General features: G+C 41.2%; 3 protein-coding genes, 5 long non-coding RNA genes and 2 pseudogenes across 23 annotated transcripts; 5 read left to right on the forward strand and 5 right to left on the reverse strand.

Annotated features, from left to right (window-relative positions):
- Positions 1-153,665: 153,665 nt before the first annotated feature.
- Gm1401 lies at positions 153,666-155,471 on the reverse strand (annotated as a pseudogene).
- A 16-nt stretch (positions 155,472-155,487) lies between these two features.
- Exoc4 (exocyst complex component 4) lies at positions 155,488-880,377 on the forward strand. 3 transcript variants are annotated; one of them, NM_009148.4, is made up of 18 exons: positions 155,526-155,636; positions 172,338-172,527; positions 183,585-183,779; positions 203,131-203,315; positions 211,683-211,792; positions 238,609-238,852; positions 254,181-254,355; positions 344,778-344,923; positions 348,349-348,437; positions 486,380-486,476; positions 664,365-664,584; positions 722,072-722,208; positions 745,373-745,528; positions 768,459-768,637; positions 816,886-817,027; positions 824,799-824,977; positions 827,776-827,935; positions 878,312-880,377. In NM_009148.4, exons 1-18 carry the CDS (start codon positions 155,551-155,553, stop codon positions 878,547-878,549), a joined length of 2,928 nt encoding a protein of 975 aa, NP_033174.2. In that variant the 5' UTR covers positions 155,526-155,550; the 3' UTR covers positions 878,550-880,377. The 3 variants fall into 3 exon arrangements, with proteins under 3 accessions (XP_011239564.1, NP_033174.2, NP_001334018.1); XM_011241262.1 differs by lacking the exons at positions 816,886-817,027; positions 824,799-824,977; positions 827,776-827,935; positions 878,312-880,377 and adding an exon at positions 780,336-780,579 and having other exon boundaries at positions 155,488-155,636; NM_001347089.2 differs by lacking the exons at positions 486,380-486,476; positions 664,365-664,584; positions 722,072-722,208; ... (4 more) ...; positions 827,776-827,935; positions 878,312-880,377 and adding an exon at positions 382,395-383,544.
- Gm13854 (predicted gene 13854) lies at positions 282,308-283,818 on the reverse strand (annotated as a pseudogene).
- Positions 349,260-381,237, forward strand: Gm38785. The gene is made up of 2 exons (XR_868957.2): positions 349,260-377,884; positions 378,021-381,237. It is a non-coding gene; the product is annotated as a predicted gene, 38785 (long non-coding RNA).
- A 7,803-nt stretch (positions 880,378-888,180) lies between the features above and the next one.
- Gm13853 (predicted gene 13853) lies at positions 888,181-898,815 on the reverse strand. Of its 2 annotated transcripts, NR_168017.1 has the most exons (6): positions 898,702-898,815; positions 897,748-897,935; positions 889,983-890,071; positions 889,137-889,714; positions 888,696-888,974; positions 888,181-888,291 (listed from the first exon to the last, which is right to left on the reverse strand). It is a non-coding gene; the product is annotated as a predicted gene 13853 (long non-coding RNA). The 2 variants fall into 2 exon arrangements; NR_168016.1 differs by having other exon boundaries at positions 888,181-888,974.
- Positions 898,816-928,811: 29,996 nt separating this feature from the next.
- Gm38786 lies at positions 928,812-936,122 on the reverse strand. Of its 2 annotated transcripts, XR_868961.1 has the most exons (4): positions 936,038-936,122; positions 930,879-931,065; positions 930,642-930,772; positions 928,812-928,900 (listed from the first exon to the last, which is right to left on the reverse strand). It is a non-coding gene; the product is annotated as a predicted gene, 38786 (long non-coding RNA). The 2 variants fall into 2 exon arrangements; XR_868960.1 differs by lacking the exon at positions 928,812-928,900 and having other exon boundaries at positions 929,999-930,772.
- Lrguk (leucine-rich repeats and guanylate kinase domain containing) lies at positions 935,643-1,040,432 on the forward strand. Of its 4 annotated transcripts, NM_028886.1 has the most exons (20): positions 935,846-936,151; positions 942,899-943,006; positions 945,706-945,787; positions 949,803-949,903; positions 955,257-955,338; positions 962,469-962,593; positions 968,749-968,892; positions 977,459-977,539; positions 978,768-978,854; positions 980,114-980,220; positions 985,062-985,181; positions 992,774-992,870; positions 996,570-996,683; positions 999,135-999,336; positions 1,001,922-1,002,017; positions 1,022,787-1,022,917; positions 1,033,575-1,033,663; positions 1,035,503-1,035,628; positions 1,038,363-1,038,508; positions 1,039,719-1,040,432. In NM_028886.1, exons 1-20 carry the CDS (start codon positions 935,855-935,857, stop codon positions 1,039,844-1,039,846), a joined length of 2,463 nt encoding a protein of 820 aa, NP_083162.1. In that variant the 5' UTR covers positions 935,846-935,854; the 3' UTR covers positions 1,039,847-1,040,432. The 4 variants fall into 4 exon arrangements, with proteins under 4 accessions (XP_006506776.1, XP_006506777.1, NP_083162.1 ...); XM_006506713.4 differs by lacking the exons at positions 1,022,787-1,022,917; positions 1,033,575-1,033,663; positions 1,035,503-1,035,628; positions 1,038,363-1,038,508; positions 1,039,719-1,040,432 and adding an exon at positions 1,008,070-1,016,696 and having other exon boundaries at positions 935,643-936,151; XM_006506714.4 differs by lacking the exons at positions 1,022,787-1,022,917; positions 1,033,575-1,033,663; positions 1,035,503-1,035,628; positions 1,038,363-1,038,508; positions 1,039,719-1,040,432 and adding an exon at positions 1,008,073-1,016,696 and having other exon boundaries at positions 935,643-936,151.
- Positions 1,040,433-1,062,269: 21,837 nt separating this feature from the next.
- Slc35b4 (solute carrier family 35, member B4) lies at positions 1,062,270-1,083,452 on the reverse strand. Of its 2 annotated transcripts, XM_011241421.3 has the most exons (11): positions 1,083,176-1,083,395; positions 1,079,026-1,079,153; positions 1,076,859-1,076,972; positions 1,074,023-1,074,125; positions 1,072,772-1,072,821; positions 1,069,987-1,070,068; positions 1,069,727-1,069,787; positions 1,068,074-1,068,183; positions 1,066,871-1,066,946; positions 1,065,831-1,065,906; positions 1,062,270-1,065,024 (listed from the first exon to the last, which is right to left on the reverse strand). In XM_011241421.3, exons 4-11 carry the CDS (start codon positions 1,074,110-1,074,112, stop codon positions 1,064,778-1,064,780), a joined length of 792 nt encoding a protein of 263 aa, XP_011239723.1. In that variant the 5' UTR covers positions 1,074,113-1,074,125; positions 1,076,859-1,076,972; positions 1,079,026-1,079,153; positions 1,083,176-1,083,395; the 3' UTR covers positions 1,062,270-1,064,777. The 2 variants fall into 2 exon arrangements, with proteins under 2 accessions (XP_011239723.1, NP_067410.1); NM_021435.3 differs by lacking the exon at positions 1,079,026-1,079,153 and having other exon boundaries at positions 1,062,277-1,065,024; positions 1,083,176-1,083,452.
- Positions 1,083,446-1,085,775, forward strand: Gm13855. Its single transcript, XR_868963.3, has 3 exons — positions 1,083,446-1,083,620; positions 1,084,603-1,084,762; positions 1,085,679-1,085,775. It is a non-coding gene; the product is annotated as a predicted gene 13855 (long non-coding RNA).
- Positions 1,085,776-1,103,575: 17,800 nt separating this feature from the next.
- Positions 1,103,576-1,133,474, forward strand: Gm32533. 8 transcript variants are annotated; one of them, XR_868967.2, is made up of 9 exons: positions 1,103,576-1,104,080; positions 1,107,290-1,108,366; positions 1,108,777-1,108,842; positions 1,109,928-1,110,121; positions 1,115,181-1,115,369; positions 1,116,783-1,116,914; positions 1,118,446-1,118,481; positions 1,118,733-1,118,786; positions 1,120,055-1,120,617. It is a non-coding gene; the product is annotated as a predicted gene, 32533 (long non-coding RNA). The 8 variants fall into 8 exon arrangements; XR_377527.3 differs by lacking the exon at positions 1,118,733-1,118,786; XR_868969.2 differs by lacking the exon at positions 1,116,783-1,116,914.
- Positions 1,133,475-1,153,433: the final 19,959 nt, after the last annotated feature.

Genomic DNA, 1,153,433 nt, shown 5'->3' on the forward strand with positions numbered 1-1,153,433 from the left:
TTCAAGGCCAGCTTAGTCTACATAATGAGTTCCAAGATAGCCAGAGCTACATAAAGACCCTGTATCAATACCAAAACAACAACAACAAACAACAAATCACTTTCTTTGTATACGATGTGTATATGAGGGGCATATGTTCACACATGAGAGTATGTGTATGTCTGTAAGCATGTGTACCTGTGCCACAGCTCACATGTGGAGGTCAAAGGACAGTCTTGGGCTCTACCAGTCACCATCTTCTACCTGGATTGAGACAGGTTTTCTCAATGATCTCTGCTGAATGCACCAGGTTGCACGGCTCGCCAGTTTGCTGGAATTCCGTCTCCACCTTCTGTCCCACCAGGAATGCTGGAATAACAGACACATGCTGTCACATCCAACTTTACGTGAGTTCTGGAGATCCACACAGGTCTCCATGCTTATGTGACAAGTACTTTAACCACCAAGCCATCTCCCCATGTCCCCTCCCCATTTGTTTTAACTTTATTTCTGTCTTTTCCTTTCATCAAAGTAGACAGTTTTCATCTATTTTCTTCACTAAGACTACATTGCCCATAGTAGGTATGTAGAGAATGCATGAAAACCCTGGACAAATACATTTCTTCCATATTTATTACCTGTATGTGACTGTAACTATGTATTAACTTACTGCCACTTCTGCTATAATGCATATTACTTTTTTCCTATAACCGCTATCCCAGGCCTGACACACATTTGATCAATATTTGTTAAATAGATAAAAGAGGACCAAGCTTCCACTCTGCCAGGGAAAACTTTGAGGTTACACATCCTGTTGCAAATACACAGAGCAAATAGGTGGGAAGCACATAGTTAGACTCTAGGTCTTTTGTATCCCCAGTGTCTCTCCTTGGAACTATCCAGCTCTGCCAGAGTTAGTTAAAAATCCGCCTGGGTTTCCAAGTATGCTGTACATTCCTTGAGACGAGGACAATGCACGAGCTGCTGTGACGGTCCCATAGTGCCCAGCCAATGCATGGTATCCATCACACTTATTCAAGAGATGTTTGTGGTTTGAGTGCTCAATAATAAAAAAAGAGAGAGAGAGACAGAGAGAGTGTGTGTGTTGTTAGCATTGTTTCCACTTTTAATGACAGAAATGATAATAACCTCCCAGCAGTGTGCTTTAAATAGGTTCAAGACACTGAAACACAATTTTAACAGTGTCTTTCATCAGCTCATTCCCCGGAGAGATGAAATGAGCTCGTAATGAGATTCCTGCAATGAGTCAAAAAGCAGGGGGAAGGGGTACAGGGCTGGGCTGCAGTCAGCACAGCTGCTGCACTGGCATTTGGGAGTCCGATTTCCCTCTGGTACTCAGAGCTGGCCTCGGGCCGTGGGGGACAGACAACAGCAGCAAGCCAATGCTGAGCCTGCCTTCTCTCTTCTGGGCATCATCCCTTCAGGGCCAAGCTATCGGCAGTAGAGAACTGGTACAGAACGGATCGTTGACTCTGAATGCATGTCCTTTACTGCCAAGCTCTCTCTGAATCCCCCCACAGAATAGCACACTGGTCAATTGCCAGCAACACAATAGGTTATTTCTCCATAAGACACTGTTACAAAGACTTTTTGAAAGATAAAATCTCACCTAGATCTGCCTGATACTGAAATTACAATGTAGCTAAGGATGACCTTGACCTCCTGATCCCTCTGTGTCTGGATGCTAAGGGCCGAGATGACAGGTGTGTATCACCACACCTGGTTTGTGAAGGCTCCTATAATGTTTCCCCTGTGAATGTGTCAGAGGTGATTGACTTGGAAGTACAGGTTAACACTACTGAGCTTTAAGTTTTCATATCATGTACTGGTCAAGAGATAACATATCAGGGCCCATAAAGGCCTGACAAGTCACTGGATAAGGTGAGGGAGATTTCCATCGTGTCTGGTCTATAATCAGCATGGCACTAGGAAAAGGAACAGAGAACATGGGGGAAAGGGGAAAGAGGCCACCTAAGTTCTTATCCGGGGCAGTAATGCCACTGTTCATGCTGGAAAAGGCTTCTGTCTGATAGGCTTCCTACTCTTCTGTCAGAGCTCACCCAGGGGATGCTATACAAAGACAAACGTTTTAATGCTGTCCTATCTAGGTGCTAATTATCAACTTGACAGGGTCTAGAACAGCAGGTCTCAACATATGGGTCTCGACCCCTTTGGGGGTTGAAGAACCCTTTCACAGGGGTCACACATCAGATTTTCTGCATATCCAATATTTACGTTATGATTCATAACAGCATCAAAATTACAGTTATAAAGTAGCAACAACATAATTTTATGGTTGGGGGGGTCATCACAACACGAAGAACTGTGTTAAACAGTTGCAGCATTAGGAAGGTTGAGAACTACTGCTTAGCATTGCCTAAGACACAAATTTCTGGGCCTATCTGTGGAGGATTATTGAGAGGATGTTAATTAAAATACAAACACCCACCCTAAATGTGTATGAATAGGGTCTTGGGCTTGTATAGGAGGCCATGCTTCCCTCTATAATGATAGTGGACTAACCCTCTGAAACTGTAAGCCAGCCTTACAGTTTGAAATGTTTGCCTTTGTAAGAGTTGCAAAGACACCTTGGTCATGGTGTCTTCATAGCAATGGAAACCCTAAGACAGACCCCGTTTCTTGAGTGCCCTGTGGCTGTCATGTCCATTCTATGTTTCACGTTCAAATGTCTATGTCTCATGTTTCAGCTATGGTGCAACTTTACCTTCGTACCACGGTGAAGAGGTTCATTGCCTCTGTGTGGGGAGTCCCTGTGCTTACTCTCGGTGCCTTTTTTGAGGTTACATTAGCGATTTATTACATCCCTTATCACAAATAACACAACAAGCTATCAATAACTCAAAGCCCAATGGGCCAGTGATGTGGCTCAGCAGAGAGGGTAAAGAAACTTGTATGTAGGCTTGGCAGCCTGACTTTAATCCTCAGAATTCACATAACGGTGAAAAGAGAACCAACTCCACAGAGCTGTCCTTGACATTCTCCTATGTGCTGTGAAATGTATACCCATTCACACATACACACACAAACACACACACACACACACACACACACACACACACACAAACACACTAGCAATCTAAAAACTAGACATAAAATAACCTCTTAAAAGCACTGACTGGTTGCTTATACTTTACCAATTTCCATGGAGAGACAGATAAAAACACTAACCTAATAGTTAAGTCACCAAAATTTTGTAAAGAGCCCCTGGAATTTCTTCTCAGTAAGCAGTGGCCTGTCTGACATGTTGAATGCACTCTAGAGCTGTTCGCCTTGTGTTTTTCCAAGCTTCTTCAATTTACATCATCACAAAGAACTTCCCTGGGCATCCATCTTCCTTAGGAGAGGAAAGTACTGAAAACCGCAGATGTTCCTCCACTGTCACATGAAATGAAAGTTTTTTTAAGTGAGTGTTAAGTGTGTGGGTGGAGGTGCTGAAGTACTGTATGCCAAGCAAGACTTTACTCTTCTGGGCCAAGGGCTAAGATACTGGCTAACGTTGGGCACGTTGAAATTGTAATTTCAATATTTTAGAGGTGAATAAAGCAGGAACCTTGTATGTTAAGGACAGCTGGGGCTGTGTTGTGAGATCCATACCAGCTTTGTCTATGTAGTGAGACCTCATCTTAAAAGAAAACAAATAATTTCTAGGTAGTGATGGTATATGTCTTTACTCAGGAGGCAGAACAAGCAGATCTCTGTGAGTTCAAGGCCAGTCTGATCTGTAGAAGGAGTTCCAGGACAGCCAGGACTACACAGAAAAACTCTATCTTGAAAACCAATCCCTCTGCTTCACCAAAAACCTAAATACAAAACAGAAAGAAAGAAAGAAGGAAAGGAAGAAAGAAAGAAAGAAAGAAAGAAAGAAAGAAAGAAAGAAAGAAAGGAGAGGAAGGAAGGAAGGAAAGAAGGAAGGAAAGAAGGAAAGAAAGAAAAAAAGGAAAAAAGAAATTCTGACTAGGTGTTCACATGGTCTTAGCTGGGTTCCTATTGTTGTGAAGAGACAGCGGGACCACAGCAACTCTTACAAATAAAAACATTTAATTGGTTACTTGGGGACTGGCTTACAGTTCAGGGGTTTAGTTCATTATTGTCATAGCAGGAAACATGGCAGTATGCAGGCAGACATGGTGCTGGAGAAGGAGATGAGGGTTCTACATCTTGATCTGCAGGCAGTGGGGAGAGAACTGGGTTGAGCTTCTGAGACTTCACACTTCCTCCAGCAAGACCTTCTAATAGTGCCACTCCCTATGGGCCAAGCATTCACACATGTGAGTCTATGGGGCCATTCCCATTCAAACTACCACAACATCTCTCCATCCATTCCTTCCTGATCTATGTGGAGTGATGTCTCCTCCTCTGCAGGGTAGGATTATTGGTGAGAAAGCAGTAGAGGGTAATTGTTACTCTCAAAGAAATCACATTGTTTCATTGGAGAGGATAATTGTTACTCCCAAAGAAATCACATTGTTTCGTCTGGAGGTTCTGATACCCTTCCCAGCCCTACAGTGTTTTCTATTTGGAATCATTGTCCCTCCCACCACCCCACCCTAGATAGTGACTCAAGTGAAATCAACCTCCAAATAGTCTCTGGAAGCAAGAAGACATACATCAGGGACCACAGGCGCATCATCTCAATCCATGCGCTGTTTGCCCACTTTCCCCTCCCCCCATGCCTGTATTCTTTCTAAGAAGGCATCCCTTTACTATTTCTGGTGTAAACTTTCTTCACTGAGAGTATTTTTTCCCCTCAAGGTTTTTCAGGAAAGCATGGGGAGTCATAGTCACCATAGTAAATTGAATTACATTCCAGTGGAACTAGGCTGACTTGTAGGCGAAAGAAAAAAAGGTAATAATATAATAGGGTTTTTTTTTTAAATCAAAAATGTTTCTTAAAGGAGATTTTATCCAATGAGTTTCTATTAGCTTGGTACAAGATTAGTCATGGGCATGCATAAGAAAACAAAACAGGGAGAACTGAATCTGGGAGAGTTGTTCTTACCTCTTTCAGATCCACAGAGATACATGGTGCTAATAACAAAAAGATGAACTTATATCTGGGCATTTGTTACCTCTAAGATAAAGAAAAAAGAAAGAAAGAAAGAAAGAAAGAAAGAAAGAAAGAAAGAAACAAACAAACAAACAAACAAACAAAAACAATGGTGGTAGAACTTTTCTTTGAGGCCAAATTCTTTTGCGCAGCCTTTCAGAAAGAGGTTGATACTTGGTCTCATCTTCAAAAAAAAAAAAAAAAATCTCAAAACTTCAAACATTCAGCACTCTCTGAACAGGATCCATAAATGTCCTAGGATTCAGCATGGGTTTCAAAATCCCTTTCTAGGCTGTTGCTTTCATATTTGCTAGACCTGTTGATTTACAACATGCCAACACATGAATCCATCTGTCACAATGGCATGGTGCCCTCTCTGCAGGACAACATGCCAATATCCATTCGCCCAGCCAAAATGACATTAGCAACAATGCCCTGCGTGACATAATAAACTGTATGCTCATGCGGAAAGATGGTCTTCCCAGGGAGGGCAGAGGCTGCCAAGTGAAGAACTCACTGCTCATCAGCAAGTCATGTGTGACCCAGCTCAGCACACACCCCAATCCTTGGGTGGCATGAGTCCCTCGTTTGAGGCTCTGCTGATGGAAACAATTCTTCCTCAACAGCTCCCACAGCATGGACAGAGCTCTCGATCGATGGAGAGACATGGCTGAAGCCAGAACACCCAGATGGTGATCAACCATTCCAGTGTGCCAGAGATGGGCACTTCTTGGCAAGTAGGAATTTGAGTGTCGAAAACAAGAGTCTCTGGCAAACTAGGAAGCATTGACCACCATAGTTGTGTCTCCATCCTGGGCTGGGCCAGGCAATCTCTTCCTGCCCTATATCTCTATCCAGCTTTGCTTCCATTTCTGCTTTCATGGTGGGGATTTTGAAATGCAACATCTAGTATAATATCCTCTACTAGAGTGGGGGTTCAATACATTCACTCATTTCTAAGAATAAAGCGAAGGAATGCCTCTAAGATTATCTTAGAGAAAAGGCTGTGATTTCTACCCTGGGCTATTCTTCCTTCCCTCCCCTCCTCTCTCTTCCCCTTGCCTCTCCTTCTCTCTCCTCCACTCCCTGCTCTCCCCTCTCCTCCCCTTCTTTCCTGTCCCCTCCCCACTATTCTCCTTGTCCCACCTTTGCTTTCCCCATTTGCTTTCATTCCTTCTCTACTCTGAAGTCAGCCAGTTTTCCTACTGGGATCATTTCTATGGAGAAGTGCAGATGGCAAGGAACTGATGTTTCTACAAAAGAAGAGAGAGGGGGGGAGAGGAAGAAGAGGAGGAGGAGGAGGAAGAAGAGAGGTTCAAAGGAAGAGGGAGACAAGAAAAATGGGGGAACTGGGAGAGACAAATATCATGTTTTTCATATGTAGAATCCAAGTGTGTGTGTGTGTGTGTGTGTGTGTGTGTGTGTGTGTAGGATAACAGCAAAAGACTGAATATTTGGAGTGAGGAAAAGAATCAGTGGAGCTGGGCAGGGTGCATAAGAGAGGCTTTGTGGGGTTGAGTAAGAGAAAAACATAATGACATCTATGTGCAAAATGTAGTGAAACCTATTGTTTCATATGCCAATTTAGAAACAAGCTAACCTTCTATCTTCAGACAAGGACCAACAAGGACCTGAGGCTGCCATGGCTACTGGACTAAACTTGGATGCAGATTATTCTACCAGTGTTAACCTTCAGATGATAATAACCTCAACTTGACCAGAGCACTTGACCTGGGTTTGTCATCCTTAGAAACTGTGAGTCAAGAAACACGTGTTCTAAGCTACTGTGTTTATGCATGGAGGCAGATGAAATTTTAAGCCATGCAGATGCAGGACCTCAGTGAAGAAACACTGGACTCTGGGAGATCAATGTTCTAGTCTGGCCATTTGACACTGAGAAATCTGAGTCCAAACGAGGCCCTGTGACATGTTATATAGCTGCATCATAGCCACCACATGTGGGCTCTGGCTCTCCTGACTCCTGTTTTGTCCTGGATATGTTCAGAGCTATCACTACTATGGATGGCAAGCCCAGTTTCCTGGATTCTGATGCCTGGGTGTCAGGCTCCTCTGGTCTGACTTGATTTACATTGTACAGACAAACAGTGCCCTCCACACCGTGCCTTTTCAGCCTGGAAGCCTTAGCCGGCTGGATACCCTCTACGTGGAATAGAGTCCCCCACTCAAGTTTGATGTCTCTCAGAGTTATACCATTTCTCTGAGATCTTATGGGAAAAGAATCTCCAGTCTTGTCACTGCATTGAAAAACTTGATAAAAAAAACTTTTCTGTGTGCTCTGGAAACATCATGATCGTCTCCCAGCTTTGGCCATCGGGCAGGATCTTATCAGCTTCTGGTTGGATGTCTGCAGTGTGAATAAACTATCATTCCAACTAAACACAGTACATATTCCTAAAACAACTATACTTCCAAGAAGGAATAGAGTGGAAGATGGCAGAGATGGGTCAAACTACATTGCAGAGCTGTAACCCTCAAGCAGGATTTCTGTATGGAAATAAACACTCGAGTCATACTTGTGTTGAGCACATAGAACATAGCCATGTTGCCTTGCTTTATGTCCTTTAGTTAGTAGGAGATGAAAAGATGATAAGATGTTAATTCTGAATGGTGGACATATGGCTGCTATGCTCTTTTCAAAAGCTATAATAATAAGGTCAGCGAATGGCTAAGAGAGTAAAGGCACTTGCTGCCAAATCTAATGATCTTAGTTTGATCCTCTGGACCCCCAAGGGTGGAAAAAGAGAATCGATTCCAGCAAGTTGTCCTCTTACCTCCACACATGTGATATGGCATGTGTACACATACATATACATATATACACAATGAACTTAATAAAAATGTTAACTACATTATAGTTGAATAATATTTCTATAACATACATTAAAATATATTTAAGTAATATATGTAGGTCAGATAGGTTTCTCAGTGGTTAAGTCTATATTCTGCTTTTGAAGAGGACCTGAGTTTTTGTCCCACACCTACAATGGATGGCTCACAACCTCCTGCAACTCTAGCTGATATCCTTTTCTGGCCTCTGGAGGCACTTGTATTCATGTACATATACCTCTCCCTGTACACAATATATAATATACACACATGCCTAACTTAAAATAAAATATATCTTTAAAAATATGTATATTGTGTATAATATGCACCATGCTTACTAAAGTTATTTTGAAATTAAAAGTATCTTAGCTTAATGATTTATTATGTCTAAGACATTTAACAAACGTTTGACACAAATATCTCATTACATCTTCCCAGCAACTCTCTAAGGAAAAGACTGTTTCTTTCCTTTTTTTCTTGAAGTTCAGAAAGAATAACTTGTTAAAATTCATCTAGCTTCCAAGTGGAAGTTGAATCTAGTTCTGTCTAAAACCAGAGATCTCCATATTTAAATTGTGACTTTCGCCCACTAGAACTGTGTGTAGGTGCAGAAATAAGATGCATGTGTAAGTAGAGACAGTTTGGGAACATTGGTAAAATAAATAATTATCACTAGAAGTCTAAGTTGTGATAGGGAGATATCAGCCAGGAGAGTGAAAAACCCACATGAGCTAACCCTGTGCAAGAACGCTTTGTGAAGCAATCATTCATTCTTCAACTATACTTTTCTGATCAATGCCATGGGCTAGCAAGGCACTGAGGGGTAGGGTATTAGACAAGAGAGGACCTGGTACAATTTATCAGTAAAGAGGGGATGAATGGACAGTCATAATGGATGAACAAGGTAATTTAATGTATGATGGACATTATAAGAAAAATTAAAATGGAACTTAAGAGTATTAGAAAAGAGGGACTTGAGTGACCGGTGTAAGAAACTTGCAGATTAAAATTTGAGACCAGGTTTCCTTTCTGCCTCTCTAACAATGAGGATGCAGGACTAGGGAACCCTAGGTTATAATCAGTGAGGTTTGGCATATATTAATATGTGAGGATGACTGACCGTATCAGAAAGAGACTATATTTTTCTATACATCTAGTCTCATTAATACTTGAATAGGTCAGGGTGGGCGTGAGGAGAGCAGGCAGAACGAGTTCGATACTGGGCATATATCCAGAAGATGTTCCAACCAGTAAGAAGGACACATGCTCCACTATGTTCAAAGCAGCCTTATTTATAATAGCCAGAAGCTGGAAAGAACCCAAATGCCCCTCAAAAGAGAAATGGATACAGAAATTGTGGTACATTTACACAATGGAGTACTACTCAGCTATTAAAAAGAATGAATTTATGAAATTCCTAGGCAAATGGATGGACCTGGAGGGCATCATCCTGAGTGAGGTAACCCAATCAGAAAAGAACTCACATGATATGTACTCACTGATAAGTGGATATTAGACCAGAAACTTAGAATACCCAAGATGTAAGATACAATTTGCAAAACACATGAAACTCAAGAAGAATGAAGATCAAAGTGTGGACACTTTGCCCCTTCTTAGAATTGGGAACAAAACACCCATGGAAGAAGTTACAGAGACAAAATTTGGAGCTAAGATGAAAGTTTGCACCATCTAGAGACTGCCATACCCGGGGATCCATCCCATAATCAGCCTCCAAACGCTGACATCATTGCATACACTAGCAAGCGTTGGCTGAAAGGACCCTGATATAGCTGTCTCTTGTGAGGCTATGCTAGGGCCTAGCGACCCCAGAAGTGGATGTTCACAGTCAGCTATTGGATGGATCACAGGGTCCCCAATGGAGGAGCTAGAGAAAGTACCCAAGGAGCTAAAGGGGTCTGCAACCCTATAGGTGGAACAACAATATGAACTAACCAGTACCCCCGGAGCTCGTGTCTCTAGCTGCATATGTAGCAGAAGATGGCCTAGTTGGCTATCAGTGGAAAGAGAGACCCATTGGTCTTGAAAACTTTATATGTACAGGGGAACGCCAGGGCCAAGAAGTGGGAATGGGTGGGTAGGGGAGTGAGGGGGGAGGTTATGGGGGACTTTTGAGATAGCATTGGAAATTTAAATGAAGAAAATACTTAATTAAAAATTTTTTTAAAAGTAAAAAAAAAAAAAAGAATTTCAACAACAAAACAAGCCATGTGTCTTTGGGCAACAGAAAGTAAACAAGCTAGGGGAAGGTATAAGATGCATGTTGAGCTTAGGGACAGAGTATGCCAGACAGATAGAGAAGGGCTAGACTTTGAAAAGCCAGCCTTGGGCTTTGGATCAAAATTTAGAATCACAGTAATGGTACAAGTGAAGAAAATAATAAAGTGATATTTTGTATTCTGACTGTAACAGAATACAGGATAGATAGACATTCACAAGGCAGGAGAAACTTCCAGAAGTCCAAACAATCATGTGCTATATGATAGTGCAAGCAACAAAAAGATGTATGTCCCATAAAACCTTTGCAGGTCTGAAAAATTCCTATAAACTAATGGCAACATTATAGCACAGTGCACTGCTCATGTGTGTAGGGTGAGGCTGGTCCAAGTGAACCTTCTACACTGCCATTCACACAGAAGACTAATAGAGACAGTTACATTCATAACGCTTGACATGCTAATAAATGACCACATCACTGGTCTGTGACATTCCCATACTGCTATTTATACACCTTCCATTTTCCATATCCCTCCCTTCATCGCGTTAAGAGAGCACACTGAGTGAATGGCCTCTACCATCTAGGACTGCACAGCTACATTTGACACTGCCCGCGTGACAGTGGAATTGCCTGGTAAGTTCTTCAGAACATCTCCAATTTACACAGGCCCTGGGAAACTTTTATCTAAGCAAGCAGGAAGGAAGGCTAGGCCTGTAGTTCAGTGGGTGAGTATCTGTTTCCCATTCACAGATGCTCTACTTCCATCCCAAATACTACATAAACCTGGTCATGTTGGTACATGCCTATAATCTCAGAATTTAAAAGGCAGAAGGAGGACATTGTCATAAATAAATAAAGGGAAGAACAAAGAATAGAAGACTGTATCTGAGAAACACTGCAGCGGAAAAAAAAAATCCATGGCTGAGCCCTGAGAACTAAGATCTGTATACGAACCATGGGAGCATAGTCAGAGATGGCAGCCTTGGTTCTGCCCCACACTTCTGGACGATTGGGCTGTTCTCATCTGTTGTACTTGAACAGATTGTGAACACGATCTCTCCATCTTTCTGGTTTTGGACTCGGTGGAGTTTTTCTGAAGTACTTAGCCGTGTAGGTGGGAGGACTGTGGGTAGAACTAAAGCTTCCAGGGGCAGAGAGCTCGTGCACAGATGGGAAGTTTGCAGAGCACAGATCATAAGCAACTTCAGCATTTAGAAGACTTCCTTTCTCACTAAAATTGTTCTACCCTTTGAGAAATAACCAAGAGCTTGTGCCATATGCCTCAAATATCACTAATTCTCTAGTAGTTTCCAAAGATATTTAAACTACTATTGCTCTCAAGTCTATAATTAACACCTCATTTACCAGCATACCTTTGTAATATACACATACATATGTACAAGTTTCCTAGATTCTGTTTTCAAAGCCTAGAGATTTGCCTGCTATCTAAGATGAAAACAGGGAAAGATGAAGAAAGGTGAGATTTATAATAGAATGTAAGACTGTTACTCCGCCTGTTTCAAGAGTTGGGCTCAAGTTCTCCAACTCATTAGTGCAAAACACTCTTGGATTCTAACTGCAGTGCTGGGTCATGTATTTGTACAGGTCAAGCAGAGGGACTTACAAGAATATTATGACCGATATTGACCCATCTTCTGCTGATATCCAAAAGGGGCTTAGAAGGAAGAGCTGGGATTCCTTTTGAAAGGACCATAGCATTTTTCATCACCACACTATGGCGATCTCCTTGATTCTTAGCTTTCCCCTGTCAGAGACCACACATTCATCTTCAACTTCCTCTTTACCTTCCATTGTCAAGTGCTCTCTGGTTCCCAAGTTCCAGATAGAAAGTACTAGAAACAAATACCTCCTCATCCCGGAACCAGAGGAGCAGACCCCAATCAATAATGGATAGGAGTTGGTACCTACCCTTTGGGTTCAATAAATTGAATCATATGTTTTTGTCTCTAAGGGTTTCATGACAGAATAGCAATCTAGTCTCCCTAATATGTTTGTTTATAACATTTTGTCTGTACATTTGTTTGTTTACAATAGGGTCTTACTATCACACAAATTAGCCTTGATCACACAGTAATGGTCCTGCTTCAGCTTTCCAAGTGCTACAATTACAAATGTGCACTAGCATACCTGGCTACTTTCATAATAATGTGCTTTAGGCTCATAGGCATCCCCTCCTGATCTTATTTCATGGTCTCTCTCCTTTATCAATGTACCTGTGGACCCTAACCAGACTCATTACTTGCATTTACATCATTGTCTGTGGAAACCAAATGGAGGCATAGGGCAAAAATTTTCCCTAGCTCACGAAATTCAAGGTGTGCAGGAAATAGTACCTATAAAAAACATCTAAAGGTAACTTCATTGGAGAGAGTTTCCTGGCAGTAAAATGCAGGACACATCCAACTTGGTTATGGTGTATTGTCCATCTCTGTATAATTGAGTCGACTTGATCAAGGTCTTGTTTATGGTTTTTGTACTAATGTACATGACTGACATTATCCTGTAAACCTCCTTTCCTTCACTGTAGTTCCCAAGTTGGGCTAAGCAAGTCTCATTAGTTAAGAGGTTGGCATGTCCAACCTCTGAAAGTCTGTCATAGACATTTCTTCTACCTGGAATTTTCCAGGAGGGACATTTCCATAGAGGTTGTTGTATATCCAAAATGTACAATGAAATTTGGGTGTAGTAGTACACATATGTAATCCCAGGAGGCTGAGGCAGGAGGATCACAGGTTTGAAGTCAGCCTAGGAAATATAGAAAGATATTGTCTCAGAAAAAATATGAATAAAAATAAAGTACATAGTATGATAGTTTGATATATACAGAAAATTAATTAATTAAGCTCATTATCACACATAAATGATGCCAAATGCACATGTCTTTTAAAAGCAAAAGGGTAGAACTCTGTTCCAAACAAGGTACAATATCATAGACCATTCAAAGACTTCTGAAATAGACAGCCAACTACAAACTGTTCTAAACAGCTGCTTTCATGTCCATGGACAACACAGAATGGTTATCTATGACAATCGGGAAGCAAGGAGGTGGGGTGTGCAACTGTCTAACTTAGCATCTCATAAGTTCCCAGTTTGCTTGTGAGGGAGCTGAGGTCAGTGATGCTCCAGGTGGAGAAAAGAGAGCCCAAAGTCTGGGCAGATAAAAATGGCTCCAGTCTGCACAACTGGTGCAGTGGGGAAGGGCAGTTCTAAAACAGCTCTGGAGCTCTCTAGAACAAACTTAACTATCCAGCAGACTACCAACCAGCACAGGCATCTGCAGAAACTGAGACTGGAGAAAGACAAGATGACAGCATGTGGCTCTCACCCAGGATTGAGACTATGTACCACCTCCCCCTGCCCCATGTCAGAGTATAAATCTGAACTAGAGATAACTGGACAGAGAGCTTAGAAAGGGCTGGCGTCATTAATGAGGTGTCATTGGTGATTGACTAAATACTGTTCTAATCCTATTGAGTAAATAATATAACACAAGAGCAGAAGGTCAATTTTAATTTTTTCCTTCATAAAAAGAAAATCTCAAAAATATTTACAGCAATACAAAATGATTTGGTGTGCCAGCATGGTAAAATTCACAATATCTGCTACCTAATTTAAAATTCCTAGGTATGAAAACAAACAGGAAAGTGAATATAGAATAAGGATCAAAAGTATCTATAACTCGAAACTGATGATTGATTGAGATAATACAATTAGCAAGGATATTAAAGCAGTTAATATAAGTATGAATATATTCAACATATTTAATTTTAAGAAAGGTGTGTGCGTTGTGTGTGTGTGTGTTGTGTGTGTTGTGTGTGCACGGTGTGTGTGTGTTGTGTGTGCGCGGTGTGTGTGTGTTGTGTGTGTGCACGGTGTGTGTGTGGTGTGTGTGTGTGTGTGTGTGTGTGTGTGGTGTGTGTGTGTGTGTGTGTGTGTGTGTGGTGTGTGTGTGTGGTGTGTGTGTGTGGTGTGTGTGTGTGGTGTGTGTGTGTGTGTGTGTGTGTGTGGTGTGTGGTGTGTGTGTGTGTGTGTGTGGTGTGTGTGTGTGTGTGTGGTGTGTGTGTGTGTGTGTGGTGTGTGTGTGGTGTGTGGTGTGTGGTGTGTGTGTGTGTGTGTGTGTGTGTGTGTGTGTGTGTGTGGTGTGTGGTGTGTGTGTGTGTGTGTGTGTGTGTGTGTGGTGTGTGTGTGTGTGGTGTGTATGCACACATGCTTGTGGTTACCTGTGGAGCCCAGAGGAGAGCATCAGATTCTTTGGATTTGCAGGGTGTTAGGAGCCACTCAGTGTGGTTGCTAGGAATCAACCCCCCAGTCTTCTGTAAGAGCAGCAAGCACTCTTAGCTTCTTGAGCCATTTCTCCAGCTCCTATTCCATATATTTTTAAATATAGGTTGAGATTTTTAAAAGATACCTTAAAAAAAAACCAAATTGAACTTCTTGGTAGGAAAATTACAGTGTGTCAGATTAAAAGACATAGTAGATGGATTAACACAGACTGGACATCACAGAAAGAAAAGATTAGTGAACTCAAAGGCTAAAAGCAAAAGAAAGTGCTCAAAAGAAACAGAATATTTTAGTAGAAGGAACTTCAGTGAACTGTGAATACTTCAAGCAGCCTCAAACATATAAAGTTGGATCCCTGAAGGAAGAGGCAGGTAAAAAGCACATGTGTGTTCTATGCTGTGGAATTTAAAGAAGCTTTTGTGAAGTTGATGAAGTGAAGCTCTTGGTTGATTAAGGCAATTTGCCATCCCAGGGTTGTAGGATACTTTGTTTTTCTTTTGTGTTCTCACTGAGGCTCAATCATGAAAGCTGGAACAGGGATTTACAATAGCTTGCCAGTCTATGCCAAGGGGAACAAAGCCTTCTGGTTGTCCTTTGGCACCTTTCTCCCAGCTCTACTGTTCATGTCTATCTTTTTCCTAACATGTTCATACAGTACGGCCCAAGACTAGCACCAACCCACCAGTAAATAAATAATAAATGGGCTATTTAGACATAATGAAGAAAGAAATGCTGGCATGTGCCAAACGGGTGAACTTTGAAAACATTATGCTTAGTCAGGCACAAAAGGCCACATATCACACGAATCGATCTATATGAAATGTCTACAGTAGGCGACTTCATAGAGGTAGCAACCAAATTAATGACTGTCATAGTCTGTGGGCAGGAGGAGAATAAGAATGACTGCTAATGGGTGTATGCTTTCCTTTAGAGACTGATGGAAATGTTCTGAAATTATACAGTGATGATGGATGAACAACCTTATGAATATACTGAAAACGGCTAAATTGTACACTTCAAAAGGGTGAATTTTTTGCTATGTAAATTAGACTTCAATTTTTAAAAGTGGGGGGAAAAGATGGCAATTAATAAGATAGTATTTTGGAAAATCTAACTATAAAAAAAAGCTTTAAAAAAATCGAGATGGTCCTAGAAGCTTTAAAGAAATGGAATCAGTGATCAAAAACATTCTCTTATGAAATATGGAGATGCAGGTCATCGGGTGGGAAGCTGCAGTGTCGGTGAAGTTAGTCAAGAGAGCTAACGAGCAGTTAGTTTAACTTTATGTGAGTTAACTAATACTGTTAACATTGATTGCATATGGGAAATATGCCCAGCAGGGGAGGTTGGAAGAGAGACACCCATGTACCTGTCCCAGGCACCATACAATGGGTGGCTGTGTGATGGAGGGATGGAAAAGATGTTGTACTCAGTGGAGAGATGAAAGAGAAAGCAAAGCTGAAGGTTTCATACATTGTGAAAAAAGGTGGAAGTAGAGACTCAACAGTGGTGAGGAACTGTAGGCTTAGATTTCTCAAAACCTATTTTGATTATTATTCTTTAACACTTCAACCTCCCTTCTAGCCCACCAGCCACCAGAGTTAGGGGAAAAGAAAGGTTAAAAGGAAACAGGGATTGTGGACTGCTTAGAAATAGTTCTTTGGGGCGATTCCAATTTTCATAACCGTCCAGTCCACTAGCAAACACCAAACACAGATCATCAGTGGCAGTCTAGTCCATTTGGCAAACACCAAACATGAATCAGTAGCAGCAGCTAGATCCAGAAGAAACTGTGAGGTTCAGCTGGTCAGTATCAGTCTGTGGGAATGGCAAGAAGCAGCCAGAATACCATCAGAAGTTCTTTGGTGGATTTCTCTCTACAAAGTCACAACAAGTGAAGATCAGTGAAGAAAGTTAGGTGAACCAATGCATTGGTGACATCAGCGAAGACCAGCATCAGCAAAGCCCAATGATACCCAGCAAGATGAACGAATGCCAGAGTGCTGTTCACTGTATGTTGGGTTACACACTTACACTGTATGTTGGGTTACACACTTACACTGTATGTTGGGTTACACACTTACACTGTATGTTGGGTTACACACTTACACTGTATGTTGGGTTACACACTTACACTCTTTTTAAACATCACCTGCCTCTCAGGCATCTGCTCCAGCAAAACATCACAGCAAAACCTTTCACCAGGCAACTTCCAGAAAAACACCACATGACACAACTGAGTCTCCAACGAAACCAGAAATTCCCACTTCAAGGAACAGGAAAATAAGAGGAGACCCTGGTGAGGTCCTGGCCTACGCTGCCACCACAGCCATGTCAGGATCTAGAGTCCTGCTTCAGCTGGGGTCTCTGTTGATGTCTGTGTTACCACCAAAGGTCAAGTGGATGTCCATGGTCTGGGCTGCCACTAGAGACCATATGGATATCTGAGGGCCAGGGCAGCTCAGTAGAGCTGACCCTGCCAGCAGGGGAGAGAGTGAGTCAGCCCTTGAGGGAGATCAGGCCTCACCCCTTGCCTGTTGTGGAGTGGCTTGGGGGAAGGAGAGATCTCCAGATCCACCTCATACCCCCACCCCTCACTGCCTGCAGATCCAAAGCTGCAGGATCTCCATGACACAGAACAACAGTAAACTATCTAAGAGGAGTACTTGTGAGACTCCAGCATAGATAGTGTAGCAGAAGCCAGAGGCCTGGAAACAAACCCAGTAATTCATTGCAATAAGCATTTGCAAGTAAAGAGGTGTAAACAAAGAATATACTGTGCGAGACTCTGTGACACACTGCAACTACAACTTCCACGGCAAGATTTTATTTATTCTTCTTTTATTTTTTTTTGGAGGGGAGGTTGCAAGGGCATAGGGCAGACATGAAGGAATGGAGAGATATGTGGGATTGGAGTGCATGATGTGAAGTTCACAAAGAATCAATAAAAAAATTTTAAAAGTGTGCACATGGTGCCTGTGTGTCCCCGTGGGGGGTTGCAGATGTGTGTGGGTGCACATGCATGTGTGTGCACATGTGCATATGTTTGAATACATGTGGAGGCCAGGAGACTCCCTCAGGTGCCATCCTCAGGAGCATCATCTATCTCCCCTGAGACAGAGTCCATCATTGGCCTGGACCATACCATTTAGGCTGGACTAGATAGATAGCTAGCCATTGACCCCAGAGATCAGTGAGGGTCGCCCTCAGAACATGGCCCATGAATGAAATCACTCAAAGGGAATTCTGAGCTCGTGTGAGAAAGCTGCAAGAAAACGAGACAAGAGTCGTAGGAGCTCAGTTTCTTCAAAGACATGGAATTGTTCTTGAGAAGTGCGTTTGTACCCCCTCCCAGATGTATTGGACAGGTGGGAGTTTACTTCCGATTATTCGTTAAAACTGGCTATTGTTTGTTTAAATGCCTCTACAGAAAGATGTGTCTTTGCCATGTGCAGTTTGCTCTTGTGACAGTTGACTCATGTGATTCTTCTTAAGTGTCAGAGCATAAATTGTCTGATACTCTAGATAAAGCTGGCTATTGCATGAGACTTCATCTTTAGGCTCCATACCTGTAGGTCCCCCCTACCTCTAGAACAGTATGTATACAGCATCATTTGTAAATATATATCCGGATCATTGAGATCTAGTTTTAAAGTCCTTAAGTTTTAGTTTAAAGAATTAGTCCATTTTTACTAAGCGGTTACTTAGATTTGTATCTATTGTGCCAACTTTCTTTTATTTATTTATTTTGCAGAACTGGGCTTGAACCCAGGGCCTTGTACATTCTAAGCAAGCGTTCTACCTCTGGACTAAATTCCCAGCCTCCTGTGTTTATTTTTTTCTCGTTCCATATTTGCTTTCCTTTTCAGTTGACCACTTTTTATTTTTCTTATTTCTCGTGAACTTGATTGGTCGTCATTTCTGGTAATACACCAAGATTCAGAATTGGGAATAGCTCAGAATTAGATGCCACATGCAGTCACAATGGGCTGCTGAAAAGAGAAGTCAGAAATGAGAGGGATCCAACATGACAACTAGGGAAATTTTAATTAGTGATGGGGGTAGGGATGAGCTAAAAAAAAAATAACTTCTTATGATCAACCAAGATTCTGGTAGTGAGGTAAAATTGCAATTACTACTGTTGTTTTAATTATTCCTACATGCCTTATGGGGCCAGTGAGCAATAAGATTCCAGGGATGATAGAAGGTGGTGTGTAATAATTAAAGCTATCTGAACCTTGATCTTCCCCTAAATAAAACATATATATAGTCCTTGGGGTAATAATAATAGCAACAGAGTAGCTAACCACTTTTTAATACATAATAATGTCCTTTTGCAAGGTTTTCACATTTAATCCCCCAAACAGTATTTGGACATGGTGTATGCCACTAAACACTACTTCCTATCCACTCCGTTTCAGCTCTTTGCTAATCTAGCAGGTACTGAAGTGTCCAGGCCTGTAGACCCTAGCCAGATTCATACAGATGCTCTCCAGCAAGGCCTGCCTTTAGTTCCTGCTTCTTATTTGGTGCCTTTGATCTTTGTTGAAGCCATAGAAAGAAGACAGTTCTAGAAATCTCTCACATGCATCATTTGGGTGGTAATATTCAAGGCTTGGGAGAATCAACACACACAGGTTCTCTGACCTGCAGAGAGATTCAGTGATGGAAGAATGAGGTACGAGCTCTCTTCATTACCCTCGCCTCATATTTCTGATGGAGATCATAGAGCAATTGTGCATTAGAAGGAGCTGCGGAGATGAATGCCACCATTAAAGGCTTGAATGATGCTGGGTTTGTGGTCCCCATAATGATTCCATCCCGTTCATCAGTCTGGCTGTTGTAAACAATAACAACTGCAACAGGAGAGAGCACAGTGCATGACAGTCATAAATTTACTCAAGTGGCGGCCAGAGAGCAGCTGCCTTGCCAGCTGTCCTGTCTTGATGGAAGTCGATCATAACCATCGCTAGCTCTTTGTACATGGCTATTGATCTGGCAAATGTCTTCTTCTCCTTCCATAACAGTGTGGGGATGATCAGAATCAGCCTGCTTTGACATGAGACAGACAGAGATTCTTCATTGTCTTGCCCTAGGGGTATATTAATTTCCCTGTTCCTGGACTCAAAGCCACATGGTCATGTGGCTATTCCAGCATAATGTTAAAGATGTCATTCTATGGGCTTGGGACTTTCAATGTCCTTGCTGGTTTTTGTTTTTTGGTTATTTTCTTGTTTTGTTTTGTTTTGTTTTGCTTTTTAATTGGACACAAGCTGGTATCATATGGAAGGATTGGCATGTAGGCAAGTCTTTGGGGGCATTTTCTTGATTAAAGACTGAGATAAGAGGACCTGACCTATTGTAGCAGTGCCAACCTGGGCAGGTGGTTCCTGTTGTGTAAGAAAGCAGACTGAACAAGCCACAAGGAACAAGGGAGTACGCAGCACCCCCCCCCCATGGCTTCTGCTTCATTCATTTCCTGTCTCCAGCTTCCTGCCTTGAGTTCCTGCCCTGGCTCCCCTCCATGGTGGACATCAATTGTAAGCTGAAGCAATCCCTTTCCTCCTCAAGTTGCTTTTGATTATGGTCTTTGTTACAGCAGCAGAAACTAGAGCAGGCCTGTCAGTATTGTACATGTTCTTGCAAGTGAGACAGTCTCTAGAGAGATACCCTAACAGTGGCTCAGGGAACAAGCACTAACAAAGTTTTTAATTAATAAACTACAATTGTTTATTGTAAAAAAAAGTTTAAACACACACACTTGCAGCAGGCAAAATAATAATAATTAATGGGCCACATGTCTTTTACCTAGTTTCTACAGTAATCAACTCGCAGCCAATAGTTTTCAAGCAGAAATTCACTTCTTCCCTTTCCTATATCATTTTGAAATGAGTCCCATATACCATGTATTTTTTATTAATAAACATTATATATGTATCATTATCTTAGTCTCTTACTTGTCCATTGCTGTGATGAAACACCATGATCAATGCAGCCAATAAAAGAAAACGTTTAACTTAAGACTTACTGCTTCAGGGAGTCTGAAGTTATGGCTGCAGAGTAAATACATGGCAGTAGGAAGAACTGAGAGCTTACAGTTTGATCCTCTGGTTGGAGGCAGAGAAGAACACACACATATACTGCAAATGGCATGATCTTTTGTTACCTTAAAGTCCACCCTCAGTGACACACCTCCTCCTACAAGGCCACACCTCCTAATCCTTCCCAATAGTTCTACCAACTGGGAACCAAACATTCAAATATATGAGCCTATGGGACCACTCTCACTCAGACCACTACAATCTTTAAAAGATAAAACCTTTTGAGACATGTCTTATTATTATCACATCTAAAAATACTAAATCATTTGTTAATAAAACACATAGTCAATCTTTCAAATTTACGGTTGTTTTAATGTGTTAACATTTTCAAGGAGGCCATTGGAAAGTATGACTAAAACGTATGCATTACAATCTGTCTTTATTTTTTATTTATTTATTTATTTTATTAGGTATTTTCTTCATTTACATTTCCAGTGCTATCCCAAAAGTCCCCCATACCCTCCCGGCCCCACTCCCCTACCCACCCACTCTCACTTCTTGGCCCTGGCGTTCCCCTGTACTGAGGCATATAAAGTTTGCATGACCAATGGGCCTCTCTTTTCATTGCAATCTGTCTTTAAAGTCTTTGTGGCATCAAGATAGCTCAGTGAGTAAAGACACTTGATATTGAGCCTGATGATCTGCACTTGATCCATGGAGCCCACATAGTGGAAGAAGAGAATCAATTCCTACAAGTTCCTGTAAGTTGTTTTCTAATTTCCACATGTGTGATGTGGCTCATTCAAACACTCTTCTCTCTCTCTCTCTCATGCACACACACATACACAAACATATGCACACACATACATGCACATATGCACACACATGCAGGTATGCAAACATCTACATGCATATATGCACACACAATATAATTTTCTTCTCTCAATTACAAATTCTCCTTCCATCTTTTTGAATTTTTCTTTTACTCTTGGAGTTTATTTGTGACAGGAACTGGGTCATTGCCCATACAGGTTGGATTGGCAAGTACACCTCTGTGTTCCTTTTTGTCTCCGTAGGTATGCACTTGGTGGTGAAACTTTTAGAAGGTGAAAAGTCTGAACTGTCTTGTAACATACCCATATAATTTTTTAACCCCTCATAGCATCTGTAATAAAGGCACAGTGCTTGCTGAATCTTTGGTTGAAAGGAACACACTATGCACTTGATCCAGTTTAGCCTGTGCCCAGAAAGGTCTCCAGTTTCAAGTGGAATCTTAATATACATTTTGGATCTCGAATGTTCCCAAGGCTTAGTACTAAGTGTGGAGTTTGAGGGAGGTGCTGGAACATAGAAGAAGTGGGACCTTACAGGAAGACCCTGGGCCACTACGAGAACATCTTGAAGAGGAGTGTGGGATCCCAAACTTTTTTCTATTTCTCTTTCACTTCCTGGACATGAAGTAAGGAATTTGCTTCACCAGACTATTCCACTCTGATATATTTACTGCCTTGCTACACATCAGACAAGAGGGGATTATCAGACCAAAGACTCCAAACTTTGAAGTAGAATACCACTTTTCTCTTTATACCTTAATTACCTTGGATTATTATTATTATTTTTGTGGTGATGGAAAGCTGACTGATTTAGATCCAAACAGAGAAGGAAGTCAGTAACAAGCCTAGGTTCTAGTTGGGCCAAATGACCTGTTAGGCCCAATTTTCTTGAGGAGGTTCCTGGAAGATAAGAATGCAGTTTCTGGGGCTGGAGGGATGGCTCACCTGTTAAGAGCACTCACTGTCCTGAGTTCAAATCCCAACAACCATATAGTAGCTCACAACTGTCCATAATGAGATCTGATGCCCTCTTCTGATATGTCTGAAGACAGCTACAGTGTACTTATATGTAACACAATCACAAAAGAACTCAAATGATATGTACTCACTGATAAGTGGATATTAGCCCAGAAACTTAGTATACCTGAGATATAAGATATAATTTGCAAAACACATGAAACTGAAGAAGAACGAAGACCAAAGTGTGGACACTTTGCCCCTTCTTAGAATTGGAAATAATCACCCATGGAAGGAGTTACAGAGACAAAGTTTGGAGCTGAGACAAAAGGATGGGGCATCTAGTGACTGCCATATCCAGGGATCCATCCCATAATCATCCTCCAAACGCTGACACCATTCCATACACCAGTTCCTCAAGTTGTCCTGATCCTTGGCCATAAAATTACTTCATTTTGCTACTGTCACAAATTATAATATAAATATCTAATATGCAGGATACCTAATATGGGGCCCCCTCCAAAGGGGTTGCCACTCACAGGTTGAGAACCACAGCCGTAGGAAGCAGAAATTTGCCCTTAACAAAATTTGTATTTACTACAGATACACGTTTGTCTTTCTATCACATAGTACCTCTGACAGTCATCATTATCGGGGTGCTGGATGCCCAGTTGCTTAGCATGGTGCATAGTACAACACTACCATCAAGGACAGGTCCATTGCAATGACTGTAATGTCTATTGTAATGACTGTAATGTAATGAACATTGTAATGTTCATTTAACAATGAACAATGACCACAACCTACTCTAGTTTAACCATGTATGGCGTTCAGATTAACAACATGTGTTTGGGGAGTACTATTCCCAGTAAAGGTCCATCTCAGGCACAATAATCTTCTGGGTTGTAATATTTTGCCCCCAAAATGTAGCCTATGCATATAATCCAACAAGGTATGCAGGCTCTTTCCCCAACCGCTAGCACTCACGGTGGTTGTGGGTACTTAAACGAACAGAAAAATCTCCAGTCATTGAAAACGTGAAGCCATCTCCATCATTTGATCCCTTTAGAATCTTCCCGCTGAAGGACAAAGAACTAAAGTGAGTTATACTACCAAGAGTAATCGACCCCGAGTACCACACAGAGCTCTGACAACAGTGACTGGGGAGGAACATGCGCACGCAGTGAGTAGGGAGGCGCATGCGCACCCTCCGGGATCCATTGGGAGCTTGTTGAATGATCCCTGCCAGGCAAGGCAATTAAAGCTGAGACCTTTGGAAAGGAATCTCTGAATCACTCCCCACCAGGAAAGCAAGCAAAGGAAAGTAGACACTGAAGAATGAATGTTTCCCTTCCCCAATACTCCCAGAGCACAGATTCTGGGACGCACCAGTACAGCTTTTCTGACAGTTGCAGTATCAGGCAGCTCTAAAGGATACTCACATGTGGTCTCCCCCTCCTCATAACACCCCATCATTACTGCTGTTCTTCCCAATGGTTCTCCTCAATAAACAGCCTCTGTTTCCAGTTCTGCTTCCTGGGAAACCGAAGCCAAGGCAGGAAGAACTGTTATTTCTACATTGCAGATGGTAACTAGTTACTTCCCCGTGGCTACGTTCCTCATGTCCCCAGTCTGTCTGGTACCAAAGCCCATGCTCTAAGTTAATGCTGCCGCATAACATGTCCTGTAACGGCGGACAGAATCTCTATGCACTTAGTCCAGCAAGGAAGCCACCGGCCGTGTGTGACTGTTGAAACCTGCAAATGTGGAATGAGTGTAACGAAGGAACTGAAGTTCTCATTGTATTTAATCAATATTTACATAGTCACATGTAGCCAGTGGCCATCACATTGGACAGTGTAGTTTCAAGCCACAGATCAATTGCCTCCTGGACAAGATGTACTGATTACATATTTATAAAGTTTTCAGCAAGCAGGATAGCTAAAAAAAAAAATCAATAAAAGTACATTTGATGGTTATTGCTGATATTCAACTGTTAAAAAAGAAAGAAAGAAAGGAAAAGAAAAGAAAAGAGAAAACAAGACCAAAAAACAAACAAGAAATATCCAAACTCAACAACATAGGCCAGGAATAATATTTTTGCAAAGACAGGCACAAATAAGGAGCTAGACATTGTGCTAAGCAAGGGGGAAGACAGCTATTAATGGGACAGATAGGGATCTGCCCTCTGCTGGAGAAATCAAAGCCAGACACAAAGCTCTCTGTTTCTGTCCCTTCATCACCAAGCCACGGTGTGTGCAGGTTCTACAGTATAGGGTACTGCTTGCCTCTCTGCCTCCTTGCCCTTCAGTCATTTCACTGAGTTATAAGGCAGATTTCTTCTAAGGAACATAAACTGAAAAAGATGTGGACTCTGAAGTCAATATGTGGCTGGGCTGGGCTGGAATCAAATTCTATTTCTAAGGTCTTAGTCCCTGTCTTAGTCCCTTGCCCCTCAGAGCCTTAGCTTCTTATCTCTAGAATGGGGTTGAAGGGATCAAATGAAGCCACAGACATCCTGACCTGAGATAATCCTACATAAAGGACCTTTACAATGTTCTGCCCTCATTTCCCATAATTTTTTTTCCACACAGCAGGCTATTGTATAGTGGGAGAGGCCAATTGTATCAGGTAGTCCTATGGTAGCCTTGAGATAATGTTTAGAAGTAATTTATGGATACAAACTTGCAGTCTTGTTGAGTGCATAGATTTTTCAAAGGGAAGAAAAAAAATGACAGACTCATAATCCATAGTTCTGTGACGTTTTGCATGGAAATAGGTTTGGTAACCCAGACATGCAGAGACATGCAGACACAAGGTAATGGAAAGGATACTATACTATGGTCATGCTTCTGGGGGAATCTCAAACTGTCTTCTTTATATGAATGATAATTAACAGATGCCTTTTGGTTTCCACCGTGTTTGTATCATCCTGATGACTTTGGGGGATAGAAAAATCAACACACCCTATTTCTTGTCCTTCAGACTGAAATGTCAGTGGGGGAGTACTGTATATAGCATATATCACAGGTGACATATGACAGTTACTTTGTCCTGGGTTGCCTAATGGATCTGGATGTGGGACTGAAGCTGTAATAGGGAGGAAGACCAGTAAGAGTATCCTAGAGAATGACCAATGAGGCAGGTCATGTTCCATATGGTCTAAAGCTGGGCATGGATTTCATTAGCTGTGCCCAGTCCCAGACTCTTGTTTGAAGCCAGGTGAAGTTTAGATTCAGCTCAACTAAACCTAGATCCTTATAGATCTCAGAGATGTCTGATGTTGGAAATAAATACCTGTGGCTTAAGCTCCAACTTCTATCTTATTTTAGGCTCTCTCTCTCTCTCTCTCTCTCTCTCTCTCTCTCTCCCTCCCTCCCTCCCTCCCTCCCTCTCTCTCTCTCTCTCTCTCTCTCTCTCTCTCTCTCTCTCTCTCTCTTTCTTTCTGCCTGTGTGTGTGTGTGTGAATCTGATTTGCTATCATTTCCTACCATTTGAGTACCAGAGATTACATTAGGTCATGATGCTTAGATAAGAAATATCCCCTGCAGACACAGGCATTCAAACACTTGGCCCATCGACAGTGATACTGTTTGAGTAGGCTGTGGAACCTGTTGGAGGTGGAGCCTCAGGAGAGAAAGTGGCTCACTGGAGATCAGATCTTGAGGTTTATAACCTGGGCCCACTTCCTATCTGGTCTCTGGTCTCTCTGTTCCTTGAGGTACAAATGAAATGCTCCACCTCCAACAGGGGATATTTCTTATTCAGACAATAATATCTGTAATGTTGAATCTGTGTGACCATACCCAAAGAGGAAAGGGGTTGAAACTCACGGGAAGTGATGCTAACGTGAGCAACAATCACTGACTTGTGGAAAAGTATTATGACTCATCTTAGTAGAAATAAAAGTAGCTTAGATTTGGAGAGGGAATTATTGGTATAGGAAGGAAATGAAGATTGCCTATCCCTGGTCTCAAACTAGTCTCCAGCCTGGTCTTGGAGACTATCACCTAAATTTTTAAAAACCAAACCAGAGGTTTTTTTTGTTTTTTTTTCAAGGATAATAGAAGAAATGTGATTTGGACACAAGTATACTCCATTAGACAAGGGCCAACACTAGAAGAAAAGAATTAAAAATCACTTATCTTTGCATAGTGACAAATTGATGTTGTTACAAACAACAATGGAGGAAAAATGGATGGGGATATAAGAACATGCTCATAAATTATTGCACTAAATTTGCTGTGTATTTTCCAATTGGGAAACTCTTAATATAAAGACAAGACTAAGATGCTGCAAAAAATAAATAAATAAAAGAAATAAAAGGTAATATAACACTTCCCAGTCTAGTATTTAGATTTATTGCCTGGATTTTTATGAGTTTTAAACAGCTTTTTTTTTTGGACATTAAATATTTAGCAGTTAAGAGTTAATTTGTCATTTTAATTTTGAATTGTCTCACATGGCGTAATGTGACAGGAGTTAGAGGAAGGAGTATAGTATGGTTGTGCGGGATTTGTGGGCCAGTGTGTGAAGGAAGGCTGCCAGATTGGAGTATTTTAATGTTGTCAAAAATCTCTTAAACTTGAAACAATGAGATAACGGGTGCTCTCCAAGGTTCACAAAGTCGTCTGGTGTGATAGCTCTGTGGGGCTGGCATTGATATTTTACTCACTCCTCCTGTAGCCAAGAGAGTAAGCTTAAGAGACACCTTCCCACACAGCAGAAAGTCAAGACACTGTGTTGGTTACTTTCCTCCTGCTGTGACAAAATACCAGAAGAAAAGTAACCTAAGGAAGGGAGGACTCATTCTGGCTCACAGTGAGAAGACACAGCCATGGTGGTGGGGGAAGTGCTGGTAGTGAAGTTGTGAGGCAGCTGCCTCATTACACCCATGTTCAGGAAGCAGAGAAAGACAAATGCTGATGTTCAACTTGCCTCTTTTCATTCAGTCTGGGACCCAAGCCCATGGAATAGCACCACCTCTATGCAGGATGGATCCTCCCACCTCAACTAACCCAATGTAGAAACTCCTTCTCAGATGTGAGCAGAGGCTTGTCTCCTAGGTAACTCTGGATACTGTCATCTGGCATATTAACCACTGCAGGCACCAAAGCTAGTCTCACATGGCTAGCAAAATAAGGACCATTGCTGCGGCTGGGAGACTATGGCATGACAGCTGGTTCCCTCTGCACTTCTCTTAAGTATTCACAGTGGAAATAAAGTAGAGAGACCCTAGAAAGGAATGCCATGAAAGAAAATGAGGAAAAATATTTTGCTCATATTAGGTTCTGAACAATCTCAACACCCTGTCTCCCAATCTGTTCTTCTATGGTGCCCCAGCTTCCTGTGCTCTTTCTCCAGGTTTCCTAAATCCTGTCCCAGTTCCAGCACTGGATATCCAGGATTAGGTCTTCTTTAAGATTTCAGAAGAGAGATGATATGTGCTTTAAAATTATTGTAATTTATTATACTTTCCATGAGCTATGTGAACACTAAGCCCATGCTTTTAGTATAGCATTTCATTCAAAAACTCTGAATTCTTTGAGTTGAGAGAGCATGAGTTTATTTATTTCATAGGAAAAAAACAAAACAAAACAAAAACACCTGAGGCACGCTAAGCTAAATACCATCCCCAAAGTCATAGAAAGAAAAAAACTAAATTAGATATTAGAACTCATGTCTGCCGTCCCTAAAGTCCTTAACAGCTCTTTTATTAAAGTTGGTCTTAATGATTATCTGGAGGACATGCTTAAAAGAAGCTGTTTGGGTTGAGAGCATCACAGGGCCAACTTGATTTTTTACTTGAATTTCCAATCATTGTCCCATCCAATGTCTTCATTTGTTGCACACATAGGAATGCATGATGGGAACATAGTGAAGGAGGAACGGTTTCTGTGGTAGTAAAGGAGATGTTTTCTGTGACAAAGACTTAATCCAGACAATGTTATCACAATTAGGGCATATCCTGAAGGCATTCTAAACTCTCAGCTGACAATGAGGTCCAAATGTGGAGTGCCGGCTGGCATTCTTCATCAATTATCTTCTGAATCACGCAGTTTGACATGTCCAGTCTAGGAATCACCACCATAAAGTCTACTGAGACTTTTGCAAGGGAAAGTCTCCCACATTTGTCTTTGTAACTTGGTACATCTTCTAATTCAATGCTTATTCCAGAGCAGATTCACAAAAGTGTCTGTTGAGAGAATTAATTGGGAGGGAGTAAACATGGATCCGGTTTAGGAGATAACCTTCTAAGATAAAGACAATCAAATCAATAAGGAGTGTTGTCCAGGTTGGTATACCCAATTCCAATTCTTCATGGCTCAGATGATCATTGCTGAAAATGGCCGGTCAGTCCTCCACATTAGAACCTTTGTCAGCTGTAACCCCACTTTATGAGAAGTCTCTTCATGTAGACCAGATGTTTCAGATCCTCAAGTAGATCTGAGTGTAGTAAGGATGCCTTCCTGTGACCTGTTTTCCATGTCTAGGATCAGTCTCTGTTCATGAGCAACTATGGTCCTGAGGCTCCAGTCACCGTGAGGGGAAGGCTTTCAGAGATGCTCACCCAAATACTTTCAGTAATCTTCATCATTGTAAGAATGGCATGGGGGTTAGCACCCCAGTTTGAGTCAGCGCTCACCAGTAAGAATGACATGGGGACCAATACCCCAGCATGGCCCAGCTCTTGTTACATAGTTGGAATCCTAGGGGATCTGCCCTCAGTTGCTTAGTATATTCCAGAGCAGTTTGAGTTAAACCAGTCTGAGCTCTGCAAACACAGGTTTCTTAGCAACAACGAGGACACATTACCATGGGTCAGGTCCCCTCCTTGTCAAATCAACACTTGACGCTCTGTCTGGCTTCCTGTTGAGAGTGAGCATGCCCTCTTTACTAGACTCAGGAGTGTGCAGCCATCAAAAACAATACTGGTACATCAACACCTCAGCTTATGTCTTTGCATCTTCCACAGCTTGTTGGCTATTTATAGCAGGTATACTGCCCGAAGATGGTTTTGAGGGGCTGGAGGCACTAGGCAGTCTTTGTCTAACTCTTGTTTCTTTGTTGGAATTATCTCTTTCTATCTTTGTGTCCTGATGATGGATGCTGTGATGTGTCACCCAGAGTGAAGGAATTGCTGCCCAGCTGCTGGGAGCCTTAGGCAACTTGCCAGCACCCTTTGGGAAATTACTAAAGATTGTCATACAGCCCAAGGTCATACTCCCTTCCCAAATTGGTCTGCATCTAACAATTGATTAGTGGGGAGTTTAGAGTCACAACACCCAATTGGGAGAGTTCTTCACAGCTCCCTATAGAATTAGCTAAGATGCCATTGATCTGAGTCACAGACCAATGCTGCCAAATTCTACCTTCAGAAACTCCTTACATTTCTCTTATGTCTATTCTAAGAGAACCCTAGTAAAACGTCTGACTTCCTCAGGAGTATAACCTGCCATGGTCCTCAAACTCCAGATTTTAGGCTGGTGAGTGTGGTATTGGGAGGCAGAGAAATTGACTTTCATGGCTAAGCTGCTGATCACACACCATCAGGGTATACTCCAAAGGGTGTGCTGGGTGGATGATATCACCCCACCTTCTGTATTGATGCCTGACACACCATCACTGTGGCCAAATAGCTGACAAAAAACAACCAGAGGAAGTAAGGGTTGTAAGTCCAGAGGAATACAGTCCCCTATGATAGAGAAGATATGGCAGTGGGAGCAGCTTTCAGCTTGATCCATGATCCTACTAAGAAAAAAAAAATAGATCTAACTTTTTCCTTCCTCCTTTTTCATTCAGTCCAAGACTTGGGGTTACCAACATTCAGGTCTTTTGCCCTCAGTTCATCCTGTCTAATTAGAAATAATCAGATTCACCCAAAGGTGTGTTTCATTAATACCCTAGACACTTTCTAATCCAATCAAACTCCACCATCAAATACATCTTTTTTTTTTTTTGATAAGTGTGCTCCAGCGAATTCAAGCTCCTTTCAATCCTTTTTGTTAACTTTGAATTTATTTACATATAGTATGAGTCTTCACTGAAATTTGAAAATGTAGTTTGGCTTTGTTTCTAAGTCAGGTCATTTTGACAGTTAGCACTCTTATCTGTAGCTGACAAAGCACAGGCCTGAAGCACCTGGAGGAAGAATGAAGACACCTTCACATCTGTTACCACCACGTTATAGCTTGGGACCCTCCAGCTTTCTGATGTCGTCAAATCTTCTCAGGTAGGATGGGGTTGATCAGTCCTTGCATTAACTCTCCCCCTCCCCAATTATAGTGCAAGTTACAGACAGGCTTCCTTTCTGAAGGGAAAGAGAAGCTGAAATTAATGATATCTTGAAATATTTTTAAATTCCATGTGCTTAAGAAAGTATAGTTTAGTTAATTCACAAGTAAGTAAGAAAGAAGCTTGCAGTCTCACCCCCAAACACTGATTCTTCTGTTGATTTTAATAAGAACCCAAGAAAAGCCCCTTGACATCTGTCTGCCTTAGAGCCTTTTTATCTGTTGGGGACAAATAGGGATATCAAACTGGCTTGTGTGATGGGGGTGGGGGGGCACTCTTTTTTAGATTGTCAGATTTTCAGAACTGGAGATCGTGTAAGAAAGATGCAGCACTTGGCACACAAGACATATCGCTTACTGCAGATTCCAAACACAGCAATGACGGGGAAGTCTTTCAAGTGTCAGATCTGCAACTGCGGGTTTAACTGCTGCCTTGGATCTATGCTTTTCTCTAAGAAAAGCAAATTCACCTGCCCTTCAATGTCTAGTACAAGCAGGAAAATGAAGGGGCTTGTTACAAAACTGGAGGGTTTTGGTTGTTTTTTAAAAAAAAATCTTTTCTCCAAATGGCAGAAAATTGGCACAAACACCCATAATTTCCATAAAGAAAGTGATGGCGTTGGAGGTAGAGGGATGGAGTGGCAAAAGGCAAGGCAGAAGCTGCACTACTCAGGGATGCACTCCAGCTTCCCGACAGGGTACAACAAGGACCTCACTCCTGATCCCTCAGAAGCAGAATGGCCAATATCTGACTTATCTATCACTCTGCTGCTGTGAGGATGTATTTGAGCAAAATAATCTTCCCATGACATATTCACCTCGCCTAAACAAAGCGAGTGATGGGCAGTGAATTCCGGATGTCGGTGGTTCCCTGATGCTCTTACTTCTCTCTGCATTTGCTTCACCTTTGATGGCCCAGGGTATGGACAGCATCCTGAGATGGCTCACTGCTCTTCTCTCTTCCCCATTTGTCTTAGTCAGGGTTTCTATTCCTGCACAAACATCATGACCAAGAGGCAAATTGGAGAGGAAAGGGTTTATTCAGCTTACATTTCCACATTGCTGTTCATCACTGAAAGAAGTCAGGACTGGAACTCAAGTAGGTCAGGGAGCAGGAGCTGATGCAGAGGCCATGGAGGGATGTTCTTTACTGGCTTGCTTCCCCTGGCTTGCTCAGCCTGCTCTCTTATAGAACCAAGACTACCAGCCCAGAGATGGTCCCACCCACAACGGGCCTTTCCCCCTTGATCACTAATTGAGAAAATGCCTTACAGTTGGATCTCATGGAGGCATTTCCTCAACTGAAGCTCCTTTCTCTGTGATAACTCCAGCTGTGCCAAGTTGACACACAAAACCAGCCAGTATACCCTTCTTTTCCTCCTTTCCATGTTTATTTCTCCCTGCAATTAAAACGGTTTTCTCTCAGGGTGAGATATATGGCATATATTTAAAAGCAGTAGAATCTTATTTTCTCTCCAGATGTTGCATAAGTACCAAATACAATCAGAGTTGTCGACTTGGAACTATGATAAGGGCCTTTCTAAGGGTCCCAGGAAAGAGACGAGAGTATAACGTGAAGATTCTTACCATCTGCCACACAAGCACGTTAATAACTTTCTCTGTCTTGAAACAATGTGGCTGGCTCAGAAGTGTCCCACACTGCCACTGCTATCTCTTGTCCTCTGCCTTCTCATCCCTCTCCACGTCTTTCTTTATTTCTCATATTTTTCTGTTCTTATCCTCTTCCCCTTCCTCCCATCATCTTCCCCTCCTCCCCCTGCATCCCTTTTCCTCTATTTCTTCTTTACTCCTCCTCCGGTCCTCTCCTCTTCCTCTCTCCATCGCTTACTTCTGTTTCTATCCCTCTCCTCTTTTCCTGTCCACCACGTCTTCTTCTCTTCATGCTCCTTTCCTCATTCAATTTTCATTTTCAAGGAAAAATTCCTGGTCATGGACTGACCAGCAAAGATGTGGGAAGATGCCATAGATCCTGAACCCAATTCAGTCCATAGAGTCCAAGGAGACACGTTCTACCTGCCAAGCAGCACTAAGTGTACACTCACCAATTGTAAGCAAGCCAAGGCCTCGGGGGTGGGTAATCAAGCAACGTCATGGCAGTGATTTAACACTTGGAAAGTCTTTTGCATTAGAGAGAAGAAATGACAGAAAGAATAGTAACTCCATCATATCTACACAATGTTTTCTTAAAAGCTTGAAGCAAGGTAATTATTATCACACATGTATGAGTTAAAAGGGGCAGCGTTTTCTAGTCTGAAAAGATATATATGGTTTACTAAGTCAACCAGGACAAGGCAGGCTAAGTCCAGTTGGTATCAAGGCTTTCCAAATACAGGGCTGTGTTCCATCCAGAGCACGAAACACAAGGATCCCCCAGGGGACGTTCAGCCGGCAGGAATCTGAGCAGCCAGCAGCAGGAGAAGTCAGTACAGCAGAATGAATCACAGCCTGGGGCCAAAACTTAACTCAGTCCTAGCTCAGCTGCTTTGACAGCTCTTCAGCAGAGGATAGCAGGCATCGCGCTACCACTCTAGGACCAGGATTTCAGCACAGCAGCGGTGGACAGTTCCCTACACACTTCTCTGGCTTCTGTTCAACATCCCTCAGAAGGGACTCGGAAGCCGCCTGCAGGTGAGACCTGGAAATACAGAGGCCGTAATAAGCTCAGCCATTCATAAGTGAGTCAAGGCCTCAGCAGGAACAGAGAGCAACCCCCAAGACTTGCTTCACTCTTTCTCAGAGAAGCTCAAGGAGTAAGGACCAGCCACCCACAGCAGTCTCCAGTCATTAAAACAAAACATTCCTTAGCTATTTATTGGTTTTCCTCCCTACCTTCCATTCCTGGTTTCCCAGATACGTTCCCCCCCCACCACCACCACCACCACCAAATCACTCCCTGGATTCAAGTTAATCTCCAGATTTGTTTTTAATGCAATTCAAGCCTAACCCAGTCTCTTCTCCTTCGCTTCTCCACATCTCTCACTCATTTGATGGGTCTGTTGAGTCATACAGAATATTAGACACTACCAGCCCCACCTTCAATTGCTTTCAAGAGACACCCCCCCCCCATGGCTCATTCAATGTCCTTGTAACAGCAGTAAAATTTGCTAATGACTGGTTCATGTCTCTGTTGTCTGCATCTCCACATTGAGGATGCTCTGAGCTGGCCTTATTACTGCCCAGCATTTTAAATAGCTCCCCCTGTCTGTACCCTTAGACCATCATTGGCCAACTTGTTCTTTTTTGAGCTAGACAGTCACTAGTCAGGCTTTGCAGCCATGACTCGTCTATGGTATACTGTAGTAAACATGGGTGATATAGAAATGTATGATTAAGGCTGTGTTCCACCAAGGCTTTAACAATGGATTGGACTCTGAAATTCATCCCATTTACACGGACCACAGAATACTCTTTTGCATCAATTCAGTGATTAAATAACTGTTTCGGATGTAAAGGAATAATCAGGGTAGATTGCTGGGTCTTGACCTAAATCTTGAGCTCTCCAAACAAAGAATGCTTTCTCCAAGCATCTCACTGTCATTGCTGGGCATGGTGCCCAGCACACAGAGCATTCTTAGCACAGAATAGGTGGCTAAGCAAGAGGAGCAAAGGGTACTCCCTACTTGCTTCCAGAAAGGCACTCACCTGCTGAGCCTCACAGTCATCTCTCCATGAAGTGTCATGAAGACAGGCTCTTCCTACATGTAGTGTCCCTCTGCCTGCTTGAGTATCTCTCTCTGTGCCCCAGTCTCTCTGATAAGCACTTGATTTGTGGGTCTGAGTTCACGGCCAGTAGCATAAAACCGCCCTCTTCCCAGCCTGGTTTCTAGAATTCTTCAGGAAACATTTGGCAATGGTTAGCCATCTGAATTTGTGTGTGGAGAACAGGATTATGGGTAACAGGTGTTTCTGCTGATTCTGCCAGAAGAAGACTGTTCCAACCAGCTGAAACTTGAAAGCGTTGTTATTGAAATCATTCACACACACACACACACACACACACACACACACACACACTCCAGGGGAAAATAATGCATGGTTACAATCTGATCAAGCAATATTCCTAGCTGCTGTTCTATAAGCTTCGAGGACATTCCCTTAGATGACTTCCCCATTGATTTCATCCACACTGAAAGGATAACCATCTGCAGACTCAGCCTAAAGGATTTATCACTTCCTGGTTCTGGTGCTAAAACAACTGCCCACCACTGATAAGATCAGGAGACTGGTTTAACAAATTGAACTTTAATATGATTTTCCTAAGAAAATTTATCATCCCCAGATACCCCATGGCATGCTGAAACAGCCTCTGCAGGAGATGAAGGGATAAGAAAGCCCCGTAACAGCATGGCCTTTGGGCTCAGCGATGCTCTGATCCATGCATTAAGATTGTATGGGTACATGTGTGCCCCTGTGGGAGCTCCCAGGGAAGTGTGGTGACTTGGGAAGAGAAGTGTGACCCACACACATCAATGACCATTTCAGGGAAGGACTGAACAGAAAGGAGCCCTTGAGTCCCCTGCTCCCTGTCTGAGTCTTCTGTCACACCCGTGGGTAATCTGGTACCCCAGAACCAAGCCACTGGGCCTTTGTCACCCTCCCACCATGGAAACTTGTTTCCAGAGAGAACATCGGATGAAATACTCATGCTGAATGCTGCAGCCTGGAATAATCATAATGTAAAGTACTGACTGTTGGACTCTTCCTGTCAGAATGCCAGTCCAGGCAGGCCAGGATGTGTACCTGTCATGACGTGTTACAGTTTTCTTAAAATAGCCAATGAGTAAGTGACACACATTTAGTTACAGAAACACTGCCATAGAACACACTACAGAGCACATAGAGAGGGAATAAAAAGCTCAGATAAACCTTTGCAGAAGGCCTGATGCACATTGGCCCACACATACCCTGATGATTGTACTTGCAGACATGCTTGTTTTAACAAATACAGTATTTTTAAAGTGCCTAGAAGAGTGTTCATAGGAACAAGATATGATTTTTTTTGTCATTTTCTTAACCAAGCAAACATAAATAAAACAAATGAAAAGCTGACAAACTTTCATAGATGGCGAGGAGAAGGGAGAGAAGGAAGTCCGACTCAGGAAGGGAGAGAGGGATGTCTGTCTGTCCCAGCATCCCTCTCCTGTCTGAGGAGCACCCACATTTTCCCTTTACTCTCTCAGTTCTTCCAAATTGGGGGTGTTTTTTTTCAATTTAAGCTCATAACTGCTGTTTATTGGCAGCAAGATCTCTCAGTCCCAGAGTGCTAGGGTTGGGAAGGGCCACAGCCCCGTGCACTTTGGGAATCCCTGAGCTACTGCTGCTATATTTTAACAGATTTCAGCTAAACAAATGCCTCTCTGAAGGCATCACCTGGAGACACTGAATGAGACAAAGTTAATCCCTCCAGTCTCACTGACTACATAAACATCTCCCACGGAAGATCAGGTCACGGAAGATCGGGTCACCTTGGTGTTGACTCCCTTCCTCAGATGGCCACTGTTGATGACCCAGATATAAAACAATAAGAAAGACGAAGGCCATGGCTTCAAAGTGTGAGCCTGTTTTGTGCTTCTCATTGTAATGAAGAGCTGTTTTGTCATCACCTAAGCAGCCTCATCCTAGAAAAGGGTTGGTGTCTTCCTGCCCCTGTTTTGTTAGGGAGGGACTTTTCTGTCTTTTCCAACCTGCAACTGACAAAGCAGAGACTCAGATCCAGGCCTGTCTCGGTCACACATTCCCTGTATGAGGCATTGTGCTGAAGGGTTTGCATGTTGTCTCTAAGTCTTGCCACAGATGGGAAGGGGCATTGGTATCCCTTTTTTTCTAGTTGGGACTGGTGCAAGGTTAGAACTCTTAGTGATGGAGCTGCTATTTAAAGTGGGGATGTTCTGGCTCTTGCAGCGTGCCTTCTTGCTGTTCCGGAATTGTGGGTCCTTTTCATTTTCTCCTTTAATTTTTAAAATATTTTTTCAGATTTTTCTAAAATAAGCATGTATAACACTAAAATGTTGTCTTTTATAGCCTTTTAATTACAAAAGGAACACACGGAATGAGGGCTTACTATGAAACATGGAACACTGTGGATATTGAATTACTGCTATAATGGGTAGAAGAGATTATAAAATGGTGTTATTGCATATTTAGCTTTACTTTTATTTCTGCTATTGCTAGCAATTCTTTCAGAGTGAGGTGAGGTAAGTCTGGGTCAAGACTCCTCTTTTTCACACAAAGATCCTGGCAAAGAGTGCAAATGGTGGCCATCGTTAGCCTGCACTGAGAGATCAGTAGCCCTCCCTCTCCGTCTGCTCCCGCCAAGTCCACAGAACTGGGGCAGTTAGTGAGGGTTCCAAGAATGCCCCCGAGAGGCAAGCTTCTCTTGACTCTCTTACACAAGCATGGTAGCCTATAGGTTAGTGAGCACTCAGAGCTGTAGGGGCAGAGCAAAGGCGGAAGTGAGTGCTGGCTGCCACATTTTAAAGGTTGTTTTAGTTACTTTTCTTACTGAGATAAAACACTTGAACAGTTTGGAAGTACAGCCCATCACTTCAAGCAAGAGGTTACGGCAGGATTGTGAGGCAGCTGTCAAACTGCATCTAGAGGCAGTGAGCTAAATACTGGTGTTCGGCTTCATTTCTCCTTTTTATCTTGTCTGGGACCCCAGTTCATTGATGGTACCACCCATGTTCAGAGTAAGCCTTCTTTCTTCAATTAAATCTTCTTGAATCACTCTCATAGACTCAGGCAGAAGTTGTTTCAGCAGTGATTCCAAATCCAATAACAAAGATTATAACCATCGCAAAGACCCTGAGGTCCTGAACTGGACCAGAGCTGACACAGAAGGCATGAGCAAGTGGAGAAGCTGGAATGACTTTAATGAAAGTTCTGCTCACAAATATATGGAAAGTGTTAAAATAAATCAGCAAAGCATGATGGGATAGCCAAGTACCCATGGTAGTGATAGTTAGCAGCCTAGGCCCTGTGAAGCAAGGGCAGAGAATAGTTATAGAAAGCCTGGGGGAGGGGGAGAATAGGGAAAGAGAGGAAGGGAGGGAAAGAATGAATGAGAGGGAGAGAATGACAGAGAGGGAAGGAGGGAGGGGGAAAGAGAATGAGTAAGTGAGAGAATGAGAAAGGAAAAGAGGGAAGGAGGGAGGGAGAATAAGAGAATGTGTGTGTATGAGAGAGAGAGAGAGAGAGAGAGAGAGAGAGAGAAAACTCCCATAACGAGAACCCTGGCTTTAGATAACAACAGTCATCACTGGTCATAGCCAAGCAATACAGGCATTAAAGAACAAACCCTCAGACTGTTCTTCCAATCCTCTGGTTTTCTTCTACTGCCGTTAAAAAAAGAATAAAATTATTTTCTAACGTTCTCCACTATAATAATTTCTACTCTTAATTTAGAGAGTTCAGTACTGCTTCTAGAATCTTCCATGAACATGGAGTATCCCAACACCTATAGATTTCCTCCTATAATGCACCAGCACTCCCACATCCAAAAATCTACCCTGTATTATGTTCTAAGTCTCTGAAGGTCATTACACACAGTGTTGTAGATTATACCCTTTCAAAAACTTCTGCATGGACACAAATGACAAACAACCATCAAGCAATGTTTGAATATTGTGCAATTCTAATCGATATTTATGTGTCAGGAGCCATCATAGAAGAAGCTAATAACTAGCAAGTGATCTTCCTGAGATGAGCTCATTTCCAGTAGGCAAGGCCCAGGATAAATCCATTCTAGGAGAGATTCCTGCTATTAATGTGCTTTTCTTGATATTATTAAACATATATAACAACCACTAGGTATTAGCCCACCTTTTTGAGCAGATCTTTCCAGACCTATGAAGATGTACTATCTTGTAGTTATGCTATCTAGACAAATAGATAATAATTATGTAGAATTACTGATTTGATTCAAATAATTTTGGAAGAAAGTTTTTAGAGATGGTCTTAGTAGAATGATATAATAAAGTTAGAATCAAGAATAGAATGGGCCCACTCCTCAGAATAGTCAGTAAAAGCTACATAATAAGAAATGCAATGAGCTTAACATAAGTACACTAAAAAGAGAAATAGACTTGGGACAAATTTGTGTTCAAGGAAAAACATTTAGGCCAAGGATAAAGTCACAGATGTGCACTATGATAAGGCCAAGCCATGTAAAAACTGTTGCTTTAAAGACACATGTCAATAAGACAAAAGGGCCACCAACAGATTGGGAAAGAATTTTTACCTATCCTAAATCTGATAGGGAACTAATATCCAACATATACTAAGAGCTCAAGAAGCTGAAATCCAGAAAATCAAATAACCCCATTAAAAATGGGGTACGGAGCTAAACAAAGAATTCTCAACTGAGGGATACGGAAGGGCTGAGTAGCACCTGAAAAAATGTTCAACATCCTTAATCAGGGAAATACACATCAAAACAACCTTGAGATTCCACCTCACACCAGTCAGAATGGCTAAGATCAAAAATTCAGGTGACAGCAGATGCTGGCAAGGATGTGGAGAAAGAGGAACACTCCTCCATTGTTGGTGGAATTGCAAGCTTGTAAAACCACTCTGGAAATCAGTCTGGTGGTTCCTCAGAAAATTGGACATAGTACTACCAGAAGATCCAGCAATGCCTCTCCTGGGCATATATCCAGAAGATGTTCCAACTGGTAATAAGGATACATGCTCCACTATGTTCATAGCAGCCTTATTTATAATAGCCAGAAGCTGAAAAGAACCCAGATATCCCTCAACAGAGGAATGGATACAGAAAATGTGGTACATTTACAAGATGGAGTGCTACTCAGCTATTAAAAACAATGAATTTATGAAATTTTTAGGCAAATGGATGGATCTGGAGGATATCATCTTGAGTGAGGTAACCCAATCACAAAAGAAGTCACTAGATATGCACTCACTGATAAGTGGATATTAGTCCAGAAACTTAGAATACCCAAGATACAATTTGAAAAACACAAGAAAATCAAGAAGAAGGAAGACCAACGTGTGGATACTTCATTCCTCCTTAGTATAGGGAACAGAATACCCATGGAAGGAGTTACAGAGACAAAATTTAGAGCTAAGATGAAAGGATGGACCATCCAGAGACTACCCCACCCGGGGATCCATCCCATTAATCAGCCACCAAACCCAGACACTATTTCATATGCCAGCAAGATTTTGCTGAAGAGACCCTGATATAGCTGTCTCATGTGAAGCTATGCCAGTGCCTGGCAAATACAGAAGTGGATGCTCACAGTCATCATTTGGATGGAACACAGGGCCCCCAATGTAGGAGCTAGAGAAAGTACCCAGGGAGCTGAAGGGGTTTGCAACCCTATTGGTGGAACAACAATATGAACTAACCAGTATCCCCAGAGCTCTCTAGCTGCATATGTAGCAGAAGATGGCCTAGTAAGCCATCATTGGGAAAAGAGGCCCCTAGGTCTTGCAAACTTTATATGCCCCAGTACAGGGGAACACCAGGGCCAAGAAATGGGAGTGGGTGGGTAGGGGAGCAAGGTGGGGGGGAAGGTATAGGGAACTTTTGGGATAGCATTTGAAATGTAAATAAAGAAAATATCTAATAAAAATGTTTAAAGCAAAAAAAGGCGTGCATTATATTTTTGGAAGTCTCAGTTTTTGAAAAAAACCTTTTGCTTTGAACTTTTAATGAGTATATTATTTTAAAAAAAAACACTACTTTGGACTTAAAATCAATATCCTTCTGTAACTCCTATTTTATATAACATTTCATTTCTGAGGTATTTTTCTAAAGAACGTTTTGTCTAAGAATGTATAAAAGACCAGAAAAAAGAAATAAAGTTGTTGTTTGTTGGTTGGATGGTTTGGCTTGAGCAGCTTTGCCACAACCATCCATCCATCCATCCATCCGGCCGTCTGTCTGTCCATCCACCCATCTATCCATCCTACTATCCATCCATCCATCCACCCATCCATTCATCCATCCAAATATGTATGTCTGTTTGTGTATGTTTGTGTGCAGGATATATGTGTATATGTATAAGCATGCATGAATACTTGTGGAGTTGATTGTGACAGACAGTTGGGCCCAGCATTTGTGCGTATATAAATGTTTTAAAGTATATGTGTCTACAAATTTGCCTGTATACAGCATCTTAATTATTTTCCTTTCCTTCCTCTGTGGTTCACAAAGAGTTAACCAGTTTATCCAGAGAGGTTTCTGGCTGATTCACCAAAGAAAGGAACACCAGCAATAAATCTTTTCACTTATGCCCTGCTATTTTATGATGAGGTGCTAAACAGTTTCTGGCCTCAGAGGAACTCAAGACAGACAGGTTAACTACTGCAGCTAAGCAACTTAGATGACTTAGGCCAAAGATAGAAAAGCATTTTATTGTAATGTAGCAACCCTAAATAACCGTCAACATTTCTAGATAATAACTCCTTTGACTGTTCTACAGGCGTGTAGGAATAGCAGCAATTGTTACTAGGTTTTTATTTTTGGTAGAATATGAATATATGATTTGTCTTCATAACCCTCAAATTCATCATCATCTCATTCTCAGCATCTCTTTCCTGAGTGTCTCAACCTTCAAAATCTCCTCCTTGGCTCTACCCAGCCTTTCCAGCTCCTCAATGTTAACATCCTCAGTGATGAGAGCTTACTCATCATCACTTCCTGAGTCCATAACAGAATCTTCCACGCCATCCTCAGACTCAGCTAAGTCACTGTCGTCATACTCTTCTCATCTTCCTCATACTCAAAACCGTCAACGTTGGCTTCAAGAGACACGCCCAAACACCCAAAGGACAACACAGAAAGCACAGAAGGTTTTCATTGCCCCTTAAAAATAAGCTGCACTGAGTCTGGGGCTCAGCCTGGGGCTCAGTCTGGGGCTCAGTCTGGGGCTCCTGAGGCTGTTCCAGGGCAGCCAGTCCATTTATCTCCACTGGCCAACTTCTTACTGACTGCATTGTTTTGCTTTTTCTAAAATGTTGAATAATTGGGATTGCAAAATATTAAACCTTAAAGCTGCCTGTTAGTTTCTTTTCTCCCTATTGTGCCAAAAACAACTTGAGAAAGGAAAGGTTTATTTTGGATTACAGTTCCAAGGTCCAATGCAGCCTGGTAGGTTGGGAATGTGAACAGTGGTCACAGAGTGTCTGCAGTCAGGGAGCTGAGTGAGATGAGGTGTGAACAGTGGTCACAGTGTATCTGCAGTCAGGAAGGAGAGTGAGATGAGGTATGAACAGTGGTCACAGTGTATCTGCAGTCAGGGAACTGAGTGAGATGAGGTGTGAACAGTGGTCACAGTGTATCTGCAGTCAGGGAGCTGAGTGAGATGCACACTGGTGTTCAGCTCCTTTTCTCTTTTTGATTCAACCCCAGATCTCAGCCCCTGGAATGGTGCCACCCACATTAAAAGAGGATCTTCCTGCCTCAATGTGCCTAGTCTAGAAACTCACTCCCAAACATGACCAGAAGTCTGTTTCCATAGTGATCCTAGAACCACTCTGCCATCAAATTAATAACCATGATTAATCACTGCACCTGAATTTTCCACACAGGAACTTTAAATCTCCCTCATATATTTTGTGGCTTGATAGCTATTTTTTTTATCACTGAATAATATTCCAGACTATGGACATAACTTAGCTTGTTTATCCATTCACCTATTGAAGGTCATCTTGGCTGATTCAGTTTTGACAACTATGTATAAAGCTGCCACTAACACTATATGAAGGTTTCTGTGTGAACATAAGTTTCAAATCAACAGGATAAATACCAGTGTGATTCCTAGGTTGCATAAAAATCTGTTTGGACTTTCTAAGAGACTGACAAATTGTATTCCAAAGTGATTAAACCAGTTTGCATTCCCACAAGCAATGAATGAGGGTTCCTAGTACCCCAAGACCTCCTTTTTAATTCTAACCACTTAGAACACACACACACACACACACACACACACACACACACACACACACACACAAAGACTCTCGACCTATTTCTTTTACTACTAAGGAAAAGTTTCCATAGTAGAAGGTAGTGGCTATGACACAGGTTCTCAGGACCTGCTATATCCAGGGTTCGAGGGGCATGAGTTCACAATAACCACCAGGAACTGTATGTAATATTTTCACAATATAGGAAGAATATGTAAAAAAGAACACTCAATGTACTTGGAGTTCTCATTCATAAACAAGGGTTATGTGAACTAAAAGAGGATCTTCATTGAGCAACACTTGAACTGAACATATGTAGCATGAGTCCCAAGATCTTCATGGAGACACACAATCACAACAGCTTAACCAGCCTTTGAGGTATGTGTATGTGATGTAGCAGAGAAATTGGGGACTTAGCAGCCGCATCATTTGCTAACATTTAAGTGTTGAGTTTCCACTCACTGGACTGGAAACTAGCATCCTAAGCCTCCATGTATGATAGTGGAGACCTTTTTACCCATAAATCATCACTCTCGATGTAATACACACACTAACAAAAATGCACATATTGTCTTTGGAGCTGAGGAGCCAATCTGGCTAGCAAAATGGGGGAAAAGTTGAGTGGCAATTTCAACAGCAGACTCCTGCATCCAAGGAACTGGGCCAGTCAACCTGAGGGACCATAATTACTTTTTCAGGCTTTGCTAAATTACTACAAACAAGCTTTATGTCGATGGATTTGAAAGAGGGAACTCCCTTGTGCTTCTGAGGCTATTGTGGAGGAAAAGATGGTAGGAAGCCGAGGAAGAAGGCCAGAAGTTGAGCAGCCGTAGGCAGAGAGAGGCCGAGACCTTGTCATAACCAGAGCAGCTGCATCCCACACTCACCAGCTTCCAAAGCTTGCCTGTCATTTGGAGAGAAGACAGAACACATTTTCAGGACACAGTGGAATGGAAGCGATTGATGGGTCAACACGGCTGGCTGGGCTGGTGATTTTGTAATTACGAAGCAGATTTTTTAGACAGAATGGTTACCCCAACTGTGTAATTAAGAGGATCATTAAGGAATGTTGCTGGGCTCTGTATCACCCCAGGGCTAGTGCTACCACATGGTTACAATAGAGAGATGCAGCCGGGCTTCATTGGAAGGCCATTGCTAATTAATTGAAACAAATATTTGCAATAACAATTCCTATAGATGATATATTTGTAACAGCTGAATGCCAAGGGAGTCTTAATAGAGGGACACGATTACTGGGGAAGGAATGAAGGAAGCAGGTGTTGGGCCTCAGGTTAGGAGGAAACCAGCAGGCCAGTTGAAATGAGATGGCCACGATACAGTTTTAGTTGCATGGAACTCTGTAAAACTGCTTAGGACCTTGCTTGTCCAGTATATCTCCTCTCAGATGGGCATGGATACATTAGAAATGTTCTGGAAACTAGCAAGGAAGGGTGATTTGAGTATTTTTTAAAAAGTGTCAAAGAAGCAGGTGTGTGTGTGTGTGTGTGGGGGGGGGGAACGTGGATTTGATGTAGGCTAAAGTCTGTGGATTACATTCATAAAGACTTTCAAATTGTGAGGGGTTTTCATGCTTTGTTCAAGAACAGAAGTTAACCACTCCTATTTCTTCTGAGTACAAAGAAGGAACAGACCTCGATACTGAATGAGGGATTTTAAACGCAAATGCTTTTGCGTTACATTCTGAAGTGGGAGGAGGTTACACGGATATTTGATCGAATTCTTTCCAACATTTTAGTGCTCCAGAGAAGCTATAACATCCAACGTAAGAGCCCTCCAGCTCCATAGTTTTTTTTTCTCCCCCAGCCATAAGTTTGTCAAATGACTTTGAAAACTTCTGACTGAGAGAAACCAAATTTCAGCACCGGGCTTAAAGACAGCTCCCAGGGAAGCAGCGACTCCCAGGATCTGTTGTCTTATTGTAGTGCAGTCATGTTGTGGTGATCTCCAGCCATAAAGTTATTTTTGTTGCCACTTCATAATTTTGCTACTATTACAAATTGAAATGTGGATATCTGTTGTTTTCTAACGGTCTTCAGTGACTATCAGGAAACCCCAAGAGGGGTCGGGATCCATGGGTTGAAAACCACTGTCTTATCTGGTTAACAAATTGAATCTGCTTCAATTCAGTTAACACATGGTGCCATGGCATAGACAGAAAATCCCCGACAAAACCCGATGAACCAACCCTTTCTGTTTCCCATGCTTCATAAGCCCCCCAGTGTGCAAGTGAAGGTCCTGGAGGAAACTGGCACGCCCATCACTCTCAGTTCTTTCCAGAAGGCATTTGCCTCTACAGGTGGTGGCAAGGCAGGACAGCTTGTCACTGGTGACAGTCAGAGGTGAGCAATATTCCCAGTGCTCTAAAAGCCATATTCTTCCAGCTGCACTGTGAAAAGCCACAGCACCCACACAACAACTTCCCGGCTTGTCTATTTTATTCAACGTTTTGTATTAAAGCCATTTTTTTTACATCAAAGTAAAGATGCATGCATTACAATATAGAATGAAAACCCACATAAACAAGAAATCAAGAGCCATCTAGGAAGTGTCTCCTTTGACTAAGTTCTGGCAGAAGCTACAGAATCTCAAAGGTGTGACTATTCTCCATCCAAAGAATTTCAGGCAAGACTCTACAGAACTTTCTTCAACACACCAGTTTCCAATGCAGACATATGTGCCATTATGCATTTAAAATAGTGCTAATGAGACTGTGGAAATGAGTTTCTAATAGTATTTTGTCTCTGGGACTTGGGAGAGGGCTCGGTGAGTACTCAGGCACTTGTTTTGGAAGCGTGGGCCCTGATTTTAAATCCCTAGCTCTCATATAAAATACTGGGTGTGGTTATATGTCCCTGGATCCCCAGCACAGGGAGACAGAGATAGAATCGGGAAGCCCATTGGTTATCCAGCCTAGCTGAAGTAGCAAGCAAGCTTCCGGTTCAATGAGAGAGTCTCATCTCAGGGTAACAAAGCAGAGAGCAATAAGGAAAAACTAATGTCTTACTCTGGCTCACATGGACATATATATGCATGGGAACACACACACACACACACACACACACACACCCTCCATTTCAATTAATTTAAGATTAAATAGCCACAGGTGGCTGATAGATACTGGGTGAGAAAGTTTACAAAAAAACCTTTACACTTTAGTCCTAAGCTCCCCTTAAAAACTTTTGGGGAATTAAAGATGAATTTAGTGAATGGAAAAGGAGGCAGTATTTTTCTTCATCACTCACCTCTCATGTCTGCTCCAGATCATGGGACACCCTCCGTGTGTGTGTGTGTATGTGTGTGTCTGTGTGTGTGTGTGTATGTGTGTGTGTGTGTGTGTGTGTGTGTGTGTGTGTAGGTCGTGAGTGCATGAAGATGTGTGTTTATGTGTGTGCAATTGTGTGTGCATGTGGAGGTCAAAAGTTAGCTTTTGGTGCTGTTTCTCAGTTGCTGTCCACTTGGTTACTGGAGATAGCGTCTCACACTGGGACCTCAGCCTCGCTGATTGGGCTAGGGTGACTGGCCAGGGAACTTGCCTGTCTCTGCCTTCCCAGTGCTGACTGGAAACTCTGGTTTGGTTTGGTTTTCAGGATGCTGGCAATTAAACATAAGACATCACAGATTACTAGACAAGTGTGTTACCACTGTGCGATGCCCCAGCCCTGTTTGCCATTGTTGTTTTACTTTGTATTTTGAGATGGGGATCTCATTAAGCTGTCCAAGCTGGCTTTGAACTTGTGTTCCTCATATCCCAGCCTCTCTAGTAAATTGGGTCACAGGGATGCTCCTTCAGGCTTATGGAGATCTTCTTTTCTGACCAGTAGACAGAATGTGCATGACACACAAAGAGAGGCACGTGTTGTGGCTGTTTGTGGTCTGTCCCTGTGCTCACTGGTCTTATGTCAACCTGACACAAACTTGAGTTATTTGAAAGGAGGGAACCTCAATTGGGAAAAATGCCTCCAAAAGTCAAGCTGTAGGGAATTATTTTAATTTGTTATTGATGGGGAAGGGACCAGCCCATTGTTGTTGTGTCCATCCTTAGGGTAGTGGTCCTGGATTCAATAAGAAAGCAGGTTGAGAAAGCCACGGGGAGCAATCCAGTGAGCAGCACCCTTTCATGGCCTTTGCTTCAGCTCCTGCCTCCAGGTTCTTGCCCTGTTTGGGTTCCTGTCTTGACTTTGTTTGATGGTGAATAGCAATCTAGAAGTGTAAACCCTCTCCTCCCCAGCTTGATTTTGGTCATGGTGTTTTATCACAGCAATAGTAAAACTAAGACAGTGCCCAAGGATTTGTGTGCTGAAGGATTGGTCCTGAAGGCAGCAATATTGAGGTGGCAGGACCTTTAATAGGGGACATCTTATAGAAGGCCCTTTGGACATCAGATCTATGTACCTGAAAAGGACTGAGTTAAGTCTTGTAGTATTACTGAGTTACTTCTCAAGGGAGGATTGAGAAAGAGGAGGAGGAAGAGAAGGAAGAGAAGGAAGAAAAAGGAAGAAGGAGGAGGAGGAGCAGCAGCAGCAACGGGGCTGCTTCTTAGCTTCTTTGACTCCCTGTCTAGTGATATGATCTCTTCTTCCCACATACTCCTGCCATGTGATACCAGCTACTATGAGGTAACTTAGCTTACAGCCTCGAGTATTTTGTTGTAATAACAGAAAACGCAGTAAAACAACCTGCTTTGGTGAAAGTCCAAAGATAATGAAGAATACATGTGAAGAAGCCTGAGAAATTACTCTGGGTGCCTGGCAACATTTCAACAAGATGTTAAGAATCTGTAAAATTTCAAGTTCATCTTACACAGTTGGAAACAATTGAAAGTGAAAATTTATTATCCTGGTGACTTGGTGAAAAAATGAAAGTAGCCCTATGGCTGTCAGTTCCTTCATGCTGGTTCCTTTAATGAACTTGTGTCCTTTTCAGGGAAGATAATGAATCATGTGCACTGGCCTGAGAGTTCCCAAAAAGTTTACAAACCGAGAAAATATCTCTATGATTTGACCGTAAGTATTAGGATTTTAAAACTCCCCTCTGAACCAGTCGTTCCTATGCAAATACTTTATCCAAAACAATTCCCTGAGAAATGTCAACATTTCATTATGTAAAGGAGAAGGGCACAGATTTGTCTACATATATACACAATCTCAAAGTATTCAATCCATACCTATGGCTACTACAGAAGTTGAAAAATGCACAGTGGCTCTCATTTACCAGTAGTCTTAGGCTAGTTTCCTATTTTAAGAATTTAATTTTTCCTTTAATAAACATTACTTTTATAATTGAGAAAGTATTTTTTCCCAATGTGCTAAAGGGTACGTTCCAGGCACTTACTCATGCTAAGCAAACTGCTATTTAGCGATATCCTTAGTCTTTGGCTTTTTGTGACAGGGTTTCTCCTATATAGTTCAGGCTGGCCATGAATCTGAGATCCTTTTGCCTCCATCCTTGAATACTGGAATTCCAAGTATGTACCACCACCATACTTGACTAAAGACACCATTGTATAAACGCCAACCGTTTATTTAGTGATTCAACAGCTTCTACATATTAGAACCCATAGCCTTCTTTTCCTGTCGTGGATATACACACTCTTGTCTTTCCCTTGGTGACTAGATTTAGTGTGAAAGTTTACATATCTCCTTCTTTTTCTGTACACATTTTCCTGAAGGGGAACCAAGTGGAGGTGGCATGCTCAAGAGAATTACAATGAGTAAGAAAGAGGTGGCCTGACCAAGGAAACCTGGGAAGAAACCGGTTATCAGTCTTTTCAAAAGACCAGGAAGCATTGGGGTGGGGGGGGGAGGGGGAGTGCTGGCCTTTCCTCCTTTCTAAGAAGGTACCTTCTGGGCTGAAAGCCTGTGGAAGCTCCTTGGCATCTTGGCCATAGTGAAATAAAACCTGGCAGGCATATGCAGCAGCTATGTAGGACAGTGCCCTCATGAGAGCCTTCAGAAGTCAAGTAAAACTCCCAGATCTCAAACAGCCTCTCTTCTAACCACAGGCACAAAATTCCAGGCCCATCTTGTCCCTGAGATAATTTAGGTTGAAGCTGATGTGCTGTGGCTTTGGTTTAACCCTTGTATTATATTAATTGGGTTCCCCAATTGCACAAGAATCTGCATGTAAGACACGGAGGGTCCCTGCCCCCAGCTATTTTTGATTGGTAAATAAAGTTGTGGGAGATCAATGGCTGGGTGGAGAGACAGAGGCGGGACTTTAGGATTCACAGACAAGGGAAGCAAGAGAGCAAGAAGGATTTAGAACTACCATGCCAGGAAAGGAGAAAGACCAGGCCAGAGAAGTGCAAGACAGAGACAGCCAACATGTAAGAGCCAGGAAAGAGCAGTCACAGGGCCCCCTTCCCTTGGTTCTAAGACAGCCAAGATGGAATGAAGGTTTTAATAGGGGATGAGTTGAAAATGTCGGAGGGGAGAGGTGTTAGCATGTTGAGGTTTGGGAGTAGCCCAGCCATTGAGCTGTTTAAGACATATAAAAATAGAAGGCTCTCTCTCTCTCTCTCTCTCTCTCTCTCTCTCTCTCTCTCTCTCTGTGTGTGTGTGTGTGTGTGTGTGTGTTTCATTCAGGACCCCAGAGCATTGGGGCTAATAGCGACCATAGCTGGGTCGATTTGAGCTGGATTCATTGGCAGCTGCCACACTGTTGGCCTTCACGTCAGTGTTTTGAAAGCAATCACTGATAGAATTGGGTTTTTGAAAACAGTTGCTGAAAGAATTTAAGTCAGAACTGAACAGTGGCTTCTAAGGTGTTGAGAGAGCCCATTACCTAACTGAGCTAGCTCTTGAGACCTCTGGCAGATGTGGGATTGGTGGAGAGTGGGGCGTTCTGCAGTGATATCCCGTTCTCGTTGAGAGCACTCTTTGCAGGCAGGACACGTAGCACTATGTTATACATCTCCCAGCTTGCCACATCCTGTTATGTTGCAGTCCATCAGCCTAAACCATGATAGAGGCAAATACAACATGGGGTGACACATAGCACTTTGTAATGCATCGTAGCATTTAAATCTACACCAGCAAAGTTGCACACATCAGCTTGGACACTGGATGCTTGGTATTCAGAGACTGTGCGGGAACTGCTAGCTGAGGGCAAAAATGCACCGGAGAGAGCCTTGGTGTCACACTCCATCTGAGAGCCAAGTTCACTCACTGCATTGAATTACAAGTCTTTTGAAAAATGAACTCTACCAGCACGGTGTTCTTGAAAGGACCTGACAAAGGAAAATATTCCAAATTTTTGAGATGAGGATGTTCCTCCGTCTTAGTTTAGTTGACAAAGAGGAAACACGTTGAAGCAGAGACGCAACAAACACAATAAAGCACATTGGCTGCAGCCAGCTTAGCTTTGCAAGCCCCACCCCTTCATTCACTGGCTGCATCTCTTAAGTTTCTCTCCCTTCACAATTGTGGCTGCTCATCTCTAAAACAAGTCAATATTTTTCGCCCTGTGTCTTAGGTAGAGTTTTATTGAGAGATGGCATAACTGCAGCAACTCTTATGAGGGAAAACACTTCATTAGGTCTGGCTTACATTTCAGAGGTTTAGCCCATCACCATCATGTCGAGAAGCATGGAAGCAGGCAGACAGATATGGTTCTGAAGAAGGGGCTGGGAGTTCTCCATCTTGATCCACAGGCACCAGAAAGAGAACTGTGAGCCACAAGCCTGATTGACCTTCTGTGCCCTCGAAGCCCTAGTGACACCCTTCCTCCAACAAAGCCATACCTCCTCTAACAAGGCCACATCTCCACATAGTGCTACTCCCTATGGACTTACAGGGATCATCTTTATTCAAACCACCACACACTCCAACATAGCACAGGATGGATCATGATATCAGACTATGTTAAAGCAATTAGGGTTGGGGAGATGTTTCAGTCAGGACGTCACGTGCTCCTCACATAAGCACAAGAACCTAAGTTTCAACCTCAGAACCCGTGTAACAAGCTGGGTATGGTGGTGCACACCAATAATACCAGACCTGGGAAGTCCGAGACAGGAGGATTGCTGGGCTTTCTAGCCAGCCATTCTAGTCAAATCAGTGAGCTCCAGGTCCAGAGAAGGATTAGATCTTAAAGGATACTACACATTGACCTCTGGCCTCTCCATGAATGTGTGTCCATGTATATCCATCTCTATATACACATTTATACAGGCACACACACACACACACACACACAGAGGGAGGAGAGAGAGAGAGAGAGAGAGAGAGAGAGAGAGAGAGAGAGAGAGAGAGAGAGAGAGCAGATGATAAAGTATAAGACTGTATATCCCTTGTTTCAACTCAAAACTCAAGATAATGCTGTGATGGTTTGAATATGCTTGGCCCGGGGAGTGGCACTATTAGGAGGTGTGGACTTGTTGGAGTAGGTGTGACCTTGCTGGAGGAAGTGTGTCACTGTAGAGGTAAGCTTTGAGACCTTTCCCCTAGTTGTCTCAAAGCCAATCTTCTGTTTACCTTCAGAACAAGATGAAGAACTCTTACCTCCCCCAGCTGTGTGTCTCCCTGGACACAGCCATCTCCCACCTTGATGATAATGGACTGGACCTCTGAACCGGTAAGCCAGCCCCCCAATTAAATGTTGTCCTTATAAGAGTTGCCTTGGTCATGGTGTCTGTTCACAAGAATAAAACCCTAACTAAGATAAATGCCAAGTGACTTGCAAGGAGTTTAAACTTAGGATCTTATTATCATCACTCCTCTCATTAACAGATTTATAGACTGGAAACACCAGAGAGCTGTGACAACGAATGATTGACCCAAGACCTAAGTCAACTCTTTACTACAAAGGTTTGACTCCAGAATTTGATCCTCCCCTCCTCCAATCATTCCCTCCAAGATTGGCAGTCACAGGAAAACTTATGTTCTCTAAACCCAAGACAATGTACAACTCATAGCAGTCAACAACTTCTGGGGTGGGGCTCAAGACATCAGTTTCAAAGTCGGTTGAGAACTCTGATTGGTCCCTTTTGAGGAAAGGGGGTTACTGAGAAGAAGGCTTCCAGAACCCATAACCTTCCCCTCTCTAGCTGTATGCTGGTGTATCCTTCTACAAAAAAAAAAAAAAAAAAACCAAAACCAAAACCAAACAAAAAAGCTCATATTTGGTTGTAATGCAGTGCCTAAAAAGTAGAAGTAAGATGATGGAGAATTCAGGACCATTTGTGGATATGTGGTGAGATCAAGACCAGCTTGAGTCACACAGTTAAACCCTGTCTGGAGAAATCAAGGGCCTGGGATGTAATTCAGTAGAAAAGTGCTTGCCTAGTATGTACAGGGCCTTGGGTTCCAGCCCTGGCCCTGGGAGGTGTGTGTGGTGCAGGGGAGACAAAGGCATACTCCGAGTTTCTCCTATTTCCATCAGAGAACAAGGAACACCTCTGAGCAGAGGGATCATGGATCCGTTCTCTCCTGCCTTTATGTGGGTTCTGAGGGCTCTAACTCAGGTGGCTAGACTTATGCTGCAAGTTCATTTACTCAGCCATCTCACTGGCCCTGGAGACTATTACTTTATTAAACAGTGTCAGGATCCTCCAACAGGGAAGTGACATATCTGGTGTCTGATAGATAAGCAGGCCCAGTGCCGTACAACATCAGGTAACCCTTTAGCTTTCAGACATCCATCAAGTCCTCCTCAGTGTGACTAAATCCATAACTTCCTTCTCAGCACCATTTTGCTAGCAGTAACAGAAACTCGCCTACACTAAAACAGTTGTAAAAGTACAGCTGTGGCTGACAGAACTCTTCTGTGTCACATCAGCTCATCTCTCCCACTGTGTCCTGTTCTCTTATGGGGCCACATGGCTGCCCACCTTCATCTTTGCTTCCTCTGTACTCAGTGTCCATTCAGCCACACTCCTCCCTGCCTCTCCATGTGCTCTGGACAACTATGGCTATCTGAGCTCATTTTCATTATCCTAGGTTCTGGAGGAGAAAAGAGTACTAGTAGTCTATACAGTTTGCATCTGATTCGTACTGTCCTCTGGTTGTCCACTCTCATCCATTCACAATGGCTAAGATGGCAAGACCATGTAAAATGTTCCATGTTCACTCATGCTGTGATTACAGAATGCTCTCAGAAGAAGGGCTATGGGTAGATGAGCCACAGAAAGTGGCTCTCTCACTTCTGTTTCTCTGTTTCTATAGCAATCCATCTTCCTCCTCTTCTAACCAAACTTCACTCAATGCTCAATGGCTGTGAGATAAAAGTCTTGGAGACCAAAAAGACTTGCTTTCCAAGCCTGGCTTTGCCATTAGCACTTCTATGATTTCTTAACTGAATCTCAGTTTCTTTATAAAAATAATAGAAATTGCATTTACTGCAAGGTGTGACCCTTTGTTTGGGTTTTTGGAGACAAGGTCTCACTCTGAGACCCAGGCTGGCTTTGAACTCACTGTATAGCTTAGTCTAGGCCCAAATTCACACCATTCAGCTTCTGAGTTCTGGGATTATTGGTGTGGGATTCTGAGAAGTGATTACTAATTTCAGAAAAATCCACTGAAACTCGGGGTTTGACTTCATTGCTTCCCATGTGCCCTCTGCTCAGTTAATTCTGGTCTCTTGTTCTACCATGTCCTTGAAGTCATTTTCATCAAGGTCAAGCTTGAATTCTAGATTGCTAATGTTTCTGTGAATTATATTTGAAATCTTTCCAGTACTGGCATTGGTAATTGTCTTGCCTTGTTCTTTCTATCATGCTCTAACAATGTATTTTAATTTTACAAATCCACATTGGTTTCTTTAAAATTATTTGACTATATCAATGAACTAGAGGATGCTATCAACTGAGTCATCACCAAAGAAGAGCTACTTTTAACCATTCTATTTTTAAAGCTCTTTTCTTTTAAAAAAAAAATGACTCTATCTTGTTAAAACGAAACAAAACAAAACAAACAAAAAACCCCCACCAAACTATTACTTGCTTGTGAGAGACAATAAATATAGAAACAACCCAAATTTCTCCATTCAGAAATCCTTTATTGTCTATGGCCAGACTACTCTGTGCCCACTCTTGTCCGAAATCCCTTATTAAAAATAGCATAAGAAAAACTGTTAGCTATCTAAAAAAATTAATATGTGAAAGTCAGCAATTACATTGCATACACTAGCAAGATTTTGCTGAAAGGACCCTGATATAGCTGTCTCTTGTGAGGCTATGCCGGGGCCTAGCAAACACATAAGTGGATGCTCAGAGTCAGCTATTGGATGGATCACAGGGCCCCCAATGGAGGAGCTAGAGAAAGTACCCAAGGAGCTAAAGGGATCTGCAACCCTATAGGGGGAACAACATTATGAACTAACCAGTACCCCAGAGCTCTTGACTCTAGCTGCATATGTATCAAAAGATGGCCTAATAGGCCATCACTGGAAAGAGAGGCCCATTGGACATGCAAACTTTATATGCCCCAGTACAGGGGAACGCCAGGTCCAAAAGGTGGAAGTGAATGGGTAAGGGAGTGGGGGGGGGGGAGGGTATCCCACACCTTGAGAAGAGTTTACGCTATCCTAGGTTTTTTGTTATTCCAGATGAATTTGCAGATTGCTCTTTCTAATTCGTTGAAGAATTGAGTTGGAATTTTGATGGGGATTGCATTGAATCTGTAGATTGCTTTTGACAAGATAGCCATTTTTGCTATATTGATCCTGCCAATTCATGACCATGGGAGATCTTTCCTTCTTCTGAGATCTTCTTTAATTTCTTTCTTCAGAGACTTGAAGTTCTTATCATACAGATCTTTCACTTCCTTAGTTAGAGTCACACCAAGATATTTTATATTATTTGTGACTATTGAGAAGGGTGTTGCTTCCCTAATTTCTTTCTCAGCCTGTTTATTCTTTGCCATTGACTTGTTTGAGTTAATTTTATATCCAGCTACTTCACCAAAGCTGTTTATCAGGTTTAGGAGTTCTCTGGTGGAATTTTTAGGGTCACTTATATATACTATCATATTATCTGCAAAAAGTGATATTTTGACTTCTTCCTTTCCAATTTGTATCCCCTTGATCTCCTTTTGTTGTCGAATTGCTCTGGCTAGGACTTCAGGTACAATGTTGAATAGGTAGGGAGAAAGTGGTCAGCCTTGTCTAGTCCCTGATTTTAGTGGGATTGCTTCCAGCTTCTCACCATTTACTTTGATGTTGGCTACTGGTTTGCTGTAGATTGCTTTTATCATGTTTGGGTATGGGCCTTGAATTCCTGATCTTTCCAAGACTTTTATCATGAATGGGTGTTGGATTTTGTCAAATGCCTTCTCAGCATCTAACGAGATGATCATGTGGTTTTTGTCTTTGAGTTTGTTTATATAATGATTACCGTGATGGATTTTCGTATATTAAACCATCCCTGCATCCCTGGAATGAAACCTACTAGGTCAGGATGGATGATTGTTTTGATGTGTTCTTGGATTCGGTTAGTGGGAATTTTATTGAGTATTTTTGCAGCAATAAGGGAAATTGGTCTGAAGTACTCTATCTTTATTGGATCTTTCTGTGGTTTAGGTATCAGAGTAATTGTGGCTTCATAGAATGAATTGGGTAGAGTACCTTCTTCTTCTATTTTGTGGAATAGTTTGTGAAGAACTCGAATTAGATTTTCTGTGAAGGTCTGATAGAACTCTGCACTAAACCCATCTGGTCCTGGGCTTTTTTTGGTTGGGAGACTATTCATGAATGCTTCTATTTCTTTAGGGGGTATAGGACTGTTTAGATCATTAACCTGATCCTGATATAACTTTGTTACCTGGTATCTGTGTAGAAACTTGTCCATTTCATCCAGGTTCTCCAGTTTTGTTGATTATAGCTTTTTGTAGAAGGATCTGACAGTGTTTTGGATTTCTTTAGGATCTGTTGTTATGTCTCCCTTTTCATTTCTGATTTTGTTAATTAAGATGCTGTCCCTGTGCCCTCTAGTGAGTCTGGCTAAGGGTTTATCTATCTTGTTGATTTTCTCAAAGAACCAGCTCCTCATTTGGTTGATTCTTTGAATAGTTCTTTCTGTTTCCACTTGATTGATTTCGCCCCTGATTTTGATTATTTCCTGCCATCTACTCCTCTTGGGTGAATTTGCTTCCTTTTGTTCTAGAGCTTTGAGGTGTTTTGTCAAGCTGCTAGTGGGTGCTCTCTCAAGTTTTGTGTTTTGTTTTGTTTTTGTTTTTTTTTTTTTTTTGAGGCACTCAGAGCTATGATTTTTCCTCTTAGATATGCTTTCATTGTGTCCCATAAGTTTGGTTATGTTGTGGTTTCATTTTCATTAAACTCTAAAAAGTCTTTAATTTCTTTCTTTATTCCTCCCTTGACCAAGGTATCATTGAGTAGAGTGTTGGTCAGTTTCCACGTGACGGTTGGCTTTCTATTATTTATGTTGTTATTAAAGATCAGCCTTAGTCCATGGTGATCTGATAGAATGCATGGGACAATTTCAATTTTTTTGTATCTGTTGAGTCCTGTTTTGTGACCAATTATATGGTCAATTTTGGAGAAGGTCCCGTGAGGTGCTGAGAAGAAGGTATATCCTTTTGTTTTAGGATAAAATGTTCTATAGATATCTGTTAAATCCATTTGTTTCATAACTTCTGTTAGTTTCACTGTGTCCCTGTTTAGTTTCTGTTTCCACAATTTGTCCATTGATGAAAGTGGTGTGTTGAAGTCTCCCACTATTATTGTGTGAGGTGCAATGTGTGCTTTGAGCTTTACTAAAGTCTCTTTAATGAATGTGGCTGCCCTTGCATTTGGAGCATAGATATTCAGAATTGAGAGTTCCTCTTGGAAGATTTTGCCTTTGATGAGTATGAAGTGCCTCTCCTTGTCTTTTTTGATAACTTTGGGTTGGAAGTCGATTTTATTCAAAATTAGAATGGCTACTCCAGCTTGTTTCTTCAGACCATTTGCTTGGAAAATTGTTTTCCAGCCTTTCACTCTGAGCTAGTGTCTGTCTTTTTCCCTGAGATGGGTTTCCTGTAAGCAGCAAAATGTTGGGTCCTGTTTGTGTAGCCAGTCTGTTAGTCTATGTCTTTTTATTGGGGAATTGAGTCCATTGATATTAAGAGATATTAAGGAAAAGTAATTGTTGCTTCCTACTATTTTTGTTTTTAGAGTTGGCATTCTGTTCTTGTGGCTGTATTCTTTTAGGTTTGTTGAAGGATTACTTTTTTGCTTTTTCTAGGACGTGGTTTCTGCCTTTGTATTGGTTTTTTTCTGTTACTATCCTTTGAAGGCTGGATTCATGGAAAGATAATGTGTGAATTTGGTTTTGTCATGGAATACTTTGGTTTCTCCAGCTATGGTATTTGAAAGGTTAGCTGGGTATAGTAGCCTGGGTTGGCATTTGTGTTCTCTTAGTGTCTGTATAACATCTCTCCAGGATCTTCTGGCTTTCATAGTCTCTGGTGAAAAATCTGGTGTAATTCTGATAGGCCTGCCTTTATATGTTACTTGACCTTTTCCCCTTACTGCTTTTAATATTTTATCTTTATTTAGTGCATTTGTTGTTCTGATTATTATGTGTTAGAAGGAATTTCTTTTCTGGTCCAGTCTATTTGGAGTTCTGTAGGCCTCTTGTATGTTCACGGGCATCTCTTTCTTTAGGTTAGGGAAGTTTTCTTCTATAATTTTCTTGAAGATATTTGCCTGGCCCTTTAAGTTGAAAATCTTCATTCTCATCTACTCCTATTATCCGTAGGTTTGGTCTTCTCATTGTGTCCTGTATTTCCTGGATGTTTCAAGTTAGGATCTTTTTGCATTTTGCATTTTCTTTGATTGTTGTGCTGATGTTCTCTATGAAATCTTCTGCACCTGAGATTCTCTCTTCCATCTCTTGTATTCTATTGCTGATGCTCACATCTATGGTTCCAGATTTCTATCCTAGGGTTTCTATCTCCAGCGTTGCCTCACTTTGGGTTTTCTTTATTGTGTCTACTTCCCTTTTTAGGTCTAGTATGGTTTTGTTCATTTCCATCACCTGTTTGGATGTGGTTTCCTGTTTTTCTTTAAGGACTTCTACCTGTTCGGTTGTATTCTCCTGTTTTTCTTTAAGGACTTGTAACTCTTTAGCAGTGTTCTCCTGTATTTCTTTAAGTGAGTTATTAAAGTCCTTCTTGATGTCCTCTACCATCATCATGAGATATGCTTTTAAATCCGGGTCTAGCTTTTCGGGTGTGTTGGTGTGCCCAGAACTGGCTGAGTTGGGAGTACTGGGTTCTTATGACAGTGAGTGGTCTTGGTTTCTGTTAGTAAGATTCTTACGTTTGCCTTTTGTCATCTGGTAATCTCTGGAGTTAGTTGTTATAGTTATCTCTGTTAGAGCTTGTTCCTCTCGTGAATCTGTTAGCCTCTATCAGCAGACCTGGGAGTCTAGCTCTCTCCTGAGTTTCAGTGGTTAGAGCACTCTCTGCAGGCAAGCTCTCCTCTTGCAGGGAAGGTGGACAGATATCTGGTGTTCGGACCTGCCTCCTGGCAGAAGATGAAGGCCTGAAACAGGGTTTGTCCCAGAATATGTGTAGCTTCTGTAGTCCACACTCTCACCTGCTCAGGCCAGTCTCAGTGGGAGCCAGGAACCAAGATGGCTCCCCATGTGCTGTGGCAAAGTCCTCCAGGGCGGGGTGGACACCTCTCCTCTGGCAGGGAAGGTGCCCGGATGTTTGGAGCCTGAAATGGGGTCTGCCTCAGAAGCTCCGTGGCTTCTGCCTGTCCCAGAAACTGTTAGCTTCTGTAGTCCACACTGTCACCTGCACAGACTAGTCTCGGCGGAATCTATAAATGCTATTTTAAATTTAAAAATTAAACTTCGCTTTGTTTAAGACATAAAACAAAACCATTATTGACTTTTTTTTTTCTGGCTTTTGGTTTGTTTGGTTTGGTTTGGTTTTCGGTTTTTTTTTTTTTTGTTTTTGTTTTTGTTTTGTGAGACAGGGTTTCACCGTGTAGTTCTGGTTGTCTTAGAACTCAATGTGTAGACCAGGCTGGTTAAGAATTCTTAGAGATGTCTGGTTGGGATTACAGGCATGGGTCATCATAGCCTGGCCATCACTGATATTTTAATGAGCACTTCTTCATTTCAGTAGGAGCAGTTCCAAAGGAGCTCTCTAAAACTAAGATGGTTAAAATTGTTGAGCTTCTGTTTTAGGCACTGGAAGTCCCACACTGCAGCCCAGTTTTCTTCCTATGTTCACTTGGAGTTCTTTATTTGGGGATGCCCATTCCTAGATTCTTTTGCTTCATCTGAGTGTGGAATTGTGCCAGTTTCCTCAGTGGTGCCTATGGGGCTCTGCTCTTTGATATCACCATGTTCTGAGATGGCTCTGCACTAAGGCTTGTTGGATGACATCATGTTCATGGTTTACACATTCTCTTAAAACTCTGATCATGTTTTTGCTGTAGTCTTCTCACATTGAATGCTGTTGCAGAAACTCTGGAATCAGCTTTATTTGCTACTCCTGATTCGGTAGTGAATTTTAAGCCACCTGTGACTTTTTTTTTTCCATTTTTTATTAGGTATTTAACTCATTTACATTTCCAATGCTATACCAAAAGTCCCCCATATCCACCCACCCCCACTCCCCTGCCCACCCACTCCCCCTTTTTGGCCCTGGTATTCCCCTGTACTGGGGCATATAAAGTTTGCAAGTCCAATGGGCCTCTCTTTCCAGTGATGGCCGACTAGGCCATCTTTTGATATATATGCAGCTAGAGTCAAGAGCTCCGGGGTACTGGTTAGCTCATAATGTTGTTCCACCTATAGGGTTGCAGATCCCTTTAGCTCCTTGGCTACTTTCTCTAGCTCCTCCATTGGGAGCCCTATGATCCATCCATTAGCTGACTGTGAGCATCCACTTCTGTGTTTGCTGGGCCCCGGCATAGTCTCACAAGAGACAGCTACATCTGCATCCTTTCAATAAAATCTTGCTAGTGTATGCAATGGTGTCAGCGTTTGGATGCTGATTATGGGGTGGATCCCTGCCACCTGTGACTTAAAATTTGATCCTATCTTGAAAAAAAAAGTCTACAAATCGAAGTGCCTATAACTTACCTCATTTACCTTATTTAGATGGTCTTGATAATCAGTGATCTGAGCAGCTGGGAGAATACATATAAAATGCCCAACACAGAACCCAGTATAGTGCCTTCAAATCCTGTTCTGATGGAGAAATCCATCCCATAAACTATTTTTCTCAATAAGATTTACGAGCATATGGCCATATCAGCTCATTTATATACAATCTGTGTATCCATTCCTTCCTTGATGGAAGAATCAAGTATTGTTGTCACCCACCATTTGTCTATCAATCCTAAAGTACTTAGTCCCTCATCTTCTCTAGAAAATGTTCATCAATTCTATCCCCAATACACACGTTTACCCTGTCTTACAGATTCAGAAAAGATGCTGATTAAAAGAAGCTTCACATATAATATCCCATTTTACATAAAAACAAACACTTTTATAGCACATCTAGACACATGTCCCACCACCAATAACCACCTGAGAAGTTCACATGTATTCCATAACTCCCACATCACATGATATTGCTGTTTATAGAAGAGCTTACATTGTTTAGAGAGGCCCATCCACAGTTAAGCAGAATAATACTTCAATGTAAAATGCTATACACTCAGGAAGTGTCCCTATTACCTCCACAGCGATCAGATGGACCATGCTTAACTGCAAACATTACCAGACAATGTATGGCTTTGGTTCAGTGTGATAGAGGTGGGGGCCAAGCGTCCTGGTTTACATCAGTCATCTGAGGCTCATGGGGGCAGAGGCAGGCAGATAACTGGGAGTTTGAGGTCTGCCTCTTCTACATAACCAGCATAACCAGTGTCAGGCAAATCGGGGCTACACAGTGTCAAAAAGGGGGTGGGGTGGGGTGGAGGTGATGTTGCTTTCATTTGAGTAAAGCCCTAAGAAATAAAACAAGCCTCTTAAAGGTCATTTGGAAACAATCCATATTATAAGAATGCAGTTGCTGCTGTGACTTTGAAATGCACTTGGGCTAGGCCCTCTCAGTCCTTCCCTTTGGGAAATGGGCAGTTCCTTGCATCAAGCATACCTGTGGAGATCATTTCCGGCTCTGTGGATTGCCATCCGCATTTACTATCTCTCATGTACCAATTTGTGGAGAGTGATGAGGGTGGGGAGATAGGAGAAAGGATTAATAGTCTGCTTCCCAGAGACTGGAGTGTGGAGAATAGATATTTAGCACAGAGGGAGATAAGGAATGCCCACGCCTTCTGTGTGTTTGTACATGGGAGATATTATCAATTTCGATATCTACTTGCCTTAGGTCAGTAAAAATTAGAGGCAGAAATTGTATTCAGCTTTGTTATCTACTCTTTGCAACCTAGTGGTAGTCTAGTTAGGACAAAATATATCTTGGGATAGAGAGATATTTACATAAGAAGCCCAAATACAGATTGGTCAGTTTCTTTTTATACAGACAATGTGGTATTTATAAGTTTTCTAAGAGATAATACAGCATCGGCATCAATACACCTAGCCTTGGACAAGTTTCTTAAGCTGTTCAGTCTTAGTTTCCTGGTCCAGGTGATGAAATAATAATGAGTCAGCACTTATTTATTACCCACTGCCTATGCACCTCTAAATGCTCATGGTCAGCCATTTTATTCTTATAAGCACGTTGTCACACACTGTGTTTTTCCTTCTTTGTTGAGGAAACTGAAGAACAAAGTGGTTCAAACCTTAGTAAGAGGTAAACCTGGTCTTAAATTGGCAGTTTGGCTCCAAAGCTTATACTTATTGACATCGTATTTTATATAAAGTAAGTCTTCACCAAATGGGAGACATATATTGATAGTCATGGGGAAAATAACAATTAAAAGAAAAACAACAAAAACCCCTAACTTACAAAAGGTCAAGTGACAATCCCCAGAATGAGTTCTGTCCCCAGCAGACAATCCTCCTGAAGAGAAGGATTTCTTTATCTGAACTTTCATCTGACTTGAGATAAAGCTGATGTCCTTGGACCAAAGTGCTAATGGTATACAGTTCTAGATTTGACCTTTAACCATCATGTTTTTGGTCAGTCTTCATGTCTCAAAGTCAGAGATAGACGAGCATGTTCATATTGCCAACTTGACAGAATGTCAAATCATGAAGGAGGTTGTATCTAGAATAGGTTAACTGAGGTGGGAAGAGCCACCCGAACATTTTGATGGAATGAGGAGCCACCCTAACTGTAGGTAGCACATTTTGGTGGAATGAGTAGTGAGCTAAACAACAGCATCCATTGGTCTCTTCTCCTTCCTGACTCTGCTTTCAATGTGAGCAGCAGCTTCATGCTTCTGCTGCAGACTTTCCTGCCATCATGAACTCTCTTTCTAAGTGTAAGCTGAAACAAAGCCTTCCTTCCTTAAAGTGCTTTGATTGGTTTTTGGTAGAAGCAAGGAGGGTAACTAATACAATAGCTATTGTGTGCTCACAGTGTAGCACTGCTATGTAGAAATTGTAATCTATTAGTTTTAACTGAGAAAGGCTTGGGGCCCGCTGAAGTTTACAGACATTATTGAAAAATGGTGGGAATATCCTGCCTGTAAGATTCTAGGATTGGGTTCTGTCTCTCTCCTACCACAGGCAAATATTCAGAATGGGGATGTAGCTCAGGGGCAGGACGGTTACCTAACATGTGTATAGCCCTGGGTTCAATGCCCAGAACTGCAATAAAGGAAGAAAGAGGAGAGGATGGAGGGGAGAAACTTGAGAAATAAAGCTGATTTTATGACTTGAAAAAAAGAGATGCAGAAGTGAAGGGGTAAGGTAAACAAAGGAGGTGCTGTGGAAGCATCAGAGTCTGGTGGGGACTGTGAGGTGCGGAGATAGTGAAGCTTTGTCTTCATTTGTTATAGTTTGAGTGGGAAATGCTCCCCACAGCTTCATATCCTGAACTTTTAGTCCCAAGTTGACAGCATTCTTCCAGGAGCCACTTCTCTCCTTCCCCAGAAGGATGCTGGGGTTTGAACTCAGTCACGGGGTTGGTGGCAAGCACCCACACTTGTTGAGACATCTTAATTGTCCAGTGGTACTTTTGGGGGGCAAGTTATGTAACTTTTAGGTGGAGCCTAGCTAGAGGAAGTGGGTCACTGAGGAATGGGCCTTCAGAAGTATAGCCAAGCCCAGCCCAACTTCCTGCTTCCCCTGTTCTGCTTTCTGACCTGTCCAAATGTGAGCAAGCAGCTTTATGCATCTGTGTCCATAACCTCTAGCCATTCCTAATTTCCTCTCTGCATTGCACCATACCTTCAGACTATGAGACTAAATAAATTTTTGTGAGTTGTTTCTTGTCAGGCATTTGGTTATAGCAACAAGAAAAACATTCAAATAGGATAACATAGTCAAGAAGATGATGAACACTACTGAAGAGGGAGTGAAGACCAAAAGAGCTGAAATACAGTAACTCCAACAGACAGTCTTAGTTGCATTTTTTTTATACAATAGCCAAAATGAGAAGGAATCCAACTGTCCATCAGTAGATGACTAGGCAAGCAAAATATGATACATACATACAGTGGTATTTTAGTCAGCCTTAAAAAGGAAATTCTGACCTTACACTACAGTATATTTGAACCTTGTTAAAACTGTGATAATTCAAATAAGCTAGACACAAAAGAGCTAATGTTACATAATTTATGTGATACCTAAAGCTGTCAAATGCAGAGGCACAGAGAGTAGGATTTTAGTTCTCAGAGGCTGAAGTAAAGGGTAATGGGGAGGAGGTATTATTTACTAGGTAGAGAGCTTACGTTTTTGATGAAAGTGTTCTTGATGAGGGTAGTGGTGAGGTATACTGTCTTAGTCAATCTTCTATTGCTATGAAGAGATGCCATGAGCACGACAACTCTTATAAAGGAAAGCATTTAATTGGAGCTAGTCTCAGAGGTTTAGATCATTGTCACCATGGAGGGAAGCATGGTGGCATGCAGGGAGACATGGTGCTGGGAAAGTAGCACCAGAGTTTTACATCTGGATCAGAAAGTGGCAGGAAGAGAATGACACTAGGCCTGGCTTGAGCTTTTGAAATCCTAAAGCCCACCCTCAGTGACACACTTCCTCCAATAAGACCACACCTTTTCCAGCAAGGCCATGCCTATTCCAACAAGGCCACACCTCCTATTCCCTCTCAAGTTTTGCCATTCCCTAATGACCATGCATCTAAATATATGAGCCTATGGGGACCAGTCTTACTCAAGCCCCTACATGTACTTATTAATCCTGACACATACATTTAAAAGTGGCTAAAACAGGAAACCCAACTTTATGTGTGTTTTGTAGTAATAAAGAAAAAAATGACAATAAAGAGAGTGGCTAACCATGGGTGTGTGTTTAACGGCACAAACTGTGTTCTTGAGCATTCTCATTACATGTACATAACTGTATACCCATCAATACTGTCTGGGTGGAGAGGAAAAGAACCAAATGTAGAGAACTAAGCCAAGTCATGTTCAGCAATGACACTAACATAGTTACTACAAGGATCTGCCCCCCAAAGGGGGCCAGATCCGTCTGTGACAAGAGAGGAGGGTCAGGATCAAGGCTTAGAACTGTGTATGTGAATATGAAAGAAACCAGCAGGCAGACAGGAAGGTGGAACCTCTTCTAATAAGGCTCACAATAGATGTAACAGATATACTGTGAACTCCCACAATGAGCAAATACACAGAAAGCCTGTTTTTGTTTGTTTGTTTGTTTAGTTGTTTTTTTAAACAAAGATCTATGCAAGTCTTAATCTTTTGTGGATGGGTGCCACATATATATTCATCTTATTTTGTATGTTTTCCCTGCATGTACATTCGTGCATCACATACTAACTTGGTGTCCATGGAGGTCAGAAGGGATTGGATCCCTTGGAACTGAAGTTAGAAATGATTGTAGATGCTTGAAATAGAACCTACATCCTCTGTAAGAGCAACAATTGCTCTTGAACACTGAGTTATCTCTTCAGCCCCCAGAGTATTTTGTCCAAATGTATTGTTTTTACTAGTATTCATATGTCCCTTTCCAAAGCCTTCTCATAGTGCCCAGGAACCAAGTAATTGTGGTAGATGCCCACTGGGCCTGGCTATCAGACAATAACTCCTAACCAGTCACTCTCCAGAAAGCCCCATAGAGCCCAGCAGAGAGTTGATGAAGGATATCACCATCTCCTCTGTTGATGACTGGTGTTGACAAAATTAGACCAGAAGGGACAGAGATTTGAGGCTCACATAGATTTGAGTTAGTATATGGAAGAGCCTACTATGTTCTTGCATCAGGCCATAAGTGCCTTCACATGTACAGAGTCAAAGTGGTCAATCTCATGAAGTTGCACCACAGAGCTCACCTGTCTCAGACACTGTTTTATTACTGAGACACCATAACTAAGAAAAGCTTATAAAAGAAAGCATTTAATTGAGGGCTTGCTTACAGTTTCAGAGATTTAGTCTTTTTTTTTTTTTTCATCATGGAAGCAGTCATGGTGGCATGAAGACAAGCATTGGAGGAGTAGCTGAAAGCTACATCCTGATCTCCAGGCCAAGAGAGAGACCTTGGGCGTGGCATGGGCATTTGAAACCTCAAAGCCCACTACTAGAGACACACTTCTTCCAATAAGGCCACATCTCCTGATCCTTCTAATCATTTCAAATAATTCTGCTCCCTGGTGACTAATCATTCAAATATATGAGCATCTGGGGGCCATTCTTATTCAAACCACCACATCACAAGAAGCCAAATTTCCAGATTCTCATTGAGTCTGGCAGGCTCTCCACTATTGGCAAATCAAAGCTCAATAGAACACTAGTTTCCCTACAATTAAACAGATAATTAAGGAATAAGAACATATTTTTCCAATATAAATTGATAACTACTGGTTGGTAATGGTAGCATCAGGAATAAATTGAGCAGTAATGTGCAAAGGAGGTTATTGCTATTATAAAAATAAGGATCTGTCTCTGCAACCAATCAATTCAGCAGATATATACCAACAATCAAATTGTTAAAAATGACTCCTATAAATTACCCAGCGCTCTGTCTAATGGTGCCAGAAGCAGCTGTGATACAATTTAGGGCTGATATAACCATACGTCGAGAGCACTTTTTCATCCTGATGTTTTCCATTCCCTTCAAAGCAGTTGTAGAAGCGCCTTCAGCTTTGTTTAGTGTGCCCGTGTGAAAATTGAGTGAATTTCACTCCATGGATTCACCAAGTCATTTTGGCAGACAATACTCAGGAATATATATGTTTAATATAGGAAGACGCATCCCCTTTTATTCTATTACTTCAGCTACAAAGCAGAGATGGCCTTAATTCGTTGTTAAGCCCTTTGGCACATAGGGAAGTCACTCTTCTTTATGAGCTGTTGTACTTTTTCCCAATGATGTGGAAAGGATTCACCAAGGGCTAGTTATAATCATATATTTTTCAGTCTTGTCTCACTACCATGCCAATAACATCAGGGGGCTCTTTGAGGATTTCAGTCTGTCCACACTGTCTGTTAATACCTAATCACAAAGCTAGGATCGGCTGGTGGCCTTTTTGTCCTTTGCATATTCATGTCAGATGGAGGGAAAAACTAGTTAAATGCTTGTTGAACTAAAGGCAATTTTCCCAGCTGGGAGTCTGGACACAATAGGAATCCATCCTTAACAGACTAATCTAAATTTCATCCTACAGATAGTTTGTCTGGTAAGATCAGAAGGTACCCAAGCCAAGAGACACAATCAGCACACAGAAAAAGCATCAGCAATAGCCACTGGGTTCCTGCTTGTTAAGTTCTTTCCTTAGTATATGGAAAACTCAGGAGGACATAGACTAAGACAAACAGACACAGTCCCCATCTTCAAATAACTTATAGCAAGCTTTGACAGTTTCGTTTTCTTGACAGGGTACACAAACATTTCATAAACAGCTGATAAATCAAATCTAACCAATAGCTAGTCTCATGGACCAGGAATAGCTACTAACTATAGATTACTAATAGAATGTCTGCCAAATTGATCTATCTAAGTATGAAATAGAGAGCTACTCGATTTAGAATAATTTACCCTAAAACTTCAGGCAGTTTAAGTCTAAAAGAAAAATAGGAAGAATATAAGACCCAAAGAGGACAAACATTTTAATTCATTGGAGATCAAATGCAGAGATTCAGTCTGCCCCATATGGAAACAGGCAGGCAAGGAGACATTGGCACATCCTTGAGTGGCCACTTCTTTTGTCTCCAGAGAAACAAGCATGTGCCTGTCTACTTTGCCAGCAGCCGAACCCCGTGAATTTCCCAATAAATTTGAAGTTACCTCCACCCAGACCTATAACTTAGAGCTTGAAAATGAGTTCTCAAATCTAATTTATTAAAAAAAATCACTTCCTTTTTCCCTTTTATTGAAAATAGATTTTTTTCTTACTTAGATTCTGATTACCATTTTTCCTGTAGAGTTAGATTTTTCGAAACCTACTTTAATAAGGGTTCTTAAATGCTTAAGCCTTCCTTCTAGTCCACTGACCAAAGACAGGGGAGAAAGATGGATAATAAGACAAGGGGGATGGGGACCTGTTTAGAAATAATTCTTTGGGGTGATCCCAGTCTTCGTTGTGAGGATACCAGCAGTACAATCCAAAACACCAAACACGAATCAGTAGCAGTGGCTAGATCTAGAAAGAACTATGAGGCGCCACAGAATTGGCACAAGTCCAAGGAAACAGAACGAAGCAGCCAGAATACCAGAGAAGTTCTTGGATGCATTTCTGTGAAGTCACGACAAGTGAAGGTCAATGAAGACCAGCAAAACATTGCAAGGTGAACCAATGCAAGAACATCATCCACTGTCTGTTGACTTCTACCCTTCCCAAACATTTCATGTCCTCTTAAGTATATGCCTCAACAAAACATCCTCTCATAAGGCAGCTTCCAGAAAAACATCACATGACACAACCGAGTCTCAAAAAAACCCAGAAATTTCCACTTCAATTCCCACCCCTCTACTCCTCCCAGTTACTCTACACCTCCTCTCATCCATGTCCACCCCCTTTCTTTCTCTTTTTAGAATAAAACAGGCTTCTAAGGAATATTAATAAAATACGATAAAACAAAAACTAATATATCAGAATAGCACCAGACAAACAAACAAAAGGAAAAGAGCCCAAGGAAAGGCCTAAGAAAGAGATCTGCATATAAAGACCAACTTGTTCGCACACTTCAAAATCCCATAAAAACATGAAGCTGGAAACCATAATATATAATCCAAATCTGTAGGGTAAGAAGAGAGGAAAATATATAGATTAAGCTAAATTAAAAATATGATTTAAAAAATTCTGACACAGCATTATGAGCCAAGGAACCTCCAAAGATGTCCTTGAGTTTGTTTGTTGTTGTCCATCTACTGCTGAATAAGCAGCCTACCTTTAGAGAACTTATCTTTCCCAGTGAGTCTCCCTTAGAGAAAATTATTTTCATTGCAAATGGTTATCAGTTGGAGATAGTTCTGGGTTAGGGATGGGAACATGTGTCCACTTCTCCTTTTTGCCCTAGGATCCCATCTGGTATAGACCCAAGCAGGCCCAGTGCATGCTGCCTCAGTCTCTGTGAGTTTATGATCTGCATTGATCATGTTGAGTTAGAGAGAGGGTTTTCTTCACCTCTGCCTCCTGAGCTATGATAGGAAGGACTTGATGGAGACATCCCATTTAGGGATGATTGTTCCAAGGTCTCTCACTCTCTACATATTGTCTGGCTGCGGGTCCCTCTGTATTTGTTCCCATCTGCTGCAGAAGGAAGCTTCTCTGATGAGGGCTGAGCAAGGCACTGATCTCTGAGTACCAAAAACTGTCATTAGGATACATTGTATTGCTATGCTTTTGGTAGAACAGTAGTATTTGGTTTAACCTTAGGTCCCAGGGATATCTAGTCTCTAAATCTTGATTCCTCGAGCAGTGTTGGTGACTGGTTCAATCTCATGGAGTGGTTTTCAGTCAGATATTGCTTGGTTACTCCCTAGCTTTGTGTCACTGTTTCAGTACCATAGCTTGCAGACAGGACACCATTGTTGATCAAAGGCTTTGTAACTGGGTTTGTGTTTTTGTTTCTCCTTTGGTAGCATACAGAGTACTTCCCTGCACCAAATGTGCTAGCACATAGTGCTGAAGGCTATATAAGCACCAACTTGACTTCTCCATGTTTAATGAGTAAAAATTCACTTATTTTCTACAGACCATATTTTTAAATAATTACTAACACCATGAGTTATTTAATGCAGAATTATTTATTGTAATTCCTGATTTCCTAAGGTTCTTGATTGATAGGAGCTATTGTAAGTTTTGTCTGTCAGGGTATTGTTTCCTTGTCAAGTGACAAGAACAGAAGAAATCCTTATTGATGAAATTACTGGGTGCCATTTAAGTAGGTAGAAATACATTAGGGTATTGAAGCCCAAAGGTGTTGGGCAGTCATTAATGTTCCTAAAATTTATGCTTAGAAATGGAAATTGCACATGGGTAAACCTATCAATCCTCCATCTGGCAGAAGATAGTTCTATCTTCTCATCTCATATCAAGGAGAAAAGAGGTTGACTCAGGACCATAAGTCCAACTCTGAAGGAAGCCACTCTTGATGTTTGCTTTCTAAACATTTTAGAACATTAAAGGCCTATTTAAAGCTTTGGTGTGAATAGCCTTTAGAAGATCATCATAGGGCTTGAAAAATAAGAAATCAAAGAAGATTCTTCTTCAGTCGTTAGAGAGATGGATCAGAATTTAAGAGCACTGACTGCTCTTCTAGAGGACTGGGGTTCTGTTCCCAGAAACCACATGGTAGCTCACCAGTCCCAGCTTCAGGAGTTCTGATACCTTCACACAGATCCAAATGCAGGCAAAATGCCAATGTACATAAAATAAAAAAATAAATAAATTTTAAAAAGATTCTTCTTTATTTACTCAATTCATCTTCTTTAAATTGAGATTGCAGGTCAGTCTCGCCACTAATACAAGTAAGTAATGAACTAGTTAGAAAAGCTACCATAAGAGCTTAATACCTGGGAAAGAAGCAGGGTGCTTACACACTTGAGCAAAGTACTTCCATCACTCAGGATATACAGTTTGCTGAAATGTGGCAAGTTCCTTACATTCTTGGCACTTTATCTCTGTGCTTCTAGATAGATGAGAATCCTCAATGGAGGAGAATTGATCATTTAGCAGGAAGACCAATCCATCCCCATATCTCAAAATAAGGACAACTTTTTAATCAGAAAATTCTCTTTTAAGCATCTCCTTCCTTCAGTGACTGCAACCCAGAGATTTGGATTAACTTCTGGGTCGTGAGTTTTTTTTTTTTTTTTTTAGTGTGGTGTCTGACAGCTGGGATGTTATGATGTCTATGAGATCTTCCCTGTCAAAGAGATTATATAGCACCTTGAATGGCTTAGAGGACACATGCTGTGTAAATCTGAGAACTGAAAAGTCAAGAACCTGAGGAGAAAATATAATGTAGGATGAGTCTCCTCCCTCTTTCTGTCACCTCTGCTGGTTTCCTGGAAGGAAATTCTTTAAAAGTAAACTGAGAAGAGTGGTACAGGGTCCAGAGATCTTCTTCTACTTCCCTGAGCCTTTTATTGAAATGAACAAGCCTACCTGTGTGCAATCTCTCAGTATAAATACAGTACTGCTGATGGTGTCAGAAAGGTGAGCCCTTCAAGGTAATGTTCAAAATGGGAGTTATAATCATTTGTCTGTAGATGGCTGTATACAAGGACATACGTTAAGTAAATGACTAAATTTATATTCAATAAGATCTCAGTGCCATTGGCAAAAGATATAGCTAAAATTGTGCCATCTCCATTTTCATTAAGATTTAAAGAACAGTATGTTATCTATAAGTTATATATGTTACATATATTTACATATATGCATGTAACAACAGTTAATGAAAAAAGAGGCCATGAGTATGAAGGAGAGTAAGGAGGGGCACATGGTAGGGTTTGAAGGGAGGAAATGTAGAGGGAAATAGGGTAATTATATCATAATCTCAAAAGCGAAAGACAAGATGTAAACAGCATTCAACGACAAAAACAAAACCAATATGGCAACGATATAAGGAATACTCTAAAAAATGTTACTTATTAAATGGTATAAAGTTCATGGTGGATAATTTTAGAATATTCAAGCTCAAATGTACTACCAGAGATTTCCAACTCCAAGATAGCAGAGAGGAGGATTTTTTTCTACGCTTTTTTTATTCATAGGGATCACCCCAAACTAAGAACACTAATGAGCAACTGAATACAAATGTCACCACTGACAAACTAGGAAACACACACACACACACACACACACACACACACACACACACACACTGAATGAAGGAGTTGAAATCATGTAGCAGAATGGATGAAGTCTGTATTGTTGGCTAAGCAGGGTTTGTAAGGCACGAAATGACACAAAATGGGATTAAGGAAAGGGACAAAAGGAGGAATAACGACAAGTCTTCATTCCTAAGGAAAGAGAGCTATTACCAGAGTTCCACACCATCTAGAACAGCAGATTGACCATCCATTCATTATCCTGTACCAAGAAGAGATTAAACCAGACTATCAGAGTCAGGAACACCAACTCAGAGGAAGGCAGGCAACAGGGGTTGCTGCTAAAAACAAACACTGTGTTAAGTAAATGAGGAGACCCATCCCTGATTTCGTTCTGACAAAAATAAGAATATGCAGGGAAGGTGAGCACACACCTGGAGCAAACCCTTCCCGAATGACTTCCTAGAGCTGCTTCCCGAGTTTTGAGTTATAGTCTCAGCTTCCAATGCCTTCTTTGTTCCTCTGGTATTCTAACACTGCCATTGCATTGCTGCAGGATGGTACAGAACACTGGGGACACCTGCCCACACAAGAAACCTCAAGGAACTATTAGCCAGCTCCATGCTATAAAAAGTCATTATGTGCTAACGATCCTTGGCTCATCCAAGTCTGGTCTAGAAGTTGATAGAGAACAACAACTGAGTATACTGTCCCCTGGAGCCACCCAGTTCCTCACCAGTCTCAGAACTGGTGGCTACTGGCCTGCTGATCTCGCATCTGACATCCTTCCAACCTCACTGTCGTACTGTCCAGGGAGGTGAGCTTTCTCTCCATTTTCACTTTCTTAGCTGTTACTTCAAGGTCAATGAAACTCTCCCAGGCTACTCCACAGTATACATGCTGCTGGTATACCTGACTCAAAGCATTGTGCCCACATGTGCCTCCTACCCCACTCCTCAAGGCACAGACTTGCCAATCTCAGTGTTTATGGACTCCCAAACATTCCCTGGGTCCCAGGCACAGAACTCAGGTGGACACCTTTGAGAGCTCTTGGAGATGACAAGCAATTCAAATCCAATAGCAGGATCACTTTGGAGAAACGGGCTTATCAATCAGTCCATGAGGATGTGGAGCCTGAAGAAGCAGCCTGATTAGGAAGCTCTGTGCCTTCCAAAGTTTCAGTGGATGTGGCTTCACCCTGTGGAGGAAATAGCGAGATTGTCGTGACAAGGCCATCATGCTCGGTTGGGCATCTAATTGGCACTGTTTGTCTGTCTTCGGCAAAGGGGGGTCTGAGGCTGGATCTGATCTCACTGGTCTCATGTTTACCCTGGCTCTCCTAGAGGTCACGCAACCTCTCCTTATCTTGGTTACCCCCTCTCAGAAAATGAAGGAGGGATTTGCCTGGTGATCCCCCAAGGCTCCTTTGAATGCTAAATTACTCTGATTCCCTTGAACTCAAGGGGTGCCATTCTTTGTCCCTCTCTCCCTGTAGACACATATACTATCAAGAAGAAGGCAAACAAGCTTTTAATATGAACCCAAGCAAAATGTAATAAAGAAGGTAAATTTGCTCCCCCACATTTACATAATGTATTCTCAAGCCAAGCAGAAATGGCATTTGTATTATTTGCGGTTTTGAATTAACTGCACCACCGCACCCCTGCATGTGTGCAGATAATTGGGAGTTGACTCTATAGGAAGAAGATACTCAATTGTCACGTGTGTGGATCACATCACAATAGCATCAGAGTTTGGGCTAATATGATTATCTCAGATGGCAGAACCTGGGGAAGAGCCTAAATCAGTTTTATAGAGAGGAAAATTTCTTTTCAGACGTTCCTAATTACAATTTTATCAAAAGGAATAAAGGGGTGAGAAAGGCACGCTAGCGAAGCACCAACTTCTGGCCTCAACTTGCACATGCGAACACAGACACACACAGAAAATTCATGTTAACTAAATTATGAACCCGTAGACACTTGCCGTCCTAATTCCGGCTCAGGATCAGAGCAACTCCAGAGGCAGAGTAGTGAGATGGCCAGCATTTGTATCATCTGTGATGGGTAAAAGGTTGTGGGAATAAGGTCTATAGTTGGTGGTGGCACCGTGCCAGTCCCCCAACAGCCACACTACAGCTCAGCATTGTCACACCAGGCAGCAGCTCATGGGAAGCTGTGAAGATGACGTTTGACGCTGACGCTTTCATAAAGCTTAAAAGACCCGGCGCACGGATACAGGGAAATACATGATTTGGAATGCAACCCCGAAGAAAGCCCAGAGCCTGAACAAATGTTCCATTCACTCAGATTCAGGAACGTGAACAGGGCCTTGTGGTGAAGGTCTCCGAGGTTGCTGAAGTAGAACCAAGAAGCTGTCTCAGGCTGGAAAGGGGTGGTTTTAGGACGAATACAACAAATTACTACTTGACAAAGCAGGCAGTAAAGAAATGAAACATGTCACCCCTGAAGGCGACACAGACTGAAAATAGAAATAGGTTCAAAAATTGCTTTGGATAAATTCAAGACTTAGAAATCTACAACACAGGTTCACATTGTAATAGAAAGCCAGGCGCCCTTGATATGTGACAGAGAATAGCTGTGCTTGCCTGCTCGACACTGTCGCTACTGCAGTTGTTGACTTTTGGAGTGTAAAGTACTTACAAAGAACTTTCCATGCGTTATCATAATCACCTTAACAAGCACACTGCATTATATGCAATTATTCCCATTGCAGAGAACAGGGACCAGTATTTACAAACCTGCAGCACTAGCTGCTCAGGTAACATGGTCTCGCTTCCATATGATGTCATCCCACCCTCTGTGTCACATGATACAGATTCCCTTCCCCCATGTTAACACTCCCCAACCCCTGGAGCAGCCTGTTTGTAATAGCTCATTTTATTGATCTGACTGGATTTAGAATCTGCACAGCAACACTTCTGGGTGTGACTATGAAACACCAGCAAGGTTTCGCTGAAGAGAGAAGACTGTCCTTGACCATAGACAGCAACATCCATGGGATGGGGTGGATCCCAGGCTGAATATGAACATTCCTCCTATTGCTTTCTGATTGCATGTACGTCACGGCCAGCTGCCTGTTGCCATGAGTTTCCCTCCAAGCTGGGCTGTTTACTTAGAATGAGTCATGTAAGTCCTTCCTTAAAGCCACCAATGTCAGCTATTTGTCACCACACCATGTAAAGGAACTAATACATCCCCACAAGATGTGCCAGTCACATCCTCTCACAATCATAAAATGTGAGGAAACGTGAATGCTCAAAAGATCGTGTCCTCGGAGAAACTGGATCCCTTCCACGTTGCTGGAGGAGCCGTCAAGTGGTGAGGTAGTGTGGGAAATGGTTCAGTGGTCCCTAAAAACATTGCCCTCTGACTCTACAGTTCTACAGCTAGACATATATCTCAGAAAACAGTCAAAGATTCAGATACACTGACATTCATGGTGATAATATTCATAACTGCCCCAAAGTAACAACGGTTGAAAAGCAGACTTGAGAGATGGCTCGGTGGTTGAAAGCACTTGTCATTCTTTCGGACGATCTGGGTTGGATCCCCAGCTCACAACTATCTGTAACTCCAGTTCCAGGGGATTTGATGCCCTCTTCTGAGCTTCTTTGACCCTAGGAATGTCATGCCACACAGACACAGATATAGGCAAAACACCCACACATATAAAATAAGTAAAAATTTTTAAAATGGCTCAACTGTCCACCCAGAGATGGATGCATAGACAAATTGTAATGTGTCTACACAATGCAACATTATTCAATTATAAAAAGGAATAATTTCAGATATACACTATCTGGGCAATTGGATATTCCATGGGCAAGTCTTGAAGACATTATGCTAAGTGAAATAAACCAGATACAAAAGGCAGAAACAGGATAATTCCAACTACATAAAATATCTATAATATACAAATTCACTAGGACAGAAAGGAACTTATCAGAAGCTGGAAAGAAATGGTCATAGAATCACTACTCACTATTGTTAGGGTCTCTGGACAGCTGTACAAGAAGACAGGGGTGATGTAAATACAGCACTGTGAATGTAGCTCAGACCACATTTGACATTTAATATTATTATTAAATTATTAAAAGTGTATACTTACTACAATAAAAAAATTAAGTGCACAAACACATGCACACACGCAAACACACACACACAGACACACACACAGATGTATACATGCTTCCGCTGGTTCCCCTGTCCTGGGCTGCTTAAACTCTTCACTAGGTTGTTCAGCATAAATGACTCAAGATCATGAAAATAAATTCCCTGTTGTCATTTAACGAGCCAGATTTATCAAAGTTAAAGTAGCATAGGAAGGTTCAAGCTGCGTAACAGCCTAGTCTCCCACAGCTTCTGGGGTTTCTCACCTATGACACGGAGACCACAGTGCAGCTGCTAGTATCCTCGTGCTAAATTATGTTCCCCAAAAACCTGCTTGCAGTGTCCCAAGAGTAAGACACTTGGGAATATCAGAGGGAGGTGGGTTAACCACGTGGAGGTTAGGAAGTAGCCTAGCCTTTTAGCTGTTTTAGGTGTATCAAAATATAAAGGTCGTGTGTGCTTTCATTGGGGAACCCAGAACACAGGGGCAGGTAGCAAGGAATGTGCAGCCTCCACCGGGATCACACTGAGTAGATTAACTAGATGTGGCTACACCAAGTCCACGACTTTAGCCATAGTGTCCTCGTGAACCATTAGAAAAGAAAGTATGGACCATGGAAATGTTCCATCTAAATGGTCTAGGATGCACACGTTCTAATATCATAAGAAGGAATTCGCTCATCCATCCAACCAGGCTAGATGATCAGACAACAGCCAATAGTGCCATACATTATTCCACTGTATGGAATAATGAGAGAAGGAAAGGAAGCAAAGAAGCAAAGACAAAGAGAGCCTACAGTCCATAACTGCTCCATCCACTAAGCGAAAGGTTCTCTGATGGTTAACAGGGATTGGCTGTCAACTTGGCACAAACTAGAATCACAGAGGAGACAGGCTTTTGGGCGTGCTTAGACACAGGGTTAGGTTAACTATGAGGAGAAGCACTACATTCATTGTGTGGCTCCATTGTCTGGCCATGACTCTGGGCTGGATTAAAAGGAGAACATGTGCTGAGCACCAGTATCTCTATTACTCCCTGCTTCCTAACTTTGGATGCAGCGTGACCAGCCGCTGCCTCAGGTTCCTGTCACCGTGATTCCCCCCACCGTGATAAACTGCACCCTCTAACAGTAAATAAAGCCTTTCTCCCTTAAGTTGGCTTCTGTCAGAGTATTTTATTACAGCCCTGGAAAAAGTACCTGATACATTCATTACCACGTAGATAAAATGTCGAAAAAGTGGACCATGGCACCAGCTTTGCAAGCCAAAGCCTCTGAGGGAAAGGGAATCGAATGAAAAGGAAAATCCATGTGTTATAGATTGGCTTAGGCAATAAGAGTTCATCTTGGTGGACAGTCTGGCTCTGATAGAAAAGATTATTTCTACTTGGCTTCTCAGCTCAGCAGTTTGAATTACTGTCCCCAAATCCAAGATTGAAACCTTTCTGTTATTTGCAATGCCCGACTCCTCCCACCTACTGCCAGGCCCCTCCTACCCACTGCCAGACTCCTCCCACCTACTGCCCGACTCCGCCCACCTACTGCCTGACTCTTCCCACCCACTACAACATTTCTGCTTATTAAGCCACTTGTCATTTGTTAACTAGGTTTTATGTGAAATATTTAACCTGGTTAGGAGTGGAGTTCACACAGTATCCAGATTAAAATAAAAAACAAAAAAAAAAACAAAAAAAACAAAAAAAACCAAAAATCCTGCCTTTAGTTAAGCCCCGCACTAGTTTTTATGATCAGAAGTCCGACTGACTAACACAGATACACAGATCCTGGCAAGATGAGCCACCCAGAATCTCACTCCTTATTCAATAAAGAGAAGTTATCACAACTGGTGAAGGTATCCCATCATTATGTGTCACCCTCAAGCTCAGACTCCACTCTCAGTTGTCACTTTGAGTGAGCCTGGTTCATCAGCTCAAATCATTCAGCAATCAGCTGTGTTAACCTCAAAAGTGTGTCTTGAACATAGCCTCCTATACTCTGCCCTTGCATTTGGACAGGAGAGAAGAAATAACTGCAGTCGGTGGGAGGAGTCGGGTAGTAGGTGGGAGGAGTCAGGTAGTAGGTGTGAGGAATCCTGACTTTAGAATCTGTGCTCTTTGGCCTGGTTAGCAGACACTTGTTGAATTACAAAAGGTTCCCGGAAGTCATCTTCCTTGGCTCTCCATATATGGTATGGCTCTCCTCCAATTATGAGTAGCAACAGTTGGGGCTATCAAAATACAGTGAGTGATTGCTGTACTAGGAAAGGGAGAGGATTTTGAGGGGAAAAAAATCTGTTAAAAGTGAAGCGGCTTTTCTTTTTCTTGCCCCGAAGATGTCAATGTAGAACAGTTGTCATATGGAAGGACAGACTTAAAAGCTAAGGGCCACAGAGCTAAGGATGTGCAGCACTCGTGGTGGGGAGACGGAGCCTGTGCTGATACCAGATACCAGGTGCTTCCTCCTCTTCCCTCCAGCCATTTGATTTATGGTATAATAAATGAAAAGATGCATCATAAATGTCCAGCTCAGGTGAGCAGAGCCCAAATCAAGGAAGACATGTCCCTGTCTTCATGGTGCCTATCTCTCTAGGGAGCTCTTCTTGCTCTTAATCCCATTTGGTGGTTGGCTTGTTTTTATACCTATGGAGTTGTATGGTGCGTATGGATTCAAGTTTTCATTCGCTTAGTTGTGAGGTTCTTCTATATTGCTCTCTCATTGTCCCCATCTCACACAAATCTCATGTGTATGTGTAGCATAATTTTTATTTATCTGTCCTACCACTGATTAGTGTTTACTCTCTATTCAGTTTTGGGTTATTATCAACGAACATTCTTACTTCGTCTGATCACACACACACACACACACACACACACACACAAACACATTTTCATTGGGTCTTCACCTGTAGTGCAGTTGCTGGGTCAGAGCCCAACCAACCTCTGGGTTGGCAAGCAGATTTTCTAAATAGTTACATCATAAATTCTTATGTTGGAAAAGAAGCTTTTGTTTAACATAGTATCAGCTTGCTGGTAGATGTAGCCTTCTTGGCATAAGAGGGGGGGGTGGGGAGAGAGGGAGGGAGGGAGGGAGGGAAGGAAGAAAGGAAGAAGAAACAAACTGTGTGTCTCTCTGTGTATGTCTGTGTGTATCTCTATGTGAGTGTCTATGTGTGAGTCTGTATGTGCATGTGTGTGTCTTGTGTTCATGTGTGTGTGTGTGTGTGTGTCTGTGTATGTGTCTCTCTGTGTGTGTCTGTGTGTGCATGTATGTATCTGTCTGTGTGTGTGTTTATGTGTCTGTGTGTGTTTGTGTGTGCATGTGTGTGTGTCTGTGTGCATTCTATGATACTGGCTTTCTCAAAAGCTAGCAGTAACCTGAGACAGCCATTTTCTCTTGTCCCTTTGCCTCCCACTTTTCTGTCCTCCTCCCTCTCTCATTAAAGTTTATGGAAGGCTTATTGTGTGCTAACAGTTTCAATTCTGAAGCAACATCAAATGTCCTTTACAGTGAAGTCACAGCCACTCTTGTTCCTTATTATTCGGAGTACTCCATTAAGGGAATAGTTTTTAATTTCATTGCTGGAAGTTTCCTTGGCTTCTGATTTCCTGAGGGGATTGTGAGTTAAGCAAGAAAAAAAAAAGTTTAGTTCTCTTTCCCTCCTTCATCTTGGTGTGTCTGAGGGCTGATATACATCATTGAAGTTTGCTATTAATGCTAAGTTAGTTAATTATGGCAAGCACAGAGTCTACATGCTGTGATGATGGAAGAGAAAAAGAATAGCCCATCAGTCAGAGGCACTTCTAAATGATTTTGCAGTGATCTAGGGATATTGAAATTGATGGGTCTCAGCCCATCAACCAACCAAACACAGATGGCATCCATCTTTCACTGAAACACAGGAGCCAGTGTTTAAACATGCTGACGCACACAGGCTTTTGTCTGGCCCCACCAAGTTACCCTCCCACCGAGGATTATGTCCAGGTTTCTCTCTTTTGCATCCCATATCTCTCATTAGAATGAATCTGTCCTCATCTACCACTCAGTCTATGGTATTCTGTACCTTGTCAGAAGAGTCCTGCTGTTGACAGCTTTGACTTTGAAACATAAGGTGTATTACCCAGCCTCTACCTCCACATCAGGCCACTAGAGGAGCCCAGCCATTATCTTGTAAATCTTGGGATACCAGAGAATTAAAAAGCAGGGGCTGCTGCCGTCTCTGTCTGTGAGGCAAATCACTTCCCAGTGCCTGGAAAGCACTTATGTAGGTGGGGGACTGGAAACAGGTTCAGAGCTCAAGCCTCATTGGGCTCTATAGAGACAGGGTGGGGAGCTGCTGTGAATTGCTACCCGTGACTATCATCAGCAAGCCCTGAAAACATCACAGAAGAAGATGGACAACCCACACCGAAATAGGCCCTCTAATTACCAATCCCATCCTTATGGTCCAAATCTGAAGTGTCCCTCACAGACTCATGCTTTGAACATTTGGTTGCCAGCATTAAGCACTATTCTGAAGGCTGTGGAGCCCTTAGGAGGTGGAACCTGCCTGGCAGAAGTAGGTGTCTTGGGGCAGGTATTTGAAGTTTGGCCAGGCCCTCCTTTCTGTGCGTTCTTCCTGGTCCCTGTCAAGTGAATTGGTATGTCCTCACACTCCCACCTCCAAGGACAGATTCACTGCACCCTGCCTGCCCTAGCAGGATGGATTAAAACCCCCAGGAAACCATGAGCCAGCAAGTTACCGTTACTGGATTTCCACCCATTGCAGGAAAGTTGAAAGTAGCAATACCAACCCCATCTCCCCTCCCTCATCCTCCAGTTACTTCTTTCTCTTGATTCCATGCAAATGAACACAGTGCACCCCCCTTAACTCCACAAGATGTCTCGGTCTGAACTCAACGCTGCCATTGAGAGAGATGTATCATCCTGAATGCCAGCAGTCCAGCAGTACGGAAGCTCATAATGGTCATTTTGCAATCAGAAAACCACTTTCAGGGTCTCTTTACCAACCTGCTCTGAGCACTCCCGTCCATCTTGAAGCATGCTTTTGACTCTGTCTGTGTAGCATTTCGTCTCCTTAATAAGAATGTTGGCACCGCTGAGCAGCTAATTTTTCCAGCCTGACCTCTTCCAACAACGGGTCTGTCTTAAAATTACCGCACATCATTTTCTCTGAGCAGAACTGAATAGTGAAGAACACAGGGAGGCTTTAGACCACGCGGGATGGCAGTATTTCATCTGCAAAGACAGAGTGTTAAAATGTTCTACGGCTGTGCACCAAGCAAATGTCTTTCCCCTCGCACCTCTGCGAAGCCCCGAGCTGTGTCTAACGGGCTTTCAGTGCCACGTTTAGCACATATTTACACCCTGGCAGCTCCTAGACAGGAACCTCATCTCATTTCAAAACAAAGTCAGCCAGATCAGACCACCTTATCCGTCTGAAGCTATTAAATCTTATTTATTTCCCAGATGTTCAAGTTTCCCAGGTAATGGTTATTTATGTAGGAATTTGGCAAATGTCAGACAAAGTCAGTGATGCTTGTCTGGACTCCTATTTGCAAAGGGTGGCAGCCAGAAGGTGTGTGGCTTTCCCCATCTTTTGTCCTAAGACTATCTTATTGGAGTTGTTTATAAAAGCAAGGCCATGGAGTGTCTGGTCTGTAGCAACATAAGGAGACTGAATTCTGTCTTGAGTGCTTCAGAAAATAAGACATCAACACTATAAACTGTTTGCTCCACAAACTCAGGATGCAAATACACTCACAGTGGGGTTTTGTTTTGTTTTGTTTTGTTTTGTTTTGTTTTGTTTTGTTTTGTTTAAATGTGTCCTGTCATTATTTGCCCCATAGCAGAAGTCTCCCATGTATCTATTGGCAGAAGTCAACCCTAGTACCTTGGACTGTTAATGTTTGCCAGAGGCTTAATTCCCAGGGAGAGTGTTGACAACCCGACAGCAGTCCTTCCATAGAAAGACTTTACAGCATGCCAGCGCCCTGGAGCCAGGATGAAGGTGTTTCTTTGTTTTCTTTTTATATACATGAAGTATTTGATCCAACAAATACAGAGGAGACACATTCCAGAATAGATCACATGTCAAGCACACAACAAATCTTTACAAATTTAAGACGACTGAAATGGGAGCTGCAGAGATGGCTCAGTGGTTAGGAGCCCACGATGTGCCTGCAGAGTACCCAGGTTCGCTTCCCAGCTTACAAGCACCTGTAACTCCAGCTCCAAGGAATCCATCGCCCTCTTCTGGTCACTACAGGTACTGCTCTCTCTCTCTCTCTCTCTCTCTCTCTCTCTCTCTCTCTCTCTCTCTCTCTCTCTCACACACACACACACACACACACACACACACACACACCCCTCATAAACACATGCATATATGCGTAATCAAAATGAAAAAGAAAATCTTTAAAAAGAAGAGACGGAAGTGGTAATGATTGAGATGATATAAGAACTATGAATAAAAATCAGGAATTTCATAAAACAGACAAACATGAAAATTAATCAATATTCGTCTCAAGAACACAATGGGAACACAGAGAGGTAAGAAGAGAATTTAAAAGAGAGCCGGGCTCTCAGGGTCCCTCTCTTGTTCCTTCTTCTGAGTTCCCTTTCAGGACTGTCTTGTGTCTGTATCAATTGCCCACACTTTCCTCAGAGACTAACTTAGTGTCTCACAGTCACGGGTGCCCTGACTTTTACATCTGCAGATGGGACATCTGAGGGTGAGTCACAGAATTAAAGAACATGTAAGCATTTTCTTGTTTCTGACCTCAGCATTGAGGGCTTAGCCCACCGGTGATACTTTGGGGGGGTTTTCACTCTTATACTTGCGTCAAGAATGAGTGTGTGTAGGCGACACACCCAGAGTACAAAGTAGTGATCAGAGATGGCTACCATGGGTGCTTAATATCTGTGGAAAGACTACTTCTATCTAAGAGTCACTTGAGCAGATGTCCTGAAGTCTACCAGGCAGTGATGCTGCAACTGTGGGTCTCCTGATTACCCTGAGTCTGCTCATAGACCTAACCCCTCTGTCTCCAATCCCAACATGAGGTCAAATGGAATGTCAGGCACAGGCAGCCACATTGCCTATCCAACCTCTGACGGGCTCAGTTTACAGCCATTTCATCAAGAGTGGCTCTCTGTAATGGAAAGTTATGGTGGTCAAAATGAGAGTGCCCCCCCCCCCCATAGGCTCTTATTTTTGAACACTTGGTCCCTGGTGGAACTTTTTGGAAAGGATTGGATGTGGGGTTTGGGGTTTCAAAATGGGAATGGTCCACGTCATCCCCAATGAGCTCCTTCTGCCTCATGATGTGAGCTCTCAGCTACTGCTCCAATGCCGTGCCTGCTTGCTGTCATGTTCATGGAGTCTAACCCTTTAAAACGGTGAGCTCGAATGAAATGATTTCTTTTATAGGTTGCCTTGGCCATGATATTTTATGACAGCAATACAAAAGCAAGGTGTTTTAACCCTCAGGCTCTGCTCCAAACAGTACCGTTGTCATACCCAAGCTGCTCATGCTATATTCAGGCAACCAACCCAGGTTGTGTCCTCTATTGAGATGGAGATCCTCAAGGACCCTGATGGCCCATCCTGTATCTGCCCTTGGACTAGAGCGCAGTGTCTGGATTAGAGGACTCTAAACTCAGAGGTAGACCCTTCCTAGTAGCCCGGGATTCGCCTATCATGTGACTTGATGTCCTCTTCCCAGTCCCCTCAGGAAGGAAGAGGAGAGGGTGAATACTAGTTCTTACAAGTGCCTCTTCTTTATCTTCTTTCTGATAAGAAATGAAGTAGTCACTGTCCTAGTTCCAATAGGCATGACCCACATCTGTTTCCCACACTAGCCACAATTAAGCCCCAAATCTTGCTAACTGAAGACTAAAATGACTCTTAGATTCTCAAAAAAAATGATAGTAACGTGCTTTGACAGATATCATTTATGGTTTTTTTTTTCCTATTCATTCTGTATTGTAGCTGTAATAAATTTCTCACCAGTTCAACGGACTTTGACAAACACCAAGCGTCTGGAACCAAGGACTGGTGAGATGGTTCAGTTGGTAACCTACTTGGTGCCAAGCCTGAATCCAATCCCTAGGAACTGCCATGGAAGGAGAGAGGACCACCTCACAAAAGCTGTCCTCTTGTCCCAGGACCCTTCCTCGCTCCTCTCTATTGGCACCTGTCATCCAGTTGTAATCACTTATTCTGATCTGAGTCCTAGGATCCCTGTCTACACAATCCCCACCCTCTACCCCTAGGGAACTCAAGATGTACAGCCGAAGTGAAATCAGAACAGCCTCTTACAGTCACTTCTACCCTACCAAAGAAGAGGATATATGGGCTAAGGCTGTGTTCAATGTGAGAGCCAGTGTTTGTATGTAGCTTCTGAGGACTTGACATGTAACAAGTCCAAACAAAAGCATAGAATTTATAATGGTTTTTGGTATGTCTTTTTTTTAATTTTTATTAGATATTTTCTTCATTTACATTTCAAATGCTATCCTGAAAGTCCCCTATACCCTCCCCCTGCTCTGCTCCCCTACCCACCCACTCCCACTTCTTGGCCCTCGAGTTCTCCTGTACTTGGGCACATAAAGTTTGCAAGACCAAGGGACGTCTTTTCCCAATGATGGCCAACTAGGTCATCTTCTGATACATATGCAGCTAGAGACACAAGCTCTGGGGGTACTGGTTAGTTCATATTGTTGTTCCACCTATAGGGTTATAGACCCCTTCAGCTCCTTCGGTACTTTCTCTAGCTCCTCCATTGTGTTCCATACAATAGATGACTATGAATATCCACTTCTGTATTTGCCAGGCATAGCCTCACACGAGACAGCTATATCAGGGTCTTTTCAGCAAAATCTTGCTGGCATGTGCAATAGTGTCTGCGTTTGGTGGCTGATTGTGGGATGGATCCTTGAATGGGGTAGTCTCTGGATGGTCCATCCTTTCATCTTGGATCCAAACTTTGTCTCTGTAACTCCTTCCATGGGTGTTTTGTTCCCTATTCTAAGGAGGAACGAAGAATCCACCCATGGGTCTTCTCTCTTTTTGATTTTCTTTGTTTTGCAAATTATATCTTGGGTGTTCTATGTTTCTGGGCTAATATCCACTTATCGGTGAGTGCATATCTAATGACTTCTTTTGTGATTGGGTTACCTCACTAAGGATGATATCCTTCAGATACATCCATTTGTCCAAGAATTTCATAAATTCATTGTTTTTAATAGCTGAGCAGTACTCCATTGTGTAAATGAACCACATTTTCTGTATCCATTCCTCTGTTGAGGGACATCTGGGTTCTTTCTAGCTTCTGGCTATTATAAATAAGGCTGCTATGTACATAGTGGAGCATGTGTCCTTCTTACCAGTTGAAACTTCTTCTGGGTATATGCCCAGGAGAGGTATTGCTGGATCCTCTGGTAGTACTATGTCCAATTTTCTGAGGAACAACCAGACTGACTTTCAGAGTGGTTGTACAAGCTTGCAATCCCACCAGCAATGGAGGAGTGTTCTTCTTTCTCCACATCCTCGCCAGCATCTGCTGTCACCTGAATTTTTGATCTTAGCCATTCTGACTGATGTGAGGTGGAATCTCAGGGTTGTTTTGATTTGCATTTCCCTGATGATTAAGGATGCTGAACATTTTTTCAGGTGCTTCTCAGCCATTCGGTATTCCTCAGTTGAGATTCTTTGTTTAGCTCTGTAGCCCATTTTTTAATGGGGTCATTTGAATTTCTGGAGTCCAGCTTCTTGAGTTCTTCATATATATTAGATATTAGCCCGCTATCAGATTTAGGATTGGTAAAAATCGGTGTCTTTTGCCTTACAGAAGCTTTGCAGTTTTATGAGGTCCCATTTGTCAATTCTTGATCTTACAGCACAAGCCATTGCTGTTCTGTCCAGGAATTTTTTCCCTGTGCCTATATATTTCAGGTTTTTCCCCACTTTCTCCTCTATAAGTTTCAGTGTCTCTGGTTTTATGTGGAGGTCTTTGATCCACTTAGACTTGAGCTTTGTACAAGGTGATAAGAATGGATCAATTCGAATTCTTCTACATGATAACCGCCAGTTGTGCCAGCACCATTTGTTGAAGATGCTGTCTTTTTTCCACTTAATGGTTTTAGCTCCCTTGTCAAAGATCAAGTGACCATAGGTGTGTGGGTTCATTTCTGGGTCTTCAATTCTATTCCATTGATCTACCTGTCTGTCACTGTACCAGTACCATGCAGTTTTTATCACAATTGCTCTGTAGTACAGCTTTAGGTCAGGCATGGTGATTCCACCAGAGGTTCTTTTTTCCTTGAGAAGAGTTTTTGCTATCCTAAGTTTTTTGTTATTCTAGATGAATTTGCAAATTGCCCTTTCTAACTCAGTGAAGAATTGAGTTGGAATTTTGATGGGGATTGCATTGAATCTGTAGATTGCTTTCGGCAGGACAGCCATTTTGACTATAATAATCCTGCCAATCCATGAGCATGGGAGATCTTTCCATCTTCTGAGATCTTCTTTGATTTCTTTCTTCAGAGACTTGAAGTTCTTGTCATACAGATCTTTCACTTCCTTAGTTAGAGTCACACCAAGGTATTTTATATCTTTTGTGACTATTGTGAAGGGTGTTGTTTCCCTAAATTCTTTCTTATCCTGTTTATCCTTTGTGTAGAGAAAGGTCATGATTTGTTAATTTTATATCCAGCTACTTCACTGAAGCTGTTTGTCAGGTTTAGGAGTTCCCTGGTGGAATTTTTAGGGTCACTTATATATACTATCATATCATCTGCAAATAGTAATATTTCGACTTCTTCCTTTCTAATTTGTATCCCCTTGATCTCCTTTTGTTGTCGAATTGCTCTGGCTAGGACTTCAAGTACTATGTTGAATAGGTAGGGAGAAAGTGGGCAGCCTTGTCTAGTCCCTGATTTTAGTGGGATTGCTTCGAGTTTCTCTTCATTTAGTTTGGTGTTGGCTACTGGTTTGTTGTAGATTGCTTTTATCATGTTTAGGTATGGGCCTTGAATTCCTGATCTTTCCATGACTTTTATCATGAAAGGATGTTGGATTTTATCAAATGCTTTCTCAGCATCTAACGAGATGATCATGTGGTTTTTGTTTTTGAGTTTGTTTATATAGTGGATTACATTGATAGATTTTCATATATTAAACCATCCCTGCATCACTGGGTTGAAGCCTACTTGGTCATGATGGATGATCCTTTTGATGGTTCTTGGATTCAGTTTGCGAGGATTTTATTGAGTATTTTTGCAGCGATATTCATAAGGGAAATTGGTCTGAAGTTCTCTTTCTTTGTTGGATCTTTGTGTGGCTTAGGTATTAGAGTAATTGTGGCTTCATAGAATGAGTTGGATAGAGTACCTTCTGTTTCTCTTTTGTGGAATAGTTTGAGGAGAGTTGGAATTAGGTCTATTTTGAAGGTATGAGAGAACTCTGCACTAAACCTATCCGGTCCTGGGCTTTTTTTTTTTTTTTTCTTTTTTGGTTGGGAGACTATTAATGACTGCTTCTATTTCTTTAGGGGAAATGGGACTGTTAAGATCTTTAATCTAATCCTGATTTAACTTTGGTACCTGGTATTTGTCTAGTAAGTTGTCCATTTCATCCAGGTTTTCCAGTTTTGTTGAGTATAGCCTTTTGTAGTAGGATCTGATGATGTTTCAGATTTCCTCAGGATCTGTTGTTATGTCTCCTTTTTCATTTCTGATTTTGTTAATTAATTTTGTTAATTAGGATACTGTCCCTGTGCCCTCTAGTTAGTCTAGCTAAGGGTTTATCTATTTTGTTGATTTTCTCAAAGAACCAGCTCCTCGTTTGGTTGATTCTTTGAATAGCTCTTTTTGTTTCCACTTGGTTGATTTCTGCCCTAAGTTTGATTATTTCCTGTAGTCTACTCCTCTTGGGTGAATTTGTTTCCTTTTGTTCTAGAGCTTCTAGGTGTGCTGTCAGGCTGCTAGTGTATGCTCTCTCTCATTTCTTTTTGAAGGCACTCAGGGCTATGCATTTTCCTCTTAGGATTGCTTTCATTGTGTCCCATAAGTTTGGGTATGTTGTGGCTTCATTTTCATTAAACTCTAAACAGTCTTTAATTTCTTTCTTTATTTCTTCCTTGACCAAGGTATCATTGAGTAGAGTGTTGTTCATTTTCCACGTGAATGTTGGCTTTCTATTATTTATGCTTTTATTGAAGATCAGCCTTAGTCTGTGGTGATCTGATAGGATGCATGGGACAATTTCAATATTTTTGTGTATGTTGAGGCCTGTTTTGTGACCGATTATATGGTCAATTTTGGAGGAGGTACCATGAGGTGCTGAGAAGAAGGTATATCCTTTTGTTTTAGGATAAAATGTTCTGTAAGTATCTGTTAAATCCACTTGTTTCATAACACCTGTTAGTGTCCATGTGTCTCTGTTTAGTTTCTGTTTAAAGGATCAGTCCATTGGTGAGAGTGGGGTGTTGAAGTCTCCCACTATTATTGTGTGAAGTGCAATGTGTGCTTTGAGCTTTACTAAAATTTATTTAATGAATGTGGCTGCCCTTGCATTTGGAGCATAGATATTCAAAATTGAGAGTTCCTCTTGGTAGATTTTACCTTTGATGAGTATGAAGTGACCCTTCTTGTCCTTTTTTATAACTTTGAGTTGGAAGTCAATTTTATTCGATATTAGAATGGCTACTCCAGCTTGTTTCTTTGCTTGGAAAATTGTTTTCCAGGTTTTTACTCTGAGGTAGTATCTGTCTTTTTCTCTGAGGTGGGTTTTTTGTAAGCGAAAAAATGTTGGGTCCTGTTTGTGTAGCCAGTCTATTAATCTATGTCTTTTTTTTAATATCTAATTTTTATTAGGCATTTTCTTCATTTCCATTTCCAATGCTATCCCAAAAGTCCCCCATACCCTCCCCACCCCCCACTCCCCTACCCACCCACTCCCACTTCTTGACCCTGGTGTTCCCCTGTACTGAGGCATATAAAGTTTGCAAGACCAAGGGCCCTCTCTTCCCAATGATGGCCGACTAGGCCATCTTCTGCTACATATGCAGCTAGAGTCAAGAGCTCTGGGGGTACTGGTTAGTTCATATTGTTGTTCCACCTATAGGGTTGCAGACTCCTTTAGCTCCTTGGGTACTTTCTCTAGTTCCTCCATTGGGAGCCCTGTGTTCCATCCAATAGCTGACTGTGAGCATCCACTTCTGTGTTTGCCAGGCACTGTCATAGCCTCACAAGAGACAGCTATATCAGGGTCCTTTCAGCAAAATCTTGCTGGTGTATGGAATGGTGTCAGCGTTTGGAGGCTGATTATGGATGGATCCCCGGGTGTGGCAGTCTCTACATGGTCCATCCTTTTGTCTCAGCTCCAAACTTTGTCTCTGTAACTCCTTCCAAGGGTATTTTGTTCCCAATTCCAAGAAGGGGCAAAGTGTCCACACTTCAAGAAGGTGGACTCCAGAAAATCAAATAACCCCATTAAAAATGGGGCTCAGAACTAAACAAAGAATTCTCACCTGAAGAATACTGAATGGCTGAGAAGCACCTGAAAAAATGTTCAGCATCCTTAATCATCAGAGAAATGCAAATCAAAACAACCCTGAGATTCCACCTTACACCAGTCAGAATGGCTAAGATAAAAAATTCAGGTAACAGCAGATGCTGGTGAGGATGTGGAGAAAGAGGAACATTCCTCCATTGTTGGTAGGATTGCAAGTTTGTACAACCACTCTGGAAATCAGTCTGGCAGTTCCTCAGAAAATTTGACATAGTACTTCCCGAGGATCCCGCAATACCTCTCCTGGGCATTTATCCAGAAGATGCCCCAACTGGTAAGAAGGACACATGCTCCACTATGTTCATAGCAGCGTTATTTATAATAGCCAGAAGCTGGAAAGAACCCAGATGTCCCTCAACAGAGGAATGGATACAGACAATGTGGTACATTTACACAATGGAGTACTACTCAGCTATGAAAAAGAATGAATTTATGAAATTCCTAGGTAAATGGATGGACCTGGAGCATATCATCCCAAGTGAGGGAACACAATCACAAAAGAACTCACATGATATGTACTCACTGATAAGTGGATATTAGACCAGAAACTTAGAATACCCAAGATACAAGATACAAATTGCAAAACACATGAAACTCAAGAAGTCTATGTCTTTTTATTGGGGAATTGAGTCAATTGATGTTAAGAGAAATTAAAGAAAAGTAATTGTTGCTTCCTGTCATTTTTGTTGTTAATGTTGCGATGCTGTTCTTGCGGCTCTCTTTTTTTAGTTTTGTTGAAGGATTACTTTCTTGCTTCTAGGGTGTAGTTTCCATCCTTGTGTTGGTGTTTTCCTTTTATTATCCTTTGAAGGGCTGGATTCGTGGAAAGATATTGTGTGAATTTGGTTTTGTCATGGAATACTTTGGTTTCTCCATCTATGGTAATTGAGAGTATTGCTGGTTATAGTAGCCTGGGCTGGTATTTCTGTTCTCTTAGGGTCTGTATAACATCTGTCCAGGATTTTCTGGCTTTCCTAGTCTCTGGTGAGAAGTCTGGAGTAATTCTGATAGGCCTGCCTTTATATGTTACTTGACCTTTTTCCCTTACTGCTTTTAATATTCTGTCTTTATTTAGTGCATTTGTTGTTCTGATTATTATGTGTCGGGAGGAATTTCTTTTCTGGTCCAGGCTATTCAGAGTTCTATAGGCTTCTTGTATGTTCATGGCATCTCTTTCTTTAGGTATGGGAAGTTTTCTTCTATAATTTTCTTGAAGATATTTGCTGGCCCTTTAAGTTGAAAATCTTCATTCTCATCTACTCCTATTATCCATAGGTTTGATCTTCTCATTGTGTCCTGGATTTCCTGGATGTTTTGAGTTGGGATCTTTTTGCATTTTGCATTTTCTTTGATTGTTGTGTCCATGTTCCCTATGGCATCTTCTGCACCTGAGATTCTCTCTTCCATCTCTTGTATTCTGTCGCTGATGCTCATATCTATGGTTCCTGATTTCTTTCCTAGGGTTGAGTTGTCTCCCTTTGAGTTTTCTTCATTGTTTCTACTTCCATTTTTAGATCTTGGGTGGTTTTGTTCAATTCCATCACCTATTTGGTTGTGTTTTCCTATAATTCTTTAAGGGATTTTTGTGTTTCTTCTTTAAGGACTTCTCCCTGTTTAGCAGTGTTCTCCTGTAATTTCTTGAGGGATTTTTGTGTTTCCTCTTTAAGGTCTTCTATCTGTTTAGCAGTGTTTTCCTGTAATTCCTTGAGGGATTTTTGTGCTTCCTCTTTAAGGGCTTCTACCTGTTTAGCAGTGTTCTCCTGTATTTCTTTAAGTGAGTTATTAATGCCCTTCTTAAAATCTTCTACCACAATCATGAGATATGATTTTAAATCCAAGTCTTGCTTTTCGGGTGTGTTGGGCTATCCAGGACTCACTGTGGTGGCCGTACTGGGTTCTGATGATGCCCAGTGTTCTTGGTTTCTGTTAGTATGATTCTTATGCTTGCCTTTCGCCATCTGGTAATCTCTGGTGTTAATGTTCAAGCTGTCTCTGGCTGGAGCTGAATCCTCCTGTGATTCTGTTAGCCTCTGTCAGCAGTCCTGGGAGTCCAACTCTCACCTGAGTCCCAGTGGTCAGAGCACTCTCTGAAGGCAAGCTCTCCTCTTGCAGGGCAGGTGTCCAGATGTCTGGAGCTCTGATCCACCTCCTGAGTCCTGGTGTCAGAGCCCTCCCTGTAGGCTGACTCTCCTCTGGCAAGGAAGGTGCCCAGGGGTCTGGGTCTCTCAGCTCTGCCTCCTGTCTGAGGATGAAGGCCTAATGGGACCCTGTCCAAGAAGCTCTGTTGCTTCTGTTGCCCACGTGCTCTCCAGTGGTCATGAGGTCCTGGGTGTGCTAGGGGTCCTGCAGCGTGGAGAGTTCTCTGGGGCCCTCGACACCCTCAGCTGGGTTCATGCAGAAGATGGCACGGCTGGCTCCGACCAGAAAGAATCCCAGCCTCTGGTTGGTCGAGGTTCCTTTGTTCATGTTTCTGCTGGCACAAGACCCTCCTGGATTCTTTGGAGCTGATGTTGCATTCCACTCACCTGTGATCCTGAAGTGATCCCAAGGTCCTGTGGCATGGAGAGTCCTCTGGGGTTTTGGCAGCCCCTACCGGGTTCAGGTGGAAGATAGCAGAGGGTTCAGGCAGATGATGGCAGGGGCTGGTATGTCTTACAAAAGGAAGAGTGCAAAGTATCCCATTAGTAGTCTTAAAAATATTGATTACACGCTGGCATGAGAATGTTTTAGATATTCAATAACATAACTAATTTGAATTACACCATTCTTTAAAAATGTGACTGCTAGAAAATTTAGATTTATATATATATATATATATATATATATATATATATATATATACTCCTCTACATATAAGGCATGTTTGCTGATGTCTGTCTCACTTGTCAGATCATGAAAAGCAGATAACAAGACTTGAATTATAGTCCAACTGGGATATGAAATAGATAACCTGTACAGTAGAAGTGTGAGGATTAATATTGTCTTTTCTTAACTACTGTTTTTCTATAAAACACCCACCATATATAAATAGATGAATAATAACTTCAAATGTTGCCATTTACAAGAAAAATGTTACAGTTATGGAGAATGTTTCCCATTTATCTTAGAGCAAGGAAACCTACATTTATAACCCAGGTTTACAGTGTTAAGTAAAGGCAAGTGCCTTTTGATGATAGTTCTGTGTAATAACTGGTTAACTTCCATTGTGAATATAGGAGAAATATGGCCTATAGACACAAAGAAGGAATCCAGACTCTTGTGGAACCAACTGTACTGATGAGAAATCCCCAGAGGCTGGGTGTGTTTATCTTAGTCCCTCAGAAGCTGGTGTTTAGTGATGATGAGTTCTTCGGCCTGTGACATGGAACCAGGTGTGGTGCTTTGCTTAGGAAATGGTCAACACTTGACTTACTGCTTCTTGGGAAATGTTTTTCATAGGAAATACAAGAATGTCCTAGCAAAATAAGTTTAGAAAACTCCAGTTGAATATACTATTCCTCTGCCTTTGTTAATGTATGTATGTAATGTATGTATTATGTATGTAATGTATGTATGACTCACAAGGAGCCAGGCTGAGTATTCCCATAGCTTTTTAGCTAAGGAATCACTTTCTTCTTATATTGATTGATTGAATGATTGATTTGTTGATTGATTGATTGATTGAGTTATATTTATGTGTGGGGTGGAAGGGAGTGGATGCCACTGTGCACATGTGGAGATCAGAGAACAATTTATAAGTCAATTCTCTTCTTTGATGATGTGGATTCTGGGAATAGAGCTTAGGTAATCAAGCTTGGCAGCAAGCACCTTTGTCCACTGAACCATCTTGCTGGTCCAGAAAAATGTTCTTTCTTTTAGCTGAACCTGGAACTGGTATGAAAATCATATAATCTGCATTAACACATTTCAAAGAGTGATGACCTATTTAAATAGACTCTCTCTTTCTCTGTCTCTCTCTCTCTCTCCTTCCTTCCTCCCTTGGTCCCTCCCTCCCTCCATCTACTTACCCCATGACTCTCTCTATTCCCAGGTCAAAACACCTTCAGATTTCTTCTTGTAGTCTGTACAGACCTCCAGACCTGGCACTCCTACTACACTCGAATCACAGGACAGTATCACCATTGATTGGTTTTAATTTCTAAATCCTAAAACTAAAATGAATAACAGCAAGACTGTATTCCTTTCCTGACCTCCTTTCTGTGTAGTTATTTTGTTACAGGATAAGCAAATCCCCAAAGGAGGAATAGCTGGGCACAAACTCTCACTGTTTGTACCTTGCTGTCATTTGTCTTTGCTGAGTTGAAGTTTGATGTCACCCTTACTTTATTAGCACCATGAAATGAATCCATAGATGAGAAATGAAAGGTTCTCTTCCTTCTTCATGGCAATTTTAAAATCCTTTCTCATTCGGCAGAACTCATGCCAAAGATATCGGTACAAATATATTTTAATATAAGCTGGATGGATCTCTGTTCCCATGGCGAACAGAAAGATAAACATCATTTTCTTTGATAGAGGAAGTCTTGTTCTTTGTAGTCACATTCTACAAAGAAAACAGCCCCATTGATTATTATCAAAAGGAAAACCCTAGGATCAACTGTGCCAAATTCAAAACAGTCACCAGGGGCATTTGCTTCAGCTCTGGCTTTAATACTAAAAAACTTTAAAAAATAAAAATAAAAATAAAAATTGTGTGTGTGTGTGTTCCATGTGCACCGCATAGTACTTACATGGAGATCAGAGAACAACCTTGGGAAGTCCACTTGCTCCCTCAACCACAACAATCAAAAACCAAATACAAGTGGTCGTGCTTGGTAGCAAGTACCTTTACCCACTGAGCCATCTCACCAACCCACAACTTTTTCGACGACATAATAGTTTTATTATTTGGGAATTTCACATAATGCACCCTGATCAAACTTCCCTGTTTTCCCAGGTCTACCCCCAGCCCTTGTGAACCCTACTCCCAAATAAAAAAAGAAGAAAGAAAGAAAGAAAGAAAGAAAGAAAGAAAGAAACAAACAAACAAACAAACAAACAAACAAACAAAACACAATGTGTATTGGGTCCACTTTGTTACCCATATACCCTGGAGAGCAGTCAAATTCCCAGTGGCCAGCCTTAAAGAAAGCAGTCCTTCCCCACCGCCACCCTGCCAGAAACAATCAGTTGTGGAGAGCTACACTTCATGATCTTTATCACAATCTTAAAGAGTTTTCTTTGATGGCTTCCTGTCTAGGTTGTTACTTTTGGGGAGGGGAAGGGGCCGGGGCAGGGGTCACAGAAGACTTCTATGACTCTATCTCAACTGTGAGAGAGCCCACAACTCTTAAATTTCATTTGAAGATTACAATATTGTATTTAGCTGGAGCTGCTTTCCGATGAAAAGGTTGGACCCAAAACCAGCCTAGGGTTCAAATGGAGAAAAAACATCTGTTGAGGCAAGCATATAAACAGCCCTTCCGTTTATGGTAAGGTCTCATCTGGGCCAAGAGAGTAGAGTTGCTGGTGCCCGTTCATCACCCATCAGCAATGTGGAAGATCTAAGCTTTAGTTTTCAGCTTCCCTGCCTTTCATTGTCTGGTCCTTATTCACCTGAGGCAAGAATGAGAGGAGTGTTCAGAGAAGCATGGCTAAAGATGAATTTCTCTAGCCTACATTCTATTCCTGTAAGTCAAAAGCAAACGCACAACACACTGCACACTACCCCCAAAGAAGCCATAACACACTGCAGCCTGGCACTTCCTCCTTTGGTATTCATATCTTAGAAGTCTGCATGTAAAACCATCCCCATACATTTCAAATCAACTGAAGATATAAATGTTCCATATTAGCTGGGTATCTCCATGACAGATAAACTCATTTTAAAACCCAATAACAACAACAACAAAAATCCCTTAAGTTGATATAATTAATTCCTCAGGTGATGAAGACAATAACCATTATAGTCCTGCTATCTCTGCTTTTTATCTCAGCTTCAAGGATGCTTGGAGCTATGTTTTGGAATCAATTGCAGTAATTTTATTAAGCATAAGTTTTCATGACAAAGCTATAATCCACCTAGTGGCTGGTTCTTATTTTTGTAGCTATCTTCTTACTATTTTGTCTGTATCTCAGTCTTTGTTGTAAATCATTTAAAATCCTCTGGGGCAATAGATAAAAACCAAAAATAATAAGTAAAGCACACATAATTTTTATATTGCCTTTTGAGGAATCTGTTGGCATGTGGTTAGAGGTGGGGAGCTGAAGAGCTGATGCAGACAAAGAGAAGGATGAACAGAAGTAGACAAATGGGAGACTGAACAGGGCAAAGGCTGCTTGCTCTTCTGCTGTGAGGCGAAGCAGCAGGAAGTGGTCCGATCTGTGTAAACCACTCACTTCTGAAATTTATCAGGATTTTAACCAAGGGTCACGGTGCGCTGTGGAGGTCAGAGACAACTTTAGGAGTGTCTCTCCTTACACCGTGTGAGGGCTGGGGATCAAACTCAAGACATTAGGCTTGGAAGGGAACACCTTTACCAGCATCGGTGTGTGTGTGTGTGTGTGTGTGTGTGTGTGTGTGTGTGTGCACGCATGTGCGTGTGCGTGTGCGTGCATATGTGTGTATCTGCTTACGTGTCCATGTGCTCATGTGTGTATGGGTGCATGTGTACCTGTAGAGGGCAGAGAACGACCTTGAGAGTCGATGCTCAGGGACTGTCTACCTGGTTTGCTGAGTCAGAGTTTCTTAACCAGAAGCTTGAAAAGTAAGGTCGGCTGGGTGGTTGGTGAACTTCTGAGATTGGCTATCTCCACACCCCTTACCTAGAATTCCAGGGCATACCTCCATGCCTGGCTCCCCTGAAACCCACTATTTCTTGGACGTGAACTCAAGTCTTCATGCCTACACAGCAAGTGCTTTACTCCTGACCTGGCTCCCTTATAGTCTTTGTTTGTTGCTCTTGTTTTTAATAAATAAATATTTGTTTATTCTGTTTTATGCACAGGAGCATTTTGCGAGGAGGTATGTATGTGTATCACATGCATGTCTGATGCTCAAAGAAGTGTGAAGAAGGTATTGGATTGTTTGGACCTCCTGGAACTGAAATTACAGAGACTTGTGAGTCATCATATGGTTGTTGGGAACTGGACTCAGATCCTCTGCAGGAGCAGCCAGTGCTTTTAACCATTGAGCCACCTCCTCAGCCATGATTAATACTATAACAGATATTGATTTTAGCTTAAGACCAAGGGAGAAAAGAATGCTCTCCACATACAGTTTTCAAACTGCTCGCTCACTTGCTGTGCTTAGGAAAGGGTAGTATTTCTTTTCTCTCTTTCCTCATTTCTCCCCCTGATTTCTTTCTGGTCTTGTCATTGCTGATGCTCTAGGGACCATGAGCACAGGTGTGCCCAGCAGACATTCTCTCTTCAGCCCATCAGTCTCTGCACTGCCTTCTGTGCCCAAGTGCCTCTCTCTGACTTGTGATTCCCAGGCTGCGGTGAGCAGGCTGGCTAGCAAGTGTCTCTGATGTCCCTTATCCCACTTCAGCTGCAGAGCTGGGCTGTTGCCAGTTGACAAAGTGGATGTCAGGCTCAGCTGCTCCGCCGTATAGATGATCCTTTTTAAATAAAATCTGTCGGGTAAACAGCACAAGGCTCTCTGGGGCTGTGATGGGGGCAGATCCGACTCGGAGAGACAAATCGCACACTCCTCAGAGGGAAACTTCATACAGCAGCTCCAGACTTCACTAATTATATAAAAGAGATCGCAGAGACAAGTTGGGGGAAAACAATTACAGTAAAGTTTTAAAGAAATGTTTGGATAACAAGCCAAGCGGCTTTGTGATATAGTCATAATATTATTGTACAGAAATGGTATCCACAGTAATCACATTCAGGGGATATTAAGTGACAGTCTGCGAGGCGCCTTGAAATTGAACACAGCAATGTGTAGGGATGTGAAAATGTTCATTCTCCTGGAAAAGGGAGTCATATTTTCATCAAATTTCCCAAGAGGCCAACAATAAAAAAACTAGTGAAGTCCAGAACCCCTCACAGATCTAATCCAGTTTCTTCAAGACTATCCAATCATAGCTAACTCAAGTCCTGTGACAACACACAGATGCCAGATGGGGGATTAGAAAAGATCATCCAGAAGAAAAAAAAATTCCATAAGAAAAAAAAGGAGATTTTTCTTGAAAATCCTAAAAGCACCCCCAGAAGGACAAAGAAGGCTTGAACACCACACAGCCTTTCAATTCAAATATTTTAGGCTAAATCTCTTTGGTGATCAATTGTGTGTTGAGGACAGTAACTCTCTCCAGGGTTATTGTTTTATTTATGCTAAAGAAACTTGTATGGGGGAGACCCCGGTATCCGCAGGTAGCTGATGCCTGTGTTCTTCTGAATTCTCCACCCCACCTAGAACGTGCGGAGGACACAGCACTCTGGGGAATGGGCTTTATCGTTCTCATAGCGTCAGTCAGTGCCTCTTCTGCATCACAGCTGTCTCTTTCCAGTGTCACTTCCCTAGATCAAGTCATCACCCAGTCCCTCCATTTCCAAAAGCTCTTCTTCATTCACAGTTCTTGCCCTCTCTTGCCTTATTCTGCACTGCATCTGTGAGCTGCTTTTCCACAGCAAGTTCTCCTCCTTCATCCATAAGTTCTGCTTCCCACATCCAGCAGATTAAGCCCCAACTCTACTGCTGCCCCTCTCCTCAGCTCTCTTGTCTTGTTGCCTCACCACCCACCTGTCCCAGTAGCACCTTGACTGATCCACCATTCAGTCCCTGCTTCTAGACCCAGGCTACCAACAGTTTTCCCTTGTGCTGGCCGTTCATCTGACCTCTATTCACGGAAGAGCAGCATGAGATTTATTCTCTTTGTACATCTGCCACGGGTTTCCTTTTTTCCTTCTGACCCAGCACAAAATTTATCTTTCTTTCTGGCTTGGATAATCTTGTCTTAGTTCTGGGTCTACTCTCCGCATCTGCCTGGGGAGTCTCCCTCTGTTTATTATGCCAGCATCATCTTCCTCCTCTATTTGACTCCTTTAATACATTTCTCTACTCTTCCTCGGACATGGTGATAATCCAGTAGTCCAGTTTAGCTCCTGTCCAATTAGGATGGCCTGTTAGTCGGTGCCTCTCAATGCATAATCAAAACGTGGCAGAAACACATTTGTGGTGTCTCGAGAGAAATACATGATCCGAAACTTAACCTGTGAAAACGGTCCCATAACCCCAGACCATGGAATGATCTGCTGGAGGGCTATCTAAGACTCTTTGGAGGATTTAATGCACACAAGAGACAAGGGAGCACTGGTGAAAACTAAAGACTCCAAATTGTCAAATACAGTGTGTCAACCTTGATTGGCTCTTGTCTCAAAGGAAAAGTAGTTATAAAACATGGTTATGCCAGGCAAGCGTGAGGACCTGAGTTCAATCCCTGGCACAGTGTCACACACCTTTAATCCTAGCACTAGAGAGGTGGGGGTCAGGTAGATACCAGGGTCTCTGGAGCCAGGTAGCTGACCCTATTTGTCAAGTTTTAGGCCAGTGAACCATCCCATAAAAAAAAAAAAGACAATAGTGCCTGAACAATATAACAAGGTTGTCCTCTGGTCTCCAAGTCTACGTGTACACATGCAAATACATGCACCCACATATATACAAAAGTGCGCACACACTAAGAGACAGAGAGAGAGGGAGGAGGACGTTCTTGTCCTTGAGAGACGTGCTCATATGCTGAGGTGTGAGGTCCCGAGTGGTCTGCTTTGGATGATCTGGGGAAAGTGTCTCTCTAGGTGATGAGAGTACTGGGTGAAAGCCATGTTAGGGATCCATCATTCTAACTTTTCTGTGGATATGGACATTTTCAGGAAACAGAAATAAGATTCTCTGCTTCATGCACACTCTATTTTTAAATCTCACTCCCCAGGCAAACATTTGATAGATTGTCTAAATGAGTTATCTTCACTCTTGCTTCTCATTCACTTTTCCTTACAACGGACTCTGGCTTCTTCCCACTCTGCTGAAGTTGCTCTCACTGAGGTCAACCATAACAACCTGGTTGGAGAAACGGCGTTTCTGGGAACCAGTCTCTTTGCTCTGTCTTCTGGGTTATGAAATCGCTCTTCAGCTGCGTCCAATTTAATGCTAAATGTATCCAATGAGTCTAATATTTCAGTTAAGTCTTAGCTTCAAGAAATTCTGTTCTCATTTCTAGAAGTTTGGTTCGGACTGTTGCTTTTTCTCATCTACGGTTCTCTGAGGCATCGTTTTTATGGATAGGGACATTATAGACTTACTTTTTAAGGTGCCATTATAGATTTATGGAAGGCATTGATACACAGAAATTACATATATAAAATATATAGCCTGAAGAAGTTAACAGATGTTAGCATGCTTGGCAACACCCCCATGTTCCAGATAGTGAGCATACCCTTTAGTTTCTAAGGTTCCCTGAATCCCTTTCTAGTTCTTCTCTTAGGCACTTTGCACCCACAAGTTCCCAGGGAGCAACCTACCTGCTTCCTGTAACGACAGAGAACTACATTTTTAAGTTTTATGTATTTATTTTAAATTTTTATTTATTTGCGTGTGTGTGTGTGTGTGTGTGTGTGTGTGTGTGTGTGTGTGTGTGCATTTGTGTCTATGTGGGTGCTGGCAGCGGCTAGAAGAGGCCGCCGAATCCTCTAGAGCTGGGGTGGCAGGTAGTTAACAAACATGGGTGCTAGGAGCGAAATTTTGGTCTCCTGCAAGAGCAGCAAGGACTCTTAACCACAGAGTCACCTCTCCAGTCCATAAAAATGTAAACGATAAGTTCATCAGCAGGTGTATCTTCTTGGTGACTTTCACTTAGCACACTAATTTTGAAGTCCATTATTGCACATATCCACAGCGTATTCTCTTTGTTGTCACAGAGCATTCCTTGAATGGTCATGCTAGAATTGATTTATTTATTTAACTTTTTATTGATTCTTTGTGCATTTCACATCTTGTACTTCAATCTCATCTTCCCGAACCCTTCATACCCACCTCCTCTGCCGCAACCTCCCACCCAAAAGAAAAGAAAAAAAGAGAAAAAAAAAAAAAACTCATGGAAGCTGTGGTGTGCCACAGTGTGTTCCATGGTGTACCCACACTTCTTTGCTTGCAAATGTTCGTGGCAATGACTCATTGGTCTGATCCCAGGCCTCTGGCAACTGCTATACCATCAATACTGGATCCTCACCTGGACTTCTCTCAGATATCCTGTGTCATGGAGATCCTCCAGCTTTGGATCTGTAGGGCTGGTTCCTTCACATGCTCCTGCTGTTAATAGATGGGGGAGATGTTTGAGGCCAACTCAAAGCATAGGATCTGGGCCTAGGTGGAAGCTGAGCTGGTGAACCTGGCAGCTCTCCCGCACCCACATCACCAGGATGAGCTCTTCAACACTGCCTTAGGTAGATCACTCAATGCCACAGCTGGCAATGGGCAGAGCCCACTTGTCTGCTTTCTTTCCCTCAAGGCCAGCTTGCCCACACTCATGCCAGGAGGGTCAGCTTTATTATGCTGCCCAGGTGAGGTACTGGGCCTGCTCTCTTGAGTGCAGCAGCAGGTGAGAGTCAGGAACAACTCTCTTGCTCCCATGACTTCAGGGCCAGCTCTCCTTCCTGCCACAGGTGATGAGGGTGGAAGTGGGAAGAGAGTATCTCTCCCTTGCCCATGCCACTGCATGGTAGACAAGTGGTGGGCCAGCTCTCCTGCACTCACACCTTTGAGGCCAGCTCATATACAACCCTAGCAACCAGGGTCAGTTCTAGTGTACTTCCTAGGGGTGGTGCTGGCCTATCTCCCAAGAACTGGTGAGGGGCGGGGCCAGCTCTCCCAGGATGCCCAGCCAACGGGTAGGGCCAGCTCTGTACAGCCCTCAGATATCAATGTGGCCCCAGGCATTCACCCAGACCAAGGATATTGCCTAGCCTTTGGTGATAACATACCCCCACTGCTGCAGGGCTACAGACAGAGTGGCCCTTAGCAGCAGCGTGGACCAAGATCTCACCATGGCCTTAGGTGGCACCAGGCTGTTCCTCATTACCCTTGAGTCTCCAGTTCACTTCTCTTCATTGTGCTCACATCCTTCTGTTTCTCTTTCTCTTCCATCTCTCCACCACTTACTTGCTCATCTTAGTGGCACCCCAGGCCTCTCAGTGTCCGGGGTTCATCTCAGGAGTGCTATAACCCGCCCATGCCTCGTGGCACCAGACAGGGGCTGTCTCAGGGATGTTCTATCAGCTTGGCACCAGGGTGTCGTCTCCCTTAGTTTGTGTTCTCAGGGACCACACTGTACATGCAGTCTTTAACCACTGTAGTGAATTGCTATTGCATACACACACACACACACACACACACACACACACACACACACACACACAAACACACACACACAGAGTGTACAGCATCAGACACGGTAACCAACCGATCGTGTTGCCCTCGGTGAATCTCAACAGGCAGCGCTGCTCCCGTGCGCAGCACCCCAACACACGTTGTTTCCTTTCTCCCACTAGAATTTTATTTAATCTTTTACCTTGATAAATGAACATTATTATACTACTATTCAGGGTGGGACTATTACAAATGGATGTGTTTTATATGAGTGTGTGTGTGTGTGTGTGTGTGTGTGTGTGTGTTTGTATTTGCTGTACACATTTGTGAGAACTCAGTGAACACACACACACACACACATATATATATGTATATATATATATATACATACATATATATACAGACATTTTTTAACTCTCTTCTGTTCCACTGATTTCTTTTGTACCTTTATGCTAACGCTGCACTGTTTTAAGAATAGTGTATAAGCATATAAAAATAATACATAAAAATACATTTCAGTTTTTCTTTAGTAAGTGCCTAGCAGCTGACAGATGGATCATATTGTAAGTGCTTGTTAAACTTTTTAAGAAATGCTAAGTCCTTTTCCAAAGGCATTATTACCACTTTGCGTTCGCACCGGAAGGGTAAGTAGCACATAGGCATTTCAGTTTCTCTGCAACCATTGTGTGGTAGAACTTGGAGCCATACACATTCCACTACGTGTGTGGTCTCCTAATGATTATCGACACTACATATCTGACCTCACGTGATTAGTTATCTATGTATCTTCTCTGGTGAAGTGACTTTTCAAGTTTTTTTTTTATCATCTTAAATATAATTGTTTTCTTCGTATTGAGTTTTAAGAAATCCTTTAAAATATTTTTAAATCATTTGCGTGTGTGTGTGTGTGTGTGTATGTGTGTGTGTGTGTGTGTACAGGTGCATGTGCGGATAAAGCATGCATGTAGAGGTCAGAGGACAACATGAGGGAGTCAGCCTTCTCTAGGAGCCATGTAGGTTCTGGGGATCAAACTCACGTTTCAGGCTTAGCTGCAAGCATTTTTATACATTAAGCCGAACCCACAGCCCTCAACCTTCTATTTTTATGAAACCCAATGTATTTATCCATTTTATTTCCATTTACTGATTTTTAAAAGCTTATTTGTTTGTAATGCTGAGAATTGAAATCATGTTAGTTGTGTTCTACCACTGAGTATAGTCCTGACCTTTTTCTTTTGCCGACTGTAGGGTGGTTTTGTTTGTTTTGTATGGTACTGAATCTAAAAATTCTCTAAGGTCACTGCTCTTTCTTCTAGGTTTTCTTCAATTATTGTTACATTTTCGAGTTTTCTAATCAGATCTAAAATCCACTTTGAGTTCATTTTTATGTAATATATCAACACTTTTATATATATTACCCAATTAGTCCTGAATCACATGTTGAAAAATTATATTTATTCAATTAAATATCTTTATACCTTTGTGGAAACTCAGTGAACCATACATGTATGCAGATATTTTTAGACTTTTTCTTCTGTTTCATTAATTTAGTTTGTACCTTTGTGCTAATGCTATGCTGTTTTAATTGCTGTGTCTTTATAATAAATCTTGAAATTGGGTAGCACAAGACCAATATTGGGCCTATTATCTCTTTTAAAAAATTAATTATTTTATTTATTTTAATGTGTATAGGTGTTTTGCCTACAAATATGTCTATGTGCCATGTGCATGCCTGGTGCTCAAGGAGGTCAGAAGAGTGAGTCTGGTCCCCTGAAACTGGAGTTACAGACAGCTGTGAGCCACCATGTAGGTGCTGGGAATGGAACCTCCCTTCTCTGCTAGAGTGTACAGTGCTCATAACTGCTGAGCCATCTCTCCAGCTCCTATTTCTAGATATCTAAAAGAAGCTCATCCACTGTGCATGTCAGAAAACAGAGCATCATCCTGGAATCCTGGATTTCTCATTTCTCAATGTCTGATAGTATTCTCCAACTTTACTATGTCTACTGTCTATCTGTCTGTCTGTCTGTCTGTCTATCTATCTATCTATCTATCTATCTATGTACCTACCTACCTACCTACCTATCATCTCTATGTCTTTATCTCATTTATGAGGAAGGAAATCTTCGCAGCCCTGATATTATTTCATCCCAACTAAATAAATAATTCCTAGAAGGACACATTAATGAATGAATTAACTTAACATGAGATTTCTGCAAAGCTAGTCTATTGACTGGTTTCCTCTCTCCGTGACACAGCCAGGATACTTTCAGCAATGCAACTGGAGTAATTTTCCAAGGAAGTCGCATCCTTTTTAAACCTCTTCAACATCCCCTCACCACCAGACTTCTCACACTGATTCCCTTCCCTCCCCTTCTGGGCTGTGCTCACTTCTTAAGCCACAGCATCTTCCTGTCCACGTCATTGTTTTGGCCGCACCTTCTCTTGCAGCTTCTGCTCTCATCAGCACCACTTACCAACTTGAACCAACGTTTTGCCCCTGTCGTTCTCCTTTTCCCTTCCAACAGATCACTTTTTAGTTGTGTTTTATGCTCCTTTTGAGATGTTTTCCCTAAATCTACAGTACCACCGTTAAATATTTTTATATTTCCTTTCAGAACACCAGATATTGCATGCTTTAATTAGGAGTACCCACAGGAAGTTCTGAGGAAGCAGGAAACTGGACCATCTTGTTGATCCTTGTCTACTGGGACATGGTCTGGACATACTTTAACCACAATGGTTTGAACTATGACTCTGAATTTGAGAACAACATTGTTTCAACCTTATTGTTCTATTGAAAACTCTTTAGAAGAGGCCATCAATTTGAAAGAGAGCAAGGAGGAGATATGAGAGGGTTTGAAGAGATTAAAGCAAAGGCAGAAACAATGTGATTATAATCGCCCAAAATAAAAGAAATAATTAAATAAAAAATATATGAACTTGAAAAAAAACTTTCAAACAGTTTGACTTAACATGTTTGAACACTTTTCATTTTCTATGAGGACGCTTTTAATGAAATCAAATGCTAAGCTTCAGTGAGCCCAGAATTATTTGGAGAATTTGGAGTTTCAGATTCTGAACCCTGCTTCAAGATTTCCTGATTCAACACATATGAGAATAGGACACAGCTACAATTTTTATAAGCATGGTCTTCACCGAGGTAACTGTAATAAATAACCACCAAACCTGAGATCACTAACACAACACAAGGTTCACATCTTGTTTGTATCCTTGTCCAAGTAGGTGAATAGCTCTCTTTGCAGAGATTAAAGGACTCACTCTGTCCAACTTCTGAGTTCTATCATCTTTTAGGAACTTGGAACCCTTCATGGAAAAACCTTGTCTTTAGCTAAGCAATGAAAGATGATTGAGAAAGTGATATCTAGTATTTGAGGAGTCTGAGTGGGTTTACAGGCAGGCAATGAAGGCAGTAACCATAGCATGCCCCAATCCGCCTTTCTAAAACAATAGCTGGGAAGCGGCTTGGAGTCTCATGACAGAAGAGACATATCTCTTGGTGAACGCTGACATTTCCTGTTTCTGGTACCCTGTGCTTCAGACACACTAACCTATGACCAGGAGCTTTTAAACCCCTGGTGTGTGATAAAACTGTTAATTATATATGAGTTCTAAGCATTATCTTTACATTTGATTTTAAGATATTTCGTTTTTTTTTCCTTAGCTCTATTTTAATGTCAGTTAAATACATGAAGCAGAGGATGTATTTCCATTTCTAAAGTATTTACTTTGCTTGCATGAAGCCCTGGGTTCTGTTCTCCAGCATCACAAGAAACAAGAGGTGATGGCGGATGCCTGTAACACCAGTCAGCGCTCATGAGGAGGCAGCAGAAAGATCAGAAGTTCAACGTCACTCCCCTGTACACAGGAAGTCCAAGACTGGGGTATCTGATACCTGGCTAAAAAAAGAAAAGGAAACCAAACCAAAACAACAACAGACAAACAAAAACCCAAACAAAAACAAAAGAAAAAACAGAAAAGAGGAACAAGGGATGTTAAATGGGACCTCGCTTGGCTGTGTGGGCAATCTTAGGGTGAAAAGCTGCTTTTACTTTAACCTGAAGGATCCTTTCAGGGGGTCTCATTTCCTCAGCCTCTGCTGAGTTAAGTGTGTATAACTTTCAGGTGTTATCATTGATTCTCTTCACGCAGCAGGGGAAGGAGGGAGAGTCCGAGTAAAGCACTTCAGCTCTTCAGAAGAAGAAAAAAAAAGCCTCCTGGTAATTAATTCTATCTCTAGCCCTCTCTCCACTCGGGTGGCTTTACATCTTTGCATTTTAGTTTTTCTTTTATGTGAGAGCTCACTCCAAGTCATAACCATTTGATCAATATTTTATTTTGCAGGTAAATGATTTTCCTCAGTAACTTCTCAGCAACTTACAACTTTTATTAACTGCTTTCTTAAGCAAACTGCTTTCTGAGCAAGATTGCACGAGAGAGTAGTTTGTAAAGTTTTTAACTTGTAAAAGAGTTCTAATAAAACTATTATGTGCAAATTACCTGCAGAATCCACATTTGGAGTAACATTTTATCACCGCAAAAAAAACTATTTAAAAGAGATTTTTTTTTTTAAAGACTCCCACTCCCTTTTTTTTCTTGACTCAGGACTGAGGGGCTGTTTTGAGTGTAGGTGATTTTGGAGTGGGGAGCGGTCCAGGGAGATGTTACTTCAGCTTTGAACGTTAATCATCCACCTCCAACTCCTCGCTGCCCCGACCTGGGAAAGAGCACTGTAGACAACCATAGACAACACCTGGGAGCTAGTCACTCTAAGTTGCTGAAGGAGCATTGAGGCAAGGAGAAGGAAAGTATTTGAATCCTTCTGACTAAGCTCCCAACCAATTCATTCTTCCACCATGTTTCCAAATTCCCATTAATAAAGTAAGTGGCTCTCACTCCATCACACCACTGCTGGGCTTGCCCATTGTGTGAGCCAGGAGATCCTAAAGCACACGATGAATTTTGGAGAAGTATTAGGTTGAAGAAATCATACCAAATCTAGAAAGTCTCTTTGAATCCTCATTTTTAAAAAGTGTGAGATGAATGATGGATGAGCACGTGGCTGGCAAGAAGAGGCTCTGTGTCTACTTATTAAAAGAATCCTTCTCACTTCCAGACCTTTCTCAAATGGCCAGGGAAAAGGGTGGAAAAGAGGCTCAGCCTCCTTCTGAAGAAGCAAATGTTAGCTCTGCTAATGCAATCTAAAGTTCAAGGATAAGCAGGTGGAGCACATCTGAGACGCAGTGGCATGGGTTTTGTACACAGTTCCAGGAATGAAAAACCCCCTTAAGCCCTTGAGAGGGTAAGAGCCCGAAGAGCTGTTGTCTGATGTTCTCTCTTGCTGCTTGACTTGCTTGCTGGCTGCTGTTCTAATTCAGATAATGTACCAGTTCATAACCTTTCCCCAGCTCTGACTCTGTGGACCACACTGGGACTGGGTGTTTGAGGGTTTGTGTTTTCTCCCTGGCTGTGTAGAGTGCATTCTGTGGGTAGTTTGGTGGATTACACAGAATCATGAAAATGGCTATGATCTGGACACTACTATCCCCCAGTTACCACAAACTCTCAGCTCTGGAAGGTTAGCTGCCTTCTGGCTATCTGTTCAAACGGAAGAACAAAGTTTGATCTCCTTACTCCTCCCCATATGACAGACAGTAGCATCTTCTTATTCACTTCTAGCTGCATCTCTGAGACATGATGGTGAAGGTTGAAGTGAACAGGTCTTCCTTTCTAAGTTCCTAGTTATCAGGGGAGGCTTCAGCTATAGCAACAACTAATGGCCCTTTCATTGGCTTCAGCTACATGGTTAGCATATTCTAGTACAATTCCACTATGGCATGTTTTACACCACAGACAAGGTGGAGGCTATCCTATCAGGCTGATCCTGCCAACGTCAAGAGGGATAATGCTTGTGTTGAGAATGGTGTGGTTCAGACAACCGGCCACCTTCCTGGTGAGAGCACAGGGGTCCGCCCGGCCCGAGAGGTTTCTGCCTCAGGCCCCAGCGGAAGCCTCCTTGGCTCTGGGACTCCGCGGAGGGCAGGCTGCACGGGTGAGGGTGTGGAATACAGAGGCCAGCCGTTTCTGGAACAGGCGAGAGCCAGAGAGCTTCTGAGGCGGCGCCATCTTCGGCTCCAGACAACCGGCCACCTTCCTGGCCAAAGCAACACAGCTTCTGGGAAAGATCCTGTTTTGGGCCTTCATCTTCAGCCAGGAGGAGGTCCAAACACCAGATAACTATGCACCTTCCCTGAAAGAGGAGAGCTTGCCTGCAGAGAGTGCTCTGACCACTGAAACTCAGAGGAGAGAGCTAGTCTCCCACGTCTGCTGATAGAGGGTAACAAAATCAACAGAGGAACAATCTCTAAACAAAGACAACTATAACAACTAACTCCAGAGATTTCCCGATGGCGAAAGGTAAACGTAAGAATCCTACTAACAGAAACCAGGACCACTCACCACCATCAGAACCCAGAACGCCCACTTCGCCTAGTCCAGGGCACCCTAACACACCTGAAAAGGTAGACCTGGATTTAAAAGCATATCTCATGATGATGGTAGAGGACATAAAGAAGGAATTTAATAACTCACTTAAAGAAATACAGGAGAACACTGCTAAAGAGTTACAAGTCCTTAAAGAAAAACAGGAAAACACAATCAAACAGGTAGAAGTCCTTACAGAAAAAGAGGAAAAAACATACAAACAGGTGATGGAAATGAACAAAACCATACTAGACCTAAAAAGGGAAGTAGACACAATAAAAAAAACCCAAAGTGAGGCAACGCTGGAGATAGAAACCCTAGGAAAGAAATCTGGAACCATAGATGCCAGCATCAGCAACAGAATACAAGAGATGGAAGAGAGAATCTCAGGTGCAGAAGATTCCATAGAGAACATCGGCACAACAATCAAAGAAAATGGAAAATGCAAAAAGATCCTAACTAAAAACATCCAGGAAATCCAGGACACAATGAGAAGACCAAACCTACGGATAATAGGAGTGGATGAGAATGAAGATTTTCAAATCAAAGGACCAGCAAATATCTTCAACAAAATTATTGAAGAAAACTTCCCAAATCTAAAGAAAGAGATGCCCATGAACATACAAGAAGCCTACAGAACTCCAAATAGACTGGACCAGAAAAGAAATTCCTCCCGACACATAATAATCAGAACATCAAATGCACTAAATAAAGATAGAATACTAAAAGCAGTAAGGGAAAAAGGTCAAGTAACATATAAAGGCAAGCCTATCAGAATTACACCAGATTTTTCACCAGAGACTATGAAAGCCAGAAGAGCCTGGACAGATGTTATACAGACACTAAGAGAACACAAATTCCAGCCCAGGCTACTATACCCAGCCAAACTCTCAATTACCATAGATGGAGAAACCAAAGTATTCCACGACAAAAGTAAATTCACCCATTATCTCTCCACGAATCCAGCCCTTCAAAGGATAATAACAGAAAAAAACCAAAACAAGGACAGGAACCACGCCCTAGAAAAAACAAGAAGATAATCCCTCAACAAAACTAAAAGAAGACAGCCACAAGAACAGAATGCCAACTTTAACAACAAAAATAACAGGAAGCAACAATTACTTTTCCTTAATATCTCTTAATATCAATGGTCTCAACTCCCCAATAAAAAGACATAGACTAACAAACTGGCTACACAAACAAGACCCAACATTTTGCTGCTTACAGGAAACTCATCTCAGAGAAAAAGATAGACACTACCTCAGAATGAAAGGCTGGAAAACAATTTTCCAAGCAAATGGTATGAAGAAACAAGCTGGAGTAGCCATCCTAATATCTGATAAGATTGACTTCCAACCCAAAGTCATCAAAAAAGACAAGGATGGGCACTTCATACTCATCAAAGGTAAAATCCTCCAAGAGGAACTCTCAATTCTGAATATCTATGCTCCAAATACAAGGGCAGCCACATTCATTAAAGAAACTTTAGTAAAGCTCAAAGCACACATTGCACCTCACACAATAATAGTGGGAGACTTCAACACACCACTTTCACCAATGGACAGATCATGGAAACAGAAACTAAACAGGGACACAGTGAAACTAACAGAAGCAATGAAACAAATGGACTTAACAGATATCTACAGAACATTTTATCCTAAAACAAAAGGATATACCTTCTTCTCAGCACCTCATGGTACCTTCTCTAAAATTGACCACATAATTGGTCACAAAACAGGCCTCAACATATACAAAAATATTGAAATTGTCCCATGCATCCTATCAGATCACCATGGACTAAGGCTGATCTTCAATAACAAAATAAATAATAGAAAGCCAACATTCACGTGGAAACTGAACAATACTCTTCTCAATGATACCTTGGTCAAGGAAGGAATAAAGAAAGAAATTAAGGATTTTTTGGAGTTTAATGAAAATGAAGCCACAACATTCCCAAACTTATGGGACACAATGAAAGCATTCCTAAGAGGAAAACTCATAGCTCTGAGTGCCTCCAAAAAGAAACTAGAGAGAGCACACATTAGCAGCTTGACAACACACCTAAAAGGTCTAGAAGAAAAGGAAGCAAATTCACCCAAGAGGAGTAGAAGGCAGGAAATAATCAAACTCAGGGGTGAAATCAACCAAGTGGAAACAAGAAGAACTATTCAAAGAATTAACCAAACGAGGAGTTGGTTCTTTGAGAAAATCAACAAGATAGATAAACCCTTAGCTAGACTCACTAGAGGGCACAGGGACAAAATCCTAATTAACAAAATCAGAAATGAAAAGGGAGACATAAGAACAGATCCTGAAGAAATCCAAAACACCATCAGATCCTTCTACAAAAGGCTATACTCAACAAAACTGGAAAACCTGGACGAAATGGACAAATTTCTGGACAGATACCAGGTACCAAAGTTGAATCAGGATCAAGTTGACCATCTAAACAGTCCCATATCCCCTAAAGAAATAGAAGCAGTTATTAATAGTCTCCCCGCCAAAAAAAAAAGCCCAGGACCAGATGGGTTTAGTGCAGAGTTCTATCAGACCTTCAAAGAAGACCTAATCCAGTTCTTCACAAACTATTCCACAAAATAGAAACAGAAGGTACTCTACCCAACTCATTCTATGAAGCCACAATTACTCTGATACCTAAACCACAAAAAGACCCAACAAAGATAGAGAACTTCAGACAAATTTCCCTTATGAATATCGATGCAAAAATCCTCAATAAAGTTCTTGCTAACCGAATCCAAGAACACATCAAAACAATCATCCATCCTGACCAAGTAGGTTTCATCCCAGGGATGCAGGGATGGTTTAATATACGGAAATCCATCAATGTAATCCAGTATATAAACAAACTCAAAGACAAAAACCACATGATCATCTCGTTAGATGCTGAGAAAGCATTTGACAAAATCCAACACCCATTCATGATAAATGTCTTGGAAAGATCAGGAATTCAAGGCCCATACCTAAACATGATAAAAGCAATCTACAGCAAACCAATAGCCAACATCAAAGTAAATGGTGAGAAGCTGGAAGCAATCCCACTAAAATCAAGGACTAGACAAGGCTGTCCACTCTCTCCCTACCTATTCAACATTGTACTTGAAGTCCTAGCCAGAGCAATTAGACAACAAAAGGAGATCAAGGGGATACAAATTGGAAAGGAAGAAGTCAAAATATCACTTTTTGCAGATGATATGATAGTATATATAAGTGACCCTAAAAATTCCACCAGAGAACTCCTAAGCCTGATAAACAGCTTCAATGAAGTAGCTGGATATAAAATTAACTCAAACAAGTCAATGGCCTTTCTGTGCACAAAGGATAAACAGGCTGAGAAAGAAATTAGGAAAACAACACCCTTCTCAATAGTCACAAATAATATAAAATACCTTGGCGTGACTCTAACTAAGGAAGTGAAAGATCTGTATGATAAGAGCTTCAAGTCTCTAAAGAAAGAAATTAAAGAAGATCTCAGAAGATGGAAAGATCTCCCATGCTCATGGATTGGCAGGATCAACATTGTAAAAATGGCTATCTTGCCAAAAGCAATCTACAGATTCAATGCAATCCCCATCAAAATTCCAACTCAATTCTTCAACGAATTAGAAAGGGCAATCGGCAGATTCATCTGGAATAACAAAAAACCGAGGATAGCAAAAATTCTTCTCAAGGATAAAAGAACCTCTGGTGGAATCACCATGCCGGACCTAAAACTGTACTACAGAGCAATTGTGATCAAAACTGCAAGGTACTGGTATAGTGACAGACAAGTAGACCAATGGAACAGAATTGAAGACCCAGAGATGAACCCACACACCTATGGTCACTTGATCTTTGACAAGGGAGCTAAAACCATCCAGTGGAAAAAAGACAGCATTTTCAACAAATGGTGCTGGCACAACTGGTGGTTATCATGTAGAAGAATGTGAATTGATCCATTTCTATCTCCTTGTACTAAGGTCAAATCTAAGTGGATTAAGGAACTCCACATAAAACCAGAGACACTGAAACTTATAGAGGAGAAAGTAGGGAAAAGCCTCGAAGATATGGGTACAGGGGAAAAATTCCTGAATAGAACAGCAATGGCTTGTGCTGTAAGATCAAGAATCGATAAATGGGACCTCATAAAATTGCAAAACTTCTGCAAAGCAAAAGACACCGTCAATAAGACAAAAAGGCCACCAACAGATTGGGAAAGGATCTTTACCTATCCCAAATTGGATAGGGGACTAATATCCAATATATATAAAGAACTCAAGAAGGTGGACTCCAGAAAATCAAATAACCCCATTAAAAAAATGGGGCTCAGAGCTGAACAAAGAATTCTCACCTGAGGAATACTGAATGGCTGAGAAGCACCTGAAAAAATGTTCAACATCCTTAATCATCAGGGAAATGCAAATCAAAACAACACTGAGATTCCACCTCACATCAGTCAGAATGGCTAAGATCAAAAACTCAGGTGACAGCAGATGCTGGCGAGGATGTGGAGAAAGGGGAACACTCCTCCATTGTTGGTGGGATTGCAAGCTTGTACAACCACTCTGGAAATCAGTCTGGCGGTTCCTCAGAAAATTGGACATAGTACTACCGGAGGATCCCGCAAAACCTCTCCTGGGCATATATCCAGAAGATGTCCCAACCGGTAAGAAGAACACATGCTCCACTATGTTCATAGCAGCCTTGTTTATAATAGCCAGAAGCTGGAAAGAACCCAGATGCCCCTCAACAGAGGAATGGATACAGAAAATGTGGTACATTTACACAATGGAATACTACTCAGCTATTAAAAAAAATGAATTTATGAAATTCCTAGGCAAATGGATGGACCTGGAGGGTATCATCCTGAGGGAAATAACCCAATCACAAAGGAACTTGCACAATATGTACTCACTGATAAGTGGATAATAGCCCAGAAACTTAGGATACCCAAGATATAAGATACAACTTGCCAAACGCATGAAATTCAAGAAGAACAAAGACCAAAGTGTTTAGGATACCCAAGATATAAGATACAACTTGCCAAACGCATGAAATTCAAGAAGAACAAAGACCAAAGTGTGGACACTTTACCCTTTCTTAGAAATGGGAACAAAACACCCATAGAAGGAGTTACAGAGACAAAATTTGGAGCTGTGACGAAAGGATGAACCATCTAGTGATTGCCATATGCAGGGATCCATCCCATAATCAGCTTCCAAATGCTGACACCATTGCATACACTAGCAAGATTTCGCTGAAAGGACCCAGATATAGCTCTCTCTTGTGAGACTATGCCGGGGCCTAGCAAACACAGAAGTGGATGATCACAGTCAGCTATTGGATGGGTCACAGGGCCCCTAATGGAGGAGCTAGAGAAATTACCCAAGGAGCTAAAGGGAACTGCAACCCTATAGGTGGAACAACAATATGAACTAACCAGTACCCGGGAGCTCTTGTCTTTAGCTGCATATGTATCAAAAGATGGCCTAGTCAGCCATCACTGGAAAGAGAGGCCCATTGGACTTGCAAACTTTATATGCCCCAGTACAGGGGAACGCCAGGGCCAAAAAGGGGGAGTGGGTGGGTAGGGGATTGGGGGGGTGGGTATGGGGGACCTTTGGGATAGCATTGAAAATGTAAATGAGGAAAATACCTAATAAAATAAATAAAATAAAATAAATTAAATTAAAAAAAAGAGAGAGAGAATGGTGTGTAGTACATTGGTGTCTTCTCTGCCTTCGATAAGCCTGAAACTCATTTGAAGGCTGAATGCAGAAGGATCATCATCTCTGTCCCTTTTGCTGATGTTTCTCTAAAAGATGTGTATTATGAGACACATGGTATCTTGCTAAGAAGCAATGACTCCTGCACCACCAACTTAGTCTTCACATCATGAAGGGACTCATGAGCACAGTTAATGGATGACATCATTTTCACCACTAAATCTATGAATTGCCCCTCTAGGAAGCCATGGCATGATGGCTGTAGTGCCAACCAAAGCATTATCCCTGCATCTACTGATATTACTAAAGCTGTAGGCTGCATAGAAGTTTCACTGACATGCACTCTATGTCTCCACCTACCATATGCCTCAAATTTTACTTGTTTCTTGTAGGAAAGTGTCAGTTATAATGATATCAAGAGGACAGTGAAGTAGGCATTAAAGAGCTACCTAAGGGCCATCCTGGAGTACATTCAGGACAAGGTTAGCTCTTCAGATTTTAACAGTGACATCCATTGCTTTCACTCTCAGGGCTCTTATTGACTTTGCCCCCAATCATCTGTTTATCAAGCTAAATGTCTGTTCTTTATCAAGCTAACAGTCATACTATTTCCTGGTATGACAGTTGATCTGACTATAATCAGCAAGGTGTTCCACGTGGCCATGTGGCCTCCAAGAAGTACTTGGATTACCTGCTCACCCTAACAAAATCACAAGAGGAAGAGCATGGCCTCACTCGAGGAAGAGAGGCTGGGAGTCTTTGAACCAACTCAGTGCCCAGATGCATTGGCAAGCTCCCTCTGACCATTTCCACTCCAGAAGAGGGTGGGCTTCAGGGAACCCTATTTGTCACGAAAGAAAAATAACTTTGAACGACAATGTTTCCATTGTGGTTTTTGCAAATGGAAAACAAGAGAACATGAGGCTTTTAATATCTCATAGTAAGAATATAATAAATAATCTCATTAAACCTAGATGACTTTCACATTAGAGTGGGAAGTCAGTACCTAATACAAATGCTGTGTGTCACGGGAACATAAGGGGTAATTATAACATACGAACATAACATATGATGAATGTAACAGTTCATCATATTTAGCACCATAATTCATACTTTAAAAAAATCTGTTACTCATGGACTGGAGCTATGGCTCAGCAGTGAAGAGCACATGTTGCTCTCATAGAAGATCACAATTTAGTTCTTAGCACTCACATGATGTCTCACAACTACCTGTAACTCCAGCTCTAAGGGGATCTGATGCCTCTGGCCTCCTTGGGCACCTGCACACTTTTGCACATCCTCAACCACACAAGCACACATAGACATATTTTAAAATAGTAAAAATAAATCTTTGAGATAGTATCAGAGGTGACCACCAAAAGTAACTGGGACCAGTGGGACCTGACCAATGGCACAGGTTCCTTCCAGTTTGAGTCGGTGCCCTGAGCAGACCTTAGACCCGAACTCTGCATGCGGTCCCACAACACCCAGAGGAAGCTCCATTCCCAGGTGTTCTAACATGCCCAGGATCCCAGGAGCTTGGTCATACCAGGATCTCAGGGTCCAAGAGGCAGCTTTACGCCCAGGAGCTCTGACACACTCAGGACCTCAGGAGCACAGGATCCCAGAATCACAAGATCACAGAGACAGCTGGACTTTGAGGAGTTCTGACACAACCAGGATCACAGGAAGGATAGGTTCCAGTCAGATATAATGAGGGCAGGTAGCACTAACGATAACAAGATGGTGGGAAGCAAGCATAAGAACATAAGCAACAGAAACCAAGGTTACTTGGCATCATCAGAACCCAATTCTCCCAACACAGCAAGTCCTGGATACACCAACATACCGGAAAAATGAGATTCAGAGCTAAAATCATTTCTTGTGATGGTGATAGAGGACTTTAAAAAGGTTATAAATAACTCCCTTAAAGAAATACAGGAGAACACAGATAAACAGGTAGAAGCCCTTAAAGACAAAACACAAAAACCCCTTAAAGAATTACAGGAAAACACAATCAAATAGGCGAAGGAAATGAACAAAACCATCCAAGATCTAAAAATGGAACTAGAAACAGTAAAGAAATCATGAAGGTAGACAGCCCTGGAGTTAGAAAACCTAGGAAAGAGATCAGGAGTCATAGATGCAAGCATCACCAACAGAATACAAGAGACAGAAGAATCTCGGGTACAGAAGATACCATAGAAAACATTGACACAAAAGTCAAAGGAAATGCAAAAGGCAAAAAGCTCCTAACCCAAAAACATACAGAAAATCCAGGACACAATAAGAAGACCAAACCTAAGGATACTAGGTATAGAAGAGAGCGAAGATTCCCAACTTAAAAGGCCAGTAAATATCTTCAACAAAATTACAGAAGAAATCTTCCTTAACCTAAAGAAAGAGATACCCATGAACATACAAGAAGCCTACAAAACTCCAAATAGACTGGACCAGGAAAGAAATTCCTCCTGTCACATAATAATCAAAACACCAAATGCACGAAGCAAAGAAAGAATATTAAAAGCAATAATGGAAAAAGGTCAAGTAAAATATAAAAGGCAGACCTATCAGAATTATACCAGACTTCTCACTAGAGACTATGAAAGCTAGAAGTTCCTGGGCAGATGTTATACAGACACTAAGAGAACACAAATGCCAGCCCAGGCTACTATGCCCAGCAAAACTCTCAATTACCATAGATGGAGAAACCAAGATATTCCATGACAAAACTAAATTTACACAATATCTTTCCATAAATCCATCCCTACAACGAATAATGATGGAAAACACCAACACAAAGAGGGAAGCTGCACCCTAGAAAGAGCAAGAAAGTAATCTTTCAATAAACCCAAAAGAAGATAGGCTTGCAAACATAATTCTACCTCTAACAAAACAAAACAAAACAAAACAAAACAACAGGAAATAACAATCACTTTTCCTTAATTTCTCTTAACACCAATGGACTCAACTCCCCAATAAAAAGACATAAACTAACAGACTGAATATGTAAACAGGACCCAGCATTTTGCTGCATACAGGAAATGCAACTCAGTGACAAAGACAGACACTACCTCAGAGTAAAAGGTGGAAGAGCAATTTTTCAAGCATATGGTCCCAAGAGACAGGCAAAATATAGACATTCAAATATCGAACAAAATCGACTTTCAACTAAAATAACACACACAACTATGACTTATATGAAAAGAAACCTTGATTTAGCAAGAGATGCATGGTTATAACAAATAAATATGTTTAAGAAGAAACCAGGAAGGGTGGGATCCACATTAATACAATACCAGTAACATAGGCAACCTGAAGAAATGAAAACAGAACCAAATACTCCAGGCTATTCACCTCAATATGTCAAATGACCCCTCTACAAAATAGTGTTCAAGTGGAAAAGACATGAGATTATTTAGGTGCAGCAGATTCTAGTCAAAACATTCCTAGTCTCAAGTAATTTTGGAAACCTGAGCATATAATATCCTCTAACACTTTTGCAGTCCTGTGATGGAATGAGGGAGGGCAATCTTCAAGTTACACATGCTTCCCAAACTGATTTGGAATATCTGTGGTATCTACCTTGGAACTGACTGAAGTAAACACATTGGAGCTTTTTGCCAGATGCTGAAAATCTAGAGAAGAAAACCAAATAGCAACATCATATAACAATTTATAGTTATCAAATTATGCCAGATTTTCAAAGCACTCATAAAAATTGCATTTGTTTCTCCTCCAACTCCTTCACCCTTTCTAAGACAATCATATACAACCAATACCCATTCTATTGTTGAATACATTAAGATTCAAAGAATTTAAGAGTTCTGAGATTCCTAACTGTGGAAGAAAGGGACAAATGGGTACAATGGAGGATTTAAAGTGTGACTGACTTTTTAAAAAAATCAATAATACAGATGTATAAAAGTTGGGGGTCTTAGGCAGATGCACTTAGCACTTAAAAGGAGCAGAAACAAACACTTATCTAGGACTAATTGGCTATTCTGGGTCTTTTGTTGTTCCATATCAAATTAAGAATTTTTCTTTCTATTTATGTGAAGAATGAGACGAGGATGTTGATTGTGATTTCATTGAATCAGAAAATGGTTTGGTAGGAAGATCTTTTTTTAATTTTTTATTAGGTATTTTCCTCATTTACATTTCCAATGCTATCCCAAAGTCCCCCATACCCACCCCCCACTCCCCTACCCACCCACTCCCCCTTTTTGGCCCTGGCGTTACCCTGTACTGGGGCATATAAAATTTACAAGTCCAATGGGCCTCTCTTTCCAGTGATGGCTGACGAGGCCATCTTTTGATACATATGCAGCTAAAGACAAGAGCTCCCGGGTACTGGTTAGTTCATATTGTTGTTCCACCTATAGGGTTGCAGTTCCCTATAGCTCCTTGGGTAATTTCTCTAGCTCCTCCATTAGGGGCGTCCACTTCTGTGTTTGCTAGGCCCCGGGGAAGATCTTTTTTTCACAATGTTAATTCTACCAAGCTATATGTTTGAGAGGTCTTCAAATTCTAGTATGTTTCTTAATCTCTTTCTTCACACATTTAAAGTTTACATTGTAGAAGGTTTTTATTTTTTACCTCTTTTGTTATATATATTCTAAATATTTTATCTTATTTGAGAAACTGGGAAGAGAAGCATGCCCATGATCGCTTTCTCAGCATGCTTGTTATTCATATGTATTAAGACTGGCAAATTTTGTAAGTCAATTATGTATCATAACACTTTGCTGAAATTATTGATAATTTCTACAATTTTTCTAGTCAAATTTTGGGAACATTGGGTATAAGATAATATAATCTTCAGTTGAAAATAATTTGACTTAATATTTTCCCAATTGTATCCCTTCTCTTGCCTTATTGCTCCAGCTAATGCTTCAATCACACCATGGATGGGCAGTAGGGATAGTGGGCAGTCCTCTCCCACTCCTGATGATAATGGGGCTTACTAATGGTTTTATTCAATAAGGATGATATTGGCCGTGGGTTTGTAATACATAACCTTTATTATGTTGGAATATGTTCCCTACAGTCCTACTTGTTCCGGGGCTTTTATTAAGAAGGCATGTTGAATCTTATCAAAGACTTTTTATATATTTTTTTGTTTCCATTAAGATGATCATATGATTCTTGTATTTTTCATCCATGTATTTGGTTTATTACATTAATTTCTTATATATGTTTTTAAAAGCAAAATATAAGGCAATGATCATTATAAAAAAGAAAAAAAGAAGAAAATTTTAAATAAAAAATAAGTCTTTGAAATGATCTGTTATTTGAGCTCACATGTGCAATTGTAGCACCCAGGAGGCAGGAGGACCAGCTAGGCTGGCACATGGAGCAGCCAACTGCTGAGGACTGACATATCAGGTTGTCTTCTGACTTCCACAAATACACCATACATGAGTATAGTTTCATTCACACACATGCATGCATGCACACATTGCACAGAAACACAGAAAGAAGAAAATTAAAGTATTTATGAATATTAAATATTAATTTATTTATATTCATTAACATGATCATCAATGAATGATTAATAATATACAATAATTAGCTCCTAAATATTAAATAATCTTTAATGATTCTTGGCTTTAAAAATGCATCAACACTGAAATTACTAATTGGTAAGAAAAGTGGCCACAAATAATCTCAGTAGTCAACACCTGTTAGGCATAGCAAAGGAGAATGTATAGCCTTAAATACATCTACTAGAAAATAAAAAGATTAAACATGAATGGCCTAGGGGCTGGAGAGATGGCTCTGTGTTTAAGGGCTCTGGCTGTTCTTTCAGAGGATCCAGGTTCATCCCAACCCTCACGTGGATGTTCACAATTGTCTGTAACTTTCAGGAGATCAGACAACCTCTTCCTGCTGCCCTAGACACCAGGTACACATGTGATACACAGATATGCATGCAAGAAGAATACCTATAAACATAAAATAAAAACAATAAATTTAAAAAATCACAGATCTTAAGAAAATAAGCATACTAGTTATTCTTCAGACCGTAGATCAAATAAAAAAGTGGAGACAAACTGGGAAAATAAATGTAGAAATTTGATGAAGAATAAAATATGGCTTTATCAATAGAATAAAAACAAATTATTTTTGAAAGAATAAAATAATCACAAATGCCATAAAATAAACAAAATCTTGGAAATTCTTATAAACCTATAAGAGAAAAAAATAGGAGCTAAGGATGTAGCTCGGTTGGCAGAATGCTTGTCTAGAAAGGCATGAAGTCCTGGATTCAATTCCCCAAAGCAAAAAAAATCAGGTGTGTTGACACCCACTGCGATACCAACACTCAGAAGGAAGAGTCAGGGTAATAAGCAGTTGAAGATTATCCTTGGTTACATATTGAGATCAAGGTTGCTCTGGGATATGCAAGACCATGGCTGGGGGAGGAGTGGGAGGAGGGGAGGGGACAGACAGGGAGGAGTAACCTTTAAAAAAATACAGTGGGCAAACTAAAGGTTTAGCAATGGTGTTCAAAATCAAAATAGATTGTATAAATTTTATAGCATTATATTTAAAAATATTGATTAAATTGATTACAAGAAAGTATAAATCTTTCCTATTGACTCAAGTAGAGAGAAAAGGTGAAAAACTGAATAATTCAATACCTATAAAAATAATTTAACAGGCAATCAAATATCTATTGTTTAAAAGCTACAGTCACAGACAATTTATAGGTAATGTTCTGTCAAACATTCAAGAAACAGATAATTCTGACTTCATATAAATTATTTCAGAAGTAGAGGAAAGACAGAAATCCTCACAACTTGTTACACAGACACAGATAGAACAAGAAAAATCACACGGCCAGGGGGGCAAATGACTATCTTGAATAATACATTACCAAGTAAATGTCCACACCCACACACAGGATTTAGTCCTGAGAATGTAGGAGGGAGTAACACTTGGAGACCTTGTCTTGTAATTCTCTGCATTAGCAAATGAACAAATTGAAGTTGATATTGATTTATGCTTTTAAAAGTCTGCTCAAATTCAACCCTTGCTTCTGATTAACATATAAAAACCCCTCATGCTAAAATAGAAAAGAAAAATATACCCTTAATGTGCCAAAGGATGACTGCCATAAATTTAACATGAACAACGGAGCTATGGGGAACACTACAAGCATCCCACAGTATGAAAACAAGCATCGGCTAACTCCCCCAAAGTTCTGCTAGAATTGGAAGCCTAAAGAGGATATATTTACATGGAACTGGTGGGTCATAGGGTATGCTCATTTTTAAAATTTTATTTTATTTGTCCTCTAACAATTTCATGTTTTAACAAAATGTTTCTTGACTGTACCCACACCCAACTTCCTCCTTTCACTCCCCTCCAAACACCCCCCCAGTAAGTAAGTCTCCTTCCAAGCTTCACATTGTCTTTTTGTTGGAGGGGAGGGAGCAAATCAATTGAGTCCAAATAGCGCTGCCTGCTAGAATGTTGAAGGCGCTGGTTGGCTTGATCTTGTACATGCCTTGTGCAGTGGCCATGTCACAGTTTCACGGCACTTCCTAATCCTCCAGCTTTTGTATTCTTTCCACCTTTTCTTCTGCGATGTTTTCCAAACCTTGCATGGAAGGGCATTGTTGATGTAGATGACCCACCTAGAACTAAGCACTCAGCACTTACTCTCAGCAAGTTAGCCAACCACAAGTCTCTAAATTAACTGATCCCCTCTACAGAAAGTTTTCTCTGGCCAAGATTGAGAGCAGCCCTGCTGTGTAAACATTTAGAAGGTAGTTTTTCAACACGCTCACTTGGCAAAACAATAGATGTAGGTTCCCCACTAGTCACAGAACCTCCCAAGTCAGAGGCACAAGTTCATTGTGCTCTTATTTCATGACAGCACTATGCTAGACTTTTTTTTTTAAATAGACACAAACACTGTTCATTACTGATCCAGTAGATATATCATTGTTATTTTTGTTCTACCTGTAGTTTCAGTGCACTAGAGTTTCCTTTCCTAGTAGTACTTGAACACCCAAAGAACTGGAAAATGTCATTGAAAAGACTTCTCCATACAGCAAAACTTGTCAATAAATTGATCCGTTTGAATTTCCCAGAAATGTATTTCTTGGAGCCTCCCCATTACACTCCAGTCAGAACTCTCTCTGATTTGATTTCACTACACAATAGACCTCATGCATTCCACGGTCAGCCAACAGTGAGCGCCTGGATCTGACACAGGGGTGGGAACAGGTGTCACCAAAACCTGTTAAATCATCTTCCTGTTTTCATCCTTTGTGTTCTTCTCTGCCTTCCAGAGAATACAGTGCTTCCAATGCTTGGCTTTTGTAAGCTATACCAACTCCTTTATCACTCATCACCCATGTTCCTAAAGGTGTTTTAACTTAGGATGATTTGGGGAACATTCATTGAATAGACTGGCTATTTAGAAGGGTCTGAGCTGGACCTAGGGAGCCACGGATGTTTCTGAAGTGCCAAGGCTTCGGCAAGGTGTTATTCACTGTGCTATGAGCTAGAAAGGGAAAAAAAAAAAAAAAAAAAAGAAAGAAAGAAAAGGAGGTCCTGAGATCTGGGTTAGATGAGCAGAGAAAGCCATCTTGAGAGGGAACCAGGAACCTGCAATGGCTCCAGAAGGAAACTACGATAGATTGCCCCATTCAGCTTCTCTCTCATATCCTGGGATTCAGGCTAGTGCCACCACAAGTGGGACTCAACCATCATGGGAGCAAGGAGCCCACTGATGGCTCTGTACATGCATTGCTTTAGATGTGGTTGGCGCTGCAGAATTTCGTATTCTGGGAACTTGAATCCAATATATGTATGAGAGTAGTAGACACGTTAGAAATGGAGCCTAATGGCAGATGATTGGATCGTGAGGTCAATACCTGCTAAGGAGGTTACACAGGGTTTGTTTAGGAGTGGGTTGGGGTTTCTTACATGGCTGTCCTGGGTTACTTGGGAGCAGATTGTCATGGAGCTGGGCTACACAAGCACTAGCTTATCCCCTCCCCCCTTTTTTTGAGTCCCTAACATGTTAGGATGTCACCATAGGACCCTTGCCAGGACACACATGGACCTCCAGCCACTAGAATTGTCAACCAAAGGTAGCTCTTTATTTGGTAATCTACCAAGCATCAGCCGTTGTTATAGTAACAGAAAACAGACTAAGACACATTCTCCAGGAGGCAGTAAGCTGGGCAGAAAGAGTAGTTCTGGACTGTGAAACAGAAAATATCTGGTACCAGGGCAGAAATCTCTTCCACAACAATATTAAAACTAAAAGTTTGGACTGCTGGCTTTAAATGTTATCTCTCATTTGACACCTAAATTAATGTTATTAAGTCCTAAATTTATACCTCAAGCCAGACTCCTGAAAGTATGGATTTGTAGCTTAAACTGCCTACTTAATCGCCTCACTTGAATGACTGACATTTCAAACATAAAGTGTTCAAGACATAATTCTTGATGTTTTTACCCCCCAAATGTGTGCCTCTTCCGCCTTCCTAGAATTAGCAAAAGCACTGCCGACCTCCCCATTGTTCAAGTTCAAAGTTAAGAGAAATCATCATTGATTTTTTTCTTTTTCAGTCACTCCTTATTTATAACAGCCTCAGAATATATCTTTGATCATTCTCTCTAGTTTCTTTTGTTGTGCTTGTGTGTGAGTTTGTATAGATGGAAGGAGAGGAAGGAAAGGAGAGGGAAAGAACAGAGAAACAGAGAGGTTCTGGGGCCCAGGAATTGTCCTACTACCATTACCACTATCTAGACTTGACAACTGACCCAATTAGAGCCAGTGTCAAAAATTGTACTAAGAAGGGGCCTGGAGGGTGGCAAGCAGAGCAAAAGAAAAGACAGTTCTGGATCTTGGTTCAGCGCATTCTTCTGGTGCTTTGAGTGTGTCAAAAGCAGTCTTTGAGAAGGTTTTAAGTGCAAACAGCATTATAGAAGGGTGAAAATCTTTACCGAGGGCACGGGGAAGTACCAGTAAAGAGTGCAAGTCCATGCTAACTCCAAGATGACTGAAGAGGTCCCCATCCAGAAGTTCAGGAACGTGTGCAGAATACACACCTGAATCATGACACCAAGTGCAGCACCATTGCTCAAAGACTGGTTTCAGGGGTCACTTAAAAGCAGATAAAACATGGCTGGAGAGATGGTTCAGTGACTTAAGATGACTGGCTGCTCTTCCTGAGGTCCTGAGTTCAATTCCCAGTGGCCACATTTTTTTTTTAATCTGGAATGGGATCTGATGACCTCTTCTGGTGTGCATGAAGATAGCAATATCTAAAATAAGTAAATACATCTTTAAAACATACACACACACACACACACACACACACACACACACACACACACACACACACATACACACACACGATGAAATGTAAGGTCAGATACATCTGAATTTTTATGATAAGCATCAAAGAGCGACAGCTAGTGCCCACAGGGACATGAGAGCACAAAGAGTAGTCAGAATTTTAGTCTTGAAATTCTAGAGTTTCATTCTTTATTCCTTAAAACAGTGGAAATCAAGGGTTTGACATGGAAATCACATTTGTCTCACATTTTTTTTTATTTTTAATGTTTTTTCTGCCTGTGGTTCAGGAAGCAAATGGTGACTGGGTGGGAGATAGGATGCTGGAAATGGGAAGGAGCTTTAGTTGTGCAGTTGGGTAAATGAAGGTGAGCTGGAAACGGGTGCTCTAGCAGCCAGACATGGTTGCTACGCTTGTAATCCCAGGCCAGGAAGGCAGAGAGGCAACTTAGCCCTCGAGCTCAAGGCCAGTGAGTCTGTCTCAAAAAAGAAAAATGTAGATGTTGTCTGAGGGATGTCAACCAAGATTAACCTCTGTCTTCTACACATACATATGTAACCACACAAATACACATACCCATATCTCTCTGTCTCTGATGTCTGTCTGTCTGTCTCTCTCTTTCTGTGTGTGTGTGTCTCTGTCTGTGTCTTTCCCTCTCTGTCTCTCCCTCCCTTCTCTCTCTCTCTCTCTCTCTCTCTCTCTCTCTCTCTCTCTCTCTCTCTCTCTCTCTCCTTCCCTCCTCTGCATATGTTTTCTGCTCTCCATGGTCTAAATCTTTAATCATGGCTAAGTTCAGACAGTGTGATGTCACTAAGTGTGGATTTGGGAAAAGATGTGCCCATGTACTTTCCAGACTCTATGAGGCCACCTCTGGAACTTGTTAGAAGTGACTAAAGAAAGCAGGCTTATAAAAAGGGGATAATGGGACATTACCTTTCAGAAGAACACTATTAGGAGGCCTGTAGGTTCATGGCCATAGCCAGCCATCGTGAGAGTCTGAAATATGAGAGGATTAAAAGCAACAACTGCCACAAGCTGCATGTGGAGATCCTGAAGGGAACGTGACAGACTGCCTAGTTCCTGGAATGCTGGCCTTGCTAGTTTCAATCCAGAGACATACTGATGGGGGGGGGGGGGCGGTTGAGGGGGGTAGAGAGAGGGGAAAGGGGAGGGGGAGAGGGAGAGACCAATTCCAGAGGACAAAGAGTGTTTTTGGATTTTGTAGGTTTTCAGGGGTGTAGGTGAGCTCCCTATCAAACAATGTGATCTATCTGGCCTAGCCTATGTGCCAAGGCATTGGACAAAACTTAGGTTATAATTCACAGTTGTCTTGGCTTGCTCACAGCTACAAGGGGAAGGAGGTTGCAGAACTACAGCCTGCTTTATTGACTCCATTGCCTGGTTGGGTTTTGCTCTATGTTTCTGAGTGCTTGAATTGAAAGAGTGTTAGGATGCAAGGTGGATCCAGCATACCTAGCTGATTGCATATTCTTATTAGTAATATTCCTTTCAGCTTACAGTTGCAAAAATAATTGTAGTTAGTTTTAAAATATGTATATACTACTACATTTAGTTATTTAATTTTTCTTGCCATTGGAAACAAAATATCTTTAAGCAAGAGAATACTTAGTTAGCTCACCACTGTCCTCACCTACAATTTGACACTGAACTTACTCTGGAGGGAAGGGATCAGGCCCACCATCTTCTTGCTTCTTTGTGCATTATTATTAAAATTCAAATCAATTCACGGTCTCTCTGCAGGAATATTTTAAAGCCTTTACTTCATTTTTGTGGATTAAAATTAAATGAGGGAATCAGTAAATCCATGTAACTGTTTACATGCAAATTGCAACATGTCAGAGCTCAATGCAATAGAGTGAATGAGAACTGCGGTCAATGTCAAAGCCAGCTCACCCTCTCTCCCTAGGATACCACTGCCAACAAATGTCATGAACCAAGGCAAGCTGTCAGTGTCAATCATATGCTAACGATTAGAGCTTAGCTCTTTCATTTTTAATAGAACCAGATCTTTTTTTATTATTTTTGCTCTTGTTGTGAGAGGAGTGTTGAGATACACAGTCAGTTGAAGCCCAAGTTTATTTAACAAAGCCAAGGAAGCACTCTAAAGCAGACTGGAGTGAGCTGCCCTAAAAGGGTTCTGTATTTCTTTAGTGAAGATTTATGAGGCAGGTGGTATATTGATGAAGTAAAGGCCACACTTTTTTCCATTCCAAATCACAGAGTGGACTCATGTCTCTTTTAGGTTGCTTCTTCCGGAGAGCCACACATAGTGGAGGCACAAGCCCTGGCAATCTTGGTTTTCCACATAACAGGACGTACTGATCTACAGCCTTGAGTCGATTTATTTTCTTGGCTGCTTCCAGTTACCTTCTTTTTGAGACTGCTCAAGGTCCCACAATCAACCTAACGACTGCCTGTCAGCTGAGACACTTTTAGTTTTAGATTTGTTTATATTATTTTTACATGTATGAGTATTTTGCCTTCGTGTGTGTATGAGCACCATGTGTGTGAAAGTCTCTGACTTCTGACACTGCATCGGGTCTCCTGGAACTGGAGTTACAAAGGCTTGTGAGCCATTGTACACTGCATATGTGTCTGCTGTCCATGAAGGCCAGTAGAGGGCTGCCTTGTGGGTGCTGTGGACTGAATCTAGGTCCTCTGCAACAATATCCAGTTATCTTAACCAATGAGCTATCATTCTACTGCTTGTGAGTCTTTTAGTTGAAAGTTTACAATGAAAACTGGAGTCATGGTTTTCAATAGACTGACAAGCTACACAAACAAGAACTAACTCCTGGGCTGTCATAAGACCTCCTTCTCCCAGCTCCCCCACTAACGTCTATCTCCTCCCTCATACTCATATATGGATGGAAGATTTTATACAATCTCTGGTTTTTTTTGCATGTTCAACCTATGATCTAATCCTTCACTGGGAACCAATACTGACTGAATGGCTACCTTGTTATTTCTGTGATAAAATAATATGACCAAAGACACCTTAAGAAAGAGTTTATTTTGACTTATGATTCCAGAGGGCGATGTGTCCATAAGGGCAGGAAAAATGTGGCAGCAAGAGTGGGAAGTTGAGAGATCACACCTCAACCACACTCACAGGAAGCCCGGTGCAAATTTATAAGGTAGCAAGGTTATAAACTCTCAAACCCCACCCCGAGTAATGGATTTCCTCAAGCAGGCCTCCATGTCCACAATCTCCCCCAAACTGGGGACCAAACCAAGCGTTCAAATACAGGAGCCTGTGGAGGACATTTCTCATTCAAACCAGCACACTGACATATGGACTCAAACAGCCACGGGGGCCTCCGACAAGGGTTCCTAATAGATATATTCTCTTTTATCAGAGATAAGAGAGTTAGTGTATCTAGGGTTTGCAAAACTGGAATGCAAGGGCTCTAAGAAAACAATCAGACATGAAATGGGAGGGAGACAGAGAGTGAGGCACTAGAGCTCATTGGAGGGAGGTAGCGGTGGGTGGATAGGATGCATCCTATAGATGTGAAATCTTCAAATAAAAAAAAGTGTTATTTAAAAAAAATTTTTTTAAAGAAATGGATAGGAGGCACCACTTTCTCTGTGTGGAGCTCGAGGGATGAGAGACCAAGAAGGATGCTTTAAAAACAAAGCAAAGCAGAGCACAGCAGGAGGTCCTCCGTGGTGATGGATATAGCTGTCAGGCTTTTGGTGCTTTCTTAAAAGAAAAAAAAAAAGTCCAAAAATCAAGGAAGAGAAAGAAAGAACAATCATCTTTGAGTCCCTGAAAGTTCCTTGTCTGGGAAGATTCAGTAGAAGAATGAGGTCGTCACCCATCTCCAGCTTGACACCTGGAAATGTGCTATCCCCCTCCCCACACGCTTGCGATGATCATTCAAATGCATATTTTCTGCATATTATAAAGTAATTTGTCACTTCTTTTGTGTTTTGATAGATGTTTCCTGGTGTATAAGTCCCGAGTACTTCTTTTCATACATCTGAAATATTGTAATTTCTTAGAGACTTGAGGTAACTTTAGAAAAAAAAGAAAACCTCACCACTGTTTTTCATTGACCATCACCTGATTCCTAAAGGAGAATGGCCCTGGGGACCAAAGGGTCCAGGTGATTTATGCTGGAGGTGGCATGTGATACGCCTCGATTAAACTTTCTTATCACCATTCAACATTTTTTGACTAGTGGCCAAGGTTAAGGCAGTGGTAAAGAGAATATATTGATAGTGTTTCTTTGAAAGAGCTCAAAGCCTGTATCAGTTGGTCTTGCAAGAGGAAAAATAATTCTTATAATCATGGCTCATCATTTTATAAAGGATTTTCACATCTCATTTTTTCATCAGAACTTACCAGCAGCCTTAGGTTGCGATTATTTTTATTTACTCTGGAAAAAAAAATTGAGGTCAAGTGGCTCACCCAATTTACACAAAGCTTGCTTCTACAGTAAATATCAGAGACACAGCAGGTCCCAATTGTGTGGTGTATGACAAACAGCAGCAAGTGAAACGGCCCCCCTCCCCTTTTCTCTTGCCTCATGTTTTTGCTTCCTTCTTCCCTCCCCCTGGTCTAGGCTGTGGTGGGTTAACAGTCCTTATTTACTTTCCAATTGTTTTGAGAAAGCTCTTTAACAAAATGAAACCTCAGGGGCTCCATAAGAACACACAGAGAGATAGAGGTTCACCAGAGGACATAAACCATAAAGATGACCGCAGAAGTGGGGCAGGTGAGGTTAACTAGAAATCCCTGAGCTATAAAGCAGGAAAGACGGAGGCAATATAGGAGGACTGGGAAGAAAGTCATGATAAAGGGAACCGCAAATTTCAGACAATTATTTCACCTGTTTGTTTGTCTAAGGATAGATGAGCCACTAGGCTGTCTTAGCGTGGTAGACCATATAAAAAGGGGAAGCCATGTTTTCTTTGAACATCAGGTCAGTTTCTTTCTCCAACGCACATGAACACACACACACACCCAACAAACACACACATACACCACAAACACATCACACACACAATACACACACACCACACAGATATACCCAGATACACACAGATATATACACATATACAGACACATACACACATACACACATACACACACACTTAGGATTGTCCAAGAAAGTAAAAGATTGCCAATAAAAATTGGACTTCAGAGTTTTTAAAATCTAAGTATCCTGCAAGCAACACACAGGGCATATTTATACTAGAAATTTCTTCATTGCTCGGATTTGCAGTTTAATTGAGTGCATTGTGTTTTATTTATTATATCTATCAAGTCTAACCTAATTATACTTCAGATCAAGCTCTGATAGTGAATGTAATTCAACTGAAGCCAAGGAATTCAACAGCTGAGAGCATCCCTCTGCTGTTGTGCTGGCCTGTATCAGAGTGATCATCTTTTTTTTTTTTTTTTTTTTTGGTTTTTCGAGACAGAGTTTCTCTGCGTAGCCCTGGCTATCCTGGAACTCGCTCTGTAGACCAGGCTGGCCTCGAACTCAGACATTCGCCTGCCTTTGCCTCCCGAGTGCTAGGATTAAAGGCGTGTACCACCACTGCCTGTCGAGTGATGGTCTTCTTGAGCTCAGACCTGCAGAGTCGTTTCAAATGATTATCAGTGTATGGCAGTAGCTACTCCAAGTTCATACTCCAAGTGGCAGTCCAATTCTGCAGATGCTGGGAAGAGTTTTCATGCAGATGAGTTTTGGAATTTGTCCTCCTCTTCCCCATAATATTCAGGGCCTCCTGCCATCACTAAGATAACTTCCTGTGCTGGGGTAGCAAACATCTCCATTTAAATCTCAAAGTGCATTCAATGTCTGTCTCCTGAAGGACCTCAGGGCACCTCCCAGCCAATGACATCATCATCATCATTATCAGAGTCTCCCTGTAAATCATACTCTCTGAGTTTAAAGATTTATCAAAGGATGTTTTTAGAATCTCTTTCTCGACACATTATTTCAGACAGGCCATATCAAATGGATCGAGTTCAGGTTTGGCAAAGTGCAGGAGAGAAAAACGAGCAGGCCCCAAAACCACATCAGCTGCATTTGCATCGGCTGAATTTTATACTCTTTCTTCTCACGAGAACTATGAAATTAGATCTGTTGAGGCAGTAAACCATCTCATGTAGCATGTGAAAGAAAACTCCCATTCCCTCACCCAACCGTGCACTTGACCCTGGTAATATCTCCCATAGCCCACGTTAAAAGCTAAAAGAAAGAGAGATGGCTTTGTGTGCTACTGAATATAGTTTGGGTGCACACAGGTGCAGATGCGCACGCACACACCTAGACGTTTTTAAACATGCTGTGGGATGTATTAACATTTTGGTTTTCTAAATCTAGCCTTCCTTAAGTTTTTAATTAACGTGAGGTTGATGTGAAATAAAGGATTTTGAAGTGGACAGTGTAGGGGTGGTTGATGTATTCTGACGTGGTCATCCTTGTGTCTCCCCTGATGTCTCATGGCTCTCTTTCTACACCCACTGAGCTGTTGCTCCCCATTCCTGCCTGTTCTGCCAGTCACCGACCAATCTCTATCCTGTGAACCTACCTGTGCCTGATATTTCACATGAATGGCCTCATCTACTGTCTTTTGTGTCTCTTAGTATGGATCCTAATGTGCTAAAAGGCCATCCATTTTGTAGCACAAATCAGTACTTCATTTTTATAGCTGAATAATATTTAAATAATATTTTCTTTATGTTTTAAGCTACCATTTGTAAATCTTATCTTATCTGCCAGACACACAGCAATGTTATATATATATGTATATATATATACATACATATATATATATATATGACTTAGTTTGCTTATTTTTGAGACAGTATCATATATCCAAGGCTGGACTTGAACTCACTGCATAGCCAAGGATGATCTTGAACTTCTAATCCTCCTGTATCTACATCCCTAGTGCTAGATTACAAGTGTGTGGCTTTGTGCCATGCTGAGGAACCCAGGGCTTCATGCATTTCAGAAAAGCATCCAAGCCAGTGAGCTACCATCCCAGGTCTTTCTGAATAACTTTTAAATGGACTTCTCTATTTAGCCTATAACTCTAAAATTCCTTCGAATTTCCAAGTAGTATATAGGTATATAGTATATATTCAATATTTTTTAAGTCTTCAGTGAACATCTTAAATGAAGTATTACTCATAAGGAGACACAGCTCCTTAGCTCCCTCTTACCTGGATCTCCATGAGCCGTGGCCCCCAGCAGCTCCGGAGAACATGGCTAACATCTCAGAAGCTTGCTCCTGCTTCCTTTTTCCTGCTAAGGAGTTATCAGTTATCTTTGTGTCTCAAACATGGCTAATTACCCAACAAGTTAAACTAATCTCCTAGTGCCCCATCTAGTATCTCTCAGTCTCCTCTCTTGTTTAGCAAAAATGGTGGCTGCTGCTACAGAAAGGATTTGGGGAGAAGATCTTTTGGGATCTGTAGCACCCTACCCCCAGTCCCCAGAACTTTCCTTTCTCCCTATACACACCAGAATCAAAGTCTTCCCCCTGTTCTAAATAGACAGCATACTTTGCTCTTGGTGTGAAAGGGCTAGAAGTGGAAGGAAATGATGTTGGGGATCAACTGTGGCTGAATCCAGGCTGAAGATCAGCTGCTAGGGACTATTAAATTCTCCATAATAGTGTGGGGAGTTACTCCTTTCCTTATGGAAAACCTTTTAGCTATGAGGGCAGGATAGAACTGGTGGTGGTAGAGTGTGTGGTGGTATGGTGAGCGAGTGGCTAGAAGACCACTCAAGGAACTCTTATGGTATAGCATTCCATGGTTCCCAGGCCAGAGCCGAGAAATAGCTTCCCTTAGCAGGAATGCCCTGAGAAGGACAGCTTCTACTGAACTGGACTTGAATTGTAGCAAAGCTCCCTGGAGGTTTATGAGCCCAACTAATCAAGAATCATCCTCCTCCCCTTCGCCAGCACTTTTATTCTCAGACTTCTATCATACTCTGCTTTCTCTTGCTGTGATTAACATCAAGACTCAAGGCAACTTAGAGAGGAGAGGCTTTATTTTAGCTTACAGTCCATCATCAAGAGGAGGAAGCCAAGGTAGAAAGTCAAGGCAGGAGCTGAAGCAAAAACCGTGGGGAAGCGTGGCTTACTGGCTTCCTCCTCAAGGCCTGCCCGGCCTGCTTTCTTCTACAACACAAGATCACCTGCTCAGGAGTGGCACTGTCCACAGTAATCTGGGCCCTTCCACATCAATCATTAAGAAAATGTCCCCTCAGAATTGCCCACAGGCCAACCTGATGGAGGTCCTTTCTTAGTTGAGGTTCCTTCTTCCCAGATGTTGATAGCTTGTGTCAAGTTGACAAAACCCAACCAGCACACTTGTGACAAGTGACACTGATTTCTCACTCCTGTGACTGTCCAGAGAGGCTCATTGTCAGCCACCTCACTGAAGAGTGGCTTGCCCGCCCAGGCTTCTGCTTCTGAACCCGGAATGGCAGTGATCGATATGGGACCTCTAAGGACCTCCATGGCTAGCTGTTTACACTGCCTGACGCTGTGGTAAGCAGAGTGGCCCTCGAAGGTACTACTATTCTGTCAGGTGGCTCAGTGGCTTGGAGTGCTTCCTGCATCCCTGAGCTCAAATTCCCAACATCCACATAAACTGCCACATGTGGCAGTCCCTGCACCTGTAACCCTAGAACTGAGGCGGTGGGGAAGAGGCAGAACTGTCCCTGGGGTTTTCTGGCTGCCAGCCTAGCTCCAGATTCAACGAGACACCCTGTTTCAGGAAAGTAAATCAGACAGTTATAGGGCAGGACAACATGTGTTTTCCTTTGACTTCTGCTCATGCACACACAATACAAACACAAGCCACACACACACTCACAGCCACTCTCATACTATTTATACCCACACTCCCACTCCCACATCTACACTCCCACACTCAGTCATACCCCATACCCACTCACACCCACACACATACGCCCATTCCATTCACTTTCACAGTCACACACACATTTGCGCACACACACCCACACATTTACACCTATATCACACACCCTCACACACAAAGTAGCTCTATCCCTGTCTTCATTGGACAAATGGAGAAACTGAGGCACAGAGAGATCAAGTCGCTCATTCAGTGTCATCAGCAGCCAATGTGTGGAGGACACAAGATTCCCCTCAAGATGGTCTGATTTTAGGGTTCATTGTGTTATTTTTGTGGGCTTTTGGTTGTTTGGTGCTGTTGGTACTTGAACCTGGAGCCTAACCCATGCAAGGCAGGATGGCTCGCACTAAACTATACCCCATTTCCAGGCCTCATGTTCTTAATTTAGTCTATTTATACTAGCTGTTAAACCTGAGACACTTTGCATCAAATGTGGACGTAATGTTTAATTGTTTGCAGTACTGGAAATAAAACACAGGCTGTATGCACGTTAGGTAAGCACGCTATCAACGAACCACATCCTCAGCTCCCAAAGTTGCCTGTTTGCACATAATCTGCAGATTTCCATGTTGCTTCAGCAAATCTGAAAAAAAAAAAAAGATAATGTGTGTGTGTGTGTGTGTGTGTGTGTGTGTGTGTGTCCATTATCTTTCGGTCTTGGAAAAATTTTAAGAGACGCTGCTGTCTTTTTCTGCTCTTCACCTGTGCTTCAGGTGAACCAGGTAGGAAACCTACACACTGCCTCTGGTCTGGCATCTCCACTCTCCCAGGCAGAGCAGTGGCAGGTTTTTAGATACACAAAGCACAGCCCATGATGTACCACTCTTAGACCTCACCTGGACCCAGGCACACTTCCAGGAGAGGAAGATGGAGCAGAACAGGAACATGAGAAACGGAAACACCCTCTCCAGCCCTGAGTTTGCTATGTACTTTATTGGCACACTCTCCCAGAATCACTGTGATACCAAGCAAGCATGGAGTCCTGCTGCCTGCTTGTACCTACTTTACTACCTAAAAAAAATGGACCATTTGGCACAGAATCCTGGGAGGGCTTGGGAGAATAAAAGTGGTTTAAGATGCAAGGCAAATAACAAATATTATTAACAGCACTCAGAGCACCCTTTAGCACGATTGCCTATAGACTGCCTCTGGGAAGGAGTACTTACAACGAGAAATGCTTTATTATTATAATGGAGTAGTCAATTATTTACTCTGATGAGAGGTGGAGGGGCTTTTAAATTCATTGTATTAATTTAGAGTTGGGGAGAATGGTTACAAATACAGGCCACCTATGGGTGCTGCATAATACGGATGATATAGTGTGTTTATAATGGGAGTGTGATATGGCTTATTTATACGGTGTCTTGCTACAAAAAGTATATTAGGTATTTTTTGCAGCCAAGGCTCAGAAGCCTAAAACAAACAAGATTAAAATCAGCAATAAAGCCGATCAGGAGGAGCCAGTAAAACTCAGCAATAAATTTGATGCAAAACCAGTGTGATCTGCCTAAGGCCTTTTAGAATGTGCTGCAGGCCATCGCTTCTGTTTGCTCATTTTAGTGATGGGGGTTGGGGTGGGGTACGGGGGTGGGGCTGAAGCCTGTGAAGGAGAGGTCAGAACAATCCCGACATTATAGGGAAGGACAGGATTTCCACAGCCAAAGATCCTTGTGAAAACTGTTCACATGCGCGTGCGTCGGGGAGAAAGGGAAAGACAGAGAGTATGCTTGGAGTCAGGAAATTGTTCTCTGGGTAACTCCATTTTCCCCTCCTGGTTGTTTCATTAACATTGTTTGCTTTCCCGGGTGGCTCTCAGCTTCCACTCTTCTTTTGCGACTCTTTGTAACCCTCGATTCTGCCACACTGGATAGAAGTAGCATATTGAGATCCAGTTCGGCAAAGGGCACAGCCTTTTGCTACACGCTCAGGATCAGAGAATCTTGACTTAATAGTGATACGGGGTTGGTTGGGCCTGGATCTCTCAGTATAATTTATCACAAAGGGAGCACTCTTAGTTCAGAACTTAAGTGAACAAGGCTTGCTTTGTGGAGAAAGGCATTCTTTTTCTCTAGGTAGTTTAATTAAACATTTGGTAAAGTGTTCTCTCAAAACCCTTGGGAAAAAACCATTATATTTGTTAATTTTCTTTCTCTGACAAAGGTAACTTAAGGGAGGGTTTACTCTAGCTCACAGTGTGTGTGGGTCCAGCCCATTACAGTGCAGAAAGCACAGCACTGGGTGTCACATTGCATCCGTGGTCAGGGATCAGAGACTGGTAATGCTACTGAGTTTATTTTATTTTATTGTTGAGACAGTATCTCACTACGTAGCTCTGGCTGACCTGGAACTCACTAGGTAGATTAGGCTGGCCTATGGCTCCTTAGTGCTGCGATTACAAGTGTGCACCACCACACCTGGCTTTATTTATTCTCTTAAGTGTAATTAAAAATATTTTCTTTTAAGTGGATGGATGGTTTTGCCTACAAGTATGTCTGTGTATCACTTGTGTGTCTGGTGCCCATGGAGGTCAGAAGAGGGAGTCAGATCCCCTGGGACTGGATTTAAATAAATGGCTATTAGCTGACATGTCAGTGCTGGGACTCGAACCCAGGTCTTCTGAGAGAGCAGTCAGTGCTCTTAAAGACTAGGTCATCTCACCAGCCGCTATTTTGTTTTATTTTTATTCAGTGTGTGAATAAAATGTATTTACTTCTGTTAGTAGCATGGTGCCACCTCCATTCAGGGTGGGTCTTAGCCCTCCAAACTTAGTGTAGAAACTTCCTTGTGGACATGTTTGGAAGTTTGTTTCCTAGGTGATTGTAAATTCCACCAATTCAATAATATTAACCATCAGGGCCTAATCCTGTATGCTGTAGAAAGTGGTTCTGATATAGTTTTTGCCCTATTTCATGACCTTGCTGCAAAGGCAGATGTGTTTGCTATCAAAGTATCACCTTTAAGGACTAAAAATCTCTGTCTCTGTCTCTGTCTCTCTCTCTCTGTTTCTCTCTCACACACACACTTGTGACAATTCTCAACTTGCTAGTGTGTTTCTGCATGGTAGGTACCTACCTTTACATTTTCTGATTTTTTTCAATGTCTGTCTCATCATTATATGGCCACCTACCTCCCCCAACCAAAAAAGACATTTTACAAAAACCTAACTTTCTTGACACCTTATTTTGAAAATATTCAGATGTAGAAGCTGAAAGAATAGAATTGTAAAAATCTCTAAGACTTAGAGATTGTTAACATTTGGCTATATTTGCTTTATAGATTTCTATGAGCATTAGTTTTCAAACTGTTTTAAAAATAAACATCAGAAATTGTAACATTTTATCTGTAAATACTTCACACATTTCATGCCAACAAACATGTTTTTCCTATATCACCACAAAACTATGTTATATCTAAGAAAAATAACAATGTACAGTCTGTATTTAAAATTCTCTGATTATGCCAAGCAAGGTGGTATGCACCTGTAACCCAACACTGCGGAATCTCAGGCAGGAGTTATTCTGGACAACATAGTGAGATTCTGCCTCAAAAAAAAAAAAAATGTATACAGTAAAATTAAAGTAAAATTCAAACAAAATTTTCTAGTCAATTCAAACACCCTTTTCAACGATCATTATTGTTTTATTTTTTAATCTAAGGTGACATCAAGGGAATGAACTGCATTTTGTTCTTATGGCCACAAAGCCACTGTAAGCCAATATGGACAGTTAAATTAGTTCATTTACTGTGCCTACCCGATGCTTCAGGGTAGAGTCTGGGGAATTCAGAGGTCCCAGGGATGAACCTGGTACTATTTTTAAATTTTTATTATTTGAGAATGTCATGAATAAGTACTGCATGAACCAACATTTCCACCTTTCCCACTTCTCTTCCAACTCCTTCCATGGCCCTCCCACTTCTTCTCATATTCATGGTTTTTATCTTTACACAAGCACACAGGCACACGCACATGCACACAGAGAATAACATACCCTACTGAGTACATTTAGTGTGTTATGTCTTCTGGACATGACAATAGTACTGTGTAGCACCACACCCATTATTACCTGTTCAAAACAAATTAGACCTGATGGGTTATTTAAAAAAAAAAAAAAAAAAAAAAAAAGGAGAACAACAAGATGGCATCTCAGTGTTGAGGTTTGGTCTGTTGCTATGTATTATAACGCTAAGTGCAGGCCCTCAGTCCACATGTAGACACAAGTGGCGCTTGCTCCCAAGTTATTTCTGATTGGTAAATAAAGATCCTGACAACTAATAGCTGGACAGAAGAGACATAGGCGGGGCTTAGGGTTCCCAAGCTTCGGGTTGGAGAAGAACCACGAGGGTGAGAAGACTAGAAGAAAAAGCCACCACAGGTTAGGTGAGTCATAAAATATTGGCCATATGGGTTGGCTAAGTGGAGTTAAGAGCAGCCCAGAAAAAATATGGCAAATTATATAATGTGATTATTGGCTGGAAAATAGGCATAATGGCATAGAGGATAAATATTTGCCCGGCTCTTGTGCTGATTAAGCCTTGTTGTAAGTATAAAGGTTGTATGTGTATTTTCTCAGAAAACTAAATGGTTAAAGGCAGGCTAGAAACCCGGATTGGGATTAAATATTTCTGAAACATCTCAGAGTCTTTTTGATTTGCATTTCCCTGATGACTAAGGGTGTTGAACATTTCTTTAAGTGCTTCTTGCCTATTCAGATTCCTCTGTTGAGAAGTCTCTATTTAGCTCTGTACCCCATTTTTTAATTGGATTATTTGGTTTGTTGGTGTTCTTTATATATTGAGTTCTTTATATCTTGAGTTGTTTATTTATTTTGGATAATAGCCCTCTGTCGGATGTAGGGTTGGTGGAAATCTCTTCCCATCTGTAGGCTGCCATTTTGTCCTATTGATGGTGTCCTTTGCCTTACAGAAGATTGATACACCATCCAAAGAGCAGGTATGGGCTGGACCTAGCCTCCTGACACATATGCAGCAGATGTGCAACTTGGTCTTCATGTGGGTTCCCTAACAATTGGAGCGGGGTTGGGAAGGAGGACTGTCTCTGTCTCTGTTGCTTGCCTTTAGATCATTTTCCCCTAGCTGGGCTGCTTTGTCAGCCCTCAGTGGGAGAGGATGCTCTTAGTCCTGTTGTGATTTGATGTGCCAGGGTGGGTTGGTACCCATGCGGGACTTCCTATTCTCTAAGGAGAAGGGGAGGGGGAATGGAGGAAGAGGGGTGTGAGGGGGAGAAATGGAGGAAAGGGGGGCAAGGGGGCTGAGATCAGGCTGTAAAGTCAATGCATAAATAAATAAATGAATGAAAAATGAAAAAAAAAGAACACAAAGTTGGGAGGGGTGGAGAGTTAGAGCTATGAGGAGTTCAAGTTGGAAACAGGAAATGCATAGGATCAAAGCACAACCTTTGAAATTCTCAAAGATTTAATAAAGATATTGTGTGTGTGTGTGTGTGTGTGTGTGTGTGTGTGTTTAATTACTTCTACCTAGAAAGAGCCAAGAGCGTCTAGAGAGAGTCAAGAGAATCTATGCAAAAATACTTAGCTGCACCTCAGTAGCTGCATCATGTATATGGCCCTATTTTCAATTCCTACCAAAACAGGTAAACCAGAGGAAAATCCTTATAACATAATTGAGTACGGTTATCAGATATCATCCCTGGGTCGTATCCTTAGGCCTTGAAGAGCTAGAATCAGGATGGGGCCCATATTTTGTTGCTACATGTCAACCTAGCCGTAGCAGTTGTTGATACTGAAATGCTGCCCACGGTTCATAATAGTTACTGCCTGAAGCACCCACAATGCACTGCCCTTCTCACAACCTCACAGGTACAGTGCAGCAGCTAAAATCACGATCCCTAGCATTGTAGATGACGTCTGAGTAAGGCTGCAAGGCCTGTTATACTTGGTTAACATCAGCGTCCCATCATTCTTAACCTTTGTATGTCCCCTGAATTAGAAGGATGAAATCACACTCCACATTATGACTTTAGATCCACTTTAATTGCTCATCTAACTGGGATTTTCCTTAAGCTTTCAGGTCTTCTGATATTTTATGAAGCCATTTGATAGATTTAGGATTAGTCACATCTACTTTTTCAGGTATTAAGTCTGGTTAGTCTTAAAAATCTCTACATTCTGTATTTCATTATATTCATACTAATCTATCACATTACCCTGGGGCTTCTGAGATGGCTCAGAAAGTAAGAGTGTCTGCTGCCAACACCGATGCCTTGAGTTCAAACTCTAGGACCCACGCTGTGGAAGGTAAGAGCCAACAAGTTGTCTTCTGACATCCACATGTGCCTTGTGGTATGTGCATACATGAACACAAAATGAGTAAATATATACATAAATAAACAGTAATAAAATTTAAATTATATTAAGTTATCATAACATGAGGTATGTCCATATAGTACTTGATACAAGATATATATAGTACCATTTTTATAAAGAAGAGCATATTTATCACACAAAGAGCCCAGCTTTCAATGCTCAGGAAAAACATATTTATTAGTTTACAAACATTAGCACTGAGTAGATTATAGGTGGTACTAACTATTTCTACTTAACAGTTTTGGAATTAAGCACATACATTTCCCAAACCTAAAAACAGAAATGTGTCAGCTATTTGGTTATTATCTGGTGCATATAGGTAAGAAGGGTTACTTCCTAGAAATGATAGTAATCAAAGAAATTAATGAGGTACTCAGCGATCATTTCATTACATCTGGAAAGGTCTAGGTTTTAAAGTGTCAGACTGTGTGTATGAATTCTGAAGAGCTTCATCAGAAATGCCAGGGAAATACTGGAAGACATTTTTGAGGTTTGATTTCATTCACTTTTACGTTTTTTATTATGTGTCCATGTGTGTCTGTGTGTGGGTGTGTGCATGTGAGTGTGGGTGTCCACAGAGGCCAGAAGAGGGCACTGTGACTTCTGGAGCTGGACTTAAAGGTTGCTGTGAGCTGCTGGACTGGAGTGCTGAGCACCAAACTTCGCTCCTCTATGGGAGCAGCAACTGTAGTGAAATAGGACTCAACTTGATAAGCTCCGCCCCTTGTAATTCCATCCCCCCGCCCACCCCACAAGCAAACCAGTCACATGGTCAACATTAGGATTGTTGTTTAAACAATTCTACCAGATTTACTATATTTAGTTTCTGAAACAAATCAGAGTAGCAGTAGACCGCTTAATGAGACATATTTTTATTATTTACTGTTCAAAATGTAGAAAGTAACAAGTTTTAATACATATCTAAATGAAATCTTAGGAAAACAATTATGTTAACGGTGATCATGTTTGTATAGTGTATAATAGAATTATTAGGGACTATTTTAGTCAGTGTGTTGCTTCGTATTGCTTTTTCTGTAACAAATGTTACTTTCATAAATTAAAAACTTAGTTTAAAACATGCAGCTAACCGCTCCATGATCAGCGAGGGGACACAGTGGGGACTGTCCCCCTTTTTCTGTATGACTACACCCCTCACTCTGACTCTCTATAATTATTTTCTTGGCTTTGACTCTTTGTCTTTTCTTTACTTTGTAATCCTCCCTACTCCCAGGGTCTCAATGTATAGCCCAGGTTGGCCTCAAACTCACCATTCCTGTATCTTAGCCTCCCAAATGCTGGTATCATAAGCATCTACTTGGTTTTTATTTTGTATTCTCTCCTGATCTCTCTCATCCCCTTTGGTCCTTGCTTGTCCTGGGTCCTAAGGACACCTAAAGACTTTGTACTCAGTGCTGGAGGGTTATGCTGGACTTCATGCATCAAGAGCAGATCACCCAGAACACTTACTCCACCTGTGAGCTGGGCTCCTTGATGCGTCTGCACTCTCTGCATATCCACAGAGTAGTATCATACCTAAGAAAAGTGTCTCTGTGGAGGGTAAAGTTCCTCCGGGGAGAGCTGCGGCTACCCGGTACTCCTGTGGTTGTAGCTGATACAAGAAGCCCGATTTTAGGCTGATCTGACTTCTTGAAGAGTCTGACTTCTTGAAGATGTTTGAAACCTTGGAGCCACCGATTGCATTATTTCATTGTGTTGTCCCTGCTAATCCTCCACTCACCACCCCATCATCACCGACAAGCACAAGGGCAAGTGTAAGTAGCAAAGAAAAATTCCAAAGCTTCTGTTATCTGACTACCGACCCTGCTCTACCGGAAACACCGCAGGTAGAACACCGATAGGCCAAGCCCATGACGTTTTGTGTTGTCTGCAGTTTGACTCATTGTGCTGGTCATGTTTTTGCCAGCTTGACACAAATTAAAGGCATTTGGAAATGCCAGTTTAAAGAAAAAAAAAATGCCTCCATCAGATTAGCCTGTAGGCAAGTCAGTGGGGACATTTTCCTGATTGATGCTTGATGAGGAAGGGTCCGAGTATACTGTGGGTGGGCAGTGCCTCCCCTGGGCAGGTGGGCCTGGGTGGTATAAGAAAGGTAGCTGTATGGGAGTCTGAGGAGCAAGCCAGTAAGTAGCCTTTCTCCATGGCCTTTGCTTCAGCTCTTGTCTTGAGACCCTGCCTTGACTTCCTTTCTTGGTAATCCAGAGGTCATTACGTTAAATAAAGGCTTTCCTCCTTAACTTGGTCTTGGTCACGGTGTTTTATCAGAGCAATAGAAATTAAACCGGAACGTTCATAAATGTGAGATCTTTAAACATAACACGGGCTTTATAAAATAATGAGAAATTTCAGCTATGAAAGATCATTCCTGATTCTGTCTCATTGTTCCTCCTAACGTTATGTAGGAAAATGAGTTATAATCAGTAGATCAATCAAAAATAATTTATATTTTTGTTATGGCTCCCAAAGGCAACATAAGTTTGAATTAATTTGTTGAAACGGTATAGTCGTTTTAAAAAATTGTTAAAGGAAACGCTATGTTTAAATCGTTTATCATCAGTTTGATGACTGTGCTGACATTTGCCAGACTCTCTGGTGTACTTTTCTTTACAATGAAGTGTTTTTGAAAGTGCTCAGTCTTAGCCCCGTAGTATATTAAGGTGGAAGAGCCTTGGATTCAAGGGGTCTTGAGTTTACTTGCTGGAAACCTTGCTCTGTGGAGAGCATTGGGCGTGAAAATGAAAGCAACGGTGTTTTCACGCTCGCGTTTAGAAACGAACAAGACTAAAGGGAATAAATTCACACTTGCCAACAATCGTGTCATTTTTGTTATAACCCGCACTCACGGAAAATAGACTCAGTGCCAGGTGAGGTCCCCGAGCCCTGTGCCCGGGAGGCCCCGTGCTTGGGTGAGCGGCTGACCTTTGCCCTTGAAGAGCAAAGGGAATGTTAAGGAGCCGAATTAGAAGTCTCACAAGAACCCTGCAGAGTAAGCAAGCACATTTTAACAGCTGTAGACTCTGTGCTTAGAGAGATGTTAGGGGGAGCAGCAGGGTGTAAGAGGAAAGGAAGAGGCAAACCTGCAGCTTCCCGAACTTGTTTAGAGAGCTGGGTATAATAAGTAATCAATAAGGAAGCTGGACAAATAATTTGGAGCTGTTTCTCTGGTGAGCAGTTTGGAATACAGTGCTGTAGGCAAAGTGGTCCTTGGCATTCTTAAGGGAGGGGCAGATGCTAAGATTCACACATCAGAGTTACTCAGGCAGTGCGGTGAGTATATTGCAATGGAGTAGGTAAGAGAAAAAAGGAGGAAGCAATTAGAGGAGTCTAGAAAAGATGGTGTCTTAGGGTTTCCATTGCTACGAAGAGACAAGCTGACCACAGCAACTCTTATAAAGGCAAACATTTAATTGGCGATGGCTTACAGGTTCAGAGGTTCAGTCCATTATCATCATGGCAGGAAGCATGACAGTATCCAGGTAGACAAGGCACTGGAGATGAGAGTTCTACATCTTGATCCGACTACATCCAGAAGAAGACAGATTTCCAAGCAGGTAGGAGGGGGGTCTCAAAGCCCACCCTCACAGTGACACACTTCCTCCAACAAGGCTGGACCTAACAGTGCCAATTCCTGGGCCAAGCATATTCAAACCACCACAGATTGTGTCTTAGTCAGGGTTTCTATTCCTGCACAAACATCATGACCAAGAAGCAAGTTGGGGAGGAAAGGGTTTATTCAGCTTACAATTCCATACTGCTGTTTATCACCAAGGAAGTCAGGACTGGAACTCAAGCAGGTCAGGAAGCAGGAGCTGATGCAGAGGCCATGGAGGGATGTTCTTTACTGGCTTGCTTTCCCTGGCTTGCTCAGCCTGCTCTCTTATAGAACCAAGACTACCAGCCCAGAGATGGTCCCACCCACAAGGGGCCTTTCCCCCTTGATCACTAATTGTGAAAATGCCTTACAGTTGTATCTCATGGAGGCATTTCCTCTACTGAAGCTCCTTTCTCTGTGATAACTCCAGCTGTGTCAAGTTGACACAAAACTAGCCAGTACAGATGGTGAAGACCCATTTCAGGTCATGTAAGGGATATGGGAGTGGGAATGTGGAAAAGAAAGTGGACTTAAGAAGCCCTGTGTGTACAGGGTATGGTGTCTTATATCTACAAGCCCAGTAATTGGAAGGTTAAGACAGAGGTTCAAGAGTTCAAGGTCAGCCCAAGCTACATGGTAAGACTCTTGTCTCAAAATGTCCTTTACATTCCTTGAAGAAGAGCTGTGTATATCATATGGGTAGAACCCTGTGACTAGTTGAATTATGACTTAATGGCTCTTCATGAGGGGACACAAGGTTTGTTTTTGTGGTAAACATCAAGACATTTGAAAATCTGAGATTTGGTAACATTCACAATAGTATGCAACCATGAACACCAGTTTCAGAGGACTTTCAGCACTTTAAAAGCAATGGTCAGGTCTCAAAGAAACTCAGGACAAATGGCTGACAGTAGTGCCACTTTAACATACCAAAGTGCTCTCTGGCTATGAGGATCTCTCTGCAAGTACCTGTTACAAAGTCCTGGTTCTTCTTAGCACGTCTCATCCCTGTCCTTTACCCCAAACCTCTCCTGCCCCTGAGCTTCTCTTTCCTTTTTCGTGGGGTATTTGCCAGCAGAAACTGCTGGAACATGGGATTAAGCCAATTGAAAGTCTTTATTAGCCAACTAGTGACTACATTGGGTGTTTGAGATCTCGGTGTAGCACTGAGCCTTTCTCAGAGTGAGCTCTTAAGCACAAACACCATGTTTGGGGTTGACATACTTCAGCTACCAAGAACAGTTAGCCAGAAGCAGAACTATAGAAACCAAACAGCAAGGTTAGTACATTTTGAGACTTTCCCAGAACTATATGGACTTTGATGAATTAGGCCTTTGTTCTAGTTTTGGCAGGTGGTAGTGCTGTCTGTGTGCTGAGTTTTGAGTTTTACAGCTGGAATGGCACTTCCATCATGGAGTCAGTTGTGCTAAGGTCTAGAACTCCGTTATGCTTTCTCCTAGCTTCTGATTGATTCCTGTAGACCAGATACATTGTGGCCAGATGTTCTCTTTGGCCTCTTGGCCTCTAAGTCCTTTATTATTAGGATCTGGTCCCCTCTCTTGCTTCTCTCTCTCTCTCTCTCTCTCTCTCTCTCTCTCTCTCTCTCTCTCTCCTCTCATGGCCTTGTCTATTCTGTTGGCCGTGTTCAGACTGGATGCTTCCAGATGGCTCTGGCTATTTTCTCCTTCATATCTACAATTGGAACCTTTCTTCAACAATACCTAGGAGCAGTCATGTCCTCATTTTTATTCAGCAATCACTCCCATACCTTCTTTCTCCTCATCTGTGACAACCACAGATCTACTCTCTGTCTCTATGAATTGGCCCCTTCACGGCATTTCACATGAAAGGATCATATAAGAGGTGGCCTCTTGCATTAACACCTTTCACTTTCCTTAATGGTTTCGAGATGCATCCATGCTGTAGTATTTATCTGCTCTTCATTCCTTTACAGAACAGAATTATATCCCATTGTATGGCCATACCATGTTCTGTTTACCTATATACATATCGATGGGTTGTTTATACCTTCTGGCTTTTGTCATAAGTGCTAGCATAAGCATTCACATGCAAATTTTTTTGAGCATCAGTTTCAAATTCTTAGGGGAAGATACTAAGCAGTGGGGCTGCTGAGTTGTAAGATAATTTGCATGTATTTTTTGATAAGTCACCAAACGGTTTCCACAGGAGCTGCACTCTTCTGTATACTCACCCATGATGGGCTGCAGGTCCATTTCCCCACATGTATGCCCAGGGTTATTTTCTTTTTAAACATTGATAGCCTGGGCAGTGTAAAATGGTATCTCGGGCCTGTGAGAGGCTCATCAGGTAAAAGCTCCTGCTGTGCAAACCTGGTAACCCATGCTCAGTTCTCAGAATCCGTAAATGAAGATCCAGATGCAGTAAGTACACATCTGTATTCTCAACACTTCAGAGTGTGATGGGAGAATAATCCAGAAGTGTGCAGTGCCACAGAGACAAGGGGGACCTTGCCTTGTGAGCAAGCGGGAAGAAAGAACTCATTCCTGAAGGCTGTCCTCTGACCTCCACACTCATGCTGTGGTTGTGTATACACACACACACACACACACACACATGCCACACCATCTCTCTCTCTCTCTCTCTCTCTCTCTCTCACTCACACACACACACACACATACACACACGTACATACAATACGCACACTCACCCACTCACACACATACACTCCACACCATATCTCTCTCTCTCTCTCTCTCTCTCTCACACACACACACACACACACACACACACACACACACACACCACACACACTCACACACATACATACAATATACACACTCACACATACACTCACACACATACATACACACATACATGCATACAATACACACACTCACACACACACGCACACACGCACACACTAAAAGTAATAATACATAAAAATCAAAATGCTGTCCATTGTTCTTTTGATGTGCATTTACCAGATGGATGATAACACCAAGCATCCTTTATCTTTGAAAAGTGAAGTTTCATAGTTTTGCTAATAGTTTTAAAAATCGGATCGCTACTTTTGTTACTGAGTTGTGATAATTCTTTATATTTTCTGAATTTTAGAACTTCATAAACTACAGATTTGGAACAATTCTCTTCCATACTATAGATTGACATTTCAGTCTCTGGATCGTTCCCTTTTAAAAAAATTAATTACTTTTTAAAAAGTGTCATATTGGAGTTCAAACCTGTGGTCTTTTGCATGTTAAATGCATACTATACATTAAAATTCACTTCTAGCCTCCTCATTTGATAGGTTTTTAAAACCATTTTGCTAAAATATGAAATACAGTTGAGAAAATGGAGAAGACTGAAGACAAAGGAAAACAGTTTTGTTAGAAAGAGGATTGAGGGCACCCAGAGGTATTTGGCTCCAGCTAGTACCTGGAGCATGTAATATGTTTGGTACTTCTCTGTGTGTGTGCGCGTATGTGTGTGCATGTACATGGTTGGCATGTATATGTGTATTTCATGATTGCAGGTATGCATATGTCATATTGCACAGGTAAAGGTCGAAGGGCAAGTCCCATGTCAGTCATCTCCTATACCTGTTGTTAACTACTGTGTACACACACCAGCCTTGCTGACCAGGGAGCGGTCAGGATGTACCTGTCTCTACCCCTCACCTTACTGGGGCACTGGGGCCACAGACGTGTGGTACTCAGTTTGGCTTTACATGGACGCAGGAGATCTGAATTCAGATTCTCTTATTTACACTGCATTCGCTTTCCTCATGCAGCTTCTTCTCCAATGAGCGCTGCTGGAAGGATAAGAACTGGGAGAACTGGGAGAATGTGCTGTCCCAGCCTCAAGACAGAGAGACAATGGCTGCTTCCCCCTTCCTCCAACAAAACCAAAGTGGACGTACTATTCTTGACCAATTTCCAGAAACCCAATTCAACAGGGATTCTGTCAGAGGCCAAAATGAACCAGGTACTGAGTATGAGCAATACAATTTACTGGTAAGAATTATAGCCTATTGTGATCTACTTATAAAATTTTCCTCCAAATACACAACAATATGTATATATCTTCAACTAAGCTTACGCTTATGGAAGATTTATTTATGCCTCAGTAATTGAAAAAGCTGGTATAGAATTTAAACCCTAAATAAAATAAGACAGTTGCTTTTTTTCATGAGGAAAGTATCGTTGACTTTTTCTTTTTAATATAATTTAGATCCTACGCCTTGACTTATTCAGCCATGCCTAACGTGCAGGTTTTTTGTTTTTTTTTTGTTTTTTTTTTTTGTTTTTTTTTTTAATATCTCAGCTGACTCTGCTCTTGTACACAGGCAATGCTGATGGAGGCATAAAATAGCTCTTTCTCTAGAGTTCTGTCCCCAGAGCTGGTATCAAGAGACACCTGTTTTCCAATCTCCTGTGCCAGTGCCTGCTGCTCTGTAGACCAAGATCTGGGCAGGTTTTATGAATCTCAGGGAAGCCACTTTGCTGCTGAGCCGACCTCATTCACACATTTCATTTATCCGCAATAATAAGAATATCAATATCCTGGATTTATACGGAGCTGCCCATCCAAAGAGGTCAAAGCATTTTAATTTAATTGGATGTTCCCATGGTTTTAAGAGCCTCTGGGTATATTACAGATGTAATAATAAAACAGTCTGCCCTGGTTTGCAAAATAATAGACAACATAAAACAAGATGTGCACGTATACCGTTTCTGAACCTCATTGTGTAAACTTATTCAGGGTCCAGCTGTGGGCTTCAAGGTCTTTTCTAAGATCATCTCTGTGTCTTTTCATCTTGTGACATCACTCTATAGCCACTAACTGCTTGTTCAAGACCAGTTGTCTGTCTCTTTGAACACATAATTCACAGTTTCAGTTTGAGCCTTAGCGTGTCTGCCTCCTGCCTCTCCCTCTTCCCTCCTCCTTCTCCTTCTCTGGAATTTAAGTCTTCATTTTATTTTTAAAAATATTTTAAATTGTGTGTGTGTGTCTGTGCCAGAATGCGTATGTAACTGCAGGTGCCCATCCTTGCTGCTAGTTTTAATGTCTACTTGACACAGGCTATAGTCGTCTGAGAAGAGGGACCCTAGACTGACAAAATGCCTCTATAAAATTGAGCTGTCGGCAAGCCTGTAGGACATTTTCATAATTAGTGTTTGATGTGGGAGTGCCCAGTCCATTGTGGGTGAGTTTATACCTGGGGTGGTGGTCTTGGGTTCTATAAGAAAGCAGGCTGAGCCAAGCTATGAGAAGCGAGCCAGTAAGTAACATCCCTCCATCCTTCCTGTATCAGCTCCTGCCTCCAGATTCCTGCCCTGTTTGAGTTCTTGTCCTTTCTTTGATGAGGAAGAGTGATGTGGAAACCAAATAAAACCTCTCTTCCCCAAGTTGCTTTTAGTTAAGATGTTTTATCACAGTGATTAAACCCCTAACTAAGGTACCATTGAAACAGAAAGAGGGTGTCAGATGCCCTGAAACTGGAGTGACAGGTGGATGTAAGCTGCCCTACATGGGTGCTGGAAACCAAACACATATTCTTTGTAAGAGCAGCATGCACTTGTAAGCACTGAGAAATTTCTCTAGCCCTTCCCTTCCATTCTATTTTTAAAGTCAACTTAATTATAACCTAACTACTCATGAGGAATTTGCCAGGCATCCCAGCCTTCATTGATTCTTTTTCATTGAAATATCTGCAGTAGAGTGTGTGTGTGTGTGTGTGTGTGTGTCTGTCTCTCTCTGTGTGTAAATTCTTTGTATTATGTTCATTTCTAAATACCCCTACTCCATATATATGTCATCACCCCTACACAGAATCATCCGTAATTAATCTCTGATATGTTGAGAAATGTTATTTAGTTCTAAGAAGCCTGTTGAATTTGGGAGTCTATCTTAATAGCTGATAGTTATAAGTGAGCAGATCTACTAATCCTCCTATAGAATTAAAAAAAAAATACACTTTTTTTTTCACATTCTGGTACAAGCTTGCAGATTTTCTGCAAGGCAACCGAGAATAGAAACAATGTCAAAGGCTATGTTTGTCACCGAAGATGAAAGGTGTATTGGGTAAAGTTTTCCTGAAGTGTGATACGAAACAGGACAATTAGAACACTTTCTTGAGGGTTTAATTTGGTGTGTGATAATTCAATTTTCACCTAATTACAGTTCTAGTATGTGCTAAAAGCAGTCCATCATTTTGACACTAATCTAATTCTTACTTTTAAATAAAATGCATTTGTTTATTTCCATTTAAAATTTATAGGAACTTTGAGAAAGCTTAAAGATAAAAGAAAAAATAATCCATATTACTTATCCATTACTACTAGAGACATACTTTAAACACTTTGAAGGCGTGCTTCAAAGTGAAGTCACGTTACAACCTGCCAAAAAACACGGAAACTGAGGCACAGAATAGCTTCAGTCTCTTTTCAAAGGGAAGTAGAGTCAATTGTGACCTTGGGTTGAATCTAGAAAGTTCTACAGCACAAATGCATTCTTTAAAATACATACAGCATAAACTACTTTTAAATCATCTTAAATGTATCTTAAGTGGGCTTAATGGATTCAAAAATTGTGCAAGTGTAAACACCGAAACAGTGTATCCTCAGAGCATTTTATGTTCTCCCAAAGAAACCTTTTCGTATCATGAAGTCACCCTGCCTCAGCTCTGAACAGTTATTAACTCGATTTTTGTTTCTATGAATTTGCTCATTTTGGGTATTTTATATGAATGGACTCCTCAGTCTTTGTGTCTGGCTTCTTTTACTTGGCACAGTGTTTCAAGGACAATTAGTGTTGTAGCATGTGCCAACACTTCACTCCTTTTTATGACTCTTAAGTATTCTATTGTATGGGTAGTCCGTATTTGTTTATACCACAATCACATGCCTCATATTATACCAAATATATCACTATTGTGATGAGCACTGCTAAGAATGCTTATGTAATGCTATGTTTGAACACTTAATTCTCTTGGGTATTATTTGTGAGAGAAACCACTAACTATTTCCACACTGACTGAAGCATTTCATAAACTCACATTGTTCTGATTTCTTTATGTATTTGCCAGCATTTATTTTTCCTTTTTGACCTGGGTGGAGTGGCACATGCCCTTAATCTGAGCACTTGGGAGGCACAGGCAGGTGGAACTCTGAGAGTTAGAGGCCAGCTGGGGTGAAAGGTAAGAACTGGTTCCTGGAAGTGGGTCTCTGTCTTCCACATGTGCTCCCCCACCTAAACATGTAACTTAATGTAAAGATATTTAAATCAAGAAAAATATATAGTTGTCCCAGTGAATGTGAAGTGGCAGCTTATTTTTTGAAGCTTTAAAAAATACATATATATGATATTCTTATTTTATATATCTATAAAATAAAGTCCTTCTTAAAGGATTCATTTAATTTATATGAGTACACTGTAGTTGTCTTCATGCATACCAGAAGAAGGCATCAGACCCCATTACAGATGGTTGTGAGCCCTCATGTGGTTGCTGGGAATTGAACTCAGGATCTCTAGAAGAGCAGTCAGTGCTCTTAACCAATGAGCCATCTCTCAGCCCTAATAAAGTCCTGTTTTTAATATACATTTTTCTTTTTGTTGCTCTAACTTTTGTAAAAAATTCCACTGTTAAATCTAAGATCATAAAATTTATCTCTATATTTTCTTCTAAAAGTTTTAAATAATAAGTTTAGGACTTTGACACAATTTAAGTTTGTTTTTTTGTGTGGTGTGTGGTAGGTAGGTGTCCACTTTATTTTTTCATGTTTGTATCTAGTGCTTTATTTTCATTTGTTGAAAAGACTATTCTCCCTCCATATTTGAAGTTTTCATATTTCAAATATAATATTCAAAATATCATTTTGAATGGTATGGGCCTCCTTATCAAAAAACTAACTGATCATGGCTGGATAGGTGGCTCAGTGGTTAAGAGCACTTGCTGGCTTTGCAGAGCACCTAGGGTTGTTTCCTAGCTCCTCCACAGCTCCTTAAAACCATCTGTACCTCCAGTTCCAGGTCGGCTTCTAGAAGTACCAGGGCACATACATGTATGTATATCTGTGAATGCAAGCAAACACTTTTATAAATAAAATTAAAATGGATAAAATTGACACTGTAGCTGTTCAGACACACCAGAAGAGGGCATTGGATCCCATTATAGATGGTTGTGAGCCACCATGTGGTAACTGGGAGTTGAACTCAGGACTTCTGGAAGAACAATCAGTGCTCTTGACTGCTGAGCCATCTCTCCAGCCCCTATAATGGATAATCTTTAAAAAGAAAAAGAAAAAAAGAAAAAAAAATCCACAAAACAAAACAAAAAACCAAAAGAGCCAACAGCTCGCAGACACATGGGGCTCTCTCTGTATTCTCAGTGGCATTCCATTTATGTGTTTGCTCTTATTATGCTAGCAATTCTCCCTTTGATGACTTTAGCTTTTCAGTATGGGTGTAGACCAGAAAATGCAAATCCTCTATATTTATCCTTTGTGTGTGCGTTTGTGTGTATGAAGTCCCAGAGGTCAACCATAGATGTTTCCCTTAGATGTTATCTGCCTTGTTTGTTTTTGAGACAGGTGCTCTCACTGAACTGGTGAGAGGACCACATAAAGTCTATTTTAGGACCAGGTCTGATTTCAAAAGGGGAGTCATCCATTCCAGCAACTGACCATAAAACCCTCATCAGTACCAGGAACTAGGCCATAAGTCACCAGCTCCAGGAACAAGGGCATGAAATTCCCATCCAAAGAACAGTCTGGAGATAACCGCAAGATGGGCAAATATCTTATCTCAGGGTGGGCCATCTGTGTCAGGCAGCCTTACATGGTTTGGGTATCTCAGCCTGTTGCTAAACGCTCATGACACAGGAATGCAGTCCACTGACTATCTGGACACAAGCCAATCAGAAACCGACCTATGTAACATCCCCAGCACCCACCAATGAAGATTTAGATTACCTAAGCCTAACTAAAATTCCCCTAGTTCCCTATAAAAAGGCCTGTGCGCCTTTGTCTGGGGTAGCCTTTTTTTTGTTTGTTTGTTTTGTTTTTCGAGACAGGGTTTCTCTGTATAGCCCTGGCTGTCCTAGAATTCACTTTGTAGACCAGGCTGGCCTCGAACTCAGAAATCCACCTGCCTCTGCCGCCTGAGTGCTGGGATTAAAGGCATGCGCCACCACGCCCGGTTGGGTAGCCATTTTTGCACATGGCCGACCCTGCATGCAGACTTCTTCTTTTTGAGAAATAAAAGCACTCTTGCCAATTGCATAAGTGAGTGGTGGTCCCTGTGAGGTGCTTCTGGACGTAACACCTGTGGCTTGCCGGTTTGGCTGGTCAGTGAACAGCAGGATCTTCCTATCTCTGCTTCCTTGATGCTGAAGTTGTCAGTTTATTTCACGATTGCTGGCGTTTGGCCTGGGTTCCGATCCTTATACCTTTGTGGTAAGCACTTATTTACTGAGGCATTTCCTCGCTCCTCCACATTTTTCCCCCTCTTCCAAGCTAGTGTACACTGTTCAGGGATTTCTGACCTCACATGGATCTTAGAACCAGCTATTCCACTGCGGCGCAGGTTTGCCATTGTTGCTGCATCTGTTTCTCATCTGTGATGTTTTACATGTGCCTCATTCCTTTGTTTTGTTTTGTTTCGGAAATATGTTGTAGTTTTTTACATATACATATGTGACTTTCCTGTTCATATTCATCCCTGTGTTTTATTATTTTTTGCCCCTGTTAAGTTGGGATTATTTGGTTTTTTTTTTTCTTTCCTTTTCCTTTCCTTTTTTTCCTTCTTTCCTCCCCACAACCCCTTCCAAGGTCTTTCTGCTTAGTTCTGAATGTTCTGGAACTCTCTGTGTAAAGCAGGCTGGCCTCGAACTCACGGAGCTATACCAGCAACTACCTTCTAGGTGCTGGGATTAAAGGTGTGTGGTACCATGCCTGGCTAGGTTCATTTATTTTTAAGATTGCTCTTTCTTACTGTATAGGAATATCTCTAAATTGTTGTTGTTCACTTTGTATCCTGTGACATTGCTGAAGTTTTTATACTAGCTCCAGCAGTGTTTTATGTTCTTTATAATACATTCTATAAAATCCTATTATTCACAAATGTAGGTGGTTTTGTTCCTACATTTAGAAACTAGATGCTTCTCTCTCTCTCTCTCTCCCTCTCTCTCTCTCTCTCTCTCTCTCTTCTTGCTCTGGCTATGATTCTCAGAGATTTATTGAGTAGATACAGTGAAAATGGACAACCTTGTCTTGTTCCTAATCTTAATGGGAAACTTATTTTTCATTATTATATATACTGTTAATTTGTTTTTAAAATTCCATTATATTTGTGCACTTTCCTTCTTTTTGGACTTTTTCTTTTAAAATACAAGTAACAAGATTTATTCCAGACAAGAGTACATTCACATATGACCAAGGAACCCACTCTCACCTCCCTCCCCAATGACAGTGGGGCAGGTACTTAACACTCCTGTGTTAGCATCTGTGCTTCTTCTCCGTCATCCCTGGTACAGCCACTGGAAAGTCTAATCTGCACAACCTCAAGTGATGCCTGGTGTAATAGAGTCAAGCTCAGTCTTTCATCCCCACCCCTCGCCCAGGACTGCAGAAACACATCGGGGAGAGGGGAAGTATGTTGAGACACCAAAGTCCCAGGACTGAACTCTTAGCTTCTTCAAACCAGTCTTTACTCTCAGCAGGGCTTCAGGGGTTTCCTCTTGGCCCACCTGAGAAATTAGCCCCACCTGTGTGGACTCAGCAACCCACCGAGGGAAGCCAGCAATGAGGGAAGCCAGCAACGTGTCTTGGCTCTCTGGCCTATGTTAAGTGTGGGTGGGCTAAAAGAGCCCCATAACCTATTCCCTCCTGGAGGGCAGGCTGAGTTCCCAAGTTAGGAACAACTTCTACAACTCTTGAAATTTATAAAACAAGTTTTGAGCCATATTTAAAAACAAACAAACAAACAAACAAAAAAAACAAGAATCTAACTCCAAAAGGGGGTCTTTAGAACAAGCTAAACGGTTCATTTAAATTATTTATACTAGTTATTAACAAGGAAGCTACAAATGGAAGAGAAATTGAGGGTAATAACTTCCTGGAACTTACCACATACCTCTATGGCCCCATACAACTGTGGGAAGACATGTGAAATGCTAGAGTGGGCCCTGGAACTGGCCACTAGTCCCTGTGGTGTGACAATGCACCAGAAAAGAGAAAACCAGAGACCTGCAGGGGCTAACAAAACAACAGACCCAGCAACAAGGCCAAGATAGCAAAGGCTGGGGCCACAGGTCCCTCTCTCCTGCGCCTCAGATTAGCCTCTGTGCTCAGCCAAGGAGGACAAAGCAGGAGCAATTCTCCTCCGGAGGGCAAGTGGGCCTGATTCCAAGAGGGCAAAATCTCCTGGACTATTCCAGAACACAGCCTGCTCCGCGCCAAAGAAAGCCTGCTGTTCAGTTGCACTGGAAAACGTGCTGGGAAGACCTGCAGGGCCCTCCTGCTTGTACAGCATCTTCTGTTTAACCATGGCCCCATCTGCCAAGTGGGTACCTTCTTCCACTGAGTCACCCACCATCTCTGCACCCAACTCCACTTCTTCCTCTGGCTGGCCAAGAACCTTCAGAGAGACCAGCGTCTCATAGCTGCTTTCCATAACATTTCTGTAGAGCTCCTTCTGCCAGTCCTCCAGGTTCTCACACTCTCGTTCTGAGAAACAGACCCCATCATTCTCAAGGGACCCGGACACCTTTGGGGTTTCCCCTTACTGCCGGGAGGCAACCAAAGGACCCAGAAGTTATTGTGGCGAAGCAGGTTCTCTACATTCTCCAGTCGTGGCGGTAGCAGCCTGTACTCCTGCAGCAGGGTCCCCAGCACGGCCCACTTGCCCTCCGGCTGGTTGCTGAACTCTCTGGCTCGAAGTCAGCCAGCTTCTTCTCTGCTGACCCTGCACGTCCCTCCAGGTTCTGCACTCAGGCAGCCCGGGATTCCATCTTCTTCTCCACAGCTTGAATAGCAGCCACCACTGTCCAAAGTGAGATTTCTGTGGTCTGGAAGTATGGGCTTTTCTCTGTTGTTTGTGAAGGTGGTGTGGCTGGAGCTAAAGGTGTGGAGCGCCGTTTCCTTCTGTGCAGAGCAGGTGTCGACTCCTCCGACTCCTCCATGGTCTCAGTCGCCCCACAACACCGACTGGAGGGAAAGTGCTTGGACTTTGTGCCTCTCCACCAGACGCCCAGACCCTTCTGGAAGCCGCCACCGCTGCTGTGCTGATACAAGGTGTGCTATGAGAGTAACCCCCCCCCCCCCCCGCCCGAAGAACTGCAGTGGTTCCTCCTTTTTGGGACTTTTTTTTGAGTGCTTTTATTTTAAAAGTATGGTTGAATTTCTACAAAAGATTTTCCTGTATCCATTGAAATTGGTCTGTGGTTCTCAACCTGTGGGGTTGACTCCTTTGGGGTTGCATATCAGATATCCTGCATATCAAATATTTACATTACAAGTCACAACAATAGCAAAGGTACAGTTATGAAGTAGCTATGAAATAATTTTATAGTTGGGAGTCACCACAACATGAGAAACTATATATATATATGTGACAGCCCCTAGGACAGGTACTTTTCCCCCTCACAGCCTGCAGCCTGCGACTTGGCATAACCGCAACAGTGAACTTGTACATAAGACGAATATAGAAACATTCAGTCTCAGAAAAATACCAAAGAAAAATCTCTGTGCGTGTACATTTTTGCATTTGGTTGATTTAAAGATGGTATTTGAAGTTAATATTTTTGCACACACAAGCATTCTTTTGGGACCTTTGTTTAAATAGAAGAATCTGCAATTTATCATCAGATACATTAAGTTAAAGCGTGTAAAATTATAAAATGGAGTAAACTGAAAAACAACTTAAGGTCTGTCTGAAGAGATCTAAAGAGACAGTAAGGAGGCTTGATGAAGTTGCCCTTGGTTTATTGTCCAGGCATGCCCGGGACCGGCAGAAGAACTACATTTCCCAGAATGCTTAGAGAGGACAGGAGCCTCAGCCTCCAGCTGAGTCTCAGTCCCGCCTCCTAACTCCAGGGATTGGGTTTTTCACTTCCGCGCCTAAGCGCTTCTCTTCTGCCATTGGTGGATGTTCCGGGTCAGCCGCGGAGTTTACACTTTCCCGGTCCTGTCAAGCACCTGGCTCTCGCTCCCGTACCAAGATGGCGGCAGAAGCAGCTGGTGGGAAATACAGGAGCACAGTCAGCAAAAGCAAAGACCCCTCGGGGCTGCTCATCTCGGTGATCAGGTGAGGGAGGCAGGAGGCAGGCAGGGTGAGGTCAGGGCAGCGGCTGGACTTCCGCGGTGGAAGGGAGAGGCATCGGCTGGGCCCCATCCGCCGGCCCTTCTCTCCCTTTTGGCCTCCCCCGCCCCTCCCCAGGGCCTATTGCCCGCCCCCGCCGGGCAGTGTTCTAAGACTCTCTGGGGCCGGGGTTAAGGGGAGGACACCCCACCTCCCCAGTCTTCTCCTCGGGGCATGGCCTTTACTTCTGTCCCCGGTCCTAAAAGCTGGCCCGCTTGGGTTCGGGAAGAAACCCAGCGCAGGTGTACTCATTCATTCCTACAACAGGTTCTGGTTGACCCTGGTGCTGTGCACACTCCTGAAGGCCGGGAGGTGTCCTGGGCTCGTGGGGATCAGGCCCAAGTTTCCTGTTAGGAGTTGCAGAGTGTCCAACTTTGGGCACTTTCCACTACCTGTGAATAGCCACAGCTTCAGATCCTAGGTTTTGCGTGAGCTGTTAGCATTGAATATTAAAGTGATCCATCCATCCTTCCTTCTTGTTTTGCTTTTTTCTTTCCTTTTCCTTCCTTTCTTCTTTCTTTCTTTCTTTCTTTCTTTCTTATTGCTTTCTTATTCCAGTTTCTTACTCAAAACCATACAAAAATAGAATTTCAAACTGCCCTCCTCATTACTTTTTCCCTAAACTATTAGGGTGAGAGTGGGGGTGGTTGACTATTTACTAGTCTTCTTCTTCTTATTTTTAAATGTTTAAAATGTTAAACAGACTTAGATCAGCCTGAATAAAATGCATTATGACACACTTATCCATTGTTGTCATTTGCATTTCATCCCATATATTTTCCTAAAACAAATACCCCTTGCTTCCCACTTTCCTCGACTTATCCTTCACTTTGATTTGAGTTAAGAGAGCTCCTGTAATGATCCTGATTATCTTTTTAAAACCTAGGATCCACCAGAATCTGGTAGGTTAAGCCCTTGAGAGAATGGGTAAATCAAGCTTTGAAAGGCTTTAAAAGTTTACCATTTAATCGACTGAAAAGGACCCGTGTATTGGTTTATGGCAGAGTTTAAGAGAATGGCCTGTTTTTATCAATTTTATTTTAAAACGAGAGGATAGAACTGTCTGTGAAAGTGATACACTTTGTAGGCCCTGAAGAGAAAACACTGCAGGCACACATTCTTAGTTTAACAATGTACAGTTCAGATTTATCCCATGATATTAAAACCTCAGCCGGAGCCTTTGTAGTAGTGCGCCTTAATTTTCTCTGGAATTCTAATATGAGTGTTTGGAATCCTTTTCTGATCTTGTTTTTTTTTTTTTTTTTCCTGCCAGATAGTCAACACTCTCTTATACAGTAGATAAGTATGTAGTATGGTGCCTAGCATTTATTTAGTACTTAGGAAATATTTGTTGAATGAGGGAATGAGTGACCTGAGTTATGTATGCAAAGACAAGATATATTATCCCCTTTGAGGAGAGTATGGGCCTGGAGAAAGATGGCGATTCAGAATTCATGGAAGGAGTGGTCACTTCCATGGAAGTGGAGTGAGTTAGGGAGAATAACAACTGTAAACAAATGTCCCGTCCTCTTCCTTGTGCTTCTGAAACTTTAGGCTATATGTCAGATTCCTTAAGTGGCAGTTAGATTTACCCTCAACATGTGATACTTAAAAACTGAAAAATAACTTAAAAGCTTTCTGACGGATTCTGCTGTGGAGTCGTATATTTACCTGTAAGGACCAATTCCTTGCCGTTTCCAGGGGGCATCACCACTGCTGGACAGTGTACCTCATTGTTTTGTGTTGAGTTATGGCAATGGTTCCACCTTTAATACACTTCCCCATGTTGTGATGATCTCAACCATAAAATTATTTTGTTTCTACTTCATAACTGTAATTTTGCTACTGTTATAAATTGTAATGTAAATACTTGCTATTTGACCCCAAAGGGGTCAAGACATACACCACAGGTTGAGAACCACCAAAGTTACATGTAGCCCCGTCTGGCTTCAGACTCATTGTGTAGATAAGAGTAACCGTGAACTCTTGCTTCCATCTCCCAAGCCCTGGAGCACGGGTGTCCACCACCACATCTGGCTTTCTTTGGTTATCCATCCCTCATGCTCGCCTGCATCACCCTCACTTTATCACTATGATTTTGGCCCAGACATCTTTTACTTTGGCTTTTGTTGTGAAGTACTGCTTTAATTTTAACTCCTAATCCAGATGGTGTCAGGACACATGCATGACATGTTCCCTTTACTGTGTTTTTTACAACCATGCTGTCGAGGTATATCCACACTTATGATTCTAGGCAAGTTTAATAAAGATTGGGCTTCGTGATTATGCACGAACACAAGATTCGATGTTTTTGCTGCTGAAGTGTTGCTGTTTGTACCTCAGCATTTCTTTTTATACCGAAAAGTTTGGCTTTGGATTGAGGGAAGATGTTGCCAATCTCTTTTGGTATTTTCTTCCTGATTCTCTTTTGTGCTTAATCCAGTGAGAGGAGAAGGGTAGTATAACTTCAGCGGTGGGATTTGGGGTGGGAGGAGTCTGGGCTGGCAGACAGGAGTAGGCCTGTGTGTTTCTCATGAGTAACTGTGTTTCTGCTCTTGGTATCTGTTTAGCTCCTGCCCTTCATGCTGCTTCTGTTGCACAGCACAGTCATTATTCTCAGGTCCTCCCATGTACTTGAGTTATCTCCTCTGTCTTTAACTTTTCTCAGATTCTCTCAAGAGACTAGACCTTTTCCGGTTGCTTTGGCAACAAGCTTCACAAAGGGAAACCCATTTTAGGGTTGTGTTTATAAAGTCCGAGTATTCCGGAAAGGGTCCTTGGTGCTTGCTAGCTCGTTCTTGTTGCCTTTCACCTGGCATTTGTCACAAAATAGGTTAGTGACAGACTCCACTGTCTTTTGAACAGTTTGATTGGCTCACCTTTATGGCTTTACATCACTGAGCAGCAGCAGGTTTTCTGGTGTTTTGGAATGTTTACAAATTTCCTTCAGTTCTTTTTCAGATGTATAAAAATACTATTTCTATACTAGGTTTAGTGTTGTCACAATTTATATTGCATCTATCTGTCTGTCTATCTATCTATCTATCTATCTATCTATCTATCTATCTATCTGAGATATGATCTATAGCTTTGCCTGACTTATATTTGCTGTGTACACCAGGCTGGCCTTGAACTCACAGAGATGTATTTACTCTGCCTCCCAAGTGCTGGGAATAAAGATGTGAGTCACCACAGTTGGCTAAAATGTTATTTTTAATAGTTTGAAGAGAAGAACATTTATTGTTGTAGACACTTTATAGTACTGGATTAAACTCCAGATAAGGTGTAGTGTAAGGACTGAGCTAGTACACACAAAGGAAATGCCCCAGTCTCATTGCCACTTTTTCCTTTTGTTTGTATGTGGATTTTTGAAATAGGCTTGCATGTAGCCCTCACTGTCCTCAAACTTGCTATCTAGGCACCAATAATTTAGAATGTCTTATCCTGCTTCCACCTCCTAATGCAGATTCTGGGAGTTCAGGCTTGGCCCACCACAGCCAGTTCTCATTGCCTAGAGTACTAACTAGATAATGACACAGTGGTTTTGTTGGCATCAGAGTCTGTCAATGAGAATTTAAAATAAAGAATAGAAATACAGTACAGTACAACTGCATTCTTATATTTGATCGAAAGGGAACTTTGAGATATGTAAATTAAAATTTTAGTCACTTAAAAAAAGTCCTGAATAAACATATTTCAGGCCAGTCAGGTGTGTGATGGTTCACTATCGTGTCTGTGAGGAGAGATAGTGCTTGTGATTGGTCTTTTGGAGACTGCTACTAACTATAGATCGAAGTCACCACTGGCCCTTTACAGCAGAAATAATTGGGTAGACAGTGTCCTGTTTGAATGTTTTACACACACACACACACACACACACACACACACACTCTCTCACATACTCTTCACACACCATATCTACCGTCTTTCCTATTGATTACTTTACCTCAACCTTTTGTTTGGTGTGAAGTTGAAGTTGTGAAAGGAGCAAGATGGCATTTTGGAGATGTTATTTTATTTTTGTGAGTTCTTGTGAGGTTTTTAATTGGGTAATGTGTCTACCACTTACTGTTAGGTGATTTGCTTTCCAATTAAGCATTGACTCTCCCTTCTTTGTATGTCAGCCTGTAAATAGCCAGTTTAATTGGAGAGACAAACTCTGGTTGGGACTTAGAGAGACCTTATTGAAACCTTGGAGCAGAACTTTTGTAGACAGCCTGGTTGCAGATGCCAAGGAGGTTTGAAGGCAGTTGGAAACTCACATTTTCATCAACTTTTATGTCTTCACAGAAGTTGGAATTTCAGTAACATAGAAAATCCTTTATTGTATGCTCCTGTTAAATTCTGTCCTTCCTTTGCAAAGGATATTTTGGTCAGCCCATAGTTTATTCAAAGTAAGGTTTGTTGACAGGACCAGGCTTTGTGTGATGTGGACCTTTGAGGTTTGTGACAGTTTGTGGCAGGAGGAGCTTGGCCACTCTGCTTTTAGCTGGGCCCCAAGAGCTGTGTTAGGCATAGATACTATTTCTAGTCTCCTCTCTTCATCAGAGTCCACCTCAGAGTAGCCTTTAGGTTTCTCACTTTGTTTCCCTCAGCCCTGTTCCCCTCCACGATGCATTGCTATTTGCAAATCACTATCAGAATAGAGGGTCAGGACTGTTGATAGACCCAGTTGATAGATTACTTGCCCAGCACAAAGCCCTGGGTTTGATCCACAGCATAAACTCGGCGTGGTGGTGCATACCTGTAATAGCAGCACGTGGGATACAAGATACATGAGCGCCTGATTGGAAACAGAACAGACACTTTCAGGAGGTCCTGGGACAGTTGATAATTGCATTTACAGAAATGAGAAGAAAAATGCTCCAATTTCTGGTTATACATGCAGAGTTAGTATCTTGGAGAACGAAGTCTTGGTTTCTAGCCTCAAGACTCATTGTTAATGTTGGAGTTTTTTGGTTGTGAGCCTAGCCTTTAACGGCTGAGCCATCTCTCCAGCCCATGTTGGAATTTTTGAAAGCTTTGAGGCATATAGTTTTATTATTGGGCAGTACCATCAAGTTTTTCTATCCATGCCTTTATAGGTAAGTCTGGTCATATCCTTTAGTGAGAGGGTGTGGTTTAGGGTAGCTAAGAAAAATGTACTAACCTCTAGTCTCAAATCACTTACTCAGCCTCCTACCACCCCCAGTGTTACTTTCCCATTTATGAAATGAGATGGTGAAGATCTAGTGTGGTTTGGGGGAACATGAAATGAGACAAGGCATATAAGAGTGCCTTGTATAGTTTGAAACAAAGAGGCACTCAGATGCTTAATTCTTCATTTCTAGTGTCTGTAGTGTCTTTGGTTAGAAATTTGAGTTTTACTAGATCTAAGAGTACTTGCCTGATATTCCTCAGGCCACCGGTCCAATCTACTGTACAACACACAAACCAATTCGGAGCTGGAGGCCGAACCCAGGACTCTGTGCTTGCTAAGCAAGTTTCTACCACTGAGCTAAATTCCCAACCTCTATTTTGCATCTCATTAAACCTGGAGCTCTTCCATTAGGACTCTGAGACATGCCTTGAAATGTCTTATAGTTCTTTATTTTAAAGATATAGCTCTTTTGCCACCTGCAGGAGTGTTGGTCTGGTGTTTGATGTGGTCACAGTAGGTTTACTTTGGGCATAGTAAGCAGTAGCCAGTCGTTTATGTGCTTGGGATTCAGCCTTGAAGCCACTGAGAACTCACAATTTGATGCAAAGTAATAAAAGAATGCTATTGTGTTACTTTTGGTAGTGTTGATAAAAACAATATGCGTTTCAAGATTTTTATGAGAATTTTTTTCTGAGTTGTATCTTTTACTAGAAGCCCTTTCAAAAAGTAAATTCAAAAATCATTTATGAATTCAAGAGATACTGTTTGTTTTTCATTTAAAACAGTGCTGTTCACACACACACACATATACACACACACCCCTCATCTTAAAGGGAATAAGAGATAGTTTATTCTGGAGTCATTTTGAGGACCCGTGGCCTAGGAACACAGATTAAGGCTATACCAAATTCCAGGTTCCAAAGTGGGTGCAGTTTTATATTTATAGTTATAAATCAAGGGAAGTTTAAAGTACATTGGTGGGTACATCAGAGAGGCAGGTAAAGCAAGATGGGGGAGGTTCTCCTACAGGCCTAAGATGCTCTCTAACAGTGGTCTTAGCTTTTTATGTTGGTGAAGCTATTGGCCTGCTAAGACAATAGATTTCCAAAGGCTTTTATCTGTTAAGTTACAGGATGTTGATTCATATACAGAGGTGGGCAAGGTGTGACTGTTCCAGGGGCTACAGTTAATCCAGGAAAAGCCTCTGGACCCACAACATTCCAGTCTCTATTACTGTAGTTTTAATCAGTCAGTCTTTGTAGACACAGCTTCTTTCCAGGAATTGTCATTCACATTATCATATATATATATATCCAGAAGCACCCTTGAGACTTTTCTAGGAATTCACTGTCTCAGGCACTGCCTGACCCATCTGACACGTATCTGCATTTTTATAACTATACAGATGATTTAAAAGCATGATGAAGTTTGAGTATCGCTTAAACGTGCTTTATTGGGGAAATGAGATATAAGAAACAAATTTAAATTATTACCTTAAAAAAAAGTTGAGATAATAATTGGGCTATGATTTTTTTTCTCCTCTCTGAGTCTCATTTTTTAAAAGTATTACTCAAGTGGAGAGATGGCTTAGCAGTTACTGCTCTTGCAGAGGACCTAGCGTCCATATTGGGCAGCTCCCTATAACTTTAGCTCCACGGGTATCAGATACCTCTGGCACTGTGAACATGTACACACACACACACACACACACACACACACACTTAAACAAAATACTCCTTTAAAGTTTTAAAAAGCATTGCTGCTAAGATGATCATTTGTATAATGAAATATTCACCAAGACAAGTCATTCTGCTCCTGTAGTTGGGGAAGAGGATCGGAGCCAATCAGGGCTAGATGAAGTCAGATGGAATATGGCATTATCTCTTGAAGGTGACATTTTTTGACAAGTCTTTTAATTTTAAATTTTGCCATCAGAAATTTTTGACCAATTAAAAAATATGGTAACAAAATTTCCATAAAATATATGTGTGGGGGCTGGAGGTAGAGCGTTTGCTTAGCAGCTAGATTAATCACAGAAATTCTCTATGATAGTCTTTTAGATCAGTGGTTCTCAGCCTGTGGGCCATGGCCTGTGTCAAAAGACCCTTTCACAGGGGTCATATGTCAGATATCCTTCATATTAGATATTTACATTTCGATTCATTACAGTAACAAAATTACAGTTATGAAGTATCAGTGAAATAATTTTATGGTTGTGGGTCACCACAGCGTGAGAACTCTATTAAAGGGTTGCAGCATGAGGAAGGGTGGGAACCAATGCTTTAGATCTTGGCATTTCTCCATGACACCTTTATTCTAAAGCCTCATGGATCTTTGCATTTATGAAGCCTGCCCCTAATTTCCTAATTTCCATTATGTCAGAAGTGCAGAACATCTGCTTGTGAGGAACTCACCAGGAAGTGAGGCTCTTTGTGGACAATACTTTCTGAGCATGCTGGTTTTTTCAAGGAAGTGAGAAAGAGATAGATTTTTAAGTTGACTTTGTCAGCCGTAAACTGAGTTTTATGCCTGAGTCGAGTGATTTTACTTAATTTTAGATAATGGCCTTTTTGTTGCCTAAGCAATTTATAGCTTTCGGTCTCTAGTACTGTTCTGTATAACTGAGTTAATTGCACTATTGAAGCACTATCCACATATACGTTGGGTGTAGTAATTGGCTCTAAGTGCTGTCTACAGCCAGACACTAGTGAGTTTTCAAATGACTTTAAAGCAGACATTGTTTACTGTCACTTGAGGCTACATAAGTCTCTCTGTACTGTTCAGGGATGCTCATATGCATGAGAGAACTCTTTCAGAGGGACTTGTCATTGTGAATTGCTATCAGTTGGGATGGGATTATCCTGTATTTCATAGGCTCTAATGAGTCATAATTAAGAAACAAGGCATCACAATGTATAATTGAATAGAATAAAATCCGTTTTGAAAGTGAGGTGTTGATTTGCTTCTGCTTTGAGTCAAATATATCTTGTGTGATTATGTAGTGATACATATCTCTAGCATTTCTGTAATGTGGGATCCCTTATTCAATCTCAGATTCATGACGAGGGCCTCTCATTTTGATAACACCCTGGAAGCAGTTATAGATCAGGCGCCATCTATGAAGTGTAGCGGTGTGTCATGCTTTGCATAATCAGCTTGGAACTCTGACTGAGCTGTGTAGTGAGCCTTTGTATCCTTCAGTCTCTTTTCTTCCTCATGGCTCTGGGTTTTTCTCTACTCATGCATAGAGCTGTTGTCTTTAGTTTCCCTGCTAGATGTAGGTGTATTTTGCTATCAGCTGTGTATGAGGTGGGCTGGGTTCCTTTTTGGAAAGAAGATGTGCCTCTAGTACCCAGCAAGTGCTGGGTAGAGCTGATGATTTAACAGCAGTGAGGGAAGGAAGCACGATTGATGTTGGAAGAGTCACATCAGCTCTGCACATTTTCCCCCTTGTGTTGGGACCACTAACAAAAAGAGACATTTTCTTCTGAAAAGACAGTTCTGAATCACTCAGTTTTCACTTTCTGGAGCCAGGCTTGGAATCTCGTGCACCTCAAGTTCCGCTCTTGTTTTGTACTCTTGTGTCGGAGAGCAGGTATCTGTGTGGTGGGGTTGAGGTTCTTGATGGTAAGAAGCTCAGGAACTTTGCAGCATCTGGCCAGTCTCCTCGGCCCACGCGGAGTACTTCTGAGAAAGAGGGTAGCTTAGGACACTTGACCCCTGTTGGAGATGGTGCTCTGTTGTTTGCTGATGAGTGATTTTTGGATATGTGAAGGTGTACTTGTAATTAGTTTTTCTTAGTTGCATAAGGGGATTTTCATTATTTGTTTTCTTAGTTTGTGTTACTTCTGGAAGAGAGGTCAGCGGGGCCTTAGTGGACAGGTAAGCCCATTATCAGCTTTCAGAAAATATGGCTCAGTTCCGTTCATTCTGAATGGTCACTGAGATTTAGATGTGTAACTTTATCTCTTGCAGCAAGTGTTTTAGCCATCTGCTGCTGTATTCAGCAGCCCATTCTTCATGCAGATTGGTCAAGGATGTGTGTTGTTTAGGCTGATCGATGACATTGCCTTGAGAGTTTAACCAACCAACTTGAGCCTGGTGGTGCACATCTTCAGTTTGTGGATTTTGGCAGCTAGAGCAGGAGATCACAAATTCTCTGCCTAAAGAAACCCAACCCAACCCAACCGTCCAAACCCAGATAAACTAGCAGCAAACAGAGAGGGCAAATGGGAATTTAACTAACTGTAATAACATTGCCTGCACTTTCTGAGGCAGTGTAGCTTTCTGCTCCAGCAGCTCTCACAGAACACCTATGACTGGATGGCTAAACAATAGAAATGTATTTCCTCACTGTTTTGGATGCTGTACGACCAAGGTCAAAGCACCATCAGATTTGGTTGTTGGTGAAATCTCTCTTCTTGGCATATAAATGGCCATCTCCTTGCTCTGTCCCCCTGAGAGCCTTTCTTCTGGTTGTGTGCACAGGATTCCTTCCTGTCTCTTGCTTTTCTCATGAGAACAGCATTCCTAGCCGTGAGGTTTCCCTGACTTGCTGGACTTTATCACCGCCTCTCTTTTCTGTCTCTAAACACAGTCAAGTAGAGTACTAAGATGTTATCATAAAAAGAAAAAACAAGCCTTTTTGTGGGGCACACAGATCAGTTTATAACTAAGCTAGGCCCCTTTCTCACCTTGTTCAAATGCTCAAAGCTTCCAGAATAAGAGTCTGTCACCTGCAGACAGGTAACCTGGAAGCTCAGGCAGGAGTGATTGCCGCTGCAGTCAGCACGGCCTGTCACGCTGACTTGTAATGTTGGAGTATTACATTAACACTTAATACCGACATGCGTGCTGTGTGCTCTGCAGAGACCTGCTAGCCAGTGGCTGGAGCTGTCAAAAGATTTGCTGAGAGGAGAAAACTAAGAGAACATGGCCTGACTTACTTAGTTCTATATGTTTTTTAAATTTTATCCCTAGATTAGAATGGAAAAGATAAGTCATCAGAAAGCTGTATACTCGGATTATATCCATTGCCTTTCAGAATATGGAAGCCTGAATTTAGTTTTTAATTGTGCTCCTGAAGAGATATTAATATAAAATCTGTTACCTTATTTTAAGGAGACTGTTGAGGCTGTGTTTATTATATTGTAAAATGAAAAATGAGCTTGCATAATGAGTCTTTAGAAAGTGAGAATTAGAACTTTTTGCCTTGGCTGCTTGGAAGCTCAAATTTAGATTAGGAACTCATTTACTATGAACTCTGTGTGGCCGTGTGACCTACTCGTATTTTACATTTATATAATGATGAGCTGTATATTTTACTATAGTCTTAGAACATCTTTGATTCTTTTTGTTTTGAAAGAGATGAGATATAATTAAAATGAAGCTGGGCGTGGTTTCGCACGCCTTTAATCTCAGCACTTGGGAGGCAGAGGCAGGTGGATTTTTGAGTTCGAGGCCAGCCTGGTCTACAGAGTGAGTTCCAGGACAGCCAGGGCTACACAGAGAAACCCTGTCTTGAAAAACCAAAGAAAAAACAAAAACAAAAACAAAAAACAAACAAACAACACCACCACCAACAAAAACCTACAATGAAACTATTATAAATGTGGTTACTGGCTGATAAGTTATCACCACCCTGAGGTAGTGGCTTCAGTGACCACCCAGAGCGAGGCTGACAGAGCTGTGTCTGGTCTGATTCCTGATCTCGTCTCCTGTCACTTCCACACTGGCAGTTGGTACCCACTATGATCGCATGTCGGTTCCTCCCCATGGCAGTTAGAATTTGTTCTCCTTCATGGCCTGGCACCTTCCCTCCCTAGAACAGCTTTCCCACAGAGGATGTTCTATTCACGAAGTACCTTTTTGTGCCCTTGCTGGTGCCAGTGTGGGGGGCATTTTTTTTTTTTGAGACAGGGTTTCTCTGTGGGGGGCATTTTTATCTCTGCTGTACTACAGCTTCTGCCCGACGCACTTGCTTACCCACCCACTCTATGGCTTGCATCTCCAAGCTGACATGTTAGCTTCCTGAGGGAGGGCTGGTTAGTTACTGCTGTATGTCTAGCCATTTAGTCTGCCTGGTAGGTGACCTGCTTAGTAAACCCTGTTGAAAGGATCAGTGAATTGATGGGGCCACCATACCTGTAACTGTTGCTTTCCTTCCCAGGGATTTATCAGCATGTATGGCTTCCAGCGAGGCCATTCCACGGCAGTTGTCTCAGTCAGGGAGCTGTCCTGCCTGACCTTTTACACTCTGCATCTTGCTGTTGCTCATTATGTAGCTTTTACTAAACATTTAATGTGCCAGGCACTGTGAGAATACAGAGAAAAGATCTGCTCCGAGTTCATAACAGACTCCCAGGAACTGGGATGGGGAGGTTTGAGGGGCTTCGGGCTGACAGTGTCAGGAGTCACAGCTGATTTCTTTTGCTTCTGTAATGTGAGTAAGCACCCCACCTTTCTCTCCACGCTTCTTCAGTCCTTAAAACATCCTGGAGAGGCAGGAGTTCTGTTCTCTTGCCTGTTTTATGAGGAAAAACATCCAAGGAGAGGTTGAGGAACTCACCAGGGTTTCAGAATTCTATTTGTCACTGTTTGCTAAGAATTTCTTTTCCTAAGCCAGAGCATCACTGTGTAGCCCAGGCTGACCCCAAAATCATGATCTTCTTGTTTTATCCTCTAAGTGTCTGGGATTATAGGGTGATGCTTCCTTGCCCCACTGCAAAGCCCTATTTGAGTCTGTGGTTTTACTTTTAAGAACAACTGTTTGATTTTGACTTGTTTTGTTTTTGAGACAGTTTCATATAGCCTAGGTTGACCACAGATTCACTTTGTAGCAAAGGCTGGCTTCAACTCTTGATCTTCCTGCCTCTACCTTCTTAAGTGATGAGATTACCATACCTAGCCCAGTTTACAAACTTTATGTTCCTCTTTTTTCTTCTTTTTTTTTGACAAGTCTCTCTCTGTAGTCTAGTCTGCTGTTGAACTCCCACACAAAGAGCCACACGCCTTTGCCTTTAATTCCTCTGTTGGGATTAAAGTTTTGTGTCACTGTACTTAGCTAAATATGTTCAAATTTTGCACAGGTAAATGGAATGGGGAAAGAAAAAGTGGCTTTTTAAAAATGCAGTGTTGTGTACTGAACCCAGGACCCTTGCACATGCTAGGCAAGTGCTGTCTACTGCTCCTTCTGCAAACCTCAGATGCCTCGGTGTGATGTGTGCTGAGGGCCCCAAAAGGTGGGACATGTTTGCTGTATTCCTGGCGGTGGTCTGGGTTTGGCTGATTTCTTTTTCTCTGTCTCTGGCTGGAAGTCCTTGCTCTGGTAAGTGACGGGTTGTCCTGGTGAGTAACCTGATCTTCATAGGTGCACTTTCCCTTCTGTGTGTGTTCCCTTTGATCTTTTAAAACATGGCATTGACTTTCATGTGCTTGCTTCTGTCTGGACTCCATTACTCTATTAAATCCAAAGAGAGCAAAATTGCTCCAAGAAGGAATGGCTGATGGTGAGTGTGTGTTTTCCTGTCACAACATTTAACTGGCTAACTGAAAGACTGAATGAAGCTGGTGTTCTAAAAGGGAAAAAAGAAAGACGTGAAAAGAAACTGACCAATTCCACTTTTAGTCTCCAGATCTTTATGCCATGTTTTAATTTTTGTCTGGGAGTCACTGGGAGCTGGTGGCTTGTGAGTCTGCTGGAACCATCTCCCATCCTTGTTCCTGCTAGAAGCATTTGGTGGACCCTTTAGCCTGTTAGGTGAACACATTCCTTCCTGGGGATTAATTAGTCATGGTTAGAGATATAATTCATCATGTAAAATACCAGAGGTGTCGTCGTGAAAAATTGCTAGTGATCCAGAAATGTCTCTGCATCCAGCTTCGTTGCAGTCTAGTTTAGCGTTTCCTGTTCCAGTGTTCACTCAGCAGCACTTTGTAAATTGTAATCACAGTTTACATGAAATAGGGCAGAGCAAAAGCTAAAGAGTGGCTGTGTAATTTGAATGCATCTTGGAGTGTCAACTTTATATCATGTTCCTTGCTTCTGTCTTTTTGTTGTTCTTCTTAACCATTTTGTCAGGTCCAACAGTGTTTCTTAAAAAGGAAAACAAGAATAAGAACAACAACAACAACAACAACAACAACAACAACAACAACAAAAAACAGAGAGAAAAAACTGTAGTAGGGCCCATGTGCATCTTTTCTTCTTTAGCTAATCCCTGCTTTCTTACAGGCGAGCTGTCATACACTTAGAGTGAAGTTCTCGGCTCAGGAGGTGAGGCAGGGACTACAGCAGCTCACATGTATGGTAGACGGAGGGCAGGCTGCATGCGTGTGTGCTATGTGCACCTTATTCCCTTCTCTGAGCTCTGCGATGTGTCTCAGAAAAAGGGTCAGATTCTGTCCAGCTCATCGTACTGTCTTAGGGATAATCACAGACGTGCTCACCAAGTGGCCATTGCATTGCTTCTGTTTGTGTTCTGTTTACTTTCTTCCCCATGTGCTGGACATGGGGCATCTATACATTTCTGGGCTTAGTATTAACATTTTATAAGTAGAGATGTGAAATCTTGCTCATCAGCATGGACTGTCCACCAGAACGAAGATTTTTTTTTTTAAACTAAAACTGCATTGTAGTGCCCAGTGTGGTGGTGCTTGTCTGTAACGCCAACACTTGGGAGGTAGAGGCAGGAGGATAGTAGTGGTCAGCTTGGTCTGTACAGTGATTGGTAGGCCAGCCTGAGCTCCATAGCAAGCCACTGTCTTAGAAAATGAAAACCACAAACAACTTCCTCAAAACCAACCAACCAACAAACACAAACAAAGATAAATACCCCTCCAAAGCGAAACCGTTCTTGTAGCAATGATCGCTAATAACTACGGACAACGTTTGTTGACTGATAGTGGTGTTTGAGGCTTTGTTTGATTGTGCTTAACACCTCCATCCTATAAGGAATGTATCTTCTTTTCATTTTATAGATGAACAAAATAAGATTCAGTAGCTGAAGTCCTCTGGGTAGTAAATTCGGTGGACTAAGGAGCCCAGCCTAGGCAGTTAGAATTCAGAGACAGGTTTTAGTTACTCTGCAGTTATTCAAACCTGTAAACAGACTCGGGGTTTGGAGTCTTCTAGGATCTTTTATTCTCACTGCATGGGGTGGGGGAGTTGTTTAGCCTCTTCAAAGCCCAACTGCTTCTAGTGAGAAAAGGAGACTGGAAGATAACAGACTCCAGTCCAGCAGGAGTGAGCATTTGATAAAATGCTGAATAAAGCTGGGTTTTGGCATCTGCAAACCTCTCTAAATTTTGGAGGTCTTTATTATTATTTTCATTATCCTTACTGCCTTCTCTTCACTAAAAAAGACACCGTAACAATTTGTGAGTTTTATAATAGTGTTTGACTAAACACAAAGCTGTCAATCATCCCAGTTATATCAAAAGGAAGAGGGTGATCTCTCAGTGCGAGTTAAACTTGGCACAGGATATTTCTTATATAAATATTTCCTCTGGAAATGAAAATAGGAGAAATGATCCCCCGTGGACTCAATTTACTCCTGATCTTCGTTTTAGTAACCCTTTCTCTTTTGTAAGTAACTCCTAATGATCTGGTAATGCATTGCGGTGACAGCTCATGCCAGAGAAGGTGTCCTCCCTGGGCCTGACAGTCTCCTTAATGGTAATTCTGACTAGTTAAGGTAAATAGTGTGAGAGGTTTTTGGCATGTTTCCTTCCACAAATGGCAGTGCGTGTGTGATGGGAGAGAGAACGTGGAAGGCACTGTGAAAATGGCAGGCTCATGCTGGGTAGCTCTGCAGAAGCTATGGAGTTAAAGCATCCAGAGACTCTTACCTATGGGACAGTTGATAAATTGAAGGCATTTCTTGGTTGTTCTTTAGAGTAGCATACTGGAAGACTTCAGATTTAAAGAGCAAAGTTATATATCATAAGAAACAACAGAGAGACATGCTAAGGTACTTCGAGCCAAATATCAGAGGAGATTTTGTTGGCTCTCCTCCTGTGATCAAGTTGATTTACTTTGGTAGTTAAATACTTGTGTGTTTTTTTATCCAGAAACATTGGAAATCACCAGGCTTAGGATCAGCAGTTTATAGATGAGGAAATAGGGTCTAGTCTGGGACTGCCCTTTTTAGCTCCCAGGACTGTTTCATTTCATGCAACACTTGATCTCTTGGCATCCCTAACACATTTACAGAATTCATTTTAGAAAGTACATTGAAGCCACAGACAGGCCTCCTGAATTCCCCTCTAAATTGAAAAAGAAGTTTTATATATTGTGTGGCTCATGAATTAAGACCCCTTGCTCTGAGTGACAGTTTGGAGAAGACTGTTGTACGGCGTTTTGCTCGGAAGTATCTGGAGGTGGGTATGTGATTGATTTGCTGACAGACCATCTCTGAAAGCAGTTCTAATGATGGACTTATAATTGATTGCATCCATCATGAGAGCCAAAAATACCCCCCTCCCTAAATTAAAAAAGATAAATGAAATAAACTAGGCTGAATGTATAAGGTGACAAATCTGAGGGAATTTAATGAAACTCTAAATTACCACAGTAAGCAGATAAGAGGGAAAGGTTTCTTTATTATAATACTAAATTAAAAAAAATTATCCAAGAAAGATAATGGAGGAAACAAAGATCTGTGTCCCATGTATCAAACTGAGTTATTGAAAGATTTTTAATAAGTGTACCTATCTCATTGTCTGGTTATTGTTGATTCCTATCAATCTTGTTGGTGGTCTTTGAAGAATAGTGAATGCAGGCAGTGTCGTGTAGTGCTGCTTAGGTTATTGCTGTTGTAACAGATTTTAGAATTAACATGACCTTATTCCTAGGCTGCTGGGAGCTGTGTGCATTTCAGGCCGTTCACGTGAACTCTCTAGAAAGTGGTTTCTTGTGAGAAATTTTATCCCTTCACCACATACGAAAGAAGGCTATCCAGAAGTGACTTAAACAATATTTAAATTTATCATCTCCCCCAATGGAGGGCCGCTTCAGGGATGGCTCCTTCTTGTTGCCCATGGGCACAGCTGCAGAAGCATTTCCCATGCCTTTTGCTTCCACAGATAACAGAAGTGCCTAAGAATCCCAGCTCTTTGTGTCAGTGTCCTGGGCGTGGGAAGGGACCTTTCTCTAGACGTTCTGTAGGGCTTGTTAGCCAGCATTGTAAGCAGGGCAGAGCTGGTAAGGATTACTATGATTCATACAAACCAAGAGCTGCCCAGCTTTCCTCTGAATCCATGCCCACCTGCTATCTGCTTGAAATCCTCTCAGGGGTCAAGAGACCAGGTGAAGGATGGAGTCTGGCTAGGCAGCCTGTGCACGCGCTTATGTGGTGTTAGAATCAACTTTGAAGGTTATTTTGTATTTTCGGTTAAGTCACTTCATTTCCTAGTTTGTAGAATGAATGTGCTAGTGTGTTGACTGTATACTGTTCTTATTGTTGCTTTGAAGTTTGGCACAGCTTGACAAATTCTGTCCTCAACAGGACTCTGTCTACCAGTGATGATGTTGAAGACCGAGAAAATGAGAAAGGTCGCCTTGAAGAAGCCTATGAGAAGTGTGACCGTGACCTGGATGAATTGATCGTTCAGCACTACACAGAATTGACCACAGCCATTCGCACATACCAGAGTATCACAGAACGCATCACTAACTCGAGGAATAAAATCAAGCAGGTGAGCCTCCTCTCTTCCTGTCTGACACGGTCCCCTTCCCTTACAGGTGTAGTTTGGAGCTATACCACAGAGCAGTGCCTAATGGTCCTCGACCACTGCGATTCATGAAGGCATTTTCTGGAGTTTTGAATAGCTATTGTTTCCTGGGTACCCTGCCTTTAGTGCCCAAAGGACAAAGTGCGTTTCTGTTAGGTGCTTTTATATTTCGCCAAAGGGATGAACTGACTGCTAAAAAAAAAAAAAAAAAAAAAAAAAAAAAAAAAAAAAAAAAAAGAAGAATCTGTGTACCATCAATCATGTCATATTTTATAGTTCTTGGCTATGTTTTTTTTTTTTTTTTGGTATGTTATGTGTATATGTGCAGGTGTGCATGCGTGGATATGCCTTTGTGTGTGCCTGTGTCTGTGTATCTGTATCTCCTTGTCTGTGTGCGGAAGTCAGAGGTCAGCATTGGGTATCTGTAATCATTACTTTCCACTTTATTGTTCTGAGACACGATCCCACTGTATCTGAAGCTCCCTGATCCAGCTAGACTGGCTATGCAGTGACCGTCAGCGCTTTACTTGTCTCTGTCTTCCTACCACCTGTCACTGGCACGTGATGCCATGGCCAGTTTTGATGTGGCTAGGGACCTGAACTCCATTGATGATGCTTTTGCGGCAAGTGCTGCCCACTGAGCCATTTCCAGAAGCCTATATAAATGCAGTGCATTTATAGGAGCTCTCCTCTAATGCTGCTCTGTACTGTTCTTTGAGAAGTAACAGTAATTGCTACCTGTATTGAACACTGCCTTTTTTTGGACCAGGCACGATCTCTTGTGCATATACATGCATGCACAACGTCACATATATGTGCACCCAGGCACATACAGATCCCCTCCCCCCAATGCATAGCCAAGGACTACAAAACAGGTTGCATCTAACAGATTTAGACATGCGAAATAAGGACTCCCTGACTCGAAAGCCTTTATTGACACATTATTTTTTCCTAGTAATTTTTCAAGCAGTGCCTTTCACTTTTAAAAAGCAAAGATGAGACATTGCAGAACCCCGAGTGGGTGAGATCTCTGCTTGTGTAGTATTGCAGTGAGGAGTGCAGGGAAATTGCCCCCGTCACCTCTGGGAGATTGTGCCCTGTGCAGACTGCTGTTTGGGACTTGCTATCTGGACTGTGAGACATAGAGGACCCCCTAGCTTGTTCCTGCCCGGGAACAGCTGTGCTTATGCCATTGTTACATACTTTCTGGTCCTCCAGGCCTTTTACTGTGATTCTGTAAGCAGTGCATACATTATATTCAGATAGTATGGATGTGAGGTTCAGCTTCTTAGAGCCAGCTCTGGAACCAGTAAGCCTTTGGCCTTTTCTGAAACAATCTCTATGTTTTAAAAATAATTGGCCAATTTTGAAAGCAGTGCTATAATTTGTTGCCTTTAGATATGGTAGGTTCCTCCCATGTGTTTATCTGTGAAACAGGGTGAGACTATATAGATGGGCTGCTCTTATTTAAAACAGACTCTAGTCCATTTTGACTTACAGAGACTAGGAAATGAGTGTCTAGCACTGCTGACCTTCTGGCTTTGCCTAGGCTAATCGCAGTAGGGGTGGGGACATCTTAGTATTTGTGTTTCTGATTAGTTCGGTTGGCTGGAAGGATGCCTCTGTCCAGGGAGGTCGCAACAGTGATTACAGCTCTGTTCCTACCATGCAGATCCGTACAGTAGCATCATTGCTGCCAATGGAATGCATCTGCTTGGTCTTGGTACTGCAGATGAGGGCTTGATCGTGAGGATCTTGCATTTGTTATAGAAGTGACACTCGATTTCTCTAATGTACCATTCTTACTTTCAGTATACTAAAGTCTGAGGTGAAGAAAACAAAACAAAACTAAACAAAACAGCAACAACAACAAAGAGAAGCTTTTATTATATTAGTTTGCCAAGAAAGCAAATGCCACCTGACTCAGTGTTAGAAATTAGTGCAGATTTGGATGAGAAGCGCAGGATAAAAACTCTGCAAAAAAAACCCAGCCCACTTTAATATTTGATTAAGAAGCAAGGAAAAATGCTGAAAAATGAAGGTAAACTTGTTTGTATTCCATATTTTGATAATTTTGTATCATAAAAGTAAGAGTTTTTAATGATTAAAGAAGCAGTAATGTTTCCCAAACTATCTTCCCGTGTTATTTTTGTTTTGTTGCTTGCACTTCAGGTTGTATACTAAGTACAGATAGATGCTTGTCTCAGGGGAAACAGTGGGTAAGTTAGCTATCGTCAGGCTGTGTTATTCTAGGGCCACATAGCAGTCGGATGATACTCAGATCTGATGTGCAGTTTTCTTTCTGTTCTCTAGCAAAGGAGTGTAAAGAAGACTGAGCCCATAATATCTCTTGAGTGCCAGCTATGCTCCTGGTTTGGTTTTAGGCATCCTGTGCTCACAGAGCTTACATGAGGATAGTGTGCAGAGACAAGTACAGTATCTGCATGTCTGCCCTATGCAGAGATTGTTGTTCTAGCCTCTAGAGTACGGGAGTGAAGATTTCTGTCCAGAGAATTTTAAGTTTTATTTACATTCTAAACAGAGCACATGGTAATAAAAAACAAAAACAAAAACAAAAACAAAAAAACAAAAAAAAAAAAAAAAAAGAAAAGAAAGGGAAATAGTGACTAGGGATTTTATTTTCCTTTTTTGAAGCAGGTTTTTTCTGTGTAGTCCTGACTGGCTTGGAACTCACTCTGTAGGCCAAGCCGGCCTCAGACTCAGAGATCCACCTGCCTCTGCCTCCCGAGTGCTATGGTTAAAGGTGTGTTCCACCACTGCCTGGTGGGATTTGATCTTTTAAATAAGTCGGTCAGGGAAGGCCAATATCTGAGAAGGATGAGGAAGAGAGTCTGCAAGGGGACTTTGAGGAAGGAGGAAAGCAGGTGCAATAATCCTGAGGCAGCAGGAGGACCAGTCAGGTGAGAATGTGACATGAGATGTGAAAGAGCTGGCATGTGACAGGTGGCACGGGGCGCCTTAGGGTCTGCTGGCCACAATGTACTGATGGACACTTGGCCCATGTATATGTTTATTTTGCAATGTGTACTATTTATTATCTGTAGTCTTTAGAAGTGGTAAGTTTTTGAATGTAGGAACACCATAGTATGGCTAACATTTAAAGGCACACTATACCTGATAGTGTAGGAATATGCTTTAATGTGGAACAAGTCAGATGAAGATGTGTTCGTATCCATGCATCATCTCCCATCTTGACATTGCTTCCATATGCCCATTTAGGCTATATTAGAGTTATGTCCTTTGGAATAAATTCATGGTGAAAGATGAGTTGGACTTTCTTCCCAAGTGATTTGAACATTTTACATTTGCTAATAAGTCCATTGAGAATTCTTTTCTAGATAAAAAATATTTATTGTGAATGAAATGCTATGTATGACCAATCAGATCAAGTAATGTGCAAAATAAAACTTTTGAGTGATCCTATTATTGTTAAATACACTATAAAATTGCCTAAAATGAGATGCCTCAGAATGCATGGATTCTGCCATCTCATGGTTGCCTGTTACAGTGGCATTGACATTGATGGGAGTTATTTGATACAGATGCGAGACTTGTACTGTACATGCCCTGCTTGGCAGTGTTCTCCACAGTATGAGGAGGCAAAGGGGTTAGTTCAGTGCAGATTTCTTCAGCCATATTAATTAGTCAGTCTCATGTTATCATGGAAGAAGGGTGGGCACAGTGGAGCATGTACTTGGCTCTTTGTATGCATACAAACACTTAACATTTTACCTGCTATTGGCTGTTTTCTTGGTATTAGATCCCATGCTAAAAACCTGCTTTTCTTGTCTACAACTAAAAATCACTATGAATAATTATCCAAGTGATGTTGCTAGGGGCCTCATTATTCATGAATGCAACATTCATTACTTAACATTTACCTAAAATGACTTTTGACTTTTATGTAAGCGTATACTTTGAAAGGTAGCCCTAGGATAAAGAATAGCCTTAATTAATACAAAGAATGTCATAGGAGAAGAGCGTGACTTTTGTAAGATGTTATTTACAGCCTAAATATTAGTGAAAATTCTTACCTGTTTGTATGAGAAAGGGAAGAAAGCCTCTTTCAGAAATAGACAGGCTAAACAATGACCATCAATAAGAAGTATAATTTAAATGCTGGGCAGTAGTCTTAGGTACATTATCGTAGTTGTAGGAGCCATGAGGCATTCCTTCCTTAAAGTCCAAGGGTTTCTTGATCTGTGTTTGCATCCAGTAGCTGAAGAGAAAGGTATTGCTCTTGGAATGAGTTGAGGGACAATTTTCAGAGAATTTAAAACCCAAGATTGGAAGTTAAAAGAACTAAAGGGAACCATAGGAAATAAAAATGTGAGGGGTAATTTAAATATGACCTATAGTTCCAAAGGGCTTTTAGACATCGGTGTTTCTCAAATTCATTCTTTCTATGATATTTTAATAAACTCTACAAAAACCTCGGTTGGGCCCTTCTCACAGGCAAGCGTGCATGACAGCGCTTAGATACGACTTACTTCCACTGCCACAAAAGGGATAGAGCAGTAGTTTGTTTGTAAACCTAAGTGGCATTGATGTTGAGTTTTTAGTGACCTTTTCTCGCTTCCAGGGACCATCTTGTGTTCTTTCCGGCCCACAGGTGTCCCACGCTGCCTGCGTCTCACGCTGCTTGTGTATCGCGCTGCTTGTGTATCGCGCTGCCTGTGTATCGCGCTGCCTGTGTATCGCGCTGCCTGTGTATCGCGCTGCCTGTGTATCGCGCTGCCTGTGTATCGCGCTGCCTGTGTATCGCGCTGCCTGTGTATCGCGCTGCCTGTGTATCGCGCTGCCTGTGTCTCGCGCTGCCTGTGTCTCGCGCTGCCTGTGTATCGCGCTGCCTGTGTATCGCGCTGCTTGCGTGTGTGCTGTGGTTTTGTTATGGTGTTAGCACACAGAGGCTTTGCCCTCTTTTTTTTCTCAATTTAAAATCAGCACTTTTCTGCCTCTGTTAAGCAGAATTATTGAAGATTATGGCCTTTCTGTGTTATCTCTGGTCAGGTCAATGTTAGCCTCTAAGTGTATCTCTGCTATTCCTCTTAAAAAAGATAAGGCAGGTTTTTATTGGTTTTAAAGTCCCAGTTAGTTTTCTTCATTTGTTGTTTGTTCCAAGATTGTGTTACAAAAATTGTTACCTCTCTGCCACCTGTCTCATCTCACATTTCCCTTTTCAGTAGCCTCTTGAGCCCTGCTTATATTTCCTTCTTCCGGTCTCTAATTAGAGTGACTTACAGTTTTATATATTGACCCCGAGGTTCTTGGTACAGCTGAGCACACGATTTGAAGCAAATGTCAAGTTCCATGCATGATGGCATGGTTTTAACAACTTGGCTCTCCATGGATTTATGAATGCAACAAAGCAATATTAAACATAACAGTGACGATGCTGTCATCATACTTATGAAATCAGAACATGATTTTGAGAAAGGAATGTTTACGTGAATTTGGTACCTTTTTGACAGATAGAGTCCCTACTTTTCATCCACACTTAAAAAGACAATTTAAATTTATTAATCAACACATAAAAATTATATACATTTATGAGTGCACCATGGTATTTGGAAATATGAACACATTATTGGATGGTGAAAATAATAATAAATAATATGCACATCTCCTCACATACATACTATTTCTCTGTAGTAAAACAACTTATAGTATCTCTTAGCAATTTTCACATATAAACACCTTGCTATTAGTCAGCATGCTGTATAATAGATCTCTTGAATTTATTCTTCTTAACTAAGGATTTATATCCTGTGGGTAATGTCTCTTCAGTCTCATCCTTTGGTAACTGTCATTCTCTTTTGAGTTTACTTAAACATTTTCACATGTGAGTTCGTGTGGTATTTGTATGCCTGGCTTCTTCCCTCAGCATGATGTCTTACAGTTGAATGTTGTTGCAAATGTCAGGATTTCCTTTTAGAAGACAACTCACACATAGTTTTAAAGAATGAATGCTGCACGTTCGTGCAGTGTTATCTTTATCTGATAACATTGATTCTATCTGATTGTCTTTGTAACACTGTATGAACATGGCAGTGCAAATGTCTCTTTGACATACTGATTTCATTTCCTTCAGATATACAGATGTTCCTTGATTTATGGTTGGATTATATTTAAGCACTCCCATCATAATATGAAAATGACACAAACTAAAAAGTACATTTAATATATCTAATCTATTGAACATCCCAGCTTGGCTATAGTGCTGTGGAAGGTCCTTTGTTTACCATCTTGATTGTGTAGCTCTCCGGGAGCTGTAGCTTACAGCTGTTGCCCAGCGTTGTTACAGTGTGTCACATGACCTAATGTTGACCTGGGAAATGATCACAATTTGAGGGAATGTGCCTGCTGAATATGTTCCACTTTTATGTCATTGTGAAGCTGATATTGTGAGTTGGAAACTACCTGAATGCCCAGTACTGGAATTCTTGGTTCATACAGTACTGTTATTTTATCTTATCTTATTTTAACCAGGAACCTCCATATTCTTTTTTAAATTTATCATTATCATTATTATTAGTTATTGTTTGTTTGTTTGCTTGCTTGAGACAGGCTCTCTCTATGTAGTCCTTGGCTGTCCTAGAGCCTACTATATAGATCAGGATGGCCTTGAACTAACAGAAATCTGCCTATCGAATGCTGGGATTAAAAGCTTGCTCCCTATCCTGGCTTTATATTATTTCCTATAATGGTTTATTCCTCATCTTATTGAGGTATATTTTCATATAGTACTATGCATATATTTTGGTAGTACAGGTCAGTGAATTTGGTGTTTATATATTTGAATTTGTTACTATTGTGTCAGAGAATTCACTCCAGCCATCTAGCCCAGGCTAACTTTAGACTTGGCTGTTGTAGCTCAAACTGGCCTCAAACTTAGGCACTTGCTGTCTCAGCTTTCCCAATGCAAATTAAGTTACACAATGTGTACTACTACGTGTGGCCTTCTGCTTCTTATAGCCAGTTCTCACCTACGTCATGCTGTGTACAGCTCTGTCACAACTCTGTGTACTGACATAAACTCTGTCACTGGATTAGATTTACCTGTTGTGGGACTCCTATACATGCCCTTATTGCACCTGTCTTCTCTCATTATACAATTTTTATATTTTTCATGTTTTTTTTCTTTTTTGTTGTTGACTGGTCCTATTTCCAATTTTTCATGATTTTCTAATAAAGAAGGCAAAGACTAGGGATAGTTTGGTAGAATAATTTCTTGTAGTTTTTTTTATGTCTTTACCTTGTTAGTTCAGTTAGATAACAATGTGCAACCCAATGCCAGTGTCTTCCTGCCATTCTACACTATTTTCATTTTAGTTTCTATGGAGAAAGAAAAACTATGAAGTGATCTGATTGTATGTGTATACTAGTATGAAATTCCATAATGGTCTTTTCCCATCACACAAGAATTTGCCAAGCTTTATGCACACTTTGTAAGTTTATTCCCCCATTCTTGGTCAAGAGCCTGGTTGGGTGTTCTAACAAAATTTATTTTTACCCACTTTCATGATAGCCATTACACATGGAGAGAAAAACTAGAATTGTAGAATTAAGTTCATAAGAGAATATCAGAAACCAAATTCTAACATATTTTTAAATGGAGTGAGTTTAATAATAACTACTTACATCAAGAACTATGTCTTAGTTACGGTTTTACTGATATGAACAGACACCATGACCAAGGCAAGTCTTATAAAGGACAACATTTAATTGGGGCTGGCTTTCAGGTTCAGAGGTTCAGTCCATTATCATCAAGGTGGGAGCATGGCAGCATCCAGGCAGGCATGGTGCAGGAGGAGCTGAGCGTTCTATGTCTTCATCCAAAGGCTGCTAGTGGAAGACTGACTTCCAGGCAAGTAGGTTGAGGATCTTAGGCCCATACCCACAGTGACACACCTACTCCAACCAGGTCACACCTATTCCAACAAGGCCATACCTCCAAATGGTGCCACTCCCTGGCTCAAGAATATACAAACCATCACAAACTATAAAGGAATTTCTGAACTCTCTTTAGAGATATTTAAGTCAAAGAAATCCAGACATAGTAATTACAAACAAAGCTTTCCTCATATCATCCTTGCCCGGTCCCAAGTCCAGCCATGCAAAGGTTCCAACTTGTATTGCTGAGTTTTCCCTCCTGAACATTTCCATGTCTGATACTGTGCTTGAGTTTCCTGTGCTAGAAACTGTATGTTGATGTCTTAGTTAGGGTTTTATTGCTGTGAATAGACACCATGACCAAGGCAAGTCTTCTAAAGGACAACATTTAATTGGGGCTGGTTTACAGGTTCAGAGGTTCAGCCCATTATCATCAAGGCAGGAACATGGCAGCATCCAGGCAGGCACGGTTCGGGCAGAGCTGAGAGTTCTACATCTTCATCTGAAGGCTGCTAGTGGAAGACTGGGCATCCTCAGGCAGCTAGGAGGAAGAGCTCCAAGCCCACCCCCACAGTGACACACTTCCTCCAAAAAGGCCAAACCTTTTGATAGTGCCATTCCCTGGGACGAGTATATGCATTCCTGCTATATAGGGAGAGCGATTTAGTCTTTCTCTCTCCTGACCACCACATTTTCTTCCTTCCTCTTTCTAAAAATGGTAGCTATTCTTGTTTTGGTTAAGCTATTTGTGCTACCTATTGTAATTATGTAAACATTTACATCTGAGCCTTTGGTGGCTTTGTCTTCTGTGCAGTTCTTGCTGCCACTGCTCTCCCTAGGGTGATGAGGACAGCCCTGTAGCCTTCTGTGAAGGAGTCCCAACCTTACGCATTTTATCTGTGTTCTTGTATTGATGGCACAGCATTTCTCACACGTTTGCTGATTCTGTTCATGTAGTGTTTACTTTGTGAGCACTTGCATGGCTGAAAATGTCTTTTCTTCATACTTAATTGATAGCTTTTCTGGGAAATGATTCACTCGCAGAAATGTGAAGAGATAATGTTCCTTTGTCTTAGAAGCTTGAGTTGAGGTCTAACTCACCAACTTTTGTGTAGGCCCTGTTGTTTTCTTTCAAAAGCTTTTAGATTTTCATCCACTGTCTTTGCTGTCTGTCTCTCTGCTGCTCTATCCCTCTCATTTTCTCTCTCTTTATTTTTTCATCCCCTCCTCCTGTCCCCATCCCACTCCTGTGTCCATCTTTTTTTTTTTTTTTTTTTTTTTTTCTTCTTCCTCTAAGATAGATTCTCAAGGAAGGCCAGACTGCTGTGGAATTCTTGGTTGCTCTGACACAACCTCTTCTTATTCTGTTGTCTCCCTCACTTCCTGCATCCTTTCTAATTGTCCCGCTTTGGCTAGTGCTGGCAGAAGGACTCCTGCCCATGTTGCTTGATGGATGCTGGTCTTTAAGCTATCTCTGTGGGAGTCTGAATTCTTCCTTTATGCTTTTCATGTTCTGCTGATGCCCTTCAGTGCAGCTAAACCCACTGCAGGCTGTGGCCCTTAGCCTTCCCGGTCTGCTAGTTTCCACCATCCACCATCTCTCTGACTGGCTTCTAGGATTGTAGTGTGGTCTTCTGTTCGCTATTCCTCCTCTGTTCTTTCTCTCTTGATGTCAGTGCCTATAGACTCTCTTTGCTTTTACCATGGTGGAACTTCAAGAAGCGATGGGGAAAGCTAGAACAGTCTTTGTGAGATTTTCTTTAATCCCTCCATGGAGTCATGCTACCTGCTTCTCAAAGAACATCACAAGTTCTTCTTATTCATGACTACTTTCTTTACATCAAAGTTGTATAGAAAACTGATTTAGATATTATAAAATTCTAAAAATTGAATAGTTGTTTTCCCAAGAAACTTCCCAACCTTTTTCACGTTTTCCAAGCTTGTTAGATAAATACTGAAATTTCATTTTACAGCTAGCAGAAGCGCAGTGTCAATAGTATGTTCACTCTCAAAATATCCACGTTGGAGAAGAATACAGGTTTTCAGAAGAACTGACACACAGACTCTAGGGTAATGGGCATGCCCCGTACTGTTGACAGTTTGGATTATATAGGTGAACATGGTTGTCAGAATGCACCAGTGTTACACTGCGGTGCAGTCACCTTAGGGGAAATAGAGACAAACTAAACAGAAGCGTATGCTAGGATTGTCAGCAATGTTTGAATGACTTATGTGAGTTTTTATGATAATGAATTTAAACATTCCCTTCTCCCCCAACAAAAACCCAAATGTAGCAGCACCTGCTTGAATCCTAGTGCTTGGGAGAAAGAGGTAGCGCGGTCACAAGATCCTGGCCAGCGGAGCTGCTGAGACCTTAGCATGCTTTAAAACTTCCTTTTCCATGTTTTAAACATTGCAGGTTTTAAGGGTAGAAAATTACTTTATGATGTGAATGTGATTACTGTCTGTCCCCCAACTCCCTTTATCCCCAAACTTCTCTACCTTTATTTGGTCACATTTTGCCTGTGCAGCAGTTTGAATGCACAGGTGTACAGAATGCTGGAGATTGTCTATTTAATATTAAATTTACTAACTGATGCTTAAAAGGGGAGGCAAAAAAAAAAATCTCTCATGTCTCTGAGATTATCTATGTGCTTATTTCTTTTTCACTGTGGGCCTAGTTGTATTCTGGTCATCTGGGGTGAGCACTGAGATCCTGGGCTGTAGACTTTGGCTGGAGTTCTAGAGCTGTAAGTGTGGGCCTAGCGGCCTTCAGCTGCAAGGGAAACTGGGGAAGGGAAGTCAGCACTGGCCTCTTACACTGATCGTTCACATTTCTATGATGCTCCAGATTTTCAGAGTGCCTGGTAGCCATTGAATTATTTCTAGATTCACTCAAAGGTAAGCTGGGAGTAGTTTTCTCATTTTTACGGGAGAAAAATTAGAAATATAGAGAGGCAGTGAAGCACACAAGTGACTCAGTACTAAAATCAGGACTAGACTTTTGCAAGGGGACCAACCAAGGGGAATAAGTGGGAGGAAATTAGGAGCTTGCCTGGTTAGGCAAGACTTTGAACCACCTGAAGATCAAATATGTGTTATTGTAGGTCAAAGAGAATCTGCTTTCCTGCAAGATGCTGCTGCATTGCAAACGGGATGAGCTTCGTAAGCTGTGGATTGAAGGAATCGAGCATAAGCACGTCCTGAACCTACTGGATGAGATTGAGAACATCAAGCAAGTGCCTCAAAAGCTGGAACAGTGCATGGCCAGCAAGCACTACCTCAGCGCCACCGACATGCTGGTAAGGCAGCCTGTGCAGAGGCTCGCCCTGCACGGCGTGAAAGTGCTCTTCCTTCTGTACCTAACATGGTATAAATGGCCCTTGCAATTGGCAAGCTTGCAGGGAACCCTAGCTTGTTCTCTTCCAATAGTGTTTGAAATGTTAGATGGTTATTATTTATATATTTTCTGCCCTCTGAACCAAGGCAAGAAACGTAGTGGAAAGAAATCGGTACTGAAATCATGTTGAAATGGTAACGAGAGATTTATTTTAGCTTCAGAGGAAGATCACGGATCTCATTTTAGAGGATGAAGTCTATGTGACACAGATATGAAGATTTGTAAAGTTATGTGTTGGCAAAGGTTAGGATGCCAGTTTTGGATTATAGCTTTGCTTTGTTCTTTTCACCTGATAAGAAAGAAAATGACTTCTGTAGTACTAATCTTAGAGCAGCAGTGCTCTGTGACCTAAACTGTACTTCCGCAGTCCATGGAGTTCTGATACCTTTTGAATTAATGAAAGTTACTAGAGGATGCAATTTGTGGTGAAAGTCAAGCCAGACTTTGCTCCCTCTTGGTCCTGACTTCCCAGGGCTGGCAGCTTTTCTGGAGGGCTGTGCTATTTTTTGGCCCATTTACACATATCCATATCCACTTTCAGCTGGGTAGAAGTCTATAAATGCTTTCAGCAGCAGCTGTGTTGGGTTTGAATTGTTCTATTATCCACAATGGGGCAAGTTCTTTATCTTTTTTTTTTTTTTGTTTTGTTTTGTTTTGTTTTCAAATTATATTGGTGAAAACACTGAGGGACTTGGTAGAGATACTGATGAAATAATTCATTTCCCTACAATGAAGAATCTTGCTGGAGGTTTGCTATAAGGAGTTTTAATGAATTTGGTAACCAAAGTGTGAGAAGTGCCCTGGTGTTTTATCCCATAAGTCAACTGAATAATTATTTTTTACAGTAGAAGGAGTGGCCTTGAGGTAGTAAAAGAATTAGGGTTTGTGTGTGTATGTGTTGTTGGCTTTTGTTATTGGCCATTTAATGTGGGGCCTTGTACATGATTGATAAGCACTCTGCTCTCTATCACTAAGCTGTATCTTCAGACTTTTTATATTCTAATCCTTTGAGACAGGATCTTATGCACTTGTCAAGGGTGCTCTCATACTTATTCTGGAGCCTGGTGGGCCTTGGGTTTGTGGTCTTCTTGCCTCAGCCTTGTGATCAGTCAGGCCACAGCCCTGCACAGCCAGGTCCAGCTTGTTTCCAGCATCTTATCAGAGTAACATTTTAGCTCATAATGACTGGGAAATTATTTTAGTTGATTTATGAATAATTTTGCTAAATAACCAAGATTTAGCAAATAGAATAGATAAGTTTTATATGTTTGTTGGGCACGTATATAGTTTGATTTACTGAATCACTGTTTTGGTCTGTGTCTGCCTTTAATTAAATGGCATGTACTAAAATGGGTTGTTAGGATTTATTTAGGTTAATTATGTTCATTTTAGGATTTCAGATTGTTATTTTATGACCCTATTACTTTTGTGCTAATTTATTTATTTTAAGGCTTTTCAAAAATGAGTATTGCCCTTTTGTTGACTAATTTTTGTTCAGGATTTAATTAAATAACTTCATCAAATTCTTTGTTGTAAGTTATAGAAATTAAACTACAGTATTTTTCCTTGGTGTAACAAACACCTGAGATAAATCAGCTCACGAGAAGGACCATGTTTATTTATAGTTTTAAGAGTTCAGGGTTGCTTGGACAAGCCATTAAACTGAGTTGTGTACATGTGGCAGAGGAGGTTACTCACTTCATGTTGACCAGGAAGCAAAAAGAGAATCAGGAAGAGCCTGTGGTCCTTTAAAGTCATGTATCCATTGGTCTAAGTTCCACAGGGCACTACCTCTTCAAGGTTCCACCACCTCTTAATAGTGCCACAGAGGGATTGCATCCTCAACACATGGCTCTTTGGACAACATTCAAGTTGCAACTGTAGCATTTGATGGGGCTAAAATAAACTGGACTCATGTAAACAGTCTGTTAACAGGACAGAGGCATACTTTTGGAAAGCTACTTCTGTGTTGTTTCTGTATGTCTTTATTGTTCTCCTCTAGACTGGTGTCATAGTTAGCTTCAGCTGTCAACTTGACACAAACATGGAGTTATTTGTAAGAGAGAACCTCAATTGAAGAATAGCCTAGATCAGGTTGGCCTGCATTTGTGCCTGTGTGGCATAGTCTTAATTGTTTTTTGATGTAGGTGGGCCTGTCCCACTGTGGGCCCTAACTTCCTTAGAAAGGTGAATCTGGGGTGTGTATGAAAGGTAGGTAGCTGCCCAAGTCATAGGGAGCAAGCCAGTGAGTAGCCTTCCTCCACTGGTTTCTGCTTCAAGCTTCTGCCTGTAGTTCTTGCCTTGGCCTCCCTTGATAAAAGATTGTAGTCAGTGAGCTAAAATGAACCCTTTTCTTCCCAAGTTGCTTTTAGTTGTGGTGTTTGCCATGGCAACAGAAAGCAAACCAGGACAATTGGTTTTAACTATGTGTGAGGATAGAGTTGGCTGGTTGTGTTTTGGTGGGAGAGGGCAAGGAGGATAAGCCATAGACTTCATCTGTCCAGTTTTATAGAAGGTAATAAATTATTTATCTTCTCTTTTACTAATAAAACTCTAAGACCTTTTTGAAGCAGTTCGTTATAGCGATTATCCATTCTAACTAAAAGTTTCGTGTTAGAGGAGCGGAACCATCCCCTCTCAGACACGGCCAGTGTGTAATACACATTGTTATTTTCCCCCCATTTATAGCTGTTTTTGTATTCTGGATACTAATCTTTTGTCTGCTATGTGGGTTATAAATATTGTTTTTGAATTGGTGTTTATCTTTTTACTTTGTTCATGATATCTTCTACTATGAAAATTTTAATGCAAAAAGTACTTCAACTTTATTTAAGGAATATAATTTAAAGTAAAAATGATAATCCTATTGCCTTTAAGAGAATTTTCTATTTTTTTCTTTAACCCATCAAAAGTCCATTTTTATTTATGCTGTGAGCCAGGGATCTAATTATATTTTTGCTCCATGTGTTTATTGACTCTTTTTTTCTTATTTATAATGCTATATGTCACATGCCAAATTTTTGCATATGTATGTATCTCCAGGTTTTTATCTTGTTCAATTGGTCTTGTCTATGCCTTTTTGTAAAAAGTCTGTCATTGTGTTCAAAATTACTTATACTCTTCTTAACCCTCTCTTCTTCCATGGTAAGTTTAGTATCAGTTTATCAAATTACACAAAAAGATGAAAAGAATTTCCTTGGCTTTATGGCAGTTTGTGTATTAGCAATATTGTCTTTATATTAGTGGATGTGATGCTTGCTTATTCAATTATGCCTTTGATAATGCTTAGAAATATATTCCTTATAGTTTTACATATATTCCATTACATCTAGTATAAACCTATGTTCTGAGGGCTTGAAAATAATAACTTTTTAATAATGTCTAGCTATTTGTTGTGTATAAAGATACACTAATTTCTCTATTTAATATTTATCATTTAAGAATATTGTTTTTTGAAATTATAATTATATCAGTTTTGCCCCTTCTCTTTTCTCCTTTCAACTCTTCCCATGTATATATATTCCTAATATATGTATGTATATATATTCCTAAATATGGCAGTACAATCCGCTCAATCTTTATAATGTTACTTGTATGTCTATGATTCCACAGCTGACCACCTGGTACTGGATGACCAAACTGGGGGCTTTTCCCTGGAGAGGATTATTTCTCCTGCTCCCCAAATTCCTTAGGTGCTGTGGTTCTTTTTCTAGGGTTACCTAGGTTTGAGGGCCCCATGAGATTTCCCCCTTGTGTTAGCATGTGTGTTGGTGGTGTCCTTGTTCAGGGTTAGGCAGCCATGTTGGTGTAGCTTCTTTGATATTTCTAGGAGATGCACTCTCACAGTAATTTCCTGTTTCCTTACACTCTAGTCCCTGAGCCTTAGGTGCAGAGGTTGTGTTGTAGATGGATCAGGTGGGACTGAGCTCCACACAGACAGCACTTGTTCTCTGTACCCTGATGAGCTGGACTTTCCCACAAAGGTCTCTGTCTATTTTTGAGGGTCAGAAGATAGCCTTTATGGACCATTTCTCTGCCTTTGCCACATGAACAAGGGATGGAATGGAGGTTGTCAGATTGTGCAACAAATGTCTTTTATCTGTTGAGCCATTTTACTGGCTTGGTTTTCTTTATTAATTGACTATATATTTTCCAGGAGTAATTACCAATCCCATCTGCTTGGACTTGGCTTAAATTTACTCAACTTTCTGAATATCTCAGATACTACTGTTTTTCCTTATGCTTTCATAAGCTACATGAATTTCATTATCACATAATTGCTTTTATTTATGTGGTAGATCATTGGTTGTGAGGTTTATTTTTTTATTTTTATTTTTTATTAGGTATTTTCCTCATTTACATTTTCAATACTATCCCAAAGGTCCCCCATACCCACCCCCCCATCCCCTACCCACCCACTCCCCCTTTTTGGCCCTGGCGTTCCCCTGTACTGGGGCATATAAAGTTTGCAAGTCCAATGGGCCTCTCTTTTCAGTGATGGCCGACTAGGCCATCTTTTGATACATATGCAGCTAAAGACAAGAGCTCCCGGGTACTGGTTAGTTCATATTGTTGTTCCACCTATAGGGTTGCAGTTCCCTATAGCTCCTTGGGTAATTTCTCTAGCTCCTCCATTAGGGGCCGTGTGACCCATCCAATAGCTGACTGTGATCATCCACTTCTGTGTTTGCTAGGCCCCGGCATAGTCTCACAAGAGAGAGCTATAACTGGGTCCTTTCAGCGAAATCTTCCTAGTGTATGCAATGGTGTCAGCATTTGGAAGCTGATTATGGGATGGATCCCTGCATATGGCAGTCACTAGATGGTCCATCCTTTCGTCATAGCTCCAAATTTTGTTTCTGTAACTCCTTCTATGGGTGTTTTGTTCCCATTTCTAAGAAAGGGTAAAGTGTCTACACTTTGGTCTTCGTTCTTCTTGAATTTCATGTGTTTGGCAAGTTGTATCTTATATCTTGGGTATCCTAAGTTTCTGGGCTATTATCCACTTATCAGTGAGTACATATTGTGCGAGTTCCTTTGTGATTGGGTTACTTCACTCAGGATGATACCCTCCAGGTCCATCCATTTGTGGGGTTTATATATTACCTGTTCCCACAACAGTGACACTGATAGAGTCAGAGTTCACAAATCATTAATTAGGTGGGTAAGTATATGAAAGACTTTAATACATAGAGGAAATGATATTTCTTAAAGATATTTTTTCCAGGAGTTGTACCTTTTCTTTTCTGCTTGGTGAATTTATTTTTTGACAAAATACTCTAATTTATAATGTTTTATAATATTTAAATTAGCAAAAGCAATTTCAACAGAGCTAATATTGTACACCTACTATGTGCTGGTATTGTAAATATGGGAAATGTATCAATTCTGTTCACTCTTACAGCTGGGATAGATGCATTTCTGGTATCACCATTCTATAGAAGAGGTAATTGTGCTTGATTAAGGAAATTGGTGTATCCAAACATACAGCAATTTTTCCAGTCCCTGAAAGGTTGGAAATACTCTTCGACAGTTTTGGGGATATAAGAATATAGTATAAGGTCTGCGACTACTCTTTTACTGACTTCATATTGAAAATACAATCACATTTCCTCTCTCCATGGCTATATGCTGTTACAAGAAAAATCTACTTAAGGAATCTCCAGGGCCCAAATGGAAATCTTCACTAAAATGCATCAGAGGAAAGTAAAGACAGGACAATCCAGTTTTTCAAGCCCCACTGATTTCCTTGGATTTGTTTGACAGAAGATTTTGCATTTTCATTTTGAGGCAGGTGCAGATATAGATATGTAGTAATTTGATCCCTCCACAGTGTAGGTTAATAAACCCAGAGTAAATAAATCAGTGGTGACCCATGGCTCTTGCCATCTCCTGCTACTCCTGATTCAAAATTTGACCTGTCTTGTAGCTGTAGGCTTGGCTTCTAGGTGGAATTTTATTTCTTCTTTTGATATGATAACCAGAATATTGCATAAAATAATTAAATTGTCATGACAGGTAATGTCTGCAAATAGGCCCAGCCTTTTGTTTCCTTCTTTAAGGTAAACAGCTGCTGTTGGTTTATGAAAAGCTAAAATTGATCCAACAAGAAGCCACACAGAAATCAGAGGCTTGATTAATACTGTTGCCTGTAGCTTTGTGATATGTATGGTTTAAATTAGACCTTTGCAGCATTGTGCTGGGTTGGTGCAAGCACACTAATGACATAATTTCTGGTTGCTGCATCACATTTCTGCAGTCGGGCTTTGTATTCCACTCACATTAATTGAAGTAATTTTGCCAGTGAAGCGTGTTTCAAACCTCTGCATTTAAATTGAAATTTTAATTCCCTTATTGTCTTGAAAAGACGGCTGAAGATGCCTTGTTACAGGTTTCATTATCACTCAAAACACTCCAGCTGCTGGTTTTAATGTACAATGACTGATTAATTCTGGAAACAATTATTAATATAAGAATAGCAGCTTCTTCCCAGTGGCGTGAGTAACCAGGAAGGTATTTCATGAGAGTTAATATTTTTATGAACTTTTTTCCCCCCAGGGAGAATTTGTGTGTAGAAGTCTGCATCATATGAAAATTGTAGGGAATGCTTTGAAAACCACTTACACAAGTTCTGACTTATCAGCTGTAGAAGTCAATTCATAATTGCATTCAATCAGTGGAAACCAAGGCAGTGGAAGTCGTTTAGAAGCACTTTAGCTGACAGTCACATAAGACTTGTGACGAAAATAAATTTCCATTTCTAAGCCTGCCTGAGATTGTAGAGATTTTAAATGTCTTTTTAATCATTTTGTCTTTATTTATACGCCTTTATAAAAAGAATCCATAGCTATATAGTCCGATGAGGATTATTATGATAATTATAATAACATATTTATGTAGTTGTCTTTTCCCCAGAGGCTCTCAGAATGCCTTTCTTTGAGCATTGTGTAACGGAGGCATTTTACTCATACTTTGAAAATATGGCCCTATCTGGGATAAAGACCGCAAGGCAGCTATTTAATTGAGTAGTTTTCTAGAATCCTATAATAAACGTATTGTCATATTTTCAGTTCCTATTACTTTTTGAAGCTGATATTGAGAACAGTATGGGTTTTAGTTGTGTAAGACCTAGACTTGAATCTTCGCTTTGACTCCTAGCAGCAGTATGGCCAATCATTTATCTTTGCTGAAGGCTCTGATGTTTATTGAAAGATTTAAATTAACCACACTGCACATTATAAGTTCTTTAAATATTTATAGTTATTCAATTTTTTAATTGGTACATATTTTATATGTATTGGTATTTGCCTACATGTATGACTTTGCCCCTTTTACATGCCTGACGCCCTCAGGAAGTCCATTAAAGGACAACAGATCCTCTAAAACTGGAGGTACAGAAGGGTGTGAACTGCCATGGAGGTACTGGGAATCGAACCTGTGTCCTCTGGAAGAGCAACCATTGCTCTTAACTGCTGAACCATCTCTCCAGGCCCTAGACCATTAAAAAAAAAACCCATGTGGTTATACAAATTTTGATCACTTCTGTTGTTGGTCTGGTTGTGAAGGTAGTCTTAAGAGCTCATGTGCCAGCAGGGTGAGAGAGAGGAAACAGTGTTCATCATGTGATAAGTACGGGGCGGGGGCATGCAGAGAAAAAGGGATGCTAGGGAGAGTGGGGGTAGGGATTTTGGGGTAATCCCCCTGTGGCTGCTTTTAGCCTTTTTCGAAAGCCTTCATCCTCAAACATCTGTCTGATAAGTTAGGAAAAGCTAAAACAAAGTTATTGACTGAATTGGCTTTTGTGTCCCAAATTAATGTATAGATTTGTGGTAATTGCAGCTTTTTTTCCTACAGAATTAAAACTCAGAACTTTGTAGTATGTATTTTTCCTGTTGTTCAGATCTCTTTTTGAACAACAGCATTTGGCTATGATAGGGAGGGTTTTTAAAAATCAGACAGTTCTGTAGATGCCTTCACTTTTATTTCTTTCAAATCTGCTATTCATTTACCTCTGTTATCTTTAAAATCAATAGAAATTCCATTTCATCGTGTGAGCCCCTCATGCGGCTTAGCAATTTTTATTTAATTTATCTGGAGCAGTGATTTCTAAATTGTTCATTGAGGATCTTTCAAAAATTGTAAAGTCTAGGCCACAACCCAGTCTGATGAAATTGAAGTCTCTGGTTGTGGACTGCTGGCTTTGGTCATTTTTGACAGTCTCAAAAAAACAAAAAAACAAAAAAACCCAAACCAGTTTATAGGCACATTTGGATTTCTTGGTATAGGGCTTAGCTTGTGCTGTGGAATGAAGGCAGACTAATCGTCCTTACCTTTATTTAACACCAGCTCGAAGTGTGACCGGTTGGGCAGCATTTGTACCTGTTAAGTCTAGAGTGGTGATACATTCATGTAGAAATGTTTGTGGGTGTTTTTTGCCATCCTTTATTGTAGCTTGGATATAGCTGGTGCCTGGGTGGCTTCTATTCTGATTATTTTAGGTAGATTATGTAGTTTAAAAGACTTTAGTATAATAGTTAAGCTGTCTAGGCTAAGATTCAACAAGTTTGGACCAGCTATACACTTGATTTTAATCTTGCTCATGTGCCTCTTGAATCTTTGCTGTTCCTCTGGTTTTCTTCAGGGCTTTAGTGGATTGAGATTGGGGTACAACTGTATTAGTTGACAAGTGGTGGCTGTGTAGAGTATGACAAAGTGGAAACAATTTTGGAAAATGTGGAAACCTGGGCAAAGGGCTTCAAAGATGTTCCAGATTCTCGTCCTGCCTCAGTAAGTCTCCAGTGCTTTTAGCCTAGAGAGGTGAATCACTTTCTGTCCCTGATTTTTAGTGTCATTACCTATAAAAATGATAAATATTGTTGAATGGGTATGGGAAGAAGAGTGAAATATTGCAGGTAAGGTATGCTTTGTCAAACTTAAAGCAGTCTAAAGAGTTACACCATCATTGTCATCATCATTACCAAGTGCAAAGTAAAAAGGATACTAGTCCTGAGCCTGTTTACACAGAGCAAACAGCGTTTCTAGCCTGATGCCGGTGTCACTAGGGCACACGTTGTTCAGTCAGGTAAACTACACGAGTGTTTGCACACTTGATTTTAGAGGAAAAATCGTCCAGAATAATGCCCTAGTTATTTGTTGTTATCCATTACATTCTGGTTTCAGTTCTACCTAGAGGCTTCTTTGAACAGATATTTGATTAGTTGCTTTTCAGCCAAATGTGAGCCAGATCTTTGTGCCAGTTTGAATGCCGGTAACCTGTGTTGATAGATGTCAGTGTCTCAGCCTGACTATGATCTAAGAATGCTTAGTAGTTTTTACTTAGCTTGACAGGATGGAGTTAAGTTGTTCCAAAGTCTGTTTTCTCTGACGTTCATCCTGATCCTAATTAGTTGTATTCCCTTAGCTATAAATACAAACTGCCCCTTTTCCCTTGTGGGATACTCATCAGGCGCTGGTGAGGCTGCTCAGCGTTTCCAGTGGCCTTAGAGGCGCGTGCAGGATACTCCTTTGAGACCTCAATTCTCCAACTCGCAGCAAAGTTTTCTAAAACTTTTTCTTGTCACAGAATAACAAACAAGATGCTGGGTAAGTGTAGTGACTGGGACACTTGTAAAAAGATAATGTCTTTCTTAGAGTTCTTCGGCTTGTGGAGAAACTCAGTTTGAATCCTCTTCAGAGAGCTCTGTGAGAACTGAAAATTGAAGGGAAAACCGGAGCTTCCCTCTCCCTTTTTAGCAACCATCCTTTTCTTTGTCATCTGGTGTTAGATGGAGCTTAATTTAGTTGGGAAAGTAAAACTTTTTTTTTTTTTTTTAAAGAATAAACAAGACTCTTAATTGGGTTTTATGTTTCAGAACTCTGGGATTGGAATTCTACTTGTAGAATTTTATGTTAATGAACATTTTTCAACTATTGTGTACCTGCATCTATGTTTTTGTGGATATAGCTATTTATCACAGTAAGATCTGTGATACAAAGACATTTGCAATGAATTAGATAGAGGGAATTTATTTAAGTCATTTGTGATGTAGTAGTTCACATACCAGTGTGACTGTCAAGATAGCACAACACATTCCTAGACTTTATTATGTGTTGATATTCCTAAATTATTACAAATGAAAGAAGCCATGTTTAAGATATATAAGACATATATCTATATGTAGATAGATGTATGTCTTATATATCTATATATCTCCCCTTATCTGTAAAGTCAAGATAGGCATCTAGTTAACCTTTAAAGACCTCATAAGAAAAGATTCATACATTTCATCTATCAGCTAATGTCATTTTTTGAAGTCTGGGCTGATGGACTATCTTAAATCTAGTTGGCTCTACTTCAAGACACCCCCCCCCCACCCTTAAAAAAAAAAAAACCAAAACCCAAAAACTGTAGCTTTAATAAAATATGAGTTATTTGTGGTAGAATACAAATGTAGAGAGGATAAAAAAAGAAATGAAAAATTAAGAGTGCATTGTCAAAAGAAAGTTCAAGAATAGCTTAATAAGAGTCTGTTTTATAAGGTGAAATCTTTGCTGAAGCTGCATTTGGTCTTTTGGAATTTTGTTTTCTGAGATAGATTTGAAAGTCTAAAGAAGTTCACAGATTTTTTTTTTTTTAATTTGCTGATACTTTATCTTACAGGCCCTCCTTCCATCATGCACTTATCAATAACCTCATGTTATTTGCCTTATTCTGAAAATTCCATTATCTCTCAGGCAGTCTATTGCATTAGGCCCTGAGTACCCAATATCACCTCATTTACTTGAGGTGTGCTTGACCTCAGCCCTTCTTCTCTCTTCGTTAATGCACCAACAAGCACTGATATCTCTCTGGAGCATTATCATTTGGCTGTTAGCTCAACTAATAACAACCCTTCATTTGAGCTGATGAAGGTTTATTAAATAAAAACATGCAATAACCCTGGCAATAATGAAAGGAGAGTGGAGCTAGACTGCATCCTGTTTGTAATGGTGAGAGTGAGCATGCTGAGTCTGCATTGTAGGGATGGTCTTCCTGCGGGAGACAGGGCCCTGAATAGGTCAGATCAATGCTGTGTTATCAGTCTGGTTTAAGAATGGACAGTTTTGATTGTCTGACCTGATAACTGTCGATAAGCACACAGGCTGAGGACTCTGGGGAAAAAGATGTTCTTGCTCCAGGCACTTGGCCTTGCTCTGTGGTACATCTATCTTGGGAAGTCTGTCTTATGTAGCTGACTATCAATAGCCCTGAGGCTTCCAGACACTGGGTGTGTAGAACCAAAGAGAACCAAAAAGTCTGGTTTCTCCAGGGATGGTAGCATCAGAAATTGCTTTTCCTATAGATTCCTAAACCTCCTCTAAACCTCATTATTTCTCTGAGCCTTGAATGGACTCCTTTTATTCTGCTTTCTATACTCCAACTCTTTTCTTCATTGGGTAGTCCAGCTCTTGTAACCACTGAGCTGTCAGGCTGTAGACGAAAGTTAAGTGAGTGACATCACTGACTTTACATCCGCAATGGGGATTCTTGTGAGCAGGACTTACTTTATATACTTTATATCTCTTACTTACGGTGTTATAGCCTAGTAGTAAAACTGTGTCTCATTCATTGGATGCAGTTAAATACAGAGAGTTGTGGGTAGCAGTGTGTGTGTGTGTGTGTGTGTGTGTGTGTATGTATTTAGCAAAGTGGGAATTCATTAAGGAAAGGTCCTAGTACAGATTTTAGGAAGAGGACACTCTTCAGAGTTCTGTAAAGGACACAGCATTTTACAGTAGTGCTCTGATATCCCAGATAGAGCAAAGCTTTCAGTCCTGCTCCCCAAACTGTTAGGTTTATCAGCCTAAAATAATAACAGGTAGGATGTCTTTTCACAAAATATTTTTATTCAGGAACAAATGGGCATATTTATTCCTGGCTGCATGTACTATTACAGCTCATGGGTACATTCAAGGAGGCAAAGACTAGACCTTTTCAAAGTTAAACTAGGAAGGTTTTCAAAATTGTTTCAAAACTATTATCTTTGGCCAAAAGGATCACTATCAGGGAAGTATCCGCTCAAGTCTGTAAATAGTAGCTGGACCGGCAGCTAAGCAATAGTATCTTTTTTGTGTAAAGTCGATATCGCTTCTGCTGAAGATTGCTGGTTTTTTTGTTTTTTTTTTTTTGTTTTTTTTTTTTTTAGGCTGCATCATCTCTCTCTCTTTTTTTAAAATATTTTTATTATTACGTATTTTCCTCAATTACATTTAGAATGCTATCCCAAAAGTCCCCCATACCCCCCCCCCCCCCACTTCCCTACCTACCCATTCCCATTTTTTGGCCCTGGCATTCCCCTGTACTGGGGCATATAAAGTTTGCGTGTCCAATGGGCCTCTCTTTCCAGTGATGGCTGACTAGGCCATCTTTTGATACATATGCAGCTAGAGTCAAGAGCTCCGGGGTACTGGTTAGTTCATAATGTTGTTGCACCTACAGGGTTGCAGATCTCTTTAGCTCCTTGGATACTTTCTCTAGCTCCTCCATTGGGGGCCCTGTGCTCCATCCAATAGCTGACTGTGAGCATCCACTTCTGTTTTTGCTAGGCCCCGGCCTAGTCTCACAAGAGACAGCTATATTAGGGTCCTTTCAGCCAATGCTTGACTCTTTGTAATCCTTTTTTTCTCTCTCAGTCCCCATGAGTGAGGACCCCTCCATTTTAGCCTCTATACTCTGTTAGAGTCTGATATAAAGTAAATGACTAAATTGTGGGAGAAACTTTTTAATTTTTATTTTATCAAAAGTAGTTAATCCTGGCAAGGACTCATATTTCCAGAAATGTCTCCTTTTCTGTTGTAGATGAACCTGTCTCCTCAGGTTGTGTAGTCCAGTCCTCACCAGTGAGCACTTAGGAATAATAGATAGATAGCCCTTTGTGTGCTTGCTAGACTGGGTTGGGTTCTGGTAACCCTTTTAGGAAAACAATTGCTTTGTCATGCGACTTTTGCTTTGTTTGCACATTTTTTTTTGTGGGATTGTAAGATTGTTCTTTGTTTGTGATAGTTTTCACTAGTTGAAACAAGCTAAATAAATAGCCAACATGTGATCATTATGACTCATGAAAGTAGTAATACCTGAACCTATTACCTTTAAAGCTTCATTCAGTTGTGTTTCTTAGTTCCTGTCTGATAAATATTTAAAATTTTGCAAATCCTTGATCTCATGTTTGCTTAGAGATCTAAATGAGAGTGGATCCACAGGGAGGCCTGGAGTTTGGTGTCTCTGGCAGTCTACAGTTCACTCTCTCTTCAGGTAGATACTTGGGAGTAGGAGGCTATCTAGGAGAAGGAGGTTGAAGCCTCCTGCTTCTCCTCGTTTTTTGGCTTGTGTCTTAATTTCTTTTGGAGATAGTTGCTAATATCATTTATCTCTGTGAATATCTCTACCAAATTTTTTTAAAAAAACTATTACTTTCTTTTTTTTTTCTTTCCATTTTTTATTAGGTATTTAGCTCATTTACATTTCCAATGCTATACCAAAAGTCCCCCATACCCACCCACCCCCACTCCCCTACCCACCCACTCCCCCTTTTTGGCCCTGGCGTTCCGCTGTACTGGGGCATACAAAGTTTACGTGTCCAATGGGCCTCTCTTTCCAGTGATGGCCGATTAGGCCATCTTTTGTTACATATGCAGCTAGAGTCAAGAGCTCCGGGGTACTGGTTAGTTCATAATGTTGTTCCACCTATAGGATTGCAGATCCCTTTAGCTCCTTGGGTTCTTTCTCTAGCTCCTCCATTGGGAGCCCTGTGATCCATCCATTAGCTGACTGTGAGCATCCACTTCTGTGTTTGCTAGGCCCCGGCATAGTCTCACAAGAGATAGCTACATCTGGGTCCTTTCAATAAAATCTTGCTAGGGTATGCAATGGTGTCAGCGTTTGGGTGCTGATTATGGGGTGGATCCCTGGATATGGCAGTCTCTACATGGTCCATCCTTTCATCTCAGCTCCAAACTTTGTCTCTGTAACTCCTTCCATGGGTGTTTTGTTCCTAATTCTAAGGAGGGGCATAGTATCCACACTTCAGTCTTCATTCTTCTTGAGTTTCATGTGTTTAGCAAATTGTACCTTATATCTTGGGAATCCTAGGTTTGGGGCTAATATCCACTTATCAGTGAGTACATATTGTGTGAGTTCCTTTGTGAATGTGTTACCTCACTCAGGATGATGCCCTCCAGGTCCATCCATTTGGCTAGGAATTTCATAAATTCATTCTTTTTAATAGCTGAGTAGTACTCCATTGTGTAGATGTACCACATTTTCTGTATCCATTCCTCTGTTGAGGGGCATCTGGGGTCTTTCCAGCTTCTGGCTATTATAAATAAGGCTGCTATGAACATAGTGGAGCATGTGTCCTTCTTACCAGTTGGGGCATCTTCTGGATAAATGCCCAGGAGAGGTATTGCTGGATCCTCCGGTAGTACTATGTCCAATTTTCTGAGGAACCGCCAGACTGATTTCCAGAGTGGTTGTACAAGCCTGCAATCCCACCAACAATGGAGGAGTGTTCCTCTTTCTCCACATCCACGCCAGCATCTGCTGTCACCTGAATTTTTGATCTTAGCCATTCTGACTGGTGTGAGGTGGAATCTCAGGGTTGTTTTGATTCACTTGATCTTCGACAAGGGAGCTAAAACCATCCAGTGGAAGAAAGACAGCATTTTCAACAATTGGTGCTGGCACAACTGGTTGTTATCATGTAGAAGAATGCAAATCGATCCATACTTATCTCCTTGTACTAAGGTCAAATCTAAGTGGATCAAAGAACTTCACATAAAACCAGAGACACTGAAACTTATAGAGGAGAAAGTGGGGAAAAGCCTTGAAGATATGGGCACAGGGGAAAAATTCCTGAACAGAACAGCAATGGCATGTGCTGTAAGATCGAGAATTGACAATGGGACCTAATGAAACTCCAAAGTTTCTGCAAGGCAAAAGACACCGTCAACAAGACAAAAAGACCATCAACAGATTGGGAAAGGATCTTTACCTATCCTAAATCAGATAGGGGGCTAATATCCAACATATATAAAGAACTCAAGAAGGTGGACTTCAGAAAATCGAACAACCCCATTAAAAAATGGGGCTCAGAACTGAACAAAGAATTCTCACCTGACGAATACCGAATGGCAGAGAAGCACCTGAAAAAATGTTCAACATCCTTAATCATCAGGGAAACTATTACTTTCTTAATAACATTTCTTTAATGAAGTAGTTGCTCAGAGTTCAATTCCCAGCAACTATATGGTAGCTCACAACCATCTGTAATGGGATCCGACTCCCTGTTCTGGCATACAGACATAAGTACATGTGTACATGAAGACAAAGCACTCATATACATAAATAAACAAGTCTTAGAAAAATAAAAATAAAAAAGCAACTTACATCCTTCCAACATACCATAGCACATAATACACATTGCTATTCTGAAAAGGAGGAACGGGAGCATGTAGGGAGTCCTAGACCAAAGCAACACTGAAATCCCGCAGGACAAACTCCAGATTCTTAGAGGCTTTTTCCCGTCTCCCACTCCTTCCAGCTTTGTTGGTTACAACAAGTTTTTCTCCTGGGCTGGTTTCACTTCCTGTTGTGTTTCTCCGTGGTAGCCACCTCATAGCTTTGGCACATCCAACATCTTGGGTCTCCTATGCAGTCTAGACTTCACTTTCACAGCTTCAAGTAATAGTTTCTTCAGGCAGGAATTCCTTGTCACAGGTCTGGCCTTAGTGGCTTTCCTTGACTGGAGTAGAAGATTACACAACCTATATCCTCTTGACTCTAAATCCAGAATCACCTGACCAAATCCGCCAAATTCTGCTTGCTGGGGCTGGAGTTCTGGCCTCCTCCTTGAATAACATTTGCAGTAAACTTTCCTTGTTGCTTAGACCTAGGAGATCAATAGCTTTCAGGATTAAGCAGGTCTGGGCTTGCCCTGAGATCATTCTGGGCTTCATTTAGTATCAGGCTTTTTAAAAACCACTCTTCTGTTTCAGCTGCTCCCTTTTTCCTCAGACTGTGCATTTTATGTTTCACTTTACCCCGCTTGCTACTTTTCATTGTGTATTTGCATTAAGAGAGATCACTAATAGCCATGCGCCACAGTCAGTATATGCTACCTTGAAATTTCTTCTGCCAAAGCAATCAATCTAAGACTCTTCAATTTAGTCTCCAGCAGATTTTAAGGACAGGGCAAAAAGCAGCCACGTTCTTTGTCAAAATATCACAGACTGGCCTCTAATATTCCTCTCCTCTGAAGCCTCTTGAGCTGGGCCTCCATAGTCTACAGTGCTCTCAGTACTACTGCCTTCCATGTTTCTGCTAGGGCGTTCATTAAGCCCTGCTTACAGCATTCTTTTTTTTTTCTAATCCAAAGTCCCCAAATCTTCCATATTCTAAACAGCAGCTTGGTCAGGCCTGTCACAACAGTACCCTAACTTACCAGGATGCATGGCCACTGGCAAGTTGCAGGTAGGGAGAGAATGAAAAAGAGCCTGGCATGGACCTTTGAAACCTTAAAGTGCACTTCCAGTGACACCGTCCTCCAAGAGGGCCACACTCACCAACCCTTCTTAAGCAGTTCCACAAGCTGGACCTTGACACTGAAGCCTGTGAGCCTGTGTGGCTATTCTTATTCAAGTCACCACAGGCACTGTTCTCAATTCTTCTTTAGGTTGAGATTTGTAAAGTTTGAAGTTCTAGGACTACCCTTGTGTGTGTATGTTCATGTGTATACAAATTATATTTGGTTTCAAGGGAACATAGTCAGAAAACTTGTTTAAATGACTACAGTGGGGTCCTGAAGAACACTTGCTCAAGTGCTGTATTGAATAAGTAGGTACTGTTAAAAATAATTTCTGTGAATACTGTTTGCCAGGCATAGTGTTGTTTTTACCTGAAGTTTATTTATTTATTTATTTGATTGAAGGGCTTTGGAAGCTGTCATTGTTATGTGAGTTTGTGTTTGGGGTATGAATTAAATCTCTTCATGCGAATTCCTACAAGCAAATCAAGTGTGGCTGTGCAGTGGGTGGCTTTTAAGCTTAACTATTTTGGTTGGATTTAATTACCTTGAGGGATAAGGCTACACGATGGGCCAGTGGTTTACCAAATTATGTTTTATTTTCTGGACCTAGATGTCACTGAAGGTTAATGCGTCCTCTTTTCTTCACTAGAGACTTGAGTTAAAAAAATCCATTTTAGGGCGTGAGTATAAATGAATTTGTTGTTGCTTTTCCTCCCTTGGGGACACTTTGGTCATTTTAAGAGTCTGCCTTTCCATTTGGAATTACTGGCAGGTTGCCCAGGACCCAGGGGCTGTCATAGCAGGGGCAGTTGCAAGTCAGTGTGAGAATGTCTGGGCAGGCTTCAGAGGGCAGAGCTGGCCCAGGGCTTGTCAATCTTCCACTCTTTGATTCTTTCCTGCTTTAAACTTAAGGAAACTCATTTGCTGCTGACATTTGATTGCAGCACATCACAAAACAAGTGATGTGTTTATGGGTGAGCCATTACACTTTATTATTATTATTTTTAAGTTGTTTTGGGCTGGTTTGTATTTGACAGCCACAGAGCTTTCTGTATTCATTGTCTAGAAGCTTTCAGGTGTCTTCTTAGACCGCTATAGATCTGTGATTAGTACTTCTTATTACCAAAGCATTCCATGACTTTCCTGTTTGAGACAGGGATTCTCTGTGTAGCACTGGATGTCCTGGACCTCGGTTTGTAGACCAGGCTGGCCTCCAACTCATAGAGATCCGCCTGTCTCTGCCTCACAGGTACTGGGATTAAAGGTGAGTGCTACCACCATCTGACTCATTTCATGACTTTCATTAACTATTGCTTTTATGTGAATGATTTAGTGTTGAGGGTCATTTTGTCTCTATAATCAGATTAAATGGGGTCACCCCGTTGTAAATGGTGTTATTACTTCTTTAGCTACCTCTGCCTGAAAGAAGCATAACCCAAGCTGGCGATAGCCATACACCTGGATTCCTCAGAGCGTGTGAGCTTTATTTCTCATCAGGATTTCTTATGGCTTCCTTTTCTTCTTTCTCATCTTTCCCCTCCACCGTGTAGCCTCAAGTTCCCCTCTTTAACCCCCCCCCCCCCCACTCCTGAGTAGTAATACTTAGAATCTACTCTTCACTTTTTTCCTTTCCAGATATAAAAGATCATTAGCACCTAGAGAATTAATTGTACTTACACAAAGAAGGCGATCACACCTCACGTGCTCCTTCCCACTCTGCAGTTATCACTTGGGGTTTCAAAGTCAGCTTAGATCCCGAGGCTCTTTCATCCTTTCTCTGTTATAGGCATTCCTTTACGATTTCTTTCATTCAGTCCTTCCTGCTTTGAAACCTCTCAGCCATCAGAGCATCTCCTTTGTACTGTACCTTCAGTTCTCCATTTTTGTCCCCCCTTTTCAATCAGATTGGATCAGGTTCTCCTCAGAGGTCATGATTGCTACTTCTCACCTGTAGAATGCATGCAAAAGTGCATTTACTTCCACATGCTTGTGCATGTGAGAACATGAGGACAGCCTGGTTCTTTATAGGTATATGCGTGACCTCAGCTAACAGAGCTATCTGGCTTATGCTCACCACGAGAATAAGCTATTAAAAAAGTATTCTTTGCTTTAATTTTAGTTGTAAGGAGAAACTTTTATTAAGAAGTTGGTTTCAAGCTAGTGTGGTGTTTCATTGCTAGGAAGCCTGAGGCAAGAGGGGTGTGGGTTTGAAGCTACCTGGGGCCACATAGTTAGATCCTGTCTCAAAAAACAAAACAAAACAAAACAAAACAAAACAAAACAAACCAAACCAAACAATCCAAACAAAACAAAATACCACCCTCGAAGAAGTTGATCTCAGCCATAGGCATTGAGATTCTAGTGAAAATATGAATGGATGTAGTTATTTTACATGTGTTTTGGACACGCAGTATGTGGGGGAGTAAACAGCACCTATGGCTTTGCTGTGTTGCTTTATGTGCCTTATGCATTTCTTTGTCAGGATTTTCTTTTCTTTTTCTCTTTTGTTGTATTTATCTTAGCAAATCCTTAAGGGCCTTACTAGGTTAGTCCACACAATACTCTGTAGTCTGATATTGCACACACAGTTCTCATCACTCCTTTTAGATGGTACTGTAAAACCCACTCTTTCTCTTTATGGGGCTGCAAGACTCTTTACATATACTTATTTGGCTTTCTTGTCCTTTCTAGGTGTCAGCAGTGGAGTCCCTGGAGGGTCCACTGCTCCAGGTGGAAGGGCTCAGTGATCTCAGGCTGGAACTTCACAGCAAGAAGATGAACCTGCACTTGGTTCTCATAGAGGAACTGCACCGCCATCTGTATATCAAATCCACTAGCCGGGTGGTACAGCGTAACAAGGAAAAGGGGAAGATGAGGTTGGTTACGGGGCCCGTCTACTACAATGTCTTGTGGCAGTAACATTATTTGGAGTAACATTCTCTGAATTCCAGAATACTGTGATTCATTTTCCTTACCCTGTAATATATATACTGTCTTCAAACTCATAGAAGGTTTTATAATAGAAAATATGCCATATTCAGAGAGGGTAACATCAGTTTGTTCATTCATTCATTGTGTATTGTTCTGGTCCTCTTATATAAGGATATGTAAGAACATGTCCTGTGGGCCTGTTGTTCCTTATGGATCAGAGACATTCTTGTGCTCTCAGAAGGAACTGAGAAAGAACTTCAGTTAAACTGTGAAGTCATCAATGTTTGAAATACTGAGATCTACGAACTGAAGTTGAAGATTTAGTAGGGTCTTCTCAGCTTTAGCTGATTTGTTCTGGAGGAGCTCAAGAGAAGTTTAAGGAAGAAACTTGGCTTTGAATCCTTGACTTGTAGCACAGCCCTATGTTTTACAGTCCAGGTAGGCTCAGGAAGACCGTTACGTTAGTGTAAATATGGAGTGGAGTCAGGCTAGGGCTTAAGATGGTCGATCATTGCAGTTATGTGATTGCTGCACACAATGGCCGTCCTTCTTATATTCCTAGAGAGAATGTAAGAACTTTTCCGAAGGTCTGTCATGCACTGTCTACTGAAATATTCACATTTATGCCTTCTTATCCAGCTGTATACTAGGCGAGCACGGGAAGTGGTGCATGCTGGGTGGTGTCCTGTGCTAGGTGGTGCTTCTGTGTAACCAGAGACTGGACATTGAAAGGGAAAGGTCTACTTCTGTTTAGCAGATGGGTAGTAGACAAACTGCTAGGCCCATAGATGGAGCTACTGAGTTTTGGACTCCAGAGTTACTTCAGGAATAGATGTGAATGAGTTACTGTCAGTTACCTCTTGAGTAGTGTATTCTCCTGGCGACAGTGTGAACAGAATGATCAGAGGTTCAGAAATTGTAGTTAGAATGCTCATGGACATTCCTGTTTTTTCTTATATTTTAAAATTATCTTATAAAATAAGAGTTCTGTGACTTTTATCATACATCCCTCATTTTGTTAACTCTCCTCCCACCCTTCATCTCCATCCCTATCTCCACTGAAACATTTCCATTTTAGTATCACCATTTCTACTTTGATACCATGTATAAAGGACTGAAATTTTTGAATGGGCTGCAGACTGGTTGGTTATATAATAAATTCTAAACTAGCTAAAGACTGAAAACACTGTCTGAAAAAACAAAACAAAACAAAACAAACAACAAAATTGTAGTTAGGAAGATAGCTTAGTTACTCAGAACATTTGCTATAAGAGTGAGAGGACCCAAGTTGAAATCCCCAGCATCCTTATAAAAACCAGACTTAGGTGTGCATGTCTGTAGCCCCAGCATTTGGGACAGAGGCAAACATATCAGGAATTTGCTGGCTAGTCAACATAGCCAAAGCGTGATCTTTCTGTTCCATGAGAGATCTTATTTCAAATAATAGAGGGCAGAGAAGCAATTGAGGAAGACATTTGACATCAACCTCTGGTCTCCATGTGTCTGTGCACACATCCTTGCATACATGGATGTGTACATTCTACATATACATAGAATAAAATGGAATAAATAAAGATCTCTGGTGGGAAGGCAGAAGAAAGAAAAGAAGGGAGAAAGGGAGGGAGGGAGGGAGGGAGAGCAGGAAGACATAGTAAAAGGTGGATTCTGAAGAAATGGACAAATGGGAAGACTGGCAGTCTCACAGCACACAGATGCCTGATCCATTTAAATCCAGTTAACATGTTTGATGCCGTCACATCTGAAGTCTACTAAGAAGAAAAAGTATGTAACAATTGTAAAGAAAATGAAGAAAGGAAGTTCTGAGGGAGGTATTCTTCATGTGACATTCATGTATATTATAATGCTACTCAAAGCAGAACACAGAGTGCAAGTAGAGACATTGCCAGGACAAAGTAGAGTTCTGAAACCAAGCTTACAATTCACAGAAATAAATTTAGATATCTTTCTTTTACATACAAAGTGTTCTAGCCAGATATAAAAATTATCTGATAAAACGTGGTAGGCATTAACAGACAAGAGTATGTGTGGAGCAGGCTTTTCTAAGCAATCAGACAATTCATAAATAATAATGTTAAATAATTTATCTATTTCAAAACTGAAAACATTTATAGTAAAGTGGAACAAAAGTTAAAACATAGACTTAAAAAATATGTAGTAAGGTTCACTTTCTAAAGTGTGAAACTACTCCTCAGAATAATAAAAGAGAAATGATGCAACTTTTTTTTTTTTTTTAAACAAACCTTAAATAGATACAGACATATCATGATTAGAGAAACCCAGACTTGAGAACTCAGGTATGGCCTTTTGATCATCAGACAGCCAAAGACATCCATAGCGTGCTATCTTGGTAAGAGTAGGAGAAATGAAGTTTCTTCTGTTTGGTTGAATAACCAATATGCCTTTGTAGGAAATAAAGTTTAACCATGAAATTCCATTTCTTAGTTCACATCCTATTTAAAATATTACCAGTTTATGAAAATATATATAGTAGGATGTTTGCTGTGACATTATTGTTAAATTCGTGTAACTAAGATTGGTGTAGTGCAGCATGCCTGAACTCCTAGCTATGTTAACTCTCTCTCAAGATCACACTCCATGGGGCACAAAAAGGGGCATCCCCCAATCCAACTTCCTTGCTCCTTACAAAGCTCAATACAGCTTTAATGCTTATCACAAAGACTATGGCTGAATGAATTATATGTTGTAACACAACAGCATAAAATGGATGACCTCTAGCATATAGAGAAAGACCTCTATATGCTTATTAGGTAAGATTTCCAAGATGTACTACGGGACCCTCTCAGAAATGATAGGTCACCCTGTGTGTATCCTGAGTCAGTACTTGCTTTGACCTTTCTTTTTTGTGCCTTCTCTGACATGTTATACTGGTAGAGAACACTGCAGAGCCTATGGGTTCGGTATCTATTTTTGTGTTCAAATGTGAAAAACATATTTTGGATTCCTTTGTGTTACTTGTTTTCTATTTTTCCTTTGCATTTTCACCTATTTATATATACGCTTTTGTTTTATCTTTCAGTTCTGTTTTTGTTTTTCTCTCTCTTTCTTTCTCTCTCTCTCTTTCTTTCTTCCTTTCTTTTTTCTTTTTTTTTTAAATTTAAACAGCTCAGCTCCACTTTTTTTATATTCTCTTCACCTTTGGTCTGTCATTTGAAGACATGACTCTACTTTTTCCTCAGTTTTTCTGACTTCTAAATCACTCCCTTTTCTTTCTGCATTTTCAGCTAGATCTTGGAATTATACAGAATTACTATGCTAGTGATTCCCATCTCATTATATCATCTCTGATGAATATTTTGCAGCTCAGTCTGATTTAACCAACTTTTATGAACATTTTTGATCTTCGACAGTTACTATAACAGGTGTTCTGTTATAGAGGTGACTATCTTAGTTATTAATTTTATAGTGTAAAGCTTAACTCACTTCCATCTGCCTTTGACAATCAAATCTACCAAATGAGCTGGACTGGGGAATTTTGTGATAGTTGAACACACACACACACACACACACACACACACACACACACACACACGTGCGCATGCATATATATATATATATATATATATACACATATATATGTATATACATATATTTACACACATATATGTATATACATATACACACATATATGTATATACATAAATATATGTATATACACACATACACACATATATAGACACACGCATATATAAATGTATATATATACACATATATATGCGTGTGTCTATATGTATATATGTGTGTGTGTCTATCTATCTATCTATCTATATATATTTATATATGGGTTCAAGTATATGTGTATATATATATATGTGAGTATGCACACATGCATATACATATATGTGTATATATATGGGTTCAACTATATGTATGTATGTATGTACACACACACACACATACACACACACACACATACTAATCCAAGGTTTCCAAGTTAGCAATTACAAATCTAAGGAGCAGAAATAGGCTGTAATTAAAAACAAATGTTTTACAAGCTAGAGGACTTCTAACTGGTCTTTTAAAAATATGAAAGAACATTTTTGATGGATTTGAGAATCTAACATGTATTGAAGAAGGTCCTAGCAAGGTGGGTGGTTAATTTGTGGCCAGAAAGTCCTTTGATAAATTACGGTGGTGTGGGATTTGGGTAAATTATGATGGCAGTTGGCTTTGGTTGTTATGGTGTAGTATAGGTCTGTCATCTTGCACAGTGTTGCTGTTTATGTAATCAAGCCCATATCACTCACAATTGATTATGATCACTCACAGTACACATTGATATGCATCAATAATTGCTGTGTTGTTTTCAACTCAGCTTTGGATGATTCTGTGTGGGGTAAAAATAAAAGTTATCATCAGTATTTAAAACATAGCTGCTATTCATATTTCTTTCAAAAGAAAACAATTCAGAGCATTCTTGTTAATTAGAAACTTCAGAGTCTTTCACTTATTTTCTTTTCTAAAATAACTCTCGGATTCAAAGACCTATGAGGAAATTAATTAATATCTTTTCAATTTCCTCTCTGATGCATGGTGAGAAGAGGCCTTTTCTTTTCTCTGTTTTGAAATGAAAGCTAAGGTCCATTTAATGTGCTATTCTGTAATAGCACCCACCTCTCTGTTGAGCTCCAAGACTCTAGTTGGTAAATGAGTAGGTGTAGAGTCTTTCTCTGACATTTTTGAAACCAAGTCCTTCCATAGAAATCTAAGAGAAACCAGGAGCAGTGGCACACACCTCTAACCTCAGCACTTGGGAGGCAGAGGCAGATGGATGTCTCTTTGAAGCTATCCTGGTCTACATATTGAGTTCCAGGAGAGCTGGAGCTGTCTTAAAAAACACAAGATAAAAAAGAAGTCAAAGAGAAACCCTAGAAATTATTTTTAGAGGTACTTGCCATTGAATTAGTGTTCACAGAGGAAAAAATTAAAGCCTAATGGAAAGTGTGTGTGTGTGTGTTTGTGTATATGTGTTGGAGACAAAGAAATGGAGGAAGGGAGGAAGGAATAATATTAGGTGTAAATGGAGTTTTTTAATAAATTGATTTTCTAAAAATTTGTTGACATTTGAAGGTCCTTCTGGCTTTGGTTATAAAGTTCAACAGCTATGTTTTTTAAAGTAGCAAGCCATTTATTACCCTGTATTTTTCAGAAACATATTTTTAGGTTAATATTGAGAAAATACTTGTAGATTGTGGTCTAAAGTGAATCCCTTGTCGTCTGTGTGGGTAGAAGTATATAGGTACCATCCTCTGCATACAGGCACTCCAGTACACTCTCAGTGTATATATACCATCATCCTCTGCACACAGGCACTCCAGTACACTCTCAGTGTGTGTATACCAGTGCCTGCACACAGGCACTCCAGTACACTCAGTGTGTACGTACCAGCAGTCATTCACAGGTACTTTTGTTAGACACTCAGTGTGTTAATACCAATATTCACATACAGGCACAACCTGTACTTGTTTATTTTTAGAAAGGCAGGCAGTATTCCAGCTATACATAAGTCTGTTTTCCTGCTCATTGATATTTTTATTTATTCTACTATACAAATAACTCCTCTAGTTCTTTAAATATTTATAAATGTATTTATTTATGTATGTAATTTTTCTGTCATTTACAGTGGAAATGAACTTTTTCAAAATTGCTTGGTAACAGCACTGTATTCCTCAGTGGTTGTACTATTTTTATGGACTGCATATCTTGGGACTAGGGATGTGTGCAGACCTCAGCTGCTTGTTGGGAATACCATGCAGGTAGCAGAGGAGTAAGAGTAAAACACTGAGAGTTCAAAGAGACATAGTGGTACATGACTGTAACTCAGTCTTCTGGAGACTAAGGCAGGCACTCGAGTTTGAGATTAGCTACATAATAGGACTGTTGGCACATTGTTCTTTTGTTTTTGTTTTTGTTTTTTTCAGCTATTTTATGATGTTCTTATTTCTCTACCTTCCTTTTAACCCTTATTGCACCCTAATTCTTCCAATCCCCCAACACTAGGTAGGAGAGAAAGAGTGCTAGAAGAGAAGGAGGATGTAGACCCCTATAGGCTATTGCCCACTGATTAGGGTTGTCAGATTCTTGGGGCAAGTCCAGTCTTCACTGTCTAGAATATCCAGAATTCCAGCAACCCAACAACAGCAAACGCAGCAGCAGCAGCAGCAGCAGCAGCAGCAGCAGCAGCAGCCGCCACCGCCATCACCGCCTCAGGCCCTCTTGGGGTTCTCTCATTTATACCCTTTCCTGAGTCCCCAGAATTCAACTATGTGCAGCTGGCAAAAATCACTCCCCTGCTCCCCAAGCACAATCCTAGTTCAATGCTGAGGACAGTCTGAAGCAGCCCCATGTCCCACAGCTGGGAGTAAAACAAAAACATAGTCATATGACATAACTGGGTTTTAAAAGAAACCAAAACTCTCACTACATAGGACCCCGTTTCAAAAACAACAACAGCAACAATGAACAACAGATTTTTGAACATACAGACAGCTGGATTTACTTAGAATGGCTTAGGTAATTATAAGCATGATGTTTTGTGTCCACAGAGAAGACATAGTTGGAACTAACTATCCCAGTTCACTTCCTATCACTTATGTACCTGAATTGAGCTTCACATTACTGGGAGTGATGGTGTCTACTGGAATGTGTGATGTTTGCTTTATCTCAGTCACACTTTCTAGTCAACACTGACACAGTGCCAGCTACTCAGACATCACAGAAGTTGTCTGGGTAACAGTCCCCATTCACCTTAGTCAATGAAAATGGAGAAGTTACTGACTACCATATTATCTGCAATTCCTGGGATAATGGGTCATACATCATTATCATGGAATAAGAGTACTATTAGTATAAGAGACAATTTTACTCTTTAGCAAAGTTTTTGTCCAAAAGTTTCTGGAATAATATTGTCCTTAGTTAGAAATACAGGGGTATAATACGCTCAGAGGTAATATTCTTATGTAGCAGGGGTTTGATTTCTAGCATTGTAAGGGAGGAGAAGGAGAAGGGGGAGGGGGAGGGGGAGGGGGAGGGGAAAGGAGAAAGGAGAAGGAGAAAAAGAAAGGAGAAAGGAGAAGGAGAATATATGTAACACTTAGACATAGTGCTTTGGTTCCAGAAGCATCATGGGAAGACAGTGGGGGAATATTGCAAAGGAGGAGGGTCTAGATTAGTGGTATGTGGGTCACCACCCCTTTGGAGGTCGAATGACTCTTTCACAGGGGTTGCATAGTAGATCTCCTGCATGTTTACACTATGATTCTTAGCAGTAGTGAAATTACAGTTATAAAGTAGCAACAAAAACATTTTATGATTGGGGGTCATCACAGCATGAAGAACTGCATTAAAGAATCTTAGCTCTAGGCAAGTTGAAAACTGCTGGTTTAAATGTTGTTCCCACTTGAATCTGTCCCCTCCATCTTGTCTGAAGTCTCCATGGGCTTGGTTTTTCACTTATCTTGTGCCTTCTCTCCCTTGAAAGAATTAATTTGTGAGTGATGTTACTATTACTGTGTTTTGGGCTGGAAGAAAGTGAGAACTGTAGCTTGTATTGTTGGGGTAGACTCAGAGAAACTTATGCTGTCCAGGCAATGTGGTTAGAGGATTGTTTACTTTGACCAGAGCTCAAGCTGTACTTGCTTTGACATTGCCCAGGTAATTATAAATTAAGAACTTATCTTGAAAATATAATTGCTGTTTATAAACTCTATATCCTCTCTAAGCAACTTATTTATTTTTACTAACTTCAAATTAGAGACTAGGCTTTATTGAAACCATAATGCTGAATGATTCTTTGAGGAAGTATTAAAGTCAGCCTTTATGGTGATTCTTGACTTGTCAAAAGTTATGAGTCTATTTTAGAGACAATGTTAACGTGTAAACTACTGAAAAATAAGTACAAAGTGATCTTGAAGAACATAAGTTTAAATGAGGCTTCAATACTATTAACCCTTCCCTCAGTTGTCATACCATAGTGTCACTGCAACTTTATTTACATATAAGAAATCTTTACTACAGGTACAAAGACGTTCAGATAGTTGCTTGGCATACTTTTATTATGTGATGACCGTTTAGACAGTCCACAGTATCCTTATAATAACTATGGTAAACAGTTGGGACTCTTAGAGGACATATTTAAACCTCCAGCTGTGGCAACTGCTGCATTATCAATGTACTTGGGAGGTGTTTGAAGTCACAGTGTAGAGTTCTGGGCAATAAATAGGACTTTTGTTGGTTTTGGAGAAAGTAGTAACAATTTCTTGCTTTCCCCACAGTTCTCATGGCAAAGATCCCTCTCCTGGTCCTCTGATTGATGTTTCAAACATCCCTACTCCACGCAAATTCCTTGATGCTTCTCAATATTCTGCTGCTGGAGGCTCAAGTGGTAAGTTAATTTTATTATGTGCCTCAGTCTTAGTATATTAGAAAGCCAGGCAAAGACTTAATGGTAGCCTGTGCTAGATGCCCTTTGGGACCTTCACAGGAAATAGATATAAAACCATTGGGTGGACCTGCTGCATTATTGGGGTTGAAAACTGGCAGCTCACTGGCCTGTGTGCAGATTCCAGCTTTGAATACATTTTATTTCAGTGGTACTGTTTTCTGAGCTGCATTTGAATGCTCTTTGGTAGAATGTATGCTTTTCTTTTTGGTTATAGTCTTATTGCTCCTGTTGATATCAGATGGCAAAAAAATAGAAACGAGTCTAAGCCATTTATAATGAACATGCCAGACAAGTTTCTTTTATTGGAACTTGAGTTCAAGGTGACTAACAAGAGCCAAAGAGAAGTAACATTGATTAGGGGTGACCAGGCTGCTTGCTTGACTAAGGAAGCATTCGGCTTTTGTTGTGTTTTTCAGGAATAGAATAAAGTTTGGTAATTGTCCACTGTCATGAGCACAGTTTTAAGGATGTTTCCTTTCTTGCACACAAGCATTCTGTCCTTGGCTATAGGCTGCAGACTTTAATCCACTGCTGCGTCCTCCTGCTGTTTGTGATGTTTTCTTTGTGTTCTTGTGTCTTTTGTGAGGCAAGGTATTTCTGTGTAGTCAGGGCTGGACTCACACTTAGAATCCTCTGTCTTAGCTTCCCAAGTGTGGCTGTTTATTTAGGTGTGTGCTTCTGTGCTTGGTGTTAGTGTCATCTTGCACAAACATCTGGCTTTGTGGCAAGTCTGAGGGATGGTAAAAGAATGAGCTGCGGAGAGAGCACAAGGTCAGGGTTAAACACACACCACCTCCAGGGGCTAAAAGGTCCAGTCTCAGTGTAGAGCAGTCTCAGGGAAGACATCACCAAATGTGCTGTATGAGCTGTAGGGAAGTATATACATTATTTTATATTTTTTCTTTTCTTTTGTTTATTTAGTTTCTAACTTTTCCTAAATCTTTAATATTAGTTGTTATTGTTACACCTTATAGAGGTTTGTTCTCAGTCTGTCTTTCAGATATAGGGTTGCCTTTCTTTGAGGTTTTGATACTTCTGTGAGGTATTGTAGAGTACAGAAGTATAAAATAAAATATACAGAGCTAGTTTTGGTTCCTACTTTACTTACCGTTTTTATAAATCGCCAATTATTTATATCTTTATGATTTTTAAGTAAACTATTCCAATATATTAATTTATGCCAGTGTTGCTGAGTCATTGTCCAAGTGAAATAAAAAATTTAATTGTTTATATAGAAATTATAGATCATTCCTTGTAAAATGAAAGTGCTATATACATTTCAAATAAACTGACAAAATTCCAAATATAGCTTGCCACATCTACTATGTTTAGTAAGGCAGCTGTTACTTTCTGATGAATGCTTTATTTTGTCAGTCCTAGAATTAACAATGTCATGTAGTGGAATTCATGTTCCCACAGTGACTATGGTGTTAATTCGGAAACTCTGGAAGAATCTCATGCTAGCTTAAGTGGAAGCTACATTTAGAGATATGTACAAATCTTTCTCTTTAGAAGGGTTTATTTCCTGGACTTTTTTGGATACTGTTGATCTCATGACTTTCCTATGAAAGGAGGAAAAGTTATAATATTGATTCATGTCAGTAACAGCATAGGCTAAGAAGCGTTTATTGCCTGCTATGTGCAAAGCAATGTTTTAAGTGCTTTACTTGAATAGCTGATATGTGAATTATTACATTTACATTTACAATTCTTCTTTCTTTCTCTCTCTCTCTTTCTCTCTTTCCAGTTACATTTACATGTATCATTGACATACAGGAAAACTGAGGTACAGCAAAGTTAATAATTGGCTTTAATTTACCGAGCTGATTAAGTAGCATCTGGATTTCAATGCTGGACCTGAGTTCTAGACTATATTTTTCAAATCAGTTTGTTGTTGTTGTTACAAGTAAACAAACTGCATTGTGTGTTCATTTTCTGTTCACAAACATGGCTTACCTAAAATAAATTTATTAATTATTTTACAGTTTTGTAGGTTAAAAATCTAGCATGAGCTAAGGGTATGGTTCAGCAGGTAAAGTACTTACTGTCTAAGCTTGAAGATCTGAGGTTGGTTCCTGAACACCCGTATAAAGCAGCAGCATGTTGCTGTATCTCCAGAGTGGGAGGAAGGGGCATGGAGAAGCAGATGCCACGGGCCCACTGCTTAGCATGTTTAGCCTAAAAAAGCAAGCTCCAGGTTTAGTGAGAGACCTTGCCTTAGAAAAATAAGGTGGTGAGCCATAGAAGGTGACATGTGATGCTGACCTTGCCCTCCATATGCACAAGCATGGGTGCACAAGTCTGCACAGTACATCCTAGCGTGCAGGATGCGGAAGTGGAAGGATCAGGAGTTCAAGGTCAGCCCAGGTATGAAGAAATTTCGAAGCTAGCCCAGGCTACATGAGATTAAAAACAAAACAAAACCATAATAGAAATCTCACTGGGCTCAAATCAAAGCATTCATAGGGCCATGTTTCTTATTGAAGGTTCTAGGGACTCTTTTTTCTTGTCTTTATCAGGTTCTAGAATTTGTCACTTGTCACCTTACAAGGCTTCTTTGTCTTTATTCAAAACAGCAATGGTGCTAGATGGTTCTTCCCTTGCCAAGGACCAGTCTTGACTTGGAGATGGGTTCTGAGAAAGGGGTGTCTGGGAGTGGTGAAAACAAATGACTTGAAGTCAAATTATGGATCCAAGCTGACAGCCTATGATCTGCTCGAGATGGCTTTTCAGATTGCTGTCTCTGTGTTCTGCTATAGACAGCTTTTCAGGCTGCATCCTGGCTCTGCTCTCATAGTTCATCTCTTGCAGATAAAAAGTCTAGTCTTTTATTTACATATCCATTTATTCATTACCCCAGGTTCCCTTTTGATTATCCCATGACTCTGCATCCTATGACCCCAGTCCTTTGATTCTTAGAAAGAGACCCCAAGTACAGATAGCTGAGTGGGACCCAGCCATGAAATTACCATTCCTAATGTGCCTGGGCCTGGACTTAAGCTCCCGCTGACCTTGAACTCAGGAATCTGCCTGCCTTTGTAAGCATAAACAAACAAGCAAACAAACAAAACCTCATCTAGGTGGGATCTTGCCCTGCCTTCACCACTTCCTCATTATCTTAACCCCCTTCCTCAGTATCTTTCTGACAAGCTGGCTCATAGCACCGCTGCCTGTGTTCCTTTAGAGTATGAAGCTCCTTATCCAATTTATAGTACATCCTTCTATTTTGCATAGCTGAGAAATTTATATGTTTCAAACTCATGTTTTCAGAGATCTTTCTCTCAGTCTTAAGGGCTGTCCTGAAGGTCACAGCATTGTACCATTTTGCTGTGACATTAGACACATCCTGGCCTCCCAGACTCATGCTGTCTCTAATTATCTTGGCGTGATTAACCTTGGCAGAAAAGACATCCCTGGAAGGAGGAACATGAAAATATGTACACTATTATACAAACAAGCCTTTCTCCCACAGCAAAGATGACACCCGTGGAAGCCCATGCCCTGCTGTCTCTGTTTCAGGGGCAGGAACCATGTCTTGCTGTCTCTTACATGCCAAACCAGACTTGATGTTCCTTTATTGTTTTTTTTCTGACCCACATTTTTTTATCTCTTCCTTCCTTTTTAAGGACACCTATGGTAGGATTGAGCCCATCTGGGTACTTCAGGCTAAAAATCTTTGACTTTAATGGTATCCATCTGTAAGGTCTCCTTTGCCATGTAGGATGGATGACCTACTCACAGGCTTGGGGACTTAGGCATGGATATTTGGAGATCCATCATTTGCTTACTGTACTGATTTTTTTTCTTAAGTTATCTTTGGAAACCAATGTGTGAAAAATTTGATGTTTTTGAAATTATGTGGTGATTCTTTTTAAGTCGTTGCCATTCTAGTCCTTAGACCTCTATTAATCTTAATCACATTATTAAAAGAGATTTTACAAGCAAAGAAGATACACATTATTGAGAGACTACATAAAACGTTACTAAGTACATATAAGAAGCTTGGAGCTGATGAAATATACCATAATAAAGGGCAGAAATTTGTCTGATTCTTGGTACTGACCAGCAAGTCTTTAGCATCTATTTGTGGAGTACCCTGCAAGTCAGCTGAGAAAGTAATAGACATTTTCAGCAGGGAATTTAACATAGGCTCTTAAAGCTCCCCTCTCATCTTGTGAAACAGTAGGATTGAGGGTGTAATCCATTAGAATTGACACTTTTATAGAGGAGGTTCCAGTAGGGAATCCCCAGGCAGAGCGGATTTCCCATTGGGGTGCCATAAATTAAGGTTGGAGGTGATTCCTGAGAATGTTCAGGTTATTATTAATTAAATGAGAATTCTGATTGCTTGTGAACAAGTCCTTTTGCAGATGCCTTATTTAGAGATGCAATTGTGACTTTTCTCTGAGAAGTTTTCTATCATAGTTTGTAAATGAAAGTTTGCAAATGGCATTTTGTTGTTCAATGGATGAAACAGTTCTGTGAGGTCATTTTAGGGCAGCTGCTATTGTTATTACCATTATGATTGTCATCTTTATAGTCCTTGCATTTAAGTGTGAGGTTATATAATTACATGTGTGTATGTGTTAGCTAGCTAAGTAAAGTACTTACTTAATTGCAAAATTGACAGAAGCAAGTAATATCAAAAGCCAAATAATTGCAATTTGCAATGCTTTTCTAATATATATTAACCAGATTATAAATATCATAATAAAGAGCAGAGTAGATAATGGAGAACTGAAAGAAAGACGGGTCTATACCTAAGATTGGTTATTCATCTGATAGAGTTAAGCAACTAGAGTATATGAGCTCGTGTTAATCAGTAAAACAAGCTAGTAGAATAAAGGGAAAAGATGAGCCTGCCCCTTTCTTAATGAAAATCTCATGTTGCTAATATGTAAAAATATTAATCAGCTATTATTTAAAAAAATCTTTTTACAAATATAGAAAGTGATTGCCCAGAGATCAAATGTTTGTTCTGGGTTCATCCAAGAAGGTCATGGTTGGAATTTGGCCTCATGCTGTTTCCACTCTTGTGTAAGGGATGTGTGTTGCCATCCTCTGTCTTGTCATTACAGTATTTTGTAACATATGGGAAAACTAATGTCTTATTTCAATGTAATAGTTTGTCTAAAGAATTAGGTAGAAAGATTGGGAGAAAAGCCAGCAATTATAGTAAAAATGTTGGTGTAAGCTTTTGGACTCCCAGTATATCCTTCCATTTGGCAAAGTGCCTTGGAACATTTTGACTGGGGAAGCACTCCAGGGTACACAGGCATTTCATTGTGACTTCTTGATTCATTTTGTTCATGTCCCACTGGGCTACTGTGATCATGACCATAGCAAAACTGGACTTTTCACTTTTGTCCCTTTTGGTGTAGCATAGGCCAATCGATAAAACCTAAAATAGACTGCAAATGTTTTTTTTTTTTTTTTTTTTCCCTCATTGCTACTGTTTTCTTGATTCGGATTTTACTTCATATAATCTTATCTGAAACTTAATATTTCTAATAATTGGAGATTTGACATTTAAGGAATTCTTTCAGTATGGAGTGTTGGGTTGTATGTTCCAATATAAGAGGACATGAACTACTTCCTCATAGAACTCACATGTATAAAACAGTGACGTTCTGGTTTACCAAAATAGCAGGGCACCTTTTCAAATTACTTCTGTCCTTAGTGAATGAAATGAGGAAATGAGCGTTCCTGGGTATGGGTGAAGAGCAGGTTTTTATTGGAGATATGAGGGAGTGAATATGACCCCCAGACTGAGCTGGACCACGAGGGGAGAGAGGTAGGGGGGAGAATGAGGGAGAGAGAGAGAGAGAGAGAGAGAGAGAGAGAGAGAGAGAAAGAAGAGGACCAAGAAGGGAGCCAAGAGAAGAACCAGGAAACCACCTGCCAGGAAGTGAAACTGGATGAAGGGAAGGGAAGGGAAGCCCTAGGACTAGAGAGATTTAGGCTTGGGGGTAGAGTGAGGAGAGCTGAGAGGATCCCCTGGTACATAGTGAGTCTAGAGGCCAGCATGCACTCTTCTCTCCCTCTCCATCTCCTCCTCCTCCTCCTCCTCCTCCTCTTTCTCTTTCTCCTCCTCCTCCTCTTTGCACCTAAAACTTAGAAACCAGTGGAGACAAACTGTTGAAACAAGGCAGTCTCCCCACAGCCGTGACACTGCTCCAGTTAAAAAAACGGTAACATGAAAAGTCTGAGAGTCATAGTTACCTATTTGTCCCCAGTTTCTATGGGACTTGACACTTAGGTTAGGGACTTCAATGGCGTTTCAATCAAATATTTCACTGTCTCTCTTGGTCTGGCTGATTTTGTTTAGGATTATCCTTCGTTCCTTTTGTATTACTCTTATTAAATGTCTGTGTTGACGTCTATGATTAGTCATGAGTATAACTTGTATGAAAATATAAAGGATGCCAGATAGAATGGTAAATTAGTGACCATGTTTTATTTAATTAAATACATTTACTACAAATATTATAATTAAGAAGAGATTACATGATTCCTATCTTAGAGATCAGTGCACCCATTAACCTCTATGTCCCACTAGGTTAATTACGTCCTTCTCCACCTGCTTTGTTTTGTAAATTATGGAATATCCATTATGCAAAATGATGGCTTTCATGTTAACCTTTTCATAAAATCATGACATATGTTTGAACATGGTCAACTCCCCACTACCTTCTCTCCCCTTCTTTGCTCCTTCCCATGGTGTCCCTCCTCTCGACAGAGTTTCCCTCCCCTTCCACTTTCATGTTTTATAGCTGTCTTTTAAAATGCACGTAGAAGAGAAAACATGTGGCATCGTCTTTCTGCGTTTGACTTTTTTTCTTTATGTAATACGATTACGTCTTGTTCCATCCTTTCCCTTTCAAAGAACGTTGTCTTGGTCTTTAGGGGTGAGTACAACTCCATCATATGTATGGACCACATTTCTACTACTTGGTGATGAGTAATTTAGGCTAGGGTCTTTTTTTACATCTTTGTAAATCAGATGGCTGTAGATACATGAGCTTATTCCTGGACCCGCCATTCTGTTTTGTTATGTGTGTGGGCCACTGTTATGCTGTTTTTGTTACTGTTGCTCTGTAGTGTAAATTGAAGTCAGTATTGTGATATCCCCAGTGTCACCCCTCCCCTGAGGTTTTGGCTTTTTTTTTTGGTCTATTTGGGGTTCTTTTGTGCTTCAGTATGAGTTTTACGATGTTTTTCCACCTTCTGTGAAGAGTATAATTAGAATTGGATTGAGGTTGTATTGAATCTGCAGCTTGCGCTTGTTACTACCATCATCTTTACGTTATAAATCTACTAATCCATGAGCTTCGGATGTCTTTCCGTTTCCAGTGTACTCATCAATTTCTTAAAGTGTTCTTTATTGTAGAAATCTTTTACCTCCTTGGGTACATTTATTCACATTTCCTTTCTACTTGTATTGAATATTATAAACTTTCTTTGACTTCTGTTTTAGTATATTTGGTATTGGTGTATATAGGAGGTACTGAATTTTGTATGGTGACTTTGTGTCCCGTGACTTTGCTGAAAGTACCAGATACAAAGACTTTCTTGTGGAGTGTTAGGGTACTTTAAGTGTAGGATAGTGAGGTTTGTAAACAGGAGTACTTTTGCGTCTTGCTTTCCCATCTGTGTTCCTTCATCTTTAGTTAGCCCAAGGAATCAAACCTTGATTTGAATATGCAGGGACATGTGGACACCCTTGTCTCATTCAGTGTAATATAAGCCATTTCTTGCTTTTACTATTCCTAGTTTCTTTAGGGCTTTTCTCATGGAGGAAGGTTGAACTTTGCCAAAGGGTTCTTCTGTGTGTTTTGAGATAATGCAGTGACTTCTCTCCTTAGACCCCTTTATGTGCTGTTTACCCTTATGGGTTTGAATATGGTAAAACCATCTCTTCATAAAACAAACTTGGTCATAATATATACCTCTTAATGTGCTCTTGGTTTTTGATTTGCAAGAATTTTATTGATAAATTTTGTGTCTGTGTTATCTGAGAAATCAACTTATATTTGCTTTGTTTTTATTTTGTCTTCATCTGGTATTATTAGCATAATTCTGACATTGTAGAATGAGTTCAGGAGTATTCTTCTTCCCTGTTTTTGTAAAGGAATAGTTTGAAAGACATTCGTGGTAGTTCTTTAACATCCTTGAGTAGTGAATTCAGAATTTTTTCTTGGGAAACTCTTGCTACTTGAATCTTTTTTTTTTTTTTTTGGCTTTTCGAGACAGGGTTTCTCTGTGTAGCCCTGGCTGTCCTGGAACTCACTTTGTAGACCAGGCTGGCCTCGAACTTAGAAATCTGCCTGCCTCTGCCTCCTGAATGCTGGGCTTAAAGGCATGCGCCACCATGCCTGGCTTTACTACTTGAATCTTATTATTAGTTATCAGCCTGTTTTTTTTTTTTTTTTTCTTCTTCTTTTTTTTTCTTTTTTCTTTTCTCATATGTGTGAAGACTTTTTTTCTAGAATTTCCTTCTTTTTTTTTAAATTTAGGATTTCAAAGAATTCTATAATCATTTTTTTCAGGATTTTATTGGTATCTGTGGTAATGTCTTGTTTTGCTCCTAATTATATTTCTTTGAGTTTTTTTTTAAATCTTTTTTTTTCTATAACTAACTGTGTCTCATTGCTTCTTAATGTTTATACTTTAGTCTCCACGTCATTAATTTTTGCACTGTTCTTTATTTTTTCTGTCTACCTATTTCAGGATTGGTTTATTCTCCTGTTTCTAAGGCCTTAAGGTGTGTTTTTGGCATTTGCTTTGTTGTCTCTCTTACTTTTTAATGTAAGATCACATAGCTATAAACCATCCTCTTATAACTGCTTTAATGTATTGCAAAGGATTTGCTAAGTTGTGGTTTTGTTTCCTGTTGATTCTAGGAATTTAAATTTTTCTCTCTGATTTCTTCAATATCTCATGATTATTCAAGAATGTATTAATTAATCGCTATGTGTTTAAATCGTTTCTCTTATTATTGGCTTCTAGGTTTTTCCACTATGATCTTATTAGATACAAGAACTTATTCTGTATTTGTTAATAATGTTTTTGTGGATCTGTCTGTGTTCTATTTTGAAGAACCTTCTATAAGCCAGTTCTTGCTTTTACTATTCCTAGTTTCTTTAGGGCTTTTCTCATGGAGGAAAAGCCTATAAAGAGTCTATAAACTGCTGACTCGAATCTGTTTTCCATTTTTCCTTAACTGTTGGATGGAACAAAACTGTAGATATCTGTTAAGTGCATTTGCTCTATGATGCTGTTTAGGGCAGAAATGTCTTTGTATGTTCTACCCAAACATTATACTTTGGTATTGAAGCCCCTGCTATTAGTATATTAGGACATATCTGTTCCCTTATATGAGCAGTATTTGTTTTGTGAAATAAAGTTCACCAACATTTGGTGATTACATACTTATAATTTTTTATCTTCTTTAAATAATATATGTATTTGTTTATATATGTATGTGTGCATGTATGTATATTGCCTCTATGAATGTATGTTGCTAGGTATATTGATTATTGTCATTACTTTCAGTCTGGGTCTTTTAAGAAAGTTTGTAGGGCTCATTGGCTTTCTCTGTGTGTATGTTGGTAATTCTGTTTTAGAATGGATGTGTTTTTCAGTTCTTTCCTTTTTCTCATTTACTTTGTAAAATAACTGTCCTGCTGGTCATTCTTCTCTTTGAGATGATCAGATAACAGTAAAAATAGTGACTTGACAACACACCAAATATCAAAATGTAGGAAAAAGCTGTCAAGTACTTCTATATTTCCAATAAGGTTAGCATGTTAATGCATTAGGATGCTAGTAGGGTACACTACCAATTCAAAGATTATTCAAACTAAAGGTATTAGTGATTAAGAAATGAGAAGAGCAAGGATAGGGAAATGGAAACAATTACAACAGGAATGGAAGGGGAGTGAACTGAAAGGCGCGTGGTGGTTGGAATATGCTTGGTCCAGAAAGTGTGGCCTTGTTGAAGTAGGTGTCGCTTTGTTGGAGAAAGTGTGTCACTGTAGGCTTGGGCTTTTAGACCCTCATCCTAGCTGCCTGGAAGCCAGTTGTCTTGTAGCTGCCTTCAGATGAAGAGGTAGAACTGTGTTCCTCCTACACTGTGCCTGCCTGGATGCTGCCACACTCCCATCTTGATAATAGACTAAACCTCTAAACCTGTAAGAGAGCCTCAATTAAATGTTGTTCTCACAAGAGTTGCCTTGGTCATGGTGTCTGTTCTCAGCAGTAAAACCCTAACTACGACAGACAGAACGGTCATAATGACAACCCAAGGACACAGACACCAGAATAAAGTAAATAAAATTAAAATGACATGGCAGCAGTCAAGAGTCTTCTTGCTGGTGTGAACAGTTTCCTGTATGCCCAAGGTTCTTTTCTGTAGTTTATTCTAGGGGTGGAAAAGCAGCTGTTTTTCTCTCTGGGGTTGAAAATGGTTAGATAGAAAAGTACTGTTTGTTTATGAATGACAGATCTTTACCTCAATTGGTTACCTTTCTCTTTTACCACAGATGTGATTCTTGTTTTGAAATTGTTCTTTATTTTTCTTACATGTTTTTATGTTTACTGTGTGTATGCATGTATATGTTGTATGTATGTGAATCTATATGGTTTATATATTTATATATTTGTATTATTTATATGGGTAGAAGATGTACAATTTTCTTTTAGGCTGAACAAGTTGTATAGAATGATATATCATCCTTTATCTTGGATTTTTCTATTCAATATAATATTTATATTTTTTAAATCATATAACAGTATAGCTCTGATCGATTGTTTTGGCTACTATTTATTATTTCTGTATTTAACAGGTCACAGTTTATCCATTAATTATATATAGGTAAAGAATATGTTTTTCACTGTTAATCTTATAATAGAGACTGGCAGGATGGCTAAGTGGGTAAAGATGCTTACCATGTGAGTTTGGCAACCTGAATTTATTCCCTGGGACACATGTAAAGGTAGACGGAGAAAACCAGCCCCACAGAGTTGTTTTCTAGCCTTCACACGTGCACCGCAGCACACATGGTTACACACACCTCACACACACACACACACACACACACACACACACACACACAAACACACAAGTAATAATAATAATAAAAAATATTTTTATAAAGTAGAGCTTCCCAATCACTGATCTCTTAGCTTCTAGTGTAACTGAGAGCCTGACTCCTTTAGTCATTGGTGTAGTCAGAATCCCAGGTCCGTGACTCCAGGTATGAACCCAGTACCCAGTGGTGTTATATACTTCATATGTGGTTTTATTTTCCATATGTGCATGATGCCCAAAGATAAGGAAACCCCACTCTTCCAGTATGTGTATTTGCTTATATAAATATGGGAATGTTGGACATTTTAAAAAAATATACATTTAACTAATACAGAATATACATATACACACATATATTCATTCAGCTTAAACATATATTCCTCAAAAATTGTCATTTTTGTAAAGTGGAAAAATTCATGAACATATTTTTGAATTTCTTTCCCTCTCGCCTTTCTCCCTGTCTCCTTCTCTCCCTCTTCTTTCTTTACTATTTTGCCATGAGGTTTCCCTGTGAAGTCTTGGCTGACTTTGGTCTCTGTTAGTTGATCAGGCTGACTTTGAACTTGTGTTGATCATTCTGCTTCCATATGGGATAATAGGCATGTGTTTACCATGCCATGCTCCCGTCGCTGTGAAAGGTGACTTTACCAAGGTGGCTAGATGGCTCTACATAGTGATGATTTCTCCACGGTCACTTTGCTTCTTTCCTTTAGATTTTAATTTTCACTTGTCTGGTAGGTGCTGGTAGGCAGGTATGTTTTTAATGGGGTTGAGAGCATCTTTCTGTAATTGGGGGCACCTCAGTCTTTTTTGCCCACTGCCAGTGTTTGCTTAGTTTCCTGGGCAAGGATACTCATCTCCTTCTGAGCGTGGATTGCTTGCACACACTTGGTAGCTACAACTTCCCCTTATGTTCTTATTATAGCAATTAATGATCTTATTTTAAAGTTGCTAAATTTGCTATTTACTTATTCATTTATTTTTGGAATTTGTATTCTTGCCTTAAAAATTTTGTTCATATAAGAACAAATAAATTTGTCCATATAAGGGTGTCAGGATTTCAAATGTTTTCTTAATATTTTTTTGTAGACTTGCCTTTTAAACTTGAAGCTATTTGGAATGTGTACTGGCTGGTATTGTGTGTCAACTTGATACAGGCTGGAGTTATCACAGAGAAAGGAGCTTCAGTTGGGGAATGCCTCCATGAGACCCAGCTATAAGGCATTTTCTCAATTAGTGATCAAGGGGGAAAGGCCCCTTGTGTGTGGGACCATCTCTGGGCTGGTAGTCTTGGTTCTATAAGAGAGCAGGCTGAGCAAGCCAGAGGAAGCAAGCCAGTAAGGAACATCCCTCCATGGCCTCTGCATCAGCTCCTGCTTCCTGACCTGCTTGAGTTCCAGTCCTGACTTCCTTTGGTGATGAACAGCAGTATGGAAGTGTAAGCTGAATAAACCCTTTCCTCCCCAACTTGCTTTTTGGTCATGATGTTTGTACAGGAATAGAAACCCTGACTAAGACAGAATGCTTTAAAATTTATTTCATTGGGAACTACTTTTTGTTGTTTTCTTATGAGTAACCAATTGTTCTAACGTTTTGTGATAATATATCCTTTGCTTATTGACTGAAAATGTTTTAAGTTGGCTTCTTCTTATAGTTTTAGGTGATATAAAAATTGTATACAGTGTAAAGAGCCGCAAGGATTTTTAATCAGCCAGTCTTTTGTTCTATTATACCATTACCTCTCTGGACTATCGCCATACTGTTTTCATGGTTGTAGTTTTGTTTATTTTAATAGCTGGCAATGGAATTATTGACTTCTTGCTCATCTTCAAAATTAGCACGGCTTTTTATGGTCCTGTGCTCTTCTTACATTTTAGAACCAAGATGTAAGTTTCTATTAAGAGTCTTTTAGGATTTTGGCCAGCAATTAATTTAATTGATAGGATTAGGGAAAATGCGTCTTCTCACCCATAAGCTTGAGACAACGTTCTTTAATTTTATAGATCTTAAGTGTCTTGTTCATCTTTTATTAGGTGCTCCTGGAGCTCTTTGTTTTTATTGATTGCTTTGAATGATTTTTTTTTTCTGTTAAATTTTCTATTTTATTATATTCCTGGGAGGCTTGAAAAATTTCATGTTCCACTTCAGACCGTCCGTAGAGCTGGTTCTAAGGTTGTGAGAACTGCGGAGCTGGTTCAGTTTCTAGCAGGCTGCAGCACTCAGGGACTGAGCCTGCCCCAGCACTGCACAACATAGTACAGCTGGCTCTCGGGGCCTGGGTGTGGGTGAGCAGCCCGAGGACCTGAGAGCTGAGCATTGGATGAGCACCGAGCATTGGGTGTGCGAGCTGGGGCAGCTGGAGAGCTCGCCCTGGTGGTAGGAGTACGGGAGAACTGGTGGGCTGATAAACTCAGCTACTCCCCAGGCCCAGATCCGAGGCTCTGAGATGGCGCACCTCAACTTGTACCTCACCTATGAACTACTGGAGCATTTGTCTAAAGCTGCAGCTTCCAAGACAAGATGTTTTCTATGCTTCATTCATTCATTATTTTCGTTTTCTGTTTTCTTTTCAGAGGGCATTGCCAGAGCAGATGACAGACAGGAAGGAGGAGATGAGTGGGATTGGGATGCATGATGTAAAACTCACAAAGAATCAATACAAAGTTAAAAAAAATTCTTTCCATGTTCATCTTGTTTATTACAATTTGCTGAGTTATTTTAAAAGCCCTATAGTTATCTGAAGAATAAATTTGTAGATTTTCCCTTAATTTTGAATGTAAACAATCATAGTTTTTATAACTAAAAATAGTTTATCTCTGTTTATTAAAATTGAAATCTTATTTGTCTTACATCTTTTTTTAATCTTTTGTTTATTTTACTTGGCAGGAAATATAATTTTGAGTGATGGAAAAAGTCTTTCTCTCTCTTTTTTTTTTATTAAGTATATGTGTGTGGATTTATCCATGTGTGTTTGCACATGTGTGCATACTTGTACCTGTGGGCAGAGACCAGGATTTTGAGTGTCCTCCTCTATTGGTCTGTACTTTATGCCCTTGAGACAAGGTTTCTCATGAAAAGTAGAGCTCATCATTATTCTGTCTGACGGCCTGTTTATCCATCCATTCAATCACGGTTTCAGATGGCACAGTCTAATGTGATGAGAAGGCATGGCAGATGGCAAAGGTCTGGTTTGTGACCATAGGAGCTTGCAATATGGCATCTTGGTTGATCAGGACCTAGAGAGCATGGTTGCAAGTGACTCTTGAGTATAGTCTTCAGAGTCCTGCTAAATGTGACCCTCATCTCCAGCCATGACACCTGACCCCCATCCCCCAATTCACAATTTACCCAGATAGTGCCAACAGCTGGACCTGAGGTATTCAAACAAGTGAGCCTTTGTGGCTGTTTAACATGACAGCCTCTGGTGTTTACATTGTTGGTGGCTAAGCAGAGGTTCGCTCACCTTTCTTCCTGACTTGGCACTGGTTGAAGAGGATGAAACCTCTTTTTCCTTGTAGATGGGCGTCTTAGCTAGGGTTTCCATTGCTGTGAAGAGACACCATGACCAAGGCAACTCTTACAAAGGACAACACTTAATTGGGGCTGGCTTATAGGTTCAGAGGTTCAGTCTATTACCATCAACACAAGAAGCATGGCAGCATCTAGGCAGGCATGGTGCAGGGGATGCTGAGAGTTCTACAACTTGATCTGACTGCATCCAGGAGAAGACTGGCTTCCAGGCAGCTAGGACAAGGGTCTTAAAGTCCATGCCCACGGTGACATACCTACTCCAATAAGGCCACAACTACTCCAGCAAGGCCACACTTCCAAATAGTGCCACTTTCTGGGTCAAGCCATCCATCCATCCATCCATCCATCCATCCATCTTTCTATCTATCTCAGCTAGGTTTATCACAGTACAGGATGTTCCAGGCAATGTCCTGTCTGTTCCAGCTCTTCCCCATTGCAGTGCTGTGATTAAAGCACCTGCGAGGGCACTTCTAGGTTTTTGTGTAGACGATAGGGAGCCAAATTCATACTGGCTCAACTATATCTATAAGTCATCTCCTCACACCCTTCTTTTAGTGACTCATTTTTTACTTGGATGTAGACTGTATCTTTTAGACTTTAAGCTTAATCTTATAGTAACTCATATGCTACAGAGATATTTTAACTTTACCATTGCCCATTTTCCCTTATTGTTTCATATATATCATTTATTCCAAGCTAATCCTTGTGGTGAACTTCTAAAAGATAATTTGCAAATCCGTATTTTCTTTTTTTCTATTCATAGTACATGAAGAAATGGAATTCTGTAGTGATAAAGTACTGTCCTCCTGCATTTATTTATTTATTTATTTATTTATTCACTCATTCACTCAACCTTTAAGTAAATGCCATTGTCATGGGTTTTATTCTTACCTACATTCCAGAAGTGCAAGTCATGTGGAGTTTACCCACTATTTACCCTGGCCACATCTGCCAGTTAGCAGTCTCTCTAAGGATCTGTGGTTCCTTTTCTTGGAAATAATAATTTTCAAATTGAGATCTGTGCTCTAGTTGTACACGTTCCTATTAGTGTGTGATTGCTGTACTCCCTCTCAGATGACAAAAGTAGAAAGCATATCTGTCTATAATGGATATATATGTGTGTTTATATTTACATGTGTACATGTGCTCATATGTAAATATATATATGTATATACACACATATATAGATCTGTATCTATTTATTTCTCTGTATGGGTATATACATTTATATTAAAGCATGAGTTTAATTACAATTGAAGTAAACCCACTTCAATTCCGACTTTTCCTTTTCTTTTATTTACAATGGTGAGGTACCTATTTTACATTTTAATTTTTCAAATAATAATTTATGCATAGGTTAATTTCAGAATTCCTTTGAAATTCAATTCATGACAGTGAAAATAAATTTATTATAATTTAAAAAATTTTTTCAATTTTTTATTAGGTATTTTCTTTATTTACATTTCAAATGCTATCCCTAAAGTCCCCTATACCCTCCCCCAACCCTGCTCCCCTACTCACCCACTCCCACTTCTTGGCCCTGGTGTTCCCCTGTATTGGGGCATATAAAGTTTGCAAGACCAAGGGGCCTCTCTTCCCAATGATGGCCATCATCTACTACATATGCAGCTAGAGACACGAGCTCTGAGGGTACTGGTTAGTTCATATTGTTGTTCCACCTATAGGGTTGCAGACCCCTTCAGCTCCTTGGGTACTTTCTCTATCTTCTCCATTGGAGGCCCTGTGTTCCATCCAATAGCTGACTGTGAGCATCCACTTCTGTGTTTGCCAGGCACTGGCATAGCCTCATGAGAGACAGCTATATCAGGGTCCTTTCAGCAAAATCTTGCTGGCGTATGCAAAATTAATTTATTAACTTTAATGTAAGGGGTTTTATTATAGGTTATATGGCTTAGAGTATGTATTACTTTAAAAATTATTTATTTATTTATTTATTTGGAAAGTGTTTTCCATAGAATATATTTGGATCATGTTCATCCCACTCCCAACTAATACCATTTCCTCGAACTTCCCTATCTGCTCAGTTTTATGTTCATTCTTTTTTCCCCTCTGTCTCCAAACAAAGCCAGAAGCCAAATGCAACCCACAAAAATGAAGGTGAAAATCAAAACAATCATAAAACCTGTAAGACAACCACCAATAACAAGAAAAATGCCCCCAACAAAGCAAAACAAGGAGTCAAAAAGATAAAAAAGAAAAAAAGAAAGACGAAGAAGGAAAGGAAGGAAGGAAGGAAAAAAAGGAAGAAAGAACGATAGATCATGGAGTTTATTTTGTGGGGCTCATCCTGGAGTGTGGTTGATGTACCCAGTGACACTCCATTGGAAAACCTTTTCCTTTTGCTAGAGTATATTGCAACTAGCATTTTGGTTAGGAGTGGTACCCTGTGTGCACTTGCCCTCTTGTTGCTGGGATCCTGTCTGGCTTGCACTTGTGCAGTTCTTGTGCATTCTGCCAGACTCTGTGAGTTCCTGTACGCATCAGTTCTGTTCTTTCTGGAGTACACTGTTTACTTGGAGTCATCCATCCCCCCAAGCTTAGAGGGGTTGATGAAGACATTCATTTAGGATTGAGTGCTTCCAAGTCTCTCATTCTCTGCACACTCTTAGTTGTTAATTTTCATTGACTTCGTGAAGTTTCTCTGATATTGGTTGAACTGTTAAGTAGGTAAAGCAGATTATAATTAGGAGCCTCTTGTATTGCATGCTCTATGGCTTAGGGTATGTATGAATTACTTTTCTATTGGTGTGATCAACACTAAAGACAAAGGGAACTTGGAGAGGGAAGGGCTTTGACTTAAGCTCTAGAGGTAGGTACAAGAGTCTCTCGCCATCACAGTGAGGAAGTGTGGCAGCAGGTGGTCATGGTGAAGGGAGCATGGAGAACTTATGTCCTGAGCCCCAAACAGGAAATAGAGACAGCAAACTCGAAATGGCAGGTCTCCAGTGACACACTTCCTCTAGCAAGGTCACACATACAACTACTTAGCAGTGCCACCACCTGGCCAAGTGTGGACTTCTGCCCCATGTGGACTGTCCTCATTCAAACTCTCACATTTGTTTGCAAGCATCGGAAGCTACTTTTTATTTCACTCCAGTTCCTTTGCATCAGTGTTTTCTCTCATATACTTTGGTTTATTTTATAATCATGTGAACTATACACAAAACATCCCAACTGTATAAAAGTACTTGGGTGGGTGTCTCTTCTCAAGACATCACTATCATTTATGCCTCTCTTGTTAATCCAATTTAATTTCTCCTTTATCTTTTTTTTTTAAACAAACAATTAGACAAACATATCTTTTCTCATGACCCTTCTTTCTTCTACAAAAGGTAGGATATTCTCTATAGTTTGGTATTTCCACTTCAGCATATCTGTTGGAAATTCCTCTGGCAGGAGTGCAAAGGAAACTTGAGTATCTGTTGTCACACTCTTGACAGCGCTTTGATCCGGAAAACTTAAAAGGGAAACCAACTCAGGAGTCCAACCTGTGTGTAGGGCGTTTCTGTTGTAAGCTTTACATCTCTTCTATTCTGCTTAAAATCCTGTGAATGCTCTACCATCACAGTGTGTAAGTTCAGTGTGTTCTGTGTGTACAGTGCCGTGTGGCTTTCATCTTTCAGAACTGAGTGTCTGTACCTGAGTGTATGCATCAGCTGCTCTTTCCCCCTCTCCTTCATTTCTGGCAGCTAGCATTGAGTTTCTGGGAATTTGACTATTCTGTGCACTGCGTATCATTGGAATCACAGAGCTTGTACTTTGTGACCAGCAAGTCTTGCTCAGCATAATCTGTTAAGGTCAAGCCAAATTGTAACGTGTGTCAGAACGTCCTTCCTCCTCAAGGCCAAACACTTGCATTGCTGAGATGCTAATGTGTTTGTCCACTCACATGTTGACGGACACTTGGGTTGCTTCTAGGTCATGGCATGGCAACAGTGTGGTGCTGTAAACATTTTCTTTATCGTCCTATTAGGTCTTTGGAATGTGTATCCAGAAGTGGAGATGCTGGATCATAGGATGAGTCTGTGTTTCCGTCTTTTGAGAAGAGCCTCATGTTTTCACTGCAGTTACACGTGTTTGTTCTGATCACCAGTGCATATGGGCTCTGTTTCTTCACACTTGTCATTTTCTGTTTCCCTTTCTGATAGAAGACATCTTAATTGGTCTGAGGTTATATCTGATTGTAGTTTTTAATTTGCATTTCCCTAATGATTAGTGATGTTGAGCATCTTTTTATGTGCTTGCTGCCTATTTGTTTGTCATCTTTGAAAAATGTTTACTCATGTCCTTTGCCTACTGTGTAATTGGGTTATTTGTTCTCTTATTATCAAATTGTGTTTCTTATTTTAGATATTAGCTCTTCTTTAGAGATATGAATTTCCAGTACTTTCTTGTGTTTGAGAATAGATTGCCTTTTTATTATGTTGGCTGTCCATTGTGGACCTTTGCTCAAATTTTGATCATGTTCCATCCGCCCTCCCTTTTTCGCATGTGTGTATGGTGTCAGATGTAGGGAATGCTTGTCAAAAACGTTTCTGAGGCGTTTGTCCTGTCTTCACCTACGAGTTGTATCATTGTGATCTTATGCTTTAATGCTCTGATCTATTTAGAGTAACTTATTGTGTATAGTAATAGCTGAGGACATGTGTCTGTAGTTTAGGAGGTGTGTAGAGTCATCCTTTAGCAGAATAGTCCATGCTGGCTTCCCATTACCTCTGTGTGTGTGTGTGTGTGTGTGTGTGTGTGTGTGTTGGTGGGGGGAGGGTCTTGTTTCTCAGCAGCCTTCCTAACATAACACTTGCCATGCTTTTCACTGTTTTAATCTATCTAATAGCTAAATAATCCTGCTTTGAGCAGCTGGGCTGAAGTCACCCCCTGCCTTAGCCTTCTGAGTACCTGGTTCCACAGACCATGCTGATATAATCTGCTAGATTTTCGTTTTAGTTTGAGATATTTATTAGTTTCACCTTGATATGTTTTAGAGTTGGTTATTTTGGTTAGATTTTCTCTGATACCCTATGGCCTCTTTTGTAAGTTAAAAAAAAAATTAAAGAAAGTTTCTGGTAAAATCTTGGTTTGTAATTTTATATGAGTTTGTTTTAGTTTTTGTTTCTGTCTTTCTCACACCAAGGTTAGTTCTTTTTTTTCTGCCTTGTTTTCTTTTAAATCTACTTTCTCTTTTATCTTTTTAATCTCTTATTTCTCCCTACATTTTCTGAATCATTTTTTATGAAATGTCTTTTTAATTTTCTCATGGATATTTTAAAGTTTTTTTTTTTTTTAAATATCTGCAATAATTGTCTTTTTCTTTCACTTTTTTCCCTGACTTTGGTCATTTTTCATATCTCCTTATATTTTTCATGTTTACATATAGATTTTTAGTTTTTGGCAAAAGGTAGCTTTTCATATCTTTTAATTTTTATTTGAGTATATCAGTTGCATTGAAGAATTGCCTTCTTGTTTTCTTGTGTATCTTTTTAAATTTATGTATATTCATGTTTGCTGGGGTTTTTGAATGTCTTATGATATGCTAGTTCATACTCCTCTTCTCTCTCTCTCTCTCTCTTTCTCTCTCTCTCAGTATAGAATACTTTAAAGACTTTTCAGTTCATTGGCTCCCTCTTCTGTTAGTATAACAAAGTCCAGATATGTTATTTTTTTAAAAATTGTTTTGGTAGTTGGAAGGTAGTGGAAGATGATGGACTCTATAGAGTCGGCCCCTGGCTTCCACTTGACAATATAAAGGCAGGGTGGAGTATGAGACACCAATTTCTTGGAGCACAAATGTTATTATTTTTATTTATGGTTGTTTTGAATTTGGAGCGATTTGTATTTTCAAGCTATTACATTGGTGGTCTCACAGTTCACAAAGCTGGAAGTCTTCCATGTACATTTTAAAAAATATTTTTATTATTGAGTTTTTGTATACTGTTTCATTTAATATTAAATTTATATACAACTCTGTGAGATTGATAATAAAAATTTCACTTTACAGATAAAGGAATAGAGGTCATGAAAGATTAAGTGACTTGATGGAGATCATTAGCCTGAAAGTATAGAGATAATCAGACCTAAAATCCTAAGACTTTGTTTTCTCACACTTTTGCTGTGTCTCGCTGTCTACCCAAATAACTGAACATAAAGAATACTGACAGTGGATTGCAACCCAGTACATTTCAGTGGCTATCACTGAGAGCTATCAGTTTTTCTGTATGCCAGTTTTATGTCAGCAGTCCCCTTGACGGTGACTTCTGGACTTTCGTAGGTCCCTCCTCTAAATACGTTAATAGGCATTAAGCTCTGTCCATGAGAACAGGTTTCAAGTAGATAATTTTTTGTTTTATTTTGTTGTAAAAATGCTTCCGGAGATGCCTCAGAGGTGAAGAGCATTGGCTGTTCTTCCAGAGGACCTGGGTTCAATTCCCAGCGCCCACATAGCAGCTTACAACTGCCTGTAACTCCAGTTCTGGGGAATCTAACATTCTCAAACATGCAGGCAGAATACCAGTGCACATAATAAAAATACATAAAAATTCATTTAAAAATATTTCCTACCATCGCTTTAAACACACTTACCATCTTTCCAACAGTAATTCTTATGAAAGGACTGGGTACACTCAATGCTTTCAGGTCAGCAGGGTGGGGAACTCTTCAGTGACTTGAGATCTGTGTTCTGTCTACCTTACATAGTCTCTTTTTAGGCAGCATCTTTTCTGGAGTGGGGTAATTTATTGTCTGTAGGTTTCTTTAAGGTAATTTAATCTTCACCTTAGGGGTTCTCAGCGAACGTTTTTGAAGCACCTTAATCAGGATTCTACACTCCAGGGGTAGTTAGTTAACATTTGAAAGACCCTAATCAAGATTCTGTACTCCAGAGGCAACCAGTGTGCCAGTTGCTGCTCCCCTGCACCAGTGGGTACATTAATTAGAACAAACCCTGTAAGAAGTAATTTTCCATTGGCAAATGGAGTGGTGTCTAAGATATATACTTGACCAAGAAGTTCCACAGAGATAAGATTGGAGGAAGAGAATTTAGGGAGGTTCTGTAGCCTTCTAGCCAAAGGTAGGAGCTTAATTTGATTTTGGGCTTGTGGCACCCATAGTGAATGGATATCTTAGGCCACTGGAGCACATTAAGTATCCATTAACACAGATGAGCCAATCCCAGCTTTCTTCTGTCTTTCTGTGATGAGATCTCTGGCTCCACACCCTGGCTCTATTCATTGTTTGCGTTTCTTGTCTTCAGTAGTGTTACTATTTTGAGGCAGACTATTTCCTTTCAATTTCTGGCATTATATTTTATGTGTAGTTATCTAATAAGCAAATTGGATATCTTAGGAATATGAATTACAGTGTGATTTTTGAAGCATACAAATTACTTTTTAGTGGCTTTTTTATTTTTTATAGTTTTCAAAAATATTGTCAGTATTGCCAGGTTCCCATCTGTGGTGTAGCTTTGTAGACAGGTAATTTGTTTGATAGTTTAGTGGTCTAATTAGGCTTGGCAACTTTTTGAAAGGCTCCTTAGTTTTTCTTATCTCTCCTATTTTTTGAGATCATAATATAATTAAATCATTTTCTCTGTCTCTTACGCCTCCCAACCCTCCTTTCTCTGTTTCAAATTTCTTTTCTTTTTTTTTTTTTTTTTTTTTTTTTGAGACTGGGTTTTGAGACTGCCTGTCCTGGAACTCATTCTGTAGACCAGGCTGGCCTCGAATTCGCCTGCCTCTGCCTCCCAAATGCTGGGATTAAAGGCGTGTGCCACCACCACCCAGCTCTCTGTTTCAAATTCTTTTTTTTTTTTTTTCATTTTTATTAGGTATTTAGCTCATTTACATTTCCAATGCTATACCAAAAGTCCCCCATATCCACCCACCCCCACTCCCCTGCCCACCCACTCCCCCTTTTTGGCCCTGGTGTTCCCCTGTACTGGGGCATATAAAGTTTGCAAGTCCAATGGGCCTCTCTTTCCAGTGATGGCCGACTAGGCCATCTTTTGATATATATGCAGCTAGAGTCAAGAGCTCTGGGGTACTGGTTAGTTCATAATGTTGTTCCACCCATAGGGTTGCAGATCCCTTTAGCTCCTTGGCTACTTTCTCTAGCTCCTCCATTGGGAGCCCTGTTTCAAATTCTTACCCCTCATTTTTATTAATTGTTGTTACAAAGGCTCCTTTTAATATTGAATTTTGCTCAGTACTGGCAGACAGTTCTTATATAGAGCTAATATTGTTTAAATATAATGTGTAATTCAAATTATATAGATTGAAATCTTTTACTGTATGGTAACATTACACAATTTGTATATTGTGCATAACATAATGAATGACATCTCTCAAGAGTTTCTATAGTAAACACTGCCATTGTATCATGCCCCAATTAGCATGTACAAACAGCAGTTTCTAAGTAGTATGACATGGCATATTCAACAGTGAATTAAAGGGCCTTGTCTTCTGCAGTTTTATGTTCGTGGTAAGCCATGGTGCAAATTGCTGATTTTATCTTAGAAGTTTTGAAGAAAGAAAACATCTATGAACTCATGGTCTAGATTGTTTTCTGTATGCATGTGCAGAGTCATTAAACAAAAAGTATTTAGCATCATGAATAGATTTTTTTTCACTTTGTTTACTTGTTCGCTTTCGTTCAGTTTCTATGTGGTAGTGTCTTTCTGTATGCCCCTGGGTTGTCTCTAACCTGTGATTCTTTCAGGTGTGTTTAGGCCTCATCTGTGGTTGTTTTCTTTTTTTAAACATGCTGTCTGTAGTATGGTATACAGATAGATGGCTCTAAACCATGTAACCAGAAATGCATAGGTAATGTAAATGTGGGATTCTAGAGCTTGAAAAGTTCTTTGTTTGTTTGTTTGTTTGTTTTGAGACAGGGTTTCTCTGTGTAGCCCTGGCTGTCCTGGAACTCACTTGGTAGACCAGGCTGGCCTCAAACTCAGAAATCTGCCTGCCTCCGCTTCCCAAGTGCTGGGATTAAAGGCGTGCACCACCACTGCCCGGCTTGTAAAGCTCTTAAAAATCTTCTCTCTAGTTCGTTCATCAGTCTAGTCAAGTAGAACCCTCCTGTGATTTTGTGCTTGCCCTCAGTTATCGCTATTCATAGCCACTTAGGTTTGTATAATCAAAGAGGTGTGTATAATAGTAAATACTCGGGAGGCAGCAGGGTTATAGAAGAAATAACACGGCAGGAGTCATTCCCATTCTTTAGTATGTAGCAGTATCCTATCGGGTAGTAAGAGTCTTAAAGCTACATTTGACTCATCTTCAGGTTCAAATCTTTAACAAAATAAAATTCAAAGGTAGGAGAACTGGAGCTGAAAGTAAAATATGTTTAGCTTAGTAAATGTCTAATACCACAATGGGGTATCCACTGTGGTAAATCAGGTGCTTGGGAGTCATGTGGACTTCAGGAGTTTGGAAAAATGCACAGGTCTGTTCTGATTGTTGCTTGAAGCTTTATTGGATTTCAGTTAAATTATTTTTGTACATTTTTTCCATTAATACTCTCTGACCTTGTAGATGTTTGTGAATATTAGGCTAGCCATGGTTGATTATATTATCCTTTTACATTGTCTTTTAATTTTAGCTGATATAAGTGAAATAAATACTATAAATCAGTTAATATTATACTGTAAGTGTTTATGTTCTAGGAGAGTTCAGGAGATATCAGAAAGCTAAGTCTTTAAACAGATGTTCTGTTTGTGGCCATGGCATTTCATTATTCAAATCTTGCTTCTGTGTTGTTTTTTAATGAGATAGTTCTACAGTTAGTGTGCCTGTAAGTAGCTATATGCCGTGTCATTGCAGGCCAATGTCTTAAACTACATTTATGTCATCATCAGCCACCCTAGGCTGTAGCTGTGATGTTTAGGTAGCACTTTGTATGTGTCCTGTTTGTGGCTCATAGGTGCACTTTTTACAAAGAGCATTTTGAGCAGGTAAATTTCCATTACTTTTCTTCCTGCCTGAAGCTCTTCTTGTAGTTCAGCTTCATTTCCTCCCATTCCACGCTGAATTGAGGTGGCTCCCTGCTGCTGAGTGCTGTCATAGCTTTGCTGCAGGATTGGATTTGCTAGATAGAATATTTCTGTGGCCTGAGGTATCCCACTTCTTCATGTATAAAACAAAACCAGGAACTGAAATGTATGTTTTTATATCATTACATTTGGAAGTATTGGTGATGTTTTCAAAACTTGTCTTTAGATTTTCATCTTTCAAGGCTAAACCTTTGGGTTCTACTTCTAGTTTCATTAGTATTAAACAGTATACTCACTGAGTACTGTATTATCAAACACACTCTGTTGTAAGGAATGTACTATGCATATGGTTTCTCTGACTTTCTGGGCGCCTAGTGAGCCTCGTAAGACATCATGGATAAAATATATTTAGTATTTATTCATAAGAGTGAGCTTGTATGAGTAATTATATCTTACTTGCTACTAAAGTATCTTTGGTTCATATTTAAGTGTATAGTTTACGTTAAAATATAGGCATCATTAAGATGACTTTTTAGTCATTTAAAATATATAGATCAGTAGTATTAATTATATTTATAGTGTGTGTAGACAGTACCTTTATCCTTCTGTATGATTCTTTTCACCTTGTAAAACTCAAATTCAGTATCTATTAAAAAGTAACTACACTTTTCTTCCTTCTCCTTGCCTCTGACAGTCTACCTTCTACTCTGCTTCTAGGAATTTAACCACTCTAAGTACCTCATTATTAGTGGAATGATAAACTATCTGTCTTTTGTGACAGTCTTATTTCACTTAGCATGATGTATTCCAGAGCTATTCATATTGCAGTGTGTCGAACTTTCTTTGTTTAAAGTGGAATGATATGCCATTGTTTATATAGGTTTATCTGTTTATGTGTCGGTGAGCAACTGGGGTGATTCTAACTGGGGTGACTGTGGATAATGCTGCCATTATAGTAATGAAAGCTGTGAATAAAGAACCTTTATGGGTATATAGATATGTAGTTGAGAAGTACTGTTGATAAAAAATACTGGTTTAGTTTGTGGCTTTCTTGTGTAGCTTTGTCTTGCTTTGATATCTAGGGCTTACAGGCATTTGCAGGGATATCTAGTTGTTATATGGATGCTGGAACACAGACTCCAGTCCTCATGATTGCTGAGCCTTCTTTCCTGTCCTATATGACTTTTATAATATAGTTTTTAGTAGGGATAAGTATCTTCAGATAATCACCTAATCCTTTTCCCCAACCACTCACAGGGGCAAGAACTACTAGTAGTTTGAGGCTCTTTCCTCCTTTTTAAGACCAGATGGTTTGGGTAAAGGCTATAAAATAAAGGTCTATAGGGATATTTAGCATATATAATTTACAAGAAGGTTTTCATTGACTATTACAGATGTCTGTGAAAGAAAATAACTACTCTCCCCTCCCCCCTACATTCTATTTTTGTCTTACTTTTATAAGCAAGGTCTCATTATGTATGTTAGGCTGTCTGGAATTTGCTATCTATTCCAGGCTTACTTTTAAATTCTTAGTCTCTCAGTAGCTGAGATTACATGTTGTAGGTCACACACATGTTTAAAGACAAGTATGATGGCTTCTGTGGTTATTTAATACCTCATCACTAACCTTTTTCCCCTCAAACTCTTCTCACATATTTATGTTGTCTTACATATACTTCTTTTCATTTCTTTTTGCTTGCTGTAGTCATGTTCTTTTGCCCCTACATATATTTATAACATCTTTTATTCTCACCATTTATCACATCTCACTAATGAGTAGGAAGTTGAGGCTTGGGTTTGAGTCTTTAAAGTTCTCCTGAAATGCCGTGTATTGTACTTTAGATACAGCTTATACCATGGACTTAATTTATCTACAGACTGGGTCTGAGTAGTCTGTGTACGCCTGGAGATTTACATCTTCCTATAGAATTGCTTGTAGATTTCATTTCCTACTAAAACATTACCAATTGGTTTGAATTGTGGGCTGTTTCATATTACTTTGTAACTTAATTTAACATAAAAATTTCCTGATTCCTTAACAGAATAATCAAAGCAGTGATTATCTGCTGTGCTGTTGAATTAATATGGAAACTGGATCTGATATTTAGCTGTTGTTTTCCTTTGCAGTGAGGGAGATGAACCTGCAAGACGTCAAGGAGGACTTGGAGTGTGACCCAGAGGAGAACAGCACTCTTTTCATGGGAATTCTTATTCAGGGCCTGGCCAGACTGAAGAAGATCCCTGAGACAGTTAAAGCCATTAAAGAGCGTCTGGAGCAGGAGCTAAAGCAGATTGTGAAGAGGTCAACCACCCAGGTAGCAGACAGTGCTTATCAGAGGGGAGAGAGCCTCACTGTGGACAATCAGCCAAGGTAGGTATGGGTATAGTCTGGGGTTGGTGTTGTTTTATTGTATACTTCCTAGGGTGGAGAGTAAATAACTTATTTTCAGTTGGGCTCATCTTCTTGAACTGAGGTTACTATATTCTATACATACCCAGGCCAGGCATTATCTGTCTTGCTATCGATTTATTGAGAAGTTTTAGGTTTATTGTCCATATTCACTGACAAGGAATGAGAGATATAAACCTGTTTGTTATGGAGAGTGTTATCACACATCTTAATAAATCACTGGCAAGAAAGAATGAAGCAATTGTCAGTTACCAAGCTGCTTTTGAGATAATTTATGGATATTGTTTCATTTAGCTTTTCCTATTACTTGTGAGCTACTTCTGAGTGTCAACATCTTATAGTTAGAGGAGCCGAGGCTCAGGGGTAGTGATTAGCCCAAGCACATGCTTGCCGGCTGACGAGTCTTGGATTTGAATACGAGACTACTTTGATTGTAAAGTCTGTGCTCTTTCCACTGTCCTGCATTTTCCTCATCATCAGGTGATGAGATTTGTGAATACAAAAATATCAGAAATTTCTGCATTTCCTTAAAACAGTAGGTAGGATTTGAATTTCAAAATTTTTAGTTCACTGGAGAACATGGCAATTCTGTTCTGATCCTAAGATGTGGCTATTATACTGGGAGGATATGTTTGTTCGATCAGATTTTAGGGAACAGCAGTCCAGTATTGTATGATAGTATTTGAAATTAGGACTTAATTATAAAAATCAGATTGGTTATGAAGTGATTTCTTTCACTCTTGCCTCCTTCAGTTTTGCCTTTGTCCCCGACACACACCAGGCACATAAGACTGGAACGGCATGGGAGAAAAACACCAAGGAAAGGTTCGGTTTCACTGGAGAGTAGAAGGCAGGCAGATGTGCTGGTGTGACTTGTAGTCTCAGTGCTCAGAAGTCTGAGGCACGGACATCTGGAATTCATGGCCAGCCTAGGTTACATAGGGAGACGCTGTCTCGAAGAACAAGTCACAGGAGAAAAAAAGTAATTTTCTCCTTTGTTGGAGTGGATGTGCGTGGGAGATGGTAATGCATAAAGGGTGATAGTTTTCTTAATGTGCTACTATGGAGTTTCTACTGTTTTTACTTAACATGCATACGTTTTAAAAACAGACATTACACAAAATTAAGGAAAAAGAGTACTAATGCTGCCTAGATTTTTCTCAGATTTACTTTAATGTTTTTTAAAATCTGATATATTCTATTCACATTTTCTGAATTCTTTTTATATATCTAGATAACACTAATATTGATTTAAGAACTCTTCAAAAGTAATTCTCTCATGAACTTAATTTAAAAGTACTATAACTGGTAAAGGAAAAGCAAAGTAGGAAGAGTCTCAAACCATTATCTACTTGCCTGCCATCATGGAATGCATCGAAGCAGATGGCTGAAGAGTGTGGGTTTTGTAGAGATCTGAGTGTTGCAGCTCCTGGTACCGTACAGGGATGGATGTCTGCTTTAGATGCGGTTAGTGGTTATAATGCTTTAGTAAGAACATAGCACACATGCATGTGCATACGAACACATATGTTTGTTAGTGATGCATTCTCCAGTCTTCATGTATTTTATCACTCATGTGGTTCTGAGAAGCTGGGGCCTAAGTCAGAATTGCACTTCACGTTTCTGCTTTCTTTGCTTGGTGCCTGGATTTCTGCAAAGACCTTTTGACTCTTTGCTAATGAATACTCGAAAATTCTGCTTTGCTATTTGCTCTGTTGTTCCAAGTGCCCAGATGGATAGACTGAACTTTCATAGGGAAATAACATTACTATAATATATACTGGAAATAAAGCAAAGGGCACAGATCAATAACTTTCCTGCAGCTCTCATTATAGTTGCCCTAAAAACATTGTGTCTTTCATAGGATTTTGACCTCTTCCTCTTGTATTGCCTCAGCTGTTTCCAGAATTCACGAATGCAGATTACATCAGTAGAAGCAGAAAGCCAGCTCCTTGCCTTAGAAAATTCTAAATAGCTTTCTGGAAGGAAGGAGTCAGCAGTAGAGGGACTTTTTCCTTCCTTCCTTTCTTCTCCTTCTTTCTTTGTTTATTTCTCCTCCTTTATGTGTTTGTTTACTTATTTATTTAGTATTTTAAAGATTTTTCTTTTCATTTCTTTCTTTTTTTGGTTTGGTAGGCACGGTACATGGGCTATTAAGCAAACAAATGGTTCATGTTTTGGCATTTGTTTTTTTCTTTTCCTCTTTGACATAATCCCATTTTATAAAAGCTAAAGTCTGCATTTTTTTTTTTTTGGCCAAAACTGTTTATTATGAAATAAAATATTACAGAGAAAACAGTAATTTGGGGTAAACCATATTACTGGATCAAACACTAAATTCTTGGACCCAGATTCCAAATGAATGACAATTCTGAGCCGACCTCTGGTATTCCTCAAGAATTAATTCCCCTGAGTTAACCACAGTCATTCAGAGATGACTAGCATTGTTGCTTCCAGAGGCTTGGAACTTTAAAAAGGGTATTATCAAATTACTCCTTGAGGCATTCCTGGTTTCTCTGTGTCTGAGATATTAGTAATATCTGTTTAAGAGGGAGTTAAAGCACAGTGACATTATTAGTGCCACCATCAGTGTTCTTTTATCCCTCCAGGCTGCTATAGCAGGTGATACAAGAACCTGCTTCCCGTAAGCACAGTCTCCATCCTTTCCCAACGTGCGTGCGCATTCTCTGGCCCCACCCTAAAGAAATAACTTACTCTAAGACATTTTTATGCAAATGCAAGGCATCAGTGTTGTAAGTTTCCCTAGAAGTTTCATTGTTCATCTCCATCTTGTTAAATACATTGTGGCTGTGATGCATTGCAGCCTCTTTCCATTTGTCTTATGCAAAGAGAGTTAATGTTGTGTGGTATTTTGCTGGAAATGGAGATTGAATAAGGCTGTTGAATTCCATCTTGCTTTAATTTATATAAAGCCAGAATCCTTCTTTCATCATCTTAAAACAAAACAAAACCAAATCTCATTTTGGGGGACTTTTTTTTTTTTATTTTATATGTTTATTTCCCAAACTACCTGTTTTCTATTCATAGGAGAAATATTTTATCTTTTTGGTTTTCTTAGTGTTGATAAGCTTCTTCACACAGTTTAGGAAAATGCTCAGTAGTTGTTAGGCTGTTATTAGTAATATGGTAAGCATTAATTCAAGGTGATATATGCCTTGATAACCTAGCACAACCATTTGCTACCCATTGTTCCTCCTAACACCCCTGCAAAGGCAAGGCATGTCTTCAACTTCAGATGGCCAATGCAGCCTCTGTAACTTAGAACCAATTTCTTCAATCTTTGCTGTCTTATTATTTCCAGTAATCTAGCCAATGAGATTTATATATCATTTTTGTGTCAAAGAAGCCAGAAGAAATTCTATAGTTCATAAATACCAAAAGTGAGAGGAAACATTGAAGGGAAAAAAATGTTCTTTTGTATTAAATCTTGTCATGAATAAGGACGTGAACCAGGGGAGGGGTGGCAGTTGGCATAGAGAAGACAGCTACTCTAGTCTGTGCATCTGAAGGCAAAAGCCCTGCTATACTGGAAAACTGTGGGCCTAGAAAACTACAGGAAGAACGGGATGAGGTGGAGCCATGGCTGTCAGGGAGAACTCTCTCCTTCTAAGGAAACCATTTTGCAGTCCTCGTAGACCTTTGTTTATTTTTGATTGTATCCAGAAGGAAGAGAGAACTAAGTTGCCCTTTTTATTCCCATTTGACTTAGAGCAATTGCTGAATGAAAGAAGGACTCCTACATAGAGTGGGTATCGGCTATGAACCATACACTAAACTAAAGTGCCAAACAAGAGACATGCCACTGCCCTCGTGGTGTTTAAAGGGGAAGAAAGGTTCCCTCAAATCAGTATATCGTTGAAAACGATAAGGTTTAGTGGATAAGCAGAAGGTGTGGTGCAAGCATGTGCTTATTAGATCCATCACTGTTTTCTGAAAGTAGACAGTGTTGTTTATTCTAGTTGTAGTTGTTAAGCTCATTTATTTGATAGCACCAAGTTGTTTTTCTAGTTATGCAGTTAGCATGACATCAACATCTCAATGTGGGAAGGAAAAGTACTGGACCCTTGCCTTGTTGTTTTCACGGTTTACAGTGGCCCCGGTGGCTTATTCAATTTTGATGGGTACTGCCAAGTATACTCTTCTTAGAGATGCACATTTTCATGTTATGGATAATGTTTTAGAGTTGCTATGTTTCCTTGCCTACACTGTATATCATTAGATACTTTTATATTTTCTAATCTGAGAGGTAAAAACTGATACTTCTAGTGTGGTTTGGGTTTGTTTTTCTTGTTATGAGTGAGGCTATAGTTTTTGTTTGTATAACAGTAACTTGTTGTGATGGCCTGGATTATGTCTGGATGCAATGCTTCAAAATAAGCTAAATTAAGAAAGTGAAGAAAACACAGTCAGAGAAAGGATACTTCCTGCAGCAGGAGGCTGGGCACGGGTAACTCACTATTTGTTATTTCCAGTTTTTTGATGTTTTTTTCCCTTGTGTATATACAGAAGCCACACAGATTACACACACCTACTAAGTGACTAAGTTTTTAAACAGAATAGATATTCTAGACCAGGGATCTTGCTACTTAGAAATGACACACGGATTTGAAATTCTTAAATTATTTGTCAGATATTCTATTTAGTATTTTAGGATTGCAGTTGACAATGTGTAACTGATGTCAGAGGGAAAACCACCAATAGGTGGGGACTACTCTGTTTACATGATTCTGAAGGAGGGCCACATAGACTGAATCAGATCCTATGTAGTGTGCTGTGTCACATAGTGTGCAGTTCACTCCTTTCATGTCTGTCTGCTGTGTGTCTGTCCTGTAACCGATCTACAGGATGATCTTTGTGCTTGTGAATAATTCTAACACTGATCACTATCCACTTTATAGTTATGGTTCTTTTCAAGGTTAATATTTGTCCCATTTCCCACCACCTCTCCTATCTCTCAGCCTGCGAAGGCTACAGCATTTTCAAAACTGCATTGGACTATTTTTTTTTGGGGGGGGGGGGAGGAAAGGGTTTATTCAGCTTACACTTCCATACTGCTGTTCATCACCAAGGAAGCCAGGACTGGAACTCAAGCAGGTCAGGAAGCAGGAGCTAATGCAGAGGCCAAGGAGGGATGTTCTTTACTGGCTTGCCTCCCCTGACTTGCTCAGCCTGCTCTCTTATAGAACCAAGATTACCAGCCCAGAGATGGTCCTACCCATAAGGGGCCTTTTCCCCTTGATCACTAATTGAGAAAATGCCTTACATCTGGATCTCATGGAGGCATTTCCTCAACTGAAGCTCCTTTCTCTGTGATAACTCCAGCTGTGTCAAGTTGACACAAAACTAGCCAGTACAATTGACCCCTTGTCAACTTGACACACAAACACATCACTGGTAAGCCTCAACCCTTAGTTTCTTATTCATCCCCGAGATCTAAATAACTTTAAAAGTTCCACAGTCTTTACAAATTCTTAAAATTTCAATCTCTCTTAAAATCCAAAGTCTTTACAATTAAAAGTCTCTTAACTGTGTGTGGGCTTAACTAAAAAAAACTTCCTTCAAGAGGAAAAAATATCAGGGCACAGTCACAATCAAAAGTTAAAATCAATCTCCAACCATCCAATGTCTGGGATCCAACTCACGGTCTTCTGGGCTCCTCCAAAGTGCTTGGGTCACTTCTCCAGCCATGCCCTTTGTAGCACATGCATCGTCCTCTAGGCTCTGGATGCCTGTACTCCACTGCTGCTTGCATTGGACTATTCTTATAAAGTTTGAAAATGTATACCTTTACAATCTTTTTAAGGTCTAAAGTCCGGAATTCAGTAGCAGTATCTACTGGTATAAAAGGTATTTCTTTTTATTTAGGCATTTTCTTATTTTACATTTAAAATGCTATCCCAAAAGCCCCCCATACTATTCCCCCCCCCACACACACACTCCCCAACCCACCCACTCCTGATTCTTGGCCCTGGCATTCCCCTGTACTGGGGCATATAAAGTTTGCAAGACCAAGGGGCCTCTCTTCCCAGTGATGGCCAACTAGGCCATCTTCTGATACATATGCAGCTAGAGACATGAGCTCTGGGGGTACTGGTTAGTTCATATTGTTGTTCCACCAATAGGGTTGCAGACCCCTTCAGTTCCTTGGGTACTTTGTCTAACTCCTCCATTGGGGGCCCTGTGTTCCATCCAATGCTTATCCACCAAGGTTAACTTCATAGTACAACTATAGTATTTGTAGAAAGAGAAAGAAATGAAATATTTATCATGATTTTCTTTAGACCTTCCAGGCATGTGTTTCCTTTTTAAATAATAACATTTTCTTTCATCTCTTCTTTCGGTATTAGTTACTCTCCTCCTGAGTGTCTAAAATGCAAGACTTGGTAGAAATTGGTCATTTTATTTTTACAGAAAAGTCATTCAAGAGCAGCTTTGAAGCAAGGTCAGGCATCTGTCCTCGTGGCTTCTTGTAGCCATTCCCAGGCACTGCATGTAGCACTGGACATGCTTGGAATCGGGAAGGGCCTCGGTGTGATTTAGATGAAGAGTTAATTCAAATCAAAGCAAGCGGGAAGCAAGTCAATTTAACTTCAGTGATTATGATTCCGTTTGATTGAATCTGTGCTTTTGATTACACGTATCAGTGAGAACATGCCTTAAATACACCCTGCTATTAAATATTGAAGGGAACCAGGAAATCGTGAAAAAACTCCACCATTCTTTAACTAGCATGTATAACTTATAACTGTATTTTTTTTTAAACAAATGAAAGGAAATAATTGTGTTAAGTGTAGGACTTCTTGTTAACTAAGGTGGCTAATTCATTACCATGGATGAACCTACTTCTCTCTACTTTTAGTAAGACTTAATTAAGTGAATTACTAACAGCTCTGTAACAGATGAAATGAATTAGTAATAGCAGTAATTTTGTAAATCTGGAGTTGAAGAGCTGTCTTTTTGCTTATAGTCTCTGGAAAAGGGGCTTATAATTGAATGGGCTGGAGGTACTTCTCAATAATAAATTTCTTAAAGCTTTGTTTTACTTTTGACAGAGTTAATTACTAATCTGCTCTTTCTGTCTCTCATGTATCTGGCTTAGAGATTGGACCAGCTAAGTTAATAATGTTTGTAATCTCTTTCATGGATTAGTGTAACTATTTCAATGTCACCCTCATGCTACATCAAGGTCACCTTACAGACAGACAGACAGACAGACACTGTTATCAAGTGAGAAATATCTCTTGGTGATGTGTAGAAGCAGTGCCAGGTGTGATGGAAACCCCTTCACTTATGGTTCCTCTAGCTCTTAGCCTACCCACTTGTTATAGGTTAGTGAGCTTGTAACTTTGCGTTTGTGGTTTAGGATCATACCCAATTCTTCTAACAAATAACTGTGATAAAGTGGCAAAGAAAATCGTATTTTACTAGCAAGTGGGAATAAGTAATCTGGAGTTTGGGTACAGAGCCATCAGACTGTGCGTGTGCACTGATGTTTGCAAAGCATGCTGCCATCTGCTCTGTCACTCAGGTAGTCTCAAAACTGTCGTCAACATAGGAGGGACATTATTATTAATCCAAGATTTGTTCAAGGAAATGTGAAATCTGTAATAATCTGATAGTTCAGAAACTCGCTGGTGGTAGATTTAATATTAGAAGTGGCTTCTTTCACCATGTAAGTTTTTCTTTGGGTTATTTATATACACTGGTTTCTACCTCTTTTTCTGGACCCGAGTTTTGGTTTTCCTCGGAATGTGGAAAAGTTTGTCATAATGTACTCATTTCCTTTCGTATGCCCCCTGCATTGTGGTCCATGGTAGGCCTCTAAGAGATTACTGGACTAGTTCAGAAGTGGATCCTGATTGGCTCACTTGAGACTCAAATCCAGTTACCTCAAAAATTCCTCAAGTGGCTTTGCACATTTGAAATAAGAGTTACACACAAGTAAGTACTAAAAAACCTGAAACCTTAAGGTATGTTATCACACAGAAGTAAGTTTATGGGTAATTGTTTTTAATGTTCTACTGTGATGAATACTGTTTTGGGGATGGGAAAGATGCCTTTAAGAGAATGGTATTGATATTTTAATTCAAAAGGAAGAAGGCTTGAGTTTGTTTTTTAATTTGGTTACTAACTTGCCACATGTCAGAATTAGAAGTTCATTCAAGGTCATCGCTCCTGAATTCAGAAGCCTTATTTGGTGAAGAGGGAAGGGAAAGAACCTTCCAGAGCCAGGGCCATTCATTGCTCCTCTTCGTTCACTGTGTACCAGTAGTAGCTAGCCCCTCTTCTTTCATAGTGCAGAGGGAGAGTTAGTTAGCTTTCTCCAAATAGTATTCTTTTTACATGAAGTAATAAGTTGTAAAAAGCATCTCTCTGCCTTTTAAAAGTAGCTTTTAGATAACTTTGAAGATTAATTGGAGACTATGTCTTGTTTAAAATGAAAGATAATACTAGGCCATCGGAGCTTATTAAGAAAATGTTTCTGTGAGATACAGGCCAGCAAAGATAAGACCATCTTGATAGGAAACAGTTGATGACTGATTTGTTTAATGCTCATATAAAATATTAACTCTGAGTCTCGAGCATAACAGTCGTGAGGTAAATACTCTGTGGTTACTGCCTTTGTCAGTGGGAAAATGCAGAACTCTGATATTAAGATTTCAGCAAACAGATAGTAGAACAGAACCGATTCTCTGCATTCATGCCTCCTGTGTGACCACACAAGGCAGCTTCTTGGCTGTCTACCTGGGTTTCCCAGCCTAATCCGAGGTTTCCAGGATGTTACATTTAGATTCGGATAGCCTCATCTCACCATAAATACTGGACGTTATTTGCAGCTTGATGGAGTGTCTTTGTGCCATGGGTTCTTGTGTTCTAGAGCAAGACTGACAGTTCCTTTTTTAGCCCTCTGCCTTTTTGCACAGTGGCACTTGAAGATGGGAACCACAGGGATGCTTCAGGTAGGAAGTTAGGAGCAGCATTGGGAGAACGAATGTTTTCCCTTCATGTTGAAGGCATTTTTAAAACCTGCCAGGTAATTGTATATATGTACCTTTCAGCTCACAGAACTGTCCTTCCTTATGTTCTTGTGTTCTGGTTGATAAAGTAATACTTTTTGAGAACACAGTTTTGTGTGGAAAACTTTATTTTGGGCTTCTAAAATTAGGAGGCTGTATCATAGATCACATGTTTTTATATCACTCATTGTCTGTAATGTGCCTTTTCTCACTCCTGTTCTGGAGACTTAAGGTTCTCATACATCTGGACAACTTTGCTGCCTGCTGCAAACTGAGGAAAGATCCCAGACTGGCATCTCGAGTTCTAGACTTGATAATATTCCAATCCTACATTAGTCATTCTCTTCCTTATGATTTCAGATGCCACAAAATTTGACCATTTTCTCCTGGTTTTCCCAAAGAACCTGGACTTTGGGCCATGTGTTGACAGGGAGGTGTGGCTACAAAGAAGCACAAAATAGGGCTCTGCAGTCACTTCTAGACCAGTGTTGTTACCTGGGAGGCCACACATGCATGGTTTGTTTGTTTTGTTGGGCGGGTTTTGCTGTATGTGCTTGCTTTATTTATTCATTTATTTAGTGTATGTTTATGCTTGTGTGTGTGTTTGTGTGTGTGTGTGTGTGTGTGTGTGTGTGTGTGTGTGTGAGAGAGAGAGAGAGAGAGAGAGAGAGAGAGAGATGAATTGGTAAATGCCAGGCATCATTTATAATCGTTTTGTCTGCAGTAAACAGAGGAATAAGAGAACTGGGTTTTATTATATGTCTTATTTTCGCCAAGTGTCAGAGATGAAATTCTGCTGCCTTAATCTCTTTGCAGGTAGGGAATTTTGATTGAGGAACCTGAGAGAAGTCATGGCTATCCTCTAGCTAGCTGGTAGGATATATACAGGCTACATGCAGGGAAGGGATCTGCCTTTGTTATGAGCCATTTACTCCTGAGTTTACCTTCCCTGTTTCCCTGAAAGACTGGGTAACCTGTAGGTTGTAAATTTCTCTTTCCTGTATCTGACCTCTCAAAACCCCTTGACTTTGTTGATAACTCTCTCCTCCATTGTCTTCTAAAAATGGCTCTAGCCTCCTTCTCTGGCATCTTCCTAATCATCACCCACCCTTCCACCCTTCCACCCTTCCACCCTTCCTCCTCCCTCCCTCCCTCCCTCCCTCCCTCCCTCCCTTCCTCCCTCCCTCCCTCCCTCCCTTCCTCCCTTCTTCCCTTCCTTTGTTTTTTTCTCTCTCTTTCTTTGTGATTTTTTTTTAAACAGGGTTTCTCTGTGTAACAGCCCATAATCACCCCTTTCCAATGCTGCTTTTTCCCAGGAGTTTTGGCTCTGGCCCTCCTGTGCATACCAAACTCTGCAAAGTATCTCTGCCTCATGGCACCTTTCAAATATTTATGTTTTTCACATTTCTAGTACCTGCTTGTCTTCTGAGCTCCTGACTTGCATATCAAGTACCTAAGGACATGGCCCATTAAACTTAGCATATCCAGATCTCTCCCAACAGTTTTCCTTCTAAATTTATACTTTGACTTAATTCCTCCACCTCCACTTCTCTTCCACTTCTTCATCTTTTTCATTCTCTTCTCTTTCAAAAGAAAATAGCATCATTGGTGCTGCTTAAGCCAGAATACCAGACAGAGGCTATGGAGCCCTTTGCTTTCTTTATTACTGTTCATTCACCTTGGCTTGCTCTGTGTTCTGACTTCATACCTCAGGCTCCTAGATCAGGTAGGAATCCATGACTTTACAGTTGGAGACTTTTGGAAAAGTGTGTGTGTGTGTGTGTGTGTGTGTGTGTGTGTGTGGGTGGTGTGGTGTGTAGAATAGATTCTGTATTCCTCATGTGAGACAACATATATAATAGTTGTCTTTCCAAATCAGGTTTGTTTCACTTAATGTTTTCATTCTTTTTTCTAAAAAAATGCATAATTTCACTTTTTACGGTTGGAAAAAGGATCATTGTAGGTGCCAGTCCTTTAATTGAGTGGATTCAGTCACTTGCTGTGAAAGCTCAGTAACATAAAACTGGTGGGAACGATCTTTATATGGCAAGATCATGCCTCATGTACGCGTGTGCACGCACACAAAAATAAAAACCGCTTTCATTGTGTACATACATCAAATTTTCTTTGTCTATTCGATTGTTGATGGGCATGTATAACTTACCCTTGTGAATACAAGAAATGTGCCATAAGAAATGTGACTACACCAATGTGGTTTGTCCCTCCCGCTATAGTCTAAGTCTAGCTGGAACATATGGTTGCTAGTTACCTGTTTTTTTTGAGGAACCTCCGTACTAGAAACATTTTATTTCTTTTGTGCTATTTATGAAAGAAGGATAAAAAGTCCAAAAGAGTCAAAAGAAAAAGTTAATTTTTCTCCACAGTCAGAATTCAGAGGACTAAGTTTTCAGTATAGTTTTGTTTTGAATATTTAGATTCCATTCTTCACTGTTCTATGTATTTCTTATTTACCACAGTAGAACTATAGACACTCATTATCTGTTTTACTCAAGACATAGCTGCTGCTGTTAGAGCTTAAGCTATTTTGGAATGTAATTCAGAAAGCTTACATTTCACTTCTTGAATAAATGCAGTCATTAATTTTGGTTAAACTAAGAAATACCTAGACAACTAGTAAACTATCTTCTTGATATACTGGTATTAAATTTCAAGAGTTCTGACCCGAACAATAGATTGATCTCTTGATGAATTCATAACATGATGGCATTGTTGGGAGGTGATGCAGCCAGAAAGTGGAGCCCAAGTCACTGGATACATGTCTTTAGGGTTGTGTTTTGTCCATGGGTCTTTTCCCTTCCAAGTTCTGCCTAAGCTCATGAGTCCAAACAACTATTAGGTGAACCCGTGAAACTGAATCAAAAATGAATCAACACATAACATTTACTATCAGGCATTCTGTTAATGATTAGTGACATGTTTTTATTATAATGACAGGCTTTGATTGCTGTGGTTCCAGCTATAAAGCTGTCATTTTATGAGTTGATTTCTTCCTGTTCTAAAAACCACTAGTGTATCTATGACTTTTTCTGTCCTTGAGATGTTTCATCTAAACAGGCAGTCATCTTCAACTTTTTTTCCAGAATATTTTCAGTTTGTTCTTGCTGTCTCATAGATTGTTTTGTTTTTTATGTACTATCCAATATAGTGCACATTTATATTATACTTACACTTATTAGTAAAAAAACATTGGATTATTTTGCTTGTTGTCACTAATGGTACTGTGAACATTTGTATTCAAGCTTTTGTGTGCCTACGTTTTCTGATCAATTACATGGGTATTCTAAGTATGGAATCTCTAGTCCATATGACAGCTCTGTATTTAATGTTTTGAGAAATTTGAGAGCTTGTTCTATGGAGGAAGTGCCAGTTTATAATCTGAGGAAATTTGTATGACAGTTACAATACTTGCTGTTTGCCTTTTTTATTGTTTTATTCTGGTAGATAAAAATATTTTCTCATTTTGATTTTGATTTCAATTCACTTATTACTAATAATGTTACATATCTTTGTGTTGCTCAGTTGCTATTAACATGTATTTTTTCACAACAACAATATGCATTTACATTTTTTTGCATTTCAATTTTTACTCTTTATTTAAAATTACAAGTGACACTGGCACACTGGAGTTTTTTTTTTTTTTTTTTTTTTTTATAGATATTCTAGGTACACATCCTCTATCAAGCTGTGGTTGATAGCTTTTATTTCCCATTTTTTTTGTATCACCTTTTCTCATTCTTCATGATATGAAAAAGTAAGTTTTTCTCTTGTAGCTGCAGGTCTGTTACTATTTATGGTTGTGTTGTAAAGCAAGGCTGAGCTTTCCTGCTTTGAATGGATTCTTAGCTCCACATAGGCAGAGCTGCCTGTAGAGCTGTCACAAGGCTGGCCCATAGCCTTCTAGCGAATGCTGCACTTTCCCCTCTCCTTTGTAGCTCTGATGATTGTACTGGAGTAGAGGGCCTGCCTCGAGACATTGAGCCTACACGAGTGGCTGAAGCTGGTCCTGTGTCAGGTTTTATTTTATTAAGGGATGCCATTTCCTCAGTGTAAACAGAAACTCTGTATCTGATATCCCATCTCGTTTCTTCACTGGGTCTTTTCTGAGAGAGAGCTGCACCTGCTGATTATGCTCTTCGGGAGCCTGGCTGATAGGATGCACAGCAGCGGAGGGCAGTGGTCATAGAGCCAACCATTGCACTGCTTTCCTTTTCATGTTCTGTCGGAACTGCAAGTCCTGGACCACAGTGTCCTCTAGACTTCCCAGTGCCATCAATTGTGTTTTCAAACAATGCTAAGTACAGCAAGGCCATTAACGTTTCATTTTGTCAGAAGGGACATTTGGTCATATAACTACCTTCATGACAAACAATAACAGAAATATAACAACCTAGAGATTTCATTATCAAGAGCGTTACGAGAACCAGTTAATGAAAGCTAATACATTGCTTTAATGCTCCTTGTTTTACATATTGTTTGCAGGCTCATTCTTTGTAGCCATAGTCTACTGTCCTTAATAGCAATTTTAAGTAGAAACTTGGGTTGCCCTACTATTTACTGTGTATGATTGAGTTACAAGCATATACTAATATTTTCTTAATACTGAATTAACTGTTTTTAACTGTTATGTTTACTTAGCCAACTTTTCTCCGCTGTTGTATATGGCTCTTTAAAACAGAAAAATGTGGCACATGTAGGTATAAATCTGAGCTAACATTGAGAGGATAGAGTTTTCTTTCAAAAGGTACGATGGCTCCTGTTTACCTACTCAATGTGTTATTCCTAGATTATGCAAGTATACTGCAGTCTGGGAGCACTACATAAATTCTATTGATTCTCTCTCATTGAAATTGCAATGTCAAATAGATATTAGAGTTTTATCATTGCATAGTTATGGGCTGTCACATTGGCACATTAATTAAAACAATTGGGCAATAAAGAAGACATAGGAATAGATAACGTGCTGTGCGTTTTTGTGAGATTATAGTTGCAGCCTCCACTTACGGCCATAAAGTCTTGTTAATTGACACCTCTGTAAAGCACCTTTGTGCTGCTCTTTTACTTTGCAAGTTGGCTTATCAGTTTGTTCAGGATCTCCGAACATAGAAACATATACTGAAGCTCACATTCCAAGGTTTTTAATCTTCATTCATGATATAGTCATTAAATGTATTCAGCAAATATTTCCTAACCATCTTCTAAGTATTGTTGAGTATAGCAATATATAGTGTAGAATCCAATTTGAAAAAATGGTACTGGAGAGGGGAGGCAGAATACCTGCAAAACGATAACTGTGTCCTGCATTTGTTAAGGTACATATGTAAGCCACATGTGTACCTTAACAAATGTTCCTTAAAACTCAGTTGGACTCCTCTCCAAGTTTAGGGGAGGAAGTCATTCTGTGTCTTTGTGATCAGTAAAGCTATAAAGATCAATGGTAGAGGAATTACTTTGTATCCATGACAAAAATCTCTGTACTTTTTTCTTAAATACACATCTGTATTCTAGAATGGTAGTGAGAGGTAGGTGGCTAAATGCACTAGCTTGGAAATCAACTATTGTTCTGAGACCAGCTGCTTGGCAACCTCATTTTATGTCCTTGAGTATATAGAATCGATGTAATAATATGTGTCCAGCATATCTCACTTTGATAAATGAGATAATGTGAATGCCTAAGCTGCACCCTGTAGTGAGAGTCAGATTGCTTAGCAGGTGTCTATTTTCCCCCTACACCTCAGGCTATGCATTTGAATGACAGCAAAGCACAGCTTCCCATGACTAACAGGATTAGTGTCCTTACCAAAGCCCTGCATTTATTGCTACTGAGTATCATATTCTGTGTGCCATCTGAACTGCTGTCTGAAAAATTGGCCAGAATTCATTGGAGACCACCTATGTGAAAAGAGAATAGTTACAATTCTGTACTCTCAAATATGCTAAAAAGAGCTGTGCTTATTAGGCTGCTAGTTTAGGGGTTTTACAATGGATTCATAAACTCTTAAGTCATCATCACTTAGTGACAGTAATCTGAGTAGATACATTTAGAAGATTGCTTAGATCATGCAGCTGTTGCAAATCAAATCTGTTGGAATGTGACATTTGTCTGTTTACCTTGGTCTGTGCTTCTCACTAGAGCTGATGATTTTTTTCTTGCAGGCCAGTGTAAACCATTCCTCTGTGATGGTATGGATTTATGTGACTGTTTTGTTCTGTTCTGTTTTGTTTCTCCACAGGTTACTCCTAGAACTGCTGGAACTGTTGTTTGATAAGTTTAATGCCGTAGCCACTGCACACTCAGTGGTCCTGGGGTACCTCCAGGACTCTGTTGGGACCCAGCTAACACAGCAGGAGGAGATCAAATTATATGACATGGCAGATGTGTGGGTGAAGATCCAGGATGTGCTGCAGGTAAGGCCTTTGTACAGAGGCTGCCATCTTGACTGGGACAACAGTGTAGAGAAATAGAAAACAGATGCCTCAGTTACTACCGTAGGAAGCACAAACTGGATAAGGAAGTAACGCTTTCAGAGAAAGGGGATGATGTCATTTCTGTCATCTTTCAAAGGACTTCTAATGTTGTTATTATTGTTATTATTTTACGGGGGGGTGTCAGGCTCTAAGAATAATCGCTGATTCTCAATATATAGCACTCAAAGATATACTCTATGAATATACTCTATATTCATTTGGTTTTTTTTTGTTTCATTGAAATTAGTCATATGTTTAGCTAATAAGAAACTTGCGTGGTTAATATAGGAATATCAAGAGTTTGAGGCCATTCTGGGATTTATAGAGAGTGAATTGCTGACTGTGCCTATGAAATGAGACCTTGTTTTAAAAGAAAGAGAACAGGTATATGTGGGGGAGAGATAATAAATATTAAAATGTTTTAAAGCTATTTTATGAACATGGCTGTTCTTAATTTTAGTATTTTCTTACAACCACCTTTTCAGGCATTGGGTTAATGACAGGTCAGGAGCTTATTCTGAGAGATGAAAATAAGTCCACGGTTGCAAGTGCATCACTCTCATTTGTTGACAGTCAAAGGGATCGCAGGACTGTTTGATGTGGTACTGCTGACATGGCATTTAGAAACTGCATTATATTTTTCTCTCTGCCGACAAAATAGATTTGATTTGGCTAGATGAAAATTAGAAATGCAATTAAGAGTTAGCCAAAATAAGTTTGACATAGCTAAATAGAAATGGTAATATCTACTTAGTATTAAAAAGAGTAAGTACATGTGGAGAATTGAAAAATGTAGCTGTTGGAATGGAATCATTTGCACAGAAAATAGGAATGTTTGCAGTGATAAATAAATCATGAATGCAAATTGTAGTCATTTTTGAGAATATATGCACGCTCCTGGTAGATTGAATAAGATTGATTCTTAGTAACTCATTTTCTAGACTTATTTTTGGGAGTGAGGTGATGTGCATTTGCTCAGTTTAAATGGATTGAATCTACTTTTTTTTGGATTCTTTTTACTAATATATCAATTCCTATGTACCTGAAATAGGTGCTTGAAAAATGTGTGTTTATTGGTGACGATATCTCTATGGGTGGAGCTGCTTATTTAACGCTTTCCATGCTGGTTTGCTTATAGGAATGTTTGCTACCTAGAAATGAAATGTATTTTTCATGTTATTAACATGTTAAAGCAATTTCAAATATTGAGGGAATTCTGGCCCTATAGTTCTGGCTATGTTGAAATTACCTTTTGTAGTAAGGAACTATAAATCCAAATTGACTCAGGTTAAATAACAGAAAGCAGAGAGCAAGTGAGGTTAGTTCCATATTTTTCTTTCTTCCTCTGATGGGTATTTTTCAAGCTATCACCATAGAGAAATGAAGTCCAAAAGATGATCTTTTCAGAGGAATCGGGGATTACAGTTTAGGGATGTAGAGGCTTATGAAATGTGTGAAGAATAGAGTTTGGAGAGCAGGAAATTGCATGCAGAAGGAGCCCTAGGAAGTTAGTGTAGAGTTGACTGATCCCTTGGTCAAACTTGTTCTACAAGCCTTAGCAGGAAACAACCACTGTGGTAGAGACTGATGATTGGAGATTCTGAAAGTATGTGCAAATGCTTGGGAATGAGGAGAGAACAAGCCAAAGGCTCCTGTGGCTCAGATGTGACTTTATGCCTTAGGAACATACATAGCCCTTCTAATCACAGAACAAAGGTTAACTCATACAGTACACCTCCAGAGTCCCTCCTGAACTGAGCTATCCCCTTATGAAGTACCTGAATAACATCTAAACTCTCTCTTAACTAGTATAAAAGAATCAGATTCCCAACAATGATGCATATGCACAACGTCTAGCATGCAGTTATAATACCATTCAAAAGTGTGACTGCGTGACTCATATGCAGGATAAAAATGGACAAAAAATTGTATCTGCAATGACAACATCACCAGTTGGAATAAATGGTGAATTTTATACTCTAGAGAGGATCAGTGAACCTGATCATAGATCATTAAAACCCATCCACACAGAGTGGTATCAGACCTAAACCAAAAAATGAGTAAAGCCATTAGTTTCCCTGATACAGTTTCTTTCATCTAACAATTATGTGATTGCAGTGGTAGAGGGAGAAGATTAGAGCATAACATTGCCAGAAGAAATAATGGCCAAAATTATTGAAAATATAGACCCATGTATCAAGAAGTCCACCAATTGCAAGCAATATTAACACAAAGAAAATCAACACTAGATGTCAGTTTGCTGAAAACCAAAGGACAAAAATGTTAAAAATAGCCTGAGAAGAAAAAGGACATACTACTATGGGGGACACATAAAAATAACCACTGACTTCAGTGTCAGCATAAGCCAGAAACCAGTGAATGCTATCTTGAAGGTGCCAGAGAAAAAAATTGTGAATCTAGAATATTGTATCAATAGATAGAATGTTGTATCAATTGAAATTATCCTTTGAGGTAAAGGTAAAACAGACATTTTAAAATGAATTGAAGCTAAAAGTATTTAGACTTGCACTTAAGAAATATAGAAAGATTTCTAAGCTGAAGGAAAGTGGTAACATATGGTAACTACAGGAAAAAATATGTGGGTAACAGTGAAATATCATTTTCCTTATTTATTGAATTTTTTATCCTTTGATGAGCTTTCTTTATGTTTAAAGGAAAGCTATTAATCATATATGATATTTTTATCATATATATGGAGTCAATTATATAGCAATAGTTTTAGAAATATTTTTCTGGTAAATAAATCTGTGTTGATAAAAGTTTCTTACAGCATACGTGAAGATATATAATGTTTAGGATACACTATAATAACTTCAGAATACAAAATTTAATTACTGGTGCACTAAAACAATAGAATGTATAAATAGCTAAAAAGTTTTCCAGAGAAGATAAAATTGATCACTGAAAAACTAAGAAAGGAAGAAAATTGATGTCAAGAAAGGAAGAAAAAAGAGCAAAGGAGAAAGAAAAGATAAAGAACAAAGCCAAGATGATATGGCTAGGAAATAAAAAGGTTTATACTAAGTATACAATTATATTAAATATAAATAACTAAACACCTCACTTATATGGCAGAGATCATATCTTAAAAAAAGGAAAAGGAACAAGATTTATGTATTAAAAAATAAAAAAATGATGGTAATAATGAAGCAACTTAAATTCAATTAGGCATTAATATTGGAATGTATAAATTGTTACAGTAGGCATTTCTGGGTTATTAAGTGAATTATTCCTTCCAAAGTTTAAAATGGAGATTTGGATTTTGTATTTTCACATCACAGAGTGATGTATTTTAGCGGCGTCAGTGGATTGCAGCTGATATGCTGCAATGTTTACTCGCTTAAAGGTACAGGCTTTACTGCTTCTCAGACTGTTGGCTAAGGTCAACTGTAAAGAATAGTTTCTACAATATCTTTATGGAGTTGTAAAGCCATAGGTGTAGTCTAACTTTGAAACAGTGTTTTTACTCCAAAAGGAAATATTGAATCCACGAGGTTCCTGCACATTCTCCACTCTAACACAGTCACAGTCCCTGTCTGGGAAATGTCTTGCTCGCTGGCAGGTTTAGGACAAGGAAGGGGTTTCATTTAGTTTTCATGTAGAGTTTTATCCATAGAGCCAATTTAGTTTTCATATGCTTCTTGGAAGAATGGTCTTTAGGTGAAAAATTACCCTTGAAGCATGAAGTAATTGAAAATAGCAGACATCTGCATTTAAGCATGAATGAAAGTAAGATAACATGATGAATGGAGTTATACGTGTTTGGAGTTTAATTTCCAGCTTTTTTTTGGTATGGAAAATGTTTGCTGCTAAAAATTTCAAGATTTTTTTTAAACACTAAAACCTGGAGAAGGAGGAGGAGGAAGAAGAAAAAGAAGGATGATGATGGTGAGGAGGAAGAGGAGGGGGAGGAGGAGGGGGAAGAGGAGGGGGAGGAGGAGGGGGAGGAGGAAGAAGAAGAGGAGGAGATGATTAAGATTCTTAGCTGTAAAATAAGACTGCAGTTGCTTTCTGCTGGAACCTGGGCTTCCCCTGCCTGCAGAGCCCGTCCTTTAGTTAGAAGCTCATTTGTCTCAGCATGTTTGTGTCTGGAGACAGACAGTGAGAAGACAGGGCCAGCGCTATCACAGTAACAAGGTGTCAGCCCCATGACCACACACCATTGCACTCCTTTTTCGGCTTTGCACTCTTTTGAAACTGTGATAATAGAAATATGTGTTTTTACCCTTCCGAGCTGCAGAACTCTCCTTCCAAAATGTCACCCACTCGGTGATATGCCTGTCATACCCATGGCTGCACATTTTCAAGTGTGGAAGTCTGGGGTCCACTAAAAACATGAAAGTCTCCATTTCTTACCCAATTCTGCATAATAGAGAAAAGAAGAGGGTCACTTTAAGTAATCTCATCTTCCTAGCTGTATGATTCTGAAAAGATGTAAGTTTTAATATCTGGTTTCAAAACAAAACTGTATGTTTTACCATTGTTGGCTGACGTGTATCGTCCTTTGGTGAACTTAGTAGTGTCTGAGCAGTAGATCCCAAGGACTCTGTTTATGACTGATGGTGACTCCTGGAATAAGCCATTGCTTTTCTAGTGTCTTGATGTCATTTTCTAGAGAATGTAAAATCATTTTACTTTGGTAACTGCTTCATTAATGTTTAAATAGTGATAAAATTAACCTCATGGAGAGAGAGCTAGGAGTTTGCTGTCAGGGAAGAAAATCTATGAAATTATTGGTCCTGATCATGACCTAGAGGGGATTTTCAAGGAGAGATACTGTTTCTATTTTCAATCTAGGACTGGAACTAAGTTATTCTTAGGTTTTGTTGCATTTAATATTTTAGCTAAGTGAGGATTCCCATCCTTAAAGTGGAGCTAGCCTTTCAAAGTATTTAAGCCACATAATTTATGAGTGAATTATTCAGAAATAGTGTTTTCTCATTTCTCAGACTTGAAAGTTTTAGCTTAGTGCTATTTTAGATAGTGTGGTGAAGCTGTCAGCCAGAGACTGCTTCTCCAGGATGGTTTTTCTTTTTAAAAGTTTGGTTCTGTTTTCCTGTGAGTTGAATGGCATACAATTCAATTAACATCTGAAAGACAATTCACAAATTTTCCTCTAAATTGCAGTCAGTTTGAATAGCACATGTTTCACGTTTACTACTAATTCTTATAGTAGAAGCCAAGGAGATATCTTAGGGCCTTGCACAGATGTGGCAAATACCCAAGGAAAGTACTAGGACATTCAGTATGCAATAAAACCTTGGGTAAATGGAGATAGTTATTATACTGAGTCATACTTTAGAAAATAAAGACTTGGCAGGGGACACCTGGATTTGGTAGATTTGGTTGTAAGTCTGTTCATGAATTTCTAGATACCCATAAAGACCTACTTTGGCTAGATTTCATCTTGACCTGTAGAACGACAGGCAGGTAAAACAGGTCTTTTGTGCCTAAACCACACTTGTCTACTTTTAGCTAAGATTTTTAGTGGATGAAGCATTAAAGCCACACTGTATCAAGATCCTGTTGGTACACCTACCTGATATATGCTCCTCAAGCTTTGTTGCCCAAGCATGACTGACTGATAGGAAGAGCTGAACTATGATGCTATAGAAGTGTATCTGGGATTTGTATGAAGTATGCCAACAGTCAAGATTTTCACTGACAGTGAGCATTCTATCAGAGAACAGGGAATTAGTAATCTTTAAAAATTTTGTTTTTTAATGTGTTTTTGTTTTCTTAAATTGTTGAGGAATCATATGAATCTGGTTTCTTGACAGTTGTGATAATTTATTTAAAATCTGGTTTTCTGTTGATGCAGACAGAATTATTGGCAAACTTTGTTTCTTCAATCATCCACATTTTGTTTCCCACAATTTAGTCAGTCATTATGTCATGAAAGTATTCCATGGTGATCATTTGTCTGGCTGTTCAAATCTGCAGTGTGGACTGATTAGAATGAGCAGGATACTTCAGTATATGACTGGCACCTTTGTGCTTCCACACAGCCCCTTCCTCTCCTTCCTCTGTATGACTTACATCATGGTTATTCCCACCTTCCCATTCCTGATCCTGGAATTCCCCTATACTGGGACATAGAGCCTTCACAGGACCAAGGGCCTCTCCTCCCATTGATGACTGACTAGGCCATCCTCTGCTACATATATAGCTAGAGCCACAAGTTCCACCATGTGTTTTCTTTGATTGGTGGTATAGTTCCAAGGGTACTGGTTAGTTCATATTGATGTTTCTTCTATGGGGCTTCAGTCCCCTTCAGCTCCCTGGGTATTACTCTGGCTCCTTCATTGGGGACCTTGTGCTCTGTCCAATGGATGACTGTGAGCTGTATTTGCCAGGCACTGGAAGAGGGTCGCAGGAGACAGCTATATCAGGCTCCTGTAGGTAGGCTCTTGTTTTGCCTTTGCCTAGTGTCTGGTTTATGGGGTGGATCCCCAAGTGGGGCAGTCTCTGGATGGTCATTTCTTCAAGCTCTGCTCTGAACTTTGTCTCTGTAATTCCTTCCATGGGTATTTTGTTCCTCATTCTAAGAAGGAATGAAGTACACACTTTGGTCTGCTTATTGAGTTTCATATTTTTTGCAAATTGTATCTTGGGTGTTCTAAGTTTCTGGGCTAATAGCCGCTTATCAGTGAGTACATATCATGTGTGTTCTTTTGTGATTGGGTTACTTCACTCAGGATGATATCCTCCAGATCCATCCATTTGCCTAGGAATTTCATAAATTCATTGTTTTTAATAGCTGAGTAGTACTCCATTGTGTGAATGTACCACATTTTCTGTATCCATTCCTCAGTTGAGGGGCATCTGGGTTCTATCCAGCTTCTGGCTATTATAAATAAGGCTGCTATGAACATAGCATGTGTTCTTGTTACAAGTTGGAATATCTTTTGGGTATATGTCCAGGAGAGATGTTGATGGATCTTCTGGTAGTACTATGTCCAATTTTCTGAGGAACCGCCAAACTGATTTCCAGAGTGATTGTACCAGCTTGCAATCCCACCAGCAATGGAGGAGTGTTCCTCTTTCTCCACATCCTCGCCAGCATCTGCTGTTACCTGAATTTTTGATCTTAGAAATTCTGACTGGTGTGATGTGGAATCTCAGGGTTGTTTTGATTTGCATTTCCCTGATGATTAAGGATGTTGAACATTTTTTCAGGTGCTTCTCAGCCATTCAGTATTCCTCAGTTGAGAATTCTTTGTTTAACTCTGTACCCCAATTTTTAATGGGGTTATTTGATTCTCTAGAGTTCAGCTTCTTGAATTCTCTGTATATATTGGATATTAATCCCCTATCAGATTTAGGATTGGTAAAAATCCTTTCCCAATCTGTTGGTGTCCTTTTTGTTTTATTGACAGTGTCTTTTGCCTTACAGAAGCTTTGCAATTTTATAAGATCCCATTCGTCGATTCTTTATTTTTTGTTTGTTTGTTTAATTTTTTTCAAGACAGGTTTTCTCTGTATAGTCCTGGCTATCCTGCAACTCACTTTGTATACCAGGCTGGCCTCAAACTCAGAAATTCACCTGCCTCTGCCTCCTGAGTGCTGGGATTAAACCTGTGTGCCACCATGCCCGCCTGTGCACCATGCCTGCCTGTGCATTCTTGATCTTACAGCACAAGCCATTGCTGTTCTATTTAGGAATTTTTCCCCTGTGCCCATATCTTCGAGGGTTTTCTCCACTTTCTCCTCTATAAGTTTAAGAGTCTCTGGTTTTATGTGGAGTTCCTTGATCTACTTAGACTTCAGCTTTGTACAAGGAGATAAGAATGGATCAACTCGAATTCTTCTACATGATAACTGCCAGTTGTGCCAGCACCATTTGTTGAAAATGCTGTCTTTTTCCACTGGATGGTTTTAGCTCCCTTGTCAAAGATCAAGTGACCATAGATGTGTGGGTTCATTTCTGGGTCTTCAATTCTATTCCATTGATCTACCTGTCTGTCGCTGTACCAGTACCATGCAGGTTTTTTGTTTTTTTGTTTTTTTTTGTTTATATATATATAATTGCTCTGTAGTACAGCTTGAGGTCAGGTATGGTGATTCAAACAGAGGTTCTTTTATTGTTGAGAATAGTTTTTGCTATCCCAGGTTTCTTGTTAATCCAGATGAATTTACAAATTGCCCTTTCTAACTCAGTGAAGAGTTGAGTTGGAATTTTGATGGGGATTGCATTGAATCTGTAGATTGCTTTTGGCAAGATAGCCATTTTTACTATATTAGTCCTGCCAATCCATGAGCATGGGAGATCTTTCCATCTTCTGAGATCTTCTTTGATTTATTTCTTCAGAGACATGAAGTTCTTTTTTTTTTTTTTTTTTTTTTTTTCAAGACGGGGTTTCTCTGTGTAGCTCTGGCTGTCCTCAACTCACTTTGTAGACCACGCTGGCCTCGAACTCAGAAATCTGCCTGCCTCTGCCTCCCATGTGCTGGGATTGAAGGCATGCACCACCATGCCTGGCTGAGACATCAAGTTCTTATCATACAGATCTTTTACTTCCTTAATTAGAGTCACACCCAGGCATTTTATATTATTTTTGACTATTGTGAAAGGTGTTGTTTCCCTAATTTCTTTCTCAGCTTGTTTATCCTTTGTGTAGAGAAAGGCCATTGATTTGTGTGAGTTAATTTTATATTCAGCTACTGCACTGAAGCTGTTTATCAAGTTTAGGAGTTCTTGAATTCCTGATCTTTCCAAGACTTTTTTATTATGAATGGGTATTGGATTTTGTTAAATGCTTTCTCAGCATCTAAAGAGATAACCATGTGGTTTTTGTCTTTGAATTTGTTTATAAAGTAGATTACATTGATGGATTTCTGTATATTAAACCATCGCTGCATCCCTGGAATGAAACCTACTTGGTCATGATGGATGGTCGTTTTGATGTGTTCTTGGATTCGGTTTGCGAGAATTTTTTTGAGTATTTTTGCATCAATATTCATAAGGGATATTGGTCTGAACTTCTCTTTGTTTGTTGGGTTTTTATGTGGTTTAGGTATCAGAGTAATTGTGGCTTCATGGAATGAGTTGGGTAGAATACCTTCTATTTCGTGAAATAGTTTGAGGAGAATTGGAATTAGGTCTTCTTAGATGGTCTGATAGAACTCTGCACTAAACCCATTTGGTCCTTTTTTTGGTTGGGAGACTATTAATGACTGCTTCTATTTCTTTAGGGGATATGGGGCTGTTTAGATTGTTAATCTTATCCTAATTTCATTTTGGTACCTGGTATCTATCTTGAAAATTGTCCATTTCATCAAGGTTTTCCAGTTTTGTTGAGTATAGCCTTTTGTAGTAGGATCTGATGATGCTTTGGATTTCCTCAGGTTCTGTTGTTATGTCTCCCTTTTCATTTCTGATGTTGTTAATTAGGATATTTTCCTTGTGCCCTCTAGTGAGTCTGGCTAAGGGTTTATCTAGCTTGTTGATTTTTCTCAAAAAAAAAAAAACAGCTTCTGGTTTGGTTGATTCTTTGTATAGTTCTTTTTGTTTCTACTTGGTTGATTTCAGCCCTGAGTTTGATTATTTTCTGCCATCTACTCCTATTGGGTGAATTTGCTTCCTTTTGTTCTAGAGCTTTTAGGTGTGCTGTCAAGCTGCTAGTGTATGCTCTCTCTAGTTTCTTTTTGGCGGCATTCAGAGCTATGAGTTTTCCTCTTAGGACTGTTTTCATTGTGTCCCATAAGTTTGGGTATGTTGTGGCTTTATTTTCATTAAACTCTAAAAAGTCTTTAATTTCTTTCTTTATTTCTTCTTTGACCAAGTTATCATTGAGTAGAGAAATGTTGTTCGGCTTCCCCGTCAACGTTGGCTTTCTAGTATTTATGTTGTTATTGAAGATCAGCCTTAGTCCGTGGTAATCTGATAAGATGCATGGGATAATTTCAATATTTTTGTATCTGTTGAGGCCTGTTTTGTGACCAATTATATGGTCAGTTTTGGAGAAGGTACCATGAGGTGCTGAGAAGAAGGTATATCCTTTTGTTTTAGGATAAAATGTTATGTAGATGTCTATTAAATCCATTTGTTTCATAACTCCTGTTAGTTTCACTGTGTCTCTGTTTAGTTTCTGTTTCCAGGATCTGTCCATTGATGAGAGTGGGGTGTTAAAGTATCCCACTATTATTGTGTGTGGTGTAATGTGTGCTTTGAGCTTTACTAAAGTCTCTTTAATGAATGTGGATGCTTTGCATTTGGAGCATAGATATTCAGAATTGAGAGGTCATCTTGGAAGATTTTACTTTTGATGAGTATGAAGTGCCCCTCCTTGTCTTTTTTTTTTTTTTTTGATAACTTTGGGTTGGAAGTCGATTTCATTTGATATTAGAATGGCTACTCCAGCTTGAGATCCTGGTGTGACCAAGCTCCTGATGTCCTGGGATCCACAAATCATAAGATCCTGGGTATGTTCCAGCTCCTGGAAGTGGTTTCTCTTCTGGGGACCGTGGGGCTGTCTGGTGTGTTCAAAACCAAGGTATACCAGCACTGATCAGAAGGAATCAGAGCTGCTGGTCAGGCAGGGTTCCCGTGTCTTTGCTCCTGCTTTCACAGGCCCGTCACGACTGGTTTGGAACAGATGTGTTCTACTCACCAGTGATCCTAAGATCCTGGGCGTTCTAGAGCTCCTGTGTGTGGAGAGTCCCCGGGGGACAGTGGGACTGTCCGCTGAGTTCATGCCCAAGGTGGTCATGAGCTGGTGCCGACCTGAAGGGACTGAGCCCCTGGTCAGGCAGGTTTCCTGTGTCCCTGCTGCTGGTACAGGCCTGTCATGATTGGTTTGGAACAGATGTTGTGTTTCACTCACCAGTGATCCTAAGATCGCATGAACAGTCGTCCTCTGGGGTCCGTGGAACTGTCCGTGGAGTTCGTGCCTAAGATGGCCTGGAGCTGGTGCCTACCAAAAGGGACCTTTTTCTATTTTTCTACATTATGAAAAATTTCAAATGTGTTCAGACATAGTGTAATGGATTTCCACCATCCATTCTCCAGCTTCACACGTATCAGATTTTGGTCAAAATTGTTTCTTTCTTTCTTATTTATGTTCTTCCTCTATTTTTGAAAGGCTCTTAAAGATAATTTTGTTTTGTTTCTGTTTCAATATATCTCTAAAAGATAACTATTTTTATAAAAGTGTAACCCTAGCTAAAGCCAAAATTTCTTTATCAAGTATTCAGTATTGTTTACATTTTTTGTTGTTCACATGTGGTATTTATATGCTTTTCCATTTGTGTGATTCAGGATCCAAATGCAGTTGAAATGTATGTAGGTTGTTGAGTTTAAGACTTTGAGTGTGTACATTCTCCTTCTGTTCTGTTTTATTATTCATGCCCTGATATTTATCAGAGAATCTTGATCATTCAGTATGCAGCACTTCCTGTAGCCTGATTCTGTTGATTGATTAGTGTCATTTACTGTTTTCTTTTTCCTTAGAACTTGAAGATAAAGGCTTGATCAGATTTAATTAGATTTGAGGTGTCACTATTACCTCATCAATGGTGATAGAGACTCTTCTTTTTGTTAAAGTACTAATATGGCCAAAATAATATTTTCTGGATGATTAATCTGGCAGTAATGTTCACACCAAATTAGTGGAGAAGAAAATGGGTGAGAAATATCAGTCATAAGCTATGTTCAGTCAGTGTGTTGCCTGAAAAGACTGGGCAGTAAAAGGAGATAGTGATTAGAGAAATATGTGAAAAACAAATGGCTTTCCACAATCTTTTTACATGAACCCTAACTCAGGAAGGTCCTGGGGTCTGGGGGAAATTTTAACCAAAGTGATTGAGAATCAGGATCACAAAGATGGTGGCTTGCACTTGTTTAAGTTGAAGTATTAACAAATAAACCTGCAGAATTCTTTTTTTTAATTTATTTTTTATTAGATATTTTTTTATTTGCATTTCAAATTTTATCCCTTTTCCTCATTTCCCTTCCGACCGACCCCCACCCCCCAATCTCATTCTGCCTCCCTCTGCTTATTAACCCACCCACTCTCGCTTCCCTGTCCTGGTATACCCTTATACTGGGACATCGAGCCTTCATAAGGCCAAGGGCCTCTCCTCTCATTGATGTTTCAGAAGGCCATCCTCTGCTACACATGTGGCTGGATCCTTGAGTCCTTCCATGTATACTCTTTGGTTGGTGGTTTACTCCCAGAGAGCTCTGAGGGGTATTGGTTGGTTCATATAGTTATTTGTTCTTCCTATTGTGCTGAAAACCTCTTCAGCTCTTTGGGTCATTTCTCTGACTCCTCCACTGGTGACCAATGGATGGCTGTGAGCATCCACTTCTGTATTTGTCAGGTACTGGTAGGGCCTTTCAGGAGACAGCTATATTAGGCTCTGGCCAGCAAGCACTTGTTGGCATCCACAATCTTGTCTGAGTTTGAGGTGTAGATGGGATGGATCCCCAAGTGGGACAGTCACTAGATGGCCTTTCCTTTAGTTTCTGCTCCAAACTTTGTCTCTGTATCTCCTCCCATGGGTATTTTGAACCCCCTTCTAAGGACTGAAGCATCCACACTTTGGTTTTCTTTCTTCTTGAGCTTCATATGGTCCTTGATGTAGAACTCTTATAAGCAGCTTGATTGGCCATGGGAGGCTGGGGTTGGGAGTCAGATTTTGGTGCCTGCCAGGGGATAATAGCAGAAACTATACCGATGGGAATGTTGGAGCGGAAGGGATGAGTGAGGACTAGTCTTAGAGTAGTCTGTAGACTCAGCTTTCTGTGGTTGTCGTAGCAGGTACAGTCCCTGAGGCTGGAGCTTGTCGGGAAGTTTCTGCAGTTTCCTCTCTTTTCTGCTACGTGCTTGTATCCTTGGGACCGATGTGGAACATGGATGTAAATGCCTGTCAGGCCAAGGGTGGCATCGAGCAGAAGCGGGTGTTTTACTTGGGTATCTAGACTGAAGCCTTTTGAAGAAGTATGTGCCCGGTCCATAAGTGAGCCTGCAAGTGCTAAGAAGACAGCATCTGTATGATGAGGCACTGTGCCTGGGGGACCGGATAGGCTTCCCTAGTGATATCTTTTTGCCTTGTAATTCATGTTCTCACCTGTCTGACCTCCCTACCGTGAGGAACTGTTGACAGGTTTCTTGATGTCCTTTCTTGTTCTACCAGAATTTAGAAATTGCGAATCATAAAACATGTTGGCACTAACTAAAAGGATTCTAAGAAAACATTCCTCCAAAATACCTCTTAAGCTGCATAAGAGTGGTAGCAGTGCACAACAGTCACTCCTCTGTCTTTAGATGCCTTTTGACTGTTGTAGAAAGATGGCGCAGTAAATGTTTGCCACCAATCTACACATACAATTCAAAGTTTAAAAACGGTTATCTTTTTTATAGTTATGTTCAAGTCCATCTTCACTTTTTTATCCTCATTAACATTATATAGAAAATATTATGACATTTGTAGTAAAACTTTTTTTCTCATCTAATTCTGGGCTTTTCATAGTTATTTGTTTGTTATTTAACAAATTGCTTGTAAGAGAGTAGAATACAACTTTTATATTAACTACTTGAAATTTTTGTATGGTTTTGAAAATATAAAGTGAACAGCAACAGAATCCATGCTTTGGCCACAGTTCCATGGTTAGATGTAGGCTGCAGCAGAAGGAAATGAAACAGAGCAGATGATGAAGGCTTAGCACCAAGTACTGAGCCTCACAGGGTGGCGAGCAGCAGCACTTAGATAGGTGCTAGCAGCGTGATATGGCAGTGAAAAAGGCCAGCACTATTTCTGGCTCTGATGCACCCAACAGCTGCTATGTCACCACTGAGCTGCTGTGATCATCCCTTCCTTTCAGTCCTCGGAGGTGGCTTCCGTGCAGCTGCATTGAGTGTGCATGTGCGTCCCTGGAAGAAGGCAAATAGCTGAGTCCCAGACAGAGCATTGGCAGCAATCGAGGACTTCAGATAGGATGCATTTTCTGTCTTTTACAGGAAGTAGCACATTTGGGAGTGAGTGTGCTATTAAAATCCATTAACCTTTTCAGTGATAGGGAGATACGGGTGGCATAGTGTCACTAAAAAGCTGTTCACTAACGAGAGTTTGACTCCTCACTAGATGGAATATATTTAATATAGTGACTTACAGAGATCACATATATACTTCTAGAGACAACAAATTATGAAAAAGGGACTAGTTTATGGTCAGCTCTGCTTTGGTTGGGAGATTATCAGCATTGGCTGTGTTGGATAGGATGATAAGAGGGACACAAAACAATAGGTGATATAGCTCTTTCTTAGCATTTTGATGCGACATTTAAATAGGATATTAAACTTATGAACAATATGGACTGAATAATATAATGTAGTAATCTTTACAAAGTCAGATATGAAATGGAGAAATCATTTAATTCCCACAATTGGGTAAGCCTGTACAGCAGAAAGAAATTAAGAAATGCAGAATATAAGTGGAATGTCAGGGTGTATTTCTGCAGCAAAACTGTCGGACCATATGATAGCCTCCTGTGGAAATGCAGTTGGATTATGTTGGACTTGTGATTTTGAGAGAACTGATTGTGTGTGTAGGGAACTAGGCTGAGTGCTCTCCAGGGACCCTTTACTTACCTTTTCTCCCATTCCTTGTTGATCACTTTACCTTGTGTCTTTAGAAAGGAATTTCACATCCTAGTTTTCTATACACAAGTATATTCTACATGGTTTCCCATATTGACATGGGCTTAAAAATATGAACTTTCATTGCTATTGGGTTGACCTGGCAGCTTTTCTTGGATTTTATGGAGCAGCTCTCTCTATCTGGACACAGTCCAAGGTCCATACTGAAGGTAGCTAAGTTTAATAGAATGGGGTGCTAATATTAGACTAGAGTCTTTCTCAAAGATAGTTTATAATCCAATGGGGACTGCTCCCCGCTTCCCCAAGGTGCTTTGGGATCCAGAGAACCCAAAGGGGAGGGAGGGGATTGAGACTCTCACTTTCTTCCCTTTCCCCAGGGTCTTGCTTTTAGGAGAAAGGGTATTTAGCAGACTGTGTGTCCTAGAATCTGTCCTGTGGAAATATGGTCATTTTACTTTTCTGGACTCCTTCCCATGTGGTGATGGTGTGTATTCCAGACTGTCTGTAGTAGTAGCATTGTCTGTTAAAGAAGGAGACTGTCAGTTCCTAACTGAAGTCTAGTTTCACTGCTTCCACTCTGCAATCTATGCAGAATGCTTTGTTTCCTTAGCTCAGCATTCCGTACCTCCACAGTTTGCATAGTTTGCTGTCAGATAGGCATACCTGCACTGGCCAAGAAGTACAGCTGTGTTCAAATTAAATCATTCTTTCCTTCTATTACCCAAATATAGCTCTGTCTTCTGTTTGTACTATAAATGTATCCTGCTGTCTTTGCCCTCATCCTTGAGCATCTTTTCTCTTGTGATCCAGTCCTCTGGTTTTTACCCGAGTCATTCAATTCCTTTCAGGCACTGTGTGAACTTTTTACCTTTAGCAGTGTATTCATTCGACATACTTTTGTTTCCTTTCCTTTAAGCAAATTTAGTCAGATTAAAGACTGTATCCTCCTCCTAGGACCATGGTAGTTTTACATCTTTTAATTTCTCAGTGCTTATGTTGGATGGCTTTATGTCAACTTGACACTGGCTAAAGTCATTTGAGAGGAGGAAACCTCAATTTAAAAAATGCCTCCATCAGATCAGGTTGAGGCAAGACGGTAAAGTATTTTCTTAATTAGTGGTTGGTGGGGAGAAGACAACCCATTGTGGGTAGGGTCATCCCTGGGCTGATGGTCCTGTGTTTTGTAAGAACGCAGGCTGTGCGATGAATAGTGATCGGGAAGTGTAGACTGAATAAACCCTTTCCTCCCCAACCTGCCTTCTGCTCTTAGTGTTTCTTTGCAGCAATAGAAACCCTGAGACAAGTTGATACCAGGAAAAAGGGGTATGGCCGTGATGACCTGACCGTCTTGTTTGGGGAGCATTGTCGAAGGACTTTGGAACTTTGGTAGAGAAAAGCCATTGCATGTTCAGAGCTTGGTGAAGTATTCTCAAAGAGACTGGAAGATAAGAATGTTAAGAGCAGTGTAGATGATAGAGGCCTGCCTGGCTTGTGAAGTTTCAGAGAGAAGCAAGAGTCTACTGGGCCATTTGTGTGAAGAAACTATGGTGTCTGGTCAGCTGGAGATGAAGAATCAGCTGTGAGTTATAAGAGACCTCAAGCACTAAAAAGAAACCATTGCTTTGCTGGGACCATGGATACTGGTCAGCTGTTAATAAATCAGTTGGTCCTTTGAAAGAAGAGGATATAATTTCTTTATTATGTTTCCCATGTGAGCTTGACTCAGGTTGTGCCATGCAATGTACTTACTAAATACTGAGTTGGCCGGTGAGGAGCAGAGGCCCAGCACGTATCTGTGATTGGATGGTTTAAGATTTATGACAAACGATATTTTTATTTCTCTTATACCCATAGGATCAGTTCTAGATTGTAATGTGATGGTATAGAGAGGTGGAGGCTTTTGTGAAGGACTAGGTATTTGAGAGTAAAGTCTTCAAGGATGGAATCACAGGCCCAGAGATCTTCCTCTGCCATCTGCTGTCACAGCTAGAACATGGCTGTTGTGGTCCAGGAAGCTGCTCCTTTGATCTTGGATTTTCCAGCTTTCAGAACTGTGATGGACTATATTTCTCTTGTTTATAAGCTACTGAGTATATGGTGTTTTGTTATAGTATCACAAACGAAGATGAAATTGAGTTTGAAATGCTCTTTAAATGTGATGAATTTTGTAGACTTAAAAATATGTAGCACCAGAATCATAAAACTGAAAGTGTGATGTGTTCTCCCTGCTTTCTCTCAGACTAGACTGCAGTTACGTTCCTGTAAGAAGGTTCTAGTGGTCAGACAGCCTGACTTCAGACTGTCACGGGGTTGTTGCCATATAACTGACGTTCAGTCATGGGTAAGCATCACTGTATCATGATGATGACAACATACTTGGAAAGATGGTAAAACATTTGGTAGTAAGTTAGGCTAAAATAGCTATCCACGATTTTCCTTTATTCTTTAGAAAAAGACATTTAAATTTTTGATTTTCTTACATTTACTGTAAAATTTTTTTCTTTAAGTTTTGCCATAAGTGAAACTCATTTGTGCTAAATTAATTCTGTTTCTTGCAGTGATGAATTTGCCTACTTTTTGCTAAATCTTTCTTTAGAACCTTTGGAGACTCTATTTTGCAGTTCTCTGCAATAAGTGTTAATTAATCAGAACATGCATTTCACAGGAGGCATAGCTGCTGGTGAGTGGTGTGGAGGTCTTACTCCTTAGCATGTTTTGAAAGGGGTTTTGTGGTCCTCTGAGAGGTCAGGTATTATGAAAATGTAAGAATTTCATTGTAACTCTTGGCCAACTGGAAAGGTCTATGCTAACATCATTGATGGTTCTTTTGCATAGTCAACGAATTAAACAAAAAGTCACATTAATTTTCAGCTCCATTAGAGATGCAGGAATCAAAAGGATGTTTGCCAAATGGGAAGGGACTAAATTGGTAAGAGAAGGAAAGTTTAATTTCAAGCTTCAAGTAAATGTTACAAATGAAATAGCATAAAAAAGCTTCTACTGAAAGTGTTCTTTCTAAATTTGAGTACGGAGGAGACAGGGAGAACTGAAAAACAAATTGTTAGTGTGTGAAATGAAACTTGCTAGGAACTGAATCACTTTGTTCTGGCCACGTGTTTCTGAGGCCTCAGTTTAAAGCTGCCTGGCTAGCCTTTGTTTATTAGTAATTTTGACATGGTTATTCTGCTATGGAGAGTTTCTTGTTGCTGTGACCAAAACCTAAGAGAAGTAACTTGAGGGAAGGGGGAGTTATTTTGGCTCATGGTTTCAGATGGCACAGTCTAATGTGATGAGAAGGCATGGCAGATGGCAAGGTCTGGTTCGTGACCATAGGAGCTTGCAATGTGGCTTATTCACATCTTGGTTGATCAGGACATGGTTGCAAGTGACTCTTGAGTATAGTCTCCAGAGTCCTGTCAGATGTGACCCTCATCCCCAGCCATGACACCTGACCCCCATCCCCCAGTTCACAACTTACCCAGATAGTGCCAACAGCTGGACCTGAGGAATTCAAACAAGTGAGCCTTTGTGGCTGTTTAACATGACAGCCTCTGGTGTTTACATTGTTGGTGGCTAAGCAGAGGTTCGCTCACCTTTCTTCCTGACTTGGCACTGGTTGAAGAGGATGAAACCTCTTTTTCCTTGTAGATAGGCGTCTTAGCTAGGGTTTCCATTGCTGTGAAGAGACACCATGACCAAGGCAACTCTTATAAAGGACAACACTTAATTGGGGCTGGTATACAGGTTTCTCCTTTAGGCCAGGAGAAGGCCGATTTCCAGCCAGCTAGGGGGAGCGTCTCAAAGTCCACCCTAACAGTGACACACTTCCACCAACAAGGCTACATCTAATAGTGCAACTCCACGGAACAAGCATATTCAAACCACCACAGTGATCAAGGGCAAACTTCCTGAATAGTTCATTTAAGCACTTCAATGAATTTTCTACCAACCATATACAAGCATCTTATTAGTGTGTGAAGCAGTTTATTTAAGAACATTCTCAGGGTCAGAGTGATGAAGATAGGAATGCTGTGAGGAACAGGGATCTTTGGAAGTAAACACTTATGGACAGCTAGAAGAGCATGAGAAAATCTTCATCTTCTCTGTCATTTTCTTGGTTTTATATCTACTGTGGCTGGGATGCAGTTACAGCACCAACACAGCACAGTATCTAAAGGAATAGGTATTTGGAACCCCAGGATGGTAGCTCTGAAACCACTGAGATTAGGTTTAGCTCCTTGGGAACTCTAGAGGCAAAGATGAAAAAAAACAGGAAACCTGTTTATATGAAACACACACACACACACACACACACACACACACACACACAAAATTTAAAAAGGGAAAGGCTTCCTGCTCATTCTGTCTGCATTTCTGTGGGGACTTAATCAGACAGTGAATCATTAGTTATCCTTAAAAAGAAACTTGTACTAATACTGTACTGTATAGTTTAAGTTCCATTTCATATGTATCATGGTAGATGTGTAGTATATACTTCTAGTATTCAACAGGCTGAAGTAAGAGGAGTCCATGAGCTTGGTAATATGGGCAAAAGGTGAGACTTTATTTCAATTCATTAGGTGATTAAAAAGATTTATCTCTAGTGGCTCAGTCATCTGCTCCTTTTCAAGAAATAACATTGTTTATGTATATGTTCAGATGTATATATAAGCTTGGGTGCCATTTTTTTTACTTACCTATATGTGGTAAGGTACACATATAGACCTATAGTCAGATATCATTACACCAGCCTTTTCTTGGTATAGTAATTTCTTTTGGTCTGCATCCATACACTAAAGAGGTCAAATACTACTCAGCTTGCAAAAACAGAGGACATTGTGCATGGTGATGGTGGGATGGCTATAGACTTTATTCCTTCTGTCTTGTTAAACGACATCTTGCTTTCTATGGATCTTTGCTTTCCTTCTTTGTGGTGCTAGAGATTTAATCAAAGTTCATGGAAAGTCAGGCAGGAGATGTGCCCTGAGAAGTATCTGTTCTGAGTCTGGGATCCTAGCACATTTATATATTTACAGTAAATGTTCTTCTATCTTGTTCAGTTTTTTTTTTATTTTTCATTTCTTTTATTCATTTGAGGCTATACTTCTAGGTAGTATACATGGGGAGGGGCAAAGGATTATTTTATTAACACTTTCTTTTTTTAAATCTCTTTGTTAATCCTTGTTAAGCCAGTTTTACACAGAGAACTGTAATCAGAACTAGAAAGTTGAATTTGTGTTATCCTTGGAATATTTTATTAAATTCTACTTCTTGACTCAATTTTGAAAGAACAAAAACCAAAGGCAAGCCAAACCCAAATGAAAAAACCAAAACTGGATCATCTTTAGTTTCTTTCATGCAGCCAGCCCTAACTCAGTGATTTGATTTCCAAATGGAAATATTTACATATATTTGGGTGGATGCCTTATGATTTAATTAGCTTCTGGAGACTGATTAGAGAATGCAAAGTGATATTTAAGTGCTTATTATATTTTAATTATATTTTATAAAGGTTAATATATAGGTAGCTCCCCACTATCATCATCATTTAGAGTTTGTATACTATCTACATTTCCAACGTGCATTTATTCATGGAAAATAGCCAGTCCTGTCCTCCCAGCTTTTCTTTAAATTAAGGCTGTATTATCCCTTACATGCTGCTATTTTCAACATATAGCTAATATTTTCTATCAGTTTAGCTTCACCTTGTTAAAAGGGTGAAGAAGTTACTAGCTTTAGAATCACAGAAAGAAGTGCTCTTGAAGGTAGAATAGAGTGATAGAGTCACCCAAGTGTCTAATAAGTCATTATTTCTTTTTTAGTCTTACAAAAATGGATGAATGTTCTAATTATATATTTTCATGATTTAAACCTACAAATACATGAACACATATGTCAGAAGATGACATAATACCAGCATCTTGAAGGTCTTTGCTCAGTAATTGTTATGCAGGTCCAAGATTCCTTTTGGTATGCTAGAGATACAGAAATGAACACAGTAGGGACTATAGTCATCGCAAGCTTTTATACTCAGACATTGCTTCTCTTATGGAAGTCGTATGTATACATTTCATTAATGGTATCTTAGTAATTTTTATTTTATTTTTTCTTTTAAATTTATTTATTTTTATTTTTTAATCTTTTTTACAGTCCAGACTTCATCCCCGCTCCGGTTTGCCACACCCCCTTGAATATCCCTCATCTCATACCTCACCCCCAGTCTCCAAGAGGATGACCCTACCCCACCAGGCTTCCCCACTCCCTGCGCCCTCAAGTCTTTTGAGGGTTAGGTGCCTCTTCTCTCACTGAGGCAAGACCAGGCAGTTCTCTGCTGTATTTGTGTCAGCTATGTGTGTGTGTCAGGGGCTTCTCATCAGCTGGTGTATGCTGCCTGGTTGGTGGCTCAGTGTCTGAGAGGTCTTGAGGGTCCAGGTCAGTTGAGACTGCTGTTCTTCTCATAGGGCCTCCCTCCTCATCTTCTTCCAGATTTTCCCCAATTACACCACAGGGTTCCCAGGCTTTTGTTCATTGGTTAGGTGCTAGTATCTGCATCTGAATCTTTCAGCTGCTTGTTTGTCCTCTCAGAGGGCAGCCATGCTAGGCTCCTGTCTGCAAGCATACCTCAGCATCAGTGAGAGTGTCAGGGCCCTGAGCCTCCCCTTGTGCTGGATCCCAATTTGGGCTTTCTCTCATCCTGTTCTCCATTTTTGTCACTGTAGTTCCTTCAGACAGGAACAAGGTTAGAGCTTTTGACTGTGGGATGGCAACCCCTTCCCCACTTGATGTGTTCCTTCACTGGAGGTGGACTCTACAGGTTTCCCCTCCACACTATAGAGTGCTTCATCTAAGATCTCTCCCTTTGAGTCCTAAGAGTCTCTCAACTCCCAGGTCTCGGGTACATTCTAGAGGGTCCACCCACTTCCTACCTCCTAAGGTTGTCTGTTCCATTCTTTCTGAAGCCTCAGAGCTTCAGTCCTGTCCCCTAATCCCAACCGGATCATGTTTCCTCCTTAGTACTTTTTAAACTAGCGTTGAATGTTGACAATCAGAGATGAACACAAGTTCTTTCTCAGTAGTGGTTTATAGATAAAAATATGGTATGTATCATGGGAGAGAAGTTGGTTCCTTTTGGATATGTTTCACTGGATGGGGGATTAGAGTTAGACTACCTACCAATGATGGCGAACTTAGAAAAGTAGGACTGAACAGAGACAATAAAGGCACGGAGTGGGCTGACTGGAGTAGTGGAGCAGGGAAGACTGTTTTTTTTTTTTATGACTTTAATTTTAATTACATTTCCCTTTCCCTTTTCTCCCTTCAAACCTTTCCCTATAACCCCTTTGGTCTCTTTCAAGTACATGGCCTCTTTTTAAAAATAATTGTTATTGCATACGTATATATGTATATGTGCACACATAGGTATTCCAAATATACCCTGCTCATTCTCTATAATGTTACTTAAATGCATGTTCTTAGCTGAACATTGGCACTGAATGATGAACTGGTGTGTTCTTCCCTAGGGAACTATTTTTTCCACTCCCACTGTTCCTTACTTGCTTGTAGCGCTTTATGTCTGGTTGCGGACGTCTTGTGGGCTTTTCTTTGTCTCCTCTGCATGTCTATTGTTTTTGTATTTGCTCAGTTTTTGTTTAGGCAGTTGTGCTGTTGAGACTTTATGGGTATAGCTTCTGACATTATTAGCAGTCACAATCCCACAGCAAACTCCCTGATCATCTGGTTCTTATAATCTTTCTGTCCCCTTGTCCATAATATTCCCAGAGCCTTAGGTTTAGCAGTTGTTTATAGGTGCATTTATTGGGACTAGGCTTCACAACTTTGAATTGATTGGTTGTGGGTTTTGTGTAATAGTCTCTGTCCATTGCAAAGAGAAGTTTCCTTGATGAGCGGTGAAGACTGCTCACGCAAGTGTTTAGATTGTTGTTAGAGATTATGCTAACTTATTAAAGTGGTGATTGTTGGCTCTCTTTCAAGATCCATGACTTGACTAGCACTGAATAGTTGCTGTGGTTTCCACTGCCTTGCATGGTTGCCCTCTTGTGTGTATCTTAAGTCCAATCAGTGAGCTGTTGGTTGCTTCCAAGGTCTTTGTGCCTCTAGTGCCTCCTTAGAGTTTTGTGCCATGCAACCATTGCTGTGGTTTATAGGCATCATGGCTTGGCAGGACTGTGGGTTGTTTCCCTCCTTTGAAAGCTTGTGTGGCAGCTTCTGTTTTCGGGAAAGCTCAGCGAGGCGACATTCTGGTCCTCTGAGCCCTGCATCTGCTGAATGTCATGTCTTCAGCTACCTCTGAGGGCAAGCAAGGGAAATAGCAATAAGCTGCATGCTTTGGAAATCTCTTGGACAGCCCTGACCAGAAATGCAAAAGAGGGAGTCTCATGTCTGGCTTTGGGTTTTTATTTTGGGTGATCTTTGGCTCTTTGAGGGAATGTTGTCGGCCAGATAAGAAAAGTTCATTTAAACTGTATATGTATACCTATATGCAGAATAATATATCTTATAGGTTGTTTTACATAAATAGTCAATAATATGATTTATTGTGGCTTTTTCAGACATTCTTATTATTATTTTATACTTCCACCTTCCTTTCCTGCGTTTCCCTCTTTCTGAGGATATCACTTTTCCTATTTCCTTGATCTGATTGCTTGTCTTCCTCTTTGCCTTTCTCCCTCTTTATGGATTTACCTCCCTTCCTCACCCTAAGGACTCCCTTTTCTCTATGATGGAGGTGGTGTGAGGGAACAAGAGTAGAGGTTTGATGTAAGGCCAGTATTACTATTCAGATGTGTGAGAGGTAAGAGAAAGCTATAGTTTTAAGGATCTTGATTGTCAGTTAAAGCTTTATAGAAAGTACTAGTTATTTTTAGAATTTCATTGTTGGGAACAGTACTTGTTATCTGAATATGTATTTTTGTTGATTCTTAAGTGGGTTTGTGGAACAGAGATCAATGGCCCTGAAGACACTCAGCATAGGTGGGAACTGGAGAAGGAGAGCAAGCATGAGAACAAGCAAATGTGTGGAGTGCTATTGGGTGGACCATGAGCATTTAGCTTAGGCTTCATCATAAGAGTTTTATCTTCAGGTACTTGAAGACCTGGCCCCTAGCAATGGTTCTCAGCCTTCCTAATTCTGTAACCCTTTAATATTCTTCATGTTGTAACCCTCAACCCTACCTCCCCATGGGGGCTAGCTCATGCAATGGTTTGGAGGAAACTGGAATGTGGAACTCCTGTTTGCCATAGGCTTCTATCATGGTCCCACAATTATTCATTGTTACTTCATAAATTTAATTTGCTACTGTTATGAATTATAATATAAATATTTGAAGTGTAGTATACCTGATATAGGACCCCTGTGAAAGGGTCATTCCAGTCCGCCAATGAGATTGAGAACCTCTGTTCAGAGGCTAGACACTTTGATGGTTTTGGTTAACCTATGTATATTCCTTTGATAATTCACAGTTCTAATATAAGTATTCAATTGGCATGTTTTTATTAAGAACCTAGCATATATACAGTTTTATGTTGGATTTGATTGGCTCTGCCTAGTGACTTTTGTTCATTTGGGACAACCATTTAATAATTTACTTCCTGGTGTTTGTATAGGAGCAGCTATTTTAGGTATCCTATTGACTGAAGATGAGTTTTTATTTTTAAAATATTTATTTGTATTATTTTAAATTATATGTCAGGGTATGTGCACTTGCGTGTCGGTGTCTGAGGCCAGAGGCATTTGCTCTCCCTGTCGTGGGAGTTCCATGTTGGGAACCAATCTCTGGTCCTTTGTAAAACCAGTAAACACTATTAACTGCTTCGCCATCTGCCCATCCCCTGAAGGTTTTTATGATGCTTTCTCCTTTGCTTTTGTCCTTAGGAAGTTTTTTATTATAGCATTATAATAATGTCAGGTAACTGAGTTTAATTTATAGTTTCTTTTTGACTCTTTTTGTCTCTGTTTCAGTCTCCCACCCTCCTCTTTTATCATTTTAAGCCAAAATCAAAAGTCAGATCTCCTTGAGGAATTCACCTTTGGCTACTTTCCCCCAGTGTTAGTCTTTCTTGGCCATAACATCTATCCAAGGTTCTTCTGATGTGTCGGTGTCTGAGGCCAGAGGCCCCCCTTTTCCTACGTGTCTTCTCTGAAGTGTCTTCTCTTGCTTCGTGCTACCTACTGGTTTAATAGAAAGAATGAGGAGATAGGCTGTAGTGGATAGAGGGGACGGTCAGTTCTGGAAAGGGAATTGTGTAAAAGGAAGTAGAGGACTAAAGGACAGAAGCAGAGTAATGAAACTTGGAGGCTGAAGTAGGTTAAAGTGTAAGACCTGAGAGTAGTTCCTGGACTGTCTATAGCCAAAGATTTTTCTTTGGTGTCAAGTTGGTAAACTCTCTCTCTCTCTTTACTAAAATTAGATGTTTTCTTTGTTTATATTTCAAATGTTGTCACCTTTCCTAGTTTCTCCTCCAAAAATCCCCTATCTTCTCTCCCCTCTGTAAACTTTTAATTAAGTTATGTATAAAGCAGTAAAAAACATATCAAAATGTCTTACCATTTATTTTCAATTAGAAGACTTGCCATTTTATTTATTAGCACACTGTTCTGTTGCTAGCACTTGCTCACCATCACTGTTCATACACAACACTGTTTTTTGATGTCACAGTCCATAAGTTCTCATTATTGTTAGTCTAGAGAGATCTTCTGGACAGTGGCTCTTTCTCCAATAGTGATTCCAATTTATTCAGTCCGATGTTTAATTTCTCTGTGATTTTAGCCTTTTAAAGGTTATGGATAGTCTTTTTTTAGTTTTTCCAATAATTTATTATTTTTTAACAATAAAAAAGATAAGACATCAGCATGAATCTTTTTCATTGAAGATTTAACATAAAGATACCATGTACATTATGTACAATGACTCTTGTCAACTTTGTCCAAATTTTGAATTTAGCTTCTTCATTTTTTAAATCTATTTTTGAATGTCTTATTTTAATATATGTGCTATTTTGCACTTAGAAGATTAATTATCCTTTTAAGGCAATTTACTATCCAAAACACATTAATTGTGTTTTCTTTTAAGAATCATGGTGACACATTTTCACCTGACAAAGGGAGTCGGCAGAAAATTAGCTAATGAAATAGTTGTTCCAGACTAGTACATAATTAAGAGCTTTGCAAAGCTCCCCCAGGAAAATAGGAAATTAGAGATGGTTTAATATATGTAATCTATCAATTGTGCTTCTCAATAAATATATAATGGTAATCATTTTTTTCTTGTAAAAATATTTAAAGCAATAACAAACCATAGTTTTAGGTATTTATTTTATTCCATCTTATACCTAAGATCCCGCTTTACTGGTGGTTTCTTTTTTTTTTTTTTTTTTTTGCTTGTTTTATTTATTTATTCTTTAATTCTCTTCTTTTCTTTTTGGGAGACAGAATCTCTCAACATAGCCCTGACTGTCCTGGCACTCACTAGGTATATCAGGCTGACCTCAAACTCACAGAGATCCATCTGCCTCTGCCTCCCTATTGTGGGATTAAGTGTATGTTCCACCTATGCTTGGTTCTGCATTCCTTTGTGATGAACAGCAGTTGCCACTTAGTACCTGTGTGATTGTCTTGTATGTGGTGTATGGATTTTTCTTTCATCCATAGATAGTAAGTTACTGAAAAGTTATCTAAATTGGTGCTTCTCAAACTCCCCCAAGTCTATAAGCCTCTGGGGGTCTTCACATGTAAATTCTTGTTCAGTATTTAGCAGATAGGATACAAAAACTGTATTTCTAACAAACTTTTGGGTGATACCAGTACTTTGGCAACATGTTTAACAATTTAAACAGTTTTATTTCAGGCATTTCCATTTAATACAGAGTGCATATTGTGTGCAGTGTTATTTCCTCTCCCTGTGCACATTTCTGTTCAAATATTGATAATGCCCTATAATTTATTGTAGCATCTCAACTGTTTTTTTTTTTTGCAGGTTGTAAGATTTATTTATTTAGCTGCTTATTAATTAGTCAATTAATGAATTAATTATACCAACCCTGTTTTCTTTTTTCTTTTTTTGGTCCTCAATTTTTTTTTTTTGTTTTTTATTATATTTTTCTTTATTTACATTTCAGATGTTATCCCCTTTCCTAGTTTCCCATCTGAAAACCCTCAATTCCTCTCCCCCTTCCCCCTGCTCACCAACCCACCCACTCCCGCTTCCTAGCCCTGGAATTCCCCTATACTGGGCATAGAACCTTCACAGGACCAAGGGTCTCTTCTCCCATTGATGACCAACTAGGCCATCCTCTGCTACATATGCAGCTAGAGCCATGAGTCCCACCATGTGCTTTCTTTGGTTGGTGGATTAGTCCCAGGGAGCTCTGGGGATACTGGTTACTTGCTCACTTTGTGTCCTTTAAATGATTTCCCATGGATCAATGCTATACTTCTCCATGGACTGACTGAATCAACCCATTCAGTGGTGGGACCTGAAGAAGCACCACCTGAGGGAGGAGCTCCTTGACCAGGGAAGCCCGCATGTGTTCCTTCTGCTGTAGATTGATAATGATGCAGGTGCAAACTTTCTTTAGTTCTTCTGGTGTTCAAATCCTTCCTTATCTGCAATTTGCTTCTTATCCTGCCAACTGATGATCATTACACTTTTCTAGATTCTTCACTTTGTCCTTATCATTAATCTTGCTTTGAAGTTTTCTTTTTTTTTCCTATTTTTTCTTTTCTTTTGTTTCTTTTTTCTCATTTCTTTTCTTTTCTCTCTTTCTCTCTTTCTCTTTCACTTTCTCCCTTCCTCCCTTCCTCCCTTCCTCTCTTTATCTATCTATCTATCTTTCTATCTTTCTTTCTTTCTTTTCTTTTCTTTCTTTCTTTTCTTTTCTTTCTTTCTTTCTTTCTTTCTTTCTTTCTTTCTTTCTTCCTTTCTCTCTCTCTCTCTCCTTTCTTTCTCTCCTTTCTCTCTTCTCTTCTCTTCTCTTCTCTTCTCTTCTCTTCTCTTCTCTTCTCTTCTCTTCTCCTCTCCTCTCCTCTCCTCTCCTCTCCTCTCCTCTCCTCTCCTCTCCCTCTCCCTCTCCCTCTCCCTCTCCCTCTCCCTCTCCTCTCCTCTCCTCTTTCTTTCTTTCTTTCTTTCTTTCTTTCTTTCTTTCTTCAGGGAGTCTCAGTACATCCTTTACTGTCCTGGAATTTAGTCTGTAGATCAGGCTGGCCTTGAACTCACATAGACCTGCCTGTGGCTGTTTCCCCAGTGTTGGGATTAAATTGTCACTTTAATGTTGAATGCAGAGACCTCCAATGAATCCGTGCATGATACTTTGTCACTTCTCAAGTTTTGTACTTTTCAGCCTCCCAGACCTGGGCTCAGTATCCTTCTTGCTTAATCAGCCCCTGTCATTAGTGGTGGTGATACTGTTCTCCTTTCCTGTACTGTGGGAGTATCATTGAGGATGCTGTTTGCATCAGTGTCAAAAGTGACTTCAATCTGAGGAACAGCACAGGGTGCTGGAGGTACACCTGTGAGTTCTAACTTTTCCAGTAGATTGTTATCTTTAGTCATGGATCTTTCGCCTTCATATATCTGAATGAGCACACCCAGCTGGTTGTCAGAGTAAGTAGGTTTGTGTCTGCTTGGTCTGAATGATATTTTACGTGATGAGGACAGGCATGATTTCACCTTTGGTTTTCATACCAATGGAAAAAAGAGCGACGTCCAAGAGAAACAAATCCTAAACATTTTCAGACTTGTCTTCAGAGACTGTCTGGATGGACAGCACTGTAAGCAATGGCTTCATTGGGGCTAATGCTTGCATTCAGCTTTTGTCCATTGAAGAAGTCTTGCAAAGCCTCTGAATCTTGGGGATTTTAGTTGAACCATACCAGACAATATTGTGGATATGGATCTGACATCTAGAAAGTCCTTTTCCACAATAACCATAGTGCCACAGAACAGGTCCAAATGCAGTACTTCAAATGCATAGGAGCTTGGATAATGTAGATATAGAAATGGATTCCCTTATGGAGAGAATCAGTTTCTACACTGGCCTGGGTACTGTAGGAGAGGGCACACTTAGCCCAGTCACAAGCAGTGTGCAGATGATGCATACCTGTCTCCATCTGACTGATGCCCATTTTGCCCTGACATTTAAGCTCAGCAGTGAAAGTCTTCACCATCCAAGTGGGTGTCTTCTGCTGTCAATTTGACCTGAAAAATTCTATCCTCAATAGTGAGGCCTGATGTTACCCAGTGCATTTCTTAGGGCTCCGACCTTCTTGTCTAGTTCACAAGCAATAGTAGCAACAGCTTTTTCATTGACTTTTAGTACATGGAAACCAGAAATGGTTTAACCTTCTTTTGATGCCTGCTGCTGCTGATCTCTGAAGTAAGCTGGCACTGTGACCATTGACATCTGTCTTCCCATGATTGGCTTCTACAACTTCCTTTATCCTTATTAGTGCTATAGCGTATGCGGTCTCTAGGTAGAAACTTTGGTTATCAGTTTTTATTGTTCTTAGACCTTGAGGCTGTTTGCATCATTCATTACCATGCAGGTTCACTGATTCATACGTCAGACTGAACAGTTGTATCATCAGACCCACACCTGATTAGACGTTCAGCAACAAAAACTGTCTTGTGTTCATAGCAACTCGAATCTTTGCAGAATTTCCAATGAATAATTTGGTGTTAGTAAAAGCAACATAGCTTGCTGTGATTAGATTACAGTTGTCATTGGAAGTTCTTTCTAGTTTTCAATGTTGGAAAACACTCACATACTTCAGTAGAGGGTACTAAGGTCCTTAGACATGATTACTTCCATGTAGGCTTGTCTATGCTTGTGACAAGACCACACATCCCCTTGCTTTCAGGGCAATCTACCTTCATGTTCAGTGAGCTTGGCCACAGGGTGGATGTTAGTAGCTTGACTTTAATGCCTGTTTTTGGAACAGTATTCCTGTTATTCATAGGAAACATATATCTCTTCCTGTTTCCTATTCTGTAGCATGGAGGTTCTGGGACCTGTTTGGCATCAAGATTCCCACCTCTTTAGTGTCTCTCTTAATTTCTTTTCCATTGCATTTGAGAAAGAACTATCAGTTGGACATCATATTTGGCACAACATGCAAATTTTGAGTTGTCAATGCTGAGTGTCAGTGCTGGAAAGGATGAGTTAGTGTAGTTAGTGTATTGATCTAACACTTGAATGATAATCTGCTTTCTGAACTAGTGCTGAGTACTAAACCAAGTGCATTGTCAAGTTGAGCAGCCCAGGAGTTTGAGTATCCCCACCGCTCCATGACACACATATACAGCTCAGCAATCACAGAAGTCTTCACACATCTCAAGGCTTCTTCCTTTCTTCCTCCCTCCCTCCCTCCCTCCCTCCCTCCCTCCCTCCCTCCCTCCCTCCCTTCCTCCCTTCCTCCCTCCCTCCCTTCCTCCCTTAGCCCTTTCTTCCTCCCTCACCTTCCTTCCCTTCCTCCTTCATGGCCACAACTTTAGTCCCAGGACCTTTTCTCTACATATATCATAGCATCATCCCATTCATAGGTGTAACTCTGTTCTGCTTCACTCTTCACATCACATGCAGGACCATCTTTTAAAATACAAAACTTTTCTTAACATTCAAACTGCAAGTCAAGTTACAGTCCTTGGCAGGCAAAAAGACGTTTCTCACATCTCACCTAATTTCCTTTGACTGAAGATGTATCCTGTTATCTCATTCTCCCAAGATTTTGTGCTAACCTGGCATCTGCTTCTTGCCTTGGGGTATCCATGCACTGTTGTGTCCCAGGCTGGGCTGGAAGGAATGAAGTAGGTATGTTATCAGGGTTTCAGTTGGTAGGAGTGTGGGAGAAATAGCCTTCTCTGGAGATGGTTTTCAGTGAAACAGCTCTCCTTTTTGGGCATAACAAAGGCTATATAAACCTTGAGGAGTGGGTAGGGGTTTTGGGGGTGAGTATACATTATTGACTGACACTGACATGCTGGGAATGCTGCATTTGAACGAAGAGGAAATCGAGGTAGCTAGCTGGACATGTCCTTATAGGGAGGGAGGAGATTTACCTGTAATCTGACCACCAGGCTACGTGACTACCTCGAGGGTGGTGGAGGTGTAGATCATAAGGCTTAAGTGCTCTGGGGCGGGTAGGTCCAGAGCAAGGAGGAAGCAGCCCTCCTCCTGCCAGTCTCAGGATGAGATTCTCAAGGTTCAAATATATTCCAACCTCACTCTTGCTCCAGACTGGGCCCCCAAGTCACAAGGCTTTCTGGCCCCACAATTTTGTACCTTCTACTATGATGCTTTTTATTAGTAACTTGTTGTGACCAAATACCTGATACAAAGCAATTTAAGAAAAGAATGGTTTATTTTGGCTTACAGTTTGAGGACATACATGTAACTGTTCACGGTAGGGAAGGCATTGCAGCAAGAGCAGGAGGCCCACACACTGATCATGTTTCATGAGTCAAGACCAGAGTCAGATCTTTCTCTTTTTATTCATTTGAAGATCCCAGCCTATGGAACAGTGCTACAGTAGGTCTTTCTCAGTCTGTTAACCTCCTCTAGAAAAGTCCCTCAGACATGGTCAGAGGTTTACAGTGTTGGATCCTGCCAAGTTAACAGTCTTGGCATAATAATCATCATATCTAATTTTTTCTGGACAGTTCTCATTTATTTTGTCATTTCTCAACTTTGATACCAAGTTTCCTGTATTTACTAAACTGCTGGAAAAGGATTTGGTGCCCCTGTTGTAGATATCCTTACTTTTTTTTTTTTTTTTAAATCTAGAACTTCTTAACTTGTGTGGTTTTTCTGTCTGTTCTGGATAGAAAGTAAACCTTCTGGGGCAAGACTCTATCCTGGGCATGCCTGCTTTTGTAGAGCATGGCATGTAGATAGATTGACTGTACAAGAGATTGAATGTGGTGGAGGGGTTAAAACTTAGGTACTTAGCTTTGCTTCAAGAAGTATCAGCAACGTTTCTGAGGCTATAAAAACTTAATACTAGGTTCATACAACATTTAGCAATCACGTTTTAATGATATACAAACAGCAAGTGTCAATAAAATAAAATTTGTAATTTTGTTTTAGTATGCAGGCAATGAGCCATATTAAATATGTAGGAGGAAGGAAAATATCTAGAATAGTAATCATAAGATTAATAATAAATATTTGAGTGGAGATAGAAAGCTTTGGAAATTCTGAATTTCAATATCGTTTCTCTTTAGTGGTTTCTGTTTTAGATTATAGTAAAATTTATAAATATTACTCATAAGTATTTGTATTATAATTTTTTAAAATGTTACTTTGCATTTTATAGTCAATTCACCATTCCAGGTATTATCCGTATTACAGTTTACTCTGGGAAAAATGAACTTGCACCCCAAATAGACTCTGATTCCAAATCTCTCCTATTTTTGTTAGACCACTTTGTACTGTCTCCATGCATTGAGTATGAAATACCTTTATGACATTTTTGAGAGCACAGTTTGAAAACTCCTTTAAAGCATTTAATGGCTAAAGTCCAGAGTAGTGCCTACTACTGAGAACTCAAAGTACCTATGTCCACTATGTTACCTACTGCCTCTCCATCTTTGCAGATACTAGAAGCAGCTACTGTCCCCTTAATGTTTCTTAGGATCATGATTTTGAGTTAAATTTAGAGAAAAGTTGCTATTTTTTTTAGGTTCTTCCTCATCACTTGTTATAATTTTGTTGTTATGTTTTTATAGTGTAACCTGAAGTATTTATAATTTTGTTGTTATGTTTTTATAGTGTAACATGAAGTATTTATCATGAGAACAGCCAGGATGATAAAGTGCAATTCTCAGTGTTCACTTTACTTGGTTGTGTCTCATTGTACCAAAATCTTCATTTAGGGAGCTGATCACCTGTATTGATAGTACTGGTGGATAAAAAACAAAGTGTGACTGGCAGATGTGAAATGCTACTTAAGCATAGCTGGTATGTCTAGAATGTCTCTGTGCATAGCTTGGGTTGAGAGTGAGAGGCAGCAGCGCTTTGCTGCCAGAATTTGCAGACTATGCCACTGTGTGCAGGGTGTGGCTTGACCTTTGCACTCATTAAGAGAGGCTCCTATGACTTCCACACGTGGCTTGCTTACTCCTGAACTTGACAAAAATATTGCTTTGGCAACTTAGGGAGAATGGCTTCACACTTGACATATGATACCTTTAATGCGTAACTTAGCAAGAATCATGCTAATTTAGTTTAGTAAGTTGCCCCTCTGCACCAACATGTCCACTGTGCATGCTTTTCTTGCCGCTCATTGACTGTCCATCCCCAGCTGTGCAAGATGTGGAATTAGGCCTGGTCTCTCCCCAATACAGAAGTGGTCTCCAGTAAGGATTTTTGTGCTGTTTTAACAAGTATCAGAATAATCTTTTTTTTCTTCAAATGGATTCACATAGGAAAACAAATTCAACTGATCCATACTCTTTGAACACAAAAGTTAAAGGCATTGTGACCCTAAGGTTTAGCAACCATATTTAATTAAGATGTGAAAGAATACTAATCAGACTTCTTGTATATTTTACTATTGAATGGCAGAGCTTGGACTTGAACTCAAATTAGTCATACATCAAATCTCATAAACTTCACATTACGCTCTTTTCATTTTACCAGGTGTAAATTCAGAATATTCTCATAGTATAGTGAGGCTAGCGGTGGATTATGGCAACTAGGTCAAGTTGAAGATAATTGAACTCATATCAGTTATTCTTTGCAATTATATCCACATATTTTACTATTTACCTGTTTCCATATTGAAAAGACCATTTGGAATCTCTGCAAGTATTCTGTGTTGGGACTGCCTTGTGTTAACAGTTTTCTTGTTGGAAGAGTCTGGAGTTATAAAAACAGAGAAATGTAATGTAAATCACATAAAGGTTCCAGTTGTTTATTGTATAGATAAATCCTCATTTTTACACATAGGCTGTGCCTCCATAGTGCTCATAAGAAAATGTACCATGAAGTTGCTAATTTGTAAATGTTTTGCAACAATACAGTAACATAACAATTTATTTTTCATACCACATTTTTGAGGCTTTGTTTTTCTGCCAGTAAAATACCATTTTTTGGCCCATTAAAATGTTAGGTGTTTTAGCCATGCTAGGTTTCCTCTTTTAGTCTAATCCATTCTGTCTCTGTCTCTATCTCTGTTTCTCGCTTTCTTATAAAAGCACATTTAATTGGGCCTGACTTACAGTTTCCGAGGGTCAGTCCATTACATTACCATTGTGGTGGGAATCATGGCAGCATGTAGGCAGACACAGTGCTAGAGAAGGAGCTGAGAGTTCTACATCTTGATCGAAGGCAGCTAGGAACTTGTCTCTTCTGCACTGTGTGTAGTGTACACATGAGGAGCCCTCAAAGCCTGCCTCCACAGTGACACACTTCTTCCAACAAGGCCACATGTCTTACTAATTGATTTTCTTCACTGGAGTTTCTTCCACACAAGTGGGAGGAGAGATCCACATCTGTCCTACACAGTAGCTGAGCAGTGATTTTTATCCCTATCTTAAAGCAGTCATGTGGAGTATGATTGAGGAGAGATGTGTGCTAATGGCTGAGTTTCTTTGTTTCAGAGGAGTTAGTTGATTTGCTTTTGTTTCCTGAGGATTTTCATCAGTACCTTTGGAGTTCGCTGACTCAGAGCAGTGAACTGGCTTTTTGCTCTCCTCATCCTGAACCCTGCCTAAATGTCTTGCTGTGAGCATTTTAACCATTGGCCTTATTCAGATACTTGGCAGGCTGTGGTTGTTCAGTTAAGTCCTTCTTTCTTTTCTATCTGTTTTAATTGCCCCAGGGAGCTGCTATTCGGGAGAATGTTCCTACTCGATAGCTTGAGAAGTGTTGGAAATAATTTCTTTCTTAGAGTTCTGAGTCAGTCACCCTTGGAGGACCATGAAGGGGACTGTATTTGAAGTAAAGGAATGGAAATTATTAAGGCCTTATTTAGAGAGAGGCCTGGTGTTAGTGAACTTAAAAGATCCATTTATGTTCTTGATTCCTTATTGTCAGTAGCTTACCCCATGATACTTTTAAGGCCGTGTTCAGATAATTCAGACTTATATGACACATGAAGGGCTCATCATGAAGGTTCTCACAGAGTTTTCTTCTGAGAGGGGAGTCTGAGAAATGAAATTATAGGTTTTGTTTATTTTTTGACATTAATTTTTATTCCACATCATTGCTAGATGTCATTGAGATATGTGTTTTTCTGTCTTGATGAATTTAGCCAAAAGTTCTAAACAGATCATGTAATCTCATACCTAGTCTTGTAAAGAAATTTTGAACTTCATATATTCTGTATTCATTTTTCACTCCAAAGGAGACCCTTTCATAGTTTATGAAATATATTTGTTGCTCTTGCTGTCTTGCCTTCCTTCTCTTGCTCTATCCTCTTGTTCCTTCCTCCCTCTCTCCTCACTCCCCTCCCCCTCTCTCCGCATGCTCATGGCTGGCCTCTACTCCTCTACTCTCTCTGCCTTTTTATCTCTACTACCCTCTCAACTCCTCTCCCTATGCCCTGAATAAACTCTTATTCTATAATAATAATAATAATAAAAAGATATTTGTTTAGTTTTTGATCATATATCGAAACCACTGTCTATGTAGTGTGTTCTGATATCATTTTTTCTTTTGTCCTCAGTAGCAGAGTTGAGAATTGTTATCATTAAGTAGAATTGCTATTGGCCATTGTGCAAGTACATTTCTTGACCTTTGTCAGTATACTTAGCTCATCCTTATACTTGCAGGATTCTATCCATATCTTGTCACAGTTTGTGTCTATGCATGTAATGCTTTCAGGGTTTATCATCAGCCAAAGTAGAACAATTTCATCTCAACACTCAAGAAAGTCTTCTGAACAGAATCTCAGGAGTCAACATCCAGGGAAGGCAGCTCCAGCTACAAGCTATAATTAGACTATGAAGAAGTTATTTTCAAGCTCCTTTTGGAAGACTGTGTTACAAGATCAAGTAGATCGTGCTGGATTATGTGAATCCCGTGCATTGTTGTTGATGCCGAAAGACTTGAGTGCATGTGTACTCCTGTGTCTTTTCTTTTGCCCTTTAAAAACCGTGAAGTATATCAAAGTGATTTTTTATTTTTTTATTTTTGAGTTACAGATTTGTTCATCTCTAATGGTGTAATTTAGTTCTAAGTTTGGTGTTTGAAGAGAATCAGTGGGAACCTGAGTCCTAAAGTGACTCTTCAGGGGCTGGAGAGATGGCTTAGCAGTTAGACGTACTTCATGCTCATGTAGAGGACTGGAGTCTGTTCCTATTCTCCATGTCGGGAGGCTCACAATGGCCCATAACTCCAGCTCTAAATAATATGATGCTTCCTGGTTTCTGAAGCCATCTGCAGTCCTGTGTAACTCCCACATAGTTACTAATACATAGTACTTACAGATAATTAAAAATAATAAAAGCCTAAAATATAGTGAGGCCTTCAGTAATAATTTCATGCCGGCGAGTTTGTTTTGAGAGCATGATCTTGAGAAGTTATTCCCCCCACTTCCCACCCCCCTAAAGTTAATCTTGTTTTGTAGTGGACAGCCTTATTCCAAGTCTGGGAAAGGAGTGTAGATTGTTCAGAATTTCTGGTGTATATCTACCAAATCCCTTCAGAATTCTGCTTTAAAATTGGCAAATATTTTGTTGGCTAGCATTGGCTTGTGAAAATATATCGTATGCTAGGTGTGATGGTGTGTCTTCTATAATCCAAGAATGTGGTAGTGGAGGAAGGAAGAACAGGAAAGAGGTCAAAGTTATCTTGTCCTACACAGCATGATTAGGCCTTCATATATCTGTGTCACTTTTCTTAAAAGGAAGGGAAAGGAGCAGTGACCAGAAAGTTTCCCTGAATCATCAGCATTCAAGGGGAGAGGTAAACTTTGAGCGTTCTTCCCATGAAAGCTGGATGCCAACTAGTTTATTGTTATGCTGTTGCTTTTGGCGAAAGGTGGCTTGATGAAGAAATACTAGGCAAGGACTCTGTCTCCTTCTTAGGGGTCTTGAAGATATTGCTGGTGCCTTGTACACCTTTAATAATAACATTATTCAGGGTTGAAGAGCGGCCAGTACAAGAAGGTTAATGTGTGTGCTCTTATGAGAAGGGTGATTGGCATTTTAATCAGAGTCTCTGTGCAGAACCTTTGTGCAAGTGCCCATTTTAGCTTTTCACATTTTCTTACTCAGAGACTCAGCACCAATGCATAGGGGAGAGCTCCACCTACTGAAGACCCCTTTCAGAATGCTCCCTTCTGTTGATGCTGGTGATTTCCTTTTGCACAGTTCATTGAATTTTTCTTCTGATTTATAAGCTCCAATGAAGATTATGTTGAAACTAGTAATTTGATCATTTCAAACACCAATTCCTTGTCATTTGCTGAGTGCTTAAAATCAAAGGAGTTATCGGGGAGTCTTCCTAATTCAGTCTAACAAATAATGGTGTTTTGTTGTGTTCTATGTATATGGAAAAGACTTGTTGGGAATAGTTGTAGATGTTTTGTCCACGGTCATCCTTATCTTAACTTTCTAATATATAGTCACATTTCCATGTCGTAAGAGAGATATTGAGTGGTAAGCTTAAGCTTGATTCTCAGTCTTCCCACCTTGGCTGGCTCTAGGGTATTGTACAAGGGAGCCAAACGACTTTTCCCTGGGAAGATGGGTCTTTGCTTACTACATTTTGGGCATGGTTGGCAAGGGTCATAGAATCTTTGAAGAGTTTTAAGTGGGAGATCATCCCTTTTGGTGCCCAAGACTTCAGCTGTCAGTCCCTTCAGAGACTGCCAAACCTAGAGTGGAGCACATTGCTCTGATTTGGTTTGTTTGCATTAACTGAATAACAAGGGACTAGAAAAGCAGGTTATCTCAGACAAATGCTGTTGTGTGAACTTTTCCTGAAGAGACGAATAAATATCTATTCATGCCAGATTTGGCACCAATGACAGACCAAAGAAACAAGTTTATTCAAATCTAGCTTGCAGAAACAATGAGCATAATTAGACTCACAGTAGCATGGGTGAGGTGTTACTTATACGAACATTAACAATTTAAAACGGCTTTACCTCAGTCTCTGGAAGCAAACTTTAACTGGCTGTGTGTTGTTAGTGAAGGACAGGGCCTTGTGAACTCCCTTCCTCTTCTGTTAGTATGTCCAGTGTCATACAAGTCTTGTGTGGATAATTACTGGTGAGAATTCAAGAGAGCATTGGACATGTCATGCTCAAAGGACAGTGTTTTTTAATACTGTCCAACTATGAAAGGCCATAGCTATACAAGATGGTGGGAAATACATATAAGCAAGATCCAAAAATCACAGACCCTCACAGTAAAGGCATGCTTTAATACATTATTCAAAAAAATCTTAAAAATTAAAAATAAAAACAAAAGGGAAAGACAGACTACAGACTATCAGTATATATTTGCATCTCTTGTAAGTAACTGACGATTAATAACCAAATCTTGAAAGATGTCATATAAATCAATGACAGAAAGACAAAGGACTCTTTATAAAACAGGTAAAGGGTATGACTAGGCAGTTCACATAGGAAGAAGATTGAATGGCCAATTATGAAAGTTGTTCATCCTCAGTAACAGGGAAATGAAAATCTAAACCCCGGTGAGATTCCATTTTACACCTATTGATTGGCATAGCCCAATAAGCTTGATAACACCAAGTGTTGGCAAGGATAGGAAGAAACAGGAACTCTTGCATATTGCTGTTGGGAATAAATTACTAAAACCTTTGTAGCAAGCATTCTAGAACTTTCTGGTGAAGTTGAAGATGCACAGATTCATAAACTGAGCTATTTTCTTTTATGTGTTAACCTAGAAAATTGTCACATTGGTGGAAACAAGAAGAAAATGTGTAAGGGTGGTTAGTATAACATTTTTTTGTATAGAAAAGAAATAGAGGAATTGGCAAGGGGGATGTAATTTTCAACCAAACAGTGGAAAAATTAAAAACAAAATTTCCACATGGTTAAATCTCAGAAAAATGATGCCACATAAATAAAGAGAGTTGTAAAAGCATGTATGGTATGTGTGACATAATCTAATATGTTGGATATAAAGTTGTATTGAAATGTAGTTCTTATACAGTTTGCTACTTCAAAGTGTAAAATCCAATGGCTTTTTACTATATTTCACAAAATTGTATCTCTGTCAGAGATCTATTGTTACTTTTTGATGTGTTAGGGATTGAACTCATGGTCTTATGCATTTGAAGCAAGTGCTGTACCAGTGAGCTCCATTCCCACAATTATCTATTTTGGACCTTTCCTTTAACTGAAGACAGGTGTAATTCGGTCTTTGTGATGGCCTTCTTCTAGTCACATAATGTTTTCAGGGTGCATTAGTGTTACAGTATATACACCAGGGGCTATTTTTCCATTTGTAGAGATTTAGATACATCTACCACTTTGTATTTATCCATTAATCTGTGGTGAATTTTGAGTTGTTTTCTCAAAATTTAGTTGAAGAATCATTAATGCAGACAAAATATAAGAGTTTTCAACAATGTCAAATGTTGAAATGTTGAGGAGAAGATATTTTCCTATTATATCTAAGAATTAAACTGTATTGATAAGAAAGAGATCGTTAGTCGTCTAAGTTTGATTTTTAAAGTTAGGTTCCAATTCAAATTGTAGAACATGTGCATCAAATAGATGGCCTGTGCACGAAATCAAAGCGTTTTTTTTAGAGTGTTTTCAGTGAGCTGGTAAAGAGAAGCAGTGCATTAGGTTGAAATGAGGTATGGGCCCAAGAACATTGCCTAGTGTATCCAGTGTGCTACGGCACTTGACTATCATCCATAAATACTATTTGTATTTCAAAGTGGAACACCACGGCAACCCAGCTGTGATTTATAACTTAGAGCAGTGACTTTCTTATTCATGTTTTTGAGTGTTCTTTGTTTAAACCATCATAGAATTTCCATACATGGCTGCTTCTCCTTCTAGTTCTTATGATCCTTTGCATGGAGGAAAAATAGTGTATTCACTGTTGTTCTACTGGCAAGTGAGTACTTTGCATACAGTACATGCATAAATAATATTCTTAATTAAAAAAAGAAACTGTTCAGCAGGCAGGTTCTTTGTGAGGGTGCAAACAATAAAGAACATGGAAAGATTAAGTATAGTAGTAGGCTCAGTGTCCCCAAAACTACCTAACTAATCAATAAACGCAAGCCATTTCCTCATAGTTCCCTTCCTACAAGTATATGAGAACGGTCAATTAGAAGGCGTTTCAGTAGACTCAAGGATTGCAGAAAACAGACAACTCTACAGTTTTGAAAGAAGGAAAGATAACTCTTTTCTTGCAGGGAGGGTTATGAGGTGATGTTGGAGTAGAGGGGAACTGAAGAGATGTGTGTTGAGGGTCTTCATATTGTAATGAGGCTGAGAACAAAGAAGGGAAGGAGGAGGTAGCGGAAGCATGAGGGTGAGGCCCCACTGATGATACAAATAGCAGTTGTGGCATTAAAGGGAAGGTGATAACGAACATTTGGAAATCCTGTGGGTGGGTGAATGAATGCAGAAACAAAAGGCTGATGGTTCAGCAGTATACAAGGGTTTCTTAATTTAGGTGACAAGGGTGTTGAGGTCTTTCGTGAATTTTTTGCTTTGGATGTTGTTATTGAAGAAGAGCATATGGAATTCATACTCTTAAGGAAGGAACCACTAAGGAACACAGAGCCACTAAGGAATGATTTGATGGACTCATTACTAGTTTCTTTAATTGATTTGAACAGTTCTCAAGTAGATAAATAGTTTTTAATAGCTTCCATAGAGGAAAAACCTGGCTAAAATTCCCAAGTAATATAGATAGATCCCTTCCTAGTTTAAAGAGCTGACTAATCACTAGACCATCTAATGTTGGGGTCTACTCTTTTAAGAGAGGGATGGGGTTTCTAGTCAGTGGAAGTACTCAAAGAAGAGGCTACAATGTGGAGGCCCACGTATCTAAATGCCTTTTTTAATGTTCAAGGTGTTCCAAAGCTTATAATCAGAGCATTGATGGAGAAAGACCATCTAGTTTGTAATGAGAGTGGAGTAATTATAGTGACTAGATGAGCCTAGATAGTTTACACATCATTTGTAACCAGAAAAGAGCTGAGCATTTTAGAGAATTAGGGGATGATTTACCCCAGACTCTGTGCTGTCTCCATCTTTTCGCACATAGGCTAACACTCAGGTCTTGTCTGTACTATCTCTCATGTATTGGCCTGATTCTCAGCCAGCCCACCTCCTCAGTATCACTAGGTGTCATGTATTTTTACTCACATAAGATTTTATTAAGAGCGAATTAATATAATTGGTGTTTTGAAATAAAAAGAATTCTAAATTCATTTGCAGTGAAGTGTGTGAAACAAAACATTCATTCATCCCCCCCCCCGCCCTTTTTTTTTTTCGGTTTTTCGAGACAGGGTTTCTCTGTGCAGTCCTGGATGTCCTGGAACTCACTTTGTAGACCAGGCTGGCCTCGAACTCAGAAATCCACCTGCCTCTGCCTCCAGAGTGCTGGGATTAAAGGCATGTGCCACCACGCCCAGCCCCCCCCCTTTTTTTAAATTAATTTTTTTGAATCATTAATCATTAGAAGAATTTTGTGTAGTAAGTACTGGCTCTACTCTGAAAAAGTAAAAAAATTTTCTCATTTTTTTGAAGGTTTGCTGTTTTTTTTTTTTAAATTAGGTATTTCCTCATTTACATTTCCAATGCTATCCCAAAAGTCCCCCATACCTCTCCCCACCCACTCTCACTTCTTGGCCCTGGCATTCCCCTGTACTGAGGCATATAAAGTTTGCAAGACCAATGGTCCTCTCTTTCCACTGATGGCCGACTAGGTCATCTTCTGATTCATATGCAGCTAGAGACACGATCTCTGGGGGGGTACTGGTTAGTTCATAATGTTGTTCCACCTGTTGTTCCACCTATAGGGTTGCAGAGCCCTTTAGCTCCTTGGATACTTTCTCTAGCTCCTCCACTGGGGGCCCTGTGATTCTTGCTGAACTGTAATTTTTTTGTAACTTTCATCCAGTCAACCTACATTGCCACTTTATCCTCCTGGAAAATTTCCAAGCTTTCCTCATCCTTTGCAGAGTATGTCACCAGACACATCAGGATATTTTAGATAAAGGGCAGCATTGTATATTTTGTTCTTTCTTGGATCAATACTTAAAATACTTAGTTCATAGACTGTAATCTTACATGGTTTTGTACATAAATGCCTGAGAATTTAGTATTGATCACTATAGCTTCTCTTTCCTCATCTATTTGAGAAAGGAGTAGAGCTATAGCTTGGTTCATAATATTATTCAGTGTCTTATTTTTCAGTTTCTGTGAAGCGATACAACAACCAAGGCATCTTCTGAAAGGAAGCATTTAATTTGGGTTTGTTTACAGTTTCAGAGTGAAAGTCTGTGACCCTCATGGCAGGGAGTATGACAGCAGGCAGGCAAGTTTGATACTGGAGTAGTACCTAAGAGCTTACATTTGATCCATAAGCATGAAGCAGAAGTATCTGTCTATCTGTCTCTATCTATCTATCTATCTATCTATCTATCTATCTATCTATCTATCTATCTATCTATCTATCTCTCATCTATATATCATACACTTCTACAGCAGTGTTCATTGAAGGAAGTCAGGACATGAACTTATATAGGGTAGAATCCTTGAGGCAGGCCCCGATGCAGAGGGTGTGAAGGGGTGCTGCTTACTGGCTTGCTCCCCTTGGCTTAACCAGCCTACTTCTTTATAGAACCCAGGACCACCAGCCCAGAGATGGTACTGTTCACAGTGTGCTGCTGAGCCCTCCTCAATTGATCACTAATTGAGAAAATGCCTTATAGCTAGATCTCATGGACATATTTCCTCAACTGAAGTTCCTTACTCTCTGATGACTCTAGCTTGTGTCAAGCTGACACAAACCAGCCATTGTCTGCCTGCCTATCTCTCATACTAACTGGGAATGGTTTGGGCTTTTGAAGCCTGAAAGACTCCAGTGTCATCCTCCTCTAACACCTCCTAATTCTTTCCAAAATTTCACCAACTGTGACCAAGTACTCACATACATGAACCTTTCAGGGCCATTCTCATTCAAAACAGCATTGTTTACTTAGCTGTTTATTAGTTTTAGAGAGTACTAAATATTTGCTCTCAGAATTACCTTCATTCTATACTTCTAAGGTATTGTTGATTTAAAAGCATAATCATAAAAACTAATGTGTCAGGACCTACCAGACTGTCTAAAATGTGTCTAGGTTGATGAAATCGGCCTAAGGAACAAAAGGGTGATTACATTTAATATCTTGGATTTAGGGCAAGGCCACAGTCTTAAATGGACTATGACAGACTCTCAGGTTTAAACATTTTCCAATTTATAGGACTTATTTCATGGGGTTCTGTGGCGCCCCTTCTATGGATTCTTTATTTTTCTTTGTTTCTGCTTTCTGTCAATACCTATGGAAATTTTAGGATTATTGTAGTGTATAATATTGATTAAGGATACAATCTTACTTAATTCTTTAGGAAGAGAGATTTTTATAATAGATCAGGTATTTTGCAATGAACTCTTTGCTTGTACTGAGATAGCATCTCTTGTACCTTCAGGTAGCTCTCTACTGCTGTGTAACCAGGATCATAGGTATGTGCACCTGGTTGTAAAAACCTAATGTAGCATATAGAATTAGATAAAGACCTTATATATAACATGCTTTTAGAATTTCAAAATGAAAAAGTAGTTGGAGAATTATGGTAATATATTAGATGGATGACATATTATAACTTAAGGCAAAAGTCATCTGTGTATTTAGAAGTCAGAAAATGGCTCAATATAACCTCCTGTAAATCAATTTCAGAAATATTGCACAGCTGTGGAAATGACAGCTGCTTCTGAGCAACATTCATCTTTGAAGGAGGTGGTGTGTAGTAGAGTGAGTACAGGTGGAAGCCGATGGTGCAAGAAGAGAGCAGGGTGGTTTCCCTTTGTTGCTACACCAGTGAGACGTCCAGGAAAATTGGTGGCTTTGGACTGATGGTGCCGGTGCACCTCTGCTGACCCCCCTTGCAGGACTGGAAGAATGTCAGGGATAGCAAAGAAGGCTCACGACATGGAACATTTGAAATGGTCTTCATTGTTTGTTATTGAAAAAGGAATTCATAACTAAACTGGGGAATCAACATTGAAAATGTTTACTACCTGACTGTTTTTGTTTCTCTGTGAAGCAAATTTCAAGGGAATAAAATAAAAATAGAACAAAACCGAAAGACAGTCTACATTTTAACCATATTCTGGTTTAACTGGTATTGTTGTAGATGGCAGGTCCCAAAGGAGTTATGGAGGGAGAGGATTGGAATGGCTGTATAGTTTGTTTTATGGACAGTGTATTAAATTCTGGTTATAAGAACTTACCCACGGGCTGGAGAGATGGCTTGGTGAGAGGTCCTGAGTTCAGCTCCCAGTAACTACATGGTGGCTCACAACCATTTGTAATGTTGTCTGGTGCCCTCTTCTGGTATGTCTGAAGACAGCAACAGTATATTCACATACATTAAATAAATAAATAAATAAATCTTTTTTTTTTTTTTTTTAAGAGCTTACTCACATCATGGATCTTACCGTGTTCACCTCCAAACCTCCCAATTCAATGTATTTTGACTTTTATACTGTTGTAAGATACTTTTCTGAGAAACTCTGAGTTCTCAACTCTGACTTTAAAAACATGTTTTGTTCCCCCCTCCTTTAACACTATTTCATATTCCATTTTGCTGTTGGAAATAGATGGTAAGTGGTAATGCTGCATAGTCCTCCCCCCACCCCCCACCTCCGCCTTCTATGAGAGCAGAGCTCCTTTGGGAAAGTTGAGAAACTTTTCAGCATCAGTTATCTTATGTGTATCCTTCTTATAGGGTTGTTGTATGACTTGAATGATTTAGGATGTAAAAGTTCATGGTTGCTGTGCAGTGGTGGCGCACACCTTTAATCCCAGAACTTAGGAGGCAGAGGCAGGCGGATTTCTGAGTTCGAGGCCAGCCTGGTCTGCAGAGTGAGTTCCAGGACAGCCACGGCTACACAGAGAAACCGTCTCGAAAAACAAAACAAAACAAAAACAACAAAAAAAGTTCATGGTTGAGGGCAAAACCTTAATATTGTAGTAGATTTCTTTTATAAATGCCTAATTTATAGTGGTCGGCTTTTGTTATCTTATAAGTAGGTAGGCATGACCCCTCTTTCTCTTTCTTTCTTACAACAAAGTTACGGTAGCCCAAGCAGGCCACAAATACACTATGTGGATGACATTGATCTCCTGGTCCTCCTAGCCCCACTTCTAAGGTTTGAGCTACAGGCATGTCCCATAACATCCAGCTTTTGATAGTATCTTTCTGTCTATAGTTCATGAAAGAAATGATAGGTGCTTTTTCTCAAACTGGGTTAGAAATTTGGATTTAGTGTATGAAATATACCTTTGATGATTTTATTACTAAAAAATCCCTCAAAGCCAAGTACACTAGGGTATAACTTTATCCCATGGAATGTAACAGAGAAAGCTTATTGTAGACTGAGTCTTACATCTGCAGAAGGAAGGAAGCATGCATATACACACTGAGAGAGAGGGTGAGAGATAGAGAGAGTGACAAAGACCGAGAGGGACAGAAAGAGAGAATGAGTACAAGTGTAAGGATGAGAGAGAGCCCAGGAGAGTACTTTCTCCTGGAGGCCTGTCTGCTTCCACTTCCTGCTTGCTCTTCCTGGTTCTGGCCACAGTTCTGACTTTGATTTGTATAGTGTACAGCTGTGTATCTGTAGAACAATGGCCTTTTTTGTTGTTTAAGCTATTTTAAGTTGTTTCTATTACTTTCAAATGGAGAACTGAAATGAAAATCAATGGATATGGTACTTTGCATTTTTTAAAATCCCTAAATACCCATTAATTTACCCTCTAATGTCTACTACTTTTTTTAAAGGGCAATTATATCTTTTCTTTATTGAACAGTCAGTGAGTATTTTTTCAGGATGCTTTTGAGATGCTGAGATGAAGAAGTCTGATCCTTGTCCCCGAGCCGTTTCATCTTTATTCAGAGAAAAGTACAGGTGAATGCCTACCTCTGATGTGAGGGCAACAGATGCGAGAGGAAGTCTGCACACAGTGGTTAGATCTGTAAGGTATTCATGATCATTCAGGTCTTTGCTTTCTTTTGTCCTTGACTATTGTTAGGTCCTCACATGTTTTTTGACCTAGTACCTTTGCTTCTGACATTGCAAATAGGCCAGGCAGTTGGACCCGAGGTGGTTGCCGAGAATTGAAATAATACAAGTAAATTTGAAACGAGCAAACAAGCTGAATGGTTATAGCACATACTGTTAATTCCAGTACTCAGGACACAGAGGTAGGTGGATCTCTGTGAGTTTGAAGCCAACCTGGTCTACAAGGCAAGTTCCAGGACAGCTAGGGCTAGGCCTGTTATACAGAGAAACCCTGTCTTGAAAAAAAAAAAAAAACAAAACAAAACCAAACCAAGCAATACAACAACAACAACCCCCCCCCAAAACCTAAAACAAAATGCCAGAGATTCGTATTTTTTTTAAAATAAACTTGGCCAGCAAGGCATCTTTAGATCCTTACCTGTGCATGATCTGAATGCTCGTGTCCACGTTTAACCTTAGAGGAAGTTTGTGTTGTTTCTGTGTCTTGTGTCATGTATAGAAAGGGCACTTATATGTTTCTGTAGAGCTTGGTATGGTGTGGCGGGAGGGGTGCTCCGGTGGGCCTACACTGAGGCATTCCTTCCCCCTGAGATACCAGCTATAGGATGGCTATAGTATAGAATAGAGTTTATTTAGGGCATGGGAAGGGGAGTTGAGAAGGGAATAGAGAGGGAGAAAGAGGGGCAGGGCAGCTAGTAACAAGTAGAGAGAGGGGAGAGGGGAAAGAGGAAGAAAGGAGGCAGGGAGAAAAGAGAATCAGAGACAGAGAAGGGGCAGAGAGAGCGAAGAGACACTAAACAGTTCCTTTTGTTGCCAGGTAACTATTGGGCAGAGGCTAAAAGAATGGTAACAGTCCTTGCATTATATAATGAAAATGATGTCCTCCCATAGGTATGCTCTGTTTCCTATACTGTGCATGATGTAGTGGAATGGTGCTTAGATGGAAACCAGCCACATATGTTTAACTGGAGAGGACTAATCCCAGAACCACATTTTTTTAAACCTGGAGGTTATGTAGGTTACTGGTTCTACGGGCTTGTGCATCTCTTCACAGTGACCTAGTTCAGAATGACAGTTACCTCTTAGAGAGCTGATGGCAATGGGCATTGGTAGAAAATCCCTTGAGGACTTATGGAACAATTAAACTTTTTTCCTGGGAATCTCATTCTTTTTAATAATAGAAAAAAAAATTGTTAGAATTTTTGGAAAAATATGTAAAGATCTGTGTTACTGCTAAGAAAATGTAGGACATATTCTATTTTGTAATGAGCACAGGGAAACAGTCTCATTTGAGGAAGTGAAGGAGTCACCCAAAGATAGGCCAAATGATTTTGTTTTGTAGCTGTCCTTTAGATATTAACTTTAAAAACCTCACAATATGGTGAAACTAATATTGGCTTAGCTGTTGGATTGTATTACACCCTACCTGAAGGTACTAGCTTTCCCCTCACGTATTTCTGCATATTTGGTGTTTGTTGGGTCTAAGTTATCAACAGAAACACGTATGAACATTTTTAAGGCAGCCCATTTCAGGTTATAAATTCATTGATGTACCTATGGGATTGCATTTATCACTCTGTGTCCTGCTTCTAGTGCTGTCCACGGCTGTACGAGGTACTTGGCTGTGCGAGGTACTTGGCTGTGCGAGGTACTTAGCAGTTGTTGAGTGAATGAATAACTTATTCATAGACTCGTCTCTCCTTCCAGCTTTTCTGAGAAATCGTGCTGGACATGCTCTCAGTAACATTATTTGTAGGCTTTCAGAGACATTTAGATTAGACATAAATTTCTGCAGTATAAGATATGGCCAGATGATGATGATGATGATGACAACAACAATAACAAAAACAATAAGATACATTTCAATTGGACCAAGTCTAAACAGGAAAGGAAGTCAGTTGTTGTGGCTTTCATTTCCAAGCTTCAATGCATGACACATAAGATTGCCAGGATTCTTGTAGTACCTAGGATAGTTTGTAATACCTAGGATGGTGAACACACAGACATTAAAGGAGTTTGCAAGGATTCCATCTAAGTCCGTGGTGTCAGTTGTCCACAGAGGGAGAAATGGTATTTTCTTAAAGCTTGAGCACAGGAGCGCGAGACATTGTCCTGGTGTTCTGTTGAGTAAGGTATATCAGTTATGGGACTGTATATGCAGAGAGCACAATGAAGACATTGAGCCAAGTAGCCATGAAAGCTTCAGGGGCCTTGGGAAGATGGCAGAGAGTTACAGAAGAAAAGATGGAGGCATTGGGAGCTGGGGTGAATTGTCAGCTCCCTCCTCCCACGGCTTTGTCTCTCTTGTTCTAGACGCCTTTGGCATTGGGTATGTCACTGGCACCTCGTGCCTGCCTTGATAGAAGCAGTGTCCATAGAATTCAGCCTTGCATATGGCAGTCTCTAGATGGTCCATTCTTTCGTCACAGCTCCAAACTTTGTCTCTGTAACTCCTTCCATGGGTGGGATCCACCCCATAATCAGCTTCCAAACGCTGACACCATTTCATACACTAGCAAGATTTTGCTGAAAGAACCCAGATGTAGCTGTCTCTTGTGAGACTATGCCGGGGCCGAGCAAACACAGAAGTGGATGCTCACAGTCAGCTATTGGATGGATCACAGAGCTCCCAATGGAGGAGCTAGAGAAAGTACCCAAGGAGCTAAAGGGATCTGCAACCCTATAGGTGGAACAACATTATGAACTAACCAGTATCCTGGAGCTCTTGATTCTAGCCGCACATGTATCAAAAAATGGCCTAGTCGGCCATCACTGCAAAGAGAGGCCCACTGAACACACAAACTTTATATGCCCCAGTACAGGGGAACGCCAGGGCCAAAAAATGGGAATGGGTGGGTAGGGAAGTGGGGGGGGAGGGTATGGGGGACTTTTGGGAGAGCATTGGAAATGTAATTGAGGAAAATACGTAATAAAAAATATTAAAAAAAAAAAAAAGAATTCAGCCTTGCAAGCTGCATGCTAACCTTTGTTAAGCTGACATCACTCCCTAGTTGGGGGTTATGTCACTCAGCCCTCAGTTAGAGCGCTAGTTATGCCTGCACATGGCTCTGAGTCTGTCAGGGAAAGAACAAGATAAATATTTTCTTATAAATATGAACGGAATAGTTAAACAATTATTGTCTAGAAACCAAGCTGATAAGCATATTATATTGTCTGAGGCCTGAGAAATAAGCAAATTAATTACATGCAAATAACTGTTGCGTGTGAAGTGTGGGATAATAATAGTATCTAGTTAAATGTTTATGGCAAGTTTACTTACATGGCACAGTTCTGTGCTAATTTTTCTGTGGAAAATAATAACTATTGTTTTCTTTTTGTTTTTTACTCCTAAATGTATTGAAAACTCATTCTGTTCCTCCATCTTTGGCATGCCAAGAACAATTGTAAAGATTATGAATGACGAAGAAAGGATTTCTGCTGTGGAATTTTTCTGCCTTCAGCACACAGTTGCCATCATTACCACTATGTAACCCATGGGTTCTTTTTATCTAAGAGTCTCACTTAGTAGTTCATCCTCATAGATTTTCTTTTGACTTTTGCATGAACATCTTCTCATGTCAGCATCTTGCTGAGCCTCATGTAGCTTTCTCTCTTAAGGTAAAAACAGACGAGATACTCACACAGCTACCATGAGGGCTGATGAGCTAATGTACTCAGTTTTCAGGGATGGCCTGACTTTTGCTGAGTGCCTGCCTACCCAGAGTCAGTGGTAGGTGGCTTTGCACTCTGCTGTGGAGTTCTTTTGTTGTGTCTATATGGTACTGGATGTTATGTTAGAGACAGCGGTTTCTTTTTTCTTCTTTGAAATATTCAGGTCATTCACTTGGATTGTATGCCAGAAACTTCAAAAGCTAGGGACCATTGTAGTTGTGATGGGAAGTAATTGTTTTTATGTACAACTTTGTAAGCTGTGTTTACTCCCTGTCACTCTTCCTCCATAGGGTGATATACTATTTGATTGATCAGAATGTTGCTAGGTCTCAGGCACTTAGCTCACCTCTATGCGTTTCATCAGTAACCCTGACATTTACACAATAATTTGCTGAACATTATGGAATGCCAGACAGTATGATTAATCATCTTTTGTCAACAAAGCAAGAAGTAGAATGGAAATGACTTTTGCTTTGATTTTTGATGTAGCCAGAATTTTAACCTGGAATTTAGTAGGAAAATAGGATATTTGTATCTTGGACTTGTTTGTTTCATCTTTTCTCAAACATGGAAGGATTTCCTTAAAGTTGAGCTGTCTAACCATAGATAGACCTTCATACCTTGTCTCCTGAGATCTTTTTGCCAGTCCTCTTCACTGATTGCCATGTGGAACTTAGTATTCAGGATGCTGGCAGTCAAATATTTCTTTAATGTATTTTCAAAGGGCAAGTGTAACTTCTGTTCCATTGTTCTTCCTCTTATATAAGTTCCCAGGTAGAGAAATTATGCTCCTTTCATATAGAAGTTCCTAGATAGAGAAATTATTCTAGCTATAATCATAATAATTCTGGTTAAGAGGAGTAGAAAAGTCAGTTGGTAGATTTTTCAGGCGAGAATCTATTTTCTTATTATAGAAAAAAGATGGGAGACATAACTACCTAGTGTTTTCATTATTTGCTTTCAGTCTGTGATGCTTTCAAGAGTCTGAGAAATAGGGTATTTAACTTCTCAACTTATGACTGATAGGATCATCGTAAAAGTGCTCCAGTCTAATGGAAGCTTAAAATGCAGTCCTTAGAAGTGTTGGATTGCACTTGACAGTGATTTGTATGACTATGGATTATTAAACCTCAGCCTAGAGAATGTCCTGATTTTAAAATTCCCTGTTTTATTCACTTGGTCTGCTGTGAGGAGCAGTCATGCTTTCTGTTGTCTTATGTGGTAGATTAAGTTCTAGTTAAGGCCAACAAAGCTGAGCTCCAAGGGAGCCTTCCTTCTGTGGACTTTCAGACAGAGTTGTCCCCGATTCCTTGCTTCCTTCGCTCTTGACCTTGTTCTCTATGGACAACTAAGTGCTGTTGTTTCAGCAGGCATAAGCATGAGTCTCCAGTTGACATGTGTCCCTCTGAATGTGTCCCTCAGAGATCAGTGACTGCTATATGCACCATTTTATTATATTTAGTAAGTGAGCCCTCATCATTTCTTAAAAAAACCTTGTGGTTTAGGCAGCTTTGATGAGTTATGCACAAACTTGGTGGTCAAAAATTTACAGGATTTATAAATCAGGAAACTTTGATTTTCGTAATTGGGGCTTGAAAACTTGTTTAACATAATTATCAAGTTATTTAGTTTTTCTGTATCAGTATTTGTCTGTGTACTAGTCAGTGTTCTATTGCTGTGAAGAGACATCCTGACCATGACAACTGTTATAAAAGAAAGTATTTAATTGTGGGCTTGCTCACAGTTTTAGAGGGTTAGTCTGTTATCATCATAGTGGGAGCATGGGGACATGGGAGCATTAAGGCAGGCACGGTGGTGCAGGTTGAGAGCTACAGTTTGAATCATACATCTCTCTCTCTCTCTCTCTCTCTCTCTCTCTCTCTCTCTCTCTCACACACACACACACACACACACACACAGACACACAGACACACACACACACACAGAGAAACAGAGCGAGATGGAGACAGAGAGGGAGAGGGAGAGGCAGGCAGGCCTGTCATAGGCTTTTGATACCTCAGAGCCCATTCTCATTGATATATTTTCTCTAACAAGGCCACACTTATTCCAGAAAGGCCACACCTCCTAATCTTTTAATTGTTTCAGACAGTTCCACTCCCTGGTGACTAAGCATTCAGATATATCAGCCTGTGGAGCCATTCTTGCTCAAACCACCACAGTATGTTTTATGACTATGCCACTTGGTGTTTGTTCCACAAATACCCACTGTAACTTGAATATATTTCCTTGTTTTCTACAGTGTTTTTGGACTCAATGCTATTTTGATAAGATTACTTGCAGTGATTATTATATAGTCCTTCGTTTTTGTTTATCCTTTCACCTTTCCTGCTTTCACGTTACTGTATGAACATTTTGAGATAGCTAAAACTTAAATACTTTGTGTAATGAATCTCAGTTTAACTGAAGGTGTATTGATGCCCCAGAAAAGCTGAAGGATCAGGGTGAGTACTAACCAAGGGAGAGATGACTGCAGGATAAATATCAAGGTTATTAATAGTTGGGTTGGAAAGACTGATAAAGGAGAAGCGGGTAGGATAATGACTTAATAAGTACAATAGTATTGAAACAATGGAGTCTTAGGCTATTAGGGAAAGAATTGACAGAAACATGGCTTTTTATGTTGTGTGATAATCAATTTTAATGATGTTTTCCTTGGACCTAAAATAATGAACCAAGTATAAAACTTCTTTGCAATAATGGTTTGAACATTATTTAAAATATTTCTTTAGGAAATTATCAGCCTTCCATTTGTTTATGAAATTTCCTTCCTTCCTTTTGTTAGTTAATTTATTTTATTGAGTATTAGAACCAACATTTTTGTATAATTTTAAATAATTTGAAATTTTAAAAAGTTAAGATACAATTTACCTTTAGTAAAATATCATTTTAGAAGATAGTATTAGTTTCTTTTAATATTTTAATATTCTCTCAATTATCAACACTTTCTAAAACTGGAATGTGTTTGTCATTCAGAAAGGAAGTTGGTCATCAACTGTCAATCACCATCACCAGTGTCTCCTTTTCCTTTTTCTCAACCTTTGGTAACCACCAACTTCCCTTTGACTCCATATATCTATTTTTTTCTCTATACTCTCTATAAATGAGATTGTTCATTACATTGCCTTTGTGTATTGGTCTATTATACAGTGTAAAGTTTTTAAGGGTCATTTGTGTAATAGCCTACCTATCTCAGTTCCAGTATTCTTACTGTTTCTTATATTTTTAATTTTATTAATTCTTTGAAGATTCCATGTAATGCATTTTGATTGTCATCATCCCCTCCACTCACCTCTCCACATTCCTTAACCATCCAAATTGGTTTAATACCTTTTTGACTTTTTAAACAGTTGGTTATAGTTGGTTCTGCACATATACTCTTGTGTATGTGGACTTCACTGGAATGTAATCACCCATTTGGTCATGTACCATTTAAGAAAAACACCTCACTTTTTATTAGCTATTAACTGCCAACATTTTTTTGTCGGTGGTGAGACTTTATGCTTACCTCCCTTCTTCATGCTGGATTTGTCTGGCCTGAGCCAGCTCAGGTCTTGTTTGTGCTAGCTCAATTGCTGAGAATTCATTGGTGCAACTTCTCTGTGGTGTTTGAAAGCCACTGTTTTCTTGCAGTCATCCACATTATGGGTCTTGTGATCCTTCCATACCTTTTTCTGCCACAACCCCTGAGCCTTAGGATTAGCACATGTGATCTAGATGCACCTTCAGCATGGAGCAGTCTCAGTTCCTCATTCTCTGCCCTTAGATCACGTGTGGGTCTCCGTGTTCATTACCATCTGCTGCAAAGGGAAACTTTCTCTGCTGAGAGTTGGCTCTTGCATCCATTTATGGGTTTAGCAATAAGTCAGTGGAAGCTGGCTCAACACTATCCATTTAGCAGAGTGATAGTAGTAGCTTCCCTTCTAGGGACTGTGACATGGCTAGCCACATGTTCTTGGCCTTAACTTCAATTGGAAAATGGAGAGTACTCCAGTGGCATTCTGGCTACTGTTGTACCAGTGGGCCTGTCCTGTCAGGCCAGTCATTGTAGTGACAGGGCTCACAGCTAGGTAAGATTGTCGATTCATTTTATCCTCTTGTACTGTACACAGCACCTTCTCGCACTATGAACTCTCGCCAGTGGGGGTGAAGCTTCCCACTCAGCACCAGCTTGAATTCCCTCGTTCTGTCACTCCAGCAAACAGTGTTTTCAGCAGTGTGGGCTTACTGACACATTGTGAAGGATAACCAAAAGCATTGGCTAGAGCCTATAATATTGTGTGGGATGGGTGTATTGATGGGACTTCACTTGCCAACAACGCCAAAGGAAGTAACCCTTCATTGCATTGGCTTTTTAATTTGGCATCTTGTGATGTCTAATAGATGCTTTGTTGCCCTGATAAAGGGTAATTCCATTCAAACTGTTTTTATATGTGTGTTTAATTTATTCTTTTATTTACACATTTACCTATCTACTTAGTGTATGTACACAGTAAATGACATGTGTGTCATAGCACATGAGGTGAGAGGACTACTTGGAGGAAATGGCTCCTTCCTTCAGCTCTGGGTTATGGGGCCAAAGTCAGGTTGGCAGCTTTGTTGGTGAGTGCCTTTATCTACTGAGCCATCCCATGGAACTTTGCATTTAACTTTTTGAAGAAACTACCTGTTTCTTAAGTTAGCCCTACTATTTTATATTCTTTCCATTTTGTTCATATTATTTGAAATCTGAAAGACATATTACAGAAAAATGATTTTTTAAACCAGTCTCCTTGGACCTCATGCATGGTAGATTGAATTATTATGTGAAGCTCTGGAAAGTCATGGGATTTTAGAGCTAAAGAGTTGTGACAAGTCCGTCTTTCTAGTCTTGTGCATTTTGTTTGCTGTATTTGCTCTGTCTAGTGCGGTGCTGTAAATAGTAGGTGCTTAGTACATGTTTCTCAATTAGTGAATCCAGTTACTCTGCCATACCTCCTCCATAAAGGGAAATAGTGCCTAGAGAAGTGAGGTGACGTCCTAACAGTCATTCAGAGGCTAAAGGGCCACGCAGTCTACCATTCTCTTCCCCCTGTCTTTGCCTTTAGTCAGTGTTAGCTCCCGGTTCTTCCTGACCCCTTGGTCTTTGATGACCTGGTACAAGGCTGCATGATTGTTTTCTAGCTGTGTTTTGAGGCCTTATTGACATTTAATGAGTGGTCTTGTTCTCATGAAGTCATTTGCATGTTTACTGCTGAGTCCAGAAACATAAAAAGCGAGAAACATTTAAATAACTGCATTTTATCTAAGAAAGATAAATTACAGTTAACCATCAATATATAGATAACTTTCAGAGCTGCCAAGATTATTAGACTGTAGAACACAAAAAATTTGTGCCTTCCCTTGTGAGTCACTTCTCTTAAAAAAAAAAAAAAAGACAAACCAACAACAAAAACAACAAAAAACCCCCAAAAAACCTCTCAACTAATGATCTGAAAGAAAGACAGGTTAATCCAAGCCTGTTCTTTACTAGTATTTGTTCCTAATCACCCCATGGACACAGTAATCTATCTTTTCAGCCTTTCCCCCTCATTCTCTCTTCCAGAGTAACATATGTGTAAATTAACTGTAGCACAGTGCAAGTATCACCCTGTGTGGGAGAAGTGGTCTTTGAACCACATTTGTATGTTAAGTGGAGGTTCGTGCTAGAACGATATATTATAGACTGGATGTTCAGTGAAGTTAAGATTTCACTGTGTAGAAGCTGTGCTAGAAATTTGGAGCCTTGGCGTACAATGAACATATATTTCAGTTACTTTTTATGAAGATTTATGAGATATGGAAAGAAATAGGCATTCCAGTTTCTTTAGTTAAAATTCATTTTGAAGGTATGTAGAGTTCCCAATTTTTTAGGTGACTTTTAACTAGTCAGTAATACTGATATCAAAGTAACAGTCTTTAAAGTTCCCTAAATTCTGGTTATACTTTTTCCAAATTTGTGGGATGCATCCAAAAGAGGATCATAAATCTATTTATATTATAATTGTATTCTTAATCTATTCCATTCATGTTGTATGTGGGTTGACTGTGGGTTGACTGTGGGAGAATATAAAAGAATTATTTGCTTTTCTTATTGTGTGAAATGGGGCATCGTTGTACAGACAGCATGGTGTTATAATGAAAACAAATTCCCATGGGCTTTTATATAGATTTACATTCAAATTCTGCCCGTGTATTTACTTGTTTAAGTCTTAGATCTTTATCAAGGTGCAGTCCCCTATTTGTACAATGTGAGTAACAATTATTTCTACTTTTTGGCAGATTTGGTGAGATGATATATGGGACACATAGTGGATATTTAGTAGTTGGTAGTGAACTGTGAGGTCTAAGGCTCATTTGATTTCATATATATATATATATACATAAATATATATGTTTATATATGTGTATATATTTATATTTGTTTTGAAGAGTATATAACTGGTTATATGGTTGACAAGTTAACTCTTAAATGTGAATAGTCAGAACATTTAAACTTTATATTATATGTTTATTTGTAGCTGCCGTAAATCTCCTTGTTAAGTGATTTCTGTGCTCTTCTGGTTTCTGCTAATGACACTACTATAGCTTACATTATCCAAATTGGAACCCTTGACACAATGTTTCTTCTCATCTATTTGTAATTCTTCTGTCTAGTGGTTGTTCGTATGCAAAACTTATATTGCATAAAATATTGTGCTGTTTTAAAGCAGACAGTTTAGGAAATACATAGAACCAAACAGTAGATTATATAGTTATTCTGATCACTCTGATTTTGTAATTAGTTGTCCTTTGTTTTCATGACTTTAACATGATCATAATTTACAATCATTTTTCTTACTTAATTTCTATTTTCTAGTGGTGTTATAATGGGCAAATTTATACAGACATTTTCCCCCATCCCTGTTGGTGTAGTGACGATAGAATTCCTTAGAATATCATTAGTGTCAGGCTGTGAGTGTAAGCCAGTAGACACCCCTGTAGTGCTGTGTCTGAGACTGTAGTATATTCAGCACATGCTTATTTTCTAACTCAGGTCCATATCTCTCTTTTATTTTCCATGGAGCCTTATGAGTCCTTGTTCCTTACTTTGGGTTTGGACATGTGCCTTTCCATGACCAATGACATGTTAACAGATTTGCTGCAGCAGAAGCTAGAAGTGTGTTTATGCTATGGCCTTGTGCTTTGTACTTCTATCAGTTGTCCTGAGTGAGCATGCTCGTAAATAGTTGCTAATTGATGGAGATGAGTGACCAGTGCTGGAGCTGACCTGTAGCTTTTTACCAAGTACAGCTGAGCCTGCCCTGCAGCTGAATTCTAGACAACCAGATTGTTGTTGTATTCTGCCCAGCATAGGGTAGTTTATACTCACTAATGTTGTGGCTGTAGCTAAGGGATACAGGATGATGGTGGTGTAAAGGTTGTTCCCTGGGTCCTGATTTTGGAGCATTGTCTTTCCATGTAAAATCAAGGTCTTTACTGTTTCAAAGCACCAATGCATCACAAAACCAGCATCAAAATAGGCCCTATTGAGAACGGAAATCTCTCACAAGGGATGAGAACAGTACAGATTTGGAAGAGGGTTTTGGTCTTCATTAGCTGATTCCCCAAGCCTGTCACTGGCAATTGTTATAGGAGATTATGGTAGTGCTTCCCTCCCCCTTGGATAAAATAGTTATATTTTCTTAGTGGTAACAAGGGAAGTGAATCCACACAGCCTCAATTATGAAAAGAGCCTATTAAAATTCCATTTTGTTTTTTTTAGAAGTAAACATATAAAGGAAGCTGGAGGAGGCCAAGCACCTTTTTAAAAATAATGATTGTCTTGGGCTAATTCTTTCACTGTGCCTTCAGCATCATTAGCTGCCAATCCTACTGTGTGGTCTCATTCGCAATCAAAACTGATTGGAAAGGAAAGGCCAGGGTGCCAGAGACTTCCCTAAAGCAAAGAACTCAGAAACCTGGCCATCGCTTAAACTGCTTACCCTCAGCAGTACTTCCATTTACTTTTCTTTCAGCTGGGGTGGGGTATTGTTCAGCGGGTATTGTAATACATATTTCAGAAGAGAATACTGGAAAAAGAAAAGGATACTTTGTGCAAGCTCGGCCTGTTCTCAGCATATCTCTTTCTTGCCCATTTCCTTGTGATCTTTCCCTTTGCTCTGAGCTCCCCCCTCTGGCATTCATGGTATATTTCCTCTTCTGTAATTGCAAATTGCAAAGCTTCCCTCCCAAATCATTTTGCAAATGCTTTAGATTGTACAATGACTGCAGGGGCAGTTTGCTAGAGAGGGAGGCAGAGGAACAACCTGCAACATTTACTTAGAGTCACTACAGAATAAAATAAACAAAACAAAACAAAACACTTCAAACCAAAAACAAAACAAAACAAAACAGAAAAACAATGTACCATTGATGTTGCTTCAAAGATCCAGCTTGTTAGAACCATTTTCCTTCCCTCCTGTGCCAGGTCTCTTGTGAGATCATGGACAGATCCATCTGGCTCTTTGCCATTGCAGTCAATCTTTATCATTATCCTGATATGTCATGCTGTCTTTCTCTCTGTCTCTCACTGTCTCACTGTCTCTGTTTGCGTGAGACTTATTTTGAGTAAATTCCTATGTTGTATTTTCTTTAAAAGATGATTGGTAATGCCCAGTTCTTTTCAATTAAAATACTGTTTTAGATTCACATTTTCAGCTTATCTCAGATTTCCACAAGAGAGAATTTTATCTTTTAAGCATAAACATTAGAACACAAGTTCTGATGGAAAATTGTATCATGTGCATTTATCTTGTTCAGTCTTTTTGTTGCAATATACCGAGAACCTTCAGATTTTTCTATTTTATTATATATTATTTTATTTAACTTTTTTTCCCCGCACAATATATTCTTTTTCGTTTGCTTATGTTTTGAGTCAGGGTTTTCCTCTGTGGCCCTGGCTCTTCTGGACCTAACTCTGTAGATCTGGCTGGTCTGTAAATCAGAATGATCTACCTGTCTCTGCATCTGAGGGATTAAAGGCATGTGCCATCACTGCCTGGACATACAATAAATTCAGATTTCTTCTCCCTCAGATTTTGCCCACTGTCTTTCCATCCAAATGTACAACTTCTTTCTTTCTGTTTAGAAAAAAAAAAGGCAAAATATGAAAAGGCAATCAAACTAAAATAAAAAACAAACACAGAAATACAAAACCCAGAAACCAAGAGAGATGCAGACACACATGCACACACATTTGCGCAGCACACACAAACACCATGAAAACATCCAGAAACCTTAGTCATTGATGGGCACCGTCTTGAACTTGGTAGTGATGCTTCTGCTGAGCTTTCCCATATTTCCCTTTGTGAGTGATGTATAGTAGGCCCAAGGCTCCTTTCAGCTACAGAGAGGCATGCATAATTTCAGAACTAACCCCCCAGGCTTCTATTTTTTTAATCTGACTTTTTCTGCTTTTCATGCCATCTGTCTTCTTTCCCCCTCCTATGCGGTTTGGTTGTAGATCATCCTATTTAGCTACTTATATTTGTCTCATAGGAGCTTTTTATGTTTTTAAGTTGCTCAACTACTGTGAGGTAAATTGCAAAGAGAGAGAACCAAGATGGTTCTCATCCAATGAATATGCGAACAGAAAACATTCTATAGTATCAAGTGTGTGAGTCACTATCCATGGACTGTGTAGCATATATAAATTTGCTCATGAGATGTTTTTTTGATTCCAGTTATTCTGAATGGTCAGGCTGCTAGCAGGAGTACTCATTGTAAACCCTTTCTTGTTAAGTTCTACTGTCTAGTCCTTTCTGCCTCTATTGAATCAGTTAAGTCTTATGTACTCTGTGGATATCCATTTCCGTGAACAGTACTCCATTATTTTATTAATTTTCAGAACTATCAAGGTTAAATATATAGATACTGTTGTTTCTTTGTAATACGATCTTAATTTTGTTGAATGGGTAAATAAATGAGCGTGGTTAGTATTTTGCCTGTTGCTCTGGTAAAATACTCTTAACAAAACCAAATTAAGGGGAAAGGGCTTATTTTGGCCCACAGTTTGAGGATACCCAGTCTGTCCTGACAGTGGGAGCTTGAAACACCTGTTCATAATTGCATCTTTGTAAAGGAAAACAAGGGAGATGAATACTGGTACTCAGCTTATTTTCTTCTTTCTATTCATTTTGGGACTCTGGCACATGGAATGGTACCATCCATAGTTAGGGTTCGTATTCTCTCTCTCTCTCTCTCTCTCTCTCTCTCTCTCTCTCTCTCTCTCTCTCTCTCTGTTTTTCGAGACAGGCTTTCTCTGTATAGCCCTGGCTGTCCTTGAACTCACTCTCTAGACCAGGCTGGCCTCGAACTCAGAAATCCACCTGCCTCTGCCTCCCGAGTGCTGGGATTAAAGGCGTGCGCCACCACGCCGAGCTAGGGTTGGTATTCTCAGGTGACCTAGTCTAGAAAATCCTTCACAAGCAGTTCAAAGCTTTTTTCTTGACTGACTCTACATCGGATGACGTTGACAGGCTGGACTGTCACAGTGAGCAGTGATGCTTTTGACACTGAAGCAGGTACTCCAACCCTTCTGTAGTTAGATATCTGATTAGAATATTTTTACATTTCATTATTTCTTGTTGATTTTTCACTACCCATTTTTGAGATCATAGAATTACTCTAGGGAAATGATTTGAGATTGTTGCTCGTATGTCACTCAATGTTTTTATTCTCACTTTTGAGGCAGGGAGTCTCTACAGAGTATAGTCTGCCTATGTTCAGACTTTTTTTTGCCACCTCAGCCGACCACCCCGATATTGAAATTATAGGTATATACTACTATAGTAGGTGTCTTGGTTGTTTTTAAAAGATGTTTGTGCCTCCTCTTCAGCATTTATAGAAATTGACTCTAGTCAATTTCTATACCCAGTCAAACTCACGATGCCTTAGACCTGCACTATCCACACTTACGGTTTTAGCTGACATGTCTGTACTCAACCATCTATCCACCTGAGCTCTGCCTTCTAAGACAAGATCCTGGAATATGATTCAAGATGTCTTTTCCAGGCCAGAGCTGTTGTTATTGATACAAATGATGTTATATGTGTCATCTCCCTTTCCTGTATAAGAATCAGAAACTTTTGGTATAACTTGATTGGTATATAGTATTAATGCATATTATGTGGAATGCACTGTTCAAAAGAAATGGAATCCCCTTACTTATACTTACTAATTTGTCATGTACGAAATTCCACATTTAGTTCTTTCAGCTTATGTTTTTAATTATTTCAGATCTGCTATGGTCTTTCCCTGCTCGCTTAATGCTAACCCCTGATAGACTATACCACAATATAACCTTTTTATATTTATGCTACTTATAAACTGAGGACGAATTATTGATAAATACATTAGAGTGTTTTAACTGAATGGATTATTTTAAAATGTGAGACACTTATTAGATCAAATAGTGATCATGGTAAAGATGCTTTTTAGAGTTTCTGCCTATATATTTAACTTTGCATGTTCTCTAAATAGTAGTTTATTTTTAAACAAAATACTGAAAATAGTTGTCCAAATTTACATTTTACATTGTACCTTTTTTGGTCTTTTAAACAAATATTTCAATTTATATGTAGTATATTTATTACATATTATGTATAAATATAAACATATTTATTTATATTATATCATATATTTTCTTTGTTACCCATGCCTTTATGTGTTTTTATTCTAATTATGATTTATCTTTTAAATTATTTACCAGATGTTTAAGTACTTTGCCCTTTGCCATTATGTTTTTTATGAAAGAACAAATAAACTATAAATTCTTTTGCTCACTTTTCTGCAGAGGAGATTCTTAGTGCCATTCCCATTTCAGCTCACTATGTTTACCCATGTTCTCTCTCGGGTCATGCATTGCCTGGTCTGTCCTCTTCTGAAGAGGGTCAGAAGCACGCCTGTAGTCTCATGGAGTTCACAGTCTGGGTAGAAGTGTCAACGATTTCACTACTAAAAATCTAAAATTTGCCTTGTTTAATTTTCCCAAGTTAAGACTGATAGGTTCTTTCTTCTTTCTTTCTTCCCCCACCCCGCTGCCACTCAGATTTTCTGTTTTCCCTTTTCTTGTGATATTTCCATAATGAGTTTAAATGAGTCCACAAGTGTGTGAGTTGAATTCCCTTGAGAGGCTCAGCTTCCTATCAGCCAGGCCTCTGATTGGTGTGAGTTTAGTTTTGTCAAGTGTTCCACATCTGCTTTTTGTCAGTCGCTATTTTTGCAAAGTCTTCATTCTCTCTAATTATACAAATATGTCTTCTTCATTTTTCTTGTCAAAGACAAATTAAAAAGAATTAGTTTCTGAGCTAGTTTAGTCTTCATTAATTCTGTGCCCTACTCTGTTTTTAGCAGCGTTTTTCTTTTCCTAGTCTTTCCCCCACTCCTTGATAATTTTAAAAGCTTGTCTCCTCATGTCTGCTCTACTTGAGTAGCATGAATTAATTTGCTACCTCTGACTCCTTTTTTTCTAAGTTTTAGCCGAGCAGAAGATACATTTTTACTTTTCTCCATATTTAGTTCAGATCTGTCTTTGTAATGTCTAAGAGTCATTTGTGAAACTACATTAGGTGTTTCTTGTTCATTATCATTTGCCCCAAGAGGAATTTAATTCTGCATGTGTTAATTATTTAATTATCCTAATGATGTCTCACATGGTACTCCTGGTCTCTTGCACAGTGATGGAATCAGTCCTTCATTCATTCCTCTTGTTTCTTGATCTGATAAAATCAGAGGTTTTTATTCTCTAATGTTTGTGCATTTATATTTAAATGGATTTTACGTTAGTTTTAAATTAACCTTCAAATTTTAACAGCCATCATGAGAATCACCTAGAATGATCAAAGTCCAGGTTCTTGAGTCTTGGCATCAGATTCTCATTCACTTGGTGTATCAATGAACCTTGATAGCTTCAATGTTAAGATATTTGGACAATTATAACACCACACCATTGTATATTTCAACTCGCTGCCTACTGGTTTTTTTTTGTTTTTTGTTTTTTGTTTTGTTTTTGTTTTTTGTATTTTGGTCTGGCCTCCTTTGCCCTCAGCACAACAACCTGAGATTGTTTCTTGTATATTGTCTTATAATTTTTTTAATTATAGGATTATCTCTAAGATAACATGTTAGACACATAGGATATCCCTTTGTGCCAAGTGTTCGGATTCTAGGTCTTCTTGCAACACTTCATCATACATTGAGGTGTTTCTTCATATCTTCAACTCAAAGATTTCTTTTATGTCTTGGTATTAAGCCAGCGAGTAAGCACTTTAATCCCTTCTCCTTCCCCTTCTTCCCCTTCCCCTTCTTCCCCTTCCCCTCCCCCTCTCCTCCCCCTCCTCCTTCCCCTTCCGCTTCCCCTCCCCTTGGTGCAGATGACCCATAATAGCTGACATCAAGGACTGGGCTTTGGTGTTTGGTTCTAACTCCTCTTCTTTGTCTTTCTGCTTCATTTGTCAGATGACTATAGTTTGGCTATATCACACAAGGTGCTTTCAGTCAATGAACTTCAGTAGTCACTTCTGACCCCAAAACCTTAATGCTAAGTTTAGAGAAATTCTACCATAATTAATGAGTTCTAATATATCAGACTCCCTACACCTTCAGGGAAGCTAAAATGTAATATGATATGCACTGTTCGATCTTTGAAACCCATTGCATTGATTTGTGTTTGTGTTATGTTTATGAGAATATAGTACCACAGGGAGCTGCCTTCTGATTACTGACCCATGAGACCTGGGACCAAAAAAGTCTCTCTCATCAGTCTTGTAATCATAAGTCATTGTGTGTGTGTGTGTACACACATGTGCGTGTTTGTATGCTGGTCTATTTGTGCTTGTTTGGTGGCCAGAGAACTATATAGATCACGTTCTCCAATTGTTCTCCATGTTGGGTTTTGAGACAGGGTTTCTCATTGAAATGTGAAACTTACTCACTGGCTAAGCTGATTGTCCAGGAAGACTCCCATGACTTACCTCTCTCTCATCCCATAATTCTGGGTTTAGGGATACATGCCCTGATGCCAGCTTTTATGTGGGCCTTGAGGATCCAAACCTCAGATTTCTGTGCTTGAACAGGAAGCACTTTACCCCCTGAGCCACCTCCCAGGCTCGTCATGATTTATTAAATGTTAAAAGAAACTAAGATTCCAGGAGACAGAATATCTTTCTCTCTGCCCAAATAGACCTTCCTAAACTTTCCCTGGACCTCCTCCTCCCCTGAGCTCCTCAATCATGGAGTGTGTAAAGATTCCCAGCAGTAACAGTGGGACTGTAACTCAGTGGAACTCTTCAACCAGCACTGGCTTCTGACATCTTTGAGAAACCAAATGTGGATTAGTAAAGTTCTTGTGATTTATAGCCTCATTGTGTCTGTGTCCTTTTAATTATTCTCACTTAAAAACATTTTAGAAAATAGGTTTAGTGATCACATGGCATAGTCAATTGCTGACACTACTTAACACCAGTTCATGAATGTCAACTATTTCTAAACCAAGGCCTAGAGTGGGTGACTTTACCTCCGTTTTAAATGTTTTGTGAACTATAGCCTCTGAGAACTTGATGTTCTTTTATTTCTCTTCATATTTCCATGGGTGAGAGGATGGCTTGCCAAGAGCTCAAATGCAAGCAGAACAACCAGCTCTGCTTTCTGAAGCTCTCACACCAGTGCTCTTGCTTCCACTTCCTTCTTCAAGCGCTTTTAGCCTTGGGATTAACCTCTCATGCTACATTTGGTTATCTGTGTTCATGATGAATCTATTTGAGACATAGAGGACCAAGAAGTTCCACCTAAGGTTATTTTAAGTTTTACATTTGAAAGAACAAGGACTCCTGAAGAAGAATACGGCTCTTCTTGACTAATGCTGCTAAGTCTTTGTACATGCTTTCTGCATGTCTCCGTGTACACAAGTGCCAATTCAACTGTTCACTGACTCTCATTCCTCAGATGGATTCCTTGAGCAGATTAGAAGAGAAGGGTCTGCTGTTGCCCAAGTTCTCTTCCACTGGGTATTCATAGATAGAGCTGTGTGAAAGGAAAGGAATGTGACCATAAGGCTCTGACCAGTGACAAGGCTTCTTGAAATATTGGAGGTTATTTTGTTGTCAGTTGTTTGTTTGCTTGTGTGTCTTTAAAATTCATAGCATTGTTTTGTGTGTTTCTTTTGCATTTATTTTGATGTCTGTTGTTTTTAAAAATTCTTTAAAAATGATAGGAGATTACAGTTTAGGGGGGATGTACTAGATATGGTTTTCATAACGAAGTGGAATGTAATAAAACTGAAAGCCAATTTAGAAGCTTTTCTTGGAAAGAATAGTATGAAATGAAGGGTAGTTTTAAGGACAGTGAAAGAAAAGCGATATTTATTAGAATATGTCAGGGCAATTTATTCATTGCATGAACTTTTCATGGAATATATCATACTGTGATGTATTAAGGTTGCAACACTTTGGTGTTGTGCTTTAAAGAGCCAGGGTTTGAAGTGTCCACTGCCTGTAGTCAGGTAGGACTTTCAGTGTAGAGAGAGGGACACCAACTCCCCCCCAAAACCTTCAACCCAAATTTGTCCTGCCTACAAGATATGCAAGGATAAAAATGGAGCGGAGATTGAGGGAATGGCCAACCAATTACTGGCCTAACTTGTGACCTATCCCATAGGAGAAAGACATAGTATAACTAACCTCCGAGAGGCTTCAACCAGCAGTTGATGAGAACCGATGCAGAGACCCACAACCAAACATCAGGCAGAGCTCAGGGAGTCTTATGGAGGAATTGGTGGAAGAATTGAAGGAGCCAGAGGGGTCAAGGATACCACAGGAAGACCCACAGAGTTAATTAACCAGGACCCATGAGGGCTCACAGAAACTGAACTACCAACCAAAGAGCATGAGTGGACTGGACCTGGGCCCCCTACCCACATGTAGTAGATGTGTAACTTGGTTTCATGGGCTGTCTCTGACTCAGGATCTGTTGCTTGCCTTTGGGTCCCTTTCCCCCAGCTAGATTTCCTTGTCTGGCCTCAGTGGGGGAGAATTCCCTTAGTTCTGACTTAATGAGACTTGATGTGCCTGGGCCAGTTGGTACAAGATATGAGGGAAAGGGGTTCTCTTGGAAGAAGGGGAGGAGGAATGAGAAAAAGGGATGGTGGGGTGCGACTGAGAGGAGAGGAGGGAGAGGGCTGTGATCAGGATGTAAAATGAATCAATGAATGAATGAATGAATGAATGAATTTTTAAAAAGATGAAATAAGAAGAGCTTGCCATATTTGATATTTAGAGCAGTCAGGTCAATGAATGACCTTTTAGTAGGAACATATTGTTGCAAAGCAACCTCCCACACCAGAAGCGGTGAGGGAAGCAGAATAATGACCTTATAAAAAGAATAAAAGTCTGAAGAGCTGCACAGTTCCTATAGCACTAAATGATTGGAAACTCTGAAACAGTGTTGATAGAGGTTTTAAAGGAAAAGGGTATGCTTTAGAAGCAGAATACACCCTCACATTTTAGGGACTTCAGAAAACAAGAATCCCATGTTTGAGTGGTCTATTAGGCTCCTCCAATTGGCATAAAAAGTTCACTAAGTGCCCTAAGACAAAAGTGTATCCTGCCCATTCTAGGAGCCAGACATCTGAAATCAGGGTATCTGTGGGGCCATGTTTTCTGTCTCTTAGGGACAAAAGCTGTTTAATTATTCCATGCTGTCTGACTCTCTTGGGGACGTCTGGTCTTTGAGTCTCTCTGTTGTGGAAGTTGCCAGCAAAGCTTTCCATCTCTTTGCTATGGAAATACTATTCCACATTCTGCCTCTACTGTTAAATAGCAGTCTCCTCCCGTGTTTCTTGTCTCTGTGATCAAATTCCCATTCCCATAAAAGAGCAGGAGTCATTAAACCGGGTTCTCCCCACACCAAGGGTGACTCATCGTAACCGAGTATAGTCCTACTTGATTCTGATGGAATATGCAGAAGACCTGTTGAGCTATGGCTACATGCCCCAGGGTAGTCTTCCAACGAGGAGTAGAAACTATAACTTTAAGGATAAGGAAGTTATAAGACATGGAGTCCACTGATGACTTTTGCCAGGCCCAGTGTGAGTAAACAAACTGGATTGAATTTGGTGATGCATGCTGTACAGACATAGGACAAAATGGGGCGCAGCAATATTCCCCTGAGCTACCCAGAAACTCACATGCTGAGTCACAACCAGTGCTGGACACCAAAGACAAAACCAGTGGCATTTTCTTTACCACTCAGTGGCTCAACTATTTGAACAGATACTGTAGAGTAGTTCAGACTTAATAAATGAAAGGTGCATTTTTATCTTTCTCTAAAAGTATAAGATAGAAAATATAAGCTATAATTTAGTTATCTGTGGGTTTTCCTTGGGAACTTGAGAAATAATCTTTCACATCCTTAAATCTCATACTAAATTATCTGAATCATTAGATTTTAATGAATTCTTCTCTGGTTTAGGTTCTGTGACTGTACCTTTATTAATAATGCTTCAAAATAATTAGGAGAGGAATTCAGTTCTTTAAAGTAAATAAACATTTAAATAAAAGATAAAGACTTCCCAGGAGTATGGGCTTCTGGATCTATTTCAAATGTCTATTTTCCAAGCACATCTATAATAGGAATGTAGCTACATTTGCAATGAGATAATAGTGAATTATTAAAATAAGTACATGTAATTTTGCCATCACAAAATAGGCAATTATGTGAAATTTTAATGAAGCAAAAACTTAGAAAAGGAAATGCATCCAGATGTAAACACAAGCTACCCCTAAGTGATGGAGACACGGAGTGACTTTTCTTCTCGACCTTTTCTGACATTCTCTAACTTCTGTTGGACAGGCCTGCTTAGCATGTATGAGGGAAGTAGCCTGCCTACTCTAAGATCTGCTTATCCTAGCTGGGAAGAGAAGACAGAAGTCTCTGGTTGCACAAAACGGTGCCTAGTGGAAAAGGGTCAACACTAGTCTCTCAACTCCCGAGTCTCTGGTGCATTCTGGAGGTCCCCCAACCTCCTATTTCCTGAGGTTGCCTGTGTACATTCTTTCTGATGGTCCTTAGGTGTTGCGGCCTCCAGCAGCTCGCAACATGAACGGTTCGACTGATATGGCTACTTGAGCTGTAAGAGAGGAATCTAGACGGGGCGAAAGAAGAAACTAAGACAAATTCATTCTGATCAAAGCTCAAATTTTATTGTTGCGACACTAGTTATGAAGGAAGGGGGAGGGGACCCGATTCCTGCCGAATAATCTCTGTTCCAGTAGAAAGGTGAGCACGTGTGTGGCTCCGAACAGCAAAGTGGCAGGTTCCAGCAGTGGGCGTGGCAGAACGAATGAGCAGGAAGCTCCACCCCTGAGCAAGCAGGTTTCAGGCTGGGGGAGGGGAGACTACACTCAGGGCTTTGGTCCTTTTCCCTCACCCAATACCCTCACCTCCCTCCCCACTTGCGATTGCTTTCTTCTCTCTCCCAAGTGGGACTGAGGTGTCCTCACTTGGGCACTTAAGCTTGTTGAGCTTTTTGAGTTCTGTGGACTGTATCTTAGGTATTCTGTATTTTTGTGTGTGTGCCTAATATCCACTTATTAGTGAGTACATACATCAATTGAGAAAATGTCCCAAACACATTGTCCTTTGAGCAGGCCTTTGGAGCATTTTCTTAACTAAAGATTGATTTGGAAGAGCCTAACCCACTATGGGCAGTACCTTTTCTGCAGTGCATAAGAAAGTACATTGACGAAAGGATGGACCATCTAGAGACTGCCATATCCGGGGATCCATCCCATAATCAGCTTCCAAACGCTGACACCATTGCATACACTAGCAAGATTTTGCTGAAAGGACCCAGATAGAGCTGTCTCTTGTGAGACTATGCCAGGGCCTAGCAAACACAGAAGTTGATGCTCACAGTCAGCTATTGGATGGATCACAGGGCCCCCAATGGAGGAGCTAGAGAAAGTACCCAAGGAGCTGAAGGGATCTGCAACCCTATAGGTGGAACAACATTATGAACTAACCAGTACCCCGGAGCTCTTGACTCTAGCTGCATATGTATCAAAAGATGGCCTAGTCGGCCATCACTGGGAAGAGAGGCCCCTTGCTCTTGCAAACTTTATATGCCCCAGTACAGGGGAACACCAGGGCCAAAAGGTGGGAGTGGGTGGGTAGGGGAGCAGGGGCGGGGGGAGGGTATGGGGGACTTTTGGGATAGCATTGGAAATGTAAATGAGGGAAATACCTAATAAAAAATACAAACAAACAAACAAACAAAAAAGAAAGTACATTGAGCAAGCCTGAAAGAACCAGTCAGTAACACTTTTCCATTGTTCTGTTTCAATTCCCGCCTTCAGTCTCCTGACCTGAGTCCTAGCCCTGACTTTCCTCAGTAGTGGACTGTGGTGTGTATGTATGTGTGTGTGTGTGTGTATGTCTATGTGTATCTGGGTCTCTCTGTGTATCTGTGTCTTTCTCTATGTGTATGTAGAGAGTGTGAGGCCTAGACTTTACCTTAAACTCTTGATTCTCTTGCCTCACCATTTGTCATGGTGTTTATCCCAACGCTAGAAACTTAACCAAGGCTAATTCCTATTGCCAGAACTAGCAGTTGACTATTTGACTTCTACAACTTTAAAATAAATTTCTACTCAAGAATATTATCACCTATGCATATTGACTTATGTCTATGAATCGAGCACAGCAGAGGCTGAAGCAAGAGGATCAAGAGTTGAAGATAAGTCTAGGTGTCATACTTAATACACAAAGACACAGACACAGACACAGACACACACACACACACACACACACACAAGCACCTTTACCTAATTACTATTTGGGTAAAAAGGTAATTAGCACCATCTTAATTCACAGCTTGTAAAAATATCTATGAGTCATTGATCCCAGTCAGAAGCCAGAACACACAGTCACTAGCCAATTGCATGCAGGCCAAAAATATTGAACAATTCAAATACTCATCAATCATTAGAGAACATTTTACAAAATACAGTTTTGCATGAAGAAAGAAAAACATGTTCTGTGTGCTAAACAGATCTACTCCCTTATCAAGTTTTATTCCCATTTTTGGTCATACATGAACTGAGTTGCAAGAAGAGGCTAGTTTAGTTTCCCTGGCCTCAGGGATAGGCAGTCAAAATGCTGGTGCCAGGTAAGAAACATGACTTCCAGCACAGAGCCAGAGTGGGAAGTCATTACATGTATAAATAAGGCCTTTCTGTGCTGCTTTTCCTACAGTTTTAACTTTTTGTTAAAACAGCATTATGGTACTTCATATGTGTGTGTGTATGTATATGTATATGTGTATGTGTATGTGTATGTATATATATGTATAAAATGTGTGTATGTATATATATGTGTGTGTATATATGTACATATGTATATATGTGTATATGTATATCTACTCTGTTCATAATGACCTGTCCACTATGTACCTTTGTCCATCTCCTACCTCTAAATCATCCCCCTTCTGCTTTCATGCCATGTGTATATACATGTATGTATACATACATGCACACATATATTTAAATCTAGATTCCATGTATGAGAGAGAACGAAGATTTGTTTCTACCCATGTATTTACTCTCTCAGGCTTACATTGCACATAGCTTTAGTGCCCTTCTGCTGCCATGTAGTCCCTCATCTGACTTTCTATCATATATATGTACATATGAATATGTATTGTTTGGATATTGATTTCACATGAGAGAACATGCATGATGCCTGTCTTTCTCTCTTATCTCATTATGATATCCAGGTCCATTTATTTTCCTGAAAATGGTAAAGTTTCATTCTTTTGAATAAGTGCTCATTTTGCCAGAAAAGGCTGTCAGGTGCTTGCTCCTGACTAAGGTCATTAGTCAGTATCCTGCTCAGCACAATTGAGAAAACTACAGAAAAAGTAGCATGGTACAGCACAGAATCTGACAGTGTCTCCACACAGTATATCATTTTCTAGGCTTCTAGACTGAGGCAGGATCATGTTTTTTGTTTATTTTTTTTCTTATGTTTGTAAACTTTCCAAGATGATTATAATATACAACCAAGGCCAAAACCCAGTTAGGTAATGGAAAAGATCTAGCAGACAGAAATAAAACCTTACAATTTAATATGGCCTTAACAGCTTTACTGTCTACACCATCACTTTGTACTCCCAAGACTTCTCTAACACATCTGCAAAGAAAAAAGTCCAGCATCCACCCAGGGCTTTGGAACCTCAGATGTGTTAACTGGAAAGCACTTTCCACATGTTTAAGCAGTCCTTTTCAAACAGTATTTACTAAGAGAGATTTCGCAGACTCGATAAATCCTGAAAATCAGAAACTTATAACTGTATGTACACAGTTGAGTAAAATTCTATAATGAGTTTACAGAATTGCAACTTACCAGGACAAAAGTTGAAGACTGTGAAAAATGCTGTCTTTCAGTCCTCAAGTGTTTGGCAGAAGGAATTTGTCAATCTGTACGCATAAGGTTCAGGGACATGGAAATAAATACATATGCAAAGTCACACTAACACCCCTAACGGTCTGCTTAATAAAGTTGAATAATGCTGTTACGCTTTCTAAATCTGTTCTTTGATGATTCTGCACATGTAGATAATGTCATCAGATCTCTCTTAGCATCTCACACTCCACACACCGTTCTCAACTACTCCCCCCACTCATCCCCACAGGTACCTTCCCCACATTTCTGTGTTTTATTTTGTGACCCATTGAGTTTAACCCAGACCAACCATGAGGCCATGGACTGGTAGTTAGGCACTGAAGCAGGGTGAGCTCAGTAGAGGCTCTACATGTAAAGATAATAACTGCTACCTTTCCAGAAACCAACAGTAATCAGGAGTTTTACAGAATGGCATAACATCTTCTGTGCCCTGTCTGATACATGACTGGCAGACAATAGGGCTATTCTTGTACACATTTAGTATAGGCAACCACAGATGCTATCAGATCATGGTTGGGATGGCTGTGTCATGCCATCAACTAATTCTGATGGGCAGTCAAGAAATATAACAAGAATATGATTGTTTTGGGGAATACCTGGGGCCTCCCTGACCACCAACTCATAACATAAGCAGGTACCCCACACCTGGCATTTGGATCAATAGCTTTCAGGAGTACTGTTATCTAGTCATAGAACATATCTTCCTTCTAACTTCTGATTTTTTTCTTTTTGTTAAAATTTAATTTTATTTTTAATTTATTTTTTACACTCCATATTCCATTCCCCAACCTCCCATCCACCCTCTGTCTGCTCCACATCCCACCCCCTCCTCCCCACCCCACCTCACCCCATCTCCATGTGGATGCCCCCAGCCCTCACCCCAGCTGATCTCTAAACTCCCTGGGGCTTCTAGTCTCTTGAAGGTTAGGTGTATCATCTCTGAATGAACACAGACCCGTAAGTCCTCTACTGTATGTTTGTTGGGGGCCTCATATCAGCTGGTGTACAAATTTTGCCTTTTAGGCCTGGCTTCTGGTTTCATCAAGGGCTATTCAGTTGGTGTCTAGTAAACAAAGATATAAAATTTTCAGACTACATATAAAAGCTTTATTAACTGGCTTATATCTATTGTTCATTTAGCCTTTCCAAGTTCTCAGTCCTCAACTGAAAAATACAGCTTTGCATTTAATACTATATATAGCCTTTGCTAGGAATAGGCTCCACAGCTACATGTATGCCTGAGATCTAAGAAAATACAAAACTATAGAAGAAAATTTGAGGCTACAGCACTGATGAAGTCAAGCCAATACCAACTAAATGGGCTTAAGTCTTATCTCTTGCTTCTCAATACTTCCTTCACAATCCCTGGTGCCACAGAGATAGCATTACCACCATTGGCCTATTGGTTTGGGTTTGCTTGGTTTGATTTAGTAAACTAAATTCACCTGAGAAGAAGGACCCTCAAGGAATTGCCTGCATTAAGTTGGTGGGTGGGCATGTCTGTGGAGCATTTCTTCATGATTGATATGGGAGGGTCCAATTCACTATGGATGGTGCAATCTCTGGGAAAGTGGTCCTTGCTTGTATAAGAAGACTAACCAGTAATCAGTGTCCTTCTGTAGTCAGGTTAATTTCCAGCTTCCAGCTTCCTGTTCTTGACCTGCTTTCCTTCACGACATCTGTAACCTGTAAGCTGAAATAAACCCTTTTCTTCTCAAGTTTTCTTTCATCAGTGTTTTATCACAGAAACTGAAAAAGAGACCGAGACACTTCTTTTGGGTCAAGGGCATATTTTGGGTTAACATTATCAACCTCCACTAGAATCCCACTAGCTCAAATTCCAATGCATTTACATAAATTTGTGTCTTTTTGATGTTGTTCTTACAAATTGTGACACAGAGCCTTCAGTCACACAACCTGATTGATTACTCAGTCAAGTTTCATTTCCCCCTTCCCAATGTCCAGCAAATCTTCAAATTCATCAAATACCTGGTCTTACTTATCAAAATCCTTCTCCTTCCTTCTCTCTTACTTTCTTAATGATCCCAATCCTGGATTATAGATAAATCTCTCTATTCTAGATTCTTTTCTTCAGATTGTAAATAAACAGAAATAACAGCCCTCCAAACTGCCTCTTGATCACCTCACCACACTCAGTAAACTGAGGAATCCTTCTATCCTGCTTCCCTGGCTCTTTAGCCCAACATCATCATCAAACAAAAACATGTCATCACTATTTACATGTCATACTGTCTATTATATTCCCCTGCCGCTAGCCATCTCAGCTATGGTCACCCCATATCCTCTCAGGAGCCTCCTCTGTTTCATGTCTCTGGCTTGTCCTATAGATGCACCCCCCCATTTCCCTTCTCTCTTCTCTCTCTCAGCCCCCTTTTCTGTTTTATTCTTAACATTTCCACTCAAAATAAGGAAGCTATCCTCAATCTCATTCATACTCCCTCTCTTTCCATCCCTGCTCTCTCCCACTTTGTCTTTGTAGTTTGGAGGCTAAAATCCGGTTCTCATAATCCTCCTATTTATTGTCCATTCTCACTCTTTTCAGTGTTATCCCATGTCTGAAAAATTTTATGCCTCCTATTTTATGTGATATCAATTATTACTAACTCTGTGCCTTTATTGTGATTTTTCTTTTTTTTTTCTGTTACAATGGGAAGTTTTGTTTTGTTTTGTTTTATTAGCAGTCCCTTTTTAACTTTCCCTGGTTCCCTTTAATCTTTTACCAATGGCTTTCTTTGAGCCAGTTTTCCCTTGAAAGGTTTCCTTTGCTGTTGCAAGAGACCATTTGTTTTATGTGCTGCCCTGGCTGTCAGGATTTATTGAGAACTTCTTGCTTCTAGTTTGTTGCAGTTACACACCCCAACCCATTTCTTTTTTTCTTGTTTATTCCCTCTCACAGAACAACTCTATCCAGACCTACTGTTGGAATAGGAAGATTTCTTCTTAGCCTGTTGCCTAAATGTCTAGGTGATAATTAAATAAATAATTTCCTGAGTTTTACTCCTAAAAATCATTTTTATGCATATCCAGAAAAACCATGAATATTCAAATAAAAATCAGTTTTCATGATTGCTTTTTTTTTTTGAATCTACAATATTTTGCAACAGGTAACTGTATCCTGTCTTCTGCTTTCAAGTAACTGCTTTATTTTGAATGGCTCTTCTAATGGACATGGCTGAGGAAAGTAAACTAGAAGAGCCAGCAGCCTCTCACACCAGTGCCACTGTGGTCCAGAATGTAGTTCAGCATCACCTTTTTGTAGTGTAGGAAAAGAAGGGGAAAGGCTTTCTATACCTTTTCTCCACAAGCAGGTGGCATTTCCTTGGAGCAGCATCATTAAATCATTATGTGAAGCTTAACTCTCTCCCATCAGCCTTGAACTTAGTGGGAATTCATTAAACATTCTGGCAGTGGCTGTGTTTGGATCTAGATTTTGGCATTGTGAGTTGTTTTTATGTCTTTTTCATTTATAAGTCTTTTAATGGGTATGTGGGTGAGATTGTGGGGTACTACTCATCAAATTACATCTTAACATTTAAACTTTTTTTATTTTTGTTTGTAGTTTGCTTATTAAGTTATAAGTAGGAGAATATCTTCTTTTTCTTAATTATAAATGGGATTTTAAAATCTAAATATATGTGGTAAACGCGGACCAACATATTTCTGAAGTCAGAAAATTCATAAATCCTTTTTTATTAATATACAAAAAGTTGTTTATAAAACCAAATTATTTTCTGCATTTCATATGTTCAGGATATTTAATATTTTCACTTTTCTATTTGTATATATCCTACATCTGCATTCCTAGACATGGATTATTCATAATTAAAACAGTGTATGTATCTGGGTATTTTGTCAGCGTGCATGTTTCTACCATGTTTGTTCCTTGTACCCATAAAGGCCAGAAGCAGCCATCAGATTTTGTGGAGCTAGAGTCCGATGTTGTGAACCACCAACTGGGTGCTGGAAATTAAACCTGGACCCTCTGGAATAACAGCCAGCACACACACTTGCTGAGCTCTTTCTACAGATGCTAGGCTTGTTTAAGTACTGCCACCAGAAAAAGAATTGTAAGGAAGATTTCAGTGTTAGATGGTTACTTAGCTCTGGTTTGGTCTCAGCCTCATGTTAAATGAAAGTGTGTGTGTGTGTGTGTGTGTGTGTGTGTGTGTGTGTGTGTGTGTGTGTGTGTTGGAGTGAGGCAGGAATTTAGACTTATCATCTGCACTACGATCCTAGGAGTGGATGAAATGGTTCTCTGATGCTGATGTCTGTTCAGTAAGACTTCTGGCATGGTGTTAGCTTCTAGTCTGTTGTTAGTGTAAACGTGTAGTTCATAACTCATTGATGTATAGAAAAAGGTTAGTTATTTTAAGTGAAATGACAGTATGCTGTAAAGGATAGAGAGTTGTATTCTTCGGCTATTACTTTCTTAATGAAAATTTTTGATTGGGATAAAAACTATGCAGCTTAGCTTATGATTTAAATCACTCCTTAGTAGTGCTCACATTATTAACATGATTTTTGCCTCTGTCTTCCTCACTGAGAGGACCCGAGGTTCTGGTGGTTGTCATCCTGATGTTCTGACTACCTTTTCTGATGGAAAAAGTATAGGAGGCAGGACAAGAAAGAATGAAATCATTGGAAAAGATAGGAAAATGGTTCCCACAGCAATACTATCAGCACATATCTCATGTGCACATTAAAAAGATGACTGAGTTTTTGTTAGATAGTTTAGGTTGTGAGAGAATTTGTACTTTAGGCTATAGAAATAGGGGGATGGTTCTGTGTTGCTAATACAAAGCAGTAAATGTATCTGAGGAGAAATCTGATGACCATACTGGAGCAGTGGTATAGCCCAGGCTTCTAGGAAATGCGAGAATCTTCTACCTATACCATTCTCTGCCATCTCCATATCTCACTCAACTTTCAGTTCTCTGCCTGTTGTTTCTGTTCAGAATTACTAGTACTCATCCATTTTTGATAGGCTTTTCTACAAAAGTTATTCCTAGATTTAAATTATTTATAATTAAAATATTGTATGTGTGTATGTATATATGTATGTATGTATGTATGTATGTATGTATGTATGATATATGTATGTATTTGCCAGCACGTATGGTATGTTTGCACTGTGTGTGCTCCTTGTGTCCACAAAGGCCAGAAGGGGGCTGTAGCTAGGCTGCTTTGGTTCTTCCTTGCTGTGTTGTATTGACAGTAGCTGATGGTAAGGAATGTACCCTGTGGAAACATGTTCTTAGTGATAATGACAGAATAGCTAACCAAATGTTACATATGTGAACTACTAACCTTCCTGCTTACTATCAGCAAATGAACAATATGTGGTCATTTGAAATATACCTTTTAAAATTCTGCTATCTGAGCTTAGTTGTTCACTTCTATGGTCCATTTCTATTCCCCCCCCCCCCAATAAATTATCTTATAATGCCATCACCAGTTGTTCATCAGTCTATCCGATGTGTAAAGTCTGCTGTGTCCATCCTCTGTCAATCTGTAAGCTTATCATGACATATATACATGGATAGGATTGTTACCTTTTCTGGAAGGAGAATAAGCCATAAATATGAACAAGGCTTTTAAAAAGCCTAACATAAATCACTAAGAAAAATATGTAGTCAACCATGAGACTACAAAAATCACTGTGAATTATAAATGATGCAAGAAGGTTACAGAAATCATTTTCTGTGCAAACAAACGTATGTTTCCACTTCCTGTAGTAAGGCTCAGTTATTTTAATATTATTGGTTGACGAGATTGTATATGGAATACCATATATTAGAAATTTGCATAGAAAAAATTCTTGGAGATAATTGATAATATGGAGCACTGATACTTACTCTAACTAGCAGAGGTCTGCATTGCTGTGACATGATCAAAATAAATCTATCACTTGGTAATTGTAATGTTATGCATATATGTATATACATGTTTAAATTATATATACATAGAAATTCCTTTCCTGGTAAGGTCTATTTTGTATAGTTCAGTCTGCCTTCAAACTTGCTATGTAGTCAGGCTGGCTTCACATATCTTTCTACTTCAGACTCAAGGTCCTGTTCTTATAGTCATGTACACCCAAGCCTAGCTTCCTCTTTTTAATTGTTCTTGGTTAGTAGTATACAGATAACTCTTCAAAAATTAAAATCTTTATTGAAATTTTCACAACCTTTTTCTTTGATTGAGTTGACCTCATGTTTCCCCTTAAAGTAGTGGTGACTTTCATGGTATTTGCATATTAAGAACCCAAAGAGTTTTCTTAAAAATTCATTTATTTTTTTCTATTGTATGGATTTGAGTAATATTTTCTTGGGAAATTAACTGTGAATAAATATTTATAAGCTGTTTAGTATGTTGCAAAGAGAATAGTCTTTATTAAAACTATCCTAATACCTCTTGGGTAGCAATCATAACCTTCCTGTTGAAGATTTTGATTGTAGTATACAACTTTAATACAGTTGAAGAGTTGTGTGTTTGGTATATGCATTTATTTTGAAATCAGGATGATTTCACCTATTAAAGTGCTTTATTCATGACATTCTGATGGAGCGACTTCGTTAGTACTGGCGATAAAGCACAGATGTAAGACGTGGGGTTTTTCTTAGATAGCTGCCGGCTCAGATCAAACTAATCCATTTTTAACAACATTGGCATTTCAAAATAATATATGCTTAAGTTCATAGCTCTGTGATTCAGACTGTTTTCAAATGTCAGTCTTAAAGGAAGCCAGCGCAGGCTACTGTTACTTACCTGTGACCACTCAAAGTCTCCAAGTATTCCGTTTCTAAGAGAGTGGGAAATGTTCCTTAAAACTGAAAATTTTTTCCACACTTAAACAACCATTTTCTTTTTCTTACATTTTAAATTCATTACTTTTTGGTTGTTTCCCACCGTTTATCGTGAAGCTAAAGGTTATGAATGATAATATCCCCATTTACAACAGAACATATTTATTTCTAATGTTAACCTGTGACATAGTAAGAAAACATACTCTTAACGTCTAACTTTGGACCTGTAGAGCCTCTTTTATTGCAGTGAGTTCTGGGCACTTTGTAGCTATTCAAGAACAGGAATCTGGATGTTCACGTGGTGGACGGAGACGCGCATTGCTGCTCTTGGCTATGGGCGAGTTAGCATTTGTCTGAATAGATAAGTGCTGCTGACTTCAGCTTTACACTGCCTGTGTGGTATGCAAAATCCACACTTGCAGGTTTAAATCATTGGTATTTTAACTTAAAAAGTCAGATGATTTATCTATAGTTGTAGCAATGTGTTAAACATTAAAAGTAACAAAATTTTATACAAACTAAAACAGTTTAGCTGTTAGCTTGGCTCTCATCTCCCAAATAATAGGCTAAAGCTATTTATTAATTGATTTGAGAATTATTGATTTTAATAGATTTAACCTCTGACAATATACATTACAATAAGTATGTTTTGTGGCTAGTCTTTTTCTTCTCTCTTGGTCTAAGCAAGAATGTCCTTGAGTTACACATTCTGTAGTCAAGTGAGGAGCATCTGTCTTCATCCACGATCCTTTATTCAAAGATATTTTTACAGTGAAAAGTAAATGTAACAGAAGTTGAGGCCACCTGCAACTCTGTATTGTCTTTGTTCTGATTGTATGTTATTAGAACTGAATTGTAGAATCATCATATTTAAATGGGTTACTACATTCTAATGGAGGTACATATAGCTGGAAAAGTTTGGTATTATTGTTTAATGGGTTCAGAAGTAACAGTAGTTATACCAAAGCCAAGAAATTAGGCAATAACTGTATCTACATGGAATGAAAGAATGCCACTCTCAGGTCTGATAATCTGATTTTTTCTGAAGTACAGATTCATAGTTGCCATTCACATGATCACATTTTCATGTAGGCGTATCAGGGCGATATCTTCACATGAGCCACTTTGGTAGATCCAGTTGTAACTGTGTACTAGAACCTATAGTTTAGAATCTGTGTTGGATATGTCAGAAAGCTTAAGCAACTGTGTAAATGAAGTTCCACTGGCTCCTTTAAATGGTGGGGATAGTCATTTAGAACTAAATCATAGATGTGCCTTTCATGTTCATATATCTTAGATCCCAAGATGAAGAATATAATAAGTACTTTGTAGATCTGAGTCAACTCCACCTTTGCATGTAAGTGACAAATCAAAGTGCCTACCTCATAGAAAAATACTCACGAATACTGTTTCGACTAATGAATGGGATTATAGGAATAGGTCATAGAAAATAGAGACAGATAAGCACCACACAATGGCTGGGATCTGCTGCTGGGGTGGCCCTGGGGTGTGTTGTTCCATGATTATTTGTGTACGTGAACAGAGAAACAAAATGCAATGGTTCCTTTGAATTGAAGAGTCCTGAAGAGCTCTGAGCACTTCACTTGAGTGTGTGTGTTACCTGGTGTACTACCGTGCATATATGTTGCAGAATGGACAGAAATACCAGTGATGTATTGATATTTGTGGTTGGCCATGAGAGGAGATTGAAGTTGATTTAAAGGGAAATGAAAAAAAATGTTAATTAGTAAGGATCTGTGGAGTGAGCTAGCTTGATTCGGTGAGACAGCAACTTGCCAGTCTGATTAGAGTCCTGTTGTACTTATTATGGTGATGATTGGTTAATAAGACTTTTTTCCCTTTAAAATATCAATTCCTAGGAATTTTATGTCCCCTACTCCTTTCATTTTCTTTTTTCTTTCCTTAATTGAAAACCTATCATAATTATTTTATTGGGTAAAGCTGATTTTATAGAAAAAGGTTCCAAGCTTGTAGATTTCATCTACGTAAAAGTATTGTTTTAGTTGATAGTGAAAACTCACACACATACACATACACACAGGCACAGGCAAGTGCATGTGCACATATGCACACACATGATAAAGCTTGTTGTATGAGAGAAGAAGCTGGGAGGAGGAGAGAAGGGAGAGAATGGAAACCTTTTTATCTTGTAGGCTCATATAAAGAGAATGTGATTCTTTCATACTGAGCAATTCTGTGTTCAGGCTAATCTCCTAACTTTGATCCATGGTATTCTAGTTGCTGTTGTTTCAAAAAGGCTCTATCTAGTAAGGGGTAGAGTGGCAGTCCAGAGCACCCTTGTTCTGCTTAGACCTCATGCTGAGGGAGAACCTTCTGTCAGTGAATTGTTTCTCAAAGCTTTATTGAACTTTGTGGAATTGAATCATCCAACATAAATCTCACCAAGGCTGTTCTCTAGTCATAGTAGCTGTAGCTCCAGCAGTAATGCTAAAAACTCAGACTTCATCAAACAAACAAGTAAAACCGTGCTGTAGGAAGTTTATGTTGAACAAACACATAATTTTCTCAAACTTGTAGAAATCCACGTGGGGAGTTGAAAGTATAGTTAGAGGCAATAGTTTCCTGAGGCTTTTTTTTTTTTTTTGTGCCATAAATGTTTACCTGGATTATTTATTTTTCATGGCTAGATAGTATAATGCAAATGTTTTTTGATTGCTTGAGCCATTTATTTATTTATTTATTTTATTTATCCTGGGACAAAATCTTTCCATTTTATTATTGCACCACCAGTTTCTGCACCTGTTTTCTATTCAGCTGGAGAACTGGAAAGATGCATTGGAGTTGGTGTGAGCATTTGCCTGGGACTTAGTGCTCCTTCATCCTATTGCAGAACATAGGCCCTCAGAAACCGTCTGATGTGCACTCCAAAGACATGATTTTGCTTTCAACTGTGATGACACTATAATTGATCAAATATATTCTTTCTAGGAATCATAAATTCTTCTTGGAGTTTGAGGAGATGTCACGTTCATTTGTCAACATGTCACTCCAGGGACACAGGTGCAGTGAATTTATAAGGAAGTGTCTTATGTTTCTCCAAATCACATAAATATGAAGCTGAAGGAAAAAACGTGTGACTTTGGATTACTCCTCAGATGGAGAGCAATTAAAATCTCTCTGTAGATGGCGTTTCCATGTGACTCTTAGCATAGATGAAGACAGCATGCAGGAAGACAGCAGAGGAATTTTGGAGACTTGCAGATGTTTTCTCAGAAAAGAATACTACAATACTATCGCGTTTCTTCTCTGGCAGAGAGAATATTCCACATTTTAGTCAAGTGCATGATTAACTTTGACATTTGGAAATAGAACGTCATACAAAAATAAGCTTGGTGGTTTTGCATGTTTAATTAAGATGTTTAGTTCTTGTCAAGGCTGATATCGCCCCCCCCCCCCCCGAAGGGCAATATATTCTCAACTTCTGAAATTTCAGAAACCTGTACTTAACCTTTAATCGTTCTTCCATTTACATGGAAATCTGATTAACAACTTTTAAAGTTCATGAGCTCCTGGTAAATGCAATTAAGACCTTTTGGGGGTTTGCTATTAAGAGCTGGCATTTAAAGAAGACTAGAATCTGGCTACTGTTGCTGTCTTCTCTATAGCAGGATGTCTTAAGCAATTAGCAGAGAACATGAAGTACATGAATTGTACTGTATTGCTTCTGCGTTAACATGGTTGCTATTTAAATAGTTTGCTATCTTTTCCTTCTCTCTGACTTGCTTTCTACCATGAGCTTATTACAAAGTGGGAGCACGGTGCCAAGGCTAACTAGACGGAGGTGCGGGCTCTGCAGCAGTGCAAGCGTTAGGCATAGCTCCTCCTCCATGTTTTATTCTCCAGTCCTGTTTTCAGGCATGCAGTCTCATGTTGTATGTGTTCACATTCATCATCCTTCATTATTGAATTTCTACCTTTTCACCATTGGGGAAATTATTAGAAATGTAAGTCAGGTATACAACTATTTTCAAAACTCAGGTGCTTCAGCTGTTGCCCTTGAGTTACAGGTACAGGAGGGAGGAAAGTTGATTGGTACAGGGGCATGTAATATAATTTATAGGCTGACATATATGTTGATGGGTGTAAATAATTCAAAGAGGAAAGGGTTATATTGGGTCATACGTTGTCTATGAAGCACAATTTGTTTGTATTTCACTTACTATCAGAATTTAGTTCTCATTGATGAATGCATGTAAAAAGGTACTTTATGCACGTCAGTGCACTACTTTTTAGTATTTAGAGATAAGTAAAATAATGAGGTCAGATATAGAGAGAGGCAGTTTAGCAATATATATTGCATATATCTACTCTTAAAGAATACTTGCACCTTCATATATTTCAGTATTGTGAAATTTTTATGATTAGACATTGTTTTTGAGTAAGAGATCAGAATAAAGTAATGAAGTATTAAAAATAATATTAGATGAGAAAATGAATCTAAAATAATTAAATTTTAATCTAGAATTATCAGTTCTCCATCTTTGGACCCTAGAGTTTCTATCTGTACTATAAACTAATTTAAATAATCAATGTAGCTCACTTGATTGACCTTTTAATTTGTTATCAACCTCATTTTTAACAGATAAATGAAATAATTTAGTTTCATATTTTGAATTACCATGTAACTTCTTATTATAAATAGTATATCTAATCATAAACCTAATATAGATGTGAAATTTTTGTTGGAGATAGAATTTTTCTTGAAAATGTAATTCTACAAGAAGTCTAGAGTGAGTGATTTTAATTGGGTCTTAGTTACAAAAATTTTAAAATGATATATGAGCGTTTTATGAAATTGTGGATTACAGAGTTTTAGCAAAGCGCTTTCTTATCAAGTTATATAAGGATGTTAAGTGATAGGTAAAGGCTAAATATCCAGCTGTAGATGGTTAACTGCCAGGTCTGGAAAAACAGCTGTGATGGTTGCTGGTGATCTTGGAAGTACTTAAAGGTACAGAAAAGGGTTTGTGGACAGGATGGGAACTGGTTGCTCTTACAGAAGCAGAAGAACTTAGATATCCAGGAAGACCTTCCCAGTTAGGGACAGTAGGCATATGTACTCAGAGCAGGGTACATAGGGACTTGATTCTGATTAAACCATTTGAGGTTTTCTTTGTGGATTCCTTTATTTATCTCTGTATCCAGGTATTATATTCTTAGTGCTTTCAAACTTCATTACCTCCCAGCCTTAACAGTGTTTCTCTCAAACCCCTATAAGACAATACTTAGCATACCTCCTAGCATTCTGTAGATACAAATAAATGTTAATTGAATCTGGATTTGTACCTGTTATTTCTGAGATCTCATTTTGAATGAATTATAAGCGATTTTTAATGTGTGTCAATAGTCACATGTTACAGATAACCAATATGAAGGAGTCTTTAGTAACTAAACTGCTAATTGAAAATGCTGGGTCTTAGGCACTTAATTGAATAAACTGTCTCCAGAGAGCAATTTGGCTCCTTTCCAAAATGCATTAACTCTTTGGGGTCATTAGGGTAGCACTTATCGCATTGGAGCAGAAATTTAATAAATGCTACTCCCATGATGTGAGTAAATTAATGTACCTGAGAAAGCCTGAAGTTTCACCGTGGGTGCTGTAGCTCTACCCTGGGGAGCTCATCTGTGGATGTGGAACATCAGTGAGGAGCTGCCCTTTACATTAGATTACTTTCAATTTAGGTAACCTAATGCAAGCAGCTGCACTGCTTCTGATGCCATGTGAGGTGTCAGAGATACAAAGAAAAGCCTCGGCTTGAACTGAGAGAGAAGGTTGTAAAAGCCTGGGGACAGGAAACAGACAAAACAAAACACAAAAGAAGGAAAACAAACCCCAGTAGGAAAAAAAGCCTTGGAGAAACCCCCTTGCCACATAGGTTTTAACTGGAGTGAGACAGTTGTGTCCATAGTGAGGGCAGACAGGAATCTCCTAGAAGGCAGGATCAGGATGTCTCTACAGAAGCTTAACTCAGATTTCTTATCACAATGTACTATGTAGGCAATATGGATGTATGTACACATATATGAACAAGTCTGTAAATATATGTATGAACTATGAGGTAGATAAACAAAAAGCTTTTTTAAAGTGCCATTTTCTTGAATATTTCATTTCATTGCCATGTGAATATGGAAAATTTAGTTCTGCCACTAACCTAACATTCAGCAAATGGCCAGCAAGCCTCTTTTGGAAATATCTTACATTTGGCTGGGAGGCTCTTGATGAGAAATACTAATCTGTTCTACTCATCAAAGTGCTAGTGGCAAGATAGATAGAGCTAGTTGTTATTATATGACTAAGGAGAAGTCACATAAAAATGCTGAAAAGAAGATGTAGGTAATACTACCACAAGAAGCCAAAATCTCAAAGCTCTTTTTCCTTACACATGAAAAGGCATCTTCCTCTTACATGTGGAGTCATGTTAATAATAAGCCTACAAATTTCATATTGAGTTTTAGAAAACTCTGTATGCATAACTACAAACTTCCTGTAGATAATACGTTAAATAAATAAGATTAAATGGTGAGTGAAGAGTTCATTCAGAATGATGTTACAGTGTTTCAGGAATTTATAAATTTCAGAATGTTGTCACTTTGTTACATCATGGAATTTCTAACTTACACAGCGGCAACTGCTTATCCAAGAGTACAGTAGCAGGCCTGCCTGCCTTCATTTTAGTTTCTATATTCTTTTATGCTGTGTACGTCCTTGCTTTGTTGAGAGAGCCACTCAGCACTCTAGGTCCTCAAGCCTAACGTTGAATTGTGGTGTCGTTTGAAGATATATAGATTTCACCATTCTTTCCAACTGTGTCTCTGTGTTTCTGCCTAGTTCAATGTAAAACACTCGTGAACTGTGGCATTTGTTTTTGAAGTCTAAATCAATTAAAAAAACTTTTCAATATTTAAAAGTATAAAGGAAATCAGTACCCGAAATAGGAAGGAATCCAGAGCTTCAGGAATGTGGCATTATCTTGTATAGATTTTCTTTGATGGGTAAATTTTATGTTAAATGTAATGATCTTTGTTCCAGAGTTGATTTTTTTTATGGAATTAATAAAATGAAAATTTGAACATACATATATGTGCTTAAAATATGTATGTGCAGTTTGAAAGATACCCTGCACTGTCTACCAAGATGTAGAATAATCATGAAATTATATAACTTTTTAATTTCATTTTAGTTTGATGCTTGGGATTGAGCACAGTCTACCAGTGATCTGTTCTCCATGCTGCTAGTTACATTTTACTGCCAGGCATCTGATGTTTGTATCAAGACTTTTATTTTCCTTTTTTTAAACTAGATATTTTCTTTATTTACATTTCAAATGTTACCCCCTTTTTCCTGGTTTCCCCTCAGAACTCCCTATCTTCTCCCCCTCCCCATGCTTCTGTGAGGGTGTTCACCACCCACCCATCCACCCATTCTCTCCTCCCCGCCTTGGCATTCCCCTACACTGGGGCATCGAGCCTTCACAGGACTAAGGGCCTCTCCTCCCACTGGTGCCCTTCAGAGCCATCCTCTGCTGCCTATGTGACTGGAGCCATGAGTCCCTCCATGTGTTGTATCAAGATTTTCATTTAGAAGACTCTACTTACCCAATTAAGTCACATTTTCAGCAGTTTATGAATAGGGTCATTCATAATTCTTCTTTTTTTGAGATATCTAAAACTGTACCTGTCCTAATTTTTTATCTAAGGAAAATGTTACTTGATTTGAAAGAAAGTGTTTTTAGTTACCCATAAATGGGGTTAGAAAACACAATGGAGCAAATTAGTGCCACAGCCATTTCTCCTATGGTCTAGATTTTGCCTTTCCCTTTTGGGTTCTGGTCGGTTTACAGATTTGTATATTGATGACTAATTTATATATTGGATTCACATTATTTTGGAGGCTGTTTTCAATTTACATACAGCAGCCTCTGCTAAAGATCTTATCACATGTTTTATGTCTTAATATATAGGTAATTGTGTTTGTTGTATGGCTCTATAATAGAAATAAATAAATATAATGTTATAAGAAACATATAAATTAAGGGCTAACAGTATTAGGGAATTTTTGGTAACTACTTACCTACCAATGTGGAAAATGTTTCTTTGAGTGTGTCCTCCAAAAGAGTTGCTGAAGAGAAAATACTGGTACTTCTCTTGGGAGGATTTATCTATTAGGGGTAGGGGTGATCTATTCTAGGATTCCAGAAATGATAAGGCAAATATATACCCAGGGAATAATTGCAGTAGGTAGACCTGACTGGAGTATTGAGTTCACATTGCTGGGGGAATATAGTACAATTCAAAGGAAATATATTGTGAACTCAGATGAATCTGTCACTGATGTTTGGAAGTACTGGAATAGTAAGGGAAGCCAAGATTTGTTGAGGAAAACTATATGGATGAGCTAATTTGTTAGGGGGGACAGGAATGTCTATCCATATAAAAAGGTAACAGTCATTAATCGATGAGGGCAGATAAGAATGTATCAAAAGACAGTTCTTCCGTGCAAGAATTGTGTTCATAGATATATCAGTTGGAACTGTGCACCTCACAATCTTTAGTTCTCTATACGTGATCAGTTAGGGGATCCAATGATACCTATTTGTTTCAAAGAGAAATTTCTGTGATGAGAGGTTATAGTTAGACTAATTGTGGGAAAAGGATAAATATTTAGCATGTTGTTAGGGATTATACTGGTTTAGTTGTTGTAGGTTCTCTTCCAAGATCCATTACTTCACTAGCCTTGGGTAGTTGGTTAGGTTCCATTACTTGCCCCAAGATCATATATACATACACACACATATAAGTATAAATATATACACACATATACACACATATATAGCTTACGTTATATGGAAAATTGTGTTTATGGATTCAGGAATATCTATTATTATACCATATTCAAATTCATATAGAGAACAAGGGGTCACTTAGTAAGTGTTAGGGGGGAGAAAAGGGAAGGTTGAAAATGATTTAATTATATTATAATTAAAAATTATTAAAGCAGTCCTACATTTAAAGCTAGTAGGTAAGTGAGAATAAAAAATGTGTAAAAAATGGGGCTCAGAACTGAACAAAGAATTCTCACCTGAGGAATACCGAATGGCAGAGAAGCACCTGAAAAAATGTTCAACATCCTTAATCATCAGGGAAATGCAAATCAAAACAACCCTGAGATTCCACCTCACACCAGTCAGAATGGCTAAGATCAAAAATTCAGGTGACAGCAGATGCTGGCGAGGATTGGAGAAAGAGGAACACTCCTCCATTGTTGGTGGGATTGCAAGCTTGTACAACCACTCTGGAAATCAGTCTGGCGGTTCCTCAGAAAATTGGACATAGTACTACCGGAGGATCCAGCAATACCTCTCCTGGGCATATATCCAGAAGATGTCCCAACCGGTAAGAAGGACACATGCTCCACTATGTTCATAGCAGCCTTATTTATAATAGCCAGAAGCTGGAAAGAACCCAGATGCCCCTCAACAGAGGAATGGATACAGAAAATGTGGTACATTTACACAATGGAGTACTACTCAGCTATTAAAAAGAATGAATTTATGAAATTCCTAGCCAAATGGATGGACCTGGAGGGCATCATCCTGAGTGAGGTAACACATTCACAAAGGAACTCACACAATATGTACTCACTGATAAGTGGATATTAGCCCAAAACCTAGGATACCCAAGATATAAGATACAATTTCCTAAACACATGAAACTCAAGAAGAATGAAGACTGAAGTGTGGACACTATGCCCCTCCTTAGAATTGGGAACAAAACACCCATGGAAGGAGTTACAGAGACAAAGTTTGGAGCTGAGACGAAAGGATGGACCATCTAGAGACTGCCATATCCAGGGATCCACCCCATAATCAGCTTCCAAACGTTGACACCATTGCATACACTAGCAAGATTTTATCGAAAGGACCCAGATAGAGCTGTCTCTTGTGAGACTATGCCGGGGCCTAGCAAACACAGAAGTGGATGCTCACAGTCAGCTATTGGATGGATCACAGGGCTCCCAATGGAGGAGCTAGAGAAAGTACCCAAGGAGCTAAAGGGATCTGCAACCCTATAGGTGGAACAACATTATGAACTAACCAGTACCCCGGAGCTCTTGACTCTAGCTGCATATGTATCAAAAGATGGCCTAGTCGGCCATCACTGGAAAGAGAGGCCCATTGGACACGCAAATTGTAAATGCCCCAGTACAGGGGAATGCCAGGGCCAAAAAAAATGAGAATGGGTGGGTAGGGAAGTGGGGGGGAGGGTATGGGGGACTTTTGGGATAGCATTGGAAATGTAATTGAGGAAAATATGTAATAAAAAATATTTTTAAAAAATGTGCAAAAATAAAATGTCAACTGAAGGACTAGCTGCTTGTATCTGAAAAGAATTTAAGTTTTAGCAAATCTGATTTTACCTTTGAAATGTGAGTAACGTTAAGTCAAGCATACACTTACACACGGGAGAATGTAATTTGTAAGAGACATCAGCAATAAACCAAGTCATGGCAAGAGAAACAACAGATGTGAAGGCTACTATTAGAACTTTGGAGCCTAAAGACAAAACGGAATTAAAGATTACAGATAGCACACAATGACCAAAGGTACATTTTGTTGAGAAGATGGAAGTGGAATCTGTTTAAAGATAGTGATAAACTGGTGGAGAAAAGTCTCCCTACAAACCGAGCTGCAAGGCAATAATTCAGGGACGTTAGTGATGTGGGGCAGGGAACACTGATCTTAAGATACCTGGGTCTGGGAATGCTAGTTAGTCATGCCCTGCTTGGCCTGTGAGTTATTGTGCAAGGCCAGCTATTCAGTCCTGTGACAGCAAGCAACGCTTTACAGTTTCTTGGTTTAGTGTAAGCTTATGTTTTACCTGGCGCCGATCTCTGTTGTGCTGGTGTTAAGTCCAACACTTGATGCTGTGAATTAGTGAAGGTCTTTCTGTGCTGTATCCCTTTGGAATTATTTCCGAGTTTCCTAGCTTTCTGTTGATCAGGTATAGCTGAATTTCCTTCTAGCTTCTTCCAGTCCACAGCTTGATGAAATTCCTCAGCTGACCTGGAAATGGAGACTCAAATCAGTGTCTCCCTCATACTAGATGGCTGAGTGATGCTTATCAGAAGGTATTGGTTATTATATTGATTACTATTGGTTTATGCACTTGGTGGATAGCGCTCCAACACTCCCATACAGAAGTAAAGCATTTCCCCACTCAGTGTTTTATGGTTTTTCCTGACATCCTGGTTATGAACAGGATTTGGAGTCACTCGGACCAGGTTGAAATTGGGCCGTTTGCAATTTTAAAACCTAATATTATTTCTACATCTTCAACTACAAAATATAGTGAGAAATTCAAACTTCATAGATTAGAGACTCAGAAGAATGCTAATGTTTATAAAACTTCTGATGTTTAAATACTGAGTAGTATGTTTGCTTGCGGCCGAGGCTTAATCACCCTTAAACTTACTAAATAGTGTTCGTAGGCTTCAGAAGGGCTTTTCGATGACTATGGTATTTAAAATAGTTTAATGTTCAATGAGTGAGCGAGTACATAATCAGATGAGACCTTGTCTCTCTGAAAAGCATTTCCTTGAATCACAGAATTGAATTTTTTTTTAAATGATATGAATGAGTTCAACCGCATTAGTGTTATTAGGTATTCTTAGGAACTATTATGCTTTCTGTTCCAGATTTCTATTTTTCATGGATGTGTTTAGAATTCTGGTAACTATAGTTGATCCTAGCACAGGCTTCAATCCTTGTGGCTCTGTGGTGAGTTGATCTTATAAGGAGTATCTTTTGTAAGTAGTGTAAGTAGTTAATCACAAAACAGTTGCTTTTTCTTTTCTTTTTTCTTTTTTCTTTTTCCTCATTTCAAGGAAATTAGCAGTTCTACTAAGACTTTGCAGGTCAGGAGTACCTTACTCAGCCCCACTCTCTTGGCCTTTATTGATAGGCTTACTGTCATGCTTATATATAGTGCTGGCAGAATGATGAAGGGTCTCAGCATGGGTCCTGTCATTAATTCACCAGGGACCACTTCGCTTCTGAACCTTTCTGAACCCACACCCTAATACATCTAAACAGATAATGTCTTGCCTAGAGCACAGTAAGTGCTCAGTAAATATTAGGCCATTGCTGCTAATGCTGTTGTACTTTGGAATAATGAGGATTACATGCTAAGTAAAGATGGATTTTGACGAATTCACTCAGCATGCTACCTGGCATATTCCAATGCCTATAAACTCACGTTCCCTGTGAATTGCTAACAGGGATATTATTTTATGGTTGTAATAAAGCTTTTCTTATATCTTTGAGTAGAAGAATGAACATCTAGGTTAATATATTCTGGAAGTCTAGGATGACGTACAATAAATTGAACTCCTCATTGTGCTTATATAGATGCTGTTGACTGAGTACTTGGATATGAAGAACACACGCACCGCCTCAGAGCCATCAGCCCAACTAAGCTATGCCAGTACTGGACGAGAGTTCGCAGCCTTTTTTGCCAAGAAGAAACCACAGAGGCCAAAGAATTCTCTTTTCAAGTAGGTATCACAGAGTGGAGAGCTAGCATGCTGTGATGAGCCAGCTCTGAAAAGGTGGGACCCTTCCCCACCCTCCACAGCCACACATTTACTAGCTGAAACTGCCTAGAGCAATTTGTAGGAAGTGAACATATTTTATTTTTGTATCCCGTTGCCTTCTGTCAGGTAAAGTGGCTGTTTTGGAATGGCTATCAGACTGTCTATAACTCTGAGTACATTTTTAAAGCTTCTTTTTAGGAGTTTTATACAAAATCAAGAAAAGTGAAACTTTCCAAGTGTTTCTAGAGAATTTTATATGAAATTAAAGGAAATGAAATATGTTATCCTTGAAAAGGCCCAAGTGCCAAAAAACAACCTTTGTTTTTAATACAGAAACAATCCAAAAGTTTTTACTTTTTTCTTAATTACCATCTTAGTGAATTCTGCCAAGCTGTGTGCTCAGAATGTACATCTCTTGGTGACAGTTAATAGTTCATAAGTTAAGTCTGACATTAATAATACGGATGGCGGGTGCTCATTGAGTACTTCCTATGTACAAGATTCTATGCATGTGGTGAGTTTATCAAAATGATTCCAATCAAGCAATTTAATTTGGTATTAACCGAATTTTAGCAACTGTAAGCAGCAGAACGTAACCTTTGTTCCTTACTAAGTAAAACAACAGTACTCATAAAGAAAAGCTGACATGTGAGAACAATTAAGTAAGTTATGTAATGTCACAGAGCCAGCAAGTGGTTGTGAGAATACAGAAATGGAGAGAGAAGCCGCTCACCCTGAAATCTAGTTCATGTCTCCAGCTGGTTGAGAGTAAAGAGCCGTAACACAGCGACAAATCGCAGTAGCCTGCAGACACTTTGTTTTTCCCAGAGGTGCTCACATAAGTACATGAGAAAGCACACACGAACTCCACTTGCCGAGGGTCCGTATGTCCATGATCTTTGAGCTTAACAATACCCATATTCTGTTTCATCCCTAATTTGAGGGATGATCTTCAGAAGCCATCATACAATTTTATTTGTAAAAGGAAAAAAGAAATAAGTATGTGGTATATTTTATTTCATATTTCTACTCAGCTTTTAAACTTTTGAAATTTGCTTCATTTTTAAACTTGATTATAAATTATATTTATGCAGCAGTTTAGCTCCAAAAGCCACAAGAACATATATATGTGTTTGTATGTGCACACACACACACACACACACACACACACACACGCACACGCACACACCAGTGCTATTCTCTCTTCAGGCTTGCACTCCTGTTTTGCAAGCATACTACTGTCCCTTTCTCCTCTCACTCAGTTTCTCTCTCCTTCCCTCCCTAGTTCTTCCCCATTTGCCCTATGTACTTGTTCTTTCTGTGATAAATACTAAGATCAAAAACACGTTGTGGAGGGAGGGCATATTTGGCTTAGATTTCCAGCTTAGACCATTACTGAGGAACTCGGGCAGGAACTGTGTGTCAGGAGTCAGGATAACACTGCTTACATATTTGCTCTCTTTCTTTGGGCTTCTCAGCCAACTTTTTAATACAGTGCAGGTCTACTTGCCTAAGGATGGTGACACCCACTGTGGGCTGAGCTTTTCTACACCAATTAGCATTTAAAACATATGGCCATCTTGTCAAGCAATGCTGTTCTTTCTTAATGTTTTCTTTTTCCAGGTTGTGTCATGTTGACAACAAGGACTAAGCAGTATAACTTTCTAAATTCCAGCACAACAGTGCCTTCAGGGCTTTCACATGTCAGCTGTCAGCCATTGCTGTCTTTGCTCCAGCAGTGTTGGCTAAATTGTTGGATAGGGGTATGGGTTGGGAGTGTGTGTGTGTGGGAGTCCCTAATTGGTAGAAATTAAAATTTTAAATAATTCTTATATATTTATTATTATTGTGTAGAAATAAAACTCATTATTGTCCCAGATTTGGACATTAAACAGATCTGCTCATTTTAAGTTGGTTTCTCTGTTAGTGAGCCATGCAGGTCTGAGTAGGTCTCATGTCTGCACTTGCCTCAGTGGCTTTGGCTATCAAATAAGGAGGTGAGACTAAAGAACCTCTCGGGCCTCTTTTGCTATAAAATTATCTCAGTGTATGACTTGTTGCAAGCATAAAGGGAATTCATGAATAGCAAGCCTGTCAAGTCATAAAGGCCTCAGATTGTGCAGAGCTGTAATCTGTTTCTAGCTAATCTGTGAAGGACTTTATTACCCTCTTTAATTGCCCTTAGCCAAGGTTAATTGTGTTTAAGTTCTCTCTTATTGTAGACATTTACTTCTTTACTCTAAGCTTGAGAGTTTGTTTTTTCCTTTGCTAACTCTGATCAATAGCTGTCAGCATGCTTTTTGGAGGTCAGTGGCTTCTTTTCTGCACTTGACTGGCAGGTGGCACTTTTGAAGTACTGCACACTTTGCCTTGCTTCCGGCTCTTCGTGCCTCTTAGTTCTTGGTAGGGTGCGGAAAGCGGATCAAGTAACTGAAGTGTTTCCTTCCTAGGCTGATACTCATCTTGGTATTCATCCTCCTGTAGAGGACTGGATAAAAGGGACATGATTAAGAAAATGATGCTCCTTTCTTGTTGTTGCCAGTCACTGAGTCCACCGACTTTCTCCCTATGCTGTTGACCCTTTAGAGGCAAAATTCTTAGAATTCTTTTGTCAGCTTCTTGGCTTTGAAAATCTCAGCTATGAAATGGAATCTGTTACTCATGAAAGGATTTGCTATTTGATATAGTCATCATTTTACTTGGTTTTATTTATACCTGAAAGCTATTTTTATGACTGATTTGTTTTGTGTTCCTTGTTTTAGCTTTTGGAGACCCATTCTGTACCATACATAAGTCTGTTTCCTATGTTTCTGACCTTTGTAAACAATTCCTGGAGAATACTTAAATGGTGCTACAGGGCAGGCGAAACCTAGCAGCCATTTGGAAAAAATCATTTTAGACATTTAGATAGAGACCAGTGATGCCTTGCTTCTTTGATATCGGTGGTCTTTTTTAGTATCCTCTGTGCATTAATCTTTTACTTCATCAGTTCAGGAAGAAAACTGCTCTGAAGAGCCATTATGTCTGCTGAGGCAGTGGTTAGGCAGTGATGGGTTTTGATTTGAGTAATAGCATAATTGGAATGACTTTGTAGGCTACTCTTGTTGCTGTAGATGTGGTCACGCTCGCTCTAAGATGATGATGACAACAACGCTGATGATGATCTGAAGGTAACTGGAATTGGAGGAGGTCAGAGGAACACTAGCAGGGATATTATTTATAAAGCAAGGATTGGGCAACTTTTCATGTATAGCCAAAATGTCACAATTGTTACACACCAGGGAATGTTATACAGACCAGAATAGACTAGAACTTTTTGGGAGCATAGAGATGGATGGATGGCACCTATGTGGGCTAACCATGTGGTATTCTGTGCTGTATTTTAGGTTTGAATCATCCTCCCATGCTATCAGCATGAGCGCCTATCTCCGAGAACAAAGAAGGGAGCTCTACAGTCGGAGTGGAGAACTCCAGGGTATGTGATTCTCTAGAAAAGTCAGTTCATGGAGGATAGTCTGCAATGTGTATAGCATGTGAGTTTACGGTCTACATTCACAAAGTTCTTTTTAGACAACAAATTCTAGTGAATTCGTAGTCCTTTTCCATTATCATCTGATGATTCCCCAACATCTGCTATCAAGCTTCTAAAACTAATACTAAGACTAAAGAATGCCTTGCCATTGAGGTGGAAATTCTAAGCCGATGTATTGAAGACAGCCTGAGTCCAGGCACATTTAAATACAATGCTAGTCTTATGTTGGCCATTATGGTTGTCCTTTGTTTGTTATTTTTAAAGTCTTCTGGAGTATGGCAGGTGGGAAAGGGGAAGCTCAGCCTCTGTCATGAAAAGAGTCCACGGATGTTCTGGATAGTGTGGTTTAACATTGTAAATTGATACATGGATACTTGGGACCCATTTGTGGTTACTAGCAAGTTTAATTTGCAGAGGAAAATACTTTGAAAATAAATTATAATATAAATAAAATAAGATTTGAGCCAACAATATTACCTTTCGTAACAACAACAACAAGATACTATCTTAGGGTTTCTCTTACTGTGACTTTCTTCACCTCAACCAAGGCAACTCTTAGAAAGGAAAACACTTGATTGGGGATAACTTGCAGGTTCAGAGTTTTAGTCTGTTATCATCATGGCAGGAAGTATGGAGTTGCACACATAGACATGGTGCTGGAGAAGGAGCTGAGAGTTGTATAACTGTATCAACAGGCAGAGAGAGAGAGAGAGAGAGAGAAGGAAGGAGGAAGGGAGGGAGGGACTGATGGAGGGAGGGAAGGAAGGGGGGAGGAAAGGGGGAAGAGACAGACAGACAGAAGACCTGCCTTGAGCATATGAAACCTCAAAGCCCACTCCCCAGAGATACCCATCCTCCTCTGAGACTTCACATTCTTCACAAGGCTACCCCTCCTAATTCCTGTCAAGTAGTACCACTCCCTAATGACCTAATTCAAGTATCAAATATATGAGCCTATGGGGGCCATTTCTATTCAAACTGCCACACTGGACATGGTAAAATATAAAATATAAAGAAAGATTTGTGAGGGTTTCCTAAGCATTATAGGTGTTAGAAGAAATGGAAGTCAAATATAAAGAAATTTAAGATAGAAATTTAAGCTCCAGGTAACAAAGTGAGACATGTGTGCATGCCTATATGCACAGTCAGCCCACCTATCCGTACAATCTTTATGAAGCTGCATCTTTGCTGAACACATGTATGGCTCTTTTCTTTATAGCCTAAATACTTTAATAGGGCAACTATTGCTATAGTATTTGTATTATATTAGTCATAACATAGAGATGATTTCAGGTAGCAAAAGTGAATGTTTGTAAGTTATGTGTAGATTCTATACATGAGTATTACTATCCAAGGCGGAAGAACATGCAAATACTGTATACAGATATTTCGACAATAGCATGGGGATATTCATATTAATAACTTTGGTAGATCACATGTATAGACTTACTAGAGGAGTTCAGAGAACAGAGTGATAATCTTAGAACTTAGGACTTTAAAAATAAATGGATATGAACACTTTTACAGTCCTTTATGCATTGTGCTGTTTTGATTATTTGGCTGTGAATAGCCTACATAGGCTCTTATTTGGTCAGACTCATCATAGTTCTTTCTTAGAACACTATGTAGTAACTAGACAGCCTTTCTGGGTTTTAAGACTTTGTCCCTGTAATCATCCCATCTCCACCTTTTTTTATCATCCTATTAACATGTAATGTTTTTTCCAAAGTCTGCTCTATTCTCACATATCTCATTACAGTAGTTGTCTCAAAGAGCATACTAGCCAGAAATTTAAGGCTCACAACACATTCTGTGAGCATTGGAATGAGAGTGGCATCACAACATTTATTTACTTGCTGTTAAGGTGTTGTGCATCCTGATCTGCTTCATGGAGGAGTATATGGTAGAAATGACCCCTTCTGTCAGGCATGGAGAGGAACACAATGCTGACCCCAGCTCTAGAAGATGGCTGCTTCCTAGGAGAAGGGCTCTCCTTGAGTGGAATGGAGTGACAGTAGTAGTGACATGGCTTTGTAGGGTTGGGATCTTGTGTAAGGTGCAGTTTTTGGACATATCATGTATTTTCAGGCTAGTGGAGCATTTTTTCCTACTGTCCTGTTTGGCTTGGTTTGATGGTTTTGTATGTATGTGTGTATTTACTTGATGCTTTAAATTTGACCCTATAATTTTTCTGCATCTGCCTTATATTAAATCCTTTTAACACTTACAAGACCCTCCCCTAAAGTTAATTCCTGATCATTTCATTCTATTTAAAAAAAATGAATGACTATTTCAAAGGGCAGTTATAGGTTGACTCTATAATTGAGTAGTAATTATAGAGTGTGTGTAAGGATCTCTGTCCTCAGCAGTGTCTTCCAACATCATCGTGCACCATAGCAGAAATGCTCACTTAGCACTTCTAGGTAAATCAGCCCTTAGATGTAATCAGTGCAGCAGCAGAGTCCCTGTCTGTCACGCAGGTTCATGTTATTAGTGACTAGTGCCACAAGCTGTTTCTGAGACAGTAAGAATAGTAAGAACTCAGCCAGGCATGGTGGCGCACACCTTTAATCCCAGCACTCGGGAGGCAGAGGCAGACTTATTTAGGAGTTCAAGGCCAGCCTGGTCTACAAAGTGAGTTCCAGGATAGCCAGGGCTATACAGAGAAACCCTGTCTCAAAAAACAAACAAACAAACAAACAAACAAACAAACAAAAAAGAATAGGAAGAACTCTGTGGTGGACCCTTGTGGATGGACTTTTCAGGTCCTCTCTGTGGTCCATGATCTCTTGAGAGACAACATAGCTAGCAGCCAGTTCTGAGCCTAAAGTGCCTACATCCAAAATCTAGCTCTCACCACTAGCTGATCAGCCAGGGTAAGTTATTCTTCCTCTTTGCTCTTGCTTTTGTTTTTTTCTTCATGGTGATCCTGTGAAGGTGCTGTGAGAATTTGGCTTTAATTAGTGCAGAAGGCAATATTTAGTACATCATTAATGGGATATTGTCCTTCTATGCTGTAGTGTTCTTTCTTGTACTGTGACTCCAAATCGGCTTCTCTCCCCATCTCTTTCTCTCTGTGTCTCTCTGTGTCTCTTTCTTTCTCCATTTCAGTATCTGTCTCTGTCTCTCCCATACACACACACACACACACACACACACACACACACACAGAGAGAGAGAGAGAGAGAGAGAAAAAGAGAGAGAGTTTGATTCTGTTCTTTCTCCTGCCCCCTTTCTTATGCTAAACCTAACCTGACTTCCAAGGTAAACTTATTTGTTACTTATTCATTCTAGTGAGCTCCCTTCCTTTCCTTTCCACTCCCACTCTGTTTCATACACACATATACTCTTGGGTCTTGGCTTGCTGTTTGGTGTTTTACTGCCATGTGTTTTCTGTTCTCTTTGTGGGTGTGTCCCATAGCGCACCATGCACCATCATTAACCTGGCAGAGTTTATGACAAAGCAGTAAGCACAACACGTGACATGCCTTTATTTCTCCTGCTTGTTTACAGTGTTTGTTAGTGCAAATGTGCCCTAAACAGGCTCACTGTTAGTGAATGTGTGCGGATAGTTGAGGTCTGAGATAGGATAGGGATTGCCTTAGTAGGAGGAAGAGCCCCAACAGGAGGTGTGGAGGCTGACTGCCTTTATCTTTAGGTAGGTTTACTTGCATTTCCAAGTTTAAGGAGGAAGGATCATGCATGCATTTTTGTCCTTTATAGTTTTCTTACACATAACCATTATTAAGTAGAAACATTGTTCTTGAGTTACCAACCACCGGAGGAACCTGCTGTACATAAGTGGGGCACAAATAGAAATGTTACAAGATAGGAAATGGAAGAATCACTATAATCTAACGTTCTCTTCCCTCAAAACGTTCCCTGAAATACTGCACTCTTTACCAGAAGTCTGTTTTACTGAGTGTATTCAGAGTGCTTTCAGGAATGTCTGTGGTGACAAACAGAAATGGTTGTTAGCAAGTGCATTATGTTGATAGTAGCCATGTGCTTGGGGAGGCAGTGGATCAGCTGACTAGCGTTCGTGAAGCTTGGAGGGTGTTTGGTTCAGGAGCACAAGTTTCTCTGATGAGTGCTTTTAACATTTCAGAGGGGAAAAAGGAGAAATTATACCTAGTCTCTATTTTAAAATGGCAGTTTCTTTTCAGTTATCTATTAATATAACTGTCCCAAGGACCACAGCTCACTTTTGGAAAAGCCTAATTGATTAGTTCTTCCAAATCCTAGGAGACTGGCCAAGATTTCTGTCTCTTCTTTTAAGGCCACATGGCTATAGGCTTGGTTCATGGGGTCAGCTTTCCCCCCATAATGTGTCAGTACACTAGAGTTCCTTTTAATGGCTACTATCAGCATGTGTGGAATAATATAATTGATAAACACATTTACTTGTGAGATTTGTTGCTGGGGTGCAGCAAAGAAATCCATCATAATGACCATCAAAATGGCATTAAAAAGCTCAAGTTTTACAAAGTTAAGTTCTTGCCAGCATGTGATTTATCATGCAATTAAAAAATGTTGCTTAATCTACCAGTGCACTAGGGGAAAATGAATTTAAAAATGAGATTTCTTTGGTACTATCAGCCCATCTCAATTGGCTTTTACTGTTCTGATACAGATGGTTCATTATATAGCCTGCCGTTGGCAGTCGGACTGAGGAGGTGGGGTGCTACTTCAGAGTGTGTGGGATAACAGGTGGAAATGGAACTTGTGTATGCGTCTATTCATCACTGGCTTCCTGTTGCTCTGAGCCTCTCCACTGCTTCATTGTACTGCTTAGACAGCGTTGTTGTAGGTAGAGATGAAGCTTAGTTCTAATGAACATTTAGCTTACCTTACATGTCCTGTCTCGGTTTTAACGTGTAAATGTGTGGAATAATATAATTGATAAACACATTTACTCGTGAGATTCAGAAAATCAAAATACTGCCACTCGTGGGCAAGCAGCTCTTGGTTGACTCACGTGAACTGGGCCTCAGTCTTCTGATATAGCAAATAAAGCTTTCCAAGTCTGGCTGCTCAAGTAGGTGTTAGGACTATTAAGTTTCTTTTGCTGTGCGACTGAGCTCTCAACTCTCGTCCACTGAGCTGTCACCTCCAGGTCACAGTGACGTCCATGATGGCAGACTCCTGTGTCTGCTCTCGGACATTTGTCACACTTGTCCTTTCCGTTGCTCCTTGCACCTTTGGCTCCCCCTGCTTGCGTGAGGGTTCTCCAGAGCATGTCCTCTCAGCATTTGGTCCTAGGGTGTCTACTCTGCTCACTCTGTAACTCTCCTCAGTTACCATCAGTCCAGACAAAGCTTCCTGAGTGCCTAGGAACAGTAGATCATTGTGTCTGTGTCTCCTGCCCAGATTGCGCTAAGGTTTTCTGACCTCCCACCCCCGCTCCTCATCCTGTAATTGTTTCACACAACATTAAAACATTTCTGTCATAATACTCTTCTTTGGCATGCCTTGCTTACTTGTTAACTTGTTAATCTATACCTCCTTCCACCCAGAATACAAATCATACTATTTATTGTTGAGGTGGAGTTGCCCAGATAAAAATGTTATCCAGAATAAAGTTTGGAATAAATTAGGTTCTTTAAAATATAGGATGAGAACTTGTGACATGGAGCATGTATTAATATACACAAGCATGCACAATTTTTTGTGTGTATATGCTCTTACTATTCTGCCTACAGATATATACACTTTACAGTGAAGAGAGTCTTTTCCTATTTTCTGGTTTGTAGGCATATGTAGACCTATTTGATAAATTTTTATAATAGGTTTAAGAAACCAGAGTCAGAATCCTGTGATTCATCTTCCCTCTGTTTTCAAGATAGTAAGGCTCATGAGTAGAGTTTATTAATGGCTATTGATTCAGGCAGAAATGTATATTCTGTTTTGATTACAGTTTTTTCCCCTGTCTTAGGGCTACTTAGCTTTCTGTATGAACTTGAGGATCTTACTTTGGAGTGCTAGCTTTATTCTTATCACTTGGATGAGTGGCGTTTCTCTACCTCTGACATTAAAAGACTATAATCTCCAACTCCTGGAGAACTGCCTTTGCTAAACTTCACATAGTAAATATGGAAGTACCCATGTCAGGGGAAACTGGGCTCTTGGACTGACCCAGACTTCCTGAATTTTCCTTCTGAGGGATTTCAATGACTGGAGTTGTGAATATATAATGACACTGTATGTAATTAATGTCCTTGTAGGTGCTTTGTCTTCAGGTAAGACCACATTTGATATATATTAACCATGGGGATATGATCCTTTCTAGAAAAGGATTTATAATGGCAGTCTCCAAAGCTGCAAACTGCTCTGTAGTGCGGAGCATTTCGCAGGTATCATTTGTGTGCACCTTTTCAGGGGCCTTTGGGATGGAGTGAGGTGTGGTATTCATTGCAGTGACTTTATACTCACACTGCACATTTGTTCTACATTCTTAAATGCAAGAAGCACTTGGAGAACTTCATATCCTGAAATTTGATTAGAAAATTCTTTGTAGTCTTTTAATTTTTACTTAATGACTTTGTTAATAACTAACAATATGCAGAGTACATGAAAGAAGTTCCTTTTATGAAAATTACATATAATTATTTCTAAATAACTTTAATCTTTTATATTATCTCTTCTGTTTTAGCTGGTAATATACTGTAAAAATGGATTCCCTTTTGTGTTTTTATATCCTTGCTTATAAAAAGAATGATCTTAACTTACTTATGGTAAGATTTGTCAAATAATGAACTTATAATAGAGTTTGTATAAATGTTAATTTCTTCATTTGTTTCTAAGAAGTACTAAGGTATAAATAGATTTTTCTCAAGTTATGGACAGACTTAAGGCACTAATGAAATCATTTAGGAAATAAAAACTTTTTACTCCCAATTTTTATTAAGTTTACCTAATGTGTTACCCTCTTTATGTAATAGAGAAATTTATTTTATTTAAAAATGTTTGCCAGTTTTAAATTTAATTTACAAAATCAATAGTTTTTTATTGAAAGATGCTGGGTTTATATGGTTTCCTATTTTCACAGGATTGGTTGGGGATGGGGCTCACTGTTAGTTGAATCATGTGAAAGAGGCTGGAATTCATGAAAATATGTGTCTAGAAGGTAAAAGACAGCTGAGTGAGAATTTTGGTTTCTTAAAAACGCAGAAATGCTGTAAGAATGTATTATTTATTTATTTACATCCCAAATGCTTCCCCATGCCCATCCCCCCCCCATCCCCTTCTCAGAGTCCCTTCTGCCTTCCCTTCTCTGAGAGGGTGTGGCCTCTTATGTATCCCCCCACCTTGCTACATCAAATCTTTGCCAGATTAGACACACTTGTCTCTCACTGAGGCCAAACAAGGCATCCCTGGAGACTGAGCTGCATGTCTATTCCATAAGAGCCCGTGTGTGGTTTTTTGGCTAGTGGCTCAGTCTCTGAGAGCTCCCACAGGAGCAGGTTAGTTGACTCTGTTGGTCTTCCTGTGGGGTTCCTATCCCCTTCAGGTCCTTCAGTTCTTCCTTTAAGAGTCCCTGGCCTCCATTCAATGTTTGGCTGTGGGTATCTGCATCTGTTTCAGTCTGTTGCTGGGTAGAGTCTTTCAGAGGACAGTTATGCTAGGAAGCATAACAGAGTATCATTAATAATGTCAGGGATTGATACTTGCCCATGGGATTGTTTTCAAGTTGGGCTGGTTATTTGTTGGCCATTCCTTCAGCTTTGTCACTGCATTTCTTTTAGACAGGACAAATTTTCGGTCTAAAGTTTTGTGGGTGGCTTGGTGTCCCCTTCTGCTGGGGTTCCTGCCTGGCTACAGTAGGTGGCTTCTTCCAGTTCCTGTCAGTACTGTTAAGCATCTTAGGTAAGGTCATCCACATTGACTCCTGGGTGTCCTCCCCCATCACAGGTCTTTGGGACTTACTATAGATCCCCCCACCTCCAACTCTCACACTTGATCCTACCGACATTCCCCCTCCCCCTCACCTCTTCCGCCCAGTTATCTCCTACCCCCTGCCTCCTATGACTATTTTCCTCTTTTAAGTGTTATTCAAATATCCTCACTTGGCCTTCCTCCTCCTCTTCCTCCTCCTCCTCCTTCTTTTTTTTTTTTTTTTTTTTTTTTGAGACAGGATTTCTCTGTATAGCCCTGGCTGTCCTGGAACTCACTTTGTAGACCAGGCTGGCCTCAAACTCAGAAATTTGCCTGCCTCTGCCTCCCAAGTGCTGGGATTAAAGGCATGCGCCACCACCTGGCGGGCCTTCCTTCTTGTTTAACTTCTTTGGGTTTGGGGATGTATCATGGGCATTCTGTAATTTATGTTTCAATCCTAGGTGTAGGATATGGGGTTGCTTTAGATTGTCCACAGCAGCTATGATTTGCCTTGTGCTTTAGCAGGGGTGTGAATATGCCAGTGGCACATAGTTTCTATGATTGTGTGATATTTGGAATTCTGGGGAGTTTTCCGAGGATATATAAATGGTAGGGCCCTTAGAGGTTGGTGGGCTGCTAGTTGGAGGGTTGGTGGAAGGATGCTGTTGTTTTGTTATGTAATCATGCACAGAGAAGAAACAAAGATTGAAAGAACAGGTTAGATACCCTGATGGCTAAGATCAAATTTGTCCCAAAGAACTAATGCAGCTAATCAGCAGGAAATACTCTAAGGCTATTGTTGCCCCCTTTCCTACCTCTGACTTTATGTCTGTCTGTCTGTCTGTCTGTCTCCCCCCCCCCCCCAATGTCCTTCTTTCTCTCCACCTAGTATTGGGGGAAGAAGAGAAGTGGAGAAGAGAAAAAAAAGAGAGAAAAAGAAGAACCCACAAAGTAGCCCAAAATCTGACAACAGTCATTACAAAGTGATGTGGATATCCTCACTTGTTATAAGAACTTTGGTCATTATTAATAGCCTTGCTTTAAAACCACTCCATTGCATTCATTTATTTGTTGAATTACAAGAAAAGTAGAGATGTTAATGTTTCCAAGTTTAAAAGCCATATGTGCATTTATACTATACTTTAATGGCTCTCTTTTTTTTAAAAGAAATTATATGAAAAATAATAAATTCTAATGTGGTCTTGCATGATGGCTTTTTAAAAGAAGATAAAAACAACTCCTGCAATCTAATTTTCTGAGGTGTCATTTGAGGTTGTGCATGGGTTTCTCTCGCCCGCACTGGCTGTGAGGTGTGGATTGCTCCCTCCCTGCTTTCTTCAGGTTGCATTTATTTTATGCAACTCATACTGAGTTGAATATTTTTAGAAAACAGAAAAGACCATAAGTATTATGGCAGGTAATGAAGACTGTATTTATTAGGATTTCATGAGGATGGCCAATAGTTGTCTCATAAGACACAACTCTTAGGACTATTTTACATTTTCAAAATGAGGTTTCTATAAGGGAGAAATTACCTCATGTAACCTATTAACAAAATTCAAAAGAAATTGATATTAACATGCAGGTGGTAGTATCAATTATTTTAGAATCTAAAAAATAAAATAGTTCTGTTTGTTGATTCAGAGCTCACTAGTCCACTGATCCTGCTCGTGCAAGGTCGAACAGTCCTCTAAGTAGAGAGTGAGGATGTTTATAGGAGAGATGGAAACGAAGTCTCAGAGACAAAAGTTAGTAATTGGGAGGGCTATCCAGTGAATACTGTGGCAGCCTCAAGTTTAATTTGCATAGTCTTTATATACTTTACAATATCATGGGAAACAAAGTCATGAGCTAGCAGAGACAATGGCTGACATACATTGGCTATCTATACCCTATCTGGATGCCTCTCTGTTCCTTCCTCCAAGATTAACAGAACATTAAGCCCCTTGCCTTGAGCTTCAAGTGTATCCTCTCTTATCATCCCATGCATCAGCAGGTCAGGAAATCTGCCAGTAGACTCTGGCCTGTCTTGAATCTGCCTGACAGGCAGGCTTTTCAGAAGCAGGCTAAATGGCTCCTGACAACTAGTTAGTGCTTTTCAGGACTATTCTTAGCTATAGAACACTTGTCCTGTTTAAGTCTGATTTCACAGTTCAGAAGAGAGAATAAATTAAAGTGGACATAGTTTGATGAGAAGGACTTGGGTTCACTGGCCCACCTGTGTAGGCTCTTACCGCTCCTGTCCTTTGCCCTTTTTTGTTGTAGATGCCTGGAAAACCATTGTCAGCCTTTATAGACAGTCAGAAGCAGATAAATCGCCACACACCTTAAAACTTAATACACAGAGAGGTGACATTACAGATTGATAAAAGGCAGATGAATCAAGAAACGTGGTGTGATAATTGATTATCCATATAGAAAATAAAATTGAATTTGCTCATTGTACCATTTAGAAAAATAAGATTGTAATGGATTGAGAACTCAGATATGAAATGTAAAATGTATTAAGAAGACTTTTCATAGCAGTACTTTTCAAATAGCACAAACCTAGAAACAGCTCTCATGTTCATCAACGGGAGGATGGTTATGTAGAGTGCAGAAGGTTTATACAGGGTGCAGTGTAGTGGTGAAAGTGAATGAATTATTGTACAGTGACTCAGTTATACACAACAACATAAGAAAACTCATCCCCTCCCCCCTCCCTTGCCCCCCCCATCTTTGTTTCTCTCTGTCTGTTGGTATGTCTTTGTCTTCACACAAATCCAGTACCTACAAATGAATTTAGATGGCTGTCAGAAGCGGATAGAAATGAAGAGTATATTACTTAGGTGGCCATCTTTGAGTGATAAAATGTACAGAAGCTAAGCTGAGGAATTACACACAAACTCAGAAATATTCCCCACTGAAGCCATAGACTCTGTAGGACCTGTGCTGTCTTTTTTATTCTTTTTTTAAAATGGTGCAAATGTCATAGGCACTATTTTATATGTTATACTCTCACATAAAGTACAGAATGAACAAGTAATTAAAAAGGCGTATTGTAAGGCCAGAATATAACATCATGTATCTTATTTGATGTTTGTATCATCAAATCTGGACTTTCCTAACAGTAGGGTGAATTTTTTGGCCTGTACCATCTCATTGAAACCTGATTCCCCCCACCCCCAAATCTGTGACTTCCTCCTGAGCTCTTAACTAACTTAACTAGCTCCCCAGAAGATAATGTCTGTGTCAGGTACTTTCCTCGTGTGTCACCTGTGTTGCTTTCCCTCAAGCTCCACTGTGCAGTGGTTACCAAGGCTGAGTTGGAGTCACTGGCTGGAATGTGTTTACTTCTTATATTTTCCTTCCCTGTGTATTCATTGGTCCTGTACAACTTCGTGATATGTTTACTTGTGCTAGGCGCTTTTCTAAATGGCAGGATTCAATAATGTGTGAAACTGAGATACCAAAGCTTTTAAATTCAGACTCCATTTTAGAGAACCTGGCCTAACTTTGAACTCAGGTAGACTAACAGGCTGGTAGCATTAGTTTCCAAGTTGCCTCCCAACAAAACCTCTAGGCTAATCCCCAACAAGACCAGTGTCTCCAGGTCATTCCCCCAACAAACCTGCACCCCAGGTTATAAGCCCACCTCTTGCCTATTGACCACCAAGGTAGAGGGGAACCGAAGTTAAGTTCCCAGCACCAGCCAATTGTGTTAAAGGCCGCAGTAGCTTTCTGATTAGCTGCACAGATATTACCTGCTTGCTGCTTACTATAAAGGCTTGCCCCGATAGACATTCGGGGATCTCCCCCGCCCCCAAAACCATCCTGATGGTGGTGTGCCGGGGGGGGGGGGGTTGGTGTGGATGGATGCGAGCTAGCTCAAATAGAATATAGACCCTGCTGTGAGTTGCATCAGATTGGCTTTTGTCTGTTTTGGGGGGATCAGTAGCATTTTCCTGGCACAACACAGCCAGTTTTATAAACAGCTATTGTATAATTCTACTGTGCTTTATATAACCATCCTCCTGTGTGTGTAAAAGAAAAGAAACAGACTGTTCATAACCCAGACTGACATTTACAGCCAGCGTTGTTTTACCTCAGTTCTGTTCTCATACAGTCCCTGAATTTTACATAATTTTGGGGCTACATAGACTATGAGGACTTCAAACATTGTCTACATCTAGCCACAGGTATATGATTTATTTCTTGCCATAAGTTATGAGAAAAGAATTGTGTGTTACTTCAGGTCACCCATATAAGAGAAGAAACAGCATCTCCTCCTCCAGCCCAGCATGTATGTGAAGACACGCTTGTATTGGAATGTGGTGAGGAGCTTCTTAGATAATGCAGATGAGAGTGTACTATAAGGACTAAGAGCTAAGAAATAGAAGGAGCTCAGGTCTCCTGTCCCCTGCAGTGCAGCACCTCTGATGTACTCAGCTGGAGGGTTCCATGCTACCCCAGAGAGGATAGGTTCTCTGTGTTGTTTCAAGTTTTCTGTTTATTATTACTTCCAGTTCTACTTAGACTCTAGGTTCTCATGCCAAAACGTAATGGCAGTATTGTGACACTCAGGGTGGAGTTGTATGTTTGCATATGCAAATGTTAGAAGAGGCAGAGCCTCCCATCCATCTGGAAGGCTTTTCATATAAAAAGGGACAGGCATTTCCATTGCTGGGCATAAATCCGTGAAGGGTGCTAGAGGAAAGCTGCCCCTCTTAACCCAAGGTTCAGAGTGTGATGCAGACTCTTTCATTAATCAGGGAGCTCCATTTGTATAGATTGATTTATACTTACTCTAATTTGTTACTTTGGGAAACAGATGATGCAGAGCACACCAAAGTAGTTGCCACTGCTTATCCTAACATCCATGAGATTAACACACAGTTCTGCAGAAGTGATGATAGGGGGATAAAGGTCGTTAGCATGTGAACAAATGATAAATGTTATCACGCACTGACTTTTCTGAATATTGGTGAAGTTTCATATTTGTACAACTTTATAAAGACCCATGTAGAAAATGTAACATTTTTATATGTAGCCATTATAGAGTGACCTACTTGGGTATGTTAGATGAGGCTGGGCAGGACGTATCTGGAGGGACCATATCATGAAGGATCAGCCTAACCCATTTCTAAAGCACCTTGATTTAAAAATAGAATGTTTTGTTAAGTTGAAATGGTGGTGGCAGCTTTGTACTACATAGAGTTTTCAGAATTCTTCATGTTCACATCTGATTTCCAGTTTGTGATTATGGTGTGAATGAAAATACGTATGAAGTTACTTCTGGCTTCCCCACAAATTTAAACTCAAAAAGCCATATTATACTAATATATGAAATGCTACATGAATATTGTAATAGTCATAATATAGGATGTTCATTCCTAGAATTGTGATGACATCTACTGAATTGCAGCCAGTTCATTTGCATATTCATGCCCACTTAGCTCAAAGAAGTCCCTGTTTGTTTGCACATTAATGTCTGGTTTCTGCATCAGTTAACTAATTTACATATCCCTGTTCAGTTGGTTAGTGATGTTCATGTGTGGAGCGCTGGTATAGCTCTGTGCTTTGAGTGGCTTGGGAAATGTTATAGCTTAATGGAGGAGCACCTATGTCTCATACTTTTACTTCATGGACCAGTTGTTTTACATGTAAGCTAGATTGCTTACATATTTGTAATATGATACAAGAAACACTTACCTGCCCATTTCTAGGGTTTGTATCCATTGCCACATTCACAGTAAGGAGGTAGCAGTAACATTTCGAGACCAGTTCTATTCTGGACTCTACTTCTGGAGGGCTCCTTGTGCATCTCCCGTGTAAGAAGGGGCGGTAGGTATGATAGAAGACAAAGTTCTAGTAAGTGACACAACTTCCTTTGTAGATCAAAGGAGAAAAGACAATATTTTCTTGGAAAGTCATAGAAGACATTATAGAGGAAGGGGCTGTACCTCTAAGGTTAAAAATGAGATAACCACCTGACCAAGGCAGTTTGAGTGACCAAATGTAGTTAATTGGCTACACTCTGGAGTGGTTGTACCTGAGTCCACAGATATGGGACTGCCCTGCAGTTATAAACATTTTATTTTGGTCAAAGTGAGTGTATGAGAAGGATTAGACCTAGGGATGGGAAAAAAATGAGTAGATCTTAAAAGACTTTATAATATAGCATAAAGCTTGTATTTTCTCCTATGAATGATAATCTCTGAGGTCTCCCTGGAGGAGAAGGAGGTAGTCAACTTTTCATACTAGAAAAGTGCTCGATGTCTGTGTGGAGACGGATGTGAGCGCAGTGAAAGCAGTGACGTCACAAGGTGGGCTCCTACAAGACTTCTGGCCCTCCCAGGACGAATGGGAACAGTGTCAGAGGCTGATTTGAAAATGCATGATTTGAAATTCCAGTTGTACATGGAATTCTTTGTTGTGTTTGATCTTGAGATACACATTTTGGCTCATTAACAGTTTTGCAATCTGGTGACTTAGGTACATGTGATGTCATTTGTTTAAGAAGTTAATGTAAGTAAGAGAGAAATTCTCCTTAAACTTTTGTCTGTCTGTCTGTCTGTCTGTCTGTCTGTCTATCTATCAATTGATCATATATCTATCATTTATTATATGCATATGTGTGCATTCATATATGAGTGTTTGTAAGTATGTATGAAACTATATATGTTCATAAGTGTCTCAGTGTGTGTATATGACACAACATTTGTATGAATGAGCAGACAGCTTTCAGGAGTTGGTTCCCTCCTCCCACCATGTAGGTGTGTATATCTCGTGGGCTGAGAAGTGGGGGCTGTATTGAGCTCCAGTTGTCAGGTTTGGCAAGTGCCCTTAGTTGTTGAGCGAGCTTGCTAGGCTAGGAGAGTAGTTGTCAATGTGATGTTAGATTAGTATGAAGATAGCTAGTGTTTGTCAGTTTGTTTAGAGCTATCTAATCTAGTCACTAGACTGGTACTCCAACTTGTTCAAATGTTCACACTGCTTTTAGCAGTTTGTGATTGCCTACACCATTTTTACTCCCAAGTCCAAAGTGAGGGAGTGATGGCTGTCATCTCGCCCTTTTCCTTTTTTTTTTTAATTTTAAAATTGTAAACAATCCCCCCCCCCTTTTTTTGTAAGCTTTGATTGACCTATTATTTGCAGGATAGATTTTAATCTCTGAAATAGATAAGTTCCTTATTTTTTGTTCCTAGATGGATTCTGTATTATTGTATTAAAATCCAGTTTACCAATATCTTTTCAGATAAAATTCTCTAAAATCTTGTGCACACTACTTAACCAATTTTCTCAGTTGAGAAAAGAAATAAAATTATTCCTGAAAGCCTTGTTCATCTGGAAAGTTAAATGTTTTTGGACTCTAAATCATTTGTTGTTTGTTCCTCAAATAAGCATCTTAGGACTAGTCAAATGTCTAGAATATGGTTCTGGATCAGGCTTGCTACATGGTTGATGTTCAAATTACCTCTTCTCTATGTTGCTTCATTTCCTATACAATCAAATCAGGGCTAAAAAGAAACAATTTGAAATTGTTTTAAAAGAACATAAAAATTTCAGAAAAGATGTATGTATATTTATCAGAATTTCTCATAAAAGACCATAGATGGATGATGGATAGATGGGTCAAGAGAGAGAGAGAGAGAGAGAGAGAGAGAGAGAGAGAGAGAGAGAGAGAGAGAGAGAGAGAGAGAGAAAGAGAGAAAGAGAGAAAGAGAGAGAGAGACACTTAGATATATAATAAGTATAGGCTAGAAGAATTGAACTCATTTAACCATGAAGGGAGAAAAGCCCATGACGTGTAAACTGGAGACCCAAGAAAGAAAGACCATGGTGAAATTTCATTTTAAACTGAAAGCTGGAGAAACATGGGGTAGTGATGTAAATGCCTGTCGAGGGTGTAGGCCCCAGAACTAGAGCGATAGAGGAGTAGCTTAGCTTCTGGTTGTGGTTGTAAGAAGACAGTGCAGTGCCAGAGACTGGGCAGGAAGGCACGGTCATCCCAGCATGAGCATGCTGCCATGGCCCCTTCTCACTGATCTGATATGGCCTCCATGGATATGATGCTTCCTTGATTAGGAAGGTTTTCTTTTCCTAGTCCAGGGATTCACATGGTAATTTCTTACAAAACTACTCTCACAGACACTCCCAGAAATAATACTTTAGTAGCTATCTACCTGAGCATCGTTGTACATTAAAGTTATCACTGAGACAGTCAGTTGTATTTATAGCTAACGTGAGATGGAAGGTTGGACTTTACTTGGGACTCAAGCAGAATAGACATCATTCCTTACAAGCATGGTTGTTGAAGGAGGACTGATAGAAACAAAGTTGTTAATGAGACAATCCATCACTCAGTTAGTTATGGAGACTGTGAGGACCCGGAACTCTTATTGAGAACCAGTAATTCTCCCCTTCGTAGGCCTCTTGTTAATCACTTAACAGTTGTAATATTAGATGTATTGTCTTAACAGATGTTTAACATCTGAATTGTGGATAAGTTCAATCATGTCTAAAACTATTTAATGTGATAAACTCAATAGATATAGTGTCTGTAATGGAAATGGATTTGGTATAACATCTATGGAATTAAAATCTCCTCTTGCTCACATGTAAGTCAACATCCTTTTTGTTTTTTGTTTTTGTTGTTGTTTTTTTTTTCATTTTTATTTCTAGGACATTTTCTTTTTAAAAGCAGATATATTGCCCAAGGGGAAGTCTTAGTTTATTTTAAGTATCTTATGTTTTCTATATTTTAAATGGTTTTTGAGTAGGCTCAAATTATATTTGCTGTGTTTTATACTTTGAGCTAAATAATTGCTGCAAATATATTATAAGTAATAGTTCAAAAGGTATTTTATCTCTAGTAAGCATACCATTTATTAGGTAAATGCTCTTTTCTGAGTGCCCTCCGTTTAACTATTCTTTGTTGATATTGTTATCATTTTAGATAAAAGTACTCGTAGTAAAATGTTTGAAGTAGTCAGTGATAGAGATTTCTCCTGCTTCTTGGCAGTTCGATCCCTGCTGTTGGCATATTCCTTATTTTCTAATGCTGTCACTTCATTTTGCCTTTTTCTCCCCTATAGTGAAATAATGTTTGTCCTTTTTTACTTAGCAAAAACTCTGTGGGATGTATTTGTTGTTGTATACGTTGTTTTCTATTATTCTGTAGCATTTCCTCCTGTGACTGCAGGAGAACCCATTCTCATTTCTGTAGACTTTGATTACTCGCACTTGGAGTTTCAGGTTATTCTGCTAAGGAAAGCTTCGTACTTCGTGTTCATTTCTCTTGGGTACATTCAGGGGTAGCACTGCTGCATCTAGAGTTAGGTGTTTAGGTTTAAAAAATACTAACACGTCTGATAAATACACATTTATCAGACATTGTATGGAAATTCCAATTCTATATTTTCAGTGCCTGGTGTTTTTAGTTGTGCTGGGCATCTGTCCCCCTTGCTGACAGGATTTCCTTTTAAGGAATCTAAGCACCCTCTTGTATTATTCTTTTCCATCTCATTCTGACAACTTCCTGGATTTATTTACCTTTTAGACTACATATCAATTCACTGATTTCCAGTATATCTTTCCATAGTAACTAGATGTGTGTCCTGATTGTGTCGAAGTGGTTTTATCCAGCGTTCTTAGGAAGCCCTGTTTGTTGTTGCTTGCTTGTCTGTTTGCATGTTTATTTGAGTCAGGGTCATGTTGTATAGCTCTGCTTGGCCTAGCACTGGACAAGTAGAGCACTTTCCTCATAGGTATCACTTATTAATTTCTCAGTAACTTTGAGGTTGATGTCAATGGCATTTATTTTCATCTCTCTTGGCCATTACTTGTTCAGTGATGTACAATTTTGAATTATTCCTCTAATGCATATTTGCCATAGGTATCTCTACAGTTGGTAGGCATATCCATAACCTTGTGTAATTCCTTTCCCAGTGTTGGCAAGAATCTGTAGCTGTGATAAATGGTCAGTCCTATGATTTTCAGACATTATATAAAAGTAGTGGAAGAGGTTTGAATGTTATTAAGAATTAACTACAAGGGATGTTCATTGTCTCTAACTGGTTTTGTTATCAGGGACAGTTGAGGTTCCTGTTTTGGGTTCTAAGTATCCTTAATAAATTAATTTTTAAAAGGATTCTGAAGGAAACTCGAGCTCAGTTTTATTCTTTAGGAAGAAAACAATATACAGAAGCTGTAATTTGCAGCATCCTCTAGGAGGATGGGGGATGGAAGAAGAGTGGTGACTTTATATTAGTTGTGACATTAAGAGAAACTGAGACTGCCAGAGAGTCAAGGAGAGCATGATTTGGAATGCTGAGCTGCAGATGGGGATCATTCACAAGACTCTCCATTCTCTCGATAGAACAGAAGATTGTGCCGTGGACACATGAACAGAGATGGAGCTAGCACTTAAGAAAGGAATGAATTCCACTCAAGAATGGAAGAGGGTTGGTGGCTAAGGAAAGAGCTCCATGCCTTCAGATGCTTGGTGCATGGTGTATAGCCTTTTATAGTCTCTGCCTCCCCATTTGTTTTTCTTGGGCTTTTTCTATTCAAGCTCTGTTCCTTAGATGGAGCCCAGCCAAGAAAAGGCTTCAAGTCTTCCTTTGCAAAGTGGCTTCTTCTATATTGTCATTTTGGTGTTTCAATAAAGTCCCTATTCAGCCATAGCCTTATTAAGCAAGCAAGCTGTTAAAGGGGACAAGAAACAATACATAGGACTTTTAGAAGTAAAGTTTAATAAAAAGAGTGGTTCACATTTTCAGGGATAGGGTAACCACCATGTAACATTCACAGGGAAAACATGGCCCTCAGTTCAGAACCACAGGAACTGAATTCTCCCGCAACTGGAACAATTTACTGAGAGGGCTCCAGAACTTTCATGAGAGTGTGAACCTGAACCTTCATTGAGATATGAGGCTCTCTACTAGAATCAGCTTGTCTGCAACAGTATTTATAACCTGTAGAAATTGTGAGAATGATGCACTATGTTGTATTAAGCTCTGGATCCACAGTACTGTGTTATCTATCTGTAGGAAACCATTGCACAATCCAATCTTGATACTACACAGTTCTTCCTTTGGGACTCCAAGGTTAATGGATGTTTATAAATGATTTCTCTTACTTTAAGAAGGAAAATGTGAACCTGTTTTTTCTTTTCCTATTCCAAATTGATTCTAGCTCTCAGTCTTAACAGTTTCTCTCTGTATTTCTAATTCTCTATGACTTTTGTTTCTTTGGGAACCTATAGGGAAAATATATGGGGTAAGAAGTTTTCTGTGAAATAACGTTTGAAAAATATTTATAGAATTTTTAAATGTACAAGTAAAACCTAATCATTGTAACTGTCCAAGAAAGGGTAAACAGATTGTGTTTCTTTCTCTTTGGTATCAGTCTTAGTAAGGGATTTATTGTTGGAAAGAGACATCATGGCCACAGCAACATTTACAAAGGAAAACATTTTATTGGGGCTGGCTTACAGTTTCAGATCATTAGTCCATTATCATCATGGTGGGAAGCCTTCCATTGTGTAGGCAGACATGGTGCTGGAGTCTGAGCTGAGAGTTCTGCATCTTGATCCTCAGGCAGCAGGAGACTGTGTGCCACACTGAGTGTAGTCTGGGCATAGGAGACCTCAAAGCATGCCTCTAGAGTGACACACTTACTTCAGCAAGTTCATATCCATTTCAACATGGCCACACTTCCTAATAGTTCCACTCTCAATGGCCAAGCATGCAAACATATGGATCTTTGGATGCCATTCCTATTCATATCACCACAGTACCTAACAATGAACTTGTCTAATTATAATTACTCATGGACTTCCTTGGTTGCCACTGCCCCAACCCTACTCTTCTTTAATTTGTCTACTCATTAAATAGCACTCTGCACTGGCTGTTGAGCCTGGATGTCAACCTGGAGGAACATCTTGGCTCCTCTTTTGCCTCCCCTGAATCCATCACCAGATCCTGAGGATGCTTCCCAGTGCTTTTACAAATCCCGATTTTGAGACTTGCTGCTTTTTGAACTGGTCTTTGCAATGATGATGCAGTCCTCTGGCTAGCTGAGAGGACTCCCTATGCTTTCTCTGTCGATTCCTGGTCTTGTAACATGCGGCTTGCTAGCTTCAGATCATTGAGAAACAGGTGCTTTAAGTGAATAACCTTCACCCTCTGATAAATGAGTTCATCCAGGATGCCGCTGCTATAATCATAGTTGAGTGAGACTTGTTTGAATTTCTTCATTTGCCTAGCATACTGTGCCATTCAATTTTAATACCCACCAGCTGTTTTCATTGAAAGTTTAGACACATCTGATCCAGTGCACTTATATTTCATTGACCAAGTCCACGTGTGATGTTACAATCATGTCCACTTCAAATAATATTTGTGGTGATAGGAGACAGGTTAATAGCTGTGAAACCAAAAGGCTACTATACAGAAATGCTCAGTGTCCCATGATGTTGAATACTTGGAAATCCATCTAGGAATGTTAATCTGAGGGCTGCTCTTACTTGTCAGATAAAAAAGAAAATTCCTTCCCTTCTTGATAAGTATGGGATTTAAGATATAAATTCCAGAGAATGAAATACCCTACACGAGGATGTTGCTGCCTCTTAGAAATTAGACCAATGATTATGAATATTAGCTTTTAGTGCTTCCAATGGAATCTATTCATCTTAGATTTTTCACACATGAATACACTGTATTTATACTATTTCCATAACTTCCTCTTTACACCGTTCAACTATTCCTGTGCCATTGGCATCATTCCTTCTCAAATTCATGATCTCAAATTGTTAATATCTCTCCTCTCTCCTCTCCTCTCCTCTCCTCTCCTCTCCTCTCCTCTCCTCTCCTCTCCTCTCCTCTCCTCTCCCCGCCCCTCCCCTCCCCTCCCCCTCCTCCTCCCCAGTCCCCTTCTCTCCCCTCCCTCTCCTTCTCCCCACATATACACCCTCCCCCAGACACTTTAATGAGTCTAGTTAGTATTGACTTTATTTATGTATGTCTAGGGCTGAACAGTTAGGATTGGGAGACCTATCAGGGGCCCTGCACCTAGAGAATACTGATTCCCATTCTCAGTATTCTCAGCACCTATTCACTGCCTGATGCTAGTCACCAGGGGTTGGGACCTTGTGAAAATTTACTCCATCTACATTGGCGTGTGAACAGGTGTGATCTGGTGCAGGAGGCATATTGTTGAGAGTTTATGGGTATAGCATTCCTGTCATATCTAACAGACTCTTGCAGCTATGATCCTGGTCCTCTGACTTTTATAGTCTTTGTAGCCTGCTTCTCTTTGATTCCCTGAGCCTTAGAAGTAGGGCTTGAATTCTGCTCAGCTGGGGTTCCTCCATGCTCACTTATTCTCTCCATGTTGACCAGTTGTAGATCTCTGTAGTAGACTCTCTGAGCTGCAAGAAAAAGCTGCTGTTTTGAAGAGTGAGGGCTGTACTGACTCAGAAAGTAGTTGCTGTTGCCAGTTTCTATTTCTTTTTAATTATGTGTCTGGGTGTGACTGTGTGCAAGTCCTGGTGGCTAGAGAGGCGAGAAGATGGTGTAGGATCCCCTTTAGCTAGAGGTATAGGCTGTCCTGAACACAAAAGTGGGTCCTGGTTTCCTTACAGCATACTGAATTTCAGTCCCTGTAAAATTGAAGAGCCTTTACCCACAGAGCCATCTTTCCAGAACCCAAGAATCTTTAATTTTGATTAATTTACCATTTGTCACTCAGGGACCTTCCATATCTGACATAGATTATCTTTTTATTATCTTCACATTTTAGTGGAGAAACTCCTTTTCTCATACTAGATTAGCTTCAATTATAGTAATCATCTTTCAAATAGTTATTTGAAATTATTTGTTTAAAGTGTGGGTTTATTGTTTTTATACCATGCAGCTAGAGGCCAAGTTCTTGTGTTCTTTTGTAAGGCTGAGATGCTTTATGTCACAGGTTAGCATGAGATTTCTAGATGGAGTGAAATCATCTTGTCTACGATTTTGTGACTGGCTTCTCTCTCTCTGTCTCTCTGTCTCTCTGTCTCTCTGTCTCTCTCTCTCTCTCTCTCTCACTCTCTTGCTCTCTCTCGCTCTTTTGCTCTCTCTTGCTCTCTCTTCCCTCCCCTTCCCCTCCCCCTCCCCTCCCTCCCTCCCTCCCTCCCTCCCTCCCTCCCTCCCTTCCTTCTTTCTTTCCTACCCAATGATTTGACCTTCTCTTGAATAACTGGCTGATTCAGGGTTTGTTTCCTCTCATGGATGAGTAGTACTCTGTTGTGTGAACATGTCACATAGTGTTTAACCTGTCAGTTGTTGATTTGCATTGATTCTGTCCCTCGGTTTCTGACCCTGTGAATGCTATGTTACAAACATATGTTCACATTTTTGTGTGAGACAAGCATTTTTAAATTCATTAGGAATATATAGAAGTTGGATTGCAGGTTCAAGCATGACATTACTTTTGCTTAACTTTTTAAGAAACCAAGTAGGTTTCCAAAGTGAGTGTATTTTATATTCCTGCCTGCAGTGTATGCCAAAGTTTGATATTGTCTGTCTTCTCAATGTGAGACATCCAAGTGAATATCTAGTTGTATCATTGTGGTTAGTGTGTCTCTTTTTAACGTAACATCTTAGAGATGTATGAGACTATAGAGATGCCCATTTGATTCTTTTATTTCCAAATTAGAATTGGCTACTAATCCTTTTTATTTCATATAATTAGTTTAAACCCCTAATTTTATGTCATTTCCTTTGGAATACATCATATATACCTTCATTAAGTTTTAAAAATATAGGATAGTTATATGTATTTATATTATAAGCCCCTAGAAAAGCTATATGTTAATTTACTTATATTTTAAAAATAGTGCTTACTGAAACACTTATTCCTATGTATATATCTGATGTCATAATTATCTGAAAGTCTGTGAGTTTGTTCTGAAGAAGTCCTGCTCTAAAGCTAAGCCTTTAGCCAATGGTTTACAGTAACCACAGGGCTCATGTAAAATGTGGCTAATTAAGATTCTTCATGTTTGAGCGCCACCATGTAGGTACATGGTATCTTACACCCACTAGCTGTAAATTAAAACTTGCAGAATATGAGCCTCAGCCCATGCAAAATGAAGTTATGTATAGGTGACTTGCTCTGTTTGAATTAATGAAGGGGCTGCTGGTATCGACCAGCTGTGCTCTCTGATGACAAAAACGAGTCTTGACATTTTGGGTAATGAAAATTCAGTTCAGCACCTCTTAGAGATATGTATGATAATATATTGTCAGTCAGAAAAGACAGAAGAGAAGCACAAACCTGGTCTTATTAAAATGGTGTGACATGTGGACACTGCTCGATCTCTGCTTTCTAGGGGGAATGTGTCAGGGGAAACCTCTTTTTAAGATGATAGGAATAACTCTCTTGTGGAACGGGGGAGAGGATTTGACTTTGGTACATGACCTCTTTGATAGTTGCCTTTGTTCATGATTCCTAGTTTTGTGGCTTGTTTTACTGGGTACAGGGTGAGACATGAAAGCTCTGGAAAGGATACTGGCCTTTTTGGCTTGACAGTATTAATGCAATTGTCTAGTTCATACCTTGTAAGCCCACTCATTATTTCCTCTGCATGTGTTTCTCTAGTTTAGCGGATTAGCTGCACTGTCTCTTCAAAGGCTATCCAATCAAGGAGGGGTTATTAAAACCAGGGCGATTTATGACTGAGAATTAATTAGAGAAGCATTTTCATGCAAAACATCCAATTTTTTGATTAGCAGTGGAGCAGGGCCGCAATTAGCACTCTAGGAAGCTTAAATTTCCAGCTTTTTGATTCTCAGGAAATGAGATTATCAAACCAGGGTCAGACACTTGACAGCAAAGCGAGAGTGGGGGAGTGTGAAATTATATCTTAAAAAAAGTTCTTTGATTTTGATTCTGAGATTGCTATTCAGGAAATAAAAAATTCAGAAGAGGAGAAAGACAAGAAAATCTCAGAGTGCAAGGGCTGCAGGCCTGGTTCTTCAGTGGCCTGTTTGTTGTGCAGACTGTCAGTTATAAATGTGTGTGCAGAGACTTGATAGATGTAAACTAGTGGGCTTTGTCTCTTTATTATTATTTATTATTTAATCCCCCTTTAATAAGTTTCTTTTGGTATACAATGTCTGAACCAATATCTAAAACGTTTGTATGCATTGGAGTGAAGCCATTTTTCTTCTATTAGGAAATGACACTTAGTTTCTAAATGATGGCTTGCTAATTTAAGTATCTATTCAATTTTTGTTGGTGTTTTTAATTATTTCAAATCGCTTCTGAAGTGAGGCATAGTTTAAGTAGTGAGTAATGTCAAGTCATAGACTACCACTTATTGATAAGTGACCTTTGTCAAGCCAGGTGTCTGAGTGAGATAAAGAATAAGGCTGCATCAGACCTGCTGTAAACCAAAGTATATTCTATCATTAATATAACTGGTTTTTACTAGGGAGGTGCAACATAATGAAATTCATTTGTTCTATAAAATATTTGTCACCTTTTGTCTTCTTAATTTAGACTTCTAATTTTAGTTGGAAATAGAAGAACAATGTATCATTTGTCTTAGCCCAGTGTGTAGTTAAAACTCATATGTCTCTTTAATCATTGGGTTTTGCGCTCCTCACAGAAACATAGAGACCCTTATCTGTTGTTTCAATACTCAACCATCTCTTCACTGCCCTGTCTTTCGTAGTTACCATGCCCTTAAAACTCTATGCGTAGTTTCTAAATACTACAGCCCATTTAGTTCACTTGTGTGTGCTCTTATGGATTGCTTGCTTTGTCATTTGCGGGCACCATTAATATTATAGACTCAGGTAGAACACTGGTAAAGAAGCCTTCTTTGGTCTGAATGGGGATGGTGCTGACCATTAGTGGGTCTGTTATACCAGCCTTGCTTTCTCCTTTTATTGTCAGGTTGTGCAGTTATTTTTAAAACCAGCTTGGTAAGCATATTCCATACCCTGCTAACCATGACTAGAAGAGACAGACACACAGCTCTTATACAATCAGAGACTTCTACTATTGCAATTTTCTTCCTGAAACATGTTATATAATTTTTGCAATTTCACTTTTGATTCTCAGCTTTGTGCCTCATTCTTGCTCATTTCTTTTCTTTTTTTGAAGAGTATCTATCACAGACTAGTTAGATAAAAATTAGCTGTTGTTTAATCTTGTGGAAGAAGAACTGCCAGTCAGAGGTCAAAGAGTAGACAATGTTGGATTTATAACTATCAGGTTGAGTGCTCATGTTTGGAGATGTTGATGAATATGCTTTTTAGTGTTCAATAAAATATTTGTTTAAAACATGTTTTGTTTTATATTTATAGCTATTTTCTTTGTTGAAGAATGACTACATATTTCCAATACTGAGAGAGAGAGAGAGAGAGAGAGAGAGAGAGAAAGAGAGAGAGAGAGAGATGAATTAGATAATCTTAACTTTTGTGTTTATGTGCCGGGGTAAACACTAATGTGTATCATTCCGGGAGCCCATGACACCCTGCAGTATTTGCAGATTTGTGGATGAGAGGCCAGTATATTGCTTTTATTAAGCTTGCAAAATGCTTTCATTATTTTTGCATGTATGATTACACACAAGCGACCATCCAAATATGTATCCTATTTGATTTCTATACTGAGTGTTATTACTTGTAGAAGAAAACATTAAAACAACTTAAGTCAAATGTAAAATAATATAATTTTAAAAATTAGCAATATTAATATTCAAGGTAAGTAGAAATAATAGCATTTATTAATGTTCAGGAAAATTTAACCAAAATTGTGTAATAATTAAATATGAATCAGTTTTAAAATAAAAATAATTTGTTACTTAGTAAAGTAGGCAAGCCAGGCTAATCTAAAGATATTTCCTCAGTATGAAGCTTTTTAAAATTACAGTTTGTCATAGCTTTGTCTATTAATTAATTAAGAAAATTGATTTGATTTAAGAGACATATAGTTAGTAATATACACATTATATGGACTCTCCAGTGGTGCTGTGATAGTGTTGGGTGCTGTCCTGAAAGCCCACTGCTTTGTCTGATGTACGTTATGTGTAGTCTATATGGTGATGTATGGTTGATGTGGACCAAGGCTATTTCAAAACATGCTAATGGTGAGTAGAAAGGAATGCTTTTAAGCCTTTCAAGTTCATTTAATTAACATTTAATAATAATAGAGGTGTGTATGTGTATGATTTAGTAAAAAAAAGATCCAGCTAATTTGCCATTAATTATACAAATATTTATTTGGTGAGATTCTCTGCCACGGACTTCTGAAATTCTCTTTAGTCTTAACTTGCTATTGAAGTCCTTGAATTGATAGGGCGTCCTCTTTTAGTGAAGATAATGTAAGGATGAAGAAACTCATTTTCTTAAGCATATAATCAGTCTAATTGATGTTTTTATGTGTTTGTAAGCACATGGTACATTTATAGGCCTTTGAGGTTAGGACTCTAGAGTTCACATACTAGGTTGGGAGAGAAACACACAGTATTTGAAATAGGTGAACAGTCTATTGTGGTGATGTGGAGTTGTTAAGCTTTTTAAGTAAGAATAAGTGGAAAGAAATATTGAAGACTAACTAAAGAGAATAAACTGACAGATGGCCACTACTTGACTAAAGTAGATACAAGTCTCAGGAGCGTCAGGCATTGCTCAAGCGGAAGGGTAGGCAGGTAGACTCGTGAGTCAGAGCCATCCACTTCAGCTTTTAAATAACTTACCTGAGTGCATTCTTTCCAGAGCTCGCAACCATATTTTTCATTTTCTTTAAGTGTTCATCTGCCAGTTTTTATAACTGTACCTCCCTGAGTGTCTTATGTGCAAATTTTCAGTTTATTTTAGTGGTTTCCTAGTCTGTTGTTGCTTGCCAGATACCGAATTAGAATTGTAACCTTTTGTAGCCATTATTTAAAATGATGAGTGGAAATGTTTTGTTTTCTTGGTAGGAAATGAGTTAGAACTATGAAAGTTTTCCTAAAGCAACACCAACAGTGACTGTCTGTATCTCCTATGAGCTTCTCTAAACTTTGACCTGCTAATATCAGCACCTAGGAAAGGAGTGAAAGAGCCCACCTACATTCTGACTGCTAACACTGCAGCTACCGTAGTGTTTCAGAGTTATCTCTAACTGCTTTATGGCAAAATAACAAAAGCTTGATGTTCTGTAGCTGGATTCCCTTAAATAATATAAAAGAAAGGGCAGGGGTTAAAAGTGACTAGTAGCTTCTATGACTTTGCACATTCCTCTGAGGGCACTTTAATTGCTATAATTTTGTGATTCATTCAGTTTAATTGTGTTAAGTATTTCTGAGGTCTCTTGCTCATTCCTTTTGCAGTTGATGCCCATCAGCAGCATTAAACACATGAAGTAGAAACTATCTCCTGTCTATAACGTCAATGGGATAGATAAATATATTGAAAAGAACTACTTTACCTACATGTCTTTAAAATGTTACAATGGAACACATGCTCAAGAGATATTTTGTTTATTTATTTTTGTCTGTTTTGTTTGTTTGATTGTTTGAGACCTGGTCTCTCTTTGTAACTCTGACTGTCCAGGAACTCACTCTGTCATCCAGGCTGGCCTCATTTAGAGTAACATCGCTCTGCCTCCTGAATGCTGGGATTAAAGGTTTCTTGCTTTACTCAAGAAATATTTTCAAAATTACTTTTTTCTATAGTGGCTGGCTGTGATGGTTTGTATATGCTTGGCCCAGGGAGTGGCATTATTAGGAGTTGTGGCCTTTTTGGAGTAGGTATGTCAATGTGGGCATGGGCTTTAAGACCCTCGTCCTAGCTGCCTGGAAGTCAGTCTTCTCCTTGTGGCCTACACATGAAGTTGTGGAACTCTCAGTGTGCTCCCCTGCACATTGCTATGATCTGGCTTTAATGATAATGCATTGAGCCTCTGAGCCTGTATGCCAGCGCTAATTAAATGCTGTCCTTTATAAGACTTGCCTTGGACAAGGTGTCTATGCACATAGTAAAACACTAGCTAAGATCCCGGCTTATTGTATTATATATGTAGTTAATGATAGATCATATTTTAGAATATCTAAATACATTATGAAAATATATTTCTTGGTATTGATACTTGATAGATTTATATTTTCGGTGAAAGTTCTTGACATCAATGTAGTTACTGTGATGTACCCATATACATTCTTAAGGTTTGAATAAATCTCAGTGATGTGGGGTCTCTTGAAAACATTGTATTCTGTATCTCCACATAAGACTACGAAGCATCTTTTGAGATAACTGAATCTAGTTTTAAAACTTAGAAAGCCAGTTTCTACTACCTAGTGAGTTCTGTGCCAGTCTGCGGTACATGAGATTGTGTCTCTACTTCTCCCTTCTCCTCCTCTTTCTCCTCTTTTTCCAATCCCTCATCCTCTTACAGCAGTAACAACAAACTACTGTCCAAAGCACATGCAGTGAAAAGTGTAAGTATTGTGTAAGTGCAGGCACATGTGTCTCAGAGGCAAATGCTATGAGCATTTGCGAATGAGCAGTCCCATTCTCCTGAAAGCTGCATATAATATGATTAAGTTCTTCATTTTTATGTATTTGAATTTTTACATACTTCAACTTCTTCTATTTTAAAAATGTTACAGCGAACTTGTGGGTATTCCTTAAAAGTATATATCTAGAAGGGACTAACAAGATAATCCTAAATAGGATTTAATTTGGGATAATCCTAAATTTGGTAGAGTCTGAATACTTTCTAAAATCGTTCATCAGCCTGAATTATTTGCAAAAGTCTATGGCCATGGATGATTCCTTTCATCCTTCACACCGCTTTTGATACCTTATCAGTTTTACAATTGTAAGCATTTTTAAGTTTTCTGAATTCCCCATGTAGAGGAATTTTAATCCAGCAACATGGCTGCTCTGGCATGGGATTACATCCAAAGATATGATCTGCCTGGGATACAGATATGCTATGGATTATAGTATGATATGGATGGAGTACAGACATGCCCTTAGTACATACCTTTAATTCCTAGCAGTGAAGGTAAGCTTATTTTGTAGAAGGAAACACCTATGTTTGAGAGCGATATCTAATGAAGGGACAAAGTAACAAACCAGAGAAAGATTTGACAGAATGAGTCAGAGATAGGATACGCCCAACTCACAGGAGAACAGACAGAAAGAGAGCCTACTTAAGAGCAGAGAGAGAAAAAATTTGGTGGTTTGGTAGGTGGTGAGGTATGTCTCTCTCTCTGTCTCTGTCTATCTGTCTCTGTCTTTGTCTCTCTCTCTAATACACACACACACACACACACACACACACACACACTGTCTTTGTGAATTTAACTTGGACAGTTTTACAGTGGTAAGTTACAGAGTGAATAAACTAAACACAGGTAAAGACAGAATGAGCCAGAGAAAGAGAAGGAGCCAAAAGATTAGAACATATTGCCAAAGTTAGTATGTGGGCAGGCAGAGCAATTTAGTCAGAAGCTGAGAGAAACCAAATTATATCAGTCAGCTTGTAAGGTTAGATTGCATGGAGGCTAGAAGCTTGCAGGCATAGGCATGGTTAGAATAGAGAAGGAAATGCACTGGGCTCTGCCCTAGTGCTGTATTTACTCTCATCTCACTGTTTCATCTGAGGAAATAACAGTTACATTAGGTTAGATTGCATGGAGGCTAGAAGCTTGCAGGCATAGGCATGGTTAGAATAGAGAAGGAAATGCACTGGGCTCTGCCCTAGTGCTGTATCATTCTCACCTCACTGTTTCATCTGAGGAAATAACAGTTATATTTACACCCCCAACTTGATAGGAATATACTTTGGGTTATTATTTGGAAAAGCGATAAAATTCAGATTGTAAACAGGCAGGATTCTTTATCTTTACAAGAACTTCATATACCTGTAAAGCCATTATAATAAAGACCTGTAGACGGCATTGCCCGAATCCTTTTACTTTGTATATCTGTAAATTAGCATTTCCAACGTCTTCCTGAAGCTGTTCCCCCGATACAAGGAATATACTTCAGGAACTGTATAATAAGTCTTAGAGTAAAATGAGGGAAGACAGAGATAGCCAGGATAAGCATGCCTGCCTCCTCTGACTACTTTTGCTTCTTCAACACTTTAGTACCCAGAAAGTATTCAATTCCCTTGTAGTATATCGAATCTAATAGAATCATGCATGTGCATTACCAGATCATCTGAATTACATCCTTCTCCCTGGGTCCACAGCAATTTGAAAAGATACACCCCCATCAAATGACATAAGACCTGTATCTATAGTAACAAATTAACAATTTATAATTGCAAGTTTGTATATATCTCCTTCATTTGAGTTTTATCCAGGAATCACACAACTGAAGATGAAGAATGCTCAGTATAAGGAGTGAAGGGCTAGTTGCTAAGCTTTCATTCATCAGAGATTTCAGACTAATTCTGAATCAAAAGTAAGGAATAGCTTTAGTTATTTACAAAGCATACTCATTCTTGACCATAATAAAATCCTTTCAGAATATATTATCTTTGCAATAGATTTTTAGCTGGACTATAGTGTCAGTTTTAATTTCTGTTGTTGTTGTTGTTCTTTCTTTCTTTCTTTCTTTCTTTCTTTCTTTCTTTCTTTCTTTCTTTCTTTCTTTTTTTTTTCTTTTTTTTTTTTTTTTTTGGTCTAAGCAATAGTAGCAACCTTTCTGTGACCCGTCCTGATCCTTGACAGTAAGTCATCAACACAGCCTCAGATAAATCTACTGGGTTCTGAGGTTCTGTGGAAAAGACATGAGATCTCCAATGGATGCTAAGAATTGGAAGGAGCAAAGGCAGGGAAGTCACAAGGACTGAGTCAGGACAGAGGTTAGGGTAGATAAGGGAGGGAAGAAAGTAGGTTATGTTGAAGCAAGATCCTTCAACATTGTCTTACCAGTCATATGACTTGGAGAGTCAGTTTTTCTAAGCCTCTGGTACATTAAGAGGTTATAATATGTTTGACTAGTTGGGAAGTGGGATCTATTAGTTGGGGTTCTCTAGAGTAAACTAGTTATGTCTATTTTTTACTTGAATGACTTCCATGCTGAACTCTAGCTATCCCAACCTTGACTGACTAAACAAAGTTCAAGAATCTTTAGCTGGTCTTCAATGTGTTCTAAACTCCTAAAGAAGTGCTCTCTAGTGACAGTGAAGGAATGGATGTGGTAGAAAAGTGAACGCAAGCAGAGAAAGTGCAAAATATTCCTTTATGTCCTAATGTAAGCTTCCAGAAGAAAGTGTGACAAAGATTAATGCCTTCCCTCCTAAAGATCTAGATTAAAGGTGTGTCTTTACACCTCATAAGTCCAGACTAGAAGTGGATTCACTCATTTTAATTCAAGCCAAAGTGTCACAGCTATGCCCTTTATTTCTGGATTGTAGTTTATTCCAGATATAGTCAAGTTGGCAACCAAGAGTAGCCATCACATAGAGCTTAATAGAATCTGTAGAATCAGGAAGCAGAAGTCACTATGGAATTTCCAGAGAATGTCAGATAAGAAGGTTTAAACTTCTTATCTGAGAGGAAGAATAAGAACAACAACATTAAAAGTCAAGCCAAGGGTCAATGCCTGCTGCTACAAATTATCTGCTATGGTCAGAAAACAAAACAAGAATGAACATTCTACATCATATTACCTGTTTAAGAAGATTGAGCAGGTCATAAGTTTTGTCACTGTATCCAAATCTCTGTGTTAGAACTTTGAATCTTGCCGGGCATTGGTGGAGCACACCTTGAATCCCAGCACTTGGGAGGCAGAAGCAGAGGCAGGCGGATTTCTGAGTTCGAGGCCAGCCTGGTCTACAAAGTGAGTTCCAGGACAGGCAGGGCTATACAGAGAAACCCTGTCTCGAAACCCCCCCCCCCAAAAAAAAAAAAAAGAACTTTGAATCTTCCTTTAAATCAGTTTGAAATCAAATAGCAGTTAGTATTTTCCTTTGCAGATGTATATATTACTATATAGTAGGCTGCTCCAAAGATCATCAAACATCAGATATTTATTATTGTTCATATCTTTCTATTAACTGGTTCATTCTCAGGATTTGAACCACTCAGATGGGATTAGCTGTTGTAAGGTTGTGTCCTCTGGTATAACTGGGACCTTGATTTACAGTGCCTGCCATTATTCAAGAAGATAGCTGGGTCTTCTTCCCATGACATCATGTCTCCTGTGCTTATGTGCCCATCAAGTATTTTTGAGTCACATTTGCTAATAACTCACATTTGAAGAATTGAAAGTTAGGGAAATGTTTATTCTCTTTGTCTGTCTGTCTGTCTGTCTGTCTGTCTCTGTCTCTTGTCTCTCTGTCTCTGTCGCTCTCTCTGTGTATGTGTGTGTGTTATGGGAGGCAGTGTAGAATCATAAAGTCTCACAAGTCAAGTAATAAGTTTGGCTTTCATTTCTTATATTACCAAATCAAAAAATTTTAATTATGAATCATCTCCCTTTTAGGTTTCCATCTTGAGTAAATTGTATGAAATATATAAAATAAAAAATAAAAAAACACTGCAAATTTGTACTCATTGCAACTCCAGAGAATTGCAGATAGGGACTGTAACATGTCTGCACATTTTTAGTTAGCCACATTGCTCAGAGTGCAGTGAAAAAGTAGCATCTACTTCAATGTTAAAGAGGAAGTATAGGTAAATGAAATTTCATGAGGCATTAGAGAACGTTAGGCAGTAATTTAAATGTTTTATGGAGATAGCAAGAGGAAATACTTATCATAAATAAAAATCAGGGCATGAATTTAAGTAGCACAACCTCAAAGATATAAATCCAACATATAGAGTAGGTAGGTATTCATTATCTATAAACCTTGAGAAAATTTATTGAAAAAAGTAATCAAAGTAGAAAAATAGCCAAGCAGAAAGGGTATTCATGAGATGTTGTCATAGAAACAGAGGATATTTCAGGATATTCCTGAGAATCATAGTTTAGAGAAGTTGGGCATTTGTAGGACACCACATCTGCAGCCATTGGCAGCAGATGCGGTTTCCTAAGACCCTATGCAAAGGAAGGGATGGTGTCCGAGGAATCAGATACACTCGAATTAGTGCAAAACCAACTTTAAAATCTACCAAGCTTCCTCCCTTTTATGCAACAAAATTAATTATGGATGGATAAAATATTAAGCGCAAATAAAACTACAAAATGTGTAGGTAAGCATAAACATGTCTCAGATGTTTGCTATACAAATTCTTGTACTTGAGCATAATGAAAAATCTCTGAGAAACCTCAAACCTACCATAATTCAAGCATTCCTAGTTAATAGTCAAAATTAAATTGAACAAAATTGTAATGAATTTGGCTCCCAAAATTTATTCATTACGAGCTTCCATAAAACTTTTTCTCTATTTTTTTATTGAAAATAGGTTTATTCATATAATATATTCTGATTATGGTTTCGTGCCCCATGACTCCTGTGTTTCTCCACCTTCTCTCTCACTAAGATCCTCACCCTTTCTGTCTCTCCTTAGAAAATCACCAGATATTTAAATAATAAATAATAACAATAAAGTACAGTATGATAAAACCAAACCACACACATTAGAATATTACAAGACACAAGGAAAGGGGGCAGAAAATCATAGTAAAGCAGAAGACGCATAGACGAGGAGTCATGGTTAGACCTGGAAGTTATTAAAAAAAAAACCCTGACAAAAACTTCTGAGACAAAACTTGAAGGCTGCCCATGCATTTGTTGTTTTAGCCCTTCTCTGTTGTGGATGGGACATGCTCTTAGGAGTGATTTGTATCCCTGTGAGGCTCTGTTTGGGAAGATTCATTTTTCACTTGTGAGTGGTTATCAAGTGGAGATAGGTTCTGAGTTTGGGATGGGGGCTTGTGTCTCCACTTCTCTCTGAGAGCTGAGCCTCCATCTGATTCAGACCTGTGCAGGCTGTGTGTGTACTCCCACAGTGTCTGTGTGTGTGTGTGTGTGCACTGCTCTGGCTTTGTTTAGGCAGCCTTGAGTCTTTGGTGTTGACCATCCGTTCTTCTCTTACAGTCTTTCCAGCATGTTTTCTGCAGTGTTACCTGATCCCTGAGGGCAGAGATTTGATGGAGACATCCCGCATAGGACTGAAAGTCGCAAGATCTCTCCCTGTCCACACGTTCTGTGGTTGTAGACCTTTGTATTTGTCACATCTACTGTAGGAGGAAGCTTCTCTGATGAAGTCTGAGCAAGGCACTCAATCATTAGTGTAGTAGAATGTTGTCAGGGGCCATTTTATTGCTATGTTCCTTTAGCAGAAGACTGATATTTGGTTTTCCTCTAAGTCCCTGGCCTATCTAGTCTCACATTCTTGGCCACAAGGGTAGTGTCGGGATAGATAACTGCTCATTGAGGGAGCTTTAAATGCAATCAGATTTTTTTTCTTTTTTCTGGCTATTGCTACAAGCTTTGTGCCACTGTTGCACTACTGATTGTTGTAGACAGGTCTCACTGTAGGCTGAAGGGTTCCTTCCAGTATCATGAATGGTAGTGCAGAGGAACAAGGGCACTAAGTCGGAACCAGCCCAATTACTGTGTTCAGTAAGTTGTATAGTTGTATTCAGCAACATTTTCAACTTTACTAACCATTTAGGGAGAACAATCAATAGTGTGGGTTGTTTATTGGTCACATGTGCCCACTTTGGCCTTCAACTGATTTACATATAACCATTCCAACTTTACATGTGTTATAGCCTCATATTTACCATATTATTTATAATACTTTTTCATTTTTAAATTTTAACGTCATTTGGGATATAGTGTATGTGTGTGTTTGTGTGTGTATGATTGTGTGTGCCCATGCATACATATGACCACATTTGTGGCTATAATTTTTAAATTTTTGTCTTTTTATGAACAGTTTAGCTTATACAAGTAACCTGGTAAATATTTAAATATGAATGCATAGATTCTGAGACTCCTGTTTTCTCCTGCTCTGAAATTCAGTTGATGAGTTTGTTGATGAAGAAACAGATTGGGGGAAAATGGGGGAAAGTGCTTGGTAAATAATAGTGCATATTAAATGTTTTGTTATAAAAATATTTAAAAATCTGATCTTTATGTTTCACTAAAAAATGAATGGCCATTGAAGCCACAATATGCAGTGTATATAATGAGTAATTTCAGTGTAAACTAAAGTTAATAAACCATTTGCTGCCATTTTAAATTTTCTCCACCTTGATTTGCATTATATGTCTCCTACATTTTCCCTCCCCTCTTGCCTTTCCTTTCTTCCTTCCTTTCCAATCTTTCTCCTCTCTCCCTTTCACATACTCTCTCCTTCCTGCCAACAATCTCAGCTAGTGTGAAGGTTTTGAATTTCATTTATTATTTGTCCTATTTAGCCATAAAAGTCATTCAGTTGTTTATTTGAGAGTACACTAGTGTGGTGGGAATGTGTTCTGATGCAGGCTGCTTCCTGTTATGAGGATGTGTTGTGTGGGATAGTGACTCCTCAGGGCTTTGAGTGCTTGCTACATAGTCTCTGTAGTGAACTGAGCCAGTGTGAAATTAGATAGTGCAACTGATAGTGTTTCCAAATTTTCAAAAAGGCATTTAAATAAACCAATTTTTGACTTTTATTGTGTTGAGTACACCTCTACTCATTTGTACAGTAACTTCTTAAGCTGTTTCCTACCATGGGAAATACTAGTTGAAAGACTTGAAATCTTGAAAATTTGCTTGATTTGAGTGTGTGTTTGTGTGTGTTTGTGTGTAACAATTAAAATTTTGTTTGTAAATCTGTCTTCCATCCACAAAGAATAACATTTTCTTTAATGATTTTCTCTTTTCAAGTATTCAATTTTGCAAACTTCAAAGATTTCCTGGTTACAAATTCTGAGAGTATTTGTTTGCATTTATTTATATATTTCTACAGATTTTGAAGTTCCTGTGTACCCCCAATGCATTTCAACTCTATTGGGGATAAACAAGCATAACCCTAGAACAACACCTCCAGGGTATATCCATTGTACTTATGATTGGTTAAATATTCCTCTTTTGAGTATCTATATCTATTTCTGTAACTTTGTTACAATAATGCAGTAGGTTCCATTTAACTAAAATTGGATGTAATTATCTTATCTTAGGACCTTTATTGATTAAAATAAAAGTTAGTAAATGTGTTTCCTCAAGGCCAATATTCCCTTTTTGCCATTAGTAAATCTCAAGAGGTAAAAGTAAAGTTTACTACAATTTACAATTTACAATTGAGTGACTTGTAATCACTCTAATGTGCTAATTTTTAATTTCTGGAGCTAGCAAAAGTTCATCTAAGCCAAGTCCTGCAGCAAAGCCTTCCAAGGCAGGTGTAGGCATCACTGTATCTGTCTTCAGTGTGCACTGACGCTCTTCAGGGTGCTTTATATGTGTTATTTGTTTGAGTTTTAGCCATAACTTTGTAGTAATTTTTCTCCATTATAAACATTACCTATAATGAATTTCAGGAAACACAACAATAGCTTCTGCAGCTTGTAGACAAAGACAGTAATATGATGGAATGATCAAATACAAATGCTCCTTTAATTTATTTTACCAAGACATTTATACATGTTTTATTTATAAGGCAATTGAAGTCATTTATTTTGTATGGAATTCTTCTTCTTCTGAATAACAAATAATATATTATCATATATACCACATTGTAGGAGGGAATGATGAAAGCCATATTTGAAAATGAAAGTTTAATATTTGGGGCTCATTGGGCACAATTATAGTTGGTACTCTCTTTTTTTCAAGGAAATCATAATTCCATGTGCAGAGTTTTCAAAAATAGAATGACATGCAGCACAGAGGAATGTATTCAAGAGGGAAAGAATGGCTTTCTTTTGCTTATTCTTCCCTCCCTTCCTCCCTTCCTCCCTGTCTTCCTCCCTTTCTCTTCCTCTCCCTCTCCTTTCCTCTCCCTCCCCTCCCCTCCCCTCCCCTTCCCTCCCCTCCCCTCCCCTCCCCTCCTTTTCCCTTCCCTTTCCTTTCTTGTTGCTTTTCCTATCTACAGAACATTTTAAATACACAAAATTCTATGGTATCCCCCTAACTTATCTTCAGTTTAAATTCCAGCTAATGTGTATAATGTGCTATAGGGTCCCCATGTTCTGATTGCTTGAAAGTCTAGCACAACAGAATTTTTAAAGCGGGAAAAAATCAAACTTGAAAAAAGTTAAAACTTCACAACCTCATAAAATAATGACCTTGAGCTTTTAAAATAGATTCTACCACATTAAGTTCAGTAAACTTTTGAATATGCTAAGTTCTATGTACTTTGGTTTGGTGAGAGTCATTTAACGCTGATATTCCTTTATAATCTTTCTATCCTATTTTTGTCTAAAACAAGATTATGAGTCATGGAGCCCTGTGTACTCCTCAAAATAACGTTTTTAAGTGTATTAAGGAGTCCATCATATAGAAAGAACCGCCTGTATTCAAATATACTTATAATAAATAACAAATTATAATAACATGTCTAATAATCATATAATTACAGCACTGTGTTATAAAATTATTTTTGTTTTTATTTCTGAGAAATTGTTATCCTAATATAATTGCTTATGATTGTGATCATAGTTAAATAGTTTATATTTGTGCTCATACATTTCAGTTCTAGCCTTATCCTTCAGCTTGAAAAGCTCTCTTTCTATAAGAAGAAACTCTGCCTCTATCACACTTCCTTTTAGCTGTTCCTCTAGGGATAGACAAGTTACTTTGGTGTTATTCCTGAAGGGCTACATTGGCAGAAGAGGTCTGATTTTTTGACAGAAGTGACACATAATTGGTGTATTATTTTTTCATTCCAATAACTGGCACATGCTTCCCTCACAAGGCCAGAACATTATTGTTACCCAGCCTGTTGAAAGGTTTAAAGGTCCTTTCCCTCCCTCCCTCCCTCCCTCCCTCCCTCCCTCCCTCATTCCCTTTCCTCTTTCTTTCTTTCTTTCTTTCTTTCTTTCTTTCTTTCTTTCTTTCTTTCTTTCTTTCTTTCTTTCTTTCTCTCTCTCTCTCTCTCTCTCTCTCTCTCTCTCTCTCTCTCTCTCTCTCTCTCTCTCTTTCTTTCTTTCTTTCTTTCTTTCGTTTTTCTCTTACTCAGTATGTAGACCAGGCAGAAAACTCACAACAATCTGCCTGCCTCTACCTCCTCAGTGTTGGAATTAAAGGTGTGTGCCACCACTGGCATTGAGGAAGTTCTTATTTCAATGAGATTGAATAGATCAAAGCATAAGTGAGTTAATCAGAAATCCTTACTGTTCTTTTCAATTTATTTATATGAATTAAGTACATTTATAATATTTATTAATTATATATTATATATTAATATTTATATTATATTTATATTAATAGGGGCCCATTGGTCTTGCAAACTTTATATGCCTATGTACAGGGGTACGCCAGGGTAAAGAAGTGGGAGTGGGTAGGTAGGGGAGCAGGGAGCGGGGAGGGTAGAGGGGACTTTCAGGATAGCATTTGAAATGTAAATGAAGAAAATATCTAATAAAAAATGAAAAGAAAAAAAAAAAACATCTGACACAAGTCCCGAAAGGGTAAAAATGTGCATTGGAATATTAAGTGCATTTCTAAATATTGACTCTCTCCTTCCAAGTTGATATCAGCTATGAGATCATCAGAAGACTAGGGAGATATGGCATTGGGTTGACAAAGTGTTGAGACTTACTCAAAGGTAGGTGATCATTTAATATTTTTAGTCAGACAGCCTCAGAGCAGTACTGAGAGTCAGAGGCCTATTGGTACCTACTGTAGAGTCCGGTTAGTTGTCCCTAACCAGAAACTTGATACAAAATATTTTCAAACTAAAAAAGTCAGAGTCAGTGTGGTTTTCTGAACTAAAGAATAGAGAAAAACGTGAATGTGACATGGAAGAAAAAGATCCCGTGTGCACAAGTGTGTATTTAAATTCCAATTTTTTCAGATATGCAAGCCTCAGCAGATGTATGAGTTAGCATTTGCCCTGCACCTCTGACTCTGAGGTCTGCAGAGATTTTTGTCTGTATATTTTTTGCTGCAGTGAACTCTGTCGTTGTGAACAGCTGGGAATGGAGTGTAGCTCATTAAGACAGGAGGTCTTATCCAGGCCTCCCCTGCATCCTGAAGAGTATTGAGCATGTCTTGCTTCCCCAGATCTGAAGTATCCATTTTCTTACCACCTAGTGTTCGCCTGCACTTACTGAGAAACGCTGTGGGCCCCATTGCCTCTTTGAATGATGGGCATGGTGTATACCAGCTGTTCCCTTTTTACCCTCCTTGCCTTCTCCTCTGGCTTTTTGTTATGTTTATGGCTTATCTGTGCCTTTTATTTAAAAAATAAATAAAACCCCAGTGTAATTAGAACTTGTCATTTGTTTGTGTAGCTTGAAGAGTCTCAAGAGCAGGTTTTTCAGAGTAAATCCCTGTCTCTGAGATACTGCTGCAAAGAGGGCTGTTGCTGAAAGCGGTTCCTCTTGCTTGCACTTAAGTTTTCATGTCTGGTGATTGCTCGTATTCCTCCATTTGATGGTAGTGGTAATTTATAATCTTATCCAAAATGCAGTTAGTAGATTGTAGGTCATGATTCAAGCTTTGTCTTTTCAGTAGCAGCAGCATGGCCTAGTATATATCCAGCCTCTTAGTGGATTACGTAAATACAGATGTCTCTGCTCAGTTTGATGTGGCATCGCTGTTTGTTTATATGGTTTAATTATTCTGAATTTTTAAAAAAGAGAGGTCATACTAACCGTGTTACCTCTTTGGAGATTCAGACTCCCATTTAGGCGATCATGTCTGTGTTTGAAGGCTTTGTCAGTTTTACACAGGAGCTATGCAAGAATGTCCAGGAGATTCCACGTGGACCTTCCTGTGGAATTAGTTGGGCACAGGAAAGTACCAGTCTCTGCTTTCATGGATGTTGAAAATGCAATATGTCCTGGACTCCTATGCACACTGTTTATGTAGTCCCAATGGAAGCGTTAGAATAGATGAGGTCAATTGGGTTCAGAAGAGTTTCCTCAGTGCTATGAGGCTCACAAGCTCAGCTGTGCTAGAGACAATATCTGATTCTAATGCACAGGCTCTAGGCCCCAGCTTCATGCTTATAAGCAACGAGCTCTACGAGCTGAGATGGCGTGCCCTAACAGTTTAGAAAAGGAGAATGAAATCATTTCAATAGCTGGGGATATTTCCTTTACTGTCACCAAACTTTTAAAAAAAATGTACTTTGTGTAGTGTTTATTGATTCAAGAAAGTTCTGTGATTTCTGAATCATTCATTAGGCACAAATGGAAGACACTGTTAGTTCTGAGGAACACATAGGAAAAGTTGAAGTCCAGAAAGATGATCTTTCTGGTTACCTTTTCTGGATAAGGAGTGTTATCTGCATGACCCTGAGTGTGGCTGAAAGGTCACCCCCCCACACCCCCCCCTTTTTTTCCTATTAAAGCATTCTAAGGCATTTGACATTTCTGACATGATAGCAAGACACAGAAATAGTATGTGACAGCATCATTGAATATATGAATGGAGTGATAAACTCCTTGTAGTCCATATACATACAGATATTTCTGAGTGTATATGTATGTGTGTGTGTATGTGTGTGTAAGTGTGTATGTGTGTGTTTCTTTAGCAAAGACAAACTATAGGTTTCAAGAGAGAAAATATTTTTAATTAAAATAGCAATATAATGTCCACCATTGTGACTGGAAAGATGGCTCAACAGTTAAGAGCCCTGACTGCTCTTCCGAAGGTCCTGAGTTCAAATCCCTGCAACCACATGGTGACTCACTACTGTCCGAAACGAGATCTGGCATCCTCTTCTGGAGTGTCTAAACACAGCTACAGTGTACTTACATATAATAAATAAATATATCTTTTTAAAAAATGTCCATCATTAATAATTCCTTGTAAAATATTGTTGGTGGTATCTTTTAAAATTTTAATTAGCAGTTAGTTATATATGATGGGCTTCATTATGACAAATTTCATATGTGAATATAATCCATTTCATATTTATTTCTCTCCCCAATTGCCTGTGTTTGATCCATTTGCACTGATCACCTTTCCTTATCAACTAGTCCTTTATAAAATAGTTTCCTCCTCCCCCTCTCCTCCTTTCCTTCTGTTTTCTTTGGATTGTCCAAAGTGAGTTTAATTAGGGTTGCTTAGAAGAATATGGATGAGAGGTTGTTTATAGAAGCCTGGTACCTTACTAGTGACTATATCAATGAAGACAGTATTTCTTCCTCCCCCAGCAACCATTGGCTGTATTTATATACTCAGGTGTTGCCCTGCTAATTAAGGATGAAGTCTACTACTGTCTGTATAACCTTCTGAGTTCAGCCTAAACTGGTGGACTCCCTTTGGCTTCTTCTCTGACCTTTTCTAGGGAGTTCAAAACTCCCCACACATCTCTCCCTTTGGAATGTCAACTAACCTTGGTTAGAGTATAGGTTCAGCATCCTTTCTCTTGATAAGAACCCAAACAGCAAGCACTGGAGATCCCTGGAGTATCCCCCCCACCCCCCGCAGGCTAAGGAAGCATCTCAGTGCCTTAGCCTTCAGCCTTTGCCCAACCCGGATATTCCTACCCCAAATCCCAAAGCTGTATAACCCAGAGTCACCCCAAGTAAAGCTGATCTGTCTCTCTGAAGCTGGCCCCAATGTGTCATTATTAATGTTCAGATTCACTGGCCATCTGAAACCCTGTTCCTCTAGTCTGCTCCCTTCCTGCTAGGGGAGAAGGGAGACTTACACTCAGGGAAGAGTCTAGCCTTGTAAGCTTCTGCCATTTCCATGATAGGATCTAGTGCAGGTAATTACAGCTGCTGTGAAGTTCAAGATGCAGTGGACATGCGGTGCCCAGGGTTCAGTGCGCCGCGTCACTCTGCTTCTTCCTTTGACCGTCTCTGTACACTGTCAATATGGTTTGCAAACCTGAAGAGGGGGTGGTTCTGATGTCCTATTTATGGTTGGGTGCCACTGATGTTAATTTTTGTGAGATGCTATCTTAACTTATTTAATTGATTAAAAATGTACTTATAAGGTATTTCTTGAACCATATATCTCCAATTTTTTTTTGGAATCTAAACATTCAGAATGAATATAATCATGCATTTACATTTACTTTTTACATAATGAACATTTCATGTTTATGCTTTATCTATATCATTATAATAATCTACTCAGTTCTTAACTATAGTTGTAGTAACAGAATTTATTGTTTATTTTTGAATACTGACTAATAGGTTGCATAGAACAAGGACACAGTGCAGTATTATAATGAAATTAAAAAAGATCTAATTGTAGGCAGGAGATGTGACAGCATCATTCATTTATTTAGAGAAATATCAGAGTTGAGAGCAAATATAACAAACTTGGAGCTCTAAGTTTATAGGAAAAAAAGGCCTTTAAAAAAAACATGTTAAAAGCTGTCTGGTAGTCCTTAGGGAGAACAGTCCCTTTTAGTTGTGGTTGAGATTCAGTCCTTCTGCCCCTTTGTGGTCTGCCTGACTTAGAAATATGGTGTCTTCTATAAAGAAGCAAGTTGCTATTGAATCGCTTAGGACCAGAGTACATTGTTATTTCTAGTTTGGGAGTACCCAGTATCTTTGGAAACTCCTCCTTTCCGTTTCACTCTGTGACCCTCCATAATTTAGTAGTTTTGTAAAAATAATAAAGGGATAAGGGGAGACTGGCTTGGTCTAGGGTCACTTACTTCCGTGGAATCTCTCAGGAACGCCTGGGCTTTCCCTCTATGCTGGGCTTGGACAGAGTGTGCCCAGAGTTGCGCCGCTTAGTTTTATAGCTGAGTAATTGTCCTCAGTGTTGAGTGCTTTCTGTCACGTGATCCCGTGGTAGTGACTACATGCAGAAAACAAATTTGAGAAGCAAAATGAAAACGGAAGTCTAGGAAAAAGATAGTAATACTGTTTTCCTCTAGACAGTAGGATTTGGGAGCGACTCACCATGTTAAAAATGGGCCACATCTGACTTTATATTTGGAAGTCTTTGAAAATTAACAATGGGGGAGGGCACCCAAAATTATTTATTTAATGTGAATTTGTTTGTAGACTGCAATAATTGACTTACTTAACAGCAATAAGGTAATTCAGATAATTTCAGAAAATTTACCTTCAAGAAGGAATTTAATAAAGGATAATTTAGACAATTATATTAGGCATGAGTAAGGGCAGTTTGCTAAAAATGCGGTTAATGTTAAAAGCTAGAGATCATCTCTGAATGTAGTTTCTTTTCTGAGATTTCAGTAGGAAAATTACATGGATGGAGCATGACCCAGAAACAGGCCTGTCAGTGATTGCCAGTGGGAGTAATTGAAGATTTGTGCATGTTGATTGACTTTCAGTATCTGATTACAGACACTCAGGGCAGTGCATCTTGTCCTTTTTATCTCTTTTGTTACCTCTTCTTAGAACTGCATGTACAATGTGTTGTGCTTATCTGTAGATTCCTAGATCCATAGAAGTTTTATCTGTTTCTCTTGAGTGTGTGCAGAGGGGAGTATTTCAATCAATTTCATTGCTAACACACAGCATCTGAATTCAGCTGTACTAGAATACTGAGACTAATGTTTGATGTGTGAATACTTTATTCTCATAAAGTTCCATCTATGTGAGTGTTTGAAATCTCTCATGATCTTGGGTTCTGAGCTATTGTAGCTGTGAGTGACCACTTTTTTTTTTTCCTGTAAGATGTATTTATTATATATAAGTATACCATTGCAGTATTCAGACACACCAGAAGAGGGCATCCGATCTCATTACAGACAGTTATAAGCCACCATGTGGTTGCTGGGATTTGAACTCTTTTTTTTTTTTTTTTTTTTTTTTTTGGGGGGGCCGAATGACACCTTCTGCCACATTGAAATCTTGTCAGCAGGGTAGAATTTTGTAGCTCAGGTCCAGCATGCTTTCTCTGTATCTCTTACTACCATTCAATGCAGAGAAAGGCTTTTTTTTTTTTTTTCCATTTTTTATTAGGTATTTCGCTCATTTACATTTGCAATGCTATACCAAAAGTCCCCCATAGCCACCCACCCCCTCTCCCCTACCCACCCACTCCCCTTTTATGGCCCTGGCGTTCCCCTGTACTGGGGCATATAAAGTTTGCGTGTCCAATGGGCCTCTCTTTCCAGTGATGGCCGACTAGGCCATCTTTTGATGCATATGCAGCTAGAGTCAAGAGCTCCGGGGTACTGGTTAGTTCATAATGTTGTTCCACCTATAGGGTTGCAGGGATTTGAACTCTTAACCGCTGAGCCATCTCTCCAGCCTGAATGTCCACTTTTTAAAAATGCCATTTTGGCACAGTTCATTGTTTTAAGAAGGCTATCTTTAAGAACGTATATCAGAGCTGGGCAGTGGTGGCTCACGCCTTTAATCCCAGCACTTGGGAGGCAGAGGCAGAGGCAGGAGGCAGGAGGCAGGAGGCAGGAGGCAGGAGGCAGGAGGCAGGAGGCAGGAGGCAGGAGGCAGGAGGCAGGAGGCAGGAGGCAGGGAGGCAGGGAGGCAGGGAGGCGGGAGGCAGGAGAGGCAGGTGGATTTCTGAGTTCGAGGCCAGCCTGGTCTACAAAGTGAGTTCCAGGACAGCCAGGGCTATACAGAGAAACCCTGTATCCAAAAAAAAAAAAAAAAAAAAAGTATTTCAGTACTGTCAACAGAGAGTCTGTTCATTATGTGTGTGCATGATGGACTTTTATGTTTTAAGAATGGAATTCTCCGCACCTCTATGTCAGAATCGACTTTCTGCTGTAGGTTTTCTGTTGCTTTTTACAAAGCTACAGTAGTGCCCAGTTTTGTCTATACTATTTAGTATGGACTTTCAGTTTGTGTTTCATAAATTTTTTTTTCTGATTTTAAAGCCGTACTCTGCTACTGCAAACATTGGTGGATACATTACCTGATGGCAGAAAACAGAAGTGTGCTATTATTTTCTATAAGAGTACGTTTTCTCATGTGTACTAGCATCTGAGGGATTCTTCTGTGTCCAGCTGCTGCTGAGCTGCTGAGCTGCTGAGCAGGCCTTGGTGGCACTGGAGTAGGCGGTAATTAAAGGAAAGCAAGGGAAGGTGAGGTTAGTGTTCTGAAAGCTGTGTTTAGTTGTTTGCATTTATTGGTTTGGTTTTGCTTTTGTTTTTGTTTTTTGGTTTTTTGAGACAGGGTTTCTCTGTATAGCTCTGGCTGTCCTGGAACTCACTTTGTAGACCAGGCTGGCCTCCAACTCAGAAATCCACCTGCTTCTGCCTCCAGCGTGCTGGGATTAAAGGCATGCGCCACCACCGCCCGGCTGTATTTATTGGTTTTTTTTTTTTTTTTAGTGTGTATGTGCATATGTGTGTAAGTGCATATATTCCACAGTATACCTGTAGAGATCTGAAGTCAATTTTAAGAGTTAGTTCAGTCTTCCAACTATGTAGGTGATCAAACTAAGGATGGACCTTAAGTTTGGCAGCAAGGCAAGTACCCGTACTGAGACACCTTGCTTGCTTTAGGGTTTTGTTTGTTTGTGTAGTTTGTTTGTTTGTTTGTTTTTGTTTTGTTTTGAGGGAAAGGCTTGGGGATCTGGAGCAATAGTTCAGTCAGTCATGAATGACACTGGTTCAGTCAGTCCTCAATAGTGCATACTGTTTTTGTAGGGTTTGTTTTGTAGTACCCAAGAGAGGTGGCTCATGATTGCTTGCAACTCCAGTTTGAGGGAGTATAACATGGTCCTGTGAACTCCATTGGCAACTGCATTTCCGTGCACATATATCCCCACCCACATATGCATAATTAAAATAAAATAATTCAAAAATGCTTTTTAAATTAAAACCACAATTGCATTTATTTCTTTGTGTATGTGTGTTTTCCTGTGCACACACATACAAATATATGATGTTACCATGACATGAGTGGATTGGCTTTGGTTCTGTGTATTCATGCTTTTATTACCATTTTTGATTTTGTACAAGATTTGATTAGTGACTACACGCATTTAAATCATGTCACAACGAAATGTATATTTGGTGAGATTCATGTCTTAAAGGAAATGTGTGATTTTGGTGTTTGTACTCTTGTTTTGGAGATATGTGTTGGCTGTAGTTGTTGACAAAGCCCTTCCATTTTATCCTAGGTCAGAGAACCTAAGCTAATTTTAATCAGCCTGAGCTGTCATTCGTGCTCATCAATGTCACATTAGCATCATTCCTGTTCATCACTGTCACATTAGCAGTAAATCTGAACTTGCTGATTAGCAAAGTGGATGGAAATCACAGCTCTGTGTGTGTCCAAATAACTACTCATCAGCAAGGCTTGTGATGGGGTCTGATGGTTTAATGCAGACCTTAATCAAGGGCTGAGAGATGTTTCCTCTGCAGTTTAACCTAGTAGTATTGAATTATATTAACATGTATATACACTCCCATACACATACACACACAGGAGCAGTATTACAGCAATGTTCAAAGTCAATCAGACCCAATCAAACAAAGGAAGAAAATAAATAGACTTTGAATATGACTTTTCTTCTATTTTAATTCTACCAATTCAAATAGCATGTTTGTCTTTGGTCTTATTTATTCTCCTGTCTGACCAAAGAAGTACTTGATTAATAATACCTATATCCGTAGACATGCTTTTTAAAAATGTGGGAATTACAGGATAGGTTTTTTTTTTTTTTTTCATTTAGAGATGACAAAATCCCAAATGGTAGCACTTGTTTTTCAGTGACATGTATATGGATGTATGTGCATAAGTGCATAAGAGCCAGTATTTTAAGAGGTAATGTAATTTTAAGAGGTCTATACCCATTATGTACTGTCTTGCCTGGAGCACATAAACAACTCTATATTATTTTTAGAATCAATCTTTTTGTGTGTTTTACTCAGCTGTTATATATTGATCGTTTACTACAGAGTCAAATGTCTTTGTAGCCCTTCAACTCTGATAAACAGTTTTTTAGAACCTAGTTGTGGATGGTTTACGTAATTGTAGTTACATTTCTACAATGATTCCTTAGCATAGATGTTTATAGTCATATCAGAATGACCGCAGCTGGCTGTGTGATTCCTAACGTCTCTCAGGATAAGAGAACTTGGGTGTACTGTAAGACACCAAAATTTACAGCTTCCTTCTCTGAAGAAACTGTAGGATTTCCATTCAGAACAAGTGTATCATTTGGCATTGAGATTCTGCAACTTTTGATGGAATCCAATTTATTGGATTTAAAAAATTAATACCCATTATGTCATAGGAGTATATTTTGAAAATTCTTTTACACTCATTTATTATTTGCTTCTTATGCATCTATGTATTGTTTGTATGGATTTCTATGTATGTGTACTAATGCTTCTGTATGATTGTTTGCATGCACAGATGTTAGTATCAGAGGACTGCTGTGGGAGTCAGTTCTTTCCTGGTATTATGGAGGTTTTCAGGATCAATCTTAGAATGTGAGGCTTGGCAAGTGCCATTACCTGCTGAGCCCAGAATATACCTTTTCTTACAGATTTTTTTCTTGAGGGAGATGTTTGAGTGTGTAGAGATGTGCTCATATGTATGTAAGCCTTGGAAGCATGTGCATGCTGGGACCCCATTGGCCAGAAGATAGCATCAGATCCCAGCTCTTTTAGGAGTAGGTTGCAGATGGTTGTGTGCCTCTTAAGTGGGTTCTGAGGAAGAGCAGCCAGTCATAACTCTTTAGCCCCACTCTCATAGACTTTTAAGTTTTTGTTTTATATATTTTACCTTTGGAATCATATTTACCTCTTCTCCATATATGTTCTCACTTCCTTTTCCCAAATCTAGTGGTGCATGCTCAAATATTTCCACCATCCCTCTCTGTGCTTGTAGAAGGTATGAATAAACATTCATTTTCTTCCAAGGTTTTTGGTTACTATCACATCAGTTCCTTCTTGTAAGGCTCAGAGTAATATATCAGTAATACTCTGTTTCTTTTGCCTTGTGTGCTAATCTGTCCCCACCTCCTCTTCTTTCTATTCTGAGTCAAGAAGGCTTTGCTCTGAAATAGAAGTGTGATGCATCAGAGTCAGGTAGTGGGAAGAATATGGGTTTTAGGTACTAAGTCCTGGACTTTAATTCTCCTGCACCTCCCTCTTAGTCAGGGTTTCTATTGCTGCAACGAAACAGCAGAGTAAAGAGCAGGTTGGAGAGGAAGGTTCACTTGGCTCGCACCTCTATCTCATCATTGGAGGAAACCAGGACATGAACTTAAGCAGGGCTGGAACCTGAGGCAGTAACTGACACAGAAGCCATGGAGGGATGCTGCCTACTGGCTTGCTTCACATGGCTTGCTCAGTCCGCTTTCTTATAGAAAACAGGACCACCAACCTGGGGTAGCCTCACACACAATGGACTGAGTCCTGCCCCATTGACCAAAAAAGACAAGGAGTGACACTTCATACTCATCAAAGGTAAAATCCTCCAAGAGGAACTCTCAATTCTGAATATCTACGCTCCAAATGCAAGGGCAGCCACATTCATTAAAGACACTTTAGTAAAGCTCAAAGCACACATTGCACCTCACACAATAATAGTGGGAGACTTCAACACACCACTTTCATCAATGGACAGATCGTGGAAACAGAAACTAAACAGGGACACAGTGAAACTAACAGAAGTTATGAAACAAATGGACCTGACAGATATCTACAGAACATTTTATCCTAAAACAAAAGGATATACCTTCTTCTCAGCACCTCACGGGACCTTCTCCAAAATTGACCATATAATTGGTCATAAAACAGGCCTCAACAGATACAAAAATATTGAAATTGTCCAATGTATCCTATCAGACCACCATGGCCTAAGACTGATCTTCAATAACAACATAAATAATTGAAAGGCAACATTCACGTGGAAACTGAATAACACTCTTCTCAATAATACCTTGGTCAAGGAAGGAATAAAGAAAGAAATTAAAGACTTTTTAGAGTTTAATGAAAATGAAGCCACAACGTACCCAAACCTATGGGACACAATGAAAGCATTTCTAAGAGAGAAACTCACAGCTCTGAGTGCCTCCAAGAAGAAACGGGAGAGAGCACATACTAGCAGCTTGACAACACATCTAAAAGTCCTAGAAAAAAAGGAAGCAAATTCACCCAAGAGGAGTAGACGGCAGGAAATAATCAAACTCAGGGGTGAAATCAACCAAGTGGAAACAAGAAGAACTATTCAAAGAATTAACCAAAGGAGGAGTTGGTTCTTTGAGAAAATCAACAAGATAGATAAACCCTTAGCTAGACTCACTAAAGGGCACAGGGACAAAATCCTAATTAACAAAATCAGAAATGAAAAGGGAGACATAACAACAGATCCTGAAGAAATCCAAAACACCATCAGATCCTTCTACAAAAGGCTATACTCAACAAAACTGGAAAACCTGGACGAAATGGACAAATTTCTGGACAGATACCAGGTACCAAAGTTGAATCAGGATCAAGTTGTCCATCTAAACAGTCCCATATCACCTAAAGAAATAGAAGCATTTATTAATAGTCTCCCAGCCAAAAAAAGCCCAGGACCAGACGGGTTTAGTGCAGAGTTCTATCAGACCTTCAAAGAAGATGTAATTCCAGTTCTGCACAAACTATTTCACAAGATAGAAGTAGAAGGTACTCTACCCAACTCATTTTATGAAGCCACTATTACTCTGATACCTAAACCACAGAAAGATCCAACAAAGATAGAGAACTTCAGACCAATTTCTCTTATGAATATCGATGCAAAAATCCTCAATAAAATCCTCGCTAACCGAATCCAAGAACACATTAAAGCAATCATCCATCCTGACCAAGTAGGTTTTATTCCAGGGATGCAGGGATGGTTTAATATACGAAAATCCATCAATGTAATCCATTATATAAACAAACTCAAAGACAAAAACCACATGATCATCTCGTTAGATGCAGAAAAAGCATTTGACAAGATCCAACACCCATTCATGATAAAAGTGTTGGAAAGATCAGGAATTCAAGGCCCATACCTAAACATGATAAAAGCAATCTACAGCAAAGCAGTAGCCAACATCAAAGTAAATGGAGAGAAGCTGGAAGCAATCCCACTAAAATCAGGGACTAGACAAGGCTGCCCACTTTCTCCCTACCTTTTCAACATAGTACTTGAAGTATTAGCCAGAGCAATTCGACAACAAAAGGAGATCAAGGGGATACAAATTGGAAAAGAGGAAGTCAAAATATCACTTTTTGCAGATGATATGATAGTATATATAAGTGACCCTAAAAATTCTACCAGAGAACTCCTAAACCTGATAAACAGCTTCGGTGAAGTAGCTGGATATAAAATAAACTCAAACAAGTCAATGGCCTTTCTCTATACAAAGAATAAACAGGCTGAGAAAGAAATTAGGGAAACAACACCCTTCTCAATAGTCACAAATAATATAAAATATCTTGGCGTGACTCTAACTAAGGAAGTGAAAGATCTGTATGATAAAAACTTCAAATCTCTGAAGAAAGAAATTAAAGAAGATCTCAGAAGATGGAAAGATCTCCCATGCTCATGGATTGGCAGGATCAACATTGTAAAAATGGCTATCTTGCCAAAAGCAATCTACAGATTCAATGCAATCCCCATCAAAATTCCAACTCAATTCTTCAACGAATTGGAAGGAGCAATTTGCAAATTTGTCTGGAATAACAAAAAACCTAGAATAGCAAAAAGTCTTCTCAAGGATAAAAGAACTTCTGGCGGAATCACCATGCCAGACCTAAAGCTTTACTACAGAGCAATTGTGATAAAAACTGCATGGTACTGGTATAGAGACAGACAAGTAGACCAATGGAATAGAATTGAAGATCCAGAAATGAACCCACACACCTATGGTCACTTGATCTTCGACAAGGGAGCTAAAACCATCCAGTGGAAGAAAGACAGCATTTTCAACAATTGGTGCTGGCACAACTGGTTGTTATCGTGTAGAAGAATGCGAATCAATCCATACTTATCTCCTTGTACTAAGGTCAAATCTAAGTGGATCAAGGAACTTCACATAAAACCAGAGACACTGAAACTTATAGAGGAGAAAGTGGGGAAAAGCCTTGAAGATATGGGCACAGGGGAAAAATTCCTGAACAGAACAACAATGGCTTGTGCTGTAAGATCGAGAATCGACAAATGGGACCTAATGAAACTCCAAAGTTTCTGCAAGGCAAAAGACACCGTCAATAAGACAAAAAGACCACCAACAGATTGGGAAAGGATCTTTACCTATCCTAAATCAGATAGGGGACTAATATCTAACATATATAAAGAACTCAAGAAGGTGGACTTCAGAAAATCAAATAACCCCATTAAAAAATGGGGCTCAGAACTGAACAAAGAATTCTCACCTGAGGAATACCGAATGGCAGAGAAGCACTTGAAAAAATGTTCAACATCCTTAATCATCAGGGAAATGCAAATCAAAACAACCCTGAGATTCCACCTCACGCCAGTCAGAATGGCTAAGATCAAAAATTCAGGTGACAGCAGATGCTGGCGAGGATGTGGAGAAAGAGGAACACTCCTCCATTGTTGGTGGGAGTGCAGGCTTGTACAACCACTCTGGAAATCAGTCTGGCGGTTCCTCAGAAAACTGGACATAGTACTACCGGAGGATCCAGCAATACCTCTCCTGGGCATATATCCAGAAGATGCCCCAACAGGTAAGAAGGACACATGCTCCACTATGTTCATAGCAGCCTTATTTATAATAGCCAGAAGCTGGAAAGAACCTAGATGCCCCTCAACAGAGGAATGGATACAGAAAATGTGGTACATCTACACAATGGAGTACTACTCAGCTATTAAAAAGAATGAATTTATGAAATTCCTAGCCAAATGGATGGACCTGGAGGGCATCATCCTGAGTGAGGTAACACATTCACAAAGAAACTCACACAATATGTATTCACTGATAAGTGGATATTAGCCCCAAACCTAGGATACCCAAGATATAAGATATAATTTGCTAAACACATGAAACTCAAGGAGAATGAAGACTGAAGTGTGGACACTATGCCCCTCCTTAGGTTTGGGAACAAAACACCCATGGAAGGAGTTACAGAGACGGAGTTTGGAGCTGAGATGAAAGGGTGGACCATGTAGAGACTGCCATAGCCAGGGATCCACCCCATAATCAGCATCCAAACGCTGACACCATTGCATACACTAGCAAGATTTTATTGAAAGGACGCAGATGTAGCTGTCTCTTGTGAGACTATGCCGGGGCCCAGCAAACACAGAAGTGGATGCTCACAGTCAGCTAATGGATGGATCATAGGGCTCCCAATGGAGGAGCTAGAGAAAGTAGTCAAGGAGCTAAAGGGATCTGCAACCCTATAGGTGGAACAACATTATGAGCTAACCAGTACCCCGGAGCTCTTGACTCTAGCTGCATATATATCAAAAGATGGCCTAGTCGGCCATCACTGGAAAGAGAGGCCCATTGGACTTGCAAACTTTATATGCCCCAGTACAGGGGAATACCAGGGCCAAAAAGGGCGAGTGGGTGGGCAGGGGAGTGGGGGTGGGTGGATATGGGGGACTTTTGGTATAGCATTGGAAATGTAAATGAGTTAAATACCTAATAAAAAATGGAAAAAAAAAAAACTCTCACTGATAAGTGGATATTAGCCCATAAAGTTAGAACACCCAAGATAGAAGATACAAAGCACATGAAACTCAAGAAGAACGAAGACCAAAGTGTGGACACTTTGCCCCTTCTTAGAATTGGGAACAAAACACCCATGGAAGGAGTTACAGAGACAAAGTTTGGAGCTGAGCCAAAAGGATGGACCATTTAGAGACTACCATATCTGGGGATCCATCCCATAATCAGCCGCCAAACTCAGACACCATTGCATACACTACCAAGATTTTGCTGAAAGGACCCTGATATAGCTGTCTCTTGTGAGACTATGCTGGGGCCTAGCAAACAGAGAAGTGGATGCTCACAGTCAGCTATTGGATGGATCACATGGCCCCCAATGGAGGAGCTAGAGAAAGTACCCAAGGAGCTAAAGGGATCTGCAACCCTATAAGTGGAACAACAATATGAACTAACTAGTACCCCCTGGAGCTCGTGTCTCTAGCCTCATATGTATCAGAAGTTGGCCTAGCTGGCCATCAGTGGAAAGAGAGGCCCATTGGTAGTGCAAACTTTATCTGCCTCAGTACAGGGGAACGCCAGGGCCCAGAAGTGGGAGTGGGTGGGTAGGAGAGTGGGGAGACTGGAGTCACTTTTGACTCCAGTTTGTCATGTTGATGTGCAAAACCAAACAGTATAACCTGTCAGTTTTGTTGGTGTTCTGGCTGGCTCTCGTCATGGTGTACTCTGACTAAAATGAGGTATGAGGGTATTGTTGGGGAGACCGCACAGAGCATCTCCAGAGAGCTCCCACCCTGACTTCTTACTGTGGTATGTTTTTATATTTCTGAGATTATAATTACATCATTTTCCCCCTTCTCTATTTTTTCCCCCTCGAAAGTCCCACATAACTTTTTTTGCTGTCTGTCTAATTCATGGCCTCATTTTTTATTAATTGCTTGTGTGTGTGTGTGCGTGCGCCTAAATACGTAAATCCAACCTGCCCAGTCTGTCTGTTGTCTCTTGTATGTTTATGTGTTCAGGGCTGACCCTTTGGTATTAGGTGACCAATCTTTGTGTTCTTCCCTCAGGAAAGCTGTTTCTCATTCCTTAGTTGCCTACAGTTCTTTGTGTGTGTCTGCTGTTTCTGACACTCTCCCCTATGTGTATTAGCATGTCTGTTGATATATTTTTGATGGATTACAATTCTCCTTTTAAGTGCATTGGTGCTTCCAAGGCATTTTTATTTGTTTTTTTTTTGTTTTTTTTTTTTTTTAGATATTTATCTTTGTTTCATATTCTCTATGTTCATGCCTTAAAGGTTAGTGATTCTTAAGGTATCTACCCTGTACTTTGAAGTTCACTTTTAATGCCCTGGTCATTTTTCTTAGACAAGCAGTTTGTCGGTATTGCTTTTCAGCAAAGTGTTGATGATCATTTCCATTGCTCACCCCCCCCCACATCATAAATATTGTTGTTTATAGTACCCGTTTCACCTGGGCCGTTGTCTCTTTGTGAGTTTGTTTTAAAGTAGCCTGTCAGGATCTTTATCCTTGTTGTAGGAATAGGTTTGGTTTGGTGTGAACTGCACAAGTGTAAATAAAGTTCAGCTTTATTTCCAAGTACAGTTCTGCCAGTCATGTGCTGTATGGGGTTTTAGAGCCAAAATCAAAGACAACTTCTATCCTAATGCACCACTGTTGGTATGGTCTCCTTGTGTGACATGGATACTTGCACATCCCCTTACATACACATGTTGGCGAACGGGGATTAGTGGTAGCGATGCCAGGCCTGTCCCACAGAGAATGAGTGCACAGAGAATACTCATTTGGTTTGCTTCACTTTTTCATATGCTGAAGAAAGGATAGTAAGGGAACAGCTATCAGCGTGTTCACAGTGAGACATGCTGTGCCACTGAATAAAGTATCAGGAAATTAAATACTTTTACCACATTTAGGGGGCTGCCCTTTTCTTCTTATTTCATATCTAAGTTATTTCTGGTAATAGAGGGAGTCCCCTTTGTATTCTGTTTTGTTTTGGCAGCTAAGTGGATTCAGACATTGGGAAGCTGTTCTACGCTTACTTAATTAATGAGCTGCAAGTTGGCTGTAAACTCAGCTCCTTTTCTACTTTGGTGCATGAGCTAGAAAATTGCAGAAACCTTTCCCCTGCCCTCGATGCTGAGTGTTTGAAATTGCCTTGCATTTTCAGAATGGGCTTTTGTTTTCCATGGAAGAGCCTCTATTTTACCATTATGGTGAACCAGTGTGGTACTTTTTGTTTTGTTTTCCTGTATTTCTGTTTGCTACTTAGTGCTTTTCCTTTTCAATATCTGAACAGTGTTTTCTCTAGCTTTAAAATCCTTTAGATTTAGCCCATTTTTCTTTACTTTTGTGATTTAATTTATAACATATAGCTACATAAGAGTGTGTCCATACACTTAGTAACACACCATTAGTTTAGAGGTACATAATGCCTTTGTGAAGAAAAGGTCATATTTTTACTTTTAGTTAGTTGCTTATGTTTCATGTTTTCAGTCCTTTTTACCGTAAAGTGATGCTAACCTGTCATAGTCTATTCTGGAGACATTGTCATATGTTTCTCATCTTTTGACTGTTTCCTTTTACCTATGGGATATGGCAGACTGTTGCCCTCCATTATCTCTGTTGAAGAATTATTTAGGTTTATGCATCCACACCTCCTGTTTTATCATCCCTTGATTATAAAAGTAAAATACCTGACCACAGTAATGTCCCCTGTTGCCTGGCAACGGTCATAGTGTCAGTCTTTTTATTTTGTCCTCCTTGGCACTCTAATACTTTCATAAGGAAAGAGGTTTGTTGCTGTTTGCCTGCTTGTTCTTCTGTCTTCTACTGACACAATCATCTCTCCTGTATCTCATTTTTCCCTGAATGAACTGCTTAGGCTATAGTTTTCCATTTTCCAGAACCAACTGTGTCCATCTGTTATAAGTCACCTCAATTATGCATTCAGGAACCAGAGCTTTTTGAGACTGACTTAATAGAATTCCAGAACTCAATGCTTTTTTGTTAGTTAAGACAGTGTGGCTTTGTTCCTGTTAGACTCAAGCATGAAAAAGAAATATTGCTTGTTACAAAAAGAACAGGCAAGAGTGAAACCACCCAAAATCAGATGTGTGGTTTGTGTGAAAGCTACCAAGATGATATTAGATGATTTAATAGTTTAGACTCTGTCTCTCTCTTGTATGTATGCGTTCTACAGGTTTTATGATGAACTTAGCTGTCATATTAATCTTTAGAAAGAAGATTATTGCTCCATGCTGTTTATGGATCACTAGATTTACAATATTAACTTTTAATTTTATTTAACCTAATGGGATACACTATATACTAGATGATTCTATGGTGGAATGTTTTACGGGCAAAGATGTTGTCCAGATAATGTGTTAGGAGTAGACAAATCTCATGGAATCTCTTCTTGTCCTGTGATTCTTTAACTGTTCAGGGGTGTGTGCGTGTGTGTGTGTGTGTGTGTGTGTGTGTGTGTCTGTGTGTGTCTGTGTGTGTCTTTGTATATAATATCTGCATTAGCAACCTTGAACATCTGGGAGGATGGCTAGCTATTTCCTCTTGGTAGTTTTGAGTACTCTGGAAGGAAAGGATCAGGTAAACATTAGGCATTTTTTGTCATTACTGTTGCCATTACTTGGCATCATTTTTGTAGCACCTGCCTCACTAATGCAATTGCTTATAGGCGCTCCAATTTTATTCCAAATGGCTACTTTTTTGTCATTATATAATCTGTGGTAAACCACATACTATGTAAACATTTTCAGTGGATTTTTTCTTGAAATTCCAGCCATCAAATAATGTTTCTGCTCCAGGTGTTCATGAACCCCATAGTGGAAGTTTCTTAAGAACATGCCCTTGTAAGTACCCAAGAGAAGAAAACATACAACACTTTATAACTCCAACTGATCCCCCCTCATAGTTATCATTACCCAAGGGCAATATTAAGAGAATATTAATACGTTTCCTATGCATGACTCTTTTTATATCCAATTTTAGAGTTGCTTTTAAAATTCATTTTAAATTTTACAAACATAATCTGTGCTTTATTTCCTAATGCATAGCTCTTTAATTATACGTGTGCATATTTTTACGAGTTTTGAGTTTATTTTTCAGATTCCTGCCAGTAGTTATCAGTTTGCATGTCACACAATAACTTGACCTGGTAGAATTTACCTGTATCACTTGTAAAGCTAATAGTTCCATAATAAAATAAAGGTATATTATCTAGACAGAGTTATTGATTTTGTATTTATCCTGATTTTAAAATACCTGTAAAATATTTTGTTTTGAAATTAGGAATCTTTTGATGTGAGATAGATTGCAGAATGAAATGAAATTGTTAGCAATTTTCTTTTTCTGACATTATTAGAAATCGTATTTGTTAATTCTAAGACCATGAAAGGTTTCTCATTAGGACAGATAGTATTAAGCAACATTGCTGTCCATCGGCTGAATACTTATATCTACATGAAAAAGTTTTTGAGCTTGGATATGTTTTTACTCATTTTTATTTATTATCAAATATTATTAGTTTTAATTAAGTTAACTATAGTCTATTTATTTTTTTGTATTGAAATTTTTTCCTCTAATTTTTCTAATCCACTTGAGAATTTTTGCACTACAAAGAGTAGCTCTCAGCACCTGAGAATCTGAGTCTATAGAGCCCCAAATTAGTGCTCTTGAGTGGAACAGACCCAAAAAAGTAAATATATTTTAAAGGAGGATTTGTTGGTTAGACCTTTCATGATGTGGCCTGCAGCAATGGCTTCCGCTGTAGAGGCTGGAGAGCACTTTAGCTGTGTGTTGTACGTGTCCGGTTGCCTCAGTAGTTCTGACCTGTCACTAAAGGCCTGCAAGATTCCCAGAGATCCAGTAGATTGCAGTTCATGTGGTTAGCCTGAAGAAATGGTAGTCTATTGGTGAAGGAACGCAGCAGCAGCAGCAGGAGCAGCAGCAGCAGGAGCAGCAGGAGCAGCAGCAGCAGCAGCAGCAGGAGCAGGAGCAGCAGGAGCAGGAGCAGCAGGAGCAGCAGCAGCAGGAGCAGCAGCAGCAGCAACAGCAGGAGCAGCAGCAGCAGGAGCAGCAGCAGCAGCAGCAGCAGGAGCAGCAGCAGCAGGAGCAGCAGGAGCAGGAGCAGCAGGAGCAGGAGCAGCAGGAGCAGCAGGAGCAGCAGCAGCAGCAGGAGCAGCAGCAGCAGCAGGAGCAGCAGCAGCAGCAGGAGCAGCAGGAGCAGCAGCAGCAGCAGGATAGATGGAGTGAACCTGCCAGTGAGAGTGAAAGCAAGCTCATGAATTGAAGCTTCTTTCTTGGTCTTCCTTTTACTTCAGCTGTGCATGAGTGGTGCAGCCTACATCTAGGGCGTGTCTTCTCCATTCAGATCACCTGACCAAGAAAGCCCATTACACCTGTGCCTGGCGGCTTGCCTCTTAGTTCATTTCAGATATAGTCACATTGATAACTGAGATTAACTGTCACAAGTTTTATTTTCATTTGGCATTTTTCATTGTTATCTGCCCATTGTGTTCGATATCCCTGACACCTTTGGAAGATTTTGACCATAAGCTTTATGGAATATTGGTATATATCATGAAGCACTTGCATAAATTTTTGCTTTTAAGCATGGGTCTTGCTAATTTTAAAGGAAAAATCTTACTAGAGCATATGGGACCTAGGCAGAAGTGTAAGACAAGTACTTCCAGGCACTATGTGAGTAATTTCGAATGAGGAGTGTTTTTATGTTATATATGCAGAAGTCTTCTGGGAGGAAAACGTAAGGTCCTTTTGTTGGTGGTCATTACTCCTTAATAGATTCAAGTTTCAGAAATGTATGAAAGAATTTTCTTTGTAATATACAGTATGCTTGCATTATATTTATTTTATTTTTAAAACTGTTAAAACTTATCATAGAAGGGTATGATTATGACACTTTTTTTAATTTATTTTTTTAAATTAGGTATTTTCTTCATTTACATTTCAAATGCTATCCCAAAAGTCCCCCAGACCCTCGCCCCCCCCCCCTCCCCTACCTATCCACTCCCACTTCTTGACCCTGGCGGTCTCCTGTACTGAGGCATATAAAGTTTGCAAGACCAAGGGGCCTCTCTTCCCAATGATGGCCTACTAGGCCATTTTCTGATACATATGCAGCTAGAGACACGAGCTCTGGGGGGTACTGGTTAGTTCATATTGTTGTTCCACCTATAGGGTTGCAGATCCCTTTAGCTCCTTGGGTACTTTCTCTAGCTCCTCCATTGGGGGCCCTGTGTTCCATCCAATAGCTGACTGTGAACATCCACTTTTGTGTTTGACAGGCCCTGGCATAGCCTCACAAGAGACAGCTACATCTGGGTCCTTTCAGCAAAATCTTGCTGGTGTATGCAATGGTGTCAGCGTTTGGAGGCTGATTATGGGATGGACCCCCCTGGGTATGGCAGTCTCTAGATGGTCCATCCTTTCGTCTCAACTCCAAACTTTGTCTCTGTAACTCCTTCCATGGGTGTTTTGTTCCCAATTCTAAGAAGGAGCAAAGTGTCCACACTTTGAATAATGTGTTTTAATAGCTTCTCCTTCCTTTTCATCTATCCAATTTCCTCCTTCCCTGAAGTTTCCTCATCACTCCGATGTCCCTCTTCCTCTTTCAGGACCCATGTGTTCTGCTCATTCCCTGACTGTTCTCATCGCTCATTTTCATCTGCTCAGTTCCATCCATTGTACCGAAAATTTCATAATTTTGTTGTTCTTTGTCAGTAGATAAAATTCCATTTTGTTTATGTTTCACATTCATTTTCATTTAATGGACTTGTAGGATTCATTTCCTTCTGACTCACAGTGATTTACATGAGTGTGCCGTGTCTCTATAGTAGGATAAGGAGTCTCTGCCCAGGATCAATATGGAAGTTACATTTGCATTTTTTAGAAGCCTCTAGACTAATTTCCATAATGTGTGTACTAGTTTATACTGTTCCAGGCTGTGAAGAAGTTTCCTCTCATCCCACATTGTCCCTACCATTTGGTGTCGGTTAATGACAGCCACTCTAACCAGAGTGAGGCAGTTTCTTATGCTAGGTTTACTTAGTTGTGTGGTGACTATTGATAGTGAATACTTTAAAGAACATACTCATTGATCATTTGTTTTCTATACAAATGCAATTTAAACGCATCTTATCATTTTTTTGCCTCAGTACTTGCTAAACTCAGTATTCTAAGGGAGGAAGATTGTAAATTTGAGACCAGTATAGGCTGTATACTAAAATTGTTTTAATAAAACAAAATAAAAACAAAACAAACATAGAAATAACAACCAAATAAAACCAAAACAAGAAATAAAGGAAGGAAGGGAAAGAAGGAAACAAAGAAAAGCAACAAAAGGAAAATGTTTGTGGAAAACCTCAATTTAAGTGTGCTAGCAAATGAGTTGAAACGATTTGAAGCAGATTGAATGAATGGGTGACATTCAATTCTTCATTTCATAATCAGGGCCAGTTTATTTTTTTTTATAGTTTTAGGAAAAAAATGTGCTCTCTAGCGATTACACTAGAAGAAAAGTAATAACCATCACAGGTAGTGACCGCTCTGGACTTGTTTTTATTCATGATATAATAAAACATATGGGCAGGAGGGAGGGGGGTTGGGAAATATGAAAATTTAGTTTTGGAGTTGAACTCATGGTTGGCTTTGCAGTTTATTTTCTGAATAGAATTGTAAAAAATTGAATATTTTTGATATTGATTTTGAAATATTATGAGAGACTGTTTTCATTACACTTCAGACATTACTGTGTATGTCAATTGAGAATCCTGACTAAATCTTCATAGTTTAGGATTTCCCCTCAATGCCACTTAAAAAACAAACTCACTTAATGTAAAATTTTCTTCGAGTCTTAGATTACTATGTGAGTTAAAATAGCTCTGTGCACCCCCTCAGGCTGTTCTCAGTCAGTGTTCTCCTGTACTGAGATTCGGGGGTGTACTTTTCTGTCTTCAGTGTCTCATGCTTATGCCTTAGGCATAATCCTGTTCTCGCTCTACCGGGTGCCTTCATAATGTTGGTGCTTGAGTTGCTCTCTGAAACAGATCCCCTCTTTTCAGTCCTTCAGGCACTAAGCTCACATTTGTGTTTAGTGACCATTCCTTGGCTATCCTTATGCTGTCTTTTCTCCACCCACAATAATCTCTGTTCCTGTAGGCTTCATTTTTGTACTTCTTTGTCTAGGCTTAATGCTTTTAGTGGCTTCTCCTACTTCTTTAGAAAACTGTAGAGTGAGATCATGAATTGAACCTACTGCTAGAAATGTGGTTGTCAGTTATCCTTTGTATCAGTCAAATTCTGAGACCCTCAGACTGAAGCCTCCATGGGAACATTTATTATTAGTTCAAATATGGCCATAAAAATCGACTTTGCAATCATCTTGAGTCCTCCTGACAGTTGCTGTGAGTGACAGAAACTAATCTTATCTGCTGGCTAGCATTTTAAAAATGATAAATGGACCCTAAGTCTTTAGTTAGACTGTAAATGAAATTAAGTTTATCTTATTTCTCAGTGCAATATCGTTACGTAGAAAATTTTGAAATATACCTTTCTGAACAAAGTTAAATAGCAAAGGCCAGGGGCTGCGTTTTGATGAGTATTGTATGTGTCTTTTTTTTTTTTTTTTTTTTTTTTTTTTTGCTTAGTTTTTATCAAACCAAATGATGGTGCTTTGAGAAAAATCAGAGTGTTAAGAACTCAGCATCTAGTTCCTGAACAGAACAAAGATTCCTCATCATTTGTGCCTGCTCCTTACTTTAAAAATTGTACCCAGGTAGAATGCATAATATATGTTCAAAGTAAATTTTACCAGATATTTGTACTTTGATATGTCTGTTTCCGATCTAAAATACAATTTAAAATCTTGAAATCACAGCTTGTTTAAGATAATCTTTTCTTTGTCTTATCTGTCTTCCTTGTGATTGCTTAGTCATTCGAAGATCAAGTTACATTGAAATGGAGTACACTCCTAACAGGAAGTGACTTTAGAGCACCTTCCACCACTCATTTAGTTCCCAGTGGGAAACTGATTTACCTTCCTGTCCCTGAGATTTTCATGTCTTTATTTTGAAATTGTCTTTTCTCTGTCAGTTAGAATCAAGGACATTAGAACCCACTTTGCAACCGTTATGACAAATTAAATTAGGTTACTTCACACTGTCTAATGTCTTTTTTCATCTGCATTTTAGCAGATATTTCAGAACCCCAACTTGGTCATTTTTTTCTGTCCTTTATTTTGATATTAAGGGCCTCATTAATAGCTTTGTTAATTTTTTTAAGTGAGGTTTAACTAAATTGAGGGCATTAAAGCACTAACTTTTAAGGTTGTGTTTCTAAAGGAACAGGGTATTGATATTCTGGATTGATTTGCTGTGGGAAAACTTTACATGTGTAGACTGCTTTTCTTCCAATTCCTAGTTTCCTTGATTGAGAACACAACTAGATAACCTTTCATTTTTGTTTAGAGACAGTCTTTTATAACAGAGGCTGGCCTTGAACTTGCTAGGTAGCTGAGTCTGGCCTTGACCATCTGACTAACCCGCCTGCAGCTTCCCAGTGCTGGCATTGCCAACATGTGCCACCAGGTCAAAAGCTGTTTTATTTTGAATTTGTGAAAGTAAAGGAAAATATGCTTGTTGTATTTGAAAGTTTGTCAATGATGACAAAAAGGTTGGGGATTTTGGGTGTTTTTGCTTGTTTGGTTTTGTTTTTGTGTTTTCCAGATTCTCATACAGGAGAGATTCTCCTCTCCTCACTTTACTGTCAAGATTTGATATTTTAAATGTCTAGTACCAGCTGTCTTGAAATATTGCTGTGGTATCAGTCTCAGTCCTTCTTTCTGTGTTCAGTGTAGATTGCCTAGGTCATATTTTCTTTTTCACTCATGAACTGTTTTCAGTGTTAAAGGAACTCAAATGCATAGAATTTGACTTTATTTGTTATGTTATTGCATGAGTTTTGTCTGCATCATTCTTCCAGATTGCTTTCCTACTGTATTATTGCTTCCACGTCTCCTTTGTATTCTGATCCTGCATGAAAACCACAGGCAGTTTCTAGTCTCAGGCTCCCATGCTTCATTGCTGATTAGTGGGAATGGCCCCCGTGTTGCCAGTGAATCAGTTGTTTCCTTAAGCAGGAGTGCAGGATCTCCCATGGTTCTCTGCTTCTGGTGATCTTGACATTCCATTTGTTACTCTTTACTGTTTCAGATTTTCCTTCCGTGGATTCTGTATTCTAAATATGGTTTACTGTGTCAGAGTAGAGTTGGATCCTTGTTCTCCTACTAATACTCTCTAATGCTATTCCAGAGGCGTTTGTAACATTCACTTTGTTGGATCATCATAATTTCCTTGATTCCCTGGTTCTGATATTTCTAACATGTTTATAATTTATTCTTTTTGATAATTTTTGAGTTACTTATGTACAGTAAAAATTCTCTATTTTCATTGGTTTCTATTGCCATGCAAGTACTGGAATTATTGCAACTCAGCATTTCCTTCATCTCTTTCATTCAACCAGTTTTCAGATTGTCCCTTTGAAGTTCATACCTGGGGTTGGACAAGCTGACTTCAGTCATAACTTCGAATTGTTGTCATCCTTCTGTTTTTAAATGGCTGTTTATTCTACTTGTCACAGAAGTTTATTTTCTTTTAATTTTTTTTAAACCGTAGCTTTAGACTGTTTGTGTGAGTGTATGTGTTGTGTTGTTTTTGGTTTTTCCTCCTGATTCAGTTTCTATTGTCTTCCCCATTTCACAGTGTGTGTGAAACCAGAAAGAAGTGTGGTTGCTGCTTCCAAATTGCTGTAGTAGTGCTGATGTCGACCGGCGCAGAGGACAGTGCGCATGTTTTGCATCAGGGCACATTTCTCCATGGGTGCATCCGCCCCACTACCAATCTCTTCTGTGCTTCCACTCTCCTGAGTGTATTGTCTCTGCATTTTGGCTCACAGATGTATTTTAACCAAGGACAGCTCAAGGTGACTTCACAGAAGCATTATTCAAGACTGGAACACATAGATTGGACATGAATTTTTATTACAGAACAGCAGAGTAACCTTTTCTTCCTTCCAACATGACTTTCAGACTTTCATATGACCCATTCTCAGAATACACACTTCTCCAGATAGTTTTGTTCTTTGATATTTTAAATTTTGAGATTTATTTGCTTTCTACTTTTTCTTACAATAACATGAACTCAACAAATTCTGTTTCTCAATTGGCTTATTGCTTTTGAATCAAAACTCTATAAAATATGTCTTAATTCAGTTTTCATTTGAATTAAAGTTAATTTGTTATAGGCCAGTTTTACTAGGTATCCAATAACCTTATACTATCAGGTAAGAGGTGTTTTGTATTAAGTAATTTATATTTAATAAGTAAGCACTTGTCTACTTGTGACCTGCTGGGATATCCTGACCAAACAGAATGCATAGCATAGCAGGTGCTTCCTGAATTATCAGTTCTTTCATCATGCGTATCAAACAGTAGGCCACACTTTTGCTTGCTTCTTTATGCATTTATTACAATTATTTACAATAATAATTGATTTGCCTGTAGGAATTTTAGTAATATATTTTATTCTAGCTCTAGTATGAGATCATACATTCTTTCTCTGAGATCTTATATAGCATATAAAAATCTAACCTGTAATGGCATCTTGCCTTTCCTTGAGAGAATTAGCTTTTGTTTTATTTATTCTTACTGAATTAGTCTTATTAGTATAGGCTTTTTATAATTCCCCTTTAATTGCCTATTCTTATTGTTTTCTCCAAATTATAACCAAAATCAACCCAAAATTAAACCTTAAAAATCAAGCATAAACAACATCTTTGTTGAGATGCAACTGCAATCCCTTTATCACCTGTAAAGGAGGCATGGGAACAGATTTCCCAGGATTCCCTGTATGGCTTTCAGGTGTGTTAACCTTGTCAGGCCACAGTCTCCTGCGATTCAATAAAGCACTGGCTGAGACATTGCTGCAAAGGTATTTTATATATATTTTGTTAAGACTTAACATCAGTTGACTTCCATGGAAATGATTCTATATCATCTGGGTGTGTCCTATTCACTCAATGAAAGGCCTTTAACATGGAGCTGAAGATGATATTTTGTCTGTGGATAGCAGCTTTCCTCTCGCAGAGTCAGAGCCTTGCTCCCCAACTGCCTTTCCTATGGATTCTTTAGAGGCCTGGTTAGTGCCAACCAACCATGTTTGTGATCTATTCCTTTATCTGCCTCTCCCTAATCCTGTCTCTCTGCTTAGTCTCTGACTATACACGATGTCAGCAGTATGCTGCTTCCTGATAACTTTATAAGAACCAGGATTCTTAACTATTTTTTGCCACTTATTATAGATGACTCTTTCTGTTTGGTGAATATCTCTTACCCACTCTACAGTTCCATAGCTGTTATCAGTGGTGCTCTTGAGCATCAGTCATGTGTACTTGGAAACTTTCTTCACTTTTTTCTGGCCCAGAATATAGAGAAATCATGTTAGGTAAATTTAGTTGTCTCAAAAATTAATTGTTTACCTATTTCTTCTTTTTTTTTCTTTATTTTTAAAGAGAGAAGTAGCTGCCATGCATTTTGACTTGTGTGTCTGGTTGTAGCTGTAGGATATGTTAGTGTGAGGCTTGAAATGTGTTCTAGAGCACAGAGCTTTGCTCTGAAGTTGTCTTCCAGGATTCTGTCACATGCTGATGTTCTGCCAGAGCATATGGCCCTCCATATGGTATTTCTTTGGGGTTTATGCCACCTGTAATCTTGCTGATTTTCATTCATTTAAATTTGTCCAGGAGGTAAGCAAACTAAACCTGGATGTGAAAATAATGCATCTGTTTTAAAATTCTAAAATTTGGGATGAGTTACTATTATTACAGTAATTACCACGAAAAAGTTAATTCATTAAACAAGTGCATTAGTCATAGAGCAATATTGCTTCTATCACCCCATTAACAGCAGGGAACAGTGTATCCATTTCTTACTTGCAGCATGGAGAGGAAAATTGTTTTATTTTATTGTGTCTTTCTGTGAAGATGGAGTTGCATCATTTTGGACATTTTAAAAAGTAATAATAGTAATGGATTTAAATATGTTTTCATGGTCTGCGAGTAATGGTATTGTGAATGGCATTTGGCATTTTGATAGAATATAAAAAGTAATAAAATGGTTGTATCGTGACTGCATGATATTGAAGATGTTTTATATCATTAAGAAACTTTGATTTCAGAAATAGGAAAGAAAAAGCAAGGTTCTATTGAACAATGGGTTCAATCCTCATAAAAATGTGTCTCTAAGCTCGAGTCAGAGGTGCTGGTATAAGTGTCAGCTGGTATTGTTTTTTATTGCATTTGAAATGCTTTAGTCTCTTTCCAAAGCAGTTGTTTTATTAGACAGGACAGAAATGATTAACAATGAACAATGTCTTTTTGTTAATGATGTTATGTAAAAAACAAAAGGGTACTTCTTGCTTCCATTGAACAGCTCTTTTATATTTATTTATTCTCTCATCTCTGTCTCTCTGTCTCTGTCTATCTCTGTATATTTATATGTATATGTCTCTCTCTCTCTCTATATATATATATGTATATGTATACATATATATATGTACATACATATATATATATATATGTGTGTGTGTGTGTGTGTGTTTGTGTATGTATGTGTGTGTGTGTGTACCATTCACAGTAAATATATGGGAGAGAGAGCACATCTTGCATGAGTTGGTTCTCTCTCTTTCTACCATGTGGGTCTTGGGGATAAAAATTCATGTGTTCAGGCTTGATTGCAAACACCTTTACCCATTTTGCCATCTCACAGTCCCATTTGAGACCTTTAACTCAGGTATTTAACTGATAACTAAACCTGCTGGGAAAATAGAGGCATAATTATTGGATTGTTAGTGCTTGAGATGACATTGATGGTCATATATTCAGTGGTATCCACCCAGTGGAGTAAATGGCAGAATGGGCAGTTCATTAGGCTCTTTTTTACTGGGGTTCTTTGGGGATTAGAATAAAGGTAGAAGAGGAATGGGAAGAAGTTAATGTAAATTGAATTATAATTACATAGGATAAAGTAAGTTCTTATGTTATATTACATAGTTATTAATATAAATAATGTAGTGTACTTTTTAGAAAAGCTACAAGAAAGCATATTTAATATTGTACTATAAAGAAATGGTAGTATTGAAGAAGTAGATAGGTTTACTCTTATTTTAACGTTGCAAATATATACATACAGACACACACACACACACACACACACACACACATACATATACATATAATCTCAGATCCACTCCATAAATATTTCATTTTATATCAGTGAACAACAGGAGTCTATCAGGGAGTGATGACTTCCTCAGACAGAAGTGATCATGTAATGTATATATAGTTGGTACAGTCAGCCTGTGTGGATATATCTTCAGCTATGTTCCTAGCACCTGGCAGAGTATTTCACACTGTTAACACTGTAGTATCTTGATAACAAGAAATTATTTTTATCATATTTGAAGGTATTCACAGCTGAAGTACCTCCTAGTATTAATTCATTTTATTATTGTACTTATTTCCCAGGATTTTATAAAATGTCTACCTTGAATGTTTGTGAATTAATAAACAAAGAAGTAAAAAGTATATTCTGTGCCTCAGATCCACCCACGTTTTGTGTAGTTGAAGACTGTGTCAACATGCACTAAGATCTGTGATGACTTTTGTCTTTTGCTAGTGGATCTACAACATTGCGCAAGTTGTCATATCCTCTGCATTGATTCTGTCCTATTCTGTGCCTTAATTTAGAAGATGGTTAAGACTCAAACAACAGAGTTGACATGGAGTACTCATAACATTATTAGATGGATTAAGATAGCATGTCACAGTATATGTGTATATTATTTATTACTCTCACTGCCCTAATTCAGACCTTGCTCCCTCAGATTGAATTATGCCTGAATTATCCTAAATGAATTCTCATGTCTTTTACTGAATGTGTTCAGTATTCCTACCATAGCTCATCTTTTCTCTTCTTTTCTTTTCTTTTCTTTTCTTTTCTTTTCTTTTCTTTTCTTTTCTTTTCTTTTCTTTCCTTTTCTTTTTAATTGGATATTTTATTTATTTACATTTCAAATGTTATCCCCTTTCCGGTTTTCCCTCTGCAAACATCCTATCCCCACCCCTACCCTGCTTCTATGAAGTGCATCCCCACCCACCCACTCACCAACCTACACCAGTTTCACCGCCGTAGCATTCCTCTGCATTTCCAGACTAGTGTAGTACCACCTGTCTACCCTGCAGCTCTTATCCTCTGCATACAGCTCTTCCCTCAGCTATCACCTGTTTGTCCTCTGTATTCTTTCCATTGGTGTGCTTTGGTGTATGCTATAATATGTATAGTCTTTGCATTCATGTGACCTGTTGTCTCTATTCAATAAAATTTGATACTTCTATCTTTCAAGACTTGAGTATGACTCTGTTCCTTAGTTTTCTTTTATAGAATTTTTTCTTTTATAACAATAGATAATAGACTCTAAGGATAAAAGGTGTTGTCCAGGAGAGGGAAGGTACTGACCAGGAGACAGAGGAGTTATCCAGTTTTATTCCTGTTGTGTCTTTTTTTGCTGCTGAAGCACTTATTCATGGAGGGTAGTTACCTCTCATGTGTCCTGGCCCCATTCGTTCCACACATGTCCTTTCTGCTTCCACTTTTCACATGTGCTCTGTGGTGGTTCAATTTTATTTTTACCCGGTAAATAGATTTTATGTAGGCCTATAATCACCTAATTTTTATAATAGAGAAACTAAAAATTGACAAATATAATATAAATTCCTTAGGAAATTGTCTATTTAGAGGAATGTATTGATGAACTATATTGAAAATGAAGATTTTAGCTTCACACTATGATATAAATTTAGCAACTTCCATGATTATCTTTTCTTACATTAATCTCTACTTTTCCTCATGTTAGGTGATTGATTATATAAATAGAAAATGGAAAATCTCACTAGGCCTATTCTAAAAATGGAAAATCTGCTTATATTATAATTTATAGATTAAATATTTTAAATTTTATCACATTAATTTGATAATTTAATATTTTCTCTTAAATGTTTCTTGGTTGTATAATTTGAAATACCAGTTTGTTATATAACAGCACTCTTATCACAGATCAACAGAAATGTCTTATGTTTTTATATTCTAAGTTTCTGAGCTCTCTGAACTGAAACTATAATTGCTATATCCTTTTTTTTAATCAAATCAAAAATGCACTGATCAATTTAAATAAAAATGGTGGTGTCTTACTTGAACCTGACAGCCTTCATACAAGTACTGGCAGAGTGTCTGTGCCTACCTTTGGATCTGTGCTTTGAAATCCAACCAAATTATCTTTTCTGTTTAGCAGAACCATTCTGTGTTAGCTGCTTTTGTGCTTGCTGTATCCCAACACCCGATAAGAGGCAGCTCAAGGAGAAGAGTGAGCTGTTTTGCCCTTGGTTTGAGAGGACTCATTCCATCACGGTGTGAAGTAGGCACATTGGCGGCATCTCCACACAGTAGACATGTCTGCTCAGGACTGTTCACGGCTCATGTGGCCAGAGAGCAAGAGAGTGAGTGCCAGACCTGACCTCCTTCCTTCTTTTTCTTTTTGTTCCTTCTATATCATGACACCGGCTGCTCTCTCCAGATGTCTTCACAGATACACGTGGAAGTGTGCCTCAGTAGTGGCTTAGGCATTTCTCTAGCCAGTCAACTTGTCACTCAGCATTAACCATCACAGTCAGACACTTGACTGCTAGTCACAGGCCTCAACTCAGGTTTTAGGTTTTGTGGCCCTTATCATCTCTTCCTCAAGTAACCAACTTCCTCACTTTTATTACTAGAACCTCTTCTTTCCTACTCCTACTGCTGTCAGCTTCCGCCCGCCATTTTCACCAGTGCTGATGCACCTGACTACCAATCTTCAGGTCTTTCCTCTCTGATTCCTGGAGCTCCGTGGGTAGCAACCACTATCACTTTGTATTAGAATCTTCTGCTCACTCTTTATGATCTTTCCAGTGCTGAGGATCAAGAGAATTACATCATTCTTATTTTGTATAACCCTGTGTTTTGCACATTACATGTAGTAATAAATGTTTGTAGATTTAAAGGATGGGTTATTGATCATAAGATTTTTTTCTTACTAGCTTCTCTTATTATAGCAGTGTATCATTAAGTCTAGAAAAACTTCCAAGATTGCTTTGGAGAAGAAATATTTGTGATACCAGTACATTAGACATTGTTGGAAAAATTGAATCTTGCCTCCAGTTCCCCTTTGGGTATGGATTAATTCCTATAGGACAGAGGAGCCTAAGTAAGTAATTTATCTACATAATAATGAACAAGTTTTTATTGAGTTCCCACCAGCCTAAGGGACTGTACTAGACCTGACTATGCCTTACATAGACTGAGGGATCTCAATGGATTGCTAAATTAGTGATAATTAAATTGCTGGCTGCTAAATATATGAAAGTTAAAGGAATGGTGGTGCACTAACCTATGCTTCCTGTCTTACTAGAAAAGAGAGTTCCTGGCTCATCTTCAGAAAACTGAGGACTATATTCTAATTTCAGCTGTCTCTCTTCTATAGTGTAATGCTTGTATGTCTTTGCTTTTGTTTTATTCATTTAATACAATTGAAAGGCCCTAACCTTCTTTCTGTATGAGCTTAAGGTTTTACTTAGAAGACCTTGTTTATTTGAGAAATAGATACTATAACAGCATAGACTTAAAATCCTAGGACACGAGTTTACATTTTCTCTTTGCTACTCTAGTTATGTATTTTAAGCATGCTTATTTTAACATTTTTTACCAGTTTACTATGTATAGAAAAGGGTAGTGATGATACCTCTCATAGGGTAACTATGATTACATGAGAGAGTGAGAGTCTTACCTATTTTATTAGCTTTCTCAATATACTGTATTTGATACACAAATTCCTAATTAACCTATACCTAGTAATGAGCAATTATATTTTTTAATTTTCCAAAATTTGAATTTTCCCCTTATAAGTAAATGCATAAAGTTCAGCTTCTTGTGAGAGAAAGGTATATGCGTATTGTTTTTTTTTAAGAGTTGTGCATTATTTGACAATTGTAATTACTTTAGGTAACTTTTCTCTGACTTCACTTTTCTGTCAGTTGTTGTTCAATAGTTAAGTTGTTTCATTGTAGCTTTGTACCTGTCCTCTTTAACTTGTCACTAGATATGTTCTAAATGGATTGTTGAACCTTTAATGAAATCCAGTCTTGCTGAATCACTAAACCTGCTTTCTACTAGCAAGCTCTTTACTGGGACCTGACAGATCACCTCTCCAGAGCTTCCAGACGTCCTGGCCCTGTAATTCTTCTTCATAACGAGTTTTGTGCTGCATGATAAAATATTCATGTTAAAATAGGTTCTAAACTAATTATCTTCAGCCAACAGTTGCCACCGCAGTCATTTGCTGTTAGCTTGGCTCAAGTTAATGGCTTGTAGTTCAGTACAAATAGTCCCTTTTGGCTGTTTCCAGATACTGATTCTTATCCTAAGTAGAATTTCTATACATATCTAATGTTCTTGTTTCAAGAGGAGATTTTTTTCCCTGCCTTTGCCTTTCTCTTTATATTGATCCCAGTGTTCCTGTCTTTGTGCTTGCCTCCATCTTCTCCCTGTGTCACTTTCTAAATTCATAACTTCTACACTACTGAGAGCAAAACATCAGTTACACCTCTGTATTTCATTGAATAAACCATGAATATCAGACTTTTAAAGAAGCAAAAGCAAAGTGTCACATTAAGGACAGGATCCATTCATTAGAGAAACCTACTAACTGAGTTATGATAGATATGAACCACTCTGGGAAGGTGAATGGTCCTGGGCATGAGGGAGATAAAATACCAAGGGAATATTTTCCTGTTGGCGTTAGTAGAAATGTTGGACTATTGGACTTGGGATGGGCAGGCTCAAGAGTAGAGGATAAGGATTTGATTTTAGGAGAGATGTAAGGTCAGCAAGAGAGGCAAGTTGGAGGTAACCTAGGCAGCAGAAATTCCTAACATCCAGGGGTCTGGCCAGTCTCCCTGCATTAAGAGTTCTTAAATCTGTTCTTGCTTTTGTTTAAATGAATGAGGCCCCCAACATTCATATAGTAGAGGACTGCCTGGTCTGGCCTCAGTGAGAGAAGATGCAGCTAACCCTCAGGAGACTTGAGCCCCAAGGAGTGGGGAGGCCTGTGTGTCTGTGTGTGTGTGTGGGGGGGGCATCTTGAAAGAGGGGAGAGGAGGAATGGGATGAGGAACTGTAGTGGGGTGAGGGAACGGAGGGAGGTGATGGCTGGACTATAAAGAAATACTACTACTAATAATAATAAGCACTTACCACCATGCATGACTACAGCTTTGTTTCTTAATCTGTTATAAAATTTAAATTCTAGGAAATACTTAAAAGGAAAAATATTATAAAATATTAAAACTATGGTCTTGAAATTAGGAAATTTTCACACATACTATGCTTTTATAATTTATTTTCAAGGTTTGTAGCCATAATTCATTGCTTTAATTAAATGCACAAATAATACTTTAAGTTCATGAAGGTCTTCAGGCAATAGGCAGACATGTGTGCCAAATATTGATTATTGTAGTAGGAAAGTATATTTAAATTGTCCTCTCTTGATGAAGAACATTAAATTTGAAAATTATAAATATTTATCTTGCATATTCTGGAGATAGCTTCCTCATTCCCCTTTTCAGTGACACACACACACACACACACACACACACACACATACACACACACACACACAAACACACGAACACATGCACACATGCATGCACTTAAAGTGATTGTCACCTAAGCTCTGATGATGCTCGTTGAAGCAGTACAAATTGTATTCAATGAAGTCCTGATAATCAAAATATCTAAGAGTTAATAAAATGTCTAAGAAATTTTGGGTTGTTTAGAGGGGGAGCAGGAATCTGCCCTCGAGCAGAATGCCCAGCAGGTCAATCAACAGCAGGGTACTTTATGCCTTGTTCATTTTTAGAGCTGTATCTGACATCCGTTCTCATGGTCTCCTTAAAGCCAACTGACAAAGAGGTGAAATATGTGACAATACCAAGTACTTCCACTCAGCACTCTTTGAATTGAGATTTCAAGAAGTTCAACCACCACTCAGGTCTCTGGACTTGCACTTTAGTTTGCATTTGGCTTATATTTCAGTTTCTATTTTTCTGTTCTGTTTTTTATTTTTAATTATCTTTCTTATTTCTTCACTGTTTTCATATACTTCTTGATTTGTATATAATTGTAGTATGACTATCCTTTCTTTAAGGTGTCAAATTGCTTTCTGTTTGTGGCTTGTTTTTTAAACTTTAGTATATGTTATTGTGCAAATGTGTGCTGTTTTGTATTATTCCACTATCTTTCTTTAGATACTTGATTCTTAAAGTTTTGATAAGGCCTTCCTCATCCATTATTTAAAATAAAGTTTTGCCCTAGCATCGATAGTTTAACTCTTTTGTTATTTACATATCTAATGCACATGGAATTTATTTTTGTATAATATGTGAGCTAGAACTTGAAGTTAATTTTTAAAAATATTAGTCAGTGTCTAAGTTCAATATATGGGGGAATTAATGCCCTTTTCCAGTGGTTTGAAATATCAAATGTGCATATAGTATTGCTTGATTTCATGTGAAAATGTACCAGCCTACTGATCCTATGGTTAAAAACAGAGGGTGAGCTTTTCCTCAGAATCACATGACAGGAGTGTGGCTGGGCCTCAGCAGCAGACAGACAGGGGCTTGGGTGCTCTGGAGTCTTGTTTCTACTTCCTTTTCCTCTCTGTCCCACATTTGCTTCCTTCTTTTCACTCTGGACTGTCCCTTTCTGGACTACTCTGACCCTTTCATCTGTTCGGCAAGAGGCTCTCCTTGGAGCACCAGTTTGCATTCTCACCGTGGGCCAGTACCTTTCACTGTATCCTGGAAGGGCACTTTTAGGGAAGCATAGTCAGACCTGACCAGGGAGCTTCTTGGATAAATGACTCGCCTTTCCTGTGCCTTAAGTGCATGAATAATTATGTTTGTCTTTGTCTCTTTCAGTTTGGTACTGGGCCAGTTACCATTCGAGTTCCTTTTGTTTTTGTTTTAAATTCCTCCTTTGTGTGTGTCTGTGTTGTGTCAGAGACTTTGCAAAATTGTGTGCAAGAACTTTTTTATTTTTTTATTACTATTATTCTTTTAAAATCTTATTGCCTTGGATTTATTCTTCCAGATGAAATTTAGAATGAACATGTCAAGTTCCATTTTACATCCCATGTTTTTTTTATGGGAATAGATTGAATTCATAGCTTTATAAGTGGAAAATTGGTTTTCCTCTTTGAGACTCATTTTGTAGAATCACAGTGTGTTTTTTTATTTTCAAAGTGTGTTAATGTATAATAAGCTGGCCATGTTATTGTTAGTTGTCTACCCTGTACTAATCTCTGCTTAATCAAACAGAACTTAATGGAAAATACGGAAAACACAGTTAAGTTAAAGAAGACAACAAATGTTTTCTATAGTGCTGCCTGCTATTCATGGATGACACAGTGTTGTGTGGTGGTAATTCGTGGGTGTGAATCATCAAGAATACAGAAATGTGGCATTTTTGGAGCATGTGCACTTGTGTGCAGCAGAGCCGGATAGCACTTTGCACTATAGTACTCATAACTGAAGAACTCTAAGTGCGTTGTCTCGGCCATGGAAGAAATCTGAATGGATTCAGTAAAGGCTTTTTTACTTTCTCTGGTGATCAAAGAATAGGTCCTGCTGAAAAGGTCCTGTTCACATCTGAGAGGAAAGGGAGGCATGAGCTATGCAGCTCTGCCCATGTTGGTAGAAGGAAACTTTTCTCAAGGCAGCTCTGTTTGCAGCTGTTCACATGACCACTTTCTCATGTAGGTGGACAATCAAGTGTCTAGCTGTTTGGTCGGCACTGTGGCAAATGGGGTTGTGGTGGCCTTTGCAAATGAAGTGTTCAAGCAAAGTATAATTAGTGCTTCTCTGTGCCTTTATTTTTCCTCCATCCCCCCTAATTCCCCATCGAAAGATGTATGAGATTCTGTTTTCTCTTCCTACCAGCCACTCTGTTCAGTCCAGAAAAGGGTCCTAGAAACTGGAAGTCACTTCCATGGTGAAGTAATCATCCCTAGACTGCTTAAAATGGCGGCCTTTGCCCTTTCTCTTTTCACTGTGTTGCTGCCTCTTTGAGTCTCCCGTGAGGAAGCAATGGAAGTCCTCTGAAGGTTCACTCTGAGCTTCCTTTAGTTAATCCTGCCCTGGGTTTGGCCGCTCATGCCAACACTTGTTTTCAGCTGTGAGGATGGGCCTCTGGCCATGGCTGCCCTTGGCGTAGACTCTGGAGGCTGCAGTGATTCCTCGGCTCTGCAGTGCTATGTTCCTTGGTTTTCCTGACTTCCTGAGTTTCACTAATCTGGCACTTCCAGACCTTTCAGTTTTATTAGGATTTCTTCAACTTAGGGGATACGCCTTGACAAATAGAGTTCTTTTATAAGAAAGAACTTTACCCTGAAAAAAATATTCACTCTATCTTAACTCTGACTGTTTTCACAAATGTGCGAAGAGCTGGAAAATTACAATTATTCTCAGAGAAGCACAGCTGAAATATTCTTGTTTTGTACTAAGGCAACAAATTAAAAGAAGGATTGAGGGCATGAGTCCTTGAAGTTTTTGATGATATAGTTTGTGCATTATGGGGTTCATGTATCACTGTGGGACCTTGTTACTTACGGAATCCACGGGAAAATATCCTTAAAGTCTCTTCATTCCTCTTAAGAAGAGCTTTTAATTTCCAGTCCTGAAGTCATCTTTTTATTTTTTTTTATTGCTATTCCTCCTGTGACCAAACCAACTACTTTTCTAATTAATTTTAATAATAGGAAGACTCATTAGTAATGCACTGGGCTGCTGGGATAGACTATGGTGACACTTGAAATTGTGAAAACAGAATGAAATGATGTTGAGCATTTCTGTGTCATTTTAAATTTTACATGGTTATTTCAGGCCAAGCAGGAACATTGTACTCAGCATTTGGAAGAATGTGTGCTAATGTTTATAATGTTATATTTCAATTTTTTTATTTGACTTGTACATTGTCACAGCCTGGCATTAGTGGTCATTTTTAATGGCCACAGTTAATGGCATATTAAGTTAAAAGAGACTGAAGGTTAGAAGGAAAGAAGATAGTATATTTTAATTATTGAAATATCCTCAATGGAAACAATTAACTCTCAAGAAGTGTATGCTTAAAAGTCTGAATCAAAATTAGGCAAATTAGATTCTCTCTTGAACATCTGTAAGGCATTGAGTGTAATTGGCCTGCAGCTGCTACTGACAGAGATCTCCAGCTTCGTTCCTCTCATTCTCTTCCGTCTTCACATGTCACTTAACTTCCTTTGTTCAGTTGCTGTCTAGGTCAGATGCTTGTGTCGGCAAATTAAGAAATTCTAGTTGTTTTTAAGAACCTAAAGCATGTCTATCTGTCAAAATCTTTTTCTCCAAGCACCTGTTAACCGTCAGATTTAATGTGCCTCAGCTGTAGCAGAGTTGCAAGTAACTCCAGCAGGACGTACTGATGTTATCTGGGTTTTGCTCCTGTTCAACTGCTTCATGAAATTAGATAACATTATTTAGTTGGAAAAATTTAACTGGGTCCCAGAATAGAAGAAGTCCTTATAAAACAAGACTGCAAACACATTTGACATGAATTTCAAAATGGGTGAAAATACAAATTTGTTTCTATGAAATTGCTAGGAATTAAATTCCACATGAAGACAATACCTTGTGACATTACCACATTGTCTGGGTACAATTTCCTGCTGAGTTATTTTTTGGTGTGTGTGTGTGTGTGTGTGTGTGTGTGTGTGTGTGTGTGTATCACTCTAGAGAGAAGTGTTTTATTCTTGCTGATATATGAGACTCCTTCAGATTTAATTTAATGGGAAAGAGCAGCTGCTTCAAGAGAATTCTTTGATGTCATCTACCTATCTAGCTGCAGGTCAAAGTCAAAACCCAGCTTCTTACAATGTCTCTCTACTTAATTCTAATATGAAATTAAATTATATGTGTTATATTTATAGATATACTAGAACATTTGACCAAATATTACAGACAACATAAAAATAGTTTTTAGTCTCATAGTCATTGTACACATAGCACATGGCTAAGTATATATTAAACATTTAAATGTCCCATAAAATAGACTGAGGATTTAATGAAACACCTCCTGTTCATGTCTTGATTCATGGTAGCCAAACCTGATGGATTTATGTTTTGATAGAAAGTATCACTAAATCATGGTACAGTGGAAGATTAGCATGTGTACTTGTTTATTTGATCTGATGTCTATTACATTGTTAGCTTCATAATAGCAGAGGCTCATTTTGGTTTGTTGTATTAACCTTGCTGGGAAAAATAGTGTCTTTGTTGTAGTTTGCAGACTGAATTAAGGATGACTACTATTGGCAAACACTTGAGTGAACTAAGTTTAAAGGATTGTTTGCTTATGGGTGAATTGACATTGTAAGGTTGTGTTTGTAGTGGTATAGTGTTACTGTAAAAACAGAATTTCATACATCACAGACCAGATGAATCATAGAAATCATAGAATCATAGAAAATATATGGGAAAATGGAAAGATTCTTTTACATACTTGTGCATTCATTACTGTACTTTTGCAGGAATAAATTGATTAAACCCCCACCCTCCACTTTTTGCCTTTTTAACTTGTTGGTATGGCTTTTTCAAAGCCAATTTAAATATGTAATATGTTCACATGCTTCAGGATTCAGAAGAGTAGAAGTTTATATGGTAAATATCTTTCTCCAAGATACCCTGTTATCTTTCTCTTAGGCAACTGCTAATCTTCATTTCTAATAACTTGTAAGACTCTATGCACATTTAAGCAAATATATGCATATTTCCTTTTATATATCTCCCTGGCTGCTTTTGTCTCTGCTGTGATAAAAATCCACAACAAGATGCACTTTAAGGTGAGGAAGGTTGCTTTCGTTTTACAGCTAGAGAAGACATTTTTCATCATTGCCGAGAAGGCATGATAGCAGGGATAGGAGGCCTATTGCATCTCTAGTTAGGTAGCTTAGAGTGCTAATAGAAGGGGGCCAGGATTTAAAACCATTAAAGCCTTCATTTAGCAAGGCTGTACTTCCTAATTTTCTGAAAATTTGCCACCAGTGAGGGACTAAGTGTTGAAACACAGTAATCAATGTTGGGGTGTGTGTGTGTGTGTGTGGTGGAATTTCATATTCAAACTATAGCAACATTAAATATTAGAAATATCTTTCTGAACATTGATTGCTTTTATTGAATATGTCATGAGGCTTCTTTTATTGCTTTTTTTATAGATAGAAGGTGTTTTATTATATTGATATACCATTATTTATATTATTAATCTCCAATTACATTGTTTCTCATCTTCTATTATCAGAGTAGGTGCTAAAGATGACATTTCACACATATGTAAATTTTATTACAAGATAAATTTTTGAGCTGGGTTACCTAGTATGCATTTGCAGTTTTGATGGGTTTACTCAAGATCACAATGACTATGTGTGTTAATTTGTATGTGCTTATACACACACCTGAGTTCTCCTGCATATAAGGCCAGACATGTTAGGTACCCTGCAGTTGGAGCTGCAGCTGGTTTTGAGCCATCCAGTGTAGATGCTGACATTAAACTATAGTTCTCTGCTAGAGCAGCATACCCTCTTCCAACGCCAATTTAGAAGTCATATGGCAATTTTATCATTTTTGTGTTCTTAAAAACACTCTTATCAGACTTAACTTACACTAATTCTGTTCTGAAAAATAATGTTTATTAGTTCAAATCTATATTTTCCTTTGTTGTGGTACTGAACTGTTCATATGTTTAAATACTTTTTTGTAACCTCTCTTATTTTTATTTTGAAGAAATTTAATTGTCTTTTCTCTTGTCAGTTTGGAAAGAATAAAGCATGATGATATCTGTGTCTCCATTTTTCATTTATACACTGACCATCTGTCTTAAAATAATGCAAGTAGACAGGCAGTGGTAGCACACGCCTTTAAATCCCAGCACTTGGGAGGCAGAAGCAGGTGAATTTCTGAGTTCGAGGCCAGCCTGGTCTATAGAGTGAGTTCCAGGACAGCCAGGGCTACACAGAGAAACCCTGTCTCAAAAAACAAAAAACAAAAAACAAAACAAAACAATATGCAAGTAGATTATGGTTGATCCAGCATCCTACAGAAGGAAGTGGGGCTGAGTTCTCAGAGGGCAGAGTGCATGTCCTGACTGTGCTAATTGGTAACATGAGCCAAGTGCGCAAGACTGGCTGCTTTTGTTTCATTTTTAAATAAATGAATATATAGAATAAACTAAGGAAAATAGATGAATTAACTTGTTCTCCCTGGATAACAGAATAGGAATGAACCAACATTTCTTGGTTTGGAGACTCAATCTTCAGTTATGTATAAATAAAGTCAAAAGCACAACTAGAACCCAAAAGGCTTAGATGACTGAAAAGCTGACAGAACAAATGCACACATGATAATGGTGAAATGTATTTGTGTGGGGACTAGCTAACACTTGGAACATTAAAGCTTGTTGAGTGGAATCCTAAGTTAGCATGCAGTAAAGACAATAAACAAACAAACAAACAAACAAGGTATAGACAATACACACAGAGGAAATAACTGAGGTGAAAATAACTTGGAGTTTGAAAGTAAGTTGAATTTTTTTATGGTTTAAACATTCAAAAAAATGAATAACATTCCAGTGTACCAGCTAGCAGTTTAATCTTCGTTTTCATTATCATTTCCCAAGTCTCTAGTTTCGCAGCTGCTTTTGTGTCTGTCCTGTTGCACATCCAATGGCCTGAATCTCTGTCTTTTCTAAGATCTGTGTTTTTGAGCTCCTCATTACCTTTATTGCATAGCTTTTTTTCCCCCATTCACAAGGGATTTTTATAAAAGAATAGCAAGATGAAATTAAACACCAAATAGTAGCCTCATTGCTTCTTTACCAAATGGAAATGCTGCTGGAGTTCGATTTTATGCTTGCAGAAAATGCCTGTGCAGTATTTGGGCATATTTGACAGTGCAAGGTAGAGAAGAGTCCATTTAGTAGTGTCATTATAAATTGTGTAATAGATGTAGCTAGATGAGAGTTTCTTTGTCAGTGAGTCATTGTATGAAAATAAAGAATGAAGGGGAGAATCTTATTCAAACGACCTTAGAATTATGATGGAGACTTGAAGTGACAGTAGGCATTAGGGAAAGCAGACAATGAAATGAATACCCATGTTTGTACTTAAAGGTACTCAGAAGTGTACCACTGTAACCATTTTTTGTTTGTTTGTCTCTACATCTTATAAACTTATTTAAATATCTATCATTCTCATCTGTAATAAATTCTAAATTTGTTCTCCAAATTTTTAGCAACTGGAGCAATAAATATGAATCATAGTTGTGAATAATCAAGTAAGTACATTAAAATATGAACTTTGCTGAAATAGAAAACTGAACTTGAAGAATCAATAGTTTAGGGATGAAAACTGCTGCAAATTCAGTCAATGTAAAAATAGCAATAAATCAATAATAATAAACATTTAAGTTGCTTAGATAATCATTTCACTTTAAACTTAGGAAAAATTGATAATTTCTCTGAGCAATGTGAAAGATTTCTTGCATTTGAATGTGCCTCAATGAAACCAAGAAATAGAAGAACAAAAATGTTGAGAGAAATTTCTTCTGACATACACAAGTATCAATTTGGTAAATAAGAGAGAAACATTTAGTGTGGATATCTCACTGATTTGAGGAATCTTTGCGGATATGTGTTGGAGTCACTGAAATATAAAGTTGTGGTTACTGAGCTTGCAGTGAATTAAAAGCATAAGTTATCTGGGTGGTTTTAGGAAATGGAGTCATAAATATTTTTAAGTGAATTCTAATTTTTTAAGTCCAAGGGCCCATCATGTATATAGGAAAGTGGATTAATATTTTCTAAAACAATTTTTGACTTTTGTTGTAGATATCTTCCATTTGCTGGCAGTGCTAGTCTGCTTCTGATATTTATCCATATGATAAAAATATTAGGATATGTAAATATTTGAAACTAAGACAAACAAAGGGTGTGCCCATATTCAGCTTCGATAATACATGAACAATCAAGCTTTGAGTCTAGTGTATAAGATGACATTGAAGCTATCAGAATAATAAGCTAAATAAAACTTATAAACATCTAGAATGGCTATCATACTTAAAACTTTATGTATGTTTAGATTTGTGAGGGACTTCAGCTATACAGAATGACTAAGGTGATTAGTCTCCAATTGTCAGCAAGACTAGACTGGAATCACTTAGGAGACATATCTGAGTCCATCTTTGAGGACATTTCCAGAGAGGCATAGGCCCAACCCTGAATGTTGACAACAGCATCTCACATGCTGGGCTCCCAGCTAGAAAAAAATAAGTCAAAAAGTCAGATAAACACCAGCATTCATCCCTTTGCTCCCTCACTGTAAATGCAGAGGAACCAGCTACTCCATGCTCCTACCCTGCCTTTCCTGTGATTAGGAAGCAGAACTTCCAAATTGCAGGCTATATCTCTCCTTTAGGTTCTTTTGGAGTTAATTAAAGTTATTCATCAATAATTTCATACATTAATGTAGCTCATTTTGATCATCCTTAGACTCCACCATTGATTGTACTTAAATTATCTTTAGACTCTTATTTCTCTCCTTCTTTTGTCAAACTTAATGCCCCCTTCTCTTTACTGGACTCTTTTGCATATTCATGTCTTTTTGATTTGCTTTGTGACTTGCTGAATTTAACTAGGGCTATTTCAGACCATGGGTATGTAACTATCTATTGGATTCTGGTGATCGCATCAGCAAACCCTTTCCTCTTTCAGTTGCATTTGAAAGCTGCCAAATCTTAATTTGTGGATGTGAATTAATTATTGTTAGAAACAAATGGGATCCTGAGTTATTTGGTCACGTGTCCTTAAATCATTGAGATACTCAGAAGAGGGATGAATGGTCAGCTCAGTAGCACTAGTACATCTGTGATAGTACACCTAGCCTTCTTCACACTCCCTGGAAGGCATGCTTCTAGACCTCTACTGATACTTGCAGGTAGAATTTCCAAAGGCAGCTCCAGTAATTGTGAATCTGAAATCTTTAAGTTTGATAATATTTCCTGAACTATACATTCCTAAAGAACATAATTGGTCAGTGTTATGTGTTCTTGTGGGAAGTGTAAACTAGTAGTATTGAAGATTTTATTTATTTTTATTACATATAATATATTTGTACATTACTGCTATATATAAATAATATATTATATATATATGTGTATATATATATATATATATATATATATATATTTGCATCTCTATGTATTTGTACATTACCACTGAGTAGTATCATCTGGTATGATTAAATAGAAAAATGAGTGTTTGTATAAGTGGACCCTGTGTGCATGTTGTGTATACAGTATATATGTGACTTTGTTATTATATGCACAGATAATCATTCACTTGTATGTAATCAACATATTCCTTATATGTATATCTATATAAATCTTACTAAGCCATATAAATAATTTAAATATATGTCCTTTGCTAGATCATGCGGTTCATGTAATTGTCATTCCCAGCAATCCTTTCTTTTAAATAGATAGATTTTACTTCTAAGATGGATGTCATTCCCAAAGGAAAAATTATAACCATGGTGCTTTTGCACATATGTGGAGAGTCCTTTTGTGTCAATAGTCATTCATGTGCCAGTGATAACTGCCTTGGTCTTCAACTATTACACATTTCACAAGTGAAGTGAATGTCTGAAGGCCAGAGCTCATGGTCAGCGCCCCCTTTGCTCACATTAGGTCACTGCCACCCTCCTTTCACTTCCCATGCTGCTCATGCTGGCTGCTGTCCTCTCTGGGCATCACCTACCTCCTTACTGTAAATCTCCCTTTACCCTTTGCACCTATATACACTCAGCATTGTTCCCTACAGGGATGCTCTATAGTGAAAAGCTGAGGGCCTCATAAGAATTAAAATTGACTTTTATTTTCAATGGCGATGTCTGTTATCCAAACACTTGTTGGAAGAGGATATTAGAATTAAAATGATAGCGTTTTTTAATGGATGGTTTGTTTATTTCATTTTCCTATATTAAATATATTTATAATAGTCTGTATGTTATCTATATTGAAGAAAGTCTCCACAAAATCAAATTATTATGTACACACCTATTAACAAGGGAAGAAATATCCTTACTTCCTAGTTAAGAATATTTTAAAGTGATTTCTCTTCACCCAGTAAAGTCATTATGTGTGTATTTTGTTATTTCCTTTATTTTTTTCGTGTTCCTAGGTTCACTGCTACTACACTGTCCACGTGCATATCACTGTCAACTCAGTGTGTTACAGACTTGCTGGTTCTGTTGGCTAATTTTGATCCATCTGTACACTTCAGGGAACATATGCATACTGTGGTAGCAAAAGTGAGTGTAAGCTCTTAACTGTACATTGAAAGTGATTGTGAACCCCACAGAGAACCTGAGAGATACTGGTCTATTATTTGTAACCATGAGTTCATATGATGCCTCCTCAGTTTGTGACCATCACATAGACAGTACTGATTCTGAAAATACTTAATGATTATCTTTTCAGTTGAAACAGTCTCCTAGATTAAAAACCTGTGCTTTTATGGTAGGATTCGGTAATGGAATGCCTGTAGAGAGGGCAAAATTCAATATGTTCTTTGCCCAAAGATATTAATTCTAGGAGTAAACAGGTTATTTCTTGAAATGAACCTTGTAATAAATGCAATATAGCAAAGCTGGTGTAAGTCATAATAGAGCATTTCTCCTTTCATGTTGCTTTGCTATGAATGGTTTCCAATTAAAAATAGTATATATTTATAGCAGTCCTGATTCTCCCTCCCTGTTTTCCGTTCTTTACTTTCAAGTTTATCTCAAATGAACTTCTCTTGGTCCCATAAGGCTAGTCTGTTTTTGCATTCCTCAGTTCTGATTTCTTTTGGCAGGAGGACTAGATGTGGTTGACAGATCATATCTGAGAGGGGCTTTGGTAATTGCTTGTTCTGTTCGGCGACTGTGCTGCTGAACAGATGGGCACAGTGAATATTGAACGTGTTCTGGACCTCCGCATCCTCCAGCTCGTGAGCAGGGAGCACTGCCAGCATTCTCCTTATTGTCTATTAGCAAACTAAAAAAAAAAAAAAAAAAAAAAAAAATCACTTGGGTTCTCTCATCATTTTTGGACCCATAACTATCTCACGTTTGTGGTGGGTTCTCTCCAACCTCTTGTGCGCCCCACCCCCACCCCCACCCCTGTGTCCTTTTTGAAATAATGAAAATTCTCAAGATGTTAGTGCATGCTGCCATGAATGGGTGCCAACAATTCTTACAGACTTGTTAAAAGATGTATTTTTTGCCTAAGAACTACACATATGGCCTGGAATGATAATATTAGGGTCTGTGTTGGTTGAGATAATTGGCAGATCACACCTTAAGACAGTGATTGGCTAGCTTGTCTCTTTCATTTTAATCTGTTGTTTCCATCACAGCCACATTCCCATTATGGTGAACATTACTACACCTTAAAACTGTCACTTAACCCATTTGTTAAGAGGTATCTGTTCATTGAGTTTGAATTGTTTAAAGCATTTTCTTATATTGCTAGCAAAATCAAAGTGAACAAAGGTAGGAGATCCCAGATGATTGCAGATCCACAAAGCTGGTTTTCCAAGGGAGGATCAGGTCCTACAAGAGACTCTGAGCACAGACATATACACTAGAAGTAACAAATGGAATCTTGACACCATCGCAGTGAAGATTCACCATCCACATGGTGACAGAGGGCCGGGCCTCTATGGGTGGAGAGGTACCGTGAGGTCTTTACTGTCAGATGCCTTTCTGCACAGTTCTGAATAAAACTGCAAAGGTGTGCTCATCTTCTTTACTGATAAAATTTACATTAGTTCAACATTAGCCTAAATATCCATTTTTTTTTTTTTTGAGACAGGCTCTCAAACTCTGTCTTGAACTCACTGTTGGCCCAGCTGGCCTTGAGGTCACAAAGATCCCCTGCAAGCACCACCAAGCCAGGCAATATCAGTCCCTGTCAAGCATTCTGCTCTCTAACACCCAGTTTTTATGATAATGAATGTGGACATTTATTTATGCTTTCAAAAACATGCTAAGGTTGAATCAATTGTTACCTTTTGCTTTCAGGTCTATTGTTGACTGTGTGAACGTGTGAAAAAACATGGCTAGTGTTGGATGTGTGTTTTCATGTCTGGTTGCAAGGAAGAAAAGGCTTCTATATGTCAGGCATGAAAGCTTAGATTAGACAGTCCCTTGCAGAGGTAGCATATGTTATAATTGAAAAGGAGTATGTTACAAAATGATGGAGTGGGACAGTCTCCTATTAAAGCTCTCTGTTTCTCATCTGTAATATAGGTTTGGAAAAGAGAACGTGTTATTTCTGCTTGTCTATCATTCCTTCTACTTCATGTACTCACTGGATATGTTAGTGTTAGCAAATAAATGATAAAGTAAATTTATATCTGCCCTTTTCTCCTTTGCTTGAATAACATTGTTCTTTATGGAAAACTCTACAATGTCACTTTGTATGTTCCCTGGATCATCATAGTCATTTTCATCCTTCCCTCCCTACTAGGACAAATGCGTCTGGTAAGTATCTCAGTGATTATTATAGCATTAAAAGATCTCTTGGAATGACATTTAATCCAATCCAGGGGAGAAATAACTGAGAGCCAAGAAGGGTCAGGGATTTATGCTCGTTTGTACAAGTCAATTGAAGGACTGGATGCCAAGGACTAGCCTCAGCTTGCAGAGGGGTGTGTCCTGGAGAAGAGAAACAGAGACCTGTCACCTTATATGGCTTCTTTGTCCTTGTTCAAATCCAGCAATGGTGCTAGATGATATCTTCCCTGGCCAATGAACAGCCTTGACTTGGAGAGGGGTTCTCAGGAAGGGGTGTCTGGGAGTGGTGAAAACCAACTACTGGGAGTCAAATTCTAGGGCCAAGCTGAGGGCCTATGTTTTGCTTGAGATTGCTTTTCAGATTGCTCCCTCTCGCTCTCTCTCTATCTCTCATACACACACATACACACACACATTCATATTCTCTCTCTCTCTCTCTCTCGTCTCCTTTCTCTCTCTTCCTCCCCCCTCCTTATCCCCCCTCTCTCTAGGTTTTCTGATGCTTTTTCTAAAAACTCTCTGAATTGTTCTTCTCTTGAAGATCACAATCCCAGTCTTTTATTTACATATCCATTCAGTCATTACCCCAGCTTTCCTTTTGATTATTCCATGACTGCATCCTATGACCCCAACCCTTTGATTCTTAGAAAGAGACACCAAGCACAGACAGTAAGAGAGCTGAGTGGGACCAGCCATGAAATTACCATTCCTACTGTGCCTAGGCTTCTGTCCCAGGCTGACCTTGAACTCAGGAATCTGCCTGCCATTGTAAGCATAAACAAACAAACAAACAAAGAAGCAAAACCTCATCTGGGTGGGATCTTGCCCTGCTATCACCACTTCCTCAGTATCTTTCTGACAAGCTAGCTCATAGGGCAGCTGCCTGTGTTCCTTTGGATTATGCAGCTCCTTGTCCAATTCATATTGCATCCTTCTATTTGGCATAGTTGAAAAATTATGCTTCTAACTCTTGTTTTCAGAGTTCCTTCTCTCAGTTTTAAGGGCTGTCTTGAAGGTCACAACATTGTACCATTTTGCTGAGACATTAGATATACCCTCACCTTTCAAACTTATACTGTCTCTGATTATCATGGAGTTATTAACCTTGGCAGAGAGGACATTCCTGGTAGGAGAAATGTGAAAATATGTACACTATTATACAAACAAACTTTTCGCCCACAGCAACCATCATACTCATGTAGGCCCACACCCTGCTGGCTTGGTTCCAGTGACAGAAACTGTGTCATTTAGTCCCTTACATGGTCCAGCAGGACTCAGTCACTGGAGAGGATCTAGACCCTCCTTTTCCATCTTCATTGTCTTTACTGTCATACTGCCTCCTGTCACAGACTCTATCTGGATGAATTGCCTGGGAAAACTCACAAATATTCAGTCTAGTTCAGTTGCTACTATCAATGTTTTCATACAGGTTTTAATAATAGAATTATAGACCTCTTCTTTATTCTTTAAGCCATAGATTTTACAAGTTCCATAAATATTTATTGAATGGGTGAATTAACCTGGTAGTTCAGTTTTACATATGCAGTATTTATGACTTACAAAAAAAAGTTAAAATCAGAAATGAAATCAAGATAGATCCATCTGTCCTTTTGGAAAGCCCTTGTTGCATAATGAACACCGGCACAGTTGTACAATTAAATACAAGTCAGTGTTCATCATCAGAAGCAGATCATGTGACAAACATTAGAGATTTTCAGAACATTATGGGTGCTCATTTTGTAGCCCCCAAGTTTGTAGATGCAGATTTTTGCCAACACACACACACACACACACACACACACACACACACGGGGGCGGGGGGGGAGAGAGAGAATGTGAGAGCAAGAGAGACATACACACAAAAAAATTGTTTTTTTTTCTTTTTTTTTTATTTATTACGTATTTTCCTCAATGACATTTCCAATGCTATCCCAAAAGTCCCCCATACCCTCCCCCCAACTTCCCTACCCACCCATTCTCATTTTTTTTGGCCCTGGCGTTCCCCTGTACTGGGGCATATAAAGTTTGTGTGTCTGATGGGCCTCTCTTTCCAGTGATGGCCGACTAGGCCATCTTTTGATACATATGTAGCTAGAGTCAAGAGCTCCTGGGTACTGTTTAGTTCATATTGTTGTTGCACCTACAGGATTGCAGATCTCTTTAGCTCCTTGGATACTTTCTCTAGCTCCTCCACTGGGGGCCCTGTGATCCATCCAATAGCTGACTGTGAGCATCCACTATGTGTTTGCTAGGCCCCTGCCTAGTCTCACCAGAGACAGCTATATCTGGGTCCTTTCAGCAAAATCTTGCTAGTGTATGCAGTGGTGTCAGCGTTTGGAAGCTGATTATGGGGTGGATCCCTAGATAAGGCAGTCTCTAGATGGTCCATCCTTTCGTCACAGCTCCAAACTTTGTCTCTGTAACTCCTTCCATGGGTGTTTTGTTCCCAATTCTAAGAAGGGGTTTATCATTGCTAAATTTATTCATTTTCTATAATGTTATTGTCACCTAAGAATTGAAGACAAGTAGGCTTCTCATTTTGCATTGCCCTTTGGTCTCATCTTTCCCTTTTTCTATAGGTTTCATCTCTTAAATATTCTAGTGGTTTTTATTATTTCCCTTTAGATTTACCTTAGTAGATATAAGGAAAATTGTTTTTTGTGTTTGATGCAAAACCATGATTGTAGTTCTCAGGTTGCTAATTAGTGATCACCTATATGTCAGGTCCTCATTCTCCATTTGCATATAGGGCTTGGATCTTTGTATATTATTTTCATGTCTCTAATCAATAAAATATATTTCTCCTTGACTTTACCATGGCATTTCTCATCACCATTCACAACATGAAATTATACTTCCTTTTACTAATTATAAAGTATATACAACATTGACATGCTATGCACTTTTGATAGCTCTTTTAAATTAGTAGGTTAGTTGTCCTATTGCATAGAAAAGAGTTGTTTCACCTCAGGAAACTATCTACTTGGTTGCATATATATATGTGTGATTAAAAACTGAAGTAGTGCACTATTACTTCCAGAAAATTGTTGGCCTGACTGTCAAAGTTCTTAACATTGTTTGAATTACATCTGAAATTTTCCATAGCCTTGAAAGAACAAGCAAATAAACAAATGTTTACTAACACTACATTCTGACTCTTCTCTTGGATTCATGGTGCAGAACAGGTGTTGTGTAGTGTTGAAATTAGTCTAAGTGGCTGGAAAATAAAAGGCAACTTTTTGAGATATCTAGGGCAAAATGATTTAGCAATACCACAATTAATTTGCTCCCATCTGAGAAAATGCTTGCTTGTGTTCAATAGCTCTTGTTAACCTTAAAAAGTCTAGGATTCTATTAATAATGAATAGGCCTAAAATTCATCAATGTTTTTGTAATGTAGATGAAGGTAAGATGTCATGTCAGTACTGGAATTTGCATATTAGAATAATTAAGTTATCTTATCTTGTTCTTTAAAGAAATAAATGGCTATGCATATTCATGGTCAATTAAAATATTAATGGTATACTGATACTTCAGTTTAAGTTTTCATTTAAACTTGATTAACAGTAAAGGGATACTTCAGCACACAGTATAATGTTAGCTTTTTTGTCTCTGAAATGAAAACATAGTACCTGACATGTATAATTGATTTGTTTATTTATGCAATTCATCATTTTTATGGAGAAGAAAAGATTCTTTTTGTGTACAGAGTACGTAAGGCATGGGAAAATATAGAAAGTCATTGTATTCTAAAATTCTTTTCTTCAATTGTAGTCTTCATCTCCATTATTTGTCTTTCATTATTTGTCTCCTCTCCTCAACTCCCCTCTCCTTTTTTGCTGGGAAACAACTCCTGAGCATTGCACCTTGAGTGTTCCCTTGAGTAACATCCCCAGCGCTATCTTACATGTTCTAAATTGTTGTAAAGATGTATAATACGGAAGGTGGCATCCTTCTCTTTTTAACTTGTATGGTAGAGTATTTTAAACTGCATTGCCAGTACTGTTCAGTTCTCACCATCCCGTCTCTGGAATTCTTTATGTCTTGTGAAAGTCAAACTCATTTAGTCCTAACCCACGTTCACTCATCATTGTGGCCCTGTCAACCACCATTGTTTCTATCTCTGTGAATTTCTCCTTTCTATGTTTCATATGAATAAAACAAACAACATTTGTGTTCTAGGCCTGCTTTATTTTGTCACAACTGGGAGAAAACCACCTAACTCACAGTGCTACCTTCTGCATCCTCAGGAATTCTTCTAAAATTTTGCAGACCTATACTCAGGCCAAACAGAGGTGTATAGCTTCAAGGTAGAAAAGAATTCCAGTACTACCAGGGCTAATAACTATAGCCTTAAACAGAGGATTATGGAGAAAAGGAGACATTCAGAAAGAAAGATATACATATCCAGTATAGAATAGATGACTTTCCTGTTCTGTCTGAAGGTTTAAGTTTCAGTAGCTGCACCTTCAGTCTTGAATAAATAAGTTTATTAAATATGTATCAAGCAGAAGTAAGAGAACAGATGTTAATTAACAGATAGCATAACCACTTCAAATCTGGTGCTTATAATATCCAGGAGAAATGACAGAGGAAACCTTATTGAAACAGCCAGCTAGAGTTTCTGATGGAGAGTTCTGTGTGGAATCCAGTATTCCCTCGAGGAGGCTTCCATGTAAAAACAAGCAAACACAAGTCTCAAACAAACAACTAGCAGTTAGATAGTAACATAGGATCTAGTGCACCAGGAACATTGGAGCAATGCTGCTGCAGCTCCCGAGGGACCTCTGCACAGCAGAGCTGTCATGCCATGGAACAGGTCTGTGGATGAAGTTTTGCCCCTACTGTGCACATTTCTTATTATGGCACAAACAGTAGAATGTTGATCAAAATTTTTCTTATAGCTGCTAAGTGCAAAGGTTTTAATGCCATTAGTTGTTATTCTTCTATTATTGATGTTCATTTTATACCCCCAATTTGTTTGTAGATGCAGATATTTCTCACCACACAAACCACACACATACACGAACTTGTTATTATCATTGTTAAAAATATATTTATGTTAAAAATTAGCATAATATAAAATATATTTATATATAATGGCATTGTCACCCAGGAATTGAAGAAAACTAGGCTTCTTGTTTTGCCCCTGGGTCTCATCTTCCCCTTTTCTAAGGATTTCATCTCTTAAATACTAGAGGGATTTTCATTATTTTCTCGCATTTTCCTTAGTAGATTCAAGGAGAATCTTTTTTCTGTGTTTGCTGTAAAACTGTGATTTTAGTCATTATTGTAGTTGTTATTTTTATTGGAGTGTCAGAAGCCTAGCCTGCTCTTGATAGGGAGTCTTGGCTATAAACCTGCTTTCATGTTCTGAGTTCCCTAGGAAGGAACCATTTCCCCAAAGTTCTCCCTTTTTCTCTTCAGCTTTATTTAGCATACAGTCCTCAGTGTTCCTCCATGTTGTAGGACATGTGAGCTTACTTCCTACAAGGCTGCGTAGTATTCTCTCATGCATATGTACCACCTTTTTATTAATCTGTTATGGGGTTTATTGTTGTTGTTGTTGTTTTTACAGATTTTGACTCTCCTGAGATAGAATATGGATTGTGAATACATGTTTGAAACTCTTCCTTTTCCCTGGGTACTCCCAGCGTAGTCTTTCTGCATCATGTGATGCATCAAATTTTATTATTGGGATTCCTTAGAATTTTCCATAGACCAGCACTTTTTTTTTCACTCTCCATCCAGTGGTACATATGGCTTCTGTCCTGTCCAAATTCTCACCAACACTTGCTATAATGCCTTTAGTACATAGTTTTTTAAGTTGTAGAAGTCACATATACTTCTTATGGCAATTGGAATAATTTCTACAGTATAAAACAAAATTGAAAATCCTTCATTAATCCTCATAGACCCCCTCAAATTGTTACTTACACTGACTTAGGTCTCAGAAGAGGTTCCATATTTTACCACCGTCCTTCCAAGATACCCCTTTCCACCACCTGTACTTCCCTCTTATGGCCCATCCTTTAGCATGATTCCTTCAAATGAGTGCATGGCGCAGAATGCTGACTTGTGTCAGGGACTGTGTAAGTCACATGCCTTTTTCCCTTAGTGGTACTGTTTCCCCCCACAAGTTGTATTGAAGTAAATACCCCTGAACAGCCAGCCAGAAAGCTCTAAGGATGCAATTGAGGCCTCTCTCCTCCAGGATTTCCTGGCTTCAATCTCCTCCAGATCATGCTCTGATTGTATATTTCTAAATTCCTCCTTTGAGGCAGATGCCAGCTTATGAAGACTATTTCACGTTTTAATGTTGCTTTTGATGTTAGATCAGAAAATGTTTGTACCAGCAATGCTGACTTGTTAATGCGGCCTGGAAATTTCAAGTGGTTTGAAAGTCTGAGATGATCCAACAAGAACTTTAATTTTACAGATGAGAAGACTGATTTGTCAAATGTTTTTTACCAGTGTTTGTAGTGAACAGCACTTCTGAAACACACCTCTGCCATCCAGGCTTCGATCACTTCGTGGGGTGGGGGGAGGGTTTTGAGAGCCATCAGCACCAGGAGGGTCGGGTCGCCTTATTCAGGGAGCACTGCCTGGAGATATGCTGTGCCAGAAACTTAAGCCAAATAATTATTAGTGTGACATTCCTCCCTTCATAGTGTAAGTGGCTGTCCATGAGGGGTCAAACAGTATCTCAATATTGTTCCAAACTTTTCCCAGGAATCCAACATCTAGGGAGAGCACAGACACCCTGGTTATATTGAGGTTGGCTATCTTCTCCCTTACCACCACAAAGGGTTTTTTAGTATTCTAACCTCAGTTACTTGATGGAGTTGGGGAGGAAATTCATAACATTGAAAGCAGAGGGAACAGATATGGCAGATCTGACCTTGAACTCCTGATCCTCCCACTTCCGCATCCTGCATGCTAGGATGTACTGTGCAGACTTGTGCACCCATGCTTGTGCATATGGAGGGCAAGGTCAGCATCAGATGTCACCTTCTAAGGCTCACCACCTTATTTTTCTAAGGCAAGGTCTCTCACTAAACCTGGAGCTTGCTTTTTTAGGCAACAAATATGCACTAAATAAAGATAGAATATTAAAAGCAGTAAGGGAGAAAGGTCAAGTAACATATAAAGGAAGGCCTATCAGAATTACACCAGACTTTTCACCAGAGACTATGAAAGCCAGAAGAGCCTGGACAGATGTTATACAGACACTAAGAGAACACAAATGCCAGCGCAGGCTACTATACCCGGCCAAACTCTCAATCACCATAGATGGAGAAACCAAAGTATTCCACGACAAATCCAAATTCACACAATATCTTTCCACGAATCCAGCCCTTCAAAGGATAATAACAGAAAAGAAGCAATACAAGGACGGAAATCACGCCCTAGAACAAGCAAGAAAGTAATCCCTCAACAAACCAAAAAGAAGACAGCCACAAGAACAGAATGCCAACTCTAACAACAAAAATGAAAGGAAGCAACAACTACTTTTCCTTAATATCTCTTAATATCAATGGACTCAATTCCCCAATAAAAAGTCATAGACTAACAGACTGGCTACACAAACAGGACCCAACATTCTGCTGCTTACAGGAAACCCATCGCAGGGAAAAAGACAGACACTACCTCAGAGTGAAAGGCTGGAAAACAATTTTCCAAACAAATGGCCTGAAGAAACAAGCTGGAGTAGCCATTCTAATTTCGAATAAAATCGACTTCCAACCCAAAGTTATCAAAAAAGACAAGGAGGGACACTTCATACTCATCAAAGGTAAAATCCTCCAAGAGGAACTCTCAATTCTGAATATCTACGCTCCAAATGCAAGAGCAGCCACATTCATTAAAGACACTTTAGTAAAGCTCAAAGCACACATTGCACCTCACACAATAATAGTGGGAGACTTCAACACACCACTTTCATCAATGGACAGATCGTGGAAACAGAAACTAAACAGGGACACAGTGAAACTAACAGAAGTTATGAAACAAATGGACCTGACAGATATCTACAGAACATTTTATCCTAAAACAAAAGGATATACCTTCTTCTCAGCACCTCACGGGACCTTCTCCAAAATTGACCATATAATTGGTCACAAAACAGGCCTCAACAGATACAAAAATATTGAAATTGTCCAATGTATCCTATCAGACCACCATGGCCTAAGACTGATCTTCAATAACAACATAAATAATTGAAAGGCAACATTCACGTGGAAACTGAATAACACTCTTCTCAATAATACCTTGGTCAAGGAAGGAATAAAGAAAGAAATTAAAGACTTTTTAGAGTTTAATGAAAATGAAGCCACAACGTACCCAAACCTATGGGACACAATGAAAGCATTTCTAAGAGAGAAACTCACAGCTCTGAGTGCCTCCAAGAAGAAACGGGAGAGAGCACATACTAGCAGCTTGACAACACATCTAAAAGTCCTAGAAAAAAAGGAAGCAAATTCACCCAAGAGGAGTAGACGGCAGGAAATAATCAAACTCAGGGGTGAAATCAACCAAGTGGAAACAAGAAGAACTATTCAAAGAATTAACCAAAGGAGGAGTTGGTTCTTTGAGAAAATCAACAAGATAGATAAACCCTTAGCTAGACTCACTAAAGGGCACAGGGACAAAATCCTAATTAACAAAATCAGAAATGAAAAGGGAGACATAACAACAGATCCTGAAGAAATCCAAAACACCATCAGATCCTTCTACAAAAGGCTATACTCAACAAAACTGGAAAACCTGGACGAAATGGACAAATTTCTGGACAGATACCAGGTACCAAAGTTGAATCAGGATCAAGTTGTCCATCTAAACAGTCCCATATCACCTAAAGAAATAGAAGCATTTATTAATAGTCTCCCAGCCAAAAAAAGCCCAGGACCAGACGGGTTTAGTGCAGAGTTCTATCAGACCTTCAAAGAAGATGTAATTCCAGTTCTGCACAAACTATTTCACAAGATAGAAGTAGAAGGTACTCTACCCAACTCATTTTATGAAGCCACTATTACTCTGATACCTAAACCACAGAAAGATCCAACAAAGATAGAGAACTTCAGACCAATTTCTCTTATGAATATCGATGCAAAAATCCTCAATAAAATCCTCGCTAACCGAATCCAAGAACACATTAAAGCAATCATCCATCCTGACCAAGTAGGTTTTATTCCAGGGATGCAGGGATGGTTTAATATACGAAAATCCATCAATGTAATCCATTATATAAACAAACTCAAAGACAAAAACCACATGATCATCTCGTTAGATGCAGAAAAAGCATTTGACAAGATCCAACACCCATTCATGATAAAAGTTTTGGAAAGATCAGGAATTCAAGGCCCATACCTAAACATGATAAAAGCAATCTACAGCAAAGCAGTAGCCAACATCAAAGTAAATGGAGAGAAGCTGGAAGCAATCCCACTAAAATCAGGGACTAGACAAGGCTGCCCACTTTCTCCCTACCTTTTCAACATAGTACTTGAAGTATTAGCCAGAGCAATTCGACAACAAAAGGAGATCAAGGGGATACAAATTGGAAAAGAGGAAGTCAAAATATCACTTTTTGCAGATGATATGATAGTATATATAAGTGACCCTAAAAATTCTACCAGAGAACTCCTAAACCTGATAAACAGCTTCGGTGAAGTAGCTGGATATAAAATAAACTCAAACAAGTCAATGGCCTTTCTCTATACAAAGAATAAACAGGCTGAGAAAGAAATTAGGGAAACAACACCCTTCTCAATAGTCACAAATAATATAAAATATCTTGGCGTGACTCTAACTAAGGAAGTGAAAGATCTGTATGATAAAAACTTCAAATCTCTGAAGAAAGAAATTAAAGAAGATCTCAGAAGATGGAAAGATCTTCCATGCTCATGGATTGGCAGGATCAACATTGTAAAAATGGCTATCTTGCCAAAAGCAATCTACAGATTCAATGCAATCCCCATCAAAATTCCAACTCAATTCTTCAACGAATTAGAAGGAGCAATTTGCAAATTCGTCTGGAATAACAAAAAACCTAGGATAGCAAAAAGTCTTCTCAAGGATAAAAGAACTTCTGGTGGAATCACCATGCCAGACCTAAAGCTTTACTACAGAGCAATTGTGATAAAAACTGCATGGTACTGGTATAGAGACAGACAAGTAGACCAATGGAATAGAATTGAAGACCCAGAAATGAACCCACACACCTATGGTCACTTGATCTTCGACAAGGGAGCTAAAACCATCCAGTGGAAGAAGGATAAGCTTTAAAAGAGAGGAACTCACATTAAAACGTTTGTATTTGAGAGCTGTGAGATAATTGGGTAAAACCTAGAGCTCATGGGAGCAATCTGGACCAGGCGTGGGTTATAGGATTATCATTAGGATTCAGATGCACTTGACAATGTGATGCTGAGGTCATTTTCAGGAAGCATGTTGAGCACAAATTATTGAGAACGAAATATTAGGGACCTGAGCATATTGGCCATGTTGGATGAAGAAGAGGCCATACTTATCTGAAGCCCCACCATATTGTCTCCAAACTTCTGCATCCTTTTCTTCTGTCCAAGGAAGTGGGATCTGACTGGGAGGTCTCTTTGGCAGTATCTTTGACATGTTGGTCAACAAACTCTTTCATTTTTCTCCTACAGTAGCTGCCAAATATGCTCTTCTTTGTTTTAACCACGCCTGTCACTGTATTTTAAGCATTTTTAATGATGGCGTTTTTTCAATTCTTATTTTACTTTCAAATTTTTCTCATACTTTTATTTATTAAATATATTAGAGTTCCAAATAACTTTTCATATAATAAAAGTTCTGTTAAAAAAACAAAATAAAACATTTGAAACTACCAACTTATGAAGATGCTTCATCCAAGGCTTCAGTGTCTATAAATTTTGAATATACGCCTCATCATAAATTTTAGATTCCTTCTGTTCTGCAGTATTTCCTCCTTGTGTTTAAAATTATTGTGTTGATTGGTTCATGTGCACGTGTGGAGGTGAGAGGACAAGTTAGTAGGAGGAGGGCCTCTTTCCACCACGTGGAAGGAGCGTTGTCTCAGATCGGCAGGGTTAGAGTTAAGCTCCCTCACCTGCAGATCCAGCTTCTTGTAATTTTAATTCTCATGTTTTCATGTCTGCCTTTGATTAATAATGTTTCCTTTGTCTTCACATTTTTGATGCATGCAAACAAAGATACTCTTTGGAAATACTGTGATTATTACATTTAGACTGGCAAATCCTGTACAGCTACTTTTTTAGTGAAACTGAGATAACTTTTATGAATATCAATGCTTTGTTCTTCTGACCAGACAGATTCCTGCACTGATATATTCATGTCACACTGAGTGAGGGCGCCTTGTCAGCATAGCAGACTGTAGCCAAGACACATAGGACACAAGACACATCAGTCAACTCTCATGCCTCACCCCCCTGAACACCTGGACAGATTTTTATCTTAATGTTTCTAAAACAGGCGACCTATAGTTTAAAGGAGTATTATCCAGAATAATAAAGTACCATGCTTAGCACAGTGTTATATTTTTTTCTAGCCAATGTAACTATGTATTTCTCCTTTGCTAATTTTGCTCATTCAACAGGTATTGCTTTTTCACTACTCTGAACATTTTCTTCAGGGAACCAAACAGATACAAAGATCACTGTTATCATGAAGCCTGTGTGTAAGCTCATATGCTGGAGTATCAGCTTAAAAGATGATATGATGATATCATATATTGGTATGTGCTAGGCATAAGAATTAAAGGGGGTACAGGAGATATAAGTCCTCCAAAGGGAGAGGTGGGAGTTTTAGGCAGATCCTATGGGGATGTGTCTTTGATACATGTTCTCTGAAGAGACTCAGTACCACGGTAAGTCCTCTCTTTCCCCCTGACAACCTGGGCTTTCTTCATCGTACCTGCTTCACTGGCTTTCCCTTTGCTCCATAAGGGCTCTTTGATCTGAGGGACAATTTTTGTTGGCTCTGTAGTCCTCATTCCATTTTTATTGAAGTAGAAATATATCATAATGACAAGAATTGATACTGTATCAAAATATACAGATAGTAGTGATGGAAAGGTCAAGGTCTTCACATTTAATAGGAAGTTGGTAGAATTCTTCGGAAGCTAAATATTTAGTTCTTGTTTCATCAAATTTATATTTGCTCCGACTTTCATGATGTGAAAATGAAAACCCGAATGTCTGGAGGAAGTTGCCAGGATCAGATGTTATTATTGTCACATGGAGATTGAGAGTCATCATGGCCCTGCCTTTGAGTTTCAGGGTGAAAATGCTGCACTAAGTGCCAGCCAAGTAAGTGTTCCTGTGCCAGGAAGCCAGCCCTGGACTTGTGTCACCTTTGTAGGACAGTGCCATCAGCCAACATCATTCACATCATTTGCCCTTCTTATATCATGTGTGCATGCCACACTAAACATGTGTCTATCATGTAGTGAACTGTCCGAGTTAAGTTTTTGCATCAATGTTATATGTCTATCAACAAAATCAGGTGGGTTGAGCACATAATTAGCAGTTAAATTTGTGGCCAAGATTTTTTGAGATTTCAGCATACCATCCAGGAAGTTGAAGTCAGAGACAAGAGCTAGGATGTAAGGTTCTCACTCACTCTTCAGGTACCTGAGAAGAGTTAAGACTTCTGCAGGGGTGACATGAAAGCTGTGTTCTTTCTACTTCCGTTATTTTGAACTTTGAAGGAAAAATAAAAACCTGCACCAAATGCAAAATTCTGATTAGTTCTCAGTTTTTGTTTTTGTTTTTCCCCCTTAGGGGATGCTGTAAACTAATTTCATCACACTAAAAAAAGGAAGAAGAAAAAAAAAGCTCTAACCAAAGTTTGCATTTGTTTTTCCTTTGGGGATTTGACATTTTCTATTTCTTGACATTTTTGCCATCATTAGCCCTACATCTCTGTATGCTTGCCCTATATCCATCCCCAGGAGAAATTATGTATTTTATCTACTGGAAAGCAATGCCTTCTGCCAAGGACAAGCCATTTGTTTGTTTACATAAATAGATCCACCTGTAGTGTAATAGCCCAATCGTTGGGAACTGGGCCATGAGGCAGCATTTAGATTCATGACACTCAGGTCCTATATTCACTCCAAGAACAAAAGTTAAATACTATGTAAACAAAGTGAACTCTTTGCTTTTCTCCTCCTTTCCTCTGTGGCCTTTGCTGCCATATCCTATACAGATCTTAAATGGCATCCTACAAATGGATAAAGAGCTTGCTTATGATTTTATGTTGGAGGAGTAATACTTTACAGGCTCTTGGTTCAATATTAACATAGTGCTGTCCTTTATTCTCCACTTATTCATATGAAATCAGATGACAAAAAATGGAAGACCTAGAGCTTTCTTAACCATGTTTAGGTCTTTTTGATGTCATTGAATTTTAAATACATGCATAGGTTGCCATCAGCCACCCTGAAACTTTACTGTTATCCTTAGCTCTGAAAGTTTGTGTAAAAATTTTGTTCTATTACTAAGTGGCTGATAGAAAAATTTTAATGGTCCTATTTAACCACCTCTTTGCAAAAGTAAATGATTCAGGTGTCATATAAGGGACCTAAATATAATGGAATGTTCAGTGAATGATGAAGTCTGACCATTGTGTTTCAGGGATTAAATGGATGTAGGTCTGAGAATTGGTTTAGGCAACTTGACTGTCCTTTGCTGTAGCCATAAGACAGAGACAGACATGCTGTAGTGGCGGATTTTGTAATCCTGAGTGTGTACTGTGAGCCTGTTACAGATAGCTCTTGAATTTTTCCTATTCATAACACTGATGTTCTTCTACAAATATTTTTGGACCAAAGATAGGATCACTAGGTCTAGACTTGAGTATTCAAAGGCTACTTGTAAAACATTTTCTGTGAGCCCTGTGGTGCATTCATGAATACACCTAGGACCCTGTGGAGATCCACTGAGTGGCCGTTAAATTAAGATAATGTTAAGACTTAAATGTGTATTAAAAATGAGAAAGTATTTGTTTTCATCCCAGTGAATCTAGTAATCCTCATTTGTTATAAAAACCCGGAAGAGGAAAAAAAAATGCTGTGAGCAGTTATCACTTAAAGCTGTAGCAAGCTGTGGGCCCGATGTTTGTCTCATTTTTACAAATAATGCAGGAGAGCTAAACACATGGGCAGGAAGGTATTTGTTAAGGCAAGAGTGACAGTGAAACTTTATTGTTCTGATTGTGGACACTGGCAGGTCCTCATTCGCTTCAGCATCTAATGTTTTCTATCTGAAACGAATTCTCGTCATCCTTACTCAGAAGGCATAGCCTTCAGGTCCTTGGAAAATCCAGTTCCAAGTCTATAAACCGTCAGCCATCTTCCTTCCTGTGTCACTCATGTGCACGCCATTTTGAAAGGGAATGGGTTTGTTTGGGGGGAAGCACACTGAAAAGAGGAGCTGAGGAAGCTTGTCAGCTCTGTTGGTTAATGATCATGCTGGGTCTTCATGGTGGGAGCTCTCAAACTTTCAAAATTTCTTCTGCTCCTAGGTTTCCTTCCCTTCCCTGCCTCCCACACACTGAGAGGATTCTTGTTGTACACTTGCGCGCTGCATTTCTAAAATGCCTTTTGAGTGGACTCTAAATTAGTCTAAGATCATATTTTGAACAAACATAATGAAAAAGAAAATATTCTTTAAAGTAATACACAAGTATTTTATTAAGCAAATAAAAACAGATAAGTTTCGTACATCATTTTAATTAAGTATTTAAATGACAATATGTACATTCTAATTTCAGAATCTATGTTTTATTTGGTTACATAAGTATATAGTGAAATTTAATAGCTTTAAATTTTTATTTGCTAGCTGTACAGTACATAAAAATAATGTCCTTGGAGAAAGTATAGGTGTAGTGCATTAACTTAGTGATTGTCTATAAACCACTGTAGCAAGACTATCCCAGCCTCTGCAAAGAAATCTCTTAGAATGAATAGTCAGAGCCATTAAAGCAGAACCAGATGGGTCCAAGCTTCTTCCCTTCCTCCCTGAGTCAAGGAGGAGACGCTGAGAGTCCTCTTAGGCTTTTAGGCAAAATTATATACAATGCTAGCAAACTGTGTATAATGTACAATGGAAGAAAACAAGTTGTTTATGAGAAATGGCACACAGAAAGAAAAGGTTCCTGCATTTGAAGAGCCCTTTCTTCCTTCCTTCCTTCCTTCCTTCCTTCCTTCCTTCCTTCCTTCCTTCCTTCAGTTCTTCCCTCCTTCATTTCAGCAATTATTCTCACAGTCTCACCATGTGCTAGACAGAATTTCAGACACGAGGGATAAGCAGCACGCAGGCAGAGAGTTTTCTGTTTTTGTGGAGCCGACATTTGTTTTTATAGAATCTGATAGACATGGATTGAGCAAGCAGATTGGGTTGTGGGAAGAACAAATGAGAAACATGAGTCAGTTGAAGGGTGTGCTTTTTAGCTTTTTATCAGGATGCCAAAATTGTTGAGAAAAACAGCTTTAAGAAAAACAGACGCATGATTTCAGAGGTTACAGGGACCAGTTTGTCCTTCTAGTCATGGATTCTGACTGACTGGCCCGTGGTCTCTTTTGGTTATGGTCGTTTGTCTTTGCCCTGAATGCCAGATGTAGTTCCATTGGTGTTGCCTGCTGCCTCCACCTCCTCGCTTTGCTCCAGTGTGATTGCCACACAGTTCTCCTCACAAGCCTCCCAGTGCTATTGTTTTCTTCTGTTTGTTTTCTGTCTATCTCTGTTCTTTCTTATCCCATACAGTTTAAATAATCCATTTGTTGGATCCTTGGCCTACTTTGGATTTTTTTTCTCCTTTAGCTGCAATAGAAAATGGTATTTGGGTATTTTATTTTCTATTGTAAAAATAAAATGTATAATGATTTTATGAGAAGCACTTGGAGAGAAATGGCTATTTTCTGACGTGAAACATTAGATTGAGGCTGGACAAGGCAGCCTAGTATGGGGGAAATTGGTCTGTAATTCTCTCTCTTTGTTGAATTCTTGTGTGGTATCGTTATCAGCTGGCTGTGGCCTCATAAAATGAGTTTTGCAATATTCCTTCTGTTTCTGTTTTGTGGAATAATTTGAAGAGTATTGATATTAGCTCTTCTTTGAAAGTCTGGTAGAATTCTGTGGTAGAACTGTCTGGCACTGAAAGTGCTTTGGGTAGGAGACTTTTAATGACTGCTTCTATTTTCTTGGGCTTATAGGTATATTTAAACTGTTTATCTGATCTTGGTTGAACTTTGGTAAATGGTATCTATCAAGAGATTTGTCCATTTCTTTTAGATTTTCCAATTTTGTGGAGTACAAGTTTATGAAATATGACCTAATGATTTTTGGGATTTCCTATGTGTCTGTTGTTATATTCCCATTTTTGTTTCTGCTTGTGCTAATTTGGATATTCTCTCTCTGCTTGTAATTAGTTTGGATAGTGTTTAAATATCTTGTTGATTTTTCAAAGAACCAGTCTTTGTTTCATTCATTCCTTGTGTTCTCTTTGTTTCTATTTTATTGATTTCAGCCCTGAATGTGATTATTTCCTGTCATCTACTCTTCTTGGGTGTGTTTGCTTCTTTTTGTTCTAGAGCTTTCAGGTGCATTGTTAAATTCCTAGTACAAAATCTTTCTACTTTCTTTATGAAGGCACTTAGTGCTATAAACTCTCAGTATCACTTCCATTCTGTTTCTTAAGTTTGGGTATGTTGCACATTCATTTTCATTGATTTCTAGGAAGTCTTTAATTTATTTCGTATTTCTGCTTTGGTCCAGTGATCATTCAGTAGGGAGTTGTTCAGTTTCCATCATTGTAGTGATTTGGATAGGTTTGGCCCTTATAGATTCACCTGTTTGAATGCTTGGTCATAGGGACTATTAGGTATGGCCTTATTGGAGTGGGTGTGGCCTTTTTGAAGGTATTGCATCAATCAGAGTCTCCTCCTGGCTGCCTTCAGATCAAGATATCGAACTCTTGGCTCCTTCAGCACCAAATCTGCCTGTACAATGCCCTGCTTCCCACCATGATGATAATTCACTGAACCATTGAAACTGTAATCCAGCCCCAATTAAATGTTTGCCTTTTTAACACTTTACTTGGTCATGGTGTCCCTTCACACCAATAGTACCTAAGACAGAAGTTGGTTCCAAAAGTTTGGTATTTCTGTAATGGACCTAACTATGCTTTTGTTTGGAGGAATGTGGATTTGAGGACTTTGGAAAGCAGTATATAATGCTTTAAGTGGGACTTACTGAGTCATTCTAGTAGGAACATGGAAGACAGTGGTCCTAAGTGTGATTTGAACTGTGGAGGCCTGGCTCAAGAGATTTCAGAATAAGAGGATTTTGGTATGTTGCAGAGATCATTCTTGTGATATTTTGGAGAAGACCGTGGCTGGTTTTTTCCCTCTTCCAAAGAGTTCTCTGAGGCTAAGGTAAAGAGATTTAGATTAATTGCATCGACAAAAGAAGTCTCAAAACACCCTAGGATAGACCCTGTTCTGTGGTTCACTTTTCCGAAGAGCATTTTGACCAAGCCTACCAAGCTTAGAAAGGACAAATACAAAGTGTACAAGTTCAACATGTAAAGGAGCAGCAGGAAGGGCTAAATCCTTTCTTCAAGGATATTAAGTGACATTAAGCTTATTTATGCGCGTGCAATTGAACAGGACCTAGAAGTCCTGGAGTGGTGGCTGACACCTTTAATTCAGGAAACAAAAGCATCTCTACATTCAAGGTTAGTCTACAGAGCAAGTTCTAGGGCAGCTTAGTTTAGATAGTGAAAAAGTTAGAAAACAGAAAACTGGTGATGTTAATAAAACAAGGGGGGATCACATTCTAGCCCCAGCAAGGAGCAGAACTTGGCCATTTGGCTCTAGATTTAGAGTAAAGAATAGAGGGGGTTACTTGGACGATTGTTGCTGATGAGCTGGAGCTAAGAAACTAGCTGTGGTTAGGAAAAGTCCAGGATCACTGTGGTGAATTCTTCTAGAAAATGTTTTCTGAGCACACAAAGAAGCTGTGTTCCAGAGATAGATATGTGGTGGCAGCTAGACTTTGTAACATATATGAATCACCCAGGTGGAACCTGTTTTGAAGGCATAGAGGGGACATGGAGAGCAGCTGAGGCTTAGCAATGTAAGAGACCAGGTTAGGCCATTGATGAAGGTGCAGCCTCCATTGTATTTGATGAGCCAAGACTGAAGGGATAGTGCAGTGAGTTGAGGCTTAGCACCAAGAAGAGAACATATGAAAGGCTATGTGAAAGGTCAGCACACTTGCAGCAGTAGACCTCCTATCATTTTGGAGATGCCAGTACCGTGGAATGACTACCAAGAACAGCCACAGCAGTAGAGCAGAGTCAACCAAAGTTATCTTGTAGAGTGCTACTGAGCAGAAGTAGTAAAGTGACCTAAGCCCTTTCCAGGAGCTCACAAGATCATGTGTGGAGCCCAGACATTGGAACATGAAGCTGCAAAACTGAAGTTGCCTTGGAGGCCCAGAATGTTAGAGATGCCAGAGCCATAAGATACTTGCCTAAAAGATCTGCTAATAGGGAGTGGAACCAGTCCACAAGAAAAGAATTGTTTTGCAGTCAACAAAGCTGACAGAATTTGGACATCAGGCATGGAGATGCAAAGTTTGGTGTTTGCCCAGCTGGTTTTTTATTTTTTCATTGGTCCAGTGTTTTCTCACTATGACAATTTCGAATAGTAATATATATCTTATGATTTTGGAAGTATGTGATCTGCTTTTGAATTTTGATTTTATAGGAATTACAGATAAGAGAGTGCATATATCTCAGAAGAAACTTTGAATTTTGTACTTTTAAACATTGTTAAGTGTTTAAAGACTGTGATAGACTATGGGGACCTTTGTAGATGAACTAAATAGATTTTTCATTATGAATGGCTAGAATCCTGTAGGGGGCAGGGAGTGGAATGTGGTAGTTTGAATAGGTTTGGCTTCATAGATTCATACATTTGAGTGCTTGGCCATAGGGAATGGAACTGTTAGGAGGTATGGCCTTATTGGAGGAAATACATTAGAGTCTCCTCCTAGCTGCCTTCAGGTCAAGATCTATAACTCCTGGATCCTACAGTACCATGTCTGCCTACACAGTGCCATGTGTCCTACCATGATGATAATGGACTTAACCTCTGAAAATGTAAACCAAGCCTAATATGTTTATCTTGATAAGCATTGCTTTGGTCATGGTGTCTCTTTACACCAGTAACACCCTAACTAAATAAGACAGTGAGTTTGTAAGCATTCTGTTGTTTGTGCTGCTGTTGAAATCTACTTTAAATATATGATGGACTGATAAGATACAGGAGATTATTTCTTTTTTCTTTTCTTTTTTCTTTTTTGGTATCTATTGACACTGTTTTACAAAGTAAAAGGTCAATATTGGATAAGGTTCTGTGAGGTGCTAAAATGTATATTCTTTTGTGTTTGGGTGAAATGTTCTGTAGATAATATATTTTATCCATTTGATTCATTTCTTTGTAAGTTTCATTATTTCTCCATTTAGTTTCTGACTCGATCTTTTGTCCCTGAGAGTGAAGTGTTGATTAATGTGTGGGGTTCAATGTGTGATTTAAGCTTTAGTAATATGTCTTTGATAAATGTGGGTGCCCTTGTGTGTGTGGCATAGATACTCAGAAATGAGGCGCCATCTCGTTAGATTTTTTTCCTTTGATGAGTATGAAGTATCTTTCCCCATCTCTTTCAATTAATTTTGGTTTAAATTCTATTTTGTTAGATATTAGGATGGCTATACCAGATTGTACATTTGCTTAGAAAATCTTTCTCTAACCCTCTGAAGTCATGTCCATCTTTGATGTTGAGATATGCTTTTATGCATCAGAAAGATAGATCCTATTTTTGCAACAACCATTCTATTAGCCTGTGTCTTTTTATTGGGTAGTTAAGTCCATTGATATTGAGAGATATTAATGACCAATGATTGTTCATTCCTGTTACTTTGTGGTGGTGGTTGTGGTAATAATAGTGTGTGTACCTGTGTGTGTGTGTGTGTGTGTGTGTGAGAGAGAGAGAGAGAGAGAATGTGAGAGTGTGTGTGTGTGTGTGTGTGTGTGTGTGTGTGTGTGTAGTGTAAACAATCTGTTTTCCAAGACCAATGATGATTTTCACCTTAACTTCCTGATGGCTATCAACATGTAACACATCACAGATTTCATTATTGTCACATTCATTGGAGAGTTCTTGAGCATTAAAAGTCAAGGTCCTTGGATCTTTTTCCACATTTCATTAGCCTAAATTATTAATTTGATCTAAGTGTAGCCTTAAGGAGAGTTATAGACTCTCCTTTATAACTCATGGTGTTTTCCAGAACAAAGTCATGGTTCTTTAGGTAAAAAAGTACATAATGAGAAGGTGTCCAGTTTTTTTCACTTATATTGTATGTGAGATATTCTTTTCTGTACTAGATAAGTCATCTGCATCAATGTTAATGAGTAGTGCTGTCAGTTGAGCTCCTCAGAGTTCTTTGTCAGCAGTTGGATTAGGTTTTGCTGTAAGATATACATAAGAATGGACACTCCTGCAGTGTTACTCCCCCTACCTGAAAGACTGGATGTGAATCAAAGCTTGGATGATGGCCTTGTCATACCACCCTCTTGTGCGGTCCATTCCTTCAAATTCTTGTCACCAAGACCAGTCTGTGACAGAATGATGATCCATTGTCACTGTAGCCACCAAATTGCAGAAAGGACAAAACAGGAATGTCATATACCAGTTATTTTTTTCAGGAAGATTTTAAAATGGAAGCGCATTGTTGTGTATGTGGTATTGGCCAAAGCTAACCCTATCTAACTTCAGGGCAGAGCCATATATACAGTTGTAATTCAAAGATACTCAAGCAACAAGCAAAGTAATAGTCTCTGTTCCACCTTCCCCATTTAGTCATCAACAAATTCTTTTAGTAGACAGAAGACCAATTACTTAATATTTGAAATTTATTTACCTCAACTTGACCTTTTGAAAGCTGTGGTATTCTCAGTAGATTAATGTCCAATATTTCAAGACTGCAGAACTTAATGTGCATGGCTGTTTGCTTAGCATTATAGCCGTGGGTTACACAGTGTTATTGACTACTTAAAATGTCGCTGATGTACTGACTAACAGAATTTGAAGTTTTGCTCAGTTTAAAATATCTGATTCAATCACTAGAAAGTTTTTATCATTTCTGGAACAAATTTAGCATGTGACTAATTTTTAAACTAAATTTTATGGAATTTAAAAACAGATGAGTACTTCTGATGAAAATTTAACATCTGAGTCTATTTTTGCTTTAAGTATAAAGTGGGAATTGGTTTTTAAAAGTCATTATAAAAGTATAATCTCTCAATTTTTAATCTTCAACTACAGTAGATTTGGTCATTATAGGTTGAAGACAATACTCACTAATAAAATTCATTTTCTGCTTCTATTCAGCTACTGAAAATTTAAAATTATATGTGGAGCTCACATCATATTTCCAATAGTCAGTACTTTGGAAAGCTTCACATTTTTTAACAGAGGACTTGACTTCTTAGCATATTTGGTTTCTGAGGCACCAAAAGTTTCTCTATTTTAAAATCTATTTATTTATTTATTTATTTATTTATTTATTTATTTACAACCCACTATCAGCCCTTTCTCTCCTCCTAGTACCCTACCATGCAAGTCCTTCCCCGATTCCATCTTCCTCTTCTTTTTTGAGAAGGGGAAGCCCCTCTCTGGGTGTCACTCCCCCTCCCCCCATATACAGATCAAGTTGCTGCAGGTCTTGGCACATCCTCTCCAACTGAGGCCAGACAAGGTGGTCCATTTAAGAACATGGGGTCCACAGGCCAGCAGGCAGCAGGCTCAGGGACAGCCCAGGCTCCAGTTGTTGGGGGACCCACATGAAGACCAAGCTGCTCATCTGTTATATATGTGCAGGGGACCTGGATTCAGCCCGTACTTGCTCTTTGGTTGGAGATTCAGTCTCTGAGAGCCCCCAAGGGTCCAGGTTAGTTGACTCTGTTGGCCTCCTGTGGAGTCCCTGACCTCTTCTTGTCCCTTAATCCTTCTCCCAACTCCTCAGTAAGACTCCCTGAGCTCCATCTAATGTTTGGGTGTGAGTCCCTGCATCTCTTTCCATTGGCTGCTGGGTGGAGCCTTTCACAGAACATTTATGCCAGGTTAGTGTAGGCAATAGCTTTAGTAGCGGTAGTCCCTGCTCAAATTGTTCCAGACTCACATGAAGACCAAGCTGTACATATATGTGGGCGGGGGAAGGCCTAGGTTCAGCCCATGTACGCTCTTTGTTTGGGGGGTTCAGTCTCTCAGAGCACTAAGGGTCCAGGTTAGTTGTTTCTGTTGTTCTTCCTGTGAAGTTCCTATCCCCTTTGGGGTACAATTCTCCCTCCTGTTCTTATATAGGAGTCCCCAAGCTCCATCTACTGTTTACCTCTGGGTATCTGCGTATCTCTGAGTCAGCTGGTGGGTGGAACCTCTCAGAGGACAGCCAGGCAGCAAGTTTTAAATGATAGATCTGCCTTTTATGTTCTTACTATATTGTCTTATTGTATATTATTTTCCCCCACATTTGTTTCAAGAGCCTTTTCTCTTCCCTTGCCAAGATAGTCTCTCCAATTTCTCTTCAACCTTTGCTAGCCTTAATTAATTTAATAATTCTGTTTGAAAGCTGATTATGTTGTTTCATCTTCATGTTCTGACCTCAGCGAATATGGTGCTTCTCTGTCTTTGATGCTAAATCTATATTAGACCTTCTGACGTAACTTCCACATCTACAGTGTATACTTTCTGGATACTGGTTCATTCTAAGGTAGAATGACAGAAACGAAATATTTTCCTTGAAATTTGAAGTATGAAGTATGCTGTGTTCAAAACACACAAAATATTTAACTTTCATTATTTTGGTGTAAGTGATGAGGGAGCAAGGGAAAGAGATATGGGTTTTATTTTGTATAGTGCAAATTTATAGTCAAGTTGACATTATCGTCCTGAACAGCACACAAGCAAATTATAGAGCAGTTATAAGTGCAGGACTTTTGTGATCGTGAAATAGCCCAGGAAGTGCCTACCATTTCTAGCCACAGATTGATTCTGTGCCCTTGCTCCCCTTTGGGCTTCGTGTTTTCTGTATAAAGGCAGTGGTAAGAGTTGCGTTACCTCAGTTCTTGTGGCGCTCCCTGAGAGCGTGATTGTAAAGGCAGTGTGGACAGTGAGTCCCTGCCTTACCGTAAAGGACTCCCTTTTGTGAGGAAATGATAACGGAAATGTCTACCACTTTCCTGAGTGCCAGTGTAGAAGTCCCAGGAATGACTTCACGAAGGAGAGTGGCACCTATTTTTCGAGTTTAAAGTAGAGGCAAGTAAATATTAAATAGATTTAGAAAATATGTCAGCATTTTCCTTTGCATTCACATCTCTCATGGTCTAAGATTTGCAATTTAAGAATCAAAGGTACAAAAAGTAAAAAAAGAAGAATACATCTAGTAGACAGTAAAATAAGCTTTATAATTTTGTGATGAATTTTCCTTATATTTTATCGGGCAGAAAAGTGCCATCCCTTTTTTGTAGTGTAGAGTTCTTGTTTTAATCACTGTTTACTTAGCTTCCTAACATTACAATGCTCACTCTGAAATCTGAGAATAGCTTCTTTAGAACATATTAATTATGACAGGAAATACATAATTAAACTTAGTATACGTTAGTAACCAGATTTGCTATAAACCATGTATCCCAATAATAACCACCTAAGGATTGTTCTGGCATGAGAAATATAGAAATACATAGTTCATTTTTATACTTTGCTATGTTTATATGTTATCTTTTCAAGGTTGATAAAATGATGCAGATCACTGGTGGTACATGCCTTAAATTCCAGCACTTGGACGCAGAGACAGGCAGATCACTCTGAATTCAAAGCCAACTTGGTCTACAAAATTCCAGGACAGTCAGAGCTATACAGAGAAACACTATTTCAAAAATCAAACCAAACCAACCACCCAAGGTGATGGTAGTGGTGATGATGATGTTGGTAATAGTGATGATAGTAATAGATGAAAACTGGTTTCTTTGTGTTGTTCTTTTTTCCTTAACCCCTTTATGATTGAGATTGTTCTGTCACAAGTATATTGATTCTATTTCTTGTTTTGAAACTCAAAGATTAGGTGAAATAATCATTTTCTTTCCAATCTAATAGTTTGTAATCTCTAAACTGTGATCTATGGAGCACTTCTGTCTTCCATGCAGACATCTATAAAAATCAACCAAAGCCCTTGCTACAGCCTCTTTCTTTCTCCCCTCATGGCCCCCTACCTTCTCTTCTTTGTTTCTTTCTAGTTGAAGGAACAGAAAAGCTGTGTGACTAGGGAGCCTGTGAAGGGGTCTCTCTTCCTCCTCCTCCATGATGAGAACTGCTACACTATGCTCTCTTGTAACAAGCAGCTGAAGCAGCCTCTGTGTCTTAAGGTCTCATCGTGTCCAGTATTTTACCAGGACACTGCCTAAAAATAGAAGTAGTGGCAGAATTAAGTCAAGCTGCCTAGTTTCATGAACATCTGGGATTTGTGTCTATTGCCAGCCAAGACTTGGCACTGAAAATGGTCTGAACGAAATTTTAGTTTAGAAGAAAGTCTGCACACCATCCTCTGAGGCCCAGGGCAATTCGATGCAGATCCTGCACCTGCCCACACAGCTGGCTACCAGTTCCTGGGTTCACATTTTCCAGTGTGCTTGTTGACAAACAGTGTTGTTAGTGTGACGCCATGCCCAGACATGGGGAGTGATCTGTGTGTACATGGATATCTATCTGTGTGTCAGTGTAACTGAATGCATTCACGCTCTCCTATTCAGAGGTGCTATTTGGAATCATAAACAAATTTGTAGTTATTGAAAGTGTGTATATGTGTACATATAAATGGTATGTACAGCTCTTGGAGCTCTTCTAAATTAGATGCAGCATGATGCTGACACACTGACTCTTATGAAATTGGTTTTCATTAAAGTCTGCAGGTTGTTCTTGTACTGGCAATGGCTTTGATTAAGCACTGTATTAGGGTCATATCCTGGAATAACAGCATTTTGAAATCCCTGGCTGTTTGTGAAAGAATTGTGATTAAAGTTCTGGCTGTTTTCCCGTGATTACCGATGTCTGCCGAGGCTTGAGTTTCCTGGTTGTTATTGGGATTGAGTTGTGTGGCAGCCCCTTGTGCTTTCTTGCCAATATCAGTGGCATTCTCCAGGGGGAAGTGATTTTGCATTGAAATGCGAGAACTAAAAGCTGTAACAAAATTAACACAGGGTCCAGGGTTTCTGATGTGACTCCAGAGCTAGAGTGGGAATGGTTCCTAAAGCCTAATTCATCTGTGATTGAATTTCAGACGAAACAAAGCTGCCATGATGAGAAGGGAGAGAAATTCATCTCAGAGAGATTATGGATGAAGAGGCTGAGGAATTCGATAGATCAGGGCAAAGTCTAGGGACGCATCCATTTTAGGTTCAGTTGGGCTTTTCTTCCGGAGAGGCGTAGACTGTGCTTTGGCAGTGAATATCTAGGGAAACCCCAGTGTTAGAATGGTCCCTTTGCCTGCATTTTCTGTAACGTGAAATAGGTGTGTATATTTGTGTGTGTGTGTGTTTGTGTGTGTGTTGGAAGGATTGTTCTTTAGTTTTTGAGAATTATTATAGAGTTATGACTGCCTTTTAAGAAATCCTAATGATTGAATATCTACAGATACTCCATTTAATAATAATATATTCCACATTGAGTAAAAATACCAGTTTTTAAATATTCTTTTGAGTGTTTCTCAAATTGCTACAGAATTAAAAGATCATAATTTTGTTATTGAACTTGCTAATCCTTTTGATTTGGACTTTTTTATGCAATGATTACATCTTTTCTAACCTTGTGAGTTATAAACTTCTCAGTTTGGCACCATACCTTGGTGTTGGTTATCTTTCACTGTTCCATGTACAAAATAGGTTTGTAATGCCTATCTGGAATGATGTAGAATATACCTTTTGTGCTTTACAAAAGATAATTTAAAAACTAACTCCAGTGTTACACAAATTCTGAAATAATTGAAGTTATTTTACCTTGCCAGAGCTCTGAATCAAAAACTTGAATTCTGTAATGCTCTCAGCCAGCTCCAGTCCCATGTTTACATTAACATCTGGGACTGTTTTTAAGATGAACAATGGGCTTCTGGTCTTACCACTGCATTTTGTCCATACATCATTAGATTTACTGCATGAAAAAAAGAACAGAAAAATAGTAGGCGAATGCATATGTATGGGTTTGGGGGATTGATTCGTCAGCTCTCAAGTAGGCATTTTCTGAGTGTCCACAATTGTCAGGAATTATGTTAGATGCTTCAGATACAGAAACAAACAAAAGTTCTTCCTATCTTAATGTTTTTATTTTATTTTGAAGATTTATTGATGCAAAATTTACAAATAATGTTCTTTATCATATTTTAGAGCTATACAGCCATCCCTGCTGTGTAATTCTAGACTACGTTGTTCCTTTTAAAAGATGCACCCCATCCATTAGTAATGACTTCCTATACCTCCTTCCCTTAGCCTCGGGAACAACCAATCTATTTTCCGTCTCTGTGGATTTGCCTAATGTGGACATTAAGCATAAATGGGATCATATACCATGTGGCCTTTGTGTCTATTTTTTTTTTTTGCCACTTTGCATAATGCTTTAAAGATTCAGCCCTACAGTAATGTGAATCAAAACTTTGTTTTTTCACCCCCAGAGGTAAGTGTGACTGCTAGGAAGTAGACAAAGAGGGGTATGCTTGGATTTGGTTTTGTTGTAGGAAATTACATTAGTAGACACTGAATTCCGGGGAAAGTTCTAAGTAGGCACTTGGACATGCTAATCTGGAGTTCAGCAAGGAGGTCTGTACTGGAGATATAAATTGCAAAGTCATTATCATATAGATGATATTTAAAGCCACCAAGGTTAAACAAAGTCTTCTGTAGAGCATAGATGGAGCAGAGAAAGGGTGAAAAGGTTGACCATGGAGCACTTAAATGATAAAGGGTCAGAAAAATGAGGGGAAGGAAGAGCTCTGGAAAAGGTCTGCGTCTTAGGGGGGTTGAAAGAGTGTAAGGTCCTGAAAGCTATGTGAGGGAAGTCTTTTAAGGAGGGGCAGTGAACTTTGTCAGTCAGTGCTACTCCTTTAGTGAGGGAGGTGATGAGTGATAATCATAATTGTTCCTTGCTCTACCACTGTCATGAAGGGGAAGGTCCCAGAGCCAGGCTTGCTGCCTTATCTTCCCAATGTTTCTCAATTGCTTAGATCTTCAACAGATTTGTTTTATGGTCAGTTTCGTCTCATCTGCCTTTTCTTTATTCATGCCAGCTACCACAAAGAATCCAGGACTACCTATTTGTAGTTTTGCTTTCTGCCACTATAACAAAATACCTGAGATCATCTGCTTACAAAGAAGGCGGCTTTGTTTTTCTCATTCTTTTACTGATTTGAATACATGCTTAGGTGAGCCCAGTGCTTTTATTCTTTGAGTTAGGGGTGATATATGTTAATGTTAGGAAGCACGTCATAGAACAAAATGATCTCGTCATGTTCAAAGGGGGAAAAAAGGCCAAAGTCTCATGTTTCCTGAGAACATATCTCCAGGTATCATGGACCTCTTGCTAGCTCCCACCTCTTCAAGGTTCTTTTCATTCCTATTTGTACACCCTGTGACTAAGTGTTTAACCCATTGTCTTCCTCGGTTTAAGTAGCTTGGTGTCAGTGTGCATCCTACTCTGTGGGAAGCATGGATTTGGCCCCTGGAACTATATTATAAACAGGAAGGTATCCAAACATCTGAGCTGCAGCGCTGCTGATCCAACATTTTCACGTCCCGTGGCCATCCCCAGTCTGGCCCTGCGCCCCTTCTCCACCCCATGCCTCACACCCAGCCTCGTCACTATAGATCCTTTCATTCCAAACATCATCACTGAATGGTCCTTTACATTTAATAAGCCACTGGAATGGACCCTGATTCACCCATGAGAGTCTGCTTTCCTTGTTCCTGTTTAAATGAATATATTAAGCTTCTGCTATGCAGGCCTGGTCTTGGGGAAAAAGTATGAATTTTGTGTGCTTTATGTAGTTGAAAAGAGACCTTACCATGTGAACTTAACATTCTCATGCTAGAATTTCATGAGTTTGTTTTCTGCAGACAAGCTGATCCACTGATAAAGTGAAAAACTTGATCCTCAGACTTTGGGGCAGCCAGTGAATGTGAAACGTATCCTGTGGCTTTCGGAGGTGAACAGAAAGGGACCAACTAGTCAATTAGGTTTTGAAACATTGAACCACAACTTATTTCAATTTCTGAGGTATTGGATTTTAAAAGAGACTGTATTGGAGTCAGAATTGCCCAGACCTCATAACAGTGTCTGAGCACTGTCAGCATCTCCTAGCACTGAGCTTAGAGATTTAGTCAGTTAGTGACTACAGTGTGCTCGCAGGAGCTTCAGCTTTTCCATGTGATTGCGTTGAGTGAAGAGAGGGACAGGCCTAGCAGGGGCAGCATGGGCGCCTTTCTTCAGGCTGATACTGCTCCACAGTGCTTTCAGTCAGTCAGATGCCAGTCACTCTTCTCATGAGAAGCATCAGCTGTACACAGTCAGCTTCGCACATTCTGCACATTAGCGCCAGTGCACCCGGCCACTCCTTCCTTCTTTGGTTCAATGGCTGGTAGAAAGCAAACCACCCATATAACTGCAGGATAAAACAGATTTCATAGAAGGAAAAGCAAACCGCCTTTTCTGATGATTGTGTCTACTGTTTGCCAAATGCAGATCTGGGAAGTGAAACTGACTTTATTAAGTCATTTTATTCGACTATTTACTAGTTTTTTGAAATTACAAAGTACCTTTGTTAATTTTTTCAATATTTACTTTTACTATGTTTATGCATATGTATTTTTATATACACTCTCTGACTCTGTCTTCCTCCCTCTCCTCTCTCTCTCTCTCTCTCTCTCTCTGTCTTTCTGTCTCTGTCTCTCCCTCTGTGTCTCTCTCTGTTTCTCTTTCTTTGTGTGTGTGTGTGTGTGTGTGTGTGTGTGTGTGTGTGTGTGTGTTGCCCATGGAGGCCTAAAGAGGGTGTTGGGCTTTCTGGAGCTGGGGTTAAGGGGTTGAGATCCCAGCACAGGTACTGGGAACAGAGTTTGCATCCTTTACAAGAATGGTTAAATGATCTTAAATGCAGAATCCTCTCTTCAGATCCGGACTTTTCTCAGGGAAAATGAAGGAAATAAACAGTAAATAAATTTTTAATAGATACAGTATGCTTTCACTTGAAGATATTCAGACTCTGATGCTAGTATTTGCTGTGGTTTGTAGTCTGCTGCTGCGTGGGGTCTAGTTTTATCTGTACAGGTTTATCTGAGATCAGGACTGACTTTTATTGAATGAAAGAAGAAGGTTATGGGAAAACTTTCCCTGAAACAAAAGGGGTATGAATCTAATGAGCTTCATCTCAAATGCTTTAGATTTTCAGAATATATATATATTCTTGACCACTTAGAAATTTAGGCCTTTTATGGAAGCCTGAGATAAATAGACCTCTAAAAGATTTTCATAGTCCCTGGGGAAGGGGAAGGGAACACATTCAACTCCTCTGCAAAACTCTGAAAATGAAGAGGAAATAAAGTATTAAAATCTGAGATTTAATGCCTAGCTAAGGCAGGCAATGTTCCCCCCCTCCCCCCTGTGGCCAGAATTTAAATCTTTCTCCATTTATAATAAATTGTATCTAGCTGCTACCAACTGCAAAGCTTTGTCTTCAGCGTGCTCCTTATTTGGGGAGCTCCTATGCACATATAGAAATCAGGTGAGTCCATTACTTAGGTTCCTCTGAGACTATCACCTGCCAACTCTAAGCTACTCTTGTTACACTTAATGCTTCAGAGCACAGACACAGGCATTCTAACATGGCCTTCTGCTTCACGTGAGCCATGGCTCACTTGGTATGTGGTATTTGCCAGCTTTAATGTCAGGAGTTTACCTGAAGGGTGTTACTTTCGTAGAAGCACAATGGATATTGCACATAATGGTGCTCTGTGTCTCTGCAGGGTCATAAATGGCTTTACATAAATACTTTTGATTAGGGGGACATTTTACTTTGGGCCCATTTAGTTAAATTTTCTTACCATTCTTCATTTGTTGAATATTGATTTTTTAATATTAGTGTAGTATTTAAATATGCTATGTTACAACATGTATGTGACTTTATTAAAACCTTTTGGTTTTATGAAAAATAATAGCTATTATCTGTGTAAACATAATTATGCATTTGTACAAGCCTTATTTGTATATATTGGGAAGAAATTCATAGTTAGCACTGCCTGTGTTTCCTGAGTGCTGGGATTAAAGGAGTCTGAGTAGTAGTATGCATGAGTGTGTATGTGTTTGCATTCATATGTGCATGTTTGGGTAAGTGCATGTGTGTGACTGCATGAAGGCATACATGTGTGTGCAAATGTGTGGATACATCTGTGTTTGTTATACTTTTATATATTCATCCACATTTGTTTACCAAAACGTTCTAATTACTCTATTTCCCACTGTATCAATTCCCAAGCTTTATGGCATTTTATTCTTTTTATCTAAATATGCATCTTTAAAAATAAGGCCACACATTTAGATAACTTTAGTTTTAATGCTTATTTAGTATTATCCTAAATATCATGGAAGTGTTGGACAATGATACATTTTGACTTCATTTATGATTTACTGATTAAAAATGTGTGGCCAAAAAATGAATTTTGTTAGTATGAAAGCTATTATATATTAAGCAACACACTAGTGGTAAAGGTCTATGAAAATCTTTATTTACAAGAGAGAGCCTTACAGACTATTTTCCTTCCTTTACTGTTTGGCCTTTAAAAACACCATTTATATTTCTTTATAATCACCTCTACTTTAATGTGTGAAATATTGCTTTTTTTCTTGACATAATTACATATAATTAGATATGTTGTGAGTTTATTTCTCTTTTAGTATTTTTCACTGTGACAAAATAATGGTGATAGCTTTCAAAGAGTCTACAACAGAACCATTGGTAATAATTTTATTTGCTAATTATATGTGGGTGTAACGGCATCTTTAGGAAATTCTAGAACCTCACCATTGAAATTGATCTCGCTGGAGAGCATCATCCTGAGTGAGGTAACACAATCACAAAGGAACTCACACAATATGTACTCACTGATAAGTGGATACTAGCCCAAAACCTAGGATACCCACGATATAAGATACAATTTCCTAAACACATGAAACTCAAGAAAAATGAAGACTGAAGTGTGGACACTATGCCCCTCCTTAGAAGTGGGAACAAAACACCCATGGAAGGAGTTACAGAAACAAAGTATGGAGCTGAGATGAAAGGATGGACCATGTAGAGACTGCCATATCCAGGGATCCACCCCATAATCAGCTTCCAAATGCTGACACCATTGCATACACTAGCAAGATTTTACTGAAAGGACCCAGATGTAGCTGTCTCTTGTGAGACTATGCCGGGGCCTAGCAAACACAGAAGTGGATGCTCACAGTCAGCTAATGGATGGATCACAGGGCTCCCAATGGAGGAGCTAGAGAAATTACCCAAGGAGCTAAAGGGATCTTCAACCCTATAGGTGGAACAACATTATGAACTAACCAGTACCCCTGAGCTCTTGACTCTAGCTGCATATGTATCAAAAGATGGCCTAGTCGGCCATCACTGGAAAGAGAGGCCCATTGGACACGCAGACTTTGTGTGCCCCGGTACAGGGGAACGCCAGGGCCAAAGGGGGGGAGTGGGTGGGTAGGGGAGTGGGGGTGGGTGGGTAAGGGGGACTTTTGGTATAGCATTGGAAATGTAAATGAGCTAAATACCGAATTAAAAAAAAAAAAAAAAAGCGACACACTGAAAAAAAAATCTTATTTCCTTTGTCTCACAAGACCACATTAAGTGTTATTACAGGAATGTAAACAAAGTTCCAAGTCCACAAAGACAAACACAGCAGAAAAAAAAAAAAACAAAAAACAAAAAAAAAAAAAAAAAAAAGAAATTGATCTCGCTTTGACCAGTGCTTTGCCTGTCCTTAAGAGATCATGACAAATGGGCTCCTAGCGTCTCTTAGGAGGAACGGGATTCAGTTATAAAGGAACCGTCTTCCAAGTCGGTTGTTACTGTTCAATAGCTTTCTAAGCCATAGCAAGGCTTTCCTTTCATATGGCCAAGCCTGCCTTTAACAATTTTATTTTGACAGTCTTAAATTTTAAGTCTGTCAGAATATTTTTAATTATGTTTATATAAATATTAAGTATGTTTATGATAATTTGGTACATGTATCACATATGTAGTGATCAAATCAGGGTAGTTCTCATTTCTTTATCTTCAAATAGCATTTCTGTGGTTGTTAACCTGGATTACCCTCTGCTCTTAGATGTAACTAAATATATAAACTTATTTGTCTTAATTCTGTTTTTCAAAAGACCATAGAAAAGAATCCCAATGTGTTTTCATAGGGTAGTATTTCTTACAGCTGAAGGCATAACGATGCTGTTCCCAACATTTCCATGCATATAGCTTAAATACTTCCCAGTTTCCATATGAAGTTTTTCAATTGTAGAATGAACCTGTATTAATTAAACCTGCTTTACTCTGAGTATTCGTCTCATAGTTTCTTTATAATAGAGATTGGCAAAATACACAAGAATTATTTCCATTTTGCTGTAACTAGCTTTGATCATGTCCTTACAAAAATATTAAAAGATTTTCATGTATTTAAATGTTCCTTGATGATTGCAAATTATTATTTTCCTGTTTATAGATAAATTTTTAGTGATAGGAAAAGTTTACTCTCTGCTCCAAGGACAGACTGGGGAGGAAACAGAGCTATTGAGGTTTTATTCTTCTCCCAGCCTTTCCTTGATTCTTTGTGAGTTTCCCATTGTCCATCCCAGTCTCACTCAGCTCCCCATTCCTCACATCTGCCCTCTGCCCTTGCAACTCCCCCCCCCCCAAAAAAAAACTAAAAAACAAACCAAGAAAACAAAGCATAGAAAACATCTGGTTATGGAAGCTGCAGTGTGGCACAGTGTGCCCCACAGCATATCCTTCTGTCCACACTGCTGTGTGGCGTGGCAGCAGGAGGGCCGCTGTCTGAAGGATTATCTACAAGCTAGTCCTTTACAGGCAGACTTTTCATTAATAAATGAAATATTTGGCTTTAATATTTCCTTACTTGTAGAGTATATCTCTTATTGAATTCATATAATTGAACAGACATTTCTTTTTATTGGCTGAACTGTCTTGCTGTATTATATGAATTCAAAATGCTATAGACACCACAGAATACAATGTTGAACTCCAACCAAATGTATATGTGTGTGTGTGTGTGTGTGTGTGTATATTGCTAGAAATACAGTTATCTGCATGTATGCACACACACCACACACACAAACCCACAACACACCTATTTGTTTGTTTGTGTAGAGAATATATGTAGCAGTACCCAAGTAATCTATGCAAATTGATCCCAGCTGGGGCGTGGGATTCCTTGCTACTGCCCCAATGTTCTGTGTTCCCAGATAAGACACCTACACAGAGACTATATTTATATGCCTTAAACTCACAAGGCTGGGCCACTTCCTTACCTTTTCATGACTAATCTACCTCACTACAGTAGTCCTTAGTAAAATCTATATCTCATCTTTGCTGCCTGGGCCTACTCAGGCAGCCCTCTTGGAGCCACCCCTGCTCCTACATAGTGGCTATGCTGTCTGACCAGCACCTTCTCAGACTTGCATTGCTTCTCCCCACCTTCTCCTTTCCTGGATCTGCCCCTTTCCTTCTCTTGTCTGCCCCTAGCCCAGGAATCCTAAAAGTCCAGCTCTTGTCCGCCCTGCTCAGCCATTGGCTGTTGCATCTTTATTTACCAGAGGCAGGGTCCCTCACTGTCTTATATGTTGGATTCTGCATGAGAATACATGTAGCTACAAATGTATTTTATTTTTTGCACATATTTTATTGTTTTTCCTTTTTATCAAAATTTAAGATTATCTAATAATTTATTTTTAGCTGTATGAGGAATTGGCAATGATTTTTGAAATAGAAAAGCTTTTGTTTTGCATCTGTCTTGTTTCTATAGGCTTGCATCATTAAGTGAAATTGATTTCTGTCACTTTAATGTATCAATTCTTTTCTCTTGGATATTTTGAGACAGAATTTTTCTTTCCACACTATATGTTCACATCTTCTAAAAAGCTTCAGCATCAGCTTTGACTGGGAAGCCCTGTCTGAAGTGTTGACGTTCAAGTGCCTTCCAATAAAGCCTGTTTATCTAGAAACAGGGATGTAAAGGATGTCTTGTTTACTGATGTCCGTTTTCTTTAAGATGCCCATTTTTTTTCCTAAAGCAAATTGCCCAGATGAGATTTCAGATGTGCAGTCTATGACTTGAGTCTTTCCAACTTTATTTATTTATTTATTTATTTATTTATTTATTTATTTATTTTAACTGCTTGTTGACCTACATGGAAGACTGCCACCAGCCTGATTCATCAGGGGCAGACAGGTGGAGGGAGACTTTAGCATCACTCACTGCAGCTGATGCTCACTCAGTGGAAAGAAAGGAGGCTGTTGGACAAGAGACTGTCCAGACTTTTAGAAGACCATTTAAGACCATAAGTGCTAATTTAAGTCACGTCACAGTCTAGATATTATGCTTTTGTGGGAAAAAGCAGTAAATGGGAAACAAGTTTAGTAGATGTAACAAAGGATGGTAGGGTGTTACAGTACAAAGGAATGGATGGATGCTACCATAGCAAGATTGGTATTTTTAAAAATACCATTCAAATGATAAAGCTGCTAGACTACCTTCTCCTTGGGAGTGAGGAAATATCTAGATTGAGACTCCAGTGAAAAAGTATTATTCATAGGATAAAACCAGTGTATAACTGAGAGTGGTTTTAAATACTGTCAACAAGCTGCCCTGAATCAGGTGCAAGACTTTTGAGAATATTGGGAGGGCCAGATAGGGTAGCAGCAGCTTTGTAGTGATGGAGGTTAGCCATTGAAATGCAGCTCTGGGCGTGTCTATCATGTGAGAAGATTGCCTACCTTACTCTGCTTCATGGTTGCTGCAGAACTGCAGTCTCCTGGCTGGTTTGTGGGCTTACTAGTGTAGGGGCTGTGCTTCAGAGCAGATAGGAAGGCACATGAAACATTCCTATGTGTGGGTAAGTTAAACTGAGCCTTGGGCAAGGTTACTCTGCATTTGCAGACGTGGTAGTATAGTTCCAGCCAGTCGTAGCTGTTCCTGTTGTTTTTGGATGAAAAAGAAGTTGTTCTTTGAATGGCCTGCAGGCCCTCTGTGACCTGGCTCTCTTCATCCTCCTTTCCTCCTCCTTTACTGCACACTGAATATTCTCCATGCTCTGTGTCATTTCCCAGTCCTACAGCCACCTCCTTCCATCCTTCAGTGCTCCAGATACCACTCCTAAGGTGTGGGGGAAAGCTTCTCTTCTAGCCTAGAAATAAGTCATCGCTAATATTACTACAAATAAAGGTTTTACCTTCATGATCTTTTTATTTCCTAGTACCTATCCTAGTGCCTGGCATATAGTAGGCTTTCTAATAATTGTTAAATACTGAATGTTTTCCTTTACCCTATAGTACTGACCAGATTCATTATTCATTTTCTTAAAAATTTTTCATGACACAAGAGGAAAATAAGTATCATGATCAGTGACATCTATAGTTGTCTACTTTCGTTGGTTTTGTTTGTCCTTGAGTTATGAGATGGTATGAATGTTTCATTTTGGTAGAGTTGTTTTCCATGTCATCTCTTCCACTGACTTACATCATGATGGCTGTGTTTCTGGAACTTAGTTCTAAAAATTATAGTTATTGATATGTGGAAACGTGAGCTTAGTAGAAAATGAATTTAACTTTCATTTGAGGTTAACTGTATTGCATTTTCTTGTCCTATATGTCCAGAAAGGACTAGAGTAGGAGATAATTGAGGAAAGATGTGGAGTAGGTAGGATAGTGAGTTTGCCAGTTCCAGAGGAGAGCACCACTGGACAGAGGGAATATACTTATTAGGGGTTCTAAGACAGATGGGTCCATGCTATGTGTAAAACGACAGAGTCATTCTGATGGGAACAGACTGAGACAGGAGAAGACTGGGAAATGAATTTAGAAAATTTTAAGGCCAGGAGGAGTGGACCTTTTTTTTTTTTGTATAGATCATTAAAAGGAATTTGGCTTTTATTACAAATAAGAAAGGAAAGCTTTGGAGCATCGTGGAGAAGAGAGTGATTTGCAGAGATTTGCATTGTTACAGTACCATCGATGTTTCCACGCCATGGAAAGGGAACACGGATGGTGTGGCTGGGCTTGAGGGTGGTGAGAAGCACCAGTGTTTTTGTTTCAAAGTATGGTTTGGTAAGGTATCTGGTGGATCTGGTGAGAAAATGTATCAAGAAGAACAGAAAATAATGTCCAGGTTTTATACAGAAGCAACCAAAAGTGGACATTCTTACCATCCCCACGTCCCTGTGATAGGTACATTGTTGGTATTCCTAATAAACCTTTGGAATATCATCTCATTGTAGTGTTTAGTTTCAACCTTTCCTTGGCTCTTTTTCTGGGCATGTACATGACTGTTAAGCTGAAAATGTTTGCATGAAAGCTGTATTCCTTGGACCATTAACTTCTGGGCTGAAGTTCCTTTGTGTGGTTCTTCAGAGCCCTTTTGTTGTTAACCTCTATGTGTCTGCTTCCCCTGGAGCTAAATTGACAAGTAGTTCTTTTGTGCATTCTGTTTTAATAAAAGCTATTTCTGTATTTTAGACTTCTGAAAAATAGCATTTAAAAAGCAGAATAACCAATCTTTAAAGAAATTCAAAGGAAAAGCACTTTTCCAGGAAGGGGTTGTAATTTTATGTGATGTATTTAGAAGATGTTGATAAGTAGGTCCTTTGTTCTGTGATTGTGTCACTATTTTTGATCAGACAAATGAGGTATTTCCTGAATGCCAATATTTGAAATTCCATATTGTGTACTATTTGGCCAATCTCTTCTCGTATACTGTTAATATCGGCTGTATTATGCGGGAGCAATGTCATATGTTTTCTCTATGAAGCAACTGTAACTTTGCATTCCCCCTTTGGCTTTTGTTATTCTTTTGTAGGCTGACCCTTCTGTAAGCCTGTTTCATCTGTTTGTCATGTTTCATTATAGCTTTGTAACCTCTACCATGCTTTTCTATCTATTCTAGTCATAATATGAACTTATTAAAGTCTTTAATTGTCTTTATCTCATGTTGAATTTTCCACAGGTACACCCTAGGCCCAAAGATACTGTTATTGATTATAAATGCAATGAAATTGTATTTTCTTATTAATCATATTTCTTCTGAAACCATTGGCTATAGTGATTTTTTTCAACACCTTAAAACTTATTTTAGAGTGAATAATTGAGAAATATTTTTGAATAAATATACACTAACCAGTCAGTATTTTTGCCTATTTTGTTTTACTGTGTTGGAGAATTCTTGTGCTAACTATGGCAGGAACTTACGATACTTCTTATAAAAGAAATAAAGTATATTCATAATTAATAAATATATATTAATCTCATAAAAGTATCAGCGCTAAATGGTAGTGATCATTTTTCCTGTTAGCACCCCAAATATCCTAAAGCATACATTCACATATTCTTCTCATTTAAACTGTCAAGAAAATCACTACACATGATGCTTCAATGATTATAATAATTGAAATAAATTTCTTTTGGACAACAATTGCACTTTACTATTTTATACAGTTTGAAGGAAAAAAACAGTTAATAGACCTAATTGTAATGGAAATTTTATAATTTTGGAAATCAAAATTCTGCTAGAAGTTTCTTAAAGAACACATCATGGTTCATTCCTCTTATTTTTTTGTAGAGATTGAAGATTCATGCTCAGTAAGCAGACTGCTTATTGTCACAGAGCTATTTGTTATTAAAGTTAAAAAGAAAACTTTATTCCTGTAAGGGCTTATTTTATAATCTGTTAGCTTATATTTCATTATGTGTTCATTTATTTTATCATATCCCAATAACTGATAATACTTAAGGCAATGTTCTATTTTGATCTATTAATTTATTATTTTACTTGAATTGATTAGAATAGAATAGACAGATTCTATTGTAGCTTGTATTTCCATCAGTGTGACTACTGTCTTCATTAATGTTGTAGTCAATGTTCTGTTGCTATGAAGAGACACCATGAGCACAGCAACTCTTATAAAGGGAAGCCTTCATTTGGGGCTTGCTTGTGGTTTTAGAGGTTTAGTGCATTGTCATCATGGTTGGGACTGCGATGGTGCTCAGGCAGACATGTTGCTGGGGAAGTAGCTGAGAATTCTAAATCCAGATTTGCAGGCATCAGGAAGAGAGTGAAAGCTGCTGGGCTTGGCTTGGGCTTTTAAAAACTCAAAGCCCCTAACTCCATCATTGGCAAATTTCCTCCAACGAGGCCACACCTTCTAATCCTTCTCAGTATTGTAACTTCCCCCACACCAAGCATTCAAATACATGTGTCTATAGGGGCCATTTTTATTCAGGCCTCCACTATTAACTTTGTGCTAGGGCAGAAAAAAGCAACCCAGGATAAAACTTTAAAAAGACATTAAATTTATTTTATGAGCTAACAGGAAAGGATTAGTGGAAACAAAACAGAGCAACTTGGAAAGGTTTGAGAAAGTTGTGTTGGATGTGGTCCTTGAGTTGGAATCTCAGCTCTAGGAACTATCCCTGGGAGGAAAAGAGAGAAACTGCCAGAGGAAGGGAGGGAGGCCTGGAGGGAAGATGAAGACATAGCCTTAAGGTGTCTGTCAACCCCATTAAACAAGAGACCAAGAAAAATGCCCAAGATGTCCTCTCCTTGGAAGTCTCCTTGTGAACAGTGTGGATTATTTCTAGATTCCAGGCCCTCCCAGTCTCTACACCTCTCCTGAGGTTATGAGAAAATTATCATAGAGGTGATGGAGAGGAAAAAATTCCCTAGAATGTTTATAACTTTAAGTGACCCCCACCCCGTGTGTGCACCCACATGTGCACGCACTTGCACTCGGTGCACATGTGTGCCCATGTATATCCTCTGAGTGGTTTCCAAACATTTCCAAATGTATGTTTAATTTAAAATGAATTTGAAGTTAGTTACCTTTTCTCTTTGGTCGCTGACGTGCCTGAATGTTTTTGGTAAAAGTTTTCTGACCAGGCTTTGAAGAATTGGTAGAGATAAAATTCTGTGGGATATAGGAACCTCTAGATATCACATGCATGACGTGCACACTGGGGAAAATGAACCAGATTCAACTAAGGTGAAAGACAAACAAAACGTAAAGACTTCAAAGAGCAGGTTTCTTCTTTCTCTGGTGTGATTTCAACTGATGATCTACCACTCCCTGGCAGGCGAGGGCCGTGGGGACTGCGGCCTACCCTCTTGCCTCTCATTTTCCTTGTTTCCTGACCTTCTTTCTTTTTTACTTGTCTTACACTGGCCTGATCTGTGTGTGTATTGTTAAAAGTGATTATTTGCCTATTTAGGTTCATCTAACTAATCTCGTTTTATATGAAAATGTTTCACATTCCATTCTTTTCATGAATGGCTTTGTTGTCAAACTGCAATTTCTCCCACATTACTATGTCTTGCTAAGTAAGAGAGCAGACCCCTGGGATCACACATAAGAAGTGGAACATTAGAACTTCTGCCATGAACTTTGTAATAATTATGACCAGTCACACGGAAAAAAATCAGAATCCATATATCAATGTTTCAGATAACTGTTTCAGATAAAATTGGAACTTTTCCTCAGTGGAGAGTAGAGCTTGTACTTTGATGCACAGGACCCAAACCTTCAACTACATAAACTTTGACCGTCCCTCCAGGGCAGTTGTCACTATTAGAATTATACACAGAAAGGTGTATGTGTGTCGGGGTGGGCTGAATTTTCTCTTTATTCCAAGTTGTGAAAAAGTCTCATTTTACTTTAATTTAATTCATTATGTGTGTTATGTTTGTATGTGTGCCTTTTCATATTCATCTGTGTACAGGTGAACATATGAGGTACATGAATGTGTGTGTATGTGAATTCCAGAAGATAACCTTGGTTGTTGTTTTCTCTGTACATCCTGAGTCCCCATAGTTACACAGCAAACATTGTACCAACTGAGTTGTCTCCCTAGGTTCAAAACTGTAATTCCAGGAAATTTGTGAAATTTGCTGTCTACAGCGACTGGAAAGTTGACTTGCTAATTGCACGATGTAGTTACTGTGGGTTTTCAGGTACTGTTATTTAAAGCCACCTGTCCCTCTGTGATGCAGATGCTTCCAGTGAGCTGTGGTACTGCTCCTGCTCTGTGGATGCCAGTTCTGATTATCTTCCTCAGGAAGCTTAGCAATGCTGTTATGCAACTGTATTTTGATTCTTAAATTTTTTTTTTTTTGAAAGAGCTCACTATCTGTCCTTTTTCTCTCAGTCATGTAAGGCCATTATTCTTCATACCTGTCATGTTGATTTCTTCACATTAATTTCCTTCCAACTTAGGGAGTAAGAATATTCGAGTGTTTCTTTGAGTACTAAGCCAATGGAAGCATTTTCTAGCACAAAAGCTTCCATCGGAACTGGAATTCATGCAGTTCTCAGTCCCAATGAACTACTTTGTAGATGACTTCACAGGCCAAGCCTGATGGTCACCTTTTGTTTTCTATGTGTTGGTTTTCCTTGTCATAAAAATCCAGTATAGTCTGTGGCCGTCATTAGTGGCCTTTAGTTGGCCACACATGCACGGGAGATTGGCAATGAGCTTTGCCTATGAAATCAAGGCCCTCATTGCACTCTGCTGTCTTTTACATCTTGCTTGAGTTTAATCAGGATTCCTGAGCACACAGTAAAATACCCCACATTCCAAACTTCAATCAATGAGAGACACCCTCTTTCAGTCCTACGTGGCAAAACAGTGTTTCTCCTTAATTAAGACACTATAGATAGCACACAGAGTGCTATTTGGTATTTCAAAAATGCTGCTGGACTCAGTATCATCAAATGTACTTTGTAATATCTTCTGAAACAGGGGAGATAAACATACACAGATGAACATGAAAATACACACACACACACACATACACACACACATACACATACACACACACACACACACACACACCCCACTGTGAAGCGAATGCAGCATCCCACCGTGTCTTTATCTAATTCTAACAGTAACAACAGCCAGGGTGAGAGGGTCAGTGAGGCTCAGGAGTTGGCTGTGATGGGAAGGGAGTCAACAGGAGAATAAATTACTGATATTTCGTTTGCTTTTTAACCAACTATTCTCATCTCTTTTCCCCATATGCATAGTTCTTTCTGTTAATCAACTGGTTATTTGAAAAAAGAAAACAAAATAGAACAAATAAACAAAAACTTAACAAACAGAAAACCCCAAGCAAACAAAGAACACTAAATTATTATATTAAGGTACCATAGGAAAGAATCTGGAAATTTCTTTAAAGATTAAACATAACCTTTGATTAAAAGAATTAAAAACATTCTTTCTCACAGATATATATGTATATGGATGTTCATATCTTCATTGTTTGTAGTAGGTTCAAAGTGGAGATCCCCGGTGATCAGTTGATGAATATTGAAATCAATTAAATATGCCATGCCTGTACAGTGGACTATTTTTCAGTCATAAATAACAATGTAGTGCTAATATATGCTATACCATTAAAAATACACTTTGTAAATGAAGTCCAACATTTGATATGCAACAGAGTTATTTAGCTTCAGGCATGGACCTCTGACCTGGTAGTGCCCAAGTGGGCACTGCAATGAGGTAAAATATTCAAGATCATTAAAACTAGTTGGAAGAATGGGAGGAAAATGGATCGATGCAATCTCCTATGTAGCTTAAAATAAAGTGAGTTGGAGGATAATGACACTAAGACAGAAGTGTTCCTCAAAGATGGTCAATTGAAGTTCCCTTGTGCCTTATTGATCAGGCATTTAAAAAGACACAGAGTGGCTAGTGGTCATTTGGTAAGTGACTCACCCCTTTGTAGAATGTGCCATTTCATTTTCTATTCTAAAATCTCCAGTACCACCACAGCTGGATCCTAGTGACTTTGTCCCTGAAAGAGCTCTAGGTGACCACATTTTTCAAAAATGACTTACACTTTTTAATTGTAAGTGTGTGAAGCCAGGTGGTGGTGGCACATGCCCTTAATCCTAGCACTTTGGAGGCAGAGGCGGGTGGATCTCTGGACATTTGAAGCTCCTTTTCCCTTCTATTTGTCCCACCCACTCTGTTCCCCTCTCTCTGCCTCCCTTCCTCCATCCATGGAAGCAGAAAGGCGCTGTTATGAAAGTCTTCATCAGTCTTTCTTGTTTTTCATCCATCACTGCTTACCTTAATCCTTTAATTCTGAAGGGAAATTGAATATGAATTTCCTCAATTTTTATAAACTTGTAATCTTTTGCTTTGTCACTCCTCTGTTGTTCTTTGTGATGAAAGCAAGACACAAAAATTTCAATATAGCTTTTTGTTTGTTTGTTTTAGGCATTTGATTATATTATACGAGTCTGATTCTTGATAAAGGAAGAACATTATACACATACAAAATACTTGTTTTCCTGGGATTGCAGGTTTTATTTCTCAGTACCTGTTGTGACTGTGTATTACACAGGAGATTTTGTGATGTGTGCGGAAATGAGTGCTGATGCCTAGGAGAGAGAAGAGTGGCTTCTTGAGTGAAGGAGGACACCCACATATCATTCTGTTGACCGAAGTGGTAACCCACCACACTATTCATTTTACTTCTAGAGATCAAGTGTCCACAGTGTTAGGGCTGACTAGGACAGTGAACAGCATTGGGGTTGGGGAGTATTTCCTGAATATCAGCCCCAAATCCATCTGGTGATTCTTAAAAGTTACCCTTGAGCACAAAATAGAGAGATAACGAAGGAAAGAAGGACAGAAGGAGAAAGGAGAAGAGCGGCAGGGAAGGAAGTGCATGCCAGGGCCACTCCTCTTGCCAGCAACTGTACGACTCTTCAGACTGCATCTTTCCTGCTTTATCTCGTTCCCTCTGGTTTTAAATCATGAACTGACACTTCTTAAGTATTTTAAACATGTAGATACCCCATGAAAATTAACAGCATTTTTCTCTTCACAGGGACTCAGATGTTGAACAAAATAATGGTGATAGATCCATGAGGTGATAAATCATGGGGGTAGAACACTCATATTGTTTGCTTGTTGTAAGGAAGCCAGAGAGAAGATATTCTGAGGGAGTTTTATGGAGGAAACTAGAAGTGTGGTATGGTGGCCCTGATCAGAGCCTGTGAAGGGTACATTGGGTTTCTTTATTTAAAAAGAAAAATAGAAAAAAACCTGTCTCTTTAAAAGGCACAGCCACTTGTTGTCTTCTGCTCTTTGCAACCCGGAGAGCCCTTGCCAGCCACTTGAGTGGCTGCGGTGCTCATCATATTCCATGCTGGCAGTCTGGAGAGATGAGAAAGCATATCGAGTTTTTCCTGTTGGGATTGTGTTAGAAGAAAAAGGTATTTCTCACATCAGTTGGATAATGCAATGTGCTTCTACCAAATATACTGATTGTATGATCATTTTATAGAAAGAAAATACGTTTTTTTTGTTGTTGTTGTTTACTTGTATCTTTAATCAATGAGACTTTTTAGATATTGACCTGAATAGCCAACATATGTTTGGTCTTGATTTTGTGAAAAATTCATAAATGTACCTATCAGCTCATCATAAAGTTGGACGCAATGTTGTTTATTTTGGAATTCTTATGCAACACCATTTTCTTATTCAACATCTGAGTTCCTATGAAGAGAAAATGATGCTATTAAATAGTTTGATAATATTTATATATGGTTAAAATTCTTGGGAGGCATCAAACTGAAGTGTGAATACTGAGCCTACCATATGCATCCTGGAGCAGGCCCTGTACTTTTGATTCCCCAAAAGATGCCTACATTTCTTAATTGTTGTGCTTGGTAATAGTATTTCGGGATATTGTTAAAGTCAAGAGAGGGAGTTTTTGTAAGAAGTCTATCTGAGTATCCCTTTTCTGGTAGCTACTTAGTGACTGCATCTCTTTTCCATCCCCCTTGCCTTCTTTATTTATATCTAGGGTAACAGTAGCAGCCTTGATCACAGCAGTGGAAGAAACCAAGAATAAATGTATGTGAGCTATTATGAGAATCTTGGCAAGGTGTTTGTTCAACTTAGGCTGGAATAAGTAGCTAATTTAGGACAGTGTTGTCTACAATTAATATTTTAATTCATTTAACTCTTAAAACCTGGATTCCTGATTGAACATATTTCTTCTAAAAATATACCAGTAGTTTCTTCATAGGGAGTTTACAATCATAATTCACTTCTTCCATAGAAGAGAGTTTCTTCATTTTGTTAATGAATATGTTCATTCAACAAATGGTAAGTCCAATGGTTGGTTGCAAACATCTGCCTCTGTACTTGTCAGGCTCTGGGAGAGCCTCTCAGGAGACAGCTTTAACAGGCTCCTGTCAGCAAGCACTTCTTGGCATCCATAATAGTGTTTGGGCTTGGTGTCTGTATATGGGATGGATCCCCAGGTGGAGCAGTCTCTGGATGGCCTTTCCTTCAGTCTCTGCTCCAAACTTTGCCCCAGTATTTCCTTTAGACAGGAGCCCTTCTGGGTTAAGAATTTGGCAATGAGTCCCCAACCAGGGACTATGCCTAACCTCTGGATATGGTCTCTTCAGGTTCTCCCTCCTCTTTGTTGGGCATTTCAGTTAATCTCATTGCTGTTGGGTCCTGGGAGACTCTTGCTTTCCTGGAATCTGGGACTTGCTGGTAGCTACCCCCAGTTCCCCACGCCCCTTTGCTACACACCTCTGTTCAATATCATCATCCCTCTGAATATCATCCCTGTCTCCTCTTATACCTGATCCTGCCCTTCTTTTTCCCCTCCCCCTCCTCTATTCCTCCCACTACCTCCCATGAGTATTTTGTTCCCCCTCCTAAGAAGGACTGAATCATCCACATATTGATCTTCCTTCTTCTTGAACTTCATGTGATCTGTGAATTCTATCTTGGGTATTCCAAGCTTAGGGGCTAATATCCACTTATTAGTGAGTGCATATCACATATGTACATTTGTGACTGGGTTACCTCATTCAGGATGATATTTTCTAGTTCCATCCATTTGCCTGAGAATTTCATGAAGTCATTGTTTTTTAATAGGTGGGTAGTACTCCTTTGTATAAATGTACCACATTTTCTGTATCCATTCCTCTGTTGAAGGGCATCTGGGTTCTTTCTAGCTTATGGCTATTATAAATAACACTGTTATAGACATAGTGGAGCATGTGTCCTTGTTATATGTTGGAGCATCTTTTGGGTATATGCCCATTAGTAGTATAGTTGAACCTCAGGTAGTACTATGTGAGGAGCGGGTGTGGCGGCAGTCCCAAAGGCGCCAGGGACTGCAGCTAAGTCATATGACTTGCACCTGACTTCCTCACATAAGCCACAAACATCTTGAGAGCTGCGCAGGTGTACCAGGATACCGGTGAATCCATTTTGATGGAGATATGCCCCTGCTGCCCTGATTATCTGAAGCTGCGTGCCTGGTGAGGTGGCGTGGCCTGCTGTGCGTGGATGGGAACTGAGAGTATAAAAGAGTGAGAGGCCCAGGGTTCGGGGAAGATATAACCAAGGGAGATATAATCAAGGGAGATATAAACAAGGGAGATATAAACAAGGGAGATATAAACAAGAAGAAACAGGATTGAATAAACGTGTGCAGAAGGATTCTGTTGCAGCGTCGTTCTTCCTGGCCAGTTGGGCGCGCGCAAGAGTACTATGTCCGATTTTCTGAGGAACCACCAGACTGATTTCCCATAGGAAGAAGAACAATATCAACCAACCAGAGCTCCTAAAGCTCCCAGAGCTCCCAGAGACTAAGCCACCAACCAAAGAGTACACATGGAGGGGCCCATTTCTCCAGCCGCATATGTAGCAGAGGATGGCATTGTCTGGCCCTTGGTCCTGTGAAGGCTCAATTCTCTAGTGTAGGGGAATGCCAGGGCGGTGAGGTGGGAGTGGGTGGGTGGGAGGGGAAACATACTCATAGAAGTGGTTTTTGTTGATGTTGTTGTTTGTTTGTTTGTTTTTGGACTGGCTTTTCTTCCTAGTTCTATTCAAAACTCACCCTTTAGCAAGAGTCCTGGCTTGCTTTTCTGAAATAGTAAATTAGTTGTGGATAAGGATATTCTGCTATTGCTTTCTCTTTGCTTCAGGACCATACTTCAAGGCTGTGTTCAGGTCCCTTTAGAAGCTTCAGGGTGATGGCATCACCAGGCTAAGCTGTGAGAATAGACCCATTCTGAAGAACTTAGTCTGTAAGACTGCCTCCTCTGTCAGCGTGACACTCCAGTTCAGGAAACTCTGACCACTCAGCTGGCGCCTAAACCCAATTAAACATGCTCTTTATTGATGCAAGTAGGCATTCCATATTTGTTATTCTGCATGTCTTTTCCGAGTCAGATATTCATTGTAAAACACTCCATCCTCTCTGTAATTCTTTGCAATGTTGAAACCCAATTTGGTACCCAGGACACATTCAGAATGTCATTTGGGACATGCAGTTTTCTGTAACTTAATGGAAGTCACCACTACATTCTGTTCTATTTTAATTTAAGAACTCAGCACAAGATATTTGTTCACAGTGCCAGCATTTATATTTTGATATTGATTATTTTAGCTGAAAAATTAAGAGTCAAGAACAGTTTATTTCATCTTGTCACACTCTGAGTGTTCCTAGCAATTTTCTCAGTCTGTCACTGCAGTGATACTCACTCACAAGAGTGTTTTATTCAGTTATTACACATTTATTTGTTACAAATTCATTTGTTGGGCTCATTAACGATATTGACCATTTTGTTGCCAGAGTAATATGGAAGCACATCCTTGGGTGTGTGTACTGGATATCAAGCACTGTGCTGAATGTCTTTGTGTACAGTTTCTCATTTAGACATTCACACATTAGCTTCGAAGGAATTGACCATAATTCCTATTTTATAAAGGGGCTAGGTTAAGCACAGTCTATTTTAATAAACTTATCATACTTAAACTAATATCAAGTAAAAGGTCTGTGATTTGACTAAAATTTACTGATTGTTCCTATCTTACCATCATCATTTCAAAGGCCAACATTTTTTTCCATTTTTTCTGAGGCATTGGTTTTCTCTGTCTGCGTTATTAAGATGACTGTATTCATTATCCGTGACAACAAATCTCAGCTTGAAAGAGTCAAAGAATAGGTAAATTTAGCAGCTAATTTCTTCCAAATGAGTTCTAAAGGAATGGACTAGTCTGTTAGTGCTAAAATGTTGTCATCCCACAGTTGTTCTTGGCTTTGGGGTTTGTTGCCAGTCGCCTGGGAGAGCTTGTCACACCATTCTCCTCATTGCAAAAAGCAGGAAATATGACTGGGGCATTCTTCCATCATCCTGTGCTGTACAGCCTACTTGTAATCCCACTGTCAATTTCTTTTTCATTCCAACCATCCATCATCATTCACTGTTTTCTCTGGTGCCCATCCCAGCTGAGATTAGACTGCAGGCATAATGAATGAAGGTGAGAGCTGCCCCTGCCTGGTCAGCGCATGTCACAGACCTTGAGCAGCTTGCTTCTTAATGGTCTTGACAGCAGTTCCCAGGCTACTAGGCTGAATGGGAGGGCATGTGAGGAGAGGTGAGTTCTATTTCTCACCCAGAATACTGAAATGCCAGGCATCCATTTTTAGTCTATTTTGATGGTAAAGACACTCAGGATTCCTTTCTTTTCATTCTGGTAGCTTATTTTCAAAAATAGTTCTTTGGAATGCTGTTTCTAATTTTCTTTAATTGGTAATTCAATACCTTTGTCAATTTTGTGTTATTACAACAGAATATCACAGACTGAATTATCTGTAATGAAGACTCAATGGTGTTTAGATTGGAAGGACTAGCAGTTGAAATTAAGGGGCAAAACTAACTTTTTTGCATATCATTCCATTATAGAAGACATAGAAAGGTTGAGAGAAGAGAGGGACTCAGGTTTCTATAGTCATCGTGTCCTTGGAAGTTTGCTTGAAACACTCATGAGCATGCATCCTCATTGCAAAAGTCTTAGACCTCAATACTGTGAACTGGAGGTTAAGAGTCCAATACATGGTATGGGGGTGTGTGTGGCAGGGTTGCATTTATTCCATAGCACTTGCTAACCTAGATTTAAACACTTGATTTATAAAGAGGGTAAAGATGCAGTGAAGGTGCACGTAAGCAAAGAGCTGGAAGAATACACAAGGCTCTGTAGGTAGAATTTTGGTTAAGGCTTAAGTAGACAGAGCAGAGTCTTTTTCACTTTTAATTGCATCGGCACACTTCATGAGGCCCTCATCGTTTCCCTCAGCTCCCAGGAGTTTTGAGCAGGGCACTGTGGCTAAGGTTGTAACTTCATGCGCTGCCTTCCTCCCTTTGTTGCCACAGCTTCCTGTCTCCACAGACTTATCTATTGCCTCCAGTCTTCATTGTTGCTATTGTTTTTTTATTGGCTCCACTTCTTCTTCTTCTTCTTCTTCTTCTTCTTCTTCTTCTTCTTCTTTTTTTTTTTTTTCTGGTTTTTCAAGACATGGTTTCTCTTTATAGCCCTGGCTGTCCTGGAACTCACTTCATAGACCAGGCTGGCCTCGAACTCAGAAATCCGCCTGCCTCTGCCTCCCGAGTGCTGGGATTAAAGGCGTGTGCCACCATGCCCGGCTTGGCTCCACTTCTTAATCCATTGCTATAAGCACACATTTATTAGGTATTTCTACTACCTGTAAGGCTTTAGGAGGACAGATTGAGTTACTCACATTTGCTCAGCTTCAACAGTTGACAATAGATTTTCTCAAATGCTTTTTCATTTAATCTTAAATTATTTTGGCCACGTAGGTTTCCATTTCTTTTTCCATCAAAACAACATGTGGATGCTTGCTTAACCTCTTTAGATAGAGATAAGTTATGTGAGTACTAATGAAATCAGGTAGTGATAATAAAAGTAACATATTTAAAGCTTGTGTGGGTTGTTTTTATATAAAATTACTTTTAATAGAGTTGTAGGCTTTGGAAGACAAGATTGGATTTTTTTAAGCTAGATACTTAAAGTAAATATTTCCTGTACTTAAAGGATTGGTAGAAGAAATGCCCGTCCAGAAGTGAGCCCAATACGACCAAGGCACACAGATTAGGCATGCATGCCAGGTGTGCAGTGTATATGAAGAACTAGCAGTCTGTAGCTTGCTTAGTCTAAAAGTTGGGAGCCCTTAAAATCGTAGCACTTGATATTTTTAGAAATCATTAAAAGTTACCTGCTTCAATTCATATCACTTTGAGATAGTACTCATGCTGAACTTCTGTGGCCTTCAGAGTGTTATTTTTGTATCCATCTCATATAAAGTTTTTTTATTTTGTTTTGTTTATGTTGTTGCTAGAGTGCAGGAGAGAAATGACCTTGTTTCTCACATACACATCTCCTCGGTTACTCCATTCTGTTAGGTGTTGTGGTCTTAGAAAGAAAATTGTTGATTCAGAGGATAAATCTATTCCTAGTGTCTTTTCTCTGTCTGTAACTGCTCAAATGCTCTGTTGTGGGAGAGGTTGGTAAAGGAGTAGTGTTTCCACGAGCCTATTCCAGGCTCTCTCTGTTGATCTCCGTGTCTTCTTTGGTCCTGTCTATTCATTGAACCTAGGACCTTGCACATGCAGAGAGCGTACTCACAGCTGAGCTACATCCCTAGTCCTTGTGTTAGTCTCGGTGTTGTCATCTAAGTTGTAAAACTTAGCAAGATATCAATAGGCCTGGTTCAGATTGTGTTGTGATGCAGTTTGAGAATGTGAAGAAGCAGGGCATAAAATCTGAAGAAAGAGCTGAACCTTCCATTGTATTTTAGAATTCAGAGGTGTGCTTGTACGGTTTGGGGAAACTACTGGTCCAAACAGTCTAATGCTGCTGCCTCTAGGAAGTGCTGACGCCGCTGGATATAGACTGCTGGCGCTCCACATGGGCTCTCAATCTCTTAGATGCCTGAGACCACCAAGATGGATAACAAAGCGTCATCTGATAGCATGCAAAGAATTCTGATCAAGAAACGTTTTAAAGTAAAGAGAAAAAATACATAAGTGGAGGTAACTTAGATATTTTGAAGAAAACCTTTAAATAACATGCTGTGTGTGTGTGTGTGTGTGTGTGTGTGTGTGTGTATACAGGCGCACACATGCGTGCAGGCCTGAATTCTGAAGCTTATGAAGAAAAACATGAGGTAAAAGAAGAGTAGAGTACCAGTGATACACAAAAGAAAATGATGAGCCTAAAGGAGAAGCCCAGCTTCAGAGGCAAATGGGCTTGCTGACTCAACATGGGAGATAGGTTTGTTTACTTATTAGTGGAAGCAGTTAGACGACTTTATTCATTGCTTTCTTTCTTTTTCTTCCTTCCTTCCTTCCTTCCTTCCTTCCTTCCTTCCTTCCTTCCTTTCTTTGTTTCTTTCTAAGACACATCATTTATAGATAAACGTTGCTGCTCCCTCCCTGTATTTAGTATTGAACCATGGGTCTTGCGCATGATCTGTAATTATCCTGTCCTTGAACTCCATCCAGAGCCATATCAACATAAACCAAACTACATTTACCACCTGTAGACATTGTGGCTTTTCAAGGAATACGGTGCTTACCAGGCTCCGTATGCCCTGATTCCCCCCTCCGCCCCCCCGCCCCACCCCTTCCCAATTTATGCCAATCAAAAGAATTCACTCTTGGAGTAGCATAACATGGATAGAAGCTGGTGATGGTAGCAGTTGAATTTCATTTAAAACAACCAAACAAACAAACAACCAAACAACCAACAAACAGACAAAACCCCAAAACCCCACTAGGGTGGTGCTGGTAGAAGCATATATTCCAATTTCTGAAGTAATATCCAGCTTTCTATATTCTAAACTCTCTGCAACTAATTCTCTCAACAAAACAGTGATGTTAACTTATTAGTGCCTCAGCATGTGAGCTTGGGGATTACTTCCTGCACTGTGACCCTTTGATATTTCAGCTAATTACCAATTAAGAGCCATTTGAGGAAGGAATGTAAGTCCAGGTGGGCATTGCAAAATCTACTTTAAGACTTGTGATAGCATCAAGAAAACAGCAATTTTGTACTTTGCACAAATATGTGTCAGTATCTTGAAATAAAATCCTGCTAGAATTCTGGTATACTCCTTTAAGACAATTATCTTCTCAGTGACTCAGTAGCGCTTAATGGAAAACATGACTGCTACTAGCTTCAAACCAGCTATTCTGAGGGCTGGTGTGTGTGCATTTTATAGTTTGATGAGTATCTTAATGATTTTCTTTCTAATGTTTTTGTGTGTGTATGTCTTACCTGTATGTCTGTCTGTGGGTTATTTGTGGGTCTGGTGCTCTAGGATGCCAGAAGAGAACATCGGATCAGCTGTACCTGGAGTTGCAAATGGTTTTGAACTACCTCCTGGTCCTCTAGAAGGAGCACCTAGCCCTTTCATATACTAACCTTTTTTTTTTCCTCTCCCAAATTTAGTTTTCTAATATTTGTTTATTGAATGTATTAGAGATATTTTTGAAAATATTCATTTATATAGCCATAGATTTTTAAAAGATTTTTAATGATATATATATATATATATATATATATATATATATATATATATATATGCTCTAACTATATGTATACCTTCCTGCCAGAAGAGGACATCAGATCCTATTACAGATGGTTGTGAGCCACCATGTGGTTGCTGGGTATTGAACTCAGGACCTCTGGAAGAGCAGCTCTCAACCACTGAGCCATGTCTCCAGCCCCAAAGTTGTATGTTTTAATAACCAGGATTCTGTCTCCCAGTGTTACATAAGTAGTAGTGTGTCTTTCAGTCAGTAGGTTTTTTTTTTTTTTTTTGACTTGGTAACAATATAACAAATAGGATTTATGTCTGTTTTACAATCTGGGATGCTTTAAATGTAACTTCTTCCTTCTCCATGTGCCCTCCTCTCCAAAGAAGACACTAAGTAAAAGAAAAGTTTTAGCCTCAACTATGCTATAACCTTGAGCCATTTATTCTACTTGGACTTTTATTTTTGCTTTTGCTGGGTAATTAATCTATACACTCTTGAAGAGAAAGACTGGATCATGTCTTTTTGCAATAACTTTAAATACTGTGGTAATTTTGAGGCAGCCCTTGTGATTATGCAACACTCATCCAGATAAGCTTGGTTTGCTTATTCATAAAACTTCTAATTAGCTAAATCTCAGTTTTCATTTTTCCTTGAAGGAGGTCCTGATGACAACTTAATTGAAGGTGGAGGAACAAAATTTGTCTGCAAACCTGGAGCCAGAAATATTACCGTCATATTCCATCCATTACTGAGGTAAGACAGCTCCTATGATGTACTTATCTGTGATCAATATTCCCATTATTTATGCTGATGTTCTGTGTGCTGATAGTTCAGCCAGCATTCAGTCAAATCATTAGGACAAAGAAACTTGTTCCGTTTTGTAAGGTTTCACAATGAAAGTTAGTCAATAGACCAGTCAATGTCAGCCATATAGCTCCTTGTTCTCAGGAGGACTAGCTCACAGACACTCTGATTTGATTTTCTTTACTTCCTTCTGTAGTCCTGCCCATCCTGTCCATTCCTCCTCCTGCTTTCTTGGATCTCAGTGGTTGGCAAGCCCAGGCCCACTGTTATCACAGAGGTGAAGCATCACAGTATAAACTGTGGCCCACAGCCTGTGGTATTTTCTCTGTAGTTCTTCAGGAGAACAAGAAGTTACTGGCCCAGGGTGTGTCTTCTCCGTTTACACTGATGACTCCTTTACTGTTCCTTGAGAATCATCAAATCCATCCCTGAACAGATGCGATGTGTATTAACCTATATGATATTAAGAGTAAAATACATGGCCTTCTTTCTTGAAATATGATTTGATGGTGAGCAGAATAAAATCAGTTACGAATTCTCTTTACAATTATACTAGATTGCAGGAAAGAAAAATTCATGATTCTTTCACAAAAATCATTCTAGGCCCTAAGTACAGGTACTTTTCTACCAGGCTTAAAAAGACAATTGCACTGTGGTCATCAACTTTGCCTTACACTTAATTTCTAGAGATCTGTGTGCATGACAGAGTTAAAACGTTTTACAAACTTATGGAAGGCTAACATGCTATATTTAACACTGGGTTTATTAAATTTAATTTTGAAAATACATAAAGAACAAATATCATACATATTAACATGGTAATATGATGTTCTCCTCAATAGAATAATTTTGTCCACCTCCCCCCCAGCCCAGGGTATATACCTTAGACATTTGTCTTCTTTGAGAAGTGTACACTATTGTCACAGCCCTCCTGCTGCACAGCTGAGTAACAGTTCGTTCTTTCCCCTGCCTCTCTCACCGTGGCTACTCTTTGCTCAGTGTTTGCCCATCCAACTTTCCCTTTCACCCTACTGTCTGCTAACCTGCATTCCACTCTTCCCTTGTATGCGATGAACTTTTAGATCACACAAGAATGAGGTAATACAGTTTGATCCATGTTGTCACAAATAACAGAATTTTATTTTATTTTTTGTAGCTTAATTGTATTCCATTGTATATAAGTCACATTTCTTTTATCCAGTCATCAGCTGAATGGTTCTTTGGTTGTTTCCACTTTACCTTTGGGTGTGATCATGGCATGGGAATTGCTGGATCATATAATAGTTCTATTCTTAATTTTGTGGGATCCTTTACACTGTTTTTCATAATGAATATATAAATTGATGATGCACTCAATGTTCATATAGTAGCCAATATCATTTTATAGTGTACTTAAAAATGGCTAATAAAGGAAATTAATATTATATATTTTACCACAATTTATAAACGGAACTTTGGGTTTAGATACATAATATAATATTACTTTTCTCTGTGAATAACCATTATATATTTGCTGTATTTTATGTAAAGGAATAGAAAATTGAATTCTTTACATGTTATATCTCAGAATAATATATTAACTTTCTAAAACTCTTACTGGAAGTAAATTTGCTTAAGAATCATGGGATTAAGAGAATTTAATTTTTGATATATAATATGTGTTACCTATTATAATGTTAACCCTACGTATTTAATAATATTGTTCATACATACTATGACTTTGTTAATTAGTTTAGCATTTGTTCTGCAGTTACAATCACTTTTTGCGTAGTGTCATTTATTGTTAAGAAAGAGGAATGTGTCTGAATCTTTATGAGCCTCTGTTAAATTCAGTTGAACGCTGTACTTTGCTGCTCCGTTTTGTGATAGCTTGGGAAAATTAATCCCTTGTGTCTCCGTTTATTCTGCATATGGAGGGAGGCCTGTGGAGGGAGGAACTTCATGCAGTGTCTATCTAACAGTGTTTAGTCCAGCACTCCTGCTGCTTTCCTGGGAGTTGTTTTACTGTGTCAGGCTCCCCCTTCTCTGACCAACTCCATCTGTATTCTAATTCAAAGCTGTAAGTTATTGTTGACAGGAACTGAAGGTTTATCACATGATATAATTCATCATTAATTTTTTTCTTTGTATATCTCTTAATGTAAGCAACAAGAATATTATGTGGCTTGCCAGGTGAATTAATTCTTTGTAATCATGTGACAGTTGCAGGCTTTATGCTAGCCCATGGCACACTTTTAAAACTCGCTCCTTAAAGGCACTATTGAGTGAGTCAATATGAAAATCTAATAAGAGGCTTATAAAACTTCAAATGGCTAAGTCCTTTAGTACTTTTAATTTTAGTTATTATTTTCCAACCTCTTCGAAGTGTCCATTATTTCTTAAGTTTATAATTTAATTTTTATAATTAGGAGAATTAAGCTGTATATAAATAGTATATTTCTACACATTAATTTTTATAATGCTTTAACTCTTGTAGTTTTGTTAATAGACTGTTCCACCCTATGTTCTTATCTGAGAGACAATATAGCAAAATGAGACGGAAAGAATGGAAGAATGGAAAGATGTAGGGGCAGGAGACTTAAAACTTTAAATGAAAACCCTAACAGGGTACATTGGCTCCTTTCCTTTAGTTTTTGTCACCAGTTGTTTACTGGGCTCTGCTTTTGTGTAAGGCTTAAGGAAACAAGATGAGACCACATGCTTGTCTCTGAGGTGCTTGCTGGGGAACTTGCCAGGAGGCAGGGGTTAACAGGTCTGGATGCAGCAGCTATTGAGAAGGACATGAATCAGTGGAATCTTTGATATCTGTCACGGAAGATAAATATGCAGGGTCTCTCATGACCCAGTTTGACAATTCCTATAATGACATATTCTGTTGCCTATTAGTCACCGTCTTCCTCCTGCTGTTCTGCAAAGGTTTTCTACTTAGATCAAATCATTCTATTCCTGACTCATCCCAAACTTTTCCTGACTGATTTAGACAGTGTTTTTTGTTTATGTCTTAAATCATGATTATGAGGCTCAGAAGTACCTTTCCTCACAATGACATCTATCATGAATTAATTAGTAACAGCTAATATTTGTGATAATAGACTGTATAAGCTTCCTTGTGACTTTCACTGAGCTCAGATACTTTTCTCACTGGAATGGAGACACATTTCCTCTGCTACCTGCCCACTCTGTCTAACATCACCAGCACTCTGTCTTCCTGGGAGGTTGCATATGGCTGGTACACTTCCTTTATGGAGACAGCACTTTGGTAACTTCTGTTTATCTGGCAGTGCACTCGTTAGTGCCTAGAAGGTGACTGTGTTCCTATTGGAATCTGAGCTGCCCTTCCATGAACACTGCAGGGTTGATTCCTGTCATTCTGTTTGATATATTCCCTCTCATACAATTATCCCACAAGCTTTTCCCCTCAAGTAACCCCGTAGTCTTATTTTCAGTCTCCTCATAGCTATGGTGGCCTCAACTCTAGGAAACAGAGGCAAGGGGACTGGCTCCCACCTGTTCACCCCATTAACTCTGCTGGCCCTTTAGCTTTATTTAGTATTTCCATAGTGTTTACTTTTGGTCAGCCTTTTATCTTTCTTTCTTTTTTTTTTTTTTTTTTTTTTTTTTTGCTTTTTCCAGACAGGGTTTCTCTGTATAGCCCTGGCTGTCCTGGAACTCACTCTGTAGACCAGGCTGGCCTCGAACTCAGAAATCCGCCTGCCTCTGCCTCGTAAGTGCTGGGATTATCTTAAAAATACAGGCTATAGAATCTTTTTGTTTGCTTTGCCCTTAACCTACCAAGACACTGTGAGTGGTTCCACCCCACTGACAGCTTACACTGACAGATGAGAAGAGGTCATCTCATCTGTTCCTTTGCCTATTGATCTAAATGAGAAAGACATATGGAAACAAAATTTTTATTGACTAAATTACTGAGCATTTTAATTTTCTTTGTACATTAGCAAGGAGATGATTAGTCCATATGTTGATTTCTGCACTTTAATTTTTATGACTCTATGACTGGGGAATGCCTTTATATTTCAGGATTCCAAAGGCCTTAGATGTTTAAAATTAAAAATTAAAATGTCAAATGACTTTTACAGTGTATTAATTTTTTTGCTGGGTGCCTCTTAGAGACTCTGAATTAAGAAGGTCTTTGTGTGAGTATGTCTCTTAATTGGACCTGATGATGCAGTAAGAGAAGCAGACCTGAATAATTGAGGAAAGAAGCCCTGGGCAGAAGGACTGCAAATGAAAGGAGAAAGGTGACTGTGTTCCAAGGACTACAGTGGGCTTGCTGGGGACCAGGGTATGCTCTCAACTGTCTCTGATGGAGGGCGTGAAGGAACTTGTATTCATCATGGATAGAATAGAAATGGCTTCCTTTTGCTTGATTAATGAGGGCATTATAAGTGACAACAGAAATATAAGGCTAGGGCAGTGGCACACATCTGTAATTCCAGCACTCAGGAGTCAGAAACAGGTGGATATCTTGAGTTTGAGACCTGGGCATCAAGGGCTACACAGAGAAATCCTGGTGTGTGTGTGTGTGTGTGTGTGTGTGTGTGTGTGTGTGTGTGTATTTGAACTACATTTGTAATTTCTAAAGTCTTGGAAAGTATAGAGGAAGCCAAATAATACTGGCATTCAAGGAACATTATTATATTTGGACTTTTACTGGATTTGAAGTACAGAAGAACTCTTGTTAAGCACTAGGTCAGTATAGCTGAGTATATATGGTTGGTATAGGTTAGTGTAGTTTACTGTAACAAAAATGGTATGTGCCTCCTCACAATGGTGTATCTGGAAGTATAATGTGTAATTTGATGGTATTTTCTAGTGATATTTTACAAATGCTATGTGGTAAAAATCAGGATACCCTAAAGTGTTCATTCTACCTGTGATTTCTAATATAGTGTACTTCAAAAAATACTCATAAATTCTTTTTTTTTATTGAAGCCATGAATAAACTGGCAGGCTTCATTATAAAAGTCGTGGTTTAATTTTGGGTTTTGTAGTAGGATTTGGTTGTTAATCTTTCCAAATTTAGAGAATAACCACAGAAGAATTAATTTATTGGCAAATTGCATGTTAGTCTAAACCCAGTCTAACATAAAAGGGTCTGTTTTGGAAATATGTCCAAGATTACAAAACCTTGCTATACAAAGCTTGCTTTAATATCTTTCTCATTTAACTTGTGTTGGAAGTGTAATAACTCATTCATCATTACTTAATATTGGATAGGTGGGTGTCCTATGTTCATGTGGTTTGCTATAAAAGGAAGATGTAGTTTGAATATTTATAATAAACATGAATATCAAGTATTTAAATAATTATTCTATATTTTTTTGCCAATGTGTTTATCTTTGAGAAATGTAGAAGTATTATTTCCACGATGTCAGTTTGATGTTTGCAGTGATATTTGGAAGTGTGTTATTCTGAGCATTCAAGGTATGTGGTATCTTTATGTAGATACCTGCTTGTTTTTAATGACCTAAAGCTTATGTGGATATGTTGGAAATGTAAAAGAAATACCCAATTTAAAAAAAAAGTAAGAAAGGTGCTGTGATTTCTGTACTGAGAAAGTCCACCAGATGACATTGTGAGCCAAACGCCATTCATGCATGGGAGGCAATGTGGACATTGTGTCATACTTTTAGAGAAATATAACTTTTTTTCTGAATTACGAATAATAATTCATACCAGTCCTGAAATGCACTGTGCAGTGGTTTGTGTAGCTTCTGAAACTCACATGTGAGTAAATGCTTTCAATTTTATATTAAAAATGTAAACTGCCTTTAATCTTCTATCAAATATTTGGAGATAAAATTATTTTTTTCTGAGCTTTTCTTTTAATCTTTGTCTTTTGAAACCATGTTTTGTGATTCTTGCTACACTTTGGTCACAAACCCTACACGTGAGTGAAAATGAACTCAATCAAGGAAGCCATTCGCCTCATACTTCTATTAGCCTTTCATCTATTTTGAAAGAAGATTTGGTAGTCTGTTTACATGAAAAACCCAGATAATTCTATAAAATATAAACAGACACTTAAGAAAATTGCAAAGTTTTGTGAAGAACTGAAGATTTGATTAAATGTTAGAAATGTGCCTATATGCAATGACACTTGTAAAGATAGGAAAGCTTTTCTGGGAAGCAGTATCTTCCCTGGAGATGCCTAGCCTGCAGCTGAGTGCAAGCAGAGCGAGCTAGATGCTAAAGTGGTGGATGCATAGCCTTTGGTTCTGGAACTGTCGCTCAGACACGAGGTGCTGTGTCTCACATCTGGAGTGGTGTATTTCTTTTCGCACACTGATGTGTTTTTGTTGTTAGTTGTTTAAATCAAACATGTCAGCACTACTGATTGCCCCTGATAGGACAAGAACTTCTAATGTCTTCTCCACATTGAAGTAAGAGGGACACTCAGGTCATATTGAAATCTGCGGTGGTACAAGAAGTCCCTATTCTTCTCTATAATAGAGTTAGTCTTACCCACACCCTCCCTTACTCTCCCCTTCTCTTTTTGTTTCTTGATTTTCTGTTCTAGTTTTTCATGGCAACAAGTTCATGTGACTTTCCTCTTGCGGTAACTCCTGAGACGTAGAATCTACAACTCACTGCCCTAAAATCACCACTCTGCGCTGAGACTTTCTATTTACCAATTCCATCTCTATCTACTAACATTACTGATAGCTTCCATAGAAAAGTCAGCAGTATAACTTTTCAGTGCAAGAATTTACATAGTTTTGTACTGCTTTTTATGTATTCTGAACACACATTTGTCTTTTGGACTGTAATAGCCAAAATATGCCTACTCAGCATCAATGAAGTATGTTTATGTCCAGCTATGGGCCCATTTACATCTGATTTAGAAATATAAATTGATAATATAATTTAGAATCAAAATAATATGGGCATGGCTAGAAAAAATACAATTTCTTTCCTTAATAACATATTCCTTTAGGTGTAGGCTATGCATTGTCTCTGTTTATATGGAAGATTTTACTATCCCTGTTGCCTTCAGATCTCTTCTCTCTCTCTTTTCCTCCTTTCCTCTGTCCTTCCCCCCCCCCCCACTCTTCCTTTCTCTCTTGCTCATTGAGTTATTTCTACTTTGCTGACTTTGATATTAGGGTTCCTGTATACTACTAAAACCCTTTGATAACTTCAGCTTTTAAGTTTTCAAGAATTGCTATTTGAATGTGTTGTCATTGTAAATATACTTATCATTCAGAACTAAGAATTAACGTTTTCAAAGAAAGATAGTTGGTAATATTAAATCAATATTATTAAGCAAACATGGGTAAATAATCTAGTTTGGGGCAAACAAGAAATTCAGTGCAGTGAGGAGGAGAGGAGCTGGGCGAGGGTGATGAACTCTTAGAGGAACATCACAGAAGAGGAAGCAAGCATGGCCTCTGCAGGCTGGCGCAAGGTCATGGTGAGTGGGTACCTACTGTACAGCAAGTGGGGAATAGGAACCTATTTGGAACAGAACAAAAATGTTAATTACATACAGGTAATTAGAACAGCTGGAAGTGGGGATGAATTGTGATATTAAAAGCTTCTTTCAGGATGAATTTGGAATCTTATACTTTAATTATGTGTATTTAAGAAAAAACATTTTATTGTTTTCAAAGTTTACTTAAGTAATTTGCTGTGCTTATTGTAGCTGTTTCTACATGTTAGCTTGTAGCATGTCCAGAGGCCTCCCGGGGCCTCCCCTGGTGTTCCTAGTATTGCAATGAGCTGCAGTGCCTTCCCAGATACGTATAAAGCTCTCCGACTCAGATTGTTTGCATCTGGGAAACCACTGATTCCTTTTGAATTGTATTGTTCCCTTGTGTGTCAGTGTGAAGTCCAATGAGAAAATGTTACATGGTAAGGATAAAATAAGTATGGCAGAGAAAAGACTAAGAAGAGCAGCTTTGGTCCTGTTCTTCAGAATGCAATTAGAAACCCGAAACCTGCTGGACAGGGTAGATAGAGGTTCCTCAGTACCCTGAAATGCATTGGAGTGAGTCCATTTCTTTCTCATTTCAGCCCTTTTAGGAAAAGTGAGAGGACAGTTTCTTGAAATAAAAAGGAACTGACATCTTTCTCTAGCTGTGCTTCCCTCTCTCATCTTAGTGTCAGTTTATTATATTTTCATTGGCAAATGATTTGATTAATATGTAAATTCCTCCCTTATCCTTCCTGCCCTCCCACATCTTCTTTGTAGCATACAGTGTCCTCAAGTTGAGAATCTTGCTTTCTCAATGTCCTAAATGCGACTCTTAAAGGCCATGCACCACCACTCCTGGATGACATGTTGATTATCCTTCAAGGCTCAGCTCTGACTTTCAATGGTAGATGAGTGTATTTTACAATTAATTGAATCTGAGGATGTGTGTGTGTATGTGTTAGATATTTCATATGTGTGTGTGTAAAATGTTTCTCATATATGTTGTTTTGCTCATTTATTACTTCTTAGACCTCCTGCAAATATTTATCTAGAAGACACTGTTTCTATGGCACTGTCCCTGGAACAGTAGAGATCTTTCTTCCTTTCATAGAGTATTGTGGTGATTTGACTACAAAAGGAACTCCACAGCAAGGAAGTCCAACTTTCCATCGCTGCTGAATTTTTTTCCCCTTTCGCAGGCTACTTGCCACGAGTACCCTTTTTCTTCTGTGCAGACACATACCCTTTTCTCCAGTTATTTAGGCTAGCCCCTCATCACTCGGTAAGATCTAGATTAAAACAAAGCCAAACAAAATTTACCATCTTTTTCTTAAATACAAAGCTTGTTTCCTAGGAGACCCTTGTTTCTAATGCCTGCTGTCTCCACTGTAACTACTTTTGTTCTGCTTCTACTTCTGTGGCTTGGATTCCCCTTCTGCTCCGGACTACTTCCATTCTGGCAAATCTGAACTTTCTTGCCCAGCTCAGTCAGCTCTGAGAGGGCTCATGCTGCCTTTCTGCTTCTCCCTGACTTCATTATTCCCCACCCACCCACTCTGAGTTGTTTGGAGTTAGGCTTCACACCTGGTGCTCAACTTGTATGTAGAACTTTCATTCTATATCTCGGTCTTGACCCACAAGCCATTTCTTTTTCTTGGACTCTCATGCCATGATCTGCCCACTCGTAATAGTCTTCTAACCTCTTTCACCCCGTGTGATTGACTTTATCCTTCAGGAATCAGCTTGTACATTGCCTGCTCTACCTGTGTTTTCAGCTTACCTTCATCCTCACAAGGTGTGGCCTCCTCCGTGTAGATATTACCATGTTGACCATATTTGGTTATAGCCCTTACATAGTGTCTTGAGATGTTTCAAGGCAAAACAGTTGTTATTTTAAGGGGACAATCCCACTACCAGTGGAGACATTAGAATATGAGATTGACCTTCTCATTAGGTGAAAGTGGGGACATGTGTAATTTCTGATGATATTGGAAAGAAGGCAGAATAGTGATGAAAATAGAGTTGTGTTCTATTCAGATATGAAGTTGGAAGTCTGGCAGGGAGAAGGGGAATCAGCATAGAACCTGTATGAAAAATCGTGTAAGCCAGAGGAGCTGCTGATCATCATGACTGACATGCAGATGATATAAAGATTAATGAGATATTGAATTTTATTATTGCAGAATGGAAATCCTTCCAAAAACAGAATGCCTGAGGGCAAAACAGAGATTGTGCCAAAGAAACAAAACCAACAATTGAATTGGCAAACATGGAGGAGGAAGAATGAACAAAGAATTAGACAAATCCTGGGCCATGTGTAGCTCGAAGCTTTACTTACACAAGCTGTCTCTGTTGAGGGATTTGTGATACAAATCACAGGACACTGTGCTGCCATTCGTGCAGAGACAGCACGTCAGCTACTTTTCCTGTCACTATCATAAGAACATTTGACAAGCCAATTTAAGGAAGGATGGGCTTGCTACTTTGAGAGTATATTCCACATGGCACGGTGGAGTTTGGGACAGTTGGAAGGGAAATGGATGCTAGAATTTAGCTCACTTCCTCCTTTGTATTCCTCAGTAGAGGACCCTGACCTTATTGTTGTTGTCATTGCTGTTGTTGTTCAATATATAAGCCCTCAGTAAGATCATCAGTTTTCCACCTCAACTGAACGAACCTCAAAAGCTCCTCACAGGCATCCCCAAGAGTGATCTAACCTAGGCAATCTCCCAGAATGCCCTGAGTCTTGTTTCCTATGCGAGTCTCTGTTCTGTTAGTTGGCCATCAGTATTAATCTTCACAAGTAGACAGGTATATTTCTGTTAGCATAAAACTATGCATTTAACACGTATATTAAATGATGATTAAAAGTCAGAATGTATAGCAGATGAAACTTCGCTTAAATATGTAACTTTAAAAGGTATGCGGTACCTTTTGAATTCATAATTCTTAAATACCATTTACACTTGTAAATAATTATGGGATGATAACCTATATTTTCTGTTATTTTTCTCCTCTCCTCCCACTTCTTCATTCTCTTTGATTGTAGGGACCAAACACTAGGACCTTAACATGTGAGGCCAGATGTCTGCACTGAGCCACATCCCTGTTTCTCTTTGATAGACATTCCTATATGTTTATCGTTGCAGTTAACACATGTTTAGTTAGAGTTAACAAGACAAAGGGGGAAGCTTCTTTCCAAGGCCATGGTTTCCAGCACATGAATAACAATAACCTTCAATAAGATATTTATAGTATTAAAGATTAGCAAATATTTAAATAGCAGTTTACATAATATATCTCAGCACATTACAATGTTTAGTTATCATAGCAATCATAAAATGTAGTATGAGAATGCTGTGTTGTGAGGCCTGATTTCATGGATGTGGCTTCAGTACCATCTTGGCATTGGAGACAGTTTTGGAGACTGGACACCGGTCAGCTTTGATTGAATTTAAAAACTTTCCATCATGTGGAGGAGTTTACATCATGTGGCTTCTCAGGTTTTGTTCAGGTTTCCAGGCCCTCCTCCATTTGGGGATAGCTGTTACATCTAAGTCCTTGTTGTCTTTTTATATAGTATAGGAAAGGTCATATCAAAGGCAAGAACCCAAGAGAGCTGTCTCTAATACTCATTTTTCATTGTACTTCCTACAGTTCATGGAACCTCCCTTTCTACTGGTACTTATAAGCCGCCATCTGTGTCCCCCTCTGTTCCATCGTGCATGTTATTTCTCCACGTCATTTGGTTTCTTCTTCCTTTACCTAGGAAGTCTGTGTCTGCCCTTTAGCAGCATCTCCTCTGGAGAACTTTATGATACCTGTTTTCCTCTTCTCACTGTTTCCTTTCCCTGCCTGCTGTGCCCTTGAAAGGCCTAACCCAGCAGTCTGTACAGCTGCATGGTCTCATGTTCCTCACTCAGGAACAGGACTCAGAGCCAGGTGTTAATGCATGGGCCATAGCTAAATGTTTGATAATGTGAGACAATAATAGTTTCTCAATAAATGCTTGGGGAAGGGGAATGAATTTTGGTATATTCAACAATATATTTTTTTTATAAGAGAAACACTGTAATTTTCTCTGTCCGATCCAGAGTAAGATGGATGTAGACATGTATTTTTCTGGAGTCCACACAAGTCCTGGGTCATGAATCTCTCTATGTGCCTCTGGCCATTGCCTTCCAAAACACATTTGCTTCCAGATCTCTTCTTGCAGTAGCTTTTGATGCTCTGATGGATAAGCAGCAAGGACTCCGTGATGAGTGCACTTCCTAGTGGAGTTACTCAAGGAAAACAAATGCTCACTCGGGTCTTTGAAATAAATCTGAGGGTGAAACCGAGGCAGCGAGCACTTCTTGTGCTGTCGTCCTGCTTTCGGTTTGCTGACAGGCTGCCTGCATTTGATTTAAGATGATAGCGTGTAAACTCCTTAAGTTAGACTGTTAATTTCCCGTGACAGCTTATGAAGCTTCCCCTCCCATTCTTCTCCCACACCCAGGCACGCATATCAGAGGAACTCCTTCGTGCGACATTTGTTTAACATCGTCTGTCAGAAAAAGTGCCACAGTAAGTCAGTCAGGATTCAGGTTTGCAAACATACTTCCACCTTATTGAACATCACAAGGCTGTCAAAAATTTCATTTCTCTATATGTTCCCCTCCTGAAGGCAAAACTCTTATAGGCGTTAATGGCAATGGGATCTTGTCACAGCCTTTGGAGCTTCTGCAGGGCGTTTTTAGTTTGCGCTGCAGGACAACGATCTTTGAGATGTTAGTTATTATCTGATATTCTTTGTTTTTCCTACCTTCTCTAAAAAAGTAAAGTTAAAAACCTTTCTAAGTAGCCTTGATGTTGATAAAATGTCTTTTCTCTTTTTTCCTGCCAGTCTTCTAGATTCTTTATAACCAGCACATGCCCACTCTGCACTCAGTGGTACTTGAGTGAAATACTTTTTATGCCATTCACATTTCACATACTTGTTCATGTGGTGGATGATGAAAAACCACCAAGAGGGAGACCAGTTATACTTTAACATGTAATTAATAATCACAGCTCCAAAGAAGGTTGCATTTTTTTGGAACATAGCCAGGGGTATGTCCTCTGCAGAGAGAAGAAACGAAAAATAGACGCATTTATAATGCAATCAGAACACCCCTCTATAATTTATGTATATTAACATATCCTAAGAGACCCTGATGTTTGAATGTCTTTAAGATAGCACAAAGTCTCTCCCAAACAAACATGATGGAATTACTTGAGGGAGCACATTAAGACAGTAGGCATGGCCCTTAATGGCTCAACAATGCATATAGTCATTATCACGGCAAACTCCAGGAAAACCATCCCCCGAAACCACAAGGAGTCAGGTTATTTCTGAGGCCTGGTGATTCTGTATATGTTGCTCACATCCATTTCATCATCATATGTTTGAAACCATACAAACGTTGACTCTCTTCAACATTAATATTGTTTTTCTTTTTACTTGTAGCTATATATACTGAGTATACATCTTAATTCCTTGTTATAGTATATAGAAGAAAGTAAGTAATACTTTGGAATTTACACTGCACATAAAATAATTGGTAGTCTCCGAGTATTGTAGACCTAGGATTTCACAATAATATAACATGGGCTTAATACTCTCCAAGTATGCATAACTTGGGGCTCACTTTTATAATTTGCTTTTGTATTCTTCACCATTCAACACCCCAGGTGAAGAGGAATATCAGGATCCTGTCCTTGCTGACGATGGAACAGACTGATCTCTTTTACTCTAGAATATCATTGTACTGGGGCATTTTGGAAGTAGCTCACAAATGTATGATAAGACTATATATCATCCCATCTCTGAGTCCTGAAGATACCGCAGACCAGGTGAAGGCCCTGTCTGTGGATCTTATGTTCATGGCACTCCAGGGTGTTCATTGTGTCTGCCTCTTAATTTGTACTCTGAAAGAAAAAAAAATTTATAAAGTTTTGAACCATTTTAGAAGGAAGCATTATAATCTTAACTGGTTAGTTTGAGTTTTTATATGTTGAAGATGTTTCCTATATAAATTTATCTGTGATAACATTTCTAGCCAATTAAAAATAAAATGTATTTAGAAGAAGTTTCTCTACACAGACTACAGATATCTCTATCTCTGAAAGATACTCCTAAATCTTTTAAGTATGCAGTTGAGCTGGAAAGATGGCTCAGTGGTTAAGACTACGGGCTGCTCTTCTAAGGACTCTGGTTACTTCAAGGCACAAAGGTCACCTGGTTCACATCCGTCTGTTACTGTAGCTCCAGGGGGATCCAAGTCTGCTGGCCTCTGTGGGCATCTGCGCTCAGCTGCACACACACACACACAGATGTCACATGTGCAGGCAGACACTGAAGAATATAATAAAATAGGTTAGAGTAATAAAATAAAATCTTTAAAAATAAAAATTTTAAAAGCGGGCTGGAAAGGGCTCAGCAGTTAAGAGCATTGACTGCTCTTTCAAAGGTCCTGAGTTCAGATCCCAGCAACCACATGGTGGCTCACAACCATCTATAATGAGATCTGATGCCCTCTTTTAGAGTGTCTGAAGACAGCTAAAGTGTACTTACATATAATAAATAGATAAATAATTCTTTTTTTAAAAAATTGCTACATAGTCCATAGTATTTTTAAAAAAATAAATTAAAGAAAGTACAGTATAATGATTTGTCTCATTGACTTTGTTTCTTCAGATACAATGAAATAAAACTCCTATGTTGACAGATGGTCTGTTTCCATCTTCAGCCTTGTCTTCAAGAGAACATTAGATTCTATATGTTTCATGGCATTATTTTAGTTTGCAAATGACGTCTGTCTTTTAAAGTTCTTTTCTTCAACATATAACAAGTGTAATATCATTTCCAAATATTCACTAGACGGGCTTTAAACACACATGTCCTCAGTGTCTGAATATTCCTCATTCTAATATAATATAGTATAGGGAAGGAAGACAGCCCTACCTTGCATCCGGACAATGTTAATACCGTCTTGCTGTACTGTATAGTCTTTGTAGAATAATGAACACATCAATATATTTATTTGGAAATATTTCAGAAGGTATTATCAGTGTGATTTAGAAATATAACATATTTTTAAATCATTTCTTTGTTCATTTCAATTATTCTTTTCCAAAGTAACCATGAGATAGTTGACCAAATACTTTCCTTCAGGAGCAGCTGAAAACTGAGCAAAGAATCCCATGAACTGTTTTATTGGAGAGAAGCCGGAGGTGTTTCTTTTCTGCATTTGCTTCTCTTAATCTACTTGTGCTGTTTTCAATTTCATGCCTTTATGACAAGGATGAGAGAAAGGTGGGAGAGTGAGCCTTCTCTCTGTATTCTCCCTGGGTTTCAGTAGGCATGCTCAGACTTTGTTTATAGTGAAAACTCTCTGTTTATAATCATTTTCTTCTTTTATCTCTTCAGTCATTTTCTGATCTTACCATTTTGAAATAGTATTTCTCTCCCTTTTGAGAGCAGGAGACTTATACCCTGTGTATTAATTTTTCTGTGCATCTGTGGGCTGTGCTCAGGAGCTCCCGGTTCTGTGGAATCTCGCTTTCTGTAGTTATTGGCACAGTCAGTCACCAGTCAAACCAGAAGCTTTCTCAGCACCGCTGTCCTCGGGATTCTCCTTTCTTCAGTGCTAGTTCATTGTTTTGTAAGTGTGCTTGTCAGAGGCCTAGACAATCTGGAGTAAGTGTGAGCACTGTGTACTTCCCTGCCTCTTCTCCAGCCTCCTTCCATCCCAGCTATGTGTGAGGTCCTCTTCCTTTTCTAACACTGAAGAGTTTAGTCGGGAATGGAACACCCCACCCCCTTCATTTGTGTTTCTGGAGCAAAGCACTGTTTGCAGTGCCAATAATGTTTACATTTAAAAGTTTGTTATTGATTATTTGGGAATTTTACGTCATGCATCCCAATCACAGGCACCTCCCAGCCTTCCCTCATCCACCTCCTGTGCCTCGTGACTCTCCCTCCAACAGAGAAAAGAAGGAAAAAAAGAGAGAGAAAAGGGGGGAAGCCCATTTTGTGTTGTCTATACTCACTGGACATTGTCACATTCATAGTGGCTAGTCCTCCCGCCCCTAGTGGGGGAGTGGCAAGGAGTCTCTTTCTGCCTGCATCTAGACTAGAAGCTGTCAGCTGTAACTGGAGAGGAGGGGTAGGCCAAACTCTCCCATGCCCATGGGTATTACCAGATAACAGATAACATCAAGCTACTGTGGACATTCCCATAGGCTTTGGTGGTAACCCAGGTCAAAGACATCAAAATGGCCCTGGCTCAGGTAAGGACCACCAACCCACTCATGACCCCTCAGAGCCATGGGCCTCAACATGGTCTGAGGTGGCTTCGCATGCTGCTCATGTCAGGATGTCCCCGACTGCACACAGCCACATGAATCTCAGGCTTCATCTTGGCCTAGAGCAGCAGTGGAGTCCACAGATACCACCATGGCTTTCTGTGGCATTGCAGACCATAGTGGTCCATTGAGGAGGCCAATCCAAAAGTAAACTTTCTTTCTTTCGGTCCTCTATCATTGCCTATAGCCAGGGGGATCCTGCGGTCTGGCAGCAGGTAAGGGGTCTGAGTCCATCTCTGTATAAGCTCCAGGCTGCTGTACACCATACCACAGATCCCACTGGGGAATGACAGCGTGTTGAGCTCAGACATCCCTAACCTGTGTCACTTTGTCACCTCTCACCTGCATTGTGCCTCCACTTCTGCCTTTCTCCCTAGCACACACACACTGCTCCGTTCTTCTTTCTTTTCCTGCTCTCTATCACATATTACTTCACCCTAGTGTGTCTTCTGGCAACAAGGCCAAGGCAGAACTTCAGTGTTTGCATTTTTAGAGTAGATACTGTATTTGTACATTCTCTGAAAGCCTAGTAGCATCAGTCAGGAACTTTTTTTCTCCTAAGAGCAATTGTCATAATACAAAAACAGTATCTGTATCTTCTCCTGTCATTGGTGAAGACACCTCATGTCCAGATAGCCCTTTCTTTGTGAGTTGTACTTCAGAAATGCTTTTCTTATAGGATACCAGAGTTCTGGGCTGCTTGCATCATTATACACTAGTGTACCAGCACCACAAGGTATTTACCTTCTAGAACTTTCAATGCTTTGTTGCAGAGTAATATCATTAACATCTTCTCTCATATATTCTCTCTCTGCAAACATCCCCCCACTCCTTGTAAATTCTCCAAAGATCATCTAATGCGTGTGCCTTTATAGCTACACTGTCTCCACTGTATTGCTGTTTCTTTCCCTTTTGACAGATGAGAGAAAGTAAGCCTGGCTGTATAAACCCTTCTCTGTGTTGACAATTCCCAAACAACTCCCTTCTTCTGGACTGTTCAGTGAAAGTGAAGTGAGCAAAACAGAGATATTTGAAAGATGCTGATTGTCCACAGCTGTCTGTTGTTCTGCTAGCATGATAGAAGGACAGAGCCCTGGATGGCAGAAGTCACAGTTCGAGGAGCCCAGGCGGATCAGACCAGGGAAAGTCTTAAGAATTAACAGGGTCAGACATGAAGCCTGGAATGGTGCGTCTCTTCTACTCCTAGCACTTGGGAGGTGGAGGCAAAAGGATGAGGGTGCCAAGGTCATTCTCAGATGGTGACACCAAGGCCAGCCTAGGACGCAGGAGACTCTGTCTTGGACAACAAGCAACGATGACAACAAAAGGCTGGGGAAATAGAAATAACATGGGACGAAATGGGTTTCCCCAGATGGCATGCATTCCTCCTCCTTCGAATTCAGTAGCATAATTTGTAATGAACAGTTTCGCTTAGGGATGTTAAATGCAGAGACACAGTGCATCATCCCTGCCATTACAGCACTGGTTCTAGATGTTTGTGAATAAATAAGTGAATGAAGTTTATGAAAATCCTGTACAAGGGAATATGTGTTAGAACATAAAGGGGAGGCTCATATATTCCCTTAATTATCCTAATTGCCTAGTATTCTGTGAGCTGTCAGATTTAGGAGTGCCACCAATCTTAGCTTTAATTCCAATTTTGCTCACTATGTTTCTCCAAGACTAGGTTTCTTCATTCACACAATAGGAATCATGTCCATGTTATATTGGCATGAAAATCTGAGCCAACATTCTTACACTAATTACAGTGGCTCTTGAGACCAGGAAAACCTTACGAATAATACTTGCACAGGTTCTTGAACCAAAAGTAAATTAAAAGTAAGTGTTTGGTGGGTGTGAGTGTGTGTGTGTGTGTGTGTGTGAGAGAGAGAGAGAGAGAGAGGGAGAGAGATTTGTAGGGCCTTAGCATTTAGGCTTTGCTTATGGACAAGGCAAAGGGAAGTTCAGGATAGGAAAACTTTGCCCCTGCCCTCTTACCTCCACACTGGGCGCTGAGCTCAGCCTTTCTTCCGTCCTCTCCCTGTTTCCAGGAGCTCCTTCAGAGAAGTATAGTAGAATGGATTGCTCTAACAAGGGACGTTAGGAAATAGAGAAAAGCTGCTTGCATATGAATCCCTAAAGGCTGAATTTCAAGCTTTTGTTTCAAGGAAATAATTGGAGAATTTTTCCTTGATGTGCACAGAAAATAATACTTTCTTCTCTTTTATGGGAATAAATTAGGAAAATCGGATATTGTGGGAATAACAGAATGAATCATCTTTAGATTATCTCTAATATGTAATTTGAATAATGTGAATTATTATTTTAAGTTCTAAAATGCTAACAATATATAGTAACACTTTCAAATAAAGAAAAATATCTAGTAGAATGATAAAAGACCTTTGTTAATTAAAATAATAGTGTATATGAAATAGCAGCAAAATACTGATGAAATTACCCAGTATTGGTACATTTTTGTTAGTCAAGTTATTTATAAGTGAGCATAGCAGCAAACCCCTATGGAATTAAAATAGGAAAGGAAACAAAACAAAGCAGCTACTTGTTCAGTCTTAACAAACAAGGAATCTTTCCAAAATAATAAAGCCGAGCTTACTGAGAAGGCCTGCCTTGATCTAAATGATTTGGGCCAGCAAGTGAGTACCAATTTAAAAAATAAAACGGATGCTTACAACGTGGTTTGGTCATTAAGTGTGTGCTCCTGTAGACACACAAAAGCCACAGGTGCATCAGTGATTTTAATGCTGAGGGGTGGAGGCAGGCCAATGTCTGTATCTCACTGGATAGTCAGTGTAGCTGAATTAATGATCTCTATGTGTAGTGAAAGAGTCTGGCACAAAAAATTAGATAGAAAATGATGGATGACACCCAGTCTCAACCTCTGCTCATTGTATGCATCTGTATATACACTAATGTATATACATTTACACAATACACATAAAAGTTTTAAACTAATATTCTGTAGCTTTGTAGTAATTTTGGTAGAGTTTTATATGGCTGTCTGAATTTTATTCTTGGTGTTCAGGTTTAAGAAATAAGTCATGACTTGAAATAAGAATTAGAAGAGTTTTTCAGATACCAGAAGGCAGTTTGGGCTGAGCTCATTCATGTAACTTAGCCCACCCTGGGAAGATGTGCAGCGCTCCAGGCAGAGCATGAGAAGCGGCCGATGGGCTCTCCTGCCTTTTGGTTTTCAGTCTCCTAAGGTCAAATGGCATTTTTCCTGCTAAGTGAGAAAGTTATCCTACAGGCCTAATGGTAGTTACTCATCCCGTTTGTTTTCTTATTAGTTTAATGATAATGAATTACAAAGGAAATTTGTGGGTAACATTTTTCCTGCTTATAATTAATGCACAGCCCAAGGAGAAACTGGCATTCTATACTATTGAAAATAATAAAATCCTAATAACAAAGTCCCAATAAAGCTTTAGAGTCTGTTTCTGGCATAAAAAATTAAAAACTAGAACAACATCTTAACACAGAACACTGTTTTAGACAAGGGCGTTAAAATGGCCAGAGCTTTAGTATTAGTAAATCTAACCCAACCCTGTCAACACACATAATTGAGTATGCATGATATTCACAGTTTACTAAAGGGGATCATTAAACTCCAGAATAAATTGCAATTATGAGCAGACATTATCTCCAGTACTTTTGAAATGTGCTCTTAAGTTTCTGCTAGTAAGAGCTACACTATTGTGTTAGACATTATTGTACATGTGTACTCAACACTAAGAGATAATCAACTTGGCTATTGAGGCTCTGTGGAAACAATTTAGAGCTCAAATATAGAGACTGTCTGTCTGCAAATATTATTTTTCCTTTAATTTAAGGCTAACCTGGAACTTATGGGCCTCCTACCTTGCTAGGACTAAGATGTGCTACCACACTTGGCTCTATTTGCATATTTTAGTGTTCTTCATTAATATGGGCTTTTAGAATAAATCCAATCATGATTTTTCACTCTTAAAAGATTTCACAGCTGCATGAAAACTGGTTGGTGATAAGCAGCACACAGAATTGGCCCTCCTGTGAACTGTAGTGGGACCTCACGCTGAGAAAAGACTTACTTCCCTGGCTTATTTTCTTGTTGAGTTACACAGCAAATATTTACTGAGCACCCATCAAATACCAGGCTCTATAGTAGCCAGAGAGAATCAGACAGGAATTGCACTTCAAGCTCTCTTACTGCTAACAGTAGTGAGTGGGGCAAAGCATTGTAAGAAGACAGCAACACACACAAAGAATGGGAGAATATAGTGCCTGAACTTAGACCTTCAGAGAAACCCTTCTATAGTAGGAATCTCCTAGGCTGAAATTAGGAAGATCCATACTTAGATGAGGGAAATCCATGCATAGCCTCATGATAAAAGAAAGCCAGAGCAAGAGAGGCAAATAATGTGTGTCTGGAGGCCCAGAGAAGCTGAGGTACACCAGCTTTCCAGTGGGACACACTTGCCATTAGTAATTTTTTTTCTTTCTCCCATACTTGGGAGGTGGATGCAAGTGTTTGTGAAACATATGAGTGGCTTCTTGGTCCATGAATGGTTTCTTGGTCCATGAATTTGTAGGGCCTTTGAGAATTCTTTGAGATTGAAAACTTAAGTATGCTATACCCAAATAAAGAGTTCAGACCACTTTCTTTTATTTTTTTGATATTTTATTTATTTACATTTCAAATGTTATCCCATTTCCAGGTTTCCCCTCTGGAAAACCTTCAATCCCTTCTTCCTCCCCCTGCTTGTATGAGGGTGTTCTCCCACTCCCCCACCCACTCAAATACAGAGGTGGATGCTCCCAGCCAATCATTTGACTGAACAGGAGGACTCTAATGAGAATCAGAACACTGTCTTCGTCACCTGCCCCAGGCTGCTCTCTGGCTTATATTCCCCAACACTCAAGAATGTACTATCCTTAGCAGTTAGAGTATAACCTGCCTATATCCAGGTTGAACCAAAATCTTGAGATTATTACTTTGAATGTATTCTGCAAATTTCTACAGATTTATCATGTTACTAAGACACCCTATAAGCATTTTAGAACTATTTCAGAACTATCAGACAATACAGAAGTGTAAAAATGAGAGCTGCATGCGACTATCCTGAGATGTTTCCTGAAAGAGGTAGGACTGAAACCAGAAAGAAACACAGGTTGGTCCAAAGGCACCTTTCTAGTCAGGAAGTGGCACATATAAAGGTAGAAATTACACAGTTATCCTCAAATGTAGGCTATGTGGAGAGATTAGAGCAGTGAAAATTTGGCAAAATAAATTACATAGGAAAAGAATGACAGGTTAGCTTACTTTCAGCTAAAAGAAAATAGAATAAAAAGTGTAATCATCTTTGATTCACTGAGAATGTGAGTAACCCTTTTTTAGAGTTAGTGTGAATGAAAAGAAAGGGCATAGACAGGGCTGCTACCACTAGGGCAGATCTATGGTATCCTGTCAGGAATAAATAGCCCAGTCCGTTAGCTACCAGCTACCTCAAGTTACTAGGGCCATGGGCTGTGATGCACTATGATGTACACCTTAGCTCCACGTGCTCCTGTCTATGTAACATGTCCTATTGTCTAATCTCAGTTCCTTCATCTTTCTAATGAGTGTGATGGTAGTAACAATAGTTAGAAGAAGCATTTTTCATAATTGTTGGAGATCACAGAAGTAGCAATTGGTACCTCTGCTAACAGCTGTCTTCCTTTGTTCACTAAAACATAAGCATACTCATTTATTCACTAAGCAGGCATATTCCGTAGATGCTCAAAGGTCTTGCCTGTCTACTTTTGCTCTTAGGAGGGGAATGAATGACATTTTGCTCTTAGGAGGGGGTGCTATTTGAATTTGTAACTTATTTGTAACGAAAACAAATTATTTGCTTCAGTTAGATTCTATTACTCTTATTTCATAGCACTTGTCAAAGACTTTTGCAAGAACCTTTGTATCAAACTCAATATGAGAAATTATTTATAAAATGAATTATTGCCCTTTAGTTTGTGCATCTGTCCTTTATCAAATGAGAATCTGTGGGCAGGCTGTGGGGAATAATCACTTGAGTCAGAGATCATACAACTCGCTGAAAGTTGTACATGACAGCACTCTGTGGAGGAATGGCTATTTGAGTTCATTTTAGCCTTACCTTGGGTTTTGTTTGTTTGCTAGAATACTCAGTCAGTTCCCTCAGGGCATGTTTCAGACAGTTGACCTCTCTGAATCCCTTGCTTCTTGCTGGCAGAGCAGGCATGCATCTGTAGAAAAGGGCTCTAGAAATGACTGCTTGTGGAGCTAGTCTTAGAGAAAAGTTAAACTCTCTCTCTCTCTCTCTCTCTCTCACACACACACACACACACACACACACACACACACACACACACTGTGGGGGAGGGAGAGGTGGAGGGGAGAACCCAAATACATAAACCCCATACTCTTAGCTTCTAATTGTTGTCTTCACCCCTGTTAGTGACTTTAAAAATAAAGAACATTCACCTTGACTCACAGTTTTGTAGGGTTTGGTTCATGGAAACGTGGTTACTCTGTGCCCTGTAGAAAGGTATTTCATAGTCACAGGCACACTAGCAGGAAGTGAAGCTCCTCATCTCATGTCAGCTAGGAAGCAACAGTGAGAATAGAAGGACCATGATTCCAGTATTTCTTTCAAGGGGATGCTGCCTCCAGTGAAATCACTTCCGGTTATTGGACTCCCCTTAAAGCTTTCCTAATGTGTTGCTTATATTCCTGTCATTGTGACCAAAATAAACATTTGTTTTGTTTCATAGTTTCAGACCATGGTGGCAGGAATGGCATATCAGAGAAGCTCAGTTCATGTTAGTGGGAACATTTGGCTAGAGGGCGTCATCACAGTGCGTGAGACTGAAGTGAGGCTGGGCATAGTCTTCAAACCCTCACCTAACTGGTGATCTCCTTTCACCAGTTAGATTCTACCTGCTAAGGTTTACAGCCTTTCTAACCAGTACCAGCAGCTGCAGAACAAGCTTTAAAACATGAGCCTGTCAAAGACATTTGACATTCGGAATGTAGCACCCTCCCAACAGAATCAAGGAAGAGATGAGAAAGTCTACATCATTAATAATGGGCATTTGTGGGGATGTTTCACATGCCAACTATAGCTTTCATTGAGAAAAATGGGAGGTGTTTTATACATCTTAGGAACTAACTCCAAAACACCTATCCCCAGTCCAGATATGAAAAATCTACAGCCACAAAGAAATTCACAAAGAAATAGCAAAATTGCAGATGTAATATCTAGCATGTGTTGTCTTAGCTAGGACATGAGCTTGGAGGATCTTGAGTAAGAGAACAGGCTTGGCAAATGTTCTAAGACTCCATCTCAAGTAACACAAACACAAGAAAGGCTTATGTTCATCCCAGGGAACATAGCTCAATTGTAGAGTGCTTGTCTAGCTTGTGCAAGACTCTGAGCTCCATCCCTACCATCTCAAAATAAATAAATCAATGAAAGACTGAAGAAATGTATAATATCCAATATATACACTTGAATATTTCATTAAGAGTTCATGTTGAGGGGCAGTATATGTGTGAAATGAGATAATGTTTATAGAAATGAGAATCTCTATTTTGAAACAGATTATTGTCCTATTAGGTTTGACAATACAAACCATCCCAGAAAGCAAAGCATGAGCTGCACTGGTGGAGCAGGTCATTGGCCAGCAGGTTTTCAGCAGGGTGTTGTTATACAAGCTTCTTCAGGAATTGGAGAATTTTGAATTTCAACTTGAAATAAAGGTTTTAGGAATTTATATTTGAGGAATACAGTAACAGCTAACAGTGTTTGCATGTATAATATGTACCTTTCTTTATGTTGATCCTGATTTAAAATAGTCAGGTGATACCTTTTTAAAAATCATTTTAATTCGTACTTTTTGAGATAGCATCTCACGTGGCTGGACTTGAACTCATGTTCCTGTGCGGTTCTGCACAGAACTCCCTTAGACTCTTGAATCAATTCATCCACAGATCATGATCAAATGATATTGAGACGACGATGCAGCATCTGAAGAAAGGAGTTCTGGGAATTCAGTGTGTGGAGAAGGGCATAATAACAACTAGGCAATGCCCAAGAACAAGGAGACGAATAGGGATCTGGAGACGTGCAGTTTCAGAGACTTTGACAGGAGTCATTATAAAGAGAGAGATGCATCATTCTGAGTTTACCATTCATTTTGAAGCTTTGGATTTGATTAGTCCATGACTACTCTCTGTTATCACTTAATGCTAATTTATGAGCCCATTTCAGCCTAGAATAATAGATCTGAACATTTATTTCCTAGTAAGTTAGAACCTGTGTGCATCTCTCCTGTCTTTGTTCTATCTCTGCTTCTCCCAAACACACAGAGTACAAACATGAAAAAAAAAATCAAAAAACAAAAACTGAAGTGTGGTGTCTGCCTTGCTGAGAATAGCCGAATAGTGACAGAGGTAGATAGGCAATGACAGGGGGTGACAAGGGAGGTTGATTAGTGAATTATTTTGAAAACATGATTTCTCATGCTAGATACTCAAAACATTTCACAGACTTGTTCAACTTCCATAAATATTACATGGGAGGGTGAGTCTGTTAAGATCTTTATATACACACACACATACACCCTTGAAATGGAGAGCACAATGATTTGTGGCAAACACGTTTACTTTGCTTTGCATGTTACTAAACCTACATTTAGCACTTGATGCGATTTTTTTTTTCTCTGCTGTATCTTTGAAAGGCCTTCTTCCAGTTCAGCTACCAGAGGAATCCATCATTTTGGTTTTGCTTACACCTCCCTGGTGCATTCTGAGTTCCCAGCCTTATCTATCTGACCCCTTATGATGTGACACCTGATTCAATCCTTGGCTACCTTCTCATTTTCTCCCCATATTTGTGCCCTTAGCCTATTCCAGTCTCAGTTCTGTGAAGGCCATCTCAGCTTGGAACACTTTCCTGAGTTCTTCACTTTGATGGTCTTTTGCTTCTTTACCATTTCCATTAGTTTGTCGTCTAGGAGTCTTGATTTTAATGTATCCCAGACTCAGTTCCATATGGTCACTACTTGCTATCCTTTACTCATTCTTGTAGGCTTAGATTTTTCAAAATCTACTTTATTTAGCATTCTTAAACACTTCAACGTCCCTTCTAGCCCACTGACCAGAGGTAGTGGAGAATGAAGGTTAATAGGAAAAGGGGGGTTGTAGACCTGTTTAGAAGTAGTTCCTTGGGGTGATTCCAATCTTAGCTGTCAGAATACCAACAATCCAGTTCAATAGAGTGGGGGCTCAATCCAACAGAAATATCAAGGCTCCACTGATTTGGCATGAGTCAGCAGAAGCAGCCAGAAGCCGCTGGAATACCAAGAGAAGAAGGTCTTTGGTACATTTCTCTCTATGAAGTTAAGACAAGTGAAGAAGTGAGACCAGGGAAGACCAACAAGGAAGCAAAGCATTGCATGGTATAGCAATGCAAGAGCATCCTCTCTGTTTGTGGGGTTATATTTATATTCCTTCCAAACATCACACAGCTTCTCAAGTGTCTGTTTTCAGCAAAACATCACATGCCCTCTCAAGTGTTTGTTTTCATCAAAACAGCTTCCAGAAACATCATGTGACACAACTGAGTTGTTAAAGAAACCAGAAATTTCCACTTCACATTCCTCTACATTTCAGTCAGTGAAGATGCACGGCTTGCAGATGCTCTGAGCAAAGCCTACATGTCATGCCTGTTATTGCACCTCAGAGGCAGCCCATCAGAGCATATATGCTGTGGGCTTTCAACAGAGAACCCAGAAGCTAACCATTGCTCAGGACTTACAAGTCAGGTGGAAACTAGATTTCTTTTTCTTTCGGTTTTTAGAGACAGGGTTTCTCTGTGTAGCCCTGGCTGTCCTGGAACTCACTTTGTAGGCCAGGCTGGTCTCGAACTCAGAAATCCGCCTGCCTCTGCCTCCCGAGTGCTGGGATTAAAGGCATGCACCACCATGCCCGGCGTAAGCTGGATTATTGAATTAGGCTCTTCTCTTCTGCTTTATTCTCTACTTCCTTTTCAGCCAGAATAACAGTTAAAAATTTCAGTCCTATTGTATGAGTTTTGTGGTTGAATCCATGGTAAAATTTTTTCAAGTGGTTTCCTGCTCTGCCAGTATATTTTCAGCTTTCTGTCTAGAGATCGCTCCTCTGGATGCCAGTGCCGTTCCAGCTGTTGCTTTTAAGTCCATGCATGCATTTGTCCTACCAGGAAACCATCTAACTTGCTCTCCTGTATCTTGGTGGATTTTCTCTGATATTGCCTTGCTAGTTATCCTGGCCGTCCCATTGATCCCCTTCAGCATGCTCTGCCTTTTCTCCCACTCTGCTTGTTACAGTCTGTGCTCTTCATCTTCTCTGTGCCATTCAGATTTGTTCCATAAAGGTGGGGATTTTTAAGGATTTTGCTCACTATTAAAACTCAGCATCATGCCTCACATGTAATAGGCCATCTATTTTCATTTAATGAATGGACTTTCTCACCCAAGTTGTTGAGTCACACTAACAAGTGTTACCTATGTAATCTGTGAATGGAATTTTTCTGCTGATGTCCTTACTGTGATTGTAAGTAAAGATTTCCTACCTCAGAATGCCTCTGATACCCAAGTCTTCATCTTCATGAGAAAGAATTGCCTATCAGATCAGGACAAGAGAAAGAAGTATGTATATATTACCACCTCCAACTGTGTAGAGTTCTTTGGCACAGAATGGCTTCAAAATATTATCCCATAAACTCAAAAAAACCTGAAGACCTTTGTAGTTTCCCTTGGCCTCTGCTGCATTCACTGAAGACAGATCTAGGCCTAGTTCACGAAAAGGAACAGACAACTCCATTGGGTCTTGTAACGATGACACTAATGGCCTGTGACAAAATGGATATTTATAGGCTGGGTACCATGCAAGGTGGAGATTTCCCTCTGTTTTTGAATCTGGTAAAGAAAAAAGGTAAGAGTCAAACAATTCCAAAGTTGTGGCCAAATAACCTCCAGGTGTTTCCTGATTCAAGGCGTTTTTCTGGTGTCACTTTGTACAGTACAAGGAAGATTCTTTGCTGAAGGTGCTGCATAGATGCCAGGATATGTCAGTGGTGGTGGCATTGCTGCTTTACTGATTGCAAATGGAATGTGGCTTTGTTGTCAGTAGTAACCTACTTTTGTCTTAATTCTCTTCCTGTTAAATCAGCACTATCATTCAAATCGTTAACTGGAGTTTTCATTTGCTTGCTGTCTTAACTTCCACAGTATTGACCATCAACATTTTCACTTTTGTAATATTTATTTGGGCACATTATGCCTGCAGTGACACATAAGTGAAAATCAGAAGACAGCCTAAGAGAGTTGCTTCTGGCTTCCTATCACGTGGTTTCTAGGGCTCTAACTCAGTGTAGCAAGCTTGAAGGCAAACTTCTTTTATGACTGAATTTTCTTGCTGGCCCTATTATCAAAATAGTCCAGATTTTATTTTTTGCAGTTTCTTCATTCTTGGGCAAGGGTGTGTATATACAAGCAAGAGATTGGTGTTCTAGTGTCTTACTCTGTTGCTCTCCACTGTATGTATGTATGTATGTATGTATGTATGTATGTATGTATGTATGTATGTGCTATTTATTTACTTAGCATACTAATTGACTAGATCAAATATCCAACAAGGTCTTGAGACTCCCCAACGATCTGCACTAGGATTTCAGACCTCATGTTTCAATCCTGACCTTGCCATGAGTGCTGGGAACTTGAAGTCAAGCCCATGAGCAGGTCCCACGTTACCCATCTCCCCTCTCCCCAGCCCCATTCCCCTTATTCTTCAGTGAGAAGCCTTTCCCGGTCCTATTTGACTTTTGGTCAGATGATCTTGATTTGTTAACTTTTTAAAATTATAAATTGACTTGTGAGAATCACAGATACACAAATGCATTTCATAAGTTGCTATAACATTTAAATTATCAGTGCCAATATTAGTATCAGACATGCTGATTTCTAAAATTCCTTTTACCTGTAACCTTAAATGTTTTTTAAGGTTTTGAGAAGTACTTTGTGCTTCTATAAATTCTATAAATTCATATTGTGTGTGCATTTGTGTATTTACAGCTAAACCATGGGCGTTCCAAGAGTTGCCTGTGAGATGCTAAGTGGTCAGAGTGGCTGTGGACTAAAAGCTCATCTGCGAGTACAGCTGTGACCTGCACACACTGGCCTCAATGTCTGCTTCTCAGATACTCACAGCACATTTTCCTCTTCAGCAACATCATTTGGCAATACATTTCCTTCTGCCCTCTACATCTCCCTGGATTATAGACAGAAAATATGGCCTTTCCATTTATGAGAATATAAAGTCCTACTATGACGTAGTTCCATAAATCTGATTTTATTGCCCTTTTCCAAAGTAATTTCTGATAGTCCTGCCAGAACTCTCACTTTTGTTTGTCATGTTCCAGCTCTATCCTTGGATAAGAAGGGTTCCTCTAATATCTACCTAAGAACTAAGGCTTACGTAGTCAATTTTAAGTCCTCAGCTGTGCTAAATAGTCTCTTAAATTTTATATTCTAGGAATTCATTTACTTTTGCAAAACATTTTTATTCCTATTTCCAGTACTAGGTGTTCCTTTCCGTTTCCCACATGCATGACTTTTATAGCCCAGCATAAAGTAGAATGCTCTGCCATATTGATTTAATGGTATGTTTCAATGAATTTCCCCTGTTACAGTGCTTGCTCTAGGCCAGGCAGCCAAAGGGGAAACAGACAGATGTGCTGGTTAGCTGATTTTAAAAGAGAAAAATTCCATTTTCCCCATTCTTTAATGTCAGAGCTGCCCTGCCTGACCTGACGCTGAGATGTATCAGGCTCCCCTGACATCCGTTACAGGAAGCAGTGATCTGACCTTTTAAAATTTTATTAACATTTATAAATTTGTTTTAGTGTATTACGTTGGAAGCAATGATTTTTGTCCAGGTTGGATTAGGGTGACTGGTATACAGATTGATAGCGCTGCCATAGATTAATCTGGTGGTCACTTTGTATCCTGTCTAGATGCTGCCTTCTCTTTTCTCTGCTCTTGTTTTTAAGACTTATGGTAATATGAGGCAAGCATTCCATCTGTTTTGTTACATCAGTTTCGAAAGAGCAGGAGCCATTAGTGTTAGCTTCTGGCTGTGATGTCTGGCTGGCACTTGATAACCATTGGGACCTATGCATTCCTTCCTGTTTCCTCTCTCAGTTCCTAGAGCATTCCAGGAACCATGCAGTCCTGAGGGCTATAAAAGTGACTGTTACTATCCTAGTGAAAGAAACTTTTCAAATGACGATTAGGAACCCGTGATAGACAATGAAGATCCTAATCCAAGACAGCCCCAGTTCCCTGTTGTAGGTTTAACGCTCCTGATGATTTCTTCATTCTGTTTCTCTTCCTTCCCTCCCTCCATGACTTTCCCTTTTCTTCCTTTCTCGTTTTTTTAAACCATGTTCTATTTTGGCACTTGGAGCAAAGTGATTCATATAACCTTGAAAGAAGAAACTATTTGTCAGAGATCAATACATAAAGATCTCTGTTAATGCTAATCAGGTGAGCTTAAATGTATACAGTGGCCTTAGCAATTTTCATCTTTCTGTCCATACTCAGGAAGTAGAGAACTCTGTATTTTTATGAGGGCACTCACCTGCAGCAGCACACAAGAGCCAGGAGCTGATCCCCTTTGTAGCCTTGCTCACAATAGCTGTGGTGCACGGTGATGAGGATTGACACTGCCATCCATCATCCGCCTCTTTCTAGATGCATCTGAAACTTTCATGAAGCTTGGCGACTCCTCAGTGAGTGTAGATTGCTGTTTGACTTTATAGTAAATATTTGTTTATTTTACAGACAGGGAAATTGAGGCATTGGGAACCTAAGCAAGTAGATAAATAACTTACAGAAACTGCTGGGAAATATTACCTAATGTTTATTGAGCCCCTATGGAGCACATTTTCATGAGTCCATATATATTGTGCAATATATTTTGTTTCCGGCTTTCCTCTTTATGCTTGCAGAAAGTAATCCATGAAACATAATGCCATGAATTTACTCTTTTGCCCTCATGGGGAACTAGTTTTTGGTTTTGGACAGTTTACATACTTTGGCATTTTCTTCATATATTAGACCTTTTGAATTTACTGTGCAGACTTAATCATATAAACATTGGTCACATTTTCAGGTTCAGATCCTCCATCTAAACAACACTAACAAAATACAAATACTGGCATGTGTCAATTACCAGAAAGATGAAGTAAGAAGTGGTTCGCATAACCTGGAAATTATTTCAGTTGGTACTTTTCAGTGACAACAGAAAAAGAAAAAAGAAAAAATATAGAGAAAGAATGTATATATTCTAAACAATATATATGTAATGTTCTAAACAAGCACTTTTTGTGTTGCAGATCTTTTTAACCCTTTAATACACCATTGTGTTACTAGCCTCTGGGTTGCTGCTTTTCAGTGCACACTTAGAGAACTGTTGATAAACACTGCAGTCCTAGAGAGGAGGGGAGGGTGAACAGTACAACTTCCCTGGAACAGCTGGTAAATGTGAATGTTGCATTTCCTCACTCCTTGAAGATCCTTTGAGCAGCAGTCTGTGAAGAAACAGTCTAGCTGCCCACTGTCCCTTTCACAGCCAGCCTCTGGTATGTATTTCTATGGGTGGGACCATAAGAAAGAAATCTTGTGATTTACTCTGCCAGCTAGACCCAGTTAGGAGAGCCTGACAAAGCCCAAGACTCTTGATTCTTCCTTTATACAATACTCTTTCTCAGTTGATACCTGCTTAGAAGGTTGTTGCTTCAGGACAAGTAGGATGGTTGGGACATCTCCTATATAAATGGCCTTTACAATCAAACAGGATAGAAATAGCCCATACAGTCAAATACCCTTTGAAATCTCACAATGATATTAGAATCAGCCAGCTTTCCTTTTATTTCTTTATAGTTGTTTATCTGGTTCCATATCATCATAAGGTATGGTGTGTTTTCATAATAGCCATTTTGTGTTTGAAGCACTAGTGGGCCTCCCTTCCCATGTTCCCTGACACATACAAAATGGCTCTGGGCTGAGATCTGTAACACCTATGCAGCCCAGTGTAGGGTTTTCTAAATAGTTTTTTAATGTCCAGGGAAGTACAGTAAATGCAGTCAGAAGATTTTTTTTTTTTAATTTAAATTTATGGGTTTAAAATAAGTCATTTAAAATAAGACCTTGTTTTTCTCTTATTTTCTCTAAAACACATGAAATAAAAATGTGTACTTATGTTGTAGATTATTCTGTGACAACTTTCTATCATGTTAATTGTCATTTACTGAACAGCCTATGTTTGAAAGCTTTTCTACAATGGTACCCTGTCCCATCCTTAAAAGTGGCTTCAGCTGGGCGTGGGGGCACACGCCTTTAATCCCAGCACTTGGGAGGCAGAGGCAGGCGGATTTCTGAGTTCGAGGCCAGCCTGGTCTGCAAAGTGAGTTCTAGGACATCCAGGGCTATACAGAGAAATCCTGTCTCGAAAAAACAAAACAAAACAAAAACCAAAGTGGCTTCATTTTGTAGATAGATAATAGCTCATACACCTAGATAATCTGTAAGTCAGTTGTTTGGAACTCAGAATGCATTTTCTCAAGGAAATAATTTCATTTCATTCAAACCTCACTAGTGTTTCTCACTGAAGCTTCCTTGGTCTAATCTAATGAAATCCTGTGTTCTAGGAGTAGATGGACAATTTGACTTAAGCTTCTAGAAATACTTTTCTTCCTAGTGAAACCTGAGGTCAGAACCATGCAGTGTCAGAATATTGGCAAATAGAGGGGCCTTAGAGATGTAGCCCAGCCTTCTGTGTGCCCTGGGATGTTAGCTACACCTGCGGTAGAATGTTCTTTCCAAGAGGGCAAGGGCACATGCTACAGAATCTCCAGAGTCACTTCCGTGCGAAGCAGAGCTCTGGCCTGAGTTTGATGGATGTTCTAGAGTGAACTTGGCAAGAAGAGATCATAACAGGTCTGAGGGCAGGAGTGAATATTCAAGGACATTCTTCTGTGCAAAACATCAATATTGTCTCTGATTCTTAAACTCTTCACCCTCATCCTTTTCCCTCCAAGTGCTCGGCTGCAGAGTACAGTGCCAAAAGCAGAAATGGTGGGGTGCTGTTGTCTGTGGATGAAGACGAGCTTCTTAGGTCTATCTGGGGAGTGTATGAAGATGATGCAGCTGTCTGAATACAGGACAAGACACACAGGGGCCATGACAGTGCCTGGTAAAGCATGGTGTGCATGTGTGTGGCCTCTCTACCTGCTGCATTTCAGTTGAGAGTAGAAGGGTAACTGATTTTCTCCTTTTTTTTTTTTTTTTAATCTAATTTTTTTGTTTTGTTTTGTTTTAAGGCATTTTTAACTAGGTATTTTCCTCATTTATTTCAAATCCTATCCCCAAAGCCCCTTAAACCCTCCCCCAACCCTGCTCCCCATCCTAACCCACTCCTGCTTCCTGGCCCTGGCATTCCCCTGTACTGGGGCATATGATCTTCACAATACCAAGGGCCTCTCCTCCCATTGATGGCCGACTAGGCCATTCTCTGCTACATACGCAGCTAAAGACACAGGGGATGGGGGGGGGGGAGATACTGGTTAGTTCATATTGTTGTTCCTCCTATAGGGTTGCAGACCCCTTTAGCTCCTTGGATAATTTCTCTAGCTCCTTCATTAGGGCCCTGTGTTCCATCCAATAGATGACTGTGAGCATCCACTTCTGTATTTGCCAGGTATTGGCAAAACCTCACAAGAGAGAGCTATGTCAGGGTCCTGTCAGCAAAATCTTTCTGGCATATGGAATAGTGTCTGAGTTTGGTGGTTGTAGATGGGATGGGTCCCCAAGTCGGGCAGTCTCTGGATGGTCTTTCCTTCTGTCTCAGCTCCGAATTTTGTCTCTGTAACTCCTTCCATGGGTATTTTGTTCCCCATTCTAAGAAGGAATGAAGAATCCACAGTTTGGTCTTCCTTCTTCTTGAGGGAAACTGCTTTCTAATGAGTTCAATCCTGTAACTTAGTGATAATTTGGGGAAAGTTTCATGGAAATTGGAGTTGAGAAAACAATTAAACAATATTTAAACACTGTGCTGAAAAGTCTGTGAGAAGCTGTGTTTAGCAAACAAGAAGATGCCTCTACTTACACTGAGTCTTGCAAATCTTCATGCTTTATTGCCAGAGAAATATGTTTATGTTTGTTTTGAACACAAGAGGATGGCTCTAAAGAGGAAGATAGATAGCTTAAAGCAAGATCCTTCAATCTTCTAGGTAGAATGCCTGGAGATCCCCTGTTCACTCAGAACTTCCTTTTTTAAATTATTATTAGATATTTCTTTATTTACATTTCAAATGTTATCCCCTTTCCTAGTTTCCCCTCCAAAAATCCCCTATTCCCTCCCCTCTCCCCCTGCTCCTGAACCCACCCACTCCCATTCCTGGTCCTGGAATTCTCCTATAGGGGGGCATAGAGCCTTCGCAGGACCAAGGTCACCCCATTGATGACTGACTAGGCTATCCTCTACTACAAATATAGCTGGAGCCACAATGTGTTTTCTTTGGCTGGTGGTATAGCTTCAAGGAGCTCTGAGTTTACTGGTTAGTTCCTATTGATGCACTTAGAACTTCCTAAAGGGTGTCAGGAGAGAACACTTTCTGAGGTAACTTTGCAAACTGAGATCATCAGTCACACAAAACAGGCTCTGTTGCCCACTAAGCCATATGCCACTCACAGCTCCCTAATTTGGCATTGCACTCTGGTTGTATATGAAGATTTCTTTTATTTGTTTTAAGACTTAAGTTTCTGGTGAAATTTTTCTAGGTTTTTTTAGGAATTAGTTATTTCAACCTCTGGTAGTACAAATTTACAATTGTAATTGTAAACACTATACATAACAGACATGGTATTCATTTTTCTTGTGAAGTAAAAGGACTTTGTTCAGGGTATGGAAGCTGTGATGGCTACCCCTACTCTCTGTGTGATCTATATTACAAAGTCTCCCACTTAAGCTAAAATTCTGACTCTGGGCAAGTGCTTACTTCCAATGGTTTCTTTCCTCATCTGTATTGTAGGCCAACTCACTGCAGTGTTCTCGGCATTCAGTTATGTGGCATGTGTACAAGGTCCTGGCATGTGCTTGCTGCCCAATCCATGCCTGCTTTGTTTTAGTTGAATTCCATTGTGTCAATGCTTTCCTTGCTTGTTGCTAGCAAGAAGACAATGATACTATAGTAGTGATTTGCCTGGAGGGTTTTTGAGAAACTATGAAGGACACCCTGAAAACCTATTTTGTCTCTATGCCAAGGTCATGAGCTTCCAGAATTTCCTGTTTAGATTCTCCTATTTTGTCTTCCTTCCATAGTGTATACAATTGTGTGATGAGAATTTCCCCTGAATGTTTGTGTCTGCCTTTATTTCTGTTTGTGCATAGGATATGCCTGATAGGGTAATTCTAGCTGGTGTTCACACTTTAAAGGCTTGGAGGACATTCCTTTGTATTCCTCTGTCCAGGCATTTACCACAGTGGTATTATTTTCTGTTTTATTTAGCAGATACTTAATGTAGCTATTATCATGAGCAAGCAATAAAAAGCACAAAGTCTAATAGGAAAAGCATATAATGGACAGATGCCACATGTCTTGGATTTCAAATTCTGTGAAAGAAGACAGGGTAGGCAGGAGCAGGGAGGGTGCTGCCTTAGGCAGGGTGTTGAGAGCAGGTCGACATTCAAGGAAATGCATGAATGAACACAGCAAAGAAGCCCTGGGCTGTGTATGAGGGAAGCCTTCTTGGTGGAGGAGGTGAGAAGTTCTAAAGATCTGGGACCAGATCAGTGAGAAGGAAGTGTGTGTGATAGGTGACATCAAAGAGATGTCAGGAGCTGGCTATGCAACATCCTGTAGCTACTGGGAGTCTTTGTATTTTATCCAGAATTGGAAAGCTTTTGATGGGATTTGAACATTGCAAAGGAATGTCTCATTCCTAGTTCTTTCTTCTCCTTTTCAAAGATTGCTTTGGCTCTTTATGAAAAATATACCATAGGGAAGTAAAAGTATTGTTAAAGAGGAGAAAGACACTGTGGTAATGCTATGTGACTGTGGCCTCAGTCGGTTCCTATATTCTGGGTAAATTATGAAGATTTGCCAGTAGACCTGACAAGACAATGAGAAAACCAGAGGTCAGTGTAAGCTCTTCTTTGATCAACAGGAAGAGCCTAGACGCAATCTAAGGGGGTAATGAAGATTAAGGAAGACCTGGAGTCCTGAGGTCAGTCTGAGGCTTCTGTAGTCATTGAACTTGTTGAGTAGTTAGACAAGCTTTGCCCTAACTCACTTCTGAGCATGACAAATTTAGCTGTTGCAACTTAGGGAAACACTTTTATTTAAATATAGTGAATGTAAATTAATTTTTTGAAATTAAATATGGCTAGTGGTCTGTATGGCTGGCTGCATATGTTAATTTCAAGGTCATCAACATGTCAGTGGTTTATAAAGCCTCCAAACTAGATAAATTTATTTGGAAAGGAGACTAGGTAAAGAAGAAAAGACATTTGAGGATGGATTCGGCCAGTGTAGTAGAAGTTAGGAAGATGAGGGGCTACAAGGTGGGGAAGGCTGGTCAATAGAGCTAAGTGGTAGTCAGAACAGTAGGCACTGTGTGTGCAATGCACATTCCTCCTTAAGTGCGTTACATAAGTATTTATCTCCTAATAACCCCTACTTATCCCAGATCCTAGCAAGTGTTTTTGTTTGTTTGGTTTTGCTTTGGGTTTAAATTGTTTCAAAAGTGAAGGACAGTCATCAAATGAGATTGTCTTCAGGAAATGAGTCCCTGGCATAAGGTGTGGTGTTCTCTCTGTGTGTAGTACTTCCTGCTGGTCAGTCTTCAACAGCATGGCCACCACCGTCCCACCTCTCCAGTCCAAGCAGAGCTTGGTGAAATGAAGCCAACATGAGCTATCTTTGTCTGTTAGGTGACTTGGTAAAAGAATCAAACAGCTGCCTAGCCCAGACCTCCCTTTTTACTGTATTTTTGTTCTGGAAAGTATGTGACTGAGGTAGATTTTTACCCTAAATTTCTGATGCCTAGGGTTGATCTCTTCCCATTTCAACTTCTCTTTTAGTTGAATTTTCATATTCAATTTTCTGTTTTTTCTTTTTTAAAACTGTATATATATATAAATCTATAATATATCTTATATAAAGTATATCTGTTCATTTCTCCTTTTGTTTCTCTATTTTGAAAACTCCATGGTTCCTTAATGTACCTAGACTCGCTCCTTACTTGGCGGTATGCAGGCGTCCTTGCTTTGTTCCTCCACCCCTGCAAGTGTCCATTGCCTATTTCTCTCTAGTCCCCATCTCAGGCTTCATTCCTTGCACCAGGTACTGTACCACCTTCATTTCTACATTCGATGGGTTGTTTCTCATGATACCAGAGTTATTACATTTACAAGGAGAGAAATCTCAAAGCCAGGGGGACAAGTATGCTTTTACCTTGCCGACTTCAATGCACTGGTTATAGTTCTTATGGTAGTTTATGCTGGTATCATTCTGAGTTAACATTGTGACACACTGAATATCATTTTCCTTTTTCTTCTTCCTTGTACTCTTTTATAATAGTGTGTAGTATAGGTGACATAGTGTATTCTCATTGCTATGTTTGAAAGTCAAGTGTGCAGTGTGTTGGTACAGAGAGATGTACAGAGGAGCAGATGGTGGGCTAGGATGGAGCCTGACCCCAAAGACCTATAGCGACTTTCTGTAGTGAAGTACAAGAAAGGCAAAGAATTGGTGTCACTCTTGGGCTCTCAAGAGTTTAAATCTGCCAAGGGAAAACCCCCTCATAGCTGTACCTTGCCTTGAATGATTAAAAGTCACATGAAGCATGGGGAAAGAAATTCCCAGTGGGCTGCTGGCTAGGAAACCTCTGACAGTAGAAAGCTTTAACAAAAGCAATTGCTTATAACTCCAGAAACTATAAATGGAAATGAGGAAGGATTATATATAATACAAAAGATAAATGCACAGACATTCCCTGCCCAATGGGTTTTTAATATAAGACAAGCCAATTAAGGCAATATGTACAGTAATTAAGGCGAGTCTTAGAAAGGGTCAGGGCTGCTCGCACTTCATACATTTAGTTTATTTTGAGTTTTTCTATAAGGATAATTATATTACTTTAAGATGAATTTTTATGACTGAGCTACATGGAAATGACTGAATATTAAATGAATTTTGTGTATTTAACCTTGTAATTCACTTACATGCCATTTATGTGCCTCACAGAGAATGTGTGTCTTCTAATGTTTCTCTCTGTTAACCCAGATGCCTTCCTTTATTGCTGCCATATTACAATGGGTGTTTTCTGCATTTTTATGAAGAGCCTATTAGCAGCCTAGGCTTGATTTAAAGAACTTACCCAGTGAATGAATACAGCTCTTCCCTATGAATGAATTTAGCACTTTAATGTTATTTATTTACTCCACACCATAAAATGTAATATAATAATTAATGGGTCCCTTGGGCTTATAGTAAAACTTAGTGATCATCCTCTCAGCAGGAAGCTGAACACAATCTGAGTGGAGAAATAATGATCAAAATTCACCACACACACTGGGATGCCATTTATATACCTGAATCTAATAAAGACAGAATTACAGTGGTTAATATCACACTTAGCACTGGCATCTGAATGTAATGAGACTTTGAGATGGGGAAGACTCAGTCACAGAAGCAGGATCTTAGGTTACATCACCTTCAAATTGGCAAGACAAATAAGATAATGTTCTCAATAGTGTGTAATCCTTAATTTTCTGTGATGACTGTTAGGTTAGTGCATTTTACATACAGGAAAGCCATAGCCCTATGTATTTTGTTTCAGGAACAAAATTGCTTCAAAATCCCCTCATTATCCATTTAATTTAGGGTTTTCATAACGACTGTCACCCATCCACCCATACAGTACCTACAAACTAGATTCTCAGAGTGGCACCAAGAATGGCTCTACTCTCTTAGTGGAAACACAGTCAACACTGAGCACTCATTTATGTTACATCAACCTAGAAACTCTTCAAAGCAGTGTTATAGGAATAAGCACGAGATGAGATGTACGTATGATGAGAGTAGAGCCGACTTTATTCTGGATGATTCTGAGGTCTCATCTACTTGCTAGTAGTTGTCTGCCTCTTGTGTGGATAAGCAATCTACTTAGTCAACTTTCTAACTTAGAGCAAGCACACTGGACGCTTGATGACCTTGGCAAGCATAATTAGGCTGTTCTGTCATGAGTGTGAGGGTGAAGGCATGGAAGAAAGGCCTCTGAGGCAAAGCTTCAGAAAGCAGACTTTAACTTGGGGAGCTAGGACCTCAAAGTGTAGCCTTATTTTGGACAAAATAAAATCTGCCTTGTAAAATAATCTTTACTTGTTATGTCTTCAGTTTCTGAATTTCCCATAACACTCTCAGGCTTTCTTACCTGGTAGTTCATCATTGTCAGCACATGTATTATTAATTATTTTGACCTGGAACATTAGGGAAAAAAATCACACTGTCAACTTGGTAGTGTGACTACTCCAGGAACCTTAAAATTGGAAGCTAAACATGACAAAAAGAGCCCCAATGTAATTCAGTTAGTAGGGTGAGTGGTGATGGTAGCGGCTGTGGGGGTAAGTGATGGAGGAGGTGGTGGTAACGGCTGTGGGAGGAAGTGATGGAGGTGGTGATGGTAGCTGCTGTGGGAGGAAGTGATGGAGGTGGTGGTGGTAGCTGCTGTGGGAGTAAGTGATGGAGGAGGTGGTGGTAGCGGCTGTGGGAGGAAGTGATGGAGGAGGTGATGGTAGCGGCTGTGGGAGGAAGTGATGGAGGAGGTGGTGCTTCTTTGTCGAGGCCAAACTGATCTCTCCACAAAGAGGCTGTGATAGAATTTCTCATGGCTTTTTATGCATACAACAGAAAGAGAAAAAGATTGTCATCCCAGTTATCCATGCCCAGATAAAAGCCCATAGCCTCACTTTGTGTGTGTTTGCACTGCATGGTAAGCATGGCTTTAGGTTTTTAGTTTGGCTTTTTCCTCATCTGTAAGTCAGCTTCCAATGCATCCTTTAATTTTACAGATAAATTCTTTAAGTTCCTACAGATGGCATAAATCTCACTAAGCATTTTCAAAGTTAAATATAAAAAAATGTGATTCTACTTTCTTTCAACTCTGTGGCTACTCAAGCCAGCAAGTGCTCTCGGATCCTTGGTTTCCTAGTATACCTAATCTAATGGACTCTTGCAGTTTATGCGGAAGGATTTGGTGTATTTTAAATTTCTGTCTTAGGGAGATAGTTCTGTTTGAGAGCACATACTAGCTTAGTATCACCTAATGAATTGGGATTTATATGACATGTGTATAATTATTTTACAGTCACTGTTTTATTTATAATGTGTTCAGCGGCATACCCACTAGTTCTCAGAAATCATTTCACTCTTTGTTTTTTAAAGTGTCTCAATTTTTCCCTGTATTTGTTGAAGTTAATAGCAAAGTGTAAAAACACTTATAATTTTATGATATATAAACTATGTCTTAGTAAGGCTATATATAATATATAATTATATAAAATGAAAGATTCTACCTACCTAACAAAGCCATATATTGAAAACACAGTAGCCTTCTTTCATTAGCCTTATCCTGATTTGGTGGACTGTGCTGCTCCATGCATTGACTGCCATATTCCACAACTAATTCCAGTCCTAAAACATGGAGGTATCTCAGTCACTAATTGAAACTCTCATTTTGATAAGAACTTGAGAAGGGTTCAGTAATTCTAATTTCCTACTTTGCTGGCCAACACAATGTAAGGATGGAATTACCCACCCCATTCACAGCTTATTACCCTGTGTGTTCACTCACGAGGAAATAATTTAAGGCAATTTACTCCCAACTGTTTTCCTCATGCTGACCCCATTATTAAAGTAATCTCAAGGTTATTATTTATTTTGAAATTATTTAATTTCCGTAGCGATTGTAAATTTATTCACACCTGATCTTATTCTCTCTCTCTCTCTCTCTCTCTCTCTCTCTCTCTCTCTCATCCCCCCCTTGCTCTCTGTCTGTCTGTCACTCTGTCTCTCTCTGTCTGTCTCTGTGTGTATGTCATCATGAAATGTCCACATTGTGTGTGTTTATGATGTTTCCTCATTATGTCACCAATCCAGGTCCTAATCGCTCCTACCTCTGTTCTTCCCTGATGATTTCCTGCTTGTTTTGAAACCTCCCTAACAGTGGAGGGAGGGTTAGGGGGAGAAGGGGACCTGACATGCTGTGTCTCTAGTGAAAATGTTCTTGGGAAAAAGTTGTTTGTTTTCACACTAATAAAACTTCAGTTTTATAATAATACTCGGGCAATTGGAGCTCTTGCCTCTGTAGACACTCATTGTCTTAGACAAGCAAGCAACGTCTATGTACTCTACCTATACTCCTAATGTTCTAAGAAAATGAACTGTCGTGTTGTAAATGAACCATTTTGAAAGTTTTAAAACACTTTGATTTTCATAATTTTATAAAGCTTTTTGATTCATTTTCATTTTTATTGCCTTGTGCATTGTAAGTCTCCCCCCCAAATTTTTTGTTTTTGTTTTGTTGCTGTTGTTTTTTGTTTGGTTGGTTGATTGTTTGGTGGTTTTGTTGTTGTTGTTGTTTTTGGGTTTTTTGTTTGTTTGTTTGTTTTGGGTTTTTTTGTTTGTTTGTTTGTTTTTTTTTTTTAGATAATACAGTACCTAAGTTTTCCTTTTCAAACCAGTTGTGGGCAGTGTCTCTCTGCCCCTGCTTTTAGTGCTCTGGTGACCTTGGTTTGGTGACCTTGGGTCATTGCACTCAGTGTGGCTTTGACTGCAGACCTGCAGGAGTGGAGCCTGGGTGTGACATCCGGTTCTTACCCTGGCCTGGGGTGGCCTAAAGAGTATTTTCAGCTTCACTGAAATCTCACATTTTCCACATAGGATGGTACAAGTGTTAGGCTAACTATAACCCTTTATCATCAATTGATCCTGGCAGGCATTGTGTGAACAGGGCTTTTTCTACCTAGATTTTTCTTTTGTTCATTGTAGAGCATTAGGAAGCTGAAGGATTTTTTTTACTAAAACTGGGCATGGATGTCTATACTTGCAATCCACACACACAAGAAGCTGAGTCAAGGGATCTGCCATACATCTGAGGCCAGTATAGGTTACACAGCCCTGTGGCAAGCAGCAAGACAAATCAACCCTCCAAGTTAGAAATTGAGGATTGCATAGATGAACAAAATTAGCTTTTTAATTTGATTATGATCAAAGCATCAAGAGTAAGTAGAAATAAAATTCATATTGGGTTTAAACTTTGCAAATGTTACATTAAATATATATTTTTGTTATTCTTTAGATTGATTGAAAGCTTTTTATTAATTTTATTTGATAAGTTTGTAAACTTTCTCTCTCGCAAGGTATTAAACTTTGTTTTACAACATAATCCCCATTCATGTGAGTCAAAGTCTAAAAATTTTTGTTTTACATCTGAAGACCAAATAGATGCTCCTGCATCATGCTAGACAAGAGAGTGATTAATGACTCTGATCAAGATCTGAACTGAAATAAATTTTGCCTCAAATGGAGAGAAAATAGTCTTAACACATATCCTACTTGCTAGCTAGCTCACATATATGTGCCCCCCTTTTGGGGGTTCTTTCTTCTCTTCTATGTAAGATTAGAAAAATCTTATGATCTTGTCCTAATTTAAAATAGCAATACAGTTAATTTTTAAATGCCTAAAATAAAGAGTGTTGACAGCCAGCACTTCATATGTGCGTGGTCTAATGCCTTTCTCACCTTACATAAATCTCTGGGAAAGCTCTAGGCAGGAAAAGGTTTCCCCAACACCATAGGCTGTAAAGTGGACATAGCCAACTGCTCATTCAGCTCTTAGAGCAGTCTCTGAGACACTGACGCTTCTGACTTCATTCTCCTACAGGAGCTCACTGCTCACCTTGTAAGAAAAAAAGGATTCCTGCTGAATTCCTAGGAAAAAGCAAGTCAGAGCTTTTCAAAGAATGATTTTGCTATTGCCTAAAGAGCAAATAGCCTTTCAGACACTCCACAGGTAGTTATTTAAATACAGTTAAGCCCCTGATCACACATGCCTTTGATGAACCTTCCCACTTTAAATACATCAAAGGAAGTAAAGAGAGTTGAGAGAGCCATTAGAAAATGGCTCTAATAAACACTAACATTGATCCCCTTCCTTCCCCAACTGAGCCACTTCTTTCCTTGTAGTAGCTATCTGGGCGGGCTTCTTATGGAAATCAAATGCTTGCTTACTACTTAAAAAAAAAACAAAAAACAAAAAAAAAAACCAAGTAATTAAAACAAATAAGCAACCACATACTCTTTTTTAAGATTTCAGGGAACCCAGGCAGTACTGTTCTTGTGCACTTTTGGCTGTGACTTTTAAGTTGAACCTTTTTGATGGTAAATAGCCTCTTGCTTATGCCTGTGTGTTTTGGCTTTAAAAAAAAAATCAATCTCTAAGAAAATGGGCTTCCATCTCCCTTTCAGCCCTGTCTCCTTTGATGATTGATGTTAATTCAGTAAGTTGCTGACCCAAGAAAAAAGAATTGTTTGTGCTGTTGTTTTGAATAAATAAACTTACAAAGAATCAATGGCTGTAGCTTAGAGAAATTAGGTGGTGGAGAGCCTTCAGTCTCTTCTGTCGTGTTTCTCATGTAAATAAAGCAGGTCAGATTCTTTTTCAGGGATGCAAACTTGCTTCAAGGGGAATGAATTTGTTTTAATTTAAAAATAAATGTTCTCTCTGTAGCTGTGGTGAGAAAAATTTATGTTTATGAAAACAACAGATATTTACTTGTCTAATAATTCAAAATTGGCAGAAAAAATCATGCTTATGTGTTTAGTGGGCCTCACCTTTCATTCCTGTTGTTTGATGGGAACTCGGTCTTCTATGTGTGTAGAGGATTTTGAAGGTCTTTATATAGTTACAAAATTAAAAGGCAATATAAACTGCTAGATGCAACAGTTGATTCTTTATTGTAAAATATTTATTGACTGATTGATTTAATGAGTAATATTGATTTTCTGAGTCACCATTTTCCTTATATAAATCATATTATCAAATATTACAATCATGGAATACAAGATAATTCTTAGAGCAAAAAAAAAAAAAAAAGTTAATAACTGAGTTCCTGGCCATGAACATAAGACTTATATTTCATATAGGAATCCAAGTTAATTGGTTGAAGGAAGGCAGTCTTTTTTTTTAATCACCTTTTATTTACTGCCACTTGATTAGCAGTGTCTAATAAAGTCTGTTTCTCTCTTTTGTACTTGATCAACAGTTCAGTCAAATCAGTGTGCATTTGTGTTACTAATTTATGCACAATAAGAATTTATCATTGGCCCTATATATTACCACTCTATAATTTACAAACAGCCTTACAAGGCAAGAAATATTAGAGCCAGGTTCAGTGTTGGATACCTGTAGTCGCTGCTACTTGATAGCTGATGTAATAGGAAGTTCTCTAGTCTCCAGGAATCCCAGACCAACCTTTTTGGGGAAAAAGGGGGGTGGTGGGGGAAGGGCTAAATAAATTGTGGTCTTCTCACTCATTGGGTCAGCTTTTCATTTACATGGCCATAATAAAACCTAATCCCCTAATCCCCTGTTCTAGAGTTGGGCTAGACACCTAGGACATTCCAGATCCCTACACCGTTATGGTATCTTAGGCTTACTGAATGCAGCAGAATCAAGAAGGTTTTTCTATAAATTTTCCTAACTCTCTTCCACTGAAACAGTTCATAATTTCTTGGTTATTCTTTTTTTTTAATTGGATATTTTCTTTATTTACATTTCAAATGTTATCCCCTTTCCTGGTTTCCCCTCTGAAAAACACCCTTCCCCTGTCTCCTTCCCCCTCCCCCTGCTCACCAAACCACCCACTCACCCACTCCTGCTTCCTGGCCCTGGCATTCCCCCATACTAGGGCATAGAACAGGACCAAGGTCCTCTCCTCCCATTGATGTCCTTCTAGGCCATCCTCTGATACATATGTAGCTGGAGGCATGAGTCCCACCATGTGTGATATTTGATTGGTGGTTTAGTCCCTGGGAGCTCTGGGGGTACTGGCTAGTTCATATTGTTGTTACCCCTATGGGGCTGCAAGCCCCTTCAGCTCCTTAGGTCCTTTCTCTCTCTCTCCTTCATTGGGAACCGTATGCTCAGTCCAATGAATGGCTGTGAGCATCCACTTTTATATTTGTCATGTACTGGCAGAGCCTCTCAGGAGACAGCTATATCAGGCTCCTGTCATTAAGCACTTTTTGGCATCCACAACAGTGTCTGGGTTTGGTGATTGTCTATGGAATGGATCCCCAGGTGGGGCAGTCTCTGGATGGTCATTGCTTCAGTCTCTATTCCACACTTTGTCTCTGTAACTCCTTCCATGGGTGTTTTGTTCCCCCACCTCTAAGATGAATTGAAGTATCTAAGAAAGAGACAGGACATCTGAATTCAGTGTGGCCTCAAGGATTGTGTCCTGCAACAGAAAGAAAACAGTAGTGAAACTGAGCAGTAGACGTGATAGTAAAGTCTGTAGTTTAGTTAACCAGGATATACTTGTGTTGATATGAGTCTTGGGAATTGTATTAGGATTAAATAATGGGGAAGCATTTATAAGGATTTCTGCACAATATTAGTAATGGTGCAGTTATTTCAAAATCACTTTTTTAAAAAATAAAGCTCTATATCGTACACATAAATAATTTCTTTCAAAAAGAAATAGTATATTGTGTATTATATTCATTTGTGTGTAATTATGGACATTATGAAACCTGTATCCTCACAGCTCTAAAAGGGCCTGCAGCTCAGTGGTCGGGGATGTGCACTAGTATGACAGAGGCTGTAGGTTTGAGTCTCAATATGATGTATAAGCATAGCAATGCACATACGCAACATACATGCACAGAGTCGGAAAAATCTGAATAATATTGGATTACTTTGTTACTATTTTAGAGACTTTTTTTTCTGACAGATGTATTATACATTGCCTTTAATTTGATATTCTTTTAAAAACATGATTCCATTTACCATGAAGAAACCATCAAAATGATTGTTAAAATATGTAAATGTGCAAGTTTCATAAATGGTAATATTGAGGTAAGAAAATCAAATGTGTGTTTAGTGATAAACATAAATGCTATTAGCACACATGAAAATGTACATATCCTGGAACCATGTAAATGTTGTAGACTGATATTTTTAGCACTTCTTATGAATATTACATATATTAATTTATTAGATCTTTGCAACTGTTTATAGCCTCTCTGTTGAAAAAGAAATCTGGGCTGGTGAGATGGCTCAGTGGGTAAGAGCACCCGACTGCTCTTCCGAAGGTCCAGAGTTCAAATCCCAGCAACCACATGGTGGCTCACAACCACCCATAACAAGATCTGACTCCCTCTTCTGGTGTGTCTGAAGATAGCTACAGTGTACTTACTATAATAATAAATAAAAAATCTTTAAAAAAAAAAAAGAAAAAGAAATCCTTAATTCTTACATTATAGACACCAACCATTTTGACTTAATTTCTAATACTCCCTTACCAAGTGCCTTGCCATAGTAGCACTCATGGGGTTTGTGGTATATTATATGAGAGGGACATATGAAATACTATCATTGCTGGAGAGTTATATATCAGCAAGTAGTTGTTAAGACCTTTTTACAACCACATAAGGTTTCAGGTTCTCAGCTGGGTCCCAGAGCACATTGTTATTTTTAAGCTCTGGAAGGAAAGGATTTGGTACATACCTGGCAAGAGGGTAACATGAATTTCATCTCCTGTGCAAAACACTGTGCAGTGTTTTTCTATAAACAACTTGGTGTGAATAATGGGGGTTCATCTAAAAGACCTCATTTCCCATCTGAATGCTGTGAACACTGACTCTTTTGAATGTCATCTCTCCTTGCTTATTATTGCTCCTGCTGTTCTTTGTTGGGCCTGGCTTCTCCATCTTTCCCTATGTGTTTACATTACATGCCTCATTCCAGCTGACACATTCTGTTAGTGTTATCAGACAGATTAGAAGGAGTAAAATCACTATGACTGTTGTTTCTCATTCTTCCAGGTCAACAAGCTTACTTTCAAAGATAGAAATCCTTGATTGCTGTGCTTGAGGCAGAATTGATCAATATCAAGTTTGTGGTTTATTCTACATTGGACTTGTTAATTTAACTCACTGTGTACTGATTTCATATGCAGTTGTAGGTCATAGCTTAAAGCTCCCATTTTGTGTGTGTGTGTGTCTGTAAAACTAAATAACTTTTAAGAGTCTGGTAATAGAATGAGTGGTTTATAATTAAATTATCTTAGCTATTATAACTAATATCTGTGGCTTTCGAGTCTTATGAAAATATGTTGTGATGTTATTCTTTCTCTAATCATTAATATTGCTTAAGTTTAAAGTTTTATGAAAATAATTTCAGCAAAATTTACATTTGCAAGCCCCACCTCAGTGTACCTTTTGGTCTCTAGGTAGCATATTATTTCTTCTATGTAATATTAGAACACTCAGAAAATGCAGGGAAAGGAGGTTCATTCTTTTTTTTTCATGTTTTTTTTTTACTATATATTTTCTTTATTTACATTTCAAATGTTGTCCCCTTTCGTGGTTTCCCCTGTAAAAACCCCCCATCACCTCCCCTCTCCTCCGGCTCATCAACCCACCCACACCCACTTGCTAGCCCTGGCATTCCCCTACCCTGGGACATAGAGCCTTCACAGGACCAAGGACCACTCTTCCCATTGATGACCAACTAGGCCATCCTCTGCTACATATGCAGCTGGACCCATAAGTTCCACCATGTGAACTCTTTGGTTGGTGATTTAGTCCCTGGGACCTCTGGAGGTATTGGTTAGTTCATATTGTTGTTCCTCCTATGGGGCTGCAAACCCCTTCAGCTCCTTAGATCCTTTCTCTTTCTCTGTCACTGGAGACCTTGTGCTTAGTCCACTAGTAGGCTGCAAGGATCCACCTCTGTATTTGTCATGCACTGGTGGAGCCTCTCTGGAGACAGCTATAACAGGCAAGCACTAGTTGGCATCCACAAAAGTGTCTGGGTTTGGTGATAGTATCTGTGATGGATTCCCAAGTGGGGCAATCTCTGGATGGTCATTCTTTCAGTCTCTGCTCCATACTCTGTCTCTGTAACTCCTTCCATGGCTATTTTGTTCCCCCTTCTAAGAAATATGGAAGTGTCCACACTTTGGTCTTCCTTCGTCTTGAGTTTCATGTGATTTGTGAATTGTATCTTGGGTGTTCCAAGCTTCTGGGCTAATAGCCACTTATCGGTGAGTGTATACCATGTGTGTTCTTTTTTGATTGTGTTGCCTCCCTCCGGATAATATTTTCTAGTTCTATCCATTTGCCTATGAATTTCATAAATTCATTGTTTTTAATAACTCAGTAGTACTTCACTGTGTAAATGTACCACATTTTCTGTATCCATTCCTCTGTTGAGGGACATCTGGGTTCTATCCAGCTTCTGGCTATTATAAATAAGACTGCTATCAACATAGTGGAGCATGTGTCCTAATTACATGTTGGAGCATCTTCTGTGTATATGCCCAGGAATATTATAGCTGGGTCTTCAGGTAGTACTATGTCCAATTTTCTGAGGAACCGCCAAACTGATTTCCAGAGTGGTTGTACCAGCTTGCAATGCCACCAGCAATTGTGGAGTGTTCCTCTTTCTCCACAACCTCCCTAGTATCTGCTGTCACCTCAGTTTGTGATCTTAGCCATTCTGACTGGTGTGATGTGGAATCTCAGGGTTGTTTTGATTTGCATTTCCCTGATGACTAAGGATGTTGAACATTTTTTTTAGGTGCTTCTCAGCCCTTCAGTATTCCTTAGATGAGAATTCTTTGTTTAGCTCTGTACCCCATTTTTAACAGAATTATTTGATTCTCTGGAATCTAACTTCTTGAGTTCTTTGTATATATTGGATATTAGCCCTCTATTGCATATAGGATTGGTAAAGATCTTTTCCCAATCTGCTTGTTGCCATATTGAAAAAGTTGTCATTTCTGTAAATTATGTTATATATTTGATAATGTATGAAATAGGAAAAGTTTGTACATGTTTTCTCATTACATCTAAAGATACAAGATTAGATAAAAACAAAATTCCTAGAATAAAATCTACTGCTGGAAGAAGCATCTCGATCATGACCGTATAAAGCACTGATCTATAACTATATCAGAATATTATTGGGAATTATTTTTTTCCTTCTTTTGTTTGTTTGTTTGTTTTATTATTTTTGCCACTCTTGTTTATTTCTACCCAATGTGCTATCCAGTTCCTGGCCAACAAGGCAGTGTAAGGTGTGAGCTCCTCCTGTGGTGGGCCTCAAATTAACTCAAGGATTGGTTGTCCAATCCCACAGATGTCACCACTGCCCTAGCACATCTTGCAAGCAGGGCAGATTGTAAGTAGAGGGTTTTGTGGCTGTGTTGGTTTCCAGTTTCTCTTTCTACAACCTGAAGAGTACCTTCTTGTGCCAAAGAGACTAGACTGTGATAGGAATGCAAGCTCCAAACCTGTATCAGCTTGACCTATCTTCATTCAATGAGTTGTGTGGAAGTTATTCCTGCCAATGGGAACAGCTGTCAGTTTTCAGGGACCAATCTTCTATCCTAATATCAGCCTAGGTTGTTTAAGATTCTCTACTGAACGACTTTGACCAACAATTCAACCAAATGGAGCCCTAGTCCCACCATTGAAAGCCTTGCCTGGGTACAAAAGATGGCCAGTTCAGACTCCATATCCATTACTAGGATATATCACTAGGGTCACTCTCATAGATTCCAGGAAGTTTCCATTGCACTAGGTTTCCACACTGCACCCAAATAGCTCCTAATTCCAGCTCTCTCCATGTACTGGTTCCCTTCATTCCTCTCCTCCCTCCTGCTCCTATCCCCTCTGCCCCTAGACTACTGGCAGAATCTACTCCAGTGAGATCCATGCATTCCTCTTCTAACCTCCTCTTAATATAACCTCTCTGAGTCTTTGGACTGTTGTTTGATTGTCATTTATTTAGTAGCTAATATCCTCTTGTAAGTGAGCGCATACAGTATTTGTCCTTTTAGGTCTGAGTTGAATCACTGAGGATGATTCTTTCCTAGTTGCATCCATTTCCCTGCAAATTTCATGATGTAGTTTTTCTAACTCCTGACTAACACACTTTCATTACCCACTCTTGAGTTGAGGCACATCTAAGTTGTTTCCAGTTTCTGGTTTCTATGAATATAGCCTCAATGAACTTAGCTGACCAAGTGTTCTTGGGTAAAATGGAGTTTTCTTTAAGTATATGCCTAAGAGTGTGTGTGTATAGTTGGGTCTTGAGGAAGATATTAGAATGATTGCACCAGCTTGCTTCTTAGCTCCATTTGCTTGAAGAATCTTTTTCCAGACCTTAACTCTGAGATAATGTTTTGATGCTGAGGTATGTTTTTTTTTTTTTTTTTTTTCAGCAGAAGGTTGGATCCTCTTTTCCCATGTATTTGTCTTGCCTTTTTATGGGAATATTGAGACCATTGATATTGAAAGATATTAATGAACAGTGATTTTTAATTCCTGTTATTTTGGTGGTAGTGGTGTGTGTGTGTCTGCCTGTCTGTCTGTGTATGTGTCTGTGTGTGTGTTTCCTTCTTTTGGTTTTGCTAATGTGAGATTATTTATTTCCTGTGTTTTTAACCTCCTTGGTTTGGATCTTTTTTTTTTCTAGTGCCTTCTGTAGGGCTGGATTTAGAGATAAATATTGTTTAAATTTGACTACATCATAGAATATCTTTTTTTCTCCATGTCTAGTGATTGAAAGTTTTGCTGGGTATAATAATCTGAGCTGGCTTTTGTGGTCTCTTAGTGTCTGTAAGACATCTGTCCAAGCCCTTCTGGCTTTATAGTCTCCATTGGGAAGTCAAGGGTAATTCTAATAGGTCTGCCTTTATATGTTATGTGGTCTTTTTCTCTTACAGCTTTTAGTATTCTTTCTTTGTTGTAAATATGTTCAGTGTTTTGATTATTATGTGACAAGGGCACTTTCTTTTCTGGTCCAATCTATTCGGTGTTCTATATGGTTTTGTTACCTTTATAGGTACCTCCTTCTTTAGGTTATGAAATTTTCCTTCAGTGATTTTGTTGAAAATATTTTCTGGGCCTTTAAGCTGGTATTCTTTTTCCTCTATTCCTAATATTCTTAGCTTTGATTATATCATAGTCCCAGACTTCCTGGATGTTTTGTGTCAGGAATATTTTTAAATTTAACATTTTCTTTGACTGATGTATCTATTTCTTCTATTGTATCTTCAATGCCCAAGATGCTCTTTTCCATCTCTTGTATTCTGTTGATGAAAATTGCCTCTGTTGGTCTTGTTTGCATTCCTATATTTTTTCTTTTTCAGGATTCCCTTATTTTATGAATTCCTAATCCTTCTATTACCATTTTCAGGCCTTGGATAGTTTTATGTGTTTTCTTTAACTATTTGATTGTTTACTTTTTCTTGGCTTTCTTTAAGGGATTATTTTATTTCCTCTTTATGAACCTCTGTCATATTCATATGGTTGGTCTTACGGCCTTTTTCTTATGCTTCAGTGATTTTGGAATATTGGGACCTACCTTGGTAGGATAATTGGGCTCTGGTAGAGACATATTGCTTTGGCTATTATTAATTGTATTCTTATGCTGGTATATAGGCATCTGGATTTGGAGGTGATTATAGGTCAAGGTGCTGATTTGGTTTACCTTGGTTTAGTAGGAGTTTTATTCCTTGGTTTCTATTTCCTCTTGGTGTCTTCAGAGAATGTGTTAGCTGAGTGTGGCCTATTTTACTTAAAGAAAGATGGCTTTCCCATGCAGTCTGTTATGGTTCAGACACCTCTGTTATCTATGGCCTACGTCCTGTTTTCTTTGAGGGAGAGGTATTTGCTTTTTCACCTCTTTGTGAAAGTGTTCATATTTGTATTCACTCTAAATACTTGAGACCAGAGTAATATGTGTACTATGTTGACATTTATACAAAGTTTGAAAGTTTGAGAGACTGCATATGTGTTTCTGTATTATGTTTTAAATATGCACACATCTAACATCATAAGCATAGTAGGAAAGTAAGAGGAATATAATAAAGCAGTTCCTGGTCACCCCCACCTACAACTCCTTCCCTCCCCCTTCCTCCCTCCCTTTCTCCTCTGAGAGAGTGGAGGCCTTTCACTCTGGCATATCAACTGTCTGCAGGGTTAGCCACATCCTCTTCCACTGAGGCCAGACAAAGCAGCCCGTCTAGAAGAACATATCCCATAGACAGGCAGCAGCTTTTGGGATAGCCCCTATTCCAGTTCTTCAGTATTTGCAGTGTGTGCGGGGAACCTAGGTCCAGCCTGTGTATTTCATTTGGTTGGTGGTTCAGTATGAGGGCCCCAAGGGTCCAGGTTAGTTGACTCTGTTGGTCATCCTGTAGAGTTCCTATCATCTTTGGAGTGTTCAGACCTTCCCCCAACTCTTCCATAGTAATTCCCAAGCTCCATCCACTGTTTGGCTGTGGGCCTCTACATTCCTCTAAGTCAGCTGCTGGGTGGAGATTTCATAGGACAGACTTGGTAGACACCTGCCTGCAAGCATAACACAGGATTATGAATAGTGTCAGGGATTGGTACTTACCTATAGGACAAATCTCTAGTTGGGTCAGTTATTGCTTGGCCATCCCCTCAGTCTTGGCTCCATCCCCTACCCCTGCCTTTCTTGTAAAAAAAAAAAAAGATTTGATTTGAAAAGTTTTATGGATTTGTATGCCTGTCTCTTCTCTGTGGTTCTTGCCTGGCTACAGGAGGTGGCCTCTTCAGGTTCCATATCTCTAGTGATATGTGTTACAGCTAAGGACATTCCCATTGATTCTTGGGCACCCCCCTACTTATCCCAGGTCTCTGTCTCATCCTGAAGATTCCCCCTCCCCTCTTCCCCACTCACTCTATTTGTAGATTTCCATTCATTCTCATTCTTTAGTTGAGGGACATCTGTGTTCTTCCAGTTTCTGGCTATTACAAATAAAGCTGCTATGAACACAGTTGAGCAAGCGTCCCTGTGGTATAGTGGGGCATATTTTGAGTATAGGCCCTGGGTCTTGAGGTAGAACTATTCACAGTTTCTAAGAAACTGCCAAATTGCAAAGGTGCCAGTAGGAATACAGTACTTCAAAGACTTTTACTTCAAGTCCCAGTGGGCTTGTAATTTGACTTAATACTAGAAATGGCAATATTATATGATGATCATTGTTCCTTTGGGATTGATCAGAAAAGATTTAGCACCCTGTTATGTTGTGGGAACTACCTAGAGCTAGCCCCTGCACCAAGTGATCTCAATCGATTGGTCTCTTGGCCCACCAACTCACCAGCCCTGCTAGGCCGCATGGCTCCCACCAGGCCAACTCTCAGACAGAGCCCCAAGTTCCTCAAGCTTTCAAGCAATGCCTATGCACCCCTGGTTAGCCATCTCAACATCTAATTACCTGGCAGAATGAAGATTCTTAACACTTAATTAGCCAATCAGGTTTATGTATCAATATTAACACAATTACAAGATGCCAATACAATAATTTCAGAGCCAAATGATAATGATAAAGCTTTAACACAATTATTTTAACCTTTTGATAACACTACATCAGCCTCCACTCTGGTTCTCCCTCTCCTTCTTAGACCTCTCTCTCTCTCCCTGTCTCCTCAGCTCCTCACTCTGCCTCCCTTCTCCTGTCCAATCAGAGGCCTCCCACTGCCCTAATGTGTTTGGACAGGAAAAATCCTGCAACTCTGTTATCTTAGTTATTAGTATTTTCTGGTGTCAGAAGTATGAACGCTCAGGAATTAGAACATAGTCTAAATATGTTTACAAAGATGTAAATATCTTACAATGTTGAAAAAATATAATTTGTCTGTCTTAGAAGAGTAAAACTACAACTGTATATGTTGATACAAATACACCAATATTGCCCCAAATACCCACCTGTATTTCCAATGCTCCAGAGTCAATGGTAGACACATTGAAAGTTGAAGGGTAACCTGAGCTACAAAGCAAGATACAGTCTTAAAGAAAGATGGCTTTCACATGCAATCAGTTATGGTTCAGAAACCTAGCTCTGTTATCTATGGCCTAAGTCTTGTTTTCTTTGACAAGAGATATTTACTTTTTTGCCTCTTTGTGAAAGTGTTCATATTTGAATTCACTCTAAATACCTGAGACTAGAGGATTCTGTTTAAAATTAGTAAGCAGTGGTTGTTTACAAGAGAAGCAGTTACATGCTTCTGTGGATGCCCTGAAATTGTGCTAGTCTCATTTCCTTAGAGGTATTTTGTTGTTTCTATTTTATGTCATCCTCTTCCATCTGCAACCCAGTCTTTCTTGTTTGCTGTTTTCCCTCCAAAAACTTCTTACTACAAGTCAAGTAGCTTGGAGGGAAACAGTCTTAAAGTTTATCATCAGTCTCTAAGCCAACATCTAACACACTCAGCATTTCTTGGAACACAGTTGTCTCTGTAGAGGTGATTGATTGTTCATGACCACGGTGAGGCCTCTGCTGGACCACTTCAGCCTCCTGCTTTAATAGTCATTGAGTTTCTCCTCCAGCTCCCCTCTCTACACGTACAGAGTGAAAAACTCTAGATATCTTGTGCCCTAGCCTCATTTACTAGTACAAGAATGAGAAAGTTGAAGGAATTATTAAAGCTGGGACTCTCGTTGACACTTATTAAAGCATAGGAGAACTTTATTTGGCTGGAGCTGCAGTAAGGCTTTGTGAGAGAGTAAGCTTAGCTCATGCGTCAGCATCCTAGAGGTCTGTATCCACCCTCTGGATAGTAGATGGAAAATACTTCAAGGGAAAATTCTTCAAAGGAAATGCCAGTGGTAAGAGAGATCCAGAAAAATCATCCTGTCAGGATTATCACTAACTGCAGGCTCAAGTGTTACGTTATTGAGGCTGGTGGATAAATAATGTAATCACACAGCAAGGTAGGAGCTGTGACATTGAGTTATGTCCCAGTGGTGATGAGTTGTTTGATTCTCTATCCAGATTCATATGTATACCTATTCATCTGCATATGGGAGGCTGCAGTTAAAAGATGGTGAGTTCAAGGCCATTATAAGAAGACCCTTTATAAGAAGAAATGTAGTACAAGAGTAATCATCCCCCTCCCACAAAGACAAGTTTATGCTTCCAGGTTTATAAGAAGAGGGTGGAGGACTATTTGTATGGAGGGCTCTTTTTGTATCTGCTAATTTTCATTTGCCTTCAGCACAGATTCTTATGCCATGGTGACACATTTTGTAGAAACACATTGATAGTTGCTTCATCCACAAAAAAATTATGGTTCATAGCGATGTAACTAAATTATCTTAATATTTGAGAAATATATAATTAAAGGAAAAGATAAATGAGGACATGGGCTAAGCGCGATTGGTAGAGCATATACTTAGCACACATAGAGGACATCAGTTCAATTTTCAGCACCATTTTTTTTAACTCATAGAACATCCAACTGTAAAGTTAGTGTGACCATTATAAATGAGTCAGAAAAGTATCCTTGAGCTTCCTGATAAAGGCACAGATGGATATAGATATTGCTGTTATAATACCTTACAGCTATAATATAAAATAAGCTATTTTCTCAATCATTCCTGAAAGTAAATAACTTCTAGAGATGTCATGGAAATGATGCTTTGTAATGTGGTGAGAAGTGAAGTGGGAACTTAAGGGCTCTTTGGAAGTCAGTTGGGTAGTGTTTTACTCGGGCAAACACATGAAGGAACATCCCTTTAAAGGAGACAAAACAGGAGAAAAAATGTTCTGCTAAAGCTAGCACATGAAAAGGCATGAAAATACTCTGCTACCAACATACATGTATTGGTTTTCCTTACATTGCATAGTTGTGCTGCATTTGTCAGGATGCCATAAAGAGAAGCACACCAAAAAACTTCTGGTGCTGTGCTGCAGTTTGTTGTCACTTCCAAGGACTCAGGCCGATTGGATGCTCTTGCTAAGGCAAGACCCATGCTGAGGCAAGGCATGTGGAGGACACATGATATTTGGAGGGTATAAATAGAACTCCAATGAGTGATGGAGACAGAGCTTGGATTGCTGGTACAGCTAACTGTGCAATGCTTGTGGGTCTCACATCTTCACTGATCTTCACTTTCCTGAAAGAAGCACAGCCAAGAGCTTCTAGTTTTCCTGATGGTCCTGGCTGCTGACCGGAGCCAAGGTTGAGACCTGACTGTCTCTGCTAGGCCCTATCACCATCACCGCTGTTGTTATCCTGACTACCAAACTGGACTGCTCATTCATGAGGTGTTTGCCAGTGGGTCGAGCTGCTGCTGCCTGCTAACCTGTGAACTGAACTGATTTCCAGAAAACACAGATGGGAGTTGCTCCAAAGAACCTTCCTAAACAGGTCCACTTCCACCTACTCCCCTACCCCTTCCCTCTACTTTCTTTTCCACTACTTCTGGAGAGTGTTGGATTGCATGGAAGGTTAAAGCATTTAAAAACTATCATTAAAAATAGGATTTAGAAAAATTAAAGTTACAGACAAGCATCTTATCAGTGCACCAACAATGCAACAGAACAGAATGAACAACATTCTAATAAAAGTGTTTACTGAGTGTCTGTGTGTGTGGAATATGCTACGTGTGTGGGACATGGAATAGTGGAATTCACAGGTTAGCAGGCCGCAGCAGCTTGATCCACTGGCAAACACCTATGCAGACATGACCAATGATTAAAGGTCCTGATTGAATATGATAGGGATTCACAGGTAGTGAAAGAAAAATTAGAAAATACAATAGAGGGCTAGGAAGTCAAGAGGGGAAGGATAAAGAATATGGCCACTCAGGAGGATAGTAGGACAGGTTCTCCACAACGTAGATGAAGTAGGATTCAATTTGGGAAGTGATGCCGTTAAAATGGTTACGAATAAGTACACCTCATTTGTCCTAAATTTAGCAGTCCTTGTTCAGAGCACTGAGACTATCCCAATGTGGTAACTGGTGTGTGCTCTTTCATTGTTTTTATCAACAGTGTCTTTCTCTCCCTCTCCTTGTTAGAGACACTAGTGTCTCTTAATACTACTGTGAATAAAGATGCAGACTGTGCCACATAAGTGCTGTGCCAAGTGCATTTAATGCATTGTTGTATTCAGTTCACACCACAGTCCTGTAATGCCAGCCTTGCTGATGCTCTGGGGTTGTAAGCAGAAAAATGAGTATTTGGAGAATTTAGGTAGCAATTCCTAATGCACAGAAACACACGTGGCCGGATTTAAATAGGGCAATCCGTGGCTAGAATCTGTTCATTCTCCTGATTGGCATGTGAATTTTAATCATGAAAAGTGATAGATAAGATGTTATCTGTGTTCTAGGCAGTGAGGGCAGAAAAGAAGCCACTTATTGTAGGTCATTTACTGTAGGTCAAGTCCATTCTGTTCCTTTATAGAGAAAGATAAAAGAGGGGTTTTCTGTAAACCGAAATGAGTTAGAAAGGCTTAGGAGAAGGTTGTCTTTGATCTAGGCTCAGTGAAAATGCCAAGTGTGTGCAGACTTTCCAGGCTGCAGAGACACTGCTTGCCAGGGAGTGTAGAGTGTGACCTTGGACCAGCCTCCTGTGAACTTGTAGGAATGTAAGTAGCCACCTCACCTGGACCTGTGGAAGCACAAAATTAAAGGTGGCACTGTGAATGGCCTTTCCTTCAGTCTCAGTTCTATTTTCAGAGGAGCACCCTCCTAGGGAAAAAGGAGAGGGACTGGGGGGGACGACATGGGGGAGGTTGCTGGAGGGGTAACCACAGGGAGGGGGATATCATTTGAAATGTAAACAAAATGATTAATAAAATAATATCAATAACAATAATAATAAATAAAGGTGGTGCTCCCAGAGTCATTCTCAGGCTTTGCATTTGATTCTAGATGTATTCAAACATCCATTATAAATGTTCCACAAGTGGAAAATAACTGATTTTTTTAAATAATCAGAATATTTTGATATTGTATCTTCCCCTTTCTCCCAAAAAAGCGTGGTTTCCTTTTTATCACAACTAGACTGTCCACCTCTGACCCAACCATATTTGCAAAGGGAACACTTACAGGACCAGTGCTTTTCATATCATTTCCCATAGTGCTACAACAGATTCAAGGGTCGTATGCCTGCTGGCCAAGTGCTTTGCTGCTGTGCATAGTTCCTAGCCCTTTATTTTTAGGGAAAGAGTAGACTCTGAGGGTGCTGACTCATCATTTTCCCATCTCAAGCTCTTAGGAGTTGAATTCCTTCCAATTAGCCTCTCAGTGTGGAGAAGCTTGGTATCATTCAACGATAAGTTGTCATAATAAAATCATGAACTGTTTGCCAACAAGTTGGTGAAACTAAGCCATTAATATCTTGAATCAGTCTGTGTTGATAATTGTGGCAGTGGTAGCAACTCTGCTTTAAGCATTATTAAGTGATGTCTGTTGTGCTCTCAGCATTTTAAAAGTTGAAAATGGAAGTCTTAGAGCCGTCTATATTATGCTTCACTTAACAATGAAATTGCATGGATCAAATCATGCAATAATTTTTAAAATCTCCATGTATTTTATGTGGTGTGGCTATTCTGAGGCATTGTGTAAAATAATTCTGTCTGTTACATGAAAATTGACATGTAAGTTTATTCCACATATCAGAGATTACTTTACCACTAACATACTCCCTCCCAATTTTATGTCATCTATGTGTATGTGTGTGTGTGTGTGTGTGTGTGTGTGCGCGCGCGTGCGCGTGCGCGTGCCTGCGCACACATGCTGAGCCATCCACTGGATTATAGGAAACTTAGGAGTGGTCACATTCTCCACAAAGAATGATTCTCCCTCACAAATTAACTACCCATTCTCAATAGCTCCCCAGTAAGGGCTGTGGCCTGGAGATCATCTATCTGTTTGTGTAAGGATTTTGTCTGGCTTGAACTTTTGTAGGTTATGTACTGGTAACCATAGCTACTGTAAATGGATGTATGCAAAAAGCATGTCATGTCCAGAACACAGCATTTTATAGCTTTGATGCTCGCTCACCTCTCAGGCTTCATTCCTTCCATTTCTTTTTCAGCACTGTTCACTGAGTCTCTGTGGTGATGGGCTTAATGTAGGTGCCCCATTTACAGCTTAGAGGCTATTTTCAATGATCCTTAAGCCATTAAATATATATATTATAGACACAGTTCTCCCTCTCTATCTCTTCTCCTCCCCCTTCCCTTTCTCTCTCTCTCTCTCCCCCCCTCTCTCTCTGCATGCATTTACTGACCAGCAACATTTAAGGTATGACATAAATTATAATATCTGAACATTGATATTTATATTTATATTTTATCTTCTGTAGATTTTGGACTTTGTTGCTGTTGCCGTCAGAATATTACAATGCACTGATCCGTTAGCTCTTTCAGAACAGCACAGTAATCCCACACTACTGGCTGCTCCATTGTTGTGCTTGTCACGATTTGCGATTGTTTTGTTGGTTATTAAACTGGGGAGCACCAGTGCCTTAGTTGTTGCCTATTTGACAAAACCTCTGCGAAGAGCAGACCTAGAATGAAGTGTGTCAGAATTTCTCAGGGGACATCGCAAACCTTCTTAGACTTCGGTTCTTCTCTGGTGATTATGATACTAGAGGGTACGGTTTGGACATATTCACTAAATATTTATTTTGATTTAATGAATAAAATGTATTGTTTTCCCCTGTGGTAGAGAGCAAATTATTTCACTTTACACTGTTGAGTCATAGATTTACTGTGACCCTTGGAAAGCTGAAGTATGAGGAAGTAAATAGCTTACTGAAGCCATACAGATTGCTCCTTCCATTTTGTCTGACAACATGGTCATTTGTTTCAATTCTGTATACTTTTCAATAAACTACCATTGCCAAACTGTCTTCCACAGGAGGTTATTATTCTTACAAAAATGGAACGGGACTCATGGCCTAGGGAGGGAAGATGGATTTGGGGAAAACATTGGCTAATAAAAGTTACATGGTTAGGTTTTCTCTGTTTTCTTTTTGTTGTTTAACGCTGGATTTTTCTTAAATAAAGTATAGTAACATACACATTGACAGGGTGGTTGCATAACTTACATTATTTTTCCACAGTTATATGTAAGCAAAACTGTTCTTTAAGTTTACTCTAATTTTTCCCTGAGTGCCACCTTTTAATCAGCACAAAATTTGGAGAAGACTTACTGTCTGTTTTATAAGATGTTGACACAAAGTCATCTTTACGTTTCTTGAAAACAAAAGAAAGTGAAGTGATACTGTTTGTCAGTTCTTTTTCCAAATTTGTCTCACTTGCTTCACAGGTTTTGACAAATTCTAAAATTTCACAAATTTGTGCCCACTCACCCATTAGTAAAAGGGCATCTGGGAAGCCCCATAGTCAGTTACTTAGCCTTGGGATGTAATGGCTTTGCATTAAAATCTGCTTTACTAACAGGCCTTGTTCCAAATGTGTATGTCAGATCATTTGGGTAGCAACAGACAGTCTATATTCACTTGTGTTGCTGAAGTTATGTTTTTATTGCATGAAATAAGGTGATGTGAAAATTATTTTTCATAGCGAGATATGAATATCAAATCTGTTCCAAGAAAGATTACAGAGCTTTCTTTGGCATATATGTTGTGTCAGCTAAAGAGGAGAGAAGCCCTTCTCCGATATTAAATATTAACTTAATAGTGTTCATATTTAAGAAATTGAATATGATCGAGTCTTAAGCGTCCCTGAATTAAAGTTTAATGATGAAAGCGCATTTTGAATAAGTTATGTTTTATTTGAGGTAGGAACTCAAGAAATAGTTAGGAATACTTGCTGCTCTTGCAAAGGGCAGAGGTTCAGATCTAGACACCCATATATGGTATTCAAAACCAGCTATAAATCCAGTTCCAGTACTGTGTCTACCAGGGAGAGAAGCAGGCATACACATATACATATACATGATAAGAAAAATTTAAAAGGTAATCATACCTTTCTTGTCTGGTAAAATAAAGTATCAGAATACAGAGATATATATCAGGGAACCATAAATATTATCTTGAATTTGTAGGTATTCCACCAAAAGGTTAAAAATTCCTAGAGGTTTTACTGCAAGTTTTCATTTCCTCTTGAGTAATTTAAAGTAAATTGTACTCCTAGATTTTAGAGACTTCAAGTAGATGTAGTTAAAATCATAGTTCAACATCTTGGACAGGATGATCTGAATTAGATCTAAGCTGATTTAATTAGCCTTTTGCTAGTTTGTACATGGACTTTTCCTCCAATAGTTTGAATTGATATCACTTTTAGGGCTGTATTTTCTTAGCTTTAATACAAATACGTTATTTAAGTAAAATCAAGCAGTTAAGTAGTTACATCATATGTCTGCCTTGACCTTGTAGGGATATATAAATTAGATTTGCCAGTGACATTGCATACTGCTAAGGAGATATAGACATGTATATATATGCCTATCTACTGTTATTGGATAGGGCATGGTAGATAATTGTTAGTCCAATTGGGAACAGTCATAAGATTTGTCAGAATAATATCATGATTAAATCATAAGTCATTTGACAGCCTCTCTGATGATTATTGCTTCTTTATTATAGAAAGTAAAATTGAAACACAAAATTGAAAAATAAGACAGGTAGCTATATACATATAAGTAGCACAAAGATATATACCCAAAGAACTTCTTAATTTATTAACAGAAACTATAGTTTTGACATTCAAAATATGTAAAAGAGCAAGAGAAAGTCTGGAACTTACTGATTCCTTCTTATATTGGGAAAGAATGGCCCACCTGTCTAGGTTACAGAAGCCTGCTGAAGTTAGAAGCCTGCCTTAACCCCACAAGTTTTTCCCAAAATGGGCATAGGTTGTGGTGGATTGCTGTGACTTAAGTCTTCAGAGGAATGCTTCCCGATTAGTTAATTTGCCCAATTAATATGAAGGTGACTAAGATTATGAAGATGTCTTTGTAACTCAGACTGCCATTGCAAACACATCAGACTGGGTGACTGCAGAAACTGTTTCTTAAATCACCGGAGGCCCAAAGGCTCAGATCCTGGCACCAGCATTGTCAGGTAATGGTCAAAGCCCAGTTTCTGGCTTGCACATGTGTTTCCTCGTATTAGTTCATGGTGCAAGAAGAGGAAGAGGAGAAGATAGAAAAGATGACAAAGATGAGAGGAAAGTGCTTACCCGGTTGTCTCCTATGGAAATGCCACTTTTATGACCCCCTATAGGACTGATAAAACTGTAACACTTGGGATCAGGGCTTCAACCGATGCATTGATGAGGGAGAAACAAACACTCAGACTAACATTTCTAGGCTGATTCCATACATCAGGTTCCGTGCCATGTTTATTTAATTATGTTTCTTTCTGTTTTCCTTTAAAAAGAAAAAAGGTACTGCTCGTGGTAAATTTGAAGCCAAGATACTCATTGAGCACATAGTGAACTGCCAGGGACATTGGAGCATTGAAGGATTTGTATGGATGCTTTTTACTCTTAAAAAAGTATAAATAAATAGTTGTGATATGTTGAGAAAATGATGTAGAGTTTTATTTTCCTTGTTTTATGATGGGGCATAGGAAGGTACCACAGCACAGCCTGATGGAAGTCAGAGGATGGATTGTGGGAAAGGATTCTCCCCTTCTACTAGGATTATGGGAATCAAACTCTGGTCATCACCCTTGACTATAAACACCCTTACCCACAAGCCATCTCACAGGCTCTAAAGCCATGCCTTCTAGGGGCCTTGTAGGGTCAATTGCTGCCATCACTTACTTAGTTTTCCAGGATGAAGATAGAACCAGGACCCCTTTGCATTCTGGGTGAGCACTGTATGACTGAGCCATGCCCCAGACTCTGTGTAAAGGATTAACACTGACCAGTTTTTGTATTGTCTTTGTGAAGGAGTTTAACTAGTCTTATCTGATTTGTTTGAATTTTAGTGCATGTGCTCCTGGTACAAATACAAAAGATATTAAATTGAAGCAGAGAAATCAATATTTCCTATTTTAAAATTGATTTTTGGGTATAATTTACTTCTTAATTTTTAAAAAAATTTTGGTGCTCTGAATGCAACACAAGGCCTCTATATACTGGCAGTGCGCATCCACAGAGCCACACTTCCATTCCTGCAAGTGGTCATTTCTGAAATACATTGGATGATACCGTGTTTGTTTCTGATGAACTTGAGTTTCTGCGATATGGAATCCTATTTATAGTGACATTGGCTATATCTTAGATACTGATACCTGTACCTCAGGTTTTTTGATGCTTTGTATTTTATATTATTTATAAAGCACTGTTTTTAAGTCCCCATGTGTTAAATCATGAGCTATCAGGTTCAGAATAGTTCTGGAGTTGAATCAACACTCTGAACTCATGCTTCTTACTAGACATAGATGTACTGGCATTTTTACACAGTGGCATAGCATATAAGCACTTAGGAAAAGAGAAGACAGTGAAAAGGAAGGACATGTGCCCAAGAGGAAATATGGGGTGTTCTACATAACTGACTCTCCTTGCAAACTAAAATAAATGAAGACTTCAAGGCTTTTATCCCAAAAAGCCCTTGTTGCATTGGTGCAATTATGTCTAGAAAAATCAAACACTCTAGCTGGCAGATGGAGACTACTTTGTTTTGAATGCCCCATATGAAAGTCACATTGAAGTTAGAGTGGATGTTCAATGCAATGACACAGTGTGCATTCTTAGCATTCACTAAGTTCATCTGTAGCACCACAGCAAACATGGAAAACTGTAACATGCATGAAGATTCTGGGTCTTGATAAGTTGCTTAGGCTACATAGCCAATTACAAAGCATGAAAAGGCAGGTCATACATATGGACTACCATGTGATCCCATAGGTCTGTGGCCACCTCTTGTGGCCACTATTTTATAAAATACTTTACCATGAGTAGTATTCAATGTGGTTGGAAAATGCTTAGGTTTGTTTGTTTGTTTTGGTTTTGGTTCTTTGTTTTTTGTTTGGGTTTTTTTTTGTTTGTTTTCTAGAGCAGTCAATTTATAGCATTGGGCTTGGTGGTACTTTCAAAAGGAATTAGAACTGATATGCTTAGTGTGTCCTCTGAGCTTAAAACTTCCTTCCCTCAGTAGCAGCAGGAAGTGTCTTCATGGATGCCTCTTCAGGAAGGTGACTCTGATAAGCAATTGCTTCTTTAATTGCACTATCTGTGGAGGAGCAAAAGATGGCTGATTGTAATCAGGCACTGTCTACAAAGGCTGACATTGGCAAAAGTACTGTAGAAATGTATAGATTTTTCTGGAGAAGTGAAACAAAGGAGATGACATCAAAAAGGAATAAAAGATTCTTTTACAAGGGAATCAGGACAGAATCAAAACAGTTGTACACATTATTTATCAACTGTGGTGAACCATTCTGTAAGCCGACAATCGGTGATGGTCTGTCAACAGGCTCTGCCCCAACAGGTTAAGGTTTTAGCTACCTTATTTCTTATCAAATTAATGTTTGTGTTCATGTGGTCTACAGACAGTGGAATACTCAGACATAATAATATGATGTCTTTGCCTTTTGTGAGTTTAGCATTGTTTTCAGATTTTCTATGACAAATCTTCACTCTCATAATCTATTTTCTATTGCTGCTTTAACTGCTATATAGTTTACATATTTAAAGCCTATAGTCAGTAGGCAAATTTCCTACTGGCTCTGAAGTCTTAGTAAAATAACTTACTTCTGATTGTCTTGGTTTACTCCTCTGCAAAATAAGAATAGAAAGAGAATTCAGTTGATAAGATTGTGTGTGTGTTTGAGTGAAAGAGAGAGAGAGAGAGAATGTGAGTATGTAGAAAGTGTGTGTGTGTGTGTGTGTGTGTGTGTGTGTGTGTGTGTGTATGTGTGTGTGGGTGTGTGTGCATAGAGAGAGAGAGAGTATGAGGACAGAGAGGAAGGGAGGGGGGAGCTGGGGGGAGAGAACCTGGGGCTCAAAGTCAAGGTCACATGTGTGCCATATCAAGAAAGTGTCTCTGAGGCCCAAGTGTTGGTGTGACTTTTATGAATGAGAAAGATGCTAGTGTTGCACATATTATCTAGACTGTGGTTGTCACTGTCAGTTTTGCTGCCATTGTGTATGCCCTTCCTCAGCTGTGACTACTCCATAATAAAGGGTCACCGATATCCTCTCAGCATCTGCTATCTCATAGAGGAGAGCATTTACTTTTAGGTTTGTCCTATTACACATATGTATGTTGTGCAGTTTTTATCAAGCATATGGAGACATATGAATTTCATAACATAGCCGTGGCCATAATTGGGCTTTTAGTGCAGAGCAATTGGGATGAGTCTGTGTGGTCTGGCTTCCATCGCTGGATGGTGCAGCTTTTAGAGATGGGTCATCTCTTCATCTGTCTCTACATCTGATCTTGCAGGCTTTTCTCAGGGTCTTGCCTCTGACTCACAGCCCTGAATCAGGGCAGTGTTTGTGGCTCACGTTGCAGAAGGGGATTCACACCATGGTAACATGGGTTTGATTGCAGATATGCAGTGCTCTGGGGTATACCCTTGCCAAGAGCCCCCAGCTGTTTACATGTGCAGAGACAAGGAAGTTCTTCCCAGACACCTACTGCAATTTTCCTTTTCCCTTTCTTTTGCTTTCACATGGCACCATGTCCTTCTTAGCATTTTTATGGAGTTTTCTTGAACCGAAAAACCATGCCATGTTATGAGGCTTTCTTTAACAGCTAGTGAAACAAAAAGAAGAGAAAGAAAAAGCAATCAGTACCGGTTACAGGCATTATCAGACATTCTACAAAATGAACCAGAGGAAGGATAAATTAAACATACTACTGATAGAACTGAATCCAGGGGCTGGGGGGACCACATGCCACATCGTCTGCATGGAGGAAGAGCAATAGAAACTGTGTCATTTTTTACTGACTTGTTCTGTCAGTGATTGAGGTATTTCAGCATACAACTGGGAAAATAATAGGTTACTTTCACAATGGTAGAAGTTTAACAAATGCTCAATCACTCACCCTGCATCAGCGCTGTCATTGGTGAGAGCTTTGCCGTATGATATTGATGCTTTTCTTCTTTCTTATTGCCGTATTCTTTGCAGATTCAATCTGTCTGCAATGGGCCACTAAACATTTCAATTTGCTACCTGTAGAGCTGGGCTGCAATGCTGAAACTGAAATGAGAGAGAAATGGATTTAGTGAAACTCAAAAGAGAGAGAGTTTCATGGATTTTTATACAAGGATGCACAAACTGAAACCCACTGATAAGATACACATGATCACTTTTGAGTGTGTCATAAAGGTACATGGTATTAAGCAATTCAGGGATATTTATAGGGAAAATAGACTCAGCTGGGTACTGATAAGACCCCTACATTTGCAGGAACTGAGACTCTGTCAGCTGGGTATATCTTCCTATAGTTAGTGCCATGATAATAGCCTCGCATACATGTAAAACTATGCTTACTCTGGTGTTCTGCAGTGAGCTGATCTAGGAAAGAATGGGAGAAAGTTAATTTTTTTTTTTTTTTTTGACCATACCTGAGCATTCAGTCTTTTCATAGCAACAATTGTTTGAGAGCTCTGCTAGCTGGAGAGAGGAGTCAGTTCCTTAGGGGAGCCTCTTATTGTTGTCATTTTCTCTAACTACTGCCTGTGCTTCTGTTAACTAACCACAGATCTCACATCTTAACCCTCATCCCTTTTTGATACTGTATGCTCTTTTGGACTGTGTGTCTCTCTGCTCAATATCTAGGTATTCCAAAAGCCTAAACCTGACGTATAATGGAAAGCAGATATGATCAATGGCAAGACTATTAACAAGTCCCCGGCAAAAAAACAGAATCATTGAAAAGTAAACCCTGAAAACACAGTAAAGCACCTCATTGAGATGCCCACTGCATCCAGTAGAGTGACCAAGACCAAGCTTGGAAAATGGCTGCCATTTTGCAGTCATCTGATGTAAATGCAGAATGGTTTGGTGGTGAAAATTTAAACATAGACTTGACATAGAACTTTACATTTCTATTCCTATGTATACTTACCAAAAAGAATCAGAATGGGAGATTCAAACAAGTGTATCTCCACACAATATCCATAGTGACTAAAAATAACCAAAGTTCCATCAACAGATATATGGATAAATTAATAGTACATACATACAATGGAATATCCCACCGTGAAAGAGAATGAACTGCTCACATATACTACAAAACTTCTAAAACATTATTCTTGACTAAGTTAGAAAGGCCAGACTTAATACTTAGTATGTTATATAATTCAGTTTATATAAAATAATTCTAGTACATAATGCTCAGAATTAGAATACAGATTGGTGTTCACTACAGGATAGGGAAGGGGAGAATTGAGAGTAATTGCCTATGGATTAAAGGTTTTACTTTGGAGTGAAGGAAGTGTTTTGGAATAAGTATTATTAGTAAAGACAAGCACTCCTAGGTAGTAGTCCTTCATGGCTGGTCTCTTTTATGGTGCTATCATTCTAGAAGTAGGGTTGAGAGTGCATAATACTAACTGATCTCTTGGTCTACAGAGTTGACTGACTGAAAGAGAAGCAAATGGCGGAGGCAGGAAATGCCATGTTCCTTCCAAAGAACAGGTGTGACCTTCCCAATGGGATGGATATATTATCACCCCCACCCACCCCCATGGCCCTTTATCATCATTATTTTCATCACTCTGAAGTATTTATTCAATGAGAGCTTCTGTGCTCGAGACATTGTGTTAATCTTTGGTAATATAACTGTAGCGAGGTTGACATAATATACCCTTCATTGAATTTAGTTTCTAGTGAAGGAGAAAGATTTGAATCAAACACAACATGAAAACCCCCAAACAAACCACACATAAGTAGGCAACGCTAAAGTATCAAGCGCCTCAGTAAGAGCTGTGCTAGAAATGCATAGAGAGAGGAAACCTGCAAGCGTAGGGAGGCTTGCTTTGATTCCACAGAGTGCACAGATCCTTGGACATGGAAGGCGGGTGAGCCCCTTCACACCTCTGATACAAGGTGTCAAAACCAGCTAAACTCCTTTGAGAAGTTACATGTTTTATTTTCTATTTACTTAAAAGTACATATTTCTCTTTACATGGTGGTTCTCAACCTTTCTAATGCCTATAAAATATTTTTCATGACCCAAGTATAAAATTCCTTTTGCTATACTTCAAAGCTATAATTTTGCTAGTATTAGAAATTATAACTGAATATTTTTGGAGATAGAGGCTTATCAACGGGGTTATGATGTACAGGTTGAGAATCACTGTCTTAATGTTTGAACTTTCCTAGTTACCTATCCTTTGTGCTTATTGCATATATTCCTGAGGATTTACTTAGAAAACGTAAGTATTTATCCATTCCTTTTTGTTGTTTGTTTGTTCATTTGTTGGTAGCTAGGATTTCATACAGCCCAGGGTGGTTTTGAACATATAATATAGTCAAAGATGACATTAATCTCCTGATCCTCTTGCCTCCACTTGGGGAAATGCTGGGTGGAGTTGGCTTTATTCAGTGCTAGAGATGAAAACCAGGACTTTCTGCACAATAGCCAAGCATTCTATTACCTGAGCTATACCCCCCAGATCCCAGAATTTAGTTTCTCCATGCCAATCTATTGCTCTCTTACCAACCGCACTATATTCTAGTCAGGCACTTTGATTGTCGGTATGGGGCCTTTGTGTTCTTTTAAACAGTATCTTTTTATACCACTTTCTGCTAGGATGTTACCAGCATTTCTGGTGTACTGTCTGATTCCAGCTCTTCCCTGCTTTTGGCTCCAAGTTTCTTGAGGTTGACTTGTTGGCTGATTTATTTATTTATTTATTTATTTATTTATTTATTTATTCATTCATTCCTTCTTCCCTCCCTCCCTCCCTCCCTTCCTTCCTTCCTTTTTTATTAGATATTTTCTTTATTTACATTTCAAATGCTATCCCAAAAGTTCCCTGTAACCCCGCCCCCTGCCCTGCTCCCCTACCCACCCACTCCCACTTCTTGGCCCTGGTTTCCCCTGTACTGGGGCATAGAAAGTTTGCAAGACCAAGGGGCCTCTCTTCCCAGTGATGGCCGACTAGGCCATCTTCTGTTACATATGCAGCTAGAGACAGGAGCTCTGGGGGTACTGGTTTGTTCATATTGTTGTTCCACCTATAGGGTTGCAGACCCCTTCAGCTCTTTGGGTACTTTCTCTAGCTCCTCCATTGGATGATTTCTATTCCCATCTTGTTGGAGTTGCTGCTCACTGCCCTTACTCTTGTTTACTCTACTTTTCCACACCTCTTCCAGCCATTCTCTTCTCCTGTTGTCTTGGTCTCTCTTGACCCCGTCTGTCCTCAACTTCTATCTCTACCCTACTCTGTTAGTTTTTGTGTGTTTGCTTGGTTGTTTTGTTTTGTTTTTGTTTTTTAGAGACAGAGTGTTGTGTAGCCCAGACTGACATAGAATTTACCATGTAGTCCAGGCTGGCCTTGAACTCTTGGCAGTACTCCTGCCTCTTTCCCAGTATGAGACCACAAAGGTGACTTCTCCTACTTACTTGCATTCTGACTTCAGAAAGCATGTTTGTCAGGAAGTTTCTGTCAGGTAGATGTATTATTCTTGTTCAAATGGGAAAATCATTTATAGGTAGTGCTGAGTCATCAAAGCAATTAGCTTTGCCTCACGAGTGCACCTAAGACATTTCGCCAAAAGCAAGATTTTTTTATTATTATTATTACCTGTTTCTGTAAAAGATTAAAGCCAGTAATATCAGCACTCAGGAGACTGGAAGTGCTGCAGGCTGGAACCCACCTGGACTGCATAGACAGACCTTGTGTACGAATGAAATTTAATGAATATTTTCAGTTCTCATTGGCTGTTTCTTACATTGCTACCACGAGACATTTGTTGCAGCCTGCTATATGTTGAATATTTTTCTAGAGGATATATTCAATGATGTGGTGGTTTAGTTGAAAAATGTATGGTAAGTTCTACTGTATCAAGTGTGCACTTCTATTCCTAGATGTATTGACCAAAAAGAATCAGAATGCGGGATTCAAAAAAGTATATCTGCACACATATTTCCAATAGCACTATCCATAGTAACTAAAATTAGCTCAAAGATCTGTTGACAGATACATGGATAAATTAATGGTATACTCATATAATGTAATATCGTCCCACCGTGGAAGGTAGTGGGAAACTTGACAGGAGATTCTTAGTCGTGGAGCTTTCAATACTGTAACAGAAACAATCTGAAAGTCCTAATGCGGGAGCTTGTTAGAGCGTTCATGCAAGAGGATCTTCGGCAAAGGGAACCTGTTTACACATACAGATTTACAAAACAACTTGAATGCAAAGGACACTACAACTAATCTAGAAAAGTCCCTCGTGTTCACAGAATACAGACTTTTTATATTTGGCATCACCTAATAGAATGAAAGACTTAAAATGACTTTAGTACCAATCTCATGTTCTGAAAGGGGACATAAAATTGAAAATATCCAAAATGGAAGAGCTTTTTTCTAAAGATTCTTGTCTGTAAGACTCATTATTAGTAGACTTTTAAAAAAAAAAAAAAAACCAGAAGGTTGTTTCTTCAGTTGACTGTAGTTCATACAAGTGCCAAGTTATTTGAAACATGAACTTTATTACTGGTTTCATTGTCAAACTAAAAACTACTTCATTCTCTTTGATGTTGCCCATGAGTTTAGAATTGGCACATAACACCAGAAAAACAAAGCAATGTGAAATAGAAAGAATCCAGACAAAGATGAATTGCTAGAACTTTTAAACTGGCACTCTTCCTTCTTATGCATTTAGGTGGCTTCCAAAGAGATACCGAGAATGAAATCAGGAAAATTTCTGGGTATTTCAAGATTGATAAGTAGTAGGAAATCTTTGAATCTTGGTGAAGTTTGCAGGTTTACAAGTGACCAGGATTAGCTCCTACAAATTACTTAATACCTAAGGGGATGTGGGATTTTCTTCACTTGATTGTAGAGAGGACCTGTTTTTAATTCACTTTATCATGGCCACATTAGATGTTGATTCATTTTCTCTCTGTCTCTGTCTCTCTCTCCTCTCTTCTCTCCTCTCCCCCCACCTTTCCTTGCTCCTCTCCCTACCCACCTGTGTGCCTATCTCTATCTGTGTCTCCCTCTGTCTGTCTCTGTGTGTATATACATGTGTCTCAGTGTGTCTCACTTACTTGTGAAGTCTCCTGTTATTTTTACCCATGTCACTGTGTTTCTGCATAATCTATTAGAACACAATGTTTTTTTTCCATTTTTTATTAGGTATTTAGCTCATTTACATTTCCAATGCTATACCAAAAGTCCCCCATACCCACCCACCCCCACTCCCCTGCCCACCCACTCCCCCTTTTTGGCCCTGGTGTTCCCCTGTACTGGGGCATATAAAGTTTGCAAGTCCAATGGGCCTCTCTTTCCAGTAATGGCCGACTAGGCCATCTTTTGATACATATGCAGCTAGAGTCAAGAGCTCCGGGGTACTGGTTAGTTCATAATGTTGTTCCACCTATAGGGTTGCAGATCCCTTTACCTCCTTGGCTACTTTCTCTAGCTCCTCCATTGGGAGCCCTGTGATCCATCCATTAGCTGACTGTGAGCATCCACTTCTGTGTTTGCTAGGCCCTGGCATAGTCTCACAAGAGACAGCTACATCTGGGTCCTTTCAATAAAATCTTGCTAGTGTATGCAATGGTGTCAGCGTTTGGATGCTGATTATGGGGTGGATCCCTGGATATGGCAGTCTCTACATGGTCCATCCTTTCATCTCAGCTCCAAACTTTGTCTCTGTAACTCCTTCCATGGGTGTTTTGTTCCCAATTCTAAGGAGGGGCATAGTGTCCACACTTCAGTCTTCATTCTTCTTGAGTTTCATGTGTTTAGCAAATTGTATCTTATATCTTGGGTATCCTAGGTTTGGGGCTAATATCCACTTATCAGTGAGTACATATTGTGTGAGTTTCTTTGTGAATGTGTTACCTCACTCAGGATGATGCCCTCCAGGTCCATCCATTTGGCTAGGAATTTCATAAATTCATTCTTTTTAATAGCTGAGTAGTACTCCATTGTGTAGATGTACCACATTTTCTGTATCCATTCCTCTGTTGAGGGGCATCTGGGTTCTTTCCAGCTTCTGGCTATTATAAATAAGGCTGCTATGAACATAGTGGAGCATGTGTCCTTCTTACCCGTTGGAACATCTTCTGGATATATGCCCAGGAGAGGTATTGCTGGATCCTCCGGTAGTACTATGTCCAATTTTCTGAGGAACCGCCAGACTGATTTCCAGAGTGGTTGTACAAGCCTGCAATCCCACCAACAATGGAGGAGTGTTCCTCTTTCTCCACATCCACGCCAGCATCTGCTGTCACCTGAATTTTTTATCTTAGCCATTCTGACTGGTGTGAGGTGGAATCTCAGGGTTGTTTTGATTTGCATTTCCCTGATGATTAAGGATGTTGAACATTTTTTCAGGTGCTTCTCTGCCATTCGGTATTCCTCAGGTGAGAATTCTTTGTTCAGTTCTGAGCCCCATTTTTTAATGGGGTTATTTGATTTTCTGAAGTCCACCTTCTTGAGTTCTTTATATATGTTGGATATTAGTCCCCTATCTGATTTAGGATAGGTAAAGATCCTTTCCCAATCTGTTGGTGGTCTTTTTGTCTTATTGACGGTGTCTTTTGCCTTGCCGAAACTTTGGAGTTTCATTAGGTCCCATTTGTCAATTCTCGATCTTACAGTACAAGCCATTACTGTTCTGTTCAGGAATTTTTCCCCTGTGCCCATATCTTCAAGGCTTTTCCCCACTTTCTCCTCACACAATATTTTTATATTCTTATTTTTGAGAGTTCGGGAACATCTGTATCAATGCTGTATTTTATGAATTTTTTAACCCAAGAAAGCTCTTGGTATATTGTTTATAAATTTCTAATGAGTAGTCACACAGACACAGGGGTGTGGGGGATATCAAGTGCCTGTTTTGTACATGGTTACTGCATGGTTATGTAATTTCCCTAGAGGAAATGACAATTTCATTGAAATTGGAATATATGTCTGAGAAGACAATACATAGAATATATCTTAGTGATTTACTTCGTTGATAGTTCAGGAACCGCTTCACTAAAGAGAATCAGGAGCTTCTTAACAGAGAGAATGGAACTTTAGAAAAATTTATTTGAGGAGGTAAGACTCATGCCAAATGTCACTGGAGTATAGGTAGTAATAGTAACTTCATTCATTGGTAGCTGTCAAAGTCTCCACTCACCAAATAATAGCAATAAACCAATTGTTCCACCTTATCCAGGAGGAATTAAGAAACAAGTTATGCGAGTAAGGGGGAAAACATAAGGCTAAGCTGGCAAGGAAAGGAAAAGCATTGTTTCCCTAATTCCCATGTCAGCACACATAGAGGTGTACTCAGCATGGACTCTGCTAAACCCATCATGTAGATAAAAATTCCTTTGCTGTTCTAAGCGGTCATGGGGCAAGAATGAGAAGGAATCATGTCTCTGCGAACCAGCTGCCTACAAAAGGTATCTGAGAATGTCAGCTGCCAAGTATCTAGACACCTTCAGGCAGTGCGAATTTTGTGAAGAATTCATCACTTTTGGGGAACAAAAGTTGCTCTCTTGGCCAAGCCAATATATCTAGAAAACACTGAGTGAGCTCTATGGTCACAAGCAGGTAACCTTTCTTCTTGTGCTAGTGTGGCTGAAAGTTTGGAACCCAGAGGTATACAACTCAATTCACATACTAGCCTTCTCATCACTACTTATGTCACCTTAGGCCCCTAACTTCTCTGAAATAATGAAATTGAAGTAATACTGATTTGTCCCCTGTAGGATTGTAATGACTGATGGTTATGTAGGCATTTAGCACATTATTAAGTTTTAGTGAATATTAGCTAAAACAAAAAGTTCTCCCAAGAAAGGCAACTGTGAGAAAACTTGTGTGGGCACATGTATGTCCATGTCTGTGAGCAGACTAGTCCCATCAGAGCAAGGTACATTCTGGGTAGAATTGGGTTTAACCTGTGACTGTATTACCCTTACTGTAGCACTATGGATTCACCCTCTGTTCCATTTAGAGTCCTCAGGATTTTCATGTCAAACTATGATATGTATTGGACATTTTAAAAATAATGTGTTGGTAAGCAATCCAAATAGATTTAAAGCTAAAGAAACTAAAAACAAGACCTTTTAGACTAAAAGTGGTTTATCTTCCAGGAAGCTGTAGCTTTAAGTTCTAGCCTTGGATGTCATTCATTCTGTTTTTAGCCTTTTTTAAAACAATTTTTATTAGATATTTTCATTTACATTTCAAATGTTATCCCAAAAGTCCCATATATCCTCCCTCCAACCTGCTCCCCAACCCACCCACTCCTGCTTCTTGGCCCTGGCATTCCCCTGTACTGGGGCATATAAAGTTTGCAAGACCAAGGGGCCTCTCTTCCCAGTGATGGCCGACTAGGCCATCTTCTGCTACATATGCAGGTAGAGACAAGAGCTCTGGAGATACTAGTTAGTTCATATTGTTGTTCCTCCTATAGGGTTGCAGACCCCTTCAGCTCCTTGGGTACTTTCTCTAGCTCCTCCATTGGGGGCTCTGTGTTCCATCCAATAGATGACTCTGAGCATCCACTTCTGTATTTGCCAGGCACTGGCATAGCCTCACACGAGACAGCTATATCAGGGTCCTGTCAGCAAAATCTTGCTGGCATATGCAATAGTGTCTGGGTTTGGTGGCTGATTATAGGATGGATCCCCGGGTGGGGCTGTCTCTGGATGGTCCATCCTTCCATCTCAGCTCCAAACTTTGTCTCTGTAACTCCTTCCATGGGTATTTTGTTCCCTATTCTAAGGAGGAAGGAAGTATCCACAAGTTGGTCTTCCTTCTTCTTGATTTTCATGTGTTTTGCAAATTGTATCTTGGGTATTCTAAGTTTCTGGGCTAATATCCACTTACCAGTGAGTGCATGTCTTTAGCCTTTGGCTCTTCGTTTATAGGCTTAGTTGCAGAATTCATCAGAACTTGCTCATTTGCTCTTCTCCTTCATTGTAGTTATGGTTTGAGACCTAGCATTGTAAGAACAAAGAAATCAATATAAATTATTTTTAATATGACACATTGACAAGAACAAACAACATGTACAGCAAGATTTCTCTGAAGTAGATGATAGTGGTTGCTGATTTAATTGAATTAGAACAGCACATCCTCTTTCAAGTTGTAATGGTTGTTTTAAATGTAGGGTGCCAAAGTTCAATACATATTAGAAATGTCTTGTATAGCATTCTGTTCTCCAACCCTACTAAGCATAGCACTTCCTAGAAACTGATTTCTCCTTAGAAAATGGATGGATAGGTCAATGATGGATGGATGATGGTTGGATAGATGGATGATGGTTAGATGGATGGATGCATGCATGCATGGATGGAGGGAGGGTAAGGGCATAGATAGCAGGGTGGATCATTGAACAATGGATATGTGGGTACACATATGGATGGGGGGGTAGATGGATGAATTGACAGCACACAAAGGAGCTGGCAATTAGTAGATTTTCACCCTCTAATATTGTGACTAATTGTCTTCTCTGTCTATCACAATCACTACCATGGACTGAGGACCAATCGAGGTGATGTTTTGTTTGTCTTTTTTTAATCTCTAGTCTCTCACTCAGTCCTAGAATACTTTTTCCTTAAGAGAAATGAGTGAATAAAGTTAAACACTGGGTTTTATGGCAGTATTAACAGGAATGTATGTTTCCTATTCCTCTCCTCCTTACTTTTTAAGTAAAAGAACTGTCAGAATCAGGATGATATTTTACTACATTGTTGAGGATACATATCTCAGTTCACTATTGGGTTTTACAAATAATAATATTCTCATTGTTAGTAAATAGAATACCAGACCACTTGTTGATGTAGAAAACAAATGTTCTCACAAAGGGATAATACATGATTTTAGACAGGGTTTTCTGGCAGTCTTGGCATTCTACCATGAAAGTAATGTATTGCCATTTTGGGCCCAGGTGTAATCTGATAATTTAAGAATTACATTTTTATTTAAAATAGAACCTCCTAGCATTTTCTAAAGTTATATAGATAGTAGTATAGTACTAAGGCGGAAGTTTGGATCTATAAGAAGTTTTGCTTCAGGTGGAGCTGCTCTTGTGTTTACTATCTGTGCCCAATTAAGGGGGAAAGAGAACTTGAAATTCAGAATACTCATTCTCTCTGTCACTGAATGAATGGCTTCTCAGTGTAGACGGGAAAGTATAGAGCTTTATTTCCATTTCTTTCATTAAGACTAAGAAAAACAGCAGTAGTATCTCTTTGCAATATACTCTTTCCCGTACTCACAGGAGCTTATTATGAAGAAAAATACCCTGAAGCTTCATCAGCCATGCTTTTGGAGCAGTATCTATTTTGAGCTTGCATGGGATCCATAGGGGATCAAACTGATAATTGGAGCCATTAATATGATAGAGAACCTCTTTTAATGCATAGGCAAAATGAGATGCCAGGAAAAAAGAAGTTGAGAAATCAAAGGGGTCACATTTCTCTTCCTAATAGTGTTACTTAGCATGCCAGAAGATAGATTTGATCACATGTGATCAGATTGTAAGTTTTTTAAAAATGTAAAACACAGATGTAGTGTGAACTTTGACAATCAATCACAGGCATTAGGACTTTGTATGACCTTATAGTAAGGGGTAACTGCCAGGTAGACCTGTAGGGTTGGGAGTTTAGAGAAAAGAAAACCATGGAGCATCTCACATGGTTTTCTTCTTGACTCATTAGCTCGCTATTGTTGAGGACTGTTTTCACAAGAAGAGTTCTTTTTTTAAAAAAATCACATTTTATCTACAAAAAATTATTTTTATTTTCCTTCTACTGCAGAGATTTATCCATTTTAGTTTTGAAATCCATGATCCATGATTAAAAAGGGAGTAGGGGTAAATCTCTCTTCCCTTTCCAGTACAAGCTAGTGTGTGCACAAGCAGAAGCTAACCCTGCACCTTGGTGGGAATGTAGCAGGAACGGTAATCTGGCCGTGACTACAGCCAAAGGGATGAAATGTCCCTAGTCTTATACCCGGAGGGGTTTTTTTGGGTTCCTTTGTTAGCTGCTTCAGTTCTGCCAGCATCTGTGAATCTGTGGCATGCTAACTTTTCTTAATTGCTTGCAGATAGGGTAAAACTTCAGACTCTCACATTCCCCAAGTCAGTTGAGTTATAACACTATGACTTTAAATTAAGATACAGGAGTTTCTACATGGGATTCAGTTTGCAAATGCATGTAAGTTCTGGGACATAAAAGAGGAGGTTAAAGTTGAAGAGACAAAAGGTGTTCATGGTTTCCTGATAAGACCTATCTAATTGAGGCTAGAATATAGCAAATCTTTCTTTTCTTGCAGTGAAGTACTGGAAATCCATTGATAGTGAGAGTTTGAGACATATGAGTAGAGTTTAAACCAGTTTCTCATGTATATTCAGCTGTTTTGCCCAAGGGTCCATCCTTGTGACCTTTGCATTTGTCCAGATTTCTGGGGAGATCCTGAGGACTTTTCAAAGGGGAGAAGCAGTTCTGTTTCTCCCTTGGGGAAAAATGTTAGGATTTTGTGCACTGCGGGCAGAGCAATATATCCTTCCTGCAGGAAAGGAACAAGAATCTTCCAGCCTCTGGTGATGGCCACACTGCTTCTTTATAATTAGTTTGGAAACTGTTGAACTATAGGTCTTTGGTGTCATGCAGCTGACACAACAAGCAGAGGAGATAACTGTTCAATACTTCAGCTTGGATTCTAGGCATTTTAAAGATTACCATTAGTTTTTACTCAAATATTTAAGTGTCCTCTGAAAATCAATGTAAACTTTTACCACCATTCAAAATGCAAAGCTGTGTATAGCACTATCAGTCCAAACTCCCCTAAAGAGTTGTGGTTTTCAATGAGTAGGTCCTTGAATTCTGTCCTTAATGCATACATTTAGCTCTTCAGACCGGGCTGTTTTCATGTGGTTATAAATAATTCCAGGGACAGAAAAGAAAAACTTATGTGAATCAGAAATGGTCCTACATTTCTTATTACAAGTGTTCCTAGTCTTCTCTCAGTTAGTAGGCATCTCACAGATTTGCTTTTATTCAGATGCTTCAGAAAATTATAACTCCTCTATCTAAGAGTATTGTTTAACTTAAATGTCATTTCTATTTATGTTACTAATCATAAATTATATACCTGCTTTTGAAGTCATATGTCACAGATTTTCTAGACAAAAACTATAAGGTGAATGAATATTATGTTCTATGGTGTTGCTCACTTAAGTAGCTGTTTTGAGGTTCTTGGCAAAATTATGTTTTGTAGATGGTAAAAAAGAAGGAAGAGCTCCTATGAGTCACACCAAAGTGTGTTCTGCAGCAGCTGGTTCAGGGTCAGTTCCTGCAAGCCCTTGGACCATTGCATTCACTCTTCTTTATATATTTTTGTTTTTTTAATTCTTAGATAGAATAGGTTAGAGAAGCCAAGTAACATCATTCCAAACAGCAGTGGTAATATGTCCTCCTCTAGAAGAGATCAGAAAATATAACTGTACCCCTTATACTCCACAGGAGTATCACCTTCATTTTCTAAAAAGTTTTTCCCCGTGATAACTTTCTTCAAACTGAGTGAAATCCTGGGTTATGTAAAGAGAATGAATCCTAGACAAGATTGATAGACATATAAGTTATATGAATCAACAATGATAGATTAATAACTGAGACAGGCTAGTGGATTGAGTTCTGGGTTTCCTCTTTTGCCACCAGGTTTAGGTACTGAATTGCTAAGTCAGGTCTCATTTTCTAACAGTTTTTTCAAAACACTCGCATCCTTTCTTATCAGGTAGCTCAAGGTAGAGATGATGTGGAGTAGTTACCTTCCCAACTCCAAAGTTAGCCGAAAAGAGATTTCTGCCAGTCCAAGCTTTGCTGAAAGGAAATGGTAAAACTTTCAACCCATGAATGGCATATGGGTCAAGGGAAAACTTACATCTTCATTCTTCTGCAATTTTCTTTGTGAAAATTTCATATCCATCAATTGATTCATTTTCTCATTTGGTAAACATTCATGAATAACTCTGCAGTATATAATAGTGCCCTGGTCTTGGGGGTTTTCCATTGAGCAACACATACAAAATTTCTGCATTTTCACAACTTATACTCTATGGAGAAACACATATAGTAACTATACCATTATCTCTCATTTTGCTAATATATCACAAAATACAGATATTTATAAAAAAGAGTCCTTAATATAGATGAAGTGCACCAATGAACAAAAAAAAATGATACTTTATATATTTTTGTTTATATATTTTGAATCACAGGCTGGCATTTTGAGAACCTGTGAGTGGCTGGTGAAAACGGACCAGTAAATGAAGAGAAAGAAGAGAGGTGGGGGTAAAGTGGTAGTTGGAAGTGGACATGGAGGATGGGGTTTGGTAGACCATGACTAACATTTTTGACATTGAATAAAAATAGAAACCTTTAGAGGGTTTATAGAAGTAGAAACCTACCAGGTTTTAAAGCAGTGCTAGATGACAGGATTCTCTCCAATGACAGAAATATTCTAAAATCAAAATGCCCAGTAAGTCAGTCAGGATACTGTTATGGGGCACTTGAAATGTAATCAATGATCCTAAAGAACTAAAGACTTTAACTCACTGCAATTTCAATAACATCTCTTAGGAATGGCTGGCATATTGGGCAATAGTTTTACATTTTCAGCAGCTGCTTTGTGAAGAACATACGTAAGGAGACAGAGGCACGGCAGGAATAAATAATTCTTTTTTTTTTTTTTTTTTTTTTTATTAGGTATTTAGCTCATTTACATTTCCAATGCTATACCCAAAGTCCCCCTTACCCACCCACCCCCACTCCCCTACCCACCCACTCCCCCCCTTTGGCCCTGGCGTTCCCCTGTACCGGGGCACACAAAGTCTGCGTGTCCAATGGGCCTCTCTTTCCAGTGATGGCCGACTAGGCCATCTTTTGATACATATGCAGCTAGAGTCAAGAGCTCAGGGGTACTGGTTAGTTCATAATGTTGTTCCACCTATAGGGTTGAAGATCCCTTTAGCTCCTTGGGTACTTTCTCTAGCTCCTCCATTGGGAGCCCTGTGATCCATCCATTAGCTGACTGTGAGCATCCACTTCTGTGTTTGCTAGGCCCCGGCATAGTCTCACAAGAGACAGCTACATCTGGGTCCTTTCAGTAAAATCTTGCTAGTGTATGCAATGGTGTCAGCATTTGGAAGCTGATTATGGGGTGGATCCCTGGATATGGCAGTCTCTACATGGTCCATCCTTTCATCTCAGCTCCATACTTTGTTTCTGTAACTCCTTCCATGGGTGTTTTGTTCCCACTTCTAAGGAGGGGCATAGTGTCCACACTTCAGTCTTCATTTTTCTTGAGTTTCATGTGTTTAGGAAATTGTATCTTATATCGTGGGTATCCTAGGTTTTGGGCTAGTATCCACTTATCAGTGAGTACATATTGTGTGAGTTCCTTTGTGATTGTGTTACCTCACTCAGGATGATGCTCTCCAGGTCCATCCATTTGGCTAGGAATTTCATAAATTCATTCTTTTTAATAGCTGAGTAGTACTCCATTGTGTAGATGTACCACATTTTCTGTATCCATTCCTCTGTTGAGGGGCATCTGGGTTCTTTCCAGTTTCTGGCTATTATAAATAAGGCTGCTATGAACATAGTGGAGCATGTGTCCTTCTTACCAGTTGGGGCTTCTTCTGGATATATGCCCAGGAGAGGTATTGCTGGATCCTCCGGTAGTACTATGTCCAATTTTCTGAGGAACCGCCAGACTGATTTCCAGAGTGGTTGTACAAGCCTGCAATCCCACCAACAATGGAGGAGTGTTCCTCTTTCTCCACATCCTCGCCAGCATCTGCTGTCACCTGAATTTTTGATCTTAGCCATTCTCACTGGTGTGAGGTGGAATCTCAGGGTTGTTTTGATTTGCATTTCCCTGATGATTAAGGATGTTGAACATTTTTTCAGGTGCTTCTCTGCCATTCGGTATTCCTCAGGTGAGAATTCTTTGTTCAGTTCTGAGCCCCATTTTTTAAGGGGGTTATTTGATTTTCTGAGGTCCACCTTCTTGAGTTCTTTATATATGTTGGATATTAGTCCCCTATCTGATTTAGGATAGGTAAAGATCCTTTCCCAGTCTGTTGGTGGTCTTTTTGTCTTATAGACAGTGTCTTTTGCCTTGCAGAAACTTTGGAGTTTCATTAGGTCCCATTTGTCAATTCTCGATCTTACAGCACAAGCCATTGCTGTTCTGTTCAGGAATTTTTCCCCTGTGCCCATATCTTCAAGGCTTTTCCCCACTTTCTCCTCTATAAGTTTCAGTGTCTCTGGTTTTATGTGAAGTTCCTTGATCCACTTAGATTTGACCTTAGTACAAGGAGATAAGTATGGATCGATTCGCATTCTTCTACATGATAACAACCAGTTGTGCCAGCACCAATTGTTGAAAATGCTGTCTTTCTTCCACTGGATGGTTTTGGCTCCCTTGTCGAAGATCAAGTGACCATAGGTGTGTGGGTTCATTTCTGGGTCTTCAATTCTATTCCATTGGTCCACTTGTCTGTCCCTATACCAGTACCATGCAGTTTTTATCACAATTGCTCTGTAGTAAAGCTTTAGGTCAGGCATGGTGATTCCACCAGAGGTTCTTTTATCCTTGAGAAGAGTTTTTGCTATCCTCGGTTTTTTGTTATTCCAGATGAATTTGCAAATTGCTCCTTCTAATTCGTTGAAGAATTGAGTTGGAATTTTAATGGGGATTGCATTGAATCTGTAGATTGCTTTTGGCAAGATAGCCATTTTTACAATGTTGGTCCTGCCAATCCATGAGCATGGGAGATCTTTCCATCTTCTGAGATCTTCTTTAATTTCTTTCTTCAGGGACTTGAAGTTTTTATCATACAGATCTTTCACTTCCTTCGTTAGAGTCACGCCGAGATATTTTATATTATTTGTGGCTATTGAGAAGGGTGTTGTTTCCCTAATTTCTTTCTCAGCCTGTTTATTCTTTGTGTAGAGAAAGGCCATTGACTTGTTTGAGTTAATTTTATATCCAGCTACTTCACCGAAGCTGTTTATCAGGTTTAGGAGTTCTCTGTTGGAATTTTTAGGGTCACTTATATATACTATCATATCATCTGCAAAAAGTGATATTTTGACTTCCTCTTTTTTAATTTGTATCCCCTTGATCTCCTTTTGTTGTCGAATTGCTCTGGCTAATACTTCAAGTACTATGTTGAAAAGGTAGGGAGAAAGTGGGCAGCCTTGTCTAGTCCCTGATTTTAGTGGGATTGCTTCCAGCTTCTCTCCATTTACTTTGATGTTGGCTACTGGTTTGCTGTAGATTGCTTTTATCATGTTTAGGTATTGGCCTTGAATTCCTGATCTTTCCAGAACTTTTATCATGAATGGGTGTTGGATCTTGTCAAATGCTTTTTCTGCATCTAAGGAGATGATCATGTGGTTTTTGTCTTTGAGTTTGTTTATATAATGGATTACATTGATGGATTTTCGTATATTAAACCATCCCTGCATCCCTGGAATAAAACCTACTTGGTCAGGATGGATGATTGCTTTAATGTGTTCTTGGATTCGGTTAGCGAGAATTTTATTAAGAATTTTTGCATCGATGTTCATAAGAGAAATTGGTCTGAAGTTCTCTATCTTTGTTGGATCTTTCTGTGGTTTAGGTATCAGAGTAATAGTGGCTTCATAAAATGAGTTGGGTAGAATACCTTCTACTTCTATCTTGTGAAAAAGTTTGTGCAGAACTGGAGTTAGATCTTCTTTGAAGGTCTGATAGAACTCTGCACTAAACCCGTCTGGTCCTGGGCTTTTTTTGGCTGGGAGACTATTAATAACTGCTTCTATTTCTTTAGGGGATATGGGACTGTTTAGAAGGTCAACTTGATCCTGATTCAACTTTGGTACCTGGTATCTGTCCAGAAATTTGTCCATTTCGTCCAGGTTTTCCAGTTTTGTTGAGTATAGCCTTTTGTAGAAGGATCTGATGGTGTTTTGGATTTCTTCAGGATCTGTTGTTATGTCTCCCTTTTCATTTCTGATTTTGTTAATTAGGATTTTGTCCCTGTGCCCTTTAGTGAGTCTAGCTAAGGGTTTATCTATCTTGTTGATTTTCTCAAAGAACCAACTCCTCGTTTGGTTAATTCTTTGAATAGTTCTTCTTGTTTCCACTTGGTTGATTTCACCCCTGAGTTTGATTATTTCCTGCCGTCTACTCCTCTTGGGTGAATTTGCTTCCTTTTTTTCTAGAGCTTTTAGATGTGTTGTCAAGCTGCTAGTATGTGCTCTCTCCCGTTTTTTCTTGAAGGCACTCATAGCTATGAGTTTCCCTCTTAGAAATGCTTTCATTGTGTCCCAAAGGTTTGGGTACGTTGTGGCTTCATTTTCATTAAACTCTAAAAAGTCTTTAATTTCTTTCTTTATTCCTTCCTTGACCAAGGTATCATTGAGAAGAGTGTTGTTCAGTTTCCATATGAATGTTGGCTTTCTGTTATTTATTTTGTTATTGAAGATCAGCCTTAGTGCATGGTGATCTGATAGGATACATGGGACAATTTCAATATTTTTGAATCTGTTGAGGCCTGATTTGTGACCTATTATGTGGTCAATTTTGGAGAAGGTACCATGAGGTGCTGAGAAGAAGGTATATCCTTTTGTTTTAGGATAAAATGTTCTGTAGATATCTGTCAGATCCATTTGTTTCATCACTTCTGTTAGTTTCAGTGTGTCCCTGTTTAGTTTCTGTTTCCATGATCTGTCCATTGGTGAAAGTGGTGTGTTGAAGTCTCCCACTATTATTGTGTGAGGCGCAATGTGTGCTTTGAGCTTTACTAAAGTTTCTTTAGTGAATGTGGCTGCTCTTGTATTTGGAGCATAGATATTCAGAATTGAGAGTTCCTCTTGGAGGATTTTACCTTTGATGAGAATGAAGTGTCCCTCCTTGTCTTTTTTGATGACTTTGGGTTGGAAGTCAATCTTATCAGATATTAGGATGGCTACTCCTGCTTGTTTCTTCATACCATTTGCTTGGAAAATTGTTTTCCAGCCTTTCATTCTGAGGTAGTGTCTATCTTTTTCTCTGAGATGAGTTTCCTGTAAGCAGCAAAATGTTGGGTCTTGTTTGTGTAGCCAGTTTGTTAGTCTATGTCTTTTTATTGGCGAGTTGAGACCATTGATGTTAAGAGATATTAAGGAAAAGTAATTGTTGCTTCCTGTTATTTTAGTTGTTAAAGGTGGCATTCTGTTCTTGTGGCTGTCTTCTTTTAGGTTTGTTGAGGGATTACCTTCTTGTTTTTTCTAGGGCGTTGTTCCCGTTCTTGTATTGGTTTTTTTCTGTTATTATCCTTTGAAGGGCTGGATTCGTGGAGAGATAATGCGTGAATTTGGTTTTGTCGTGGAATACTTTGGTTTCTCCCTCTATGATAATTGAGAGTTTGGCTGGGTATAGTAGCCTGGGCTGCAGTTTGTGTTCTCTTAGTGTCTGTATAACATCTGTCCAGGCTCTTCTGGCTTTCATAGTCTCTGGTGAAAAATCTGGTGTAATTCTGATAGGCTTGCCTTTATATGTTACTTGACCTTTTTCCCTTACTGCTTTTAGTATTCTATCTTTATTTAGTGCATTTGATGTTCTGATTATTATGTGTCGGGAGGAATTTCTTTTCTGGTCCAGTCTATTTGGAGTTCTGTAGGCTTCTTGTATGTTCATATGCATCTCATTCTTTAGATTTGGGAAGTTTTCTTCAATAATTTTGTTGAAGATGTTTGCTGGACCTTTGAGTTGAAAATCTTCATTCTCATCCACTCCTATTATCCGTACGTTTGGTCTTCTTATTGTGTCCTGGATTTCCTGGATATTTTGAGTTAGGATCTTTTTGCATTTTCCATTTTCTTTGATTGTTGTGCCGATGTTCTCTATGGAATCTTCTGCACCTGAGATTCTCTCTTCCATCTCTTGTATTCTGTTGCTGATGCTCAAATCTATGGTTCCAGATTTCTTTCCTAGGGTTTCTATCTCTAGTGTTGCCTCGCTTTGAGTTTTCTTTATTGTGTCTACTTCCCTTTTTAGGTCTAGTATGGTTTTGTTCATTTCCATCACCTGTTTGTATGTTTTTTCCTCTTTTTCTGTAAGGACTTCTACCTGTTTGATTGTGTTTTCCTGTTTTTCTTTAAGGACTTGTAACTCTTTAGCAGTGTTCTCCTGTATTTCTTTAAGTGATTTATTAAAGTCCTTCTTGATGTCCTCTACCATCATCATGAGATATGCTTTTAAATCTAGGTCTAGGTTCTCAGGTGTGTTGGGGTTCCCTGGACTGGGCGAAGTGGGTGTGCTGGGTTCTGGTGATGGTGAGTGGTCTTGGTTCCTGTTAGTAAGATTCCTCCGTTTACCTTTCGCCATCTGGTAATCTCTGGAGTTAGTAGTTATAGTTGACTCTGTTTAGAGATTGTTCTTCTGGTGATTCTGTTACCGTCTATCAGCAGACCTGGGAGACAGATTCTCTCCTCTGAGTTTCAGTGCTCAGAGCACTCTCTGCTGGCAAGCTCTCTTACAGGGAAGGTGCGCAGATATCTTGTATTTGGACCTCCTCCTGGCCGAAGAAGAAGGCCCAAAACAGGACCTTTCTCAGACAGTGTGTTGCTTTGGCAGTTCCCAGGTGGTACAGACTCTCACCTAAGCAGACTAAATTCCTAAGTTCCTTGGAGTCCCGGGACCAAGATGGCGACCGCTGCTGCTGTGGCTTAGGCCGCCTCCCCAGCCGGGTGGGCACCTGTCCTCCGGTCCGGAAGGTGGCCGGCTGTCCCCGGCCCACACAGGGTGCTGCCTCAGCGCCTCTGTGCTTCTGCCTGTTCCAGAAGCTGTCAGGTTCTCTGGCGCACCCTCTCACCTGTTCAGACTAATTTCCTAAGTTCGGCGGGTCTCGGACCAAGATGGCGACCGCTGCTGCTGTGGCTTAGGCCGCCTCCCCAGCCGGGCGGGCACCTGTCCTCCGGTCCGGACGGTGGCCGGCTGTCCCCGGCCCACAAAGGGTGCTGCCTCAGCGCCTCTGTGCTTCCGCCTGTTCCAGAAGCTGTCAGGTTCTCTGGCGCACCCTCTCACCTGTTCAGACTAATTTCCTAAGTTCGGCGGGTCCCGGACCAAGATGGCGACCCATAAATAATTCTTGTAGTCAGCCCCACTAAGGCAGGGAGAACACTGTTTTGCAAAGGGTTAGATTAAAGTATTTTAGATTTTTTTCTGTCATGCAGCCTCTGCTAACACTACTCATGTGCTTTCTGACTATATATAAGAGAGCTAGGGTGGTTGCTTTTCAACAGACCAGTATATGTAGGTATATGTAGGTATATGTAGGTATATGTAGGCTGTAGCTTGCAGACTCCTGGTCTCCTGGAGAGGCTGATGAATAGGCTATCCTTGCAAGTAGAGTTGACAGAATTTATTGGCAGATTGCAAGCAGTATAAAAGAAAAAGCAGACTCACATAACTTGACATCTGTGGCCTGTATATTTGGTAAAGTGGAGTTACCATTTACAAAGAGAGAAAAGTCTCAATAGCAAATTTTGGAGGAAAAATAGAACTTAATTTGGCCTTGCTTTTTTTAAAGACATCACTTGGACAGCTAAAAGAAGTTTGAAGTTGAAAAGAAGCATGTGGGCTATAGTACATACTTGGTGGTTAGCAGATGTAATAGTAGTGGTGAGTGATAACAAGGTTTCCTGGAGTGACGGTTTGAAAAGAGTACTGGTCTGTGGCAGATCTCTGTGTGAAATAAGGGTAAGGAGGTGAGAAGACTTGGGGAAGGATGAACAACAGCAGAAAGTGCTGTTCTAGGAGACAAGTGAAAGGCATTCATTGGTACTTAGCAGATGCCACGTGGAACATGGTGAGTGTTGGGCCACATGTGTTTGGTCACTGTGTCACCGAGTATACTCTGGTCTCTTCCCACTTCTGTTAAGTTGTAATACTTCAGCTTTGTTCAGGAATAGGCAATGCTGCCTTCCTGTGGCCAACTCCTTGACCAGTCACGTATATTTTAATATGGGTAGAGCCAGCTACAGCACATATAGAGCCCAACAGCTCTACATCTGAATTTCTCTATTCATAAAGATTACTGCTTTTCTCCATCATTTTGTGTGTCAAATACTCTATTCAAAATGTCTTTTCTCTTTCAGTCCCTACTGAAACTTGGTCATCTATTTTGGACCTATTCAAATGTCTTGTCTTTTTGGCACATTGTCCTCTTTCTGGAAGTTTCTTTTAAACCACGATAGCAACCTTAGTGTGGCTCCACTGCCGTGAGTGGCATTTTACATTTAATCTCCGTTGCCGATTTCATGCATAAGTTATTTTAGACTCCTAAGAACATGTGCATAACGTTAGTAGAATAGGGATTATGAGCACTGACGGTGGTAAAACAAATTATTTTGAAATACCTGTTCTTCTGTATGCTATTAGTTACTTGCGATTTTGCTAAGTAATTAAAATTTTTGAAGGCCTTATTTCTTTACCTTCACTGGAAGATGATCAAGGTTTCATGAAAATTAGATAAGAAAGTTGTAATAAATTTATTCATTTATTGTGAATACTGTAGATCAGGTTAAAGCAATTTTTAATGCAAACAATTTAACAACCAAATAAGTACAAGGAAGACTCATAAAGATTATTGCTTTTCTCCATGCTTTTATTTCTATGATAATACTGCTTACTTTTGCATGGTCTGTTTTCCTAAATTATTTACAGTGAAACACTTACTCAACCTTACGCCTTAACTACAGGTGGATTTATCCTTTTGTGCTCTGGATTTTCTGCTGAAGTCCCTTTAAGTCATTGCCACTTGGTAACAGCATGGTATCTTCTGATTCTTCCTTTGTCCCCAAGTGCTATATTATTTTGGATCAACAGAGACTCATAGAATGAGAAGTTACTGTAGCCAAAGTCAATATTTGTAACTTTTCATTAGACTTTAAAGCGTCATGTGAAAATTTGATAGCACTGCATCAGGTGGGATAGTTACATGGGGTGCTGAGTCTCCTGTTAATGGCTTTGTGAAGCTTGACCCGGGAACGTTACATGGGGTGCTAAATTTCTGTTAATGGCATTGTGAACCTCAGGCAGAAAGACGCACAGTTGTTCTTTCCTGAAAGTAACTGCTGGGAACTTGCCTTGAGGAGAATATTTCTGTGACAGTATATACTGGGAAGGTTTTTATTGAGCCTTTCCATTGATATTGTCACATGGTGTTTACTGAAGACAGCCTTTTATTTCATAACTCTAGGTAGAGCTATGAGGGTATAGACCATCTCAGACTCTTTTGAACATATTGAATCAGTCAAAGAATTCCTTTCTTTGTTAGAGTTAGACTAGATTTTCTGGGCTTCACTTGGGATATTGCTGGATTTCTTGTTACTTTACCTTGATTTTTACTAATAACTTTCCGTATTTTATTGCTTTCTCACTATTTGTAATTTATGTTATATCCTCCAGTGACATGTTATACAGTTGATCTGTTCTATAAACTAACTTTGGGGTATTTACCACATTTCTTTATCAGTGAGCTCTTTTCACATTTAGGTATTCTATTTGGTCCACTGACATCTTCTAGTCATTTAATACATAGCTATTTCCTAGTCTCCCTTTGTTTTCATTTGACCTAGCCTAACATGTAGACCTGTAATTACGCAAAACTCTCCCCTTGTGCATCTTTCAGCACAACTGCCACTGGAACATTCATTTATTGCACAATGGTTTGTCTCCTGTGGGTCAGTCAATCTTACCTTACCCCTCCAGCTCCAGTGCATATGGAGGTAATCGAAACCATCACCACCAAAACAGCACGTAAGATACGAGAGAATGGCTTTATATTGTAAGGCTCTTGGTTCTCAGATAATCCTTGGTTTGATGATTTTTCTACTTTCATTCGTTCTCCTTAGAATTAGTTCTAAGGAAAGCAAAAATACAGATATTAAAAATGAATAAAAAACTTAATAATGAACTAAAAACTTGGGGAAGGCTATAAGAAGAAATGTGAGAATGGGTAATGGATGACTTGGTTACTATCTATTGAGTATATATAGAATTATACCATTTTATTAAACATTGTTAATTTTGAGAAGACAGTAACCATGCTAGTGTTTATTATATAATGATTAAAGGAAAACTCGTGTTTGTCTCTAATCAATGGGCCTGGTCTCATCATTGTAGCCTAATATTCAAGTCTTGCAAGTCAGTATTTGTACAATTTAGAAAAAGAAATGCATGGAAAACAAGGGTCCTGGGGCAATGCAGAGTGTTGTATGTGTCACCTGTGGCTGGAGGGTGTCATGGAATCAGATCTTAGGTCCCGGGGAAGATAGCAAGACCTTCTGAAGCTTTTCTTTTTTGATATATGATTTTCAGTTAGATACAGATTTTTCCTGGAAATTCTATTTTAATGGGACTTTTTTATAATCTCCATACTCATGTTTTAGATGCCAGTATAAGAGAAAGAATAGCAGTCATAGTCAATGTTGTGTGCTTTTTTTCTAAAATGTGCCCATGTGTGGAGATAGCTTCCTGGCTCACCATAGTACACTAAGAAAGCTTCCTTTGCTAAGTCTAAATTTATAAGTCTCTTGGTTCAAGGAAGAAGATTAACTAAATATTAATTCAGAAGCCTCCCAAATCAGTATATAAAGTAGTTGACCTTTACAAATGAAACGTTTCACTTTGGAGAAGGAAGACCTGGCTGCTGGGATTGCTTTCTTCCTGATGGAGACAAAGGAAATAAAAGCTGTAGGCTTTGGAGCAAATAATAGTATGGGCCTAATCTCCTTTTTTTCTAATATTCACAGTTCTTACAATCACAACCCAAGGTTTCTTTAAAAAACAAACAAGCGACAATGACAACAGAGGCAAACAGAGACAACCTCTGAGTCTGGCAGCCTCTAGGAGACTCCGCTTCTTCTGTAGTAACATAGGTCAAAGGGATAACCATGGAGAGTGACAGGGTCAGGATGTCACTGGGTAAACTGCAATTATATTTTCTACTTGAACAGGACATATTCTGGAAAGTCATAGAAGCATCTTGGAGGATCCTCAAGTAAGGAGTATTAGGATGAAGTGTCTGTGATTATCTCTTAGTGACATGTCTTGTTTTGCTGCTATTCCTTTCAAATCGATGATGGACTGGTAACAGGACTTTAGTGATGAATCAGGTATTCGCTGAGCAAGGGTGTGAAAGAGAGAGTGCTGTGATTTAATCAGAGTCAGCTTGGTGAGCAGCAAGCCACTTCTGAAGGACAACATCCCAAGTTGTTCCTTTGCTTCTTGTTTAGAAAAGTTTAAAAAGACGTTTGTCTTCTATCTTTCTCCTTTCCTCTGCTATTTACTAAAGTTTTATTGTACAGCAAAGAAAAATACAAGCCCTGTGTGTTCTCATAGACGCAGTGTGTTTTGGAAATACTGAGCTCCTTAGAAATCGATGTTTTGTTGAGTCAGCTCCTCTCCATTTTTGTGTAGATTAGCTCATAGACACTAGTATGAAGAGTTTTACTCATTTTATGAAATGTTATGAGAGATATTCAGATATTCTACTACCACCTACTCTACTTGATTTGACTTCATATGATCACTTAAAAGGCCTTATACACCTCGTGAACTGGATTTAGTTGTGCAGATGGGAAAAAAATATGTAGGGTTTTCGGATTAAGTATGAGTCATATTTACAGAGAACAGCAGCACATTTAACATACTTCCTCAAGGTCATTAGATATCTTTCTATGGTGCTTTATCATTTGTGTTACAATGTTGTTCAGAGTTAATATTGTACAATGTTAATCAGAGGTTGTTATTGTTTAAAACATTTAATGATTTTTTATTATTGTGATAAAATTGAACAATACCAAACTTAGTAATTTAACCATCTAACTGCGCTTACAATTCAATGACAGGAAGCAGAGTCACATCATGTGCTCCCATCACCATCAAGCACACCTAGGACTTCAAAACACTTTGTCCCCTAAACGGCAATTCTCTATATCCCAGTTGAAAGCTTCTGTGTCTTTTATGGAGAACACAGATTGGAAGATGCCCAGTACTCCCAGCTCCTTCTATCATCATTAATTTCACATTCCCTGTATATTACAGGGTATGATGAAAAACTATCACACTGGCTTCTCCAGTTATAAAACTTGCAACATAACAGAGAACAAGAATGAAAAGATAAGACAATGGTAACAAGTCTCGTCAGCCTTAACGCTTCCTGGCTCAGATAGTTGGCATGGAATCTAGCAGAAGCCCTTGTTTTGATACCTTGCTCAAGCACTCACCCTCCTAGTTACATGTTAAGTTTCTATAAGCCTTTGTCGTGTTGGCTTTAGAATGGATGTATCAAAAGTTTATTTTGTTTTGTTTTGTTTTGCTTTTTACCCCAGTAAATGTTTTAGAAACTCAGGAATTATGTTCTTAACTATAACAATGTATGCTGTAGATAAAAAGGAGTTTTACAGACATATTAATAGATATGTATGTCAGCTCTCAGAGTGTTCCCCTCTTAATGACATTCCTTGTTATAATATTTAAATTTAATGCCTAGAATCAAAAAAAAGTGTCCAAGTTAACAACTTTTACCAGGCTGTTTTACCAACTTCATAATTGACATTCTGTCACTGCTCGGACTTTATTTCATTTCTGCACAGCTCAATATATAGATTTTTATACAAACCATTTACCAAGCACTAGACAATAGTGCCTTCGGCAGATCAAACTTGGACAGGTAAGTTGTTTGTTGTCCACAGGAGAGCCTTATTGTATCACAAGGACAGCTTCCGTTAACAGCCTAGGATGAAAATTGGTGACACTGAAAAACTCAAACTATTGATGAGAACATCCCAAGTACTAAAAAGACTTTAAAATTAAGCCTTTTAAGCCCATGCAGTCATTATTACATTAAGCAGGAGATGGTGATGGCTCATAAATTGGTTTTCCATTTTATTTAAACAGGATCTGGCAGAATATAAATGGAATCATTGAAGTTCACTTATCTCATGATAATTCTTCACTTTTTTCAATGTGCGTATGAGGTTGAAATTGTAGATGATTTCTGATTATTTCTGTTAGACTATTTATTGGAAAATTACTTTTAGAGGGTTTTTCCCAGTTTCTCTTCATTTTGGTATGTCTTGAAAAACCCAGGGATTCCTTGACATTCTCATTTTCCTGTAATGGTTTCATGCAGGTCTTTGAAATTTTAGAGAATTAACAAGCCATGATTCATACTTCATTGTCAGTATTTCTTAAAGGTTCTAGTTTGGTATTAGATAACTATTTCAAAACTACTCCTACCTCAATCTTTTGATCAAATTTTATTGTTCTTCAGTCAGTGTGGATGCTATAAAATTTTGCTTTGATCAGTCCATTTCCTTTTCTGTTAAACAGTTGGCATCTGACTTTAAGCCATTTTTTATAAACCTCCACCAGATGACTCAAGCTTATTCAAGTTTTTCCATGTGCCATCCTTCGGATCTTTTCTCATGAAGAAATATGCTCAGTTCCATTAGGCTTATTATCCTGCTTAAGTTAGATGAGAGCTAATTGGGTAGCTGGAGGTCAGTTGGTGGGTTGGTTGGTTGGTTGGTTGGGTTGGTTGGTTGGTTGGTTGGTTGGTTGGTTGGTTGGTTGGTGAGTGGGTGGGAGGGTGGGTGGTTTGGGGATAGTTTTTGGCTTACCTCTGTAGGGGGTTACAGTCCATAATGGCAGGTAGTACATGGGAGCCAGCAGCAGCAGGCATGGTGGCTGGAGAGGGAAGCTAAGCGATTACATGGTGAACCACAAAAAAAAATGCAGCAGTGGAGGTGCCTGGGCCCTTATGTTTTGAGACACTATACTCCTTTCCCACTCTGCTGGGTTGACCATCAAGTCCTGTCATTATTAGATAAGGGTTCTCAACTGTGTTGCCTCCACAGCCCTTACTGTATTCAGCCATCCTGTTGTGTTCCACAGTCTAGTCTGTAGGATCTAGGTTACTGAGCCTGCTTTGCCATTCTGTCTATGTAATATTCTTCTTTTTATCCCCAACACAGGAAGATAACATCACTCTGTTTGTCCCTGGAGCCCGCAGTGTTTTGTTTTGTTTCTATCATTTTATTATCCGATATGTGAGAGGAAGATCTTGCTGTTCTATACTTGGGGTTCTGTCTCCCTCTTCTCTCCTTTGTTTCTCTAAGGATTAAGTCATCTTCTGTGTGAAGCAAGCTTCCATTTGTACTTTGATTTTGTGTTCTCCCCCAGCTTTCAGCACCCCACTCTTTCTTTCCTTTGTTCAATCCAACCCTCTGTGTGAGCATGTATTTGTTTTCTCTATCTATCATACCTTCTTTCTACATATCAGCTTGCTCATTCTCTACGTACCCTAAACAAACTTTCGCTTCACCTACAATCTGCTAAAACACTGCCTTCTTCTCTATACCAAGTTTATCTGAAAAGTTGACTGGGCTCCTTCTCGCCATTTTATTACCCACTGACTCCAATCTGTCCTGGAACATTTCTGTGCAAAGTTTAGCCCTGGCTGTATTTGACTAGAAGTTGCTGTGAAATCTACTGATGCCTGGAAACCATCATGGTAGTTTCTGATTTAACTGCTCAGCAATAAGCATCTGCTGGTCGTTTTGAGCTCGTGCAGCTGGGCAGAACCTCTGCACCACCCTTGCAGTAACCTCCCAGCTGTTCCTTCCCACAGTTTTGTATCCTTGTGCCATCCAGGTTCTTATGAACTGTGGAGACAAGTGCTCACAGTGGAAACCATGTCATTTTCCTCTTTCCCTTTCTCAGTGCCTGCTTTCTCCATCCTCCCTTGGCTTCCCTTTTTTCCCTCTCCCTGAGTTACTGTCTGCCCAAAGAACAATAGATCATCACATTTATATAATCTAGACTGATTATATTTTCTTGTTTAGATTCTATCGATCTGATGTCTGTCCCACAGTCACTATCACCATTGCAAATTGCCCTGTGGACACTCTTCCTTCCTGGGCCATTGGCAGCCAGATCATGAAGAGTGTTATTTTGCCACAATTTTCCCCACTAGCTTCTGCTTTTCCAGAGGTCTATACTGTATCTGTCATACTTATCTTCTACGTTATCTTCCTTTTTCTCACCACCAGTTATTACCTCCATCCTGTACATCCTATCTTAGAAATTACTTCTTAATTTGCTATTCCTCTCCTATTTCCACAGTCATTAATCTTTTTCTGGGTGTGTATGGGCAATTGTAATAAGTTCCTAGCTGGTCCTTACTAGATCCTACACAGTGTAGTATTGGTTTTCAGCACAGCTCCAATCTTTCCCCTATCCTTTAAAGCCTTCCAAGTCTCCTTATTGACTATAATGAAATATAAACAGTTAGCATAAATTCAAGACTCCTGCCAGCATTTGCACTTCAAATCCTTCATCCTCAGTCTCCATGTTGCACCTAAATGGGGCTGTTAGCAGTTGTTCCACAGCCCTTTGTCTTATGACCGAATTTTTTTCTCAAGATCATAGACAGGAAGGTTTCTGCCATGCATATTCTAGCTTGTATAAACCCCTCTTGTGTTAGTACTTCTAAATTCAGCATGGAACTACTAGCTTGAGGTTTCTAATTGCTTGTATCTCACTTAACTGTTGTGTGTGTACATATTAAAGATGGCTGTGGCTGACTTATTCTGACACTGTGTCACAGCTTTGCTTGAGGTCTGGGTAGTATTTTCTTTTTGTGAGTGAGTGTGTGTATGTGTGTGTTGTTGTTGTTGTTGTTGTCTACTCTGGAATATCTAATATTTGACTTTAGTGACAAAATAAATGTCCCAGAGAGTTGAACTCATTTACTCTTGGGTTTTTGTTGCTGTTTGTTTTGGGAGTTTTTGTTTTGTTTTGTTTTGCTTGCTTTCGATCAGTGTCTCTCAATTTTCAATTCCAAATTGTCCTCCTGCTACATTGAAAGAAATGAAATTTCTCACCAGTAGCAAACAACAGTGCCAGTCTATGTGAGACTGTTAATGATGCACTTATAATGCCAGCAGACACAAAAAGGCTTGAGAAGTTAGGTGTAGAGAACCATCACCTTTCTGGTAGGCATCACTGGAAATGGCACAGCACTTAGTACAGCATTGTCAGAGATGAAGAAAATCCCTTTAGGAGAATGAGCTCTGTATGAGAGTCTGGATAGCAGATAATTTTTTTCTGTCTGTGCTGCCTTCCACAGGGCATTCGTTGGAATGAACCGTCATTGCAGTTAGACAGAGGCTATACTGTACTTCTTCTTGTGCTGTCTTTTGATGAGATGAGTTTGGATTCTGTTTTTAGTTATATAGCCATCATTTTTAGAGAACATGGTTTGAAATGTTTGTTAAAGTAATAATGATTAGGAATTCTCTGAACTGTTAGCTTCTTCCCATTTGAAGATGGTGTTGACAGCTTTCAGGGTTGTTGGTTGTTGGGTAAGGAGCCTGAGCCCACGTGAGCCAGCATGCCTGGAAATCCCCTCCCGGGACAATATCCTGACTCTGCCTCCATGCCATCGGGATCGTTGTGGTTTCGGGTAACAGAAGTGAATATGCTCTAGATGCATTTGGGGTTTTACGGAGAAAGCATTTAATAAAATAGTTGGTTGCGTTGATCGTTTGTAGCAGTGGAAGAGAAGGAAACTAACTGGTCCAAGGGAGATTGAAGGAGAACTGAGATCCAAAAGTGTAAAATGAGCTGTGAAGTGTAATATAAATGCAAATTCCTTCAGTGGTCTAAGACCTGACACTCCCACCTCTGCTGCCTCCCTCCCCTACTTTACCTACACTAAGGAAAGAATGTACTTTTCCCTGCAGGGCAACAAAGACTTGTGCTGAACGCAAGGATTGTGCTTTCTCAGTTCTTCAACTTTGCTTTCTTTCTGTGTTCCTTGAATATTAAATGTAAAGTATTCTACTGCTACCTTGAGAAAAATGGTATTTCTCAGCAGTTCTAAATAATGGTATCAATGCATTCGAGCCTGTTAGTGGCTCCTTTATAATGTTACCTGGTATATGAAAGCTGGCATCATGCATGGGCATGTGTGTACACAATGTGAGGTTTATGATGGTAGCCTCATCTTAGTCAGCTGTAGAATCAGGTCAGTTTCTGTAAGCTTGCTCACCGCAAAGCATGCCGGAACCTGGGCTTTGCGGGTCAGACCAGGAAGGAAAGGTGATACAAGTTAGTAAGAACAAGATGATCTGGGGACTCTGAGCAAGAATTTGTGTTTGTCCTCACTGTCTCCACCCCTGCTGTTATGAGTGTAGCAGAAACTGATAACCCTATCAGAGAGCTAGACATACATGTATGGCTGAGGAGTCCTTCCTGGAAAGTCAGCACAGGTACAAGAGTGACAGCCACAGACCAAGATGCTGAGACACAGCTGGTGGCAACATCAAAGTGCCCCACTGCCACCCTTCCCATGTCAGTATCCCTCCTATGCCATTCTAACCGTTAACACATGGGGAAGGCCCCAATCTGCTTAACTTTAAACCCATGAGCAAGCAGTGAAAGCACCTTATCCTGACCCAACTGCACATCACAAGCTCCTATAACAACAAAGCTATATTAGTCAGGGTTCTCTCGAGTCACAGAACTTTTGCAGTGTCCCTGAATACTATTGGAATGACTAACAGTCTGCAGTCCAACTAACCCAACCATGGGCAGCTGTGCATGGGAAGTCCTATAATCTAGTGGTTGCTCAGTTTCATGAGGCTAGGTGTTTCAGCTGCTCTTCTGTAGAAGCTGGGATCCTGAAGAGGTTGGTTCCAACAGATCTGCAGGCCAGTAAGTGCTAGCAGGTGCAGAAGAGTGAAGCCTCCTCCTTTCAATGTTCTTGTGTAGGCCTCCAGCAGAAGGTGTGGCCCAGATTAAAGGTGGGCACCACCTCGCCTGGGTTGGGAACTTGCTTTGTCCCAGGCTGACCTTGAATTCAGAGATCTGCTTGCCTCAGTCTCCTGAGATTAAAGGTGTGGGCTACCTTGCCTGGGCCTAAACTTTTCATGGCCAATATGTCTCGAGATCTCCATGTCAAGATCCAGATTAGAAGCCTGTATCTTCTAGTCTCAAGATCTGTACCACACATGTGCCCTCCTTTACTAAATTGTAGTTTATTCCAGATGTAGTCAAGTTGACAACCAGGAATAGCTATCACAAAGCCTTCTATATAAGTTTTTTCAAAAAGCTAATATTCTATAGGCCAAATTTGCTCAACATCCTCAAAACACAGAAACCCCCAAGTTGTAACTGTGTGTGTGTGTGTGTGTGTGTGTGTGTATGTGTGTGTGTGTATGTATAGTCATTAATACCATATAGCTGAGGGTTCTTTAGGATGGCTTATTGTATTTAGGGGTAAAGAATTCTAATAAGCAGTGGTGATAATAAATACATGAAGATGTAAATTTCTTAAAAGTTTATAGTCAATTTATGATATTGACTCTATAGTAATAATTCACATTATAATGTAGTCTGATCCAATGAATTATCTCTGGCAGTCGGGGAAACACTGTAAGTGTATTATTAGGTAACAACCCTGGCTACCGTTATAATTGTATTAAGGGAATCCTTCTGAGGATAGAATGTTAGACTCTGAGGGGGCGGGGGGCGGGCATTGATATGCAGTCCCTTTTCACTGCAGGTGGTTAAGTAGGCATATGACCCTTTGAAAACTCTGGAACCATAAACTTACCCATACATGCTATAAAGGAGTCTGTGTAGTTATTAGCATCTGTATTAATAGCAGGCCTTGGCCCTTAAACTTCACATTCTTGATTCCTTTTTACCTGCAAGAAGAGTGGCCAGCATACATCATTAGTGTCGTTCACTGTCATCAGAACAGTGCCACTGTGAGAGTCTTTGTTGACGAACACAATCTCTGCAAATATCCCAGCCCTGCTGGGACTTTCAAGACTTGTTTACTGTCTGTCAGCAGATATAATTTAACTTTCTTTCCTGAAATAAACAATATAAAACAAAAGGAGAAAAAACAGGTTTGATCCAATCTCTTTTCCCCTGACAATTATTTTCCTTTCTGAGTAAACCTTTAGCAAATCTCCTTCCTCACTCTCCTCTATACTTGCCTTTACTTCTCCTTATCTGCAGAGATTTTACCTATGTCATATAATAATGCCCCTGTCAGATTGTAGACACTAGTTATCTTAGTACCAATAACCTTGTTAAGTTAGTTAATTAGTTAGTTAGTTAGTTAGTTAGTTAATTAAGTAAGCACATACCTTTGTGTTAAGATTGAAGGAATGAAGACACTGAGGTGAAGGCACACAGCTGTACCTCCTGCCTGCCTGCAGCTCCTGCCTGCCTGTCTGCAGCTCCTGTCTTGCCTTCATGCCCACCCTCCCTCCCAGCTCTCATTTTGTAAGATGGTTGAGGCTATATTCCCGGCATGGCAACATGCCTGGGGAAGGGTCTTGGGTTTGTTTGTTTGTTTGTTTTTTACCCTCAGGGCTCTTCATAATTTACCTTTGCGTTAGCACTTAAGCTTGTGGCAGTAATAGTGAGAACCATGAAAAACTGATATAGTCAGCACCTGTGAGGAAAAGACTGCTAAGGCCCTTGCAAGACTGGCCTTCTGCGTCTGACTAAAAGAATTAGTCCATTTTGTTCCCATCAACGGTGTCATTTCAATATGTGATGGGTAGAACTGTGGCATCCATTTGGCAGTCTAAGTGGGACAACCCTCTGGTGATAACAGAAAAATGGAAAGACCCTGAGATTTTTAGCCACAAGGCAAGTGATTCTGAAATGACCCTATCTTTGGAATCATTCACGTTCACTCAGCCTGTGGTCCATACCTGACTGGGTACTGAGGAAGCTTTATAAATCCTTATCGTGTGTCTTTGTAGGCATGTTCAAGTATCTTCTTGCTATAGTGTTTGGGAATAAGTTTGGTTCCTCCTAGCAGGTACCCTCTTGAGAGGTTGGGGAGAGGGAACTGGGTGAGGACTGTCTTTGTTGCTTCAGCTGATTCGTTGGTAAGTGTGAGGGTACGGGGTTTGCCACAGTCATTCATTATCGTTTTAAAAGGAATCATAGTCGTGCCACCCTCCTAACTCCTTGCTCTGCTAACTGTATCAGGGGTAATAGTTTGCCCCAGTAATGGATCCCTGTTCACATTTATTTAGGAATTATTTCATGAAAACCAAGCTTACTCCCTGTTCTACCAATGCTTCCGATATTATTGTCAGTAGCATATTCCCTGTATTAAATCATTTCTAAATAAAACAGCTAAAGTGTTTTCTGTTGCCTACTTAGCATTTCCAGTGATTCTTATGACACGTGTTACATACATACTATAGAGTAGTTATTACTTGAACCAAGTCATTTGACAAAAACTCAAACCTCTTCCCATGGCACTACAACTAGAAAGTCAATAAGTTTGTTATATTTTTATTTTTGGAAGATAGCTTTCTACTTTGTATTTCATTTCTTTACCCTAAATTATTCTGGTATTTCCCCACACACATACCCATCAGCCCCTTGTCTTTCAGAACACAAGTCTATCCCGTTCTACTTTTCTATTTTTGAGAATTTCATAGATGCGTGCTGTATTTACACCATTTCCACCCTTCCCTCTGACCCCTTCAAATCCTTGCATGACCTTTAACTCCCTCTCAAGTTCAGGCTTGCTTGGCTGTGCATGTGTTTAGGGCTGAGCACTTGGGATTAGATAACCTGTGGGGTCTTATCCCTGAGGAAGACTGATTTTCACTGCCTTAGCAGCCAGCTGTTGCCTGTAACTCTACATTTAGGGGCTTGACCCTGCGAAATCGTCGTTGGCTTGTTGTCACCTAGAGGTGGCCTTATTCAAGTCTTATTTAGGTAACCATATTGTTGAGATTTCGTGGGTATAGCTCCTCCATCATATCTAGATGACACTATGTAGGAGCAGGTGTCATGGGCCTCTGGTCCTTACAATCTGTCTGCCCTGTATTCTGTAATGTTCCCTGAGTCATAGGTGTGGGGGTTGCAATGCAAATATATCAGTTAGACCTGGACACCCTATCTTCACAGCCACTTATTTTCTGCATTTTGACCAAGTGCTTGCACATGCTGCAAAAAGAAGCTTCTTTGGTGAAAACAACACTCACCTGTTGTTTTAAGTATTTAGAATACAATTGTACATTTTATTGATTTAGGACAGTGGCTATAGTAGATTCTTCTCTAGGGTTTTTTGACCTCTCCAACCATGGGTGGTTGGTTAAGTTTATATTACCAGGATTTAGAATTTACTCCTCTTGATTAGGCTTTAAGTCCAATCAGACAGCTGTTGGTTACTTTCAAGATAGCTGTACCACTATTAAACCATTGGGGCAATCTTCCCCTTGCTATAAGGGAAGAAATGGGAACAATGATGAGAGTGCTACTCCTAACTGGAGTAGGAGAGGGGAGCAATAGAGAGTGAGAAAGGAAGAATAGATAATATTTAAGGTGTGTTTGAAAAACACATAGGGAAACATTTATAAGTTTACTTAAAAGTTAGTAAACACAACATGCATTTTTTAATGAAGTCATACCATACAGAGTGATAATGCTCCCTCAAGAGCCATAGACTCTCTAAGAAAAATGTGAGTGCCAGTTGTTGGTCGACAAAGTTCAAGTGAAACCCCATTAATACAGACTATTGCCATCACCCTTGGTTGTCTCCCAAGACTTAAAGACTTAAAGACTTAAGTAAGTCCTTATTGCTGTAGATACCACAGACTAGGGATATAGGCAGGTAAAGATAGAGCTGGAACTGACCTACAGTCCTGCCTCCTAAGGACTGACTCTCATAGTACCAGAAGGTGCTATGTAAGCTGCCAAGGCAAGAAAGCAATCAATAGTCCTACCCAACTGGGAACCATGACAGGTCTACTCTTATCAGCACTGGCTCGTCTCTCTCTTTCCCTTTGTGAGGACTCAGTGAACCTAAACTTCCCAGGCTCTGTACTCACTGCTACAACTTTCCTTCTCTCCTGGCAGCCTTTTCAATTATTCATTAAGACACATCCAACATGACTTTCTTTCTTTAGCTGTCTCTACATTTTGTTCTTATATAATTGTGGTTCATATCACATCCTATCATAGTGACTTGTTTTTCTACATTAGACCTTTGTAAAAAGAAAGCCCAATGGACTGGAGAGATGGCTCAGCGGTTAAGAGCACTGACTGCTCTTCCTAAGGTCCTGAGTTCAAATCCCAGCAACCACATGGTGGCTCACAACCATCTGTAATGAGATCTGACGCCCTCTCTGGAGTGTCTGAAGACAGCAACAGTGTACTTACATATAATAAATAAATAAATCCTTAAAAAAAAAAGAAAGCCCAAATTATACCTGCCTTTGCATCCGCCATCTGGGACATTGTGCCATCCTAGAATAGTTTCCTGGACTACTTAGAAGGAACACTAATATGCTAATCAAGTCTTGTGCAGAGCACAATATTATACTTCCAGATCTAGTCATGTAAAGTCCTAGGATGTTCTCCAGCTTTTGAACCTTAAGTATTATGCCAGCTACTTCAAACATCATTTCAATAAATCCAATTTGAAATCTGTATCATGAACACCTATGGCATTATTTGATGCAGTTCTAATCAGTTATTCACACTGTAGGCTGAGTTTGTTTCTCAGTACCGTCTAGTGAATTGTGATTGCTGATCTGATGGGTGATATCCTTATGCCTGTGACTTGGGGACTACATTGATTCCCTCAGGTATCGTGAGGTTATTTTAATATAAATGAGTTTATTATTTACTAAATGTCCATACTGTGTGTATAACTGTCACTTCATAATGGATGCACCTTGGTCATTCCTGTGTCATTCCTGTGGCTGTGTTAACATTTCAAGACTCTCATTTCCCAGCTCTGTCTATGCTGTGTCTGTCTTTAGCCTTCCACTTTTCTTCATGTTTCTGCCTAGCGTTTTTTCATTCATATTTTTCTTTCCATTCCTATAGAGTTTCACCCATGCTTACATTTTGCTTAATTAACAGTTTTCGCAGCTGTATTCAAAGTCCATTAAGCATTGCTAATTGTTACTACTTGGTTGCTTCCCAGGGTTTCTAAAGAAGATAAAATAAAACAGGACCAAACATGACACCTTGGTTCACTGGGGTCATCTTGATCCCTATAAAACCTAGCATACAGCTTTATTAAACTGTGTTTTCTCATAGTGAGCCACACATACTGTGATAGCAATTTAAGATGACAAAGTATTATTACTGCTAGAGAAAACTTAGATATATTTTAAAACATGTTTACACTACCTTACAGATATAATTTAAAAACAAATTGTATACACTAAAGCAAGAAACTTTTGTTAAGAAACTTTTGTTTTTCTCCAAGCAAAAAAAAAGCCCAGAGTTGTGAGCGGTTGTCAATGGTACATGAATATTCAGATAAACCACCCAGGGTTACTTGGTTGTTTAAGATGAGGCTTGATCCAGTAGCATTTGAAAAAAAAAAGGGGGGGGGATACTTTTTGCCACTCAAAACAGTGCCACCTCATCTTCTTGGAGTTATATAGACCAGGGAGTTTTGGTAGATAATGTGTGGAGAAATATGAGAAACACATTATTTTAAACTCAAAAGAGGGACAAAGAACATGGAGTAGTTTTTCCTTTTCCCAGCTGCCCTCTGGTGGCAAAGACACAGCAGACAGCAGCCATGCTGAAGGAAGCTGCTTCCCTGCTTAAGAGGGACCAACCAGAGCCTTGCCTGTGCATGTGTGATTCCAAAGCGGAGTGCAGGGCCTCCTAATTACATCCTGCTTCCCCGTGGCATCTGCTCTTATCGTGGCTGCTCCAGGCTCCACCAGCTCAGTCAATACTCACATATTAGCAGGAGACAATCGATAGAAAAATTAAAAAGGAAAGTCAAGGTAATTAGGCTAAAGCTGCTGCTTATGAGTTTTCAATAATTGCTTTCGCTTCCTCTTGTTTCCTCATCTCTAGAAAAATAGGGCCTGATTGAAGGACTGGGTCGTGTTTGACTGAGGACATGTCAAAATTATACAAAGGCAGGCAGGAAATAGAATTAAGCTGTATTTGTTTTAGAGCAGTAAAGGGGCTTTGCATGATGGCAGGGGAAGAATAGGAGCTGATTTAAATGTCCCCATTAGCAGCTGTGCCATTGTCCCTACCTGTTTCTGTCACCAGCTTCTGCACCACTAGCAGGAGCCCACTCAGAAGCACCATGACACGTCCTATACCCAAGCTCCAGGGGAAGGCAAGAGGGAGACTTCCCCCAGAAAGCAGCATCCCGATCACTCTGGAAATTTCATTCTACCTTTTACAAAACTATGAACTAAATCAAAATCTCCTAGTTGCTAGCCGTTGTGTGCCGCTGTTGAGCATTGGTCTCTGGGTACAGTTGTCATGGATGGCAGCCCACTTATGAACACATTTGGGTGAACTGTATTTCCTAGGACAGGAAGTCAAGTCTCCATTTTGACCTGCCTGGGCATTTGTGTCCTCTAAACAGAGACACCCTTCGTCTTCTTGTTGCATGGTACGGTGCCAACTACCTTATAGAGGAGGAAATACCAAGGGAGCCCCTCCTCTGAGAGTGATGAATCAAGAAGGGGAAAAAAAAAGGATAGTTTTGTTACAGAGATATTTTATGTTTTATGTCCATTTACAGTCTACATATGCATGATTTCTGTCAGCTTAAAGCACTTTATAAACTTTATAACCAAATTATGTACTTACATCATTTCATTCACTGTTGATATATAGCTGTTAAACATCTGCCACATGCATATTTCTTTCAGGAAAAAAATGTAAAAGAGAATTCGATCTTGGTAAATACACAGGAAATATTGAGATGAAAAGAATATGATATGGAAGTATTTATTGTGCACCTGCTATGTCTAAAGCATAGAAGAGCCCACTGGCAAAAGACAAAAAAAAAAGATAGAACTCTTATCACCTTCCCCACGTGCCCCTTCCTTCCTCCCTCCCTCCATGTTTGTTGATCAGAAGTGAGTGATAATACCTGTGTTTGGGTCCAGGGCAGTCTGATTTACATCATCTCGTTAACTTAGACTTTTTCTTAAGGTGTAGGGATTGATGTGTCAAACTGCTCTTGAGGCAGGTAATTCACATGTTATTGTGGATAGGGATGCTATGGTGTGGCAAGGGGAGCAGAGGCCTAGAGAGCCAGGCTTGCTTGCCAAGAGCTGTTGCACTGATTCCCCTCTGTCACTCCTCTCCTACCTGAGCTTGTGTCTGTGACTCTGTCACCTGGAGAACTTGTAGCAAGGGGACTATGTTATGATGCATGACATGAGTTTGACATTTGTTTAGAATTGTACCAGGGCTCTGTAGAAGACTCCTGCTTCCCCTACAGCCTTCGGTTGAGGTGGAGAAATTACAAACCAAACAGCTTTGATCACCTTCCTCAGCTTCCTTGGCTCCACCTCCTGGTCCTTTCCATCCCTCAGGGGAGTCCCCGTCACAGCACTTAGACTCTCCTGCCCTTCTCTGGCCTCGCTATGATCACTTTTGGGGTGTGTGGTAACTACTGTGGTTTTTAAACAGTCTTCCTATGTTAGATCTGTAACTTACAATCCTCCTGCTTCAGCCTCCTTACTGCAGGTGTGTGTGTGCCTTCATGCCTAGCTCTGAGGAAAATTTATCTTTGTAATTTTTTTTTTTTTGGTTGTGAGGGTACATAATGAGAAGAAAACTTTTGAAAGTTGGCTTTCATTTTGTACCTCAATAGTACAGAGTCTGTCTGTGCTGTGAATTCCTGGCCTGTGGGTCTCTAGACATCTCTGCCTCAACCATTCATCTCCAGTATGGGGGTTAGGATTACATATGTGAGCCACAACATGTGGCTTTTCATGAAATGGAACTCAGGCATATGTAACGATTGCTTTTACCTGTGAGCTGTCTTCCTGACTTCTACGGAAAATAATGGAAAGTTATTTTTCTCTCCTGTCATTTTATTTCAAAGAAGGTTCAACAACACCCCCTCCCTTTTCCTCTTGTATTTATTGTTTCCGTCATACCTCCATATTCTTTGTCTTTAATTTTCTATAAAAGTTTGGGTACTGAATACAAAATAACTGCAGTACAATAGTATGCCACCCTTCTGGTGATGTAAATAGATAGTAGTAACTGTGACTCAGGTTTAACTGCCTGATTTGACTTGCAGGTCTGCTGCATTTCTTTCTAACTTAAAACATTTCAGCTATGCCTTTAAATGACCTCTGTTGCTGTCAGTGAGTTATGCAAATTTACTGTTTGTTAGTTAAGAGGCATTAATAAATGTATTTCTATGAGGCATATATAATGATGCAGAAATATGAATGAGAGCTTTATGCGAAACAAAGATGTATACAGTGACATGTGATTGTGGGTATACAAACAGTTCAAATGTCTTAAATGCCCTGAATAGTGTGTCTATAATATTGTGGTTTGTTTTAGAACCATTCTATCTTCTTGCTGTCTTTTCTTCATATGAGGTACTTACCACAATGTACAATATTTTACTAGTCTGCTTACATTGTTTTTGGTGGTCTCTTGTATGGAGCACATTTTTATGTGAAAGGCCTTATGTTGTCTAATAGCATTGTATATCCTTTTAGTAAGTATTTGCTGAAAAATAAATGTTTACTTCTTTCTTTTTTATGTCTTCCAGTGATGTTAGCAAAATAGATGGAATGGGGAGTGCTGTTTTGTAAGCACCTTTTGGCCTTATTGAAGGCAAACTACTGCATTTAGTTCAAGGTCAGGCATCAAACAAGAAGGGCTCCTTACATTATATATTTGCTTGATGTGACCTAACACATAATGTGGTTTTGTGTTGTATGGTTTGTGTGTGTGTGTGTGTGTGTGTGTGTGTGTATTTAATCCATTTAGTAAAGTGGGTAGGTTAATTTCTCAGTAGTTTAGCATATGAAAGGCCCTCTCTCTTGGTTATAGGAATTCTAAGTTCCAAGGTACATGGAAAGCTTTAGATATTTTTGAGTTAAATTTTCCCTTCAAGCATCATAGTAAGTAATAATGTATTATTCTGGCACTTTATTCCAAAAAGTGTAGCCTGGCTAATGAATCTAAAAGTGCCTTTAGTGATTCATTCAGCATCAATTTTCCCAACTCCACATTCCATTCTAGTATGTTTTCAGCTTACTAAGCAACAAAGTATCTCATCAAAGACTCCATTATCTGTCTGTCAGCCATGAAGGGACATCCTTGATTCTCTGCCAGAAGACCTGCTTTCCAGTAAATCGTGGCCTCGGCACTCTGGGAGGTGCACACAGTTCTCTGGTAGCTCTGTCACTCAGTGCTCATTTTTATGAGGAAACCTGAGTGCCACAGAGTTGTAAGGACCCCACAAGCTCTCACAGGGAGGACTCAAATGGAATGCAGAAGCCTTTTCATCTGTTGCTGGAAAATTTCAAAGTCCTAGAGATGAATCCACCTTTCCACATGGTCCTTCATTCAACTACCATACGGGCAGCAAGAAGTTTTATCACATGCTTACAAGTCAGTACAGAGTTTTCTTTTTTCTGGAGAGACTCTTCCTGAAGCCCTTTGAAGAAAGCAAACACAAGGGAGATGAGAAAAAGAAGGTAAATTGAGAAAAGATAAGGATTGAGAAGAAGGGCAGGTTTACCCTGGAGGCAACCTGATTGAAGTGTGCTTTAACCGTGTACCTCGAGCATCAGTCAGAGAGGAATGCCCAGGGACAAGCATGCGCAGGCTCTCTCTGTGGCATCGTGTTGCTCCAAAGCCCTTATGTCAGGTTCATATAAGATGAGAGTATATTGCAGTGAACACAGCTGAAAGCCGTCATTCCTGTAAGCAGTGTCCAGAATAAGGACAACTACATGCCCAGTGGAGGAAATGTGCTGCTCTGACAGCAGGGTGAAGGTGGTGGCTATCAACAGATGTACTTTATTTTTCATATAGGGAACTCATTTAGCACATTTAATGTGTAAGAATCCAGCAGGATTCATGTTTTACATTTAATTCAAACAACACCAGAGATATACTCAGGAATTGGTATTCTGTGAAGATCAAACAAAATAATTTATGAACTGGCTCTGAAATTCACATACATTGTACTGTATTTTGGTAGTATTTTTATGTATAGGTTACTGTGGACAAAAGTAAGGGTGATTTGAGCTTCTTAGGTCATTTGAGCATAAACTTAACTCCTCTATAGCTCCGTACTCGCTCACCCTCAGACTTCTATAACTGTTCCTCCTCTGAGGCAGTGTTTTACATCTATATGATTCAGGAAAAAAAAAAAACAGTAAGGGAAAGTACTAATTATTTTCTTGCATATCAGCAACTACCACATAATTGCAACATCTAAACTCTGATTGAAAATTGTCTCTTTCTGATTTAGAATATCTTATTAACTACTTACTCCTTGGCCTCCTACAGAAGAACCTGTAGTGTCTGAGACACGGAGAGCAGTAGATTTTCTCTTCCTGTGTGTGAGTAAGTGCTTTCCCTCTTCTGTCTTGTAGGCAGCTCTGTTGCAGATCTGGGAGGCGCTGGCATGTGTTGCTGGAAGCACTGCAGATCCTATATTATATTATTATCCCAAATGCTGCTTACTCTGATCAATCTTTTCTCCTGGCTTTGAAGTTCCACTAAAATAGTAAACACTGTAGATCATATAATGAAACCAATGGCATTGTAACAAAAACTCTATTACTGAAAGTTACATAGATTTAAAGGGAGATACCCTATTCTAGAAATTATGACAGGTTTTTGTTAATACTTGTCAGTAGTCTAGGAAGATATGAAGAGATGGGACAAACTTCAGGCAGGAAAACTACCAATGAGTGCATGCCCAGCCCATTGCGTTTTAGTTGATTTGAGAAGTAATGAAGTTGACAACCAAGAATATCCATCACAGAAAGCATTTGAGCATTGCATTGGGTATTCACTGGAAGTGCACATGGAACTCAACATGGTGTGTGTCTATGGCTGAGATTTATTACAGTAATAAATATCTTAAGGAATAGTAGTAATAAGGTCGCACAACTGAAGGTCATGGGGATGAGTTGCATCTCAAGAAGCCCATAGGCCTCTTTATGTTTTCTCTCTCTCTCTCTCTTGAGAGGGCCACCCGGTGCATACATTTCCTCCATATATAAGCATCCAATAATATGAATAGGGGACTCAGAGGCAAAGGTCAAGAACTTGTGGATTAGTCATAAACACCCCCATTTTACTCCAGTCTCCCAGAAGAAAAACAAGTATTCAGTCAAACCACATTGCACACACAAACAGCTGACACACTGTCATACCGTGGAGCACGGGAAAGCAAGAAATCACCTCTAACCCCAAGGTGCCAAATCTCCGTCAGAGGCAACTCTACAGGCTCTTGTGTAGATCCCCTCCAGCCTGCCCTCCCTTATTTACCTGAGGTTCCTTGGCTTCAGTTACTTACCAGACATCTGAAAGGTAACATGACAGCCTGCTCTGGAGTCAGGCTGAAGGCGTTGCCTCAGGCGTCTGGTCTCCATAGGTAAGCCCTCCGGTTTGGGGGTCAATGTAAATGGTTCACTGCTGTGGAGACTTAACATCATTAGCTGGAAAGTACATTCAGGGGATCTTGGTGCCATGCCTTGGTTTTTGTTAGAGTCCCTGTCCTCACTTTTGGATTTTTTTTTTCCCCCAGTGGAGAGCAGACAGGTGATCGGAAGGGACAGTTCTCTTCTCTGGGGACTGCTTAGTAGTTGTAATTGTGTTTTATGCCCAGATGGATAGTGACTATGTTTTAAAACTTTATAAATAATCAGGCCAACCCTGAAATTATGATATAATTGTCTGGTTCCATGTTGTAAGTAAGTCTACCCTGGTCAAACACTGAGCATGATTAAATAGAAGCTACAATTTTGACATGAAATTATGTTTTATTCCTTTTCAAAGGTACACTTCTCCTTTTATAGTACCTTGGGAGTAGGTACTTTCCCTTCTTTGTTGGCCTTCTGATGGTTGTTCTTTTCTTTATCAATGAACTTGATATCATAAATCGTAAGCAAATAAGCACCTGAAAGTAAAATGAAGTTCTTAGAAATATGTACAAAGTGATGGAAAGCTACAGAAATAATGTGATTTTCTAGTAATCAGCAGGAAAGAAGCATTGGTCTGTTAAAATTACTTGAGCATCCAGGTACCGTGCCTTCCCATTTTCAATGCCACCTGCTTCCTACTTCTCCTTCCCAGGTGGACAACATTCCAAATTTTCTTGCACTAATAGTGAGACATTATCATTGAAATTTTATATTTCAATATATTTAGAACTCAATACGTTTAAGAATTATTGACCTAAAACACTTTTCCAAGGTGTTGAATCCATCCATGGTTGTTAGAGGTATTGGACTACTTTTGGGTTTAATTAATCTCTTCTGGATGAGAACTTAGTAAATCTAGTATTCTTTGCTGCCTTCTACAATGGATAGATACAGCTGTGGCATCGCTGAGCCAAAGTGCTTGGGATAAGAATTGACTTTTGATTCAAAGCTTTTAGATCTATTGACATATATTAGAGATGGAACACAAATCTAAGTACAGAATCAATGAGCATTTCCTATTTACCTTATTCTTATAGAGTTAATTTTATACAAGATTTTAGATAATTTTTGTACAAGAAACTGTTTAATGATACTTCACCCAGCATTTGTCACTGTAACAAAATACCAGAGGTAACTACTGATATGTTTATAAAAGATAATGAGGTATAAGAATATGTTCTATGGGGGTGTGGTGAGGTGTGGGGGGAAGGGGATGTCTCAGCGAGCCCATTTCAAGGCATTCCTTCCCCCTGAGGAAGACAGTATAGAATAGGATAGAGTTTATTCAGGGCAAGGGGAGGGGAGTTAAAAGGGTAGTAGAGGCAGAGGAAGGCAGAGTGAGGGAGAGAGTTGAGAAGTAGAGGCCGGCCATGACCATGTGGAGGGAGAGGGGAAGGGAATAGGGAGAGAGAGGGAGCAAGAGGCAAGAGAGAGAGAAAGGGGAGGAAGGAGGGAGCAAGCAGCCCCTTTTATAGTGGACAAGGTCTACTGGGCTTTTGCCAGGTAACTGTGGGGTGGAGTTTAGGCCGAATGCTAACAATTACCTTTATAAAGAGATTCACTTAGTTCACAGTTCTGGAGTCATTAGGATGTGATGTCTGTAACCCCTATATGGCAAGAACCTTCTTGGTTCTTTCCAATAGTGGTGGACTCCAAAAGCAGGGACTCACATAGGAATGGAAGATTCCATGTCAAACAAAACTTCAGGGCGATGAAGAGGTCAGTCTTGTTTGTTTTATACTCATTCTCTCCAGAGAACTACCACAAAGCCATCTAAGAACCATTTGAATCACTCTCTGGAGGACCCGTGACCCCCACTGCTTGCTTGAAGGCCTCCCACTGGAACCTACCTGTTAGAAGGTCACAGCTTCATGTCACTGCCACCCTGAGGAGCAACACAGGAGCTTGGGGTAGCACATAAACCTGGTGCTTAGTACCAGATGTTCTGCTTGTGACTCATATTGCCACTCAAAATGGTTGAAACTGCGTAGTATCGGAGTGTTTTGAACTAAAGATATTTATTCTGTGAGTATAAAGCCAAACAATCAGAACCCTTAATGCTGTGAGGGATCCAGCTTTAAAAAACATGGTCAGAGCCGGGCGTGGTGGCGAACGCCTTTAATCCCAGCACTCGGGAGGCAGAAGCAGGTGGATATCTGAGTTCGAGGCCAGCCTGGTCTACAGAGTGAGTTCCAGGACAGCCAGGGCTACACGGAGAAACCCTGTATCGAAAAGACAAAAAAAAACAAAAACAAAAACAAAAAACATGGTCAGGATAGTGCCTGAAGCGTAAGGCTAATGCTGTTTGAATGCTAGCAATGGCAAGATTTAAGAGGACCCACGTTGAGGGAACACAGACTTTTCTAGAAAAGAATCAGAATATTTGCACAGAAGTTGGTAGTAATTCATGTCCAAGTTTATTTTGGTAGAAAGTACTTATTTCTTGAATTGGTTTATGGAATCTTTTGATGTCTTATTTTATAAAAGGCTTTCAAAATATTTGGAAGCCAAGCATATTTCATGGTCACAAAGACACCTTTAATTGCTTCCATAAAGTTGTGGTCTGTCTGCCTTCTTTTCTGACAAAGTGACATTTATTAGCATTTCTCTCGTAGTTATTTGTAATTGCACGAATGTTCACCATTTCCGACGTTACAATGAAATCTTTTGAGATTCTAGTCACATTTCTAAGCAGATGTACCAAATTACAGCTTAAGACTTCTGCTTGAAATGTGAAGTTCCAATTAGTAAAATATCTGGGGTGGGATGGGTTAGCAAAGAAGGACCTGAGAATACATAATGCCCAAAATAGTTTGCTATCTCCTTGTTAACATTGCTCCCACCCAAACTTAACTCATCAGCATGTATGAGGTGCCACGTCTCCCACAAACCGCTTGGTTTCCTTTTCACCCAAGTTTAACTGGGTTGCTCTGGCTGAATTTAGTCGGGAAGGAGAATTTGGAGGATACAGGAAGCAGCTGAGTCTGTGTGGAGCACTGCTGTGACTTGGGTGTCTGTGGCTCATCTGTTCTTCTCCACTTCCATCGGAACCACAGATCATGTACAGATCTGGCCATATGGGCTTTTTACATGTCTCTTAAAGCAAATCTATAATACTTGTTACTTTCCACTCGTTCTAAGAGCCCTTGTAACTGTCCTCTTCCATACTGTTTCTTTCCCTTAAAGTAACCATTGCATCTGGGAAGTTTGCAGTTTATTTTAAGACCAACACCTAAATTCTTTTACCAATAAGTCTTTCTTATAAGAGAGGAACATTTGTGTTTCTTCAACACTTACATATTTAATTTTAGTTGCGTTGGGAGGGAAGTGGTGTGGTCTAAAGGAAAGAACGTGTGTGGTAAAGTATCACCAGCTTTGCTCACGACTATTTTTGCTGCTAACTTCAGAGATTTGGTGTTCTCAACATAAAGTGAGAGCGATGGAGCTCATCTTCCAGGGGCTTTGCTTCCTTCATTTCCTCATCCTCCCTTCATGTGTTGAACACTTACTCAGTGTTAAACACAGCGGCCCCACCAGGGAGAGTGATGAGAGGCGTGGTCTATGTCACCATGAAACCCATAATCCACTGAGAAAAAGATGAGGTAAGTAGGTACTTACAAATGACAAATGGCCTAAAACAGGCAGTGCAGGCCATGGGACCAACGCAAGTATCAAACAAAGGCCATCACACGGTCTCTGTACGAGTGAGAGGTAGGACTGCTCACATGGACTAGCACATAAACAAAGGCTGATGTCTTGGATTCTTGGCTGCTCTTAACAAGTCTTGTAAATACTTTTATCAGAGTCCCACTTCTCAATTCCTCTCAACCTTTGAAAACAACTTGTCCTTATCACCTTTTACCTTGCACAGGTGCCTACATCTCATGCCAGGTTTTGTTTGTTCCACTTGCTGTGATGAGTCAGTCAATTTGTCATGATTTCTCTGAGATTTTGGTCTGGCCAGTTGTACAACACTGTTCTTTTTATCTCTTTTCTATAGAATAGGCTGGCTGTTTTCTCTACCATTTTACCCATCTCTTTCAAAAATCAAATAACTTAATCTCTTTAGAATAGGCTTTATTTATCAAATAAATAAATTCAGTCTCTTCGTATAAATATAGAGTACTTTCATCTACTGGGAATGTGAGCATCAAGAAGCTGAATAATCATTCTCTTTAGGACCAACACTGTAGTCCTCATTGTAGTTGCGTGTTCTTTGATTCTGCCAGCCTACTGTGGCTCCTGAGGCAGAGAATCAAATGTGTTTGTTTGCTTCTATGGTCACTAGCATATAAAAATGCTTCATGGTCAGCACTTGATAAGATGACAAGAAAAGAGATGCACAAAAAGAACTTCACGGTTAAGCTTGTGCTATATCTAACCACAAACAAAACCTCTGGAAGTGAGCTAGTAGCTGACTGATCCATGTGGCCTGTTAGAGTTAATGCTATAGAATTACAGTTCAGGCATTGACAGACCTCTTGCTAGGAAGAGCCAAGAAAATCTCCATGAATCTGATGCTAAATCTGTAAGAATGCCAAGAATTTCTCCAGGTGAAGAAAGTACATTCCAGCCGAGGATTCAGGATTCAGAAAGCATAAGAATGGAAAACTCAAATACATGTTTTCAGAACTATAAGTTGCTCAGGCCACTTACTGAATATTTAGCATATTGCAGAGCATGAACATCATGCTGGGACAGGAGGTCAAAGCTTAAACCTGAAGGTCTGTTTTATATAGGGGCGTACCTTGGACTTAGTAAGTTGAAGAGCATTGCATGAAAAGCCTAATCAGAAAGATTTGATCTGATTTGAACTTGAAATGGGAAGAGGAGAGCAGAGATACTTAGCTTAAGGTATGCCAGGCAAAAGCTTGTGTTGCTTTCTGGGGTGACTCAGATTTGCATGTTCACTCCCCAGATAATGCACTAAGGGAGGAGGATTAGGAGGTGTGGTCTTCTTGGAGTAGGTTAGTCCTTGTTAAAGAAAATGTATCACTGAGGTAGTTAAAAAAAAAAAAAACAGTGACACAGAGAACAGTGTATTAAAATAATCTGAGGAATGGTGGGGTCTTGAAGCAAGAGTTGTTTAATGAATCAGGGGTTAGAGTACTTGCCAGCAGAATTCACAGGTCTTATACAAGCTTTTCGAAAGTTAGAAGACAGAAGAGGTCCAGTTTTACCCTAGGCAGAGCCTCTCTTTGAAATAAAGACAGTGACAGCAGGCTAGGATCCCAGAGAAGGCATAGATGGAGCTTAGGTTTGAACTTCTGGACCTTGAAATGCTGAAGAGAGTTGCAGAAGGAATGCATGAGCTGATTAGGAACAGCTCTGGAGCTTAGCCCAGTGGCAGTGGGAGTTACAGGTGTTTGGGTGCTGGGCGAAGCTCTAACAGTGTGGTGAGGTCACTCCTTATAGAACACATGGACTCTTCAAACAGAATAGACAGTCTTTAGAGCCAGACAGTGGCTACATGAGGAATACACCCAAATCATGCAGTTCCCGCCCTTACCATGTTTTGTCTTTTAATGCATAAAACCAACATGCTGGGGTAACACATTTTAGTTAGCAAAAACAGTTAGCGAGAAGCAGAACTACAGAAGCCAGAGAGTAAGGTTACTAAACTTAGGGACGTTCCTAGCTGCATCCCGGGACTGTTGACTTGCCTTTGCTCCTGGTTTGGCAGGTGGACTAGGTCTTTGATTCTGTTTTGGTGGACATTGTTGCCTGTGAGCTGGGCTTCAAGGCCTAAATAATACTTCTCTCATAGTGTCAGTTGTGCTAAGGTCTGGGGCCTGTTATATTCCCCACTGTTTCTGTGAGCATAAGTCAAAACATGGACTCAGCTGGGGATGGGGTGGGGTGGGGTAGGAATTGGGGGCTTAGGAATGGGGGTGGTATATTGTCCTCTTAGCACTTGTAGTTTAACAGAATTTATGTTTTACTAAGCTAGGTAAGCAGTTGCATAAGCGGGGTCCTATAGGGAGGACTAGAAGCAAAATGATGATTGACCCAGTTTTGACACTAAGTAGTTAACCAAGGGACCAGAAGAACAAAGACTTGTACCAGCTGTTAGATTCTTGATTTCTCTTCTTTATTAATAAAAGTTATCTCTAGCCATGGCAAAACTTTAATTATCGCTGGCTTGTTGACATAGAAGCAACAAGTCTCTCCCACTGTCATACAGAGATCTCTTCACTCGTAAAGAGGAGGTCCAAATACTCCTCAACTTTATAGAAAACCCTCAGGAAACAATTTTCCAGAAGGCCTAGTAAGCCTCTGGAAGTAATATTTTACATAAATCTACAGAAGGTAGGTTGGGTTTCATTGGATAGACTGTGAGTGCCTCAGCCCTGATCTTTTTCATTTCTATACCAAAGGTCCTAGATTTTGGGGATTTGGGATCTTTCTCATGGGGTGGCAAGTAAGATGAAACTAGACAGCCATAATTGTAGGGCCTGCCAGTCTTATTTCAAGGGGGTTGGCAGACCTTGTGATGACCCATTTGTCTTTGTCTTCTATAACCTCCCGTAGCTGAGAATGGTGTATCCATAGGTTACACCGGCTGCCTTTACTGTTTGGGGGTTGGTGAGGACCTCAGGGTTTGGGTCTTACCCTGTTGGCTTTAGGCCCTGGATCAGGGTCCTCTTTACCCACACAAGGTCACCAGGCTGAAACTTGTGGACAAGCTCAGACACATTCAAGAGTGCAGCCTCTTGAACAGCCTGATGACTAGTAAGCTGGGTCTGTGTTCTGTTTGATGTGGTTTGTAAGATATTTATGGAGAATTTTTAGAAGAGTTATAGAGAAATAACAGCACCTGTTCTGTGAGATCCACAAACAGGAACAGTACTTATCTTCCTTCTGATCACTGTGTCTTCAGCCCTCATGGGCTTCTTACCCTCTTGCTCAAATGCTCATGTTTTCAACTTTCCCCAACTCGTTTACTGTACAGCCCTGACTGGCTCTGAGTCCTCCGTGATCTGATTGCCTCTGCCTTCCCAGTGATGGCATCTGCAGCAGGAGCCTCAAGCCCAGCCCTATATGGTCTTGGTTTTTCTCATTTCTTGACTTCAGCAGGAATATGTGCTCTGAACAGTGTGCCCTCCCTCTCTTTTCTGAGCCACAGCTTCTATCATCCCCTTTGTACTAGACTATGTCTTACTAGACTCTGCATGGGGGCTCTCCCTTGTTAAGTCATTGGTAAAATAGTGAATCTTGATTAAAAATAATTAAAAAAAAAAACTAGTAGGCAGTGGTGACACACACCTTTAATCCCAGCACTTGGGATTTCTGAGTTCAAGGCCATCCTGGTCTACAGAGTGAGTTACAGGACAGCCAGGACTCCACAGAGAAACCCTGTCTCGAAAAGCAACAAACTGCCCCCCCCCCAAAAAAAACTATTTTATCTTGACTGGGGAAACATTTTTTATTTTTATCCTGATCTTTTACTAAAACATATTTTCACAATGCTTCATGTACTATTTTTATCTTATTTCCTTTATATATCATTGTTTTCATATTTCTACATAATTTTATGATTATATTTTTCATTTAAATATTGCTAATTATAGAAAATAGACTATAATCATTATCTTGATGACTCTCAAGTGTTTTCACCTGTGTATAATTTAAGGAAGAGGGTGGGAGTGTTTAAATAGCTTAAGGAAACCTAGACTGCCACATTTTATTAAGATAAAGGTTACATTTTTCACAAAAATTATTTCAGATTCATTTAGCCATTCTGAATTTCCATTTCCTGACCTATGGAGTGAGGGCATAGAAGCTGATTATGATCATTTCTCAAGGCCTTTTAGCTCTATGAAAGTGACCATGCCCTCTGCATGTAATGGATTTCTAAAGAATTGATCAGTTTCTCACCTTTTGGTTTCATACATGCCATTAAGGATGCAGGAAAAGGCTTGGATCCTGTCTATTTAAAAGTACGCTGTGCATAATCACAAAGAATATTAAATTCACCACTGTCTTCAGTTCAAGAGTCCTGCCCTAAACATAGGAGAGAAAAATTATGGAAATGACATGGAAATCAAGCTATAGGCATTTCTTAGATGAGGTTTGATACGAGTTTTACTCTACTATTGCAATACCAAGAAAGTAGAAAATGGGAAGTTATTTTGAAAACTATATGTAAAACACACTAAAAAGCTACTTAAAATGCTGCCTTGACTTTAAAATGTAAAGTATTTGAGTCTCATTTGGTGTTTTCCTTAGAAGATCTATATCACCAAAGATAATGTCTCTTGCGGCTAATCAGAAGTGCTAAAGCCAGGCTTCTAGAATGAGAAGGAGAAAGTGGACAAGCTCACACCTTTCGGGCCAACTAATAAAAACATATGTAGAAGACTACACATGCTTTCCTGGTGGTGCTGGCAGCGGCTGAGGTGCATGCCTTTAATCCCAGCACTTGGGAGGCAGAGACAGGTGGATTTCTGAGTTCAAAGCCAACCTGATCTACAGTGTGTGTTTCAGGACAGCCAGGACTATACAGAGAAACCCTGTCTCAAAAAAACCAAAACAAAACAAAACAGAAAACAACAACAACAATAACAACAAAAAACCACTACACATGCTATCTCCCCACTGTCTATCTTCGGTAAATTTTCTGACACTGACTTTCCCATGTTGACTTTCCATATGTACGTAGACAAACCGGTGCTGACATTCTGCTTGGTTTTTGTTCTGATTTTTTTAAGGGAATGCGTCCCAGATCTGTATGACTGCAATCTAAGAGATAGATAGATAGATAGATAGATAGATAGATAGATAGATAAGAAAGAGAGCAAGAGCGAGAGCAAGAGAGAGAGAGAGAGAAGAGAAGAGAAGAGAGAGAAGAGAAGAGAAGAGAAGAGAAGAGAAGAGAAGAGAAGAGAAGAGAAGAGAAGAGAAGGGAAAGGAAGGAAGGAAGGAAGGAAGGAAGGAAGGAAGGAAGGAAGGAAGGAAGGAAGGTGAAATAAAGTAATGGACAAAGATATTTTTCTTTGAAAAATCTTTTAAACTGAAATGTATCAGGCAAACTGATGAAAGATGGGGTCATGATGATGTGTGATAAAGACATCTGTGTTGGTACTGAGTATTTCTGTGTTGGTACTGAGTATTTCTGTGTTGGTACTGAGTATTTCCTCTGTCTCAGGAACATGTCCAGAGGAGTTTAAATGCCAGACACTTAGGAACTATCACTTCACAAACAAACTGCTCTGGGCTGCAAAGGAATTCCTAACTTTTTTCAGTTACATATTGAGTAAGTGGCACAGTCAGAATTCAAACCTCAGTAATATGACTCCATAGCCACTCACTCCTGTGTTTGCCACACTGGATGTAAAGCTGTCATCACATGCTTACAGTGAAATCACCTAGTAACTGACTCCTTATCTCCATTACAGCGGACTGCAGAAGTCCTAGTAAGCCAATGCTCAGAGAGAACTTGCAAGAAAGGAGAATGACTTATTTGTCCTTGGTTGTTGTTGGGGTGTGTGTGTGTGTGTGTGTGTGTGTGTGTGTGTGTGTAGTTTAAGAAAGAATATAGAGGAAGAAGAAAGGGATAGGGGGTAGACTAGTGTTTTTGGTTGATTAGCAGTCATTAGCACAAAGCACAAGGCAGATGGACACAGAAAGTAAAAGCACTGTGGCACAGGTTAGACTCTAAGTCGGCACAGAGTAACCAACAAAGTAGCAGGGCCAGTTAAAATGCTTTACAAGTAAAGCCAACAGGGGTAAAGCCTGCTTTCAGAGCACTGTTTGGATGCACAGTTCTGTGGAAGAGCCTTCTTGTGGATCCCATGGTAAATCATGATGTGGACATAGCACATTTGGGTATCAAAACATACCTGTCTAACAAAGGCATTCAGAAGATCTGTCTTCATTTAGTTCACTGATGTCAATGTGACAGGGTTTAATCACTCTGGAACACATTCTGTGAGGGGTATTTTAGTTTAGGTAAATGATATGGAATGGCCAACCCTAAATGTGGCAAGAGGACAGTGTCCCAGACAGCATTAAATGGGAGAGACTAATAGAGCACAGGCTTCCCTTTCTTTCTGCTTCCTGAGTGCAGTTCAAAAGTGAGTGGCTATTCCCAATCTTACTGACCATGCCTTATCCACTTAAATGGGCTGTGCCCTCACATTGTGAGCCAAAATAAATCCTTATTTCCTTAAGGTGCTCTTGCCAGCTATTTTGTCAAAACAAAAAGGAAAGCAGCTAATAAAGTCGCTTTAATGAAAAAAGTAACCTTTCAAGACTTATTTTCATAAATTCATTGTTTTTAATAGCTATGTACTATTGTGTAAATGTACCACATTTTCTGTATCCATTCCTCTGTTGAGGGACATCCGGGTTCTTTCCAGCTTCTGGCTATTATACATAAGGCTGCTATGAACATTGTGGAACATTTGTCCTTATTACATGTTGGAGCATCATTTGGATATATGCCCAGGAGTGGTATTGCTGGATCCTCCAGTAGTACTATGTCCAATTTTCTGAGGAACCACCAAACTGATTTCCAGAGTGGTTGTACCAGCTTGCAATCCCACCAGTGATGGAGATTCTTATACAAATGGATGGATCTGGAGGATATCATCCTGAGTGAGGTAACCCGATCACAAAAGAACACACATGATATGCACTCACTGATAAGTGGAATTTAGTCCAGAATCTCAGAATACCCAAAATACAATTTGCAAAACACATGAAACTCAAGAAGAAGGGAGACCAAAGTGTAGGTACTTCTACTCTTCTCAGAATGGAGAACAAAATGCCCATGGAAGGAGCTACAGAGACAAAGTGTGGAGTAGAGACTGAAGGAATGACTATACTGCCCCACCTGGGGAATCCATCCCATAGATAACCACCAAAACCAGACACTATTGTGGATGCCAACAAGAGCTTGCTGACAGGAGCCTGATATAGCTGTCTCCTGAGAGGCTCTGCCAGTGCCTGACAAATACAAAAGTGGATGCTCACAGCCATCCATTGGACTGAACACAGGGTCCCCAATGAAGGAGCTAGAGAAAGTACCCAAGGAGCTGAAGGGGTTTGCAGCCCCATAGGAGAAACAACAATATGAACTAACCAGTACCCCCAGAGCTCCCTGGAACTAAACCACCAAGCAAAGAAAACACATGGTGGGCCTCTGGCTCTAGCTGTATATGTAGCAGAGGATGGCCTAGCTGGTCATCATTGGGAAGAGAAGCTCTTGGTCCTGTGAAAGTTCTATGCCCCAATATAGGGGAATGCCAGGACCAGGAAGCAGGAGTGGGTGGGTTGGTGAGTAGGGCAATGGGAGAGAGGATAGAGGGTTTTCAGAGGGGAAACTAGGAAAAGGAATAACATTTGAAATGTAAATAAAGAAAATACCTAATTTTTAAAAAGACTTATTTTCATTAATTTGGTTTGTGCCTCAGTTTTTGTAAACAATGACCACGTTTGAGTATAATGTATTATGTTCTTTAACATGTGGAAGGATGGGTGTATTATTTCCCTATTTGAGAATGTCCATTCCTAGAGTAAGAAGCAGGTGGGAGAGTGTGCTAACCAGTCATTTGAGGGCTATCCAGTTTGTGTTTCAGAATCTAAGCACAACCTGACTGTCTGGCCCTGTGCTTTTGACCTTCTGTTCCAGGGCCCCAAGTCAGCTCTACCCGACCTTGTAGTATTCTGGACTGCACTTAGGAAGTGCATTGTTAACAAAGCCAGGATCAAGATCTCACAAAACGTTCTCCATTTTACAAAATGTTCTTCCCTAAAAACTAAGAGGGTAAATATCATACAACATATTTAGTGTCCTCAGACTGATTTAAAGGAGGCTTTTTATATCAAGAGAGTAGAAAACTCTGTATAACAGAAACATCCTCGAGAAAAATGGTCTTGCTTCAAGAAACATCTGATATAACAAACTTCCAGCAAAATAAACCAATATGCATCATCTATCAGGTTTTTCTGCCATCATTCTCTAACCTATAATACCCAGCCTTACAAGTAAATGTACAAATGGAATGGCAGATTTACTGCCCTCCTCAGAAGCCAGTGTGGATTCAGTCTATTGACGCTAAGTGAGCAAGCAGCTACACTAAGAACTTAGTATTAACAAGAAACCTACTGGGGCTTCAAACCTCTCTAATTAAGAAGTCTTAAAGGGAGATTATCATCCTCTATTGATGTTTACTTCTGAAATTTAGAACAAAACAGTGTAAGCAGAAGGTACCCCAAGGAACATTTTTGGAGAAATCCCAACAATTGCATAAAGCCACACAGATGAAATGATTTAATTAGCTGGGATAACACTTCTTCTAAAGCATATGAAGAGGACTCATGAAACTCATAAAAAGCTCTGTGTTTTCTTGCATGTGTGAGAGTTTAAGGGTGCTTAAGAGCCTACTTTGGAAGATTTGCCTAGTCTCCCTTGACAGCATCGTACTCTTGCTAGAATTACAAAGGACACTGTCAATAGTACTCTCTAATTGTCTCTGTAGAGTTTAGAACTGGGAGGGTACCATAGAGCCTTCCCTAGTTAAGAAAGAGGAAATGGATTTAGGGATTGGATTTTGTCTAGTGTAGGTGAAAGTACTCATGCTGGGCTCAGGCTGTCTGAAAAGATGGAAAGGCTTTTCTTATCGTTCCATTTCTTTTTGTGTCCCATCCAGTGTTTGGTTTTGATAATGTGCAGTGGACTTTGTTGATTGTTCTAATAGCTAATTTTTGTTCATTTTTAATCACGTCCCTAGGTAACTTACTAATAAAACTAATTATACACAAACCTTGTCACCTGGACAACTCCTCCACCCCCACCCCCTACCTACCCTCATGTGGAGCAAATAGTCGATTTGGTCAGGTTTTTGCTATCAAAATATTTCTTCTCTTTCTTCACGTGAGATTTCACTGATGAAGTAGTGTGCCAAAAAGGAATGAGAAAAGGGAAAAAAATGAGATTTGCTGAGCTTAGCTCTTTAGTTTAATTTTTCCTAACTACGTATATACTTACTGTTATAAACCTAGGGCTCTGATTGTGGCCAATGATGCTACTGAGAATATTGCTGTGTGTTCTACTCTTTTCCCATAAATGCATGTAATGTGTCTTAAATAAGCTAAATTCTATTGTGTAGCATACCTTCAGAAATTGACCACATTATTGACACACTTAATAAATCCTAAAACTCCACTTAGAATTTTAGTTTTGAACAATATAAAATTAGTTTTCAGTTTACAAGTGTATTTTACCTATGAAGCTCATACACTAAAGAGTTTATAAAAAATCACAGGAGATTAGATGTGCTGATAAATGTCATTGTGGCTTATAAATATGTAAGAAATTTAGGAATGGAAGGCGTTATTAAGAACTGAGATTTAAATAAGAAACCATCCCCTCACCTCTGTCATATTGTAAGCCCATAGGTAGTCTGCACTGGCTGGTTTTGTGTCAACTTGACACAAGCTGGAGTTATCACAGAGAAAGGAGCTTCAGGTGAGGAAATGCCTCCATGAGATACAGCCGTGGGGTATTTTCTCAATTAGTGATCAAGGTGGGAGGCCCCCTTGTGGGTTGACTTATCACTGAGCTGGTAGTCTTGAGTTGTATAAGAAAGCAAGCTGAGCAAGCCAGGGGAAGCAAACCGGTAAGTAATATCCCTCCTTTGCCTTTTCATCAGCTCCTGCCTCCAAGTTCTTGTCCTGTGTGAGTTTCTGTCTGACTTCTTTGGTGATGAACAGCAGTGTGGAAGTATAAACTGAATAAACCCTTTCCTCCCCAACTTGCTTCTTCAGTCATGATGTTTGTGCAGGAATAGAAACCCTGACTAATACATAATCTTTGTACTTTATTGGTAGCAAAATTGGCTAATGCAACCAATGAATATAAAAATATTTCAATTCAGTGATTTTCATATATAGATATTTATATGTAGGTAATGCAGTGATACTTGCATAAATATTTTTCTACAAATATGTTCATCACGGTTTGTTTACACAGCAGAAAAATTGGAAGCAAACTAAATATGTAGCAATAGGGAGATATCTGTTAGCCATAATATATCCATATTGTGGCATTATGTAATAATTATAATATATTTACCTAAGATTTTCATGACACTGGAAAACATCTATAATGAAAAAAACAATGAACAGTTTGAGAATAATCTGTATTATAATCATAGTTGTAATATGAAGCTATTTATAATCATAGAAATATATTCTAAAATATACTAAAACATTGTCTTGATTTCTGACAAAAAAAATGTATTTCTCAATGTTATTCCATTACTACATATAAACATATATTACTTTGTATTATTAATATATATTAAGACTTATTAAAATGTACTATTTATCATCTGAAAGGATACCTTACATCATTGTTTGTTGGAATACAAAGTCTGTATTCCTTCTGGCTGAAGTTTAGTATGCTCACCTAGAAGCATGGACTTGTGTATCTCTAAGTTCCCAAGTCCTACTGACACGTGAAAACATAGAAAAGATTCTCTTTCCCAGTAGAACTTCTTCCCCTGTGCCTGCTCCCTTTGTATGCGATGTGAGCAGTGGAAGTCTTGACTCAACAGTAACTGAGGACTTACAGAGAAGACTAAATAAGGTGTCACAGGCAATAGACTAGCAAGGTCCAAGGCAGCCAGCTTACCTTAATACTCATTTTTATTTTCTGTCACCCCTCCCACATAGTAGTTTGCTAAAAATCGGACAAAAGTGAAAATATTGTTTTGACTAGGGTTGGTAAGGTTTTCCACTAGTTACCATAAAACTTCATAATATAAAGTATTTCTGATACCTGTGATGCCTGACTAGCCAGAATGTGAAGTCTCACTCTTGCTGTACAGGAAGCCTCAAGGATGTTTCATTGAACATCTCTAAGTCAAGGAAAACCCATTTTACCCCTTGATAAAGGTTCTAGTTTGTGAGTCATCTAGTGTGCGGTGACAGGGTTTGGCCTAGGACTGTAATGTTTTTCTGCAGTAAATGTGCATTGAAAGTAGGTTTGAAGCACATATGAAAATTGTCATGATTTAGCTGATTTCCTGTGAAACAATCAGAAAATACACTTTATATTTTTTGTATGCAGCAGGGTCCTTTAATTTTCAACTTAGGTAATACTTGTAATTCTGAGAAAGTTAGTGATTTCAACTGCAGAGTGATTTACAGGTAAGGTGTTCTAGCACTAGCTAACCTGGCTGGATGTTCTTAATACTTATCTATCTGATGGTAATCTAGAGAATATTGATGTCTATTACTCATATATACATCCATTTGTCCTTTGTGTAACATCAGGAAGGTGGCAAGAAACAGAAAATTCAAAATCAGAGGACTAGTTTTTAAGCTGTGATATGGCCCCTCATGAGCCTCATCACCCAAAATAGGTCGCTGAACACTTCCCAGGTCTCAATCTCGCCATAACTGAATATAGATGCACATTCAGCAGCAGCTACAGGTCTAGCCATCAGCTGAAGTAGATATATGAGGGATATTTTAGATGAGACCAGTAAGCCTACATGGAAGTTGAATTTTGCTTCTATCTAGGTTGTGCTATTTGCAATAATGAGTATATCTTGTTGCTTAGGAAGCATTCACACTTGTGGTGGTTTGAATAAGAATAGCCCAATAGGCTTATATGATTAAATACTTGGTCCCACTTGATGGAACTGTTTAGTAAGGATGAGGAAGTGTGGCCTTTGTTGAAAGAGGTATGCCAAAGGGTGGACTTGAGATTTCAAAAGACTGGCACACTCCCAGCCCCTCCCTCCTGCTTCTGGATCAAGATGTAAATTTCCCTTCTTTTTTTTTTTTTTAAGTTTTCATAACACTTTTTTTTATTGCTTTTATTTTTTACAGTCTAGTCGTTGTCCCCCTCTTGGTCCATCCTCCCACAGTTCCTCATCCCATTCCTCCTCCCCCTGTCTCCAAGATGATGTTTCCTTTTTTTTTTTTTTTCATTTTTTTTTATTACGTATTTTCTTCAATTACATTTCCAATGCTATCCCAAAAGTCCCCCAAACCCCCCCCACTCCCCTACCCACCCATTCCCATTTTTTGGCCCTGGCGTTCCCCTGTACTGGGGCATGTAAAGTTTGCCTAACCAATGGGCCTCTCTTTCCAGTGATGGCCGACTAGGTCATCTTTTGATACATATGCAGCTAGAGTCAAGAGCTCCGGGGTACTGGTTAGTTCATAATGTTGTTCCACCGATAGGGTTACAGATCTCTTTAGCTCCTTGGATACTTTCTCTAGCTCCTCCACTGGGGGCCCTGTGATCCACCCAATAGTTGACTGTGAGCATCCACTTCTGTGTTTGCTAGGCCCCGGCCTAGTCTCACAAGGGACAGCTATATCACCGTCCTTGCAACAAAGGCTTGCTAGTGTATGCAATGGTGTCATCATTTGGAGGCTAATTATGGGATGGATCCCTGGATATGGCAGTCTCTAGATGGACCATCCTTTTGTCTCAGCTCCAAACTTTGTCTCTGAAACTCCTTTCATGGGTGATTGTTTCCAATTCTAAGAATGAGCAAAGGTCTGAGCAGCACCCGGGTAGCTAGAGTAAATTCCCCTTCTATTCCAGTGGTGATGCCTTTGTGCTGCCACCATAGACTCTAGCCCTCTAAACATAAGCCCAGTTAAATTCTGTCATTTATAAGTTGACTTGGCCCTGCTGTCTTATCACAGCAACAGAAACCTAAGACAACAGGTTAACTGCGTATTCTTGATTTCAGAGCTTTGACTTAGATGGAGTTGGTCTCTGATGCATATAGTCATAGCCCTCCTGCCTTTTGATTGAATACTGCTGGGTTAGCTGTAATCTGTGCTATATTGTAAAGTTTAAAGAGCTGGATAGATGCTTTTTAAGTAAGATTATATCACATTTTCTGGTGTCTTGTTCATGTTTTGGAAACACAAGGTTAATGGAATGATTCCAAGAATGATAGATTTGTGAAAGCAAATTCAGATTTGTTTTAATGCACAAATCCCTTGTTGATTGCTCAGGGCAAACATCTTAGTTTTTGAATATATAGATGATATAAATGAAATGTAGTGTTTTAACATCTATGTGTGGCACATGACATTGTGATGTTAAAATTTACATTTGGTCATATTTTAGAGATGAGCAAATTAAATTTTTTATCTTCTCTATATTAGTCTCCTTCTTTTACATTAGAATATTTTCCATAAGGAAGCTCTCAGATGAACCCACCATCTTTCTTTCCTTGATATTAGACACAAATACATCTTTAATTTTATATTTTTGTTGTTGTTATAATTTGATTTTAGTCTGGTTTAATGAGTCAAGGATCCCTATGTAGCCCAGGTTGACATCAAATGTGTGATCTTCTTGCATCACCGTTTAACTAGTGGCTTTACACACATGTGCCATAATGCCTGACTAGAGAATTATTTGCACTTATCTGTGATTCATTGTTCTATCCTTTGGGTAGTCTGCTTATGTCTTAACTCTTTAAAGACTCAAAGTGACAGACTATTTCTGGGTGATTTGTTTTCCTTTCTAGAGAAAGATTTCTGTTAGGAGATTAAGTAAAATCAAGATCTCTCCAGCATAAGAGATACTTGAAGTGAGGGTGAAGGCTGGTGACATTCAGGTGGGGCTAAACAAACCAACCAACCAGATCCTCAGAGTTTGAGACAAGTTCTTACTGACAGAACTATTGCTTCCTCTGGCACTCCTGATCAGTAAGAGTTCATTTACTTGCCTACTTTACTTGAGTCTGGCTTCTAGAAGGCTTGCATTTGGAATTTCTGTTCTTACTGAGAGAGAGAGAGAGAGAGAGAGAGAGAGAGAGAGAGAGAGAGAAGAGATAGCTTTATAATTACTATGTAAGAACTATAAAGTGGGAAAGAATACATTGGCAAGGCATATTACAATTACTTTGTCATGCATCTGGTTATGTTGGCATATTTGTTTAATTAAATTCCCTTCTAATTATAACTGTATGTACTCGTGTTAATTATTATTTGCTTAACACAGGCAATAGCGTAATTCTTCAAAAGAAAGCAACTCACTTTCTATTTAAATTAAATTCTAATTTAATATGCTTCCTAAAATAATAGTAGTGACATTTCATTAGAACAGTAGTTGAAAAATATTTATCTACCTCACTGAAGTTTGGACTGTTTAAATTCAACAAAATTGTTTCTACATCAGGTAGTAATTGGGACTCTTAAAAGTTCTAGAGTAAAATGTTTAGTGTTATTACACCCTCAAATGATGCTATACATGGTTCATCTACTGAAAGATACACTGTTACCCTTTAAGGAGAATCTATCTGCCTTTTAAAACGTTCTTCTTGCCTACTGCTGAAAGGGGAAAGTGTTAGTACTTTAGAATGACTTTATAGACTGGCCAGTGTTATTCACCCTTAATACATTCACACGCCCCAATCACATGGTTGTGATCACCCATATCCTTAGTGTGTAGGTTGTCTCATGATTATAAGTCCTTCATTAATTTTAAAAAGTGAATTCCCAGTGGAATTGAGTCTTACCCATCTTCATGGTCTCTTTCCATTCTCAGATTTGAAATTTTGTGTCTCTATAGAAACCTCATGCCTGCATCATTTATCACACATTGTGTGTTGGGGAGCAGGGACTTGCACACATACTGGGAAACTGGAAACTCCTATCCACATAACTAACTGCCTTCCTCTCTCCCTCCCTCTCTCCTTCCCTTCCTCCCTATTTTCAAGACAGAATCTCTATATGTAGCCCAGGCTGGCTTCAACTTAAGCCCTTCCTGGATTATTCCCTAGAGTGTTGGGGTCTAAGCACCACACCTTACTAACTCCACTTTGTGGCACAGGCCTGATTGCCATCTTCGTTTGAATTGTTGGTTTGTTTTCTATGTATTTAAAAGTAGCTTTGTCTTTCTAAGCAGAGCTGAAAACTTGTGTATGTCATTCTTACTAGTTATTCTCTGTAATTCATACCAGGAATTTCTTTTGCTATCTGAAGATCTTGATCTTTGATCCAGAGAGAATTGAGTTTCAAATATGCCTCTTGAAGTAAATTGCTAATTCCTTAAGCTTCTGAATTCTTATTTATAAGGCATGGCTACCATAAACACAAAGAAATGGTCAAATGGAATAACACAAATAAAGCCTCTAGCTCACAATGCTTATTCATTATATTTATAATATTTGGACATTTGTCATGTTCTAAACTTACTGTGTGCATGCAGGTGAATTTCTGTTGTCATATCCTCCCGTCTGTTTCGAGAGACAGGTTAACAGATAAGACAGGCAATGCCAAAATCAGTGCCTTTCAAGTTTCTATGGCAGTAGAAGATATTTTCTATTGAAATGTTACATAAATCCATATGAGATTTATGTGAAACATAGAAGTATAATTTCTGTCCTTGAAACATAAGAGCTATTTGTGCCCTTCTGAATCATATCTGAAAAATCATGTCATCTGAGATCCATAATTTAAAGCTACTGAAATAATTTTGACTCATTCAAAGTGAATGTCCATATGTCAGGTATGGTGGAGGTGCTTGAAATGATAATAAATTATGGTCTAGCCCTCCACCTCAAACTTCAACAATTCATAGTCAAATATACAAACTCTTCCAACTCTGATAGTTAGGAACTCTAGATTGAAAATAAAAGCATCAATAGTTATAAACAAATATGCTTAGCTAGGCAGGATATATAACTACATAAGGGCTATAGAGTTATGTTCATCCACAGACCAATCTGGGAGAGTTTTCGTTAATGATGGCTTTAACAATTTGGGATTTGGTTGCTGAGAATGGTAAGGAATATCCAACTAATTGAACCCTTGGTGAGCTCATCAAGGATTAACAAAGAAGACATAGAGACTGGGTAGGATATAGCAAGCATTCCTCAATGCTTTTAAGTGGCACAGACAGAACTAGGGAGTTGAAAATGAAATGGGCTGAAATGAGTCAGTTATCAGATAATATGGGAATTTAGTGGTAAGATGAGCTACTGTGGCTTTTAATCAAGAAAAAATGCTACATGGAAACCTTGTACACCTGGAATACATACCCATATCAACTATAAATAGGCAACCTATACACGTTAATGATGAATCCCTAGAGTTTATAACATACTAGTGAATCTATTCATTTACAACAGTAGCTATACCATGGAACCTAAAAACCAAATGTAGGTAGCAAGCTTTAATTAGCAAAATGTAGTACTACAGTGTTTTCTAGAAGAAATCCCTTTCTAGTAACCACAAATTATACCAGCCTCATAGGAAAGTATTATCTAATATCTATATAATCACAATTTAGTTAAACTCCTAAAATTTGATGCTGAATTTGGGACAAATGTCCAGTTCAATGTTATAGATGCTGTTTGATTGACAATTAGCAGTTTAAGATGCAAGGAAAAAAAGAACATAGTCCTTCTCAGATGCCTCAGATGCCTAGTGACAGAGCTGGTAAGTAAAGAGATAATTTGACAGTACTGTAGTAAGTGTTACAGAGGAAATAGAGAGAGAGATTGAATAAGCAGAAAAGAGAATGCCATCCTAGAGTGGTCATCAGGTATATCACAGAGTGGGTGGCCATACTCAAGGCAGTGTGAGCATGCACGAGCCAATTGCTGACCTTCTGAAGATCACCTTCCATTTCTACATTTAGTGATTATCACAAAAAATTGTGATAACTCAGTGTGAAAATGCACAATAAAAGGCTTGGAGTATTGGTTGTTCAAAAATATACTGGTTTCTTTTTTAATGTTGACAACTGCTGGCCTTTCGTTATAAAGGTGGCCATATATTGGTGTTTGGAAGCAGTTGAGCTTGTCAGCCATATAAAATGGAGGCTTTTATTTCCTATTAACGCACCATTTTTCTCTAAGACATTAAGCAGGACATGCATTTGATCCATCAAATCTCTTTGTCCTCAGGTTGTGTCTGGTTTTTATTCCAATTTTCAGGTCTGTCTGCACACATCTATGCCTTGAGCCATGTAGCTCATAGAGGGACACTTGATTTATTCTGATAATCTCCTTTATTAGCAACTGCGAAGAGCTATCATTTATTTAAGGAACAAAAATCTTACTAGAGAGAAACTTTTGGTTAATTTTCTAACAAGGAAGAAAATTTCTAAAGCAGTCTACCAGAGTTATTTCCTAAGCAAGACCAATGATAACAGGATTACAGCAGTTTTGAACTTTTCTTTTATTCTCTTTAACATGAAGGTTTTCTATCCAAAGGAGGCAGTTTTTGTTCAGTGTCTGCTTCCATGTTTGAAGACTCATTAGCAGTCACTACAGGGAGCCTCACACTTCTAGCTTACCTCCCTTTTTGTCCAGCACAGAATTGCTTTTCTTTGGGTTACTGCAAGGGCTTTTGTTTTGCCGGCTTCATCGTGTGCATTTTAAACATGCTCACCTTTACCAAGACGAGCATTAATAAAATAACCAAATTGTACATCAGGAAAGAATAAATCGTTGCTTTGGCATATAGTGAAATCATCGAGTGTCACGTTCTGTGTGGGATGCCATCTTCACTGCTCCTTTACTTGTTTCCATCATTTTTGCTCACTACGATTTTTCTCATTTAACTTATGCTTACCCCAGGGTTGCGTTCAATGTATATCTATGGAGAAACTAAGAGTTGGGAAATCAAACATGGTGTTTACTATCCTGTATTCACTGGGGAGGGGCTCCCCACCAAGGTCTGTCTGATTCCAGAGTACATGCTTTTGAACATCTCTTTGATCCTTCTGCGTTCTTGGAAAGTAGCCTAGTTCTCACTGTAAACTATAACTGACTGCTAGCGACAGTAGTTATTGGTTCATTGCTACATAATGTTGTAAACATTGGAAGTGAGCTATATGCAATACAGAGTTAATAAATGTTTATTCCGCAAGTGTGGTTTTGTTAATAATAGCTGTACATTGTTGCAGACACTGAGATAAGTTTTTAAAATCTTACATATAGCTGCTAAAACATAAGCAAAGTAATTGTAGGCCCTAAGGTAAAACTGAAATGTAGAGCATTTGTACAGTATACCCAAGGTTCTGGGTTTGAACCCAAGCACTGGAGAAAAAAAATTATATCTGATCTCTTACCCACAATTCCCAATTCTAAAAAGCTGTAAGAGGTGAGTGTTTTAGTGTTTGCAAAAGTAGATATAATGAATATAATGCTTGGCCTACCTAATAAAAAGCTACATGTGACATTTATTCAAACCTTTTAAAATATTCATGCATGAATTTGATTATAAGTGACTACACAAAATTATCTCACCAAGTTAGAGAACATATAGACAATCCCTTGCATAACCTTTCGGAGATTTGACCTTTGAATTGTTGACTGTGTGGTCCTTGCAGTTTTAGAGAAGGAATTGTATCCCTGCAGACTGAGCAGGTGCAGCATCCCAGGGAAAGAAATGACACTTTCCCTCGGAGACAGAAAGGCTCACGGCAGAGAAGGCACAAAAGTGGTGCTGAGTGTCTAGACAGAGCTAAGGTCAGGGAGCAGGACAGATGACTGTGAAGAAACTGACTTGTAAGGCCACAAAGGAAATGTGGCCACTCTGCACCTCATTATGGAGGTCTTTATTGCCCCTGGCCAGGTTTTTCTTTAGCTGGGTGCTCAGGAGGACTGGGAAGGCCTTGAGCAGAGTAGTCGCCCTCATCCCATTTTTTACTTTAAAGACTTCTCTGTCTGTACAGTATAAAGCCATAATATTATAAGCATGGTTAGAAGTGATGATTCAAACCAAGGCAGTAGAAACAAGAAAAGGCTGAAAGGAGGAAGAGTTTGATGACAGAGAAAAGTGGACAGGGACTAGATACTTGCTGCTCTTCCAGAGGAGTACACTCCAGCTCTGAGCACCATTGGTGTAGTACCTGCAGCACACACACACACACACACACACACACACAGAGAGAGAGAGAGAGAGAGAGAGAGAGAGACAGAGAGAGACAGAGAAATCAAAATCAAAATAAATTAGAAAGAAAGAAAGAAGAAAGAGAGAGAGAAAGAAGAATGAAAGGAAGAAAGAACGAAAGAACGAAAGAACGAAAGAACGAAAGAACGAAAGAACGAAAGAAAGAAAGAAAGAAAGAAAGAAAGAAAGAAAGAAAGAAAGAAAGAAAGGTCTACTAGGTGGATGTGTCAGGCTTTCTTGTGTTGCTAGTGCACTCTTTTGTTATACTTTTATACCCTTACTGGATAAACATCTTCAGCAGCATATTTAGCACTATGCCTCAATGCAAAATTATTAATGATAAGTGCTGCATAGAGGGTGTATAGATACGAGTGCAGATAAACAAGCTTATCCATTTTACTGTTCATTTAGCAAACAGTCTGTTTGCTTTCTTAAACCTTATATCACCTCTCAGTACCAAATAAGATACTAGATAAGTATTATGGAAAATCTAATATACAGCCCAGATTTTGATTTTCAAAATAGAAGTCACTTAACTAATATTTTGATAAGCAGATTATAAATAGTCACTATATAAATACTCAGTTTTATTGGCTGTGGCAGCAAGTGACTGTTTAAGTGAAGATCATAGCACAATTAAGAATATAATTGTTTTCATCCTCTGGATAAAGTTTAACAACTTGATTTTCTTTCCGATAATCCCCAGTGGATCTACCTTCCAACATTCCCCAGTATGCCTCAGCACGGCCAAATCATCAGCAACCATTAGAACTGACTAGTCCACAGGTGAAAGTTTCTCTTTAGACCCTTGGTGCTGGGATTTCTCAATTCCCACCTTACTTCTCCTGTGGAGGGAAGATGGAAACAGATATGTCTATTGAGGAGAGTCTGTCTGACAACTTTATACTTGCTCTGTTTTCTCTAGGGCCTTCTGTTTACTTAATGAATACTTATTCATTACTTTATTTTGTTAGAAAAACGGGCCCATAACCAAAACTGGACATATATCTAACTGTGAAAACATACCCTGACTTTTCTATGCTGTTTTGTTTAATTCCATCTATCCACACTAACTGTACCCCAGTATAAAAACTCCAATTTGGTCTTTTAGCCAGTAACACTAATTAGAATGCTAATCTGATTCCCAACCCCGGAATTCACAAATGGTTACAGATGGGCATGGTACCCACTCTAGGATGGCACAGATAAGAGTTACCAAGGATTTGTTGCTTCTCATATAACGTCTGTCAGCTGACACTCTTTGGTATTGTTTCATTCGGCCCTGTTTGCTGATGTTGCTTGCTTGGTTGCAGAATATTGATGAGTAATCTTGTGGATGGAAAAAATAAAGTAGGGAAAATTGCTTACTTTCTGTGTTGATTCAGCCCCATTCCATCTTAACCCCCTAGTTAGAGCACATCAGTAATGATTCTGTCTCTGCAGTTCATTCCTAAATAAAATTAATTGGAAACTAGATAGCTTCCTAATAACTATGCTTGTTTTTGCATAATAGAAGGAGAAAAGGATTAAATTCTTTGTTCTAATTAATAGGAATGAAAATAGAATTGCAATCTTGTGGCATGGCAAAATGAGAGAAAATAAGGCTTGTAAGTAATTTTCATGGTTGTTTAGGAATAATTGTTTCATTATTGAGTTAATAGTTTTTACAAACAGCTTCCATTCCCATATCATATTTCTGCAGTCACTCTTTATTGAGATTGCCAAGGCAGAGGATGACATGAAGTTGTTTTAAATCCATCACTTGTTTAAAAAAATGAGTTCCCAAATTGTTAGTGGGGAAGAATGAGGTATAGGAGGAAAAGAAAGGGTCAGATGGAAATCACTTGGTTAATAAGACAACAAAATCCATTCACCAGCTTGTTTCAAAGGAGACTCTTATTATTCTGGAAAGAAATTAGACATCAGATCCCTCATAGGCCCCAGGCTCTGACATGTGTTTTATAATGACAGTTAATTAGATACTGTCTGCAGCAATCATAGGCTGTCATTTCTAATACATTTCTGGGAAGTTGAAGGACAGGAGAAGTCATCCCCCTCCCCTTCTTCCCCCTTCCCGTAACTAAAAAACGGTTGCCAAAATTAACTATGAATATATGAGGCGCAAGTTCAACAATTATGCAGCCGTGGTGCACATTCGTGTCTTCTATTTAGTATGTGCCCTGCATTTCAGGCTGTGCCAGGCAAGCATTCTGCAGACCAAGATGTAACGGCAGCACTGGAAATGTTTAGGAGCAGCCCCCACAGCGGTTGCTAACACCTGGTCTTTGGGAAGGTGCCACTGTCACTGCAACTTAGGCAGCAGAGCACAGAGCACTTCAGTATTGAATCAAACCACCAAGTCCCTCTCTGTATTAAAGTAGTTCTCATTGCATTAATTGAAGTTACTTCTTTTTTTTTTTTTTTTTTTTCTGTTTAGAACAATCTTAAATTGGGGTAGCCCCTGTGGTGGTTGTTATCCTAAGTTGTTCGTGACCTCTGTTGTAAGCATCATTATAACAAGACAATAAAGTATTCTTTGAAGGAAACTAAGCCATGAGATACAAACCTTTGCTTATGGAAGTTTAAAATCTTAGATTGTCAAAATGTTAAGGTTCATAGAGATTATCTAGTCCAATTTTTTTCCTGTACAAAGACATTTGAGACCCAAAAGTAATTGACTAAGACACTGCAGTGAGCTGGATTTAGTGTCTTGAGTTATAGACTGGTATTTTTCCCCCCTGAGAAGCATTGACTCTTGGTTTATTATCCTGGTAATTGTGATCCAATCACAGGAATTGTCTAAGGCTGAGTTAGTCTGTAAAATGGACATAGGAAAAACATACACCTCCCAGAGCCACAGTGCATGTGAGTGGGGAAGATACAGTCTTCTCCAGGGTTGCAAGCAAAGGTGTGCCCTCATTGTCTCTATCATGCCATCAGCATTTCTATGTGCATGTCTAAGGACACATAGAGAAGCTCCATTCCCTTTCTAATTGGAAATTGGGCTCTTCTTTTTAAAACATCATTTTATTTATGTACATTCCAAATGTTGTCCTCCCTCCCTGTCCTCCCTCCCAGAGTTCTTCACCCCATTCCCATTCCCCTTGCCCTTTGGCTCTAAGAGGGTGTTCCCCCACCTCACCTCACCTCCTCCTCAGGCTTCACCCTTCCCTGGGAAATCAAGTCTCTACAGGACTAGGTACATCATCTCTCACTGAGGCCAGATAAGACAGTCCTCTGCTACATGTGTGCCTGGGGGCAGGGGTGGGGGTGGAGGTAGACATGGTAGGGGGTGGAGGTAGGCCCATGTTTCATGTATGCTCTTTGGTTGGTGGCTTAGTCTCTGGGAGCTGAGAAGTCTGAGTTAGTTGACACTGTTGGTCTTCCTATGGGGTTGCCATCCCCTTCAGCTCCTCAATCCTTCCCCTAAATCTTCCACAGGGGTCCCTGACTTCAGTCCAGTGGTTGTCTATGTCTGCATCTGTCTCAGTCAGCTGCTGGTAGAGGCTCTCAGTGGACAACCATGCTAGGTTCCTGTCTGCAATCACATCATAGCATCAATAATAGTGTCAGAGTTTGGTGCCCACCCATGGGATGGATCCCAAATTAGATCTGTCACTCGTTGGCCGTTCCTTCAGTCTCTGCTCCATTTTTGTCCCTTTATTTCTTTATGACAGGAAAAATTCTGGGTCAAAACTTTTGAAGGTGGGGTGGTGACCCCCATCCTTCCACTGGGGACCCTGTCCATCCACTGGGGGTGGTCTCTTCAGGTTCCATCTCCCCACTGTTGGGCATTTTAGCTAAAGTCATCCCTATTGAATTCTGGGAGCCTCTCATATTCCAGGCTTCTGGGACTTTCTAGAGGTTCCTCCTACAACACCCCCACCCCCAAAGAAGCTGCATATTTTCATTCATTCTCATGGCCCTCTGGGCTTCTCTTCTGTCTCCCTCCACACCTGATCATGCCTCCCCTTTCCCCTCCCCTTCCCCTCTTCCACTCAGGTCCCTCACTCCTTCTGTCTCCCATGATTATTTTGTTCCAGTTCTAAGTAGTGTTGAAGCATCTTCACTTGGGCCTTCCTTCTTGTTAAACTTCTTTGATCTATGGGTTGGATCATGGGTATTCTGTACTTTTTGGCTAATCCATTTATCAGTTAGTACATACCATGTATGTCCTTTTGAGTCTGGGCTATCTCACTCAGGATGATATTTCCTACGTGAGAGAGGAAAATAGCATAGTATGTCTGCTATTGTTTTTATTGTTGTGGTTGACTTGACATGAGCTAAAGTCATCTGGAAAGAGGGAACATCAATTGAGAAGATTCCTGTATTATATTGGTCTGTAAGCAAGTCTGTAGAGTATTTTCTTGATCAATGATTGATGTGGAAGAGCCCAGCCTATTGTGGGAAGTACCACCCCTGGACAGGTGGATCAGGGTTATTTAAAACAAAACAAAACAAAAACAAAAACAAGCTTTGCGACCCATAGAAATCATATCCAGTATCACCTATCACCGCTGCTTCAGTTGCTGCCCCTGTAAGATAAACCCTTTTCTCCTCAAATTTCTTTTGGTCATGGTCTTTATCACACTAGGAAAGCGAACTAATAGGCTATGTTTGTTGTGTGCCATTGTAATAAAATATTCAAACCAGATAAAGAGAATAAAGTTATTTACACTTTCCATTTTAGAGGTTCCATTCCAAGTTCTAGCTGTACCATTTGTTTTGAGCCTCTAGCATGGTAGGGGTTCTCATTGGAGGAAGGCACTTATTTTATAAGCAAGAAACAAAGAGATGATGGCAAAGATTGGAATCCAGAATCCCCTTTGAGCTCATGACCCCAGAGACCACCTCCCAGACTGGCCTCACCTCCTAAAGCTCCTAATAGCATCACTCATTCTGAAGTCTAGGCCTCAAACACACATATAGGAGATTCTCACCCAAACCCTAACACATGGATAAAGCATCAATATGACTAAGCATACATATATGTGAAATCTTCTTTTTTTCATGTCTCCTGCAAGGTTTCCTTGATCCCACAGACTTTTTCCTTCTCTTCTGCTTTGTGGATCATCCTGTGTGCACATACAGCAAGATGGATATGATACCATAACGCCTGTAAAGCATTGTCTGTTGGCCATTTTGAATATTCTGGAATCTACAAAACAATTGATGTTTTTTTATGTTCTTAAAACTTCAGACAAGTGTTTCTAGGACATAGTTAGGCTTGTGTTAAGGGAACATAAAAGTTACCATCAGTTCTTTGTTATGTCCATACTATTTTGGCTTCTAGTCTCGGAGGAGTTCATATCTTTGGATATCCTTAGGTAATCTGTAGAGAAAACACGCTTAGACCATAAAAACAAGGTACACCTCTATTTCTAGTTGACCTAACAGGCAAAGGAAGGAACAAATTACAGTACCTACTTCAAGAATGTGTTACCTGCATGAGGAAACTGAATTGTTTTGTTTCTTTTTGCTATTGTCTCTTTACTGGTGGATAGGAATCTCTTCTACATCTGCCATTTGACAAGAAGAGTACAAGTTTTGATGTCTCTATGTTGTTGCTCAATTAAACAGCAGGGTAGTACGTACTTCAGAGACTGCCCCTCCGTTCACTTTCTCACACTGCTGGCTTCACTAACACAATTTGTACATGAGTTTCAGTTCTATATTCACTCACTATTCAGTCTTCTTTCAGGAGCTAATTGAAAATCTTGCCTCTTGTTTCAGACATTTGGCACATGTTACCCCAAGCCCAATTCCTTTGTGTGGCAAAAGGGACCATGAAAGAAGGCTAATTGACCTTTTTGTGAATAAAGGACTTCAAAATTCGAATGATGAATCAGGGTCCGTTATGAATGTAGACATGATTCATTTATTACTCTCATTAGCCTTTAGTGTGTGAAAGAGTCAACTCATGTTTAATTTGTGTCCTTTTACATCATCAACATATTATTTTTTAGGAGTTATCAAATGTTCAAGAGCTAACATTTGGCTTGGAGCAAACCTATTCATATGCCAAATAATTTGGCTGAAGTTCAGAAAACTGTTGATTTGGGTGTTCAGTGATGTCCTTCAAAAACTCCAGCTTTTATGTTTCTTGATTGCAGGCTGGATGCCACGAACTTGTCCCCACTTCACTCATACCCTGCTGATTGCTTTGTATCAAGTGCTTACCTATGATGCACTATGGTATAACAAACACGAAACAAAACTGTCCTATAACAAAAAAGCTCCTGTAGCTATCTAGAAAGTAACTATGACAGAATCAAAAACAAAAAAAATAAAACAAGCAAATGATCAAAAAAAAAAAGGGGGGGGTCTTAAATCTCTTTTAAATACAAGACTACCTTCAGGAGCAAGAAAATAGTTTCATTTGTAGTTTCACATGTTGTTTTAAGTATCTTTTGTTGCAGTTGAATATTTAGTAAAATGGGATTTTAAGTTCTATATGGTTTTATTAGGATCATCAACAATTCTTGTTCCTTATCAAGGAAGGTTCTTTCGGCTTGGTATTTACCAGACTCTCTAATTAAAACCCATAGAGTAGTGTATGTGAATAGCTCTTGTAGTGTATGTGAATAACAGGATCATTTAAATTTTATTTCACCAGAATACATTTTAAAGAAACCTTTTTGCTGCTTCCTCTATTTAGATCAGATGGAAAGACATTATATGGCAGTAAAATACTTTCTGCTGAGGGTCCTGTAGCAGTCCTTTCTCAGGTGGTAAAAAGTGATTCCACACTACCAATGTTTTTCTTCTAAATAAAACGGCAAGGCAGTATTACGAGTGCTGGCTGAAGCCAGGCATGGTGGCGCACGCCTTCAATCCCAGCACTGAGGGGGCAGGTGGGTTTGTGAGTTTGAGGCCAGACAGGGCTACATACTGAGATCCTACCTCAAAAATAAACAAAAACGGAAAATTGCTGATGTAATCATGGATGCCTTACTTGGAATTGTGGTTAGAATCTACTGTCCAGTATAGATAATGCATGTGATTGCAGACCTTAGATGGGGTCTGAGATAAAATTGGGTATGCAGACTTGGAACCAGACTGTTGTTTCAGATCATGGCCAATTACCTGTGCTGTACAGCACTGTGTGAGCTCCAGAAGGTTGTCTCATCGCTTTGTGCCTTCACTTTCCCGACCCAGAATATGACTCAGTAACAGTAGAGTCACCTTTTGTAAGGACTAAACTTGTTCATACATATGAAGTTACTTGAACTGTCTCTGGCATGTATATAATTTATTATGCATATGGATATATGATATACATAAGACTATTTCCATAGGCAGGTAAAATGTTTGTTTTAGTATTATACCCAGTCCAAGTAGTATTCTCTTCCTTGGGAATCAGTGATATTTGCAAGCGAGGTCTCTAATAGTTTTTACCTATTTAATAATTAAAAGTCATTATGAAAGGTTAACAAACTGTATTTGATTGATGAGCATAGCTCTTATGCTACTCCAAATATTTAAATTTTAGACAAGACTGAAGTGTAATTAGTACAAAAGAAGGGTCCAAAATATTAAAAATGGGAATTTTGACCCAAATTTCCATCTATGCCACTTTATGTTGGCTAGTGTCTTAGTGGCTATTTAATGAAGGAATCCAAAAGGAAACCAAGTCTTTCATGAACTTATTATTGTTATTAATAGTAATATCAGTGTTATGTGGGGCTTGGCCAGAAATAAAGGTTCACTGTGGTCCTCACTTCCTTCCAGAGTACAACCACAGTCCTGTAACAGCTTAGCTCTTCCCACCATTGTTCATTTGGAGTATCAGCATAGCCAAGCTTTTGAGCTGTTTTCCACTTTGTGGTGTCACAAAGCAGAACAAACGCTACTCAAGCAATAACTATGTTATCTAATCCCTGATTAGTCTACTGCTAGGGATCCTCCTCTCCTTTAATTTAATTCTACTAAAAAGCTAACAAGATTCCTTTCCCTTCTGATTTAGCCTCATATGGGCTGCATCAGTGATTCTTAAGTAAGTTGTTACAGTGTTAATTAAGATTTTGTGGTCAGGCTCCATCCTTTAATAGATATGATAGGATTTGACTTCCTCTGTATTTTCAAGTAAGCAACCTTCAAACATTCTATGATCTCTCTACTACTGAGAAGATTTGATACACTGGAGGGATGCTGAAGCAACAAGCCGTCTATTGATTTGTCTTTGAGTATAATTGACTCATCCCTAAGAACCTTGGGTGCAAAAGGACCCCTAGAATCTCCGTTTGTTTTTTGGTTGTTTGTTTTTACTGTGGAGTTGCATTGGGAAGCTAATCTTGTTCAGGTCTGCCACAGGCTTTGCTTTCAGATACTCACAGTTATGCCTACTGCCCTCTTCATTCTATCAGTGAAAAGTTTAAATACTATGCCCTCCTCTATTAAAATGGGGTTTCTTTTCTTTTTAGTGACTTTCTCAATACTACTAACTCTTTATTTGTGCTTCAGTGCTAGGTTAAAGAAAAATGTGGGTTTGTAGTACTATAATATTCAAAGAGTAGAAAAACAAGAGACAGAAGAACAGTTTAATACCTGGGAACCACAGCTTCTAAACTTTTTAGAACTTACCTCAGCCTCTGGATCATTCAGGAAAGTCTATGTACTGACTTGTAGATTCAGGTCAGAGACTCATCCCCATAGTTTGCCCTGGAGACATTAGTATATTTAGGGGGAACTAGGAAAAGCAGCCACTTAGTGATAGGGGAATGTTAGAACTAATAGTCACTAGCAGTGCTTGACAGCCAGCTGTATTTTCATCTCTGTTGATCAAAGTATCGCCTAATATCTTAGCATTTAGAGTTAATATGCTTTCTAAAATCCCACTTTCTTCATATTTGAAATAAGTCTTTGTTCCTTTAGTTGCTTTCTAAGAACCTTTTAATTACAATTTGATCATATAATTTGTCAGAATTGCCACACCAATAAAATTTTGTTTTGTTTTTCTAAATCTAGAAAGGGAAACATGAACAATATGAGCAGCCCCGTCTATGTGTTACAGTGAGAATTTGTCATTAAACATATTTTAGCTGGCTTTTCATATTAATAGAGAGACAGCCTTTTCACTAAGGCTTGAAAACACTCCCGGATTCAACAGAAGTCCATCAAAAGAGTTTTGCACAAATAAATCTTGTGTGTCATGTCTCCTTTTCTTTCCCAGAATTCTACTATAATAAGATCCCAGATTGGGTGGAAATGACTCAGTTTCTACAAGACATGCCATACCCAGTCCTTGGCAAGGAGTATCTAAGAAATCATGGCCTGTCACAAACCTCCAAAGATCTACAGGACCTGTAAATCCTACACCCCACAGCAGATTCTCTCATTTGGTGATCTGTCAGGAATATCCACAATGACAACAGCTTACATTAGCATGGTGATATATTTTTAAATTGAGAATTAACCTTTGTTGGCTAAAATTGAAAATGAGAATTGAATGCACTAGAGAAAACTCTTGTTCTAACCTGAGCTTCATATTGACTGCTCACAAAGCTGGAAAGATGACCTTTCATTGCTGTAGAGTCACAAGGCCATGCATAATCAGCCACTCTCACAATAGTAGATTACAATTCCTATGTTCCCACCATGCTTTGGTTCTAAAAACTAATGTCAATTTTTAAGGATTTTTTCTGTGGTACATCATCTAAAAGCACAAGTCTGAAGCTATTTATGGTTTAGTGGGTGAAGGGCTTTTGTCACAGAAGCATGAGGGCCTGAGTTCAAATCCACAGAACCCAGACAAAAGACAGAATACTGCATGTCTGTAATCACAGCAATCCCCTGAATGAGGGGACATGGAGGTCTGAGAGTCCCCAAAACCTTCTGGGTCACTGTGCTGGCTTATTTTATGACATCTTGACATAAGCTAGAGTCATCTGAGAGGAGGGAACCCCCAATTGAGAAAAGGCCTCTATAAGACTGAGCTGTAGGAAAGTCTATAGAGCCCAGCCCATTGCAGGTGGAGTCATCCCTGAGCTGGTGGTCCTGGACTCTATAAGAAAGCATGCTGGACAAGCCACGGGGAGCAAGCCAGTACACAACACCCTCCATGCACTCTGCATCTTGCCTCTAGGTTCCTGCCCTGCCTTCCTTCAGTGATGGACTATGATGTGGAAATGTAAGCTAAATAAACCCTTTCCTCCCCTACGAACAATACAGCAAGAGTTGGTAGACTTGAGCGTAGGGTCTGTGTTTGACATGTACAACTTCCATTTCTTGAGGATGTCATTTCCCTTCTCTAGGATTGTTTCTTTGTCTGCAGAATGTAAATACTGGAATAGCAAGGAGGATAGACAGTCTTTTCTTTCAAAAGTTCACTGATCCATTCAATAACTAGGCTAAACCTTGATGATAGCAGCCCTCAAAACCCATATACTCAAATCTTTTGGGGTACTTGGTATATATGTAGAGAATTTTCTGCATTTCCATGAGGTCCATACCTGATTCATCATGGTCATTAGACTGGACCGGTAGAAACCTGGGCTGAAATTCCCAACTGTACTCTTGGCTTGGTCACAGCCCTTATGCCCGGGCATGTTGTCTGACTTATCTTTAGTTCTACCAGCTGCAAACACAAACAAGGCTTCCTTCCCGACAAGCTGTGTGATGAATGACAGCACGATAGTCTTGTTGTGTCAGCAGCAACCTATGCTGATGTTAATTATAACCTTGTGGTTTCTGTTTCCTATTAGAGCTGTGCCTTTGTCCTCCTAGCTCTTGAGGTGTTTTTCTACTTATTTGTATTAGGGATGAGGACAGCCAAGTTGGCTCTGCAACAGAAGGCTGCCAAGTATCATAACTGAATTATAGTGTTTACTGAAACCAGTATCTCTTAAGCTTTTGTTTAAACCATGTTAACTTTCATAGCTCAGAGGAATTCATCAATCCTGACTACTAGTTATTTGTCAAAATGCTACATTAGGAAATAAAATGTTTCTGCATATCTAGGTTTCCTAAAATAAATGTAACCTCTGAGGGTATGCAAGCATTCTAGGATTCATACTAGTTAGATGCTTGGGCCCCTGGGCTTACAAATAAGCAAATATCCTTCCTTGGTTTTGGAAAACTGTTGGATTATTTCAGATCACACACATACACCCATCTTTGGGGCCTTAAGGGCATTAACATTAATGGAAGTGATGCAAAATTCAATTAGAAATTATCTGATGCTCCCTGCATGTCGATTTCACTCTACAAGGAGCCTCTTCTGCAGAATCTGCCTGAACAGATGAGACTCGGCACAGGCAGGGAGAAAGCTGTCAGAGGAGAAATTTCAAATAAGGGCAGAAAAATGATCCCAACATGGGAGCCCTCTTCACAGCATTACCCTTAGCAGAAGTAGAGCCTAGGGCAAGTCACATTATAATAGACCTAAAATATTTTAAATGAATGCCAAGGAAGACTGCTACTTTAGATTAAATGTTCCTAGGACTAGAGTAAATAACCATAATTGAACATGCAGAGAGACTATAGTGATATCAAAGTCTGATTGCATTGTGTGGACTATACAGGACAAAATAAGGTTCTGGAGACCTATTTCCTGGCTTAAAGGGCATGACACTAATGGATTCTACCCTAGTCACAAGCCTGAGGCATGGGAGAGAATCATGCCAGAGTGGAAAGACTCAAATATCAAGACAGACCAGGGTTTAAATTCAAGCTGTGTCCTTCAATTCCCTAGTGGCTTTCAGCAAACTACTGTACTTCATCTTTAAAATGAGAATAATGTGATTGGGCCTTGTGGTACATGTCTGTAATCCCAACACTTAGAAGACTAAAACAGGAGTAATGTAAGAGTACATACAAATAAACACAAAAACACATACATAGAAAAGTGATATCAGTCTCATAGAGGTTCTAGGAAGACTAGAAGTGAAGCTCATATTCATTCTGATGGTACTTGATATCATAGCATTCAGCAAAGTATTTTTATTTATTTACTTATTTAATGTATATGGCTGTTTTACCTACATGTGTGTCTGAGATATATATATATGTATGTATATATATATATATATATGTATATATATATATATATACATACATACATACACACATATATATACACATATATTCACACACATATATATATACATATATATACACATATATACATGTATATGAGTGTATATATATATATACACATATGTGTGTGTGTGTATACATTTAGCTTCTTCCTAATAGTGTATACACACACACACTCACACACATATGGCCCTTGGAAGCCAGAAGCGAGTGTTTGATCCTTTAGGACATTGTGAGTCATCATGTGGGTGCTAGGAATTATGAAATATCTGGTTGTTTTTCATATGATTCAGTTTGCTTTCTGTGGACAGCGTATGAATGTGATAAATTCTTCATACTTCCATCCTTATGTTCCTACATAATGAAAGAGTAGTCAGTTCTTTTAACCACTGAGTTGCCTCACCAATGACCCTCAATAAATGTTTAAAGACCTTCTGTGATACATATTTTATCATGGACATGAACCTTTACATATCTTGAAAATTTTACCTTTTTAGCTGCTTCCTAATAGTTGGAAATTTCAGAATATTTATGTCTTCATTTTCTAAGCCTCATTGCTGCATAGACTACTAGATACTACTAAGATTAGACATATCAGTAAACTAGGGTTTGACTGTAGTTGATTCCTGAAAAAATATTATATTCATGAACACACAAAGAATATCATACTAACATTTGAAGCACGGCTGTGTGTGGCATCATCATCACGAGGCATGGTCCTGGCCGTCATACTGTTTTCGATTCCTGTAGGAGTTATCTGCTCTTATGAACAAAGAAATAACATGATTCCTAGTGCACAGGGCCAAAACGTTCATCTCATTCATCATGCCAAATCGTTCATCAATCTTTATGTTCTCGAACTCTTGATGCATTGAGAAAGTCTAGTGAAGCTCCCATCTACTGAACTGTGAAGAGTTCAGTGTAAGGGATGATTGCTTGTAGGTTGCTTTAAAAACTATAAATGATCTGGAAAGAAAGAAGGTTCAGGCTTTGAAAACTCAAAATGCTGGCTTTGTTATTTCTTCTCTCATTACAATATACCTGAAGTACAGATGCTCCAAATCAGTTAATAGGTGTGAGGCTGAGATGCTTTCAGTTTCTAATAGATTATTTTATGTAGTTTAATTTCTTAGATATTTAGTTGATGACATGAAAAGAAAATTTCATATGTAGTACATGAAATATCAGTTGTCATATGATTTGGTTTGCTTCCTTTGGACAACCTATGAAGTGATAAATTCTCCATACCTCCATCTTCATGTTTCTATATAATAGAAACCAATCATTTAAAAGCATTTTTATTCCATGTTCTATGATTTTCTTGGTAATTACATATTAATAATTTCGATCAATAAAATATGAGCACATAGCCTCCTCCTTGTTCCCTTTTCTCCTTCATCACCATCTCTCACTATGTAAAAGGTCAAGTGTAAGAACTGATAACGTGTGGCAGGTATTGAACTCTTGTGGCCATTCCCTCTTCAAGGGACCATTAAATTAAAAGGACAGAAAAATATACCTTTGGTATCTTAATTTGATCATTCTAATTGAGGAAATACACCTTTAAATTACTTAGTGTGTATACTCACCTGATCATTTATTTGCTTTCTAATTTGGAACCTTAGTCTTTGCCTTTCTGAGTTTATCTCCAATTAATGAAATGACATGTAGAGAATCCCAAACATCAATATTCAGGAGATTGAACATCAGCTTTGGCCTGAGTCTTTTTCCTCTTCCTCTGTATAGACCATGCTTGTTGCGTGTGGCATTGCTAGTGGGCTCCTTCTGGGAGCGGACAGCAGAGTCTGGTTATAATGACACTTTCAGATTTGTTCTGAGTCTGTAATTAAATGACATCACTGAGTCTTTAATGCATCTGCTATGAAAGTTGGAAGGCTAAATTATCCCATTAAAGAGAGAAAAGTGTCACTGGGTGTTAAAAGATCCCAAGTTTAGTATGCTGTACAGTTGCTTCAGGAAAGCTGTTCCAAGCCAGTTGAACATGGAGCACAGTGGGAAGGCTGTGAGCCTGGAAGGCCGTGTGGTTCAGAACAAGCTGTTCACGATCCACAGCTGCACTTGGACTAACTTTTTAAAACAGAGCCATTAAAAAACATCTTCTGCCTTTTCAAATGCAAGGAACTCCTTGCCTGCTGTTTCTTATGCTCTTAGCTGTGCTATTCCAGGCATGCCAGAAAATATTTGTAGCGTATGACCTCATAATCATCTATTCCTTCTATCTCACAGTTAATCTGTCAAGCCTTTTATAAGGATAGACTGATTAGACAGGAAGAGCCATGGCTTACTTGTATATAGACGACTCCATATTCTCTTTCCTCCCAAAGCCCTTGTTCATGTTCTCTGAACTACTTGTATTCTTACATCGTTAGCACTTTAAATGCCACGACTTTTAGTTTCAGGGTTTAAAAGAAGAGGTGGAACTGTAAATAGGAACCTGTGTTAAACTTAAATCTTAAGTCTTAGTTTATATCCCAACTTCTTCCTTATATACCAGATATAATCATTAAGGGGTTGTTTTCACTGCAGGCAAAGGACATGGGGGTCTGGTGTGTAGCCAAGAGATAGACTTGTGCCTAGTATGGATGAAGCCCTAGGTTGAGTCTTCAGAACAGAGGGAAGGAAAAGAAGGAAGAAGAAAGTGGGAAAAGAAATGTAATATTAAAGAGGGAAAGGTAGTTTTGGAAGGATACTGTAATCCCATAAAAATGCTAGAGACCTCATAAGACTCTGTGGCCTAACAGTCCTAGTTATCACCCACTCCTAAGTTACAGACCTCACACTGGCCAACTGTCTTAAGATACTGGACAGATCAGTGTAGCCACAGTAAAGCCACACATTACAATAAATGGCTTCAAAGAATCTCCTTTTCTGGGGTTATGGGTCCTTCTTTAAGAAGAAGACTAAGGATGCCACCTCCAAAGCTCATGTGTTTTTGGATTAGGTTTAGGTAAGGACACATCAAGAATTTCATACAGTATGGACCAGGTTCAGGTAGTTTTGTAGCATAGCATAAGTCCTAGAAATGTAGCAACAGTTGTCATAACATCTTCAGAATCTGGGAAGTGTGGAACGCTGGTCCTAAAAGCCAATGACCACTCATAAGTTCTGGACTCTACCAGGATGCATTTTCTGGCTTTCATTGTTTGCAACTTCTTCCCTAGTCAACAAAAGACCACACAGCATCCAACAGTGATGATGTTATCAGCCCATGGAAGGGTGATTTAATATTTCATTAAATTTTGTATGTATGTATGTATTTAGGTGTGTGTGTGTGTGTGTGTGTGTGTGTGTGTGTGTGTGTGTGTGTGTAGAGCAACAGTTAAAGAAATAGAGGCCATGAATTGATAGAGAATTGGGTGGGTTCAGGAGAAGGGTTAGTAGAAGAAAAGGGAAGAAGGTAGATGATGTCATTATATTTTAATTACAGCAAGAAAAAAAGGAAAACTATCTGCCTATATGTGCATGCAGTCATACAAGAAAATAGAAAAGAGACTGCTACGCTTTTTTTTTAATCCCTTCAAATGGTATTACTTGACTTATATGTATTCAAAATCCACTCTGCTTAGAGTATTGAGATAAAACCGTGAAAACTAAAGATGTCAAATCAGGTCCTGCATTTCTATGCATTAGTTAATAATATAAGACAAACACAGAAGGAGCTATTATACAGTTAGACTTCAAGATTGTAAATAAACTCAAGGTGATCATACTATAGATGCAAAGAGCTTTATGCATAAAATAGGAAGGATTTATGACTAGCAACAGTAATTATAAGTAGCATTTATTGAGCATTTGGGTCAGGTACTACAGTGAGTACTTTTTAGGGGTTAATTCATTTAATTGCTCACCATATAGGTGATGTAGATTTTTAGATGAAGGCTTAAGACTATTGTCTTAGTCATCTTAGACTATTAAAGCAAAATACCATGTATTGAGTGGCTTGTACTACATTTCTAGCGTTCTGGAGTTTAAAGTCTGAGATGAGAGTGCCATCTCGTTCTGCCGAATGTTCCTCTTGGCATAAAGATAGCTGCTTTTGGTGTATCTCCTTATGGGCTGTATGGGAGGCTCTGTTCTTATTAAGATACTTTTCCTAACCTAATTAGTTCTAAATTATATACCTCCTAATACTATCAAGATAGGAGTTTAGCCAGGCATGGTAGGGCTGTACTGGAAAGTCTAACTGGCAGATTTAAGAGTTCTCCATCCATTGGTAACTTAGGTATAGTTGATTGGGTTAGCAAACTACCCAAGTTACTGCGTTTGTTTAGAAGATTATGTCACGACAATAACTGTGTGATAATTGCAGGTGTGCTACTTAGTCTAAGTATCATTTTCAAAAATATGTTATTTAGTGTCAGTGGTATTGTTTCAAAGTCTGTGTTGCTACAGATAGTGTTAGCTTCTGCCTGTACGCTGGGAGTTTTAACCATCACAAACACATTATCCAGAGATTTTACTTCTCACTCTCTGGAAATCCTGGTGTGCTCAACATATTGATCATCTTGTTCAAGTGTCCAAGGACACACTGCTTTGGACAGTGAGAGCTCTACCCATTGGACCATATAATTAGCTGAAATATAATTCCCATGTAACAGACCTGATGCCATTAGTGTTGGGCAGCTCCTGAGGGAGTCCGAATCTGCCTCCAGCCCTGTAAATAATCAACTTATGACTAACACAACCTGATATTCCCAGCAGACTAGGGGGTGGCTCACTTTGAAGTGCACAGTGAGCTAGAGGCTGCTGAGTGGACTATGCTTCCCACAGCTGGGAGAGAAACAGGCTTTTAGGAGTGATAGAACATGCATTAGGTTTTAGACAAGAAACAGATTTAATGAACTGATTTTCATTGGAGAAGTCTGAGACATGTCTTCACCTGAGGTTCCCTAATAGTCCTAAAGCTTTAAGCTGCTAATGAGAGCCTCTGCCCATCCCATTGGGGCACTTACATGTTGCTAAGCACTGAGAAAGATGGAGCAAATGATGCAGAAGCTTGATTCAATTTCCTGGAATTGTTGGGGTGATTCCTGGAACACCTGAAATTGTTCTAAAATGACAGAACGACAGAACTTAGACAGCTGGTAGAAACTGGGAGCTGGACACCTCTACCACAGTTCAATGTTAGTCCTGTGCTGCGAAATGTGTGGTTTGTGGATGGCCACGTGATTTCAGTTGAAAGCAAATCATTAGGTAAATTCTGTCTGTACTGCACCCACCGTTCCCAAAGCTACCTCATCTTCCTCTGTGGGGTTTACAAAGCTGGTAACTGAAGGGAGGATGACGTGGCAGATTGTTCTTTAGCTCCACGGAAAGACATCATGCGTGGTATGGTTTACAGGTAGCGTTCTCAGCTGCAGGCTGCCAGGGACACTGGGGAACTAGCTTGTCAAATAAACAGAAAGCATTCATTCTCAGGCATGAGGTCTCAATAGCTTTCACAAGCATTAAACTCACTTAGAAAATAATTAGTAATCAAGAAGGCATTTAAACTCAACTCTCTGAAGCAGAGAGAGAGATGTGCATTACACCAATTGAACTATCAGTTTAAATATCCACTTTAGTAGTAGACATAATTTGGTTTTAGTGAAAGAAGACATGTATGTAGATTGGAAAATGTGGAATGTTTTAGTCATTGAAGTGTCTTTTTATTAGGGCTGAGAATTAGGAACTGTGTTGACCTATGAGTCTTCTCCTCTCCACTGGGTCCTGTATCTTGTAACCCAGTAGGACTATGGGAATCCAGCAGCTGACCTCATTCAACAGCTTCCCACTGAGGACGCCCAGTACCTAGAGGTCTGCTAAGTTGGTGGTAAAATTCACAGGTTATTTTCAATATGTTATTGAAAATAAATGCTCTTGACATACTGTTGTAAAATACCAAGACCTGAGTTTATATTTTAGCTGAAGTTCAATCCGTTCAGAATAAAGCATTTACTTTATGGTCCCTAGTACTCGCTGTATCAGTTCAGTTCCATCTGTGTGCATGAGGTTTCATGAGTACAGTGTCACGTGTGATTGGAACCTTAGTATCTGTTGATTGTTGGCTGGATAAATGAGTAATGGATAAAACAATTAGAACTCCTTTTGGCAGTTATATAAATGAATTAATTTTCTTTGGTAGTTACTTATTATTTATTTAATAAATACAAAGTATTTTGAAACAAAGTCTCTATGAGAGCAAAAAAAAAAAAAAATAGCTCAACAATTACTTTGGGTAGTTGCAAACTATGCCTGATAAGTGCTTTGCTTTAAGAAGGCAGTAATACCAAAACCAACATTTGAATCCAGAGCTACTTGGTCCATAGTCTTATCACCAAAACTATATTTTTAAAATAGCATCTAGTTCTTGAAACATTTAACTTGTGTGTGTGTGTGTGTTCTGTCTGTCTGTGTGTCAGATAGAGAGACAGACAGAGAGGGAGAGCTCCATGTGTGTGCAGATACAGTCACCTATGTGTGCATATGTAAACACCAAAGGTCATCCTTGGGTATTTTCCTCCATCACTGCCATATTTTTTGAAACCATTTCATCACTAAACAGGGGACTCATAGTCTCAGATAATCTAGCTGACAAGAAGCATGGCAGGGCCTCCTGTCGGTACCCACCACTCCTCATCCATCATTGGGGCTGCAGCTATACATTGTCGTACACCACTTTTTTTTCTTTTCAACACCATTTCTCAGTGAACCTGGAGCTCACCAATTTGGCAAAACTGACTGACCAACAAATCTCAGACATCCTCCTGATTGCCTCATTATCTGAGATTATTGGCACAAGCTACTGTGCCAGGCTTTTTATTCCTCCTCCTCCTTCTGCTTCCCTTTTATTGAAAATATTTTTTATACACATTTTTCTGATGACAGTTTCCCCTCCATCAGACCCCCACCCCCAAGATCCTCCCAACGTCACCTTCCATCCAAATATATATCCTTTCAGTCTATGGTTAGAAAACAAACAGGCATCTAAATAATAATAATAAAGTAAGATAAAAGCAAAACAAACCTGAATAGGACAAAACAAACAAACAAACAAAAAGAAAAAGATCCCCCACCACCAAAATGCACACGAAACACATATAGACAGTGGCCCATGTTCACACACACAGGAATGGGCTCCATCTCATAGAGTGGGGCTTCAGTCCAATCAGACATTAGCTGTTTACAAGCTTTGTGGTAACATTACAGTAGCACTTCTTGCAGGCAGGTCATCGTTGTACAGGGAATGGTGTGTGGCTGAGTTGGTGTTTACCTTTTTACTTTGGTAGTGATGCCTAGTGTTTGTCTGTTTGTTTTGTTTTTCATGGAGCTGGGAATCTGAACTCATGTCTTCATCCTTGTACAGCAAGCAATTTACCCATCTTCTCAGCCCCTAAGATATGTAATATTTTTAAAACAAAAATATTACTTAGAATTGAAAACTCAAGCATCCATAGCTCTAAGTAAAACTTGCTTGTACAGTTTCTTCTTCCTTTTATGTCTGTGGGTATAAAGATGTGATTCAGTGTTGTTTTTCATTTGAGGATAGAACTCTGAGTGAATTTTATGCTCTAAAGGAAACCATCAGTGATGGCCAGAACCACGTTTGAGGACTGATAACATCATGGACCCTGGAAAATTCTTGTGTCCTCAAACCCGGGAGGTTTTACCTACCACATCAGGCAGGTTGCAGACCCTAGATAAAAGGTCCCATTTAAGGGCCCTGACACCCTTGCTTTTGTTTCTCTCATGGCTTTGGCTGCTCTGTCAGAACTGAAGGGGTTTTCCATCTACTTACTATGCCCATTAGAGTTAAACAACCCATAGTGTTTGATCATTTACAGTGTTCCAGAGGTGATTTCCACATTGTCCATGGAAGCTGATTACTTATTTACAACTGAGACACTTTATTTTTTGGAAAATACAGAAGATAAAAATGCTGCTGTAGAAGAAAATTGTTCACAAAGAGCAAAAATCTAAATTACCATGCTATGATGAAGCTGTAAGTGGAGCTATTGTAAAATATGCATTTTTATCCCCAAATGAAAATGGAACTGTAAAAACTGAGATGATTTTAATGTTCTGGAAAAAGCCTATAAAAGTAGTGTGCATTTAGAGTTTTTCAAAAGGAGATATCAAATAGTAGCAGCGAGCAGTCAGTCAACTGTAGGTTGTTGGAGAGGATTTGCAGGCTCTCTGGTGTAGAGAACCAGATGGTATGTCATCTTCCCAAGGTGCCCTTATTGCCTTGAGACCATCATTAGGACTGTTCTTCACTGCAGTTACAAGGAAAGGACATTAGCAAATGTAACCACTTTGTGAAAATGCCTTAAACTCTTCAAAGAGGAGCCTGTGTAGGACGCCCTGGAATATTTTCAACTAATTCTTTTCTCTTCATGTTGCCTTTATCCTAGTGATCTGAGGAGAACAGAGACACTCTAGTACTCTGTTCTTCTTGACTATATTTATCTGGTATTTCATATAACTTTTAAACTGCCTGTCTCAAATGCATGACTCTGCAAGAACTTTGAGCCTCACAACAATGACAGGTCCATATGCACTTGAGATGCTGCCCACCATGTTCTCCTCCTGTGGTGAGGAGCCGATGAAAAGGCCTTGGGAACTGTGAAGGGAAGCCATAGTCTCCTCATGCATCTACCCTATTCTTTTGCTGCTGCTGCTGCTGCTGCTGCTGCTTCTTCTTCTTCTTCTTCTTCTTCTTCTTCTTCTTCTTCTTCTTCTTCTTCTTCTTCTTCTTCTTCTTCTTCTTCTCAATTTCAACACTCAACTTTGAATTCTCCATGAGTATTCTAACATTTTTGACCCCTAGATGAAAAACATATACATACATGTCTTTAAAGAAATCATAGCACATACATTGAGGAGACTTAAGTAAATAATGTGGACTTTCCGTCTTTTCTGTCGCAATCCAGTCACAACTTAAGCATCTCTTTCCCAGTCTAAGTGGCAAATAGTTGTGCACCCCTATGGCAGCCCAGCTCCATGGCCACCTCACTCACAGGAGCACAGTACCTGGCCCCCTCTGAGCCAGGAACACAGCCTGCTGCTTTGACACATTTGCTGAATTTCTGTTCTTTGTGAAATCTCAAAATGATTTGTCTTGATTTTGAACTTAGTAAGCTATGCCATTCTCCGGTCAATACCTGAAAGGTGGTTCCTTCAGATCACCTTTTAGATCTCAGTCCTTTCAGCACAGGTGCCCTTCCCTCCTGTCTATCAGTTCCTTGGAAACTACCCAGCCTGCTGATAGTAGCCTGAGTGTGTCTCAGCTGAGGGCTCTCACTCATTGTCTCTTCAGTCGCTGTACTCTTTGACCCCAGAGGGGACAGCTCCCAATCTAATCACTGTTTTGCAATGTTTCAACTATTCACTGTGTATGCATTCTTAAATGTCAGACTGAAAGGGCCAGTTTCAAAGAATTTTTTAAAATTAGGTATTTCATACATAAGTTCATATATAACCATTGTTGAATAAACTGTTATCTTCAATGACTAAGGAATAAAGATACTTAGAGAAAGAGAACAATGGTTAATGGGTTTGCTTTTCCCTCTAACCACAGCCATGAAAATGTAATTGTCATTAAAGGGCTATAAAGTTGTCTGCTTTAGTGGTTCAGCACACTAATGGCTCCCTGCTTTTAGTGCTGTTTTAGTGTGTTGACCCCTGTTCCCTGCAGCTCAGAGTTTATTAGTGATTCTGGCCTTTGGGAATGAATATTCATAATAGGAGAGCAATGGTGATTCGGTTCTCTTTACAGCCCCAAGGGCATCACCTGGGACAGCTGGGGAGAAAGGTTCCGATTACACCAGCATCCCATATTGCACCATGGAGTGTGAAGCTAAGTTCACAGCTTCTTGTGAGGAAGCTGAGGCGCAGGGCCGCAGTTATAAGCAGTGCACTCATGTTGAAACATATGGTTTCTGATTTCCAGGTCATAATCTATGATATAATATATTCTCCATATTAACTTGTTTGCTTTGTTATAGAAGTTCTATCCTGGGAAGATATGAAATGCCAAAACAGTTAGCTAGAACTTGACCACGACAATGAAATCTCAGTTTACAAAGCTAAGGAAGGAGGGGAGAACAGTAGAAATATGGCTCTCTCAACTGTCTTGGCTTTTAAAGTAATTTTTCCAACTACACTATATATTCCCTCTTTTAACTCTTACCATCATTATAAACAACTTTTTAAAGGCACTCTTGAGTTTATTAGCAAGTAAGTTGTGGAACACCTGCTTGGTATTGATGGTTATAGGAGATAAAACAGCAAATATGGAAGACATATGTTCCTTCTTTTTCTAATTGTAAATATTATGTGATAACTTTATTAAAATTATAATGATTGTGTTTTATTTAAACAATTTTTATTAGATATCTTCTTCATTTACATTTCAAATGCTATCCAGAAAGTTCCTTATACCCTCCCCCCCCCCCACCCTGCTCCTCTACCCACCCACTCCTGCTTCCTGGCCCTGGCATTCCTCTGTACTGGGGCATATAATCTTTGCAAGACCAAGGGCCTCTCCTCCCAATGATGGCCGATTAGACCATCTTCTGCTACATATGCAGCTAGAGACAAGAGCTCAAGGGGTACTGGTTAGTTCATATTGCTTATGTTTTAATTTACAGTAGACATCCAAACATCTAGCTTTAAGAGTTTTCAGTTAAATTCCATTTCAACTTTTCCCATAGGCAGCTTATTTTAGTAATGTTTTATTCTTTACATTTCTTAATGAGATTAGATCTAAAGAGAGGATTGTTTTACTTTCCCAAAGTGATGCCACTAGAATCTCTAGCTAATTTTGTGTTTTTCCTGGACTGCATACCAATCAGAATAATTGAGAAAACTACTATAGTGAACCAGAGAGGCACTACCCAAGGTATTTGCAGGGGGCCTCAGTAGACTGAAGGATGAACTGCATGGCTTTGCCTATGGAGGTGTGGTGCTGCCCCAACACTGGGTTAACAAGATCATGGTTTTATGTGGGAGTCACCTGACTTTATACATGTACTCTTTCCCTGGTTATGTGCCTAGGAAGCTAATTATTCAGTCAGAAAGTAATGAAAGACCCTGCCATCTGTCTGCTGCTCTAATAAAGTGTCAGCATATCCCAACTAGGACATAATTGGGTTGACAGACACAAAGCCAGTTATTAGAATGTTATTATTTTATTGGGGGAAAAAAGAAGCATACAGTGTAACAAAACTAATCTGATGTTGTCTGTTACTCCTGGAATACATGGCCCTTCACACAGAATACATGGGCTTTGAAACCCCTGACCAGCTTAGGAACGATTGGAGTTCCTGTTCTCAGAACTCATTTCTGTATTATTACAAATCATTATAATGCAATCTAATAAAACACAGTTTGCATAAAGATGGGGCCCATTTATAAAGCTGTCACCCCAGCCACTCTATTAATAGAGCCATTTTAAAGATTTATTGTGAGCATATGTTACTTTTTGCAGAGGGACAGATTGAGAGCTGCAGGATTTGAACATGCTAGAATGTGCTACTGCAGATAACTCAGGGGAAAAAATTGAAGCTATTTTGTGCAAGACATGTCTTTCTTCCTTTGCAGGCATAACTGCAAGACAATTGTAGTGAGGCATAGAAGACAGGTGACGAGGGCACAGTCGTGCTACATAACTACCTTTTCTTCCTTTCACATATTCTGCTTTGTTTTCAGATATCACTGAAGATTTGGGATCACATAGGTGAGCAAAATATAAGGCATTGGAAGTGTAGCTGGTTATGAGCTTTCTCCTTCAAGCGGCTGTGGCTAGATCTATCTGACAGCCAAGTACTAGAGATGTGGTTTATGAATTCAGAAACAGGTCAGGGACCATTGTACCCCTCCTTGTTCTATCCTAGTGTTTCTTGCCCTTGGAGCTCATGGAGAGAACTAGAAAGGAGTCCAATCAGCTTCTTTATTGTGTGTGGGTGTGTGTGTGTTTTCAACAAGCCTCTAAAGAGCTCCTGTAGTATACCAGGTACTTTCCTTGGTTCCAGATACTGCCAAAGAGCTGCCTTCTGGGGGTTTACATTCCACTGAGGCAAATAGAAAGTAAAAAGCAAACTCATACATGTCATATCAGATTGTGACAACTACAGTGGAGAAAAAGAAGGCAGCTGAAAGAGACAGTTAATTAGGGAGATATTTTTATGTCAGCCCTTCTCTAAGCTTTTTAAGAAACTGACTGCTAATAGTGAGTCTTGTGTCTGGATAAAGCATCCAACAGATTCAAGTACCCTGTTGTGTCCATTACAGACAGCTTACTTTACCTGGTAATAGTCCTTGGTGTTCCTTGATTGCAAGTTAGTGGGTACAGATGGACATGCAAGGCTGTTGTAAGCCTCACGCAGTCCATAACAGAACACTCCAGGGTTCCACCATTGGAAACTGAGTCACTGCTTGTTCTTGAAGGCATTCTTTCCTGAGGAGGCAAACTACTTACAGGCATCATTTTCTCATTATAAACACTCTACTATTAACTGATTTGGCAGATTTATAAATGAACAAAATTAATTCTTATAATTTTACTTAATGTAATGATTACTGTGTGAGACACATATACATTGCACAAATGTAAGGCAGTGTCACCACGCATACATCACTGACAACCTTACAATAATTCCTCAAGACACATACTATTTTCTCACTTGTAGATTAAGGGCCTGGTCAGAGAAGTTCCATAGTTAACTATCAGCAGATCTGAAGCCCTCGGGCCTGTGTGACCCTAAATCCTATACAGACTTTTGTATACCACACCGTCCAAAAGATATTACCTCTGAGTTCTTCATATTAAGGGCAAATTGTGTTAGGAACCTTGGGAAATATAAAATAATAATAATAATAAAATAAAAATGCAATTCCTGTACCCAGAGAAATGACAGTACACTGGAAAGAGATGATCACATGAGAAAGAGCCGAGGACAGTGAGGGATGAGGTAGAGACACGTAATTGCATTGCTTGGTCTGTGAAAGCTAGGGAGAGACAGAGATTAATGGAGACTGCAGACAATAAGCCTGAAGCAGAGCGTTTGAGAGACAGGTAGACTCATCTGTGAATGTTAAGATCCACTCGTGTACCTAGGCTGAACATCAGATGTTGTGTCATAACCCATGAACATTGCTAGCGATGGTAAGCACAGCGCAGCTAGAGTTTCCTCCAGCTTTCCTGTCCTGTAGTTAAGCCCCAGACGAAGTGTTCGCCTTGTGAAAGAAGCATTATGTTATGTAAAATAAATGGATCTCCTAAAAGACTAGGTCACATAGTCAGACTCAGAGCAGTTAGATGGTAACAGTATGAAAGGCAGCCAGGAGCTGATTCTGACTGAGGGACCTATGTTTGTGTCCCCTGCCCCACCTCTCCTGGGGCACATCTTCATTGAGTAAATCACAGGCTACCTGTCTCACTCGCATTGTCCCTGGTCAGTCCATATGGCATTGGTTTCATATACATTGAATGCAAGTGTGTTGAAACATTACTGAAAGGAAATGTGCTCTGAATGGACAGAACCTTTAACAAAAAGTCCCAAAGATGGGGGAAAAAAAATGCAGATCCTCATGGAAGGACAAGCAAAGGAGCATTCTACTCAAGTGTGGGGAGACCGTGGGGTGGAGGCCATTAAAGCCCGAGCTAGAGAGTGGGCAGGGGCAGGGTGGGAGACGGAGGTGTACTGGAAACGGAAGCCACTGTGCAATGAGATTGTTAAAGATCCAGGTAACGAGCATATAGAGAAGAACTGAAGACAGTGTAAGAGACAGAGCTTGTGTGGAGGTAACTGGTGCATTGCGCTACCCTGATAATAGTGAAGCCACTGAAATGAAACAAGTTGAAAGCAACAGATGAAAATACTAGCAATGTCCTGAATCAGCTAGTAACTTTTTCCTCTACACCTTTTCACCCACCCATCTAATGTTCTTTGCTTCCTCTTTAAGCTTACACTTAGTACTGAACCCATTCCTGCCAAATGAAAGCCTGGCAGGGCATTGCAGGCTGTTGGCAGCATTATTTTAGGCGGCAAAAGTGAAAAGGACTCAAAGATTTTGAAACAAAATTGAAATATCAACATGATTTGTATTGCTTAGCTGTCACCCCTTAGCTTCTTTCAAATCAGACTTAGTTAGAGTTGCATACTGCTCGTATATTTGAAAACAAATACTGCATAATACCCCTCACTGTTCTGATTTCTCACTATCCTGTTTCCTTTTGCATTTCTAAAAATTCATTTATTTTTTACACTCCATATTCCATTCCCCAAACCCCCATGTACCCTCCAACTGCTCCACATCCCAAACCCCCCCACCCCCGTCTGCATGTGGATGCCTCCACTCCTCCCACCCCACCTGACCACTAAACTCCCTGGGGCCTCCATTCTCTTGAGGGTTAGGTGCATCATCTCTGAATGAACACAGACCCGGCAGTCCTCAACTGTATGTGTGTCGAGGGCCTCATATCATCTGGTGTATGCTGTCTGTTTGGTGGTCCAGTTTTTGAGAGATCTCGGGGATCCAGATTAATTGAGACTGCTGGTCCTCCTACAGGTTCGCCCTTCTCAGCGTCTTTCAGCCTTGCCTAATTCAACAACAGGGGTCAGCTGCTTCTGTCCATTGATTAGGTGCAAATAACTGCATCTGACTCTTTGAGCTGCTTGTTGGGTCTTTTGCGTGGCAGTCATGCTAGGTCCCTTTTTGTGAGCGCTCCATAGCCTCAGTAATAGCCTCAGTAATAGCATCAGGCTTTGGAACCTCCCCTTGAGCTGGATACTACTTTGGGTCTATCACTGGCCCTTCTTTTCCTCATGCTCCTCTCCATTTCCATCCCTGTAATTCTCCCTGGTCTCTGGTGCATTCTGAAGTTTTCCCCCAACCTCCTGTTTCCTAAGGTTGCCTGTTTACATTCTTTCTCCTGGCCCTCAGGGCTTCAGTTCTTTTCCCTCATCCAATACCAGATCAGGATCCCCTCTCCCCCTTCCTCCCTCCCCACTTGTGACTGTAGCTTGCAGAGAATTAATTGGTCAAAGGGAAAGAGCCTCGTCCTTCTGTATACGAAGACCTAGAATAGTCACTGAGGGTTTTTGATTGATTGTGTGTTTGGTTGGTTTTTATCATCCTTGTAATTCTTAATAAAAGATTTGCAGTCCCAGTAATATTGGTGTTCCTGTTTTGTTTCATCAATAGCCCTTCTGCTCCCTCACAGACTGGAGGGAGGGAGTCACATTAGCATTCCTGCACTGACTTTCTGGGCATCCTATACTAAAGTTTTCTTTATATTGTTTCTTAACAATGCTGTTTATTCCTGGGATACCCAAGAGGAGTGGAGCATGGGAATGGTGGGGAAATGGTCCTCTTCTGATTGGCTGCAAGTAGGCCATCATTCACTCCCTCTTCCCATTACTGTTTTGTCGTTGGGTGGGTATGTTGTATTTACTCTTTATGAATAATCAATAAGCCCACTCCACTTCTACATTACTGCAAACATAACTAATAAGAAGCCCAAATCTATTTCAGCAGCAGTATTTTTTTTAATTTCTGAATGGTTTCAGAATATATAAACTTAGAAATATGAATGAATTAGAGCGTGCACAAAATGAAGGTAGATCTCATTGTCATGATAAAAACACCAACCAACAATATGTATTTTCACATTTGTCTAAGCCTACCCTAAGTAGTTGCTTTCACCATGGCCATTTTCAGAGCTGACATAACTTCACCTTATGCAGAAGGCTTGCAGTGAGTGTTTACTGATGCACAGTGCTAGGTCCAGTGGAGAACATCGAAGTAAACTGAACCCACAAAGAACCTAGCGTCCAGACAGTTGTAGAATAAACACATGAATTACACAGCAGTCCATACCACTGAGCCTCTCTCCTGTATAATTCTTAGTTTTTTTCCTCGGTGGGTAAATGAGGTTGGGATATTTTTCCTTCATCACAGCCCACAGTAAGAATTTTTAAAACTCAGAATCCAGCATACTGCCATATGTGTTAAATAAAAGTATATGAGTATTTAATGTATATTATACATAAATTGGACATGGCAGCTTGTCCTTGGTAGCTACAATACACGCCAGTATTTCCTGTCTCATTCAAGTCTCCTTGCTCTCTTTCACCACCACCCCATAGTTTACAATCCTTCAATGTGATTTTATTTGAATAGTTTCAGTTCCACATGTCTTTAGGCTGAGTTCTCCAGGAGCAGGTTTCCTGTCTGCATTGTGGCATCTGGTCATGCCTCACAGAAAGCATGCAGAGAACAAGCAGACAAAGGGGCATGCAAATCTCACAGCCTGATGAATGGCGTTGCCTGCCACAGGTTCCTTACAATCCTGACCTGGAGAAATGAGGAAAAGCTGCCAGTGTCTCATTGTGACTCCTGTTCCTGCGATGAACAGAGCAAGATAATGAATTATGTATAATTGAGAAATAATGCACACAGCCTAAGATTGGGCAAAAACACCTACCACCCCCAACTTCTAATACATTTCATCTCACTAATGGCCTCCTTTATTCAGCGTGCTGAGGATTTTTTCTGAAACTCTGACTTAAGGAATGAAATCTACCTTCAATTATTTATGGTTTAAATTAATGCAAATAAGACTCCCTGGCTTGCTGTGCTGATACTCATTAATAAATATTTCACTGGGTATTAGGAAGATTCAGATTGACTAAATGAGGCTCTTTTTCAATATAAACAAAAGCCCTTGTGTTTCTTCGCTACTGTGCAGACCCAGTTCTTACGCCTGGCTTTCAATACTAAATGAATGTTAGGTGGGTGCATCAGCAGAGCTATGGATCCTGTGGGAACCAGAGTCCGTGGGGGTTCTGCAGTAAAATAATCCTCTAGTTAAACCAAATTTAATCTCATTAGCAGAGTAATTGTGCTAATAGAGGGAATGGTTGGCCAGGATAAAGAGAAACCCACATATTCTAATTCCTCGTTTGCTTCTATCACTGGAATATTTAACACTGAACTTGGGCAAAAGGTGCAGATTTGGCCCTAAAAAGCCAAAGTCTTCATGATGTCCACATCTCTTCACACTTTCCGGACCTCTGTGCATCACTTGTGTCATGTTGTACATGTTCTTGGATCTTTGCTGTAGAAATAAATTCCAGGGCTGCAGGATCATCACACTTGGTGCCTTTTATGGATGAATCTTGCCCTCTGTTTCAACAAAAAATTATGCATCAGACCACCGAGGATGTAGTAGTACAGACAAAAATATCTTAATATGATCAAAATATCTGTAACTTAGATATAAAGTTTCTGTCCAAACAACTCCTATAGGCTTTGCTGTCTCTTGTATATTCAGTTCCAGTTAGTAGCAATATGCAGCCTGAAAGTGTAAGACGGTGAGCAGAGTCATGTGATCATAGACACTGTGGTATCTGCTCTGTGCTTTAGTAGTTAGCACCATAATATGGGACAGTTAATTCTGTGGGGATTGATAACATTACCATAAAATTTCTTTTATAAGATTTTTTTCGCCATTGGAAGCGCTGTTTATTGATACATATCTACCTGCAGATTCTCAGACAGTCAGGAAACACTCCTCTTTCTTACTGGATACAAATGTGGTAATTTGCACTTTTGTACACTGTGGTTTTGTGAACAGAATTTTAAAATATTATTTAGCTTTACTGAGGAAAACTTGAAAGAAACAGACGTATAAGGGTAGTAAAAGTCTTTGGTTCCTGGCTAATAATGGATGCATGAATGAAACTGTCAAGCAAGAGCTCTCTGGAAGAGAAAGGATAGTGATAGAACATTGGCAAAAATAGCGAAAAAGTACTCGGTTTAGCTCACTTTTTATCCTAGATAAGTATTATACAGGCTCATTTTGTTGTATTGAAATGCTGAGCGAATAGTGTGTGGTTCAAAGTGATCCAGATTTCAGTGGGGGTAACCTTAGCTGAAATGGCCAAGAGTGGGAAGATGGAACCTGAAGAAACCACCTCCAGTAGGTAGACAAGGCCCCCAGTGGAGGGATGGGGCCACCCACCTACCTTCAAAACTTTTGACCCAGAATTGTTCCTGTCTAAAAGAAATGCAGAGACAAAAATATAACACAGTAAGGCCATCCAGTGAACAAAGCCCAACTTGGGATCTATCCCATGGGTGGGCAACAAACTCTGACACTATTGCTGATGCCATATTGTGCTTGCAGACAGTAACCTAGCATGGCTGTCCTCTGAGAGAACCAGCAGCTGACTGAGATAGATGCAGATACTTAACAACCAACTGTTGGACTGAGGTCAGGGACCCCTATGGAAGAGTTGGGGGAAGGACTGAAGGAGCTGAAGGGAAGGGCAACCCCATAGGAAGACCAACAGTATCATCTAACCTGGACCCCCAGGAGCTCACAAAGACTAAGCCACCAACCAAAGAGAAAACACAGGCTTGTCTGTGGCCCCCAGCACATATGTAGCAGAGGACTGCCTTGTCTGGCCACAGTGGGAGAGGATGCACCTAATCCTGTAGAAACTTGATGGCCCAGGGAAGAGAGGATACTAGGGGAAGGGGGGAAATGATGTGCAGAAGGGAGACGGGTGGGTTGCAGAGCAACCTCCCCGTGGCAAAGGGGACAAGGTAATGGGGTGAAGAGAAGGGGAACTTGGAAGGGGGCAACATTTATATTGTAAATAAATAAAATAATTTAATAATTTAATATTTCATTAAATATATTGTCCTAGAAAACACATGTGATGTTATGGGATGAGAAAATGATCATGGTTGAGTTGTATTGAATCAAATAAACCAAGATAAAGATAGAAGAGTGTAAGGCTCAGGATTCAATCAATACTATGTGTCTGCGGTTCATCTCATAATTGTTTGCTGGGGATGACATTATTTTGCAGGTACTTTTTTCTTAGATTGCTGTGCATTCAGATTGGCGATTAATCAAGTAATGGTAAGCATAGAATGGGTAAGCCATAATCCAAACTAAGACCATGGAACAAGGTTAGCTGCCAGATAGGCTCATTAGAGATAATTCAAGCTAGGCTTTCTAAGGCAATCATTTACTACACATAATAAAAACCCATCCTCTTAAGGAACCCTGAAAGAGAACCAATTAGTCTGTCTGCCATATATTTTTTAAATCTTAAATTGTTTGAGAATTTAATCATGTGTATAATGTGTTTTGATCAACTGGAATCCCCCATTCTCTCTCTTCGCCTACTCCCAGCCTCGACCACCACTCTTCCTTCCCAACTTCATGTGCTCTTTTCTTTACCCACTGTAGTCACTTAGTGCTGCCAGTGTGAGCATGGATGTAGAGCCAATCACTGGATCGGCGCCTTTCAGTGGCCACATCCCTGATTAAAAAAGAAAAAAATCCTTCCCCCCACACCAGTATCCATTACTACCAGCTTCTTGGGGTGCCCAGGGTAGAACTTTATGTGCCCCTCCCCCACCCCATGATAGAATTTGGGTGGTTTGATCTTATGCACATCTTGTGCATTCAGTCACATCTGTGAGATCACACTTGCAACAGCCTTGTCGCAACAGGTACACACATCTCTTTTGGCTACATGACAAATTTCCATAATTATATCCACTAGTGATTTCTGTTACTGATACTTGAGTGCTTTTCATATCAGGCCAAACTCACTGAGCTTCACATGGGAGAGCAAGGCTCAGTTTTAAGATGCTGATAATTTGTCTTTAAATGCCTCATTTTGATACATTTAACACAATGCACACATCATCTAGTTTACATGTTCCTGTATTTCTTGCACTACCTCAGTTCTCTGCTCATCTTGTTTATCCAACCATGTTTATACAACAGAACATTAAATAAGCCATGCATAGTGACCACTGTCAAAAGTCATAGCCCTTAATGAACCAAGACTAAATAAGCTATAATAATAATTCAAGTGTTATTTATTAGAATATTTATTAACTGGGCACTAGTTAATTAATTTGGATGCTTCAGGCATGATTCAAAGGTACATTAAACATAGTTCCTGCTCTGAAGGAGCTTGATTGTGTTACCAGAGGAAAAAAAACAGGTAGAACAATGAGGAATGCTGTGAAGTACTGAACTAAAGTAGTTACTTTACCACTGAAGACAAGTAAGTAACTTAGAGGTCAGGGGACATTCTACACTTGGAATCAGTCCTTAACCAAAGGCTACAGTGGGGGGAAAAAAGGACAATTTTGCAAATCTCTAGTCTAGCTCCTCTGCCACAACTTAGAAGTTTCGGGGTGCCATGAGAATACTACGTGGACATCCTGAGAAAAAGCACTAGGCTTATTTTTGTACGTGTTATACACTGGAGATATATGTACACCTACGAAGTACCATAGTACCTCCAGGAAGTTGTAACTGGTAGAGTGAGGGGCTCCTCACCCTGAGTATTACGGGGATATAGTGTTCCCTCTGTTTGCTTTAGCATTTGCGGCCATGGGTACCATACGATACACACTCCAGATATATTGCCCAGATAAGCAAAGTGGTGAGCAGATGACCATATGTGAACATTATACAGAGAATGTCTCTAAATCTGGAAGCTTCTTGCATAAATAGCAAAGTTGGGAGAAAGTGATAGATGATTTTTAAGCTTGATCCAGAGTGATTGTGATAATCATGGTATAAATATGGAAATCCTAGGAGAGAACTGTAGAAACAATCATAACTCAGCAATAAAGAGTTCTTGTAGATGAGGCATAATTTGAATTATCAGGAGGAGATCCAGTTGGAAGTACCTAGCAAGTGACTGGGAATGCAGGTCAGGGACCTGCAGTTTAAACTGATGATAAGATTTGCTATACTTTAAGGTAAATGTTTATTTTTGATATTTTAAAATGTTCTTATCGAGACCATATGCTCTTTCCTATCTACTCACTATTGTTGGGAGCCGCCCCCACATTCGCCGTCACAAGATGGCGCTGACATCCTGTGTTCTAAGTGGTAAACAAATAATCTGCGCATGTGCCAAGGGTATTTTATGACTACTTGTACTCTACCTTTCCCGTGAACGTCAGCTCGGCCATGGGCTGCAGCCAATCAGGGAGTGATGCGTCCTAGGCGAAATATAACTCTCCTAAATAGGGAAGGGGTTTCGGTTTCATTATTGAGAAGGGGCTTTCGCTTTTGGGGCTGGGGGTTTGCGCTCCTAGCTCCTGAAGATGTAAGCAATAAAGTTTTGCCGCAGAAGATTCTGGTCTGTTGTGTTCTTCCTGGCCGGGCGTGAAAACGCTATTAAGAATTGGTGCCGAAACCCGGGACGAGAAATTCCGGGACGAGAAAAAATCCGGGAAGAAAAAACCCGGGAGGAAACTCGGGACGGGAGTTTCACCGGCGCAAGGAAGATCCCTCATTCCAGAACCAGAACTGCGGGTCGCGGTAATAAAGGTTCCCGTAAAGCAGACTGTTAAGAAGGATTCAACTGCATGAATTCAGAACTTTTCAGCTGGGGAACGAGAGTACCAGTGAGTACAGCTTTACGAGGTACGCCTGGCCTTGAACTTTCTAAGGAAATTCAAGACAGTCTATCAGAAGTAAAGTGGAAAATGTTTGGCCTTGAATTTTTTCTAATGTTAGGAGCCCTTTTGTTCCTTTTCACATGTTATCAGGTGATTAAGATAGGGCTGAAAATTCTGGATGAAATTCAGGGCAATCTATCAGAAGTAAAGCGGGGAGAGAGAGTAGGAGCAAAGAGAAAATATGGTACACAAAATAAGTATACAGGCCTTTCCAAGGGTCTTGAACCCGAGGAAAAGTTTAGGTCAGGTAAGAATACCTGGGGAGAGATTAGAAGGAAGGAAAAGAAAAAAGAAAAGAAAAAAGATCGATTAGCGGAGGTCTCTAGGAGATACTCGTCACTAGATGAGCTCAGGAAGCCAGCTCTTAGTAGCTCTGAAGCAGATAAAGAATTCTCCTCTGAGGAAACAGACTGGGAGGAAGAAGCAGCCCATTACCAGCCAGCTAATTGGTCAAGAAAAAAGCCAAAAGCGGCTGGCGAAAGCCAGCGTACTGTTCAACCTCCCGGCAGTCGGTTTCAAGGTCCGCCCTATGCGGAGCCCCCGCCCTGCGTAGTGCGTCAGCAATGCGCAGAGAGGCAATGCGCAGAGAGATGCGCAGAGAGACAATGCGCAGAGAGATGCGCAGAGAGGCAATGCGCAGAGAGATGCGCAGAGAGGCAATGCGCAGAGAGATGCGCAGAGAGGCAGTGCGCAGAGAGACAGTGCGCAGAGAGGCAGTGCGCAGACTCATTCATTCCCAGAGAGGAACAAAGGAAAATACAACAGGCATTTCCAGTCTTTGAAGGAGCCGAGGGTGGGCGTGTCCACGCTCCGGTAGAATACGTACAGATTAAAGAACTCGCCGAGTCGGTCCGTAAATACGGAACCAATGCTAATTTTACCTTGGTGCAGTTAGACAGGCTCGCCGGCATGGCACTAACTCCTGCTGACTGGCAAACGATTGTAAAAGCCGCTCTCCCTAGTATGGGCAAATATATGAAATGGAGAGCGCTTTGGCACGAAGCTGCACAAGCGCAGGCCCAAACAAACGCAGCTGCTTTGACTCCAGAGCAGAGAGATTGGACTTTTGACTTGTTGACGGGTCAGGGAGCTTATTCTGCTGATCAGACAAACTACCATTGGGGAGCTTATGCCCAGATTTCTTCCACGGCTATTAGGGCCTGAAAGGCGCTCTCCCGAGCAGGTGAAACCACTGGGCAGTTAACAAAGATAATCCAGGGACCTCAGGAATCCTTCTCAGATTTTGTGGCCAGAATGACAGAGGCAGCAGAGCATATTTTTGGAGAGTCAGAGCAAGCTGCGCCTCTGATAGAACAGCTCATCTATGAGCAAGCCACAAAGGAGTGCCGAGCGGCCATAGCCCCAAGAAAGAACAAAGGCTTACAAGACTGGCTCAGGGTCTGTCGAGAGCTTGGGGGACCTCTCAGCAATGCAGGTTTAGCGGCTGCCATCCTTCAATCCCAAAACCGCTCCATGGGCAGAAATAATCAGAGGACATGTTTTAACTGCGGAAAGCCTGGGCATTTTAAGAAAGATTGCAGAGCTCCAGATAAACAGGGAGGGACTCTCACTCTTTGCTCTAAGTGTGGCAAGGGTTATCATAGAGCCGACCAGTGTCGCTCTGTGAGGGATATAAAGGGCAGAATTCTTCCCCCACCTGATAGTCAATCAGCTTATGTGCCAAAAAACGGGTCATCGGGCCCTCGGTCCCAGGGCCCTCAAAGATATGGGAACCGGTTTGTCAAGACCCAGGAAGCAGTCAGAGAGGCGACCCAGGAAGACCCACAAGGGTGGACCTGCGTGCCGCCTCCGACTTCCTATTAATGCCTCAAATGAGTATTCAGCCGGTGCCAGTGGAGCCTATACCATCCTTGCCCCCAAAAACCATGGGCCTTATTCTCGGCCGGGGTTCACTCACCTTACAGGGCTTAGTAGTCCACCCTGGAGTTATGGATTGTCAACATTCCCCTGAAATACAGGTCCTGTGCTCAAGCCCTAAAGGCGTTTTTTCTATTAGTAAAGGAGATAGGATAGCTCAGCTGCTGCTCCTCCCTGATAATACCAGGGAGAAATTTGCAAGACCTGAGATAAAGAAAATGGGCTCCTCAGGAAATGATTCTGCCTATTTTGGTTATATCTTTGAATGATAGACCTAAGCTCCGCCTTAAGATCAACGGAAAAGAGTTTGAAGGCATCCTTGATACCGGAGCAGATAAAAGTATAATTTCTACACATTGGTGGCCCAAAGCATGGCCCACCACAGAGTCATCTCATTCATTACAGGGCCTAGGTTATCAATCATGTCCCACTATAAGCTCCATTGCCTTGACGTGGGAATCCTCTGAAGGGCAGCAAGGGAAATTCATACCTTATGTGCTCCCACTCCCGGTTAACCTCTGGGGAAGGGATATTATGCAGCATTTGGGCCTTATTTTGTCCAATGAAAACGCCCCATCGGGAGGGTATTCAGCTAAAGCAAAAAATATCATGGCAAAGATGGGTTATAAAGAAGGAAAAGGGTTAGGACATCAAGAACAGGGAAGGATAGAGCCCATCTCACCTAATGGAAACCAAGACAGACAGGGTCTGGGTTTTCCTTAGTGGCCATTGGGGCAGCACGACCCATACCATGGAAAACAGGGGACCCAGTGTGGGTTCCTCAATGGCCCCTATCCTCTGAAAAACTAGAAGCTGTGATTCAACTGGTAGAGGAACAATTAAAACTAGGCCATATTGAACCCTCTACCTCACCTTGGAATACTCCAATTTTTGTAATTAAGAAAAAGTCAGGAAAGTGGAGACTGCTCCATGACCTCAGAGCCATTAATGAGCAAATGAACTTATTTGGCCCAGTACAGAGGGGTCTCCCTGTACTTTCCGCCTTACCACGTGGCTGGAATTTAATTATTATAGATATTAAAGATTGTTTCTTTTCTATACCTTTGTGTCCAAGAGATAGGCCCAGATTTGCCTTTACCATCCCCTCTATTAATCACATGGAACCTGATAAGAGGTATCAATGGAAGGTCTTACCACAGGGAATGTCCAATAGTCCTACTATGTGTCAACTTTATGTACAAGAAGCTCTTTTGCCAGTAAGGGAACAATTCCCCTCTTTAATTTTGCTCCTTTACATGGATGACATCCTCCTGTGCCATAAAGACCTTACCATGCTACAAAAGGCATATCCTTTTCTACTTAAAACTTTAAGTCAGTGGGGTTTACAGATAGCCACAGAAAAGGTCCAAATTTCTGATACAGGACAATTCTTGGGCTCTGTGGTGTCCCCAGATAAGATTGTGCCCCAAAAGGTAGAGATAAGAAAAGATCACCTCCATACCTTAAATGATTTTCAAAAGCTGTTGGGAGATATTAATTGGCTTAGACCTTTTTTAAAGATTCCTTCCGCTGAGTTAAGGCCTTTGTTTGGTATTTTAGAAGGAGATCCTCATATCTCCTCCCCTAGGACTCTTACTCTAGCTGCTAACCAGGCCTTACAAAAGGTAGATGACGGTGATGTATAATGCTCAAGTATTCTCCTGCTTTTTTACCACTAACTGGGAACTGGGTTTGGCCTTGATTCAGACAGCCTTGGCTCTGTCTGGACAGGTCCAGACGACTGACACCATTAACACTTTGTCAGCCTCAGTGACTACAGTCATAGATGAACAGGCCTCAGCTAATGTCAAGATACAGAGAGGTCTCATGCTGGTTAATCAACTCATAGATCTTGTCCAGATACAACTAGATGTATTATGACAAATAACTCAGCAGGGATGTGAACAAAAGTTTCCGGGATTGTGTGTTATTTCCATTCAGTATGTTAAATTTACTAGGACAGCTAATTTGTCAAAAAGTCTTTTTCAGTATATGTTACAGAATTGGACAGCTGAATTTGAACAGATCCTTCGGGAATTGAGACTTCAGGTCAACTCCACGCGCTTGGACCTGTCCCTGACCAAAGGATTACCCAATTGGATCTCCTCAGCATTTTCTTTCTTTAAAGAATGGGTGGGATTGATATTATTTGGAGATACACTTTGCTGTGGATTAGTGTTGCTTCTTTGATTGGTCTGTAAGCTTAAGGCCCAAACTAGGAGAGACAAGGTGGTTATTGCCCAGGCGCTTGCAGGACTAGAACATGGAGCTTCCCCTGATATATCTATGCTTAGGCAATAGGTCACTGGCCACTCAGCTCTTACATCTCACGAGGCTAGACTCATTGCACGGGATAGAGTGAGTGTGCTTCAGCAGCCCGAGAGAGTTGCACGGCTAAGCACTGCAGTAGAAAGGCTCTGCGGCATATATGAGCCTATTCTAGGGAGACACGTCATCTTTCATGAAGGTTCAGTGTCCTAGTTCCCTTCCCCCAGGAAAAACGACACGGGAGCAGGTCAGGGTTGCTCTGGGTAAAAGCCTGTGAGCCTAAGAGCTAATCCTGTACATGGCTCCTTTACCTACACACTGGGGATTTGACCTCTATCTCCACTCTCATTAGTTGGGTGGCCTATTTGCTCTTATTAAAAGGAAAGGGGGAGATGTTGGGAGCCGCCCCCACATTCGCCGTCACAAGATGGCGCTGACATCCTGTGTTCTAAGTGGTAAACAAATAATCTGCGCATGTGCCAAGGGTATTTTATGACTACTTGTACTCTACCTTTCCCGTGAACGTCAGCTCGGCCATGGGCTGCAGCCAATCAGGGAGTGATGCGTCCTAGGCGAAATATAACTCTCCTAAATAGGGAAGGGGTTTCGGTTTCATTATTAAGAAGGGACTTTCACTTTTGGGGCTGGGGGTTTGCGCTCCTAGCTCCTGAAGATGTAAGCAATAAAGTTTTGCCGCAGAAGATTCTGGTCTGTTGTGTTCTTCCTGGCCGGGCGTGAGAACGCTATTAAGACACTATCACATACTTTAGACTGTGAACCTGTGCCTTTGGGTAGCCCACCTCAGGTGTCTTGACCCTAGAGCTGAATGTCTGAGGATTAGAAGAATGAGATAGAACAGGTTTAAGTCCAGCACTGTCTCTGGAGCCATGCTGCCCAAGGTCAAAATTTTGCCCTATTACTTACCAGCTATTTGATCTTGAGAAAGTATCAGTGTGTGATGCTGTCCTTTCTGCTTCCAACTGGCAGATACAGACGTGTTCCATTCTGCAGCATCTAAAGGCCCATGTGACACAAAGCCCAGTGATTACACACAGCACTGCCTCTGTGCAGCGTCTCAGTGTCATCCTATGAAAATGGACACAATAGTGTAGTCCTCTTAGGGTGCCTTTAAAATTCATATTGAGGAATCCTTATGGAGAATCCTTATGGATCTCTTTGAGACAGCTATGGTAAGAGCGCTGTGGCTGTAAACAGTTATGAACACTGATGTAGCAACAGGTCCAGTGTTGGCCATGTTCCCCTGCATTTGGTATTAGTGTCTGGAGGCCGCTGGTCTCCATCACCAGAGAGTGCAGTAACTATGATGTTCTCACATTGCCAGGTCACACGCAGGCTGCTTCTGCTAAATTCTTCTTGGAAATTTTTGACAGCTTTGTTCTTTATATAATAACATGAGGCTGTATTTAACTTAAGTAAAGTAAGTTGAAGCAATAAAACAGAATCCAACCCTATCAGAATGGAAAGCTTATTATCTTGCCATTGGGCTTGGCTCAGACATCCATATTAGTGACTTATTTATTTACATCTTAAGGGGTTAAAGAAACATTGTTTTATTTTAAGGGTTAGAGTTTAAGTCTCATTTCAATTTCTAAATTATATGCATAAAAGTTTTAACAGCTGTCATTTTAAAGAGGCTTACTTCATTTCTCCTAAAGTGCTTTTCAGTCTGGAGGGAGCACTTAACAATAGTCTCGAATCATTTGCAATGCACTCATGGCAAGACTTTTGAAAGTTAAATTTGTTTGTAAGCCTGGAGAGTCCAAATTTCATAGGTAATACTCTTGTCTCTTGCTACTTAATGATTGTTACCTCGTTTCTCCTTCAGGCCCAGGCATGAGTCTCACTCATTACAAGTCAGAGCACCCAAACCCCGTCTGATTTCATTAGTTCAGCAAATTCTCTCCTAGGGGCGCGAGCCGAGCACACAATTGGGCTGTGCAGTGATGAGCTTATTTTGTACGTTTCCCCCAGAAAATCTTTATATACAAAAGGCACAGATCGTAGTTAGACTCAGCATGAACAATTACAGACTATCGAGGGAGCGTCTCTCCCCGATGTGCCAGTGGCTCACTCCCATGAATTAAGAGGCAAATGTGCTCCAATGTGCATTAACCTTTATGGATTTTTCTTCAGTTTTCATGTTCCACTGATTTATGGTCTTAAATATGCCTGGTGCTGCTGTTTCTGAATGAGTCCTTTGTAAATCATTCCTAAACTAAACGATCTTTTTTGACTCAGATGATACAAGTAAGTTGACTATATCTCAAACCATTTCTGCTGAGGCTTCTTCGCTTCTTTGCCCAAATTTTCTTCCAGTTTGTTCTTTCTTAAATGTTAATGTGAGAAATATCAAGTACATATGAAACATGTCTTAAGCCACAGGTGCCAGGTTGATTCTCTGTTTGCAGATCAAGTTGTTTTGGGCATTTCTCATGGCCTTAGTTGGATTAGATTCCCAAGTCCCGCCTCTCTGTACAACTGCTGTCCTCTCTTTATACAAGGATGTGCTCCAGGTGTCTAGGAGTAGAATCATTGACTCTATTTGGGTTCTAGGTTGCTTTCCTTTTCCATACAAATCAAGCATAGTAGGGATTTAACTAGACTTTGTCCTAATAAAAGTCTACTTCAGCTGGGCAGTGGTAGCACACGACTTTAATCCCAGCACTTGGGAGGCAGAGGCAGGTGGATTTCTGAGTTTGAGGCCAGCCTGGTCTACAGAGTAGGTTCCAGGACAGCCAGAGCTACACAGAGAAACCCTGTCTCGAAAAAACTAACTAACTAAATAAAATAAAAATAAAAATCTACTTAAGGCAGCTCTCTTCTTTCAGGTAAATAAGGGCTGCATGTCTACAGTAGGTGCAGATGCTCTGTATTTGATAGTTTGTCTTGCTGGTACCAGGCCCAATTCTTTAGTTGAAATGAAAGCAAAACTGATGCCTTACACTGACATACGGATATGTGATAAGGAGGCTAGGCAGAGCAAGGGGTTTGGGATGATTGAATACATTTTTAATTAGTTTATAAACTTCCTAGATAGGAACCACATCAAGATAAAAAAAATATTTAAAATATTGAGTGAAATGTAGGCAGTAGGGTGCTCATTTCTGTATTCCAGAGAACCTATAACTTGCTGCAAGAAAACATCAGTTTTTTTAAAAACGCAGGTGTCATGTATGCACAGACTTTTAAAGCCTCCATTCAATAATAATATGAAATGAAAATATCCAGTTTAATATTTACAAGCACACAATTATCAGTACTAAATTTAGGAAAGGAGATCCGAGTTTTAAACTTGCAGTGAAAATTAGTCATGTACGCTCATCCTTTGCTTTATGTTTTTCCTGTTTAACAGCCTTTGGTTCAGGAGGCTTATTTGGAGAACAGTTTTCAAAATCCTATAATTAGATACTCCACACACAGCATTATGCAGCTCCTTCCCTTTGACTCTCATTGTCTCCTTCCCCCTGCACAGATGTACCTGTAGTTTGTGTTTGCATGCTCATCATTAGAAAGTCTGGGAATCCCCATGTGACAGCACTTCCAGAGATTAGATAACACCCCTTCCACAGGGTTCCATCTGTGTTCTACCTAAACTCTGAAATACAGTATTTTCATTCCTAATGGGATTCGATTGACACTATAATATACTCAGTGGTTTGTTTTGTTTTGTTTGTTTGTTTTTTGTTTGTTTTACTCCCGTAAAGCTAATGAGTCTTAATTGGACTTTTGATGATTCTTCTCTCTCTCTTGCTTCATGTTCAACAGACCATTTTTTTAAATGCTTATTGTTAGGGAAAACAAACAAACAAACAAAAAAACAGACAATGTTGTGGGGATTTGGGGACAGGGGAATAGGAAATAAAATATAAAGTTGCCCACAAAAAAAAAAACATATCAGGAGCTATGTAAGATATTTGTACTTGTTGAAATAACTCACCAGAAACAGAATGAAAGCATTCATTGTGGGGTTATCTGGACTAATGTTCCTTAACAGATGTTTGATTTAATAATGTGATCATTCGTGTGACGGGCCGAGTTTATGCTACTCTGTGGAAGGCATGGGGAAGGTAGTGTGAACAGCCATATTGCCCAAGAGGAAGGCAGAGTGACGGCTGACAGACTTAGAGAGGACCCCATTGACCGGGGCGTGGTGGGGTAAGGGATGGACTTCACCTCTTCTTAGTTGTTCACTAGAACCTGTAATCTGAACTCTTGACTGGAGGGAACTGTTTGTCAGGCAGATTCCATCCTGGTTTCAAGAACTATGGTTTGAGATCAAAAGATGGCGTTTCTTTGCTCTGTATCTTGTTCAGTATATTTCTTCCAAGAGTCTGCTGTGTGCACATGTAGGCTTGTAGGAAGCACTTGATACTTTGCTTCAGGCCACATGGAAGTTTTGGTCATCCTATACTTTGTTTGTTTCCAAAGGATTCAGTCTTCATCTAAGTATCAGTGTGTCCTGCTAGCTCTCTTCACCCTCACACTTGCACACTGGGAGCACTTCTTACTGTTAGAGCTGCAGCCACACTTACCCAGCACTTGCTGCATGTAGCACTTTCTCTCTGCCATTCTAGCCAAAGCAAGCACAGGTCATTCATGTATTTGCATATTTTAATGTTTTAAAAAAGTATGCATATTAAGGGATATGTAACATGATACAGATGTCTAACACAAACTAAACATATAGGATTGCCCTTCACATGTTTACTTTGTTTGTGGTAAAAAAAAAAAAAATACTTAAAATCGTATTGTGTGTTTTCCATATATACCAGGCATTAACTTTTGTCTCCATCTATACAGTACATCTCCTGGGTTTATTTCTTGTGTCTAACTGAACTTGGTATCCTTTGATGAACATATTCCTACCACTGTCCTGTCTGATAACTACCATTCCTCCCATTTCCTTACTAAAGAAGAGAATGAGAACATCCTTTAATTTTTAATTCTCCCATGTTTCATGCTTTCTGCTGAGATCCCTCAAAGCTCTGAGAGCAGATTTGGAAACATGTTGAGTCAATTCCCTCAAGTTAAAATGGCAACATCAACCTGGTGGTGCCGCTGGAGATGGATGTGTCTGCTGTAGGGAATGAGTGGTTTCTATTCAAGAGAGATGGCTCACTGAAAGGGATGGGGGCCCTCTACCAGAGCTGGAGGTGGCCATCTCATGGTTTCAGGACATCAAAGACAAACACATCTCCAGAGAAAGAAAATGTGGCTAATTTAAGATTTCTTTCACTCTGAGAACAGGCCAGACTAGCTAAAAGTGTGTTTGTACAGTTGGTAAAGATTTTGAAGGGAAAATGTAAGTACTTCTTTTAAGAAAACTCCTTCTAGTCCTTCTAATGGGAACAAATGGGATCCTAAAGTCTTTCTAGTCTGTTCCGTAGCAGATAGAGGAACAACAGCAGTTTCCTCCAGCCCTGGAGTCAGAAACATTGACTGGCTATATGGAATTTGGATGGCTTAAATTGTGGCTGTAACTAATGGGTTTTGTCCCTCACTCCCTGGCCTTCTTCTACTCACCTTCTTTTAAAGATTCACGAGGTTTTCTCTTCCCTGTCTCTTTTGAAATAAGTCTTCTTTCAATTTCTCATTTTTTCCAGAATTACTCGAGTCACTATTTTCATTGTAATAACATGAAATGATCCCTACAATTTACTTACACATATACAAAGGCATGTGGAGGCAGAGGACGGGGCAAGGGAGGCGCACAATCAATGCAATAGCAAGATTATCTGTAGTAAGTTCTGTAGTAAGTTCATTTATTGAGTCAGTTATAGGTTTAGCAACAAAACTTAAGGAATTAAACTTTAAATATGGTCTAATTAGAAAGTAATTTGCAAAGATTAGTCTGTGATATATGTAGGCAATTTAAATTTTTTCTAATTCAATTTTAATCTAGTTAGCTAACCCTTCAGTTTGTAATAAACATTTTTTAAGACTATTGAAAATTTTCATTCCCACTTGTAAGACTTCAACTCATTCCACCTCCTTGAGACACCTGTTGGGGTTCTCATGGAGATACTCCATAATAAAGTATACAATGAGAATATATATATAATTTGCGTAAAGTTCTTATATACTATCAAATGGACATTGATCTTCACTTTCTTTTCATTCTTTTTTTTAAATTGGGTATTTTCTTTATTTACATTTCAAATGTTATCCCCTTTCCCAGTTTCCCCCTCGGGAAATCCACTATCCCATCCTTCCTCCCCCTGCTTCTATGAGGGTGTTCACCCACCTACCCACTCCTGCCTCCCCACCCTGGCATTCCCTTACATAGGGGTATCAAGCCTTCCCAGGACCAAGGGCCTCTCCTCCCATTGATGTCTAATAAGACCATTCTCTGCTACATATGCTGTTGGAGCCTTGGGTCTCTCCACTCTTTGGTTGGTGGTTTAGTCCTTGGGAGCTCTGGGGGTACTGGTTGGTTGATATTGTTGTTTCTCCTATGGGGCTACAAACCCCTTCAGCTCCTTCAGTTCTTTCTCTAACGCCTCCATTGGAGACCCTGTGCTCAGTGTAATGGTTGGCTAGGAGCATCTACCTCTATATTTGTCAGGCACTGACAGAGCCTCTCAGGAGATAGCTATATCAGGCTCCTGCCAGCAAGCACTTGTTGGCATCCACAATAGTGTCTGGGTTTGGTGATTATACATGGGATGGATCCTCAGGTGGGGCAGTCTCTGGATGGTCTTTCTTTCAGTCTCTGCTCCTCATTTTGTCTCTGTATCTCCTCTTGTGTGTATTTTGTTCCCCTTTCTAAGAAGAACCAAACTATCCACACTTTGGTGTTCCTTCTTCTTGACCTTCATGTGGTCTGTGAATTGTATCTTGGGTATTCTGAGCTTCTGGGCTAATATCCACTTGTCAGTGAGTGCATATGTGTTCTTTTGTGATTGGGTTACCTCACTCAGGATGATATCCCTCAGATTCATCCTTTTGGCCAAGAATAAATTCATTTTTTAATAGCTAAGTATTACTCCATTGTGTAAATGTACCATATTTTCTGTATCCATTCTTCTGTTGAGGGACATCTGGGTTCTTTCCAGCTTCTGGCTATTATAAATAAGGCTGCTATGAACATAGTAGAGCATGTGACCTTATTATATGTTGGAGCATCTTCTGGGTATATGCCCAGGAGTGGTATAGCTGGGTCCTCAGGTAGTACTATGTCCAATTTTCTGAGGAACTGCCAAATTGATTTCCAGAGTGGTTGTACAAGCTTGCAATGCCACCAGCGATGGAGGAGTGTTCCTCTTAATCCATATCCTCACCAGCCTCTACTGTCACCTGAGTTTTTGATCTTAGCCATTCTGACTGGGAATTTTCATATCCATGTACTCAAAGCCTTTTCATTTGGAGAGCAAACACAGGTACACAGCATTCCGGCATGTACCAGTCTGTTCTTTCATTTTCATCTAATTGATCAACATTAAGATGATTTTTTTGTCTTTAGCTTTTGGAAGTATTTCCCAGGAGTGGTGTTTCTGGGTAGAAAGGAAATCCATGTGTGGTTTTCAGTAATACTGCAACCCGCTCCATGTGCTCTGGGTTGCTTTCCCTTGCATCGGTGCTGGTGGAAGATGCCTCCTCCCTCCTCCCCCCCCCCCCCACATCAACACATAATGTTTTCTAACCTCTGAGATGTGGCCTGTCACATAGGCTCAAAAGTCAGGATGCTGGAGTACCTTGTGATTGTGTCATTATGAAGTTGCGGTTTTTCCTGCCTCGTGAATTTTGCTTCCTCTCACCCTCAAGGCTCGAGTTCTTCTGACCACTTCTCTTTAAGGTCTTTGGGGGTTTCTAGACAGCATTTTTCATATAAGTTGAAAATGTGTTTTACCAGTTATATGCTCCTTTTTTTTTTTTTGTCTTGACTTTCTTTTTCTTCTCCTTTCTGAGCATTCATTGCAAGCAGCCCTTGCTTTGTGTAACATTGTGGAACTGTAAAAATGGCCGTGTAAGGAAACAATGCAAGCTATTCTTAATTAGTTTGTGTTTTCTAGAAAGTTCTGTCAAAACATTAAAAACTCTTACTGTCACTTGTAAACGTATGTGGAAATTAAAAGCACCGAAACTACAATCTAAACTATGCTCAGTAGCTGGCATCTTGGATGTACACTTCAAGTGATTTTAAGATATCCAAATGGACTTGAGTGGTGCTTCTGGCTCTGCATTGTGCACTTTGTGCATGTGCATCTCTTCTGTGCTTAGCAAACTTTTGTGCTTCTCCGTTTTAGTCAACTGTGAGCGTCTTATCCACGTCTTTCCCTTTGCTATCACTGCCTCCAGGAGTTCCCAGCAGTACTTGCTCTGTCTGCCGAACCATCCCTCTTTATTCTTGGCCCTCTTTCCTATCACAGCCAATTTCTGGGTTTATATTGAGAAGTTTTATTTTGTTTCTGGATTGGCAGTGTCAGAATTGTGTGGTTGTGTAATTCTTCTATAACATTATTTATATCCAGTTCTCTTTTCACTTCTGGTATCATCTCGTTTAGTTTTCTTCCTGTATTTTATCTGTATTACCCAATTATTTTGGCTATCTGCTTTTTATAAAATTCCATATGGCCTTTTTACTTGGTGACAAGAAGACAACATAACCACATACTTTATTGTCTGTATATGAACTGAATAGACAGCACACAGTGGCCATTTGCAGTAGAATGGAAAGAAGTGATTGTTTACTGACCACAGTGTACAACAGCTATTTATACGCAGAATTCTGATGGGATAACATCATAGTTTGGCTTTATGTAGTTACATTGAATAGATGATGTTAACTATATTGTAGTTCTATAAGATTTAAGCTATGTTGTTGGGGGCTGGTATTACTATTATAGTAACTGGTGAACTATTATAGGAAATTTAGATACTACATATATATTAAATTTATATATAATAAACCATTGAAAGCAAGGCTACCTCTATAGAAAATTGAAAACAATAATATATATTCATCTGTGAGTTAAGAACAACTGTTAATGTTCTGATATATATACCATAAATTTTTTAATAAAAGAAATAAAACATTAAAAATAAAGTTGAAATTCTCCTTTGTCTTCTAGTTCCTATTCTTTCCCATTCTCAGCCTGCAAACTCGGGATCATTTTAAATGAAAGAGACTCATATTTCTCACAAACTATACATAAGCAATTTCAATGAGAAATGGGCACTATTTGTGAATCTGCCCTTTAATTTGTCCTATAATTTTGTTTTCTTCTCATCATACTTTTCCTTTGACTCCTATAGTCTAATTTCTTTTGAGAATTAATCAAAGTATTTTGCTACATCCCGCATAGAAATCATGCTTTTCTGTTCCATTCTCTTTCATTTAATTAGTAAAATAACTTATCTTTTAAAAAATTGAAACTTGTATTGAGATGCATTGATGACCTTGCTGTCTCCATGGAAACAGCCTGAGCCCACAGATACTAATGTGTGTGGTGTCATATTTATGTTTTTCTGATCTATTTAAACACCTTTTTTTTTCTCTGTTTGTCTTCCAGATTTATTCAGGAGATTGAACATGCCCTGGGACTTGGCCCTGCCAAACAGTGTCCTCTTCGAGAGTTTCTTACCGTGTATATCAAGAGCATCTTCCTTAATCAGGTCTTGGCTGAGATCAACAAGGAGATTGAAGGCGTCACCAAAACCTCAGACCCCTTGAAGATCCTGGCTAATGCAGACACCATGAAGGTTCTGGGAGTGCAGCGGCCTCTTCTACAGGTAGTCAGGAGGACCGCTCCTTCCTAATTGTTTAAAGTGTATTGTGCATGTTTGTTCTTCTGTGTATCATGTGTGTGCCTTTTGCCTGCAGAGGCCACCACAGGGTCTTGGATCTCCTGAAACAAATGATAGTAAGCCATATGAAATGGGTGTTGAGGATCAAACCTAGGTCCCCTAGAAGACCATCCAGTGTTCTTCATCACTGAACTATCTTCTCCAGCTCCAAAATTACTGTTCTTTAATCACCATTTATGACTTGGGAAGAGTCATAACTTTAGAAAAGAGGAAGAGTTACCATTTGGTTCTATATCCAACAGGGCCAAAATAAGAGGAAATAACTTAAACGGACACTGGGGAAATTTAGGCCTGATATAGTTTGAATAATGGAAATTCCTAAGATCATGAAGGGAATAAGAAAAAAAAAGTTTAACTGTGGAAGATACTGAGTCTCACTGACATTCAGGCAACTTTTTACTATTTATCTAGAATTTGTCCTTGAAAGAATTGCTTTTTCACTGGTGAATGCATCCCAGAGTAGGACTAGCAAGAATGAAATTAGGTACCCTATGTAACCTCACTTACGGGTGAGAAATCAGTTCTCTGAACTGTTTTTTAGGTAGTTCATGTAAATAACTAGACTAGCTCTGAGACCAATAAAGCTGGTGTTAAAATGCAGATCATTTATTCAAGTAGTAATTTTGTTCATACTGAACATTTTACTTAAAGATATGGTGTCTGGGCCATAAAAATTTTCTGACAATAGATATTTTTATTTCATAGGCCTGTGGTATACATTTTATACACATTTCGTTTATGGAATGATAATAAATAGAAAATGAAAGCAAGTCATGAGTTTGAGTTGTGGATATATCTTGACAGTTACATTAATCTTGCTTCAAAAGGAACAATGATCAGGGTGTGGTAAATCACACCATTGATTCCAGCAGAGGCAGGTGAATCTCTGTAATTTCGAGGCCATCCTGGTCCACACAGTGAGTTTCAGACCAGCCAGGGGTTACATAGTGAGACTCTTTGTCTCAAGAAAAGAACAGAGAACAAACACATTGTTCCATAAATTACACCATATGAGGAGCTCAGGGTAAAGAAGGTTTGCGCTCTTCAGCAGTGCTGTATACATGGAGGGGTCACACTTGCTTCAGTCGTCTCTTGGGCTATGCTACCTAGCGAGGTAAAGTCTGTGCATTAGAATTCGGAGGCATGCTAGAACTTTCTCAAGGGTTGTCTAGTTATAATCAAATTCTGTGATAAGAGATAAGGGGAGTTGTTAGTGTGCACTGTCTGTCATGTTAGACATGCTCTTGGTGAGGAGTGCGGAGGGGGGATGTCACAGCTGTGTGTCCACTGTTCCCTCTCCCTTCTAGATTGCTGTGCCACTAATAAGACATGAATCTCAATGAACGTCTCATGTCAACTGGAAGGTTTTTTTCAAACTGCTACCTATCCAGGTCCTTTGTTCCAATTCTTCCCTCCCGCTTCCCCATGTATGCTGAGGCCAACCCTTATGGGCTGTGGCACTATGGCCATCTTACCAAGTGGGTTCTACTGGGAGGGGCAGCGGCGAGAAACAGAAAGCCTGAGAAGAAGGAGGCTGAGTAGCTCCTTCCTCGCACTTTGGGCAATGAAGCTTCATCAATAGTTGTAGCTCCAACTCTGTCTGGACTCTGACCACAGTTTCTCCTCCTCGCTCCTTGCCTTCAGCCTTCTGCTATTACTAGTCTCTGCTTCCTCACCATCCCTAGCACCTTGTCTCAACACTGACCCTATGTCTGTAAGTTATTTCTTTGTCAATGTTTCTTCATTTGAACTAAAGACTCACCTTATTAAACATGAACATTTTCAGCTTAAATAGCAAATGCATGTTGAGTCTCATAACCACATATTGGGCTGTGTACACTGCCGGCTAAATGTCACCTCTGGGAAGTCCATGATGCACCTGTCAGATCATACTCAAACTTGTCACCCACCATTTTGTATTAATAACTGTGTCTTTTGTCCTTAAAATCAATTATTCCAGTCTGAGCGAGGTTAGAACTCTACTTGACCTGTTTTCCTTCTGACCTCTCACACAAGTAAGGAAATCTTAAGACCGAAGCCATTCTAGCTATTAACTTCCAAGTTCGTACTCAGAGCTAAGATACTGCCTTTGGTATATGGTTATGGTCTTACCTCCTTTTGTACATAAAAACTGCATATTTTTGGAGATGCAAAGTAGTGATGAAATGGTTATTAAATCTGTCTTCTGTTCTCTGAAATATGAGGTTTCCATCCTGAAAAATTCTCTTTCTTTATAGCAATTGCAAATGTTCTTCTAACATGATTGCCCATACTAAAATGTTTGTTTCTTAAGGGTATCCTCATGTCTACTGGTTAATTTTATTTCTAATTAAATGTAAGTGTGAGAAAATGTGGTAAGTGGGTCTAAAACATACTAGCCAAGAGTGTGAGACGTATTAGTAAGGGAGCCAGGAGCAATATATGAGAGACACAGGTGGGCAAAGTTCTCGGTTACATGAAGCGTAAAGAAGTCCCTCTGCGGTGCTGTTCTCGGGGCGTACACAGAGCAGAGCGTGTGGTCTTCCCCTGAGGCAGCTTCCATGTCACTGGTCATCAGCCCAGTTGGGTTTTCCAGGGAGAAGGACGGACAGCAGTCTCATCGCGGCTTTCATGCGTTTGAGGACAGGCAGGTGAAGTTCATGCTCTCCTAGGAGAACTGCATGGGGTCCTGTGAGGAGAAACATGGGTCTGTCTTTGCCCCTCCAACATGGCATCTGAGCAGCCCAGGCACCGTATCATGAGAAACACATCTGGCGTGCTGAGATGCACTGGCACTGGTGACTTTACTTTTCACGGTCGATTACATGAAGGGAAGAAAGGAAGTCAGTAGGAAAGAATCAAGCTCCATTTTGGGGGTGAAATGCTGTGCTCGATGTGGCCCTCAAATGGCATAACCCAGCAGGATGAGCAGTCATGACAAAAGTAATATCGCTCATCATTGCAGCCAGCACATTAGCAGTGTTGACTAGGAGCCAGCCCTCTACCAAGTGCTTTCTGTGCACTGGCTTATATATGCTTTGGTTGTATGGCAGGAACTTCTTCGATGATCTTATGGTAATGACATGGAAAACATTGGAATTAAATTACCTACCCCGAGTCCTCTGGCTAGCAAAGGGAAGAATGGTTCCCACCCAGGAAGTCTAGTCCTGAGCCCTGTGTTCTACAATAGTTTCCAAATCATAGTCTGAGGACTATGGTTGTCTGCAAGCTACCTATCTCTGTGCCATCAGACACAGGTTTGAGAATGAACATTTAGATACTTTGATTGTTCTTAGCCCTTTGACATTGTCTGGGAATCTAATAAATTAGGACTTACATTATATATATATATATATATATATATATATATATATATATATATATTTCTAGGTTTTGAATGTCTTTTTCTAGTAACTCATTTTTATTGTATCTCATGAAAGTGTATATTCACAACAGATTGTGGGGATATTGGGCTGTTGCCATAGTTAGAGGAACATTGCTCCAAATCCTTTACTGTCCCACACTGCCTCCCAGAGAGTGAAGGAAAGGACCATCTGCCTTAGCTCTAAAGCACTTACAGCAGACAGAGAGCTTGGATAGTTATTACCATTGCTTCTCTCCTAAATTTCTGGTTCCAGAATAGACTTAGAATAACTAGAATATTTAATAATATTTATAAAAATGGCATTTGCACATGTGGTAGACACACAGGCCTTGGTGCATGTGTCGAGATCAGAGGACAACTTGCCAAGTTGCTTCTCTCCTCCCAACATGTGAGCTATGAAGATCAAATCCAGGTCATTGGCTGGTCCTCACATTCAGTATTTGATAAATGGATGAGTGAATGGGTAGATGTAAATAATGCTTTCATTACTGCAAAGACATATGTCCTTAATGGTACAAAATCCCCAATCTTGAGTTTCAAAACCAACATATTGCTAAATTAGAATGCTCTGATGTTCCGATGTAAGGGCAGGATTAGGTTTGACTCATCTAGCCTTCTAAGAGGTTGACACTATTTTTCCTGCAAAAAAAAAAAGGCCTCAACTCTTGCAATGCTAAGCCTGTTGATTGGAGTTAAACTAAAGAGGTCTTGTAGGAAAAATTCCTCATTTTTTCCTAAGCCATATTATGGCTGTATAGTTTCGAGGCTTCACGATCATCATGCTGGACATGGAATTTGAGGCTCATTTATTTGAGGACATTGAGGTGATCCAGAGACTTCCATTCTATAGAATAGACACGAGGGAAGAGGTCAAACTCTGGTTCAATTTTAGTTCTCTCATGTATTGTTGTTTGCTAATGTAGATGTTCTTTGATGTTTGCTTGTTTGTTTTTTAATTGACAGTAACAATATTTCATGTTTTTTATTCCTTACCTATGAATGCTGAATGGGAGGGCACCTTCCAATCAGTGATCCAAAGACAGTCTCCTCTCCCCATCACACTGCTATATCGTTGCCTTTATTAGTAGCTAAAGAGCTATCTGTAGGCATCAGACCTCTGACTTAGCCTGCACTTGTATGATGTCACCATCTGAGTGTCTGTGTATTTGGGTTTGCCCTAGCCTCGTGCAGCTCACCTGGGAACTTGTGAGACCCAGACTCCCGAACTTTATACCAGGGTTGAAGTAGCCCTGAACATGGCTTTAATATAATCCAAGGTTGAAGAAGCGCCTCTCAGTGTCGCCACGCCCAGCCTTAGGGTCAGGCCTTTCCAGACCTGATGCTGTGTGTGCTTATGTGGTGAGCAACCATAGTCATGTTAAGGAAATACTCTACATTGCTTCATGCTGACCCAGACATTGAAAAAAAAAAACAAAACAAACAAACAAAAAAACCCACTATGTCCCACAGTGGCAAAAGCTTCTTCCTTGTCTAGCACATTTCCAAATTTTACAGCGTGCTTTCCCAGGACAGGAGCCCACGTTTTCTGGCTCAGGAAGGGCAATATGAGACAGAAGCAGCTTCTCCGGCTGAGGCTCAGGCTCAAATTCCCTATCGCTGGAGGAACAAACATAAGCTGTGTGAGTAACACAGTAAGCCATCTTGAACATTTAAAGCATATTATATTTTCCTCACTGCCCCAGCATTTGCCAGAGTCACTTCTGAAAAGTTAAATAGCTACAGTCTGCCTGCAAACAGCCAACTCTCACCTCCTCCTCAGCCAGCCACACTTCCCACTCCCACCTGCTGGCTTAGAGCAGTGATTCTCAGGAACATGACCCATCCAAGTCACCCAGGAAGCTTCCTAAAAGTACCCCTGCCCACACGCCATCAGTTGGCCAGGCTCGAGGGACTCCCTGCAAGATGCCCGGATGATCTGAGCATTCAGCCAGGATCAGCACCACTTCTCTGAAGACTGCTGCTGCTTATAATCGGTGATTTCCCTGAGAGGGAGAACCTGGTTATTGCTGAGGCATTTACTCTAGTCAAGTCTGTAATAGAGTGCTCAACTTTATATTGGGAACCAAGCTTTATACATAAGCTCTGAAATCGCATACAAATGAATTCCAGCCATATCACTTAATAGCTTCTTTACTGTGACCAAATTATTTAGCCTCTCGATACCTATTTCTTTTCTGGAAAATAGAAATTATAATTTTGGGGGCCTAGGAACATAATAATGGTTAAGCGGGATAATGACTGTAGAACATACTCCACCTCCTTCCTCATACCACATGAGACTGGTCTCAGCACTGAGCACTCTAAGTCAGTTCCTGTCTGCTCCTTAGCTCTCCCTTCTATGGCTTTCTGACCTCTGTCACTGCTCTTTCACATCCTGCTATCTCCCACTGGATCTTCAGGCTGCTTTCCTTTCCCCACCAACCTGCATTCACTCTAACACACACCCAATGACTTTGCTAGTGCCCCTAGACCCTAGCCTGACAGCAGGCAAGAGCAGCTGCTGTAGCTCCACCGTGTCCTGTCCCTGGAGCCCCTCTGCTGGCTGGAGATCAGTAGCAGCATGTGGAGCTCATAGCGCTGCGAGTCAGTGGATTTGTTTCCTAGGGCTGCAAAAGCAGGGTAACACAGTGGCTTGAAACAAAAGAAGCCAATTCTGTGGGGCCAGCAAGATAGCTAGGAAAGGAAGGGTATTTGCTCCCAAAACTGATGACCAGGGTTCAGTCTCTAGAACCTAAGGGAAAAAAGTGACTCCTGCAAGTTGTCCTTGGGCTTCTATACAAGCACTGCACTATACATATGTGTGCACATGTGCACATACACAGTAAACAGACAGACAAACAAATAAATAAATATTTGAAAACTTTAAATAGTTTACTCCATCACTGTTATAGGTATCAGAATCTGCAATTCTTCCAAGGCTCTAGAGGGGACCCTAGAGGCTCTAGAAGATATTGCTGTTCTTGTTCAAGAAACAACTCTAAGGAACAACCAGAGTTCCTTAGCATAACCTTTCCCTGTCCCTGTCATTTGTCTGACTCCCATAAGGACACTTTCAGTAGATTTAAGGCCATCCTAATCTTATATATTTCTATCCCAAGTTTTAATTTCATCCGCAAAGAACCTGTTTTCAAGTTAGGTCACGTTATGACGTTCCATGCAGATGTGGGCTGAGAGGTTCACAACTCACTCCTGTACCTAGCCATGGGAATCAGTGAGGAAGTATGGCTGTTAAAGCAAATACGCAGGATGGTCGGAATTGTAGGAGTCTACAGGGTTACAAGTGAACATTACTGATAGGTGGGTAGGTGCAGGAATCCCAGGCAAGCCATGGTAGATACGGCTGCTTTCAGTATAATTATTTGCTGAAGATAATTACACTGATGCCCAAACTTATTATCTTCCCAGATAGAGCAGAACACTGCCAGTAACCGTTTCTGTTTTCCCAGGGATGCATGGATAGCAGCAACAGCATATTGTGTCATCAGATGAGATTGTGTTACTATGAAGAACGTTGCCTTTGAGTGGCATTTGATCACAGCCAGTGTTGCCATTCACTCTTCCACTCTCTGGTACAGGAGATGCGGCTTTATTAGTGTAAATAGATTAGCTCCATTTAAGGTCTGCTGGAAGTCATCATGAAAATCATTAAGTTGAAAAGAGGCCTGATCAATTGGTTCCCCACCCCCAAGCTCTTAGAGATGGCTCTAATGTCCTCACTAAAAAAAAAAAAAAAAAAAAAACCTAGGGTTTAAAACACAAAGCATTTTGGAATCCAATCTCATTCTTTGGTGTGCATCTGTACCTAAAAAAAGAAAACGAACCACTTACACTTTTTGTTTTCTTTGAGTTTCATTCCCAGTATTTTGTTTATTCACTAACAGTGATGCTTGGCCTTTTCACAACAAGTAGAAGCCTCAATTAAGCAATTTTTTGTGGCGATTTTGACTTTATCCAGAGAGTCTGGGTACCAGGAGTCCCTGTGTTCTTGTCTTTGGATTGTTACCTCACCTGTTTGCTGCCAGTGTACTTACCTGAGCAATTCAAACCTTTTGTTACTAATGGGGACTTGCAATCTCCTTGCCTTTACCTGGGTTCCCATTTCATTTTTAATCCAGTTGTGCTTTTTGTATAGTGTTACCCCTATTGCTGGCTTAGATATCTCTTTTTAAAATTAATTTTATTTGTAATTCATTTTTTACACTTCATATTCCATTCCCTGCCCCTCCCTTCCCACCCTCCAACTGTTCCACATCCCACACCTTCTCCCCACCACACCCTGTCTCCACATGGATGCCCTCAACCTCCACCCTATCTGACCTCTAAACTCCCTGGGGCCTCCAGTCTCTTGAGGATTAGGTGCATCATCTCTGAATGAACACAGACCTGGAAGTCCTCTACTGTATGTGGGTTGGGGGCCTCATATCAGCTGGTGTATGCTGTCTGTTTGGTGGTCCAGTATTTGAGAGATCTTGGGGCTCCAGATTAATTAAGACTGCTGGTCCTCCTATAGGATCACCCTTCTCCTCAAATTCTCTCAGCCTTCCCTAATTCAACAAGGGTCAGCTGCTTCTGTCCATTGGTTGAGTGCACATATCTGCATCTGACTCTTTCAGCTGCTTGTTGGGTCTTTCAAAGGGCAGTCATGATAGATCTGTATATCATTTCTGCTGATTCCTCAGATCTCTCTTTGTAAATTTTTTTTATTAAGTTTCCTTGTGGTAAGGTGGTGACAGCCTGAAATGCATGAGTCTAGTGTCACCAATGAGAAAGTGTTCCAGTGACACCTGCCCAAGGGTCCCTCTCCTCATCTACAGGATGAGAAGGACACTGGCCCAAGCTACCATTAGACAAGGAGGGAAGTATCATGGGCATGATGTGTCCAACAGGGCTTGAGGAAGTCTCCACATACTGAGACATTTCACAGCAGCAATTATTGCTTCACTTATATAATCCCTTCATTCTGATAAGCATCGAGGAGACTGGTTCTTGGCCAGATCCTGTAGAAATATGCCCTATTAAAGGAAAAGCATCACTTATTGTGCTGGTTGCTTTTCTCATCTCTGTTACTAAACAACTGAAGGAAGAAGTTTAGGTGAGAAGGACATATTTTAGCTCCTGACGTCAGAGTCCATCATGGTGAGGAAGGCAGAAATAGGCTGCTGCCCACATAGTGCTGGCATTCACGAAACAGAACTAGAGTCAGGGTCCACCTGTCACCCTCAAAGCTTGCCCCTGCATCCCTATGTCTAGCAGCAGGGCTCCATGTCAGAAAGGTTTCATTAAACTCATAGAACACTAATACCAGCTGGGGGCATTTCCATTCAAACATATCACTAGCATCTCCAGTGCTGTTTCATACATTGTTAAACCATCAACATGAGAACTTGATAACCAATAAACTATTTTTGAATAGTTTATGAAAATATTTTAAGCACCTAAAAACTAAAAGCAAGTCCCTTGAACATCCACATTCTCCGTAGCCAAAATTCTACCATCATCCTTCTCCCATATTGGTTTTATAGCTAAATGAGCCTGCACATTCTAATTGCCCTTCAGCTGTTTTATCAGTGCAGCTCCAACTCGTCACTGTTGACATGGTGTTACTCAGAGGACATTAAAAATGGGAATGTGGAGCCGGGTATGGTGGCAGTGCACACCTTTAATCCCGGCACTCAGGAGGCAGAGGCAGGCGGGTTTCTGAGTTCAAGGCCAACCTGGTCTACAAAGTGAGTTCCAGGACAGCCAGGGCTATACAGAGAAACCCTGTCTCGAAAAACCAAAAATATAAAAAAAAAATAAAATAAAAATGGGAATGTGTGGGCGCCACAGTGAGTGAGAGCATCATTGCTTTCTTTGAAGCCCTCACTTGTTGGAAGCACTAGTCTAAAAGTCTTTAAATATTGTCATGAAACATGAAATTGACCAGTTCACATTAGTTTGAAGGTAGGCCCTTTATGAATATTACATGATAAAGGAACTTGTTTTTATCTGCATATATTCAGAAGGCTATGATATGAGCGAGAAATGTTTTTATACACAGGCAGACCACACTCACTCTGTGAGCAACTATGTATAACTGTCTTAAAGGTTTGGTCTCATCTCTGAAGGATAAAAGATTACATTCTGGATTGCTTGTTTGTTTGTTTGTTTGTTTGTTTGTTTGTTTTAGTGACATTTTTGGTTAATGGGTCTTTAGAAATCCTCCTCCAAAATGAAAAAAAATAGTTATATTTAAACTAATTTCTATAGAGTATAGATAGTAATGCAAAGAGGCTAGAAATAAACATTTAGTAGGGTTTTTTTTTCCTTTTTTCTCACCAAAAAAAAAGTATAGTTACCCCAATATCTATTTTATAGGGATCCTTAGTTATTTCAAATTTTTGTTTTAGGAGACCCATCTCATAGGTTATAGGCTCATTTAAAAATAAAATAATAAAATTCAAAGCAGCAAGCTAGCAGCTTTCATCCTGACAGGGCCTGCATGGGAAGTAATTACAGCTAGTGGCACTTCTTACCAGCTTTACGTGCTGAGCGCAAGGCTGTTCGAAATGGCATCAATATAGGGATAAGCCTTGAGCTTTAAGCTGGGAGTCTGAATTTACTTTTTATCATGTAATGGTGGGTTTGCTGATGGCCAGCTTAGTTTGTCACCTAGACTTTTCCATGCATCAGGCCACATTTGAGATAAATATTTTGAAACATTGAGTGGCTGCTGTCCATTCTGATCTTCTCTCAGCCCACTCTTTGGTGGATAAGAGAAGAGAAGGTAATGACTTATGACAGGTCTGCTGACGGGGACGAAGCTACATTAGTCCTCTGTCACTCAGGTCTTTAGAAGGCTGCCTTTGCCTGAAATACATTTGACTTTATGTGCTAACAAAGGCATCTTCAGATTTATTTCTTTTCCTTAAATGTTAGAGAAGGGGAAGAGCATCTCAGAAAAAGAAACTGGGAAGAAAGCAAGCTGGCTCAACAGCCCAAGCAAATGATAGCTATCATTCTCAGGAGGGAATTGCTGATCTGGCAAGATTCCTGGTAGCAGCCAGATGAGTAGAGACAGAGAACTGCTGTACTTAGGGAATTTTCAAGGTTCTTATCCTAAGTAATTTTTGCCCTGTCTGTATGTTGCCATTCTGGCTTAGGGACATTCTAGTGAGAAAGTGAATAGAAACAAGACTATCTCCGCTTGAAAGTTAAATGACCCTTTAAAGATTAACCGTTCAAGGAAAGCAGCTGGTCTTCTTCATGCTTTTCAAGGTTCCTACTCAACTTGTCTGTACATAATATTAGTGTGAGCATCTACAGTGGGCTGGGGAAATCTGGTCCATTGCCTGTGACAAGAATAACAGAATTCAGTCGAGTAATTCCCCTGTGTTAAAAGGCTATTGAAACTAAATGTCAATATTTATTAAATCCTTGCTCTGTGCCAAACTTATGGTTTCATCTCTGAGTGTCTTGGGACAGATGGATAGGGAGTACCAGTTGTGATGGTTCAGAAGCCAGGCACTGTACAGGGTGAAGAGAGGCACTGGGGGCCTTAAGAATCAAGAGAAACATTGGGTAAGAAGGATTCTGCATTGTTGTTGGATGTGTGTATATGGAGAAGAAGGAGAAAGTGTCCTGAAAAGGGGACACAAGATTCTCGGTGATCTAAAAGGACAAAGTGTCTGTGCAGAAGTGGAAGGAGAATGAGAAACAAGGTTAGACACAGCACCCCAGAGGCCATCTTGAGCTTTACAGGGACCAGCTTCCTGTTGACGTTTGACAGGGAAACATGAAAGGCTTTAGGGAATGCAGATCCTCAAGGGCAAGCCCTTTGAAGAAGACTGTGACTTTAAAAGTCAGAGACCTGGCATCACAGAGGCAGCTGATGTAGGGACCTAGTCACACTGAGCTAGACTCTCCTATGAATGTTTTGTTTGCTGGAGACTGAAGCTTGAAACAAGGGCCTGAGAACTGCCTAAGATAGGTGAACGCAGGCTTAGTTGTTTGAGGTTACTCCTTTGATGGATTGCCGTAATTGGCCAAACAAACTCAACAAACTGATTTCCTGGAATTTACATTACAGGTTTTCATTCCTTTGCCACAAAGGCCTCACAGGCCAGAGCTCCTCACCATCTCTGCCCACAGGAGCCACCAGCATCCAGAGCACATCCGGGTTGCTGAAAGATTAAGCTGTACATTTCTCATTCAATTTCTCATTCATTCTTTTTAGACCCACACAAGCTCTGTCAGTTGGAAATCCTGCCCTGGGGAGTAGACAACCCACAGCTAGCTCATTAACAGGTTATCTGCGTCATTGTGTCCTTTTTAGACTGTGAATATTAGGAATAGTCTTTTGAGAAGAAAAAATCATCTCAGCTTCTATTTGGTTTCTCTTTCTTTTTTTTCCCCATCTCAATCTTCTTTTACCCCTCATGGTTACAGCTCTTCTCAAGATGGATGCCCTATCTGTAGAGTCCAGAATACCGTGGGTATTCACTTGCAAATATGTACAAATTCAAATTCAGATAACTGCACTTAAATGAGCAGTTCCCTACCTCTGCTCACTGGGTGGACCCAGCACTTCTCTCTGCCCGATTTCCACTATAAGAGCTTAATTGCTTTCCCCCTTTTATTCCAAGAGGCATTTCTGAATTGGTTGTCCTCTTGGCTATTTCAAGGTCAAGGCTGCCTATCAGGTACTTGCAGAAATGCTTTGGTGAATTTGTTTGCTGTGTTTCTATGGCTTTCAAAGCTATACCAGGGCAAGCAACCTGAACAGAGTAAGGGCTGAACTGTGCTAATTTCTTTCCATTTCCCAACCAAAGTTGCTCTTTTCTTTCATCCTTTCCAATTTTGCCATAGATCAGTAGAAATTTTTAGCACATAGTAGGTTCACACTGAATGAATAAATGGAATTGCCAGCAGTGTTGTCAAAAGATGTACAAAAGCAAACTCACATTATTTTTCAAGTGAGACACCATTATATTTTAAAATAAATTTTCTTTCTGAAATTTTCCTCACAGAAAAGATGTAAGGACAGTGCAGGTCTCCTGAGGTTTCTTGCTGTCCATAGCCATGGCAGTTTAATTTTTATTTTTTGATTGTTTATTTCTTTTTATTAATTTTTTCAATTTTTATGTAAGTATATATTAGTACACTAAGCATGTTCCCCCTGAAACCTCCTTCCCCGGCCTTTTCTTGTCCCCCTGATGGTGTCCTTTGTTCCCTTGGACACTTCTTTCATGTCGTATGTGCATACATGATAATGTATAGCATATAAAATCTAAGAGCTGCAAGTGAGAATATATGCAACGTTTGACTTTCTGAGACTGGCTTATGTCACTCTAATGTGATTATCTCCAGTTGCATCCACTTACCCACCAATGGCATTCATCTTTATGGCTGGAAACGTTCCTTTGTGCATATATACCACACGTTTATAAATCCATTCCTCTGTTGCTGAGTCCTACTTTGTTCCATCACTTAGTGGTTGTGAGTAATACTGCAGTGACTGTTGATGTGCATGTGTCTCAGTGCTATGTTGATTGCACAGTATGTAAATGCACAGAAGTGGTGTATATATACTTCACGTAGTGATGATGAGGTATCTTGTAGACTATCCTACAAAGTGTGCTTGCTGGTTGTTTCTCCTGACTTCATGAGAATTGTGTGGTTTTGGACATCTCAGATCTTCTGATGGGACCCATCACTATTGATGTGAAACCATGACTGCTGGTCTGAGACCCTGAGTGCCTGTTAGGGTCTTTTGATACCAAGTTATCATCCCCAACCCAGTTTTTTCATACTTCATACATTATCCTGAGTCCCCATGGTATCCTGTTTAAAAAGCAACTATTACATGCATTGGTATTTAATCTTTGTGTTGCAAAGTTTTGTATGTATGACAAACACATAGTATCCCGTGCCTACCATTTTGAAAGGACCTAGGCAATTCGAGTGACAATAATGGCAGGGGGCAAAGTGAGCACAGGAAAGCCATCCTTACCAACCGAGCAAGAGATTCACTAGCAGAAGATAGCAAAGATTTGATATGTAGCATGTAAATAAGCTAAAGATTTTATTTTTCATGAGCAAAATATTTAAAATAAGTTGTAATTTATAAAACCATTGTTTAGTTGTTGAGAATTTTCTTAATCAGTCACTGTGTTGCTATTTTTTAATCTTGTATGAGTGAATATAAAGCTTATATATTTGCTTAAAAATGCATTTAAATTATTTAAATGATTAGTTATATATTTATAATGCCTACTTTTCTGCAGAAAATCTGATTGTTTCTTAAAAATCATTATAAGTGACTGACTTGAGCTATTTTTCTTTTTTTCTCAACTAGTTAAGTCTAGATGGAAAGTAAGCTAATTGGCTCGTGGAACTATTGACTAGATTTACCTCATGAGTATTAACCAAAGCAGATCTTGTGCCTGTGAAGAAACAATCAATTTCTCTCTAGCAGCTTAGCAAATGCAGATGCTTCAAGCAATAGCAAAAAGAAAGGGGAGCGGCTATTTTGATCAGTTTCTTCTTTCTTTTATGACCTGGACTTAGAGTCACAGGCAGACTTACCTCTATGGTAGAAATATAATAGATCAGACAGGCACTATTGTGACCTCAAGCATATACATGAGACAAGTCATTTACTTTTATAATATATAATATATAACATTGTCTAAAATAGTTTTTATATGATTAATTTGAATTATGAGTTTTCCCAGCACAATTTGGTGTATGCTTATATAAAGACTTGACTTTAATAGAACCTTTGAGGCTGGCATGTGCCTTAGAAAATAATCCATCTGCATCCCTTGAGCCAGGCCCCACGTATGAGCCTTGTCTAAAGTGACATCCAGAAATGACAGCTTATAACAGAGGCTCTAGGTCCCCTCCTTCTGGCTTGGCTCTCTGTATTCTGCTTGTGGTATTCGTTTAAAATGTTGCTTTGGTTAGTTCAGTGATTTACTTTCCGTGGAGTTTACACACACACACACACACACACACACACACACACACACACACATGCCTCCCAGTCCTCCTCTCACATAGCCCCTCCCCCAGCACTTGGGCTTTTACTGTAAGAACGGTATTTTGTTCCGTTGAACTGTAGAGAAGTGGCATCTTTAACTACCATTCTTACAGAATGACTTTGCCTTTTGATCCTTTCGCTAGGCAGAGCACGTTTCACTCCACAACCAAATAACAAGCATCCCTCTCCTAATTTGTGGTTTTCAAATTTCTGCAGTGTTTTTTTTTTTCTCCTTGCTGTCCAGAATGCTGTCTGAAAAGTCACAATGATTTAAATAATTGATGGCTACTTTATGAAATTGTCAGCCTGGGTCCATCCTCCTGCCTCCCCCAACCACAAGTCCTCGAGCAGCTAATCCTTTTATGTTGTATGTGTTTTTTCTTCCTGGTTTCATTTAGATAATTATATTATTCACCCTGAAATATAATTGTCGTTATACTGTGGGGGAGGAAGGGGCGGAGTAGGGTGGGAGCTGCCTGCTGTTGGCATCTGCAGGTTATAAAATGTCTGTTACACTCTAGCCTCTAATTTCTTTGCCATCCCACCTTTTAAAGATTTAATTATACCTGTGTAAAAGCATAATTTGAAATGTGACTTCTGATTCTTTTAAAAGATAAAAAAGAGATTAATTCATTGTTAAACATGAGCAGGCATAGTACAATAGAAGAAACTTTAAGACTGAAATTCAGAGATTTGCAGTACATTGAGTAAACAATTTGTGAATGCCTACTGTGTGCCAAGACTTGGCAAATGTAAACCATAGAGAAGATAGAAAGGCTTTTGTCCTCTGGGCGTGTGCTTCCTGGCGATCAGCTGCCCACATGTGGCATGGCATGAAGCAGTGTGCTTGACATCTGTGTCTCAACATCTTGTCCTCATGCAGTGTTGGTCTAGGGGCCCTCCCACCTGGGACATCTCAGGAGATCATGAAGCGGTGGCCATCATTCTTCTTTGTCAGATTTAGTTGGAAGAGTAAAGCACTATAAAAGGTATAAATTTGCTAAGACCATAAGTTGGATCACCATGTCTGAAATCAAAGACTGTCCAGTCTGAAAGCACTCAGACAAATGACCCCTATTTCCAGAATATACTTCCTACAGACTACCTGCCATAGCCCAAAGCAGGATGAGTTTGAGATCAGAAAATTGCATTGCCTGAGCAAGTGCCAGTTGTTATCAGAGTAGAAATAACTTTGTGTGTCAAATTATTGCATGGCGCCTTTTTCACTAGCTCACAAAGCTATTTTTCCAGTCAAAATTGTGGTTCTGGTGTATGCTTTCACAAGTCTAGCCTTCTGTCCATGGGTTAGAATGGAAGATCATGAACTGGTTTTTTTTCTTTACATATTTATTGTTCATGTCTCTTTGTGAGTATTTGAAATGTATATGGTCAGACTTAACCAACTCAAAATCAGAAACTAAAGATGTTAAATGTAAACACAGTGGCAGAGCAGACTGGAACTTTAAGAAGAAATGATGTTCATCTCTGTCAGGTCCTTATAGCATTGGCTAAAATAAGGCCCAAATGACAGCAAATCGCCTGTTACAAATGAAACACAAATAGCACATGATAGAATAGAGATTTTAAATGGATTTTATAGCATGTTTGTTTTCAGGGAGCAAGTCATAACCCATTGCCTTATTGGAGAAGCAATTTTCCTGTTACAGAGAAAATGCAGTATTTAAGAAGGAAATGAATATGACAACCAAATGAACTTAGTTGAAATTAGCAAATCTGTTTCTTAGTTACTTGTTTTTGTACTGGGAAAGTGATACAGGGCCAAGATCAGCTTTCCATAGTAATAGTTCTTTTATGGAAAAAGTAGTCTGTCTGAGTTAATGCAGTTTGCACATGTCCTATCTTCTCTGGTGGTGAAGACTACCATAAGGACTCTCTCTCCCTTACATAGCAATAGGAGTAGTTCCTCTGACTAGCCACTGCCTCCTTTTTTCTTTTCAAAGAACCCTGTTCTCTGTTGTCTAGCAATAAAATATCATCTGGTCATAAGCCCACTCTTTTTCCGTGGGTGAAGAATTATCTTTATCTTTAGGACTGTACTCTTTGGATCAGTACTGTGAATATTTTAATTATCTTGTTCATCATAGAGGGTGTTATCTCCTTAATGTGTTCATTTTGATCCATTCCATGAAGGTGAAACACTCTGCTCTTCATGTCGAATCAAGCACTCTGATAGTGTTAGTGTTCCTTGTCTACTGCTCCAGGAGCAAGACTGGATCCAAGCTAAGGACACTGTCTCCACAGAGTGCTGGACAGTAAATATGAGCCTGTGGTTTTCCATCTCTGTTTGAATAGCTGAGCCTTTATAGTATAAAACCAAGAGCAGACTGTATAAATGAACACAAGTAGCTGTGAGCTAATAAAACCTTATTTACAAAAAATAAATTCAGCAGCTGGACTTGGCTATGAGTTGTGTTTTGCCAATCCCTGCTTTAGACAGTGTGTTGGAAATGATTCGTTTTTGTTGGTTTAATTTAAAAGTTTCTGTCCAAGTGATCACTTAGGGCATTTTTATGATGCTTGGCACATGTATAGAATGAATGGGTGGTGATGAATTTATAATTAACCATCTCTGTCTTCTAAAGGACTTAGAACATGGTGAAAAGAATAATGGCTTGTCCCTCTTGAGCAGCAGCAGTGCCAGCATTTTGGAAACCCTTTCTCTCTCTCTCTCTCTCTCTCTCTCTCTCTCTCTCTCTCTCTCTCTCTCTCTCTTTTTTTTTTTTTTTTTGGCACTACAGGTTTACAGCTCTTTGTGCTCTGTGCTTGCCTCTCTCCAAACCCTGACTTCCTCTACTTGTGTGCAGTTCCTCCATCACACCCCTCGCCATAGCATTTGGCGATGATCCGTATTAGGTAATGAGATAGTTTGTTGTGCCTGCAATGAAGAAAATGATGTAAAATGTTTTTTAATAAGTTAACAGGAGCAAGTGTTGAAATTACTGTAATGAGATAATGACAGTGCAGCTTACTGCTTTAAAGATTGTGCTCTGGTGAAAGCACAGGCTCTTAGTACATTTTCCCTGCATTTTCCTTGTCAGGAGTATTAGGCATTGGTCTGTTTGTCTACCAATAATAGGAAATGGTCATTGAGTTGAGAAGAGACTGGGACCCATTTGGGAGTGTTTTAGGATGTCAGCCATGGAACATGTGTGCCAATAACCAAATCCTATAGTGATGAGTGCTTTTAGTGAATGTTAAAATTCACATTTCTGAGCCTTAGACCAATAGACTAAATCTGCCTCTTCAATATGCTTCTTTCTATAAATCACATGAACTTTGTTTCTTTGACATTCTAAGTGGTTTTTTTAACATCAGAAATATTTGATTTTTAAAAAGGATTTATTTATTACGATAGGTAAGTATACCGGACAAGTCCCTTCTGGTCAGCGCCAGCACCGGGGCATTTTGGGCACGGAGTCGGCAGACACCTCCAAGGTCCCCTAGAGGAGTCTCCACGCGATCTTAGAACCACCCATGAGTGGAACACAACTTCTGTTCCAATCCAATCGCGAGGGACCTGAGACAGCATTAGAGAAGATGGAAACCCGGACTGACCAGGGTCACAAGTCCCTTCTGGTCAGTGCCAGCACTTGGTCACCGGGACAGAGAGTCGGTAGAAACCCCCAAGGTCTCTAGAGGACAGCTTCTGAGACAGATCCTGTTTCGGGCTCCAGACATCCGGGCATCTTCCCGACCAGAGGAGAGGTGTCCACCCTGCTCTGGAGGGCTTTGTTGTAGCACCTGGGAGAGCCATCTTGGTTCCCAGATCCCTCTGAGACTAGTCTGTGCAGGTGAGAGTATGGACTACAGAAGCTAACAGCTTCTGTGACAGGCCAAAGCAACACAGCTTCTGGGACAGGTCCTGTTTCAGGCCTTCATCTTCTGCCAGAAGGGAGGTCCGAACACCAGATATCTGTGTGCCTTCCCTGTAAGAAGAGAGCTTGCCTACAGAGTGTGCTCTGACCACTGAAACTCAGAGGAGAGACCTAGTCTCCGAGGTCTGCTGATAGAGACCAACAGAATCACGAGAGGAACAATCTCTAACCAGAGACAACTATTACAACTAACTCCAGAGATTCCAGATGGCGAAAGGCAAACATAAGAATCTTACTAACAGAAATCAAGACCACTCACCATCATCAGAACCCAGCACTCCCACCTCACCCAGTCCTGGGCACCCCAACACACCCAAAAAGCTAGACCCAGATTTAAAAGCATATCTCATGATGATGGTAGAGGACATAAAGAAGGACTTTAATAACTCACTTAGAGAAATACAGGAAAACACTGCTAAAGAGTTACAAGTCCTTAAAGAAAAAGAGGAAAACACATCCAAACAGGTGATGGAAATGGACAAAACCATACTAGACCTAAAAAGGGAAATGGACAAAATAAAGAAAGCCCAAAGCGAGGCAAAGCTGGAGATAGAAACCTTAGGAAATAAATCTGGAACCATAGATGCGAGCATCAGCAAGAGAATACAAGAGATAGAAGAGAGAATCTCAGGTGCAGAAGATTCCATAGAGAACATTGGCACAACAATCAAAGACAATGCAAAATGCAAAAAGATCCTAACTCAAAACATCCAGGAAATCCAGGTCAAAATGAGAAGACCAAACCTACAGATAATAGGAGTAGATGGGAATGAAGATTTTCAACTTAAAGAGCCGCCAAATATCTTCAACAAAATTATAGAAGAAAACTTCCCAAACCTAAAGAAAGAGATTCCCATGAACATACAAGAAGCCTACAGAACTCCAAACAGACTGGACCAGAAAAGAAATTCCTCCCGAAACATAATAATCAGAACAGCAAATGCACTACATAAAGATAGAATATTAAAAGCAGTAAGGGAAAAGGGTCAAATAACATATAAAGGCAGGCCTATCAGAATTACACCAGACTTTTCACCAGAGACTATGAAAGCCAGAAGATCCTGGACAGATGTTATATAGACACTAAGAGAACACAAATGCCAGCCCAGGCTACTATACCCAGCCAAACTTTAAATTACCATAAATGGAGAAACCAAAGTATTCCACGACAAAACCAAATTCACACATTATCTTTCCACGAATCCAGCCCTTCAAAGGATAAAAACAGAAAAAAAAAAAAAAAAAAAAAAAACAATACAAGGATGGAAACCATGCCCTAGAAAAAGCAAGAAAGTAATCCTTCAACAAACCTAAAAGAAGACAAACACAAGAATACAATGGCAACTCTAACAACAAAAATAATAGGAAGTAACAATTACTTTTCCTTAATATATCTCTTAATATCAATGGACTCAACTCCCCGATAAAAAGAAATAGACTAACAGACTGGCTACACAAACAGGACCCAACATTTTGCTGCTTTCAGGAAACCCATCTCAGGGAAAAAGACAGACACTACCTCAAAATGAAAGGCTGGAAAACAATTTTCCAAGCAAATGGTCTGAAGAAACAAGCTGGAGTAGCCATTCTAATATCGAATAAAATTGACTTCCAACCCAAAGTTATCAAAAAAGACAAGGAGGGACACTTCATACTCATCAAAGGTAAAATCCTCCAAGAGGAACTCTCAATTTTGAATGTCTATGCTCCAAATACAAGGGCATCCACACTCATTAAAGAAACTTTAGTAAAGCTCAAAGCACACATTACACCTCACACAATAATAGTGGGAGATTTCAACACACCACTTTCATCAATGGACAGATCGTGGAAACAGAAACTAAAGAGGGACACAGTGAAACTAACAAAAGTTATGAAATAAATGGATTTAACAAATATCAAAAGAACATTTTTTCCTAAAACAAAAGGATATACCTTCTTCTCAGCACCTCATGGTACCTTCTCCAAAATTGACCATATAATTGGTCACAAAACAGGCCTCAACAGATACCAAAATCTTGAAATTATCCCATGCATCCTATCAGATCACCATGGACTAAGGCTGATCTTCAATATCAACATAAATAATAGAAAGCCAACATTCACGTGGAAACTGAACAACACTCTTCTCAATGATACCTTGGTCAAGGAAGGAATAAAGAAAGAAATTAAAGACTTTTTAGAGTTTAATGAAAATGAAGCCACAACATACCCAAACTTATGGGACACAATGAAAGCATTTCTAAGAGGAAAACTCATAGCTCTGAGTGCCTCCAAAAAGAAACTAGAGAGCGCACACACACGCAGCTTGACAACACACCTAAAACTCTAGAACAAAAGGAAGCAAATTCACCCAAGAGGAGTAGATGGCAGGAAATAATCAATCTCAGGGGTGAAATCAACCAAGTGGAAACAGGAAGAACTATTCAAAGAATCAACTAAACGAGGAGCTGGTTCTTTGAGAAAATCAATAAGATAGATAAACCCTTAGCCAAACTCACTAGAGGGCACAGGGACAGCATCCTAATTAACAAAATCAGAAATGAAAAGGGAGACATAACAACAGATCCTAAAGAAATACAAAACATCATCAGATCCTTCTACAAAAGGCTATACTCAACAAAACTGGAAAACCTGGATGAAATGGATAAATTTCTAGACAGATACCATGTACCAAAGTTAAATCAGGATCAGGTTAATGATCTAAACAGTCCTATATCCCCTAAAGAAATAGAAGCAGTCATTAATAGTCTCCCAACCAAAAAAAGCCCAGGACCAGATGGGTTTATTAGTGCAGAGTTCTATCAGACCTTCAAAGAAGATCTAATTCCAGTTCTTCACAAACTATTCCACAAAATAGAAGCAGAAGGTACTCTACCCACATCATTCTATGAAGCCACAGTTACTCTGATACCTAAACCAGAGAAAGACCCAACAAAGATAGAGAACTTCAGACCAAATTTCTTTATGAATATAGATGCAAAAATCCTCAATAAAATTCTCGCTAACCACATCCAAGAACTCATCAAAACAGTCGTCCATCCTGACCAAGTAGGTTTCATTCCAGGGATGCAGGGATGGTTTAATATATGGAAATCCATCAACATAATCCACTATATAAACAAACTCAAAGACAAAAAATCACGTGATCATCTCATTAGATGCTGAGAAAGCATTTGACAAAATCCAACACCCATTCATGATAAAAGTTTTGGAAAGATCAGGAATTCACGGCCCATACCTAAACATGATAAAAGCAATCTACTGCAGGCCAGTAGCCAACATCAAAGTAAATTTCGAGAAGCTAGAAGCATTCCCACTAAAATCAGGGACTGGACAAGGCTGCCCACTTTCTCCCTACCTATTCAACATTGTACTTGAAGTCCTAGCCAGAGCAATTTGACAACAAAAGGAGATCAAGGGAATACAAATTGGAAAGGAAGAAGTCAAAATATCACTTTTTGCAGATGATATGATAGTATATATAAGTGACCCTAAAAATTCCACCAGAGAACTAAACCTGATAAAAAAGCTTCAGTGAAGTAGCTGGATATAAAATTAACTCAAACAAGTCAATGGCATTTCTCTACATGAAGGATAAACAGGCTGAGAAAGAAATTAGGGAAACAACACCCTTCTCAATAGTCACAAATAATATAAAATACCTTGGCGTGACTAACTAAGGAAGTGAAAGATCTGTATGATAAGAACTTCAAATCTCTGAAGAAAGAAATTAAAGATCTCAGAAGATGGAAAGATTTCCCATGCTTATGGATTGGCAGGATCAATATAGTAAAACAGCTATCTTGCCAAAAGCAATCTACAGATTCAATGCAATCCCCATCAAAATTCCAACTCAATTCTTCAACGAATTGTAAAGGGCAATCTCCAAATTCATCTGGAATAACAAAAAAAAACCTAGGATAGCAAAAACTCTTCTCAAGGATAAAAGAACCTCTGGTGGAATCACCAGGCCTGACCTAAAGCTGTACTACAGAGCAATTGTGATAAAAACTGCATGGTACTGGTATAGCGACAGACAAGAAGACCAATGGAATAGAACTGAAGACCCTGAGATAAACCCACACACCTATGGTCACTTGATCTTTGACAAGGGAGCTAAAACCATCCAGTGGAAGAAAGACAGCATTTTCAACAAATGGTGCTGGCACAACTGGCGGTTATCATGTAGAAGAATTCGAATTGATCCAATCCTATCTCCTTGTACTAAGGTCAAATCTAAGTGGATCAAGGAACTCCACATAAAACCAGAGACAGTGAAACATATAGAGGAGAAAGTGGAGAAAAGCCTCGAAGATATGGGCACAGGGGAAAAATTCCTGAATAGAACAGCAATGGCTTGTGCTGTAAGATCGGGAATTGTCAAATGAGACCTCATAAAATTGCAAAGCTTCTGTAAGGCAAAAGACACCATCAATAAGACAAAAAGGCCACCAACTGATTGGGAAAAGATCTTTACCTATCCTAAATCAGATAGGGGACTAATATCCAATATATATAAAGAACTCAAGAAGGTGGACTCCAAAAAAATCAAACAACCTCATTAAAAATGGGGTGCAGAGCTTAACAAAGAATTCTCACCTGAGGAATACCAAATGGCTGAGAAGCACCTGAAAAAATGTTCAGCATCATTAATCATCAGGGAAATGCAAATCAAAACAACCCTGAGATTCTACCTCACACCAGGCAGAATGGCTAAGATCAAAAACTCAGGTGACAGCAGATGCTGGCAAGGATGTGGAGAAAGAGGAACACTCCTCCATTGTTGGTGGGATTGCAAGCTTGTACAAACACTCTGGAAATCATTCTGGCGGTTCATCAGAAAATTGGACATAGTACTACCAGAGGATCCCGCAATACCTCTCCTGGGCATATATCCAGAAAATGTTCCAACTGGGAAGAAGGACACATGCTCCACTATATTGATAGCAGCCTTATTTATAATAGCCAGAAGCTGGAAAGAACCCAGTTGCCCCTCAACAGAGGAATGGATATAGAAAGTATGGACATTTACACAATGGAGTACTACTCAGCTATTAAAAAGAATGAATTTATGAAATTCCTAGGCAAATGGATGGACCTGGAGGGCATCATCCTTAGTGAGGTAACCCAATCACAAAAGAACTCACATGATATGTACTCACTGATAAGTAGATATTAGGCCAAATTCTTAGAATACACAAGATATAAGATACAATTTGTGAAACTCATGAAACTCAAGAAGAACGAAGTCCAAAGTGTGGACATTTTGCTCCTTCTTAGGATTGGGAACAAAACACCCATGGAAGGAGTTACAGAGACAAAGTTTGGAGCTTAGACGAAAGGAGGGACCATCTAGAGCCTGCCATATCCAGGGATCCATCCCATAATCAGCTTCCAAAAGCTGACACCATTGCATACACTAGCAAGATTTTGCTGAAAGGACCCTGATATAGCTGTCTCTTGTGAGACTATGCAGGGGCCTAGCAAACACAGAAGTGGATGCTCACAGTTAGCTATTGGATGGATCACAGGGCCCCCAATGGAGGAGCTAGAGAAAGTACCCAAGGAACTAAAGGGATCTGCAACTCTATAGATGGAACAACAATATGAACTAACCAGTACCCCCTGGAGCTTGTTTCTCTAGCTGCATATATATCAGAAGATGGCCTAGTTGGCCATCAGTGGAAAGAGAGGCCCATTGGTCGTGCAAACTTTATATGCCTCAGTACAGGGGAACGCCAGGGCCAAGAAGTAGGAGTGGGTGGGTAGGGGAGTGGGTAGGGGAGGGTATGGGGTACTTTTGGGATAGCACTGGAAATGTAAATGAAGAAAATACCTAATTTTAAAAAAAGTATACTGTTGCTGCCTTCAGACACACTAGAAGAGGTCATCAGATCCCATTACAGATGGTTGTGAGCCAACATGTGGTTGCTGTTATTTGAACTCATGAACTTCGAAAGAGCAGTCAGTGCTCTTAACCTCTGAGCCATCTCTCCAGCCCAAAATATTTGACTTTTTAAAACATATTTTACTCATTATTTGATTATTCCATACATGTATACAGTGTATTTTAATCAAATCTACACCCTATGCTCTCCCCTCTGTCCCCTCTTTCTTTCTACCATATTTGGAAGTTATCTAACTCTCTGCACTTTAGCCAAGTTGTTTCTCAAATCACCGAACAGTCAGCATAAGACACTAGAGCAATACACATGAAGACTAAATACTTCCCTCCCTCAACTTTATTATCAGAGAGTAGAAGACATACTAGCAAATCAGCTTTAGTCCACCATGATGGGCAGTCAAACAAAGCACCATGTGAGTATGGATGATCAAGTTTACTTTCTAAGTCATTCCAAAAAGATGTTATAAAAATGCCAAGATTAAATGAATCTCAAAAGGTAGGAACCTGTTGCTGGTAGAAGAAGAGGCCTTGACAAAGATATAGTAACCTAACTCATCAAGGACAACAGATATATTGTCATATATACCCAAAGGCGATTCCTATGCAGTGATGAAAGTGAATTAACAAATCATGTGATATTGATATATGGGATTAGCTTAATAAGTATTTTTGTTCTTAGTTCATAATTCACTTTCCTGTTGAACTAATATAGGCTGGCTTAGAATTCATGATCTTTTTACCTCAGCTACAATACTGGGATTATTGGCATATACCATCACCCTCATCTGTCATACTTACTATTCATTAAAGCAAGGCACAAAGAATAGATAATATATTATTTCAGTTATAATATGCCAAGTAATTCTATGGAGTTTAAAGATGTGTGTTTTATACCCATGGAAGGAGTTACAGAGACAAAGTTTGGAGCTGAGATGAAAGGATGGACCATGTAGAGACTGCCATATCCAGGGATCCACCCCATAATCAGCATCCAAACGCTGACACCATTGCATACACTAGCAAGATTTTATAGAAAGGACTCAGATGTAGCTGTCTCTTGTGAGACTATGCCGGGGCCTAGCAAACACAGAAGTGGATGCTCACAGTCAGCTAATGGATGGATCACAGGGCTCCCAATGGAGGAGCTAGACAAAGTACCCAAGGAGCTAAAGGGATCTGCAACCCTATAGGTGGAACATTATGAACTAACCAGTACCCCGGAGCTCTTGACTCTAGCTGCATATGTATCAAAAGATGGCCTAGTCGGCCATCACTGGAAAGAGAGGCCCATTGGACACGCAAACTTTATATGCCTCAGTACAGGGGAACACCAGGGCCAAAAAGGGGGAGTGGGAGGGTAGGGGAGTGGGGGGGTGGGTGGGTATGGGGGACTTTTGGTATAGCATTGGAAATGTAAATGAGCTAAATACCTAATAAAAATGGAAAAAAAATGTGTGTTTTATGTTATAAAAGATAGAACAAGGTTACTTCAGGGGTTACCTTAGGGGGAGGGGACAGTTTGAATACAGCAAGGAAGTACTTAGGACACTAGAATTTTTTATGTCTTTTTCGGGTTTTGGTTTCTATTCAATTTCTCCTTTATGATTATTTACCAAGATATGTGTTCATATGATAAACATTTGCCATACATATGCGTTCGCCTATTTTCTGTAACAAAATAGTTTATAGTATTTCACTCATAGTCTTAGGGTTTGTAAATCGAAGAGTGACCAACCCTCTCTGCTTGACCTCTGATGAGGACCTCATGGCAGGTGCCATCAGAATAGCAAAAGCATGTGTTAAAGTGGTCACAGAGTAAGATGAACAAACTATAGTCAGGGAGTCAGGTTTGCTGCATTTTACATCAGGCTGTTCTTACAGGAATTAACTGGAGTCCTACCAGAACTCCATTAATCTATTCCAGGAGAGATGCCTCCAAACCCAAGTACCTCCCACTGCCTCCTACCTCTTCCACTGTCTCCTACCTCTGCAGCTCCTCTTCCTTTCACTAATACCATACTGGATACCAAGCTTCATAAATTTTTGGATAGCACATTCAATGTTTCCAAACCATAGCTCTGTGTGTGTGTGTGTGTGTGTGTGTGTGTGTGTGTGTGTGTATGTGTAGGTTTGATGAAATAGAGTTTTCTCAAATAAGAGAAAATTTTGAAATAAGAAGTAGAAAGAGTGCGCTTGATCATGGTCTATTTAATATACTATAATAAAATCCAGTGCCTGGTGGCTCTGCACAGGAGTCTGTATTACAGAGAAATCATCTTCTGCCTTGACCTAACCACTTCCCAGAGGCTTTGGGGTTAGAATTTCACGTTGGAGATTGGGATGTCAGCATATGAGTGGGAGGTTTGTTAATTTAGATGTAAAATGTCTCCAGTGAAGTCCTGTGTTTGGACACAGGGTCCCCAGCAGTAGCACTGTTTGGGCAGGTTATGGAAACTTGAACCTCACTGGTAGGAGGTGGTCACTGGGGTCAAACCTTGAGACGTTCTAGTCCAGCTTCATTTCTTCATTCCTCTCTGTTCCCTGACTGTGGATGTGGTGTGAGCTGGGGCTTACTGCTCTTGCTCCTATGCCTTCCCTGCTTAAAGCCATTATATTTCTCACCATAGTGAAATAATCCCTTGAAACTATAAGCCAGAATAGACCCTTTTTCCTTAAGTTGCTTTTATCAGGATATCTTATCACAGCAACAGGAAAAGTATCTAGTATTAAAAAAAAAAAGCATTCAATCTATTGCATATATTAAGGGTGTTCTGCACTAAAACCTCATAGTCACTAACTTGGCTGTAAATAGAACACCAGGATCTACCATGGGACCAAGAAAACTGATAATCTTCCCACCTTCATATCCTCCTCACGTTCAGGAACTACCTCAAAGTAGGTATGCCCTTCTACACTCTGACCTTGGATGACCTTCATCTTCACTGAAGTTGAGAATTCCATTCTGACTACCTTGAATGTATGGTCCCTACTACTTTATACCTTCTTCCTCATACCCACATCACTCATCACCCCCATCACCCACATCACTACTGGTTTCTCCTTAGATTCAATTCAACTTTCACATCCAAACAAAATCTACTTCAGAGCCAGGTCCTTAAAAAAAAAAAGTTTGCCTTAAATGAAAACCATTTCTACTTTGAAATAGATTTTTGTTCCTATCAAATAGGTAAGAACATGTGACCATGTGTTTGGAACTGCCCTTTGGAGCCTGATAGACTCATCTGTGGGTACACAAGTAAAGACAATAACATCCTGCCCCCCAGAATCTACCAGTAGCCAATTGCCAGTTATGGTCCTGTGAGTGCTCCCCAGTTCCATTGACCCATTCTGCCTTCCCAGTACAAACAGCTGCATCTGCCATGAGGTAATTACAGTCGCCATATAATGCCCAGAAGATAGCATCCCACAGTCCTTCTTCATATCTTCTGGCTCTCACACTCCTCTCCCACCTCTTCTTCCACAGTGTTTCCTTAGCCTTAGAAGGGGTGGCACAAGTGTCCTATTTAGAACTAAGGGGTCGACTAGCACTTATTCTCATCTCACTGAGCAGCCATGGGTAATTGCATTCACCGCCATTGATTACAGACAGAAGCTTCTCTGATTTTGACTGGGTGTAAAATTTGTCTATGCATATAAATATTTGGAATGTAATCTGGAACCATGTAACTTTAGCTAAACAACTGTAATAAATTGCTTTTGAGGGCCTAAGACTTCCCAATGCATTGGGGTTTTGATTGAGTTCATGGTATCAGACATGAGTTTTCTCCTGTGGTGCAGGCCTCAAGTCCAATCAGAGAATGGTCAGTTACCAGCCTATTTGCATGCGTGTCTTGCCTGGCAGGTTATTATTGTGGTTTGTAGCATTTACAACTGGGAAACAACATCACTGACTCCCTTTCTCCCTTGGCAGAGTGCATCACACCTTACAGCATTATGAAGTCTAGGAAGGATAGTGCCTCTACATCATTCCCAGTTTGATTTCTCTGTACCTTGCAATGAAAGTATTCCTATCAGTCATTTTTGATGGATAGGAGGAGGAATGAAAAGAGCCTCTATGGCCTCCCGTACTAACAACTCATAAGGAATTTTCTCATATGTGGCAATGAGAGTTTTGTTTAATAACTCCATGGCAACCTGAGTATCTTCTTTCTGACTCCTTAACATTTTTTATTCAATTGGCTTACAAATAAGTAGGTTTCCATATGGCTTTTTCAGACCACTTTCGTTTTTATTAACCATTTCCCCAAACTTATATCTTGATATTTGCAACTGAAGTGTGTGTGTGTGTGTGTGTGTGTGTGTGTGTGTGTGTGTGTGTAGGTAGCCTCTATATTATAGGAATTTCAATTCTGTTGCTGTGGGTTTCTCTGTTTGAAATGAATAAATCTTGTTATATATTTCGAGAGATAATATAAAGGCAGACTCTAACTAGGTAGACATATGCTTTATGACTTTTTTTTTAGCATAGTAACTACAGTTGTATGGCTGATGAACATCCTGTTCCTAGTCTGTCTTACAACAAATGGTCTACTGGGAGGGTTCTGTGGAGTTGCAATGTATGAGCCTCCAGTGTGGGCCAGCTAGAAAAGAGAAAGCCAGATTCAAAATACAACCTTTATCTTCCTCCCAAATGAAGATATCTGTGGGTTAGACTGAGCCCAACCAAACTGCCTGGGATCTAATACTCTCACAAATAAAAAAGATTGGCATGTAGTTCAGTGACAAAAAGATTTCACAGATGTCACTCTCCAGCTGATAGCTCCTGCCACTCGTCACCTAGTCATGGGCCTCCTCCTCGTGGAGGCGGTGTTACCTTCCTGACCCCCACTTTGTAACTTCATTTAAATCCAGCCCCACACTTCACATTGCATACAGTGGGCTAAAGGAAATCTGATTACAGTAACAAATAACAGGTTCATCTTACAATCATGTCGTGAACATAAGACAGTCACCTGACTCTGCTGCAGTAGTACCAGATCACTGATAACATACTCGTTTTAGGAGGATTGGGGAGTGAAGCATTTCTGGTTAACTGGTGAAACTCTTCTATCTGACAAGACAATAAAGACTATAAAAGACCACCCTTGGTTCTCTATAATAAACCATAAGCTTGGCAGTGACTCTCTGATAACACCCATCTCCTCCTGATTCTGCATCCATGCACACCAGACCTGTGCACATACCCATACAGGAAATCTTTCATTTAGACCTCCAAAAAGGTGAAATCACATTTATGTCTGTAAAATTGGTCTTTAATCAAGCAAAGAAATCGGAGATGAAGTGAAAAAAAAAATTGAGCAAAGGCAATGTAAGAAGCAAGCCGAGACTGGAATTTTATAAAATCTATTCGACTCCTGTCAGCTGCTTGCTTTGTTACCATAGGCTTTCAGTCATTTAAATCTTTAGTGTTATCTATCAACTCAGTTCCACCACAAAATACTAACAGTAGAAATCACAAGCTCATCTGAAGGCATCCAAGTACCTGTTAGGCCCAGCCCTTTATCACCCTTAATCCAGCCCGTTTGTTGATAGCGTGCATCCCATGCCTGGCGCCATGCCCTTGAGATTTCTACCAGCAGTAAACAGATACCTCACCTGTATTCTAGACAGGAAGACTCCATATGTTCTGATTAAGCAATTCTTGAATTTATGATGGTGCAAAAATAAGTGCACATTTAGTGGGAAGAATTCTGGTCTTTCCTGGGTTAGCATATACATTCTCATTATGGCAGGCATGAGCAGTCCATCGCAGATCTCAGATTTCCGTGCAGTGGTGAGGGAGAGTACCTGAGTGCATAGTGCAGTGCTGCCAAGCTTGGTCAGGCCTCAGGTGAAACAGAAAATGCAGTTTTGACTTACATTGCGCTAATCAGGATTGTAACCCCACCAGCAGTTGATGATCATCTGTGTGCTCCGGTTTGCTCTTACAGCGAGAAAGGAGCATAGAGCCTAAGTAACAAAAGCCCACTTTTCCGTCTGTGTTCTAGTAAATTAAACCGAGTTGACAAAAGTAGGCAAGCCAGATCTGCTGGTGGGCCGTAGCATACTAACAAATACAGTGGCAAGAATCTGAGTATTAAGTTAGTGCTTAATTATTGTAGCTTGATCTTAAGTGAGCCTCATCAATTTCCTATTTATTTGTGAAGTTTGTGATTCACTTCTGACTCCTCACAATTATGCCAGAGTATCTTGGAACATGTGGGTTGGGTACAGGGCCCCCACACAGGACGTTAGGCTACACCTCGGAAGATCTGTATGAATGTGCTTCTAATTGGAAACCTTAGCAGTGTGTTGCCTATCAAAGGGGAGCACTCTGGCCTCTTCTGCCAGAGAGTATGCCTGCTATCTTCAGGAAGAGTGCACGGGTTCCTTAACATCAACCCTGGTGGTTGGTTGGCTGGTGAGCACCTACTGTTCCCTTCAATCTAAGCCTTCCCAGGAGTTTAGACTTGCCAAGGACGTGGTACACTCAGTTTTGTACTAGCATCATAAAAGTGGAGGCTTCGGATTGCTCATCACTGTCCCTAAAGCGTACATGCTGACTTGCTGACCCCTTACTCATCCACAGTTCTTCCCACCTACCTGAAATACCCACTATTCTGTCCCTCAACTGTCAGGCCCTACCCTTAAGCACATCTCAGCTTTCCTATGGGACCTGAAGTATGCTTGTTCTTATTCTAATAATACCAGCTCCTAAAAGGCCTTTTAAGGAGCGACAGTTTGCTCAGTTTACTTTTTTCTTATCTTGGCAGTCTTAGCTTCCGAATGAGATTGTAAAATTTTTTGAAATCTGAGACTATTCCTAACCCAAATCTGCCTGTCTCACAGCTTTCCTAATGGTAGGTCACTCAGTACACGTTGTTAAGTGTGTTTAGACTAAAGCAAATATGCTCTTGGTATCAGAAAGCCTCTCGGAAGCCAAGAATATTAATTCATGCAAGCAGTGTTTGGTGCTTCCGCATTATAATGGCAGGTCTCCTTTGCCATAATCTCAAAATTTGTATGTATTTCATATTCATTCATGTCCTGGTAAATATATAGCAACCAGTTTTCTAGGAAAGAATGAGGAGGAACTGATATCAGCCTTGATGTTTACTGTTTGCCAATACCCATGGTATAACTTCTCCTATGTGGCCAATTTAATGCTGCTAACATGATATGCTATCTTAGGAACTCATAGTAGCACTGCATCATATGGAGCCTCCCTCATATACATGCAATGGGCATAAATGATCCTCAGAACATATAGAGTAGGAAAATACAAAACAACTAACTGGGAAGTAGTAGCTTTTGAGTATTACTGTAACTTTTATTAAATGTATTTAATTGTGCATTTACATTATATAATTTTTAATGGTGAATGCATTTGCTAACTGACTCACTTTAGCCTTAAGATGTAACATTGCACCCATAGGAACAGACAAGACGCATCCCCAACACATCACTGTTTATTGTGAAATTTATTTTAGTGGGTTCTTTGTCTGCCTTCTTTCACAGGTTATGTGCTTCCTGAAGGTAGAGAACTATCTCTGTTCACCCAGTGTTGCATCTCTGATGCCAAACACAGATATTTTTAAGTATTTATTGCTTGAATAAATCAGCCCAATTTTATTTCATTCTTACCAAATTAATACAACCTAAAACCAAAGGAAAATGGTTTCTTTCTCTAAAATTCCACCCCCCACCCCTTACTTTTTTTCTTTTGGCTGCCTTTAACTATATACGATGACTATTCGTCCTGAAGCACTTCAGTGCATTAAATATTAATGTTTTCAATATCTTGCAACTAAATATATGTGAGTTATTCATGGGTATAGTGCTCAGAGAAATAACTCTTAATATAAATATATTCAGGAACTATTTTTCAGCATAATGTCAATTTTTTGAGCTGCTTCTGTTCTTTTAGCCCAACAAAACATTGCCAGTCCCTGTGATATATAGATTATTTGTTTTGATGAAATTGCAGAAAATGTAAACCCTTTATGGATACTGTATTCTTTCATTCCTTCAGCCTCAAGCTTTGGCACTGACAAGAATGCAGAAATAGAATTCTTAGCATATTTTGCACTTTAGGGCATTCTAAGGGAAAGAGAATACTATTCTCACAGTATAGGCTAACCTTGCACAGAACATGTTTTGTGAGCTCCCATCCTAAGGTTGTTAATAGGCACCGTGTAAAAACTAGTTCCAAGGTCAAAATAAGTTTGGGAAGACATTATTTCCACATGAAATGAGCTTTTTGCAGTAGCACATAACAGAAGGAGATACAGTAAATACTACTTCCCCAGTGGACTATTCTTCTGTAAGAGACTGTAGACCAAATGTTCCAAGGAGTTCTGTAGGAAATTGTACACTCATCATGAGCTGACTTACAAATCATAGAGGGCTTGGGACTGAGAGCACAGAGCTTCCCTGGTTACACTCCCTGCCCTGCACCCGTGTCAGAACCCATCTCACATGGCTTCCAGAAGCTTTTTCAGGGAACTTGCCTTCTTTCCTTCAACCAGTAAACAAGTAAAAACCAGAACTCTGCAATCACTGTCCCTTCCTGTTTCTCCATGGGAAATGGCTGCAAAGCAAGTTGGCTTTCTTCTCAGCCAGGTTACTATTATTTTCTTTTCTTCTTTGGACTAGTTGTAACTAATTCAACCCTTCCTCCAAAGAAGCCCCTAGAATTCTTGTGATCCTAACTGTTCCTCCTGTGTCTCTCTCATGAGATCTCTAGACTTCAGTTGCCATGGAACGTCCCATGCACTCATGTTGAACCTCTTACTCTGGAACCACTGTTTCTGTTTGGTTCATGCTTCTAGCTGCAGAGAATCACCAAACTGTAAGGTAGACATTGGGGTCAGTCGTGGGGAATAGGTGACTTATATGGGGACAGTACTGAGAGAAGATCTCTCAGAAGGTACCATTCTAAGGTTTCCTGAAGCAAGCTGTAGAGGGCAAGTGCATTCCACAGAGGAAGGGACCAGGAGCCAGCTCAGTGGTGGACGACTTGTCACCAGAAAAGGGGCCTGGATAGGAGGTAAAGGAAGAGGAAAGGAAAGTAATGAGATGTCAAAGAAAAAGCCAGATGAGGGCTGCAGGCTTGTGTAAGGCAACTGTGGCCCAGCTAACTATGTTGTTTAAATATGGTGGACTCTGTTGGAAGATTTTTTTTTTAAACACAAGACTGACAATAAGTTTTCAAAAATTAATCCTACTTAATTAGACTTTCGCATAAGTCACCGTGTTAACACCATCCTTTTAGTAATCTAGCTCTAATTATTTGGTTATTACAAATTGGTTTTTTTATTTAAAAAAACGCACTCAAATTTCTAAATCTTATTGATATTTGTCATAGTTTTACTATTATTTTCCTAATAATAATGATTAGAAATTTTCAGTAGTTTTGGATCCAAGTGAAGACCATCTGTTTCTCTTAATTTTGTAATTTTGGGCTTATGCATATCAGGATAATATTTAATCCTGACTTTGTCACTTACTGTTGTTAAACATTCTCAGTTTTTTTGATTGATTAAGTTTATGTCTTTATTCAATATTATCAATAAAATTTCAGTACCTGTCATTTCTATGGGCTTGAGCTCTTAGAAATATCTTTCAAGTTTAAAAGAATCCACTGAAGCCTTTGCCCCCTTGACATCCTGGATTGTCACTTGTCTTTTTGTTTTTCAAAATAATTAAAGCCATATAGACTCTTCAGTCTATAAATCCTGAAGGAAAAATAATATATCATCTAGAATATCATGAAATAGGTTTTTAGGTGAAATTTTCTTGTCTAAATTTTCATAATTCAAGAGACTGAAATATAACTAATAAATTCTAGAAGGTGCCCTTCCCCCATTGAAAAACTGCAATATTCTCCCTTGTGTCAGAAATTGGACTACAAAGAAAAATAAAACTTAGAAAGTATCACTTCTTAGGGCAGCATCTCCTGCCTTTTTGGATACAGGCCTGCCTCAGTTCATTCACTCATAGTGAGTTTACTGAGCATTCTGCCAGTGGCTGTTACCAAATATGTATTAAACAATAAGCAATAGACAATCTCTCTTCTTAGGTATTCCTTGAAGGGTTGCTTGGTGGAAATGAGATGGGTTTAGTTACTAGAAGCTAGGTAAAGTCAATTATATATCATTTTGCCCCTAAAGTTCAAAAGCTGTTCTGGCCTTCAGTGGGAAAGTAAGAGTTAAAGTACAATTGGCCACAGCTCAGGCAGGCAAGGTCATTTTGGCCTTCTGTAAAACAACACCATTCCTTAGCTTGACACTGAGTAACTGGGTGCTTACTCACCAGCTGGAACACCTGCTTCCTTTAGCTAGCTGGGCTGTGCCATTTTTCCGTCCCATCTTCTCACTCTCAAGATTTCATCCCTTGTTTTGCCTGTAACCACCATTATTTTGTACAGAAAGAAAATCTTACTTTACCCTAATATATCTAAGTTGCTCAACACTGGGTTTAGGTATGCCTGACCCCGCCCCAAGCCCCTAAAGTGTGCCAGTCTCCAGGTATTATCAGACTCTTACCCCTGGTTGTTCTTCTGTGCCTCCTGTGGCACAGTGATCTGTTTGACAGCTAGTCAGTGTGAGCTGAACCGCTGGTTCCAGACATACCTGTCTGCCGTAATGTCTCGTGAGCAAGCTTCTAGCAGTTCACAGGGGTTGGTGGGTTCAAGATGTTGGGTTTATTTCCATTTGTCTTCCCAGAAGTAGTTCATTTTACTTTTAAGGAAATGGAATACATGGAGGAGATAGCCTTAACCAGGAGCAAGGGGCAACTACCTCATCAGAAAATCAGTGCCAAAGCTTCCATCCTAACTGGCTCCAAGAAATGTCCTCATGTGAACTGCCACTAAGCACCCAGCTTCCTGGTCCACAGGATGAAGCAATGGTAACGCTGTGAAGGCAGACGCTGGGTACTCATGGCTGGGCAGAGCTGTCCAGCGGAAAGCGTAGTGTCTGTTGCTCATATTCCTACCCCTTCCAGTTGGTCTTTAGCCCCCTAAGTATTTGTCTTACATTCTCTTCAACTATGCTCACTTGTTAAAGGCATATACACAAAGAGGAGTGGAGGGGGCTAATCCTGTATTTCACATGCTCTAAAACTAAACAGAGCGTGAGAGGAGAGTTTACATCACATCTGACATTCTTACTGATCATTGCTGATAAAAACTGGCAGAAAGAAAGGTAATCGGAGCCTCGGGAATTCAATTCCCTCCTTTAATCCACTCAGCAGATATTTTATTTTTAAAACACAAGTGCAGCCATCAGCAAAATTGAGAGGCTGTATGGGACCCTGAGGCACTTTTAAACTTTGGAGCTCTCTAAACTCCCACCCCATCCCTACCTTCAAATGGTCCCTCACAGCCATTTCTTCTGCTTAGGTGTTACCCACCCCCTAGCCCCCCACACCCCCACTATTTCTTTCCTTTACTCCCTAGAAACCAATTAAAAGAAGAAGAAGAATTTGCCTTTTGGCATTAATTAAAGAAAGAAGAAGCCTTTCTGATCTAGACCCTCAGCTAGAGATTTGTGCAGTCCATTACCCTGCTACTTAGGCTTCTCAGATCCACACCATGTCTTTCTTGTGTTCGGAAGTAGTAGCACAGGGCTGTCTGATTTTCAGATAGTTCAGGCTTCTTCTGTCATTAAGGCATTGCCAGATAGTTCCTACCAGCAGAGAAGAGCAGGCAGTTCCTGTGCGTGGCCTCCTCTCTATCCTAGGCATTTGGCACAGAACATTGTCTGCCTGACAGTGCTCCGTCAAGCCTTCTGAACGACCAGCCTTCCTGGAATAGCCCAGTAGTTTCAACCAGAAAATGAACTTAGTTCCACTTGCAAATTTCTGCTGTTCTGCACTGCAGCAAGATACCCTAGAAGATTTCTTCTCATAAGATTTAAAAGTAAAATCTACAGGCATGACCACCACATGTGTTCCACTTACAGGTCGGGTGAGATCGATGCTTCACTTCCAATCTCAAGCTTGTTGCGCAACTCTATCTGGAGATGTGACTGTCATCCGAGGAGTCATACTGCACTCGTTCACCTATCCCTGCATGCCCAAGCTTTGGGTACGAGCAGTGTCAGCATATTAGTGGATGACAAACAAGCCTGAAAAGCATAGTGTACCCTTTTCTCTGGGATGGGGGTCAAAGCATTATTGATAAGGGAATAGGCATTCAGTCAGCCCCTGTGTTCCATCTGCTGCTCAAAGTAGTTAGCTCTACTTTGAAGTCAAAAACAAAAAGATTATGACCAAACTGTAATCATTGTTCGTGGCTATTATATCTACCTATGTAGACTGAAATGGAGACTGTTGGTTTAAATCTGGTTCCTAATAGCAAGCTACTGGCACTGTCCCTTTTAACCATATAAACAGGTCTTTTCCTTCAGCTCTGAGCCTGGGCTTGCTTACCTACAATCTTAAGGTCTTTATCTCAAGAACTCTGAGAAAGATTGAGTAAGGTAAAATCCTACCTGCATATTAGCTTTAAGAAACTAACTCAGGTAGTTGAAGAAGCTTGGGCTTTTAAATTAGATGTGGGACCAGTTTCCTAGAACTGCGAACTGCCCCTGTATATGTGACCTTTCACAGGAAGCTCAATTCCCTTGAACCTTAATTTCCATATCTTTAAGATGGAAAAATACTACCCTGACCCTTAGAGCACCAGCATGGGGATTAGTGTGTAGATGAAAGATATGTGTATACATATACATTTATATTTTACATATATGTGTGTGTATAAGTTTGTTTACATATATATTTAAATTATTGGTGTGATCAGAAAAAGTGTATGCATGCTGTTTTAACAAGTTCCAAGGGAGTATTACACTGGTACAACACATAGGGCACACTAAGTTCTGGTGTATTTACTGACAGTGTGATATCACCTCTTTTGTAATTGAATTGTTACTTCACAGTTACTCTAAATTCCATGACTGTAGGGAGACTGTTTCTCACCTCATAAGCAGCTTCTAGTAACATACTACATGTGTCTAGGCCCTCAGGAAGTCTGTGCAATTAATGATTGCCTTTTTTCATCTGTCATTATTTTTTTCCCTCTGATAACTTCATGGATATCATTTACGTTTGTAAAAATGACTACAAATTAGAAGACAATGGTCAATTCAGAAAATCCTCAAAGCTGCTCCCATTCTGCACCTTTGGGCTTCAAATGGCTCTGAGGAGGGCACCTGAATGCATTTTATAATCCAACATGTGTGGAGCTCCTTGAGGGTATGGAGAGGTCCTGGGAAACGCTGATTCCTGGACAATGCTCAGTCTGTAGTAACAACCCGTTTCCAGATACTTTCACTCTCTCTATCCAAACTCATATATTAAGTCATCTCCAAATTGGTAAAAACAATGTCTTAGGGACCTTTTGTGCTTCATCTATTTTGAACATGAAGTAACATCTTCTAGCTTGTTCTCCAATCCTAGGATTCATTTCAATCATGAAACCCTACTACTCCAAGAGATCTTTGTTGCCATCCCTGACAGCCTCTGGGTACTTGATTCTCCTTTGTCCGAATTTTGCAGAACTCCACCGTGGGGTAACTTTTTTCCCCACTTAAGATATGGGGGACCTTTGGGATAGCATTGAAAATGTAAACGAGGAAAATACCTAATAAAAAATTTTAAAAAAAGATTCTTTTTATAACTGAGTTAAATCACAAGCTATTACTTGTGAGTCATGTTTTTTTCCCTGTGTAGCCACAAAAGGCAACTGACACCACAGCTCCTGCTACCCTTGAAGCACATGTCCCAGAGGTCGTGTGCCAGAGTGTCTGTCTTCAGCTCCACCTGGCTCCTGATGAGCTTTTGTTTTACATGAGGCTGTGGAGTCAGGGGCTTTGCTCCCTCTTTTCCTACCATCTCACCCAGAGAGCTTTTCTCAATATGACAGCCAAATAAAGATGAATTATCTCCTTGCAAAGTTAATTTCTGTTTCTCAGCAGGGAGCCACTGGCCCCACTGGGCTTGAAAGTGCTGCTGTTTGGTTAATGGATGAGCCTCTCTTGGATGCTGGTACCCACACTGGAACTGCTGCAGTGCCTGACTTTCCATTTGTTTTAATTTCCTACTTGCAGCTGGTGTTAGGAGACCTAAATGGGTTTATTCACAGGATAGTGGTTTGGAGTCATTAGCCCAGGAATGAAGGCGAGGGCTGGTGAGCTTCTTTCAGGCCATCCTTGACCACTTGGGAAAGTTTAAGTAGTTAAGTTGGTTGGCTTTTTAAGAAAGTGAAATCGCAAACTCCTAGGACAAATGACCTAATGGAGTAGGCTCGTCTCGTCTCTGACTTTCAGGAGTTGGAAAATAATGACATTTTTTATGTCTTAAATATATGAGTGTGACAAAATAAAATAAGATGGTGGATAAAGAATAATCTGGAATTTTTAAGTACAATTAGTGATCAATATCAGGAAGCTATAAAATACAGAACTATACAGCAAATAGTTGTTTAATGTTCTAGCAGAGCCAGAATGCAAACTGGAAAAGTCCTTATGATGAATCTGGAATTTCTCTGTTAGATTATGACATTGCCATTTGTCCTTTGAGAAGGTCAAAATCTGGCCATCGTTCCTGTATTCAGATACAATGCTGATTGGTGGGGGGTGGGGGTAAAGTTGTGAAGCAACAGAACACTATTGGTATGGTTTGTCTTCTGAAACATTTAAAGCTTATAGGAGAAGAAGACCATGTGTCCTTGAGAGGATCCCAACTCTACGCTGTGGACTGTGTATCAGAAATAATGCCCAGAGTTGCTATGCTCATGGAACATTTGGCTGCATAGACTGGTTAATGTTGGACAGCTCACTGTCTCATTCTAAGCTTCATTTCCACAGCATCTCTACACTCAATACAGTCACGCCAACAGTGTGCGAGAGCTCCAGACTACAAGTTCCAAGAAAGGGAAAGAGCCAGGACTCCCCAGTCCTACAAAGTACTATTTCACAATGGAAGACTGACTCTGGTGACTCTGCGATGAGTTCATTTTGCAGTTTGTGAGAGGGAAGAAGGAGGTGTGCAGATGGCTATATTTGGGCAGATATGGTAGGCATATATCTCAGTGCCCACTGTTTTGGCTTTCATACCAAAGGTATAACATCACAGAGGTATTGGTGACTGGTGAAAATTAACTAGGTAAAAAGTCAGTGTGGAGAGCCAAGGCATGGAAGTACTAAGTAGATGTGGCTGCTTTTCTCCTGACTCCCAGTTTTCTAACAAAAATAAATAAATAAATAAATAATTCGTTATTTAATTTGAACCATAAAATGGTGGTACCCTATGCAAAATACTTTATTTGTTCTTGTTTTTGTAATAGAGTCTCATGCTGAGGCTTAGACCAGCCTTGAACTTGCTTTGTGATCCAAGCTAACCTCAAGCTTGCAATCTTTCATCCTCAGCTTCTCAACTGCAGACATTATAGATTGTACACCACTGTGTCCTGACACTATATGAAACTTTTAAAGTCAGGATGCAGCATTTCATGATCTAGCTGAACACGCTGGCTTGCAGGTTATTAATATGTATTAGGGGGCTCTTAGTAACTCAGACAAATTCTACTGCCGTCTGTTCACATAGACTCTGCACATCCCTGCTTTTAGATCCCTCATCTCTCAACACTGAGAATCCCCTTCCACTAATTCCACGATCACCAGTATTTCTCCATCAACTGCCACCAGCCACACTGGCAGTTCTCAAGTTCTCACGAAAGCTGCCCCATGAACCTTGTTTAACAACGGAAGCTTCTGGAGTAGATACTTTTGATCTTCTTTAAGTGCCTACCAACTTAAAGGACAGGGGCCACTCATGTCAAGGGAAAGAAAGGCAAAGGAGCATGGTTGCGGGGCCAGGGATTCTTCTTCAGTTCTCTACTAGGTCAAGCTCATTTTCAGGTGATTATCGTCCATAAGACAAAGTATTTGGTTGCAGTTGGCTATGCGTATAGCTTTGTAAATTTCCTATAAACACAAAGCCTATACCAGCACTGGCTGGTGTGGTTCAGGCTTTTACTTCTATCTTAAAAAAAAAAAAAAGAAAAGCAGTTCATTAAGAAGGGCTTTATTCCCAGGGCATTTTATTTCTTGCATTGATTGATTGACTAACAGAAATACTAATTGCTGCGAAAGGATGCCCTTTAGTTAAGTTCACTCATTGCTTCCAGCTGTGAAAATCGTGCATGGCTTGTTTCTAAGGCTTTTAAGGATATGTACAAGAAGTCAAGGTTGCCCTTTAAATTTATGTAAATATGCATGTGGATTCAATGTGTGTGTGTACATACACAGACAAGTGTTTCTGTGGTGTTGGAGATTAAGCCTATTGCCTCATGCAAGCCAGGCAAGTGCTTTAACGCTAGAAAACATCCCCAGTCCTATACACGTTTCTTTTTTTAAAAACTGAAACAAGCATTGGACAAAGGTTTTAGAAATATTCTGCATCTTACTAACATGTGGTGATGCAGAAATTTTAGCAGGGCAAAGACATGTGAGTCAAAGCATTTGAAATTTTACATCTAAAGCAACAGTTACCAGGCTGAAAGCCACCCAGGAGCTTCAGTGATCTATGAGTCTGAGTCGTTAGGCAACACAGGTAATTGTTTTGTAGTTGTATATTCATTTCATTTAAACATTTTGCCAAGAAAATTAAGGCTGCATTAGAGGAGGCCATCTAGTCTAAAATAGCTTTGCTATTTGGATAAACTCCCAGCTTTGCCACACTATGCTAGTGGCTCGCAGTTGAAACAATCCACAATTTGCCATAATAGATTGACCAAACAGTTATATGAGCAACCAAATTTCATAAAAAGGTAATAGGTAGCCCTTAAGCTAATTTTCTCTCCTCAGATCTAGTGAGAGTAATATCAGTAGTATCAACACATGTAATTTTCCCATGTTGACTCTGGGCTATGTTCTCCCCATGCTGAGGACTTACTCTCATTACCATCATTAATATTGGCAATTATTAATACTTGGATGATTGCTAGCCATGTCTCTGATGTCATTTCTAGTGACTGTGTGGCTGTGATGAACTAGTACAAAGATGCATGACCAAGTAGTTTTCTGTTCAAAAAATTGATTAGATTAGGCCATTTGATTTCCAATGTATAAATTGATGATATCAATGAATATTCATTAGGTTGGCATTTCAACTTTTGCCTTTGTGTACTTTGTCCATTACCTCCCATAAGATAAGGTGTTTCTTCTGTTTTTACATAGAAGGAAACTATGTAATTTATATAAATATCATAACTAATGAGTGGTGGATCAGAATCTAGTGCCCATCTCTTCTCTGATTGTGTTGTTTTTACTCTTCTATACTTCCTCTCCTGGACCAGAAAGGCTTTAAGGGTTCTCACTAATTTGTGATACTTGATAGGAACCATTACATCATTATTAACCCCAAAACTTTTCCAATATCCCAAATATCAATACTCTACCTCCTGCTATAGAAGAGTTATAAGAGTAATAAAAGTTAGTCTCCAAACAGGTATAGTGGTGTGGGAAAATAATCCTTTTATTTGGGGGGCTATGGTAGAAGGATCACAAGTTATAGGCCAACATGGGCTTCATTGCAAGACCCCATCTAAAAAATTAAAAAGAAAGAAAGTGGGTAAATGAGCAGATAAGGAGTGTAGCTCATACACCCCCTGCCTAACATAATTCAGGCCCTGGGTTCAATACCACGAAAATAAAGATGTTAATAACTAGTCTTACATGGAAAGATGGCCCCATTGGTAAGATGCTTTTCCTTTCAAGCAAGAGGGCCTGACTTTGCCTCTCTGAAACCAAGATAAAAGAAATCCAGATATGGTAACATGTACTGTAATGTCAGTGTTGGGAAGGTAGAGCTAGAAAGATCTCAGGTGCTTGCCAGTCGGCCAGACTAGCCTAACCAGCAGGCTCCAGGTTCAGTGAGAAAACCTGTCTTAAAAACAAAAACTAAACAAACAAACAAAAAAAAAAACACATGGAGCGTGGGCATTGAAGAGTAAACATTTTTAACCTCTGACCTTCACATGTGTGTACACACACATGCACTTTCACTAACACACACACACACTCCTCTTGTTTCTCTATTCTTCCATCTCCTCAACACAGTACTTCGCTGGTGGTAGATGCTTAAGACGTACTAAATGTTTCTTCCAGAAAAAGAGCTTAGTAGAGGTTTTTCTTTGGACATAGTTATTCTATTTCTTTGTACTCATGCTATGGCAGAAGAAATATGGCAGCAAGGTAGACTCCTTTCCTTAAACTAAAATGTTATGACAGAGAATGCCTACTCTCCAGTGTGGGGGCATCAGAGGAAAGAAGCTCTGCACTCACTGAAACCGAAAGGGCCCCCATCTCTCCTGGCACCCACTAAGCCAAGCTGAGGCACTGCTGTGGCTCTGCTGTGCACTTACCACGGTGAGAACTGGATTAACTAACGCCACTGCAGGCCACAGCTTGCCACTTGGGATCTGGAAGCTGGCAAGCTTTTCCACCTAAGGCACTCTGCAATGTAGAGTTGCCAGTTATAATTATATGTCCAGGTGTTAATTAGCAAATAGTTCGTTATTTGGCAGTTTAGAGTAATGCTATGGACCTTGCCCTAATCTTTCTGTCCAACATTTGATAAGTGCTTTATACATAAATTCCCCATTGCATTGAACTCAGTAAAAACTACAGAAAGAACTGCAGGTCAAAAATATTTTAATGTATCTTCCTTAGTGGACTCATTTTCAAATAAAATCTTAAGCAACAGAAGAAATAGGCAGAATTTTCTCCATTAAGATTTTCCCCTCTCACATATACCTCCCTGCATCTCTTTATATTCAAGTGATACTCAGACCTCATGAAATAGGTGTTATGGAAATTCATGGAATGTGAAAGTCTTGCCTGACCATGCTGGTGCTGGTCCCCAGCCTTGACTTGGGAAACTTGAATACATTCGGCACACTGTCCACTTCTGCTGTCACTAGATAGCTTCTGTGGTTTACTTTATCTGTCTCAGAGCTTGCCATGAAAGTGTTCTCAATGCTCTGTCCAATGTTTTACATAAATTACCGTCACTAAATTTCCCAGTCATATTTTTTCTTCTATGTGGTTTTATCATCTTGACCCACTATAAATACGATGCTTTATGAAGTGTCTCAAATCTGCTTTCTATGGTGGTGATGATTAATTCTCATTGTTTACTTGTTTGGACTAAAAAACTTAAGGGAAGGGTATAGCAGAGATTACCAGAGGAAAGGGAAAATGATGTGCTTATATTTAGTTAATAAAGACAAAGGAAAAATAGACCATTAGTGAGGTATAGCTTTGGGCCACACCCTGGGCTGTGGTCCTTGACTAGAAAAAAAGGCAAAAAATGGGAAAGACATTTGAATATGGGGATTTCTATTCTTTGTGGAATTCCTGATCCACTGAGATGTTAGCAAGCAGTATGCTCTCCTCACCACGTCAACTATGTACCTTCAAACCATGAGCCAGACTCAGCCTCTCCTCCTTTAGGTTGGTTCTTGGCAGCTGTTTGGCCACAACAATGAGGAAAGAAACTAGTACAGGGTGTATTTTAGTCATACTGCAGCCTCCCCTACCAAGATCTGTGTCTAATATTCTTAGAAATATTGTGAGCTGATTAGTAAAGAAAGCAATTAATGAAAAATAAAATCACTGACATCAACAGCAATGATAATAAGTGTGAATTAATCAGATCTAATTACTCCACTAGACTGTACTAACCCTTGCTCTTGAAGTTATCTGCATCTATTGTGGCTCCCACCCAATCACTACCCATGGTGTTGTTTTATTCCCAGGTCTTAGTTCAATGATGTCACGTTGGCTGTTTAAATTCCACCATATTAGAACTGCTTATATAACCAAAGCCAGGGAACACAAGTTAAGACTCTTCCAACTCTAGGAGACCCAGATTATCAGATGGCTGTCAGCACACAACCAGCCATGCTTGTCTCTGTTCCTACCAGTTGTCATGAACTCGAGCCACCCCAGTTACCATTTCTCTTCAAGATGTCAAGATTCTCTACCCAAGACAGCTATATCTACCATAAATTTCCTTGGTGCTTGATTCTAGTAACCATTAGACCCAGATTTTTGCTCTGAATTCATGTTCATGTTCTGACCTGGCTCTCTTTCCTTTTCGTCCCCAATGAATCACCCATCTATTTCTCTGCATCTACCTCCCATTACTACCAACTGCTTCAAAGCCTTTGCCTTGCAGTAGTTAAGATCAAGGGTGTTGGAGACAGACAGACTAAATGACTTTTAATGTGGCCCCACACCTACTAGTTATCTTTAGCTTCTTACTGACTCTTTTTAGTCTTAGTCTCATTATCCATATATAGATTGAGTGTCTTTACTTCATAGGGTTATTATGAGAGATAAGTTAAGTTTAGAAATACCTAGAAAATTTTCAGTGCTACAGTAAGCTATATGTGCATATTTATTTAATGAAGTAAGTACTTGTTAGCTGGGTACAATGGCTCATACATACAGCTTCAGCACTAGGACAGAAAATTATGAGTTCAAGGCCAGCTGGTCTATGTAATGAGACTTTGTCTCAAGTACCATGAATAAATACTTGGCAGTTGTTTTCCTGTCCACCGGATTACTGAGTAGTAAAAGTCAAGGACAGTTATGAAATATGTGTAAATCAAAGAAGAGAGAAACTGCCTAAGGTTGAACTATTGGGGGCTAGTGGAAAGGTAAATAAAATTTTTTTAAAAAAATATAGCCATTGGGAATGGAGACAGATAAGAAAGAAAAAGGATTATACTTCATAATACATCACAAAAATTAAAATCTATAACATGAACTTTAGTATTTTCTTTCAAATATGTGTACTAGGGAAATAAAGACTATTTTATCTTTGACTCCCCCACCCACCCCACCCCCACATCTAAGTGTTGAACTCAGACCCTCATGTGTGCTAGGCAGGCAGGCTCTAAGCTACACTCTAATCCCTAAAGGAACATTTCTCAAAATGCTTAGAAAATTCTCATTTTGATTTCAGCAATTAAATCAATTTTAATTTTTACTAAAGGAAGAAATTCAGTTGTCACAAATTTAAGGTACTTATTCTAAATCAAATGTGCTTTGCACAAATGCCATGGAGACAGAGTGTGGGATGGGTGTCTGTGTCTATGAAAAGAGCAAGTCCGGGGCCAGAGCACTCGTTTGTCTGCCCATCTGGAAATCTCCAGTGATCCAGGCTCTTAATTTTACCTCATTCTTAGGAGAAAAGAGAAACAATAAGAGGAGAAAATGGGCTGCGAGGGCATTCTACTTCTCATTTAAAAAAATAATTCAAGTGATAACAGGAGCAGGGAGTTTAAAAGAAAAAATGAAAGGCCATTATAATGATTTGAATGCTCAGTCTGTATTTTGCTGTGGGTTCTATTGTTCTCAGCTACATGGGAACCATGGTAATTTTATGAATCATTAGAATTTTCTTTCCAAATTATATGTGCATGTTCTCAAAGTGCCTCCTCCTAAGTTCCCCACAGTAAAAGGCTGCTGCACAATTTCATTTAATGCATTTGAATCTTGTGCTAATGTTGTATTTTTAAATATTTGTACTTAGCAAACCAAAGACAAAATAATGACAGCTGAGTCTTTGTGCATTTTACATCTCCTACTTTTGAACTTCTGAGTCTGTTTCCGTTCTCATGTACAGTCTAGTGAGGAGTGGTGGAAACATGAAACCTAGTTTAGCATCATGGTGGCTTAAAAGTCCATGTTAAAAACACTCAAAAACAGTATTTGAGCTTTGTGCTTAGACACATGTCCTCTGAGACACAGTGTCTGCAGAGATTACTACTGATGCCTAAACCTAACCTCTGGAGCGATGATGGCGCCCAGTGGCCAGTTCACTAATAGGCCTTTCTTTTTTTTTTTTTTTTTCCATTTTTTATTAGGTATTTAGCTCATTTACATTTCCAATGCTATACCAAAAGTCCCCCATACCCACCCACTCCCCCTTTTTGGCCCTCCAAGTGTGAGCCACAGAAAAATCAGTGAGCGAAGGTGAGAGAGAGAGAGAGAGAGAGAGAGAGAGAGAGAGAGAGAGAGAGAGAGAGAGAGAGAGAGTGTTTTAGAGTTAGTCTACTTCCTCGGGGATTACTCTTCCTATTTGGGCCATTAAAACATTCACACCTTTAAAAACAGTGATATTACAGATTTTTATCTTTTATCTCGTTTTAAGAATGAAGGAGTTTCTCTTTACTTAATAAAATAAAAAGTTAGATCTCTGTTCATCTACCTTTTTTTTTCTAATTAGTGAAATCCCACTGTCTAGAAAGCATTGTACATTCTAAGTATTGGCTGTATCTTTCCCAGGGGTGTAGATGTTTGCTCTGTGAAGACTGTCTAAGAAGGAAGTGCTTCAAAGGCTCAGTGTTCTGGGTTTAGGCATGGTAGGAGAGCTGCCTCCCTGGGCAGTGTGTAGGTGGTTCTATTACTGTTCTTTTCACACTAGCTTTGGCAGGATGCCCTGGAGTTTAGTTCATTGGAATGCATCATGGGGATTTCCAAGCTCATTTTTGGTCCATTTCCTCACAAATAATGCACTCCAGTAGCTAAAGCCTAACAAAGAGAAGCCTGATTGATGTGGGCCCAAAACTTAGAAGGTGACCTAAAACCAACGTTTCTGTTACCGTGGGTGGCTGGAGATGTCATGAAGAATATCCTATTCCTTGCAAATGAAGAAAGGGGCAAAGACTCACTCAACTCTCCCAAGTCCGTCAACAGAAAAATCAAGTTAGGATCCCAGGTCTCCTGTTGGCTAGTCTTTCAATTTCGGGGTGCTTGCAACACATTCCAGCTTGTCCAACATGGAAAGGTCACATAGAGTAGTTAAGTTTGTTCCTAGAATGAGCTAGAATGGCTGGGTTACAACTGCCAGATTTTATTTTTAATTTTTTTTTTTATGAGAAGCAACATTAGAAGTCATTCGTCCTCAGATGTTCTCACTCCTAGAATGGAGCAGGTTTGGGTTGTAGTCTCCTTTTGAACGCATTTCCCCTCGCATGTGTGGATGATTGCACACTTGCTCACATACTCTCTGCCCTGAACAGGTCCATATGTTCCAGTTTTACTGGAAGCCAAGCTTCCCATTCCTCCTTCTCCTCAGAGGGCTCCAGAGCTCACCTCAGAGGTACCCAAGTAACCCAGGCTGAAAGGATTTGTAGTGAAGCTTGTCAGCATAATTGATTATTATATGGTGTGAGCCACCAAAGACAGGTGAGCTTGCACAGAGTGGAACAAATTTCTATGTTGTATGCATCTCCCATTGGGGCCACCCTGTCTTCCTCCTCTGACATGATGATTTATATATTTGCAACTCTTCCCTAATGGATCGTGTCCTGTTATAAGTCGCTGGAACCTCCTGCTGAGCATACTACCTCTGCTAACACAAGAACAGTTAAAGATCTGCTCTGACTTCTTGGCTCTGTTAGTTGGCCCTAACTGAAATGGTTGAGAATGTCTAATCTTTAAAAGGACAAAAGTCACATAAAATGTTTGAATAATGTTGCTACCTTAAGACACAGGATCCAGTGATGACATGACAGAGTTTAGTCACAGTGGCTTGAGAATGTAAGAAATGTAAAGAAATAAAAGCATATCCCAGCACCTTTGGTGGCAGCTTGATGTTCTGGCATCCTCTGCAAACCTTCTAACTGTAAACTGCTTTGAGTGTTAGACTTGCTATAAAATGGGGAAGCTAATGACTGTTCTACTTTCTCACAATCTGTTAGGATCTTACATGAGATATTTACAGTGTTCGGTGTTCTCAGGAACAGGAAGAGTAGTGTTAGAAAACGTTGTGGTTATGCTGATAGCAGCACAGGGGAAATTATGCTAAGACCCAGTTTGAAGAAATCTCAGTCCTGTGCCCTTCCAGTCTTGTCTTTTCATCTTAGGTATCAATTCCTGGTGAATTAAAATGCTTTGGGAAAAATAAAAAGAGAAAAGAAGGCTTAACAGAGGACTTGAGATATCCATAAATAGACCATGGGCTAATGGCATTGAAGGTCCATGCCTCCAGAAGGCTGGCCAAACAGAACATCCAACTGATGAGCCTTCCTGTCTATCCTGTGTACCTACTGAGTTGCATATGTCACACCTTCCTTCATGACATGATTCCAGTGAGCTGTCTCTCTTCCCTCTCCTCACCCTGTGTTCACAGCGTGCTGAAAACCTAGCCTCACCAAATCCATCACTATAACAATTGTAAATGTTGTATAAACCTTCTGCAAACATCCATCAGTCAGCTTGACCTTGCTGAACATTGCACCATAGACTACCAAAGACATTAGCCCATCATTTACAGTTCAGTCGAAGCAACACAGTGATTAGAAGATGGGCTGCTTGAGCTCAAATATTAGATGGAACTATTACTTTGTATTCGTGGGTTTGTGTTCCTTGTAGAACCTAGCACCTCAGTTCTTCCATCTGTAAAATAGAATGTTAATATGTACCTTGTTGATGCCTAAATAAGATTACCATGAGTTAAATAAGATAATGCACATAAAGTGTGTAGAGTTCACTATAATCTTCTGGTTTGTTTCAAATTTTTCTTTAAAAGTTGAACCTCAAGAAGATAGGAAATCTGAGTGCCTGTGTGTGTACTGTGGTGCTGCTACATCCTACAGCACAGTGTGGTGATAGTGCCTGGCACATAACCAACGCCCTATCATTGAGTACTGGGTGGTAAAAGATAGTTTGTTCATCTTACAACCCCTACGTTTACCTTAACATAAATTGTATTTACAGTGTAGTTATTTCCATATTAAGAGAAAGGAATCGTCATCTTGGCACTTAAGACCTCTGAGGGTCAGAATTTGTCTTTCAGGATCTCTGTTCTCTGTAAATGTGTCTAGACAGTTCCCTTTCAAGTCTTTTTGCTTTTGCAGCAAGTCTGCTGCTTTATTATTTCCTTTTGAATAAGTTAGCTTTCAAAAAGCCAGTATTTGTTATGTTAAGAAACTAATAACAAGGGGATTTCCAAAATGTATTTGTTTCCACTGTAGTCTGTGGAATATTAAGCCCTTCGGGCAGAATGTTTAGCAATACCCAGCTGTGAAGGACAGCTCTGGAAGACACTGATGACTGGAGGAAACCCTCCAGGTTCTCCTGTCTCCTGGGAGGTGGGGGTGGGGTGGGGGAGGGTTAGAGTAACTACCTTGTTGTTTACTGTCCAGTGTTCTTGCTTATCATCATCAGCACTTTTTCCTTACCTCTAGTTTTTGTTGGTGCTATTTTGGTGTTTTGTTTGAAGTGAAAATGCTGGTACAGTACATGTTTTATTATAATGATATTTTGTCGATGGTCTTCTCTAAGTATAAACTACTTCAGTAGCGTCGGAGGTCTAAGCTAATAGCACTGGCCAGGGTTGACCTGTTGTCATTTCCTAAGAGGAAGAGTTCATATAAAGTAAATAATCAAGAGGCCTCAGAGTGTTACTTGTAGGCAAATAAAACGTATAAGTATCTCATAGTGACTGTGATTCTTCTTGACTGAGACATCAAGGGCAGTCAGCAGCTTCTACTATACTATTCCCCTATATATCATTTAACAAAATAAAATTATATTGATATACAAGAATAATGAGATGCAATCTGCTGTTATTTTCTCAAAAACAATTACTAATATAAAACGTAGTATTTCATTTTCCTATGCTGCCTTCTCACTTTAATCATGAAGCCAAGGTCATGGCACAGATTTAAATTATTCCAAATATCACGATCAGTTTTCCATATGCTTTCAAAGTTGAATCTCTGGCCTCTTCTATTCATCTCAGATGAATTTATTTACAGTGATTACAGCATACTTATAGCATTGCACTTCCACACTCCGGAACAGTTGCACTTGAGAAACATCTACTCTGGAAATACTAAAAGTCAAACAAGAAGTTAGGAATAGCATCCGTTGGACTATCCAGAGACTACCGCACCCAGGGATCCATCCCCCCAGACAGTATAGCATACATCAGAAAGATTTTGCTGAAGAGACCCTGTTATAGCTGTCTCATATGAGGTTATGCCAGTGCCTGGCAAATACAGAAGTGGATGCTCACAGTCATCTATAAGATGGAACACAGGGCCCCCAATGGAGAAACTAGAGAAAGCACCCAAGGTGCTGAAGGGATCTGCAACCCTATAGGTGGAACAACAATATGAACTAGCCAGTGCCCCCAGAGCTCATATCTCTAGCTGCATATGTATCAGAAGATGTCCTAGTCGGCCATCACTGGGAAGAGAGGCCCCTTGGTATTGCAAACTTTATATGCCCCAGTACAGGGGAATGCCAGGGCCAAGAAGCGGGAGTGGGTGGGTAAGGGAGCAGGGTGGAGGGGGGGGCAGTATAGGGAACTTTTGGGATAGCATTTGAAATGTATATAAAGAAAATATCTAATAAAAAAAAGGAATAGCATCCGTAATTAAGGAATTATGTTTTGAAACTCCAGCTCCAGCTAGCTAGTCCCTGAGCACGTTATTGATCAGAACAGGACTCCTTAGAAGGTAAGAAGGAATCAAACTGAGGTCATCAGACTGAGCCATCTCAGTCTCATTCTCCAAGGTGTTAAAGAGCTAATAAGCTTGTGTAATTACTTATATGAATTCTAAAGAAATCTAGTATTTTCTGATTCTCCAGAATTTTATATCATTTTTTCCTGAGGCAATCATAAATCCTGCTTAATTTTTTGGCCTGCAGAAGGAGCTTTAGAATGCTTCTCTTTGACTACACTGCAGATCTACATTTGAAGTAGGTCATCAGGTGATTAGTGACATCAAAATGGATTCATTTGCTGCATCTTGTTTTTGGAAGAGAGATTTTTCAAAATGTTTGTCCTCTATACACATATTTTCATAAAAGATTTGGCTTCTGACCATCTCTCAGCCTGCTCTTCTGACACATCTGCTCTTCCCTCCTCCCCATCACAAAGGACCACTCAGTTGCTTGAGTCCAGCTTTAGTTCATATACACACTGTTTCACTAGCCTCAAGGTCTTTGCTAGTACTCTTGTTCAGCCTATAAAAACTCTTATTTTGGCACTCAATTCAGGTGCAAATCCTTCTTTCTTAACACTGTCCAACCATCTGCCTCAGTACCATTAGCTTTTTCTATGCCTCTGCTGTATTTTAGATAAACTTATTTATTCATCCATAATTGCTAGTAGGCAGGAATCCTGTCCTTTTTGGCCTTGAATCTTCAGTTAGTCCAGTGTCACACACAGAAAAGATAGTTTTCTATTTAATGAATTAGTTAAATTTCCTTGATCTTCTCTAGACAGCTCTTACCTGGTGGTCAGTAGTAATAGTTTCAGTAATTGTGTTGTACCTTCACATTTAAAAACGCAAAAGACATTAAAACAGGATGCTGAGAAAGGCATTGCGAGGGGTGGACCAATCTTAGAACTTTCTGATGGAGTATCTGTTTATTTATGCAGTAAGTGGATGGAATAGTTTAAAACTGAAGTTTACCATTTGCCAATGCACTACCAAGCAGATTTCTTTTTCCATAACACACACACACACACACACACACCTAGCACAAATGGCTTCCATCCTAACAGTGTAGCTACTGATGACCTTTAATCCTGAGCTGCTTCTCCCCATCAAATCAGATGTGAAACACTCTTCTGTAAATGCCCACTTCCATTCCACAGTTTCTCCAGGCTCTTGATCCCTGGGACTGTTCAAGTGTACCACTAATCTGTTACTCCATAGGTATTTTACCTTGCCTTGCTCTGCAACATCACATTGTATTACGACTTTACTTATCATTCCTCTTTGAGTGGTCAGCTTTTCTTTGTTGGTCATTTCCTGGTTTGCTGTAGGTATAAGATGTTTTTATTGAGAAACAAACTTCAGAGTACATCTTCAATTACCTACTTGTCATCCTCCTTCCTCAGTAAGGTACTGAAGGAAACCATTGTATAGACAGGAGTTATGGAGCTTACTAAGCACCTTTTGTGTGTCAGATCCTATATATATATCCTGTCTCTTCAGAAATCTTATGGACCATTGGGAGAACAATTAAAAACATGGAAATATTATAGAAAACCAATCTAAGATGTTCTGGCTGTTTTTAGCAGGAATCCCTCTCCCCTCTCAGTGTGGGCTCAGAAAGAATCTTCCAGCAGGGAAGGGAGAATGTCCTCCCTCAGCTTGGAAAGATAAGAAAATGGTTTCCAGACAAAGGGCACAGGGGACAGAGCATTTTAGGCAATAATAAGACCCTGAAATAGCCATGGGTGATTGAAAGGAATCCACCATAACTGAACCTTACAGATCGGGGTGGAGGTGGTAGGAGGCTAGAGATGAAAAATGGAAGCCATCTAAAGGGCCTTTTGCATTAGTGAAAGAACACCAACCTAGCCAATACAAAGTTTGAAGGCAGTGAGAGACATGATCAAATATAACTTAAAACTGTTTCCTAGTCTGTTACGCTGCACATCGTAAATGACAGTCATCTTAAGTACAAAGACTGTTCGTGCTTTTAGCCATGCAGTAGCTACCCAGTCCAAACCTATCCAGCGCCTAAAGAGCCTCTGCTTCCCTATCGCAGTCTACCCCTTCAGGGAGGCCACTACTCTAGCTGATCTCAGCAGTGGTTATTCATGTGGGGGGTGGATTTTGGTTTTGCTCCCCCCTTCTGAAAGTCCCATGTATTACTTCACTGAATACAATTTATAAATAACCTACATTGTGCTAGCTATACAGGCCCAGTGTTAGTGATATGAGGGGATGGTCATTGACTTTGTTTTTTTAAATTGCAGTCTAGTGGATGAGACAGCCAAGTGAACCAGCGATTATCAGAACCCACAGAAGAAGACACGTAAAGTGGGGAACACATGTGCTAATATGTCAAGAGAGGGATTCATGACAGGAAGCGCACTGTAGACAGAAAGATCTACTGGCATGAAGGCACAGAGGCAGGGGCTTAGCTGGATGCAATGTGAGATAGTAACCTAGTATGGTTAAGCAAAGGATGTGCATGAAACTGGAGAGAAGCCTAGGGAAGTAGAGGAGCCAAAATTAAACAGGTTTGTATTATAGGAAGAGAAATGCATAGATGGGAAAAGAAGCCCTAAAATTCTCCTCTGCGTGTCTAAGCATGTCATGAGGCCTACTTGCTGTAGGAAATATCCTTAGAAATACATTTTCAGCAAATGTAAAGGGATAGTCTATGCCAAATATTTCTATGTTTTGAGGGTTTTTTTTAAAGTCCATTAATAAGAATAAAGATAGCCTCTACAGTCCTTTCCCAAAGATTCACTGTAGCACTAATGTATGAAGGCTTTCAATTCTCCCAGTATAGAAACAATATCAGTTTTCTTTATCTTATCATTTTCGAAAGCATTTGAGTATGGAGCCAACTTTCTATAATATAATGTTTATATTTATTTTATGAAGCCCAATTTTGGCAAACAGTGGTTGGGTCTCAAACAAAACAAAACCAACAATACTCTCCATTCATAAGGGTTGTTTTTCTGTGCATTGATTAGGATCAATTCTAGGATCACCCTCACTTGGGGCAAGTGTTCTACTAAGGAGTTAACCTTAACTCTCTGTAGATTATTTTCAATGCAGAACCAAACAGCAGGTTCTTATACATGCCCCACCCCCAGCCCCACCCCAGCCCCACCCCAGCACGTTGGGCACTCTTGTATGCCTGTGAGAACTCCAGTTGTTGATGTTTCAGAACAACTTCTCATTGCATTCGCTGTCTGGGGATTTTTTCCCCTTGTTTTTTGCCACGCCCAGACTTCATTACCTGCTAAGAGGTTGTAAGAACTGTGAACTTAGCTGTTTCTAAACAAATATAAATCCCTTTAAATGTGTTTAATAGCAATTATAATGAATAAAATCACTTTTACTTACTATAAAGTCCTTATGCTCACACAGTCTTCTAAATTAATACTGCACCAGTAAAACTGTGGTGATGCTTGAACCAAAAATCAAACAAATAAAACCAGGATTGGCCTTGTTGAGGTTTAATGTTTCCAGCATTTATCTGTCAGAACCACTGATTTGGAAATTGTTGTAACTTCTTGGAAAAGGTAGACCTTTTTCCCCATACAAATTCCCATCATTTTGCAGAGTGCAGTTTCATTTTCCTTGAAGAGAATGTAGTGATTGATTATCCAGAGTGCTGCGGTGACAAGGTAAACCAACCAAATAGCTCGGAAATTGTATGTAATCATATAGCATCACATAGGGGCCATGTCGAGCACAGCCATTGGAATTAAATTGTGCCTTTCTCGTTAGGCCCTGCTGGTATTTCCTGCTCACCTCCAGAACCTCCACCTCCAGAGACTATTCAGTCATCCTTTCTCCTCCAAACTGCCAGTTCCATTCTTATTACCCAAAAGCACTGCAGTAGATATAGAACAAACCTCCCTCACCCAGAGATTGCAAGCTGCAGGTGCCTGTGTCCCACATCCCTTGCCTATGTGACTTTCAGTGAGAAGATTTTGCATTTCCTATTTGAGCATCCTTTATTAGTTCTGAAGATGCTGCCACATGATGAGGAACTGAAAGGAAGGAGGGAGATGAATAAGAGGAAAAGGGGCATGTCAGTCGCTTTGAGAAGCTGATGATCTAGTTGTGAAGGCCAGACACACCTGCAGAAGCCCGAGAACAGCTATACACTACTAATTCAGCCAGTGTCAAAGTACCAAGGCACAGATTGAATACGTGAGTCGTGAGGGCCAATAAAGGAGCAATCAAATTACCCTTGTTATTAGTGGACTAAATTGAGTCATAGTAAAGGAAGGGGCTACCCAAGCTTCCCGAAGCTGATTATCAATCGTGTAATTGAGGATAGAACCAGGCCCTTTCTCCTAATGATCAGAGTAATCTCCTCGTGTTCATCTTACACTGCTTTCGAATCGCAGCAGGCTTTGTGAGGATGGCTGAGCTCCTCTCTGCTTTATTAATTGCTGTCCACATTTTGTAGCATATCTTGTGTTCTGAATTGGGATGAGGATTTTAGATGCTTAACGTGGGGACATGTAGCCGGGCGGAATCAATTCCTGTCAGTCACACACAAATACAGAGGAATGGGATTATAGATCAGGGTGAAGCTGCAGTGCTTTAATCTCAAAATCAATACAGAAAAGGAAGTTGAACTTGTGAGGATTCTATAGAGACTGTAATTTGGTTTCCTGTGAGGTTTGCCTTACATAATATAATGTTCCTTTCTTCTCTCCTTCTAATTATTTCAGTAGGAATGGGAAGGGGCGGGAGGGGCAGGCATAGGAGGGAGAAGCCTCTACCACCAAATCATCTCAAATAAGCATACAACTGTAGCTCATAAGTCAAGCTAATCCTCCATGTATTTACTTTGATCTGATCTTTTTATTTTCAGGGAAAAATTGTCTAAAATCCTGTCTCCATAGTATATCTTTAAGCATAATAAAATGCTTCTTTGATTCTTTCCTAGGTCACTGTGAGACTGTAAAAAGTATTTTTTAATATTTACTTTTATGGCTAACTCTGCTTTAGCCTGTGTGATTTTATTCTAATAAATAAATAGCAAACTCTTTATTGACCAAAGGATTCTAGGCTGGTAGGCATGCGATTAATATTTAACTTCAGTGTAATTCTGCTCTTCTTGCAAGAGTCATGAAATAATGGTTTAAAAAAAACTGAGTCTTTTCTCAAAGATTTAGAAGTTATTGAATGTTCTTCTTTTTCAGAAGCAACACTAACTTGCTGCATAGTGCTCTAGCTTTAAGATGGTTTTATTATTTTTAAGTTTGGAAGTTCTTTGTTTCAATAAAGTCATAGTCTATGTGTGCCCCTCTTCATCTATGCTGACAACTGTGCCATCATTTGGCCCTCAAGAGCCTTCCTCTGAAAAGAGCTATTGAAGGCTGCTGCAGCTTTAAGAGTCAGGTAGAATGGGCTGTCTCCTGTCCACTGGGGGCGTGTCCTTGCAGGAGCCTGTAGAGCCCAGCAGCAATCTCTTTCCTTAGGCTCCAGCCATGCCTTGAGCAGTTTAGTTTCACCATGTGATTCCATCATTGTGTGCAACCTTAGCACAGGCTAAAAACAACCCAGCCAGGAAGTTGTGAATGGAAACCTCCAAAGTGAGCAAAAGTTGCCTTTCTCTGGGGAGTCGGCTATCTCCTTTTGTTGTTATGGCAATAGATATAAATGAGAGGCACAGTGAACTCACAGAAAATAATGGGATGTGGTCAAAACTCAGGGCCAGTGCTAAAGCAGAGTAGGAGGTAAAATGAGCAGAGCCTGGGCCCTTGCTTTCCTGTCTCATCTTTCTCAACCTGTTTACTCCTCTCTTCACTGACAGTAATTGCAGGAGTGCTGAAAGGGTTAACTAAGTTGAAGCAAATGACATGCTTAGTGTTGTGTCCTGTACTTGTAAGACCCCTATAAACTCATGATAACCATGAGTATTGTGTGACTTTCAAATGATACAACACATGCTGCAGACGCCCTGCAAGCTGTAAGAGATGACCGAAATGTTACTTCTTGTTCTTAATTCAGTGGTAGTTTTGAAATTTAAAATAAACCATGGAAGCCTTTTTCTTTTCCCTGCCTTTAGGAGATCTGTACTCAAGTAGTAATAAATCTCAAAGATGATAAATAAGGCTTCTACTCACTATGAACCCTCTTTCTTAAAACCAAAAAGAAGTTCCAATAGTGGTAACAGGAGCCTATAATCCCAGAACTTGGGAAATGAAGGCAGGAGGGTCATTAATTTAAGCCATTCTGGGCTGTCTCATGAGTTCAATGCCTACCTGAGCTACATAGCAAAGCTCAGTCTCAAAAACAGCAAGGAATGGGGATGTTGCTCAGGGAGAGAGTGCAAAATCCTGGTTTCCATCCACAGCAACATTTAAAAAAAGAATAAAAAAATAAACAGACTCAGAGATAGCTGTAGATGCCATGAAGATTTTGTGGACAAAATCTTTTGAAAAATTCCTATCCTGTGTCATTTCTGTGAAAATGCCTTTCAGATCTTTGAAAGACTAGCTCTGTGTAATATATTTATTTGGTTGTTGATTTTAATCCATATTTTAAGTTTCCACAAACCCTCAGAAAAGTCAAGTGCTATCACATCCTTTCAGTTGTCCTTGTACATTATTTCTAAATAAACATCTCATGTTTTCTGTGTCTTCTCCTTTGTATTGATTTCCAGAGCACAATCATCGTGGAGAAGACAGTACAAGACCTCATGAACCTTATGCATGACTTGAGTGCGTATTCAGATCAGTTCCTCAACATGGTGTGTGTGAAGCTCCAGGAGTACAAGGACACGTGCTCCACAGCCTACAGGTAGGGCACTGGTGGGGATGCTGACTGGGTGTGAGCCTGCCCTTGGCTCTGCATGGCAACACTGCCTTTCTTGCCTACTTCCCTGAGTTTGTTACAGAGCATCATAGAGATGGTCTCTTGGGTCCTTACACAGTCACACTAACAAAGGGAATGAAAGGAGCCAAGGAGCAGAGACACTTAAGATGGCCATGATGTATCAGCTCAGGGGTCACCTCTGATTTCCCCTAGAAATTGGACCCTAGAAGTACAAGATGTGTCTTCCTCAAGGAAACTTCAGGTCTTGATTAGTCCACGTGGTGGGTGAAAAGATCCTGATAATAGAGTGATTTAAAACGTCTAATGCCCTATCATATAAAGTATTTCTCATTCTTACAAACACATTCCTACTGACATTGATCTGAAGCCTGCCTACTGTCAGAAAAGGACAGTTATACCTATCCCTTTAGCATCAGTTGAAGGGAGAAAAACTCTGGTATGAACTTGGAACCTGTTAGGCCTCAGATTTCTTTTTTCTGGGTTCAACAGATCATCTGGAGCTCATGGCAAGATCATAGCACTTCACATGGAAACCCAATCATAGGAACATCGCAGCCTGGTTGGCAAGACTTGGAACAGTTGCAGACAAAAGAGAATTAGAATAAAGTACTAAATTATATGTGATATATAATTAAGGATGGGGAGGGACAGTGCAATGTATAGTTATAATCTGTGAGAAATCCCAGAGAAAAGTGATTGCAGACAGGAATGAGTTTGTAGAAGGAGGCATATGTGCTGGACAAAGGATGTTCATGAAGTGTAGAGAATCATTAATGCATTGCAATAAAGGAAGGGCACACTAACACAGTGGCCTGGCACTGGGAGGAGACAGTAAGAATTACCTAAGTAGGACATAGTGAGAGATAGTGTTACCTAGGAAGACGGACAAGATTTGGCATGTAGATGTCCTGAGAGTTCTACAGGAGTAAGGAAAAACAGTAATCTGAAAGAGTGACGTCATTCCCATGATGCAAGCCTCCCTCATTCCAGCAGGAAGTATTATTTATCCATTGTCTCATGTCTCAATTAAATTTAAAAAGCCCTTATCCCATTGAGTTGTGCTCCCAACAATATTTACTTTTTGTATTCCTCAAAATATCAATATGTTAGATTAAAATCATATACTAATACTATTTTTATATACAGTTACAGACCAAATAAACATCATGGTAATTCAAAATATTAAAATATATTCTTGTGGTAACAGAAAATGTAAATTTTAATTTTTAAACAAATTTGCTTTGCCAAAAATTACAACCTAGTAAGCAAATGTTTCAAGCATAAAAATGTATTCCATACAATAAAACTTAGTGAGGAAATAAAATACAAATGGTATTCAAAATAGAAAAATGAAAAAGTCCATAAACAGAGCTTTTAGTATCTTTATAAATATCTGATGGAAGATTTCAAATCCCTGGGATTTTTACTTTTTTTTTTTTAATTTTTACTTGAAAAGTAGTAATTGAAGCTACTCAGAAAACAATGAGATGTTTAAATATGTAATGATTAAATCAACTAATTGATATATCTGTCACGTCGTATAATTTATAATGTGATGTGAACATTTAAGTTTTACTAAGCAGATTGTGGGAGGGAGGTGTTGGCTTTGTTTGCTTTGGTTTGATTTTTCAAGGCAGGGTATCTCTGTGTCCCTCTGTGTCCCTCTGTGTCCCTTGCTGTCCTAGAACTCAACTCTGTAGACCAGGTTGGCATCAACTCTAAGATCCACCTGCTTCTGTGTCAGAATGCAGGGATTAAAGACATGAACCACCACACCCAGGCAATTTGAATTTAATGGATATTATGTCCTAGAGCAAACACTCCTTTCCCCCTGCCAACCCCATTGCGCCACACACACACACACACACACACACACACACACACACACACACACACACACAGCTCAAGTAACCACCTTTTTACCCTCTACATCTCAGGATTTGAATTGTAAAGATTCTACATCTAAAAAAGGATACGTGATATTTCTGTTCCCAGTCTTTGGAAACATTTAGAATAGTGATTTTTGCAAGTGTATTTATGATATGCCAAAAGACCTGACTTTTACAAGTATTTACATTCATATCAAAACAACTGCATGTCCGCTTTAATATGTGGAGAGGAGCTGTAGTTTTACAAATTATTTTAGTGGGCACACAAATTGCTGAAGCCACTGACCTAACATATTTGTTTGAAATTGGAATTTCTGGCTCACTCCAAGGGTGTTCTATTTCCGGGGAAATAAATTCCAAAACGGTTGTACCAATGTGTCACCTACCAAATGAAAATTTTAAAACATTTTAAACATTGAAGCTTCAATTTTAAGCAATGAAGTAGTTTTAAAATAATGTTTTAATAACATTGTGGTTTATGTTTGTGTAGAACCACCATTAAACTTAAAAGATTTTTTTAAAATATACATGTGTCTTAATTTGAATTTTTATTTTAACATTAAAACTCATAAATACTTGCTGGAGGATTTTATTTAAAAAACATATCTTCTAACACATACACACACACCACCACCACCTCCACCCCCACCATGAGCAAACATGCATCAGAGTTAGTTAACACATGTAAGTTTTTACTAGAGCCTCTTGTCCTACCTCAACATTGCTTTTCATGCCTTGAAATCTTTTTTTTTTTTTTTTTTCAGTTTGAATCTGAGTGTATTTTGCAGTTCTCAAGCAGGGGATTTTATACATTAAAAACCAAACATTATATCTCTTAGAAACTGTATCCAGTGAAACAATCACAAATACCAACAAAAATCATTTGGCACAGTAAAGCACCTCTTTCTCTATGGCTAAACCAGAGTTCAGGTACTAAAGGAACTCCCATGTCATCGTGTGAATAGTCAATATAGAAGTATTGAGTCGAGCACAGTCTTTGTCAAACAAGTCATTCCCACACACTGATCAGATACATGTGCTATGGAATCCAGTATTGATAACCATGATTGTGTGTAAAACCTGAGAGTCTCCATTGTTTAGATATTAGACTCAAAAAATAAAACAAAGTTCTGAATTATGAAAAAAATATATACATATGTCTAATTATTGCCACAAAGTAATTTCTCACCAGTAATAATGCTGATGAATATTACTTATTGTTGTACTATAATAAATAACCTAATAAAGTGTATTGGTTCTAGAATCTAAATTCTACTGACAGGTACTTTATAGTATTGTGGCTTTAGTTATTTTTACAGGAAAGTTTTAATTTCCTAGATTTTGGCACCCTCTTCATTACTCCCTCTCAACATGTGAAGTGATTGGAAGCCAGCATGTAGTAGTCAGGTTTGGGTTACTATATTAACCTGCATGGTGAAAAGGTTTATTTTAGCTCACTTCTGGGATGCTAGTCCAAGATCACATGTCTCATTGCTGTGAGCCTCTGATAAAGGCTTTTATATCAAAGCAGAAGTGCCCAGTGAAGCCAGCAATTTGCATCTTGAACCAAGAAACAGAGAAACATTATGAGACCAGGCTGCCACAATTCCTTTTGAAAACACATACTCAAATTCCACTTCTTTTTATTAGAGTGAAATCATTTTTATTCCTTGCATATGAAAATCTCACATGTTTATGAGGATAATTATTATATGAAAATCTTTTATATTTATGAAAACAGTTATTTTATAAAAAATCTTGCATATTTGTGAAGATAGTTATTGTAGTTCATTTCCAGTTCATTATGGTTCATTGTGGAACATTTCCTGTATCTGGCATACTTTGGATCTAAATCATCCCAGTCATTATTCCCCATTGTCATTAGCCTGATATTGTCCATCTTATTGTCCTGACTTCCCCAAGCCTAGACTGCACTGAGGTGTGCTCTGCATGATAAAACAGCACTGCCACGTGCCTCCTTGTGGCCAAGGCTAGACTCAAGTTATTGTTGTATCCTGTCATTGCATTGGATGGAGCTTCACTGAGCCTCCACCAAGACACTCTCTCTCTCTCTCTCCCTCTCTCTCTCTCTCTCTCTCTCTCTCTCTCTCTCTCTGTGTGTGTGTGTGTGTGTGTGTGTGCATGTAGAAGGAGTTAAGCAGTCACAGAAAGGAGAGAAAGAGTCCTGTGTCAACGAAATGAAAGGATACACCCACAGCATCGAGCTGTGAGAGGAAACACTAAAGCGTGGAAGGGCCACAACACAGGATTACATTACTCATCAAGGCAGCCAAGGATTCCAGAAGGATGTGAACTGCTTTGGAGAGTAATGAACATGGCTAAAGCATAGAAGCTTAAGCAGGGTGGGATGGAACTGTGGCAGCATCCAAGAGGTTAGAAGATTAGAAAGGGAAGAACCAGTAAATGAGTGTGAGTGAGACTGGGGACCCTGGACTGAGTGTGGGTGAGACTGGGGACCCTGGGCTGAGTGTGGGTGAGACTGGGGACCCTGGAATGAGTGTGAGTGAGACTGGGGACCCTGGAATGAGTGTGAGTGAGACTGGGGACCCTGGATTGAGTGAGGGTGAGACTGGGGACCCTGGAATGAGTGTGAGTGAGACTGGGGACCCTGGATTGAGTGTGGGTGAGACAGACCTCTGGAGTACAGGCTCAGGAGTTCCTGTTTTAAAGTTAGGCAGTAAGGATGGTGAAAGTAGCAGGTGCATGGAGGTGCTCTGTGGAGGCTCTTCTGCCTTTTAGGTGGACTGGAGAGAGAGAAGGGGTAGGGGAAGATAGGGGAATGCCTCTTAGGGATGAGGTGGGAAAATGGAGAGGTAAGATCTGTGCAGCCAGGGCACTGCTGGCTGGTGGGGCCAGGGAAGGGTTTAGAAGAAACAAGGGTGAAAGCATATTTCTCTTTTCAACTATGGTAACTTTCTAAACATAGATTCAAGATCTCACACCCACCCATTGGATGTGATGTTATTTTTAACTCCTCATCTGGGCCTATTGAGATATTTTTGCATCCTCATTCTGTCATCAGAAATTCTAAGCTCTCCTCAGGGTCTCATGCCTCTTGAGCTTGGTTTCTTTACAGGAAAGCATTCAGTGAACAGCTTAAGTTGAAAACGCAGGGGCTGCCTCTTGTGCCAGCCTTGCCAGGTGAGTGTGTGTGTTATGCTGTGTTCCTAGCTGGGGGCCAGCCTGTGGCTCAGGAGCAGGCCCTCCAGCCAGTGTGAATGCCAGCTTTGCACCTACTCCTTACATGACCTCAGACAGCACACAGCCTCTCTGCCCTAACTTCCCTTTCCTAAAACAAAAACAAAACAAACAAACAAACAAAAGGTGGGGTGTGATCCGGAAATGCCAAGGTCTACACCAGTTTCTCACAGAATGAAATGCAACCTAGCTACTGGGCTGTAATACTGATGATAGCAGTGAGTCCCTCCTGGCCCATGACAGCCCTCAACTGTCAGCATCTGCTTTTTCAAAAATATTTTTCTTCCAGGTGTTTCTCACCCTGACCTTGTACTTTTAGGGTTTGTTTCTGTTTTTGTTTTTTTGTTTTATTTTTTTGTTTTGTTTTTTTCAGATTTAGTTGTAGAGACAGGTGTGGAACTGACTGTGTAGCCTAGGAAGATCCTCCTGCTTCAGTCTTCAAAGTTCTAGATGAAATAAAGGCTTGTGTCACTGTGCACTGCAAAGCCTAAGCCTCTTGATGCTTTCAGCGCCTTGCAAAACCATGTATGCATAGCCAACGTGGATAGTATTCTGCTTGCCATCACAGACCTCTCACCTTTCACTTTTAATTCTGAATAAAGTCTCACGGAGGAAAAGAGTTTTGTAGATCCAGGAGCAAGTAGACAAGGATGTAAATTCGAAGTGTCTAGTAGACATTCACATGGGCACAGGAAGTTGGTTATACTCACAGGGCAGTTGGTTATACTCAGCAAAAGGAGAGAGCTCAGGCCTAGAGATAGACAGGTATGAGTAGTATTTGAAAGGAGAGAGCTGGGCGTGGTGGCATACACCTTTAATCCCAACACTTGGGAGACAGAGGCAGTTGGATTTCTGAGTTCAAGGCCAGCCTGGTCTACAAAGTAAGATCCAGGACAGCCAGGGCTACACAGAGAAACCCTGTCTAAAAAATCCAAAAAAAAAAAAAAAAAAAAAAAAAAAAGGAAGGAAGGAAGGAAGGAAGGAAGGAAGGAAGGAAGGAAGGAGAGAGCTCAGGCCTAGAGATAGACTTATGAGTAGTATTTGAAGCTGCAGTACTTGGTGAAGCCTCTTTGAGAAAAGTATAGATAGCCATGGTACAGATGACAAAAGTCTGCACCAAAAAAGTTTGCAAAATGAGGAGTAAGTGTCAAAGGGACTGAGAAGCAACAGGAAAATTAAAAAACAAAAATGTAATGTGGAAACCAAGCCAAAGGATGCAAAGAGATGAACTGGGTGAAATGCGCCTGCTGGGTCTGCTCCAAGCATGGACTAAGTGGTGTCTTTTAGACAATGGGTTGCCAGTAACCATCACATGAGCTGTTCTTATGGGGCATTGGGGTACAAACCAGAATGGTATGTACAAGAAAGGAAAATATAGATAGAGAAATTATAAATATAAGCATTAATTTGAAGATAGTGCCACTACAGATGGCAACAGGAACATGGTAGTTGCTAGAGAACCGCGGTTACATGGAGGTCTGTTATACTTGGTGTGTTGTTTCCAAAGAAGAATACATACAGATCTGTATGTGAGAACCATATGGTAGAGAGAGATGCTGACAGATGAGAGCTGTTGTGGACCAGAAGGGACTCACCACCATCATCAGTGTTGATATATGAAACAAAGGGAGACTCTGAAGTTGTGTTGGGAGGAGGTAGGTAAGGATGGGATCTTACGCACAGGTAGAATGGTTGGTTTTAGGGAGAAATGAGAATAGTTTGTTCATTGTAAATGCTTATGACTAGGAATTCAATTATTCCTCTGCATTTATATTTCGCAAGACACCTGTGTTTACCATCTACTATTTATTATATGTATTAACCGTATGGGATGGTATACACATGTGCACATACTATGGTACCCATATCATTGCCAGACAACAACTTGTGGGGTCAGTTCTTTCCTTCTACCCTGTGGACTCCCAATTTGGCAAGTTTTATGTCAAGCTAAAGTCATCTGAGAGTAGGGAACCTCAGTTAATAAAATGCTTCCATCAGAAGGGGGTGGAGGCAAGCCCGTAGCACATTTCTTTAAGTTAGTAGTTGGCAGGGTGTGGTGCCCACTATGGTGCCTCTGCTGGGCTGGTGGCCTTGCATTCTGTAATAAAGGAGGCTGAGCAAGCCAAGGGAAACAACCCAGTAAGTAGCACCCCTCCATGACCTCTGCATCAGCTTCTCCTCCAGGTTCCAGCCCTTTTTAAGTTCCTATCCTGACTTTCTTCAGTTATGATGTGGAAGTGTAAGCCAAATAAACCCTTTCCTCCCCGAATTGTTTTTTGGTCATGGGGTTTCATAGCAGCAATAGGAGCCCTAACTAAAAGACATTAGATCAGCAGGCTTGGCAGCACTTACCTACTAAGCCGATGTCCTGGTTCTTTTGGAACACAGCCATTGCTTTAGGTTCTTGGTCTGTGACACTCTAAAAATGATCTTGATTCTTTTGTCTAGGAGACTGAACCCTGTGGAAACAAACACACACACACAAACACACACAAACACACAAGGTGGGGGGAGTGAGGGACAGAGAGAGACAGAGAAAGAGGCAGAGGCAAAGATGTCCACTTCTTGTTTCCCCAGATGATTCCATACACATGATTGTCTGGGGGTGATGTACACAGCTCCTGAATTATGGGTCTAATGTAAATTCATCTGTGATTGGGAAAAGCAAATCTGTAAACCTTTGAAGTCAACCAAGTAGAAAACCATCTTTATACTTGTTTTACATGGACATGTGTGTACGTTCTCCACACGCAACCCCAAGGAGCGTGTTTCTGTGACTTCATCAGGTTTTTCAGGTTTAGGGAGCGTGTGTTTTCTTCTTGCGTGACTCTGAAGATGCAGTGTCCTTACTTCCTCTCTTCCAGTCTGTTGCCCTCCCCCGGATTGGCACCTGCTGAGGAGTAATTAGGGCAGTCCTAATTTGGACAACCAAATCCTGATTACAGTGAGAGGAAAAACAGGAAATGTTCTAGTTTTTCTGCCAGCAAATGACTGACTTAAATAGAAAGCCATGTACAATTCAAATGATCCAAAATGATATAACACTAGGGAGGGGAGGAGGGAGGAAGTAGGGAAACATTGCAGTCCGACTTCGCCCTCGTGATTCTCAGCAGATCTTGCATGGAAGCTGTCAAATCTGTGAGCTCACAATGCCCTCTGCTGAGAACCAGTCTCTCAGGAGAACCTGAGCAGAGCTGTGGGTTTAAAGATCTGAGGAAAGGTCAGGGACATCTCTCCTGTGAGAGCACAGTGCTCAAGAGAAAGACTGCTCTGGAATGATGTCATGGCACGTGATTGGGGTGCAGATGTTCCCTACAAGGGAAGTAAGAACTAGAAGTGTTTTCCTTAATTAGTCATACCCCTTGGAGCTTCAAGTAAACCCAGTTGTGAGTTCTGAAATGTACCATGTTCCTAATCAGGCAGTCTGTCTATTACTGTGCCACCTCTAAGCCAAATGCTTCTCTCCCCATGTTTGTCCTCTTTGCCCTGAGATTCAACCAGCAGTTCCATCTGTCCCCAACGAGTCATTTAATGCTTAGAATTCACAGTTTTTGTGAAGTTTCTCTTCATTTTAATTTGGTATCAGTTCATTAATTTTTCTCCAGTGGCCGGAGTACTCACACTTGTCTCTGTCTCTGTCTCTGTCTCTGTCTCTCTCTCTCTCAATCTCTCTCTCTCTCACACACACACACACACACACACACACACACACACACACACACACACACACAACCATGATGTTGAAGCTGGTAGAAAACACAAATAAAACCTCTGCTATATACTTAGAGGTTCCATTGATATCAGACACAGCATACTACTGAGAGTTATAAGCAGCTGGGGACTCACCTTTCAGCCATTCACTGTGTCTTCATAAAGGAGCTAGAAATTATGCTAAAGTATGAAGACACTTTGCAGCATGACACACCTGCAAGCTTAGCATGAACTCAGTGGAATTGCTGTAGAACTTGACTAGCATGCAAAGGGCCCTGGATTTGATCCCAAGCATACCAGAATGCTAAGGAGCACTCTTGAGAAAGGATGATGATAGCAGATCCAACTCAGGGGTAACACCTTGCTGCCCCCCTTGGCATGTTTGGTGAATGAATGAGGAAGCCTTTGCTAAACTGAATGGGGAGAATTGCAGTAAAGCAGAAGGGTGAATGGATGCATGCAGGAAAGCGAGCAAATCGTAACAAGGGCAGAATGTGTGCATAGGTAAGGAAGGGAAGTTTGGCATTTTCCCAGTTAGTGGCAAAGAGTACTATATGACTCCAATGGGGTGAGGTGGACGGCATGGTCCAAGTGCAGTTATAACACCCATTGTGTTAACTAGCAGAAACGGACATTCATGGATGCCTTCAAACTCAGGAAGTACTTCAGTACCCCTGCATAATCTGTAGGATTAAGAACAGAGTTGAGCTTGCCTTGAACATTTCCAACCTAATGAAATGTAAATGAAAAATAACCAACAACAAAAACAAAACAAAGTCATGAGCCAGAGGAACAGCAAAGGTCCACCCAGCTCTAACCCTCCTCAGCCTGTGAAGACTCTCCCACCTGCTTGGCTCACGCAGCACTAACACTCAGTGTTTTGGTTACTTTTCTGTTGCTATGACCAAGCTAGGCAGTGGTGGTGCACACCTTAATCCCAGCACTCGGGAAGCAGAGGCAGGCAAATTTCTGAGTTCAAGGCCAGCCTGGTCTACAGAGTGAGTTCCAGGACAGCCAGGGCTACACAGAGAAACCCTGTCTCAAAAAACAAAACAAAACAAAACAAAACAAAACAAAACAAAACAAAAACAAAAACAAAAAAAGGGGGAGGGGTCTTATAAAAGACAGCATTTAATTGTGCTTACAGTTTCAGAGCATTAGAGTCCATGATAGTAGATAGCTGGCATCTCACGTCCCAAACAGCAAGCAGGAGACAGAGAGGGCACACCAGGAATGGCATGAATCTTAAAACTACCGCCAGTGACATAACTCTTCAACAAGGCCACATCTCCTAATCCTTTTCAAGCAGTTCCACCAATTGATGACAACGTATTCAAACATATGAGTCTACAAGGATTAAACCATGACATGCAGTTTTATTAACTATAATATAATATATATATATATATATATATATATACAAATGAAAGTTATAAAATTTGTAGTATCTGCTTCATAGAAAGGATGAGTTCGTTGGACTTTTTAATATGCTTCTGGAGTTACCCATCAGTGGCTTACATTTCTGTGTGTATTATTTGATCATTTAGTGATATGTGTTTGTCTTTCTTTTCATAACCTTCTTCAACTGTACATTCACATTGAAGTTATTAGCAGAAATATTAAGGCATTAGGTTTCCCAAATTAGGTCCACTAAGCAACTGTACTTTTAAAAGTGGTTGTCATGTATGTTACTAGTTAGAACTCACTGACTGAACTGTCAGCTTCTAGAAAGAAGTTACTGTGACTTTTTGCACATAATTATCTCCAGGAGCTAGCATAACATATTCCATAGCCCGGGCACTCATGGTTATGGATCAGATGAGCCCCTTCACTTTACTTACCATGCCAGCTGCTCTCTTAGCCTGCATCTTTTGACCCCTAACCATTTGTCCTATAGATTTGGTGGGAAGCAGCAAACCTCATTTCTCTTGCCTAGCTCAGCCTACTATGATCAGATAGGAGCCTATTGCAGTAACCTTGATACACAGTAATAAGAACCTGGACTGAGTGGAAATAAATAAAGTGCATAGTCACAGTGCAGAGCACTTTATAAGTCATTAGCTTATCTAGTCACTCACAACGATTCTATTAAATTGGATTCTCCTTACCTTACCCATGAAAAAACAGAGGTTCAGAAAGGTTAATAACATGGCGAAGGGCACAGAACGTAGAAGCTGTAGTGCATGCATTAGAAGCTAACTCTGACTGACTCTTAAGTCCAAATAAGAAGCAATGGAATTTAAAAAGTAATGGGAAGCCTAGACATGCTTCAGGTGGCTTAGAGGAACTACACTGTTCTACAGTCTCCAGAAGACCAACAGCAGGCCTAGCTTAGATCTGTCCTAACAGTCAGCTGACCCAGGGCAGGTCCTCGAATGTCCATGCCTAGGTGTTTCATCTACCAAATCCATCGACCATACAGAATTGTTGTGTTAATAATGAATGTGGCTGGAGAGATAATTTGGTGAGCAGAAATGTTTGATGTCCTAGAATAAAGACTTTCATGAAGACCTAAAACCCAAGTAAAAAGTCAGACATGACCACACATACATCTGTAACCCCAGTACTGGGAAGACAGGAGCACAGACAGGAAGACCTCTAGGTCTTGCTAATGGCCTAGGCCCAGGTTCAATAAGAAACCTTGTCTCTAAGGAATTTGGTAGAAAGTGATAGTGCACACATGGGCATGCACCCTCACAAGCAAAACTAATCATACATCACACTAAATACTACACACACACACACACCATACTCATACATACATACATACATACATACATAATACATACATATACCACATGTATACATACAAGCATATCATACTCATACATGCATACTGCAGTCATACATACCACAGACATAAACTACACTAACACATAAATGCATACACAGACCACACACAGACATGCATTCACATGCATACAAAACATACACATATATATGTGTGTATAATACATACACACAAGCATACACACCATATATATACATATATATATACCACAGACACATCACACACATATATCATACATATACACACATTCACACTCACACTTGTATATACATATACTATATTCACACACATACATACATACACATATCATACCACACTCACACACATACCTACATGCACACACAAGAAAAAAAAGGTTTAGCATGTGTGTAAAGAACTTAGAACAGTGCCTATACTGTGATAACTACTGTGTTAGCACATTTGCTTATTGCTACATTCATTAGTAGCCTTGTTGATATTTGCTGATGTCACAGGAAAGATATTTTTATGCTTTCTGTTGTATCTCTGGTGTTTATACTGCAAATATATCATTCCATCATTAAATCAGTTACTTTATTTATTCAGCAGTTACTGAGGCCCTAGTACCAAAGCTAGGCAAGGACATCATATGATAAGAAAACTACAGGCCAACCTTGTTAAAAAAAACAGATACAAGATTTCTCAACAAAGTACTAGCAAATCATATTCAGCAGCACATTAAAAGGATCATTCCCCATGATCGAGTGGGATTTACTCCTGGGATGCAAAGCCTTATCAGTCAGCATCCACAAATCAACAAATGTGATACATCACATTAACAGAGTCGGGGACAAAAGCCATGTGACCATCTCATTAGATGCAAAGAAAATGTTTGACAAAATTCAGGTCCTTTCTTTTTGAAAATACAACAACAGTGCTGCGGAGGGAATACATCCTAACGCAGTTAAAGCCACATACAGTCAATCCACAGTTAACACTATACACAGTGGTGAAAATTAAAATCCTTCCCTCAAAGATCTGGGCAGGAGGAGAAGTTGGGCAAATAAGCAAATGAAAGAATAGGAATAAGTAAAATTGTTGCATTTTACTAATGACATGGTCAGTAACACTGACAGACAATGGAACCCGAAGAGCCTGCCAATACAAACTACTAGGCCCACTAAGAGAATCCAGTAAGACTGCAGAGAACAGAAGTCAGTCACGCTTCCGTATGCTCAGAATGAACATAATGAAAGTAAGGGGGAGGACAGTCCTTTTTCAAAGACTACAAAGAACACTTAGGAATAAATGTAACCAAGGAGATGAAAAACCTACGAACTCAACAGAACAAATGTGATACTGTGAATGGGAGAAGAAGGCACAAGTGACTGGTGTAATAACCCATGTTGGCAGAAAGGATTCATTTTGTGAAAACGACAAGATGGCCATACTACTCAAGGGAACGTACAGACTCAGTGCAGTGCCTTTCAAAATCCAAGTGTTGGTGTGTGTTCGCACATATGCGTGCCCGTTGTATTGTTTGCTATATGTAAATTAGTGTGTTAATTCATGCAGCAATACTCATAAATGTGGAATATGATGTCCTTGTCTTCATCTGTATTCTCCATCTATTGCCCAGAGACAGGGTCTCTCATTGAACCTGAAGCTCACCATTTTGGCTTGCCTGGCTAGCCAGCAAGTTCCTGGAATCTACCTATTTCAGTCCCCCTATCTTGGGCTTAGAGGTATATACAGCCGTATGTGAATACTACTATGTATTTTTGTATGTGTGTGTGTGTATATATATATGTCCCAGACCTTACTATATATTTTTGTAGAAATATTTTTTAAACCTCAAATTCATGTGGAATCACAAAAGTAAAACCAAAAATAACCAAGACAGTCATGAGCTAAAAGAACAAAACTGGAAACATTGCTCTACCTGATTTCAATCTAAGCTACAAAGTGCTAGTAATTAAAACACCACAGTTCTGACATAAAAACAGACTCATTGACCAGAAGAATAGAATTGAGAGCCCAGAAATGCACTCATGCATACACAGTTCATTGAGTTTTGACAGAAGTGCCAAGAATTCATATTGGGAGGATACATCTACCTTCAGCAGTGGTGTAGGGGAAAGTGTACATAGCAGAGAAGGCTCGGTATCTCACACCATATACAAGAGTGACGTGTAGGTGGTTAAATCCTTCACGTGAGACACAGAACTACAAAGAGTACGTGCTACAATTCCATGGTGTAGCTATACCAAAGAAGTTTTTTAGATTATATTTTAGATTTTCCTACTCCAAAATAGGAGAAATGAAAGCAAAAAAAAAAAAATAGACAAATGGGAATACATTTACAGAAAGCTCTGCACACTGAAATAAAGGAATGAGGAGCCAACCTACACTTGGGAGAAAATATTTCCAAGTCATACATTTTATTACTAGTTGGTAGAAAACCGTGTAGGAAACTTAACTCCATATTTTATTTTGTTAAAAAACAAAAATAACTAAATAACAGATCATATTAACAGTAGGTAAAGAGTGTGAGGGTATAATTTGAGTGTATATTTAGCTTGTTAAAGACCCTAGACTCAAATCCTATACCACTTACAACAAAACAAAATAAAAACTACTAAGAGGGCTGAATCAAAATTTTTCAAAAGATGTATAAATAGCCAACAGATCTTGTTAGAATCACTAATTATTTAATAAGTGAAAATTTAAAAATATTGGAACATCACACAGTGATTATTAAGGCTGTTTGCAAAAAGACAGAATTTAGCTGCTAGTTTGTGTATAGAAAGAAGAGGTCATCTATATCCTGTTGCTGAAAGTATAACTTGTGTTGTCTTGTGGAAAAATCAAAATGGGGCTAATCAAAAACTACAAATAAAACTGTATCTAGCAATCCCACTTCTGTGTGTTTACTTCCTAGTTAAAGTTAGTATGTCAAAAAGATGTCTGCAGTCCCTTGTTCACTAAAACACTGTTTACATAGCCAAGCCATGGAATCAATCCAAGTGTCCACCAATAGATGAGTAGAAAAGAAAGTGTGCTGCATATCCATAAGGGGTTTCTATTTAGCGTTTTCAACAGAAATTTGCCATTTATGACAACATAGATGGAATAGACAAATACTATACTTAAGTACAGTAAGCCAGACGCAGAGACATTTCCTCGCGTCTACGAGAAGAGAGTGGAATGGTGGTTGCCAGGTGGTTGTTGGAGATGTTAGAGTAATAATGGTAAAGGGTACAAAGCTTCCATTAGATGAAACATACGGCTTCCCCTACCCTTGTTGCAGTGTATTGCACTTTGTGGGGAATCTAGTAAATATAAAGACTAAGCCTCAAATGTTCTCCTCAGAAAAATGATGTGCCCTTGATGGGGGATATGTTAGTTTGTTTCATGCTATATTCATGAATCATAGTATCACTTAGTACTCTATGAGTGTTTACAATTATAGTTTGTCAATCGAGAATATAAAAATTGTATATGCAGGGGTTTACTGAGGGCTAAACTTCAAGAAATTAATCTGTTAGGCAATCAAGGCTTTTTATTCTAAAGCAGGAGACAGATAATGATCATGTAACAAAGTAGGAAAGTGGATTTTGTTAATAGAAGGATCTGATTTTGAAAAAGACCTTAGTGGGGATGTGATGCTTGGACTCCATTGAGAAGGATGGGAGGGAGATGTGGAAAGAACATGCCAGGCAGAGACAGAGCCAGTATAGAGAAACAGAGTGGGGAGCAGGGGTTCTGAGCTTCTTTGGCTATGACCTGGACCAAGACCCTTGGGGTGGGGATACAAAGGCACAGAGTCAATGACACAGAGTCAGGCAAGCAGCAAAACAGACTCATTTATTACAGAAACTGGGCAAACCTTTATACCCTGCTTCTAGCATCTCACTGGTATCTCAAGTAGCCAGATGTGGTGCTGTCTCTTTCTCATTGGCTCGCTGCATCACCTGTTCCAGCATCAGTGGTCTCTAGCCATCCTGGCAGAATCTCGGTTGGCTGGGGAGGAAATATCAGTGGTACATGTGCCAGCATTGCAACTGGGCCTGCTTGGCTCAGTTCCTCCTACAGGCTTCTCTGGCTGCACAGTACAATGCTGTGAGTACTCTAGAGCCTATTCTGGGCCCAGCTTCTGACTGAGCCTAATAGATATCCTTAAAAGTTTTCCAGGTATTTTAATGTATAACCAGGATTGATAAAGGATCTTAAACCAGAGGTTTGGATTTTACCGAAGTGCAATAAGAAGACATGGAAAGTCTAAAAAGGGCTACCTAGTCTGTTTTTCTATAAACATATTAAGGATATTCAAACATAAAATGTACTTAAATTTGTTTACCAAAGGAAAAATCTGAACATTGACAGTTGAGGCACATTTCACATTAATTTTTGCCCTGCTGCCTATGATACAATGTAATTCTTTTTCTTAAAATGTCAGTTATGAACAGTATCATGCAAACTTGCCTATTTGAAGATTGTTATTAAATTATCTCCAAGAGTTACTACCTCTGCAGACACTCAGATCTGTTTCCATGGCCTGTATGCAATGCTGTCTCTTGGGAAGAAGTGTACACCCTGTGCGGGCTAGTTTTATGTCAACTTGACATAAGCTAGAGTTATCAGAGATGAGGGAGCATCAATTGAGAAAATGCTTCCACATAAGATAACCTGTAGGCATTTTCTTAATCCGTGAGTGATGGGGGAGGGTCCAGACAATTGTGGGTGGGGCCATCCTTTAGACAGTGACCCTGGGTTCTATAAGAAAGCAGGCTTTTCATGGCTTCTGCATCATCTCCCGTCTCAGGTTCCTGCCCTCACGCCTTTGGATAATTGACTATTCTATGAAACTGTAAGTGAAATAAACCCTTTTCTCTCCAAGTTGCTTTTGGCCATGGTGTTCCATCACAGCAATAGTAACCTTAACTGAGACACACTCTCCTATAAAGGCCCACATGGATTTCTGTCTTTTCCAAAGAATTGTGGTCCATATTATTACTATTATTATTATTATCTTCCTCCTTTTCATCTTTCTCTTGTCCATCTACTTTTCTTCAGTTTCCTCCCTTGCTTTCACTTACGTGTATTTATTCTTTGATATGAGATATGTAATGTACACTCAACCTCCAACTTCTCCCATCCCTATCTGCTCCCCAACACTCACTCCCCAAAAGCCCTTGCTCACATCCATGTCTGTTGGTTATGTTTGGTGGCCCACTGAGTTTAACCAGGCTTGTGTTACCATACATTTGGAGCTATCCACTGGAGCATGGTGGGCTCAGCAGTGTGTGTTCACCTGCTGATAGTGACTTCTGCTCTCCCAGAACCTATCAAACGCCAGTATTTTAGAGCTGTTTTTGCTTGGCTGTCTTCTGCCTCCCTCACTATCATTATTACTTGTTTGTTGGGTATTGCACTCTAGTTTGGTGTGATGCACACTCAATCATTCCTAGCCTATAAACTGGATTCACGGCGGCTCTCTCTGATCCAGCTTTGTCCTTGGTTCATTGTCTAACTTGGCTTCCAGCTTTTGAAGTATCTGAGAGATTGAGTCTGGGAAAGTAAGCACCCTGCCCTAGCTGTCACAGAACAGTTGAATCCAATTAGCCCCACCTGCCCCTGGTTGTTTACCTAAGGAAAGCCTCAGCACCCAGCTGTGTCTAGGGACTGTACACACTTGCACTTCCCAACTGTTCCAGTGAGGAAGCCAGTTGACATCAGCAGATGTTTTCTGAATGAAATCCACTCAGCCATGTCTTGAGGGTAGACTCTTCTCGTGGCAACCCATCACCTGTTTTAAGAGGCGCGCCTATTTTCCTCTTCCCTCCGGGAAGGGTACAAATAGTTAAACAGATGGCTCAGTCTGTTGCCCATTGAGCTGTGAATTAATTGGTAGATTATGTTTCTGGCTGGAATGATTAACCCCATACTCTTACAAAATTAATATTGGGGATGTTGGGGTCCTTTTTTGAAGGTATTTAGATATGCCCTGGAATTGTATAACCTACTTGATCTGTTTCATTACAAAATGGAAAATTAAAGACTGCCTTTGAATGAAAATTTTCCTTTAGGGTAATTATATCCTACAGGAAGTCAGTATTTCAGGTTAGTGTATTAAGAATCGATTTTTGTCTTTATCTTTATTTCACTATAAATTAATATACTATCTATTGAGAGCAGTGTATATTAACAGTTTGATTAACTACCAGTTCTATTTCTTAATAAAATAAAATCAGGTAATAATATTATATTGAACTTTTTAAGCATAGTAGTGTTTTTAAGGGGCCTAAGTAAATAGTCTGGGTACCTTTAACACAGTGAACACCTTAGATAAGGTTTCTTTTGTTCCATGAAGTAAAATAGAATATTGTAGTCATACCCCTCCAAAATGTATAATACTATCTCACAAGTCTGGATTCAATCACTTTTCTGAACCCTGGGACAGGCTAGCTTTGACTCAGAATTTAAGAAGTGGAAAAATGAGTTTGGTTTGAGCTTTCTTTTTTCTTTTCTTTTTTTCTCTTCTTTTTTTTTTTTTTTTTTCTCTTTACCTTTCTAACTATGCAAAGCATCATTGACCTGTAACGGGGCTCTAACCCCTTCAGCCGAGGTTCCTTCTGTGTATGACATTGACATTTACTTTATATAATTTGCCCACATTACAAAATATTGTTCTTTAATTTTTTAGAAACCATTTAAAAGCGGCTAAGTTTAGATGGCTTCTAGGACATAAAAAGTCAAACTGATGAGCAGGTGGGATCCACAGGCCATACTCTGCCGACCTCATTGTAGAGAATGAAATGCTAACTACCTGCTAGGCAAGCCTTCTAAGCAAAGGTTGTCCCTTTGTAACTTTTCACTGTGTGCTGTCATAGTCAACAAACTGCTCACATGGAAAGCAAGATCTTGAGGAAACTTTCCACACAAAAGACCACCTAGGAGGAGAGGCGCGCAGGGCCAGGCTTGTCAACAATTGATCCTTGCTTCACTTGTTAACTGTATGAGGACTTTTCCTCAGTTGAGTTTTTAGAGGGAAAAAAGAGTGTTTGTTATTCAGGAATTGTGATCTGTAACGAATTTAGAGAGGCATAGAGTAATTCTGTGGTTCGGCCAAATACAAACTGGTCTGAGTTGGTAAGTCCGGGAAAGGATGCCCACTGAAGTGACCTCTGATTAGTGGGTAATATAGATTAGTGCGAGAAGGCTTATGTTTAGTTCCTGTTCAGTTTCTACATACCTTCCAGATACGAGGTGTCACACGAAGTACTAAGAACAAAACTGATAAGAAGTTTAACTGTGCTCAGAGCACCTATCCAGTTCGTGCTCCTCATTTGTTTAAAAGAAGAAAGAAAATGAGGGAGGGAGGGAGGGAGGGAGGGAGGGAAAGAAAGAAACAAAGAAAGAAAAGAAACAAAGAAAAGAAAAAAGGGGGAAGAAAGAAAGACAGAAAGAGACAGACAAAGGGAGGGAGATATGAAGGGAGGGAGGAAGGAAGGAAGGAAAAAGGAAGGAAGGAAGGAAGGAAAGAAAGAAAAAGAAAGAAAGAAAAGAAAGAAAGGAAGGAAGGAAGAGAGGGGGAAAGGGAGAGAGAGAGAAAGAAAGACAAAGAGAGGGAGATACAAAGGGAGGGAGATATGGAAGGAGATATAGAGGGAGAGAGGGAGGAAGGGAGGGTAGGTAAAACAAAACAAAACAGCAGTGAGAAGAGATCTTTATTCCCTGGCATACAGTTTAGATCAACTGAGAAATTTACATATTACATACTTCATGCTACTTCTTGACCCAGGTTCTGATTTGTGTAGTCTTAAGTGTGGCCTGTGCATCTAGCTTTTTATTTGTTTTGTTTTGTTTAAGAGATCACCTAAATGATTCTAGTGTCTAGTAAAGGCTGAAAATCTCTATCATAGGAAGAGTTGGGCATACACACACAAACACACACCATAAATAGCAAGGAAGGAACTAAAGTAACCTTTGATGAGTAAAAACATACAGGGAGGATGTGGAAGCAAGAAAAGAGGAAAAACAATATATTCCACTGAGCGGAAAGAAAGAAACAAAAAGGGAGTAAAGAACATGACTGCTTCTAGGTATAGTGGAGGAGAAAGTTTATTATAGATACGTGGGAGAGCATAGCCAGATGCAGCCATGGGGACATCTGGAGAGTCCAGAGTAGACATGACCAGACTGAGCTGTGCCTTGTGAGCAGAGACCGGGGAGAGAAGGTAAGAGCAGGGAATCAGGGTGAAGCAGCCAGGAGGCCCAAAGATACAAAGAGAGCCAGTAAACGAAGGGACTGGATTATATAGGGAAGGAAGGACAGCACAGAATGCTGGGCTAGAGAAGGTTAGGGTAGAGGTGGGCGTGCCAGCCGGGAGGACCCTGTAACAAGGACTGAGGGATGCAGGGAGAACTTGGGAACCAGTGTCTGCCTTGGTGTATTAAATGTGTACCTCAGCCATGTATTAGGTTTGAAGCCTAATATCCACTTTAAAATGTTAGAACTGTCCTTCTGGATAAAATATGCAGCTAACGTCCATAGGAAAATGACCTGGAATCATGACCAAATAGGGACAAAAGAGCCAGTGCTGAACAGGTAGGTGTTCACATAGTGCTCTCTGGTTCTGTTCTGTAAACACAGGAGCCATTAAAGAGTTCTGAGGGAAGGATTCTTTCCTCAGTGTATCTTAGTTTACAGAGATGACTTTTCTGGCATTATAAGCCCAACTGATGGTCTCAGAACTCCAGGCAAGAAGCCCAGGTACCAAGTCACTGCCAAGTCCACACGAGAAATGATTAGCTTAAATGCCAATTAATGGCAGTGAATCTGGAAAGGAAATGACTATTCAGAAGATCTTAAAGAGACAGAATTGACAGGATGTGGTCACTGTTGGTGATTAAGAAGGCTATATTCACAATTGAATTATAGGATGGCTAGAATCAGGGATGCCAGGTGGCTAAGGGGAAAGAGAGAAAGGGAAATGACTGAATTCCTTTTGATTCATTTTACTTTGAAATGCTGGTGAAAGTGTCCACTAAGAGCTCTCTAGTTATCCTTTCAAACATTAAAACAAGAGTGAGAACTGATGCTCCCCTAGAGATGTGAGTGGAGAAGTCATCAGTCAGGAGACCAGATTACCCAAGTGTGAAATGCACAGGCCAATGGGCCTCAGCTTGTAAGGTGTGGGCACAGGAGAAGAGCCGTCCAAGTGGGCTCCCAAGTGGGTTTGGGCGACAAGAGTAGAACCAGGAGGACATGATGTAAAAAGAAAAAGAGTAGATATAGGGAGCCATTTTCCTGCTCCTAACATATATAAAATGGGAGAGAGTTTTCTTTAGCTTTAAAAGTATTTCTAATTGGTAATCAAACTCAAAAAGAAGATAATTCTCCATATTCCCTGAATGAAGAAGTAATTAGCCAGGCATGATGGCACACGCCTTTAATCCCAGCACTTGAGAGGCAGAGGCAGGCAGATTTCTGAGTTCGAGGCCAGCCTGGTCTACAGAGTGAGTTCCAGGACAGCCAGGACTACACAGAGAAACCCTGTCTTAAAAAACAAAAACAAAAACAAGAAGTAATTAAAACCACAAAAACAAGTAAAGACTGACGCTGAAGGGACCCGGAAGTTGTCAGAACACAGGGAGAGGCAAAAAAAGGAAGCGATGACACCAGCATCTGCAACAAAAGGTGGAGATGTCTTCTGTACATAAGTTATACAAGGGATGGTTCCATTCATGAGTGCAACCAGGAAACTCGGACTCTCGGGGCCGTCATTTGCTGGAATGTTTTTAAAGAACACAGTAGAGCTTTAGAAGATAGTAATTCTGGGTCAGGGAAGAAAATTGTGTATGCATTATTTAGAAAACTAACAGAAACTAGGCAAATGTACTGTGGAAAGATGTAAAATACAAAAAGAAAAGGCAGGAATAATGTAGGATTCTCAGGAGACTGAGTGGAGGGATAACTAGAAACAAATAGAGATGAATTTGAATAATATTCAAATATTATATATTATACATTTGGATATACCTGCTGAAGAGATCATTTTTAAGTGTGTAGTATGTGCTCTATGTGCTCTGTCAATGAAGATCTACAAGATAAATGTTTTAAGTGGCCACTAAGGTAAGTCGGGAGACGGAGCTGAACAGAGACACATTTTCAGATTGTCAGAGAATATTGAGGGCTTGTCTACGATGGAATGTTATAAGTCCGAGGTGGTATCATTACTATAAGATTTGCAAGTATAAGATTATAAAAGTCAGACTGTAGAAGAATGCAAGGAAAAAAGAAGCAGCACGCGTAAGGGTCACGCATGACAGTCGTGTGAAAGAACAGGGAGGAAGACCCTGCTGCCCTCAGTTTATATCTCAGAACAGTTTCTCTCAGGCAATACTTGCTTAAAGCAAGCTAGAAAAATTCTTTCACCCATAGTTCTCCTATTCTAGCTTTTTAAAAAAGAACCAGGGCAATATTGTTGCAATATGAAACCATGGTACCTGTGTTCAGGCTACAATGAGTGAAGATTTGTAGGCTTCATCTTTTCTTGTCTACGCATAGTGAACTATCTGTTGAGTCAAGGCACTTTTCTTATAGGTACCATTTATATTTATTTGAAAATGTATGGTGTAATTCTTAGCACATGAATATATCCTTGTCTGTGATATGAGAAGCCTCCAGAGACTGGAGACTTGGTCATCAGAAGAAGGGCCAGTTCATTAACAGTCCATAAGTAAATGTCACTTCTGTCAGGAAATACTGCTGATGAGAATTTTTAGACCCTTAAAATCAGCTATGGTGGCAGAAATGTTGAGTAGAAAAATGGGCTTTTTAATTAAGTTGAAATTGAACATTTAAGGTGACTTTTCAGGTACATCCTGGCAAGGGCAGCATTACTAGTGAACCCTTGGGCCCTATTAAAGGACTAGAAGCCTGCCAACTCCAGGTCCCTAGCCAAAGCCCAGAGGAGTTTGCTGTAATCAAAGGTTTTCCCTGCCTGACATTTGGGACACAAGCTTTCTTTATGATCGTGGTTAGCTTTGAATAGAGGAATGTCCATCATACAAAAGCAATCTTCAAATAGAACTAATGGTAGCACAAACTAAAGAGGTCAGAGGACAGTCTATAGTAACATTTATGGCACCTTTTAGCTACCACTCTTGTGTCATTCAAATAGTATTTTAAAAATATTATTGTTCTACTTTTTGCTATTTGAACATTTCTTGAAAAGTTCAATCCAAACTTCTACACATTTGTGTTCACTATAAGCTATTAACAGTTATAAGATGGACAATCAATATTATAAGCTTATGGTATAATGATAATATTGTGATAACCTAATCAGCTTATGTGTTCAACAAGTTGGAACTGAGAATAAAATCAGAGGTAGCGTTTCAGCCATGTGACCTATGAATACACATTGCTACTCTGATGAAGGTCGTGCACTGTGTTACGAGAGATGGGCATAATATCTTTTTATGCAGCAAAAGATGAAGCCACTCACTGTATGAGATGCTAACATGTCCATTTCTTTGTGGTCGTTTTCAGGGGCATTGTCCAGTCAGAAGAGAAACTTGTCATCAGTGCTTCTTGGGCAAAGGATGATGATATCAGCAGACTCTTGAAATCGCTGCCAAACTGGACTAACATGGCTCAGCCCAAACAGCTAAGGCCTAAGAGGGAGGAGGAAGAAGACTTCATAAGGTAAATGACTACTTTCTAATCTTTGTTAGACAGAGGGAGGAAAACCCCATATATTCAACAAAGCCTTTTCCAAATGAAATGTTGAATCTAAAGATCAAAGGACAATACTTGTACTTGAAAAGTCCAACACACGCACGCCCACCTCCTTTCCCATCCAAGTGTGCCTAGGGCTCAAAGGTAACCAAGAAAGGCTTGTGAATCCAATCTGAAGCATTGACAAGTTGGGGTAGGATGACTCAGATTATACCAGTACAATACAATCATTTGTTCATTCATTCATTCATTCATTCAGCAAAGCTGTACTGACTCCGCTCTTGACAAACCTATAGTAAGATAAAGGCCTGCTCAGAGTATGTCTGTGTCACAGCACTCCAAGCATGGTCTATAACTTCCACGTTCATTCACACAGACTCTATTGTCCCACTGTTTCCTGCTTGTTTTGAAAAAAGTAAGGTCTCTCCATTAACTTTATCACTCAGCATTTGGCTTTGTACAGCATATTTATTTAAGCCATGGAATCTGATGAAGGTGCCCTTTTTACATTTGGCTTGTAACAGTAAACTATTTTCACTTGTGTTACTTTAGACCAATAAAAAAATCTATTTTATCACATTAAAATTAGGTTCATTCTTACTATCTTTTGTTTATTCAAGTGAAGAAATAGATGGTACAATAAAATAAGAGCACTTTAAAAAAGCAAAGACCAAGAGCTGGGTTAGTGAAACATGAATGAAATCCAGCACTCAGAAGATAGAGGAAGAGGTCAGGAATTCTTTACCTTTTAGTGCATAGTGAGTTCCATGCTTGTCTAACCGGATGACCCAGAGTCAAAAAGGAAAAAGAGAGAGGAGGAAAAAGGGGAAAGAAAGAAAGAAAGAAAGAAAGAAAGAAAGAAAGAAAGAAAGAAAGAAAGAAAGAAAGAAAGAAAGAAAGAAAGAAAGAGAGAGAAAGGAGAGGGAGAGGAGAGGAGAGGAGAGAAGAGAAGAGAAGAGAAGAGAAGAGAAGAGAAGAGAAGAGAAGAGAAGAGAAGAGAAGAGAAGAGAAGAGAAGAGAAGAGAAAAAGGAAGGAAGGCCAAAAATAAGAATAAATAGTTTTTAAGAAAATGGCCATTGTCTTCACTTTCAACTTAAGATCAAACAATAGGCTCATCTCTGACAGAATGTAGATTGAAACTCTAGCTAATGTGGTGCTTAGAATGAGAATGTGCCCCAGGTACTCAAGTATTTGAATATGTGGTCCCCAGTTGGTGGCCTTGTTTGGGGGAGGTTTAGAAGGAAGGTGCAGCTGGGAGCAGGCTTTAAGAGCTCACAGCCCTGCCCCACTTTCACTTCCCTGCTTCATATGGTATCCTACTGCCCTTCCCTCTAGATTCTCCCTCTAGCACAAAAATAAACTGTTCCTTCTACGGATAGCTTTTGGTCATGGTATTTTTTTAATCACAGAAAGTAACTCATACAAATATTAAGTATTCACTATTCATAAAGTTGACTGTGTTCACATCCTACATGACTTATTTTCTCTGAAAGTAGATAAATTTTTCTTGATCTTAGCTCTTACATAGTTATAATTAAAAAGTTGTAGGACACTAAGTGTTGGGTGAGGTATTTGTACATGTCTATTTGGCTTATGTTAGGACTTAAATTTCTGGGTAATAGTGTGTGCAAATTTCAGTTGTTCACTTTATCAGTTTTCTAAAGTATTCCTAAGGAGCTGTAAACGATGGCCCAACCGTTAAGAACAGAATCTTGATCTTGCAGAGCACCTAAGCTTTGTTCCTAGTACCCACTGCCTGTAACTCCAGTTCCAGAGGGTTTGACATCTTCTTCTGGCTTCTGCAGGCAGCTACATCCACATATAGCCACACACAGAATACACACATACACATAACTTAAAATATCTTTAAAAAATATAAAAAGAAAGTAAGCCTGAAGTTCCTGTTGGCCTGTGTGACATTGAAGGCTGAATATCTTCCATCTGTCAATCAGCTGTTCCTGTATGTAAATTGATGGCACTTAGTATGCATTTCCCTCAGATGATGCTGAGCAATTTCTTGTGCATTTTAATATATTTATTGGTCTTTATGCTTTTTTTCAAATCTGTTGCTAAATTTTAATTGTGTGTGTGTGTGTGTGTGTGTGTGTGTGTGTGTGTGTCTCAGGGTGGGTTTCCTAGTGATCTGTAGGAGTGTACCAGACTGTCACTCCTTTGTCATAGATAAACAGTTCTTCTCCCACTTGACAGGTTGCCCGTTTACTCATTCAGTGCTGTCTCTCATGGAAGAGATTGTCTATAATAATAAGTACAGTTTATTGTTTATTTTATGGATAGGGCATTTGTGTAAGAACATGTGCTTACACAAAAGTCACAGAGGAATGTTCCTTGGAAACTTTGATGCAGTGGTTCTTCGGCATCTTTAAAAATATTAATTTTTAATTTTATTCTCCTATAACCTAAGCCTTCCTCAACTGAAATTATGTTCTCATGACTTTAGCAATGCATAATATCCTCATATCTCCCACCACAAGAGAGAGTGAATGATTGAAGGATTGATTAGAGCTTAAGTAGATATACTCAACTGACCTTAATACAGAAAGCAAGCCCCAAGGAGTTCTTTCACAGAATTACTGTCAAATCATCATTTTATCACAGTCTCAAGTGGCCTGAGTAAGCACATTCCTCCTTACTACGCATATCACTTAGCTGTGTTATCAGCCTCAGTAGTTGAATTACAAGCAATTTCTAGACGATAACTTCTTCTGCACCTATATTTTAGGTTACTTCAAATGAGCAACTGTCTTCCGATTGTTTCTCAGCTTATTTTTACATAAGAACTTCATTGTAATATGTGCTTGCAAGAAGATTGTTAATCAGCTGGACTCCTTCTACCTGCTGAAGCTCAGTGTAAAAGGAAACTGTTCTATTCCAGAAGAGAGAATGCTGCTCCAGGAAAGGAGCCCCCCCCCCCACCCCACACACACACACACACACCCTCTCTGGCACTACCTTGGATTTAGAACAGCTAGAATTACGGATCTAGCTTTCTTTACTCTTGTTTTGATCATTCAATCAGACTAGTCCTCATATTAAACTTGAAGGAAAATCAAATTATACAAATGTTTCCTCACTTTTGCCCTAGTGAAGTATATACACCCATATAATTAGATCAAATATCAAATTCTCTAGTATACTCCAAAGATCTACCATTAAAAGGAGCCCATTCTGCATCATAGTTTAGTTTTCCATAAATTTGGTCATAGTGTCTGCTTTGTTTTATTGGATTTTATGCCTGAAAGACTTGTCCATGGTTTTGCATGTGAGCAGTTTGACAAGCAAATTGTATTAACCCCATTATGAGAGAAATCACTTTCAGGTGTGTTTTACTTAGATGTAACTAGTTCTTTATTTTATTATTATTCTTTTTTTTTTTTTTTTTTTTGGGTTTGTTTTTGTCTTTTGAGACAGGGTTTCTCTGTGTAGCCCTGGCTGTCCTGGAATTCACTCTGTAACTAGTTCTTTCCTTTTAACCCGTCCCATTCTTTTTCTAGATTAGATGTTGAAACCATGTAAGTAGAAGAGAGACCTTTCACTGATACTCCAGCAAACCAGAGTTGACAGAGGGCCGGATTTAGCACATTGAGTACCATATAGCACTGTATGAGCCAAAAAGACTGCAAAGTTACTCTCCTCCTATAATTAGTTTTTAAAGCTCAGAAGACTATTTGGTGAACAGATGAATATAGAATCCAGTGTCCTTTGCATTGAGTAAAAGCTATGCTCTCTTCATTATTAAATGAGGCCTTTTTCTCTTCTTGTGTTTTAACTGAAAAAAAAAAAAAAAAAGATGTATTATTTCCCAGTTCAGCATTGAATAGATGGAGGAAAAAAAAACTAGGTCAAGCTAGGGCTTTAATAGAACCCTTTTGTTCCCAAAGAGCTAAAAGCAGGCTCTCAAGCCCATTGTCTTTGCGCCTGTCATGGTGTGTGTGTGTGTGTGTGTGTGTGTGTGTGTGTGTGTATACATCCTTTGAGATAATAGCTATCTATCCACTGATTAAGAGTCTGCTTTTGGGTGGGTGTAATTAACAGGAGGAGGAGAGTGTTGAAGGAAGTAAAAGAGATGGTCTAGGAGTTGGGGAGATCAGCAGTGAGCAGAAGCAGATCCCAAGACCTGCTGCTCCTTTCGTTTATGCCCTTGTGTTTTACAGAACAAGAGTCATTCCCTCTAGAGCCAGCTGTGAACGCTTTAGGGTGGCAGACCAGGCTCTGAGTCCTCAAGGGATAAAGGTCAAACAGATTAGTCTTGAATTATAGCAGGCTGATAATAGATTATATACAGTCCTTCTCTAGACCAATAATATAATGAAAACGGTAAGGATTGCCAGTGCCTGGCAGTGTATGACAACATCATGAGTCTCCAAGTGTTATCATCCCACTCAACCAATGAGGACACTGAGAAAGAGCCTTCTTCCTAACACAGCCATTAAGTGACAGAGCTGGGTAGACTAGATAGATAGACTGTCTCCCAGAGCCACCACACTGTGCTCATCCAGGCTAAAATTGGTTCAAGAATGTACATTTTGGGACTTTTTATTTATTCTCTCATTTTCATCGATTATCATAATCTCAACTAATAGAGCTTTTTTTTGCAAATATCACAGATATGTATCATGATGCCATTTGACTCTATTTTTTTATTATTGTGTCTTATTTAATATATTACATTTTATGGGTTCTCTTTACTTCAATAGCAAGTTTTTAAACAGTATGTACCCAGATATGTCTGGAAGGAATGGTGTGTTAAATCCAGTACTTTTTTTTAAGCTGTGTCTTATATTTTCCTCTTAATAATTTGTTCAAAGCAATGAAAATAGAAATGACCATTGTTGGTAAGAGAAGGAAGATGCAAAGAAGATAAAATGTAAAAAAAAAAACCAATTAATTGCTTACACTTGAGGTAGAGGATAGTGTAGTTCTGAGTAGGAAAGACAGCCTTAAGGAGAGCCATCGCTTTTGTCCTTTTAGTGACTTAGTTGTCTCGATGCTAACCTTCCACGTCTTCTGCGGGATCAGATGACTGGGTCATTCACTGTCAGATTTTATTTCTTTAATTGTGCTATGAATTTTGGAGGCACGGTGATTAAATAGCAGGAAAATATTATTTCAGTGCTCAGTGGTTGACTATAATGATTTCTAAGTTTTTATTCAGATTGAGGTCTGTACTATTGTTTAATTTAAAGAGACAGAACAAAAACAGAGAGTTGGTTAGCACTTTTTGTCTTCCTTCTGTGGAATCCTCAAACCACACAGTACAGCCTTAATAACTGTTAATGAATGAAAAGTCAGCTCATCTTCAAATAGGTAGCACACAATATAAGCTGGGGAATGCCACCAACTGGGAAAGTGCTTTTCCTCTGGAAGTTCACAGGCCTGGGTTCGAGGCCTCAGCCCTGGCTGCCATTAACTAGTCTGCTTTGTTCCCTTTTGTTTTGGTTTTTCTTCAGTTCTTTCTTAGCCCTAATGGGTTTCTTCACAAGGCTCAGGGTAGACAATGACAAAAGAAGCAAAGCTAGAAGTATATTCATATAGAGAGACAATAGGAATCAAGTAGAGCATTAACAAGCTTCCAAGAAGTTGCATACTGTAAGCAACAGCTTTTGAAAGGTCTCCTGAACTGCAGCTGCTGTGGAGACCTCTAATAAATCTGAAGGAGCAAAGCTGTGATACAGTGGGGAAGGACTTCAGCTAGTCTAACAAACGTTCTGCAGAATGCAGACACTTATCTCCCTATCTCTAGATGCTTAATATGACTTTTAAAATGCAATTAGGAAAGAAAAGATGAATCAGACTCATGAATATATTAAGTAAGTGCAAGAGTAGAAAATGCTTTGCTAATTTTTTTTTAATCCCTCAATTAAACAAGATGAAGGTCATGGATAGATAGGGACACAGTCAAATAAGTCAGGGTGAGACTCGGATTTAAGTCTCAAAATTAAACAAAAGAGACAGGCCATTAGCCAGAAATTCAGCTACAAACATCAGTGTTTGATGAATTCAGAGCTTTTTTTCTTATATCAAAACTCCTGTTAGCAAAAAAACTGGCAATAAGTAAAAAAATAAAATAAAATTTCCCATATAGGTTCTAAAATGCTAGCTTTTCTAGACTATTGTTGAGAATCATAATCTCATTAATCTCATTTTTAAAGCACTAATTATTTTATATAGTGTATGTTTATCTAATTTCAGGTGAAGATCTTTAATAGTTTCCATTTAGGTGTGAATTTAACACTATTTCTTTTTCTCTCATTTGAAGTCTTATAACAGATTTAAAAAGCTGCCCTTCTGAGATAGTCTGTCTTGGTCATGGTTGGGGGGAGGATGCCTGCACTGGAGGCTGAGCAGGGGAGCCAGGCGAGGACTGAGCAGGGAGCCTGCAGCAAGCTGAATTTCCCTGCCAGGTGATAAAGGACCGCTAGCCTGTTTGCCCCTACTTGTCTTTCACTACTAGTCCCTAGGCTGTCAGCCTGCCATATTCTTCCACCCTCCTTGTTGGTCATTCCCAGCTTTTCCCCTTGGCATGGCCTCTAATTGTCCCAGGAATAAGCAGACACTCAGGGCGTGACAGAGGTGAGCAGATATTACCAGTGTGAGCAGTGTGCAGATTCTTTCTAGTGTGGCGAGTGGTGTTGTCAAAGGAACAATGATGTAAATCCACAAAAAACAAAACTCAAAGACAGGAGGGAGGGAGGAAGATGTAACTGGGACCCAACCAGGCCAACTTTTCTAATGTTAAGGTCAATACACCATTAGCAGTTGGAACAGGTTGTTTAGTAACAAATATAATCACCGAAGAACTGAAAAATTAATGTTGAAACCATTGTATGTGAGTTTTTCTGGAACACAGAATTGAAGCTGAGGAGGAGTGAGACAAGTGTACAGTATGATAGTAACTATAACTTTACGTTAAAATTTTCACCTGCTTAAATATTTTCCCCATACACCCTTAATCCCTGCTACTATTTACTGCCTGTTTACTGATTCTCCACAAATACCCTCTCTCTGACATTTGCATCCTCATCTTCCTTCATCTTCACTTTCCTCCAAGTTTTATGGTAGCACTGTGGTCTCTGTGGTCTCACTCAGCCACAGTCTTTCTCCACCTCTCTCATCCTTTCTCTCCCTCTACTATGAATGCTGCTCAGAGTACTGGACCCTTAGTGATCCTTGCTTCAATCAATGACAACCAGAGGGGAAAAATCACAACTGTCAATACAGTGTAACCCTCAGAGGAGGGTATGCCCTGCTGCATCAGTATCTGTGTGTAAGCCTGTACTCATTTCTTCTAGTTGAAAGCCATGGCACATTATGCTCAACTCATAATAAGTGATTATTGATTATTTTAATTCTGTTCTGACAAAGTTCTGAAGCTTACAGCATGTTGTTGTTTGGAGACTGATATTATCAGTATGAGTGAGTGAGATACAATATCTCCTGGCAGAAAACCCATGTGACATGTGACTCTGTAACTAAAGAAGCAAGACGGAGTCCACTGCTTGTGTGTCGTGGTTCCCATCCAGGAGGGAAACACCGAGACCAGGCTCAATTGGAGTGCTTGGCTTAGAAAAGAATGTTTAAAATCATTCTTGTTCCGAGATGACAGACCTCATGAATGCACTAGTATTAATTACATGTGTGTTGTAAGTTGAGCCAGTGCATTAAAGTAATATACTGTTCACAGTTAGATGTTTGCTTACTGGGACATGAGTCCATCTTCATGAAAGTTATAAGTCTACCAAAGGATGGAACCATGTATCCTGACACTTGGTACCAAAACCAAATATAGACAACATGGAGTTAGGCCTGAGCTGAGCCTGTGGTCCTGTTCTACTCTTCCCTGTCCTCCAATCCTTCCATTCATGAGTCAGCCAACATATGTACTGACAACATGTAGCCTGGGTGTTTGGGGCTTTTCCCCAGTGGTTATGGGTATATGTATTTATTCATTTAAACTAGCACACCAGAGAGGAGCAGGGGGCATGAGGGAGGACAGTTAAAGGGCCTGGGGTATAGCTCAGTTGATAGCATGCACAGAACAACTGAGCTTGGTGGTGCACACTTGTGATTTCATCACTCACGAGGTAGAGGCAGGAAAGTTGGCTACAGAGTAAGTTTGAGGTTAACAAGAGACACATGAACCTCTGTCTTAAAAGAAGAAGAAAAAATAAATGCACACACTTAAAAGTGCTAGGTATCAGATACTCAAATGAAGGCAACAGGGTGCTGATGTGCAGTATGGAGCTATTCTTGATAATACTCTACTGTGCTGTGGGAACTTTTGCTACAAGCATAGATTATAGAGCTCTTAATTATCTCTCAATTATGAGATAATAAATGTGCTTAATCTCTTCAATATATAAAAAAGTTTTTTTCAAAAATTTACAAAAGACCATAGAAAGTCTAATTCAGTATTGTTTATGTTTTCCATGTGTAGTTTATAATAGAGTGCACCTTACAGAAGAAAGTAACCTCATGTATCGTGGCTGTTTTGTCAAATGTTGAGCACAACTTACTACTCTTTGGTACTGCTTAGGGCTCTAGCTTCAATGTGTTTACATGCACAGCACATTTTATTTGTAAAGATTCACCACTTTATTTTATGCATCAGAGGATCTTCTTTATAAAGATACCTCATTTTAAAAAATTGGTTGGTTCTTTGATGGTTCCTATATTCCATTGAAATCACCAGTTCAACACTTTTACAAAAACCAGAGCCTACCTGGAGTAGGTTTCAGTCCTTATTGTGATCATTGCTTTTGCATTGTTGGCTGAGTGACACACATGAAACTGGCTACACAGACCCAGATTTCTGTCTTCATCCATTGCTCGCTCTGAAGAGTAGGAAGTGGAGGGATCGTCCAGGATGCAGTACTGAGAGCTGCTGACATAGCCATCTCTACCGCACTTGGACATTTTTCAATGGGAAATTTGGCCAGGTGGCCCACTTTTGTAGTCCCAGCACTTGGATGTAGAGGGCTGCCATGGGTTTAAGGTCAGCATTATCTGCATAGCCTATTCCTGGCCAGCCAGGGTTACATAGTAAGACCCTGTGACAAAAAGAAAAATTGAAAAGTAACCAGAAAATTTAAAAGTAACTCTTTATTGTATATATTGTTAGTAATATAGGCCAAAGAACAAAAGCTGCACTGCTGGGGACCCAAAATAGCAGCTTAAAATAAAACTAATTACAGAGAACTTTTACAGAATTCCTTGCATAGAAATTCTACAAGGCTGAGTCAAATAGGAATAAGGTATTTTTTAACCTAATGTATCTTCTATAATAATACACTTGAACTTATCAAAAAGTTACCTACCTTGACCTGTGATTAAGATCTCAGCCTCTAATTAGAAACCAACTCTTTGAACTTAGTATTTTGCTGCCAACTCATTCCATAAAAGATGCTGGTGTCCTCAGGATAGTGAGACCACATGGTGGCCAGGCTGCCTTTACCCCAGAGCTTAGTAACCTGGGCCTTTTTTCCTCTGGAAAAATCTCAGCTGTGTACAGTAGTTTCTCTGTACTCATCTAATAAGAACACAACACATAAACCATCCTAGCATGTTTGTACAAGGGCGAAAAGAAAACCTGAGGGAAGAAAATATGCATGCGTGTCATTATGGATTGAACCTGTCAAAGCATTTCCCACAATTACCATGACAGCATCATGGGGGTGGGGAGTTGTTTTATCTCTTGGTCTAAAAGGAGAAGGGTAGAAACTGTGTATGAGAATCCTGTTTATGCTAGTAATAATTGAGATTTTTAACTTAGGACATTCACTTCTCATCATATATACTGATTGTACCTAGTATAAAACCTTCATTTCCAAAAGTTCGACACTCTGGTTAGAAATGTAGATCTCTGCAAGGAATTCTTCCAGGGAGTGTGAGACTGCTGCACCCAGGAGCTCTTTAGGGCGAGGTGGAAGAAACACTTTGGAAAGCCACAGCAATTGCCTTCTGTGTCTGCCTCTTAAGTCCCCCCTTGGTCTTCAGCTTTGTTCTTGTTGTTGTTGCTCTTTGACAACTAAACCAAAGATCAATGGAAAAACCTTCTAGAAACACGTCTCTCTCCCAGAGCACAGCCGGGAAAGGTCCTTCTCTGAGGACCATGGAGTTAGACTTGGTGTAGCACATAATCCAGAGTCATCTCCTCCTCTTCAGCCTTCTTACTCTCGTCTGTAAACGTCTTTGTCCTGCTTTGCTTTCTTGGCTTGGTTTTGTTTGCTTGTTTGTTGGCTAACACCATGACCAAAGGCAATTTGGATGAAAGACTCGGTTTTATCTTATACCATGAGATTAAGTCCATCACTGAGGAAAGTCAGGGCAGGAACTAAAGCGGAAGCCATGGATGAACTTCACTGCTTGCTAGTGAAATCAGCCAGGCTTGCTCAGCAGGCTTTCTTACACCTCCCAGGACCACCTGCCCAGAAGTGCACTATCCGCAGTGGGCTGGACCCCCCACAGCAATCATTCATCAAGGAATTCTCCCTACAGACTTATAGTCTCTTAGGATCATTTTTTCAATGCATATCCCTTCTTTCCACTCTTTTTTATGTTATGCTTACAAAAACAAAAAACAAAAACTAAAACCTTCCATTGGAAGTAGCATAGTCCTAATCTCTGGGGTTAGGACAGGATCATGTTTGAATGGTCGTTATTCATTCATACATATAGTCTATATCAGTGGTTCTCCACCTTTCTAATACAGAGGCCCTTTAATACCCTTCTTCATGGAAGTGACTGTCAACCAAAAAACTATTTTTGTTGTTTCGTCATAATTGTAATTTTGCTACTGTTATAAATCATAATCTAAATATCTGAGTTTTCTGATGCTCTTAGGCAACCCCTGTGAATTGGCGTCATATAACCCCCATAGAGACCACAACCCACAGTTTGAGAACCATTGGTCTGTAGTTATACTTCCCTACTCACCCTCCAAAAACTGTCACCTCTATTATTGTAAATCTATGATCCAGTCAAGAATCACCCATTTAGTTTCCATTAACCTGCCACAATGTTACCAGCTCCTGTTTACTTTCAGTGGATTCCTTGGGTGAGGGTCCAGGCCGGAGGGCCTAGTTTTCTAACAGTTGCTTTGCTGAACAACTCATTTAAGCTTCCCACTGTGTTGCCGCGCCTGAAGCCCAGCTGTGCTGTGTGACAGCGTTTGGTTAAGGTGATGACTAGCAGGTCTCACCTTTGGAAAGTAGCTCTTATTTCCAGCGGTTATTAATCATATGAATTATATGAGACCCTAAGGCTCTAGGTTTTCCTCTTTCCTAACAAACATTCACCAATAGTTTCGACAGCCATCAATAACTTCTGTGTGAAACATCACCAAGATTCTTCTGTGAAGAACATGTTCTCTTCTGCCCTTCCTTTCTTTTCCCATCCTCTTTCTTTCTCACTCACACACTGCACTGTAGGCATGCATTCTTTTCAGTTCATTATGTTATTACCAGGACTGTCTTCTCATTTATGTTTTTACTGAAATATGTACAGTGAAATACATCTAATCTTAGTGTTCACTTTGATGAGCTTTGACAAATTCTCTCTCTCTCTCTCTCTCTCTCTCTCTCTCTCTCACACACACACACACACACACATACACACAACCTATACTCCAACGAGTATGTAAACTCATTCATTACTCCAAGAAAGGTTCTTTGCCCCTTTCCACACTGGAAGCATCCACAGTTCTGATACTTTCACCATAGATTAGTTTTGCCTAATTAGATTCATTTCTAGAATTTCATATTAATAGACTCATAGTGAGCACTCTCTTATTTGTCTTCTGTTTCACTCCTCTTACTAGCTTCTTCCATGTCGTTGTTTGTCAGAACACAGTCCAGTTATGGAGTTATATGAGGAGAGTTCTGAAAGCTTATGAGAACACTCCCAGTAAACAAGACAGCTTTGACCTCAGTTTCTTAAAAACATGGAATTGTTCTTGGAAAGTGTTTCCATGCTCCTCCCAGGTAGAGCAGATAGGAGTTTACTTCAGATTACTCATTAATGCTTGCTTGCTTGCTGTTGTTACTCAGTTGTGCCTGCTATGGGGGAAACATGTTCTTGCCATGTGTGGTTTGTCCTTGGGACTGTATACTGCTTTAACTCATGAGAACTTGACTCATGTGACTTTTCTTATCCCTCAGAGTATAATTGTCTGAGGCTATGAATAAAATTGGCGACTGCATGTCACTTTAGTCTGCCTCATTTATCATTCTGCTTCATTCTCTCAGGTTTCTCTGCCTCTAGAGTAGTAACAGTCTTTCTCATTAGTACTTTATATTTATGGTTGACTTGTATTCTGTTGTATTAGTAGACTAGAGGGTTTTTTCCCACAGACTTCTATTAGCAAGTATTTGATTGTATCCAGTCTTAGTCCCTTAAAATTTCTGTTAATGATGCTATGTTGCTCATTAATTCTTATAAAAATCTTTTTCTCTTCATGTGCCTTTATTCTTTTGGATAATCACATGGGAGAAGAGTGGCTGGATCATGGGATCAGTACATATTTAATATTATATGAAATTGCCCAGAGCCCTCATTACTTCACTTTCTTGTCAACATCTTGCCTGTTTTTATTTGCTGTAAGAGTTTGCATAAAACTAGTATTATTTTTTTTAATGCTTGATAAGATTCTATAATGAAGCCATCTGTTCTTTTTCCCTTTTGAGAACCTTTAGTTGTTATTTTGGTCTCTTCACTATGCATGCATATGTGTATATTTATAGATCCTATTATTTCTGAATCCCTTTCGTAAATTAAACATCTCAAGGAATTTATTCATTTCTTTGATCTAAGATACTGTAGTCAAAGTCTTTGGACAGGTTTAAATATTCCCATGTATCCCTCTAATGTCTGTAGGATCTGTAGTAATATCCCCCCATTTAATTTCTGATATTAGTAGTATGTGCCCCCTGACTTTTTTACTCATCAGTTTATTTAGGGCGAAAGCTGTCCATCTCTTCCTAGAATGGCAGAGATACTTGGCATTTTTGGCTTTGTAAGCCATGTAGTTTCATTCTCATCTGCTTTACTCTGCTGTAGTATGGATACAACCATAGTGCACAACACACAGATAAGGAGAGTAGCTGTGTTCCAGTAATACTTTATTTAAATGCATAGGCAGTGGGTGTGATTGCACTGTGGTAATTAATCACCAAGCTCCATTTTTATCAATTCATGGAGCACTGAGGTTTTGTTGTTGTTGTTTTATCCATTTTTACAAAGAACCTTTTTGTTGTTTCATTAACTTTACTGATTAGATTTTTCATTCTCTAACTGTTGCTTTCAGTTAACTTTGGGTTACGTTACTCTTTGTATGGATGGCACTGTAAGCACCTAAGGGTAAAAGCTGGCATCACTGACCCTGTCCTTCTCCTCCTCCTCCTCCTCCTCCTCCTCCTCCTCCTCCTCCTCCTCCTTCTCCTCCTCCTTTCCCTCCTCCCCCTTCTCCTCCTCCTTCCTTTTCTGGTGTGAGCATTTACAGTTTTAGATTCCTCTCTGTAAGTTCTGCTTTAGCTGTGCCCCACAAATGTTGACATAGTGCATTTTCCTTATCATTTGTTTCAAAGTATTTTCTCTTTCCCTGATGATTTCCTTCGTGAGCTGAGACTACTTAGAAGCATGGTCCATAAATTTCAAATATGCAGAAATAGCCTAGATACATTTTGTTATTGATTCATAATGTGGTTCTCTTATGGTCAGATGATACACTCTGAAATGAACTCAGTTCTTTTAATTTACTATACTTGTCATAATGGCCCTGAATGTCCTCTGTCTGCATCACTCTTCAAGTTATTATTGTAGTGGGTGTATGTATATGCCTCCCTACTTTGATGATATATTCTATACTTATTAATTAAGAGATGTTTATATGGATACTCACATATAGTAGAAATGTGTGTGTGTGTGTGTGTGTGTGTGTGTGTGTGTGTGTGTGTGTGTGTGCGCGCGCGCATTTGCTTGCACTTTCATCTAGGTAATGTCACCAGTTGGATAAACTGGGATGGCTACTTCCTTCTTTGCCTTCTCTCAGGAATCACAGTTTGTGTTGCCTCTTGTTCAACATCTGATCAGCCATTTAATTATTTCTTCCATTTGTAGTTGTACCATGACAGGGGAGCTAATTCAATACCATTTCCTATTTATGGCTAAAGCAAAGTCATTATTGCTTTTGCTCTTTGGAGGAGAGGGATGTCAAATCATCTGAAATAAAGACAAGAAGAATGTTGTTTTCTTCTGACATGATCCTATTAATCTTTAATCATCACAAATTATCCCAAGCCTATCTCTGCCAATAATTGCCATTTCTTTGCTGCAGAGTATTGCTTTTCATATAGATAGCAGACTCTGAGCACTGACTATGCTCATGGCTATTGAGGTAGCTTTGAACCTGTGATACAGTATAGGATGGGGCTAGCATGAAGGAAAATTTGCTGTAAATTTTTTGCTAAAAAGTAAAATCTCTGTAATAGCAAATCAGAATAGATATCTCTCTAAAGAAGGTAACCCAGATGATTAACAAACACACAGAAAGATCATTAGTTATCAAGAAAATGCAAATTAAGACTGCTGCTCCTACAACACCATTACTGTAATTTTAAAGTCCAGATAATAGCAATTATTGACAAGGACATAGGATTTTGAACCCTTAAGCAGTCCCTCAGAGTTTCAAGGTTATATTATCATGCAGTCCAGTAAGTCTACTTTTAGGTATATGCACCAAGACAAGTGAAGATAGATCTACACAAAATGTATGCAAGATAATGTCATAGCTGCACATGTAGACACAAGCTTATAATTCCAGCTACTCTGGAGGCTGAGGCAGGAGAATCCTAAAGCTAGTTCAGACCCTGGGAAACCTATTGCGCCCTTGGATCAACTAAGAGTAAACTAGGGCTGCAGAATGAATGCTTGCCTAACAACACACAGGCCTGAGTAAATCAGCTGTGCTAAGGCAGGGAGGAAAGGTCAGGACACACATCTCCAATTTCAGCACTCTGGAAGCAAATGCAAGAGAATTGTGAGTTGTAGGCCAGCCTCAGCTACATAGCAGGAGTCTGTCAAAGAGACAGAAGGAGAAGGGGAGGGAGAGGGAAGAGAGAGAAGGGGGGCAAGAAAGAGAAAGAAAGTTGTGTTCACAAATGTTTTTAGCAGCATCATAATAACTACTTAAAGTGGGAAACCAACCACGTAAATTCACATGCTGACTAGAATTGATATATCAGGTAGTATATTCTTATTTGCAAATATGAAAATATTAAAGTACTGCTACATCCTTCAAAATGGATGAATCCTGAAAATATGCAAAATGAAACAAAATAGTAAGCCTGGATATGGGTAGAAATTATACATGAATGTCCAAAATGAGAAAATCCATAGAGATAGAAACTACATTCTTAGTTACTTAGTTACTTAGTTACAAGTGTGGATTTAATTTACAGAACATCATAAGTCACTATGCCTGGTGCTCTATGCCCAGTAAGCATTCCGAGCTAAAGCACAGAGGAACAAGTGGGCATCCCTGTCCACCCCTGCTTCACTGCACCTTGGTGAACTGACTGCTGGCTATTATTCCTAAATGAGTAGAATCCAACAAACCCTGTTATTTCTTTAACTGAAAAAATATAATAAAATGAATATTTATTTCTCAGTCTCTAACAAGAAAATGCAAGAAAAGAGAAGCTGTTGGTGTTTACCCACCCATGACTTAATTCCAAAGACTACACCAAGGACCTAACATACCCTGTCCCAGATCAGTCTCTGTACACTGTAGCCTCATCTAGCCACTCAAAAGTAGTGCGTGCATGTGTACGTGCATGCGGATGTGTGTCTGTAAGACAGAGAGACAGAGACAGAGACAGAGACAGAGACAGACAGACCCAGCAAATATGCATGCGGAAGCCATGGGTTGATGTCGAGTGTCTTCCCTAATTGTACTGAGATGATTTCAGAAAAACAAATTTTGAAAACCTGATTAAAGAACCATCAGTGATATTCTACCCCCATCATTTTTGACAAGGACAAATTAGAAGTTTGAGAAGGCTGAAGGTTTAGCAGTTGTAAAGAGCAGAAGTGTGAAAATGCGAATGTCATTGTCACATCTTATAAGAACCAGTCAGTATTTTTAGGAATCCAGGCAGGTGACCTGGCCTGCTATAACTTTTTTTTTTTTTTTTTTTTTTTTTTTTTTTTTTAAGATTTATTTATTGATTATTGTAAGTACACTGTAGCTGTCTTCAGACACTCCAGAAGAGGGAGTCAGATCTCATTACGGATGGTTGTGAGCCACCATGTGGTTGCTGGGATTTGAACTCTGGACCTTCGGAAGAGCAGTCGGGTGCTCTTACCCACTGAGCCATCTCGCCAGCCCCTGCTATAACTTTCATCAGTTTAATCTCTTCCAGATAATTCCTCAGTGATTTTTAATAGTTTACGGTAAGATGTTTCACTTTCTTTACCTATACCACAGGACCACCCAGTCAACTTGTCAAAGAATCTAATTCTCATTAGAATTAATACGGGTATCAGTATTGAATCTTACATACATCAAAGTGCAACTTGGGCGGGCCACTTCATGTACTTATCTCATAGTGAACACAGTGTAGGAATTGGTCCCCAGGGTTAATGAGGATCAGAGTAGCACACAGAAGATGCTAATGTTAACCACAGTAAGGATAGGGCCTCCACACCACCTGATAGCTGAAATGCCAGAAGGGCCACATGTTAGTAGAGACCATGGAAGCTAGGGTACAGTAGGGTATAGAGAACCACACAAAAGAGGCAACCATGGCTACAAGGGACAGGACTGACTGCTGCGGGGCAAATGCACTGCTTCTTTTCTTTGCTTTTCAGTTTTCCACCAAGGCCTCTGATTTCAGAGCTTCTTACACTGAGCAAGGGTTGTGCTACATTCTTCCAATATATGTCAGAACCACGAGAAGGGCACGAATGAATTACAGATCCTAGAAATATCTACCCTCTGTTACTCATTCTTCACCATTCTTATCTTCTACCCACATCTTAGAAAGCCACGCTCTTCCTCAGTATAGAGTAACTACTCATCATGTAAAGCCATTCTCTACTATTCCACCCTGCAGGAGAGACTCAAAGTCTCCTGAATCATTGCATTCAACTGTGGGACCTTTACATGCTCTGATACATGCGTGAGGATGGTTTTATTTAACGACAAGCAATAAAAACAATCATGAAGTAGCAAATTTAGCAAGGATGTAAGGAAACGAGAAACCTTGTTCATCTATTTAATATAACAAAATAGCAGATAAAGTAAAAGCACAAACCAGCATTGGTTGCTACCTGTCTTGGCATGCCAGGTTGCCACTGTTGTCTGTCTGCTCCCATAACAGGAGTGAGAAGCACTCACTGCAGCCAGCCACCTGCCCCATATCGCCCTTGCCTGTTGCCGGTGCCTCAGCTGGCCAGCGCTCTCTCCTGTCTCTCTCTAGCCTTTGTTCCTTAAAGACCTGAATTCCTAATGAGCCTACCTCTGTCTGTGTACCATGACTTTAGCATGCTATTTACTATGAACATGAAATTACTAAAAGCATACATGATCCTGCTAATCCTATTGCAATGAGGCAACTTACTTTCTCCCTGGAAAATTCGGTGACTCCTAGGCATTCAAGTAAGCTTTCTTTGCCATTGGTTCAGTCATGTGAGAAGTTCAAAACATCCAAAGACAAGTTCTCCTTCCAACTAAAGGCAGTCACTACTGTACCTTCCAGCAGAAGTACTCCTTCCTGGGCACCACCAAGGCTGACTTAGCCCAAATCTGGCGGGGAAAGAACAAATTCCATGAGTAGGATTCCTGATGAGAGAAAAGACTCTTCCTTTAATCCTGAATCCCCAGACTCATCTTTCCTTGTTATTAAGGGATACAATATGGTTGGTCTTTGGGTCAAGTATTCCCACACAGCGATATTATAAGTAGTTTCCTGACTGGCAAGAACTGGGTTCTGCCCAGGCCGTCCCACTATTATGACTTGCCAACACCTTCTGAATTGAGAGTATGGCTGGAGAAGGGAAGGCCAGGTATGCACTGTTTTCATCCTTGGTCAACAACATTGTTAAACAAGATCTTGTGGCTGTGAATAAGACCCTGAATAGACCTAACAGAGGGACTGGTAGAAAACCTGTTTCATGTGAATCTGGCACTGTCCGGTTCAGGAAGGAAGGGTCTGTCTATCTACACAGCCATTGGCATGGGTCTTTGTACCTCCCTGCCCTTACTTTGACACAGTGGTCCTTGCCCTCCAGGCAACATGCTCCACGATCTGGGGGCTGCTACCTCCAAGCTGGGCTCAGCACTAGGAAATGGTGGGGAAAGATGCAGGGAACAAGCACAAGGGAAGAGACAGAAATGGGTATGTGTCATGTCTGACATAGCTCAAATCTTCAAATCAATCACTTTTGTAACTACTTATGATGTTTCTTTCATAATTCCATGTAGCCTGCTGAAAATGCAGATTTTTTTCCTCTTCCTTTCAGTAGATAACAGAATTATTTAAGTTCTAAATGGAGACAATTTTGTGCATCCTTTGCAAAATTCTTTGAAATGAATTCTTGTCAGATAGACTTCTTTAAAGATTATAATTGTGTGGTAAAATTAAGTTAAACAGATTTAACACTCTTTGCAAAATTCTCTTAAATGAATCCTTGTCAGAACAAGGTTTTTAGAGGGTTTTTTTTTAAGTGTGGTAAAATTCAAGCTTAAGAGGCTTAACATACTTCTTCAGTTTCATAGACTGTGTGTGCTTGTTGGCCATCTGGCTATGAAGGGGGCTCTTCCCGAAGAATCAGTTCTTTAAACATAGGACTTTAGGAGTTATGACTATTGTTTTCTGTCCCTGGCTCTAGCTCTGGCTCGCTCTCTCTCTCTCTCTCTCTCTCTCTCTCTCTCTCTCTCTCTCTCTCTCTCTCTCCATATATGTGTGTGTGTGTGTGTGTGTGTGTGTGTGTGTGTGTATGTGTATATGTGTGTGTGTGTGTGTGTGTGTGTGTGTGTGTGTGTGTATATATACATATATACATATAATGTTCTCTCTGAGCAGTGATAAGGACCTGTTACTACCAAGTACCTGTTACATCATAATTTCAACGTAATTGTTCTGTCACCTGTAGCATTCAAAAGTATATCTTCACTAAATAATGTGCTTTCAAAAGAAGGAGAAGATAAAATCTGTAAAAATTGAGATCTAGAAAGAAGCATGAGATATTTACAGAAACATTGGTTGCATCTTTAGCACACTGGCCACAATGCAAGGCCAGCCACAAGCCAGCCAGACTCCTCCTAGTATCATTCTGGTGTCTGTAATTCCTGTGTCCTCCTGTCTCCCTTCCTAGGGTTCCTAGCAAGCCTGCTTAAATGTCTTCTCATGTTTGCTGAAGAAAGTTAGGAAGATAAACAAGATCTTAAAAGAATGTTCAAGTCCCTTAGTTGACACTTTTTGGCAAATAAATATCCAATATTCTTTAGATCCATATATGGCATTATTCTCTTTCTATAATATACTGTGCACACAGTGTAATAATAGTAGAGCCAACTGTATATCACCACTAAAAATAAGGCACACCAAACAGTGTCTGTGGTATTAAGAGTTCTCTATTGGATAATTTCTAATGGTTCCATAGTGTTGATGTGGTTCAATTTAATAAATCAAAGAGTTTAAAAATAAATCTGCAGCCAGGCATCTCGCTAAGGTTACTTTAACACATAAGACTCTTCCACAGGCTCTTTCACACATACACAAATCCTCAAAGGAATGACTTTGTGTGTGAAATGGTTATAGCTGTCAATCAGTTATTCTCCATGTCATGGTCTCTATGCGTCTTCCAGGTTGTTAGGTGGTGATTATGGATTCCTGTCAAATGAGATGTCTACTATGTATTCAACATGAGGCAGTTTGTATTTTTCTAAGTCTATTGCTCTCCTGTCTGAGGAGGTTAAGCAAATGTCACTGATGCGGAGGGAAGAGGGCCAGCATGCAGTGCCTGGGCCCACAGACCTGCACACATGGATTAGGCTTCTGCATAAATACGCTTGTCTTGATTGTCACATTCCACCCAGGGTTAGACCTGCATGCATAAAAATGGCTCCAAGCCTGGCTTTCAAAGCTCTTTGCTTCCCCTGTTGCTTTGTAACCTTCCAGCTCGGAGACATACTTTGTGTTATATCTATCAAAGGTGATTAAGGGGCTGGAAAAGTTGATTTATAAGGACATTTTAAGAAAAGTAGATATTTGCAGCCTAGCCCAAGGGAAGATATTATAGATGTTTGCTGTTCTCACATCATGAAGGAGCCTTCGTTTTGCTTTTCCCAGTAACTAGATTTTAAGGACAGCCAAATTCAGAGGAAGTTTTCTCAGGATGACCTCACTTATGCTAATTAGATGATCGTGTCAGTCAGAAATTACATTTAGCAACTACTAGCAAAGTAGAAATAGCAGCAGCTCGAACAATAAGGCCTTCATTTTCTCTTCTCTGACACAAAGCCCAGAAGTGTATTGTCTGGGGCTGCAGCGTGGCACCTGTGATGTCACAAATATGCTTGCACCATCTATCTTTAGGCTCCATTATTCTTAGCAATGACTTCCTCTCGAAGAGTCTCCTGCTGTCTCAGAAGAGTCACTGTATCTCAGCTGCTATGGCTGCATGCCAGACAGGGGATAGGGAAAAGTGGTCTTTGTCCACCATGATCACTTCAGAGAGTTGTCTCCTACACAGCTCTGATTTCCTATCACATGGCACTCAGAACTACATGTGCAAGAGGGATGGGGAGATTTGGTGAGATTGTTTGTTTGTTTTATCATTTTGACATTGGGCACATTTTCACCCACAACAATATGAAGGGCCTGTTACTAGGCAGAATTGGAATAAGGAGCACTAGGTAGGAAACCAGGGTTTCCTGTCATAGGAATTTACCTCTATAGTAACTGTACTGCTGGAAGGTTCCATCTGCAATACTATCCCTGGGACTTCCCTCCCACTGCTCACTCTTATATAGTGCACTTATCAGTACATACCTTGAGTCATTTATAAATAACTAGCCTTCCCAATACCCTAAGAAAAATAATAACTAAAACTTGATAGTTTCCAGCTGTCTCCTGAGAGGCTCTGCCAGTGCCTGACAAATACAGACGTGGATGCTCACAGCCCTCCAGTGGATTAAGCACAGGGTCCCCAATGGAGAAGCTAGAGAAAGGACCCAAAGAGTTGAAGGGGTTTGCAGCCCCATAGGAGGAACAACAATGTGAACCAACCAGTACCCCCTCCCAGAGCTCCCAAGGACTAAACCACCAACCAAAGAAAACACATGGAGGGACTCGTGGCTCCAGCTGCTTATGTAGCAGAGGATAGCCTTGTGGGACATCAATGAGAGGAGAGACCCTTGGTCTTGTGAAGGGTCAATGCCCCAGTGTAGGGGAATGCCAGGACAGGGAAGCAGGAGTGGGTGGGTTAGTGAGCAGGGGGAGGGGGAAAGGATGGGGGATGTGGAGGGGAAATGAGGAAAGGGGGTAACATTTGAAATGTAAATAAAGAAAATATCTAATAAAAAACATTTTTAAAAACTTAATGGTTTCTGTTAAGCAATTCAAGCATTGTGTTATATGCTTAAATATCCCTGGCAGGGGGTGAAGACAAGAAACACATTGCAGTGTGAGTTGCTGGTGGTAAAACTGGTGGATGGGCAGATAGAGACTGTGTTTTTATGATTATTGATATCTTCCCAGTGAAAAGTTTTCAAAACTACCTTACCTGATCCTCACTTTACTGCAGAAAAGGTCGGTGCCATCACTACCAGAAGTATTACATGGGGAATTTCAGCACCACATCTTCAGCAAGCAACAGACTAAGGCTTCATGCCTGGTTTTCTCAACTTAGAAACCTGGGCACTAATTTTTACCCAAGCATCACTTGGAAGCTAGTTAGAGATGTGGCATTTGGAGGGTCAGTCACCTTCAGTGCCTTTCCTCAGACCACAGGTAGTGTCTGTCAACATGCTCAAGTTTCCCGTGCACGGTTTAGTGTGCTCTGTTGTCCCTTTCAACACAGCGTACCCAAATCAGCCACTCCGCTCAAGAGCACGCTTTCTGCTGAAATGACGTAGTGATGTTGGACACCTTTAGCAGCACTTCACTCACCACGGGCTTTCTGTCCCAGTGCTGGATCTGGGGCTGGATTTTAAGTTCTGTTTGTCTCTGGTACTAGATCTTAAGTGCCTGTGAAAGGGGATAACATGAAATGTAAAGAAAGAAAATAGCTAATACAAAAAAGAAAGAATTTGTTTTATTGTATTTCATGTTACTACTCACTGCTTACTCAAAGCTTAAATTGTGTTTTTCTGTTCAAATATCGCCCCCCACATCTGTTCATTAAGATGCTTTGAGTTTTCAAAGCCTTAGGACTTAGAAAAGGCTCAAGGCACCTCTTTCAGCCTCCTCTGCTGTTAGCTCTGCTTATCCACATGTGTGACTTAACTCCGAGTGATCTCTCCTCATATTAGCAGCCTCTCCCTCTTCTCTCTTTCTCTCCCTCTCTTCTCCTCTTCTCCCTTAAAAAAAATCATGAAATTTTCATCCCTGCTATGTCTGAGCCAGGTGGTCTCGAGAGTCCCTTCCTGACCTGTCCTTTATTACACCATGTAACTTCCTCACCCCCAGAGCATTTGGGAAACCCCATGAGTTAAAGGAGCCACGCCTTGCTTTTGCATGACCCTATGCTTGTTCTTCCAAGCATACATTGATGCTTATATTTTATTTGCTTCAGACTCTTTTTAACCTAAGTGCATGAAACCTGTCTCCATCCTTTACCAAGCAATAAGTGAGGCGTGGTTTGTTTGTTTTTCAGGGCAGCCTTTGGCAAGGAGTCTGAAGTCCTGATTGGAAACCTTGGTGACAAACTCATTCCTCCACAAGACATTCTCCGTGACGTTAGTGACCTCAAAGCCTTGGCCAACATGCACGAAAGCCTGGAATGGCTGGCAGGTCGAACAAAGTCAGCTTTCTCCAACCTTTCTACATCCCAGAGTAAGTGCCCTGGGGGGCGGGGGGAGCTGCCGGATGATGGCAGAGCTGGTCCAAGTGCTTTTATTTGGAATATGAGTGTGTTGCCTGTCATCTGATGAAGCATGCCCCAGACTGTCAGAGCCATGTTTGAATTTTGTTCATACTGTGTCTTCTCTTCCTTTGAGATTCTGGGGAAGAACTCATCTCAGCTTCCCTCTGTGGGGTAGGAGGAGCCAGAAAAGGCTTATGTCACAGGGCTCCATATTCAATCCTAGAGACACTACACCCTGGAATATGGAAACACCGGGTCTCAAGAGCAGAAAGCACAATCCCTTTGTCTTCCTTCCAGCAACTTCTCCTAGAGCCTGAGTGCGTGGCTGTGCCTCCTTCTCTAACAAGAGGAAAGCTGATAAAAACGTATCTAAAAAGAGAATAGTAGAAGGGCTTGAAATAGAAAATGGAAGTAATAAGGACCACAATCGTTCAGAAAAAAAAAAACAAAAAAAAAAAACAAAAAACAGGAGTGCGAGCTGAGAAATACCAGTTACAGATTTTTAAGATACTGAGAATTAGGGTATGAAATGAAAATGAGAATCCTTTTTATATCAAGGATCAATGCTTCAAAGAAAAATAATTAGAAAACTTTAAGGCACATAAACTTTAATTACTATAGAATAAGTGCTTTTTATGAAGATTTATTTTATATGTGTGTGTGTTTCCTGCATTTGTATATGTTTACTATATGTATGCCTAGTACCTGTGGAGACCAAAGAAATTGCAAGGTCCCCTGGAAGTGGAGTTCTAGGTGGCTATGAGCCACCATGTAGGTGCTGGAAACAGAACCCAGGCTCTCTGGAAGGGCAGCAAGTGCTAGGACATCACTGTGGCCACTAAGACATGCTTCTTAGAAAGCAGCGGCTCAACAGTATGCATGATGTAAAACAGAGACCGAGGAAAACTAGGATGGACAAAGAAGAAAGCAAGTTTAGATGTGTGGGTGGAGGGATTGAATCAGAATAAGGAAAAGCAAACTTGGGAAAGAGCAGTGAGGTCATCCTGTCAGGGCCAGCAGTCGGAGGGGCAGCAGGAGGAACGGCCATGTTTATCATGACTGAGCTGTGAGTAGTGACGTACTATCAGTGTCCTTTGAGAAGTTGTTGTTTTGCGGTAATCACAATTGCAGCCTAGAAGTGGAAAAGGAATGGATAAAAATCACTAAATTGTTCCTTGAAACACAGGCGCAGAGGCAGAGTCTGTGAGATCCCGGGAAGGCTCATTGCTTGTGCCCTCTAGTGCTGGGCACTTTCCCCTCTCCACAGCTGATGCAGAGCAGAAGAGGGTGCGGACAAAGAGTGTGGTTGGCAATTCTGTCAAAGAGTCACTTACACTTTATGTAAAATATTTTTATCTAACTATAAAATTACACATGTTAATTCTCAGAAGTCTGCACAAATAGAAACTGTACCGGTTTGGGGTAGTTTGGGCATGGTATTACATTTGAGCAGTCTGCATCAAGAGCTGTCTGTGAAAGGCTACTCCAGCTCTACAATTTCATAATCACAGTTCTGTCTCAAGCAGCCACTGGAATCAACCTTTTCTCTCCTAGACCCACTCTGTCCTTCCTCTCTCTAAAAATTCAGAGCTAATTTTCTCTTTAATAACTGCAAACTGCTCTGAATAGGGACCAGGTGCCGCTTTTCCTGGTTTCTTTTGGCTCCTGTGAATACAGGTATATTTCTCAGTGATGTTTAGAAGGGATCTGTTTGTTTTGTGGCAGAGCTATAGCTGGATCTATAGCTATAAATATATACACATATATATTTATATATACATACATATTATATGTGTAATATCTAACATTTTATATACATTTTTTAAATTTCGAGTGGTACAGCATATTGGACTTATAGTCTGTCCATTCTCAGTGGGTTTCATGAGACAAAACAATTTGTAACCTCTAAAGCTAGTCACTGCATGAATTCAGACAGGCTAAGCTAACTTGGCATTAACTGTTTTCTAAAGGAGGAAAGATGCTCTCTGAGTTACACTTAACTTTGTAATTGCTCAATTTAGCTGTTGTGTTCATGTCACTGAGAGTACCCAGTGGAGATGATGTCTAATTCACATCTTTAATCATCTCTGTTATTCTGACAAAGATATCTTCTCTGCACCCATTACTGCTGTGTCTCATGTACTCCGTTCCATTTTATAACACGAGTTGCACCTTCTCAGTTCCTTTCAGGGTGATTATTCCACCCAGTGAGTGATTTAACTAACTGTCATCGTTTTAAAACTCAGTTCAAAACCCAAGTGAACTGTAATCACTACTTCTGGTGTCTTTGCTAAAACAAAGCCCAAAGCAAACCTGGTGTATCTTGTTAGCAGTCAGCCCGGTTCATCCCCGCTTGCCAGCTCTGTGACTTCCCAGAGACATGCCCATTGATGTCTGTCATCTGAACAAAGGAGATTCTGCTAATGGCCTACTTTGATTGTTCCATGTCAGTGTGACTCTCCTACAGTTATAAAGGACAGCTCTTTATTTTTTGTCTTGAAAAAAGCGAACCAAAAGATTACAACATCTTGAGTACTTCCAGACCAAGAGATAGTGGGAAGATGATACCTAGCAAGATGGCGGGGGTTGGGGGGGGGGGTTGTCGGGATTCAGGCTTATTTCTTGTTCTACACCCTGGTAACTATTTGCTATGGTAAATGTCAGGTTGCATTAAACTTACAACTGTAATGGACTAGAGACAGCTGGCAGAAAGTCACTGTCATAGTAAGCATCTCTTCACTCAAGGACAGCAGAATCCTCATCCACCTGAAACATGTCATAGCCTCCTGAGGAGAGTATCACCTACTGGTGGCACAGTATGGTTGGTCACAGTGAGTGGCATTTCCAAGGGTAATTTTTTTTTCTATTTCCCGTCACTCCATCTCTGTTACATCCAAAAGGGTCTTCTCCCCTTTTCTAAATGCTGACTGCAGAAAACATTGCTTTTACTTTTGTACTTCTACGTTCCATATGTAGTTGCTGTTCCATCTCCTGAGCAGACAAACCTATGAAATGTGGCAAACAACACATGTAATAAGGAGTTAATGGGCAGGATCCATCTCCTATGGATATATTCTCTCCCTCAACCCTCGCTACACCCGCTCCCCTTAAGTTGTAGAATAAAACAGTTGGAGAATAAAAATAACTCCCTAGTTCAGAGAGCTAGCTCGCTACTCTGACAGAGGACTTGAGCCTGGTTCCAAACAAGCAGCTCACAGTAACTCCAGCTCCAGGGGATTCTACCTCCTCCTCTGGCGCGCGCGCGTGTGTGTGTGTGTGTGTGTGTGTGTGTGTGTGTGTGTGTGTGTGTGTATGTATGTTTGTGTTGCAAATGACCAGCTTTCATTCATTCCTTTCTTTTAAATGTCTAAATAGTCTCCTCCCCCCTCCCCCCCCCCCTGTCTCTGGGGGAGAGGGTGTTGAGGGAGAGAGAAACAGAGATGTTTTCTTGTCCATTCATCAGTTGATGGTCGATGAGTCTGTGAAGGTGGGTATGAAGATGTCTCTTTAACTTAGTAACTTCATTGTATCTGGGCCTGTGCCCAGGAGAGTGATTGCCAAGTTATGTGCTACTTCTGGTTTTAATTTCGTGAAGATCTTCCATCCTGTCTTTCAAAACAATTTTATTAATGTACAACCCCATCAACAGTTTACAAGGCTTCCTTCCCCTTTTCCGTTTCTTTAACAGCATTTCTTATCCTTCATGCTTTTGATAACACCTTTCTGAGGCTGAGGAGGTATCTCATTGTGGTTTTGATTTGACCTGTGATATTGAAGTGCTATGCTTTCTTTAAGAAATATCTACTTAGGTATATTACACACGTTGTTTTCTGTTGACCTTTTACATTTCCTATGCATCCTGTCTATTAACCCCTTATTACCTGTGCTGTTTGTCATCTCATAGGTTGTCTGCTTACTCTTGATTGTTTGCTTTGCAGAAGCATTTCTTCTGTTTTCTTCTGAAAGTTCGATATAGTCCTTTCAGTTAAGTCTTTAGTCTTATTTAGACTTTGCTTTGGAGACTGGTGGGAGATAAGTATTTGGTGTCAACCTTCAGTGTGTGGCTATCCATTTTCCCCACACTGCTTGTTGAAAAGTCTGTCTTTTCTACAGTGTGCCTGCCATTGTTGTTGAAAATCAGATAATTGTTTATGCATGAGTTTATTTCTCGACTCTCCAGATGGATATGATGGTTTTAAAATGTAGACTACAAAGAGCTGAAGAAGACTCCAGAGCATGTTCTGCTTGGGCTACTTTCTCACAGGGACCTGTATTCTATCTTGGATTTTGTTCAAACCTCTAGGACTAAGGTTCTAGAACTTCCTCAGTTATATACTGCATTGTGTGCAACACACACACACACAAGCAAAGTTACTACTTACTTAATATTTCTCTATATAAGGCTATATATATGTTTAGTCCCTTATTCCTGTATTCTATTCAAAACTTCAGTACTCAATCTTTTCTCTTTAAAATGCATCTAAAGGATTGGAAATGTAATTCATTCAGTGGAGCATTTGCCTAGCATGCCAACACTGGCCTGTAGTCTGAAAATTCAGGAGGTAGAGACAGAAGAGTCAACAAGATCAAGGTAGATTTGATCACCATTTTATTCCCATGCCTCAACAAAATATCTGTGTGCTGGGTGCATGGAATTACTGTATATATCTCATATGTAGTTCATCTGAGTTGTAATCACTATTAATATGTCACCCTTTGATTTTGTTACAAACATTCTCTAATTGAGAAATTCTGTCTTGTTATGCAATGTAATATATCTAGATACTTCACTGTGCCACACTAGCCACTGCCTGTATGACTATTTAAATTAAGTTACTATGTCATTTCCTCTTTCTACCACTTGACTTCATCGTGGGGTCATTCTATTGAGCGTGGCTGTGGCTTGTCATCCCACCCACTGATGAATGAATGTTTCTAACAGTAGCACTCCATATACTCCCCCCTTGCCACATACTCAAAATGTCTAAATGGTTGTCTGGAAACATGGTAACACTCCCCAACAGAGATGTATGTTTGGGGCCCTGCATTTTTTAAACAGCTTTTTCTGTTGCTGTTAATAGATGCTAAAGGGGAAGAAGTAAATGATCATGTAACTCAGGAAACATTATTGTGAAAGCCCCAAGTATGCCTCTCTACCCTAAGTCTACGAAGGTTTTTAATGTATTGACTAAGATGGAACAGCAGTAGAGTTTCTCAGACATATTTCTCTTGGGAATCCATCCACTCTTTGCAAAGATGCTTATGGGCCTTTCTCCCATTGAACCAGCTTCTTGACCTCACAGTTCAGTGCTATAGTGCTGGTATACTTAGCGGTGCCTGTTTCTCCCATATTGCCAGGCAAAGATGTACCACTGTTGGAGGGACTTAATTTCTTACTTTTTTTTTTTTTTAACAACCTCAGGTAACTTATCTTGTAATCTAATTATTTCACTATTCAGTTGGTTTGTTTGGTTTGCTTTGGTTTTTCATGTTGGTGACAGACATTATAGAATGGCCCTCATTTCCTCTTGGTTATCTTAAGACCCAAGTTGCTCTACTGACTCTTTTGTATTCTTCACATTTATTTCACAGTTGTCAAGGGTCCAGGCAGTCGTACACCATGTCAGGCCAGTAGATCCATCATGAGGCTCCTAAGTTCATCTTTATTAAGCTTAAAAAATAAGGTTTCATGTTTTTAGACATCAAGTTTCAAAGACAGTACAGAGAATCTCCATATGCCCTCTTTGTTAATATCTTCCATTGAGATAGACTATTTATCTTGACTAATGAGCCAATACTGATGTATTGCTGTGAACTAAACTCTATACTTTCAGTTTTCTTTGGTTTGGTCTAGTGTACATTCCTTCCCAGGATATCACAGTATACATAACCATCCTGTTTCCTTGCATCATGAAGACTAATGGTTTCCTAGACTTCCCTTGTGATTTTTAATTGATTGTTTGATGTTTAATTATTGTTTGAGTATGTCACACTTATGTAGTACGTTTTAATCAACTCCCTCTTACCCCCCCCACCCCATTTCCTGTTTTGTTTTGTTTTCCATATGTTATCTTTAATCACATCAGAGGCCTTAAAATACATACTTTCCAGCTCTTGATGACCTTGCTACATTGAGAGAGTAATACTGGCTGGGTACTTACAGAATGTCTTTCACTGTGGGTCTATCTGTTATCTTCTTGATCAGTCTGGGCATATGGATTTTAGAAAGGAGTAGTACCTGATATAATACTATTCTCTTCCCAGGAACCATTCATGTTATCACCATAACTTATCATTGATACCATTTTCAATTTAATTTCCATGCCTCCAATTCATTTAATCTTTCCTAGATAATTCCTTCAGGGTTCCAGATCAACTCTCTACTTTCCCACCACAAAGTGGCTTTGCCCACTTAATCTTTCTAGTGATCTTTAAAATATACATATAATGAATGTACCTATTATGAGCCAAATGTTTAGCCAAGTTCAATACTTTCATAACTGGCTATCCAGTTCAAATAGTGATGTTATCGATATAGATTGTAACTGGCAGCTCAGAAAGGCTCCATATGGGGGAGGGGAGGACTAATCTTGTGCTTGCGGTATTTTATTGGGCCATCACTACCACTTAGCTGTCATGAGTATTAACAGCATTTAATGGACTCATACAGCTGTATTATTTCAATCAAAACCATGTTGGGGTCTCTTCACTAAAATAGCCACTTTTAATGCATTGTCATCTGATTTTAATGTGTAGTATTGAATTAAAAATCTACTTTCCAAGCAAATATTTTGGGTAGCACTTCTCACACTTGACAGTATATAAGCTATAATCAGTAGGAGAGCCGGGCCCCACTCCAGAGGTAATCAGTGCGAGGGACAGGGTATGTGTGAGCATTGTGCCGCACCCCAAGCCAGTCCAATGAATCTAAGAACTACAGTTGTCCATAGGGAGCTAACAACCTCAGCTCATATTAGAATTGCATTGGCTTTTTAATAGCAAAAGTCAAGGTTGAGAACCACTGACCTAGCGCCCTTAAGCATTTCTTCCTCCATTGCTATAGTTCCATGTATATAAGAAGTATTCTACCGGAGACTTGCTGGTTCTATTCTTAGAAGAATGTTGTTGACATTATCCCACATTGTAGGCAGGAGCAGCGGCCACTGAGATGAGGTACTTGCATGTGTAGCAAGAGTCAGCACAGTGACTCACTTTGACTCAGGAGTTATTAGCCTGACTGTTGCCCAAAATGGTTGAAAATTATTCTTTTTATACTTCTGAAGGTACTAAATGAGAACAGGAAGGTTTTTCTTAACACAAAAGGCTCTAGTTGCCAAAACCATTAAGTGAATATAGAATCAGGTACCAGCCAGTTATAGCAGTGAAAACGTAGAGAGAATGATGCGGGTAGCCAACCACACCTGCATGTCCACATGGCTGTGTGGCATACCACGGCATGTCCATATGTTACCCACTATATGTTACAATGCTTTCTAAAGTTGATTTGCATCTTTCCATGGAAAAACTCACTATCTGGTCTTTTTGTGTCTTGATGGTAAACAAAAATGAGATGCAAACCTCCTAGTTTGTCTGCTGCGGCACAAATGAGAATAAAAGTGTCCCATGGGATATAGTTCCATTTCAGCTTTGCTTTTGTTAAACCATTAAGCCAGCATTCCCCTTGTCCTAATTGCATCTGATTCTTTTTAATTAGAACTCTCTGTGTGGTGATTCCTTTCCTGCTTCAGTATTTACAAGTTTCAAATATTTGTGCACTGTTATCAGACATCCCGCCTCAGTCTGTCTGAGCCAGCCCTTGTGTGCTTAGCTTCTCTAATCATCTTTCTGTACATAGGTTTTCTAGTCCCGTCATCACTGTCAGGTGTCAGTAGCTGTCATTTCCTAAAATGAACTCATAGCATGTCTCCATTCTTCCTTTATGGGTGGTACAAAGTCATTGTTTAATTTCATGCCCATGATGTTTACTAAGAAAATTAAATTACCATTGGTGACATTTCCATCATAAGTGTCCCACCCACTGACCATCTCTGAGTCTGTTTGGGGCTTCTCTAATCAACATTGAGTATATTTCTGTATTAGCCTTCCTTCCATTAAAATAATATCCAAGTTCACTGCCATGTTATACCAACTTCACAACTAATCATGTTTTGTTTAGACAAAAGTGCCAACTGATAATTTTTCCTTTTTTTTTTTTCTCATTAATTGTATGGTATTGGTTTTTATAAACTCGTTGACGCTTATAACAAGAAAAGAACAGTAGAGAAGCTGCTGTGGTCAGAATGTTTGGTCCTGAAGACACTGACTACTGACATTAGGAATGGAGATAATCCTTTCCCTGGGTGTCATAAGGAAAGCCAAATGCCTGGGCTGCCTTCTGCTTCTCATTGATATGCGCTATGACTGTGGATTAATGCCAAGCTTCAGGGGGGCCCTTAGAGGTTCCCCTTGTACGCTTTTGTTTTGAACACTCCTAAATGCTGATGCATAAGAGCTACTCTCCTTTTGAGACATTCCTACTAGGAGTGGCTCCCAAACTATGGTTACTTTTGCCTCTCCCCACACTGCTTCTTTTAAGGTAATGTCTAGAATGTGTCCTGTTCTTTGTTCTGAACACCTAAGCCAGTTCGCTGCCTTTAGTCTGCTGGCGTTTTGTAAAGCTCTTTGTCTTGTGCCAAGTCCTGATTGGGGAGCAGAGCTTCCTCCCACTCTGTAAGGAGGCAGTTATCAATTGCAGAGCTAGAGGAGGCTAGTGCTGTGGGCGTTCCGATATAATTACGAACTTCTAAGTATCTGCCCATAAAGAATTATGTGGCTATTTCTTTGAAAGTGCCAACATTTGTATCCATAAGGGGAATATTTTATTAAAATATGATAATATCATGGATGCTTAAGTGTGGTTGCTGGGAACTTTCCGCTGAATGATTGTGTCTGCAAAACAAAACTATAAAATGGAAACAGGAAGAATAAATATAAATGAAAATCTCTGGCAAAGGTGGGAGGCAGAGATTTAAAGAAAATAAAGAAAGTTCTAAAGTGGCATGCTAAAATTTCAGGGCCGGCCTCAGGAGAGGATGTGAATTCCCTGGGGCTGAGGTAGCACCCTCAGAATAGTAAGGAGGGATGGCAACTGTCACACACAGCTTAAACACTAAATCTAAAGGGATCAATTTGGCTGCCAAATGGTCCAAATGTTACAGTGAGGAACAGTAACAGACAGGACCTGAAGGCACATAGTGTACTGTTAGATCTTGGCTCCTGTCAATGACTTAGGTGCTTTTAAACTTGAGGTAAGCCCAAGAACCAATGTGAATTCATGACTTAATGAACTCAATTGAGAAAACTATGCCTTTTAATTTTTTTTCACCTTTGATACAAAGTTCAGCTGTGTTAGGAAATGTAGTGAGTGAAAAGAGATGAATCTTGACAAGGAATTCAAGAAGCGGAGGGGAGAAAGGACTGGCTGCTTACATCTAGAAATTTCCATCATTGGGTAGGATTGAATGTAGAAAAATACCTTAAATTTAAACAGGATATACTTCAGAACGTTTTTGTATTCATCAGTAGTAGACACAGACTTTTCTTAGACTACCAAAGGGGTGTGTGTGTGTGTGTGTGTGTGTGTGTGTGTGTGAATGTGTATGCATGTAGCAGCCCAAAAGACAGCATAATGACATTGATGGCATTCCACAGTGAGAGCACACTTCATGGTTTCAAGGACCTTTATAGACATTAATTCTTAACTGCACATTCCTGCCTCAAGCTATAGTTGACAGCTTTTACTGAAGGCTAGCCTTTATTCTCTTAGTTTAACAAAGTATGATCATGGAGCACAGGAATTTGGCCATTTGCCCAAGGTCAAAAAACAAAAACAAAAAAACAAAAATTGATGAGTAAATCTGTTTTCTGAGTGTATCAGGATATCCAGCAATCACCTGTGGTGTGGGTACCTCAGAGCCCAGACAGACAGACAGAGCCTGTCCCACATAAACAAGCAGACACATTCTTAGGCTGAAACACAAACAGGGGCATTCTTTACCCCATAGTTACAGCAACAAGGTGAAAACTATGCTGAGTCCCTGGGCTGCCCGGATTGCATCTTGTACACTGAAAGGAAGTGTGGGAGGAAGCAATCTTGGCATTCCCCATCCCCACACACTGTGACTGGCCCTGTCTGCCCCTCCCCCACTGTGGCTGGCCCTGACCCCCCCCCACCCCACCCCCCACTGTGGCCCCCAGAGGACCTGTTTTGAAAAACTCTTTGTCATGTGTTCAAGGAAAGTTTCTTTTATTATCTTAAATCTATGAATATGATTTATATTACAAATTACTCTGAAAAGTGTAGAAGACCTCTATTGTCATGTGAGGAAAACGAATATGTCAGGTGTGAGTCTCCAAGGCATCGTGTTGCTTATTCATAGTGTAGTTCTGGACACTAACATCGTTATACTCCGGTTGTTGAATTCTGAGTAGATTTGACTGAGTTTTTACCTAACAACTTAATTCAATTTTTATGAAAGGAATAATAATGGGAACTTTTCTATAAGGCTTATGAAAAACCCACGTGCTTCACAGAAACCCAGACTATCTGATCTGATCCTTGAGAAAAGCAAAAACCTGCAAATGTCAGAAAGATGCTACACGCCAGAAAGCCCCTTTGGACAAACTCATCTAAAGCAGGTGCTATTTGTAGGTGACTTTTCTGGCAAGTCTGTCAAAAGCTTCTTCTGCAGATAAAAATTCAATAACCTTTCACTGTGGATGTGCCACAATTATCACTCATTTAAAAACAGTCCCTCTAATAGAGCATTTTATCACTCCGGACAGTCTCTGCATTGTTCATTATTTAGTGTTTGCTAAGCTGATGGCTCTTCCGCTGCACTTTCCTTATCTCTGCTTCTTCAGAATTGGATTTTATATTTCTAAACCAGCCAGATATGACAAGTCATTTTCTTTCCTCTTGTCTTTAAAAAAAAAAAGAAGAAGAAAAAAAAAAACGCAAACTTGATTTCTTTTTTTCCAACAATCACCACTTAGAGATTAAAGTTATTGGAAGTGTGTGTATTACCCAGCGTTGGGACGCAGTGAAGGACTGTGGCATTTTAATTGCAGTTGGGGTTTCCCCTCTTCTCTTTATCGTTTATTTTCCAGCATGTGCGTAGTCTGTGCTTCTCTGGACTCCACGTCCCTCCCTTGCTGCCCAAACGCACAGTGTGTGGTAGGTAAAGACAAGGGTATTGCAGTGTGATGTGCATAGCAGACAAGGCAAAGGAGGTACTATCAGAATTTCTATATTATAGAGCCTCAGCGCGGTGGGGATAAGCAGGGTAAGTAGATCTCTCTGTAAACACAGACGGTCTCCAAATGAGAAAGTTCCTGAAAGGAAGATGATAAAGTCATTAGCCTGACACCTGGGAGGAGATGCCAGCTCAAACACCATCTCCTCTATGTGAGGCTCTCATTACTGAGAACGTTAACTGTCCTCATTCTGAGAAGTTATACCACCTATGGTTCTAAAAGGGTTGCTTTTAAAGCAAGCATAGACTTCACCTGACTCTGAGCCAGACCTAGAACACATACTTTTTTAGGTGTTTCAGACTTTTGTCCTGTGCTCTTTCTAACTGGAGGCCAAATCCCTTGTTTTTTTAGTGAGAACCTGCTAGAACAGTGAAGCAGAACAAAGCGGCCACATCTTCCTCCAGCGGTAGCTGTCTCCTGGGCCTGCTAAGGACACATGCATTACAAGATGTGTTTAGAGAAACAACAGAATTGAATTTGATGGCAGGAATATCTGTACAGTGAAATCATCTCAAAAATGAGAAAAAGAAAATCCACATTTTAATTTCAAGTTTTATACATTTTGTGAACAAAATAAAAATGACCTTGTAGTCTCCCCTGATATTCTGATAATAAGAACTTTTGGGGGGCTGGCTTTATGAGAAAAATATTTGCTCAGTTTTCAGAGGCAGGAGGATGCTTAGGGATTCCTTCAAGTCTATCTCTGGAAGGCAGTGCATCTAAAACTCAACCATTGTGTGTCATTTGGTTAAAGGCACCACAAGCCCAATTAACGCATTAACTCAGTCCAACAGCCTTTTATTTTCACGGAAATCTTGAAAGTGTGGTGGAGAAACACCCCCACAAGAGTTCTGCATATGTCACTGCGCCAGCCTCTCTGGAAAGCAGAGCATAGGTCACCCACAGACAGATGGCTGCCACAAGTGTCACTATTGGCCAGAACCACCTCCTCTCATTTGCACAAAATTTTCTTCAGCACCATGCTGATTTTCTCTCCACTGACCCAGCCTTACCCGTGGAACTTGGAAGCCGACTCAACACCTAATTTTGTACCCCCTTGCCTGACTTGCACTTCAGTCCCAGCATAGCCCAAGAGATGACCTGGGCAAAGTACTTAACATTGCTAACATGTCATTTATATTTTAAAGCCCGGTAGGATTGCTCAGGGGATCAAGTCAGCTAATGTATGCACACCACCTGTTCCAGTGAGCGCTGATGTCTGTGTTCTCCTGCCTCCTGTGAAGCCCTTTCCTTCTGAGATCATTTTCCTTGCCACTCTCACCGCACTGCAGTGTGTGCCCACTTCTCTTGATGAGAAGTGCCCCAGTCTGGGTCCTGTTTCTGTGTCTCTTATTCTCCCCATTGATGGCCCAGGCAGTCTGCTTGCTAACTTGACTTCACTGTCAAGGGAATCTTTGATGTTTTGCATCTGAAATTAGATTTTTGAGCTCTTAATTTTCACAGCTTTCCAAATTCCATGTGGCCTGGGAACTCAGGCACATGGAAGGTTGTATTTATCCGTAACGATAATAATCGGGGTCTGATGTGAAGCCCCGAGTTCTTGTGAGTAACTTCTCTGTAAACTAACTTCAGTCTATCAGGCCAGATGGGCCTGAAGACGCTGTGCTGTTATAACAAGAAAACAATAGTTCATCTATTTCCTGAGCCCTTAACATCGAGGGTTCTACCTGCACTGCTTACATAATCACTGTCCTTAAAACATGCCCATACTTCAACTGGGCCTGGCTCTCAAGAGTGGCAGGTGATAGACAGAGCTCCCTGCTGACCCCTGCTCTGCTGCCCGTGGGGTCCTAAAACACTTGAATTGTTGCAAGAGTTCAGACTCTGCTCCTCTTTTAGGATCATTGCCTAGGAAAGGCACTTTCTCTCCTTCGTTACTGTTTCAGCCATTGTAATGGGCAGTTGGAGGGCTTTAAGTACATTCCCGAATTGTGCACATTGTTGTACAAACATCACCACCATCTAGCTGCAGAACTTTCCTCTCCTTTGAAGATGGAAAGCCTGGGTATCTATTAAATTATTTCTTTTTTTTTCCCCTGCCCCAAGCAATGAGCATTCTGCTTTCTATCTCTAGAAATGTCGCTATTTTGCTACTCTCTACAGGTGGAATTATATAGAAGTTTATTTTTGCGGCCGGTTTATTTTATTTTTCATCTGTCCCTTTCAAATTAATAGTCATTTCTTATGTCTAATTATAATGAAAAATAAAACAAAACCTTCTGAATAATGCCTTATTTTTTTAATCCTAAGAAATTCAATACTTACAATTAAACTTTAAACTTCCTGGTCTACTATCAGTCTGGACTGTATACCCCCTAAGAATATGTGAAGCAACACATTGGACTATATATGCTTTTTAAAACTAAACAATTACATTATTGGTTTTAGTATTAGAAATGGCATAGGGTCTTCATTCGGGCAATATATAAAGTCCTATTAGTAAAGTGTCTTGAGAGGAAAAAAAAAATTTAAGGTTTCCACAGAGGTAGGCTGACATCCTTTGCCTATTGTTGTTGTTGTTTTCCTTTTCAGCATTTTAGAAAACTATCTACTGAACTAGATTTCCCAATTTTCTATTCGATATTTTGTTGTCTGGTTAATTGGCTGGTTGATTGGTTGGCTGGCTGGCTGAAAGTATAATACAATTATATTATTTTCCCCTTCTCTTCCTCCCTCCAAACCTTCCTGTATAAGCACCCCTACATACTCTCCTTCAAGTTCATGGCCTCTTTTCCACTAATTGTTGTTGTATATATACATGCATTATTATATACATATATCTTTCTATGTGTAACCTACTAAACTCATAGACTATGACTCGTATGTGTTTTCAGAGCTGGCCGTTTGGCCCTGAGCAACCATTTGGTGTGGAAGACCACCTCCCTGCTTCCCATGCTTCTCAGTTGCCTTTAGTTCTTAGTGCAGAGTTGGGGCCTTGTGGGCTTTTCTGTATCCACTCTGGCAGGTTCATTGGTGTCATCTTTGTTCATCTCAATGTTTGGGTGCTCAGTCTGTGGGACATTTTATAGCTTCTGAGATTACTAGGAGACACCGTCTCACTGCAGACTCCCTGATCTGGCTCTTTCTGTGCCCTCTTTCACGGTGTTTCCTTAGGAGTGTTGGCAGATGTTAGAGCTCTAGTTTTCACTAAACTCACTTTCACAAGAAAATTATTTAAAGGGAAACCATTGGTTAAAAATCCAAGCAAGAAAAAAAAACAAAAAAACAAAAAACAAAAAAAAGCAAAACATGAGAAAATGTCAACCCTGACCCCTAGTAAGTATCTTTGTGAGTTTGTTGTGTGTCTGACCTAAAATGGCAGCCAAATCAAATATCTAAAATTTGGCCAAGAACTTAAATGAGTCAAAGAAGTTACTTGAAATATGGATTTTTATCTAAAATCCTCAATTTGAATCTTGCTTGTCCTAACTTTTTTATGCCTTGAGCTATTGTCTAGTGTGATTTAAAGCTCATGATTGGAAAGACATTTTTTAACTTCATTTGTCCCATCTTTAACTTGTCTAAGACTGATTTCTTTTTAGGTTATATTAATGGTTATATTTATAACATTATAAATATGCATAAATTATAAATGACTAAATATATACATACTAGTAATTTGAATTCCAGAATCACTTCTATTAGGATATATAGTGAAAGGCCCTCAGCTATGAAGGACTCTAGGAACAGCACTACCATAGTCTTGGCTATCCTGGAGCTCACTAACTAGGTCAGGCTGGCCTTACACTCAGAGATCCTCCTGCCTCAGCCTCCTGAATGCTGGAATTAAAGCTGTTAAAGGTGTGCTTCATCACGCCCAACACTGCGTTTGCTTCTGATGGCCTTATTGTTTGGGAGTTTTATCACATTGGCTCTGTGAATTGTCTCAGAAAATATAGCATAATTAGAAGATAACTTGCAGTGAGTGGAAGAGGATAGAAGGCCATGAGGTAGGAAAAGATGTTTCCACAGGAAAGCAGAGGGTAGCGAGCATCCGTCCTGCATGGAAGCTCTCTGTCCACTTTAGTCATTGGAGAGTGAAGCATAGCATAGCCAAAAACATGCAAAAAAATGACACTGGAGTGTGTGGGAATTCGAATTTTCTGTTGTTTATCTGTAAGTAAATATTTACCAGAGTTCAGTATGCTGCCTGGCCACTCTATCTCCAAAGCTCCTCAGAGAACTAGGTTCAGCTAGGGGCTACCTCACTCAGGAAAGCAGACCCCTCCTCTCCTGTGGCCTTTCATCTTTGGCTGCTGCAAAGTAGGAAACACTCAGGGAAACTCCACAAAGGCAAAGGGAGAAGCTTAGATACCAAAGCCCATGTTATAGAATTTGTCCAACCTGTCTTCAACCATATCTTGTCAGTCAATGTCAGCCATCAGCCACTGGAGAATTAAGGTACAGGAAAAGACTGTTTCCTCGAAGGAAAACTGAGAATTGGGTCTATGCGTGTTTTACTCCACTAATATATAATGAGGAAAGCTATGTTTCTTATTTATAGTTAGTCAGTCTGACTCACAAAGAATGTTTTCTGCCCACTTCCTTATTTAAAAGAAAAACTCCATTTTTGAACTGATAATACAAGTACACTTGGTTTTTTTCTCCTAGGGTAAAGACTATAGAGAGTAAAACACATAATTAAAATTATTCTTCTTTTTAGTATTTCTCTGTGGTCTGCTCAATGGTCTTCATATACTTGACCACTAAGTGTTTTAAACATTCCACTATTTCCCTAAAGCCAAAGTTTTTCATGCATCCTTCCACTAGATGTTAATGTGAGGCATGTCTTAGTGTAAGGATTGTTCATAGGGTTTTCTTTTATTCCAGTTAGCCCTCTTTTAAATAATTTTCCTTTAAAAGGCAGGATAATTTCATGTACCGTTAAACATCTGAGTGACCCTGAGCAGATTGAGGCAGATGGGCTGAATACTAACAGGCCAATAACACTATTCATATTAAACATTTTCAAATAAATATGTATTAACTTAAACACCTACAATAACTTTCAAGTCCTTAATTTTAGATAACTATATTCTTTAGTCTTTAATTAATTCCTGGTAGAAAAACATAAACTAAATTACCATTTTTCTTATATGGGTCCCAAGAGTTCAAGATATTCCGGATTTGAGATTAGGAAGTCAAGATTCCTAAATGTTAATGAGCTGGTTTTTGTGTCCTCTACGTGGATGATGGATTAGTCCGTGGTTCCCTGTATATGCTAACCCTCTACTAAGGCGTCACACACATCATGGAACAGCAGAAGTCTTATCGGCTGGCTTCAGCAGGACTGCTCCCAACACCTAAAGGGTTGAGAAGCGCATCTACTCCATGTAGATGGAAAGCCTTGGCAACATGAATAGTGAAAGGTAGATACTTAGCTAGGATTAACTAAGGGCCAATTACATATTGCAATCCACTCGTTTTTCTGCTTTCTGAGTAGAAGTAGACATGTGAGCTTTGCTAAAAAGGCCACTGTTGCCAGATTGTTGCGGCTACTGTTCCTTTTTCTCACCAGCACTTCACACCCACTTAAATCGAAAGCCAATGGCATCAGGCAGCAGTCAGGGCCAACCTCAGTATGCTGCGTGTGACTTACCAGCATTGATGTTGATCTCGATGTTAACAAAGTCAGTGTGCATGTTGACAACCGCAGCAAACAGCTCATGATGCAAAGGAAAGATAGAAGTAGTCTGCATATGTCTCTTAGCTGGAACTCAGTGCTGCCAGGGAGGGCCTGCTGTGCATTCCCTTGCTTCTGTTTACAGAGTTTTCCCAAATGAACCTTTTCCTGGTTTTCCCAAACTCTACAATTACTTTGTTCTTTTCCCATACTAAGACTAACAGTAACAATTATAGCATAGGAAGATCCTTCTCTAGGAATCCATTTATCTCTGTGGAGAGTTTCTCTTCACATAGGCAATCATAAATGGTATGATTACCTTTAAATTCCCACCATGCTTCAGTCATTTAACTTTATCATTTGATGCAGTATATTTGACTATATTTCTTGTTTTTCTTTGGGGATTTTATTTATTGACAATGTTACCTCCTGCCTTCCACTTAGGTTTCTCTTTCCTTATACAGTTTTTTCTTCAGCACCAACTTTGGCACAAATGTGCACTCAATGAACATTACATCTGTAATAGTCCAGAAACTCTTTAGAAATGAAAAATCCAGGCTATTGGCATAGCTCATTACATTGAAAGAAGAAATAAAGAGGAGGCTAAAAGCAAGAAGACTTGTTTGAGCAAGTCTTTAAGAGATACCTCAGATTTTCCCCCATTTCACCTAGTTGTACCATTATTTGTATATAATAGCAGGAGGTACAGTAGGGTGATTCAGTTAGTAAAATGCTATGCAAACATGAGGGTCTGAGTTCAATTCTCAGTACCCAGGTAAAAACCAGACATGGTGGTACAAGCCTGTGATCCTAGTGCTGTCTAGGCAGAAACAGAAGGATCCCTTAGGCTTGCTGGCTGGCCAGTGTTTGCAGTGAGTGAGCTCCAGGTTCAATGAGTGACACTGGCTCAAAGCATGTCAGACCCGTGCATGTCTGCTCTCTAGAGGAGAAAGTGAGTCCATCTACACTGTTGCTGAAGATGATTACGTCCTTCACTGGCATCAGGACCCACCTTCTTCAGCCTTCCAACATGGGCCTAAATGCTAGTGGCTCTTCAGGAGCCCCCAGCCCTCCAGCACCACATTAGGACTGCTGACGCATCCAACATCGTGATCTGAGCAGCTGCCATGTTCTCTGCATCTTCAGCATTTAGATAGCCATCGTTGCACTAAGCAGTACATATTGTGTAAGCCAGGTTAAATAAATCCTCTTTCCTACAACATGCCCACATGTGCCTCTACACACACCCTCAAGATTTAGTCTCTAAACCTGATAAAGCCGAAAACTCATTGGCTAAAGTATAATAAGTCATAGCTAAATTAGGCAAAGTTTATACTGATGACTGTTCCCTTTTGTTCCCTGTGGCCTAGCATCAGAGTATATAACCTCAGGAAAGAGACTAAGAGAATCTCAACATCTCCCAAAAGGGGCAGAGCAGCCAAAGACACTAATGTTAGAAGTTGTCCAGTGAAGGAGGCCTGCCACAAGAACATGGAAAGAGGCCTTGAGGGAGGAGGGAAAGATGGAACAGAATGCATGTGACATGGGGAGGAGCTTCAGCAAGTGGAGGAGGGAGACCAGCAGGAGTGGGCAGAAGGATGAGGCCCTACAAAAACAAAAACATGTATGAAAGTGTCATCTGAGCCGTTACTTTGTGCACTAATTTTTAAAACTATTTTTACATTTATTGATTGATTTTTTTTTTGTCTGCATGTGCACATGTATACATGTATCATGGCACATATGTGGAGGTCCTTCTACCACGTGAGTTCTGAAACTTGACCTAGGTCATTATGGTTTAGTGGCAAGTACCCTTGCCCACTGAAAAATCTCACCACCCCTGAAAAGGTCATTTTAACAATAAAAAGAGGCCTGCCAAGTCATCAACGAGGATGACTGTAGTCCACCAGCTCTATCTCCCTAGACATAGAACTTTACTTAGCCCCTCTAAGAAGTGGGCACACAACCAGGGACAGTAGCTATTTATGAAGACTGTGTAATATAAAGCAAGGAGTCCAAAACAAGCAGAAATAGTCCCCTAGAGGAAACAGGGATTCTCCAGAAAGTGAGGTGAGGAGCTTGGAAAAGTTTAGTTACCTGTAAGTAAAATATCACATCTGTGAGACAAGATCAGTATCCAGTATGATAGCAAGACACCCAGAACATAAGAAACCTTAGAAGTAGCTTTGATGAAAGTGAAATTAAAATCTTAGAAAGATTAGAAAAAAGTAAAACTTAATAAAACATCTAAGAAAATAGAACAGGAAAAAAAAGGAGACAAAGGACCGTGAAGAACAGCACAGTCTTTGACAAGGACCACAAAGAGGAGGAAGAGGGATGGAAGGGAGGGAGGGAGGGAGGGAGGGAGGGAGGGAGGGAGGGAGGGAGGGAGGGAGGGAGGGAGGCAGGCAGGCAGGCAGGCAGGCAGGGAGGCAGGGAGGCAGGGAGGCAGGAAGGCAGGCAGGCAGGCAGGCAGGCAGGAAGGCAGGAAGGCAGGCAGGCCATTCAAAAATGTATGGAGACTTCCAAAGACAGAAAATACAAAATTCACATTAAACTACTAAATAGATAAAAACAAACCTACGTTCTCACCAACATGTTTATCACAAGGTTGCAGAATCCTCAAATAAAGAGAAAGTACTACGCTGTCAAAAGAGAACTCTTTCTTAAAAGAGAGAGGATAAAATTAGCACAGAAAGTCAGAGGATAGAAGAAAAATACCTTTAGGGAACATAAGAAAATTTATTTTCAATATGGGATTTTATATCCAATCATACCAGTTCAGCATGTGAGAAGATAACAGATAACTTCATGTAGAATCGCAGAAAACTGGTACACCATGTAAACCCAAGGTTGGGCTATAGGAAAGAGAGAGTCTAGAATCCTCACAGAGAGAGCTCCTCAGAATGACAGGTGAGGCTAAATCCCACTAGCCCAGGAAGAGCCTAGCATATCTCTGGAGTGTTTGCCTGAATCCCATGTGTGGATGCATTGAAAGGAGAATTGTTCTATCTGGAAAGAACCCAAGGTTGGATATCTGCCCCCTCCCCCCACCTCAGTACACCAAACAGTAAGGAACAATTGCCTCATCATAGATGCCTGTACCCAAATACCCAAAAGCTAGGAATCTAGGAGGCAGAGAGGAATTGGCGTTACTCACGAGCTCACCTTAAAACAGGGAGATTATCCCAGTCCATGCACATGAACCCAGCGTCGTCACAAGTAGAGAGAGATGAGAGTAGGGTCGTGGGCTACACTGTGAGAGAGGTTGCACTGCTGGCTTTGAAGATGAAGGGAGAGGCCATAGGGTGTGTGATGGGGCAAGGCAGTGATGTGTATTTGCTCTAGGGCCTCTGGCACCTGCTCAAGAGTGCCTCAGATCTCCAGTGCAGCATAGAGATGAGACCCTAAGAGCATAAACACTTGTCACAGGAGCAGGTGGAAGCACAGCAGTGAGCATTCTCACCTCCATTTTTCCAGAAACCAAAAGTAAAGTTCAAAGATAAAACAACTTTCCTAAGAGATAAGATAGTAGGTGCTAGAGCCAGAGCTGGAACCTAGGGCAGCCTGCTCCCAGCCTAGGGTTTGGACTACATTGTGACTGGCATTTCCTGAACAGCAGCAAGTGGGAGACAGGCTGTGTCATCTTGTCTCAGCCTTTCCAGCAGCCTGCACGGGATGGGATGGGTGCCCTCATTTCTCATGGAGGAAATGGAGGCCAAGAGTGGTGCGGGCAGGATCTAAACAGCAGGTAAGCCCAGTGCCCTGTACTCTTCCTCTCATCTCACTGTATGTCCTGAAGACACCCTGCTAGGTGGTGCCACAGCCAAGAGTAGAACCAGAGGTTTCCTGAGTATCTCTGGCTGTGTGTGTTCTTCAAACTGTGGAAATATACAGCAAGGAACCAATAAATGGCCACTCTAAATGCATAGCCATATATTTACCCTGTCCTCGGTAGTGCAGCTCTGTTTCCTGAGAAATGTTACAGGTACCTAAAGCTCTCCTTCTTGTCAAAACAAACTTTGCAGCCCATGACTGTTAGTTGGGCTCAGTAGCAAACTTCACCATAGATGGGTTAAATTCATTCAGAGAGGACTGCAGTCCCAATCTGGCACTAGTCATAGCAGACAGGTGCTGCTGTGACCCTCTGTTCCCGTTAGCCATCAAGTGGTATCTGTGGAGACCCCAACCTGAACACTTGAAAAACCATGCTCTTATTTTCTGACACCCTTGATCTCACACAAACAGTTTGTAACCAACAAGTCAGACATTTACATCTGAGCAAAAGTGAGTGTCACCACACAAGCTTACACCACATCTATATAATGCTCTTGAGGCTTCTGAAAACATGAACCAAGCCATTTATGCTTCATAGAAACAGATTATATCATTTGAAATCCTCAATAAAAATGCACTCTCATATTCTACAGATGGGTGTCATTTAATTATAATATGTATTTAAAATTCAAAGGGCTACATTAATTCTGTACTGTGGCTGAGATTTTAATTGCACTCAAGTTAGGAAATTCTGAGTTAATGTTCCCCTGGCATCTCCCATTCAGCCTCTTAGAACAGATGCATTGTGCTATGAAGAGGATTTCAATATGTTTTCACACGCTGTGCTTCAGGGATGCCTTTGCAGCACAGGGGTGGCAGGTACTGCCACGGCAGGGGGCCGATCCCACAGAGTGTGCACAGCAGGGTGGGGGCATGGCTGCCTTGCAAAGCTCTTCCAGTTGACAAGATGGCCGTGGCCAACCCTTCACTGCATCTGTGGCTCCTCTTACTCCCCAAGGGCAGGGAAGTCATTGTGGAGCTCTTCCTTTTGTGAGGGGTTAGCGGAGAGCAACTACACGTAAAGTGTTCAAAACTTGAAACTCTTGAGGAGTTAAGGAAAAAAAGGATGAGTGCTAGTATATTCCACAGCACATTCTGAATGTCTAAGAAAGGCTAATCAACCTACAGCAAAACCATCAGCTTCACTTAAGAGCTGTTGTAATATAGTGAAGGAAAAACCATATGTGTGTGTCACAAGGGAAAGCAGAATTTTGAACTCTTAGGAACTGAACTTCTCTATAAACTGGCGAGAGTCCAAGGGCAAAAGAAATGTCGTCACCGGGATGTTTTTGACAAGCAAGGCCAGCAGTGAAGGCAAAGTGACAGCGTGGTAGATGTGAGGACCAGCACCCATGGGATGAGCACAGTGTGGGAAGAACAATCCTCTACTTAAATGTATGATGTCATGATGTCAGGGGAAAAAAGACAGATCTGAGAGTTCCCGTGGATGGACGGGTGAAGATAAAATCGACACTAACACAAAATACACCGCCCCTTCCTTTTTTCTTGGCTTTGTCATTCTGCCTGCTCTGTGCCCAGAATTGTGCACAGCATGGACGATTCATGGAGATGCTACAGTGTAAGGACTCATGGGAGCACAGAAACAGAGTCCTGTCTATGTCAGGGTCTACCGCCTAGCTGAGCAGTTATCTACATATGTGTGAGTTAAATCAGTGCAGAGGTTTTTGGTTTGTTTGTTTTTTTCTTTATTTTTAGTAGCTAGCTTAGGAAATACTGACTATTCTAGAGAGAAGAATAAAAGGAGTAGTTCACATGGAAGGAATGAATATTAAGGGTGTTAAGTATAGAAACAGGAACTTGTCTTATATATTTTATGAGAATGTTTTTATTATGTATGTATGCCCCTGTGAAATCTTTTTAATTAAAATCTGCAAGGCTAATAAGATGTAATATATGAGAAAGAACTTGAAGTTCTTAAGAAAATAGGTACATATAAATCTTTGGGGAAGAAAATGAATCGCAAGCCCTCTTTAAAAAGTCAGCAAAAGAACCAGTCAGAACTGAGGCCAGCAGCCTCCCTGTCTTTATGGTAAACTTACAACTACCTTTTTTTTCTTTTTCTTTTTCTTTTTTTTTTTTTTTTAAGCCAGATAAAGTTGAAGAACCTACCACATTTTTCCTCCTGGTTTTTAAGTTTAGCTTCTTCTGTCTGTGCTTCTATGGTTTAAGATCATCAGTGGTTTAGTAAACTGTCACATCAGAAGAGTCTGGTTTCCTAACCATCTTCCCTGCAGACCTTGAAATGATTAACAGATGACTTCTTCATCATAAGGCATGACTTCCGGATAAAGGGCCCAATGGAAGCTGGCTAAAGTTTGAAAAGAGCATTGAAACATAACTGCACAGTTCTAAGATACAGGAAGAGTGCTAGACCCCAGAAACTGAAACACTGTCATGTCATAGACGTGGGCTTATCCATCTAATTCTCAGGGTAGAGAAGGCATGGAGGCTCTCAGCAGATGGAGACACCCCCTCCCCATGGCAGGTAATATGTAAGTTTAGTCAGGAAGAGACTGCCTTTCCTTTATTGTTACGGGGAAACAACAAATAGGCCTTCAGAGGTGTTCGATTGGTTTGGTTTTGATGGTTTGCTTTTGTAAGAAAGGGTCTGGCTGCGTAGCCTTGGCTGCCTGAGAACCCTTTTGTAGATGGAGCTGGCTTTCAAAGTATGGGATTCTCCTCCCTCTTCTCAGAGTGTGGGGAATGCAGGCTTTACTGCCACACCCAGTTGACTTGTTAGGGCTTTTAGGGGTTAAGGATGGATTTTCCTGGGGGTGTTTCATTTGGTTTGGTGGTGGTGGTGGTGGTGGTGGTGGTGGTGGTGGTGGTGGTGGTGATGGTGATGGTGGTTATTCAATGTTTCTCTGGGTAGCCTAGGCTGTCCTGAACCCACTCTGGGCCTAGAACTCAAGAAATCTACCTTCCCCTGCCTCCCAAGTTCTGGAATTAAAGGCGAGTGCCACCACTACTTGGAAAGGGTGGATTTTCCTATTTCCATTTTACCTAGGACCTTTGGATGGATGGATGGATGGATGGATGGATGGATGGATGGATGGATGGATGGATTCCTATGAAGGATTTTTTTCTTTTCTTTTCATAAAATAGACTAGACAGATAGTTTATAAGAAAACAGTAGATTTTCCTAAAGCAAGATGTTTGCAGAGACTAACAGAAAATGACCCTCTTTTAAAGGAATGATTGCCTCCTTAAAAGTGCTAATTTCCAAGTGAAATGTATGCCTGCTAGCAGAGTCAGTGAAGAGTAGCCTGGGCAGCTGGAAGAAGACAATTCATTACCAGTTAGTGTACACGCTCCATGAAGGACATTAATTCACAAAATGAAAAACTAATCGAGTGTTTAGCTGGCCCTTTATCACTGGTGGCGGTCTGTACTAGCTCCATGCTTGGTGTTTACCGAGCTGATGGGACTGTGCGCAGGCCTGCTTATCACATCTCATCTCAAATGAGTTTTGCATCACTTTCTGAGCTTCACTGGGCATTCCTTCTTCCTTCCTCAAAACCAACAATGAGGGGTGCCAAGGAAGCCATGAAGTAACAGGCCCATTTCTAACTTTCTCCTCTTTCTCCTTGACTTCCTGGTACATCCTAGCCAAACCTTCCTAGCCCTGCACATTTGCACGTTATAGTAGTCATACACAGGCTGATTCCTAGAGCTGCTGCGCTAATTTAAAACTAGTTCTTTTAATTCCATATTACAGATGATAAACCTGAAAGCAGGAAAGGTGCCTGTGATCTGATGGCCACAGTGCTGGAAATGAGAGCTTGTCTAGCGTGGTGTTCTCCCTTCTCTGGCTCTGTGCTTTCCAGGGAAGCTCTGTGCACTCTTCACTGTAGACATTTGGTCTATCAACTGTGTTTATGATTTCTATTTTTGAGGTGATATCGTTGTTTCCCAGAGATAAGTACATTTGGAAATGTAATGTGCTAGTCTGTATTTTAGAGAGATGCTGCCTACACTTTTATACTTAAATAGGCACCTCTTAGATAAACACTAAAAATGCAAAAACTTGAAGATGTTCCCTGTATAGTTGGGGTTTTTTTGTAACTCTGTGGTGTACGGTGTTACTTGGAGGGAGGAATTTGGCTTTCCTCCTTTGGCTGTTCCTGCCTCCTCTGTTGTGCTCTTCTGGCTGTGCCAGCTGTTTCCATGTCTAGCTCTCCAGTAGGCATCACAGCTGAGCAAAGAGATGGACATGTAGTCAGTCAGCTTGACAATCACAAGGGTCACATGCATAGACAAGGACTCATAAATTGTGTGTTCCCTGAAACTCACCCAGGAGAAGTGGCGAGGCACTATCTTATGGAACCATCAGGGAAGAGAAGTCTTTTTGTAGAAATGTATGTGTTAGTGAATTATAGCAGCAATACTACCCATGTGCTAGGATGTAGACCCAGTCTTTGCTCATATGGCTAGTAAGTCATGGAAAGACAACAGGAATGTAGTTGTATTATGTTTGCCAAATACGAAGTGAGCTCACCATGTTGATGGAGATATATGAAGTATGGCTCTTTAGGGGAATGTACATGTCAGGCAAGCCTTTCTGAAAAAGATGGCCTCTGATTTACACCTTGACATATAAATAGCAATTAGCCATATTAAGAGGTAATAGAAAGTTATATTAAAATGCAGAAATCAAGTAAAATTAAGAGAAGGCTATGAAGAAAGCGTGTTCAGAGTATTCCATGTATTCACATAGGGGACTTACAAACAATGAAGCTAAAGAGGTGAGCAAAGGTCAGGGTCAGGCTCCTGGGAGACTTAAGACATAAGGAAAGATAAGACTGCTACACAATGAACATATGAATCATATAATGAGCAGATGAATCATATAAACAAAGAGCCAGAACTGATGCATCAGTGGAGAAAATAGTGAAAACTGTCTCTGCTTTGTGCTACTAAAACAAAACAATTAGCCTTTCGTTTCCTTGTATATCAAACCATCTCAGATCAAACACATTCAAGAAAAAAAACAGAGGGACAGGGAGATGGGTGGGGTTTTGGCTCATGATGTGAAATTCTCTAAGAATCAATGAAAAAATTTAAAAACACAGCTGCACTGAACATGTATAGACAGTTTTCATTGCCATTATTTCCTTAAAAGTAAGGCATAGTAACTATTTGCAGAGCACTTACATTGCATCAAGAGTTGTAGATAATGTAGAAATGATATGAACTGTATGGAAGGATGCGCCCCGCACAGAAGGGAGAAGAAGAAGGATGAGAGGGATGAGAAGATGCTAAGTAAATTTTAGAAGACACGGGCTTGAAAGCAGAATCATTTTGGAATTTTGGCTTTCTTCAGATTTTTTTCAGCTATTGCAATATTTGCATATATAGTACCCAGACAATGACGCCCAAATCGACACACAGATTTTATTATTTTCTGTACGGCATATACACATAGCTTGAAGGTAATGTTTTACAGTACTTACAGGGCACCCTGAGTTGTTACTGTAGCTACCTTAGGAAAGGTATAGAACTGTCTAGCAATTCAGATTTCAAACATTCAAGTTAAGAATGATCAAATGGCAATAGCAAATACATTATGATAGAAAGTTATAACAGAATCTTCCCCCAATTAATTTAAATATTAATATAACAAGAAGCCTGTGATTGGACAGGGAGAGGGGAGGCGGAGCTAAGAGTTTCAGAGACAGAGACAGGGAGAGGACAAGGAGGAGGGGGAAGAAAGGAGGGAGAGGAAGAAGATCCAGATTCCTGGTGGCTTTAAATAGCCCCAGGTAGCTATGAATATCATAAAAGGATAGAGTAATTGGGATAACTTGTCTAATCTAGGTGGGCAGCTTGTATTATTATCAATTGACTCTGAAATTATTGTGTGGGCATCTTGTGATTTGAGAATTTATTGATATATAAATCTGACTGATTACTTATTAGCTTCTACAGTTTTGATTTACTGGATTAAGGGAATTTGTGACCACTAGCTGCAGGGGGTAGATGGCTGAGAAGGAAGAAGTGGCTCTGAGGCAGGCGAACCAGATCTGGGAAGACCACTGCGAGGGCCTGGCCTAGAGGTGGCGAGACCACCAGGGCAGAGAGTAGCTGAGTATAGCATGGGATGGCCATACTTTTTTTAAAAATATTTCCAGCAACAGAAAGGGTTCTAATATATCCATCTGTGCACATGGGCATACCCTGTATGTGTTATCTCCATAAGAACTCATTGCCCAGATTCTGAATTATCATTGTTTTTAAGTACAGAGGACTGTGGCGCTGAGGAGTGAGATCATTTAGCTGGGGCACACAGCCATTGAAATATTGAGAGCTACTAGCAGAATTCGGTCCTATTTCTTATTCCTCGCAGTCCATATGTTAAATAACACACCATGTAGGTATCACCTAGGAAAAAGCTCTCATGGGAACAAATAGAAAAGTTTGATTAAAGCCTGAGAGAAAAAGATGTGTTCCCATAGATGAGTGCAGAGCATGCACACACAGTGTGAACCAGAGGTGCAGTGCCAGGGAAGCAAAAGCTCAGAATAACCAACAGCCATCTTGTCTGCTGAGGACAGGAAGCTGCAGTGTGTGGCTGCCTTCCGACATGGAGCAGGAGACAGAGAGGCCACAGCACGTGGTACTAATAGACAGAATACCACTTTTCTTTTGTTCTGTCTTCTGTAGAAAAGGAGAAACATTTCTGAGGGATGTATTCAATGTCACCTAACTTCTTTAAAAGTGACCTCAAATGGATTTAAGAGTATTAAGGAAATTTGGTAAAGTTGAAAATTGTAGACTTTGTAAAAGATATCACAGTACTAGGTCATAGCAGATATTCTTGTTCTCAGCACAATGACATAAAGATTCTGAAAACTATGAACTCCCTTGAGTACAGTTAGATCATGACCCGTACACTCAGTATGATTGCTAAATGCAGAGGAGCTGGTGATGGTAAACGGAGCCAGCATGCTTCAGAGAGAGAGAGCAGTGTCACAGCTGCCCACAACACCGAAGACCCAGGTGGAACTAACCAGGGACTTACAAGGACTAAGGAACAGGAGCTGGATCCAGGCCTATAGTTTTGGAGCATTTCAAATTTTTCAGAAGGCTGTCAAGTCAGTAAAATCTAAACAAATGTTCAAGGATCCTTAAAAATCTGAAATAAAAAAACATTTCTGGTTCCAAGTGTCTTGGAAGGGAACCTCACCTAGAATTCATTGTTTAAAGGTGAGTTTTCTGATGAGTAAACACAGCTAAGCTTGTCTGCCTCTGTAAGTGATTCATCCTTAATGCCAAGTGTTTAACCCAGTAGGTATGTAAGGTTGGTTTATAAGCCATGGACCAGAAGTTGCAGCATCCCTTGTGTCCTCAAGGACAAGCAATTTGACTGGAAGATGCATTCAATGTTGTATGGAAACCTTTACAGATCCATTACAAGCAGCTCCATGAAGGTATCCCTGAAGTATGTTTAGTTCAGGTCTGCATCTTTGGGGACTGGCATAGAGTACTCATACACATGTGTAGGGTACTGTGAGACACTGTAACAGGCATCTGCGAGCACATAGGTCCAGCTAGGGCAGTGTGTTCCACCTCCTTTATTTCTATTTGGTGCTTCTCTTTGGCCTCTTCCAGGTCTTCATAAAACACAAAATAGACCGTAGTGAACCATTGTCACTTCCCTGTGACATGAGCACTTGATGCCACAGTCCAGCCTCCCTCTAGCCCTTCAGCCCCCTTCCCACCTCTGATAACTACTATTTGACGTTCACATTGACCTTTTTAGTTTCCATGTGTGAGAGAAAACCTTTCTGTGTCTGGCTTATTTCTCTTAACATAACATCCTTCAGTTCCATTTGCTTTGCCTCAGAGGATAGGACATCTTGTCTTATAACTGAATAAACCCTGAGTGGGTAGAGAATGGGAGAGTCAGAGATATGTCTTCATCAGTCCAGCTAGTATAATGCTTCCTCAGAAATCTAAAAACTATATAGCTCATTTATTTGATGCAGCACCTCACTTCTGGGCACACATCCAGAAGCAAGGAAATCAGCATATTAAAGCTGCACCTGTCCATGTCCGTGCTGATGTCAGTATTCACAGTCCCCATATGGTATCAACCTAGCTGTCTGTCAAAGCTACATCTTCAACTGGTGTATATTTGGGAATAGTAGAGAAACTTTGGGCACAGTCTTCTATAAAACCAGAAAACAGAAGTTTACTGTTCTGTAGAGAAGGCTGAATCTCTTTTCCAAAGAAATGCTACAAAGTATTATTGATAATAAGAACAACTCATAATTTGTGAGTATTAAATAGATACCAAAAAGGTAAGGTTCATGTAAGTGAAACAATGTACAAAAGGAAGATGGTGTAAATAAAACAGTGAAGGAAAAGAAGAAAACAGATCCCTTATATCCAACCAATATTTATGTTCTGCCTCTCCCCATCAGCCTGTGACACTTGTGCCTAACTTAAATAGAGGTCTTTCGCCCTCACTTTGGCTAACAACACAGAAAGTGCAGTAGAAACCTGCTTGCTTGTGACCAGAGTTGTCTTTTTCAAGGTCCATGGCTTAGAAATACTTTTTTGTTTTCATATATCCCAAGCTGGCCTTAAACTTACCATGTAGCTAAAGATAACCTTAACTTTTGATCTTCCCACTCCAGTGTCCCAAGTGCTGGAATTATAGGTATATGCCACCATGCCTTCCTTATGTAGTACTGCACACAAAACCCATGACTTTGTGTGTGCTCAACAAGTACTTGACTATCATTGCCAAGCCAGAAGTTCTTAGTGACCCTTCATCCCACTCTTTCCTGTTCCAAATTTTGCCATTCACAAATATCTCACAAGTAGGTTATCTTCATTCATCAGGGCACAGTGAAAAACACAGAAAGCAGTTTAGCTATTTCAAGCCAGAAAAAAATTAGATGTTTTAAAAAGTGCTGAGAGAGCTTAGAAAACAGTTGGAAGGAAGCAAAAAGCCAGGAAAGGCGATGTCATCTTTCAGGAAATCAGGAAATGCAACCCAGGGATCCTCCTACCTAGGTGGAGGAAGCAGCTGTGTACAGTGGGAGCTGCTGCAGGCTGCTTCTCTGCCAGCTGCCAAAGCACCTCCTGATAGCCCTGCAAGGAGAGAGCCAAGCTTTCCTTTTCTTTATGCCTTACGCATCTTTGGGTAGCAGTTTCAGTGGCAGAACCCAAATCCCAAACCCTACTGGCAAGAGGTTGAAAAACGACCCTATGCTTCCACAGAAGCAGCTGGGGAACATTCCAGGTTGTCAGCAGACAAATATGCAAGGGGATTCCCCCACTTCACTCCCAGTCTAGGGTAATGTGGTGGGAGGCATGCTTCCAACAAAACAAATACAATCATAGCTGGACTTGGAGCTGAAGATAACTCAGTCCTTAGAGTACTTGTCACACAAGCATGGGGACCTGATTTTAGGTTCCCCAGCACCCACATGAAAACAAATAATGCTGGACACGTGTGTGATCAAGAGAGAGGTACATCAGAGACAAGTGGATCTCTGGAGCTCTCTGGCCAACCTGGCTAGCCAAATGGTGAGTGTCAGGTTCAGTGAGAGACTGTCAAAAGTTAACGGGGAAAGTGATCAAAAGAGACATTTGACATTGACTTTTGACCTCCAGGTGCATGCACACGCGCATGTGTGCACACACATATACACAGAGAACAAGACTCCTGTGACTGAGTATATGTCTTAGTCAGGGTTTCCATTCCTGCACAAGCATCATGACCAAGAAGCAAGTTGGGGAGGAAAGGGTTTATTCAGCTTACACTTCCACGTTGCTGTTCATCACCAAGGAAGTTCAGGACTGGAACTCAAGCAGGTCAGGAAGCAGGAGCTGATGCAGAGGCCATGGAGGGATGTTCTTTACTGGCTTGCCTCCCCTGGCTTGCTCAGCCTGCTCTCTTATAGAATCAAGATTACCAGCCCAGAGATGGTCCCAGCCACAAGGGGCCTTCCCCCCTGGATCACTAATTGAGAAAATGCCTTACAGTTGGATCTCATGGAGGCACTTCCTCACCTGAAGCTCCTTTTTCTGTGATAACTCCAGCTGTGTCAAGTTGACACACAAAACCAGCCAGTACAGTATATAAAAAGCCTCTCCACGTTAGCTTCATTTAGCTCTTTCTAAACCTTAAAAGAATACATGACTTATCGTTGCCTTCATATGCATATTAGATAACTTAGAACCCAATTTCTCTCTCTTTGGTTGGAAACTAACACAATTTCTGCCATTTCAGGGTTAAAATTGACCAGATGTCAGTAATGGCTATTCAGATTCACATGTGGTGCCCCCTGTACCACAGGGTCCGTCCATGCTTTGCCCCATCTCCTCATTGTCATTCTAACAGAAGAGAAGTAACCATGGTCACGAAATAAATACCGGTTCATAATATAACTATCCACGTGACCTCCTGCTGGCTCCTGATGAGTAAGGTAGACATTCTGTCTTTTATGTAGGGAACTTTCCTCGGGAAAAGTTTCCTCTGCCTCCTCCTAGGATGCCATCAAGTGCCATTCCTTGCCTGCCCTCAACCCATGAGCCCTATACTTACTGCGAATCCCTTCTCTACTGCTGACTTGGCAGCTCCAGGGACATTACCCTCCCTTCTTATAGATGGAAAGACGACTCAGCTCTGCCCCTGGTAGTCCCCTTCTCCCTCTGTGTCTTTGTTGACTTGAACACATCTAGAATTCTATACTGTTCTTATAGTTTTGTAATTAACTTCAAAATGTCGTGATTTTATCCAGTACCAATGCCTTAAGATATCTCTGTATCACTTTTATCTGACCATCACCCTTATGAACAACTAAACCCCAACCCTCAGAGGCTTTAATAGAGATGAATCTAGGAATTTCTGTCTCTTGGGATACCTCGAAGGAGGCTTAACAGCAATAACTTACATTTTCTGAGCATTTACTAATGCACTTTTCATTGTTTTAAGTGCTTCTGTGTTTTTAAAAAAGATTTATTTTATATTTTATACATGTGAGTACACTGTCGCTGTCTTCAAACATACCAGAAGAGGGCATCAGATTTCATTACAGATGGTTGTAAGCCACCATGTGGTTGCTGGGAATTGAACTCAGGACCTCTGGTAGAGTAGTCAGTGTGCTTAACCACTGAGCCATCTCTCCAGCCCACTTCTGTGTTTTTAAATCTCACTGAATCTTTATAAAGACTGAAAAAAACCATTACCGGCATTCACAGCCTTAACTATTTTGTCCAAGATCATTGCTTGAATGCAGAATTTAACCAGTGCTTTCTGAGTGACTCCAGAAAATACTGCCCCCAAAAAAGTTTGTTTATAGCTGAATATAAGAACATTCACACATACAAAGTGTAGTGGCGCAGGCCTTTAATCCCAGCACTCAGGAGGCAGAATCACGAGTGTCTTTGTGGATTCAAGATCTGCCTGGCCAAGATAGTGAGCTCTAGACAGCTAGGGCTGCTACATAGAGACAACCTGTCTGAAGAAAGAGAGGGGGGAGGAGAGGCAGAAAGGGAGGAAGGTAGACAGGAAGGGAGGAGGAGGAAGAGGAAGCAGAAACAAAGAAAAAAAACCACTCATATTGTTTGACAAAATTACTTAGATTTGAGAGAATATCTTTTTTTTTTAATACTTACTTCTTTTTGCCAAACAGTGGTGGTACACACGTTTGATCCCAGCACTTGGGAAGCAGAGGCAGTTAAGTCTCTGAGTTCAAGGTCAGTCTGGTCTACAGAGTGAGTTCCAGGATAACTTGTACTACACAGAGAAGCCATGTCTCAAAACACAGAAATACAACAAAACAACAAACAAACAAAAAGATTTATTAGTTTTATTTTATATGTTTGTTTTGCCTGTGTGTATATTTCTGCACTACTTGTATGCCTAGTGCCAGTGGAGGCCAGTGGAGGGCATCATATTTCCTAGAACTGGAGTTGAGCATGGTTGTGAGCAACCATATCGATGCTGGACATCAAACCTGGGTCCTCCTGGAGAACAATCACTTAAGCACTGAGCCGATTCTCCTCTGGCCCCTTAAGAATACTTTGTAATGATATTGATTGTGGAAACATTCAGGGACTGGATTACTTTAGTGATGATATGAGAATGAATAGATGAACAATATCCATGTGTTACTAATGTATGAAGACAGAAGTGTGTTCATACAGTATTAACTTTTAGAAGCCATTATTTCATATGTGCATGGCTAGCACATCTGACACATGGGAGGTTGAAGGAAAGGATGCAGCTGTAATCTTTACCACATGCTAAAGTTGTAGCCACACTTGTCCTCACTAAAGAGAGATAACAGCAAGATTAAGGCCTGCAAGCTCTGCTCTGTATCAGCAGGTTAATTTTCCCTGCATTCCTGACCTCTGATGCAGCAGAGAAGCCTCTGGCACGTATATAGCTAGCCACAGTGACATCTATGTGTCTGATGGCAGGGACAACTCTATCTTCAGTAAACCAGAGATCTGCACATTGTCCTAATGGTAGGAAGGCATCTGAGGACCAAGTTTCTAGGCTTCTGCTAGCTGTTCCCTGAAGTCATAGTCAATCTCCAATTTTAGCATAAAGTGCCAAGCTGGCCTGATGTTCCAGTGTGTGCATAACTCTGGAGAGTACCTAGCAGTCCAACATGCCTTTACTAGGAAAGCTGTAGTATTAGTGACAGGAATACTAATGGTCATGACTAAGTGCTGTACATTAAACAGTTCCAGTGTTTTATGAATTTTATTTAATCATCAGAATCCTGTGAGGATAATGATAATCCTTTTCTTACAGATGAAGAATCTCGTATGAAGAAGATGATCAAATACAATATGAGACAGTGAAATCTGAACTCAGGTCTTTCTGAGGACATTGTCTCATTCAATGTGCTTATTGTTCCAGGAACCACATTATTAACTGAGGACAGAAAGATAAAAATGAGATTTTTCCCTACTGCCAATCATGAAAATAATGAGTATTTCCTATTTCAAACCCAATTTATGAGTGATACAGCTTCCTGGAAGGAATCCCATGGACAAGGCAAACTGTGAAGCATTCAGTGAGGAGGATCCACAATGGGCTATGAAGGCTCTCACTTCATTCTGTCCCCATTTGTGGTGTTTGTCAGCTGGGCTGTGTATTAGGGAAACATACTGTTGTTTTCTGTTTCGCCACTTGCAAATGAGCCTAATGTTCTCATTTGTACAGTGAATTAATGATGTCCTAAGGCTCTTAGGAATATTTGTAGGTGATAAGCTTTAAGAAACATGTTTTATCGTTTGGTATACAGTGGTGCCCTGCCTGCAAGTATGCTAGTGCAATGGTGGCACAAAGCTTGTTGGAGTAACCAACCAATGTGTGATGTGCTTAAGGCCCCACTCACATACCCACTGCTTGGCTGACCAAGAACCTGAGACTAGATGGCCCAGGGACCTGTCCTTAAAAAGAAATATACACTTTTAAAAGTAGCAATAAAATGACTTCTAATGAAGTTCTGCTATGCTCATAGATCAGTGCCTTTTTCAGCCATAATCAGAGACGCTTCTGCCTGCAGAAGAGAGAAGCAAATACAGAGAACCAAAACCAGACATTATTCAGAAAGACAGACAGACAGACAGACAGACCTTGGAACACCAGCTCAAAATGGGATGTCTTGATCAAATTTTTCTCTTCAGGGCTCAGGGAACTCTGTGGAAGAGGAGACAGAAAAAATGTAAAAAGAGCTGAAGGGATGGAGGACACCAAGAAACAAGGCCTTCTACACACAGCAGGCCTGACACACACATGAACCTACGGAGACTGAGGCAGCATGCACAGGACCTGCATGGGTCTGTACCACATGGGGTCCTAGAGCTAAAAGAAGTGGACACAAGGCCCACAACCCTAATCCAGAAGCCATCTCCAGTTGATAACCACTTGCAAATGAAAATGTAGTTTTCTCCAAGCGAGTCTCACTGGGGAAACAAGCTACTCTTAAGTTCAGTCTGCATGCCCAGCAGTTGATGGCCAACGGAAAACGAGTGCAACAGCAGCACTGGAGAATCCTGTCTTCTCATCCTGTCATGCTAGGGTCAGGCTTGTGCTGTTGTGAATATATATGAATGCTATATATTTACGTACACATTCTCCCTCCATCTCTGTTTCCCTCCCTCCCTCCCACTCTCCCTGTCTCCTCCCTTCCCTCTCCCTCCCTCCCCCTTGCCCAGCAAGTCTTTTGTGTATATATGATGCTTCTAAATAGAGTGTTTTTGTGGGATACCTGAGTATGGGAATGAGTTGGTCTCTGTATCTGTATTTGTTTCATGGGCATTTTCCTGGGCTCTTTTACATTTGTCTGTCTGTATGTATGTGTGTGTGTGTTTGTTTGTTTGTCTCGTCCTATTCGGGTATATTTGTTATTGTCATTTTATCATATATTTTAGTATCACTTAGAAGCCTGTTTTCTAATGAGAGACAGAAAGTAGGTAGGTCTGGTTAAGAGGGGCGGGGTTGGAAAGAACCAGGAGGAATAGAGGGAGGGAAACCATAACCAGGGTATATTAATGTGAGTAAGATTTCAACAAAAGGGGGAAAGGAGAATAATTCCAATATAGAGAAAATGTCTATGTAATAATGGCATAGCAACTTGTGGGGCATTTTCTTACTTAATGATTAGTATGTGAAGGCCCAGCCCATGGCAGATGTGTCAGCCCTGGGCTGGTAGTCCTGGTTCTATAAGTCCTGAGCAAGCCAAGAGAAACAAGCCAGTAAGCAGCACCCTCCATGGCCTCTGCATCAGCTCCTGCCTTCAGGTTCCTGTCCTGACTTCCCTCAGTGATGGTGTTTGACTTGAGAGTTGTAAACTGAAATAAACTCTTTCATCCCCCCATCTCCAAAAACGGAACCCTCCTTAAATGAAGAAAAAAAAAAAACCCTTTCTCTCTGCTATTTAATATCTTTGCCTCAAAAAATATCTTAAAACTTAAACCTGTGTCTTTTTCTCCTAACATTTTAAGGTCTCACTGATTTGAGTTGTTTTTTTTTTTTTAAACTTTGTATTAGGTATTTTCCTCATTTACATTTCCAATGCTATCCCAAAAGTCCCCCATACCCTCCCACCCATTCCCACTTTTTGGCCCTGGCGTTCCCCTGTACTGGGGCATATAAAGTTTGCAAGACCAATGGGCCTCTCTTTCCAGTGATGGCCGACTAGGCCATCTTTTGATACATATGCAGCTAGAGTCAAGAGCTCCGGGGTACTGGTTAGTTCATAATGTTGTTCCACCTATAGGGTTGCAGATCCCTTAGCTCCTTGGGTAATTTCTCTAGCTCCTCCATTGGGGGCCCTGTGATTCATCCAATAGCTGACTGTGAGCATCCACTTCTGTGTTTGCTAGGCCCCAGCATAGTCTCACAAGAGAGAGCTATATCTGGGTCCTTTCAGCAAAATCTTGCTAGTGTGTGCAATGGTGTCAGCGTTTGGAAGCTGATTATGGGATGGAACCCTGGATATGGCAGGCTCTAGATGGTCCATCCTTTTGAGGTTTGAGGTTTTATGCAGTCATGGACTTAGCTCTGCGGTTGTGCATTCAGCAGGACCAGAGCTGTCTATGGCTGCCCATCCCATTCTCTTTCATATCTGGAAGGAACAAAATTAGCCACACCGCATGCCTTTCTAGTAGATGATGAGGTTTCCTTGGTTTCTTTTTTTTTTTTTTTCTTTTGCTTTTGTTTTTCCAGCCAAGCCTTCAGGAAGATTATTATTCCCCTTTATAGAATAAAGGGGGGAAATAAATCTTAATGTTTTGCCCAAGGGTGAAAGAGGCTGAGGTCTGTACCATCAATCACATGCTATAAACATCATGTGTCCACACTGGTTTACACTCAATGCAGATAGAACCCTCAAGCTAACTGCTCCAGGACCTAGAGCTTGCTCAGACTTGTAACCATCAAGCAGTATTTTATGAGTATTGAATACAGCCACCTCTTCACAGAGCCCTGCTGTGTGCAGTGTGTACTGTGGGCACAAAGTGGACCTCATCCCATGGTAGCCTAGGGGAACAACGATCCGTTTTAACTTGGCTCTTATTTTTGTTTTACTCTTCTGAAGGCCACATGTGTGAAGGCCCTTTGTTCTTTGTGTGTAGCTCTTCATTCAGATGTTCACACTCCTGGACTTCAGTTTTCTTCCCTGAAACAGAACGATGAGCCAAACCAATGAAACATTAGGAAGATGTGAGGTTAAAAGCATTGTAAAGATAGTTTAATTTTTTGTTTTTTGTTTTTTGGTTTGGTTTTGTCGGTAGTGGGTGCTTTGTTTTGTTTTGGTGTATTGTTGATGGTGGTGGTTGGTTGATTGGTTTGATTTGGTTTGGTTTGGTTTTTAGTAGATATAAAACTCTTTGGTTTGTCCTTAACTTGAAGGTTAAATTCAGCAAGTATTGTTGGCGCTCTGCTGGATGTAAGCAGGAGCTATATCCTGTGAATTGTGCCAAGAAGATAAGTTGTCACTTATCTAATTCTTTCCGAGGGGTTCTTTGCAGGTAGTCAAAGTATTAAATGAACTAGGTCAAGTGCACTGGAGAAAGACAGGGGCGATCTCCAGTGCACACCTCTAGCTTCCTGGTAAGTTCTAGATGCTGCTTTCCTTCATGTGATCCACACAACAATCGCCAAGGTCCTCTCTGTAAGGAAAAGAAAGCTTAGAATTTGTGACGATTAGTATTAATTTGTCAGTTTGTCACAACCTCAAATCACAGGAGTCTTTGAAGGATTCTCTTGATTACATTAATTGTCCTATGAAGATCTACTCATACCCTACCTAGGCAGGCTTCCTGACTGCACAAGAGTAGCAAAGGGGAGCTGAACACTAGCATGCATGCATAATCCATTGCACTTGCCTGTGGATGTGTTGTGCTTCAAGTTCCTGTTGCCTTGACTTCCCTGCAGTGATAGGCTATAACCTGGAATTGTGAGCCAACAAACCCCTGTGTCTACTCTGAGTAGCTTTCCGCAAGATATTTTATCACAGGAGGAAAAGGAAACTAAGATGCAGTTGTTAAGAAGTTTGTTCTGAGCCGGGTGTGGTGGTGCACGCCTTTAATCCCAACACCTGGGATTGCAGGTTGACTAACAGTCTCAAAGGAGAACTGTATTTCTAGAATTTACTGATAAGCTTGTCTGTGTGTGCAAGATAATCTGAGCAGCAGGGATATGTTCTTATCCTTTTGAAGTCAGAATTTTGCTGGTTAAAGAACACAACACGCCAGTTCCCACATTGGTTTCAGAATCGATTGACTTTGCTAGTTTAAACCTAGTTGCTCGTTATTAATTGCAGAAAACGAGCCTTGTCTTTTGTACAGGAAATAAAATGAAAAGGACCAACATATGTCTTAGCTTTCTGCCTTATTTAGAATCCTAACAGAGGAACTCAAAACTAGGTTATTGGAGCCTAGTGTGGTGGTGCACATCTATTACCCTAGTATGTGGAAGCAGGGAAATCAGTTCAAGGCCATCTTCAGCTCTAGACCAAGGGCCAAGTTCAAAGCTGAGACTTTAACCCTGCCTCAAAAAGCACCCTTGAAGAAAAGGGGTTCTAGAAAACATTAGGAAGAAAATGGTTTGGAAGTTTAGGAAAGAACAGCTAAATAAATGAGCAAAATGAGTGAGGAACTGTGGGGCTTGCCTGTAATCCAGGCACTCAGGAGACAGGGCAGGGAGATTACTGCCAAGTGAGCTCAGCCTGGTCTACCCAGTGAACGCCAGCCACCTAGTGGTACTTAACAAGACGCTATTTTAAAAACAAAGAAAGAAGTAAATGATTATATTATTGCAGATAAATGAATTAGTAATGGTGGCAGAACCCGAGGTCTATGGGTAAAGTACACCTAAGTATACCTAGATGTGGGAATTATGTGTATTATAAAAGAGTAATCGGTAGTCTATAAAATGCTTACCTTACAAGCACGAAAGACAGAATTCAGTCCCCAGAAACAACATGAAAAGGTTGGGCAACCCAGTTCTGCAGGGAAGGAACCAGAAGGAGCCCTGGGGCTCACTGGCCAAGCAGTCTTGCTTAATCAGTGAGCTCCCAGCCAATGAGAGACCCCATGGTAGTCAGTGTTCCTGAAGAAGACACCCAAGGTCATCCTCCAACTTCCATACCTGCACACACATGTAAACACATGCATAAAAATATGGCTGAGAAATTTCCATTTAGAATAATTAGAATCACTTTTTTTAAAAAAATAAAAGTTGAAGGTAATAGAATAAGAGATACCTGATTCAGTGAAGATCTCTGGCATATTTCAGAGTCTAAGAAGCTTTGTAAATAACCAGATCGCTTAACAGTTATAAAATGCCTACAGTGCCCAAAGCATGGGAGTAGAGGAAGATAAGCAAGTATTTCAAGGGTCTGGATAAAAAGTATGGATAGTGATACAGAGATTCTAAAGACAGGAGTAAAGCTAGCTGCATTGGAGTCTAACTTGGAGCTGTGAATAGTTGACAGTTTAAAATCTACGGTCAGTGCTTGGCTCAGTGGTAGCACGTGACATAGGCGTTTGAAGACAGGACGGAAGTTAGATGGAGGGACTGCCATCACCATCCCCACTAACTCTGTAAGCTCACACACCTTGTCATCATTCCTACTTTTATTTTTTCCAAACTGTTCAGCCTGGTAACACTATCAAAGGATCTCAAAATTATTTACAAGGCCTAATAACATATTACTCTCAGAGCTAGGAAGATGTAATTGCCATAATTTTCTAAATAGGAAAACTGAAGATTGGAAATTAAGTAATTTGATCTCAGGTGAGAGCAGAGATCATTGTGTAGCGGCTGTCATCTCTGTACACATAAGAATAGGATTCAGAAATAATTACTCTACCAACATTTGATCTGCTAAAATAATGTTCCCAATGAGAAGTCTCCTGAGATCATTCTTCAGTGTCTTTTTCTAGCCTCTATAATATTTGAATTTACGGGGTTAACCTTTCTTTTCCTGCCATGATAACTATCTCTCCTTTTTCAGTTTATCACTTTCTCGACAGCTGATAGCAGCCTAAGCTAATATTGTAACAATTGTAGATAATATTGCAGATGTACAAGGACATCCTCATATGAATCAATTAAAGAAGTCACTGTAAGTTGCCATTGAAAGTGTAGCAGCTGCATCCTTGAGAACAGATGCTCTTCTGGGTGTGAATGAGTCCAATTTCAACTAATTTTTAAGACCTAAACAGATTTCAGTCTGCTTAATGTTGGGCTGTGGAGCCACTTGAGACATCCTAATGCTTTCGACTGATTGCTTCTCCATGACAGTTAGTGTGTTGGCTTTCCTTGAGAGATGCAGAGTATTTGACATGCCAAGGATTTTATGTCAACCAAAAAAAGGGGACCCAAATCTCTGTTGTAACAAGGTGGACTGACTAGTTCTAAAAATAAAAAGGCTATAAGAGCCAACACTGCTTGCAAGGAAAGTTCATGAGCTGTGGGAATTAACTAGAACTGCAGTAAGCTTTATATCTGTAAGATTCCTAAACAGCCCAGAAAACCAGCTATAACAAGCGACTTCCTCATGCCCACTCTCATCCCATATTGTACCCAGAAAACTGAGAGAGTAGTGAATGGTGAGTTGTTCTTTCTTTTCCCAATCTTTACAGTTAATTATTATATGCATTATTTGTTGTGTTGTGCTAGTCAATTAAAATCACTAGTTCAATTTAACTAAAAGGGCATTATTGACTTATATAATGCCTCCAGTTATTCTCCTGACCGATTATGGAAAATATATGATTCTTGCCCTAAAGGAGTTGGTGATCTGATTGAGAGTCGAGCTAATAATAAACAATCAGTTTATTAACAGTCACATGAATGGGATTTGATAACTACTCTACTAGAGTTAGATGGAGAAATAAATATAGACAAATCACTAGCTCTGCCCTAGGATGGATGAGTAATTATTTAAAAAGTATAAAAACCACTGCAAGTATTGAGCGGTAGAACCTCATGATAGAATTAAGAGATTTGCTTTAAAGTGTGGAGGTCAAAAAGTACGATTTCGGGAAGGGATGAACTACAGAAGAGAAAACGGTGCACATTTGAGAAGAACCAGAATGGTTTACAGAGATAAATCATAGAGATTGGTGGTCCAGCTTAGTGGTGGAGCATGTGCCTGGTGTGAACAGCTCTGTGACCCCCAGAAAAGACAGCAGGCTTGGAAAGCCTGGCTGCAAAGCCCATGCTTGGACCCCCTAGCACTGGAAAGTGCTGTAATGACAATGTTGTAATGACCCATACTTATGGCTCAGGCAATTAGCTCTATATAACTTGTGTTTTGTTAGATTTGAAAGGGCAAGCAAGAAGCAGAGACATCAGTTACAGGATCCACCGATGAGAAGATGTCTAAACTAAAGAAGTAGCACTTGTGTAGAAAAAAGAAAATAAATATTAGAAAAATAAATGCTCACTAGTATACGCAAAAATTAGCCTTAATGAAAAAGAAAAAGTCAAAGATAATATAGTTTAGATTTCTCTGGTAAGAAGGTAATTTAAACAAATTTTACAAGGAACAATAGTGTGTTTAGTTTTGAGATGCCTGTGGGATGTTATACAGGGACAGGAAGGTTATATATAAAGAGTTAATGAAATGAAGTTTTAAAGCCACGAATTTATGAATTCATAAACAATACAAGAGGTGTCAGAAGTGTCTGAGCTCATCCACACTCCATGGAACTAAGGGAAACTGGCCAAGCAAAGTGGTCCCAGGCAACCCTGGCTGGTGGTTATAAGAAGGCTGGAGGAAGAGGATGAAGAGATGGGAATTTCAGAGGATGAAGAGTGTTCAGGTGATAAAGTGATATCAGCCAAAGCAGATGGAAATGGCCGGTGGTGCTCTATGTCACAGAAACCTTATATGGCATTAGCGTCAGAAACTATCCTGTGGGTTTGGAAATTCAAATTTTACAGATAGACATCAGAATAATTTTTAATAATGTAGTGAAAATAGAAATCTGATTGTGGTACACTATGGCATTAGTAGGACTCAGGACTGCAGAGAAAGCAATTGCTGAGAGCTCTCTCAAACACTCAGCAAGAACCTGAGATCTTATGAGGGGAAGTAATAAGGGCTAGAGGAGGAGGGTAGTCTGAGTGTGGAGGTTACTAAGAGAGGGTAGCTGGCTGGCAAAGAACAGAGAAGTGGTGTGGGAACATTTTAATTAAAAAATATATACACTATATTTTGATCATCTTTTCCCTCTCTTCCATCTCCTCCCAGATCATCCTCATGTCCCACCCACCTAGCATTCTGTCCTTTCTCTGAGTGCTCCAAAGTTGCTCACTCTTCTAAGCATTGTCAGAATGAATGTCTGTGTTAGTCCCCATTTACAGCAAAGAGAGGCTTCTCTACTGAAGGCTGAGCGAGGCACTGGTCTATAGGGAGAGCAATGTGCCACTAAAAGTCATGCATGCATTTATTTACTTGTCTATCTATCTATCTATCTATCTATCTATCTATCTATCTATCTATTTATACTTGCAGAATGATAGTGTTAGGCTTTCCTCCGCGCCCAGGACCTATCATCTCAGGGTCTTGGCCATGTTAGCAGTGTTGGGTATGGATGCTATCCATGCAGTGGGCCTTAAATCCAATCAAAAAGTGATTGATTGCTGTCAATATGCCTATGTTGCTATTGTACCAGTGCATCTTGCAGCCAGGTCACTGGTGTGGGTTGCAGGGTGTATGACTGGGTGATATTGATGATTTACGTCTTTCAGTATCACACAGGGTTCCTTCCGGCACCATGAGTGCTAGTCTTTAGGGGGTGAAGCTTCTAATTTATGTGACTCCACTTCTCAATATGCCTTTACCATCAGCTTGTGGAAAACTTTTTTGAGATTAGACTCAAAAACTTCCTTTTGGCAATGATCTGCTCTTCAGTTTCTGTTTTCCTGTCAGTGAGTTATAAAACTAGCCCAGGGCTAAGGAGAGCTTTAAGGCAGTTAGAACAAAGGAGAGGAGTCAAGAGAATTGCACCTTGTGGTGAAAGGGTAACTCAAGGCCTCAGCTCTGTGGTCCATGCTGAGGGTCTTCAAAGGGGAAAGTGAAGCACTTCCAGAGTTGAGGCTGAGTGTCAGGTGTATGGCAAACCAGCAAGCATAGGAGATGGCCAAAGAAGTAAAGCTGTGACTGGCTGTGACTCCAGACCTCACTTACCACTGAGCTATCACTCTTTCCGATTCTGGGGCTTTGAGAGGGCCTTTGTTTTCCTGATAAAGCAGGAAGTCAGCAGTGCTGAGGCTGGCTGATAGTTAAACACTAAGGCCAGCACCCACCTGAATTTTTTTCTTGAGTAGAACATTTATTATAGGTAAATGGGAGAGCATAGCCAGACAGAGGGACATCTTGGAGAGTCCTGAATGGACATGACCCTGAGCCACATTAAGAGAGGGAGCAGGTAGAGCTAGATCAAGAGGCCAGGAGAGTAAATGAGAAATAAGAAAGACCAGGTAACCAGGCTGGATTATGTGTGGAAGGACAGCTGGGAGAAGAGATGCCCAACCCTTGGGATAGAAGGCAGGGTATGCCGGAAACAGCCTGTAATAGGTAGGGAGTAGGGATGCTGGCAGCACCTGGCAACCAGTTCTGTTTCGTTTGTCAATTAGGCATCTCCTCAGGGTTTGAAACTCAGCAATAGGGAGGACTGAGATTGAAATGATTTCATTATAATGTCAAAAGTTGTTTTAAAAGTTTGAAACAGGCTTTCTGGTCCTGTGTTCTTCAGGGACTAGACACATGTATTAGAGCATACCAAGAACTACCCCTACCTTTCTCTCGGGTTGTGCATTTTCAGACAGGAAAAATTACCTTCCTACTAGGCACAGCTACATCAGTTTCTCCAGATATGTGTTGGTTTAAAAGAAATTTGGTTTCTAGAAGTAATTTTTCCTCATCCAGAATGCTGAATACCTTGGTCTGTGTTTACCCGAACGTGGCCAGGCTGGACTTTTGCTGATTGTCTAGATTTCATTACCTGACTACTATTCCTAATGCCAACGAAGGCCAAATTAGGAAAGTTCTCTCCTTCCTTCCTCTTCATCCCTTCTGTTCTTGGCCACACCACTACAAAGGTGGTCAGTGCACTCAACACGTTCTTACACAGCCTACCTCATTCTTGACCTTTCCTTCCCGTATCAGGAAAAGGAGGAGTAGGGGGAGAAAGAAGTGGTACCGGCCTCAGCCTGCTTCTTTTACCACAAAAATCAGCAGTCTCTGAGGGGCTCCATAGGATGCTGCTTGAAGATTTACCAGACTGGGACACAAGGCCACTTCTTTCTGCAAGCCCAGGGCTGCAGATAGTGAACATTTCATATGTTCACTAGAGTGAAGATTGGAGATGAGACTGCCCTGTCCATTGTCTCTGCAAAAGAAAAGCTATTTCTGTTTGAGAGCACAAGGTTGATCTTCCTCCCGTTAGACCAATTGAATTGATAGAGAGAGCTCCAGTTACCTCAGCGTCAGAGTAAGTTAGGAATCTTAAGAGATCCATACTTACATCTATAGTGGTCACACTATGAATGATCAGATGTCAACCTTTCCCACGGTTAGAACAGCTGCTCAGAGCGCATGTCTTAAAGAGGTGATCAATTACTAACATTTTCAAAGTTCAGGACACATGGGGGCTGTGGCAGAATGAAGAGCAGCCTCTGCGACAGATACATAATCACCTAGTCTCCTGAAGGGTGTGTGCAGAAGTGGGGGGGGGGCAAGACGGGTATATGTGTGTTATGTAGGTATGAGATGGGTGAGTGAGTAAATATGGTGTGTATAGGTATGGGGTGTGGTGTGAAGTGTGGGTGTCCAATAACCTCATTTCCTGCTCATAAACAGAATCTATCAGCACTGTCACTTGACATTTAAGAGCCAGTTCATTCTTCTATGCTGTCTTTGCCACGCTCAGCATTTCTTTGATCAATATATGCCTTCTTACTTAAGAAAGCTTCAGAAACTTCAGGAAGCCTCCAGGAATGTACAAACCAGCATTTCAGGGAAGCTCTAGTCATAAGTTATCATGTTACTTTAATATCACATCGTAGATTTGCTATAACTTACACTAGACAGAATGCACAGTTTTCCATTGCTCCACACTGCTCCTGTCGTGGCCACTGCAAGCTGCACTTGGCAGCTGAACCTGCCATTTACCTAGTCGATCTTGGGGATCAGTTTCGCTGCGTTCATTTTGTTTGTTTGTTTTTCATATTTTCTGTATGGTCAGTTTTCACATAGTGAAATTATTTATTTGTATAATAAAAATGGAGAATTTCTACCTTTTTAATGGATATTACCCAAAATATTTTTGATAGCATTTGGTCAGTTATAATATTTTGGAGCTTAAGACCATGAGTGCAGTGTCAGAGTAATCTCTGCCTCTTCCATTGATGAATACAGATAGTTCTATGGATCAGACTTTGTGTCACAAAAGAAAGGAATTCAGAGCCTTAAAAGCCCTAAAGTGCTTTGAAATATTATAATAATGTTACTTAAAGTTGCTTTCATCTAGCCTGCCACATGAAACATTATGATGGCAATGATGTTGCCTTGCCATAAAACAACATGAATAATATTATCATTTGAGAGGAAATGCAGTGTTTTATGTCCACTCTCCAGCAGAGCGAGTTAGTGAAGAGCGAGGATAGTGCAGGGATTATTAGAATTTTAAATCTACACCACTATAGTCTACTCCGCCTTCCAGGTCAGTTCCCTTGAGTCACGTTCGCTTGTTTGTGCCTGTGCTGCAGTGTTTTAATCTTAGAGTCTGGTTCTCAAAGGAACTTTAGCCTTAAAGGTTACTTACATGCCTGGATCACGCTTCTGGCCCTCTCTTGGGCTTGGTAATCTAGGAAAAGAGTAATCACAATACATACTACTTGGGCCATGTTGATTCCTACCCTATAAAGTAAGTTAGTAAAGTCTCAGTGGGTCCTATGCTGGGCTCCAAGCCCATACAGCTCTTTCTGCAAAGGACCCACGTACTGCAGCCGAGAAAAGGCCTCTCTGCCAAAGAGGCAAAACATAGATGACTGGAAACGGAACTTTGAGATAGATGGGATTATTTCTGGCTGCAATTATTAAGATATAACTTGGACAAATAAAACACTAAAGGAGAGTAATGGCTGTTTATGTTTCTGGTTTATATGAATACTGAGAAAGCTTTACGTGCTAATATTTTAGTTTTCCTATGTCAACCCATGTACCATTATATGACATAATTGTTCCTATTCTACACAAGATACTAAGGCAGTGATATTTGAAGAAATTTGTTCTTGCAACATGCTAGAGACAGGATGCAAGTATGGCAGTTGAGAGTCCTAAGACCTAAAAAAGAAGTCTTGACTAGTATGACCATATTATTGTTGATGATCTCCAAGAAACCATGAGAAGCTTAAATAAACAAAACTCCCATTCGGCTGTTTCAGTATTTTCCTAAGGAATCTATTTAAATGTTGTAATATTTCATTTACTGTCCATGTACACACACACACAACTTGTTTGGATAAAATCCATTCTCCATCTCTTCTCATATCCCCACCACCATTACCCCTTATACAAGTTCATGTACACTCTCCTTTCTTTTTAAGTGTTTTAATACCCTTAGTCTATTTAGTACTGCCTGTATGTGCTAGGTGTAGGACCATCTACTGAAGGATGAGTAACTACTCAGAGCCCACACACTTTAAGAAAACTGACTTTCCCTCCCCCAAATAGCCATCAGATACCAGCAGCTCTTTAGATACAGGTGGAGCTTCATGAGTGCCTCCGCCATCTATTTTAGAGTTTGGCTGACTTAAACCTGTACAAGGCTTGTGCATACAGTTCTAGCCACTGTGAGTTCACGTGCGCAGCTATGCTGCCTTGTCCAGCAAACACTGTTCCCTTGTCCAACAGACAGCCAATTCCTCTAACTCTTAAATCCCTCCATACCCTCCCTCCTTCTCAGTGATCTTCAAACCTTTATAGGAAAGGATATGATATAGATGTCCTATTTAGACACAGCATGGGCAGTTCTTGACCTTATGTTTCCAGAGTTAGTGGTGTCTCAGCAGATCCTGTAGGCTCCAAGTCCAGGAACCCTTCTTCCAGAAGATCCAAGCCCTCTGGCAGAGAGAAGAGTTTTCAGACAGAGAAGCAAAAACATACTGACATTTAGTACTGAGCACTCCACAGACTCAGCATATTGGCCAGTTGTGGTTCTTCTTTGTATTAATCACCATCTACTGTAAAAGGAAGCTTCTCTATTTTGGGTTGATCATGGAATCAGTATGTGGATATAAAGATTAAAACTTAAAGTCATTTGTTACTATGTTGATTTAGCAGAATAATAGTAGTAGGCTTATGACTTGGCCAGTCATAAAATTTTGGCCCAGTTGATGGTACTAGAAATGAAGACCATCTCATAGGATGGGCTGTAAGTCTAAGCAGAAAGTAATTGGTTACTCCCCTAGTATTCCTACCATTATTATACTGTTGTATATATCTTTGCCAGACCAGTCATCATTATAGCTTACAAGGTTCATTGGGTGAGACTGTTGATGACATTTCTTGTCTCATAGAATCCATAGAACCTTGCAACACTATGAATCCTATAGGGAAGACCCAGATCATAATTAGCTTGATTTTTTTTTCCATGTCCTATAATTCAGATATGTAGTGTCTTCAGCAGGAGGGTCTTAATGATCAAGCTCTAGAGGGTAACCAATGACAATAGCCTTGGCAATGTGTATGAAATCCTATTGACCAGTAAATCAAAAAGATGTAAACAATAGCCAGAAGCTGAAGAGCAACTTAAAACATATACAGGAGACACACGCTACATGTTCAGGCCACAGGCTCTGAAGCTGCTCCTGTTTCAGGAAATTGATTGAAGCAAGGAAATGACTAAGGAAGAACAGGACAGGACTGGTGAGCTGCCTCAGTGGGGAGTGGCGCTTTCTGTGTAGGCCTGACAACCTCAGTTTGATCCCCAAAACTCATCATGAAAGAAGAGAATGAGGTGTAGGATATAGAGCAGTCAGAGGGTGCATGGGGAGGGGTGAGAAATGGAATATGGAGTGTAAAAAATGAAAAAATGAATTACAAATAAAATTAAATTAAAAAGTTGTTGAGAGAGAGAGAGAATGAACCCTCCCACGTTTATCTGACCACCACGCACACTGTAGCACACAGAAACATGCATTCATACTCACACATAGCAACACACTAAGAAGAATAAGAAGTAGTAAAACAAAAGAAGTAGACACAAGAGTCTAGTGTGCCTTAGACTTCTAATGCTGCCCGAGTAGTGAAAACAGCAAGATGACTGGATACTCTACACTCCAGGAAACCTGTAGCTATCTGATGAAATGATGTTTTTTTTTGCCTTCTCTTCTTCCAGTGCTTTCCCCTGCTCAAGAGAGCCACGTGAACATGGACCTTCCCCCAGTGTCTGAACAGATCATGCAGACACTGAGTGAGCTTGCCAAGACCTTCCAGGACATGGCTGACCGCTGCTTGCTCGTCCTGCATCTGGAAGTGAGGTAGGCCAACTAAGCACAGAAAATTATGGTGTCATGAACCTCTGTGACGTAATTCACATGTTGTCTTGGGGGCTGGAGGGCGGGGAATCAAGTGCCAGCCATAATTTTAGTTTTTGCTATTAATATTGTCCTGTTCTTATCCTGAGCTTGATGTTTAGCAGTATTCAGTGTTCTTAAAGAATGTGAGTGTATGCTGGACTACGAGTGAGATGACTCAAGAGTGTGTGGCCTGTGATGCAACCTGGATTTGCACATGCACACCAACCATGTGGGTGATCTGAGGGCTAGCTACCAGGTCATTTTTACAAAGCTTCAATTTCCTCTTAAAATGAGAATAGGAGTTCCTACCTCAGATGTTATGAAGGAAAGCTTGAATAATTTGTACCATTTCTGCCATGTATTAAGTCAAAAGTGTTGATTTTATCATCATTGATATTTTTGAAAGTTAGAAAGAAGTTATATCTAAGAACCACAAAGCCCCTCTTCAACAGACTTAAAACCCAATTGAGAAGATTAAGGCCAAGAATGATCCTACAGAAGGGTTTTAAGTACGCCTTATTCCTTCTGCTGCAGCAGGAGGACACTCCGTGCAGTTGCACATCTTCAGCTGTCCACTCATTTGCTAAGCATTTTAATAGGTGTCTTCTCTGTACCAGGCTGTGCTCGAAACACTCTGACACAGCTATGAGCAAAATGCTGCAGGTCCCTGTGCCCCTAATGATGCAGCCAGCCACTGACAGATAAGGCAGCAAAGATACTTTAGATAGTCATAGCTAGGGCAATAAATAACAATGAGAGGCCAGTGATGGCTCAAAGGGTTAAGCCACCTGTCTCCAAGTGTGCTGACCCGAGTGTAACCCTCAGGCCACATGATGAGAGGAAAGGACTGGCTCTCGATTGTCCTCTGGCCTCCACACTAGTTAGCTCATGGTGTGCTCACACAAATCAATTAAATAAGTAAATAATTTTATAGCATGGACTGCAAATGCAAGCCATGTAGCTCATGTAAATTAGCTCGTACAGGATAAGCATCCTTAATTGAAAATTCAGACCTACAACTGTTCTCTGGACTTAAGCATTTCATATGCCCTGCCAATAAATCTGTGCATATATCCTAAAATTCAAAAATGTTTGATTTCTAGTATTTTCAGTAAGGGACTTACAAACAATAGCTACATTTGAAAATGTAGAAGGAAGGAAACAAAATGAAGCATATTTTGTTTATCCATACATAATGCATATATATATACATATATATGTGCATATATATGTGCATATACATATATACATATATATGTGCATATATATATATATATATATATATGGATTGTGTTGACACAAGGTTAACACAGAAACAGTGAGTTACTTTTCATTTTCTGTGGTAAGACTTGGCATCTTCACATTTTCTACTTAGAGTGCATCATGGTGAGGACATTCCACATGCTCAGTAGCTACATGTGGCAAAGGTACACTGGAAAATACAGTGCATACAAGTTAACTAGGAAGTGAGTTGTTTAGACAGGACATGTGGCAAAGTGACAATAGCCATCCAAACAAATACCTAGACAAAGTTTCAGGGAGGAGCCGCACTCAGAAAGCTCCTAAGACACAGTCCAGGCAAGTTGGAGGCACTGAGAAGAGCCTAACACATCTGCAACCAGATGAACGGGGCAGGTGGAGGGTGGGTAGAATACTGTAAAGGACAATCTGGGGCCTAATTGTAAGCAGTCGTAGATCTGATACACTGGAGATCGTCAAGACCAAGAGAACAAACGGTTCCAAATGTGTTCTGGGTGTATTAGGAAGCCATTGGAGAAGCTTCTCCAGTATAGGAGGGGTGCTAGTAATTAATATTTTTAAAGGACTGTTCTGGATGTTGTATGGAAATGGGACTACAGAAAAAGTAGGGTTACCAGTTGAGGCCTGTTAGGAGCATCAAAGTGACAAGGTAGAAATAGGAAAGATGTAGAACTTGGAACATACACTAAAAGTAGAAATCACAGAACTTATGGACAGATTGGCTTGGGTTCAGGAATGGGTGGCAATGAGAAAAAAAAAAAAAGACTCACAAAACCAGTTCAGAGCGATTTGTGGATGTAAAAGATATGAACACCAGTAGGCAGATAATGAAGAGGGTAAGACAGGAACATTACATGTTCGAGGGCAGCCTGGACTGTACCTCTGTGGCCACATCACCCTGTGAGTGCCTGATATCATCAACTGAAGCAGGACAGACTGAAGGAGTAGAAAGGTCAGGGGTACAGATTAGACGTTTCTGAATAGGAGAACTCAAGGTGTTCACTCTAAGAAGCTTATCTTACACCTCGGCAGCAGTGCCAGCCACTGGATCACTGGATACCTCGGAGACCCCAGGGCCAGAAAGCCTGCTGTGACCTGGTAGTACATTTTCTTCTGTGGTTTATGGAACAGTATTAAAGTTGATTAAATATTTTCTTTAATTTGAAGTTTCTCTATCATCTATGTTTTAAAAGTATAAACACGAGTTTGGTTTACAGTTAAGAGGAATATATTTAGACTCAGTTAAAACTTGGATGGCTTTGAGGCATGTTAATATCACTTCCTTATATGCCACTTGCTTTTGGCATTCTTTGCCTTCCCCACAATGAACTACTTATCTGTCGCTTGTTAGCACCCTGAGAGTGGAACAAAAGAAGTAGCCTGCAGGCTTAGAATCTGTTGTGCTCAGCATTATTCCTGAATTTATTCCTTATATTAACTTGTCTTGAAATAAAGCATCTCGCTATGTATTTTCTGATTTGTTTTACGAAAATTTTTAGATTTGTTTTCTATTTATTTTCAAGCCGATAATGAAATGAAGCAGGCATTTTCTATGAATAGATAAATTCAGTGGACAGAGAAGAAAGAAAAAAAGAAAAACACCCAGTAATATTCTGAGGCGACTGTTACCCTGGGTTGCAAAGCAAAACAAGAGAACAGCAAATTAATTACTCTTCCAGCTCCTGGGATTTTATGCTATTGATTGTGCAGTCTCAGGACATGTTCTACATTCGGAATCACCGACTTGTGTGTAGCTAATTCCAGGCGGGATGTTCTCAGCACGTCTGAGTAAGATCTTTGAAATCCTTAACCTCTGTCCTGTCCCTTTTATTGTTTGTGCTTCTTACCAGTACTGTTCTTACAATGCCAAGCGTGTCTCATCAACTCGATAAGCAATCGCACAATTGTAATATTCAATTCCATGCCTCCCTCAGTGTTAATTTAAAAATGGGAAAGGATCATTTCAGCCTCAAGTTTAATGCTCTAGATACAGAATTATTTTTCCTTTGCTCTGAGAATACTAAACATACTTTTTATAATTTTTTTTATTTCTTGTTATAACCCAGTTCCAACATTTCGCTTGTTTTCTATGAATCTTTCTCCATTCTGTCCTTATTCTTGCTGTGTGTGGATCACAGAAATAACTGACTTCTCCACATATGGCTGAGGCAATAAATGCCAACACTCTCTCTATCCTATAACATTGTCAGTGCGGGGAGGGGAGCCCTAGTGAGGATAAAAGGAAAGAGAACAGATATTGTGCTAATCATCACATTGTGTGAACCAAGAGTGCAGGGCTGAAGAAGAGACTGCTCACGCCTCAGGTGTGTCTCGTTCATTGTTATAAATGGCCCCATAATTGAACCAGTCAGGATATCTGTATGATTTCTTCATAAAAATAAGCTCTTCCTATTTTCCTACACAAGACTGTATTCTGGAAGGGAAATGAGCTGTTTTATGAACTGCAGTTTTACATGATAGCCCACTTGTAAGTCAGCCAGATGCGTCTGCAAGTACAGAGGATGTATTAACGACTTCTCTGTTGCTGCGATAAAATGTCACGGCCAAAAGCAACTTAAGAAAGAAAGAAAGTTCATCTTAGCTTACAGTTCTAGTCAGTCATGGCAGATAAGGCATGGCAGCAGGAACAAGAAGCAGAGAGACCACATTTTACCAACACACAGGAAACGGAGAAAAGAAATTAGGGGAGGGGCTACACACTCTCAAGGCCCACTCCAGTAACCGACTTCCTCCAGCAGGGCTCCACCCCTTAAAGGTTCTATAACCTCTGCCAATAGCACTACTAACTTGGAACCATGTATTCAAATACATGAGCCTGTGTGAGACATTGCTCATTCAAACCACCACAGAGAGTGGGTGACCAACCTCATCCTTATTCTGATACTTAAGTAATACTTATTTTATCCCCATCCTATTGTGATAGACAACTATAATTGAGACCCTGACAGGATCTGGCATGATGGAAAATGATACTCTCTCTAGCACTTTCAGCCATGAAAACACAGCAGTAAGAACCAAACTAAAAATGAAAGCCATGTGAAATATATTAATGGATTATGCCAGCAAGGGCCCAGAACAACTTCAAATGCCAAACTTTATCAGCCCATATAAGTCTTTTTTTTTTAAGATTTATTTACTTATTATATGTAAGTACATTGTAGCTGTCTTCAGACACTCCAGAAGAGGGAGTCAGATCTCGTTATGGATGGTTGTGAGCCACCATGTGGTTGCTGGGATTTGAACTCTGGACCTTTGGAAGAGCAGTTGGGTGCTCTTACCCACTGAGCCATCTCACCAGCCCCATATAAGTCTTTAATACTGTTTAAGTTCAAAGCAAAAGAGAAGAAAAAGTTCTTGAGTCTTACAGGTTCTGTGTTGAAGAACCCATCCACAGAACATCTGACATTTTCCCCATGTCACTGTAGATCACGTTTAACTACCAAGTCCTGTCTTTCCATAGTTTGAGGCAGAAGGCAGATGATAACACCCCTCAAGAGATGAAAGGCATGGTGAGACCATTAAAAGTTGTTGAGAGCTTTTTTTTCATATTTGAACTTTAGAAAAGGAAAATTAAGTTGCCATTTGAGTCTACAGTACCTAGAATGTCACCTTTATCATCTGATTTCCCTTACCATCAGGAGGGCTCTAAGCGGGCTCAACAGCAACTGCCTGTCACCGTTGGGATCCTAAGTGTTCACTTTCTGAAAATCAACCATCCTGCTGTGCAATCAGCGGTGTTTGCAGAAAACCTTAATGCCAAAGTCAGGTGAAGGTCAGCAACAGCACACTAGAACCCAGAGAAAAATAAAACTTTATTTGAATTTGATATTCACTGGTGACATTTTTTTCTGATCATTTGGGAAAAGGGAGATAGCACCTTAAGCAGTAGCCATTTCTCCTCCCTGCCCTCAGCTGTAGAATACCATCTTAAAGATTCACCTGCAGCGTCAGAATCTTCTAGCCCAACTCTCTTTTGATTTGCCTCTGAGTTCTACCAGCAGGCTACTCCTTCTTTGTGCCAAAGCTAGTCTTTGATCTTATCATTGCACTGCTTAAAGTTCTCTTGGGATGGAGAAATGGCTTAATGATCACTAGTCAGCACAGAGGACCCAGGTTCAGTTCCCAGCACCTATATCAGGCACCTACAAATTCTTCATATCCACTTCAGGCACGAGCATTCGTGTGCATGTGGAGACGCACACATTATTTTTTAAATTTTTATTTAATCTGTAAAGCTCTCTTAAGGATCCCTAAACATTCTGGCATAAAATCCCCACGACTTGGTCTCTACAGCTTAGGATGACATTCTACAGCCCATGTCTCTAACCTCATGTCACTCCTCTCTCATGTGATCTGCATGGAACAAAAAGGAACCTCTCACTTTTGCTCAGAGCCATTGTCCCATGTTCAAATTCATGCCTTTTAGCACACACTTCCTATTGAGTGTGGCTATGCTGCTAAGACTTTAAGCCTACTTTAAAAATACTTGAGTAAAGATGCTTATATTTCAACTAATGCTACTTCCTTTTAATTTCTGCAAGGTAGAGATTAATTGCACTAATCAAGATTCCTACTCCCTAGTGGGTCATTTTTCATTAATTACATCAGGAAGATCACATTGTAAAGGGGCTATGACCTGAGCCTTTAGTTGCATCTTGATCAAAACTAGTCTTTTTGCCAATTAACTCAGGAATGTCAGATTGGGCTTTTTGTTGGTGACATTACTTATTAATTAACAGCTGTGAGGATAATCTGAAATCAATGAAATTTAACTATAGTCATTTATATTTGTATTTCCTCATATGGAACGTTCTAAGGATATTGCCTGAGAATGGACAGATTGCTCTGTGGTAAGACCACTTGTATAAGCATAACAACCTGAGTTTGAATCCCTCGAACCCATGGAACATAAAATGTCAGATGTGGCTATGAGTACCTAACCCCAGCATTGGGGGAAACAGGTAAAGATAGGTTGATCCTTGAATCTTGCTGGCTGGTCAGGGGAGCCAAGACAGCTTCCAGTTCACAACATGAAAAAAGCCTAACATGGTTACTGTTTAGAAAAATGGTGGTGGGGGGGGGGGAACCACTATGAGATACTATAATGCACCTACATGACCAAAAACAAATACTTTTGAACTGGCACACAGTGCTGGCTACGATACAGAATAACTAGAATGATGTGAGGAGGAGAGCAAAACAATAAAGCTCATTAACACATGGTTCATTTCTTCCGAAACTCGAGCTTCCCTTAGCCTCTGACTCAGCAAAGCATACTTCTAAGTAATTAGTCAAGAGCAATGAAAATTTATATTTACATAAAGCTAAGAGGAACTTAAAGGGGAAATTTAATTCTTTCAGCTCACAGTTTGAAGGGATACAGCCCATCAGGACAGGAAGGCGAGGTGGCAAGAGCGTGAGGTGGCTAATCACACTGCATCTACAGCCAGGAAGCATAGTGAGAGGCACCATGAGTGGGACCTGGTGGCTTCCTTCTTCTTCCCTTCTTATTCGGCCTGGATTACCAGTACATGGAATGGTACCACAAATATTCTTTCCTTCTCACTAAATGTCTCTGAAAATACCCTCAAAGTTGTACCTAGCCGTGTATCTCCTAGGTGATTCCAAATCCAGACATGTTAAAGATGAAGAACTGTAGTTATAGATGGCTGTGAGCCAGCATGTAGGTGCTGGAAACTGAGCCCAGGTCCTTTTGTGGGAGCCACTGAGCTTTCTCTTCAAACTATTCTTTTAGGCATTCTTATTATTCTGCCCCATTAAGCTGTGGCATCTTTAGTGCTGCAAACTGTCTTAGAGTTCCAGGTACTAGAGGAGTTCCTAGAAAATTTATACATGTTCAGTAAGTGACTCAATCGCATAATAAGCTGGCAACGATTAATGTAAAACTCATGACAGTTGTCAAGTTCTTACTGTGTGCTTCTTTCACATCAGACTCCATATGATATGCTTAGCATGGCCCCTTTGAGGCAGAAGTTACTATTATGCCTATTTCAAGGGAAACCGAGACATAGAAAGATTCCACTATCTTGCCTAAAGTCACACAGCTAGTAAGTATCAAAACTGGGTAACAAGACCAGTGGTCTCCCATCAAGGATGGAAATTCAGCCCCTCTCTGCCTTCATAACAACATCTCTCAAAAGATGCTCTTCACTGTGCACATAATCTCGCCATTGAAAAGAAGGTCAGAAGTTGTCTATTTCTTACCAAGAGCATATGTATTACATGAGCAAACCTCACAGACACCTGCTTGCTTCAGATCACTCAGCTATGTATAACTGAGATGGCATCTTGGTTAAGAAAAGACCAATGGGAGGGAGGGATAGGTAAAAAGACCGTGGCCGCTTCAAATATTTCGGTGCTCTTTCCCAGGCCGATCCATGACCTCATGGGGAATTTTATATTAATTACTCTGCCCATTCCTCTCTTTCAGAGTTCATTGTTTCCACTATCTCATCCCTCTGGCAAAGGAGGGGAACTATGCCATCGTTGCCAATGTGGAGAGTATGGATTACGACCCTCTAGTGGTCAAGCTCAACAAAGACATCAGTGCCATGGAAGAGGCCATGAGCGCCAGCCTCCAGCAACATAAGTTCCAGTACATCTTTGAAGGTCAGAGCTGACCTCTGTGTCTAGAAGCCTGGGAGGGAAGAAGGGTCAAGGTGTTCATGAATGTCTGTATTAGAAATGGTTAATAATACTTGTCAGGAAAAGCGGTTTGCTAGTGTGTTTGGATTAGAACTGCTGCACCTAGCTTTCTGTATGGGTAGACAGATGCTGACTGCCACTTGCTCCTGGCTGATAGGGAAATTTTTATTAGCTAATGCTGATGTCTACCTGCTACGGAGACTTGGGGACATGTGCAGAGTGGACCACAAATTAACTCGAGAGGAGCTTGTTTAAAGAACGAAAGGAAGGAGAGAAAAAGAAAAGCTCCATACCTACACAGACAGGGAGTAGGGAACCTTGAAAAGCCTTCGTCTGGTTGCCTCGTCCCTAGCAGGGAGGTTTCTCGGACAGAATGCATTGCTCGCTGAAGTGATCAGACTTCTTGCTCTGCCGATACTTAGGGCAGCTGCTTCAGTGCCCTCTATCAGCAGCCTCCATCAGCAGTGCTGTGGGAGGCAGTAGTATTACCTAGAGATATTTGCCTTCAAACTTTTAAAAAATATGGTGCCAGCCAAATAGTTCTTCATGTTGAATTCTACCACAAACCTTTTCTCTATAATCCAGTACCTAAAATAACCAAGCTATGAAGAGAAAGGCTTATTTTTCCGTTTTTGATCAAGGGTCTCCACTGCTTTTAGGTGAGGTGGGAGAGGTGAGGAGTCCCAGACGGCAGAGACCAGGAGCTAATTAATGGCAGAGCCGCTGACCTTGTGGCCAGAGTGTGAATAAAGAGACCAGTATCTCACCGTGCTCCCCACTAGGCCTCAATCCTAAAGGTCTCACTCCTCCCAGTAACATCCACAAGAACCAGGCCCTTAACAAAGATTCTCTGGTGAAATTATATCATATGCCCTTTTGATTGTTTCTCAAAGCATGGACCTGGATATTAGAAGTTGTCAGTGTCTTCACATAGAGTAGGACATTATCTAAAGATCATGACAAGCTGCAGATGACAAGATGTTGGTGCATGGCCACTGCTAGCTTTATGAACACACTGTACAACAGCAGCTTTGCAACCTTTGCCCCCAAAGAGGTAAAATCCTCTTCTATGATGAAAGTTTTAAAACGGAGCTGTGAGAATGGAACATTTTATGAAAGAGATTCTACCCCAAAGGGCAAGTAATTATGACATGTGCCATTGGCTAGCCTTGAGACACTGACTGGAGACTGCCTTTACACGTGTCTGCAGCTTCTAGCCTCTGTGTCTCTCAGAGCCTCTGCCACTGTTCTCTTATCCCACAGAGCTTTCCTTTTGTTCCTGATGTGGCTTTTCCAAGCCCTGCACCTCCACAATGGTCCTATTCATGTGCTTGAATTTACTTAGTGATATTTTAATTTATTAATATTTTATGTCTTAAAAATGAGACACCCCCATTACTATACCATATTATCATTTATCATACCGTATTATACCATGGCAGGATGTGCCGTAACCTAGAAAGATTTTTCTTCCTTAAATTTCACGTCCATATTGTGTCTCTTTTTCTTTGAGCCCAAATCTCTTTATTCACTGTAAACAGCATAAATAAGCCCATAGCGTACTAAGTTAATCCACTCAAACTCCCCGGTTTCGTGTGCATTTCTCTCCACCTGCCAGATGTTGTGGATTCATGAATAAAACACACACACACACACACACACACACACACACACACACACACAAACCTTATTTTTAATATGCCTTAAACAGTGCAATGGCTGGACATTTTCAAACCTCCCTGCAGCTAGCACACTCTCCCCTCCAATATTCCTGAATTATTACTTTCTAAAATCTATATTCCATCTCTGCTACCCCAGACCCCTGGGGCCATCTACACCAAGTCTTACATATTGACTGGTTTCTCTCCTGCAGCTCTCGGGCTTACTTGGCCTGCTTCCCCATCATGATACTTCTAAAACCTTCTTCCTCCCATGGTTCCTTGCTCTGGAACTCTAAAGTCCCACCTCTATCTCCCTGTCCAGCCATTGGCCACTGACAACTTTATTTACCAATTAGAACCAGCTGAGGGCAGAGGCCATCAATGTCTCACATGCAGATGTGTAAATTCTTGTGTGATTTTGAGACCCAAATTAACACAAATTGCATTAGAACCAATCCACAACATAAGCCTGTGGTCTTGAAGGGATGTTGGTTGAGAATAGCTAAGGCAAGAGAGAGAATGTCTTGGCCAAGGAGAAACCCACAGTGAAGCCAGAAGGAAGCTATTGAACCTGAGTGTTTGCTGATCTGATTCTGATTGCTATTAAGAGACTCAGACTCTAGGAAAGGAGGATAACAATAAGAGTGGACAATCTTTGGTAGTTCTTGAGTTCTGAGGAAAATAACCTGCTGGAGGCCATCTGTGCGAAAATGGGACATTCTGAATAAACATTTAAAATTATATCCACCTTTTAAAGATAGTTACCTATAACTACTTTATGTTGTATTGAACCATCATTTCTCAGCCTAAATAGAAATATCCAAAAGGAGTCATGGTACTAAAAAAGATGGCTCAGCAGTTAAAGGCTAGATTCACAACCAAAAAGACAATAGGAATCCTTCTCATTTATTGATGTTCTCTAAATCTCTGTAGAAGTATTCTAAGGCTTTTGCCAGATTAGCTATTGCAAATGGTTACATGTTTTCTTGAGTTATTTAAACCTGTAGAAGATGAAAAAGAGTTATCCTCTGTATTAGTTTAAGCCAGATGCCATTAATATATCTCTTCTTCTCTCCTCACTACTCTGTGCTCACCCCTCAGGTCTGGGACACCTCATCTCCTGTATCCTCATTAATGGGGCCCAATACTTCCGGCGCATCAGTGAGTCTGGCATCAAGAAAATGTGTAGGAACATTTTTGTTCTTCAGCAGAACTTGACCAACATCACCATGTCACGGGAGGCAGACTTGGACTTTGCAAGGTATGGATGAATTGGGCTAGATTTCTTATCCAAAGGCTCATGCCTATAGTGAGCTTGTCTTACAAAACAAAACAAAACAAAACAAAACAAAACAAAACAAAACAAAACAAAACAAGAAAACTTACCTTTAAAAAAGAGAGAAAGATGTCTGGAGAAATAGTTCAGTCAAGGTACTTGTGGTACAAGCAAGAGGAACAGAGCTCAAACTCTGAGGATCCATGTAGATGCCATGTGAGTGGGTTTGGTGACTCCCCTGTGATACTAACCTTGGGAAAAAGAGACTAAGACTCCCCAGACCAAGGCCTGGGCTTTACTAGGAGACCCGCCTCTGTGAGAAAGGACAGATGGTGGAGGGCCTCCACATGTGAGCACACACGTGCAAACGAGCACACTTACATGCATTCCATACATGAAGAAAGACAAAAGGGAAGCAGTATTCTTAAGTGACAAAACCAGCCACTCTATACAATCCTCTTCAAAGATTCAGATCCCTCAGGAAGGTAATTTTCCCACTGTGTAGCCTAAGCTGTGTCTTGTTTTGTTTTGTTTTGTTTTGTTTTGTTTTGTTTTGTTTTACGTTTATTTATTTCATGGCAGGGCTAGGAAGGAGCAAGGTGAGGGAGTGAGTGCTGGAGAGTGTGTGTGGAGATAGATCAGAGGACAACTTATGGTTCTCTCCTTCCACCACGTAGGCCCTGGTGACAAGTATCTTTACCTGCTGAGCTGTCTCACTGGGCTTAAACTTAAGTTCCTCACCCTATAAACCGACAGTGACTGTCCTCTGAGTAAGGGAGCACTGTTCGCAACAGTTCACAAGATGCATAAGCGAGTAGGCCCTGCGTTAGCCAAGAGACAGTGAGTGCCGCATGCTCTACCGCAGGCTTTCAGTACATGTGTCGCATGTGTGCATATGATTTCCCCTCTTACAAAATTGAAGCTATGTTAATGTAACTTAAAATATATTCATTTCATGTTGTCATATAGTAGTAATCTTTGAAAACATGGGTTTTTTTTCAAATACTCACTAATATTTCTAGAAAATTTCACTTTCAATAAGTGAATAAATTTGTGGTATAAATTAACAGAAATTTATTTTCTAACCGCTTTGGATGTCGGTGGTTTGCATTTTGTTTCTCTCCTGGTAAGCAAGTACGGAACTTGCCTTTACATGAGCCTGTTTGGACACCGTTTCTGCATTGACCCAGTTAAAACCTGTCCAGTTTTCTTCCCACTGAGAGCAGAGTCGTTGGCCTTTTTCTCCTCAAGGTTGCTCATCACAATTCTTAGTGTCCCTTAATGTCTCCTTCTAAGGCACTTTTTCAAATGGTAGGGTTAATTTTATTTTACACCATTTGGTTTCCACATTATACGATAAATAATCAAACCCTTGGCGCTTTGTTAAACTGTTTTGTAGAATGTGGATCGCAGTACGTAGCAACTCCTCCCACCCTTCCCCCACGCTCTGTTACTTACAGTTAGAAGAACTGGACCTTAAACTGCATTTCCAAATGCCTTTTTAGCTGGAAAAACACTTGTTTTTAGTCCAGAATGTTCTTGTTTAGCACTTCTGGTTTTTTACAGAAACAGACTTTACATTCCTCTAGAAGTTCGGGAAAAAGTAAAATAGTTTTTTGAATAGTTAAGAAAATGACACGTGTAACTGACTATGATAAAGACACGTGTGCTGGGGTCTTTGCTTGGAAAGTGGCCTGCATGTATTCCTTTTTAACTTTTCTAATCTAGTGGGTTGATACCCACTTGCTTCTCTGCCACTCTATCTTCTCCTATATTTTTTACTGTTTGCAGAAAAGTGGTGTGTGTGTGTGTGTGTGTCTGTGTGTCTGTGTGTTCATTAAATTCCATGTTTTATGATAAATTTGGTGGAAAGCCTTTCTTGTTCAGATTAGGGAAACCAGGTGTGACTGAATGCTGCATTTATTTGGCCGCTCTTATGGGAAATGATCTCATTATTGAATTAGTCTATCCATAATAACATTGACAAGGGGAAGTTAAGAACATGGAGGCCTGAGGGATACAAAGAGCCATTACTAATTCTCTGAGGACTATAATTCCTAAATTCAATCATCCTTTTTTAAATGATTTTTTTTATTTAGTTGAAATAAGTAAATTAACACAGTCCTTGGCAGACAGTATGGGGCCCAAACAAATACTGAGAAAACAGCGTCTGCATCATGAAGCCCTGACAGGGTAGCACTGAGATTGGCATCAGTGGGCGATGTTCCAGTGAAGGGTTTCTGCAGGACATAATTGAATGGCAACTCACTCATGCCTTTCACAGTTGGGTTTCTGAATTATATCCAAGGAGTGGGTAAAAGGTGAATGTGACCACCAGGGAGGGTGTGTCTGATGTTAGCCCTGTTCTATAATGGATTATGCAGGCTGGTGTACACATGTAGTGTGAGCAGATTCTGTGCTCCAGATCCTGCAGCAGACACCATCTCTCCTTACTTAAATGGGAAGCTTCTTGGTGCTTAGAACAGAGTACATGATCACTAGATGTGGTGAGAAAATGAGTAAATGCCAAACCAAAGCTGATGAAGAGTTTGCAAAATAACCAGGAAGGTGATCTGCCCTGAAAGTTTTAATCAACAAATATAGTCAATTTTCTATGCCCTCCTAGGAAGCAAGAGTGTGTCTCAATGTTGGAAAGCAGGAGATACCAAATGTTGTAATGTAGGCCATCAGGCCGTGGTCTCTTTCCTCCTCATTTGCTCTTGTTCTCATGTGGCTGTATTTCTCAGCCTTATCTTCCCCTTCTCTTTGAGGTAGGACATAATGTTCTGAAATGGTCTCCATCAATTCTACCAAATTTGAAGCTGTGTAAAATAAATACCAAAAACAGCCAGGACTAAGAGACTGCAGCAGTGTGCCTCAGCATTCCTCAAGCAGTGTCTAATCAAGCATGGACAACGGCACCTGTATTTCCAGTGAATCTCTATAGAAATGTTATCTTCTAACAAGTAATTAATCACCAGTCGCCATGTGTCAGAAAACTGACTTAACGAGAAGTTGTACAACACCTGTAGGTTTTTTCACTGCCACGCATTCCTGGCCGGTCAAAACTATAGCACCTTTCTATACTAAGGAATTAGGGGATGTGGAGTGGTTCTACTTCTGTTGATTTTCCTGCCCACGTCGAGGTTGTCTGTCTCTTTATACACGCTGTACTTTAATCTCTACTGGGGTAGGTTAGGTGAACAGAGAATCAAGACAGCCTGAACATTACCAGGATCACTGAGAGCTCTGTCCTCCATGGTGAAGATCACTTCAATGTTGCTGTCGTTTTGACTCTTCATCCCACCATTTAATTTTCAGAATCAAAAAGATTCACTGCCCAAGAAAATCATAGCAGATTAACTGGAAAGTTTCTGGGTCTCTAAGTGTGCATGGCTGTAGTTATCTATCACCGCTCATCTAAACTTGAGCTGCCATGTTCATTTACAGAAATAAGTCACCAAGGCCACCGTGGATGCCATGTGGTAGGAGGACAGAGCTCAGCAGAAGGGTAATGAGCTGTGTGACAGGATTATCTGCCAATCTCTGTAGATTCAAAAAGAACATCCCAGAGTGGTTTCCCCGGTTCCTCTTCTCTTTCTCATATCTTCCTTTTCGCAGAGAATAGAACATTTGTTTGAATTTGGATTTAGGTTGTGTTGGGGGTTTTTTGTTGTTGTTGTCCTTGATTTTTGTATGTTTGGTTGGCTGGTTGGTTTGGTTTTTAGGAGGGAACTGGGGGATTGGAGGCTTTTTTGGGTTTTTGTTGTTGTTGTTTGAGATAGGGTCTCACTATACAGCGCTGACTGGCCTAGAGCTTTCTATGTAAAGTAGGCTGCCCTCGAACTCATTGGAATCCGACTGTCTTAAAGGTGTAGCTGCTAAGCCTGTCTACTCTTCCTTTTGTTCTATCTTTCCCATACTGCTTTGCATTCTACTTTCCTCATTAGCAGTCATGACTCATTACCCCCCCACACACACACACACATTTTGTATTTCTTTAGACAAATGTCTTCATTTAAACCTTTCAAAGATAAGGAAATGAAAGCTGAAGTTCCAGAGGTGGTAAGGAGACCATTTCTAAGATGGAGAACAGAACATTTCTTTACATTATTATTCCTTTATTCAGTGAACACTTATTTTCTGGAAGTGTCTCCTCTCTCTTGGTCCTACCCTGGAGGAACTTGCATTGTTATAAGGTAAAATACAAATGAATAGATAGGTAAAACTATGATAGATAAACTATGTTAGATGATGCAAGAATGTCAGTTCTGATGAACTTGCAAATATGAACTTTCATATTGAGAGGCAAAAACCAAACTAGTAAGTAGAATGCAAAATATGTCAGTTTTTCAGACATGCTATGATTTTTTTAAAAAACTAAGCTTAAAAAGGAAAATTGAGAGTACAGGGTTTAATTTCAGCACTCATGAGAGTTCTTAATGAAATGATCATAGTTAGAGGGTGGGATCTATAGGAAGAATGGGAACAAGCCTTTACTATATCTAGGAAAAGACCATACCAGAAAGACCAAAGGGACGCACAGGATGAAGACCCAGAGAGAGGAGTGTGTTTGGTGAGGAAAGCAGAAAGGTGAGGATGGATAGAGCAAGAAGAAGAGGTGGGATCATGAATGTATGCAAAGGAGCTAAGAGCTCAAGGCCATTGTAGTGACACCAACTTTCATTAGAAGGAAATAGGAGACACTAACACGGAGGGAGAAGTGTGTCACAATCTGAACCCTCCTGTCTGCTCGGAGAATCAGAGGCCTGGGGAGGAGGCCAGCATATAAACAGAAGGATCCATCAGAAAAGCACCCACAGTCATCCTTCAGGTCAGCCATGGTGACCAATCAGCGCTGGAGAAAGTGAGAAGAAGCTTAGGCTAGATTGTAATAGTCAAGAGGACGAGGAGAACCAGTGACTGTTTCCTTCTGAGCAATTCAAAGCGGAGCTTTTAATGTACCGAACCAGACGATGGCTAAAGCTAAATGAGTTTGGGGATGGAAGATACCAAGAGTTTGAGTGTGTTACAATATTTGTTATGCCTCTTACAGATATGAATGGAGACAGGTCTTGAAAGAATGGAGGAGGGTCTTGAGAAAAAACCTAGAGTATAAGAGTCTGGTCTAGAGAAAAGAGCTTGGGAACCATCAGCTTACACATGGGGTTTGAATCCAGAAGACAGAATGAGAAGTGAGTTCTGGCTGGGAAAACAAGCAGAGAAAAAAAAGAGATGCTGTCTGAGAAATGGGCTTCGACTGGCCCACTGTTTGTGTGCTGGGGTGGGTACTGAAAAAGTGCCATCGGAGAGAGTGAGCAAACATCCCTAAGGAAGGTAAATAACGCAGGAAAGAGATATCCTGGAGGTGTCTGTGTGTCAAATGCAGCCCTGGGTTACACTAGCTCAGTAGAGAGAACTAACTGGCTGCTGGTAGACTTGATCAGAGGCCTAGACCTTGATTTATAATACCCCATCTTTCCTATGTAATTTGTCTAAAATAGGAGCCAGCCTCATGTTAAACATGTTTCTCTTGGTTTATAGTAGGTTTAGAGGTGACTAGAGCAAACAGAAATACACCGGAATGTCTGTGGTATGATATGGAAGGGCCATATTGGCAGCATCTCGTTGATCAACATCAGCACTCATGAACATGTACACAATGTGGAGCCTTGATACCACGTGATGAAATTGTCTCTTTATCTCTGAGCTCTTTCTCCAAGAAAGACATCAGAGATTTTTATGCAGGGATAGTTATAAAATACCTGACCAACACTCCTCCGTAGTATAAAAGCCATTAAAAACAAACCAAACAAACACGATAGTTGGTGAAGCTATCTCAGCCAGGACACATGACACCTAATTGTCTCTCCTATCCTGGATGGGGTCCCAAAATTGAAAGAGCGTGCAGTAAAAATGAAGGAAGTCTGGATGAAGTTGGGTTGTAGATAATGATGGTATATTAATGTTGGTTCATTAGTTGTGATAAATGTGCCATACTAATATAAGATGTTAGTAGGAATAATGAATATAAGTTACTTGAGAACTTTATACTAACTTACTTTTTTCAACTTTGTGTGACTAAAACCTCTTTTTAAAAATAATCTGTTAAAATGTTATCAAAGACATTTATGCCATGAAGATCTGCATGTGGATGATTTATGGTGAGCATGAAAAGATGCTCACCATAATCTGTTATTAGAGAAATGAAAATCAACACCACACTGAGATAAGCCTGCCTGCACAGTCCAAATAAAAAAGGGGGGGGGTAGAGTTGGCTCTTTGGCTAAGAGCACTGACTGCTCCTCCAGATGACTCAGGTTCAATTCCAAGCACCCACATAGTGGCTCACAACCATTTGTAATTCCAGTTCCAAGGAACTCAGTGCCCTCTTCTAGCCTCTATGAACAATGCACACTCAAGGTGCAGGCATACATGCCAGCAAATGCCCATATACATAAAATAAAAATAATTTTATGTTTTGATAAGAATATAGAGGAACTAGTGCTAGTGGGAAAATGGAAGGTACAGTGGCCTTGAAGAACAGTTTATCCCTTCTTCAAAAAGTTAAAAATAGACTTATCATATGATTCAGAGATTCTACCCAAGAGAAATCAAAAATAAATGCACTAAAAAAGTTTTACCCAAATTTTATAACAGTGTTAACTGATGGGTGAATGAAATGTGAATACATACAATAGATATTATGTGGCCATAATATGAAATTTAATATATGATGAACCTTTACACATGAGGCTAAATTAAAGAAGCTGGCCATGAATGGCTACATTGTATGTGACTCTGTGCGAAATATCAAAAATTGGCAAATCTTCAGAGCTAGCAGTTACTTACTGTTTGGAGCTTGTGAGAAAATGAAGATGTGGACTCAGGATTTCTTTTGGGAATGAGTAACATGTTCTAAAATAGATTTTGCAGATGGCTGTACAACTCTGGATATATTAAATGATCTTGAACTCTATACTTCAAATATGGAAATTGTATGGTAGCTGAATTATATTGCAGTAAGTTTTTTTTATGTTGAGCTTTAAAGCTTTAAAAGTCCCAAATGATTTGTCATAGAAAATGAGTAGCTCAAGTTTTATACCACATTAATAGAGAACTTTGTCAAGGAAATATCCTACGCATTTTCACATTTCCCTAATCATCCTGAGAGGTGAACAATCAAGGAAGAATTTGTAAGGAAGTGATGCATAATTTAAATACTAAGTGGATTTATCCAGAGTTGGGGAAGAGCCATTCAAGCAGAAAGTGAGGGACCCTGAAAGATGAGGTCTGGGGGAAGTGAGATCCCCTGTGGTAAGCTGTGGGTGCCACTTTCTTGCCTATAACTCGAAACATCCCCTTCATCATTTCCCTTGCCCTCACTTATCTCCTGTTATCATATACCTAACCTATTTTATATCTGATTGTTCACCTTGTCTACCCACAATAGAATGGGACCTCCATAGGCAAGGGCTCTTTTTATAGCATTCACTGCAGTAGCCCCAACTGAGTAGGACCTCAGTTGTAAATGTTCTCAGTTGTAAAGTGATTGCTGAAGGTGTGGTCATGATTCTGCTCAGAGCTAGCAGGAATAAAAACAGATATGGGAAGTAAGACGGAGTTTAAAAACCAGCTCAACTTAAGTAATGGTTGAATGTCAGAGGCAGAGGAACGGGAGTTAAGGATGACCCTGGAGCATCTACACACAGAATCAGCAAGTAAGGTAGGGGAACGGGGAGGACTGGGCTACAGTGTGAGGATATGTGTAAGATGCCTGTGGGACTTCAGAGCAGATGTGTCTAAGACACAACAGGAAGCTTAACAGAAAGGGTGGGAGTAAACAAACAGACCTGGGGAAGCGTCAGCATGGAGCCATCCAACCTCGGAAAGGAAGGGTCCATAGGCCAAGGGCAGTAAGATGGTGATGCATAAAGCCAGCAGAGCACAGAGCACACAGCCATGCTGCTACCTGAGTAGAAATGCTACTTCCCCTGTCAGTGCACAGATCAGCCTCCTTCAGGATGAATGAAAGCCATGTCTCTTTTTAAGTCACCCACATCCCACGTGAGCTCGCCTACCCAGATTCTTCCTCGAGGTACCAGGAGCCCAGCCCAGAAACTAAACGTGCTAAGTGGGACCCCTGCTTCATCCTTGACCTTTGTACTTTGCTAAGTCTAGGAATGCCCTCGGCCATGACTGAGAATGTCGAATTCCTCCCTTGGGGGCTGTTGTGTATACTTATCTTCTACAGGCTTATTGCAGAGGGACATTGTTTTGGTTTTTTGCAAAAAGGTTAAGTTTTCCTGGAGTGACCGGGGCATAGCTTGCTATAGGATTAGCGATGCCGTGCTGCCACCTACTGGAAGCACCCACAGCTGTCAGGACAGACCTGTGACTGAAGACTTCAGTGCCTGGGCTGAACACTGACTGCTTCCCCTTGCAGACTCCTTTGCTCGGCCAGAAACAAAATATTCCCTGCATCTGTTTCCGCAGTCATTTTGAAACCAGCTTTATCCTGCCACCAGTCATGTCTGCCCTTCCAATCCCAACCTTTTTTGCAAGCTTCGCTTTAAAGGGCTTCATCTGACCAGTTTCTGTTTGGATTTGTGGTCACATGAGGCCAGTCTTCTGCCAAACATTCTTTTAATAATGATGACCTCTAGAAGCTCTGAGAAGGAGCTTTAATTCAGCGGTGATAATAAAGCTAGCTCTGACTCCTGGCAGCCAGGAAAAACAGGCAAGTGATGGGTTTTATAGCTTTTACTGCCTGATATAAAAAAAAGGTACCTGTTAATAAAAGTCAGTGATAAAACAAAAATGAGTATAATTTGATATCCAAGAGTGTTTTCTTAAGGACCGTCTATTACATTATTTAAATAATGTTACTTTTCTTGAATTTAACCTTCTTTTGACTTTGCTACCCATTTCTGCCTATACCGTTTTCTTCTGGTCTTGCCTCTCTTAAGTTTATTATACTTAGAGTAGATCTCATACATTGCAGAAACTAATTGGTCTCTAATTAATGGTTTAATTGGGGCTTTTTGGATGCAGGTGAGCATGCCTCACCAGCCTGCATAGCCTCCAGAGCGCCTGAAAACAATGAGAACTCATAATCTCCCCAGAAAAATGCCTGCCTCTAATTAAGGTCTGAGTTCTCCGAGACATGCCTCACGTGTGAAGGCCTTAGTTAAATAAGATTTCCTTCTTGTCGTGATAGCATACAGTCAGTTTCTAACTTGGGGTTCCTCCCAATTCCTGGCAGACAATGGATCTGTTCACTGTTGCTTATTTGCTGGCACTGGCATTGCTCAGAGAATACCATAGATGGCAGATGCTATTATGCAATGAAGATCCCAGGGAATAGAAATGAGAAATAACTTGCCCAAGATCTCCCATCAGATTGTCTTTATGTATCCTTCGGTGCCTCTTTGGTCTCGTGCTTAAGAAATTAAGTTAGCCTTCCGTGTGAGGCTGTTCTTCTGCCTGAAAGGACTGGGTTACATTGTTCTATGTAAAAATTCCAAGAACTATCACTTATTGATTTTAGTAGAATTCTTACTGAAAAATTGGAAGCTGGAAGCTGACCCCCTTCTTGTTTTATAAATAAAAGTTTAGTGTTGAAACTAACATGTTTAAAATTCAGAAACACAGACCAATGAGACAGCTCATCCAATAAGTGGCTGAGGCAGGAGTACCTGAGCTCAGTCCCCAGAACCCGTATAAAAATAGCTGAGTGTGGTAGCCCACACTTGTAATCCCAGCACTGGGGAAGAGGAGATAGGTAAATTCCTGAGGCTAAGTCCAATCCCCCTCACTTAATAAGCTCCATCTGTCCAAAAGGAAGTTAGAGACACCTGAGGACTGAGGCCCAAGGTGGTTCTGAAGCCCACCCACACCCTAGTTCCCCAAAATAAAGACTCTGAGACTTCTTATATATGAATAAATGCCTAGACCCTTTGGCTTGTTTCTGCTAGCTGATAACTCAGCTATTCTGTTTAAACTAGTCTGAGGCCTGCCACATGGTTAAGTTTATCTCATCTCAGGTTCATATGACTGGCTTCCTCAAAGTAAAGGACAAATTTTCCCAAGCCTGACCACACATACACACACACACACACACACACACACAGAGTACCTTCTGCATTCCTCTGCATTGCTTTCCCCCTTTCCTAATCTGAAAAGACCAAACCCAGATGCTGAAAGGAAGCCACATGGCATGGTGAGCAAAATGGCTTTGCTCTCAAGTCTTCCCTAATGTGTCTTTGTAAGCTAGAGCTTTCTAATTTTCTATATTCTGAAATTGATGTTTTATGTGCTTAATTTTCACATTTTCCTATATTTTAATGTTTTATGACTCATTTTTATTAGCACATTCTCCCTCCCCACATAATCATAAATGTCTTATAACTAGTCACCAGGATTGTATTTAGTTTCATTTCTGGGTATCTATAGTTTATTATGTAGTTTATTTTCTCTTCTCTTTGTAATAGGCTTATATAAATTGAAAGTATTTATAAACATGGTCTAGACTTGAAAGTATGTTTAGTATACACGAATTTACATGTGTTTAGAGAACATCCATCAATAAATACAAATAGTTTGCCAAGAAATTATTTTTATACCTAGCCTTATAGTCCTGTGGGAATAAATTGTTTTCTCTAAAACAAGGGTAGCTCCAAAATAGATTTGGTGTAAATTGTCCATGTATGCTAATGAAAATGTACTACTATGGTAAAAATGAGCATGCTTATAGCTGAGCTTGATATATGCACTGTAGCAAATGCTTTCTCCACGTTGGTTCTTTGAAATTGTGTGTAGATGTTACAGTCACATGTTGTGAATAAAATGGAAAATATTTAAGAGGTTAAATAAATTCCCAGTTCATAAAATAATAGATATAGGATCACGTATAGATCACTGGACTTCAACATGTGAAGATAAAGCTATCATTTGGTAAATATAGGATCTATCTTTTATATAGCATCATTTTCAATTAAGTTCTTAAAATATGAATATATTCTTTTCCTTTATTTTTTCTAGTTTTATTTGTCCCACTTATTTCTGTAGATTTCTGCAGGCTAAATATTTTTCATTAATTATTCCTGTAGTATGTATGTATGCATATAAGTGTATAAATGTAACTGTCTTAGTTAGGGTTTTACTGCTGTGAACAGAAAGCATGACCAAGACAACTCTTACAAGGATGACATTTAATTGGGGATGGCATACAGGTTCAGAGAGGTTCTGTCCATTATCATCAAGGCAGGAACATAGCAGCATCCAGGCAGACATAAGGCTAGAGAAGCTGAGAGTTCTACCTCTTGTTCTGAAGGCAACTAGCAGAAGACTGGCTTCCAGGCAGCTAGGACAAGGATATTAGAGCCCACTCCCACAGTGGCACACCTACTCCAACAAGGCTCCACCTCCTAACAGTTCCACTCCCTGGGCCAAGCATATACAAACCGTCTGAGTCCATTCAATGTTGCTCATGTGTATATATTTTTAGAGCTGACTTCTTGGTGTTAAAGAACCAATTATGGGGCTGGTTCCTGGGGAAGGCTAATTCTCCCTATCCCAGCAGTCACTAATTGCCTGAAGATCTAGGGGTGGAGTCCTTGTGATGTCTCCCCAGTCTGCATCACATATCAACTGGTGTTCAGGTCTTGTTTAGGCTCCATATTGTTGATATATTAAGGGTGCAGCTTTTCTGTCCTATACAGAAGACAGCCTCTCAGCAGACATCCTCTGGCCCTTACATCTTTCTGCCCCTTCTTCCTTGATGTCCCCTGAGCCTTGGGTATTGGGCTTGTAGTGTAGATGTGTCAACTAGGGCTGAGCACCCCCCCCCCCAGTCATTTGCTCTTTGCAGTTTGACCAATTATGACTTGCTATAATGGTCTCTATCTGCTGCAAAAAGAAACTTTTTGATGAGGGATGAGAGAGTTTCATTTATCTGTTGGTATATGGACAAGTTTTTAGAATCAAGTTACAGATCCTACTGGTAATTTTAAATAACTTTCCATTACAGTTTAAAGAGAGTTCCACAGAAAAATATTTTAATACCCTGGCCTCACAGGGTTAGCTTTGCTCAACCTTCTTATACTGCCTTCTCAAATGCCTGTCATAGAGTAACGCTTGCTTATAGCCCTAGACCATGCTTCAGAGCCATAGCACAGATTAGAGCCAGTGATTGATCATCCATTCTCCTGACAAACTCTAGCTTTGCTCCCAAATTCTTATGCATGCATTGCTAAGACAACAAGCAGCATAGCAAGTGGTTCCCAAAGGCGAGAGAATATACAGGTTTCCTGGGGTGATGTCTTACAAGGGAAGTCTTTTAGCTCTATCCCTAAAAATTCTTAGATGATTGGGAGTTTGCCTAGGCATATATGTGCAGCTTGACAGGCGCCCTGGAGATCCCCATGTGGGCAGCTCATGGAGAGTCTAGGAGACAAACTGACCTTACCTCACATCTTTTGAAACCCATACAGTATCCTACTATCAGAGCTACACTCTGTTCTTGTTTAAGGCTTGCTCATGTTCTCTCCCCTCTCCCCTCTCCCCTCTCCCCTCTCCCCTCTCCCCTCTCCCCTTCCCTCTCCCCTTCCCTCTCCACTTCCCTCTCCCTCTCCCTCTCCCTCTCCCTCTCTCTCTCTCTCTCTCTCTCTCTCTCTCTCTCTCTCTCCTTCTATCCTTCCCTTTCTCTCTCCCTTCCTCCCTCCCTCTTCTTTCCTTCCCCTCCCCAACTACTGTAGCCAAAGAAGTCACAATGACTAAAATGTTAACTGGATGTCTAGCCAACATTTCAGTTTTTCTGGTATTTCGGAGGACGGGGATTGGTGCTCAGGATTGCACCCAAGGCTTCTCACATTCAACAGTTTTTCACTTTGAGTAACATACTCAGTCATGTGCCTGAGATGCAGAGCACTACTGCAGAACAGAGGTGCTGTATCATGAGTCTCCCCAGCTAGAGGTGAATGTAAATGTTTTGAGCACAGTAAAGGCTGGCTAAGCTAAGTGAGCTATGACAAGCCATTGGTTAGATAGAGTAAATGCATGTGCATTGTACAGTATTTACAACTAACAGTGGACTCGGGACATAACTCTGTCACAAGAAAAGATGTGTATATTTCATTTGTGTAGATGACCAGCAAATTTAGCCCTTAATCATTATATGACCTTGTTGGCATCAGTGGGAGGAGAGGCCTTTGGGTGTTCGATGCCCCAGTGTAGGGGAATGCTAGGGTAGGAAGACAGGGGTGGGTGGGTGGAGGAGCACCCTCATAGAGGCAGGGGAGGGGATGGGATAGGGAGTTTCTGAAGGGGAGATCTGGAAAGGGGAAAACATTTGAAATGTAAATAAAGAAAAAAATGTAATAAAAAGAATTCATATGAACTTGAGCGAGTGAACTTCACTAGTTTGGCTGAAGTTCTCCCTACCTCTAAAATGATTTTAGCTAGAAGATCAGTAGCCACATGCTGCCATGCCAGAAATGGGATCCAGAGGACTGGTGTTCTATTTCCATCTGCAGTGCTCAAAAGAAAAAGAAAGGAAACAGTCCATGCTAATCTATTTCCATAAGGAAACCAAAGATTTCTGAGAGTACACTTCTCCATGGGCCCTCCAGATAATGCATGTTTGAATGAATGAATGAATGAATGAATGAGGAAACAAGTTGTATAGGGCTCTTTCTAATCATAGTCAAAATCATGCCTGTAGCACTTACTCATAATACTAGCAGAAGAGCAAGACAGATGATAGAAGCTAGCTCCTGCCTGTGCATGACCTATAAAGGTCTTAGTAGACTCCAAACAGTAATTGACAAAATAAACATGTGGATACTCAAAAACATAAATGTCACCTCCACCGGAGCTCTTCATCTGCTGTGCTGTGCATTGCCAGTTGATGGAAAGGCTTTATTCAGATCAGCCATTGCACTTTTTCCCGGGGGGCATTCTTAATCTTTGTGTTCTAACCTTTAAAGACACAGGCTTCGGTTGCTGCTGTAATGATTTCTGTTGCCTGGCATCTGCATGTTCAGATTCCTCCAAAGAGCTGTGCCTTCTATTTTCCTCTACTGCAAATGGAGCGGAATGAGAAAAATCCAAGTGGGGGTAGGAGAGGCCAGCCTTTGATTGACTTCTCTCTCTTGATACTCCAAGTTGGGAGGAGGGATCAATGGCCGAAACTTTCACAGACCTGAGCACTGCATCTCATTCTCCTCTAGGCTATCTATTCCATAGAGAAGCTGATTAAATATTTTGGAAGTATTGGGATTGAGGAAGAGGGAAGCTGGGGATTTTTAGTGGCTAGAGCCTTTTATTGACAACATTAAAGGCTTCATGATATATTCGACCAGAAATTAATTACAGCCCAGTTCCCCATTTCTCCCTTAGGTGACAGTCTTCTGTTGATGTGTGCCGCTGTGAAAGTAATAATAGGTTTCAAATGTTTGTGAGAAACATAAAGTAATTACTTGCTGTGGTAAATCAGTCATTTGAAGCCTCAGCTTCCCTCTGCTCCGTGTATGTGGCAGTCTGTCTGTTTTCTTTTGTTAACTTTAATTATGGGGTAGAGGAAAAAAAAATTTTTTTTCGGAAATTTGAACTTTTTTTCCACTTCTTGGTTTCTTAGTTCTCCGGGGACATAAGTATGGAAATAGTAATGACACATAAGTAGCATTTCAGCAAGATAAGCATATGTCTACTGGGGAGCTGATTGCCTTAGTTAAAAGCTTTACCTACTGGCCAGCAGCTATTGGCCAGGTCCCCTAATGAGCCTCCAGTATTTACCGTGTGCTGTGCAGAGGTGTGTTTTGGGTCTCAGGAGTTTAAGGCTCCTTCTCACCAGCAGCACAGGCTGAAATGCTGGGATCTAAGCCACAGCCTAAGCCTCCCCACCCGCTTTGAATGAGAAATAATACATTTCCCAGCAGTACCTGCAGCTTCTTCCTTCAGGCACCTTTATTCCAGCAAGACCATACAGAGCAGCCTGGAAAATCCTGGCCCTCTGTTTGCTCACCTGGGCAAGGAGTAAGATTTCTTTTGCCTGCCAACCATCAATAGGAGTCCTCCCAAGGCAGATGCATCACGGGGAGTTCACACTAACCAACATAATGCATCAGCACATGGTGGCATCCGTCGGCTTGTACTAAAGTGGCCAACCCCTAAAAGTAAGAACTGTAAATATTCACATCTTCTCAATGAACCTTCATAGTACGCTTTCCTGCTCAGTCCGATCTGTCCTGCTGTTGGCAGTTCGGAGGTTTGCCTTGTCTCCTAGACCATGCCCGTTCCCTCTGTGAAGCCGTTAAGCTTATCTTCTTTCTAATGCTAATCTCTTTCTTGGGTCACTGTTTATGTTCAGAAACATGAAAACAGAATCGTGCTGACTGGAAGTATGACGCCTTTCCCTGCAGTGACAATTAGAGCATATGTTGTTTTCCCTCAAGTGTAGAAGACCCTCTCTGTCATCAAGGAAGGAAGGGCACGCTACATGGAGATAGTTGATTCATTGAGTAGTATTTCCTGTATTCTCTCAGTGTGTTAGCGTGACACCCCAGCATAGGCAGTATCTGCTTACATCCTTCCTTCATACTCTATCATCCTTCATTCTACATCATGGAGTGCCTCTACCTCTGTCAAAGCATCCCAAGTTTTCTGTAAGCCTGGATAGGAACAACAAATTGCTTAAAATAAGTGTTTGATTTGATTTTGTTACTTCACTACTATTAGTAACAGTAATTAAGCACATTCTTTGTGTAAGGCACCCTACTTATGTGATTACATGTACTATCTCAGTGAAGCCCACACTAACCTAGTGTGCTTAAGGCATAGCATTTTCTTCCTGCAAATGGGAAAACCAAGTCTCTGAAAGAGTAGCACTGGATCTACACTAGTGGTAGATGGCAGGACCATGATTCAGTGACAAGTCTCTCTGCAGCTTGGTCATGTTATATGGCTTATAGTGACATACAGCATTATTTCAAAAAGATATACCATAGCCATGATGCTTTTACTGACTCTATTAAAACATGACGGGGTATTCCTAGAGCTTAAGGGAGGTGTGTAGCAGCCTTTTCTCATCCCTGAGAGAAACTGGCAAGAGGTAATGGGTGAGAGGGTACTGAGCTTTGGAAGTGTCTGAGAGGTCATCTCAAAAGCAGCTTGCCTGAGGTGGGAAGACCCACTGTGGATAGAGGCAACGCCATTGTACAGACTGGACAGCAGGAGAGCCATAAGAAGCATCAGCACTTACGCTCTCTCCCCTTTACTGTGAAGGCAATATAACCAGCCACCCCCCCACTTCTGTCGCCATCCCTTCCCCAGTGTGATGGGATGTACCCTCAAACTGTGAACAAAAATAAACCCCTCTTTAAGTTGCTTTGTCATGGACCTGTCCCTGCAATGAGAAAAATATCTCATTCAAGGGTAAACAAAACACATCCAAAAGATTATGAGAAAGGCCAGTCTTGAGGCGATCACCATCACTGATGGATCGAATGAGACAGGAAGAGGTGTGAGACTTCCAGAAAAGCCTGGCACTGCAGCAGCATCAGACAGCGTCCAAGTCGGGGAGAAAACTGGGCCAGGCAGTCTGAAGAAAGTGAGGCTACAACCAAGAGCAATTCCCAAAGAATCAGAAAACTCTAGCATATGGTGGTCATGGTGACAGCTGAGATTCTCACAGACTCTAGGATGTTAGGCTCACAAGGAGCTGTGTCTTTTTGTTATATCAATAGAAAACCAAGTCTTTTTTAAAAGAAAAATGCTACATATGATTGACAGATGTCATTTTGACTACCTAGTTTCTAAATCTATTTAGAGAGTTCCTTAGTGCCTGGGTTCGGAAGGGGTTTGCCTTCCATCATAAGAAGTCTAGAAATCAATGTCTGGACCCTTTGTGGAGGCCAGGCTAGACCTGACTTTGGGATGCCAACATCCAGTTCTGGCTGCTGAAGACATAGCATTCTGTGTTTCCAGCGGCAGTGCTGCCTCCATGGAACCAACTTTGAAGAATTTTTAGGCGACTGAGTCATGATTCTAGCTGCTGCCTGGATGACTTGCTCCTGCTCACTTCCTATGTTCTATTCTCTTGGAAGTATGAGTTGCCCAATGTCCTTTCAACAATCCCTTCTCTGTAACTGAGGACTCCTGACAGAGACACACATATATACATGTCCAGGCTTCCCATATCATGGATTGCTATTAAAGCTCTGATCCTATCCCTTTTCTTCATCTTGGTCAACTCTATAAATACCCTTATACATAACTATCAAGAATTTTCTTTTTTTTTAAGAGCAGACCTGACTGAATTATACTCATAATTCAGTCCCAACCAAAACCTACTTATTTAATCTACACATTTATTCCTGCTGTCTATATCTGTATAAGAAACCACCCCATTACCCAGACCCTAAAACAGCCACTGATATTCATTCTCTTGAAATAGCAGCCCCCCGAGGTTCAACTATGAGCTTCTTTGGTAGACAGTCTTGGTCTCTCTGTAGTCTGTAGTTGATGTCAGCCAGGCTAAAATGTCTAGGGTGGCTTACCTCCCAGGCATGCTGACGAGCTGGGGCTAGCTAGAGTACCAGGCTCAGCGGGGGTGCAGGATCCTTAGGTCTATGATCCCTTTACATTGTCTCACAATGCCCCCTTCTCAATGTAACTTTCACATGTCACTCTTAGGGCATCACACACATGACAACATGAGACTCTGAAAGCATGACACAGAAGCTCCTTTATCGGGCTCGGACACAGGACCTGCACAGAATCACTTCTAACATTCCAAGTCACGGAGCTTGCCAGGTTTGACATAGCAGAGGATTAAAGGCAGGCATAATGGTAGGAAGCATGGCTCGTTAGGGCTTATCTTTGGATGAGCTCCAGGTTAAATACACTTAGCTCAGCCTGATATAGTTAGACCTATCCAATGTCTTTGTCAAGACTCTGTCCGTTTCATGGAATAGAAACCTAATTCAAAGACCCTTAATCCAGAAGGGGAAAAAATGTACTGGATCATGAAACTGAGACTTACATGAAATAGTTGGTTTTAGACTTGCTTTTATCCCAGGATTCTAACTGTATCAGCCAGACTCCTTTTCTCCCTGCAGCTCATGCGTTCATTTGAATTGACTTAGCTGTACCACATAGCCTGTCTCCCAGTAGTAGCAAAATAGTAGCTGAAATGCATTGAATATGCATAGCTAGAACTTCAAATTGTTACCTTTTCTCTCCTAGCCGGATAGAGCAAATCTCAGAGAGACTTTTCCCTCTCTGCGTCCATGTGTGAACAAGTGGCTAGAGTCAGGAGAGGTATGCACTGTGATGGGGCTGTCTGAGTTCCTGTCCACCTCTGATGTGGAGATCTGATGAGTCTAGCCTGGACCTCAGAGAACTTGCTCCAAAGATAAGGTCAGTTACCCATCAGTTACCCAATCAAGAAGGGACAATGCCAGGTACACAGGAAGCAGAAATGAAGCAACCCCCAGGAGCAGTTTGCTGCATGGATACAGTTTAATCAGGAAATAACACTGAAGTGTAGACAGACACTTCAAAACAATCACATTATAGAGAGGCATTTTTATGGAAAGAGAGAGGATGCCGAGGACCTTATTCAGGGTAGACTGAAATAATTCAGGGACATGTTGAAGAAGCCTGTCTTGAGCTGTACTTGAAAGTTAACATTCAAAAAGAGAGAGAATAAAATGGACAGAGGAGAGGCTGAAAGTGTGAGTTTCCCAGTTTCAGTTATAATTCTTCTCTACAACTGGGACCGTGACTGTTACATATGACACACAACACAAGCCCATCGTGGCATATTATGCATTTTGAGGAAAGCTTTCTCCTTATGCTATTAAAATGAATTTACTAAGTGTAATTTGGGGATTTCTTTATCTGCCTTCCCAACACTAGACCTGTAAGAAAAATCAAGAGTTGGTCGATTATGGCATGTTATATGGTATTGTTTCAGGCTCAGTCCACTCCAAGAAACATAAAATTAACCCTGAATGTGACAAGTGAGTGTTTGAGGGTTTGAGAGGCCCATACAAATGTAAAGTGGTGATTGCTGTCAAAGGAGAGCCTTTCTCAGATGTGTATTCATTTTGTCCTCTGACACTTTGGCTAACAACATATACTTAAATTACCAGAAATAATAGTTTCCTGTGTTATATCCCTCCTGAGAAGCTTAAGGCTATCAGGAATATGAATTAATTTAACACCTCTTCTGAGGTAAGAAAGTAAAATGGTAAACACTGCTCACCTCCCCACCCTCCCCCTTTCTTTCTCCCTCTCCACCAAAAGATCTTGTTTTCCAAGTATTGCTGCATTTATTTTATACTGATTTTTTTTTTCAGTAAAAGGAGTTTTTGTTTCTCTTTCTACTCGGGTATCTTTTTCTTCTATACAATCTGCTTTTGTGGCTTAGAAAATGTTTGTCTCTTTTTTAATAAATAAATATATGTTTATGGGTAGGTAGGTAGGTAGGTGTTTTACCTACATATGTTTGTGTACCACATGCATTCGTGACTAAAAGACCAAAGACCAGAAGAAGATGCCAGATCCCCTAATACTGGAGTTACAGATGGTTACAAACAGCCATGTGGGTTCTGAGAATTGAACACAGGTTTCCCAGAAGAAAACCCAGTGTTCCTAACTGCTGGGCCATCATTGCAGCCCCTCAATTTGTTCCTTTTCAGTGAGGACTCTTTTTTTTTTTTTTTTTTTTTTTTTTTTTTTTTGTCTTGTTGTGGCAGGGGAACTCTAGTGTGAGTTACTGCCACCATTAAGTTGAAAAAAATAATCTTAAATTCCATTTAGAAAAACAAAACACAAAAAACAAACAAACAAAAAAGCAGGGTAGCCAAGCAACCTTGAACAACAAAAGAACTGCTGGAGATAGCATCATCCAGGGTTTTTAGTTCTACTACAGAGCTGTAAATGTAAAAGCAGTGTAATGATGGCAAAAGAACAGATATATTACTCAGTGCACTGGAACTGAGGACCCAGTTATAAGTCTACCACCTGTGGCCACCTGGTTTTTGACAAAGAAGTCAACATTACACACAGGAGAAAAGACAGCATCTTCAACAAATGATGCTAGTCAAACTGTATAGCTACACGTAGTAGAATGAAACTAGATCCTGATCTCTCAGCCTGCACAAACCTCGCTTCCAAATGGATCAAAGACCTGATACCCTGAATCTGATGGAGGAGAAAGAAAGGAACTATGTATGTGTCTTAGTCAGGGTTTCTATTCCTGCACAAACATCATGACCAAGAAGCAAGTTGGGGAGGAAAGGGTTTATTCAGCTTACTCTTCCACATTGCTGTTCATCACTAAAGGAAGTCAGGACTGGAACTCAAGCAGGTCAGGAAGCAGGAGCTGTCATAGAGGCCACGGAGGGGTGTTTCTTACTAACTTGCCTCCCCTGGCTTGCTCAGCCTGCTCTCTTATAGAACCAAGACTACCAGCCCAGAGATGGTCCCACCCACAAGGGGACCTCCCCCCTTGATCACTAATTGAGACATTGCCTTACAGCTGGATTCATGGAGGCATTTCCCCAAATGAAGCTCCTTTCTCTGTGATAACTCCAGCCTGTGTCAAATTGACACAAAACTAGCCAGTACATTATGCTTCAACATACAAGCATGACAAAGATTTTTAGGACCCTGCTAGCATAGGCATTTAAGACCAACAAATGACAAATGGGACCACATGAAACTAAATAAATAGCTGCTGTACAGCCAAGTACACTATATTTCAAAGAAACAAGCAAACTACAATCTTTGCCAGCCATACAGAGGATTAGTATCGACAGTATACAAAGAACTCAAAAAACTAAACACCAAGAAAGCAAAAGTCCCAATTTACAAATAAGGCATAGACCTAAACATAGAGTTCTCAAAAGAAGGAAGACAAATGGTTGAGGGAGATTTAAAATGATATTCAATATTTTTAGCCATCAGGAAAGTGTAAATTAAAACTACTTTGATGTCCAATTAGGCCATCCTCTGCTGCATATGCAGCTGGAGCCATGAGTCCCAACATGTGTGCTCTTTGGTTGGTGGTTTAGTCCCTGGGAGCTCTGGGGGTACTGGTTAGTTCATATTGTTGTTCCTCCTATGGGGCTGCAAACCCCTTCAGCTCCTTGTGTCCTCTCTCTAGCTCCTTCATTGAGGATCCTATGTTCAGTCCAAAGGATGGCTGTGAGCATCCACCTCTGTATTTTGAGGCACTGGCAGAGCCTCTCAGGAGACAGCTATATCAGGCTCCTGTCAGCAAGCTCTTGTTGGTATCCACAATAGTGTCTGGGTTTAGTGATTATAAATGGGATGGATCCCCAGGTGACCCAGTGTGGGGGAATGCCAGGGCCAGGGAGAGAGAGTGGGTGGGTTGGTGAGCAGGGGGAAGGGACAGGGGGAGGGTTGTTTTCGGAGGGAAAACCAGGAAAGGGGATAACATTTGAAATGTAAATAAAGAAAATATCCAATTAAAAAAAAAAACTACTTTGAAATTTCATCTTCCCCTGGATAGGATGACCAAGATCAAAGAAACAGATGACAATAGATGCTGGCTAGATGTGGGAAAGGGGAGTGTATATTCACTGATGCTAGATAGATGTGGGAAAGGGGAGTGTATATTCACTGATGCTAGATAGATGTGGGAAAGGGGAGTGTATATTCACTGATGCTGGATAGATGTGGGAAAGGGGAGTGTATATTCACTGATGCTAGATAGATGTGGGAAAGGGGAGTGTATATTCACTGGTGCTGGCTAGATGTGGAAAAGGGGAGTGTATATTCACTGATGCTAGATAGATGTGGGAAAGGGGAGTGTATATTCACTGATGCTGGATAGATGTGGGAAAGGGGAGTGTATATTCACTGGTGCTGGGAGTGCAGACTGGTGCAGCTGCTGGTTCATTTTCCCCTCTTAGTCTGGATCTTGGTACGTAGGTTGGTACTGCCAATATTCAGGATGGTGCCTTGGACTAGCAGATCATACATTAATGACACGTTCCTGAGAATGAGAACCAGGAGATCAGAAAGATAGAAGATAAATAACTTTAGGATTATGAGGTCTGGCATAAGCTATATCTTATACCAAGCAAGCTTATTTAAAAAGTACAGTAGCCAGGTGGTGGTGGTGGTAGCAACACACCTTTAATCCCAGCAGTAGGGAGGCAGAAGCAGGCATATCTCTGAGTTTGAGACCAGCTTGGTCTACAGAGTGAATTCTGGGACAACCAGGGCTATATAAAATAACCCTGTCTCAAAGAAGAAGAGGAGGAGAGGGAGGAGGAGAAGAAGGAGGGAGGGAAGGAGGAAGAAGAAGGGAGAAGAGCATGCACTCCCAACATCAGTGAATAAACACACCCCTTTCTCATGTCTATCCAGCATCTATATACTATTTCTAAGGCAGAAATAAGACAAACCCTGCAGAAACTATCATACAATGGAACTAAGTTAGTGAGAAGCTAATCAAACAACTTTACATAAGGGGAACACTTGGTTTCTCAAGAGCATCTTAGACAGAGCACATAAACACCCTTGGGACTCCTAGTTTTAGAGATAGAACTGTGTTCCTTCTCTATACATCAGGTTCCGCAGAGAAAGCCTTAGTCAGTCGTTCAGCCTTCACAGACAGTTTTCCTCCTCGGAGGAAAACCCTCAGAGGCGTACCTCAAGGTATGTCTCCTCAATGACTCAGTAAATCCAATCAAGTTGATAATGAAGATTAAACACCACAGGTTCCTAAGAATGACGTGGTAACCACTATCATGTGACCCTTCCCTAGTACAAGACTAGTTAGTTTCTTTTATACAACCAGAAACTCCTGCATGGTGATAATTGTGACTTCTATTTGCTCTCTACACATACCCCTGTCCTTGTTACTAAGTAAATGTAGGCAGAGTGTTAGTTTTATTAGCTAGCAGTTGATATTGATATGACCCTGTTCTCTCTCCTGGCTATAAATATCTGTTCTGCCTACATCAATTTGAATCTTTTTCCCCCTAAGGAAATTAACATGGAAACTGTAGCACAATTAATTACATCTAAATTCTACTAAACTACAAGTCAAAACAAATACAAGAACTGGGGTTATATAAGGATAGGAGATCATAGGAAAGAATTCTTTCCAGGGAAATAATGTGAAATCCTGCGCAGAGGTAGAAAGTGACTTGATTCTGAAGTTGTTGCCCATGAGCACATGAGTGCTGTCACCTAACTCATCCGGTGATAACCTGGCACCAGTCTCCTGTCTCCAGTTATCATTTCTCCCCAAGGGAGAAGGTTCTAATCTTGCACTCCCAAGTATATGATCATAATGTAGATTCTAAATGCCAGGATAAGAGAGGATCTATGTATCTCCTATCAGTCCAAAGAAGTCCTAGGGTTTATCTGCAAACTCTTACTTTCTCTCAGGTCTAAACTAGACACCTTCTGATTGCCATAAAAGATTATTCTGGGTTAGCCAATCTAATGTGTAGATATAAAGAGGCTCCTGAGGCCCCTTCAGCAGTCTTCTGGATAACTCAGAGGGACTAGAAGGAAGCTAACCTCATGACCACAGGATACTCTTGATAGTTTTGTTACTACACTAAGGGGAAGACATTGTACCTAGATCAAGGCATTCATTTTCTGTGAAGAGATAATGTAACCTCATTAAATATAGTGTGTTCTCTGTACCCCTGCACTGGCTATACAGTAGGCTTTCCCTGGCTTTCCCTTACTGGTAGAGCCTGTTGAGTTAGCCTGTTCTCTAGTTTTACATCTTGGGAACCATCTATCATTAGGAGCTTCTTAACACAAATCTGTCTAATAGACAGAGCTAAGTAAAACCAGCTTATGCCAATGACTTCAGCATCTGAAGCAATTCCCAGAAAACTCACTTGTTTGGGGTGGATAGGACATATCAGCTAGGGGTTAGTCATTCCCTTCATAAAACTGTCTATTGATGGTATATAAAAGTCACTTAATTCTTGGAGTTAGAAAGATGGATATATGACCCCTGCTTATCCACAGTAAGGTGAGCACATAGTGAGCAGTAATGTGAAGAGTTAGAATTTTAAGAACAAAGTAGATAAAGTACAGCTCAGACAATTCACTCTCAGGTGTGCACCCAAGAGAACTGTAACCAGAAACATCTGTACACTTAGAACCGCACTCTTCACAGTAGCCAAATGTGAAAACCAGCCATATGTCCATCTGTGGTAAAAGTAGACTTTCATATATAACATAGCCATACATCACAATTTGTGGTGTGATAAGACTGAATCACTAATAGATTCTGTATGCACATGAAGGATTTATGAAATATTATTCTAAATGAGTTTTTAAAGAGACTACATGTCTCCAATTATAAAAAGACCAGAATAGGAAACACCGTGTAGGAGACAGAAAGTAAACTAGTGCTTGCATAGGGCTTGTTGGGAACTGGAGGCAGGGTGATGAAGAATACAGGATTTCTTTTTAAGAAAATAAAAATGTAAAATTCACTGTGGTGATAAGCCCACATACTTTAAATATGGAAACCCCTGGTGTATGGAATACCTGAGATGGGGAGTGGTGTGTTAGGAAAAGTTTATCTTGATAAAGCTGATTACCTGGAAAAAACAAAAGGAACAGAAACTGAGAGTGATTAGCAACTATTCTGCCCCACTCCCACCCTGCAGAGAGTTGGGGAGGGGAGCACAAACCTGCATTGTTGAGGCAAGGCAGGCAGAGTCTGGAAATGAGGGAATCTTTTCAGGAATCCTGGTAAGGTCGGTACTATTGTTGTAGAGCTAATTAGGACAGTGCAACTTACAGCTAAAGGAAGAGTGCTTTGAACTTGGGAGAGTGGGGCGGCTGTCCCTAGTTCAAAGTCTGATGGGCAGCTCCTCAAAGCTGGAAAACTGTCTCACACTAGAACGGGAAATCCTATTTGCAAATGAAGGAATTCTCCCCTGTATGACTAGCTCCATCAAATTCAAGGTGCTGAGGAAGTGTGATGGAATTCCTTTGTTTCCTGTTTGCAATGCTTTGTGTTGTACGTTTTCATCTGTTGCTGAATCTCTCAGCTATCTATGGTCATTTTAACAAGTGAGTTTATAGGCATGGCATAAAATGCTCTGTGCGTGATCCCCCAGTGACCACAGCATTCTGGGAATATGGTCTAGGACTCTTTATCGCCACCGACAACAACAAAGAACATATCCTGCTACAGACACTGACTTTCCTAGAAAAAAGTTAACTCTCTGAAAGGTAAGGCTGGGGATTGGCAATACAGAGATAGAAACAAAGGCTTCCTAGGTCTTTTGCCTTTGAAATCAGAAAACGGCTCCTTGACAGAGAGCATATTTGAACTTGCTGAAGTCTTTCTTTATAACCACATCACCTCGAAAGCAATATCTTATGTATAGAAAGCAATTTTGCTCTATTACATTAAGGCATTAGGCATGTGTGGCCTGTGTCTGTCAGCACTTTCTCCTGTGGCTACAGCTGCTGTCACTGCCCAGTGACTGTCTCAGTGTCTGAGGCTCCCAGCCCAGTCTCACTGTTTGTGGCTGTCATCACCATCACATACAAGCTGTTGCCCCTGCCACCGCCTTCCTGCTGCTAATGGGGCTGACTGGCACCTCTCCATGCCACATCAAGGTGCAGATGTTGTCACCCTGCCAGGCTCAGAGCCATCTAACACCCTCTCCTGGCAGAATTCATTATCACTTTCCCAGAAAGGATAGGATGCCAGCTAAGACCAGCCTAGCCTGAGCTCACCAGCCTTTTGGTGGGGGGACTATGGTAGTCACCTTGCTACCTGTGCAATCTGGTAGCTGTCAATGAGACAGCACCTAGGGACTTACAGAATCCTGCATGTTTAAGAGTTTACCATAGACTACCACAGTGGGCCCAACAGTCTCTTTAGTTTCTGGAATGAAAAGCTATTCTGTGTAGCTTCAATAGCCTCTTCCTCCTCCCAGTGTGGCCACTTAGGTCCCACAGGTAAGTAGTATCTTTCCTCCTTTAGCACTATTTGGGAAGTTACTGCCAATTTGGAACTCTAGCCAGAGCTATGCAGTGAGACACCGTCTTGGGAGGGGGGAGTGTGTGTGTCATATGACAGTGTCTCACATGACACTTTTGACAATGCCTACAAGGTCCGCATTAATGTCAGGTACCCTGTGGTAGACTGCACAGCCAGACAGGAATGAATCACAAGTGAAAACAAACAGGAAATGGGTTTCCACTGAACCAGAGACAGAGACATATTCCTGAAACCCAGAGCACTGGAGCCCTGGAGATGTGAACACATGCAAAGCTTACCAACACAAGACAGAAAGGAAAACAGTGAGAGTGGAAAGAAAGACCGTGATACTGCTTCCCTCCCTTCACAAAGATTACAACATTTACTGTGAAGGTTCCATGTTAGGAAATACATAGAGAGCATCAGCACTCCAGAATACATAACCTTCTAATGCAAGATTGAAGAAAACAACGGCCAGACAGTTGGAATCCCAGCTGTTCCCCCAGAGAACTCCACCTATGGGCACCTTTCACACCACTCCCATTGCCCTCCCAGGCACAGGAGCACTGATCATGTCCTGCTAGGGAACTAACAATCAAATGCGTGTTCAAGCAAAAAAAAAAAAAAAAAAAAAAAAAAAAAAGCAAAAAAAAAAACACAAAAAACAAAAAACAAAAGAAAGAAAGAAAATAGCAGTGAGACTCAGTCGATCCTGGACAAACCTGGACAAACAGTGAAGTCAGGACCATGAGGCAACTCAGAGATGAACCTGTCACAGCTGGAAAAGAAGGATGCAGCTCCCTTGGGAAAGTCTGGGGTAGTGGGGGACACCCAAAAATAGATACTGCTACTAAGGGGCTAAAAGGAAGCAAGATCTGATAAATATAAGTAATATAAGAAAAAGAACGCAGGATTGGAAATGTTCAAAGGAAAAACTAATCATTCGTGTAAAACAATTTTTTGTAATAATTGCCTTTGAGGGACTTAGGGATTGTTTCTGTCCATGAAGAAATAAGGCCTTACCCTGTGCCTTCCCAGCACTAACCGGTAATTGTGTACATGGTGACATCAGTCCGTTGGTTTCTCATGAATCCTCATGCACACAAGGCATAGCAGACTCTGCTGTGCTCCCACAACAATGTGGAATGTTCACCTTCACACAGCAAGGACAGGTAAGACTGGGAAAACATCTGGGCAGTTACAGGTGAAATGATTTAAATGTCCAAGAATAGCATCTTCACACTAACCCATGACATACCGAAAGAGCTCGATGTCATGGCCAACCCCGATCTTCCTCCTCTGTTAGGATGCTTTCTTTACATTGTTCTCCTGCTTTATTTTTCTCATATGGGAGCATGATGTGCCTGCATGTATGTCTGTGCACTGTGTAGAGAGACCGTAGAGGCCAGAAGTATCAGATCCTCTGGGAGTGAAATTACAAATGGTGGCACGCTTACATATAGGTGCTGGGACCCAATCTAGATCATCCACATCTCTCCAGCCCCTATATGGATGCTCTCACTGCATGTAGCAGAGACCCTGACTTGAAACTGGGCTCAGTGTGCTGCCCATGCTGTCCTCACTCTCCAGATGATGTTTCAACCTACCTCAGTCTTGAGGGCCTGAGTACTGTCCTATACCACCAACCTGACTAAAATGTGTATTTCAAAAATAGATATTTCCTCTCCTATAGTTTGCAGCCCCAAAATAGGCTGGCCTGAAGGTCTGGTAACTCACTGTCCTGTTGATGTCATTAAAGAAGCAAGCTCATGCATCCCCCTGCTCTTCCACCTTCTGGGCACGTTGCCTTCATCCCCGAAGCTCCTTCTGCAGTCTGAGGCTAGCTACTGAGTACTCAAGTGGCCCAAAACACATCTCATGCAAGAGGAATGGTTCCTTTTCTGTTTTATTTTGGCCAAGAAGGAAACATTTTTAGCAGTTCCTCAGCTGACGTCTTGTGGCTCTTACTGGTCAAAATTGTATCACATGCACACCCTAATCCATCTGCTCACACAAATGGAAGATGCCTTCTCAAAGGCAGTCCGAAGCAGACTGCATTTGGTGGGAGGTCCCTGGGAACAGCGATGTCTACCTCAGCATGACTGTAAGGTCTGTACATGTTGTCTATTAATCTCATGCTCATGGCTGATTAGTGTTCGAGCCAGCAGATCCATTGGGGAAAAAATGTTGTCAGTGTTATCCTCGTACTCAATTACAGAACTAATGCAGAATAAAGAGGCCACTGGCCAGCGTCTAGTCTCTTTGCTCAGAAATTCTCCCTTGGAATACAAGTTAATGCGTCAACTCAGCATCCTCAGAGCTTCCAAAAGATTTTTTCCCTTTGAGCAATTATTTGTATATAATTCATATATGCTAAAGTATCTTATTCTGTAATCTGTCATTTTTTTGCATATTATATAGATGCTGCAGGGATAGATTGTGTGCTGTTTACACAGTCCTGGTGTTTGAACCCGGGCCCCTGCATGTGCTAGTAGCTGCATAACCAACAGAAGTTTCTTAAGCATCTATTACTTCTTTTCCTTCTCTATGGCTTGGAGGTACTTTGTTTATACTCTAGGCAAATCATGAGCTTTAAAACTGCAGTAGAAAACAGTACAGTGGGCTGGAGAGATGACTCCGTGTTTAAGAACATAGGCAGTCTTCCAGAGGACCCGGATTCCAATTCTCAGCACCCACATGGTGGCTAACCCAGCTGTACCTCCAGTTTCAGGGGATATGACACCCTCTTCTGGCAACTGTGAGAACTGCACAAGCATGCTATACAGACATACATGCAGGCAGAAGACTCATAAAATACAATCTTTTCTTTTTTAAAAGAAGATTTTTAAAAAAATAGTATATATACAAGGAGGAGGTGATTCACTTTCCAGCCTCCTTCCTATTGTAATGTGCAGGGGATTAGCCCTTGGTTCCCTAGTTTTTGTAATTTTATAGAAGGCTGATATTATCGGAAAGTAAGTCAAATTAGGGGCTAGGCAGCGGAATTTAACTCTCATTGAAACATGAATGTAGCAACAAGAAGGGAGATGAAAGCAGCAAGGATAAAGACCAAAGGGAGGAGGTACCCATGCTTTTGAGTGTGTGTCTCAGTCAAAGGACAGGCTGCTCTCGCTGTGTGCCCTGAGCTGGACCCTGCAGAGCCCCTCTGAAGATGCTACAGTGGAATGGCTTCCTCCCGGAAGGAGATCAGGGCAGCTTTATGTCTTCACCGAAACACTTTGAATTATAAAAAGAAATCAGAGGATCAAAAGATGCAAGATGGTGGATAAAATATGTTATAAGATTATAACTCAATAATCATTGATTTTTCTAGCATTTTCTCCTGGCAGAGAGGTACAGAGCATCTTAGTTATTTAGCACATCTGTTGGTTGAGACGAGTGCCTAGTGCTGGTTTCTGCCCTTTTTCTCACCCCACCGAGACTGAGCTAAGCAGCAGCGCTGCGGCCCTGGTACCTGCAGCTTTATGAATGTTGCCACCAACACTTGGGCACAATTCAGAAGTGGACTGTCCCCATCCCTCCTCCAGAGCTTTCCTGGTCCCCAGACTCAGCTTCCTGGTTTCTTCACTGCCTGTGTTCAGACGAGAAGCTCTGGCTTCAATCTGTTGAGCAGTGCCACAGCAGAACAGTACAGGGTGTCCTGACTCACCTGCTGATCGGAATCAAGGGAACTCTTCTCAAAGTGCCTAGAACATCAAGTAAGAAGGAACTGAAGAGTCTCTGTCTGCCTTCAAAAGGTCCAGGTGGGAGTGGGAATCGGTGCAATTGACTCCGTTAGCCTGCCTGCTGTCACCACACAGTGGTCCCAGCTCCCACAGTACTGACTGGAGAGGCGTTCACTCACCGGGAACAGGAGGGCTGTCTGCATTGGTGCAATCTAGGCAGACTGCTGAACCTCCACAGGGCAGACTTGGGACTTTAACATGCAGTCTGATGGGCTGGAGCCTGGGACTTCTCGTATGAAAAAGCTAGTAAGAACAATAAAAGTTTTAATCTTGTAATAGTTCCGGGATGTGCTAAGCACTACAGAATAGAAATATTTCCCCAACTGCTATACCAATCTCTGGGAACCTCTGTTGATATTCCTTCTCTCTGAGAACCCCTGTATGTAGTCAGGTATTGGCCTCTCTGGTTTGCTTTATGTCCTTTAAATCGCCTTAAAGTACCACCCTGTTATGTGGATAAGTTAATAGCTATGAGAAATCATTGATAACACATTAACTTTATTCTCTCTGAGCTCCTCATCTGACATCTCTTTCCAGGTCCTGGTCTCATAGCTCACACTCACCTCTATGCTAGGCTTCCTCTGCTTCCTGCCCTGTGTTTCTCTGCTGTACTCCATGCCCCACAGACCCTCATAGCATTCAGGTAACCATCTGTGCCTGCTTCTCCACCATAACTAGGAGCTCTTCCATGACCTGTGCATTGTTCACTGAACAAAGTCTTCCTAGGGCTTGAGAGGGTCTGCATATGCGAGCACTGAGAAACAAGATGATTGCAGCCAGCATGCTCAAAGCATTGGGCATGTAATCAAGATCCATGCAAGTATACTATAAACCCAGTATGTCATGTTCGCCCCTTATGTTCCTGGGCAAGAACTGCCCACCTTTATATTTTTACACCCTTATATTTTCTTCTAGCCTAGACAAAACCCCACATAATCAGAAATAGAAGTTAGACTATACAACCTAAGGCCTAAATAACGGACAAGAAGATGGATCTGGGGAGATAACTTAGTTGATTATTAAGTACTTACCTTTCAAGTATAGGGACCTGAATTCAATCCTAGAGCCTATGTAGAAATGCTGCCATGTTAGAGCATGCTTATAATTGTAGTCAAGAAGACAGAAACAGGTATATCCCTGCACACATACCTGCACTCAGGAATGTACACACAACCAGAGACACAGAAAGGTTAGATAGGAAGATGGGTTATAAGCTTATATGCACTATGGTTGCACATTGTGTAGAAAAGAGTGTGTGAAGGCATGCACACATAAACATGCAATCCTTAGAGAGCATGGAAGGCCCTCAGGAGCCTATAAAACATCTGGTGAGCAGATCAAAATCTCTCTATATACATGTGAGTTTTTTTTTTCTTCTCTGACAAGATATCTGTGCTTTTAGAAATTTTTCAAATGATGCTATAGGATCCTAAATCTCTTCTCTTCAGCCATCTCTGTTCACTCTCATACTTACCTTTGAGATCAAACAGCTAGGATCAGAGAATGTAGCCACAGGCGTGATAAAGTAATGCAGCCTTCCCCGGCCTGGTAGTGTGCCTTGGGGCTCCCCCATCAGAGCCCCCCATTTGGCTGACCTCACCTCTCCAGCCTTTCATGCCATTTTGCTTGGCTGTCCCATGAGAAGGGACGTAGGTGAGCTGGAGCTGCAGAGCCCCAGGGCTCTCGCTCCCTGGAGGGCTTAGGACAAAGGAGTCCAAGGTCTTCTCTCCTTAAACAAGTCCCCATGTCTAACTTTGCCAGTACCCTGCTTTGAGGAGAGGAGTCTTGCCAGTTCCTGCTACTCCTCCATCATCCTTACATAGTCCTCACCCAGGTTTTCAGCTCTTACTAAGAGACTGAAGGTTTATTCCCTCTGATTTTGCTTCTCTGTAATAGCAGCTTCGAAATCTGCCAGAACTGAGCCTGGTTCCAACCTGATCTTTCAATTTCACCTGACATTACACGAGTCACTAACACCTCCATGGACTGTCTTCTGACTCACACTTACTCTTCCTCTAAGCAGTTCTCATGTCTGTCCCTGTTACTGTCCATGCCTCCACTGCTCTGTCATATCCAGAGTAAAGCATCTTTCGGCTGAGGTTCACACTTCCATTCTCTTCCCCTCAGCCATCCTATGAATGAGTTGGGATAATTATACCCACATCTCTTCAACTAACTTTTTGGCTCAGTTCTTAGAGTAACATGTTTATACTGTAACTAGCCCATATTTTTTGCACTTAACCAGATGGCTTCTCTCATATCTGCCCTGGACTCTCCTGTTCCTGTGACTTATGGTCCATCCTCCATCCTTTGTTCTCCCTGGTTGAATGACTTACTCTTAAATTTCTATCCTCCAATACATCTGGAAGTCCTTACTCTCCCCTGAAATGGTTGACCAGTTCACTTTTCTGTTCTCTGAGGTCATTAACATATTACTTGCATCTCCCATATAATGCTTCCATATGGCCTATGGTAGGTATTTAATAAAGCAATCATCATTTGAAAGATAAGTTAGAATCTACAATGACAAATATATGTCTTGGGAAAAGTTCTAATAACAAAGGCAAAGTCATCAGCGCACACATTATTACTAAAGGGTAGTAATTCTGAGTGCAGTGAAATGTACTTGTAATCATATTATTGTCAATGTTTGTATATGTCAACCAAGAAAAAGATATGAGCCATGCGTAAGGCTAGCACTTTTAAGATGCACCCAATTCAATATGGAACTGCCTGAGCATAATACCATTATTGATAAAATTACATGGTCCATATGGTTGGCTCTTTAATTGAGCAGTTATTTGCCATAGACTGCAGGAGGCCTACTCTTTGCTGACCTGTTAAAGGCAACGGAACGAGCTGTGTACCATTACCCTCTGTGAAAGCAGAAGCGCCTGTCTTCTTTCCCCTCCCCATCCTGACAGTGAATGCCACCCACTTTGCATATGTCCACCTCTGCCTGTGATTATGTCATCAGATGTTTGTGGATGGTTTTACTCTAGTTGGTCCTAAGAGAGAATTTTGCCATTGTGATTGTCCATGAAGGACAATATAAACTGCTTTAGTTGGCAAAGATATATGTCATCTTTATTTGCTGTGTGTTGAATTGCTGACTCTTCTTTAGATCCAGTGGTCATTTTCCAACTCTTTAATTTATGCATGAGTCAAAAAGAAAAAAAAATTTACTGAATATTTTTAACAAAATAGCATAAGGTTTAGATAATTTTTTATTATACTCAGTAAAAATGCAAATGTGTGTGGCTTATTTGCAAATGCAGGCATTAATAACTGATATTTAAGTAGGCTAGATTAGCAATTTTACTGATATATTTCAGAGATTTTTTCCAATAATTTGCACACTCAAAATCAATTTGAATATAACATGTAAATTGAATTTAATTTTTTGATATAAAATTGTAGTTATCAGCTTGAACCATTAAATTTACTGTTTAATATATGCTTTCCAGCTCACTTGGTAGAATTTCATTGCGCCTTATCTATATAAATTTAATTAGGCTTGATATCATCAGTATATTATAGAACTAATTAAAGATTTAGATAAGTGCTGAGGGGACTTATTGAAAACTCCATAAAGTTCCATTTGGAAAATGAGATATTCCTCCTCCAGTCATTGTGAGGGGAGGAAACAGCAAGAAGTATCTCTGGTGGTATTTCTGAAAAATTATTTAACTGGATTTAATGGACTTATTCTATTCTTTGAAGAGCTTTTTAATTACTCTGTATCTGTGTTTAGTCCAACAACAGCTACAGTCTTCATTTAAAGGCTTTAAAAATCCTCATCCCCCTGCTGCCTCAAGGCAGCTATCTGTGGGCATGCATGAGCATGTGTGTTTGAGAGTGCATATGCGCACACAAGTGTGTATACATATACTAGTAGACAGAATAGGGCAAGAGATTGTGATCACAGAGTCTATGGTGGTATTTACTGAGAAGTGCTCACAAAGAGACTAAAACAGAAAGATCAGAGTGCACCCGCCTCAAACATGCTGGGGAAGGAGAACAGGTAAGCATCCAGCCCAATCCGGAAAACGAGATGAGAAACCCTGGCAAATCTTGCATGCCCACTTATTGATTCTGCTATTCTGGGTGAATCGTGTTGTAGAAACCACTTTTGAATTCCCCTGTATCTGCATCTCTGCAATAGAGTCGAAAGCAGATTAGTTTAAAAGACTGTGATTTCCACTAAGTGCTTTGTGTCTTCATTACAAAGCATAATAAAGCTTTTTATTACAATGAAGCTGCCATTACATCCAATTGAATAGACACTGAAATAAAGCTGCCTCACCCACATTTCCCAGCACACTCTGTGCTCTGTGTTCTTGTCAAAGCTGTGTGTGTGTGTGTGTGTGTGTGTGTGTGCTCGCGCGCGAGTGTGTGCTCACGCATGTTCCTGTACCAACTGAGTGACACAATGCATACTAGAAAAATAAAGTAGAAGAACAAATAACAAATGGAGGCTGCCTGCAACCTGGCACACTGTCGTTTAGTACAGAGGCCCTGAGGAATGCAGGGAAGCAGATAAATTGCTGTGAACCCGTGTGGTGTAATGGAAGGGTACAGGCTTCGGGCTCAGGATGCAGATTTAAATAAAGTCCAACCTCATGCTGATGAGCTGTGTGACCCAGGGCCTCATCTCTCCCGCTCCCTCTGCATAAATTGCACTTCCTGGAACATGGAAATACTATTAATAATGTTGCCCTTTCTTCCTTCTCCTCCCCTCCTATGGCTTACAGCAGTTTTGAGATGCCATCAGTTGTAGCCTAATTCAGTTAGTTTTCCAGAAATGGAAACTGAGGTACGATGGGATTGAACAGCGAGATCACGATTCCCAACTAGTAGTAAAACAAGGACTGGAAGAGACACCATGGGAATGTCCCAGTGCCTGTACTGCCACACGGAATGTGAGAGAACAGACAGACAGACCTTAAGGACATCCTGGCTACACTGCTGAGAGTTTTTCCCCTCAAGCGACAGTTTCTGAACACTTGCCCCTCCACCCCCCACCCCCCACGCCCCACCCCCCACACACACACACAGTTTTTCTGCCCAAATGGTTTACAAACATTCACACACACCCAGCCTGAGATGTGCTCTGTAGAAACATTTGGGTCACAAACTAATGTTTGTTTCATCACATCTGAAATGTTTCTCTCTGAAAAACATTACAAGTGAGCGCCAGGAAAGCAGGCTTCTAACAGAAGCGTCAGTGTGAAGTGAGGGTACACTCACACACTTACTTTAGAACATCCAAGGTGTAATTGTCTGCTGCTGACCCATAAGAGATGTAGGGTGTCACCCAGTGTCACCTTCCATGTTGGTGTTCTTTGACTTAAAACTTTAAAAGCTGTAGTGAGTGGTGCTGTGGTCTTGAGTGGTCTTCTCCTCCAGGTAGGAATTTATTGAGAAGGAAGTGGGAGCGTTGCGTTTGGGAAACAGGCCAGAGCTGTGTCACTGAAAGGGACAGGCAGAGGTTTCTTTGTTGTGTCCTTCCCACACTCCTCTCAGTGACTCCTGTAGTGTTGATGTGAAATACTGATCTAACGATGGCGCCTGGTCTCATCATGGAACCAGCAACTTGAAGTCTAGGCAGAGTAGGTCGAATCCTATTTCTGACCCATGGATAACTTTAACTCATCCTGCCACTGGATGGAGCGGGTTGGAAAAGAGGCTAAAAAGAGTGTTTGCTCTGGAGACCTCCTCTCCAGCTTCTTTCCTTGTAGCTTTCCTCTCTGACATAGAGGTCATGTGAGCAACGTGTGTTTGACAGAGAGATAACAAAGAGGTGACATACTTCCTGTCATCGACTGTGACATGTAGTCTACTACACAATGGACGGCGACAGCCTCTGATAACATTCTGTATATTTTCTTAAAGCATTACAAATTGAGGCTGTGGCTATAAAGGCTGCAAGCATAAAGGAAATTAGACAAACAGTCCCATCTCTGTCTGACCTTTGGTTCGGACTTCTTTTCCTTTTAGGGATCAGCAGTTATTTTCTTTAAAAATCTGTATCCTTAGTACTGGAGAGGATATCGCAGTTAAGAGCACCTACTGCTCTTGCAGGGGCCTGGGTTCAGTTTCCAGTCACATCAAGCAGCTCACAACCACCTATAATTTCAGTTCCAGGCAGTTCTGGGCCCTCTTTTGGCCTCTGCAAGCACTGGCATGTCCATAGTGCATACATACAGACAAAGACGTAGGCACACACCATTTTAACTTTTTAAATCTATAACCTCTGAGACCTCAGGATCCCTGTCCTCTATCTTCCTCCTACCATAGCCTCAACTATAAAGCAACTATAAAGACTCAGTTAGTCCTGGCTATAAGTGAGGATCCAGTTTATCTATGCAAACAGCCAGGTAGCTACAAGACGTATCTCTGCGAACTGACAGTGGCACCACACGTGTCACACTTTGGCAGCCACCAGCATCCTTAATACATCCTTGGTAGGTTTGTGCACTTCCACCTCACCTTACAGCTTCCCACAGGGCTGCCGCAAAGGAGACCACAGGGCTTCTCCTGCTCTGTAAGTGTGGATTTTGTCTCCTTACTTTTGATTTCCGTTCCTCGTAAGCCAGCTCAAATAGTTTAGGTAGAATGTTCTATGTAGTCGGGCTAGCATGTTGTTTTGTTATCAAAATTCAGTCGTGAAAGAGAAGATTCAGTCTCGATGCTCATTTTTACCCGGTGACCTTAGGCAGGTAGCTGGCCCATATGAGCTTTTGCTAAGTCAGGTGTGCCTGCAAAGAGTACCTCAGGAGTAACTGTCAGATGCTAATTGCTCCCCTTAATTAATGTCCTTCTTAATAATGAACATTAACACAATCATTAGTGAATCTTTGGCTCAATTATGTTTCTATTACTCTGTAATTATACATGGAGAACTGTCGCAATTCACACCCATTTTTCTAATAAGGGTGAGCCATTATTTGTTACTATAAAGTTTTCTTGAGAACAGTATTTCTTGAGAACAGTGCAGAAGGATACCAGTCACTTAACCTATGGAAGTGTGGAGTCCTGAGAAATGGCTTTCGCGCATTTCAGGGGCACTTAGTAAAAGTGTTTCCACATCTGTCAGTTTGGGAGATCTTAGCTGCAATTACCAAAGGGAAGCTCTGAACTGCAGCCAATGTCCTGATTAATGGGTAAATGCTCGCAGCAGTATTGGCTGTGGACTAATGTCTTCTGTGTACTTAAGTCAGGGTTGTAGTTCATAAAATTTGCATTTTTGTAATAGCTTTATTGAGTAATAATTTACATGCCATAAATATTAACCCTTTTAAAGTGTGCAATTCACTGGTTTTTAGTGTAGCTAGAGTTGTACAACCATCATCACTGGCTAATTTTAGAATATTTTCATTGCCCCACCAAGAAACCTTGTATCCATTAGCAATCACTCCTCATTCCTCTGCAAGCCCTACCCCTGGCAACCACTAATTACTTTCTGTCTCCTCTGGACATATCATATAAATGGAATTATGCAATAAGTAGTCTTTTACAGCTAGCGTCTTTCAATTAGCATTGCACTTTCAAAGTTCAAAACATTAGCATTTCTTAAAGTTACAATATGAAACTGACAGTTAAAATATGTATCCAGGGACCCACTCCAACCCCTGACCTTTCTCTTTTCTTTCTGTTTTCTGTTGTTGTTTATTTGAGGGGGTAGAGCATAGGGAGTAAGAAGGTAATGTGGGTTTTGTTCTTATTTTAGATTTTGCAGAGTTGAAGATAGATGGCTGCCGCGTGCGCTAGGCAAACACTCTAACCTGAGTGATGCCCCAAGCCCTGTGTTTGTTTTTGTGTTTGGTTGGTTGTGGGGTTTTTTCTGCGGGGGGGGGGGGAATTGAGGCAAGCCCTTCTGATATAACCCAGGTTGGCCTTGAACTTGCAATGTAGCCAAGGATGGCCTTCAGCTCCTAATGCTTCCATGTGCTAAGATTAGAGGCGTGTTCAACCACGCTTTGAATTGTGTTTTTTGTTGTTGAGGAGTTTGTCTGGTTGGTTGGTTGTTGCTGTCTGGTGCTAAAGAGTGAACCCTTGGCCTCCAGGATGTTAAGCAGGTGCTCTACCAATAAGCCAGGCCCCTGGTACTGTGTTTTTATGGTAATATAACACACATGAGTAGAACCCACACATCTGAAGTACACAGCTTGATTATATCTTGGGATGTGAATGTCTCCTGGTGAGCATCATCAGGATAAAAGTACTGAACACCAAATCACACCAAGAAGCCTCCTTTTTGGTCCTTCCTAGGCATCCCAAACCAGGCATTTCTGTTTTGCTCAGTGCTCTTCTGTTTGCTCTGTGTGCACCCACATACAGGGCATAGCAGTCAAGCCCTGCTGCCTGCCCCACAGCAAGCCCGTCCTGGCCTTGCCTTTGGGTTCCCTCCTTTCATTACCATTGGTGCCCAAGGGAGATAAAGCTGCACCCCAGCTCTCCACACGCAGACACACGTCCTTTCTGATGCTCTGAGCAGCTGCCCAGCCTTGGTGTTGCCTCCTTGCTTTTGCCCCCCACTTTCCTTCCAGACACCAGAGATCTCTTCACATCATCTCTTCACATCACAGTGTGGTAGGCAGGCTAACCATCAACTTCCCTCCTGGATCATGTGTGCCAGCGCCAGAGGGGAACCTAGGCAGACAGCGTTGTAGCCCTGTGCTGGCCTCTCTAAAGCCTCCTCACCTGCCTTGCTACCATGTAAATTTTTAACTCCAATAAAAATGTTATTTCTTGTATGAAACTCCATGCCTTGATTGCTCTTCACTAGTAGTAAGTCATTTCTTAAACTAAGGTTTTATTTTTAAATTATTTTTAGTCTTTGAAAAAAAAAAAATACTGGGTGTATCCTAGGGCTAGCATTAACCAGGTAAACAGAGGCATACACTGCCTCACATTTGGCCTCTTTCTATAGAAGGAGGGCAAATGCTATATAGACTTTCTATCTTCAAAGGCCCTTTTATATATAGACTTAAGAGAGTCTATGAAAAATCCTGGTATTAGTCTTTTTGTTTAAAAAAAAAAAAAGCCTTTAAAAAAAAATCGTCATTCTACTCCTCAAAGAGTTACAGTCTAGTCCACCCAGGACTCCTAAAATGTATTTTCCTTTGGTTAATCTTATGTGCTATATTTTGTTTCCCTCCAGACACTGTATCCAGGTTCAAATTTCCCAATTCTACACCAAAACTCCAGCATCCACCTTAAACTCCAGCATCCACCTTTGCTGTGAAATGCTTCCTCAGTTTCCAGAGCTTCAGTGGAAACTCTGGAGGTGTCTTAGTTAGAGTTCCTATTGCTGTAATAAAACACCATGAGCACAGAAACTTAGGGAGAAAGGGGATTATTTGGCTTATGTTTCCACATTATTCATCGTTAAAGGAAGTCAGGACAGGAACTCAAGCAGGCCATGAAGCAGTGCTGCTTGCTGGCTTGCTCCTCATGGCTTGCTCAGCCTGCTTTTTTTATAGAACCCAGGGCCACCAGCCCAGGGATGACACCACCCATGGTGACTAATTAAGAAAACACCTTGAATCTTAGGGAGGCATTTTCTCATCTGAGGCTCCTTCCTCACTGATGACTAGCTTGTGTGAAGTTGACATAAAACTAGCCAGTGCAGGAGACTTTGGATTCTGGCTAGCTGGAACTTTAACCTCCGTCCCATTACTTAGTCACTGCATCGGTTACCTTTTGCTGCTCTGATAAAAAATACCATGACCAAGAACAACTTAGGGAAGAAAGTGTTTATTCTGGCTTTCAGTTCCAGGGGCTTAGCATCCATAATGCCAGGGACAGTGTGGCAGACTGATCCCATTCAGCAGCACACCAGGAGCAGAGGGAGTAAAGTGGAAGTGGGACAAGGCTACAAACTCTCAGAGCCCACGCCAAGCACTGAACGTCCTCCAGCTAGGCCCTACTCCCTAAAAGTCCCATAACCTCCCCCAACAGCAACCGACAGCCGGGAACTAGATATTTAAATACATGAGCCTCTGAGGGACATTTTTCACTCTAGTCACCATGTCCACCAAGTTCAGGTGAAAGCTTCCTTACATGGTTGTCAGCGAGAATTCCTCATTTATGCTCTGTGAATGGCAACTGTCCCTCACACACATCCTAGCAAGATCAGTTGAGATGCTGGGTAGAAGGGACCTATGAGAAAAGATAGTCTTCTGTTTCCTGTGTTCTTACTACCAGCTTACTGTGTCCTGACCCAGTCAAGCATGTATTGTGCCCAGTAATGAAGGATATTAATGACAGTAGTCTCTGCTGAGGTACCAGTACCCTTCTCCCTCTTGGAGATTGATTTTGTTGAGCTCTAAGTTTAAGGACTTAAAGCTGTGAGGAAGCTTCCAGAAGGTTGCTATGATCTGATTGGCAGAGAGAAACTGTCATCAGCTGTCTGAGGCTTTCTCTTAGGAGTCCCACCCTTGCTGTAGCCGAAGAGGCCTCTGAGACAGGCTGACTTCTTTCTAAAATCTCTCTTGAGATTCTCCATCATCACTGCACAGGCTTGGCCTCAAACCACCTGAGTGTTGTAACCTGAAGTTAGACAGTGTCCACAGAAGTCAGGAAACTAATGATAAGTAGTGAATTTGTGAGTTTCTCATAAGGGGAAGTAGTTAGCCTTTTGTGGCGAGATATTCTTTTTCCTTTCTTTTTAGGAATGCTGAATCTCTTCTTTTATTAAGTTCTGATACTAGTAGATCATAACTATTTTAATAATGTAGACAAGCTAAAAGATAGTCTTTAAATTTGTCTCCTCACATCCCTTCCCCTTCTCTAGGACTGTCCTTTATATGGCCCTCAGGTCTCTCACATCTGGCTCCAACTTCCTGGCTAGCTTCTTTTCCCCTCCTTCCCTCTCTACACGTCCTTTGTACTCCAGTGGGGAATGCTGGAGGATCCTGTATTCATATTTCTATATAAATGCTTGTACAACCTGATGGTGCAGCTTGGGATCTTTACCATCTCAGTCCATGTTGCTAGTTCTCTCCTGAGAAGAAGAAAAGTAGTATCCGAAAGACTAACTGTTCCCACAGTATCTGTCCAACATCAGACAAACCCAGGCTACTAGTTCTCTGTATGTATACACCAAGAGATGTGAAAATATGTACTAACATTTATTTTGGTGAGAATGAGGCCAGAGAGAGGAAACCTAGCTTATTCATAGGCTGACATTTGAACAGAAACTGAACTAAATCTCTCTTAATTGATTCCCCAACCCTTTGTCCCTTTACTCCCATTTGATGTTCCTTTCTGAGCTTTTTTTACTTGGCTGTGGTACAAAATGAAATAGAGCTATGAAGTGCATCAAAGGAAAGATTGCCATTGCTTCTTTGTCCTAAAACGAGTCCTTGTGTTTATAGCCCTGGCCTCCCCACCAGCCATGGCCAGACTGGTTTCCAGGTCTGCTCTCACTTCCTCCCATCCTTTGAGCGCAGGAGGTTAAAAGTCCTCCTGCCATGGTCATGTGGGCCTTTCTAAGCTGGACTTCCTTTTGTAATGATTCGTTCTAAATTCTCTAGAGACCATTATGTTATTTCTCCTTCTTTATTGCTGTTCACCGCCCTTCCCAATTTACTAACATTTGCCCTTTCCACTGCTCCCTTATCTTGCTGCACACTAATTAAGGCATTAAGTGAGATCAGTTGTAAAGCCAGTGTCCTTAGTATTCCATAGATGCTTCCTTCTCTGAGGTTGTTGTCTTGCATTTAGCATTACCCTTTGTTGGGCTTTCTGCCTGTGTCCTGTCAGGGGGAGCCATTCAGAATAAATGTATTTTGCTAGCTACAACTTTTAGACTTAGTATATCAAACAGTTTGCTGACAGCCAAATATGTATCACTCACAGTGGTCTTTTCACCCACCAAATTCACAGTTCCCACAGCTATCCATCACGTATGTCAGAGTCTTTGAGTCTTTAATTAAGCCCTGCTGGATACTGTACACACTTCCATTAGCTCCGTCCTCTTTACTCCATTACTTTCCTAATTGACATCCATCCTGAGTCACATGTCCTTGAATCTCAGGTGGCCCATTTTGTAGCTTTGGTTTATTTAGGTTTTCTCTCCTTCATAAATAACCTAAGCATTTAGTTAATACACCCTCAAGTGTTTGCTATTGGGACCTGGTGATTTGCATATGCTTACACTTCTCAAATAATCCTGGATTTCAGAGGGAGCTGGGTTTCCTCTAGCAACTCTCTCTCTCTCTCTCTCTCTCTCTCTCTCTCTCTCTCTCAACCTGTGTGTGTGTGTGCGTGTGCATGTGTGTTTTAGATAGACTCATGAAAGTCAGAACTACTGATCTTCCTGCTTCTACCTCGAAAGCAGGTGATTACAGGTGTGTGCCATCAGACCCAGCTGCCAGCCTTTTACTTTTTAATCATGAAATACATGGTCTTTGTTCGTACTAAGTGGAGAAGTCTCCTAACAATATTGACAAGTGTTGAGATCTCGAAATAGAAAGAAAAGGCTGAGCGAGTGTCACATGAGAGTCCAGCAAATGCTGCCTGGAAAGCAGAGAGAGAATGGGTTTCCGTAAACCACCTCCTCACCCTCACCGGACTGTCTCCACAGTTGTGTAGTGGAATGGAACTGCCATAACTGTCAGCTGCTATAATCAAGCCATCACCTCGGTCTCTTCAGCACAAAGTCCTAATGAGTGGTTTCCAAGCAAAGCCAAGCGATTCCATGCAATTCCACAGATCTTTGTTCTGAAACATTTCCAGGTAGACAGAATCTTCACATTATTAATGCCGAAGCCAAGGTTGGTATACACGGCCCAGCAGTTCAGTCCTTGCCCAGAATGCATGTGAGGCTCTAGGTTCAGTTCCCAGCACCACAGTAGAGAAATCAGTGGATGGACAGATGGGTGGGTAGGTGCAGAACCCATGCCTTGTTAACCCATTCACTCTTTCATCCCATCCTCAACACTAGCCATTCTTAGCACCAAGCCCTGGTTTTTGTCTCGTGTTCATGGCCCCCTTACTCTTCTATCATTCCCCAAGTGTCAATACATGAGGAATGGCCTGGACCAATGGGGAGACTGAAACCCTGGCTTGGCTTGGCTTTAAATTTAAACATTTGACCCTATCTCGAAAAACCAAAATAAATAAATAAATAAATAAACATTTGACTTCTGCCATGGACACCTTTGACCTAGGCCTAGACGTGATGTTATTTCTAAAGAGCAAATACGAGAACCCCTTGAGGCTAAGGAGCATGCCTTCCACACGGAGTTGTCACCTGTGGTATTCCTGGATGGCTCAGCATTGTTAACAAGGTCAAGTCTCCCTCTGAAGCAGCACTTGGCATTATCTATTGAAAAGTTATTGTTTCCTTTACTTTACTTAAAGATGAAAGGGCCACAGGGCCTCTAAATTATTTTTCAGTTTACACCAGCACTTGCCTCCAGATTTCTAGTATGTGAAATATAGATAATATATAATTTAAGATTTTCTTACTAATTAGTAAACAATCTGAGGCTTTGTTACTGCCAGAGGGCAATATACGATGTGCCTTTTTTCACCCTGTGATATCAGATAAATTATTTTTTAAAATTGAAAACTCTCCAAAGTGCTATCCGATAAACTATTTTAATTGAAAAGACTCTAAACTGCTATTCAGCACCGCATAGCTCTTCTTAACCCAGGCTCACCTTTTGGTAATCAAAAGAACATTTACAGAAGTATGAGACAAACACAATTATGAAAGTAAAATGAAGGCCTAAATAAAAAATCACAGAACAAGAGGGTAATTCTATTCACTCTTTCATATTTCATTATTTGATAACATCAGATGATGAATCCATCAGAATTGCTTTGGCAAGTGCAAACAAAAAATGGTCCTGATCAATATTTATTAAAACCTTCAGAATGGGAGAAGGACTTGAGCTGACTTCGTAATGTAGTAAATAATTATTCATATAAACAGGCTCCGACCAAAGGCAGGACTAGACCAAAGAGACACAGTTTTAATTGTACTGAATGTAAAATACAAATTGGCCTCTAGTCCTCTTGCAGAAACCTTAATTTTAAAAATTATCTGATAGAGTGGAGAGTGACATATAAATCCTTAATTGTTGGAGTGAGAATTTCAACCTTAGATATTTTTAAATTTAGAATGTATTCCAAAAGTGGAATGAGGACAGAGTTACCAACTAAGAGCATGGGGAGACATTCTCTCCACTCTCAGTGACTGTAACAGGAACGCTGCCATCATCTCAGCAGCTACAGGGATGGACTCATCCCTGTTAGGACTGATGGACTGGCATCAGTGGAATTCCTTTGTTTTAAGCAACTGCACTTTCTGAAGGGAAATGAAGCCAGACTCTGGCTACAGCTGCCCAGCAGAAGTTTGGAGAGAGATACAGTCCTGTGGGGGGGGGGGGGAGCACAGCTGGCTTGGACTTTTGAAGTCTCCAGGCGCAACACCCCAGAATTGTGAAAGTGTGCTCACTCCAGAATAAGGATGATAAGTAACTGCTTGTCTGCCCTCCTCCCCCAACTTTGGAGTGCCTTGGGATCTGGCTTCAGGCCTCACATTTCAGGAAGTACTCTACCCCTGAGCTAAATCCTCAGTCGTTTCAACATTGATGAATGTGGTAGAAAAAAAAAAAAAAAAGAAAGAAAGAAAGAAATGTAAGTAACTGAGCCACCAAAAAGACAAAGCAAGCCTTGAAAACACAAAATTCCACACCATGCCTACCTATGGAATGATTATCTGTGTCATCAGTGGGGAGAATATGGGCAAAATCTTTTCTAAAATCCATTCTGCAGCAGCCTGCCTAGGACAGAAACCAGTGTAATCTGCTAAAAGTATTAAAACCCATCTCAATGTAAAATGCTCATCTGAACCTGCCATCGGCTGGCTGCCTGGAACTTAGCTAGCTTCTCTCCTGCCTTTTCTCATTCCTGAAAGGCAAAGAACTTTGCTGCATTTCAAATTAAAATTTTCAATCATGTTTGTAATAAACTCTAAGCTCTTTGAAGGAGAAGACAAAGAAGGACAATTATATTATATTTTAATACACCAATTTATTCTCTGATACACAGGATTATCGTCTGCTTTATTATCGGCCTGGAAAGTATCTGGGCTAAGATTATACTTGTTCATAGTGTCTGCAGATCAATTGCTAATGCGCTTGCCTGACATTGCTTGGCAACAGTTAGCATCAGCGAGCCCGATGGCAGCTCCATGATGTGAAAGGGCCAGTCAGGGGACTTGGTACCAGGGTAAAACTCCAAAGCTACCCGCAGCGCATAAAGAGCACCTCTAGAACCCCTCCGGCCATCACAGGAAGCCAGCCACCAGGGAATTGACAGCATTTGTCAAAAGGCACAAGGCCAGTTAAGATGGCATGCAAGACATGCAGAATCCTGACTTAGCTGAGTCTCCCCTCTGTAGGTGCCCCTCAGGTATATACGGGATGGTTAACCGGTTTATGGCGTAATGAGTTCCTTTCTCCTCTTTCTTCCCATTTCCTTGTTTATTATTGTATGTACCATTAAGGAGGTGGAGAAAACAAGAATTGAGTGTTTCACCTGATCGTGGAGTTGCCCTTTTCTACTGGGTCTTCATTACAGTGCTTGAAGTACCCAGGTGTAGGTTAAAGCGCCCTAATCTGACATCTGAGACCTAAAATATTCTAACCTCCCAAATCCTTTGTGCGCTAGCCCGATGCCACAAGTGGAAAATGCCTCCTGACTTCATACATACTCTCACCAATGGTAAGGGCTACCCCAGGTCCATCACACATGATGGTAGCCTCTCTTTCCAGAACAGCAGTCCCTTCAGAGGGCTGCACCCCCAGGGACCCAAGAACCTGACACAAGAGCCCACCACTCCCAGTGCTGCCATCTTGAGGACAAAGCCTTCTTACCTAAAGGACTTTTGGAGAGACCTCAGGCCAAGCCACACATAGCAGGTGTGTAGGAAACATTAATTTAGACTTAAGTCCAGTTGCCAGGCTAGCTCACTATATGCATATATAGTCGCAAAATGAAATCAACTGAAGCAAAACATTTCTGGTTCTAAACATTTAGAAAAGCAGTATCCAACCTGCAGGCACACACGTAGCCACAGTGAGCATGTGGTGGTCAAAGCCAGTTCTTTCCACCACATAAGTCCCAGGAATTCAACTCTAGTCCCTATGGTTGGAAGAAAGCACCTTTTTACCTAGTGAGCCATCTCAAATACTGTTAGATTCAGGTCAGTTTTTCATATCAGGACCCCATTCTTCCTTGTGTAACAGCCTGTCAAGTACACACACCATAGTTTCCTTCTTCAGACATTCAGCAATAAGCACTGTAATTAATTCCGTATCTTGGCTATTGTGAACACTCCTGCAATAAAGAAGAAAGTGCAAGTATCTATTTGACCTAATGACCTTTTTTCCTTTGGATATGAAGTCCAGAGTGGGACTGCTGGGTCATATGAGAGTTCTGTGTGTCTCAACTCTCTACATCTACTCTATATCTACTGTCTTCTATAATGGCTGTACAGAGAGGCAACCAACTTTCAAAAAGAACACTTACCTCATCCGTTACCACCTTGGACAGACAGACAGACAGACAGGGAAAAGTAAAATAGGTAACAAAATGGAAAAGTTAGGCCCTGAACTCTAAGTTTGGAGCCCTAAATTTCAGGTCCACAGGGAGCTATTCAGCCATAACTGTGAGGTTTGTCTAAACAAAGTGTGAACTACCACAGGGCTGGCTGTCACTTCAGCAGAAGATGGAGCTGGGGTGAGTTAGTCTGAGAATTCTGTCCAGTTACACTAAAGCACAGCCAAATGGACTCAGACAGTGTTTGCAGTTAGTCCCTTTGCCTTTTACACTTTCATCCTCTATTACCTGGGCTTTGGAAGACATTTAGGCCTTGAAATCCTTTAGTTTGAGAACCAAGGCAAGTCACTCATGTTCTACAGCTGAGCTGCTTCTGTGTACAGTGTGAATTTTGATACCCATCTCAGACGGTTGAATATACAGATGAATCTACAAGTTAATATTGTTAAATATTACTACAGCAAATACAGACCCAAACACAGCAGGAGCTCATAGCTTCGTACATTAGCCATATCTAGGCACAGATTTTTACCATAGATTCTGCCTTCTATGGTGTTTGCTAACCAAAGAACCAAAGAATTCAGGAAAAAAATATGTGCAGACTTTGTTTTTATCGTTATTCCCACAACACAGTGTGTTCGAATGGTGCTGAATATTTTACATAATCTAGACAGGATTTTCAAATATATGGAAGAGCCAGGCATGGTGGCACACACCCTTAGTCCCAGCACTTAGGAGGCAGAAACAGGCAGATCTCTGTAAATTCAAGGCCAGTCTGGTTTACAGAGTGAGTTCCAGGCCTGCCAGAGAGAGAGCCTGTCTCAAAGAAATAAAAGATTAAAATGCAAAGGAGAACTATATAAGTTTTATGCAAATACTATGTTATAAGGATTTTGGACTGGGGGTACTGGCACTAATGCCCCCAGCTACCCAGGGCACCTATTTAAAAACCATTTAAAACCTTGGACTCTGAAGTCCACCAAGTAAAACAAGGCAGATGGTAAAGGTATACCCATGGAACCCATGAATTCAGGCCAGCCCCCAGCGGGCCTTCCTGTATGTCACCTGCACACAGACCTGCTATGAGGGGCTGTAGGCCCAGGAAAAATTGCTGTGGGTGGAAGAGATGGCTTTAGGGGGGCATTCTTCCATCGATTGTCCTACAGGAAACCTAACACCATTTGCAGTAACCTCAGTCACAGTGGAGACATGAACTGAGCATGGCAGATTGAGAGGTGGGAAGGTGTCAACTAAAGCTCATCCTGCCCCTTGTGTGTAAAATGTACAAAAAGCTTTCAAAGAGAAGTCAGAAAATCCTAACACTAAAAGCAAAAGGTTCAAGCAATTTGTATATACACATGTGCCGGACTGCTTGCACTGAAAATGTAGTGTGGCTTCATGCCAGAACCATATGCTAAAATCAAGTCTTCCTCCACGAGTCACTTTTGGTCATAATGTTTAATTACAGAATGAGGAAGGTCACTAAGACACTCTGTCTGCTCATGATACTTTGGGAAATGCAACCAAAAGACTCACAGCAGAGGGCAAGGGGAACCCTGGGCAGGCGCACACTTGGTCATAGAGCACATTCTAAAATGAAACCAAACTCCTTTTGTCCTCAGTACAGGCTACTCAGTCCACAGCTAGCAGCCATCCTTTAAATGTTAGGGGGTCCTTATAAAGAGACTCGCTCTACAAGGCCCGAGCTGGAAAACATCTAAAGCACATGTATGTTCACTAATGCAACACAGGCAGCCACGTACAATGCCATCTGCTGTAAGCTGGGGTGCCCTGGAAGCTATGGCTGCTGTTCTAATGCTTGATGATAAAAACCATGCTTTTATTTTCCTGAAGTCTCAGTGCGTACCCATCAATTATTTATTCCTGTTGAATTCCGTGATTTTACTTCAATCTGTCAGTGTTTTATCATGGAGGCTCATTTTCCTTTCGTAGTTTGGGGCATTTTCCCTCTTTCTCCTTAGGGCATCTGTAGCACCTTCCCACCCCACGTCAGTCATTCTACACATTTATTAGGCCTCGCTACCGGGTAAGGTAGCTTTCTCAGAGATAAATGCATTTCATTCTGTCTTTAAATATTTATGTTTCTTTATGATCTAATGTATCATCATGGTTATAGGGGAATTGCCCCCTAACTATAGAAAATATGCCATCAGTTGCCTGTCAATTTTGTTTAATAACTCGGCTTTGCAATTCTGGTGCACTGTCATCTGAGGCTCCTGAGAACTCCTTTAGTCTCCCTGTTGCCTTCAGAATGTCATTTGGGGGTTTATTCAGGCTGTCAATGCACAGAAGATATTGAAACATTAAGTACTTAAATTCTGCGCCCTCTGTCACTCATCACCACAGAAGGTCCAGGGCTGGAGTTCCAGGCATCTTTGTCTTGTTTACTCCCAGCAAGGAATGGCAGTCTCTGTAGAAAACCAACCTGTCTCCCTGGAAACAATTCATCAGACTTCTCAAAAGAAATCCACTTTCATCTGGGTTGATGGGTTCAGTGTTGCTTTTTAAGATAAATGATGAAAATATCAATATCACAATGCAAAGAACTCCAATTCATTTTGCTTAATCTCAGTAAAAAGTATCATAAACCATTTACCACCTCTGTAGCAGCCTCTGCTTCTAGGCCCTGAACATCCTAGATGTGGGAGTGGTTTAGTAGTTACTCTCCTCCCAAAGACCCTGGCTTGAAACCTCTGACATTTATAGTCCAGGGTGTAAGACTCCCAGACTCCATGTTCTTCCTGACCCCTAGGTAGTTCTGCACGAACCACTCTGTTATGCTTGCAGACAGGAGCCTAGCATAACTGTCCTCTGAGAGGCTCCATCCAGTAGCTGACCAAAACAGATGCAGAGACCCACAGCCAAACATTAGAAGGAGTTGAGGAAGTCTTGCGGAGGAGTTGAGAGAAAGATTGAGGGGCCCAGAGGGGATGGGAACCCCATAGGAAGACCAACATGGACAAGTAACCTGGACCCTTGGGGGCTCCCAGGGACTAAACCACCAACCAAAGAGCATACAAGGGCTAGACCTAGCCTGCCCCTACCTCCACATATATGTAGCAGATGCGCAGCCTGGTCTTCATGTGCCCCCTCCCCCAACAATTGGAGTCAAGGATCTCCCTGACTCTCTTGCTTGCCTGTAGATCTTGTTCCCCTAACTAGGCCGCCTTGTCTGGCCTCAGTGGGAGATGATGTGCCTTGTCCTACAGTGACTTGAGGTGCCAGGGTAGGTTGGTACCCAGGGGGGACCTCCTCCTTCTCAGAGGTAAAGGGGATGGGACATGTAAGGGAGGAACTTCGATACAGATTAAAGTGAATGAATAAATGAGTGAATGAATGAACAAATGAATGATGGAGTTGGGGAGAGAGAAAAGAAATATATTACCATACTCAAAGATGGCTTCCTTCTCCTATAAGATATGAGGTTTTGAGGAGTTTTTTTGTTTTGTTTTTTGTTTTCCCCAAGATATTTCTGATGAAGAAGAAACAAACTCAAGACCCTATGTGCAGGAATAGGGGTTCCTGAGCGAGCCACTGAAATGTAGAGGGTTGCTTTGCCGCCCTGCCCACACCTCCTACTTTCTTCTAGCTGGAAGGAAGGTGATGACCTTCTTCTAGGATGCCTTTTCTGTCCCTTTATGAACACCCAGGCACACAAAGCTGCCCTAACACCATTATTACTGTTATTGGGTTACTATTGCCATAACTGTTGTCAGAGTTCATGTTTATGAAGTACTACATTCTAAGTGCTTTATGTGAATCAACTAAAACTTACAGTAACCTTAAGAAGAAGGCAGCATTATTATCCCATTACCAGAAGAAAGCCATGTTTCCCAGAGTCTCCAATAAGGTAGTGTGTGAGTGAGGAGTCGAGTGGGACAGAGCCTGCCTTCTGGGTAGTCAGTAAACAAGTAAGTATACTAACACGCCAATAACTGAATGTGCACGTAACGATGGCAGAAGCACTGAACTTGCTCTGACTTGCTCCCCCAGGCAGTACTACGAGATGCTGTACAACACAGCCGACGAGCTCCTGAACCTGGTGGTGGACCAGGGTGTGAAGTACACAGAGCTAGAGTACATCCATGCCCTGACCCTGCTGCACCGAAGCCAGACTGGTGTGGGGGACCAGACCACCCAGAACACCAGGCTGCAGAGACTCAAGGAGATCATCTGTGAGCAGGCTGCCATCAAGCAAGCCACCAAGGACAAGAAAATAACCACTGTGTGATGGAGTGCACCTCACTGGGTGTGGGTGGGGTTCCCAGTATGCACGGCCACAGACTCTAGCTGCTCAGCATGGCCTGAGCTGGCTGTGCTCCATCTACACTGAGGCTTAGTGGGTAGGCGGTGGATTATTTTCTCTTTAGTTTTGCTTTTTCATATGAACGCTAAGAAAGTTTGCAGTACAGAATGTTGCCTAACAAACACTTTAGTCTATTCTCAAGGGATGAGGGTGGGACAGGGAGGAGGCCATGCCAAGTTGCTGGACTCTGAGAAAGGAATGAAGGAAAGCCGACTGCCACCTAAGTTTTAGGACCATCCTGAAATACTTAATAAGGCCTGTGGCATAAGCAGTCGGCTTTCTCTGGTCTTAGCCTTGTCAGTTTATAGTTTAGTGTAGTAAGTATATGCACATTGCTTTGTCTCCATTGCCAAAATCAAGTAAGCGCTTCTCAGCTGGCTTCCCAGCCCAAAACAGATCTCTGTGAGCCTAGGAGATAGCGGTCCTTTATCCCAACCCTGGGACAGACTGCACACTCTAGCAGGATTGTTCGCAGGCTGCTGGTTTGGTTTTACAAGCTTCTTGTTTTATTCCTTCTGTATTAAAACCAGTTAAGAGCAGTGACTGTCCTTCCAGAGGACCAGGGTTCAAGTCTCAACACCCGCAAACAGAGGCTCATAACCCTCTGTAACTTCAGCTTCATCTGACCTGAGGCCCTCGTAGTACTACATGCACGTGGTGCACAGACATACATGCAGGCAAAAATACTCATACACACAAAGTAAAAAAAAAAAAAAATGATCATAAAACTATTGCTAAAAATAGTAGGGAGGGAGAAAGGTGACTCACTGTTAAAGAACTTCCATCTCACACACCATCCAGGGTAAATTGTAAGGAGCGTCCTCTTGCTCCCATGCACACTGTCTTACTGACTTGGCTTGTTGCTGTGACAAAACACTCCTCGACACAAGCACCTCAAGAAAGGAAGGTTTATTTAGCTAACCTCAAAAGGTACAGCTCATCAGAGCAGGGAGGGTGACAGCAGGAGCCTGAGGCAGGGGCACTCAGGAAGCATGGAGCAGTGCATGCTGTGTTCAGCCCGCTTCCTCCTTTCCGTGCAGTCCAGGGTCTCAGCCACAGTCAGAGTGGGCCTTCCAACCTCAACTAATATAACTCAAATAATTCCACATAAGCAAGGCCTATAAAACACTGACCAAAATCAACACACGCACACACCATCTACACAGACACACAAAAATAACTTTAAAAAATTTTGACAATGAAAAAGTAAATCAATTATTATAATAAACATTGAAACTACTAAAAAGTTGAGAGAGGTCTAAAGCAGTACAAGTATTTTGTATAAAGCAATACAGCTCAGGTCTGCTTGGCTGAAAGCAGGGAAGACGGGACATTTCCCCACGCAGCTGCCTCTGAAGCTTCTTTTTTCTGTTTGTTGGTTTTTGGTTTTTCAAGGCAGTATTTCTGTCCTGAACTCACTCTACAGACCAGGCTGGCCCGGCCTTGAACTCAGAGATCCCCTTGGGATTAAAGGTTTGCACCACCACACCCAGCTGACTTGCCCTTTCCTGATATGGCTGCCTGCAATGCTCCAGGCCCTCAAGTCCTCTCGCTACTCAAGGTTCATAGGTCACTGGACACAACAGTTTATCAACAAGGATTCATCTTGAATACACTAGGGAAGGAGAGACAGAGGACTGGCCATTCAAGGTCACTGTCAGACCCTGAGGGAGGGAATTTTCACACTTGTTTCTAACAACTTTGGACTGGATGGGAATAACCAAAAATTAAAAACTGTTTTGAGATGCTTAAATATCGTATGTTGTTTTTCTCATGTTCTTTATTCCGCAAACATTTCCTAGAGCCTAATGTGTACCAAGTGTTGCTACGCTTGGGCAAGATATATAGACAGAGGACACCTTTCTATCTAGCATTTAGGAACTGGACTTGAAAGCCAACAAGTTCATGGCCAAAGCTGAGCTGGAAGCCAGAGCCATGCATCGAGGCAGGGAGCCATACCAAAGCTGCAGGACGGCCTTCCAGTGTCTTCCAAGAGGGACCGCTTTGGTTTACAAATTTCTCTGTAATGGCTGCGGTCTCCCAGCAGCCACTGTCTGTCTTTCCCTCTCCTCCCCACCGGTTCCGAGCGGTCAGGGTGGTTCCAAGCATGTGTAAGAGTGGATCTCTGCTTTGCCACAATAGTGGCAGACCGGAAACGCCAGCTCTACACAGAAAAGGGTCACAGGGGCCTTTGTCCGGGCATTCAAGCACAAGCCTTTGGTGATTCACTGGTATCTATTCGCCCAATTACAAAGCCAATGACACATTTAGTAGTTGGTTGAGTGGGAACGAGGGATGGCATAGCCACCTCAGAACCTTCCACCAGTCGGGACACTGAAGGTTTGTACAAGGTAGGGCCCTCCTTTGGTAAGGTTTTGTGAGAAGGATTCAGTGTTGTTCACAGTCATTACTGGAAAGAACTAGAGTAAGTACAGATAGCTCAGCCATACATACAGCCACAAGAGCTGTATTCTACCATGACAACCTCTCCCTAAAAAGTAAATAAGAAAAGTACTAGTGCGTCCCAGCAGGAGGGCATTGGAAGCAAAGCTCACCATCTTCTCTTACATGTGGGCAAATGAGATGGACCCATGGCTAGTCCAAATAGCCGGCCGTTGGCTCCTCTTCTACAGACTCAACTAAACAGTGCACAGAAGTGTTTCTTAAGCAAATAGCCACAAATGTTGATGAGGATGTGGACTGAAGGAAACCCTTATACTGCTGGTAGGGATGTAAACTGTCTATCCACTTTGAGATTGGTATGAGACTCCTCAAAATATCTGTCCCTGGTCCCTTGCCCAATCCCTCCTTTCCATACCCAGTATCTGTATCCACAGGCTTTCCCAAATGTAGCTCTCATCCCTCATCGAGAACCCTCTTTTCTGGAGCCGACAGAGGCTGCTACATAGACACAGAACTAGTCAAAATGCAGATCATGTGACCATGTGGCCAGTCCCAGTTGGGTTACCTACATCACAACCCCTACACCTAAGTCTCGGGGAACATCACAGAAGAGGCAGCAGGAAATCTCTAAGAGGACCAGAGTGGGGCTGCAAGGTGGTGTCTCCTAGACATAAGAGAGATGCTAAGCCCAAGAACTCAAACTATGGCTGCCTGCAAAGACTACATAATTACAACAGCCGTTCACATGCCAATGTGCATGAGAGAAACTATCACAGGCCTTAGCCCTGACGAGAAATACAATCAGTGGCCACTAAGAGGGAGAATCAGTCTCCAGGAACAAGCCCCTTTGTAGGTTATTTGGTCACAAGTGGTCAGCCCTAAAGACATGTACACACAGGCAGAACTAAACGGGCTCATTGGGGTGTATATGTAACAGTAGTAGTCACAGACGAGGTTCTGAGTTCCAGAAGGGGAGGAGTTAGAAGGAGGAAGGTTGGCGATGCTATAAATACGGTGTGCTCCTTTATGAAATGCTCAAAAAGTTACAAATGTTAGGAATTCAAAATGAAAATGGACATACCACCTGAGGCAGCCACACCGCTCCCGCGCGTCTACCTGAAGGGCTGGAGCACACAACACACAGGTACTTGTACAGCCATGTTTACTGCAGCACTGTTCACAACAGCTAAGTATGGAACCAGCCCAGGTACCCAGTAAGAAAGGAATGGGGAAAGGAACTGCTGGATACAAGAGAGGATGTCCTCTCCCTACAAAGAACAAAGCTGTCATCTGCAGGAAAGCAGGTGCAACTGGAGAGACTTAAGCCAGCCTCAGACAAAACTTTGTTGGCATGTCAACTGCTGTGACCATTAAGCAGGTCTCCTGCAGGCAGCCATATTGTTAAGAGTTCATGCCTGTAGTGCTTTTTTTTTTTAATTAGAAGTTTTCTTCATTTACATTTCAAATGCTACCCCCTTTCCTAGTTTCCTCTCTGAAAATCCCCTATACCCTCCCTCCTCCCCCTGCTCCCCAACCCACCCACTCCCACTTCCTAGATCTTATATAGCTATATAAAGTCATGTATATGTATATATGACATGGGAGAAGAAACAAAATCGTCCTAAGGAACAAAGGATACTAACCAGAGGGTAAAGGGTTCTGTGGGAAATATGTTCAGTGTACATACATGTATATGGAAAAGTCTCCATGTACAATTAATATATGCAATAAATATTTAGAAATAAATGTTAGTGACAGACAGAATAATGCACCTTAACAAAACAGGAAAATGTTTCTTTTTGAATGCAAAGCGTGGAACTCAATGGTTAAGAGACACTTGCTGCTTTGGAGTGTAACCCAGCTTGCTACAAAGTAACTCCACAGCTTGAAGAGTTCCCAGGGAGTACCTGTTACCTCTGTCACCTGCTCTATAGCACCTGACATGTCCTCCCATTTCATCCTCACCACAAACCCACACCATAGGTAGTCTTTGCTTTCTATGCCCAACGTAGAAACCACAAGAAGACTCCCTTCCAACCTTGTCATGCTTAGAATAAATTCCTTGAAAAAGAACCAATTTAACAGGCTGGTCCTGACGTGTATGGACAAGCCCTGTTCTCGGGACTTCTGGCTGTGCTTTCTCCTGCGTCCTTCACCTGCTAAGCACGCCCTGTTGATTCAGATTCTCCGAAGGCATCCAGCACACTGTAGAACTGTCTTTTGACTCCTGCCTCACAACGGGGCGTTTTAATTTCATCGCCCAGCTTGTAGCTGATGACATCCTGAGGATTGACAAGGATCTTTTACACAGCTTCTTGCCCTCGGATTGTTGCCAAGTTCTCAAAGACAATTTTACCCAGGAGTGTTCCACATCAGACTCCGTGGTGGGACCCTCCCTGGAGTACTTCACTCACTGAAGTCCCAGGCCCTCCTCAGGACTGCCCTCTTGCCTGAAAGTTTTCTGAGCCGTAGAGTCACTAGTATATAATTCAAATGGCTTGCAAAAGAAAGCCTCCACACAGAGAAGTCTTGTCAACCAACCTCTGATGTCTCTTACTGTCAAGTTGTATCCATGATTCTCAGCACTGAGGCAATCAAGCAGGCAGGCAGGCAGAAAGATAGGATTGTCTGTTAGAGCTCAGGTGACACGGGATCTCTGCAGTGGCAGGCACACAGTCCTTGCAGTGTGGTCTGCTGCTTTCACCGGCTTCTTAAAACGCACACTGGGATCGTACATTTGCCACAGTCCACAATCCCCCTCAAGTCTCTAACCTTTCATTCAGAAAGCCATTGTATAGGATTAAAGCCTGAGGTCTTCAACCTGACTCCCTGCTGCTCACTGGTGGGCTGTGCCATGTTTTAGAAGCCCTGAATGGCCACTGCCTGTGTGCCTTCACTCGCCAGCACAGCCTGGCAGCTCATGCCTCACTAGCTCCTGCTGGAACAAATGAATTCCTGCCTCACAGGCTCTCTGAATGGACCAGGGCCATTACAGTCAAGATTCTTGCTCTGAGACATGGCAATGGCCACCTCCCCGGGACCAGGGCATGAATATAGACTAACAAAGAATGAAGCAGAGCAGAGTCTAGCCCCAGGACCCAGCAAGTCCGTGCTGGATTCCCTCCATCTAGGGCAGATGTGAGCAGAGACCGAAAAAAATGGCCAGCCATCCACAGGCTGTAGAAACAAGGAGTGTTCTGGTCAAGAAAGTTTGGATTGAAAAGCAGAGTGTGTGTTGTAATACACACCTGAGAGCAATTGTCTTAATGTGGCATGGATGTAAAACAAATTGGGTATAATTTGGAGGGAGGGTAATGAGGTACCAAGAACAGGAAAACATAAAGAACCGCTAGGCTCCGCAGAGGTCTCAACTCTGTCCTAATTAGACACAGTTGTTATAAGAAGTACATAATTAATAAGCATGTGACCAGATGTGGATTACCACGGAGTTCTTTTCCTGACACGGACGTGGTAATGAACTGTGCGCAGCTGGAAGTAGTTGTCCTGCTTGGGCTGCGGCAGAAGGCCTGCCTGGAATTTTGAAGAGGTGTAGAAAGATGCACCGCACAGGTTTACACCTGGAAACAAGTAATCCTATTCCAGCCGGGCTGGGGTAATGAGATGGAGCTAATTACCAAGAGTGTAATGAGATGCGAGAGTCACTGGAGCTCAGCTAGAAGTCTCTGAAAATGAACTAAGATGCAAAGAGCAGAAAGGACTTCTGTGAGCAGAATGCGGCGTGAGGGGGAAGAAATGCATGTGACCTGAGGTGGTGTTGGGACGGATGTACCTGGCCAAAGACACAGCTATGGTGGAAAACACTGCCAGGCCATTCACACACCCGGAGCAGGAGTCCCTGGGATTCCAAGAATTCAATGACCTGTAAAAACCACATATGAATTTGTAAATGTATATACCGCTTGTGTATGCATAAACAACTGGAAGGGAAAAAAAAGGTGAGGCCGGGCACTTGTTCTCATTATCCGAGATCCCTTAGAGAAAGGTGGCCTCAGACTCCTACTGACGAAGATGTTCCAGGATGTCACACAGGAAAAGCAAGCGTTTATCCAAAGGATTTATTTACTGCGAGAGATCAGGAAACCATTTCTACATGGCTTCTGGTTAGTGCTTTATTTTGTGATTGGTTACTAGTGCATTGTGGGAGAAACCATTTCTTGAACATGCAATGTGTCTGATATGTGTTAGGTCATTGAATCTCTTCAATAACCCTGCAAGAGATCCTATTACGCCCACTTCACTGAGAACACAGAGGCTTCTTAGATCAAGACTGTGCCTGAGACCCAACAGGTCTTGCTCTGCGCGGCCCTAAGGTTCAAACCAGGAGTCCCTCTCACCTTCACTATCCTCAGGCAATACTCTCTACTGTGACAAAGAAGGAATGCTTCAGCACTCTGAGCTCCAGCAATGTTCTCTGGCAATCTGGCTCTTATATCCTCTCCATCGCCTCTATAGTCCCCAGAGTAAAGCACTATTGGGCTTACTTTTGAGAAGCCCTCTCCCCATCTCTGCCTCTCTCTGGGCCTAGCTGTCTGTGAACATGGGCCCAGTTTATCTCCCTAAATAAATAAAACTCTAAGAAATGCAAAACTCCAAAGGACCAGAGGCTGAAATGGCTGTTGAAAATGACTCACACTCCCTCCGAAGGCAGCAGAGACCGAGACCGTGGTCCTAGAATCTGGTGTATCACAGGTCAGAATGTCACCTGGGCCTGTACAGGGAGATAAACAACTCCCTTTCACCCACGAAGGACTCCTTGACTGTGGCATGTGTATCTAAAGGCACATGGAAACATGCAAGTGTATTTAAGGTTTATGCGGCATCAGGGCCTCTGTTAGAAAAGGGTAGGCAGAACCATTTGGGGGTTTGCTCTGTCCGGTTCTATAGGGCTGCTGTAGTGTGCTAGCCTCAGGGTTAGCAGGGACATATTTTATCAGAACAGTTGCAACTATTTGCAAGAGGCTCTTGAGATCAAGTCTGTTGAGTTGAGGTTCCCTCATAAGGAAAGGTGGACTGTCGTTGGACCATCCCAGGAGAGCCCAGCCACTCCTTCCTATACCTCTGTGGACTGTGTGTAATTCTGCTCTAATTGCATGTGGCCTCGTGGTCTCTGGCGGTGGTAGAGTACACAGTGTACGGGCGTTAACTGAAGGGGCAGGCATTGCCCTGCGCAGCTGTGGAGAAGTCATCGCTCACGCTAGGCTGAGACTTTCCAGTGGTGCCGCTGATTTTTGAATCACCCACACTCCTGTTAGGACGCCCTCACCTTTGCTCGATAAGTGAGCCAATGACCTATTTCCAAAACTTGAACTTTGGTAGATGATATTTTGGAATGTAGCTGGTACATATGGGATGGAACATTCCTTGTCAACAATGCTGTACAAAGCATATGAAGTGTTCACTGCCAGACATGTAATTGATACATTGTGAGAGAGAGAGAGAGAGAGAGAGAGAGAGAGAGAGAGAGAGAGAGAGAAAGAGAGAGAGAGGATATTGTTACTACCATATTATTTTCTTTGAGAAGCCTTGGACACAACTGAGAAGAGTTGGCTAAGAACTTCCAGTTAAAAAGGCGGAGGGCCCTCAAACCCCTGTTGTGTCTCCAAGCCTGAAGCTGCCAGACAACTGGAAGACCCACAGAATGTCCTAATCTTTGTTATGTGATTGGTTCAACCCACCCTTCCTCCAGACAGGACAAGTGCTTTAGGGGACTCGTTCCTTGTTTGTTCCTCCTTGGTTAGTGAGAGTTGGCACTGCATTGCCTGCCATTGTATTCCTTTGCATCTCTAACTCTCTGGGCCTCACTGCCCTGGAGGGACCAGGCCTTGGCAGGCTGAATGGCTTCCTGCCTGTGCATGGAGGTTGGGTTGCTTGTCCCATCTATGCTGAGGAAAGTCTGATCGGGATAGCTAACAAGTTCTCAGGCTGCTCTGTGAAATTGGGATGGGGAAAATGTCACATTCTTTGGTGTTTTTAATTTCCCTAAATCAGATCTATCTCCACGCTCTGTGCTCCTACTTAGCATTGTCAGCAGAAATCCAAGCGAAGTCTCTGTGGCTTCCTCTGCGGCCTGGGAGGCTTGCTTTCCTTCCTCTCCTTCCTCGTGTTGCAGAAGAGGATCAAGAAGGATGAAGGCAAAGTCATCCATGCCTCCTCATCTGTCCCCTGTCCTGTGATGCTGGAGGTCCTCTCTAGTGTCCCAATGTCATCTGCAACCTCCAGGTCCCAGTATCTAGCCCCCACGGACCCTACTGTGAACCAGGCCCAGACGGAAGAACATGGCTTCCACGGCTTCCTCAGCCTCAGGAATCAACACACCTCACTGGTCAGCTCTGCCTTCTCTCCTTCACGGACGATATCTTTTCCCTTTCTGCTGCTGGCAAGTCAAGGGCGCTTCCTCTTGGCCCAAACCCTTCATAAAAATAAAGAGCTGAGGGAAGTTCTCCAAATTAAGGTAAGCTCTTTCCGCAGGCTCGCCCCTCCCTCTCTTCCCCTGCTCGCCCCACCCCTTTTCTGCACTGAGAAGAGATGTTTGTTAACTTCCCACAGGAAGTGAGGGGCGCCTGGATTTCCAGAGCAATCCCCAAGCAATCTTCAGATGTGTCCGAAGAAGGAGCTACGCCTTTGGGTCTAAGTCCAAGACAGTGTCACACCGAGGAATAAAAAAAGAGTCTTCCTTGTAACGTAGATTAGACAAAGATGGAACCCATGTTGGGATTCTCCACTTCTCTCCCTGTTTCTTCTCTCCCCTCTGTGGCTGTGTGTTTGCGGTCTGTCCCTAACAGAGGGCTTTGCTGTGTGTTTACTGAACAGCACAGAAAACACAGTGGTGGAAACGAATAAGAAATTCTTTCCTAAAAAGATATTAAACAGAGTTTTATAAGGGGGAGAGTGACATTATTAACCCAGATAGCAGTCAAAAGCACCATCCAGATGTTAACCAACCTATATCCACATGTTGCTCGCAATATTTATGGTGTTTGTTCTGCTTAAGTTTATTTTCAATCTGTCAGCTATTTTCAGCAAACAATTACCACAGCACTGGAGCGTGCCCGTACACACACAGAGAGAGATATAGGGGGGAGATGAGTGGGACTGGGGTGTATGATGTGAAATTCATTTAAAAAATAGATAAAAAGGTCTTTTTTTTTTTTTTTTAATAATGTGCGTCTCACAATTTGGGCAGCAGAAAAGGTCAAAACCAAGTCGCTGACATCTGGCAAAGGTCACCTTGTCCCATTGCCGCCTGGTGGGAAGCAGAAAGGCAAATAGTTGAGAACAGATAAAGGCACAAACCAAGCATCGTGGCTCATGTTTGTAATCCTGGCCCTCAGGAGGCTGAGATAGAAGGCGAATCATAAATTCAAGTCTAGCCTGAGCTACAGAACATCTTCCAGAGCAGCCTACACTAAAGAAAAAAAACATGCTTTTTTTTTTTTTTTTTTTTTAAATGAGAAAGGGGAGAGATGGGAATTTTCTTGTAAGAACAGGCTTAAATGTGAATACCTGAGAACTACGGGATCAATGCTGCTCTGCCCAGGCAAGGGTAGTGGGCTCTGACTTATGCCATGGAGTAATAATAATAATAACAACAACAACAACAGCCAGGAGCTCATTGCCTAAGAGCAGGAGATTAGACAGAGAATTTACCCTCACAGCCCCGTTCAACAGATTGGGCGGTGCCCTCCGGAAGGCAGATCTTCTCTGTGCTGTGATTTGGTCACTGCTCATCTCCAGATGGACCCAGAGACCATGTTTATCAGCTATCCGGGCCCTTCAGTTAACCATCACGAACACTGATGCTGGATCGCCGCGGTTAACACGCCTTTTCTTTCTCTGCTTCTTTGTTTTATTTTTAGCTCCCTTAGTGTTTGTACGTCCATATACACAGGTCTGAGGTCAGTATTTGAATTATTCATGAGAAATATCCTAGAAAAAAATCCAATATATAATTTTTAAAACTTGCTATCTATAATAAGTAATTACAGCTGAAGCCTGAAGGCCCCAACAGGAGACCATACATCTCTGCCCCTACGCTCTAATCTGGAGGAACCAGCCCCCTTTTTTGTATTACAGGTCTCCATTACTCACCATGCAATACCAATTCCTCAGAATTGAGATTTTTATCCTCTGAAACCCAGATCTCATTCATCAACCATGAAAGTACTGGGAGAAAACGCCATCTTCCTGTTTTCGACCCTCCTCCCCAACAGCTGCGTGCGACTTCCTTCTCTGCTGTTCCGGTGGGAGTAAATGTTACTGCAGTTTAAACACATCTTAGCTCACCACTCATAAGTGAGAAGGTGTGAGCCAAAGGGCTGCTAGCTCGACCAGCTATAAGAAGAAAGCTCCGGGTGGTCAGCCTTTTGGAACTGAAAGGGCTGTGGCTGGCTCCTTTGTGATTCTACAATAGACACGTGTCTGTGCAGGCGTGATAGACAATGTTAGGGATTGCACTTGTAGAACTGTCAAGACGGTCAGGTATTTTCCACTTCCATAGTTTCTGGATACAGCAGACACTCAAGATGGCCGCTCACTGTCCCGGACCCCACTCAGAGTTCAGAGGGGATGTGCGCGTCTGATTTGTTCCATAGCCAAGCCTCCAGGAAGGACTGTCCTATAGAATTGCAGCATCCTCAGGCGGCTCAGCATCAGCACCAATCTTCTGCCTGGAGAGTAAGTGGAAAAAAATCCCTCTCCTCTCCTCTCCTCTCCCTCCCCTCCCCTCCCCTCTCTGCAACTTTGCCAGCAGCTAGTAAGCTACAAAGCAAGCAATCCACAGACAACATGTTAGCCAGCAAGTACACGGGTCACCTTTCAACAAGCTCTGCAAGCTTGGGAAGTCTCCAGGCTGTCCCCACTCTGTGACCATCACACTACTGGAACGTTTACTCCAAAGCAAATGAAAAGGTATTCTGTCAGCAGGCTCAGACCCACCTTCTTGTCAGATCAGGCTCTAGACTGATTGTCCTGCAGGGTAACACCATCACTTTCAAGCAGTGAATTCATTTATTTTAACTTCATTCCTAAACAAAGAAAAGGAACAGCCTGGAAAACCTTGTACCTTAAAACACACTTCATACTCACCTATAATCTTACATTCCTTGATACTGTTCTAATGTTGATCCTGGAGAAGCCATCCATGTCTACTCCAGTAGAGAGTGCTGGAAGTCCCTCTGGAGTCTGGCCTTCTCTCAGGGAGCTGCCATTTTGGGCTGATGGGCCTCTCATTAGTATCCTACCCCATAGTTCCTCTAGTTCCCCAAATGGGACATCTCCTAATTGTTACCTTCCTAAGTATGGGCCTGCACGCATTTGCACTGATCCCTCCACGTGCCCTTGGAAACCACTGCTCAGATTTGCAAAGTAGGATCTAGGCTGCAGTCCCAGCCTGCCTCACAACACAAAGACAAAGGCAGGTTTCTCCAGAAACAAGGCTGCACTTGGTCTCAGTGGCCTGATGCTCTTCCAACCCACTGTGCTCCCACATGCACACATCCCTACCCTGTCAAATCTGGAAGTCTGACCAAAAGATCTTGTGAACCAGTTCAGCTAACTTCAGTGCCAGCCCCTCTCCCACACACAGGTTCCCTTTCCAAAGGTGCTGAGCTTTGCATTCATCATGACACGACTGGGGTCCATCTAGCTTGTGCTATTAATAGACACGCCATGCCACCAGCCCTCGGTTTATTAATAATGCATGGCCATCCCCACTTCGTTAGGATACAAACGTCGCTCATCTGCCTGATTAGCTCTTGGCTTCCTGATTAGAATGCTTTAACCTGTCACAGGCCTGCCCTTTCTGAATGAACGACTCTTTTAAAGGGTACCAGGTTCTCTAAAGTACAGCTTAAAATAAAAACAAAACAAAACACTGGCACTTTGTTTTCTTTGGGGAATGAGAAAAACCAGACTCTGAACTTCGGGGTTTGTCATTGTTGAGTTCTTAGCTGGGGTACTTGGATACTTGGAAGATATAAAGTTGGAGACAGACACAAGGGCCTGTAGGTGTCATTATTAATGAATTTGAATCATGTCCTCTGGGGAATGTGGGGCAGCCACTAAGTGACCGTAAGCAAGAGCAGAGTATATGATTCTGACTTAGAAATATGGCCTGGGTAGGAGACTGCATAATGAAATGCAAGTGGGTACCAAGAAGACGAGAGGGATGAGGGTTAAGACAGATGGGGTGTAGAAGAGAGGAGAAGTGGACACGTTTACGAAACATTCCAAAGCATGATGAGTCCTTCACCGTCTTTGTTCTCTGCTTGGGTTTCACCTCTAAAGGAGTCCTTATTTGGATACCTATTTAAACCGTATTTAAATCTTACTCCTCCTTACTTTTTCTTCACAACTTCATTGCCATCTGTTGGAACACAGTCAGAAGAATGACTCCTGGTGAACAGTGCCTTGGAGAACTCTGGAGAGGCTCTGGGGGGGAGAGGCAGAGGGCCTTTACCTCAGGCGCATTTTATTCTCTGGATTGTCCTTGGACATGATTTTATAAAACCTTCAACAAACATTTACATTCGGTTTGTAAGACATGTTTATTCTTGGTGGATGTCAGAACAGAGCTATGGAACCCAATCTGGCTAGTGTGCCCTGAATCTTGATATGGCCTTCTTCCTTGCTTTCATGCTTTCCCATATGTAATCAATAGCACATGCCAGGCAATTGTGTTCAAATTGGTCTGTCCTAAGAACATTCTTGGAAGGGGCTGGTGAGATGGCTCAGCGGGTAAGAGCACTGACTGCTCTTCCAAAGGTCCTGAGTTCAAGTCCCAGCAACCACATGGTGGCTCACAACCATCCATAATGAGATCTGATGCTCTTCTCTGGTGTGTCTGAAGTCAACTACAATATAATAATATTATACATTATATTAATAATATACAATAATAAAAATAAATCTTTGGGCCAGAGCGAGCAGGGACTGAGTATGTGGGGGTTGACCAGAGTTAGCAGAGGTCCTAAAAATGCAACCATCTATATAGATACAGTGTACTCACATACATAAAATAAATACATCTTTAAAAAGGAAAAGGGAAGAAAGTTTTGGGAAGGGGCTGCCCTGTTAATATCTAGTATGTGCTTACTGCTGTTTATTTACCTGCTTTTCTGATCGTGTTTTTTTTGAACTCAAACATCCTTACTTGGATGATTGCTTTCTTGTTACATTTGTGTATAAAGTACACTGAAACTGAAGTAAGGCTGTCTACAGCATCAGACTGTAGTCTGCCCATTCGTTCCGGTCCTCAGATCCCAGGTTTAGCAGACAAGATCTGCACAGGTTGGCCAAAAAGTCAACACCCTCCGACACTCTCCATAACTTACCTGTGGGGGTAGGGCCTTTTCTTTTCTTCTCTGATTGCTCAGATCTTAGTTCAATCACTGGCACAAGGTAGATGACCAAGAACTATGTTGAGCATTATTCATGGGTGGGCAGGGAATCAAATAGACAGGACGTAATCACTTGTTGGTTAAGAGAAGGTGTGTAGGAGAGTATCTCGAAGGAGCAAAGGAGCTTCCCCAGGTGTGTTAGCCTGCTTCTCCATTTCTGCGAGAGAATACAATGACTAACAGAGACTCAGGGGAAGAGTTGATGGTTCGAGAGGAACAGTCTATCATGGCAGAGAGAGCACGGCAGCATGTGCCTAGAGCAGGAAGCTGAGCAATCTCCTACCACACACAGAAAGCAAAGAGAGCCAGCTACAAGTGAGGAGAGGTTATACATTCTCAGAGCCTACCTGCCCCCCGCCCCCAGTGATGTATTTCCTCCAACAAGGCTCCATGCCCTAGAAGTTCTATAACCTCCCCAAACAGCACCATCAAGTGTTCAAATACACTAGCCTGTGCTGACAGGAGCCTGATATAGCTGTCTCCAGAGAGGCTCTGCCAGAGCCTGACATATACAGAGGTGGATGCTCTCATCCAACCATTGGACTGAGCACAGGGTCCCCAATGGAGGAGTTAGAGAAAGGACTGAAAGAGCTGAAGGGGTTTGCAACTCCATAGGAAGAACAACTATATGAACCAACCAGACCTCCCGGGTCTAAATCTCCAACCAAGGAGTACACATGGAGGGACCCATATGCATATGTAGCAGAGAATGGCCTTGTCTGGCATCAATGGGAGAAGAGGCCCTTGGTTCCATGAAGGCTCGGTGCCCCAGTGTAGGGGAATGCGAGGGTGGGAAGAGGGAGTGGGTGGGTGTGGGTACACTCTCATAGAAGCAGGAGGAAGGGGGATGGGATGGGAGGTTCTGAGGGGGAAATCAGGAAAGGGGATAACACTTGAAATGTAAATAAATAAAATATCTAATAATAATAATAATAATAATAATAATAACAACAAAGACATTTCTTATTCACACCACCACACCTTGTTTCTAGGTAGAGTAACTATGTAATTTGCCATTTGTGAGACAGGAAGCCATGCAGAAGGAGAGAGGCAGTGTCGGGGGAGAGAGGCAGTGTAGGAGAGGAGAGGGTGGGTGGAGAACAAATCCAAGGCACTTGCCACGCAGCTAACAGAAGATGCAGAGAACCTAGAGAAGGCTCTGGGCTGAGAAACAGAGTTAGCGGGGCTTCATGGGCTTTGTTCTTTCAAACAATACTTATTGTGTTGCTAATTCTGTCCAGACACTGTCCCAGGCACAATGGACATAAAGATAGGTAATCTGACATCATGCGGAGATGATATCATCTGTAAGATCAGAGTTACTGCTGCGCTGATGATGGCCTGTGCTACAGAAGCAGCAGGAAAGAAGCAGGACTGTGGGAGGAGTTTGGAGCAGCTAGCACCTTTCTGGCATCTGATTTGGTAGTGTGCAGTTATAAAGCTTAGACTACTACCCATCTATGTCCCAGCGATTCACCTTCTAGATATTGACTTCCTCATCATACACACAAGATTTGCTGTTCACAAAGAGGACAAGAGAGGTTCCTGCTTGGGTGTGATCAGCTTGCACACCCAACGAGGTTTTACGATGCACAAGGCTAGTCCTTCAGAGGGCCATAAATATACCTGTAGCTATATAGCTATAAGAGATTCCATCGAGATACAAGAAAAGGGTCTGCGTCTGAGCCCTTGCTCATGACTATGGCACACTCACAGGTCACTGACTTCCTGTTCCACTCAGTATCTCTGTATACTGTGGATACTTTAAAACACAAGACATTAAAGACATAAAACAATTATGTCCCATGATTCTGACAGTCAGAGATTTAATGAGACACAGCTAGATGGTCCTTCTGACCCATGTGACATTGGAGTCACTTACTGAACTGACTCTAATGGACCCAGGATGGTTTTTCTCAGAAACCTAACACCTTGGTGGGTACCAATCTCAAGGTAACAAATTGAGAGGTTCTCTCTCTCTCTCTCTCTCTCTCTCTCTCTCTCTCTCTCTCTCTCTCTCTCTCTCGGGTATGTGTGTGTGTGTGTGTGTGCCTGCGCGAGTACATTATCCCATGTCATCTCATGTCCCATGATCCATATTCCAGGGGAGGAATTGGACTTCTTAGGTGATACCTCAGGATGCTTAAGAAACCCAAACCAAATTGAAGTCCTTATAAAATCGTATGAAGACTAGCCCTTAAATTAGCATAGCATCACTTCGGCTATACTCTAAAGGTTAGAAAAGAATGTGATAATCATACATCTCACCTCTCCATAGGAGGATGTCAATGAATTTGTCTGTGTTCATAGCTACTTACACACATAACAATAAAAACATTTTTAAAGAGATAGAGAATGATGGAGGGTGATACTTGGCATTGATGTCTAACCTTCATATGTACACAGAGAGGGGGGGGAGAGAGAGAGAGAGCTCCCCAAAATGCACATCTTATAGAACTGTCACCGTGGTGACCTGTCCTACAGCTCCCAGCAAAAGCCCCACTCACAAGATGTTATTTAACCTCCTTCAACTTTTGGGGTCAAAAACCAGTGAATAGAATGTTTTAACAGAGACTGAAACTGCAGTAGCAGTTGGGCCCAACAGGAGCTTGATCAAACATTAAGAAAGAAGATCTTGGGAAGAAAATGTCCACAGGGAGCTATGGAAAGCTCCAACCCATCGCTGGCCATCAAGAAGGCCATGCACTCGTACAGAACTGGGTGTGCTGGGGAGATCCGACCATAACTCCTCACCTCTGAGGGACCCGGAACACAAGCAGAAAGTTACAAGATTCTGGGGCCTTCAAAAATGTAACCCAATCTGCAAGCCTTCGGAAAAGACACCAGACTGGTTGGTTCAGTAACCTGAGGAAATCACCCTTCACTTGGTTAACTGAGAAGAGACTTAAGTCAGGGCAAGGAATACTTAGTTGACAGAATGTATCTGGAAGAGCTTCTTGACAAACAGTAATAACATCAACGAGAATCCTGGTACATCATTTTCCCCATCCAGTTTTTCAGTGGCTGGGCATGGGTTTCTCTTAGGGCAGTGAAATAATCCATGGGTTGGGCATGGTAATGTACAATCATGCACACTAAACCTATCACCTCACATATGCTCTTAAAGTGTGGAGAGTAGGCTCGGGAGATGGCTCAGTGGGTACAAGTGCTGTACAAACCTGGAGCCCTGAGCTTGATCCTAGGAACCCACAGTGGACAGAGAGAATGGACTCCCCAAAGCTGCATGCGTACTCCCTCACATATACATGTATCATATACGTGTATATACATATGCAATAATAAAAGTAAAATTTTAAAGTGTAATCGACTAATGTAAAATGTTCAAGGAAACCACATCTACAGAATTAAAAGAAAGCACAAGAGTGACATAGAGACTATCAGTAACAAGATACAACTTGTTCTGAGGGCTGGAGAGATGGCTCAGTGGTTAAGAGCACTGGCGGCTCTTCCGACGGTCATGAGTTGAATTCCCAGCAACCACATGGTGGCTCACAACCATCTGTAATTGGATCTAATGTCCTCTTCTGGTATGTCAAGAACAGTGTGGTCATATACATAAAATAAATAGATACATTTTTTTAAAAAGGGGGGTACAACTTGTTAAAACAAAACAAAGCAAAATGGGGTTTAAACCTCTTTCCACTCTCATTGCTTGTAGCCTTCAGCTCTGTTCTGAAATGCAGCATTTTTGACAATGTAGCGGAGAGCTAGCACAAGTCATAAGACCCAAGTAAGCCTGAAGGAGAAGGGACTGGGATGAGGGGTTGGCCTCCTGCCTGCCAGGAACCAGTAAAGAACTGAGCAGAAGACCCCTTCCCACAGCCTGAGCCAAGCCCACCAGAGAACCTCGGCAGAGCCACTGAGCCAGAACCCCACACTCAGTCTACGCTTATTTAGCTCCTGGCCCTCAGACGCTGTTTAGCTCATAGAAGTCGTGTTTGTTGGTTCTGAAGCAGCTAGAGCTGCTGGAATGATTTGTTATGCAGAGATCATAACTAATACAAGCTAAGAGGGAAAAATCCTCTAGACAATCAAAGGACAGAATTAAGTAGGAAAACATTACCACGCTGCTAATTGTGTTTTAATGCAAGGAAGACTTTCACATCCTCTGAGCGGAGCACAGTGGAATAGCTACCATTCTAAAGCACTCTGGCACTTGTCACATGCAGATTTCAACCAAGATAGATGACAGCTGACTGGAGACAATGAATGTGGTTTCTCTCAGGTGCCTAGAGGGACTTTTCCACAGAGATGCCCTCTGCTTTGAAACTTACTCACAGTTTGAGACCACCTCCACCATCTGTTTTCCAGAAAGGATCTAAAGTAGTCTGGATTATGAAATAGATGCATAAAGATTAAAAAAATTAAAAGTAAGCCAGGTACAGTGGTATGTGCCGGTGACCCCATCACTCAGGAGGTAGAGGTAAGGGCATCAATCGAGTACAGAGACACAGTGAGACTTGTCTCAAAATGATCAAATCAAGGGCCTGGAGAGGTGGCTCAGAGGTTCAGAGCACTCAGAGGTGCTGAGTTCAATTCCCAGCAACCAAATGGCCGCTCCCAACCATCTGGACTGGGTCTCTGTGTCCTCTTCTGGTGTGTCTGAAGACAGCTACCATGTACTCATATGCATAGAATAAATAGATAAATCTTTTTTTTAAAGATTTTATTTATTTATTTATTTATTTATTTATTTATTCATTCATTCATTCATTTATTTAGTGTATATGAGCACACTGTCACTCTGTTCAGACACACCAGAAGAGGGCATCGAATCCCATTACAGATGGTTGTGAGCCACCATGTGGGTGCTGGGAATTGAACTCAGGACCTCTGGAAGAGCAGTCAGTGCTCTTACCCACTGAGCCATCTCACCAGCCCCAATAGATAAATCTTTAACACAACTAACAAACTAAAAAAAAAAAAAAAATAAGTTGTAGACAGCAGTCAATAAGGACATACAAGCAAGAGAGTTGTAGCAAATTAAAACTCAGTATCATGAAACTGCAAGGAGAAAGAAAGCCACAACCCCTGGCTCTGGAGAAGTGTGAGACTGGCTCTGCTGCAAAACCCGAGGAAACAGTCTTCACAAATCTCCTAGCCATGTTGGTTAGCAGCCTGCTGGCTTAGCCCGTTCCCCATCTCTGTCACCTCAGTGGGTCTTTCTGTTAGGAGCTAAATGCTGCTCAATTTTAAATCAGCTGAAGATCCCTTAATGTGGGTGGAAAATCAGTCACCTGCAGGTGACCTTAGAAGGAGGATGCAAGGCATTTGGGGCCCACCTTGGAAAACTTCAAGTCTCACTGTTGTTCTTAGGGGCTACCTTGCAGAGAAAAGCAGTCTCCAGTGGAAGATGGAGGAGTTGCTTTTGGCTCATAGATTCTCTTGACGCACAAACATCTGAGTGGCCAAAATGAGAGTCAACTAAATCCCCAGGTTTCTTGCAAATCAACTGGGAAATCTTCCACACCTATATGGGGCAAAAATACCCGAGTTACCAGATCAGCATTTTTGATCCATAAGACCCCACCCACTCACACTCAATCCTGCTTTAGTGGAGAGATCTATTAAGATGTTGTTAGATTACTAGGCTCCTCCCAGGGTCCTAGCAATTGCTTACGTCATCATCTACTGCCATCACCTGTGGGGCCCCGTGTAAAAGGATGGCTTGTCACCTCACCTCAGTGTTCTCTCTCTCTCTCACTCCCTCTCTCTCACTCCCTCTCTCCCTCTCTCTCTATCTACCCACCTCCCCCACCATGACTCTGCTCCAGTCTGTCTGCCAGTCTACATGTCTACTCATCTGTCTCTACCCCTTCTCCAGGTCCTCACTCCCTCCCCCAAATAAACCACCTTTTTTTTTTTTTTTTTTTAACCAGATCTGTTGCATGGCGTGATTTCTCAGGGAGACACCTTGGCATGGGCCCACCAGGTACCCTTTCCCCACATTATCCTTCATAACAGATGTCATGGACACTGGAAGAGTTATTTGAGGTCTAGCTTAGTGATGATATGAATTGGCCGTCTCAGTCATAAATGTTTCTAAGCAATAAAATCTGGACTACCGAAGAAATCCAATTGATCGGTTTTCTTCAACACTTCAATAACTACTGGCTTCTCCGATTCCAATGCCGTGACGACTGGAATCAGACGCGCGGGGCCAGCCACTATGGCGTGCGAGAGAGTTCATATACATTCATCAACACTCGACTGAGGCAAACGTGAAAAGACAGCACCTGATGTTCTTTACAGCCCAGGTCTCTGCTTAATTCTGAACGTATTCTGCAGGCTGGGTGTCAGGCAACTGAAGGATGATCAGTCTGCACTAGAATTAGACCTGCTGTGATGTTAATGAAGAACTGCCAGTGGGCTCGCTGGAAGGCAATTTAGATCTACATAATTATGACTTAATCCCTCACCCTGTGACATCAAAAAGGTCCCTATCCAAGTGCACACTGCCTGGTTCCTGTGCCACAGAGAGTACAGCTGTGCACCCCCACTCCCTTTTGTGTGTCGCGCCCGCGTTGGCCATGATAGCTTTATTAAATGGTGTGACCCGACCTAGTTCTTGCACGCGGGGCACCATCTCCTAATCAAAACCACAAAGCAGCTGAGCGGGCTGTGAAAAGAAATCGAGAGCTGCATCTTAAATACCAGATTAACTGCTGTAGTTGGGGAAGGGGGGGGGGGAGGGGATGACAGGGGTGGGCGTGGCTAGAACAAGCCCAGCCCTTCTTTAGAGTAATGGGAGGTGCTGCCGTCAGCGGTCAAAGATCAAAGGGTCCACCATGCTGTCTTTAGAACATAGTTCTAGCTCTTGGGACAAGAGGCGTGGCAGAGAATGGCCATGTACACACAGCAGGTTTTAGGACTAAGCAAGGAGAATTCATGTTGAAGCAGTGATGCTTCGTGTCCTGGAGAAGGTCAGCACTCCATTCAGAAAATGGCGTAAGCATCACAAATATCTGAACTAGATGCCAAGGCTCCACTAAAAGCCAGCTTAGCCATTTGTCTCACTATGTCAGGTGAAGAGATGAACGAAGACAAGAAGCAATATGGGCACATTGAGGAAAGAACCAATTCCAGCACTCCAGTGACCCCTCCACGTCTTCTGGGTACTGAGCCGAGGCTTAGGCTGAAACACAGGGAAGAGGAGTGCATAACCAAGTCGTCCTGGTCAAGGCATTGTCCTGCCCGTCGTTGACCCGACATTGTTTCAACTCCCCTCTGTACTGCGCGGCAGTCCAGTGCGTTGCTACCCCAACTGTGGCCCACTGAATCTTTGCACTGTTAACTGCTGAGGGTACAGTCTAGCTTTCTCCGGTAATTGTCCTCATGTGGAGTTGGAGGGAGTTTGTTCTGGAAGGTTTTCCTGGAATTCAAGGTTACTTAGAGGAAAGATAAAGGAGCACAATGTATCTGTTCCTTTGGCCATAAAATACAAGCAAAGATGTCACGCTGGGCTTTGATCCCGCGACAATGCTGTTTAGCAAAAGCAGCTGGTTTCAGTGTTTTCTGTTATGAAGCGTGGAGGCATTACGAGGTCACAGGTGTGCGAAGAGCTCTAGAGATTATGTTCAAGCTTGGGGTGGAAAGGGTCAGGGATATTTTCCACAAGTGCACAGCATTTGGGCTAAGCCGAAAGCACGGTGCTGTGGGTTTAACTGCACCTCCTAACATTTGCATACTGAAATGATAACCCCTTGGTACTCAGGACATCATTTAGGAAGGTCAGCTGATGGGACTGACAATCACCATGGAAACCCTCCTCTGGGCAGTCTGTGATGGATTTTCTAGATTGGGTTAATTGAGAAGGGAAGACCCACGCTACGTGTGAGCCACAGTCTTCCACGGGAGGACTGCTGTCTGGGACTGAACAAAAAGGAGAAAGCTGATCAAACAGCATCCATCACCCTCTGCTTCTTGACTGTATACACAGATGCCTCCTGCTCCTGGCCCACGCCCCCTGCTCCCCACTGCCATGCCTTCCCAGCTGTGAATGGATCTTAACATCACAATGAGCCTTCTTTTTTTTTTTTTTTTTTTTTTGCCTTTTGTGATAGTAGTGAAAAAGTAAGGAATACCTTGGAGTATTGGAGATCGGACATTGCAGTAGTGTGGATGAGGGTGTGCTTCTAATGATGGCGTCTTGCCATCTAAGGAAGAAGCAGAAGCCGGAAAGCCACTCTTACTCGCACTTTCCCCTTTGCTCTGAAGCCAGCCATACACCCGGAGGTTACTCTCTAACCTTCTCCTTTGAAGACTTTAATGAGACAAGTGTCCTGCCTAATGCTGGAGGGAAGATATTTCGCACATGTATGGATGCTTAGAAGAATCTATACCAGCAGGCCTTTCTGAGCTCTCACACTCCAGCTCATTACCCTTAGCTATTCTTGTCCCCAAGTCCTAGCTCTGCTCAACGGTCCCCAAACACTTACACATACATACATACATACATGCATGCACACATGTATGCATACATACATACATACATACTTACATTTCCCCATACAGTTATGAAGGCACTCCTGACACATAAATATAAGTGATGATAGTCTGTTGCATATCTACTTTCTAGTTATTTGAGAATTTCATACATGCCTATGTGTCCTGTGATCATATTACTCCTCTCTCTCTCTCTCTCTCTCTCTCTCTCTCTCTCTCTCCCTCTTTCTCTCCAAGGAAGGATCCATGATGTAGATGAATTGTGTATAGCTGTCACCCACAGAGACTTATTCTTTGCACTCATGCCAGTCATGAGTTTCTTCATTAACCACCAACCACGTCTAAAAATCCTTCTCTGGTGAGGGCTCAGACTGTGCTAATCAATCTACGGGTAAAGATACGTCTTTGGAGGCAGCTAAATACTACATTCATTTGACAAAATTGTGGTGGTAGGTTCTCCTTGAGGGCCTAGGAGCTCTCGGCCATGGGTCCGATCATATATTCTGAGTGTTGAGTACATTTGTATGTTTTTTTCCTTTTAACCTGGTTTTCCTCTGGGAACCTTAGCCATGAACTAGCAATGCGTGAGGTAAAGATGTCCTGTTTCCTCTTCAACGAGAGAAAATGTGAAGACAGACAGACAGATGCACACCCACACACATACACAGATGCTACACGAAGGTTAGAAATATGTTGCCCCAGACCACTGAGCTAGGAGAGAATACTGAAACACATCCCTAGCTAGCCCACTCAGAGAGAGCCTGGCCCTGTGACATCCTGATGCAGACCTGCAAGGGGACACATGACTGTTGTAAGCCACTGTCTGACTGTTAGGGAAGGGTTTCAGAAATCTACGGACTCAGAAGGGACACATGAAAAGACAGCATGACAGAGACTCTGAGGAGAGATCAGGCCCATGAGACTAAGTGGGCAGAGGACCCTATTGTAGGTGTCAAAGAAAGAACAGAGATCCTACGCCACAGGCTGGTGAGTAGCCCATAGTATGCCATGGTGGTCAGGTTGTCTGTTATTCCTAGGCAGTGAGGGGGAGGGGCAAGGCCTTTGATCTTTACTTAATATGTGTATGTTATGCAAATGTGCCCTTGTAGTCCCTGATACTTTAGGATGCATAGTAAATTTCCTTTGGGGAAGGAGGTATTGTAGAGCCACAGGAGGTAAGAGCCTGCCATTTCTTGTACAGCAGATTTGAAGATAAGAGGCTGCTGCAGGACTGGGTACCCCTAGACCAAGGTTGAAGCCAGCAGACCACTAGCTCTGTCAGCCGCAGCTGGGATGGAGCAGCCCAGGAAGAGTTAGGCCCCCCTCTAATACCACATACCAGTATACTGACAGTTCCCTGGAGGCTTTTTCATAAGAGAAAAGGAGGCTATAAGTCAGGATGCCTAAATGACATCACAGGCTAGATTCTGAGGACACCTGACAGGGTTACAATTGACAAGGCAGAGCTCTCGATCACAAGATGCTGGAGGGGAGGCCATGTACGCAAACTTTATAGTCTCAAGATTCTCAGAAAATGTCTGTGCAAAGCACGAGGCCTTGTCCACGGATCCTATGCCCAAGTCACTGCTATTTTAACACTGAATATCTATATAGCAAAGAAATGATCTGTATACTATTGATCCTCACAAGAAATATTAATTATACTGAAATTCTCACTTCTCACCTAGCAAGAGGAGCCTTTTCTTTTCCCATGTCCCATAATTCTCCATGTCTTTATCCTTCCCAGCTTCCACCAACCCAAAGGCTATGACTATCTCCAGACAGCATCTGAGGTAGGTAACCTAGCAGCCAACTTCCTGCTTTGCTCTAACCCACCTACCTGATAGTTGGAGCAATGTCTTTGGAAAATGCCTGGATTTATGGCCTCCTTTTGTCTTATGAAAACTGCATGGGACTGTTGCCATGTTGATCCATGACATTAGAGGGGGACCTAACTCTTCCTGGGCCGCAGCCACTCATATTTAGTTCCCATTCCTTTTAAGGCAAGAGCTGTGTCACGGGGGACACCGGGCATTGGCTAGAATCCCTAGAGGAAGATGCTCTCCCTTGTCCCCTCCTTATAGACAAGGAAGGCAGAGAGGCTTCAGTGTTCATCTGTGACAGACCTGTCTGGAAGAAGTGAATATATCCTAATGAAACACTTGTGTTCTTTGGCTATCAAATATTTGAGAAAATGGACCCCCAAGAAATATAGAAACCCACCTCCCTGAAAATCCTGCTGAGAAATGATATGACGGAATCCCTGCAGGCAGCAGGAAGAACTGATCACACAGGAAAAAAAGCCTTCAGCTTGCTAGGTGACTTTCCAGGAAAGACTTGGAGCTGAGACAATGGGAGGGAGCAAAGCACGCCTCAATACACTGTTTTCTTATGCTTTTGCTTTCTGTCCAAACCCTAACCACATGTTGGCACCTGTGATGGTTTGTATATACTTGGCCCAAGGAGTGGCATTATTTGGAGGTGTGGCCTTGTTGGAGTAGGTTGTCACTGTAGGTGTGGACTTTAATACCCTAGTCCTAGTTACCTGGAAGCTAGTATTCTGCTAGCAGCCTGCAGATGAAAATGTAGAACTCTCAGGGGCTCCTGTACCATGCCTGTCATGCTCCTGCCTTGATGATAATGGACTGAACCTCTGAACCTGTAAGCCAGCCCCAATTAAATGTTGTCTTTATAAGAGTTGCCTTGGTCATGGTGTCTGTTCATAGCAATAAGACCCTAACTAAGACACACCCCTTCCCCATCTCTGTGTCTAATACATAAAAACCTTTTGAAATCTATTGATTTAGCAGACCACTAGCTTCCACCCCAAAAGCTAAGACCACCATCAGATAGCATCTGAGGCTTATAGCAAAGCCTTGCCCATCTTCCTGTGTCTGCCTCTCCAATGTACTCACCAACATAATTTAAACTTCCCGTGGTTCATGACTTTCTTTATCCTATAAAACTATGAAACTGCTTTCACGTTGGACTATGGAATCTGGGATAAGCAAGATTTTCTGTTGGTGTGACTCAGCCAAAGTTTGCAAGCAGATGCAAGGGTGAGGGGAAGCCAAGTCTAATGCAGTGTTCGGAGCTTTGGAGACTGGGAGCACATGTGCCTGGTCAGCTTTAATGAGAAGGAGGGCACATGGGGTAGTTTTGGGGATGTCTTCTGCTTATTCTGACTTTGGGGTGTCTGTTAGGCCTCAAACAGGAGTCCAGTGAGCAGCTGAACTTGGACAATAATATAGCATCATTGGCCTCAGAGAGAAGCAAATTTTGCAACTGGATGGAAAACAGCAGTTCCCATTCTTGGGGAAATGAGGCGAAAGGGGAGGAGATGCGCTGCTGCCCTGCATGACACAGGATTCTCGGTTGCGTGCTCTGTCTATTAGTTCAAATACTGTGGCGGAGGAGAACCGGAGACAGAAACTGGCCAGATAGATTTAGGATAGGGTGCCCTAAAAGCAAACAGGGTTTTTTTTTTTTCCCCCTTTTGTTGAAGGCAAGAGATGCCAGAAAGGTTTAAACCCAAATGTCTCTGGCTCTGCCGTGGCAGGAAGCCTGCTACGCCGGAGGCCCTCCGGTCCCAGGTCTTGTTGCTCCACTCCTCCAGAGGAGCACCCAGCTTCCTGCTGCCTGGAAGCTGTATGTGAAGTTGTCCAGTACTGGGAGGAGGCACCTACACCTCCTGGGTCAACTGAGCCAATGAGCTCATTCCCCTATACTTAAGCCGCTCTTGTTTGTGCAGACCCTACGGAAGGCCTAGCAGTTCAGCGGCATCCCACTCTCGGCCCCATTTGGACTACACGGGAGCTCGCTGCTTTCTTGCTCTTCTTAATCTTCTGTTACTGATCTCTAACAAGACATCTCTCTGAACCCACTTTTCAGTGTCTACAAATTTCATTCTTTAGAGTCGTGGGACAGGAACCCAGAGACCACTCGGTGCCTGAACCAGCCATCTCCTGTAACCAGGCAATGGTCTCAAGTGGAGGGATTGGAACACCAACCCAGCCACGAAACCGTCAGACCTCCAGATTGCCCTGCCCTGCAGAGGGTGCTGGGACCAGAGCCTAGCAGAACCAGAATCTGGCATGGAAAGATACCAGAGAGGCTTCATCCAGCAACTAATGGGAGCAGACACAGAGTCCCATAGGCAAACATTAGGTGGAGCTCAGGAAAGTCGTGTGGAGGAGCTGGAGAAAGGATTGGAGGAACCAGAGGGGTCAGAGATGTACCAGGAGAGCAGGGTACACAGAGTCAATGGACCGGGACTCATGGGAACTTGCAGAGACCAGGGAGCCTGCCTGGGTCTGACCAAGGTCCTCTGCATATGTTATGGGTGAGTAGCTTGGTGTTCTTATGGAAATTCTAACAGTGGGGGAGGGGAGCTCGAGGGGGGGGGGGCGTTCCTCCTGCTGGGCTGTCTTCTCCAGCCTTGATGTGACACTATGTGCCCAGTCTTATTGTAGCTTGTTTTTGTTGGCTTACAGGCGATTCCACTAGGCTCCTCCCAGGAACCTAGGAATGGCTTCCATCATCATCTGCTGCCATTACCTGCCACACATGGCATATAAAAGGACTGCTCCCGACCCCATGCTCCCTCTATCCCCAGGTGATCCCAGCTCCCCTCCCCCTCCCCCTTTCTCTTTCTCTCCTTTTCTGTTCTTCTCTGTCTCCTCCCTTCTCTGCCCTCATGGCACCGCTCTATCTGCCTCTACCCCTTCCTTCTCCAGGCCTTCGCTCCCTCTCTTCCCCCAAATAAACCCTCTTTATAGCAGATCTGCTGCATGTTGATTTTTCAGGGGGGCACCTTAGCATGGGCCCACCAGGTACTCCCCACCTGCATTATATTGCATAACGAGTATGCCCTGTGTGGGTGATGTCTCTGGGAGGCCTGATCTTCTCTGAGGGGAGGCAGGGTTGGGGGGGGGTGGGGTTGGTAGTGATAAAGGGGTCTGCAGGAACTGGAAGGAGGGAGGAAAATCCCCCATTTCTCTCAAAGATACCCTGTTTTCCTCTCTTCAGTATTAGCAAAGAAAAGGCTTAGTCACTGGCAAAAGAGAACTCTGGCTGCTAACGAGCTGTCCCACTCTTTGGAAGGGAGAAATTATGAAAAAAAAAAAAAGTGCTGTTTGTCTTGCAAAGTCTGAACCAAAAAATAAAAGCGGGATCTTCAGCAGGTGACCCACCAAGCCACCGTCCCCCTAGTGGAAGCAAAACTGGAAAGCTCTGAGTTGCAGCTCATGGCTTTCTTTGGAGAGTTAATTAGCTGGTGAGTTGGAGCTCTGGGCCAGAGAGGAGACTGGATTATCAAAGCTTTCTTAATTGATGCATCCGGAGAAGGACGAAGCTGCTGCGGTCTCCTGCAGATATCACGTGCTTTTAGCTCCACAAGTCCCTTCTTTAAAGCAGTATAGGAAAGGCCTTGGCTAAGTGAAGCCAAGAAGGGACCCTTCGCCTGTCACTAAACTCAGACGCCACCACAGCTGGCTCCCTGCTTAAGTGTTCCTAAAGCCAGGTACTCGTGAATCCTATGTGACCCCTTGTCACTGAAGCCTGTTAATCCAAACAACTGTGAATAAATACCACAAGATCAGCCTGCCACCAAAACCTCTCACTCACTCACGGCATCAGGGCAACCAACCCGATGGAAAGAAATGGGAGCCAGGCCTAACTTGAAGTATTCTAATAGTCCCATTCAAAAGGTAAAAAGAAATGGAAATTATGTTGAACTATAATCTTATTTAGCTTAATATATATAAAGTCTTATTGTCTCAACACAAAGCTTTAAACTATTGAAGCCATTCATTCATTAATTCATTCATTATATTGTCTTCAAAACCCAGAGTGCATTTTACTCCCAAAGTGTATAATGTCAGTCCTATTAACCATATTTTGGGTTGTGAGTAGCCAGTAGCCAGCTACTACACCTCGTGGCCCTTTAGCCCTGTGCTAAGTAGCATGGAAGGCCCTGAGGGAAAGTGGGGTCTCCTAGGTAAAATAATGGCCTCCACCTCTGAGCCCTTGTCTCCTCCTGGAAGAATTGCTTGGTTGGGCCGGTGAGTCACCAGGCCAAGGGACAACTAACTCCCCAGGAGGGCAGACAAACTTACGCCATGCTAAGGAGGGGGAGGTGCTTTTCCTTCCCAGAATTCCCCGCTCCCAGGCTGGTCCCTGGGAGCTGCCATGCGGTTTTGTTTGGTTTGCTTAACTTTTTCTTTTTCTTCTTTTTTGTGTTTTTCTTTCTTTTGGATGCTGGCCAGAGCCTAAGTCTGATTTTTCTGGTACTTTGGGCTTCCTTCCTCTTTCTCTCAAGCTCCCTCCTGCCGCGCACCTGCTGGCCCATGATGTGAATGACCGCCATGCTGCCACGAAGCTGCTGAGATCACAGCTTGCCCTGGCTCTTTTTGTTTGTTTTTAATGCTACAAAAAGTGTGTTTTCGGGAGCTTCCTTTTGAGTCATCCTTAAATTATTTTACTAAGGAAACTAAGAACCTAAAGATGGGACCTTGATTCTCCCTTAACAGTTACACAGACAGCATGCCCCAAACTTACAGTACACCAAGTATTTATCGGCTCTCTAGTTAAGGGATTCAGCCCCACCTTCCAAATGGGTGATACTGTACTTCTAATAAAAGCTCCCAACAAAATAAACTAAACAGAACAAAGAACAAGCCCTGAGTTAGAGAAAGGTTTCTGGAACGTGACTGGGTCTGGAGGGGCAGACAAAGGGGTCAGGAGATGGTGGGGACTTTGAGCTGTTTTGTAAAACAGAAAGAAAGGATGAAGCTGGGGTCCACAGAGCTGACAAAGCAGTGGCGAGGGTCAGGCTGATGCAGCAGGTATCTCGATCCTGCTTCTGTAAGGGATTCCTGTGAGCATCATCTCTCAGGGAGTGATGAGCCCTGGGGCACAGGGGTAAACGTGTTTACCAGGCCAGAATTGATAGGGAATGTTTAATAAAGAATAGACACTGGGCAGGAGCATAGTAAGCAAATTCACAGAGAGAATCACACCCCAGAGTGGGGCCTGGTTCTTTTTATGTCAGCTAATTTACATCTAGGCCAATTGTGAGGGGTCATATTTGACTAGATAAAAGGTGCACGGTATCTTGTTGGGTAGTAAACTTTATAATATCATTTGTCTTTTCTGAAACTGGTCATTTGGGGTGAGGCCCCAGGGGTCATTACGAATTAGACTCTAATTGTCTAATTGTTTACCACAAGTTACTGGGTCAGGTTCTAAGCACTCGGGTCTGGTTATGAGAAAATGGGGCATTTTGCCTTTGGACTTTTGTTTGCTTTCAAGGGAGTTGTTTTCATTGCCATCACTGAAGGGGCACTCTGGTACCCATGAGATGGGTGCTCCTCCAGAGTGCAGTCTCCCCATCATGAGTGACTCATTTGGGGGGGGGGTGAATCTCATCATGATCTGTTCGGTGAGGGGCACTGTTACATGACTTCTTCATGGTTCTTGTCATAGAGGTGTTCATTGATCTATCCTGCCATTTGTGGGCTCCAAAGTCACTGCAAACAAAACAAAACAAAACAGAATGATTCAGATTTTAAAGGGGGGGGGTGCAAAAATAGAGGACAAGAGAGTCAAAGCAGAGTCAGTACTATGCTGCTCAGTACTATGCTGCTCTGAATAAGAGTGGCCCCATAGGGTCATATCTTTGATGTTTGGTGCCCAGTTGGTGGAAATATTTAGGAAGGATTAGGAGGTGTGGCCTTATTGGAGAGTGTGTGTCACTGGGGGTGGCTTTGAGGTTTCAAAAGATTCACGGCATTCTGAGCATGCTCTTTCTGCCTCCTGCTTGTGGATTAAGAGATGAGCTCTCAGCCACTCCTCCAGCACTGTACCTGCCTCTGTGCCTTCCTGCCGCTGTGCTCCACACCATGATGGTGATGAACTCTGAAACTGTAATCCCAAATAAACCCTCTTTCCCATAGGTACCTAGGCCAATGTGGTTTTAATCATAGCAGTATAAAAGTAATTAAGACAGTTGGGTTGTTAAATAATGTTGTTCTGTGAAGCGTGAACATGCCGAGTGTGGGGTTCTCAGTTTGACCTGTGGCATGGTAAAGCATGAAACTGGAGGAAAGGCTAGGAGGGGAGAGGTACTGGCAATGTGAGAGCCGATGTGAACGCTGGCCATCATCGGTAGGCTGGGAAGCGGAGACAGCTGCTACTCTGCATTCTTCTGTCCTACCTTGGCTGGTTGATGATGCAGTTCACACTCTAGCTTACCTTACAGCGCATGACTTATGCTATCATTCCTATTTTGTGTGGTCCTTATCACATCGCATCACCCTTGAGTATCGCAGGCACTGGACAACTTTTGGTGAATTGACTGACAAGAATCTGGGGTACTTTGTAAACTGATCAAATGCCACAAAGAAAACAGACCATGGAGAAATATGTTGGTACTTGAGAGAAGTTGGAGAGGACACCAAAAGTGGTCAAACTGGGAGGAGACGGGTGGGTGGGGTGCAGTCCACAGACCCATGAAGACACCCCTAGATGTTTAAGACCAGCATTATCTCATTTTCTGCACTGGAGAGTCTTGAGCACAGGACTTTGTTGAGAATCTGCCCTTTGTTGGCAGATACCTATTTGATCTCACAAAGAAAGAGGGAGAGAGATGTTTCCTGTGGCTCTCAGAAATCACTCTGCATTTCACAGAGAAAGCTCTCTAGGTTACAAACGAGATGAATAGGAAGTGATTAACTGTCCCAGAGTAGGAAAAAGAAAGGCAAAATAGCTTAAGTAACCATTTAACTACTAAAAACATCCAGAGGCAGTTACCACCAAGGGAAATGATGAAAGGCCCAAGCTGCCCTTGGCCTGAACAAAGGTTTTCAGAATCCCATGCTACCTCCCATGGACCCTAAATCCATCCCATGGCTGAGAAGGCTGGTGATTTTGAGGAGTTTAGAAGCTATATTCCTAAACCGGAGGGAGAAAATGTGCCTTTGAGGTATACGCGCGCGCGCGCGCACACACACACACACACACACACACACACACACACACACACAAACCAGTGAAAGCTGAAATTGTAGTATAGTTTCTAGTGAGTTTCCTTGACAAAACTCAAAACTCAAAACTCTCTAACCCACAAAACACAGGTGGAGGGAGGTCAAGTTATTATCCCCCTGCCTCAGAGAAAACAAAATGAAGAGCCACAGCAGATGAAGGGGGAGAGTTTAGGGTCCAAGGGCTTTAAGAACAAATTAGGGCGAGAGATTCTTTCTTTTTTTTTTTTTTTTTTCCCGAGACAGGGTTTCTCTATGTAGCCTTGGCTGTCCTGGAACTCACTCTGTAGACCAGGCTGACCTCGAACTCAGAGATCCACCTGCCTCTGCCTCCCAAGTGCTGGGATTAAAGGCGTGCACCACCATGCCCGGCAGGGTAAAGATTCTTGATGTGCAAGCACAAGGACCTGAGTTCAAATCCCAGCACCTACACCAAGAGGGGGAGTGATAGCAGGAGCCCCTGTAACCCCAGTGCTGTGGAGTTGGAGAGAGGTCAATCAAGTGGCTCTACTGGTCCCCAACCTAGATCCAGGCTCAGTGAGAGAGTTCTGTCTCAAAGGTAGAAGGTAGAGAGTCATAGCAAGATACCTGATGGCCTCCTCGGACCTCTGCATGTAGACACAGGCTCAGGAACCCAGACAAACACACACCATAGAGAGGGCTGGGGATGGATGTGTGTATAGTGGGAAGGGTAGTGATACCTAGCCCCAGGGGTGTAAATGGCAAAGCTCAACAGCATATCCATGGTCCAGATAGGTTGTTCACTGCACCATCCGTGTGTGTCAACCTGTGTCAGACCTCAAAAGGCTAGTAAGCCTCTCAAGAGGCCTAGGCAGAAGTGTCGTGCAAGAGCCACCAGCCATCTCTCCCTGTGAACCTTTCTTTAAAAAGAATAGAGAAGTGGTTCCTAGATGCTGGACAGCATCTAAGTGATGACCCTGCTGCTGCCCCAGGAGCATCTTACCCCAATCACCAGCAGGAACTGGACTAAGTTATTGGATCCTTGGATTGACTGACAGCAGTCAAAGGACAAAAGCTGACTGGGGCCACTGAAAATATGGATACTAAAGGGAGCTGAGCTTCTGAGGGAAGAAAGAAATAGGGAAAGGGAAGGGGCACAGAAATGAGGTCACCAAATGTGGGGGTGTGCTTCCATGTGGGTTTCATTTTGTTTTTTTTCTTTCATTGGATTTTTTTTTATTTACATTTCAAATGTTTTCCTCTTTCCAGGTCTTCCCTCTGGAAACCCCCTATTCCATCTCCCCTCTCCCTGCCTCTATGAAGGTGCTTCCCCACCCACCCACTCCCACCTTCCCACCCTGGCAAACCCCTACAGGACCAAGGGCCGCTGCTCTCACTGATGACCAACAAGACCATCCTCTGCTACATATGCGGCTGGAGCCATGGTTCCCTCCATGTGTACTCTTTAGTTGGTGGTCCAGTCCCTGGGAGCTCCAGGGAGGGGAGGTCTGGATGTTTGACACTGTTGCTCTCGCCACGGGGCTGCAAACCCCCTCAGCTCCTTCAGTCCCTTTTCCAACTCCTCCATCTGGAACCCTGCTCTCAGTCCAATGGTTGGCTACAAGCATCCACCTCTGTATTTGTCAGGCACTGGCAGAGCCTCTCAGGAGACAGCTAGATCAGGTTCCTGTCAGCAAGCACTTCTTGGCATCTGCAATAGTGTTTGGTGTCTATATATTGGATGGATCCCCAGGTGGGACAGTCTCTGGATGACCTTTCCTTCAGTCTCTGCTCCACACCTTGTCTCCATATTTTCTCCTTTGAGTATTTTTGTTCCCTCTTCTAAGAAGGACTGAAGCACCCACACTTTGGTCTTCCTTTTTCTTGAGCTTCATGTGGTCTGTGAATTGTATCTTGGGTATTTCGAGCTTTGGGGCTATATCCACTTATCAGTGAGTGCATACCGTTCACGTGGGTTTCTTACGGCTAGTATGTAATTCTGTTTGTTAAACTAATCATTTCTCTGCCTTTTTTTTTTTTTTAACTCTAAGAAATGTCAGTTGCTTCTGCAGGCTCTGAACAGACAGAAAGACAATGGGCCTTGATCCTGGAAGACTTAGGTTTATAATTTTGCTGTACCACCAAGTAGTATATGTGTTGGGAAGAAGTCATCAAACCTTCCTCTACTCTGTGTCACCTGTGAAAAGAGGACAGTAATTCCTGCCTATGGCTATCGGGAGACAGAGTGTGTAAAGAACTCAGATGTCCTTTCCTGAGAGGCTCCTTAGTCCATCTGTTTGAAGCCAAGGCTGTACCCTGGAGTTAGCATGAACCTACTGCCTTCAAAAGAAATTAAGGAACAGAAACTGATGAGGGAAAATGCTTTTGTTTATAGTTTGGCCAAACCAGCAAGAGAAAGACTCCTAATTTCTCTCTGCCTTTCCTAAGGTTACACTTTCATAAGAAGATGAAATGAACGATGTCTCTCATGATAATGTGAGTGAGGTAATTCTTGGCCCATTTGAGGCTCTTTCAGCATCTGGCCTCAAGGCCTTTGCCTCCCCTAGTGTGGGGTTCCTGGTGAAATTTTAACCCTTTGGGATGTATTGTTTTAGGGAGTGTGTTTCACTGCAAACTGGTAGTTGTGTTCAACTCAACTAATTAACTTACAGTTCTATAAAGGGGCAAACTTTTCATGGCAGTGACAATCACCTGACATAACTCACAGGAGGAAGGTTGTTATCTGGGCTCGCATTTTGAGAATTCAGTTCATGGTTCCTAGACCCATGGAGAAGCAGAAGGTCATGGTGGCAGGAGGTACTTATCCTAAGGTGGACGGGGAGGGACTTAGATTGATTATTGTATTTTATTTTTAGATTGATTATTATTAATTATTATTTAGTAAGTAGAAAATAGAGATAGTTCCTTTGTTTTATTTTGTTTTTATTCTTGTTTGTTTTGTTCTTCTTCTTGTTGTTGTTGTTATTGAGATAGAGTCTCATTCACTATATAACTTTGAGTTACCTGGAAAACACTATGTAGAAGAGACTAGCCTTGAAGTTATAGAGATCCACCTGCCTCTGTCTTCTGAGTGCTTGGATTACTACAACAATCAAGATTTACTTATTTATCTATAGATTTATTTATATGCATGGGCTTTTTGCTTACATGTATGACTGTGCACCTCATGTACACATGGTGCCTGTAGAAGCCAGGAAATAATATTGACTCCACTGAGATTGGAGTTACATATGACTGGAAGCCACCATGGGGGTGCTAGGAATTAAAGCCAGATCTTCTGGAAGAGCAGTCAGCACTCTTAACCACTGAGCCATCTTTCCAGCCCCTAGATATTCAGATAGATAAAATGTAATAGACAAGATACAGCCACCAAGCATATGTTCCCAGTGACAAAGTTTCTCTAGCTAGGCTTCTAAAGATTCTTCAACTTCCCAGAATCGCACCACTATCTGTTGACCAAACCTTCAATGGATGAACCTTCTAGAGGACGTGTTCATATTGAAAACCATTTTTCCACAAATACTGCAGGAGAGAGGCTTGAGAAACCAGATGAGCAAATGAGAGTCTCCCAAAAGGAAACACTGGCGTATTCTTTCTCACCCCAGGGGTTCCCTAAATCCACTGGGCTAAGATATGAGAACTGTTGGGTTCAAAAGCTACCATCTAGCTAGACATGGCCCACTCTGCATTCTGTAGCTCCTCCCCCAGCATCCAGCACATTGCCTGGCCTCACCTGTGACCTCTACAGAGCATCTAGACTCAGTCTAGTCCCTCTGCTAGACCATCGGTTATCCTAAAGCACCTCTCCTTATTGATTTTTGTCTCCCCAGGGGAAATTTCACAAATCTGGAAGCTTCTTTTTAGTATAGAAGTACAGAGCGAGGTGGTACACATTTCCTAACTAAATGTGACCCTTTTCAGTGCTGTGATGGGCTCACCAGGTATCCATTTTCTCCCTACTTTTAGGGTTGGCTGCAAAGTTAGCAGAGCTGCCCTGAGAAGCCATGAGGAAGGCTAGAGAGGGCTGGGCTGTGACCCATATTTCATTTTTAAGGGGCTGCAATGTTCTGACTGAGTCATTCCTCCCCCCCACCCCCCGCCTCTGCTGACAGTCCTCTCTTTAACTCCTGTGAGGTGAGGCTTCTGGTCTTCTATTCTAGGGCAGCAGCTCAGAAATGTGTAGACTCAGCTTGCTTCCATTCTCTATCTTCCTTAGATAAGCTTCGTCTGGTTCCCTAACAACTGTTGAGTTTTAGCAGTGGCGGCCCTGTCCTGGATTTCCTATTTCCACACATCCCTTGTGCAACAAAAATCTCCTCACCTTTGGGGCTTTTGTTTTTGAGATGGTTGGGTTTTGGAACTATAGCTGAGACAATCACAGTTCTGATTCTATTGTCTGTCACTCAATTAAAATGCTCATGAGCTCTGCCCTCCATTAATAAATCAATGGGCCTGCTTAATAACACACTGTATTCAGCCCCTGTCTTTATTATCTGTAATTAGGCAGTAAGTGGGTGGATAGTCCTGGTGACACTGATCGTATTTCAGCACTTGTTTGGGAGAAGGGGTTGGGGGAGGGGAGAGGGTAAGATGTCACATCATGGTTGTACTGCACACCCAAGTCCCCGTGTCCTGTAAGAGAGACGTCTTTTCCTACACTCATCTCTTTGCTCATTGGCTGGTGTCCAAACAGACTGGCAAGATCAAAACAAATTCTATGTGGTATGGGAGCCTTCATCAAGAGTGGAGACCTGGGCAATGAGATCACTAAGCAGGTAAGACGACCTGCTGCTAAGCCTGACAACTTGAGTGTGTTCTACCCCAGGAACCCACAAGTTGAGAGGATAGAACTTATTCCTGCAAGTTGTCCTCTGACCTCCACACCAACACGGTAACATGATAAGGCATTTTTTAGAACTGGGCATGTTGATCTAAGCCTTTAACCCCAGTACCCGGGAGGCAAAGGCTGGTGGATCTACATGAGTTTGAGGCTAGCCTGGCTCACATAGCAAGTTCTATGCAAGTAAAGACCTGAGTTAGAATCCCTTGAACCCATATAAAAGATAAACATTGAATCCCCAGAGGCAAGGCGATCATAGTTATTATAATGGGCAGTGTAGACAAAACAACATTCATAATGACCTAACTTGTAATAGTCAGCACAGGAGAGGTGAATTTTATGATGACATGACATGTATAGGCCTTTGGTACTGGCTAATCAATCATGGTGTTTCTAGGCATGAAATAGATAGGAAGACTACTGCGTATCTGTATAAGAAGAGAAATTCTCAAACAAATCAAAGAGGCTACATTGGATTGTGGCAAAAGGCAATCTCAGCTAGTGGGTCAATTTCCAGACTTGACACAGTTTGCAGACCCAGAATCCCTCAAGTGAGGGATGGCCAGGTTCCCGTGAGGAAGGACCTTGATAGATAGCTAAAAGTTTTGCTGTCAGCCTTTCTCCAGTTCTTCCCCAGAGGGACCTGTGGGTAACTGTACACTGGAGGAAACTGTACTCATGAGGGCAAGGCTGATGAACATCTTAATTGAGTGACAAACAATAGAATCAGAACTGTGATTGTCTTAACTATGGTTCCGAGCTCAACCATTCCCAAAACAAAAGCCTGAAGGTGAGGTTTTTACAAGGGTAGCTGTACACTAGAGGAAAGGAAATAATCAGACTTTCCGGGGTCTATTGGGTGCTCATTCTGAATTGACGCTGATTCCAGGAGATCCTAAGAAACAGTGTGGCCTTCCAGTTAAAATAGGGGTTTTGGAGGCTAGGTGGTTAATGGAGTTTTGGCTGGATGGTCAGGGACTTGGAAAGATCATGATTGGAATATTGGTGAGAAAGATATCTGGAGATGAAGTATGTGGATTGATCTTTCCAAAGGATGTGAAGATATTTGTGACACATGTAAATGTTCATCAAAAGGTGACTTCAGCCGAGGAGTAGTTCAATAATAAAGTCGATAAGATGATCCGTCTTGTGGACAGTCAGCCTCTTTCCACAGCCATTCCTGTCATTGCCCACTGGGCACATGAACAAAGTGGCCATGGTGGCCGAGATGAGGGTTATGCTTGGGTTCAGCACCATGGACTTCCACTCACCAAGGCTGACCTGGCTACAGCTACAGCAGAGACCAGATATGGCACCATTCCTCAAGGTGACCAGCCAGCAACCTGGTGGCAGGTTGACTACACTGGACCACTTCCTATTTGGAAAGGACAGCATTTTGTTCTTACTGGAGTAGATACTTCTTCTAGTTATGAATTTGTCCTTCCTGCATGTAATGCTTCTGCTAAAACCACCATCTGTGGACTTATAGAATGCCCTATCCACCATCATACCAATACCACCATGGTATTCAGCACAGTATTGCTTCTGACCAAGGAAGTAATTTCATACCCATAGAAGTGCCAGTGGACCCACGATATGGAATCCACTGGCCTTATCAGGTTCCCCACCATCCTGAAGCAGCTGGCCTGATAGAAAGAAGGAATGGCCTTTTGATGACATAGTTACAGTGCTAATTAGATGGCAGGATCATGGAGGGGTGGGGCAGAGTTCTTCAGAAGGCAGTATATGTTTTGAATAAGTGGCCAATATATGGTACAGTTTCTCCTATAGCCAGGGATCCATGGGTCCAGGAATCAATGGGTAGAAAAGGGAATAGTTCCACTTGTTATCACTCCTAGAGACCCACCAGGAAAGTTTTTGCTTCCTGTCCCCACAACCCTAAGTTCTGCTGGCCTAGAAGTTTTGGTTCCAGAGGGAGGAGTGCTCGTACCAGGAGCGACAACCAACATTCCATTGAACTGAAAGCTCAGACTTCCCCCTGGTCATTTTGGGCTTCTAATGCCCTGAAACCAACAGGCTAAGAAAGGAGTAACAGTGTTAGGAGGGGTGATAGATCCAGATTACCATGGAGAAATTGGATTGCCTCTCCACAATGGAGGTAAGAAGGATCATGTCTGGAGTGAAGGAGATTCTTAGGGTGTCCCTTGGTACTACCATGTCCTGTACAACTACAACAGCCTAATCCAAGCAGAATGACAAAGGGCACAGAGCCATCAGAGTAAAGGTATGGGTCAATCCTCCAGGAAAAGAGCCAAGATGCTTGCAGATTGCAGAGGACAGAGGAATACAGAATTGGTGGTAGAGGAACGTAGTTATAAATGTCATCTCAGGCCACATGACCAGATGCAGAGATGAGGATTATAAGTGGTATGAATGCTTCTGTTTTATTTTTGTTAAGAACACATTTGTATAGATATTTGTGCTTTTTCTTCCCCCAATTTCTTTAACATCAATTAAGAGAATATCAACTGGTATTTAAGCTGAGATACTAAAAGAATGTTTCCAAGGGACATTGACCTCTTCCAAATCGACGATGTGTTTGTGATTGTACAAGAGATAGTTTTATCATTTTAGGAGTATCTGTGACCTGGTTATTGTTTTATTTGGATCTGAGATATGATTTATGTCAAGTTGACAAGGAGTGGATTATGATGGTTATTCCTGGTTGTCATCTTGACTATATCTGGAATGAACTACAACCCAGAAATGGAGGGCACACCCATAATACAGATCTTGAGGCTGGAAGACACAGGCTCCTGACCCAGATCTTGACATGAGATGACACACTCTTTTTGATCCAGATCTTGATGCATAGTGGCCATGAAAAGCTCAGGCTCAGGGAAAGTAGCACATACCTTTAATCCCAGGAGACTGAGGCAAACAGATTTCTGAGTTCAAGGTCAGCCTGGGACAGAGCAAGTTCCAAATCCAGGTATGGTGGCACACACCTTTAATCTGGGCCACACCTTCTACTGGAGACCCTACATAAGGACCATAGAAGAAGGAAGGCTCTCTCTTCTTTACCTGCTTGTGCTTACTTGCCAGCACATCTGTTGGAACCTACCTCCTCGGGATTCCAGCTTATACAGAAGAGCAGCTGAAACAGTCTCGTGGGACTGAGCAACTACTAGATTCTTGGATTTCCCATCCACAGCTGCCCATTGTTAGGTTAGTTGGACTACAGACTGTAAGTCTTTTACAATAAATTCCCTTAGTATATAGAGACATTGTATAATTTCTGTGACTCTAGAGAACCTTGACTAATTCAGAAGTACGTATCTATAAGCCTATTGTTGGGGCTCAAAGATAGGTCTCATTGGCCAGCCAGTCTATTCAGCTGGAGAATAAGGGTCCAGTGAAAGATCCTGTCTCATAAGACAAGTTGGGAACAACAGTAGAAGATACCCAGTAGCAACTGGTCTGCACATGTTTCTGTCTTACCTCGGGTTTTATGTAGTGGATCTAGTTAACCATGAACTATAAAGACCTTGTGAAACTGAGACAAGTATGTTTTTCCTCCAGTATTTTGTTACACTGAGAGCAAACTCATACGCCAAGTACAGTATATTCTATGTCTGATAAAGACTGTGAAGCTGTGGAGAAGAGTAATGCCCAGTGCTAACAAACTAAGGGAGAGGTGGCAAACCCTGTTCGGGTCCTTCTTGGCATCTTGTTTGATGCTCCTTCCTCCTAGTATGAAGAGATATACTGAACCTCTCTGATTAGGGTCTCATGACCTGCTTTGGAGAAGATCAAAAAAAGCCTATCCTAAGTCCTAAGAGCTGCTTCAGGGGATGAGCCTGTGGGCAAGGACCAGCGGTTATAACAACCATCTGGCTCTGTGGTTTGCTCAGAAGTCTTCAGCTTAAACTATACACTATAACAAGGCACTATACACTATATATACACTATAACAAGGCACTATACACTATAGATACACTATAACAAGGCACTATACACTATAGATACACTATAACAAGGCACTATACACTATAGATACACTATAACAAGGCACTATACACTATATATACACTATAACAAGGCACTATACACTATATATACACTATAACAAGGCACTATACACTATATATACACTATAACAAGGCACTATACACTATATATACACTATAACAAGGCACACTGACTGTTTAGAAGTATTAATTTCTGAAACTTACTATGGCTGTCAACTTGACATAACCGAGAAAAAGTACCCTCATTGGAGAAATATCTCCCTCATTCTGCCCTGTGGGCAATTTCTTGACTGTTGTAGGAGGCCCAGCCCACTGTGGGTGGTACCATTCCTAGGCAGGCGGACTTGACGTATAGAAGAAAGGGAGCTGAAAGTTCAAAGGAAGCCAGGAAGTAGCATTCCTTTGGTTTTTGTGTCAAGCTCTTATTATGGTTTCTCCCAATAATGGGCTGTAACCTATAAAGCTAAGACAAACTCTTTCCTCTCCAAATTGCTTTTGGTCATGGTGCTGACTGCAGCAATAGAATAGCTAACTAGAACACCTATCCTCCCCAAGTAAGTCCCCAATGCAAAAGTGATGTGTCAACAATGCCTTAAAAGGCAATACACACACAGAGCTAAGTGGACATGACTTCAGCATCACACGACATCAATAATCTTCCTTTTCAAAGTCTGGGTTCCTTCTCTTGATGATATCTGACTTATTCCCTGCTCATACTGGGGCCAGAGCACTCTGTCTGTAGCGGCAGAGAAGTAAGTCCAAACTCTGGCCTCTGCTGGTGCTTTTGGTTTGATTTAGTTGTGTGTTTGCTTTTGGGGGCAGAGCATCCTATGCAGCCCAGACTGGCCTTTGCCTTGCTGTCCTCTTGCCTTACATGCCTCCCTCTGCCTGGCTCTCTTGGCATTCACCCTCCTTCCTCCTCCCCCCTCTCCTCATCTGCATCCTTCTGGCTGCTTCCTATCTGTTGTCTTAGCCCTGGAAACAGCATTGCTGGGTTAGCTCACGCCACCCAGATGACAACTCCAAATGTCACAGTACGTTCTTGTCTTTCCCCGTCTTCTCTTTCTGCACGTCTTTTCCTGTCTAGGCAGGTGACAACCTCTTCACTGTAACAGCAGTCTTTGGGGCGGGTACAGTTGTGAAACAATATAGGTCTCTTTCCCTCTTTACTCAGAGAAACTAATGTCTTTTGTGGTCAAAAGAAAATTAGTAGCAGCTGAAAGTGGAATTTTAATGACACTAAAACCTAATTGTTATGCAGCTTTAACTTAAAACCCTACCTCTTCTCCAGGAGGCTCCATTAATTCATCAGCTAAATAACGTGGCTGCTCCTGCAGCCTTTGACATCTAATTCTCTGCCTGTGTGCTTTATTGCCACGGTGAAAAATACTTGGGCTTTTTTACTTTCATTTTTAAAAACAAGCATAATGAAAATATAAAATATCGTTTAGGATTTATCTGAGGCAGTGTGGCGGCTTCTTTGAGGGATGGTCGGGTGGGTAGCTGTGAATCAAATTCAGATGTCGTCTCTTTTCCTTTAAATCATTATTTGAATAAGGAGGAGCCAATTGGTCAGGAATATGATCTTTATATTTTATTTTGTTTTTTTCCTTATTCACTTTACATCCTCCTGATCACTGTCCTCTCCCAGCACCCCTCCCACCATCCTTCCTCCCATCCCCCTTCCACTTCTCCTCTGATTGGATGGGGCCTCTTCCCTAGTACCCGCTTCCCATAATCTCTATATTCTAAATTGTGATCATATGTATTACATTTTTTTAAAGAGAGTGAATACTTTTTGAAAGGTCAGAAGATTAGGAATTACTCGTGTAACTTTGGAAGAGGTTAGGCTTATAAAATAATTCCACACATAGTGGATTATTTCCACCTATGGAATGCTGGCTGTCAGCTTGATTGGATTAGAAATGCCTAGTGCGTTGAGGAGTGACATCTTAGGGCTGGAGAGATGGCTGAGTGGTTAAGAGCATGGGTCGCTCTTCCGAGGGATCTGGGTTCCGTTTCAAGCACCCACATGGTAGCTCACAAACATCTATAACTCTAGTTCCAGGAGATCTGATCCCTCTTCTGGCCTCTACAGGAACTGCACCCAGGTGGGACACAGTCACACACGCAGGCAGAACACCTGTATAAAAAAACCATTTTAAAGGTATAAAGGTCAATTTGTGTGTGTGTTTGTTTGAAAGGGAGCCACAGCTTTGTGTGTGCCTGTGAGGGAGTTTCCAGAGAAGACTTACTGAAGGGGTAAGGCCTGACTTGCATGTCCCCACACTATGGAATCTTCCACTGCCGTTCTTTCCTACCATGATGGCCTGAGACCCTCAGACAGTGAGCTGAGAAACACCCCTCCCCTCTGAAGCTGCTGTTGTCAGGCATCTGATGACTCCAGCAGGAAAGGGAACTGACACACAGTCAGAGGTCTGAAATCAGCCGTGCACATTTTGATAGCTGCTGCTGGGCCATGGCGAGGTTGTCTATGAGGGTGGAAGCCACATACATCAGATGCCTGAATCAGCAAGGAGGGGAGCTATGAGGCATGTCAGGTGCCACAACTCCATCTACAAGTGTGTTACCAGGAGTCACCCCTATGATACAAGGTTCTGAATGTGACCCATACAATAATGTAATTCAAGTTTTGTTAGACTAACTTTGTCACACCGATCGATAACTGAGGCAGGCTCAGGTGTGAGTGCGGTTTGCCCAGTTAGTCAGATCATATGAATAGGAGAGAAATGAACCAGGAGATGACACATCCCTTTGAGAAGAAGACTAAAGGAGCAAGACTAAAGGAAACAGTCAGGCAGCCCCAGACGGATGCCATCTTTCCCTGTGATTTCCCATGGGGGAGGTACAGGGGTTCTTGTACTCACAGATAAGCCTAGGAGAATCAGGAGCATTAAACTCAAGCAGGGAGACGGATAACCTGTTATCCACACACTCCCCTACGCTTCCCTAGAACTTTGTTGTGAGCTTGTCAATCTACAGAACCCATCTTTATGGAAGATGTCACATGTACTTTACAAAGAGTTTTGTCGTAGTCACATCTCAAGTTTTGTCGTACACACCGAATTGAGTTAATTATCACCAAGAAAATTTTCACCAAATTGTGCTGTGTTTAAACTATGCCTAAGACAAGCTACTTGGGGTCAGACCTCCCCCAAAGTTTGAACCAACACTGGCTACTTGCTGTGTGAAACTGAATTACCTTCTTGCCTCTCCCAGATCATTACTCTGCTGATCGTGGCAGTCGAAGAAACTCCCACATTTTGATATGACATAAAATGTAATCCAGCTATCGGTTTGCCTCTTATGCCCAGTTGTAGACATCTTTCTGTGCCTATGTGGTATATAAACACTGATTAAAACCTGAACCAGGCTGAGGGCATGCTGGGTAAGCGCTGTACTTGGCAGCTACACTCTAGCCTGATGCTTCCCTCCCAGGGAGCTGGTGTGCCGTTTTTAGCTATATTAGGTCTCTGATAGTATACATTCTTACTAGACAGCTTTTAATAAGTCCCTTAACCAGAGCTCACCAGGGCTCTTGCTCTTCCATTTTATGTTTTCCCTCTGAAATCTTAGCCTTTATGAGAAAAAACATTACTCACTTGCATGGAAATGGCCTCAAGGAGCAAAGTACAATAAGAAAAAGAGAGCACTGGCGTTTCCCGTTCCTTCACTTCTCCATTGGTACTTCCTCCCCCATGCAGAGAAATGAAAGTGTGTGTGTGTGTGTGTGTGTGTGTGTGTGTGTGTGTGTGTGAGAGAGAGAGAGAGAGAGAGAGAGAGAGAGAGAACAAGTAAAGAAAGAAAGATGGGATGCTGGGATGGCCCAGCAGGTGAAGGCACCTACCACACCCGGGGCTCTGCGTTTGATCCTCAGGACCCATGTGTAGAACAAGAGAGCAGACTCACACAGATTGTCCTCTGACCTCCACACTGTCACACACACACACACACACACACACACACACACACACACACACACACACAGATACACATGCACAGGCACACACACAGATGCCCATGTACATGCACAGACACTTGTATGAACACACAGGCACACACACACATGTGTGCACACACACATGCTTGCATAGATAAGTAGTAAATAAATAAACAAATAGATGTAGAAGAATAAGAGGAAAAGGAGGAATGGGGGGGAAATGAAAAAGAGAAGTGACTCCTGGCCTCAGACACAGTCACTAAACCTGCAACTTCAAAACAGGATGCCAAGTACCAAGGTGACTATCTCTTTGGACCAATTATTTCCACTGGCTCCTTTCAAATACCATTCCTACCTGGACCCAGCAGGAAACATTAGGCTCACTCAGAATTCTGTAGAGAATTTGACTCCTAAGGAGGAAAGGCCGTGGCCAAGGTTGCTGACAAACATTGTTTTAAAAGTTTCTGTATCTTTTTAATAAGTGATGCTGGCAGCTTTGGAATGCCCACACACAGGAGAATGAAAGTAGACCCCTACCTTACACCCAATATAAAAATCAGTTTATAGTGGATGAAGACTTAAACATATGACCTGAAACAAACAAACAAACAAACAAAACTATTAGAAGAAAACACAGGAGACAGCGTGCCTGAAGCTGCTCTTGACAACGATTTTTCAAATTGACACAAAAAACAGACAGCAAAAGCAAAGAGAGACAAGCCATACGTCATAAAACGAAAGGCTTTCACACATCAGAGGAGATGAGAGAGTGAGTAGGAGAAACTATTCACAAGCCACGTGTCTCCTAACGGGAGCTGTTAGTTATGTTCCTGCCGCTGTGATAAGACACCACGACCAAAGTCACCTCATAGGAAGAAGAGTTTATTTGGACTTCAGGTTTCAAAGGCGAGTCTAAAATGGTGGACGAGGAATGGTAGCAGTTGGCCAAAGCAGGAAGATGGGTGATCACATTTCCTCTGCACCAGGAAAATTAGGGAGAGAGCTGAAAATGGGACAAAAGAAGAGTATAACCCCTCCCCCCCCATTCTCCCATGACACATTCCCTGCAGCAACACCATACTCTTAAATCGTCCCTACATTTCCCAACAGTTCCACCAACTGTGGACCAACAGACATAGAGAAAGGTGCCCACCATTACCTGCCACAAGGAAACAAGCACTGGCAGACTTATGGAGCACGGGGAACGCTTGCTCACTCTTGAGTAAGAATGCAGACTGGTACAGCCTCGTGCCAAGCAGAATGGCCTCTTGTGAGAACTAGTGGTAAAGATAGCATATGCAGCAGATTGATAAAGACAATGTGATGTAGACACACATGCCAACGCTCAGAGAAACCTGCCATTGGCAACACCACAGGAGAAACTGGGGTAGGTGACGACACCAACTACTGAAAGCCGACAATGCACGGTCTCCTAGGTCAACTTTCAAGAAGTCAAATGAAACTAACAGAGCAAATGGCACCTTTCAAGGGCTTTTGGGAGAGGCCAAGAGAGAGAGATGTAGGTCATAGGGTACAGTTTCAGGCCAGATGGATGAGTTGTAGCATTCTGACACGCATTGTGGCAACCATAGCTAGCAAAACTGTATTGCAGACTTAAATGTGTAATTTAAGAGGGTAGAGCTTAGTTGTCACAGACACACACACACACACACACACACACACACACACACACGGAATGACAAGGACAGAGACAAGAGGGGAGGGATGAAGGGAAGAAGAAGAAGAAGAAGAAGGAGGAGGAGGAGGAGGAGGAGGAGGAGGAGGAGGAGGAGGAGGAGGAAGAAGAAGAAGAAGAAGAAGAAGAAGAAGAAGAAGAAGAAGAAGAAGAAGAAGAAGAAGAAGAAGAAGAAGAAGAAGAAGAAGAAGAAGAAAAGGAACGTGTTGCAGTTGTGGATTGTTAATAAGCTTGACCGTGGCGAGCATTCCATAGTGCATATTCACACCGACTATCAAATTCTGTAGCTAAGCTAGACATAATTGTCAGTTATGTAAGTATGAAACTACACACTTTAAACAAAGACAGCAAAGCTTTATGTCATTGACCTTGGCAAGTACTTTTTAAATATGACATTAAAAGCACAGATAACAAAGTAAAAGTAGATAAAGTAGACTAGGGAAATACCACCATCCCCACAAACACCAGACCACCTCAAAGGATGTTACTAATGTGTTAAAAACAAAGCCCATGGACTAGAAGAAAGTGCTTGCAAATCATAGACCTGGTCAGGGTGAGTATACAATGTATATAAAGAACTCCTACAACTGCAAGAAAAGCCAGATTTAAAACTGGAAAGGATTTGAATGGACACTTTGCCAAAAAAAAAAAAAAAAAGATATAAGTGGCCAATAAACACATAAAATTATTGTGTATCAGTGGTCATTAAGGATATTAGATCAAAGTCACAGTATGATACAACCTCATGCTCATTAGGATTGCTACAGGAAAATAGAAAATAATAAATATTGAAGACTATGTTTTAAAAAATGAAAAACTGGGTGCTGGAGAGATGGATCAGTGATTAAGAGTACTTGCTGATCTTGCAGAAAACCCAAGTTCAATTCCCAGCATCTACACCATGGCTCACAACCATCCACAACTCAAGTTCCAGGAAATCTGGTGCCCTCTTCTGAACTCTAGGCACACGTGTGGTGTGCAGACACACGTGTGAACAAAGCATTCTTATGCATAAAATAAATAAGTTTTAAAAATTGGAAATCTTGTGCTGTTTGATTGGGAATGCAGAATAGTACAGCTACTATGGAAATTTTATATTGTGGTCATCTCTCAACCAGTTATATATACAAGTAACATGTATATACATACATATACAAACATGTAATTAGCAATTACACTTCTGAGTTTATGCTCCAAAGCATTGGAAGTAGGCTCTTGAAGAGATCTTGGCAAAACCCACATTCAAAGTACTACTTTTCTCGTATTCTACTATTTTTCCAGCATGTAGAAGTAGTTTCTGGTAGTTTGAATGAGAAATGTTTCCTTAAGGCTCATGGATGGGACACTCAGTCCCCACTTGGTGATTCTCTTTGGGGAAGGCTGAGTACTCCTGCCTTCCTGGAGGAAGTATAGCACCAGGGGTGGGCTCTGAGATTAAAAGCCTCCCACTACTTCCAGCTCACACTCTGCTGTGTGCTTATAGGTGAGAGTGTGAGCTCTCTGCTCCCTGCTCTCAGCCGCTCACACCGCATCCACACACAGCCAGGAAATAGAGATGGAAGGTTGTGCTTAGCTCTCTTTCTCCTTCTTATCAGTCCAGGCTCCCAAGCCACAGAAGGGTCACATGTGGGTCTTCCCACCTCAACTGTCCTCAGGTGGATAAGCACTCACAGACACACACACCCAGAGGATTGCCTTATTAGTGAGTCTAGATCCTGTCAAGTTGACCACATTAACCATCAAATTACCTACATTCCTGGAGACAGAAAGCAGAACGAAGGCAATATGTCACTTAATTGGTCCAGAGCTGAGACTTGGGAAGGTGAGAGAATTCAAGAGATGGGGGGGGGGGGGGCTCCTGATTTGCTCCACATCAGAGCAAATGCGTAGATGCCACTGAAGTGCACACTTACAGATGCCCAAATGATAGACCCCACAGTTTTAAAAAAGCATGCTGTGAAGAGCTACTCAGTATAGAAGGTGGCAAAATCCAATTTCTCTCCAAAAATTATTCTTATTCAAAATTTTGAAGAGGCCGTAAATTACTTCCTGGATAAGTTCAGTCACGGTGGACTCTTGAGTATCTTTATTTGGTCAGGAACAAAAAAAAAAAAAAAAAAAAAAAAATCACACCATGCCAAGAAGAGCTGCTGGAGGCAGTGTCAATAATTAATGAACTTTGAAAAATACCCTAAGCCTCTAGTTATTTATAACGAAAATATTATGCATACGCAGAGCTTTTTGTGTCTGCAAATCTCTTTATAAATCAGATAAATAATTCAAACACAATTTTTCCCACTTGGGTATCTAAGGGCAGTGACGGGCCAAGGCCAGGGCCTCTTACCCATTCTGATGGTTGTGGGTTTTGTTCCCTAGAAATGTATGCTGGCAACGGAATGTCTTATGACTCAAAGACCCTATGGCTCAGCTCACAGTCAAGTTTCTCCACACATCACCTATTTTCTCTTCGAAATTCTGATGTGTTATAATTTGAAGAGGACTGACTCCAGGCTGACTGGAGTCTGTTGTACTGTTTCACACAAGCATGGGTCTTTTAAGATTTATTTTTATTTATGTGTCGTGTCTCTTTGAGAGTTTTCCATGAAGGTGCTTATGGAAGCCAGAAGAGGATGTTGAATTCCCTGGAGCTGGAGTTAAAAGGCGTTGTGAGTTCTCCAGCATGGGTTCCAAGAAACAAACCTACATCCGCAGGTAGAGCCGTAAGCGCTCTTAACGGCACTCCAGGCTAAGCTTGGTTTTTGTGATGATTTGTATATGCTTAGCCCAGGGAGTGGCACAATTAGAAAGTATAGCCTTGTTGGAGTAGGTATGTTACTGTGGGTGTGGGCTTAAGACCCTCATCCTACCTGCCTGGAAGCCAGTCTTCTCCTAGCCACCTTCAGATGAAGAAGATATAGAGCTCTCAGCTCCTCCTGCACCATGCCTCTCTGGGTGCTGCCATGTTCCCTAACTGATGATAATGGACTGAACCACTGAACCTATAAGCCAGCCCCAATTAAATGTTGTCCTTATAAAAGTTGCCTTGGTCATGGTGTCTGTTCACAGCAGTAAAACCCTAACAAAGAAAGTTTTTAAATCATTATTAGTCCTATGTGTATGTATTCTTCTTATGTTCTTATGTTCTCCCCAAGGCATATGTTTTAAATGCTTGGTCCTGAAATGCTAGCAACAGTTAGGATGCTGTAGTAATTTCAATAGGTGAGTCTTAGCAGAACAAAGTAAATCACTAGGGATACGGGTTTGGTTTTTTTTTGTTTTTTGTTTTTTTGTTTTTTGTTTTTTTTTTTTTTTGTTTTTTTTTGTGGGGGGCGGTCTCTTGTCTCTGTCCCCTTTATCCTCCTTCGGCCATGAATTTACAAGCTCTCTTCTACCACATACTCTTGCCACTATAACATTCCTGCTGCCATGTGCATGGGCCAATCAAAACAGGGACTCAATCCTTTGTAAGCATGAACCAAAGTGTAGGGTTATGGGGCCCGAGGCTGCTCTGCCTCAGGACTTGGCCGCTCAGGGAGGCAGGACTTGGCAAGTCTGACCGTGCTTAACCCACGCTGGGTGGGTGTTGGGCAGTAGGGCAGCCCTGGAACACCTGGGGGATGGGGGTGAGGTGGGGGTGGGGAAGCACAGTCTGAGGTGCAGGACAACCAAAGCTGGCTTGGGGGTCCCTGGGCCTGCAATGAGGTCAGGGCCATCTGGTTCTCAGGCTCTAGGGCACCCAGGCACTGCTGGGAGCACCGGAAGAGCTGAGAATGGAGTGAGGACCCAGGGGCTGGATCTAGTCTGGGACAGCAGAGGAAAGGGGAGAGCTCTGGCTGGTCCCACCTGGGAGAGTCTTTGGCTTGGTGATGGCTGGGGCTGGGAGTGCAGAGAGGACTTCTACAGTAGATTAGATGGGCAGCTCTATAGGTGAAGGCTTTCTCCATGGCTCCCAACAGTGAAAAGAGGCAGTCCATGGTTTTAAGGCATTTATTGTCATAGTGGAAAGTAGATGAATAAAAACATACCCTACTTCTCAGGATGGGCCTGAGATTAAATACCTTTTGCAGGGAGGAGTGTCTGGGAAGGAAAACTTATTGTCTAAGCCCTTCAGGCCTTTAGGTACCTTATTAAAATGGAGATCTGTTTTGAGCCTATGTGACCACAGGTCATGTCCTCTAACTGTGAAGTGGCTTGGGGCATTGCCCTTTACGTGACTAATGGCCACAAATCTATGGAGGGCTGTGACTAGTGACAGGGGCCTGATGCCCAGAATCAGGCAAAATGCTTACCTTCCTTTCAGGATCACTAGGATTTCGAGCCTTAGCTCAACTGGGAGCAAGGCCACTTACAGAGTCCCACACCAAAGTACTCTTCCTCTAAGTTGTTTCTCTCACATACTTTGGTCATATTGATGACAACAGTCACTGATACAGTCCTTGGCGTTTTTGATATTTGTAACAGTTTGCATCTTCATAGACCTAAAAAAAAAAGGCAGGAGTGTAGTGTAGACCATGGTGCATGAAATGTCAGCGTACTCAACTCAAGCCAAACACCTGTGAGCATAGCTGCTAGGCAAGGGGGCCTCTAGAGCAGCAGTAATGGCACCAGGTTCCTTCCCTTCATAGATTCAGTCATTTACTTAGGAAATCACCCCAAGTCTTACTTGCTAGAATAGTTATTTTTTGGCTAGACCATGGGGGGCACAGCTATCTGGTTAAATACTTTCTGTGTTTACCTGTGAGGGGGTTGCAGGCTGAGATGAACTTACAGATTGGTGGGCTGTGCAATTCAGACAGCCTCCTTCAACCCGAGGGCTCACTCAACCTGAATGGGTCAGAAGGCCTGGGTGGGAAGGACTTTCTCCTACTGCCTACTGGAGCTGGGACCTTGATTTGTCCCTGTCCTTGAATTTACAGAACAGCAATCCTGGTCCCCAGGTTTTCAGGTACTCCCAAGTATTCCACCTGCCCCCTGGGCCTTCGGCGTGTTGCCTGTAGGTTGTAAACAAAGCAGGCTTCATAGCTGCATGAACTATGTTGTTATTTTACCTATTAACGTAGTTACATATTTATGTCTTGTGTGTATGTGTGTGAGTGTGACAAACTTATTACCCGTTCTGTTTTTCTGAAGAACCTCATCCACCAACTCATTCACTTGGGAAGATCTATAGCTTCGTTTTTTGGAATCTCTATCAGCAAAGATTGATTAGGTAAGGAAGATAGTGCCTATAGTTAGTTATAATTAACTAAAATGTCGTTAGTTCTATCTGTATCTTTCTTATAGTGGGAACATTAAATGCCCTCCTCAAGGCTCATGCTTTGAATGTCTTGGTCCTGAAATCCTGGCAAGATTTCGAGATGCTCTGGTAATTTTAATAGGTGAGACTATCTGTTAAGCTAAAGCATTGGAGTGGGGATACCTTTGGTGTGCCACCAAGAAATCACACCATGCAACAGATCTAGTGCAAGAGGTTTATTGGAGGTGGGGGTAGAACAAAAGGTCATCTTGGAGTGGGGGGAGAGGGGAAGGAGAGAGAGGGACAGAGAAAATAAGAAAGACAGGAAAAGAGAGAGAAAGAGACAGACTGACAGGGACACAGAGACACAGAGAATGAGAATGAAGAAGACAGAGATCGAGGGGGAGAGAGAGATCTGGAGTGGCTGGGGCCTTGCATGCTCCGCACTTGGCAAACCTGGTGCACCTGGGGGCGGTTGATGACCTAAGCTGCTGCTGCTAGGTCCCTGAGGTCAGGCCAGTGGAAATGCCTGATTGCTAACAATATCAAAGGCTGCTATGGCATTAGTTACTGGTGAGACTCGGGATTTTAAGCTCAGTCTGTTGGAAAGGACAGAGAAGCCCTGTTTGTATATCTGTTTCTGCTATCTGCTACCTTTCAAAACCCCAGAGGGCAGTGGCTTACAACCACTTGTTCTTCACCACAATTCTCCGAATTGTCTGGAAAGTTCTTTTGGGTCATTTTGATCCATAAATCTGAATCAGCTGGCAAGTCTTTTGGTACCAGATGGTCTACTCTGCCCACACTGGTGTATCTACTAATGGAAGGCCAGTGCCTGTGACCACAGGGGCTATTGGGCCCAGTGTTTCTTGCTATCCAGGAACTATCCCAAGTTTATTTCACATGATAGTCACAGAATCTCCAATAGCAATGAGAAAGAGCAGCCTCATGGGCAAGGATGTCCAAATCTCTGCTGGTCCTACATTCACTACAGTTCTGTTGTCCGATGTAGATGACAGGACCAAGCTCAGCGTCCAACACCATCACGGCAGGAAACTCAGCAGCAAGCACCAGGCTTAGTGACCGAATAGTGGAGAGCTCACATCTTGAACCACTGTCAAGAATCAGAGAAAGCAAACTGAGAAAGGCAACCATGGAAACCTCAAAGTCCATGTTGAGCGATTCAATTCCCCCAGCAAGGCCATACGTCCTAAACCTACCAAAACAGCACCACCAACTGGGGACCAAGTACTCAAATGTTGCAGCCTATGGGGACCATTCTCATTCAAACCATCACGGGACCTCGTCCCCGATTCTCCATCTTTTACCAGCCATTGTCCCTCCTATAGCTCTTCTTCTAGGAGTGAGTCTTGTCAGATTTCCCCATCCACATTGCGTGTCGCATTTCTAGAGAGAGGTACATATGTAAAACAATAAAATAATTAGAGAAGAGGAGGCCATGAATTTGAAAAGAAGTGGGAAGGCCATGGGAGGAACTGGAGGGGGGTAGAAATAATGTAAATATAGTACTCGAGTATAAAATTTCAAAATAAAATTTAAAAAATGTTTAAAAAATTTTAAAACCACATTAACACCATCTCCAAATATGTTAAGTGTTCCAATCTCAACATACTCAAGAAGAACTATTTTTTTCCAATACAAACTGGAGGCAGGGGAACAGAGCGTGTTGATACGTAGCCTTTCCTTGCTCAAGGCCCAAACTCCTGGGCTGATCTCTTGTTAAATCTAGGCAGCAGAGGACTCACCTTGCCTTCTCTCCACTCTCAACAAAGTAAGGTCTTACAGAGAGAGCTGGCTCCGGACAGAGAAAGATAGCATGCAGCTGCACTTAGGAAGTGAGGAGAAGACTTAATAGCACCGAGGAAAAGCCAGCAAGCAGCCAAGGCCAGGATCAGTAAACTCTCTCCAACATAGGGAAACTGTATTCTCTGCCAATAGCTTCCTTCCCTAGTGCCTCCTTGAGGAACTTACAAGACTTATGGTGCCACTGTTCTGTTTCCTAGCACAGTAGCAGACCATAACCGACTGCCTTAGCCTAGGCCACTCCACTTCCCTGGCCTGGGCATCTACGAATGCACGCATGCACATACGCATGCATGCCAGTCTTTTACCGTCCTGGTCTACAGGAAGCTATGGATAGATGGGTGCAATTGCTGGTGTTTTATACTAACTGGAAGAATTTCAACAAAGCATACCCTTTCCTCAAATTCTACCCTCTGTTTAGCGTCCTCTTTACCTGGTACCTTAGGGCTGCTATTGGTGTGGTGAAACACCATAACCAAAAGCAAGTTGGGAAGAAAAGGGTTTCTTTCAGCTTACAACTTTCAGGCCACACTCCATCGATGAGGGAAGTCAGGGCAGGTACCCAAGGCAAGGAATCAAGAGACAGGACCTGCAGCAGAAGCCATAGAGCTTACTGGCTAGTTCAGCTTGCATGAGCAGCTCAGGACCACTTGCCCAGGGGTGGCACCATCCCCCATGGGATGGGCCTTCCCACATCAACTATTAATCAAGACAATACCCCAGAGATTTGCCTGGGGCCCAATTTTACAGAAGTGTTTTCTCAGTTAAGATTCTCTCTTCCCAGAAATGACTAGGCTTGTGCCAAGTTGACAAAAACTAGCCCAGGTAAAACAACTTCCTTTATAAAGACAAAACCTTCTATTTTGATGTGCAGAATTCTAAAATAAGGTACCATAGTATATTTCCAACTTGGCAGGCACATTAGTGAAAAAACAAGACCAAAGCTGAGTACTGAGTACTCCGAACTCAGGCAGTCTGAGGAACGTCACTGTGCCTGGAGGGTCATTGATTCGCTCTGTAAAAAGTTGGTTCTCGGATAGACTTTTTGAGTCTAGTGTGTTGAGTGGATTCATTGTTCATACTGAAGAACCTTGACTGGCATGTTTGTTCGTGTAAAGATTTATTTATTTTATGTATGTGAGTATACTGTAGCTGTCTTCTGACACACCAGAAGACTGCATCAGATCCCATTAAATGGTTGTGAATCACCATGTGGTTGCTGGGAATTAAACTTGGGACCTCTGGAAGAACAGTCAGTGCTCTTACCCGCTGAGACATCTCTCCAGCTCCAACCAGTTTATTTTTATGATGAGTATTTTGGTGAAGTTTTATCTTGTTCTCTCTCTCTCTCTCTCTCTCTCTCTCTCTCTCTCTCTCTCTCCTCTCCTCTCCTCTCCTCTCTTTCTCTCCCCTGCTTGCTTGCTTTCTTTCTTTCTTTCTTTCTTTCTTTCTTTCTTTCTTTCTTTCCTTCCTTCTTTCTCTTTCTTTCTTTCTTTCTTTCTTTCTTTCTTTCTTTCTTTCTTTCTTTCTCTCCCTTTCCTTCCTTATTCTCTTTCTTTCTCTCTCTCCCCCTCCCTCCCTCTTTTTCTTCATTCTTTTTCTCTCTATCTCTTTCTTTCTTTCTGAAAAAGTTGTAGCTTTGGCAGTGCTGCTCAGTCTACATTAGGTGTCTTGCACTGTTCCCGACCCCCATCCTGCCTTAGGCCAATTGTTGACCTCCCTGGAGCTTCAGTGGACCGACCCATCAAGTGAAAGTAAAGGTAGGTATGGAGATAAAAAGGCCAAATACACATCAGTATCATAAGCCAATCGTTAGGTCTTAATATGTTGTAGTAAATTAGCCTGTTTTGTCTCTGAAAGGAATATTAAATATCAGCCTTCTCTACCAGCTCCTTTACAACTATAAAACCTGTGTTTAGGACAAGGAATTCAGATCTTTTATCTCTCCAACCCAGTAAGACTTTTACATAAACGTTTTAATAGCACCAACCCAGTAAGCCCCTGCTACATTCTCAGATTAAAGTCATTGACTTCCTTTCACCTTCATTTCTCTAGCTTTGATTTTAAAAAACTATCCAATCTTGAGAGCCTGAAGTCAGACTCCAGCCAGTGGAAAAAAGACAGTTGCCACCATCAAGTGGACTTCCTGTCTCTGTGCCTTCATTCTCTCTAAATCATCCTCCTGAAAAAGAGTAACATTTTGCTTTGTTGAGACGCTTCAGATGGAGTGGTGGGCTCTGTCTTTGGGACCTCAAAGTTACTTCGAACAGTCTCTAACTTAGCAAGTCTATGTCACAATTCCTTATCTTGTGGATTCTGAATATGGTTGCCATCTTTAACTCTGATTGACTTGAATAATTACTGATGTCATTTATTGTTTCTGCCACACTCCTTCCCATTTAGCTCCTGAGTAAACAACACAAAGACATCAGAATTCATTAACAAGCTACAAACCTAAACTGGGCAGGTTCTGACACTATGACAACCCAATGAGGCTATTAATAACCAGATGAATATACCCACTGCTTGCCAACTGAGTCTTGTTTTGTTTCATGTGTGGCCTCAGGGTGAGCTTCTCTTGGCCACATGATCATGGGCCATCCTGCCTCATGGAGTCCTCCTTCTTCCTTTACCTTTTTCCTTCTCCTTGTAGTCCCTACCTAAGACCCCCTACTCCATTTCAAGTTCTGCCTTCCTCTCTCTCCTTCCCAGTCTTGGGCTCTAGCCTTTTATTGTCCAAGCAGAGATTGGGGAGAATTCTTTATAGCACATTGGTCAATACAATGCCCACGTCTAGACTGAAATGTGACCTTGGGACACAGAACAAGCATCTGAATGCACAGTTCACGAGACCAACTCCAACAAATAAACTCTCCCCAGCCTGTTTCATTCTAGTCCTTGTAGGGCAAACATGTTTTTCATGTTTTGAAATTATTCTTTGACAGATCCTAACTCTACCATCAAACATTTTTCTCAGTAGATTGCCGTTAGCAAAGTTCCCTCTGCTACAAATGCTGATTAAGTTATTGAAGACACACATAGGGTTTGCGTTTTTATAATTTCTGCAAGAGCAGAGCGAACACTCTAGTCTTCTTAGTTAGGTGGATCCAGACCCTAAGGCAATGAGGTTGGAGAGAAATCCCTTGTCAAAATCGGTACCCACTAGGAAAAGAAATAACAGGCAAGGCAAACCTAGCAGAGAGATACTTTCATTGCGCCCTTTCCAGTTACGAGCCGCAAGATAATGAAGGAAGGTAATTCTGAAAGCTTTATGTCAGTTTTAATGGTCCCTCAAGCACTAAGAAAGATAATAGTCAATGGATGGTGTCCATAAGAATTTTTTCTCCTTTTCCCCTGACAGCCATTGATAGGATCATTTTGTATTTGTAATGGCTGTCACTGAAGCATGGAGAAATGGCCCAGTAAGGCCAGAGGATGAAGACAACTTCCCTGTCAGGATCTCTGTTGTCATTGCTATGGCAATAATAGTTGCTACAGTTCTCGTTCTGTTTTTCTATAGCATGTCTATTTTGTGGAGCTTAAGGCTATAGGATTTGGGTTTCATAAAATCACACTAGCAGAATGCCATGCCTTTTCTAATCCTTCAAGAAGAACATTTGATAAAACTATTCAGCAGGATGAAAATAATTACAGATGCAGGTCACTTGACTAATTATTGATGGAATACTAACCTCTTCACAGGGGTTCAGATACACTACAATTAGTTTGATTTATTTTCCTTTTCTCTCCTCCCTTTCCCTTCCTTCCCTTCCCCAATCTGCCCCTCTGGTCCCACTGCTAGCTTTTTTCTTCCCAAGGACCAGACTCAGAGTTGGACAGGTATGTAAATTAACTACAAATGAGCTCTTAAAATCCTTTGGTAGTTTCTCTTCATTATCTACAATGAAAGGAAAAGGAGAGGAGTCAGGTCTTTTCAATCTTCTATGTCACGGCCTCATCTCCTCCCACGGCGCTGTGCATAGTGTTAAATTTCATCTTTACTAGCTTTCCGACCGACAGAATTAGGGATGTCAAATGCTTCCAAAGTTCGATGGTGTGAATGAAGCCAGACTGGAGATGCTTGTGTGAATGTTATCAAATGTGAGGTGAACAAGCTCAAAGAAGGACAGGCAGCAAGAAGACAAAGAAAGTGGGTGGAGAAAAGGGATTAAAAGTACATGCAAAAAGGAACAACACTAGCCACTGAACGTAAAGAGGAAAATAAAAGAAGCAGCAGAACGCTGCAAAAGTGAACGCCAATGGAGACCTTGACAGAATGTGCAAGTACGGAAGCTTGGACTACAGCCCCCCAGAGTTCCTTGCAGCGCCGCGGGCCATGACGTCAGTCTCCTAGGCAACGCGTATAAACAAGATGGCGGCCTTCGAGCGAAATCCCTCGAGATGGAAAGGCACCCGTTTCAGGCGGGGTTTGGGCGCCTCTCGCATTGCAGCCCAGGCGATACTGTCGCTCACAGAAAAACAAAGTCAGGGCCGTTGGCCTTCTTTCCCCCTGGGTCTGAAGTCAAAAGGGACTTTCAGAAGCGCCTCCTCTTACCTCCTCCACCAGCTCATCCACCGCTCTCATGAGGCAGAAGCGGAGCAAGAAGAGAAGCAACAGGAGGACGGAGAATCTGAAGAGTCAGAGGAGTCCGAAATGCAGAATTTGGAGGTGTGCCTCCCCCCCTCCCCAACCCGCACCCCAGTCTCAGGCATCCTCCAGCCGCTCAACCTGGCTGCCTCAGCGGCAGCTTGCTTCTGCCTTCTCTAGCCCTGGGCTCAGCCCACTCCACTCTAGCCAGAGGGCAAGGGCTTTTCTTTGCTGCTTATTTTTATTCCCCCATTTCTCGTGTGCTTCACCTCCTGTCTTGGAGAAAGGGGGTGAAACCCTCCAAATATTTACTTTCTTTTCCTAGTTTCTTATCTGTCAGATTACACACTGTTATAACGGGGGGAAAAAAATCAGTGTACCAGTATGGGTTTAATGCTTTCAAAATTACGCATTGACAAAATTATGCGGGCCATTCATCTTCTTCCTTCCTCCAGGGTGGTTTAAAAAAAAATCCCAATGCTCTGCTGAAGACGAAATAATGTATACGTTTTATATGTTACTTCTGCTCGGGGTATTTGTGTGCCTATTTAAGCACTCCCACTCTTTCTGGTTAGAAGGGAGCCACAGCATGATCAGAGAGAGCCAGCTCACCCCTAGTTGGCAGAGTTTGGCTTATGGGGAGCGTTCCCAACGCTCTTAACTATTTTCCTAATCTCCTGATTCCACTTCCCTTCCCCACTTGACTGTATTCCCACACACCGACTGTCCTTCCTCATCCCTTCGCTTCCTTCCACCTTGCATTCCCTTACTCCTAGTATTGGCTTCTATTTATTGTGCTTTTTCAAAATCGTAGGTTGATCTGTTTCCCTCTCATACCCAGTTAGGCTTTTCTCTCTGTCATAGCTACTCAGAACCAACATCTTTCTTGATTTCACTTCTTGCCTTTTTTCGCTGCTCCCCCTTCTTTTCCCTCAGCTTCTTCACAAGCCACCTTTCTCCCCCTGTCAAACATGGCTCCTGGTTTGCCTTCTTTCTTGTCCTTCCTGCCTCTGACCTCCCGTTACTCCACTTCTGCCCTCCTTTCCCTGGGCTCTTGTCTCTAATGCCCTTTCCTGCACTTGGAATATTTGGCCTATTTCCCCCCTCATCCCTCTTTTTGTTTTTCCTAGTCTACATCTTTCTTCCTGGGCTGGTTGCATTCTAACGTTGCTTGAAGTTGGCTATAGCAGTGTGCTGGCAATGGCGTTCTTGCCATTCTCACCCGGCACTGAGAGGCAGAGATAGGGTGATTGTCGTGAGTTAGAGGTTAGCCTGGTCTACACACCCAGTTTCTGATTAGCTAGAAACACTGATAGAACCACACAGTGAGACCGTGCCTTAACAATAACGATGATGATGATGATGATGGTGATGCTGGTGATGATGATGAAGATAATGATAACAAACAACCAAAAAGGCCATCATTTATTTTATTCTCCCTTTGTTGGTTAATTTTCCACCTTCAGCTGAGACTACGACAAACCGTAGCTGTGTTTGTGCTCCTTCGAAATGTTTGTGTGGTTTCCACCATCTTCCACCCCAGAGGAATTCACAAATGAACCACCAGCATTACTTATGATTCTAATTAGCACAGGCTCCTTGGATATGAGTTCATTAGCGCCATCATTAATCTGTCTTCAGGATGCCATTAACAAGCCGTTAGAAGGGGTCCATCCAACTGGCTACCCCTTTCTGGTTTGGAGACTATGTTGAGAAAAAGTTTATTATTTCCTCCAGTTATATTCTAAATACTGATACTGACTTTTCACGGTATTGCATTTTAAAATGTGGAATGAGCTGAAAAGTTGTGAAGTATACGTTCTTGTTGAGTGGTTGATTTCCCGTTTCTCACCCTGATTCCAAGTAATCACGTGGTGGCCATATTCATCAGTGCAGCCTGCTTCAGACTGCAGAAGCCCTGATGACTTTAAGGGAAGCGGCTGAGACTGGCTGTTTGGAGCACAGCCTTTGTGATGAAAGGCTTGTGGCTGGGATGTGGGCTAGCCTTTGGTTAGTACCAAGATTCTGAATAAGTGATTTAGCTTATAATGTGCTTGAGAGTCCCCTCTGTCTCGTGGATAACTAAATGCTATCCTATATGTAAAATGCTTAGCATCGGGCCGGTGAGATAGCTTCTCATGTAAAGACATTCGCTGCCAAGCTTGATGACCTGAGTTCAACCCCCTTGACCCACATAGTGGAAGAAGAGACTTGACTCTCCAACGTGGTCCTATGACGTCCACATGTGTGCTGTGGCATGTGTGCATGTACACAATACACATACAAATAGAAAGTGTAGTAAAAATCCCAAACACTTAGCATAGTAGAGTCCTGATACTAAAAACAGTAATTCAGACATTTCTAATTGCTACCTGTAGCTTGTTAAAGTGGTTTTAGCCCTATGGAACGAACATTTACCAAGCAATTGCTTAATAGGAAACAGGAAACACTCTTTGACCGCGTCTCGACCCAACATTTGGTGCGTGAAAACTTCCCATTGCCAGTACCAGTCACTCAATGTGAGCCACAGTGCCTATTCACTGGGATAGTTACAGACTCCAAATTTAGTAAGAGACTACCGTAAAGTTTTCATCTGCTGGATAGAGTAGGCACTCAGAAGTTACAGATGGAATAAGTAAGTGATGGCAGTTAAAATAGAAGACGACGCTGTGACTGAGATGTGACGGAAGACATGCAGGGTCCATGCTCTCAGAGTGACACATGGGTATGTCACAGCAAGCAGCACCTGGAGTTTCATACACAGAGACAGGATCAGCTGCACTTGGGAGTTAAAACGTAAGAGCGGAACAAGCAGCTGAAGCTGGGGTAGGGCTAGGCTCTGGGCTGTGCACAGACACTCACTTGATACTGTAAGCAGTTCTCTGATGACCAGGTAAATTTAGGTGATAGGGTGGTATGTATTCTAGCAGTATCTATAGGGGAGCGGGGAGATTCCGGACTAAGGGAGTGCTTGGAACATAAAGTAGGTTAAAGATAAAACACTTACGATGAAACCATCACCAATTGGGTGTCAGAGACCTCATTGTCACTGTGAGACAGGACAGTGGGGGATACTGGGTCATGGCAAAGGGAATCAGAGACAGACGTTACTATATATTAAGGAATTGGGTTTAAGAATCATATGACTGAAAATCAGGGAGGAGGGATCTCAGAGGCAGAAGCTGTGGAGTTCATAGCTCTAGGTCTGTGAAATAGGCCAGGAAGGAAGGAAAAGCCAGGGAGAGGAGGGGAGGTGGGAAGGACAGCAGTATAGGAAAACAGATTCTTCGCTGATGTGCAGGTGAAGACGAGTGTGAGAAGGGACCAATCCAGAGGTGTAGGAGAAGAAGAGCTACATGCTAGCTGTATGATCACGCTCCGCTGGGGCAAGGACATCTCCAGAACAAGGAGCTGGGTTATTCTGCCAATAGGTCAAATGGGAAGAGGCCTGTTTGCCCATTGGCAGAAAGGTCTGATAACGTCTTCCAGGAACCTCGAGTGTGGAGCCTTGGCTTCGGAATCTGAGAGAACGCTGGCAGTTTTACCCACTCGATATCCACAGCTGTGGTGACCAACAGGCCTTCCTGAATAAGTAAGGAAATGGTGTCCTGTGCAGTCAGGTGACCTCTGGAGCTCTAGGTGGGAAGTTTGGGAGGAAGGCAGGATGCCTCCACCTCCCTCCCTCCTAGGTTTTACAAGACACTTCATACACAGGCATGAATGTCCTTCCTACTTGGGAGCAGCGTGGCAGGCATGGGACTTTTGCACACAGAACTTTTATTGACACATTCGATGTGTCCCAGACACCATGCCAAGGGCTTTCTATACATTGTCTCTTTAATTCTCCTTAGAATATTAAAAATAAGGAATAGAAGAGAAGCGATGGTCTTCCTAATCTCCTAGCTCTCCTAGCTGGACCCACGAGGTCACTATGAGGTAAAGTGAGGATGAGCAGGTCAACGCAGACTAAGGGTATGAGCATGGTGGTTTTTAATATTACATGCATCAGGGTAGTATAGGGAAAGATTTTTTAAAACCTCCTCTTACAGTTGTTTGTTTGTTTGTTTTTGTAATGGCCCTCATCAGTTGCAAACCTAAGTTTTCCTTGCTGAGGGGTGAAGACCCCACTTCTCTGTGGGCTCAAGGACAGATGTTTATAGATCGTTGTCAGGGATTATGCTGGGTTAGTAAATGAGCCGTTGTAGATTCTCCTCCAATAACCACCGTTTAACAAGCACTGAATAGTTAGCTAGATGTCCAGAACCAATCCGGGGGAAAGGCTGGAGAGATGGCTCAGTGGTTAAGAGCACTGGCTGTTCTTCCAGAGGACCCAGGTTTGATTTCTAACACTTACACTGTGGCTTCTAATCTTATCTTCTTAATCCATTTCCAGGGGGCTCCAACGCCCTTTTCTGTCTTCCAAAGGCACCAGATAAGTTATGTGGTACACAGACTTAAATGCAAACAAGAACCCCCATACAGATCAAATTAAACAAGCAAACAAATCCTACAAATGAAATATGGAAGAGTCTGGAGAGGTGACTCAGCAGTTCAGAGCACGTGTTGCTCTTGCAGAGGATCCTGCTCTGGTTCCCAGAATGCAACTGGTGACTCACCACCATTCATTAACTCCAATTCCAGGGGCTCTAACACCCTCTCTGTCCTCCTCAGGCACTAAATGCCTATGGAGCCTGCAGGCAAAACACTCCTACATATAAAATCAATAAGTGTCAAAAAATCTATTATCATTATTTATTCAGGTGTGCGGCACACATGTGGAGGTCAGACAGCAACTCGTAGGCATTTGTTCTCTCTTGCTGCTGTGGGGTTCCGGTCCTCAAGCTTCGAGGCAAGGGCCTCCACCTTCTGAGTCAGTCATCCTGCCGATCTGGAAACAATTTTGATGTGAGATTTGAGGGTCTGCACACCATGCTAACAGGGGAAGGGGAGAGAGGATGTAGGCCGCTTAAAGGGACGGGGAGGGGGCAAATGTGAAAGACACACGGGCTCTCTTAGGACAGTTGGGAGATTTGAGAGCTGGTGGCACAGCCTGCCTCACTGTGGTGTCAGGCTCTCTCTGCTCCTGTGATAAGGGTCAGTCTCCTCCAGCTGATGAAACTCCCGGGGAGGGGATTTACAACAATCGAGTTCCTTTTGAAGGATCTGCCTCTCTGTAGATAAAAGCAGTTCAGAGAAAGTCTCTCCTTGGCGGGCGTTCGCTGGTTTTTCAAGTGCCTTCAGCATCAAACAATCAATACACCAAACGCAGCCTACTTTGGAGGGATGGTGTGTCTAGAACGGCTTTAAAGAAAAACACACTTTCTATTTATAGGTGGAGAAATGAGGTTCAGAGAAAGCTTTGCCCTCCCCCCAAGTCACATGACAGGTTATGGGGTTCAAGCTGAGCCCACCTGACTCCAAAAACCATGCACTATCTCCAAGCAGGCAATATTCCCTGGGGACGTCCTCTTTTTATACCAACATGACTCTGTATACTTAGGACCTCAGGACCAACAACAAACAGCATTCTTGGCTCCCGGGTTAATAAAGAACTAACAAGCAGATGTTTTCCATCACAGTTCATATGCTTGCTCTTCATGGTTAAGTACTTTATGTCAGCGTGGCTGCCATGGTGACCGTTTTCTGTCATCTTGCTGATGTCAGTGTCTGTGCTGGCCATTGCAGAGTTCAGGGTAGGAGACATAGATTGGCGTGTTGTATCTCCTGTCTGCCATCACTGCCTTGCCCATCCACTGACTGCAAGCTTCCTCAAGGAAGTGACCCACTAAATCATCTTGTAAATTAGATGAATCTTACAGAATCAGCAACCAGGAAGTGAGCTGAGGACTTGGTTTGTTCGGCAAGAATACCAGATTTCAAGACATTATTGCCTTTGTTTGATGCAACCGTCTTTTGAGGGCTGGGTAAGCAGCCTAGTGCAGAATCACAGACAGACTGACAGACTGACATTTCATTCCAGCTCTGTTACCTACTGCCATGCCATTTTGAGCAGGAGTAACCTCTAAGCCTTAGTTACTTAAATTGGAGATAAGAGTGCTGCCCCAGGGCTGTCAGAAGGATTAGCAGGTTGATAGCAGAGCTCTTGCACAGGGCCACCAACATTCATGTCCCTGTGGCCCCTGTGCTCTCCCAGCCTTGGACACCAAAGGGAAGTGGCACCTGACAAACCGGTGGCGGGTGGTGGCAAGGCATGGCTTTGATGAGTGTTTACTTAACTGTATACAGTATGTACATGTTGGGCACTCGTGCGTGACCCACACACACACACACACACACACACACACACACATGGCCTTTTCTCTGGAAGCTTGTTGGGACCTGGCAGTCAGTCAGTAGGAACCATGACCGGGGGAGTGAGGATGATCATAGGAAAGGCAGAAAGAAGATGCAGGAGATAGAGATGGGAAAGCTGCTGGCCAATACCATGCCAGCAATGAGTATATTCTCTCAGTGTCTCTTAAAGGTGAGCAACAGAAAGCATGGCCAATTCCAGGAAGATAAACAGTGACCACAAATGCTTATGCAGTGACTTTATGGTACCCAGTATCTATGTTTGACTAAGGCCTTTCCCTTCAGGCTGGGACAGTCTCTTGAGGATGTATGTGTAAGTGGAGGAACTTGTCAAGGTATAAGGCACATCTTAATTAAAAACAAAGACAGATGCCAGCATGCTCATTCATGATTAATCACAAGCAAGCTATCAGCCAAAGTTGACTTTGGAAGTGCTCCCCCACAGATGCTGGGTAGGATGAGGTAGACAGTTGACTTTCTAATGCAAGTTCTTTGCCTACCATTCTCTTCCCGCAGGACAAGTATGACGGGATCCTGAGAGAGGAGACCGTGGCTGAGGCAATCACTGGATTGGGGTGGTCAGGCCGTGGCACGGAGCAGGTTTACCTCAACCTGAATCTATCGGTGAGTATGACAGGATCACTTTAGGCTGGTGACATGGGCGGATGACGTTCATCTTCTTTGGCATTCATGTGGTGGTGGCAGAGCTCAGGGCCTCACGTCTGCCGGAGATGAGCTATGAGAGATGGGCCCATGAATGGCAGACTTCAGGGAGCCTTGCTGTCTGACTGTCAGCTCCCCTAATTCTTCTGTTTTTATCCTCCTCGGCACCCTCTTTCATCCTAAGTAGCCTATATTATAGCAATCAATGCTTTCTTTGGGAGCTTGAATCTGGATGTGTAAAACCAATCAAAAACTCTGTAAGAATTTTCGCTCTGATCGGCCAAAGCTGAGCTAAACTCTATCTGAATCCCAGGGAACCGAGTATTATTGATTTCTCCCTGAAGTATGTCAAGAAGTAAGTAGCTCTGAGCTGTCTTTTATTTTCATAAAGATGCCTATCATTAAAGCAAAAAAAAAAATCTATTGTTACCCATCAATTTTCAAGATTTCAACCCTCGTCAGCCAATAGCGCAGGGTCTTGGCTCCACTTTGACTGTGAGGGGCTGCAAGAGCTGACCGCCAACACTGCAGCTTCTCTGCTGTTGCCCGTAGTCCTGGAAAAATAGTTTAGTTCTTTTTGCTTCCATTAGAAAAAAAAAAAAAAGTCAAGGGGTTGGTGCAATGGCTCATGGGTAAAGTGCTTGAGGTGCAAGTGTGAAGGCTGGAGTTTGGATCTTAGTCATGCTGGTGTGTCAGCCTGGTCAAGATGAAATCCTGAGCTCCAGATTCAGGCAGAGAGGCAGCTTCAGTATACAAAGTAAATGCAAGTGAGGAAGACAGCTGATATCGAGCATGCTCACACTCACACACACACACACACACACACACACACACACACACATACACACACACACCCCTCTTATACACACGTGCACCCATACCTGCACAACTGTGCACTCTACGTGTACTTAAAGAAAAGCACATCGAACTTTTACTATAGCTTTCTGGTTTGCTTCATTCCCAACGGAAAGGGTGTTCTGCCTTGGATTTGAACTAATAAAACACCCAAGGACTAATGAAGTGTGGTCCCTGGTGCTGGCTTCATAGTATGTCCGTCAGCATATGACTGCCATAGTCTCTATCCCCAGCAATGTCTAACCTTCTGTGGGTGTCCCAGGCACTCAGGTGTAACGTCCGGTGAGTGCCCTATACACACAGCACTGTGTGAACCATTGAAATGCTGTCATTCTGGCAGCCAGTACAGCCCCGTGAAGGGTCATTTCCACCAATAGTCAGTCTACTTACGTATGTAGAGCTATGCCTTAGGTTGGTCTGCCAACAAAAGCAACCCTTTGAATCTTATTTCAGCCAGAGGGAGGGAGCTTAACTCACTTTGCCCCTGCCCTCCTTACTGTTGAGAGATTACATGTTAAGTTACTTGGCCTCAAAACCCTGTCTCAATGAGTACACTTTCTGGCTCAGTATCTTACTCATGCTATACATGATAATACAACAACAACAACAACAACAACAATGCATTATTATTTATTTGACTCCTCTAATTACTTGCATACATATCTTCTCTCCTGCCAAAGTCCTACATTCTTAAAGGCATGGCAAAGCTCCACCCCTCCCTGTTTTCTCATCACCATGGTGATGTACACAGTGGGCACTCAATGCTGGTTTGCCACTTCACTCCCCACATGAGAACCTGCTTTCAAATGACTCCCTATTAGAGTCATTTTGTAGTTGTTGTTTATTTGTTTTGTTTTTTGTTTTGTTTGTTTTTTGTCTTTTACCGCTTGAGACAGAGTGACATGAACCACTTGTCTAAGTCTCTATGCCAAGGGATCAGATTCCCTCCTAAGTCCACCTGAACTTCCTTTGAGTACCGTTTTCAGGTATGAATTTTGGACAGAGACTCCGCAGAGTCGGATGCTGCGGCTCCCCAGGGTGCTGTGTCACTCCAGGCTTAGCCACACGCCTCTCTGTGCTTCTTTCTGCAGCGTGTGTTAGTGATAGCCTCACGGCATGTGATGTCCCTTAAGACTTCATTTAAACTCCCAGCGTTTGCTTTTCTCTGGCTGGATGAAAATGTGATCTTTATTGCTATAACTTTTATTTCAAACTCCGCCTAACAGTTCTCACGAACTGTTTATCTTTTCACCAGATTTGCTCTTGCTGATAACACTAATTTCTTACGCTGATAAATTATTTTTTCTTCTTCTTTTTGAGTCAGGGTCTTATTGGGTAGCCTTGGTTGCCTTCAGACTCACAGAGATTCACCTGCCTCTGCCTTGATTAAAAGCCTGCACCACTACAACGACAGACTAGTGTTTCTTCTGAAAGAATACTTTCTTTTGGTGGGATCTGTAGTCTACTTTGGAGTCCCATTAGTAGAGGGTCTTAGGTTTCATTTCTCTCTTCTATACTTTTTTTTGTTTTGTTTTGTTTTGTTTTGGAGACAGGGTTTCTCTGTGTAGCCCTGGCTGTCTTGGAACTCATTTTGTAGACCAGGCTGGCCTCGAACTCAGAAATCCGCCTGCCTCTGCCTCCCGAGTGCTGGGATTAAAGGCGTGCACCACCACCGCCCGGCTCTTCTATGCTTTTGAAAGAAATTCCGAATTTCTTTCCACCAGTGTTGTTTCTAGATGTTGCAGGAAGGCTCACACAAACAAGAGTGGCCATATTTAAGCCCCTCTCCCTCTTCGTCCCCTCAGCACTGTGAGTTGGTCGACATCAGCATTCTGTGTGGCTATGTCCACCTGCAGAAGTTGAATCTTTCGGGAAACAGAATCGAAGGTACGTGACTGTCGCTTGAGGAGACTGATCGCCGAGCTAGTACAGAAATCTACAGGCTGCATATGGAATTTAATGTAGTTTAATAATACTGAATTTGATGTAAGTGATTTGTAGATCAATTTACATATTGATTCATTGTTGTCCAGGGAGGGAGGCAGGGAGGAAGGGAGTGAGTGAGGGCAATGCCGCCCCCCCCCCCCCCCCCGGCAGACTGTTTGATGATGCCTTTTATTTGTTTTTGTTCATCTCTCATACATCATATCCGGACCGCCATACCTTCCTTTTCCACAGTCTCCTCCCCTCCCCTCCCCTCCCCTCTCTCCCAGGCCCATCCCCCTTGGCCTCCCCAAAGAAAAGATCAGGCCCTCCCGGTATGGACAACACCCTTCAGCTGTATCAGCTCAAATGGATCAGCCTCCCCCCCCCCACCCCCCCCCCACCCCCCGCCTTTGGCTTGCTTTTGCGGTTCCATCCTAGCTAGCTCCTCCTATTTTTAATATCTAAACACCAGGGCTTCCCAGAGTCATTCTTCCCCTCCCCATGTGCTCCACCACCAGCTTTTCTGACCACACCGTCTGCAGGTCCATGTATTTATCAGTAGACTCTCCTTCTTCACACTTAAGGAATGTAGTCCTGTAACTGTCAGGTTTTCTTCATAGCCCGGTTCTTGTTTCTGATTTTCTGATCTTTGATGGAACTGTGTCCATTTTTTCTGTTAGATTCCTAGAGAAACAAGCGAATACTTATTTCTGACCCGCTTTCTCCACTGAGTGTCTTTCTGCTTGCCTCTTGTCTTTTACCTGCCTTAGCAGAAACCCGTAAGGCACCGACAATGGTCTCTCCATTGCAGTTCCCAGCCCCCCTCAGCTGACTCTGATAACCAAAGTCCATGCACTGAGAGCTGGGAAGCACTGTGCTCTTTCAGGTAGCCCTGCTCAAAAGCCTGGTTTGTTGTTTTTCAAGTTTTAATAAACTCACTTTAGGAAACTGCAAACAAATGCATGAGCCGAGAAATGTCTGGGATGAGTACTGAGGCTCCGGCGTAACAAGTGTGACCCTCCCTGTCCCTCTTCCTCCGTGTTACTTCAAAGCAGATCCCAGACTATGAGACGATCCACCCATTAGGAAGGCATTTTAGTGGCGCAGTGGCCTGCCCACCCGATGCCTCCCAGGTTGATTATGCTCTGCCCACCCCATGTGTCCAAGGTTGCTTTTCCACCTTTACTGAAGAAATTGCAGCCTCGTGAGAGGCTCCGACTGTGCTGAATGCCAGAGACTTAGCTCCATGCCCTGACGCTCACGCCACACTTCTCTCTGTGAAGACCACTCCTCTGGTTCTCCATGACCCACTGTATTAATTCATCGGGAGTCTGAGAGTCTGCCACGTGTCAGGATTGCAGAATGGTTTTGTGTGTGTGTGTGTGTGGGGGGGGTACTGACGTCAGTCTTACAAGTATCCTGAGGTAGACCACATTTCGACTTTCAACAGACTCACTTGTGCTAGAGTGGGAGCCGTTAGGACACAGGTTGCTGAACCCCACCTGCAGAGTTTCTGACTCAGTGGAATTGGGGGGAAGGGTTGAGAATTTACATTTGCAGTAAGTGAGGGTGAGGCCAATACTGCTGGTTTAGAACCCTTGGTGTAGACGCAAGGTGCTTCTGCCATCTGGTGGACAAAGAGGTTACTGCACCAAGGAGGGACGACATAGAAGTTAGCAAGCCAGGGACTGTTTCTGTCACAGTGTATGAGTGTCTGTATGTGTGACAGTGAGTGACTGTGTGAGTGTCTTATACAGAGTATGAGATATAGTTACCATCTCGTTGTATCTGTCCAAATATTAGCTGATGCTTCTACTCTAAAACAGATATCCATGCGACTGGCATTAAGGATGAACCCCAGCAGGAGTTCAGGCTCGGTGGAAACTAATAGAATTGAGACAACTTTTAACAGACATGCAGCTGGCTGCAGAATGGGCAGGTTATGGGCTGATAGGTTTATGGGCTGATAGGTATAAACTGTTAAGTGTTTGACTTCCCCATAGGGTTTGTCTCACAGGCAACCTTCCTTGATTGGCCTGTTGACTTCTAACAAAGTGCTAATACCCAGTGAATTACCTACCTCTTTGAGAGGTGCTCGCAACTGCAGTATTGTTTGATCCAGAGAAGTGAAGTAGAAGTTGGTGAGATTTTCTGGCTTCCCAGACTCTTGATCAGGCATATTAACTGGCTTTCTGTTTTGGTGATAAATTCTATGACCAAAGCAACTTACAGAAGAAAGAGTTTATGTTAAGGTTCCAGAGGTTTAGAGCCCATAGTGACAGAGACATCACACAGCAGGCATGGCAACCGCAGTGGGAGCTGAGAGTGGAGAGCTCACATCTGGAACCTCAGGCAGGAAGCAGAGTTGACTGGGGATGGTGTGTGGCTTTTAAAACCTCCAAGCCCTCCCCCAGTGACACACTTCCTACAGCCAGCCCCACCTCCCAAACCTACCCAGACAGCCACCAGCTGGAGAACGAGCATTCAGACACCCAAGACTGGGGGGAATATTTCCCACTCAAACCCTCACAAAATGTAGGATGGCAGAGCCATCTCTCACTGCCCGCCAATCCTGCCCAAGACAGCTGGTATGCCCGCCTCTCTGCGTGTGTCTGTGTCACTTGGCCTGGCTTTGCCTGCGGTTGGCACGACTGTCCTTGATTTGTCGTTTCCTTCAGACTGAGAGAGAAAGAGGGTGCTATCACCACACCTCTTTCTGGTGGAGAACAAGTCTCTTATACAGACAAGGCTAGAACGTCTACTGTGTGGATTCTTTCATTCTGGTGCCCAGGAATACTGGGCTGCAACAAAGAATGGCAAACGCTGGCTCCCAGCCCCAGCTCGCCTGTAATTCCGTTACACGTGAACTCCGTTAGCGCAGAGTTCTCCTTAGCGTCACGTTTGGGGCTACCTGCGTGGGATAAAATGCCGAGCTCAGATGTGAGTTTGAACCAATCCGGAGTCAAGGCACAATAACAAGCAATGCTCTAAATCACCTCGAATAATTAATGAGATTTAGGATTAAGTCCAACTACAACAAAATTGAATTTGCAACTGAGACTTCCCTAATTGTGGTATTTCCAATCTTCTGAAAAGACCTAATTCAGTCATTTAGGAGCTAATTATCAAGAGGATTATCTAAGGCTTTACAGTCTCTCATCCCTTCCTGTAAGGCTGGTAATATTTGAAGTCCTCAGGGGTTAGCAGATTGTGGGAAAAATAAGCGGGGCCATGCAAGGGGCTGCAGCCACTGGCTACCCGGGCATCCTAGAGATACAGGAGATGGAGGGAGTGGGTAGGGCCTAGAGGAGAAAGAGGAACCACTGGTTCTTTAAGTCAGCTCAGATTGTGTTGGGTACTATTAGGACACATCAGAACAAAGTGTGCCCTGTGGTTCCTCTACCTCTTATTTACCCTCTGCCTTCCCCTAGACCCCAGACGTGCCTGCTTTGGTCTGTCCTACACTTTAAAAAGTACTTCACGGGATGGAGAGATGGCTCAGCGCTTAAGAGCACTGACTGCTCTTCCAGAGGTCCTGAGTTCAATTCCCAACAACCACATGATGGCTCACAACCATCTGTAATGGGATCTGATGCCCTCTTCTGGTGTGCCTGAAGATAGCTACAGTGTTCTCAGATACATAAAATAAATAAATATATCTTTGAGAAAAAAAGTACTTCACACATTCCTGATTTTATTAATTTGACTCAGCTGAAATATTAGAGATGTGTTTGTACCCGTTAAAATTTATGCCGACATGGGCCAGGTGTGGTAGTACAGTCCTTTGATCCCAGCACTTGGAAGTCAGAGGCAGGCAGATTCCTCTAAGTTCTAGGTCAGCCTGGTCTACAGGGAGTTCCAGGACAGCCAGGGCTACACAGTGAGATCCTGTCTGGGGGAAAAATATATGTGTTCTGATATAACGTGCTTAATGGCTTTTCCCAGTATCTTATTGGTTTGCTGTTTTTGCCCCCAGATTTGTCTTGTGTGAGCTGCATGCCGTATCTTCTAGAACTAAATGCTTCTCAGAACAAGCTGACTACCTTCTTCAATTTCAAACCACCCCAAAATCTCAAGGTATACTTATCAGTACACTAATCACATCCGGTAAGTGGTTGCCACCGCACTTGAACGATGTAGAGAGAGCTAACGGAGAGGGCAGATGCAGACTACGAGTATGGGTGTCTCTGCATTGGAACACAGACAAGTGTCTGTATAGCCGGCCTTGCCAAAAGATGCTCCAGCAACATAACCTCGAGAGCTTTGCTGAAAACTTATGTTCAAAGAGCAGCTTCCTTCTGTTTTCTTGGACATATGTCTTGTCCCGTCCCGTCCCGTCCCGTCTCCTCTCCTTTCCTCTCCTCTCCTCTCCTCTCCTCTCCTCTCCTCTCCTCTCCTCTTTTCTTTTCTTTTCTTTTCTTTTCTTTTCTTTTTGGATTTTCAAGACAGGGTTTCTCGGTGTAGCTCTGGTTGTCCTGGAACTCACTCTGTAGACCAGGCTGGCCTCAAACTTGTAGAACTCTGCCTGCCTCTGCCTTCCAAGTGACTGAGACTAAAGGTGTTCACCACCACTGCCCACCCATTTTACTTTCTTAGGTTAAAAATAGGATTTTAATTGATTATTATTTCTTTGGTTTGGAGACGTAGGTCTTGTTGTGCAGTTCCAGTTGGCCTTGAACTCCTTCCCTTCCTGCCTCAGGCTCCCGGAAGCTGGGAGCTCAGGCATGAGCCACCACACACAGCACCTTTGCTCTAAGTAGCCATGGCTGTTGTGTTTCTTTTGTTACAGCAGCATAAGTCTATCTGAAAAAGTGATAATGTTTTCCTCTTGCCTATCCAACTTTGGCTTTTTAGTGAAACGATGCTTTTATTACGAGTCGGCTGGCTCGGCCCAGATAGTCATCACGTTCAGCAGTGCAGGCTCTCTCAGTCTGGCTGCTTTTGTTCCCCTCAGTGTTTGACGGCAGCCTGCAGCACGGCACACGTGGGAACAGCAGCATACAGCACCCTGTGCTGTTAGAGCCCCTGCAAGCCTTGTGTAGGCTCCCGTGTAGCCTGGGAGGTCAGACCTCCATAGAGAGCCTTTGGCAGCAGTTGGCACCGCAGCTTCCAGTAAGGCCTGGTTAGCAGGGTTTCTCTCAGCCTTTGACAGTGACTAGTGCTAGAATTCCAGGGCATGTGGTAGCTGACTCTGGACCCTAAAGACTTGACAGGGCTCTGGAACTCTTCAGTGACAGTGGCCAGCTGTTTCCATTCTCTGGCTCTTCCAGCCTTCCAGTCTCTGTCGGCTTCAGCCTCTGTTCCCTGTCTCCCCTAGTTTCTTTGGTCACCCTATTCCTGCTCTGACCATTCTCTCAGCCGGCCATGCTGCCTCTTCTTCAGCGATCAAGCAGCCTGATGCCCACATGACTGCCACCTTTTGTCACTTGGCTCGTTAGCTGTACAGCAATTGCTGCCATTGCTTTGATGCTTCTTCTAATATTGCTGCTCCCTGTCTCTGTTGCTGCGTTCTTCACGTCCCTGGCTCACCCCCAGCAAAGACTTTGTTGGGCCTGTCGCTGTATGTAACCAGTGGAGCCAGCACAGGAGCCAGCTTGCTCCTGGAACCTGAACAACTGGCTCTTAGAGCCAGAGAAGGAGTGTTGGACCAATCACAGCTCACCTTGCATGCAAATGAAGGGTTGTGTTTGCACCAGTGAACAGCCTTCCTACTTCCCCACCAGTTAGAGCAGTCTCCCAGCTAGGCCATCAGGGAAGTGAGCCTCCTCTAACCTAGGTGGAGATGATGGCAAGGCCATCCAGAGTTGTGACGACAAAAACAAACAAACAAAACAAAAAGGTATGGTGTAAAAGCGAAGCAGCCCTGGCTGAAGCTGTGCCTTTTGTAAGGCTTCTAAGGGTTGCTCAAAATGGCTGGTGCTGGCATAAGGATAGGCTGACTGGCTGGCTGCCTAACGTTTCTTCTGTCAAGGTGGCCGGGCATCACAAGAGAGTCTGACAGCTGTCAGTTAGGGGGCCAGATTGTCCTATCCCCTACCTCTTACCTTGCTACAGAAAAACATCCACCAGAAGGAATGCTTATAAGAAGAATTTTATGAACTTACGATCCACACACCTGTGATTTTAAATAGAGCGTAACAGAGCTTACCACCTGAGCTGTGCCCCAGAGAGAGGCGGGGGCCTCCTCCTCACCACCTCCATGTTTGTCTCCTGTACTTGTTTTTGAGCTTGGTCTTTGAAGGCAGGAGTGAATCATGTATGGATAGTGGTTTGGGAAAGAGTTAGCTATGTGTGGAGAGCCATTTCTCCTGCTCCCAGGGGTGCCCAGGTCACCTGCGGTTCTAACTGGGCAGTTTGGTGGGAGCTGTGTCTAAGTTTAAGCTTCCTGGTCCAGCTGGCTGTCATGGCGACTGCAGCATGCATGGGCCATGCTGTGAGAGGTCACAGGGTGCTGGTTTCTAGGCCTCTAGGCCTTTCACCACTGGGATCACTTGGGGGAACTTAGATCCCATTGCCAGAATATCTGATTTAGGAAGCTCAAGGAAAGGCATGGATGGGGTTTTGGACTTGATAAATAGCCCCCAGATGAGCCCAATATTCTAACCAATTGGAGAACCATTGTCCAAGAACATGGGCTAAGCTTCCTTCTGTTAGTCTCAAATATTTAACAAAAACATTATTTTAAGGAATGAACGGACAACTCTTACCTTTTATTTTAGATTTATTTTGTTTCTAAACCTAGTTAACTTAGATCCAAAGTCTTCTAACTTAGGCCTGGACCAAAATGAAAGTCTATTTAGAATCAAGAATTTGGCATTCTCCATACTGACGTCAAAACACTGTGGTCTTTTCTGTAGTTTCCAGTCATTCTGTCATTGTGCTTTGATCAACACACACGCACACTCACACACACATGCACACACAGACAGACAGACAGACACACACACACACACATTGACAGAGAGAGACAGAGACAGACACACAGAGACAGATAGACACAGACACACAAACACACAGTCACACACACAGAGGCAGACACAAACACAGACACACACACACATACAGAGACAGACACACACATAGACACAGAGACACACAGACTCTCTGTCTCCCTCTGTGTGTGTGTGTGTGTGTGTGTGTGTGTGTGTGTGTGTGTGTGGTGTGTGTGTCCCGTCCCCTCCTGGGCAATATTCCTTTGTCCAGAGAGGCCGCCTCAGATGCCTGTCTGTACTCAGCAGGGGCTCTGAGCATATCGGGAGCAGCATTTGCAGAGTTAAACAGCTCAGTCTCCTCAGCTGCCCTTTTTGCTTTGCATCCCAGGGAAGTAGGTCACAGGAGAAGCCTGACCCTCCCCTCAGATGTTATTCTAGGAGTTTCTTCTCACCCCAACCCCCTCTCCAGAAGACCTTGCAAGTCAACCAAACAAACCACATGTTCCACCTTCAGGGGTCTCACTTCTTGGGGAATTTATATCCAGTCTCCCAGAGAAGTACTTGCTGTGTCCCAGACAGCCTCCAATGAGGTCCGTCCAATGCTAGGGCGCCTGCGCAGTCCCATGCTAAGGCTTTCTGCTGACTTCAATACACTGTCTTATTTAATCCAACAAAGCTGCGAGCCTGCGGATACTGGCCTATCTGTGGATGACATCACCAAAGCACACAATGGTTGAGAGTTTTGCTTCAGCTGCGGAGGGAGACGGAAGGGCCACCAAGAGTCCAGGGTCCACCGTTTTCTAGAAAACAAGCTGAAATAGAACAACTCCCTCACACACTTGAGAAGACTGGCTTCTTTCCCCTGTAATACTGGCAAAGCTTGTTCCATCAACAAGAGAAAGCATGCATTTCCTTTGTAAGGGGCAGAACTTTGTACTTACATGTTTGTGTGACTTGAAACATTTTGATCTCAGGGCCGAAGAGCTGGCACAGTGGTTAAAATAAATAACTTTTCATATATTTGATCTCAGTAGATGAAACTGTTCATTTGATTTGGTGGGTGTCTTATATGAACTGTAGGTTTCAATGGGAATCATAGGAAAAAAAAATAACCTTTTTAAATTGCTCAAAAACCTAATATCACAGATACATAGAAGACATGGTGCTGACATACAGCCTTGACTCAGGCATGTGTGCATGCTGTGTTATGGCGTAAGAATGGAAACACCTGTTGTATATAAGGCTTTACTTCCAGTCGATCGCTATTACATAAAAGCAAAGAGGGTGAATGTTGAACTCTGTTTCTGCCATGCCATCTTGGCTGATGTCATACCATGCCTTTCCCATACCCCCACCTCCCCACCCGATGTGTGCAGGCCGAAGTTTCCATTTGGATTCATGTCGCCAAAACTGCTGATGTCACACTCTCCTCCTTCCGGTGCTGTGCAGCACTGGCTCTCTGACGGTGTAGTCCTCCCTTCCCATTAGAGCTGTAACTGTCCCGGCCAGTGGTCTATCCTTGCCTCACAGGGCTTTCTAGGATTTAGTCCACGAAACCATAATCTTAGTTTGGGGGAAGTGCACTCACTGATTTAAAGCGCACAAGAGGGGCCGTGTTTATTCAGTATCTGCCTGATGACCTTCCAGAAGGAGATTGTAGCATCCTCATGGAGTGTTCAATATATTGTTTCAAAATTCTTGAGTTTTCTTGCTATTTTTTAAAGTTTTTTTTTTTTTCTAGTAAATGAAATTAGGCAAGGCTATTTATTTAATTGGTTAGTTTGTTTCTAGTCTCATTCTAGACTAGGGTCAATGGATGTTGCTGACAAATGCCTGTCTAAACGACTCATTTTAAGAAAGGATATTAAGCAGAAGCCCGAGGGCTCATAAGGACTGCTGCCCCGACAGTCAGGGGTGGCATGTGACAGTGTCTGGCAGACAGAAGAAGAAGATGCGCGTGCACAGATGGGAAGTGAATGTGGTCTGCTGGGTATTAGAGAAAACTGGGGACATGGTGCTATGGGTGAAGCTGAATCCTGAAGGAAGAGACCAAGGAAGCTTGAAGTACAGCTGAGAAGGAAAGAGTGAGCGGGGCACGGCGGCTCACGCCTTTAATCCCAGCACTGGAGGCAGAGGCAGGCAGATCTCTGAGTTCGAGGCCAGCCTGGTCTATTGGTGAGTGAGACCCTGGAGGCCACAGGAGGGAGGGAGAGGGAGGATCAGATTTCGGATCAATCCTCCGGGCCATGAAGAAGACTTTCCTCCCCAGTTCCTTCTCAAGATGGTGACAGTTAGGGTCCAGGTTAGAAAAGACAGAGGAAAAAACAAACAAACCAACAACACAAGACAGAGAGGGGGTTGCTGGGTTTGACTCTAGTGCACCTGCAGGAGTCGATTCTAAGCCTGTGTCCAGAAGCCTGTGTTCTCTTCTGCTCTTAAACACCGTAGTGAGCCTGACGGGAGACAACATGTAACCTTCTTTCTCTTTTTGTCACCAGAAGGTGGATTTTTCCTCCAACCTGATTTCCGAGATGTATGACCTGTCAGCGTACCATACTCTCACTCAACTAATTTTGGACAGTATCCTTTGAATGTGGGAAGGGGAGACGATGGTGAGTGGCCCCACTGAAGAGGCTGTCACAAACGACATGGAAAGGCACCAGAGAAGTGATTCCCGGAAGAGTGTGACTCATGTAACTAAGAATAGGCAGTCATAGAACAAAGATTGCTCTTGATTCTTGAACTAAAACAAAGTTCTGTCTAAGGAACGTGTTTCTTCAGCCTTACTTAAGCCTTTGTCTTATTTTACACAAATTCAGAGTCTGAAAACTTAGATTTATCATCAGGAAAATTAGTAGTTATTCTACAGAGGAATTCATACTTCTGCTTTTAAATAAAGCAAGGTGTCTTAGTATTTTACCTGTCTATCTGTCTGTCTGTCTGTCTGTCTGTCTCTCTATCTACCTACCTACCTACCTTTCCTACTGGGGACATGCTTGGTTAAGTGCTCTACTACAGACCTATACCTCCAGCCCTTTGAGTATATTTAAAACATGTTTAACTCAAAACAGAAGAAAAGTCCAGTTTTTGATGTGCAGGTTCCTTCAGGAAGGATCATGCATGCATGCATTGCACGAGTCAGGCTCCCATGCAAACAGAATGCCAACTTCAGCTTGTGTCACCTAAAGAGTTAACTGAAGATCTGTGAGTCTAATGAGCTTGAGTCTTCTTTACACCAGGGACTGATGCTCTCTGGGTAATAAGAGAGCAACGCCTTCTGTTGCTCAGCAAGTATCCTCCTCTCCACTTGAGAATTGTGGGGGTGGGGGTGGGGCAGAATGGAGGCTGAGTTGATTACCCCTGAGTGTCTCATTCCAGGGATGAGGCAGCAGCCTGTTTGTGTAAGTCTGAGACTTCAGGAGTGGAGATTTTGGAGATGTATTTTGTAGAGAAAGGCTTTCTCCCAGGTGGAGTGCTAGAACACAGCCACACTCCCTTTTGAACTGTAATACAGATGTCAATAATCAGGGAGTGAGCAGTTAGGTGGTGCTCATGATCAGCCCAATGGAGACACCAGATAGGAATTTAAACAAAATGTTTCCATGGCAAATCAGACACACACACACACACACACACACACACACACACACACACACACACATCTTCCTGTGGAACCCTGACTTCATGCTTGACCATCTTGTGTACTGAGTGTTCAGAGAAGGGGAACTCAGGAGCCACCTGGCCCAGAAATTCACTCATCTCTGGTCCACAGGGACCAGCATAGCATAGCTTGGAACTGTCTAGAAATCCAGATCCTTGGCCTCTGCCCAAGGCCTCTTTGAACCAAGTATCTAGACAGTGTGAGTACACGTGAAAGCTAAGAAGCTGACTGTACCCTCGAGCCTTGCCTGTCAGAAGAGGCTCAGCACTCAGAGGCCCTTCCCAGGCCTCAGGGTACCCAGAGAGCAGCGTAGAGTCCGGCATGGACAATGGTCGCTCCGGAACCATAGCTTCCGTGTGCAGCCCAGAATTGCCAAAGAAAACAACTCTCACACTGTAGACGCAAAACATTTCTACCACGAGGGTTTTAATTTTTAAAATAAATTTAGCTTTCCATGTGCAAAAGTAAAACATTAGCACTCTGTACATGTCGAATAATATAGTGACGTCATAAAGAAAGAAGCCAGCTTTCCTTTTTTAGTGCTGACATTCGGCATAGCAGTCCGGTCTCACCATTGACAAACAAAGAGAAGTAATTGTTAAGTCAAGATGAATGGAAATCCAGAACATAGGCAGATAGAGTGTATCATGTTTGCAAACCATGTATGAAAAACTACAGGGACAAATAGCCAAAAAAACTAAAGCAAACCAAACCAAACCAAAAAAACCCACTCTTCTTGAGCCGTTACACAAATATTTAATATTAAAAATTCTATAAATTCCATAAATATATATATATTTTTGCTTTTCCTGTGAAGAAACTCAAGTGATCTGAAAATTTTAATGAAATCTATCACTCTTTTAATTTTTTATTACATTCTGTAACTTATTTTGTGTACATGCATGTTTGTGGGTGCACACAGCACAGTGTCTGTCTGGAGGTCGGAGGACAACTTTTGGGAGTTCTCTCTCTCCACCATGTGGGTCTCAGGAACCCAACTCAAGTCATCAAACATGGTGACAGGTGCCTTTAGGCATCTTTGCAGCTCCCAAATCTAGTGTCTTTTCCCAACCCAACCCAGGAAACTAGAAATACGGGGTTCTCTCTGTGTGCGTGCTCTCTCTGTGTGTGCTCTCTGCAAAGGTAGTCGAAGCACACTCATCTAAAAATGGCAGCTGCTGGGAAGCACACAGAGCAAGAGAACCCCTTTGTAACGTGCCTGTGCTTCTTGAAACTAGCTCATCCTCTCGGAGAAGACAGCTGTGAGTTTTCTTACGAAGGTGAGTATCTGCACTCACTAGGACCTGGCGCTGCCGACTAGTGCCAAGTTGATCATGAGTGTGCCTGGTGGAGGCTTGCGGAAGAGCGCTTGCTCACTGTGGTGTTGGCTGTAATAGCAAGAATGCAGACACACCGAGTGCCCATCAGGAAGGGACGCTGTCCATCAATCATGCTACTGTCAGGTAATAGCGAATGTTACAGCGTTGGCGGCGACGGAGCAGGGGCACCAGCGGGCTGCAGCAGAGAGGGGTATTTAAGAACTCTTTCTGACCTTACTTTACTTTTGTGTTTGTGAATATTCTGCCTGCGTGTATGTAGGTGCACGGTGTGCGTGTATGGTGCCTGTGGAGGTCAGAAGAGGGTGGCTTGCCCCCTGGAATTAGAGTAACAGATGTTTGTTGGCCTTCATGTGGTGCCTGGGTCCTCTGCAAGAGCAACAAGTTCTCTATCCCAGAGATGAATTTTAATAAAAGTAAATACAATCTAAGTACAAAGTGGAAAAAGACAACTCAGGATAGTAAGCGATTTGTTTTGTTTTGTGTTGTTTTTTTTGGGTTTTTGTTTTGTTTTGTTTTGTTAGATTATTTCATGTAAGTGAGTACACTGTTGCTGTCTTCAGGCACTCCAGAAGAGGGCGTCAGATCCCATTAAAGATGGTTGTAAGCCACCATGTGGTTGTTGGGAATTGAACTCAGGACCTCTGGAAGAGTAGTCAGTGCTCTTAACTGTTGAGCCATCTCTCCAGCCCCTATAGTAAGCATTTTTGAGAGGAATATACATAGATCAAACAGGAGAGATGTGTGGTATGGGTGTGTGTGTGTGTATGTGTGCATGTATGCACGTGTGCACATGTGCGCTTTAGGACAGGTTCACGGTCTTGTATATGCTAGGCTACGTTCTACAACAGAGCCAAAATCCCAGCCCCCTTATATTTTTAAACGTAAAAATAAGCTTAACAGTCCATTTTATCTAAGAATTAAAAGCTGGGTTTCTTTTTATTTGTGTGTGCGTGAGCATGGATGTGTGTGTATGCCTTCCTTTCTGTTTGTGCATCACATGTGTGCAGTGTCCACAGAGGTTAGAAGAGGATACCCTGGAACTGGAGTTATAAGCTGCCCAATGTGGGTGCTGGGACTCAGGTCCTGGGCAAGAACAGTACATATCCATAACCATGAGCCCCCTCTCCAGCCCCAAACCCTGGAAAGTCTTAATTGAGTCATTTGAAAATAATATAAACCAATTATGCTTGTAATGTAAAGTGATTATGGTAGTTTGTGTTAATATCTTGAACTACATTGTTAACTACAAGGTGTCAAATTTTCAGTTTATCATTATTAGATTATTTTGTCCTTCCCTGTGTAGATAATTGATAATTAATTGACGAGCATCCTAAATTACAAGATGAGAAACCAAGTCAAGGTAAATGTACTTATTATCAAGTAGAGATGTAGTTTATTCTTTACCTTACCAAGTCTTGACTGGTTGTTGAAAGTTAAAAACAGGATTTGTAGAATTTAAAATCTGGACAGGATTTTCGAGGTCACCCAGACTAATCATTATTTTATGTATTTTATGGAAAAGGAGCCAGAGACCCAGGGAGGGCAACACCTTTCTGGAGCTACCTGGTAAGCAGCCGATGAGAGCGTTTGCTCTTCTGAAGCCTCTTAGTTTGCTCACTTTGCAGTGCGCTGAGCACTTACGACTTTTCTAATGCTACCATCTAAGTGATGTGCACATGTCCTTCCTCCTCGAGATTTACTCTGGTGGCAAGAACCATTTTTCACTGGTAAGGTGACAGAGAGCTCTCAGGATTGGTTGTGATTAAAGCCGTCACCACAGGTCTCTCCACTAAGAGAATGGTGATGGATTTCGGCATTTTTTTTTCTTAGTAACTGTTTTCTGTGCACCCAAACCATATTTTATGATTGTAGACAAATGAATAAGAGCAAATGCTGAGCTAGTGAATAATTCATGTCAAGCGTTTATGAACTACTGACAGCATTGCCGAAATGTAAAAATATATTGTTGGGTTTCCTAGACCTCAGCCGTGGCTATGCTTAAACGCCACAGGGCTCCTTCACTTGGTTTCCAGAACAATCTAAAATTCCACTGAAAATGATTTATTCACAAGAATGGCAAAACTTCAGAACTGGAAAGCAACCGTGATGAGTTTGAGTTCTTGGAGTGTTTCTCCTGATAGCCCTCTTTTAATATTATAATGCACCTAAGAGGATTGATCCAGTAAGCTAATTCATCGGAATAGTTTAGTGACTTATCAGATTGTACTTCTTCTTATCAACAACTCCCAAGACCTCAGAAAGAACATGAAAGATTATGCTAGGAAGAAGGGCAAGAAAGGAAGAAGATGGGAGATGTGAAGGAGTGGCTAGCGGGGAACTCAGAGCTCAGCACAACCCAGTCACGTGTACTGATTGGAATCACCACACGCAGTGACACTTAATGTGACTGTTGGAATAAGTAGGGGGAAGAAGCAGGTGACAGTGTGGCCATTCCTGGGGAGTGTGTTCCAGGACTCCTCAGATGCCCAGGCCACAGATGCTCAAATCCTTGTGTATAATGAGTTAGATGCTGTCTCAAACATCATTATGCCATATTGCTAGGGAATAATGACAAGGGAAGAGTCTGCATGCTTCGATGCAGTTGTATGGTTTTCGCATCAAGTTTTCCATTATGTAGTAGATTGAATGAAAGGCTGTGGAATCCATGCAGATGCAGGGCCAGCATATCCTTTACTTGCGAACCTAACCTAGGGTGCCTGGACGTCCTTCTGTGTCAAGGGGAGTGAAACATGGGAGGTGGGAGGCAATGGTAGGATGTGAGCACTGATCTCAACAGGAGTGCTTGTTAGATCTCTTACTCTGTAAAACACCTTGAGCATTGAGTGGAACCTGCTGGAGCCTGGGCTGTGGTTGCAGTAAGGTGCCCTCATTTCACCTCCTTTCTGGAGGTCCCAGGGGAGCTGAGGCTGCGTCTGGGGTCTCAGAAACAAGCTTCAAATCCCTGGCATCACTGTCACTGCTAGGATTCCTGTCTTTGAGCTCCCCGCCCTTGCCTGCCCATTGCATCCAGTTACTCTGCTGGGCTTTGGAGCATCCTCCTCTCGGTGGGAACAAAGCTTCCAGGACACGAGTGTTCTGAAACAGGCTTAGACACTCCGTTCTCCCTGATGCTGAGCAGATGGCTATTTGAAGTTTCCATGGCTTAATTTTTGTTGCCAACGATTGCTCGCTGCAAAGATATTTCATACACAGCTGTGGGAGATAATTTAATCTCTTATTTCCTATATTTCATGTTCATCTTTCATGAGAGTCCATATTCACAAAGAGCTGGCCTTTATTCTATTTCCAAAAAATCATTGTTTAGCCAGCCCAAAGAAAATGGGATCTGAGAGATAGTGTTTGTGAGTATCTGTTTGCATGGTGGTTTTGGCAGAGACCTTGCTCATAGGAGATTTGAGATGGCACATTGGACACTGCAAAAACTGTTTCTGCCCATGGGTGAGATCTGGAACCAATAAGGGAGACCTAAAAATTTCTGCTACGTTTGGTATCATGTCTTTGTCCAGCTTTCTTGTTTATTTCTTTCCCTAATACAGGTCTTTTTTGGATTAGATTCTAGCCTTGAGTTATCCATTTCCATGCTAAGAGTTAGAGGACGGCCGCATGTGATTGTAATTTAGTGATGATATGAGTGCCTTCTGATTGGGAGAATAGCTCATTCACACCCTTTTAAAAACAACTAAAATTGTTCTTTGACAGCCTGCATGTATACAGTGCGTCCTGGCTGTTTCTATCCCCACCCACTCTCATCTCCACCCTACCCCTGTCTTACTTACCAGACCGCTTTCCTTCACTCATGTATTTTCATTCTGTTTTGTAACTCACTGAATTTAACAAGGGCTGTCTGTGTGGTCATGGATTTAAAACTATCCATTGGAGCCCGGTGGCTCATCAGTGAGTACATAACTCAGCTTTGGAGCTGCAGTTTTTTGGGCACAAGATAAACTTAAAATGTGATCGGCGAGAACAGAAACCACAAATGATGTTAGCCTTCCAGCTTTCTCTATATGAATGAGAGAAGAGAAGCCAATACGAATTGGAAGGACTGCTCCCTTCTATGAGAGGGTGGTGGCCTTACTACTTGCTCCAGAGGACACCTACAAGGTGATAAAGCCCCATTCCCATTGCCTCAGCAGGATGAGCGTGTCTTCCAAATCCCTGTCTGAGAGGAGCCCCATGGTTTCTCGTGGACATCGTTAACTAACAGAGGGCAGCATGCACAGCCCAGGAGGCAGCTCTGAACTGCTGTTTCCTCCCATAGTTTAAATGAGTCACATAGAGACGCACGCGCTATTCCTTTATCATTCTATGGAATTGGTATTTTATCTATATGAAAAACATATCAAGATTTGGGGCTTATCCTGTGTGGGGTACATAACATTCCCTTATTTAAACTCTTGTCTGATTTTTCTAGTGATTATTTAACCCTGATTTAGTGTGTGTGTGTGTGTGTGTGTGTGTGTGTGTGTGTGTTTTCCAAGGTGCTTGTGTGAATGTCAAAGGACCACTTTTAGGAATTGGTTCTCTCCTTCCATTATATGGGACCTAGAGATTGAACTCCGGCTACTCATGTTTTTACCTGCTCAGCCAACACCCTGGCCCAAACTGTGTGTGTGTGTGTTTGTGTGTGTGTCATCTTTCCAAAAACTTTGAATAACATTTTCCTTAAACATAGTCATCACGTACAGACAACGAGATAGAAGAAATCACTGGGCTAGAGAACTGCATCAGCCTGACCCACCTTAGTCTGGCTGGCAACAAGATCACTACCATCAAAGGCTTAGGGACATTACCCATCAAAGTGCTTTCTTTGGTGAGTCCAACATGACATCATTCTTTGTAGAAGTGGTGAATATTGTTTAAGAAGTGTTTGAATTGTGACTGCTTAGAATTTTTCTTTGCTCCTTATGGTGTCTGGTATGCATGCATGTCTGCCCCCCACCCTTTTTCCTCCCTCCCTCCTCCTACCCCCACCCCTTCTCCTTCTCTTGTTTCATCTGTCTGTGTGTTTCATCAATAGTCCATGTTCAAGTAAAGCCAGTTCCATATTTGGTATCCAGGGTAAAAAAAAATTTAGACAGTTGATTTTCTATGCTGTGAAAGAAGGTATATTTTTACAAGTAGTTTTTAATATATATTTCATTGGTAAAAATAACATCTGTGCTAGAGAGCATGTTTATTGCTGCTCAGCCTTTACTGGACATAAATGGACCACGAAATGCTTCCTAGCCACTGAACTCAGGCAGCCCATCATACACAAATGTGTGCTAGTCTCCTGCTCTAGGAGTTGTAATTTGTGCTGAGAATAAAAACGTAGTTCCTGTCAGAAAGATTCCATCTGATTACCGTTTCCCAAAGAAAGTGGCTTTTTCAGCCCTATGGCATGCCCCAAGACCAAAACTCAAATGCAAATGGAGACTGTTCACCAATAAGATTCAAAGATACACATGATAGTTATAAATTAACGATCCGGGTTACTAGTATCTGAGAGAGGGTGCTGATGTTGTTTATATACATATTTTTCTTTCTTTCTTTTCTCCTCCCTCTTAGCCTTAGGTTCTCTTGGCCTTTATTATACCCACCAGAGGGTAGGCAGGAAGCATTTCATCATGGCGTGCATCTTAGTAATGTTATGTCTCTCTCACAGGAGAGTGTTTAACATGAATTAATGAATTGGGTTATGTGTACATTTTTTTAAAATTTAAAATTATTTTTTTATTTTTTACGTATGAGTGTTTTGCCTGCATGAATATCTGTGTACTGCTTTCATGCCTAGTGCCATGGGAGCAAGAAGAGGATGTAGAATCCCCTGAAACTGGGGTTACAGACAGTTGTGAGCTACCATAGTTGTGAGCTGGGAATTAAACCTGGAAAAGTGGCTAGTGCTCTTAACTGCTGAGCCATCTCTCCAGCCTCTTGCGCACATTGTTTACATACACGTAGAAATTCTTTACTTAACCATAGATCACTGATGCTTGGTTCCTCTTAAAGCTCAAAATGCTATCTAAAGACTCCTCTAGCCCTCCATAAAATTTAGTGAGGGCAGAGGGCAGGCATTCTCCTACCATATATACAGAGGTTTCATAGCTCACCTGAGATTTTATGTTTTCTGCCTGCTAAGACATGCTAGCAAAATGTCAGTGAAGGAGAATCTAATAAATTAGATATAAAACTTTCAGTTATAAAATAAAGTCAATCACATTGGAAAATTTCAACTATCTAAAGAGTAGTTGTTAGTATATTGCTATTTTGCTCACCATTTTGAAATTTCTCAGAAATTTATCTTCTCTCCCCTCTCCCCTCTCCCCTCTCCCCTCTCCCCTCTCCTCTCTCTCGTTATATTTTACCATATTGGTTGGAACTTGCTATGAGGACCAGGCTGGCCTTGAACTTGTGATGATCTTTTTGCCTCTGCCACCTGATTGCACTTGATTGCAGCTGTGAGCCTCCACTGCAGACTTTTCCATGTGTCTCGTCTGTATTGACAGTCCCATCGACCTGCAGTAGAGTGGAAAGACATGAGTGTTACGGGGGTGGGGGACAGTTATTATTAAAACAGTGCATTCCTTTTTTCCTGCTCTTCAATAACCACACGCCTGCCACTGACACTATCACTTTTTACCATTTTTGTTTTCTGCCAACAAATGAGATAGATTGCTCTAGTCCCTGCACCCAGCACCCAGGATAGACTAGAAAACACAGAAAATGCTCTTACTTATTTTCACTGAGATTCTGAGAATTGAAAAATTGTTTTTCCCAAATTTGAATAAAATTTATAACCTAAAATGATATACGTTTGCTTCAGGAGTTTTTCTTGACTTTATTTTTAACTCATGGAATCACAACATAATGTGCTTTAGCGATTGGCAAGGAATTTAGTTTGCAGCATAGCAAGAAGAGCAGTTCACCTACAAACACTTGCCCTTCTACCTCTCTGGGACCTGTAAAAGCTGGCAGGGGAACCTCACAGCGTGCCAGTGGCCACTACATCCTTATTAGAACACAGAACATAGTGACACTGTACTGCAAACTTCACTCTGTCAAAGTAAAAGCCAGTTGGGTCTTCCTGACACACTGGTAAATGGGGAATATTTTCTAATTTAATTTACTTCAAACAAAACAGCTTCTCTCTAACAATGGTGGTTTTTTTTCTTTCTTTCTTTTTTCTTTTCTTTTTTCTGCTATTCACTTGTGAGGCTGGAAGCACTGCGCAGAAACTTCATGTCCACACCCAGGAGTGAGCCTTTGGGTTCTCAGTGCTAGACAAAGGCACTTCCTAGCTGGTTTTCAACCAGCTATTCTGTGCTTCTCAACTTGTCTCAGTCTCTTCCCTTTTATGACCACAGACTATCTAATTAAACTTTTCTGTGCCTCACTCTGCTCAGACCATCTACCACTTTGAAAGCCATCAGAGACACTGAAGAATATTACATCTGTCTTGCACATAGAAAACGCTTCAGAGTCCTTTGGGGGAAAGTGTATTGTATATAGATTGGATATGCGGGCAGTATTTGAATGGGAGGCTGAGCCCTCATTTCAATACATTAAATTGATGATGGTGAGCTCAGCGTGGTCACTCTCCTCTTTTCACTTTTTATAACTTTTTTGAACTTTAAACAGGAAAATTTGATTTCACTTTGGCAAATAAGGTTATGGGTTTTTTTTTCTTTTTATTACATTTTTCCAGCATATAGAGGTAAAAAGAATAGTATAATAAACCCTCGTAGGCTATAACCTACCTTTAAAGATTATTAACATTCTATTATGATATTTTAAGGGCTATAGAGTTACCAGTGAGCACAAATCTGGCTCATTATTAAAATGAAATTTTATGAAGAATAGGCTGAAAATGAGCTCTTGCTATTCAATGTGCCATGGAACATTTACCAGTGAAAATATTCAGATTAAAGGGAATACATTAATTTAATTTTTCAGTTCTTAAGTCAATCTTGAAAGTATTGAATGGTTTTTGTTTGTTTCATTCTGTTTTTGTTTTTGTTTTTTGAGGCAGGGTCTCTCTATGTAGTCCTGGATATTCTGGAACTTGCTATGTAGACCAGGCTGGCCTTGAACTTAAAGAGATCCCCATGCCCCTGTGTCACCTCACTCAGCCAGAAAGTTTAGAATGTTTTAAGGCTAGGTAAGACATAATGTTAGCCGAAAAATTGACATTATGAACTTAAGAGATCCACCTGCCTCTGCATCACCACATCAGGCCCGAGGGTTTTGAATGTTTTAAAAGGGTAGGTAAAACATAATACTAACCAAAAATTTGAAATTATTCTTTATGACAACTTTGGACTCAAACCAGAGGTTAAATTTTACTATGACATTTTCCTGTTCCTTAAAACAAAGGAGCCAAGTAATGAAGAGTATGTTGGAAATATTCAAAAATGGAAATTATTCTTATTACTGCTATTGCCCTGGGTGTGTGGAGACTGAGGAAGTGGACAGCCGTTTGGGTACGGGAAACTTCCTCCTATTCTCATTGCCGGAGAAATGCTCATCTGTGAATTATTGAATCTGCTGTGATGACTACATTCTCACCCAATTTAGTCTCGGTGTTTTCCCATACTGGCATTCTTACATGGTGTCCAAGCTGCTCAGACCTGAAAGCAGAAGTGACTTGGTTATATCTTAGAATTAGGACTACACAGTTCTGTCATACACCTTTGGTTAAGGGAGGTCATTATAGGCTAGTGCAGGTTAAAGAGGAGGCACTATGCAAGCGCAGAAATAGCCAGACTCTACCGAGTCAGCCATCACCACCGACTTTGAGATGATGTCACTTTAGACTGTGTCTGTGGACAAGGTGTCTGTGAGTTACAGTATTGGTTTACTGTGATGATGCTAAAAGAGTGTGCAGATCCATGTCGTGTCTTTAGAGACCACAGTCAAGCTGAACTGATGTTCGGGTTTCAGGTGTGTGTCTGAGTTTCTTTCCTAGTGGCACTGATAAACAGCTTCGACAAAGCAACTGAAGAGTGTTTCCTCAGCTCACAGTTCTGGGTCACAGCCCATCATAGCAGGGATTGAGGAAACATGTCTAATGGGATTCACAGAATTCACAGAAGCAGAGAGCAATGAATTGGTGCCTGTATGTGAGTACTTAGCTCCTTCTCTAGGATCCTCTGCCTAGGGAATGCTGGTGCCCACAGTGGATGCGGCTTCCACTTCAATCAACATAATCTATATAATCCATCTCAGACATGCCCACAGGCAACCCATCTCACCAATCTTTTCTTTTTTTTTTTTAAATTTTTTATTAGGTATTTAGCTCATTTACATTTCCAATGCTATACCAAAAGTCCCCCATACCCACTCACCCCCACTCCCCTACCCACCCACTCCCCCTTTTTGGCCCTGGCGTTCCCCTGTACTGGGGCATATAAAGTTTGCGTGTCCAATGGGCCTCTTTTTCCAGTGATGGCCGACTAGGCCATCTTTTGATACATATGCAGCTAGAGTCAAGAGCTCCGGGGTACTGGTTAGTTCATAATGTTGTTCCACCTATAGGGTTGCAGATCCCTTTAGCTCCTTGGGTACTTTCTCTAGCTCCTCCATTGGGAGCCCTGTGATCCATCCATTAGCTGACTGTGAGCATCCACTTCTGTGTTTGCTAGGCCCCGGCATAGTCTCACAAGAGACAGCTACATCTGGGTCCTTTCGATAAAATTTTGCTAGTGTATGCAATGGTGTCAGCGTTTGGATGCTGATTATGGGGTGGATCCCTGGATATGGCAGTCTCTACATGGTCCATCCTTTCATCTCAGCTCCAAACTTTGTCTCTGTAACTCCTTCCAAGGGTGTTTTGTTCCCACTTCTAAGGAGGGGCATAGTGTCCACACTTCAGTCTTCATTTTTCTTGAGTTTCATGTGTTTAGGAAATTGTATCTTATATCTTGGGTATCCTAGGTTTTGGGCTAATATCCACTTATCAGTGAGTACATATTGTGTGAGTTCCTTTGTGAATGTGTTACCTCACTCAGGATGATGCCCTCCAGGTCCATCCATTTGGCTAGGAATTTCATAAATTCATTCTTTTTAATAGCTGAGTAGTACTCCATTGTGTAGATGTACCACATTTTCTGTATCCATTCCTCTGTTGAGGGGCATCTGGGTTCTTTCCAGCTTCTGGCTATTATAAATAAGGCTGCTATGAACATAGTGGAGCATGTGTCCTTCTTACCAGTTGGGGCATCTTCTGGATATATGCCCAGGAGAGGTATTGCTGGATCCTCCGGTAGTACTATGTCCAATTTTCTGAGGAACCACCAGACTGATTTCCAGAGTGGTTGTACAAGCCTGCACTCCCACCAACAATGGAGGAGTGTTCCTCTTTCTCCACATCCACGCCAGCATCTGCTGTCACCTGAATTTTTGATCTTAGCCATTCTGACTGGTGTGAGGTGGAATCTCAGGGTTGTTTTGATTTGCATTTCCCTGATGATTAAGGATTGAGATTCCCTTCCCAAGCACTATGTTTGTAGTAAAAATTAATGGAAAAAGGAGTCTATGAACTTGAAAAAAAAGCAAAGAGGAGCATATGGGAAGGTTTGGGGGAAAGAAAGGAAAGGGAAATGATATGATAATCTTAAAAATAAATGAAGTAATTTGAAAAGTCAAAGCACTAATATCATTATATCATGCATTTTTAAAGCTTTTATCAGTTAGTTGCCTGGCTTTCCTACTGACTTAAAAGTTTATGCTGATGATGAAAATATTAAGATACTAAATGAAAATACTACCTTTTGGCCTTTTAGATAGAAAATCTAGGATTTTCTTCTTGGGTATCTATGTAGACAATTAGATAGGCGAATGATGGAAATGGGGGTGAGGCAAGAACAGCTTATTGGTTTGGCTTTACTTTTAGTGAATTGGGGACCATGTCCAAATGTGAACATTTGCCACTACAAGTTTTCTTAGCCATTGCTTTCAATGAAAAAAACTGTATTTTATCCATTCTAGAGTAACAACATGATTGAGACCATCACAGGTCTGGAGGAGCTGAAAGCCTTGCAGAACCTGGACCTGTCCCACAATCAGATCAGCAGCCTCCAGGGCTTGGAGAACCATGACCTCCTGGAAGTGATTAACCTGGAGGATAACAAGGTTGGTAATGTAGGGCGTGATTTCAGGAAGCGGACTGCAGGCTGCAGGGCAGGGCGTGGTTTCAGGGGCTTCAGGAAGTTGGCACATTGGAGAGTTGGCCCAAAGACTTCACATTGACTTTTGTTTTTTTACGATTTATCTATTTTAGATATGAGTACACTGTAGTTGTCAGACACATCCCATTGAAGAGGGCATCAGATCCCATTACAGATGGTTGCCAGCCACCATGTGGTTGCTGAGAATTGAACTCAAGACCTCTGGAAGAGCAGTCAGTGCTCTTAACCTCTGAGCCGTCTCTCTAGCCGTTCACATTGGCTTTTCAAGGACATTACATGAAACGGCCTCTTAGGAATGCTGCTCTAGCAAGTTTCCAGGGAATAGTTCTTGGAGTATGACTTTTTTAAAAACTCAACCATTTTAAACCCTTGACGATTCTTACTTACATTGTTTTAAAGGTTCAGACTGTCATCGGGTGTGTGTAGTTTTCTGAAGTTGTTATGACCATGCAGCATTCTCTGTAGAAAAGGAGCATCGGGAACTTTTGAAATGTCCAAGCAAGAAGAGGCAAAGAGAATATCCACAGGCTAATGTCTCCTCTTGTCTACACTCAGAGGAAAATGACTGTTGGTGGAGAAGGCTTGTGAGGGGAGGGGTACCACTAAAAAGAATACAGAGCTTCAGTTAGCGGCAAGGCAAAGGGATGAAGTCAAAGATCTATTAATACCACTAAATGGGGTTAACTGGATTTTCTTTTGGTGATGGTGGTAGTGGTTGTAGAGTTGTGGATATTGAGACAAGGTCTCAGGTAGTTTAAGCCAGCCTTAAACTTGCTATATAGCCAAAGTCAGCTTTGAACCATTGATCCTTCTGCTTCCACCTCCAAGGTGCTAGAATTTATAGACAAGAGCCACCAGCACTAGTTAGCAGTAGTGGTCTTGAGAAGTGCTGGGAATGGGTTTTTAATGTTCTTACCACAAAGATGATACACTTTAGAAAATTAGCTATGTTTAGCCCTTACAAAATGTGCATATATTTGAAAGTATCATGCTGTATCTGTTAAATATATACAGTTGTATCTGTAATTTAATAAGTGTAAACACCACAGGAAAGGCTTAACCATAAAAATTAAACCAGAAAAAGAAGAGACATAGAAGTGATTCCTTATATACTGCTGGTAGCAATAGTGTCTCTTTGATGGGTTGGGGAATGAACTTGTTTGCATATCTGGCTTAATGTACCCTTTACTATTCAAAATATATTCATATTCTTCCCCTCCCCCTCCCTTCCCTCCCACCCTTCTTCACCCTCTCTTTCTGTTTTGGTGGTATTGGGGACTGACCCCAGAACTCTTTGATTTCTCTACCACTGAGCTGTATCTCAGATTAATTTACCTAGTTCTTCCTCCCTCCCTCCCTCCCTCCCTCCCTCCTTCCCTTCCTCCCTCCCTCCTTTTCTTCCTTCTTCCTTCTTTCTTTCCATTCTTCTTTCCTTGCACAGTGCTGGGCCTTGCACAGGTGCCCACGAGCCCATGATTGAGTTGTGTTCCCAGCAACTTAACCTTTCCCCTAGCAAGCTCATATCATTCCTTAGGCTGTAAACAACCCAACACAAGTCAGTTATTAAGGTCTGAGAATAAACAGTTTTCATATTGATCTTCATCTCACTTGCTCTGTTTACTGAGTAGATCTAGTGACTTCTTACAAGGTAATTAATTCTATTAATGACCTTGGCCCTTGCATCTGTGTGGTAGGAAGTCAGTACAATTCCTGTTCCAAATGGCCTTCATTGTTCTTTTTCTGAAGTTGCCTTTGAAGATTGACTGGGGAAACATTTTGTGCTTAAAATGGTTTTCATATTTATATGGGGGATGCTGAGAAGGTAGAATATGCTCATTAAATACTAACTCAGTACATCTCAGATTTCAAGAGAAGAAACAGCAAGGCGTATAAAACAGTTACAGTAGATGAGAATCAAGGGCCCTTCCCTCCAAAATGGGTGTGGGGTAATACTTGAGAACATGAGGCCTGAATGTGAGCCATAGGTGTAAAGTAAAGTGCCTCGAATTGATAATAGAAAAAAGAAACAGGAAATGCTAACTTTAGTAGTACACATTATTAAACTTGGTATAACTATCTTAAGGTTTTACTGCTGTGAGCAGACACCATGACCAAGGCAAGTCTTATAAGGACAATATTTAACTGGGGCTGGATTGCAGGTTCAGAGGTTCAGCCCATTATCATCAAGGTAGGAGCATGACAGCATCCAGGCAGTCATGGTGCAGGAGGAGCTGCAAGTTCTACATCTTCATCTGAAGGCTGCTATCGGAATACTCACTTCCAGGCAGCTAAAATAAGGGTATTAAAGCCCACACCCACTGTGGCACACCTACTCACAACAAGGTCACACCTCCAAACAGTGCCACTCCCTGGGCCAAGCATATACAAACCATCACAATATCTGAAATTTAACTTTAGCACATAAGCTATAAACGAAATTATATTAGAGTTATCTTGTCTCCCATTGTTTTGTACTGGCCTTTTGACATGAGTCAAACATGTTATAGTTTGGAGTGCATCTCCCTTCATTTAGCCAGAACACAGGGTTTACCACTTTCTTGCTTTTAAGTCACCTTCTAAACTACATTGGAAAAGTTGGGGGGAGGGGGGAAGATATGTTCAAATGAAGGAGTTCACAAATGTTAGTGACTCTATTTTGTAAAAAGTGGCCACATGCCTTTCAGAGGACTCCTCTGGCAAATCAGTCATTGATGGTAACGGTCCCCCACCGGCATGCTAGGGAGTGCAACAGTCCTTTGAAATGTCATTTGGACCATCTGAAGAGCCCTAAGGGGTTTCTCCGGGATAGCTGATAATTCTTTGATTCAGGGATGGAAAATGTATTTGTACAGGGAACACAACATAGGTATGCTGCTTCCTCCATGATTAAATTTGATGTTAGAAATACTGTGTTCTTGGTAGCAGTTTCATCCGTGGTACACCTGTGCATATGCATGTGCCTGACTGCCCTTACCAGCGTCTCCTGTCTGCTGATTAGGGAGGCCTCTGCCAGCTTCCTCTCTGAGGTCCCTGTGACATCCCAGACCGTGGCTAGCACTTAAAAACTGACCCAGACTCTCAGTTCTCCAACCTCCCTACTTCCTCCCAGAAGCACTATTCTTGTCAGGGGTTACTCTGAATCTTGGTGCTTGGTGGTGGGGCTAGGGGTAGGTGCTGTTGTTTTTCGAGACAGGGTTTGTCTATGTAGCCCTGACTATTCTGGAATTTACTTTGTAGACCAAGCTGGCCTCAGACTCATAGATCCCTGCCTCTGGGATTAAAGGCGTGCACCACTCTGTCTGGCTCATACCTCAGAATGTATTATCAGTACTTCTTGCCAGTGATTGTAAGGAGTAGCAATATAATGCTTGTAAAATGACAGGTGCAAAGAAAGAATTTCAGTCCTAAGTAAGCCCTGGACACTCTCCTGTGATATGGACGGAGGTGGCAACAGCTAAGCATTGCTTCTGTAACGCTTTAGATGGGGCATGGTCAGATGCGAAGGATTTCATGCTTGCCACTGTTGAGCAATATGCTCTTTTCAATGGCTCAGGCAAGCAGTGAAAGGATCTTCCCCTGGAGCCTGGCTTCATACTTTTGTTCATGTGTATGAGCAAAAAGAATTCGTGGGGAGCTGACTGACTGCTGAGTGCACTTGACCTCTCTCTCTCTCTCTCTCTCTCTCTCTCTCTCTCTCTCTCTCTCTCTCTCTCTCTCTCTCTGAGTTTACATTTATTAGGCTTGAGGAATGGCTGGGTACATGATCTGGGGGGCGGGGGGGGGGTCCTGGGTTATTGCAGAGGCTAACCCTGAAGCAGAGGCAGCCCAAGGTTGGGCTATTAGAGATGCTGTCATGGTCACATCACTGTTACAGTCAGTCTCTCTTCTACTCCTGCCATTGGGGATGAGCAAGGGGGAGGCCAGCCCAGGCTAGGTAGCCTGAGCTGCTATCCAGTCCTAGAAATAGTGGCAGTATCCCGGGTTCTCTGCTGAGTGCCGATAGGTGTTCCCTTGCAGCCCTGTTCCTAAGCTGCTTCGTTGGCTCATCAGTACTTTTTGAGATTTCAGGTCAAGACCAATGTGACTTTCCCTTTAGTCATGACTCTTACTTAATGTGGACTCCATAGCAGCAAGCTTGGCCTGCCTGCACTTAAACCAGTTCATAGGTTTGGAGTGAGCCTGCTAAAGAAGTCAAGGACTTGACTAAGATCATTAGTCCATCGGAGTAGGACAGAAGATGTGTTAGGGTCAGGTCTACACTACTTAGGGAGGGGGACCAGTTCACTTCGGGCTAAGCATGGGCCACATGCTCTTTGGTTAGGGATTAGAGGGCAGAAGTGCCATCATTTTCCTCCTGTCTGCCTCACAGACTCCATGTCTAGCCTCTCCAGCACCTCCTCCTGTGTTCCCGGTCCTCCGCAGGGCTTTTCATTGTTATTATTGCTGAAGATTACATCATATCACGTTTTATACTTTATATCGTGATGAGTTATTTTCCTTCCCTCTAGAATAGTGTTTTTCAACTTGTGGATCGCAACCTCTTTGGGGGTCAAATGACCCTTTCACAGGGGTGGCCTCGGGCCATCAGAAAGCATATATATTTACATTATTATTCATGACAGTAGCAAAGTTACCATTCTAGAGTAGCAACGAAAGTAATGTTATGTTTGGGGTCCACCCAACATGAGGAACTGCAGTAAAGGGTAGCAGTGTTCAGGAGCACGAGAACCACTGTGCTAGCGTGATAGTTGACCTTGGGGAGTTTATTTTGTTCAAATTTTACAATATCTGGTTTGTAGTTGGTACTTAAGAAGGTTGTTGGATGAAAATATGACTCTCAGGAGCCCTCAGCCCCTCTCCTCTGAAGGGTGTGGGTGATGTTTAAGGTGCGGTAAAATTCTAGGAAGACCATGTATAAGAAGGAGGCTCAGAAGTTTCCCTACTGGGCGAAGAAAGAGCATGAAGATCAGTATACCTGTTTTAATGGAGACTGTGAGGGTCTTCCGTACGGCAGAGGCGGTGAAGAAGGAGGAAGATCCCAGAGAGCCATCTGAGAAGGAAATAGTGAGGCAGAATAGAGGTAGTGGATGAGGAGAAGATGTTGCGAATGATTGAAGACTATGTCAGGTGACTTCAATAGTGGTGCTAACCAGCATGGTGGTGGGGCAGGATGTCCCTAAATGTTTTAGCAGCAGGATCCACTCCAGGGTAGCTGCTGTGTAGGGAGCTGCACGACGCCCTCTCTCTCAGGTAAATGTGGTTGTGGAGCAACTTCCCCTGGAAGGTAATGCTTCAAGGTAGATTGGGTTCAACTGTGACATCCCCCACCAAGGATGTGCCCAAGCCCCTTGGCCTGCTGAACGTAACCTGGGTTAGAAAAGGGATTTCTACAGATGAGGTTAGTGATTCCAAGATGAGATTGTCACCCCGGAATCAAGAGTTAGGGAGGCCTAAAAGACAGTGGTTTTTTTGTTTGTTTGTTTTTCAGTTATCAGTTTATTTTATGTCTGTGGGTACATGTATGTCTGTGTACATGTATGAGTTGTGATGGTTTCAAGTCTCCATGTAGCTGGGAATGGAACTTAGTTCCTCCTAACTGATGACCCATCTCTCAGGCCTGGGTGTTCTTACAAGAGACAGAAGGGAGAAAGCAGACACAGGCACTGGCTTTATGTTGCTCTAAGTCAGTGCTCTCTATCTTTACCAGAAGCTGGGAAAGACAAGGAAGAGTTCTCCTCTAGAGCCCTCGAAGGAACCTCAGGCTCTCCAGCCAGCCCTGGATTGTAGGCTCATCTTCAGAGCCAGAAGAATTGGTTCCTGTTAGCTTGGCCTATAAGTTTTGGGGTTGTTATGGACCCTCCAAGGCTCGTGTATGTGTGGCGCTATGTCTGGGGAATGGAGGGGAGTTTGGGAGTTATATTTAACTGTGATCTCTTATCATTTCTGAATTTTGTGTTTTAATAAATCTTCCTTATTTTGATTTTTAAAATATTCTTACGTTTTTTTTTTTTGTAATTTCAAGTTTTGGAATTTTTCTTTTTCACTATGTAGTTTGTAAGTAGGGTGTGTGTGTGTGTGTGTGTGTGTGTGCGTGCAGTGTGCAACAGACATTGAATTCCCATATAGAAAACAAATTGTCCCAACATTTCAAAAAGCTGATTTAATAGCATAAGATAATCTATTAATGGATCTGTCAGGATTTATTGAATTATTTACTTATTGAAATTTGTTGTGTTTACAACTTGCTGTTAAAATAATGTTGAAGTATATATGCTCACACATAAATCCATCGTTACATGCATTTTTTATTATTTCCTTATGATGGATTTCTGGAAATGCCATTTCTGGGAATGGCTGTCATAAAACTTGTTGATTTCTGTTTTGAACATTCATGCTTTCTCTTCCCACTGCAGTTATGAAGTTAGGATAACTTACTGTAGGCATGTCTGGCTGTTCGTTTGTCAACAGGATCATTTAAAAATTGTCTGTCTGGTGGTGAAACCTGGTGCCTTGTATACTGTTTTATATATATTTCTTTGATTATCAATGAGGTTAAACATTTTTTAAAATTTTATTTCTTTTTAAAAATTATCAGCCAGGCGTGGTGGTGCACACCTTTAATCTCAGCACTTGGGAGTCAGAGGCAGGCGGATTTCTGAGTTCGAGGCCAGCCTGGTCTACAGAGTAAGTTCCAGGACAGCCAGGGCTACACAGAGAAACCCTGTTTTGAAAAACCAAAAAAAAAAAAAAAAAAAAAAATCAGTCCATTCTCTTAGCCATCATTTTCTTTATGACAGTTGTAATTTGCTTCTTATTGAATGTAAGGTATTTCAGCTACACATTTAAAATGATGTGTAGAATAAGTCGACACTTTCTGTAATAGACTTCTTTATTATTTTTATCTTCTTGTGAAATCTTTTTCCGTTCTGGATCTGACACGTGCTTATCTAAACCGTTTTCCTCTGCGTCACTTTGGCCTTTACTTCTTTTTTATTTTTTCTCTACTGTTTCTTTTTTGAGCAAAACAATTTTAAGAGTAGGAGACTTTCATATCTCACTCTCCTCTTTTTTGTATTTACTCCTTTGTTTAGCATGTGGATAAACATGAATGGATGTGCACTATATGCAGGCAGTGTCACTGAGACCAGAAGAGTCCCAGGTCTCCTGGGACTGTCATGTGGGTGCTGGGAACAGAGTCCTAGTTTCCTGGAGGAGCAGCCAGTGCTCTTAATCCCCCTTCCTGTCTCCCTGACCCCTCCCTCCATGGTTGTTTCTGTTCTTTTGTTAGATATGCTTTTGTTTGTTAGTTACAGCACTCTGGCCTGACACTCACTGTGTAGTCCAAGCTGGCCACGAAACCACAAAGATCTGTCCACCTCTGCCTTCTGAGGGCTGGGATTAAGGTCACGTAACACCGCACGCAGCTATCTTGAATCCTTAATCTATAATTTAGTTTGTCTTATAACTGAAATGGTTAGTCCTTTACATCCTAACACATCAAAATGTGTGTGGCAGCTTGCTGCTACTCTAGCTAGATTGATTTTGGGATGGGCGACACTTGGAACTTTGGAGTTTGCCTTTCTGATTACATTATTGGAAATGTCATCCTTTGAAGGTGGCATGTGTGTGTCCACCCCTGACTTAGTTTTGGGATAATTTGCATTTTGGTGTCACTTGGGTGTGGACAACTCAGAAATGATCTGTGAACCCGTTGGTAAAATACTTTTATGAGGCATGCAGAATGCTGTGAGAAACACTAATTTATTACAAAACTCACTCTCTGTGTCTGAAATTAGATTGTAATTGTTTATTGTAGAAAATTTAAGTAAGCCTATTTGTGTCTTTAGTATGGTCGAGGGTGCAGGACCGCTGTAACCCAGGCTGTCCCCCTGGCTAAACCAAGGCACTGTCCATCTGCAGAATCATTTCCGTTTTTTTTTTTTTTTTTTTTTTTTTCCAACCCGGAAGTTCTTAACATACAACCCTGGCATTGGCACACACCTTTAGTTACAGCACTTGGGATGCAGAGCCAGGAGTATCTCTGTGATTTCAAGGCCAGCTAGGCCAGCTAGGGTTGCATAGGGACCTCCAAATAAACAAACAAACAAACAAATCATACAGTTTCCACTGTAAAGTAGTTCTTATGGGAAGAGCATAGAGTTGCATGTTTCCTAGCTGTCAGAAGGCCTAACCAACCACAGACACAGCAGGGGAGGAGAGGCCCTGAGGAGTGAAGTCAGAGCCTGGAGGGCTGGGGGGGGGGGCTGTTTCTCTTCCTTTACACACTATCTTACCGAAGTTAATGTGCTCTTTCCTGTGTTCTGCAATGGCCTTGTGGTATTCTCATTGAAAAGCTGGATATTCAACAGGACATGTTTAAAATAAATTACATTTAAAGGAGCTAATTATATTGGCTCTTTTTATATTGTGTTGCTTATTGTCTTCTGCTCACTGGCTGTTGACAGTGAATTTATTTATTTATTAATAATTTATTTATTTTGATCAAATAGATTAAGGAGCTGAGTGAAATAGAATACATTGAAAATCTTCCTATCCTTCGAGTTCTCAATCTACTAAGGAATCCAATTCAGGTGAGAGATTGTTTTTCTCAGGGGTAGGGGAGGGGAGAGGAACAGGGGCCAAGTCTTGAAATTTTGATTGAGCATTGATTGGGAGCATCAGGAAGGTGAATACAGCCCCCAACTCCCCACCCCTCCAAAAACAATTACAACAGCTACCACTTCAAACAACTTGTTTTGAAAAAGTAAGATTGTCTCTCATGGCCAATAAACTGTCAACTGCCCCAGTTCCCCTAAAGCCCACATTTGAAAAGTCACTTAGTTCATGGTCCTTTAAGACAGATGGTGGATGGAGCTAAACATTATAACAGAGAATTGTAATTAAAATTGTAAAGCAGCATTCTTTTATATCGGAGAATAAAGAGCCCAGAGGTCCAGACAGAATGTGGTTCCTGTTTTATAACAGAGGGAAAGCAGATGAATTCATTTATAAACCAACATTCTCACAGCACACTTTGAAGTATGCAAGAGAAGCTTTAAAATGTTCCAACTGGTGTTTAATAATCATACAGGTTTCTGGGGTGCAGTGTGGCGGTCCACTCACACATAGAACACGGAGTGATCTAGTCCTGTGTCTCTGTGTTGGGACCCTAATCGAATATGCTGTTACACATTTACTTCTCATGCATTCCCATCTGTGAAAGGCATCTTACACCCAAGTCTTGCTATTCAGGGAGGTGAAGCATCTTATTCAAAATAAACCCCTCAGTTACGGCTTTAAAGTCAGGCCATCCTAACAGCAGTCAGGGAATACAGAGGAATCTGTTCCTAAGCAATTGACATTTTATTACTGTAAGACAAGTTCAGAGTGATCCCAACTAATACAAAAGAACACAATAAATAATCAACCCATAATGAAATCATAAGAAAACGTCAAATGTCATTATTTTCAGTAATGAAACTCTTTGGCTTTAGTAGAGAAGGGTTTGGAGTCTTAGATGAGCTGCCTATGTCTGTGGGCTCAGCCTCGACACCAGAGGATAATCCTGCCTTCCCGCTTATCTCACGGAGATTAGTGAGATCTGCACATTTGAAGAGCTTTATAAATTACAGGACACATTCTGTAGCTTGGTTGTTAATTGAAGGGGGCCTGACAGACGTGAGAATGCAGAGCCCTGTGTTGGGGTCTGGAATGCAGGGTCATGGTGGCAAGTGTTGAGAGGCTCCTAAGGATAGAAGAATGGCACTTGCTGACCTGGGAAAGAGGAAGGCCATTCAATAGTCCTCTTGTTTTAAACAGACCAAGCCCGAGTACTGGTTCTTCGTGATATATATGCTGCTGCGACTGACAGAGTTAGACCAGCAGAAGATTAAGGTAGAAGAAAAGGTATGTAACCATGTTGCCTCACGTGTTTTCTGGTTGAGACATTCAAAAGTGTCAGGTGCTTACAGCAGGACATGTAACCAATCAGTGAGAAGCAGAGCCGTATGCAAATTAATTCTTCATTTAGGATCAACTTCCTTGTCCTAGGATTTGCCAGCTGAACCCTCTGTTAAGCTGGGCAATTACAGGTGTTCCATGGGTACAATGGGAAGTCTGGCAGCGAGGAGTCCAGGAACCCCTCCTGCTGCTCATGGCTGGTTTACAATATGTATAGCTTCCCTACATAATCACAGAGTCTGAAATTCTACCTATGTCACATTGGAAATTAACAGTGAAATATATTGCGCCACACTACGGTGCTTAAATCACTGCTCTAATATTGCAGTTTCCTTAATGCAGCTCTTTCTGAGGACCCATCAGATCCACGTAGCTCCAGAGGAATGAGCCACGGCATGCTGGCCAGCACCTGACTCCCTCCTTCCATCCCTTCCACAGCTGTGGCAGGAATCTAGGAGGGGTTTCCTAAACCAGATCCAATTTGAGACAGGAATAAAGGAACGTATATCAGTGGGCACATATTCCATCCCATAGATGTTTCTGCAGCCCAGACTAGAAATAGTCCCTAGTGCTTCCTCATCCTTGTCTCCCTGCCCTGGGCCATGGGTACATACCTCTTTTAACATTTTGTAAATAGAATCCGAATGAAGGCCACTATTAAGTAAAGGGATAATGTATGTAGGAGGGCAGTAAAGACAGAGAGGCCTCTACAGCAAGGAAAGGGCCTGTTGTATCCATGGCTAGAGAAAGCCAGGGTAAGGGGGTGCAAGTCTGGGAGAATGTGAGGGGGTGGGAACAGTTCTGGACAAGGGGACATCAGGAAATGGCTCTCTGGTGTCAACTACCCAGAATCTTATACAGCAACTTGGTTTTCCTTCTTCTTGAACTACAAGTTGGATTGTTTATTGTGTTAAAATTAATCCGGCACTTCAGAAATTTTGTTTTGACTTTTTTTTTTAGCTCCTCCCAAACCAGAGAATATAAAGAAAAAGGATAAAAGGGACTCCTTAACTTTGTACAGTAACTTTCGTTATCGGGATTTTGGGAAAGTTAGAGTTGACCAGAGAGACTACGTGCAAGGCTGGGGACCACGTGACTTACCTTGTCAGTTTGATTGTGTATCTAGGAATTGCTCTAAGGGCAGTCAATCCTTGTTCTTTTGAGAAACAATCATGTCTCTCTTTACTTTTCTAATTCTGGAAAAGGTTTTTGCAGTGAATAAGTATGACCCTCCCCCTGAGGTGGTCGCTGTCCAAGATCACATGACCCATGTTGTCAACAGCATGTCGCAGCCACAGAGGATCTGGGACAGGTATTTATTAGGGCCGCACAGATAGAAGTGGGGGGTTGGGAGGAGGGTGGGGGGAGAGCGGGTAAGTAAAAGACAGTATTGTCATTTTCCCTAATCGTCTCTTCTGTGACTCACTTGGTCCCCGTGGAAGCTGCTTTCTCAGGGCTGGAGAGATAGCTCAGCATTTTAGAGCACTGGGTGTTCTTCCATGGGACCTGGGTTCAATCCCAGCACTTACATGTCAGTTCATAACTGTCTGCAACTCCAGTCCCAGGCAATCTGACATTCTCTCTCTTCTGTTCTCCATGAACACCAGGCGCACACATAGTACCCAGATGGCATGCAGGCAGAGCACATTAAATAATACAATTCTTTAAAAAAGATTTGCTTGTTTATTTGAGTACACTGTAGCTGTCTTCATGCATACCAGAAGAGGGCATCAGATCCCATTACAGATGGTCATGAGCCACCATGTGGTTGCTGGGAAATGAACTCAGGACCTCTGGAAGAGCAGTCAATGCTTTTAACCGCTGAGCCATCTCTCCAGCCCAGTTTTAAAGATTTATTTATTTTTATTTATATGAGTACACTTTAGCTGTCTTTAGACACACCAGAATGGACATTGGATTCCATTACAGATGGTTGTGAGCCACCGTGTGGTTGCTGGGAATCAACTCAGGACCTCTGGGAGAGCAGCCAGTGCTCTTAACCGCTGAGCCATCTCTCCAGCACATTTTTTTCCCCAAAGCTCTTTATTGTCCTCTCAGAGGTAAGGGACCAAGTGTTCAATCATGGCCTGTTACCGTGTACTTGAATGTGCTGTTCATTCACCCTTTGGTGACCTAATGGTGATCTGATTCTTTACTCTATCATGGGCACCTTGTGTCTAGCTAGCCTGAGCCAAATGTCAGTGAATTTGAATTCTAAAATAAAAAGTGTTAACTTTTCTGCCATAGAATAGAAACACAGACCTTTATCTCATTAACAGAATTTATTATTATTATTATTAGATATTTTCTTTATTTATATTTCAAAAGTTATCCCCTTTCCTCATTTCCCCTCTGAAACCCCCCAATCCCGTTCCCCCTCCCCCTGCTCACTAACCCACCCACTCCTGCTTCCCTGTCCTGGCATTCCCCTACACTGGGGCATTGAGCCTTCACAAGACCAAGGGCCTCTCTTTCCATTGATGTCCCACAAGGCCATCCTCTGCTACATACGTGGCTGGAGCCTTGAGTCCCTCCTTGTGTACTTTATGGTTGGTGGTTTAGTCCCTGGGAGCTCTAGGGGTACTGATTGGTTTATATTGTTATTCCTCCTATGGGGCTGCAGACCCCTTCAGCTCCTTAGGTCCTTTCTCTATAGCTCCTCCATTGGGGACCCTGTGCTTAGTCTAATGGATGGCTATGAGCATCCACCTCTGTATTGCCAGGCACTGGCAGAGTCTCTCATCATTTATAAACACATTTGTTACCTCTCTTGTTTTTTGATGAAGAACTTGAGACTAAAGTAAATTCTTCTATTAGCTGCTTTTATCACAGCCAAAGAAGTCACTAATACAGCACCATACACATTCACGTTGAGCATGGGTCATATTTCCCTCAGTTAATCTTCTCTGGACCAATCCTCAAAGATTCACCTAAAGGTGTGCCTCACTGATATCCTAGGCTTGCTTTCTCAATCCAAACAGGCTGAGCATCATAGCTAACCATCACACCATCAATTGTAAACCCTTCCTTAACCGTGAACAGATGTTACATACCCCTGCCAGAGAGCATCCTGTGAATTCAGACTTCTAGGGAGTCCCTAGAAGGAAGCCCAGCTCACCTCAGACTAGTCCCTTCCAGAGCCACCGTCAGCCCGGCAGGGAGGAGCCACCTTGCCTGGCTGCGCACATGATTCCCGTCTCTCACCTCCAGATCCAAAGACAGATTTACCACGGTTTCTCCATTTCTTTTTGAACAGTCTGCCAGAGCAGATGGCCATTTATGCCACAAGTATAACATAGACGTTCTATCAATACCCAGAGGCATTTTAAAAATACTTGTAAAAACTCTTGGATATAAGCACTTTTCTTCTTCATGTGGTGTTCGCTTCTGCGCCTCACGGTCGGCTTCCCACAGAGAGTAGAATGTTTTATTTCACAATCCAGGACATGGATATTACATATAATGTAATCATGTCGACACTGACAGGTTTGCATGTTTATGAGAGCCCTCTGGGTGAGATGACTTATTCTTCCTTTGTGTACATCAGGAAAAGTGCATTTGACTTGGAAGAAGGTCTCCTCTCTGATTTGTAATGTGGCTATTTGATATTTAAGGTTGTATTTATGTAAGAACATAAGACAGCAGTGTTTGGGAAGCTTATATTTCATGGTCATGTCTGGCTGCCAGACAAACAAGGGCAGAGGCCACGCAGGTCCGGATGGCGAAGTATAGGGCACCGTTCACAGCTCTGCATCAATGGCTGCCGTGTAGACCAACCATTGCCCTTCCTACTATGCCAGGACACAGCAGGCCCTGCAGCTGGAGTAGGGTACCAGCCGCTGCTGGCACCTGGCCCTGTCAATTGTATGCTGCATTGTTAGAGAATCAGTGTCCCCTCACCTGATGTCACTGGGGTGAGGATGCCTGATTAAGATGAAGACAAACCGTGAGCAGCCTGGTAGTCACTGGCAGCTCCTTGCTCCGTAGTATGGCCAACTTCCCAGAATCATCTTGTGCATGCTTTGTCCCTGGCATGTTCTGGCACTAGGCCTTTCTTTAAGAGGCTTTGGCTTTGTTTGGGGGCTACTTTGGATATAGTGTATGCTTTCATTTGTATTTATCTTTTGAATTGTCTAACATTGTTTTTGTGTGGTTGATTTGATTTTGTTGTTTTGTTCATTTGCCTATTTTCTATATTTGTCACTGTCTGGTTTTTTTATTTATTTTTTCTTGAAAATGTACTTTGAGGGAGTCAGTAATACCCATGCAATTGTGGGGACTCTGTTCCTTTCCCCCATATTCTGCAATGGTGGTTCCCTGTACAGGTGTTAACCAGGTGCCCAAACTAGGAGACTGACGGGAGGCCTCCGAGTCCTCAGGTTTCTGCAGCCCCTCAGGCGCTCCTGTGTGTTCAGCTCCATCTTGGTGCTATGCAGGTTCATTAGGTCAGTCACCTGAGCACCACTCTCAAGACTTAGCAGTGTCACAAGTGTCCCCTGGGTGCCTTTAGATAGCTGGAACTCCCTCCCCTCCCGTCCTCATCTCTCATCTCTGCCATCTATGGGTCGATTCTCATTGCATTAGACTTATTGTCACTTCAAGAAGATGATGTGTGTGGATCATACAGAGTAACCTTCCCAAACTGGCACCCTCTCGCCCTATGCAGGATACCTTCCTGGAATTTCGTCCATGTGGTTGAATTCTTTTTTCATTGCTAAGTAGCATTCCAGGGTTTGTCAGCATTAATTTAACCACTCACATGTGAAAGGTTATTTGGGCTGACACCAGTTAGGGATAATGACACTGTGAATATCAATGAGCAGGTGTTTGCACATGTCAGTTTGAGCCTGTTGCTTCCAGTGAGTACCTAGGGCTGTTTGGAGGGTTCCTGACCTCAGATCCGTTAGATGCCACGCACCGCTTCCTTGTCCTGCACAGGCTCCAGTACCAGACACACTTCTGTTAGGTGTGTTTTCCACGGGCATTTGTCCCCAAGCTTTCCCCATTTTTATCCATATCCATAGAGATTAGAAACCCTGCTCATAGCCGGGCGTGGTGGCGCACACCTTTAATCCCAGCACTCGGAAGGCAGAGGCAGGTGGATTTCTGAGTTTGAGGCCAGCCTGGTCTACAGAGTGAGTTCCAGGACAGCCAGGGCTATACAGAGAAACCCTGTCTCAAAAAAAAAAAATTTTTTTTTTCTTTTTAAACACGGGGTCTCTTTATGCAACTCTGACTGGCCTGGACTTTGCTATGTAGACCAAGTTAGCCTTCAGTGCACAGAGATCTTCCTTTCTCTGTCTCTGAATCTGTGCTGGATTAAAGGAGTGTGCCACTAGGCTGACAAGAATTGTATTCTTTCTTCAGTTTTCCAGCCTAGAGTCATGTTCCAGCCCTTCTTTCCTTTGCTCAAGTCAGCCTGCCTTTCTTTACCCCAGCTCGTGTTAAACGAGGAATGATAGAAACAGCCTCCTTAGCTCTCGTGGTAATTCCATGAGGGCTGTGTAGAGCACAGAGAGGAGGGCCTGGCGTGCAGTGACTGATCACATGTGACGTCCTTCACTCTGAAGCCTGCTTGGCATGCCTGTGTTCCGGGGCAGTAGACATGGAGTCTAAACACTGCCCCCAGAGTTCACCCACTTTGCTCATTGATAAGTTCCAGGAGGAACAGATTAGCAATCAGGACCTAATGTGTCCTTCCATGTTTTTCCTTTAGAAAATCTTGGTAAGGTAAATTGAGGTAAATTTGTATTTTTACATTAGTATCTATCCTTTGAGTGCTATTTTTCCCCCAAAGGTTATATTTCATGTTGTATATCTGTGTGTGTGCCCAAGTGCACATATGTGTGCACCAAGTGTGTGTAGGTGCCTGTGGAGGCCAGAAGAGGACATCAGATTCTTGTGGAACTGGAGTTATAGTTGGCTGTGAGCTACTGGATATGGCTGTTAGAAACCAAGCCTGGGTCTTCTCGAGAGAGCAGCAAATGACATGACCCACTGGTCTGTCTCTCCAGCCCTAAATGTTATTGTGGGTAGATTATTTTGGGTATATTATGAGCCTTCAGCAAGTGCTCATTAGTTATGACTGTGATGTAGAAACTTTACCTTGTGCAGATGGCTAACACAGGGCATCTCTGCTGGATCTCATTGCAGCACCCTGCCGAGTCTGGATGCCCCGTATCCCATGCTCATACTAACTGGGCCTGCAGCTTGCGGGAAACGAGAACTCGCCCACCGCCTCTGCAGACAGTTTAGTACTTACTTCAGATATGGGTAAGTTTGCCTGTTGGCATGTAAGTCTGGGAGAATAGTCCACCTTGTTGGGAACATCAAAGTTTCCTTCCACAAAGTTCTCAGATGTTGCAAAATCTCTCTGTTTTGAGCAAATTCTTACATAGATGTAGCAATTTATGTAAGTTATATTTAAAAACTAGGAGTGGTAAATAAAGTGAAAGTTAGGTAGATGACAAGTTCTCACAAGTCCCAACCACCGTGTACCCTTGAAGGTCATTTATTGCTACAGTTGGATTGGTATGATTTCGTGGTCTTGCGTGATACGGAATCTTCCTTCTCCTGCCGTCCTAACTGATGTAGTAAAGATGTTTACTGAAGTTTATTCCATTTACAGAAGAACTTAGCAATTAGCCAAATGAATCAAAAGATTTGTCTTCGATGAGATAAGTAGTAAATATGTCGATGACCAGCCAAACAAGTAAGCAAGCAGGGCACATCCATTCCTTTGCACACCTTTCCCACACCGGGTCTGTTAGCTTCTGTGCCACTTACTCTACTGTAATCTACCCTGGGTTTTATTTGAGTTCTTCAGATGCTTAATCTAGAGCAGTGCCAACTCAAATCATTCTCCGAGATCTGAAAGTACTGGTCTTCCTAATTGAGCATAATGGGGTTTGAAGGCGGTATCCCATGGACTTGCTGTTGTGCGCCACTCTTCTCTGGGGAAGAGGTGACCAATGTCCACTCCTTCCAGGTAGAGAATCTATGACAGACCAAAATGGTAATTCCACCAGAGACCAACTTATTGAACCAGTAAGTTTATTGGGGTTACTTATACAACTTAAAGGCAGTTGCCTCACCAAAACCCATCTCAGCAAGGAGATGATTCACAAAAGCTGGGACCCTCCCCGATCCGGGTTCCACGGTTCCACTTCCAGCCCCCTCAGCAGGCCCTCAGCATTTCTTACTGCATATATAATCTCAGGGAAATAGAGGCCTCAGGGAGCAGGGGTGGGTGGGGTGGTGGGGTGCTGATGGGAGCTCTGCTCATGAATCTTGTATCTGGAACTTTCTGGAACTTTCTTCCTGAGTTGGAAGGCACCTCCCCGTCAGGACTCCCTGAGTCTTAATGAGCTTCCCTCGGGAATGGAGTGTTTCAGTTAGGAGGGAATTGGCATACAGTACTTGCAAGGTCACAGTGTGGGTCACACTTCCGTGGTGGTCTGTCTTCCAGGGACAGCCTTCCCCCAGCTGGGCCTGGAACACAGACTGGCCACTCTGGAGTTCCTTGCCTCCTCCCCAGAGGTGCATAGCAGCAGAGAGGGGACAACTCAAGTGTTTCCTGTCTCTTCCTGTCCCTTCCCTCAGGTGGCCCATCAAGCTCAGGATTTCCTGTAGCAAATAGAGAAGATGGGGTGGGGGTCGGTGGGAGTGGGGGTCGGTGGGGAATGTGGGGGGTACAAAACAAAACAAAAGGAGACACCTGAAAAAAAAAACAGCCCACTAGACTTACAAGAGTTTTAGAAGTTTCTGGAAATCATATTTAGAGTTGAACTGTGATCTTCTGACCTGTTTCCTCTTTGGCCTTTATATGTGGCAAAGGATTTACCTTGAAATTAGTGGTGAATGCCAGTGAGTTGAAGATGTTACTATAAAGCTATGTAGGCTAGTAAGAAACGTGAGTCTCTAATGCCGTTACAGAAACAGCCCCTTCCTGAAGCTTCCTGAAGCTGTACATGTTCAAGCAGTGCAAATACCATCTTTAAAAGGCCCATTTACTGAGATACTTAAAATTACAACACACATTTGGACATTTCTAGACATAAATGCTATAGAATAGAAATACCACATCGTTACAAAAATAAGCTAAAAGTTAGCACTTGCCTTAAAAGCTTAGCTAGCGGCCATTATGTTCAGTGGGGACACCCAGCCTGCTTCCAAAGATAAGCTGAGCACCGTGATTGGAAGGTCAAACTAGAGGTCAAGGGTATACACTGACCATTGTGCCAGGGTATACATTTGGAACCTTTTAGCAAACCAAAGCCACCTAGGGAACCAGGGCTTTCTCTAGTCCCTGTCACGTCTGTGGCAGCATCTGGCAATAGTTGGTGGCCTGGTCCTTTTTATTTATTACTGCTCTTGCCAGAGCATGTTTGGTCTGATATGTTTTTGGAAATGTTTATTGATTTACCCTCAAGATTTCTAATCCAATCTGCTCTGATGTTCTTATCTGGCTCAATTACTCATTTCCACCCAATCCCACGTGTCCCTTATTCAAATGCTTACCCATCCTGACTCTATTGGTTTACTTAGTGTCTTTTTTCTTAGTGTCTAAGCCCAGGTAGGTGAGTGGCCACCTCAACCTTGTTTACCAGTGAGTTCTAACTGTCTAACATATGACCGGGTACTTAATATACATATAATAAATATTTATTAAGTGAATGACTAATTGAATAAATGGCTATGTATGCAAATTTAGCTGAAATGACAGCAACTGGAAGTATTGATGGCTTTCCCGATGGCTCTGTGGAGAAATGGACAGATGGATAGATTCATCTATACATTCATCCATCCATTCATCCACCCATTCATGCAGTAAATCTTTACTGAGTTGCTCCCATGATCTGGTCCCTGATGATACAGTGAGAAACCGACGCCTGAGGTCCTTTCCTTGTGCAGTGTATAACCTGGTAACGAGGTGCTGCCTTAACTCATGGACTGTGCGGCATCTGTGCATGTGTGAGGTGGCAAAGCTCTGAGAAAGAGCTTCATGGCTATTCTGCTGGAGCTGCCGCTGACTGAGTCGATGATAGGAATCACAGTACTACCGACTGCTCCAACACCCCCACCCCCCATCACTCACCTCGGAGAGTCAGAAGTTGGTCCACCCACTGGTCTCAGCATCTTCATGGAGGTAGAGAGCCAGGCTCGTCCCATGGCAGATCATTCTAAGAACACCACCAAGGTCTGGGTCAAAGTCCATGTCCTTGGGTCACAAAGAAGGGCACTAGGCAGCTAAGGATTTCATCCATTGAGAAAGCCAAGATAGGTCTGCCATTCTACAAAGCTACTTTATGATTAAAACTGAAGCTAAACCAAAGCACATCTTCAGAGACAAGCCATTGCTTTCACTTACAGTTTCTTTTTAATGTTTCTTATCCCACATAGATTGTAGATTTTTAATTAAATGAAAGCAGGCACAAATACAATCTTATTGCAACATTTCCCCGGCTATTTACTCGACTCTTCTTCTCTCTTATTTATTTTCTTTGCTTTGGTGGTTTTCTTCTTAAAATTACATGCACCATGATCAAGACAATCAGGAAAATTCTCACATGCCAACTTGCATGTACAGATACATGAAGAAAGAGCATGATTCTGTTGTATAACCAGCAGTGGAGGGCAGGGGTGCTCTTCCGTGGTATTAGGCTTTGGTTTTACTGTTTGTTCTTGGTTTAGAACTAGGCCAGATGCCATTTCTTACCAGTATTAGTTACTGGTGGCCTAGAGATATAAAGGTACTGCTATTACCATACAAACCATGACCTAGAAATGTGTTGGATGAAGAAGGCCCCACCAAGACCATCATCCAGGCTTAAGGCCAGTCACGTGATCTGAAGCATCCTGAAAGACAAATTGTTCTTCCCTGCATCTCTGTTTTATAATAATCTCTATCGTCCTTAGTTTTCTGTGATATTGACTATTAAATGTGCTTTTATTTTTAGCATTAAAGTAAAAAGACCACATGCTGTTTAGCTGCATAAGATAGTTTGAGGTCATTTTTCTCTGATGTGTCCCTTTCTACAAATGTAATAGCCTTGTAGCATGTCTGCTTGACTTATTCAGTAATATGTAACGACCATGGTCCAGGCACCGATGATAAAACTGAAACGAGGAAATATGGGCCCCATCCTTCTGGTTTCATAAAACAGTAAGTGTTGGATGGGATTTACGTAGGAAATACTGTCTAACAAGAGACTTGGCTGAGTTCTGTAAGAGCCCATGACAGCATAGTGGGCTGTAGGGCCTGATGGAAACACTCTCCTAGTTAGGCACGGATACACTTTGCTAAGAGAGAGGACACACCATAGAACAGTCTGAAGGCTAAGCTTGAAAGTGGGAAGGCATGCAGACAAAAGGCAAGGCTAGGCAGATGACCACAAGTGTCTCAGCAGGAGCAGGATGTTGCATATGCCAGCAAGATTTTGCTGAAAGGACCCTGATATAGCTGTCTCTTGTGAGGCTATGCCAGTGCCTGGCAAATACAGAAGTGAATGCTGACAGTCATCTATTGGATGGAACACAGGGCCCCCAGTGGAGGAGCTAGAGAAAGTACCCAAGGAGCTGAAGGGGTCTGCAACCCTATAGGTGGAACAACAATATGAACTAACCAGTACCCCCAGAGCTCGTGTCTCTAGTTGCATATGTAGCAGAGGATGGCCTAGTCAGCCATCAGTGGGAGGAGAGGTCCTTGGTCTTGCGAAGATTATATGTCCCAGTACAGGGGAATGCTAGGGCCAGGAAGTGGGAGTGGGTGGGTTGAGGATCAGGGTTGGGGGAGGGTATAGAGGACTTTCAGGATAGCATTTGAAATGTAAATGAAGAAAATATTTAATAAAAAAAGAAAAAAGAAAAAGAAAACTGGAGACAAGAGGACCAGTTTCGATAAAGTGGGCAGGTGATGCCAGCCCGAGCCAGGTAGGATATACTCACCAGAACATGAGCACAGTAGTGGCTTCATAGAATCCCTTGTGCTCATGATCCCTTCGCTGTGTCCACTGATCTCCTGATGTGTATTTGCACTGGGTGTGCAGACAACATCGTTAGCCTACTCAGAGGCATGGGAACGCCTGGGCTTTTGTGGCTACATGTTGTGAGAAATCACAATCTAGCATATTACCATGTACTGAATCATCACAGAATGGCATATCGCCATGTATTGAGTCATGTGCTCACAGCCAAGCTCCCTGAATTAGCATGGGGCTTGCTGTCCTGTCATGCTTTCCTGAGGCACTCAAGTCCAGAACCAAGGTTTTAAATCTGTGCTTTGAGTCTCACTGAGATGGTCTACTTCCCCAACCAGCGGCTCACTCTTTCTTCTTAGATAGCTTTTCTTCCTACCTAGCCTTACCCTAGCTACTTTAGAATGGCATTATTAGGGACAGCCATCCAAATGTCCTTCCTTCCCACAGTGTCCTTTCTATAGGCATGGCTTGTTAGCTGTTTCAATGACAGCCCTCTCTAAAATGCCAAAGTTCCCCTCCGTTCTTTATAACCGGAGATGCAGCCCCTCCTTAGTCTCCAGCCTAGTCCTTTGGTGGCAAAGTGCAACTACCAGGGAGTGTGGCTCCCATCTGAAGCCATGACTTAACCAGGATATCACTAGTAAACTAATTAGCAAATAATAAAGTCATAGAAATACGTGTTTGGAGGAGGGGGCAGATGCTGACAGGGTGGCCCAAAGAAATCCACTTAAGTTAAAGTTGGTGCTGCTTCTCCTAAGTGAGTGTGGTGAAACATTGTGATGTATTTCCTTTTCAAGGTGTTCATATTCAGGCAGCACACACACACACACACACACACACACACACACACACACACAGTGCAGGTGTCTGTATGTAAAAATCGGATGACAGATGGAAAAGCCCACAGGTCATCGCAGGTCTTTCTTAATAGAAGGTCCCTCAGCCTCTGGGAGTCTGTCATCCTGGTCTCCACATCACTGAAGCCATTCCTTTGTTTACCTGCCCACTTGCTTGAAATTGCTTCTTTGTGTAGTCTCTGTTTAGAAACCCTTCACAGTTCCCTGCCACTCAGTCCCTTTGTTGGGAAATGTAAATTCAACATAGCTTGTAAAGACTTTGCTGAGGGTGCACAGCCTGGGATGCCAGGCCACAGACTTATCCTCCCCGACTATCAGGGACAGCAATAAGAGAGAGGGGCCCAGGTCTCTGCCCAGGCACAGAGAAAAATGCCAGTGCATTCCAACAACAAAACAAATGTCACTGTGTTTTGAACGTGTTCTCTTTTGGCATCTACCGTGTGAACGTAACATTGAGGCCTGAAATTTTCCTGGTACGTTTAATTCTTGATCATAGTAGAAAGGGAGCAGCCATATGACTTTTAACCATCTCTGTTCTGACTTGTAACGTGGAGGCTTTTGAGGCTCAGCTCTGCACCTCCTAATTAATGTGTTGTCACAGAAGTTGACTGGAGCCATCCTGGTATGGCTGCTTAACTCTGCTCTGTGGTCTCTTCTTTTTCTTTTGTAAATGAATCAGCGTGTCAAGCATCTACTGATTCTCCTCTCCTAGTTCAGAGCTGTTAGATAATCTAGACTTCAGTTTTACTCCCAGAACTTACTACTTGGAAGGCAGAAGGCTAGGAGATCTAGAGTCTTGGGGAGTTGGGAACTCTGTGTTCTGGTTCTCGGGCCATCACCAGCCTGCAGGGTGACCTTGGACAGGTCACCTTCGTAGTCACCTTTATAATGGTGAGCTTCGCAGCTGTGCACCTCACACCTTTCGTTTTCTCTTGATGTTACAGTAATTATAGTGAATGGCTACTATGTGCCAGGTGTTGGGAATGCAAGGACAAAATAGAGGGCAAAGGTCTTCCAGCTAGATATTGTGCTGGGACGACAGGAAAGGTTATCAAAGGAGGTTTCAGAGTAAGGGTGTGTGTGTGTGTGTGTATATCTGTCTGTCTGTCTGTCTCTGTGTGTGTCTGTGTGTGTGTGTGTCTGTCTGTCTCTGTGTGTGTGTCTGTCTGTGTGTGTGTCTGTCTGTCTGTCTCTGTGTGTGTGTGTGTGTGTGTGTCTGTGTGTGTCTGTTTCTGTGTGTCTGTGTATGTGTGTGTCTGTGTGTGTGTGTGTGTGTGTGTGTGTGTGTGTGTGCGCGCCTGCGCACGTGCACATGTGTGGTTACCAGTGCTGTCTCAAGACAGTAGATAGCTAAGGTCTCTGTAGTTAAGAGTTCATTCAGCACTAGAACTGTGCGTTCCCACAGAGGCGTGTGCATAATTCTAGTCTAAAATCACAATCCAGGAAGAATGAGGTGTCTCTGCCCTCAAGTGGAGGAAGAGATGGGCCCTGAACAAGCAGTTGGGAATGCAGATGGTGCAGGCTGCGGTTGTAGGAGCATAAAGACCTGCATACTGTACCAGAGGAGGTTAGGAGAAGCATTCGGAAGGTGACGCTTAAGCACAGTCCTGACAAAGAAGCGGCCATGTGTGTGGAGAGAGGGGAGAGGAGCCTACAGAAAATGCTCATAGATCAGAGAGAATGTGAAAGCAATCGATGCTATACTTCTTCAACTGTCATTATGTGGCGGCAAGGGGGGCGATTCAGAAAGCAATAAATAATGTAAGTAAAAATTGGATATCGATGAACCCAAATTTGTATAATCCTCATAGATTATAGTGATTAACTATAGTCTAACACTTCTAAGGCACACTGTTTTCACAATTGCATTACTTTATGATTTATGATCGGTGGGGTCGATTTCATTTGTAAAACATTCTTCACAATGAAAGCGGTTCCATTGTGACTTTCAAGTTCATGAAAATAGACTAAGCTCTCTGTTTCTGACTTTGGAGCCTGTCACATGAGCTCTCTGTTTCTATGACTTCAGGGCCTGTCACACCACGAGACCGCCTTACTTTGGTGAAGGAGATCGAGTTGATTATCATTTCATTTCCCAAGAAGTTTTTGACGAAATGCTGAACATGGTAAGGCAGGTCCCTGCTTTTCTGTCTTCGTTTTGTTGTTTGTCTTGGTTTTGGTTCGTTTTTATCAGGTAAGACATAGATGCTCTTTGCCAGGAGTCTAAGGAAACAGTGGTTTCTGAAATGGTAAAGATAAAGATGAAATGTCTTGCACTTGCTAAATCTGGATCTGTGTGAGATGTGCTCATTGCTGAAGGCGGTACACAGTCCTTTGGCTTCAAAAACATTTTCTTAAACACTTGTTTCTTCTCTGCCTTCACCTGGAAGGGACTCCTCACAGCTTGGATGTGTTTTTCCCAGTTGTGAGTACACGCTAATGCAGTACATACTCACTCCCAGCTTTGTTACCCAGAAAGAGCATCTCCAATCACCATATCTCTCGTGCTTTTCTTACACCACACCTCGTAGTTTTGCCTACACCACAGTCCTTCCTGTCATTGAATGCAGCACCGAGGACCAGTGAAGGACCAGTCCTTCCTTTGTGCCGTGAGCAGTCAGCATTCAGCCAGGAGTACTGTATCTCTTCTTTCTCTTTTCTCCTTCCCTTCTTTCTCTGTCTTCACCCCCAAACAATGGGCATGCCATAAACCTCCATTGTGCACAATCATGGCCATCTAAGCTTAGGCCGTGCAATTACATTAGCTTGGTTTTGCCCAGCTGACTACTGTGGTACGTGTTCTTAGGGCTCATCGTGTACTCACAGAGAAAGCACGTGAGCAAGTCCCATTCACCCATCAGCTTTCCCCATAACCTTGTCAAAAGAATGTCTTGGACATCATAAGCCTCTTCTCTTGGGGCTGTATTTTGACAGGTCTGCTTGAGGTATTAAGAGTCTTCTAGAAGTTTGTATTTCTATGAGCCTTTAAAGGAGATTTGAGGCATGTCTTCACTGTACTAAGAAGCATTTTTTTTTTTCTCAGAATCCTAGGATGAAATCTCCCTCGATCCCACCATGGGAGTTTAATTCTGCTGTGAGAGTGGGACACCCTCTCTGGGAGTTTGGTTTATTCTGTTCTCCACCCGTAGCACCTGTTCCCCTATGTCCATAGCTTATCAGGTCTATAATCAAGTTAGTCTGCTTCAGTCCCCAGTCTAGGACATCGATGCACTTCTAGGCTATATTTAGCTTTACGGTTTAATGCCCCACAGAAATCCCCGTGTATTTGAGAAGCACTCATTTTTCCTGTCTCTGCCAACACGTGTTACTCCAATGTAATTCCCATCAGAGTTTCACCTCTGATCTCCTTTTCTTTAGTGTGTGACACTGTTTCATGAAGAGAGCTAAACCAAGAGAGTCATAAATCCATGATACACTGTCAGCCCCCCAACCATGCCCACGCTGTCAGCCTTGTGCACATAGAACACCCCTCCACGCACCACCTGCCCACACAGCCTGACTCTCTCAACAGACACTGTGGCCTGTCCACCCCCAGATGCCTACTGTGAACGGCCTACCTAGCCACTGTGACAGAGAAAGCATATGGACCCCCACGCTCTCCCATGTTCATGTGTCTTTTCAACCAACACTTTCCTATAATCAGCAAATCATTCCTCATTCCTTAGCCCACAGCCCACAGCCCACAGTTCACAGCCCACAGAAGTACATCAGCCCTTTCTACATGCACTGCACTTAGTCAAGGCGCCCCCTCTCCGGTGGAAATGCAACACACTGGAGGCTTCTATTGTGTGACCATTGCTACTTACTAGGAAATCCACATGCACTGTGTGCCTGGCCAGAACTGGGGAATTGCATCATCTCAAGGCTTAACAAATCAGTTGAATGGGGTCTCTTTTATGTTATATGTACGATGCAAGGTCTCTTCCAACCATGCCTGTTTCCAGAAAATGTTTATGAGATACACAGGAGAAGTAAACAAACATCTATCTGAAAAATAATTCAGATATGTGTACATTTTGGAGACAGAGCACATGATAGAGTATTAGCTCTCCAGAGAAACAGACGCAGTAAATAGGGTGTGTGTGTATTTGTATAATCTCTCTTTTATACACACACACACACACACACACACACACACACACACACACACACACACATTTATATGCATATCTAGTCACACATGTGCGTGCACACACACACATACAAAGACACATACATATTTATACACATACGTATATGGAGAGAGAGATTGGCTTATTAGAGTATCACACAAGTGTGGAGATTGGCAAGCCAGAACCTTCCGTGTGGGTGGGCAAGCTGGAGACTTAGGAGATCCCGCAGTAAAGGTGAGGTCCAAGGCTCACCTTTCTGTTCAATACAAGTCTTAAAGGGATTGGATGCAGCCCACCCACACTCCAGACCAGTCTGCTTGTTCCAAGTTCACCAGTTTCAATGTTAACCTCACCCCCAGTCACTCTCCAGGTTGACCCATGAACGTAACCATCACACATGGTAAACACACCGAAGCATGAAAGGTGAGCCATAGCTACATTCATAGACGTCCATATTTAAATGCATACATGCATATGGAAAAGAATCAGAACTTTTTTTTTTCAAAGAACAAGGAAATTATGAGGTTGAAAGAATAAAAAATGAAGGACATGCATTGGTGGGTTTTTAACTTTGATTGTAATGATTTTCCTCCCCAACCCCAGCACGCATAGTCCCATGAAACCCACCCAACCTCAAAAGGCACTCTGTGTCTCCTGCCAAAACTGTCTCCTCTGGCAGATAGCCAGTCTGTCATCTATACATATCTGCAGAACATCTGGAGCCAGGAGGGTAGCAAGAGACTCTGGGGCTGCTGCTGCTGTTAATGACGGCAGCATTAGACTCCCAACTGCACGGTATTTTTAATGATGCTCCTGCCATCTGATGGGGTTGGGTGCACCCCTGAACATCATTTATTTTAAAGTCATGCATTTCAGAAGGCACATTTACCAAGGTCAATCAGGTTTTTTATTACTTCTATTGTTATCAGCTTCGAAGTTTAGGGTAGGCCTAATGGATTAATAAATATATCATCAAAGAAAAAGTTACAATTTGAAGGGTGTGTTTTTTTAACCTACATTTTCTTTTCTTTTTGTAAGGAATAAAGCTGACACAGGAAATGGGCCTCCAGGATATACAGAGAGGGTGGTATTTATATTTAAATGACTATAGCGCAGGCAACAATTTTGTTGACTAACATTTAAGGTACTTTCAATAAAAAGCCATCTTTACAAGGAAAACCAGACTGGGTCTATTTTTCTTTTTGTCTTTTTCTTTTTGCCAAGCTTTTAGGATATCTAAACAGCCTTCATGGTTACCCATTGCTCATGGCTTATCTTTAAATGCAAGGAATTTAGGATTGGGGTCCTTGTCTGCAGGCCTGGGATGCTGGCATAGCTACAAGGGAGAGGGCGAGCCATTAGTTTTACTCCCTCCATGAGGAAGGTTTGTGGTGGGAATTTGTCAGGAAATAGGTAAGCAAGCACCATGGTCTGATCTATCAGAAGCTTCCACCCATAACCCTCTCACACATCCTGTCAGTAGACTGTCTCAGTAAACCTTTTCTTAGATAGACTCCTGAAGAACCCCGCCAGAGCTTAGGTGTTCCACTGCCCCATGGCCCTGTTGCTCTTCTGCACTTCCTAACAACTTTTCAGTTCTATTGAATTACATGAGAGTAAGACATTAAGTCATTTAGTCACTACATTACAGCAACTGTTATGTGCAAACTTTTGTATTTTTTCTAATTCCAGGGGAAATTTATTTTAACATTTAATTATGGCAATCACAATTATGGATTAAATAGGGACACGATAGAAGGTATTGCAAGAGATGGATTAGCAAGCTGCATTCATATGGAATTAGAAGTAAGTATTTTTCATTCAACTGTGAGTGTGTGTGGTGTGTATGTGTGTATGTTGAATGTCTGAAGTTGGGGCTACACTATCGGGCTAACATACTGCTGGGCACAAGAGAAATGCTGTAGAAATGTCAAGTGGTAAGCTGATTGTCACTGTGGGGTAAGACCCGTGAAAGTAAGTGACAAGATTTAGATCACAGCCCCATTCAAGATGTATTGCCTCTTATTTCCTCAGTAAAGTACCCGTTTGTCTTCACAGTATGTCTCTGTTTATATGAAGGGGGTACAGGCATGGGTGGCTCCATGTGCCCTCAGGACTGTGTCAGCCTCAGTGGTCACCCTCTTCCTTCATTCTCCACGGAGCTGTGTAGGTGGTACTGTCGTTTGGCTCCGAGTGTTCACTAGATGCAACGCCTTTATACTTCTGGCAAGTTAGACTTGCAGATTTCCAGATTTTTGTCCCTCCCCTATCTACCCGCTACCCCCAACAACCTTCTCAAATTAGAACGTACAGACATTTTCCCAAAACTGCAAAATAGAGGAAATCCTTGAATTTCCCACCTACTGGCTTGAAGAACATTAACACAACTAAATTATCCAGGTCTTCAGTGATGATCAATGTTTTAAAATTGCTTTTGCTAAGCAATATAACTCTTATAATCAGACAAAATAAATTTTATCAAAACAAACATAAAAGAAAACTTGACAAGGCTGTTCTTTCCCGTTGACTAAATGCTTGCCTCATTCTCCTTTGTCATGCCACAGAGGAGGAGGAGATGGTGGTCCCATTTGGCTGACTGTCCCTGCTTCAGTGGAGCTGGGCACACTTCTTTCAGCTCTTTACCTTTCTGCATCATTATCCATTCTTATCTCTTTGCAGTTGGTTGGTTCTGCATCTTTAAGAGGAGTCTCCTTTACTCTCTTTAAATTATTATTATTATTATTATTATTATTATTTTAAAAGATGGGTTCAAAGAAAGTGTCTGCCTTGGACAGAGAAACAAAACCTCATGCGTGTTTGAGTGCAGCTGCACTCTATCTTCTTGTGTCCCCCTTTTTCCAGCTTCACAGTTTCTTGAATGATGGCTCCTGTTCCCCATTTTTGTTTTTGTTTTTGTTTTTTTTTGTTTTTTGTTTTTTTTCCTCCCTGAAAGCTCTCCTCCTCATTTCCTAGAGGTCAAGTCCATAAACTGTTTTATATCTCCCGCTCCTCTCCACCTGAGGTGTCTTTTTCCTGATTGCCCTTTGTCACCTGCTCTTCGAGACACTGTTTTAAAAGCAGCCTGTGTTTCTTCCCACCAAATCATTAAACCAAAGATTCTGAACTTGAGTTAGATGACGTTAGAAGTGATTTGAAAGGGCTTCACAGTCCACTGGGAACAGCTCTCCCCTGCCCCACCCCCACCCCCTGCCCTGCCCCTTGGGAAACTCATGCCCAAGAGAGATGTGAGAGAGTTTGAGGGATGTGTGCAGAGTCCTTAGGAACTACAGAGCTAAAGTCACAACCCAGACCTCCCAGGTTACAGACCACACCCCTTCACCCAGTGGTCACCTGCCTCAGCATGGTATGCTAACCTTGGTCTGTCCCCTTCTGAATGGAGGCTGTAACACGTGGAACCACAAGGTTGGGTTTTTTGTTGTTTGCTTATTTGTTGAGCAGTTAATTACAACCAGTCTTTAAATTTTGCATCTGTGAATGGAGGAAATGTTGGAGGCAGAAGTTCTGGCCCCTAGATGGTAGAGGCCAGTACTTTCCAAACAATAGAAAACCAAGGTAGCTTTGGTGGTTCCAGCAGCGGTGGTAGCTATGATGGTGGCTGGAGGATTTAATTACCCAGAGAAGTGACAGGTGACATAGATGCTTGAACTCAGCCAATCACAGTGGTAGCAGGGTCTAGCCTCCACAAAGAAGACATGCTTTAGACAACACTCACTCATATTTGGCAACCCCTTCCCCAACTCCCCTAAGTTCAAGGACTGTCTCTGTGACTGTAGTACTCTGACCGTGGTGCTAAATTTTATAAATCTCTACCTCTACCTATCTATTCTGTGGTACCAAGGTGATGAATGGAAGAAGAGCACCATGGGAGCCCTTTTTCCCTGGGAAGAGCTCTGTCTTCTAGTGCTTCAAGGATGCCCGTTGAAATATGGAATAAAATTACTGTTCAATAATAAAATGGCAATACTGCCCTATTTTATGCCCAGCAATTTTCTTTTTCTTTCTTTTTTTTTTTTAACAGCCATATTCATTAGAAGGATTCATTTGAGGACAACCAGGTGGAATTAATTGTAATAGTTCCTACGACAATTTAATATTCAATGAAGAGGGAAAAGTAATCCAGCCTTGGACTATTTATAGGGAGTGTGATACTGTTGTGGTGCCCCTGAGTTGTCACGTGTTCCCACAGTGATGTCCACAGTATAAGCTGTTTCTGACTTACCTTCTTTAACCACCTAGGGTGTAAGAAGTTTGAAATATTCTTATTTTGAGCCTCGATATATCTTGGTGGTGCCTATGGACAAGGAAAAATATGAGGGATACTTGCGGAGAAAGGGATTGTTCAGTCGCGCAGAAATCGAAATTGCCGTCTCCAGGGTGGACCTTTATGTTAAAGTTAATCAGAAATACCCAGGATATTTTGATGCAGTAATCAATGCAGGTCAGTAATGCCCAGAGTTTAATTATTTTTTATTTATGTTTTCATGTTTGAAGTATACAATCACTGCTATATTAGTCAGGGTTCTCTAGAGTCACAGAACTTATGGAAAGTCTCTATATATTAAGGGAATTTATTGTGATGACTTACAGTCTGCAGTCCAACTAACCCAACAATGGGCAGCTATGAATGGAAAGTCCAAGAATCTAATAGTTGCTCAGTCCCAAGAGGCTAGGTGTTTCCCCTGGTCTTCTGTATAAGCTGGAATCCTGAAGAGGTCGGTTCCAACAGATGTGCTGGCAAGTAAGCACAAGCAGGTGCAGAAGAGAGAGCCTTCCTCCTTCCATGGTCCTTATGTAGGCCACCAGTAGAAGGTGTAGCCCAGATTAAAGGTGTGCATCTCCACGCCTGGATTTGGAAATTGCTTTGTCCCAGGCTGGCCTTGAACTCAGATATCTGTTTACTTCAGTCTCTTGGGATTAAAGGTGTGTACTGCCTTGTCTGGGCCGAAGCTTTTCATGGCCACTATGCCTCAAGGTCTGGATCACAGATGTGCCCTCCATTTCTAGACTGTAGTCCATTCCACACGTACTCAGGTTGACAGCCAGGAATAGGCATCACAAATGAGTTTCCAGTTTAGGTCATGGAAAGAGAATTCTGAGGAAACAGAGACGTTTGTTGTAATTACAAGCTGCAAAAAGCTGCAGAAGTGGGTAAGCACCTGTGAGAGCCAGGCTCCCACTGTTCCCATCAGAAGTTAAGCTTCATCAGTCCGTAAGGTTGTGACTAATTCAGTTGTATAAAACGGGGACACGGATTTCTTCCCCTGGGGACATTGTGATAACAAAGATATCTCATTTGAAATACATATTTAAACTTTTAAAGGCACATGAAGCTCAGGTATTTTTATCATAACCTAACTTTACAAAGAATCATGACTACTGAAAATATTGGAAAATTTAAAATATCTGGGTAAAACACCTTAAAAAACTAACTTAGAATAAAGCATGTCTTTTTTTTTTAAACCCAGATATTTTCAAATTTTATCACCACAAAGAAATAATAAATGTTTGACGTGAAGGATGTGGTAGTTATCCAAATTTGATCATAAATACATTGTATTTATGTGTTGGAACCATAATGTGTTCAATAAATATGGAATAATTATGTCAATTTAAATTATATCAAATAAAAAATTAAAGATAAAAATGGCTACTAATTTGAAGCAGAAGCCAGAGAGAAAGATAGAGAAATTGTTGAAAAAATGGAACTTTCTATATGCTTTTAATTATAGTACTTCATATATCCATGAAAGAACGGTAGTACTCTGTATAGTAAGGAGCTACCTTGGAGCGGTAAGATGGCTCAGCAGGTAAAGATGCTTCTACTTCCAAACCTGATGACCTGGATTCAACCTGTCGGACTCATGTTGCATGGTGGAAGAAGAGAACTGACTGGCTTTTGTTTTGTTTTGTTTTTCTGATTTTTGAGATACAGTTTCTCTGGGTAGCCCTGGCTATCCTGGAACCCATTCTGTAGACCAGGCTGGCCTCAAACTCAGAGATCCAGCTGCCTCTACCCAGAGGCATCCACAAGCAGATCTCTGAGTTTTGGGCCAAACCTGGTCTGCATAGAGAGAGTTCAAGGCTAGCCAGGGTTACACTGTGACACTCTTTTTCAAAATAAATAAGTGAATTTTAAATGAATAAATTAAATAAACTCTTGATAGCCTTTCGGTGAGATGCTGGGTAGAAAGGGAGACATTATGTTGAGCCATATGATATTGCTAGTATCCCACTATTATGCAAATGACAATTTTATATGGTTCATTTAATCGTTTTCTCAAGCCTCTAAATTGTGTTAACGTATTGCTTATCTATTTTGGTTTTATACTGCTGCATACAAATGCTCACAGTTAATGCCTAACCCAGAGCCTGCTCAGCCTGTTAGGTCAGCATAACAGGACTCAGTTAAGTGCTAAGAATAAGGTGTTGGGTGAGCTGAGATCTCATCTGAAGGCTCTGGGGAAAAACTTAGCTCCCAATTACCTTCTCGTTGGCAGACTACAACTTGAGTCTTGAGTTCCTTGAGGTATGGGCCTGAGCTCCTACTTCTTGGCTGGCTGCCTCTAGAAGGCTGTGCATAGCTCCTCGAGGTTATTCTTTAGTCTTGTCTATATGGTGCTGGCCATCTTCTAGACAGCAGAGAGCAGGTTGAATGTCTGACTTTTATTCTGTCACCAACTAGACAAATCTGTCCTTCCCTGGCTATGATCTGAGTGAACCACCTGGGCAATCTCCCTTTACAGTCACTTGTGCTGTTGGTGACCTTAACTGTACCGTGCATCCCTTTTGCATATAATGTAAAATATTCGTGGGCATGACTTCTCTTCACCTCCATAGGTTCTGCCCACACTTGAGGGGGTAGGGGGTGTTATAGGAGAGAGAAATGTGAGAGTCATCTTAGAATTTTATCTAACACAACAGCTATAGGATGAAATGTAGTGATCCAGGCAGTTCACTCACCATTGAACACTGAGTGTTTGGACATGATTGTAGCACATTAAAATGTTTTGTTGTTTGTTGTAGATGACATGGACATTGCCTACCAAAAGCTCAGCGAGCTCATTAGAGAATACCTGGGGTTGACTGAGACAGCTGCTAAGACCTTGGCTCCAACTGCAGGTACTAACCTATCTCCTTTGTACCAAGTTGATTTTCCGTGGAAAATAAGGCAGCCTTGTTCTTCTTGGTTACTCATTAGTTGGGCTAATGCTGGCTCACAGTATTTAATTCCTACAATTTTTTCCCCTGGGATATATGAATCAGCCCCTCTGTGTCTGTTAATGATGCTTGATCGGGGTGGGGCAGGGGAGGGGCTAGCCCTGCCGCTCACTTGGCCTAGCTGCTTGGCTGTTTTGGGCTTCGGTTTCTTGTCCTGAAGAATAGATACCACACTTCCCTCCTGCCTCATGGGTCCTGAGCAGCAAATGTTGAGGGACGTGCAAGGGCATTGACTTGAAGTCTAAGAATTCAAAGCCTAGAAATTTCAAGACATGACTATTTTGAGATGTGTTTGAGCTGCTTGTCCCTCAAGTTTGCCTCACACCTACTTGGATGGCGACTTACTAAAAAAGTATCTGGAGAAATTAGAACCTTGTGCTAAAAGGTATGTAAAAGGTATGTGGCTGCTACAAAAATATAATGGTATATAAAGTCCTCAAAAAAATTGTCAACTTTTGTGTGATCCAGCTGTTTCACTTCTGGATAAATACCCTAAGCCACTGGAAGTGAGATCCCGAGGAAATAAGACACCCTGTTCATAGCAGTTCCATTCACATTAGCCAAAAGTTGAAGCCACCATGGTGGTCCAGTGATGGACGGATGGATAAAGAAGGTGTCTCGTATACTCTTTGATGTTATCTCATCTTAAGAGGGAAGGAAGTCTTGGCACACAGTGGGACATGAACCTTGAAGACAGTGTGGTGAGTAAAGCCAGCTGGTCAGAGCAGACTAGATCCTGTACAAGTACATCTCTATGAGGTATTTAGAGCAGTCAAGCGAACAGACAGGAAACAGGCGCCTAATGACAGGAGGCTGTGGGGAATGGAGCGCTACTGTTAACATTATTTGCAAAATGTTAACCTAAGATGGTTGCTGCTTTGTAGAAGCCTTGCAGCTTGGTGGTCCAAATAGCATTCTGCTTGCCTGATGGCTTTCGTACAGGCTGAGAAGGGAGGCCAGGCGATGACCTTGACAGAGTTCAAGCACTAAAGCCTACCGGGCCCTTTGCAGTTTTGTACTCTCTTCCCAAGTCAAGTATTCCTTATATTTTAGACAGAGGTCCGTGCAGTACCAGTTACTCACAGATACGAATGCCATTTCTGCCATGCAGGAACGTATCTCCTATGTTAAAGGAATGGAGGTTATGACATGCCAACTAGAAGATACTTGATGAAAGCTTGTGGTCTGCCCAAATAGGCTGGTGAGGCTGGACCTCCATGGAGCTCTCTCTTGAGGAAATATGGCTCCCTGTGCTTTAATTCTTTGCTATCCAAGCAACCTTGTAATCTTTAATTTGGTCCCCTGGGTGGAACTGGCCCCTGTGCGGGCTGTATCTTACGTGAGAACATGCTGCCCTGCTCCCTGAACCTGCCCCATCTCCCATTGTAAATTAATAAATTGGTGTGCTGGCTTTTACATCAGTCCCTTGTGGGTTTGGATAAACAGTGATTAGTCCCCTGGGTAACCGAGAGATGTGTGTTTCTGTGTGGTGCTGCTGAACTAAGGAGCGATGAGCAAGACTTGGCACAGTGGCCTGCAGGCTCCATCACTCTATTCTGTGCCTCTTCCTGTTCCTACAGTGATCAGGACCCCGACTATAGCGTGCAGTGACTACCTAGCAAATTAACAGGCAAAATAATGTGTGCACAGGAAAGTAGACTGCCACTTTAGAGTGTATAGTAAAATCTTACTTATTTGGAATAAGTAGGTTACGCCTATCTGATTTAATGAAAGGTATAAGTTATAGAATTTATAAAAGTGTCATAACTTCTCAGAAACATCTACTAATCGAAACCGTGGCATCTTGTTATTGACTAATGGAATTCTAGCTTGAAAGTAGACAGGATGGATTACAGTCAGTCATCAGATCTATATCATCAACAGAACCTTATTTTTCTAAAAGGTTTAATATTCTGAAAAAGACTGTTTTCTTAAGGCAAAACCTTATCTTGTGTTTACAGTTAATTTGCACAGGGAGGTTTTTTTTTTCAGTTGATAATTAAAGATAAACTTCCACTTCAGTGGCATTGTAGAGATCAGACAACATTCAAGTGAGTATATTTGAAATTCTAATGAATATAGTCCTTATTAATACGCTTTTAGGGTATCTCTGGTGGCCCCAGGAGTTAAGCCAGTGGCATCTGTGAATTCCAGGACTGTAAAATCCTTGCCAAGAGTGAGGGTCACCTGGTCGTAGGGTCAGTACAGGTGAATGGGGCCTGGTCTGTTTCATTGCTGCTTCTGTAGTCAAATTCCCTGACAAAAAGCAATTTGGAGAAAAAGGCTTTCAGGTGACAGCTCATCACTGTGCGAAAGTCAGGTCACATCACATTCGCAATCAAGAAAAATGAGTGCATGCATACTTGCTTGCTTGTGAATGCTTAGCTTGAATTCTCTGTTCTCATGTAGCTCAGAACCCCCTGCCTATGGAATGGGGTGGGCCACGCACGCACACTGAGCCGAGTTTTTCATATAATTAACATAAAGTTCCCCACTGACATGCCTTCAGGTCAAACCAATGTATATAATTTTTCACTGAGACCCTTGTCTTAGTTAAGGTTCTACTGCTATAAGCAGATACCATGACCAAGGCAACTCTTACAAGGACAACATTTACTTGGGGCTGGCTTACAGGTTCAGAGGCTCAGCCCATTATCATTAGCATGGCAGCATCCAGGCAGGAGGAGCTCAGAGTTCTACATCTTCATCTGAAGGCTGCTGGCAGATACTGGCTTCCAGGCAGCTAGGATGAGGGTCTTCAAGCTCACACCCACAGTGACACACCTACTCCAACAGGGCCATACCCTCTAATAGTGCCACTCCCTAGGCCAAGCATATACAAACCATCACAACTCTCTTCCCAGGAAAGTCTAGGCTTTGTGTCTAATTGGCAAAAGCAAAATCATAGGCCACAGACATATTTGCCTTCCCATGAAACTGTAGATTCCCTGAGAAGGAGCCAGCCCCAAGTAGGGATGCTACACATCCTGGGCCTAGCTGGAGCCTTGCCTCTTTCCCTCTGCTCAGAACTAAGCTATTCTGTTCCTAATTTCTGTGATTGAGATATGTGTGTGTGTGTGTGTGTGTGTGTGTGTGTGTATATATGAAGATATATGATATACCATAGAATATGATATATATATAAAATAATGTTAATATATTTTATATATAATATATAATCTAGAAATTAAACATCTTAGTATAGAGAATTTTAAAAAATAATTAAGATTTTAAGGGAAAGAAAGTAAAATACGTATTTACAATTTTATGAGAGGTTAGTCTGAAGGATTATATATCTGGATTGGGTATCTGAGGCCTCACTTTTCTGTCTTAAATTTAACTAGTAATCATTATTTCAAATAGAGATAAATTTGGAAAAATCATCTTTTTCTTAAAAAAGGAAGAAGAAGAAAACCGTATGTAACGTTGTAGCACATTATTGAAGTCTGGCTTGGAAAGCTGAGTCTTTTTACAGCTAGATCAAGAATATCCGTGAGCTGAGCCCCAGTACAAACAGAAATCTTATGTTCAGTAACATCATCTTTCCAAAAAGGATAATCCTGTGTCAATGCAGCCTAAAGACAGTTCTCAAATATTTGAAGCAATGATATACAGCTTTATCCCTAATAATCGTAAGCTGCCTGCTTGTCACTGGGGACACGATGATAATGTCCACGCAACAGTAAGGTTGAAACAGAATGAGAAAGGGAAGGCTAAGAGCTGTGTCCTGCGGTCAGCATCCACCAACCCAGCCCTGGAAACCTGAACCCTCGCCAAGATGGGCTAGGTGAATTATCACCAAATGCATGCATAAAGAGCTGTGGCTATACCGTGATGATAAGCTCCTTAGATGTGCCATTAATTTTAAGTGCATACCAATTAAGTATGGCACGGTCCTACTTTTCCCATAGTAATGTAGGAAATGCTTGTTTTTAAAGCATGCAGTTAACAATATAGCTTCTATGAAACAAGAATAAACTCAATTGATTAGCAACTTGTCTCTCCCTTCATAATGCTGCAACCCTTTAATACAGATCCTCGTGTTGTCATCCCAACCATAAAATTAGTTTCATCGATTCCCCATAACTGTAATTTTGCTACTGTTAGGATTCATAAATATCTGTCCTTTCTGATGGCCTTAGTTGTCTCTAGCACAAGGGTCATTTGACAGGGGTCGTGACCCACAGGTTGAGAACCACTGGTACAGCTCCTGTGTCTTAGTTAGTCGCTGCTTCCGGGGAGACTTTGAGGAAGTGGAACTAACGAGCAGCCTGCAGTCTTGCCATCAAGGTTATGGAATGAAATTATAGTTTTCCTAATTCTGATTAATGATAAAGGGAAAATGGACCAATTTGCCAGCCCATAAAGTGGTGCTGTTATCTTCTAGTAAAGGGCATGGGGTCATTTAGCCAAATTTCATGAGTTGTTAAATCATCAAAGTAGATAAAGAAAACCCTGTCTGCCCGACTGTAAGATTAAAAGGAGAGCTCCCTCAGCACTGAGTCCCATTCTTCTTATGCTTTTCTTTTAAAGTTGTAGACATGTGTTGCATGCATCCTGTAAGCATCTATAACGCGCCACATTTTTTTTTTTTGGCAAATTTTACATTTACTTACACACATGCACTTGTGACGATCAGTCAACAGCTTGTGGGAACTGATTGTCCCTTCCTCCACGTGGGTTCCAGAGCTCAGACTCAGATCAACAATCTCGGCAGCAAGAGCTCTGACCACTGAGCAAGCAATCGTGCCAGCCCTCGTTTTCCATTTTAATCACGTTAGGTGTGGAATTCAGTGCCAGCGACTGCATTCCCAGTGCCGTGTAACCATCACTGCCACCTGTTTTCAAAGTTTTTCATCATCTGAAACATAATCTCTATATTCATTAAGCAGTAATCCCCTTGCCGCGGTCACCTCTGATCCACTTCCTGTTCTCTGCCAGTTTACCTACTGGAGTTAGCCTCATCTTTTAATCCAACCTTGTTTCTTCACTAAAGTTGTGTTTTAGTTTTTATCTGTGATAAATTCAGTGATGAGAATGATGAGCCGAGGGTATCATCAGGAGCCCTACCGAGAGGGAGGCTTTTCAGTCTGCCCGTTTGCCCCTTCCATTCTCTGGGGGCTTCTAGCTTGACTGGTTACAAAAGAGGACCAGGCTGGAAGGCTCATTGTGAACCCAAAGTGGCACAAACCCATCCTTCCTCAGTGGAGGGGAGACAACGGTCAGGGATACATTGGCTGCTGGAGACGGACCACTCTGGGGTCACCAGGGTGTCTCCCAAATGGAGCCCAGGTGATTCTTCAAGGTTATTCCAGGCTGATGTGTTAGCGCTGACTGATGCACACTTCAGAGCTATGCAGTCAGGGAGACCAGAGCCGCTCTAAGAAGGTGGAATTGGAGGAAGCAGTCCCTCTCTACAGCATCAGCATTGCCAGGGCCTCTGCGAGCTGTTTCTGTAGCCAGAGAAATCTGTGGCTGGGGGTGGGGTTGGAGCCTTCATCTCACCAGGAGCAGACCCTGGTGTCTTAGGATGCCCTCGAATCCATGTCTTCCTTCTTCCTCTCCTCACTCACTGAGTTCCTGCTGAACTCTGAGCCTCAAGCGTATTATTAGTAAACAGGCTAGGCTCCTTGCAGCATTCGGATTATGTCTTAACCATTGAACAGCAAAACCAATCTCATTTGTTTGGAAACTTTCTTTATCATCCACAGATCCAAATGGTTTTGAGCAAATATCTGGATGCTTATTCATTTAAATTTCTTCTCAATTCACTAGATTTGTCCTAACTTCTAGAAAGTTGCAGCTACTTAGTCTCCCCCAAGGAGAAGGGGAAGGTCTACGAGTGATTTTCTTGTTTTAAGGGTCCCTGTGCATCACCACAGGAAAACAGGATTTTTGATGTTAGTTTCTAGCAGGAAAGAGCCTTTGTAGCTAACTTCTCTTTGTATTAAAGCAGGAGCTCCCTCTAGCAAGAAGACCGCCTCTGGGGTCCCCGCACACCTGGTCCCCTCCCCCAGGCGCTTGGCAAGACTACAAGCCGATGGCCAGAAAACGGAGGCTTTCCTGGAAGTGCAGACTCAAGCAGTGGTCCCTGAAAATCAGGACCCCACTCTCCCACAGAGCCAGGAGTTAACTGAGGAGGGCGAACCCCCTGAGAAGGAGACTAATGTACCTCAGCAGGTCAGTTCTTCAGCACTTGGTATTCCTCAGCAGGCCCAGGACTTACCACCAAAGGTGAAGGAAGAGGATGGCCAGCCAGCCAACCTTCCTCCAAAAATAACCACCGAGATGGATGGCCCAGAAGATGAGCCTGGACCGCCCGTGCCAAAAGCAGACCAGTCTTCCACTCTTGCGTCTCAAGAGCCGCCCCAGCAGCCTGCTCCTGCTCCCACACTCAGCCCTCAGCCTGCTCCTGCTCCCACACTCAGCCCTCAGCCTGCTCCTGCTCCCACACTCAGCCCTCAGCCTGCTCCTGCTCCCACGCTCAGCCCTCAGCCAGACCAGGATAAGGAATCCGGAGAGACCAAAGTAGCCCCTAGCAACCCAGCCCTATCTGAACCTGCACAGGGAGCTGACTTAGCTTCCCTCAGTCCTCAGAGAGTGCAGGATGAAGGAACTGAGTCAGCCAACCCTGCACCCAGGAGTTCCACGCACACTCTTCCAGAAGATCCTTCCCACACTGAGGTAGAGAAGCCTACTGGGGGATCTCAACGACCTCTGAAGGAGGAAACCCCCAAAGCAGAAGTTATGCGGGCCGGTACTCCTTACCCAGAAATTCCACCTCCCCAAGACTCAACCACAAAAGTCAGGGAACAGCCAGGAGCCTTGCTTCCTAGAAGCAGGCTGGCTCCTACCAGATTGCCACAGCCCCAGACCTTGGCTCCTCTCCAGAGCCGGAGACCCACACCCAAGCTTCTCTCTCCCAGCAGGGAAGAGGCTTTGGGGACAAGCTCAGATCAGACCCCGAATCCCTCTCCCAGATCTTTTCCAGCTCAGGATGGAGACCCCAGTAAGCTTCCTCCCATCAGCCCTTCCCAATCCAAACCACCCCGAAACTCGAGCCCCCCTACAGCCCACAGCCCACAGCAAGGCCAGGTAGGAAAAGCCAGTGAGGTGAAGCTCCCACTTATCAGCCCCCCAGTCCAGGAACAAGCCCAGCAGCACACCCCCAACCCACCCCAGGAAGAGGAGGCACCCACAGTCCAGCTCCCAACTATTCCTGCTCCCTCCACGGAACCCCAGCTTCCTCAGAACACCGAGCCAAGGCCTGCTTCGAAGCCCGCAAGGGAAAAGAAAACTCCGAAAGTAGGCCGTGCCTCCAGTAAGAAGGTTCTAGATCTGCAGGCCACACCCCACAGCCAGGGGCCCACTAAGCAGAAAGGAGCGAAGAAAAAAAACCTCATGCAAAAAGAGACAGCTAAAGAGTCGCCACAGCAGAGAAAGATGCCAGTTGGGAACTCTCAGACAGCCCCGCAGCTAGAATCCCACGACAAGCCAACTCCAAGAAATGAATCCGACCCACTTGACTTCAGGTCTTCTCCGAGCCACACTGAACCAGTGCCAGCAGACCCCCAGAACCAGGAGAAAAACCACAAAGCACACAAGCCAAGAAAGAAGGCACAGACCAATCCCACCCCTAAGGACGTGGCTCAGTCCACACACACATCCCCTAATGGAGAAATGTCTGAAGGGTTACCTCAAGGAAATGAAACTGCCCTCGGTGAGGATCAGCCAACCAGAGAGGGTCAGCCCCCGCAGGACCCTGCCAAGTCTGCGCAGGAGGGTTCTGCTCCCGTGCTGCATCCTGGGGAAAGGGAACAGGCTCAAAAAAGGGAAAAGTCTCAGAAGAGAGAGGTTGCGGGGAAGCCCGAAGGCGAGGAGATTGCAGCCCCTAGCCAACTGCGGGTCAAAGAGACACAAGCCCATAGGGACACCAGGGAGAACAGACAGAGCTATGCCCAGAGGCACAGCATACTTGTATCGAAGCAGCAATCCAAAGAAAAACGAACCCGAAAAAATGGAGGTGTAGCACAGGACAGAAGTCCTGCTGCTCCCCAAAATCAGGTGTCAGAGGAGGATCAGGGTAGCCGGACAGGAAGACTGCGAGCCAGGGGCAGTCAGAGTATCAAAGTGTGAGCCTTGGCTCCGGAGAAGCTATGCTGTCAGTGGATGCAAGTCCAACGGCTTCCTTCTGCAGCCACTGGTCAGCACCTTGATTTGCGGGGTCCCAGAAGTCGTCGTAATTCTGCTTCCCATGGGACAGACTTGGGGGAAGACAGCTGGCTGGTTGCTGCCAGCGATTCAGTCTAGAACACTTGATGACTGGTGTCATCAAAAGGTCCTCGTGTTCGACTACAAATGTCAATGGGATTTCATGGCGGAACCCAGGCAGATTGCCATCTTCCTTAGGAAAATTCACTTCTAGATTAGAAATTTTCCTCGTGCTTTTTACATTATTGGAGGTGGGGTGGGGCTGCAGCAAAAGGAACTCTGCAAAAAGAAACCTTGCTGTTTTTAAGGATTGCCAACCTGCAGTTCACTTGTGAGAGTGCATCTCTGCAAGCCAGACAATGGCCGAGCCAAGTGTTTGAGGTCTGCATTGGTCTATGTTATGAAAATTCCTTTTGTTTCTACATTTTTCCAAATGAATACCTTCCTTCCGTCTTCAAATAGGAATCTCATGGTCCATGCCTTCCTCATGCCACAGCATCTGATTGAATCCCAAGAAATCTGTGGGGAGAAAATTCAGGGGAATCAGTCTTCATTTATCTCTCCATATTATTCTCTTCTATTCCTGTCAATGACTAAGGTGCAGCCAGGGCTAGCCTGTGGAAAGCTATTAGCAGGAAGTATGTGTACATCTCATATAACCAAACTACCAGAAGGACACAGGTAGGTGGGGGCTCTCAGAGAAACAAGGGGTCAGCTATTGAGCATCACCAGGGGTCTCGTTATCTTCTGGACCAAGCAAGAGCCTAGGACCCACATCAATTCTCATTTCTGTTGTTCTCCATGTTGGCTCCATTCTTTGAACTACAGATGGTTCAAAGCCATTCTCTCTACATAGCAGGGACATGAACACGAACAACTCTGCAATTACATCCGGTGGCATCTCTTACCTTTGTTATAAAGACATTAATCTAAATCATCATTAATCCTAATATTTAAAAGAAAATCCAAGGAAAGACCGATTGCCTCTTTGATCAAACATTCATTTCCAACCAACAACTCTGGCCTGGGCATGGCTACCACCACCCATAGCCCACTGGGTCCACTGCTCTAGATGGAGACTTACATTTCCAGAAGGAAGGATAATTGCAGTCAAGACATCAGCCCTCAATTCCACTCTTTAAAAAAAAAATGTTAGAAGATAACCATGTATACAGGAATGTTCTGAAGCTATGTTTACTGTCCCGTATTTCATCATGTAGAGAATGACTAGAGCCTGTGTCTTGTCTTATACAAAAGCTATGTGCCCACAAGCCTGTATGACTAGCAAATGTTATGTCAAGTGCAATAGAGGACATCGATATTTTTTAAATCGGGGATGTAACGGAGCCTCTCAGCGAACAAGGCTGTTCTTGTAACTATAATATTAGACGTTATCTTCTGATTTATCTCCCTTCTCCAAGATAAAAAGCTATAGGATGATTTTTGAAAGTAATTTATGTTTATTAAGTAAATTCATTCTCAAGTAAGCCTTTGTGGAGCACTTTCTCTGAGCCAGACATAGTGATGGTAGCTAGGTGTGGAGTAAGACGATGCTGACAAAGACGTGTCTGACAAAGGTCCATTCAATTAGGTCCATGTAATTAGGGTACCCGGGAGCCCCAAAGCATGCTGAGATTTATGTGGCACCCCATAGATAAGAAAACCTGTTGGTCTGCTTTTCTAGATTGTAGTAAGAGTGCTCTCTGAGAAGGCCACAGAGTTCAGCCTACTAGAGCTGTCCCAGGAAACTCCAAGGAAAAGCCAATGCCTCAGCTGAACCTGCAGGGCTGTAGAATTGGTTGCGGAGAGATGGGGTAGGGGATGCTTCCTGTTGCCTAAATACACAGGCAGGAGCAGCTAGTGTCTCCGAAGGACCCAGACGCCAGGTGACCTATAGGCCTATCTAACCCGTGCCATAAGAAGGAGCTTGGGAAGCCACATCTTGTAGCAGCAAAGGGAGGGCTGGATGCTTCAATGTGTACTTCAGAGATAAAGTTAAGAAAAACAATCCTGGAGGCAGAATGACTGGTACATCATGGTGGGAGTCAGGACAGGGCAAGGCAAGGGCCTGAAAGATGGCACTGGTGTCAGGGAAGGCCAAATGCTCATTTGGCTTAGCTGTGGAGGGGGTGGATTATATAAGACAGCAAGTGAGGGGTTGCCTCCATTTCTCTTTCCCTCCCTCCCTCCCTTCTTTCCTTTTTTTTGAGAGGGTGTCACTGTGTAGCCCTTCCTGGGCTAGAGCTTGCTATATAGACCAGGTGGACTTTGAACTCAGAGAGACCCACCTGTGTCTGCTTCCTGAGTGTTGGGATTAAAGGGGTGCGCCCCGATGTACCACTCATTTTCTGGATATGGCATTTGGGATGCTGTAAGGAACCAGAGCCTCACCTGGTTAGCAGGCTTCAGAATCACATCAGGTGTCCTCTTTGGCTGCCGTTTGGAGGCCCTTGTTGCTGCCTTTTTCATTCATGTTGGAGTGGACACACTAAGCAAGTGTCTCTCTGCTGTAAGGAGGCTCTAGGCCCTGGTATTCATAATAATAAGAAAGGTTTGGGTTTTTTTTTCCTTTGTGCTTCTTTTATTTCTGTGGTTTGAAGTTGTATGCCTCAGACTCACTGCTGTTGGACATTTTCAGAGGAGTGGGAAAGACTGAGGGGGTTTTGCGGCTAGTATTGATTACCTTGCTACAAGGAAAAAATGTAATTTTCAATGCAGAGAATAAATATTTAAAATGATCATTTCTCCATCTGCACCAACCGGCAAAGTTCACATCGCCTCCAACTGGGTTTGTCACAAAATGATCTTTAGAGAGGAAAAGAAAAGCCAGGGTTGGCTTTAAAAGTCACTGTACTCGTAATGACACCTTCTTAGGGAAGTCTGGCATTTAGTGTTCAAATGATGAGGGCATTCCCACCAGGTATAAGAGCCTTCTGCACACATGGAAAGAGCTGAGCTCCCACAAGACAGAGAAGGCACAATCATAGCTCACAAAATAAGGGAGTAAAGGTTGTCCCATAAGTGTGTCAGAAACAATGTGGCCTCGTTGTAAATTAAAACAGAACAGACTGTTTTGATAGATAGCAGGCTGGGACATATAAAACAGGTTAGGGTCTGTCCGGGTGAGGAAGTTGATGAGCATGCTTTTCTGAAGAACAGTTTTCCACTCTCTGTCAAAGAGTTACAGTTTGCACACTTTTAGTCTGATCATCTAGATCCAAGGGTTACCATGAAGGAATGTACACGAGAATGTTCATATCAAATTTTATAATGAAGGTTAGAAATACTCTATGTAATAGAATTTTTGAAATACATTTACAACATAGACATCTGCCTTATGTTGCCGTTATAACCATGTAGAATATTTATTTGAAAAACAGTGTTCATTACATATGAGGGAGAAAGAGGGCAAAGAAGGTACAGTCAACTTGGCTCTTGTGTTAGCTCCAAAATACTAAGTTGTGGCAATTTTTTTCTCTCATTCATGTTTTTGGTACTGTCTAAATTTTCTGCCATGTCTATTTAGTATATTTCAATTTGATATAATAAGGAACTTTCTAAGAGTCCAAGGTGACCTGCAGAGAAACAGAATGGCCTCCTCCGGGCGTCAGATGTATCACCTTACGAAAAAGCTTCTATCTGGGGTGATTTTATAGTATGGATGGAGCCTGGTTTTCTTTATGATCTATGATCCACTTAGAACAACTGGTCTACTTGTTGGTTATGAAGAATCCAGATGCCTTTTTCATTAAGTAGAGTGTTTTTGTAGTAGAAAATGAAATGTTCTTAGTCTCCATTAGCTCCCTGGCCTAAAGAATGTTTTTGGAGCAAGTTCCATAGATATAAGTATATTTCACAGTATCACAACCCAGTAAACACAACTACATAAAGGAAATAAAGTATTCTAAGACACCCTTCATAGGCGATGGACTCGTATTTTCTATGGTGTTGAGTTTAAATTTTCTAAATGCAGTAGGTTGTGGCCTACTAAATCAATTTCACAGTGTAGTCTGCACATTGTAGTCTTTCACGCTGTAGTCCAGTTCCTGGGGCCTGCTTGCCAGGTCTCCTGCTTTCTCTGTCTCCCTTCAGGTTGGCTGGATAGTCTTGCCTCACCTCATACTGAGTTCTCGGGGAGCAGGAGCTGGCTTTCTGGCAGTTATACCTTTTGTTATTGTTGGCATCAGCCTGAATATATCCAAGCTTCCTATACATAGCTATAAGCTCTTATATAAAGCTTACAAAACACTTCAAAACATTCGTTATCAATGGTGATGCTACCACTAAATAGTCAGTCCCCATGCCCTCTGCGCCATGACAACCCTATAAACAACACTGTTACAGTAAAGGAGCCTCCGAGTTCCTCTTCTGGTCACTGAGCTGTTGATACGGTATCCAGCACAGTTTACCCATAAGTGAATCTACGTGTGTGGTAGGGTTTGAAATAGTGGTTTTGTGTTGACTAAGTATCCAGAGAAGAGAGCAAATGCCTGCCCCTCTTTCTGTGTGCTGATAGCTAATGTTAGCTGATAGCTAATGCAGACCGCTAGGCTTAAGGCCTACTGTGGTGACAACACGTGATATCAGTCATGAGCATCAAAATGATGCTAATGATTGTAACCTTAGAAACTCTCAATTACAAATGACACTGAATGTCAAAACCATCCCTGGAAACTTGAGGCACAGTACAATACAGTCAGGAGTGAGGGAGGGAGTGTACTGAAAGCGCCCAGAACAACATCTGCTACATGGTTAGTACTGAGATGAGCGTTCGTTAGCACTAACACGTAAACAGCAAAAGAATATTACATTCGATCATGAATTAGAACAGGACAATGTATCCTGTTTAAGTGGAAGTGTTTGTTAAGTGAAACAATCTTCCCTGAAAATCCCTTTATGACTTCAGCCTTGTCTAAATTAAAGAGCTTAGACAAAACTAGGATGATACTAGAAAAATGATACTTCAGTATAATATTCCTAAGATAGAGGGCTTCTTCAGTGGGCATTCACAGGCAACCTGCCACTGCAGAAGACAGGGATGGGGGCATCAAATTGGAGCCAATGGTGAATCTCCTTGTGGTATACACACCAAACACTTAGGATAACAGCTGGCCTATGTAGTACACGCTCAATAAATGCTATCTGTTCTTTTTATTGTTACCTTGTTGATGATATCAAATATATTTTACTGTATAGAGAGCAAATGCTTGCCTCCTCACCATTACGTGTCTGGGTAATAGCTGTTTTGTTTTCTCTTTGTGGTGGCTTTTACTCCTGGATCTACGAACCCTCAGTTTCCAAGAACAAAGCTAAACATCCAAGTGGAGAAAGGCAGAAAAGCCTTTGCTGGGGAAAGCGAGCGATAAAATAGTGCCTAAGAGAAAATTGTTCCTAAAGCTGAGTTGGGCCAGGCGCAGCAGTATGACCCTGGCTCCCAGCTACTCAAGAGGCTGAGGAAAGAGGGTCCCTTAAATCAAGGGAGGTTAGCAACAAGGCATTCCCTTTCAGATGCGGCAGTGTGGGGCATCAGAAATGTTTACTCAGATATATTGGTCAAAGGAAAGGAAACTTTAGGCCTGCATTAAAGCTCCCTGTGGGTTTCTGTCCCCTCCTGCCTGTCACTGCTAGCTCCCCCTGACTCCAGTTTCCCATATACTACAGATCTTATAAACCAACCTTCCCCTCTTGACATTTGCCCTGCCGCCCCATAGTTTATTTCCTTCAAAGCATCCACTAACAACTTTATGATAAACTTACTCATTTTGTAAAACGTTCTGTCATTATCGTACATTTTAATTGGAACATTCTGGATTCAGTATCTGAATGCTGGCTTGTTGGTTGAACGCCATTGAAGACATTACAAAATATAAAGTCTGGAAGAAAGAAAAGGTTTTGAACTTCATTTTCTCTGTATATGAATATATTTTCGCATGCGTCTTTTTCCTGGTGTGGAGTCTGTTTCTGTTTAAATAGCTAGCTATCCCTTTGATTGGACACCGAAGAATAGAGCACCTCACTGTTCGCATATTTTAGCAAATGTATTCATTTTGCCATTGCAACATGAACATTATTACTCTATTTCCTTGGATTTATGAGATTGCTTTCTTTGTACATAGGATCTTATTTTGCTATGGAAAATTATCATGGGCATTATATGAAATGATTTTTCTACTTCTTATTATTCCTTTCTTAGTACACAAATAGACATGATGTTTTTTGAGATGCAATTCTGCCTTGGAAAAATAGCTTCTTTTGGTACCTTCAGTTTTGTGGAAATACTCCCTAATGAACCCAATGTTTTTCATTTCCCACCACAAATTGTGTAGCAGTTCTATTAGAAATAAATACTTTACATTCTATAGCACATTATTATGTTTTAATTTGTCATGAGTCATTTTCAAGCTTGTATATTTCATGATGTATATTTCTATGCATATTTCTTGTAAAGGGTTGTGGGAGTTTACTTGTGTGTATGTATTAATCGTGGCAGGGGTAAATTACTCTTAGTTAAAATAAAATAAAACTGCATGTTTTTAGAGCCTTCTTTGCATGGGAGGAAGAAAATGAATACTTTTGAAGTCGTTGGGTACTGCAAATTTTTTTTTTCTTTCTGAAAACTGGAGCCTATTTCCCAAGTCATCCATTTCCAGAGACTGTTCCTTTGGAAGAGAGAACTGGTTAACGTACAACTCCTTTTCACACTTTTATTTAGCTATTCACAGAGTCTCCTTTGGAAGAATGACGAGCCTCGTGTAAGTCGTCTGACTACCAGAGAAACACTGGTTAATAAGCTGCAGCGTTCACTGGTCATATTATTCACAGCCTGGTTGCCACGAGGCAATTGAATTGTCCTTACTGACCTGCGTGATTGCCTGTGCGACCCCATCCTTAACAAATAGGCCGGTTTCTCCTGCCCTGTGTGTGAACTACCCTAGGTAGCCTGTGTGGTGCACTGGTAAGCATGCACGCACATGATTTGTTCCTAGATGGTTTGTCTCTACTGTATGTGATGATCAGACTGGATTCTGTGCTTATTCCTTTAAGATGCATTGTGCAAATAGTATTTAAGTCGTTTAACTTCAAAGGAATGTGTCTACATACAAGGTGTAAGTCATTTAAGATAATGTGGAACTACATTCCAGTTATTTCCATATCTTTCTGCATTGCCCTGCATCTGGTAATGATCCTATCCATAAAGCAACTTTAAAATCCACCACGCTCCATTAAACGCATTTACGCTTCACCGTAGGCAATTAAATAAATTTAACTGGCCTATATAAATGAAGGGCTTGTGTCTTTTGTGGACTATAAAGTAGTTTACATGCTTTTTAAGTATTGCCTCAAGGTACACCTAAATTTAGATACTTTGACTTAAGATGACACTCAGGAAGTTTGAGGCAGTGCATTGTACCATGGGTAATTCTCTCGTTTTTTTAACTGAGAAGGGAGATCTTTTGTCTTCGGATGTATTAAGAAAATATATTTTAAATGATATGAAACTCTTCTTTATTGGAGTTCAAGTCACTAAAATTGTGGCATTATAATGTGGTTTAAGTAATATAAACACATTATCTGTGCCTCAGATGTTGTGTTGCCAGCTAGGAAGACATTAAACGGTTGGAATGACAGCCGCACTACAGTCAGAATGAGTGTGGCTGTGTCACATGATGGGACAGATGGCTCGTGTCTTAGAAAGTGAGGAAAAGAAGCCCACATGAAAACACGATTTTAAATTAGCTTATATATAATACAGTTCCGTGAGAAAGACCCAGTAGATACGAAATGAGGAGTGTACACCATATATGTGATTTATGGTCTCCATGGCAGTTACTTCAATGAAATTGGTCTTTAGTTTTTATCTTTTAAAAATATTTTTATTAAATCTTTGAAAATCTCATACACTGAACTTTGATGATATTCACCCTCCTTCCCCTAACTCCTCCCAAGTCCACACCCTCTTCCATATCCACCCAACTCTTGTGTCCTGGTCAGTTTTTAAACACACGAAGTCCTATTTGTGCTGCCTGTATGCATGTGGCCATCTGCTGATCAAGCAACCTGGGGGACACAGCCTAGGAGAGAAAAACCTCCCCAGCCCCAGCATCCTCCTATGGCAATAGCTCCTCAGCCCAGGAGTGGGACCTCATGGCCACCTCCATCCTTTCTGGTTTCCTTGAGCTATGCACTACATCATAGATCCTGTGAGTTCATATGTGCAGCTGCCTTGTGTGTCTGGAAAACACTGTTTTTTGTGTTAGGCACCCACTGCAAATAAGATCTTTACACTCCCCTCTTCCACAATGATCCCTGAGCCTTGGGGAGAGTGAGTGTGACATAGATGCCCTAGTGAGGACAAAGGATTCCACAGTCTCTTATTCTCTGCATCTTGACTGTTGGTGGGTCTCTGTGTTAATCACCTTCTACTACAAAAAGCAGCTTCTCTGCTGAGATTTGAGGGATGCTCTGATCTACGATAAATCACCTGAATTCAGCTTACTGCTGCGTCTACTTCGTGAGGTACTAGGTTCTGCCCTGACTTGTAATCTGACTAGCCACAGTTCCTGTTAACAGTGCCAGGTATGAGTTCCAAGTTAAGGAGCAGGCCTTAAATCCAACCAGAGAGTGGTTGGTTATTCCCATGGTGCTTCTGCTACTACTGTGTCAGGGGCATCTCTTGCCAGAACATTCATTCTCGTACTTCTCAGGGTTCACAGCTGGGTAAGAATGGTGATTGCTTCTCCTTTGGTAGTATGCATAGTACGTTCCAACTCTGTGAAAACCAGCCAGGAGCAATGAAGTTTCTAGGTTAGCACCACCAGCTCCATTTCTTCATGCTCTATGACTTAAGTTTGTGGTGGTCAACAGTAGGGTCTTACTGCTAAGTTGTAGGGGGTAACCAAGAGAGAGAGCAGCCTGTAAGGTTTGCTGGTCTATGGGACCCTACTGGTAACAGCTCCAGGAGAGGTAACCTGTTCCTGGCAATGAGCTTATTATTAGTCATCAAATGAAAAGATAATGAAAATATGGAGCAGTTACACAAATTTTACTCAATTTGGCTAGAATCTTCTGGTCTTTCCCATCATATTCCAATCAAGAGGACAAGTGGAGAGAGAGAGAGAGAGAGCAAACATGGGCATACCTCCTCAATTATCCATCTTTTTTAGCTACAGTGAATTTTAGGAGGAGAGTTCAGCTGGGAAGTATTTATGTGAGTGAGTGTGTGTGTGTGTGTGTGTGTGTGTGTGTGTGTATGTGTGTGTGAGACTGTGTGTATGTGAGTGTGTGTGTGAGTGTGTGTGTGAGTGTGTGTGTGTGAGAGAGTATGTGTATGTGAGTGTGTGAGTGTGTGTGTGAGAGAGTGTGTGTGTATGTGAGAGAGTGTGTGTGTGTGTATGTGAGTGTGTGAGTGTGTGTGTATGTGAATGAGTGTGTGTGAGTGTGTGTATGTGAGTGTGTGTGTGTGTGTGTGTGAGTGTGTATGTATGTGTGAGTGTGTATGTGTGTGTGAGAGTATGTGTATGTGAGTGTGTGAGTGTGTGTATGCCTGAGTACAGAACCCAGAGTTGACTGATGACCAGCAAGCACCAAGGACCCTCCTGCCTATGTGCCCACACACCCAGCATTGAGGTAACAGACATGCACTGCACAGCAGACTTGTGTGGACGCTAAGGAACCAAGCTCAGGTTTTATACGCTGTGGCAGACACTAAGCCATTTCTCCAGCCTCAGTGTTGAAGTCTGGTGGATTTTTACTTGAAAATGATTTTTTCCATAACATATAGTCTGATTATGGTTTCCTCTGCAGATCCTCCCCACCTCTCCACCCACCCAAATCCCAAATCTGTATCCTTTCTTCCTTTGTTTCTTCCTCTAGCTTTCTCTTTCTTTCTCTTTCTCTTCTTTCTTTCTTTGTTTCTTTCTTTCTTTCTCTCTTTCTTCTAGCTTTCTCTTTCTTTCTCTTCTTTTTTTTTCTTTCTTCCTTTCTTTCTTTCCTTTCTTTTATTAGAAAACAATTGGGCACCTAAAAAATAATAAAAATGAAATAAGATAAAATTAAAACAAGTCAGAATAAGATAAAACAAACAGAAAACAAAGAGAAAGCACAAGAAACACACAGCTGCAGAAACAGCCCACACTCCCACACATAGAAGTCCTGTCACCCAAACAGAGAGTTCTGAACACTGATACGTGCGTTAACCATACTGTTTTTTCTTTTACAATTTAAATTTATTTTTTCTAATTGGATATTTTCTTTATTTACATTTCAAATGTTATACCCTTTCCCGGTTTTCCTCCCTCCTGGAAACCCCCTATCACATCCTCCCTCCCTCCGCTTCTCTGAGGGTGTTCCTCAACCTACCCACTCCCACCTCCCCGCCCTCGATTCCCCTACGCTGGGGCATCTATCGAGCCTACTTCTGGCTCGTTGTATAAAACTGCCTCATGTTCATTAGCCACCCCTCAAGGTGTTTGAATGTTTTCTTCCTTTAGATCTTTAAACTTCTGAAGTCTCCACCATACAGAGAATTTCCTTCTCACCCACCCTCCTCAGAGGACTTCTTCTGACCACCATGCTGTCTCTATCCCTTTATCTGACTTCATTGTGTTTATCACCTAACCTTTAAAACTGTGTTATTTGTCTGCCTGCAGCTTTAGTAAAGTCCCCACAGGTTAAGGAGTTTCTGTTTATTCCTCTGTCTCCATCATACACCACGCGGTAAGTGCTCCAGAGATACGGATCAAATGAATATTATCAAGAAGACCTAGGGAGGAATGTTCCCACATGCAGTTCCGTTTGATCAGTTTTGTTGTGATCAGTATGGTTACCTTAATGTACCTCTTGAGTTTCCTCCTTCCCTAGAATTCCTGGGCTTTGTGCCCGGACCATCTACTGCACCAGAGAATCACTCTCTGCTCTCACAGGTGTTGGGATGCGGAATTCTAGACTCTCCTGCCGGGATTGCTTAGAAGTAGCGTTCACTTTCTTTTATTAGTTTCAGGCGATCACAATTGGGTTCAAGTTCGCGTTCAGTCCCAGCACACAGCACAGCCACACAAAGGATAGTTCCCTGCCCTTCCCCCACCTCAGCCCCATCCCCTTCTCTACTAATTTCCTTGAGACTGCATCTCACATAGTTTGGCCTGGCCTCAAGTGCTCTTTTTGCTAAGGATAACCTTGAACTTTGACCCTCTTATCTCTTCGCCTCAAGAGCTGGCCTTACAAGTAGATGGATGCCACCATGCCCAGCTGCTCAGAGCTGGGGGTCACCCCAAAGGCTCTGTGCGTGGTAAGCCATCACTCTAAAAACCAGCCTCGAGATCTCGTGTTTTTACAGGTATTTGTATCCTTGGGCCAGGCACAGCTCTGTGTGTACAGTTCCTCCATCTGTGGGCTGAGTTCCAGATACCTTCTTTGCAGCTTCCCGTCATGCCAAAGAGCCCAGGCCTTGTCTGCCCAGTTCAGAGAACCTGCCTTCCATCTTAGGTCAGGGGTGTGAGCCTTAGCCCTCGGTACCTCTGACTTCTTGGCATCTATGCCCATTTGCCCATCCCCGACTTCTCACCCTCACCTAGAACTGTTTCTTCCCTGATAAAGATTATGCTCCTGCTGAGCCCGGATGTTTCCTGTGGGCTTTGGGTGAGGGCGAGTTTCCACATCTCTTAGTTAAGCATATTAGCTAATGATACGTGTCAGAGTTATTTATTTTAACATTTTGTAAGCAATGCTCCTAAAATGCTTGATGCTTCCATACATCTCAAAGGACTGAAACTCAGGATTTATCTTTATGAGTGTGACTAGAAATGTGTATTCTATATCTCTGGTTTTGGTGTTTTGTTTGTTTGTTTGTTTTTGTTTTTGTTTTGCTTTGTTTTGAGACAGGGTTTCTCTGTGTAGCCTTGGCTGTCCTGGAACTCACTCTGTAGACCAGGCTGGACTCAGACTCAGAAATCGTCCTGTCTCTGCCTCCCAAGTGCTGGGATTAAAGGCGTGCGCCATCACTGCCCCACCATCTCTGGGTTTTCTAAAGGAAAAGTTCTTTATTAATTATGAATAATTCCTGATCCATTGAACTTTAAATCTTCTTAGAATTACATGTTTTAATTTTTGTCTAGGCTTTCAGGAGACTACATAGAATGTAATTATAAGGGTAACTTTAAATATTGAAAGCTATTGTTGTTTGTTTTTATTATATTCTTTATATTAATATTAATACAAAACCTGTGCTGACTGAGTACTGGTTACCTTCCAAGTGGTTGTGCCTTCTGGATGCTATAGGCCAACATTAATTTTATCGTTACTGTAAAATGTATCTTATTTATTTCCAAGTTGAAATGCACAAACTTAAATACACAATTTCTTGTGTTTGAAGAAATAAAATATAAAACATTGCTGTCATGTCACATCAAGAAATTTACTCTGTTGTATGTTTCATTCACAAATTTATGTTTTTCTCACCAGATACTAAGACGTCTTACCTGAAATGCGAAGACTATTCTAGGAAGTCCAGTACAGTTGAATTCTTGGATTCAACAGACAGAAACTACTTTACCAAATTATGGGCCAAACTTTCATCCAAAAAGTCACCAGTGGTAAGGGCAGGGCAGGTGGGGTAAAAGTGATTATAGAAGCGTAAAAGGGTTCAGGGTCACGCCTTTAATCCCAGCACTCGGGAGGCAGAGACAAGTGGATCGCTGTGAGTTTGAGACCAGCCGGGATTACATAGTGAGACCCTGTCTTAACAATGGGGGTGAGGAGTTTCGGAGATTATTGTGTTTTCCCAAACGATTCTCTTACATATGTGAGCTGAAGACAAGATTCTTTCTCCCCCTGCAACCGCATCCCTCGGAATAGTTCCTGTGTTTAAAATTGAATTTTCAATGTAACTTTTCTAGTACCGTTTCCTCAGGCTCCCAGTAAAAAGACTGGCGTCCAGCTCTTCTGTTTTGCAGTAGAAAGCACCACAATAAAACAAACACAGTAAAATGTATATTTCAAGGGGCGAGCGGCGGGAGGTGACTATGAGTATCTGGGGGAAAATCAAGTCCACTCCAGAAGTGTGTTTTATGACAGCGCTATATAAAGCAGGCCTGTAACGTTGTCCTAACTCAGCGCTCTGGGAACATCTGGAAATTGGCCCATGGTAGGAGTGTCTAATTCACAATAGAGCCTGTGTTCAGAGTAGGTTGTGCTCATTTTAATGAGTAATAATTTTTTATGTAATGATCTGGGAATGCAGAGACTTAAAAAAATTACAGTTGCAGAATATACATGTGGTGGTTTGAATAGGACTGCCTCCCATAGACTCATATGTGTGAATGGTTGGCCCATAGGGAGTGGCACTATAAGGAGGTGTGGCCTTGTTGAAATAGGTGTGGTCACATTGGAGGAAGTGTGTCACTGCAGAGGTAGGCTTTGAGGTCTCACATGCTCAAGCTAGGCCTAGTGGGGCACACAGTCTCTACTTGGCTGTCTGTGGGTCAAGATGTAGAACTCTCAGCTCCTTCTCCAGCACCATGTCTGCCTGGACACTGCCATGCTTCTCACCCTGACTATAATGAACTAACCCTCTGAAACTGTAAGCCAGCCCCAGTGAAATGTTTTCCTTTAATAAGAGTTGCTATGGTCAGGGCTGGAGAGATGGCTCAGTGGTAAAGAGCACTGGCTATTCTTCCAGAGAACATGGATTCAATTCCCAGCATGCACATGGCAGCTCACAACTGTCTGTAATTCAAGCAAAACACCACAGTGCACATAAAAGAGAGGGGAGGGGAGGGGAGGGGAGGGGAGGGGGAAAAGAGAAGAGAAGAGAAGAGAAGAGAAGAGAAGAGAAGAGAAGAGAAGAGAAGAGAGAAGAAAAAAAAGAAAAGAATATAAAAAGATTGGCTCATTGAGTAGAGACACTTGTCACCTCCTGGCCATCTGAGTTGAGCCCACATGCTGGAAGGAACTGACTTGAGCCAGTTTTCGTTTTACATGTATGCCATGGTCCACACATACACACAAACTAATAAATGTCAAAAAAATACCCCAAAGATGTTGATATTATGAAATAATAATCTTTCTTTAAATGCACATACAATTAAGATGTTTAATATAAAAAATCTAAGTAAACTTTTTATGTGTTGTACCTCAGTTATAATAAGAAAGACATGAAGGCTCTACAGGAAGAGGCTGGAGAGACGGCTCAGTGGTTAAAAGCACTTGCTGCTCTGGCAGAGAGCAATTCCATTGCCCACATGCTGGCTCATGACCATCATAATTCTAGGAGCTCGCACACACACACACACACACACACACAGGTATTTACTCATCCACAGAAAATAGAAATCTTAAAGAAGGAGGAGGAGAAGAAGGGTCTAAATGGAGACAAGATGTCCTAGGGCCGGTAGAATGCGAATGTAATGACTAACACCAGCCCATCAGACTGTGGTGGCTTAAGCACACATGGTTCAGCCTCTGGAAAGTTACTAAAAGAGAATTAAGAGAAGCATAAATTTTAATCTAACTGACAAATAGTGTAACATTGTACTGGCAGTGCTAACCAGTACAACAAATAACCACAAAATAAACAGTGTGGAGTTCAGAAACAGTTAAGAAATGCACTTGACAAAGCTATCAGACATTCAATAAGTATGTTTTTTAGTACAAGGAATTTCAGTATTATAGCAATAATTTTAAGTATCCTTAAAAAAGACATTTCTCAGATGGTATAATACCATATGCCTTTAATCCCAGCACTTGGGAGGCAGAGGCAGGTGGATTCTGAGTTCTAGGCCAGCCTGGTCTACAGAGTGAGTTCCAGGACAGCCAGGGCCACTCAGAGAAAGCCAGTTTGTATTTAGGTGATTTGCCTGTATGTGTGCATGGGCATCACATGTATGGAATGCCTGTGAAGCCCAAAAGAGGGCTGGATTACAGATGGTAGTGGTCTGCCATGTGGGGGCTGGGAACCAAACCTGGGGCTTCTACGACAGCAGCAACTGTTCCTAACCACCCCCACCCTGGGCCATCTTCATAGCTCCCTAAGATATGTTTTGATGAGGGTCTTTAAGTAAAAAGATTAATAATACATCTGATAAAAAGATGTATAATGTCTCTACATAGGAAAATATAAAAATATTTAGAAAAAAAAACTAAGTGGATTTATGAATTACAAGAATTACCACTATGTTCATGTCAGCTCTCTTCAAATCTACAGATATGTGAGCCAGTCAAAAATACCCAGAGCTCTTTGTGAAATTGATTTTAATATTTGTATGGAAATGCTAGCACTATCTCAGAGAGAAACCTGTACATGCATGGGACTGACCTGTGACGAGCGTGGCAGGAAGAAAATGAGAGCTTTGATAGAATTAGCTGCTTACAAATGAGGGATTACATTTCCCACCAGTCCTACACCACACACAAAACCTAAGAGGTTTGCAATCTATGTAGCCTACACACTCTATATAACTGTGAAAAGCAAAACAACACTTCTAAAAGATAATGTAAGAGAGATTCTTATGACCATGACACCATGAATAGTTTCTTAAATATAAACACAAACAATGATAACTCAAAGAAAATGTAGAAACACCGAATTACATTAAAATTAAGAACTTCTGGGCAGGGGAGATAGATGGCTCTGGCTCTGACCATGAGGACCAGAGTTCAGTCCCTGGAACCCCTATGGCGGAAGGAGAGAACTGACCCCTGAAAGTTGTTCTCTGAGTGCCGCACATACCCTGAGGCACGTATGCATACATACTAAATAAATAAACAAATGTAATAAAATTTAAATTAAGAACTTCTGTTAATAAAAGTGCCATTAAACTTTAAAAAGACAAACCACACCAAGATACTTGTGGTGCACAAGTGACAGAATATTTATATTCACAATACATAAAGAACCCTTACTGGTTACTAAGGACAAAGCATACAATCCATAGGGAACCTACACACACACACACACACACACACACACACGCACACACACAAAATACCTAGGTGATCAGTGATGTTATATGGCAGGTGTATATAACCACAAGACAATGCAGGTTGTAACCATATTGAGATGCTTATAAGAATAAACTAAAAGTAATAAATTATAAAACAGACTTATAACACATGACAGTGAAAACTCTTAAATGACAACGGATGGGAGGTTAAACAGTGTATGTAGACAACAGCTGGACATACTGACATTGAACATGCATGTGCCCTATGCCTCAGTTAAGACATTCCTGACATATGCTCAATAGAAAGGAGAGGCGTACACATCAGGAGTACAGAGTATTTACAATAATGTCAGTCACAGCTGCCCTAAACTGGTAATCCAGATGTGTAAAGTGTCAAATATATAGTGAACTGTGTACAGTAATGTAAATGAGCATACTTTGATTTAAGCACATTTGAAAGGCACTGACTTTCTGCACTTTTAACTCATATCAGCATTCAAATAATCTCACCTTTGGTCGGTGGTGACCTTTTCAGTTGACCTCCCTAAAATGGAGTCTTTGCCATTTGGCATATGTACTGGCTAATTTTGTGTCAACTTGACACAGCTGGAGTTATCACAGAGAAAGGAGCTTCTGTTGAGGAAATGCCTCCATGAGATCCAACTGTAAGGCATTTTCTCAATTAGTGATCAAGGGGGAAAGGCCCCTTGTGGGTGAGACCATCCCTGGCTGGTAGTCTTGGGTTTTATAAGAGAGCAGGCTGAGCAAGCCAGGGGAGGCAAGCCAGTAAAGAACATCCCTCCATGGCCTCTGCATCAGCTCCTGTTTCCTGACCTGCTTGAGTTCCAGTCCTGGCTTCCTTGGTGATGAACAGCAGTATGGAAGTGTAAGCCGAATAAACCCTTTCCTCCCCAACTTGCTTCTTGGTCATGATGTTTGTGCAGGAATAGAAACCCTGACTAAGACAGCATAGCAGGCTGGTTGGTGCTCTTCTATGTTACCTGGCACAGACCTGTTGTTGAATGTCAAGTGACCCCCATGGGCTGTGTGAACACGTGGTCCCCAACTACTGGGACTGTTGGGGAAGCCGGGGAACCTTTAGGAGGTAAAGCCTTGTTGAAGGCAGTGGGCCTTGGGGTGTGTAGCCTGGCCCCGCTTTCTTTCATTCTCTGCTTCCTGAGTGTGGCTGTATGACCAGCCAGCCCCTGCTCCTGCCACCATGCCTTCTCTGCCTGAAGCCCTATCTTTCCCTGCTATGATGAACTATGTCCTTCTGGACACATAAGCCCAAATAAACCTTCTTCTTCCCTAACTTGCTTTTGTCTGGGAATTCTATCACAGTAGCAGAAAAGTAGCAAAGACAACTTAGAGCTGTTTTTACAGTAAGCAGTGTTGGTTCCTTAAGTGAGAGGTTCAATGACACATTGTGGCCATCGGGGACACCCATTGCTATTGGGGTGGCCATTACTTCTGGGACTCTTTAGAGGAAAAGACACTAGGGACCAAACCCAGGGCCGTGCTCAGGCTAGGTAAGTTTCCACCACTGATCTATAGTCTCTGCCCTCTGGTCCTTTTCCCTGGCTAGATACAATATTCCATGAGTTCAACCTGATATTTCTAATTAAAATTCAGAGCCTCGTGAGTTTTGCTTTTTCTATTACACCTTTATCTTTCTTGCACACTGAGAATCCTTCCCAGAGGCTTCTCAGAGACCTAGGCAATGATAGGATTATGATAGTCCGTTAAATTACTCCTCTGCTCTATCCCACATCATGAGAACAGCCTCTGAATAACAATACTAATACAATCAACCCATTCTGAAAACTGAAATGCGCTTTTTAAATGTCTTCTTTTCTTCTCTCATTTTTTAAATTGTCTTTTTTTTTTTGAGAATGTCATAGAAACCATTTTGATCATATTCACCCTCCCCCCGACTCCTCCCTGCTGCATCCCCCCTTCCCTCCCTAACTGGTTCTGAGTCCTCTGCTGATTTTTTTTTCAAACCTCATTAAGTACAGTTTGTGTTGCCCATGAATTCTTGCATGTGTGGTCTTCAGTGGATGTGTGGTCCACCCACCGGACTGTTCCTCTCCGGCAGCTGTCAGTGGCCAGTATCCTCTCATCTAGGGGTGGGGCGTTCATTCTCACGTTCCACCATGTTGTTTAAGGCTGTGTGACAGCTACACATAGTCGGTCTGTATTTTATATTAATTCTAAAATATGTATATACTTAAGGTTCATTAGACTATGGCTTAGCATCCAGTTGTTGTATGAGTGTATTCTGTGTACAGAAAAAGCTATTGAAAAATATTTTCTGAGTTCTTATAAGCTAATACCTGTCCGTTCCACGCGTAGGCATTGTCTTCAGAGTGTAGTGTTCCTTATCCCTGTCACGGGTGCTTAGCATTTGCATGTTGAGTCTCCACACCTGAAATACCCGTCCTTTTCTCCCAGATCTTAATTCATATCCTCTCTCTCTCTCTCTCTCTCTCTCTCTCTCTCTCTCATCCTTGTATTTCTTCTGATTTAGTTGTTTCTGTAGTAATATTTCCCCTTGTATCTCTAGTTCATTTTTGAGTTCTGCCACTCCATTTGTAGGCAATTTAATTATAATTTTATTTGTTTTTTTAATGCCTTGTGTCTTTTACTTATGTCTTTGTGTTTACTTTGAGACAGCAGGTTACAGAATTTAATCTGTTCTATATGAAAGCTTTGTCTGAAGGCCTGGGGCTCACCTTTATTTTTCCTCTCAGGATACCCGCATATGAAATTTAACTAGGTACTTTCTGTCGCCACTACCTGAGCTCCTCCTCAGTTTACACCATTCTTTTTTCTGTGGGTTTTGCCCAATTAAATTTGTCTTTCATTCTCCTTAGCTGCTCTTGGTGCATGTGGTGGTTGGCATGAGATGTCCCCTGTATCCGCAGGCATCTGAATGCTTGAGCCTCAATTGGATCCCTCTGTGGGTCTCTCTCTCTCTCTCTTCTTGTGCGCGCCCAACTGGCCAGGAAGAACGATGCTGCAACAGGATCCTTCTGCACACGTTTATTCAGTCCTGTTTCTTCTTGTTTATATCTCCCTTGTTTATATCTCTCCCGAACCCTGGGCCTCTCACTCTTTTATACTCTCAGTTCCCATCCACGCACAGCAGGCCACGCCACCTCACCAGGCACGCAGCTTCAGCTAATCAGGGCAGCAGGGACACATCTCCACCAAAATGGATTCACCAGTATCCTGGTACACCTGCGCAGCTCTCAAGATGTTTGTGGCTTATATGAGGAAGTCAGGTGCAAGTCATAAGACTTAGCTGCAGTCCCTGGCGCCTTTGGGACGGCCGCCACACCTCCTCTCTCTCTCTCTCTCTCTCTCTCTCTCTCTCTCTCTCTCTCTCTCTCTCTCTCTCTCTCTCTCTTTCTCTCTCTCTCTCCCTCCCTCCCTCCCTCCCTTCCTCCCTCCCTCCCTCCCCCCCTTCTCCTCATGGAGCCCCTGGAACCACAAGCCGGAATGAACCCTTCCATTGGCAATGATGTTCTATTACAGCAACAGAAGAATAAGTAACAGTGTGGGAGCTGGCCTCAGCAAATAGCCCCAGTGAGGCAGCTTCAAATTTTTAGTTCATTCAGTTCCTCCAGCTATGGCCGAGGTCCATCCTCACCCACTGGCAGAGTTGGGGGTGCCCATCCTGGGTTTCAGCTGTGGGCTTGAGGGGGTATTTTGGCTACTGGTTTTCTTGTAGAGATTTTGATTTTGCTGTTTAGCTCCTAGTTTTTTTTATTCTTTGACAGTTTCATACAAGCATGAATATGAATGTTAACAGTTTCCACCATCCTCCATGTCTCCCCTCTCATCCCTCACCCTTTCCCACTAAAGCCTTCCATTTTCCTAACAAGCCCATCCCTTCCTTCCACGTGTGCTCCGTGTGTGTGGCCCACTGAGTGTAGAGTTGCCTGTATGCATGCAGGGAGGAAGTTATGGTTGCTATGTGTTTTTATGTGCAGGCCGTGGGAGATCCAAAAGTTATTTTGAGCCTTGGAGTGGGGAGCAGTTAGCACAGAGTTTGAGCACTGCCTAGCATGTGCACCTGAGATTCTACCCCCAGCACCTCAAAATGAAAACAAAAATGCAGCCCTGTCGATACACCATTAGGAGGACTTATCTTCCCAGCTATGACATAATTTAGATCAAGCATCAAATTATCATCATAATAAAAAGAATATAAGAGAAATTGCAGCAGTAAATGTTTGAGCATGGTGTGATTCAGGGCAAAAGCATAATGAATTCATATAGCATTGAATAATAACCAAAAAGGAGCCAGCAAGATGGTCAGTGGGTAAGGGCATTTGCTACATAAGCCTAGTGACCTACAATCAGTCTCTGGAACCCTTGGAAATATGGAAGGACAGACATTTGGCCGGGACTCAGATCAGTGCATTGCTCAGCTCTTGACAGCGAAACTTCTTGCAGTATCTGGGAACGCAGAAACTCACAACTGACAGCATGCAGAGAGCGAGAGACTTCAGAGCACTCGGTCCCAAGTAGGATGTCTTCATCAGCATTTCTCCTCAAGGCTCAGGGAACTGTGTGGAAGAAAGGCTGGACAGTTGTGAACCAGAGGTGGTTGATGACCAAAAGAAACAGCTTCTTCCAGACACAACAGGACTGGTGCACATACAAACCCACAGACGCTGTGACAGTGCACACAAGACCCACACAGGTTCAAACAGACAGTACAGAGATAGGCCCGCCTCTAACCAAGCAGCTGTTTAAAACTGACAGCTGCTGGGAAGGGGGGGTGGGAATACATTTTCCCCAATAGAATATTGCTGGGTCTATCAAGCACACTCCAGGGCAGGCCCCATGCCCACAAGTAATTGGCCAACATAAAATGAATGCTATGTTTTGTATGTGTTTCCTTTTGAGTTTTTGTATTTTTCTGTCTTATTGTTTTGATTTTCATTTTTTGAGATATTTTGAGAACGAAAAGATAAAAACCATAAAGTCAGATGGGTAAGGAGGTGGGAGGAACTGGGAGTTGAAGGAAGGAAAAGAATATGATCAAAATATATCATATTTTTAAAAACCCTTTTAAATGAAAAATACGGGAAGAGCAACAATGCAAGAAGCCTTACAACCTGCACACGTGCACTGAAACACACCCTGCCCCCTCCCTTGGCATATACATATGTAACAGTATTAATTTTAAAAGAGAGAGTACATAAGTAATTCTTAAAAAAAATATTCCCAGAGTTGGCTAGTGAGTAGGTATTCTATTTCAACGCGAAGCCATTAGATGCATCTGTGGAGTTACTTACAGCTTTTCCTCTGTGAGGCTTGGATAGGACATCTTCCTTTCTCATCTTATCACAGGCTCCTTCCAGATCTCAACACACATCTTCTTCTTCTTCTCCCCTGGCCTCTAAGAGACCAGAGTGCATGGCCAGAGAAAGAGGAAGGAGGAAATGATCTTGATAGACAGAGTGTCCATCCGAGAGCCTGTGGCCAGTGAGCTCATGAGAGCTCCAGTGAATCGGGTTCCAAAATTAATTTTAAATTCAAACACTTAACCTCAATTTTTTTTTCATTATAGGAGCAGTTGACAGTAAATTGCACCCCAGATAATTTTAGAAAGGGAAGCATCATGCACTCCGCTGTACAGTAAAGATAATTATTGAGTTCAGCCTTGTGCTGTGTGCAAGGCATGCAGTAGTGATGTAGTGACTCAAGAGATATCTGGTGTCTGGGATGCGCCTTCTTTTGCAGAGATGCTGAGTGTGCCAGTTATGATATTAGGACAGAGCAGAGCCACTCCTGCAGGCATATGCTTTTAATAAACACAATGAGACTCACATCAGTGCCAGTCTCAAAACATTTAATCTTAAAAAAAGTTTCCCCAAAGACATTAAAACACTCGACACCAGGCCACTTCCCAAGGCTTACTGTAACTGACTGTGGCTGGTACCCTGGCATGCTCATTTGCCTCCATTCCTTCTGCAGCTTTCCATGAAAACAACCTACAGTGGAGTCTGGTCATGAAACAGAAAATCAAAGCACCTAGGCTTATTTCAGATGAAGTTATTGCATGCGGTGATTAGGGTACTTCAAATGCACTCGCTGTTAAAGTACATGCTATAATATGCCTCTTCTTAAATAACAGTCTTTTATGCAAAACAAATAAGGACTTGCTAAGTCTTCTTTAGTAAGAATTTTATGTCTGGGAGCTTAAAAGTGGGGTGACCCAGTGTCTGAATAGTTGTTAAATGGGTCAACAGTCCACTGGAAGGTCTGAGGAGAAACACCTGTGGTGGCTGTAAAAAAGTGTGTACACTTTTTTCCTCCACCCCCCCCCCCACACTTTTAGCCCTATATTTTTCCATGTCCCTTTTTGCCAAAATCATGAACCCTTTTATTTGAAAAAAATGTCTTTTATATTCCTATATTGCTACCCAGTGTTTTTTAAGGATTTATAATGATGATGATGATGAAATGCAGAAGAAAAAAAAAACTCTTATTTTCACTGTTTCCAGGACATACTTAATTATGGTTAAATATATTTGTTCAATCATTTACTCCATGTGAGAAGATGAAAGTCAACTCTACCCTGTGCCCTTCAGAAGTCTATAATCTCGTAAGAATGATTTAAAATAAAACTCAAGGCCTGGCATGATAGCACATGTCTGCAAAGGCAGCAGAGGTCACTGCAAACCTGGTCCACAGAGTGAGCTCCAGGCCAGCCAGGACCAGACAGCAAGACCTTGTCTCACACAAGCATAAAACATGTGACCGTGAAATACTATTGAAAACTATCATATTCTGGGCTTGGGTGGGGCTCAGTTGCAGAGAGAGCCTGGCTTTGATCCTTACCACTGCAGGACCAGGACATGATGGCTATGATCCCAGCACTGAGAGAAGGAAGGAGGATCCAAAGTTCAAGGTCATCTTTGACTATGTAGTGAGTTGTTTGAGACCAGGCTAAGATCCGTGATATCAATCCTGTCTCTGAATAAATAAATAAGAAGTAAAATTACAAAGTAAAGACCTTGACACTATTATTTGCCAAATAAAAAATTCTGAATTAAATTTTAGTGTCTGCAAAGTATTTGGCTTATTTGTAAAATTTGTTTTTATCTTCCCACTAAATAATTGCTAATTGTTTTCTATGTTTGTCTGCCCTGCCCCCCACCCCACCCCACCCCACCCCCTTTTCCACATCATGTACTTGGAAACCTCAGGTAAGGAGAAAATGATTATAGCTATTTTGACCATCTGACATCTTTTTCACATTGATTTTCTGATCATGTGTCTTGCCCAGGAAAGAGAGTCTCTCCACAGACAGCATGAGGCAGCCCGGCAGGCGCTCATGGGGAAGACGCCCCGTGATCACACGCTCCTGTTTCAAAGGTAGTGATTTACTACACTGGTTGATGCCTGGGAGATCTTGAATTGATGCTCCGGTGCCTACATATACCAAATGAACCCTTAATCAACAATATAAGCAGAGATCTCTGCACCCAAGTGGATGCTTGTGGTCCAGTATCAAACTCTGTCTAGAAGTTGTAGCTCTTCATTTATATATTGTTTCAAGAGGCACCGCAGGCCTACAGCTACTAGAAATTGGTGGTTTTGCTGACTGAAAATAAAACAACCTTCCTAGTAGGTGTTTGAGTATCAGTATCGGCCTGGACCACGGCTGTTCTTGCCCTGAAGGTTAATCACATCCTGTTGAGTTCCCTGTACTTGTCTGTCACCACTGCCCAAACAATGGGAATTATTTGTGGAGTCATTTGGTCAGTGTTTCCCTTCCACACCAGGCTATAAGTCCCAGAAGCATGAGGACCAGGGCATCCCTATCAATCCATGAACTTTTGGTCCTGGGTTTAAAATGTTTTACTTAGTGCCCACCACATAGTGAGAGCATCATAGGTATTACTGGCTATAACAGCTATTATTAATTACTGTTTTACTAATTACCATGTATGAAAAGGCACAACTGAGCCTTTTTAAGTTTAACTCAAAATAACCAGATCATGAGATGGTTATATATTTCTTGTTATTTTCTCATTAATGTCATGGGTTTCAGTGTTCTGAATCCTCCTTTCTATGTGACCTTTTAGAATATTTGAGTAATGACCATGTCCTGGCCTTTTGGCTGAAATCAAGTATGGAATGTTTGAGTAATGGAGAAAGTCCCAGGTTTTAGAAAGTTGCTAAGATCAATAACCAAATCTCAAGAACAGCATTCAAAAATTCTTTTTAGTAATGTTATGAATGCAAATACCTAGGTAGCTGAATCTTAAAAGCCATTTGAAGTTTGTTTGTTTGTTTGTTTGTTTTTTGGTTTTTGGTTTGGGTTTTTTTTTTTTTTGTATCAATGTTGCCTTTCTTGTCTGTGATACATGTTGGGAATCTTTAGTCAGTATAAATGATATTAAATTTTTATCTATTTGCTCTAACATCAAAGAAAGTATAATTACTTTTTTCCACATTACATTATCTTTAGGTGGTCTGATTCAAAATGTAAGGTTGTATGATATATGCAAAGTTCTGGTGGGGAGGGGTGGGCAGATGGTAGCTAGAAGATGGTGTTCACTACTACATCTGAAGTTAAGTCCTGTATGAGCGCTGAGCAACAGATATCATGCCTCTTCAAACCCATGATCCGAGGGTTTGAAAATAAGAGGTCCAAATGGACTGCCAGGGGCAGATGGATGCTGTGGACCTCTGTGCACTTCTGTGGAGTTGGTTGCTGTGCACACAGCATCACTAGCAAGGCTGCAGTGAGTGCGCTGTGATCACTGTGATCTGAGAAGTCCTACACCTCTGAATAAAGGAGAAGTAGTATTCCATAACTAGTATTTAATTCAGAGCATAATATTAGAGTTTTTAGAACGGTTTTACTTATGGACCATTTCAAAGAATTAGATTAGAAACAAGAAAGGGAAATACCCCTTTTAGTTTTTCTAGGAATTAGCATAATGCTATATAGTTAGATCTAAATGGACGAGGGTTATAGTGGAGTACATACACAATTCTCAGTATCAGTGATTAGAGGCAGGAGGACTGTTTCCAGTACATATGTGTGTCTTCTTGATGTTAGGCTGCAATGACGCCGCCATGCAAGGCAAGTCCTGAAGCGAGTAATTTCCCTCAGCATGTGTAGTTCTGTAGAAACAGTGGTCAGTATTAAGATTTTGCCTGTATGTATATGTGATCGCACCATAGGATCCTTTCTGTTTTCAGGGGTCCAGTACCGATACCTACTGTCAGTGGCCAACAGTATTTTGCAACAATAGATGAACTACAGAAAACGTTTGAGCTCTCTGACGATCTCTTTAAAACCCCCTCTGGAACATACCCTGAAACAAGGTTAGTTGGATTGGACAGTTATTTTCTACAGGTTTGTTAAAATCATGGTTTCCACTTGTAAGCTTTTGGTTTGTTAAAATCATGGTTTCCACTTGTAAGCTTTGGAGAAATTCTGAAACTGTGCAGGAGGCCCGCCTGTCACTAAGATCTGTGAGGAGCAGGCTTTGTAGAGAGCATGTGACACCTTCTCTGTATTCTGGGGGAGGGACAGACACACTAAGGCAGAGCAGGGGGCGGTATTCCATCTAGCAGCAGATAAAACAAGAACTTGACAGTACTGCAGGCTTCCTGTAGTAAGGCAGATCCTTCCTGGTAGAGCAGAGGGTGATAGGCCTCCAGTCTCTCTGTGCTCTGACTCAGCTGTGACCTTGACTCCTGGCTTACCTTTGTCCCCCTTCAGGTGTTTTTGTTGTTGTTGTTGTTGTTGTTAAGATTTATTTATTTATTTATTTTATGTGAATATACTGTCGATCTCTTCAGACACACCAGAAGAGGGCATCAGATCCCATTTCAGATGGGTGTGAGCCACCATGTGGTTGCTGGGAATTGAACTCAGAACCTCTGGACAAGCAGTCAGTGGTCTTAACTACTGAGCCATCTCTCCAGCTCCCCCGACCCCCACCCCTGGTCCAGTATTTAACGAAGTTCTCTTGGTTTCCACTGATTCTGAAGGCATCCAGTAGCTTTTCAACATCATCTTCCTTAATATCGATGTGAGCCAGATCGGTACCTGTAATTTGCAACTAACGGCTCTGATTAGTGCATTATCGACTGATGGCTGGCATTTTAAAAGGCCATCTCAAGGTCTCAATGTTCTAATATGTCAAAAGGCAGTACAAAAGCTGCATACAACCGGTTGCTTAAAATTTTATTTAGAGCGAGCTGGGAAGGTGGCTTAGAAGGTAAAGTGCTTGCCACACAAGCCTGGGGACCTGAATTTGGATCCCCAGCACCCAAAATTGAGCACAGCAATACACACCTGTAATCCTACAACTGAGAAGACACAGGCAAGAGGATCCCTGGGGCTTGCTTGGCCAAGCCATCTTGCTAAGTAAATCTGGTGAGAGACCTTGTCTCAAAAAATAAGAATTGAATAAATCAATAAGTAGATAAGTAAATAAATGAATGAAATTAAATTTGAAGAAGACGTGCAGTGTCAGTCTCAACCTCTGACCTCCACATGCACATACACACACATGCATGTACACTATACCACACACGTGCACACACAAAAACATAATCACAGGGGTTTTTTAAAATATAAATGTCACTAAGGGCTGGCAAGTTGGCTTGGGAGGCGAGCCACTTCTGTGCTAGGCTGATGCCTTGAATTTGATCCCAGAACTCACAGAAGGGTGGAATGTGAAACACAACTCCTCCGAGTTGTCTACTGGCTTCCATGCATGCTCCGGGGCTCATGAATGCCTGCACACGTGCTCTCCCTCACGCACAACTAAAAAAAAGAAAAAATGAATTTGAATATTCCTGACATGTTGTTGAAGACATTGAAAAATATAAAGGAGAAGGCAAAACTGTTTTGATTACTTCTGAACATTTACTGTTAATAAAGAATTCACACAGAGTATCTTGAAAAATACTAAAGCCCTTAATGAATACATAAGCAAAAGTTATACATTGTTTACAAGGGTGGAGGGGGGAGGCTTGGGACTAATGGATACATAAGAGAAACAGTGTTCGTCCTAGCTTGTAATTGGAAACCAGTTTCAGGTATTGGTGAATTAGCAAAGCCTCTTATTAATTATTTTAAAGGAGAGAGAGAGAGATGAACTATGAGAGGGCCTAGGTTTTATTGGGGGGGGGGGTGCACAACGTTTGGAAATCAGCTTGAACCTCCTAGTTTGCCTTTCTGTTCCTGTGGTAACACACTGACAAAAAGCCACTTGGGAAGGAAAGGGCTTGTCTCAGCCTACAGATCCAGATAACAGTCAATGGCTGAAGGACGTCAGGGCAGGAACCTGGACCCAGGAGCTGATGCAGAGGCCATGGAGGGGTGCTGCTTACTGGCTTGCTCCCCATGGCTTTCTCAGGCTGCCCAGGACCACCAGCCCAGGGATGGCGCTGCCCTCAGGGCCTTCCCACATAAATCATTAATCAAGAAAAATGCTCCCATAGACGTGCTCCAGGCCAATCTGATGGAGAGGATTCCGCAGCTGAGGCTCCTTCTCCCAGGGGACTCCAGCTTGTAACAAACTAACCAGCACAGACACTTACATCAGAATCCGAAAAGCTGTACTTACTATGTATGGGGCCACTTACCTCGCTGTGAAATGGAGATAATTTGCAGAATTGATAATGTCTATTGAAGCTGCTCTGACAACATCAGATATTAATATAAAGAAAGAAATTTATATTTAAACCTATATGAACATGCATGCACACACATGTGCTTGTACATACATGCACACACACACATACACACACACTTATTTCTAAGCTCCTGTACACAGGATCTGTGCTTCCTCACCTTGTTTTATGTATCTGCACTTATGTCATGTTTGTACAACAGCTAAGAAGTTTTTGCTGTTATGTACAGTCCTTAGTGCACATTAAGCTGGGTCACGTGCTGCAGATACTGTTTAGAGCCAGGTAGGTGGAGGATTGTTTGCAAGCTACTGACTTTACTCTATAAAGGTAACCTGTAAAGTCATGGGTGTAGAGTTTATGGCCAGTAGGAGTTTTGAATCTCAAAATCATCTTCATTTTTTTTCCACAGCAAGGATTCCAATATTTCTAAGAGATATTCTACATACTTTCATACTTGTCCATGGTCCAAAGAACTTCCCTTTCAGCTTCCAGAGGGTGGGATCTCATCGCGCCCAGGGTCAGCAGGGAGTGACGAAGTCGATGGGGCATTGAAAGGTATGTATTGTTCTATATTAGGGCTCTGCATACTGTGATAATTTTCTTCCAACTGTTGTGATCCTTCACAACGATTGGAAAGTAAATGACTGTTTCAAATCAGAGGCTCCCCGTGAACTTTTGTGCCCCACTGTTAAAGGTGAGAAACAAAAGTTCAGAATGGTTGGAAGATCACCCTTGGTCACTTAGCAACTTAGAATTGAAGCCACAATTCTGGTTACCTGAGTCTGGGCTGGGACACATGTTCTCTGGACAACTCTGTGCCGACTCCTCCAGTGAAAGGGAAGGGAAGCAGAGGGATTCAGATTGCTGCCCAGTCTCTTCCTGCGGTTGGTGGAATTCTGATGAGGTTTTTGTGTTGAAGGATCTGGCGCGATGTCTCCCCGTTCACTGTTTTTTGCTCCTTTACATCCGAGTGAATATGCATGCCCATGCAGAGACAGAATGACCAGTGCACTTTTCCCCCAGCGCCGTGTGGCTAAGTTCACAAGCAACACTGTGTGAAACCCTTGAGCACTGTGGGGAGACTGAAGGGCTATAGGGAAAACTGGGAAGGCCCCAAAGTCAGGATGGATAGGGACACTTTCCGAGTCATTGATACAGGATGCTTAAGTTGGCAGACTTTTCCAGAACTTGGAAGATGGGAAGAAAGGAACCATTTGCAGGCCCAGGAAACGTTCTGCCTGGGAACAGAGAGAGAAGGCCCTGACTGAGCCCTTGCTCGGGAGAGTGACCAGAGCATCTCAAAAGAAGCTAGAGGTCGTAGTTTGCCTTGGCCATGAGGGCACTGTGTGGTGGTACCTACAGGAATCAAAGACAGGCTGACTGGTCTCTCATCTCCCTCTCACTTCTATCTCCCTACCTATCCCTTCCCCAAATCCACGACTTTGGTTTTGCTTTGTGATACATTTAGTTTAACCAGAGCCACGTGTGTAATCACAGGATTGAAACTATCACTTGGAGTCTGGTGGGGATACCAGGGGGTCCAGAACGGCTCTCCCCTTTCCCTGGTTTTGTCAGCAGGAAATAGTTCAAGATAAATTGTAAATAATTTTTAAAAACAAAACAACAAAAAACCAGCCATGGTAGATCCCTTGCCTCACATACAGGATTGCTGATGCTTTGTGGTGCAGGAATTCTAAACTTATTTTCCTGTGTACCAAGGGACTAACTGCATGTACCGTCTTTCTTTTCTCCTGATGTTTTATAGCTCTTCGTGTAGCATCATCTATGCAGGAAAAAGTGGCCCAGCACAAAAGACTGTCTGCGATTACAATAATGGACCCGGGTTCCAACACCAAACCCACCCTTCCTCCGATCCCGCACGGCCGCAGATAGACCAGTGCTGTGATCTCGGAGCTGGCGAACAGACCAGCGCTGTTGACATCTCATCTAAACATGCAAAAGGAAACCCTTATTCTCACAGAGCTCAGTCCTCCCACCTGACCTGGCCTCGGGTCTCAGCTGTTTCTCATGCACACAACTCATGACCAAAGAAAGATTCTAAATCTCTTGATCAATTTACACTGTGATTCTCTGAAGAGCATCTTTTATTGATTTTTGTTTTCCATGTTAGTTATTCTTAGCTTTGAAAAATGTTATTTGAGTTTTTCTCTTCCCACAACTGATTTTCCTGGCGATTCCTGTTCTGAGATCTCAGATACCAAAAACCTCCCTACGTTTTTTCATTTTATGTACAACTGGTTCTTTTGACTTTATCTAACTACGATTGTATGGTTCAGAGTTCCAGGACTATGATGATTCACCCAAAATATTAATGTTTTTGTTCTAATTATGAAAACATGGTAGAGCACCATTTAACTTGTGACCAACATCATATCTACTGCATCTCTCAAAGAGAATTAATATAATTTGGGGGAGCTCTTTAGTACCGTTAAGGAATAAAAAAAATATATTTCCTTTTCGCCTTTTCCAGACTAATTATATACCTATTATTAGAAATATTTTGCAACAACTTTCATTATCCTTGTGATCTTACCCCATGGTGTTTACAGGAAATACTATTGTGTACTTAAGACTGATATTCATTTACTATGTGCCCATAAGGCTCTCCTCACTGTGAAAAGGTTGAAACCCATCCTTCTGGGTTGGTAAGTAGCCTCTTCTCCTCGCATCGATGACCAGTGGGACCCTCTGCATAATACTACTGTTCGTGTTGACTATTCTTTATTATCTAATGTCAACCCCATCTTAACGCATTAGCCCTGCCAATAACCTTCTCCATAACAGAGCCTCAGCTTTAACATGACCCATAACTATTTAACTATTGTGCCTTTCCTTACCTTGCGCCCAAACTGGAGCAGATTAAAGTCTGTGTTAGTCATCTGTCTCCCACTTGGACAAAATATGAGATAAACAGTCTAGAGGAGGAAGGGTTCGTTTTGGTTTCCATTTCATACCATGGTTATCTGGAGGCAAAGGGTGGGGCAGGGGGGACGCTGTTCACCTCAAGGTCACCAGCAAGCAGAGAGAGAGAATCAAGAAAGGCCCAGGAACAAGATAATAGTCTTCAAGAGTATTCTTCCAAGGACCTAATCCTTTTTACTGGGTCCTGCTTACTAAGTGTCTATCATTTTTTGATAGCCCATCAAATTACTAGCCCATGGATGAGATCAGAACCCTAAGAAGTCTTGTAGAAAGCCAGCTTTTCACCATTGCCCTTTCTGCACAGGGCTAGGACCTGCCAAATGGGAAGCAGTATTGAGCTCCTCCTCCTAATACCATCCAGCAAGGTATTGAGATGCATGAGGGGGCCTACCTCTTCCTGGGATGCTGGAAAGCTGTTAGACATCATTTTTAAAAAAAATCACTGCCAGTGCTAATGATAAGATCCATAAGTTCACATTATAAGCACTCCTTCTGATGTTCATCTTCCTGTAATCAAAGATATTGCTTGGGGAAGGGCAGTTTCACTTCATAATTGGCAACTTGGCAACTGCTGGACTCTTCCCTTACTTCCTTGCCGGCCTTGAGCAGAAAGACCGTTCACAGGTTCCTAGAGAGAACGGCACAATAATTCCAGCTGCTTGCTATGGCTTCTCAAGGTGCATCCCTGATCAGCACTGTTTTGGTTAGCATTGGACTTCTTGCTATTGCAAAACTTAATGACTTTAGATGATATTACAACCATTTTCAACCAGGCCAAAGGGCAAGTAATTCCTGTCTGACAGCATCAATCTATTCATGAAGGTGGGATTTCTCCATCTCATCACGGCTCAGTTGGCTCTACCTCCTAGCACATCTACACTGGGGAATAGGTTTCCAGCATGTCTGATCATAGCCTGTGGTAAGGAGGATGACCTCATGCCACAGCTTAAACCCTAAAGTGAAGGAAACTTATTATCCCCATTCTATTCCGAGCAATTGCAGTCCACCTGAGGTTTCTCCCTCTCTAGCTTTTCATCTTGAATCAAATCCAGCTTCCAGGAAGCCACAGCTGTTCAAAACATAACGAGGTGTCATCTGGATCCTGCAAGAACTCAGTCTTGAGTAGATCCTGTTTACCAGACTCTGTCCCTATAGCCTCATCATTTCAGCCATTCTAAGTCAACTGTATCAGCTCTCTTTTTTTAAGGTAACTTTAGTTGTCTTCCTAAAAGTACATCATAAGCCAAATGCTCCCTGGTCTGGGGTCAGTCTCAGCTGTCCTCTGCTTTGACACTCAAATAGTCACCTTTCCTTGACTAGGTCCCGCCACGTTGGATGAATTGGTGGCCAGTGATTCTGCTGCCTGGTAAAGCTGTAGATGGTAATCCAAACTATGAACGTCCTCACCTTCCATGCCCTGCACTCCAATGGGCTGTCCCTCTTCCTAAAGCTGTCCCTCCTCCATTGTGGTGCTCAGCTTGGTCTGTGTATCAGATTTTCTGTTAACATGAAAAATACTAATGCCCAGACGCTATCTCAAGCCAATTAAATAAAGGTGTCTGGGGATGGAGGCTAGGGTGTCTCACTGGTTAAGTCTCCAGAGCGAGTCCAGTATGCAGCCAAGTTTGGGAGTCAGTTCACTGGAATCTAGAAGGAGCTTTCTAGAATGATTTTTTGTCAGAATTGTAAGATATTTTTTTGCCTTCAGTAGTTTATGAGTGGTCTTCTCACCACACCTTCAATTAGCATCAATTATATTATTAGCATAATTATTTTATCATTACTGACTTTGGTGTTTGAAAATACATTTGTCTTACTGAATAGGCTTTTCCCCCCAATGTGTTTGAATATTTGTCTGCATTCATGTCTGTGTTCCATGTGCATGCAAAACCTGCAGAGACCAGAAGAGTTCAGATCCTCTGGAACTGGAGTTACAGATGCTTGTGGGCCACCATATGGCGTTAGGAATTTAACCCAGGATCTCTGGGAGAGCAGTCAGTGCTCTAACCATGGGGCCATCTCTCCAGCACCTAGATTTACTAATTTTATATATTTATTAGTTTTTACTTTTTAGTCACACTACTGATCACACTCTTGTTTTTTCTACTCTGAAATACTAGCTTCCTCCTATGCTCTTCATGAACAAATATATCAAATAATAATTATGTAGTCCTCATTTGTTACACCGTCCGACATACCAGTCCATTGTATCAGGCTGTGTCTACTTTAAGTGGACTTTTATGTCTGTTTTCTTATGTGGTGTTTGCCTTGGTGTGTCCATGCATTCTGATTTCTGAAAGCAATACTCAGTGTCCAAGGAAGCTTTCTGTGGTGAGACGTGTAGAGGCATCTGTGTTGTTCGTGTGATGGCCATTGGCTTAAAGGCTATTGAGCGCTTGGATGTGGCAAGCCTGAGAAGCGTCACATCATTAATGAAGTAGCTGTATGAGATGGAGGGCTACCATGCTGAAAAGTCTAACACTAGAAAGTTCATCAGAGTTTCACTCTTTGGGTCCCTATAGTTACTTTCAGAAAAAAAATTTTTTAGTATATTATGAATAAATGAGCTATTTTAGAGATAGCGTTTTGTTTTGTTTTGTTTTGTTTTTTTGAGACAGGGTTTCTCTGTATAGCCTTGGCTGTCCTGGAACTCACTTTGTAGACCAGGCTGGCCTCGAACTCATCTTTATCAATTCTGTGTGCTATTTCCTTAAATATTTGAAAAGCTATCAGTGGAACTGAAAAAAAAAATCTAGTATGTAAAATGTTGCTTCTCTCTAATTAAGTTTTGTTAATTGCACTATCTCAATGGCCAGATACATCCTTTATTTTTTTTTTATCAGTTTGCTCTCAGATACATGATAACAGTATTTAGTGCTGCATTATAATTACGTTTTGGTCTCTTTTTTCTTATGTGTAAAATAGGTTTTGTTTTATCAATTTTGATGTTATGTTAATCAGCCCGTAAGTGCTCAGCGCTATTGTTGTGAGTTCATAGATTTCATCTGGTTTTCCTATCAAAGGGCCCTTTTGTTCCTTGTTCTCTGGGATGGTCTGGCTTTGAACTTCCCTTGGTAACACTTCCACCCCTGCTCTCTCTTCTCTGCCCCCATCACCTCTCCTTTTAATCTAAGTCTTTGATTGCAATTTAATTTTGGTTTGCCTGGTTTTCCTTTTTTTAACCAAACCCAAGTCTGTCTTTTACTTCAATTATGGAACAAGGCTGCTTCTTTCTATAAATTTTAATACAAATCCCATCCCATTTCTATCATATTGCTGTATATTTTCAGATGGGTCAGAGATTGCCGAGGCTGAAGTTTTGTTTTGATGGTGGTTTGTTTGTTTAATTTTTTTTCCATTCCAGTGATTAGTTTATGCCTTTCCCTGTACACGTTGCTCTTTTCAATTACAGTAATTTAGAAGGTAAATTTTCCCAACCCTGTTATTTGTCATGTAAATTAAGATGTCTTTATTTCTTCTTCACAGTTCTAAAATTATGCATTTAATTAAGACTGGTAGGATCTGTATGGTATGGCGGTGTATGCCTGTATCACTTGGGAAGCCAATGAAGAATGATTGGGGGATCGAGGCTGGCCTAGGCTACAAAACAACTTCAAGGCCAGTCAGTATCACACAAAGAGATCCTGTTTAAAAATAAGCAAAAGCTGGGGACATAGTTCAGTGGCAGCATGCTTGCTTATCATGTAAAGGCCCTGGGTTTTGTTAGGGTCCGTGAATTGTTGACGAATGGTACTCCAGATTCAAATAGTATGTAAAAATAAAGTGTTTATTTCTGCATAAAGGGACCCAATTCCATCGGGATGGAAGGACCCCAACTGAATTTGCAGATTTAGTTTTAAAGCCAAAAAGAAGTACATTAGGGAGGGGTAGGTGGTCTGTATCTTTATTGGTGGGGTCTATCGCTGGGGTCTGGATGATGCTATGGTCTAAACTATTTTTGCTTCATGCCAAGTAGGGGTGACAGCTTGGCCACAAGCTTGGTTTACTGTCCTTTCACAAGCTGGGGAGGGGTACCTCTTGAACTCTTGGCTTAAGCCTGCAGTTGTTTCAGAAACTGACTTGCCTAATTCTGAGCAGTAGAAACTCAGGCCGGGTCTCCTGAACTGTTAGTTTACAGCCTGTCATGGAGTCAGCCTGGCTCGGGCCAGCTCACTCCTTTCAGTTTGATACATGATACCAGGAGAAAAAGGCTTATAGACTCACTATTTTTTCCCAAGTAAACTCTTTAAGAGCTATTTTATATTAATATTGCAGATTTGTATTGTTTTATTCCTTTCTGAATTTTCAGTAGTTTCAATGTTTATTACAATACTAATTGTTCTGCTTTTCTATCATTGTCAAATTCTTTTAAAACTGTTTTTATTTTTATGTATCTGTGTACCTGGTGGTACTATTGGTGGTGGTAGTGGGGTGATGGTGGTGGTGGTGTGTGTCTGTGTGTGTGTGTGTGTTCAAGAATGTATGTGGAAGTCAGAAGTTGATGTCAGGTGTCCTCTTAGGTTGATCTCCATCATCTTATTTATTTATTTATTTATTTATTCATTCATTCATTCATTCACTCATTCATTCATTTATTTCTGAGACTCTCTACATAGCTCTGGCTGTCTTGGAACTCACTTTGTAGATCAGGCTATCCTCAAGCACAGAGATCACCTGCCTCTGCCTCCCTAGTACGGGGAGGCATGCCTGGTGTCCACCATACTTTTTGAGACAGGGTCTCACTGAACCTAGAGCTCACCAATTCAGCTGTATTAGCTGGTCAGCATGCCTCAGGGAGCCTCCTAATCCATCTCCCAGTGGTGTGACCACAGGCATGAGCCTGCTAGGGATCCTGTCGTGGCTCCTCCTGTTGGTAAGCACTTGAGTGATCACCTCAGCCTCCACTGTCTACAACTAGAGCCAAGAGAAGAGGCATTTCAGAGTATGTCTAGAGAAGTCCACTCAAATTCTCTTTCCGCCATGACAGACAAGTGACAGTTTTAAGCACATTTTTTTTTCTATTCCCGGGATATGCTTACTTGCTCCTATGCCTCTGTGCTCAGTGGAAAGTCAGTAACTCATGGATAGGATGGGCAGGCAGTCCCACACTGCCATGTGGCTTAGATGCCTATATGTCCTTATCACCATCTCCCAGAAAGGTCTATAGCACTTACAGTGTTACACTTCAGTGTAAACAAAAGAAGTATTAGCAAAGAAGGAAGAAAGGTCTCACGGACAGCTTCAGGTGACCTAAGATAAAGTTAGAAAGTGTTTGTAGGAGCTGCAGTGCTGTCCTTGAGAATAACTTGAGGCATCCCTCTCCTCCCCGCCCTGCCCCTCCCCTGCCCCTATGCTCTCCTACAGCAGGCACCAAATGAACGTATGCACCACATTTAGCTTGGGCATTCCATATGTTCTGAACAGACAATGCCATTTCTTACCATGTCCTCTAAAGTATAGATTATATAATACAGACACCATGATTCTCCTTTACCGCCACTAAAGCCCTTAGTGGAGAGGCCGTGTCGGAGTATGCAATGGTGCATTCCAATGATATGCTGTGCGAAACTGTGTCAGATTTTCTGAGTTCAAATCCTGGCCCAGCCAAGTTTGATTTAGACAGGCTCTTTGCTTCTTCAGTTGTTAGGCTGAGTCATGAGGATTGATGGATATTTCATTGATAGAACCAGGGGTTGGGGAAAGACTGGGGGTGGGGCGGGGGGTGTAATGAATCAGGTTAGAATAGCAGGCAGGCTTCCAGCTCCATGTCCTCTGTCGCTGGGTCTTGAAACAGAACTAATAATCAAGTGGTGTGAAATGGAAAGGCAAAAATATTTCCCTGCTGATTCTAAGAGACACATTTGTCACATTTTAATATCTGTAAAAATCGGGGCACGTTCTTAAATGGATGGCATTCCATGGTGGATCTGACGGCACTGTTTTTCTTTCTTGGTAGGATACAAAATGATGGTATATATCATAAGATCCTAGGTTTGATAAAATATGGTGTGGCTAAATATCCCAAGGAACCAGCTGTCCCTCGGAGACAGCCGAGATCTGTGTGGGCAGGTGGATCCCGACACTGTTCCGGAGACCTGTGTGGGCTGTAGCTGCCCCATGAAGGTCCAGGGATGGCTAAGCTAAGATGAATGTGGTACACACATCCAGGGTTGGCTCTCAGGAGAGAAGATTGTCAGCAGAAGTAAGAGACCTTACTAGGGCTAGCTCTTTCCTTAGCCTTCTTTCTAGGGTTCCCATAATGATGAAAAGAGAGGAAATTACATGTAGTTGGAACTCTATTCCTCTACCAGGAGCAGAGTCAAAGTCCCGGCAGCCTACCAAGATCCTGCGCATGGTCACTTATAAATACACATTTTTCCCCCACCAGTTATGTAGGACTGCTGAGAGACCATGGCCAGTTGTCCCTTCTATGAGGGTACCCTACTGAGATGTCATGATATTCAAGATGGCCTTAAATTCATTGGCACAGATGCATCTGGAGGCCACATGTTGACATTTCGGTCTCCCTTGATCATCCACCGTGGTTTCCAGACAGTCTCTAACTGAACCTGAAGCTCACAGGACTTCCCTGGGTTCTGGGATTCTAGAGGAGGGGCATCTCATTCCTGGATTTTACATGGGTGGCAGGGATCTGAGCCCAGGTCCTTATGCATGGCACCTGTACTGGCTACTTTTGTGTCAACTTTAGCCCAGGTCCTTATGCATGGCACCTGTACTGGCTACTTTTGTGTCAACTTTACACAGCTGGAGTTATCACAGAGAAAGGAGCTTCAATTGAGGAAATGCCTCCATGAGATCCAACTGTAAGGCATTTTCTCAATTAGTGATCAAGGAGGAAAGGCCCCTTGTGGGTGGGACCATCTCTGGGCTGGTAGTCTTGGGTTCTATAAGAGAGCAGGCTGAGCAAGCCAGGGGAAGCAAGCCTGTAAGGAACATCCCTCCATGGCCTCTGCATCAGCTCCTGCTTTCTGACCTGCTTGAGTTCCAGTCCTGACTTCCTTGGTGATGAACGGCAGTATGGAAATGTAAGCTAAATAAACCCTTTTCCTCCCCAACTGCTTCTTGGTCATGATGTTTGTGCAGGAATAGAAATCCTGACTAAGGGCTGGGGAGATGGCTCAGCAGTTAAGAGCACTGACTGCTCTTCAGAAGGTCCTGAGTTCAAATCCCAGCAACCACATGGTGGCTCACAACCATCCGTAATGAGATCTGACGCCCTCTTCTCGTGTGTCTGAAGACAGCTACAGTGTACTGAGATATAATAATAAATAAATCTTTAAAAAAAAAAAAAAGAAATCCTGACTAAGACAGCACCTTATTTACAGAACCATGTCTCTAGCTCCAAGACCCCTGGGTCTTGTGCATAGAACTCAGACACACAGGAGGGATGACTACGACTAGCCACTCTCAGTCTTAGAAGAAACTATGTCTGTCTTCAAGAGAAACTTACACCACATTCCTTCTAGAAATGTTCAGAATAAGCACTTGCCAGGTAATAAATTGTCATTGGCTATTATTATAATTGTATTTGGGAAGGGATGTCTGAAAGCTTTGAAATAATCAACTTACTAGGGAGACATGGAAATACTACCATCCTGAGTGGCTGGAGTGCTGAGGATGGGAAAGACCCAGTTAGCCACTCTGTGGGTTGAGTGACCCTGCACCCTCCTTTCTTTGGGGTCTGTCCCAGACGAGCCTGTTATCTCAGTGAAATTTTTAACAAGGCTTCCATTAGTATTTTTAAATTAAAAATAAGTTTTTTTAAAAGCATGCACTAAGACATGTAAGCATAAATCTTAAAAGGAAAAAAACAGCCCTTGAGCAGTTTACAGTTATAAATGAATGAATGAACAGGAAAAAGAAAGAATAAAAATAAAGCAAAGAGCCAGGTGTGGTGGTGCACGCCTTTAATCCCAGCACTCGGGAGGCAGGGACAGGCAGATTTCTGAGTTCGAGGCCAGCCTGGTCTACAAAGTGAGTTCCATGTTCCAGGACAGCCACACAGAGAAACCCTGTCTCGAAACCCCCACCCCCCCAAATAATTAAATTAAATTAAATTAAAAAAAATAAAGCAAAGAAAACCTCAGAAAACCCACACATCTGTACCCAACAAACGTGTTATCTGTTTCCATGTACATAACATTATCTTCCTAACAAAACAGACCAAAATCGGGAAGGAAAATGGGAAGGCTTGAAGTCCAGGCCTTAGCTGAGGCAGAGAGCAGCAGCAATTCAGAGAAGACTGTGGTCAGATGGTCTCAGCACAGAGCCCAGGCAGAGCCCAGAGGTGAGAGCTCCTAGGGACTTTCGAGAGCAAGTCTAAACCATGTCAGGCCCGTGAGACACCACATGCCCAAACTCCCCGTGACAGGATGGCTGGGACACTGCGTATCTGTGAATGCACACAAGTGCCTTACCTTTTTGATGCCCCCCACCCTCTTCTTTTTAAAGTGCTCATAGCTGAAAACTCTTTGCTGAAGTTTGTGATTAATGAAAATGGCCCCATCTCCAGCCATGCGGCTAGCACAGGGAGCTGTATAGGAAGGTGATGAGATGGTTACCGGAAGAACATCTACTCCGTAAGAGTAATCAGCACAGCGCCTGGGGGAGCACTGCTTCCACCCCGTATGCAGCAGCCTCCTCGTTAAATGGGAACGATGAAACCTGAGATCGGTGTGATGCACTAATTAGAATGCCGCCATCAAATCCAAGAGGTTCCATTAGGGTCACATGCAGCTTACACTCGGGAAGGGGAGAGGTCGGCATGTTTTATATTTTTTCTTATTTATTAACATGCAAACAGCTTCATATTTTTTTTAACCCAGGCTGTTGTTGGCATGAGAGATTAGTTTAGCCATTTGATGAGGTGAATGTTAAATTAGAATCCCAGCCACTAAAGCCCCAAATCTAATTTTCACCCTGGTTTATAAGGTTTTCTTGAAAACTCTATTATCCTAATACATGTGTCTAATGCCCCAACTCCTAAAAGGCACAGTACTTCCTAAGGATTATCAAGCCAAAAATATTCTCAACTGCCACAGAATATGTAAATTTTATATTTACTGGGTCATTGAACTTAGGTATAGCTATCTAATCTATTTTCTCTGAAATTGCAGTACTTATAAATCATACCAAAATTCTTCCTCTAACTGTGAGGTTTACAAAATACTTTACTCAGGCCACTAAATTACCTGAAGAGTAATATAGGCTGGGGATGTAACTTGATAGAATGGCATGCACACAGCCCTAGATTTGATCCGCAGTACCACATAAACCATGGGTGGTGGGCCACACCTGTAATCTCAGCACTAGGGGAACAGAGCCAGGTGGATAGTAAGCTGGAGGCCAGCAGGATACATGAGACCCCCGTCTTACAAAACAAAACAAAACACCAAATGGGACTGGATAGATGGCTTGGTGGTAAGAGCTCTTCCTCTTGCAGAGGACTCAGGTCCAGCTCCCAGCATCCATGTGATAGTTCAAGTCTATACTTAACTCTGGTTGCAGGGAATCCAATCCACTTTTCTGATCTCTACAGGGAACCATGAAGGCATGTGGTGCGCGTACATACTTGCAGGCAAAACCAACAAACCACTCAAGAATAACTATACTTGCTTTGTGTAGGAAAAGATCCTTGAAGACTGTCAATACAAAACGTGGTTTAGAAATGAGGGAAGAGAATAACAGGAAGGGAAAGCTAAGCTTGGGTGAATAAGGTGGCTTGCTTCATTGTACAGTGCTGGTAAATTGAGTATGGCATCAAGTCTACACTAGAGTGACTCTCTAAGGACAGACCTTGCCCAGATGACCGGAGGGCCCCCTCCCATTTCAGGCTTGGCTCACACTGCCCTGCCCAGATCTTCTCTGGTCAGTTTATCTATAACCCATCTAGAGATGCCACCACCATCCCACCTTCCACGGTTCCCTGTCTCATCCATCTCCACTTCTTGTCACCTCCACTTACCTTCATTATTGGCCTTGCAAACTGTGTTACTCCTCATTAACATGAAAGCTGGGGAACTCGGAGGCAGCCCCAACTGCTAAGTTTCAAGCTTTAGGAAAATGCAACCATTCTTCCAAGATTACGTTTTCACACTCAACGTTAAGATTTTGGATGTGTCCATTTCATTGACAGCTGAGATTGTAGTTAGCTTATTACTTCTCTGGGGTTTTTTGTTTTGTTTTACGTGTTCCTTGTTAATGTAATTGTGGTCTTTCCAGTTTTGTTTCGTTTTTTGTTTTTGTTTTTTGTTTTGTTTTGTTTTGTTTTTTTCAAAACTAGCAGCTTGGAGATGGGAGGAGGCTCAGCAGTTAGAAGCATGAACTATCCCAGCAGAGGACTGGAGTTCAGTTCCTAGCACCTATGTGAGATGGCGCACGGCTACCTGTAACTCCAGCGCCAGGGTATCTGACACCCTGTTCTGGCCTCCAGAGGCACCTGTACACACACGTACACACACATACACACACTCACACACTCACACACTCACACTAAATAGATTAAGTAAAATAAAAATAAGCAGCTCAATTATAAACAGTCTTACAGTGCTCAAGTTCTCTATCGTTATGGTTAGGTGTGAAAATAACGGTCAAATAAAGTTTTCTGTCTTAAAGTGCCAGATTATTTTCCAACTCAGAAAGTTACAAATGGATTTTGTGGATACAATCCTTGTCTGTATTTGGCATCATAGTGGAAGTTTCTCAGACCAGCCGGCACTATAAAAAAATGACATGAGACTTCTTTATAATTTAATCTTAGGCCTTTTGCTTGGGCAATCCCCCAGTTACTCTAAACTCAACCCAACTAACTAGCCTATGGCCCACCATGTAACTAGCTCTATACCTTTCTCTGCTCTACTGTGGTCAGTGTTCCCTCTGTGTCCACTCTCTGAATCTCCTGCTACTGCTTTCTTCCCTGACTTCATTCTCTCTGCTCAGAAGTTCCCACCCTCTGTTTCCTGCTTCAGCTATTGGCCACCAGCTCTTTATTTCAACCAGTCAGCAGCAAGACAATCTCGGGTACAATTCTAGATCGCTTCTAGATATAGATGGCTATCTGACCTTCGGGTATCTGAGCAGGTATGGAAGGACAAGTATTTACAAATATAAGGCCATGATGGATCACAGAAATGACAATTCTAATATCCCACCAGCCTTGAGCTCTCTGCTGGTAAAAATTAATGATTGAAAATACAAAGACATACCTTTACACAATGTAAAAAAGATTGCCCCAACATAGTATTTCTGGCTTTTCTGTTTCAGCCAATATGACACATATAAAACAGCGTATCACCCGGAATTTTTGATACACCCCTGTTATTAACGAGACGGGAGGTCCTTCTTTCACTTTTTTTCTGACCACTATGTGTTCTTTATTCTGTGAAATCTCTCTTGTGAAATACTGTTCATGTCTTTTTTTGTACTTCTTTAAAGTGAACCATTACTTCTTTGTTGGCTCAAGAGTTCTGGTAGACACTGGATGTTAAGGTTCGATGGGTATTGTGTATGACTTATGTTGTCCTCCCTCTGTGCCTGCCCTCCCCCTCCCTCCCTGGCTGCACTTCTCACAGGACTTCTGAATAGGAAGGAAACCCACCTCGTCACACAGGGATCCTCCGAGGTTCCTTCGTCTTCCCAATTGTCCTTGTTCCTAATGTTTTTTTTTCCCCTTAAATAACTTGCCAGAAAAATAAATAAACAGCTCTTTTGGAATGTGAACTATTCCCTTTCAGTTAGACACCACCACTCCCCCGGCCACTGTACTTCCCCATCTGGAGTTACACATGCATGCTGTCTTACAGAGCTTTAAAACATAGGAACAATTCTTAGTCCTCATAGCTCCTTGTTAGTAACGGGTAACTTGATCATGTATTCTGAATTTGTGTTTATCATCACGTCTTCCTGTTTGTAAAACAGAAGGCTGGCATCATCCTTGGGGCCATTCTGGGCACCAGAAGTGACAGAGGCACATATTTTCTACCAGCACTCAGAATGCTCATGTCCTGTCACAGTCAAGTGTATTTTTGGCCTCAGCGTGTACTATCCACAGGGGTATGTGGAGTTCTGTTTATTTTGCAACTTTGCAACAGACACATTTTCATCCACTCTTGGTGGGAGATTGTCAAGCACTGTGTTGCTGTCTTCCATAATTTATCAACCATGGCTACATTTAGGCTACTTAAGAATGCTCTGGGGACTTGGGGACATTTTTGTTTGGAAATATTGTGATCTTTTTCTGTTGGTGACTCCAGTTGTCACTTGTGTGTTTTAGTTAGGTTTTTATTGCTGTAAAGGGACACCACACCCATGGCAACTCTTAGGAAGGAAAACGTTTAATCAGGGCTGGCTTACAGTTTTCAGAGGTTCAGTCCATTATCATCATGGCAGGAGACATGGTGCTGGAGAAGGAGCTGAGTCTACATCTTGATCTGAAGGCAGCAGAAGGAGACTGTGCCACACTGGGCATAGCTTGAGCATAGGAGACTACAAAGCCTGCCCCAACAGTGACACACTTCCTCCAATAAGGTCACACTTCCTAATAGTGCCACTTCCCACAGGCCAAACATTCAAACACATGATTCTATGGAGGCCACACCTATTCAACCACCACACTATGGAACTCAATCATCAAGCCTTCCTAAGATGTGCATACACAGGGGAAAATGTCCTTGAGACAATGTCTATGTCTTTCTTTTGACATCTTCCTAGAGATCCCCTAGGAGAAATGATAATGCCTTAGCAAGCTGTGAGTGCTTTCCAGGTTCCTCAGCAGCAGGGTTGGAAATCATAGTATGATTGTTCTGTTCTCAGAGACCTAAAATTGGCTGACCACCCAATTCTGTGGTCACCCTGGGAGAAGAAAGTCTGTGGAGGTCAAGTCAAGGAATGGGCATGGATGCAGCGTCAAAGGCCAGGGTGTCTGGTGTGTCCATGTCTCACAGAGGGTACAGCTGCACCATCTCCTCCATGGAGGCAGCAATGCCCCTTGAAAAGTGGGACTCTAACGCTGGGTGGATCGCTGGAAAGTTCTGAACCAAGCCCCCATTCCTTCTTCCACCCCGTAGCAGGGGAACAATAATGTCTACCCTATAATGTTTCATGGAGCATGAATCTACCTGTGCCTTCCCATCTTTTAACCACCCCATTTCATGTCCTTTGTGCTCTTAAGGTCAACATGTTTAGACACTGGGGAATTCTAGGAGTAACACACCCAGGGAAAAAGCCAAGGCCATGTGTCCAAGAGTAGCCTCTGGAGCTGCAGGGTCACCAGGCTTCATAGTATCCCAATATCTAAGAAGGGGTAGAAATTCAGAACTCATCATTCATCTTCTGAACATAACATCAATTTCTTTCTTTCATTTATTTATTTATACTTATTCACTTTACATTCCACTCACTACCCCTCCCAGTCACCCCCTCCCACACTCCTTCCCCCCATTTCCTTCCCCTTTTCCTCTTAGCAGGTAGGGCCTCCCCTGGGTATCCCCCCCCCCACCTTGGCACATCAAGTCTGCAAGGCTAGGCACATCCTCTCCCACTGAAGCTAGACAAGGCAGCCCAGCTAGAAGAACATATCCCATGAACAGGCAACAGCTTTTGGGATAGCCCCGCTCCAGTTTGAACAGAACATTATTAACACCCCTCCCCCATTCCTGCCTATAGGACATAAAGGAGCCCTGACAAAGATGGAGTGTGACAGTGTCACTACCCTGGCAGAATGGGGACTAGTTTCCTCAATCAGTTTCCCCCTGTCAAATACAAGTGTCATTTCTGTCATAATCTAACACTCATGCCCATCACACTCACACCTAGGGTGACGAGTGTGATTTTTGAGTACCAGTGACATAGTTGGGCTCCCCAAAGACTTTAGTGACAAATGCCAAATGCCGTAACAAATGTCTGACCCTCATAAAGATGAGGAGCCTTTTGTTTTCCAGCAGTTGACAGCAAAGTGTTATCTTATCGATGGTGACAAACCTTCTGCCACCAGAAGGTTTAATTTTTCTGCTATCCCTAAAAGCCATTTGCAGTTATATATTCTACTGAATATGACTCTCTTGCCATAATTAACAACCCTCTGCAGAGGGTAATGGATGAGGAAAAACTCTACAAGGAGGAGGTAGTCTTCATTCATCTCGTGTCTTCTACGGGGAGACAGGCTCTCCTGCACCAAGTGCAGGCGAAGCGGTGGGGGGTTCGCACAAGGCCTTTATGGAATGATTTACTAGCAAATTTGGGCATGTAATATTATAAACTGCTGCATACTGTGTGATTACAAGATTAGGAAGAAGTGAATCGCTAATCTTGTCAGTCCAACTGTTTTCTTCCTTGATAACATTTGTGTTCTCACACTTCGGGTGATGAAAGAGTGTAATTGGCTGTTGACACTGATTGAAGGAAGGAGATGTGCCTTCTATTTTTTTAAAGAGAATTAATTATCTTGGTAAGGGAGGTAACAATTCCACCAATGGGCTCTCACAGCTGCAAAAACACAAGTGAACTGTCAGGGTGTTTTCATCTCTTTCTTTCCCACCTGTTTTTCTCCTTTTGAAAACATCTTTTCCTAGATTTAACACATTTACCAGGGGGTGGGGGTGGGGTGGGGGGCGGGGAGGCTGGGGAGTCTTCAAAAATGAAAGAAAAATTAGCTTTTAAAACTTGCAGCAAAAACACCAAAAATGTACGCGTGTGGCATTTGCATGTGTTAATGTCTAAGGAAGACATCACAGGCAGATGGAGGTAAGCTAAATCCCCTTATGCCACTCAAGTCATATTAAACTACTAATGGACAACTGAAACTCTCCATATGTCGGCTAAGGGAAAAGGATCCAGGTACCCTGATACGTCCTGGTTGCCTGAATCCTTTTCGATGTAAGCCGGTCGTGAAACCGATGAAAAGGGTCTGTTCTACAGGGTATGGTATATGGAAACAAGGTAGAAGCCAAAGCAACTCACTGTCGCTCCCAAGAACACACAGGCAACACTGTTTCCTTTATCTACAACTCTGAAGGGCTGCTCAACTCAAAGCTTTCACTCCCAGACAAACAACGGTCCTGAGGTGAGCCAAAGAACGCAATAAAGGTTCATTTGAGGAGGGAACTGAGACTCCCATTAGTTGCATTTGCTTTCTTAAGTCACAGAAGCAATGAAGGGGAAAGGATTATGATAGTTGCTGCAGAAATTGAGGCAGCAGTTAGAGGAAAGCTGGTTCCCTGTTGCATCATGAGGATAGGAATATTTGAAACTGGAGATATTCTTCAGGAAACTTCATAATACTTCCATGCCTAGAACTAAAAGCTAATGGAGACTCCTCTGCTACAAGCAGGAGCAAGGTCAGATTCTTCAAGACTGAAGGGTTGGGTCACTCTACAAGATCAAGACCCATGTGACACCTAAGGAGCAGGTTGGCAATAAAAACATCAAAGGAGTGTGCAGTAAGTGCACCATCAGCAGAAGCTGTTCAACTGCCCTCTGGTTTTTGCAGTGAGTACACCTTCTGCAGGTGTGCCATTTGTATAGCAAGTTCTGTCATTTTCTTCAACAACTTCCTGGAGTGATTGTACCAGCCCCACCCGCCCATCTGTCTCAGTGAGGGTTTCTATTGCTGTGGTGAAACATCATGCCCAAAAAAACAAGTTGGGGAGGAAAAGGTTTATTCATCTTACACTTCCACATTGTTCATCACCATGGGAAGTCAGGACAGGAACTCAAACAGGGCAGGATCCGAGAGGCAGGAGCTGATGCAGAGGCTATAGATGGATGCTGCTTTTTGGCTTGCTTCCTGACTTGTTCAGCCTGCTTTCTTATAGAACCGAGGACCACTTGACCAGAGATACACCACCCATAGTGGTCTAGGCCCTCCCCCATTGGTCACTAACTGAGAAAATGCCTTATAGCTGGATCTCATGGAGGCATTTCCTCAACTGAGGCTCCTACCTCTTATGATTCTAGCATGTGCCAGGTTGACAAACAAAAGCAGCCAGTACCCCATCCCTGTAAAGAATAAACTAGGTTAGAGGACTAAACTGGGGTTCCTGTTCCATGCAGCTCAAAACATAAGCCTGATGCATTTTTTTTACAAAAGGGGTGACAGTTTTCATTTCCTGACAGAATTGCATCTGCAATTGCATCTGCAGAGGTGAATGTGTTCTAGAGCCAGGACTGAGCAATAATCTAACACTAACTCCTGTTTAAATGGAGGGCATGAAGCAACCTAGTGGGTAATGGATAATGGATTTAACTTCATCAGTGCAAAGAATCTGAATCATGGAAACTGAAAACTCTTGCAATGATCCTTGCGGAATGGCTGAAGATTTGTTATCGAAGTATAAATCAGAGATGGCATTCAGCCAGGTAGATGAGATAACCCAATTAAAATGCTTTCTGGAACAGAACTTGGAGGAATGAAAAGAACAGTTAACGCACGCGTTAAACATCCTGTAAACTACAGAGACTTAAGCAAATCATTGTAAAAGCTGTGACTTATGCTCTGCTCCACATCTGATGGTTGTTGGCTAATGTTACAGACTTGAGCACTAGGGAAGATGGGTAAACCCTGGTGTAAACACCGAGGAACCGGTATGTCTTGTAACCAGATTTTTGAGGTGTTATTTTCTTGTTTGTTCTGGAGAACAGGATTCAAGCTCTGAGAGAACAGAATATGAATCGAAGCAAAACTAATGTTGAGGTCTGGGACTCACTGTATAGACCACACAAATACCAATCTCAGCCAAATAGGGATGGTTTATTGAATGCCACACCCCAAGACCAATGGATCAGGGCCATGTTCCGGACTTGGAAGTTGAACCATGACACTGAGTCAAGCTCAGTGCTACGGGGCTTTTAAGCCTGAAATACACAAACGTCTGTGCCAAGTTATTCCACCAGTCAGGATTTAGGGGTGGGGGTTTCCTTGGGAACATGTCTTTGTTGTACATTTATCCTGCTCCCATTGGTTGGGGTATTCAACTGTGGCAGGGGACTTGCTTTGTCTAACACACTCATGTCTTGTCAACCGGGATGGGACTTGTCTAACATTCGTGTCTTAACTTGCCAGCCAGGATATCGGTTCCCAGGCTGGTCTTGGGAAATTAAATTTTACTGGACCCCCTACTCAAAATGGAAGTCTTATTCCAAATAGCTTCCTATGTTAGTGAAGGTGTCTCTCTTATGTTGGGGGTCTAAGCTTACTGTACGTAACTATTCAAAGAGTTCTACTGCCTTCTATTGTGATCAGTTTCCAAGGACACAGAGTATAACAGAATATGTAATCAACATGGGCATGAGGACGTTTCCTAGTAACTAGCAGAAACAATGTGAGAAAGTTTCCTTATAATATTAATAACAGCACAAAATGGTAGGCTAGCCAGGTAACAGTTGCCTAGGCCTTAACATTCCATCTAGGCCTTAACAACTAACATGCTAAGAACACAGAGTCGAGGCTCATTGATGGCATTTAGCATATGGAGACCTAAGCCAGTGAGTAGATCGAAATCGAAGTCTTGCCTTGGGAGATAGCATGGGACAATCCTTAGAGCTCAGACTCCGGGGTCTAACAGCTCAAAACTCAGCTCCAACAACATATGAGCAACTGAGCTATGTACGTATGCTAGGTAGTTCTTCCACGCCTCAGTTTCCTAGTTAGTAAAACAAAACGAATTTCCCTCACAGTTGGTTTCCATTGAGAATATTATTATTTAATTACATGAATCAAATGTTAAGAGACTCGGGGAAACCCACACGGATGTGTTGTTCATGCAATCAACTTCATTCATTGTAATAAATTCTAGTGCTTATCATCATAAGATTTACTTGGATTCAGGACGCATTTGGGCTGCCGAGTCATCCATATGCTAGATCCTTAAAGTGCTGATTAAGAAACAATCATGTGTTAAAATAACTTCATTTTAATGATGAGGTGACTATATTAATTTGAAGATAAAGAACATCACTAAAAGCTTTGGCTGTTGACAAACCCACATGCCCACGTGTTTGTTTCTCCTGGGAAACAGACTTTTTGACAACAGAAAAACAAGTGGTATGCACCAGTCTTTGATAGTGCTTGACTGTTTCATTTAAGAAAGGGGTCAAAGGAAATGGATCCTCGTGACATCTCCCTAAGTGCTGGTTGCTCTTCTAGAGTGGCATCTGGAGCATGGTGTGTACAACTGGGTTTTGCTGCTGGTATCAGAAGTACAGGGCACTGTGTAAAAGAGCGCCCTGCTCATGGAAACACGCAGGTTGCTCACGAGTTGAACTAAACCATAATTTACCATCTTAAGAAGTCTCTCTTCTCAGGCTGGCAGTTCAGAACATTCTGGAGTTCAACACGCATTAACCCCTTTGGGCTTCAGCATACCGGGCTTTCAGAGGCCATTCCAGCTCAAAACTGTGGGTCTACTTAAAACACCCAGCTCAGCCTGAAAAAAAGTCTATTAAAACTGTTAAAAGGGGAGGTTTTTTGTTTGCACGTGTGGGTGGCTGCAGACTGAATGGCACACTGCTTGGAGCATGTGCGACTTCTGTGCTAGGATTTATGTAAAAGTAGTGTAGTCTGTAGAGAAAGGGGGCTAATCACACTGACTATTATAAAAGTCAATATACTGGAGAGATTCGCTGCAGACACTGCCGCAACCTTCTAGAACTCCAATGGCAGACCAATCTACTTTACTTTTGTGAAGCAGAAGCAGGCAGTAGCCTGGGGAGGGGCCTCTTACTGATCCAGCTGCGAAGCATCAGGAAGACAGGCTGCTGACAATGGTCCACAGCGAAGCATCCCGCCGCCACCATGTACAAGGTAAAAACAAGAGAGCTCTTGAAACCACACACGAGCCCTGAAGGCAATGGTGATTGGACACACCTGCAGGGATTTATCACTTTTATTAAGAAACAACGATTGCAAATTAAAGATAAAAACCAGATGTCTTATGAGTTTTTTTCAGAGGTGAAAAATGGCTCTTTACAAGAAATGACAGTAAAAAGGGCACATTCAGTTTGGCAAAACGTTCTATTCAAAGAGCCTCCCTTCCCTCCTTAACTGCTCAAATAGCTCCTATGGCTGGGAGTGAGGTCTGATATTTACACAGCTCAAAGTCTGAATGCTCACTAATGTCTTTGGGCTGTTCTACACACACGGCTGCTCTGTGCTCCCTCCAGCTCTGATCTTTGTTCTTAAAATGTACTACTCAATGAAGCGTTCCGAGTCTGGATGAATAAAATCCTCACCACCATAATTTGCTACTTTTCAAATCATCCTTCTTGGGAAGCTGAGGCCATTCTCTGGAAAGAAAGCAAACAGCTCGGAAATGCTCGCAATTGCGAGCAAAGCACAAAGGCTTTCTTGTGTTGCTGGGGGATAACCACTGCCTCCCACTTTGCCTGAGGAGTCTACCTTCCACCAGAAAAGATGTAAAATAACTCGTCTGTCAAAGGCATCATTACACGCCCCCCCCCTCAAATATGGGCGGTGTCTGGATGCAGACCAGGCCTTTTCTGCCTGTGGCTCTTTTGCTGCTTGCCTCATGGTGGTAATTTCCGTAGGCAAAGCTCAGGGGAAGAAGTTTGTGATACTCAGAGAAGACCAAGATACACAGCTCTCCAGACAGCAGTAATACTGACTGCAGGGTGCTGGTCACCAAGCAGCCACTTCAAAAACCCTTAGGACTCTAACAATCTGGTGAGTTTCTTCCTGAACATCAACTGTACATGGTAATATGCACACAAGCCTCTTCCCTCTTCCCTACCACCACGCATCAAGAGAGCAAAAAGCTGGGTAGCATTCTCTGGACCTCTCCCAATAACTGCTCCCCACTCTTTTTCTTCTTTGGAGCCACTGGGCTGTTCCCTTCCTTGGCTGTAAGGAACCATTATGGAGAGGGAGGAAGAGGCCTTGGCAAGCATTTACTTTCTCATGTAACACACGTCAGACACTTTGCCAGGAGCTGGCAGTTCAGAAATGAATTATGCATGCTCCCGGCCTCTTCCATTCCTGGAATGTCTACAGTGAGGAAACTTCTAAAAAAAAAAAAAGAATATACAATAAAATTGAGAAGGGCCAGCCTCCAATCCCAGCTCTGGTCATAGCAAACATATTCCAGTGCTTAAATACTGTAAATACTTATTTCCAAACACTACACTGGTAGTAATGAGCACATTTTCTCTATATTCTGTCAATGTCAGCTTCAAGTGCCACAGACAAGATGCAGTCAATAACTCTCAGCGGAAAGCCCAAAGCACTTTGTTTATGTAGCAGGAGTTCCTCCTAATTCTATCTGCCGCTAGCCAAAGAGAAGATCTGGGTGTCAGATCTTTAACACACGCTTTTTCCTCTAAGTACGCTATCTGCTCAGATACTGACTCCATTCCCCTTCCCCGACTTTAGGCTAAAAAGAGCCCAACTAGAAGGGACATGTAGCAGTGGTTCTCTGCTCCTGGGCTGAGCTGGACAAGAATACGCAGTCGGTTCAGATAAAGCTTCCATGCAAGCTCTCTGCCGAGTGCTTCCCATACACTGCACTCTTACTAGCGATGCTTACAGAAACACTAGACAAGGCATTCTAGATGGATATAAATACCCTAGAAAACTCCTGAAAATTACCACAAGCCCCAGGGACTCAACTGCCCAAGGGGATGCAGGTGCAGTCAGGAACCCAGGGGTCAGGAAGAGCAAAGGCACAAAATCCAAAAGCGGACCCCAGCATGGAGGAAAGCGGGCCCGGGAAATGACTGCAGGCTGAGACCCCTCAGAACTACCATGTGTTCCTCCCAGAACAGAAGAGGGCAGCCACAGGCAGCACCAACCACCCTGGCAGAGAACTGAGTGCTGGACTTTGGTCAGCTGGGCAGGAAGAAGGGGAAAGGATATGCAGAACCAACCTCATAAAATCAACTGTAAGTCTACCTAGTGTATTGGGTGAAAAGAAAACAAAAGAATCCACACTATCTATGGGGCCCTAGGTCTGATCCTCGGCACTGCGAGAAAAAAGTTTAAGAACTGAAAACATGTTTCTAGTGAAAGTGATAAAGACGGCGTCGGCAACAGCAGGTTGTGAGATAGTAAGTATAACCCAAGCGTCCACCCCTGTCCTGCCACCTCATACACGAGTCATGCTGCCGTGCGGCCGCAGACACACTACATTTCCCGGCTAGAGGCCTTTGCTATTTGGCTTTTGCTCTAGAGTTTTACATGTCTTAAGCTCTATTTTGAGACAAACGATATGCTCTGTCTCTGAACAAAGGTGTTTAATAGGCAGTTCTCTACATTCCATGGAGCCTGGTCCTTGGTAAAATGGCTTATTTGCCCTTTTAAAACCTTTACAGTCCACATGCTAAACAAACAAACAAACAAACAAACAAATGGCAAAGAGAAATGACTTTTATAAAGAGTGATTTTATGGATGTATCCAGAGATGGTCCTATTAAGGGGTTAGCTGGTGTAGGGAGGACAAACAGCATATGTGTGCTCTTATTTGTAGCTCCTGAGCTTTGTAGAGAGACATGAAACCACGGTGTGTATGCGATCTGAAGGTAGAAGGCAAAACTGTTCAGGGGAACAGCAGGACCTAACACGGGGAGAGGAGAGCTTGGGGGAAGTACTCAACTGCAGGGAAGTGTCCAACCACAGGGCCCTGTGCAACAAGCATACACAATGAGAAGGAAAACAGAACCTTTAGAAGGGCAATTTTACAAAACTGTAACTAGTGCCGGTTACATTTTCTTCTGTCTACTGCACGGCAGGAAGCAGCTGGGGCACTTGCTAGCTTGAGCCAGCAGAGCCCGCACTCTTATCTGTTCTTACATCTCCTTCAACAAAACCCACAAAGGGATACACATTCTGAAACCCTAACCGGTCCAGTTAGATTGTATCAGCCAGTCTCAGGGAACTACAAGCTGTGTGCTACTTCTCCCAACATAAAAAGGGAAGCTCTAGGTAACTGAAGGTTATAGCCTGTTAGGAGTAATCAGAATGGAGCCTCAAGAGCCCCGAGGGACAGATTCTTCTGTTAAACTGGAAGAAAAAAGTACTTTTTATTACTGTCTTTTTAAGGGGGCTTTTAACACTTGGTATTTATAGCAACATTGGTCCAGGCAACCCCACATATTTCAAAGTAGCTACAGAGCTTCTGGGACTGTGAATGGGTTCACATCTAATTCAGGTCTTTGAGAACAGACCATTACCAGCACTGGGAAGCTGTCAATGGCCAGAATGACAATCAGTCTGCAAACCTGGGGACTTAGGTGGAGAAACAGTATCTGCATTTAATGTAACAGAAAAAAGTCTTAACTGCCTTCCCAGGGGACCCAGAGGATTAGGACAGTTCTCTTTGCCTTCCCAGGGGACCCAGAGGATTGGGATAGTTCTCTTTGCTGCTGCTGTTCAGACCCATCAAAGAGCATCTTCAGAGGGTGCAACAAAGAGCTACAGTGAGCCGAGGAGATGGAGAGCCACTCCTCAGTCTGAGCACAGTCAGCACATAGTGGAAGAATGGAAGGCTGTCGTCTGTGCGAGAGAAACATTGTGTGTAGCTGTTTGCAGAGGAGCAGATGGCTAGGTGAGGGTAATGAGGGTCTGGCCCTAAGTGGGGACGAGGAAAGAAAGCAACACAATGTTCTTGTTCTTCAATCACATACAATCCAGCTAAGGGCACACAAGCGCCACATGCTGTGTGACAGGGTTACTCTTCCTCAAGGGGATCCAAGAGAGGACAATCAGACCTTCAGAGTGATCAGCGGAAAAGAGCCAGGCCTGTTTCTGTATGTAAACATGCTGTGTCATGCCACCTCCCAGGCACACCCAAAAGCAGTCCCATATCTATGGAACAAGAAGACTTCACCCTGCCGCAGCTGGGGTTTGAGCACACTCACGCCTGTGTATCAATCAATCATCATCGATGACTTGACAGGTGACAATTCTCAGAAGTATCTTCTGGCTACCAGGTCTTAACGCCTCTCACAGACACATATTTGAAACCCACAGGAGTCCCATGGAAGTGTGTGGCTGGGTTCACAGGGGCAACAGTCTCTCAGGGTGCTGAAAGAGTGAGCTGTATTGGGCCACACTTCCTTCTCCATCTCCGTAAACAGGCCAAGGGGCTTCACGTGGGAGATGGAAGGAAAGGTCTCCCTCTTCTCGATCCACTTTCAAGTTTTCTTCCTTTCTAATGTGCAATGAGCGCTGCAGGACTGCTCTAACTACAGAAAGCAACAGGTGAAAGAAGTGTGTGATCTTTGCATTGACTAATCAAATAACGTGAAATGTGCGTGGTGGGATCCAGCCGTCTACTCCAGCATCACCGGCATCCAGCTCACAGATCTGCTCATGGGGACAACTGCTTCTCTCCCAACACCAACACGCTGGAGGGAGTCCGGCCTCATCACTCCTGGGGTCTAATTTTTCGCATGTCCACTGGATCACTCAGTGCCTGATTGTGCCTGGAATGTTGGCTGTGCTGCAAAGTGCTTAAGTGTGCAGGGGTGACGGGAGGAAAGAGGTACATAGCAAAAAGGCATCGGTAGCAACAAGTGCGACACAGGTAGAAAACTAGAAGCTCTGAGACTTGGAATTCAACAAATATGGTTCTGATGTTCTGGCAAAGAAATAGAAAAGCAAATGCAGAGGCTGCCCGACGGTCTGCCTGGTAGCCTTGCTTGTTTTGTTTATTCTATCTCAGGGATGCCTATGTGGAATCTACAAATGCAGACTCGTGAGAGCAGATGAGTCCCATCCTTTTGGAGGAAGCTCTGGAGCCTTTCTGCTTCAATACTCTGGTAATTTGGCATCAGCTAAAGTGAAATGGTGGCCAGACCTGCAGCAGAGGCCGCTCTCACATAACACCGTCTGTCTGTCTGTCCCAGGCAGACCTCAGTCCTTCTTGTCATCCTTTTGCAGCTCACTTTTTGTGGTCCCGAGGTTTTTCCACACCTCTGTGTACATTAAGGTTCCAATGAAGACAAACGAGGTGCCCAGCCAGTGCCACATAGTGAACTGGTTCTGGAAGTACAAGATAGAAAAGATGAGGCTCACAAACTTGCGCAGAGTCACAACCAGTGTGACGGTGAGGGAGGTACACTCTGTTGTAAGGATGAACACACCCCGGATGCACACATATCTGGAGGAGTGGTTAAGGCTGTTCTCTGTAAACTAGGGTTTAGGTTCAAGTCCTGGCTTCAACTTGACATGCTGAGAAAACAGGAAGAATGCTGTGTGGACTCTCCTTAGCAGGACTTGCCGAAGGACTCTGGCCCTGCCATTCCTAAGCCCATTACTACGGATTGTCCTTACAGTTTATAATGAAGGTCATCTTGAACTGAATGCCGGAGTGCCACTCTCGGGAAGGGGATCCTACTCAACTTATTCTGTCTTGTCCTCAGGCCCTCCAATCTCTCCTGAAGCTCTGTATGGCAAATCTATGTGGTTTCAGGGGAGGCACTCAACCGCCATCTGTTTCAATGTTTTAAAGATGCCACGACTCATATAGTAGTAAGGTCCTTCTACTAACATAATTACTTTTAAAGTAGTCTCAATTTGAAGTTTGTTTCAGAACCTTGCAGCGACTTATAATAGTCATGAATAATAACTATTTTCTAGGATACCAGGAACCCAGGCAGGAATCTCAGACTATTTCATAACATAACCAGCTGTAAGCAATCCACGGAGTCCTGTTTCCTCAGTGGGACCTATCTGACCTTCTGCACCATCAATCCACGGAGTCCTGTTTCCTCAGTGGGACCTATCTGACCTTCTGCACCATTACTCTCTTTCCCTCTACAAAGGGGCTTCATGAATGGGTTTATCTGTCTCCAGCTTACCATATAAATCAAGGCAGAACCCAAATTCATATCCCCACATTGTTAGAATAAACAATCCTCTGCCAAAGCAACATGGGGACAGACATAAAAGAGGACTAAAGGATACTGAGTCACGACATTCATGAGGAGGTAGAACCACATGACGGGCATCGTCACACCGATGACTGGAACTTGATAGAGTTCTGCAGAGGCAAAGAGATGACACAATCATGGCGGCATGGACAGACCAAGGTTATACAGGCAAAAACAGGGACGGGAACTGCAGCACCGTTTCCCTTGAAAGCAGCTGGCATGCACGTCTCTTCCCTACCTGCTCTCAGTCTGTGCTAACCACAGGAGTGGGGCTCCATGGGGATCCCCAGGATCTCCACAAACCAGGACATTAATAGTGACAAGTGAGGTCTTGTAGTTCGGAGCCTCGAGGTCCCTTTTACTACTACTTTCATAACACATTTCTAGGTCAAAAGACGACAGACACAGCACCAGCACAGGCAGATCAGGCCCAATGTGGTATACAATGCATTTCCTTACCTGTGCTGTGTGCAACAGACAGCCTTGATTTAAACAAGACTTTTCTTATTGTCTACCTATCTACATAAGTACTTTTAGACGATCAGGTTGTATGTGTGAGGTCTTTCCAGGGGAGTGACCATCCATCATCAACTTACTACATAGTTGCCCTAAAAAGCAACAGCCCATCTTCATACAGACACTTCACGCTGGTTTCACATTTCTTCTTTTAAAATGTTGTTTGTAATTACTTTATCTTGTTTATTTAATCTGTAGCTAGGAGACAAGCCCTGTCATCATTTTGCTCTGGCGTGCTTGGCGCCGAGGCGACTGGGACCTGTGAGCAGCTCTGCCTTTCACAGACAAGATAGAGACAGCCAGGCTGCCACCCCACCTCCCAGGGCTCCAACCCAGCTTCGTACCCAGACTCAAAACACACAATGCCAAAGGATATTAGGAGAGAGCGCGGGAAGCTCTCTCTCGCTGCTGCAACTACTGACTAACAGCCCTGTTTGGACGCCCCGGAGGAGCAACGGCTCAGACAAACATGAGATAAGCCGTGCTTGAGCCAAATGTCAAAGTGAGGCTTTGCCTCAGAAACTGCCGGCGAACACTGCCACATGACCCCAGACTTACCAGACTTATTGAACAGGACAACGTGGTCATAAATATCAGAGGCCAAGAAGATGAACCCGGGAAGTGGAAGGGCGTGCTGTGGGAAGAAACGGATCACACAGAGGTAACTGCAAACTCACCGAAGCACAGTTAGGGTAGCTCTACAACGACTCAAGCAGGCCAGGGAGCACGAGCGCCCCCTAAGGTGAGGTGTCTAGTGCCTCTGTGCCCTCCAGTGACATCTTATGGAGTCTGATGGTCACCATGGAGAAAGCACATGGAGTAGGGTCCTTCCCTCTACAAGGGAAATGGGGACCTCAGCACACAGACATTGTGCCCAAAAGGAGTTGCTACATACTATATTTGGAAATTACAAGGCCCACACAGATCTTAAAGGATTTAGAAACTAGTATGAAAGAGATCTGAAGACAATCTATGGACAAGAAACAAACAAATGGTGAGAAGAGGCTAACGAGGAAGAGAACATAAGTGCCTGACAACCTCCATCTCCCTCACACCACACAAGGTCAAATCAAGTCACAGCGACTCTTGCTGAGCTGTCACTGTGCTTGCCATTGCTCTCAAGGAAAGATACAAAGCAGGCAGAATGTTTACCATTAAAAATCCCCAGCCACAAACTCTAGCGCCAAGTGAATGTGTCCACCTGCCTGTTGGGATTAACTGCGCATGGGAGGAACAGTCCCCAGGCCTTGGAGGACAGTCGGTTCCCTGGTCATACTCCAACAGCAGTAAAGAAGGGGAGGAGGAGAGCTATAGGAGTGCCTGCCAGGTGACCCTTTACAATGAAGAAACTCAGGTACAAGCGGTGGCCTGAACCATCACACGACTAAAGCCCCTTTGGGAAACTCAGGCCCTGAGCCCCCAGCCCCAACTGCCCCACTGATACCCACAGCCCTGACCTGTTGCCCTGTGTCTTATGCTTCCCTTCCAGCTTTCTATATTGGTTGAACAACTGTACCTACAGGAACTTTGTGGGCCTTGGTTCCTTGTCCTTTAAATGTTCTATGTGGTTGACCATGATCATCTCATATGAATACCTGCCACTCAAAATACACACTATCTGCCTGCTTAAAGTACTTCAGTGTTCTGTCTAAAGGCCGGTTATAAACACAAACACGGTCTGTCAATCACATAGCATTTCATTCAGCACATCCTATCACGAATGGGGAAGTTCCCCTTCCCAGAGTTTAAGAAGTTGCTTACATTATAAAATAACGCCTCCTTGGAGTGCTTCCCAAACTGTCTGTACAGAGTCTCTTGGAAGATGCCCATTCTTGCCGACATCAGCAGAGCGAAGGTCAGTGCCGCAATACCTAAAAAAACCATGGACCAGGTTACTACAAGCCTTCCCACCTGTTTTCTCCAGGTGACAGTGTAATTTATATACACTGTATACAACTAGTTCTGTACCTATCATAGACTTATATATAAGATATGCAAACTTTAAAACCACAGTGCTTCCATCGACTCCTCTGATTTCCCGTGTCCCCATCCTTACACTCACTTCTGCACACTGACACAGGATGAGACTGTCCACACTTACTTCTGCACAATGACACAGGATGAGACTGTCCACACTCACTTCTGCACACTGACACAGGATGAGACTGTCCACACATCTTTACACGTTGCTTTTCTCAGGAGGTCCTTCCGGGCCTTCCCTTTACATCCCTGATTAACTGTGTTTTCAATGTGATTTAGGTTCTCTATATCACCCTATCATGCGCTTATACCACATTTAAATGTCTTGATATGAGACCAGTTAGATTTCCGGTTATTTATTGAAATCAATATACACAAAAACTTGAAATGCTACTTGCTTCCTTAGGATAAACTTTCATAAATGGAACTGCTGAGTCAAACGTTGAAAAAAAAACAACAACAAACCTTCAAGACCTTAAAAAAAAACTCAATACACACTATTTCTCAAGAAAGGCAATCAATTCACTCTGCTAGTGGCTTGTATGAAAATGGCTGTGTTACTCTAGTTTCACACAGTGACAGCGCCATTTACCATCTTGTCAAAACCATAAGTCAAAAGTTAACAGTCATCGAGTGTGTGTGTGTGTGTGTGTGTGTGTGTGCATGCGTGTGTGCGATCACTATATGAAGAAAGTATAAGATTACTGGACATTAATTTTCCCCCAGGAATTGCATATTTGTATGCTTTGAGAATTTTCCCATTGAGTAAGTACTTTCCTAACAGTACAGAGACCTTTGCTTCGAAGAACAGCAGCTAAAGGGTTAATGAATGTCCAAATCCCAGGTAAGGAGGGCATGCTCTCCTGCTACCTTCTTCCACCCAATCAGTGTGAGCCTGCTCCTGCTCCTACCACACACACTGGAGTGTCCCCTCCAAATCCACGTGAGGATGAGGCCCTGGAGGGGTTGTCTAATTAATTCCACACAGAGATACTTGTATTTTTAAAACTTCTCATGAGAGTTGACTTGGGAACACTGCCATATGGAGCAGTTAACTTAGGAAGAAATAAGCCCCAGAGTTAGAAATGCATCCCTGGGAAATTTAGAGTCAAGAGTTCTAACACGCCCTTCTTTTACAGGTCCTTCTAGACACGGACTGGCCGTGAAGAAACAGAAGACTCCCTCCACAGTAGTCCGGAGGAGAAATGCAGACTTTTCTCTCTTGTGCCAGGGACAACCATGCCTAAAGAGTCAACACTAGCCTCTTCGTTTTTTGAATACTAAGGTTCAGAGACGTATTGGTCCCAGGTGCCACTCTCCTCCTTGGCATAATTAGTTTAGCCTAAACTTCTTGCCAAGAAACATGTCCCACAGGAGAAGACTCAGCAAACATAAGCACAGAGGTCATTAGCTTTTCGTAAATACTGTACTTACCTAGTAACCACCATGCAAAGGCCTGGAATCCATCCTTGTCACTCAAGCCGGTCTGGACAGTCTAGGAAATAAGAAAACACACCGTGCACAGGGACCAGAACTACAACGACGAGTGTTTCTGCTCTCCACCTCCTCCCGTTCACCTCTGAGCTGCGTCCTTGTGTTACACACGCTCTCTAATCCCTTTCATTACTCACAGGTGCCTAATAATCGGCCCAATGACAAGCAGTGAAGAGAAATGATTTAAAGCTGATTCTTACCACCTGCTTTGCTGACATGAAAGTGCAAATAAATATCCCTGCAGACACCAGGGCAATGGAGGTATACTTGAACATACTGTATCTGAAAAAATAAGGACAAGACACCTTAGGAAAGGAAACAACATCTAATGGGATCTACCACCGGGAAGTATGCAATTCAAGTACAAAGCTCTTTAGTATCACTGGGGGATACTCTCCAGTAGTTGTCTTTAACAGTTGTTGACCAGCAGACTGTTTTATCAGAAAATGAAAAAGAAAACAAAACCAGAAAACAGACACACACCCAATGTCACATGACGCTGCATTCTGCTCTGCAAAAACCAATAATTCAACCCGCCCAGGCTTCACCAGTATCTGTGCCTTTCCAGGCCTAAAAGCCCAGAATTGAGTCTTCATACACACACTATTCAAGAGGAACAAGAGATTATCAGACACAAGAGTCAAAACTTGGGGAATAATGTCCATTCTCCAGGAAAGGTATTTCATTAAAAAAAATCTCAATAGCTTAAATGGTTCTGTAAAGTGTAGGCAATGCTGGATAAATGGAGGAATAACAGATTCGTAGAGGGTAACATAATTGGTGACATTTCACATTAACTAAAACTGTATCATTATGAGCCCCTCAGAGTCTCGGTAATCAAGGAAAAGGCCCCAGGAAGGATAAAAAGAAATTAAACTCACAGAATGAATCACTGTTTCTTTTCTACTCCAGTACATTGTACCTTTTGATTACAATGCCTCATCATGGGCCAACTGGCTATGAGGCTGAGAGAGGCATGGGGGAGTCCACAGAGAAGTGAGGTAAGGAAGAGGAAGGGGGCTGGCTGGGAAGAGGAAGGGCTGAGCAGGAGCAGGAGATGGACCAGAGGGCACGGGGATGAACACACTCAAAATACGTTATGTTATCTATCTCTATTTACATATAAACATATATATAGCTATAGATATACAGTTGTATACATACATATGTGTATGTGTGTATGAAATTATAATGTACACAGTTAATTACATATACATAATATAAGTTAATAGATCCTTATATAAGATATATGAAAAAATATAAAATCTTATGTATATGAAAGTAAGAAAATAAGCCTGGGGCACAGTTTGGTGACAGGATATTTTCCTGGCATGGACAAGGCCCTGGGTTTAATCCCCAGCACCAGGGAGGGAGAGGAGGAGGAGAGAAAAGGAGAATGAGAATGAGAATAGAGATGATAGAGAAATTCCTGCTCTGTGAATGGTCAAAGGCTCAGACTCAAGATAACAGAGTCCGAATAAACTCTTAGGGGAAACAGATGCTGAGAAGAAACCCTGACGGTGTAAGACTGTATCAGGAGACTATAATGCTTTACACACACACACACACACACACACACACACACACACACACATCTTCATCTTAAACAACATCAACAACAACAACAACAAAACCGTGGCTGTTTACTGTGTATGCTTAAAGCAAAGAAGACTGCAAAGAACTCACACGCAAGAGAACATACCTGGGGACTCCAAGGTCTCTGGAGAATACAGGACACAAGAAGCAGCCTATCAAGATAGGACAGCTGTCCTTGTTTTGATACAGCCCTTGTAACATAAAAACTGTAGGTTCTAGACAAGCATACTACTAAAGATGTGGTGATGCACATCTTTAATTCCAGCACTTGAGAGGCAGAGGCAGGTGGATCCCTGTGGGTTCAAGGCCAGCTGGTTGACAAACCTAAGTGCCAGGTCAGTCAGGGTTACATAATGAGACTGTCTCAAAAACAATCTCAAAAACAAAACAAAACCCCTTTAGGGTCTGTCTCTGAATGGGTGGATTTTTTCCCTACCCTAGAGAGCCCTAATACCAAGACACTAGGAACTGGACAATTGAAAACATGGCATCACTTGCACAACTGTGGTTTTAACAGCGAAGGTGACCTTGCTGTGAGAAATCTTGTAGACTCTCTACTGTCTCTCCCTAATGTCCCTGCAGAGAGGGTTGAGGCTCGAGGGGGAGGTGGGTGCTTTGATAACCCATCCTAGGCTGTTCTGCCATTTCCCACCCGAGTCCTACCACACCACTGGCCACAGTTGAATGACCCCAACTTTCTGCTCCTTCTTCATGTCTATCTGGGTCTTTACTGGGAATTCTCTTAGCATATAAAGTTAATTGCTAGTTCATTACACTGATGAGCATCTTATGTGTGGTGAATGTGTAGGTTAATGGTCAGAGTGTTTACAGCACTGTGAGGCCCTGGGATCTAGACCCAGGAATGCCAAGAATAAAAACAAAATGGACAGCAAAGCACTGTCTAGAACAGCTGCCCCTCAGACCTACCATGCACACCCTGGAGATGCTCCATATCCACACTCTCCAAAATGGGTACCACTTGCCATGCACGGATGCTCGGTATCTAAAGTGCAACAAGCCAAAGTAGGGAAACCCTGCCTTTTATTTTGCTTAGATAATTTTAGGTTCACATGTGGAGTCGCATGTGGCTAACGGTGACCATACTGCACGGGGAAGTTCTATGTCGACTAATTTTAGTTTGCAGAGCACTGAAGATCCAGTGATAATAAGAGCTGTTTGGCTCCACAAGTAGCCACAGTGAGAGTCTCCGACCTGGTCAGTTGCCTTCGGAAAGTCATGATTACCCATGATTCTTAGAGAAAGAAAACAGGAAAAGGCTGATGGCCAAGAAGAGTCCTATCACCAGCGTGGGAAGAGGGAAGGTGAGCAATACACAGAGGTGGCCTGGAATGTCACTTCCATATGCAGGACATGAAGGTGTGCTGTTACCTTTTCTTCAAAATGATAATTCCTAGAATCATGTTGGCAATCAGAGAGCCCTGTAAAAGACAAGGATGGAGGTTTTAGTGCACTAGGCAAAAAACCATCATGATTCATGATGGGTAGGAAAACTGACAAAGGAAAACATGGAGTGAAGGATGAAGTCACTAAGACAGAAATAAAACAAGAAAATCTGTCCTGTGAAATAATAAAATCACTGCAAGACACAATATGAATAAAAATGACCAATTCTTGGGGCTGGAGAGATGGCTCAGCAGTCAGGAGCACTGGCTGCTCTTCCATAGGTCCTGAGTTCAATTCCCAGCAACCACATGGTGGCTCACAGCCATCTATACTGGGATCTCATGTCCTCTTCTGGCATGCGGGTGTACGTGCAGCTAGAGCACTCATACATAAAATTAATAAATAAGTGTGAAAATTGGTCAGTTCGCACTAAAGTCATAACACAAGCTATGACTAGTAGGGCTAGGTGATATCTGAGACCTACTTCTGTCATATTTTCCAAGTATCTACTGTATAAAACTTCTAGTGAGCTTTTCCCCACCTCCATTCTTAATAAAAAAAGGCATGTGGGGATCTCCCTCTCCTGTAGAAAGGTGTCAATCAACCAAGTGGCATGTGGCAAGTTTTTGAAGCTCAGGCCATCTCAGTCACTGTAATTATTTAATGCAAGCCCCTGTAGGAACAGGATAGTTAATCCTATAGAACTCTCAGGCAACAAGATAACGATATTCCGGTCAGCACCCATTTTGTAGACTGTTGCAACTCCACCTACATGTCCCTTGCCGTATTCCCTGCTCTTCTGGGAACACTCGGCTCTCATTCATACACGAGCTACAGAGCTCATCATACATGAAGTACTCAGAAGACACTCCATCAGCAACTTTCCCGCCAGGTGTGGTGGGACAAGCCTGTAATCCCAGCACAGAGGACACTGAGGCAGGAAGATGGAGAGTTCCAAGCCAGCCTGAACTACAAAGCAAAACACTGCAAGGCAGAGGGTGAGGGAAATCAAAAACTTGATGGTTAAATATGAGCTCAAAAGCAGACAGGGGAAGGAAAGAGAAAGTAAAATTCCCACACAATTTTTAATTTCATTAAAAATATTATTAAAGATATGTTAATCCTGAGATAAACAGAAGTAAGCCATTCGCTTTCCACTTCCCCAGGTCTCTGTCTGCCTTACGTTGCAGATGAAAGCCATCCATCCTTCACACACTGTGGGCAGGCAGCACTTACTGATCTGAATATCATATGCAGCGGCATGGCGATGTTCAGGTTCAGGGCATAGTTGTTCACCACGCTGACAGTGAAGAACATGGTTACCATGATGGCATAGTACCTGCAATGACAGAGAACATCGTGCAAATCCACTTTTACAAGAAACTCTGATATAGAAGGAAATACATGTATTCGCTTTACAAGACACTTGGAGTACATTATCACATAAAGCCAAAAATGTAAGTACATATACAAATCCTTGACAAAGTCAGACTAGCATGGGGAAAGTCTGAGCCATTGACTATGTTTAATGTTGCCTAACCAATAGCAAGAGAGTTTAAGTGAACAGGTAATCCTTTTTAATATTTAATTTCCTTGTAAATATATTTCATAGGCCTCTGGAGAATGACTACCTTAAATCTATCCTATACAGATATGTATATAATATTATTTTTTCTCAATTTTGAAAAAAAAAGACCCCAAAGATTTGCTAAGTCAAGATTATGTTCAGCCTAGCTAACGTGACAATTATTCTGCAGGCTGAGCCAGGAGGCTACCCCTTGATTTGAATAGAATTTATACTTAAAATCAGAGTATTTTATTTTATTTTATTTTATTTTTGAAAGGCAAGGTCTCTCTGTGTAGCTCTGGTTGGCTCTATAAACCACGGTGGCTTTTAACTACCAGAGATCTGCCTGCCTCTGCCTCTTAAATGTAGGGATTAAAGGCAAAGGTGTGTGTCACCACTGCCTGGCCAGAGTCTTTGTCATTTCAGAATTTTATCTTAAAATTAGGATAAAAATTAAAGAAAAAATATCCTAGGGGCTGGAGATGAAGCCCCTTTGGCAAGAGTAACTTGCTTAGTATGGATAAGGTCCTGGGTTACGTCGCCAGTGCCACATACAGAGGGGAAACGGGAGGGTCAGGGGTTCAAGGTCCTGCTCAGCTCCACCTCAAGGCTGAGACTAGCTAAAGAGATTCTACAGTGGTGACTCAGAAGGGAAAGGGACACATATAATAAGTAAATGGATGCTATGGGTAAGTAAGAGCAAGCAAACAGATTAAAGCGTTTTATATTTGTGTTTTCATCTCATCTTTCCATGTGGTTTTATCACCTTGTCATGTTCTTGTAGGTCAAGGGATTAAATATCAGCAATTCTAGGATTCATTCAAAAATATTTTTAAAACTTTAAATAAATGCCTAGACAATCAAGAGTAAAAATAAACAATGGTTCTGTACTGTTCATAAAATATTCACCCTTGGGCAGATTTCTGAACAGTTTTGTATCTGCACATCTGAAGAATAAAACAACCCTGAGCCTCACGTTTCCTTTCTCTCTTGTTTCTGGTTAGATACGGAGCTGGGCAGGCAGCCCAGTGGGTAAGCACGGCCCAGGCTGGGTTACCAGTCTGAGGAACTTGACAACTCACATAGAGAAGAAAGCAACAGGCATGCAAGACCACTAGTGCCAGCCTCCTCACAACCTCTAAGTCACATCTGTTAGTCAGTTTACAAGGCTTCTTGCCAAATGTCCTCATGAGGAGACACCACTGGGAAACAGCATTTATCAAGGTCTTTCAGTATAATTAATTTAATTCTTCCATGTGGATACTTACATAACATAGCTTACAAACTGTGGAGATGAAAGACCTAAGCAAAATGAAATAATCTCTGAAGGGAATATGCTAATGAAGATGAGACCATGGGGGACTTAATGGCAGCAAGAGGGACAGGGTGCAATAATGACATGGTAGAGGCCGGCTGGACAGGCTGGTGCACACCCTTAATCTCAGCATTCAATAGGCAGGAGCAGGTGGATCTCTGTGAGTTTGAGGCTAGCCTGGTCTACAATGTGAGCTCAAGGCCAGCCACGGTTACATAGTGAGAGGAAGAGGTAGAGGCTGAAATGGGAGCACTGGTAGGAGACAGTTTAGCCAGCAGGGGTGCTATTATATACACCATGTTACCACCAAATACCCTGCTCCAAGAAAGCAGGTGGGGGAATCCCAAGACCCAAAGCAGCTTAAAAAAAAAGGTGATCAGATTCCCACCGTGATGTAAATGCTGGCCTGCAGGGACAGATAGTTTATTCGGACACTAAACCCAAAGGAAAGTAAGATACTTCTTATTACAGTAACAGAAACTTAAGGTAATGTTAGTAAAACTCAGCAAGCTACCAAGGAAGGCAGCAAAAGAACAAGGATGGCTTGAGTACTTGGAGACATTCACCAGGGACTGTCACTCCCAAGGAAACTGAGTGACACCACTCTCCTGAACACTTGCTACTAGGAGGACACCTCTATCAAGTTGTCCAACACAAGAACAACCGCATTAGGCCTGTGGAGACACCTGGACTGACAGACGGTGGTCTGGCATTAACATTTTTTTCTTAGCTTGTCAATCATTTTCTTTTAATTGAAGTGAAATTCACACAACATAAGATTACCCATTTGTGAGCAAACAGTTCAGTGACATTTAGTGACTTGCCATGCTGTAGACTTATTGCTTCTTTATTTCCAAAAGCCAATTATTCCCAAGGTGCATGACAGTACCATTCTTAGCATGATCAATAATTCTATCAACACAAAGAACGAATACATCAATAATTACTGTGGTCACCCTAGTCCTTCTGACCCTGTATTACACATATATACACTTATCTCCATCACAACTATTTAAATGTGGTGGGCAGGAATTTTATTCTAAAAGTAGGGTTCTAGAATGTAACAGTGTAATTCATGAGACTCATGTCTCCACTGTTACCCAGACTTGAGAAACAAGGAGCTCATAGTTGTGTGGGTACTACTGCTTTTTAGGTTTCAAAAGGACTCCACAAGACTGAATGTGTCATACCTTATTGGGATAGCTGGTGGCTTCCTTCCCAAGTTAGCTTCAAAAAGGAAGCCTTCCACAGCAATAAATAAGAACTGCGCAAACGTGACGATGTTCCCGCATCCTGGATGTGTCCTGCATAGTGAATAACAATGAGAAAAAAAAATGAGGCACAGACTCAGTTAAAGGGCACTACAACCTGTTATATTTACATCACCAAAATAATAGAGTGGATAGGTTTCGGCAGCCCACTTCCTCATCTTGGCTCTCACATCCCATGGATCACACTGGCCAGGTGGTGATAGGGATGTGGCTTTAGACTACCCCCAATGAATGAAAAATAGTTCTCGGGGTGGGAAAGAGGCTTGCTATTTAAATAGGACACAGATAGCTGTGTCTGTACATAAATCAACATAATTGTGTATCTATGTAAGGGTGATTAAGAAAAACTATCAAAAAATGGGTTCTGGGGCTGAGACAATAAACTAAAAATGGCTGAGAAATCCTGCTGCAGCACATGGCAGCTCCCCTCAACCCTTATTGTGGTGAGTCAATACATTAGACAGTCAAGAGATAACCCAGGAATTCAACAGATCCTTTTCAGTGCTCTATGGGAGAGCCGGGAGTCTTCCACGGTGACTATTAGGAGCACATTCCATAGTATGAACACATGTCAGAAAGTTATTTCTGACATCCCTCCTGAGACGCTCTGAAAATCAGTCACAGGATCCGTTTTTTTTTAACTGCCCCTCCCCCAGTTCTGTTCTATCACTAAAGATGTCCCAGGTGAGCATCCAAATTCCCCCTAAGACTAGTATCAACCAGCTTTAGAGTCTGTCTTCATCTTAACCAGAGACACCCACCTGACACCACTGAACGAGGCTCATTAAAGCAGTTATACGTTAATACAGTGCTATCTATTAAAGTCAACTCCATTCTCTACTGGTGCTATGAATACTGAATACTAATGACAAGATATAAAAACTAGACACCTTGAACATGCAAGGTGTCCTAGTTAGGGTTATTATTGCCGTAATGAAACACCATGACCAAAGCAACTTGGAAAGAGAAGGTCTGTTGGGCTTACACATCCACATCACTGTTTGCTATTAAAGGAAGCCAGGGAGGAGCTCAAACAGAGCAGGAACCTGGAGGCAAGAACCGATGCAGAAGCCATGGATAGATACTGCTTACTGGCTTGGCCCCGTGACTAGCTCAGCCTGCTTCCTTATAGAACCCATGACCACCAGCCAAGGAATAGCACTATCCACAATGCACAGGGCCCTCCCCCCATTAATCACTAATTAAGAATTAAGAAAATGCCCTACAGATTTGTCTACAGTCCAATCTTATGAGAGCATTTTCTCAATCGAGGCTCCCTCTTTTCCAATAACCCTAGCTTGTATCAAGTTAACATAAAACTAGGCAGCACACTAGACGAGCACTCTCCCGCTGAGCTACATCCCCAGTGCAAACCCTTAACCGCACCCCTCATGCACAGTAAGAGGCAAGGAAGACAACATCTCCCAGAGCTAGGCTTGCCATCTGGAACACGTAGCTGTACTTAGAGCTCTGCTGCCGATGGAGGTTTCTCGAAACCTAACTGCTTTAGACACAGTTCAACAATTTGCCTTTCAGAGTTACTTGGTTCAAGAGACATGGCTAAACTTTGTAGGAATCCATAAATGATTGCATAAGACATTCATCTCATTCAAGCAAGAAGCTAATTAAAACCATTGGTTAATACAAGAGAGCAGACATTTAACTCTAGGCAGTCCAGGCTGATCTCTGGGAACCCACGGGTCAGGCTGAGCAGGGCAGTGCCAGCCTGTAAGCCTAGCACTGCGGGGGAGTGAAGCGGTGTTCTTCTCAAAATTATAAGGATAAAAAGGACGGGGGCTAGGGATATAGCTCAGCGGCTCTGCCAACTACTTACTCAGTGTGGAGGAAGAAGCCATGTTCCCAGAGAGGTTCACCCTCCCAGACCTGATTTCACTGTCCTGGGGTGGGGCCCTGGGAATCTAGACTTTCAAGGGTTCCCCCACTGGATCCTCACGGGAAAAGGGTGTGCCTGTACTTGTGTGTGCAAGAGCGTGTGTGTTCTGTGCGTTCGTGGCGGCACAGAGCTGAGAACGATGGTGCTCCACGTTGTTTCCTGCTGACATGCAAGAGCACCTTTGTCACTTACTGCGTGGTGTGGACGGTAGTAAACTTCTAAATGCCATTTTCTTTAAAATGGAGACAGTATGAGTGCTTCTCTCTCTGGTTTATTGTTGCACGGATGAACAGGTCCCAGGAAAGCACTTAACACAGTCTCTGCCACATACCAGAAAGGCAATTAGAACCAGGAAGATGACCAGCCAAGGCTCCTACACACAGAGAGGTCTTCAAAATAGTGACGGCTGTCTTTTCTCTGCCTCCCTTTTCTCGTGTGTGTGTGTGTGTGTGTGTGTGTACTGTGTGTTCATGTGTGCATATGGGTGTCTGCATGTGTGGGAGTGCATTTGTGAACATGTACATGTGTAAGCCTGAGGTGCTAATGTTGATGTCCAGAATCAGCCTTGCTGGTTCATCGTCCTCATTAGCTGAGGCAGGCTCTCAATCAAGGCCAGAACTCACAGAGATAGCCAGCCTGCTCTGGGATCGCCTGTCTCTGCCTTTCCAGGCTGGAATTACAGGCACTGCGTGTGAGTTCTGGGGATTAGCGCTCTAGCCCTCACTCTTGTACAATGAGCACTTTAACTGTAAGCCATCTCCTTAGCCCACTGGGTACCCTTTTAAACAATCACACGCAACACCTTTCCCCCCCCCCCTCCCTTTATAAAATGAAAACTATATACTGTTGCCAGGAGAACTCAGTAAGAAAATATGCATCAAGTGTCAAGCATCACACTGGTGTGTCAACACTTCTCTGGCTTTCCCTTCCAGTTTCTACTAAAAGCTTGGGTCAAAGCTCTTACAGGGTAGTTCCTGGGAAGCTACTCTGCACAGCGAAAAGGAGCTCCCAGCAGGCACGACCTGGATCCCTGCCCTCGAGAAAAAGAAAACAAGCACTTGGGAGCCAAGCATGAAAGCAGGAAGAACACAGTGCCATCATAAAATGCTCAGAAGATGGACAGTGTCCCTTTCATCTATGTGCGCGTGAGCTCGCACACGCGCGCGCACAGACACACACACACACACACACACACACACACACACACACGCACGGGAAAAGGGGGGGGGCAGAGAAAGGACAGCTGTCACTATTTTGAAGACTTCTAGCTGTGTAGGACCTACTTGGGGTGGGAGTAGGCACCACTTTAAGCAAATGTGCTCTGGCATGTTAGCATTTGTGTAAAAGATTTAAAAAGCTTAAGCGGTTTAGACTTGTATCCTTCATTTGATCTATTTTCCTTTACTTATCCACAGTTCATGGCTAAGGACATGGAGGTCACATGTACTGTGTTAGGTCAGACTGCATGGCTTGGGTTGGTATATCAGTGCTACTGTTACCAGGCTTTACATGGGCAACCATTACCACCATCTAACTTTAGGGTGCCCCAGAAGAAATCTCACCAGGAATCACATTCCTGTTCTCCCTCCCATGGGGTCCTCTGATAACTCTAGTCTACTTTTTGTCTTTGCATAGGAGGTGCGTGATGCCTTCCTACGATCCGACATTCAACACTCCTTTAAGCTAACTCGGAGAGCATCTTAGGGACACACTGCTGGCACGGCTCAAGGAAAAGGGTTCTGTTAGCTGGAATAAATCGCTTTAAAGCGAATAAATAAAGTTCTAATAAATAAAAACTTGAAATGCTTTCCCAGAATCTTTCCTTCTCTTAAGCTTTATTTAAGACTTATAATCATTAATTGCAGACACCTTCTCTTACTTAGGACTTTCTTTGGCAAAAATTCAAATTTCAATTAAAAAAAAAAAACAAACAAACAACCCAGCAACTTTGAAAGGAATGACTTGGGCAGACGTTTTCACCTCCTTTCTTTCCTGGATATAAAACTTTCTTATTGAATTCACCATCATGTCTTAAAGGGAAAAATAAAATCTTTCAGATTGTTATCCTGATGTTAAGACACACAATACCTTACCTGCTTCATTAGCTCTCTATGTGTATGTGTGTGTGTGTGTGTGTGTGTGTGTGTGTGTATAGCATATACACATATGTATCATGCTTTCAAGGTTGACCATAAGCTCCTTAAGAAGGGAATCAAGACCTCACTCACTACTGTGTAGCTGCTTACGCAGTGCACAAGGTTTGCACCTTATCACTGGCACCAATTCTAGGTCTACAAAGGTCAGCAAGAAGAAACTGAATCTGTTTTTCAACTGGGGGGGAAATGGCTCAACACTCCCTTCTTTCAACAAGTCTTTGCAGCCTTTGTATTTAGAGTTAACACCTGAGTGTTCCAAGGAAGCCATTTAAAAAGCACAGCTTCTGCTTTTCTGAGAAGTTTCTACGGTGATTTCTCAAGATTAAAGCCACAAATCTCAAGATCATATCTAGAAGGAACTTTAAAGGCTATCTGGACGAATCGGGTCGGCTTTCACGGCTCGACAGTGTGAAGAGTTTACTTAAGCAAATCAGGCATACGTTGTTATCAGTCTAATGTACTATACATTGCATTAATAAGCCCACTTCCTTACGTCTTAAGGAAAACCCTCAGTTGTATGCAAAAATGCAGATTTATATATATGTAAAGTTAAATAAGGAATTTGGATTCATTTACAAATTGATCCTAATAAAATTCTAAATAAAAGTTCCTATAAAGAATGAAAAGACTTTATAAAGAGAAAGGAATCCATTTCTGGATACACACAGAACTTTTCTGGACCCTCACAAAAACAACGTACGCCTGCACTGAGACAAATTGTAAGGGAGAAGGCTAGGGAAGTCACCAACGTGAGGTAGGCATTTCTCATTCACCTTCAAAATCCATGGGGATGAAGCTGTTATCACCCACCCCTCTGATGGTTGAGAAAAGTGTTTTAGCCAAGAGCTCACAAGCTAGAACACACAGGTTTCACATAATTTAGTGGCATATTCAATGCAATTATCTGACTTTGTTTCTATAGCTAGCCTGAATATATATCACTTTCTTATTTAAAAATATATTAAATAGATTGAATTCCAAAGTTTTCTGCCTTTGAAGTGTATCCAGAAACTTCTTTTTCATTTTCATCTTCCTGTCCACTCCCAAGACAATCGATCTTCATCAACACTCTGCATAATAAAACGGTAAGCTCTCTAAAAGCAAACTATAACACATACAGACTTGATCATAAATAAACTGCTTACTTCTGAAGGATTCAAACCAACAGTATCAAACAGGATAAATTTCCAACAGACATCACACCATGTTCAAAACTCAAGTTCAAAAATGGAAGGCATCTGGAAATGTTACTGGGCTAGGAGCTTAGACAGATACAGTCCAGCCCATTTTTGCTCTGCCACTTCCAAATAGTGAAAAGATGCCCAACTTTGCATCTGTTTCACTTTCAACAAAACAATGTAACTCTTGGTCACAGGGTTGCCCTAAGCAGTATATAGATAGAAACCTGTAGCTAGTGACTCTGAACTGAGTATTGAACTGTCTGAAAAAGGAGACCGAAGCTCCAAACCTTAAATAACTAACTGGAGCTGTTTAGTCCTAATCGTTTTCCAGTTCATCTCCTGTCTCTTTTCTAACTTCTGCCTACTGAACTTTGCACATAGTTACCCAACGTTATTTGCAAGACACCACACCACAAAGCCAATCCTGTTCCCAATCTACACTTCAAAGAGCACGCTTCTCAACGAAAGACTGTGATGTGCGAAATGCCCAGGGACCATGGTGACAGCTCAGTTGTTATCTGCACCACATCACTCACATATGAGTCTAAGCCAAGTGCTCACAACCATCTATCTCTACGACCAACAAAAACAAATGTTTCGCAAAACATGTCAACACACACACACACACACACACACACACACACACACACACAAAACTTTCTGTGAGAAAAGTTTTGCTCCAGACAGACACGTGTCATTCATTCACTGGTCAGCGAAAGGTGCTAGAGTTGGATGAGTAGTAGTTGGAGAGGGTGCTCCTAGAGACCTAGGATCGGTCACGTGAGAAAGTCTCCAGGCTTCAAACTCCCCAAAGTGTGGCTTGGAGATGCCGACAGCAGCACTCTGGATGTTCCTGTCACCTGGATGCTAACGAATGGAGGAGTGCCAGGGCTGCAGAGTAGCTGACTGCGTGGGTATCCCGTGCAGCGCACTAGGGAGGCGGCCAGGGCTAGCAACCCCGGACCAGCTTCGAGAACCCGGGCGCGGCCCGAGAGGGTCACTCACCGGGCCAGCAGCTCTAGGAAGATCACATTACTGCAGCAGCCTGCGAACACCAGGCCCACCGCGAAGGCCGGGCGCATGGCCGGTGCGGGGCACGGGGAGCCAGCGCGCAGAAAAAGCGCCCTTTCAGTTCGCTACCCTAGAAAATCCGCGCGCAACATCACCACCGCCAGCGGTTCCCTCCCTGAGGGCCGTCTTGATCAACTCTTCCTCCGCAGCTGCCACCGACGCGGCCAGACCAGGAGCTGTAGTTCTCAGTCATACCCGGTCCCATTCATTTGAGGGGGCGTCCTAGGGCTAACCAAACTACATGTCCCAGCAGACCGCGCGCCTTTACGGCAGGCGTGAAAAAAACAGGCAAGTTTCCCCCGAAGGCTCGCGTGAGTCGGTGTCGCACTGCCTTCTGGGAAATGAAGTCCCAATGCTGTTCGTGTTCAGTACCATAAAGGTTGGAATGGGATTCAACGAAATAGCTTGTGTGCTCCCTGTAACTGACTTCTCATTAGAGTATTCTAGCATCTGTAACAACTCACCTGCAACTGAGAGAATGTAGAAATTCCTGTAACATCTAAACCGAATTCTAGGACAACAGCGAACCTAAAAGTTTTGAGATTGAGCCTTGGCTTAAACTGCCTGTTTAGAGCATTGGCTTAGTACTCCACTCTCATCACAGGGGAAGATAGGCCTGTCTTACTAATAGTTGTTGTAGAATAGACTAATACAGTAAATGTATTGCTTTATGTCGTGATTTTTGTAGAGACACTGAACACATGTCTTGTGCTGGCATTTTGCCAGCTTAAGGTGCTCATTAAATATTGAATTTAACTGATAAAAGGCATTCTTTTTGCCATAGTTCTTGTTTCTAGTCTCCTTTGAAAGACAGACATTCCCAATTTCAGAATGCACTAGAGCTTATTGAAAATTCAAAGTTCAGGACCACAAATAAAAATTGTGCTCAGTAACCATCATTTAGAGCATGCAGGCGCCAGGATTCTGATGAGATCTCTGGGTCACAAGTTGGGGAAGCCACTGGCAAGTTAGTTGTGAATCTTGAGGAAAACTTCGGAGTGTTTATGTTTATCCCCTAAATTGCCTCCCATCATGTGGTGTCACTGCTGATGCAATCACACGTATGAAGGGGCACAGTTCTGAGCAGTAGCACTAGTCTTACATAATAGGAAGAAATAGGGCTGTTAATTCATCGCATCTATGAAAAACTGGTCTTGCTAGGTGTACAAACACAGAACACAAAGGCACTGGCCTATGTACATAGTTGATGGTCACCATGCAGTCTTTCTTGCTATTGCTGTTGAATCGGAGTGAACACCAAGAGGCTCAGTAACTGATGCCACAAGACTTCAGCTGAAGGGTAAAAGGCACGTGCTTCCTTTCAACACTTAAATGCTGACGTGAGCATTGTATGTGCGCAGCATATGTCTTTCAGGTGCGCTCAGAGGCCAGACAAAGGCATCCGATCTAGAGCTGGAGTTTCAGAGGTTGTAAGCCATTCCCTGAGTGCTCCAAGTTGAACCTGGGTTCTCTGCCAGAGCAGCCAGTGCTCTCAACCACAAAAGCATCTCTCCCATCCAGGTATGGCCAGTTTTGACTGGAGTGCTTGAACGTTGGCATTCTCAGAGTTTCCCCGGGTGATTTCTGTAGCTGAAGCTGAGAGCTGTTGAGGAAGGGGAAGTACTTAGAGGGACGGAGTCAGTGACATCAGTAGGTCATCTTTAAAGTGTCACCTCAGCCTGATTAAACTGAAATCCATAGGGAATGGAACCCAGGATCATCTGTCATTGAAACTCCAAGGCTGGGAAGCCTCACTTTGACTTAGTTCAGTTCTCAAGCCTGGCTACATGATAGAGCCACATGAGAGACTTTAACAATTTGCTGAACCACGAAACTAAGCCCAAAAATATCAGAGCCACTGCCAACCAAATAAGGAAGACACCTAAGTTTGATGTCTAAGCGGTGACATCTGTAGATGCTTCTGGCTAGAGAAAAGCTGAGCCTTAGCTCTGATTGGACTGGAGATTATTTCACGGCACACAAAGCTTCACTTCTCATCTACCGCTCCCATGCACACACCAAACTTGGAAGTACTTGAAGGGCGTTCTAATCATCTCTTCCTGAGTCTCAGATAAAAATCAAAACAGACTTAAGTAAATGAACGAAGAAGGAGTCTGAGTGTCTGCATATGCTCTGGATCTTCCTCCGTATTTCTGTCTTAACCTATCCCAGTTTTTAGTAAGAATATATTTACTATACATATCGATGACCTGGGCTCTTGTTCAAATGCTGACTCTGGGTTCTTCTACAAACTAAACACAGGTTAAACATTTCTAACAAGCTTTGAGTTCGTGCCAGGTCTCCTGGTCTGTGGGCCACACTCTAGTGAGTAGAAGACTATTCATTAACTCACTCTAGAAACTGCTCTATTCCTGCCCTCACTGGTTCAGAGAATTCAGGCCAACAAAACTATCTGTGAATTCCTTCTTCTCCTTAGCCTGCAAGCATGCTAAAGACCCAACCAGACCGAACCAGCTAACCAACCAGCCAACCAGCCAACCAGCCAACCAGCCAACCAGCCAACCAGCCAACCAGCCAACCAACCAGCAAAAAGCCCCACCAAAGCAAAAGAAAGAAAGAAGTAAGGAAAGTTTATTTTTCTTTTTCTTCATTTTAATGACAAATGTCTTCAAGTAGTAATGAATATTCTTAGTCTACTTTAAAATGCCTTTAATATATTTTTTAGAATTTCATACATGCATACAATTATTCAATCATACTTACCCCTCCCTCCTTCCTTAACTCTTCATGTATCCTGCACCTTAAAAGATTATTTTTCCGCCAGAGAAATGAGCAAATTCAAGCCCAATTAAAATATATATAAATACAGGCTTATTGGGAAACTGCTCTCGGGAGGCCAAGTACACTGGGCCCCAAAGTAGGAGGCTAGGGAAGTTGCCATGGGAAGGGAGAGAAAGGGGAAGGGGGAGAGAAAAAGAGAAAGTATGCTGGTAGAGAGAAGGAAAGAGGGAGGGGGAAAAGCTGAGACCAATGGATAATGAATAGAAAAACCTCCTAGGGAAGGACAGCCCAGCCCCTGGGCTGGAAAGTCCAGGGTTGGGGATGGGATATGCCCGGTAGGGACTGGGGGATGCTGGGAAAACCTGGAGGCCAGGTCTGCTTTGCTGTGTTAAATATGTACCTCCACCCCTTGTCCAGAGCATGAAACTCAGCACACTTGTCCCCCTTCCAACTTTGTATACTCTTATATGAAACCCATTGAAACACATTGATGCGATGCAGTCTACATATGAATGGTCAGGGGCCACCCACTAGGCATGATCAACATACCAGGGACAACACACCCAAGAAAAACTGACTACCCCTCTCCCAGCAGCCATCAACAGATGGTAACGCCTCAGCTAGAGGTGAAGGCTCTTGTGCCCCTAATCCACCAATGCTGGACTGTTGACTGGCTTCATCCTGTGCAGTTTTTGCAGGGAACCACAGCTGCTTTGAGTTCCGGAGAGCAATAATTCTGTCAAGTATAGAGGACACTGTTTCTCCTCAGACCTCCCCAATCTTTCTGTCACTTCTTCCACAATGTTCCCTGAGCTTTGTAGGTGGGGGGTGTGATATAAATGTCCCATTCTTGGCTGAGAACTCCACAGGCTTTCAGAAGTTTGACCAGTTTTGAGTGTTTAGCCACTGTCTCTTAGTCTGCTTTGTAAACCCTTCAATTAGCTTCTTAAATGCCTCAGATCAAAACCAGATTAAGGAAAGTAGTCTCAAGAGAGCCCTAATGACTTTATCAAGCATTTCCATCACCAGCTCATCTGACTTGGTCTCTCAGCTGCTTCTGACTTCATCTTGCTCCTGTTTCTAAGGCCAAGGCTATCAATTTCACTTTTAGTTCCTCAGATGAAGGGATGAGAGGAGAGCTGTACCTAACCTGTGCACATACATGGACTGGGCTGAGCCCGGAACATTTCTTTCTCTGTCCTGACTATCCCTGGGCATATGCCTGGAAACTTCTAGTCTCCATACCTTCTAATCTTCCAAGGTGACTGGTTCAATCTGGTTTCTCTTGTCTTCTGACTGAATTGCTCTTCCTGGCCTCATACTAACTCTGGCAATCTGTTCTAATCTTCTGGACCCTTCTCGTTCTCTGTGTCTAGCTTGTTTCCCCTGCCACTCGTGTTTGTGAAACTGTCCTGCTAAAACTGACACACACACACACACACACACACACACACACCTTCTCTCACAGTGTTGCTCTAAAGTAGCTTCTTCCTGTCTGCTCTCCTGAGGGTTGGGTGTATCCTATCTCTGATTCATTCTGTCAAATCTTTTTCTGATTTGTCACTCAATTCGATGCCACTTTAGCATATGGCTGCTTCCTTCTACAAACTAACCTTACCTTCATTGTTAGGGATTAAAGGTGTGCACTAAGAGCTTGTCTATAGCAAGCCAGATCATACTGTAATCCAGAGCACGTCTGCCTTCCATCCAGATCACACAGACCTAGACTGTGTTTGGATGTGACCCTTTGCCAGAGCAGCTGCGCTGCGGGATTAAAATTCCTCTACAAGATTCTGCTCTTTCCATTTTCCTTTGTGGAAATAGAAAGTTCCTCTAACTACTGAGTTTTTCTTTCAAAATTCCATACCTGCCACTTCCTCTTAGTGTCCTTAACATGGACCATTGGTGATTGAGCCTTCTGTCATTTCATATATGACTATGGGTGGGTATCTGGGGTTATCACCACAATCTCCCTCATGTTTCAACTCCAAGTTGAGCTTTCCCCTAACTTTATTCTCGAGTCCCTCAACTTCAGTGCATACATGATCTACCTGATCTACCGCCTCACTGGCCTTTCTGCGAAGGGCAGTACCTATCACGCCTTCTCTTTTGGGAAAATCCTGAAAGGTTTTCAGTCTTCCTTCCCTTCCCACCACCACACCTTTGTCTGTCTGTCCTTCTGTCTGTTTAACCTCATAGGCTCTGCCTCACAGTATCTCTAGAGTCTAGCCTCTCGCTGGCATCTACTTCTCCTATAAAGCCCTCTAACATGCTGCTTTCTTTGGCCTCTACCTTCTTTAAGCCCTGCTCCATGCTGTCTCCAGACTGCAACCCCAAAACAAAACCCCAAATCTTCATGTCGGCTGTTATTCCAGGATTTCTATTCTAGTTACTCAATAACAAGCTATGAATGACACCAATGCTTGGAAGTAAAAACAAAAGTCAACAACCAATCAAGTAAGGATCCATTTTCTCTCTCTCTCAGCACTCTGTGTTGATCTTGCATGCCTGCTCAGCATCCAGCTGGGCTGCTCGCTTTGTGGTGTCTCACACAGCTGCAGCCAGATATTGGCTGTGACCTGAATCGTGCTATCTTGGCTAGATGATACAACTGTCTCCACAGAGTCTCTTATCTATTCTTTCCCACATCATGATGGCCCCACGGTAAGTGAGTTTCTCAGGTGACAGCTGCTTTCCCTTAGAACAAGCATTCTAAGAGACTACTGAAGACACACAGTGCACTACAATTCATGGAGATGGGGATCAGGTGTGTGTGTGTGGCAAAGCTGGGAGAGAATGAAGTTCAGTGTCAGGGGTGGGGTCATCTCTGGAACAAGCAAGAAACTGGGACAGGGGAGCCTCCTGAGAGTCTATGGGGGTGACCCTAGTTGAGACTCCTGGCAGTGGGGAATATGAGCCGGAAGTGGCCATCTCCTGTAGTCAGGCGGGGCTTCCAGTGAAAAGAAGGAGGGAGTAGAGGCCCAGCCCTGGGGATTCAGAAAAGAACAAAAATAGGACAGTAGTAAACCCACCAAGAGAAGCTTCAGCCCTGGAATGGAGCTGACCAACGAGAGAAGCAATACACACTACCAGTGGCAGGGATGGAGAAGCAGGCTACCCAAGGCTAGTGAAGCCCAGATGATTCCATCGTGAGCCCTAGATGCCAGACGTGGAGCTTCAGCATTTGGTGTGTCCCTGCCGGTTTAGGTCTTGCTGTGGTCTGACCACCCTTGCTGGGCCCCATTTCTCAGTTCTTGAAAAAGAATGAGAATGTCTGTTTGAAGAGCTTGCTTCAGTCTTGGAAGAAGCCGTCCTTTTCTCCCCCCCCCCCCTGCTTCCTATCTCTTCTGAGGTAAACAAACCCCTCCTCCCCTCCTCCACATACTCTGCAGCCGTGATATTCAGCCTCACCTTAGACCCAAATTAATGTCACCTAACCACAGATTGGAAACCTTGAAACTGGGAGCCCAAATAAACAATTCCTCCCTTTAAATTTTGTGTGTGTGTGTGTGTGCGCATTGCCTATAGTTTTAAATGATTTGGGGTGATTATAACATGGCTGCATCACTTCCCCCTTCCCTTTCATCCCTTTCAAACCCTCCCACATGCCCCTCCTTGCTCCCTTTCAAATTCATGGACCCCTTTTTTTGTTTGTTTGTTAATTGTTGTTACATACACACATGTGTGTTTATATTCCTAAATATGCGAGTATAGCCTGCTAAGTCTATGTAAAGTTACTTGTATATATGTTTTCAGGCCCACACTGTAGTATTGAATAACCAGTTGGTGTGCTCTTCCTGAGGAAGGCAAGTTCTTCCCCTCTCAGCATTCCTTGGCTGCCTGTAGTTCTTTGTGTAGTCCTGAGGCTTTGTGAGCTTCCCCCAATCCATTTGGGTTAGCATGGTGTCATCCTTGTTCAGCTCTTGTTTAGGAAGTCATGTTGGTGAGATTTGGGGGGTGTGGCCTCTGACATTCCTAGGAGACACAATCGCATAGCAAATTTCCTGTTCCCCTGGTTCCTACCATCTTTCTGCCCTCCCTTTCCCACAATGTTCCCTGAGCCTTAAAGTATGCGAGTGTTTTGTAGAGGAATCCACTGGGACTGCACTCCACAGCTCTGTGCTTTGATCGGGTGTGGTTTTCTGTAGTGGTCACTGTCTATTGCAAAGGGAAGTTTCCTTGATGAAGGGTGAAGGCTACACTTATCTGTGGTTATAAGGACAAAAATGTAGAGTGTAGTTAGGGATCATGCTGGCTTAATAAAGTGGCAGTTGTAGGTCCATTTTGAAGATCTGTGACTTCAGTAATCCTTGGTACTAGGTTCCCAGTACCAGACATGATTTTCTTCTTGTTGAGAGGGAATTAGGTCCGCTTAGAGATCTGCTGGTTCTGGCTAAGGTATGCAAGCTGCTACAACCCTCAAGGTTATGGCGCCATGCTGGTTGCTTCTGTGGTTCATAGGCGTTATAGCTGGGTAGGACTGTTGTTGTTTCCCCCCTTTGGAAGCTTGAATAGAGGAGACTTTCAGGTAAGTTTCAGCTCAGGGGCTTCTTGGCCCTGTGTCAAGTGAATGGTGTCTTCAGCAATAAAGACTTGTGTCTACCTCTGGGAAGCAACCAAGAGCATAGCAACAGTCTATAATGTTTTAAGAGTCTCTTGGACAGCCATGACCAACAACTCAAAAGCAGTCTCAGGACAGCTCTTGAGGTTTTTGTTAGATGGTCTATGGCTCTTAGAAGGAGTATTGCTAGCCCAGAAGAGGAGATTTTTTTAATTTAAACTATATATGTATATTTATACACCAAATTACATAGATTATAGGTTTTTTGTTTGTTTTTGGGTTTTTTGTTTTTGTTTTGTTTGTTTGTTTGTTGTTTTGGTTTTTTCGAGACAGGATTTCTCTGTATAGCCCTGGTTGTACTGGAACTCACTCTGTAGACCAAGCTGGCCTTGAACTCAGAAATCCACCTGCCTCTGCCTCCCGAGTGCTGGGATTAAAGGCGTGCACCACCACGCCCGGCTATATTATAGGTTTTTAAGTGCCCAGTTCATAGTATGATTCCTCATTGCTGTACAGCATGTTCTTGTATAACATAGCAAAATGTACTTATTTGCTCCCCTAGTGATGGATGGACACTGGTGTATGTTTCATTCTTTCCTTTTCTTTTTTCCTTCTCTTTCTCTTGAGTTCAACATTTTAACATCTCTGAATGAATTGTGATTTCTGAGAAGCAACCAGACTCAATGGGCTTGAGCTCCGCCTCCCGTCCCCACCTTGTGAGGAAAAGACCCAGCACTGTGGGAGTGCTGAGCATCTTTGCCTTGGTGATGTCACCAGGGAGAACTGTCAAGGCTGTTTTTAAAAAAAAAAAAAAAAAAAAAAGAACGTTTTCACTTCTCGTTCCAGCCACTCAGATATATTCTGAATCATTTATAAAATCCACTTAACCAAGTTGTTGACAAAGAATTAAGTAATATGAGTCCTGAGGGATGCGGCTTGATAAGCCTCAAGTTGACAACCCTACAGAGATCTGTCATTTCAATTTTTTTTTTTAGAACATGTTTTCCATATCTATCACATGAGGATGCTTTTCTCATCTCTACCTAACATAAATCTTGGGGTACTTGAGCTGTGCACAGGAGAGGCACGCTATAAATATCACTCAGGTTTTATTTTATAAAGTTGAAATCATCTCGTTATGTGTTCCATAAGCCATATTCAAGCAATGCCCTGGTGTCCTGGTGACTCTTCAATTTCATTTCTTCAAAGGCATTATTCAACTGTGGAGTTTTCTTTTCAAATTACTACAGACAAGGAACAGAGACTTGGCCAAGAAGGGTGGCTTCTTGTCAGGTGTGGCGGTGTATGCCTTATCTCCCAGAACTCAGAAGACAGAGGCAGATGGGTTTGTGAGTTCAAGGCCAGTCTGGCCACCATAGTGGGTTCCAGGCCAGCCAAAACTACACACTGAGACCTTGTCTTAAAAAGAAAGGAAACCAGGTCCCAGGCTGGAGTTTGCCTTACTACAGCCTGGCAAGCTCTGTCTTACTTTCTCCTCTGTGAAGCTGGTTACTGTAAATGTCTCGCACAAATGGATTGCACCCTGTTCACGTTTCTGTGTCTGGCTTATTTCACACATTATGATGTCCTCTTGAGGTTCGTTCATGTTGTAGGATGAACCAGAATCCCCATCCCTTTTAAGGCTGAATAATATTCCATTTTATGTATTTTTCTTTCTGTGTTTTTCTTTTTTAGATTTATTTGTTTGTTTTTATTTATATGAGCACACTGCCGCTGTCTTCAGACACACCACAAGAGAGCATCGGATCCCACTACAGATAGTTGTGAGCTACCATGTGTTCGCTGGGAATTGAACTCAAGACTTCTGGAAGAGCACCCAGTACTCTTAACCATTGAGCCATCTCTGCAGCCCCACCCTGACCCCCACTTCATGTATTTTATCCATTCATCCATTGTTGTTTTGGATGGATTCCCAAAGGATCAGGTGCTAAGAGTTTGGTCCCTGGTGTGATGATGGGGAGAGAGGATGGGGCCTTCAGAGCTGATTATATCTTGAAGGTGATTAATACTTTTATCCAAGGTCATATTCTTCTTCTTGTGAGAAGTTACATAGGAGCTGGCTCTTAGAGACAAGTCATCCCATGTGCTTGGCCCATTTTATATGCTCCTTGGTTTATCATATGCTTTTCTTTCAAGTGGTCACACAGTGTGTGTCGTGTGTGTGTGTGTGTGTGTGTGTGTGTGTGTGTGTGTGTGCTGGAACCATGCTTTTTGGATCTTCCAGTCACTAGAATCATGAGTCAAATACATTTATTTTATGTATAAGGCATCCAGACCAGAGGCATTTTGTTATAGCAACAGAGAAGGGACTAATACAGTCCACTGATGGACAACTGAGTTGCATCTATCATTTGGCTGTTATGACTCATGTTTGGAACGTGGATATAAATATATCACTTCCCTCTGCTTTCAATTGTCTGGAGAATATTCCCCAAAAGGAATCCCTGAGTCATACGGTCATTCGGTCATTCTGGGTGAACATTTTTTTTTGGAACCTCCATATTGTCTCCACAGCTTCTGTACTATTTTACATTTCCACCAAAAGTGTTCAAGGATTCAGAGCTTTCCAGATCTTCCTAATGTTTGATTCTTGTCATTGCTGACCATTGTCTTAATTGTGGCTTTGTTGCTGTGATAAAACACTCTGAGCAGAAGCAACTTGTGTATGAAAAGGTTCATTTCATCGTATAGCTTGTAGTCTATCATCCAGGGAAGTCCGGCAGGTTCTCAAGGCAGGAGCCAAGAGGCAGGAATGGAAGCAGAGGCCATGGAGGAGTTGGCTTGTTCAGCTGGCTTTCTTGTAGCACGTGTGATGACTAACACTGTTTTAAGTCTAAATTACTGTGCTTAAGCGATCTATGAAACAAAAATGCCCTCTAACCTGTAAGCTCCACTTTCCTCCCAAAAGGTCGCTTCCCGGAGCACTGGGGGCTGTGTTTTGTTTTGTTTTGCTTATAATTGCTTGGTTCTGTATAATTTTAATGAAACTGTTGTTCATGTAAGATAACAAACCAAGTGTTTTCACCTCCGTGAAGTGAAAGAAGTCAAGAAGTATGTAGCCTTGTGAGTTTTGCCTTTAGAAGTTCCTAACTGATGCAATTTGGGGCAACATCTTGGGAATCCTGAATTTAGGGTGTAGGCCTGGTAACAGTCTCAAAATAAAGCTCTTCTTTTTTCTAAAATGTATTCATGGTTGGTGAATCTCTGAAGCACCCCAGGCCCATAGCACTCTCAAGACCCAAGAGTAGCATCAGTCACAGTGGGTTGGGCCCTCCTACACCAATCAGTGTCTTAGTTGCTTTACTATTGCTGTGCTGAGGCATGGTGACCAAGGCAACCCATAGAAAGAAGAATTTATTTAGCTTAAGGGTCTAGAGGGTGGAGCACCAATCATGGCAGGATAACACAGCTGAGAGTTGCAGACACGTTGCCCTGAGAACAGCATTAGTATTTAATGTCAGTGCTCACTCCTGATGACACACTTCCCCCAAGAAAACCAGACCTTCTAATCCTTCCCACTGGGGACCAAGCCATTCAAACATAGGAGCCGCTGGGGACCTTTCTTATTTAAACCACCACATTCCACTCTCTGACCCCCCACAGGCTTGGGGCCATATTATCATGCAAAATGTGTTCAGTTCCACTTTAAAAGCCCCCCCTCATAGTCTCTCACAGTTTCAACACAATTTAAAAGTCTAAAGTTGTAAATCTCTTAAGATTCAAGGAAATCTCTTAATTATAACCCCATGTAAAAATCAAAAACAAATTATATACTTCAAGCATACAATGCCAGAAAGATATATATTCCCTTCCAAAGGGAAGGAATCAGGCCATAGTGAGGAAATACTGGACCAAAGCAAGACCAAAACCCAGCAGGGCAAACTCCAAGTCCTTTTGCTCCGTATCTGATGTCAAAGGGCTTAGCCGGCCCTGCCTTTCCAGCTTTTCTAATTGCAACACCCTCCTCTCTCTTGGGAGGCTTCCACTCCCTGTCTGCAGGGCTCCTGGGCAATTATCCCAAAACTCTGGCATCTCTAACATCTTGGAGTCCCCAACACAATCCAGGCTTATCTTTCACAGCTTCACTCCCTGAGTGCGGCCTTTCAGGGCCTTTATGCAGAAACAGCCCTCCCCCATCTCCCATCCTCGACTCCAGGCCTCATTGGTGATCCTTAACCGTGGAGAAAGATTCCACAGCCTCTTTAACTCACGTGACCTTCATGACTTTAAAGCTAGAGCCATGTGGATGACCCTGCCAAATGTGGCTCCCTGCTTGGGACAAGGCCTGGCCCCTCTGAGTCCCATCTGCAGCAGCTTTCCTTGTTAATGATTTGTAGGAGTAGAAAATTCCTTAGAGCCTGGCGTGGTGGTGCATACCTTTAATCCCAGCACTTGGGGGGCAGAGGCAGGCAGATTTCTGAGTTTGAGGCCAACCTGGTCTACAAAGTGAGTTCCAGGACAGCCAGGGCTACACAGAGAAACCCTGTCTCAAAAACCCTAAAAAAAAAAAAAAAAAAAAAAAAAAAAAAGAAAATGAAAAGAAAATTCCTTCGAGCTCTCCTTTCACAAGTTGGGATCTTATCCAGGTGGGATCTTGCCCTGTAGACACTCTTCCCTTTCTCCCAGATCCAGTCGGGCCTCTCCTCAACCTCCTTCTTTTCAGCACAAGCCTTGGCTCCCACATTAACTTTCCTGATGCCCTTTCTCTCTTCAAGCTGTCTATTTTGCACGTGTCCCCTCCCCACTTTTCACTGTAGAACTGCACAAAAGTGACGATGAGATAACCATGTCACAGAGTCAGTACTGGACTGCCTTGAAATTTCTGCTAAATACATTAGTCCATTGCTTTTTCAATTTAGCCCCAGGCAAGTTCTGAAGAGAAGGCTAGAAAGCAGATGATTTTTTTTTATTTTATTTTTTACCCAATTATCACAATGGTCTGTATCCTAGTTGCTAATATTGTTCTGCCTCTTACGCTGGGCCTCCATGGTCCATACTGATCTCTCCCTGTCTTCGAACTGTCTTTCAAGCTCCTACTAGGATAGCCTGTAAAACCCCACTTATGATGTTTAAAAATCTCCAGATCTTCCACATTCCTCTAAAAGAACTGCATGGTTGGGTTTGTTGCAGCAACAGCCCCCTTCCTGGTACCTGTTACATTCGTTACTTTTCTATTGATGTGATAAAACACCGTAACCAAGGCAACCTGTAAAACAGTGTTTAATTGAGCTTATGGTTTTAGGTGGTTAGAATCCATGATGGTGGCACAAAGGCTCAGCTGCAGAGACTGCTGAGAGCCCACATCTTGATCTACAAGCAAGAGACAGGGAGTGCATTGAGGATGTCTGGAGGTTTCTGAGGCCTTGAACACTTCCTCCAACCAGGCCACACCTCATAACTCTTCCCAATCGGTTTCACCAATGAGGGGCTGTGGGAATGTGTGACCGTAGAGAACATAAGATAGCCACTGAAAGACCTTGCTAGAATAGCATGCTGGGGAGCTTCCTCTAGAAGGTTGTGACTAACACTCCCTTCCCAGAATGACCCAGCAAAACAAGGCTTACAAGAAAGCCCCGACTATAAGGCAGGTGCAGATAATAACCAAGAATGCTTCAGTTCCCTCTTTTGGTGACTAAGACATCACCTCACCCAGGGTCATCAATGCTGCTTAGGGAAGGTCATGAAACACTTGCCTCTCAGGAAGGGAGAGGCTAATTACCATTTTTAAAGGGGTGAAAGAAAAGGTCAGCTCTGCCAACAGTGGGCTTAAATAAACTTGCGTTGTTAACAAGTCCTACCCTTAAACTGTATAGAAAGTGTGTGCTTAGGAGATTCAGGGGCACCTCTGCCCCATTGCAGGACAGCCCCAGCTCGCAGGATCAATAAACCTCTTGCTTGTTTCATTGATCTCCATCTCTGTGTTTCTGTGAGTGGAACATCCCAGACGTAAGGCTCTTCAGGTCTTACAGGGTCAAGGATTGACACTTATGAGCTGACAGAGACCATTCTCACTATACATTATAGTCATCAACCAAAAGAAAGCAACACAGGCTTGCCCACGGGCCAGTCTGGTGAAAGTACTTTCTCAGTTGAGCTTCCCTCTTCCAAGATGACTCTAACTTGTGTAAAATAGACTTGAAACAGTCTGCACGACCATATCTTTGGGTAGTTATCCTAAGGCAGAGGTTCTCAACCTGTGGAACATGACCCCTTTGGGGATTGTATAGTCTATATTTTGCATAAAAGATACTTACCTTATGATTCATAACAGTAAAAAAAACTACAAGAAGGTTGAACAGCATATGAGATGCATTCAGATTTTGGTTGAAATTTATTTAATGATTAGGAGGATTAAACATCTGTTCATTTACTTATGAATCAAATATTGGTCACATACAGAAATATCTGTTCAAATTGTTCTTTGACTTTACATTTAGAAGCACAGTAAAGAACAAATTCTTTAGGTTGATGGTGTCTGAACTCTGATTAGTCTCTAAGCAGCAGAACTAAAAGGAGCAGGAGGCCGTCTCAGAACACCCTTCACTTGACACTTGCCCTAGTGTGTTAACCTTTTATGTTGATGAATCTTCTTATTTTTTCTTTGCTAAAAAAAAATCATAAATTTGCTCATAATTCAACAGTGCAAAGTCAAAAAGACATAAAAATGTAATAGGTTTGTCTTAGGGTTTTACTGCTGGGAGCAGACACCATGACCAAGGCAAGTCTTATAAACAACATTTAATTGGGGCTGGCTTACAGGTTCAGAGGTTCAGTCCATCATCATCAAGGTGCAAGCATGGCAGCATCCAGGCAGGCATGGTGCAGGCAGAGCTGAGTTCTACATCTTCATCTGAAGGCTGCTAGGAGAAGACTGGCTTCCAGGCAGCTAGGATTGGGGATCTTAAAGCCCATGTCCCAGAAACACACCTACTCCAACACATCTCCAAATAGTGCCACTCCCTGGGCCAAGCATATTCAAACCATGACAAGGTTAAAATTGTAAGCCCTTCCCTTGAAACTCAACAACTCAACTAACTACCTTCCTTACATACTTCTGCCGTTCCTGAGTTTTGTGCATTTCTCTCATTAGCTAATAGGCAGAGATACATTTTTTAAACACAAATATTTTTCCTTAATCTGTCTTGGAAACTGTTCCATATTAGCCTGGTGATGGTTCCATATTAGCCTGGTGATGGTGCCACCAGCTCCTTTGGCTTTCTAGACATCATCTTACCGTGTAGCCTTAGCTGGAACTTGCTGTGTGAACCAGACTAGGCTTGAATTGCAGCAAATCTTCTGGCAAGCCTCCTACCGACCTCTGTCTGCTGTGTGCTGGGATAACGGATGTGAGCCACCACACCAGGTCCCGCGTTTCTCTTCTTAACATCTGAAAGTGTTCGGTTCGTGGACGTGGCATCTTCTATTCAGCCACATCCAAGGTCTATTCTCTTGGATGTTTAGGCTCCCCAGTGTCTTGCCATAATGAATGCCAATATGTTGAATAGCACTGTATTCTTAAGCAAACTAAATGGGTGTGTCACCAGAAAATTTGGAGAATCCCAACTCAGCCTCCAAATGATACCAGGAAAGTGAGGGTCCCTTTTTGAGATTCTTAGTCTCATTAGTAACAGAGTTTAAGAATAGACTCTAATGGAAGATTGAGCCCAATTTATTAGAGTCTAAAAGGAAAAGCCTAGAGCAGGTAAACTGTCAATCTCACAGTTGCCTAGAGGTGGGGGGAGGGAGGGGAACGGAGGCATAGTATGGAAAAGAGAAGGAAAACAACAACAACCATATTGTTTGAAAAGAGGGGAACAGAGGTCAGTCACATGGTTGGAGGGGAGCTTTAGAGAAAGAGTAAGGAAGCCCAGAGTTGTGGAAAGCCGGTACGTGCTGCGAGCAATCGCATGTGTGCCGCCAGTAATCTCTGAGGAGAGCTGTGTGTGCCGCGAGCAATCGCCATTATAAGATGGCGTGGGCCTCCGCTGTGCCTAACTAGTAAACAAGCTTTGTACGCAGGTGCAAGAGTGAATTCACTCCTAGTCACTCCCATTCTCGGGGTGTAATAGTGGGGTGATGGGCAAGCAACGAATCGGGAGCTGTCACGCCATATCAGGTGCTGAAACGTCACGCTGCGGGTTATAAAAGCAGCGCCATTTTCCCGGTTCGGAATCTTCCTGAGAAGCAAGCAATAAAGCTTTTGCCGCGGAAGATTCTGGTTTGTTGCGTCTTTCTTGCCGGTCGAGCGGGACGCAATACAGAGTATTGAGGAGACCACAGTGGGCTCTGACCAGCATCCGAAAGAAAAAGACAGACGAGATGGGTGGGGTGGGGGAAGTGGGGATGGGAGTGGGGTGCAGACCCACAGGAACCTCACAGGGGCTCACAGGGTTGCCCCTAGTGTGGCAAAAATTCTGGGAAGAAAATCTATGTTATCCTCAGAGGAACCCTCCCACCTAGGGGGCGTTTCTGCCTTGTTAGATTAACTGGAGAAAAGGTCACTCCTCCACCTAGAGATAGAGTCCCGTGTTTTATTACAGCAGGGAGACAGCAAGCCATTTGTTAGCGGTAAAGCTAAGCGAAGTTAATCACCTCACCTATGTTTGTGTTCCTCACAAGTGTTAATAGCATTAATTCTCTCTCCTCTCTCCCTGCCCTTCTCCCTCTCCCTCTTCCCCTCACCCCCGTATGTGTGTGTGTCTGTGTGTATACATGTGTGGGCATATGGTGTGTGTGAGTGCACACATGTACCGCGGCATACTTGTGGAGGTCAGTGGCCAGCTCCAGGTGCCTGGATTCCACCTTGCTTGAAACACAGTCTCTTGTTCCCGCTCTGCAGGCCTGGCTAGCTGGCCTGAGTTTTGGTGGAGTCTTACTCTGTCTCTCATCCCTCAGTAGGAGGATGCTGGGAATGTGTGCTACCTTGTCTGTTTTTTTCCATGGGTTCTGGACATTGGAACTCAGGTCGTCATACAGGCATGGTAAACACTCTGCCCACAGAGCCATCTTCCCAGGCCAGCAATAACTTTCAAAGATTCTCAAGGCCAAGTGTAAGGGAGTAGATACTTTACCCAAGACAGGAGTGGTGGCAGCTGCCTTTGACCCCAGCACTCAGCAGGCAGAGGCAGGAGGATCTCTTTGAGTCTGAAGACAGCCTGAGCCACGTAGAGAAAGCCTATCTCAAAAAGAAAAAAAAATTAGTCTTGGAGCTGGAGAGTTGGCTCAGTGATTAAGAGCTCTTACTGTTCTTGCAGGTTCAAGGCCCAGCTCTGTGACTTCTGGAAAACCACCCATATATACAAAATAATAAAATAAATCTTTAGAAAATATAAAAAACAACAACAAAGCAATAGTTTAATACTTGTGCACAACAAAATATAACACACTATATACCATAAAATTGCGATTATATACCATCAAAATGATTCTTTAAAGATTGAATGCCACTAGCAACGAGCTCATGCTAACTGAGGAAGAGTTTCCCGATCATAAATCTATTTTAGAACTGAAATTCATTGTACTGAAATCACCCTGAGTGAAAACACCCACACCCTCACCTGTTTGAGCGAATATTCAGTACACTGAGCACAGCTGAGTATGTTGCGTACTCACCTCGGGCAGTTTTGGGCATCCGTTATTAGTGGGGTGGTCCTTACTAGGCTATTCAACCAAGCACCCCAGACCACAAGCCCCCATTCTTCCAGGAAGCCTGCACTGCTGGATGGTGACCCATTCATGCTCCACCACTGCCCTCTAGTGTCTGGTATGCAATCCCAGCCTAGCATTTACCAGTTTTCTCAGCACAGCTAATGCTCTCTCCATGAGAGCAAGGATGACATTCTGCCCCTGTGTGTGCTCAGCTCCCATCATAATGCCTAACTGAGATGCTCACACATAAACATCTGTATTGTGAATTCATCTCTAACCAAGCAAACGCAGGGAACGGATAGATTCCTAGGTTCCATCATTAAGTTCTTCTAACCCTCTCTGTACCTTTTATTTTTGTCATGTCTCACGCTATTGCTGTGTTTATTATGTTTATCCTCTTGGCCTCTGGCCATCGTCCTTTCTATCTCTCTGCAGCCTGAGCACGTAAGACGGAACTTCAAAATAAGTGAGGGGCAGAGGTCTCCATGGCGTGTGTCTATAGCTTTAGTGATAATCTTTCTTGACAGGCAGGCTGGAAATTCAAAGGCATATTTTGTTTCCCTTTCAGCTCCTGCCTTCTGAATTGAGTTGTAAGTCTGGTGAAAAAGTTACTGCTATTTTGTATGTCTGCAAATCTCACGAAAAGTCTGGCTATGTGGCCAGCCCAAGCATAGGAAATAGAGGGATGTACATTACAGTGTAAGAAATTAATGCACGTTTATTGAAAGGCATAAGAATGGCCCAGAGCATGCCACCATTGGCTTTAGTAATGCTGGCAGAGGTGTAAGCCCTTGTTCTGGCCCTTCTGCACAGCTTACACCCCCTCGGGAGGGATTGTTCATGCACTATCGAGTTTATGGATGGAGACGGTGAGGCTTACAGGGATCAGCAGCTTTCCAAACCTGGCAGCAGGTTGTGAAACTTTCGAAAACCCAGATCTGTTTGATTCCAGTGGCTACATTCATGACAGTTCTAACTGCTGGCCCAAGCGGCCCCTGGCCTCATCATGGCTGAGACTGTCACCCAGGAATCTGGCAAGACTCCTCAATGCACTCCAGCTTGTGGGCTGGTCCCCACCTCCTGCTCTTTCTTGGACAAACTGCTCTCAAGCCATGCTGGGTTCCTTTTGTGACAGCGCCATCTTGGCTGGGAAGACTGGGCTTCTTCTTTCTTTTAATTCTGTGCTTACTATGTTCCTTCCTCGGGGAAGGTCTTTCCTGAGCACCTGAAGTCAGCCTGCTCTGATTTCTTAAAAATGACATTGATAGTCTTAAAAAAAAAACTTTATTCATTTTTATTTTAAATATATATGAGAGTTTCTCTGCATGTAAGTGTACCATGCAGTGCTTATAGACACCAGAAGAGGGCAGCAGATCTCCTGGAATTGAAATGGGAGGCAATTGTGAGCTGTTGTGTGGGTGCTGGGAACAGAACCTGGACCTCTGCTAGAGCCACAGATGATGTTAACCAACAAGTTGTTTCTCCAGGCCCAACCCAATTCTTTTAATTAGTTCTTATGGATAGTCTCTCCCATTTGGTAGTAAGTACCAGTAATTTGGGGTGCACTTCTTATGCCCAAACCTGTGCCTGGCACACCACACCCAGTATCTCCCTGTGCTAGCACATTCATTCCTTTATTATATGTCAAAATTCTTAAAGCTGACATGTGTTGAACAGCACTCCCATGCTTGGACCATGCCAGATATTTTGCACTGTGGTTGCATTTATTAGTCTGCCCTGGCCATATGAGATATATTGGATATATGGTATATATGGTATATATAGGATATATGTGTGTGTGTATATATACATATAAATAACATTACATTATATATACAATATATACCCCATATACCACATATATTGTATATTTTATTTTATATACATATACATTATATACATATACATATTTATGTATAAAACAAAGCTAAGGAACATTCTTCCCCCGCCCCCAGTATGAGAGGCTGAGCAGAGTCGGAACCACGTAACCCATCTTGCTCCCTGACTTGATTTTTCCTACAGAGCTCTCCGAGTCTTCTGAGTTCTTTGTGACAAATATTGTCTCCTCTTTTTTTGCACTGATGGCATTTTGATAAGTTATTACAGACAGCGACAAAACTGGATGTGGGGCTTTTCAGTGCGACCTCCTAAGGGCCAGGCCAGGCGATTACATAACCCGAAGGTTTTATTCGGGGCCCTTCAGATCTCTTACTCTGACAGACGGCTTGTCAGGAATAAGTAACTTGGGGTGCGAAACGGCAACTGCGTGTTCCAGCCCACTTTCCGGTCATGGAAAAGCCTCCCACAGATTTTTGCTGATGTGCCATCAGGATTTTTGGTTTTCACATGTAGCGTTTGTAACTGCCATCCTTGAGCTGTTCGCTAGCTGCGGGTGACATCAGGGTGCTCTGGGCAGGCAGGTATCAGTGTCCCCAAGCCTTGGTAGAATCTGCTCATGAGGCAGGGAAGCCAGCAGGCACGCCACAAACCCACCTTGCCCTCCCCTTCTCTCCTTCTTTGAGGGAGGGTAGAGGGAAGCAGTTCACCGCAAATGAAAAGAACTCAGAATTAATATTGACTCCAACTCCCACAAGGCATCAATGTGGTGGTCGGGATTTTTATTAAAAATGAAAATTTGCAGAGACTAGAAAGCCTCACAGAGGCTGGGGAGAAGGGGAAAGGGAGGAGAACGGAAGATGCTGATCAAAGAGTACAAAGTTTCAGCTAGAATAAAAAATAATAACTTTTAGTGGCCTGTTGTAATGCCTGTTAATAATTCTGAATTTATTATGTATTTCAAATTTGCCAAAAGAATAAAATTATAATAGTCTCACCCTAAAGAGGTGATAAAGGCTTCAGATAATAGATACACAAACTACTCTGATGTGCTAGGTATGTACACATATACAAAAGAATCACACTGTCCCCCATAAATATGAGCAATGGTTACAGCTCATTAAATACAAAATAAATAAAAACCTGGGAAGCCAGTGAGTTGACGAGCTGATAGATATGCTAATTAGCTTGATTGACTCTGTAATGTACGCATGAAGCTCTCACATTTTACCCTATAAATAAACACGATGACCTGTCAGTTAAAAATAAAAAAATATATATACATATTTCCCCCACACACAAAGAAACGTTTTGGCATCTATTGACTAGCAAACCCTTCAGTTTCTCTAAATTTGTTCCTAGTTTCTTTCTTGCCCCAAACACCCACAGTTTCATGAAGCAGGGTGGGAAGTGTTACTTGGGCCGCTTTGTTTTTTGGAAAGCAGACAGTGAATGTGTCACCTGGGGAAAGGGAGACGCCCCCAAGGAGCCAAGTTTTAACCAAACAGTCAGGAGGAGGACCCAAAACGGAATGAACTAGTTCAGTGCAGTCATGCCAGTGCAGGAAACCTGGAGGCACTTGCAGAGACCCACCCGGGAAGTCATTATTCAAAAGTCACAGTTGTCACAGAATGAGAAGCTCAGAGAGACTGATGGTAAAGCCAAGGTCGGGTACAGAGGAGTCCCTTTCCCTCTGTTTAAAAGCCTTCATTGAACTCTTTATGCACTTATAGGAAAGAAAACCCCAAGCTTCCTTCCCTGCCCTTTACCCAGATTCCAGACCTACTGCTCAAGACCCACTGCTCACCGCCTGCACCTGGACCTCCATGCACGCTGCCCCTCCGTGGCTGGTCCCTCTGCCTGGGCTGTTCTTTCCATGCCCACCTCTCTTCCAGTGTCCATCATGCTTCCTTTCTTCTAGGATCCTCCCCATGAAGCTCCCGTGCTGTGTCTCTGGGTGTCCTTGGAGCTTCTCCTGGCTGCCTTGCTCATAGTTCATACCCTTTTGGATAAACTGAGGACAACTCCAGGGTAAGAGTTCTGTACTGCTCCCTCAGTGCCTAACATAATAAGTGATTTATCAGAGACTCAATATAAACTGAATGAATGAATGAATGAATGACCCTGTGTAGGCCTGTAGTAACATAGGCATGGGAGAGCCTGGAGTGCCAAACCTTGAAACCAGAGGTTCTCATTCTTTCTAATGCTCTGGCTTGCTGTTCACACAGTTAGTTAGTTCCTCCTGTGGTAATCCCACACAACCGCAAAATTAGTTTTGCTGCTACTTCATAACTGTAATTTTGCTACCATTATGATTTGCAAACATCTGGTATTTCTGATGGTCTTAGGCAGCCCACGTGAAATGACACCCCGCCCCCAATCCCCTGCCACCAACCAAAGGGGTTGTGATCCACAGGTTGTGACTTGAACTATAAGGTGTGTGATCAGGACTGATTTTTTTTTCCTTTTTCTTCTAGTTGATGATTATTTTTGTTTGTTTAGTTGTTTTTTAGATGTTTTCTTCTTTTCTTTGTCATCTAATAATATCGGAAGTACCAAGATGAAATGAAAAACACCCATTGTCCCATTACTAGGAGAGGATACATTGTTATCACTCTGTGATCTGATACAGTGTTATCACTCTGTGGTCTGATACAGTGTTATCACTCTGTGGTCTGATACATTGTTATTGCTCTGTGGGTATTTGTTGTTCAGTTGTGACCCGGCTTTCACAGCCACTCATCCCACTCAGCAGATGGGACCAGGCAGCTGAGTCTGAGGTAACTTTTCCAACAACACTTGACAGAGACCATTTCTGAAAAGAGTGGCCATGCAGGACTGCTGGCAGTTGGCCCGGAACATGGCCCTTCTCTAGTTCTTTGTCCCAACTCCCAAAGCAGGTAGAAGGTTTAGAAGTACCCCAGAGCCAAGTAATAAAAACCACAGCTGCTGGGGGTGCAGATGCTTCGCTTGCTAATAGACAACCGCAGGGGTCACTCACTCTCCCCAGATCTACAGCTCATCTTCTCTGTCCTGTTTTGAGCATTGGCACATCACCAGACTCGATAGCTTTCTGGCTTCTGGGTAAGGTTGGTATTTAGAAGGGATGAATCTAGACATTAGAGGGCAGAGCGAGAGCTTAGAGTCTTTATTCCCTGCTCCCTGAACTGAGCCCCAGTTCTGGCAACCGCTGCCATCCATCTATTCCCCAAGCATAGTTTCTGTTAGAAGGCCGCTCTTCAACTAATACCAATCATGGCAACATTCTGTTCTTTCCCTTTGTTTTTGTCCCTTTGGGCCCAGAGTTGGGAACTGCTCTCTACCGTTGCTTGTCTCCCAAGGTTTCATTCTTTTTAAATGGATTCCTTACCTCTGCACACATTTTCTTAGAGGTCTTGGAAATGACACTGTTAACACACAGTCATCCGACCCCTGTAGGTAAGAAAGGAAAGGGGCCCAGGGTGAAAGCTACAAGTTGTTCGCACAGGGAACTAGATGTCAGGGCTAAAAAGCAATGTGTGGGTTAACAGGAGGAGGGGAAGACCACCAGGGGTGATAAACCAGGAGGTGGGAGTGATAACCGAGTTAGGGAGGAGGAGGAGGAACAGGCCTCTGGGTCAGTAATAGCTTAGAAGGAGCATATTCGAGGTACTGTTATCATATACTCTTGCTAACACAGCTAATGGAGACAAATTAAACTAACTAAGAATGGCTTCTACGGAGCCTGGACCTGCTTTAGGGCAGAGATTACGGATGCTCCCATAGGCAAGAAGCTAAAAGCAGCAGCAGCAGCAGCAGCAGCAGCAAGACCAACACAAGCACAACACAACTACACCCAACCTCAAGCTCTCTAGATTTAACTCTCTCCCATCGTAAAGCAGCAAGCTGATCATGTAAATGTAAGAATAGAGAATGCTTGGTGTGGTTCACAGCCTTTCAGATACCTGCAAAACCGGAGGGCAGTATCATTCACCAAAAGACTAACAGCCAGCAGACAGTCAAGGCTGCAGTCTGAGGTGGACAGGCGGAGGCTACAATGTCTCCGCGCACAGTACAGGATCATTTCTCTGAATGGGCAAGGATGTCATGAATAGATCATGCGGCCATCCCTTAGCTTAGTGCAGGATAGCCCAGAGAATTAACTGACCTCCACAGAGACCACTCAGCTTTTGTTCAGTTTCTGCCGATATTCTGTCAAATCCACAGTCATGGGAAACTAGTATGTCTTTTTGGAAGAAACCCCTCCTACTCTAAATCAGGAGTTTTGTTCAGTCTTCTTTTTTAATTTTTTTTCTATAGTAACTCTTAATAAAACCTGCTTCCACTCTGAATACTCCCACGAGAATCCCCATTTTTAATTTCATTGCAATGAGAAAATGAAACTTGGAGCCACTGCCCCACATTAATCATTGATGACCTCAAGGGTCCAGGGTCTTAGGTCCTTGGGCCATGCACAGCTGGGCTGTGAAAGCTCCTATCCCCAGCAAACCTTCTGTGGCAGTGGAGCCTGTCCCCCTTACCTAAGCTCACTCCCTAACGCCAGTGCTGCTTGTTCACAGATATGTATAAAAAGTCACATCACCTTTGCCCAAGCAACGCCCTGCCCTATGCCAGTGTGGTTAAGCAAACGTGTTATCAGGCATCAGCTCAGAAGCTATGGTGCCAGATAGAGCCTAGTTCAAATCTCAGCTCTAACTTTTACTGGGAGACATCAGGCCAGATTTTGGAACTCTTGGAACCAAATTCAGCTCTTTGTTGATGTTTTAGTTTTCTTGTTTTACTTGAGACAGAATCCCTTGTAGCCAGGGCTAGCCTCTAATTTACAATGTAGTTGAGGATGCCCTGTCTCCACTACGAATTGTTGGGATTACAGGAGTGCGTGTGTGTGTGTGTTTGTGTGTGTGTGTGTGTGTGTGTATGTGTGTGTGTGTGTGTGTATGTGTGTGTGTGTATGTGTGTGTGTGTGTATGTGTGTGTGTGTGTGTGTATGTGTGTGTGTGTGTGTGTGTATGTGTGTGTGTGTGTGTGTGTATGTGTGTGTGTGTGTATGTGTGTGTGTGTGTATGTGTGTGTGTGTGTATGTGTGTGTGTGTGTGTGTATGTGTGTGTGTGTGTGTGTGTGTGTGTGTGTGTGTATGTGTGTGTATGTGTGTGTGTGTGTGTGTGTGTGTGTAGGCTAGAGGACGATGTCGGTTCTGTCTCTTCACTGAATGCTTTTCATTTTCTCTTGCTGGACCTAGAGCTTGCCAAGTAAGCTAGTTTAGTTGGCCGGCTTGCTCCAGGGACCCCATTACTGCCTTCAAACACAGAGATTACAGGTGAGCTGCCATGGGGAAATGTACAGAAGCTGGGGAAATGAGCTGTAGTTCTCACAACTGCACAACCACAGCCATCTCCCCAACACTTAAGAGCTGCTTGTCCGATATGCTGTCTTAGCAATGAGAAAGCGACTCGCACCTATTGAGATTTTTCTCATCCTTGGTTTGGGATTATGAAATAGCTTGAACTTCACTCACTCACCCTCTTCTCCTTCACTAACACCTCAAAATATCTGTGAGTCCCAGCTGGGCCCATGGCAGAAACTTCGTCTAAGCAAATGCCCTTCATTATTACCACGGGCCCACTGTCATCCAGCCAGGGGGTAGTGCCCTGCTCTGCCAGAGGTGACTTGTGCCCTGTTTCAAGCTTATTACTTTAAGTCACCCAGTACCATTGGCCTGAGGAGCAAGGAGTGGGGTAAAATGACCTTCTGTGTATCTTACTGACCTGGGTCCTAGACCTTCATCCACAGCAGTCTCGTCCAATGACCACACCAGCACAGAAAGATCTCTGTGTGTACTTATTGGCATTCCATAGGAGCTTGAGTGACGGGGCTGGTGGAGGGGTCTTATGCATCACGAATATGAATATCATTATTCAAATCACTCTGGTAGATGTTGAAGATAAAAGGAAATGTTTTATTTTGTGTTCATTAGGCACTAGAGGGTACGTTGCCCCTGGCTGCCGACTCATTATGCCTGTTATGGTTAATGGGAGTTAAACTCCAATATCACATCAAGGGGGAGAAATGATCCCATAAGTATTTGGAAATTTTTTCCTCCCAATTGCAGATCAAAGCTAGGTTATGAACTTCTATGCTGTCTTGCTAATGGATTAGACTAATAGCATTCTTTGAATTTCCCCCATATGCTAACTCTCTGTGTGGGGATGATTACGGGAAGTCTGCGAGCCTGGGAGATTGCAAGGTCTACCAGAGTCTGCTGTCAGAGTGAATTCTCCTGGCAGGGAAGAAAACCAGCAACGCCTAAATGCCTGCTGTAAGTCAGAAGTTTGCTTCTGCCCTCTCACCTGTCCTCAGCAAGACTTAGATGAGGGGAACAGAGGCAAGGGTGGTTAAGGAACTCATCAAATCACATGGGTCACAGGTGACAGGCCCAGGGCTTTGGGGTTCGGAAGCACTGTTTGGGGGCTTCCTCCTGAATGTCTTTCATCTTCAACAAGATGTGCAAAAAGGCTGGAGTGGGTATTTAACGAGAGCAGTGTGATAGTTTGAGAATGGCTCCCATAGGATTAAATAGTTGAGTAGTTGGTTCCCACTTGGTGGAACTGTTTGGGAAGGATTAGGATGTGTAGCCTTGTTGGAGGAGATGTGGTATTGGAAGTGGCCTTGGAGGTTTCGAATGCCCATGCCAAGGACCAATACACCTCTCTCTGCCTCTTGCTCCAGCATCACATCTGCCTGCCGGTTGCCGTGGTCCCCACCAGGATGGTCATGACCTCGTCCATTGAAATGGTAAGCTCCCATTAAATGCTTTCTTCTTTAAGTTGCCTTTGTTATGGTGTCCCATTACAGCAATAGAAAAATAACCAAGACAGGTAAACACTGAGCTAGCAAAATTGCCAGAGAGTCGAGACTGATTGGAACATTCAAACTATCTGCTTGGTGTAGATTTCTCCTTGCAAAAAACTGCTAATAAAAAGAGAGAGAGAGAGAGAGAATTAGTTCCATGTCTCTGGGGCTGTGGAGCTAGGAAAGTGCCCCTTTCTGTGGAAATAAAGAGGGAGAGGGAGAGAGGAAGAGGGACAGGGACAGGGACAGGGAACGTGTGTGAATTGGAGGAAATGCAGGTAAGAAAGAGCAGTTTTTGAAAGCCCAGCATTCAAAGGCTGAGCTTGAAACCAGCATGGGCAACATAGCAAGGCTGTGTCAAAAACAAATGAGCAAAGAGAGATAGAGACACAGAGAGAACTCAGCCGCTGGTTGCGACCTCAGCAAAATGAGGTGCTCCACTCTGATTATTACCTCATTGTTTTGTTTTTTAAATTATACATGTGTGTGGGCATGTGGGCATGCATGTGTGTGCAGATGTGGGCGTGTGTCTGTGTGTGTGCAGGCACACACCAGTGCCATGGCTTGCACGTTGAGGTCAAAGGACAATCTGTAGGAGTCAGACCTTCTATCATGTGGCTTCTGGGAATTGAACCCAGGTTAACAAGCTTAGCTGCAAGTACCTTAACCTGCTGAGCCATTTCTCTATATTGTTTCTATTATCTTGCCATGAAGGAGACTTCTAGTTACTTCTATAAGGAGAGAAACCTTATGAAGCCGAGCCCCCCACACATAACACTGAACACACAGTGTCTTCTCTGTGCATTAGGTGTGTGTGCCCTTAGACCAATTTGTTAGAAAGATTATACTCGATCATCCAGGTACATAATCTATGCCATTACGTGAGACAAATAAAATTACAGTCGTGTGTGGGGCTTGTCACTGAAGATGGAGGAGAGGATTAATCCCTTCCCCCTGCATGCTGCGTTTCCCTGCAACTCCTCTGGCATCTAAATAACACGCAGCTTGGCTTTGTCTCTTCCTCCCAGATCCATTTGTTGGCCTCAGTAATCTCCGTTGTTCTCCGCCGTGCTGTCTGCAGTTCGGCTCTGTCTGGAGTGAAATGTGGGACCCAGGAGGAAACAGAAATGGGTCTTCTCAGCAACACTCAAGCAACAGATGACTCTGCCGAGACTCCACCTGGAAGGCTGCGCTCAGCTCGGAGCTCCTAATTACCAGCCAGGTACAGACAAATGGGCTGGGTGTTTGGGGAACAGCAGCAAGAGTGATGGAGGAAGACAACTTGATTTATGGAGAGAGATTAAAAGAGCTGAATAGGTAGAGCTCAGCAAAAGATGATGAGCTGGAACTTGGGGACCATCTTGTGTCTGAAGGCTGCAAACAGTCAGCAGACTAAGAGTTATTTCTAACACTAAGAAATATCTCAGAGTGATGAAAAGAAATTTATGATAATAATAGACTGTGATTTTATACCTATTCCCAAACCTAGAAACCTCAAAACATTTTAAGGCTAAGTATAATACACACACTACAACAGGGCGTGTTGGGGCTGTAAAGTGGCTGTAATTTAGCGAAAGCCTTTGAAAGAAATAATATTTAGTGCGAAGGTAATGGGCACTCTTCATGTAAAGAGCCAGGGCCTGGCTTTGTTTGGTCTGCTGCCCACTCCCAGGCGTGGTACAAATGGAGGATGGTATTGCTTTATGTTTTCTGAAGCACACAGGATCCAACCTACTTTAATACGAGGAAGGAGGAGGGGAAGGAGGGGAAAGTGGAGGAGGAGGAGGAGGAGAAGGGAGAGGAGGAGGAGGAAAAGAGGAGAAGGGGAGGAGGAGGAGAAGAAGGAAGAGGAGGAGGGGAAGGAAGAGGAGGAGGAGGAAGAAGAAGAGAATGAGGAAAAGGAAGAGGAAGAGGAGGAAGAAAAGAGAAGGGGAGGAGGAGGAGGAGAAAGAGGAGGAGGGGAAAGAAGAGGAGGAGGAAAAAGAAGAAGAGAATGAGGAGGAAAAGGAAGAGGAGGCGGAGGAAGAAAAAGAGGAGAAGGGGAGGAGGAGGAGGAGGAGGAAGAGGAGGAGGAGGAGGAGGTTTTTACAGATCAGAACAATGCTTGGGAGGATGCTATAGCTGAGCTCTTGACCCTGTGTCAGGTTCCCCCACTAGCTGACAAGGTCAGTTTGGGCTGCTATGGAAATGTGCCGTAGCTTGAGTGGTTTATAAACAATACAAAGGCAGGACTCACTGTTCCAGAGGCTGGGGGTCAAGCCAGGTGCTAGTGGAGTAGGTGTTTTGGGGCCTGCTTTCTCACGAAAGGTGTTTTTACATGGAGCAAGATGTAAGAGTGCTCCCTCTAGCCTCTGCCAATTTTAAACATTAAAAAACAAACCTTTTTAAATTGATTTTTGTGTGTGTGTGTGAATTTTACATCATGTACCCCAGTCTTACCTCCCTATGCCCTCGGATCTGCCCTCTGCCCTAGCAACACACCACTAAAGAAAATTAAAAACAAAACAAAAGAAACAGACCCCCAACACCCAACAAAAAAAAAAAAACATCTCATCATGGAAGCTGTGGTGTGTCACAGTGTGTCACACAGGACACCCTTTTGTCCACACAACTTGACTTGCAAATGTTCACTGCAATGAGTCATTGGTTTGGTTCGAGGCCTCTGGCTTCTGCTCCACTAACAAACAATACTGAATCCTCATGGGACTCCTCTCAGATATCCTGTTGTTGCCCTGTGTCATGGAGATCCCGCAGTCTTGAATCTGCAGGGCCAGCCCCTTCACTCACTCCAGCAGTCCATCGATGGGATAGATGATGGGGTGGGCCAACTCAAAGCCCTGGATCTGGACCTGGGTGGAAGCTGACTTAGTCAGCCCACCAGCTTTCCCGAACCCACACCACCAGGGGGAGCTCTCCAGCACAGCCAGAGCTAGTTCGCCCAACGCTGAAGCCGGCTCACTCACCTACTCCCACACCACCAGGTTTAGTTAGCTCTACTGTGCTGCTCAGGAACAGTACAGGGCCCATTCTCCCGAGTGCTGCAGCAAATGAGGGGCTAGGACAGCTCTCATGCTCTCATGAACCCAGGACCAACTTTCCCACCTGCCCCAGCTGATGAGGGGTGGTGGGGAGGAGAGGGGAGGATTTCTCCTTCACCCATGAGCTGGTGGGACAGGACCAGCTCAGCACAGCGCTCAAACATCAACATGGCCTCAGGCAACAGCCTAGATCAGGGACATCTGCATGCCCTTTGTTGTTACTATGGGCCTCAGATTGCAACACAGACCCTAGCTGAGAAAAGACCAAGGACCCAGACATGGTCTCTGGACACAGCTTGGGCCCAGATGTCACCATGGCCTCAGGTAGCTGCACAGGTCACGCAGATTTCCCCCAGATAGCATAGCTCTCAAATATCCACACAGTCTCAGGTGACAGCCCAGCCCATGGATATCTGCATGACCTTTGGTGGTAACTCTAGACTCGGACATTGACACAGACCCCAGCTGCAGTGGGAACATGAACCAGACATGGCCCTCAGCAGCTGCCTGGCCCAGACATTGCTTCAGGTGGTTGTGTGGGGTCCTCCTATCCACCTGGTCCCCACCATCCTAGAGTCTGCAGTTCCACCTCTCTCCACAGCGTACAAACCCCTTGGCTTTGCTTTACCTCCCATCTCCCCACCACACGCTCCATCTTTCCCATCTCCCCATCACGTTTGCTCATTGAAGTGGTGCTTGCAGCAGGTGTTTCTCTTCTAGTGGTCGGCACCTTTTCAAAACATTCTTAAAAGGTTCATTTTATTTTACTTTTTAATTAATTAATTAGTTTCACACACACACACACACACACACGTGTACAGGCATGCACACACATGTGCCTTAGGAGTCCAGAAGACAGTACTAAATCTTCTGAGATTAGAGTTTGAGCCACCCGCCGCAGTGCTAGAAGCCACATCTTGATCTTCTACGAGAGCAGCATACAGGTTCATTTTTACTGTCCTCTTGACAAAACCTGGAGCAGGCTCTCAACCTGTGGGTTGTGACCCTGTTGGGCACTGAATACACAAATACTTGCACTGCAATTTATAACAGCAGCAGGATTATAGTTATGAAGTAGCAACAAAAATAATTTTATGGTTGGGGGTCACCACAACATGGACTGTATTGAAGGGTCATGGCGTTAGGAAGGCTGAGAATCACTGGCCTAGAGGAAGATGGAAACTCATCTGAGGAATTGCCTAGATTAGATTGGCCGGGGTGGATGTCTGGGGTATAGTCTTGATGGTTGTTTGCCACAGAAGGGTTTAGCCCGCTGTGGACCATATCATCCCTAGGCAGGTGGACCTGGGTTATGTAAGAAAGCTGGCCAAGCAAAAGCCATTGAGCAAAGTAGAAACTGAGTAGCATCCTGCCAAGCAAAGCCAGAGAGTAAAGGAGTCACTGAGCAGCATCGCACCAAGTAGCATCTGATTCAGCTTCTGCTTGAGCTCCTGCCCTAACTTCCTTACTGATATACTGTGATGTGGACACGTCAGACGAATCAGCCCTTTCCTCCCCAGGTTGCTTTTGGCCTTGATATTATCACGGCAACAGAAATCAAACTAGAACAAGGCTGAGCCAACTCACCAGCCCCATCCAGCTGGTTTTACAAAAATACTTATCTCGTTCTTGAGAGCTCAGACCTCACCTCTCACTTCTTTTTAAAATACTTGGTTTTTTATTTTTAATCATGTGTATGTCTGTTTCTGTGTGGAGATACACACATTGAATGCTAGTGCCCAGGGAGTCCAGAAGAGGGTCTTGGATACCTTGGAGTTGGAGTTTCAACAGTTGTGAATCACCCAACATGGGTGCTGGGGGTAAAACCTGGATCCTCTGCAAGAGCAGTACGTACTCTTAACCACTGAGCCACCCCACCCCAGCTCTTCCTTTCACCCGTTAATACCATCCCCTCCAGGACTGGGATAACAAGACATAAATCTGAGGCATGGGGATGTGGACATTCAGGCTGAATCAGAGAGAGAGAAAGAGAGAGAGAGAGAGAGAGAGAGAGAGAGAGAGAGAGAGAGAGGAAGGGAGGGAGAGAGAGAGAGAGAGAGAGAAATATCCTGAAGATATAAGCTACTCATGTAATCTGTAAGCCTTCCCTATTTGCAAAACAGTAAATTTACTTTGCCAATATTTGCATAAACTATCAGCATCCAGGAAGTAGTGAGGATACTGAACAGAAGATATAAATTCTCTATCCTTAAGGAGTTCTCATTCAAATCAGAAGACAAAGAAAGGAATGTAATAATTCAATAATACAGTGATTTTAGGTCCTAGAAACAACTACTTGAAAAAAATAACAAAGTAAGGGGTGGGCTGGGAGGAGAGGAGCAGGCCCTGCGGAGTCCTGAGTGAGCGTGGATTGTTGACATGGGCACTGCCATGTCAAGTACTCCAATGCCTCTGTCCCACCAGAGGGACAAAGCCTTACTTGGCTCTGCCTCAAGGGAAGTGGCAAAGCTTTCCTTGGAAGTCGGAGAGTGAGTGACCAGCTTGGACAAAAATAGCAACTTCAGCTTCCTCCTGGATATTTACAGCCTGGGATGCTCACTGACAGACACCTATCAGCTGACCTCTCCCTTGGCCTGCACATAAAAAAGAAGGGGGTGGGGGGAGATGTTCCAGGTTGCTGGAGATGGCAGCATATCTCTACATTGCTCACTTTACCCAAACGCTGCACATATGCCAGGTTACTTGTTTTTGTTCTGGTGGCATTGTATGTAGAACCTGGGGCTCTGCATGTGGTCGGCAATCGCTTTGCCACTGAGTATATTCTACATCACCTTGTCAGGAGGAACTGTGGCTGGTCATCCTGCCTGAGCTATCCTTCCATCACTCCATCTCACTCCATCACTCTCCCATGTGTCCTAGCTGAGGTGCTGGTACCCTGTGTGTGTGTGTGTGTGTGTGTGTGTGTGTGTGTGTGTGTGTGTATGGGGTGTATGTGCATACATGGAGACCAATGGACAACCTCAGCTGTCATTCCTTATGTTTTGTTTACCTTGGGTGTTTGTTTGAGCCTGGGGCACCAGGGTCCTCCAAGTCTCCATCTTCCCACTGCTGGGATTACAAGTGTGTGTCACCTTGCTCAGAGTTTTATAAGGATGGGTTTGAGAGGTTGAATTTTTGACCACTGAACCGTCATCCCAGCCCCTGCAGCATGTTTTTAACCTCTACCTTCTTACCCTTTCCACAACCCTGAGGTACGTGCATGCTCTTCTCTCTAATTGCTAGAGCTAAAAACGGAGGCCGAAAAATCACAACATGAAGTAAACAGACATGGCAGGAGCCAGGTTTGCATTCAGAGTCCCGGAGTTCTTTGGCAATCTCCTGTCAGGGTCCACATTTTATATCTGCGAGCTCCTTGCCTTCTACACTGCATGGACCCCTGGAAAATCATAATCTGAGGATAAAGTAAGAATTGTAAGTATAGGAAGTAATGATGTCATCATAGGGACTCTATAACTCTGGGGCAATTCCCATTGGCCACTAATTACAGGTACCCAGAGCCCCTGGCCCTGGTTGTCTGCTAAATATACAGCTCATTTGGCTTTGCGCTTTGATGCTCAAAGCAGTTGAGAGGGGAGAAGAGGTGCTTTGCTGCTGTGCTTTCTCTACCTTCCATCTGGTTAAGATTCTTAATGGCCATACACATGGCTGGTAATGACTTCTCCCACTCAAGTTTTCAAGGATTGTCTTCAACTTGTGACTTGCCAGCGTATCAAGAAAACTGGAAGGCTTCCCCCACTAGCTTCCTGATTGGCTGGCATCGGCATCATCTTTTGCTTTTCTCATTAACACACAATGAATAGTATGCCAGACAGCAATATGGGGACCTGGAGGAGGCAGACATAGTCCTTGGCTAGAGGCCTCATAAGAACATTTCTTTTTTTCCGAAGATTTGCAAAACTGATGCACATGAGACACCAGCCTTCCTAGAAATGAGGTCATCATGTGCTTGATCCTTGTAGGAGGAGCCACAGTTTTCACTTTCAGGGTAATTATAAGGACATGGTGACCTGGGATGGGCCAGCCACTAAAGAAAAGCCTACAGAGACACTTCCAGGGTTAGGTGATGGAGAAAAGATTAAGGGGTGGATTTTCTTCTCCCAGAAATGAAACACCCAGGCTGGGAAGATGGGCCAGCCAGTGAAATTGTTGCCATGCAAGTGGAAGGAACCAAGTTCCACCAGAACCTACATTAAAAATTAGTTGGTAACAATGGAAACCTCACACTGGAGAGGCAGAGACAAGTGTCTCTGGCACATATTGCAGGCAATCTACTAAATCTGTATGCTTCAGGTTCAGGAAGACCTTGTTTCGAAGAAATATGGTGGAAAGCAATTGAAGAAGACACCAATACAACATAAACCTCTGACAGACATACATGTATGCAGACACGCTGCATACACATACATGCATCAGCACATGCACATGACACACACAAACACACATGCATGCACACACAGATACATGCATACACGCTGCACACATACATACATCAACACATGCACACACCACACACAAACACACATGTATGCACACACACACACATATGTACACATACACCTAGCACAAATATACAAACACAAGGGAAATGGAGTTAGTTTTGCAGCAGTGCTCCAGTCTGCAGAATCCTTCACAGGACTAAGAACGGCAGAAGAAATGGTCAGAGAACCAACCAATTTTCAATGACAAGTATTTTCTTTCCCTGAAATCCTGTCTCCGTATGGGCCCAGATGACATTTGAGAAAGTCCGATTGGAAATGCAAGAAAAGGACCCATTTGGAAGCCTTTGTGTTATTGGTGGTTGACATCTGGGTCACTTGTTTCCAGGTTCTTGGTCTCTTATTCAAGCAACTGAAGTAAAGATTCACGCAGACTTGCAAATGTAACTAGAGAACTTTCTTCAAATCAAAATAACAAGATGGTCAGAAATACCATCAAGAGGGACAGCAAGCTACACAAGTGAGATACTTTGATTAATATTATTTTTTATTTGGGTTCAAGATAAAGAGGAATTTGGTTGTTAAAGGACAGAGTTTGGATGGTTCTCTATTTTGATTGACAGATTTAAGTTATATGGTAGTTTCTTTACTGCTCATGTCCCTTCTCTTAAACACCTGATTTAACCATACACATGCTCACATACCTAGGTATAAGACGATAAATGGAAGATTCTCCCTAAAGGCTCACTCAAAGAACACAGTCTGCCTTACTGAGCATGTAACCCAAACCAGCCTTCACTGGATCAACTCAGAGCTGGGGGTTGGTTCCAGGATTAGTTTTAATAGAAGCAGTACATTACCAAAGGGTGGAAAGGGCAGTAGACTGGTTGCTTTTTGTCAACTTGACACAAACTAGTCTCACTTGGGAAGAGAAAACCTCCGTGAGGAATTTCTTTCTTCAAACGGGTATGTGGACAGGTCTGTTGGATGCTTTCTTGATTGCTATGGGAGGGCCCAGCTCACTGTGGGTGGTGTCACCACTTGGCTGGTGGTCCTGGGCTGTATTTAAAAAGCTAGCTGAGCAAGCTATGGGAAGCAAATCAGTAAGCAGTATTCCTCCTTTGTTCCTTACTCTGCTCCTGCTTGATAGAGTTCCTGACTTGAATTCCCTCAACAATCAACTCTGATGGAGATTCCAAATGAACTCTTTCCTACCCAGATTGCTTTTGATTGTGGTGTTTTTTATCACAGCAACAAAGAAGCTAACTAAAACAGGGAGTAACTTATTTTCATTGGTTTTTTTTTTTTTTGGTTTTTTTGAGACATGGTTTCTCTGTGTAGCCTTGGCTGTCCTGGAACTCACTCTGTAGACCAGGCTGTGCTCGAACTCAGAAATCCGCCTGCCTCTGCCTCCCCAGTGCTGGGATTAAAGGCGTGCACCACCATGTCTGGCTATTTTCATTGTTTAAAGCAGGTATATATGCAGTTCAATGCAGGTGGGGGTGTCATAGGTTGCTAGATATATATTGTTCAAAGAAGGGTGTCTGTGCAAGTAAGGGTCTCTGCATAATTAGAAAGGGGTTGTGTGTGTAGCCCAAACCAAGTGGAGTCCCAGGCTGCTAAGAAATTCCCTAAGCTTGCCTACTTCATTTACAGAGAAATCATTCATGGGGAGTCCACCTCAGACCTTTGCTCTTTGACTTCATAGAGCAGTTGGGGAGTAAGGGCTCTTCTTTCTTGTCAATAAGTTTTGTTTTTCATCCTGTTTCATTCTTTGCTTTGTGGTGTGATGTGTTCAGTAACTCAGTATTGAGGAGCACACATGGGCAGTGTGCTGTCGGAGGGAGGGGATTTGCTTCTTTTGCTCTGCTTTGTCAAAGGAAAAAAAAAACATTTAGAATTGGCTTTTACTTGAGGTGTTAGGATAGGGAGAGACCAGGAGTGTTCTAAGGAGCCCAGTAGAGGAGTTTGGTGTTGTATACAGGACTGAGGATCATAGAAACACAACACCGAGTAGACTGTTTTTTCTTATTTCAATGTTTTCCTTCCAGGATTTAAACAGGAAACTCTCCCATCACCTGCTCCAGGTAAGCTGGGGCCTTTCTGATTGGTTGCTGTGAATCTCCTCATTCTCTCTTTGTTTTGTTCTTAATCTGGCCCATCTCCCTATTCAGCTTAGGTAGGATCTGGACCAGAGTGATTCCATTCTGCTTTGGTCTGGTCTGCTGGAGTCTCATGCACAAGGCCAGATCAAAACAGTAGCCATCCACAATTCACATTTCACAGACTCTAAGTTTTGTGAGAAATTTTACATAGTTGATTTATCTCGGCTTTTAAGGTGATGAAGCCTACCTCAGATCCTCAGTGGGAAAATTAACAGAGCAGAAGGGTGGTAAGAGACTCTTTCTCTCTCTCTTTTTTTGCTAAGTTTGTTTGCTTTCATTCTTCACTTGGCATGCAGAGTTTGTGTCTGACTCCACCATCAGCACTGTGCTTTGGCCACAGTATCTGCCTCAGTGACAGTCTTCAGCTACTCTGGGCCTATGCCAAGGGGAGAGCTGACCCACCATGATCTCAAATGGAGAATACATTCTCTTTCTTAGCAGAAGTATTATATTTGACTTGTATGTGTGTCCTAGGGCTTATTTGTCTGTTCTGCTCTGAATATGCCCATGAAATAAGACTTCACATAGAAAGGGACCATGGACACATAGTTTTGGGGGCCAGAAGATTAATGATTGAGTTGGTGTATATGTGATTATTTCTCTATGAAGTGATTCTAATTTATTTTTAATATATATGTGTATGCTTCCCTGCATGTATGTATGCATATTTACCACATGTGTGCCTGCTATCCAAAGAGGACAAAGGAGGACATCAGATACTCAGGAACTGGAATTCCATGTAGGTGCTAGAATGGCACTTAGGTCCTCTGCAAGAGCAACAGGTGCTCTAAACTGCTGAGACATCTCTCCCTTCCCCTTAATTTTATTTTTAATTGACACTAGCTGTGTGTATGGGGGTACTATGTAATGAATCAGTGTGTGTTTATATAGTGGACTCATTCACAAAGCCACCATCTCATATACTAAGTCATGTGCCCTACTAAAGATGTTTTATGAGAGGAGAGATCTCTGTTAAGCACTAATTTAGAATAGTATACTTTTTCCACAGGAATAATTTATGATTTGAGTTTAATGGAAAACCCTAAAATAGGGAAGAATTGTGTGAAATTATAGGAAAAAAGTAAGTTGGAATGAGATAGATCTGGCAATAAACTCTGACTCTGCAGCTTATGAACTAGTGAAACTTACGCCTTCAGCTTTTCAGTCTTCCTCTCTCTAGCTCCAAGAAGTCAGTAAAATGACCCACACAGACATCTTGGCGTGTGGGTTGCCTCATTTCATTGGTTCTGTCTTTTTGTCTACTGTAAAGTGTATTTGAGGAGCACACAGTCCAGGTTGACAGGGAAGGTCCTTAGCACAACAGAAAACCATGATGGTTGTACCTACCTGGTATCCGCTTTTGGATGTCAGATCAGTGCCCGAGTGAGTAAGACGTTTATGACCTCATGTAATACTTGGGAAGCTGCTCATGACACACCAACCTCAGGTCTTGAGGTTGAATCCAGATTCACTAATGCTATGTCCTTTTTCATAGATGCAGGGTGGCTTCAGGAAGTCTCCTAGGCTCTGTCTGGGGTGGGAGTCAAGCCCAGCAGAAGAGCCTTCCTACACATAGATCTTCTATGTCTCTGCACGGATACGAGGCCCTCCTATGTTCCCAAGCAGAGAATGTGTAGGATGCTCAGAGTTTTCTGTGAAGTCTACACTCACACGTGATGGAGGCGAAACAACAGACTCTGGAACAAGGAACATGCATGCCATTCATGTCCCTTCTTTTCTTCAGGGTGAGTGTCCTGAATGTACCCACTCTGTGCCTTGAATAGATGCCCACTTCCACAAGATCTGGTTGTCATTATCTTAAATAGTGATCAATGAGAAAAGGCCCATCTCATTGTGGATGGTCCCATCTCTGGGCTGGTGGTCCTGGGTTCTATAGGAGAGTAGGCTGAGCAAACCATGAGTTAGTAAGCCATGTACCATTCTATGACCTCGGCATCAGCTCCTGCCTCCAGGTTCCGGTCCTGTTTGAGTTCCTGTCTTGGCTTCCTTCACTGATGGACTGTACTGTGGAAATATAAGACAAATAAACCTTTTCCTCCTCAAGTTGCTTTTTGGTCATGGTATTTAATCGGAGCAGTAGAAAGCCCAAGGCAGTCACAGTGCTGGGGGAGTTGGGACAGGCAGATCCTTGAGTTTCACTGAAAAGTCAGCGCCTTGTCCATCAGTGAACTCAACGTTATACTCCCCACCCCTTCCACTAAAACAAAACAAACAAACAAGACATGACAAGAAACCAACCCAGGATGCTCTTGTAGAGGCTTCTTGGCTGCAGGAATGTAGAATATGCTATGTTGCAGGGAGTTGAGGAATGGTTAGGGACAACCTAAGAAGAGCAGAGCTAGGGTCATCATACAGAGTGAGTTTAGGAGAGAAAGAAGAGTACAAAGAATGATAGATAGCCTTGGTCCTCTCAGTTGTATATCCCAGTCCCCTCAAAACAGGGGATGTGTTTCCAGACTCACAGTGGGAACCTGGAACTCCCGATGGTACCAGACCTGAATACTTCTGCTTTCTCATACTTGTACACATTGATGGAGCTAAGGTGTACATTGGCACCATAAAAGATTGATAAAAAAATTGCAATAAAGCAAGACAAACAGGATACATATAAGAGGAAAGCAGAGGAAGACTAAAGGAAGAAGGGAGGCAGTTGGAAGGAGGAGGGAGCACGGTGAGGGGGAGTGTGGGGATGAGTAAGAAGAGTGTGGTGACACATATGTGTAAAGATGCCATGATGGAGCCCATTACTCTGTATGTTAACTTAGATAATAAAGCCCAACACGGGACAATCAGAAGAGTATTTTACAGTGAACGTTACATGAATCTGTACCTTCACTTTCATGTAAGTCAAGCTCTTTACAGCTTCTTTCTAGCCTGACTGATTTGCTAGTGCCGTTGCTCTTGCACTTGTGGTCATTTTAGTGGAAATGGGGGTCACTGGGACACAAGGACAGTGAGTGATAAGGCAACAGTCAGTATTGTAATAGAGATGGCGTCTAGTGAAATCTGAGTGACCCAAGGTCGGGTAGTGTATCTTGTATGGATACCTTGGAAAAAGGATGCTTCACACCCAGGATGGGAGGGAACAGGATGCCTCAGGATTTCATCATCTTATTCAGAATAACACGCTATTTACATCACATGAGTTGCTTATTTCTGTAATTTTCTATTTAGTATTTTTGGTCTGTAGTTGACAGTAACAAAATCCAGAAATAGAAGCCCCAATAAGAGAGAGACTTTAGAATGTCTCCTCTGCCTCCTAATGACACTCTCAGAGGAGATATTTGTTCCCAAGCTTCCTGAGGCATGTCTTAAACAGAGCAGCCCAGCTAAGTTCAGTGCCTGTTTAACCGTGCACCGGACACTGGTTGAACACATTCTGTTTGTTCATTTAGCCCTAGTGACTGTCTTACATATAACCTCACTTCGCAGAAGAACTTGGGGGCTCAGTAAGGGGTTGGTAATGAGAGGAGCCATGCTGAAGTTGGGAAGAAGCTCAGATCTGTCTAGGTGCAGAGGCCAGCCTCTCACCCTTGGCTCTGGAGCTCCCGCCTATCTCTATTATACAGTGGGCTCTGTCACTGGAAGGCAACTCTATTTCCTGCTGTACCACTAATGACATGATCTGGTTTGGGGAGTTTCCATCTGGTGGTGCTTAATACATGGTGGGGAATTCTTGTGGAGCAACTGAATTGCTTGAGTATCTGTTGCTAATGTATCAACTGCTAATATACACCATCGCTAATGCCTACCATTGATATTATTGTACTGACTTCTAATGCACACCATCACTCGTGCACACCGTTGCTAGTGCACACCATTACTAGTGCATACCCCAAACCTGTGCAGAGTACCAGGGTGAGGTCATCCTCTTTGATTTTTCCTTTCCGAAGACTTCCCAGGAACACACCTTCGGGCTCATCATTACTCTGTCCAGCAAAGAGTTCTACAGATTAACCTTTTCCCAGAGGAGACTTTCAGTGCCCCGGAGAGGTTCTCCCATGTGCTCAAGATGTGGATGGATGAACAGAATCAACAAATTCAGTACATTTGCAAACACGAGCGGAGTCACACATGAGATGTGGCAGCATCACTCAGGGACAGACAGAAAAGGACATCAGGTTCCTAGACTGAACACCGACTCCAAGAAACACTTCAGATAACTTTTGATGGATTCACCCCACAGTAAATCCAGTCAACAGAGACACACAGTGGGGAGGATGGGTGTGGCCCATCACAACTGCACTCATGTTCCTGGAGCCAGAGGGCAGAGTCAGGGAAAGATGAATAGTAGAAACAACTAATAATTTTGAAGAGTCACCTAGTCTGTCCTACTCAATCATCTACAGCAGCGTCATTTCATTTGGAAAGACCCCCCTCCTCCCACCAGGGGGAGGACATTCTGCACTCTCTCTTTTGGTGGAGTCATTGCTGTGTTGACAGCTCTCACTGGCTGCAAGTGGAATTCCTGTAATTCATCACCTGCCATGGCAAACACAGGCTGATGGGCTCTATCTATTTACTAAGGATTTATGCCCTTACCGGCTTCCAAAACGGCTGTGAGGCAATCTGCTGATAGGGTTGATTCAGAGTTTAGGGAGAAGAGAAAGGTAGTTGCCGCACACTACACTGCCCCTAAAAATAGATCAGAGATGATTGGGGCAGTGAAAACTGGTTTGGAGGAAGTATTACTGGGACAGGGTGAGGGGCAGAGAATAGACGGGCCAATTGCCTTTAGGCCACAGAAGGAGAAAAGAAGGTGGAGATGGAGTTCAGAGCCAGAAGGAGCAGGGTTACAGAAGGTAGTAGGTTAATCTACATAGGGGACTTGAGCAAACTGAACTGTTCTTCCAAAGCTAGCTGGGTAAATGACGCACCAAAAAAATGAGTCCTCGTGACAGCAGGAGGAAAGGGCCCTACTGGACAAGCGGAGACTTTGCAGAAGTTGGGGAGGGTGGCAGTCCTGAGCAGAGATTGTGGTGAGCCAGAAGGGGTGTTGGGTGTAGGAGGCTCAGTGACAGGCAGAAATCAGCAGGCCTGTCTTTCAAGAAAATAGTCTCATCAGTCTTTTCCAGGTACCGTGCTGACCTTTAAGGCATCACTACATAAGAGTTTTTCATGCTGACAGGCTGAAAGAAAATGCAAATGTTGGCAGACTGGGGAGTTAACTGAGGGGAAGCAGGCTTCCATGAGGTAGGAGCCATCCAGGCTGTGAAGACACAGGGTGGGTGATTTGCAAGCTGGAAATATCCCCCCTCTTCATTAAGAGGAAGATTGCTCTAATCACGGTGCTGCTCTTATTGCTCTTATTACTGCTACTAACTCGGCGTAATTAAACTGGGATCCGAGGCGGTTTATGAAGACTGAATTCCAGGACAGTGGAGAAGCAGTCTGTTCCATCTCCTTAGAACCGCAAAACAAAGACCAGTTGGGGAAGAAAACAGACCGGAGGGAGGGCTCCTTCTTGTGTCCCTTTGTGCCCCCAATAAGAAGTCTAGGACTTAGAAGGGTGGGTGGATAGTCAGATGGGTCGACAGGTTGAATGAATGGATGGCTGTGCTGACAGATTTTGGAGTAAAAAGTTTACTGGAAACACAGAACATAAAGGAGTTGGGAGAACAGGACAGTGAGGGTTATTGAGCAAGAACTAAACAGTTGTGGTCCTAGCCAGTCATAAGTAGGTCTTGGTTCCATATTGAGATGGTACTTTGTGTTCCAGCACCCGCTTGTCCCCCTTTTCTTGCCAGATGATAATCTGGATACCTCATTCCGCCAGCCATCTTGGGGTTCCTGGTGGATTTTTCTGCCCATGAACTATAAATACTGGCATTGTTCAGGTACAATCTTGGTCCTGCTGGTGTTTCACTTGGTACGGTAACTAAAGTGACCGTAGTCATTCTCATCCTTTCTAAGATGTATTTTGTTTTTGTATAGACGTGTGCGTGTGTTTGCGTGTGTGCGTGTGTGTGTGCGTGTGTGTGTGTGTGTGTGTGTGTGTGTGTAAACGTGTACTATTTTTTTATGTGGATGCCTGCAAAAGTCAGTGTTCACCCACACTGGAGTTATAGCCAGTTCTGAGCTGCTCGATGTGGGTCCTGGGAGCTGAGCTTGTCATCTGGGAGAGCAGCAAGCCCTCTTAACAGCGAAGTCATCTTCCAAGCATCCTTTTGCATTGTTTAAAAAACTCTCTTTGTCCTGGTGAGTCTCCAGTTTATGACTTCAGCCCCCACTCCTCCTCTCCCCACTCTCCCATCCTCACCCCGAGTTCTAGATTGCTGTGCGTTGCCTCTTTGTCTACTCTGTTTTGGAGTCTCAGAGAAGATTGAAGCTCAATATGTCTACACAGAACAGTTTCTCCTCCTGTCCCTGGGGCAGGGTTGCTCTTATACCACACCAGTATCTGCCTAGTGGCTCCATCCAGAGGAGGAGACCATTCTTGGTTCTTGTACCTCATCACTCAACCCTCTGCACCAAATCCATCACCAACACCTATCAGTCCTGTTTGCCAAGTGTGTCCTAACTCCTTCTCTGTCCCCTGTGTCTATTGCTGTGGCCTATAACCTCGGACCACGAGGCCAGAGTTGTTCTCCCTTGAAAGGAGCTGCCAACTGGTTTCCCTGCTTCTGTTGTTGCTTCTTGGCTTTATCAACTCACACAGCCCTAGAAGGACATTTTAAAATAATCCAACAAGATGATGCTTCTGCTAAAATTCTTCCCGGTTTCTGTTGTGCTCCTAATAAATACTACAAATCCTGACCCTGGTGTATAAGACCTATGCAGTCTGGCTCCTGAGTCTTTCTTCAGCTCATTCTGACCCACTTTCTGTTCCTATACCACATTCCATCCGTGCTGGTATATATGGCCCTCACAGAAGGTCAGGCAGATCCCGGTCTAGAATGTTCTTGTCCCTTCCTCTGATTGCCAGCTCCTACTCTTTGTTCAGTGTTCATCCTAAATGCTGCTCCATATTCAATGTATTCTCCAGCACCTCCAATGTACAGGCCACCCCATACTCCATTATTGAGCAGGCTGTAAGTTGGTGAACTATCTTCTCATTTATCATGACTAATTTCAGTGTCTTTTTTTGTAGTTTCTCTCTCTCTCTCTCTCTCTCTCTCTCTCTCTCTCTCTCTCTCTCTCTCTCTCCTCAATTACCATTGCATAAAGGCAGTGAGTAAGTGAGTATGTGTGTATGTGTTTCCCCAACACAGGGTCTCACTGTGTAGACTAGGATGGTCACAAATTCACAGAGGTCTGCTAGTGATTCCAAGTGTTGGGATTGAAGACGTGTGCCACTGATGTATTATTTTTGTTTACAAGTTATTATTGTCTTGACTCTGGAACTCAGAATCAGAGATAACTTGTTCTCTGATGATCATAGACAACAAGAGCAGTGGGGAGGAGTCTCCTGCCAGAAAGAGGTCCAGAGGGAGCTAACACACCCCTACCTGCTCTGTTTTATTTTTTCCCCCGTATTAAGTTTCAGAATCCCTTTTAGCTTGGGCTAGACCAAGTACGTTCTCACAGTTTGAATGCAACATGGGTTGACTGGAGATGGAGACAGAAATGGGAAGCAGCTGCCTCCCGTGGTCTGAACAGAGGATGTGCCTCCTGCATAAGTGCTCGCTGTTGATAGACACAGTGTCAAACCTCTGGGGGCTGCCACGTCCCTACTCGCCTCGTCCCATTCAGTTCCCCACTTTCTGTCACAGACTTTGGAAGTTGTCTTCATGCTGAAACCTGGCTATGAGTTAAAGGAAGGCCCAGGTGTCGGCCACCCAACACGCCTGTCAATTGCTGCAGCGCTAGACAGGAGCCCTGGCGCCCATTTTCTTTCCCTGGAGCCACAGAGCTCTGACAGAAGCTGCCCAGGACAATAATGGATCTCCTGCTGCTTCTTTTGAAGGACAGAGTCTGGCTAATGCGGCACATCACTCCTGAAGATGATATGGTCCACGCTCCAGGCTTCCGGGGCCTGCGATTTCTGAAGGGTAAACATGGCCTTAAAGAGGAGAGAGATTGTTCTGTTTAACTACGCAGAGAATTCCCAGCAGTTCCTTTAATTTGGTTTTCTGAATAGGACGCATTTGCATTCACTGACTTGTGGCTTTTTAGAATAGCAAATGTAACTCTCTTGTCTCTATGATTCATTAAATGACTAGACAGTCTGCAAGCTATGCTAACATTAGCCGGTACCCCTGAGATTCGGAGGCCCATCCATCCAGCTATCTTCTTTGTTTTTTTTTCTCTACCCTCCCTCTACCACTGTTGTTCACTACAAATTCATTTTGTTGTATGAGGATAGGCTCTCAGAAATTGCACATCTACATACATGTGTGCATGGAAATGTGTGCACAACATACATGCAGTGAGATAGAGAGGGAGAGAGGGGAAAGTATTATTGTAAGTCTTGTTTAGGATGAAAGCAACATTGCCTTGGCCTAAATCTGAAGTTAAGAAAGGAAAGGAAATGGATATTTTTGTTATTTTGTAAAAATAGCAAAAATAATTTCAGTGTTTTGTTACACAGTGGCAGATCATGCTAATAACATAATACCTAGTAATAGAAATGAATATGGTTTTAAATATCAGCACACTGCCATGTTATGCTTATTGGCAGTGGCACGTGTTCCTTCGTTAATCAAAACTCACTTATAAGCAAGATGCTTTGCTACTGTATAGTCACGTGCCCTGTGGATCTTGCTTCCAGCCTGAATGATAGGGACCAGAAGTTGAGACCAACTGTATGACTTACTTCCTAGAGAATTCCTGTGAGTGAGCAGAGTGGAGAAAGAGTCTCCATACCCTAGCAGACAGGCCAAGATGTTTACATGGGTCAAAAATAGCCTCTGTGGTTGGATGTTTTATTTGTCAAAACATCTTGTGGCTATAAGTAAAACAGTCTAGGAATTATTGATTGGGAACAAATTAAAACAAAGGTTAAAAGAGTTGAACTACCTTCCAAGAACTCTAAAGTTGAAGGAATTCTCTAAAAATGCAATATTGTTTTAAAAACAATTCCACTATTTGGTGTAATTAGTAGTGTGCAAGACTTTTATATCATTATTTGCACTCACATTTTAAAAAAAGATTTGTTTATTTTTATGTGAGTACACTGTCACTATTTTCAGACACACTAGAAGAGGGCATCAGATCTCGTTACCGATGGTTGTGAGCCACCATATGGTTGCTGGGAGTTGAACTCAGCACCTCTGGATAAGCTGTCAGTGCTCTTAACCACTGAGCCATCTCTCCAGTCCCCCACATTAAATTTTTTTTATTTTTTTATCTATTATCCAGTATCTTAAGGGGATGACTTACGGCTGGGGTTGAGTTTGGAAAAACTAGCCTGGGGATCAGTAGTTCTGGTTTTAAGAGAATTTTCCACCCGTCTTGGTCAAATTTAAACATTTCCAAGCCTTCTTTTTCTGAAATTATCCATCTCACCTGGTTGTTTAAAGGAGTTGATGATAGGATGCCTGAGAAAATGGTTTATAAACCGTGAAGATCCCTAATCTCCTCTGAGGCTGTTAGCAATGATGTTCAGCAATGGAAATCAAAATTGTGACAAGTCAGAAATGGTCTAATCGCCAGGGATAAAACTCACTAAGCAAATTATGCTACATGTGCCGGACAGAACTATCAGCAAATATGAAAAAGATGACAACATCTATCTATTGACATGGACAGTTGGCCTAGATGCTTCATGGGCAAAATGTATATTTTTATACAATAAAACAATGATAGTGTATACCTAAAAAGATGTCTGGATGGATTTGAATAAAATGTGCCTCATTCTAGAATAATATGTATTACTAATGAAATATATACAGCAGGGAAAGTGTGTCTTAGAATTTAAATGCACCTGTTTTTCAAAAAGTAATGAGAGTTCCTTCTGCCTTGTGTGGGGACGGGAGAGGGTAATCCTTTCTCTGTCCTTCATGAGTGCTCAGACACCCTGTAACAAGACAGGCCGAGAAGCACAAAGCATCCTGTTTCTATTTGATCACAGTTTTATATGACACAGAAGCCCTCAGACTCAAGACCCAAAGACTCAGGGTGAACCATCTATTTCACGTGTAGGTTCAATGGACCATGAGTGACTGCACAGAAATACGATTGTGCGAAAAGGCAGTGGTCTAAAAGCATGGAGTGGGAGGGGAGGCAGCACGGAGGGCCTCTAAGGGCCTCTTGGCACCTCCTTTACTGCATCCCCTTTTCCTGGGCATGGGTGGGCCCCCTCTGGAAATGGGTAGTGAGGTGTGTGGGCCTCATGGTTGACTTTGGAAAGATGGTATTCCGGTTTCCGTGATCTGTCTCAGGGAAGGGAAAAGCTAGTTTCCGTGGCTTATCAGGGGGACAATAAGAGCTGAGCATCAAGGAGAAAGGAGAAGATCAGAAACTTTGCTTCAGAGACACTGACTTTGGGGTGTCGCTCCCAAGTCACAACTAGGAAACTTGGTGGCCACAGAGGGACAGGGGGATGCTGGCAGCTAGGAATGATGAGGCAAGATGCTTGATGGAAGCATCACAGCTGAAATCCCCCTCATCTCGGGATACATGTCCTGGCATGCCACCTGGACCAGAATTTATAATGGGAAAAATGTGCACATTTGCCCATAACGTGCCCTCCAGCCCAGCTCTTCTTCTATCAGGACCACAGAGGGTGCCTGGTGTCCCAGAGTCCATTTCAACAACACAAACTTGAGAGATAAACTGGAAAAATAAGCTTTATGTGGGTTTCAACTGGATTTACAGCAGGGCCATCTCTAGACCCATAGACACATCTCAGCCCTCTGCGCACTGACACAGGAAGAAGTTGCCTAACGGGAAGATGAGGATTCTTTGGTCCAGCTCCACTGAATGATCCAGGGGTTGGCATCACATATCTGTAATATATTTTCCCTGCAACTCGGGTTTCTATTATTATTATTATTCTACTTTTCCTTGCTTTTCCTTCAATTAAACAACAGGTTGTAGGGTGCCCATTAGTGTACTAAACACCATTATCAAAAGCAACTTGGGAAAGCAAGGGTTTATTTCATCTTACAATTTGTAGTTTATCATCCAGGGACGTCAAGGCAGGAATCTGTAGGTAGGAGCTATTGCAAAGGCTGTGGTGGGGTGCTGCTCACTGGTGCCTTCCCCATGGCTTGCACAGTCTTCCTTCTTATAGCATCTAGGACCACCAGCCCAAGAATGGCCCCAGCCACAGAGAGCTGGGCCCTCCCCCATCAATCACCAATCATGAAAATGCCCTACACACTTGTCTTCCAGCCAGTCTTATGGATATGGATTCTCAACTGAGAGTCCCTTTTCCCAAATGACTCCAGCTTGTGTCAAGCTGACATAAATCTAACCAGAACACATGGCTAATGGGCAAAAGTAATAAACGCGGTGTCAGGTCTTGAGGAAGTGGATATAAAAATAAACCAAAGCATCTCTGTCCCCAAGGGCTCATGGGGAAGACACATGCACAGGCAACTCACTATGGGGTAAGGTGAAAGGGGAAACACATGTTAAACCAGTGCTGTGATCCAGAAACGATACAGATTACAACCTTTGACCTCAGCCTCCTGACTATATCCAGGCCCAAAGAACAATTTGGTACCCGAATAATAACTGAGTACTCCTGTCTGTAAGGAGAGAAAGCCAAAACCTCAAACAACAGAAATGCCGATTTTAGTGCGCGTGCACACACACGCGGCTTACTACTTTATATGTCTTCTGTTTGTATTTATATTTATAAATTTGAAATTCTGTGACTCCTTTCAAGAATATGCCATCAGTACCCTTTGCAAACAGCTTTTTTTTTTTGTCAACTTTGCTAGAATGTTTATTCTCTTAGGCTGTCACTAGGTCCTTCCTATCAGACTATGGCGAGCTGCATCTCTTTTGCCCATTACAAGGAACACTGTGGAAGGGACCTTAGTTTGGGCTCCTTTAAAGTATTTCTTTCCCATCTTTCCATGTGCAGTGCAGTTACCTCTCAAAGATGAAGTGTAATAACATAAATTCCTACCTATGAGTTCTTTTCTGTCTGGCTGGCTTTTGTTTATTTGCTCATTTGTTCTTAGATCAGGATCCTCTGTGTTGGCCTCAAACTGATATCCTCTCGATCCGGTGTCTTCAAGTGCTAGGGCTACAGGCATGTGAGATCTAGCACCAACCCCAATTACATAAGGGTCCTTCCACAGAACATCGGAACTGGTGTGAAATGGGACCATCCCTATGCAAGGGTTCCAATATCACAATGTAAATCTGTCTTCTCTCCTGTCTCAGTAGTGGAAATCTCACACACACCCGCCCCGCCCCATCCCCGAATGATAACTGGAAGTGACATTTTAGGAGTTCTTTGAGTTACTGGCTCACTGGCTGCATGGAATATGGCTGATCTGAGCTGTTTTCTCTAGAAGCAGATGCTGAGGTAACGTCGGAACTTCAAATGGTTACTAGAGATCCAAACCTATAAACACAAGACAACTTGACAGAGACAGATGCTGTCTTCACACTGTCCAATCTGCTCAGGGGAGCTGTGGGGTGAGTACTCCCTGCCTGGCTCAGTCAGCAGATGTGGGCTGCTTTGAGAGACTGGAACCTCCTGAGAGCCTACATCTCTCCTCAGCCAGGCTGACTCTGAAGTTGCCCACAGTGGGTCTGTCAGCTGACCACCTCCCACAGCTGGGAGGCAAAGCCTTTCTTTATCAGAGTGGCAAATCTTTTTGTGGACTGCAGGATCTAACGTGCGAAGCCTTGGAACCCTGTTGTCCAAGACCTTGGGGCTTGCACAGCCTTTTGCAGGTACAGTCTTTTCCAGATTCACCCCGAATCCAGAACCTGCTCACTTGTTCCAGAGCATGCTACAACTAGAACCTTCCAGGATTACCCATGTCAGTGCCCATAAGATTGCGTTTGGAGGGCTGGGGTAATGACTCAGTAGTTAAGATTCCTGACTGCTCTTCTGGAGGACTGATGCATTCCCAGCACCCACCTGTAACTTCAATTTCAGGGGATCTGATGCCCTCTGCTGGCTTCTGTGGGTACTGCAGGAATGTGGCAAGTGGACACACATTCATGCAAAACACCCCCAAACACATAAAATATTTACTTTTAAAACAATGTATTTCTGGAACTGTTAAGGAAAGTCCCAATGATTTCATTTCTTCCACACTATGAATCTTCTCTGACCATTTTCAAATTCCCCTCTGCACACACAAGTGGAGGGACTAGGGAGTACCCACTCTACCTTTCACACCTCCCACAAGGGACTTTCTCAAGGAATCTGCCTGAAAGGAAGTTCTATTATTGCCACTTATTCAGCCATGTAATATACGCAGACTTAACACTCAGTGAGGTCATGAAGTATGTACCCATTTTGCATGGTACAAGGGTCAGTGTTGGGTTCTATGGTATGAAGAACACATATAATTATTCTCTTCTAACTACCCAGATTTGTAAACCTATTCACACACACAAAAATGCATGGATAATTATTTATTATTATTAAAAGAATCTTGTGATGGTGACCCCCAACCTATAAGGTGACACATGGTGACACCATATCCACAACTTGAGAATCTGAGGTGACTCCTCAGGCAGACAACAGTTTTCCTTTACTTTCTTTAGAGCAGTTTGCCCTGAGAATTTCTGTTATATAGTGGGGCGTTGAAGACAAACTAATTCTGCCAGATAATGATCTCTTGGATTCAAGTGCACGGAGGAGACTGGAGAAGCCATTAAGAGAAGAACATGGTGCCATGGCAAAGAAGAGAACAGAGACCCTGTACTTTCCAGGACTGTCTAAGCAGTCGTTACCTTGATACGATCTGCTTCATAAAAAATATTATTGATTTTTTTTTCCAGTTTATTGTCACCAGCTGTATAATATTTACACTGGGAAGTGAAGTTACTACATGGCTCTGCTCTTTTCCCGCATTAAAGTGGCAAGTTGATATTGCCATTGAAGCTAATAGAAGTGTCCCACATAGCAGCTGTGTAAAGTCAGCGTGACAGACCGAGGCTTTTGGATTTATGTTGGACACCTAACGCCCAGTGCCCGATGGTGGACATTGGCACGCGGCTTCCTGTGGCCCACTTAGCTTGTACATGCCAATAGGTGCCAGACAGCTTTCACACTCTGCCAGGAATAGTTCCAGGGAGGGCTGTGCTCCATTCTCACCTTCATAGTGACACGTCCAGGGATTCATTAAAGCTTATTAGGCATTGATTGTGGAAACTTAAGTAACAACAACACTGCATTTAGTTTCCCTGTTTCCCAAGAGTTTAAAGAGTTTTAAATAACTTCAGCTGCTATATTGAGCCGAGAAGTTTGGGCTGTAAGAATGCTGCTTCTGCAATACCTACCCTTTCAGGTGGAGCAAGGTGGAGCACGCTTTGCATCCATGGAAGTGGCAGTTATACGCCAAAGCCTGCTTACCTTAAGGAAGAGCCCCTGTGCCCGCATGCTCAGGGATGACATTCCCACCCGAGCTGTTTTGACTCTTACGACATGTGACCTGACATCTTGCTGGTCTGCAGTAGTGACCAGAGGCTGTGCTCTGACTCAGTGGCTCCCCGAGTTTAGTTTCGAGAAATCTGGATGATGTAAGCCTTGCCTCATCCTTCAGTGCTCATTGGAGAACAGATGCCCTGGGTGCATCCCTGGCTGGAAGCAAGACTTTTGCCAGAGTCTCACGCTCCAGCCACACTGATGTTCACTCCCAAACTAAAGGCTTTGAAGCTTGCCTAGGCTTCCTGGATGGCAGTCAGTGCTCTGCTCGGATATATCACGCTTTGGTGACAAGAGGGCAAGGGGTCCCTGAAGACACAGAAGCTTCCCGTTTGGGACCCTCAGGTTTTCCCCATCTCTTCCTTTGGTTGGCTCTGATCAATATCTTGCTCTTATAAAAATAACGATGTCGAACAGAACACATTGCTTTTCTGATTGTATAAGTTATCCTGGGGGACCATCAACTGTGGGGCTGGTGCGTGGAGAAATTCTTAACTTGGAGTTGATATTAGAAGTTTGGGGCAGACTTGACAGGCTTGAAAGACTGCCTTAACCTTGTGTTGGCCCCATCTCTCAGTCGGGTGTTTATAGCCTTCCATCAGGACTGCCCTAAAAAAACACCGCAGACAGGGAGGCTTATCCACAGGTAAGTGTGAGGTCAGGGTACCTGCATGGTCCAGTTCTGGCCCCCTTCTTGGTTGGCAGATGGCCACTTCTCATTGTTTCTTCATGCTGCTGTGCACACTGTGTGATACGGCCCACTGGCTCTGAGATTTAGAGAAGTCAGACACCAGGGAAGTTCCCAATATAGGAACCATATTTTGAGGGCTAACATAGGGTTGTCAACTAAAAAAAAAAAAACTTTCCAAGTAGGCGCACATTAAAAGTATTAATTTATCTCTCACAAGCATCCCCATAAGGGACATTTTAACACCCTAAACAGCAAGAAGTGAATAATCACAGAATAAACAATGAGCTACCCAGGTTGGCCTTATCTTTCACTATTTGGATCTGTCTACAAACACTTCCTCGTGAGAAAAGAAAGGTGAACTATTCAGGTTTAACTTGACCCACTCAAACTTGAAAGTCGGTTCTGTAGCCTGGGGGTAGGGCCTCCATCTTCTCAGGACTGGAAAGCTTCGCTCCAGAACCTCCGTGATTCTGCGATGAGCCTCCACGTAGGAATCAGGGTAACAACTGTTAGGGACAAGCAAAGGGCGTACCCAGCCAGACACTGACTCTAGAGCTCCACACCAATCACAGTCTCCCCTGAATGGGTCTGTCTTCCTCCTTTCTTCTTCTTCTTTTTTTTTTTTTAAATTAGGTATTTTCCTCGTTTACATTTTCAATGCTATCCCAAAGGTCCCCCATACCCACCCCCCCAATCCCCTACCCACCCACTCCCACTTTTTGGCCCTGGTGTTCCCCTGTACTGGGGCATATAAAGTTTGCAAGTCCAATGGTCCTCTCTTTGCAGTGATGACCGACTAGGCCATCTTTTGATACATATGCAGACCAAAGTGTGGACACTGTCTTCCTCTTTTCTAGTTCTGACCTACGGCAGTTAAAGTCCAGGTTCTCAGTGATCACTCTTAGGGAGGTGTTTTCCCCTTATAAAGGTCTTATTTGGCTTTTAGCAGGCTGAGGACCCTTGGGGACCAAATACTCAGTTCTGGGGGTCACCGAGGTAAGTCTTTATTGCTGAGAGTGTAGAAGGGACCTTGCAAGAGTGAGCAGGGTCTGTTGCCACTGTGAATTTGTTTTCTCCCACCCAGCCCCTGCCTGCTTTTTGGCTTCCTGACCCAAGGGCCTGCCATGTCGTCTTCCTGTACCACTGTCGCCCTTTGAAATACTTGTCCAGACATCCCCGAGCAGTGTCCCAGAGAGGCTGCCCAGAGCCGCTGGACTCCATCACACCCTCTTCCTCCAGCCATGGGACTCAGTTTCTCCACAAGGAGGTACAAATAGTCTCCATCAGCATCCGTGGGGCGGATCATCTCTGAAGTCATGTCTACGTGAAAGGGTGAAGACTCAGCAAACGGTTGACTTTGGCTGAGTTGAAGACAGAGGCTGTAGTGAGATGGGCGGTTTGCACATCAAGTTGCAAAATGATCTCAGGCTATTTCAGTCCTTTGGGAGCTGTTTACTTCCAACCCCTGACCAGGCCTAAATCCTTTGAGATGGTTGAGAAAACCTTGCAGAGTGGACCCCCTAAGCTGAGAAGACCTCTAGCCTAGATCATTCCCCAAACTAAGAATGCCATTAAGCCAGAGCCGGGTGCTAGCTACACTTGTAATCTCAGCACTCGGAATGGCGAAGCAGGAGAACCACAAGGTCAAGGCCATCTTTGTTTATATAGGTAGACCCTGTCTCAAAAATATCCAAAAGAGAGAAAGGAATACATAGGAAAGATTTCTCTCTCCCACAGCCTGCCCACTGGATCCTCTCACCAGCATATTTACTAAGCATGTCAGCTCTTGTCTCTCCTTATTAAAACACCTCTTCTAGGGTGTTCCCAGGCTTAGAATAGGCTGTTTCTTATTTCTATTTTTAAAATCAGGCTTACTCTGTGTGGACACATCAAGTCCAGGTAAGTGCCAAGCGGGACCTCTAGAACAATCAGGAACTCTTTTATGTCCCTTCCCAAGCTCACAGGGACTGATGAGGGTCATCAGCCTGGACCACTGATAAGGAAGGCACATGGTGACAGTTTGTATTGACCGTTAAGTCGAAAGGATCTAGGGTCACCTAGGAGACAAACCTCTGCGCATGTCTGTAAAGGATTTAGCTCGGTGAAAATAACGGAGAAAGTTCAACCTGAATGCGGCAGCACCATTGCCTGGGTGGGGCCCGGGAACGTTATAAAAAGCAAAAGCAAACTGAGATCAGGCAAGCCTCTCTTCCTGCTTCCTGACTCTGGATGCAGTGTGACTGGCTGCCTCCGGCCCCTCAGCCCAATGACTCTTCCTCCAGGAGGGACTCGACCCTCAAACTATGAGCCTGAATTAGCCTGCCCTTCCATAAGCTGCTCTCTTTGATCACGAGAATGAGAAAGGTGATTAATCCATACACCAGGAGTTGGGAGTTGGGGTCACTGGGGTGCCTGCACTCTGGGCACTCCTTCCAGAACTGGAGGCTACTACTATCAGAGCTGATCTCCTGCAGCTCGCTTTCCACCACACAGCCTAGCTCCCTTGCCCTTTGCACCTAGCTGGATCCCTGAAACAGTAAGCCATACTGAAAAGGAGATTCCAGCCCCTGCTGAGCCGGGCCCTCCTTACTCAGCACTCCCCTGCTCCCGTGTCCCTTAGCTTGGATTCTGCTCCCTCTACTGTACAGTCCGTCCTTCTTCTGTTCCCCCTTCCTTTCACTTTGGGGGCCTGTGAGTCCCCCTCTTCATTCCCTGGATGTCTGTGTTCTACTTAGACTGTGGCTTTTGGCTCCATTTGTTAATATCCAGATGTGCAACGAAACATCCTATCCCCCCATCTTGACACCTCTCATCAGCCTGGAGACCCAGCTCTGAGGATGGGGAATCAAGCAAGGAGTGCTGCTCATTTGGAGCCATCTCTAGCAGGGAATTGGTTGCAAGAGCAACATTCAGAACTCAGAATCCAGGAGGCTCTGGCCCGAAAGCAGGACATGGACTCAGTTAAGTTCCTCCTGCTCTGGGTCCAGTTGGAATCTGACATTTTCCTAGCCCTGCCTCCTCTTTCTTCCTGTCTCCTCCATGGTTCTCCATATTGTGTACCTTTTCTGTAACAGATGCAAACCCCTCCTTTGAGCTGTCCTTTGTTTTGCAAAGCATCCCCCTGTTCTCTCCTCCTGCTCCCTCACCTCATTGTCTTCCTCTAACACCTCCTTGGCCCCACACACCTTCCATCTCTCTCCCCTTTGAAGTCCACTCCTCTCCCAAGGACCTTTTACTTTCTCAGGTAAATGTGCCTAAGTGCCTGAGAAAGTTGTGGGTGTCCAAGGGTCGCTGGAGGCTCTGTGAGACTTGAAGTCTCCCTGGCAGCTTCCCTTCACAACACAGTTTCTCCTCACTGAACTTCCTGGCAGTGACTAACATTCATCTGACACCTAGGCATTGGGGGTGTTCATGTGGCCAAGCCATCAAAACACATCCAGCCCCTTCACTAAGACCCACTGATCCTAGAGCACGGAAGTGAATCGAGTGTAGAAGTTTGCAGTCCAGCAACCGGGTGAGTTAGACGGACAGAAAAAGTCAGAGCCTTACACGTAGGGTAAGCAGTGTGGCACAGTCGACTGGAAGAAAAGGAGGCGTCTAGTAATGGGTCTCTTTAGGCTCTCTGCCAACAGTAAAGCCCAACAAACAATGTGGCCTCTTAAACAGCCAAACCTAGGTTCATAACTCTAGCTCTGCTCGTTCCGAATGCTGTGGCACGGAAGTGAGGTGGGTGGTAATTTAATCTCTGGGAGTCATTCCTCGCATCCATAAAATGGTGATGGTGATATTAAGGTCACTACAGGAAGAAATGGTCTTTTGGCTTCTAGCATGTCGCACTCAGTGCGCCACTGCCACCTGGTGGAATGCTTTGGAATAAAAAAAAACACTTTCAAACAAAGCAGGTTTTCAAGAAGGCTGGCCTTTATATTCAACATGATCAACATGATTAAATAATAGGAGTCATTAAGATGGAAGAAATAGGAAATTCAATAGAGGTGAGGGCTCGGAGACGTTCTGTTTAAGGTAAATACCATGGTCAGAACACAGACAAGATGGTTCAGTGGGTAAACGTGCTTGTTACACAAGCCTGAGGACCTGAATTTAATCCATGGCACCTGTATAGCAAACCCAGACACAGTGGCACACATTTATGACCTCAGTAGTCCTGCAGTGAGACAGGCAGTGGAGACAGGACCATCGCCAGCCAGCCTGGGATATGCCACACAGCAGAAGTAAGAGACCTTGTCTCAGCAAGCAGAGCTATTCCTGTACTTCCACACATGTGCCATGACATGGGCATGCCTGCCTCTCTCACACACAGATATACACACACACACATGCATGCACATATCATTTACATACACATATGTGTGCATCATACACATAAGCACACACATTTCATACATGCACACACACACACACACACACACACACACACGCATGATATGTATTAATATCTATGTAAGGTACTCCCTCCTTCTGGCTCAAGGTGAATAGTGCTGCTATAAGCAGAATCTATCAATATCTGTTGGAGCCCTGGCTTGCTGTTCCTTTGGGTAGAAGCCAGATTGCTGGATCAGCTGGTAACTCTGCTAATTCTCTGTGATTCTTTAAGGAGTCTACTTACTCTTTTCCACAAAGGCGACACCACTGACCATTCCTATCAGCTGAATACAAGTTAGAAATTCCTCTACACCCTCACAACACACACACACACACACACACACACACACACACACACACACACACACACATGCGTGCGCTTTAGTCCCGGTGTATGACTGTTGCCCTCTAAGGTGGAGCCCATCAACTGTGGCACTCTAGGCACTAAGGACTGGATATCTCTTCCTGTCACCAGCCGTCAATAACAGACTTTCCTATCTGAACAATCAAAAATGTCTCCAGACATTGCCAAATGTGTCTTGGGATGTGAACCTGGCCTTTGTTGAGAACTATTGTTCTAAGTCACGACTAACTAGAATCAGCCTGGCACACCACAGGGGAGTGGGAGTTTCCTGTTACCTGGATCAATGTCTCATGCTCTCCAGTTCCAAATCGGTGTCTGCTCACTTACTGTTGGGTTTCTCCTGGCATCTAAATGAGATCAGCTATGGATGGCTGTAATTTTGGCCTGTACCACTTAGAGAGTGCTGGCGATAAAGAGGCCAAGGACAGAGAGGAGGGAGTGTGTGTATGTGAAGGGTGTTAAAGAGATGTTCTTAATGAACAATTATTGAGTAAAAGACCAGGGTTCACACACCTAAAAAGTGCCTCCGTGTAGTCTTGCCCCACAGCCATGCTGGCACCAAGGGAAACTGCCTCTTTTCATAGCACAGAGTGTCTTTCTGGAACACCCATTTTCAGTCAAGTGTGATCTCAAAATCCATCAACTTTAACCAACCAGAATACAAATAAATGCCCCATCTAAAATCCCTCAGCGCTCACCTCCATCTTGCTGAACTTCCTGATGCTCCAATTACATGGAGCTAGGATGGCGCATTCATATACAAAGTGATGACAGCACACACAAGCTCTGTGCGCACTCCCACTGCCATGTGCCACCCAGGCTGTTGGCATGGAGAATTTGTTTTAGTCCCTTCTCAGGCTTCTTACAAGGGCAGAGAGGCCCCCCAAACCTCCTTTCCATGCTGTGTTAGAGCTGGGGTTCCAGATGCAATCTAGACGTGCTAGTGAGCTACACTCGCCTGTGTAATAGGGAAGTAGATGGAAGCCTCTGCTTGCACTGCAGTGGGATGCCAGGTCAGTCCGAGGAAAATGCATGTTATCCTTCAACTCCCTGTCTCCATGATGGGTCTTCATGTCAGAGGTGGTAGACAATGTGTGATTTAGTAATCATGTCTTTCCTTCCTATCCATCATGACTAGGGTGATTTGTCTCCGAATCAATCGTCTAAAGGTGGCCCCTTATTTCTGCCCACCCAGTGACTTTCAGGGGTACCTGAGGTGCTAGCATTCATTTCTCAGCGAATGCGGTTCTGCTGCCTGGGTTGGGTCCTAGCTGACACTGCGCATGTGCTCCTGTGTACACATGCACACATCTTCTAAGGTCTGACAAACACTTTGCTCTGTTATTTCTTTAAATGTAGGAAGTTTATATTGATCATCTGCTGAGTGGTAGAACTCACTAAGTGCTGTCAGGCATCAACATGAAAAAAAAAAAAAAGGTTTCTCTATTGATCCTTAGGAAAATAGTCTCCATTATGGGACTACCACTCACCCACGCCATCACACAAAACCAATGCCTAAACAGTTGCTGTGTTGTGTGGTATTAAATACCATCGTCAGCACTGGTCAGTCAAGAGCCTGGGCAGAGTGGAGGTGCTTCCTTCATCTAAGGCATACAGGTAAGGAAGGAGAGAGAAATGGTGAACAGAATGAACGTCTGTCAGGGAAAGCAAGCCAGTAAGCAGCATCCCTCCGTGGCTTCTGCATCAGCTCCTGCCTCCAGGTTCCAGCGCTGCTTGAGTTCCTGTCCTGCCTTCCTCCAATGATGGATTGTGACCTGGAAATGTAGGCCAACTAATCCCCTTTCTCCCCAATTTACTCTTTGGTCATGCAGCCATAAAACCCTGACTAAGACAAGCATAAAGAGCAAGCAGGGTTATTATCCTGGTGGCTCTGGTTTCTGCCACAGTACGTTCCTCTGCTAAGGCCACGCCCATCCACATGGGATTTCTCTATGGACGCCACTTTAGAATGTGCCCCATGTGCCTCATGTGCCCTGCCATGATTCTGATTGACAGCAAATATAAGCTGCTATATTCAAATTTCCTCCGTGAAGAACCTGTAACGGTTCCCTGTTGTTTAATAAAGGCCAAGTCCAAATTTATTTCAATAATGTATAAAAAATTCAATTGAGAAAATAAATCCACATTATATGACTTGCAGATTATCATGCAGCCGCTGCCAGCAGCCATAAGCACGGTGGGAATGATAAGCCTGAGATTGGACATCGGGCTCCTTCAAGGTGGCACATGGATAGTCTCTCTTTGGTTTCATTCAATCATCTGCTTCCAAGCCTGCTATTTCCAGAGGATGCTTCCTGCTCCTTTCTTCCTTCTCATTTCCACCTCCCCGCTTTCCTTTTCCCTCTCGAAATATACAAGTGAACACAGAAGGCAGAAGCCTGACCCTGTATGAAAAATAAGCAGGAGAAAGGACCGAGACACTTTGTAACTATTACCCAGCCTCTGACTAGGCAGTGTCAGGTGATTGTGACTCATGTGGAGCACAGGAAGCCAGAGTGGGGAGGAGGGTGGGAGAGAGGCCCAGAGTCCATGCTTGGCATGGCTGGACTTTCATGTATTCCCCTTTTCTTCCAAATGAAAGGCCAGTGATTGTCAGTTCTTTGTGGGCTAATTCCAAACAACAGCTGTGCTGTTAGTTACCTTTCTTGTCGCTGTAACAGAGTGCCAGATAGAGCCACTTAGAAGAGGAGGGACTTATTTGGGGCTCATAGTTGGAAAGGATCTGTCACTACAGGCAAGGCATGGCGTATCCAAGCTTCCACAACATGGAATATGGAGCTTGGATACATTGTGTTATCTGGCCACTATATAGACACCTAATGGTGGAGCCCATAACAATACAGGATGCCTCTTAGATACATTGTGTTATCTGACCAGAAAGCAGAAAGCTGGAGCCAGAAGCAGGGCAGGTTACAACTCTCAAGCCCTTCTGTAATAGCCTGCTCTTGCCAGCCAGGCTTCCTACCCCAAAGACTCCAGGCTTCCCAAAGCAGCACCAGCAACCACGTGTTCAAGTACAGGGGAGTCTGTGGGGGACATTTTACAGCTAACGGATAGCACACACTTGTGGAGACTTAAAGTGAGTTTTACTAGTGGCGTCACAGAAAATGGTCACAGTAGACTTGGTTTCCAAACAACAAAGTTCAGCCAAGGTTGGCAGCCAAGGAAAGAATGGACACGAAAGCTGACGCCCCGCCCCTCCTTGTGTCCTGTGACAGTCCTGCTGAGTGCCTGCTTCTCCCCGGAGTAGGCCGAGGAGCGGAATTTATTACACAAAGCTGCACTGGGGCTGGAGCGCACAGCAGAAACTGTTTCTTTTTCTTTAAGTGTCAAGACTGTTGCTTATTTTTCAGGTAAATGTTTTAAGAGAAGCCAGATAAAGTTACCTGAGTATATTTCTTTTTTGAGAAGTATTATTATTATGTACTGTCATGATTTTATATTTTTCATTAATTCATTTTTTGGGGACAATTTCAGTATATATATATATACCCGACACACACACACCACACACACACACACACACACACACACACACACACACACACACACACAGGTTACATAAACCCTCCAGCTGTTCTTCTCCTCTTTCCATCCCCATTACCTCCTCTTGTCCCTCCACGCCCCTCCCACCAGCATATCTTTCTGTTTTGATTCTAACTTTGTCACCCAGGTAAGGACTATTCTTCCCAAGGCCTTTGCTAGATGTTATACTTCCAAGACAGTTCTCCCTTATCACTGACCAAGTATGACTGAAACCTTTATCTGACATTTGTGCACAAGGCAAAGTGAATAACCCTTTCCTGCTTATCTTTTCTCCTCCACATATGTGCCCGCTGCCTACCGTGATGTTTCATATTCAAACATTTTTCTCTTGGGGACCAACAAGTTGGCTTGCTCTGCAAACCTGACAACTTGAGCTCCACCCTTGAGCCCAAGTAAAGGCCGAAGGAGAGAGCCGACTCCATGAAGCTGTCCTTCGATCTCTGCAAGTATTCCCACACAAATAATAATAATAATAATAGTAATAATAATAATAATAACAACAACAACAACAACAAAGTTTTAAGATAATTTCATATATATGAGAAGAATTAGAAAAATACAAGCTGGAGAGGATGCAGAAATGCATCAGCACCAGACACCTCCATTTCCAGGTGAAAGGTTGACCCAGGAAGACAGAAGCACAATCATGGAAGTATAAAACTTGCCCTAGAATCCAAGTCACCTGGGTTCAGTTTTGTAATCTTCCACTAGCCTATAGTCCAAGATCTGGCTGGCTCTTGGGTATTTTCACCCACACATTAGCTCAGAGGGTAAAGGGAAATAGGATTAGACTGTGGAGAGATGAATCACCCTGGGCTAGTATGGGAAGATTTCAGACCGTGCTGGGGTTTGGGAGTTCCACCTCTGAGAAGATGGAGAGCTAGGGAGGGTGCTGAGTCACAAAGGTGGATAAACACGCAGATACCCTTCCCTTGGTGTCTGGAGAGCAGGTGTGTGAGGCCTCCTCTGTGGACTCGTTCCATTTAAACTCCAGCTGAGATGGAATCTAATCTCCATAACTGGTGACTTTATTTTCATCTTTCTAAGACTCATTTATGAAATTAGAACAATAATGCCTAACCCACAACCCATGCATGGCGATTGTGAGAATGAATGAAGGCCACACCTATGGCCCTAATGAATACTGTATCCTCCTCACCTTTCTCTACAGACACACCAGAGGGCTCACATCCCTGGACGATGTCTAGTTAGTCATAGGATCTCCAAGTAGACTTTGGAATAATGAATTCATGACATATCTGTTAAGACTGTATACATTTCAGGATGTCAATATTTAAATCTGATTAATATTTCCCTTAAAAGTTTCTGTTTTCCATGGACTAAGACATTCTGATGTAAACTTTCTTCAACTGACTTCACTTGGCTGCAGAAACCATCTGCTAGTATCCTGACCAGGACACCTGTGATATGAACATCTCCCATTGTTTCTGATGGGGCATATGCCACATCTGGAAAATTCATGGAAAAAGAACTTCCCTGGGATTTTTCCATGGAAGTACAACCAAAGCTATTTTGGTTCTTTCTCAAACAGAGAAAACTTGCCTGGTGAGGTGCTTATACTGTGTGAGAGAAGTACACATGGAGTCTTGTGGTGACCAAGATCACTCTCACTGAGAATAACTGCTCACCAATGTTCTAGCCCAAATCTCTAAGAGTCGACTGTTCAGCCACACAGAACACTTTCTGTACATGGTGATTTGTATTCACAGAATTCTCCTGTAGGAAAGAAAGAGGAAGCAACCTCGATTCAAGTGCATTTCATGTTTATTTAGAGAAATTAGCATGTAAACTTTGACATGATGAAATCAGCTACAACACAGGTTTGCACACAGTTTCCATGGTGGACACAGGATGGCCTTTTGAAGGTGCCTGCAGGAGAAGACATTTCTTGGCCACAAGGGAGGCTGCCCTGGATGAAGAAAGCGGGTGCTGTGTAATAGGTACTTCTGAATTCTCAGGGGGAGTTTTTTTTTCCAGTTCCAGAAATATGGGAATACAAGATGAAAAGTGAAGGCGCATACTTGAGTCACTGCAGTGCACACAGTTTTGTGTGGATTTTCAGGTGCCCACACATTCCATTCTCTGCATCATTAAACATTGACCAGACATGACCTAGACTTGTGCACACAGAAATCCTGGCCTTCTGCACCTGACCAACCTCAGTGATCTCTGAGCATTGGATATTTCCATCATGAAGAGGCTGCACGGAGTGCAGGCACTGCGTGGCTCCCACCTCTCAAACTAAATCACGTCTAGACCATTAGATTCCTAGCCTGTGGAGTTGTAACCTGGAAATTTTGAAAGGGTTTGTCACATGATGGGGGGGGGCATTTGAAGTGCATGTTCTGGAAGCAGAAGTTCTGGCTACCCACCTCCCAACTGAGGAAGAAGGTAGATGACCTGAACCAAGTTCAGAAATGTAAATGCACAGTGTGTGGAGATCCTGTTCTGTCAGCTTCTTTCTGGAAGAGGGAATAAAATTAATTCCATGTTTCAGAAAGTTGTCGGCCATCCCATCAATAACAAGGGAAAATAATTTTTCTATTTTTACACACCTAGCAATTATCAGGACCAGGGAGTGGTATAAGGCAGGATGTCTTCCTGGGGAAGCTGGGCTTTTGCAGGTAGAAAAAAGGAATTTAAAATGCAAGATGGATTCTGCAAAGTGCCAAATAAATGATTTAAGGGGTAATTGCCTTGGAATTGAAAGAAAGGAAAATAATCAAGGCCCCTCAAACCACCCACTCCCAACGCCATATGACCAACTTCCTGTGGAGGAGAAGATATTTATTACAAACATGATAGAGCTGTCAGAAGTCTAAGAAATCAATTACATGTATTGTGAAGCATAAGGTACAATTGTATTTGCTCTGAAAGAACATAAAACTTACCAGTTTTCATTAAAATAGAAAATATGAACCCATCATGACTTCCTGCAGGAGTCCCCACCCCCACCCCATCACTTCCCCCCTCTGTTTTAATTGCACTGCCTCTATGCAGGTGATTTTGATACTAAGCCTTCGGAATCTAGGTAGCTGTGAAGTTACTGGTTAACTGAAGGTGGATTTCCTTTCTGCCTCTTTTCTGATAAGATCATTGTCCTGGCCTTTCATTTAGTGGGGCAAGTCAATAAGAAGAAGAACCAAGGAGGGAGGAAAGGCAGACACAGCCAGAACTTTGCAAACACTTTGTTGTTGCATCCTGAAGACTTTAGGCAGGGAGAAAAGCTAGAACATTCTTGCTAGGGTGGGAAACTGTTCTGAAAGATGTGGAGGTAGGGCTAGGGGGACATCTGGGAAAAACCAGGCTAAGAGTGTGCCTTGGGCAGAAATTTCTCCGCAAGGATTATGGATAAATTGATTTAAGGTACTGGATGGCATTGTTATTTCCAATATTGTTAGGTTTTGAAAAGCTGTGCTGTCCTGTTTTGAAAATTCTCAGACTCAGACTTTGGATATGGAGTTGGGTACACATGGTGATTGCAGGAAGGGTGGTTTGTAAATGGGACAGTGAAATGGAAGCAAGAAGGCCACCGAAGGTGGTGAGTGGGAGAGCTGTCACTGGACAACCAGGACTCAGTCCCACAGGGCTATCTGAGAGCTCTGAGGGTTACTCTCCAAGCTGAGGAAGCTGATGTCTGAGCTCACCCAGCTTCATCTCCTGTGGACCTGTGGGTTATGCACGGGGGTTTAGCACCCTGGTGCTTTGTGGCTTTGGTCTCCCCACCAATTAGCCAAGTGTGAGTGACTGTAGGTAACTGCCATCTCCTCTGTGGGAACTACCCATTATGCCTTGGGTGACTTCCAGACGGGATGGAGGATGGATGGGTGGCTACTATCATCTTCTACTCTACAACCTCTTGCTTTCAAAAACGAATCTAAGGTGGTTCTTGTGTCTGCAGCTGTCACCCCTATCTTTCTGCGCCTTCCATTTCCACCCTAATCCTTGTAGTGAGGAACTGGGTGAAGGAGGGGCTCACAGGCAGTAGCTTACTGAGCAAGAAATAACCAGTATGGAATTTCAACTGATCGGGAAATATATTTTGATAGAGATTGTCATCAACCCAGAACCTTGGATAACAATTTCCTCCTAAACTTTTGCCAGAAGTTAGGTTACTTGGCCAGTGGAGCTGTGGAATTGTGAGAATGGAACAGGCAGGGCTGCTTTTTTTTTTTTTTTCTATAAGACCAGGAGGTTTTTTCCAGACGTCATTTGTAATTGTCACACCTGTAAAGTGACAGCAACGTTGGTCATTGTGTTAGTGTTATCATCACTGGGACAAAGGCCTGATACAAACAACCCAGAGGAGGAAATACTTATTTTTGACTCATAGCTTTCGAGATTTCAGACCAGAGTCAGGGCTCTGTTGATTCTGGGCCCATGGTGAAACAGAACCCCACTGTGGTAAGGGAGTGTGTGGTAGAGAAACCTCTTCATGCTGTGGTGGACAGGAAGCAGAGAACAAAGAAAAGACTCAAATCCATGTACAATCTTCAAGCCCTACCCCAGAAGGCTAGAGAAGGAAGCGAACCTCTTAGGAAGTAGGATTTCCCCAGGAAGTGACTTTTCATTCCCTCAGCAGCATTTCTTATTCCCATAGGTTATCTTAAAGCTAATTTGGGAAGGGGTGGCTCTGAGAGAGTGACAAACCTGGTTGAGACCAGAATAATATAAGTCATAAATCTGGAAGGAGCCTAAAGGGTCACCTCGCTCAGCCTCAGGTTGCTAGGCAGAGATTATCAGTAACAGTGGCTGAAAGACCCTGCAGGAACGACGATGCTAAGACCTGTTTATATCCTGGCTTGCCCTTTTGAACCCTTCCAACATGGCAGCTCCTTCTAGCAATTGTGTGTCTCTGTGTTGAATTTTAAGTCCATGCTTTGTATTCTGTGCTCGGTGGCTCGACGAGAACAGTGGGACATCACAAAAGGCTGTGCTCTGTGGCTGCAAATCGCCTCTCTGCTCAACATTATGTGGTCCTGCCCTTCCAGAACCAAGGCACGGCCACCCATGAAATGACCAAGATGGGAAAGAGAATCTTCATAGTGGATCACAAGTTGTCCCTCTGTATTTTCTTTTTAATTATTGTTTAAAAGAAACATAATTTCCCCAAATCTCTGCATGCTGGAATGTAGATGTGGCAATACTATGGCTTGGATGTGGCTTAGCCCTTGGAAATTCAAGTGCTTGTGGCTTGGTCTGTAACGTAGTAGTGTGGAGGGGAGGGAATCTTTAAAATACATGTCTAAAGCTGGCTAGGGGTGATATGTGCCCATAATGCTTGTATTCTCGGAGCTGCGGGCAAGAGTGTCATAAGTTTGAGGCTAGCCTGGGCTACAGAGTGAATTTGAGGCAAATGGGCTACATAGCAGACCCTGTCTCAGAAGGAAAGGAAGGAAGGGAGGGGGGGGGTAAAAAATATATAAGTAGGCCACAGGTTTTCTGCCCTCGGGAACAGGTTGATGCTGCTTCTCTGGAGTGGCTCAGGAGTGGTAGAAGTAGATTAATTCTATCCAGTGGTTTGGCACAAAGCTAGGCCTCTCTTCCCATCTGCACACAGTTGGTCCTTCTCTGCTTTTCCTCTATGTTACAACACACTCAAGGATGCTGGTCCATGGAGTTTGGATCTTCCAGTCACCAGAATTGTGAGCCAAACGAATCCCTTTACTTTTAGTGGCCAAACGTCAGGCATTTTATTATATTAACACAAAACGGACTAAGTCAGTCAGGGCTTCGCTGTCAGCAACCTAAACCCAGCATCACAAGGGAAGCAGTCGTGAGACAAAGGCAGGTGAGTGAAAAGCACCTGTTCCTCCAGGTGCTCCCGCATCTGAGGGAGAAGCAAACCTTCTGAGACTTAAGTCTGCTTCACAAGAGGCTCCCTGGGTCTTTACACAGAGGCACCACTGCTGGCTCCCTACCTGGCCAGAGAGGAGACTCCAAGTCAAAGGGCTTTTCCAGTACAGATAGGGTAATCTGGGTTACAGATTACCCACGGTGCTTAGCCATCAGGCCCAAACATCCATGTCCTCTCCTACATTAGAAGTCACAGTGATGGCAAGAGAGAGGGAACTCCATCACCAGGCATTGAGAATCTCTCTCTCTCTCTCTCTCTCTCTCTCTCTCTCTCTCTCTCTCTCGCGCGCGCGCACACACACACACACACACACACACACACACACACACACACACCCCACGCTGGGTTATTTATCAGTGTATGTTCACTGAGTCAGTATCTTCCCTTCACAGATTTCCCTCCTGCAGAGCCTTGAGTGGAACTCTTAAGAGAGAAACCGGAGCAAGTCCCGGCGGCTCCAACCCTCCATCCAGTCCTCATTTGGGTTCTTCATTGCTATTTCCCCAACATTACAGCTCTCAATGCATGCAGTCTCACTTCATTCTCACTGTTAGTGGTGTCTCCTAGAGAAAGACAAGGGACTCTTAACTCCAGCTCCCATGTCCTAACCACCCCTGTGGCCTCCCTTTCAGGGGACACCTGCCTGGGAGATACACGGTTGACCAATATTAACTTCCCTCTCTATAGAGTCTGCTGTTCATGAGTGACTGCAGATAACCCCACTAGTCCTTTGAGATTTAGGCCTAATGTGGAGGTGGGTGAAGGGTTGCCCTTTCTAAGGCACAAGCCAAGGCTGGGCCATCTTATCTTGTACTCAGAGCCCTCAGGGGACTGGAGTGTCTGTGACCCAGCTGATTTCTTGTTGCCTCTCTTCCGAGGGACATTGACTGTGAAAGACAGGCTCCTCCCAAGGACCGGGAGCCCAAAATGTCACTGAATTAAGCACACAAGGAAAGGAAGAAAAAAAAAAGGAAGTCATGTCTTAAGAAGAATAACAAAACCCAAGGTGAGACCAAGTCAGCAAGCTAACGCTAGAGCGAAGCCACCCAGTTTAGAAAATGGAAAATTTAGCCTTTTGTACGTCCTTCCTCCAACTGAGGTTCAGGAGTGAGCTTTTGAACCAATCGGTTCCCTCGAAGGCTGGGTGAAGGGCGGGGTTTGGGAAGAAAACCGGGTAAGCCCCTGAGAGAGGTTAAACGATGACAGGTTGAGCCTAGCAGCCCTGGGAGGCAGCAGGGCTGTTGATTACCTTATTCTACAGATGAGGGAGACTGTGAACTGCTAAAGATGCCCAGGGCTATTCAGGACAACAGGAGGCTAAGGCAGCTGATCTCATCGTGTGCACGGTTAAAAAGCAAAGAGAGATGGATGCTGGAGCTCCTCACACTCTCTCCTTTTTACCCAGCCCCTGGGTCTCAGGCCATGGGATGCTGTGCCCATATTTAGGGTGATCTCTCCTTCCTCAGTTAAACCTCTCTAGAAACATCTCAGACACGCCCAGTGGTGTGGCTCCGAGGAGACTCTAAATCCTGTCAAGTTGCCAATCAGTACTAACCACTGTGGAGTCCACCCTACAACCCTTGGGAGAGTTGGAATTGTGAAAATCAACACACTGGAAGCAGGAATGGCAGTGAGCCAGTAAATGCCTTCAAGCTTAGGGGAGGGCGGAATCTCAGTGGTGGCTGGCTGAAGGAATACTTGGCTTTCAGCTAGGTTCTCATCCAAAAAGGAGCCCAGATCTGGAGTAGGGAGATTGAGTCTTAGGCCCCTGCTCTTCAGGACCCAGAAACACCATCCAGGACAGTTACTTAGCCTTCTATAAGCCAGACAAGTCATTCTATTTCACCCACATGCATCATGTGGTGTCAGGATGCTCACCTGAGCCCAGGTACACACGGGGCTTTGTAAGTTGTGCTGTGCTAAGCACAGGTGAGTTGCTGTTGCTATTAGAAACGGTGATGGAGGTCCTGCTTGGACTATAAATCTCATATCTCTCCCTTCAATAAAACCAACACGGAACTTCAATTTCTAATAAATAATCCAATTTTAACCTACACCATGACAGTGCCCTTTATGCATGGTTCAGCTTACTTCTGTTATTTACCTTCCCTTATCATCTGTTAAACTGCTTTAAACAGGCTTGTCTCACTCTCTTAGACATTGCCACTGGGAGCAGAGGGTGGTCGAATACATATGAAGACCAGATTGACAACAATTACCAGAATGATAAGCACATTTTACCCTTTGGACCAGTAAAACCACTTCTAAGAATTTACTCTCCCAACTGTCTGAACACACATGAAATACTTAAGTATGAAATTATTTATTGCAGCCTTGTTTGCAATGGTGGAAGGGTGAAAGGGGCATACGTGTGTACAATTGGGTACTGGCTGAATGGGCCATAGTGCGATGCACACAGGGCCACCCCACACAGTTGTTAGAACAACAAAAATCCAGCCAGAATATTCATGTTCTCATACAGAAGATACTATCAGATGATGAAAAGTATGGCTATATAAACCATATAGAATGTGTTATTTTTGTATTTGGAAAAAGCATAAATACCTAAGAAATTCAGAGAGAGTGAGAATGAGCCTGTTCAATGTATGACTTTTTTGTTCATTTTATTATTTCCCCAGCATATTGTCTACCCCAAATTCATAAATCTTTATATTTTGTATAATAGAAAAAGCCAGAGTCTATCTAGTTAAGGTCTACCACAGTGTTGAACATCCCTTCAGAGACTTTGGCAAGAAAGGATTGCCAATGTCCTTTCTTACCAAATAAATAAAAGTGGGAAAAAAAAAACAACAACTTGTTCCCATGATTCTAATTATCAAATAAAAACTTGACAGCTGGGTTAGGGGATGGAAGCTCTCTAGGTTCCTGTGATGACCATAGGCAAAAGCTACCTGGGGAGGAAAGGGTTAATTCAGTTCATTACTCTCAAGTCACCCTCCATTACTAAGGGAAGTCGGGAACCTGGAGGCAGGAACTGAAACAGAGGCCACAGAGGAACACTGCTGCCAAGGGTTTGCTCAACCTACCTTTGTGTATAACCCAGGACCACCCACAATGGGCCGGGCCCTCCTGTGCCAATCACTGATTAAGAAAGTGTCTCACAATCTTGCCTGCAGGCCAATGTGATGGAGACATTTTGTCAACTGAGTGTGCCCTTCTTAGATAACTCTAGCCCGTGTCTAGAGGCTCTCCTGGTTTACCAGATGGCTGATGGCAGAACTGGAATGTCTAGCAACAGCGAGTCTTGCGGAAACTCATAACCACGTGACTCCAGCGCCTTGTTCTAACCAGGAGCCTAGAAACTGGGAACTCCAAAGTGACCAGTTCCATATGCAAAGACTGAGGAGAGGGGGATTGCTGTCATTATTGTCACAGTATCATTATGATTGCTTACCAGGAAATTCCAGGTATTGGCAGTCCTTTCTTACCAAAGTCTCTGAAGGGATGTTCAACACTGTGGATAGACCTTAACTAGATACAGTCTGGTTTTTTTTTTCCTATACATACAAACTATAAAGATTTATGAATTAGGCACAACAAGAAATTAGTCTAGTAACAAGCTATAATAATGATATGATATGTGTAATAGAAGTTACATGGATGTGATCTTTATACCCTTCAAATGTGTTAATATACTATCCTCACCCATCAGTGACCATGTGAGATGACCCAATGCCTATGCAATGCAAGAAAATGAGGCAAACGGCATAGACCTTATGACAGCGCCTAGTGCTCCTGCATAAGGGTTACTTGACTAAAAGCATCACAGTATTGCAGCTGTGTGTGAAGTTGGGAAGCTACTCAGATGGAACTGTGGAATAGGCAGAGGACTGGCCTCCCTTCCCCATGCCAGCCATCCACATGGACATTTAAGCAGCACTCCTTTGGAGGGGCACAGAGGATGAAATAACTCAGATATCAGGGAAGCAACTTGATTGATTCCCATCCCCATTAACAACCTAGAAGAAATAATGTCAGGGGGATGAAAAGCTTTTGGTAAAGTGTGAGATGGTTCACTGAATCTAGTTCATTTCTTTGTGTGTATATACTAGGGATTGAACTCGGGACTTTGTGCAGGCAAGGTGAGCCCTCTGCTGCTGAGATACATCTTCACCCTGGATCTATATGCTTTTGAAAAGTTTGGCCAACTTGGTATGGAAATGCTCCCACTTGTGTGAAGTCCACAGAATTACATGGTGACTTTTCCTGACATCTGCTCTGCTCCAAAGAAGGAAAGAAATATTGAAAATAAAGAAATACACCACATTCAAAAACAAGTCAGGGCACTTCACAGTTTGTCAGTAGTAGGGTCTGAGTAGTATCTGTCTATCTGAGAAGCAACCCCTATCCCACGCCAAGCATCTGCATCCAGCCTTTTCAGATCTGCTCCAGCTGACTTCTTTGCTCTTTGCTTTGTGGTTCCCAATTCTCCACTCAAGCTGAATCTAGTTACATCGTATCTTAAGTGTTTCCTTAATTTATTCCCCTGGCAAGGCACTGAGCTCTGAGAACAGAGAATCACAAGGAAGACTGTGGTCAAGGTATGCAATTACCCAAAGTAGGATACTCTGTGGTTAGTCAAAAGCAGCTCTGAGAAAGTTGTCAGGAGTGAAGAGATGGCTCAGCAGTTAAGAACACTAACCGCTCTCCCAGAGGGTCTGGGTTTGACCAATGTCATAGAGAAATGGTCCTGCTTGTGTGAAGCCCATGGAATCAGAATGGCTTTTCCTGAGATCTGTTCTGTTCCAAAAGAGGGAAAGAACAGAGCAGCTCACAGCACTCTGTAACTCTAGTCCCAGGGGATGCAGTTCTCTCTTATGACTGCCTTTGGCCTCTATTAGGACAACACACCAGTAGTGCCCAGTCACAAAGGCAAGCAAAATACACACTTTTTTTTTGAAGACTTCTAAAAAGAATTCATGAAAACAAGAGCCACTATTGATCGATCTGAAGATTTGGTTCATATTAACTTTACTAAAGTTACTAACTTTACTAATCTTACCCTTTCCTTGAAATTCTAACCCCCCAAACTAGCCAATATCCTTCTGAGCATTTGGGCACTCACATGTCAGGAAGTAGAGCCGAGAGCTCAGTCAGCCTTTATAGAGGCGACTCTCCTTGGCATCAGGCAGGCCATGTGATCAGTGCTGGCCAATGGGCTAAGAGTGTGTTGATGGGCCAGATTGAGAATGCATGCTATTTGCAGTGGTTCTCAACCTGTACGTTATAACCACTTGGAGGTGTCTAGTCACCCTACAGATATTTATATTATGATTCATAACAGAAGCAAAATTACAGTTAAAAGTAGCAACAAAAATAATGTTATGGTTGGGGTTCACCACAACATGAGGAACTATATATTAAAGGGCCGTAGCATTAGGAAGGTTGAGAACTATTGCTTTACGTGGTGAGGAACACCCACTGATCTTCTTTATATAGG

Source organism: Mus musculus, chromosome 6, assembly GCF_000001635.26.
Source record: "Mus musculus strain C57BL/6J chromosome 6, GRCm38.p6 C57BL/6J".
NCBI classification, from domain to species: Eukaryota; Metazoa; Chordata; class Mammalia; order Rodentia; family Muridae; genus Mus; species Mus musculus.

Excerpts from the sequence above, each read along its gene's own strand:
- Exoc4 (NM_009148.4), top strand. The coding sequence starts at position 155,551 with ATGGCGGCAGAAGCAGCTGGTGGGAAATACAGGAGCACAGTCAGCAAA. Across the intron at positions 817,028-824,798 it reads GTCCTGCATCTGGAAGTGAG|AGTTCATTGTTTCCACTATC; the intron begins GTAGGCCAACTA and ends CCTCTCTTTCAG. Across the intron at positions 827,936-878,311 it reads GCAGACTTGGACTTTGCAAG|GCAGTACTACGAGATGCTGT; the intron begins GTATGGATGAAT and ends TTGCTCCCCCAG.
- Lrguk (XM_006506713.4), top strand. The coding sequence starts at position 935,855 with ATGGCGGCCTTCGAGCGAAATCCCTCGAGATGGAAAGGCACCCGTTTC. Across the intron at positions 945,788-949,802 it reads TTCGGGAAACAGAATCGAAG|ATTTGTCTTGTGTGAGCTGC; the intron begins GTACGTGACTGT and ends TTTTGCCCCCAG. Across the intron at positions 985,182-992,773 it reads AGTACTTACTTCAGATATGG|GGCCTGTCACACCACGAGAC; the intron begins GTAAGTTTGCCT and ends CTATGACTTCAG.
- Slc35b4 (NM_021435.3), bottom strand. The coding sequence starts at position 1,083,252 with ATGCGCCCGGCCTTCGCGGTGGGCCTGGTGTTCGCAGGCTGCTGCAGT. Across the intron at positions 1,070,069-1,072,771 it reads ATTATCATTTTGAAGAAAAG|ATACAGTATGTTCAAGTATA; the intron begins GTAACAGCACAC and ends TTATTTTTTCAG. Across the intron at positions 1,065,025-1,065,830 it reads CTCATGAATGTCGTGACTCA|ATATGTGTGCATCCGGGGTG; the intron begins GTATCCTTTAGT and ends CCACTCCTCCAG.